Below are 883,071 nucleotides of genomic sequence, written 5' to 3' on the forward strand. Positions count from 1 at the left end.
CAAATGGGAGCTAATAAAAGACAAAGGGAAATCTTTACTGCCTTATTTTTCAACAAACTTTCTATGTTACTTCCATTGAACCAGTTGTGAAGGCAGATTTAAGAAGTGTTTCAGTTCTTTCCTAAGGTATGAGAGACTTCTGAAGGGGTAAGAAAGTGTTAACAGTTCCTTGACTGGATTAAAATTACTTTGAGGGGCTTGAAAATATTTAAAGTTGAATACATCTTTCACTAAACTTTAGGGATTCCTTCTAAAAGGAGAGAATACACACAGGGGATATTAAAATATTATTTTATTATTTAATTTTTTTTTTGAGACAGGTTCTCTGTCATCCAGGCTGGAGTGCAGTGGCACAAAAATGGCTCACTGAAGCCTCAACCTCCTGGGCTAAAGCGATCCTCCCATCTCAGCCTCCTGAGTAGCTGGGACTACAGGCACACACCACCACACCCGGCTACTTTAAAAATTTTTTAGTAGAGATGAGGTCTCGTCATGTTGCCCAGGCTGAACTTGAACTCCTAGGCTCAAGCAATCCTCCCACTTCAGCCTCCCAAAGTGCTGGGATTACAGACGTGAACTCCTGCACCTGACTTAATGTTTTTTTTTAGAGACAGAGTCTTGCTGTGTCATCCAAGCTGGAGTGCAGTGGCATCATCACAGCTCACTGCAGCCTTTAACTCCCAGGCATAAGCCATCCTCTGGCCTCAGCCTCCCAAAGTATTGGAATTACAGGCATAAGCCATCATGTCCTGCTGGGATTGGAGAATAAATAACTTACACAGCTACAGATAAGTTCTGATTCTATGTCTAATGGCTTTCCATTTTAATTAATGTAATTATACATTCATTTATTTAACAATTTTTGAAAACCATCACAACATAGTGTAAGTGCTCTGACAGGAAAGAGCCCAGGGATCTAGGGGAAGCACTAGTGGGCACGTAGCCCAGACGAGCAGAGCCAGGGAGGGCTTCCCAGAGAAGACTATGTCTGAGCCAAGTCCCATAGAGTAAGAGTTGGATAGAAAGTGGAAAACATTACATCCAGGAATTGCTACAAGGTAATGTGAAGCAGGGTGTGACAGGTCTACAGAGTAATCACTCCAAAACGGAGTTAGGCATCAGAGGACTCCAGGACAGATGTCTCCGAGAAAAAGATGGAACGGAGAGATTACCTGATATACTTGATGGTACTGAGCGAGGTTTTACACCTTGGTTGGAGTTTAGGGGTTCCATTCTTTGTCATTAGTTATTGATGACCTCGGTAAAGCTTAGTGATTAGCCAGCTGAGAAAACACAGTACTAGAGAGGGGGCTGTGTGTAAGATGGCAAGGCACTGGTTAGAAATAAATATATTTGGATTAAAAACAGAACCCAGGGGAAAAACAGTGGCAGTAATAAAAATGATAGCAATACATGAAAGACAAATACTTGTTTTGCCAACAGAAGACATGACAATCATCTCATGTTTAATTTGGCATATGTAGCTTTGAGTGGGGAGGAGTGGATCAGTTCATTAAGGTGAGATCAGGTTGAGGCAGTCAAAGATGCGCTTTGATGAATTCTGCTATAATGGCACTCATAAAGTACAGAGTTCACAATCTATATTCCCTACTTTTTGATGAGTTTATTTGTCTTTCTTAAAGGCTAGATCCTGACTTATCTGCATGAGAAAAATCTGGCTTGTCTGTTAAAAATACAAAATCCTGGCCTTATCCTATACATATAGAAAGGGGAGAGTAAGGGAAGAGAGAGGAAATCGTGGAATCTGCATTTTCAGCAAGCACTTCAGGGGATTCTTACACACTTCAGAGTTTGAAAGCCCTCCATGTGAGTCCTTAATGGAGGTGCAGATTAATTGTAACTGGATGTCCAATTCCTTTACTATGCTATGGAGCAGCCCCAGCTGACCCTAACATCAGATATTTTGTGTAGGCAAACATGTTGTGAAATATTTGAGACACAGGGTTAGACTTCCTGCGACCCTTCCTCTCCCACCACAGTGATTTAGCTCAGTCTTGGGACTGCGGAGAAATGAATTTCTAATTTCCTTCTCCTCCTTTCCCCAAAACAGACTCCTCCTTTGAATTTTAACATATATTAAACCAATGCAGACACCCTGTTAGACCTTTAAACTTCTTAAAATATGATGTCACCTGTGCTTTAAAAAATTCAATTAAGCCACCATCTAGTAACCCATACAAGGTCCTACCTATGGTGGGTGCTACTGCAAACTATTGAAATGAGGACTCAGAAACTCTGATTACAAGGAGCAATTAGGAGCTCTTCACCTCAGTCTGATGTCCCTGCACATCATTTCCATGAAGTCCATGTCAGAATGAACAGAAAAACAAGTGTCAGGGCACCTGGATTATATCATGAATGCCTCAAGTTTGAGGAATTCTAAGAACCCGAGCTAAAGCTAATATGGATCAACTCTTTTGGGAATAGCTTTTCTTAGAGCACTGTAGCGGAGAAGAGCTTTCTTTCTTCACCCATCACTAGGTTCACAAATGAGGCACCTATAACGAAAGACAGATTATTGAGAAAAGCACACACATTTATTTACTGTAAGTTTTACATGACAGGAATCTTCAGAAATGAAGACAAAAAAGAAATAGGAAAACTTGTGTATTTTTATGTACAGTCTTATGCAGAAGTATAATCAGAGGACAAAAGGACATAATCTAATGGTAATAAACTGTGGAGAACTTAGCAAGTCCTATTTGTCCAGATTCTTCTTGGTGTCTCTGTATCTGTGAGGATAAAGGGTACCTATGGAATGAAGGTTTTATGATCTACTTCAGGGAACAGTCACTTAGGGTTTATGGCCTGCTTCAGGGGAGAAGGGGTAAGGGGAAGGTATGAGAAACCTTGCTTCTGCAGTTTTCTCAAATAACAGGGTGCAATATTTTGGGGTTATGTGTCCTGAATCCCATCAACGTTAAGATGGAGAGACCAGCCCAAATCTTTAGTTGGATTCCAGCTAAGTCTTATACACCTAAGGGACAGAGGAGTAGTCATATATATGCCTTCATATCTGGTCACCTTCACAATGAGTCAGAAAATTGGTCAGACACCGAAATCACAACAGAAAAAAAAAATCTTTATTTCTACCAACTTGTCCCATCAAGAGAGTAAGATATACATATGTAAAGAGATGGAGTCCCACTCTGTCATCAGGCTGCTGGAAGGCAGTGGTGCAATCATGAATCACTGCAGCCTCAAACTCCCGAGCTCAAGTGATCCTCCTGCCTCAGTCTCCTAGAGTGCTGGGATTATAGGCGTGAGCCAGCACCTGGCCAATTATACTTTTAAAAAAATATTTTGACATTTATACTTGTTTATTATCTAAAAGCATTTTTATGAATAGTTCTCAAGAAGTCCTAGCAAAAATTGTGCTTCATTCTTTTTTGAATAACTCTAGCTAATAACATTCATTTGCGCAAAAAGCCTTATTATGCTGCTGCTAATAATTGCAACAAATTTACCTTAGATTATTAAAAACTATTTTTTCTTAGAAAACTATAATTCAAGGAATCAAGCTTGGCTGCAGAAAGTAATGGAGTTGAGGAATACTGTTAATTTTTCCAGATTGACCCTGGAGTCATCAGCAATAGTTTACTTTTATTATTTATTTATATATTTATATATTTATTTATTTATTTTCTTTTAGTTGGAGTCTCACTCTGTCACCTAGGCTGGAGTGCAGTGACACGATCTTGACTCACTGCAACCTCCACCTCCCAGGTTCAAGTGATTCTCCTGCCTCAGCCTCCCAAGTAGCTGGGATTACAGGCGCGTGCCACCAGGCCTGGCTAATTTTTGTATTTTTAGTAGAGACAGGGTTTCCCTATGTTGGCCAGGCTGGTCTCAAACTCCTGATATCAAGTGATCGACCCGCCTCCCAAAGTGTTGGGATTAAAGGTGTGAGCCACCGCGCCTGGCCTATTTTTATTTTTTAAATAAGATAGAAAATAAAAAAATCAGGATGAATTTTTTTAAAATTAAAAGAAAGAGGAAGAAAGAAGGAAGGAAGATTTATTTCTTGAAGGAGAAATACAAAGAGCTTAATTGGGTTAGGTCTCTGGGTAGCATTTGGTTTCTACTTCCCAACTGTACAGCCTATGCAACAACATACTTGTGACCAATTCTACATACAGATCATGATTTGCATAGCTTTCCTTTGTGTCAAAAAGAAACCAGGGCTATGTCCTTTCAAAGAGGAAGTAAAGAAAGGCTGGAGAACAGTCTAGCTGATGAAAGCTGCTTTAAAAATCCTTTTCCAAATTCCCAAGACTGCCTTTCTAAAAGGACTCTCTAACATTCTTATTTTAATATCCTCTTGCAGCATACCTTGATTTCCAAGATACTTCTGAAACCTAATTAAAATGGAACAGAAAGTGAATTTGGTGTTTTCCACCTATTTTTTAAATGAGAAATGAAAACTGTATATTTATTATTGTTATTTAAAAGTATGGAGCAAAATCAGGAGTGCAGAGACCTGCAGCAGAGCCAGAGAGAGAATACGGGTGATAGAGTGTTGAATAAATTGTTTTTAGAAATCAAATTCATATACTCAGGAAGAACTGGGGCAGAGAAGATTAAGCAAGCAAAAAGATAGGTTAAAAAAAGTAATGATGAACAATTACGGACACACACACACACACACACCATCCCCAAAAAGCTTTGGAGTGATTATGAAATCCAAGAATCCTAGTTCATAATTCATGTAAATGTGTTGCTGTGGAACTTATTTTTACTTCTCTCCATAAATACATTGTTGACACAGAATAATATTCTTAGTTTTCTGATTATAGCTAAGGGACATTTCAGGAGTTGACTTTTCCTTAAAAAAACAAATAGAGAGGAGGCTGTAAATGTCTCTCACTGCCCTTGTGCAGGTCTTAGATTTTACCCTACCTATTTCCAAACAGAAAACCTAGACTGTATATAGCAGCAACCTTAAGAGTGAGGGAGCTGTCAATTTTTCACATCATTTTACCAGAATTCTTTTTTTCTGGTATTGCTGTTCTCTATGTATTATTAATTTGTATTTATATTTAACTCTGGCTATTAGTCCGCCTCTTCCAGTCACTGAGCCATTTGCAAAGGAGAGAAGAGGGAGACAAGGGTTGCTATTATTAGGCATTCCTGTGTGTGACAATGGTGGAGACAATTAAATAACACCATTTTGCATCTTTGAAAATGACAGAGATTGTTTGGGGTAGACAACTCAGGGCTGGTTAACAAGACCGTTCCCCTCAAGAAGGTAAAACAATGGAGATACGTTTTTGAAGTACTTAATTAAGCTTTCAGCAATGAGTGTGGGAAAATTACAGACCCATAAAAACCCTCCAGTTCTAGGCAAGAGTAAATTTTCTCTGCAGTACACTGTCATTGCTCATTTACTGCATCATTTTGACAACATCTCATATTTACACAAGGCTTTTACATAATCTATACACAGGGACAGAAAGGTAAGGAACACAGAGAACAGGGACAAAGTTTGGACCTCCCGTATTGTCACTTCCTTTCATTTTTCCATTAAAGGGTAAGGCTGAAGGGTAGCATTTTAAGATGATTTTGTTAAAAGGCTGTGATGGTAATAATTGAACACAGCAAGATGAGCTGTGAAAAACTGCCACTGCTTGCTCACTCTTCCAAAGGATGAGTGTAATTCAGTCATAATGAAGGCTCTTTAATGTTCCTGCCCCAAATCTTTTCCGATCAGGAAAGCCTGGAATCTGTAGGCAAGAAAGATAATTGCATTAAGTCTCAAGCAATAAAAGTTCAAATACTAATAGTAATTTTTCCCTTCTTTTCCATTTCTGTATGTCAGCCTGCTGTTTCTTAAAAAAACAACTTTCTGAGGTTTTACTCAGAAAACCACAGATTAAATAATAAAAATAAATCTTACCCAAATGGAAAACATTTCCCAACAAATTGGTGATAGTGTCATCTAAATCAGAAAGAATGAAGGTAAATCTCATAATACCTACTAGACTTTTATAGAAATTATTTGTATTGTGACAGACCCTGAACGTATACTCTTGGAGTCCCAAGCAAATTATTTTCTTCTTCTATTTTATAATGTAATCTTATTCCTAGATTATATTTGTTTCCTAGATCCTTATTTTCCCTTTGTTCTGATTTTCTCCTTTTGTATTTAACAGGATAGAAGGAAATCAGTTGCTTGTGCCTATAAAGGGCTTTCCCCAACTTTTTAAAACTACTTCTGAACTTAAATTTGGAAATCACCTATCAAAATTTAAGAATCTATTTTATCAAGAAAAGAGATACCAACCTGATTACCTTCTCTTAAAAAGTATCTCTTCTCTATGACCTGTGAAAAACAAAGATTTTAAAGGCTTAGCACACATACCTGCAAAAAGTGGCTAACTGCAACGACCACTAATGGTACTAAAAGGAATATATCCAAACTAAGAATCTTTTCCATAGCAGTAGACATGTAGTACAGTCAGCTAAAAATCTGGTGTTAATGAGATCAGAATTGTGAGAGTATTTCCATAAAAGCCTGCCTCATTCCAAAACGCATTAATGATAGATCAAAAAATAAATGAATAACAAAAACTAAATAATGATAGAATGATATAAGATCCTATGCAATTCTTAGAGTATGACAGCAAATCTGACTCTAAGTTTCCTAGCAGTCAGTCCCAAAAGGTACTAAACAGCATCCATAAAATAAAAAAAGCACTTGCCTGCTACAATAGTCTTGTCTATTTCTTAAAGAGGGGACTGTTTAACATAGCAAACCACCACATCCCTATAGTAAGTGGTGACAAATTCTATATGTCCTCAATATAGACAGATGACACAACATCAAAAGCAGTCTAATGACTGTTGTAAATTGTCTACTTTTTTTTAACTAACTGCACCCTTACTTCAGTAGTTTCAGAATTACCTGCATTTGATAAGTAGAAAAAACATGTTCAAGCAGCAGATGTATCTGCACAAATCCATCACCATTATTGAAAAGAAACCCTCAAAATATATGTCCAAATGTAATAAGTTTAAGAGCACCATGTTTTCATTTTTTCCCAAAACTGCTGTAAACCCTAAAGAGCACCATGTTTCCAGATGATGAAAAACATTTTCAAGAATAATAAATTCTGTTCTGACACTTGAGAAACTGCAATGGTTACAGAGGAAGTATTATAAATGGTCTCTGATTTAGGATGGCTTGACTACGATTTTTTGACTTTATGGTGGTGTGAAAGCAACATGCATTCAGTAGAAACTGTACTTTGAGTGCCCATACAATGGGCACTTTTTTCACTTTCAGTATAGTATTCAATAAATTACATGAGCCATTCACAACTTTTTAATAAAATAGGCTTGTGTTAGATGATTCTGCCTAACTGTAGGCTAACATAAGTGTTCTGAGCATGTTTAAGGAAGGCTAGGCTAAGCTGCGATGCTTGGTAAGTTGGGTGTAATAAATGTATTTTTGACTAACAATGTTTCCAATTTACAAGGGGTTTACTGAGATATAACCCTATCGCAAGTTGAGGAATAGCTGTATTTTCTTTACATAGACCTGCTGTGATAAGAAAAGTTAATCGGATAATAATACAGATCAGCTGGAGATGAACTCTAAGACATTCAAATCTGAAATTATGCAGCTAAGAGTTCCTCTGAATGAGAACAGACCAGCTTGCTCTCTCTGGTGCCACAGCCATTCATCCAGATTCAACACCAAGACCATTCATCCAGATCCAAGACCAAGACCAGCTTGCTCTCTCTGGTGCGACAGCCATTCATCCAGATTCTTGCTGTCTTGGAGACTATAGCTGGATTATTTTTAGCCACAAGACACCAGGGCAAAGTTGCATTCACTTACCCCAGAGGTAGAAAAGTTGGTTTATCATTAGTGTACATCTTAAAACAATCCCACAAAAACCAAGAAGGAGACTGATTCCCTTTCCTCTCTATGGCAGGACAGGAAAATCTGATTATTCTGGAGCGTGAGGAATTACTACTAGTTGAAAGAGGCTGGAGAAGGAGTTAGACTTCCTTTTGGAGAAGAAATCTTTTTTTTTTGTTTGTTTCAGATGGAGTCCTGCTCTGTCACCCAGGCTGGAGTGCAGTGGTGCGATCTCGGCTCACTGCAAGCTCCACCTCCTGGGTTCACGCCATTCTCCTGCCTCAGCCTCCTGAGTAGCTGGGACTACAGGCGCCCGCCACCACACTCAGCTAATTTTTTGTATTTTTACTAGAGATGGGGTTTCACCATGCTAGCCATGATGGTCTTGATCTCCTGACCTCGTCATCTGCCCGCCTCGGCCTCCCAAAGTATTGGGATTACAGGCGTGAGGCACCGTGCCCGGCTGGAGAATAAATCTTTATGCTAAATTCTGGAAGAACTGATGTATAGAAAACTGGGTGAAATCTGGTTGTCAGCTCCTTTGGTTTCAGGCAACCACCTCAGTCTGGAGGTCTGGCCAACCTCCTAACCCACATACATTTTGTTGTGATTCAGGCAATAAAAGAGAAGTTACCTTTTTGGTTTTGGTCATAATTCTTTACCCCTGACTTGCAATGTGTACTCCTGATTTTTTAAAAAATAAAGCCTTGCCTGACAACTCGGATTATACCAATCAATAACCCAGTTTCTCTAGGATGTAATTTAGTATATCTTATTTTTTAATTTTAGAACTAATAAAATTTTAAATTTAAACAACATACTGTGGGATCTTTCCAGGTCAGGGCAGATCTATAAGATGTTGCTCATAAGGGACAGAATTTTGTATTGATGGGGCCATAGATCTAAACCAAATGGAAATTCTTATATTTTAAGTTTGAAAACAATGTGGGCAAAAAATCTGGCTCCTTGCAGTGCTGCACAACATTTTTCATGTCATGGCACACGTAGAAAATGCTAATATTTGTATAGCACACTGGAGAAAATGGAAGCGGTTGCCAATCACCCAACCCCCCCACCCTGAGGACCCTGGCTGCTCTGAGAACTGAGGGAAATCAGCATCTAGGCACATCTGTACCCTATTTCCCACATATCAGTTAAGAAGTTTTGCAGTGAAGCAAAATTTTCCTAGTGGCCTAATATTAATCGAGGAGGGTGCTGGAGCTTATCTAGTGCTGATAAAAAGGCCAAATATTAAATCCCAAATTATCTAAAGGTGGGGCTTATCCAATGCTGAACAAAAGGGCCAATTATTAAATCCCTAAATAGTTAAAAGAAAAAAATGATTGATAAAGAAGAGCTATGGGGAAGATGATTTTCTTAGGAGATGTCACTTAAAAAGAAATATAACACAGGAATTAACCTTTTTCAATAATACATGCAGAAAGACATCCTGTTTTACCTTACTATGCAATGTGAGCATTGGACAAACAACTTAAACTTGGTCAATACTATGTGCAATAAAGTTGTATGGCTTTGTGAAGGAAAGACAAAGAGTGCTCTAATTTACCAGTATGCTGAGTCATTCTACATTTTCCTTCCAGCTGAGGACAATAAAACAATGTTAGCAGAGAGTCAATAATTGGAATGCAAATATTTCTGAGAGGGAAACACTAGGAAATCAAGAAGACATTACCTTAAAAGGTAACAGTAACATTTATGTAGAGAATATTAACAGCTAGGAGAGCAAAAAGAACTCAGGGCTTTAAGCAGAATCTCCTCAGTTCAGTGCCTTTATGGGGGTGGGAGGGTGAATAAGTGAAAAAAAGAGCTAGAAAATGGGTAAGTAGAAATTCTTTTAAAGAGAGGAATTAGATATCTTTTTAAAACCCCCATTTAAATCCAGTAGCTTTTGCCCTTTACTTAGAGAACACTGGTGATGGAATAAATACGTCAGCAGGCCTTGGGCAATTATACCAACAGATAAGAGAGATCAAAACAAGGATTATTCCAGGCTGTGAAGTTTTGGACAAAAAAATAAAGGTCATAGGATTCTACAAAAAAATTTTAAACTCTCATAATATATAAATTAAGTTTAAAAATAACTTAATTGAAACCATTACCTTATCAAAAAACCTACTGAGCTTGACAGCATTGGAAGAACCTGCAGCTAAGTACCGTGGATTTGTGCAGTCCTAGAAGATAAAACATAAGATCCACAATTGAAAGTTAGGAAACCCAAGCTCGTTGCTATTCATAACTTATCCTGTTGCATATTTCTGTAGGCATAATACTATTAGGCACAATACTCTCACAAAATATTCAAATAATTTTCAAATTATGGTGCACAAAGGAGGAAAGTATTAAAGGAAAATAAGGTCACTTAATCTTTGTAATTTAAACAATTTTAGAGTATACCAAATCAGTGTATTCATCATCAAATAATTCATAGAGGAAGACAAGATTACTAATATTTTACTAATATCAAAACCAAGGTACTACTGGAGTGACCTACCTACATTTACCCCGAAAACCAGAGAGAGAGAGCCATGAAAAACAGTAAGCATTTCACTTTTAGTACTAGTTAATCACCAGTGCTCAACTAATTTAGTACTATGCAGTTCATATGAATCGGAGAAAGCAAGAAAATAAGGATTTAGAGGTGCAAAGAACAAACAGAACAATTGCCAAGGATTTCTCTTTAGATGCAAGGTACTACATCTTTTGGTAGGCCACAAAGATATATTATTTTTGGTAATAAACATCTACTACTATTGTTTGATAATAAAGATATATTACTACTCTTTGATGGAATTTTATTATAGGGAAAAAAAATGGGCCCAGAAGGGACAAAACGATCTGGAACATTAATCATTACAATAACTTTAAAACCTTAAAAGGCCTACTATCCGCTGGAATTCCAGTCTAGCTGTTTTTTTTTTTTTTTGCTTGTCACCATTGACTTGTGACCTTGAGAGATAGAGTACTTTGATTTTTACCTGAAATGTACCTAAGACCAAACTATAAGGGCTATCATGTAAGCTCCTTTGCAAGTATGAAATTTTGTCTTTTAGCTATAGACCCTCTGTGCCCCTAGAAATTACTGAAATTACTATTATTACATTTATTCTGTTTTTGCAATCTCCAGGCCCACATGATTCCTTTCTAATGAAGCCTCCTATTTTATTCATATGCAACATTTCAAGGCTCACACTTTAAATTTTAGCCAGAAATGATAATACATTCTCTAAAACCACAAAAAAGAGAGGCTACAACAAAGTTGTCAAAGATCACAGAGTACTAGAAATTAGGGGTCTTCAAAGCCAGCAAGCAATAAATCAGAATATCCATCCCAACATTTCTACTCTGTGTAACACTGGTTAGGGTACTAAACCTTTAAATTTGGGCTTACTGATTTGTGGAATGGGGATAACAATATTTTATTTCACGGGATTTTTGTGAAAAATTAAATAATCCATACCTGGACATACTGGGTAGTAAAATATTAGTCCTCCTCTCTTCAATCTAAGAAAATGCTAGCAGATTGAATTTTCAGGCACAACAAGCACTTACCACAATAAAGATAATTCCATATATGGATTATGTAGACTGAAACATCATTGCACTAACTATGGTATTTGAAATAGTGTTTGAACACATTTCTACAGCAATTGGGGCATATAAGAGACAAACCTTAGATCTGTGGTAGAAATGTTTTATAAAATAGATATTGATTAGCTAGTCATCAGAATGTCAAAAGTTTGAGACAATTCTAAATAGAGCTGAAGTACTAAATACAAAAACTAAAGCAAACAACAAGCAAACAAAAAAACACCCCCAAAACCTTAATTCTATGGTTCCATAATTTCAGGTCGACCAGCCTAGAGAAACACTATGATTTTTGGGATAAGAAATTTAGAGCTGAAAGAGCCATCTGCCATTTATCATGGCTGAGGGAAAAGCCTGAAAATTAATAGCTCCAAATAGCTTGACTGAGCTTGAGAAAGGACTATTAACTAGGGAAGATACTTCAATATGATCGCTTCAAAGTAAATACGTAACAGAGAAAAGTTTTTACAGGGTACAATAAGCCTAACAGGATTTTAGAAAATAAGTAATGGTTCACCTATTTATAATTTAAACAATTTGCATGTATTCAGGCAGTTATTTATTAACTCTGATTCCACCTTTGATGTATACATTTGTTAATTCTTACTTTTCTACAGTTTTAAGGAAATTTATACAGTAACTGATGTTAGCACTAATAATGTTACATTAGTTTTTATTTGAGGCTTTATATTTAATTGCTGAATTTCTGATTGCTATTTCTTTTTGAAACTCTTGTATTCAATTTTCCTCCTCATTTTTTCTTCCCTGCATTCTCTGACCCTCTCCTATTGTTATGTGTGCTGTGTTCTTGAAGCTGTACACTGATAAAGGCCAAAAACATGTTATATTTGAACTCTTTGGAGACTGTATGTGCTAAAGTCTCACTACCTGAGTACCTTTACATCTGACTCACAGTTAAAAGATGGCCTTGGCTTTGTAAGGCAAGTAGGAATAACACACACACACACACACACACACACACACACACACATGCACGCGATTATCAGAGAAACCCACAGGCACTAGAAACAGATACATTCTAAAATATATTAAAGTAAGCGCTGAAACAAATTAAGTGTTTTCAATGGTAAATTTCTCTTTGGAAATAATGTTCAAAGTAATCTCAGCACTTCTTCAACAAGAATATTATATATCTATATAGCAAGAATCCTTTGGAATATCATGGTTCAGTGCTGACTACCTGGGGTATGCACATCAAATATTCCATTGTGGCAGCTGAGAAAAATGAGGGGCTCTCCGCTGCAAAGCAGAATGTAAAAAACAATGGAATGGCAGGCAGAAGCTGGGGGTAGAGGTGGGGCTGAACCAAGCAGTGTTCATAAACATTGATTCATAGAATAAAGGCATCAGAAGCACCTGAGTTATTTGTTAAAACTGCAGATTCCTGGTCCTCCTGCCAGGCTTGATGAATAAAAAGCTCCAGCTGTGGGACGGTTATTCAAAATTTTCCATAGGTACTATTGGTAATATAAATACACAATCAGATTTGGGTAACTGTTGGTCTAGATGATTTCTAAGAGTTTTTTCAGCTGCCAAATTCTCAAGGTGAGTTGAAGGATTAATTAAGTGCAAAAGAGGCTTAACTGTAGAGCACAGGCTCTGAATCTGAATACCCTAATTGACCTGGGTAAACTTCCTTGGTCTTGTTACGTCTCTCCTTCTTATCTTTAAAAAGAGGATAGTAATAGTACCTGTCTTATAGAGTTGATTGTGAAGATGATGCATGTGAGATAATGTATGTAAATAACTAAAACAGTTTTCAACCCGTAAGTGCTCAATAAATGTTGCTCACTAGTACTATTACACCACCACCACTGCATTTCTGGAATGCCAGTGCACAGTTGCAGAAATCCTATTTGTGAACAACATGACCATGACTGAAATTGCTGGCCAGGATCTTTTTCTGGGATCCTAACAGGCTTACATGACAACCATTTCTTAGCTTTTTTACGCGCTCAGTTCTCATTGAGCTAGTTATCTCATCAAGGGACTCAATCCTCTATATATGCATAAGTGTACATAAATTAGTCCTTATGAAGCACTCCTAGTTTAAGGTTTGCAATTTTTTCATGTATTTGTTACGTTGCCCTTTAAGGTAAAATTTGTAGTTTAAGAAGCTAAGAGGCTTTTTAAAAGCAAGAATAATATGCTTATAGTGCCACTTTAATCAATTTATTTTAATTTTGGTGTGATTTTAAAAACCTTTCTCAAGAAAAAGCCCATGGGCCAGGTGCAGTGGCTCGCGCCTGTAATCCCAGCACTTTGGGAGGCCAAGGAGGGCAAATCCAGTCAAGAGTTCAAGACTAGCCTGGGCAACATGGCAAAACCCCATCTCTACTAAAAATATTTAAAAAATTAGCTGGACATGGTGGTACATGCCTGTAATCCCAGCTACTCAGGTGGCCTAAGCATGAGAATCGCTTGAACCCAGGAGGTAGAGGCTGCAGTGAGCTGAGAACGCGCCACTGCACTCCAGTCTGGGCGACAGAGCGAGACTCTGTTTCAAAAAAAGAAGCCTATGATTTAAATTATTCATAGAATAAAGTTGGAACATTCCAACAGACCAACATAAAAGGCTGAAGTGACTGTGCACATCTCTCAGTCTAGATATGTTGATTCCAATCTTGACTACGTTTAGACTAGAATCCAAATAGCCTGATTTCAAGTATAAAGCTTCTTTCACTAGAATATATTATTTGAATATGTCTTCAGTTTTGTCTTTACCCGATAATAATACAAGCATGCATTAGTGAAAATACATACCAAATTAATTTCTTCTGGATTGAAATCCTCAGCCAGGAAAGCAGTCCTAGTTAAAACTTCATGGCGCTTTGTTTCATGAATCTGGTCCAGTTTAGTCCCTATTACCAACAGTGGTATTTGGTTATCAGCAAACTGTTCTTGATCATAATCCCTGTGATAAATAATAATGAAGAGGTGAATAGAATGTATCTTTCTGGTGTAGATGTGTAATATTTAAGTGCAACTAAGTTACACTATTTTACTGAAAATTAACTGATTTTTGCTGCCTTCACCTACAAACCTACTTTCCTTCCAACTTCTTCCATCTACTTGTTCTTTTATCAATCCATCCTCATCATCAGATTCCAGCTATTCATCTAACTTCTCAAAATTTGGTCCCATGTTTTTATTGAATATTGAACAATACTGAATAATTGAACAACTAAGTGCCCATCAAGTATATTACAGTCAGTGGACTTAACTTCCAATGTAGCTGTGTCTTCTAAGGTTAACATAACAGCTCAGGAATATTTCAGAGTAGAAGCAGAGAGTGGATTTAAGCCTCATCGTAGCAAAAACCCAAAAGCCTAGCATGGCACTCAAGCCTTGTGCTAGAAGAGAAAATGGCAAGCTTCTTGGGTACCTTTTGGGGTATGCATTAATTCTATATCTACAATACACATTTCTGTCTGAATAGTAAAGAAATAAGAAGAATAAGAAAATAGAAATAGGGAAGCTGAAGCCTAGAATAAATCAAATATAGGTGATACTATAGCCTGGGAAAGGTGGATTAAACACATGGAAATGGAAGGAAACAGCTGAAATGCAAAATGAATAGTAAAAGGAAAGAACTTAGTACCAAGTAGTTGTTTCCTGAAATGAGAGCCATGGGAGATAGAGGACGGGCAATAAGAACCACTTAGGGTTAGTGGCCTTGGATCACTGGCTATTACAATCCTTATTTTTTAAAAAATTTATTTATCCAAAGAACAGAGTGGTGATGTAAATGATACTTCTCATTACTGAAAAGAACACAGAGGCCATTGCTGTTGAATTAATTTAAATTCTACTCACATATTAGAAATAAAACAGATTTGGATTTCTGACACGTTATAAGCTCAACTTACAACAGTCAGCAAAATCTGGTTGTGCACAATTTATGACAGTAAATCAATATTGCATAATCCAATCACTACAACCCAGTCGAGCATAGCTTTTTTTCTTCCTTTAACACTACTTTTCTTTCTCTTACAGAAATTCTAAATTGGGGTAGGGGGCAAAGTTACTAAGTATTTATGCCCTTCACAATAATCTTACAGCGCCTCAGCAAACTGTTCAGCCTCGGAACACAAGTGTTTTACTATACAACCTCCCATCTCACAAAAATATTACCATTCTATTTATTGCATCAAAGCCAATAATAGCATGATCAAGACCTTTGATTATTCATATCAACAGCAACTCTAATTAAAGAGACATGGTTCAAAGCTACAATTCGCTTTGTTAGGGAATGAAGTTTTGAGAGTGTCTTTCCTTTAGGACTGTTTCCTTCTGTCTCACATACAAAGTTTTGCATATCTTCTATCAAATATCATCTTTGATGTACATACATCTCTCATATAGTCTTGCACAATTCCTTGCACACTGACACATATAAAGCATACATATATAGTTTGCTCTCTTATTTCTCTTTTTAGCTTTCCTTTTAACTTTTTCATAAAATCTTGCAGCATCCAATTTAAAATTTAATCTTGAAATCTTCTTTGGTAAACTTCTGAAGAACTTTATCATGGATGGATAAGGCTGATAGCTCCTTAACATCACAAAGAGACACACAGCCAGGTATCATATTATATGCATAATACTGGGTGGAAAAATAAAGACAAAAAAACTTGCATCTTTCAGACCACTATATTTAATTATCACTTCAGAGAAGATTTAGAATTCAGAGAAACAAGTTTAAAAGACAATACAGGGAGACAATCAGCAAATCCAGAATATAGGAAACTGTACAAGACAAACAGCCATCTTCTTCTACAAATAAAGTGCTAGGAGGTTGGAAAAAAAACAACCAAAAAGGGAGAACCTAAGATTAAAAGATACTTAAGAAACCAAATACAACCAGTGGACCTTATTTAGATACTATTTCGAAAAAATCAATTATAACATTTATGAGACAATTGGGGAAATTAAAATAATATTTGGTTATTAAAGAATTATTATTAAAGTTTTAGCTGTGATAATTATATGGTGTCATGTTAAAAAAAAGCCCTTATGTTTTAAAGTATATATGGATGAAATGATATGATGTTTTAACATTTGGTTCAAAATAATCCAGTTGAGAGTGGGAGAAGATAGAAAGTGGGTAGAGATATGGATGAAACAAGACTAGCTATATGTTGATAATTGTTGAAACTAGGCAACGGGTATATGGGAGTTCATTTTCCATTCTTTGTATTTACATATGTTTAAAATTTTCTATAATAAAAAGTTAAAAAAAGTTATTGTGGTAAAAACTACATAATATAAAATTTACCTAAATTGTTTAAATATGGCTAAAAACTCAAACTGATATAAAAGATATATGCTAAGCAGTCTTGCTCCTACCACTGTACCCATCCACCCATCTCCCCTGGCCCCCTATAGGTTACCATTTTTATTAGTTTCTTATTTTTCACTGATTCTTTATCCAAATATAAATACATATTATTTCTTTTCTTTCTTATACAATAGGAGGTATACGATATATATTCTCTGCATTTTGATTTGTTAAACCTAATAATGTACCCTCTGTAGATCTTTCTATTTTAGTTCATAGAGATCTTCCTGATTCTTTTTTAAACATTGAATACTACTCCAGTATGTGGATATGCCATTATTTATTCAATGAATCTTTCGTTGCTCGGACACTAGGGTTGTTTCCAAATTTTTTGATGCTATACAATAATGCACCAACAAAGCACACCAATGTATTAAGGTTGTTTTATACATTTGCAGGTTTATCTATAGAATCAAAATGAAACTGTAGTGTCAAAATGCAAATGGGTATAGAACTTTTACTGAATTCCCTGACAAAAATGCAGATTTCTTTCTGATATGAATATGCTGTCTCCTAACCCTAAATTTAAGGATAAGTTTCTTAAGTAGAAATTTTAGTAGAAAATAGAGAACAAGCTAGGTTAATGAAGACATCAGTGATGAAAGGAATTGAGATAGGAAATAAATATCAATGAGGCTTTGAAATATAGGTTTTAAATTAGTTGTGCTTATTCTTTATTAGGTCTTGCTGGAATCTACATATATATACTCAAACTTATACTATATTTAGGTTTCACATAACAATTAGACTTCCACACAGAAAACAAAGCCTTTGAAAGACTTGCTTCAATCAAAAGATAGAAAATGGGGTTCTGTTCTAGGTAAGACAGAATAAGCAAACTCTATCCTGTCTTTCCCAGTGAATGCAACTATAAAACCTGGACAGGATACATGAAGTGGCTATTTGAGGACTCTGAAAAATTAATAGTGAGCATATTAAGGAAGACTGCAATGTGAAGAACCATTGAATTAGCAGTTTCCTTCCATATCCCCTTGTCTGAATGCAACTCAGCTTAAAACCCAAAAGTGTGAACAGAATACTCCAGAAGAAGGCCTATAGTTCTGGCTCATGAAACAAGAAAGGGGACACACGAATACTTGGAGATAGTGTAGAAATACAATATTTTTCCTTCTGTTGTAAGCCAGCTTCTGAGCAATTTCATGACAGTTGTGGCAAAGGCTATAACACAAGCAGAATGCTCAAAAACAACAGTCCCCAACCTTTTTGGTACCAGAGACTAGTTTCATGGCAGACAATTTTTCCATGGACAGGTGTTTGGGGGATGGTTTCAGGATGAAGCTGTTCCACCTCAGATCATCAGGCATTAGTTAGATTATCATAAGAAGCCTGCAACCTAGATCCCTCACATGCACAGTTCACAATAGGATTCACGCTCCTATGAGAATCTAATGCCTCTGCTAATCTGACAGGAGGTGGAGCTCAGATGGTAATGCTCACTCACCTGCCACTCACCTCCCACTGTGTGGCCTGGTTCCTAACAGGCCATGGACCAGGGGTTGGGAACGCCTGCTTACAAATACAGAGGAAGGGAAATTTTTCTTTTTTTTTTTTTTTGAGACGGAGTCTCACTCTGTTGCCCAAGCTGGGGTGCAGTGGCGTGATCTCGGCTCACTGCAAGCTCCGTCTCCCAGGTTCATGCCATTCTCCTGCCTCAGCCTCCCAAGTAGCTGGGACTACAGGCGCCCGCCACAACGCCTGGCTAATCTTTTGTATTTTTAGTAGAGACAGGGTTTCACCATGTTAGCCAGGATGGTCTCGATCTCCTGACCTCATGATCCGCCCGCCTTGGCCTCCCAAAGTGCTGAGATTACAGGCGTGAGCCACCGCGCCGGGCCCAGAAGGGAAATTTTTCTGACTGATGGAACTGTATCTCAAGACAGTGGGGCAAACTCCCATTGCTTTTATTCTTTGTCCTTCTACCACTTGGCCCTGGACATAGGTGCAGTTGTGCAAGTGCATGAGAAAATTTGGCCTGGGGACCGAAAAAGGGAGCCCCAGCAAATCACAAAGTATGGCAGAGACTGTAGACAGGGTGAAGTGTGAGAAAGCAACCCCATGAAGTAGTTCGTGAATGCTTGAGCTCATTGCCAAAGCTGTGCATGCATGGATTTGATCCTACTTAGTGTACCAAAGACACTGAAAACTGAAACAACAGAGACAACAACACCCAGGTCACATACCGGGTGTTGCACAAATATAAAATAAGTGAAATCATATAAAGTATGTTCTTGGATCATAATAAAATTAAGCTAGAAGTCAATAGCAAAAAATAACTGGAAAGCCTCTAAATACATGGAAACTAAACAACACATTTCTAAACAGCCTATGGGAAAATCTCAAGGAGTATTAGAAAATATTTTGAACTAAATGAAAATAAAAGTAATACATTTAAACATTTGCAGGATGCAGCTAAAGCAGTGTTTAGAGGGAAATTTATAGCATTAAAATACTTGTATTGGCAAAAATGCAAGGTATCCAGTAAGTAATCTAAGAAGCTATAGAGAACAAAATAAACCAAAAGCAAGCAGAAGGAAAGAAATAAGAGTAGAAATCAATTAAACTGTATATGGAAAAACAATAGAGAAAAATCAATGAAACCAAAAGTTGCTTCTTTGGAAAAAAATCAATACAATTGATAAACCTCTACAAGTCTGACAAGAAAAAGAGAAGACATAAAATACCAAAATCAGAATGAAAAAGGTCATATCACTACAAACTGTGCAACTATCAAAAGGACAATAAACAAATACTATAAACAACTCTATTGATATACATTAAAAAATTTAATGAAATAGATGGAATTCCTTGAAAATCACAAATTACAAAAACTCATCCAAGATGAAATAAATAACTTGAACAATCCTAATTACTAAAGAAGTTGACTTTGTGGTTAAAAACCTTTCAAATAAGAAACCTCCAGGCCCAGATGGTCTCTTGGTAAATTCTACCAAACCTTCAAAGAAGAAATAACACCAAATATACTCAATTTCTTCCAAAAAATAGAAGAGGAAGGAATACTTCCAATTAATTCTATGAGGCCAACATTATCCTCACACCAAAACCAGTCAAAGACATTATGAGAACAGAAAACTACACACCAATGCCTGTCATGAACATGGATAAAAATCCTCAACAAAATATTAGCAAATCAAATCCAGCAACACATAAAATGAATAATACACCATGACCAAGGAATGGAAGGCTGGTTCAATATTTGAAAATCAGTGAATGTAATCCACCAGTATTGAAAATCAGTGAACGTAATCCACCATACTGACAGCCTAAAGAAGCAGCCACATGTCCATATCAATTGATGCAGAAAAGGCTTTTGACAGAATTCAGTATCTGTTCATGATATTAACAAAACTATCAGCAAATTAGGGATAGAAAGAAATGTTCTCAACCTGATAAATGATGTCAACAAAAAAAACCTAAAGCTGACATCATACTTAATAGTGAAATGAATGCTTTCCCCCTAAGATTGGAGTAAGACATAGATATTCACTCTTATCACTCCTAGTTAGTACCCTTTTGGAAGTTGCTGCCAGTGCGAAAAGGCAAGAAATAAGACAACAAGCACACAGATTGAAAAGGAAGAAATAAACCTGTCTATGTAGAGCATCCTAAGGATTGTACTAAAAAACTCTGGTCACAAGATACAGGTCAGCACTCAGAATCAATTCTATTTTTTTTTATACTAGCAATGGAAAATTTGAAACTGAAGTTTAAATATACCATTTATGGCCAGGTATGGTGGCTCATGCCTGTAACCCAGCACTTTGGGAGGCCAAGGCAGGTGGATCACCTGAGGTCAGGAATTCGAGATCAGCCTTGCCAAGATGGTGAAACCCTGTCTCTGCCAAAAATACAAAAATCAGCCAGGTATCCCAGCTACTTGGGAGGCCGAGGCACAATAATTGCTTGAACCTGGGAGACAGAGGTTGCAGTGAACTGAGATCGTGCTACTGCACTCCAGCCTGGCAACAGAGCAAGGCTCAGTCTCAAAACAAAACAAAACAAAACAAAAAAACAATTTACAATAGCTTAAAAAATATTAAATATTTTGGTATAAATCTAATAAAACATGCACAGGATTTGTATGCTGAAAACTACACAATGCTGGTAAGAGAAATAAAAGAAGATCTAAATAAATTTAGAGATATATTGTGTTCATGAACTGGAAGATGCAACAGAATAAAGATGTTAATTCTCTCCAATGTGATCAATAGGTTCAATGCAATTCTAATAAAAATCCAACCAAAATTTTTGTCAATATAGACAAGCTGATTCTAAAAATTCATGTGGAAAAACAAATAAACTATAATAGCTAAACAATTATGAAAAAGAATAAAGTAGAAGGAATCATACTGCTCAATTTTAAGACTATAATTAAGACAGCGTAGTACTGGTGAAGGGACAGACACATAGATCAATGGAACAGAACTAGAGTCCAGAAGTTGACTCATACTAATATGGTCAACTGATTTTTGGCAAAGGAGCAAAAGCAATTCAATGGAGAAAGGATATCTTTTCAATAAATGGTGCTGGAATAGTTAGACATTCATATGCAAACGTTAACCTCAACCAAAACCTCCCATCTCGTACAAAACTAACTTAGATCATAAATCTAAATGCAAACCTATAAAACTTAAAATGTTTTATATAAATGTTTTACTATAAAAATGTAAAACCATAAAATCTGTAGAGGAAAACATAAGAGAAAACCTGCATCATCTAGGATTAGGCAAAGAGTTCTGAGACATGATATCAAAAGCACAATCCATAGAAGAAAAGAAGAGTAATCAGACTTCATCAAAATGAAAACTATTGCTTTGTGAAAGATACTGTTAAAAGGAAAAGATAATCTATACACTGAAAGAAAAATCTTTGCAAATCAAACATTTTACAAAGTGTTATTCAGGGAAGTACATTCCTGTGATTGCTACAATCTTTCAAACCAATTGTGAAATTGGCTCACCCATTTGTCACCAAGACTCCAGTTGGCACCAAATCCCTGTTGAGAGCTTCCAATGACCAACGACGCAAGTTTTGGGAGGACTTCTTATTTGTTAAGTCGTGTACGAAAATAATACCTAAAATAATCAGAGAAAACAATGTTAATCCCTTAACAATTCCTCTTCATTTCACAATTGGCCAAATGAAGCTTAGTAAACAGAAGCATTAGGTTGCTTAATGAATCTAGCATTCTAGTATGACTAACAACTCAGAGACAATTATTTTAAAATTTTCTCTACAAATATTTATAAATAGCCATAAACCTTTCTCTGTCAGTTTTATAACTCTTTATTTTACAAGGGCTGACGAAATCCCATTAAACTTTTAGCAGATCTTTACTTCATTCAACACTTCCTGAGTGCCTACTCCATGCCTGTTCCTACCTGTAGAACCACTTTATTAATCAAGAGAATCAAAACTACTTCAAGTACATATGAAATTATTCATTCAAAAAGTTATGTTGTTTCTTCACTGTACACAGTACTGCCATAGATACCAGTACATACATATATTACTTATACTCACTAAAAGTAATATTAGGTAATGAAAATCTACTAAAATAGTACTGATTTGATACAATTGCTATTCTTTAGCTGACAAAATAGTGTCCTGTAGATCATCTGAGACTAATCTATTCAAATGTCTAATTTTCTAGTTCTTTGAATAATGATTAGTTATGTAAGCTTCCTACCTGTAAGAGATTTAGTTATTAGAGCAAAAGAAATATGCCACTATAAGAGAGTGGGTGAGACATTAAATAGTAAAGAAGTATGGATAGTAGAAAGTACATGCACGGATTTTGATAGATTGAGAAAAATAACAAAATGTAACGAGGCCCAGAAATACACTAAAATACAACTGAAGAGAATCAATTAAAATCCTAGATAGAAAGGAAAATCAGGGAATTAATTATTACAGCAAGATATAGACAAAAGAGGAAAAACTTTGATGCCCACTAGAATTTAGGATATCACCTTATGGTCAAAACACTACAGGTTTCAAACTCCCAACCCTTTTCTATATTACCCAGATTGTGAATAGGACATGAAACCAATGATTCCTCCATCTTCAAGAGGTGGTATGTGTCAATTTGAAAAAGAAAAGCAGAAGAGGTAGAATTAGCTGGCTTCTACAGTTTTTATAGCCATCTGTGTAACTAAAGGGCTTGTACAAGCTATAGCTGACTTGTTCCAGCCAGCTTAGATAAACCTGCATCTCTTCTGGTGTCTGAAACTAATAGAGATCTGACACTTGCCCTAATATCCAATTGTACCCACTCTTCCTTCCTCAATGAGGGGTTTTAATCAGCATCAGTGGCACAGATTTAAAAAAAGGAATAAAGAACCACCATTAAAGACTACAGCTAATATTTATTCAGTACTAATGTACTAAATATTGTGCTTTACATGTGTTATCTAATTTAATTTTCAGAACAGTCCTATGAAGAATTATTATTATCTTTATACACAAGAGAAAACTAAAGTTCAGAGAAGTAGAGTAACTTGTCCTTGGGCACATGGTAAGTCAGAATTTGCACTCAGGTAATCTGACAGTAAAGACTGGTGGTAAGCAGAATAAAATCTCCATTTTAGGGCAAAAAACTGGCATATATTTTCTCCCTTTCCTTTTCCCCAGGCTATAAATATGGCAAAACTATGGGTGAGAATTTTGGACGGGGGAGTAAAAGAATTACAAAGGCCTAAGTTGGCTATTAGATGGACAGGGAAGACTTTACTGAGGATCTTTAGGTAAGACTTTTGAGCTTTTAAGGGCATTTGAGTACCCTTTTCCCCTATTCTTTCTCTTTCATTTGGGCTGAGAGTTATTGCTTTGTAGAACATGTGCTAGAAGAATCAAGGTGGGGCTGAGATGAAAGGAGTCAGGGTGATATGATAATATATCTTAATCTTAAGGGAGAGAAGTAAAGACACTTCATTATTTCCTTCTGAAGGATTACTAGCCTAGGCTATTAGAGAGGGAAGAATGTAGGGTATTAAGGGAAGAAAGTTATCGCTAAGAATATGGACTGTGCATTTGGATAGAGTGATCCTTATGTTCAGTTTCTTAGGAAACTAAGGATAGTAGATGGAATAAAGAACTTTGAGTGCTTCTACCAGGAAGAATGTTCCAGAGCTAAGGTGAAAGAACACAGAAATAGGTTTTTCAATAAATGCAGTTTTTTTTTTTTACTTTTAAGAAATGGAAATATATTTCAGTCTTATCTGCAAAATCAACATAGGATATATGCAATTCTTTCAATAATATTAAAGGAGACAAATCACTAATGAATAGTAGGTACAGAAAAGATAAACAAATATAGATTAGATGGATTTCTTCTTCAGCACTTACAAGTTTACAACTCAGAATTCCATAGCTTCTAGGATTTGAGTGGTATTTATCTCTATTATTTATTCATAATTTTTATTGTACCTCTGTCTCAAAAATACCTAAATATCAAAGGTGTTATATATTCAGACTTCTCTGTGCCAGATCAGATAGATATCTTAATTTGACAAGTAATTTTACTGATACAAGTTGATCACTCTAGTATAAGTCTAAACTAGGTTTCACTTCCTTCTCTAAGAGGTCACCTCACACTATACTTAGTCTTATTGTTGTTTTTCTTATTTATATGCATTCTATTCATATATACCATTGTATATACCTTTTTGCATGATGATGGCATATATCAAGGTCATCTTATAACTATTTTTGTCTCATTTATGAATGCTTTGTTTCTTTATTAAGACTGTGACATTTTCAGATAGAATTCTGAGCTAAATAGGATATGGGTCTGAACTGACACATCTCATTCTGTATTCTATAATATGTATCCAATGAAAAGAACCTTCTCTACATCTTTTTGTAGAGTCTACAACACCTCATGATCTGGGAAGACATCAGAAGAGGAATATAAGGAATGAACATACTGAATAAATGCAATGCTTACCTAATATTGAGTGAGATCTAAGCACAGCATAAATGAAGTCTATTAATGGCTATGCATTTACCAGGAGGGAAATGCCAAATCCTTTGGTATATTAATCAAACAGAAGTTGAAATTATGTTTCACAGTAAAAACAGGTTTTAAAAATGAATTTTTAAAAAGACTAAGAAAGAAACTCTATTGGCAAATCACAGGTATAAGCAGTTTAGTCTCTTGACACAGAGTAGGTACTCTATGAAAGGAAATTATGTCGTATATTACACAGCTCCATCTGGAAGTCTGCTCCAGGTATTTGAATATCTATAACTGGATAAAATTTCTGCACCCATAAAGACCCCCTTAAGCAGCTCTTTATAACTAGCTGAGAAAGAGCCTTAGGGCTCTTTCTAAGGGGCAGATGAAAGAAATCCCTCTATCTCTGTGTTATCTGGCTTAAGACTATGGGACTCCTATGGTCCTACTGTACTTACTCAACTCACTGGAGACAGAGCAACCCCAGAGGACAACATTTTAAGTTCCATGTTTTATGTCAAGTACCAAAAATATGATTTTATTTCTCAATATTTAGTTTATGACAATAATATAAATAGAAACACTTAATGTTTAATGTTCTGAATTAGATGGTTACAATGTAGAAACGCAAACTGGAATGTACTATGCAGATTTAAATCAAGGGTTGTGAGTACATTATATCTTTCTCAAATTAAGATGAGTCTGGCATGCTATGGCATTACATATCAGATGATCTATACTCTTAGACCATTAATATAAGATAGAAATTTAAAAATGTTTTACCATTTACGGAGTTGTAGAATACTGCTCTTGTGCTTTTCACGCTGCTGGCACTGCCCACAGAGCCTCCAACATCCCATAATTCTATGTAGTAGGTCTTCTCTTCTGGGGTTCCTTCTTTGTAATCATGAACCTAACAAATCAATCAATTAAAATAATTAATATAGCCACTAAACAAACTAGTAAGTACCCTTATTCCGGTTTAAAGCATTTCAGCATCTTACTCTGACTTTCTGATCGCTACCTCTTATCTTTTAAGCTTACTCTCTTTAATACTTTAATAATTTTTACTCCAGAGGACCTTATAGTTAATTAATCTTAACATCTTTCACAGCTCTCTGTTCCACTTCCGAAGCCTCACCTCCCTCCTAACTAAGCATAAATTTCATGATCCATCATACAGTCACTCCTTTGCCCCTCTCTCACATTGTATTCATCTGACAAAATTCCACTCTTGGTTATATCCACCTTTTACCCTCTTTCATGTCTACAACCCAGCAACCGAATGTGGAGCTCGGAAAAATACGCATTCAAGATGAATGGATTCTTTCTAAATTTAAGTGTACCTTTGGAGCTGTCCTTCAATCAATTCCACAGTTAATTTACCATTTTCCTCTTCCAGATAACTATTTCATACTTTTTCCTCTTTATAAACTTCTAATATCTCTTCCCCATCCTCAGTTAAAACTAACTTTGCTTCCTAGTGCAGAAGCAATTAGAAAGGAGCTTCTACAACCTGTTCTTCCTGTATTTATCTGCCTTTCTCCATCTGTGCCCACATAATCTGCTTTCCTTCTTGCTGTTTTCTTAGGCTGCCTATGTCCCTAAGGCTAAATCCTCCTTCTGTGCATGAGATCCCATCCCCACTTTCTTGCTTAAAGATGTAATTCTACCAGTTCTCCCGTCTCTCCCTTATACCATCAAATTTTCCTTCTCAGCTGGATAATCCTCACCACACAATTCAATTCTCAGCATACAAACATGGCATAATTTTCCTCATCTAAAAAAAATCCTTCTCTTGACCTCAAGTCCTCTTCCAGCTACCATGCCACTTTCCTTTTCCTTTTCACAGCAAAAGTCCTCCAAAGAGTTGTCTATTCTTAGCGGTAATCCTTTTCTTCACATTCTCTTTTGAACTCATTTCTATCGAACTTATGCCCTAATGACCCCAATGAACTATTCCTTGTCAAGGTCACCAATGACCTCCACATTGTTAACTCCAATGGTCAATTAACAGTTTTCATTTTACTCCACCATTTGATCCACCTCGTGTCTTGCAACATTTTTCACCTGGCTTCTGGGATATCACACTCTTCTAGTTTTCTTCCTATCTCATTGGCTAGTGCTTTTCAGCTTCCATTTGGGTCCTTCTTATCTCTCTGATTTCTAATTGCTAATGTGTCTCAAGGTTTAGTTCTTCAGTCTCTTTTCTTTTCTATCAATACTCATTCTTGTGGCAATTTCATCTAAAAGGCAATTTTATTCTTCCAGTTACTTGGGCCAAAAACTTAAGACTGATCCTTGACTCCTTTCATATTGCATTATTGCATTTGCCAACAAGTTCTGCTTCTTTGACTTTAAAAAAATATGTCAAAAATCTGTTCATTTCTCCCTATCTCCACTATTACCACCCAGGTCAAAGTCTCTATCTCCTTGCCTGAATTGATATAATGGTCTCTGACTGATCTCCCTACTAGAGGCATCCCCCAACCTCCCTGTTTGTTTTCTATACAGTAGCTAGAGTGATCCTTTAAAAATGCAAGTTATATCATACGCTCTTTTGCTCAAAACCCTCCAATGACTTTCTCACTCACAGTTATCTCCAAAGACTCTCTTTTTCTCATGTCTAGGCTCTATAGGCATTTACTGCCTGTACTGTATAACTATTCAGAAACAAATTATGATATATGGCAAGCAGATTAAAGTATGCTGGTTCATGAGTACACATCGGCATTTTCCAAGAATTAATTTTTTTTAAGAAATATACATGCCAATCTTACTGAATCAGGACCTTTGGGATTAAATACTAGGCATGTGTATTTTGAACAATTCTCCAAACGATTCTGCTGTAATCCCCTCGTTAAGAACTGCTGCTTTCATAGAATGGGACTATTACAGTATCAGGAGGCCTAGATTCTACTCCTTGATTGCCACTGATCGTCCCTGGTATCTTGGAGCCTCAGTTTCTTTGCCTATAAAATGAAAGAATTGTATTATGTGATTTCTAAAGTATCTACTGGCTTTGACATAATAATTAAAAAAACAAGATAGCTCAGTAGTTAAAATAGATGTCATAAAATGCACTAAAACTCACATACTACATTCAACTTAATGCTTTACACTTTTACTTATTCACAATTTTTTTGTCCAAATCCTTTTGGCCAAGGAAAAATTTAAATAAATATGCTACTCTATAAACAGCCACATTGACATTAAGAAGACAATTATCAGACTGACATCAAAGACAGTATGACAGAAAAATGAGAATAGCACAGTTGCAGCAGTTGAGGACCATTTGGGATAATGGAAATTAATTCTGCATATTACAATAGAAGGCATCACTATTTTGTTATATGGCAAAAATAACTTATAATATGTGATCATGTCAAGTTAGCAGTAAAAAAGTTAAACCAAGCAGAAAAAACATATGTTTTAGCAAGATTTCTAAGCAAAACAATGAGAAAAAGCAGTATGAGGTCTTATAAAGAGTAAGTTATCTGTTATGAAAAAGCTCAGCGACTTCAGTTAAGTCTTTCTGATCCTACCTTCCTTCTGGGCCCAAATCAACCAGAGCAGGTTTGGTACTCCTCCTATTTGCTTCCATAGCATCCTACACACCTCTATCATTTCACTAAGCACACTGTCTTATTTATCTACTGATATCTCTTCTTCTAGACTCTGAGTGTAAGGGCACGGACCATGTATTATTCATCCTTTAGCCCTAGAAAATAGCATAATATCTAGCATATATTAGATGCTTAGACATGTTTATTAAATACATGAATAAATTTAGGATAACTCATCCTCCAGGTTTTTATTATGTTCAGTTTATTATTTACCGAATTCCAGTGTTTCTCCAGTACAGTTCCAAGAGCAAACTAAATCAAAGCCAATAGGAAGTTTGTTAAAAAATACAGATTCCTGGACTGTCCTTGAAACTTCTGGGATGGGGCTCAAGAGTCTGTATTTTTTTTTTTTAAAGTTCCCTAGGTGATTCTGATACATGATTAAGTTTGGCAACCACTGCAGTACACCATTTTTTTTCTCTAAATTATTTCAAGTACCTAATGTTGCCTCCTCTAAAGGACTATAACTCCTCTGAGAATAGCCATCATCCAATGTAAATTTCTAGGCAGCATACCCTCTTAGCCTTGCATTGTACCAAACCTGTTAGCCAGCACCTTTCAGGCTATGCATACTCCCAAGCCAGACTGACTCACTCATCTAAACTCTTCTCTACCACAAATTACCTTTCCTAGTCAAATCCTTTCCTGTTTCCTTTTAAAATCAGAAGATAAGGTGTCTTCTTTCCTTTCCAACTTAATACTGGCTAAGTTTAACCCAATTCACATGGAATGAATCCCAACAATTTTAAATCAGTAGCTTACAGCTTCTAGTTATGATGTTACATCTTTCACATGTGTGAGTAATTTCCAAGGGAAAGCTTGACATTATAACAAGTATTGCTCTTGACACAGTAAGTAGTACTTTGGTGCTATACTGAGAACCCAACATGATGGGAGGTAATGCCAAACTATGAGAAGTGTGTTTTATATTTAAAGCAGGTCATCAAGGATCTGATACTTAAAGTCATTACAGACCTTACAGCTATACAATAAAGGATTTTCTTAACAATAAAGGAAGCAACAGTACAGCTGATCATCAAATGGAAAAAGGAACAGTACTCCTCAACGATGCTGCCACTTTGGACCTTCTCATTTATTCAGCTTTTGACTTTTTCTTGAAAACAAAATCAAGACCTATGTACATAAGGTTTTGTTTCATTTGAAGAGTTCATTCATTGTCTGTAACTTTTTTTTTTTTTTTTTTTTGAGATGGAGTCTCACTCTGTCACCCAGGCTGGAGTGCAGTGGCATGATTTCAGCTCACTGCAACCTCCGCCTCCCTGGGTTCAGCGATTCTCCTGCCTCAGCCTCCCAAGTGGCTGGGATTACAGGCACATGTCACCACGTCTGGCTAATTTTTGTATTTTTTAGTAGAAATGGGGTTTCACCATATTGGCCAGGCTGGTCTCAAACTCCTGACCTTGTGATCCGCCTGCCTTGGCCTCCCAAAGTGCTGGGATTACAGGCGTAAGCCACCGCGCCTGGCCCATTGTTTGTAACTTTTAAAATGCAGAAACATATTTAGAAAAAAAATGATACACATCAAGAAAGAACAGTGGATATTGTAGATGCTAATAAGTTTGGTTTAGTATTTGTACCTGCAGAATCATTATTAAAGAGAGGAAGGGAGGTAGGAGGTCTTAGGAGGGAGTTGGTAACAAAGAGAGAAGGGTGAAAAAGAGATACTAGGAGAATATACCACAGGAGCAGAAATTAATTTATCTCATTCACTGCTATACTTCCAGTTCCTTGCACAGTGTCTGATACCAAGGAGGTATGTAACATATGTATTGAAGGAAGAAATGAACAAATGAATAGTGTAAAGGTTACTGCTGTCTCTTCACTTCCAGTTACTGCTCTTTTGCCTTCAGTCAAGCTTATTTTTTTCTAATTAAAAAAAAGCCCTTCACTTTCCCTGCCATTCTGTACCCATTCACTCTTTTATTTAACGTCTAAACTTCGTGAAAAATTGAGTTAAACCTCTGTCTCTATTTCCTCTCTGCCAGTCATATAATTTGGTTTCTGCCACAAATATTCCATTGCACTTTCAAAGGTCAGCAGAGACTTTACAACATATCCAGTATTTTTTTTTCCTGTCTCAGTCCTTATATTGCTACTGTTTCTTACTAAAAATCAATCCCTCTTTCATGAAATTCTCATCTCTCTTTGCTCTTGTCGTTCATTTTGGCTATCCTCTTATTTCTTTAATCAGTCTTTCTCTGACCCCTCTTTTCCCATCAACTCTCTAAATATACCCCAACCTTTTTCTAAATTTTCTCTTTTAGAAATTGCATCAGTTCTAGTGGTTCGGGATTATTTCTATAAATATGATTCCAACTCAGAATTGTCTTTTGAGCTTCAGCATTTCATTTCCAGGACAGCTCCAGGTGGCTAGCTCACAGATACCTCCTTTCACCATGTCCAGAACTGAACTTACTATTGTTTCCTTCTTTTTCACCTATAATATGGCCCTCTTCTTGGGGACAGTCCATCTAGCCACTTACTTAAGCCACCCATTCAATCATTAGTGCCTAGGATAATTTTACACTTACTTTCTTGAACTACTATAACACTTGTTTTCTATATCAGTGCTGTCCCATGGAATTTTCTACAGCCATAGAAATGCCCAATACAGGCCAGGTGTGGTGGCTCATGCCTATAATCCCAGCACATTTGGAGTCTGAGGCAGGCAGATCACTTGAGGCCAGGAGTTTGAGACCAGCCTGGCCAACATGGCGAAACCTGTCTCTACTAAAAATACAACAATTAGCCAGGCATGGTGGCACGCACCTGTAATCTCAGCTACTCAGGAGGCTGAGGCACAAGAATTCTTGATCCTGGGAGGCAGAGGTTGCAGTGAGCCGATATGGTGCCACTGCACTCCAGCTTGGGCAACAGAATGAGACTCTTTTTCAAAATAATAATAATAATAATAAATAAAAAAAGAAAGAACGAAATGTCCAATACGGTAACCATTAGCAACATGTGACTACTTAGCAATTGAAATGTGGCTTGTTTAACTGAGGAGCTAGATTTTTAATTTTAATCAATTTAAATTTAAATTTAAATTGCCACATGAGGCTATTGGCTACTATATTGAACAGTATCAGATTTTTTTTTTTCTTAATACTGTTCTGGAACAAGAGGCAGTACAGAGTAGTGATCAGGAGCACAGGTTCTTGAAGCAGACTGCCTGGGTTTGAATCGCAGTTCCATAACTTACTAACTATATGATCCAGGACAAGTCATGTAGTGCCTCTGTGCTTCAATTGCTTCCACGCTAAATGAATAGGGGCACTAACAGTACCTGCCTCATAGGGTTGTTGTGAGAATTAAATGAATTAGTATGTAAATGGATGCCTAGCCAAAGTAAGCAATAAAAAGTGTCCCACCTCATATGCTTAGTGAAGATAGAGACTATTCCTCTAATTTCTTCCCAGTGTCTGTACATTGTTAGGCTGTCCAAAGAGGAATTCAATAAATATCAATTGTATGCAATGTGTAAATTAGAGAGTTAAATTACCATTAAAGTGAACTAGAAATGACAAATCAATTTCCTTATTTATAGTTTGTGAAAAGACTAAATTCTAAATTCATTAAGTCTTGTTTTCATAATTAAGAGTAGCCATGTATTTGTATTTACTCCCATTAGACTTGGGACAGCAAAGTTAAAGACAGGAATGAATGAAGAATACCACAAAATTAAACTTTTCTTCCTTTTCTTTTCAATTCAGTTATGAACACCTCTGTACTAAACAGTAAATCCAAAATGTTAGTAATTACTGAGTACATACATTAAACTCATTAGCTTCACCTGGTACTTAAGATTAAACAATTACATCATCACTGCTATCATCTCTATTTTTGGTTGGCTCTTAATAGATTTGAAGTAAAAGAGGCAACTGTTGGGTGCAGCACACCAACATGGCACATGTATACATATGTAACAAACCTGCACATTGTGCACATGTACCCTAAAACTTAAAGTATAATAATAATAAAATTAAAAAAAAAAGAAAAAAAAAGAGGCAACTGTTTCTAAGAGTTTTGAAAAGTGTGTATTCATCAATCTACACTAATTCTGGAGATCCCTTCGCACAGGTTTCACTAAAACAAAAACTATAACTGCAATATAAAAGCTGCTACAGGTAACAGTGCTCTCCCAAGTTATTTAGGTAAAGGCTTTATAAGCTTTAGTTATTCTTTCTATAGAAAAGAACTGTTCACTTTATTATAACAACAGTCAAAGTGATTTACATGTCCATGACAACTTAAGGTTATCATTTAAAAATGCCTTTTACTTATGTTATCACTCACGCAGTGCATTCTTCTCAAAAATGGAAGACATGGCCAGGCATGGTGGCTCACTCCTGTAATCCCAGCACGTTGGGAGGCCTAGGTGGGTGGATCACCTGAGGTCAGGAGTTTGAGACCAGCCTGGCCAACATTGTGAAACCCAGTCTCTACTCAAAATACAAAAAAATTTAGCCAGGCGTGGTGGTGGGTGCCTGTAATCCCAGCTACTCGGGAGGCTGAGGCAGGAGAATCGCTTGAACCTGGGAGGTGGAGGTTGTAGTGAGCCAAAATTATTGTGCCACTGCACTCCGGCCTGGGCAACAAGAACAAAACTCCATCTCAAAAAAAACAAAAAAAAAAACAACAAAAAAAAAAACAAGACAGAAGTCAACTGGCTTAAGATACAATGAACAGTAAAGCAAATCATTTTCAGCCCATGTCCCATTCTTCCACAATAACACAATTCAGGTAAGACTGTCTTTAAAGGAATCAATTAGTGCCACACTCATTCCAGTAAACCCAGTAACGTAATTATATGACATTTGTCTTTTTGTTTTGTTTTGTTTTTGAGACAGAGTCTCGCTCTGTTGCCCAGGCTGGAGTGCAGTGGCCTGATCTCAAGTCACTGCAACCTCCGCATCCCGGGTTCAAGCCATTTTCCTACCTCAGCTTCCCGAGTAGCTAGGATTACAGGTGTGTGCCACCACGCCCAGCTAATTTTTGTATTTTTAGTAGAGATGGGGTTTCACAATGTTGACCAGGCTGGTCTCAAACTCCTGACCTCACGTGATCCACCGACCTTGACCTCCCAACGTGCTGGGATTACAGGCGTGACCCACCGCACCCAGTCCCAAAGCAGAAGTTTCTAAACGGAATTACTGCTATTACTTCTAAAACTTGGTCAGTGTCTTGAGAACTAACTAGTAATCTCATGTTGGCCTGCTCTCTGGGACTTTGCACAAAAGCATTCCTTGCAGACAAAATCAAGTCTCCACTCTCACATACAGGGGACTGCTGAGATAAAGTTTCTTTTGGAAACTTTGCCACCAGCTACACTCAAGACATTTATATCCCAGTTATCCTCTGTTACTATACATATTGGGTCCTTAATTGGTCTCTCATATTCTTATTCTCAGACTGCTTTTGCTTCCTCTACCCATCATTAAACTCCTAATTGTTTCCTTCTCCAAATATTTCCACTTTTCTCCTGGAATCTTACTCCATGGTTACAAAATTCCATTATACCCTATCCTCAATCTCATTCTATTAACAAATCTCCGCCTCTACCTTGAAAACACAACTTCTCCTTATGTCCTCTCAGATAGATGCTGTTCACTTTTCAATATTCTAATTACCTTGGAGTTCAGAAAATAGGAAATGCCTTGCTAACACTCCAAAGCTACTTCTAGTGCATTACTCCTCTACCCTTATATTAAAAATCTGCCTTCTTTAGATGCTCTGGACCATCAGCTATACTCCCCTCCCTCCTTGTCTTATCGTTAATATGTACTAGCTTCCTATTAGCATCTCATTCTTAGTCTTATACCTCTGCTCTATAAGTCCTGTCATTAAACACTTTGATATCCACTTGGCAATATGATTGCACTCCTTACCCAGTATTTCTCAAGGCATTATTCACCTATAAGAGAATCATCAAGATGCTTCTTAAAATGCAGATGCTTGGGCACCAATCAACTCTGAGTCAGAATATCTGGGGGCAAGGCCCAAGAATCAAATAAAAATACTAAGACTGTCAGACTGGTCATCAAAACAAAATTTAGCTATATCTTACTTATAAGAGACATCCCATAGATATTAGGACACAGAAAGATGAAAGTTGAAATATGTAAATAAGGTAAACCACACAAACACTAACTAAAAATAAGTTGGCTTTAACTATTTTAATATCAGACAAAATAGTCTTCGAGGTACAATGTATTACCAGATATAGGGAGGGACATATTAAAATAACAAAATGTTAAATCCTTTAGGAAGTTCAAACAATCATAAATTAGTACTCACCTAGTAATATAATCTCAAAGTATATAAATGAAAAATGGACAGGATTAAAATGAGGAATAGACAAATTCACACTTACTGTTGGAGATTATAATACTTATTCCTTAGCAATTGATGAAAAAAACAGACCAAAAAAACCCACCCAACAGAGATGGAGAAGATTTAACAAATGATTAACACATATTTAGAACACTGCACCCAACAATTACAAAATATACTTTGTTTTCAAGTGCATATGAAATTTTTATCAAAATTGACCATAAAACTGGACGTGGGGAGGGTGGAGCCAGGATGGCCGAATAGGAACAGCTCCAGTCTACAGCTCCCAGCGTGAGCGACACAGAAGACAAATGATTCCTGCATTTCCAACTGAGGTACTGGGTTCATCTCACTGGGGAGTGCCAGACAGTGGGTGCAGGACAGTGGGCACAGCGCACCGAGTGTGAGTCGAAGCAAGGCGAGGCATCGCCTCACCTGGGAAGCGCAAGGGGTCAGGGAATTCCCCTTCCTAGCCAAGGGAAGCGGTGACAGATGGCACCTGGAAAATTGGGTCACTCTCACCCTAATACTGCGCTTTTCCAACGGTCTTAGCAAAAGGCACACCAGAAGATTGTATCTCGCTCCTGGCTCGAAGGGTCCTACGCCCACGAAGCCTCGCTCATTGCTAGCACAGCAGTCTGAGAGCAAACTGCAAGGCAGCAGCCAGGCTGGGGGAGGGGCACCCACCATTGCCAAGGCTTGAGTAGGTAAACAAAGCAGCCAGGAAGCTCGAACTGGGTGGAGCCCACCGCAGCTCAAGGAGGCCTGCCTGCCTCTGTAGACTCCACCTCTGGGGGCAGGGCATAGCCAGAAACCTCTGCAGACTTAAATGTCCCTGTCTGACAGCTTTGAAGAGAGTAGTGGTTCTCCCAGCATGCAGCTTGAGATCTGAGAATGGACAGACTGCCTCCTCAAGTGGGTCCCTGACCCCCGAGTAGCCTAACTGAGAGACACCCCCCAGTAGGGGCAGACTGACACCTCACACGGCCAGGTACTCCTCTGAGACAAAACTTCCAGAGGAACAATCAGGCAGCAACATTTGCTGTTCACCAATATCCGCCATTCTATAGCCTCCGCTGGTGATACCCAGGCAAACAGGGTCTGGAGCGGACCTCCAGCAAACTCCAACAGATCTGCAGCTGAGGGTCCTGACTGTTAGAAGGAAAACTAACAAACAGAAAGGACATCCTCACCAAAACCTCATCTGTACATCACCATCATCAAAGACCAAAGGTAGATAAAACCACAAAGATGGGGAAAAAACAGAGCAGAAAAGCTGAAAATTCTGAAAATCAGAGTGCCTCTCCTCCTCCAAAGGAACGCAGCTCATCACCGACAATGGAGCAAAGCTGGATGGAGAATGACTTTGATGATTTGAGAGAAGAAGGCTTCAGACGATCAAACTACTCAGAGCTAAAGGAGGAAGTTCGAACCCAAGGCAAAGAAGTTAAAAACCTTGGAAAAAGATTAGATGAAAGGCTAACTAGAATAATCAACACAGACAAGTCCTTAAAGGACCTGATGGAGCTGAAAACCACGGCATGAGAACTACGTGACGAATGCACAAGCCTCAGTAGTCGATTCAATCAATTGGAAGAAAGGGTATCAGCGATGGAAGATCAAATGAATGAAATGAAGCGAGAAGATAATTTTAGAGAAAAAAGAATAAAAAGAAAGGAACAAAGCCTCCAAGAAATATGGGACTACGTGAAAAGACCAAATCTATGTCTGACTGGTCTACCTGAAAGTGACAGGGAGAATGGAACCAAGTTGGAAAACACTCTGCAGGATATTATCTAGGAGAACTTCCCCAATCTAGCAAGGCAGGCCAACATTCAAATTCAGGAAATACAGAGAACGCCACAAAGAGACTCCTCGAGAAGAGCAACTCCAAGACACATAATTGTCAGATTCACCAAAGTTGAAATGAAGGAAAAAATGTTAAGGGCAGCCAGAGAGAAAAGTCAGGTTACCCACAAAGGGAAGCACATCAGACTAACAGCTGATCTCTTGGCAGAAACTCTACAAGCCAGAACAGAGTGGGGGCCAATATTCAACATTCTTAAAGAAAAGAATTTTCAACCCAGAATTTCATATCCAGCCAAACTAAGCTTCATAAGCGAAGGAGAAATAAAATACTTTACAGATAAGCAAATGCTGAGAGATTCTGTCACCACCAGGCCTGCCCTAAAAGAGTTCCTGAAGGAAGCACTAAATATGGAAAGGAACAACCGGTACCAGCCACTGCAAAAACATGCCAAAGCGTAAAGACCATCGAGGCTAGGAAGAAACTGCATCAACTAACGAGCAAAATAACCAGCTAACATTATAATGACAGGATCAAATTCACACATAACAATATTAACCTTAAATTGTAAGTGGGCTAAATGCTCCAATTAAAAGACACAGACTGGCAAATTGTCAAGACCCATCAGTGTGCTGTATTCAGGAAACCCATCTCATGTGCAGAGACACACATAGGCTCAAAATAAAGGGATGGAAGAACATCTACTGAGCAAATGGAAAACAAAAAAAGGCAGGGGTTGCAATCCTAGTCTCTGATAAAACAGACTTTAAACCAACAAAGATCAAAAGAGACAAAGAAGGCCATTACATAATGGTAAAGGGATCAATTCAACAAGAACAGCTAACTATCCTAAACATATATGCACCCAATACAGGAGCACCCAGATTCATAAAGCAAGTCCTTAGAGACCTACAAAGACACTTAGACTCCCACACAATAATAATGGGAGACTTTAACACACCACTGTCAACATTAGACAGATCAATGAGACAGAAAGTTAACAAGGATATCCAGGAATTGAACTCAGCTCTGCACCAAGCGGACCTAATAGATATCTACAGAACTCTCCATCCCAAGTCAACAGAATATACATTCTTTTCAGCACCACACCACACCTATTCCAAAACTGACCACACAGTTGGAAGCAAAGCAATCCTCAGCAAATGTAAAAGAACAGAAATTATAACAAACTGTCTCTCAGACCACAGTGCAATCAAACGAGAACTCAGGATTAAGAAACATACTCGTAGGCGTAAATCTAACCTTCTTCCCACAGCACATTCTCAGCTTATCTGGAATACCCCGATGTTATTCTGACTACCCCGACGCATATACCACGTGAAATATTTTATCATCTGTAGGCTCATTCATCTCCTTAACAGCAGTAATATTAATAATTTTCATAACCTGAGAGGCCTTTGCTTCAAAATGGAAAGTTCTAATAATTGAACAACCTTCCACTAACTTAGAGTGGTTATGTGGCTGCCCTCCACCCTACCATACGTTTGAAGAACCAGTCTACATAAAACCTAGACGAAAAAGGAAGGAATCCAACCCCCTAAAACTGGTTTCAAGCCAACCTCATAACCTCTATGACTTTTTCAACAAGATATTAGAAAAATTATTTCATAACTTTGTCAAAGTTAAGTTACAGGTTAAGTCCCATATATCTTAATGGCACACGCAGCCCAACTAGGCCTTCAAGATGCCACATCCCCTATAACAGAAGAGCTAATCGCCTTCCATGATCACGCCATTATAATCATCTTCCTATTCAGCTTCCTAGTTCTATGTGTCCTCTTTCTAACACTTACAACAAAACTGGCTAACACTAGCATCACAGATGCCAAAGAAATGGAAACTCAAAACCGCTCAACTACATGGGAACTGAACAACCTGCTCCTGAATGACTACTGGGTACATAACGAAATGAAGGCAGAAATAAAAGATGTTCTTTGAAACCAACGAGAACAAAGACACAACATACCAGAATCTCTGGGACACATTCAAAGCAGTGTGTAGAGGGAAATTTATAGCACTAAATGCCCACAAGAGAAAGCAGGAAAGATCTAAAATTGACACCCTAACATCACAATTAAAAGAACTAGAGAAGCAAGAGCAAACACATTCAAAAGCTAGCAGAAGGCAAGAAATAACTAAGATCAGAGCAGAACTGAAGGAAATAATGATACAAAAAACTCTTCAAAAAATCAATGAATCCAGGAGCTGGTTTTTTGAAAAGATCAACAAAATTGATAGACCGCTAGCAACACTAATGAAGAAGAAAAGACAGAAGAATCAAATAGATGCAATAAAAAATGATAAAGGGGATATCACCACCGATCCCACAGAAATACAAACTACCATCGGAGAATACTAAAAACACCTGTACGCAAATAAACTAGAAAATCTAGAAGAAATGGATAAATTCCTGGACACATACACCCTCCCAAGACTAAACCAGGAAGAAGTTGAACCTCTGAATAGACCAATAACAGGCTAGGAAATTGGGGCAACAATTAATAGCTTACCAAGCAAAAAAAGTCCAGGACCAGATGGATTCACAGCCAAATTCCACCAGAGGTACAAGGAGGAGCTGGTACCATTCCTTCTGAAACTATTCCAATCAATAGAAAAAGGGGGAATCCTCCCTAACTCATTTTATGAGGCCAGCATCATCCTGATACCAAAGCCTGGCAGAGACACAACAAAAAAAGAGAATTTTTGACCAATATCCCTGAGGAACAGCAATGCAAAAATCCTCAATAAAATACTGGCAAACCGAATCCAGCAGCACATCAAAAAGCTTATCCACCATGATCAAGTGGGCTTCATCCCTGGGATGGAAGGCTGGTTCAACATACGCAAATCAATAAACGTAATCCAGCATATAAACAGAACCAATGACAAAAATCACATGATTATGTCAATAGATGCAGAAAAAACCTTTGACAAAATTCAACAACCCTTCATGCTAAAAACTCTCAATAAATTAGGTATTGATGGGACATATCTCAAAATAATAAGAGCTATCTATGACAAACCCACAGCCAATATCATACTGAATGGGCAAAAACTGGAAGCATTCCCTTTGAAAACTGGCACAAGACAGGGATGCCCTCTCTCACCACTCCTATTCAACATAGTGTTGGAAGTTCTGGCCAGGGCAATCAGGCAGGAGAAGGAAATAAAGGGTATTCAATTAGGAAAAGAGGAAGTCAAATTGTCCCTGTTTGCAGATGACATGATAGTATATCCAGAAAACCCCATCGTCTCAGCCCAAAATCTCCTTAAGCTGATAAGCTACTTCAGCAAGGTCTCAGGATACAAAATCAATGTGCAAAAATCACAAGCATTCTCATACACTAATAACAGACAAAAAGAGAGCCAAATCATGAGTGAACTCCCATTCACAATTGCTTCAAAGAGAATAAAATACCTAGGAATCCAACTTACAAGGGATGTGAAGGACCTCTTCAAGGAGAATTACAAACCACTGCTCAACGAAGTAAAAGAGGACACAAACAAATGGAAGAACATTCCATGCTCATGGGTAGGCAGAATCAATATCATGAAAATGGCCATACTGCCCAAGGTAATTTATAGATTCAATGCCATCCCCATCAAGCTACCAATGACTTTCTTCACAGAATTGGAAAAAAACTACTTTAAAGTTCATATGGAACCAAAAAAGAGCCCACATTGCCAAGTCAATCCTATGCCAAAAGGACAAAGCTGGAGGCATCACGCTACCTGACTTCAAACTATACTACAAGGCTACAGTAACCAAAACAGCATGGTACTGGTGCCAAAACAGACATATAGGCCAATGGAACAGAACAGAGCCCTCAGAAATAATGCCACATAACTACAACATCTGATCTTTGACAAATCTGACAAAAACAAGAAATGGGGAAAGGATTCCCTAATTAATAAATGGTGCTGGGAAAACTGGCTAGCCATATTTAGAAAGCTGAAACTGGATCCCTTCCTGACACCTTATACAAAAATTAATTCAAGATGGATTAAAGACTTAAATGTTAGACCTAAAACCATAAAAACCCTAGAAGAAAACCTAGGCAATACCATTCAGGACATAGGCATGGGCAAGGACTTCATGTCTAAAACACCAAAGGCAATGGCAACAAAAGCCAAAATTGACAAATGGGATCTAATTAAACTAAAGAGCTTCTGCACAGCAAAAGAAACTACCATCAGAGTGAACAGGCAACCTACAGAATGGGAGAAAATGTTTGCAATCTACTCATCTGACAAAGGGCTAATATCCAGAATCTACAATGAACTCCAACAAATTTACAAGAAAAAAACAACCCCATCAACAAGTGAGTGAAGGATATGAACAGACACTTCTCAAAAGAAGACATTTATGCAGCCAAAAGACACATGAAAAAATGCTCACCATCACTGGCCATCAGAGAAATGCAAATCAAAACCACATTGAGATACCATTTCACTCCAATTAGAATGGCAATCATTAAAAAGTCAGGAAACAACAGGTGCTGGAGAGGATGTGGAGAAATAGGAACACTTCTACACTGTTGGTGGAACTGTAAACTAGTTCAACCATTGTGGAAGTCAGTGTGGTGATTCCTCAGGGATCTAGAACTAGAAATACCATTTGACCCAACCATCCCATTACTGCGTATATACCCAAAGGATTATAAATCATGCTGCTATAAAGACACATGCACACGTATGTTTACTGCAGCACTATTCACAATAGCAAAGACTTGGAACCAACCCAAATGTCCATCAATGGTAGAGTGGATTAAGAAAATGTGGCACATATACACCATGGAATACTATGTAGCCACAAAAAATGATGAGTTCATGTCCTTTGTAGGGACATGGATGAAGCTGGAAACCATCATTCTCAGCAAACTATCGCAAGGACAAAAAACCAAACACCACATGTTCTCACTCATAGGTGGGAATTGAACAATGAGAACACATGGACACAGGAAGGCGAACATCACACACTGGGGCCTATTGTGGGGAGGAGGGAGCGGGGAGGGATAGCATTAGGAGATATACCTAATGTTAAATTACGAGTTAATGGGTGCAGCACACCAACATGGCACATGTATACATATGTAACAAACCTGCACGTTGTGCACATGTACCCTAAAACTTAAAGTATAATAAAAAAATTAAAGAAAAAAACTAAATTAAAAAAATTTTTTAACATTTTTTTATGGAGGCGGGGGTCTCACCATGTTGCCCAGGCTGGTCTTTAACTTGGGCTCGGGTGATCCTCCCACCTGGCCTCCCAAAGCAGTGGAATTACAGGCATGAGCCACCATGTCTGGCCTACTCAACACCTCTGGGTAAAAGTTTTTCTGTCTCATAGAGAAGAGACTAGCAGTATTTCCTATTGCTTTTTCAAGACAGGTAGAATTTGCTTGCCCAAGGTAAGGTGCATTTTATAACAAGGGGTGGAGAACATATAAGCCTTTTGATTTCTGTTAAAAAAAAACCTCTTTATTTCAAATTTAATTTTGTTTGCTATCTGTGCTTTTATTCAAAAGAAGAGTTTAGGGCCCGGCATGGTGGCTTATGCCTCTAATCCCAGCACTTTGGGAGGCCAAGGTTGCAGGATTGCTTGAGCCTAGGAGTTGGAGACTAGGCTGGGGCAACACGGTGCAACCCCATCTGTATAAAACAAAAAAAGTCGGGCCAGGCACAGTGGCTCATGCCTGTAATCCCCGGCCAGAGTATCTTAGGTCAGGAGTTCGAGACCAGCCTAGCCAACATGGCAAAACCCCATCTCTATTAAAAGTACAAAAAAATTAGCCGGCCATGGTGGTGTTGTGCCTGTAATCCCATCTACTCAGGAGGCTGAGGGAGGAGAATCGCTTGAACCCGGGAGGCAGAGGTTGCAGTGAGCCAAGATCGTGCCACTGCACTCCAGCCGGAGCAACAGAGTGGGACTCCATCTCAAAAAAATAAATTAAATAAATAAATAAATAAATAAAACAATAAAAAAAACTGGACATGGAGCAAATCTCAACAAATTTCAAAGGATGAAAGCATACAGTGTATGTTCTCTAAGCACAATGAAAGATAACTGAAATCAATCATTAAAAGATAATAAACATTGTCAAATGTTTGGAAATTGAGAAGCATATTCTACACAACCCATGAGTCAAAGAAAAAATTGCAATGGAAACTAGACAATAGTTTGAACTGAATAATAATGAAAAAAATTTTAGGAATGCAGTTAACGCTGTGCTTAGATAGAAATTTTAGAGTCTTAGAGCTCTAAAAAAAAGTCTGAAAAAAATTAAGCAATTACTGATGTCAACAAGTTAGAAAGAAGACACTAAATTAAACCCAAAGAAAGTATGTTCATAAAGATAAGAGCAGAAACTAACAATGCACAAAACAAACATACAATAGAGAAAATCAACAAGGCAGAAACTGGTCTTTGATGGACCTCTGGTAAGACTGATCAAGAAAGTAAGAGAAAAGCCACAAATCATTCTACCAGAAATGAAAAAGGGAATATTGTTCAATTATCTTATTGAAAAACAGTAAGACGGAAAAAATTTTTTTGTGTCAATTTACATAAAATTCTTTCAAAAACATAAACTACCAAAATTGACACAAGAAGGAATATAGTTATTTTATTATTTTCTTTAATGTTACTTAAAAACTTCCCGCAAAGAAAAACTTAGGTCCAGATGGTTTCACCTGTGAATTCTTTCAAATATCTAAGAAAAAAAAAATACCAATCTTAAATAAAATCTTTCAGAGAACAGATACAGAAATTAATACTTCCCAACTTATTTTATAAGGTTAGCATAAGCCTGATAGAAAACCCACAATGAGATTACAAGAAAAGAAAATGATGGGACAATCTTTCCAATGAATTTAGATGCAAATGTCTAAGAAAAATATTAGCAAATTAAATCTAGTGATATATGAAAAGAGCAGCACAAGACCAAGTTAGAGTTATTACAGGATTGCAAGGTTGGTTTAACATTCAAAAAATTAATCAACATAATTTACCACAGTAATGGAATAAATCAGAAAAATCATGATTATCATGAAGAGGCAACTGGTAAAATTGAATATCCATTCATGATACAAACTCTCATTGTAATAGGAATAGAAGGACATTTCTTTAATCTAATCAAATATACCCATAAAAAATCCTCCAGCAAATACTTTACTAAATAGTGTTATACTGAAAATTTCCCATGAGATGGGAATGAAACAAAGATGCTTGTTGGTGCCACTTCTATTCAACATTGTACTGGAGTTTCAGCTAATTCAATAAGACAAGTGGGAAAGAAAACCAAGACAAAAGGTGAACAACATGAATAGAATGGGCACTGGGTGGGGATAGGAAAAGGAGTAGGGCAGGAGGAAGGGAAGGGGCAGAAAATTGGACTAAAGTTCAATTACAACTTCACATTGTAAAGGACTAGACCATAACTTCCCATTTATTAAGCTTCTCTGATCCTTCCTACAAACCTGTAGACTCAATAAAGCACATATTATTGACCTCTGTTTTCCAGATGATATAACCATGCCTCAAAGAGGTAAACTGATTAGTCTAAGGTCACTCTTTCAGAAGCGAAGGGCAATTGACTCAGGAGGTGAGTGTTTAAATCTAAGTTTCTTTTCAATATGTCATGCTCTTTCACAGAATCGGAGCTAGAAAAATCCAAAGGGAAAATTTGTCCAGAACTTGCTATTGGGTCTCCCAAACCTAAATAAAGTTGCCACTGAATTTAGGAAGATGGTTGGCTAAAATGACACAAAATAGCATTAGGAGATATACCTAATGCTAAATGACGAGTTAATGGGTGCAGCACACTAGCATGGCACATGTATACATTTGTAACTAACCTGCACATTGTGCACATGTACCCTAAAACTTAAAGTATAATAATAATAAACAAAAAAGAAAAAAAAATGACACAAAATAGGTCCGCTCCTACTTCAAACTTATAGAAATGCTATAAAAATATTTTGAGACAGAGAGAAAGAGTACAGAGAGGAGAGGCAGAGAAGACTAGCTCAAGAGAAAGTTAGGAGAAAGAAAGGAATATCCCCAAATGCTAGAAATGAAGAAAAAACTTAAAATCAGAGTGAGAAGTGGGAACTGACATAGATTCAGATATAGCTTCAGGGGTTGGTGCCTGGAGTCTTAATGCCCATTCAGGAATAGCAGACCTGTTTTCCAGCATTCAAGGCAAAAGTATATGTGAGTGAGTGATGAAGACTAGACTATAGATGCCTTTTTGAAATCCGGACCTTTGATGAGGTGCCCAGTCAGTGAAAAGAGAGAAGACAAGACAAGAAAAACATTGTCCATAGGCTCAGGGAAACGGCAAAAACTTTCTGTCAGGGACCTCAGACAGAAGGTAGACAGAAGATAAATAGTCCACAAGAAATGGAAACTATAGGTCTGTGCTACAATCAGATGCTGGAGGAATTTACATTATCTAGATTTACATTATCTGAGCTGAGAAATTGAAATCCTTACGGTCTTGGCAATGACAGAAATGAAAAGGCGCTGTATAGGGATACTTTCACAATACAGCATACAGGACTTCCAAAGGGAGAGGAAAAAAATCCTGTTGAAGATGTGATCATCTTAAAGAATTACAAGCCATACAAGGAGATACATTTCCATGAAGTAGAGTAGCATATACAGCAAGGAGCATAGCTACCTCTCCTCCAGAAAAAATAAAATAATCCAAAAGAAACCATAAAATAAGTATGTTGGAAATTATTAAAATAAAAAGCAGACACCATAATGAAGGATCAGGACATTTTGGAAAATTTTTACATTTTAAAAAGAACTAAAAGGAACATCTAGAAATTAAAAAGTATAGGTACTTGGAATGAAAAACTGTATAGATATATTAAAAAGCAGATTAGATATAATTGAAGAGATTCTTAGTTAACTGGAAGGCAGATATGAGTACATCATCCAGAAGGCAGCAAGGAGAAATATTAACAGTTATGAAGAACAAAAATCTCATAGAAAGTCAAGAGGAAGGGATAGAAGAAATGAGGCAAGACAGATAATGGCTTAAAATTCTGAAAAATAAAGAGATGAGAACCATGACTACTTCTGAATAGGATGAATAAAAACAAATCTACACCTAGACATAGGTTAGCAAAACAACAAAATATCAAAGATTAAAAAAAAACACAAAAAATATTTTAAAAGCAACCAAAGAAGAAATTACATTAAAAAGAAATAATAATTAGTCTTACGGAAGATTTCTAATCAGCAGCAATGTAAATCAGAGCTATGGAACAATAGCTTCAAAGAACAGAAGGAAAATAACTATCAATCTAGCCAACTACCTTGCCTTCCGTATGTGTGTCTTAACTCAAAGGAGAGAGGTGTGCCAGCAGATGAGAGACTTGTCAGAACTAGCTGGCATTAGCAAAGACCAATGATATCTGGGAAGATATTTAATTTAATTAAAACTATACCTAATTCCTAAACACAAGATGGAACAAATGACCCAGACATGAAGCTCCAGGAGCTTTTGCCTTTACATTATATTTCTAGCTGAAAGTTGGCAGTCTTAATAGCACAAGCTTAGGCAGAATTATTTACGGAGGATGCTATGTGAACTCTAGATATATGGCATAGTGATTAAAACTGAAGTCTGTGGCATCAGAAAAACTGTTCAAATCTTGACTCTGCCTTAGTTTCTGCATCTACACATCTCAGTTTTAAAAAGGTGAAATAAGAAGGGACATGTAAAGCAACTGGCATAGTACCTGGCACATAGTATGAATGTAATAAATCCCAGCTATTACTATTGATCTTGACCATAGTACTGTAATTTGATCATGTAATTTGAAGCAGTTATCTTTAGTACATTATTGAAAAACTAAAATATAAAAGACACATACTCTGACATCCACTGAGCAGCCCACAGTCCATGATGGATTTCCCAGCACTTGATTTTGGCATAGGAGATGGACTAACGAAGATTTCCCAACACCTGTAAGAGATACAAGAACTCTAGTCACATAAGAGACAAGGCTGAAATCTGTTTTGGAAAGAGTAAGACTAATACTACACAGGAATAATGTTAAGTAAAGCATAGTTGTTAGAATGCCATACCAACAATATAAGCTTCACTGAATAAAATGAAGATGGTAGAGGGCAGCGGTTCTCTCAAATTTGCATCAGAATCACCCGGAGGGTGAGTTAAAACATGGAATGCTGGGCTCCACCCCCAGACTTTCTGATTTAGCGGGTCTGTCTTGGGGCCCAAGATTTCTAACAAGTTCCCAAGTGATACTGATACTGGTCCAGGGGTCTCACTTTGAGAACCACTGGTCCAGGTCAATTTCATATTAATGAATCCCTTTCCTTTTGAATGATTTAATCAATTTAGCCTATTTTAGAGTTGTAGAATCTTAACAGATCTGAGAAGTAATCCCTCTCTCCTGCACACCAATGCTGAGGTCCCCTCCATGGCATCCTGTTAGAGGGTCTTCCAGACTGTGCTTGAATACTGTCAGTGAGAGGGATTCACCATTTCACAATTCTAAATTTAGACACTCCAGTTGTCCCACATAGTGATTTAAAAAAAGCAGCCAACCACTTAGCCAAGACTTACCTTTTGGAAAAAAGGTCTACTACCTCTTCTACATCATGGCCCTTTAAGTCACCATTTGGTCTTCTTTTAGATTTCTTAGGCTCAGGGAAATCTAGTTATTCATTCTAAGGGTAGCATTGAGAGATTTGTATGAAGAGGAAAGGGAATGAGCTCTTCCTCTACATCCATGTGTGGAGTCACTCATTCATTTAACGGCATTTTTGGGGTTCCATTATGACAAGCATGGTTGGTATCTTTACAAATCACTAGTTTTATCAAAAATTTAGATCATCTCTTTGATCATACTGTGTAGGAACCTATTGTTTATTTTTTATTATAAAAAGTTATATTTACAATCTAGAAAGTATGCACAAATGAGGGCCAGGCACGGTGGCTCACGTCTGTACTCCCAGTGCTTTGGGAGGCTGAGGCAGGAGGATCACTTGAGCCCAGGAGTTTGCGACCAGCCTGGGCAACATAGCAAGACTGCATCTCTACAAAAAATAAATTTTAAAGAAATTAGCCAGGCATGGTGGCCTGCGTCTGTAGTCCTAGCTACTCAGCAGGCTGAGGCAGGATGATCCCTTGAGCTCAGGAGTTGGAGGCTGCAGTGAGCTATGATCACACTGCTGTACTCTAGCCTGGGTGACAGAGCGAGACACTGTCTACAAAAAAAAATCACCTTAAGACTACTGTCAACATGAAGGTTTATTTAATTCCACAAGAAAAGTTTTTCTATGAGCAGGTGGTTATTGTGATTATATACACAGTATACTTAAAAACAATAAAACAACATAAGCGTCTGCTTCCATAGCTTGTTCTGTCTGGAATATCCTACCCATCCTCTCCCTTCCCTCACCCATTGGCCTGGTGAATTAATCTTTGGAGAGTCAGCATCATTCTAGTTATAAAGTATTTTCTGAACCCACATAGGGAGAACTAAGCATAGCATCCACTATTCTCTGGGCCTCCACTGTACCCTGTACATTTTCCTAGAGAGCACTTAAAACACATTATTACATGTGTTTATTTATAGGTTTTATTAACTTTGATTTTTTTTGATTGGATGTTGGATTTTTATTCATCTTAAAAAAATGATGCCATCTGTTGATTTATTTGCAGTGGAGAAGAATGCCCTGTATAAAGAAATATGTTTTATTTTATTTATTTATTTGTTTATTTTATTATTATACTTTAAGTTCTAGGGTACATGTGCACAATGTGCAGCTTTGTTACATATGTATACATGCACCATGTTGGTGTGCTGCACCCATTAACTCGTCATTTACACTAGGTATGTCTCCCAGTGCTATCCCTCCCCCCTCCCCCTACCCCACAACAGGCCCTGGTGTGTGATGTTCCCTTCCTGTGTCCAAGTGTTCTCATTGTTCAATTCCCACCTATGAGTGAGAACAAGTGGTGTTTGGTTTTTTGTCCTTGCGATAGTTTGCTCAGAATGATGGTTTCCAGCTTCATCCATGTCCCTGCAAAGGACATGAACTCATCATTTTTTATGGCTGCATAGTATTCCATGGTGTATATGTGTCACATTTTCTTAATCCAGTCTATCATTGATGGACATTTGGGTTGGTTCCAAGTCTTTGCTATTGTGAATAGTGCTGCAGTAAACATACGTGTGCATGTGTCTTTATAGCAGCATGATTTATAGTCCTTTGGGTATATACCCAGTAACGGGATGGCCGGGTCAAATGGTATTTCTAGCTCTAGATCCTTGAGAAATCGCCCCACTCTCTTCCACAATGGATGAACTAGTTTACAGTTCCACCAACAGTGTAGAAGCGTTCCTATTTCTCCACATCCTCTCCAGCACCTGTTTTTTCATGACTTTTTAATGATCGCCATTCTAACTGGAGTGAAATGGTACCTCATTGTGGTTTTGATTTGCATTTCTCTGATGGCCAGTGATGATGAGCATTTTTTCATGTGTCTTTTGGCTGCATAAATGTCTTCTTTTGAGAAGTGTCTGTTTATGTCCTTCGCCCACGTGTTGATGGGGTTGTTTTTTTCTTGTAAATTTGTTGGAGTTCATTGTAGATTCTGGATATTAGCCCTTTGTCAGATGAGTAGATTGCAAACATTTTCTCCCATTCTGTAGGTTGCCTGTTCACTCTGATGGTAGTTTCTTTTGCTGTGCAGAAGCTAGTTTAATTAGATCCCATTTGTCAATTTTGGCTTTTGTTGCCATTGCTTTTGGTGTTTTAGACATGAAGTCCTTGCCCATGCCTATGTCCGGAATGGTATTGCCTAGGTTTTCTTCTAGGGTTTTTATGGTTTTAGGTCTAACGTTTAAGTCTTTAATCCATCTTGAATTAATTTTTGTATAAGGTGTAAGGAAGGGATCCAGTTTCAGCTTTCTACATATGGCTAGCCAGTTTTCCCAGCACCACTTATTAAATAGGGAATCCTTTCCCCATTGCTTGTTTTTCTCAGGTTTGTCAAAGATTAGATGGTTGTAGATGTGTAGATGTGTAGGGCTCTGTTCTGTTCCATTGGTCTATATCTCTGTTTTGGTACCAGTACCATGCTGTTTTGGTTACTACAGCCTTGTAGTGTAGTTTGAAGTCAGGTAGCGTGATGCCTCCAGCTTTGTTCTTTTAGCTTAGGATTGTCTTCGAAATGTGGGCGCTTTTTTGGTTCCACGTGAACTTTAGTTTTTTCCAATTCTGTGAATAAGGTCATTGGTAGCTTGATGGGGATGGCATTGAATCTATAAATTACCTTGGGCAGTATGGCCATTTTCATGATATTGATTCTTCCTACCCATGAGCATGGAATGTTCTTCCAATTATTTGTGTCCTCTTTTACTTCGTTGAGCAGTGGTTTGTAATTCTCCTTGAAGAGGTCCTTCACATCCCTTGTAAGTTGGATTCCTAGGTATTTTATTCTCTTTGAAGCAATTGTGAATGGGGAGTTCACTCATGATTTGGCTGTTTGTCTGTTATTGGTGTATAAGAATGCTTGTGATTTTTGCACATTGATTTTGTATCCTGAGACTTTGCTGAAGTAGCTTATCAGCTTACGGAGATTTTGGGCTGAGACGATGGGGTTTTCTGGATATACTATCATGTCATCTGCAAACAGAGACAATTTGACTTCCTCTTTTCCTAATTGAATACCCTTTATTTCCTTCTCCTGCCTGATTGCCCTGGCCAGAACTTCCAACACTATGTTGAATAGGAGTGGTGAGAGAGGGCATCCTTGTCTTGTGCCAGTTTTCAAAGTGAATGCTTCCAGTTTTTGCCCATTCAGTATCATACTGGCTGTGGGTTTGCCATAAATAGCTCTTATTATTTTGAGATATGTCCCATCAATACCTAATTTATTGAGAGTTTTTAGCACAAAGGGCTGTAGAATTTTGTCAAAGACCTTTTCTGCATCTATTGAGATAATCATGTGGTTTTTGTCTTTGGTTCTGTTTATATGCTGGATTATATTTATTGATTTGCACATGTTGAACCAGCCTTGCATCCCAGGGATGAAGCCCACTTGATCATGGTAGATAAGCTTTTTGATGTGCTGCTGGATTCGGTTTGCCAGTATTTTATTGAGGATTTTTGCATTGATGTTCATCAGGGATATTGGTCTAAAATTCTCTTTTTTTGTTGTGTCTCTGCCAGGCTTTGGTATCAGGATGATGCTGGCCTCGTAAAATGAGTTAGGGAGGGTTCCCTCTTTTTCCGTTGATTGGAATAGTTTCAGAAGGAATGGTACCAGCTCCTCCTTGTACCTCTGGTAGAATTCAGCTTTGAATCCATCTGGTCCTGGACTTTTTTTGGTTGGTAGGCTATTAATTATTGCCTCAATTTCCAAGCCTGTTATTGGTCTATTCAGAGATTCAACTTCTTCCTGGTTTAGTCTTGGGAGGGTGTATGTGTCCAGGAATTTATCCATTTCTTCTAGATTTTTTAGTTTATTTGCGTAGAGGTGTTTTTAGTATTCTCTGATGGTAGTTTGTATTTCTGTGGGATCGGTGGTGATATCCCCTTTATCATTTTTTATTGCGTCTGTTTGATTCTTCTGTCTTGTCTTCTTTATTAGTCTTGCTAGTGGTCTATCAATTTTGTTGATCTTTTCAAAAAACCAGCTCCTGGATTCATTGATTTTTTGAAGGGTTTTTTGTGTCTCTATGTCCTTCAGTTCTGCTCTGATCTTAGTTATTTCTTGCCTTCTGCTAGCTTTTGAATGTGTTTGCTCTTGCTTCTCTAGTTCTTTTAATTGTGATGTTAGGGTGTCAGTTTTAGATCTTTCCTGCTTTCTCTTGTGGGCATTTAGTGCTATAAATTTCCCTCTACACACTGCTTTAAATGTGTCCCAGAGATTCTGGTATGCTGTGTCTTTGTTCCCATTGGTTTCAAAGAACATCTTCATTTCTGCCTTCATTTCATTATGTACCCAGTAGTCATTCAGGAGTAGGTTGTTCAGTTTCCATGCAGTTGAGCGGTTTTGAGTGAGTTTCTCAATCCTGAGTTCTAGTTTGACAGCACTGTGGTCTGAGAGACAGTTTGTTACAACTACTGTTCTTTTACATTTACTGAGGATTGCTTTATTCCAACTGTGTGGTCAGTTTTGCAATAAGTGTGATGTGGTGCTGAGAAGAATGTATATTCTGTTGATTTGGGATGGAGAGTTCTGTAGAGGTCTATTAGGTCCGCTTGGTGCAGAGGTGAGTTCAATTCCTGGATATGCTTGTTAACTTTCTGTCTTGTTGATCTGTCTAATGTTGACAGTGGGGTGTTAAAGTCTCCCATTTTTATTGCGTGGGAGTCTAAGTGTCTTTGTAGGTCTCCAAGGACTTGCTTTATGAATCTGGGTGCTCCTGTATTGGGTGCATATATGTTTAGGATAGTTAGCTGTTCTTGTTGAATTGATCCCTTTACCATTATGTAATGGCCTTCTTTGTCTCTTTTGATCTTTGTTGTTTAAAGTCTGTTTTATCAGAAACTAGGATTGCAAACCCTGCCTTTTTTTGTTTTCCATTTGCTTGGTAGATCTTCCTCCATCCCTTTATTTTGAGCCTATGTGTGTCTCTGTACATGAGCTGGGTCTCCTGAATACAGCACACTGATGGGTCTTGACAATTTGCCAGTCTGTCTTTTAATTGGAGCATTTAGCCCACTTACATTTAAGGTTAATATTGTTATGTGTGAATTTGATCCTGTCATCATGATGTTAGCTGGTTATTTTGCTCATTAGTTGATGCAGTTTCTTCCTAGCCTCAATGGTCTTTACAATTTGGCATGTTTTTGCAGTGGCTGGTACCAGTTGTTCCTTTCCATGTTTAGTGCTTCCTTCAGGAGCTCTTTTAGGGCAGGCCTGGTGGTGACAAAATCTCTCAGCATTTGCTTGTCTGTCAAGTATTTTATTTCTCCTTCATTTATGAAGCTTAGTTTGGCTGGATATGAAATTCTGGGTTGAAAATTCTTTTCTTTAAGAATGTTGAATATTGGTCCTCACTCTCTTCTGGTTTGTAGAGTTTCTGCTGAGAGATACGCTGATGGGCTTCCCTTTGTGGGTAACCTGACTTTTCTCTCTGGCTGCCCTTAACATTTTTTCCTTCATTTCAACTTTGGTGAATCTGACAATTACATGTCTTGGAGTTGCTCCTCTTGAGGAGTATCTTTGTGGCGTTCTCTGTATTTCCTGAATTTGAATGTTGGCCTGCCTTGCTACGTTGGGGAACTTCTCCTGGATAATATCCTGCAGAGTGTTTTCCAACTTGGTTCCATTCTCCCTGTCACTTTCAGGTACACCAATCAGACATAGATTTGGTATTTGCACATAGTCCCATATTTCTTGGAGCCTTTGTTCGTTCTTTTTACTCTTTTTTCTCTAAACTTCTCTTCTCACTTAATTTCATACATTTGATCTTCCATCACTGATACCCTTTCTTCCAGTTGATCAAATCGGCTACTGAAGCTTGTGCATCATCACGTAGTTCTTGTGCCATGGTTTTCAGCTCCAACAGGTCATTTAAGGACTTCTCTACATTGGTTATTCTAGTTAGCCATTCAGCTAATCTTTTTTCAAGGTTTTTAGCTTCTTTGCAATGGGTTTGAACTTCGTCCTTTAGCTCGGAGAAGTTTGATCATCTGAAGACTTCTTCTCTCAACTTGTGAAAGTCATTCTCCATCCAGCTTTGTTCCTTTGCTGGCGAGGAGCTGCGTTTCTTTGCAGGGGGAGAGGTGCTCTGATTTTTAGACTTTTCAGCTTTTCTGCTCTGTTTTTTCCCCATCTTTGTGGTTTTATCTACCTTTGGTCTTTGATGATGGAGTCGGACAGATGGGGTTTTGTTGTGGATGTCCTTTCTGTTTGTCAGTTTTCCTTCTAACAGTCAGGACCCTCAGCTGCAGGTCTGTTGGATTTTGATGGAGGTCCGCTCCAGACCCTGTTTGCCTGGGCATCAGCAGCAGAGGTGGCAGAACAGCGAATATTGCTGAACAGCAAATGTTGCTGCCTGATCATTCATTCCTCTGGAAGCTTTTTCTCAGCGGGGTACTGGGCCATGTGAGGTGTCAGTCTGCCCCTACTGGAGGGTGCCTCCCAGTTAGGCTACTCGGGGGTCAGGGACCCACTTGAGGGGGCAATCTGTCTGTTCTCAAACTCTGTGCTGGGAGAACCACTACTCACTTCAAAGCTGTCCGACAGGGACATTTAAGTCTGCAGAGGTTTCAGGCTATGCCCTGCCCTCCGAGGTGGAGTCTACAGAGGCACACAGGCCTCCTTGAGCTGCGGTGGGCTCCACCCAGTTCGAGCTTCCTGGCCTCTTTGTTTACTTACTCAAGCTTCATCAATGGCGGGCGCCCCTCCCCCAGCCTCACTGCCACCTTGCAGATCTCAGACTGCTGTGCTAGCAATGAGCAAGGCTCCGTGGGTGTGGCACCCTCTGAGCCAGGTCAGAGATATAATCTCCTGGTGTGCTGTTTGCTAAGACCATTGGAAAAGCACAGTATTAGGGTGGGAGGGACCCAATTTTCCAGGTGCTGTCTGTCACCGCTTCCCTTGGCTAGGAAAGGGAATTCCCTGACTCCTTGCGCTTCTTTGGCTCACACACAGTGGGCTGCACCCACTGTCCTGCCCCCACGGTCTGACAAGCCCCAGTGAAATGAACTTGGTACCTCGTTGGAAATGCAGAAATCACCTGTCTTCTGCGTCGCTCACGCTGGGAGCTGTAGACTGGAGCTGTTCCTAATTGGTCATCTTGGAACCACTCCCTTAATTTTAAGTTCCTTGAGGGTTCTTACGCAGCTTTTTTATCTCTAGTATTTAGATCAGAACCTTAATTAGTATTTATTAAAAGTTTCCATATTATTCCAAAATCTTCATAAACATTTAAAGTATCTCCATAGTACTTCAGAAAGTAGGCATAAAAATTTACTTAATCATTCTTCCATTATTATTAGATATTTAGGGTGTTTTGAAATTTTTGATATGCTAGTGAAAGGTTATTTCTGTTTAAACCTTTGTTTAAAATTAAAATTATGTCCTTAGTATACCTTCCCAGGAGTAAACTCAGTACTTAAAAGGAAACATTTAAAGTTCTTGATATGCATTGAGAAATAACTTTCATGGGGTTATACTGCCACCAGCCATACACTTGAGCCTGCAGGTCTTGTTGCACCTCAACAGTATCATGTAGTTGGCTTTTCATCCTTGTTAACCTGATAAAGGAATAAAAGTGACATCTTGGCCAGGTGCGTTGGCTCACACCTGTAATCCCAGCACTTTGGGAGGCTGAGGCAGGCAGATCACGAGGTCAGGAGTTCGAGACCAGCCTGGCCAAAATGGTGAAACCCTGTCTCTACTAAAAATACAAAAATTAGCTGGGCGTGGTGGTGGGTGCCTGTAATCCCAGCTACTTGGGAGGCTGAGGCAAGAGAATCACTTGAACCCAGGAGGCAGAGGCTGCAGTGAGCCGAGATTGCGCCACTGCACTCCAGCCTGGGTGACAGAGCAACAATCCGTCTCGGTGGTGGCGGGCAGTGGGGGAGTGACAGCTTGCTTTAGTCTGCATTTCTTTACTTTCTGATAAAGATCAAAGATTATCATTATGATTATTCTGGCAAATCAGTTGTTTTTCCTCTCATAAATTCTCTGTTGATCTACTCTGTACCTTTATCTACCAGGTTTTAGTGTCATTAATTTATATGAGCTCTTTATCTATTAAATATATTAATCATTTTACGTATGTGTAATTGAATCAAACATTTTCTCAGGCTTCCCTTTTATTACTTTTTTTATATAGAAACATTTAAGATTTTTAAATACTCAAAATTATATTTGTCATTGAATTTACTGCATTGTGTCTAATATCTGTAACTTTTAGGATGTATTGTTGATTCTGTATTTGTAAATAGGTTTGTTTATGTTCAAGGAATGTATCTATCCACTTAATTATCAGCTTGATGCAACACTTGAGGCCTAGTTTAGCTTAATTGTGTTAGGGTAAACATTTCCAGGCAGTAGAATTGTATAGCTCTCCATGAATTAACTGCTTTGGGTGATAAGTATTAGCTAAGAAGGGATGAAACCCTAAACAGTAAGAACAGTTGAAGTGCTAGGGAATAATGGCGAATTTCATTTCTTTAAGAATTTTGGGAGATTCTGATTCTATGTTTTCACCTTTAGAACTAAATTTGATCAAAAGAATGCACTTGATTTGCTTGGGGGTAAAAAAGGCCCAATATAAATAAATGTCAGCTCCAAATACAGCTGTTTGGTAATATGTTAAACTAGTCCCTAATCTCTGAAAGAAAGAGAAAACCGTATGGTAGTGAGACTTTCAGGGTTCCTTACCAAATTACCAAATATCTCAATAGGATAAAAACAAATCACCAAATATCAACTTATTCTTTTTATTTTTTTTTCTTGGAGACAGGGTCTCACTCTATCACCCAGGCTAGAGTGCAGTGGCACGATCCTAGCTCACTGCAGCCTCAAATTCCTGGGCTCAAGTGATCTTCTCACCTCAGCCTCCTGAGTAGCGGGACTACAGGCGTGCACCACCATGCCCGGCTAACTTTCTGTACTGTTTTTGGTAGAGAGAGGGTCTTGCCATGTTGCCCAGGCTAGTCTTGAACTGAGCTCAAGCAATCCACCCGCCTCAACCTCCCAAAGTGCTGGGATTATAGGCTAGAGCCACCTTGTCTGGCTAAGTCATTTCTTTATATATTTGTGAAACCCTCAAAATTTTATAAGGGAAATGGCCTTTATTTAAAAATAAACTTTCGGGTTTGAAAGAAAGGCTGAGGAAGTGTAAAAAGTGCATTCTAAACTGTCAGACTGTGTACTTTTAAATCGCAGTTAAAAGGAGACTGACAAAATTACCTTTTAAAAAGATAAAAAGACAATAACTAACTTTGCACATAAAGGTTAACATTAGTGAATGTGTGACAACATCAATCACTTTCCTGGCCATCACAGCTGTGTCTTCTGCTTTACAACTAAACCATAACAGGGGAGGCGGGCAGTAGGGAAGCTTATCAATTGCCTGATTACTTTTCCACATTTAATGTAGCTGCTAATTCTATCCCTGTTATATGACGCATTAATTCCACAGTTATAACCCCAGAACCTAATACAGTGCCTGTTGGAAAGAAAATAAATTGACTAGTTGCAACAGTTTGTAATATGAAGGGATTGTTAGATACAATAGAAAATGGAATTATAAAGGACACAAAACACCCACTTAACGTATCATGAAGAAGTCTGTTAGTTCTGGATTGTAAATTCTACTCAGTGATACTCTTGCCAAGTCCCTTTAGGCCACAATTACTTTATCTGTAAAACTGAGTGATTTTATTAAATTAACTTCGGCACCACTTCAAGCTACCTGATAGAAATGAAGTCGACATAAATTGTGATTATGTTCATTAAGTTTCAAAAGGCAACTTTCTTAGGGGAATATTAAATAATGCTCTCTGTAAAATATTTCATAATGCAAATAATCCTCAGGGCAATGTGAAAACATTCTTAACCTATATTTGCTGCCCACAATTTTATTTAGTTTCTATTAAGTTTTCAAGCCTCTCCACCTCCAAGCATCTAGCACAACGTCTTTGCTCACAACACATGCTCTTAGGCCAACTCCAGAGGAGCGCTTCTATAAAATGCAAGGTCAGCATTTATTGAAGTTACTAAGGAGAGCTGAATTGGGGATTATGGAAGAAAAGATAAGGGCAGTGAGGTGGGAGCTGGAAATCCAGACGCCAGCTGTAGTTCTCAAATGTCCCAGGTGTCAAAAGAATTCTTTTTGCATCCACTGAGATTAAAAAAATATATATATATTTAACACTAGGATTAAATTGGGCTCAGCGTTAAATCCTAGCTGCTTCAGAATAAAACTCTTACTTTAATTTCTCTATTGTACAGTCTAGGACATAATAGGTTTTCAATGAAGATCAAACGAGAACCAGGAAATTAAGCTCAGTTAAGAATAAAACAGGACCACTACCCAATATGTCACTGCATAATTATAACTTAGCGTTTAAGTTCGTGGACTCCGCGTTCAAAAGGATTCTGTCATTTACATCTCTCTGCCTCACTACTCTCATCTGTAAAATGGGATAACAGGACTGTCTCAGAATTAAATGAGTTAATACATGCGAAGCGCTTGCCAGTGCACGTTTCTCAGTGCACGTTTCTCAGTGCACGTTTGACTTCCTTAATGAACAAAATCTCTTGAAGGCACGGTCCTACTAACTTCTGTACCCTTAACATAGAACCCCATACAATACTCAATGCCTGCTTTTTTTTTTTTTTTTTTTAATAAAAGAATTGACAATACACTCTAGGCTGGGGTCGCCTGGGAGACCGATGCGGAAAGCCGCGAAGGCAAAAGACCCGGGCTCCGCGACCCCCACCCGCGCGACGACGCCGCCGCCACCGCGTCGTCACACGGAGCAAAGTCCCCTGGGAAGTGTAGTCTTCAGGCCCTGGGAGGGACTTCAGCCACGGGCCGAGGAGCCAGGAAGTTGAGGGAAGGAAGCTAAGGGGAGGGTTACTGGGTAACTCAAAAGTGTCTGGAGCCCCAGAGGTAGGGTAAGCCGCTCACCTGAGTCTCCCAACACCAGTACCTTCACCCGATCCAGGGACGCCATCTTGCCACTGCCTTCCCTGGGTTAACGCCTGTTCCTGGATTGTAAGCCAATCAGAGTTGGGCATGGAGGGCAGAGCCTTCAATTTCATTGGCCACTCGGAGCGTGACTGTCTTGATCGAAGGTTTCACTGAACTCATTGGCTGGTCTGGTAAAAGGTAGCGGGGTGCTTCCCCAGCTGGTCGCAGGAATAGTGCGTTTTCTTTGTCGCGCAAGGGGCGTGGTTCATTTAAGCCGGTAGTTGAAGCGCTGGGGGCAGCTGTAGTGGGAGTGTTCCAGGATTCGCCTTGGTAAACCTTGTTCCCTGTTCCTTGTTCGGAGTTCCCTGGCCGGGCATTGCATTTCATGATTTCTTCTTCCTTTCGCTCCCTCTTAACTATCCTCCCCTAATGAATTACCCTGTTGCCTTGGTCCTCTTGGTCCTCCAAAGAACCATTGACCCCGGAGCGGCCCGTGTGCGACCTCGGGTAGGGCGGGCTTGGCTGCGCCGAGTGTGGCCCTGGACCCAACTGGGAGAGTCCGAGGGAGTTTGGGGTCTCGGAGTCTCGCATTGGGGAGGAGTGCATATCACCGAACGCGTCTCGTGGAGGGCAGCTGGGTCCGGAGGTTTCGCGGTAGTTTGCCGCTGTGTGTGTGAAGGCGTGGAAAGTGCCATGAAATGTGGTAACACAACACCGCAGTTAGATGTGTAGAATCCCAAGTTGTTCTAGAACTGGAGTGGCGATTTACTGAAGTAATCTAACTGGTCTCTTCGCATCCACTTTTCTTGTTTTTTTCTCCACTCTGCAGTCAGTACAATCTTTTAACATCCTGAATTTGATCCACGCACCTCCCGCTTAAAACTGTTTTAAATTTAAGAAGAGAGTGCCCAGTAGCCTGTCCGATTCTACCTTGGAAACAAGAGTGGAGGAAGTGAAGCAGGGGGAAGCTGGCAAGATGAGCCATGTTGGAACAAAACGTGCCTAGGAGACATATGGAAAGTTTTATGGAAGTACTTGTCTGGCTATGCTAGATGCTGGAAATTAATTGGTGAACAAGATGAAGTCTGGTCTTAGAGATAGACATGGAGAAAGTACAAGAAGGGGGAAAGAGCCATGGAACACGTGAAAGGGGATGATTGTATGCTACTTAATGGGGAGTCTGGGAAGGCCTCCATGAGGAAATATCATTTGAGACTTGAAGGATGATTAGGAGAAGGGGGTTTGGGCTTAGCTGTAGGGGCAGAAGGAACAGCATGTGCAAAGCCTTGGGATGCAGGGAAAGCACATGTGGCTCATGGAATTGAGAATATGCTGGTGTGGCTGGTTATGAGGCTGACAGGGTAGACAGAGGGCAGAGGGTGCCTTCTTTTCAACTTTGTTTCTCTGGCTCCGTGCCTGGTGCACAGTAGTCCTTAAATGTTGATATGATTAAAATACACGTGGGTCTGGGCTGGGGTAGGGAGGTGAGGCTGGGATCTGACTCATGGACTATGGAGATCAAAGGAAGAAACAAAGGTCCTAGGAGGTCCCACGCTCAGAAGTCTCCAGAGACCAGCCATACTCCTTCCCTAATAACGCCAGCTGCTATTCGGCTTCAGCTTATTGTTTCCATGTGGGAACATGGGCTCACTTTTTCCTCAGATATTTCCAATTTTGCAAGAGGAGCTGGAAGTTGAAATTTATGTGAACTCTTACAATTTTTAAATGTTGACAACTAATTCAGAAAATTTTTGAAACATTCTTTGGGTGATACAATGCGTGGGGGGCTGCCAGTTTGAGAACTCTTACCTAAGACCTCTAGAGATTGAGTAAGGAGATTCAGCGTGAGTGGGAAGTGATGGAGGAGAGAAGGTAGTGGTCAGGAAGGAGGATTTTAGAATGCAGAGATTTTGAACAAAGTGGCACAGCTTGATTTCATTCCTGAGCTCTAGTTTCATTTGTTCAGCTACCTGCTGGGCATATTCAGAGGAATATCCTATGGTATTTCCTCAAAGACACTTCTAAAAGTGATTTCCTCATTTCTTCCTGCTCCTCGTCAGGGGTCACCTATTTCTCATGGCAGTACTTTTCCTAGCTACGCTGGCTCAAAACAGAGAGCTATTTAAGATTTTTCCTACTCTCATATTCTGTATCCAATATATTTTGTTGGGTCCTTTTGATTTTTTTTTCTGTAATAACTTTCATTCATTCTGTTCTCTTCTTGCAATTTTTTTGCCTTCTTAGTTTAGATTTTATACCCCCAATATTCCACACTGCCTCCACCTTCACTCACTTGAGTCCGTTCCTCATATTGGTATAAGAGTCATTTTTCTAAATAGGGGATTTATTATGAATGCCAGTACTTAATTGAACTCTTATGCCAGCCCTGAAAGCAGAACACTTTGCATTAATTATCTCACTGAGTTCATACATTAACTGTGTGAGCAGGGCACCATTAATCACTTTTTTTTTTTTTGAGGGTCCTGTCCTGTCACCGAGGCTGGTGTGCAGTGGCTCAATCATGGCTCATTGCAGCCTTGACCTCCTGGCTCAATTGATCCACCTCAGCTGGTACTACAGGTGCATGGCACCATACCTGGCTAAGTTTTAAAATTTTTGTAGAGATGGGGTCTTACTATGTTTCCTAGGCTTGTCTTCAACTTCTGGGCTCTGACAGTCCCCCAACCTTGGCCTCCCAAAGTGTTGCAATTACAGGTATTAGCCACTGTAGCCACTGCACTTGGCTTAATCACTTTTTATATATGAAGAAACTGAGTCTGAGAATTTTCTGAGGTCAGGGGGCCTAAGAAATACTGGAACTGAGATTTAAACCCCAAAACTGTTGGATTGTAAAGTCCTCATATCACTCCCTTATTTTAGTCTTCACAGCTCCCTAGGGTGTTTTAGGCAAAGGAAACAGGCTGAGCAATAAGTGGCACAGGGACCTCTCCATGCAGGATGAGCATTGGCAGGATATATAATAGGGACTTTTGCTGCATAGTAGAGTCACCTAAAGAGCTTTAAAAATTTGTGTGATGCCTAATCTGGCTGCCCCAGACCACCTGAGACAAAACCTTTAGGAGTGGGGCCCAGGATCAGTATTCTTAAAACGTTCCCTAGATGATTCTGCCTTACAACCAGGCTTGAGAACTATTAGTCTGGGGCATGGCATGTATGGGGCAGGGAAGGAGAATACAATAGTAGGAAATAATCCTGGAAACAGGTTATGTTGACATTTTTCTGCTGTTCTTTGTTGAATGTTTCTGAAGCCATATGTTGTGTTCTGACAACTGTTGAGGATGTAAAACAACAAAAAATGAAAACGGGGTTCAAGTACAATGTATAGACCAAACCGAAAAGGAGAGAAAAGTGTGTCCAGTAGTATGCTGTGGTACTACTTTGGTGTCGAGCCCAGGTACTTCCCAGGCATCCTTAAGCCCTGGGGTAGCAGGAAGGCTCTAAGTTCACAGATTTGGATCTAGGTGCTACTTTGTTATATCTTACAATATGTAGTCATACCTGAGTATTTATAACCTAAAGTACGTATTTTCTTTTGACTGACTTTTACTTTTCCTTTATTACAGGAAGGGCCTTATATTTTCCCCCCAAAATATATGCATAGATTGGTTATAGATTGGTGTATAGAGTTTCCTTATAGTATGGTACTGTGGATATAAAAATATTTCTTATAAAAAGAGTATTAAATCTGTTGGGTTGATAACCACTGATTTCAAATAAAAGGGTTAGTTGAAACTAGTATTAATAACAGAATATGATTCTCCATTGAAATAGTTCAATGGGATGTCTCTCTTAAAAATTATCCTGTGGAGCCTGGCTAAGATGGTGAAACCCTGTCTCTACTAAAAATTCAAAAATTAGACAGGCGTGGTGGTGCATGCCTATAGTCCCAGCAACTCAGGAGGCTGAGGCAGGAGGATTGCTTGAACCTGTGAGGCAGAAGTTGCAGTGAGCCGAGCTTGCGCCACTGCACTCCAGCCTAGGTGACAGATCGAGACCCTGTCTCCAAAAAAAAAAAAAATTATCCTGTGGGCTGGGTGTGGTGGCTCACATCTGTAATCCCAGCACTTTAGGAAGCCCCCAAGGTAGGTGGATCCCTTGAGCCCAGAAGTTCGAGACCAGCCTGGGCAAAATGGTGAAACCCTGTCACTACAAAAAACACAAAAATTAGTCAGTCATGGTGGTGTCCACCCGTAGTCTCAGCTACTGGGGAGTTTGAGGTGGGAAGATTGCTTGAGCCCAGGAGGTTGAGACTGCACTGAGCCAAGTCACACCACCGAACTCTAGTCTGGACAACAGAGCAAGACACTCTCTCTATGAAAAGAAAAACAAATTCCCTGTGGCCTAGGGAAATTTAACTTGATTTAATCTGTGTGGATAGTCTAGCCATTTTTAGTTTGGAACATGTTAAGTTGATATGGAAGCTGTCCTTCCTAAGCACTTTAATTATATTCTTATTAATCACAACAACTCCACTGAGGTAGTTGATACTATCCTTACTTCTTAGCGAGTAAAAGGTGGCTTGAAATTGTTTAAGGGATTTGCTCAGGATTACACAGTTACCAAAACACAGGCTGTGTACTCTGAATTTCAAAGCCCAGTTTTGTGTTGTTTTGTTTTTTTGTTTTGTTTTTTTTTGAGACTGAGTTTCGCTCTTGTTGCCCAGGCTGGAGTGCAATGGTGTAATCTTGGCTCACAGCAACCTCCACCTCCCGAAGCCCAGGTTTTTATTTTATTTTATTTTATTTTTTATTTTTATTATTTTTATTTTATTATTATTATACTTTAAGTTTTAGGGTACATGTGCACAATGTGCAGGTTAGTTACATATGTATACATGTGCCATGTTGGTGTGCTGCACCCATTAACTCGTAATTTAACATTAGGTATATCTCCTAATGCTATCCCTCCCCGCTCCCTCCTCCCCACAATAGGCCCCAGTGTGTGATGTTCGCCTTCCTGTGTCCATGTGTTCTCATTGTTCAATTCCCACCTATGAGTGAGATATATGCGGTGTTTGGTTTTTTGTTCTTGCGATAGTTTACTGAGAATGATGGTTTCCAATTTCATCCATGTCCCTACAAAGGACATGAACTCATCCTTTTTTATGGCTGCATAGTATTCCATGGTGTATATGTGCCACATTTTTTAATCCAGTCTATCCTTGTTGGACATTTGGGTTGGTTCCCAGTCTTTGCTATTGTGAGTAGTCCCGCAGTAAACATACGTGTGCATGTGTCTCTATAACAGCATGATTTATAGTCCTTTGGGTATATACCCAGTAATGGGATGGCTGGGTCAAATGGTATTTCTAGTTCTAGATCCCTGAGGAATCGCCACACTGACTTCCACAAGGGTTGAACTAGTTTATAGTCCCAACAACAGTGTAAAAGTCTGTTCCTATTTCTCCACATCCTCTCCAGCACCTGTTGTTTCCTGACTTTTTAATGATTGCCATTCTAACTGGTGTGAGATGGTATCTCATTGTGGTTTTGATTTGCATTTCTCTGATGGCCAGTGATGGTGAGCATTTTTTCATGTGTTTTTTGGCTGCATAAATGTCTTCTTTTGAGAAGTGTCTGTTCATGTCCTTCGCCCACTTTTTGATGGGGTTGTTTGTTTTTTTCTTGTAAATTTGTTTGAGTTCGTTATAGATTCTGGTTATTAGCCCTTTGTCAGATGAAAAGGTTGCAAAAATTTTCTCCCATTCTGTAGGTTGCCTGTTCACTCTGATGGTAGTTTCTTTTGCTGTGCAGAAGCTCTTTAGTTTAATTAGATCCCATTTGTCAATTTTGGCTTTTGTTGCCATTGCTTTTGGTGTTTTAGACATGAAGTCCTTGCCCATGCCTATGTCCTGAATGGTAATGCCTAGGTTTTCTTCTAGGGTTTTTATGGTTTTAGGTCTAACATTTAAGTCTTTAACCCGTCTTGAATTAATTTTTGTAAAAGGTGTAAGGAAGGGATCCAGTTTCAGCTTTCTCCATGTGGCTAGCCAGTTTTCCCAGCACCATTTATTAAATAGGGAATCCTTTCCCCATTGCTTGTTTTTCTCAGGTTTGTCAAAGATCAGATAGTTGTAGATATGCAGCGTTATTTCTGAGGGCTCTGTTGTGTTCCATTGGTCTATATCTCTGTTTTGGTACCAGTACCATGCTGTTTTGGTTACTGTAGCCTTGTAGTATAGTTTGAAGTCAGGTAGCGTGATGCCTCCAGCTTTGTCCTTTTGGCTTAGGATTGACTTGGCAGTGTGGGCTCTTTTTTGGTTCCATATGAACTTTAAAGTAGTTTTTTCCAATTCTGTGAAGAAAGTCATTGGTAGCTTCATGGGGATGGCATTGAATCTATAAATTACCTTGGGCAGTATGGCCATTTTCACGATATTGATTCTTCCTACCCATGAGCATGGAATGTTCTTCCATTTGTTTGTATCCTCTTTAAGTTCATTGAGCAGTGGTTTGTAGTTGTCCTTGAAGAGGTCCTTCACATCCCTTGTAAGTTGGATTCCTAGGTATTTTATTCTCTTTGAAGCAATTGTGAATGGGAGTTCACTCATGATTTGGCTCTCTTTTTGTCTGTTATTGGTGTATAAGAATGCTTGTGATTTTTGTACATTGATTTTGTGTCCTGAGACTTTTTGCTGAAGTTGCTTATCAGTTTAAGGAGATTTTGGGCTGAGACAATGGGGTTTTCTAGATATACAATCATGTCATCTGCAAACAGAGACAATTTGACTTCCTCTTTTCCTAATTGAATACCCTTTATTTCCTTCTCCTGCCTGATTGCCCTGGCCAGAACTTCCAACACTATGTTGAATAGGAGTGGTAAGAGAGGGCATCCCTGTCTTGTGCCAGTTTTCAAAGGGAATGCTTCCAGGTTTTGCCCATTCAGTATGATATTGGCTGTGGGTTTGTCATAGATAGCTCTTATTATTTTGAGATACGTCCCATCAATACCTAACTTATTGAGAGTTTTTAGCATGAAGAGTTGTTGAATTTTGTCAAAGGCCTTTTCTGCATCTATTGAGATAATCATGTGGTTTTTGTCTTTGGTTCTGTTTATATGCTGGATTACATTTATTGATTTGCGTATATTGAACCAGCCTTGCATCCCAGGGATGAAGCCCACTTGATCATGGTGGATAATAAGCTTTTTGATGTGCTGCTGGATTCGGTTTGCCAGTATTTTATTGAGGATTTTTGCATCAATGTTCATCAAGGATATTGGTCTAAAATTCTCCTTTTTGGTTGTGTCTCTGCCCGAAGCCCAGGTTTTTAAAGTAAACTATATGCCAATGTGGGCTTTGAGAAGACAGCTTTCTGGGTCATGGTACGGAAATGAGATACACTTAGTTTCTGCTTTGTCAAGGGATCCAGTATTTAAGAATATTTTGGGCTGCTCTCCCTCCCTCATTTTCTACCTTTTTAAGGACTGGATGGTCTTTCCTTGATTATCAGATTCAATTTTTCAAGGTTGGTAAAACTGTCTGGATCTAAGTATTACTTTCTTTCAGTTTTACAACAGTTAATGATTTTGTCAAACACCCCAGGTGGTGATTACTCATGTGTTTATTGGTTTGTTGTGATTTTATTGTGAAAGCATGACTATGTAAAACATCCTAGAATCTTGGTAGAAAAATTTTACTCAAGAAAGGAAACAAAGACACTTTTAGGAAATGCGAACTGCTAGTTTTCTCAGGGTTTCCAGCATTCCCAAAGAATAGTGAGCATTTCATGTAGCTTTTTTTGTGTTTCTCTTCTGAAGTAAAGTAGACTTGACGTAATATATTGTTTTATAAATAAAAAGTTACTTTTTAATCAAACACACTATAGATCATAAAAGTAGCCATTTAAGAAATATGTAAAGCTTTTTGGGTGTAATCTTTTGTGCATTCTAGAGGAAAATCTTGTTCTGCTCTGTTAAATGCTTAGGTATTAGAAATCTTTTTAAACACTTTGGGTACTTTTCTGGCACTGCAAGGATAGTGGATATGATTACCATGTTCTTATACCTGGCTAATTTTCTGTTTTTTTTTGAATTCAGTATATTTAAAGTTGGAGTTCGTTGCTAAAGATGGCAGACCCAGATGTCCTCACTGAAGTTCCAGCAGCATTGAAGCGGTTAGCCAAGTATGTGATCCGGGGATTTTATGGCATTGAGCATGCCTTGGCCTTGGACATCTTGATCAGGAACTCCTGTGTGAAAGAGGAGGATATGCTGGAGCTGCTCAAGTTTGATCGGAAGCAACTTCGATCAGTTTTGAATAATTTAAAGGGAGACAAGTTTATCAAATGCAGAATGAGGGTAGAGACTGCTGCAGACGGGAAAACCACTCGCCATAACTACTACTTCATCAATTATCGTACTCTTGTTAATGTGGTAAAATATAAACTGGACCACATGAGAAGAAGAATTGAGACCGATGAGAGAGATTCGACCAACCGGGCTTCCTTCAAATGTCCTGTCTGTAGTAGTACTTTCACAGACTTAGAAGCTAATCAGCTCTTTGATCCTATGACAGGTGAGGTTTATCCAGTTTGTGAATCTTTAAAATAAAGTGTGTATTACCTTTTTTCTTAAATTGATTCATCTAATTTTTAAACCATCATATATATTATTATAAAAGTGAATGGATCAGTGTAAATCACAGCATACAGTCAGTCTTACTGTCCTGTTTGGCTGTCGCACTACTTTGAGAAGCCTTTGCAAAGCGTTTCTCCTTTACAAGGGAGTTTCTCACTTATGGCCCTCCTGCCTCTGCCCACCCCACCTTGTTTACAACTGCAGCCTAATCTGAAGGGTTGATTTCTCTACCACTTTGAGGCTGTTCTAATTTTATTTTTGACCTCTAGACAGTTGCAATACAGTGTATTTAAATGCTTTGTTAGTGGAAGTAGAAAGTGGTATCAGGAGTATATAACTAGGGCATATAATCTGGATTTGGGGAAGGCCTCTGGAAGAAGTTAACATTTGAGACCTAAAAGATAGTAAGAGTTAGCTAGATGAAATAAGAGGGGAATTCTTTCCAAGATAAGACATTTAGTGTCCTTTAGATACACATTATTGTTGGAAGAAAATTGTCAACAAGATATATAATTGGCCTGATTTGATTGAATAGTTTTAAGGATTTTTCATAACACAATTTAGAAAGCATGCATTATCTGAAAATACAATATGTCTAGCATAAACATGAGAAACTTTAAAGTTCTGAGTTATATAGTTATTTTATCTTGTTATCTGTTTACACAATAAAAAAGAGACTAGTTTTGCTAAATACTCGATCAATTTTGTCTTATTTTCTACAGGTAAAAATCTATAGAAGGACTCAGTGCTATTAAATTAGATTAAGTCCCTTTGTTATGGTTGAATTCAGGAGTATAGGCTACTTTTTAGTTCATAGATCTGCTTTTTTAAAAACTTCGTCTGAAAGTTTAAACTTTGACCCATGAAATATTTGGTTGTGCAAAATTACAGATTTCTGTGTATGTTTTATTTTCTAATTTTTATGTTATATATGGTACATTTTAAATAATTAAAAAAAATTTTTAAGTGGGAAATAACCCCAATATAAATTAAGATTATTGACAAAAAGAGCCAGAAGCAATCTGTGACCTTTTTTTCTTATTTACTGTGAGGCAATGATTTTGGATGAAAACTGATTTAAGGAATTCACAATTGTATTAAACATTTAATTTGTCTGAGCCGAGCTTTTTACCTTGAAAGGGCTCCACAAGGAGAGATCTTGATTATAAGAAAGTCTTAACCATCCTCGGTATGAGAATTGCTTGAGTGTTCTATAGAGGAAGGTTGTAGAATATATCTGGAGCTCTTCAAAATAGACTAGAAAAGTCTCATGATTCTTGCCATTCACTCTAACAGATTTCTTACAGGAGCTCTGGGTTCTTGGTTTTGTAATTCTCTACAGATGTTGGTTTTAACAGTGGAGGCTTCATCACTCTTGACCACAGTAGAAGGTGTTATCCAGTCCCTTAGAGTAATCTAAAATAACATGCTTCTACTACATTTATTTGTCATTTGAGTCATATTAATTTAATTAAACTTTCTAAAAGGAGATGATTCCACTACTTATATATCAGTATTTGGGAGACTGATCATGATACTCTTGAATTTCACCTGGATTCTGAATGAAACTAGTTGACTCAATAGATGGCCTGTGGAAGAGATGGCCTAACATTCCATCCAGTACAGTCAAGGTGACTTGAATCAAGGAGTTAGGGTAGAGGGCATGAAAGTATTTTATGAAATAAAGCTAAAACTGAAACAATTGTGTTGTGGCCAGTCTGAACAAAGACTATTTTTAATGTGAGGGCTATGGTCAGCATGAAGATGAAAAGAAGGGGTGCCTGAGAGCAAGAATAAGCCACTTAATCTTAATGTCACTCAGGGGAGGGTGCCCTGGTCAGCCAACACTAATGCTTAATTGGCAGTTATGTCCTACAGTAAAGCCTGAGGTATCATGATTAAAAATTTATAATCATTAGGGACCCTCATTCTGAGAACATACTTGCCTTTTTATTGTAACGTGGCTTTTCATTTAGATGCTCCTTTAAGGAGAAAATGTGCTGATTAGGTGATATTAGGCTCTAGTTTGCCAGTTCTGATGTTTTGAGTTTTGTTTTTGTTTTTTTTTTTAAACTATTAATACCCAACAACTTCCTTTGGTCTGTACATTCCTTTTAGAAATCTTTGTGTTTTTCTCTATTATTCTTTCTTGTTTTGCTCGGTATTCATCTCTCTGTCCTCTCCTCTACTCCCACCCCATTATGAAGAAGATGGGCAATAAAAATTTGGTGTGTGTAGTAAGGAAGGAGGGAACTTTTTCTGCTGTAATAATTATGCCTTGTCTAAATTGGTAGATTGTAGTTTTCTTTCTAAGCCCAGTCCTGTACAAATACCCAGTTTCTTGGTTGCTAGAGGAGATTGATAATATTTCTGATCAAGTGATGGAAGTATTTAATGGCCTTCTACCTCCATTTCTTTTCAATAGTTCTTAGATTGACTTATGGTTTACATAAGCAATTAGGGGATATTCAGAAATTGGATTTGAAGCCTGCTAGATTTTACTGTTTTCCCTGACAAAAGGTGCTTAACTCAAGTGTATGGGCAGCTCTCTGCCACAGGACAAAGGGTAGTAACTCCTAGATGAGCTCCTGAGGACCACCTGCAAATTCTGGACCCAGGAAACAGCCCAGCAAGGATTGTTTACCATTGTTAATTCACACATAAGCCACCGGTCTTCCTACTTCAGTTTACTACTATTTCCTACTCCATCTCTACTTTTCCTAAAGATTGTAAATTTTCTCCATACTTTCCATTTAGATTTGCTTTTGATGTTTCTGGGTTGAACTCTCTTCAAATGTATAGATACATTATTTGTTAAAATGGAATAGCCTAGCCTTTGCACACTAGTCAATCAGAAGCTTAATCATTAAGGTGAAACCAGGTTTTAAGTTTCTAAAATATGGGAGGATTATGTAATCAAAACAAAAACATGACATGAAATCTCTCAGTGAATCAGCAAAATAACATCTTGTGTTTCATAAATGCATGTTTTAGATTTAGCAAGCTTTCTGACCATTTAAATAGACTTAAGTATTTCTATTTTAGCAGTCTCAACCATGGGTGATTTAGTTAATCACCCTAAGTTAACACTTCTAAGTTAAGTTCAACAGCATGCTTCTCCTGAAGGGCAGAGGGGGATCTTAGCTCTTTTTAGATGTTAAGGTTAGATGATTTGGAAATAGCTTTATATTTTCCATTTTTAGTTTAAAAATTATGCAACCATAATGCCAGAGACAAATTTGAAGAGAAAAAAATCACCCACAAAGCCACCAGCCTTTTACGTATTACCTACAATTACAATCATAGCTTAGAATAGTTTATGATCTCTTGGTTTCTTAATGTACCAAACTCTCCTGTTTCTATCTAGTGTTCAAAATACATTTTAATAGGTGTAATTTTTTCCCATTTTCCTTTCCCCTCCTTTTGGGCACTTTGGGGGTATCTATTTTTTGCTGGTATAGATAAGATGCTTTGAATACCTTTGTATATATAGCACATTATTCCTGTTCACATTTTTTCTTATGAATTCTTGGCAGTGGGAATATTGGGCAAAAAAATACAGTTTTAGAGCTTCTCTAAAAACATATATGGCATTGTAGTTTTACTGTGAGTGGGTGGAGTAGAATTGTTAGATGTTTGAATTGGAAATAATTCGGGAGCCCCTTTTACTGCATTCACCTAGGGACCTAGGAGTCACATTTTAAATTTTGAGATGAGATAATTTAATTTTTTTTTAAAAAAGAATCTTATAAATGTATATTTAATAAAATCTTAGAAATAGAAATTCAGAGATTATCTAGTTCAACTCAACAAATAATGTGTATGTGGGTGCACATGGACATGCCTATGTTGTACTCTTGGATTTGGAGGATCGCATAATGTAATAACGAATAAATCTAGGGGTATATACATTGCTAGGCTGTTTTAGATTTACTATTAAGGGAGAATATGACACTTCTCATGGAGATTTACCTTGTTTTGTTTGGCTCCATGGAAAGACTTAGCAACAGATTTTAGTATTAGCATAAAGAAGTCTTTGATAATTAAGTAAGTGTCTAATAAATAACTCGTAAAAATAGCCAACAATGGAATAGATCTCTTCTAGTGATGAGTTCTGAGTTTGGAATAGTCAAGTAAACTTGGTATCTACTTGAGATATTCATATGTAAGTTTGGAGTTAAATCATATGAGTCCCTTCTTGGCTTGTGACTACAGATAAAACTTTTTGGTTTGGACAGATCCATTTCCTGATGGCCCCATTCATTGAGATTCCTTTTCTGTTCCCTTACCCTAACATTTAAAAATTTTTAAGATTCTCTATTTGTGAGACTTGATTAAAGAGTTTGCCTTCATAGGGCAGGCTGCTTTTTCCTGTCTTCTCTTTCTACTTAGAATAGGAGATATCTTTAAAAATTTTTTTAATTAAAAGAAATTTTTTGTGGCTAAATAGGTGTATATGTTTATGGGGTACATGAGATGTTTTGATACAGGCATGCAATGTGTAATAATCACGTCATGGAGAATGGGGTATCCATCCCCTCATGCATTTATCCTTTGTGTTACAAACAATCCAATTATACTATTTTAGTTATTTTTAAATGTATAATTATTGACTATAGTTACCCTGTTGTGCTATCAAATAGTAGGTCTTATTCATTCTTTCTAACTATTTTTTTTACCAGTTAGCCATCCCCCATCCCTACTACCATTTCTACCCTCTGCTAACCATCCTTTCATTCTCTGTGTCCCCGAATTCAATCATTTTGAGTTTTAGATCCCACAGATTAGTGAGAAGGTACAATGTTTATCCTTCTGTGCCTGGCTTATTTCACTTAACATAATGATTTCCAGTTCCGTCTATGTTGCAAATGACTGAATCTCATTCTTTTTTATGGCTGAATAGTACTCCATTGTGTATGTGCACCACAGTTTCTTTATCTAGTCATCTGTTGATGAACACTTAGGTTGCTTCCAAATCTTAGCTATTGTGAACAGTGCTGCCACAAACATGGGAATGCAGATACATCTGATATACTGATTTCCTTTCTTTTGGGTATATACTCAGCAGTGAGATTGCTGGATCATATGGTAGCTTTATTTTTAGTTTTTTGAGGAACCTCCAAACTGTTCTCCATGGTGATTGTACTAATTTACATTCCCACCAACAGTGTACGACAGTTCCCTTTCCTCCACGTTCTTGCCAGCATTTGTTATTGCCAGGACAGGAGGTATCTTATAAGCAGTGTTTTCAATTCCTGAAGTGCTAAAAACACAAACACAAAAAGAAATCTTTCCAAGATTGTTTTGCTCAGTTGCTGAGTCCTCAGTCTTTGGAATCTTATCCAGCATGGGTTAGACAATTATGCCACAGAACTCAAAGGTATGGATTGGGGAGTGGGGGGAGTAAGGGGGGGAAATTTATTAGAAAAAGTTAAAATATATATAAAAATGAGTTATGGAAAGATAGGAACAAGTATCGTCCCTCTTCTACCCTTCCACCACAAAACCTTTAGGTCTGATTTTTTAAAATTCTGCTGCTTTTGATTTTGAGGATTTGAGAACTTTTTTAAAAAAACATTTTGGCTGGGCACAGTGGCTCATGCCTGTAATCCCAGCACCTTGAGAGGCCAAGGTGGGTGGATCGTTTGAGGTCAGTAGTTCAAGACCAGCCTGGCCAACATAGCAAAACCCCATCTCTACTAAAAATACAAAAATTAGCTGGGCGTGGTGGAGTGCGCCTGTAATCTCAGCTACTCGGGAGGCTGAGGCAGGAGAATCCTTTGAACCCAGGAGCCAGAGGTTGCAGTGAGCCGAGATCGCACCACTGCACTCCAGTCTGGGCGACAGAGTGAAACTTCATCTCAGAAAACAAACAAACAAACAAAAAAAAACAATCTTTTATCTTTTTTGTATTTTGATGCCAGTGACATAAAAGCTAATTTATTTGCTTATTTGTGAAGAGTTGCTTTTTAGTTTTGATGCTTTGGATTTTGATACAATATTCTATTCTTTATTGTCTTTCAGATAGTTGAGATGAGTTTGGTTCTGCATGCTGAGATGAATTTGATTTGGGCCTAATTTAGAGAATTTATTGAAAGCTTTAATATTCATCCATGTACCATACTTCAGTTTGTTGTTTTCTGCCCTTCTTCCCCCACATTGTACCTTTTGTCCCCTTTATCATAAGTTCCAGAATTGAGGAATGATGCATGATTAGACCAAATCCAGATAAATTCCTGTTTAAGGAAGTAGAACCCAATTTCATTGATTAAATTGAATTTTGGAGGGTGAGGTTGTATTGTGTAAATCATTGATACATTTGATTCTGAATTTCAAAAACATTAAATCTGCTTTTTTTTTCTTTTGCATGCAGATGAATGAGTATTTTGCAGTGTTAAGTGTTCTGTGGTGAATTTTTATAAGATGATTTTTCAAATTTCTTTTTATTATAGGTAAAATAATTAAATGTAATGTAAAACTATGTTCCTGTCATGTGTGTTACTGTTTGCTAATAGCAACTCCTTTTTCTATACATTTTCCCTTGCCCAATTAAACTGAAGAAATTTGCTTTATGAAAATAAAGTTTAGGAATGAGACTAAAAGGTGACTTTTTGAGACTTCAAAATTACATTTTAATAGATATTCCCCCGAACATTATGAGTTATAAAAATTGCAACAAAGGACTTGATAATGCTTTCAGAAAAGCCCAGGAATGACTGTATAGCTTCTGCATATTGATTAAGAGGGAGTTGAATGTTTTTGGAGAATTCAATATGGCATTCGTTTTCTTTCTTTTAAAAATACATAAGTAATATATGGCTGGGAGCGATAGCTCAACACATGTAATCCCAGCACTTTGGGAGGCCGAGGTGGGCGGATCACTTGAGGTTAGGAGTTCAAGACCAGCCTGGCCAACAGGGTGAAACCCCATCTCTACTAAATATACAAAAAGCCAGGTGTGGTGGCGCACACCTGTAGTTCCAGCTACTCCGGAGGCTGAGGCACAAGGATTACTTGAACCTCGGAGGCAGAGGTTGCAGTGAGCCAAGATCACGCCACTGCCAGCCTGGGCAACAGAGCGAAACTCTGTCTCAAAAAAATAAAATAAGTAATATATGAATGAAAACTTGGTAAAGACACAAATAGTAGAGAGGTATGTAAACTAAAATGGCAAACTAGTTTTTCCTCTCTGTGGCTTTTCCGCTCACTGCACTCCCACCAATTTTCTCTGTCATAACAGAGAAACTACGAAGTTTTTGCTTATCCTTCCAGTCCTGTTACCTTGTATCCCTAACACCATCCTCCAGAAGCCCTTTAGAAATCTAACAATGTAAAGTGATTCTTTTTTTATTTTTTAAATTTTATTTTTTTATTATACTTTTAAGTTCTGGGGTACATGTGCACAACGTACAGGTTTGTTACATAGGTATACATGTGCCATGTTGGTTTGCTGCACCCAACAACCCGTCATTTACGTTAGGTATTTCTCCTACTGCTAATCCCTCCCCCAGCCTCCCACCCCCGACAGGCCCTGGTGTGTGATGTTCCCTGCCTTGTGTCCATGTGTTCTCGTTGTTAAACTCCCACCTATGAGTGAGAACGTGAGGTGTTTGATTTTCTGACTTTGTGATAGTTGGCTGAGAATGATGGTTTCCAGCTTCATCCATGTCCCTGCAAAGGACATGAACTTATCTTTTTTATGGCTGCATAGTATTCCATGGTGTATATGTGCCACATTTTCTTAATCCAGTCTATCATTGACAGTCATTTGGGTTGGTTCCAAGTCTTTGCTATTGTGAATAGTGCTGCAGTAAACATACGTGTGCATGTGTCTTTATAGTAGCATGATTTATAATCCTTTGGGTGTATATCCAGTAATGTGATGGCTGGGTCAAATGGTATTTCTAGTTCTAGATCCTTGAAGAATCGCCACAGTCTTCCACAATGGTTGAACTAATTTACACTCCCACCAATAGTATAAAAGCATTCTTATTTCTCCACATCCTCTCCATCATCTGTTGTTTCCTGACTTTTTAATGATTGCCATTCTAACTGGTATGAGATGGTATCTCATTGTGGTTTTGATTTGCATTTCTCTGATGACCAGTGATGATGAGCATTTTTTCATATGTCATCTATGCTGCATATGCATATGTTGGCTGCATAAATGTCTTCTTTTGAGAAGTGTCTGTTCATATCCTTTGCCCACTTTTTGATGGGGTCATTTGTTTTTTTCTTGTAAATTTGTTGAGTTCTTTGTAGATTCTGGTTATTAGCCCTTTGTCAGGTGGGTAGATTGCAAAGATTTTCTCCCATTCTGTAGGTTGCCTGTTCACTCTGATGATAATTTCTTTTGCTATGCAGAAGCTCTTTAGTATAATTAGATTCCATTTGTCTATTTTGTCTTTTGTTGCCATTACTTTTGGTGTTTTAGTCATGAAGTCTTTACTTATGCCTATGTCCTGAATGATATTGCCTAGGTTTTCTTATAGGGTTTTTGTGGTGTTAGGTCTTACATTTAAGTCTTTAATCTATCTTGAGTTAATTTTTGTATAAGGTGTAAGGAAGGGATTCAATTTCAGCTTTCTACATAGGGCTAGCCAGTTTTACCAGCACCATTTATAAAATAGGGAATCTTTTCCTCATTTCTTGTTTTTGTCAGGTTTGTCAAAGATCAGATGGTTATAGAGGTGTGGTGTTATTTCTGAGGCCTCTGTTCTGTTCCATTGGTCTGTATATCTGCTTTGGTAGCAGTAACGTGCTGTTTTGGTTACTGTAGCCTTGTAGTATAGTTTGAAGTCAGGTAGTGTGATGCCTCCAGCTTTGTTGTTTTTGCTTAGGATTGTCTTGGCTATACAGGCTGTTTTTTGGTTCCATGTGAACTTTAAAGTAGTATTTTCCAATTCTGTGAAGAAAGTCAGTGGTAGCTTGATGGGGATAACATTGAATCTATAAATTACCTTGGACAGGATGGCCATTTTCACGATATTGATTCTTCCTATCCTTGAGCATGGAATGTTCTTCCATTTGTGTCCTCTTTTATTTCGTTGAGCAGTGGTTTGTAGTTCTTGAAGAGGTCCTTCACATCCCTTATAAGTTGGATTCCTAGGTATTTTATTCTCTATGTGGCAATTGTGAATGGGAGTTCACTCATGATTTGACTCTCTGTTTATTATTGGTGTGTATGAATGCCTGTGATTTCTGCACATTGATTTTGTGTCCTGAGACTTTGCTGAAATTGCTTATCAGGTGAAGGAGATTTTGGGCTGAAACGATGGAGTTTTCTAAATATACAATCATGTCATCTACAAACAGAGACAATTTGACTTCCTATTTTCCTAATTGAATACCCTTTATTTCTTTCTCTTGCCTGATTGCCCTGGCCAGAACTTCCAACACTATGTTGAATAGGAGTGGTGAGAGAGGGCATCCTTGTCTTGTGCTGGTTTTTAAAGGGAATGCTTCCAGTTTTTGACCATTCAGTATGATATTGGCTGTGGGTTTGTCATAGCTCTTATTATTTTGAGATACAGTCCATCAATACCTAGTTTATTGAGAGTTTTTAGCATGAAGGGCTGTTGAATTTTGTCAAAGACCTTTTCTGCATCTATTGAGATAATCGTGTGCTTTTTGTCATTGGTTCTGTTTATGTGATGGATTACATTTATTGATTTGCATATGTTGAACCAGCCTTGCATCCCAGCGATGAAGCCGACTTGATCTTGGTGGATAAGCTTTTTGATGTGCTGCTGGATTCGGTTTGCCAGTATTGTAGTGAGGATTTTCACGTCGATGTTCATCAGGAATATTGGCCTAAAATTCTCTTTTTTTGTTGTGTCTCTACCAGGCTTTGGTATCAGGATGATGCTAGCCTCATAAAATGAGTTAAGGAGGATTTCCTCTTTTTCTATTGATTGGAATAGTTTCAGAAGGAATGGTACCAGCTCCTCCTTGTACCTTTGGTAGAATTCAGCTGTGTCTGGTCCTGGACTTTTTTTGGTTGGTAGGCTATTAATTATTGCCTCAATTTCCAAGCCTGTTATTGGTCTATTCAGAGATTCAACTTCTTCCTGGTTTAGTCTTGGGAGGGTATATGTGTCCAGGAATTTATCCATTTCTTCTAGATTTTTTAGCTTATTTTTGTAGCGTTGTTTATAGTATTCTCTGATGGTAGTTTGTATTTCTGTGGGATCGGTGGTGATATCCCCTTTATCGTTTTTTATTGCATCTATTTGATTCTTCTCTCTTTTCTTTTTTATTAGTCTGGCTAGCAGTCTATCTATTTTGTTGATCTTTTCAAAGAACCAGCTCCTGGATTCATTGATTTTTTGGAAGGGTTTTTTGTGTCTTTATCTCCTTCAGTTCTGCTCTGATCTTAGTTATTTCTTGCCTTCTGCTAGCTTTTGAATGTGTTTGCTCTTGCTTCTCTAGTTCTTTTAATTGTGATGTTAGGGCATCAATTTTAGATCTTTCCTGCTTTCTCTTGTGGGCATTTAGTGCTATAAATTTCCCTCTACACATTGCTTTAAATGTATCCCAGAGATTCTGATATGTTGTGTCTTTGTTCTCATTGGTTTCAAAGAACATCTTTATTTCTGCCTTCATTTCATTATTTACCCAGTAGTCATTCAGGAGCAGGTTGTTCAGTTTCCATGTAGTTGTGCGTTTTGAGTGAGTTTCTTAATCCTGAGTTCTAATTTGATTACACTGTGGTCTGAGAGACATTTTTTTTTTTTTTTTTTTTTTGAGACGTAGTCTCGCTCTTCTGCCCAGGCTGGAGTGCAGTGGCGTGATCTCGGCTCACTGCAAACTCTGCCTCCCGGGTTCATGCCATTCTCCTGCCTCAGCCTCCCAAGAAGCTGGGACTACAGGTGCCCACTACCACGCCCGGCTAATTTTTTGTATTTTTAGTAGAGACGGGATTTCACCGTGTTAGCCAGGATGGTCTCGATCTCCTGACCTCGTGATCCACCTGCCTTGACCTCCCAAAGTGCTGGGATTACAGGCATGAGCTACCGCGCCTGGCCAATCTCTATTCTTTTACATTTGTTGCAGAGTATTTTACTACCAATTATGTGGTCAATTTTAGAATAATTGTGATGTGGTTCTGAGAAGAATGTATATTCTGTTGATTTGGGATGTAGAGATCTGTAGATGTCTGTTAGGTCCGCTTGGTCTAGAGCTGAGTTCAAGTCCTGGATATCCTTGTTAACCTTCTGTCTCGTTGATCTGTCTAATATTGACAATGGGGTGTTAAAGTCTCCAGTTATTATTGTGTGGGAGTCTAAGTCTCTTTGTAGGTCTCTAAGGACTTGCTTTATGAATCTGGGTGCTCCTGTACTGGGTGCATATATATTTAGGATAGTTAGCTCTTCTTGTTAAATTGATCTCTTTACCATTATGTAGTGGCCTTCTTTGTCTCTTTTGATGCAAAGTGATTCTTAAATACTTTATTAAAACAGCTTATGGTTAGTAATGCTTGGTCAACTTTTCATAATATTGTATAGTTTTATTTAGAACACTTATTATGTTGGGTCCTTTTGCATAATCAGTATGTTCAGTGTTCATGTCATTTCTAGAAGTTTTTTGGCTTTTCTTTTCAGCAGTGGCTGCAAGACAGTAAAATGAAAGGATGTTAAGATTCAAGAGCCCTGGCTTTTAGTCTTAGTCATGTTAGTAACTGTTACCTTGGGCAAATCCTGTAACCATTCTTGGCCTTCTTTTAGCATGTGTAAAATGATACGTTCATCCTATTCTATACCATATATGGCTTCTCTCAACTCTAGTTTTATACTTACTCTTTGATTTGGAACATATTTGACATTCTAAAAGTATGGAGAAGCTTGGGGGTTTTATCACTGGTTTTAGAGGATTATGTTAGTCACTTTGGGTTAATTTAGAAGCCTTGGTTAGGAATTGGGACCCCTCAGTTATAGTATTCATATAGAAAATATGCTCTGTTTACATCTTCAGAAACGCACAGGCATAATGGAGAATAATATTAATAATTTTAAGCAGTCTTATTTTTCCAAGCTCCCCAATTCACTACCTTCCGCATATATATATTCTATTGGCTATCGTCTTTTAGGTATTTGAGATGAGTTTGATTCTGCATGCTGAGATGAATTTGATTTGGGCCTAATTTAGATAATTTGTTGCAAGCTTTAATATTCATCCATGTATTATCCTTCAGTTTGTTGTTTTTTGCCCTTCTTCCCCCATATTGTACCTTTTTTCCCCTTTATAATGAGTTCCAGAATGGAGGAATGATGCATGATTTGACCAAATCCAGATAAGTTCACATTTAAGGAAGGACAAACTAAATTGAATTTTGGGGGGTGGTTTTATGTATTTCATAAAATATTCAGTGGGAGGGGAAAACGGTGTCTAAATATGCTTCCTAACCTATATGGTGGTTGGATGTTTACAGTGCAGTAAAATTAATCATATATATTAGTGTTATGTCTTGAAATTTTATAGTTTCCTCCTTATCTCACTGAAATCCTAGGAGTTCTGCTTCTAGCTACTTAGTTTTAACATGGAACTGTGAAATGTCTTTTGTTTTTTTCTTTTTCCTGGAAGCTTTTTGAGTGAAGGGGAGTAAAAAACTTGGATTCAAAGTTTTTTCATAAGATTGTCCAGGAAAGTTATGCATGCCATTATCTCTTGCTTAGATTTTGCAAAGCTCTCTTAGGTAGTTTCCTTGCTTTCACTCTTGGTTCCCGTGTAGACTATTTGTCATAGCAACTAGTGATCCTTCTAGCATATCAGAGCATGCCACTCTTCTGTTAAAAATCCTCCAGAGGCTTCTTCTTTCCCTCAGAAAAGTCAAAGTCCTCAACAGAATTTATAAAGTCTTCTATTTGCTTCCTCCCCAATTTCCCCTTTTGGAGACTATTTCTATCATTATTCCCATGTTCACAGCAGCCACCTTATTTGTGCTTTGTGTGCACCAGGCATGCCTTTACTTTATTTGCCTTTTTGCATGCTATTTTCCCTTGTCCAAACATTTGCATGACTTGCTCCCATCTTTAAGTCTCTGCTTTTACATTGTTATATGAGAGAGGCCTACCCTGAGTTTCCTATATAATAGAGCAACACCCCTTTCCCTTCACCTTCTTCCTTCCCTGCTTTTTTTCCCCTGTAATACTTATATACTATGGATGTGATTTTTTTGTGTCTTGACTACCCCCAACTAGAATGTGAGGGCCATGAAAGTAGCTCAGAAGATGATTGGCTGGACTTGGGAAGGCTGAATGTCAGAAGCCCTGGGGATATCAAACCCACTGTTCTGGGGTGAGAGCTCTGCAGCAGCAGACATTTGATCTTCCCTGTTTCCTTGGCCAGCCTTGAGGACATGGGCTGCAATAGGAGTCCCACTTGAGCACTTAAGCACCCTGTGCCATATCAAAGCATTTGAGCTTATTTTGATTTTTTAAAAGTTTGTGGGAAAAATGACTGAATAATATTTCAGTTGCAACTGATACCTTTGACAAATATTTGTCAGTGAATTGTGGGCATTAGCTGATGGCTTATTCATTTTATATACTGGACTGAAGAGAGAAAAATATAATGCTAAGTAATGACTAATTGAGGATTTGACTAATAATGTCTTCTGCCCTAGTGTCACGTATCTGTGTCCTTTTTGTCAGTTATACATTTCCAGAGCACGTACTTGTCAAACTCAAGAGAATAAACAAGTTTTTGGTGGGGTTTTCTTTTTTTTGCTTTGGTTTTATTTGTATTTATTTATTTATTCTCTTGACTGAATACCCATATAATTACAGTGAGTAACATGTTTGTTAAAATGAAATATGTTGGAAGCAGTTAAGTTGAAGGCCTTGGCTGGTATCATATATACCACTTAAATTTTCTTCTGTGTTTAGCAAAGAAAAAATGTCAAGTTTCAAATTTCGCTGAGCATTACTGTTTTTTTTTTTAATTGTTGTTACCAATCCCTTCCCCCCACCCTCCCCATCCCCAATTCATTTTTGCTTTTACTTTTTTTATTTTGGAGAAAGTTAAAATTAAAATGGTGTAGAACTCTTTCCCTTTCCCCTCCCTCTTCTGCCACTGTCCCCCTCATCCCCACAATTAGGTCTCCATTTCTTTTCTCATTGTGGAGTGATAACTTACCTTCTGTAGAAGAATCCTGAGTTATAAAATTGGGACATTCCTATACTACTGAATATATGACCCTAAAATATAGCTTTGAAATATCTATTTATAAAAGATATTTTTTTCTTCCCACTTTCAATGCCTGTTCGTTATCTGCAATGGGATTTATTTTTATTTGTTTGGCAAACCTGATAGGTTAAGACTTAGCCAAGTAAATGCCAGGTATGTGACAGGCACTTATGTTTGTTAAATTATTTGTTATAAATCTTTTCTCCTTCTATTCAATATTTTTGAAAAGTGGAGCTAATGTATATACATGGGAAAAGTTTGCTAAATTGTAGCTGGCAGGGCTGATAGGAAGTTGGAAGGAATGTATAATTCAGGATAGTATAGTGAATTTAGTCTTTTGAGACAGAAAGATTTGTATTTGAATCCAAGTTTAGTGATTTTTGTTTTCAAGCTATGACTTGGTAAACTTAACGCCTCTTAAGCGTTCATTTCCTTGTATGTCAGATTTGGATAGAATTATTGCATAGATTTGCTTCTGATGAATATATAGGAATATTTGTAAAGTAGCTTTCTTAGTTCTTTTTGTGGTTTCTGAGTATAGCTTATCAAACAAATGTGTTATAGAACTCCTTTTTTCCTCCTAACCCCATCATTTGTCAAGCTTTGCCTAAAGAATCTTTGTAGCCTTCATTTTCTCTCTGTTGCCACATTCTTAGATCTAGCTTGCATGTTCTCCCTTGCATGCCTTGGATTCACCATTTCTGGGTTTTGCCTTCTTGATCTTATATGTGAAAAGGGAAAAATTGTGCAGAGCTCTGAGTTTCAATTTCAGTATCTTCTCTCATTCTTGAGTAGTATAGTCTATGTACACTACTTAGTGTAGAATGGTCTAGTTACAAGAAAAGTTGGGATGTTTATCATATTGCTTAATAGCAGCTCTCTACCAGGTGTAGGCATCAGAATTCCTTGTGTAACTTTAAAAATTCTAATTCCTGGGCCCCATTCTGGACCTCTGGGATCAGCATTTGTGGCATGGAGCCTGAGTATAAATTCCACTGGGGATTTTTATGCAGACACTCAGTTAAGAACTGCCTTATTGAGAGGCCATCTCAAGCCACTCAGGCAGATCAATATATGTAAATATTAGTTTTCATGACCTCAGTGTCTTTCCTAACACCCTTCTGTGGCTTTCCTATTACTAAAGAATAAAGTCAAAATGAAGCTTATCATTCAAGACCAATTTATGGTCACCCCAGTTTATCTTGTTAAGTCTGTTTTTTATCATTCTTTTTGATAACTGTTTTCCTATCAGACTGAAATTGCAGTCTAACATCATTTTTCAACCACCCTACTTCTCTTATGATGATCTAGAATGTCCTGTTCCCTTACCCCTTCATCTTCTCCTTCATCTTTTATCTTCTAAACTGTCTCTCAAAAAGGTTTACCTTCTCAATAAGCTTTTCCTAGTGTCCTCAGCTAGAAGTCACATTCCTTCTTTGAACTCCAAAACATTTATGTACTTTATTTTTTGCACTGATCCCTGATTGTTTTATCTCCAGACATCTTTCTTCCCTACTAAAGCTTCTTGCTGACTGGTTCTGTCTGTGTATGCCACCACCACTCTCTCAGTAGCGTGGGTGCCTGCTTGCTACATAGTATGTGCTGGGTTTCCGTGTCCTCCTGCCCCTTGCCACTTGCCCCTTCTGATTTCAGGAAAACTGATTTGCATTTTTACAATGCGTAGTGAAATGTATAAAAAATGCTGCTGGTATATTAAACTGGTCTTAAGTCATTTTCTGTAAAATGTCAAATTTCTTACTTTTCTTGCATTTTTTAGGGTCCCAGAAGAAAAATAAGAAATTCTACATTTGGCTTTGACAGGCTTCTCATTTATAACTAATGTTTTTGTGATAAACACAGGGCTCAGAGATGTCAGGCTAGCTTTTCCTTTTGTAATATTTGCTAGATGTGGTATTTATTGGGAGACTATTCTCCATGGGTCTCTCACATGTTATGCATGTCTTGGCAAGCAGAGATACAGACTGACTGCTTTTTTTCCTGGACTATCATTTTCAAGGATGTTTATATAACGAGCAGCCTTGCAAGACAGAGATAGTATTTCTCTTCAGAGCAAAGAGCAGGTTTGCTTATGGTCCAGTATAAAAAGTGTCTCCTTCCAGAGCATGTTTACATAGAGTTTATAGTAAGTAAGGATAATGCCACCCTCCAGTGCAAAGAATGGGCATGCTTATGCCCATTATAAAATATTTGAGTTCCTTTTAAGCTCAGGCTCTCTTTCCTGTAACACAACCCATTGCATGTGTAATTGTTACCTGGCCCTTCTATCGCACCCCATGGAAATTGGGGCATGGGGAACTGGCTTAAATACTGACACTGGCTACTGCTATTTCCTTGAGTAGTGAAGTTCTTTGTCTCTGACCTGGGGTCTTGTGTCTTCTGCCAGTATCCATGAAACTGGCAGAATAACTTGTTAGCTTACAAGTAGGGTAAAATCTCAGACCCTTCACAGTTCTTAGTAATAATGTTAAAGCTGCTGTTTTCATACCTGCAAAATCAGCCCTTCTGTAAGTAACTCCTGTTAAGTTTGGATGAGATTAGAATTTAGGTGCCTTATGACTATATACTTTATTTTTCCCCCTATTCTTTTTCATGAAAATAAATTACTCGAGTTAAAGGACTGTCATTCTGAGATTGTCCTTCTGTGAAATAATGATATTAGTGTTGTTCTCTTTCTCTCTTTTCCCCAAATAAAAGCACTGCTGTTTTATGAGGATGAGCTACACTGACAAGCATGTTGATTTGTTTACTTAAAGCTGAAGTTTGGAGTACATATTGTCTTAAAATGAGAAATGGGGTATTTGGGAGGACATTTTTTTAAAATTCGGGTATAACATGACTTTTTAATGATAAATTAGATAAATAATAAAACATGTTGGATAATGATAATGCTAAGGGAAAAGAAAATGAAAGAGGATACGATTGTTTGGGTGGACAAGACAGTTGAAATTTTAGATAATGTTGGCTACAGAAGGCCTTACTGGTGGCTTCTGAGTAAAGAACTGAAGTAAGTTTGGAGATGAGCCATGTGATTTTCTGGAGGGAAGGCATCTGGGTAGAGGGCACAGCAGTGCAAAGGCTCTGCAGCAGAGTGTGCCTGATGGGAGACATTGAGGAGGCCGGTTTGTGATGCTTTGAAAACAGATAATGAGAGGGTTGGAGTATTAACCTTTGTCTTAGCTGTGTTTCTATACTTTACCCCAGAGCATTTGCTTTTATGTTTATATATTAATCACCTTTCCATTTGAGAAATGAGATTCCTTTCTTTAAAAACATTTTGAAAACTACAGAACTAGATAACTTGTCTTCCAAACTATTCTTAGTTCTCATTGACAGTCTCTGTAGGTGCTTATTTTTCAACAGTCAATTTAAGTCCCAGTCTCACATTGGTGTGTTTTTTAATTCAGCAGGTATTCGAGAGCTATATTCAACCCTACTTTATGTGGTTTATTTTTAAGCCCCCACATGATTATATTCCTTGCTTCTGTTGAAGAGAAGAGGCTGAGACAGCTTGGAACAGTTGGAGAATAATATAAGATAACATTCTACCTAAAACCTTTCTAGCCAAGGTTGCTTCTTACCCTTTGTTACCAAATATAAAAGCTAGTTTTCAACTCTTGTTGGCCTCTTAATATTAGGACCATACATTTCCTTGAAACACCATCCTGTCACTCTGGTTGCACCATTTCTCTTTCTCAAGGATTCCTCATTCCTTGAGTTTATGCCTTAACTGCTTCTTCTCACTCTCCTTAATCTCTTCGGATGCTTCTATCTACTATATGGCTTCAGTTACCACCTATAGGTTGTTGATTCTCATATCTAAATTTGTAGTCTAAACCCCTCTCTTGAGCTGAATTGTTAGCATTTGTAATTAGTTGGCTTTTTACATATTCATTTTTATATTTAAAGCAATTTGATATCTTTTACCTAAAAAAAAAAAAAAAGCTAGTTCTTCCTCTCTTTACTTTGGTATAATAGTATTCTTGTCCAGTTGATTAAGTTATAATCTTTATGTTCGTGACCATTAGTCAAAAGCTATCAGGTACGCACCTGTAGTAAACAAAGTTAGGTTTATTGATGCTTTCTGCAGCAAGGGAAGCCACATACCATGGGGAAACCATGAAATGTCGGTAAGATGATGTTGGACAGACTTAGAGAATGTGGGCTTTTGTTGGGTAATTTTGGGGAGGATTCAGGGAAGTGATGAAGGTTTCCTTTGGATTGGATGCTGTGAAGAAGTGGGGATAATTCTATGATTGGGTATCTTCATAAATCTTATCTAGGAGGTGACAAGAACAGAGTGACGCTAAAACTAAATGGTAAAGAAGCAGCAGTCACTTGTGCAAGATGGGATTTTTTGTGGTTTGCATGGAGTCCTTGCTTTTGTCTGTTCTCAGACGCAATTCCACAGTGGCTTGGGTTTGCCTCACTTCCATCATAGTCTGATGTTAGTGATCTGTGAGATCTTGTTTGACAGAAAAATGCCACAGTCTAGCTGTGAGTGCTGAGCCACCTCCTAGCTGTGAAGGGCTGCATTTCTCTCTCTTTCTCACTTATTTGGGATAGATGTAGATTAGGTGGCATTTAGACAATAAGAAGATGTATTTTAGGGTATTTGAACAAATAATTTACATGCTATTGGCTATGTGTGAGGGGCAGTAAAGAAAATTATTATACTGGTAATGTATCAGTAGGATCTAGTGTTATGTTGAAGTAGAGATCACTTGGTTGTTTGTTCTTTATGTATCAATCATACATGGGGCCTTTTATAGCTAAATGTTTGAGTACTTAACTATTTGCCAGACACTAAGTACTTACATGTTCCCTTTTAATCTTTCAAGTAAGTTGAGTCAGAAAGGAAGGATGCATATTCCTGTCTTTGGGAATAAGAACCAAACTGGAAATCCAGGTGTGGCTAGTGGTGTAGACTGTTAAGTAATGTTTAAGAGTGTGAGTTTTAGCATAATAGATTGAATTGATTAGATACAAATGGTTAATAAATTTTAAAAAATAGCCTGTGACAATGTTCAGGATGACTAGAAACTCTTGGTTTTAGGTATTTATTTGGCTTTCCCCATAACGTAGGCCCAAATGTGTAATGTGAAAACAAAAAAGACTAAAGCTGCCAGGAAAGGGTACAAGTTGTGGTGGTAAGCTGTAAAGAATTTGGCTTTAAGTTAAAATAAATACATATTAGAAATATTGTGATTAAAAACTATGCTGAAGTTAGGGATGAAATTACTTTGAATACATCAAAAATGATAGATGGATAGATATGTGATGAATAGCAAAATGCTAATTGTAGAATCTAAATGGTGGTCACATGGCTGTTCACTGTGAAATTCTTTCAACCTTTGTGTATATTTGAAAGTTTTAATAATAAGATATTGGGGGAGGGTGGAGGTATAAACTATCTGCTAAAGTCTTCTCTCTGACCTGAGATACTTGTTTTCTCTGTAGGAACTTTCCGCTGTACTTTTTGCCATACAGAGGTAGAAGAGGATGAATCAGCAATGCCCAAAAAAGATGCACGCACACTTTTGGCAAGGTTTAATGAACAAATTGAGCCCATTTATGCATTGCTTCGGGAGACAGAGGATGTGAACTTGGCCTATGAAATACTTGAGCCAGAACCCACAGAAATCCCAGCCCTGAAACAGAGGTGAGTGTAGGCCCTGTGCTCTTACTAAGAACACATTTCAACCTGTTCTTGTTTTAACTACCTGTACCTTGGAGAACAAGAGTGGGTAATTTACTAGGAGACTCAAGACTGTAATGTTACGTAGGTTCTCAGTTGTGCCACATTTGTCTGATTAACGTGTGCCTGTGATGAAATTCGTTTGTTCTAAATGCAGAACACTGTGGACTTCAGGCAAAAATCTTTAAATATTTAGGTTTGACTTCAAGTACTCATTCTGCTTGGGACTGCAGCAACTCAGCCAATTGTTAGCTAATCCTAAATTAGTTGTGCCGCTTGGGGATATTTGAATTTTCCTAGCCAGCTTCTGAAGGCTGAAGGCCTTTAAGGAATTCAGCATTTTCTTTTTTGTTTTTGAAGCATTTTAATCACCTTTATTTCTTAGTTGTAATTGCAACTTCCTTGAAAGTAAAGTATAGCTGGTGTTACCTATGGGTTAATACTCCTAACAGTGGCTCCCTATTTTTATCAGTGTTCCCTAATGTTTGAATTTCAGAGGTAACCTTAGTTTTGCCATGCCAGAAAAGGTGGTTTATATTCTTTCTTGAAAAGCATAAATGAAAATTGGGGTCAGGGAGTGCTCTCCTACTCTACCCTTTTTTTTCTCTCCCTCTTCCCAGCATCAAGTAAGGGATATCTTTATTTAACCTTCACTTCACCCACTCCCTTCCAAAGAGCTCAACAATCAGGCTGTATTTGTATAGTTTTTAGGAGCATTCTTAGTATTTTATTTCCTGTGGTACTGATGTTACAGAATAGCCAGTCCTGAGTAAATTGGGCTCCTTTTAGATGGTTCAAAGCAATCCAATTCTACAGAAAATTTTGTATCTGTAAGAGTTATGAATTTTCTAATCCAGTACCGTGTGTCAGTTAGGATGCCTTTGCCTGTGATAACAGAATATCCAGCTCTAGTTGGAATTAGAATCCAGTCTAGCAGTAGATTGAACAATAAGAAAATTTGTCTTGCATGACTAGAAGTCTTGAAGTAGTACAGTTCAAAACTGGTTAATTTCACAGCTCAATTATATCTTCAGGGATCTAGATTTGTTCCATCTTTATACTCTGCTGAACTCAGCCTGTTGATTATCCTCTTGGGACCATGAGGGGAGCTAGTCTAATATGGCCATGTATTTCTAGGTATCACGTGCAGATGACAATGTCCAAATGCAGAAAAAGGGACCGTCCCTTCCTTGTGTCCTATTTTAAAACTGAAGAAAGGTTTCCCAGAGGGCTCCCTAGGATACTCTATTTATCCCCTGATGTCTCACTGGCTGCAATTGTTTTATATGCATATTTCTAAACCAGCAGCTGGCAAAGGAAATGAGATCACATGACTGGTACTTAGACTAGTTAAGGTTTACCTTCTAGGACTGGGGAAGGTCCCAGAGTTCTTTGGAGCAAATTGCCATTGGTATTTTAATAAAACCAATAAGCAAAGAAAGAAAGGAGCCACAGTTGATAGGAAACTAATAACATCTGTATCACAGATAGCCTTAACTTTTGGTACTGGTTATTTATTTCTTTTTGTGTAAGAAAAGGAATTCCTCTTTTGAAAAAGGAATTTTTCTTTTTGTATCTTTTTCAGTCCTTTTAAGTTATATTGTAGCTCTAACATACAAGCTTATGAGGGAAATTGATTTTACAAAAATACAAAATTTTCTAAGCTTATGGATTATTTCATGTTGAAGTATGCGTCAGTGTAGTATCTGATTGCTTCCTACACAATATACTATCTGAATTATTCTGATGTTTCCTCTCCTACCTGTAGTTATTTGTCCTGTTTATCAAGATGCTTCCCCACTACAATAGCATTCAGTCACCACCACCACTGGCTTCCTGTCTCTAATGTTCTCCACCTACCACAATCCAGCTCCCCTTCCAGGATCTTTATTTCCATATCCCCCACTCACTGCAGGCCTTGGATGAGTCTTAGTGGTACAGTGACACCAGAGGCCCAACAGCAGCTCTCTGTATCAAGTCATCTTCTTCTTATCAGGAATGATGGTGACTCCAGGGATGAAGAAGAACCAGGAAATAGAGGAAATAAACTGATCAGGAAAAAAGGATACCCAAAAATCTGGTCATTAAGAAAAAAGGGAGGAAATGGAGGCAGACAAGAAAGACAGAATGGGGTTCCTAGAGCTGCCAGCCAGACCAAAGTAAAATCATTTCCACGTGGTCAGGAAAAAAACCATTAGGTTAGAAGATGTTACCCAGGTTATAATGTCCCCACCAAAGCATTTGACAAATTCCACTGCTTGGATATAACATCCTGGAGGTGGTATTGATTTGGCCTTTCTGTACTATAGGAGTATGAAGTTTTGAAATGGCCCATCCTGCCCCAAGGATGTAATAGTCCATCCTGCCTCAGTACAAGAGAAGAGGCATCAATAGAATGGTATGGGAACTCAGAGATGATAGCTTTTCTTTTTTTAAATAAGTGGCAATATTATTAGTTTGATTACTGATCTGTAATCAGTTAAATTCTAGCTTGTCCCTAGATCAGAAACTAGGGGCTACCTCTGCAGAACTGTCAGTAGGCCTAACCCAAGAATTGATGGACAATTCTATCCTTTCAGCAAGTCAACCTATTGATGAGATATAAAAATCTTCCTATCTTTCTAGAGTGGAATTCCTTGCTAGTAACCTTCCCTTTTTCATCATCTCTTAACACTTACCTTAAAGATTTTTAAAAATTTAGTTTTGAAATAATATTCCCCTCTCATCTCTGAGTAAGAGTTGTATCTTTTAAAAGTTCTAAAATTTATTAAATAATATAAAAAGATTCAAACATGAATTGTCATTTTTGTCATCTTCAATTAAAATTGTTCCAAATTTTAAAATTTGTTTGACTTATGGTCAAATGTCTGCTGCCTCAAACTAGAATAAAACCCATCTTGAATTTCTATGACAGAATACTAAAAACAAAAGACTTTTTAAAAGTACTCTTGTGTTAACATTTATTTTAATTCTGTTCTTTTCTCTCTAGCTTTCTTGTTTTTCTCAAAGTACTCCTCATACCTTCATAAGACAGTCTTTGTAGTCAATGCTAAAGATAGAGAATAGAGAAAAACTCTGTGTTCAGGATTATATATAAAGAGAAGCAGTAACCTCAGAGTGAGTGAGTCATTTAAGTCTGAATCAAGGAAAGATAAGGATGTGGTTGGCCAGATCAGAGAAATATGCCTATTCTGTCTCTCCCAGGTGGGTTTAGCTAACTCAGGGAGAAACATTTTGGGGTGGCAGATATATAGAGCAGGCTCAGCACATCAAGATGGGGATGTTGGCTGAGGATAGAAGAGGCATTGAAAGGAGTCAGAGAGACAAATGGGTGTGAGAGGAGAGGCCAGAATGTAGAATAAGCACAGAAACATAAAAAACCAGATCAGACCAAGAGAAAAGAGAAAGTAAAGTGAATGCTGAAGAAGAGAAAAGTTCGAAAAGCCAACCTATACAAAGTAAGCAGCATCATATTACAGTGAAGGCAGCCACATAGCCTTTAAAAGACCACACAGAACAGATAGAAGATAGAGAATGACTAGGGACAGTTAATGGTTAAATTGAGATGAACAAGAAATGATACACAAAGTAACATCAATGAATGCAGAAAGAAATAGCAGAGAGAAACCAGTTATGTGCAATTGTAGCATAAGACTTCAGAATATAGCAAAAAAAAAAAAAAAATAGATGGATTGGATATATTTACAGAGAGATGCCTCATAGGTCTAGACTTAGAGTGGAGAGCAAATAACTGGTAGAAAGTAGGAGCAGTGAGGAGGCAAAAGAAGTGATTGAGACATGGAACAGGTAGAACAGGCACCGGGAAGAAAAAGGCTGTGGGAGAAAGTGGTTTACAAAGTAGCCCTGGGCACAGAGGTGGAATAATGAAAAGTATGCAAACGCAGTACCTGGAAGGCATGGATTAAATGACTGGATCAGTGTGGACTGGGCAACTGGAGATAACATTATTTTTTTGTTGCACAAGTAGCATGGCCCTATAGATATCCAGAGGCAGGACAGGATAGGTGGGATGAGCTAAGCCCAAGTTTACCTCCAGAGGATGGTCAGAAACACAGTGTAATTTAGGGAAAGATGTGATGGGCTAATCAGATACACGGACACAGACCTCAGCTAAGTATGAGTTAGAAAACCCCAGTAGATAAGAAGTGGACCCAGAACAAGTGAAGAGTAAGGGAGTAAGCAGAGATGAAGTAAGACAAAAGTGAAGGCAAAATAGTGAATGGCTTAGGAGGAAAGACTAATGAAGTATTTATTAGATTCAGAATGAGTCGGGGCTCCACACAGGAGATAATTCAGGATCCATGGAAAAGAGTGAGAAAAACGGACGAAAAATAAAGGAGAAACGTGAGACCAGGTCAGTCATGGACACTGAAAGAAACACCCAAAAGGTTTGGAGTGAGCAGGCAGTTCAAGAAACATGAAGATGGTTACAGGATAAAAAATAGCTGGACAGAGCGGGAGGTGGAGAAGCATACGTAGAAGTTGAAGTGGAAAGCATCAGTAGCAGGCAGAGAAAGGCATGAGCTCAGACAGAGAATCAGGCATATTCGAAAGAATTTGGAACAGATTGAGAGTGAAACAGGCAGATAAAATGGGGAACCATCAGAAATACTGAAAACTTGGCCTAACACAGAGGTTGGGGGGAACTTAAGTGACTAGAAGATAAGGAAATGATCAGACATGGAACAGGCTAACAGACAAAGAAGATCGTGGGTGGTAAAAGTAAAAAGCAAAATAAAATAGACTGAGAAAAACAGACCATTGTTACTGCAGAGTAGAATCAGTGGTTGGAGATGGATACAGAGTATCAGCATAGATGTGGAGATAGAAACATACAACTACATAGAAAAGCAGCTAGTTTGTGCAGAGGGTTATACCTTACTGCATGAGTGGTGGGAGAAGAACGTTGGTTGAGGTCAGGCTTTGTAGAATAGTTTTCTAGCTTTTTCCATGATCAGCACACAAAAGAAAGGAAAAAGCACACAGAACCACTTTGAATTGTTCTGGGTTGAGCTGAGATAACATTTTTAAAAATACAATGTGTTTTGTTTTTGTTTTTTAAACAAAATACTGGGAGAGATTTTTGTCAGACTAGTGGCTTTAAGTAGATGATGTCACCATATCACTTTCTCCTTCTCCAAGTATTAATAGATTTATTGAAACATCTTAAATCTATAAAACCTCAGTCATTTATATACATCAGAGGATCCCATGTTTGAGGAACTTAAATATAAATATGATGTGTTTTTCTAACGCATACAACTTTTACCCTGAGGTATAGAAGCACTTTCTTGGAATTGTTAAAGCATGTGTGCATGATTGCTAGGTAGCATTTACATGTAGTATTTCAGTAATTGCCTCCCTAGCTGCCCTTCTTTTCCAACACCAAGACATTAATTTTTCTTCTTCCTGTACTCCTCTATTCTTTTTATATAGCAAGGACCATGCAGCAACTACTGCTGGAGCTGCTAGCCTAGCAGGTGGGCACCACCGGGAAGCATGGGCCACCAAAGGTCCTTCCTATGAAGACTTATACACTCAGAATGTTGTCATTAACATGGATGACCAAGAAGATCTTCATCGAGCCTCACTGGAAGGGAAATCTGCCAAAGAGAGGCCTATTTGGTTGAGAGAAAGCACTGTCCAAGGGGCATATGGTTCTGAAGATATGAAAGAAGGTAAGAGTAGAAGTCAGTAAAATGGATGTGTCTTAGGTTCTGTAGAACATGAACTTGGCTTAGTGGGAAACTGCCTGGGCAATTCTGGATCTGTTCTACAGAACAATTAATTGCATTATATTAGGAAGTAAGAAATTGAACAATAAGATAAAAACCAACTAGTATACTTCCATTGCCCTTCAACTTAGTGAAAATAACAAATAGCCTTTTAAATTTTCATTTTTAGATTTGAAAAATTGTCATCTTTTTATCTTAATTTCTTGGAAAAATGCTATCTGTTGTTTTCAAGGTAGCCATACTCACCTTTCCTTTAATCTTATATTACCCTGACTTATATGCATTTAATTTTTCTGAATTGGGAGCCAAAACTATACGCTACCCCAAACTTTATGTTTTCTCTTCATAAATACCAAGGAGTGTATGCTACCTGAAATAGATACAAAGAGACCACATGAATAAAGGATTGAGCATTCTCACAGTCCAAGACGGTTAGCAGAACTTTGTTCTAGAGGATTTTGGAAATTTCTGAGGCATAAAGGGTTAAGAATTGCATACTAATCTTCGGAAGTTAGAGAACTGCAAGATTTTACTTTCTAAGTTTTAGTCTAAGTTACTGCATTCAAGACTTTGAGTGATGATGGTTTAGGAGTATGTAGAAAATGGGAGGCAAAAATGGATGACGATGACTCAAGCTGGAAAGTAGAGAGGAAGGGTGTCTCTATTTCTTGCTGAATTTTATCAGTGTAACAATCAATGTGCCGCTACTCCCAAGTTAATATATCATTACTAACATATCACGTGAGTTTGGTGATATGTTAGTGCCAAAGAATAATCAGTAGCTGAAAACCACTTGTTTTTTGGCGTTTCTCCTAGCCTCTTTTCCCTTCATAATTAGCATTTAGTATATGTATATACTAGAAATTGTGAAGGTAACGTGGAGTTTGGTAGTGATGGTAAAGCAGCTAATACCTCTACTGTGATTCTCTTTGATATATTAATTTTAATAAGAAAAGGTTTTCCAAGGCAACCATACTTTACCCTCCTTCTTCCTCACTGATTAGCCTGCCATGTTAGTTTTTTTGACGGAGTCTCGCTCTGTTGCCTAGGTTGGAGTACAGTGGTGCGATCTTGGCTCACTGAAACCTCTGCTTTCCGTGTTCAAGTGATTCTCTTGCCTCAGCCTCCTGAGTAGCTGGAATTGGGCGCAAGCCACCATGGCCAGCTAATTTTTGTATTTTTAGTAGAGACGGGGTTTTGCCATGTTGTCCAGGCTGGTCTCAAACTCCTGACCTCAAGTGATCTGCCTGCCTCGGCCTCCCAAAGTGCTGGGATTACAGGCATGAGCCACTGTGCCCAGCCTGTTGTGTTATTTAGATTGAAGTTGTTTTAGATTATACAGTAGTTAGGCTATACTACTACTTAATAAATTTGTTTTCCCCAACTTGGCTTCTTGCCTGTTCTTAAAGCAGCCTTCTTTTCTTTGAACTTAGGAAGAAAACTGAATAAAATAAAATTATTATTAACCAACATTATATATTAAGCTCATAAGTTTAACATTCTAGTTTACAGTTCCTAAAATGATAGAATATGAATCATATGGGCCTTAAATAAGTTATCTGGTCTACTTAAGTTTTGTAAATATTTATTTCTGCATAAAATAGGATAGTATGTTGTCATGTCTGAATTTATCCTAAGTTTCTTGATAGTAGAGCAGACTCTATCCAGTGAATGTATGAAGTGGGTCTTAACACTTGATTTTCCTCAAACTTCAAGTCATGTTGATATCTTTCACAATTGTATCGACTTCAATCATGTTCTCATTACTATACTGAAGAAAGTTCTAATTCCTTTTGATTCTGTTTTCCTTAAACAGTTCTCTTTTCCACTGCTGCCACCTCCTACAGTTTTTGTTTATTTTTGTCTTTTTCTGGACCATCTCTAATTGTAATATACTTTACTTGAGACATAGTGACCAGAATGATACATGTTGTTCATGCATGGATTCACCATTGATTTGAGTTTTATTTCCAGTATCTTTCTGGTTTTTACTTGAGATTTTGTTTGTTGCTTTGGTTCTGGAAGCATGTTAAGACCAAAAACTTCTAGAAACACGTAGAGGTACTTTTTAGGTTCTTCTGTGCCTTGAATCCAATAGCTTGGATCATATCTTTCAGTATATTTTAGATTATTTTTCTGCAGGCTGATTTTCTTGCACTTGCTGAAATAGAAATAGATCTGCTACTTTTCTGCCCACGTATACAACCTTCAGCTCTTCCTATATTTTTTTGCTGCAACTTGGCCTTTCAGTACCCACAATTGCTTAGCATCAATTCCGTGAATATAGTTTCCCAGTATACATCTTCTTTGTAATTTATAACTCTGTTGAAAAAGGCTGTTCCTAGAACCACTGTTTCTACTTTACCATCCAGAAATTTGCTCATTTATCCTTGTTTTTTGTTTTCTGTCTTCATCTGTAACAGAATAATTCTTTTTTCTCCAAACCTCTCAAGACCCTTGTCAGAAATCTGTTACGTGTGACTTAATTTAGTTTACAAAACTAATTTTCTTTTTCCCTAATTTAATACTTAAACATTAATCAAAATACTGTGTTGATATTATTAAACTATTTGGAACATTCTTTTAGAAGCAATTATTGTCTTAAAGGCTTGCATGCATTCCTTACCTTCTTTTCTTTCTGTTGTAGTGCTGCATTGGCAGTAAGCTCTAAGGAGGAGGTTCAGCCTTTGACAATATTTTGAAGTAGTTAAGTTTGATTTTAACTCTCATTTTGACAGTCATGTTATCAAAAGCCTCTTTTCTCTGACCTAAACTTTTAACTTGTCTGCTTCTGTTTCCCTTTCTCTCTCTTATCTGCTCAGTATCTCATTTTAGGAGTTCTGTGCCTTCTAAAATGTCCAGGGATTTAGCTAATTCATTTTAATGTGTTAATGAGAAGATGCTTTCACTTTATCCATAGTCAGAATTGACCATTTCTGAGTCTTCTCTTGATGACGATGATGATAGATAACACTATTCTAAGTGCCAGGCCCATTCTAGACACTTCACAGACATTCACTTAATCCCCACAGTAATCTAGTGAAGTAAATACTATTTTCCCCCTTTCTGTACTTGAGAAAATTGAAGCGGAGAGATGAAATAACTTGGCCAGAATCATACAGCTAAATAGTGTTAGGATTTGAATCAGGGAGTCAGGTTCCAAACAATACTTTTAATCTTTTTATGTATTTTAAATGGCAGTATGTTTGGTAGTAGTATCAGAATGCAGAATGCAGATGGTTTTCTTAAATATTTCATCTGCAGTATATCAGGTAAGATATGTACACAAAATGATAGGAGGTGTGTGGTGAGAGAAGCTTCATTCCTAAAATTAGATTCTTTTTTTATAAAGAGTTTTAAGTATGCTTAGTTTGCTTCATGAAAATAAAACTCACATTTATTCACTCATTTGTCAGATGTTTATTCAGTGCCTAACAGAGTGGCAGGTACTATTTAGGTAAATGGGATATATCCATGAATAAACAAGATAAATATCTGTTGTGGTAGAACCTACATCCTTGGAAAGGGGGTGACAAAGACAATAGATGTAAGTTATTCATTATGTTAGGAAATAAGTGCTATGGGGGAAAAATAGAGCATTGGGAATGTAGGGATAGGATACATTTAAAAGGTAACATTTGAATAAAGACATGAAAGATGGAAGGGAGTTAGCTGTGTGAGTACCTAAAGGAAAAATATTCCAGGCAGAGGGAACAGGTAATGCAAAGGCCCTGAGGTAGGAGTGTGTCTGATATGTACAAGGAATACCATGGAGGCTACTGTGGCTAGACAAGAATGAGCAGGGGAAAGAAGTAAGAGGTAGATGATCAGGAAGGATTCCAGATGATGTGGGACCCTATAGGCCATTGCAAAGCTTTTGGCTTTTACCTTGAGTGAGATAAAGAGCCATGTTTTGATTTTCTGTTATGCCAGCTACTCTAGTCGATTCTTCATAGACATTATCTTATATGTTTTTATTCAGAACCTTAGAAAGTAGATGCTTTTATCACCTCATTTTACAGAAAAAGGTATTGAAGTTTAGAGATTAAATAACTTGCCCAAGATGCTTGTGTGTAGAAGAACCAGGATTCAAATCTATGCTATAATACTCTTAAAGCCAATGTACTTGACCATTATGCTACTTAAGCTCCAGTTTGTAAGAAATATTTTGAATATTTTATGGATAGCAGCTCAAAAATGGAACCAGTGAAGTCTGTTATTTTATCGTATTATTTAAATATATGTTAAAATATTGTCTATATGCTATAAAGAAATGCCATTTATATTTAAGGATATTGACTTTCTGAGTTTTACTCCCCAGGGGGCATAGATATGGACGCATTTCAGGAGCGTGAGGAAGGCCATGCTGGGCCTGATGACAACGAAGAGGTCATGCGAGCACTGCTCATTCACGAGAAAAAGACTTCCTCTGCCATGGCTGGTTCAGTGGGGGCAGCTGCTCCAGTGACCGCTGCCAATGGCAGTGACTCAGAAAGCGAGACCAGTGAGTCAGATGATGATTCTCCACCCCGTCCGGCAGCTGTGGCTGTGCATAAACGAGAAGAGGATGAAGAGGAAGATGACGAGTTTGAAGAAGTAGCAGATGACCCCATTGTCATGGTGGCTGGCCGTCCGTTCTCCTACAGTGAAGTGAGCCAACGGCCAGAGCTAGTGGCCCAGATGACACCAGAAGAAAAGGAAGCATATATAGCAATGGGACAACGCATGTTTGAGGACCTCTTTGAGTGAGCTTTCCCTAATTCTTTCTCCTTTCTCTAATGCTCAGTTCAAAAAGGAATGTCTCATCTTTGAAGAAAAGTATTTAAGTGGCTTTCTGCCCCTCTTGATGTAAGCAACTGTCCATCCTTGTGCAAAGATTGATGGTAGAGAGTTTGACTTTTATGCCAGAAACTTTCCCAGCAAGGTAGGGTGCTGAGAATCCTACCCTTCCTTGCTGTCACTACAGTATTAATATTTTACTGTATTTTCTTTTCTTTTTTTTTTTTTTTTGGAGATGAAGTCTCACTCTTGTACCCCAGGCTGGAGTGCAATGGCGTGATCTCGGCTCACTGCAACCTCTGCCTCCTGGGTTCAAGCGATTCTCCTGCCTCAGCCTCCCGAGTAGCTGGGATTACAGGTGCCTGCCACCATGCCTGGCTAATTTTTGTATTTTTAGTAGAGGCAGGGTTTCACCATGTTAGCCAGGATGATCTCGATCTCCTGACCTCATGATCCACCCGCCTCGGCCTCCCAAAGTGCTGTATTTTCTTATCTGATTTTTTTCTTGCCTTATTAAGACATAATTTTCTCCCTTCTGAAATGAGTGAGGGAAGTTCATAAGGTAAATCCTTCCCATCCATCTGTTTACTACAATAGGTTACAATAATTCACTGATCACATCCATTTTATCTGTTCTAGCCAGGCATTCCAAACAATTTCTTATACTGCTGCCCACCAAAGCAGCTTGCCAACAGTCAAATCACTGATTGGGGGAAAAAATCCTGAAATTTTGCTTAGAATTTGAGCATTTCCTCAAAATTGAGATGGATCAATATGTAAGGGGAGGTGGGAGCGTGTGTGGAAGGGGGAGAGATATACTTGAGTCTTATGATTAATGTCTAAACCAGAATTTGTGTCTTTAGAACTGACCAGACTGGTAGATTTTATTGTATTGCTTAATGTCTTTTGGTTTGGATTTAGGATGATAGAAAACAGAAGTATAATTGGTAAACCCTTAGGAAGAAATTAGAAAAACATGGACGTAAGACAAGAAGTCTCTGTGAAGGGTTGAAGAGTGACAAGCATTGGTAACAGTGCCTTAGAACTGTGTCAGTTAGTCTGATTTGGAAATCCTTTATGTAAAGCTGAGACTGGTCCTGGTTTTGTTCCCTTTGGGTACAGACCTCTTGTCAGTGCTATAAATTGTTTAATGAGGCCATTCCAGCAGAAATCAACAGAATAATTGATTACTCTTCTCTCTCTCTGTCACTCTCCCTCTTTCTAAACATCATTGAAGGCTGTCTCTCTTTTAATTTTTGTCAGACACAGTATTTTAGGGTGCATCCAGTATACCATTGAGCATTGTAACCTCAGGAAACAGTTTATTTTGGGTTCTGATATGTAGCATGGTATTTTCCCTAAGGCAGAACTTTAAAAATAAAGAACTTTCACACAAGGGTCTGTAACAATTGTATATCTTACAATATTTTTCCTTGCATTGTAATTTTTAAGTATTTATCATTTTATAGTACACATGTAAAGAATATATGAGCCTTGTATGGAGTGATGTTTCATTTACCTGGGTTGTGTTAATGACTGAATGTTGACAATAAATCTGTTTTATACTGACTGAAGTTTGTTCATTTTAAGTTCTGTAACATCTTGGGGCATATTAAAATGAATATTCTTCCCATTAAAAAAATGTTAAAGACTTTTTTATTAGTCATATTTCAAATGATAGATGCATATGGGATCTAAACTTTTTGTGCAATAAGATGCCTTTGTACCTTGTATACGTAAAGTATTCAACTTTTACACTTGATCTTAGCCAAAAGACCAAGAAGCAATGCTCTTCAGCTTTTAAACATTGTTTTTTAAACTTTTATAGTTCTAGAAGTTAATTTAAATAAAATGGTAATCAGATGTTAATTTTTAAAATGTAGTTAATTTTTTAAACTATTTTTTGTAAGTGTGTTCATGTATATGTAGAATTCGTGTTATGGGAAAATGTCACAAGTGAATATGGAGGTAAGAATAAAGGTATTCATTGCAGCAGTATTTGAAATAGAATAGAAAGATAGATATACTCACTAAATCTGTATTTAGTCCTAAGTACTCAGGAGGCCAAGGCAGGAAGATTGTTTGAGCCAGGAGTTCAAGGCTAGCCTGGGTAATGTAATGAGATCCCATCCCTCCCCAAAAAAGAATGTATTGAGAGGAAAAGATATCCATAATGTGTTAAATATAGGATTCAGTTTTTCTAGGGGTGTGTGTGTGTGAAGAAGAAAGTAGCTAACATATAGTGAACTGTGTGCCAGACACTATTTTAAGTGCTTTATATATGTTAACTCATTCAATCTTTTATAATCTGTGAGGTAGGTATACATATATAAATGTATATATATAAATTAGGGATGAGAATTACAGTGATCTTAATATATTATTATGAAAAAGATATTTTCATTTTGAAAAAGAATCAAACACATTTAATGAAAGAAATAGTAGAGTGTCAAAAGCAAGGTCTTTTTAGGTTGATGCTAGGATTTTTGGGTGAGTAGACCCTCAGTTAAGTAAAATGAAAAAATCCAGAGTTTATCATTTTCTCGGATAAACGTCTCTAAATTTATACTCAAAATCAATGGGAAGATATAATTTAATAGGTAACTACCTCCCTTTCAGTGACATCTAATAAGACTCAATAGAATTTATATTACTTTATCAGATAGGTTTGTCTCTTGAGTGGCACAATAATCTGGTGAGGAGAGACAGTCAGTGACAGAAGGACCAAAAATGGGAGCCCTGCCGATTAGCCTCTGAAGCTCTAGTAAGGGCAGGCTCACACCCAAGGTTGGTAGATACATGTAGTCACTGTGTTTCTTGACCCCAGGAAAACTAGAGTCACCACCACACACAGCCCATAAGTGATGATGGAGGAACTTGGTTTCCCTGAATGCGGTTGACTATATTCGTGTATCTCAAGTGTCAGCTGAACAAGTGTCCCAACTTTCCCACTGTCCTTTAAGATTTAAATAGAACTTTTTATCCTAACATGTTGGACTACTTCTTCTAGTATCATTTCTTTTGGGAGATGACAGTTCTTTTTTGCAGGTGGTAGGGGACCGGGGAGAGTAGGCAGGGAGCTTGTATCCTCTGGCTTCGCCTTTCTGCTTCCCTGGTTTTCCATCTGTCCTCTACACCACCTGTCCTTTACTCCCCCTAGTACCATCAACACAAGTTTGTGTAGCAGATCTTCCCTGAAGTTTTTACAGTAGTGAGCAAAGGGAGCGGGGCAATGAGGGGGATTTTTGTTTCTATGTTCCTCTTATTTTTAGTTGACACAATAATTGTACATATTTGTGGGATGCAGAGTGATTCTTTATCTCTTCCAACTTTTAGGCTCAGGGGTATATGACGTGCAGGTTTTCTGTATAGGTAAATTGCGTGTCATGGAGTTTAGTGTACAGATTATTTTGCCACCCAGGTAATAAGCATTGTATCAGATAGGTAGTTTTTCAGTCCTCACCCTCCTCCCACCTTCCACCCTCAAGAAGGCCCTCTTTGTGTCCATGTGTACTCAGTGTTTAGTTACCACTTATAAGTGAGAACATGGGGTGTTTGGTCTTCTATTCTTGCATTAATTTGCCTGGGATAATGGCCTCCAGCTCCATCCATATTGCTGCAAAAGACAGGATTTCATTCTTTTTTATGACTGTGTGGTGTTCCATGGTGTATATGTACCACATTTTCTTTATCCAGTCCACCAGTGATGGGCATGTGTTTTTATGGCAGAATGACTTACATTTCCTTGGGTATATACCCAGTAATGGGATTGCTGAGTTAAATGGTAGCTCTATTTGGGGTGTGTGTGTGGTTTTTTTTTTTTTTTTTTGAAACAGTCTCACTCTTGCCCAGGCTGGAGTGCAGTGGCATGATCTCAGCTCACTCCGCCTCTCAGGTTCAAGCAATTCTCGTGCCTCAGCCTCCTGAGTAGCTGGGATTACAAGTGTGTGCCCCCACACCTGGCTACTTTCTGTTTTGTTTTTTTTTTTTTTTGAGACAGAATTTCGTTCTTGTCGCCCAGGCTGGAGTGCAATGGCGCGATCTCGGCTCACTGCAACCTCCACCTCCCAGGTTCAAGCGATTCTTCTGCCTCAGCCTCCCAAGTAGCTGGGATTACAGGTGCGCACCACCACGCTCAGCTAATTTTTATATTTTTAGTAGAGAAGGGGTTTTGCCATGTTGGCCAGGCTAGCCTCAAACTCCTGACCACAGGTGATCCACCCGCCTTGGCCTCCCAAAGTGCTGGGATTACAGGTGTGAGCCACCATGCCTGGCCAATTTCTGTATTTTTAGTAGAGACAGGGTTTCACCTTGTTGGCCTGGCTGGTCTCCGACCTCAGGTGATCTGCCTGTCTCGGCCTCCCAAAGTGTGCTGGGATTACAGGTGTGAGCCACCATGCCCGGCCCAATAGCTCTTTGAGAATAGCTCTTTGAGAATAGCCCAGCCTAATAGCTCTATTGTTTTAAGCTCTTTGAGAAATTTCCAGACTGCATTCCACAGTGGCTGAACTAGTTTACATTCTGGCCAGCAATGTATAAGCATTCCTTTTTCTCTGCAACCTTGCCAGCATCTGCTATTTTTTGACTTTTTAATAATAGCCATTCTGACTAGTGTGAGATGTCTCATTGTGGTTTCGATTTGCATTTCTCTAATGATTAGTGAGACTGAACATTTTTTCGTATGCTTGTTGGCCACATGTATGTCTTCTTTTGAGAAATGTCTGTTTATATTTTTTTGCCCATTTTTTAAATGGAGTTGTTTATTTTTTGCTTGTTGATTTAAGTTCCTTATCGATTCTGGATATTAGACCTTTGTTGAATGCACTTTGCAAATATTTTCTCCTGTTCTGTAGGTTGTTTACTCTATTGATAGTTTCATTCGCTGTGCAGAAGCTCTTAAGTTTAATTAGGTCCCATTTGTCAGTTTTTGTTTTTATTGCAATTGTTTTTGAATCTTCATTATAAAATGTTTGCCAGGGCCTATGTCCAGAATGGTATTTCCTAGGTTTTCTTCTAGGGTTTTTGTAGTTTTAGGTTTTATATTTAAGTCTTTCATTCATCTTCAGTTGATTTTTGTATATGATGAAAGGAGGGGGTCCAGTTTCAGTCTTCTGCATATGGCTAGCCAGTTATCCTAGCACCACTATATTGAATAGGGAGTCCTTTCTCCATTGCCTGTTTTTGTTGATTTTGTCAAAGATTGGATGATTGTAGGTGTGTGGCTTTATTTCTGGGTTTCCTATTTTCTGTTCCATTAGTCTATGTGTCTGTTTTTATACCAGTACCATGCTATTTTGGTTACTGTAGCGTCGCAGTATAGTTTGAAGTCGGGTAGTGTGATGCCTCTGGCTTTGTTCTTTTTGCTTAGGATTGCTTTGGCTATTTGGGCTCTTTTTTGGTCTTCTCATATGCTAGGGTAATTCAAACCAGGTGAAGGATATTTTAATTAAGGGATTAATGTAGGTGGCAGGTTTAGAATTGAGGTTGTAGCAAAGCACAGCAAAAGCATGAGTTAATTTGGTTTCTCCTTCCTCATCTTGCCAAGTTACTTCGTTTCTAGTCATCTGAATGAGTGAGGGAGAAATAATTCATTCATTTCATAACTTGTTGGTATTATCTGAGACAAGTGGACACTGAATGGAAACAAGTTTGGGAAGAACAGTTCATTTTCTTTTCTAGCAGTTGGCTTGATGGCTAGGTTTCCAGCCAGGACCACAATTGAAAGACTTACATATGTACTTTCTTATTCTCTTTATTCTTGAGTTTAAAAGTAGAAAATAACAATCAAAAAACAAATACGAAAATCTTTAGAATTTAGAAATTGGTGTAATTTCACCTTTGTTTTGTTTCCACTAAAGCTACTTTATGTCATCTCTAGCAGAGCTGAGCTACTATCACTTTATTTTTTTTAATATCTAAAAATGAGGAAGATTTCCAGAAAAGAACTGGCACTATAGTAAATTTACTGTCAATTTTGTTGGCTCTTTCTGCTACAAAAGAAGCAAACTAAACAGTGAACAAGATAAGTACAGGTACTTTTAAAACATCTAATGCAAAAATGGGTTGGGAAGGGGAAAGAGTTATGAAATTTTACTTCTTCCTTTGAAGAGCTAAAGGAATGAACCTATTTTGGCATGTCCTCAGGGCAGGAACAAGTACCTTAGCTTCTCCTCAGAAAGAGCTTCATGACCTTCTGAGTATCAGAGGTGGCCTTTCCTATTCTAGTTGCAAAGCAGGTAGGCCTAGTACACAATCCAGTTTCAACAGTCAACCAGTCAACCCACGTTTCCCATAATGCAGAAGTGCATAATGGCCTACCTAATGTAAATAAGTCTGAGCAATTAGTCTGGAAAGAAGGCTGGTGCCAGGTCTGAAAATGCCTTGAATCATTGGGGCATACAGGATGGTTGTACAGTTTTTTGTTAATGTTTTAATTATTTAAAAATTCATTCAATAGGAAATATATATGGTAAAAAATGAAAACTCCCCAGCCCACCACTATCTTACTACACTGAGGTAATCATTGTTGATAGTTTAATGTGTATCCTCCCAGACCTTTTCTAGGCCTTTAGAAACCACACATACATACTACAGTGCTTTTTACACAAATGGAATCATATCATACACATTGCCATTTGGTTTTGAAATATCTTGGAGAGCTTTCCATTCAGTATGTTTAGATCTTCATTTTAAAAAACAAAATAGAATTTTATAGTTGTATAATGGTTTACGTAAAAATTCCTTTATTGACGGGCATTTAGATAGTGTCCAGTTTTTCACTATTACATGCTATAATCAATTACTCATTTTCATTCTCTTCGAGTATTTCTACAGAATAGAATCATAAAAAAGAAATAGCCAAACAAAGGGCATGTCTATTTTAAACTCTGATATATACTGCTAAACTGCTCTTCAAAAAGATTGCTGGATGATTTTAAGCAGAGGAGTAATTTGTAGTATTGATACTGGATTGGAGTTTAAACCTAGAGATTATTAAGGCCATTTCAATAGTCTTGGTAAGTAATTTGATCAAAAGACCTGAGCAAGTCAGTGGGGATGAGAAAGTGGGGACAAATTTAAGAAACTCTGGGGAGGTAAAATTAATGAGATTTGGTGACTGTTTGGATAGGGCAGTGTCTTGGATGATTCTCAGGTGTCAAGCTGGTTAGTAATTCCATTAACACCATTATAAATATAGGAGGAGAAGCAGGTTTTCCTTCTGTTCCAGACTCAGTAAATGTCACCACCATTTTACTTACAAGCTCAAGCCAAAAGTCTTAATAGTTTAATCCCACATCCAACTTACCAGCAAGTCCTGTTAGACTCAAAATATAATCTGATTTCGAAAGTAGAGGTGACAGGACTTGCTAATAAATTGAAACTATACTCTAAATCTGACTTCATTGCTTCCACCACCTCCACCCTACTCCCAGCCACATGAACTCTCACCTTGACTACTCCAGCATCCTCCCAACTGGTCTCCCTGCTTCCATGCTTATCCCCCTCTCACACACACATGCATTTTAACCATTTCCCACACACAAAGGGATCTTTTAAATCTAAATTAGATTATCTCACTCCCCTTAAAACCCTTAATTGATTTTTCTTAGAATAACATCCAAACTTACTCTATTCACTAGGCTTTACATGGTCTAGCCCCTGGCTACCTACATCTGCTAGTCTACTCTCTAACCATATTGACATTCTCTGTGTTTCTCAAATAAGCCAGCCTTTTTCCTGCCTTAGATCTTTGCCCTAGTGGTATACTTCGCACTTGTCCCTGTTATTTCATTCTCAGCTTCAGTACCACCTCACAGAAGTCAGTCTTCTCCTTTCTCTAAAGGAATCGCTTCCACTATCATATTTTTGTTTTATTTTCTTCATAGAAAAATTATTTGAAATGAACTTGTTTATTTCTTATTTGATTGTTTATGTCTATCAACCCCTCAAAAGACTGTAAGCTCCTTGGGGGCATATAGAATTAATTCTGGCAAGTAGTAGGGTCTCAATAAATGTTGAATGGATAGATGGACAGAATTGGCACTAGGGAGAACATAGCCTTTTCTCCACCAGGGCTCATCATTTTGTTCCTGCCTGAATGGCAAGTCAGTTAATTATGTTCTTAATCAGTTAATTACGTTCATTTGTGGAACATGTTACCTAGGGCTGTGTCTCCAGGACCATCAGTAGGGGATGCTGGGATATAGCTTCTAGGGCATAGCCAATGAGATGTTTAGAGGCTTTAATTCTAGTAGCCATTAGCTTTAGTGTTTTTAGAAAAGGGAATTAAGTGAGTACTTTGTCTAGGGCTGCAGTGTTCAATAAGGTAGCTTGGTTGCTAGCATGCACTTGAAATGTATCTAGTCCAAATTGAGGTAGGCCATAAATATATAATATATGCTGAATTTTGAAGACCCAGCATGAGAAGAAAGAATGTAACATATCTTAATTTTTTATATAGAATATACATTGAAAAGAATAGCATAGAATCAATTGAATTAAAGAAATATAATGTTAAAAATAATTTTACCTTTTTTTTTTTACTTCTTTTAATATGACTGAACATGTAAGTCTACATAAACGGCTCACATTTGTAGCTTAAATTCTATTTCTATTGGACAGCACTGGTCTAGGGCATCTTCTTCAGGTGCTAGAGTTACACGAATAACGTTATGTATTGTACTTAATGATTATTTGCATTTTTCCTCATATACAAGTTTTTTACCTGAATGCTGTGCCCACCCTCCTCTCCTCCCCCACCCTCTACCTGAAAGGTAGGTTTTACTTTGTTTGTAGGCTCTTTGTTCTTGGGAACGAATGGATTTTGTTTCTGGTTTATTTTTTCCCAGTGGGGAGGTGGGTTGGGGATGGTTGGGGTAATGTGTTTTGTTTGTTGCTTTTTTCTTGAAGTAGGATAGAATGGAAGGAAACTGCAGTAATGGCGATAAGGAACTGAAGTTTTTAATTACTGAGACCAATAGTGTGACATTGACGAAGCTCTGACTTCTGGGTAACTGAGGAACCTGAGCATCCTGTGAAGCTATGCCAGAGATGGAGGAGCTAAGAGCCAGTCCTAAATCAGAGGAGAGTTGGAAGTCCAATGTGTTGATCTAGATGCATGTATTAATAGATATTGTATGTTAAATTGCTCATATGTTTATTACTTATCCTCTCCCGCCCCACTAGAATGTACACTCCATGAGAGCAGAAGCTTTATCTTTCTTGCTCCCTGTAGTATTCTGGCTCAATGCCTGGCACATAGTCATTAATACCTATTTGTTGAATGAATAAACAATTAAGTGGCAACTTCTTCAGGCCATGAGTAAACTATGGACCTTATATAAAGGGCTGCTATTTTCCATTTCTGTCGTTATTTCTATACCTAATATCTGTGATGCTATTTTGTATTAATTTTTTTGTCCAGAACTTCCTGTTTGGAATGCTTACGGATGGTAAGTGCTGATCTGTGTAGCAAAGGGCATTTTCCCAGCACCTGGTGAAGCCCCTTAACCAAAAATACATCTAGCCCAAGACTTGCACATTAATTTGTTCACTTAGTCTACCTTAAGATCACTCTTTAAAGAGGACATTTGTAAAGAACAAAGATTATGCTGTTTGTTTTGTTCTTAAATCTAGGAGTTTTATTTTCATAAAAAATGGTGGTTCTGTGGTTGCCTTCATGATATCAAAGACCCAGGTTCCTTTTATCTTTATGCTTAGCCTGCTTTGGCAAATGCTTGTTGCTTCATAATGCCTGATCCACCCTCACCTTCAGGTAGAAAGAAAGGAGGGTATTGGGGGATACATGTGCATGCCAGCTGAATCAGTATTCCCCCACTTTTTTTGTGTGTGTGGTGAAATTCACTTGACATAAAATTAACCATTTTAAAGTGAACGATTCAGTGGCAATTAGTATATTCATGGTATTATGTAACCCCCACCTCTATTCAGTTGCAAAACACTTTTATCACCCCAAAAGAAAACCCAGTATCTGTAAAACATTTACTCCTAATTCTCCCTTTCCCCCAACCCTTGGCAACCACCAGTCTTCTTTCTGTCTCTGTGGATTTACTTTTAATGAATATTCCATATAAATGGGGTCATATGGTATGTGATCTTTTATGTCTGGCTTTTTCACTTAACATGTTTTTAAGGTTTTTACATGTTGCAGCATGTATCAGTATTTTGTTCCTTTTTATGGCTAAGTAGTATCCCATTATATGTATATACCACAATTTGTTTATCCATTCAGCTATTGATGAATTTAGGTTGTTTCTATATTTTGGCTATTGTGGATAGCGCTGCTATGAATGTTTCTATAAGTATTTGTTTGAGTACCTGTTTTCAATTTTGGGGAGTATATACCTAGGAATTGCTGGGTCATATGTTCTGTGTTTCTGTGCTATTTCTTTTTGAAGTAATACTTCTTCCTGTACTATCTGCAGTAATTACTGTTATCCAATGGAGAGTAGTACAAGATGTCTCTTGTGGGATGTGGGAGTCAACAGAGAATACCAGAACTCTAGGGTCTGTGATCAGAGATTTCCTGGCAATAACTACAAAGGAGAGATTAATAGGAAATATGCATATATGCATATGAGGTAAGAATTCAGGAATTCCAGACAAACCCCCCCCAGGAAGGAATTAGGTTATCTAAGTCACCCTTTACATTTTTCCCCGGGATTCAGTCTCTGAGTCATACTGGATTCATCCTAGCCTTCTAGTGCCTTAATCTGGAACTGTGATCTGTATGCTCCAATTCTCTGTAATAGTCAAGCCTTCAAGTACAGGATCAGCAGTGGGCTGATAGCTTCATTTGGTTAAGCATGGAGGTGAGGCCCTTCTGTTTGAACATGCTTGGAACGGTACCTATATCAGGGGTGGTAGTGATGGCAGTTGTTAGCATTGAGAGGATGGATCCAGAGCGAAATTGCCTCTCACAGTATTTGTGCAGTATGGAGTCAGCGTTAATCAGCCCTATTCTACCAGCTTCAAAAACCGGAGGCTGGCAGCTTTTCATTTCAGGGTAGTGAGCTACCTGGGAGGTCTCAAGAATGATTCTGACAATGTTCCAAGGGAATCTTTCCTGCTGCTATGTGCCTGTGTGCAGGTATTATGTGTATGTAGGAGGGTGGAAAAAAGGCAAGACAGGGTGGGCCTTTATGTTTAGTGTGTGGGTGGGGAGGACCTACCGTGTGGTATATGTCAGTCACATTTCACATTTCTTACAGGCCTTAACTTCTAGTAAATTTAGTGATAATTTCTTTGCTGCTTTTTTCACTGAGACTCATTAAGCTATAAAATTATCACAATGTTACGGGCATCTGTGTCCATGTTTCCAACATCATTTAGGCATCTGGCTGCTTCCTACTGATGTAGCCTTCTTACCCCTCTCACCTCCTCCCCTGCCCCTACCAACAGTTGGGAACAAAACACTCACCAAGCAAAGAACTAACTGAAAGAATATGACAGTGGCTGCTTTTCCCTCCTACGCTACTATTTCTCAAAAAGTATTTTGGGCCAGTTTGGGAATTCTTAACTATGTCCTCGCTGCCCTCCCCTTATTTGACTCACAGATGTCTTTCCACACCACCTCCCCATCCCCCAAAATGAGCTTGGTAAGTCCCTTTCTAAAGTTGCCTTTCTCCTTGAGTGATACTCTACCTAGGCTACACCTTGGATCCTCCCTTGATTTTCTTCCCTCCTCTTTCCTGCATCCTCTTCTCCGCCATATCACTTCTGGAGCAAGCCTCTTAAACCTACTTCCTATGGTGAACATGAGTGGTTTTCATTTACTTCCCCACAGTTTTTATTCCTTCCCCACTCTCCATCCATGTGATTCAGCTGGGATTGACACCCATCATAGTGACTGGATATGGGTTCCAGGACAATCAAGTTACCTAAGGGTTTTTGTTGAAATGGAAAAAAAAAAAAAAAGCCACTCTTTTTTTCTACAAGGATTGCTAAGACAGAGACTAGAGGTGGAGAGAGACAGATTTCCAATCATGACACTTGAGCTCCTAAATTCTGCCACACTTGTAGCCATTCTTACCCTTACAATGATTTTCTGTTATGTGAATCAATACATTTTATTTTATTCTTGGGCCAATTTGAGATGGGTTTTTATCCCTTGCAATTAAAAGAACTGACCAAGACAAGACCTGTCAGCCTACTGTTATCTCCACTTCTATAGTTCCCTCTGGGCCCTATTCAATTGGAGACAGCATTTTGCCCATATCCTTAACCTTCTCAACCCCTGCCACTGACTCACTTCAGTATTAAAATTCCATACATACACTAGGGCTTTTTAGTCTATCAAGAGGCTTTCCTGTCTAATTCGATTTTTACATAAAGCTTTGAGGAAGATAGAGGAGGCATTTTTATCCCTTTTCTTCTGCTGAGGAAACAAGTTGAAAGAAGTTTATGCTGATTTACCCATTTCAAGCTATTTGTAGTCACTGCTGGGACTCAAACCTGATTTTCTTAACTGCAGATCTAGAGTTTCTCTTCTTTTCTTTTCCTTTCCTTTCTTTTCCTTCTCTTTCTTTTTTGTTTTTTTGAGATGTGGTCTCACTATGTTGGCCAGGTTGGCCTTGAACTGCTGGCCTCAAGCAATCCTCCCACCTCAGCCTCCCAAAGTGCTAGGATTACAGGCCTGAGCCATTGGACCTGGTCTTAGAGTTCTTTTTTTTATAAATTGTGTTGCCTCCCCTGGGTAGAAACACAGCTCTAATGTAAACTTACACTGTCTTCTCCCATGGAAACCTTTTTTTAACACCTGTAAGGCCCTGTGGGACAGAAGGCCTTTGTTTCACTATTTCTTTGAGATTGCTGTCCTCCATTTTTCAATATTTGAATAACATTTCATCTGTGTGTACCATCTACTACAGTCTTTGTTTCTGTTGTAGGTTCCTTCTCAAGGACTTATCCTAGTTTAAAAATACGACTTTTGCCCAAATTTCATTTGGGTCCTACTGCCCGTTGGAGAACCCTTTGGCTTCTTCGATCCTTCAACAACCCAAGACCTCCCACAAAGCCAGTCAAATCATTCATCATTTCTACTCTTCCTGATCTGCTTCTTATGATCCCACTCCTGGGCTGGGAAGTGCAACAGCAAAGAGACTAACGCATGCACTTTTGGCCTTGCTGCCTATTTTCATCTGGGCCCTTTCTGCTGTGCAGATCTCTAGGTGGCTACATTCTTATAGTAGCTGCTTCTCAACCTTTGCCAATCTGTTCATGGTCTTGCTTTCTCTATTTGATGTCTGAAACCAGTTTGCCTTCATAGAACTTCTATAATAAACATTACTGTTTGCCTACTTAGCATCTATTGCTTCCTTCCTTATAATATCTGATTTTTATTAAGGGATCCCCTTACCAAGGAAGTACATGTGTTTTAAGAGAAGCTAATGCTATAGTCATATCCACAGCTGGTCCTGATTGAGCCAAGGGTAATTACAGTAGTAATTGGGGCTGTTCCTAAATATTCTGGTTCTCCTTGGTACATAGTAGAATTGTATTTCCCAGCTTGTTGAAGTTAGGAGTGACCATATGACTTGCTTTGGCCAGTAAAATGTGAATAGAAATGATATATGTCACTTCTACGCAAACGCCTTTAAAAGCCAGTGTGTGATTCACCAGACCCCCTTCCCTCTGCTACAATGATTGCTAAAGCCTGTGTCAAGGTGAAGCCTCCATTAGCCTCTGTCCTAGGGTGACTATAATGGTAGAGCGCCCCCTGCTGACCCACACTGGCATGTAGTGAGAGCAATAAAATTTTAGCTGTATTAAATAGCCACTGAGATTTGGGGGTTGACTGCCATTGCAGTTTAAGTCCTAACCGAAATAGTAATCACATCCTCTAACCTGTACCTGGGTCAGGAACCTAGCCTAAACCAAGGAATAGGTTGAAAAAAAGCTTGTGACTCAGTTGGTACACTGAGATGAGAAGGGAGATTTGCTGGGGCTTTGATGAAAGAAGTAAGTTACTTTTAAGAAAGTAACTTTATGAAAGTAATTCATCAGAAGAGATGAATCCTCTCTTTCTCTGCATGTTGTGTGTAAACGTGAATCCTGGAGTTATTGTAGTCATCTTGCTACCTGCCTGAGGATAAAGCCAATGCAGGGGGAGAGCAGTACCAAAAGAATCACAGAGAAATGAAGCCAAAGCCCTCATTGAATCACAACCAATCATTACTCTACTTCTGGACTTTTTCATTTAGGAGAACCAATACATTTCCTTTACTGTTTAAGTCTTTTGAGTTTTCTGTTACCTGCCTCCAAAAGCATCTTAACAGTTGCAACTTCCTTTCTCGGTTCTTATTTCCACTTCCCACTCTTCCATTTAGTCTAAAAGAAATAATAACTAATAATGGCATTTGTTTAGAGAAGACTTACTCTGTAGCTGGCACTATGCTAAGTGCTTTTCAGAAGGAGATTATCATTCCATTTCAGAGTAGCAAAATGTGTGAGCTCTTTGAGAGCAAGATATATGTATTTTTAAATTTGTAGTTTTTGTAGAGATGAGGTGTTGCTAGGGCTGGTCTCGAACTCCTGGCCTCAAGCAGTCCTCCCACCTCGGCCTCCCAAGGTGTTGGGATTACAGGCATGAGCCACCATGCCCTACTTGTAAGAATCTTTTCTCATTTGTACATATTTGTTTTCACTGCAATTATGATATAGTACAGAGCCAGTACTGAGCAAATATTAACTGAACAAATATAAATTGACCTTTATCCTTAAAGGGCTTACTGTATTGTTGTATATTCAAGTGTTAGAAACCTGCAAGATTCAAGACCAATACAAGACAGTATATGCTGTTACTCAGTTGAAGATCCAAAGGGCATGGTACTAATAGTAAAGGCTATGAAAGAAAGATATTGTCATTATCATGATTGCCTGAAGGTTGGGAGCAAAAACTTTTTGGAAAAGGTCAAATTTGATCAAAAAAGAAGGATCAGAATTGAATAGTACAGCAGGTTGGGGAGTGGATATCCCCTAAAGTCAGGGCAATAACAGAAGCAATAAATAGCATGGTGTCAAAAAGGAACTTGGTGCATTGAAGAGTGTGCAGTATATCTAACTGAAGTGCTCAATGTTAGACCTTTTATTCCATTTTTCTAATCATAAGAGACAATAGAAAGCCATTTGCCTTTGAATTGCTTGAGGTAGGCTTGATATAAAAGAGGTATTGTGGCCACTACTCTGACTATATGCTCAAACCCCTTGCACACAGTAGTTAATGATGTTTGTAAACTTCAAATGCATCCATCCATGTACCATTTCTCCCCAGAGAGAGTAGAAGTTTCCAAGGGCTTGTGTGCCAAGCATTCTGCTTCTTTCCTGGCTCTCTTAATTCAATGCTAGACACATACTGGTGCACAGTAGTCCCTCAGTTAAGTACTAACTAAATTGATTTAAATTATCTGGTTTGGGGAAAGAAGTTATGTGCCTAGTGAGCCTGGTTTCTCAGCACATTAACACTTCATCAAACCTCTGTCAGATCAGATTCTCAATAGGATATCTTAAATACATGCTATTAAAATACCTAAATAGAAGTTCCATCTGTTTGAATAGACTGAGCCTGATGAATCAGCCAGAGAGGTGGGAGGCTGATCCAGCCAGACATGAACCTATCGGGTGGGGAACAGGCAGCTAGCTCTCCCTCCTTTTGCTACCCCGCTAGTGCTCACATTAGAATGTACAGATTTATGAAGTGAAAACATGATCAACCAGTTAGCAAAACGCAAAGACTGGAGCAAGCCGTAGGGCATTGTTTGTAGGCTCGCTAACAGATGTCCGGCTGGAACCCCTCTTCCCAGCTGTAGATCACACTGAAGCCCTTGTTAGAGTAGGAGAAAGAGGAGCCCTGGGACCTGCCCTTTTCACAAATCCTGGGCCACTGGAGTCTACATTTTGTTTTCATGCCATTGTAAAAAAAAATTTAAAAAGACACAAAAAAACAGGACTTATTTTGGAAACTGTCACCAGTGAAGTCACCAAGGACTTAAAGACATAAAATATAAAGATGGAAAAATGTCGAGGAAGCTGCATCCCTTCATATTTGCCCAGCAAAATTTTGCACGAACATCCATCCTTAATGAGAGTCATCAAGCCCAAATTTCCAAATGGTCTTGGCTGCCAGAATTCTAGTTACAATCAGCTTCTCCCCATTCCCATTTTCCCTTAAATACCCTGGTTGTGGGTTGCATTTTTCGATGCTGTGATTAAAGAAGGAAAATGATTTCAGGGTCACTCTTCACACCAAAATACATGTTTCAAAATGTTCTTTTCTAAACTTTGCTCCGATTGGTAGCACTTAGTACACAAGGCCTTGCACACAATAGGTGCTCAGTAAATAATTTGTTCAATTAAACTGAATCAGACTTCATTCTTCTAAACTAAGAAAAAAATTGAGTGTGCTTTCTTATTAGCACCACTGGCCTGATTTCTCTTCTACCGTGCTGTCTGTCAACTTGCCTTTCCATGTCTGTAGCCTTAACCCAGCCCCTAACACAAAGACATGCAAACACAGTCCCACACTATCCCATTCAAGTGTTTCTATTGCTCCTTTATGGGTCTGCTTATGGTATTTACTTTGTTAAATGAGAGAGGAAGTGAAAAGAATAATGTCTAAGAGTCAAAAGACCTGGATTCTCCTCCCACTTTTGTCATTACTTTGGATCTTAGGTAAGTGACTATGCGCTCAGATTCCTCATCTCTGAAGTAATAATAATAATATATATGCCTGACCTACCTCCCAGGATTGTTGTGAATATCAAATGAGCTAATATATGTGAAAACCCTTTGAGAACAGAAAAGGCTTTTTAAAGAACTGTTCTTATAAGAACCTCACCCAGTTCATGTACCCAGTAAAGCATCAAGAAGGTCTTCCATACCGTGTTTCCCTGGGAAATGGGTTCCTTCTCACCTCCTTTCTCCAGGAAATGCTAACTGGCTGACCTCCTGGGACACATTTACTCTGATGAATACACTGAGGTCTAGGGTTGGGCCCTCAGCTTTACAGCATCAGAAACTGGATCTTGACAGAGCCTCTGAGTTGATCAGACTAAGAGATGCTGACTCATACTAATCCACAAGAGACTGATATATAACCAGAATGCCAGTTTATTAATTTACAGTGGGAAACATTTGGCCTGATCTGTCCCTTTTCTCCCTACAGGCCAGTTGCATGGGAAGAGAGATCATCTGAAAGTTGCTCAATGAACAAGGAACTTTGACAAAGAGAGTTATATTATTCAAATGTTTGATAACATAGGGCTCTGCTCAACTGGAGCCTCTGTCTCCTCAACAGGAATCTGCTCCAGATGATCTAGATGTTTCAGGCACTGTGGCGGAAGCCCCCATTCCTGAACAATGCACACAAGAGCCAGTGTACCATGTGTGCCCTTTTCCCCACATTCCCTCTGTTGACCAACACATTGCTCTTTATATATATTAATCCTTTTGAGACTTCTTGCAGTGCACCTGTGGTTCCCAAAGCCAGTCTGCTGACCAGGAAGAAGCCGGTTGCCACAAAAGCACCTGGGATACATGTAAAGAAATAACGGGCTTGTATAGCTCTACTGGAAATTCTAATAATTAGGTCTGTGGAGGAGTCTAGGAATCTGAATGTTTACAGGCATCCCAAGTGACTCTGATCATCAGCCAGGTTGGGGAACCACTGATATAAAAGTCTTATTGGCTAATAATCTATTCTACCACTTTAAGACGACTTTGCATATTCTGATCAGATCCATTACAGACTGATTGTATAGATTAACTCTCAGAACAAAATATTATTTCCTAGTTCTCAAAGGCCAATCGCTGTTGTATCCTTGAGCTTGCTTCCTTCATTCTTTCTTTCCTTCCCTCTTTCCTTCTTTTCCTTCCTCCCCCCACCCCTCTCCCTTACATAAATATTTATAAATACATAATGCATAAGGAAGCTTACCAAGAGGAGGCTGTAGCAGTTGACACTCCAAGAGCCAAAACCAAAAGCTGCTGTTAGGTGATAATAGACTTGGAGGATTAGGATATATAAGCCTGGTGCACAGACCGCTCTAAGGCCAGCCAGTAATACCAAGGCCTGACATTGAACAATCTTGAGATAATTTCTCTGTGGTAAGCAACCCTGGGCCTTGGCATACTTCCTGAGCTGATGTCCTGTAGGAAACAACATTATGCTCCCAAGTGACCTTGAGGGAAACTCCAAGAACCATGTTTCCGTCCCGCTCATGACAAAGCAGACAGCCGTCTTTCCTCTCAAATATGGCTCCCATGTCGCTAGCACCTGGCAGTGCCTTGCTTCCAGCAGAGCACCAAAATCAGGACAGCAAAGTGAGAGTCAAATCTAAGGAGGGGTGCCAATGTGTGATGGGCATCTCTTTATACCAGGTTCTGTGTTCCCATACTATATATCCTATGCACCACAAAAATCACTGAAACAGGTTTCGGTATCTCCATTTTCTAGATGAAGAAATTGAGGCTCAAAGGGACTAAGTAACTTGCTAAATAAAGGTCATGCCAGCAGTTAAGTGGTGGAATTGGGATTTGAATCCAAGCTCACTCCGTTCCAAATTCTATGTTCTTTCCATAATCCCATGCTGCTGAGTAAACAGGGAGGTTGGAAGTGGGAGTTTTGAACATAAGCTTCATTTGCTATTCATACTAATTTATAGATAATTTTTATAATTTCTCTATACAGAATGACATATATAAATACATTTTTTTTCAAATATTCCATAACAACTATCACATTCCTACATATAAAATATACTAGCATCTAAATCTGCATTTGGTTAATCCTGATTCTTTTCTCAGGGGGAAAAAGGCGGCTATAATTAGGGATAGGATTGGGAGTCAGGATATCTAGTTTATAGTCCTGGCTCTGCCTTTCACTCACTGTGTACATTAGGAAATTCCTTTTTTCTTCCTGAGCCTCATTTTCATCATCTGTCAAAGGAAGGGTTGGATTAGATCTTTTACATGCTAGGATTCTAAAAATCTAGTAACACTGTTACCATGTTTCTTAATTGTTTTAGATCAAAGCACAGAAATTGAACAGTAGAAAAAGAAATCTGAACACATATATTAGAAGGCTATTTAATAATAACTAATTTTATTGAGCACTGTTTGTATGCCAGGGACTGTACTAACTAGTTTGTATTACTTATTTTGATTACTTCTTATCACATCAACTCTATTCTTATTTATCCATCTCTTAGGAATAGAGAGGTAAGTAATTTGCCCAAGATCACATGGCTGGTAAGAGGAGAAGCCAATGCTGAAATCCAAGCACAAGCCTAGGGCCAGCTCCTAAATATAGTCCTAGCTTCCACTCTTGCTTTACAGCTCCCACTCTGATGACTGTGTAGGACATTTATGAAAGTTGCATTTGGATTATCTGATCTTGGGACATGAGGAAAAAAGGACAGCACATATCAGCCCATGTAAGGGAATTTCCTAGAGACTATTGTTATGATTATCTCCCTTGGGAAAGGGAGCTGTAAAAGTTATATAGAATATGTTCAGGTTCAGAGAGTCAACTGCATCAGAGAAAACATTATACTGGTCAACAGGCCCTGGACATAAAATTACTTCTATTCCTTAATATTATTAGTAAGCTTTGTTTTCCTAACACCAAGGTCATAAAAGTTAGGCCCCAGTTTCTCTGCCTGGGTTTAAGTAGGAGGAAATAAATCAAGAAGGAGAAGAACTTTTCTTGCTCTTACTGATCCTGTGGAGGTAAAGGCAAGTGGGAGGAAGGAATGGTTGCTGGCAGGTAGATCAAGAACTATCAAAGGCTGAGTCCTGTACAGATGGGGATGCTGTATTTGATATCCACCCTATTCAAATGATGCCTTGATAGCCACCTATTGCTTCTGATCTCCCTGGACAGGGAAGTTGGGTGGCAAGGCTGAGCCATGGTCTAGGATGAACTATAAAAACATTACGAACCATTTCTATCCCCAAAGGATAATACCTGGACAAAACTACAAGAATGTCCACTCTTGGGACCAGGGATGGAATAGAGATAGAGCTACCAGCAATGTCACTACTTCTTTCTGTTTTCTTCCTTGCTCACTACCCACATTAAGTAGGACTCTTTTTCTTTTTTGTGTGCTTTGTATTGCATGTCATGCAGGTGGGTTGGAGAGAAGTGAAAAAGGCTGTCTATAAATTGCTGTAGCTAATTTAGAAGTCATTTTGCATCGTGTACCCAAGCCTACACTTTCAATAATGTCAGAAAAGTTTGCTTTACTTTTGCAATGCATCGATAGGTTAAAAGGCATTTTTATTAAACCTACAGGTGACACAAAGCTGGAAAGTATACCTATAGCTACAGAGCTAAATCAGAATTCAAAATTGTCTAGACAGTCTGGAGTTTCTTGTCTAACTCAATAAGATGGAATATATCAGAAATAATTGCAGAATTCTATATTTAGGGTAAAAAGCAAACCATCATATAAGTTCAGGATGGAGATGATTACCCAAAGAGCATTTGTTCATATGAAAGGACTGGGGACTTTAATTATCCACAAGTTGAATATTTTCCAACATTATGATGTGTGTGCTGGAAAAAAACAACCCAGTCTTTGACTGCATGAAGGGAAGTGAAGGAGAGATTATAGGAAGCCCTGGTCCTAGTGCAGTGGGCTGTGGTCAGACCACACTGAAGTACTGGGTTCTCTGGTAGGTACCACAATTCTTGAGGGATTTTGACCAACTTGAAGAAAAGTAATGGGTTGGTAAGGGTCAGGAAGTCAGGAATAGTTGACATAAATGATCACATTTAGCCTAGAGAAGAAAAAAAAGTCAACCAAAGGAATACCATATCCTTGTCTGCAAATATTTAAAAGGCTCTTGTGTGACAGGCAGAATAAATTTGTTCTGCCCTGTCAAGATGTAGAGATAAAGAGCAGAAGTTAAAGAAGGCAGATTTCAGTACAACATAAGTAAGAGCTTTTCAATACCTGAGCCGTTGTCCTAAAGAGAGAGCTCCTAGCAACTAGAGGTACTACAGCTATGGCTACCTTGAAGGAGAGAGGTGAAGTGCGAAGAAGACGCCACTGTCTGTTTTGCCAGGACTGGATTCATTGCTCTTATTTCACTGATATTTCATATATATTCTTGGGCCTCAACTTGGAAGCCATCAATTTTGGCTGAAGAACCAGGCCTGAGGATTCATAGCCCATGACTTTCTGAGCAGGGACTACCACTTCGGAATGCCTGAGCTTATAATACAGCCCCTTCCTTAGGAATTATCTGAACAGTGAAACTCACTCTCTTGTACTTATCCATTTGCTTAATAACAGAAGGGCTCACTTTGCTTCTTGAGCATATATTAGGCACTTATTTTTTTTTAATTTTTATTTATTTTTTTGAGACAGAGTTTCACTCACTCTGTCACCCAGGCTGGAGTGCAGTGAGTGATGTGATTTCTGCTCACTGCAACCTTTGTCTACCAGGTTCAAGCAATTCTCCTGCCTCAGCCTCCTGAGTAGCTGGGATTACAGGCATACACCACTACACCGGCTAATTTTTGTATTTTTAGAAGAGGTGGGGTTTCACCCTGTTAGCCAGGCTGATCTCAAACTCCTGACCCCAAGTGACTCGCCCACCTTGGCCTCCCAAAGTGCTGAGATTACAGGCATGAGCCACCATGACTGGCCATGTATTGTTTCTGCTATAGAAATATTTTATTACTCCATAGACTGTACTTTTATTTCTTTGAATTTCATTTGTTAATATTTAGACACTTTTTTCTGCTTTTAAACACGATGAGCAGACCTTTGATAATATAATAATTTTAATAATAATTAGAATTGTTACATGAAAAGAAATGAAAGTTTCTGCTCTGAGGCTTGGCTGTGCTGTTAACAATAGTGCCAGGAAGCCAGGCGCGGTAGCTATGCCTGTAAACCCAGCACTTTGGGAGGCCAAGGCAGGCAGATTATGAGGTCAGGAGTTCAAGATCAGCCTGGCCAGCATGGTGAAACCCTGTCTCTGCTAAAATTACAAAAAAAAAAAAAAAAATTATCCGGGCATGGTGGCGTGTGCCTGTACTCCCAGCTACTTGGGAGACTGAAACAGGAAAATCGCTTGAACCCAGGAGGCGGAGGTTGCGTTGAGCTGAGATCACGCCACTGCACTCCAGCCTGGTGACAGAGCGAGACTCCATCTCAAAAAAACAAAAAACAAAAAACAAACAAACAATAATGCCAGGAGACATCACCCTGCAAGGTACATCTATTCAGCCCCTAAGAGAGTCACTATCATGCCCCAACCCATCTTTATCCTACTAGGAAAGGCAGGTAGTCTCATTCTTAAAATCCATCATCCAGGAGCTTAGGAGAAATAAAATCTGAATTTCTTTTCAGGAGATGTAAGAGATTGGAAAAACTTGTCCTTTTGTTTTTCACACACTACTCAACACAACACTTCTGACACTGGATGGGTGAATTATTTTCCCCATACACCAAATAATTTTCCACTGGACATGGGCGGGGGGGTCCTAAAATTCAGTTCTGACACATCTACCTAGAGTTAGAGTCAGATCTCACAGGTTGAGGGCTCAGCCTCTCAAGACTCCCTCTCACTTTAGATGCCAACTGCAAGTCCCAGGTTGCAGCCTGTACTCCTGACTGACTGGCTATAAATTAGGGTTCCCATAACCCCCCTCCTCAGGTTTTATTAATTTGTTAAAGTGGCTCACAAAATTCACGGAAACATATTTACCCATTTATTGTAAAGGGTTTTATAAAGGATACAGAAGAACAGTCAGATGGAGAGATACCTAGGGCAAGGCATGTGGGAAGAGGTGCAGGGCTTGGCAGACCACCCTCCAGGCACCTTTACGTAGTCAGCTCTCCAGTGGCTCCCTGAACCCACTTCCCTTGGGTTTTTATGGAGGCTTCATTACGTAGGCATGATTGATGGTATCACTGGCCATTGGTGATTAACTCAACTGTTAGCCCCTCTCCCCTCCTGGGAGGTTGAATGGTGGAACTAAATGTTCCAACCCTCTAATTACAGGATTGGTTCCCCTGGCAAACCAATAGAGATGGGGTTTTGCCATGCTGCCCAGTCTGGTCTCAAACTCCTGAGCTCAAGCGATCCTCCCGTCCCAGCTTCCCAAAGTGCTGGGATTATAGGCATGAGCCACTGTGCTCGGCCATCTTCTCATTTTTATAACAGTCCAATTCCCTAAGATAAACCCATGGTTAAGTTTCTAGTTTCAATATCTTACAACCAAATAAATGTAGTAGTTAAGAGTTCTGACTTTAATGTCAGATAGACCAGGGTTGATATACAGAGTACCCACTGAGAAGTTACTTACTTTCTTTAGCTTCCTTATATGTAAATTCACATACTTCTAAAGAGGATTAAGTGAGATAAAATACGTAATGTGCTTAGCACAGTGCCAGGCCCAGAGTCAGTGCTCAGGAAATGTTAGAGCTCATTAATATGTATTATAATCAAATAAAATATGAGAAGACTGAAAATAGAAAGAAGAAAAAAAATCACCCATAGTTCCACCACCTGAACTGATTTTTAACTATTTTCATTTTGTCTTTTATCTGTGTGTAAGAGAAAGAAATGTTATATATAATTCTGAGAGGCAGTCCTGGTAGCTAGAATGCCCTTTGTTTGCCAAGTCTTCATAGGTGGTGGGGATAAAATCTGGAGGTGGAAGCTGGGGTGTATGAGTGCAGAACTGCTCTGCATAATGAAGGAAAAGGCAAATGAGATTCCCTAAGGGAGAAATAGTTTAATCTCTAGGTTAGATCTTTTAAGCACTCCCTAAAGACAGAGAAGGAAGCCATTAAATGTTCTGAGTCTAGACTAGATCACCTTTTTGATGTCTTTTATACCAGTTCCGAATTTGCTGAGAGTACTAAGTCCCTGAGAGCTGAGCCTGAGATACTTGTGCCGAGGGCGCTTTATCAATCCTTCTATCTCCTTCAAGTCATTCTTTCCTGACGCATTCCTCCTAGGGCAGCCATGGTGGTCTCTTCCATGTTTCCCTATCTCAGGTCAGGCTCTTTTGAAAGTGGGCGTACACATGAGCCATCTTAAATCACATTAGTCAGTAGTGCTGCGGATGCCTTATTAGTAGGGAATCTGGATCAGGAAGATTGCTTTCCTATGGGCTTGGGTAAAAGCCACTAGAACCCAAGGAGACAATACTTGTCCAAACTGATTTATAACCAAAAGCTAATGTTACTGACTGATAACCCAGGGAAAAAATTTATTTACCACTAAAATCTAAGAGCCAATATTTTAATTTAATAATTTACTTTTCTTTGTTTAATTTACTTTTCTTTGTTTATTTCTATTCACAAGTTGAATATTTTAGATTGGTTTGAAAGTTATCACTTCTCTATGCTGTTCTCTATCAGCCTCTATTTGATAAGCGATTTGAGATTATTAATGCAATTTATGAACCCACAGAAGAAGAATGTGAATGGAAACCAGATGAAGAAGGCAAGATTTCGGAGGAGTTGAAAGAAAAGGCCAAGATTGAAGAAGAGAAGAAGGATGAAGAAAAAGAAGAGCCCATAGGAATTCCTGAATTTTGGTTAACTATTTTTAAGAATGTTGACTTGCTTAGTGATATGCTTCAGGAACATGATGAACCTATTCTGAAGCACTTTAAATTTATTAAAGTGAAGTTCTTGGATGCTGGCCAGCCTATGAGTTTTGTCTTAGAATTTCACTTTGAACCCAGTGAATATTTTACAAATGAAGTGCCAACAAAGACATATAGGATGAGGTCAGAACCAGATGATTCTGGTCCCTTTTCTTTTGATGGACTAGAAATTATGGGTTGTACAGGGTGCCAGATAGATTGGAAAAAAAGGAAAGAATGTCACTTTGAGAAACATTAAGAAGCAGCAGAAACACAAGGGACATGGGACAGTTTGTACTGTGACTAAAAGAGTTTCCAATGACTCTTGCTTTAATTTTTTTGCCCCTCCTGAAGTTCCTGAGAGTGGATATCTGGATGATGCTGCTGAAGCTATCCATGCTGCAAACTTCCAAATCAGTCACTTTTTACCTGAGTGTATAATCCCAAGATCAGTGTTATATTTTACTGGAGAAGCTATTGAAGATGATGATGATGATTATGATGAAGAAGGCAAAGAAGCAGATGAGGAAGGGGAAGAAGAAGATGAGGAAAATGATCCAGACTATGAACCAAAGAAAGATCAAAACGCAGCAGAGTGCAAGCAGCAGTGAAGCAGGATGTATGTGGCCTTGAGGATAACCTGCACTGTAATAGCCTAAACACAACTCTTATTTACTTACAGCCTTATGTTTTCGTTTTTTCTTGGTAGACTATGCAACTTTTTTAAAGGACAGGAAACTGATATTTTAAAGACCAATTTGTCCTCTCTAGCATTTTGACTAGTTTTTCCGCCAGATATTTTGAATGCACAAATTCTGTCACGCATGTTCATTAATTGCTACGTAATTTGGTTCTTCTGGAATATTTTCATGTAGCTCTTGGAGTACAACTGTGAAAATTAACGACTGCTAAGTGAAATACTTTCTTTTCATAATTTTTTCCTTGACGAGCCAAAGTATTTTTTTCAGCTGGTTGTTGAATAGGGTTAAGTCCGCTTGGATTAGTTGTGACCTTCTTTAATATGTTACAGAAATGCAGTGACTTATATTAAGACAATTCATTGTTTTAAAATAAAATTGGCAGGACAACTATATGGTTAAGAATTTCCAGTATGAACACATCCAATAACTGCATTAGATGGTTAATGGATTATTGTGTTATAGGTGACAGTTAACGGTAAAGTAACCTGACTCAGGATAGTTACTGGTACCACAGTGAGGTGAATAAAACAGGATTTTCAGAAGTTACCCTCAATTTAACTATACTTTTAAATTTAAACTCCATTAACTACGCATCTTTTCTTTGTGATAAAGTCTACCTTCTGCTTCCCTGGAAAGGAAGAATTTACATTATCCGACAGGCCTATTTTCAAGTTATTTGCTGTTTGTTTGCTTGTTTTTGTTTTTGCAGCCTAAAATAAAAATTTCAAATACAATTTTAGTTCTTACAAGATAATGTCTTAATTTTGTACCAATTCAGGTAGAAGCAGAGGCCTAGCTGGAATTAAGGGTTACACACAGTTTTTACCACATTATTGAAGAGAAGGGTACCAGCTTTGGAAAGAGATACTATACTAATAAGCAAGTGTGGAAGAAGAAGAGGAAGAAGAAGAAGAGAAGAAGAGGAGGAGGAGGAGGAGGAGGAGGAGGAAGAAGAAGAAGAAGAAGAAGAAGAAGAAGAAGAAGAAGAAGATCTTCAGTTATTTGATGCTTTTTGTAAAAAAAAAATTAAAGTTCATTTTCTTTGGGTTAGAGCTAGAGAAAAGGCCCAAGCTTCTGTGGTTTCTTCTAATTCTTATTGCTTAAAGTATGAATATGTCACTTACCCATGCTTCTGTTTACTATGTATTAAAATGGGTAGTACTGTTTACCTAACTACCTCAAGGATGTGTTAAGGCATATTGAGTTAAATCTCATAAAATGTTTCTCAATCTCGTTAACAGCTCAAAATTTTGGGCCTATTTGTAATGTCAGTGTGACACTCAGCATTTTGTTCATACCACACTTTGATAACTAAATTGGAAAACAAAGGTTAAGTACCTCTGTTCTGGACCTGGACAGGCAACACTCCTTTAGATCTTTGTGTTGCTCCCATTTGTATAGAAGTGGATGGATGCACTATTTCACAAAGTCCAAGAATTTTTTTCAGGTATTTTTGATGACTGTATAGCAGTAAATACTACTTGGATAGCACTATAGTATTGTAGTCATGAGACTAAAGTGGACATAAGACTATTTTTGATAAAAGATGCCATTAAATTTCAGACTGTAGAGCCACATTTACAATACCTCAGGCTAATTACTGTTAAATTTGGGGTTGAACTTTTTTTTGACGACAGCGAGGGTGGACTTTTGGGTTGTCATTTAGAGGAAGGTCTAGATTTCCTGCTGTTAATAAAATTACATTCAATTCATTTTTAAAGGTGATGAAAACTTCCTTTTTGAGAAGTTAGTGTTAAGGTCTTGGAATGTGAACACATTGTTTGTAGTGCTATCCATTCCTCTCCTGAGATTTTTAACTTACTACTGGAAATCCTTAACCAATTATAATAGCTTTTTTCTCTTTATTTTCAAAATGATTTCCTTTGCTTTGATTAGACACTCTGTGATTTTTTTTTTGTAACCATAGTTCATCTAAATTCAGCTTTTTCTAACTTTAAAGCTAGAATCCCATTTCTAATGAACTGAAGTAGCAAAATCATCTTTTCATTCTTTTAGGAAATAGCTATTGCCAAAGTGAAGGTGTAGATAATACCTAGTCTTGTTATATAATGGGGACGTGGTTTGCAGAAGAATTCTCTTTATAAAATTGAAGCGTCAAGGGATGTCAGTGTTTACGCCATTTTTCCTGTTCCAAAATGATTTCATTCCATACTAGAAATTTGAAGTATGTAACTTGAAATCCTTAATAAAATTAGGATTTAATTATATAAAAAAAGAAAGTTATTACTTCTCCATTAAGTAAATCTGGAACCTAAAGATTGAAGATTCTGTGTGTTGCCAGAATCACAACTCGATTAGAAAGGTTAAGAGGTAAAAAGAATGAAATGGAATAGGCCCTCTCTATTTCTATGGCTAACCTTTGGGAAAAAAATTTTATAGTAACAGAAGCTTCTTCATTAGCCACCTATGGATAGATTTTAGGCTGAGTCTAATTCACAGTGATTACCCCTCTCTAAGAACCATGGGGGAACTAGTCACTCAGCTTGATAGAGATTGTTAGGAAAGGGGGAAAATAAATCTGGAAATCTTGGATAAAAATCACTAGAGAAGATGTTAGAGAATGTCCTACAAATAAATACCACATATAAATATTCTTTAAGCGTTTGGTAGAAAGTTGGCCAAGATGACCCCTAGCAGGTGCACAAACTAAATTGGGGTGGGAATGGGAGTGAGGACAGGTAAAATTTGGAAGCAGCAAGAGCTTCCCAGGCAAAGTCAGGACCTTTTGGGGAATGCAACTGGAAACAGGGGCAGTGTAAGAGGAAAAGAGCTCAGCACTACGAGTCCAGAGTGTCAAGCCCAAAGAGTCCAAAAGCTGAGGTTCTGGCTTTGCCAAGATACCAACATGGAAGGTAGGAGTGCATAGAGATGACTGGGGAATCCCAGGTAACCAAAAGATTCAGGCTCAGAGGAGCCATTAGGGCTTCAAGGGAAGCTTTCCTTGTACACATTTCAGGATTATTTGGCCCCTATATTAACAAGTACTTTTTAGCTTCAAGTAAAAAACAATCTAATAAAAAGCGTGGCTTAAGTAAAATGGAAATGCGCCTTTCTCTCAAGCAATGTAAAGTCGAGCAGTTGTTAGTCCAGAGCTCGTATAGAAGCACCACAATGTCAGAGAATCCCACCCTTATTCTTTTAGATGCCAACATCCTTAGCATCTAGTTTTCATCTTCAGTATTGCTTCATGGTCACAGTTAATTGCTGCAGCTCCAACCATCACATCCACCATACAGGGAGGAAGAAGAAGGAAGAGAGGAAAGCAAACTCTACTTATCAACTAAGTCAGCCAGTCCCCTTTAAAGAGCATTCTCTTCAGTAGTCCACCCTGTGATTTCTGCTTACATCCTTTCACCAAATCTGTTTGATATGACCAATCCTAACTTAAAAAGAAGCTGTGGAAATATAGTTTTTAAACTTAGCACTGAGTTGCCTTCAATAAAATTGGAGTTCTCTTAGTAAGATAAAGGGAATTATGGACATTAAATAGGCAATTAGAAATCTCTGCCACAACCTTCTAACCAAAGAATGGCTGAAAAGTTATTTCCAACTCCCAGTTATGTGTTGGGTGAGGCTCTAGATGTATTGATGTTCTTGGGATGCTTTTTCATGGATTCCAGGGAAGAGCAAGGCAGTTTATAGACAGCTTATTCCAACACTGGGTTTGAACTAAGTTGAATTAAGGAAAAATAATGATAATGAAAAGGGGATGCCTACAGGAACAGTCTAAAGGAAGTGAACTAATATGGTTTGACTCTTGTCCCCACCCAAATCTCATTTTGTAGCTCCCATGTGTTGTGGGAGAAACCTGGTGGGAGATAATTGAATCATGGTGGTAGGTCTTTCCCATGCTGTTCTCATGATGGTGAATAAGTCTCATGAGATCTGATGGTTTTAAAAATGGGAGTTTCCCTGCACAAGCTCTCTCTTTTCATGCTGCCATCCATGTAAGATGTGACTTGCTTCTCCTTGCCTTCCACCATGATTGTGAGGCTTCCCCAGCCACGTGGAGCTATAAGACCATTAAACCTCTTTCCTTTGTAAATTGTCCAGTCTCAGGTATGTCTTTATCAGCATCATGAAAGTGGACTAATATATGCATCATAATGGTTACAGTGTTGGGTGAGGAGATGGGATCATGACTTCTAGTTTTCTGTTATGTATTTGTATTATTTCAAGTGTTCTTGTATTCTTTTAATTTCCTATTGAATTCTTTTTTTCTGTTTTAAGACTCCCTGGAGAAGGAAGGCATTTGGGCCAGCCTACTTAAAGTGAGACATATGCCCAATGTGCAAATTAGGCCAAAAGGCCACAAAATGTGTTTAGGAAACAAACCAGGGCATGTGAAATTGCACTTGCATAAACATGTTGTGTGTGTGTAATATTGATCTCCATCTCACAGGGGAGCAATAATGAGCTGGCAAAGGCTCCTGGGAGGGAAAATTAGAGGATGAGAAAGCTACTCCATGAAAGTTATTGAACAGCAGGTGGCACGTTTGGAGGCCTGTGGTAGAAAGACCTGGGTTCTAGGCCTTTTCCCACTCTTCCCCTTAAACAGCTGCACATGATCCTGGGGAAATTCACCTATTTAGTCTTGGATTTTTAACCTATAAACTGGGAAAAGAGAATAAGAAGATAATTAAAATCCTTTGAAATAGAAATAATTTTATTTTCCGTAATTGTTGACCCAAAAGAGAAAATGATAAAATATTTTGGGAAGTGAGGCTAAGGGGGGATGAAAATAGACAAGTAGCCTAGCATGTGAGGAGGTTTCACCAAGAGTAAAAAACTTAGAATAACATGAAAGTAAGAAAACCATTTGGGGGCAATTTTAGGTGCATAGTAGCTATGCGGAACCTTTTTAGATTGGGAGATTCACCCAATTGATGAATCGAACTCTGTTGTTGAATTGAACATCCTGATTGCAATTCTAGCACCAGGAGGGGATTCCTCATGTGCATCTGGTTGTAGCCACCCAATTAAAATTCCCACAAAAAGGAATTAATTTTATAACTATCTAAGTCAATGAAATGGACTAATTCCCATTAGCTAGATTTCTAATGCAATTATTTTTAAATAGCATTAATTCCACAATTCTTTTAACCTTGCCATATAGCTTTCCCTAATGCCTGTTCCTCCAACCCCAAGTCCTTTTATTTTTAAACCTCTACAAGTCTTTCCCTCTTTAAATTTAGGAACATCCCCTGATCAATTTATATTACTTTTCAAATTGCTTTTTAATTGAAGTATATGTACTTTTAAGTGGAAAATTCAGAGTGTGTGTGTGTCTGTGTGTGGGCACACATGCACATGCAAGAGACTGCTATGGTTCTTCTCAAACATTTTTCTGCAAAATGTCTTATAATATAACATACTGCTCTAATGAGATTGCTTTTTCAAATGCAAATAATGCCCCGAATTCCTCAGAAGAAATGGAGTTTCTTTCCCTGCACTATCAGACTAATTACAATTATTTTGTTACAATAGCTCTTCCTTGAGCAAAACCTTGCTCATTCTTCCTGCCTTCAGCAACTTGAGGATAAGGAGATAAGTCTGTTTCCTGGGTTGGTGGGTAACCCAATGAGCAGAATCTTAAGGAAGAGGAAGAAGAATAGTGGAAATTTAGCCCAAATTCAGTGGAAATCCAGGCTTCTTTCCTTCAACTGTGGCCTCAATGCATCCTCTACTCTTCGATCTCTGTAAGCCTCAGCCTTCACATTTCTTTGATAAATTCAGGATTCTAAAACTTCTGGTCCAAGTTCCTGCTTTCATTTTCAGCAAATGGCACTGGCATCATTCCTCACGATTCTGCTCTTTCAAAGTCTTCCTTCACTGTAACATAGAGAGAGAAAACTGTTCTCATTCTTCTTCCCTTATTTTATCCTGTTGATCCAGATAAATAGGTACCTCTTTGTCCAAAGTTAATTCTTGCAATTTATACTCCTCCAAAATCCTGGGAGAACTTATCTCCAGATAAATCTGAAAGAGTTGGGCTATCTAGCTCTTCCTTCAAGGCCAGATTAGGTACACAATTGGAGAATAAAAACAAAATAAACAAAAACCCTGAAACAAAAATGAGCAGTCTAGGTCTTCACTAAAGTTTCTTAAGGAGATGGGGAAGGAATATACAAAACTTCCTTGAAATATATTGTTGATTTTCCTTTCTAACTCCTACTTCCTTGCCTATATCTCTTCCCTCTACTTCCCACTACCCAGTCTTTTCTTCTGGAAGTGAAATTAATTATCTGAAGCCATTTGGCTGCTATCACCTTTTCTTTCTAGTGACCCTCCCTCCTTCTCATCACATGGCACAACTAAAGCTCAACAATTAGCTGCCCAAGAAAATTTTATTTTTCTTTAGAGCTCAGGCAATTGGGTGATATACATCATTCAGCATTATAAAACAAGGATAAGAATTATACTTCATAGAGTTGTTGTGAGAATTAAATGAGATAATATATGCCAAGCTTTTAGAATAGTGACTGGCACTAGGTAATAACTCAATACATTTTAGTTCCTTTCATCTTTAGCTATTTTTCCCAGCACATAACAATTATGTTTGCTTCTCTAGCAGTTTTTATTTTGCATTTGCTCCCATTTTCTGTCCAAAACAACCTACGTTTTTGGATCATTTCCAACTATTATTTTCTTTTTTTAAAAAATGCTAAGCTTCTTGAACAGATAAGCTATCCTTTATGCCTATTTCCTCCTCAAGTCTCTGATTTCTAAGAGTTCAAAAGAAGTGAGAAGAACATGAAAAGAACATAAGCACACATTCCAATACACACTATAGCTTTACAGTGCTCTGTTATTACCAGAAGGATGATGAAAAGAAGGGAATATCAGGCTATGTGGAGTGGGCCAGAAAGACTTTAGCAGAGTTTGGAACAAGAGGAAAATAATTTTTGGCAGAGAATGGGGAAAGGCATTCAGATGGGCAAGAACTGTGGTTTGGAGCAAAAATGTAGAAATGTGTTCAGAGAACAGGAAGAGTTTTAAAACAAAGCATAATGTCTGAAATAGAGTAATGAAATGTAAAGTTATTGAACAATGCTGTTTATGATAAATAAAGAGGTAACTGGTAGAGAGCCTAAAGTGAATGCAAAAGTGTCTAGATTTAATGGAGGGAGTAAGAGTAAGACTATGTAATTCAGGCTTATAATAATAATAATTATTATTATTATTTTGAGACAGGGTCTCACTTTGTCACCCAGGCTGGAGTGCAGTGGCATGATCTCAGCTCACTGCAGCCTCGACCTCCCAGGTTCAAGTGATTCTCCTGCCTCAGCCACTCAAGTAATTGGGACTCCAGGCGCACGCCACTAAGCCCAGCTAACTTTTTTTTTTGTATTTTTTCGTAGAGATGGGGTTTCGTCATGTTGCCCAGGTTGGTCTCGAACTCCTGAGCTCAAGCGATCCGCCTGCCTTGGCCACCTGAAGTGCTAGGATTACAAGTGTGAACCACTGCACCCAGCTAGGCTTATAATTATTAATAAAGACTATGTCGGTCTTATTTTTAGAGGGCTTACTACTATGTGCGAAACATTGTGCAAGAACCTCCGAGTGGTTTTCCTGCATTTCCTCTTGTTCTAATTCTTTCCTCAACATAACAGCAACAGTAATTTTTTAAAAATGCAAATCTGATCATGTTATTGACTCCTCCATATCTTTCTTAAAATCCTTCACCAGCTTCCCTTTGCTCTTAAGATAAAGATCAAAATCCTAACATATCCCTACTAGGCCCTACTGTATCTGGCTCCAGCCTCTTCAGCTTCAATTCTTGTTCTCTTTTTGTCCCTTAAAACAAACACTGCCGTCTCCTGGCTTGGTGCTTCACACGTGTTCTTTCTTAATCCTGGACAGCTCCTGCCTACACCTCTGGGTCTGGTTTACACTGCCTCGTCCTCCACATCTGCGAGAAACTTTGTCAGGAAAGCCTAGGCAACCTCTCCTATTGCTTCCTTCACAGTGTGGACAGCTATGGGGGTACACCAAGAGGATGTCCCTTCAAGACCTTGCCATTCAGCTGAAAGGAGTGCAGACGACTAACTGCCTCCAGCCGTTAGTGTCTCAGGGCCTGCCTCAGCCACACTCTTCTGGAGCAGCCCCAGTGTCGTGGCTGGACGTAGTAAGGGGACTAGCATCTGATCATTTCTATCCAACTGGGATTCCTCTATTAGACAATCTTTGTTTCCAAGTCTCTCTTTGATTGGCCAAGACTTTGACAACAGCATTGCAGTCTGACGCTCATTCCTGCCCAATCCTGCTTCTTCCACCCTTAATTTTTCTCGGACATTAACCCCCAATGAATCTTGTATGCTTCTGACTCTTTCTCTGAATCTAACTCTGCAGAACCCAATGACACATAGCATTTACCATGATTGCAATCTATAAATTTATTTATGTAATACCTAGTAAATATTGGCACCACACTGCAAATTTATGAGAGGAGAGACCACATCAACAACTCAAAGTTGTATCCTTAGTTATCTTCCAAAATGCTTGATACATAGAATATCTCAAAAAATATTTGTGGAAAAAAAGTGAAGAATTTTTAGATGAACTATCTCACTAATTCTTTGAGAAATATACTATCATTATGCCATTTTAAAGGTGGGGAAACTGAAGGAGAGAGATTAACTTGCCCAAATTTGAATCCAGGTGTGTCTGATTTCCAAGATCTTCTTCTGAATCTCTACTTAATTTTCTTCCTGAGTAGGTGAACAAGAGGTTCAGAATGGCCCATCAGCTAGGACCCTTGGGTTTTTACCTTTCTAGGTTTTTCTTTTATCAAACACTGTGAGCTTGATTTGGAAAAGGATCTTAATTCATTTCTGTATTTCTAATAATGCCTGGCACATAAAAGTGCTTGCTCAGTGTGTAGTGAACTGGATGAGCAGTGGAGGACAGAAATGATGCTTGAAGTAGATGATTCTTGCTGGTCTCTATAGACTCTACTGCTTCTCAAGAAGAACTGATGTCCAGGACAGCTGGAGTATAGCTTTATTTGATAACAACTCCTCTCCTCCATATCTAAGGCTATATGGCAGCTTTTCTCTGTAAAGAATTTCCATTTGTGCTGCAAAAAGAAATCAGTGGACCTGAGCACCAATCATTTTCCTCTTGCCTTCAGAGTTATGATGCACTTGATGCAGCTAGGAATGAATTATTGCAGCAGAGCTTGGAAGGAATGTTAAAGAAAGATTTAGCCTATTTATTTTGTAAAGGGAAGAAATTGAGGTCCAGAGATATAAAGCAAGCCAAGATGGAACTGGAACGAGATCTCCTGTCTCTCCTTTACTGACTTCCAGCCTACAGAAGAAATTAAGAATCTTCATTTTACTTCCTAGCAGTAAGGCTAAACTTTGCCTCAGAGAGAGTCATGCAGCCACCTTTTGCTGGGATGTGACCCAGGAAAGAGGTATGGGCTGTGGCAGGCATAGAAGATTCTAGAATCACAGTACTGTGCAAGAATCAGTATTTCCTAGACAAGTACAACTTCTGACAATAAGATATACTCACTGGAAAAATAAGTGTAATTGCTTGACTACGGAGTTACCTAATCTAGTTTGGATCTTATTGTTGGAAAGTCTGATCAAATTTGAGTTCTCCTGTATGACTTTCTCAAATCTTTAGTGGTTCTAGCCTAAAGCAATCACTACTCTCTTCCAAGGAGTGCTTACCACTGCTCTGACATTGAGTCTCTTTCTTTGTGAATATTTGTAACTTCCTGGTGTATTTTTATGTTATAAATTTAAAAGGAGGCAAAAATAGGCATATGTCCTGGCAGAGGTCATACCACTTCAATATTAGGACCAGTCTCTCTTTATTTACAAGGGTCAAGGCAATTCTCAGGCTAAGAGAGATGGACCAGGCAGCCTCAGTTCTCTCCTGGCCACTGGTCCTCCCTGGTACCCGTCAGCCTGCCAGGAGCTGGTGCTGCAACTCTGTCTTAGTGCCCATCATTCTCCTGGTTGGCTAGGAGGCCCTGCTGGGTTTGGAGAGGATCAGGGCGCAAGGCCAGGCAAGATGAGAGGCCACAGAAAAGATGTGAAGAAAAAAAAATCCTGCAAAATGCATCAAAACAGTACTGAAAGTAAACCTTGGCTGTGGACTGAGGATTGGCAAGAAAGTGAAGTAGCCCTGTTCAAGGTCAGAGCAGCGTGAACATTCTCAAGCTGGAAGCTGAAATCAATTTTTCTTCCCTTTCAGTCTGGCAGCTGCATATGGTGGGTACGTCAGAAGCTAGAACACTAAGAATCAACCCTGGCAACAGTAACACTAGGAAAAGGCAAAAGGGCCCACAGACAAAGGACTGGGGCCAAAAGAGGCATTGATCCTTGCTGTTAGGCCCCTTGCTAACAGGGCAGAGCTGGTCCATGGCCTATGAAGGCATCATGGGAGTATGGACTCTTGTGGGTTCCTAGTTTTATCATAATTAGTTTTTCATGAAATTGTTTTTTAAAATAATTCTTTAAAATAATTATATGTCCTCGTAGCTAAGGCCATGTTTTGATGACAGTGGGAATAAGAAGAGACTGTTCCTCTGTTATGAGGCTTAAAATTCAGGACAGGGAAGCTGCTGCACTTCTGATCAGTCAGTTCTTGCCAAGATGGGTCCAAAGATTTTGGATCAATGGAGCACAGAGGAAGGGAGGTAGGGAATGTAGGGAAATCAAGCTCCTTTTCTGTCTCTTCTGCCTCACTGCTCTGTGGAGTGCATAAGGGTGAAGGTAATTTAAGGATGGAAAAGGAAGCAAGGGAAAACACTGTCCAGTGAACAAAAATATCACAGAATAAGAATTTTTAGAGATAGAAGAAAATCCATATTTTGAAAATTTAAATGTGATAGATTCTCACACGTTTATAGCTTATATAGATCTGGAAATGAACAAGTAAACTGAGAAGGGAAAGGAGGAGAGAACACGTTGTCCAGAACAAGGTCGGCTGTAGGCAGATCTGACAGCCTCCGCAATGGAGAAGACAGAGGAGATGCGGTGGAGCCTAACAGTCTTCCTTTTGCACATTTAAAGTCAACTAACATTTGTTGAGCACCTTTTAGGTGCCAGGTATTGTGCTGGACCCTGGACATTTAGAAGCTAATAAGTTATACCATTATAACATTTTAGAGAATAAGGTAGATCTGTTCATAGACAACCTCAAAACAAGGCATAATGTGACAGATTCAATAGAGATAGAAGCTGTATGCTACAGGAAGACAGAAGAGGCTAAGAGTGATTCTGTCTAGTAGATAACAGAATCCTTTAAGGAGGAGGGGTCATTTGATCTAAAAATTGAAAGATGAAAAATTGAAAGATGATTTTCTTTTCTCTTTCTTTGCTCTGTAAATTGATGTTTTATTTGAATAGGTAAATTCATTAACTTAAGAACATTAAATCCCTTCACTTTGCACTAAAACAACAGCAGCACAATATGTATGATGAATTCCTGGGGATATTATCATTCTGTATCAGAGCTCAGGTTCACATTTGATTGTTTCAATAGCAGTGCAAAGGGTCTTTTTTTAAAAAAAATTTTTACTCTAAGTTCTGGGATACATGTGCAGAACGTGCAGGTTTGTTACATAGACATGCATGTGCCATGGTGTTTTGCTGCACCTATCAACTGGTCATCTAGGTTTTAAGCCCCGCATGCATGCATTAGGTATTTGTCCTAATGCTCTCCCTCCCTTGCCCCTGCCCCCGCGACAGGCCCCGGTGTGTGATATTCCCCTCCCTGTGTCCATGTGTTCTCATTGTTCATCTCCCACTTATGAGTGAGAACATGTGGTGTTTGGTTTTCTGTTCCTGTGTTAGTTTGTGCAAGGGGTCTTATGAAAACAGGAGAATGCAGAGCCAGAGAAAACCTAACAAGCTACAGTAAGAAATAGAAACTTCTCCAGGGAAAATGACAACCCATTATTTTAGAAAAGGAACATTGCCCTTTCCCCAATAATATGCAGCTACTGCATCCTTGTGATTGTAGATCAGATTATATTTATAACCCACTGTTACAGTGAAATCCACAATTTTACTGCACGTGAAATTGCTTAAGACCATAGGAAGTATTAAAGTCAGAGACTGGATCACTTCATTCAGGTGTTTTAATCAGAGGTCAGCAAACTTTCTGTAAAAGCCCAGATAACAAATATTTTCAGCTTTGCAGACCACATGGTCTATGTTGCAACTATTTGACTCTGCCATTATAGCATGAAAGCAGCCACAGACAAGATGTAAATGAATGAAAGTGGCTGTGTTCTAATAAAGCATTATTTACAAAAATAGCTGGATTTGATCCTAGAGCCATAGTGTTCCAAGCCCTGCTTTTACTCATCACTTTAAAGTGACTCTTCCCCATTCCTGCTACACTCTCACTTCTGCAACATGAAGGGCAGTGGAGGTATCCATTAAGAGCATAGCTCTCCTTTCCAACCCCACGTTAGTATTTTTCAACCAATAGTTAATTTCCTTTTTATATTTAAGAATCACAACATTCTATCCCGGCTGGGTGCAGTGGCTCACGCCTGTAATCCCAGCACTTTGGGAGGCTGAGGCGGGAGTATCACTTGAGGTCAGGAGTTGGAGACCAGCCTGGCAAACATGGTGAAACTCTGTCTCTACTAAAAATACAAAAATTAGCTGGGCATGGTGGTGCATGCCTATAATCCCATCTACTTGGGAGGCTGAGGCAAGAGAATAACTTGAACCTGGAAGGTGAAGTTTTCAGTGAGCTGAGATCACGCCACTAAACTCCAGCCTAGATGACAGAGTGAGACTCCGTCAAAAAAAAAAAAAAATTCTATCCTTACTCTTTCACATAAATTTATACCTCCATTTTTTTTTCTACATCTATCCAGGCATATCTCAATCGTCACATGGATTAATCTTTCCTTATCCTTAGCAACTACTGTGGCTAAGCTGCTCTGGAAACAGAATTCCAGAGCTCCATTCTGAAATGTCGCACAGATTGCTAGTTGTTTACCTCAATATCTATTCTTCTCTTTCCATAGTTATATAACTCCCAATATTTATCTAGGCACACAGCCACCCAGAATATAGACATTTCCCACTCTCTTTGCAGCTAAGATTAAGTTCTAGCTAATGTGACATAAGCAGAAAGATTGTGCAGCACCTTCCAGGAAACAGTTTGAAAATGTAGTCACTGAGTGCCTTCTCCCCTTCTTCTTCATCTCTTTCTCCATTATGCAACCTGGAAAAAGGAGGTGATGACTGAACTCTAGCTGCCATCTTGGACCATGAATATGGACTTTGTCATAGGATGTCAAAACAGAGAGCTGGAGGAAGCATTAATATTAAGGATTGTGGATTCTCATGCTAGCCCTGGACCACCTTACTTTTTATCTGATAGAAAAATAAACTGCTCTGTTTAATTCACTGTTATTTACAGTCATATCTATTCCTAACGAATACATTAAGTTACTTTAAAATTTTTATTTTTATTTTTATGTTTTTTGAGACAGAGCCTCGCTCTGTTGCCCAGGCTAGAGGGCAGTGGTGTGATCTTGGCTCACTGCAACCTCTGCCTCCTGGGTTCAAGCAACTCTCCTGCCTCAGCTTGCCGAGTAGCTGGGACTACAGGCATGCTCCACCACACCTGGCTAATTTTTGTATTTTTAGTAGAGATGGGGTTTCACCACGTTGGCCAGGCTGGTCTTAAACTCCTGACCTCGTGATCCACCCGTCTTGGCCTCCCAAGTCCTGGGATTACAGGCATGAGCCACTGCACCTGGCCCTTTAACATTTTAAATAAGGATTTTTTTTTAAACAAAGGCTGAGATGAGCTTCATTATAGTTCTTAAAATAATGACTATTTTAGAAAACAGTAATCATCTTACATTTTAAATCATTGGATATTTATGTTTGTTAAATGTGGCAAAATAGAGCATGAGAGTTGTCTATGTGAATTTATTGGGCTTTTGTACTATAGCTTTAAAATATTCATTGCTTTTTATGAATTCAAATAACAAATAGAGGCAACTGAGAAACATTTACTATGTTAAGTAAGCCTGGGATGTACAGCCTGCCTGGTTCTCTTAGCAACAGTTGTTGAGGCAACAGGGCAAAGGTTGTGCTATATAACCAGGTTAACTGGACACCGTCAGGTTGCTGAACAGAGCAGTTCCTCTCAGAAGGGCTGAAGGTGGCGAGGCAACATAAATACATCTGCAATTCATTCATTGCCCATTTACACTCTAGGCTTGCAATCATCTGCAGCAATCCCCCTATCCACACCCTACAACCGGCAGTCAAGCTTGAACTATTTGGCTAGCTTCTTGTGGATTATAGGCTATGTGATAGCACCAGTAGTTCCCATAGGTAACAGTTTACATTCTTGATTCTTTGGAGAGGAACTTGCTGTTGGTCACCAATCACACTGCCTGAGTTTTCACACTGCTGTAGGAGTTCCCTATGAGGGGAGGCCCTACAGAACAATCCTTTCCTGCTCATTAACCCACTTCTGGGCAGCATAATTTGTCTTTTTTTTTTCTTTACACTCAGCATGGGCATACCATGCCAGGTTGATTTGTAAGACACAGGACAGATGCAAAAAGGATTACCTACAAGGCTGTAAAATGGCCCTGTGTTTCTCTATCTGCTGCTAGCTGGGCAACCTGGAAGCAAAGATTGTTCTTTTCTTCTTGCACTTTACCTTAGAAAATAAAAAGTAATAAACCACAATTCTTTACTTTCATTGCTCAGAAATGCTTTAAGGCAGTGGCCACAAGATTCCTGAAATACTTGTCTTTCAAGGGCCCAAGATATCCCAGCCCCTGGTTTTTCATCTTTCCAGCCTTAGCTCCACATACTCTACACTACTGTATTCTCATACTAGAATGAGATGCTACTGCCCTTCATCCTGCTAACAGGACACACCCAGTGCCACATTTTAATTGGACCTATTATGTAACACCCTATTCCTGGTATCAATTTCAGGTTTAGTTAAGTTCCTTTGGTTGCAAGGAACAGAGACAAATGGGGTGAGGGGGTAGCTATTCTAAGGATATACTTGAACTATAATCGAGCCTGAAAATCTGGTGAGAGCCAAAGCAATTTAGAAAATAACTGCTTTTTTGAATTTTCTCAGGGACATATGGCTTCTCTAAATAATATCATCTCTGTGACTTTCTTGTTTCTCCTGATTGCTTTTTCTTCATTCATTCACAAATATTTATTGATGTGCAGGGTACTGCTCTATGTACCAAGAATGAAGTGTTGAAAAAAAATAGACAAAATCATGGAGTTCAGACTTTAATAGAAAGAGACAGGCAACAAACAGATGATAAATATATAATGCCAAGCAGCAATAAATGCTGTGGAGAAAAATAAAGCAGGGAAAGAAAATAGGGAATAGCAGGATGCTATTTTAGATAGGATAATCAGAGAAAGTCTCTCCAAGAAGGTAAAATTTGAGTACAGACCTGAATGAATTGAGAGAGGAAGCCACAGGGCAACAGTGTTCCTGGTGGAGGAAGCAGCAAGTGCAAAGACCCTAAGGCAAGAATATGCTTGTTGTGTTGGGATCAACACCAAAATCAGTTAGGGATGGAGTGCTGAGAGCAGAGGGAAAATTCATGGATAATAGAGTCAGAAAGGTATCCAGGGATCCGATTAAGTAAGGCCTTGTAGGGTCTGGTAAAAACAGTCATATGTTAAATTTGAATTATTTATTAACATGACGCAGGATTGAAAAATTAAAAGCATGTGATCTGGGACCAGATTCGCTTAGGTTAATCTCTTGGTTCTGCCAATTTCTAGCTGTGAGATATTTTGCCTCAGTTTCTTCTGCGAAGTGAGTATATTAATAGCTTCTGTCTCATGGGGTTGTTGAAACTATTAAATGAGTTATTTACAAATAAAAGCATGTAGAACAGTGGTTAGAAAGCTATGCCTTGTGGGCCAATCCTGTTCATTATTTATTTTTTATGGCCAGAAGGATGCTAAGAATGTTTTTTTGTTTTACATTTATAAATGGATTAAAAATAAAAGCTATTTCTTACTTTATTTATTAATTTTTTTAAATCAGGCAGCCTCCCAAGCCAGAATAGGCTCAGAGACTCTCAAAATACTATTTCTTGACTTATGAAAATTATATCAAATTCGAATTTCAGTGTCCAAAAATAAAAGTTTTTTTTTTTTGATACACAGACATACTAATTCATTTACATGTTGTCTATGGATGTTTTCATACTATAACAGCAGAGTCAAGTAGATGTGACCAAGGCTATAAGGCCTACAAAACGTCAGATATTTACTATCTAGCCATTTTTAGAAAAAGTTTGTTGACCTCTGATATAGAACATCGACAGGTTTGAAAACACTCGATACTTGTCAGCTGTAAGCTTTAGTAGATAGTTCAGTTACTGCTCAGTCTCTACTCTTTTCTAAAGGTACATTTCACACAGTCCACACTGGCCTCAATTCTGTGTCATTGCTTTGCATTGTGCTCACCATGGCTTCCCAATCGCAGCATGATCTGGCTTCTGTCTCCCTCTCTGATCTCATCTTTCCCTCTTACTCACTCTGCTCCAGTTGCCCTGGCTGTCTGTCAGTTCTGGGAATCTGCTGAGAATTTCCTTCCTTGGGGTCTTTGCAATTGCTTCTCCTTATATTTGGAACATTCTTTCCCCAACTATACACAAATCTGAATCTCTATCATTCTTCAGATCTCAGTTTAAATATCACATCTCAGATAGCCCTTCCCAAACCACCTTACATAAAGTGTCCCTCCCCCTTGCTGTTCCTTATCCAAATACTTTATTTACTTCATTCATGGCAATAATAATCATCTGTCGTTCTTTCATCTATTTATTTGTTTCATTGCTTTTTGTCCTCTTTCCCACTAGAATGTTAGTTCCTTGAAGACAGGGACTTTATGTTTTTAATTCTTTGTTATAATATAGTACTGCACTCCATAAGTATTTGTTGGATTAATGAATGATATTTTTGCTTCAACTCTCATGGCGAAGTACACTAATTCTCTTGTTTGTTTATTTGTTTTTCTCCTACTGTCATACCAAGGAAAATGATTTATTTTATCTTTTTCTCAAGGCTATGTCACAGGTCACTGGCTGGGCTATTGTTTGGCTGACTTTGGTCAGATAGCCTTCCCTGGTCTAATGAACTATGGCCAGGAGTTGGGAATGAGGTGGCATCACAAGGGACAAATTAGCTCCTTTCAGCAGGACCTATGGACAGATAGCACAAAGTGGGGTGCAATCAGGAAAGAGCTTTGTGCTTTCTCTTTATTGCCTGTACTCTCTGCTGTTACATCTTCCTCTGCTCTCAGATGAAATCTTGGGTAGAGCTCATATCTTATATGCTTACAATTAGACAATAAAATCTGTCTCCTCTGGTCACTTGATTTCCTAAAACAGCCTTAGTTCAATAATTAATATATCTAGTTCACTGTAATAGTAAAAATTTTGAAATTCATTCAAAGTTACATCTTTTTCTTTTCCCTAATTTGGACCTGCTTCAACTGGAAGCTTGCTGTGCAGTTGGGTGTGGATGGGAGCACGTGGGTTGTTTCCTTTCCTTCTTCCCCACTCACTAGGTTCTCTCTGGCTCCTTTAATATTGAAGTACAGGAAGGCACCAGAGGTGTGGGATAGCAAAAGTCTGACTAGCACCACTTTAGTGGTCTTAATTTCCTCTAGCTATGGCAGAGATGCAAGCAAAGCATCTAGTGGTACTGTTGTGACCTCCTCAAACATTCCCCTGGGGGGTCACTCAACCGTTCCCTCCTCCCCTGGCTGCAACTTCCATACCCATTGACACTTCTGAGCCTCTTTCTGCTGAAGATTGTCTTATCCCCCTCTGAAAATCCTCCTGGGCACTCTCCAAACAAGTTCCAGACCAGCAGCCTTTCTTCTGTGTTTCTCACAACTGATCCATGGCACACAAGCACCTTAGCCCTATTGTTAGCAGTGACCTAGTTACCTACCAACAAGACAGTGCTCTGTCTTGCTAGCTCAGGTTACTTCAGGCAGCCTTTAACCCTTTAGATTTCTCGTGATTTGACCTGGAGACACATACTGAATTCTCTGATGCTGTCCTTGACACTCCTGTCACTGGGATTGGGGTACTATGGGGGGGCTCCATGTTGGGGCAAAGTGAGCACAATGGAGAAGGAAAATGACACCATGGTTCCACAATTCATTCTAGAATAAAACTTTTTTTTTTTTTAATTGACAAAAACTTTCTCAGCATGTTCAACCTTATTTTTATAGGCAGGGGATGAGTGAATAACTAATGGTCATAAAGCTGTAAGCCCTGTTCTGAGGAGCTTCACCTCACTTTTGAATAGGGGATGGGTTGCCGTTCATTATCTTAGGGTTCTCAGTCGAAAAGAGACAGAATCTCGCCTACTTTTTTTTGAGACAGGGCCTCATTCTGTCGCCCAGGCTAGAGTGCAGTAGTGAGATCCTGGCTCAATGCAGCCTCAACTTCCCATACTCAAGTGATCCCCCCACCTCAGTCTCCCAAGTAGCTGGGAGCACAAACACATGACACCATGCCCAATTAATTTATTTTTATTTTTAGTAGACACAAGGTCTCACTATGTTGCCCATGCTGGGATTGAACTCTAGGCTCAAGTGACCCTTCTTTCTGCCTCAGCTTCCCAAAGTGCTGGGGTTACAGGCATAAGCCATCAAGCCTGACTCTTTTTAAACATTCTATTACATGTCTGGTACACTCTGAAACATTACATGTCTCATGCATAAAACACTCATTTTAAATCATGTGTGTAATGGTTTTTATTAATTCTATAGACTGCATCATAGACTTTTCAGTTCTGGAGGGTTTACAAAGGCCCATGGCCAAAAGGTTTTAACTTCATTTATGAGCTAACTTTGGGTCTATATCAAAGACATCATGAGTAAAAAAAAGAAAAAAAAAGGAAATTTTTGTAATAGGTTCAGGTGTTCTGAGTAGGGTGGTATAGTTTTATTGCATGGTAGATTCTACTTCTATCCCTTGAGGCATCATTTTGCAACACAGCTTATAAAGGCAGCAGAAGGTAGTTCTGCGTTTATTACTTATGTGTTGGTGGAGTGAGAAAGAACAATTTCTAATTTCTGCCAGTAAAATTCTTTTCTGTTCCTGTCTGTTGAGCTTGTTCTGGCAGTATTCATATTCTCCCTCCCCCTTTCTCCCCCTAGCCTTAACAGAGATACATTTGTGCTCATGCTGGATTGATGTAGGAAAAGTGAAAAAACTCTTCTTTTTTAAGAATCATTAATTTCTCCTAGAATTCACAAATTATGATTGAGTAGCCTACATGTCTAATTGTCTTCTCTGTTATAAAATGGAGAAAGCTTATGAAGACAGATGAAGAGTTAAATGCTTTGTGGCATTTTATCAACAGCCTGTGTCTCTTTAGCCCTCACTATTTTTTCTCTGCTCCTTTATTCATTGACCACCCTTTTCTATACTTGTTATTTTTTGAGTGTGGGTGATACTGCTCTGGATCAGAGGAGGTGCCTGATATATGTTAATAAATGAATGACTGCTTTTCTAGTAGTATCTACCTATACAAGTTTCCATGGGTACTATAACATTCAAAGGGCCTCATGTGAGGGCTGCTTGGTCAGAAAGCTGACTAGATATATGGATTTGAGGTCAAGTGGCCGTAAAACTGGAGGGATAATCGTAAAGGGGAGGTCTCTTTTCTAGTTGATGCTAATTGTCTATACACTCAACCTAAACAAAAATAGTTTGATCCACACTTTATGCTCCCAAGGGTGACCTTAACTGGCTAGGAGAAGAATAATGGTAGACTCTCACACACTCTGGCTTAAAAAAAAACATAAAAAGAGCATGGGTCATATTTTACATCACTCCCAGTTAATGCCTGAATGAACCATTGATATAGCTCTTAGGAACTCCACCCACCAACAAAGCTGTTAATATTTAGTTTTCTTTTATAGCTGATAAGGAGTTTTGTGGAAGATGATCTTTGGGAGCCCTGAGGCATCCTCATACAGAGAACTGGCTCCCTTACATTAGAGACCACACTCTTCAGTCTGAAAGAAGAGCTGCGGTAGTTCACCATGCATGCCTCTCTCTCCTTTACAAGCTCCTTCTCTGCCTTATCTTTTTAAGCTGCATGTACTTAATTACAGTAAAAACTGCCATTTATTGATCTTTTACTATATGCAAGCCACTGTGCTAAGTACTTTACATACATTATCACATTTAATCTTCCAATATTCCATCTTAAATCCTGAATTATGCTCTTTCTTTTTTCTATTCACTGTGGGGAGCTCATTTGTTCCAAAGGCTTCAGCTATCACCATCATACTTAATCTCAAAATCTGGATACATCTACATCCCCAGGTCCATATCACCAAAAGCTCAGTCGGTGTTTTCCCATGGATGACTTGCCATCACCAGTCTTGACTTCAACATCTCAGAAACTCTTCCCACTCTCCTCTTCTGCCTTATTTCTTTGTGTATTAAATTGTCATATTTGCCATAAGCCAGATTTAAATCTTGCAGTTATTTTGATTAATATATAGGTATCTATATGTGATATAGATACATATCCCTCTAAATATATATCTATACATGGTGTATATACATATAATATATGGAGAAAGAAGCAGACAGAGAGAGAGAGAGAGAACAAGTCCTGATGATTTTTCTTCCCTCTGTCCCTCCATCACAATGCTACTTCAGGCCTCCTCACTTCACATACGAATTACTTCAACTGACAGTAGGGGCCTCCATGATTCTAGACACTGCTCTTAGATGCATTTCACCACCACCCTTGGCTGCTCTTCTACACACCCTTTGAGGTGTTGCCATTGAGGCCCATTGAGTTGAATCCACATCCTTATTTTGGCTGTACTTATTTAACTCTATCCATGCCATCTCTCTTTCTTTTTTTTTTTAAAATATGGGCTGGACGCGGTGGCTCATGCCTGTAATTCCAGCACTTGGGGAGGCCGAGGTGGGCGGATCACCTGAGGTCAGGAGTTCAAGACCAGCCTGGTCAACATGGAGAAACCCTGTCTCTACTAAAAATACAAAAGGCGTGATGGCGCATGCCTGTAATCCCAGCTATTCAGGAGGCTGAGGCAGGAGAATCACTTGAACCCGGGAGGCGGAGGTTGCAGTGAGCCAAGATCGTGCCATTGCACTGAAGCCTGGGCAACAAGAGCAAAACAAACAAACAAACAAAAAACAAATAAACGAAAAGGTTGTCTCTGCCCTAATCAAGCCCAGAGTCATCTGTCACCTTCAACTGGAGGTCTCTGTTCATAAGTTTCCCTTCACCTACAGTTTTCTCCCTCTTATTTTTTTGGATGAAAAATCCATTCAGAGTTGAATGATTTTCTTGAGGTCGAATTGCAAGCACTTGACCTGGATTTAAACCTATTCTAATCCTCAAGACTGTGCTTGCTTTCCTCAGTGACAACTACTTGTTTCAGAATAAGATGAATGTAGGATGAAATTCATAGATGGAAACTCAAACTACATTTGTATAGAGTTTGCCTAATAATAAAATACTACTAGCTCAGGCCAGCATCAGCTCCTGAAGACTGTTTCCCTTGTGCTGGACCCCAGTCATGGCAAATGAAGACATTTTGACACCTCCAGCCAAATTAATCTGCAAAATATGGCTCAATTTTTAATAGCTTTCCATCTATGGTCCCTTAAAGAAAACTTCAAATTCAAAGAAAACGATAGTAAGATGCCTACAGTTTATTTCAGCCACTGAAATTCTCTACTGAACTTCAGATTCAATCATAGGAGCATTGCCCCTAGTTGTCCTATGTTTGTACTTTAAGCTGCACCCAAAGTTCCAGCATCAGTTTTTTAAAGATTCTAAAAAAGGATGATATAGCATATGTTCAAGCTGAGCAAGTTACTAGGATGCCAATAGTACGTTTCTGTAAACTTTTGATTGTGAATTTCCTAGGCAGATAGGACTTCTCTGGCTAGTTTTGCTTTTAACTAAGGACATGCCCTTTAGTTCAAATGAATATCAAAGATTATTAGACTCTGATCTGAAGTATTTCGTAAGGGTATTCATAGTGCAGAGATATGGATTTATGATCTGGCTGGTAACTTGCTGAATAACCAACAAATGTCTTTTCTCCATCTCAGTTTCCTTCTCTAATAAAGGAAGGCAACAATGGCTTCTTTCCATTCTCCCAGGGGTATCAAAGGATTAAGGATGTTGGTGAACATTATTAAAAGAGAGGTTATATTTAATTAAATGTAACACTCATAAATATAATCACATCATGGCAATAGCTGAGTTTTATTACAGGTCCATACAATGAACAGCTTTTGTTACTCATTAGTCAGCCTCATTGTTTGTCATCACCACATTGATTTCAGTCCAAAAAGCCAGATTCTCAGAAACATAAATATTAAATTTGATTTAAGCTGACAGCACTCATGGCCTTGAAAATCTTTAGGTAGAATTAGAAACTAGACAGTTGTCAAAATTTGCCTCTGGAATCTTCTACACTTTTCTAAGATTTTAGTGTTTTGGTTCCAGAGGCTGGTTGCTAATAGTAGCAGAAGATACGTCAACCTGATTTCAAACTCTCCAAGCCACGATGAAAAGCTAATCATCTGTGATGGTCACAGTAACTTCTTTCCACTGCCTTCCCAGTAAAAGAAAACCACACATTATACCACAAACTGATACTACTGACAACTCATTCTTTTATTAATTCAGCACCTACTGTGTATAAAACATTCTTTCTAATTATGGGAGGTGGGGAGAAAGTTTAATGATGAATAAGACACAATCTCTATCCCAAAGGAATTTATAATCCAACACAAATATGTTGTATTTTCAATATCATAATTTATATTTAATATCTAATAATGGAATTATTTCTCTACCTTTCTTTCTTTTTATACATCCAATAGTGTAAAAAGCTTCAGATGAATGGTTCAAAAGCTTAAGTCTTCCGACTGGCTCTGCTGTTGACCAGCTTGTTTGGTAAGTCACTTTACTTATCTGGGCTCCAGTGTTTTTTATCTGTAAATTCTGAGCTTTAAAATTCTACTCACTCCTCTAACATTCATCGGCTATTGTTGCAGTACCTACTACATACCTACTACATGCAAGGCAATGGTCTAGTTACTTGGGATGCCTTAGCTACTGAAACAGACACACATGCCTGCCCTCCTCCTCCCTCACATTCTATAGGGTAGGAAGACAAACAATGAACAGTAAACACAATAATAAATAAGTAAAATAATTTATCAGAAGGTTATAGTGCTATGGAATATTGTGCACAATGTAAGAGGGAATCAGAAGTGTGGGATGGGGCAGATTTCCAATTTTATATAGAGTGGTCAGGTGGGACTAAGGAGATGTCATTCAAGAAAAGACTTGACAATGCCCTGTCCAGTGCCCTCTAAAAAGTATTTTTTTTTTTTCTGTATGGTATGAGGGAAAAGTATTAAAGAAGTGCTGGAGCAAACACCACAGAAATAGTGTTACTGAATCAAACTGGGATCCACTCACCCAGCACAGTAAGGCCAAACATTCACACTGAGGGTTTTCAGTGGGAGAAGGGAGGGTGTTTATTTGCAAGATGCCAAGAAAGGAGAATTGGGCAGCTCATGCTTAAGATCCAACCTCTCTGATACAAGCAAGGGTTTTAAAAAGCAGGGATAAATTTCAGGAAAACAGGAAGTTACAGGCAAATTACAAATGGAGGTTATACATTGCTTTGGTCTAAAAAGGTGGATATCTTGAAGCGGGTGGTTTATAAGTCATAGGTAGAGTTAAAAGTTTCCTGATTTGCAATTGTTTAAAGAAGAGAAGCTGTGTTTAAAAATCCGGGATCAGCAGAAAGAAAGCGTAGGTCTGGCTCATGGGCATGGCTTCCTCACAGGGGTGTCCAAGGGAGAGAATACAGCCATGGGTTCCTAGTTTCTGTTTCTGGTTGAACCAGTAAAGCCCTTTCCTCATCCCTCTTTTTCACTTATCACTAGAGACAGAAACTGAAAACGGTCGCTTCAGGCTGCTAAAAGCCTAATACAAAACAAAACAGAACAACAACAACAAAATAAGGTGGGTTGGACAAGTTTGCGCCCCTCAGGAAAAACTTTAGAACAAAGAATGACTGTCAGAGTTCAGTCCTCAGTTTCTCCCTAGCTGAGGTCTATGTGCCAGTGGATTTGTTTGACAGGGGTCCAGGTCTCTAAAAAACAACTCAGGGACATATGTTAAGATGTTATCGCTAGTTTCTATATGGAACCAAACATCTCAGGGCTCTAACTTCCCTGGCTATTGTTTTAAGCTACTATTACCTCTTGCTTATCAAGTTGCTTATTTACTTTTCAGGACTAGCTAAGTACCTGGAATTTCCCTTGAAGGAACTCAAGATTTTCTTTTATTTCCTGGCTCCCTGGGGAGGGCGTGCGGGGGTAGGGGAAAAGCAGGCCCCTAAGAGGAGTCTCGACTCCATCCCAATGGCCCAGCCTTTGTTGCTTTGCTCTTGCCTTTCCTTGCAAGATACATGAAGCCAGATACATGACCTAGAACTTCTTTGTCCAATATAGTAGCCATTAGTCATGTGTGGCTATTGAGTTCTTAAAATGTGGCTAGTCCAAGTTGAGATATTCTGTAAGTGGGAAATACAAAGTGGATTTCTAAGAATGTAAATACCTCTTTAATGTTTTCATATTTATTTCATGTTGTAATGGGAATATTGTGTGCATGTTGGATTAAATAAAATATATTTTTAATTTAATTTTGTTTTTTAAGTTTTTAATGTAGCTTCCAGAAAATTTTATTTTTAAAATTTCTTGTACAGATAGGTTCTCACTATGCTGCTCAGGCTAGTCTTGAACTCCTGGTCTCAAGCAATCCTCCTGCCTCAGCCTCCCCGAGTGTTGGAATTATAGGCATGAGCCAGTGCACCTGGCCTGCTACCAAGAAAATTTAAATATGCACATAACTCACTTGATTTTTCTATTGGGCAGCACGTATCTAGAACTTGAAATGGGGGTTTTGCTATTAGCATGTATGTCACTCTTGCCTTGGTAGGTAAGTCACCTCATTCTGCTAGATGTCTTTCCTTTTGTATTCTTTAGAATTCTTTTCCCTATGGCCTCTGGGTCAAGGAATGCAAGCATAGGGCTCACATTTCTAGAATTCAGGATACTTTTGTGCTATCATTAGCATATAATTTGGGAGAGGTAGAAGAGGAAAAGGAGTTTAGGTCCTGGGATAGAATATAGGATTCAAGGGCATGTTTTAGAAACTATAAGACAGACCATGTTGATTATATTGTTATGCTAATTAGGGTACATTATTTTTATCTTTAGTGTTCATTCCTCACTTAGTGACAGAAAATGTTAGCTGTCGTAAGTGGTGAGTGAGAGTAATGCTACGATAAAATAGAAGCCATTTTCCCCACACCATAGCTAGTCGTGGATGTCAACAAACTGTGAAGGGTCAAACTAAAAATTAGGAGAAATACCTATATAAAATACAGATATCTCTTTTTTTATAGACTCAGGATATAGCATGGGACCAATTCAACATACAGTTCTAAACAATTCCCTTACTAGATTCCTGAATTTCCCCGAATCATGTTTTTGAAGGTAATCAAGGGCCAGAGAGGATACTGAAAGATTGTTCAGCTACCTTTCTTTAAGTAAGCAAAGAACTAAATCCTTCAGCTCAAGGAGTTTTTTATTCTCTTTATGATTCCCCAAGGATAGCAATAAATCTTATTGACTGAATAGAGATTCCACAGTCTCCCATAGAAGCCCATTTCAGTATTTTATCCCTCAACAGTAAAGAAAGCCTTGCTGGTGTACAACAAAATATAATATTCTTTATTCTAAGCCAATCTTCTGTTCTCTTTTTTCCTCTCCTCTCCTCTCTTTTGTCTTCTCCCCGTCCCTCCGCTCTCCTCCCCTCCCCTCCCCTCTTCTCTTCTTTTCTCCTCTTCTTTTCTCTCTCCTTCCTTCTTCTTTCTTTCTTTCTTTCTTTCTCTTTCTTTCTTTCTTTCTTTCTTTCTTTCTTTCTTTCTTTCTTTCATTTCTCTCTTTATCTCTCTCTCTCCTTTTTCTTCTCTTCTCTTTTCTTCCTTTCTTCTCTCTCTTTTCCATGGAGAACAACTGATAAGCATTAGCCTCTCAAAAATTTTTAATATACATAAGCAGTTTAAATGCAATTCATCTTTCTCTTCTTCTTTTCCCCAAATCATTAGCTGCAAAGCTCTACACAATTGCACAGTATCACTCCCTATCTTATATTTATGTTTGTGTTTCTGTTTATAAATCAACTACCTGGAGTTTTCTTTGACTTTCATCCTGTTTTATTTTCTCACTTATCAAGGTTACTATCAATGTTTTCCTTTCACTTCATCTTACCAAATAGATGTGTTCCTGGACCTACAATATCAGAATGTCATAAACCACAGCACTGCTAAAATATATGTTCCAATAAGGAACCAACAGAAATCAAGTTTCACTGAAGAACATAGAAGTGAAAAGCACAAAGAATATGGGATTGTGAGGAAATCTATAATTGAAAACCAGATAAGAGCCACTCACCACAAAACATCAGGGAAGATGAAAAGATAGAATTTATTGAAAATAAAATGATTCCTAAGTATCTGGAATTAAGTTATATAATCTGGATAATCTCAAATAATAGGCTGTTTAGAAGTCCCCTTCCCCTCCAGTTTAGAACAATTCAGTTTGAGCTCTTTTATGCAGACCAGTTTTCTTTGAGAACAATAGAGATTAAATCTTGTTCAAGTCCCAGAGGTTCTTCTCATCTTTCTTTTTCAATCAGTGCTCCCATTACTGAGTTATTCACTCTAACTGCTATTGTCTTGCTGGGAACCAAATAAAATTCTAAATGCAGGAAATATGACCCTGCTTCACTGGTCAGAAGAATCATCACTTCAATAACAATGTAGAATACTCATGAGTCAACTGCTTCCTGAGGGACCAATCATCTTGGGAAAGTGAGGGTAGAATCATATTGCCTTTTGTGACTGTGTAGGTGGGAAAGGACAATTTCTGGAAAGGTAGATGGCAACTACAGGTGTCTGATACAACTACAACTGTCTAGTTTCTTCTCTGTGTCTTTCACTGGGCTGTGAGTTCCTTGAGAGTAGCGACGGTGTCTTATTCATCTTGGGATCTCCAGCTCTCACATCAGGGCTCAAGACAAAGTAGGTATTCCATAAATAGTTGATTTTTGAATAAATAAATCTATGAATGAATGATTCAAGTTATCTATCCATGAAGAAAAACAAGTGGCAATGCCAACATTTCAAAGTAAAATTATTTATTTCTTTAAAATGCCTTAATAATAATCTAGTTTATGAATAATTCCACTCTACACTGATGAAAAAGTAGTAGAGTCCCTTTATTTTATATAAATTAGTTTGGAAAATAAATAATATGTAAAAAGAATTTTATATATAGGTATATGTACATAGATGTATGTAGATGTATTTGTATCTATCTGTCTATCTATCTGATAGTACATGGAAATGAAAACCAAGGTGATCACCAAGGAGAGTAGCAAGTGAATACTGAATCTGATTTTAACTGAGTGGTGGTCATGAATTGATGGGGGAGATGCTGAGAGCCACCCAGGCAAAGGGAAAAATCATAAACAAATGAACAAAAATGAGAATGATCAAGAGTTGAGAGAAAAATGATAAGGCTACCAATTTGGTTTGTAGTAGTATTTCTTGGTACTCTAGTACCAAGAAATGTGGAAATATTAATACACATGCATATCTATCAATTTCTTTCTTTTTGAGCCAATATGAAGTTGGAAGGAATTGGATTCTTAAGCAAAAGAATGACATGATGAAAAGGTTGTTTTGAAAGTTGTGCCAGGAAGAACTGGATGCCAGAGGAAGAAAGTTCAATTGGGAAGATACCATGATGCTGACAATGAAGCAACTAGGGCCTCCATGAGAATAATGCCTATGGGATTAGATAGGAAGAGGGATATGATGAGGACACATGTATCCTCTCTTTTTCCTTACTCAAAATCTCCAAGTTAATTTTTACTGTTTGTTGTTCCATGTATACCTCATGGCACAAAGTTCTATAGTTTGTTCTAATGAATGTTTGTTTACCTACCTCTAGGCCTCAACACTGTCTTTGGGACTTTCTTCTGAGAGGGTCTTTAGAATTGCCTTTTCTCTCTCTCACTGTCACCTTCTTTGCAGGCCAAGAAAAGGAATCTGTTCTCTCCCCAAGAGGTGTGGTCCTGCTACCTGCACTAGTGCTGGCTGGCTCTCTACCGTCGAATTTTTCTGAGTCTGGCTTCAAACTGCAACTCATCATCTGCCTCCAATTCCACAGATTAGCCTCTTCCTTCCATCCTTTCTTTATATGTCTGTAATGCTCTTTTGTTTTTGTTTTGTTTTTTTGAGACAGGGTCTCACTCTGTCACCCAGGTTGGAGTGCAGTGGTGCAATGACAACTCACTGTGGTCTCAACCTCCCCTGTTTCAGGTGATCCTCCTACCTCAGCCTCCTGAGTAGTTGAGACTATAGACACATGCCACCATGCCTGGCTAATTTTTTATCTTTTGTAGAGATGGGGTTTATCCGCGTTGCCCCAGAGCTGGTCTCAAACTCCTGGGTTCAAGTGATCCTCCCACCTCGTCCTCCCAAAGTGCTGGGATTACAGGCATGAGCCACCATACCTGGCCCACTCTTTTGGATTCTCCGGGGGTATCCTAGACCAGTGCTTCACAAATTTAAGTTGCATAGGAATCACCTGGGGGTCATTTAAAATGTAGATTCTAATTTAGTAGGTCTGGGCTGCGACCTGGGATTCTGAACTTCTAAAAGCATCCCAGGTGAAGCTGATGCTGCTGATCCATGGATCACCCTTTAAGTAGCAGGGTCCTAGTCCTAGAAGACCTGGAGACTCTCTTCTTGCAGGGGTATCCCAGCTCAGGTCTAAGTAAGCCACCTCATTCTAATGTGGTCACCACTGCATCTGCCTGGCCCAATTATGCTTCCTTTCACCCTCATTCCTGCATCCCTGAGCTTCCAACTGAACCTCCCTGGGGACTTAGCATAAGTGGAATCAACCTCATATCTGGCCACCAAACTTTAGAGGACCTCACACAGGCCCTTACTCTCAGCCTCAAGGTTTCTAGAGCAGCTCTCTGTATTCTGCTTTTCTTTTGTAGCTGTTGCCATCCCTGGAGATCTGCCCCAACTTGACCACAGAGTGGGACACAGACTCCTTAGCTCCCAGTCACATGGCCTTTTGAAGGGAAGCCCACAGGCTCTACTGGTTTTAAGGATTTTCCTTCAAGTTGTTTTGCCAAAACAATTTTTACTATACTTATAGTATAAATTATAAACATAAAGAAGTTACAAAGATTAAGGTTTTTAAAATCCTGGTACCTGTTTTACACAACTGCAGCTATCTTCCTCTGAGATGGTAAAATAGATGCCTAAAATCTTTTCTTTCTGTTATGAAAGTTCTACATTCTTCTGGGTGCCTTGTATCTGTTACCTTATGGTTTCTCCCTGCTTCTCTGGCTTTGTGACCTCACTTCTTGGTTGCTGTCCAGTATCTGACCCAGCCTCCTTATCACCCTCTCACTTCTTGGCTATTCTGACTCTGAATTTCTACTCTGGTCCTTTTCCTACTCCAAACTGCCCAAGCCACTGTTTTTCCTCCTCAAAGGAGGTGAGGAATCAGGAAACTCTGTTGGCTTGACAACAGCCTTTTAGATGTTTTAGAATGCTACCTTGCCAATATTATTTGACTTCAGTTCTGGTTCCTGACTAGTACTTTGGACCTTGCCTGTGTTTATGCTATGCCTTTGTCAACTGCCTGAGCATGCCATTAAACTGATTATTTTCTGACACTTAATTTGGACTCCTGTCCCTATCCCCATTTTCCCGTTCTAATCCACAGACCTGTAGTCAAACAAATTCTTGGCATAGAGCAATCAGGACCTTCTCACATCTGTACAAGATTTACTACAAACAAGCTGACTGTTCTTGCTCCTCTTTAAAAGAGTTGAAAAATCCAAACCGTGTACTGTATATTCAAAATAAACTGAAAGGAAATATGCATTTCTTTAAAAGTTGACCCAAGTATCTATGAACAGATGAATGGATAAAGAAAATATGGTATATATACACAAAGGAATATTATTCAGCCTTAAAAAAGAAAAAATTCTGTCATTTGCAACAACATGGATGAACCTGAAGGACATTATGTTGAGTGAAATAACCTAGGCATGTAAAGACAAATAGTTTGCGATCTCACTTATTATGTGGAATTAAAAGAAAATCAAACTCAGAAACAGAGAAAAATGGTGATTACCAGAGGCTAGGATTTGGGGGATTGGGGAGATTTTAGTCAAAGGACACAAAATTTCAGTTAGAGAGAAGGAATAAGTTAAAGAGATCTATTGTATATCATGGTGACTGTGGTTAATAATAATACATTGTACACTTGAAAATTGCTAAATTTTGTGTTTTGACCACAAAAGATACATCTGTAAGGTAATGCATATTCAAACAGCTTGATTTAGCCATTCCACAATGTATACGTGCATCAAAGCATCATATTGTATACCATAAATACATGCAATTGTGACTTGTCAATGAAAAAATAAATTAAAATGTGAAAAGTTAACTCACGATTCACAGACTGCACTGGCCTATGCATATGCTGTTTCCTCCTAACACTTTCCCCTCTGCGTTTTACATAGCTGGTTTCTTCTCATCATTTATATTTCAACTTAAACATCACCTTCCAGACTCCTTGACCCTCTAAGATGTTTCTTCCTTCTTGTTCCACTATGCTCAGATACGTTATTCTGTTTGTTTTCTGCCTAATCACTAATGGTACTTGTATACTTATTCATATCTTATTTTTATTCATATCTATTTTATTTATTTATTTATTTGAGACAGAGTCTTGCTCTGTCCCTCAGGCTGGAGTGCAGTAGCACAATCTTGGCTAATTGCAACCTCCGCCTCCTGGGTTCAGGCAATTCTCCTGTCTCAGTCTCCAAAGTAGCTGGGATTACAGGCATGCACCACCATGCCCAGCTAATTTTTAGTAGAAACAAGTTTTCGCCATGTTGGCCAGGCTGGTCTCGAACTCCTGACCTCGGGTGATCCACCGCCTCAGCCTCTCAAAGTGCTGGGATTACAGGTGTGCGCCACCATACCTGGCTAATTTTTTAATTTTTAGTAGAGATGGGGTTTTGCCATGTTGGCCAGGCTGGTCTCAACCTCCTGACCTCAGGTGATCCACCCACCTTGGCCTCCCAAAGTGCTGAGATTACAGCCCTGAGCCACTGCACCCGGCCTCATATCTATTTTATTTTTCGTATACTCATTAGGCTATAAATTCTAAAAGGACACAAGAACTATGTTTGGTTAGTTTGATATTAAATAAAGAGGATGCTGATTTAAATAAGTATTTAAATATGCATGGCATGTTGTAGGTGTTCAATAAATATTTGGTAAATGAATGCTTCAATTGGATCTAACCTTGATAGGAGACAAATATGCCAGCATTAACTCAATAAAACTATGTGATGAAGAGTGTTTTAAGGCTTTTCATTGATGATGAATACTCAAAACTTTGAGTTGAAATAGGCTGAATGGGAAGCCTGTAGAAATACATATGTTAGAAACATTTTTATTAACTGTATTTGGGAGTAAAAGTGCACCCTGGCTGGAGTCATCTGGAGTCTTATAATCCCATAAACCCTAGATAGGTTTCAAGGCTAATCAGCAATCAAGCATGACAGGCCCTTGACCTAGTTTTTTGCTGAAATCCCTCCTGAGACCATCGAACCTGATAAATTATTGGATTAACAGACTAAAGATTAATGGTGCCTTTTGGTTCAGTTGGTTTGAAAAGCTGATGTAAGGCATTCATATCCTCTTAGTCTGTCCCTTGAAAGATTTTTTTTTTCTGCCCTTAAATATTTTCTGTAACTCCTGTATACAGCTGAAAGGATAACCACCTGTGGATTTTTGTTTTTCTTTCAGTATAGTTAAAAAAGCAGATGTGAGGTCAAGAGGTGAATGGGGAGAAGGACAGCCTAGTATGACCAGGGAATGGAACTCTGCATGAGTTTAGAAAAGTTAAATGTAAGGTTAAACTCCCTGAGAAGATCACCGAAGATAACTAAGAATTTTCTGTCATGGTTTTGAGAAGGAGGATAGTGAAGGCTTTTATGCAACGTTCTCAGTCTCTATTCACAGAATAAGGCTCCATTATGCTTAGACTATTTGACTTTATTAAATCTAGGCAAAACAAGCCTCACGTTAAAGAATAACACATATATGCACGTGGGTAAGTGTAACTAGAAAAGGAGAAGAAGAGGAAAGTTATTGTGTGGACAGCAAAAAACAAGAACAAGTTTCTCCCCCTGGAGTGTGAAATCATTAGAACTTCAAAAGTGCTTGGCAGGACTAAAAGTCAAATATGCAAATATCATATGACTCAGCAATTCTACTTCCAGGTATATACTCGACAGAAGGCACATATATATATTCATCAAAAAGAAGGTATTTGAATGTATATAGAAGCACAATTCATAGTAACCTCAAATTAGAAACTACCCAAATGTCGAATAACAACAGAAAGGAAAAATAAATTGTGGTATATTCACACCATAAAATACTATCCTGCCATGGAGAATTAAGATATAAAATTGTACATGACAATATGAAACAAATGCATAAATGTACCATTAAGCAAAAGTAAAGTCACACAGAATACATACAAAATGATTCAAGTTCTATAAAACATGAATACAGGCAAATTTATGCTGTCAGAAATAAGAATTGCAGTCACCCTTGAAGAGGAAAGTAGGGACTACAGGGGGTCATTGGGATTTAGGGCTTCTGGAATGCTGGCAATATTTTTCTTGATCTGAGCATTGGTTAAGTGACTGTATTATGTTTTTGAAAATTCATCAAGTTGAATGCTTATATTATACGTACTTTTCTGTACATATAATATAAATATACTGTAGGTATATATTATATATTAATTTTTTTAAAAACTTCTTTGGGACTAAGGATGCCCTACTTCCCCAATCATCAAATGAATACTCTCTTTTCTCCCTGTTTTCATTCTTTTTTTGGTCAGTATCTTGAAAATTTAAAAGAGGAACAGAAGTAGTGATTTAAAAATGTTAAAACCAAATGAAAAGAGAACAAAGAAAGTTAAAAGAAAAAAAAAAGAAAAAGTAAGGAATGCAAGAAAGAAAGAAAAAGAAGGGAAGGAAGAAAGGAGAGAGAGAGAGGGAGAGGTCCCATCAGTCAGTGTCAGCCCTTACCACTCACTTCTGCTGGTAGCTACTAGACCTTCTCTTGAGAATAGCCATTTTCCCTTGGCCTACCCATCACAGAATAGCCAAGTTCTACACAGTCTGGGGGCTTTGTCAGAAAGACATGGCTGAAGGAGGAAGGAGAAATTTTAAAAAAAGGGGAGGAAAGGATAAAAAGAAGGAAAGGAAGCCTCCATCTTCAGTGGGGCACTTTATAAATCACCACTTGCAAACTGTTCTGAAAATGTTTTACATTTTCTTGTCATTTAACTTTCAATGACTATTTTGGGAAATATACTCAATAAAAAATTGGTTGTAATATTCAAATAAAAACATTTAAACAAGATACAAGTGCTCCATTTATTCTTTAATATAAACAGAAATACTAAACTTACTTATTCTTTCAATACTATGACCAAATTTTATCTTTTATCTATTTCAAACAGTATTTATGTAAGTGAATTGCTATTGTTCTCAGAAAAGGTTGATGGTCTGTCTGCAGGAAATAAGACTAAAAATTACTTTCTGACAAGACTCTCTCAAGTGGTTGAAACATCACCTGCTTGGGTCAGTGAATTAAGCCACAGAATAAAAAGAAAAGAATCAAACATTTCAATCCCGGATATCATTAATGTATAGCATTATTCGTGATGGCTTTTACTTGTTTCTGGAATGTCTACAAAATTACTTTTTTTTTTTTTTGAGGTCAAGTCTCATTCTATCACCCAGGCTGGAGTGCAGTGGCAGATCTCCGCTCACCACAACCTCTGCCTCCTGGGTTCAAGCTATTCTCTTTCCTCAGCCTCCCGGGTAGCTGGGACTACAGGTGTGCACCACCATGCCTGGCTAATTTTTGTATTTTTAGTAGAGATGGGGTTTCACTATGTTGGCCAGGCTAGTCTCGAACTCCTGACCTTGTGATCCACCTCCCCCCGCCCCTTGGCCTCTCAAAGTTCTGGGATTACAGGCGTGAGCCACCGCACCCAGCCCAATTACTTCTAAATGAAAAGGTCAATTGACTTTTATCTACACAATGCCAAACCTTCAGAAACATTTTGATGCATTTTCCATCCAGAAATGAAGTATTAACATACGCATTGTTATTGTTTTCCACTAAGTTAGAAAACAAACTCTCAGAAGTCAAAAGAAGCCTCATGGCCTGAAGTCCTAAGTAGAAGAAACTCCAGTGACCACCTGGTACCAATTCCTCATTTTTATAGATGAGGAGGCAGAGCCCACTCAAGGTTACACAGATGGTGACTGGAGCCCAGGCCAATACATTGTGTCATTCCTGGGTAATATGTGATGTATGTTATCTATTACTTTTAAAACTGGTTTCAGTTCAGTTTCAGGGCACAGAAGTGACTTAAACTATTTTCAGTTTTTAAACTCTAGCTATTAAATAATGATTTTAGAACTGGGAGTGCAAATTGTAGAATAAATGCCCCCCAAAGCCTCTTCTTTAAAAAAAATTCCTACAATAAAATTTTCTCCATTCCTCATCTTTTCTTCCATAAAAGATTTCCTCTTTCCTGCCTGTTCCCAATATTACCTAGTCTTTCATTAACTGTTTTTATTCACTCAACTCATTCTTTGTATTTCTAGGTTCAATTGGAGGATGATTTTAAATTAATTATATAATGAAAATGTTCACATACAGACCTTTCAGTAGTTTAAATAACCAAGTTATAAGAATATTGAAGTATGAGTAAAATTCTCTTACATAACTTATACCCAAATTCTATTTCTTTTTGAAAAGTATTTTGGTACAGAACATCCTTCTGAATTCTTGAAAATAAATTATTTCTCTCCATCTTAATCTTGAATAATTGTGAAATTTAAAGTATATTTAGTAACAAATATTTTGTTATGTATATTTTTTACAGTCTTTAAAATAAAAGAGTGTTTATTTTTCTCCTTTGGAAAAACTAAGACTTAAAAGAGTTGTCCCAGACACTAGAGTATCATAAGATGAGGATATAATATTTTACTTTACAAAGTATTTTGAGACAAATTAAACTTGCTTGATTCTTATAAAAGCATGAGAAGTAGGCATGAGAAACACTATTATTAAATTTCACAGATGAGGAAACTGAGACTAAAAGAGGTGAAGAGATGTTTGCACAGTCACATAGCAATTTAGCGGCAAGAAACAGCTTGAAACTAGATTTTTGGTCTCTAAGTTCTGTATGTTTTTTAATGCTATATTAGAGCTTCTACCCCTCTTCTCCCTCACTCTCCCATCTATTGCTCTTCCCATTCCTCATGGTACTTCTAAGCTGGACTATTCAGAGAATATAAGCAGGAAGACATATTGGATTAAGAATTCTGGCTGGGTAAGCCTTCACCCTCCTACCCAAATGAAAAATTTCTGGCAAAGCCATCTGTTTAGTCAAGCATTTGCCTGATGGCGGTGGGAGGATCGACAACTGTACCACCATGGATTCAGTCCCTAGAGAGTAAATATTGAAACATGTGTTTGTTTCTGTACATGTGCCTCAGGGCTCAGTGATGGGCACATTTTAAAGATCTAAATAATAATAGTCATGGTGATGCTGCCAGCCCTAGTGCTATTGCAGTACCTGAACGTCACTTGAAGGAGAGCTGTGGCCATTTACTGATTATACACCTTCCCTCCCATTTATGTAATGTCTCCAGCCAAATCCCTGCTGTCCCCATATACCTCCCTTGGTTCTCTCCTTCCTACTCTCTCAGCCATTATTTTCTCTTTTGAAGGGGCCCACCGTGTATTCTCATGGGTTATTGATAATGGATATTTTTTTCTTTCCTTTTCTTTTCTTTTACTTTTTTTTTTTTTTTTTTTTTTGAGATGGAGTCTCACTCTGTCGCCAGGCGGGAGTGCAGTGGCGCGATCTCAGCTCACTGCAACCTCCTACTTCTGGGTTCAAGCAATTCTCCTGCCTCAGCCTCCTGAGTAGCTGGGACTACATGCACGTGCCACCACGCCAAGCTAATTTTTGTAATTTTTTTTAGTAGAGGCGGGGTTTCACCATGTTGGCCAGGATGGTCTCGATTTCTTGACCTCTTGATTCGCCTGCCTCAGCCTCCCAAAGTGCTGGGATTACAGGCGTGAGCCAGCGTGCCTGGCCAATGATGGATTTCTTCCAAGGAGATGCCTAAGTTTCTATTTTTTTTTTCCTCTATGTGGTGGGATACCTGACTCCATGTATCAGTAAGAAGCAAATAACACAGTTATCAAAGATTTCTTGAGTAGGGTATGCATCAGAAGTTGTAGGAATATACAAAACAAATAGAAACCTGTACCTGCTCTCAGGAACCATTACCACTAGTCTGGAAGATAATGAACGAGATCACCTAAGAAAAGCAACCTTTAACTAGGTGCCCAAAATTATATATGATGGTACATACAAGAGAGTCAAGAGAATTCTGAATAAAGGAATCAGGTGGCATTACAGAGGAGTGGCTTGCAGGAAGAAGAGTAAAGGGTGTCAAGTGATAATTTAGGTGGGCTTAGAGCCAATAATCTTTATCAGCACTCATTCTGAAACTACCGCAAATAAATCACTTATCACAGTACACTAGATTACTTTAGTTCATATAATCCTCTGAGAAAGGTGTTATGAATCCTGTTTTAGATGATATGGTAAAGGGGTTAAGATGGTTGACCAAAGTCACATGGCCTAATAAGTGGCACTTCTGTCTGACTCTGCAGCTCATGGTCTTTCCCATTTCCACAATTTAAAGTAGTTTAAGTTGACTATGCTAGGAAATTTTATTTTTTTACAGGTTTCATTTTTCATTACATTTTATTTTTGTGAGTAACATATGCGTATAGTTGATAAAAACATGACAAATTTAGCAGTTCCCCATCTACCTTTCCCTCCCCATCTTCAGGTACTGCTCCTCAGAGGTAACCATGTCCATTTTTCTTATTTTTTTTCATTCTTTGCGTTCTCCATATTTCAAAATGATATGCTTATACTATTTATTACTTTATCATTTTTAACATCATCTATTATCTTATTTTTGTAGATGAATATTTATGTTTTATATAGCTCCACCTCTTCTTCCTCTCTCTACTGCATCTTTTCAACAGTTATATAATTTCTAAGGTAAATTAATATTCAATGCTTATGTTATAATCATAATATAGATACTGTTTATTGCCCCATTAGGTAATGTACCTTGATTATGTTTCCTTCCTGTACAACTTTTTGCTTTTTTGGAGTAAAAAATTGCCTCCATTTTTTAACAATTTTGTTTCTTATACTCCATATATTTTAAAAATGCCTCACAATGCTATTTCCATATGGTTAAATGTATCAGATAATTTATCAGTTCCTTTTTTTTTTTTTTGGTCTTTGAGAACCTCTCTCTGCCCCATCTCCTGCCTCAATCTGGACCAATTGCTCTGCTGTCATCCTTCACTACTCTCCTTTGCTGGATGGAGTTCATGTTTCCTGAATTCTGTATCCTCCTATTACTCTATTGCTTTTAGTGGAGCACATCCTTCAGCAGTATTCTAAGAAAGCATATGTTAAAGAATCAGTTTTGAGTCCTCGAATGCCTAAAAAGCCTTTATTCTTATAAATGATTGATAATTTGACTATGTATAGAATTTAATGTTAAATTTTCTCTTAGAGTTTTGAAAGTATTTCTCCACTATCTTACAGCAAGTGTTGCTATTCAAAAGTCCAGTGACTTTCAATCCTTTCCTTTGTGATTTGTTTTTGTTTCTCTGTTTTTTTTTTTTTAAATTTCTCTTTATCTTATGCTATTATTTTCTACAAGTCTTGGGTTCCTGGGTCTTTCTCTTATCCCTCCCCTTCTGTTATCCATCTCTTTGGCTTTTATTCTATATTTAAGAACTTTCCATCCTTGGTATTCCAAGCCTTCTATTGCATTTTTATTATCAAATTTTTATTTACCAAAAGTTCTTCATCTCTAGTTATTCTTCCTTCCCCATTTTTGCTTCAGGGATGCAACTGCTTCTCTTTTTTCTCCCCAAAGATATCAAGTTATGAGTATTTTGTTATTGGAAGCATTTTTTTCCTTCTCTTTGTGTTTTCACTGTTTGTTCTATGCCTTTCTTTGTTTTGGTCTATTTTTCTTATTGAAGGTTTTCTTCAACTGTCTGGTAGTCCTCACCTGCCCATTTATATTTAAGAGTGAGGAACTACAAAGCTGGAAGCTCTGGGTGTGGCGGCAGTTAGGATGATAGAGCAGCCAAATAGTTTTTTTTGTTGTTGAAGACTTGCAAGTGCCAGTGTTGGGTAGTTATGTTTTCTCAGGAGTCATTCAGTTTTTCCAGAGAAAAATCTCCCATCTGCTATATGGGGGCAACAAGCTGGCCTTTGTGAGAGAGAGCTAATGGGAGGAAGCAGACTAGAGGGGAGGAGTCTTCCTCTTGAACACATAGGCTTTCATTTAGTCCCCCTATTTTTAGCTCCAAGCCTCACCCCTGTTCTAGCGATTCTAGTATTCTCAAATTTAGAGTCTCCCTGGTCCATTTTTCCAAGAAATAAATCTCTAGTCTTATGCAAGGATAAAGGAAAAGACCTGGGGTTGTACCCTATTGATATATTGATTTTAACCAAGCCCTGTTTTCAGCTTTGCTCTTGCATCTGTCTCCAGGAACCCCTGTCCATCCAAATCCTGAGTCTTTCGGAGATTCTATGGAAGAAATCACTCAAATCCTCATTGATATCACACTTTGCAAGGCATTTCTGTTGCTTTCTTCTTTCTGCTAAGATAATTTTTATTCCTTCATCAACTGAACTTCTTTTCTTGTTCTCTTTAATGAGTTAAAAAATAAACAAAATTACTTTACCTTCATTTTAGTGGGTTTCTGAGATATGGAAGATATGAGCATGCCTAATCTGCCATGTTTAATATTGTTATAGCTTGTGTTCACTGGAAGCGGATGCTGAGATAGTTTGGGGTTCAAGGTTAGAGATCAGTGTTGTGAAAGGCAGCGGGAGGAAGCAGGATTGAGCAGAGGAAGCAGTCAAAGCATGATGCAGGTCTGTCAAAGCCTCAGCCAACCCAGCAGGGAGCTCTGGAGTGAGCAGAGCTGGTAAGAATTGTCTTTCATCCAGAGAAATGGCTGGGCTTTTGTTCCCTGCCTCACTGGGATGTGGGCTGCCCTGGGAATGGTGTAGATTTGGCCAAGGCAGCTCCCTGGAGCTGTGGCTGACTCTGAAGGAGCTGACAGCTGTAGGCTACCTGCTGACTGCACTCCTAACAGCTAGGCAGCAAGTCCTTCCTTGAAGGGGAATTTAGGTAGCCATGTCTACCATAAACAGGAAGCCCACTATAGGTTAAAAAAAACAGCTTTATTAAGACATAATCCATGTAACATAAAATTCACCCATTTAAAGTATACAATTCAGTAACTTTTATTATATTCAGAGTTGTACATCCATCACCACTATTCATTTAGAACATCTTCATTACTACCAAGAAAAACTCTGCTCCCCTTAGCTGTCACCTCTCAGTCCCCTCATCACCTTCATTCCTAGGCAACCACTAATTTACTTTCTGTGCCTATTTTGGACACTTTATATACATGAAATCATACAACATGTGGTCATTTGTGACTGACTTTTGTCATGTAGCATAATGTTTTCAAAGTTCATCAGTGTTGAAGCATATATGAGTTATTCATTTCTTTTTATTGCTAAATAATATTCCATTATATGAATATTATTTATCCATTTATCAGTTAATAGGCATTTGAGTTATTTACATGTTTTGACTATTATAAATAATGTGCTATAAATACTCAGGTGCAAGTTTTTGTGTTGATGTGTTTGTATGCATGTGTTTTTATTTCTCTTGATATGAATTCCTAGAAGTGGAATTGGATCATATGGTAGCTCTATTTAACTGTCTGAAGCCCTGCCAGACTGTTTTCCAAACAGCTACCCCATTTTACATTCCCACCGGTAGTTTATGAGAATTCCAGTTTCTTCACATCATTGACGATACTTGCTATTATCTGTTTTTTGATTATAGTCATTCTAGTGGTGTGAAGTGATATCTCCTTGTGGTTTTGATTTACATTTTCTTGATGGCTAATAATGTTGAACATCTTTTCATGTGCAGAAATATCTATTAAAATCCTTTATTCATTTAAAAATTGTGTTATTTGTCCTTTTATCATTGAGTTGTAATCATTCTTTTTAGGCTCTAGATTCAAGTCCCTTATCAGATACACAGTTTGCAAATATTTTTCTCCCATTCTGTGAGTTGTCTTTTCACTTTATTAATAGTGTCCATTGAAGCACAGAAGTTTTAAATTTTTGATGATGCTCAGCTTATCTATTTTTTCTTTTATCATTCATGCATCTGGTGTCATATCTAAGAAATCATTCAATAATCTAAGGTCATGAAGGTTTATACCTATGTTTTCTTCAAAGAGTTTTATAGTTTAGGCTTTTAAATTTAGGTCTTTTTTACTTTAACAATTCCAAGTTACAGCAAAAGAATCTCAGCAAAATATTTCATATTGAAATTTTGGCAGTAGCAGCAATGTGACCAAGTAATAATAGGGCTTAGAGTGGACCAAAAAATAAGAGCCTGCCTTCTGTCCTATTCTTCCCAGAATAGAGAGAATTCAGAAGAATGTGAACCACACGTGTCCAGTTCCATTTTCCTCAGCTCACATCTTTCAATAAGCCCACTCCACCCTGGGGTAGAGGAAGAGGGCTGGGTAAGTTCCTCCCAAACTTCCCCCTTCTGGAGCATTAACGGTTTCTCTCTCTCAGACCTAACTTAGATGAGCATTTATTGGCAGGAATTATGTTCATAATGTATTACTAAATGAAGATTATTTCAAAGCAATATGGATGGGGGGGGTGTATATACCACCCCAAAGTGTTAGTAGTGCTCAACTCTCATAAGTAGGATTAGGAATGTTTTTAATCTTGTCTTTCCCTACCTGTACATTCTAACATTTATAATTCAAATAATAAAAAACAGCTTTTGTAACAAGAAAAAAAAGTAGATTTAGATCTTTGATTCATTTTGAGTTATTTTTAGATGTAGTATGAGGTAGGGGTCCAAATAAGGATATTCAGATGTCCTAACCACCATAAAAAAAAAAGCTATTGAACATATATATTCTGTATGCAGCATTATATTGGGCACTATAGGATACAGAGCCACTGTCTTCTTTATGGCTTCTATTTTCCAATTCTTATTCACTAGAACATTTACCTGTAAAATTTTATTTATTTTTTGCTAGTATTAAAGTGTTGAATAGAATAATGGTCATGCACAGAGTATTTAAAATATACATCTTAAGTATTCTTTCATGGTTGATCTGTCCATTATACAGTTCATTTTGAGTAGGTTTGTTTAAGCACCTATGAATTCAGGAAAAATGGATTGGCTACCTGGTATTTGCCAGACATTGAATTAGGTGCCATAGAGACAAAGAAATGTAAAACATGCTTTTTTTTTTTTCTGTCATTGAGCTCACAGTCTAGTGGGAGAGAGTGACATATTCTTAAGAAATGTCGGCTATCTAAACCATCATCCTAGCTCACACCAAATCATCCTGTCTGTGACATTCTAAGAGATTTACTGAAATCATGATTTGTCTTTGGAATTCCTTCTGTTTAGTATATCTCTAATCTTATTAAGGGAAATGATGTTTTTCTTTCTTTGCATCCTATGCTGGCTTCTGATGTTCACCGCTTCAGATTCCATGTGATTACAAACCATTGTAAATAAATCTGTTTCAGACCTTTGGCAAGATGCAATTTTATACTTATTTGTCCATAGTTCCTAGTCATAGAGAGCTACTCTCTCTTCTACCCTGCCATTTTTGTTAATTGGGCAAAAATTATCCATTTCCAATCTTCAATTTCCTTTACTATCTTCTGTGATCACTAAATGTTTACCTATAATGTAAAAATTTACACCGAAATTGACTTTCCTTGCTAATTTAAAATTAGTCAGGAAAAATTTTCAATCTTACATATGAAACATTTTCCATAGTAGTCTTTTTTTCCAGCACAGTTAGGTGTAATCACTTATGAGTGGACCATGTATGGCAGGGAGATATACTCCAAAATTAAGAGCTGTAATTAAGAAATTACACTATACAAGGTAGAAAAACAACAATTTTCTTAAAAAAAATAAGGTGACTCTATAATTTAATGAAATGGGGAAATATATAAGGGAGAGTATAAAGACTTTGCAATTATCTAATCTTTAAAGTATAGCATATGTTTTCGGTTCTAAGGTTACTAGTAAATATGGCAAAACTTATCTGAATCTCAAAACTTCTTATATTAAAATAGATATACTTTGGTCTGAGGCATGGTGCAGATTTATAGATGTCTTTCCTACCTTCCTTCTCAAATTCCAGCCTCCTTTTGGCTACTCGGATTCTGGGGGTCTGATTATATCTTATTTCCTATGAACTGGCCTAATTGGCCTTCTTGTTTCCTCTCAGAGCAAATTCCTTTTTTTTTTTTTTCTAGTTTAAAACTCCCAGAATTCATTGAGTCCTCACATTTAACCAGGATTTCTCATCTGAGGGATGTGCCTTATTCACAGAATGGCAAAGTATTTGACGTGTTCCCTTTTTCAGCTCAACTTACTTATTCTCACAACCCTGGGTAATTTGAAGATATGGAATTACCAGAGAATGTAATGTTTCCTCAAAGTTTGAGGATTTTATAGAATGAGTGAATCTTTCTGTGAATGAGTGAATCACCTATCATTGCAGATAATGCACACAGCAGAAGTTTGCAAGATTGTACTGATTCATTATTACTCAGGACATTCTTTAAAATTACTTTAAAAATTACATCCATGATGTCTAATTTTTTGTCCGTTTTCTCCTTTTAAAAATACAGAGCCATAGATCCCAGCCTCCTATGAACAGATATTTTAATGTAATAAGAAAATCCAGGAAATGGGAAATGCTTTTGTAAAAACCACAAAAACAAATGATTATAATCCAAATCCACCAATGTTTCTAACTCATGATTAGAAGGAAAATATTTTAAGTCTTTCCCCTTATTTTCATATGCAGTCAAAGAATTATGTAAGTGGTATTTATTGTAAATTCACTGTTTATACTTCACCATGATGAGAGGAGCACTCTATCTGAAATCATTATGAATTATTGTTGGGAGGAAGAACAGCCAGAATAAGTGATTAAAAAAGAGAATAAGGCAAGGGTCTGGTGGGGATAGGGTGCGGAGCTGCAGCTGCTATCTCAGCGTGAGAACAGAGACCTGTTATGCACGCAGGAGGAACACATGGTCTGCTTCCATCCTTGCAGAGCCCTTATTTCCGCTGAGTTCTCTGCTGACTCTAGTTCTCAGTCCAAAAGGAATTGGCACAATGTTTACTACCTGGAGGGATCAGAAATAAAGACCAACCCCCCCATGGTGCCTCTGAACAAGTAAGCTTAGAAAGCCGCAGAAGGGGAGACAGATTGCTAATAGCAAAGGGGTGGGGCGTGGCTTCTGTAGTATGGTCCTAAGGGAATTCTATCTATGGGCAACCAGGAAGAAGGAAGAGTAAGATCTCTGCCATACAAATATCTCATTGCCTGGGTAGAAACTGGTTGAGATAATGGCCCTGTGTTTGTATACCATTTAGAGGACTGCTTAGGAAAAATGGGCACATAGAAACAGCCATTCCTTTGTTGGAAATTGCCTTTTGGCAATTTCTTTCCCTTGGCATAGTGAGCCTTCATTTTTCACATAAAATGCACTGGCACCTAGACACAAAACTCCTTGGAAATACCCCTGAGTGCACTTTCTGGGACATGCCAGGTTCATGGCAGCAACTTGGGATCACAGAACTTTAGAATTAAAAAACCAGAAGGGGCCTTAGAGGTCACCCAGTCAGCTGTGTATGCCCAACAGATTCTGGGTGAATCATGAGTTTTCATCAAGTTGGGCATCTGCCTGTGAATTTGGATGATGTCACTTCAGTGCTGACAAATGAGCAGCCTGGCTAGAGCCAACACTTGTGTGGGATGCTTCATCCACAGGCGTTAGCTGGTTAATTTGATGATAAATTAGTTCTTTCTGACTCAGTGGACTGCAGCACCAGCAGTTTTGCCTAGTCTGGGCTTCATTTACCTGTCACTGTCACTGTGATTGCTGGGTCTCTGAGTTCTTCCTTTTCCCGCTCTACTGATGCTAACTTTTTAGTAGACTAGCTAATTGGTTCACTCTTCTCTCCTCTGCCTAGTCCCCTCCAGCCAACTGCCTTCTCACAATCTCTGTCTTCAAATCAGGGAAAAGGAGGAGTAGAGATCAGGTGTCATGTCTGAGGATGAGGGCTGGTGGTCCACCTTCTCCCCAACTAAAGTTCTTCCCTTCTCTTCTGATGTCAGGATCTCTCCATTCCTCTCATCCCCTTCCTCAGCAGCATATTGGGAGGATTAGGCAATGGAAAGAGATGTATTTAGTCTAACTTCAGTCTACAGGTCAGGGACTGGGATCAGTCCTTGCACGAAGAGGGCATCGCAGAGATTTAGCTCCAAAGAATACTCTGAAGTCAGGTGAAGATACCATTGTCTGCATCCTTAAGTTAAGGTGACCTCCTAGCTATGGAAGCAATGAAGCAGAGGTGGGGCAGGCTGCAGGCCTTTCTCTTAAACTCACTTGGCCAAAACCTGTCTCCTAACCTGAGGACACGTGCCTGAGAAAGATAAAGGAATGTTGACAGAAACAAGATAGACTATGTGACTGAGATAAACCAAAACAGGAAAAGACAAATTTCACGTTGGAGATGAAAACAAGCAGTGTCTGTCCCCTTCCATCTCTGAACCAACAAGTAATTCTAATCTTGTCAAAAAACCTTGAAAATTATGATAGTTAAATATCAGTAATAAGGGGGAAAATACCCATATATTCTGAATCAGTAATTTTCAAGCTTGGCTTCACATTGAAATCATCTAGGGAGCTTTAAAAAGTACTGATGCCTTTGTCCCACTCTCAGAAATTTTGATTCAATTGGTTTGGAGTGCTGGCAAGACATTGGGATCTTTCAAAAAGGAAATTATCATATGCAACAGCGTAACTTTCCAGAGATTAATTTTTTTCTTTTCTTTAGGGAGAGAGGCACCATAAAAGCACCATGGAATCACCTTAGGCCTCTCCTTCAGAAGGGAAATTACTGTGGAATCTGAAGGTGGTTTCTTTCAGACAGGCAGGTGGATAGGAGTTCTTAGAGTCTGAACTCAACAGTTGCTGTCTAGAATAAGGGGGGTATAATTAGATGCTTTGCATTTTGACAGTTCAAAAGCAAAGGCTACATAACCCTTAGCTGCAGATTCCCAGATAGAGAAAAGGGATAGCAGCTGAGGGTCCCCTAATGTCCTGGCAGGTATCTGTAAACGGCTCTTATCTTTGCTTTTCCTGCTGTGTACCTGAAATTTCCCACTTCCTCTTATCAAGTTTCTAGCTCAAATATCAACTACCCTCCCTGAAGCTTTTCTAGCCACCTCAGGTAAAATTAATCTGTTTTGCATTCCTAGAGTGCTGCATGCATATTTCTATTCCCGCACTTGTCACCTTATATTACAGTTACTTGTTTACATGCTTGTCTTCCTTCACAGCTAGACTCTGAACTTCCTAAAATCAGAGACTTCACTTTTCATCTTTATATAATAAATGTCAAGACATAAATGACTTTTGATAGGTGCATAACAAATATTTATGGAATTAATCAGAAATAATAAGCTAGGTTCTTAGAGAGTCCAGAATTCTATTTCACTTACAATGTAATTGAAATAAATGTACAAGTAATGAATGGTAGAAAGCAGTAATGTAGAATAATTTTTTTGTCTTTAAAGTACCATGAAATTTGTTTAAATACAGAATAAATAAGAACATAAAATGCATAAGGCAGAAATTTCCCAACATGCCATCAGTCAGTGGTCCAGGGGTTTGGAGCATCGTGTGCAGAAGGGTAGAAGAGTGGCTGGAGGTGAGGCTGGGGACTGGGGATACTACCTGGAGCTCACTGTGGGAAGCTGTGTGTGATATGGGAGGCATTTGGACCTTGAGGGGGTCCTCTAAGCAGGAAATGACAAAATTAGATTTGTCATTGGTTTAGAAAAGGATCAATCTCTGGCTTTCTGGTGGATTTACCATAACATGGTAAAGTGGGAAGACCAGGGAGGAGTTTACTGTCCAGGCGAGTGATTGGAAAATGCGTCTTCTATTCCTGTTCCAAATAATAGGCCTCCCAATTGTTTTAGGCTTAATTGTGTCTCCCCCAAAATTCACATGTTGAAGTCCTAACCCCCTAGTACCTCAGAATGTGACCGTGTTTCAAAATATTTAAAGGGGTAATTAAATTAAAATAAAGAAAATTAGGGTTAGCCCTAATGCAATATGACTGATTTCCTTATAAGGAAAGGACATTAGGACACACACACACACACACACACACACGCGCGCGCGTGCGCGGAAAGCCATATGAAGATATGGGGAGAACACAGCCATCTGCAAGTCGGGAGAAAGGTCACAAGAAGCCACCCTGCAACACACCTTGATCTTGATTTCTGGCTCCCAGAATTGTGAGAAAATACATTTCTTTATTGTTGTATTCATTTGTTAGAGATACCATAGCAAACTAATACATCAAGAAACTCTTAGGACATAATTTATTGTTAAGTTCTATGCTGCTCTTATGTATTATTTTTCACTACCTTAAGCCCTAGGTCTTGAAGCAGTTTGTGGGGCAGAGAACAGACATTTTAGCACACAGTCTTTCACTAAACTTTAAAATAACATATGCTAGAAGTGCCCCCTAGAAACCTAGGGTTTGAGCAAACAATATGAAACCTTGAAGAAAGATAATTTTTCATCTTAGATTTTCTTTAATGGATATATTAGAAATTGATATTTATCATTTTCTGCCCCATTCCCATTCAACCCCAAACATGCACTCATATACATTTAACCACATATTCTATTGAGAGAATCTGCAATATAGCTCTAGTGGCTCCGTTGGTAGCAAATAACCCTGTTTTACTTTGCTTGGCTACAGTGACCACAGGGGTGTCATTTGACTCAAAGAGAACTAATGTACAGACTGAGCTGACTGAGCAGACTCTCTCTCTCTCTCTCTTTCTAATTTGAACCAAGAAAGCTAGAAACTGAGGACATTAGTAGCTGAATAGTGTTTATGTTGGAAACAGAATGACTATTGCTGAAGTTTCCTGATTTGCTTGGTTTTTCTGAGGCCTCTTGATTTGTAGATCTGTATCGTTATAATAAGCCCCCTTTACTTGAGCCACGTTAAGTAGATTTCTCTTCCCTGCAAGCAAATGTGCCATAATACAAAGGATAAAATTAATTCTAAAGCTGAGGTTAAGCTTTAGAGACTAAAACCATGAATAACCACAGATATATCCTGAAATATATGTAATTCCATATATCTTTTTATTCTCTAGAACAAGACACAAAGCCTATACCACAAAGAGGGGGAGGAAAAACTAAGGTGGTAAAGTAGCTGCTTCCATGATTCATGTAAACTTTACTTTTAATCTTCTCAATTTTCATTTAAATATGAGTATGTATGTATGAATATATACATATGCAAAATATACCAGAAAAATTGATAGTTTTACTTGGGAAAAGAAAAAAGGCAGAGGATATGGAATTGAAGCATGAAGTTCCATGATACACACAGAAAGCAATTTCAAATCTACCCCTATAATACTGACACAGTTGAAACTGAAAGGTCTTATCTAAACCCATGTATTATTCTGAATAAGGAAAATTTTAGTAGCTTTCTGAATTGCAACTGAATTCCTAAATGTGAGCATTTAAATCATTCTTAATTATCTGAAAACACTTGGTGAGGTGATTTTGAAGTGTGAGTTATTTTCCTCTCCTCTCTGACTCAGTTTTGCAAAGCAAACATTGCTTTTTATGGGCACTGTCATAGATTCAGGCTAATGGCCCAGCTTCCTTTTCCTCATTAGAGGACGTACAAGGTTTGGGGAGGCTTTCTGGATTCAGCTAAACTACATTTCAAGGCAGGGCTCTGCATTCAACATTAGATCTGAGAATGGGATTCTATGTGGAGGAGGGATGGCCCTCCAAGGGACAGGCCTGGGCGCTTTCCTCTTCCTGACCAGGACTGATTGCCCTGCAGATGGCCCCCTGACTGGCTTTTCTTAGGAGAAGAGAGAAGCCAGGCAAGCGGCATTTGGCCTTCCCTTTATAGCATCTGTGACAGAGAAAATAATTAAAAACCAAATATTAAGTGATCAGTCTAGAGTCAGAAACATGGAGGCCAGGCTGACTCAGAGGACAGAGGAAACAAAGGCATAAGGTGAAGTACTAACCATATATAGACAAGACAAGATGGTCTGGTGTTTATGTGCACAGGTACTGAGTCAGCCTGCTGGGGCTCAAACTCCAGCCTGCTGTTTGTTTATAAGTTTCTTGACTTCCCCAAGTCCTAATTTTCCCGTCTAGATAGACAGTGGTAATAATAGTACCTACCTCATAATGTTGTTAATTAAATGTGATAATATATGTAAGATGATTTGCATTCCATCTCATGTGTGACAAAGGTTTTATGTTATTAATATAAAGCTTGCCAACCTAGAGGAGAGACATGCTGTGGAGGGGAGCAGGGCCAGGGGCCATAACACAGAAGAGAGATGGGGCAGCATAGGCTGCATCTCACACCACCTTGTTCTCTACCTGCATTTGGCACAGAGGTAAGCCGTGTTCCTCTGGCTGGGCAGCTGCATCAACACATAATAAAATAAGAGATTTGGAGAACTCTTCAGAAAGCAAAGAACAGCTGTGCCTTTCTCCTCCGTTTAGCTTATTTTTGTTCCCCATGAAGGCCACTCTAGCTACTGAGATTAAAAACAACATCCCTCTCTCCCCCCGCAAAAAAAAAAAAAAAAAAAAAAAAAACTTTTTCTCCAGTGAACCAAGAGATTTAAGTAGCAGCTCCAGTGACAGAATATCTGGCTGGCTGTCTGGCTCCTGTGTGCTGGCGCCTCTCCATTCCCGCCCATCCCCATCCTAGTTTTGGCTTTCCTAGTCAGACTTCTCTGCATAGCAGCAGAGGGTGTGCTCAGCAGCTCTGCCCAATGACTGATGGACCTGCAGCAGCCCCCGCGGAGGAGGCCAGGCTGTGATTCAGACTTCAGAGCATATTTGGAGGGTATTGCTTCTCAGCTGCCAGTAACTGCATTAGACTTGCACTTGGTTAGTGATGGGCACTTTGTGGTTACTTTTCTGATTAATAACTTATCTTACCTATATGACCCTCTTTCCAACTACCCTTTATTTTTGCCCCCTCTCCCCTTATATCTATTTCCTTGTTTGTCCTTGTGAATAACTACATATTTCAATGTCTTTGGATATAAATTCCTCTCTCTAATCTGATGGACACACAAAACTTAATTGTGAATCCCTTTGGGAAAGTCCCATTTAATAACAGACAAGGCTGCCCCATGGAAGCCCCTATAAGCCCAAAGCCTGTCTAGTGGGGAAAGAGGGTCCTCAGCTGACCTATACATCTCATAGATGTTTCATTCAGCCCTCAGGTTCCCAGATTCAGGGGACCCTCAGTACGATCACATGTGCTATCAGACTATTCTTTCCAGAGCCTGGAACTCTGAGCCTTCAGGGACAGGTCTGGTACCTCTCCTTTTGTGCTATGATTGTGTACACACATATTGTGTTTTTCAAAAATGGTGGTTGGCAATGCACACATACCTGTAGTTGATTGTGACTGAGATATTTATAACATAAGGACTAGACTAGAGCACTAGAGTTCAACAAAGTTTTCGCAGAGATTGTTGTAGTGAAAGTGAGTGTGGAGAATCAAGTTGGCAGGCTCTGAAGACCCCACCCCTATTCAACAGGAAAAATTCCGCTTGACGAGTTTTGCATATTTGGTTCTGTGCTGGATATCTTCTGTTTGCTTGTTTAAATCCATTCTCTGTCCTTTTCATCTTGTCTTTTGTCTCGGGAGGCTGACTTCTATGGATTGCATTAATTGAACTTCCTTGACCTTTAGCTTTCTATTGGGTTCAGCCAATGGAAGAAGCAGCAGTAGATTGGAGGGCCGAAGGAGAGAGAAGCAAGGGTATTTCTTTTCCAGATTCCTTAATTTCTAGGTTGTTGTTGGCAATGGCTTCATTCCTCTACCAAAGCCCACCTCTCTTATTTGGTGGCCCTCTCCCATAGCTTCAGTTCTTGCCAGGTCTTGATCATCACTCTGCCCTCTTTCTTGCACCTTCAGGCCTAGGGGTGGCAACACCATTCCTGGCCCTGAGGTACTCTCACCTTCCCTTGTAGTTTTCCCTTTATCCCACCCAGACCTTTGTGAATAGCCCCTTCATTAAACCCTATTCACTTACCCTTTTTGAGTTTTCCTTCAGTTTGAATTTGTCATGCTAGGACTATGACTGATCCAGTCTTCTATTGTAAGGTTTTGTTTAGTAAAATATTTTGCTGCTAAATGAAATTTGTGAAACCATGGCACTGGACAATCAGAAGCATTGTGAGAACAAATGTCATGTTCTTTGTGGGTGTAAATTACCCAAGATAGCTAAAGCAATGTCTTCAAAAAACCATTAAATTTGTGATCTTTACTATATAGTTTAAAGTTTATATTAAGGAATATATTTAATTCAGTACTAAATTTATTAACTAAATCAACTTTGGAATCAGACAGGCTTGCAGCCTGACTCTGGCACTTACCAGTTCTTTAATCTTGAGTAAGCTATTTAACCTCCCCAAGCCTCAGTTTTCTTATCCGTAAGATAGAAGTAATAACATTCTCTAGTTCATGGAACTGTTATGAGAATTAAATGAGATGGTATATATAGAGTGCTTAATGCTGAGCTTGATACTTAGCTTGATGCCCAATAAACTTTAATGTTTGCTATTATTATTTATAATAATAATATGGTTAAGAATATATCAAACCAGCAAAAGTGAGCCATTTGAAGAAAGAATAGTTTGAAAATCTAAAGGTCTGGGTGGGGAAACAACAAGTGCTTCACTTAGACAAAGACCAGACCTGGTTCTGCCCACCTCTTGCAAGCATCTAAATCAGCCTTCCTGTCCAAAGATCTGTGGTGAAACAACATGCATTCTGGGCCATCAGAGATTCCCTGGCAATAACAGTAAATTAAGACAGGCATATAAGGCAGAGAAAGCAGCAGTCACCTGTGGAAGTTGTAGAGAACCTCCTTCAAATCTTGGTTCAAATGTTATGCTTTCAATGAGACCTACCCCAGACCTACTAAAAACTGACTCACACCCAATCCCCGGAGCTCCTGATCTCCCATGTCCTACTCTATTTGTTTTCTTCACTCCATTGCGCCCTTCACCTCCTAGCATACCATACAATTGGTTTATTTATTTATTACATTTTCTGCTTTCTGTCTCTCTCTTTCAGCTAGAATATAAGCTCCATGACAGCGGGACATTTTTGGCATGTACACAGATGTTTTCCAACTCAGTATTCAATAAATATTTGTTGAATGTTGTTGAGTCATCTCTGCATTACATTGTGTATGACATTTGGCTATCCAAGGATGCCAAGTGATAACCACTGGATGATTATTTGATTGTATTCAATGGATGTTTACATCAGTTTTACAAATTAGTCATCATTTATGACTGGTCCCGCACTCGAATTATGTCTGCTTAAAAGTCTGGTACAAAGTGAGCACTCAATAGGTGTTAGTCCCCCCATGTTGTGTAACTATGTGTTGTATTTAGCTTTTTTTTTTAAATTAGTTTTCATGTACGGGTATCTGTGTGGGTGGGTACACTGCAAAGCACATCTGTGCTTCCACACAGTGTTAAAAGCTCTTAACTATCTGTCTGCAGCTTATCAGAGAGAAGACAATAATTGCTTCTTTAGTATTCCCTTTTCACTTTGAGTGTTCTCCCTCATTTCCTTCCTTCCTCAGTTTTCCTAAGTTTTAGCCATTTAGTTTGTTTTCCATACGGAATTGTTGATAGCATGGAAACTAGCAAAATCCAACAAAAAAATTTTTAAATCCATTTAGGTCCTGTTTGTACCATTTTTTTCCCTATTAGAAAGCCTCATGATTCCTGTCCAAATTATCTTCTAGGATAATTAGGAGCCCTTTCACTTGCTTTCTTCTGATTGAAGGTGGGATTGAAGATTGATTTGATAGTTCATAGCAATAAGTTCAAAGGCATAGTCCAAAAAGCTGGAATTAAGTCCCAAACAAAGGATTTATGATGGAGGATACATGATATTGAGTGGAAGTATTTTGGAAGGGGAAACCAGAGTTTTCTGACTCAATGAGAAGAAAGCTTTTAAAGGATACCTGTAACATGAACTGTTAAGGGTTCTCATCTCTTCTGGAAGGCTATTACCTGTTTCCTGAAGACCCGTGGAGATAAGGGATAACAAATAGGTTCTATGTTATGGGTCAGCTGAGTTTGGTCATGGTAGTAGTTGACAGGAAGTGTTTCTCAGAGTGTGGACCCCCAACTAGCAACATCAGCATCACTTGGGAACTTGTTAGAAATGCAAATTCTTGGTCTTTGCTCCAGACCTTCTACATCAGGAACTCTGAGGTAATCTCTATCATAAATAAGTCTTCCAGGTGATTCTGATGCACACCAAAGTTTGAGAATACAGGGTTGCAGGAGCGTGTTGAGGATTCTAATCCGGGCTCCGTGTAGAAAAAAAAACACAATAATTCATTAATGATATCTGCCATGAACATGGGAGGGAGGGATGGCAGCAAGTGCTGTATGTATTTGCAAACTCACTTCTGGCAGAATTGATAAATATCATGCAAACAAATGACCTAAGCAAGATAGTAGTTACCTAAAAGTTCTAAAGAATTGAAAGAACAATTTTTCAAAGTAAATAACAAATGTGGATGAAAAGGTGCCAGTGGACTGTCGGAGAGCCACATAACTCCTTGTCCATATACAGTGTTTTGAGGGAGACTTTAGAAAATAAGTTTCACTCTAAATTTCACAAGATGTAATAGTAATAAACATCATATTTATAGCCACATGAAAAAATAACTCACAAGTATCCAGAACTTCTTTTCTCTTGATCCATAAGGAGAATTATGTGTTTGCCAGCTGAGTTTTATGGGTCTATCTTGTACAGAATCAGTGTGAGAGGTGAAGGAAATATTTGAAAGGAACCCAGCTAGAAGGGCTTGCTATAGGGGTAAAAGAAGAGAGTTATTGGAAAACTAAAATAATAGACCAAAAAGGTGAAAGAAACTGGGGATAAGAGCCAGAGTGGGCTGGTTTGGGGAAAAGGTTTATTTTGAATTTTGAAGTTGGTTTGGAGATAGAACTAAAGAGCATGAAAGCTATACAGAAAGAGATGGAGAAAGAAAATTTTAAGAACTTTTTCTATGTGTTAGGCTAAAATTTCCATTTGGTATTTTTGAGAGACTTCTGTAAATATTTAAATTGCTTTTTAGTTACTATAATACTGTCAATCATTATGATTTTGGTTGTTAAACTGTTGTTTCTTTCAGAATGATGCCATGCTAAAACTGAGCTTTATTTAGATTATTTGCATACTTTTTGTGTGTTTATCTTCTGTCTTCCTCTAAAAATGCTTTATTTAAAGTGGCATACAGAGAACAGTAATGCTAAGAGCTTGTGTTTGTTTAAAATTTTGTAATTATAAAGCCATTTTGAAACATCATTTTTCAGTAGAATATTATAGTGATGCAGGCAGAGGTGACATTATTATCCCCATTTTCCAGATGAGGACACTGGAAATCTGTGAAGTTTCTGCTTTGCTTTGAGTGAAATAACTAGTAAATGATGGATTTAGGATTCAAACTTGGATGTTCTAACACCAAATGCTCATTCTTTTTATACCTCTGATGGTATTAAAAGTAGTATAATGAAACAAGTCTCCTGTTGTTGAAGGTAAATTACTTTAAACTTTAAATTTACACAATATCTCATAAGCTGTGGTTATACATGTAGCCACATCTTGGCAGTTAAGGAATTAGGATCTCATCTGAAAGGCGAGATTATTACAGAAATAAAGTACCTGGGAAGAGGAAAGTTTTTCATATTAGAAATTGGATCAGTAATAGATTGCAAGCAAAAGTCACCTAGTCTTGCTTAGTTTAGCTACAGATGATTAAAAGGAACTCTTGGTGGAGATTACTAAGAGGATACTTTGAGGCTATGCACATTTCTCAGACAGCAGGTACATGCAGGACAGACAGCAGGAGTATCAGGAACCTGTGCTTGGAAACTGTATTGTTTTTATGTTTTTGTACTCTTTTATTTCCCTTTCTCCTCGTCCCTTCCTATAGTAGAGTTGTACTGAAGGTTCTATCCTGCCTAAGCCATGCCAAAGGAAACCAAGGAAAGGGGTTTTCTTCCTATTTTGGTTGGAGTTTTATTGTAGACCCCTGAGGATTCAGAATGGGGGCATCAATGGGAAGGTGAACCCCAAGGACACAGAGTTGGGGTGGGGTGGTCAGTTGTCTCCTCCTACCTAGAGATCCCATTCCTTGAAATGTCAGAAAAATGTATTCTTTTATTTTTGTTTTTTATTCCCCTTCTTTTTTTTTAAAATTATACTTTAAGTTCTAGGGTACATGTGCACAACATGCAGCTTTGTTACATGTGTATACATGTGCCATGTTGGTGTGCTACACCCATTAACTCGTCATTTACATTAGGTATATCTCCTAATGCTATCCCTCCCCCTACCCCTAACCCACGACAGGCCCCGGTGTGTGATGTTCCCCACCCTGTGTCCAAGTGTTCTCATTGTTCAATTCCCACCTATGAGTGAGACCATGTGGTGTTTGGTTTTCTGTCCTTGCGATAGTTTGCTCAGAATGATGGTTTCCAACTTCATCCATGTCCCTACAAAGGACATGAACTCATCATTTTTTATGGCTGCATAGTATTCCATGGTGTATATGTGCCACATTTTCTTAATCCAGTCTATCATAGTTGGTTCCAAGTCTTTGCTATTGTGAATAGTGCCACCATAAACATACGTGTGCATGTGTCTTTATAGCAGCATGTTTTATTATACTTTGGGTATATAACCAGTAATGGGATGGCTGGGTCAAATGGTATTTCTAGTTCTAGATCCCTGAGGAATCACCACACTGACTTCCACAATGGTTGAACTAGTTTACAGTCCCACCAACAGTGTAAAAGTGTTCCTATTTCTCCACATCCTCTCCAGCACCTGTTGTTTCCCGACTTTTAAATGATTGCCATTCTAACTGGTGTGAGATGGTACCTCATTGTGGTTTTGATTTGCATTTCTCTGATGGCCAGTGATGATGAGCATTTTTTCATGTGTCTGTTGGCTACATAAATGTCTTCTTTTGAGAAGTGTCTGTTCATATCCTTTGCCCACTTTTTGATGGGGTTGTTTGATTTTTTTCTTGTAAATTTGTTTAAGCTCTTTGTAGATTCTGGATATTAGCCCTTTGTCAGATGGGTAGATTGTAAAAATTCTCTCCCATTCTGTAGGTTGCCTGTTCACTCTGATGATAGTTTCTTTTGCTGTGCAGAAGCTCTTTAGTTTAATTAGATCCCATTTGTCAATTTTGGCTTTTGTTGCCATTGCTTTTGGTGTTTTAGTCATGAAGTTCTTGTCCATGCCTATGTCCTGAATGGTATTGCCTAGGTTTTCTTCTAGGGTTTTTATGGTTTTAGGTCTAACATTTAAGTCTTTAATCCATCTTGAATTAATTTTTGTATAAGGTGTAAGGAAGGGATCCAGTTTCAGCTTTCTACAGATGGCTAGCCAGTTTTCCCAGCACCATTTATTAAATAGGGAATCCTTTCCCCATTTCTTGTTTTTGTCAGGTTTGTCAAAGATCAGATAGTTGTAGATGTGTGGTGTTATTTCTGAGGCCTCTGTTCTGTTCCATTGGTTTATATCTCTGTTTTGGTACCAGTACCATGCTGTTTTGGTTACTGTAGCCTTGTAGTATAGTTTGAAGTCAGGTAGCATGATGCCTCCAGCATTGTTCTCTTGCCTTAGGATCGTCTTGGCAGTGCAGGCTCTTTTTTGGTTCCATATCAACTTTAAAGTAGTTTTTTCCAATTTTGTGAAGAAAGTCATTGGTAGCTTGATGGGGACGGCATTTAATCTATAAATTACCTTGGGCAGTATGGCCATTTTCACAATATTGATTCTTCCTATCCATGAGCATGGAATGTTCTTCCATTTGTTTGTTTCCTCTTTGATTTCCCTTCTAAGAGAGAATCTCTGAAAAGAAGATTGCCGAGAGTGTTCACATGATTTGTAGGAGAGATGAGTCAGAATGAAGGGGTATGGGAAGGAAAAATTAAATAGTTATTTTCTAAATACAGAATTTAAAAATATATACTAAAAATAAAATTGTTTAAAATATTAATAAAAAGTTCAGAATGAAGTTTTTCTCTATTGCTCTCTAGCACTTGCATTTCCCAAACTCCAAAGAATATTTTCTTATGTAACAATCTGCACAATGTCAGTTGACAAGCAACACAGTATAGTTCTCAAATACAAAAGTAAAAATCAGGATACCCATCCATTTTCCCAAGCTGAGAAGAAGAAAGAATGAAGAGATTTCTTTGCTTATAGAGTTCTAATTTAAAAGTTGGGAAGTTTTCCTATTCTGCTGATTAAGACTTGAAGCTTGGGGGTAAATAGTGGTTGCAGCAGAAATCTGCCCCTTAGGGACTGGAATCAAGAAGCATATTGCCCTAATACTTAAAACACATGAGAGAGCGAGAGAGGGAGAGAGAAAGAGAGAGAGAGAGAGAGAGAAAGGAGGAAGAGAAAGAAAGAGAGAAAAAAGAATAAATAAATCTAAAAACAAAAATATGGCAATTAGAATATGGATTTCCACAAAGGAATTTAAAGATCATTGATAGGCAAGGGTTTAAATATATATGAGTGTGAATACTGGACCATATTTCAACAACATTAGCATGTCTTCCTAGCTTATATAAATTGCCATTGAAGTTTTACTTATGTGGTGTTATTGTATAATCACCTGCTTGACCTTGGCAGTGAAGTGAAACTTGTAAGACTAGAAATTTGTTTACATTTAACCCATCTCTACATTGGTATGTGCTGTAGGTTGGCATTTATATGCAAAGTAGCCAATTATCTATGTTTTTCTTTGTTTACCCTACAGCAGAATGGTGAAACCAATTTCTTGCATGTATAATTCAAAGAAATTTAATGCTAATGAGGAAAAAGAAAGATTCATATACTGTCCAAAATGTACAATTCCACTGCTACTGGGATGACCAAGTGCATTTTTGTATGTAAGAAGTTCATTGAAGTTTATTTTTAAAAAAGAAATCTTTCATAGATATAAGAGAGGAAGAACCACACAAAAGACAAGTTGCATTTCTCACCCTTCTCTCTCCAGATGTTCTCCTGTTGCTGCTTCTGCAAAGTGAACAGAGAGAGGTAGCCAATTAACTTCCTTGAGTAACCAAATATTTAAAACAAATGAATACACAAAAACCTTTCAGCGGCCTTCATTTGTAGGCAAGGTAACCACAGAGAATCAGTCAATAAATTGACCAAGCACTTGTAAGAAGAATGTATTTGTCACAGGGCTATGCTGCTCACTGGCAGCGCACCTGACTGGCTTCTTAACCCGGCCAGCTCCTTTGTCCCAAAACCAGGCTCTGCTTCCTTTCAGGGTCTTGGAATAAGTCCTACCCAATTTGTTAATTTGAGATCAAGTCCGATTTGTTGCTGGCCCCTCTCTAACCCTGGTGTCGCATCTGTTCCTGGTTGTGTTTATTTCCTATCTCCTAATTACACCATTGACTGAGCTTTCTGCCAATTTCTTCAGCTCTCATGTTATTCTCTGAAGCTTATGTATTAGTTTGCCAGGGCTGCTATAACACAGTACCACAAACTGGATAGCTTGAAAAACAGAAATTTATTGTCTTACAGTTCTAAAAGCTAGAAGTCTAAAGTGTCACCAGGGTTGGTTCCTTCTGAGGGCTATGAGAGAGAATCTGCTCCACAATTTTCCCTTAGTTTCTGGTGGTTTGCTGGCAATCTTTAACATTCTTTGACCTGTAGAGGCATCACCTTGATCTCTGCCTTCAGGCTCACGTGGTGTTCTCTCTTTATAAGGATATCAGTCATGTTGGATTAGGAGCACACTGTACTTCATTATGACCTCATCTTAACTGATTACATCTGCAGGGATACTATTCCTAAATAAGGTCACATCTGAGAAACTGGGGCTTAGAACTTCAATGTATCAATTTTGGGGATACACAATTCAGCCCATTCAACCCATAACAGCTTATTAACTCTTGTCCTAATTTCCAAATGCCCTGCTTGATTTCTGCCAATGGCCTATACATGATTTACCTTTGATTGCTTATTTTACTACACACCCTTCTTAGATTTGATTTGAACTTCACCTGACTGTACTCATGATCTTCCTGCCCTCTTTTTAGGACACTAATGTCCTAGGTCTATATTTACTCTGAGATTTACATCTCATTGTGTCTAGCTCTGTGTGGTGGGCAGAATAATGGTTTCCCGAAGACATCCAAGTCCTACTCCCCAGAATCTACACATATGTTAGGTTCCATGGCAAAAAGGAATCAAAGTTGCAGATGGAATCAAGTTTGCTAATCAACTGCCTTTAAAATAGGGAGATTATCCTGGATTATCCAATTGGGCCCAATGTAATCAAGCTTTTAAAACTGAAAGAAGGAGGTGAAAGAAGACAGAGGAAGATATGTGCCAATGGAAGCAGGGTTAAAAAGATGCTTTGTTACTGGCTTTGAAGATGCAAGAAGGGGGCTTCAAACCAAGGAATGCAGGTGGCCTCTATAGATGGAAAAGGCAGGAAGATGGATTATTTTCTATGGCTTCCAGAAAGCTACACAACCAAGCTGACACCTTGATTTTGGTCCAGTGAGACCCATGTTGGACTCCTGAACTACAGAATTATAAGTAAATTTGAATTGACTTAAGCCACCAAGTTTGTGGTAATTTGTTAAGGCAGCAATAAAAATCCAATGCATCTTAAAATAAAAAATTCCTGGGCATGCCCTCATATTTAGATGCCAGCCTTTATCCTACCCTGAAAGTTCTTCCTGTTCTCCTAGGCTTATTCCAATTAATTCATTTCGCCACTACTTCAAAACTTAGAATTAACATGCATTAGATGCAACATGGTGTAATAGAATTTGCCTAGGTGTTGGAATCAGACTTGACTGCAAATTCTGATTCTGTTACTTTTTAGCTGTGTGACCTTAGATAAATTATTAAACCTTTCTGAGCTTCAGTTACCTCTTTTTTATCTACAAAATGGAGATAATAAGACATACCTTTTACTGTGAGGATTAATAATAAAATCTTTAAATGCACCTAACACGATGCATTGTACACGTTAGGTATTCAATAAGTAGTAACTATTCTTAAGGTGTTTTAAATTCTTAAGCCCACCATTTAATTTTTCCAGCACATGTTATTTTTAAAGCAAGGCTCATTTTATTTTTATTATTATTTTTTTTTGAGACAGGGTCTGTCTCTTGCCCAGGCTAGAGTGCAGTGGCACAATTTCAGCTCACTGAAACCTCCACTTCCTGGCCTCAAGCGATCCTCACACCTCAGCCTCCTAAGCAGCTGGGACCACAAACACGGGACCACATCCGGCTAATTTTTTTTTTTATTTTTTGTAGAGAAAAGGTTTTGCCATGTTGCCCAGGCTGGTCTTGAATTCTTGGGCTGAAGCGATTCCTGGCCTTAGCCTTCCAAAGTGCTGGGATTACATGCATGAGCCACCGCGCCTGGCCAAGTCTCATTTTAGATTCAAAATATAAACAAGTAATGGGATCTTGAAAGGAAGAATCAGTGAGGCATTGTGTCTTATAGTACTTATTGGTAAATGGATAAATATTCAGGAATAAGAAAACATAAAATGGTCAAAAACATGTCCAATTATTTTTTGTAGGAGACACCCTGAAACAGAAGAGGACAGCACTCAGGAGACTGAGTTAATTGTGAAATGTGTGCTGTCCTGCAGTAGGCAGAGAATGGGAAGATATTTGCTCTGTTGAATAATGACGTAACTAACTTGAAAGCATTTTGGAAGATCATATGCATGTCTCCTTTTGCCTTCAAAGGACTTTACATCACATGGCCTAAATTTGCTTCATCATGTCATCATGAAGTTGAACGCCATAAAAGATATTTAGGAAAATGGAAGTTATAAAATATGTAAAAATTACTTATAACAAAGAATAGTTTATTGAAAAACTATTTTTAGAAGTTTCTTCTGGTTTTCTGTCCTTGTGATAGTTTGCTCAAAATGATGGTTTCCAGCTTCATCCATGTCACTGCAAAGGATATGAACTTATCCTTTTTTATGGCTGCATAGTATTTTATGGTATATATGTGCCACATTTTCTTAATCCAGTCTATCATTGATGGACATTTGGGTTGGTTCCAAGTTTTTGCTATTGTGAATAGTGCCGCAATAAACCTACGTGTGCGTGTGTCTTTATAGTAGCATGATGTCGCATGTTCTCACTCATAGGTGGGAACTGAACAATGAAAACACTTGGACACACGGTGGGGAACATCACACATGGGGGCCTGTTGTGGGGTGGGGGCAGGGAGAGGGATAGCATTAGGAGAAACACCTAATGTAAATGACGAGTTAATGGGTGCAGCAAACCAACATGGCACATATATACCTATGTAACAAACCTGCACATTGTGCACATGTACCCTAGAACTTAAAGTATAATAATAATTTAAAGAGTTTCTTCTATTTAAAAAAGAATCGGGGGAAAAATGAATAAGTAACACTGAAACATTGCAGTAAAACTTGATAGAGTGAAGTAAAAATTTCCTTTGAGAGTTAAAAATGATTCTTCAAGAAATAGCAATAGTTATTGAGGATCTTACTGCACTCAGAAAAACAGGGGCAACCCCCCTAAGACAGTACCTTCTGAGCTTAAGTGCAGAGATATGAACTTCATAATATTTTAAAACCATGACATTAGCAATCACTGCATCTGGCTCAGATAGTGCAGTTTTAGCTAATATTTGTCAACTAAATGAGTAGAATAAACTCACCTCAAAATACATTTTGAATCTCAAGAACCAGAGAACATAAGTAAAATACTCTTATTAAGAAATAGTAGTTGCCATCAGTCAATTCTTGTTGCTGCAAATTTCTTAAATCTCAAATCTAAAAAGAAGAAATATATGAAGTTAGCCATATGATCACATCTTACAGGACTAGAAAACAAGTGGTATTACAGTTGGAGCAACAGATGGGGTCCAACAGATAATTCCAGTTGCAGAGAGCAAAAGAGGTGGGTAGAGGTGAAGTCAGAACGGTAGGTGTAAGGTAGACGCTCTCCAGAGGGTAAGGGAAGCTCCACGATGGGATAGAAGTACAGCACCTGAAAGAAATACATACTTCCCTCCTGGGGAAGAGCCAGAAACCAGATTCAGAAAGATTGGAGGTCAGAGTGTGGCATCAGAATACATGTGGTGCACAAGGAAGCGAATGGGATTCATGAGGAAGTAAGAAGGTACTAGCTACGTCTAAGGGAGAGAGGAATGAAGAAATAGAACCAGGAACAACAAGATGTCACTCAGGATCACTGATCAGGAGCAGAGTAGGGAACACACCAGGGAGTTTTAGAATCCAGCAGGCAGTTACTCCTAATGATGAACTTGTGGGCATAGCCTATTTTCCATAACATCTTCTGTCCACTACTTTCAATTTGTAAAATGGTCAGGCCTGGCCAGGTGGACAACAGTGTGAGTCTTGGCGAGTAACATCTTTGTGATTTGATATTACAAAACAAAATGTCCTAAGGTAGTAGGTCCCAGGACACAGTCTGGGGTTCTGCCAAGCAAATAATTCCAGAAACGTGATGGCAAGGCCTGTGCAAGCCAAAGCCATTGGTGCCTCTTGCTTCTTATCTGATGAAGATGTCCTCAACTTCTTCAGCTAGTGACAAAATTAAACACTCACTCCAGACCAATACATAAGCCAATTTGTGATAGGACAGATAAACTTGTTTTAATTTGGGAAATTCTATAAATTTTAGAAATATGTGAAATGAAATAAATGAGATATCAGATGCCCAGAGTCAATTGAGAACTTCCTAATTCATCTCAGTTACTGACTTATATAATGATGTCTGGCAAATGGCCTTGGACAAGGAGTTCAAGTCCCAAATTGCATTTATAATTCCAAGTGGAATATATTGGTGATATCTTGATCTTTGTGTTGGGAACACCCTAGTCTCATTTCAAAGATTGATAAATGGGTAGTTATATGATGTAAGAGTGTTTGCTCTCGCTTACCTAGATAAACAAGTAAGTAGACCTAGCTACAATACAGAAAAAATCCCAAAATGTTGCAGGTTAATGCTACATGCAACCCACATCTAATCAGAAATTGTATTATTTTAATTCTGCCTCCTAAATATCTCCCAAACAAAAAAATAATTTTTTCCCTCAACTTACTGTGACATTGACCTAGTTCAAGCTCCTTCACCTGGACTATTAAAGCAGCTTCTTAATTTTTTTCCTATCTAGCTCTCCCTTATTTCTTCCAATTTCTTTTCCATACACAGCAATTACTGTTTTTCTAAATATCTAACCTGATAATTTCATTGCTAAGATTCAAACCTTTAATGGTACCCAGTTTTTTTGTATAAAGCCAACTTTCCTTAAAATGGTCTATGAAGATGTTCATAATCTTCTTGTCATTTGCTTTTCCAATTTGAATTCCATATTTGAGCCCCAATGAACAACTTTTAGCTCCCAAATGTCATGCTGTCTCACCTCTGAGTCTTGCACTTTATGTTTTCTCTGTCTGTAACTTTCTTCATTGCCTCTTTCCTACTTCTCTCTTCTTTCAGATTTTATGGCTAATTTCTACCCACCTCTCAGGTTTGGGCAGGCAAACTACTTGTGCTCACCAGTATCCATCTTTCCTTCTTTATCCTTGGCACGTGGCTAGACTACATTTCCTAGTCTTCCTTGCAGTTAGGTGTGATCATATGACTAAATAAAATGTGAGTGGAAGTGGTATGCCTGCCACAAGCCCATTAAAAAAACCTGCCACAAGAAACCAAACCTTCCTCAACCTCTCCATCCACCCATCTGACTGGAAAGGACTCAGAGGACTTTGAGGAGAACAGAGTCCTAAGAAAGGTGCCTGGGACTTTCATTTGACTGTAACATGAGCAAGAATAAATCATTAGTGTGTGGAACTGTGGAGAACTTGGGGTTGTTTCAGCAGCTGGCATTGCTATCCTTAAGTGACTCAAGGTTTTTGTTGACATAACTTTGGGAAACCTTCTCTGGTTGAAAATATCTGTCTTCTGTACTCTACTATAAGCTTGGTAAGGGCAGACACCAATATCTTATTCACTATTTTATCTTTTGTTCTTATTACAGTGTCTGTACACAATGTGTAAACACCCCAAAATATCTGTTGAATGTTAAATCAATGGGTTTTAACATTGAAGCTTAGAGAATTCACATTTCAGTTTCCAGAGATTAAACATATATGATTAAATTTAGAAAGTACATTTTATTCCTTTATTTGACAGAGCAGAAACTATGAAAACTGGGAAATTCTTACATCTAAACAAGCAAACAACTTGAAAGACCAAATCAGCATTTTGGGACAAGGAAGTTAGTACAAAGAGAGGTTTACATTTTGATACTTGAGCTTTTGAAAAGCTGAAATAGGCTCTAATTTTTCTTATCAATTTTCAGAGCTCTAGGCAATTCAAACCTGTTCAAAGTGTCAGTTGACATGTCCAGTAATGGTAGGTGCACTTTGTTACAAGACCACAAAAGGCAATAGTTGTCTACTTATGAGAAAAATATTGCCAAGAGAAACTTGTCATCTCTATAGCATTAATATAAAACAATTTGTAGTTATTGAATACAATGGATCTCCATCTTAGGCCAAGGTTTTTTTGTGTGCGAAGTGATCACCACTTTCTCTCCTAATTAGGGTATGATGGACTTTAGAGTAGCCCATAGAAATCATCCTGGAAATAGAAAAATGAATGAATTTTCAGAAAGAAAAGAGGGAAGAGAAAATGAGTGGGAGGGAGAGAGAAAGAGAGACAGAGACAGAAAGATCACATACTAGAATATTCTCTATGTGAATAAAGAGCCTAAGATTTTCACACTTCATTGACCTTCCTCAACTAGAAGAAAGTCTGCTGCTGCTGATTTTCACTAAAATTAATTATGGCATGGATAGGAGAGAACAAGGAGAAATAAGTATTCAAAATTTACTAAACTTCTATATTTCTTTTATTTATAAGAAATTATTGGATTTTTTTACCTTACCTCTTTGCTAAAGGATTGCAAAAAAATATGGTTTCAGATTGCATATTTAAGGCAAATGAAATTAGCTATATGTTCTAAATCTATTATTTGTTTCTTTCTTGCTACAGAAGCCTGATGACTGGTATGCCAATTATGACACCTTTCCTTTCCTATTCTTTTCAGCTTGGGGTAGCCACATGATCCAGTTCTCTCCAATGAGACCTAAGGTGAAATCTGTTGATGAAATTTCTGGTGATTTTTTTTAAATAAAAAGGAACAGATGCTGTTGACACTGTTCTCCCCTACTTCCAGCCCCCAAAGTATTCTTCTTACTTTGAATGCAGATATGGAGTCTATAGCTTCAGAGGCCATTTTGCTACTATGAGGCACTAAGCATGAGGATAAAATCCAACATGATTTGGATGATAAAGCTGAAAAATAGAAAGAGCTTAGGCTTCTGGCATTGTTGAGAAGATTAACTAATACCAGCAGAGAGAAACATTTATCTCTAGGCTCTCTGTAATATGGGAAAAATAAACCACTGTATATTTAAGCCTTCATTAGTCAGATTTTCAAAAACATTCAAACACTTGGCCAATACATAGAGACAGAAGAGTAGAGAACATATTGAAACATATTTAAAACTCACGCCAGATTCCAGTGCATACCTTTCTCTTGCTGATTGGCCAGAATAGCCTAGGATTCAGGATTTATGCACATTTGGATATTCAGTTTAATGGCAGAACTGTGAAGATGAGAACAATGAGTGAAAACCATTTAGTTAAGAAATGCTGTTGCCAGTTACTTAAAAACAAAACCTGTGCAAATTTTTAAAAAAATGTTTTATAGGCTGCAAATCAAAGAAAATACTGAGGTGAATTTCAATCATTTTAGAGGTTTATTTTGCCAAGGTTAAGGACACACTCAGGAAAAAGGAACACACACATACAAAATACAAAATTAGCTGGGAGTGGTGGTGCACACCTGTAAACCCAGCTACCTGGGAGGCTGAGGCTGGAGAATTGCTTGAATCCAGGAGGCGGAGGTTGCAGTGAGCCAAGATCGCACCATTGTACTCCAGCCTGGGCAACAGGAGTGAAACTCCATCTCAAAAAACAAAGCAAAGCAAAGCAAAGCAAAGCAAAGCAAAGCAAAGCAAAGCAAAGCAAAGCAAAGCAAAGCAAAGCAAAGCAAAGCAAAGCAAAGCAAAACAAAACAAAACAAAACACCCAACCAACCAACCAAACAAGAAAACCCCCCCAAAACAAAACAAAACACAGGAACAATCTGTGATTCATGCTTTTTCCACAGAGGATCTGGGAACTTCAATATTTAGGGGGAAGAGCAGGCAGTAGGAGAAAGAAGAAGGAAAATAAAAAGAGGGAAGGGTAGATAAAGGGGGCAGCTGTTGCATTCTCTTGAGTCTTCAATTAGTGTTCACTGAATCCACATCTTATATGTGAAAGGAGCGGGTAGAAGAACAGGCAATTATGCATTCATCTTGTGCTCAGTAACTCTGTATTTTTACATATGATAAAAAAAGAGTTGAGGAAGCAGTCAGATATGCACTTGTCTCTGGTGAACGGAGGGATGACTTTTAGTTTTCTCGTTTGTCCTGTGGCTGTGACAATAAGCTGTCAATTTACATTGTCAGGGTGAAATTCGACAGATTTGTTTTAGGATAAAGATCTTGGGGTTCACAGGGAATTTTCTGGTGAGCAAATTGTGAGGGAGATATGTAGCCTTTTATCTTTGTAGCTATCTATTTAGGAACAAAATGGGAGGCAGGTTTACATGACCTAGTTCCCAGCTTGACTTTTCCCTTTGGCATAGTGAGTTTGGAATCCTTAGGTTTTATTTTCCTTTCACAGGCAAAAGCATGTTTACAAGAACATAGATACTATATCAGATGGGACTGACAGACTGAGATATTATTCTTACATGTGAGGCTTTTTTTGTAGTTATTCAGGATTAAGAACAGGATTGGTCATCAAGTCTGGGGCACAGCTGTAGATGAAGAGTTAAATGCTATAAAATATTTGCTTTAACATATTTGAAGAGATTTCTTCTGAGCCATATATGAGTGACCAATGGCCTGTGACACAACTGTCAGGAGATCCACCAAGGTGGTCGGGCTATAGCTTGGTTTTATACATTTTAGGGAGACATAAGACATCAATTAATACATGTAAGATGTACATTGGTTTGGTCTGGAAAGGCACGACAATTCGAAGTGGGGGCTTCCAAATTATAGGTAGATGCAAAGATTTTCTGATTGGCAATTGGCTGAAAGGTTAAGTTACTGTCCAAAGACCTAGAATCAATAGATGGGAATGTCTGGGTTAAGAAGAAGAGTTGTGGGTTATGCAGAGGAAGCCTCCAGGTAGCAGGCTTCAGAGGGAATACATTGTAAACGTTTCTTATCACAGCTGATTCTTTCCTGAATCAGGAAAAAGGCCTGGAAAAGTAAGGGGATTCTCTTCAGAATGTAGATTTTTCCCACAAGAGACAGCTTTGCAGGACTATTTCAAGATATGGCAAAGGAACATAATTTGAGGTAAAACACTTCAATTTCTTTCAGGGCCTGCTATCTGTCATGTGATGCTGTACTAGAGTCAGGCTAGAATTTGGTATCTCGTTGTTACAAAGTCTGTTTTGTCAGTCTTAAGGTCTATTTTAGTACTAATGCTAGTCAGCTGTGCCAGAATTCCAAAAGGGAGGAAATAATGAGGCATGTCCAACTCCCCTTCCCATTATGGTCTGAACTAGTTTTTCGGGTTGACTTTGAAATGCCCTTGGCTAAGGGGAGGGTCCATCAGTCAACCAAGGGGCTTAGAATTTTATTTTTTTGTTTACATTGCTAAACCCATAGCCTAAGACAGATACACAGACTTGACTGTGGGATTGGAAAAGAAAAGTGACTGGTGGGTAATTGTCTAGAAAATTTTGGTAAAGTCATGGCTATGTATCCCCATCAACCTATTAGGAGGATTAGAGATATTTAATTAATTCTTAATTTTGGAGGGTTAGAATCTTGGAACCGCCTCATCAAATGTCACTCCGTATTGGAGTTAGGGTAGCTGAACCATTGAGCTAAACCAGAGCATATGAAGAAAGAGCAAATGTTTGGAATCAGAAGGGTTTTAGGTCAGTGCTCTGACAATAGCTCATTGACCTTGGGAAAAATCACTCTGATCCTCAGTTTTCTCAGCCACACAATGGATATAATAATACTTATTGTCTGTTCTTTCTAGGGTTGTTCTGAGGCAGAGATAAGAAAGTGTGTGTCCCGGGGCCTGTCGTGGGGTGGGGGTAGGGGAGAGGGAAAACATTAGGAGATATACCTAATGTAAATAACAAGTTAATGGGTGCAGCATACCAACATGGCACATGTATACATATGTAACAAACCTGCACATTGTGCACATGTACCCTAGAACTTAAAGTATAATAATAAAAAACAAACAAACAAACAAAAAAAGAAAGTGTGTGTAAAGTCTTTTTGTATACTGTTAAATGTTACATGGATGTTAATTGTTGATGATGATGATGATGATATGCCTAATGTGGAGCCTGGTATTTTTCAGGAATTACTAATCCATCTTAATCACTTTCTTCTAGAAATCACAGCAAACACCTGAGCAATGTCATTCTATAAACATCCCTGGTTAGGTTTAGGGAGCAAACAGAAATCTAGGGTTCAATTGTTGGAGTCCTCTCTGTGCTATTAGCTAGCACATTTCTGATAACTCCTCAACCTTCATGACAAGCTGAAATGTACTTTTCAGCTCAGACCCCTGTCATTTTTCTGGCAGAGGCTGAGAGATTTTTAGCACAGGAAGAAAAGCCTAAGAGTCTTTTCCTTCTTGGCCTTGAAAAGAAAATATAACTGTTTGGCAGAAAAAAAAAACATTCACAGGTCTGACAAAGAACTAACATTTATTCTTTTAAAATGTACTTATGAAATAATTCAGATATATAAAACATTTTTAACAATTTATATTGTACACTCACATTTCCACCCACCTTAAGAAATAAAACACCAACAAAATAAGACTTTTGGTACCCCTCTGAGATTGTATCCCAGATAAGCAGTATCTTGAATTTTGTTGTTTGTCATACAATACATTTCTCTGTATTTTTGCCATTAACCAACATCAATTCCTTATAAGGGCATATCTTTAGCTATGCATGGTGACACGTGCCTGTAGTCCCTGCTACTAGGGAGGCTGAGGTGGGAGTTCACTTAAGCCCAGGAGTTAGAGGTTACAGTGAGCTATAATCATGCCACTGCACTCCAGCATAGTGAGACCCTGTCTCTATAAAAGGTATTTTTAAAACAATTTTTAAAAATGAGCAGAATCTTTCCAGATTTATCACAGTTCTATATATCAATATTCCTTCTTCATTTCCTGTTTTAAAGGTTATAGCATTTCTTTTTAAAATTGTAAGTTTCTCACTAACATACATGTTTTTGACATCTCAAGAATTGATCTTGGTGAAACATATATATTTTGGTAAAAAATAAAGCACCAATGCTCATTATCTTTATACATTGCAGAATGTCTCCCCCGCTCCCCCCTCTTCCTGAACCTCTTCTCCCTTCTTTATTTGCATTGGCATGTGGACTTCTTGTTCCCACCAAATGAGTCAGTGAGATAGAACGGATGTCAGTGTCTCCTGAAAAAAAAGAAAGATGCCATACTGTCTTGTAGAGTCACAAAAAGCATTAGTTTGAGCCAACGCTGAAAAAAATTGGGAGAGCTCACATAAAAGTCTGGATTTCTGGCTTCTTTAGAAAAATAGAAAACACTGATAACATACTGCCAACATTCCCACATAACAATCATCCACTTGAACCAAGAAGCAGCTGCGTCTTTTAAATGGGGCACTTTCCATTTTATCATGTTCCTATCACTCCTTTTTTCTCCCTAAGAACAATGTCATTTGCCATTTATTATCACACTTGGACTGCTGATGTTCCTTATGGTAGAGGAAAAAGTTTTTTCCTTACCCATATCAATTCTCTCAAAAGTAGGGAAAGAAAAAACAAAAAAATCAATCAAAAGGGCCAAACCCACTCTGAAGCCACCCTTAAACAAACAGATAGTCTAGGAAAAAAGTGTGCTCACTCCAAAATCACAACTTTAAGAGAAGCTCCCCTGACTTTTTTTTAATCAATTAGATCGCTGCTTCTAAGGCCCTCTTCTATAGGAATTTACTTCAGTTACCTGCCACCTCGAACCCTCACACCAACTTCCGGTCTCCTCTAGCTTCACATGTAATTTTAACCTAGACTTAAGACAATGAGTGTGGAAAATGAGACAGGAGAAATGTAGGAAGAGGATAAATGTTAAAAGACTCTCAACATAAAAGACTCCAAACATTCAAAGACATCCCAGCTTTGAATTTAGGGATGAGGCACAGAAATCAACACACAGTGGATAGGATTATTTGAAAACAACTTCACAAAAGGAGATCCACTTTAAATATAATTTAAAAAGGTTGGTGGTAACTTTAAAGTGTTTTTTTTTCCTAACATCTCATCAAATTTAAGCCAATCTAAAATATGATGATAGAGAATAAACTCTAACCTTGGAAAGTATATTTAGGTTGTAATGACTGAAGCATTTGGTAGGCCAATAGCAAATATTAAAAATGAAGAGAGGCAAAGTAAAGAAATTGTAAGTATTTAGCTAGCAGCATCCATGGAAAAAAGGCACTGTGTATCTGACCCCTAGATAAAACACAGGAATTTCAGCCACTAGCAAGGTGTTCTCTGGACAGAGTAGGTATAAATCATTTGGCTTCTATATAAATTATTCAAGTACCTTCTTTCTCACTTTAAGCTTAAGAAGAATCTTATAATTATTATTTTGGGAAAAGTATGTCTTAGCTAAGAGACATGAGAACAAGTAATCCTTGATGTATGAATAGCTATCTGATTTAAAAGCAACTGGTAACATTGTAGTATTTTCTCCATATTACTCATAACCCTGTTCCATGTACCACTCTTCCCATAGGTGACACCCCTGCTATTTTTTCTACTACTGCAAGTCACATGAAAAGTGAAGGATAGTGGTAAGAAATAAAATGTTATGCGTGTCTAGAAGTATTAACTCTGGCCATGGGTGACTACTCCAACAGCAGTCCCCCTCTTCCACCTCTTTTTCCTTAGACCCCTTGGCCACCTCTGTCATGGGAGAGGGAGGGTCAAGGGAAATCTGCTGAAACAAGATAAATTCTTGTATCTTTATGTAGAATCCTGAATGTCTTCTCCTATAGAAATACTATTATAAATTGTGGTTAAATTTAGTTTAAATCATACTGAATGTACCATACTTAAGCATGTTTTTTGCTAGATCAATCCTTTTGAATTAGCCTAGGACTCCAAAAATGATTGAAAAACATATTCCACAGTCATAAACACATATGTACAAGTGAAATTTTGGAAGCAATCTGTTTCTCAGTTTGAGAAATGCCTTTGCTCTCTCATTATTATAAATTATTACCCATTATTAATTTATAATCATCCTGGCTTTTTTATCTTAGAATTTAGGGTAGGAAGAATTAGTGCTGAATTAAGATTGAGAGTCCTAAATTGCAATACTGAGATTCATTCATTCACTAATAGCTACCATATATTAGTAGGCACTGTACTAGGTTTTGGGATATAGAATGATTAGAACAGATGCACTCCCTGCTGTCATGAAACCTGCAGTTTATATGAGGGAAGACAAATACTAAGCAGTTGACCACACCAATAATTAACTATGACTCTGTTGAGTTCTGTAAAGGGACAGTGCTGGGAAAAAAAAAAATTAAGTAAGGGAACCTGACCTCTTGTGGGAGTTAGGGAAGACTAAGGAAGGCTATATGGGGCCTGAAAGATGATTAAGATTTAGCCACTTAAACCAGTGGAGAATTAGTATCCCAGTTAAAGGGGCCAGTATCTGCAAAAAACCCAGGGTGAGAAGAAGTTTGGGGCATTGGAAGAAATAAAAGGAGGTAGTGTGTCTAGAACATATTAGCATGAGCAAAGGCTGGACTAGCAGGTAAGGGCCAAATAAAGCAGGATGCTTTAGGTCATGTTACAGATTTTAGACTTCACTCTAGTATCAATAAGAAGCCACTGTAGTATTTCATTTATTATGATTATAATTATGATTTTAGAGACAGCATCTTGCTATGCTGCACAGGCTGCACTTGAACTCTTGAGCTCAAGTGATCCTCCTGCCTCAGGCTCCCTAAGAGCTAAGATCACAGGTGTGCACCACTGCACTTGGCTCTGGAGTATTTTAATCAGAATGATGTGATTAGATTAAGGTTTAGATCCAGTCTGTAGTCTCTAATGACCCCACATAGATGTAGTTATACCCTCAAATTAGCCTGTAGCAAACAGCTGCCTCAGTCCACTATACTGCAATCAGCAGCATTCTATATAATGCATTTCTAAGTTCCTTCTTGAAGTAATTCCTCAAAGCATAGGATCATTTTTTCCCACATTGCCTCCAAGAAAAATTAACTAACTCTTCGGTCTATGGAATAAACAGTTACTGTTTTCTTTATTTCATCTTTACTCTTTTAAAATCTAAATAATTTATTACTTTTTCTACTAGCTTCTAAGCTCCTGTTCAGAAGTTTGACAGGAATTCAGAATCTAGTTCAACTCTTAGGCCACTAGGAATTCATTTAGGGAATTGAAGTGGCAATTTATTAGCAAACTGGCATGGAAGCCCATTTTCTTATCTTTGTACTGTATTTGTTTCTGCATTTGGGCCATTCTGAAAGTGGCAGTTATTCATGGCCTGAGAGTAAATGCAGTGTTCAGATTGCTAAATTTTGTGCTCATGAGAGATTGTACTGGAAGAATTTTATTATAAAATGCTCTATATTATAAGCACATCCAGTGACTCTTTGGCATCAATCTCCTTTTAAAAAAATTAAATAATCAAAAGTAACTAAATATAATTTAAACCTACCCCCAGACTCGTGCTATTGTTTTTTTCTTGCATATGCAGAGCTCTCTGATTATCCAGAGAGCTCAGCCTGCAGAAGCAGTGTGTGTGGGGGCGGGGTGGACAGAACAAGATTTTGGCCCTCCATTGCAAACTGTTGCCTTTTCAAATGATGCACACATGCTTGGTCCATCTGTCATCAAGGACTCTGCAGAGTAGTCAGTAAAACTTTCTATTCCATGTTTGAAACTGCATTGCCAAATATTAGTAACTCATTTTATTTATAACCGATTCTCCAAAGTAGGAAAAACAGGTGGTACTCGTGAAGAACTCAATAGTAGCCAAATTTCAAAGGTCAGATGCTGCAAGTGTGGAATAAGAGGAAGCATTCTGTGTTCATACTCTTACTGTAAAAATGTTTGCCTATGGCTCCTTTCCCCAACTATAATAGTAGTGCTTAATGCTGCCCAGGACCTCCTTCTAGAGCCTTGCCCCGAAACCCCAGCCAAATCACTATTCTCCAGGAAGTTCCCCAGGCTGCAGACTTGTAAAAATACCCTCATGGGAACTCCTTCCTAACTCATTTTATGAGGCCAGCATCATCCTGATACGAAAACCTGGCAGAGATACAATAAAAAAACTTCAGGACAATATCCCTGATAAGCATCGATGCAAAAATCCTCAATAAAATACTGGAAAACCGAATCCAGCAGCACATCAAAAAGCTTATCCATCGTGATCAAGTCAGCTTCATCCCTGGGATGCAAGGCTGGTTCAACATACACAAATCAATAAACATAATTTGTAACATAAACAGAGCTAAAGACAAAAACCACATGATTATTTCAATAGATGCAGAAAAGGCCTTTGATAAAATTCAACATCTCTTCACATTAAAAATTCTCAATATGCTAGGTACTGATGGAACATAACTCAAAATAATAAGGGCCATTTATGACAAACCCACAGACAATATTATACTGAATGGGCAAAAGCTGAAAGCATCCCCTGTGAAAAGCAGCACAAGACAAGGATGCCCTCTCTCACCACTCCTATTCAACATAGTATTGGGAGTTCTGGCAAGGGCAGTCAGGCAAGAGAAAGAAATAAAGCGTATTCGAATAGGAAGAGAGGAAGTCAAACTGTCTCTGTTTGCAGATGACATGATCGTATATCTAGAAAACCCCATGTGTTAGCCCAAAAGCTGCTTAAGCAATAAGCAACTTCAGCAAAGTCTCAGGATACGAAATTAATGTGCAAAAATCACAAGCTTTCCTACACACCAAGAACAGACAAGCAGAGAGCTCAATCATGAATCAACTATCATTCACAATTGCTACAAAGAAAATAAAATACCTAGGAATATAGCTAATCAAGGAAGTGAAGGACCTTTTCAAGGAGAACTACAAATCACTGCTCAAGGAAAGAGAAGACACAAACAAATGGAAAAACATTCCATGCTCATGGATAGGAAGAATCAATATTGTGAAAATGGCCATATTGCCCAAAGTAATTTATAGATTCAATGCTATTTCCATTAAAATACCATTGATATTCTTCACAGAATTAGAAAAAAACTATTTTAAAATTCACATGAAGCCAAAAAAGAGCCTGTATAGCCATGACGATCCTAAGCAAAAAGAACAAAGCTGGAGGCATCACATTACCCAACTTCAAACTGTACTACAAGGCTACAGTAACCAAAACAACATGGTACTGCTATAAAAACAGACACATAGACAATGGAACAGAATAGAGAACTCAGAAATAAGACTGCACATCTACAACATTCTGAACTTCAACAAACCTGACAAAAACAAGCAATGGGGATAGGATTCCCTATTTAATAAATGGTGCTGGGAGAACTGGCTAACCATATGCAAAAAACCTGAAAGTGGACCCCTTCCTTACACCTTATACAACAATTACCTCAAGATGGATTAAAGACTTAAATGTAAAACCCCAAAGTATAAAAACTCCAGAAGAAAATCTAGGCAATACCACTCAGGACATAGGTATGGGGAAATGTTTCATGATGAAAATGTCAAAAGCAATTGCAACAAAAGCAAAAATTGACAAATGGGATCTAATTGAAACTAAAGAGCTTCTGCACACCATAAGAAATTATTTTATCAGAATGAACAGACAACCTACAGAATAGGAGAAAATTTTTGCAATCTATCCATCTGACAAAGGTCTAATATCCAGAATCTACAAGGAATTAAAAAACAATTACAAGATGAAAACCAAAGAACCCCATTAAAAAGTGGGCAAAGGACATGAACAGACACTTCTCAAAAGAAGACATACATGTGGCCAACATATGAAAAAAAGCTCAACATCACTATCATTAGAGAAACGCAAATCAAAACCACAGTGAGATACCATCTCATGCCAGTCAGAATGGTGATTATTAAAAAGTCAAGAAACAACAGATACTGGCGAGGCTGTGGAGAAATAGGAATGCTTTTATACTGTTGGTTGGAATGTAAATTAGTTCAACAATTGTGGAAGACTGTGTGTGGTGATTCTTCAAAGACCTAGAACCAGAAATACCATTTGACCCAACAGTTACATTACTGGGTATATACCCAAAGGAGTATAAATCATTCTATTTTAAAGATACATGCACACATATGTTCATTGCAGCACTATTCGCCATAGCAAAGACATGGAATCAACCCAAATTCCCATCAATTATAGACTGGGTAAAGAAAATATGGTTCATATACACCACAGAATACTATGCAGCCATAAAAAGGAATGAGATCATGTCCTTTGCAGGGACATGGATGGAGCTGGAAGCCATTATCCTCTGTTACTGCAAACTAATGCAGTAACAGAAAACCAAACTCTGCATGTTCTCGCTTATAAGCGGGAGCTGAACAATGAGAACACATGGACACAGGGAGGGGAAGAATACACACTGGGGTCTGCTGCTGGGGGAAGCAGGGGGAGGGAAAGCATCAGGAAAAAGAGCTAATGTATGCTGGGCTTAATACCTAGGGATGGGTTGATAGGTGCAGCAAACCACCATGGTATATGTTTACCTATGCAACAAACCTGCATATCCTGCACAAGTATTCCAGAACTTAAAATAAAGTAGTAAAAAATGCCCTCATGGTCCTTCATTTCCTTCCCATGTGGTTTTGTGCTGATAAATTATGGCCATCTAATCTCACAAATTCATCCATGAATTGTTTTAGTGATGATTGTTGGTGTTAAACCCCTCCTGGAGATGACTACAGAAAACAATGGTTATAACGTCAAAAGATTTTAGCTACATGGCATGTCAATACGCAAGACAATATTGTGGGGAGGAAGGATCTTTCACTTATTAGTCTCTTATACTGTGATCATGAGAACATCAACAAATTTCTGAGGAATTAAGAATAGAATAAATACTGGGAGATAGCTTAATAAAGTTCAGATTTTCAAAAGGGAAAGAAGGATGCATTTTGGCTGTCTAGTATCCTTCTTTTTTTTTTTTTTTGTAACACTGTTTTTTTTCTCTTGGGAAATTACCTCTTTCCCCATTGGAGTGGCATATTACAATGCCTTGATGTCTTCTAGCCAGGGGATGGGCTTGTGACTAAATATAGCCAATCAATTCGCACACCTTGAATGACTATTAAAATGACTGAATTTTTGTGGACTTTATTTACCCTGATAGGGCATTTTAAACAGGCCATCCATTTATTGTTGCTATTGAGACACCCAGAACTACCTTGGGTTCTTGGTCTTTCTGAAACTGGTTATTTAATCTTCTCTTTTTAGTTCTTCCAATGAATTCTTTTTTATTGCTAAGTTAGCTAGAGTTCATTTCTGTTGTTTGCAAACAACAGAAAAGAACACTAATTCCACAAATATTCATTCTAAACTGGTAAATGTGATATTTATCCTATAAGTTTCTAGAGAGATTATCTACCAAATCTAATTCTTCTACCATTGATGTGGTGGGACTCCTATTCCTAGTCCCTTTTGAAGTGAAGTATGCTCATGTGATTTTCTTTGGCCAATGAAAGGTGATTTGGAGTGATATGTAGCATTTCTAGGTGAAAACTTTGAAAACCAGTGTGCAGTTTGCCACTGTTCTGGCGATCAGGGAAGTTTGTGTCAAAATGAAATCTCTATTAGCATGGGTATCTGAGGGACTATGATGAAAAGAGCTTCTCTGCTGCCCTACATTAGGCTTGTAGTATAAGGTAGTTATGAACTTTTGCCATGTTAAACTATTGAGATTTGGCCGGGTTGATAGCTTGGGGAGCTGTTATTCTGACTAATATAAGAGCGACTTTAAAGGATGCAGAAAAAAGGGGAGTTATTTCTGGTTCCTAGCTAGCATGGAGTCCTCAAGGATAAGACATGTTAGATATTTTACTCTCATTTTTAACAATCAGAGTTGTTAGACCAGAAATATAAGAGGAATGGAAAAGGCTGAATTTCTCTCCTAACTTAAGTAATATGTAAACCCTATTAAGAAGAAAGAAGAGGGCCAAGCACAGTGGCTCATGCCTGTAATTCCAGCACTTTGGGAGGCCGAGGCGGGCGGATCGCGAGGTCGGGAGATCGAGACCATCCTGGCTAACATGGTGAAACCCTGCCGCTACCAAAAATACAAAAAAAATTAGCCGGGCGTGGTGGCGGGCGCCTGTAGTCCCAGCTACTCGGGAGGCTGAGGCAGGAGAATGGCATGAACCCGGGAAGTGGAGCTTGCAGTGAGCCGAGATCGTGATCGTGCCACTGCCCTCCAGCCTGGGCAACAGAGCGAGACTCCGTCTCAAAAAAAAAAAAAAAAAAAAAAAAAAAAAGAAGAAGAAGAAAGAAGATAGAATCTGTTTAAATTATTTTTATTTTAATGATAGCTAAATATAAATAAAACTGTAAAGCAAGATCATCAAATATGAATGCTAAAAAAGCTACACAACTAGTATTATTAAAATTCATCCCGTGAATTAAAATAAAATTGCTGTTTAGTAATGTGAACATGGTATTGACTTCCATAGGTTTAGTCTTCCAATTCTATCACATGCCGTGTGATGATTCAGGTCACCCACGTTTTTTCTTTATTTGAAACACTGCAAAATCATCATTTATAGAGGACACAGTGATGTCATTTAGCCTGCTTTTGGTGTGCATGCATCATTTCAGTATTAAGGCATCCTTTTTTTCTTAATTAAAAACAATTAAAGTAGTACTTTTTGGTACCAAGGATAAATGCAGACCCAGGAACAAAAGTAGTGTGCCAATCCTCAGTTATAAAAGGGTCATTCAAATTATATTGAATACATTTGTATTAACTTAAAAATGATTCTTATTAAAATGAAATGATAACATTAGCATAATTCTCATAAGGGACTTGAGAATCTGAGAATATGTGGATTACCAAAGCTGCATGAAATAGTCTGAAAGACATTGTGCTTGTTGTGAAATATCAATATTTCAGCAAGACATGACATCTCTCACAACACTGGACATCCTCATGGACAAGATAATAATTATTGAACCATAGCAATAATTCATGGAATGTTTATTAATGGGTCAGTATCAATCCAGAGATAGGTTTCTAGTGGCATACCTCAGAGCCCTATCCCAAACTTGTTTTATTTTGTAACTTAACTGAAGTCACAAATAAAAGTGTAGAATGTGTTAAACAAACATATTAATGACAAGCTGGAGATGAAACAAATATGGTACATGAAGAAGAAATACACAAAACAACCTCTACCCCATCTCCTTTCCAAGATTTGATTCCTATGTCATCAGATGTCTATTCCACCCATGAGCCCTCCCTTTTGTAGTGATGTACTGACCCCAAGAAGATCACTCCTCCTCATTTCTGTCTCTTTCTCCAATAATACAGCTGTCTTTATTTTTGGTAATTTCTTCATACAGATGGATAATCCTTCCAATTGCCTGACTTTTTGGTTTCTTTATCTCCTTCCTTTCTTCCAATGTCCTTGTCTTCCACCTTCCTTCAGCCACTCTACAGGTCGTATCTTAAATTTTGTGATTGTGAATAACTGAAATCTCTGCATAATCTCAATTTCAAGTTTTCTATTCTGACTTCCACCTCCTCTAACCTTTTTAGTTCATTTCTTTCAGTACCTGAATTCCAGCAATCCTTTGAACCCACCAAGACCATAAAGTATTCTACTATCTAATCACTCATGTCTTTTGTCCCTTTGTTATTCAGTTTGAATTCTATGATCTATCAGTATACTAACTCCTGTACTTATACCCTTACCTTCTTTCCACTCGCCACTATCTCACTATATTGCTTTCACTCATCTTCAATCAAGACTAAATCCAATTTTATGCCATTGCCTATCTGTACTTGTTCAGTCAACATGACTAGAGAAAAACACAGAACAATGTTGACTTGTTTCATTTTGTATTCATGATCATTAACCTTAAGTGGACTCTTAATGCTGCCCACCAATTACACATAGGCCTACTCTGTTAGATTCAGATAATTATTTCATTCTTCTCCTTTCTTTTTAAATTTTCAACATTTCTTCCCTCATAAGCTTCACTTTTAGCTTATGACCTTGCTTCCACTTTGCCTGATAAAATAGAAGCAATATTTAAGAACTTGCAAAAGTGATACCACCTTTTCTACCTTTCTTAACATACTTGTGACCATATACTTTGCTTTCTCCTCTGTTATTATGGATAAGTTCTATGTACTTGTAAATAAGTCCAGGCCTTCAACTTTTCTAGATCTTTTCCCTTCTCTCCCACTCAGGGATGTCCTCCAACTATTCTTCCTACTTTCATGCATCATTGATTTCCCAATAGTAAACATTCTGTTTTTATTATCTTATCATAAAATAAATAAATAAATAAATAAATAAATAAATAAATAAATTACCCTTCTCTTGAACTCACTTCCTTGCCAGCTCACATGCCATTTCCCTTTACAACAAAACCCTAAGAAAAAGGTATTTATACGCTTCATCTCCAATTTCTCTCTTCCCCTTCTTCCTGGAATGCATTCTAAATAAGCTTTTACCCTTGCCACTCCACCACAACCACTCCTGTCAATATCATCCATGACCTCATGTCCTCATCTTATTAGACTTTCAGCAGCATTTGACAGACTTGAGCACTCCCTCCTTTTCACTTGGCATGGACAACACACTCTATTCGTTTTTCAACTACCTCATTTACTGTTCCTTTTTATTCTCTCTTCTTGGTTATTACTCAGTTCTTTACATTGGAATACCTTAGGTTTTAGTGATTACATCTCTACTCTTTTCTATCCATACTCATTCCCTTGGTGGTCTGATTCAGTAGCATGATTTTTGTTTGTTTGTTTGTTTGTTTGTTTAGAGATGGGGTCTCACTCTGTTGCCCAGAGCTGGAATGCAGGACTACAGGTGTGTGAGCCACTGTGTCTGGCTCTTTAAATGCAATCTAAACACTGGTGGTTCATGGCTATAAATTTATAAAGACATTTTATGGCTCAGGTCTCTCCCCTGAATGCCTGACTTAAATATCCAACTGCCAATGAACAGGGCCAAAATATTAACAGGTCTAAAACTAAGTCCTGATCTGCCCTTAAAAACTTTCTCCCCCAAGTTGAACAATGGGAACACATGGACACAGGGAGGGGAACATCACACACCGGGGCCTGTCGGGGTGTGGGGGGCTAGGGGAGGGATAGCATTAGGACAAATACATAATGTAGATGACAGGTTGATGAGTGTAGTAAACTACCATGGCATGTGTATAACCTATGTAACAAACCTGCACATTCTGCACATATCCCAGAACTTAAAGTATAAAAAACAAAACAAAACAAAAAAAACTTTCTCCCTTTGAATTCTTCCCTGACCAGTTAATGGCAACTTCATTTTTTAAATTGTTCAGGCCTGATACTATAAACTTCCAGCAGTTGTGTAACAGTTTGCACCAACTGATTATTACTTATTTAACAGTTCTTCATATCAGTACTTTTTTTCTGGTTATTGATCAATTACCTATCCCATTCTTTCAAGTAAGAGACTTTCTATTTTATGGTATCTAAGACTAAGAAGATAATCTCTACATTTCTGGGAACTATAATTTAAGAGGGTTACAGGCATCTGGAGGGTGTTAAGAGGAAAAATCACCAAGATATTGAGAGAAAGTAAAGCCAAGTTTATGAGGAATAGTTGAAGAAATTGAGGATAGAGAAGAAAAAAATCAAAGGAGAAGTTACATCTGTTGTCAAATATTTCTACAGTCCTTCATGTGGAGGGATGATGACCACAATTTGAACTATCTATCCTAGTACAGTTAAGCCATTAGGAATATGACAATGCTTTCTTCTGGGAATGGATAGACTTGATAATCAGCCACTAAAAGAACATAATACTGCAAGGCTTAAGCCATTTAGTTCCAAAGACTATATATGTATATCTATGACCATCTCTCTCTCTCTCTCTCTTTCTGTGTGTGTGTGTAATAAAAAACGAAAGGAATAATATCTTGAGATGTTTCACAGTCTTAATAAATTGCTATATGTCCATGATTGTTACTTTGCAATATCTTTACTAGCGTATAAAGGAAACCCTTTATTCAGTGTCCCAAAACAAAAAGTTTAGTTGGATGTTATCATACCTCATCTGAGAAAGAGATGATCAACAGTCTCATAGGTAGAGAAGTAGTGATTGGATCACGTCCAAAGAACGAGACTCTAGCGAAAATGTTTCTGTCCAATCCTTTTAAGAGACAGGCTTCTTTTCTGCTCAGATATGTACAAGTTTAAGGAAAGAGATCTGTCTCCCAAGGGCTGAAAAACAAATTGGAATTATATGTGATGTCTGTCATATATAGTTCTGAGTCTTTCACCTATGCTTTATAAACAATAATCTATTATTTAATTTTTGACTTGGCAAGGAGAAGAGGTTATTTCCCTGAGTTTCAGCTACAAATTCCCAAAAAAACTTCTTTTAAGACGAATATTGCAGAGTAACAAATTTTGACTTTCTATGAAAACGACTTATCATTTCCAGGATGTGTTGCCTCTAGAGCAGTGGCTCTCAATCTTGGCTGCAGTTGAAGTCACTTGAGAGAGTTAAAAAATTCTGATTTTTGGGTCCCACCCTCAGATTCTAATTTGGTTGATCTGGGCTGTACCTTCAGCATGGTGATTTTAAAACGCTCCCACAGGTGTCCCATTGTGCAGCCAAGGTCGAAAACCTCTTCTCTAGAGATATTTTAGTCCTTCTCTCTGTTGCTGAGGATAGATGAGGGAAGATGGGGGTGAGGGTAGTGTTTCATGTATGTGTTGGAGGATCACACTGAGCAAATGTTGCTGAAATAATCTAAGCATTAAACAGTTTATTGGAGTAGGTAGCCTTTTATCTTTTCCAACCTTGAGATTCTATCATCTTGTGTCTAGCCTTCACAGTGCACATATATGGAAACAAGGAAATGTATACAAGGATACAAATTCTACTGAGCTATACAAATAGGGATGATTGGCTAGTATAGCTGTATTCTTAGTTGCTGCCTCTTTGGGTGAGTAAACTATTATTTTATTCTGACTGCTTTTCAATGCACATGACATAGTTTTATTAGACTACATTATGCACGGCATCATTGAGTCAAAGAAAAGTTATTAGCCTGCTAGAAGAAGCTTCTTAACCAGCTGTGAGGGCTCGTTAATATACATTATGATGTTAATAGTGCACATAAATGTGTGTTGAATAGGTGGTAGGGGACAGAAATTGAAAGAAAATTAAAAATGTGAGAGAGACTGCAGCACATGGGAAATAAATGCTCATTGCCACTAGTCTCAATTATTTTTCTTTTTTTCAAGGTCAAGTTGGCAATTTTTCACAACTCCTACCCACAAATGCCCTTCCCGATTGATTGACTCTTACAGCTAGAAGCTCTTCTTACACCCAGGAGGCAAGCTTGCTTCTTTTATGATATTAGAAAAAAATCTAAATGCCAAAGTGAAAAGAATACTGAGCTTCTGTTTATTTTTATCTGAAAATCAAAACATCATGCAAACTCTAAAGCAGTTAATTTTGATTTTAATCCAGGGTTTAAAAAAATAAGCTTAAATAACTAAAAAAATATCCAGAGGAAAATTGTTAATTATTTTAAATAAACATAAATAAAGCCTTATTATAACACTGCTAGGTAGGAATCTCCTAATTCTTCCCACTCAGTAAAGCATGCTATCTGATGTGGCAAAAGAAAGAAAATCTTTTGTTCATCTTTCCTATTGCAGGATGAAAGAATATCTAATGCTTCCATAATTGTGTAGGACTTTTTCTCATGGATTTTTTTCCCTAAAATTTAACCATAGCTTGAAGAATCAGGGTAAACTATCAAAATTTTGTACATAGAGAAGGGGAGAAGTCTCTAGGGATTCTTAATTGTCATATTGATGAACAAAGTGTATTAGTCTGTTTTCACACTGCTGATAAAAACATACCCAAGACTGGGCAATTCACAAAAGAGACAGGTTTAATTGGACTTACAGTTCCACATGCCTGAGGAGGCCTCACAATCACGGCAGAAGGCAAGGAGGAGCAAGTCACGTCTTACATGGATGGCGGCAGGCTAAGAAAGAGCTTGTGCAGGGAAACTCCCATTTTTAAAACTCTCAGACCTCATGAGACTCATTCACTATCATGAGAACAGTGCAAGAAAGACTCACCCCCATAATTCAATCACCTCCCACTGGGTCCCTCCCACAACACATGAAAATTGTGGGAATTACAATTCAAGATGAAATTTGGGTGGGGACACAGCCAAACCATATCACAAAGAGAGATGTACATGATGTTTGATAGAAGTAGGAGAGTGTGATTAAATGGGAGAAGGCAGGAATAAAGTGGGAGGTAGGGGCTGTTAGCAGGGTAGGAAGATAACATTTCCAAGACAATCATTTAATTCTAAATATTATATAATGTATCAACCTCCTTTCAAAATTCCAATCTACAAATATTCTTTTTTTAGTGGCCTAATCTGTGAGATGCAGAGAGTAAATGTGCTTTTTTTCTCCAAAGCCCAACAATATCTTAAAAGAGGTATAGGATGTAGAATTGACAGAACACAGGAGTTAGTCATAGATTGGCTGTCACCAAGTGAGGGAGACAAAAGGATCAAGAGTAATTTCTGGGTTTCTGGTATGAGAAATCTAGTTGATTGAAGTACCACTCACTGAAATGGGGAACAGGAGTAGTTTAGTTCAGCCATGTTTTTTTGAGATTTCTAGAAGACATTCCAATGGAGCTATCAAGTAGAAAGGTGACTATAGTTCTGGAGCTCAGAAAAAAGATCTGGGCTCCAGTTATCAATTTGTAGGTGATTACCATATACATGGTATTTAAAGCCATGGGACCAGACAGATCATAGGTTATAGAAATTAGAATGTAGAGTGTGAAGAAAAAAAATCTAGAAGAAAGACTTGAGGCAGTCCAATTCCTTCTGTGGAGAGAGGGAGGGTCCAGAAAGGACTGGCCAGAAAATTAGGACAACTAGGAGAGTGAGCCATAGAGGCCAAGAGAAGTGAGTATTTGAAAAGGAGAGAGAGTCAACTGTGTTGAGTGCCTTTGATAAATCAAATAGAAAGGAAGTTGAAGTGTACATTGAATTTAAACCTGTTGAACACTGGTAACCTTAGCAAATGCACTTGCATTGTAGTGGTGAGAATGGACCAGATTAGTAGGGGTTATATAGGGAAAATGAGGAAGTTTAAACTACTTTAAGATATTTATTTGTCTATAAAGGGGGAGTAGAGAGATACAGGTAGCTGAAAGGAAATATGGGAGTCAAGATAATTTGTTTTGTTTTAAGATAGATGATTTTATATCATGTTTAAATGCTGAGGGAAGGATCAAAAAGGAAATGGCTGAAGATGTGGGAGAGAGAAGGAGCTACTAAATGGGGTGAGGTTCATGAGAAACCTGGAGGGGTAGATCCAGAGCTTATGGTTTGGGACAGAAGGAGAAATCTGTCAATTGTCAAAGGGGTGGGGTGGGGATGGGTAATTAGAGAAGGCAAGGATGAGTGCTGATGTTAGTGTTGTCTAGAAGATTTGATGATAGGATGATGAGGACATTCACATTGAGTGGCTTCCATTTTCTCTACTCATGGCAAAGTCATCAGCTGGAGTTGCAGTGGGAAAGGAGAAATTGGAGGATTGAGAAAAGTAGAAAGATTATGAAATAGTTGTAGCAGGTAATGACCTTGTTTCACTGGTTATCTTAGTTTACATTTGGATCTTTAGTAGTTTGTTTTCTAGTTCTACCACTCTGCTTGAAAATATTATAACATCTCTCCAATTCACTCATATCCCCTCCAGTCCCTCTCTTTTTGCCTCTTTATTGTTTCCCTTTTTTCTTTACTACCAAACTTCTTGAAATAGTAATTTGAGTTAATTACCAATTCTTGCTTATATTTCATTTGCTCCTAAATCCTTAGGATTTAAGGATCCTGAAGTGTTGGGAAAAGGAAGATGACCCAGTGAAGAAGATGAAAGGGACCTCAAAGAAGTCAGAAGAAAATCAGCATAGAGTCATGTTAACGAAGCTGAGTACAGAATAAGATTCCAAAAGAGCTAAAAATCCATCTCAATTCATTCACCTCTTCTTTACTGAGGAATAATTGGTTATTCCTTCAATACAATCACAAGACTCTGTTTTTACAATTCACATCAATAATCTTATTACAGTGGTTTATTATTAGTTGTTTATATGTCTGTTATTCCCCTATACTCAATTGTTATTAGTCCTTCAAGTTAGTATTACTCTCTTTTTCATTTCTTTTTTCTTTATGATTTTTGTCCCCTATAACATCTAGCATTGTACCTAGTGCAAAATACGCACACAATACATATTTGTTGAATAGGTGAAGTATTTTATCTAACTTGTGGCTTAATTATCTTCAAACTCAGGCCTGAAATCCTAGCATGAAGCATGAATATTACATACTAGTGTTCATTCATTCAGCAAATATTTACAAAATACCTACCACATGTTAGTCACTATTGTTAATATAATGTGATGGGGATATAACCATAGACAAAAGAGACAAAAATCTATTTTTGTAAGCCCTTTTACAAACCATAAAACTGACCCTTCTTTCTATTCCCTGGTATTTTTCCTCTTTTCTATTCCTGTCTTATCAAAGGCTAAGGCCTTCAGGAAGCCTGATACGCATAAAGGGAATAAGATTCCTTCCTCATCATCTTGTTTGCTTCCCACACTCCATGAAACACATGTTTTGGTAGCTACTAACCTTAATTCTTTCAACTTTCTTCCTTTCTTGGACTGTGGAAATCTCTCTGAGTTGAGGAATTATAAATATGGTAACTGTATTTTTATGTTTATAAATTAGGGCACATATTCTTACAAAAAGCTTATTTTTTTCTTATTTGTAAACTAATTTACATAACATCTTACTGTGGTATAAAATTTAAATCACATTTAATTATATATATAATACTTTTTAAAAACTATACAATTACATAAAGAGAAATTAAAAATTCAGCCAAGACAAATGTTAGTTAATACAATATTTGCATTGTCACTTTCATCATCTGCTGTTGAAATGATGGCACATTATTATTCTCATACTTGTTTGAAGAACTCAGCTTGCTTAATAATTGTTTATTCTTTCCATTTTTTCCCCCCAAATTTCTTGGCAAGTCTCTGAGTACTCCATGCTGATTACTAGGAAAGATTTTACAATGCCAATGGTTATTTAAATCTCCAAAAATTGTTAATGAAGAAACAAACAATAAAGAACAAGCAAGCAAACAGCTTTCCTCAGTTCTGGAGTTTAAATAGACAGAGACTAAGCTTATATATTTTCCTTCCATTTCTGGAAGAATAATGTTTCCATGTTGAAAATCTTTAAACATATTCAACAGTCATTGATCTATTAGATACATTTGTCTCATTTTGCTAGCAAGTTCTTGTAAAGATACAACTTAAGGCCACAGTGTTCCTTTAACAGATAACATGACTGAGTTAATTACCTACTTTTCCAAGATTTATCACTCTGTGTCTCCCCAACTGAATCTACGCAGCTTATAGTTTCTTAGATTTCCTTTCTAAATGAGATTTCCTTTCTAGATGACTAGGTAATTAGCAACCTACAAATATCCAGGTACATACTACCCAAGGTCCAAATCATAACAAACAGTATTTTATAATGTTCATGTTAAGTTCTTTTACTTTGCATAGTAAAATTAACACTTTTTTCTTTCAATTCTTTTATAATCACTAATATTCATATGAGACTTCTGGTGCTGAAAAATAATAGTAGCAAACATTTATGGAAGTCGTCCTATGTGCCAGGCAGTGTTGAGTGCTAGCATGAATTCTCTCACTTAATCTTTACAACAATCTCATGAGGTTGGTAATTTTATATTCCTTTGGTCGATAAGAAAATTGAAGCACAGAGAAGTTAAGTAACTTGCCCAACATCACACACCAAAAATGTGGCAGCCTCAAATCTACCTGAAACCAGAGATTTTGCTCTTAAAAACAAACTATCATGTATCTGTCTCCCCTCAAGGTTTTGCCGCTCAAACTTAAAAACGGCCTTATGGAAAACAGTGGTATTTGTTGAGAAACTGGATGTTTTTTCATGGTTTAGGAAAACAATAATACAGATTTTTTTTTTTTAATTTAAAGTCTTAGTATATTTAGAGGTACACAATATTTAAATAGAAACTGTTCCAGAAAATTCAAGATATTTGGTCTCCATAATTAAAGAACATTAGACACAGACATACTTAAAAACTATGCAAAATAAAGTAATATTTGCATTAAATAAAGAAGGATTATGGCTAAAGACAGTAGAGAACTGGGAATAATGGGGAGGAAGGAATGAGACTGAGAAATAAAATTTGTTTTTCTAACCACGGAGAGCTAGAGGGAGAAAAACCCATAAATCACTCTGGCTGTTACTGAAAAAATGCTTGTAAAGTTCCTCAGCTTGGCAAAGGTTAAGAGAACAATAATGTTTTGTCAGCCCGAGCCAGCCAAGGAGCTGATTAGAACAGAAAGTTTATCCTTCATAGCCAGAGAGGACCCATTTAAAAGGTTTTCTTGTTTTAGAGTCTGCAATCAGACAGGCACGAAGTCACTCATCCTTTTTCTTACCCTCATGACCGTGTGTTTGAACTTCTGCTTATGGTAAAGCAAAGTCATGCTGGTATCCTGGCTTATTGTCTGAAACTCCAGTGTGCCAGTTTTAGCAGAGCTAATAATTAGTATGGCCATTTACAAAATTATAACATTATAACCCTTTGTTAGCCATTAAGAAAAATTAATTCAGTAATGGCATTATTAAATTTGTTATTACCATCACGAAAATAAATATATATCCCTACTTAAACTGGTGCAATCTTCATGAGTCATGATGAATTAAAGTTTCAGGAAACAAGAGAGGCTAGGTCTAAAAGAAATTGTTTCCTCTTGTCTCCATATTCCAAACCCAAGAAAAGCTTACATCCCTTTGTAGTTTTTTTCATCTAGATCAGGATCAAAGAATCTATGGTCTATGGCCTGAATCTTGCTCACAACTTCAGTGTGAATAAAAATTTCAAGGGTTCATATTTCTGTTTATTTTGTCTATCATTGCAAAAACCAAAACTGGTTTTTAAAGGTCTCTAGTATTATTTTAAGATGAAATTCTCCTTCTGTAGATATATCTATATTTCTTTCTCTGCCCTTTCAGCTGTCCTTGTTCTTATTTTCTCATTTTCCCCTCAAATAACAATAACACAAAAAACTACAATTCTTATTTGATAAAATTGGATGAAAGTTTGTGTCATCACTTTTAAAATTTAGAAGTAAAACTTAGAGATTACTAAGCTTCTCTCTAGCCTTAAAGTTCTATGAAAACTTTTATAGTTCCTCCCTCCAAACTGAAATCACATGCAGTCACATGTTTTACATTGCCACGTTTTTCTGTTCTGTTTAGTTGATTATGCTTAGGAATTCTTATCATTTTAAAATCTCTCTGAATTTTGTCAACATCTAAATGAAAACATCAATGTAGGTGGTATGGGATTTCACTTTACAAAAGTCCCTTGTAACACGAGCTCTCCACAGAGACCTAACCTCTTAATGAGGGTATAAATTTGCACAACCTCTTAATAATAAAATTTAGAATTACAAATGAAGACATATTATTTTGACATAGTAATATCCCCTAAAATACTGAAACTTTACCAAAGATTTAGTATGAAGGTATTATCCTCATTATTATTTATAATAGTATAAAGTTAGAAAAAAATAAAATATTCAAGAATATGGAAATGATTAAATAAATTGTGGAATAATTACATGATTAAACATAATATTGGCATTCAAAAATGATGTGTCTGAAGAAGAATATTTAATGAAATGGGGAATGCTTACAACAAAATGTTAGTTAAAAAAAGAAATCAAAATAGTATATATTAGACACTTCCAATTTATTTAAAAAGGTCCTAAAAAGGACTAGAAATAGATGTCTAGATTTTCTAAAGTTTCTCTAATACATGCACCTTACTTTTATAATCAGATATAAATGTACACAGATGTAAATAGAAATATATTAATAAAAATGTGATCTCCAGAAATCTCTAATTGGTAGAAGGACACTTTTGAGAATTTGTGTGTTTTTTGTCTACTGTGGGCTACAGTTCAGCTCTGTTGGCCAGTACCTACATGGATACCATTTTAATTACCTTTTCCTTTTTTTTTTTTTAACAAGTTGGCACTTTATTCTTTTTTTTTAATTATTATTATACTTTAAGTTTTAGGGTACATGTGCACAACGTGCAGGTTTGTTACATATGTATACATGTGCCATGTTGGTGTGCTGCACCCATTAACTCGTCATTTAGCATTAGGTATATTACCTAATGCTATCCCTTCCCCCTCCCCGCACCCCACAACAGTCCCCAGAGTGTGATGTTCCCCTTCCTGTGTCCATGTGTTCTCATTGTTCAGTTCCCACCTATGAGTGAGAACATGTGGTGTTTGGTTTTTTGTCCTTGAGATAGTTTGCTCAGAATGATGGTTTCCAGCTTCGTCCATGTCCCTACAAAGGACATGAACTCATCATTTTTTATGGCTGCATAGTATTCCATGGTGTATATGTGCCATATTTTCTTAATCCAATCTATCATTGTTGGACTTTTGGGTTGGTTCCAAGTCTTTGCTATTGTGAGTAGTGCCGCAATAAACATACGTGTGCATGTGTCTTTACAGCAGCATGATTTGTACTCCTTTGGGTATACCCAGTAATGGGATGGCTGGGTCAAATGGTATTTCTAGTTCTAGATCCCTGAGGAATCGCCACACCAACTTCCACAATGGTTGAACTAGTTTACAGTTCCACCAACAGCGTAAAAGTGTTCCTATCTCTCCACATCCTCTCCAGCACCTGTTGTTTCCTGACTTTTTAATGATCACCATTCTAACTGGTGTGAGATGGTATCTCATTGTGGTTTCGATTTGCATTTCTCTGATGGCCAGTGATGATGAGTATTTTTTCATGTGTCTTTTGGCGGCATAAATGTCTTCTTTTGAGAAGTGTCTGTTCATATCCTTTGCCCAATTTTTGATGGGGTTGTTTGTTTTTTTCTTGTAAATTTGTTTGAGTTCATTGTAGATTCTGGATATTAGCCCTTTGTCAGATGAGTAGGTTGCAAAAATTGTCTCCCATTCTATAGGTTGCCTGTTCACTCTGACAATGGTTTCTTTTGCTGTGTAGAAGCTCTTTAGTTTAATTAGATCCCATTTGTCAGTTTTGGCTTTTGTTGCCATTGCTTTTGGTGTTTTAGACATGAAGTCCTTGCCCATGCCTATGTCCTGAATGGTATTGCCTAGGTTTTCTTCTAGGGTTTTTATGGTTTTAGGTCTAACACCTAAGTCTTTAACCCATCTTGAATTAATTTTTGTATAAGGTGTAAGGAAGGGATCCAGTTTCAGCTTTCTACATATGGCTAGCCAGTTTTTCCAGCACCATTTATTAAATACGGAATCCTTTCCCCATTTCTTGTTTTTGTCAGGTTTGTCAAAGATCAGGTAGTTGTAGATATGCGGCATTATTTCTGAGGGCTCTGTTCTGTTCCATTGGTCTATATCTCTGTTTTGGTACCAGTAATATTTTGTTTTGGTTACTGTAGCCTTGTAGTATAGTTTGAAGTCAGGTAGCATGATACCTCCAGCTTTGTTCTTTTGGCTTAGGATTGGCTTGGCAATGTGGGCTCTTTTTTGGTTCCATATGAACTTTAAAGTAGTTTTTTCCAATTCTGTGAAGAAAGTCATGGGTAGCTTGATGGGGATGACATTGAATCTATAAATTACCTTGGGCAGTATGGCCATTTTCACGATATTCCTTCTTCCTACCCATGAGCATGGAATGATCTTCCATTTGCTTGTATCCTCTTTAACTTCATTGAGCAGTGGTTTGTAGTTCTCCTTGAAGAGGTCCTTCACGTCCCTTGTAAGTTGGATTCCTAGGTATTTTATTCTCTTTGAAACAATTGGGAATGGGAGTTCACTCACGATTTTGTTCTCTGTTTGTCTGTTATTGGTGTATAAGAATGCTTGTGATTTTTGTACATTGATTTTGTATCCTGAGACTTTGCTGAAGTTGCTTATCAGCTTAAGGAGATTTTGGGCTGAGACAATGGGGTTTTCTAGATATACAATCATGTCATCTGCAAACAGGGACAATTTGACTTCCTCTTTTCCTAATTGAATACCCTTTATTTCCTTCTCCTGCCTCATTGCCCTGGCCAGAACTTCCAACACTATGTTGAATAGGAGTGGTGAGAGAGGGCATCCCTGTCTTGTGCCAGTTTTCAAAGGGAGTGTTTCCGGTTTTTGTCCATTCAGTATGATATTGGCTGTGGGTTTGTCATAGATAGCTCTTATTATTTTGAGATACGTCCCATCAATACCTAATTTATTGAGAGTTTTTAGCATGAAGAGTTGTTGAATGTTGTCAAAGGCCTTTTCTGCAACTATTGAGATAATCACGTGTTTTTTTGTCTTTGATTCTGTTTATACGCTGGATTACGTTTATTGATTTTTGTATGTTCAACCAGCCTTGCATCCCAGGGATGAAGCCCACTTGATCATGGTGGATAAGCTTTTTGATGTGTTGCTGGATTCGGTTTGCCAGTATTTTATTGAGGATTTTTGCATCAATGTTCATCAAGGATATTGGTCTAAAATTCTCTTTTTTTTGTTGTGTCTCTGCCAGGCTTTGGTATCAGGATGATGCTGGCTTCATAAAATGAGTTAGGGAGGATTCCCTCTTTTTCTATTGATTGGAATAGTTTCAGAAGGAATGGTACCAACTCCTCCTTGTACCTCTGGTAGAATTCAGCTGTGAATCCACTGGTCCTGGACTTTTTTTGGTTGGTAAGCTATCAATTATTGCCCCAATTTCAGATCCTGTTATTGGTCTATTCAGAGATTCAACTTCTTCCTTGTTTAGTCTTGGGAAAGTGTATATGTCAAGGAATTTATCCATTTTTTCTAGATTTTTTAGTTTATTTGCGTAGAGGTGTTTGTAGTATTCTCTGATGGTAGTTTGTATTTCTGTGGGATTGGTAGGATATCCCCTTTGTCATTTTTTATTGCGTCTATTTGATTCTTCTCTCTTTTTTTCTTTATTAGTCTTGCTAGCGGTCTATCAATTTTGTTGATCTTTTCAAAAAACCAGCTCCTGGATTCATTGATGTTTTGAAGGGTTTTTTGTGTCTCTATTTCCTTCAGTTCTGCTCTGATCTTAGTTATTGCTTGCCTTCTGCTAGCTTTTGAATGTGTTTGCTCTTGCTTCTCTAGTTCTTTTAATTGTGATGTTAGGGTGTCAATTTTAGATCTTTCCTGCTTTCTCTTGTGGGCATTTAGTGCTATAAATTTCCTTCTACACACTGCTTTGAATGTGTCCCAGAGATTCTGGTATGTTGTGTCTTTGTTCTCATTGGTTTCAAAGAACATCTTTATTTTTGCCTTCATTTCCTTATGTACCCAGTAGTCATTCAAGAGTAGTTTGCTCAGTTTCCATGTAGTTGAGCGGTTTTGAGTGAGTTTCTTAATCCTGAGTTCTAGTTTGATTGCACCATGTTCTGAGAGACAGTTTGTTGTGGTTTCTATTATTTTACATTTGCTGAGGAGTGCTTTACTTCCAACTATGCAGTCCATTTTGGAATAGGTGTGGTGTGGTGCTGAAAAGAATGTATATTCTGTTGATTTGGGGTGGAGAGTTCTGTAGATGTCTATTAGGTCCGCTTGGTGCAGAGCTGAGTTCAATTCCTGGATATCCTTGTTAAACTTTCTGTCTCATTGATCTGTCTAATGTTGACAGTGGGGTGTTAAAGTCTCCCATTATTATTGTGTGGGAGTCTAAGTCTCTTTGTAGGTCACTAAGGACTTTCTTTATGAATCTGGGTGCTCCTGTATTGGGTGCATATATATTTAGGAGAGTTAGTTCTTCTTGTTGAATTGATCCGTTTACCCTTCTGTAATGGCCTTCTTTGTCTCTTTTGATCTTTGTTGGTTTAAAGTCTGTTTTATCAGAGACTAGGATTGCAACCCTACCTTTTTTTGTTTTCCATTTGCTTGGTAGATCTTCCTCCATCCCTTTATTTTGAGCCTATGTGTGTCTCTGCATGTGAGATGGCTTTCCTGAATACAGCACACTGACAGGTCTTGACTCTTTATCCAATTTGCCAGTCTGTGTCTTTTAATTGGAGCATTTAGCCCATTTACATTTAAGATTAGTATTTTTATGTGTGAATTTGATCCTGTCATTATGATGTTAGCTGGTTATTTTGCTCGTTAGTTGATGCAGTTTCTTCCTAGCCTTGATGGTCTTTACAATTTGGCATGTTTTTGCAGTGGCTGGTACTGGTTGCTCGTTTCCATATTTAGTGCTTCCTTCAGGAGCTCTTTTAGGGCAGGCCTGGTGGTGACAAAATGTCTCAGCATTTGCTTGTCTGTAAAGGATTTTATTTCTCCTTCACTTATGAAGCTTAGTTTGGCTGGATATGAAATTCTGGGTTGAAAATTCTTTTCTTTAAGATTGTTGAATATTGGCCCCCACTCTCTTCTGGCTTGTAGAGTTTCTGCTGAGAGATCAGTTGTTAGTCTGATGGGCTTCCCTTTGTGGGTAACCCGACCTTTGTCTCTGGCTGCCCTTAACATTTTTTCCTTCATTTCAACTTTGGTGAATCTGACAATTATGTGTCTTGGAGTTGCTCTTCTCGAGGAGTATCTTTGTGGCATTCTCTGTATTTCCTGAATTTGAATGTTAACCTGCCTTGCTAGATTGGGGAAGTTCTCCTGGATAATATCCTGCAGAGTGTTTTCCAACTTGTTTCCATTCTCCCTGTCACTTTCAGGTACACCAATTAGATGTAGATTTGGTCTTTTCACCTAGTCCCATATTTCTTGGAGGCTTTGTTCATTTCTTTTTATTCTTTTTTCTTTAAACTTCTCTTCATGCTTCATTTCATTCAGTTTGTCTTCCATTGCTGATACCCTTTCTTCCAGTTGATCGCATTGGTTACTGAGGCTTGCGCATTCATCATGTAGTTCTTCTGCCATGGTTTTCAGCTCCATCAGGTCCTTTAAGACTTCTCTGCATTGGTTATTCTAGTTATCCATTTGTCTAATTTTTTTCAAAGTTTTTAACTTCTTTGCCATTGGTTCAAACTTCCTCCTTTAGCTCAGAGTAGTTTGATCTTCTGAAGCCTTCCTCTTTCAACTCGTCAAAGTCATTCTCCGTCCAGCTTTGTTCCATTGCTGGTGAGGAGCTGTGTTCCTTTGGAGGAGGAGAGTTGCTCTGATTTTTAGAGTTTCTGGTTTTTCTGCTCTGTTTTTTCCCCATCTTTGTGGTTTTATCTACCTTTGGTCTTTGATGATGGTTACATACAGATGGGGTTTTGGTGTCGATGTCCTTTCTGTTTGTTAGTTTTCCTTCTAACAGACAGGACCCTCAGCTGTAGGTCTGTTGGAGTTTACTGGAGGTCCACTCCAGACCCTGTTTGCCTGGGTATCAGCAGCGATGGCTGCAGAACAGCAGATATTGGTGAACCGCAAATGCTGCTGCCTGATAGTTCCTCTGGAAGTTTTGTCTCAGAGGAGTACCCGGCAGTGTGAGGTGTCAGTCTGCCCCTACTGGGGGGTGTCTCCCAGTTAGGCTACTCGGGGGTCAGGGACCCACTTGAGGAGGCAGTCTGCCTGTTCTCAGATCTCAAGCTGTGTGCTGGGAGAACCACTACTCTCTTCAAAGCTGTCAGACAGGACATTTAAGTCTGCAGGGGTTATTGCTGTCTTGTGTTTGTCTGTGCCCTGCCCCCAGAGGTGGAGCCCACAAGGCAGGCAGGCCTCCTTGAGCTGTGGTGGGCTCCACCCAGTTTGAGCTTCCCTGCCACTTTGTTTACCTACTCAAGCCTGAGCAATGGCGGGCGCCCCTCCCCAAGCTTTGCTGCTGCCTTGCAGTTTGATCTCAGACTGCTGTGCTAACAATGAGCGAGGCTCCATGGGCATAGGACCCTCTGAGCCAGGTGCGAGATATAATCTCCTGGTGTGCCGTTTGATAAGCCCATTGGAAAAGCGCAGTATTAGGGTGGGAGTGACCCAATTTTCCAGGTGCTGTCTGTCACCCCTTTCTTTGACTAGGAAAGGGAATTCCCTGACCCCTTGTGCTTCCCAGGTGAGGCCATGCCTCGCCCTGCTTCGGCTCATGCGTGGTGCGCTGCACCCACTGTCCTATACCCACTGTCCGGCACTCCCCAGTGAGATGAACCCGGTACCTCAGTTGGAAATGCAGAAATCACCCATCTTCTGCATCGCTTACGCTGGGAGCTGTAGACCGGAGCTGTTCCTATTCAGCCATCTTGGCTCCACCCCCCTTAATTACCTTTCAATAAGTCTGTGTAGTGTTTAGGAAGAGATGGTAGTGAATCTTGACTAAACAAATCATATGAAGACAGAATTTTTGATTGGAAAGAACCTTAAAAGTCACCTAGTCCAAATCCTCTTCCTTTTTCTCAATTTCAGCTATAGTCAATCCACAGATGCAAAGGAATTTCGTATTAATAGTAATGGGAACATAAATTCAAATCTAAAGCCAATTCCTATAAACTATTTTACTAAAGTACCAAATAATGGAAATGATGACAATATTATTTATTAGTGGTTTGCATTCTACAAGTCACTTTTATATACATAATTTCACTTGTTTCTTATATTACCCTGTATTTATTCCCATATAAAAGGGTAAATTGAGGCTTAGAGGCTAAAAGTGCTTGTTAGTGCAACAGTTAGTAAACTTAGGCCTGTCCCAACACTAAATCTTTTTTCTTACCACATCACAATGTGATGGATGAATATGTGAAAATTATTTTAGAATATGCACAAAGAGCTGATTTTAAGTACATGTTTAACAGCAAATATTTGAGTTTTGCCCCTAGCAGGGCAAAACTATTTGCTATTCTGTTATTGATTGTGTGCTGAGCCATATTTTGTGTCTTGGTTCTATCCTAATGACCCCTGCCTGTTTATCTGAAACCCATGACAGCTATGACATTATCTAATTAACCCTGTGGTTTTTCCTTTGTGGATTTGGACTAGGAATAAGGGTTTTAATGCTGATTGTTATTTATTGCCATATAATAGAAAGCTGACAATTATTAACCAGTACTCCTCTTGAAGGATGTATAATAGGGTCAGAAAAGAGTTAGATGAAAACTTAGGAAGGAAAGGTAATTCCTAATCCTCTGGAAAAATTTGCCAGAAAGGATATAGGTGGAACCTGTTTACTTAGCTATGTTCTCTTACTGAAATTCTAACTTTTAAACCGGCAAATAATAAGGACACTGCTATAACTTGATTGAAGAGTCAGAAGTGAGTGACAAATTAGGTTGCTCATGCCAGGACCTAGAAGCTCACAGCACGCACAATGGAAATGTTCGCATTTGCTAATGTAAACAATTGCCAGCCCCACCTTATGGTAAGTATTATGTCATCATTCTCCCTCCATCCAAATTCTCCTTCCAGCTGTTCTGATAGTCACTCAGACTACAGCCTTTCTCAGCAAATTAATACTGCCTTACTACATCTAATTAGTTATTGATAACTGATTTTCTTCAATTTTGATGGGGTACTCCCCTGCGACTCTGTTAATGTATTTCAAATTATACTGAGATTTCTTGTGAGATAAGAACCTCCCATTAGCTTGCCGTTCCCAAAGTCTTCCATTTCTAGTACTCAGTGCCCATGAACTCTCAAATGTCTTTTTAGTTCTAGTATCCAAATTCCTGAAGAGATATTTTCCATTTTTTTCTGTTTTGTTTTAACCTAATACTCGAATTTGTCATAATTAACTTTTCTAATATAAAACACCTTTATAAAGGGATTTCTCTGGGTCCTCAACAGAAAACTACTAGCGTGAGGAAAGAACTTTGGAGTAAGATTGAGATTAGTCCAAATTCTTGTTTCAAAACCTACCAGATGTATGATATTGGGCTTATTACTTAACCTTGCTTTGCTTCAGTTTTTTACCTGTAAAATGGAGTTATCTATAGCTACCATACATTATTGTTGTGAGGATTAAATGAGAAAATAAATGTAATTTTTTTTTTGAGATGGAGTCTCGCTCTGTCACGCAGGTTAGAGTGCAGTGGCGCGATCTCGGCTCACTGCAAACTCTGCCTCCTGGGTTCAAGCAATTCACCTGTCTCAGCCTCCCAAATAGCTGGGATTACAGGCTCCTGTCACCGTGCCCAGGTAAATTCTGTATTTTAGCAGAGACAGGCCACCATGTTGGCCAGGCTGGTCTCGAATTCCTGACCTCGTGATCCACCCACCCTGGCCTCCCAAAGTGCTGGGATCATAGGCGTGAGCCACCGCGCCCGGCCAATAAATGTAAATTTTTAAACACAATTCCAGCTCATAGTAGATGCTCTCCTCAAAGGATGTTGAATTTGATGATCTTATTGTCATGGGCTAAATTGTGTCTTCCCAAAATTCATATGTCAAAGCCCTAACCTTCAGTACCTCAGAATGGAAGCATATTTGGAGATAGGATATTTTAAAAGGTGATTAAGCCACAATGAGGCCATGAAGGTGGACTCTAACACAATCTGACTGGGAGCCTTATAAGAAGCGGAAATTTAGGCACATGGAGAAATCAACGAGGGATGTGAGCCCACAGAGAAAAGACCATGTAAGGCCACAGAGAGAAGGTGACTATCTGCAAGCCATTGAGAGAGCCTCAGAAGAAAATAAATCTGCCGATGCCTTGATCTTGGATTTCTAGCCTCCCAAACTGTGCTAAGTTCCTGTTTTTTAAGCTACCCAGTCTATGGTATTTTGTTATGGCAGTCCTGAAAGACTAATACACATACAATCACTATTTTAGGTGGAGAATTGACCCGCCACCTTTTTTTCTATTCTAGTTTCTATTTAATCTTCTAAATGGTATCAAATAATAAGGCACCGATTAAGAGCATGATCTTAGAAGTTAGACAGCTTTGAATTCGAAGACTGGATTATCCACCTAAGTGACCTTGGGTGAATTTCTTAAATATTTCTGAGCTCCAAATTTCCTCTTTCATAAAATGGGGACAATACCTATCTTATAGAGTTATAATAAGGATCAAGTTAAAAGAGTTGTATGTAAAGTTCATAGTACAATGTTTGACGTAGTGCTAAATAACTGGTAGAATTATTATTATCTCTATATACAATGGATTATTTACATATGGTTTTGTCAATTTTGCTTAGTTTTCTGTAACCCTAGCCAGTTAAATTTTCTTCTCTGTGTGAAGTGCCACACATGTACATACTTTCTACAATTATTTAATTATTTTGCAGGTGTGGAAAGGCAGCCTCTCTTAGCTTCATTGTTGGCTTGAGTCCAAAATCACGAACACTTAAAGTGAGTTGTAACATATTTTCAACACACATCCTAAAAATCCTTCTGATGTAGTAGATTTATTTAAATGCTTTGATGATTTTGCTCCATGGATCAAGCTGAAAGTATTTTTCTTTTTGCAGTTCTTCATACTTGTCATTTTAGGAAGAAATCAAGCCTTATTCAGAAGCTGTACCTCAGCCATTCCTCTCCACAAAGTATTCTTCCAGTTTGCAGTGAATGATAAGGGGTCATCATTATTATTACCCGATCCAACTCTGAAGTTTCTCACATTATTTATAAAATATATGCTGTGGTCTGGTCTCATTGCTGTTAATAGATGGTTTATAAAATAACATCTTATTGCTTTTTAATTAATCCAGGATGAAATTTACTTCCATAGATATTTCATTATGCTTCTCTCACCTAGTAAGATTTTTAGGCTATTGTTTCTGCTGTCTCCTCATACACACAATGTACTCTGCCTCTTGCTTAATTCTATCCTTTGCTCACAGTTTGTGAATTGGCATCACAATATCCTGTGTGCACAGGCTCTCTGAGACTGCAATTATGTTATGATTTTTACTTGCTGCCATTCATTCAAATTAATATTCACTGGGCACTTACTATGTAGAAGACATTATGCTATTCACTGTGGAGGAACACAGATATTTGAAATAATCCCAAATAGTCCACAATCTAAGCATCCTAATGATCATATTTTTTTAGGCTTCCAATATTTATTTGGAAACATGAATACATTTTGACTTGGCTTTTCTCCCACTTCCTATACCTATTTGTTGTCCCATCTAACTCAGGCAGTCCATTGAATTCTCTCCAGGGTCCTCAAGAAGGATCTCTGTCAATCTTTTGTGTACTTTTTTCCTCAGCTCTCCCCCAATTTTTAGAATAAAGACCATCATTTAGTTTGTGATAATATGGTGCTAGTGATGATCAGTTTAAGAGGTTTTGTTTGCAAACATTACATCTCACTTTGCTGAATTGGGGCTATTCTCCTTCTTCGCTCCCATCAAAATGTCAAACCACTACTTGCTATAGGCTTGCTTTCATTTATTAGAAAAATGAAAACTCAGCCACTTTATTATAACCCTCCTTGCCTCTGTTTTTAAAAAGAAAAGACAGACATAAAACAAGGAAAGCAAACTCTTTATCCTTAACTAGCGTCCATACTTTGAGGTGAGCAATGGGCCAGGAAGAAGAGAAGAAAAAAGGTGGAAAAGAGTAAAAAGATACCTGTTGTTAGGGACCCAATACAGAATTTGGAACCCTACCAAGATCTAGTTTGTGTCAGACATATCACTTATTTCCACCATTATTTTTACCCCTTTCAAACATTATGTAATTGGGTACCAACTCATATATCTTTAATAAAAAATATTAATAAACCAACTCTTCAGAACCCTTTACGTGCCTATTTTAAGTGAAATATTGTGCCTGGTGCTAAATAATCTAGGAGAAATATACAATTCCATGCTTGCCTTCAAGAAGGTTACTGTCTAGCTGTGGCAATGAGAGACTACCAGCAGTGTAGGGAGTCCCAAAAGGAGTGAAATAGTCATTCAGGACAGAAAGATTCAACGTTGAGCTGAGGATCTGAAAAACTGAGCTCTATTTCATCTTTACCATTTCTTTGCTATGTCCTTGGACAAGTCATCATCCTTCAAGTCTCCTGCTTCCTCCTTCCCACTCTCTCCCTTGATTGAGAGAAAAGAGAGAGAGAGAAGAGGAGAGGTGAAAAAGAAGAAAAAGAAGAAAAGAAAAAAAGAGGTCAAAGATTGTAAGATGTAAGACAATATTTGAAATGATCACTAATGAGTTCTGTTGTGATGCCCAAATTGAAGTCTCAGTTAGCTGTGACCCGCTGAACTGCCATTCATTTCGCAAAGACATCGGGGTCCAAATTTTCCCGAAGTCAATAGCAGGTGAGGGCTCAGAACCAAATCTATCCTGATACAGTTTTTTTTTCTGCACTGAATAATACATCTTTCAAAATGATTATTGTGACTCACAGAAATAGCTTAAAATATATTCTTGATACGGTTTACAGAGTGAGAAATATTTCTTTAAAGAAATTAAATATCTTTGTATATGTGAGGATGATGGGGAAGGAGTAATTCTACTTACTAGAGAGCAAGGTAAGCAATCAATTCCTTAGGCTCTAGAAGGCTATATATTCTGAAACTGTTGAAATACAATTCTCCTTGGCAGATACGAACCATTAAGCCATTATTGGTAACAGCAGGGGTTAATCACAGATACAAGTTGAGTGCAGGTAGCAGGAGAGTGATGGGAGCCAGATAGATGCTCCTGAAGACCGGGAAGAGGCTCGCAGAAGTGAAAAGGTGCAAAACACTTGCTCAGTTCACCATACTGTCCAGAGCCATACCTAAGGTAAGCAACGCTTCCCGCATCCTCAGACTCCAGGCGTCCAAATTCGCACGCTTGCAGGCATTCTATTGATTCACACTTGAGTCCTTCAACAGGTAGCGCCAATTACATCCCCCAGAGCACGACCCCCAGCATACTGGCCAATACCGCTGTCAATCAAATACCTCACCTACTTCTCTAAATTCCCCCCTCCCACTGTCATTGGCTTTACCTTCGGCCTATCCACAGATTTCTTCTGCCCTGGAGACCACAGAACTTACCCTATCGAATCTAGGATTGGCGCCGAAGCTACTCCCGCCCTTTGACGTCCCCGGGCACCCCGCCCCCTTCACCTCCCAGCTTTGCCGGGGAAGAAGCAGGGCGGGGCAAGCTAGGGGCCGGCCCGGGGGCGGGGCCTGCCTCCCACGGCGGGAGGGCGGAGCCTGCTCTGGAGCCTGACTGCTCGGTTAGGACCTCGGAGAGCGCCAGGCGCCGCGACCAGAGGGCCCAGAGAAGCGGCCGGAGCCCGCCTACCTCGGCCCCCTCAGCTTCCCGGGCTGGCAGGCGGCTAGAGGCGTCTGAGGAAGGTGCCTAAGTCCTGGGTCAGATAGTCATCCCTCTGGGACGCCGCCGCCGCTGCCGCCGTCCAGCTGTGGCTCCCTCGCACCTGTGTGTGTCTGTGTGAGTGTGTGTGTGTGTTTGAGAGAGAGAGAGACAGAGAGAGACAGAGACAGAGAGCGAGCGCACCAGCGCGCGAATGCCCGTGTGAGGGTGTTTGTGTGTGTTCTGGCTGGGAGCGCGAATGCCTCGGCGTGAGGTGTTTGTGTGTTCGCGCGCCCGCGGGCGGGCGAGAGCCCCGCGCCTCAGCGCTGGGCCTGGGGGAGGGACAGCGGGAGCGGCGGCTCTGCGCGCCCAGCAGGCTGAGGCGGGACTCGGGCCGCAGCCGTCGCCGCCACCGCTTCACGTCCCCCGAGAGCGGCTGCCGTGCAGCGGGGAGAGCGGACGGCGGGCGGGCGAACAGGCGGGAGAGCGCGGCGGCGGCTGCGGGCAGAGGTGGAGGGAGGGGAGCAGGAGATGGGGAGAGGGGGGAAAGAGGACGCGGGGAGGGAGATGAGGGGGAGGTGAGGGGGAGGCGGAGGGACAAGTGGAAACAGACGGTGTCGCCGTTCTCCTCCTCCCCCCCTCCCCGGCAGCTGTTGCTGTGGGTCACTCGCAGATGTTTTGGGGTCCGGGCTGCTGGGGGATGGGGACTAGAAAAAGTACCCCCCTCCCCGCCTTTCATAGTGACAAAAAAGGAAGCGTTGAAGCTGATGGGGGAAGAGCCCGGAAGGTGGTGGCAGAGTAAATACCGGCTCCCCCAACGTCGTTTTTCTGAAAATAAAATACTCTGAGCCGAACGTTTCGAAGAAGGAAAGTCCGCCCTTAAGAGAGAGACAGAGTCTTGGTCTGTTGAACTCTGGTTTGATTGTATAATAATGATGATATAATGCTAATGACGATGATGACACTGCCTTTTATTTTTACCCCAGTGCTGATAAAGCGTAGTTACAGCTGGGGATACAGTCCTTGAAAATCTGATGTGTGAGGAGGGAATACTGTTGCTTTTGGAGTTGTGTTATATTTATCTTTTTTTAAAAAGGATATGCTTTTTAGAATTAAAATTTGGCAAAACGAATCCTGACTCTTTTTTTCCAGTCGGTCGTAACCAATGCTCATAAAATGGGGACTGACTTGACTAATGAAAAGAGAAAGGCTTTTACCAAGGTCTAATTGCACGTGTTAAGTCACCTCTTTCCCTTTTTTTCCTTTGTATTTCTCAACAGTGTTTAAAATGAAGAAGTTTAATTTCCGAAAAGTTTTGGATGGCTTAACTGCCTCCTCCCCTGGCAGTGGTAGCAGCAGTGGCAGTAACAGTGGTGGTGGGGCTGGAAGTGGTTCCGTACATCCGGCGGGGACTGCAGGGGTTCTCAGAGAGGAAATTCAGGAAACTTTGACTTCGGAGTATTTCCAGATTTGCAAGGTAAGTTTTGAATTGGCTTAAAGCCTATTATTTCTTTATTATACTGTTGTAAGGAAACAAGGGGGGAAAAACATACCAGGAACAGGAAACTGTTGAGATGTCAGCATCAGAGTCTGCTGCAGAAAGCTCTGTGGGTAGATCAGTTTGGCTTAATAGATATTTTAGGCGTCAACTTAAAAAGCAATGATAGTTTAAGTGGGAAATGAGCACACACAAAAAGTAGAATTTGCAAGATAATGTTAAGATCCAATAGTGGACAAAATTTTTAATATTTGTGTATTATATTAACTGAAGAAGCAAATAGTCGTTTGGTTTTTTGTGTTATCAGAGAAAATATTGTTATTTCACTGTTCAGTATGAAATGAATAAAGCTACTAGCATGTTGCTAGGATTAAGTAGATAATAGGAAAATATGTTCATTTTAAGGGGGCCAATGACATTGCTTTAAAATTCCGAATAAAAACACCTTCACATTCTTAAACTCTTCATAAATACACAAACAGACAAATGCACAGGCTTATAAGAACTTGCAGTTGTAGGAACTCAAAAATAGCGGGTGTTCTGGTTTAGTAAGAAAACATTTTATGTAATTATACTTTGATATTGAACTTCTAATGAATATGCAAAAGAGAGTTTCTGGTAGGTAGAGAAGATGAGAGTTTATAAAACAAGCATTAGGTTAATGCATAGAGATATTGTTATTGCTATATTTGTTATATTTTATGACATAAAGTGATTTATAATTTTATTGCCCTTTTTTGAGTTGTCTTGGAATGTGCCTATTATATGCAACAAAGGCTACTAAGTTATTTATGTCATATAAATGAATATAGTTTTGTAAATGTGTTTGGCTACATAAGAAATAGAAAAATTGCAAAATTACAGAAATTAACAATTTTTAAAAATACTTTCACAAAAGAAAAGTTTTTTGAAATTATTAAAATTATATTTGTGGTAAACAAGTGATATATGTATAATGAGGTATATTTCAATCACTGTCTCAGCCTATATTCCTAGCAGGGTCATTATAAAAACATTAAATCTATAGTTATTAGTTTACATAAAAGCAAGTTTATTTAGAGTTAATTTAGATAAACAGATTTAATTCTAAGCTACTTTGTGAAATTTGTGTACAGTAATAATTTTTTTCCTCAATAGGAAATAACAGATATTCTGTTCGATGAGGGAAGGTCTTAACAGTGGTTATGAGACAAATGTAAAAGAGTCCTGGAGTTCAAATTTGAACTGCTAGGCAGGGGAATTATGCCCTGATTCTCTAATCTTTGATGTGTTTGCAATTTTCACGATCAGATTCTGAAAATTTTTTCCAAATTCTCTCAATTCATGTATATGACAGTGATACAGGAGAATTTTACCAGAGGTAAAACTGGTATAGGAAAGATAGACTTCTGAAACAGAATGGCATTGGGCTGTTGAGGTCATAAAGCTTGTAGAGAAGGTTTTAAATAAAAAACTTCAGGGAAATGGGTGAATGCAAGAGATAATGGAATACATAGTTATCTTCCCATTTATTCAGGCAAGAGATAGTCATAGGAAGTACCAGAAGTTAAATACATACTACTTTAAAAACATATGGCATGGTAGGAAGAGCACTGGCCTAGGAATCAGAAAATTTGTGTTTTATTTAAAGTTCTGCTAGTTGACAGCCATATACTCTTGGGTAAGCCATTTATCTCCCTTGAGCCTTGATTTCTGCATCTGCAGTGTAGGAATAAGTGTATCTGCTCTCCTTAACTAAGAGACGGTTATTGGGAGGATCAGACAGAATAAGGTGAAGGTAATGCATAAATGGAAAGGATGATAAAATATATACGAATATTATTGTTAAAGTTTGTAAAATCACGTGTTCATAGTAGAGCGAATATAACTAGTGGGTTATAATAATATTAGCTTATGATTTCCAAATAAATTATAAGATAGATAGCTATATAAGTTGTCCACTAACAGTACTGAAGTCTTACTAAATGTGGAAAATACTGTAACATCTTTGGATAGGAATATAGTTAATTTTAAAAAATAGTTATATGGATGTATTATAATTACCTGGTCTATAACAAAACATATAAAAATGGACTAAGGAAATCCCAAAATTAGACCGTTACTGAAATGGGGACTTTATTTAGACTCATAGACTCCCTGATTAAATGTGCAAAAAAATTTCTCTTCTGAGTTCTAAGGAGCTGTCATATTCTGGGTGCTTCTACCTTTTCAACATGGGCAAAACTAAAGTATAAATCTAGACTTGGCTGTTTGAAAGCCTCCTCTCTTCTATCTGATTAGTCATCACATCCCCTCTATTCTATTTCCTTAGTATTTCTGAAATTTATGACCTTTTCTACATCCCCAGTACTTGTTCGTTCCGTCATATTTTCTTGCTTGGTCTTTTGAAATCACTTTCTAACTGATCTCTTTACTTCTAGTTTTACTGGATTACACTTCATTTTGTTACAATAATGGCTATTTCTGAAATACAATGTTAATTATGTCATTTCCTTGCTAAAAATTCTATATTGGTTTCCTACAGCAATGATGCTCTTAAAATGAAAGTCTTATTTGAAACCACAGTAAATAACATCTATTCAAACAAAAAAATGTGGCAACTCATGGGCACACATTTGTTTCAGAAATTATAAGAATAAATTATACAGCCAATTGATAAAAAAACTTTTTATATTTGTTTTTTATTGTGTAATATCGCCCATAGGAAGGTAGTAGGATGTTCGCTAGCCTTAAAAAAGTGAAAGTATAAAGCTGTACCCTTCATAATAAACAAAATATCTATGAGATGTTCAAAGTCATAGAAATGGCAGAAGAAACTTTGGTTCAAGGTCAGCCAAAAAAAAAAAAAAGTTAATGCATTGGGTTACTGCAATCGTTCAGAATGTGTATACATTGGAATGCCTGCATTGTCCAGGTATTTGTGAAATACATGAACTGCCTTTCCTGAACTTGAATTCTGTGAAATACAATTTGAAACTATTGCTCTATAAAATAAATTTCAAATTGCTTACCTTGATGGGTATAGAGTTTCCTTCAGAAGAGATTCCTGTTTACCTTTCCATTTTTATTTGCTTGATTCCCTAAGTATACTGCATTCCCTAAAAGATACCATATTTTCTCATATCTCAATGCCTTCTCTCATTCTTTCGTTTCTGACTAGAATACCTTTTCTACTTTCATACGATTGGATAATTCCCAGCCATCTTTTACCTCATAATTCAAACATCACCTCTATGAGACTAGCTCTGACCACTGCCACCTCAACTACCCACCAGGGTTCTTTTTTTTCTTTTTTAAAAACCTATTCTATGTTTTTCTGTAGCATCTGGCATATACCTATAGTGTGAATTTAGCATCTTCCTGTGATTAAAAAAGTTTCTTAAAAATCTGTCACTGCCGTTATACTATGAACTCTTTGAAAAGCAAATAATTTTTTTTTCTTGTTTCCTTCTTATTGCTAGGGTATACACTATCTAGCTGGCCAGTATTTCTTAACTCTGGTGTCTAAAATAGAGATTTCCAGCACCTCCCCATTCTTAGAGAATCAAAATCTCTAGGGATGAGTCCTAGGCACTTGCATTTTTTTGAATGGCCCCACAGGAGATTTCTATGCACAGCCATTAGTGAAAACCATTATAGTGGGCACTTGATACACTTTAAATGAGTAAAGATGCATATACATGATTGGTCGATTAATTGAAAAAGATATTAAAGCAGAGAGCAATTACTACTTATATATGCCTTAAACATTTTATTTTAATTGAAAACATCTAAATATACAATTTACAAATCATTTGATAAATGACTACGTTTTTCTGTTGAATGTTGGTTCTGTGATTGGAGTTCTGTGTGGACTTCTCTTCCATAAACCTTTCCAAATTCATATCTACAACTTTCAGTTTTGGTTTATTTAAAGCAGAGTAAGAAATTACATGCTTTTGAAGCAAACCAAGTGTCAAGTCCTTCTAGATTATATATACAGTGATATGTATAAAGCAAGGCTTTATTTTGTTCACATCTGTATCATCTATGTATAGAATGGTGCCTGGCCCATTGAAGGCAGTCAAATATTTGTTGAGCAAATAAATGAATAAATTAAAGGAGGGAAGCTATACAGATTGTTGTGTTAAAAGCAAACTAGATATTATTTTGAACAGCTTCTTGGAGTTGCTTTTATGAAATAACTTTTATATAAAGAGGTGGAGAGCATCTAGTGAAAGAGTTGATACCACTTTAGGAACATGGTATATGCTTTTCAAACAGATGTAGAAAAGAAGATTGTAGGAGGATTTAATTAAATTTATTTCAGTTTTTATTGAAGAAGATATTAGGAACATTCTCATTTTTAAATGATCTTTTTGGGGGAACAACTCAGAAGTTCTAGATTGACAGTGACAAACACACAGGGTGTTCTAGACCTAATTAACAAAAGATAAAAATAAGTATATTACCAAAAAAAGAGTAAAATAAGTATATTACCAGAACCAGATGACATAATCCCTAAATTTCTGAATAAACTCTTAAATTAGCCAACTCACTATTCATAATCATTTATAAACTGTTTTTATAAATGGTCACAATGTCAGAAACAACATGTAGTTAACTAGTATAACTTCTGCAGGGAAATGGATTTATAACAATGATGCTCATATCTGACATAATATCAGATCGTACCAGGTAAATAGGTATAGATCAGAAATACAGGCATGAACTGTAGAGAGTTGGGCTTTCCAGGACCCTAGCAAGATGAAAGGAGATTAAATGCCCAGATATCCTTGAATACTATCTCTTCCTCAAGATTTTCATTGTCTCCACATTCTCCTAATTTCACTCCATTTTACTTAAGCGGTTTTGCAACTGAGATTGGGAAAAGATCATGATCACAGTTCCACAGTTATAAAGTTTTCATCCATAAAAAGAATAATAGAAGATTCCCTGAGATGTGTGGATTTGTTACATTCTCCTGTCACCAAAAAGCACAGTAGAGGCATCTTTAAGAATGGTAATGGAGGCAAGGAAGAATTAATCTACCATTAAGACTAAGATGCTAACAAGCGTAATAACCAGAAAGAATTAAAGATTTTTTTTTCTTTTAAGAACCAGAAACCAAAGCCAGATGACTCAGTACTCCAGGCTGTCTGCTTTGCTTATCCTGAGAGCATAAGGGTGTAGGGGCAGGCTTGAGTAAAGGATTATAGATGTGTAGAAGTACGTTTGTAAAATTTTAAAGTTACCTAGAGGGCAATCACATTTTCTCACAAAAAGTCCTTTGGTGCTAGTATTTGTCAGCAAATTGGGTTGTTGGTCTTGTATAGTGTGGTGGTTCTTAAATGTTCTTAAAAACAAACAGTGCCGTCATACTTTTTGTATTTCTCATACATACAGAGCTAAGTTAAAATCTTAACATAATTTCCAAGTATGTTTTTCTGTAGGAGTATTATCACTAAGTAAACGAAATTTCTGTTTCTTAAAATTTAGTGCATTTCTGTAGATATTTCTCTAGCCTCATTTGACGATGTTCCTGTGAAAAATCTCAGGATTAAGTTCATATTTACTTTTAATAATAGGATGATTGTACTGATTTCCTGTATTATAGTTCTGTAAAGCCACTTACATATTGGTTTAATAGCAATGACTTTTGACTATATCCATTAAAAGTATCAAGTAGAAGCCCTGCTTTAAACTTTCAAATTGAGTTTGTTTTTCTCATAAGAGAAAAATGGAACTTTTTGTTCCTACTTAAGTATCAAAATGATGATCTTTATAAAAATGCTTTTGTTTATAGTGACAGTTATTTTCTTTTTTAGTCTTAAAAGGAGGATAACTTTTCTTAATTCTTTTTAGTATTTGAAAGGCTAATCTTTTAATGTGCACAATATACTAGCGTTTTTATTTAAAAATATAGATTAAGTATTCTGAATAATTGTTCCTAATTTCCTAGGTAATACTAAACTGTCTTTATAAGGACTAGGAAAAAAATCATTGATTAAGTTTTATACAGCCAAAAATAGAAATAACATTTAAAGGATTTAGAGAAGGTAGTTATAAAGAATAGAATATAAGCCCTCCAAAAAGTATATAGTGGGTTCACCATGATACTTAGGGAGAGACTTGATTAAATGAAGCATTCATAGTCACTGAATGAATGCAGCAAGAAGGTATTTTGACATGTTTATTATTGAAAATATATTGTATTTATTATACACCTTTAAAAATAATTAAGACATAAACTGTTCTCAGCCAACTGACTATAATAAGAATGAAATAATGCTTTCTGGGATTGATTTATCAGCAAAATCACCTATGATATATTCTGGACTTATCTAACATATTAGAAAGAAGAATATGATTTGAGTTTTATTGGAAGCCCAAAATTACCAGTTAATATTGATGGTTTATAGAATTATTTTGAATATAATGGTATATAATGATGCTATATAATCAATATAATGAATTTGAAATTGAAAATATTGTATTTGTTTTAGTTTCAGTTAAGTGTTTTATATTTATTTTTATCTTATTTTATTTTTAGGTGGAGTTTTGCTCTTGTTGCCCAGGCTGGAGTGCAATGGTGCAGTCTTGGCTCACTGCAACCTCCATCTCCTGGGTTCAAGCGATTCTCCTGCCTCAGCTTCCCAAGTAGCTGGGATTACAGGCGCCCACCACCACGCCCGGCTAATTTTTGTATTTTTAGTAGAGACGGGGTTTCACCATGTTGGCCAGGCTGGTCTCAAACTCCTGACCTCAGGTGATCCGCCCACCCCAGCCTCCCAAAGTGCTGGGATTACAGCCGTGAGCCACCGCACCTGGCAAGTGTTTTATAATTCAATAAATATCTCTTTGAATTGACAATAGCATAAAATCGACATCTTATTTGGACATGTAAATTTTATTATAAATAAAACTGATCATTTTGGTGGTTTTAGATGCAGATTTAATACCTGGATTTAGAAAGTAAAGATTGGAATTGAGAGAAAATTGTTATACTTCTTTTATCTTTCTTTTATTTTTACTTTACCAAAATGAACACAATAAAATTAGTTACACTCTGAAGAAAACTAGCTGGATTGGTTAATGTTCAGTTTACTTTGTTCCTATAAATTGACTAAAAACTTGTCTATAAATCTGTAAACTGTAAAAGTTTGAAAATTATTAGTAGTATAATAAATTTTGAAGTTAGATTGAGTCTGGGGGAAATGCTTACAGTTGGTAAACATCCATGTAGATGGAAAATGTGAAACTAGAAAAGGAGACAGAGAAGAACCGAGCAGAATAATATGAGGAAAATTCAAGAGTAGAGGCAGGTAATCTGAAGCATTCTTTAGAGAGAATAGTAAGAGAGAAACTCAGGCATGTCCCAGCTTTGTGGAGTGGTCAAAGATAGTAAAAACAAAACAAACTTCAAAACAACAAACAAATAACACAGAATTGTCAGAGACAAGTGAATTAGGCCAAGAGGAAATTGATTAGGGTAAACATATTTTCAGTAAGGTGATGGATAGAATTAAGGTCAACAATATAATAGAGAATATAATTAGTAGCATCAGTACCAAGAGTAGAAGTAGGGGAGATGTGTGAGGAATTGACTTTATAGAAAAGAAAAGTGGTGAAAAAATAGCAGAGACAGTAGGTTTTAATATCATTTTGGTACACTGTAGGGGTGGTGATGCAATTAATCCACAGAAAAGCAATTGAGGCTACCAGAAAGGGAATGGTAGGGTGGGGAATAGAGGTAAGATTTGCCTTTTAAAATAGCAAGGGGTGGCCATGGTAGCACATGCCTGTAGTCCTAGCTACTGAGGAGGATGAGGGGGAGGAACCCTTCAGGATAGGAGTTCGAGGCTCTAATGCACTGTGATCATGAATAGCCACTAATAGTACTCCAGCCTGGGCAACATAGCAAGACCCCTGTCTCTAAGATAAATAAATAAGTAAGTAAAATAAAACAGTAGGTATCTAATTTGGAATTTTTCTCCTTACCTGATAAGAATACATATTTCATTTGAATTCTCAGTGAAATCTGTGCTTTATGTCCTTTCAGGTAAATAAAAGCATGTGATTCTATGAGAAGATCATATGACTTTTGTATTGCTGCTTCAATTACCAAAAACTTATTGGCTTAAAACAACACGAATTTATCATCTTATTGTTCTGGAGGTCAGAAGTATGACATGGATGTCACTGGGCTAAAATTAATGTGTTCACAGAACTGCATTCCTTTCTGGAGGCTGTAGAGGAGATTTTGTTTTCTTGACTCTTGCAGCTTTTAGAGGCTGATCACAATTCCTTGGCCGATGGCCCCCTCCCATCTTCAAAACCAGCCCCCTTCCATTTTCAAAGCCAGTTGATCTTTCCAACATGTCACCACCCTGACTTTCCTGCCTCCCTTTTTTAATATTTAAGGATGCCTATGATTACATTGGGCCCACCAGGATAATCCAGGTTAATCTCCCCATTACAAGGTTAGTTGATTAGCAGTCTTCATTCCATCTGCAACCTTAATTCCCCTCTGCCATATAAGCTAACATATTCACAGGTTCTTTGGGGGCTGTTATTCTCTGTACCTAGATGTTCATCACCTCACCTGTTTTTGTTTTTTGAGTTATTTTATGGAAAACTTTAAACACACAAGAACAGAGAGAATAGTATTGAACCCCCAGCTTCAACAATGATCATCCTTGGCAAATCTTGCTGATTTATATTCTCTTATTTGCTACTCTTACATTTCATTATTTTAATGCAAATCTCAGACATTGTACCCTTCCACCTGTAAAAACCTTACAGAGCAGATAAGCACTTCTCCTCACCCTGTGCTTACACTATTAATCCTAAAGACCATTATCATAGTGAAGAAAATTAACATTTCTTTATATAATCTAACATGTAGTTAGTGTTTAAATTCCCTTAGTTGTCCCATATTGTCTTTTTGTAGTTGATTTGTTTAGATTGGCATCCAAGCAAGGTTCATGTTGCATTTTCACTTGGCTTGAAGTTATCTTAATTCAGTTTGTGTAAAGTCACAGGTTTTTTGATAAGATCAGCTATCTTGTGCTTTTGTGTATATTAATGAAAAAAATAACTCTTTGTCCTGATTTCTTTATGAACTAGAAGGCTATATGTGAGGAAGTGGGTGGGTTGTTCAGTGTACCACAAGATGCCAAATAGAGAACTTTTAAATGTTTTCTAGACATGGTAACATTCTTTAAGGAATGGGAAAAAGAATATTTTTAGGTCATCCTGAGAGCTGTTGTACTATTTTGTGATGCTACTATAGGATAGGCTTTGCTGAGAATGTTAGAAAAGAGAAAAGTGTCATAAAAGACACAGTATGTGTCAAAGTGAATAAAAGTGAGGTGGATTCTCAACGTTACTGATTTTTACCCATGAAATAAATAAATAAATAATTTGAGGGATAGGATGAGATTCAGTTTTGTATAGCTCTTCTTTTAAGTGAAAGAACAGAACATTTGATAAGGATTCACTCTACAGTTACTTAGAATAGAATTATATAGCAAAAAGCTGAAATTGAATTGGACAAAATCTGTTTTATTAGTAACTTAGATTTCTTCACTTGGGTTAATAGGCTAAATATACTTGAAGAACTGAGTTGGAAGGTGGTAGGAAGAGGATTAAAATACTGATGAGGAACACATTTTGATGTATTGAGTTCCATTTATAAATAATCTGTACATTACATTTATTGAATATTTACATAATTCAAAAGGTACCTTATTCTGATTCTCTGCCATCCTATGGTAGTTTATTGTTGGCTCTTTCTTTGCTTTTTCCAGTTTCATCTTAACCAAAACTCCTTTGCTGTTTGAGGTAATATTCAATATTCTTGTGCTCTGCCACAGCTCCCCACTAGCTATTTGGTGAATTCAGTTACTTATTATTTAAACATTTATTGAAAGCATATTTTATATATGATTCTAAACTAGACTTTTTAATTGGGCAACCCTTTTTTAGGAATGACTTTGCAAGGCAAGCACACACTCTGTGAACCATTTATATTTTAATGTGATTAACAGAATAATTTACATCATGTGAACTTTAATTCATGTTTTATAACTTTTATGAAACTCCCTCTTATTCTTTTTTCAATGGCTCAGGTTTTTTTGCTCCCTGTCTCTTTCTTTCTTTTTTCCTTGTATTTCTACTATTTTTGAATTATTTTATAATGTATTTGATATCTTTCTCTTTGTCCTTAGCCTATGTTAATTTCCATTTATATCTTCTTGGCTAAAAGCTGCTTTATTCTAAAATAAAAGAACCTGGAAAATGTCTGAAATATATTTCTTTTGGTACAATTTCATTTCCCTAACAAGTCTAATACTTATTGAGACTATTAACATACGAAAGTAACTCTTTAAGTCACAGTTTCTCTTTTATTCACCAATTTCTTTTTGAAAGGATTGGAAAGTATTTAATCTGGGTCAGCTCAGTATAATTATCAAATAATTATCTTTAAATCATGCTTCTTTGTTCTCTGCTAACAGACTCAAATTTCTTACAAATTTTTTTTTTGAAAAATGATTTGGGGTACTTTCCTGCTTCTTAAAAATTTAATACTTTTAAATTGATGCATAATAGATGCACATATTTTTGGGGTACATATGGTAATTTAAAACATTTATATGGTTTGTAAATATCAAATCAGTATAATTGGGATATACGTCACCTTAAATATTTGTCTTTGCTTTATGCTAAAAACATTAGAATTATTCTCTTCCAGCTATTTTGAAATGTACAATAGATCATTGTAAACTATAGTCACCCTACTGATCTATTAAATACTAGATATTATTTCTTGATTCAAAATATATATATTTGTACCCATTAATCAACTTGTCTTCATTTTCCCACCCTCCTTCCAGGCCTCTGGCAAACAATATACTCTCTGTCTTCATGAGATGTACTTTTTAGCTCCTACCTGAGTGAGAACCTGTGATATTTGTTTTTCTGTGCTTGGTTTATTTCATTTAACATGACTTCTCATTACATTCATGTTACTGCAAGTGACAAGATTTCATTCTTTTTTATGACTGAATAATATTCCCTTGTGTATATATACCATATTTTCTTTATCCATTCATTCATTGATGGGCACTTGGGTTGATTTTATATTTTGGCTATTGTGAGTAGTGCTGCAATAAATGTAACAGTGCCAATATCTCTTTGATATATTGATTTCCTTTCTTTTGAACATATACCGAGTAGTGCAATTGCTGGTTGTTCTATTTTTAGTTTTGAGGAACCTCCATACAGTTTTCCTTAGTGGCTGTACTAATTTACATTCACACCAACAATGTGTGAGTTCCCCTCTCTCCACATCCTTGCCAGCATTCATTATTACCTGTCTCTTTTATAAAAGCCATTTTAACTGGAGTGAGATGATATCTCATTGTAGTTTTGATTTGCATTTCTCTGATGATTAGTGATGTTGAGCATTTTTTCATATGCCTGTTGGCCATTTGTATGTCTTCTTTGAGAAATGTCTACTCAGATCTTTTCCCATTTAAAACTCAGATTATTTATTTATTTTTGCTATTGAGTTGTTTGAGCTTATTATATATTCTGGTTCTTCACCCCTTGTCAGATGAATAGTTTGCAAATATTTTCTCCCATTCTGTGGGTTGTCTCTTTACCTTGTTGATGGTTTCCTTTGCTATACAGAATATTTTTAGCTTGATGCAATCCCATTTTCCATTTTTGCTTTCGTTGTGTGTACTTTTGAGGTCTTACAAAAAAATCATTGCCTAGACTGATGTCTTGGAACATTTCTCCAGCATTTTCTTCTAGTAGATTCATAATTTTAGTTCTTAGATTTAAGTCTTTAATCAATTTTGATTTGGTTTTTGTATATAGTGACAGGGCCTAGTTTCATTATTTTGCATATAGATATCCAGTTTTCCCAGCACCATTTGTTGAAGAAACTCTCCCCACTGAATGTTCTTGGTAACTTTTTCAAAAATTAGTTGGCTGTAAATGTGTGGATTTATATCTGGGTTTTCTGTTCTGTTCCATTGGTCTATGTATCTTTGTTTATGCCAGTATCATGCTAATTTGGTTACTTTAGGTCTGTAGTATATTTTGAAGTCAGGTAGTGTGATGCCTCTAGCTTTGTTGTTTTGCTCAGGGTTTCTTTGGCTATTCAGGATCTTTTGTGGTTTCATATAAATTTTAGGATTTTTTTTTGTGTTTCTGTGAAGAAACATTGGTATTTTGATAGAGATTGCATTGAATCTGTAAATTACTTTGGGTAGAATTGTCATTTTAACAATATTAATTTTTCCAGTTCATGAGTGTGAAATTCTTTCCACTTGTTTGTGTCCTCGTCAATTCCTTTGTCAGTGTTTTACCTTGTAGAGATCTTTCACTTCTTTAATTAAATTTATTCATAGGTATTCATAGGTATTTTATATTCTTTGTAGCTATTCTAAATGAGATTGCGTTTTGATTTCTTTGTTCAGATTGTTCACTGTTGGCGCATGTAAATGCTCCTGATTTTTTTGCATGTTTATTTTGTATCCTGCAACTTTACTGAATTTGCTTATCAGTTATAACAGTTTTTTGGTGGAGTTTTTAGGTTTTTGTAAGGTAAGGTCATATCACCTGTGAACAAGGCTGATTTGACTCCCTTCTTCCAATTGGATACCCCTTTATTTTTTTCTCTTGCCTAATTGCTATAGTCAGGACTTTCTGTATTAGGCTGACTAAAAGTGGTGAAAGTGGGCATCCTTGTCTTGCTCCAGACTTTAGAGGAAAGGCTTTCAAATTTTCCCTGTTCAGTATGATGGTACCTGTGGGTTTGTCATTTATAGCCTTTATTATTTTGAGGTATGTTTTTTTCTATCCAGTTTGCTGAGGGTTTTTCTCATAAAGGGATATTGAATTTTATCAAATTCTTTTTCTGCATCTATTAAAATGATTGGTTTTTGTTCTTGGTTGTGTTAGTGTGATATATCACGTTTATTGTTTTGCATTTGTGGAGGATTGTCACATCTGTGTTAATCAGGGATACTGGCCTGTAGTTTTCTTTTTTTATTGTGTCTTTGTCTGGTTTTCATAATTCTGGTCTCATAGGATAAGTTTGGAAGTATTCCCTCTTCAATTTTTTTGAAGAGTTTGAGTAGAATTGCTATTTGTTCTTTAAAATGTTAGGTAGAATTCATCAATGAAACCATCAGGCTTTTCTTTGGTGGGAGACTTTTTATTACTGCTTCAATCTTATTCCTCATTATTGGTTTGTTGAGGTTTTCTATCTCTTCTTGGTTCAATCTTGGTAGGTTGTATGTGTCCATGAATTTATTCCTTTCTTCTAAATTTTCTAATTTGTTTGCATACAGTTGTTCACAATAGTGTCTAATAATTCCTCGCATTTCTGTGGTCTCAGTTATTATGTCTCTAATTTTTTTTGTTTCTCATGGTATTTATTTGGATATTCTTTTTTTCTTAGTCTAGCTAAAGGTTTGTCTATTTACATTTTCAAAAGCAAGCTTTTCATTTCATTGATCTTCTGTAGTGTTTTTTTTATTCTCAACTTTATTATTTCTTCTCTGATCTTTATTATTTCTTTTTCTATGAATGTTGGGTTGGATTGTTCTTGCTCTTATAGTTCCTTGAGGTGTATCTTAGGTTGTTTATTTGAAGTCTTTCTGCTTTTTTGATCTAGGTGTTTAATGCTATCAACTTCTCTCCTAGTACTGCTTTTGCTGTATCTCATAGATTTCAGTATATTGTATTTCCATTTTCATTTGTTTCAAGAAAATTTTAAATTTCCTTCTTAATTTTTTTCATTGACTCATTTGTCATTCAAGAGCATGTTGTTTAATTTTCCTGTGTTTGTGTAGTTTCTGAGGATCCTCTTGTTACTGATTTTTAGTTTTATTCCATTGTGATCATAAAAGATATGTCATATGATTTTTACTTTCTTGAATTTGTTCTAACTTGTTTTATGGCCTGAGATATGGTCTATTCTGGAGAATATTCCATGTGCTGATGAAAAAAATGTGTATTCTGCAGCAGTTGGGTGAAATATTTTATAAATGCCAATTAGGCCTATTTGGTCTAGTGTGTAGTTTACAGTGATGTTTGTTGACTTTCTGGCTGGATGATCTGTCCGTTACTGAGAGAGATTTTTTTTTTAACTGAATATTCAACACATTTGTAGGAACAGAAGGAATGCAACAAGGATTAGAATTTTATAATTACATTATACATTTATGTAAAAGATGTTTCATTTCTCAAAGACGTTTCTCCTACGTCCCTATCTTTTCTATCTTTCTCAAATCAGTAGTTATTACTATTCTCATGGACAAGCTTATTTCATTGTGTTAGACAGTAATTATACCAGTATGTTTCACATCATTATCATCTTCAAAAATTCTACCCTTCATTTCACCACACAATCCCACTGCATTGTTTCACAGTACAATTGTATTCCACTTAAATTAGAAAAGCCCAAAGAAATTAGAGCAAAAACAGTCAAATTCATGTGAATGAATGCTAGAGGGCAAAATATTTTAAAGTATTGATTTAGTAACAGTTACTAAATCTACAGGCATAAGACTTCTATTTATTCATATTATTAAAACTGCAATAATAGAAATGAAATCTACATTAATGAAAAACAATCTAAGGAATTAGATCAGTAATATTTAAATATAGATATATTTTGTGATTAGTATCAGGTAAATATCTAAACTATCTATCTTAAATTCTGGTCTCAGAGAAAAATGTCAGAGACAATTACAAAGAAGATGCTTCATATTATCAGGTCCATTTTTCTAACTAGTGAGATCCTTTGGGAGAATGGCTTTAGTCTTTCATTTTGTCAGAGATTTCCATTGGTCCTGTTGTTGGTAATCCATTTGTTTACATCCTTACAGTCTACCTCGTCTTTATTTTATTTATTTTTATTTATTTATTTATTTTTTGAGACAGAGTCTCGCTCTGTCGCCCAGGGTGGAGTGCAGTGGCGCGATCTCGGCTCACTGCAAGCTCCGCCTCCCGGGTTCACACCATTCTTCTGTCTCAGCCTCCCCGAGTAGCTGGGACTACAGGCTCCCGTGACCACGCCTGGCTAATTTTTTGTATTTTTAGTAGAAACGGGGTTTCACCGTGTTAGCCAGGATGGTCTGGATCTCCTGACCTCGTGATCTGCCCACCTCGGCCTCCCAAATGCTGGGATTACAGGCGTGAGCCACCGCTCCTGGCCCTTGTCTTTATTTTAAATTGTTGTATTCCTGTATAGCTTTATAGGCTATATATAACTAACAAAAGGAGAAATAAGAGGGTATATGCATGGATCTAGAATTCTTTTGTATTTCCAGAACAGAATTGAAATGATGATACAAGGAATGCACACCGTTGCCTGGGCTTCACCTCCTAAACCGCAACCATGAAGCCCTAATGACAATGTCCACACTTCTGGAGGAAGGGATGAGGAGCAGCCTCGAGTGGGTTGCTGAAGTACCCTACTATTATTGTATTGCAGTATACCTCTCTTTCTAGATTTATTAATGTTTGCTTCATATACTTGGGAGCTCTCGTGTTGGGTGCGTTGTTATTTATAATCATTATATCCTCTTGCTGAATTGACTCCTTTATTATTATATAGTGATCTTCTTTGTCTGTTTTTATAGTCTTTGATTTGTAGTGTATTTCATCTGATCTACATATAGCTACTCCTGCTCTTTTTTGGTTTCCAGTTGCATGGAATATCTTTTTCCACCCCTTCAGTTTCAGAATGTGGATTTATTGTAAGGAGTATATAGTTGGGTCTTGTATCTTTATCCATTCAGCCACCCTATGCCTTTTACTTGGATAATTGAGTCCATTTACATTCAAGATAATTATTGATAAGTAAGGATTTACTACTGCCATACTATTGCATGTTTTCTGGTTCTTTTGTAACTCTTTTCTTCATTTCTTCCTTTCTTACTGTCTTCCTTTGTGGTTAAGTGATTTTCTCTAGTAATATGTCTTAATTTGTTGCTTTTTATTTTTAGTGAAGCTACAGGATTTTGCACTGTTATTGCCATGAGGCTTACAGAGAACATCTTATAGATATAACAAGTTTATTTGAAAGAGATGACAACTTATATTAGATCATACAAAGAATAGGACAAATGAAGAAGAGTGGGAAAAAATCTCTATACTTTAACTCCCTCTTCCCTCATTTTGAATTTTGTTATCTCCATTTATGTTTTTAATTGCTTATCTCTTAACGGATTGCTGTGGGTATTATTGTCTTTGATAGGTTTGTCTTTTAGGTTTCATAGTAGAATTATAGGTGGATTGCACACTACAGCTTCAGTATTAGAGTATTCTGGGTTTGTCTGTGTACTTAATTTTACCAGTGGGTTTTATGCTTTCCCATGTTTTGTTTTTGTAAGTTAATTTTTTTTTAAATTTTAGATGGAAGAACTCCCTTTAGCATTTCTTGTAAGATGGGTCTGGTGGTGTTGAATTCTCTGAGCTTTTGTTTCTCTGGGAAAGACTTTGTCTCTCCTTCATAGTTGAAGAACATGTTTGCTGGATATAGTATTCTTGGATGGCAGTTCTTTTTTTTTTTTTTTCTTTCACCACTCCCTGCTGGCCTATATAGTTTCCATTGAGAAGTCTGAATGGATTAAACCTCCTTTTTATGTTATTTGCGTATTTTCTCTTGCTGCTTTTAGGATCCTCTCTCTGTCTTTGACTATTGAGAGTTTGATTATGCCTTGGGGTAGTCCTATTTGAGTTGAATCTGTTTGGTATTCCACCTTCCTGTACTTGGATGTTTATCTCTTTTCTAGTTTTAGAAAGTTTTCTGTTATTATTTCTTTGAACATGCTGTCTACCCCTTACCCTTGCTCAACTCCATCTTGACTATCAGTAATTCTTAGATTTGGTCTTTTGAGGTAATTTTCTATATTTTGTAAGCAATCTTCATTCTATTCCATTTTTCTCCTCTGCGTATTTTCAAATAGCCTGTCTTTGAGCTCACATTATCCTTCCCCTGCTTCATACATTTAGCTGTTGAGGGCCTCTAGTGAGTTTTTCAGTTCAGCAAATATATTTCTCAGTTCCAAAATTTCTGTTTGATTTTTAAGAATCATTTCAATCTTTTTGTTAAATTTCTCTGATAAATTTCTTTCCTTTCTTTTTTTTTTTTTTTTGAGATGGAGTCTCCCTCTGTCACCCAGACTGGAGTGCAGTAGCACGATCTTGGCTCACTGCAACCTCCGCCTGCCAGGTTCAAGCGGTTCTCCTGCCTCAGCCTCCCGAGTATCTAGGACCACAGGTGCATGCCACCACAACTGGCAAATTTTTTGTATTTTTAGTAGAGAAAGGGTTTCACTGTGTTAACCAGGACGGTCTCAATCTTCTGACCTCATGATCCACCCACCTTGGCCTCCCAAATTACTGGGATTACAGGTGTGAGCCACTACGCCCAGCCAATTTTTCTGATAAATTTCTTAATTGCTTTTCTGTGTTGTGTGGGAAGGCTGGCTAGGGGTTCATGCCCAGCAGACCTGATGGATGAACTTCCTATAGCATGATACTGCTGAACAGCCTCTAATTTGGTGTCTCCTTTGGCTGAGTTACAGAGCAGAATTTCCAAGGCTAGGATGGCAGTCCCACCTCCCCTCTTTGTTTCTCTTTGTCATCAGGGATATTTCTTACTTCAGGTACTGCTAATGCTTTCCCTGGGTTGGGGTAGAGACAGGGCTCCTGTTAGGGAACCCAAAATATGGGGGAAGCTGGTTGTCTACCTTGAGCTCACTTTTTACAAAGTAGAAATCATGAGTTGGGGGAAATTTTCTTAGCTCTTGGTGCAAGGCAGATTGGTGTGAGTGGGATCACAGATATGGAAATCTTATTCTCTTTACTGTCTGCTTGGAGTTTTTTCACTTCCCTGTGACCCTAGAAGCTGACTTGTTCTTATATTTGAGTTTTGGGGTATTTCTGGTAATAATCTCAGTGATGTATATTTGTTTAGGTTTTCTGTATGGGCAGTGAAACAACTTTGGTTGTATGCTGCCATTTTGGAACCTGTAGTCTCCCTAATACAACAATTTCTGTCTTCATACAAAGCAAGATTATATATTTAGTAGAAATAATTTTATTTATTGTTAATGTTTTTTACAGTGCTCATATATTTTATTCTGTGAAGAGCTATAGATTTAAAGAACTTGGAACAAAGATAAATATTGAGAGAATAGGGTGCTAAGAGCTGAACATTTGGGAGTTGACAATTGAAAGCAAAATAAGAAAGATCAGGGAGGGAAGTATGTGAGGTAAAATTTACACATAAAAATCAGATTTTAAGTACTCATTTCAATGAGTTTTGATAATTATACACATCTGTGTAACCATCAGTCAAAACAAGATATAAAATATCTTACATTTTCTAAAAATTTCTTCCTGACACTTTCCAGTGAATTTCCCATCCTTATCCTTTTCCAGAGGCAATTAAATTCTGACTTCTTTTTTTTTCCTCCTGAGATGGAGTCTCACTCTGTCATCCAGGCTGGAGTGCAGTGGCGAAATCTCGGCTCACTGCAACCTCCGTCTCTGGGGTTCAAGCAATTCTCCTGCCTCAGCCTCTGGAGTAGCTGAAACTACAGGCGTGTACCACCACGCCTGGCTAATTTTTGTATTTTTAGTAGAGGCAAAGTTTCACTATGTTGGCCAGGCTGCTCTCGAACTCCTGACCTTGTGATCTGCCCTCCTTGGCCTCCCAAAGTGCTGGGATTACAAGTATGAGCCACCGCACCTGGCCTAAATTCTGACTTCTATCACCATAGCTTATGCTTACATGTTCTGAGACTTCATATAAATAGAATCATATGGTATACAGAGTGTGTGTGTGTGTGTGTGTGTGTGTGTGTGTGTGTGTCTTATACAACACAATGTGTTAAGATTTATTCAAGTTGTTGATGGTGTCAGTGATTTGTTCTTTTTTTATTGCTGAGTAGTAGGTAGAGAGAAAAAAACTTCAAAAGTATCCATACTTCAAACATGCAGATGCAGGCAATGATTATTGATTTTTTTGGGTGCATTTCATTTTAGTATTTTTTTATGTTTAGTTTTTTGTTATGTGGAAATTAACAAAGACCACCCAAATGAGGACATAGGCTATTCAGATTTTGCTGTGGCAAAACCCACCATCGTTTGTATTTGGCAGAGTCCCAAACGCAGGCAGAAGAGTGGGAGAGCTTTGTGGTGAAAAAAGGGTAAGCTTTAAGTATGTTCTTATTGTAAGTTGTTGGCATGGGAAGCTGGAGGCAGGCTGTGTACAAGGGAGGCATTCTATGTGATTGGTTTGGGAAGCATATTTGGCTTTCTCTAGTCAGTATTGAGTTGGAAGTGTTGTGAATGAGGGAGCTGCGGAAGTTAGGGATCTGGTAGTCATTGGCCATTTCCTGATTATTCTGGGCTGATGATTGCAGAGATTGTGGTTTGACTTCCCAGACTGGTTGCTGCAGGGATTGTGGTTTGGCTTCCTTGTCTGGTTGCTGCAGAGGTTGTAGGTTAGAGTTCTATTATCATATGTAGTTTAGTAATTGTATATTATATTGTATAGTCAGTCTCTTGGTTATATTTTGGTATGTGTTATGGATCTTATATAGAATTTTACATCCTATTTTTTTTCACTTAACATTAGAATATAAACACTTTTTGGTTGTTAAGGATTTTTTTCTTTATATAAATGTAATGGCTGTATAACAATCAGTTTAGGGGATGTACTTTTATTACTGGAAATTTAATTTTCATTCAGTTTTTCTCTTCTTACAGTAATGCTTTTACGAACATCTGTGGGCATTAAACCTTCAGCATATTTAATATTACTTCCCGAGATGAAATTTCTAGTTGTAAAATAGTTAGGTTATAAGTCTTTATATATCTTGTTGAATTACTTTCTAAAAGGGTTCACCTAGTAGTATATAACTGTCAGTTCAGTGGTATTCTTACCAGCTTTCGATATTTAGAAATATTTTTACTAACTTAGTAAATGAAAAATACACTTTTGTAATTATTTAATTTGTATTTTATGATTACTGGTGAGCTTGATTATTTTCCAGTATACTTACTAGTCAGTTGAGTTTTTTTTTATGAATTGTCCTTTCATATCCCCTTTCTTCCTATTTATTGGTTCCTAGTAATTTCTATTAGCTTTTATACATTTTAATATATTAAATTGATCAATCTTTTATCTGTTATAGTTTTGTAAAATTTTTCCCAGTTCATTATTTGCATCTTGTTCATGATAGTTCTAATTTGCATAATTCATATTTTTTTCTATTGTCAAATCTATTGACTTATCCTTAGTGATTTCTTTTTTATCCTCTACAATCCAGAGTTTGAATATTCATTTCTATTTTCTTTTTTTTTTTTTTTATGAGAAAATAAACTTATTTTATTTAAGCCATCCAGACTCTGGTACTTTGTCATAGCAGACCCAGCAAGCTAATACAAAGTCTTATCTACATAGTGAGCACAACAGTTATTACATACCATTCTCTCTTAACTGTTATTTAATCATAGTCCTATAAGTACCTGTGTGTTTAGGGCTTATATTATTTCCTTATATTGATGTGTTTTGGCTGTGTTTTAGCTCTTTCTGTAGTAGATTCCTCAGGAAGAGTTCATGGAAACAGTATTTCTTGAGAAATGCATTTTGATACTAGTTTGTAAGGCGCTTTATATTTTTTACTTGAAAGTCATTTTGCCTGGTTATAAAATCCTTGACTTTTTTTTCTTTCTTTGGATGTCTTAAATATGCTACTAATTTTTCCCTGGCATGAGGTATTAGTATTGAAATATTTTAGTGTTTTGATATATCACATTTTGACATTTTTATTTTAACCAAATTCATTTTAGTATATAGTATGACTCCAAAATGATGTTTCCCCCAAACAGCCCGTCGGTTGCACCATACCATTTAACTTCTGCTTCCCTCTTCCACTGAATGTGGTATTCCTTTGTCATATATTAAGTTTTGAAATGTACTAGGATTTATAACTGGGATAACTATGTTTTTCTATTTAACTGCTGCTTCCCTCTTCCACTGAATGTGGTACTCCTTTGTCATATATTAAGTTTTGAAATGTACTAGGATTTATAACTGGGATAACTATGTTTTTCTATCTTTCTGCCTGTTCTTGTGGCAATCACATACCAATTTCTTTTTTCAGTCTAAAGGCTGACCAAAATGCTATGTAGACTAGGTTCTGGAATATTTAAAAGGAAATACAGTTTGTGTGCCTATCAGCCAAAGACTGCATACCTGTAGTTAAACAAAGTTGGGTTTTCTCTTTTTTTTTTTTTTTAGAATAAGGGAGACTATATACCATAGGGAGGGCTTGTTACAGGATTTGAACTTGTGTTAGGTCATTTTAGACAAAGTTCAAAGAAACACGAATTAGATATTGTCAGAAAGTGGGGTAATTCTATCATTTGTTATCCTAAGACGTTTTAACTAGAAGGTAGGAAGAGTGGCATGAGGCTACATAATAGGTAAAGAAGAAGCAGTTGCATATGTTAGCTGGATAAGGGGAGCCTTTAGCTATTAGTGTGGTTTGTACAATATTCTTACAGTTATCACTACCCAGACATGATTCCACAGTGGTTTTATTTTTGTCTTGCTTTATTACGGTCATAGAGTGGCTTTGTTTGATGTTGGTTTTCTGTGAAATTATTCATGTTCCAAAAGAGAAAACCATGACCCAGCCCTTAGTGCCAGGTAAACTGCAGCTTACAGCTGTTAGAGGTTGCTTATTTTTTCTTTTGTTAAAAAATCAATTTATTACTTTTAAAGTAGTTTTTGTAGATAAAGTTGCTAGAATATGTTGCTAAGCAGGTATGCTTTAAGAACTAGATAAGAAAAAAAATTTCTCATTATTAGGCAACAATTTGTATTGGTCGATTTGCAGCAACCAGAGAAGGAAACCAAACCACAATCCCTGCAGCAACCAGTCTGGGAAGTCAAACCACAATCTCTGCAATCATCAGCCCAGAATAATCAGGAAATGGCCAATGGCTGCCATATTTGTATTTGTTATGTAATTGTTGGATAACAGCTATTGTTACAGTGTAATTATATACAGTCACATGTAACTTAATGATAGGGATAGGTTCTGAGAAATGCATTGGTAGACAATTTGGTCATTGTGTGAACGTCACAGAGTGTACTTACACAAACCTATATGGCATAGCCTACCACACACTTAGCTATATAGTATAGCCTATTGCTCCTGGGTTATAAACCTATATAGCATGTTGCTTGTACTGAACACTGTAGGCAGGTATAACAGAATGGTAAGTATTTGTGTATCTAAGTATATCTCAACATAGAAAAAGTACAGTAAAAATTATGGTATTATAATTTTATGGGTCCACCCATAATAAGTAGTCCATTGTTGACCAAAATGTCATTATGCAGCACATGATGGTATGAACTTGAAATAGTGTTCTTGGAAACAACTCTCCTAAGTATATAAATTTCTTATGCTCTTATTATTTACATGATTTCTCTATTTATTTACATTTCTTTCCCTCTCCACTTTGAGAAAGTAATGCAGATGTTATTTCCTCCATATAATAGTCTAGCAGGCAGCCATTTTTAATTCTAGCAGATAAATAGAAGATTTGAAGTAGCTTTTATTTTTCTGAGAGTAGTTCAACCCAGCAAATCGCTTTAGTATTTTTTGTGTAGCTAGGTGAATCCACAAAATTCCAGTTACTGTAGAAATAAAGTGAATTTTAAAAAATTAAACTGTTTATAAAAGCTATTATAGAAATAAAATTAACACTGTTGGGACTGTAAACTAGTTCAACCATTGTGGAAGTCAGTGTGGCGATTCCTCAGGGATGTAGAACTGGAAATACCATTTGACCCAGCAATCCCATTACTGGGTATATGCCCAAAGGATTATAAATCATGCTGCTATAAAGACACATGCACACGTATGTTTATTGCGGCACTATTCACAATAGCAAAGACTTGGAACCAACCCAAATGTCCAACAATGATAGGCTGGATTAAGAAAATGTGGCACATATACACCATGGAATACTATGCAGCCATAAAAAATGATGAGTTCATGTCCTTTGTAGGGACATGGATGAAGCTGGAAACCATCATTCTCAGTAAACTATCGCAAGGACAAAAAACCAAACACCACATGTTCTCACTCATAGGTAGGAATTGAACAATGAGAACACATGGACATAGGAAGGGGAACATCACACACCAGGGCCTGTTGTGGGGTGGGGGGAGGGGGAGGGATAGCATTAGGAGATATACCTAATGTTAAATGACGAGTTAATGGGTGCAGCACACCAACATGGCACATGTATACATATATAACTAACCTGCACATTGTGCACAGGTACCCTAAAACTTAAAGTATAATAATAATAAAAAAAGAAATAAAATTAAATTCCAAAAATCCTACAGGAAGCTCTGTTGTGTATGAATTAGGCTGAGTGAGATAAGTTGACTATAATATTCTGATTTTTTACCTAAACTATGCAACATTAGCTGACGCAGTTATTTTAACTGTATCTCAGAAGCTAAATTATCTGGCCAACATCACTGCAAACATTCTATACTGATGGAGTAGTGTCACTGCTGTTTTTTTCAACCCTTTGCTTTTAGTCATTCTGTCATACTGGCAAACATAAATTGTGTGATATAAGAAAATTTTATGAGGTAAAATAATATCTTTAACAAATATATATTTTGATGAGAGCATTGTATTAATATTTGGTAATAAGATAGCCAGACTGTTGAATTAATCATACTCAGAAACTTACTGCATTGGGTGGAGATTCAGACAAGGAAGTGCATAGGGCATAGTCACAGAAGGAATCTGTCTAAAAATTGTATTTACTTGCTTTCATGTGATTAAGCATAGGCAGAGATTAATATTCAAGATGAAAATTCCAGATCCTAGAAGAGCAGAGGAAAGAGTGATATGGGAGGAACTATGATAGTGGACAAGAATTTAAATAGCTTGATCTTGAAGAACTAGGATTAAAGATCATTTAGGAACCAGTAGCAAAACGAATTCAATACCAGGTCTACTGACCAAAGTTTTAAAAAAATCTCCTTTATCTAGAGAGTGGATTACTTTTAAAGGAATGATTGTAGTTTGCTGAAACCTTCAATTTCATTTTGAATGAAACCACCAATCATTTTCTTCTTGTAACTTCACACTGCAAAAAATTTTGAGCTTTTTTTTTGCCCTTCGTATTCTCTCTGCCTAGGTTAGCTCTAATTTATTTCTTTCCCTAGTTTTCTTTTTCTTTTTTTTTTTTTCATTTCTCTTTGTTCAGTCTTTCTTTTCACTGTCTCAGTTGTACATTCTGCCTGTGTTCCAAGATTAAGAATAATTTCTGGTGCTAAATTGTCTTGAGGCATGTTAAGATTTCAGTATATTGTAAATTTCTCATATGACTTCTTTGACCCATGTGCTATTTAGAAGTGTGTTGTCTAATCTCCAAGTATTTTGGGGGTTTCCAGCTATCTCTCTGTTATTGACTTCTAGTTTAATTACACTATGGTCTTAGAGCATACTTTGTTTGGTTTCTATTCTTTTAAATTTGTTAAGGTATGTTTTATGGCCCAGAATGTGGTTTACCTTTGCGAATGTTGTGTGAACTTGAGAAGAATGTGTGTTCTGCTGTTGTTGGATAAAATATTCTATAAATGCCAATCAGATCCAGTTGATGATGGTACTTTTAACTTTTACTATATCTTTACTAATTTTTGGCCTGTGAGATCTGTTAATTATTGAGAGAGGGGTGAAGTCTCCAACGATTATAGTGGATTTATCTATTTCTCCTTGTACTTCTATTAGTTTTTGCTTTACGTATTTTGATGCTCTATTGTTAGACACATAGACATTAAGGATTCTTATTTCCTCTGGAAGAATTAGCCCCTTTATCATTACGTAATGTCCATCTTTATCCTTGGTATTTTTTTTCCTTGTCCTGAATTTGGCATTATCTGAAATTACTATAGCTACACCTGTTTTATTTTAATTAGTGTTTGCATAGTATCTTTCTCTATCCCTTTAGTTTTAATCAGTCTGTGTCTTTATATTAAAGTGGGTTTCTTGTAGACAACATATAGTGGGGGACTGGTTTTTTAATCCACCTTGACAGTCTCTGTCTTTTAATTGATATATTTAATTCATTGCCATTTAAAATGGTTATTGATAGAGTTGAATTAATATCTATCATATTTGTTACCATTTTTATTTGTTGGCTTTGTTCTTTCTGGTTTTTTTTTGGTCTTATACTCTTTTTCTGTCTTGTCTAACTTTGAGCATTTTATATCATTCAATTTTCTCTCCTCTCTTATTAATTCTACTTATTTTTATACTTTTTTTAGTGGTTGCCCTTAGGTTTGCAATATATATTCACAACTAATCCAAGACCCCTTTAAATAACAATGTACCACTACATGAGCCATGCAAGTTCCCTTATAATAAAGTATTTCCAGTTTTTTCCTCCTGTCCTTTATAACTGCGTTCATTCATTTTACTTATCCATAGGTTATAATCACCAAGTACATTGTTGCTATTACTATTTTTGAAAAAAAAAATCTGTTAGCTCAATTAAGAATTTAATTTAAAAAGTTTTTTTTACCCTTATTTATTATTTCCCTAACAGTCTTTCTTTCTTTGTATAGATCTACGTTTCTGACCCATATCATTTTCCTTCTTTCTGAAGAATTTCTTTTAGCATTTCTTGCAAGGAAGATCTACTGGTGACAAATTCCCTCAATTTTTGTTTGTTCAAGAAGGTTATTTCTCCTTCCCTTTTGAAGAATAATTTTATTGGATACAGAATTCTAGGTTGGTGTGGTGTTTTTCTTTCAACACTTTAAACATATCACTTCACATTTTTATGGTTTGCATTGTTCCTGAAGAGAAATCTGATATAATTCTTACCCTAAGTCCTCAATAGATAAAGTTTAGTTTTTCTGCGTTTTTTTTTAAAGATTTTTCTCTTTGTCTTTGATCTTCTGTAGTTTGGATATAATATCCTATGCATATATTTTTTGGTGTTTATCCTATTTGGTGAGCTGAGCTTCCTAGAATTATGGTTTGGTGTCTGTCGTTAATTTTGGGAAATTCTCAGTCACTATTGCTTCAAATATTTCTTCTGTTTCTTTCTCTTGACCTTTCTGATATTCCCATTATGTGTATTTACATTTTTTGATAATCATCTCATAGTGCTAGGATATTCGATTCTTCTTTTTTCTCTTTGCATATCAGTTTGAAAATTTCTATTGAATTTTCTTCAAGCTCACTCTTTTCTTTCTTCAGCCATTTCCAGTCTATAGGTGAGCCCATCAAGGACATTCTTCATTTCTGTTAGAGGGCTTTTGATTTCTAGCATTTCTTTTTGATTCTTAGAGTTTCCATTTCTCTGCTTAAATTACCCACCTGTTCTTACATGGTATCCACTGTTTTTTATAAAGCCCATAGCTTATTAATCATAGATTTAAAAAATCTCTGTCATGTCTGATGCAGTTTTTGACACTTGCTGTCTCTACAAACTGTGTCTTTTTTGGTCTTTTAGTACATCTTGTAATTTTTAAAATGGAAAAAAGGATGCACAGGATAAAAGGGACTGAGATACATAGGCTTTTAGTTTGAGATTATGTTTATCTGATTGGGGTCAAGCTGTGATTGTTCTTTGCTGTAGCTGTAGCTGTAATGTCAGATGGCAAAATTTTTTTCTGTGTCCTTGTTTTTGTATCTTCAGTTGTCTTTAGGTTCACTTAGAGACTCTTTCTTAAATAAAGTCTGATACATGCAGGTTTTTTTTTTTGACAGAGTCTCGCTCTGTCTCCCAGGCTGGAGGGCAGTGGCGTGATCTCGGTTCACCACAACCTCCACCTCCCGGGTTTATGCCATTCTCCTGCCTCAGCCTCCCAAGTAGCTGGGACTACTGGTGCCCACCACCACACCCGGCTAATTTTTTTGTATTTTTAGGCCTCCCAAAGTGCTGGGATTACAGGCGTGAGCCACCACGCCTGGCCACATGCAGTTTTTAAAAGTTGTTTTCCCCTGTTATTATAGGAGCCCTATTGATGTGGTGTTGAGGTGTGGGGGAGGGAAAACATTCTGTAGGTCTATAATTAGGACTCAGTCTTTTAGTGAGCCTGTGTCCTTGGGCTGTGACCTTCACAAGTGCTTCTCAGGTTGATTTATTTTTCTTTTATTAGGGGAGACAGGAAGGCTAGAGTTGGTATTTCTTCTCTCTTCCCCTACCTGGAAGGCTGGAGATGGCTGGAGGTGGGCATATCTCTTCCTTCAGTTTGGTTAGGCTGTGTGTAAAACCTCACTTGGATAAAGTTTTACTTAAGTAAACTAGTTTCCACTAGTTTTAAGTGGAAACTAGTTTCTCTTGAGGACAGGTCTTGTTAAGAACAGAATGCTCTGAGTATATTTCAAAATGACTCCTTTTTCCCTCCCTCTGCTGGAAGCAGGTTGAAATTTTGTTCTGATCTTCACTGTAATAACCTCACAAAAGTGAGTTGCAGGTAAAACTCACAAAAGTGTAGGGACACCTCTAACCCTCCCCACTCCACCAGAGTTTTTAACTCTCAAACTTGTTCACATTAAACCTCCAGCAATTTGTCAGTTAAATTTTAGGCTGTAATCACTGTAGCTCGAACCCTGTTACTGCTTCCCACGCGGAAGTTTCTGTCCTTAGGTTTCTGCTCAGGTATGTTGTGATCCCTATATCTGCCTGTCTGTCTCTCTGTTTTTGGGACAGCAATTTGTCCTGTGACCTTAGTTTTCTGATGGATCTAAAGAAAGTTGTTGATTTTCAGTTTCTTTGCTTTTTTCTTGTTTTGTGGAGGAGAGCGATGACTTCTATCTAAGCTTCCACATGCCAGACTAGAAATGGAAATTTCAGTATCTTAAAAAACAAACAAACAAAAAAACTTAAAATCTTAGGGTCTATGTTGGAATTAATTTATATACTTAAACAAGGGTCTCAGTATCATAATAGTAGTAAATAATTGTTAATGATTTACAACTTTCTGAGTTACTTCGTAGACTCAAATCTGATTTTGATACACAATAATAGGGGCATAAGTTTAACCTTTTAATTATATTGAGGTTTACTATGAGTTATTTTAAAATTGAGAAGTGTTTAGTGAGTGTTTAAGATGTATCCAGCATTCTTTTTCTTTTAAAAGTTTTTTTTTATTTTACAAGTAATGTATCTTCCATGTAAAAAAGTTAGAAAATACAGGTAAGCAAAAACAGAACAATCTATTATTTTACCTAGATATAACCATCATTAATGTTTCACAGTATTTATATGTGATGTTTTTCTATGTTTATGATTACATGTAAAAAGTTTTTATATAAAAATGGGATTGATACATTCTTCTTGGTAATATTTCTACTTAATATATTATTAACATCTTCCTTGTCTGCTCATTTATTTATTTTTTATATATGGTTAAGTGGTTCATAGAATTCTATTAAGCATCCTGGCTTATTTAAATCATTACTCAATTATTTCTAATATTTTACTTTCCTAAAGATACTACATTAAATGTCTTTGTGCATCTTTATATACTTAGAATTCTTCCTTGGGATAAATTCCTAGGAGAGCAACTTCACAGCTAGAAAGTTAGCATATTTTTAAAGGTTTTTGATATATGCGACCAAATTGTCCCACTGAAAGGTTGTACAGGTTGAGCAACCCAAATCCAAAACATTTGGTTATTATCCTGTGGTTCCTTTAACTCAATGGTTGATCTTGACTCTACACCAAGCTATAATTCTTTTGAAAGCCATTTTTGTCTCTGGTCTTAAATTCATATAGGGCAAATCAAGTTCTTTCATCTCGAGATGGGATCAAACTACTGAAATGCTATATAGCTCTCATTCTAAAGCTATCAGTCACACCATGTGTATTCACTAGGTTGGTGACCTTGAACAGTTGATTAGCCTTTCTTTTTCTTTTTTCTTCTTAGAGACAGAGGCTTGCTCTGTTGCCCAGGCTGGAGTGCAATGGCAAAATCATAGCTCACTGCAGTGTCGAACTCCTGGGTTGAAGGGATCCTCCCACCTCATCCTTCCCAAGTAGCTGGAACTACAGGGGCGAAACACCATTCCTGGCTAATTTATTTTTATTTTTTGTAGAGATGGAGTCTCACTATGTTGCCCAGGCTGGTCTCAACTCATAGCCTCAAGTGATCCTCCCACCTTGGCCTCCCATAGTGCTGGGATTACAGGCTTGTGTCAGGACTCCTGGCCTTGATTAGCCTTTGTAAGCCTCAATTTCATCATTTGTAATCATACCACCCATCTCATGGGGCTATAGAAATAAATAAAAATTAAATGATATAATCCACGTAAAGTGTTTTTCATTGTGTCTAGTACGTAGTAAACAAATGGTAGGGATATCAGCCCTGGGTGCAAGGATTGTATACATATAGACTTCTTGGTTTATTGCTAATGTAGCAAGAGGACAGCTGTCATTTTCAAGTTCTTTGCAACTGGCAACAAATAAGCTAAGAAAGAAAGACATGGACTATATTACTTCTTTGGTAGGGGACAAAAATACTGTTTCTGTAAGTAGATTGTGTATTTAGATTTTATTTTATTTATGATGGAGGCTCAAAATGTTCCCCCTCCCCTGTCTACTACTGGAAATTGAAGAAGTCACCATCTGAGGAAAAGAGGTAACCCACAGATACCTAAAAGCTATTCATATTTATAGAAATAACAACAGTACCTGATATCTCAGTGGACTGTTTGAAATGCAAGTGTGTAGCTCATGAGGGAATCAGACGAAAGCAACAGCAAATCGTCTTTAGTAGTTTAACACCATAATTAGTTAGATAACTAATCTTTTTCAATCGTCGAACATAACGTTAAACATAACCCCATTCTTGTTTCTTTTAAGAAATACACTATTACTGAGAAATATAGAAATACCTATCAAGTGTCTATAGGTATTTAATCAGGTGTTTAACATGGTTTCCGGTACAAGTATTTGTATTAGAAGTACAGATGGAATTGGAAGGGGACCTTAAAATGATCTAGTTCACTCTTTTATTTTATAGATGAAGAAACTGAGAGATTGAGTAATGTGTCCAGGTTAGATTGCCAGTGACAGACCTGAGAACTGAACTACGTCTCCTGACTTCTAACAAAATATTTTTACATGTCATTCTATTTCTGTAATTTTGTTTCACAAGATTTTCATTTTTTTTAAAAGTGGTTTTTATTTTACCCAAAAGCCAAATTATTTTCTATGACTGCTAATTTCCATTTTTATTATATATCAATGAGAAAGATCATTAAGTTCATATAAATTAGTTTGATAGCTATATAGACACATAAAATAGATTCAACAAAAGATGTATTTATGTTTTTCAAATGTGATACAGTATTAAGTTGCAATGTGTTTACATGTTAAATACTCTGGGGAGAGAAGCTAGTGTAGCTAGGAAGAAAATAAAAGTTTCAGACAAGCAGGAGAATTTAAGTGGAAGTACTAGGGCAGGAAGAAAGATGGAGTGGAAGCCATGACCATAAAAGATACTGCGAAATGGAATACCAAATTTGAGTTCTTAAGAGTCTAGAAGAGTATGATGACGAGGCTGTGTTCATTTGAGGCTGATATTAATTAGTGATGATTTGTTGAGTTGAAAGAGAGGACAGAATGATGAGGTCAAAGTGTATGATAAATTGAAGCAAGGATATTGAAGACTCTGAGGCTGTTGATAGGGTCCAGAGTAGAGAGAAAATATATAAGCCAGATGGTAAAATCACGTAAGAAGATGAAAATGAGTCCTAGGGGTGGAAAAAAAAAAACAGTGGAATTTATTTGTAGAGCACTATCTGGCTACATGAGAGATTGTTCTTTCAGTCTTGTGTTCTTTATTGAATAATAAAGATGATAGGATTGGATATCCTTTAGGGGTTATGCCCATGGTTAGTTCATGTTATTAGTGTGCTGGTATTCGTATTACTCTGTCACTATATATTGGTATGTATATATACTTTTCAATGGCAAGAATTGGGCCTGTTAATATATATAATTTGATGTGTTTCTTTGAAGGTATGTTTTAACATATATATATATAATATTATGAAAGGAAGTGATAGTATGAGAGATGATGAGATAGTTTAGAGATGGTAAATGAATTTAATTTGAACTTGATTCTCTCGTGTTTTGAAAGGACACTTTTCTTTTAAGTTTAAGTACTATAAATTTGTACTTACATAATATGTTCAACTTACAGAGCATATTAACATGCATTATCTCAATCATGAGTTTTGGGGTAAGATTAACAGTGTGAATTACAGAATAAGTTACTCATATATATGAATTTTGATAAAAATAAGTAGTATTTTGAATGCTTATAAGGCTCTTGAGCTTTAAACAATAGAATCTCTGATCTCAAGTAATTAATACGGTAGGGAAGAAACACAGGTAGTAAAGAATAATCTACTTTTAATCTGTAATAATCACTAGATTTAATAATACATTAGTATGCATAACATATTGGCAATTATATAACTGCATAAAATATTGTAAAAATGTAGGTGCTCATTCTGTTCTAACATCCTAGCATTATATAATTCAGTTTAATATGGTGACAGTAGTCACAAGGATGGTCAGTGGGAAAAGGGTGAGAATGAAAGCTACTGTACTTTTAAAAAAAATTTTAAATGTGCCTTCATTACTATAGAAAGTTCAGACAACAGCTCTGAATACAGAGATAATTATATATTGATTTAAACATTATTCTAGATAAGGAATTTATTTAAATATTTACAAAATACTTTATTACAATTATTTACCTTTCTTAAAATATGACATAACAGTTTTTGAAGGAAAAACTGCTTATATACACAAATCATATCAATGAACTGGAAAACACTACCTATTAATATTTAATCGTGGCACTAGGCTCAGTGAAGGGGGCAAATGGAAGGCATGATGTCTGTTTATAAAGGAGTTTAGAACTTATTTGGGGAGACCAAAGTGCCATATCATTCGTCAATAACTTTGAATAAAAATGGAAAAATCAAAAAAGGAAAAATTAAATGTCTTCACAGTGAGCTGAATATTATTTTCAAGGAGAATTCAGTACACATATGCTCCTATAAGCATTTAAACACAAGCCATTTAAAACACCTAAGCTGTGGTGTTGGCTTAGCATTTTAACAAATATTTTATGTAGCAGTAAGGCTTTGACTTGGAATTTGAGAAGATAAATAGGTGAATATTTTATTTGTGAAAAATGCTAACATTTAGGACCTCATTCGTTTAATCGCTGTGTATAAATAATTTTATGACTATTAGGTTTTTGAAGATACTTTGAAAAGATATTTTATTAGCAGCTCCAATCAAAGCAAAATATTAAAATTGTTCTTGAGATATATAAACAAATAATTACTTCTTGAATACTAAATTCTGATGGGATTTTATTGTCACAGCTACAGTAGAAATTGATGACATCGGCTCTGTATTTCTAATAGAATTATAACAATGGTATTGTAATTTCTGTAGTATTCAATAAACATTGAGATATATGAATATAATACTGCTATTAATGAAGATTATGAAAACAGGTTAATCTAAGTTCCAAGCTAGTGAAAAGTATTTTGTCTTTCTAACCACTTTATATAATAGAAAATATATTATTCAATGTTACTGAATAAAACCTTTGTTTTGAGGCTTTTAACAAATTTAACAGACTTCAAATTTACAACTAGAAATATAAATAAGAATTTCCTCCCTTTTTTTTTGGTAATTGCTTATTGCTAGTATAGGTAATAGCTACTGATTTTTTTTTGTTTTAATCTTCTACCTAGATAATTTACCACATTCTTTTATTTCCAAAACATTTTTAGTAATTTGTTTCTATTTTCTTGTATTTATATGCATTATTTCAATTTATTGTCTTGCTGAATTAGCTTGAATTTATAAAACAAAGTTGAATAATAATGGGAATAGCAAATATATATGTTTTATTCCTGATTTTAATGGGAATGACTGTAGTTTTTTGTTGTTTAGCATATGTTTGTTATTTTCATTATGTCATTTTCTTCTAATCCTATTTCACATATTTACCTGGTTTGACTGCTAAATTTCATCAAATGCCTTTCCAGAACCTAATGATATAATCATGGTTTTATTCTTTAATTTGTTGATTAATGAATAATGTCAATACAAATCCTTATTCAACTTCTTGTTGAAATCTAACAGAAATATGTTTTAAATTTTATTTATTTTCCCTTCCATGAAAAAGAAAAAGTATGAATAATTTTCTGGCTTTGTAAATAAAATTAACTCATATTTATATTTTTCTGAAAATGCTATGTCAATTAAAAATTATTATCACAGGAAAAAATTAAGTAAAACAAACAATCAGAATTACAGATTCCTTAGAGACTAAAGATTATATTCACAAGAGGTAGCAGCAATCTGTAAAGTACAGCTGTCTTGTAAGACTCCTTTTTAGAGACAACATTTGCAAAGACATTTATATGATGAAGAATATCATTTGCTTTTCTGTATCTGTATCTTGCCAAGGTTTATTTTGTAAGCAGTTAGAAGTTCTCACAATTTGAAGGCTAGGGTCTGGAAAACTCAAAATTTAAATTAAGGAAAGGAAAAGGATAAAATAAGTTAGTAACTAATAAGAGTATGAGGTATATATATTTAGTATCTATACTTACATTTGTGGAATAAAATGTGTTTGGCCATGGTTTATCATTGTTTGAATATATCACTTGGTTTTGATTTATCAGTATCTTATTTAGTGTTTTGCACCTATATTTATAAGTCTTCATTTGCTTTATAATGCTTAAAACAATCTGATATTATGTAGACTATAAAATATGATGAGTTTCCTGTGAAATTACTACTATATTCAAAATAGCCCTTTTGTGGCTATTTCATCCTTTGTGGCCCTTTGCAGCAGCCCATCCATCTTTTCTGCCTTGGACCCAGGAAACAACTGTTTTCTTCTTCTTCTTCTTTTTTTTTTTTAAACTGGATCATTAGTATCTTATATAGTTTATTTTTCTCTCTGTCTCGCTTTCTCTCTTTTTCTCTGTCTCTTCTGTTTGAATATATGTATCTGATGTTTAACATATTGAAAGATGAGGGCAATTGGGGGAAGAGTTTGGGACTGAATTAGTGATAAGCACATAAAAACTAAGGAAATGAAGAAAATTTAAAAAAATTAGCCCCAGGGAACAAAAACATTTGTGTGGCAAAGTAAAAGAGTAGTAGTTAGTAGAGACTGAACAGTTAGGATTTTTTTTTGGAGGATGGGGATGTGGGAAGTATGCTTGTATGTGTAATGGGGGTAGGTGAGAAAGAGAATCCTTTTTTTTTCCCTTTGGAAAAGTCAGTAAGTAGCAATGTAAAAATGTTATTTTGAGACACATTAAGTAAAAATACAAAAATAAAGAGCAAAAAATATTGAAAAGTGGTTGCATCTGGGAAGTAGGAAATGGGAGAGGGAAGGAGACATATGACTTTTAATTATCTTAATATGTCCTATAGAATTATATGACTTGTTAAACTATGTGCATGATAGACTATGTTAAAAATAAAACTAGCATGAGAAGAGAAAAAAGTTAGATATAAAATTTCAAAAAATAAGTTAATGAACAAATATCCCATTTCTATTATATATATTTCCAAATATAAAATGGGAGTGGATTAGTGCTTTATTCTTTTAACAATTTAATATAACTACCTTTTGGATCTTTGAATGTGATAGTTTCCTTGTTATTTCAAGAGATTTGTAAGTCTTACTGAGAAACTAGTACCAATACTTCCATCGCCAATGACCAGTGGTTGTTTACGTGAGCAGGTAATTTGCCACTCTTGTGCATACAGAACAATCTTACTTTTTTATTTTTTTGAATCACAATGTGATGGAGTTTCATGGGAACTTGTTATTTCTATCACCGTTATGCCACTCTATGGTGTCATATGCATTATAGACCTTTTACTTAGTCTTTTCTTTCATCCAAGAGAGCAGGAAATTATTCAGCAATACTTTCAGTGACCCAAGATGACATCAGATTTAGGTAAGAGCTGTGAACATACACACATAATCCTAAAAAACTCAAGGTTTAAATGATTTGGCTGTTATTGAAAACAAGCATCATTGAAATTGAGGGACCTTTCTCAACAATGAGAGTTGCTCCATAGTTCCAGTAATAATTGGCTTTTGTTTACCAAAGTGGCAAAATATGTTGTGTCCATCACGTTCCTTACTACAGATATTTTATCTCAAATTATATCAATTCATGACTTACTGCATAAATTTTGAGACAGTTTATGTACAATTTCTGAATTCAAGATCTGGAATGATATGCCCCAATCCACACTTTACCCAGAGTGTAACATCTGTAGACCAAAAACTCGACAAGTAACCTAATATCAGAAAAGGCATAGCATATATTAGGTAATCATAGCTATTTACTGGCAAATCTTCTACCTAGAATAATTTTTAAATAAAATAAATGTATTTCATAATTGGAATATTCTATTCCCTGTTACATATAGGTATTATTATTATTTTCTATACATGGTAGTTTCCAATGGTTACATTAATATTATTAAGTGAAACCTGGTACAATGCTTCTAGGAGTTCTGTGTTCAAATATAGAAATGATAGCTTTGGCATATCAGTATTATTTGAATAGGATATATATATGCAATGTCAACCAAAAAAATCAGATGAAAAATATGTCCAAATATGTTGAATTTATTTGGGAATTAGAAATGAAGTTTTTTTTAACCTGAGATGCATAGCCATGCCAAGCCATGTATGCATCTGAAGAGGCGAGAGTAAAACGAAGCTGGTATTGGCAAAAGGAGAAGTTCACATAAACTGCTTGGAAATAGAGGTCATTGGTTTTGGAGACTCAAAGCCAGAGTTGGCATCAGTTCATTGGTGGAAACGCTATTACTGGGCAAGTGTTCTTTCAAGAGGATCTTATATTAATTATAGCAGTACTGAAAAAAGAATTTCTCTTGGAGTTGTTTTAGAAAGTCCTTGAGACAGTCTTTATCTCAGACATGCAAGCATGAACCCTTCATGCTTTTCGCTTTTCCAGCTCTGGTTTGTTTGGGTCTACAAAAAATGATTTCATTCTGGTATCTGCAACTTTCACAGCATGAACCATTAATATGATAGCACACTAGAAGTCTTTAGAATCAAAAGCCATATTTATTTTTTTCATTTTTTAGGCTGATGATCAATACTGGGAAGCATTCCTCATAAATTAACTTGGTGATCTAATATTTACTTCTTTTTAAAAATGAATGGTTGGGGTATGTATTAGGATGCAAGTTAGGCTACTGTAACAGGCCATAATAACTGTGGCTTAAACAATATAGAAATTTATCTGTCTTTTATGAATATGTCCAATCAAAAGCAACCTTGAACTGATTCCATGATTGTACGGTGTCAATAATCCAACAAGATCTTTCTATCTTGTTCTGCCATCCTCAACATATGGCTTCCATTTCATATTCTAAGATGGCTGTTCTAACTCCTGCTATTGTATCTATTTTCCAATCAGTCAGAAGGTAAGAAAAATAGAATATTTGCCTTTACCATTAAGAATATATTATATATAATTTCTTCTGTTTTCCTTTGTTCACGATCTGGTCTAGCCTGCAGTGGAGGCTGATAAATATAGTATTTAACTGGATTGTTATCTGCTGAACTAAAACTTCTATTAGTATAGAAGGGAAAAATGCAGACATTGGGGAACAGTAGACAGTCCCCATCACAGGTGGTTTTGAGGCTATTTTGCCACATTATGACAGTATTAAGCCTGAACAATCAGGCCTAATATAAATTCTGCTTTGCCAAAGTACTGCTGTTAGTTCTATCCTGGTCCCTTTGTGTTCCCAATTATACTAAGAAAACTAAAACTAAAACTACACTAAAATATTCAGATTTTTTTGGTAGCTGGGTTCTGGTTAGATTCTGCCAATGGGAGGCACTTATGTCAAATTAAAAAGTAGAGGGGAAGCAAAAGTCATTTTGTTTCCGGTAGTGCCTCTTGCAATATCAGCACTGAGTACAGGTTTATGTATTTCATCCTCAGAAGAGGTAGCAACTTCCTTAACTCAGGGTAGTATGACTAGCCCTCCCACATATTTGTAACTAATTCTTTCTATTACATATTTATTTGCTTCAAATATCTAGATAGATTTGTGTAACTATTGATACGTTGGCCACTTCATTCCTGTAATATTTTGAAGGGAGAGTGGAACAAAAGAAAACAAGCAAAGCAAAGTAGCATTAAGAAGAGCTAGATATTAAGAAATTCACTTATTTTTTACTAGCTTTGCTACCATTATCTTACTTCACTGAGCATAAATTATAATATTTCAAGAACACTTTTTGACTTTGTCTAAAACTGAGAATTTTTTAAGCTTAACATAGTTGTCTTCAAACTCTGTTCTACATTTTCTTTGCTCCTTTTTTCCTACTGCATCTATATCATTCCAGTTGATGTCCTTGATTCTTTTGAAATCAACTAGGTACCCCAACTGATGTCAACTTTTTATTGCATACTTTGTCTCATAATACGATTTGGTGTTCTTGAGAAGAAAAAATTCTTTTACTTCAAATTGAAATATAACCCACCCACCATACAATTCACCTATTTAAAGTGTACATTTCAGTGGTGTTTGGTATGTTCACAGAGTTGTGCAACAACCTCCACGATCAATTTTAGAACATTTCCATCAGTCCAGAAAGGCACGTTGTATTCATTAACAGTCAATTCCTATTACTCTGAACCCCCATCCCTTGGCAACCACTAATATAAATTCTGTTTCTATAGATTTTCCTATTCTATACACTTCATGTAAATGGAATCATACAGTATGTGACTAGCTTCTTCAGTTAGCATAACATTTTCAAGGTTCATCTATGTTGTAGCACATATCAGTACTTCATTTTTTAAAATTGAGGAACAATATTCTATTGTGTGGATATACCACATTTTGTTTATTTATTCATCAGTCGATGGACATTTGAGTTGTTTCTTTTTGGCTGCTATGAATAATGCTGCTATGAACATTACAAGAGCTTTGTTTATATTTATGTTTTCATTTCTCTTGGGTTTATGCCCAGGAGCAGAATTGCTGAATCATATGGTAACTCTGTATTTCATATATTGAGGAACTACCAATCTATTTTCCAAAGAGCCTGCATTATTTTACATTTCTAACAGCAATGTATTAGGGCTCCAATTTCTTTACATCTTTATCAACATGTGTTAATATATCTGTTTTTTATTATAGTTATCCTAGTGGGTGCACAGTTGTATCTTGTTGATATGATTTACAGTTCCCTAATGGCTAATGATGTTGAGGATCTTTCGGTGTTTATTGGCCATTTATATATATTATTTATTTATTATATAATAAATGTCTGTTAAGATCCTTTGCCCATTTTAAATTTAGGTTATTTGTCTTTTTATTGAATTTTAAGGGTTCTTTATATATTCTGGATTAAGTTCTTTTTCAGATATTTGATTTGCAAATTATTTTCCCATTCTGTGGATTATCCTTTCCCATTTTTATTTCAATAGTTTTTGGGGAACAGGTGGTTTTTGGTTACATAGATAACTACTTTAGTGCTAATTTCTGAGATTTTTGGCACCCATCACCTGAGCAGTGTACACTGTACCCAATGTGTAGTTTTTAACTCTCACCCAACTCCCACCCTTCCTCCTGAGCCCCCAAAATCCATTATATCATTCTTATGCCTTTGTGTCCTCATAGGTTAGCTCTTACTTATATGTGAGAACATGTAATATTTGGTTTTTCATTCCTGAGTTACTTAACTTAGAATAATGGTCTCCAACTCCACCCAGGTTTCTGTAAATGCTATTATTTCATTCCTTTTTATGACAGAGTAGTATTTTACGGTGTATATATACCACATTCTCTTTATTCACTCATTGGTTGATGGGCATTTAGGCTGGTTCCATATTTTTCTGCGATTGGAAATTGTGCAGCTATAAGCATGCCTGTGCATGTGTCTTTTTCATATAATGATTTTTTTTTTCTTCTGAGTAGATATCCAATGGTGGGATTGCTGGATCAAATGGTAGTTCTACTTTTAGCTCTTTAAGGAATATCTATACTGTTTTCTATAGGAGTTGTACTAGTTTATATTCCCACCAGCAGTGTAAAAGTGTTCACTTTTCACCACATCCACGCCAACATCTATTATTTTTTGATTTTTAAATTATGGTCAGTCTTGCAGGAGTAAGGTGGTATCTCATTGTGGTTTTAATTTGCATTTTCTTGATAATTAATGGTCTTGAGCATTTTTCATGTTTGTTGACCATTTGTGTATCTTCTTTTGAGAATTGTCTATTCATGTCCTTTGCCCAATTTTTCATGGGATTATTATATTTATATTTTTATTTTTTGCTGATTTGTTTGAGTTTCTTGTAGATTCTGGATATTAGTTGTTTCTCAGATGCATAGTTAGTGAATATTTTCTCCCATTCTGTGGGTTGTCTGTTTACTCTGCTGATTATTTCTTTTGCTGTGCAGAAGCTTTTTAGTTTAATTAGGTCCCATTTATTTATGTTTGTTTTTGTTGCATTTGCTTTTGGGTTCTTGGTCATGAACTCTTTGCCTAAGCCAATGTCTAGAAGAGTTTTTCCAATGTTATCTTCTAGGATTTTTATGGTTTCAGGTTTTAGATTTAAGACTTTGATCCACCTTGAGGTGATTTTTGTATAAAGTGAGAGATGAGGATCCAGTTTCATTCTTCTACATGTGGCTTGCCAATTATCCCAGCACCATTTGTTAAATAGGGTGTCCTTTCCCTACCTTATATTTTTGGTTGCTTTGTTGAAGGTCAAATACCTTGTCAAAATATTCAGCTGTATTTCTGGGTTCTTTATTCTGTTCCATTTGTCTACATGCCTATTTTTATACCAGTACCATGCTGTTTTGGTAACTATAGCCTTGTAGTATAGTTTGAAGTCAGATAATGTAATGCCTCCAGATTTGTTTTCTTTAACTGTCTTTGATGGTGTCCTTTATAGCGCATAAGTTTTTGCTTTGGACAGAGTTCAATATGTCTGTTTTTTGTTTCATTGCTTGTGTTTTTGGTGTTTTATTTAAGAAACCATTGTCTACCTTTCCACAGTGTAGACATACATCAAAACACCATGTTCTAACCATAAACATTTATAATTTTTGTCAATTAAAAAATAATTTAAAAAAACATTACCTAATTGAAGTCACTAAGATTTAAACAGATTTCTTTATTCTTAGAGTTTTATAGCTTTGACTTTTATATTTAAACGTACGATCCATTTTGAGTTAATTTTTGTGTATGTTATAAGTAAGGGATTTAACTTGATTCTTTTACATGTGGATATAGAGTTGCTACAGCACCATTTGCTGAAAGGATTAGTCTTTCCTCAATGAATTGTCTTGGCACTCTTTTCAAAAATCAATGGACTGAAAATGTGAGGATTTATTTCTGGAATCTCATTTCCGTTCCATTAATCTATATGTCTATCCTTATGCCAATACCTTATTTTCTTGATTACTTTAGGTTTGTATAAGTTTTGAAATAGAAAAATGTGAGTTACCTAACTTTGTTCTCTTTCAAGATTGTTTTGTTATTATGAGTCTCTTGGATATCTATTTAAATTTTAGGATTAGTTTGTCAATTTTTTTTATTATACTTTAAGTTTTAGGGTACATGTGCACAATGTGTAGGTTAGTTACATATGTATACATGAGACATGCTGGTGCGCTGCACCCACTGCTCAATGAAATAAAAGAGGATACAAACAAATGGAAGAACATTCCATGCTCATGGGTAGGAAGAATCAATATCGTGAAAATGGCCATACTGCCCAAAGTAATTTATAGATTCAATGCCATCCCCATCAAGCTACCAATGATTTTCTTCACAGAATTGGAAAAAACTACTTTAAAGTTCATATGGAACCAAAAAAGAGCCAGCATCGCCAAGTCAACCCTAAGCCAAAAGAACAAAGCTGGAGGCATCACGCTACCTGACTTCAAACTATACTACAAGGCTACAGTAACCAAAACAGCATGGTACTGGTACCAAAACAGATATAGATCAATGGAACAGAACAGAGGCCTCAGAAATAATGCTGCATATCTACAACTATCTGATCTTTGACAAACCTGAGAAAAACAAGCAATGGGGAAAGGATTCCCTATTTAATAAATGGTGCTGGAAAAACTGGCTAGCCATATGTAGAAAGCTGAAACTGGATCCCTTCCTTACACCTTACACAAAAATCAATTCAAGATGGATTAAAGACTTAAACATTAGACCTAAAACCATAAAAACCGTAGAAGAAAACCTAGGCATTACCATTCAGGACATAGGCACGGGCAAGGACTTCATGTCTAAAACACCAAAAGCAATGGCAACAAAAGCCAAAATTGACAAATGCGATCTAATTAAACTAAAGAGCTACTGCACAGCAAAAGAAACTACCATCAGAGTGAACAGGCAACCCACAAAAATGGGAGAAAATTTTCGCAACCTACTCATCTGACAAAGGGCTAATATCCAGAATCTACAATGAACTCAAACAAATTTACAAGAAAAAAACAAACAACCCCATCAAAAAGTGGGCGAAGGACATGAACAGACACTTCTCAAAAGAAGACATTTATGCAGCCAAAAAACACATGAAAAAATGCTCACCATCACTGGCCATCGGAGAAATGCAAATCAGAACCACAATGAGATATCATCTCACACCAGTTAGAATGGCAATCATTAAAAAGTCAGGAAACAACAGGTGCTGGAGAGGATGTGGAGAAATAGGAACACTTTTACACTGTTGTTGGGACTGTAAACTAGTTCAACCATTGTGGAAGTCAGTGTGGCGATTCCTCAGGGATCTAGAACTAAAAATACCATTTGACCCAGCCATCCCATTACGGGGTATATACCGAAAGGAGTATAAATCATGCTGCTATAAAGACACATGCACACGTATGTTTATTGCGGCACTATTCACAATAGCAAAGACTTGGAACCAATCCAAATGTCCAACAATGATAGACTGGATTAAGAAAATGTGGCACATATACACCATGGAATACTATGCAGCCATAAAAAATGATGAGTTCATGTCCTTTGTAGGGACATGGATGAAACTGGAAATCATCATTCTCAGTAAACTATCGCAAGAACAAAAAACCAAACACCGCATATTCTCACTCATAGGTGGGAATTGAACAATGAGAACACATGGATACAGGAAGGGGAACATCACACTCTGGGGACTGTTGTGGGGTGGGGGGATGGGGGAGGGATAGCATTGGGAGATATAACTAATGCTAGTTTGTCAATTTTTGCAAAAAAGCCAGCTGGGATTTTGACAGAGATTGCATTGATTTTAATATCAATTCGGAGAGTATTGCCACATTAATGTTTAATCTATAGATATCTGGGATGACTTTTATTTAGATCTTCAAGTTTTAAAAGAATATTGTGTAGTTTTCAGAGTACAAATTTTGCACTTCTTTTGTTCATTTTATTCCTATATATTTTATTCCTTTGGATTCTACTTATTATAAATGGGGTTCTTTATTTTATTTTTGGATAGTTTATTGTTAGTATGCAGGAATACAATTGACTTTTTATTTTTTTAATATTTCACTTTTAAGTCCTCATAAAAGCCTTTATTATAGCCTAATGGTAAAGCACTGGATTTATAATGGTGATTTTGCAACATGGTGAATCAAGACATTTATCTTCATAAAAACACTTTGAAGCAGTGACTTCAACTCACCGTTTCTATAGTTCTGACAACAATTAATGTCATTTTTCTTCTTTTGGCATTGATGGATGCTTGATCATGCAACTATATAAAGTACCCATGCCCTTATCAATAAACAATATCCTTGGTCAATGAATAAGGGTGTGTACAATTTTTAAAATTTTTTCCGTATAGTTTCTTTTGTACCCTGTCACCCAGGCTGGAGTACAGTGGTGTGATCATGGTTTACTGCAGCCTCAACCTCCCAGGCTCAAGTGATCCTCCTATCTAAGCCTCCAGAGTATCTGAGACTATAGGCATGCACCACCATGCCCAGCTAATTTTTTTTTTTCTTAATAGAGACAAGATCTCTCTATCTTGCCCAGGGTGGTATCGAACTCCTGGGCTCAAGTGATCCACCTGCCTTGACCTCCCAAAGTGCTGGGATTACAGGTGCAAGTCACTGCACCCAGCCCATTTTCCATATAGTTTCTAAGCAATTGTCAGGCATTGTTCTAACAAGAAATGGATCTTACAGACATGCTTGAAATAGATTCACTTAAAGAGCTGTTGAACAAATATGATATGAAATATAAACTTGGAGTGGGGAAAACTACTCATTATAAATAAGCAGCAGTGGAAATCTATACAGTAATTTTTTGCCAGTAGCTCCAATAGCCTTGAAAGATCTCACAATTGACTTTTTTTTTTTTTTTTTTTTTGAGATGAGGTCTTGTTCTGTTGTTCAGGCTGGGGCGTAGTGACATGATCATGGCTCACTGCAGCTTCAACCTCCTGGGCTCAAGTGATCCTTCTGCCTTAGCCTCCTGAGTAGCTGGGACTGCAGGTGTGCGCCATCATGCCTGGTGAATTTTTCCTTTTTTTTTTTTTTTTGTAGAGATGGGGTCTTGTAATATTGCCCAGGTTGGTTTTGAACTCCTGAACTCAAGCAATCCTCCTGCTTTGGCCTCCCAAAGTGCTGATATTACAGACATGGGCCACTGTGCCTAGCCCACAATTGAGTTTTTTACATTAATTTTGTAACTTTAGCTTGCAGAGCTCCTTTATTAGTTCTAATAATTTTTTAGTGTATTTCTTAGGATTGCATTTATACAAAATTGTGTTCCTTGCAGATAGTTTTAGTTCTTCCTTCCTATCTGGATGTGTCTTACTTCTTTTTCTTGTCTAATTGCTCTGGATGGGATAGAACCTTCAGTACAATATTGAATAGAGGTGGATAGAGTGGAAATACTTGTTTGATTCCTAACCTTAGAAGGAAAACATTGATTCTTTCACTAATTTTTATGATGTAGGTTTTTTATACATGCCATTTATTAGATGTATAAGGCAGGAACAGAAAGAAAAGTTGAAAGAATTATATTGTGAACACTCACTAATATGTATATTCTTACCACTAATATTTGACAGTTATCATTCACTTATCATGTATCTATCTATCCATCTGTCCACCCAGGTATCTATATTATTTTGTGGATGCATTTTCAAGTTGCAGATGTCAGTATACTTTACCCTTTAACACCTCCGTATACATAACATTGAATAGATTTTAATATTTGTTTCTAATAATTTCTTAACATTTTTTGAGGTGTAATTTATATGCAGAGAAATCACAAATTTTATTGTACCATTTTATGAGTTTTAACTAATGTATATGCTTGTGTAATCCAAATTGCTATGAAAATACAGAATATTACATCTTTACTCAAAAAAGTTTCTTCATATTCCTTCCCAATCAATAACTCTTCAAGACAACTACTGTTCTGATTTTATAAACTTGTGTATGGCTTCTTAGCATAGTTTTTTTTGAGAATCATTTGTGTTGTTGCATCTATCAGTAGTTTGTGTCTTTTAATTGTTTAGTAGTATTCCATTGTATGATTATATCATATCACAGTTTGTTTTTTTAATTCTTTTGTTGGACACCTGGGCTGTTTCCAGATTTTTACTATTTTGAATACAGCTGGTAGGGTCTTACTTATACAAATCATTTTATGAACATATGCTTTTAATTTTCCTGAATATATGCATAGGAGTGGAATTGCTAGATTGTAAGACAGATGTATATTTAGTTTTATAAGAAACTGCAAGATATTTTAAAAAAGTGTTTGTATCATTTTACACTCCCATCAGCAATGTATGAGTTTAGGTTACTCCATCTCTGTGTTAATGTTTGGTGGTAGCTTTTTTTTTTCCTTTAAACTAATTTTAGACATTCTGGTGGCTATATAATGGTATCTTGTGATTGTAATTTTTATTTCCCTAGAGACTTATTGGTATTATTTGCTCTCTTTCAGACAGTTCGGCATGGTTTTCCTCATCAGCCCACAGCATTAGCCTTTGATCCAGTTCAGAAAATCTTGGCTATTGGGACGAGAACAGGTGCTATACGAATGTATCCTTAAATTTTGGTTCATTATCTGCCACAGTAATGCCAATTACATTTCTTTAAATATTCAGGTAAGATAAATATTTATGACCAAATAAAGTTTATTATTTTTTAAGAAATGAGTAACTATTGTGAAAAATCTGCACTTTCAAATTTATTGGCATATTTTTAATGTCTTTGAGATCAGTATTGATGTCTCTTCTTTAACTCCTGTTATTTGTAATTTGTATCTTCTCTTTTTTCCTTATCCATCTGCCTAGAAGTTTATCAATTGTATTGATTCTCATGATTCTCACAAAGAATCAACTTTTGGGTGCGTTGCTCTTCTTTATTGTGTTTCTATATTCGATTTCATTGAATTCTGCTTTGATCACTTAAATTTCTTTGCTTTTGCTTACCTGGGGTTTAATTTGATCTTCTTTCTCTAGTTTTTAAAGTGGAAACAGTTAATTAATTTGAGAACTTTCTTCTTTTCTAATATGTGCCTATAGTACTATAAATTTCCTCCCAAATTCTACTTTAGTGTCATCTTGTTTTTTAAAATTAAACTTTTTGAGATAATTAATTGTAGATGCACATGTAGTTATAAGAAATAATACAGAGATATCCATATTCTTTCACCTACTTTGCTCCAATTGTAGCATCTTAAAAAACTATAGTGTAATATCACAACCAGGATATTGACATTATACAATCAAGATACAAAACATTTCTATCACCACAAGGATTCTTCATATTGCTCTTTTATGGTCACACCTTGTCCCTCCAACCCCATCCTTGACCCCTAACAACCACTAATTTGTTTTTCATTTCAATAATTTTGCCACTTCAAAAATGTTATATAAATGGAATCATACAGTTTATAATTTTTGGCGATTGGCCATTTTCACTCAGTATAACTCTCTGAAGATTCATTCATATTGTTGCATGTATCAATAGTTTATTCCTTTATACTGAATTGGATAATATTCCATGGTATAGATGTACCACAGTGTAGCCATTCACCTATTCAAAGAAATTTGACTTGTTTCTGGTTTTTGGCTATTCTTACTAAACAACTATGATCATCTGTGTACATATTTTTGTGTGAACCTAAGTTTTTGTTTCTCTGGTGTAAATGCCCAGGAGTACAACTGAAGGGTCATGTGGTAATTAGATATTTTAGTTTTAATTTTTTTAGTGTACCATTCAGCGTTATTAAATACATTTATATTATGCAACCATCATCACCGTCCTTTTCTGTAAATCTTTCACTTTGTAAAACTGAAACTCTACACCCATTAAATTATAACTCTCCATGTCCCTCTTCTTCTAGCCCCTGGAAACCACCATTCTGCTTTCTGTTTCTATAATTTTTACTACTCTAGGTAACTTATATAAGTGAAAGCATACAGTATTCTTCTTTTTTGTGACTGGCTTATTTCATTCAGCATAATGTCCTCAACGTTTATCCATGTTGAAGCATATGTGAGAACTTCCTTCCTTTTTAAGACTGAATAATATTTCATTGTGTGTATATATCACATTTTGATATCTGTTCGTTAATTTATGGGCACTTGTTTTTTCCATGTTTTAGCTATTATGAATAATATTGCTATGAACATGGGTGTACAAATATCTCTTTGAAATGTTGCTTTTAGTTCTTTTGGGTATATATCCAGAAGAAGAATTGCTGGATCATATGATAATTGTATTTTTAATTTTTTGAGGAACTGTCATTCTGTTTCTCATAGCAGCTATACTGGTTTACATTTTCACCAATAGTAATTGCCCTTTGATGCAAATATTTTAAATTTTAATGAAGTTCAAGTTGGCTATTTTTTTCTTTTGTTGCCTGTGCTTTGGTGTCATATGTAAGAAATCTTTACCAAATCCAATGGAATGAAGCTTTTACCCTGTTTTCTTCTAAGAGTTTTATAGTTTTAGGTTTTACATTTGGGCCTTTTATCCATTTCTGAGTGAATTTTTGTATATAGTAAAAGGGTCTAATCTCACTATTTGGCATGTGGATATCCCATTTTCCCAGAACCATTTGTTGACAAGACTGTCTTATCCATTGAATGGTACTGGCACCCTTGTCAAAAAATTATTTGATCATACATGTTAGGGTTTGTTTGTGGGCTCTCCTATTCTATTCCACTGATCTATAGGTATGTTTCTATGTTACTACTACACTGTTTTTATTTACTGTAGCTTTGTAGATTGGAAACCAGATAGTGTGAAATTTGAAATTAGATGAATTTTCAGCACTTATTGAAATGATCGGATAGTTTTTGTTATTGATTATGTTACTGTGATATATGATATTTATTGATTTGCATATGCTGAACCATTCATGAATTCCTGAGATGATTCCCACTTGATAATGATAAGTGATTTTTAAAAAATATGTTGTCTTGTTGAAATTGATTTGTGAGTATTTTGTTGAGGATTTTTGCATCTAGGTTTATCGAGGATATTGGCTTGTAGTGTTCTTTTTTGTTCTGTCTTTGTTGGTTTTGGTATTAGGATAATGCCGGCCTCATAGATGAGATTGAAAGTATTCCCTGCTTTTCAATTTTTTTCTTAAGAGTTTGAGTAGAAGTAGTATTAGTTCTTTAAATGTTTGGTAGACTTCTGAATTACTACTGAGTACATAACGAAATGAAGGTAGCAATAAAGATGTTCTTTGAAACCAACGAGAACAAAGATACAACATACCAGGATCTCTGGGACACATTTAAAGCAGTGTGTAGAGGGAAATTTATAGCACTAAATGCCCACAAGAGAAAGCAGGAAAGATCTAAAATTGATGCCTTAACATCACAATTAAAAGAACTAGAGAAGCAAGAGTAAATACATTCAAAAGCTAGCAGAGACAAGAAATAACTAAGATCAGAGCAGAACTGAAGGACATAGAGACACAAAAAACCTTTCAAAAAATCAACGAATCCAGGAGCTGGTTTTTTGAAAAGATCAACAAAATTGATAGACCGCTAGCAAGACTAATAAAGAAGAAAAGGGAGAAGAGTCAAATAGACACAATAAAAAGTGATAAAGGGGATATCACCACCGATCCTGCAGAAATACAAACTACCATCACAGAATACTATAAACAACTCTATGCAAATAAACTAGAAAATCTAGAAGAAATGGATAAATTCCTGGACACATACACCCTCCCAAGACTAAACCAGGAAGAAATTGAATCTCTGAATACACCAATAACAGGATCTGAAATTGAGGCAATAATTAATAGCTTACCAACCAAAAAAAGTCCAGGACCAGATGGATTCACAGCCGAATTCTACCAGAGGTACAAGGAGGAGCTGGTACCATTCCTTCTGAAACTATTCCAATCAATAGAAAAAGAGGGAATCCTCCCTAACTCATTTTATCAGGCCAGCATCATCCTGATACCAAAGGCTGACAGAGACACAACAAAAAAATAGAATTTTAGACCAGTATCCCTGATGAAGATCAATGCAAAAATCCTCAATATAATACAAACCGAATCCAGCAACATATCAAAAAGCTTATCCACCATGATCAAGTGGGCTTCATCCCTGGGATGCAAGTCTGGTTCAACATATGCAAATCAATAAATGTAATCCAGCATATAAACAGAACCAAAGACAAAAACCACATGATTATCTCAATAGATGCAGAAAAGGCCTTTGACAAAATTCAACAGCCCTTCATGCTAAAAACTCTCAATAAATTAGGTATTGATGGGACGTATCTCTAAATAATAAGAGCTATCTATGACAAACCCACAGCCAATATTATACTGAATGGGCAAAAACTGGAAGCATTCCCTTTGAAAACTGGCACAAGACAGGGATGCCCTCTCTCACCACTCCTATTCAACATAGTGTTGGAAGTTCTGGCCAGGGCAATTAGGCAGGAGAAGGAAATAAAGAGTATTCAATTAGGAAAAGAGGAATTCAAATTGTCCCTGTTTGCAGGTGACATGATTGTATATCTAGAAATCCCCATCATCTCAGCCCAAAATCTCCATAAGCTGATAAGCAACTTCAGCAAAGTCTCAGGATACAAAATCAATGTGCAAAAATCACAAGCATTCTTATACACCAAAAACAGACAGAGAGCCAAATCATGAGTGAACTCCCATTCACAATTGCTTCAAAGAGAATAAAATACCTAGGAATCCAACTTACAAGGGACGTGAAGGACCTCTTCAAGGAGAACTACAAACCACTGCTCAATGAACTTAAAGAGGATACAAACAAATGGAAGAACATTCCATGCTCATGGTTAGGAAGAATCAATGTCTTGAAACTGGCCATACTGCTCAAGGTAATTTATAGATTCAATGCCATCCCCATCAAGCTACCAATGACTTTCTTCACAGAACTGGAAAAAACTACTTTAAAGTTCATATGGAACCAAAAAAGATCCCACATTGCCAAGTCAATCCTAAGCCAACAGAACAAAGCTGGAGGCATCATGCTACCTGACTTCAAACTATACTACAAGGCTACAGTAAGCAAAACAGCATGGTACTGGTACCAAAACAGAGATATAGACCAATGGAACAGAACAGAGGCCTCAGAAATAATGCCACACATCTACAACCATCTGATCTTTGACAAATCTGACAAAAACAAGAAAGGGGGAAAGGATTCCCTATTTTATAAATGATGCTGGTGGGAAAACTGGCTAGCCATATGTAGAAAGCTGAAACTGGATCCCTTCCTTACACCTTATACAAAAATTAATTCAAGATGGATTAAAGAATTAAATGTTAGACCTAAAACCATAAAAACCCTAGAAGAAAACCTAGGCAATACCATTCAGGACATAGGCATGGGCAAGGACTTCATGACTAAAACACCAAAAGCAATGGCAACAAAAGCCAAAATTGACAAATGGGATCTAATTAAACTAAAGAGCTTCTACACAGCAAAAGAAACTACCATCAGAATGAACAGGCAACCTATAGAATGGAAGAAAATTTTTGCAATCTACCTATCTGACAAAGGGCTAATATCCAGAATCTACAAAGAACTCAAACAAAAATTTACCAGAAAAAAACAAACAACCCCATCGAAAAGTGGGCAAATGATATGAACAGACACTTCTCAAAAGAAGACATTTATGCAGCCCAAAGATACATGAAAAAAATGCTCATCATCACTGGGCAACAGAGAAATGCAAATCAAAACCACAATGAGATACCATCTCATGCCAGTTAGAATGGCAATCATTAAAAAGTCAGGAAACAACAGGTGCTGGAGAGGATGTGGAGAAATAGGAACACTTTTACACTGTTGGTGGGACTGTAAACTAGTTCAACCATTGTGGAAGTCAGTGTGGCGATTCCTCAGGGATCTAGAACTAGAAATACCATTTGACCCAGCCATCCCATTACGGGGTATATACCGAAAGGAGTATAAATCATGCTGGTATAAAAACACATGCACACGTATGTTTATTGTGGCACTATTCATAATAGCAAAGACTTGGAACCAACCCAAATGTCCATCAATGATAGACTGGATTAAGAAAATATGACACATATACACCATGGAATACTATGCTGCCATAAAGAAGGATGAGTTCATGTCCTTTGTAGGGACATGGATGAAGTTGGAAACCATCATTCTCAGCAAACTATGGCAAGGACAGAAAAACCAAATACCGCGTGTTCTCACTCATAGGTGGGAATTGAACAATGAGAACACTTGGACACAGGAAGGGGAACATCACACCCTGGGGCCTGTTGTGGGGTGGGGGCAGGGGGGAGGGATAGCATTAGGAGATATACGTAATGTAAATGACGAGTTAATGGGTGCAGCACACCAGCATGGCACATGTATACATATGTAACAAACCTGCACGTTGTGCACATGTACCCTAAAACTTAAAGTATAATAAAAAAAAAAGGAATTCAGCCATGATACTATCAGGTCTTGGGATTTTCTTTGGTGAAAGATTTTTTTTAAATTACTGTTTAAATCTTATTACTCATTTTTGATCTGTTCAGGATATCTATTTCTTCATATTTCAATCTTGGTAGGTTGTATATGTCTAGAAATTTATCAATTTCTTTGAAGTTTTAAAATTTGTTGGTGCATAGTTGTTCGTAATAGTTTCTAATGAGCCTTTGTATTTCTGTGGTATGAAATATAATATCTCCTTTTTAGTTTTTGATTTTATTTAGTTTTTTTTTTCCCCCGTGATACATCTCTTTGTTCACTGAGGTCAATTAGAGGCTATACTTTAGTCTTTCTTTTTTTGTTTTTTTTTTTTAATTATACTTTAAGTTCTAGGGTACACGTGCACAACGTGCAGGTTTGATACATAGGTATACGTGTACCATGTTTGTAGCTGCACCCATCAACTCATCATTTACATTAGGTATTTCTCCTAATGCTATCCCTCCCCCAGCCCTCGTCCCCCAACGAGGCCCCAGTGTGTGATGTTCCCCGCCCCGTGTGTGAGTGATCTCATTGTTCAATTCCCCTCTATAAGTGAGAACACGCAGTGTTTGGTTTTCTGTCCTTGCGATAGTTTGCTGAGAATGCTGGTTTCCAGCTTCATCCATGTCCCTGCGAAGGGCTAGAACTCATCCTTTTTTATGGCTACATAGTATTCCATGGTGTATATGTGCCATATTTTCTTAATCCAGTCTATCATTGATGGACATTTGGGATGCTTCCAAGTCTTTGCTGTTGTGAATAGTGCCACCATAAACATACGTGTGCATGTGTCTTTATAGTAGTATGATTGATAATCCTTTGGGTCTATACCCAGTAATGGGATGGCTGGGTCAAAAGGTACTTGTAGTTCTAGATCCTTGAGGAATCGCCACACTGTCTTCCACAATAGTTGAACTAGTTTACACTCCCACCAACAGTGTAAATGCATTCCTATTTCTCCACATCCTCCCCAACATCTGTTGTTTCCTGACTTTTTAATGATTGCCATTCCAACTGGCATGAGATGGTATCTCATTGTGGGTTTGAATTTCATTTCTCTGATGACCAGTGATGATGAGCATTTTTTCATGTGTCTTTTGGCTGCGTAAATGTCTTCTTTTGAGAAGTGTCTGTTCATATCATTTGCCCACTTTTCGATGGGGTTGTTTGTTTTTTTCTGGTAAATTTTTGTTTGAGTTCTTTGTAGATTCTGGATATTAGCCCTTTGTCAGATAGGTAGATTGCAAAATTTTTCTTCCATTCTATAGGTTGCCTGTTCATTCTGATGGTAGTTTCTTTTGCTGTGTAGAAGCTCTTTAGTTTAATTAGATCCCATTTGTCAATTTTGGCTTTTGTTGCCATTGCTTTTGGTGTTTTAGTCATGAATTCCTTGCCCATGCCTATATCCTGAATGGTATTGCCTAGGTTTTCTTCTAGGGTTTTTATGGTTTTAGGTCTCACATGTAATTCTTTAATCCATCTTGAATTAATTTTTGTGTAAGGTGTAAGGAAGAGATCCAGTTTCAGCTTTCTACATATGGCTAGCCAGTTTTCCCAGCATCATTTATTAAATAGGGAATCCTTTCCCCATTTCGTGTTTTTGTCAGATTTGTCAAAGATCAGATGGTTGTAGATGTGTGGCATTATTTCTGAGGGCTCTGTTCTGTTCCATTGATCTATATCTCTGTTTTGGTACCAGTACCATGCTGTTTTGCTTACTGTAGCCTTGTAGTATAGTTTGAAGTCAGGTAGCATGATGGCTCCAGCTTTGTTCATTTTGCTTAGAATTGTCTTGGCAATGCAGGCCCTTTTTTGGTTCCATATGAACTTTAAATAGTTTTTCCAATTCTGTGAAGAAAGTCATTGGTAGCTTGATGGGGATGGCATTGAATCTATAAATTACCTTGGGCAGTATAGCCATTTTCACTATATTGATTCTTCCTATCCATGAGCATGGAATATTCTTCCATTTGTTTGTGTCCTCTTTTATTTCATTGAGCAGTGGTTTGTAGTTCTTCTTCAAGAAGTCCTTCACATCCCTTGTTAGTTGGATTCCTAGGTATTTTATTCTCTTTGTAGCCGTTGTAAATGGGAGTTCACTCATGATTTGGCTCTCTGTTTGTCTGTTAATGGTGTATAAGAATGCTTTTGATTTTTGCAGATTTATTTTGTATCCTGAGACTTTGCTGAAGTTGCTTATCAGCTTAAGGAGATTTTGGGCTGAGGCAATGGGGTTTTCTAAATATACAATCATGTCATCTGCAAACAGGGACAATTTGACTTCCTCTTTTCCCAATTGAATGCCCTTTATTTCTTTCTCTTGTTTGATTGCCCTGGCCAGAACTTCCAACATTATGTTGAATAGGAATAGTGAGAAAGGGCATCTCTGTCTTGTACCAGTTTTCAAAGGGAATGCTTCCAGTTTTTGCCCATTCAGTATGATATTGGCAGTATGTCATAAATAGCTCTTATTATTTTGAGATATGTGCCATCAATACCTAGTTTATTGAGAGTTTTTAGCATGAAAGGGTGTTGAGTTTTGTCAAAGGTCTTTTTTGCATCTATTGAGATAATCATGTGGTTTTTGTCATTTGTTCTGTTTATTTGATGGATTATGTTTATTGATTTGCATATGTTGAACCAGTCTTGCATCCCAGGGATGAAGCTGACTTGATCATGGTGGATAAGCTTTTTGATGTGCTGCTGGATTTGTTTTGCCAGTATTTTATTGAGGATTTTTGCAGCAATATTCATCAGGGATAGTGGTCTAAAATTCTCTTTTATTGTTGTGTCCCTGCCAGGCTTTTGTATCGGGATAATATTGGCCTCATAAAATGAATTTGGGAGGATTTCCTCTTTTTCTATTGATTGAAATACTTTCAGAAGGAATGATACCAGCTCCTCTTAGTACCTCTGGTAGTATTCTGCTTTGAATCCGTCTGGTCCTGGATTGTTTTTGGTTGGTAGGCTATTAATTATTGCCTCAATTTCAGATCCTGTTATTGGTCTATTCAGAGATTCGACTTCTTCCTGGCTTAGTGTTGCGAGGGTGTATGTGTCGAGGAATTTATCCATTTCTTCTAGATTTTCTAGTTTATTTGCATAGAGTTGTTTACAGTATTTTCTGATGGTAGTTTGTATTTCTGCAGGATCGGTGGTGATATTCTTTTTATCATTTTTTATTGCATGTATTTGATTCTTCTCTCTTTTCTTCTTTATTAGTCTTGCTAGTGGTCTATCAATTTTGTTGATCTTTTCCAAAAAAGCAGCTCCTGGATTCATTGATGTTTTGAAGGGTTTTTTGTGTCTCTATCTCCTTCAGTTCTGCTCTGATCTTAGTTATTTCTTGCCTTCTGCTAGCTTTTGAATTTGTTTGCTCTTGCTTCTCTAGTTATATTAAGTGTGATGTTAAGGTGTCGATTTTAGATCTTTCCTTCCTTCTCTTGTGGGCTTTTAGTGCTATACATACCCTCTATACACTGCTTAAATGTGTCCCAGAGATTCTGGTATGTTGTGTCTTTGTTCTCATTGGTTTCAAAGAACATCTTTATTTCTGCCTTCATTTCGTTATTTACCCAGTAGTCAGTCAGGAGCAAGTTGTTCAGTTCCATGTGGTTGTGCGGTTTTGAGTGAATTTCTTAATCCTGAGTTCTAATTTGATTGCACTGTGGTCTGAGAGACAGTTTGTTGTAATTTCTGTTCTTTTACAATTGCTGAGGAGTGCTTTAGTTCCAATTATGTGGCCAATTTTGAAACAAGTGTGATGTGGTGCTGAAAAGAATGTATATTCTGTTGATTTGGGGTGGAGAGTTCTGTAGATGTCTATTAGGTCTGCTTGTTGCAGATCTGAGTTCAGGTCCTGGACATCCTTGTTAACCTTCTGTCTCATTGATCTGTCTAATTTTGACAGTGGGGTGTTAAAATCTCCCATTATTATTGTGTGGGAGTCTAAGTCTCTTTGTATGTCTCTAAGGACTTGCTGTATGAATCTGGGTGCTCCTGTTTTGGGTGCATATATATTTACAGTAGTTAGCTCTTCTTGTTGAATTGATCCCTTTACCATTATGTAATGGCCTTCTTTGTCTCTTTTGATCTTTGTTGGTTTAAAGTCTGTTTTATTAGAGACTAGGATTGCAACCCCTGGTTTTTTTTGCTTGTTTGTTTTCCATTTGCTTGGTAGATCTTCCTCCATCTCTTTATTTTGAGCCTATGTGTGTCTTTGCATATGAGATGGGTTTCCTGAATACAGCACACTGATGGGTGTTGACTGTTTATCCAATTTGCCAGTCTGTGTCTTTTAATTGGGGCATTTAGCCCATTTACATTTAAGGTTAATACTGTTATCTGTGAATTTGATTCTGTCATGATGTTCACTGGTTGTTTTGTCAGCTAATTGATGCAGTTTCTTCATAGCATCGATGGTCTTTATAATTTGGCCTGTTTTTGCAGTGGCTGATACTGGTTGTTTCTTTCTATGTTTAGTGCTTCCTTGAGGAGCTCTTTTAAGGCAGGCCTGGTGTGACAAAATTTCTGAGCATTTGCTTGTCTGTAAAGAATTTTAATTCTCCTTCATTTATGAAGCCTAGTTTGGCTGGATATGATATTCTCCATTGAAAATTCTTTTCTGTAAGAATGTTGGATATTGGCCCCCACTCTCTTCTGGCTTGTAGGCTTTCTGCTGAGAGATCTGTTGTTAGTCTGATGGGCTTCCCTTTGTGGGTAACTTGACCTTTCTCTCTGGCTGCCCTTAACATTTTTTCCTTCATTTCAACCTTGTTGAATCTGACAGTTATGTGTCTTGGGGTTGCTCTTCTCAAAGAGTATCTTTATGATCTTCTCTTTATTTCCTGAAATTGAGTGTTGGCTTGTCTTGCTAGGTTGGGGAAATTCTCCTGGATAATAACCTGAAGAGTGTTTTCCAACTTGGTGCCATTCTCCCCATCACTTTCAGATACACCAATCAAATGTAGAATTGGTCTCTTCACATAGTCCCATATTTCTTAAAGGCTTTGTTCGTTTCTTTTCACTCTTTTTTTTCTCTAAACTTCTCCTGTGACTTTATTTCATTATTTTGATCTTCCATCACTGATACCCTTTCTTCCACTTGATCGAATCAGCTTTTGAAGCTTGTGCATGCGTCACAAAGTTCTTGTGCCATGGTTTTCAGCTCCATCAGGTCATTTAAGGTCTTCTATACACTGTTTATTCTAGTTAGCCATTCATCTTATCTTTTGTCAAGGTTTTTAGCTTCCTTGCAATGGGTTCAAACATCCTCCTTTAGCTCGGAGAAGTTTGTTATTACTGACCTTCCGAAGCCTACTTCTGTCAACTTGTCAAAGTCATTCTCCGTCCAGCTTTGTTCCGTTGCTGGCGAGGAGCTGTGATCCTTTGGAGGGGAAGTGGCAGTTTGATTTTTAGAATTTTCAGCTTTTCTGCTCTGGTTTCTCCCCATCTTTGTGGCTTTATCTACCTTTGGTATTTAATGCTGGTGACCTAGAGATGGGGTTTTGGTGTAGATGACCTTTTTGTTGATGTTGATGCTATTCCTTTCTGTTTGTTAGTTTTCCTTCTAACAGTCAGGTCCCTCAACTGCAGGTCTTTTGGAGTTTGCTGGAATTCCTCTCCAGGTCCTGTTTGCCTGGGTATCACCATTGGAGGCTGCAGAACAGCAAATATTGCAGAACAGCAAATATTGCTGCCTGATCCTTCCTCTGGAAGCTTCATCCCAGAGTGGCAGCTGTCTATATGAGGTGTTGGCCCCTACTGGGAGGTGTGTTCCACTTAGGCTACAAGGGGGTCAGGGACCCACTTGAGGAGGCAGTGTGTCCGTTCTCAGAGCTCAAATGCTGTGCTGGGAGAATCACTGCTCTCTTCAGAGCTATCAGACAGGGGCGTTTAAGTCTGCAGAAGTTGTCTGCTGCCTTTTGTTCAGCTATACCCTGCCCAGAGAGTTGGATTCTAGAGGCAGTAGAGCTTGTTGAGCTGCAGTGGGCTCTGCCCAATTCTAGCTTCCTGGTTGCTTTGTTTACCTACTCAAGCTTCAGCAATGGTGGACGCCCTTCCCCTAGCCAGGCTGCCGCTTGGCAGATCAACCTCAGACTGCTGTGCTAGCAGTGAGCAAGGCTCAGTGGGTGTGGGACCCACTGAGCCAGGCACGAGAGAGAATCGCCTTGTCTGCCGGTTTTTAAGACCTTGGGAAAAGTGCAGTATTTGGTCGGGGAGTGTCCTGTTTTTCCATGTAGTCTGTCACCGCTTCCCTTGGCTAGGAAAGGGAAATTTCCCCTCCCCTTGCACTTCCTGGGTGAGACAATGCATCACCCTGCTTCAGCTCACCCTCCGTGGGCTGCACCCACTGTCCAACCAGTCCCAGTGAGATTAAGCAGGTACCTCAGTTGGAAATGCAGAAATCACCCATCTTCTGTGTCAATCACACTGGGAGCTGCAGACTGGAGTTGTTCCTATTCGGCCATCTTCAGTTGTGTGATTTTCTAGAGTAGCGCTAAGCTGCTTGGCCTAGCAAGCCTGGGCTGGGATTTTTAGGTCTCTCTTTTGTTCTTACTCTAGCTAAAGGTTTTCAATTTCGTTTATTTTTTCAAAACATCATTTTTATTTTGTTGATATTTGTTTAGTCTCAATTTTATATCTTTATACTCTAATGTTTATTATTTCTTTCCTTCTACTAATTTTGGGTTTGAATTTTTCTTGCTTTCCATTTCTTGAGGTGCAGTGTTAGGCTGTTCATTTGAAGTCTTTCTAATTTTTATGATGTAGGCTTTTTATTGCTATAAACAACTTTCTTCTTAGAACTGCTTTTGCTGTATTTCATAGGTTTTAGTATGTTGTGTTTCCATTTTAATTTGTCTCAAGAAAATTTTCAATTTTCTTTTAAACTTCTTCATTAAACCATTCATTGTTTAGGAATATGTTGCTTAATAATTATGATTTTGTACAGTTTCTGATATTCCTTCTGTGGTTTACTTCTAATTTTATCCCATTATGGTCAGAAAAGTTATTTAATAGTTTTGACTTCTAAAAATTTATTAAGATTTGTTTCGTGACCTAACATATGGTCTGTCCTAGAGAATGTTGCATGTGCTGTTGAGAAAAATGTGTATTCTGCGGCTATTGGATGCAATGTTCTATAAATGTCTGTTTGGTCCATTTGGTCAAGAGTTCAGTTTAGCTCTGATGTTTCTTAGTTGATTTTCTGTTCAGATGATCTGTCTAATGCTGAACATGGAGTGCTGTGGTTTTCTACTGTTATTGTGTCACAGTCAGTCTCTCTCTTTAGGTCTGTTAATATTTGTCTTTTATATTTGGGTGCTCTGGTGTTGACTGCATATATCTTTATAACTGTAATATCCTGTTATTGTATTGACCCCTTCATCATCATATAATGACCTTCTGTATCTTTTTTTATCATTCTTGACTAAATTTTATTTTGTCTGATATAAGTATAGCTACTGCTGCTGTATGTTGGCTTCCATTTGCATGTAATATCTTATTCATCCCTTCACTTTCAGTTTGTGCATGTCTATACTGGTAAATAGAGTTTCTTGTAGACAGTATATAGTTGGATGTTTTAAAAATCCATTCAGCCACCCTGCATTTTAATTTTTAAAATAAATTTCAAAAGCTTTGGGGGTACAGATTGTTTCTGGTTACATAGATAAGTTTTTTAGTGGTGATTTCTGATATTTTAGTGCACCTGTTACCTGAGCATTGTATACTATACCCAATATATAGTCTTTTATCCCTCCCCCGTTCTGAGTATCCAAAGTCCATTATATCACTCTTATGCCTTTGCATCCTCATAGCTTAGCTCTCACTTAAAACATATGATATTTGATTCTTTATTCCTGAGTTACTTCACTTAGAATAATGGCCTCCCGCTCCATCTAAGTTCCTGCAAGAGGCATTATGTCATTCCTTTTTATGGCTGAGTAGCATTTGTATATATGCCATTTTTTCTTTATCTACTTGTTGGTTGATAGACACTTAGGTTAGTTCCATATCTTTGCAATTGTGAATTGTGCCACCATAAACGTGTGTGCATGCATCTTTTTCATATAATGACTTATTTTCCTTTGGGTAGATACTCAGTAGTGGGATTGCTAGATCAAATGGTAATTTTACTTGTGGTTCTTTAAGGAACGTCTATACTGTTTTCCATAGTGTTTGTACTAATTTACATTCCTATCAGCAGTGTAAAAGTGTTCCCTTTTTACCACATCCATGCCAACATCTATTTTTTTTTTTAACTTTTAATTTATAGCCATGCTTGCAGGAGTAAGGTGTAATCTCATCATGGTTTTAATTTGCATTTCCCTGATAATTAGTGATGTTGAGTGTTTTTTCATATGTTTGTTGGTTGGTTGTGTATCTTTTTTGAGAATTATCTATTCATGTCCTTTGCTCATTTTTCGATGGGATTATTTGTGTTTTTTTTTTTTTTTCTTGTTAATTTGTTTGAGTTCCTTGTAGATTCTGGATACTAGTCCTTTGTTGGCTGGATAGTTTGTGAAGATTTTCTTTCACTCTGTGGGTTGTCTGTTTGCTGATTATTTCTTTTGCTCTACAGAGCTTTTTAGTTTAATTAGGTCCCATTTATTTTTGGTTTTGTTGTATTTGCTTTTGGAGTCTTAGGCATGAATTCTTGCCTAAGTCAATGTCTTGAGGAGTTTTTCCAAAGTTATCTTGTAGAATTTTTATCGTTTCAGGTCTTATATTTAAGTCTTTTATCTATATTGACTTGATTTTTGTGTAAAGTGAGAGATGGAGATCCAGTTTTATTTTTCTACATGTGGCTTGCACTCTTTTAATTGAAGACTTTTGTCCACTTACCTTCAAGATTATTTTCTGTTTACATTTTATTACTTGTTTTCTGGTTGTTTTGTAGATACTTTCTTTCTGTTTTCCTCTGTTACTGTTTTCCTTTGTGGTTAAGTGAATTTCTCTGGTAGTATGTTTTGATTTTGTGCTACTTATTTTTAGTCTATTACAGGTTTTTGCATTGTGGTTACTATGAGGCTTCCAAAAAATCAGGTCATTTAAAACTGATTATGACTTAACTTTTATTGCATAGAGAAGAAAAGTATTATAAGAAAACCAAACCCTACCCTTTAACACCCCCCCAATAATTTGATTTATTGGTGTTTCAGTTTACGTCTTTTTATATTATCTGTTTCTTAACCAGTTATTGTAGTAATTATTGATTTTAATAGGTTTTTGTCTTTTAGCCTTCATACTCAAGATGTAAATGGCTTACTTATTCAAATTACAGTTTTAGAATATTCTGAATTAGTCTTTTTTTCTTTTATCAGTGAATTTTACACCTTCAAATGTTTTCTTATTATACACTAGTGCCCATTTATTTTAGATTGAATAGCTTTTAGTATTTCTTGTAAGACAGGTCACATTTTGATGAATTCTCTCAGCTTCTGTTTGTTTGGGAATCTTTGAATGTGTTTAAATGATACTTTTGCTGGGTACAGTATTTTTGGATGGCAATTTTTCCCATCTCTTTTTCAATATAACATCCCATTATCATCTGGACAGCAGGATTTCTGCTGAGAAATCTGCTGCAATCTGTATTCAGGATGCTGTTCAATATGATGTTTCTTTTCTTTTGTTGCTTTGAGTATCCTGTCTTTTCATTTCACTGATTATGATATGCCTTAGAGATTTCTCCTTTGGGTTGAATTTGATGGGTGGCCCCTGAACTTCCTATACCTGGACGATGTCTTCTTTCTCTAGATTTTGGAATTTTTAAACCATTATTATTATTTTTTTTACATGTGCTTTCCAGGTCTTTTTCTTCGTGTCTCCTGAACACTGGCCTGCTGTTTTTTTCCATTCTAGGGGAACTTATATTGAGCACAGGAACTAAAACAATTCACTGGAACTAACTTATTGCTCTTCCATTGTTGTCTGGTCTGGGGAAGACTTACAGTGAACAACAGAACTTAAATGCTGCTCTGGAATTAAAACCCTGCCCTGTTGTTTCCTGAACTGGGGAACACTTACAGTGAGCACCAAATGTTAGACATTGCCCCAGAACTGTATTGTAGCCCTGCCATTGTTTCCCAGTCTGGGGAAGACTTAAGCAGAAACTAGGACTTAATTCTGACATTTTAGTTATTTCTCTGTAGGGGGGAGGTTCCAGATTGAGCATCTGGGCATTGGGAAAAATCTGGTTAGAAATTTGGGCCTTCCTGCAGATTGCGTTCTCTGCAGCCTTATGGTACCAGTCAGTTGCTTTTACAATTTTATTTATTTAAGAAAATTTTTTTGTAAATTTTTCAAGTGCAATTTTGTTACATGGATATATTGAGTAGTGGAGAAATTGAGGATTTTGTACCCGTCACCCAAGTAGTGTACATTGTACTCAGTAGGTACTATTTTATCCTTCACCCGCACCCCCCCCAACTCCTTAACTCCATCCCACCTTTTGGAGCCTCCAATGTCTATTATTCAACTCTGTGTGTCTATGTGTACCCACTGTTTAGCTTCTGCTAAACATGTGGTTAGTGAGAACATGTGGTTTTTGACTTTCTATTTCTTTCTATTTCTGAGTCATTTCACATCTTAGGATAGTGGCCTCCAGTTCCATCCATATTGCTGCAAAATACACGACTTTATTCTTTTTATGGCTGAGTAGTATTCCATGGCACATGCATACATACACACACACACACACACACACACATATACATTCATCTATATACACACATATATAAGCACCATGGAATAATACATATATGTACACACACATATATGTGTGTATATATATATCACATTTTATATATGTGTATATATGTGTATGTATATATATATATACACACATATATATATATGTCTGTGCCATGGAATACTGGTATAATATACTATTATAATATCCATGCGCACACATGCATGCACACACACACAGAAGTGTATATGACTGTTTTTTAACCAACCCTTCATATCATTCATTGATGAGCACTTAGATTGATTCCATGACTTTGCTATTGTGGCCAGTGCTGTGACCTACTGTGACAAACGGGGAATGTGATGTCTCTAGCTTTATTCTTTTTGCTTAGAATTTCTTTGGCTATTGGGACATTTTTTTGGTTTATATGAATTTTACAATTATTCTTATTCTATGGGGAATGATGTTGGCATTGGTAATTTGATAGGAATTGCATTGAATATGTACATTGATTTGGGCAGTATGGTCATTTTAATGATATTGATTCTTCCAATCTATAAGCATGGATGTTTTTCCATTATTTGTGTCATCTATGATTTCTTTCATTGTTGTTTTGTAGTTCTCCTTGTAGAGATCTTTCACCTCCTTGGTTAAATGTATTTCTAGATATACATTTTTCTAGCCATTGCAAATCCGATTGAATTCTTGATTTGCTTCTCAGCTTCATCATTATTGGTGTATATAAATGGTTTTGATTTTTATACAATGATTTTTATATTCTGAAACTTTACTGAATTCATCTATCAAATCTAGGAGTCTTTTGGAGGAGCATTTAGGGTTTTGTAGATATAAGAATATGTCATCAGTGAACAGAGATAATTTGACTTTCTCTTTTCCAGTTTGCATGCCTCTTATTTCTTTCTCTCTTTTGTTACTCTAGCTGGGACTTCCAGTACTATGTTGAATAGGAGTGCTGGAAGCTGGCATTCTTGTCTTTTCCAGTTGTTAGGGGGAATGCTTTCAACTCTACCTCATTGAGTATGATGTTGGCTGTGGATTTGTTGTATACAGCTTTTATAATTTTGAGATATGCTCCTTGTATGCCTAGTTTGTTGAGAATTGTTATCATGAAGGGGTCCTGGATATTATCTAATGCTTTTTCTTCATCTATTGAGATTATCAGGTAGTTTTTATGTTTTTAATTCAGTTTATGTGGTGAATCAAATTTATTGATTTGCATATGTTGAATCGTCCTTGCAATTCTGGAATAAAACTCACTCTATTGTGGTGTATTATCTTCTTGATGTGCTGTTGAATTTGGTTTGCTACTATTTTGTTGAGGAGTTTTTGCAACTCTGTTCATCAGAGATATTGATCTATAGTTTTCCTTTTTGTTGTGTGTCCCTGCCTGGCTTTGGTATCAAAATGATACTGGTTTCCTAGAATGAGTTATGTAGGATTCCCTTCTCGATATTTTGGCATAACTTTAGTAGAACCACCATAAGTTCTTTTTTGTAAATGTGGTATAATTCAGCTGTGAATTTGTCTGGTCCTAGGCTTTTATTTTCGTAGGAGATTCTTAAATTACTGATTGACTTTACTGCTCATTATTGGTATTTTCTTGATTTCTATTTCATCCTAGTTCAATCTCGGGCAGTTATATGTTTTCAAGAGTTTATTCACTTCCTCTTGGTTTTTAGTTTGAGAGTGTAGAGGTGCTCATAATGGTCTCTGGTGATTTTTTTTTGCATTTCTATAATGTCAGTTGTAATGTCAGAAATTGCCATTTCTAATTATGCTTATTTGAATCTTCTCTTTTTTATTCTTGGTTAATCTAGCTAGCAGTCTATCATTTTCTAAAATATTTTCAGAATACTAACTTTTCATTTCTTTGATTCTTTATATTTTTTTATTATACTTTAGTTTTAGGGTACATGTGCACAATGTGCAGGTTAGTTACATATGTATACTTGTGCCATTCTGGTGTGCTGCACCCATTAACTTGTCATTTAGCATTAGGTAAATCTCCTAATGCTATCCCTCCCCCATCCCCCCACCCCACAACAGTCCCCAGAGTGTGATGTTCCCCTTCCTGTGTCCATGTGTTCTCATTGTTCAATTCCCACCTATGAGTGAGAACATGCGGTGTTTGGTTTTTTGTTCTTGCGATAGTTTACTGAGAATGATGATTTCCAATTTCATCCATTCCCTACAAAGGACATGAACTCATCCTTTTTATGGCTGCATAGTATTCCATGGTGTATATATGCCACATTTTCTTAATCCAGTCAATCATTGTTGGACATTTGGGTTGGTTCCAAGTCTTTGCTATTATGAATAGTGCCGCAATAAACATACGTGTGCATGTGTCTTTATAGCAGCATGATTTATAGTCCTTTGGGTATATACCGAGTAATGGGATGGCTGGGTCAAATGGTATTTCTAGTTCTAGATCCCTGAGGAATCACCACACTAACTTCCACAATGGTTGAACTAGTTTACAGTCCCACCAACAGTGTAAAAGTGTTCCTATTTCTCCACATCCTCTCTAGCACCTGTTGTTTCCTGACTTTTTAATGATTGCCATTCTAACTGGTGTGAGATGGTATCTCATTGTGGTTTTGATTTGCATTTCTCTGATGGCCAGTGATGATGAGCACTTTTTCATGTGTCTTTTGGCTGCATAAATGTCTTCTTTTGAGAAGTGTCTGTTCATGTCCTTCGCCCACTTTTTGATGGGGTTGTTTGTTTTTTTCTTGTAAATTTGTTTGAGTTCATTGTAGATTCTGGATATTAGCCCTTTGTCAGATGAGTAGGTTGCAAAAATATTCTCCCATGCTCTAGGTTGCCTGTTCACTCTGATGGTATTTTCTTTTGCTGTGCAGAAGCTCTTTAGTTTAATTAGATCCCATTTGTCAACTTTGGCTTTTGCTGCCATTGCTTTTGGTGTTTTAGAGATGAAGTCCTTGCACATGCCTATGTCCTGAATGTTAATGCGTAGGTTTTCTTCTAGGGTTTTTATGGTTTTAGGTCTGACGTTTAAGTCTTTAATCCATCTTGAATTAATTTTTGTATAAGGTGTAAGGAAGAGATCCAGTTTCAGCTTTCTACATATGGCTAGCCAGTTTTCCCAGCACCATTTATTAAATAGGGAATCCTTTCCCCATTTCTTGTTTTTGTCAGGTTTGTCAAAGATCAGATAGTTGTAGATATGCGGTGTTATTTCTGAGGGCTCTGTTCTGTTCCATTGATCTATATCTCTGTTTTGGTACCAGTACCATGCTGTTTTGGTTACTTTAGCCTTGTAGTATAGTTTGAAGTCGGGTAGCGTGATGCCTCCAGCTTTGTTCTTTTGGCTTAGGATTGACTTGGCGATGCGGGCTCTTTTTTGGTTCCGTATGAACTTTAAAGTAGTTTTTTCCAATTCTGTGAAGAAAGTCATTGGTAGTTTGATGGGGATGGCATTGAATCTATAAATTACCTTGGGCAGTGTGGCCATTTTCACGATATTGCTTCTTCCTACTCATGAGCATGGAATATTCTTCCATTTGGTTGTATCCTCTTTTATTTCCTTGAGCAGTGGTTTGTAGTTCTCCTTGAAGAGGTCCTTCACGTCCCTTGTAAGTTGGATTCCTAGGTGTTTTATTCTCTTTGTAGCAATTGTGAATGGGAGTTCACTCATGATTTGGCTCTTTGTTTGTCTGTTATTGGTGTATAAGAATGCTTGTGATTTTTGCACATTGATTTTGTATCCTGAGACTTTGCTGAAGTTGCTTATCAGCTTAAGGAGATTTTGGGCTGAGACAATGGGGTTTTCTAGATAACAATTCATGTCATCTGCAAACAGAGACAATTTGACTTCCTCTTTTCCTAATTGAATACCCTTTATTTCCTTCTCCTGCCTGATTGCCCTGGCCAGAACTTCCAACGCTATGTTGAATAGGAGTGGTGAGAGAGGGCATCCCTGTCTTGTGCCAGTTTTCAAAGGGAATGCTTCCAGTTTTTGCCCATTCAGTACGATATTGGCTGTAGGTTTGTCATAGATAGCTCTTATTATTTTGAGATACGTCCCATCAATACCTAATTTATTGAGAGTTTTTAGCATGAAGAGTTGTTGAATTTTGTCAAAGGCCTTTTCTGCATCTATTGAGATAATCATGTGGTTTTTGTCTTTGGTTCTGTTTATATGCTGGATTACATTTATTGATTTGTGTATATTGAACCAGCCTTGCATCCCAGGGATGAAGCCCACTTGATCATGGTGGATAAGCTTTTTGATGTGCTGCTGGATTCTGTTTGCCAGTATTTTATTGAGGATTTTTGCATCAATGTTCATCAAGGATATTGGTCTAAAATTCTCTTTTTTTTGTTGTGTCTCTGTCAGGCTTTGGTATCAGGATGATGCTGGCCTCATAAAATGAGTTAGGGAGGTTTTCCTCTTTTTCTATTGATTGGAATAGTTTCAGAAGGAATGGTACCAGCTCCTCTTGTACCTCGGGTAGAATTCGGCTGTGAATCCATCTGGTCCTGGACTCTTTTTGGTTGGTAAGCTATTGATTATTGCCACAGTTTCAGAGCCTGTTATTAGTCTATTCAGAGATTCAACTTCTTCCTGGTTTAGTCTTGGGAGGGTGTATGTGTCCAGGAATTTATCCATTTTTCCTAGATTTTCTAGTTTATTTGTGTAGAGGTGTTTGTAGTATTCTCTGATAGTAGTTTGTATTTCTGTGGGATTGGTGGTGATATCCCCTCTATCATTTTTCATTGTGTCTATTTGATTCTTCTCTCTTTTCTTCTTTAGTAGTCTTGCTAGCAGTGTATCAATTTTGTTGATCATTTCAAAAAATCAGCTCCTGGGTTCATTAATTTTTTGAAGGGTTTTTTATGTCTCTATCTCCTTCAGTTCTGCTCTGATTTTAGTTATTTCTTGCCTTCTGCTAGCTTTTGAATGTGTTTGCTCTTGCTTTTCTAGTTCTTTTAATTGTGATGTTAGGGTGTCAATTTTGGATCTTTCCTGCTTTCTCTTGTGGGCATTTAGTGCTATAAATTTTCCTCTACACACTGCTTTGAATGTGTCCCAGTGTTTCTGGTATGTTGTGTCTTTGTTCTCACTGGTTTCAAAGAACATCTTTATTCCTGCCTTCATTTCGTTATGTACCCAGTAGTCATTCAGGAGCAGGTTGTTCAGTTTCCATGTAGTTGAGCGGTTTTGAGTGAGTTTCTTAACCCTGAGTTTTAGTTTGATTGCACTGTGGTCTGAGAGACAGTTTGTTATAATTTCTGTTCTTTTACATTTGCTGAGGAGAGCTTTACTTCCAACTATGTGGTCAATTTTGGAATAGGTGTGGTGTGGTGCTGAAAAATATGTATATTCTGTTGATTTGGGGTGGAGAGTTCTGTAGATGTCTATTAGGTCCACTTGGTGCAGAGCTGAGTTCAATTCCTGGTTATCCTTGTTACCTTTCTGTCTCATTGATCTGTCTAATGTTGACAGTGGGGTGTTAAAGTCTCCCATTAATATTGTGTGGGAGTCTAAGTCTCTTTGTAGGTCAGTAAGGACTTGCTTCATGAATCTGGGTGCTCCTGTATTGGGTGCATATATATTTAGGATAGTTAGCTCTTCTTGTTGAATTGATCCCTTTACCATTATGTAATGGCCTTCTTTGTCCCTTTTGATCTTTGTTGGTTTAAAGTCTGTTTTGTCAGAGAGTAGGATTGCAACCCCTGCCTTTTTTTGTTTTCCATTTGCTTGTAGATCTTCCTTCATCCCTTTATTTTGAGCCTATATCTGTCTCTGCACGTGAGATGGGTTTCCTGAATACAGCACACTGATGGGTCTTGACTGTTTATCCAATTTGGCAGTCTGTGTCTTTTAATTGTAGCATTTAGTCCTTTTACATTGAAAGTTAATATTGTTATGTGTGAATTTGATCCTGTCATTATGATGTTAGCTGGTTATTTTGCTCCTTAGTTGAGGCAGTTTCTTCCTAGCTTCGATGGTCTTTACAATTTGGCATGATTTTGCAGTGGCTGGTACCAGTTGTTTCTTTCCATGTTTAGTGCTTCCTTCAGGAGCTCTTTTAGGGCAGGCCTGGTGGTGACAAAATCTCTCAGCATTTGCTTGTCTGTGAAGTATTTTATTTCTCCTTCATTTATGAAGCTTAGTTTGGCTGGATATGAAATTCTGGGTTGAAAATTCTTTTCTTTAAGAATGTTGAATATTGGCCCCCACTCTCTTCTGGCTTGCAGATTTTCTGCCAAGAGATCTGCTGTTAGTCTGATGGGCTTCCCTTTGTGGGTAACCCGACCTTTGTCTCTGGCTGCCCTTAACATTTTTTCCTTCATTTCAACTTTGGTGAATATGACAATTATGTGTCTTGGAGTTGCTCTTCTCAAGGAGGATCTTTGTGGCATTCTCTGTATTTCCTGAATGTGAATGTTGGCCTGCCTTGCTAGATTGGGGAAATTCTCCTGGATAATATCCTGCAGAGTGTTTTCCAACTTGGTTCCATTCTCCCTGTCACTTTCAGATACACCAATCAGATGTAGATTCCGTCTTTTCACCTAGTCCCATATTTCTTGGAGGCTTTGTTCGTTTCTTTTTATTCTTTTTTCTCTAAACTTCCCTTCTCACTACATTTCATTCATTTCATCTTCCTTTGCTGATACCCTTTCTTCCAGTTGTTCGCATCAGCTCTTGAGGCTTCTGCATTCTTCACGTAGTTCTCAAGCCTTGGCTTTCAGCTCCATCAGCTCCTTTAAGCACTTCTCTGTATTGGTTATTCTAGTTATACATTTGTCTAAATTTTTTTCAAGGTTTTTAACTTCTTTGCCTTTGGTTTGAATTTCCTCCTGTAGCTCGGAGTAGTTTGATCGTCTGAAGCCTTCTTCTCTCAACTCGTCAAAGTCATTCTCCATCCAGGTTTGTTCTGTTGCTGGTGAGGAACTGCATTCCTTTGGAGGATGAGAGGCACTCTGCTTTTTAGAGTTTCCAGTTTTTCTGCTCTGATTTTTCCCCATCTTTGTGGTTTTATCTACTTTTGGTCTTTGATGATGGTGATGTACAGATGGGTTTTGGTGTGTATATCCTTTCTGTTTGTTAGTTTTCCTTCTAACAGATGGGACCCTCAGCTGCAGGTCTGTTGGAGTTTGCTAGAGGTCCACTCCAGACCCTGTTTGCCTCGGTATCAGCAGCGGTGGCTGCAGAACAGCAGATTTTCGTGAACCGCGAATGCTGCTGTCTGATCGTTCCTCTGGAAGTTTTGTCTCAGAGGAGTACCCAGCCGTGTGAGGTGTCAGTCTGCCCTTACTGGGGGGTGCCTCCCAGTTATGCTGCTTGGGGGTCAGGGGTCAGGGACCCACTTGAGGAGGCAGTCTGCCCGTTCTCAGATCTCCAGCTGCATGCTCGGAGAACCACTGCTCTCTTCAAAGCTGTCAGACAGGGACATTTAAGTCTGCAGAGGTTACTGCTGTCTTTTTGTTTGTCTGTGCCTTGCCACCAGAGGTGGAGCCTACAGAGGCAGGCAGGCCTCCTTGAGCTGTGGTGGGCTTCCCCCAGTTGGAGCTTCCCGGCTGCTTTGTTTACCTAAGCAAGCCTGGGCAATGGCAGGTGCCCCTCCCCCAGCCTCACTGCCGCCTTGCAGTTTGATCTCAGACTGCTGTGCTAGCAATCAGCAATACTCCGTGGGCATAGGACCCTCCGAGCCAGGTGTGGGATATAATCTTCTGGTGCACCGTTTTTTAAGCCTGTCGGAAAAGCGCAGTATTAGGGTGGGCGTGACCCAATTTTCCAGGTGCCGTCTGTCACCCCTTTCTTTGACTAGGAAAGGGAACTCCCTGACCCCTTGTGCTTCCCGAGTGAAGCAATGCCTCACCCTGCTTTGGCTCACGCACAGTGCACTGCACCCACTGTCCTGCACCCACTGTCTGGCACTCCCTAGTGAGATGAACCCGGTACCTCCGATGGAAATGCAGAAATCACCCATCTTCTGCGTCGCTCACACTGGGAGCTGTAGACTGGAGCTGTTCATATTTGGCCATCTTGACTGCCAGCTCCGATCCTTTGTATTTTTGTTTGGTCTCAGTTTCATTTAGTTCTGCTCTGATCTTTGTTGTTTCTTTTGTTCTGCTACCTTTGGCTTTGTTCTTGTTCTTGAGGTGTGACTGTAGATTGTCAGTTGGAGATCTTATTATCTTTTTAAGGTAGGCATTTAACACTATAAGCTTCCCTCTTAGCATTTCTTTTGCTGTATCCTGTATGTTTTAGTATGTTGTGTTTCTGTTTTCATTTGTTTCAAAAAAATTTAAATTCCTAGCCTAATTTCATTATTGATGCAACAATCTTTCAGGAGCAGGTTGTTCAATTTCCACATATTTGTATCTTTTTGATAGTTTCTGTTGGTGTTGATTTCCAGTTTTAATTCCACTGTAGTCTGAAAAAAATACTTGATTTCAATTTAAAAGTTTTATTGACACTTGTTTTGTGGCCTGACATATGGTATATTTTGGGGGATGTTTCATGTGCAGAACAGGAGAATATATATTGTGTGGTTGTTGGCTAGAATGTTTTGTAAATTTCTATCTGTTCTATTTAGTCTAGAGACCAATTTAAGTAAAGACTTTCTTTGTTGATTTTTCTGCCTCAATGATCTGTTTAATGCTGTCAGTGGGGTGTTGAAATCCCCCACTATTATTGTTTTGCTATTTATCTCTTAGTTCTGGTAGTGTTTGTTTTATGAATATGGGTGCTCTATGTATATAGAATTGTTATATTTTCTTGTTGAATTTATCACTTTATCACCATATAATGTCCTGCTTTTTTTTTTTTTAACTGTTGTTGATTTAAAATCTATTTTATCTGGTGTAAGTATAGCTATTCCTGCTCATTTTTGGTTTCCATTTGCATAAAATATCTGTTTCTACTTTTTGACTTTGAGTCTTTAAATATCTTTATGAGTTAGGTGGGTTTCTTATAAGAAGCTATCATTGGATCTTCTTTTTTAAAATTCATTCTGCCAATCTATATCTTTCAAGTTAGGCATTTAGTTCATTTACATTCAAGGTTAATATTCATATGTGAGGTTTTTGTCCCTGTCATAATGTTAATTGTTACTTAGATGGTTTGCAATCTTGGTTGTGTAATTGTTTTATAAGTTCTATAAGTTTTTTATATTCCTGTGTTTTTATGATGGCATTGCCCATTCATTTCCACGTTTTGAACTCCATTGAAAATTTCTTGTATAGCTGGTCTAGTAGTGATGAATTCCCTTAGCCGTTTCTTGTCTAGGAAATATTTTATTTTATTTTCATTAATGAAGCTTAATTTAGCAGGATACAAAATCCTTTGCTAGATTTTTTTTTTCTTCAAAGAGACTGAAAATAGGAACCCAGCATCTTCTTGTTTGTAAGGTTTCTGCTGAGAAGTCCACTGTCAGTCTGATGGTATTTCCTTCATAGCTGATTAGCCCCTTCTTTCTTTCCACTTTTAGGACTTTCTCTTTCATGTTAACTTTGGATCTTCTGATGAGTATATGCCATGGTGAAGTTTGTCTTGCAATGTATCTTCCAGGAGTTTTCTGACTTTCTTGTATGTGAATGTCAAATCTCTAGCAAAACCAGGGAAGTTTTCCTAAATTATTCCCTCAATTTTTTTAATACTTTTTACATCTTCTTCTGAAACAATGATAACTCATAGCTTAGTAAGTTTAAATAATCCCATGTTTCTCAAAGGCTCTGCTCATTTTTATTCTTTAATTTTTTTTGTCTAACTGGGTTAATTAAAAAGCTCTGTTTTCTAGCTCTGAAGTTGTTTTTGTTTGTTCTAGCCTATTATTAGGGCTTTGATCTCTATATTGTGGTTCCTTTAATGAATTTTTAGTTCTAGAAGTTCTTTTTTAAAAAATAATTATCCTTAGTAAGTTTTCGATTCATATTCTGAATTGTTTTTTCTGATTACTTTGTATTGGTTTTCAACTGTCTCTTGGATCTTATTGAGCTTTCATACCATCCATATTTTGAATTCTTTATCTTTGAATTTTCATTTTGAATAAGATCCATTGCTAGAAAGCTGATGTGATCCTTTGCAGGTGGTACAACACTTTGTTTTTTCATATTGCCAGTGTTCTTATGCTGGTTCCCTCTCATCTGAAGAAGCCATCACTTCTTATCTTTGAGTTTAGTTTTGTTTTGATGGGACATTGTTTTTCCTCCTTGAAGGTATGATTGTCCTGTATGTTGTGTATGATTGTTTGGCTTCAATTCTAGGTGCTTTCAGGTATCAAGGTACTGTATGAGTTCCTTGGTTATAGATAGCCTTTGTGCAGTGGCTTTCTTAAATGCCAGTTTTAGTAGTGATGTCCTGGGTATTTGAGCAGGCTAATTGCCTTCTGCAATAACAGGATTGTATTTGTCTCAGGAAGCTTATCTCATTCCTCAACACTGTGGACTTCCATTATCAGGTTTTGTATTGTGTTGTGCAGTTCAACCCCCAAGCTAGTAAGTAGGTAGCATCTATGTGTAAGAGTGGCTGTGGCAGAAGCAGATGGGTATGGGCTTGATCTTTGTTTACTGGGAGGTGCTCTCTGTTGTTTCAGGTGATGGGCCGGTCTGTAGAATGCCCAGTTTCCAGGAATTCCCTGCTGAGCTTCCATAGGTGGGGGGACAAAGCTGGGTGGAACTGGACATCCAAGCTCACCCATGAATACCCTATTGACAAGAGAAGACATCAGCACTGACATGAGTGGCAGGGAGAGCTCCTGGTGAAATGTACTGAGCTCTCTGAAGGAGGGGAGTTGGCTGCACCAGCTTCACATCCTAGGCAGGTGGGAATGCAATCCATTTCCCTGTTATACCCCTGTCCCAGGGCTCATGACTCTCAGTTTAGTCAGACATGGTTGTCTACCTCCAGGCCACAGTGTAACTGAGGGCTGCAGAAAATTCCTGTCCTATGGCTCTCTGTCGAAGTGGCTTTGGAGTAGAACCTCTTATCTCAGCTTTGTGGTGTTCCTGGCCTCCAATGCAGGAACACTGCTGCTTTGTATATAGAGGGGGAGTGGCTCCACTTTTTGGCATGTGCAAGTGCATGCCAGCTGTGATGTTGTCAGCTGGTTGGGTTGGCCTGACTTAGACCCTGGACTGATCAGGTGCCAGTTGTGGTGGACTGGGCTAGGCAGTCCCCCAATTTCCAGGCCCCTAGATGGCCCCTTGGATGGTATGCATGAGTCCTGGTTGGACTGGACTGCTGGATTTGTCCTCAGGTCCCTAGGGTTCAGGTGCTGCCTGTGATAGGGAGGAGTGGGCTGGTCCCCAGTCCTGCAGCAGAATGCTCAGGCAGGGTGGCTGTGCTGTGGACCTGCCACCAAGGGAGGCTGGACCTTTCTCTGCCTTGAGCAGTGGAGGCAGGCAGCTGTGATACACATGTTTTGCTCACACTTCCATCTGACAGCAGTGGTAGTGGTATCTGTCCTTGAGGCATATGAAAGTGCCTGACCTGCCTGCTTCTTTCTGGCCTGAGGGTGGCAGAGGCAGCAGGGATGGCAGGAGTCTAAGGGCAGAACACAGGCGTCTGGGGTCTGGCCTCTCAGAGTGGTGCTGGCTTCAGTGGAGATGCTCAGATGGGGGCAGGGTGGCAGCACTGTGGGTCTGCCATGGCATATGTATATCGGGGCAGGCGTCTCTCAGTGGGATCAGCAAAGTCAAGCAGTTATGGGGTGCTCAGTTTGCTCACTTCTCTGTCCCACAGCAGTGGTGGTGGTATCTGTTTTTGGGGCCTTGTGAAGGTGTTTGAGTGCCCTGCTTTCTCTCTGGCCTTGTGGCTGGGGCAGTGATACTGATGGCAGACCCAGGGTAACACACAGGCCTCTGGGGGTTGGGCTCTCAGACTGGGACTAGGCTACAGCTGCTCAGGGCTCAAAAGCCTGTGGGACTTCACATGAGTTCGAAAATGCCTTTGTGTAATTTCTAGGCAGTTCCCTTTTATCCTGGAGGCCTGGGAGGACTGAGGGACTCTTCTACAGATAGAATTGAAAAAATCTATTATAGGAGTGTGGAGCCCTAGGGGTCTCTCACTCACCTTTTCCCCACATCAGGGAGCTTCTATCAGTTTCACACCTATCCCAGCCCAGTAGGCTGCTTGGATTCATTCTTATTTGCTTTCTGTGATTCTTGTCACTTCTCTGTTGAATTCCAGTGTTCTCTCTTAGACAATCCATTCAAAGTGTGTATATTTACTTGATATTTTGATTTTTCTTAATGGAAGAGGCACCTACTAGCTGCATCTGGCCAGCCATTTTGAACCCTCCTTCCAGTCAGTCTCTTAACTGTGGCATCCCTGGTGATCAGAGTGCAGAGTAGCTGCTGAGTTTCACACGTCAGTTGCTGTGATCAGCATCCTGCTCTTTGTTCCTAGTTCACCCCGGATGATTCAGCCACTCCACTCTCAGTGGTTCCCATGGGATGGGACTGGAGTAGGCTTCCTGTTAAGACTCTTCTCTTAGACTCATGAAGAGGTTAAAGATTCACCTCCAGTTCTCCTCTTTCAGCTCAGAAATCACAGGTCTAGAGTCTCTGTGAGTGACATTATGCCAGCTTGGGGGATAGGCTGATGGAGCCTAAAATGACTTTTTCTTTTACCAGTAATGGCTTCTCTTGATTTTATGGACGCAGATATTTTCTCCACTTCTCCTCCAAACCCAGAGTTCTGGTGAACTCAGGATAGTATTCTCATTTTTGAATAGTTTCTTGAATTTTTGTGTTGGGAAGTGATGCCAGGGCATCTACTATTCTGCTATCTTGCTGATACCCTGAGATCTCCTGCATGCTGACTTTGTGTCCTACTATTTTGCTCAATTCATTTATTAGTTCTAACGGGATTTTTTTTTTGGTGGGGGGAATCTTTAGGGTTTTACATATGTAAGATCATATTATCTGCAAACAGAGATTACTTACTTCGTTCTTTCCAACTTGGATGCCTTTCATTTCTTTCTTTCCTTTTTTTTTTTTTTTTTTTTTTGCCTAATTGCTCTGGCTAGAACTTCTAGTAAGTACCATGTTGAATAGAAGTGGTGAAAGTAGGCATCCTTTTCTTATTGTTGATTTTAAAAGAAGAGTTTTCAGTCTTTCACCACTGAGTATGATGTATGATGTATGCTGTGGGTTATTCACATATAGCCTTTATCGTGTTGAGTTAGTTTCCTTTTCTTCCTTATTTGTTGAGAGTTTTTATTATAAAATGGTGTTGAATTTTGTCAAATGCTTTTTCTACATCAATTGAGATGTTGTGTGTTTTTTCCCATTCAGTCTCTTATTAGATATTACATTGATCAATATTCATATGTTGAACAATTCTTGCATCTCAGGAATAAATCCCACTTGGTCATGGTGTATAATTCTTTTAATATGCTGCTGTATTTGGTTTGCTAGTATTTTTCTGATAATTTCATGCCAGTGTTCATAAGGGATATTGTTTTGTAGCTTTTTTTTTCTAGTAGTGTATTTGTGTGACTTTGTTGTTAGGGTACTGTTGGCCTTACAGAATGAGTTAGGAAGTACTCCCTCATTTTCAGTATTTTGGAAAAGTTTGAGAAGGATTGGTTTTAATCCTTCTTTAAATGTTTGTTATAATTCCTCTGCGAAGCCATGGGGGCTTTTCTTTGTCAGGAGATGTCTTTTGTATATAGTTATGGGTTACAATATGATATTTTGATGTATGTATACATGGCAAAATGATTACATCAAGCTACTTAACATATCCAGCACCTGAAATATGTATCTTTTTTGTAGTGAGAGCATTTAAAATGTGCTGTCTTAGCAATTTTCAAGTATACAGTATACTATTATCAACTATAGTCACCATGCTGTGTAATAGATCTCTAAAACTAATTCTCCTAAATGAAACTTTGCATTTTTTCACCAACATCAGAGATGAGATTTTTTTGACAACTGAGTCAATTTCTTTATTGTTGTAGGTCTATTCAGATTTTCTGTTTCTCTGTGGTTAGTGTTGGTAGATTTTGTGTTTCTAGGAATTTGTCCATTTCTTCTAGATTCTTCAGTTGGTTGATGTGTAATTGTTATAGGATTGCCTTATCATCCTTTTTATTTCTGTATAATGAGTAGTAATATTCCATTTTTCATTTCTGACTTTAGTAATTTGAGTCTTCTCTTTTTTTTCTTCGTTCATCTAGCTAAAGGTTTGTGAATTTTGTTCATCTTTCCAAAGAACCAACTTTTGGTTTCACTGATTTTTTCTATTGTTTCTCTATTTTTAATTTGTCTCTGCTCTAATCTTTATTATACCCTTTGTTCTGATGGCTGTGTGTTTATTTTGTTGTTCTTTTTCTAGTTCCTTATGTTATAAAGTTATTTGTTTGAGACTTTTTTAAAAAGTAAACTAAAAATTTTGGCCTTAGCACTGTTTTTGCTGCATCCCACGAGTTTTGGTATGTTTTCATTTTCATTTGTATTTAAGTATTTTCTATTTCCCTTCATATTTCTTCTTTGATCAATTGGTTGTTTAACAGTGTATTGTTTAATTTCTTCAAATTTGTGACTATTGCAGTTTTACATCTGTTGATTTCTAACTTCATCCCATTGTGGCTGGAGAAGATCCTTTGTATGTTCTGTATTTTTGAAATCTAGTGAGACTTAATTATTGGCCTAACGTATGATCTGTCCTGAAAAATGTGCACTTGATTAGAATGTATATGCTATGGTTTGGTCGAGTGTTCTGTATATGTCTGTTAGATTAGTTGATTTATTGTGTTAAATTCTCTCTTTATATTCTATCTGGTTGTTTTATTTAATATTGTGAGTTTGACATTGAAGTATGCAACTACTATCATAGAACTGTCTACTTCCTTCAATTTTGTCAGTTTTTGCTTATATTTTGATGGTCTGTCATTAGATAAGTAAATATTGTTGTATTGAAACATTTTGTTAATATGTAATTACTTTCTTTGTCTCTTGTAACCTTTTTACATTTAAAGTACATTTTGTCTAATATTAGTATAGACACACCTGTTCTGATAACATGTTGAAAAAACTAAAGGAAGATATGGAGAAAGTCAAGAAAATGATGTATAAGCAAAATGGAAATATTGATAAAGAAATAGCAAACAAAAAAATAGAAATTTGAGAGCTGAAAATTACAATACTTTAAATAAAAAAATTACCAGAACAATTCAAAGACAGATTTAAGCAGACAGAAGAATCAGCAAACTTGAAGATAGCGCAATGAAAATTATTGAGTCTAAAGAACGAGAAAAGGTGGAACATAAGTGAATGGAACAGAAGGGACCTGTGGGACACCATCAAGTGGACCAACATGTGTATAGTGGGAATCCCAGAAAGAAAAAAGAAAGTTATAGAGAGAATATTTGAAGAAATAATGACCAAAGCTTTCCGAATTTGATGAAAGAAATGAATATAAGCATCCAAGATGCTCAACAAACTCCAGGTAAGATGGATTCATATTGAGACACATTATAATCAGACTTTAAAAAGTCAAGCAAAGAAAGAATCCTGAAAGCACATTTAATTTTCTAAGAAGATGCCAAACAATTTTCCAGAGTAGTCGTACAATTTTGTTCCCACCAGCAGTGTATGAATGGTCTAGTATTTCCACATTATTACCAGAATATTGTATTATCAGTATTTTTAAGTTTTAGTCGTTTTGATAATGCTGTAGTAAGAACTAATTGTGGTACTAATTTTCATTTCATGCTGGCTAATGACATTGAATAAACATGTTATTTGCCATCTGTATAATATCTTCCTTGAAATATGTATTTATATTTTTTGCCCATTTTATATTTTGATTATTTCTTTTTTGTAAAGTTGTGTTTCAAGAGTTTTTATATATTCTAGAGACTAGTCCTTTGTTGGATATATGGTTTTCATTTATTTTCTTTCATTTCTTAACTTGTATTTTCACCCTCTTAACTTGACAGGGTTCTTCACAGAGGACGGCTTATCAGTTTTTTAAAAAATAGATTGTGCTCGTGGTTTCACCTCTTAGAATTCTTTGCTTAGCTCTGAATATTGATGATTTTTTCCTTTTTTTAAAAAATAAAATTTACATTTCTACATTTTATACTTAAATATTAGTTTTATTAATATTTTATTTGTGTTGTCTTAATTTGATTTTGTTATCTGGGTAATACTATCTTCATAAAGTAAATTAGGAAGTATTCCTTTTATTTGCTTTCTGGAAGTTTTTGTGACAAATTCTTGTTAATTCTTTGTTAAATGTTTGGTAGAATTCTCTGGTGAAACCAACTGGGTCTGGAGATAATTTCATGAGAGATTTGATATTCCAAATTTAATTTACTTAGTAAATTATAGGACTATTTTGTTTGTTGCCTTCATCTTGGTTTAGTTTTTGTAGTTTGTCATCAGTCTTACCTGATGGTTTTTCAGGTATATTTATTTTTTTTTCAAGAACTAGCCTGTTGCTGCAGTTGATTTTCTCTTTTTTTTTTCCTGTTATTATTTCTTCCTTTCTCTGCTTTTAGTTTATTTTGCTCTTTTTTTCTAGTTTCTTGAAGTAGGAACTTAGATTATTGGTACTCTGATTTGGTGCTCTGTCTTTTGTAAGGTTTTACTAAGTGTTATTAATTATTCTCTCTGCACTGCTTTAGCTGTTTTAATACAGGTGTTTTTTTCATTTAGTTATATTTATTTTTCAAAATTTCCTTTCAGACTTCTTCTTTGAATCATGAGCTCCTTAGAAGTGTACTAATTAATTTGCAAGTGTTTGGAAACCTTCTTCTTGTTTTGTTATTGATTTCTAGTTTAATTCCATTGTGTTAAGAAAAAACACTCTGCTTCACCTCAATTGTTTTAAATTTTAAAGTTTTTGAGATTTGTTTTATTGCCTAGGGTATGGTTTGTCTTGGGAATACTCTGTGAACTCTGGAGAAACATGTATGTTGTTCTTTTGTTGGATGAAATATTCTATATTTGTCAAATAGATACTGTTGGTTGATTGTGTTGTTGAGTTCTATATCCTTGCTAATTTTCTTTAAAAAATTTTTTTAGAGATGAAAGGGGTACAAGTGCAGTTTTGTTACATGAGCATATTATGTAGTGGTTTGCCTAGGCTTTTAGTGTAGCCATCACAAATAGTGTCCATTGTACCCACAAGGTCATTTATCATCCCTCTCCCTGTTCCCACTCTTCCACTTTTCTGAGTCTTCACTGTGAATTATTTCACTCTCTATGTTTATGTGTACACATTATTTAATTCCTACTTACAAGTGAGAACATGTGATATTTGACTTTATTTCTGAGATATTTCACTTAAAATAATGGACTCCAGTTCCATCCTTGTTTTTGCAAAAGACATGATTTCATTCTTTTTTTAAGGCCGAATAATATTCCATGGAATATATATACACCACACTTTATTTCTCTTACTATCCATCGATAGACACTTAAGTTGATTCCATATCTCTGCTATTGTGACTTGTGCTGTGCTAAATGTATAAGTGCAGTTATCTTTTGATACAATGATTTCTCTTCCTTTCGGTAGGTACCCAGTAGTGGGATTGCTGAGTCAACTGTTTTATGTTTTCCATAGAAGTTGTGCAAATTTACATTCCAACAAGCAATGTATAATTGTTCCCTTTTCTGTGCATCCTCATCAATATCTGTTGTTGATTGACTTTTAAATAATAGCCATTCTGACTGGTGTAAGATGGTATCTCGCTGTGGTTTAATTTGTATTATTCTGATGATTTGTGATATTGAGTATCTTTTCATATGTTTATTCGCAATTTATATGTCTTCCTTTGCAAAATGTCTGTTCATGTAATTTGCCCACTCTTTAATGGGTTTGCTTTTTTTGCTGTTGTTGAGTTGTTTGAATTCCTTGTAGATTCTGCATGTGACTTAACCTGTCGGATGCATAGTTTGCAAATATTTGTCCCATTCTGTCTGGTAGTTCTATAATATGCTGAGAGTGGAGTAAATTGGGGACTATAACTCGAATTTTATGTTTCTGCATTTCTCTTTCCCGCTCTACTAGTTTTTGTTTTACGTATTACGTATTTTGAGGCTGTGTGGTTTGGTTTGCACTCATTTAGGATTGTTATGTCCCACTGGTGAATTGATCCTTTTATCATTACATAATGTTTTCATTTGTCACAAGTAATTTTTCTCTCTAAAATCTACTCTACCTAATATCCATATACCCACAGCCAATATCATACTGAATGGGCAAAAACTTGAAGCATTCTCTTTGAAAACTGGCACAAGACAGGGATGCCCTCTCTCACCACTTCTGCTCAACATAGTGTTGGAAGTTCTGGCCAGGACAATCAGGCAGGAGAAGGAAATAAAGGGTATTCAATTAGGAAACGAGGAAGTCAAATTGTCCCTGTTTGCAGACGACATGATTGTATATCCAGAAAACCCCATTGTCTCAGCCCAAAATCTCCTTAAGCTGATAGGCAACTTCAGCAAAGTCTCAGGATACAAAATCAATGGGCAAAAATCACAGGCATTCTTATACACCAATAACAGACAAACAGAGAGCCAAATCATGAGTGAACTCCCATTCACAATTGCTTCAAAGAGAATAAAATCCTAGGAATCCAACTTACAAGGGACGTGAAGGACCTCTTCAAGGAGAACTACAAACCACTGCTCGATGAAATAAAAGAGGGTACAAACAAATGGAAGAACATTCCTTGCTCATGGATAGGAAGAATCAATATCGTGAAAATGGCCATACTGCCCAAGGTAATTTATAGATTCAATGCCATCCCCATCAAGCTACCAATGACTTTCTTCACAGAATTGGAAAAAACTACTTCAAAGTTCATATGGAACCAAAAAAGAGCCCACATCGCCAAGTCAATCCTAAGCCAAAACAACAAAGCTGGAGGCATCACGCTACCTGACTTCAAACTATACTACAAGGCTACAGTAACCAAAACAGCATGGTACTGGTACCAAAACAGCATGGTACTGGTACCAAAACAGAGATATAGACCAATGGAACAGAACAGAGCCCTCAGAAATAATGCCGGATATTTACAACTATCTGATCTTTGACAAACGTGACAAAAACAAGAAATGGGGAAAAGATTCCTTATTTAATAGATGATGCTGGGAAAACTGGCTAGCCATATGTAGAAAGCTGAAACTGGATCCCTTCCTTACACGTTATACAAAAATTAATTCAAGATGGATTAAAGACTTAAATGTTAGACCTAAAACCATAAAAACCCTAGAAGAAAACCTAGGCAATACCATTCAGGTCATAGGCATGGGCAAGGACTTCATGACTAAAACACCAAAAGCAATGGCAACAAAAGCCAAAACTGACAAATGGGATCTAATTAAACTAAAGAGCTTCTGCACAGCAAAAGAAACTACCATCAGAGTGAACAGGCAACCTACAGAATGGGAGAAAATTTTTGCAATCTACTCATCTGACAAAGGGCTAATATCCAGAATCTACAATGAACTCAAACAAATTTACAAGAAACAAACAAACAACCCCATCAACAAGTGGGCAAAGGATATGAACAGACACTTCTCAAAAGAAGACATTTATGCAGCCAAAAGACACATGAAAAAATGCTCATCATCACTGGCCATCAGAGAAATGCAAATCAAAACCACAATGAGATACCATCTCACACCAGTTAGAATGGCGATCATTAAAAAGTCAGGAAACAACAGGTGCTGGAGAGGATGTGGAGAAATAGGAACACTTTTACAGTGGTGGTGGGACTGTAAACTAGTTCAACCATTGTGGAAGTCAGTGTGGCGATTCCTCAGGGATCTAGAACTAGAAATACCATTTGACCCAGCCATCCCATTACTGGGTATATACCCAAAGGATTATAAATCATGCTACTATAAAGACACATGCACATGTATGTTTATGGTGGCACTATTCACAATAGCAAAGACTTGGAACCAACCCAAATGTCCAACAATGATAGACTGGATTAAGAAAATGTGGCACATATACACCATGGAATACTGTGCAGCCATAAAAAATGATGAGTTCATGTCCTTTGTAGGGACGTGGTTGAAGCAAACTATCACAAGGACAAAAAACCAAACACCGCATGTTCTCACTCATAGGTGGGAATTGAACAATGAGAACACATGGACACAGGGTGGCAAACATCACACACCGGGGCCTGTTGTGGGGTGGGGGCAGGGGGGAGGGATAGCATTAGGAGATATATGTAATGTTAAATGACGAGTTAATGGGTGCAGCATACCAACATGGCACATGTATACATATGTAACTAACATGCACGTTGTGCAGATGTACCCTAAAACTTAAAGTATAATAAAAAAAATCCATATAGTGATTGCTGCTTTTTAAAAAAATTAATATTTATATGGTATATTTCTTTCCATGTTTTTGCTTTAAATTGACCTATGTCATTGTATTTGAAATGATTTATTGTAGAGAACATTTTTTTGGATCACTAAAGAAAATCTATGTCAATCTGCTTTTTTCTTTAAAAAAACTTATTTATTTATTTATTTTTAGATTGATTCTTAATATTTCTCTGTATTTATGGAGCATAGGCAATATTTCATTACATGAATACAATGTGTAGTGATCAACTCAGAATGTTTAGCATATCCATTACCTCAAGTGTTTATTATTTATATATGTTGGGAACATTTTAAGTCCTGTCTCCTAGCTATTTTGAAATATAAAACAACATTGTTTTTAATTATAATCACCCTACTCTGCTATTGAACATTAGACCTCATTCCTTCTATCTAGTTGTATATTTGTACCCATTAACTAACCTCTCTTGTCCTTCCCCCATGCAGCCTTCCTCACCTCTGTTAAACTACCATTCTACACTCTACCTTCATGAGATCAATTTTTTTTATCTACTACATATGAGTGAGAATATGTGATGTTTATATTTCTGTGACTGGCTGATTTTACTTAACATGATGGACGTGCAGTTCTATCCATGCTGCTGCAAATGACAGGATTTTATTCTTTTTTTAAATAACTGAATAGATTTCATTTTGTATATATACCACATTTTTCTTATTATTTATCCATTGATGGAAACTTAGCTTGATTCTATATCTTTGCATTTATGAATAGTGCTGTAATAAACATGGAACTGCAGATATTCCTTTGTTACACTAATTTCCTTTCCTTTGGATAAATACTCAGTAGTAGAATGCTGGATAATATGGTAGTTCTATTTTTAGCTTTTTGAGGAACCTTAATATTGTTTTCTGTAATGCCTATACTAATTTACACTGCCGCCACCCGTGTATAAGAGTTCCTTTTCTCCACATCCTTGCCAGTATCTGCTATTTTTGTCTTTTTGATAATAGACATTTTAACTGGAGTAAGATGATATCTCATTGTGGTTTTGATTTGCATGTATCTGATGTTTAGTGATGTTAAGCATTTTTCGTGTGCCTTTTGACCATTTGTATGTCTTCTTTTGAGAAATGTCTGCCCTGGTCTTTTGCCCAGTTTTTAATGGGATTATTTATTTGTTTGTTTGATTTTGCTGTTGAACTATTTGAGTTCCTTATATACTCTGGATATTAGTCCTTTGTTAGATGGATAGTTTGCAAATATGTTCTCTTATTGAACAGGTAGCCTCTTCACTCTGTTAATTGTTTTCTTGGCTCTGCAGTAGGTTTTCAATTTAATACCATCTTATTTGTCTATTTTTGTTTTTGTTGCGTATGCTTTTACAGTCTTTCTTAATAAATCATTTCTTATACCATGTACTGCAGTGTTTCCCCTATGTTTTCTTCTAGTATTTTCAGTTCCAGGTCTTATGTTTAAGGCTTTAAGCATTTGGAGTTGAGTTTTGCGTATTCTGAGATTTAGGGGTCTAGTTTCATTGTTCTACATAAGGATATGTCCAGTTTTCCCAACCCTGTTTATTGAGGAGACTGTCCTTTCCCCATTGTATGTTCTTTGCACCAAATGAGTTGGTTGTAAATATGTGGATTTATTTGTGAATTCTGTGTTCTGTTCCATTGGTCTACATGTCTGTTTTTATATCCATATCATGCTGTTTTGTCTATATTGCCTTGTAATATATTTTGACATCAGGTAGTGTGATGCTTCCAGCTTTGTTCTTTTTCTTTAGGATTGCTTTTGCTACTCAGGCTCTTTTTGGTTCCATATAAATTTTAGGATTTTTTTCTATTTTTGTGAGAATATCATTGATTTTTTTAATAGAGATTGCATTGAATGTACAGATGGCTTTGGGTAGTATGGTCATTTAGATAATAATAATTCTTCCAATTCATGAGCATGGGATATGTTTCCATCTGTTTGTGTCCTCTTAAATTTCTTTCATCAGTGTTTTGTAGTTTTCCTTGGAGAGGTCTTTCAACTCCTTTGTTAAATGTATTCCTTTTTATTTTTGTGACTGTTGTAAACGGGATTGCTGTCTCAATTTCTTTTTCAGCTTTTTCATAATTGATGTATAGAAATGCTACTGATTTTTGTGTGCCAATTTTTTTTTGTCCTGCAACTTTAATGAATTTGTTTATTAGTTCTAAGAATTTTTTGGTGCAGTCTTTAAGTTTTTCTGAATATAAGATTATTTCTGCAAAGGGACAGTTTGACTTCCTCTTTTCTAATTTGGATGCCTTTTATTTTTTTCTCCTGCCTAATTGCTCTGGCTAGAATTTTCAGTACTATGTTTTATGGATGTGGTGAAAATGGATATCCTTTTCTTTTTCTGTGTCTTAGAAAAAAGGCTGTCAGCATTTCCACATTCAGTATGATGTTAGCTGTGGGTTTATCATATATGACCTTTTTCATGTTAAGGTATGTTTCTTCAATGCCTAGTTTGTTGAGCATTTTTTATTTTGAGAGTTGAGATGTTGAATTTTATCTAGTCCTTTTCTCTGTTTAGATGATCATATGATTTGTGTCCTTATTTTGTTGATGTATTTCATTTACTGCTTTGCAAATGTTGAAGTACCCTTGCCTCTCTGAGATAAATCCTACTTGATCATGCTATATTATCTTTCTGATGTGCCGTTTAATTGGGTTTGCTAGTATTCTGTTGATTTTTGCATCTTTTTTCATCATGAGTAATGGTCTGTAGTTTTCTTTTTTGTTGCATGGTTTTCTGGTTTTTTTAATCAGGGTATTTCTGGCCTTATACATTGAATTAGGGGGAATTTACTCTTCAATTTTTTGGAATAGTTTGAGGACAATTGGTGTTAGTTCTTCATACATTTGGTAGAACTTGGCAGTGAAGCCATTGGGTCCTGGGCTTTTCTTTGTTGGAAGACTTTTTATTACTGATTCAATCTTGTTATCCATTATTGGCTGTCCAGGTTTTCTATTTTTTTTCCAGGTTCAATTTTGGGAGGTTTTATGTAACCAGGAGTTTATCCATTTCCTCAACCTACTTTTAAAAATTGATATATTAAGACATTTACCATTAAGGTAATTATATTTTAGGGATTAAGTCTGCAAATTAAAAAAGTGTTTTCTGCTTGTTTTCTCTTTTTGTTTTCTTTTCCTATTTTGAAACAGAATTTTTCTCTGTCATCCAGGCTGGAATGCAATGGCATGATCATGGCTCACAGCAACCTTGACCTTCTAGGCTCAAGCGATCCTTTCACTTCAGCCTCCCCAGTAGCTGGGATCGCAGGAGTGTTCCACCATGCCTGGCTAATTTTTTTATTTTTTGTAGATGTAGGGTTTCCCTATGTCAACCAGGCTGATCTTGAACTCCTGGGCTCAAGTGATCCTTCTGCCTTGGCCTCCCAAATATCTAGAATTACAGGCATAAGCCACCACACCTGGCTGTTTCCTGTTTTTCTTGTTCTTCTGTTTCTCTTTTCTTACCTTCTTGTGCATTAATTGAACATTTTTAATGATTTAATGTTGATTTATTTATGTTGTTTTGAGTATATTGCTTTGTAGAATTTTCTTAATGATTTCTCTCGGTAGTACAATAAACATGTAAATTATCACAGTCTACAGTTATCAACATTTTTTTTTACTCTTAGTGAGGCATGGAAACCTTACTTCCACTTAAGTCTCCTTACCCTAGAATAATATAATTTTCTTAAGTATTTTTTACATACATTGAGCGCCATATCAGATAATGTTATAACTGTGGATTCAACAATCAAATATGACTTACGAAACTAATAAGAATTAGAATAGTTTATTATATTGAACCACATTTTCCACCCGTTCTTATGTTACTATTTCCTCTCTGAAGTTTCAAGACTTCTTTTCTTATCATTTCCTTTCTGCTGGGGAAATTCCTTTAGCCATTTTCAAGGGTAGGTTTTACAGAATCAAATTATCTTAGTTTTTCTTCATCTGAGAATGTCTTTATTTCACTCTCATTCCTGAAGGATATTTTTTTCTGGGTGTAGAATACACAATTAGCAGTTTTCTTTCAGAACCTGAAAAATGTAACGTCTCCTTCTGGCCTCTATAGTTTCAGAAGAGAGACATGCTATCATTCAAATTCATTTTTATTTGTAATACAGTATTTTTTTCTGGCTGCTTTCCATATTTTTGTTTTGTTTTGTTTTAGTTTTTAAAGCTTAATTATGATGTGCCTTGGCATGCATATCTCTGGGTTTATCTTATTTGGTGTTTACGCAGATTTTTGAATCTATAAGTTTACATTTTCAATAAAATTGGGAAATTTTTAGTGATAGTTATTTTTAATTTAAAAATTTAAATTAATATAATGTATATTTAAGGTATACAATGTCATATATATTTTTTGAACTGATTACTATAGTCAAGTCAATTAACATATCTTTGTCTTCATATACTCACATAGTTACCATTTTGAGGAGTGTTGAGACTTAAGGTCTGTTCTTTTAGCAAACTTCAAGTATACAACACAGTATTAGTAGCTATAGTCATCATGCTCTAAATTAAACCTCTAAAACTCATTCATCCTGTATAACTGAAACTTTGTACACTTTAACTAATATCTCCCCATTTTCCCAGCCTCCTTGGCACTGGTAGCCACCATTTTACCCTGCTCCTATGAATTCAACTTTTTTAGATTTCACATATATGTGTAATCACACACTGTTTTTCTATCTGTGTCTGGAGTTTTTCACTTATCTTAATATCCTCCACATTCATCCATGTTGTTGCAAATGAGAGAAATTCCCACTTTTCTTGCTTTCCAACTTTTATTCTAGGTTCAGGGGGGTACATGTTCAGGTTTGTTACATGGGTAAATTGCATGTCATGGGGATTTGGTCTACAGATTATATCATCACTCAGGTAATGAGCATAGTAGTCAATAGTTTTTCAATCCTTATCCTCCTTTCACTGACCACCCTGAAGTAGGCACTGGTGTTTCATCATTTTTATCCATGTGTACTCAATGTTCAGCTCCCACTTATGTAAGTGAGAACATGCAGTATTGGTTTTCTGTTCCTGTGTTGACATGCTTAGTATAATGGCCTCTAGCTCCATCCATGTTACTGCAAAGGAAATGATTTTTTTTATGGCTGCATAATTTTCCATGGTGTATATGTATCACACTTCCTTTATCCCATTCACCACTGATAGACATTTAGGTTGATTCCATGTCTTTCCTATTGTGAATAGTGCTTCACTGAACATATGCATGCATGTGTCTTTATGGTAGAATGATTTATATTGTCTTGGGTATATACCCACTAGTGGGATTGTTTAGTTGAATGATAGTTCTGTTTTAAGTTCTTTGAGAATTCTCCAAACTGATTTCCACAGGAGTGGAACTAATTTACATTGCCATCAGCAGTGAATAAGCATTCCCTTTTCTCCATAACTGTGCCAATATCTGTTATTTTTTGACTTTTCAATAGCCATTCTGACTGGTATGATATATTTTATTGTGATTTTAATGTGCATTTCTCTAATGATTGAACATTTTTTCATACGCTTGTTGGCCATGTGTATGTCTTCTTTTGAGTAGCATCTGTTCATGTCCTTTGCCCAATTTTTAGTGGGGTTGTTTGTTTTTTGCTTTTTAATTTGTTTTTAAGCTTTTGTAGTCTGGATATTAGACCTTTGTCAGATGCATAGCTTGCAAATATTTTCTCTCATTCTGTAGATTGTCTGTTTACTCTGTTGATAGTTTCCTGTGCTGTGTAGAGAGGCAATGAAAAAAGAAAACTTCAGGTCAATATTGTCTTTGAATGTGGATGCAGAAATATAAGCAAATGAAATAGAAGCAAACTGAATTCAGCGGCACATCAAAAAGCTGATCCACTAAGATCAAATACACTTTATACCTAGAATGCAAGGTTTGTTCAACATATGCAAATCAATAATTTTGATTCATCACATAAACAGAGCTAAAGACAAAAACCACATGATCATCTCAATAGTTGCAGATAAAGCTTTCTATACAATTCAAGATCCCTTCATGTTAAAAACCCTCAACAAACAAAGCATTGAAGGAACATACTTCAAAATAATTAGTGCCGTCTATGAAAATCCCACAGCCAACATCATACTGAATGGGCAATAGCTGTAATTATTCCCCTTGAAAACCACAACAAGACAAATGTGCCCCCTTTTACCACTCCAATTCAACATAGTACTGGAAGTCCTAGCCAGAGCAATCAGGGAAGAGAAAGAAGTAAAGTCCTCCAAATAGGAAGAGAGGAAGTTAAATGATCCCTGTTTGCAGACAATATGATTTTATACCCAGGAAACCCTGTAATCTGTGCCCCAAAGGTCCTTGATCTGATAAACATCTTTGGCAAAGTTTTTTTTTAATATTATACTTTAAATTTTGGGGTACATGTGCAGAACGTGCAGGTTTGTTACATAGGTATACACGTGCCATGGTGGTTTGCTGCACCCATCAACCCATCATCTACATTAGGTATTTCTCCTAATGCTATCCCTCCCCTAGCTGACCATTCCCCAACAGGCCCCAGTGTGTGATATTCCCCTGCCTGTGTCCATGTGTTCTTATTGTTCAACTCCTAATTAGGAGTGAGAACACGTGGTGTTTGGTTTTCTGTTTTTCTGTTAGTTTGCTGCAAAGTTTTAAGATACAAAAATTGATGTTCAAAAATCAATAGCATTCCTATACACCAAAAACATCCAAGCTGAGAGTTAAATCAAGAATGCATTCCTCTTCACAATAGCCACAAAATGAACAAAAATCTAGGAATGCAGCTAACCTGGGCAGTGGAAGATCTGTACAATCAGAATTACAAAATATTGCTGAATGAAGTGAGAGCTGACAGAAATGAATGGAAAAACACTCCAATCTCATGGATAGGAAGAATCAATATTGTTAAGATGGTCAATGAATTTCTTGATTTCTGCTTAATTTCATTGTTTACTCAAAAATCATTGAGGAGTAGATTGTTTAATTTTCATATAATTGTATGTTTTGTGAGATCTTCATATTGATTTCTGTTTTTGTTGTCCTATGGTCTGAGTGATGGAGTCTCATTCTCTCACCCAGGCTGGAGTGCAGTGGCATGATTTTGGCTCACTGCAACCTCTTCCTCCCGGGTTCAAGTGATTCTTGTGGCTCAGCCTCCCGAGTAGCTGGGACTACAGGCATATGCTACCACGTTCAGCTAATTTTTGTATTTTTAGTAGAGATGTGGTTTCACCGTGTTGGCCAGGCTTGTCTTGAACTCCTGATCTGAAGTGATCTGCCTACCTTGGCCTTCCAAAGTGCTGAGATTACACCTTCCTTGTTACTTTTGATGTTGTGGTTTAAAGTTTGTTTTATCTGAAATAAGAATAGCAACCCCAATTCTTTTTTCTTTTCCATTTGCATGATAGATCTTTCTCCATCCCTTTAATTTGATCCTATGTGTGTCATTACACGTGACATTGGTCTCTCGAAGACAGCGTACAGTTGGGTGTTGCTTCTTTATCTAATTGACTATGCTGTGCCTTTAAAATGAGTCATTTAGCCCATTTATGTTCAAGATTAATATTGACATGTGCCAATTTGATCCTGTCATTGTGTTGTTAGCTGGGGTTTTTTTTTGTGGACTTTATTGTGTAGTTGCTTTATAGCGTCAATGGTCTGTGTACTTACATATGTTTTTGTGATGGGTGGTAAGTCTTTCATTTTCAGGATTAGCACTTCCTTAAAGAGCTCTTGTAAGGCAGGTCTTGATGGTAACAAATTTTCTTAGCATTTGCTTGTCTGAAAAATATTGCATTTCTCCTTTATTTGTCTCCTTTATTTGCTTGTCTGAAAAATATTTCATTTCTCCTTTAGTTTGGTGGGATATGAAATTTGTGATTGACATTTCTTTTCTTTAATGATGTTGAATATAGGCCCCCAGTCTTTTCTAGCTTACAGGGTTTCTGCTGAAAGTTCTGCTGTTAGCCTGATGGGGCTCCCTTTTTAGGTGACCTCCCCTTCTCTCTAGCTGTCTTTAATATTTTGTCCTTCACATTGAGCTTGGGGAATCTGATGACTGTGTGTTTTGGGGGTGGTCATCTTGCATAGTATCTTCCAGGGGTTCTCTGAATTTCCTGAATTTGAATGTGAACCTCTCTAGTGAGGTTGGGGAAATTTTCATGAAGAAAATCCTCAAATATGTATTACAAGTTGCTTGCTCTCTCCCCCTCTCTTTCAGTGACACTAAGGAGTCATAGATTTGGTCTATAAAAATTCCATATATCTTATATATTATGTTCATTCTTTTACATTCTTTTTTCCTTATTTTTTTCTTGACTGAATAGATTTGAAGAGCCAGTCTTTGAGTTCTGAGGCTCTTTCCTGAACTTAGTATATTCTGCTGTTAGTATTTCCAATTGAATTATGAAATTCTTGTGGTGAGTTTTTCATGTCTATCAGATCAGTTAGGTTCTTTCTTAAATGGCTATTTCATCTTTCTGCTCTTGAATTGTTTTACTGGATTTCTTAGATTTCTTTTGTATTGAATTTCAACTTCCTCCTGAATCTTGATGATCATTGCCATTGCCATCCAGATCCTGAATTCTATGTCTGTCATTTCAGCCATTTCAGTTTGGTTAAGAACTATTGCTGGGAAGCTAATATGGTCATTTGGAGGTAAGAAGGCACTCCGGATTTTACAGTTGCCAGAGGTCTTGCACTGATTCTCATCTGTGTGGGCTGATGTTCCTTTAATCTTTGAAGTTGCTGTCCTTTGGATGGGGCTTTTTCTTTTTATATTCTTTGCTACCTTTGAATGTTCGACTGTGGTATAAGTTGGGTTTAGTTGACTGGCTTCATTTCTGGATGATTTCAGGAGGCCATGGCTCAACTCAGCACTCTTGGGCTGTGCACTTTAATCCTGGGGTTGCTGGGATCAAGCCTATGGCTTTGTTCTCTGGCTTCTCAAAGTTAACCATTTGATGTACTCAGCCGGGGTGGCGGGGGGAAGGGGGTAAGTGTTTCTGGTCCTCTGGCAATGATACTGCATTGGTGGATGCTGGCAAAAGCCCTTTGTCAAGGTGATGGCAACATGATCCATGCCCACATGCATGTGCTGGGAGTGGCAGGTGGCAGCAGCATGGCAGGGTCTGTGCATAGGCATGTGTACTGGCATAGCCATTGGGGAGGCTGCAGGTGGATGCATGCTGGCAAGGCCCATGTGAAAAAACTCTCTTACAGTTAGGCTGGGTCTTCCAGTAAAAGAGCTATAGCAGTAGCTACTTGGAAGTGCCCTGGTTGAGCATCTGAGGCTACACTGCAAGTGGATGTGGCCAGGCAGAGATCCTCGGGAATTCTTGCAGAAAGGGGATACTCAGATCAGACTGGTCACATCCCACAGGCACGATAGCTCTGTTCTGTGCAAGTTTGACAGTCAAAAAATACCTAAGCCACCTGGAACAGTGTGGTGAGCCTTGGAGGATGGGTATCCCTGGCTGTGCTCCACTGCAGCCATTCCCACGTCAAACCCTCTGGGCTTTGCAGGATGGAGTCCTGTCTCTGCTAACTCCCAAGCAGCTCCCACTTGGAGCTCATGGAGTCTCCTGCATCTAGGTGTCCTTGGTTACATGGCAAGAGTGGGCCACTCCATGCCTATTTAACTCATTCTTTCTCCAGGAGCTTCGTGGGGCCAGGAATGAGTCCTAGTGCTCTGCAACCCTGTATAGGGTTCCCAGCTTCCTCTCCCTTCAGCGCAGATTCTGCATTCTCTGTCCATTCACTCTCAAAGCCTTCCTTCTGAAGATTTCATTGGGGTGTGCTGATCTTCATGGTCTGGCCACTCAGTGAGAGAAGCTCTTCCTAGCTGTGTCTAGTCAGCCATCTTGGCTCTTTCCTCTTTTTCAAGGCCGAATAATATTCTATTGTATGCATTCACCACATTTTTTTATCCATTCATCCATTGACAGACACTTAGGTTGTTCTCATATTATGGCTATAATGAATAATGCTTTAATGAACCTTCAAGTGCAGATATATCTATGACATACTGATTTTATTTCCTTTTTCATATATACCCAGAAGAGAGATTACTGGATCATATAGTATTTTTAATTATTTGAGGATCCTTTTTACTGTTTTCCAAAATGGCTGTACCAATTTATGTTTTTCACTAATAGTGTACAGTTGTTTCTTTTTCTTCACATTCTCATCAACACTTATCTTTCTTCTCTTTGATAATAGGCATTCTAATCGATGTGAGATAATATCTCATTGTTGTTTTCATTAGTGCTTCCCTGATGATTAGTAATGTTGAGCGCATTTTCATATATCTATTGTCCATCTGTTGTGTGTCTTCTTTGGAAAATATCTATTCAGGTCATTTGCCCATTTTAAAATTTGAGGGTTTTTTTTGTTATTGAGTTATATGAGTTTCTTTTATATATGCATATCAGATATATGGTTTGCAAATAAATATGATCTGCTAATCTTCAGTGGCCTTTAATTTTGTTGATGATTTTATTTGCAGAAACTCAGTTTGATATAGTCCCATTTGTTTATTTTGTTGTTGTTTTTGCCTTTGCTTTTGGTATCATATTCAAAACAATCATTACCAAGATCAGTATCAAAGTATTTTTACTATATTTTCTTTTAAGAGATTAACTTGTCATTTTACATTAGGTATACCTCCTAATGCAATCCCTCCCCCAGCCCCCCACCCCACAACAGGCCCCAGTGTGTGATGTTCCCCTTCCTGTGTCCATGTGTTCTCATTGTTCAATTCCCAGCTATGAGTGAGAACATGCGGTGTTTGGTTTTTTGTCCTTGCGATAGTTTGCTGAGAATGATGGTTTCCAGCTTCATCCATGTCCCTACAAAGAACATGAACTCATCATTTTTTATGGCTGCATAGTATTCCATGGTGTATATGTGCAACATTTTCTTGATCCAGTCTATTATTGTTGGACATTTGGCTTGGTTCCAAGTCCTTGCTATTGTGAATAGTGCCTCAATAAACATACGTGTGCATGTGTCTTTATAGCAGCATGTTTTATAATCCTTTGGGTATATACCCAGTAATGGGATGGCTGGGTCAAATGGTATTTCTAGTTCTAGATCCCCGAGGAATTGCCACACTGACTTCCACAATGGTTGAACTAGTTTACAGTCCCACCAACAGTGTAAAAGTGTTCCTATTTCTCCACATCCTCTCCAGCACCTGTTGTTTCCTGACTTTTTAATGATTGCCATTCTAACTGGTGTGAGACGGTATCTCATTGTGGTTTTGATTTACATTTCTCTGATGGCCAGTGATGATGAGCATTTTTTCATGTGTCTTTTGGCTGCATAAATGTCTTCTTTTGAGAAGTGTCTGTTCATATGCTTTGCTCACTTTTTAATGGGGTTGTTTCTTTCTTGTAATTTTGTTTGAGTTCATTGTAGATTCTGGATATTAGCCCTTTGTCAGATGAGTAGATTGCAAAAATTTTCTCCCATGCTCTAGGTTGCCTGTTCACTCTGATGGTAGTTTCTTTTGCTGTGCAGAAGCTCTTTAGTTTAATTAGATCCCATTTGTCAATTTTGGCTTTTGTTGCCATTGCTTTTGGTGTTTTAGACATGAAGTCCTTGCCCATGCCTATGAACTGAATGGTATTGCCTAGGTTTTCTTCTAGGGTTTTTATGGTTTCAGGTCTAACATGTGAGTCTTTAATCCATCTTGAATTAATTTTTGTATAAGGTGTAAGGAAGGGATCCAGTTTCAGCTTTCTACATATGGCTAGGCAGTTTTCCCAGCACCATTTATTAAATAGGGAATCCTTTCCCCATTTCTTGTTTTTGTCAGGTTTGTCAAAGATCAGATGGTTGAAGATATATGGCATTATTTCTGAGGGCTCTGTTCTGTTCCATTGGTCTACTCTGTTTTGGTACCAGTACCACGCTGTTTTGGTTACTGTAGCCTTGCAGTATAGTTTGAAGTCAGGTAGCGTGATGCCTCCAGCTTTGTTCTTTTGGCTTAGGATTGACTTGGCAATGCAGGCTCTTTTTTGGTTCCATATGAACTTTAAAGTAGTTTTTTCCAATTCTGTGAAGAAAGTCATTGGTAGCTTGATGGGGATGGCACTGAATCTATAAATTACCTTGGGCAGTATGGCCATTTTCATGATATTGATTCTTCCTACCCATGATCATGGAATGTTCTTCCATTTGTTTGTATCCTCTTTTATTTCATCGAGCAGTGGTTTGTAGCTCTCCTTGAAGAGGTCCTTCACATCCCTTGTAAGTTGGATTCCTAGGTATTTTATTCTCTTTGAAGCAATTGTGAATGGGAGTTCACTCATGATTTGGCTCTCTGTTTGTCTGTTATTGGTGTATAAGAATGCCTGTGATTTTTGCCCATTGATTTTGTATCCTGAGACTTTGCTGAAGTTGCCTATCAGCTTAAGGAGATTTGGGGCTGAGACAATGGGGTTTTCTAGATATACAATCATGTCGTCTGCAAACAGGGACAATTTGACTTCCTCTTTTCCTAATTGAATACCCTTTATTTCCTTCTCCTGCCTGATTGCCCTGGCCAGAACTTCCAACACTATGTTGAATAGGAGTGGTGAGAGAGGGCATCCCTGTCTTGTGCCAGTTTTCAAAGGGAATGCTTCCAGTTTTTGCCCATTTGGTATGATATTGGCTGTGGGTTTGTCATAGATAGCTCTTCTTATTTTGAGATACGTCCCATGAATACCTAATTTTTTGAGAGTTTTTAGCATGAAGCGTTGTTGAATTTTGTCAAAGGCCTTTTATGCATCTATTGAGATAATCATGTGGGTTTTGTCATTGGTTTTATTTATATGCTGGATTACGTTTATTGATTTGCATATGTTGAACCAGCCTTGCATCCCAGGGATGAAGCCCACTTGATCATGGTGGATAAGCTTTTTGATGTGCTCCTGTATTCGGTTTGCCAGTATTTTGTTGAGGATTTTTGCATCGATGTTCATCAGGGATGTTGGTCTAAAATTCTCTTTTTTGGTTGTGTCTCTGCCAGGCTTTGGTATCAGGATAATGCTGGCTTCATAAAATGAGTTAGGGAGGATTCCCTCTATTTCTATTGATTGGAATAGTTTCAGAAGGAATGTTACCAGCTCCTCCTTGTAACTCTGGTAGAATTTGGCTGTGAATCCATCTGGTCCTGGACTTTTTTTGGTTGGTAGGCTATTAATTATTGCCTCAATTTCAGAGCCTGTTTTTGGTCTATTCAGATATTCAACTTCTTCCTTATTTAGTCTTGAGAGGGTGTATGTGTCCAGGAATTTATCCATTTCTTCTAGATTTTCTAGTTTATTTGCATAGTGGTGTTTATAGTATTCTCTGATGGTAGTTTGTATTTCTGTGTGAACGGTGGTGATATCCCCTTTATCATGTTTTATTGCGTCTATTTGATTCTTCTCTCTTTTCTTCTTTATTAGTCATGCTAGCGGTCTATCAATTTTGTTGATCTTTTCACAAAACCAGCTCCTGGATTCATTGATGTTTTGAAGGGTTTTTTGTGTCTCTATTTCCTTCAGTTCTGCTCTGATCTTAGTTATTTCTTGCCTTCTGCTAGCTTTTGAATGTGTTTGCTCTTGCTTTTCTAGTTCTTTTAATTGTGATGTTAGGGTGTCAATTTTGGATCTTTCCTGCTTTCTCTTGTGGGCGTTTAGTGCTATAAATTTCCCTCTACACACTGCTTTAAATGTGTCCCAGAGATTCTGGTATGTTGTATCTTTGTTCTCATTGGTTTCAAAGAACATCTTTATTTCTGCCTTCTTTTCGTCATGTACCCAGTAGTCATTCAGGAGCAGGTTGTTCAGTTTCCATGTAGTTGAGTGGTTTTGAGTGAGTTTCTTAATCCTGACTTCTAGTTTGATTGCACTGTGGTCTGAGAGACAGTTTGTTATGATTTCTGTTCTTTTACATTTGCTGAGGAGTGCTTTACTTCCAACTATGTGGTCACTTTTGGAATAGGTATGGTGTGGTGCTGAAAAGAATGTGTATTCTGATGATTTGGGGTGGAGAGTTCTGTTGATGTCTGTTAGGTCTGCTTGGTGCAGAGCTGAGTTCAATTCCTGGGTATCCTTGTTAACTTTCTGTCTCGTTGTTCTGTCTAATGTTGACAGTGGGGTGTTAAAGTCTCCCATTATTTTTGTGTGGGAGTCTAAGTCTCTTTGTGGGTCTCTAAGGACTTGCTTTGTGAATCTGGGTGCCCCTGTATTGGGTGCATATATATTTAGGATAGTTAGCTCTTCTTGTTGAATTGATCCCTTTACCATTATGTAATGGCCTTCTTTGTCTCTTTTGATCTTTGTTGGTTTAAAGTCTGTTTTATCAGAGACTAGGATTGCAATCCCTGCCTTTTTTTGTTTTCCATTTGCTTGGTAGATCTTCCTCCATCCCTTTATTTTGAGCCTATGTGTGTCCCTGCACGTGAGATGGGTTTCCTCAATACAGCACACTGATGGATCTTGACTCTATCCACTTTGCCAGTCCGTGTCTTTTAATTGGGGCATTTAGCCCATTTACATTTAAGGTTGATATTGTTATGTATGAATTTGATCCTGTCATTATGATGTTAGCTGGTTATTTTGCTTGTTAGTTGATACAGTTTCTTCCTAGTATCAATGGTCTTTACAATTTGGCATGTTTTTGCAGTGGCTGGTGCCAGTTTTTCCTTTCTATGTTTAGTGCCTCCTTCAGGAGCTCTTTTAGGGCAGGCCTGGTGGTGACAAAATCTCTCAGCATTTGCTTGTCTGTGAAGGATTTTATTTCACCTTCACTTATAGGCTTAGTTTGGCTGTATATGAAATTCTGGGTTGAAAATTATTTTCTTTAAGAATGTTGAATATTGGCCCCCACTCTCTTCTGGCTTGTAGAGTTTCTGCTGAGAGATCACCTGTTAGTCTGATGGGCTTCCCTTTGTGGGTAACCCGACCTTTGTCTCTGGCTACCCTTAACATTTTTTCCTTCATTTCAACTTTGGTGAATCTGACAATTATGTGTCTTGGAGTTGCTCTTCTTGAGGAGTATCTTTGTGGCGTTCTCTGTATTTCCTGAATTTGAATATTGGCCTGTCTTGCTAGATTGGGGAAGTTCTCCAGCTTTTTAAAAGTTATTGAAATTATACTTTTACATTTTTAAATTCTACTTGTATGTTAAACTACATTAATTTTGAATAGATATTGAAGTTACTTTACATTTCTGTGATAAGCCCCCTTGATTATGATACATTATCTATCTTATATATTGTTCTTTTTGATCACTGAGGATTTTGTTGACTGTTTTTCTTGTTTCTAAAGAATATTTGTCTGTAGCTTTCTTTTATGATAATAGTTTTGGCTGGTGTAGTTATTAATAAAATTCTGGCCTCAAATTTAATTGAGAATTATTTGCATCTATTCTATATTTGGGAAGAGTTTGTGTGAAATTAGTGTTTTTTTAATTCCTTAAATGTTTGCTGGAATTCAACAGTGAAACCATTTGGGTATGAATTTTTTTCTTGGAAAGTTTTAAACTAGAAATTAAAATTCTTTAATAGATATAGCAGCATTATTCTCCTCAGGAATGAGATATTCAACTCTGTTAAATCATTACTTGACGCAGCAGGAGATAACAGGATGAGGGTGGGATATTATTCACTAGTACTTCTGATCTGTTGTTTACATAGGCAGAATGAGCATCAGTGGTTAGAGAAAGCCTTTAACTGCTTGTAGTTGAAGCTTGCACTGCTTGTAGTTGAAGGTTACCCTGCCTGCATAGAAATTGTAATGGTCAAAAGAATGTGGTCAGGATACTGACAGCATCTTCTACAGATACACATCTTTTACTACACAGTTACTCTTATGCTCCATGTTAAGTTTACTATGTAAACTAATACTTACAGGTGTTATTCATTTATGACATTAAAAAAAATTTATAATGGGAGAGTTAGTGGAAAAAACTATACTTTCCTGCTGCTATGGTTAATTCTAAGGTTGTAATAGATATTTATCATTTTTTCTTTTACCGTTTTTTATAGATTTTCCTTACTCTCATCCAGCACTTCTGCTATTTTAGGTTTCTTTCCTACTGGGTTTATGTAGGCCTTTTCTGGGTGTCAGAGTACTTGTTAAGCTGTGCTTTCTCCATTTGCTTATAAGTGATTAGTACTGGGCATCGACGCCTCAATAATAAGCTTCTCCTGGACCACTTTTAGTAGCAACAACTCTAGCCCCTCATAATAATCAGGGTCAGTTCCCAGTATAATAACTCATTCCTTTGCCAGCTGGTCTAGTGTCATGAGAGGTTCTAAAGTATCCAAGTGGTAGCCTTAGGTTTACTGTAATTCTTATATCCCCTTGTAGAAGCATTCCCTCCCCTGGAACTAATGTCTCTAGTGCAACAGTGACTAAATTTATATAGACAGGAAGTGCACATTTCCAAAATAGACATTGAGAATGATGGTATGAGGAAACCATTTCTACTTCTACTTTTTGGTTCTCAAACCTATATATTACAACTAATGGGGATACAACACCAAATAATGGACATTGACTGGAAGTATTAATCCTCATCTTGAATAATAACACACTTAAAACTATATAGTATCATGTTTAAGCTGGTTCCTTACAATGGTTTAAGAGGCTATTCCAGCACACTCTTAGGCTGCTAGCTTTTAGCTTATGTGATAATAGTACTACTAGTATATTCAATGGTAATGTGTCCTTTATTTCATCTCCTTCATTGTCAACTGGGTCCTTTGGTTTGAGGCAATTTTATATGGAATTTGTTGAGGCTAAATCACTTTATGTTTCTGAGATAGTGGTCCAGCACAAGGAAAATCCATATTTAGAATATGTAGCAATTGTAATAAATAAAATATCTATCTTTTCCAGGATGGAATAGTTTCTTACGGTTTAATATAATCAATTTTTTTTTTTTACCAAGTGGGTGGTTGATCTTTTGAGGAATGATATCATATTGATGGTTTAGCTTGGATTCTTCTGACTGGTTGGATATGCAGTAGAGACAGTGAGTAGATGAACTTTAAAGAGAAGGATTTCATAACATTGGTTCCATGCGTAGCCTCCATTCCTGCCACCTGGTCACTCTGTTCCTCATTATGAAGGCAGTGGGGTGGCTGAGGACAGACAATGGCTGACTTATCTTCACCAATTGGTCATCCTACTTAACTGGGTTTTTAGTGTCTCTTCAGTGGTAGATGTACTATGTTAGGCATTGACATAAGAAATAAGAATCCACATACCTTGCATGCACTCCCCTAGATTCATTCACATGCTTCTTCCCCCTCTTGGTCTCTAATCTTCCAATTTATTTTCTAGACTCCTGACCAACCAATCATGCCATTTGCAACTGCCCAACAGTCTGCATTTATCCTTCCTCACATTACTTCTCTGTCCATACCAAGTTTATGACTAAGTGTACTGCTTGGATCCTTGCTCAGTGGGAGGAATTCCCTTCACCACTGTTTTAACACAACCACATCTGAATGTGGTAGCAGTTCATTTATTACTGTACCACCTTATGGAGAGGACCCATTTATTTAAAAAGCGCATTCTTATTTCTCCTCTTTGTGGTAGTTATAAGGAAACACCTACATGTTCATAGCTATGAGCAGAGGAAGCAATAATGGTGCAATTAGAGAAAGGTGAAATGGGGATCTGAGTCACTTATATATGAACTTAGTTGGGCCTAATTCTGAATGTACCACTTCTATCATGTTTTTGCTATTGTGCCAACTCTTCTTATTTGGTGGATCGTAATGTTTTTTTCTAGATCATCTATTTAGTGTCTACAAGGGCCTAGTAGCATGTCAGGAATTTCTTTTTGAATGATGAATGTTCCCTATGCAGACATCATGGCCTTGCTCAAGAACTCGAAAGGCATCTGCTTGGACTCCTACTGAGTTTTAAAAATGGGGATATTTTCAACACATCAACAGTTGCACACCACATGCTAGAGGCTATGTTGACATGTTCTAGTAAAGATACTTCATCTGATATTACAAGTGTGATTGAAATACCACTTGGTTAAATTTGTAGGAATTTACAGTTGTCTGCTATGATTCATATCATTTTTGGAGAACTCAGACCTATTAATTAATTGGGCATATGGGGGGCCATGATAGTGTTTTAAGTCTCCAAGTTCAACAGTCCTTAAGAGATTCGAGTCTTCCCCTTTCAGCAGTACATAATTATTTAGGTAAATGACTATATATATCTTTGGGGAAGGAGTGAGGGAATCACTACTACACATAGTTGTTGTGGCACTGCAGCATCTTCTTCAAGAGGAATTGGTCTCCCCTTCAATTGATAGGCTCTGGATCTGAGAACTGGCTCATTTATGGAAACTGGGCAAGGTATTTTAATTTTCCCTTTGGTGTCTAATATTAGTCTTCTGCTATTCCAGAATTCTGTTTTTTTTCTCACTGATACTAGAGAACCTAGTGTTACAGCATTATTCCCTACCATCAATCCTGGCAAGCAGAAGAAACTATCACTGAGCTTCTCACTAGCAGATAATAGTTGACCCTTGAACAACACGGGGGTTAGGGGAACTGATCTGCCACACCGTCAAAAGCCTGTGTACAACTTTTGACTCTACAAAAACTTTACTAATAGCCTACTGTTGACTGCAAGCCATACTAATAACATAAACAGTCAATTAATACCTATCTCATACATTAAATGTGTTGTATACTGTATTCGTATAATAACGGAAGCTAGAGAAAGGAAAATATTAAGAAAATCATAAGAAAGAGAAAATATATTTATTCATTTAGTGGAAGTAGATTGTCATAAGGGTCTTCATCCTTGTTATCTTTACTTTGAGTAGGTTGAGAAGGAGATGGAAGAGAAGGGGTTTGTCTTGCTGTCTGGGGTGGCAGAGGCAAATAAAAAATTCATGTTTAAGTGGACTAACATAGTTTGAACTTGTGTTGTTCAAGGGCCGATTGTACTTATTGCTTTGGTGAAAGAAATATTATTTGGGTTCAGTAGGGGAATATAATCATTTGGTTGTCTTTCTTGTATTATGTTTTAAATCTAGTATGTCTACCTCTTGGAGTTTCAGGACTGCTTTCTTTGTACTTCGCCGAGGTAGTTACAGCATCTCAACCTCATTATCATAGTCATTTTTAAGCCTTGAAACTATCCCGGTAACATTTAGGCTTGGCTGCAGGTGTACTTCCTACCATGTTAAATCCTCAGTTCTAGAAAAGTGTCTCTGAATCAGTAAAATCCCCGTCCCCTTATTCGTTCTTATATGCTATACTCTCCCCAGTTCAGTGCTTCTAACATCCATTTCTCAGTATGGTCTCCTGGTTGTTGCCAGTACCTATTAGATGAGTCCTGCAACCCTTTATTTTTATAGCAAGGACAATATTTTCCCAATTTGAGCATTCTGAGATTTTCAGATAATTGGGAGTTAGCCTAGTGGACACTCAAATGGTATAAGGACAAGTGATACTAGTGCGCCACTATCAGTTCTTGGTACCCTCTATTCCTCTCAAGCTTCATCCTCATTTACCTGCTTACCATTATAGCTAAATATACTTAGAAAATACTTAGAATGCTGTAACAAAGTCTAAGAAATCTGCCATCCAAAATGAACAGATGTTACTCCTGGTAATATTCACTTTTAAAAAAAAAAAGTTATTACAGATACAATTAAGATCCCAAATCCTCTTTTTCAGCCCCTTTCCCATCCAAAGCTGGACACTTATAATGAATTTGTTATATCTTTTTTTTTGTTTTGTTGTTAAACTTTTTAAGCTGCTTTATTGACACATAACTTGGCTACCACATAATTTAATCATTTAAAGTAAACAATTCAGTGATTTTGGTATGTTCACGGGGTTGTGCAATAATTACTACAGTGAATTTTAGAACATTTCCATCACTCCAGAAAGAAACTCTGTACCTATTAGACAGTCACTTTCTATTTTCTATTTCCCCCAAATCCTCCTAATCCTAGCTACTATGGATCTATTTTCTGTCTATATAGATTTCCTTATTGTGGAAATTTTATATAAATGAAATCATGCCATATGTAGTCTTTTGTGACTGACTTATTTCATTTAATATAATGTTTGCAAAGTTTATGCATGTATCAATACTTGATTTTTTTATTGGCAAATAAAATTCTATTTTATGGATATACCACATTTTATTATATATTCATTACAGTAGTTGATGGATACTTGGATTGCCTTTCTACTTCTTGGTTATTATAAATCATGCTTCTATGAACATTTGTGCACAGGCTTTTGTGTGCATATGTTTTCATTTGTCTTGGGCATGTATTCAGGAAGGGAATTGCTGCATCATGTGGTAACTCTATGTTTTACATTATGAGGAGCTGCTATTATTGAATTCCAAAAAGGTTGCATGGTTTCACATTCCCACCAGCAATGTGTTAGATCTTAAATTTCTTTATATCTTCCATATGGATATCTTTACCAACACTTGCTATTGTTTATTTTTTTGAATATAGCCATCTTAGTGGCTGTAGAGTGGTATTTCATGGTGGTTTTGATAGGCATGTCCCTGGACTAATGATGTTGACCTTCTTTTCATGCATTTATTGTCAGTTTGTATATTTCCTTTAGAGAAATGTCGATTTAAATATTTTGCTCAGTTTTATTTGGGTAATTATTATTGTTATTATTATTCTTAGATTTAGGGGATACATGTGCATGTGCAGGTTTGTTACATTGGTATGTTGTTTGATACTGAGGTTTGGGCTTCTAATGATCCCATCACCCAAGTAGGAAACAAAGTACCTGATAGGTAGTTTTTCAACCCTTATCCACCTTCCATCTTCCCTCCACCCTTTTGATATCTCCAGTATTTATGGTTCCTATCTTTGTGTCCATTTATACTCAGTGTTTAGTTCCTACTTACAAGTGAGAAGATGCAGTATTTGATTTTCTGTTTCTTTATTAATTTGCTTATGATAATGGCCTCCAGCTGCATCCATGTTGCTGCAATGGACACGATTTTATTCTTTTTTTTTATGGCTTCATAGTATTGCATGGTGTATATGTACCACATTTTCTTTATCCAATCTATCATTGATGGGCACCTGGGTTGATTCCATGTTCTTGCTATTATGAATAGTGCTGTAATAAACATATGAGGCCAAATGACTTTTTGGTGGAATGATTTATTTTCCTTTGGATATATACCCATTAATGGGATTGCTAGGTTAAATGGTAATTCTGTTTTTACTTTGAGAAATCTCCAAACTACTTTCCACAGAGGCTGAACTAATTTGCATTCTCACCAATGGTATATAAGTGTTCCCTTTTCTTGGCAACCTTGCCAACATCTGTTATTTTCCGACTTTTTAATAATAGTCATTCTGACTGGTGTGAGATGGTATCATATTGTGGTTTTAATTTGCATCTTTCTGATGATTAGTGATGTTGAGCATTTTTTATATGTTTGTTGGGTGCTTGTATGTCTTCTTTGGATAAGTGTCTGTTCATGATCTTTGCCCACTTTCAACGGAGTTATTTGTTTCTTATAGGTTTTGGGTATTAGTCCTTTGTTGGATGCCTGGTTTGCAAATATTTTCTCCCATTCTGTAGGTCATTTGTTTACTCTGTTGATAGTTTCTTTTGCTGTATGGAAGGTTTTAGTTCAATTAGGTCCCAACTGTCAATTTTTGGTTTTGTTGCATTTGCCTTTGAGGTTAATATCTAGAAGGGTATTTCCTAGATTTTCTTCTAAGATTGTGTAGTTTGAGATGTTACATTTAAGTCTTTAATCCATTTTAAGTTAACCTTTTTTATGGTGAGAAGTAGGGGATTAGTTTCATTCTACATATGGTTAGTCAGTTTTCCCAGCATCATTTATTGAATTAGGATATCCTTTCCCTGTTGTTTATTTTTGTCAACTTTGTCAAAGATCAGATGGTTGTAGGTATACAGCATTATTTCTGGGCTCTCTCTTCTGTTCCATTGGTCTGTATGTCTGTTTTTGTACCAGTACCATGCTGTTTTGATTACTGTAGCCTTGCCATATAGTTTGAAGTCAGGTAATATGATGCCTCCAGCTTTGTTCTTTTTGCTTAGAATTATATTGGCTATTCAGGCTCTTTTGGTTCCATGTGAATTTTAGAATTTTTTTTTCTAATTCCATGAAAAGTCATGTTGGTAAATAGATAGGAATAGTGTTGAGTCTGTAGATTGTTTTGAGCAGTATGGACATTTTAATGATATTAATTCTTCCAATCCATGAATATAGAATGCTTTTCTATTTGTTTGTGTCATCTACAATATCTACCTCTTACATCAACATCCACCGTAGGAAAACACTACTAACCTTCTGTCACCACATAGCAGGGTTGTCTTTTTTTGAGTTCCATATAAATGGAATTATACAGTATATATTGTTTTCTGTCTGAGGTATTTCCTTCAGCATAATGATTTAATCTTGTAGTTCAAGACTTATTTATCAGTAGTTCATGACTTATTATTGCTGAGTAGTATACAAATGTATAGATATGTCACAGTTTGCTTATTTTTTCACTTGTTCATGGACTTGTTTTTCTATCTTTTGGCTATTATGAATACCAAACATTAGGTGTCTTATGGCAAATATATATTTAACTTCATAGGAAATTGCCAAGCTATTTTCCAAAATAGGGGTACAATTTTACACTCTCACCAGCAATATGTCACTGTTTCAGTAGATTCATATTCTTTCCAGTACTTATCTGTATTTGCAGATCTACATATTGATTATGTAAAAATCTCAATGAATCTAAAAAGCAACTATTAGACCTAATAAGTAAACTTAGCAAGATTACAGAAACAAATATTTAATAATTATATTTTTATGTGATATGAGTAATAAATTGAAAAACTAAATAAAAATTAACTTTAATATTGATAAAAATAATAAAGTACTTAGGGATAATTGAACAAAGGATATTCAAGACCTCTATACTGAAAATTATAAAACACAGCAGATAGAAATTATAGAAGACTGAAATCAGTGGAGAAAAAGATCATGTTTGTGTGTTGAATGACTCAGTGTCATTAAGAGGTTCTTTCCAAATTGCTAGAGATTCAATCCAATCCTAATCATGATCTCAGCATGGTTTGTTGTTTTTGTTTTTATTTTTGGTAAATATTGACAAGGTGATTTAAAACTCTTTAACAAAATAGCAAGAAGTTGACCCAGCTAGGGATTAATATAAGAATTTATGATTGGCTTAATAATTTTAAAAATCAGTTAATTAGATTTCTGGTTTCAACTTCAACATGCAAAGAGCTTGGAAGTTGTTACTCCCATTCTTAAAACAATAAGATGTTGATCAGTCTTAAAATTAACAACTTTTCTTGGACCTATTAGAGAACTGAGATTTCAGTGAAAACCTACAGCCAGAAGCCTGAAGAGAAAAGCAAATCCAGATAATCACAGATAGTGCAGAAGCCACTAAAGCCATAAACTTACAGAAACACTCAAATAGTAACTTTTTTCAAATTGGTGGGTGCTGAATGTGGGACTAGCATGAGAATGAGAAACTGCTGGTTACTGAAATGTTCGGGAACCCCCAATACTTTTCCTTTTAGGGAACCCACCAGGTTCTCATGGTAGAGATCTGAGAAAGATTCCTTTATGACTCTGGCAGGGTGCTTATTCTTCCGAATAAGCATTGTAAAATATACTCAGAGCATTCTCCCTAACAAAAAAGTATTTTCCTGGAAAAAAGGCTTTACTAGAGCCTTATCCAAGGTAGGGGAAGGGCATTGCTCAACTTTAGCCACCTTGGCCTTCCTGTCTCATCAGATGGGGGCAAAAGGTGTTACAACTGGAGAAACACTTGTGAATGTCACAGCCCAGACACACAGACCCATTATATCAAGACTGAGATTTAATCATAAAATCATTGAGCATTTTCCTTCTCCCACATCTTACCATAACATGCTAACCAGTCTTCATATAATAACAAGTGCAGACTCTGTCTGAGGAGGAATATTTCAAGAAGTCCAAAGTCAAGAACAAAGGCACAAACGAAGACACTAGAGAAATTTGAAGTCTCTGGCATATATGGCTATAGCACACATCAAGTGCACTTACACAGATTAACGTAAATACTCTAAAGGTCATTTACCTCAGTTCCTATTAATCAATACAAACGTGTGGTTTTCAACAAAAAATTACAAGGCATTCCAAAGACCAGAAAAAATACAATCATCTAAACAGATACAGCAGTTAACAGAACCAGAGTCAGCAATAGCATAGATTATGGAATTGTTAGAAAAGGAATTTAAAATAACAATGAAACTATGTGAAAAGATTTAATGTAGAGATTAGACAAAATGTATACAGGTAAGCAACATGGAAGATGACTAATGAAAGCCTAGAGGTGGAAACTCTAAGATTCAAAAGGAAATTCTAGAAATCAAAAACACTGTACAGAAATAAATGACTTTGATGTACGTATCTATAGATTAGACTCAGACATAGAATGAGTCATTGAGTTTGAAGATAGATAAATAGAAACTTCTCAAATGGAAATGTAAAGAAGGAAGGCAATTGGGGGTGGGCTGGTGAATAGAATATCCAATAACTGTGTGACAGTTTCAAAAGGTGTAACATAGATGTGCGTTTGGACTACCAGAAGCAGAAGAAAGAGTGAGCAAAACAGAAGAACTATATTTGATCTTTGAAAGACATAATGTAGCAAACTCACATGAGGACAGATAGATAATCTGAATAGGCCTGTATCTATTGAAGAAATTAAACCAATTATTAGTAATCTTCCAAAACAGAAAGCACCAGGCCCACATGTGTTTACTGGTGAATTCTAACAAAACATTCAAGGAAAAAATTATATCAGTTCTCTGTAATCTCTTCTAGAAAATAGAAGCAGATGGAATATTTCCAGTTCATCCCTGGAGGATTAGCATTACCCAAGTATCAAATCCAGACAAAGACATTACCAGAAAGGAAAACTACAGACCAATATGTCTCATGAACATAAATGCAAAAATCATCTACAAAATATTAGCAAATCAAATCCAACAATGTACAAAAAGAATTATACACTATGACCAAGTGGGATTTATTCCAGTTATACAAGGCTCATTTAGCATTAAAAAAATTAATGTAAACCATCACACCAACAGGCTACAGAAAAAACAATTAAATGATTATATTAGTAGATGCAGAGTAAGCATTGCATTTGACAAAATCTCACACCCACACATGATAAAAACCCTCAACAAACTAGGAATGGAAGGGAACTTCTTCAACTTGATAAAGAACATCTACCAAGAACCTACAGCAACATTATACTTAATTGTAAGGAACTAGATGCTTACCTGCTAAGATCATGAACAAGGTAAGGATGTATCCCCAAGGATTTCTATTTAACATCTTAGTGGAAGTCCTAGCTGTAATACAGTAAGATCAGAAAAGCAAACAAAAGATATACAGATTGGGAAGGAAGAAATAACACTATCTTTGTTTGCAGATTACATGATTATGTAGCACATCCCACAGAATCAACAAAAACACTTCTGGAACTAACAAGTGATTTCAGCAAAGTTGCAGGATATGAGGTTAATATATGTAAGTCAGTTGCTTTCTTATATACCAGCAATGAACAATTAAAAACACAGTACCATTTACATTGGCATCTAAAATAACTGAAATACTTATATATAAATGTAACAAAATACATGTAAGATCTATATAACGAAAATCAGAAGACTGATGAAAGAAATCATAGAAGATCTAAATAAATGGGGGGGTGGTGAAGGTGATGGTTCATGGCTGTAATCACAACATTTTGGGAGGCTGAGGCAGGAGGATTTCTTGAGGCCAGGAGTTCAAGTCTGGCCCGGGGCAATGTTGTGAGACCCCAGTTTCTAAACAAAACCAAAAAAATAGCCATGTGTTGTGGCATGCACCCGCAGTCCTAACTACCCAGGAGGCTGAGTTGAGAGGATCACTTGAGCCCAGAAGTTCAAGGTTGCAGTGAGCCACGATCACGCCACTGCACTCCAGCCTGGGTGACAGAGGGAGGCCCTTTTTCAAATGAATGAATGAATGAATGAATGAAGAGATATTCCAGGTACATGGATAGCAATATTCAATATTGTCAAGATTGAGTTCTTTCCAACTTGATCTATAGATTCAATTTAGTCCCAGCAAGTTATTTTGTAGATAAGAGCAAAGTGATTCCAAAGTGTATATGGAATGGCAAAAGACCCAGAATAACCAACACAATCTTGAAGGAGAGCAGTTGGGAGACTGTCATTACTGGACTTCAAGTCTTATTATAAAGCTACAGTAATTAAGACAGTGTTGTACAGGTAAAAGAATAAATAAATAGATCAATGATACAAAATAGGTAACACCAAAATAGATCTGTATAAATACAATCAACTAATCTTTGACAAAGAAACAATGGCAATTCAGTGGGGGAAAGTATAGTCTTTGAAACAAGTGATGCTGGAACAACTGGACATCCATATACCAAAAAAAAAAAAAAAAAAAAAATGCAGACACAGTCCTTACATCTTTCACAAAAATCAACCCAAAATGGATCATAGGCTTAAATGTAAAACACAAAATTATAAAACTCTTAGAAGATAACAGAAGAAAACCTAGGTGATGTGGCTTTTGTAATAGCTTTTTAGGTACAATAGTAAGAAAAGAATCGGTAACTTGGATTTTATTAAAATAAGGCACAAAATGGCAGATAGGAGGCGGAACTAACTTGCAGCTACCACTTGGATGGACAGAACAGCATGTGGAGACCCACATCATGAACTTTTACTTCATGAATTACTGCAGGAACATACCAACAAAGACAAGAGAATCCACAGACCCTTTGAAGGAGGTGGATTGCTGCTGCAGGCTCTATGGGACAGCCAAGAAACCGTGAGCCTGCTTGCTTTCTCAGCTTAGAGGCTTGTAGCCTGGGGCAGATTCTCAGCCCTGCTCACCGGCTGCCGGGAAATAAACTCTGTGCTGTTGAGGGGGCACAGTGGGAGTGAAACTGGCCTTTCGGCTGCAGGCTGCCTGGGAACTGGGTCAGGCCTGTGGCTGCAGGCTTTTCCCCACTTCCCGGGTGACCTGTGGGATGCAGCAGAGGCAGCCGTAATCCCCCCGGAATGTATCTCCATTGGCCTGAAAACCACACCCCCATTCCTCACAGGAGCCACAGCAAGCCCTGCCCAAGGAGAGTCTGAGCTCAGACATGCCTAGCCCTGCCCCTCAACTGATGGTCTTTGTCTACCTACCCTAATTGAAGACAAACGACATAATGCCTTGGGAGCTGTATTGGCCTGCACACTACCTGAGAAACCTGAACACTTATCCAAAGGTGACCACAGGGCAAGCTTGTATCCTCCCTATACAACCGCAGCTGATGTGCTCTTGAAAGCCCCACCTCATGGCTGGAGGCCAACCAACACAAAACCAACACACTTACCAAAAATACAACCAAGGACCTTCACAGAGTCCACTTCACTCCCCTGCCATCTCCACTGGAGCAGGTCCTGGTATCCATGGCTTAGAGACCTGATAATGGATCACATCACAGGACTCTTTGCAGACACTCCCCACCCAGTACCAGCCCAGAGCCCAGTAGCTCCACTAGGTGATTAGATCTGGAAGAGAAATAACAATCGCACAGTTTGGCTCTCAGGAAGCTCCACCGCAGGAGAAAGTGGAGAGCACCACATTAAGGGATCACTCCATGGGACAAAAGAATCTGAACAGCAGCCCTTGAGTCCCAGATCTTCCCACTGACATAATCTACCCAAATGAGAAGAAACTGGAAACACAATTCCGGTAATATGACAAAACAAGGTTCTTTGACACCCCCAAAAGATCACACTAGCTCACCAGCAATGGATCCAAACCAAAACAAAACCTCTGAATTGCCAGAAAAAGAATTCAGAAGGTCGACTACTTAGCCAATCAAGGAGGCAACAGAGAAAGGTGAAGTCCAACTTAACGAAATAAGAAAAAATGATGCAGGATACAAATGGAAGAATCGCCAGTGAAATAGATAGCATAAATAAAAAACAATCACAACTTCTTGAAATGAAGAACACACTTAGAAAATTACAAAATGCACTGGAAAGGCTCGGCAATAATATTGAACAAGTAGAAGAAAGAACTTCAGAACTTGAAGACAGGACTTTTGATTTAATCCAATCCAACAAAGACAAAGAAAAAAGAAAAAAAATGCCTCCAAGACGTTTGGGATGTTAAATGGTCAAACCGAAAAATATTGGTGTTCCCCAGGAAGAGGAGAAATCTAAAAGTTTGGAAAACATATTTGAGGGAATAATCAAGGAAAAGTTCCCCAGCCTTGCTAGAGATCTAGACATCCAAATACGAGAAGCTCAAAGAACACCTGGGAAATTTATTGCAAAAAGATAATCACCTAGACACATAGTTATCGGTTATCTAAAATCATGATGAAGGAAATAATCTTAAGAGCTGTGAGGCAAAAGCATCAAGTAACCTATAAAGGAAAACCTATCAGATTAACAGCAGATTTCTCAGCAGAAACCATACAAGCTAGAAGGGATTGGTTCCTATCTTTAGTTTCCTTAAACAAAACAATTATCAGGCAAGAATTTTTTATCAGGTGAAACTAAGCTTCATAAATGAAGGGAAGATACAGTCTTTTTCAGACAAACAAATTCTGAGAGAATTTGCCACTACCAAGCCAGCACCACAAGAACTGCTAAAGGGAGTTCTAAATCTTGAAACAAATCCTTGAAATACACCAAAATAGAATCTACTTAAAGCATAAAACTCACAGTACCTATAAAACAATACAATGAAAAAAAAAAACCCAACAAAGTATTCAGGCAACAAATAGCACAATGAGTACAATAGTACCTTATATCTCAATGCTAACATTGAATGTAAATGGCCTAATTTCTCCACTTGAAAGATATAGAGTGGCAAAATGGATAAGAATTTACCAACCAAGTATCTGCTGTCTTTGAGAGACTCACCTTCCACATAAGGACTCACATAAACTTAAGATAAAGGGGTGGAAAAACATAGTCCATGCAACTGGACACCAGAAGCAAGCAGGAGTAGCTATTTTTTAATATCAGACAAAACAAAGTTTAAAGCAACAGCAGTTAAAAAAGAGGGGCATTGTATAATGATAAAAGGATTAGTCCAACAGGAAAATATGACAATCCTAAATATACAGGCAACCCACACTGGAGCTCCCAAATTTATAAAACAATTACTACTAGACCTAAGCAATGAGATAGACAGCAGAACAATAATAGTGTGGGACTTTAATACTCTACTGATAGTACTAGACAGGTCATCAAGTCGGAAAGTGAACAAAGAAACAATGGACTTAAACTATACCCTAGAACAAATGGATTTAATAGATATTTACAGAACATTCTACCCAACAACTGCAGAATATACCTTCCATTCATTAGCATATGGAACATTCTCCAAGAAAGACCATATCATAGGCCACAAAACAAGTCTCAACAAATTTAAGAAAATCGAAATTATAGCAAGTGCTCTCTCTATTATAGTGGAATATAACTGGAAATCATCTTCAAAAGGAACCCTCAAAACCATGCAAATAATGGAAATTAAATAACCTATTCCTGAATGATTGCTGGGTCAACAATGAAATCAAGAGGAAAATTTAAAATTCCTTGAACTGAACAATAGTAGTGACACAACCTATCAAATCTCCTGGAATACAGCAAAGCTGATGCTAAGAGGAAAGTTCATAGCATTAAATGCCTATATAAAAAAGTCTGAAAGAGCACAAATAGACAATCTAAGGTCACACCTCAAGAAACTAGAGAAACAAGAACAAACCAAACCAAACCCAAACCCAGCAGAAGAAAAGTCATAACCAATAACAGAGCAGAACTAAATGAAATTGAAACTAAAAAATATACAAAAGACAAATTAAACAAAAACTGGTACTTTGAAAAGATAAATAAAATTGATAGGCCATTAGCAAGATTAACCAAGAAAAGAAGAGAGAAGATCCAAATAAACCCCATTAGAAATGAAACAGGAGATATTACAACCAATACCACAGAAATACAAAAGATCGTTCAAAGCTACTATGAACACCTTTATGTGCATAAACTAGAAAACCTAGAGGAGATGGATAAAGTGCTGGAAATACACAAACCTCTTAGATTAAACCAGGAAGAAATAGAAACTCTAAACAGACTCTAAATAGTAACAAGCAGCAAGATTGAAATTGTAATTAAAAAGTTACCAACAACAACAAAAAAAGTCCAGGACCAGATGGATTAACAGCTGTATTCTATGAGACAATCAAATAAGAATCTGTACCAATGCTATTGACACTATTCTAAAAGATAAAAGAGGTAATCCTCTCTAAATCAAATCCTAATATCAAAACCAAGAAAGGACCTTAAATAAAAAGTAAACTATAGACTAATATCCCTGATTAACATAGATGCAAAAATCCTCAACAAAATACTAGCTAACCGAATCCAAGACCATATTAAAAATATAATCCACCATGATCAAGTGGGTTTCATACCAGGGATGCAGGCATAGTTTAGCATACACAAATCAATAAGTGTGATATACCACATAAATAGGATTAAAAACCAAATTCACATGATCATCTCAATAGACACAGAAAAGGCATTTGACAAAATCCAGCACCGCTTTATGATTAAAACCCTCAGTAAAATTGGCAGAGAAGGGACGTATCTTAAGGTAAAGCCATCTGTGACAAACCCACAGCCAACATTATACTGAATGGGGAAAAGTTGAAAGCATTCCCCCTGAGAACTGGAAAAAGATAAAGATACCCACTTTTACCACTTCTAGTCAACATAGTACTGGAAATCCTAGCCAGAGCAATTAGACAAGAGAAAGAAAGAAAGGGCATCCAAACTGGTAAAGAGGAAGTCAAACTGTTGCTGTTTGTGATGATTGTATACCTAGAAAACTCTAAAGACTCATCTAAAAAGCTCCTAGAACTGGTAAATAGATTCAGCAAAGTTTCAAGATACAAAAATAATGCACACAAATCAGTAGCTCTTCTATACACCAACAGTTACCAAGTTGAGAATGAAATCAAGCTCAATTCCTTTGACAATAGTTGCAAAAAAAAAAATACTTAGGAATATACTTAACCAAGGAGATTAAAGGCCTGTACAAGGAAAACTACAAAACACTGCTGAAAGAAATCAGATGATGCAAACAAATGGACACCCCTCCCATGCTCATGGATGGATAGAATCAGTATTGTGAAAATGACTATACTTCCAAAAGCAATCTACAAATTCAATGCAATTATCATCTAAATACCACCATCATTCTTCACAGAACTAGAAAATACAATCATAAAATTCATATGGAACCAAAAAAGAGCCCACCTAGCCAAAGCAAGACAAAGCAAAAAGAACAAATATGGAGGTATCACATTATCCCATTGCAAACTACACTACAAGGCTATGGTTACCAAAACAGTGGTATTGGTATAAAAATAGTTATGTAGACAAATGGAACAGGATAGAGAACCCAGAAATACAGCCAACTTATCTTTGACAAAGCAAACAAAAACATAAGATGAGGAAAGGACACCCTATTTAACAAATGGTGCTGGGATAATTGGCAAGCCAGGTGTATAAAAACGAAACTGGATTCTCTTCTCTCACTTTATACAAAAATCAGCTCAAGATGGATCAAAGACTTAAATCTAAGACCTGACACCATAAAAATTCTAGAAGTCTCACTCCGTCGCCCAGGCTGGAGTGCAGTGGTGCAATCTTGGCTCACTGCAAGCTCTGCCTCCCGGGTTCACGCCATTCTCCTACCTCAGCCTCCCAAGTAGCTGGGACTACAGGTGCCCACCACCACCCCCAGCTAATTTTTTTTTGTATTTTTAGTAGAGATGGAGTTTCACCGTGTTAGCCAGGATGGTCTCGATCTCCTGACCTTGTGATACGCCCGCCTTGGCCTCCCAAAGTGCTGGGATTACAGGCATGAGCCACCGTGCCTGGCCTAAAAATGTATTCTTAAACAAAAAATGAAAAATAAAAATTGCCCTGCGAAAGACACTCTTAAAGGAATCAAAAGAGAGGCCACAGACTTGGAGAAAATATTTGCAAAACATGTATCTAAAAAAGTATTGCTGTCCACAAGCTTAAAGAACTTTAAAAACTCAACAATAAGAAAACAACCTAATTTAAACATTGGTAAAATTTCTGAACAGATATCACCAAAGAGGCTATATGGATCACAAATAAGCATATGAAAATATGCTTTGCCTCATATGCCATTAGGGAATTAGGATGGGTCTAGAGTGGCTTTACTTTAGGAATTCTTTAGTCCTACCACTAAGGTAAAATCTTTTTGGGGTTACTACTGAATGCCTCTGGTTGAGCATTGAGATATCTCTACTCTTGGTGTTTGAAATTCAAATACCTTTCAGTGTTCTGTCAGCTCTCGGATACATTCAGCTCTGGAATTCAGGTAACTTCGAGTGCTATGTAAGCTGTCAAGTCTAAACATCTCTTGGGTTTCCACTTCTTTTCTGTGAAGCCCCATGCAGGTAAAATAAAAATATTACCATCAATAACATTTATAAACTCATTCTACCATTAATGTCATTTGTTAATTTAATTTGCAACACTCAAGTAGAAAACGTTAAGAGGTTGGAGAAAATTTTTCCTTCTCTACAACATCTATTCCATGATATATATCCCATAAATGTATAAACACAAGTATATAGATTTGATCCTTACAGAAATTAAAAGATAATAAAGACAACAAAAATAGTGCATAAAGCTTGAGCAATTGATTTAGAAAACCCTGGATTAGAATTCTACTTCTATCATGCCCTGGTTTTTTGATCATGAAAAATCACTTAATTTCTCAATGCTTAGAACAGTATCATTCTAATATTGTATATAACAGAATGTTAAAATGATAGTTTAAATTGAGGTCTCCAAAACTAGGTGGCAAATATTCCCCAAATTCCAAAGCAAGGCACTAAATCACCTTGGCAAGGCTTGAAGAGAAAATGAAAAAGTAATTTATGACTCTTAGGTAACCACCCAACTCAATTAATAAGAGAAGTTAGAGAGGCCAAGAGAGATGTTAGAGATTATAAATATTTCTTTAAAGGGAGTTTTGGTGGTTTTTAAGCCTCCCCTATTTTTGAAGAAGTAGGAAATGCTTCCCTATCTCCCTATGCTGGACCTAGTGAAAAGGAGTTTTCAAAATGATTCCTTGGACAGCTTAGGATGTACACAGTAGATTGAGGGAGTAGTTGGGATAGCAAGAAATACTATTGCTTATAACTCAACCCTATATGGTTTGCTCTTTTAAAGTATACATTATATATAAGTGGGTTTTCTCTAAATATAAATATTATAATGCAAATATTTTCTCTTGAATAATCAGATCTGAGCCTGAGTTCTCATATAGCAATTATCAGCTGAAGCTGAAGCATAGCTGCTTCTTTAAATTGTACAGACTTTCCAGTTTACTAAAGGTTTTACTGTTCCATATATTTCTTACACTTTATTCACTTAAGTTAATTTTTAACTGTCTAAATTTTGCAGGTATTTGAATTTCCAAAACCTGCTCTTGGCTCTCAAATTCCAATAGTTTCTGTAAACCGTGAACTGTTGACTCAGATATATTTTTACCTGGTACATGGGATTATATTAGTTGTCTTATCTGGCATTTAGGAATAAATTGCTTAATGAATAAACATCCTACTAAAACCAGCCTTACTGCCTCTGTTTTTGAATCCCTCTAGAGCATTACTTATATAAAGTAATTTTTAAAAGTATATCATTAAATTATATTATAATTATTTATATATTTATAATATATAAATTATATAAATTTATAAATATATCTATAATTTTATAAATTATATCAATATATCATAATGTATAATATATTAATGTTAATAATATATTAGTATTATCAATATATTATATATAAATATATTTATAATTTTATAAGTTATATATAATTATAATTAAATTATATTATAATTAAATTATATTTAATTCCCATGCTTAAAAGCCTTCAGTGACTTTTCATTACATCTAAAATAAAATTCAAATGTATCACCTTGATTTAAAGGTGTCTATATGATCAAGTACTTGCTTCTTCTCCAACCTCAATCACTGTGTTCCAAGCACCATTAACCTTTTACAGTTCTTTTAATAACTCAAGTTAATTCACAATTAAATGTCTTTGTTCTAGATCACCTGGATTATTGCCTGGTTAAATCTTTTATATTCATGCCTGAGCTTTAAAGTCACCTACTAACAGAGCCTTTCCTTAAGAGACAACCACAAAACACTCTTTATCACATATTCCTATTTTATTTTCATTATAACACATCACTAGCTTATATTTTCTCATTTTGCTTATTTGTTTGCTGTTGCTTCCCTTCAAGTAAAATATAGCAATATGAGAGCAAGGGCTTTTATGTCTTGTTCACTGATATATCCTCATATGTACAACAGTGCTCAATGGTTTGGCAGTTAGGTAATTTATGACCTTAGCTAATGTAGTTTCAGAGAAAAGATGGATGACAAAGTTTGATGAACATAGGGCAAAGACTGAATGCAAGTTGAATAAGCAGAGAAAGCATCCGTTAGTGATTCAAGAAATTTGACACTGAAAGAATAGGAATAAGAGAAAAGAGTAACTAAAAGAGGAAGAAAAAGTAAAATCAGGAAGAGGTGGCAGATATATAATATAGTTATATACATATGTAACAAACCTTCACGTTGTGCACATGTACCCTAAAACTTAAAGTATTATTAAAAAATATATATATATAGTTATATTTCTAGGTTGCACTACAAAAAGAGGTTATTCCAAGCAGCCCTCACTTCCATAAGTTTCTGCTTTTAGTCAGACAAGGGAAGCTCTGAGTAGACTTCTTTCTACATCTGTTGATTCTCAGTTGCCTTCAGCTCAAAATAATCCATATGCCAAAGTGGCATATATTGGTGTGGCATATTCTGATCCTCTTCAAAATGAATGTAAGTTTTTCTATTTATGTGTATATATGTATATATATATGTGTTTGTATATGTGTATGTGTGTTTATATATATGTATATATCCATTGGATTCCTAAATCCTATAAGCACATGATCAAAATATGTCTCATTCCATTTCAGAATACTTTTGAGAGCCATGTAAATCCAATGTGTTAATACATTCTGAAAGAGAGTACTCAAATTCATATAGTTAATCATGATTTAAGGAAATTAGTGTAAGAAAAGGAAAAAGTCACCCCCGTGGGATATCAGGGTCAAGAGGAACTGAAAGGTTAACTTAATAGCATCCATGTAGGGTAAGTCCTTTGAATCTTACAGTTTTGGAGATCAGAATCCCAAAATGAGTCTCACTTGGTTAATATCAATGTGTTGGAAGAGCTGCACTTCTTTCTGGAGGCTGTAGGGAAGAATTTGTTTTCCTTCCTTTTTCAGCTTCTAAAGGCTGCCTTTGTTCTTTGGCTCTTGGCCCCTTTCCATCCTCAAAGTCCACAGTGGTCAGTGGAGTCTATTTCATGTTGCATTACCCTGACACTAACTCCCTGTGTCTTTTTTTGTTTGTTTTTTTCACTTATAAGGACTCTTGTAGTTACGGTGAGCCCACCTGAATAATCCAAGATAATCTCCCCATCTCATGGTCAGCCAAACAGTGACCTTCATTCCATCTGCAACCTTAATTTCACCTTGTCATGTAACATAACATATTCAAAGGTTTCAGGGATCAGGACATGGACATCTTCAGGGCTGGTGCATTATTCTACCTACTACACTGATAGTCACCCTATATTTTATTCTTCACCTTTCCTTTCATATATCCTCAGCTCTCAGCTATTAGTTTGATTTTTTCTACTTTTCTCTATCACCATAACTTTTTGAGTACTCTGTAAACTGTCACTTGATTTATTTGGTGATATGCAATAGGGCCAGAAATAATCTGTTCTGGAAATAAAAATTCAGTCAGTTAAATTTCTTCAGAAATCACATACGCAATATACATTTGTTAAATAAATTAATTAATACAAGTATGTATTCAAAAATTGTATCTAAATTAATAGAAACATTAGAATTAATTTGTTTTCACAGCTGAATTATTTCAAAATCACTGACTACATTTTCATTAAGTTTAGAAGTATTAAGTGGATTGTTTGCTGTGTAATACATAGATTATTATGCTATTAATAAATAGAAATAATAACTTTTTCAGGCTATAGCAGAAATTTTTGCAGTATTTTCTTTTCTCTAGTTGATATTATTAGTAATGGAAAAATTAATTGGTACTCTATAACTTGCTTGATCAATGGCTGTAAGTTACTAGAATATCCTCAAAAACTTAGAAATTTTTATGTAGGTCTTCTTTCCTCAAAAATCATTGCAAGAGTCTTGTAGTGATTATATGATATTCAAAAGTAAAGCTATCCACTGCTGTGTGTTCCCAGGTTGTCCCTTACATTTTCTATAGTAGAAACATCAAAAATATTCTAAGGAGATCTTTTAGAAATATTGCTTCATTTATATTTACAGTCAGTTTTCAAAAATAAGATTATCATTTTCTTTGGAGATCTTGTATAAGCCATTGGAACCATCATTTTTTTCTGGTAGTAGCAAAGAAAATAAAAGAAAACCTACCAATAATTTAAATTTAAATAGTAATCAGTGCAGTGGCTATATCCTCACTTCTGTTACTTTGCTTCCTTCACTGAGCCAAAATTCCACATTCAGGTTCTGTTTTTGTACCACTTAATTCCTGACAACAACTGCCATATAAGTTGTGGTTCTTAATTGCTAACAATAGAAACTAGTTGGCTGATTGATTAGAAAGGGAGTTTATTCTCCCATTCACAATTGCTACAAAGAGAATAAAATACCTAGGAATACAACATACAAGGGATGTGAAGGACCTCTTCAAGACGAACTACAAACTACTGCTCAAGAAAATAAGAGAGGACACAAACAAATGGAAAAACATTTCATGCTCATGGATAGGAAGAATCAATATCGTGCAAATGGCCATACTGACCAAAGTAATTCATAGATTCAATGCTATCCCCGTCAAGCTACCACTGACTTTCTTCACAGAATTAGAAAATACTACTTTAAATTTCATATGGAACCAAAAAAGAGCCCATATAGCCAAGACAATCCTAAGCAAAAAGAACAAAGCTGGAGGCATCACGCTATGTGACTTCAAACTATACTACAAGGCTTACAGTAACCAAAACAGCATGGTACTGGTAACAAAACAGATATATAGACCAATGGAACACAACAGAGGCCTCAGAAATAACACCACACATCTACAACCATCTGATCTTTGACAAACCTGACAAAAACAAGAAATGGGGAAAGGATTCCCCATTTTATAAATGGTGTTGGGAAAACTGGCTAGCCATATGCAGAAAAGTGAAACTGGACCCTTTCCTTACACCTTATACAACAATTAATGCAAGATGGATTAAAGACTTAAACGTAAGACCTAAAACCATGAAAACCCTAGAGGAAAACCTAGGCAATACCATTCAGGACATAGGCATGGGCAAAGTCTTCGTGACTAGAATACCAAAAGCAATGGCAACAAAAGGCAAAATTGACAAATGGGATCTAATTAAACTAAAGAGATTCTGCACAGCAAAAGAAACTATCATCTGAGTGAACAGGTAAGCTACAGAATGGGAGAATTTTTTTTGAATCTATCCATCTGACAAAAGACTAATATGCAGAATCTACAAGGAACTTAAACAAATTTACAAGAAAAAAAAAACCCCATGAAAAAGTGGGCAAAGGATATGAACAGAGACTTCTCAAAAGAAGACATTTATGAGGCCCACATACATATGAAAAAAAGCTCATCATCGCTGGTCATTAGAGAAATGCAAATCAAAACTACAATGAGATACCATCTCATGCCAGTTACAATGGTGATTATTAAAAAGTCAGGAAACGACAGAAGCTGGAGAGGATGTGGAGAAATAGGAACACTTTTACACTGTTGGTGGGTGTGTAAATTAGTTCAACCATTGTGGAAGACAGTGTGATGATTCCTCAAGGATCTAGAACCAGAAATACTATATGACTCAGCAATCCCATTACTGGGTGTATACCCAAAGGATTATAAATCATGCTGCTATAAAGACACATGCACACATATGTTTATTGTGGCACTATTCACAATAGCAAAGACTCGGAACCAACCCAAATGCCCATCAGTGATAGGAGTGGATAAAGAAGATGTGGTGCATATATACCATGGAATATTATACAGCCATAGAAAAGGATGAGTTCATGTCCTTTGCAGGGACATGGATGAAGCTGGAAATTGTGATTCTCAGCAAACTAACACAGGAACAGAAAACCAAACACTGCATGTTCTCACTCAGAAGTGGGAGTTGAACAATGAGAACACATGGATACAGCATGGCGAACATCACACACCGGGGCATGTTGCGGGGTGTGGGACTAGGGGATGGATAACATTAGGAGAAATACCTAATGTAGATGATGGGTTGATGGGTGCAGCAAACCACCATGGCACGTGTATACCTATGTAACAAACCAGCACGTTCTGCACCTGTATCCCAGTACTTAAAGTATAAAAAACATATAAATTCCCAGAATTCCCAGGCCCCACCCTAGAACTACTGATCAGAAATTCTCAGTGTAGGGCTCAGCCATCTGTGTATTAACATGTCCTGTAGAAGATTTTGATGCATGATAAAGCTTGAGAATCAATATTTTAGGAAAATTCAATGGCTTTTTAAACCTGATCAATTAAAGCAATAGCTCCCCTCTCCTCAAAAAAGAAAGGGAGTTTATTAAATGGATATTGGGTAACTTACTGGGAGAGCTGGAAAAATGAGTTCAAGACAAGCTTCCAAGAGCAACATCGCAAACCATGCTATAGAAGTGACCTAATGTGGATGTATTGACACTCTTAAAACAAATTATGATCTCTTCTCCCACTGTATCTTTATTGCATGTGAGAATTACTCAGAGAAGGAAAAGGCTGAAAGATAAGCAGCAAGCAGTTCGTGAAACACCCCATAAACCACATGATTAAAACCCCATAAGGAATTTGAATATTATTCTCGTGGCAGGAGACTTTTAAACAGGAATGGCATTATGAGATTTTCATTGTAGAAAGATGACTGAGGATGCATTGTGGAAAATAGGTTGGAAGCAAGGTCAGAATACACAACAATAGGATGTTTATGTACATGTATGTGCATACATATATGTATATGTATATCCTATTGGCAACCAATAGGATGTATATGTATATATCTATGTATGTGTATATATTTCTATTTCTGTCTATTCATCAATCAATCAATCAACTATCTAGATTGTTTTAAGAAATTGGCTCACACAACTATGGAGGCTGGCAAATCCAAAATCTGTAGGGCAGGTTGGCAGGCTGGAGACCCAGGGATGATTGATGTTGCTGTCTTACATCTAAAGGCAGTCTGGAGTCAGAATTCTTTCTCAGGGAACTTGGTCTTATAAGGCCTTCAACAGAAGGCCAATCCATATTATGAAGGGTAACCTGCTGTATTCAAAATCTGCTGATTTAAATATTAATCACATAAAAAATATCTTCATAGCAAGATTTAGACTGGTATTTGGTCAAAAACTGGGTACCTAAGTGGACATAAAATTAACCACTACACAAGGAGACCAGTTAAGGAGTTGCAATGTGAAAGATTTGATAGTAGCATTAAGAATGGGCAAAAATAGATGTACTCAAGAGATGCTTCAAAGTAGAATTGACTAACATAATATGCTGAATTTGGAATAGAATAACAGATGATAGGCCTGACCATCATAGTGGAAGGTTTTGCCACTCACTGAGATAGGATACAGAAAAAGCAAAGCAGGATTTGGTAGGAAAGATAACCAGTTTGTTACGTGCTAAGTATAAGATTTTTGTGGTACATGCAAGTAGAGTGATCTACTGAGTATTTAGATACATTTTCTGAAATTTGGGGAAGAATTCTGAGCTGCAGATAAAGATTTTGGAATCATAAACATATAATGGTAATTGAAGGCTGAGATGGCCCAGGAGGAGTGAGTAAGGTATGAAAAGAAGTAGGTCTAGAAAAGAATGTAGGAAAATATATAAGCAGTAGAGAAAAATAATTTCCCAAGGGAACTTTAGAAGTGATGGGCAAAAAAAAAAAAGAAATTGGAGAGTCTTGTTATTATAAAAAGCCAAAGGAAGAAGAATGTATCATGAAGAAAGGTTTGATTATAAAGTCAAATATTGCAATAGGGATCAAATTAGAGAAAGACTGAAAAGTGATCATTGAATTTAGCTACTAGAAAGTTGTTATTCGTGACCTTATTAGCCACTAGGTAATAAATTCATGTGTTTTTCATAAAAACCCTAGAAGAAAACCTAGGCATTACCATTCAGGACATAGGCACGGGCAAGGACTTCATGTCCAAAACACCAAAAGCAATGGCAACAAAAGCCAAAATTGACAAATGGGATCTAATTAAACTAAAGAGCTTCTGCACAGCAAAAGAAACTACCATCAGAGTGAACAGGCAACCTACAACATGGGAGAAAATTTTCGCAACCTACTCATCTGACAAAGGGCTAATATCCAGAATCTACAATGAACTCAAACAAATTTACAAGAAAAAAACAAACAACCCCATCAAAAAGTGGGCGAAGGACATGAACAGACACTTCTCAAAAGAAGACATTTATGCAGCCAAAAAACACATGAAAAAATGCTCATCATCACTGGCCATCAGAGAAATGCAAATCAAAACCACTATGAGATATCATCTCACATCAGTTAGAATGGCAATCATTAAAAAGTCAGGAAACAACAGGTGCTGGAGAGGATGTGGAGAAATAGGAACACTTTTACACTGTTGGTGGGACTGTAAACTAGTTCAACCATTGTGGAAGTCAGTGTGGCGATTCCTCAGGGATCTAGAACTAGAAATACCATTTGACCCAGCCATCCCATTACTGGGTATATACCCAAATGACTATAAATCATGCTGCTATAAAGACACATGCACACGTATGTTTATTGCGGCATTATTCACAATAGCAAAGACTTGGAACCAACCCAAATGTCCAACAATGATAGACTGGATTAAAAAATGTGGCACATATACACCATGGAATACTATGCAGCCATAAAAAATGATGAGTTCATGTCCTTTGTAGGGACATGGATGAAATTGGAAACCATCATTCTCAGTAAACTATCGCAAGAACAAAAAACCAAACACCGCATATTCTCACTCATAGGTGGGAATTGAACAATGAGATCACATGGACACAGGAAGGGGAATATCACACTCTGGGGACTGTGGTGGGGTCGGGGGAGGGGGGAGGGATAGCATTGGGAGATATACCTAATGCTAGATGACACGTTAGTGGGTGCAGTGCACCAGCATGGCACATGTATACATATGTAACTAACCTGCACAATGTGAACATGTACCCTAAAACTTAAAGTACAATTAAAAAAAAAAAAAACATTAAAAAATAAATAAATAAATAAATTCGTGTGTTTTTTATGGTATATTTACCCACTTGGTGTTAAACCAATACATTACCAAGTAGTCTGTAATTGTATTTGTAATTTTAGCATTAACTGCTATATATTCTTATAAGTAAGAACTTTTTTTAATAATTGAAAGATAAATTATAGTGTTTTATATAAAATTATATACTTTGAGTTTTGTGAACATTTGTTATAATTATATAAACTAAATGTCACAGCTGAAAAGTATCAAGCAGCCTGTGAAAACATGAATTAAACTGATTAATACATTACTGCTTTAAGAAATACTTAAAAGATCTTGAAATATTTTAACTCTTATTAAAAATAGTATTTTCTCATGCCATTTCTATGTTTTTAAAAATTGATTCTATGCAAGTCTTTTGGATAGTAACTACTAAAATAGCACTAGGAAACTAAGCTTTGGATATTATTTTAAAATGAGCATCTATAATATGCCACTCTCTAGGTAGCAAATGGAGGTTAGTGATATAAACAAAACATAAAACCATTGTTTTCTTTATTTTTTTCTGAAATTTATATACATTTAAGGGGTACAATTGCAGTTTTGTTGCATGAATATACTACATAGTGGTGAATTCTGAGTTCTTAGTGTAACCATTACCCAAATAATATACCTTATACCCATTAAGTAATTTCTCATCCCTCATCCTCCTCCTTCCCACCTTTCTGAGTGTCCAATGTCTATTATTTCACACTTTATGTCCATGTGGACACGTTATTTAACTCCCATCTATAAGTGAGACTGTAATATTTCACAGTTTCTGAGTTGATCTAACTTAGGATAATGGCCTCTAATTCCATTTATGTTGCTGCAAAAGATATGATTTCATTTTCTATGGCTGAATAGTATTCCATTATATATCTCTCTATATAGCTGTACCTATATCATCTATCTATCTATCTATCTATCATCTATCTATCCATCCATCCATCCATCCATCTATCTATGTATCTATCTAGCTCACATTTTCTTTATCGAACCATCCATTAATGGACACTTAGATTGATTCCATGTATCTGCTATTGCGAATAGTGCTGCAATAAACTTATAAGTGGAATTATCTTTTTGGTATAATGATTTCTTCTCCTTTGGGTAGATACCTAATATTGGGATTGCTGGATTGAATAGTAGTTATATTTTTAGTTCTTTGAGAAATATCCACACTATTTTCCACAGAGTTTGTACTAGTTTATTTTCCCACCAACAATGTGTAAGTGTTCCCTTTCCTCCACATCCTTGCCAACATGTTATTTTTTGACTTTCTAATAATAGTCATTCTGACATAAGATGATATCTCATTGTGGTTTTAATTTGTATTTCTCTAATGAATAGTGTTGTAGAGCATTTTTTATATACTTGTTGGCAATTTGTAGGTCTTTGTTTGGAAAAAATGCCTGTTCATGTCCTTTGCCTGTTTTTTAATGGGGTTATTTGTTTTACTGTTGTTGAGTTGTTTGAGTTCTTTGTAGATTTTGGATGTCAGTCCCCAGAATAGTTTGCACGTATTTTCTCCCATTCTGCAGGTTGGCTATTCGTTCTGTTGATTGTTTCCTTTGTTGTCAGAAGGTTTTATTTTAATTAAGCCCCACTTGCCTATTTTTGTTTTTGTTGCTTGTGCTTTTGAGGTCTTAATAATGAATCCTTTGCCTAGGCCAATGTCCAGAAGAGTTTTCTCAAGTTTTCTTCTAGTAGTTCTATAGTTTGAGGTCATACATTTAAGTCTTTACTCCATCTTGAGTTGGTTTTTGTATATAGTGAGAGATAGGGGTCCAGTTTCATGTTTCTGCATATGACAATCCAATTTTCCCAGCACCATTTATTGAAAAGGATGTCCTTTCCCAGTGTATGTTTTCATTGACTTTATTAAGTATCAGTTGGGTGTAGATATGTGGCTTTATTTCTGGGTTCTCGATTCTGTTCTATTGAGATATGTGTCTATTTTTATATCAATATGCTGTTTGGGTTACTGTAGCTTTGTAGTGTAATGTGAGGCTGGGCAATGTTATGTCTTCAGCTTTGTTCTTTCTGCTTAAGATTGCTTTGGCTATTCTGGCACTTTTATTGGTTCCATATGAATTTTAAGATTTTTTCTAATTCTGTGAAAAATGACATTAGTATTTTGATAGAAATTGCATTGAATCTGTAGATTGCTTTGGGAAGTATTGTCATTTTAATGAATCTAGATCAATTTAGGGAAAGTTGCCATCTTAACAATATTGAGTCTTGAACATCTTCATTTATTTTGGTCTTTAATTTCTCTTTGTAATATTTTATAGCTTTCAGTGAACAGGTCTTAAAACATCTTTTGTTAAACTTATTCCAAAGTATTTCTTGGTGCTGTTTTAAATGAATTTTTCTTAATATATAATTGGTCTTTGCTAGTAGATAGAATTACAATTTATTTAAAAATTTGGGGGCTGGGCATGGTGGCTCACAACTGTAATCCAGCACTTTGGGCGGCTGAGGTGGGCAGATCACTTGAGGTCAGGAGTTTGAGACCAGCCTAGCCAACATGGTGAAATCCCATCTCTACTAAAACTGCAAAGATTAGCTGGGCACGGTTGTGGGCTCCTGTAATCCCACTTACTTGGGAAGCTGAGGCAGGAGAATCGCTTGAACCCAGGAGGCAGAGGTTGCAGTGAGCTGATATTGAGCCACTGTACTCCAGCCTGGGCAACACGAGTGAGACTCCATCTTAAAAAAAATTGATTTTGCATTCTACAACCTTATTATTTGTTTCAGTAATATTTTATGGCTTTCTTATGGTTTTCCTATATAAATTTGATGTTTTCTGCAAATAGAGTTGTCTTCCTTTCCAGCCTGCATGCTTTTTATTTTTCTCACCTTAATGCACTTGATAGTACTTCTAGTATCTAGCATGATAGTAAATAGAAATAATGATAGATGATTCTTGCTTTATTCATTATCCTAGGTAGAAAGTATTGTTCCTCTTGCTGTTAAGAATAATGTACAAATTTTCCTTAAATGAACTTAATCAGATTGAGGAAGTTCACTTTTCCTAGTTTACTGGGAGATTTTATTAAGAAAGCATCTTAAACTTTGTCAAATGCTTTTTCTGTATCTATCAAAATGATTGGTTTTGTTTTCAGTTGATAGGATGACTTACATTGATTGATTTTTTTTTTTTTTTTTTTTATTATACTCTAAGTTTTAGGGTACATGTGCACATTGTGCAGGTTAGTTACATATGTATTTTTAAATGTTCAACCAACATTGCATTCCTGGCATAAATCCCACTGGTTATATTATATAATTCTTTAAAAAATTTTAAAAATATATATTTTTTAGAGATGAGGTCTTTCTCTGTCACCCAGGCTTGAGTTCAGTGGCATGGTCATAGCTCACTAAAGCCTCAAACTCCTGGGCTCAGGCAATCCTCCCACTTAAGCCTGCTGAGTAGCTGGGACTACCAGCACACATTATCATGCACAGCTAATTTTTCAAAAATCTTATCTGTAGAGATGGGGGTCTCACTATGTTGGCCAGGCTTGTCTTGAACTCCTGGCTTCAAGCAATCATTCTGCTTTGGCTTCCGAAAGTATTGGGATTCCAGAAGTGAGCCACCACACCTGGTTTTTTTTTTTTCTGTCTTTTTCTTTTCTTTTTTTTTTGAAAGGCTCTACTCTGTCATCCAGATGGGAGTGCAGAGGTGTGATTATAGCTCACTATAACCTTAAATTTCTGGACTTAAGCAATCTTCTTGCCTCACCGTCCTTACTATCTGGGATCACAGGTATGTGCCACTGAACCCAGCTAATTTTATTATCTTTTAAAGTTTTGTAGAGATGAGATCTTGCTATGTTGCCCAGGCTGGTCTTGAAATCCTGGCCTCAAATGATCCTCCTGCCTTGGCCTTATGAAGCACTATAGTCTTTTTATATGTTGTTGTATTAAATTTGCCAACATTTTTTATTGGTATTTTTTGAATCTATATTCATGAGAGATATTAGTCTGAAGTTTTCTTGTTTTATGATATAGTTTGTCATGATTTGGTATTAGAGTAAAAGTATTTTTATAGAATGAGTCAGAAAATCTTTCTTCCTCTCAATTTTTCTGCAGGAATTTTATAGAATTGGCATTATTTTTTCCTCTAAATGTGTCATAGATTTTATTTTATAAGTAATGGTATCTTGACCTGGAGTTTTCTTTGAGGAAATAATTTTAATTAGAATTCAGTTTCATTAATTTGTATAGTGCTGTTAAATTTCCTACTTCTCCTTGTGTAATTTATGTCTTTCTGGGAATTTGTCCATTTCATTTAGATTGTCAAATTTATTGGCATAATTTTTTAAATAATATTTGTTTGTTGTCTTTTTAATTTCTAAAGTTTTTATGGTAATATTCCTTTCCTTATAAAAGGAAATGTGTGTACTTTCTTTTTACCTTGATCACTCTGGCGGAAGGTTTATTAATTTCATTGAATTTTTCAAACTAGGTTTTGGTTTCACTTTTTTTAAATTGTTGATCTGTTTCTATTTTATTGATTTATCTGATCATCTTTATTATTGTTCTCCTTTTTTCTGGTTTTGAAATTAATTTGCTCTTCTTTTTCTACCTTCTTAAGATGAAAGCTTACATAATTTAAGATCTTTTTCTTTGCTAATATAGGTAATAAAAGCTCTAAATTTTTCTCAAAGTGCTGCTTTAGCTGCATCTCACACCTTTGATATATTTTTATTAGTTTATTAAATTATCTACTGTTTTTTATCAATGCTTATTTAGTAGTTTATAATTTAATTTTCAAACATTTGGAGGGTTTTCTGGATGTTATTAATTTCAAATTCAATTGTGGTCAGAAACTATACTCTTTATGATTTCAATACTTTTAAATGCTTTGATACTTGTTTTATAGTTCGAAATATTTTATCTCTTAGTAATTGTTTCTTTTATATTTCAAAAGTATATTTATTCTGCTCTTTTTGGGTTGTGTGTTTTATAAATGCCAATTGGGACAAGTTGGTTGATAGCCTTTTACTTATGTCTTCTTCATTTTTACTGATTTTGTCTTATATTAGTTATCGAGAAAGGGGTGCTAAAAACTCGAACTATAATTGTGAATTCATCTGTTTCTCTTTGTGGTTCTATCAATTTTGTATTATGTATTTTAAGCTCTGTAATTAGGTGTATAATTTAGGATTTTTATGTTTTTTTAATAATTTAACCCATTTATTATTATGAAGTGACCACCTTTAACCCCGGTAATGTTCTGTATTCTGAAATCAACTTTACTGTATATTAATATATCTTTCCACCTATATCTTAATTAATGTTAGCATGGTGTATAATTTTCTATGTTTTAACTTTTAACCTATTTGTATATATTAACCTATTTGTATATATTTAAAGGAGGTTTCTGTACAAAGCATATACTTAGGTCTGCATTTTTGTCTTTTCTCACAATCACTGCATTTTAAATGGGGTGTTTACACTGTTTGCATTTAGTGTGGTATTGGTATAGCTGGGTATAAATCTACCATCTTGCTCTTTGTTTTCTATTTATCTTACTAGTTCTTAGCTCCCCCCAACAATATTCTGCGTTATTTTTTGTTAAACTTTTTAATGATTTCATTTTGTCTCCTTCGTTGGCTAATTAGCTGTAATCTTCTTGCTGATTGCCTTATGGTTTATATTAATAGTGTGCAGCTGTACCTTATATAAATTTACCTTCAATTAATGTTATACTACTTTATGAATGGTATAATAGTAAAGTTTCTATTTCCCCTCCTATTGGCCTTTGTGTTATTGTTAATATCATTTTACTTCTACATACGTTATAAACCACAAATGTACTATTATTATTTTTGCTTTAAACAGTAAATTATTTTTTAAAGATAACTTGTATTTTATATTTACCCATATATTTATCATTTTAAATGTTCTTTTTTCCTTTTTGTATATCCAGATACTATTTGATATCATTTCCCTTTTGCCTGAAGACCCTCTTTCACATTCCTTTTAGTGCAGGTCTGTTCATGATGAATTATTTCAGTTTTATGTGTCTGAAAAGTGTCTTCATTTCAGTTTCATTTGTGAAGAAAACTTAATTTTGGTCATTATTTAAAAAAAATTTTATCTCTTCTCTCCCTCCTCTTTCTCTTTTTTATTACTCAAATTACAACTAATTAGGCCATTTGACATTGACCCACAGTTCAATGGTGTGCTGTTCTTTCTCTACCCCTCAGTGATTTTTTTCTCTGTGTTATATTTTGGGTAGTTTTTATTGACATATTTTCAAGTTCACTAATCCTCAATGAATTTTTTTAAAAAAATCTCTAGATATTCTATTTGAGATAGATAGGTAGATAGATGGATGGATAGATAGATCTATCTTCTGTATATCTACTTAACATGCTCAATCTCTCTACCTTCTTCAACATATGCAGTGTAGTATAATAAATGTTTTACTATCTCTGTCTATTATTTCTATCCTGTTTTATTTCTGGGTCTCTTTCTATTGATATTTCTCCTTGTTACAAGTTATATTTTTTTACTTCTCTGCAGTGAATGCCATACCTCTTGAATTTTACGTTTTTGAGTGCTAAAGGTTTTCGTATTTCTATAATTATCCTTGATCTTTGTTTAGTATGCAGTTAAGCTATGTGGAACAGTTTGATCCTTTTGTAACCTGGTTTTAAGTACTGCTAAGCAGAACCAGAGCAGTCTTTATCTTAGGGAGGAATTTTTCCTCATACTGAGGTAATATTCTCTGAGTACTTTGTATGTGAATTCTGAGGGTTTGCACTTTTGTTGGTGGGAACATGAAAAATTCTTGCCTCAACATAAACTTTATTTTTGGTTTGTTTTCTTGATTTATTCTTCAAGAAGGATGCTTTTTCTTCTTGGTTTGTTCTTTCCTCAGTCTCAGATAGTTTCTTCAAACTTATTCCTTCCTTAGTACTTAGCTAAAGATTTGAGGAAGACCCTTCTGCAAATCTCTAGAGCTCTTTTTGTGTGTCACATTTTCTTCTTTGCTACTCAACCCTATGAACTCTAGTTGTCCCTGGCCTCCCTAGACTGTTAATTCTGTCTCCCCATTCAGTAGGCCTGCTAGATTTTATCTGGGTTCCCCTTCCTTGTGTTGGAGCCTTGAAATTCTCTCTAGGCAGTAAACTGGGGCTATCATAAGCCTCGCCTTATATATTTTCTCTCTTTCAGGGATCATTGTCATTTCCTACCTGATATGCAGTGTCTTAAAATTTGTTACATACATTTTGTACAGATTTTTAATTGTTTTATGTGGTGAATAAATCTGGCCCACATTCCTCATTATGACCGTAAGTGGAGACTCTCATCTAATTTGTATCTTTATGCAAGCAAACAAATGATAAGTAAATATACATATATATCAGATCATTTGGTATAGAATATGTAAGTAAATTTTGTTATATGGTGTTTTCTCATTCTTTTTTTTTTACCTTCATTCCTCCTCCTTCCTTTTTTTTCTCTCTCTCTTACTTATATGTTATGTAGCATATGTAGATGACTTGTTACCATTTATTTTCCAGTTTTCTCGTTTTTTTACCTTATCATGTTTTTCTGTGTAGATGTTTTATACTTTTATTTAGTCAGATATATCAGTCTATTTCTTTATGATCTCTGAGTTTTAAATTATGCTTAGAAGATTTTTTATATGTCAAGATTATCAACATATTTACCTGTGTCTTTTAAGTCTCATCTTATGATTTAATTATATGAAGTTATTGACTCACTTTGAATTTATTGTGGTGAAAATAGTGTTTAATCAATTAAAAAATCTTAAATGAAATGAGGTGTATCTAGATTCCCAATTCTTGTTTAACTTCATGGAAAAAGCTGCCATCTTTCAAATTCCTTATTGTCATTCTTTTTTTCAAATTGTTGGAGTATTAAACATCTGAGGTATACAATTTAATTTACATCTACTAAGAGTAAGATTTTTCAACTATTTATAAAAATAAGGGAAACCAAATAGCAAAACATCTGTTGATCAATAAGTTAGTTTCTTTGCTCATTAATATTGGTGCTAATTAAAATGTTAGAATCCTTGACTTTTATTATATTAGACTCGGGAGACCTGGTGTTGATTGCTATTGCCAACATGAAAGTGGTGCAGCTGTCCTACAGCTCCAATTTTTGATCAATGAGGTAAGGATTATTTTTTGACTACTTAAATCACACACTCCCCCACTACACAGTGAATCAGTTAATGTAATCTTTTAAATACTGTGATTCTAAATGCTTAAATATATATGCATGCAATATTACTTCTGATTATATTTTTCACAAAAGACTGTACTCCTGTATTGGTTAATTTATTAAATTTTAAAGAAAAAAGATTGTATATGCCATATTCTGTTATTGTTACTATATAGCATAATTTAGTTTAATTATTTAAATTAAGAAAAAATCCTAATGTCTTTTGATTGCTTCACTGGCCATTAATTTTTTTTCTATACACTCACTTCCCACCAACTTAAATTTTGTAATTAAGGCCTAACTTCATATTTTATCTTTATCTTCCCTGAAATGATCCTTTTGCTTATATACGTATGGGCCCTTTTATCTGCATATATCTCCAAATACATTTGTTGGAATAGATATGCATTTGTAGTTATTTTTGTGTCCGTAGTTATTATGGAAATTAGCTTTCTACTGTATCTACATTTTTATAAAATTATGGTGATGAGGAACTCTCTAAAAACAAAATATGTATTTATGAAGCTCAGAGAGGTTGCAGATATTCCATTAGTAGAAGGCTACTTTAGGCTTTCTTAAATCAGATTTTTATAGTGGAAATTAGAGTCTTCTAGAGCTTCTTTTATATTAAGTGAGCCAGTCAATGCAAAAATGCTTTAAAAGTTTGTGCCATGCCAAATGCAGGCACTTAGAAGATTGAACTCAGTGTCTCGGAAAAAAATGTTTGGTTATTTTCTCATGGCATGACAATGATCTTTCATTCAGTGTCTGCATATATTTGCATATATCTATATCTGTTTATCTTCCTAAGAACTTACAATTATAAGTGTGGGTAAAATGTCTCATAGAACTTCATATCAGAGGTAACCCAAGGCAAGAAAGATATTGGCAAATGTTCACTTTTCACTTCTCTTGGCTCAAAGTCTTTCTCAGAGGACTATGAGATCCTCTTTATTGACAAACGTAGCATATTTCACCATGTAGGCACACTTGCTATGGGGTACTGAAATGAGAAAGGAAGGTAAAGAAAACATTTGAAAAATATTTCATTGTAATAACTGCTCATTATTATCTAGAATGTCAGGCTTCTCGAGGTCTCAGTGATACTCTGTAGTTCCTTGTTGAGGGATCTCAGCTTTTTGCCTTCTGCATGGATGTATACTTACAGGCATAATTTGTTTCCATGTGATTTGTACTGGGTCTGATCCTTTGAGACTTGTCTTCCAGGTCCTAAGTTTGCCCCTGTGGTACATAACTAAGAATAAATAAAGACAAGCCTTCAACCTCCTTGCCTTGTTCACCTCATTTATCCTGAACTACTCGCCCTATGTACCTCACACAAAGCTGCTGTATCTTTTCCCAAACTTCCCAGTTTCTGACCTGACTGGTTTTTCTATTCTTAGTTTTAAGCATTTTCACAGATCTTTATAGTGCTTTTGGTAGGTTCACTTTGTTTTTATAAATGAACCTAGACACTGTGGTGTTCTGCTTACTTTCATGTGTCTGTCTCTGTTGGTGCTGTTATGCTTAGTGGTACCGTTCACTTCTCTCCGATGATAAGTCACATCTCAGTTTTATCACAGAATTAAGAATACTGGCCGGGCGCGGTGGCTCACGCCTGTAATCCTAGCACTTTGGGAAGTTAAGGTGGGTGGATCACGAGGTCAAGAGATCAAGACCATCCTGGCCAACATGGTGAAACCCCGTCTCTACTAAAATTACAAAAATTAGTTGGACGTGGTTGCACACACCTGTAGTCCCAGCTACTCAGGAGGCTGAGGCAGAAGAATTGCTTGAACTTGGGAGGCAGAGGTTGCAGTGAGCTAAGATCGCACCACTGCACTCCAGCCTGGCAACAGAGCGAGACTCCATCTCAAAAACAAACAAACAAACAAAAAAAGAATACTGAGTTCCTCACTAGAATTATTTAGGTATTACTGTAAGATATTATTGAATATATGCTACTTTAATAACATTGCCTTTGGCATGTTTTATCTTCTGTATAGCATGTAACTATCTCTTGTAGAGAATGTTTTATTGTTGTTACATATCATGTTCTATCCTCACCCCATCTCAGGTGAACTTCCACCTCTCTGAGAAATGAGACCAGTATACTGTATTCAAAAAAATCAAGTGTAACTCATCAAATGCTTCCAAGGAATCCTAATAAATTTCTCGTTTGTTTATAGGAAGCATAAGTACAGTATACAAATAAAACAGGCAAACAAACACAAAAATTATCAAGGCTTATATATAGAATACCTCCTATTTCATTGAAGGAAATTATCTGAGTTCATGTTAAGATGTATATATCAATATATACATCTTTGAACATGTATGTATGTAATTAGATATAAATGTGCAAATCATACAAATTTCTAAATATTTTCTTGGATATGATCTTTGATTATGTTTCTATTTTTATAAAGCCATTCCTCTCTGAGACTAAAATCACAGGTACCAAATATAAAGAGACCTATCATAGGATACATGAGCATTTTTTTGGCTTAGAAATTATTATAGAAGGGCATTTAGATTCCTATCTTCTCTCTTCTAATTCCTAAAGAAGAAATAAATGCTAGCAATTTCAATATCGTTCTTCCTAGCATCTAAATGGGATATCTGTGATTGATACTGTAAACTATGAGAGATTACTTCTAACAAAGTACTTTGGAAAATATAAAAAGCCTTTTAGGTATCTCTGGACAACCAAGGTTCTGAAAGATCACTCTTAGAGAACACATTTAATGCTCTGGATTTAGGATCTGTGAATGGGTAAGCATCGACATTTTCAGCTGGTTAGCTGTCATTATGGTAAAAGTTCTAACATTTTAAAATGATCTGATTTAACCCAGTCAAATAAATAGTTTAAGCATATATACAAAGTCATACAAACAGTTATTATCTGTCCACATGCTTTCTGCCACATTAAGAGGTAGAAAATATCCTATTGTATGCGAAATAGGATTCATTTGTATTTGGTGGTGCTGTATAAAAGGAATCTTAGTATAATTTTATAGTTATACTAAATTCTAGTTGGAGAAATGTTTTCTTTTATTATGGATATTTCCTTTATAATTGATGAAGCTTCTTGGACTATAAGAAGCAAATTAAATTATACCAAATATACTTTTTAGGAAGAATATACGCTTTCCAAATATACAGAAAATTCTTGCAAAGGAGAATTTTTATATGACCTGTATTCAATTTTGTAAGACTGCATTGAATATTTTCTTCTCTGTAAGGCTATATAGTATATGTGTAAACAGTAGAAACAAAAACCATCCCTAAACTATTTTTTCCCAAAGAAAAACCTTTAATGGCCATAACAGTGCTATAATAATTAATCCTCTCTATTGGTAAATAAATATTCCTTAAGCTAGTCTCCCTGACCGTTGAAATGCAGTGGGTCAGTTGCCTCTTCTACTTTCAGCATTCTTACCCTTCCTGATTGAAGTTTATGCACCTATCCTTCCTTATATTTCTGAGATAACAAAAGTAACTCTTCAGGTAGTAAACATTGAGTAAATTAGCTTGTTTGTGATTAAAAAAACCCTAAATTAAGTAAATCACACACTTACTTTATCTTCTTTTTGTTCTAGGGTGCCTTGGTCAGTGCAAGTTCAGATGATACACTTCATTTGTGGAACCTTAGACAAAAAAGGCCAGCCATACTCCATTCTCTTAAATTTAACCGGGAACGGTAAGAACCTATGAATTAAACAATTTCTTAATGTACAACAAAATTATTTCCTGAGCAAGTTTTTGTTAACTTGACAGGCTTTTTTCCTCATAATCTCAACAGCTAGAAATAATTTAATGTTTATGCTTACTTTCATAGTGTTTTCTTTTTTGTAGAAAATGCGTAATTGATATAGATCCAGTCACCTACTAATGCAGTGTTTATTAGCTTAAGGAGCTTTTGGGCTGAGATTATGGGGTTTTCTATGTGTAGACTCATATTATCTTCAAAGAGAGATAATTTGACTTCCTTTCTTCCTATTAATATTTACAGGCCTTTTATTTCTTTCTCTTGCATGATTGCTCTGCCTAGGACTTCCAGTCTATGTTGACTAGGAATGGTGAGAGATGGCATCCTTGTCTTGTTTTGGTTTTCAAGGGGAATGCTTCCAGGTTTTGCCCATTCAGTATGATGTTGGCTGTGAGTTTGTCATAGATGGCTCTTCTTATTTTGAAATATGTTCCTTTAATGTCTAGTTTGTTGAGGGGTTTTAACATGAAGGACATCGAATTGTACCAGAAGACTTTTCTGCATCTATTGAGATAGTCATGTGGTTTTTGTTTTCAGTTCTGTTTATGTAGTAGATCGCATTTATGTATTTGTGATTATTGAACCAACCTTGCATCCTGGGATAAAGCCTGCTTGAGTGTGGTTGATTAGCTTTTTCACGTGCTGCAGGATTCAGTTTGCTAGTATTTTGTTGAGAATTTTTACATCTGTGTTCATCAAGGATATTGGCCTGAAGATTTTTTTGTTGTATTTCTGCCAGGTTTTGGTATCAGGATGAAGCTGGCCTCATAGAATCAGTTGGAGAGGAGTTCCTCCTCCTCAATTTTTTGGAGTAGTTTCAGTTAGAATGGTACAAGCTATTCTTTATGCATCTGGTGGAATTTGGCTGTGAATCATTCTTGTCCTGGGTCCTTTATGGTTGGTAGGCTTTTTATTACTGATTTAATTTTGGAACTCTTTATTGGTCTGTCCAGGGATTCAATTTCTCCCTGGCTCAATCTTGGGAGTTTGTATGTTTCCAGGAATGTATTCATTTATTTTAGGTTTTCTAGTCTATGTGCATAGAGGTGTTCATAGCAGTCTCTGAGGGTTTTTTATATTTCTGTGGGGTTGGTGGTAATGTCTTTTTTGGCATTTATGATTGTTTATTTGGATCTTCTCTCTTTTTCTCTTTATTAGCCTAGCTAGTGGTCTATCATATTTCTTATGTCAAAAAACCAACTCTTGTACTCATTGATCTTTTGTATGGTTTTTTTGCCTCTTAGTTTCCTTCATTTCAGCTCTGATTTTAGTTATTTCTTGTCTTTTGCTAGCTTTGGGTTTGTTTTGTATTGTTTCTCTAGTTCCTCTAGGTGTAATGTTAGGTTGCTAATTTGAGATTTTATGAATTTTTGATGTGGACCTTTAGCACTATAAACTTTCCTCTTAGCACTACTTTAGCTGTGTCCTAGAGATTCTGGTATGTTTTCTTGGTTCTCAGTAGTTCCAGAGAATTTCTTGATGTCTGCCATAATTTCATTGTTTACCCAAAAGTCATTCAGGACCAGGTTGTTTAATTTCCATCCAATTGTATGGTTTTGAGCGATTTTCTTAGTATTGATTTTTATTTTTATTGCATTATGGCCTGAGAGTGTGGTTGGTATGGTTTCATTTTTTTTAGATTTTCTGAGGATTGTTTTATGTCCAATTGTGTGGTTGATTTTAGAGTATGTGCTATGTACAGATAAGAAGATGGTATATTCTGTTCCTTTTGGGTAGGGCATTTTGTAGATGTCTAATAGTTCCATTTGGTGAAGTGTTAAGTTTAGATCCTGAAAATCTTTGTTAATTTTCTGACTGGATGGTCTATCTAAAAACTGTCAGTAGGGTGTTGAAGTCTCCCACTATTATTGTGTGGGAATCTAAGTCTCTTTGTAGGTCTCTAAGAACTCGCTTTATGAATCCGGGTACTCCTGTGTTGGGTGCATATATATTTAGGATAGTTAGGCATTCTTGTTGAATTGAACCCTTTACCATTACGTAATGTCCTTCCTTGTCTTTTTTGATCTTTGTTAGCTTAAAGTATGTTTTGTCTGAAATAACAACCCCTGCTTTTTTCTGACTGCCATTTGCTTGGTAGATTTTCCTCTATCCCTTTACTTTGAGCCTATGGGTGTCATTACATGTGAGATGGGTCTCTTGAAGACAGCATACCATTCAGTCCTGCTTCTTTATACAGCTTGCCACTCTGTGCCTTTTAATTGGAGCATTTAGCCAATTTACATTCAAGTTTAATATTTATGTGTGTGGATTTGATCCTTTCATCATGTTTCTAGCTGGCTATTGTGCATACTTGTTTGTGTGGTTGCTTTATAGGGTCAACAGTTTGTATACTTAAGTGTCTTTTTGTAGTAGCTTATAACAGTCTTTGCTTTCCATATTTAGCACTCCTTTCAGGACCTCTTGTAAGGCAGGTCTGGTGGTCATAAATTCCCTTAGCATTTGCTTATCGGGAAAGAATCTAATTTCTCCTAGGTTTATGAAGCTTAGTTTGGCTGGATATGAAATTCTTGCTTGGAAATTGTTTTATTTAGTAAGGCTGAATATAGACCCCCAATTTCTTCTGGCTTGTAAGGTTTCTATTGAAAGGTCCTCTGTTAGCCTGATGGGGTTTCCTTTGTAGGTGACATGCCCCTTCTCTCCAGTTGCCTTTCACTTTTTCCCTTTTCTTTCAGCCTTGGAGAATCTAATTATGTGTCTTGGCCATGGTCTTTTTGTGTAGTATCTCACGCTGGTTCTCTGCATTTCCTGAATTTGTATTTTGGCCTCTCTAGTGAGGCTGGGGACGTTTTCATGGGTGATATTCTGAAATATATTTTCCAAGTTGCTTGCTCTCTCCTTATCTCTTGCAGGGATACTAATGAATTGGAGATTTGGTCTCTTTACATAATCCTTTATTTTTTGAGTGTTTTGTTCATTTTCTTTCTCTGACTGAGTTAGTTCAGAGAACCAGTCATTGAGCTCTCAGATTCTTTCCTGAACTTGGTCTATTCTTCTGTTAATACTTGCAATTACATTATGAAATTCTTGTAGTGTGTTTTCCACTCTATCAGATCAGTTAGAGTCTTTTTTTTTTTTTTTAAGACAGAGTCTTGCTCTATTGCCCAGGCTGGAGTGCAGTGGCACAATCTTGGCTCACTGCAACCTCCGCCTCCCTGGTTTGAGCGATTATCCTGCCTCAGCCTCCTGAGTAGCTGGGACTACAGGTGCTGGGAGCCCAGGTCAAGAGGCACTGCCCAGTGAAGAGTAGTGGAGGCATGTGGACAAGTCTGGCTGCTTTTCCATAAAGTGGCTGTGTTGTGCTAGAGGTTTGTATCGGTCCCCAACCACTATATGTCCTCTCAATCCCAAGGGCAACAGGAGCAAGGGCTGCAGGGCAGCAAAAATGGTGGCCTGCTTGCTCCTTCTGTGAGCTCTGTCCCAGAAAAGCACAGAGCTGCTACTAGCCTGAGAGCCTAGGTAGGGGGTGGCTAGAGACCCCGGTAGGGAGACACTGCCCAGAGAACCATAGCAGGGTTGGGGACCCATGTAGAAAACAGTCTGCTGCTTTTCTGTAAGGTGGCTGCACTGTGCTAGGGGTTCATGGTAGTCCCTAATCACTGTGTACCCTCCTGATCTTGAGGGCATCAGTGGGGAAGGTTGTAGGGCAACAAACATGGTGGCCTGCCTTTCCCACTGAGAGCTCTGTCCCAGGGAAGTGGAGAGCTGGTAGTGGCCTAAGAGTCCAGTGTGGGGTGGTTGAGGTTCTAGGTCAGGAGGCCTTGCTCAGTGAGAAGTAGCAGGGGTGGGGGCTCCTGTGTAAAACAATCTGGCTACTTTTCCTTAAGGTGGCTGCCTTTTACTGAGTGTCTACGATTGCCCCTAATCACTGAGTACACTCCCCAGCCTGAGGGCAAACAGGAGGGAGGGTTGTGGATGTGGTCTGCCTCTCCCTCTAGAAGCTTGTCCCAGAAAAGCACAGAGCTGCTCCTGATCCGAGAATTCTGGTAGGGCTGTGGTGGTCTCACTAGTGTCCCAGGCCCATGGGTCTTATCCTGCAAGGTGCTGCAGAGACGAGGCCTGTAGCACCTTGCAGGATAAGGTCTACTGGGCCTAGTTACTCTTCAGCCACATGGATTCAGCCCCTTTCCTGGAGACGTGAGGGAGCCTGGCCTCCTCCATTGCTAGAGCTGCATCTGCTGGTGTTGAGGTGCCTGGGGATCCAGCACTCCTGGGAGTCTGTGAGTACCTGAGTGATGGCTCTGCCAAGACTCCACATAACTCTTTGCATGTTTGTCTGGAAGCCCTGGTTGCAGGGATCATGAGAAATCTCCTGATCCTGAGTCCAAGGATGCAAAGGTCCATGACAGAAGTGTGAATCCCTGGGGACTCTCACTCACTCACTGTTCCCTGTGATGTGAGGACTCCTCTGGCTCCATGCCACTTCTGGGTGGGCAATTGTCCTGTCTTGCTCTTCTCTGTTCACTGTGGGTGATGCTGTTTCCCTGATAAATCCCCATGTTTCCACCTGGATGTTCTGGTTGAAGAGCTAGTGTCCATTCACCACTGTTTCTTCTCTCCATGAGAGTGGTGCTTATTACCCACTTCTACTCAGCTATCTCACGCCAAATCTCTAAACTTAGTCTTTTTTTTTAAGAGGAAAGGAATTTATATTTTAGAAATTTGTTGAAACTAGATAGGACTTATTTCTTTAGTCCTAATTCTGGTTATTTTAGTTTAAAATAAGTAATGTAGCAGAAATTTCAAGGATATCAAAAAACTTTAAGATCAGTAAAGAGTTGTTCAGAAGAGAGTGGGGGCCAATATTCAACATTCTTAAAGAAAAGAATTTTCAACCCAGAATTTCATATCCAGCCAAACTAAGCTTCATAATTGAAGGAGAAATAAAATACTTTACAGACAAGCAAATGCTGAGAGATTTTGTCACCACCAGGCCTGCCCTAAAAGAGCTCCTGAAGGAAGCACTAAACATGGAAAGGAACAACCGGTACCAGCCACTGCAAAAATATGCCAAAATGTAAAGACCATCAAGGCTAGGAAGAAACTGCATCAACTAACGAGCAAAATAACCAGCTAACATCATAATGACAGGACCAAATACACACATAACAATATTAACTTTCAATATAAATGGACTAAATGCTCCAATTAAAAGACACAGACTGGCAAATTGGATAAAGAGTCAAGACCTATCAGTGTGCTGTATTCAGGAAACCCATCTCATGTGCAGAGACACACATAGGCTCAAAATAAAGGGATGGAGGAAGATCTACCAAGCAAATGGAAAACAAAAAAAAGCAGGGGTTGCAATCCTAGTCTCTGATAAAACAGACTTTAAACCAACAAAGATCAAAAGAGAAAAAGAAGGCCATTACATAATGGTAAAGGGATCAATTCAACAAGAAGAGCTAACTATCCTAAATATATATGCACCCAATACAGGAGCACCCAGATTCATAAAGGAAGTCCTGAGTGACCTACAAAGAGACTTAGACTCCCACACAATAATAATGGGAGACTTTAACACCCCACTGTCAACATTAGACAGATCAACGAGACAGAAAGTTAACAAGGATACCCAGGAATTGTACTCAGCTCTGCACCAAGCAGACCTAATAGACATCTACAGAACTCTCCACCCCAAATCAACAGAATATACATTTTTTTTCAGCACCACACCACACCTATTCCAAAATTGACCACATAGTTGGAAGTAAAGCTCTCCTCAGCAAATGTAAAAGAACAGAAATTATAACAAACTGTCTCTCAGACAACAGTGCAATCAAACTAGAAGTCAGGATTAAGAAACTCACTCAAAACCGCTCAACTACATGGAAACTGAACAACCTGCTCCTGAATGACTACTGGGTACGTGACGAAAAGAAGACAGAAATAAAGATGTTCTTTGAAACCAACGAAAACAAAGACACAACATACCAGAATCTCTGGGACACATTCAAAGCAGTGTGTAGAGGGAAATTTATAGCACTAAATGCCCACAAGAGAAAGCAGGAAAGATCCAAAATTCACACCCTAACATCAAAATTAATAGAACTAGAGAAGCAAGAGGAAACACATTCAAAAGCTAGCAGAAGGCAAGAAATAACTAAAATCAGAGCAGAACTGAAGGAAATAGAGACACAAAAAAACCCTTCAAAAAATTAATGAAGCCAGGAGCTGGTTTTTCAAAAAGATCAACAAAATTGATAGACCGCTAGCAAGACTAGTAAAGAAGAAAAGAGAGAAGAATCAAATAGATGCAATAAAAAATGATAAAGGGGATATCACCACCGATCCCACAGAAATACCATCAGAGAATATTACAAACACCTCTATGGAAATAAACTAGAAAATCTAGAAGAAATGGATAAATTCCTGGACACATACACCCTCCCAAGACTAAACCAGGGAGACGTTGAATATCTGAATAGACCAATAAGAGGTTCTGAAATTGTGGCAATAATCAATAGCTTACCAACCAAAAACAGTCCAGGACCAGATGGATTCACAACCGAATTCTACCCGAGGTACAAGGAGGAGCTGGTACCATTCCTTCTGAAACTATTCCAATCAATAGAAAAAGAGGGAATCCTCCCTAACTCATTTTATGAGGCCCGCATCATCCTGGCATCCAGGCTTTGATACCAAAGCCTGGCAGAGACATAACCAAAAAAGAGAATTTAAGACCAATATCCCTGATGAACATCGATGCAAAAATCCTCAATAAAATACTGGCAAACAGAATCCAGCAGCACATCAAAAAGCTTATCCACCATGATCAAGTGGGCTTCATCCCTGGGATGGAAGGCTGGTTCAATATACGCAAATCAATAAATGTAATCCAGCATATAAACAGAACCAAAGGCAAAAACCACATGATTATCTCAATAGATGCATAAAAGGCCTTTGACAAAATTCAACAACCCTTCATGCTAAAAACTCTCAACAAATTAGGTATTGATGGGACATATCTCAAAATAATAAGAGCTATCTATGACAAACCCACAGTCAATATCATATTGAATGGGCAAAAACTGGAAGCATTCCCTTTGAAAACTGGCACAAGACAGGGATGCCCTCTCTCACCACTCCTATTCAACATAGTGTTGGAAGTTCTGGCCAGGGCAATCAGGCAGGAGAAGGAAATAAAGGGTATTCAATTAGGAAAAGAGAAAGTCAAATTGTCCCTGTTTGCAGATGACATGATTGTGTATCTAGAAAACCCCATTGTCTCAGCCCAAAATCTCCTTAAGCTGATAAGCAACTTCAGCAAAGTCTCAGGATGCAAAATCAATGTACAAAAATCACAAGCATTCTTATACACAAATAACAGACAAACAGAGAGCCAAATCATGAGTGAACTCCCATTCACAATTGCTTCAAAGAGAATAAAATACCTTGGAATCCACCTTACAGGGACGTGAAGGACCTCTTCAAGGAGAACTACAAACCACTGCTCAAGGAAATAGAGGATACAAACAAATGGAAGAACATTCCATGCTCATGGGTAGGAAGAATCAATATCGTGAAAATGGCCATATTGCCCAAGATAATTTATAGATTCAATGCCATCCCCATCAAACTACCAATGGCTTTCTTCACAGAATTGGAAAAAACTACTTTAAAGTTCATATGGAGCCAAAAAAATCCCCCATTGCCAAGTCAATCCTAAGCCAAAAGAACAAAGTCGGAGGCATCACACTCCCTGATTTCAAACTATACTACAAGGCTACAGTAACCAAAACAGCATGGTACTGGTACCAAAACAGAGATATAGATCAATGGAACAGAACAGAGCCCTCAGAAATAATTCTGCATATCTACAACCATCTGATCTTTGCCAAACCTGACAAAAACAAGAAATGGGGAAAGGATTCCCTATTTAATAAATGGTGCTGGGAAAACTGGCTAGACATGTGTAGAAAGCTGAATTTGGATCCCTTACACCTTATACAAAAATTAATTCAAGATGGATTAAAGACTTAAATGTTAGACCTAAAACCATAAAAACCCTAGAAGAAAACCTAGGCAATACCATTCAGGACATAGGCATGGGCAAGGACTTCATGTCTAAAGCACCAAAAGCAATGACAACAAAAGCCAAAATTGACAAATGGCATCTAATTAAACTAAAGAGCTTCTGCACAGCAAAAGAAACTACCATCAGAGTGAACAGGCAACCTACAAAATGGGAGAAAATTTTCGCAACCTACTCATCTGACAAAGGGCTAATATCCAGAATCTACAATGAACTCAAACAAATTTACAAGAAAAAAAAACAAACAACCCCATCAAAAAGTGGGCAAAGGATATGAACAGACACTTCTCAAAAGAAGACATTTATGCAGCCAAAAGACACATGAAAAAATGCTCATCATCACTGGCCATCAGAGAAATGCAAATCAAAACCACAATGAGATACCATCTCACACCCGTTAGAATGGCAATCATTAAAAAGTCAGGAAACAACAGGTGCTGGAGAGGATGTGGAGAAATAGGAACACTTTTACACGGTTGGTGGGACTGTAATCTAGTTCAACCATTGTGGAAGTCAGTGTGGCGATTCCTCAGGGATCTAGAACTAGAAATACCATTTGACCCAGCCATCCCATTACTGGGTATATACCCAAAGGATTATAAATCATGCTGCTATAAAGACACATGTGCACGAATGTTTATTGTGGCACTATTCACAATAGCAAAGACTTGGAACCAACCCAAATGTCCAACAACGATAGACTGGATGAAGAAAATGTGGCACATATACACCATGGAATACTATGCAGCCATAAAAAGGATGAGTTCATGTCCTTTGTAGGGACATGGATTAAACTGGAAACCATCATCTCAGCAAACTATCACAAGGACAAGAAAGCAAACACCGCATGTTCTCATTCACAGGTGGGAATTGAACAATGAGAACACATGGACACAGGAAGGGGAACATCACACTCCAGGGCCTGTTGTGGGGTGGGGGGAGGGGGGAGGGATAGCATTAGGAGATATACCTAATGGTAAATGACGAGTTAATGGGTGCAGCACACCAACATGGCATATGTATACATATGTAACAAACCTGCACATTGTGCACATGTACCGTAAAACTTAAAGTATAATAATAATAAAATTTTAAAAAGAGTTGTTTTACTGTTTCTTTTTCTTTACCAGTAAAATATTAACCTATTTAGATCACCATATTGATTTTATCTTTCTCTCTGTTTGTAAGATTTTTCTTCTAATACTTTGAATAGATCTGACTGTATACTTTTATGTGGATGGACAGAGTGTTTTTATTTCCCCTCACAATTGGAATGTTGAAGGCAATGTTCTGGCCCCTTTTATGGACTTTTTGGGAGGAAGAATTGATTAGTGGTGATGATTTCCAATAGTGATTTTATTATCTCAACTGAGTTAGATTAATTGGTAGAAACATAAAAGAGCAAGCTGACAGATTTGAGATAAGTTTTAATCACAGGAAGTTTGAAAATGTTTTAATGCTTACATTAAAGATAAATGTGATATTTATCTCTTAAGAAAGATACATACATATTGTCATGTAACATGAGAATATTCATTATGATCATAACTTATTGGAGGAGATAAAATTATCTATCGAAGTATGGTGAATGGGAGGTTCAGGTCCTATAGGAGAATTTAACCAAGCATCTTTTGGGACATTCTCCAAAACATCTGATATTAGCCGTTTAATTCTGTAAATTTTCTAAGTACTCTTATGTTTATGCTAAATGTGTTTCAGTTTATAAATTTATACTATAAATTTTAGCTTATTTTATTAGGGCACCTACAGTCTTTAGTCTTACAATTTTTGAAGGCAGAATCCAGCCTTAGATTGTTAAGTAATAGGCTTTCATTATTATTATTACTATTATTGGAGTATTATTATTGGAGACAGGGTCCTGCTCTGTCTCCCAGGCTGGAGTGCAATGGTGTGATCCTAGCTCACTGCAGCCTCAAACTCCTGGGCTCAAGCAATCCTCCCGCCTCAGCCTCCTTAGTGCTGGGACTATGGGCATGTGCTACCATACCCAGCTATTTTTTTTTTAAAGTAGAGATGGTTTCTTACTATGCTTTTTTTGAGACAGGGTCTCACTCTGTCACCTAAGCTGGAGTACAGTAGCATCAGCTTGGCTCACACAACCTTGAATTCCTGGGCTACAGCAGTCCTCCCACCTTAGCCTCCTGAGGTGTGCACTATGATGCCTGACTAATGTTAATTTTTTTTTTTTTTTTGTAGAAACAGATTCTCTCCATGTTGCCCAGGCTGATTTCAAATTCCTGGGCTCAAGCAATCCTCCCACCTTAGCCTCCCAAAGTGCTGGGATTAGAGGCATGAGCCACTGTGCTTGGCCTGGGGTCTCACTGTGTTGCCTAGGCTAGACTTGAACTACTGGGCTCAAGCTATCCTCCTGCCTTGGCCTTACAAAGTATTAGGATTACAAGTATGAACCTTTGCATCTGGTAAGGCTTATATATTAAAGCCTTTCTGGTGGATGATCCTTGGACTTCTTACAAATACGATTTTAAACCTAAATAGGGAAGAAAAAATGTCTTGATTTTTGTAATGCATGATCTGAGTAATGAATAAAATAAAACATTCATATTTTAGGCATAGCAGTCCTTGCTATCACAATCATAAATTTATGTAATACTGGAGAAAGCATAGAGTTGTTTTATATGGCTTTTGAGTGAAATTCAAATGTAGGCTACGATATACAGACCCTTAAATTATCTGTACTTATTATGTATATTTAATTTTTCTTACTCTAGTGTTCTGCTACTTACTATCAGAGAATTTCTGAAAACTATTAACTAAACTGGAAGGAAGCAATATTTTGTTGAAAACTCCATAATTTATGAAATCTCTGGCAAACTGGATCCATCTGAATTGGCTTTTGCAGACCCAATTTATAACCCACATTTAAAATATTTTATAAAGGCAATTTGAACTGGCTTTGATTCTTTTCAAAGTGTTGCATAACTAATATATTTACTGGGTTTGACATTCAAAAGGTACAACAGTGTATGCAATAAAGGATCTTTCTTCTATTCCTGTCCCCTGGACACTTACTTACTTCCCCTCAGCAGAGCTAAACAGTGTAATTAATTTGTTTTTTCTTTATAGACGTTCATTACATACATATATAAGCAAATATAATATGTAACATAATTTTCTTTCTTATATGTACATAAGCCAAATAGAAAACCATATATTTTTACATATATCATATATAGAGAGAATATCATATTTTTTTGTTAAACAAATTAGCAAGACCTTTAAACAAATTAGCAAGGTCTTTATAATATATTATAAAGAGGGAAAAAAGCGAGACAAAATATACATATATATTTATATATATTTTATTACACACAATATATTGTTAAACAAATTAGCAAGATCTTTAGAATATATTATAAAGAAGGAAGAAAGCAAGACAGAAAACTGCATAACATGCTACATAACAATGAAAATAAATAAACTACAGTTAAATGCAACATGGATGAAACTCATAAATACAGTGCTGAGCAAAAGAAGCCGAAAGAAAACTTCATATATATTATTCCATTTTTGTATGCGTCAAAAAACAGGCAAAATTAATGCTACATGTTAATGTAGCATGTTATACAGTTTTGTGTCTTGCTTTTTTCCCTCTATAGTATATTCTAAAGGATCACTCTTTATATAGACTTTCCCTATTTCTTTGTTTGTTTGTAAATTTTACTGAATCATCAGGAAACTGTTTAAATCTTAAGTGTACACCTTGAAATAACTTTGCCGTTGTGTAACAAACACCTAAATCAAGATACAGAAAATTACTAGATTCATAGAAACTCCCCTATGTTACCTTCCAGTCACTTACCCCCAGGTATCCTAATTTCCAACTCTATAGATTAATTTTGCCTGTTTTTGACACATATAAAAATGGAATAATATATATATAGTTCTTTGCTTTTGGATTCCTTTGCTCAGCACTGTATTTATGAGTTCCATCCATGTGGCATTTAGCTGTAGTTTATTTATTTTCATTATTATGTACTATTCTATTTAATGGATATTCTGCAATTTGATTAACCATTCTATTTTAGTTCTCTTTCTTAAACTTAACTTTTGCATTTCTATTTTTTATAACATTTCTTTAGAAAATATATCAATAATTTGGTATAATAATAAAAATTTTTAAATTCTTTTTATATCTCTTTTTTCTATCTCTCATTCTCTGTCTCTCACTCTATCTTCCAAATACATACTATAGCCTGACTCATCATATTGTTTTCTGTCTCCCAAGTAGCATAACACCTTGCTCTTTTATTTATGTTTTTTGTTGTTGTTGTTTTTTAAAAATTTTTTATTATACTTAAAGTTTTGGGATACATGTGCAGAAAGTGCAGGTTTGTTACATAGGTATACAAGTGCCATGGTGGTTTGCTGCACTCATCAATCCGTCATCTACATTAGGTATTTCTTGTAATGCTATCCCTCCCCTACACCCCCATCACCCAACAGGACCAGTGTGTGATATTCCCCTCCCTGTGTCCATGTGTTCTCATTGTTCGCCTCCCACTTATGAGTGAGAATATGCGGTGTTTGGTTTTCTGTTCTTGTGTTAGTTTGCTGAGAATCGTGGTTTCCAGCTTCATCCATGTCCCTGCAAAAGACATGAACTAATCCTTTTCTATGGCTGCATAGGAGTCCATGGTGTACATGTGCCACATTTACTTTATCCAGTCTATCACTGATGGGCATTTGGGTTGGTTGCAAGTCTTTGCTACTGTGAACAGTGCTGCAAAAAGCATGCATGTGCATGTGTCTTTATAGTAGAATAATTTCTAATCCTTTGGTTATATACCCAGTAATGGGATGGCTGGGTCAAATGGTATTTCTGATTCTAGATCCTTGAAGAATCGCCACAGTCTCTTCCACAATGGCTGAACTAATTTACACTCCCACCAACAGTGTAAAAGTGTTCCTATTTCTCCAAATCCTCTCCAGCATCTGTTGTTTCCTGACTTTTTAATCATAGCCATTCTAACTGGCGTGAGATGGTATCTCATTGTGGTTTTGATTTGCATTTCTCTAATGACCAGTGATGATGAGCTGTTTTTCATATGTTTGTTGGCTACATAAATGTCTTCTTTTGAGGAGTGTCTGTTCATATCCTTTGCCCACTTTTTGATGGGGTTGTTTTTTTCTTGTAAATTTGTTTAAGTTCTTTGTAGATTCTGGATATTAGCCTTTGTCAAATGGATAGATTGCAAAAAATGTTCTCCCATTCTGTGGGTTGCCTGTTCACTCTGATGATAGTTTCTTTTGCTGTGCAGAATCTCTTTAGTTTAATTAGATCCCATTTGTCAATTTTGCCTTTTGTTTCCATTGCTTTTGGTGTTTTAGTCATGAAGTCTTTGCCCATGCCTATGTCCTGAACAGTATTGCCTAGATTTTCTTCTAGAGTTTTTATGATTTTAGGTCTTACGTTTAAGTCTTCAATCCATCTTGAGTTAATCTTTGTATAAGGTGTAAGGAAGGGGTCCAGTTTCAGTTTTCAGGATGTGGCTAGCCAGTTTTCCCAACACCATTTATTAAATAGAGAATCCTTTCCTTATTGCTTGTTTTAGTCAGGTTTGTCAAAGATCAGATGGTTGTAGATGTGTGGTGTTATTTCTGAGGCCTCTGTTGTGTTCCATAGGTCTGTATATCTGTTTTGTTACCAGTACCATGGTGTTTTCATTACTGTAGCCTTGTAGTATAGCTTGAAGTCAGGTAGCATGGTGCCTCCAGCTTTGTTCTTTTTGCTTAGGATTGTCGTGGCTATGTGGGTTCTTGTTTGGTTCTATATGAAATTTAAAGTAGTTTTTTTTCTAATTCTGTGAAGAATGTCAGTGGTAGCTTGATGGGGATAGCATTGAATCTACAAATTACTTTGGTCAGTATGGCCATTTTCACCATACTGATTCTTCCTATCCATGAGCATGGAATGTTTTTCCGTTTGTTTGTGTCCTCTCTTATTTCCTTGAGCAGTGGTTTGTAGCTCTCCTCGAAGAGGTCCTTCACATCCCTTGTAAGCTGTATTCCTACGTATTTTATTCTGTTAGTAGCAATGGTGAATGGGAATTCACTCATGATTTGGCTGTTTGTCTATTATTGGTGTCTAGGAATGCTTGTAATTTTTGCACATTGATTTTGTATTCTGAGACTTTGCTTAAGTTGCTTATCAGCTTAAGGAGATTTGGGGCTGAGACTATGGGGTTTTCTAAATATATAATCATGTCATCTGCAAACAAAGACAATTTGATTTCCTCTCTTCCTATTTGAATACCCTATATTTCTTTTGCTTGCCTGATTGCCCTGGCTAGAACTTCCAATACTATGTTGAATAGGAGTGGTGAGAGAGGGCATCCTTGTCTTATGCTAGTTTTGAAAGGGAATGCTTCCAGTTTTTGCCCATTCAGTATGATATTGGCTGTGGGTTTGTCATAAATAGCTCTTATTATTTTGAGATACGTTCCATCAGTACCTAGTTTACTGAGTGTTTTTAGCATGAAATGGTGTTGAATTTTGTCAAAGGCCTTTTCTGCATCTTTGGAGGTAATCATGTGGTTTCTGTCATTTTTTCTGTTTATGTGATGGATTATGTTTATTGATTTGCATATGTTGAACCGGCCTTGCTTCCCAGGGATGAAGCTGACTTGATTGTGGTGGATAAGCTTTTTGATGTGCTGCTGGACTTGGTTTGTCAGTATTTTATTGAAGATTTTCACATCGATATTCATCAGGGATATTGGCCTGAAATTTTCCTTGTTTGTTGTGTCTCTGCCAGATTTTGGTGTCAGGATGAAGCTGGCCTCATAAAATGAGTTAGGGAGGAGTCCCTCTTTTTCTATTGTTTGGAATAGTTTCAGAAGGAATGATACCAGCTCCTCTTTGTACCTCTGGTAGAATTCAGCTGTGAATCTGTCTTGTTCTGGACTGTTTTTGGTTGTTAGGCTATTAATTACTGCCTCAATTTCAGAATTTGTTATTGGTCTATTCAGGGATTCGACTTCTTCCTAGTTTAGACTTGGGAGGTTATATGTGTTCAGGAATTTATCCATTTCTTCCAGATTTTCTAGTTTATTTCCATAGAGGTGTTTATAGTATTCTCTGATGGTAGTTTGTATTTCTGTGGGATCAATGGTGATATCCACTTTATCATTTTTTACTGCATCTATTTGATTCTTTTCTCTTCTTCTTTATTAGTCTGGCTAGCGGTCTATCTATTTTGTTGATCTTTTCAAAAAACCAGCTCCTGGATTTATTGATTTTTTTTGAAGGGTTTTCCTGTCTCTATCTCCTTCAGTTCTGCTCTGATCTTAGTTATTTCTTGTCTTCTGCTACCTTTTGAATATGTTTGCTCTTGCTTTTTTAGTTCTTTTAATTGTGATGTTAGGGTATTGATTTTAGATCTTTCCCACATTCTCCTGTGGGCATTTAATGCTATAAATTTCCATCTAAACACTGCTTTAGCTGTGTCCCAGAGATTCTGGTACGTTAAGTCTTTGTTCTCATTGGTTTCAAAAAACATCTTTATTTCTGCCTTAATTTTGTTATTTACCCAGTAGTCACTCAGGAGCATGTTGTTCAGTTTCCATGCAGTTGTGTGGTTTTGAGTGAGTTTCTTAACCCCGAGTTCTAATTTGATTGCACTGTGGTCTGAGAGACTGTTCGTTATGATTTCTGTTCTTTTGCATTTGCTGAGGAGTGTTTTACTTCCAGTTATGTGGCCAGTTTTAGAATAAGTATGATGTGGTGCTGAGGTGAAAGCATATTCTCTTGATTTGGGGTGGAGAGTTCTGTAGATGTCTATTAGGTCCACTTGGTTGAGAGCTGATATCAAGTCCTGAACATCCTTGTTAATTTTTTGTCTTGTTGATCTAATATTGACAGTGGGGTGTTAAAGTCTCTCACTATTATTGTGTGGGAGTCTAATTCTCTTTGTAGGTCTCTAAGAACTTGCCTAGTGAATCCGGGTGCTCCTGTATGTGGTGCAGATATATTTAGGATAGTTAGCTCTTCTTGTTGCATTGATCCCTTTACTATTATGTAATGCCCTTCTTTGTCTCTGTTGATCTTTGTTGGTTTAAAGTCTGTTTTATCAGAGACAGGGATTGCAACCCCTGCTTTATTTTGCTTTCCATTTGCTTGGTAAATGTTCCTCCATCCCTTTATTTTGAGCCTATGTGTGTCTTTGCACATGAGATGGGTCTCCTGAATACAACACTCTGATGTGTCTTGACTATCCAGTTTGCCAGTCTGTGTCTTTTAATTGGGGCATTTAGCCTGTTTACAATTAAGGTTAATATTGTTATGTGTGAATTTGATCCTGTCATTATGAAGCTAGCTGGTTATTTTTCCTGTTAGTTGATGTAGTTTCTTCGTAGAGTCGATGGTCTTTACAATTTGGTATGTTTTTGCAGGTGCTGGTACCAGTTGTTCCTGTTCATGTTTAGTGCTTCCTTCAGGAGCTCTTGAAAGGCAAAGCCGCCAGGAAGCTTTTGTAAGGCAGGCCTGGTGGTGACAAAATCTCTCAGCATTTGCTTGTCTGTAAAGGATTTTATTTCCCTTTGCTTATGAAGCTTAGTTTGGCTGGATATGAAATTATGGGTTGAAAATTCTTCTCTTTAAAAATGTTGAATATTTTCCCCCCACTTTCTTCTGGCTGGTAGGGTTTCTGCAGAGAGATCTGCTGTTAGTCTGATGGGCTTCCCTTTGTGGCTAACCTGACCTTTCTCAGTGGCTGAAGGAAAAATGTTAAACATTTTTTCCTTCATTTCAACCTTGGTGAATCTGATGATTATGTGTCTTGGGATTGCTTTTCTCAAGGAGTATCTTTGTGGTATTCTGTGTATTTCCTGAATTTGAATGTTGGCCTGGGCCTGTCTTGCTAGGTTGGGGAAGTTCTCCTGGATAATATACTGAAGAGTGTTTTCCAACTTTCTTCTGTTCTCCCCATCACTTTCAGGTACACCAGTTAAACATAGGTTAGGTCTTTTCACATAGTCCCATATTTCTTGGAGGTTTTGTTCATTCCTTTTCATTCTTTTTTTCTAATCTTGTCTTCGTGCTGTATTTCATTAAGTTGCTCTTCATTCTTGACATTCTTTCTTCCGCCTGATTGATTTGTCTATTGATACTTGTATATGCTTCACAAAGTTCTCATTCAGTGTTTTTCAGCTCCATCAGGTCATTTATGTTCTTCTCTAAATTAGTTATTCTAGTTAGCAATGCATCTGACCTTTTTTCTAGGTTCTTAGCTTCCTTGCATTGGGTTAAAACATGCTCCTTTAGCTTGGAGGAGTTTGTTATTACCCATCTTCTGAAGCCTACTTCTGTCAATTCATCAAACTCATTCTCCATCCAGTTTTGTTCCCTTGCTGGTGAGGAGTTGTGATCCTCTGGAGCAGAAGAGTCATTCTGGTTCTTGGAATTTTCAACCTTTTTGCGCTGGCTTCTCCCCATCTTTGTGGATTTATCTACCTTTGGTCTTTGATGTTGGTAACCTTCGGATGGGGTTTTGGTGTGGATATCCTTTTTGTTGATGTTGATACTATTCTTTTCTGTTGGTTAGTTTTCTTTCTAACAGTCAGGCCATCTGCTGGAGTTTGCTGGAGGTCTACTGCAGACTGTTTGCTTGGGTATCACCAGTGGATGCTGCAGAACAGCAAAGATTGCTGCCTGTTTCTTTTTCTGTAAGCTTCATCCCAAAGGGGCACCCGCCATATGTCAGCTGGAGCTCTCCTGTATGAGGTATCTGTCAACCCCTGCTGGGAGGTGTCTCCCAGTCAGGAGTTATGGGGGTTAGGTACCCACTTGAGGAGGCAGTCTGTCCCTTAGCAGAGCTTGAGCACTGTGCTGGGAGATCTCTATTCAGAACTAGCAGCCAGGAATGTTTAAGTCTGCTGAAGCTGCGCCAACACCCGCTCCTTCCTCCAGGTGCTCTGTCCCAGGGAGATGAGAGTTTTATGTATAAGCCCCAGACTGGGGCTGCTGCCTTTCTTTCAGAGATGCCTTGCCCAGCAAGGAGGAATTTAGAGAGGAGGTCTGGCTATAGCACCTTTGTGGAGCTGTGGTGGGCTCCATCCAGGTGGAACTTCCTGGCGGCTTTGTTTACACTGTCAGCAGAAAACCGCCTACTCAAGCTGAGTAATGGAGGACGCCCCTCCCCCCACCAAGATAGCATGTTTCAGATCGACCTCAGACTGCTGTGTTGACAGCAAGAGTTTCAAGCCAGTAGATCTTAGCTTGCTGTGCTCGGTGGGGTTGGGGTCCACTGAGCTAGACCACTTGGATCCCTGGCTTCAGCCCACTTTCCAGGGGAGTGAATGCTTGTCTCACTGGCATTCCAAGCGCCACTGAGGTATGAAAAGTAACTCCTCCAGCTAGCTCGGTGTCTGCTCAAATGGCTGCCATATTTTGCACTTGAAACCTAGGGCCCTGGTGGTGTAGGCTCCGGAGGGAATCTCCTGGTCTGCAGGTTGTGAAGACTGTGGAAAGTGTAGTATCTGAGCCGGAATGCACAGTCCCTCACAGCTTCCCTTGGCTAAGGTAGGGAGTTCCTCAACCCCTTGCACTTCCTGGGTGAGGCAACGCCCCACCCTGCTTCTGCTCCTCCTCGATGGTCTGCACCAACTATCTAACCAGTCCCAGTGAGATGAGCTGAGTACCTCAGTTCAAAATGCAGAAATGACTCACCTTCTGTGTTGATCTTGCTAGGAGCTGCAGACCGGAGCTGTTCCTATTTGGCCATCTTGCCAGCCGCTCTTGCATTTCTGTTTAACAAATGGCTTGAAAAATTCCACAAACACCCTTGTGAGATTTTGATTAGAACTACCTTGAATCTATAGATCATTTTCGGGAGAACTGACATGACTGTGGGAGATGGCAATATTGACTCTCTGTCATTGACAGTGACAGTGGTGATTCATTCAGTCTGTGGACATATGTTATATTCCTTTATTTGCTTAGAGTCTTTGCTTTCTCCAGGTAACATTTATAGATTTTTTTGTAGAGATGTTCCACATTTTTTTAGGTTTTGTCTTAAATATTTGATTTTTTAAAAAATGTCAACTCTTATTTTAGACAGAGAGGATGCATGGGCATGTTTAATGTTTATTACATGGACATATTATGTGATGCTGAGGTTTGGGGTATGGATCCTGTCGCCCAGGTGGTGAGCATAGTACCAAATAGGTAGTTTTTCCGTCTAGTATGTAGTTTGCCTTCCTCCGTCTTCTAGAAGTTCATAGTGTCCATTCTTCAAATGTTTATGTCTATGTGTGCTCAATGTTTAGCTCCCACTTTTAAGTGAGAACATATAGTATTGTTTTCTGTTCCTACATTAATTCTTTTAGGATTATTGCCTCCAGCTGCATTCTTGTGGCTGCAAAGGTTGTGATTTTTTTTTTTTATGGCTGCATAGTATTCTATGGTGTATATGTACCACATTTTCTTTATCTGATCCACTGTTGATGGGCACTTGGGTTGATTCCATGTCCTTGCTATTATGAATACTGCTGTACTAAACATATGAGGGCAGATGACATTTTGGTAGAATGATTTATTTTCCTTTGGGTATATACCCAGTAATGGGATTGCTGGGTCAAATGTTTGCTCTGCTTTAAGTTCTTTGAGAAATATTTGATATTTTTTAATGCTTTTGTAAATGGTAGTTGTATATACATATTTTATAATATATATTCATACATATTTATACATTATATAAACACACACACATGTCTTTTGTTGTTGTTACCATATTACACTAGTTAGGACCTTGTATTAACTATCTATTGCTATATAACAATGTTACCATAAACTTAGTGACTTAACACACATTTATTATCTCATAGTTCAGTGGGTTAGGAGACTAGTCATAGCTTAGTTGAGTTTACAAAAAGTTTTAAAAATGTTTTTTCAGAGATAGAGCCTCACTATGTTATTCAGGCTGGCCTCAAACCCCTAGGCTCAAGGGATCCTTCTTTTTCAGCCTCCCAAGTATCTGGAATATCTGGAACTACAGGCATGTGCCACCATGCCTGGCTTATTTGAGAATTAAAAAATATATATTATTAGCTGACTTTTTTGTTGCAGGGTCTCACAAATTAAAATTGTGGCCAGGGCTGTGCGATTTTCTGAGGTTTGACTGGGAAAGGATCTTTATTCAAGCTCATTTTGTTGTTGGTAGCATTCATATCCCTTGCATGTTGTTGGATTGAGGGCCTCAACTTTTTGCCGGCTGTTTGGCCAGAGGTGATCCTCAGTTTTTTGCCATATAGCCCTCTCAATAAGCCAGCTCACAACAGAGCAGCTTGCTGCTTCAAAACCAATAAGGGTGTGAGTTTCCTTACAAGATGGAGGTCGTAATCATATGTGAACACAGAAGTGACAGCCCATGACCTTTGTCATATTCTATTAGCTAAAAGGAAATCACAGGTCCCGTGCACACTCAAGGGCAAGAATACTATGAGGTGGGACTCATGGAAACTACCTTTGAGTTTGTCCTCTATAGGCCTCCAGTACAGTACTGACTAAAATGGAAAAGAACAGTGGTTTTCTTGTCTCATTACTGATTGTAGGGGGAATGTTTTCATTATTTCACCTTTAAGTGTGATATTTGCTGGAAGATTTTTGGTAGACGTTCTTTGTAAGATTAAGAAAGTTTATTTTGCTCTTATTTTCCTATAAGCGTATATATATATATATATACGCTTATAGGAAATATATATATATTTTAAATCATGAATGGGTGTTGAATTTTATCATATACTTTCTCATGCACCTATTGAGATGAGCATGTAATTTTTCCCTTTTTAAATGTGTTAATGTGGTAAGTTACATCAGTTGATCTTTAAATGTTAGATGACCCTTGCATTCCCAGAATACATACAAATTTTGCGATGTATTAGCATTATTATATGTGCTAATATATGCTGGGTTTGCTAATATTTTGCTAATAAGTTGAGATTTTAATCTCTATGTTCACAAAAGTTTAGTATGTAAGTTTCCATTCTTTTGATTCCCCTGTCAAGTTCTCACTTCATAGTTATGTCGACTTTATGAAATGAATGGGGGATGTTTCCTTTTTTCTATACTCTATAAATATTTGTGAAATTTTGGTGTTCCCTCTTAAAATTTGGAAAAATTCACCAGTAAAGCAATGTAGGCCTGGGTTTTCTATGTGGGGCAATTTTAAATGACATATTATATTTCCTTAATAGGTGTAGAAATGTTCAGATATTCTGTTTTTTCTTGAGTCAGTTTTGGTAAGTTGTGTTTTTGAAGAAATTTTTCCTATTCATCTAATTTTTCAAATTTATTAGCCTTAATGGTAGGGCCTGTAGTAGTTTACTATTTTCAATTCCTAATATTGGTTATTTTTGAGTTATCTTTTTTAAAAATAAGTCTTCTGGAGATTTATCATTTTTTCAGTATTTTCAAAGTACTGATAGAATTCTTGATTTTTTTCAAATGTACATGTATTTTTCTAGTTTACTGATTTTTATTCTTCATTGGGTTTGGTTTACTGTCTTTTAACTAGATTAATGAGATGGAACCTTACATAACTGATTTCAATATTTTTTCTTCTTTAATATGTGACTTTAGGGCCATAATTTTTCCCTGAAAATTGTTTGAGCTCCATCCAACAGATTTTATGTCTAATATTTATTAATGTTGAACTAAAACTTTTATAATTTTTCCTATAGTTTCTTATTTGAACCTTGTGTTATTTAGAAGTTAATTAGTTTTCAAGAAGTTGAGAGTTTTCTATCTCTTGTTAGTAAAAAATAAAATGCCACTGTGGAAAGATCATAGTATATGGTTTTAGCTTCTTTGACATTTGTTGAGACTTGTTTTATGATTCAGCACATGGACAATTTTAGTAAATGTGCACAAACTAATTTTACTATTCTGTTACTAGGTTCAATGTACTATATATGTAAATTTGACTAAGTTCATTAATTGTGTTGTTAGATCTGTAAATTCTTACTAATTTGTTTGTATTTGTTCTATCTGATATTAAGAGAGGACCGTTAAAAGCTCCCACTATGATTATAAATTTTAGAATTTCTCTTTTTAGTAGTGATGACTTATGTTTTGAATCTAAGTTGTTGGATGTATACATTTATTTTCTGTATATGTATTTATTACTTTATCATTATAAAATATCTCTTTCTCTGTAGTAATATATCTTGTCTTGAAATATACATTGATATTTGCATAGCTAGTCCATCTTTACTTTGTGTTTGCATGGCATATATATTTCCATTATATTATTGTCAATGTCTTCATAGTCATTTTTAAGCATACAATTTTAAAAAATTAGTCTGACAATATTAGTCAATTTTTCTTTTTTGAGACGGAGTCTCACTCTGTCACCAGGCTGGAGTGCAGTGGCACAATCTCAGCTCACTGCAACCTCCACGCCCTGGGTTCAAGTGATACTCCTGCCTCGGCCTCCCAAGTAGCTGGGCCTACAGGCACACACCACCATGCCCAGCTAATTTTTGTCATTTTAGTAGAAATGTGGTTTCACCATGTTGGCCATGATGGTCTCAATCTCTTGACCTTGAGATCTGCCTGCCTCGGCCTCCCAGTGCTGGGATTACAGGCGTGAGCCAATGCACCTGGTGACAATATTAGTCTTATACTTGGTGTACCTAACATTTAATATAATTTATTGATATAGCTAGGTTTTTATCTGCCATATTTTTATTTCAGTCTTTATGTTTCTTTTTTATTTTACTTTCTTTTTACTTAAACTTTTTATTATCCTATTTTTCTCTATATGACATTAATATGTATTTTTTCACGCTTTTTGAGGGATTATCTTTAATAACTCTTTTTGAGGATTTCAACATGAATCCTTCACTTATTTTGATCTAAAATAGAGCATTTCTTTTACCACTTCTTTAATAATGACAGCAACTTGCACTTTACCTCTATTTACCATCCCTGTTGCTCTTTGGATTATTTTTTTTGTATTTTATTTTCACATCCGTTTTAAACCCTATAATACATTGCTAATATAGTTTAGTATGTTAATATTGTTTATATTCATATATATTTATCAGCATATGTATTTATTCTTTCTTTTTATCCTCATTCCTTACTATGTCTACTTGCATTCTTTTTCTTTTGCCTGAAAATTTTTCTTTATTCTTTATTTTACTGCAGCTTTGTTAGAACAAATTCTCTCTGCTTTTATTATTTCACTTTTTAAAATACTTTTTTATTTCATAATAGTTGCAGATTTGTAGGAAGTTGCAAAACTAGTACAGAGGTTTTATGTTCAATTCACCCCATATGTTAATGTCGTACATGCACTCGTGTGTGTGTGTGTATACTTGAATGTGCATAGTTATATGTAATTTTATCATGACTACACTCATGTAACAACCACTATAATCAAGACACAAAATGGTTCTATCACCACAAAGATTGTTCTTGTGCTACCCATTTATAGTCACTTCCATTGTCATCCCTATCTCTCCTATTTCTAACGCCTGGAATTCACTAATCTGCTCTCCATATTTATAATTTTATAACTCAAGAATGTTAAATAAGTGGAATCATACAATGTGTAACTTTTTGGGATTGTATTTTTACAAAGCATAATTTCCTGGAGATTCATTCAAGTTGTGTACATCAAGAGCTTATTTTATTTCTTGAGTAGTATTTTACAGTATTAGTGACTACAGTTTATTTAACTATTCACCCATTGAAGGATATCTAGATTGTTTCCATTGTGAACTTATTACAAGTAAAGCTGCTATGATCATTTGTGTGCAAGTATGTTTGTGAACATAAGTTTTCGTCTCTCGGTGTAATTTCCAAAAAGCGCAATTGCCGGGTTGTATGACATTTGTTTACATTTATAAGAAGATGCAAAGCTATTTCCTGGAGTGGCTGTGTCACTTTATATTTCTACCAGAAATATGTAGGAGATCTAGTTTCTCCATATACTAACTAGAATTTTGTGACATCTAGGTCACGTCTCGGTGCCTTAGGTCTCAAAGATTTTCTCTGATTTTTTTTCTAAAAGTTTTTATGGTTTTACATTTAAAATTATAACTCATTTTGAGCTATTTTTTTGTTTAAGGTATGAGATTGAGGTCAAGGTTGTTTTTTCTTCTACTATGGATGTCCAATTGCTCCAGCAGTATTTGTTGAAGACGATTTTTTCATTAAATAATTGCTCTTGCACTTTTGTCGAAACTCCGTCGGATGCTGTTTTAGTCTTTTTGATGTAGGCATTTAATGCTATGTACTTTCCTCTTAGCAGCACTTTTGCTGTGTCCCAGAGGTTTTGATAAGTTGTGTCATGATTATTATTCATTTCAAAGAATTTTTAAATTTATTTCTTGATTTCATTGTTAACCTGTTGTGGGAAAATCAAATATTGGAGAGACTGAAAAAGGTTCAGGAAAGTTTATTAAGGTGATCACCGGCTCAGCCGGACATATGTCCAGAATTCTGAGCCCTGAACAAAGGGCTTTTCCTACTTTTAAACTTCTTAAGGTGGGAACTACGTGAGGCGAGAAGTAAGTTACAGAAGCAAGAAACAAAGGCAGCATTACGACATTTCTTACATCTTGAGAGAAACATGTCTTGCAACCTAAACTTATTGGTATTGTGACCCTGCAGCCATGCAGGAACTCACTGGGCCTCTAATAAACTTTGAGGAATGTGGAGTTGTGGAGTATAGATAAGGTTCACTGTCCACAGAGAGAAGACAGGCTGTTAGTATTCCTTTTTAACTTGAGTGTAAGGGGGGTGTCACACTTTGCAGCAACTTTAGGAAGATTTTAAAATTTCTATTACTACTACTATTAGGTTATAGTTATTTTCATTATTTCCTTCTTCATTCCTCCCTTTTGGTGCTCGACACAAATGTAGATTAGTAAAGAGCACCACAGTTAGCTATTTCTTCTTGAGTGGGTACATACCCATCTTGTGATACCAGTTGGTACTTTTGCAAAGCCACCAAGAACAGACATACCCCACGACCCGAATAATGGCTCTGCTGCTGAGTTTTTCTTGTCCTAGATTTTTACAGGTGGTTTTAATATTATTTAGTTTACTGAGATGTGCAGCTTGGCAGGCATCAAAATATATGGAGACAGGCCTTTTATGCGAGTACGGGAATACTTCTGTTTTGTTTACAAGTTTACTGACCCTGGTTTCTGTGGGGTTGGTATATAATGGCATTAGGGGTTCGCCAATTCGGACTTTAAACCCGAAGTCATAGGGCAAGAACTCTGGGTCATAACATAGTTGGGGCTGCTCATTTCCAGGATTGCAGACCGAGTAACTAGTCTAGTTATAGACACAAGTTCCTGTATGAGTCCCTGTACAGTTGTAGTAGGTCTGGTATAACAGAGTTTTAGTCACACCTTTTCTGGACCAGGCTTCTATCATACAGTGATGACAGACATCCTGGTCCCCAATTATAACCATAGGTGAAAGTGTCGGTGGCTTTAGTATTACTAATATGATTAAGCTTATACTATGCACAGGCACCCTTCTAGGCAACAAGCTTGGCAGCATTTGCAAAGATAACATGACAGCAAAATAATCAGTACAAGTAAACATATAACTATGTTTGTACATTTAACCCGCATTTAGTTATCTATCATTGACTTCCTTAGGCTTTGGCCATGCATAGACTAGTCAGATTCTGTTTGTGTGACTAGAGCAGGGCTCAGTGTTTCCTCAAGCTTCAGTTGTGCATGGACCGACCAGCCTCTGGTGCAGTCAGAGCAGGGAAGTTGTCCGTGTCAGCAGTGACTTGGTTTCACTGCAGGATCAGCCATGTTGGGTGGTCTTGGTTTTGTTGACTGGTCCACTGGTCCTGGATGGCAGCTGCTGCTGGTTTCAGCCAGCTATGATGAACCCAAGGTATGATACCTGCAACTTTAACAGCTGTGCGGATAGACAAGATCACAATATGGGGACCATCCCATAAAGGCCCTAAAGTGGTTGGGTTCTATTGTTTGACCCAGAGTCTCCAGGTTGGAAGGGATGTACTGCATCTGTGAGGCTAACAGGTATTCTTTCTCTTACTCACCCTTATATTTCCTGTATGGCCTCACCTAAGGCTTGCATTTGCCTTCTTAAGGTTAATTCCCCAGATTCTCTTAAATCACCTTTTATCTGAGTTATCATCAGGGGTGCTTGGCCAAACACTATCTCATAGGGTGAATACCCAGTTACTTTAGTAGGGGTTTACCTGGCTCAGAGAAGGACCATGGGCAGCACCTGATCCCACCTTAGATGAGTTTCTTGGCAAAACTTTAACAGCTGTTTGAGTGTCTGGTTCATTCTTTTAACTTTTCCAGAACTTTGTGGGCGATAAGCTGTATGCAGTTTCCATTTGATTTTTAACATCTGCATTAGCTGTTGTACTATTTCTGTCACAAATGCTGGGCCATTGTCTGTTCCTAAAGTTAAAGGCAGTTCAAATTTAGGAATAATGTCCTTTAGTAAGATTCTGGTTACTTCCTGAGCTTTCTCTTTCCTGGTAGGAAATGCCTTCACCCACCCTGAGAAAGTGCAGACAAACACTAGCATGTACCAGTAGCCTCTGGCTTGAGGCAGCTCCATAAAGTCCACAAGCAGGTTTTCACAGGGTATAACTCCAGTTTCTTGAATCCCTGGGGGCCGTGTTGGCCGCTGCCATGGATTGTTTTGGGCACAAGCCAAGCATTGCTCACAAACGGCTTGAGTGATGGCAGTTGGGAGCAGCACATAGAAATGTCGTCCTATAAGAGTTTCTAATGCAGTTTTTCCCATATGCTTTCCTTGATGAAACTGCTTTATGAACCGGGGGGCTATTGCTTCTGCGATGGCAAGCCTCCCATCTGAGAACTTCCACTAACATCCTTTCTGGTAACTTCCACTCTCCTGCTCAAACGAAGCCTTTTCATTAGAAGAGTAGTTAGGGAGTTCTGTTAGGGGAAGCTCCAGTAAGGGCATGGTAAGGGTTTCCTTTTCCTTCTTAGTTACCTCTGTCATTACAGCTCTTTTGGCTTCTCTGTCTGCCTTTCTGTTTCCTCTAGCCTTGTCACCTCCTCCTGTTTGTTGTTCTTTGCAATGGATGACTGCTACTTCTTTTGGAGCCCATACGGCTTCTAAGAGCTTCTCTATTTCCTTTTTATTTTTGATTTCCTTTCCTTCAGTAGTTAATAATCCTCTTTCCTTATATTTGGCTCTGTGGGCATGCAAAGTGGCAAAAGCATGCCTTGAGTCAGTATAGATGTTTACTGACTTTCCTTTGGCTAAGAGCAATGCTCTAGTGAGAGCTATTAGCTCAGCTCTTTGGGCCAAAGTTCCGACTGGCAGAGGGCGGGCTTCGGCTACTGAATTCAGTGTTACCACTGCACATCCAGCCCGTCTGACACCTTCAGATATGAAGCTGCTTCCATCAGTAAAGTATTTAACATCTGGGTCTCTTAAGGGCTAGTCCGTTAAGTTTTTTTGGCTTGATAAAACCTCATCCACTGTTTCCACACAACAGTGATACCCTGGGCCACACAATGGGGCTTTCCGTGCTCCACCCATTCTGTTGGCAGCAGTGTGGCTGGATTTAGAGTGTTCACAGTCTCCAGGGTTATGTAGGGGTTTTCACACAAAAGCCCTTGATATCTTAACATCTTAGGGTTAGATAGCCAGTGATGCCCCCTCTGCTCCATCAGGGTGACACGACCATGTGGGGCACCCGAATTATTAACCTTTGTCCAAATGTGAGCTTGTTAGCATCTTCCACTAACAGGGCAGTGGCTGCCAATGCCTTGAAACAGGGTGGCCATCCCATAGCCACCAGGTCTAGACACTTGGAGAAATATGCCGTGGGCCAGTACCATGACCCTAGTGTTTGTACCAAGATTCCTGTAGCTATTCCTTTTCTTTCATGGACATACAGGTAAAAAGGCTTTGTCATGTCTGGCAGTCCTAATGCTGGGGCCTGGATCAAAGCCTTCTTGATGTCTTTGAAGGCCATGTCCTGCTCTTTTTCCCACAGGAGGGATTCTTCCCCCCTGCCCCCGCCCCAGCTTTGGTAGCCTTATACAATGGTTTTGCCAAAAGCGAGTAATTTGGAATCCAAATGTGACAGAAACCATCTGCCCCTAAAAGCTCCTGCACTTGTCGCCTAGTGTCAGGTAGAGGAATGCCACACATGTTCTCTTTTCACTCATGTCCAAGCTCATGCTGCCCCTGAGAGATGTTAAAGCCAAGATATCTTGCCCTTTGGCCACAGATTTGTGCCTTTTTCCTTAGACACCTTATAGCCAGCCTCCCACAGAACACGAAGGAGGCTTTCTGTGCCTTGAAAGCACTCTTCTTTTGTGGGTGCAGCCAACAATACATCATCCATGTACTGCAACAGGACACAGGGGTCACTTGGTGGCACAAAAGCCTTCAGGTCTGTCTAGTGCTTCCTCAAAAATGATTGGGGGGTTTTTGAATCCTTGGGGGAGCCTGGTCCAAGTATACTGTGATGAGCCCCACTCAAAGACAAAGATGCCCTGGCTTTCAGGAGCTCGTTGGATGCAGAAGAATGCATCCTTTATGTCTAAGCATGTAAACCAAGCAGCATCCACAGGAATTCACCCAAGCATTGTATATGGGTTGGGCACAATGGCATATAATGTAGCTGCAACTTTATTTATGGCCCGCAAATCCTTTACTGGCTGGTAATCTCTGGAGGGCTTTAACACCGGTACCAATGGAGTGTTCCAAGACAAGGCACATCTTTGCATTATCCCAAATTTAAGGAGCCAGTCTATATGCTTTGTAATCCCATGGGTGGCTTCTGCTGGGATGGGATACTGACGGATTCACACTGGGTAAGTGCCCCGCAGCAGTTCCACCACTACATGTGCCTGATTTATGGCTAGCCTGGGGGACTGTCTTCCACCCAGACCCCTGGCAGCTTGAGAAATAATTTCTTATACATTGCCTCATTTTCCCGCTGGCAAAATGCATCTTTATAAATTTTGCATCTCTCATAGAGTCTCCATTCCTTTGTTGTTGGGACAGTAGGGGTCATTATCATGCCTTTTCTTTGACCTAGGTTTAGAGTCGTGCCCCCTTACGGTGTAAAGGAGATTTGTGCTTGCAATTTCTGGAGCAAGGCTTTTCCTAACAAGGGCACCAGACAATTTGGCAAATATAAAAATTCATGTTGAACCTGCTGTCCTCCAATCACACATCTTGTAGATTTGAAGTAAGGCCTCTGTTACTCCTGTAGCTCCAATTATATTGACATAATTTTTAGACAATGGCCCAATCGCTTGAGTTACTCCTGAGTGCTCTGCACCAGTATTGACCATAAAGTCCACTTTTTGGCCCTCTACCTCCATTGAGACCATAGGCTCCTTGGGGCCTAATGAAGTGGAACCCAGTCTGTCTCAGTCCTCATAATAATCATTGATTCCTGCCACTCTGATTAAATCCATATCTGACTTCTGAACCCCTTGACTGGTGGCAGGGGGTTCTGGCCAGCCGTTTTGTCCTTGATTGTTGCCTCTATCCTTTTCTCTCTCTGGACATTCATTCCTCCAGTGTCCCATCTGCTTGCATTTCACACATTGATCTTTCTCAATCCTAGGTCAGCCCCCTTGTTCTGGCTTAGCTTACTGGTTTTGCCTAGCTAGTCCTCTACCATGACTGTGACCATGACCACGTCCTCTCACAAAACCGGTTTCTCTTCCAACTAAGGCTGCTGCCAGCAAGTCTGCCTTTTCCTTGGCTCTGCATCTAGCTTCTCTCTTGGCCTCCTCATCTTGATTTACAAACATCTTAGTAGCCACCTGTATAAGCTTGGTAATATGCCTTCAAAACCTTCTAACTTCTGAAGCTTTAGCTTTATGTCTTCTTGCACCTGGCTTACAAATGCCGCATTAACCATACACTGATTACCTGCAGCCTCTGTGTCAAATGGCGTGTAAAGCCAGTAAGACTTGCAGAGTCTCTCATAAAATTCACTGGGACTTTCATTTGGCTCTGGTGGACCTCTGAGACCTTTCTGATATTGGCCTTTTTCCCTGCAGGCTTTATTCCATTTAGGAGTGCCTCTTGATACTGCTCCAAACTTTGTAGCCCTTGAGCCTGGTTAGGGTCCCAGTTTGGGTCAGCGTCTATTGGGAGTGCTTATTGTGCATACTGCCTGATATCTCCTGTGCCTGCAGGTGCATTGTTCTCCAGCCTCTAGAGAGCAGCTTGTATAACTCTACAGTGCTCTTCTGTATTAAATAATGACAGAAGAAGTTGTTTGCAATCAGCCCAGGTAGGATTGTGAGTTAGGAAAATGGACTGCATTAGATCTATAAGAGCCTGAGGCTTCTCTGTATAGGAGGGAGTATGTTGTCTCCAATTTAAGAGATCAGTAGTAGAGAAGGGCTGATAAACGAAGAGCTGTTCTGCCCCTTGGACTTCATTCTGTGCATTCAAATAAATTTGTTTCTGTGTTTCTCGGAGGGGCACCTGCATTGCTTGGGCATGGCCCGACCTAAGGCAGCCGACCTCATCCCCTTGGAGTTCCTCCCTTGGCTTTTCAGGCAAGGGCTCTGGCTCCTCTCTGCATGGTGTTGCTTTCTTCTGAGTCTGAGCCTCTGTAGGCAGCTGGGGCAGCCTCCTGTCTAAGCCTTGTCAGGGATGGATAAATTGGTGCATAGGGGGGTGGACTTTCTAACTCTTCAGGTGGGGCCTGTAAGATGGTTTTTTTCTGCTTTTTCTATGACTCCTTTTCTTTTTCTGATGCCTTGCAGTCTCTTTCTGTGGTTCCTGGTTTTGTCCAGGCCATTAGAGTCTTACAGTAGGTCTTAAAGTAGGCTGCAGTGCCCTGCAGCCACTCAGGGCAGGTCTGAATTACACTTAGCCAGGAGTCGATATGTGGAAACTGATCCAGGTGCCCAGGCTGTTCTCCAAGCCTGGTGACCACCCAAAACACTCGGCCAATTATCTCCCTGTCTATTTTCCCCTTGGCTGGCCACCCTACCTTAAGAGATGGCCAGTCTATCTCACAAAGGGTTCTCAGTTTCTGTGGAGTTAGGTTAACATCATAATCACCATTAAAACCTTTTTTAAAGTTTTTCAGCATGCACTCCAGTGGAGTAGGCTTTGATGCTTTTCCTCCCATTTCCTCCCTCATGGCATGCTTTCACTCTCAGTTTCACTTTTGGATCCACCAGACTGGGTCCTATTACAGGAGGTTTTGATACTACTTAGCCCGGAGAGTGCCTTAATTCCTGTCACAGCTAGCTGCAGCTGTGGAACTGGTTCTATGGACTGTATGCAGTGTCCTAGGTCTGGTTTTTCCCATACTCTCCTTGGAGCACACAGTCCATGATAAGAGGTCTGTGCCTCCCAGCGTCACGCTCTATGTTGGTCTCTCCTGAGACCATCTCTTTCACACACTTTCACACACTTCCTCTGTCCCTGAAACAGTTTTCCTTTCTGACCAATTCACGAGCCCCACCTGCATCTGGTGTCAGTTAGGGTGTGAGTTTCATCCGAATCAGCACCCTGTCAAAACAGAAAATCTTCTGTCTCCACTCCCGGATGGGTCCCCAGAAATGTTACGGGGCAATCAAAGACTGGAGATGTGTCCAGAATTGGTGGGTTCTTGGTCTCACTGACTTCAAGAATGAAGCCGCGGACCTTCATGGTGAGTGTTAACAGTTCTTAAAGGCGGAGTGTTCGGAGTTTGTTCCTTCTGATGTTTGGATGTGTTCGGAGTTTCTTCCTTCTGGTGGATTCGTGGTCTCGCTGGCTAGGAGTGAAGCTGCAGACCTTCACGGTGAGTGTTACAGCTCATAAAGGCAGTGTGGACCCAAAGAGTGAGCAGCAGCAAGATTATTGCAAAGAGCCAAAGAACAAAGCTTCCACAGTGTGGAAGGGGACCTGAGCGGGTTGCCACTGCTGGCTTGGGCAGCCTGCTTTTATTCTCTTAACTGGCCCCACCCACATCCTGCTGATTGGTCCATTTTACAGAGAGCCGAGTGGTCTGTTTTGACCGGGTGCTGATTGGTGCGTTTACAATCCCTGAGCTAGACACAAAGGTTCTCCACGTCCCCACTAGATTAGCTAGATACAGAGTGTCAACACAAAGGTTCTCCAAGTCCCCATCAGAGTAGCTAGATAGAGTGTCGATTGGTGCATTCACAAACCCTGAGCTAGACACAGGGTGCTGATTGGTGTGTTTACAAACCTTGAGCTAGATACAGAGTGCTGATTTGTGTATGTACAATCCCTTAGCTAGACATAAAGATTCTCCAAGTCCCCACCAGAATAGCTAGATACAGAGTGTCGATTGGTACATTCACAAACCCTGAGCTAGACACAGGGTGCTGATTGGTGTGTTCACAAACCTTGAGCTAGATACAGAGTGCCAATTGGTGTATTTACAATCCCTTAGCTAGACACAAAGGTTCTCCAAGTCCCCACCAGAGGAGCTAGATACAGAGCATCAATTGGTGCATTCACAAACCCTGAACTAGACACAGGGTGCAGATTGGTGTGTTTACAAACCTTGAGCTAGATACAGAGTGCTGATTGGTGTATTTACAATCCCCTAGCCAGACATAAAGGTTCTCCAAGTCCACACCAGAGTAGCTAGATACAGAGTGTCGATTGATGCATTCACAAACCCTGAGCTAGACACAGGGTGCTGATTGGTGTGTTTACAAACCTTGAGCTAGATACAGAGTGCCAATTGGTGTGTTTACAATCCCTTAGCTAGACATAAAGGTTCTCCAAGTTCCCACCAGGCTGAGGAGCCCCGCTGTCGTCACCCAGTGGATCCTGCACCAGGGCCGCAGGTGGAGCTGCCTGCCAGTCCCGTGCCATGCGCCCGCACTCCTCAGCCCTTGGGTGGTCGATGGGACTGGGCACCATGGAGCAGGGGGTGGTGCTCTTTGGGGAGGCTTGGGCCACACAGGAGCCCACGGAGTGGGGGAGGCTCAGGCATGGCCAGCTGCAGGTTCTGAGCCCTGCCCCGCTGCAGGTTCTGAGCCCTGCCCCACAGGGAGGCAGCTAAGGCCTGGGGAGAAATCAAGTGCAATGCCAGTGGGCCAGCACTGCTGGGGGACCCAGTACACCCTCCGCAGCCGCTGGCCCAGGTGCTAAGCCCTTCATTGCCTGGGTCCGGCAGGGCTGGCCGGCTGCTCTGAGTGCGGGGCCCGCCAAGCCCATGCCCACCCAGAACTCCAGCTGGCCCGCAATTGCCACGCGCAGCCCCAGTTCCCACTTATGCCTCTCCCTCCACACCTACCTGCAAGCTGAGGGAGACAGCTCCGGCCTTGACCAGCCCAGAAAGGGGCTCCCACAGTGCAGCGGTGGGCTGAAGTGCTCCTCAAGTGCCACCAAAGTGGGAGCCCAGGCAGAGGAGGCGCCCAGAGCGAGTGAGGGCTGCAAGGGCTGCCAGCACGCTGTCACCACTCAGAGAGACCAAAAAAGGTGGAGGAAAGTTTATTAAGGTGCTCACCGGCTCAGCCGGACATATGTCCAGAAAGTCTGAGCCCTGAAGAAAGGGCTTTTCCTACTTTTAAACATCTTAAGGTGGGAACTATGTGAGGCAGGAAGTGAGTTACAGATGCAAGAAACAAAGGCAGCATTACAACATTTCTTACATCTTGAGAGAAACATGTCTTGCAACCTAAACTTATTGGTCTTGTGACACTGCAGCCATGCAGGAACTCACTGGGCCTGTAATAAACTTTCAGGAATGTGGAGTTGTGGAGTATAGATAAGGTTCACTGTCCACAGCGAGAAGACAGGCTGTTAATATTCCTTTTTAACTTGAGTTTAAGGGAGGGTCACAATTTGCAGCAACTTTAAGAGGATTTTAAAATTTCTATTACTGCTACTATTAAGTTATAGTTGATTTTATTAATTCCTTCTTCAAACCCAAAAATAATTCAAGAGCGTATTATTTAATTTCCATGATTTGTATAGTTTTGAAGGTTCCTTTTGGAGTTGATTTCCAGTTTTATTGCATTGTGGTCTGAGAAGATACTTGATATGATTTTGATTTTCTTAGATTAATTGAGGCTTATTTTGTGGCCTGTCATGGTCTATCTTGGAGAATGTTCCCCACGCTGATGAGAAGAATGTATTATGCAGTTGTTGGGAAGAATGTTCTGTTAATATCTGTTAAGCCCATTTGTTCTAGGGTATAGTTTAAGTCTATTGTTTCTTTGTTGACTCTCTGTCTTGATGATCTGTCTAGTGCTGTCAGTGGAGTATTGAAGTGCCCCACTATTATTGTGTTGCTGTCTATTTTATTTCTTAGGTCTAGTACTAATTGTTTAATATATTTGGGAGCTCCAGTGTTAGGTGGATATAAATTTAGAATTGTAATATCTTCCTTTTAGACTAATCCTTTTATCATTATATAATGTCCTTCTTTGTCTTTTTTTTAACTGTTATTGTTTTAAAGTCTGTTTTGTCTGATATAAGAATAGCTAGTTCTGCTCATTTTTGGTTTCCATTGGCATGGAACATGTTTCCAGCTCTTTACCTTAAGTTTATGTGAGTCCTTATCTGTTAGATGAGTCTCTTGAAGACAACAGATATTGGGTTGGTGGTGTTTTATTCATTCTGCCATTCTGTATCTTTTAAGTGGAGTTTTTAGGCCATTTACATTCAATATTAGTATTGAGATGTGAGGTATTGTTCTATTCATCATGTTAGTTGCCTAAATACTTTGTTTTTTTTTAAATTGTGTTATTGTTTTATAGGCCCTGTGAGATTTATGCTTTAAGGGGTTTCTATTTTGGTGAATATTGAGGTTTTGTTTCAAGATTTAGAACTTTAGAATTTCTTGTAGTGCTGGTGTGGTAGTGGCAAATTCTCTCAGCATTTGTATGTCTGAAAAAGACTTTATCTCTCCTTCATTCATGAAGCTTAATTTTGCTGGATACCAAATTCCTGGCTGACAATTATTTTGTTTAAGGAGGTGGAAGATGGGACCACAATCCCTTCTGGCTTGAATCCCTTCTGGCTTGTAAGGTTTCTGCTGACAAATCTGCTGTTAACCTTATAGGTTTTTCTTTATAGGTTATCTGATGCTTTTGTCTCACAGCTCTTAAGATTCTTTTCTCCATCTTGACTTCAGTAGTAATTGTTGTAGTCACATTGTTTAGCCTGATGATTGTGTGCCTTGCTGATAATTTTTTTGTGATGAATTTCCCATAAGTTATTTGAGCTTCTTGTATTTGGATGTCTAGATCCCTATCAAGGCCAGCAAAGTTTTCCTCAATAATTCCTTCAGATATGTTTCCCAAAATTTAGATTTTTCTTCTTCCTCAGGACACCAGTTAATTTTAGGTTTGGCTGTTTAACATAATCTCATATTTCTTGGAGACTTTATTTTTTTAATTCTTTTTTTTTCATTTTCTGATTGGGTTAATTTGAATGCCTTGTCTCTGACCTCTGAAATTCTTTCTTCTACTTGTTCTAGTCTATTGTTGAAACTCTCCAGTGCATTTTATATTTCCCTAAGTGTGTATTTTATTTCCAGAAGTTGTAGTTCTTTTTCTTTATGCTATCTCTCTGGAAAATTTTTTATCCATATCCTGTATTTTTAAAAAATTTCTTTGTGTTGTTTTTTACCTTCCTCTGGTATTTCCTTGGGTAAACTATTTCTTCAAATTGTTCTTGAATTTAGTTTTGATTGGATTGTGGTGTTTTTTAAATTTCTTTCTGCTCTTAAGGATCAAACTTTAATGTTTGTAGTTTATTTTAGCTGAATTTGGTTCTTGGTGCTTTTACGGGTGAAGACTCTGTATGAGTTACTTAGTTATAGTCTTTGTCTGCTGGTTTTCCCAGATGCTGGTTGTAGTAGTTATATACTTGGTATATGGGCAAGTTTACTGTCTCCTAGGGGGTTAGAATGGCAGGGATCTCTTGAAGCTTATCTTGTTCTCTCATAGTGTATACTTTTTTTACTTATTTAATTTTTCCCTAGTATTTTATTTACTGAATTGGTGATTCAACCTTCAGGCCAATAGGGGTGGTATTCCTGGCTAGGCACTGGTTGTAGCTAAGGCAGGTTGAGGAGACATACTACCAATGGTGGGCAGAGGCCCAGTATTTATTAAGTTGGCTGGGGGAGCTCTCAATTAGGTGTGGAGAGGCTTTATCAGGGCAAAGAGTGGGAGCTACCTCAGCTCCCCTGCCAGACTAGCAGGAAAGCTATCAGCCTCACAGCCTTACTCTTGTCCAAGTGTTCTGGCTGTTCAAATCAGACAGGCTGTATGGGTCTATTTCAAGATTCTTTATTTTTTTCTATTTTTATGTGTCTGTCCCTCTGCCAATACCACACTTTTAAAATTATTGTAACCATACAGTAAGCTTTAAAATTGGATATACTGATTCTTCCAACTTTATTCTTTTTCAAAATTGTCTTAGTTACTCTAGTTCCTATGGCTTTCTACCTAAATTTTAGAATAAGTTTTTTTACTTTTCAAAAAAAAATCTTGCGATAATTTGATAGGAATTACATTAAATCTGTATATTACTTTGGGGAGAATTTATATCATTGCTTATGTTGAGTCTTCCAATTCATGAACATAGTATGTCTCTACATTTACTTAGATCTTCTTTGATTTCTTTCATCATTTTTTTTTGGCATACAAATCATGTACATGTCATGTTAGATCTATACCTATGTATTTTTTTGATTGTGAGTGGTATTTTTAAATTTTGTTTGGCACATGTTCATTGCTGATATATAGAAATACAATTAATTTTTGTTGACTTTGTGTCCTGCAACTTTGCTGAACTCACTAGTAAGTTTCAGGCAGAGGCAGCTTTATCTGCTTGGGACCCATTCCATTGGACCAAGGTCTGTACTAATAAGGGCCAATGCTTGGTTAAATACTCTGCTCTGACCATCTTGAAATTCTTGGTAATTTTATCTCTGAATCCATGTTTTTTAAATGAAGTTTCATAGGAGAATGGAGTACATGTGTAAGCAGGAGGGACATGACAGTGTGTGTGTATATATACATTTGTAATCCTGTTTTTGAGGTTTATTGTAATTGGGTTTTGAATTTTGTCAAATACTATTTCTGCATCAACTGATGATTTTTCTGTTTCAGCTTGTTATTTAGTGAACAACATTGATTGATTTTTGAATATTGAGCTAGCCATAAATTTCTGGAATAAGCCTCTCTTGTTTTTAAATGTATGGCTGAATTCTATTTAGTAATCTTTTGTTAAGAACTTTTACATTTGGGCTGGGCGTGGTGGCTCATGCCTGTAATCCCAGCACTTTGGGAGGCTGAGGCAGGCAGATTACGAGGTCAAGAGATCAAGACATCCTGGCCAACATGGTGAAACCCCGTGTCTACTAAAAAGAAATACAAAAATTAGCTGGGTGTGGTGGCGTGCTCTGTAGTCCCAGCTACTCAGGAGGCCGAGGCAGGAGAATTGCTTGAACCTGGGAGGTGGAGGTTGCAGTGAGCCAAGATTTCGCCACTGCACTCCAGCCTGGCAACAGAGCAAGACTCTGTCTCAAAAAAACAACCAAAAAAACAAAAAAAATCACTTTTACATTTCTATTCATCAGGGATATTAGTCTGTAGTTTTCTTTATTTTACTGAATTTATCTGGTTTGTTCTCAGGTAGTCTTTATTTATAAATTTGAACGTTTTCCCTCTTGTATTTTCTGGAAGAGATTGTTAAAATTGGTATCAATTGTTGGGTGCAGTGGCTCACGCCTGTAATTCCAATACTTTGGGAGGCTGAGGTGGGCAGATCACTTGAGGTCACAAGTTCAAGACCAGCCTGGCCAACATGGTGAAACCCCATCTCTACTAAAAATACAAAAAATTAGCCAGACGTGATGGCAGGCGTCTGTTATCCCAGTTACTCGGGAGGCTGAGGCAGGAGAATTGCTTGAACCTGGGAGGCAGATGTTGCAGTGAGCCAAGATTGCACCACTGCATTCTAGCCTGGGCAACAGAGTGACACTCTGTCTCAAGAAAAAAAAAAAATGGTGTCAATTATTCTTTAAGTGTTTGGTAAAATTCTCTAGCCAAATCATGAGTGTGTGGAAATTTCTTTTTTGGAAATTTGGAAATTATAAATTCAATTTTCTTAGTAGCTACAGGGATATTCAGCCTATTTCAGTTGGGGTTATTGTGCTAGTTTACAGTTTCTGAGGAATTTTTTCATTTCATCTAAGTTGTTAAATGTATTTGTGTGGAGTTGTTATCATTTTCAAAGCTGCATGGTCTGTAGCAATACTCATTGTTTCATTCCTGATGTTTGCACTGTTTTTTCTTTTTTTCTCCTAAAAAAATCTCCTACTAGAGATTTTTCTATTTTATGTAACTTTTCAAGGAAACTGCTTTGTCATTCATTGATTATCTCTATTCTTTTTGTTTTCAATTTTGTTGATTTTTGCTCTTTACTATTTTTTTTTACTCTGCTCAGTTTGTGTTTATTTTGGTTTTCTTTTTCTAGGTTGTTGAGACAGGAGGTAAGTTACTGGTTTGAGACTTTTCTTATTATTATTGTAATTTTATTTTATTTTAAGTTCTGTGATACATGTGTAAGACATGGAAGTTTGTTACATAGGTAAACTTGTGCCATGTTGGCTTGCTGCACCTATCAACCTATCACCTAGGTATTGAGCCCTGCATGCATTAGCTATTTATCCTGATGCTCTCCCTCCCCGCCTACCCTCAACAGGCCCCAGTGTGTGTTGTTCCCCTCCTTCTTCCACGTGTTTTCATTGTTCAGCTCCCACTTATAAGTGAGAACATGTGGTGTTTGGTTTTCTGTTCCTGTGATACATGGCTGATGATAATGGCTTCGAGCTCCATCCATGTCCCTGCAAAGGACGTGATCTCATTCCTTTTTATGGTTGCATAGTATTCCATGGTGTATATGTAACATATTTTCTTTATTCAGTCTATCATTGATGGGCATTTGGGTTGATTCCATGTCTTTACTCTTATGAATAGTGCTGCAATAAACATATTCATACATGTATCTTTATAATAAAATGATTTACATTCCTTTGGATATATACCCAGTAATGAGATTGCTGGGTCAAATGGTATTTCTGGTCCTAGATCTTTGAGGAATCACCATACTGTCTTCCACTCTTTAAAATGGTTGAACTAATTTACATTCCCACCAGCAGAGTAAAAGCATTCCTATTTCTCCACAGTCTCGCCAGCATCTGTTGTTTCTTGACTTTTTAATGGTCATCATTCTGACTGGCATGAGATAGTATCTCATTCTAATTTTAATTTGCATTTCTCTAATGATCAATGATGTTGACTTTTTTTTTCATGTGTTTGTCAACCGCATGTATGTCTTTTTTTGAGAAGTGTCTATTCATGTTCTTTGCCCACTGTTTGATGGGGTTGATGGTTTTTTTCTTGGAAATTTGTTTACATTCCTTATAGATTCTGGATATTAGACCTTTGTCAGATGGATAAATTGCAAAAATTTTCTCCCATTCTGTAGGTTTTCTGTTCATGCTGATGATAGTTTCTTTTGCTGTGCAGAAGCTCTTTAGTTTAATTACATCCCGTTTGCCAATTTTTGTTTTTGTTGCAGTTGCAGTTGACGTTTTTGTCATGAAATCTTTGCCTGGGCCTATGTCCTGAGTGGTATTGCCTGGATTTTCTCTAGGATTTTAATAGTTTTTGGTTTTACAAATAGAAAGAGAGGAAGTCAACCTGTCTCTGTTTGAAGATAACATGATCCTATATCTAGAAAACCCTATAGCCTCAGCCTAAAGCTTCTTAAACTGATAAGCAACTTCAGCAAAGTCTCAGGAGAAGGTTACAAAATAAATGTGCAAAAATCACAGGGATTCATATACACCAACAATAGACAAACAGAGAGCCAAATCATGAATGAACTCCCATTCACAATTGCTACAAAGAGAATAAAATATCTAGGAATATAGCTAACAAGGGAAGTCAAGGAGCACTTCAAGAACTACAAACCACTGCTCAAGGAAATCAGAGAGGACACAAACAAATGTAAAAACATTCCATGCTTGTGGATAGGAAGGATCAATATTATGAAAATGGCCATATTGCCTAAAGCAATTTATAGATTCAATGCTATTCCCATTAAACTATTATTGACATTCTTCACATAATTAGAAACAAATTCTTTAAAAATCATATAGAACCAAAAAAGGGCCCACATAGCCAAGACAATCCTAAGCAAAAAGAACAAAGCTGGAGGCACCACACTGACTTCAAACTATACCACAAGGCTACAGTAACCAAAACAACATGGTACTGGTACCAAAACAGACACATAGACCAATAGAACAGAATAAAGATCTCAGAAATAAGACCACACATCTACATCTGATCTTAGACAAACCTAACAAAAGCAATGGGGAAATAATTCCCTATTTAATAAATGTTGCTGGGAAAACTGGCTAGACACATACAGAAAATTAAAACTGGACCCCTTCCTTATACCTTATAGAAAAATTAACCCAAGATGGATTAAAGACTTTTTTCTTTTTAAATGTATTTAGCACTACACATTTCCCTCTTGGCAGTCTTTTAGCTATATCTGACAAATGTTTATATTTCCAATTTTATTCAGTTCATTATATTTTTAAAAATTTTATTGTGACTTCTTAGACACAAAGATTACAATAAGGCATGATATTATCATGTTTTGGTCAATGATGGACTACATATAAAAGAGGATAATGAAGCTGAAAAATTTCTATTGCCTCATGCGTTCATAGCCATTGTAACATTATAGCACAATGCATTGCCCTTTTCTATATTTAAATATTTAGATACACAAATGTTTACCATTATGTAACAATTGCCTACAGTATTCACTACAGTAACATACGGTACAGGTTTGTAGCCTAGGAGCAATAGGCTATACAAGTTGTGCATTCCTTATCCAAAATGTTTGAGACCAGAAGTGTTTTGGATTTTAGATTTTTCTGAATATTGGAATGTTGAGATTATTCCTACCAGGTGAGCATCCCAAACCTGAAAATTCAAAATCCTAAATGTTCCAATGAGCATTTCCTTTGAGTGTCATGTTAATGCTTAAAAAGTTTTGGATTTTTAAGCACTCTGGATTTTGGGTTTTGGGATACTCAACCTGTACCATGTAATCTATCTGTATAAAAAGGTGTACTATCTAGGTTAGTGTAAGTACTTACACTCTATATAAGAGCGATGTTTGCACTATGATAAAATCACCTAATGATGCATTTCTCAGAACTTATGCCCATTGTTAAGTGATGCATGACTGTGTTTGGAAGTGTTTTTCTTATTTCCAAGTACTTGGAGATTTTATTGTATCTTTCTTTTACTGATTTCTAGTTTGATTCCATTGTACTCAGAGAAAATATTTTATATAACTTGAGTTATTTTAAAATTGTTGAGGTTTGTTTTTCAACCCCAGGATGTAGCTCATCTTTGTGTATGTTCTGTGTATGCTAGAAAAATAATGTCTATTTTGCTGTTGTTGACAGATTATTCTGTAAAAGTTGATTAGATTCTATAGGGTTATGATTTTCTTGCATTCTATATCCTTACTGATTTTCTCTTTAGTTGTTCTAATAATTGCTGAGAGAGAGGTATTGAAGTCTCCTACAAGAATCATGGATTTCTTTTTCCTCCTTTCAGTTCTGTCATGTTTTATTTAATGTATTTTGCAGCCTGTTTGGTGCATTCACATTTAGGGTTGCTATATCTTCTTGGTAGAGTGACCATTTTATTATTATTTGGTGTCCCTCTCTATCTCATAATTTCCTTTACTGTGAAATTTTCATTATCTAACATAATATAGTGTCTTCTTTCTAGTGATTCATGTTTGCACGATATATCTTTGTCTATTCTTATACTTTAAAGTTAGCTATGTTAATATATTCAAAGTGTATTTCTTATAGACAAGCGTATAGTTGGGTCATGGTTTTTAATTCATTCTGTCAGTCTATATATTTTAATTAATGTTTACATTAGATATAATTATTGATATATTAGGGCTTAGGTTCTCCATTTTATTTTTTGTTTTTTGGTTGTTCTATTTGTTATTGCTCTGCTTTTTTCCCCTTGCCTTTCTGTGGTTTAATTGAACACTTTTTAGAATTCCATTTTGACTTATTATTAGTTAATTTTAGTGTATTTCTTTGTATCACTTTTTAAAGAGGTTGCTATAGGTATTTTATTATATACAAACAACTTACTGGAATCTACTGCTGCTACAAATTACCAGTTTGAATGAAATGCAGAGACTTTTCCTTTCTTTACTTCCCTTTACTTCTCTCATTTATAATAAATTTTATTGTTTTTCCCTATATATATTATGAACCACATCAGACTATGTTATTTCAGCTTTAACCATCAAATATAATTTAGAAGCTCCGGCAACAAAAGCCAAAATTGACAAATGGGATCTAATTAAACTAAAGAGCTTCTGCACAGCAAAAGAAACTACCATCAGAGTGAACAGGCAAACTACAACATGGGAGAAAATTTTCGCAACCTACTCATCTGACAAAGGGCTAATATCCAGAATCTACAATGAACTCAAACAAATTTACAAGAAAAAAACAAACAACCCCATCAAAAAGTGGGCGAAGGACATGAACAGACACTTCTCAAAAGAAGACATTTATGCAGCCAAAAAACACATGAAGAAATGCTCATCATCACTGGCCATCAGAGAAATGCAAATCAAAACCACTATGAGATATCATCTCACACCAGTTAGAATGGCAATCATTAAAAAATCAGGAAACAACAGGTGCTGGAGAGGATGTGGAGAAATAGGAACACTTTTACACTGTTGGTGGGACTGTAAACTAGTTCAACCATTGTGGAAGTCAGTGTGGCGATTCCTCAGGGATCTAGAACTAGAAATACCATTTGACCCAGCCATCCCATTACTGGGTATATACCCAAAGGACTATAAATCATGCTGCTATAAAGACACATGCACACGTATGTTTATTGCGGCACTATTCACAATAGCAAAGACTTGGAACCAACCCAAATGTCCAACAATGATAGACTGGATGAAGAAAATGTGGCACATATACACCATGGAATACTATGCAGCCATAAAAAATGATGAGTTCATGTCCTTTGTAGGGACATGGATGAAATTGGAAACCATCATTCTCAGTAAACTATCGCAAGAACAAAAAACCAAACACCGCATATTCTCACTCATAGGTGGGAATTGAACAATGAGATCACATGGACACAGGAAGGGGAATATCACACTCTGGGGACTGTGGTGGGGTCGGGGGAGGGGGGAGGGATAGCATTGGGAGATATACCTAATGCTAGATGACACGTTAGTGGGTGCAGCACACCAGCATGGCACATGTATACCTATGTAACTAACCTGCACAATGTGCACATGTACCCTAAAACTTAGAGTATAATAAAAAAAAAAAAAAAAAAAAAAAAAAGAAGCTCCAAGAGGAGAAGGAAAAAAATATATAAATACACTTAGTATATACATAGTACATTTATTATATTTTTACTGTCTCTTTTTTCCCATACTTGATTTTTAAAAGTTTCTTCTATTAGATATTTTTCTGTTTAGAAAACTCCATAAAGCAATTTTTTATTGGTCTTTTAAAGAAAAAATTTTTAGTTTTCCTTTACCTGATAATGTCATAATTTCTTCATACCTGAGGGATAATTTTGCTTAATATAGAATTCTAGGTTGGTAGTTTTTCTTTGTTTTTCATTTTATACACCTGAATAGCATTCTACTTCCTCCTGGTCTCTGTGGTTTCTGATGAGAAATCTACTGTCATTGGAAATTTTCTCCCATAGTTAAGGTGTTGTTTTTTCTCTTGCTGCTTTAAAGATTTTTTTTTTCTTTTCTTCCTTGTTTTTATCTCAGATAATTGGCTGTGATTTGTCTGACTGTTTATTTCTCTGGGTTTATTCCGTTTAGTTTTGCTCAGCTTCTTGCATTTTTTAGCCATTGTTTATTCAACTGCTTTTTCAGTCTCATCCTCTTTTCCTTTCATTCCGTTATCCTGATAATATGATTGATAGATCTATTGGTTTTGTCCCATAGGTTTCTGAAGCTCTGGTATTTTTTTACTTATATTATTTGTTTTTTCAGATTGGTGAATAAATATTATTACATCCTCTAGGCCACTGGCTCTTATGTCTGTCCTTGTTATTCTGGTGTTTAGCTTATCCACAGAATTTTAAATTTTCTTCATTATATTTTAAGTAGTAAAATTTGTAATTGGTTCTTTTTACTTACTTTTTCTTTGCTTATACTTTATATTTTTATTTGTTTCATATGTGTCTGTACTTGTTGAAACCTTTTCATGATTACTTCTTTTAAATATTTGTTAGCAAATTCTAATATCTATGTCATCTTGCTGCTAGTAACTATTGCCTTTTTTCATTCAAATTGAGGTTTTTCTATTTCCTATTATAATAAGTGATTTTTAAATTAAAACCTGGACATTCCAGGCATTGTTATGAGGTTTCAGTTTTTATTTAAACCCCTTTTTTAGGTGGTTGTATTTGACATTGGTCTGGCAGGGGAAGGTCAGATGTTGTGTTATTAATGATAGGTGGGAATTGAAGTTCAGGTGCTCCATTTAAACTCACTGACATCTTAGATAGGGAGAGACACCTTGTAGCTGCTGGGTGGGGTGGGATTTTTGGCTCTCCACTATGCCTCCTCTTTTACCCCTCTTACAAGGAAGAATAAGAGTACCTCCTTACTGCTCCTCAAATGGATTCTACTAACCCAATTCTCATTCAGAAATTGAAATATTTTATCCATATAGATGTAGAAAATATTATTTCTGTTGTTCAGGAGCATGAAAATAGACTTCCATACCTCTGCCAGAAATCATGGCTTTTGCTCCTGTGGAACAGAAAGGGAATGAGTTTAGTTAATTATGATTAAAATATTTTAAAGTCTCTAAAGGAGGTATATACAGATCTGAATTGTCTAAAAATTTTTGTACCTAAGAGTAATCATTTTTGGTCATTTATTTGTACTAATAACATTGTTGATCATGTACAGTTTAGCTTTACTTCATGGGGACACAATTAGTGCCTCAGATGGTATGAATTTTTTTTATTTTTTATTTTTTTATTATTATACTTTAAGTTTTAGGGTACATGTGCACAACGTGCAGGTTAGTTACATATGTATACATGTGACATGCTGGTGTGCTGCACCCACTAACGTGTCATCTAGCATTAGGTATATCTCCCAGTGCTATCCCTCCCCCCTCCCCCCACCCCACAACAGTCCCCAGAATGTGATGTTCCCCTTCCTGTGTCCATGTGTTCTCATTGTTCAATTCCCACCTATGAGTGAGAATATGCGGTGTGTGGTTTTTTGTTCTTGTGATAGTTTACTGAGAATGATGCTTTCCAATTTCATCCATGTCCCTACAAAGGACATGAACTCATCATTTTTTATGGCTGCATAGTATTCCATGGTGTATATGTGCCACATTTTCTTAATCCAGTCTATCATTGATGGACATTTGGATTGGTTCCAAGTCCTTGCTATTGTGAATAGTGCCACAATAAGCATACATGTGCATGTGTCTTTATAGCAGCATGATTTATAGTCCTTTGGGTATATACCCAGTAATGGGATGGCTGGGTCAAATGGTATTTCTAGTTTTAGAACCCTGAGGAATCGCCACACTGACTTCCACAATGGTTGAACTAGTTTACAGTCCCACCAACAGTGTAAAAGTGTTCCTATTTCTCCACATCCTCTCCAGCACCTGTTGTTCCCTGACTTTTTAATGATTGCCATTCTAACTGGTGTGAGATGATATCTCATTGCAGTTTTGATTTGCATTTCTCTGATGGCCAGTGATGGTGAGCATTTTTTCATGTGTTTTTTGGCTGCATAAATGTCTTCTTTTGAGAAGTGTATGTTCATGTCCTTCGCCCACTTTTTGATGGGGTTGTTTTTTTCTTGTAAATTTGTTTGAGTTCATCATAGATTCTGGATATTAGCCCTTTGTCAGATGAGTAGGTTGCGAAAATTTTCTCCCATGTTGTAGGTTGCCTGTTCACTCTGATGGTAGTTTCCTTTGCTGTGCAGAAGCTCTTTAGTTTAATTAGATCCCATTTGTCAATTTTGTCTTTTATTGCCATTGCTTTTGGTGTTTTAGACATGAAGTCCTTGCCCATGCCTATGTCCTGAATGGTAATGCCTAGGTTTTCTTCTAGGATCTTTATGGTTTTAGGTCTAACATTTAAGTCTTTAATTCATCTTGAATTAATTTTTGTATAAGGTGTAAGGAAGGGATCCAGTTTCAGCTTTCTACATATGGCTAGCCTGTTTTCCCAGCACCGTTTATTAAATAGGGAATACTTTCCCCATTGCTTGTTTTTCTCGGGTTTGTCAAAGATCAGATAGTTGTAGATATGCAGCGTTATTTCTGAGGGCTCTGTTCTATTGGTCTATATCTCTGTTTTGGTACCAGTACCATGCTGTTTTGGTTACTGTAGCCTTGTAGTATAGTTTGAAGTCAGGTAGCATGATGCCTCCAGCTTTGTTCTTTTGGCTTAGGACTGACTTGGCAATGCGGGCTCTTTCTTGGTTCCATATGAACTTTAAAGTAGTGTTTTCCAATTCTGTGATGAAAGTCATTGGTAGCTTGATGGGGATGGCATTGAATCTATAAATTACCTTGGGCAGTATGGCCATTTTCACGATATTGATTCTTCCTACCCATGAGCATGGAATGTTCTTCCATTTGTTTGTATCCTCTTTAAGTTCATTGAGCAGTGGTTTGTAGTTCTCCTTGAAGAGGTCCTTCACGTCCCTTGTAAGTTGGATTCCTAGGTATTTTATTCTCTTTGAAGCAATTGGGAATGGGAGTTCATTCATGATTTGGCTCTCTGTTTGTCTGTTATTGGTGTATAAGAATGCTTGTGATTTTTGTACATTGATTTTGCATCCTGAGACTTTGCTGAAGTTGCTTATCAGCTTAAGGAGATTTTGGGCTGAGACAGTGGGGTTTTCTAGATACACAATCATGTCATCTGCAAACAGGGACAATTTGACTTTCTCTTTTCCTAATTGAATACCCTTTATTTCCTTCTCCTGTCTAATTGCCCTGGCCAGAACTTCCAACACCATGTTGAATAGGAGTGGTGAGAGAGGGCATCCCTGTCTTGTGCCAGTTTTCAAAGGGAATGCTTCCAGTATTTGCCCATTCAGTATGATATTGGCTGTGGGTTTGTCATAGATAGCTGTTATTGTTTTGAGATATGTCCCATCAATACCTAATTTATTGAGAGTTTTTAGCATGAAGAGTTGTTGAATTTTGTCAAAGGCCTTTTCTGCAGCTATTGAGATAATCATGTGGTTTTTGCCTTTGGTTCTGTTTATATGCTGGATTACATTTATTGATTTGCATATATCGAACCAGCCTTGCATCCCAGGGATGAAGCCCATTTGATCATGGTGGAGAAGCTTTTTAATGTGCTGCTGGATTCGGTTTGCCAGTATTTTATTGAGGATTTTTGCATCAATGTTCATCAAGGACATTGGTCTAAAATTCTCTTTTTTGGTTTTGTCTCTGCCCGGCTTTGGTATCAGGATGATGCTGGCCTCATAAAATGAGTTAGGGAGGATTCCCTCTTTTTCTATTGATTGGAATAGTTTCAGAAGGAATGGTACCAGTTCCTCCTTGTACCTCTGATAGAATTCGGCTGTGAATCCATCTGGTCCTGGACTCTTTTTGGTTGGTAAGCTATTGATTATTGCCACAATTTCAGCTCCTGTTATTGGTCTATTCAGAGATTCAACTTCTTCCTGGTTTAGTCTTGGGAGGGTATATGTGTCGAGGAATTTATCCATTTCTTCTAGATTTTCTAGTTTATTTGCGTAGAGCTGTTTGTAGTATTCGCTGATGGTAGTTTATATTTCTGTGGGATCAGTGGTGATATCCCCTTTATCATTTTTTCTTGCTTCTATTTGATTCTTCTCTCTTTTTTTCTTTATTAGTCTTGCTAGCCGTCTATCAATTTTGTTGATCCTTTCAAAAAACCAGCTCCTGGATTCATTAATTTTTGAAGGGTTTTTTGTGTCTCTATTTCCTTAAGTTCTGTTCTGATTTTAGTTATTTCTTGCCTTCTGCTAGCTTTTGAATGTGTTTGCTCTTTCTTTTCTAGTTCTTTTAATTGTGATGTTAGGGTGTCAATTTTGGATCTTTCCTGCTTTCTCTTGTGGGCATTTAGTGCTATACATTTCCCTCTACACACTGCTTTAAATGTGTCCCGGAGATTCTGGTACGTTGTGTCTTTGTTCTCGTTGGTTTCAAAGAACATCTTTATTTCTGCCTTCATTTTGTTATGTGCCCAGTAGTCATTCAGGAGCAGGTTGTTCAATTTTCATGTAGTTGAGCGGTTTTGAGTGAGTGTCTTAATCCTGAGTTCTAGTTTGATTGCACTGTGGTCTGAGAGACAGTTTGTTATAATTTCTGTTCTTTTACATTTGCTGAGGAGAGCTTTACTTCCAACTATGTGGTCAATTTTGGAATAGGTGTGATGTGGTGCTGAAAAAAATGTATATTCTGTTGATTTGGGGTGGAGAGTTCTGTAGATGTCTATTAGGTCCGCTTGGTGCAGAGCTGAGTCCAATTCCTGGGTATCCTTGTCGACTTTCTGTCTCGTTGATCTGTCTAATGTTGACAGTGGGGTGTTAAAGTCTCCCATTATTATTGTGTGGGAGTCTAAGTCTCTTTATAGGTCACTCAGGACTTGCTTTATGAGTCTGGGTGCTCCTGTATTGGGTGCATATATATTTAGGATAGTTAGCTCTTCTTGTTGAATTAGTCCCTTTACCATTATGTAATGGCCTTCTTTGTCCCTTTTGATCTTTGTTGGTTTAAAGTCTGTTTTATCAGAGACTAGGATTGCAACCCCTGCCTTTTTTTGTTTTCCATTTGCTTGGTAGATCTTCCTCCATCCTTTTATTTTGAGCCTATGTGTGTCTCTGCACGTGAGATGGTTTTCCTGAATACAACACACTGATGGGTCTTGACTCCTTATCCAATTTGCCAGTCTGTGTCTTTTAATTGGAGCATGTAGTCCATTTACATTGAAAGTTAATATTGTTATGTGTGAATTTGAACCTTTCATTATGATGTTAGGTGGTTATTTTGCTCGTTAGTTGATGCAGTTTCTTCCTAGTCTCGATGGTCTTTACATTTTGGCATGATTTTGCAGCGGCTGGTACTGGTTGTTCCTCTCCATGTTTAGTGCTTCCTTCAGGAGCTCTTTTAGGGCAGGCCTGGTGGTGACAAAATCTCTCAGCATTTGCTTGTCTGTAAAGCATATCTGTAAAGCATTGTCTGTAAAGCCTCACTTATGAAGCTTAGTTTGGCTGGATATGAAATTCTGGGTTGAAAATTCTTTTCTTTAAGAATGTTGAATATTGGCCCCCAGTGTCTTCTGGCTTGTAGAGTTTCTGCCGAGAGATCCGCTGTTAGTCTGACGAGCTTCCCTTTGTGGGTAACCCGACCTCTCTCTCTGGCTGCCTTAACATTTTTTCCTTCATTTCAACTTTGGTGAATCTGACACTTATGTGTCTTGGAGTTGCTCTTCTCGAGGAGTATCTTTGTGGCATTCTCTGTATTTCCTGAATTTGAATGTTGGCCTGTCCTTCTAGGTTGGGGAAGTTCTCTTGGATAATAACCTGCAGAGTGTTTTCCAACGTGGTTCCATGCTCCCCGTCACTTTCAGTTACACCAATCAGATGTGGATTTGATCTTTAAACATAGTCCCATATTTCTTGGAGGCTTTGTTCATTTCTTTTTACTCTTTTTTCTCTAACCTTCTCTTCTCGCTTCATTTCATTCATTTGGTCTTCAATCACTGATAACCTTTCTTCCAGCTGATCGAATCGGCTACTGAAGCTTGTGCATTCATCATATAGTTCTCATGCCATGGTTTTTAGCTCCATCAGGTCATTTAAGGACTTCTGTACATTGGTTATTCTAGTTAGCCATTCGTCTATTCTTTTTTCAAGGTTTTTAACTTCTTTGCGATGGGTTCGAACTTCCTCCTTTAGCTCGGAGAAGTTTGATCGTCTGAAGCCTTCTTCTCTCAACTCGTCAAAGTCATTCTCCATCCAGCTTTGTTCTGTTGCTGGTGAGGAACTGTGTTCCTTTGGAGGGGGAGAGGCACTGTGATTTTTAGAATATTTAGCTTTTCCCCTCTGTTTTTTCCCCATCTTTGTGATTTTATCTACCTTTGGTCTTCAATGATGGTGACGTACAGATGGGGTTTTGGTGTGGTTGTCCTTTCTTTTTGTTAGTGTCTGTCACCGCTTCTCTGGGCTAGGAAGTGCAATTCCCTGACCCCTTGTGCTTCCTGGGTGAGGCGATGCCTCACCTTGCTTCGGCTCTTGCTTGGTGGGCTGTACCCACTATCCTGCCCCCCACTGTCTGACAATCCCCAGTGAGATGAACCCGGTACCTCAGTTGGAAGTGCAGAAATCACCCATCTTCTGCATCACTCATGCTGGGAGTTGTGGACTGGAGCTGTTCATATTTGGCTATCTTGGAACCACCTCCTCCTCTAACCTTTCTTCACGCTTCTTAGCTTGCTTGCATTGGGTTAGAATATGCTCCTTTAGCCTGGAGGAGTTTGTTGTTACCCACTTTCTGAAGCCTACTTTTGTCAGTTAATCAAACTCATTCTCCATCTAGTTTTATTCTGTTGCTGGCGAGACACTGTGATTCTTTCGTGGAGAAGAGGTGTTCTGGTTTTTGGAATTTTCAGCCACTTTGCACTGGTTTCTCCCCATCTTCATGGATTTATCTACTTTTGGTCCTTGATTTTGGTTACCTTCTGATGGGGTCTTTGAGTGGATGTGCTATTCGTTTCTGTTTGTTAGTTTTTCTTCCAACAGTCAGGCCCCTCTGCTGCAGGTTGGCTGGAGTTTGCTGGAGGTCCACTACAGACGCTATTTGCCTGGGTATAACCAGGGGCGGCTGCATAACAGCGAAAGAAAAAAAAAAGCCTGTTTTTTCCTCTGGAATCTTTGTCCCAGAGGGGAACCTACCAGTTGCCAGCCAGAGCTCTCCTGTATGAGGTTTCTGTCAGCCCCTACTGGGAGGTGTCTCCCATTCAGGAGGTATGGAGGTCAGGGATCCACTTGAGCAGGCAGTCTGATGGTTAGTATAGCTCAAACACTCTGCTGGGAGTCCACTGCTCTCTTCAGAGCTGTCAGGCAGGGATGTTTAAGTCTGCTGAAGTTGTGCCCACAGCAGCCCCTTCCCCGAGGTGCTCTGTCCCAGGGACATGGGGGTTTTGTCTATATGTCCCTTATGGGGGCTGCTGCCTTTTTTTCAGAGATGCCCTGCCCGGAGAGGAGAAATGTGGCAGTCTGGCCACAGCAGCCTTGCTCAGCTCTGCCCAGTTCAAACTTCCTGGCTGCTTTGTTTACTCTGTGAGCTTAAAACTGGCTACTCAAGCTGCACCAGTGGTGGATGCCCCTCCCCACACCAAGCTCAATTGTCCCAGGTTGATCTCTGACTGCTGTTGTGTTGGCAGTGAGAATTTCAAGCCAGTGGGGGTGGGACCCACCGAGCCAGACCACTTGGCTCCCTGACTTCAGCACCCCTTTCCAGGGGAGTGAACGGTTCTGTCTTGCTGGCATTCCAGGAGCCACTGGGGTATGGAAAGAAAAACACCTGCAGCTAGTTCAGTGTTTTCCCTAATGGCCACCCAGTTTTGTGCTCGAAACCCAGGGCCCTGGTGGGGTAGGCACCATAGGGAACCTCCTGGTCTGCGGGGTTGCAAAGACCATGGGACAAATGCAGTATCTGGGCTGGAGTGTGCACCCTTCCTCAGGCTCAGTCCCTCATGGCTTCCCTTGGTTAGGGGAGAAAATTTCCCGACTTCTTGCACTTCCTGGGTGAGGCGATGCCCCACCCTGCTTCAGATCACCCTCCGTGAGCTGCACCCACCATCCAACCATTCCCAGTGAGATGAACCGGGTACCTCAGTTGGAAATGCAGAAATCACCCACCTTCTGTGTCGATCTCGCTGGGAACTGCAGACCAGAGCTGTTCCTATTCGGCCATTTTGCCAGCTATCCCCTTGTTTGCCAGTATTTTTTAAGCTTGTTGCATATCAAATGGAACTAATTGAAATGTGATCTAATACAATGGATGCCATTACTGAATATATTATACTTAAGATTACATTTAATTTTGTAATCTTGGTTATAGAGGGGTTATACTGTTGGTTTACGTTGAACGTAAAGCCAAGCAATACTCCCATTTTTTTTTCTATTTTAACCATTGTTAAACAGTTTTTCAATCATATACTTTAGCAGTTGATGTTTTTTAAATGAAAATGCAGAATTTTCTATGTATCCCTATTAGTATAATTTTCTGTTCAACCTACGGTACTGATATCAAGAAATGTGGAAAGCACATTATATTATCTAATATCTTGATATGTTTTTTAGAGTTGGTTTGAAAATTGGTGGAGATTGTTTGATGACTGCCCTTTTTCAGTAGAAGGGGATATGTATTTTGGCTCACAGTACTGCAGGCTGTACAGGAAGTGGGATGTCAGCATCTGCTTCTGGTGAGCACCTCTGAAAGCTTACAATCATGGTGGAAGGAGAAGGAGGAGCAGAGTATCATGTGGTTAGACAGGGAGCAAGAGAGAGAGGCAGGAGGTGCCAGGTTCTTTTAAACAACTAGGTCTCATATGAACTTACAGGGTAAGAACTCCCTCATTATCGTGAAGACAGTACCATGCCATGGTGGTGCTGTCCTCATGATAATGAGTGAGTTCTGACTCTATAAGATTAGTCATCAAGGCAGAGAGATCTGCCTCCATGACCCAAACACTATACCCATTTCCAACATCAGACATCACATTTCAACATGAGATTTGGAGGGGACACACACTCAAACCGTATTATGAGGCCAGAGAAATGAAGTGGCTCAGCTGTGGAATGGAATGCTAAAGTTCAAGTTTTGTCGGGAATACCTTTGTAGGGTTGGCCTGGCCTGCTCCACTTGCATCTGCAAGGATGATGGGTCCTCCTGATGTGGCCAGGTTCAAAAGACCACTCTGGCCATTGTTCCCTACAAGGAATCCAGTTTATAATTGGCATGTCTGTAGGGAGCATCCACTTTACTCCCTTCAAAAGCCTCCAAGGAAGTTATTGTGAATTTTTTTTTCCAGAAAGAAAATAATTTTCTCCATTTCAGGCACATTATCATGGTCCCCAGCATCCTCCCACCTCACAGATCCTGCAATTCTGGTGCATTCTGGACTCCAAATAACCCTGTATATATAGAGAGAGATAGAGATTGCCTCTATCTATATACATTCGTAAGCTTCCCCAAAATGATCTTGGTATCAATAAAGGGAGAATTCAGGTACATTTCACCATCAGCCTCACAGCATGGCAGCCATTGATTTGTCCTGTGGCTTCCTTACCAGGGAACCAATCTGCCTTTATGAGAAAAAGACAAAGATATAATAGAAAGGTTGGTGGGTGACTGTCTGCCAAATTGGTATCAGGGTTCAGTGAACTTTTATGATATGACTATGGAGTTCACCCAGAGGAGTGAACTTTACTGGACATGATTCAGAGATACCTCTGCAGATACATGATACTGGAGAACTGCAAGCACCTGGGCTCAGTAAGATTTCAGCTCTTTATACACAGCCTGATCTCTTGGTTACAATAAAAAGAGTTGAAGACAGTTCAGAGTGGAGTTCTTCAAGAAGCTACAATAGAGGGGAACTCTGTGATTGTAAGAATTGTAGAGAAAACTTCAGTGAACACTTATGCCCAAGAATGAATCAGGAAGAAATTGAAACCCTGAACAGACCAATATCAATCAATATGACACACATGAGAGCTCAGAATAGAGGGAACACTTCTGAGTGTAACTGGTGTAGAAAAGACATCCATACTCTGCAGAAGAAAACCTCTATTGGACAGGAGCTTCCTTAGTTTAATTAGTTTGCAAAAGTCTTCACCCTGACTCCAAGCCTTGCTGTGCATCTGCAAGAAAACCCTGCAAATTTAAGGAATGTGGAAAAGCTTTCAAGTATTTGCAGTCCTTAAAAATGCCCCACTTAAAAGGCATAGAGTGGCAAGGTAGATGAAAAAAGCAAGACTCATCTCTCTGCTGTCTTCAAGAGACCCATTGCACACCTAACAGGACCCACAGGCTCAAAGGAAAGGGTTGGAGAAATATCTGTCACACAAATCGAAAACAAAAAAGTAGTTCCTATTCTCATATCAGATAAAACAGACTTTAAACCAACAACCGTATAAAAGGATAAAGAAGGACATTACATAATGATAAAGGGGTTAATTTGACATGAAAATTTAACTATCCCAAATATATATGCACCCAAATTGGAGCACCCAGATTTATAAAACAAGTACCCCTAGACCTATAAAAAGACTTAGACAGCTACACAATAAGAGTGAGGTCTTTAAAACCCCATTGGCAGCGTTAGACAGATGCTTGAGGCAGAAAACTTAACAATGAAATTCTGGATTAAATTTAACACTTGACCTAATTGAAACTAATATATGTCTACATAATACTCCACCCATCAACTATAGGATACTCACTCTTGTCTTCTGCACACAGAACATACTCCAAACTTGACCACATCCTGGTCCATAAAACAAGTCTCAATAAACTCAAACAAACTGAAATCATATCAAACATACTCTCAGAAAACAGTGGAATAAAAATAATCAATACCAAGATCTTTTATTACCACACAATTACATGAAAATCTTAAAAACTTGCTCCCGATTGACTTTTGGTAAACAATGAAATTAAGGCAGAAATAAAAGAAATTATTTGACATAAATGAAAACAGAGACATGACTTACTAAAATCTCTGGGATGCAACAAAAGCAATGTTAAGAGGAAAGTTTATAGTACTAAATGCCTGTCTCAAAAAGTCATAAAGATCTCAAATTAATGATCTAACATCAAATCTAGAGGAAGTGGAAAAACGAGAACAAACTAATCCTAAAGCTAGCATCGGAAAAGAAAGAACTAAAATCAGTGCAGAACTAAATGAAATTAAGACCCCAAAATCCACACAATATATCGACAAAAAAAAAAAGTTGGTTCTTTGAAAGAATAAATATTGGTAGAACACTAGCTAGATTAACAAAGAAAAAAAAGAGGAAAGATCCAAATAAGCAATCAGAAGCAACAAAGGTGACATTATAACTGATCCCACAAAAACATAAAATATCCTCCAAGACTGCTATGAACACCTCTATGCACACAAACTACGTTATCTAGAGGAAACGGATAAATCCCTGGAAGCACAGCCTCCCAAGAATGAATCAGGAAGAAATTGAAACCCTGAACAGACCAATATCAAGTTCCAAAATTAAATCAGTAGTGAAAAATCTGCCAAACAAAAAAAAAGCTCCAGACAAGATGGAGTCACAGTCAAATTCCACCAGACATACAAAGAAAGCTGGTTCCAGTTCTTCTGATATTATTCCAAAATTCAGGGAAGAGGGACCTCCTTTATTACTCATTTTATGAAGCCAGTATCACACTGATACCAAAACCTGGCAAAGACACAATGAAAAAAGGACAATACAGGCCAATATCCCCAATGAACGTAGATGCAAAAATCCTCAGCAGAATACTAAGAAAAAGAATCCAACAACACAACAAAAAGTTAATTCACCATGATCAATTAGGCTTCATTCCTGGGATGCAAAGTTGATTCAACATATGCAAATCAATAAATCACAACATAAAAAGATTTAAAAACCATATGATCATCTCAATTTACACAGAAAATGCTGTTGATAAAATCTAACATCTCTTCATAATAAGAAACATCAACAAACTAGGCAACGAAGGAATATATACCATAGAATGGTAAGAGCTATTTATGATAAACACATAGCCAATATCATACTGAACAGGCAAAAGCTGAAAGCATTCCCCTTGAGAACTGGAACGAGACAAGGATGCTCACTCTCAACATTCTTATTCAACATAGTACTGGAAGTCCTACCCAGAGCAATCAGGCAAAAGAAAGAAATAAAAGGCATCCAACTAGGAAAAGAAGAAGAAAAACTATGTCTTTTTGCTGATGATATAATTCTATACCTAGAAAACCCTAAAGACTCCACTGAAAAGCTCGTGGAACTGATGAGTTCAGTAAAGTTTCCGGATACAAAGTCAGTAGCATTTCTATCTACCAATAATGTTCAAGCTGCAAACCAAACAAAGAAAACAATCCCATATACAATAGTCACAAGCAAAAAATACCTAGGAATACATCTAACCCAAGATATGAAATATCTCTTTAAGGAGAAGCACAAAACACAGCTGAAAGAAATCATAGGTGACACAAAAAAATGGAAAAATATTTCATGCTTATGGATTGGAAGAACAATATTGTTAAAATGGCCATACTTCCCAAAGCAATGTAAAGATTCAATGCTATACTTATCAAACTACCAGAGTCATTCTTTACAGAATTAGAAAAAAACTATTATAAATTCATGTGGAACCAAAATAGAGCCCAAATAGCCAAATCAGTCCTAAGCAAAAAGAACAAAGCCAGACACATTACATTACCTGATTCAAACTATACTACTGTAAGTGTACAGTAACCAAAAGAGCATCATACAGGTATACAAAGAGAGATAGACCAATGGAACAGAATAGAGAACCCAGAAATAAAGCCACACACCTACAGCCATCTGATCTTTGACAAAGTCAACAAAAATAACCAATGGGAAAAGTACTCCCTATTCAATAAATGGTGCTGTGATACTTGGCTACCCATATGCAGAAAAATGAACTAGACCTCTACCATACACAAAAATTAACTCAAGAGGGTTTAAAGCTCTAAATATCAGACCTCAAACTATAAGAATCCTAGAAATCTTGTGAAATATCATTCTGGACATTGGCCTTGGGAAAGAATTTATGACTAGGTCTTCAAAAGCAATTACAGCAAAATCAAAAATTGACAAGTGGGACCTAATTAAACTAAGGAACTTCTGCACAGCAAGATAAACTGTCACCAGAAGAAACAGATATACTACAGAATGGTAGAACATGTTTACAAACTATGCATCAAACAAAGGTCAAATATCCAGGATCTATAAGGTACTTAGATAATTCAACAAGCAAGAAACACATAACCCCATTAAAAATTGGGCAAAAGACCTTAACAGACACTTCTCAAAAGAAGACATACAAGTGTTCAACAAAAATGAAAAAATACCCCACATAACTAATCATCAGAGAAATGCAAATCAAAAACCACAATGAGATATTATCTCCTACCCATCAGAATGGCTATTATTAAAAAGTCTAAAAACCACAAATGCTGGCAAAGCTGTGGAGAAAAAGGAATGTTTGTACACCTTTGGTGGGAATGTTACTAGTTCACCTACTGTGGAAAGCAGTTTGGAGATTTCACAAACAAAACTGAGCTACCATTTGACCCAGAAATCCCATTACTGGGTATATATCCATAGAAAAATAAATTGTTCTACCAAAATGTCACATGTATGTTCATTGCAGCACTATTCACAATATCAAAGACATGGAATCAACCCAGGTGCCCCTTGACAGTGGATTGGAGGAAGAAAATTGGTGCATATACACTACAGAGTATTATGCAGCCATAAAGAAAATGAAGTCATGTTCTTTGCAGCTATTTGGATGCAGCTGGAGGCCATTATCTTAAGAAAATTTACACAGGAACAGAAAACCAAACAACACATGTTCTCAAGTATACATCGGAGCTAAACATTGGATGTACTTGGATAAAAGATGGCAAAAATAGACACTAGAGACTACTAGGGGGCAAGAGTTAATGAATTGACTGTTGGGTACTGTGCTTACCTCAGCATCACTCAATATACCCATGCAGCACACCTATACATGTACCTCCTGAATCTATAATAAAAGTTGAAATTATTTTTAAAAACCACAAAATAAACATATATGAATATATAAAAAGATAAGACAGTATAGAGAATATAAAGCTTAGTACATATGACATAAAATGCTTGCATTACAAATGACTTCTGTTGGTTAAGAGAAAAGTTAGAGAAAATTAGATGATTAGGTGATTATTTTAAGAACAGATAAAGAAAATTAAGTAACAGTCTTCAAAACAAAGTTCTTAGTGTTTTGCCACTTAAGTTTTAGTGAAGAAATATGTTTGGGTATTTACTGCAGACAGGGTATTACGTAAGTGAACGAAAATAATAAATATTTATCATTCAGTTCTGTCAAATTATTTTTAATTATGAATTTCTGAAGGACTATGAGTGTGTCAGATGATATGTGTCTGTAGCATCTACATGCTGGTACATAGTATCTGTGAAGTGTTTATTACAATAGTAAATCTTCTATATGTCAATCATCATATGAATTTATGACTGCTCATGAAATCTTTTGACCATATATTTTTCTTGCCTGATCCAGGCAAGATAATAAAAATGTTATAATTTTAACTTATATGGTAGGTAACAAATAATATCCTGACAAAAGAATCAAGAAATAATAGAATACAAACAAGTAGAAACACATCTCATGCTCATGGATGGGTAGAATCAATATTGTGAAAATGACCACACTGCCAAAAATAATCTACAGATTCAATGCAATTCCCATTAAAATACCATCATCATTCTTCACAGAACTAGAAAAAACAATCCTAAAATTAATGTGAAACCAAAAAAGAGCCTGCATAACCAAAGCAAGACTAAGCAAAAAGAACAAATCTGGAGGCATCACATGACCCGACTTCAAACTATACTACAAAACTATAGTTAACAAAACAGCATTGTACTGATATAAAAATAGGCATGTAGGGAAATGGAACTAAATAGGGAACCCAAAAATAAAGCCAAACACTTACAGCCAACTGATCTTTGACAAACCAAACAAAAACATAAAGTGGGAAAGAACACCCAATTCAACAAGTGGTGCTGGTATAATTGACAAGTCACATATAGAGAATGAAAGTGGATCCTCATCTCTCACCTTATACAAAAATCAACTCAAGATGGATCAAAGACTTAAATCTAACACCTGAAACCACAAAAATCCTAGAAGATATCATTGGAAAAACTCTTCTAGACATTGGTGTAGGCAAAGAGCTCATGACCAAGATGCGACAAAAAGAAAGATAAATAGATGGGACTTAGTTAAACTAAAAAGCTTCTGCACAGCAAAAGAAAAAATCAGCAGAGTAAACAGGCAACCCACAGAGTGGGAGAAAATCTTGGCAACCTATGCATCTGACAACGGACTATATCCAGAATTTACAATAAACTCAAACAAATCAGCAAGAAAAAAAATAAAAACAAATAATCCCATCAAAAAGTGGGCTAAGGACATGAATAGACAGTTCTCAAAAGATGTACAAGTGGACTGGGCACAGTGGCTCATGCCTATAATCACAGCACTTTAGGAAGCCGAGGTGGGTGTATCACGAGGTCAAGAGATGGAGACCATCCTGGCCAACATGGTGAAAGCCCATCTCTACTAAAAATACAAAAATTAGCTGGGTGTGGTGGCGTGCTCCTGTAGTTCCAGCTACTTGGGAGGCTGAGGCAGGAGAATCGCTTGAACCTGGGAGGCAGAGGTTGCAGTGAGCCGAGATCACGCCGCTGCACTCCAGCCTGGCAACAGAGTGAGACTCTGTCTCAAAATAAATAAATAAATAAATAAATAAAAAGATGTACAAGTGGCCAAGAAACATGAAAAAATGATCAACATCACTAATTATCAGGGAAATGCAAATCAAAACCACAATGTGATGCCACCTTACTCCTGCAATAATGGCCACAATTAAAAAATAAAAAGAATAGGCGTTGGCGTGGATGTGGTGAAAAGGAAACACTTCTACACTGTTGGTGGGAATGTAAACTACTACAACCACTCTGGTAAACAGTATGGAGATTCCTTAAATAACTTTTGATTTAAAAAAAAGCTGTTAGAATAGATAAATATAGTGAAAAGGTACAAACTAAGTATGGACACATGAAACTCAATAGAACCTGTGCAGTTAGAACCATATTCATATTTTGAGGTTATTTTATTTCTGTAAAAAAAATTCAACGTCACATTAATTAATATTGATTTAAATTCTGGTTGTAGTTTTTTGTAATTAATTTGGAATTTTTGTTTTATGTGTGTAAAGAGCCATAAGTGTGAAAAATTTATATTTTATTTTGTTTTTATACCTAAGTAAAATTTCTAAGAGTAAGTCAAAAGTAAAGAATATAAACAAATTCAAAGGTCTGCCCATTTTTCAAAGTGAGAAAAATTTATTTATTTTGTGTTTTGATCATTAATGGCCCAATTGAAACACAACTCTCTACATTAGCTTTTCTTGATTTTTCTTACTGTAATTAATCTCTTCCTTCTTTGGAGTCTATAGAAATTATTACATTTTAGTTTTATTTTTCTTACTTGTCTGCTTGTTTTGTCTCTCCTGTTAGATAGTATGATTTGAAGAAAAACGGATGTGTGTGTATAATCTGGGACAATACATTTTTAAAAATTTAATTTAAAGTTCTGGGATACATGTGAAGGACATCCAGGTTTGTTAACATATGTAAACATGTGTCATGGTGGTTTGCTGCACCTAACAAACCCATCACATCGGTATTGAGCCCTACATGCATTAGCTATTTATTATGACACTTTCCCTCCCTCCCAACCTCCGCCAACAGGCCCCAGTGTGTGTTGTTCCCCATGTATTCTCATTGTTCAGCTCCTACTTAATAAGTGAGAACATGCGGTGTTTGGTTTTCTGTTCCTGTGTTAGTTTGCTGAGGATAATGGCTTTGAGCTCCATCCTTGTCCCTGCAAAGATCATGATCTCATTCTTTTTTGGCTGCATAGTATTCCATGGTGTATATGTATCATATTTTCTTTATCCAGACTATCATTGATGGGCATTTGGGTTGATTCCATGTCTTTGGTATAATGAATAGTGCTGTAATGAACATATGCATGTATATATCTTCATGATAGAATGATTTATATTCCTCTGGGTATATACCCAGTAATGGGATTGCTGGGTCAAATAGTATTTCTGGTTGTAGGTCTTTGAGGAATTGTCACACTGTCTTCCACAATGGTTGAACTAATTTACATTCCCACCAACAGTATAAAAGCATTCTTATTTCTCCACAGCCTCGCCAGCATCTGTTGTTTCTTGACTTTTTAATGATCACCATTCTGACTGAAGTGAGATGGTATTACATTGTGGTTTTGATTTGCATTTCTGTAATGATCAGTGATATTGAACTTTTTTTCATGTTTTTTGGACGCATGGATGTTATCTTTGGAGAAGTTTCTGTTCATGTCTTTGCCCACTTTTTAATGGATTCTTTGTTTTTTTTTTCTTGTAAATTTGTTTAAATTCCTTGTAGATTCTGGATGTTAGACCTTTGTCAGATGGATAGATTGCAAAAATTTTCTCCCATTAGTTTCTTTTGCTGGGCAGAAGCTCTTTAGCTTAATTAGATCCCGTTTGTTAATTTTTGCTTTTGTTGCAATTGCTTTTGATGTTTTCATCATGAAATCTTTGCCCGTGCCTATGTCCTGAATGGTATTGCCTAGATTTTCTTCCAGAGTTTTTATAGTTTGGGGTTTTACATTTAAGTCTTTAATCCATCTTGAGTTAATTTTTTTATAAGTTTTAAGGAAGGGATCCAGTTTCAATTTTCTGAATGTGGCTTGCCAGTTCTCCCAGTGCCATATATTAAATAGGGAATCCTTTCCCCATTGCTTCTTTTTGTCAGGTTTGTCAAAGTTCAGATGGTTGTAGATGTGTGGTCTTATTTCTGAGATCTATATTCTGTTCCATTGGTGTGTCTGTTTTGGTACCAGTACCGTGCTGTTTTGGTTACTATAGCCTTGTGGTATAGCTTGAAGTTGGGTATCATGGTGCCTGCAGCTTTCTTCTTTTTGCTTAGAATTTTCTTGGTTATATGGGCTCTTTTTTGGCTCCATATGAATTTTAAAGTAGTTTTTTCTAATTCTGTGAAGAATGTTAGTGGTATTTTAATGGAAATAGCATTGAATCTTTAAATTACTTTAGGCAGTATGGCCATTTTCACAATATTGATGCTTCCTGCCCATGGGCATGGAATGTTTTTTCCATTTGCTTATGTCCTCTCTGATTTCCTTGAGCAGTGGTTTGTAGTTCTCCTTGAAGAGCTCCTTGACATCCATTGTTAGCTGTATTCCTAGTTATTTTATTCTCTTTGTAGCAATTGTGAATGGGAGTTCATTCATGATTTGGCTCTCTGCTTGTCTGTTGTTGGTATATAGGAATGGTTGTGATTTTGCACATTGATTTTGTATGCTGAGACTTTGCTGAAGTTGCTTATCAGCTTAAGAAGCTTTTAGGCTGAAGCGATAGGATTTTCTATATGTACGATTATGTTATCTACAAACAGAGACAGTTTGACTTCCTCTCTTCCTATTTCAATACGCTTTATTTCTTTCTCTTGCCTGACTTCCCTGGCCAGAACTCCCAATACTATGTTGAATAGGAGTGGTGAGAGAGGGCATCCTTGTCTTGTGCTGGTTTTCAAGGGAAATGCTTCCAGCTTTTGCTCATTCAGTATGATATTGGCTGTGGGTTTGTTCTAAATGGCTCTTATTATTTTGAGTTATGTTCCATCAATACCCAGTTTATTGAGAGTTTTTAACATGAAGAGATGTTGAATTTTATAAAAGGCCTTTTCTACATCTATTAAGATAATCCTGTGGTTTTTTGTCTTTAGTTTTGTTTACATGATGAATTACATTTATTGATTTGAATATGTTGTTACCAGCCTTGCATCCCGGGGATGAAGCCAGCTTGATCGTGGTAGATAAACTTTTTGATGTGCTGTTGGACTTGGTTTGCCAGTATTTTATTGAGGGTTTTTGCATTGATGTTCATCAGGATATTGGCCTGAAGTTTCTTTTTTAGTTGTATCTCTGCCAGGTTTTGGTATCAGGATGATGCTGGCCTCATAAAATGATTGATGCACTAGTCCTTCCTTTTAATTTGTTTGAAGTAGTTTCAGAATAAATGGTACCAGCTCCGCTTTGTACCTCTGGTAGAATTCAGCTATAAATCAGTCTGGTCCTGGGCTTTTTTTGGTTGGTAGGCTATTTACTACTGCCTCAGTTTCAGAACTCATTATTTGTCTATTCAGGGGTTTAACTTCTTCCTGGTTCAGTCTTGGGAGGCTGTATGTGTTCAGGAATTTATCCATTTCCTCTGGATTTTCTAATTTATTTGCATAGTATGCAAATAAATTAGTGCAAATAAACTAATTTATTTGTTTATAGTATTCTCTGATAGTTGTTTGCATTTCTGTGGGGTCAGTGGTGATATCCCCTTTATCATTTTTTATTGTATCAATTTGATTCTTCCGTCTTTATTAGTCTAGGTAGCGGTCTATTTCATTATTCTTTCAAAAAACCAGCTCCTGGATTTGTTGACTTTTTTGAAGGGTTTTTCATGTCTCTATCGCCTTCAGTTCTGCTCTGATCTTGGTTATTTCTTGTTTTCTGCTATCTTTGGGGTTTGTTTGCTCTTGGTTCTCTAGTCGTGATATTATGGTGCCGATTTGAGATCTTTCTAGCTTTTCGATGTGGGCATTTAGTTCTATAAATTTCCCTCTTAACACTGCTTTTTCTGTGTCCCAGAGATTCTAGTGTATTGTTTATTTGTTCTCATTGGTTTCACAGAACTTCTTGATTTCTGCCTTAATTTCATTACCCAGGAGTCATTCAGGAGCATGTCGTTGCATTTCCAGTTAGTTGTATGGGTTTGACTGTGTTTCTTAATCTTGAGTTCTAATTTGATTGCTCTATGGTCTGAGAGACTGTTATGATTTTAGTTCTTTTGTATTTGCTGAGGAACGTTTTACTTCCAATTAAATGATTGATTTTAGAGTAAGTCCCATGTGGTGCTGAAAATAATGTATATTCTGCTGTTTTTGGATAGAGAGTTCTGTAGATACCCAGACCAACTTAAGCCAGAGCTGAGTTTGAGTCCTGAAGATTCTTATCAACTTTCTGTGTCAATGATCTAATATTGACAGTGAAATATTAAAGTTTCCTATTATTATTGTGGGAGTCTAAATCTTTTTGTAGGTTTCTAAGAACTTGTTTTATAAATTTCGTTGCTCTTGAAGTGAGGCATAGAAATTTAGGATAGTTAGCTCTTCTTGTTGAATTGAACTTTTTACCATTATGTAATGCCCTTCTTTGTCTTTTTTGATCTTTGTTGGTTTAAAGTCTGTCTTGTCAGAAACTAGGATTGCAACCCCTGCTTTTTTCTGCTTTTTATTTGCTGGTAGATTTTCCCTCATCCTTTTATTTTGAGCCTATGTGTGTCCCTGCATGTGAGAAGGGTCGCTTGAATATAGCACACCAATGGGTCTTGACTCTTTACCAGCTTGCCATTCTGTGTCTTTTAATTGGGGCATTTAGCTCATTTACATTTAAGGTTAATATTGTTATGTGTGAATTTGATCCAGTCATCATGATGCCAACTGGTTATTTTGCAGACTTGTTGATGTAGTTGCCTTATAGAGTCATTGGTCTTTGTACTTCAGTGTGGTTTTGTAGTAGCTGGTAACAGTTTTTTGTTTGTTTGTTTGCTTGTTTGTTTTCATATTTAGTGCTTCCTTTGGGAGCTCTTGCAAGATGGGCCTGGTGGTGACAAATTCTCTCAGCATTTGCTTGTCTGAAAAGGATTTTATTTCTCCTTCACTTATGAAGCTTCATTTGGCCATATATGAAATTCTGGGTTGAGTATTCTTTGCTTTAAAATTGTTAAATATTGGCCCCTGATCTTTTTTGGCTTGTAGGGTTTCTGCTGAGAGGTCTGCTGTTAGTCTGATGGACTTGCCTTTGTAGGTTACCTGGCCTTTCTCTCTGGCTGCCCTTAATATTTTGTCTTTCATTTCGACCTTACAGAATCTGATATTATGTGCCTTGGGGGTTGATCTTCTTATGGAATATCTTACTGGGGTTCTCTGGATTTCCTGAATTTGAATGTGGGCCTCTCTTGCTAGGTTAGGGAAGTTCTTGTGGATGATATCTTGAAGTACGTTTTCCAACTTGGCCCTGTTCTCCCTGTCTCTTTCAGGTACTTCAACCAGTCAGAAGTTTGGTCTTTTTACATAACCCCATAGGTCCTGGAGGTTTTATTCATTCCTTTTCATTCCTTTTTCTTTTTTTTCCTAATCTTATCTGCCTGTCTTGTTTCATCAAGATAGTCTTCAAGCTCTGAAATTCTTTCCTCCGCTTGGTCTATTCGGCTATCAATAATTGTGGGTGCATTGTGAAGTTCTCATGTTGTGTTTTTCAGCTCCATCAGGTCATTTATGTTCCTCTCTAAACTGGTTATTCTGGTTAACAGCTCCTGTAATGTTTTATCATGGTTATTAGCTTCTTTGCATTGGGTTAGAACATGCTCCTTTAGCTCAGTGAAGTTCATTATTACCCACCTTCTGAAGCCTACTTCTGTCAATTCATTCATTTCAGCCCTGCCCAGTTCTGTGCCCTTGCCAGAGAGGTGTTGCAATAATTTGGAGGAGGAGAAGCACTCTGCTTTTTGAGTGTTCAGTGTTTTTTCATTGATTCTTTCTCATCTTTATGAGTTTATCTAGCTTTGGTCTTCGAGGCTGCTGACCTTTGGATGGGGTTTTTGAGGGGACTTTTTTGTTAATGTTGTTGCTGCTTTCTATTTGTTATTCTTTTAACGGTCAGGCCCCTCTTCTGGTTTGTTGGGGGTCCACTCCAGACCCTATTTGCCTGGGTCCCTCCCACACCTGAAGGTGTCACCAGTGGAGGCTGCAGAACAGCAAGGATGACTGCCTGCTACTTTCTCTGGGAGCTCCATCCCAGAGGGGCACCAACCTTATTCCAGCAGGAATGGTCCTAAATAAGGTGTCTGGTGACCCTTGTTGGGGGGTTTCACCCAGTCAAGAGGCATGGGATCAGGAATCCACTTAACGAAGCACTCTGGCTGGGCTTTGGCAGAGGGGGTGCACTGTGGTGGGAGGAATCCCACTCATCTGCACTTCCCAGGTTCTGCAGAGCCATCGGGGGAAAGACTAAGTCCACTGATCCATGGAGAGAGACCATGGCTGCCCCTCCTGCAAGGGGCTCTATCCCAGGGAGATCAGAGTTCTGTCTGTAAATCCCTAGCTGGAGTTTCTGAAATTCCTGCAGAGAGGCCCCCATCCAGTGAGGAGGAATGGGTCAGGGTCCAGCTTAAAGAGGCAGTATGGCCATGATCCACCACAGCCGCTGTGCTACACTGTGGAGAATTCCTCCTGAGTCCAAACCGCTCAGTCTCCCTCGCACCAGCAGGGAAAAAGTGGCAGAATGGAGCTGCATTTATGGCTGCCACCCCTCCCCCCAGGACTCAGTCATCTTAGGCAACAGGCAGCTGCAATGATGGCAGCTGCCCCTCCCCTCAGGAACTTGGTAATCTTAGTCTCTAGCTGAGCGACCGCCAAGAATCTGCACAGCTCTGTTCTTGGGACCCAAGGCCCTGGTCACATAGGCTCACAAAGGGGATCTTCTGATTTGCAGGTTGCACAGATTCGTGGAAAAAGCATGGTTTTCCTGGTGGTAGGTAGCACACTCACCACCTTGCTTGGCTGGGAGTGGGAGTTCCCCTTGTTACTTGCAGCTCCCAGGTGGGCCGTTGCTCCACTCTGCTTTTGCTGGCTCTCTGTGGGTTGTGCCAACTGCCTATTCAGTCCCAATGAGAGAATTTGGATACCTCAGTTGCCGGTGCGGGATTCACTTGCAGTTTTCGTTCTTCTCTCGCCGTTTTCATTCTTCTCGGTGGGAGCCTTCGACCGCAGCTATTTCCAGTCAATCATCTTGGTCCCTCCCGGCAACAATACTTTTTTTATAAAGAGTTATTCGGTGAAGATTGAATAAATGGATGAATGGATGGAAAGCTAAGGATATCTTCGATTATTTAATGATAGTTAATATTGATATAGGAATAAGATTATTTTTCCAAGGCTTACATGCAGTAGAAAAAATCCTTCATCTATCAGGTAGTGGTGGTAGAAATAAGTTACAAATGAAAGTGTAATTATAAAATACAATAAATTAAGTTGTATAAAGGTATTGACTAATCATATATTAGAGCTAGCAAATATACAGCAGAAGTGTTAGTATATCTTTTCCTTTATCTATGGCAATCATTCTAAGTAATCCTGTTACTCTTTTTGGGGGGGTTCAGTTAAAACCTGAAAATCTTTATCTAGTTGTTGTAACCACTACTCATCAGTTGGACATTGAATATAAGGTGAAACCTGTCTGATATAAAGGCTCTAGTTTCTATTTAATAAGGATGAGGAAAAAAGTAGTTACTAGTTCAAGGAATAGTTCTAGTTCTGTCTCATTACTGAAACCTGGTAGTTCTTACACTTTTCTTCTTAACCCTGGAAGTGACTATGTAATATTGAGGTTTGCTTTTTTTCTACTTGAACCCCTATATTTATGTCTTCTTTAATGGGATTAGTGTTTTTTCCACTGTCCCTGTAATTCAGAAAGGATGATCTTAGTCCTCTTTAAAGTAAGTTTCCTCTTTCTACCTAAGATTGAATTGAAAATTGATTCTTCATTGCCTTGAAACATGACCATCAAGTTATTTCCTGTGCAACATTATTAAATATCTCTTGGCAACAGCAATTCTAGATTTTAGGTTTTAATCAAAATTTTCCAACATCATATAGGCTACACAATTACTATTGTCAATAGTAATTGCTTATGTAATAGCAGAGCTTTTAATTTTTTGAATGTAGTGTGCAGGGTACTTTGAATAATATATGAAGTTTGGTTCAAAGAAACAGACTGTTGAAAACTTCAGTGAACCAGACTGAGAATATAAATTGGACACACTGGATGTTCACTTTTATTCTTTTTTCTTTTTCTTTTTTTTTTTTTTTTTTGTGACACAGAGTCTTGCTCTGTCACCAGGCTGGAGTGCAGTGGCACAGTCTCGGCTCATGGTAACCCTATCTCCTGGGTTCAAGTGATTCTCCTGCCTCAGCCTCCCAAGTAGGTGGGACTATGGGCACCCACCACCACGCCCGGCTAATTTTTTGTATTTTTAGTAGAGTCGGGGTTTCACCATGTTGGCCAGGATGGTCTTGATCTCTTGACCTCATGATCCACCTGCCTCGGCCTCTCAAAGTGCTTGGATTACAGGCATGAGCCACCGCGCCTGGCCTTTTTATTCTTATATAAAGAAGTACAAGACAATATCATATTGGAAATATGTCATTCACATTTTTTTTGAAAAATTTATTGGTCTGTCTGACAAGAGATAACTATGAACTTATCCTCCTTCTCTTTTGTGGAGTAACTAAAAAGCATGATTAGGCCAAACTAGAAGGAGTGATAATGTTGTGAATAGAGGACTCTGGTAAATTCCCATATTTAATATGTAGGAGTCATGATTGCTCTGGCTATGGAACAGGTCCTAGAGCTAGTCAGAGAGCCCATTGTGAAGATGAAAACAGAACAATAAAATGAAGGGAAAAATACAGTGAAGCTCTGACTTTATAAGTTTTCTTTTTACTGCTTATATGTCAAACATCTGAATAAAAACTAAATAATTTATCATCTCATGTAGACATAGCTACCACTTCTCTGTGAACTCTGAAATTTATGTTTTGAAGCAAATATGACCTTTATGTATTTGAAGTAAATATTAAGTTTACGAAATATAATATGAAATTCATGTATTTGAAGCAAATATGATCTTAAAAATAGAAAAAAATGTAGCTTAGTGAAAGATGTTAATTTTGTAACCAAACAGGAAAGGATTAGAATCCCGGTTTTGCTGCTTATTAGCGGTCTTAGGCAAGTAAACAAAAAAATTCAGCCACAGTTTCATTTTTGTAAAACAGAAATACATATCTGTCTTGCTGTTTTCAGAATTAGAAATAATGTAAATTAATGCCCATATAGGCACTTATTAATAGTGCTTATTAACATTATTGTTTTTAACGCTATAATATTATTTATCCTATACTCTCAATGAATAACTACATGCTATACTTGAGTATATAGTACATTTTATTATTTATATAGCTATCACTACATAATACATGTAAGGAAAATATAATGCTGACCAAATGTAAAATTTAGATATTTTAATTATAATTTTCTTTCTTTCAGAATTACTTACTGTCATCTACCTTTCCAGAGTAAATGGCTTTATGTTGGAACAGAAAGAGGAAATACACATATTGTAAATATTGAATCTTTCATTCTTTCTGGATATGTTATCATGTGGAACAAGGCAATTGAACTGTAAGTTTGAACTTGGATATCACTTTATTGGCTTAAATACTTCATACAGTTATGTAACATGTAGGTCAAATTACAGTTATTTGATACGTCTATTACTAATTTATAATGAATTTGAGTGAAAAGTTCAGTAAAATAACTTAAAGCCATAAAAGCTTTTAAAAATAGATATTACAATATTTTAGGCTTTCCAAATACCATAAATAATTAAGCTTTATATCTAAAAATGTGATGACAAAATAGTAAGGCTTATTCTAAAAGTTATACATGGAAATCTCACTTCATTATAATCAAGCTTAGTATAGCAACTTTCAGTGAGAATGAATTGTGTTATGTAAAAATAATCATGATCACTGCATATGATTTTAATGCTTGTAGCTTGTTCTTTTCTTGCCTCATTAAAATATTGTTCAGGGCTCAAATATCTTTTAGGTTACGTTATACATAGGTTTTTTGGGTGTATGATTGATGGCAATTACCACTTTGGCTTTGGCACTGATATTTAAGTTTCTGTACATGTGAAATGTGAAATTCTCCAAATATCAAACTCTGTGGAATTTCAAGCCATCTGTATTCAGCCATTTTGCATTGCTATAAAGGAATCCCTGAGACAAGGTAATTTATATAGAAAAGAGGTTTAATTGGCTTATGGTTCTACAGGCTTTACAGGAAGCATGGTGCTGGCATCTGCTTAGCTTCCAGGGAGGCCTCAGGAAGCTTACAATCATGGTAGAAGTTAGGAGCAGGCATGTCATATAATGAAAGCAGGAGCAAGAGGAGGAGTTAGGGGGAGGTGCCACACACTTTCAAACAACAAGATCTCACGAGAATTCATTCACTACTGCAAGAACTCACTTACTATGGCAAGAACTCACTATTACAAGAAGAGCCCTAAGGGGATGGTGCTAAACCATTCAAGAGAAATCCACTTCCCATGATCCAAATACCTCCCACTAGGCCCCACCTTGAACATTTAGGGATTACAATTCAACATGAGCTTTGGGCAGGGACAAATATCCAAACTATATCACCATCTATTTGTAGTACATACGTAAGCAATTCTTCTAGTAAAATTATTAATCAGAAAAACAACTTTTATTTAACACGTTTATGCTCTCTACATATTAGGTCCTTGATAAGATGTTTGACTTGAAGTTGACTCATTTTCTGCCTCATATATAGTCTAAGTTACAAAATTATTCTGCAAAATTCTGATTAAAACACCCTATTTTTGTGAAGCTTGACGCTGGAAATAAATATTTTACCTAATCTTAATGTTTCAATATGCATGTATATTGCTTCATAAGGAAGGTTGTTACTAGTTATACTCTTGTCATGATACTCCTTTTGTATTATGTCTGAATGGGTCTTTTATTAATGATAATTCTTTCTCCCTCATTAGATTAGGAACTGCTCCAGAGCAGGATTTTTGTTTATTGTTCTTTTCTTGTTCTTCATACTTGGCTTATTTCTGTGCTTTCCAAAGTAAATACTAAATGATTGATGACATTATTGAAGCATTAGTATGATAAATTGTTACATATACACTGCTATTGACTTACAACTTTCATTTATGTTTTCAAGATAATTGGTGTGAGCTATTTTGCTCATTTTGTTGTTCTGTGTGAATATTTCTAAAAACATTAATCCTATAAATAATTATGTTTCCCCCCAAAGTTACTTTATTAGGTATTTGGGAGGGTCCTTTTCCCCTGTAATCCTAGTCCTATAAAAGCAATAAAAGGGCTGAATTTTAATAGTTTTACATAATATTGTTTCAGGATATTGATAAAAACATACAGGCTTAGATGAACAAGAGAAGATTCAGTTATAAAACTTTTAAATAAATTCAATATTAGTGAAAATATATAGATGCATCACTTGTGTTCAGGTTGAATGCTGCTAAAGTAATTGAGAAGAATTTGTTATCTTAAGCAAATTAAACATTTCACCACTCTTGCAATGCTGTTCTTATATTCATTTATGTAACAAATCCTTTTCATGGTTCAGATTACTACGTGAACTAGTGACTTATACTTTATTTTAATGTGTTTATATAGTCTATACAATTTCAAGACTAATGAAGAGTTTTTAAAATGTATATTATAAGGGAGGCTAAAATCAGGAGAAATTAAAGAGCTAAAATAAGGCATTTTTATTTTTCATAATATACACATGATTCAGCATTAGAATAGCATCTACTATTTTATATATAAACCTGTGTTTTATCGAGTTGTACATGCCTCTGAAAATGTTCTTGAAATATCTCTGAGAAATTATTAGTAAACCACATACCATCACTTCCTGAATGTCTCTTGATTCATTTAGACCGGATTTCCAAAAATATGTTCCATAGAATTCTAATTCCACTGTGACAGATAACATTTTAAATGCCAATTTCCAATCTCCTGGAACTGTCTTTTCATTGCTCTCTACCTCTTGAGATACATTAGAAAATGTATGTAACTTCCTGTTAATATGTGTCAAGTGTATGGGACAGTAATAAAATATGCATTTAATTAAGAAGACTCATTTAATAAATATAATTTTAGTCCATGAATTTTAATAATATATTTTCTAAGTAGGACAAATGCAAGAATTATCTAAAAAAATATGAGATTGTTTCTATTTTAAGTCCTTATTGAAATACTTTTCATTTAATGTTTATTTTTCAGCTTGTTTCTATTTTTAGTGAATTATTCTAATTGCAATTAGAGGCAATTCCCAAGAGTATGAATAGTTGGGTTTCCAAAATGTATATATTGGTTATTTGGAACCTGGGACAAATTTTTCATTTAAACAGTGATATTTGAAGAATACCTTATAAAATAACAGCATAGAACTAAACTATCATTAAAAAATATTTATATGGGAAAATATATACCAGGTGATAGCATAGAAACAGCTATTTCTGTAGGGCAGCCCTAACATTTTAAAAAAATGTAAGCTTTTTTTCCACATATGATTAAAATTTGAGCATGAAATTTATAATCAAATCATAAAAGTGTAAGACTCATGTTTAACATCATTCAAGCATGTTTACTGAGCTCTATTATATGATAGATACTAGAAACAACTATGAACAGAGAAGACATAATCTCTGTCCTCCTGGGACTTCCAGTTTAATGGAGGCAAAGTTAAATAAAAAGGCAATTACAATATACTGGTAATATAATATGGCAATTCCATAAGAAGGACATCTATTATAATATAGACATGGGATCTCAAAGTGGTATCTGTGAAGATTGTTACATCTATGCTGAGATCCAAGGGGTGAGTTTCAGTTAGATGAGTAAAATACCAGGGACAAGAACATTCCGGGCAGAGGGAACAGAATATTTAAAGGATGGAATATAAGATAATTTTCTGCTCTGTGCCCAGAAATTTTAAGTACTGCAGTTTATAGTTTGTTGGAATGGCTGGTGGATAGGATAGCAAGGGATAAAGCTGGAAGGTAATCAGGTTTTATAACATGAAAGGTCTTGTAAGCCAATTTGATAAGTTCAGACTTTAAAGACTAATAGGGAGCTAGATTTTGACGGTTGCAAGCAGATCTCAATCAAATCTATATTTTAGGAGTACTACCCTGAATGCAGGTATGGAGAAATAATTGGAGAGAAAGAAAGACTGTGTTCTTGGTAAAAATTATGTTGGTGTTGTAGGAGTGGAGATAAACCAACATATTAAAGAAATATTTAAAAGAAGGAATAATAATAGGGAAAAATTAAAGATGACTTCCCAGTGTTTGCCTTGAGCAATGGTGTACAATGGTGCCATTTAGTGAAAGTGCAAGAGGTTGAGTAGGTTGAGAGTAAAATAATAAGTTCAATTTTAGCTCCATTGAATTGTATGTGTTTATAAGACTTTCAAGTGGAGTTGGTATAGAAGAATAGCAAGAGGTGGGATATATATGGATCTGAAGGTAATGAGAGAGATCAGAATTTACTGGGTTGTTAAAACCAGATGAACAGATGAAATTGTGCATAAAGAGTATGTAGAGAAAAGTTAGCAAACTAATAGCCATTGAACTAATTATGACTCATAGATATATTTTGTTTGGCCATCAGAGCATTTAAATATGCTCTGAATTATGACTTTCTATTATTTAAAAATTGGTAGAATGAAGATAAAAATTTGGACTTTTTGGTGAAACAGTCCTAGTCTAACATTCCTGTATGGCAATAATCAACTGCAAATGAGTAGTAACTTTCCTTATGTAGGTGGGTAATGTGCTATCCAGGTTGGTACAGTTCTTATTCAGCCTATTTAACTCATTTGCAATACCTGCCTGATTCCTGTAGGGTTTTGAATTTGTGGTCATATATTATATGGGAATACATGGCAGTCTAGGACAGGATACCATAGAATATCAATATTTAAGATATGGGAAGATAATGAAAAGCCCATAATGGAAACTAATATTAAGAAGGCTACTTTAGTGAATGGGAGAAAGAGAACTAAATAGGGATACCGAGAAGAATTACTGCACATTTTTTTAGGTGGCTAGTACATGAAAATAATTCATTGATAATTCTATCTAAAGAATTTTTTTTGTAATTTTCAGAATCCAAAGTCCACAGATGCTTTTTTATTTTTAGGTCAATTTCTCATGACCATAAGTTTTTCCAGGAGTGCTTTGTGGTTTTGGAAGTTTAATGTTAGGGAACAAGCCAGAAGAAATACCCCAAAATGTTAATAGGCATTATCTCTATGCAGTGAAATAATGTGAACCCTTTTTCCTCTTCACTTTTGATGTGTTCTATGTTTGTTTAAGATAGTAAATAATGTTTCTTCTAGAGTCTGAAAAAGCAACTACAAATAACGGAAGTTTAATGTTAGATTATTTTCAGAAGTAGAATATTCTATAGTTTAAGGATCTAAACACAAGAGTCTTGCATGTGATCCGAGTAGTGTTTCCCAAAACAAATTTCTGTGATTTCATTAATATGATCAATGAAAAAGGATTCAATGGACTAATAATTTTGTAAAGTACTGAAGATTTACAATGCTTATTTGCATAGTACAGGCTCTAAGAAATTCTGTAGGGGAAATAATATTTAACTTTAATTCAGGGTTTCCCAAAGTTTTAAAATATAGAACAACTAACTTATCGTAAAGTACACTTTGGTAAGTGTTAGTGCAATCAAACCAAGAGACGGAGAGGCTATGGTTTGTTGGCAATTATGAATTCCTGGAGGATAATTTAAAGACATTAAACCTTATCAGAGGCATTTATACCTTTATAGAACACTGAATTTATGTATAAATGATATGTTACATATAAATGTGGAAAAAATTAAAGAAATATCTGTAAACTTTTTATGAAGCCCTGTTTAATTTCTTTTCTTCCTGCATATATTCTAGAATGCAAATAGTAACTCTAATTTCCAATTATCACATCAATCATAATACATACTATTTATTGAATGCACACTATGTTTTGCCATAGTATTAGATGCTGTATGTATCTTCTAATCTGCACAATTATTCAGTAAGGTCAGTCCTAATATTTCCATTTTTAGATGAAAATATTTAAGATGAATCCACTAACAAAATTCATCAATATCCAATGAATCTGTGTTTATTCCCCTTGGTAACTCTGAGGAGTCAGCACCAGGAGATCCTAGAATTAATTTGTCACTTTTCTCTGATTCCAAATAGTTTCTAAGATTTAAATCTTCTTCATTGTTTTGTATAGAATCTTTGATAGTTTTCATGTGTGCTTAAGAAAGAAACTGAAACTGTGTTAATATAATCATAAGAATAATTTGACACTGTTAGGTCGTGGAGAAAGGCTGTGGAAAGTGGAGCAATAATAAAACCCTTGTTATATCAGATCAGATCATATTTAATCATGACATAATCATTTTCAAAGTGATGTAAGTTAAACTAGGAATTATAATAGAAACATGCCAGATATGAGAGTAGAATAAATTTAAAGTCAGATTGATAGAGAGAGCCCAGGTCTTTTAACAATATTCTGTTAGACTCATAATTATCTGTTATTTATTATACTAAATAACCTGATAAGTGTGGTATAACCAATGAACTAGGTTTCACTCCAATTTGTTGTTTTTCTGTAAAAGCGTTATCACTAGAGTAGATTTATTTTTAAATCAAAAGTGCCACTGTACTTTTCTTTAGGGGAAAATAATCAGAGGAGATTTCGTGTAAAAGGAAATCTTAAATCAGGTATGTACTTTGCAATTTAACTGAGACAGTTTTACACCATTACCTTTGTAGCTGTAGTGTTCTTTTATCTATGTAAATAAAAATTCAATTAAAAAAATTCAGAGGCGCTTATCTGACAACAAACGTTTCAAATAATAAAGAACCCCATTGTTATTAGGATCTTTGTGTTTTAACCCGATTTTTAAAGAAAAACATAAATAAGTAGTTTGCAATTAGTAAACAGAAATGCAGTTAGGACTGGTAAAGTAAATAAAAAACTTAAGTGAATCTGAGCTTAACCCTAGAATGGTGGGATTTTATTCCAGTGTAATCTTAATTTCTTTGTTTCAGTCTCTAGTGGTAAGGTATTTTAATGTTTGGTTTTTAATTACTGTTTTGAATTGATTTAACAGATCCACTAAGACTCATCCAGGTCCAGTTGTACATTTAAGCGATAGCCCAAGAGATGAAGGCAAAGTGAGTATTATGATATCTTTATTATTAGTTTTATTTTCCTCATTCTTGAAAAAAGGTGTTTCTTACTATTATTTTATATCTAGTATCTAGCCCAGTTGATAGCATTTTATATTATGTAAAATGAAAATGTGTTGAATCAACGAATGAGTAAATGAATGAATGAATGAATCATGCTACTGATGGTCCCAAATTAAGTCTTTAGCTTTACTGAGAGATAAAATCGGTATTTAATTCTGGCATTTTGAGAACGATAACATGTAGAACAACTTTAATTTTCAAATACTCTATGCTTGAATTTAATAATATGATTATAATTTGCCTTTGTTACTCAGTTTGGTAATGAAAAATGACCAATATTAAATAACATAAATTAGCCAATCTTGATTTCATTAACATGTACTAATATATAAAATGTTATCAGACTACAGAAATAATTCTTATTCACTTTGATTATTTCATAATTTGCCTTTGATGGTGAGGAAACAGTTGAAAACATGAAAATTAGATATTTTTAATATTAATTAATTAATATTAATAAATTATTTAGTATATAGGTTTGGTTCTTTATTTTTAAAGGATAGAAACTGAATTAGCCTATCAAAAATCAAACCTGAAAGGCAAGTCCACCCACCCAAGGAATAAAATTGGATCCCTTCAAATTGATCCACAAGTACAATGTAATTCCAATCAGGTGCCGTCAGAGTTTATTTTTTAAGAATTCAAAAGGTGATTTTAAAATTTATTAAGAAAAGAAAATGTATACGAATAGCCATGACATTTTTGAAAAAGAAATACAGTGTTATATTGGTACAGGGGTACACAAGAGGACCAATGTATCTAAATAGATAAATCCCCAAATAGTTCAGGTATTTGGGAAAATGTTATATATTTTAAAGAAGATGTCTGAGGACATAATTAGCTATTGAATAAATGGTACTGGATAATTGGTTCTTCACTTTGAAAAGAATAGTAAGACCTCTGCCTCATAGATACATAAAGAACCAATGTTTAATAAACATTAAAATTACAACTCAGAAAGTATTCAAAGATGCTTGTAGGATAGGGTTGTTAGTTACTGTGGAGTAGGGACACTCTTGGGCAAAATCTAAAAACTTTAGGGCATATGCTATAACAAGAATCTCATAATAAGAGATAGGCAACAAAGTGGGAGGTAATATTTCCTACATGTCAAAAATAATGAACATGTAAAATATATAAAGAACTTGTACTAAATCCTCATCTTGTAGTAAGAAATCAATATATAATATCTAATGACTAAATCAGAAAATAGCAATATAAACATATTTAGACATATGAAAATAAGCCTACCAAAAAAGATGATTTTAAGAGTTGATGTTGTTGCCTCTTACTTCTAGAGAGAAGGATTTGGCAGTGAGGAGGAAACAGTCTCACTAGTAATTAGGGAAATACAATATACAATTTGTCAACATCATACCGACAAAATGTTAAACACTAAAAATATTAATTTTAAAATATCAGAGAATGGAAAAAGCACTGGGAAATAGCCATCTAAATATATGTATATATACCAGGATGAGCAATTAAGCATTATCAACATTTAAAACATATATTCGTTTTTGGAATTTGTTATGACCTAGAAAATTCATTTCCGATATCTATACTGTTTATGTGACTAATGGTGCAAACTATTAAAATAGTCTAAATGTCTCTTAATAGAATATTGAATAAATGAATGCTGATGTATTCATACTGTGGAATGCTGTGTTGATATGGAAAGTTCTTTAAGACGCATTTTTTAAAAGAAAAGTTGCAGAACAGTAAGGTATAAAACCACTTGAACATTGCCTTTATATTTGTACTTATATATTCAAATGCCTAAGAAAAAAAAAAGCCTGAAAGAATATAGACAAATCTGGGAGAACACTAAAGATTGGAATTGGGGAAAATGGTCAAAGTTATTCTTATTTTATTTGTGTTGTTCAAATTTTTATGAAAGAATATAATGTGGCAATTGTTTAATTACAAATTAAAAGGACTGCAAAATAAATGAATATTGGCATCAGAAAACTATAGGTTTGAGTTGTGGCTCTAGCATTTATTAGCATATAATCTTGAATAAATCACTTTACTTCTTGTATATCAGTTTTTCCATCAATAGTCTTTTGTCACAGAAGTTTTTTTATTTTAATATATGCAGTTTTATCAGTCTTTTCATGTGATTCTTGCTTTTTGTTTCTTATTCAGTAAATATTTCCCTACCAGAGAGAAAATACAATTCTATTTTTTTCTATTGGTTTTAAGACCTTGCATTTCACAATTAGATTTTAATCTTCATGTAATTTATGATGGTTTGATATAGTAGACTTTTATTTGCACATGTAAATAATTCATTTATTGTATAGTGAATCTATTTTTCACTGATTTATACACCTCACTCATATATCAAGTTCCAATATTTGGATTGGTCTCCTAGGCTTAACCTTTTGCTGAATTATTTATCTACTATTGTACTAATGACATACTTTATTAATTATAATAACTTACAAAATGTCTTGATATCTGGTAAGCTGGTCCCTTTTCTTTTTCTGAATTATCTTGGCTATTTCTGACTCATTATTCTAGTATATGAATTTTGGAATCAGCTTATCAAGCTCAATGTGATTCTCAATTGGGATTTTGTTTGAAATTCGAGTGTATAACTTATAGAAAATTTACATGTTAAGATATGGGTGTTCCATCTATAAATATGTTTACTTTGGCTTTCATTTGTTTTGCTATATAACTATAAATTTTTTTATAAAAGTCTTTTATATCTTGTGCTAGCTCAATTCGATAAGTACCTTATAGAATTTATTGCTCTTGTGACTTGTGACTTAATCTTCTTAAAGAAGTTTCATAACTGATTATCTTTAGATTATCAAATATTATTGATTTTTTAATATTTTGTATTCAGTTGCATCATTGAATGTTTTGTTTTTAATAGCTGTCCTTAGATTCTCTGGAATATTCTATTTATAAAAACTGAAAATATAGACAAATTTTCTTCCTTTCCAATATTTATGGTTATATATATCTTTTTTGTTTTATTGACTAGGACCCCAGTGCAGTGTTGAGTAAAAATGGTTTTAGTGGGAACTTTTTTTTGTTTCCAACTTCAAAGGAAATGCCTCCACGATTTCAGCATTAAGTAAAATGGTTGTTGCAGGTCCTTGATTGCTTTTATGAAGTTAAAAACATTCCACCTATTTCCAATATTCTAAGAGTTTAAAATTATGAATAGTGTCAAATTTTATTGAATGCTTTCTACATGTATCAAGATTATTATTTCTTAATTTGTTAATTTGTTGAATTATGTTAATAGATTTTCTAACTTTAAACATATTTGTATTTCTGGGATAAATTCAACTTGGAAGGGGAAAGCTTCCCTTGGAAGCTAATTGGTGAAGTGCAAGAAGGAACAAACTGCTAAAGTTAAGGTTCCTACAAAATCAAGATAATATGGTTGGGCGCAGTGGCTCACACCTGTAATTCCAGCACTTTGGGAGGACGAGGTGGGTGGATCACCTGAGGTCAGGAGTTCAAGACCAGCCTGGCCAACATGGTGGAACCCTGTCTCTACCAAAAACACACAAAAAATTAGCCTTGTGTGGTGGCATGCGCCTGTAGTCCCAGCTACTTGGAAGCTGAAGCAAGAGAATTGCTTGAACCCAGGAGGTGGAGGTTGCAGTGAGCTGACATTATGCCACTGCATTCCAGCCTGGGCAACAGAGCAAGACTCCATCTCAAAAAAAAAATCAAGATAATGTCATAGAATCAGAAAATAGGCCATCTTTCCCCCAATATATCATTTATAAAGAAACTGTGCATTGGTCTATCGAATACAAAAGGGTACTCTTGAGCTGAGAGATGCCTGTATTGATTTGATACAGCATTGAGTGAATCTGCTTGAATTCTCTTAGCTTCTCTTGTCTCCCAAACAAATGCTCTCCCAAACAACGGCTGTTTGCTTCACTTCATGTTTGGCAAAATTAATTGAGCTATTCCCAGGTCTCTGGCTCCTTTCATTAATTCTGGATTCAGAAGATGTGCTACAACATAAGGCATTCAATCTGGCTTCCATAACACACACCAAAGGGGTCAAATGACACAATTCTGAAGAGAGGGGGTGTTAACCTCCCATGGAGAAAACCTTGACCAATGTTAGGCAAGAGACAAGTAATAAATTCTTCCTCTCTTCCTCCTTATTATTTGGCTAATTTGAGTCATAGTTTTCTCACATAAACTTTTGGAGATTTCTTGCAAGACCATGCTACACCTGACCAGTGATGTCTCTTCTGCTTCTCCCCATGAAATAGTAGAGTGATAATGAATCATCTTTCTTTTATTATTACAACCCTGAGATTGCACTCCTCCCTTAAACACTAGGACTAAACCCTGCCTCAAGCTTTTTTTGTACACACTTCTGGTTAAGATAACAGTTACTACAATTATTCTCGATAAGGGACTGAAAAATACAGCCACAAACCAAATCTGGCATGCTGCCTGTTTTCTCAAAATGTTTTATTGAACACAGCCATGCTCATTCATTAACATATGTCTGTGGCTGCTTTCTTGCTGTAAGAGTAAAGCTGAGCAGTTGGGATGCAAAGCCTAAAATGTTCACTATCTGGCCTTTACATAAAAAGTTTGCCAACTCCTGTCCTAGTCTGTAAACCCTCAGTATTGGATTTTTGAAGTTAGGTTGTCTCCTGTCTAAAATAAGCAAACCTGTTGAAGGTACCAGGTGAAATGAATTAAACTCTTCCATGCAGTGACATCACAGTTACTTTAAAAATGTTCTTCTGTGATTAGGGACTAATCTTTCTCTGCTAGAAAGATAAGATAAAGGGAGATAAAGTAGTCATGGTGTTTAATTGATATGGGGTAATGATAATTACATAATGATGATGAAATAAAATAACTTCCTTTGAGGGCACTTGTGTTAGTTTCCCATTGTCAAAATAAATTATCATAAATTCAATAGCTTAAAACAAAACAATTTATTATCTTTCAGTTCTGTAGGCCAGAAGTTCAACACAGGTCTCACTGGGCAAAAATCAAGGTATCTGCAGGGTTGCATTCCTTTTTAGTAATTCTAGAAGATAATCTGATTTCTTGGCTTTTTCAGAGGCTGCAAAATTCCTTGGCTTGCAGCCCCTTTGTCTATCTTCAAATCCAACAGCATAGTATCTCTCTGACTCTTCTTCCGCAATTGTGCCTCTTTCTCACCACAACTGGGAAACGTTCTTCACTTTTATAAAATATTTTATGTTGTTGTTGTTGTTATGTAAAGAACATATTGACAGATTCCAAAGATTAGAGTGTGGGTGTCTTTGGGAGTCCTTTATTCTTCCTACATCATCTCAGAACAATTAATTACTGATTTACCAAATCCCAGAAGTCCTCTAAAGTAGATTTAAAGGAACTCCTACCTCATGTAGCTCTAGGGAAGACTGTGCTAAAAATAGGCCCAGGAGCTGCTTATAAGGAGACCAAATACATAACTTTGATAGGTCTCATTTGTTAAAGTCAGAGCCCTGATAAGGAAAGAGTATGACCTTTGTATATTAGTTTCCTATGGCTGCCATAACATATGACCACAAAGTGGATGACTTAAAACAAAGAAGTTTATTTTTTCCTAGTTCTAACAACCAGAAGTCTAAAACTAAGGTGTCAGTTAGGCCGTGCTCCCTCTGAAGACTCTAGGGGAGACTTCTTCCTTGCCTTTTCCAGCTTAGGTGGCTCCTGATGTTCCTTGACTTGTGGCAGTATAACACCAATCTCTGCCTTCATTTTCCATTTTCACATGATCTTCTCTATGTCTTCTCCTCTTTTTATAACAACAGGAGTCATTGGATTTAGGGTGGGCCTAGGATGGGATTTAGGGCCCACCCTAAATCCAGAATGATTTCTTCTTGAAATCCTTAACTAATTACATCTGCAAAGATTCTATTTCTGAATAAAGTCACATTCTGAGGTTCTGGGTGCACATGAATTTTTGAGAGCACTATTCAACCATTAACCTGGGATGGAAAAATTTATATAGATAAGCCTGAGAATATTGTAAACCCCAGCAACCCCCAATTTCCTCAAACACTTCTGGTCAGCAGAAGTACCTCTTTCACCATTTCTGGAGGAGAACAGTTTCCCTTTTCTGGGTGACCGTGTAATGACTTCACCTAAAATAATTTCCTCGTATGATGATGTTTTTCCCCACAAGACCACCTCCAGTATCATTACATCCAGGCAAAGAACCAGAATCAGATCTCAGATCTCAGCACAGCCTAACACAGAAGCATAAATCTTCCTCAAGGAATAAATAAACTATATTTGAAAGAAATAGAATACCTACCAAAGGAATTGAGGATATGACTAATACTGCCATTCACCAATGAAATGTGTTTAGAGTGGTTTTTAAGGACTTGAACTTGGGGGCTGCCTAGAGGAGGGTTTATTTTTATGGGGGCAGTTACTTATGATTTTGGATTCGGTGCTTTGGCAGGGACACTTGGATATGGTCCTAGTAGTAATTTGCTGGCATGGCTCCTTGAAGCCTAGACTAAAAAAAAGCCATATAGTAAATAAAGTAGAGATGTCAGAGTCTTTGGGTATGGTATTAAAGAAGGGATCAGGGGATGATAATGTTAAAATGAATGTATTATGTTTGTTCTGGCAACTCACCTTTTGACTGTGTTCCCTAGGAGGCTTCTGAGGAGACTGTCTTCACTTAACCTAATAAGAAATGCCCTAGAAAGGAAAATATTAGCATATTTGAGAAGCTTGGTAGTGGTTGTCCCTTTTAAGGCCCTTGTTGACAGTAGGAGTTGATGCAAGAGAGCCAGGTTCCATAATATTCATGGATTGTAGAGGCCAGGTCACAAAATTTAACCATCTGGCAATATGGGCTTAATTACCATAATAAGCAGCAAGGCTGGAGTGGCAATGCAGGAATCTATGGTAATGGCTAATATACCATGATGTTTATAGGAGCAAAATAAGGTGGGAAGCTGACTGGGATGTTGTTTGCCTTGTATGATCAGAAAAAAATTAAGAGTAGTTTAATTTTTGACAGTCACCATCAAAATGGAAAATCACAATATCTCATCAGGTTTTCAAATATAAGTTAGTTTGCAGATTCAGAATCTATTGATTAAAAAAGGAGCTAGTTGTCACTGAAAAAGAATCCTGAAATGCTCTAATAAGTACATATAGTAATTATAGAAACATCTGTGATTGTTTGCAGGAGTAACTGTTTAGTTTTCAGGACTGTTAGATATAGGGTCAGAGCAGACATTAATACTGGGAAATTTTTAAAAAAGCAATTATGGTCCTCCAGTTAGAGGCGAGACATATGGAATAAATACCCAGTTGATAGACGGAGTTTTGGCCCAAGTCTAATCTCACAGTAGATCTAGTGGGTATGCAGACATACCCAGTTATTTTCTCCAAATGTATAATTTGACAGATATGCTTAGTAGCTGGAATAATACTCATATTGGTTTGCTTACCCTGTAATTAGAGGCACATAGTGGGAAAGGAAAATGGAATCTCCTGAAACTGTCTTCCTCTGCCAATATTGTAATCAGAAGCAATACAGCATCTCTGAAGGAACTGCAGAGATTATTAGCACAATTAGACTTGAATGACATAATGGTAGTGGTCACCAATACATATTGTTGAGTTCCATTGTGTAGGTTTTGCAAAAAAAAAAAAAATAGATTGAGGTTGGTAATAGTACATCGCTATAAAAATAACCAGGTGACAGTCCCAATCACAGCTGCCTAGCTTTTATGTGTATAGATCAACACAACCTATGGTACCTAAGATACAGTTACATATTTAGTGAAATCTTTTTTTCACATGGATGTGGGATGGACCCCATATTCATCAACAGAGGGGAATGAAAGAAAGGACTGCAGTGTAAATTCAAAATCTTTCTCCAGGACTATGTTATTTTTCATGCTCTCAGTCATAATATAATTCTCAGTAATCTTGATTGTCTGGACATTCTTTGGAAAGTATACCAATTCACTTTTTTGCCTATGTAATGCTAACTGGATCTAGTGAGCAGACCTGGCGAGTACCTTTATAACTCATAAGATTCATGTTTCAGAGGATGGGAAGAAAATACCACAAAGATCCAGGGGCCTGTACCAGATATGAAGATTTTGAGGGTCTTAGGGTCTGGGGCATACAGAGCATCTCCTCTAAATTAAAGCATAAGCAATTTTACTTCCCCTAAGAAAGTGTCACATCACTTGATGGGGCTTTTGGATTTGAATCATAGTTTATAATGTCCTTGAAATTACTGAACCAACTAATTTTTATATCACCCAAAAGTCTGCCAGTTTTGAGTGAAAGCCTAGAGAAAAAGCTGGTAGTGTTTGTCTCCTAAGTCAAAGATGCTTTGCAAGCTACTGTACTACTTGGGATGTATGATTTTATAGATCTGATAAAACTTAATGCACCTGGTAGATAAAATGTTCTATTGGAAAGCCCTCTAGAGGAGTCATAGCAGTTACTATCCATTTTCAAAGCAACTCCTGACATGCTCCTGGGCCCTTGTAGAGACTGAACCATGGAATGCCAAATGACTATGTTACCTGTGCTGTCCATCATGAGTTACATATTATATTCACTGAGTCATAAAATTGGGTGGGAGACATGGTATATTTAGGATGTTAGCCTTGACTTTTCAAAAGCTATTAGTGAATTAGATGTACACCGAGCCCAGAATTCCATCTGTTGCAAAAATGCCTCCCTCTTGACCTACATATATAATCTTATGGGATTGGAAGGAAATACCTAAAACCAATTGACAGAGGAGGAAAGAAGTTATGCCTGCTTCATAGACAAGTCAGAGGATTGGTTGCCATTAGCTGGTTACAGACTGTTGCTCAATTACATCTCTACTAAGGGCTAACCCTGAATGACCCTGGTAAAGAAAATCATCACAATTGGTAGAGCCAATAGCAGTATACTGTATTATGCATTTCATATGAATAATGACACGATAATTTAAAATTCAGAAAAATTTTCTTCCACTTGAAAATGTTAAAACTCTTCATTAAACAACTATTAGATCAAGTAGAAAATACAAATCAAAATAGGTGAACATATAAACATCAAAATAGTGATATATATATCAGAATTTATGGAATATAATGAAAATAATTATCAAAAACAATTTGTAGTCTTTAAATCATATATCAATAGAATTATAAATTAAAATACATAAATCTAATATGAAACACAGAAAGCTAGAAAAACGATTAAGAAAATAAAGCAAAAGGAAACAGACATAAAGAGATAAGAGCAGAACTTCAGTTAGTTCTGATTGTAAGCTATGTTATAAATTAATCAACATGCTAGTTCTTTGAATAGAACATAAACAAAATATGCAAACCAACATCCAACCTAATCAAGAAAAACAGGGAGAAAACAAACTTACACAGAATAATACACGAAACAAGAGGAAATCATACTAAAACTAAGGACATTTTTAAACTTTTGAGTTAAATCATTTTACACAGCTCTAAGCAGGTAGATATAAAAGCCTACATAAAATGGGTAATCCCATAGGGAAATTATTAACAGTGATACCAATGGAGACAGAAAGTTTAAGAAAATGAGAAAGTTATTAAATTACTACTCCCACCCAAAAGTACAAGTCACAGATGACTTTATAATGGAATTTTATGAATTTTTCAAATATTAGATAATACCAATGCTACATAGACTGTTCTTAAAAAAAGATTGCCAAGCTATGGCCAGTGGGACAAATATGGCCTGCCTGTTATTATTTTAAATAAAGTTTTATTGGAGATTGTGTAGTCTGGAAAGCCTAAAATATTTACTGTTTGGCCTATTACAGAAAAACTTTACCAACCCCTGTTCTGAGTATAGTTTCAAAAAAGAAAAAAATTCAAATTGTTTTTATGAAGCAATTATAAGAGTGATAACTAAACCTAATAAAAGTTGCATAAAAAGAAAACTGGTTTTATTGGATGTATTAATACCAATGGAAAAGGAGTGATATCAGCAAAGTGGCAGAATAGGAAGCCTGGGCTTTCATTCTTACAAACACACAGATTCAGCTACAATTCACATATAAATTCCCTTTGTGAGAAATGACAATGTAATTGAAAAGTTTCTGAACCCCAGGAGAACATGAAACCAGATTCATTAACACCAGTAAGGAAATTCAGGATGCCCTCTTACCAGAAACCTTGCTCCTGGTGCAGTGCCATATGGTCAAGGAGAGATTTCCTAGGTTGCAGCTTCACCTAAGGGAGGTAAGAACTTTGTTCATGTGTTTAGCACCTCAATTTTTCCAAAGGGGCTCCCCAGAGAATTGGCTTCTGTCTTGCCAGTCTTGGAGCACTGACAGCTCTGAAACAGCCTAGCTGCCTAGACAAGAATGGAGGCAGCAAATTGCGCTGATAAACACTTCTGACCCTCCCTGCCCTGCTGCTTAGCACAGAGGACAGATGAAAAATCCCAGCTCTCAGCTTACCCCTTAGGTTGAAAAGAGTGGATCTGTGCATCCAGTGCCCCAGCTTCTTTGGGGGTGCCAAAAGAACTAGCACACATCTCACCAGTCCTGAAGCTCTGATGGGTCTGGAACATCTAGCTACCTGGGGAGAACCAAGGTGGTGGCTTGAGCTGGTAGATGCCATAGCTACCCCACTGGGGTCAGCACAGAGTGAGAAGATAAAGACCACAGATGCCTGTATCTCCATGGGAAAGGAAAGAGTAGATAGAAGTCCTCAGAATCTCTGTCTAGGCCAATTGGTGGGGTACTTCTCTATGAGAACATTTCAGGAAGACTGAGAGAGATGCCTGCTTTGCCTAAAGTGCAGAAAGCAACATAGAGAGTCAAGGAAAATGAAGAATCAGACAAAAATATTTAAACAAAGAATAAGATAATGGAAACCAACCCTAATGAAATAGATTTATATGACTTACTTGATAGAGAATTAAAATAACTCTTAAAAAGAGACTCACTGAGGTCAATAATGCAATTCATGAACAAAACTAGAATTTTCAGGAAAGAGAAAATATTTAAAAGTACTAAACAGAAGGCATGGAGCTGAAGAACACAATAATAGAACTGAAAAAAAAATCACTAGAGGGGTCAATAGCAGGCTACATAAAGTAGAAGAAAGGATCAGTGAACCCAAAGACAGGTAACTAGAAATAATTCAGACAGAAAAGCAAAAGGAAAACAGAATGAAGAACAGGGAAGAAGGCTTACGGGACTTATGGGGTACAATTAAAGTGGGCCACTGTGTATTATAGAAGATCCATAATGAGAAGAAGCATATCAAGGACCAGAAGGCTTATTTAAACAAATGATGAGAGCTAGGTATGGTGGCTTATGCCTGTATTCCCTGCAGTTTGAGAGGCTGATGTCAGAGGATTGCTTGAGCCCAAGAGTTTGAGACCAGCCTGGACAACATGACAAGACCCTGATTTTATGAAAAAGAAAAAAGATGTAATGATTGAAAGCCTCTCAAATCTGGGGAATGTAGATATCCAAACCCAGGAAGCCCAAAGAACACCAAATAAAATGAACCCAAAGAAATCTATGTTCAGATATGTTATTATCAGACTGTCAGAAGTCAAGGACAAAGAAAGGATTTTTAAAGCAGCAAGAAAAAGTGGATTGTCACATACAAGGGAATCTTTATAAGATAATCCACAGTTTTTAGCAGAAAAATTGCAGGACAGAAAGGAGTGGTGCAATATATTCACATCCTAAAAGAAAAAAAATACTGTCCATCAAGAATAGTATATTCAACGAAACTGTCCTTCAAAAATGTAAGAGAGATAAAACCTTTCCCAGACAAACAAAAGCTCAGGAAGTTTACCACCACTAGATTTGACTCGCAAGAAATGCTAAAGAGTTCTTTAAGTTGAAGCAAAAGGGAAGCAAGATAGCTGTTGTATTAGTCCATTCTCACACTTCTAGAAAGATACTATCTGAGACTGGGTAATTTATAAGCAAAAGAGATTTAATTGACTCACAGTTCTGCATGGCTGGGGAGGCCTTAAGAAACTTACAATCATGGCGCAAGGCAAAGAGGAAGCAAGGCATGTCTTACATGGTGACAGGTGAGAGAGCAAGCAAAGGGGAAATGCCCCACTTTAAAACCATCAGATCTCATGAGAACTCCCTCATTATCAAGAGAACAGCAAGGGATTACATGATCCAGTCACCTGCCACCAGTTCCCAACCTTGACACATGGTGATTACAATTTGAGATGAGATTTGGGTGGGGACACAGAGCCAAACCATATCAGCTCTCTTAGTCCATTTTTCTGTTGATTGTAATAGAATACTTAAAACTGAGAAATTCATAAAGAAAAGGAATTTATTTATTACATTTATGAAGGCTGGGGAGTCTGAGGTCTAGGGAAGGCATTTGGTGAGAACCTTCTTGCTGGTAGGGACTCTGTGGTGTCCCGAGGTGGTGCAGGGCATCACATGGTGAGGGAGCAGAGTGTGCTAATATTCTAGCTCAGGTCTTTCTTCTCTTATACAGCCACTAGTTCTCCTCCTATGATGCTTCATTAATTCATTAACCCATTAATTCATTCATTAGGACAGAGCTTTCATGATTGAGTTACCTCTTAAAGGCTCCACTTGTCAATACTGCTACATTGGAGATTAAATTTCTTTTTTTTTAATTATACTTTAAGTTCTAGGGTACATGTGCGCAATGTGTAAGTTTGTTACATATGTATACATGTGCCATGTTGGTGTGCTGCACCCATTAACTCGTCATTTAACATTAGGTATATCTCCTAATGCTTTCCCTCCCCCCTTCCCCCACCCCATAACAGGCCCTGGTGTGTGATGTTCCCCTTCCTGTGTCCAAGTGTTCTCATTGTTCAATTCCCGCCTATGAGTGAGAACATGTGGTGTTTGGTTTTTTGTTCTTGTGATAGTTTGCTGAGAATGATGGTTTCCAGCTTCATCCATGTCCCTGCAAAGGACATGAACTCATCCTTTTTTATGACTGCATAGTATTCCATAGTGTATATGTGCCATATTTTCTTAATCCAGTCTATCATTGATGGGCATTTGGGTTGGTTCCAAGTCTTTGCTATTGTGAATAGTACCACAATAAACATACATGTGCATGTGCCTTTATAGCAGCATGATTTATAATCCTTTGGGTATATACCCAGTAATGGGATGGCTGGGTCAAATGGTATTTCTAGTTCTAGATCCTTGAGGAATCGCCACACTGTCTTCCACAATGGTTGAACTAGTTAACAGTCCCACCAACAGTGTAAAAGTGTTCCTATTTCTCCACATCTTCTCCAGCACCTGTTGTTTCCTGACTTTTTAATGATCGCCATTCTAACTGGTATGAGATGGTATCTCATTGTGGTTTTGATTTGCATTTCTCTGATGGCCAGTGATGATGAGCATTTTTTCATGAGTCTGTTGGCTTCATAAATGTCTTCTTTTGAGAAGTGTCTGTTCATATCCTTTGCCCACTTTTTGACGGTGTTGTTTGTTTTCTTTTCTTGTAAATTTGTTTGAGTTCTTTGTAGATTCTGGATATTAGCCCTTTGTCAGATGAGTAGATTGCAAAAATTTTCTCCCATTCTGTAGGTTGCCTGTGAGGAGACATTCAAACCATAGCAATGGTGAAGTAAGACTCTTCAGTGATAGTCACCCTATACAAGTCACCATAATGTAGAATCAGTGGGAGTGCTAAGCTTGTTTTGCTGCAACTATATGGTCCCATCTGGGGGTGATGGATCATCAGGAATTAGATTAGTGACAGATCATCAGGAATTAGATACTCACAAGGAGCATGCAACCTAGATCCCTTGCATGTGTACTTTACAGTAGGGTTCACAATCCAATGAGAATCTAATGCTGCAGCTGATCTGACAGGAGGCGGAGCTCTGGTGGTAATGCGAGTGACGGGGATCAGCTGTAAATACAGATGACTCTTCACTTGCTTACCTGCCATTCACCTCCTGCTGTGTGGTCTGGTTCCTAACAGGCCACAGACTGGTACTGTGGCCAGGGTTTGGGGAACTCCTGCTCTAGACCACCTTGGTGTCATGAAAATCCACAACACCATCCAATGGGCTGAAGTTCCAGTCTGCATTACCACTGGTTAACTACAGTGGCCTCAAGCCCCCACTAATCCTCAGTGGCAGGCGGGCTGTAGCTACTGAAGGCCTTAGCATGTCCAGGTGCCAGACAGGAACCCATGGCCATGGTGGAATGAACTTGAGTTCTGGCCTGCATGACCGCTGACCGACTACAGTGCCCTTAGGCCCTGAAGAAACCTCAGTGGCAGGCAGATTATAGCTGCTGCGGGCCTTAGGCATGCCCTGGTGCCATTCTCATCTTAGTAGCAGTGGACTTTGGGTATAAGTTCAGCAACCAGAAGATAACTCATGTCTCCCTTTTTCCAACACCAGGCAGCACAGCACAGAGAGAAAAATCATTCACTTGGCGAAGGAAAGGAAAGTATAAGCATAGAGGTTTGCTGTAGAACCCAGTATAGTGCCCACCACAGTAAAACTCAATATCTGGCAGATCCCTCCCCACCACAGCTCCTGACTCTAGACTGATATGCACAGGCAGAGCCTCTAGACCTGCCCTGGTGTCAGTTAGGAACCCATGGGCCCCAGCAAAGCAGACTCAGAACTCAACCAACATCACTTCTTGCCTACTTCAGCAGCCTTGAGACCAGAATAAACCTTAGTTGCAGTGCTTAATATCACTAATCATTAGGGAGATCCAAATCAAAACTACAATAAGCTACCATCTCACACCAGTGAGAATGGCTATTACTACAATTTTTTAAAAATAACAGATGCCAGCAAGGTTGGAGAGAATAGGTAACACTTGTACACTGCTGGTGGGAATGTAAATTAGTTAAGCCATTGTGGAAAGCAATCTAGAGGTTTTCCAAAGAACTGAAAGCAGAGCTACCATTTGATCCAAGAGTGTCATTGCTGGATATATAGCCAAAGAAATTATAAATTGTTCTACCATAAAGACACATGCGTGTGTATGTTCATTGCGGTACTATTCACAATAGCAGAGACATGGAATCAACCTAAGTGCCCATCAATGGTGGACTGGATGAAGAAAATGTGCTACATATACACCATGGAATACTACATAGCTATTTTTAAAAATGAGGTCATGGCCTTTTCAGCACATAGAGGGAGCTGGAGGCCATTATCCTAACCAAATTAACACAGGAACAGAAAACCAAATACTCCATGTGCTCCTTATAAATGGGAGCTAAACGTTGTGTACACACAGACACAAAGAAGGGAACAGTAGACACTGGTGCCTATTTTAGGGTGGAGGGTGGGAGGAGGGTGAGGATTGAAAAACTACCTATCAAGTATTATGCTAATTACCTGGGTGACAAAACTATTTGTACACCAAACCCTGATAACATGCAATTTCCCCATGTACCAAACCTGCACACGTACCCCTTAAACCTAAAATAAAAGTTGAAAAGAATAAAAAAAATGTTGGTTTTTTAAAAATATAAACAAAATTGGTAAACTTTTAGCTACACTAAGAAAAAAGAATGAAGACCAAATAAATAAAATCAGAGATGAAAAAAAGTTACATCTGATACCACAGAAATTCAAAGGATTGGCAGACTCTTATGAACAATTTTATGCCAACAGATTGGAAAGCCTAGAAGAAATAGATAAATACCTGGATACCAAAACCAGGTAAGGACATAATAAAAAAGAAAACTACAGGCAAATATTCCTGATGAACATAGATGCAAAACGTTTAACAAAATACTCAACCAAATTCAACAGCACATTAAAAAGATCATTCATTATGACCAAGTGAGATTTATTGCAGGAATACAAAGATGGTTCAACATATTCAAATCAACAAACATAATACATCATATTAACAGAATGAAGGACAAAAACCATATGGTCATTTTAATACACGGAGAAAAGGCATATGACAAAAGTCAACATTCCTTTATGATATAAATTTTCAGTAAATTAGATAGAAGGATTGTACCTCAACCCAATAAGGGCCACAATTGACAAGACCCACAGCTAACCTCATACTGAATGGGAAAAAGTTAAAAACTTTTTTTCTGACATCCGGAACAAGGTAAGGATGTCCACTCTTAGCAGTCCTATACAACATAATACTGGAAGTCCTGACCAGAGCAACTAGGCAAGTGAAAGAAATATAAGGCATCCAAATTTGATAGGAGGAAGTTAAATTGTCCCTTTTTGCTGATGACATGATTTTATACATAGAAATCCCTAAATACTCCACTAAAAGGCTTTTAGAATTTATAAGTGAGTTAAGTTGCAGGTTATAAAATCAACATGCAAAAGTCAGTAGTATATGTATATGCTAATAGTAAATTATTTGTGAAAGAAATAAACAATTCTATTTACCATATCCATTAAAAAAACTGGGAATAAATTTAAGGAGGTGAAAGGAGGTCTCTACATTGGAAATTATAAGACATTGATAAGAGAATTGAAGAAGACACATAAATGGAAAGCTATCCCATATTCAAGGATTAGGAGAATTAATATAGTTAAAATATTTTTACCACTCAGTGTGATCTATAGATTCAATACAGTTTCTATCAAAATACCAATACCATTCTTCACAGAAATAGAAAAAACACCACAAAGTTTGTATGGAACCATAAGAGACTCTAAATAACCAAAGCAGTCTTGACCAAAAAGAACAAAGCCGAAGGCATCACATTACCTGACTTCAAAGTATACCACAATGCTATAGTAACCAAAACAGCATGGTGCTGGCATAAAAACAGATACATAGGCTGATGGAACATATTAGAGAGCCCAACATAAAAATCCACACATTTACAGCCAATTGATTTTTGACAAATGTGCCAAAAGCTTGCAATAAAGAAAGGAAAGTCTCCTTAATAAATAATATTGGGAAAACTGTATATGCATATGTGGAAGAATGACATGAGACACTCTTTTCTCACTATATTAAAAAATTAAAATAGATTAAATAATTAAGTGTAAATCCTTAAACTATTAACCTACTGGAAGAAAACAGGGGAAATGCTTCATGACATGGGTATGGGCAAGGAGTTTTTTGAATAAGAACTCAAGAGCACAGGCAACAAAAGTTAAAATAGACAAATGAGATTATATCACACACAAAAATGTTCGCATAGCAAAGGAAACAACAGAGTGAAAAGACAATCTACAAGTGAAATGTTAGTTATAGAAAAATAAATATGTTCTTACTCATATTGGAGGGTTAAACAGAAATTCTGCTCACAGAATTAAAGTAGCATTGTCGTTATTAGAAACTAGGAAGAGTAGAAGTCAAGGAGAAGAAAGGGAGAAGTTGGTTAATGGACACAAAATTACATCTATATGGAAAGAATGAGTTTTAGCATTCTGTAGCACTATAGGTTGAATATGATTAACAATTATTTAGTGTATATTTATAAAAGCTGAAGGAGAAGATTTTGAATGTTCATAACACAAATAAATGATGAATATTTAAGGTGATGGATATGCTAATTATCATGATTTGGTCATTACACATTGTTCAAATGTAAAAAAGCACTCTCTCTTATAAACATGTACAATTACTATATGTCAACTAAAAAGAAAAAGAATGACACATGTCAAATTTTTAAAAACCCTATGAGAGGAGTACCATTACACATGAAACAATTAAGGCGGAATATGAATTAACTTACCCAAGATCGTGTTGCTTGTAAGTATCAGAATTAGTGTTCAAACCTAGGCAATGTGGCTCAGAGTCAATGCTCTTAACAATCACACTATAAGAACAGATATAATAAATATCTACTTACCTGGAGGATATAAATTCTATTTTTATTCCGAGTTCTGAATCAAAATGGTAATTCAAAGGCAATGAGAACATTAACCTCATCACCATCATTTAGGCTCAAAAGAAAATGGTACATATTCTATTGCAACCAGTCAGGATTAATTCTCAAATGTATGAAACTTGAAGAGGGAGGACAATGCAAAGGAAACCGTACTTAGTAGCAGAATAGTTATTACTATAAGCAGACTTCAAAGTATGTTGGACAAACCATCACTTATGCTGAAAGTGACAATAAAAGACTTGGGAAAAAAAGACCACCTACAGAATGAGAGAAAATATTTGTCAACTATACATTCAAGAGTATAAGGGACTCAGACAACTCACCATAAAAAACCAAACAACCCAGTTGAAAAATGGACAAAATAGACATGTATATGCACATGTGGAAGAATGACATGAAACACTCATTTCTCACTATATTAAAAAATTAAAATAGATTAAATAATTAAGTGTAATTCCTCAAACTATGAATGACAAGAGACATTTTTCAAAAGAAGACATATTATAAATGGCCAACAAGTATATAGTGAAATGCTCAACATCGCTCATCATCAGGGAAATGCAAATCAAAACCACAGTGAGCTATCACCTCACCTCATTTAGAATTGCCATTATCAAAAAGACAAAAGATAATAAGTACTGGTGAACATATGGAGAGAAGGTAATGTAAATTGGTATAACCATTGTAGAAAATAGTATGGAGATTCCTCAAATTAAAAATAGAAATACCATATGTGATCCAGCAATACCACTACTTGGTATATAACTAAATGAATTGCAGTCAATATATCCAAGAGATATCTGCATTCCCATGTTCGTCACAACATTATTCACAATGGCCAAGATATGGAATCAATGTAATTATCCATCATTGGATAAATAGATAAAGAAAATATGGTATATATTCACAATGGAATACTATTCAGCCATATAAAATGATGAAATCTTCTCATTCGCGACAACATGGATGAACCTGGAGGACCTACGTTAAGGGAAATAAGCCAGAAACAGAAAGACAAATTCCATATCATCTCACTCATATGTGGAATTTTAAAAAATTGATTACATTGAAGTAGAGAGAGGAAAGTTACTTACCGGCAGCTGAGGTGGTTAATGAGGAGGAATGGATGAGGACATGTTGGTCAAAGAATAACATAATTACAGTTATGTAGCAGGAATAAATTGTAAGATATCTAATGTATTACAAGGTGATTATAGGTAATGATATATTGCACTGTTGAAAAATATAGAGTGTAGATGTTATGTGATCTTATCACAAAATGATAACTATGTGAGGGAATGCTTTTAACTATAATAAGTTTAACCATTCCACAATGTATATATATTTCAAAATACTGTGTTATATGTGATAAAAACATACAATGTTATCTGTCAATATAAAAGAAATAAACTTTTTAAAGACTGAAAAAATACCGAAATTGAAAGAAAAGTATGTTAAACAGCAATGCAATAGCAGAAGGAAGTGTGAAACTTAGGCCAGACATGGTGGCTTACACCTGTAATCCCAGCACTTGTGAGGCCAAGCCAGGCAGATCACCTGAGATTGGGAGTTTGAGACTAGCCTGACCAACACGGAGAAACCCTGTGTCTACTAAAAATACAAAATTAGCTGGGGGTGGTTGCACATGCCTGTAATCCCAGCGATTCGGGAGGCTGAGGCAGGAGAATCACTTGAACTCGGGAGGCAGAAGTTGCGGTGAGCTGAGATTGTGCCATTGCACTCCAGCTTGGTCAACAAGAGTGAAACTCTGTCTCAAAAAAAAAAATGTGTAAAACTTATTGCTAAGGGTAAATATACAAACAAATTCAGAATACTGTAGTGTGAGATGATGATGGGTACATCACTTAATTCTATTAGGACAGTGCAAAAGTAATTGCAGTAAAGTAATTCAAAGGATACAATTAGTAAAAATAACTCTAACTGAAAATTATGTTAGAAGATACACCATATAAGTAGATGAAAATTGTGACAACAATACTATAAAGTATGTGTTAGGGGAAGAGAAGTTTAAGTGTAGAGTTTTGGTATACTATTGAACTTAAGGTGTTATTGCTTAAAATAGAGCATTAGATTTTATGTAAGTCCTAAGGTAACCACACACACAAAGAATGCCTAAGAAGTTACACAAAATAAAAAGAAATCAAAGCATATCAATAAAAAACATAAAGGAAGACAGCAAGAGAGGAAAGGACAGACAAAAGGGTTATAAGACAAACAGAAAACAACTAACAAAATGGCAAATCATTCCCTGTCAATAATTATTTTAAATGTTAATAAATTGATCTCCCCAATCGAAAGATACAAAGTATCTGAATTGATTTAGAAAAATAAAAAATAAAAAACAAGACCCAACCATATGCTGTCTACAGTAAACTCCCTTTCCATTTAAGGATATATAAAGACTGAAAAACATGTTTCATGCAAATGATAATTTATGCAAATAGTAAACAAAAGTGAGGAGGGATGGCTATTATTATTGCAGACACCATAGACTTTAAGTCAAAAATTATCATGAGACAAAGAAGGACAATAAAAAGGTCTATCCACCAAGAAGAAAATAATGATTATAAATATATACACATCTGATATCAGAGCACCTAAATATATAAGGCAAATATTGTCAGAACTGAAGGGAGAAATAGATAGCAATGCAATCATAGTAAGAGACTTCAGTACTCTACTTTCAATAATAGACAGATTATCCAGATATATTAAAAGGAATCAGCGGGCTTCAATAACACTATAGACCAAATGGACTTAACATATATACAGAACTTTCCACCCAACAGCAGCAAGATATACATTTTTCTCAAGCACACATGGAATATTCTCCAAAATAGATAACACGTTAGGCCATGAAACAAACCTTAATACATTTAAGAAGATTGAAATGATACCAAGTATCCTTTCTGACCACAATGTAATAAAACTAGAAATCAATAGTGGAAGAAAACTCCAAAATGTATAAATATATAGAAATTAAACAATACATCCCTAAACAACCATTGCCTCAATAAGAAATCAAAAAAGAAATTAGAAAATATCTTGAGACAAAAATGAAAACACACTCTACCAAAAATTATGGGATGCAGCAAAAGCAATACTAAGAGGGAAGTTCTAGCAATAAATGCTTACATTAAAAAATAAGAAAGACCTGCAAACTTACAACTTTACCTCAAGGAACTAGAGAAGAGCAAACTAAGCACAAATGTAGTGGAAGGAAGGAAATAAACATTAGAGGAGAAATAAATGAAATGGATAAAAAAATCAACAAAACTGAGAGTTATTATTTGAAAAGATCAACAAAATTGACAAACTCAGCTACACTAAGTAAAAAAGATTTAAAATTCAAATAAATAAAATCAGAAATGAAAGGAGTGATTTACAACTGATGCCACAGAAATAAGGATCATAAGAGACTAATAAGAACAGTTATATACCAACAAACTGTATAATCTAGAAGGATTGAGTAAATTCTTAGAAACATAAAACCTGCCAAGACAAACCATGAAGAAACAGAACGTCTAAGAACTAGTATAGAGATTGAATTAGTAATGAAAAACCTTTTAACGAGGAAAAGCTCAGGATGGCTTCACTAGTGAATTCTACCAAAAATTTGAAGAAATAACATCAGTCCTTAAATTAAAAAAAAAAAAACAACTTGAAAAGGGGAAAACATTGTCATCAGCATTACCCTGACACCAAAACTAGACAAATATATCACAAGAAAATAAAACTGTAGGTGAAAATTCATGATGAAATAGATGCAAAAATCCTCAACAAAATACTGGCAAACTGAATCCAAGAGCACGTTAAAATAATCATGCATCATGATCAAGTGGGATCTATCTCTGAAGTGCAAGGATGATTCAACACATAATAATAACACTTTCTGATTTTAAGCTAAATTACAAGGCTACAATAATTAATGTAGTATGACAATTGCATAAAAACAGACATATAGACCAATGGAACAGAATAGAGAGCCCAGAAATAATCCATACATATGTGGTCAACTGATCTTTGACAAGGGTGCCAAGAATACACAGTGTAGAAAGGATAATATTTTAAACAAGTGGTATTGAGAAAACTGGATATCCACATGTATAAGAATGTAATTAGACCTTTTTCATACATCTTACTAAAAACATCAATTCAAAATGGATTAAAGACTTAAACATAAGACCTTAAACTCTGAAATAAACATAGGACCTTAAACTCTGAAATATGTAGAAAAAACGTAGAAGAAAAGCTTCATGACGCTGGTTTTGACAATGTCATGGCTCTATAAACTTAACACTGAAAGTAACTACAATGAAAACAAAAATAAACATGTAGGACAAGGTCAAACTAAAAAGCTTCTGCATAGCAAAAGAAACAATCAGCAGCGTGAAAACACAATGTAGAGAATAGGAGAAAATTTTTGCAAGCCATGTATCTGTAAAGCGTTAATCTGCAAAATACATAAGAAACTCATACAACTCAATAGTAAAAAAAAAAAAAAAAAAATCTAGTAACCCGATTTTAAAATGGGCTTAAGTCTTAAATAGACATTTCTCCAATGTCTATACTATAAAGCATGTGTCAGGGGAAGAGAAGTTTTAAGTGTAGAGTTTTGGTATACTATTGAACTTAAGGTGTTATCAGCTTAAAACAGAGCATTAGATTTTATATAAGTCCTAAGGTAACCACACACACAAAGAATGCCTAAGATCAGGTATATGGAAAAGTGCTTAATGTTACTAATCATTAGAGAAACGCAAATCAAAACCAAGAATAGATACTAGGATCATTATTATGTGTATGTATTTTAAACCGAAAGACACCTTTTGACAAGGATGTGAAGATATTGGAACACTTGTATGGTGGGACTGCAAAATGGTTCAACCACTATGGAAAGCAGTGTGGAGGTTCCTCAAAAAATTAAAAATAGAACTACCTATATAATACAGCAGTCCCATTTCTGGATATTTATACAAGAGAATTGAAATCAAGATCTCAAAGAGAAATAAATCATAATATTTTTGGCAATAGCCAATATGTGGAAATGGCCTAAATGGCCATTGGCAGATGAATAAACAACATGTGGTTACCCAGCCCTTATTAGGGTGGAAGAGTATCCCTTCGTGTACCTATAATACACGTGGTATTTCTACAATGGAATACTTTTCAGCCTTAATAAATAAGGAAATTTTACAGTATGTGACAACATGGATAAACCTGGAGGATATTATGTGAAGTGAAATGACCAGTCATAGAAAGACAGATTCTTCACTATTCAACTTATATCAGGTATCTAAAATAGTCATATATATAGAATCAAAGAGTGTAATGGTGGCTGATGGGCTGGGGGAGGTTGAAATGCAGAGATACTAATCAATGAACTTAAAGTTTCAGTCAAGCAAGCTTGATTGATGTATAAACTTTAGAAATCTGCTGTGCAACATTGTATCTAGAGTCACCAGTAATGTACTATATATTTATAAATTTGTTAATAGGGTAGATCTCATGTTCAGTGTTCTTACTACAATAAAATAAAATATTAATGGAAAAATCTTAAATAAAATATTAGGAGACAGAATCCCACCAGCACATTAAAAAATAATTAATTATGACTAGTGGTGTTTTACTCCAGGGATGCAAGGATAGATACTATTACAAAATCCATCAATATAATTTATATCGCTAATAGGTCTAAGAACAAATGATTATCTTTATGATGCTGAAAAAGTCTTTGAATAAAATTTAGCACCCATTGTATTTCCAGTTTTGATAATCAGATCAGTCCTTCCACTGGGAGAATTCTATACTCTACAAAAATATAATTTAAAACATGTCATCAAATTATTTTCAGCAAACAAAATTTGCAACAATTCATCAACATCAAATCTTACTAAGGAAAAACCTAAAAGACTTGTTTAAGCAAATGAAAATGATCTATTATATAAGAACAGAGATGAAGAAAAGAATAAAGAACCACAAACGTGTTAAACTAAGGAAATATTTTATAAAAATAATAATGACTTCTTGCAGTGTAATATATTGAGAATTATGATACAAGTTGGGATGACGTTCACTAAATTTAATTGCCAATGTCTTTATGATGGTTAATTTTACACACCAAACTGACTGGATTAAGGAATACTCAGAGAGTTGGTAAAACATTATTTTTAGTATGTCTGTGAAAGTGTTTCCAGAATAAATGACCATTTGAATTAGTAGGCTGAGTGAAGAATATCTGCCCTCACCAATGTGAGTAGACATTATCCAGTTTATTGAGCTTAGGATAGAACAAAAAAGACGAAAGGTGAATTTGCTCTCTCTACTGGAACTGGGACATCTATCCTTTCCTGCTTTTGAATATCAGCTCAAGGTTCTCAGGACTTCAGACTTTTCTTTCCCAGGCCTCTCCCACTTCTCTGGTTCTCAGGCCTTCAAACACAGACTAAATTACAATCCCAGTTTTCCTACTTAGTCAGCTTATAGAGAGCATATTGTGGAACTTCTAATCCTGCATAATTACATGAACCAATTTGCATAATAAATTCCTTCTTATATAGCTATACAGATATATATCCTATTGATTCTGTTTCTCTGGAGAACCCTGACTAATACAGTCCTTATAATTTCCAGAAAGTAGCACAAGTACTAATTTACATTATAATTTGATAAGTCATGAAAAATTTTTATTCTGGTGGGTAAAATATAATAAATGTATGTATAATGGATAAGTTAATAGAGTGGAAAATTAGGATAAGAAAAAACTACTAACCAACTCCCTTCCCAAAAAGAGGGAGGACACATTAACAAATGGGACAAATACAAGATAAGTAGGTAGCTTTGTTCTAAAATATGTCAGCAATTATATTAAATGTAAACTGACTAAATAGGCTAATTACCAGACAATAATTTGCAAACTGCTAAAACAACAATATGCTGTTACAAGAGATACATTTTAAACTTACAGATGTAGAAAAGTTTAACGCAAAACTGCAAAAGGATATAGTATGTAAACCATAACCAAAGAAAACTTGTGTAACTATACTAATATCAGAGGATACAGACTTTAAGGCAAAAACTTTTTTAAGGATAATATTTTATAATAGAAATTGGTTAATTCAGCAGAAGATGTAATAATCCTAAATTTGTATATGCCTAATGATGACATAGATTTATAGTATACAGGTAGTGCTTACTTTGCATGGTACCACGTTAACTAAAACATGTGCTTATCTGAATTGTGTTTTCATTTTGCATGGAATCATGATGTGTGTGTATGTATAATTTGATAGAACTAAAAATATTTTTAAAATTGGACAGAACTAAAATGAAAAATACTCAAATCTACAATTGTAGTTGGAGATTTTAACAAACCTCTTCCAGTCACTGAGAAAACAAACAAACAAAGAAATAATTAGTGTGGATAAAGAAAATTAAAACCACATGATTAACAACTTAACCAAGTTGACACATATAATACATTATGTATATAGTACTAGCAGACCACACATTATTTTCAAGTGCTTATAGAGTATTTGCCAAAGTTGTATATTTGCTGAACCAAAAAACATGCCAATAAATTTCAGAGGATTAAAATAATACACAATATGTTCTCTAACCACAAGAGAATTTAGCAAGATTATCAATAAGAAAAAGATAAATGAAAAATCCCCTAATTGTTTAGTCATTAAGTACTACACTTCTGAATAGCTTCTATGTCATAGAAGAAATCAGTATAAAAATTAGAATATATTTTAAACAAAATTGCAATAACAATGTGACATATCAAAAACTTGTGCAATGTAGCTAAAGCTGTGCCTCCAGGAAAATTTATAGTTTATATTACATTTCTTAAAAAGTGAAGAAAAGCTGAAAATCAGTGATCTTAGTATCCAACCCAGTAAGCTAGATAAACAGTGAATTAAACCCAAAGAAAGTAGTAGAAAGATAACAATAAAGATATAATGGTTAATTTTATGTGTCAACTTGACTGGGCCTTGAGGTAACCAAATATTGGTCAAACATCATTCTAAAGGTTTAGGTGAGGATGTTTTGGTTGAGATGAATATTTAAATCTGTAGACTGAGTGAAGCAGGTTGCCATTCCTAATGCGAGTGGGTCTCATCAATCAGCTGAAGGCCTGAATAGAACAAAAAGGCTAACCCTTTTTCAAGTAAGAGAGAATTCTTCCTGCCTGACTGCTTTTGAACTGAGACATCAGCTTTTTCCTGCCTTTGGACTCTAACTGAAACATCGGCTCTTCCTGGTTCTTGAGCCTGCTGACCTTCAGACTGGAACTATACCATTGGTTCTCCTGGTTCTCAGGTCTTCAGACTCAGACTGGCACACCATCAGCTCTCCTGGATCTCCTGCTTGCCAGCTCACCCTGCAGATCTTGGGACTTGTCAGCCTTCATAATCACGTGAGCCAATTCCTCATAATAAATATCTTTTTCTATACATAGAAAAACATCTCTTGGTTCTAATTTTTCGGAGAACCTTAATTCAAAAGATGAGAGCGGAAATTAAAAGAATAGAAAACAAAAATTTAGTACATTAACAAAACAGTTATTTGAAAATACTAACAAAATTGATGCATCTCTGGCAAGTCTGATCAAGAATGAAAGAGAAGGCACAAAAAATCACAACCAATTTATGCTCCCCCTAGTAGTACAGTTGGTTTAACTTTTCAGAATCAGTCAATGCAATTCACAGAAATAAGGAGAAAAATATATGGCAATAAAAATAGCTAATAAGCAGCATTTAATAAAATTTACCTTCTCTTCATTATAAAAATCTCTTGGTACACTAGGGAAAGAAAGGAATTTCATTAATATGAACTTTGTTAATTTTCCCAAAGCTATGAAAACATCCTCCTTAATGATGAATTAATATTTTTCCTCCTGAAATGATAAATGAGACAAAGATGGCTATGATTTATTCCTTTAATTTAACATTGTACAGCTATTCACAATATTGGTCATTAGATGAGAAGGAAATGGAACTCATATACATTTTGTGAAAATGAAAACATGAAGTGGTTGGTATAACCACTTTGGAAAACTGCTTGGCAGTATCTATTAAAGTTAAACATACTAATATCCTATGGATCAATATACATTTAACAGAAATGCATATATGTATTTACCAAAAGATATGTACAAGGTTGTTCATGGCAGTATTATTACATCAACTGTAAAATGAATAAATTAATTTGTGGTAGTGCCATAGCCAAACAATGAAATGCTATTTTAATAATGAAATTAAATTAACTAATGCTACAAATATAATAGAAATAGAAGCAAGAAAGAGAGCAATATGTATTGTATAATTCTACCTGTCTAATTCGAAACAGGTAACAGTAGCCTATGGTGTTAGAAGTCAGGATAGTGGTTATTTTTAGAGAGGAGAGTGGGAATATTAACTAGGTAAGAGTACGAAATAGGCTTCTGTGAATGGCTTGTATTGTTTTTCTTGTATTACTTGTCTTCTATTGTGTTTTTTAACGTGGATTGTAGTTTCATGGGTATGTTTACTTCATCATAATTCATTAAATATACATCTATAATCTGTGTACATTATATATATTTCAACAAAAATATTTATTTTAAAATTAAACACCTATTCCTAATAAAAGAAATGTATAACATATAAATCAATTTATACTTCTTTAAATCTCTCTCTCTCTCTTTCTATGCCCTCTCCCTCCCTCCCCAGAATTCAGGATCTTATTTAATGGGGAAACACTAGAGGCATAGCCACCAAAGTCAGGAAGAAGGCAAGGATGCTTAGCCTCTCTACTATTTTTAATACTCTAGGATGATTTTTAGCAAAGCAGTTAGATAAATACAAACAATTAGAGACATAAAAATTAGAAAAAAATAAAGTAGTCTCTATTTTAGATTATATGATAATATATCTGGAATGGCAAAGAGAATCAACCTTAAAATGAATACAAACAAAATAATTTAGAAAGGTGTATACTAAAATCTAACTATAGAATTAATACCCTATTAGAAAAGGTAATGAAGAGAAGAACCCATATAAAATAGCAATAAGAAAGTTAAAATAACTAGGTATAAAATTAACAAGAAAATCAATATGTGGAAAACTTTCAAACTTCCTAAAAGATATAAACATATACTCGAATAAATAAAAGGTGGTATCCTTTGCTCTTGAATAAGGTGGCTCATTATTTTTAATTCTGCTTTCTGAGATTTACTTTTTTCTTTACTTTTCAAAGTCAAATGCTTATATCATTAAAACATTTTCAGTTTTTCTTCTCTACGTACATATTTACAAAACCATAAAATTTCCTCTTAAGATTCATCTGTGTCTTGTGAGGCATTTTTGTTCAGTTCTGTTTTATATATTTCATTATGATTTCTTCTTTGCTTATTAATTACCTACAGATATATTTTTTAGTTTTCAAAATATTTTTGTCATGACTTCTAATTTTATTTTACTGTGGTTAGAATATAATATCTACAATTTTGATTTTTTGGTATTTAACAATTAATTTGTTATTCACCAAATACCTATTTTTTTCAGACACTAGTGTAGGTTCTAATGATATCATGGTGAAGAAGTAACCCTACTTCTTTGCCTTTATGGTACTTGCTTCTATTGTGAGAGACATTTTCTGTTTAAAAAATATGTATATATAATTTGTGGTTTGGGCATTGTTCCTGTTTTGGTGTGGTCAAATATTGCAGAGTGCTCTTATTTTTGTCTTGGTTCCTCATGGTCACAGAGTGGCCTTGTCTAATGTCTCCTGGATGTCAGGGGGATTCTTTTCTCTTTTCTAATTCTCTAACTGATTCTAATATCATGTTTTCTAAATCATAATCTTGTATACTTATCTCAACAGTTTATGGTGTTTTTGAGGTTCAGTATGTTATATTTTGTGATTTACTGGGGCTATTGCTAGCAATGTTTTATAAGCAAATCAACTTTTATCTTTCAGATATTTACTTTAATAAAATATAATAGTGTTTTAGGATATTATTTTATTAAATCTTGGGGCTCAAATTTAGAAAGATTATATTATTCATTTTATTGCTTAAGTTATATTTTCTAAACTTTTTAGGCTAATGAATCTCCTTGCCAATATCTCCTTGCCAAGAGTCTCATACACTCAATAAAGTTGGTTTTATTGGCTGGGCATGGTGACTCATGCCTGTAATCCTAGCACTTTGGGAGGCCAAGAGGGGCAGATCACTTGAGGTCAGGAGTTCGAAACCAGCCTGGCCAACGTGGTGAAACCCCATCTCTACTAAAAATACAAAAATTAGCCAGGTGTGGTGGCAGATGCCTGTAATCCCAGCTATTCAGGAGGCTGAGGCACAGAATCTCTTGAACCCAGGAGGCGGAGGTTGCAGTGAGCAGAGATTGTGCCACTGCACTCCACCCTGGGTGGCAGAGTAAGACTCTGTCCTCTGTCTCAAAAAAAAAAAGAAAGAAAAGAAATTGGTTTCATCGTTCATCATTTTCTCTTGTATGTAAAAAAAATCAATTTGAAGTTAAAACATATCTTAGTACACTTAGTACAGTCATATCAATTTTATTTTAAGAAATATTACTCAAATATGTATTTAGTTTTGACATTTTCACTTAGCAAGTCATATATGCCATTTACTTCAAGTTAACATGTAAAAAGCTCAATTTTTTGTCATTTTTAACATTTATTGTGTGTGGTTTAATAACCAAGCATTTTTGTTATAGCTTCAAAAATAAATGTATATTGCTTTAATGAACTGATATTTGAAACCTTTTGTGTTTTTACTGCGAAAACTACTAGCTGGTTTACTTTTGTTATTTTTTGTGTCTCATTGTAAGATGTCGAGATAAGTGATAAGGTCTCAGGATGCTCTGCAGGCTTAGGTTATCACCACCACTATATTTTCTGTTCTTACCAATGGTTTTTTGAAGTTATTGATACATCTTTATCCAGTGTATAAGAATTTTCATCAGAGGAATACTACTAATGTATTTGAAGAAAATCATCTTAAGGCAAATCTGTCAGAAATATATCATTATTTTAACATTGGCTATTTTTATCCTTCCTCTTATTTTTTTTCCCTAACCAATGATAGGTTAAATTTTCTGTCATTGGTAACAAAAAAATAGGAAGGATACAAATAATAATTGTGAATCATTTAACAGCAAAAGTTATCAGTATGGCTAGCATTGTTTAGCTTAATGACTGAGTCTTAAAGATGATCATATTATAATCATGATATGTTCTAAAATTCTTCTATTTTAAAGAAATATTTTATTAATCATCTTATTTATTGATTTAAAAATAAATATTAATCTTTTTAATGACGTGAATCTCTAGAATAACTTTATAATCTTCAGAGGGTTCATAAAACATCAGTTTAAAATATTGAATTCGGTCAAAGAGAAAATAGGATTTGGTAGAAGAAATTTGAAGCCAAATTTGAAGCCACATTTCTCAAGTGCATAGGACTGAATGGCATATACATAGTTCATTAATCTTATCCCATTTCATGTTTTATTTCATCTTCGTTTTCTATCCCATTTTTCTTTTCTTCCAATTTTCATACTTATTTTATATCATGTCATATATATTTATATTCTTCCTTATTTCCTCTTTGAAATTAGGTGATTTATTGGTAAGTGTTCATATTGAAGCAGAGTTTGCCATTTTTTAAATGTAGAAAACCTATATTCAAGTTCTAGAAAAATTTATTCTAAATAAGGATGTTATGTGGTATGATTTTACTTTATTAACATTAAACTTTATTTGAAGCAAGTTAAAATTAATGTTAGAATTAAGAAAATGATTGTTCTAATGTTTTCCAGCTGCTAATAGGTTATGAAAATGGTACTGTAGTATTCTGGGACTTGAAATCTAAAAGAGCAGAACTGAGAGTTTATTATGATGAGGTAAGTGATTTCTACCGACATGTTTGAAAGAGTATTGTGACGTTATGCCTGTTTACTACTTTTAAGCTTTGCACTTTACCAGTATGTTTAGCCTTGGAAAGTTGCCTGATTCTGACCCAGTGCTTCACACTGTCTTTTAGTATTTGTGTAAGTTCCATCTCTAGATTTTTCTTTTAAGAGGAAATTCTGCCTTGACTGCCTATTTCGGGGCCCTCTTGTGGCATCTTATATACTTTGCATTTGTTAATAGATCCTGCCTTGTCAATCTTATATACTTGGGTGCCTGTCACCTGTACTATATCCCCAACTTTGTCTCAACTGCTTTTCCTTTCTGTAGGCTCCATGCTACGTTGTGCCTCATTGTCCTTAAGGTCTCTAAAGACACTATTCACACCTTCCTTAGAAAATTCCTTTTCAGTGGCAAGAAGTTCAAGTCAGTTTGAAAGGTCTTGTCTTCTAATACTTGCCTTCTTAGAATAAAGAAAAATTTTGTAAATAGTAATACTTATTAAGTGACCAGATATTAATAAGTGACACTTATTAAATGACCAGATCTTGAAGTAAGTTTTATTGTATGTAATTGAGACTTGATTAAGTTTGTATTTAGGGGAAGCAACAAACTCCTATTCATCAAGGAATAATCTCCCAGTTGACACTTCAGTTGTTCAAATATTAATTCCGGGCCATTAATTATTTTTCCATTCAGAAGAGGCTAATAAGAAGACCGTAAAACTGGGGGCAACAGATTAAAAGGGAAATTACCTTTTGTACCTGTGGAAACAAAGGTGATCATCTGTGCTATTAATTCAATTTGAAAATGGTGGGAGTAGGAAGAGATAGGAGGAAAATATATGTCAAAAATTTATGTCCAGTAAAACCTAATCTTATATAGGAAAAGTGCCAAATAATTTAAAGCAGCACTGAAATAATTAGAAAATGAAACACACACACATTTATTTTAGAACACTTCCTTATTTTATCATTGGAGGGATAAAAAAAGTCTCCAGATGAACCTGTAGTCACCCTAGAATACTTTACATGTTCTCTCCCATCCCCCTCATAACAGTTAATTTTTTAAGTTTCGGTGCTTAAAGATATAAGCCTTCACCTATTTCATAAGCTGCACAATTCGTTATCAGTCATTCTCATAGTGGTAAAAAAATGTTTAGAAATAAAATAAAATGGCAGCTGGGTAATTTTTTCACAATTGGTGAAAAATAATCTGATAAGTAATATCATGCAGTTATGTTCTTTATAATCAAATTCTTCAGCATCTTGAATCATAAGAAAAGAAGGTCTTAGGGAGCTAAGCTAGGAGTTTCCTTTTGTTATACAAATCATAAAGATGGGGATGGATAGTGCTCCTTCTCTTCCCTCTCTCAACACTAGCAGCTAAATAAGAATACAAACACCATGGGAATATTTAGCCAGTTGGAATTAGAATAACCAGCTCAAAAGAAAACCCAGAGGAAAATGCTGAATCATCTAGCTTTCCTATGGCCTTAAAAAGTATGGAAGAAACGTTTTGAGCCTTAAAAAGAGAGTAAAATTTCAGTGAAATTTTAAAATAAGGATTTGCAGCTGCCTTAGTACAAATATATGTAATTTATACCTAGAAGTTATTGACATCTGATATATGTATGTAAATATATCATCTTTATCTACTTTAATGTGTCATTATATGCTCTATTGTTTTAACAGAGATAGTTAAATACTTCATTTCACTACCAAACTTTTCAGCCTCTCCTCAGCACTTTACCTCTCATATCTAGAAAGCATGCTTAATACTTACCTGAAATGTTTTTTCTTAAGTCACCAATAAGCTCTTCATTACTACACACAGTGACCTCTTCCAAGCCTTTAAATTCCTCACTAAACCTGTGGCTTTACCTCAGTTTCTCCTCCTTAAAATAATTTATTCACTTGTCTGTGTCTTTCCACCTCATTTATCATGCACCTTTTTCCATAACTGATTTTTCCCTTAGCTCTCCTTTACGTTATTGATATTCTTCAGGATATTATGTCTTTACCCTCATTTCTTCTCTCTCTAATTTATACTTTCTAGTGTTTATATTATCTCTTATTTCAAATATTACCTTTATGCTAAAAAAAGAACATCCATATATCTGTAGCCTTTACCTCCCTCTTGAACTCTAGATCTAAATATCTAACAATATATTAGATAAATCCAGCAAAATATCCCATTGGCACTGAATTTGTATTTAAATATCTAAACCTCCTTCTATGTTTTCTTCTGGTTTTTAAGTCTTGTTTAGTTAATTCAGTTTAGACCCCTCAAAGTAATATTTGTCTCTTCCATCATCGTGTTGTATATGCAATCAATTTCTGCAGGCTTTCTGATTCTGATTTTATATTGTCTCATTTATTTCCTCTTTTCTAATTCCCACTTCCAATGTCCTAGTTTAAGTTGTTATCTTTTGCCTGGATGACTATAAGAGCATTTTAACTAATCACAACCACTTTTCCTTTGATGTCTTACCTCTTCAATATATCCTTCATTAACAAGATTATCATTTTAAAACAGATTATGGAATTCTCTACAACAGAACCTTTGAATAGCTCTCAATTGTCGACAATACACAGTCCATATTGCTTGACTTGAGATTTAAGGTCCTAGTGCTATCATTCCTCTTTAGTTAAATTTACAACATCCTTCTACACATTCCCCACATTTCAGACATATTACTCACTATCTTCCATATATAACACTTATTGCTTATCTCTGAGCCTTTGCTCCTTCTAACTTCTCATCATGAACTGCCTTCTTTCCTCTTCTGTATATCAAAATTCTGTTAGGTCTTTAGCCCCTGTAAAACTATTTAGACAATTTAACTAGCCTCTTCATAAATAGCCATTGATGAATGGATATTGTTATCCAGTTTTTTGGATTTCCTTCTTCTTTCATGTGTTCAAGAAACTCAGTCTCAGCCACTGAGTTGATAAAACTAGCTAGTATTTTATGTTTAAAATTCTGTTTTCTATCTCTTAAAATTCTTTTTGGATTAGTTGTATTATATTTGTTTTTTTCAGTAAGCCCTCTGAGCCCCCCTCCCTTTTTTTGAGAAAAGAGAGGGGTAGAATCTAATAAATAGAAATTGAATATTTATCCATCAAGTTAGATCAAATGCTAGCTACTCAGTAATGCACTATATGAGACCCTGATCTCTAATAACAAGTTGGTTTTACATGCTTGCTTTTCTAAACAATAAATATACTTCTTTAATAGTACTGACTTACTTTGGCTTTATTTAGCTATTGTTTTTATATCTGTCCTCTCCAGTAGATAGAAATTCAGTGAAATAAGAAAGTTTAGGGTTGAGAGTGCCTTTTCTGCCTCCATCTTTGATGGCAAAACAGTTTGAGACAACTTTAAGTTAAATGAGGCTCATCAAAGTTAACATGTAGGGGAGGCAAGAAGATGTGACTTTCCCTTGAACCACCTACAGAAGGGAGAAGAAATAAGCAGAGGAGAAGAGAAAAAAAGTATTTTATCTCTAACTTCCTCTGCTGGACCCTAGCAAAAAAGAAATCTCTGCTTAGTAATGAAGGCCACAGAGTGAGAGAAAACACAAGTCCAGGATTTCATGTTGCTTTTTCCACTTAATCAAATCTTATTTTCTTGATTATATGTGTAATAATTACTTTAGCCATCAGTTATCTGCAACTCTAATAATACTGATTGTTTAGAACTTTTATCAGTTATGTATGTGTAACTTAGTTTGGAAATTTTAGTTGTATGTGTCTGTGTGTGAAGTTTCAAAAAATAAATATGATTAGTATTCACTTATATTAATCTTCTCTCTCTTGCTGTTTTATAAGTGTCTTTAAGGAAAAGATGTTGTATGCTTCTTTTCTGCCTTTATGTCTACTAGAATTTTTCTTATAGTACTTAGTACTTTACCCAAGTTCTGTATGTACTTTATTAATTTAGAAAGAATACCAAGGGTGTGGAAATGCATATGACATTAATTACTAATTCAGTCAACAGATATTTATTGAGTACTTACTTTATGCTGGTCACTATGCTAGCATTGGGAATACAATAGCTTGGGAAAATGAAATACAGTCAGCCCTCCGTATCCATAAATTCCATATCCTTGGATTCAACTAACTATAATAGGAAATATTTTAAAAACAAAAAATAATTTTAAAACAATATAATAATTTATAATAATACAAATAAAAAGACAGTATAGTATAACTACTTACATATCATTTACATTCTATTAGTAATCTAGGGATGATTTTAAGTATATGGGAGGATATTCATAGGTTGTATGCAAATAGTATGCTGTTTTATATAAGGGACTTGAGCATCTGTGGATTTTAGAATCTGAGGGAGTGTGGGAGTTCTCTAACTAATCCCCAGTGGATACCGAGGGATGGCTGTAATTACTTTTGAATCTTATCTGACTCAAAACTACAGAGTTAACCTGAAAATATAAAAGAAAATTTAAACCTTTCTTGCTTTAAATTGATTTAAATAGTATATGCAAGAGGGCAATACAGTGCAATGATTGAGAACGTTTTTCGTAGTTAGACCTTGGTTTTGAGTTCTGTGACTTGAGCAAGTATCTCAATCTCTCAAGGCCTGTTTCACCATGTGTAAATTGAAAAATCAATACACTTTTTATAGGATTAAATGAAATAATGTGTATAAAATGCTTGCCTTGGGGTTTGGCACATAGAAAGCCTTCAGATGGTAGCTCTTACTTAAATTATTCTTTTAATTGGCTATGTGAGGAGGAAATAGGACTTCATCTTACCAGAAATTATAGTCTGATATGGGTCAGAAAAATTATGTTTTTTAAGTGTTGTTAGTATAATAATTTTATATCAGAATAGTTTTTCTTTGGAATATAGAATGATATAACCTATCTACTTTTTTCCCCCTCTACTTGTTTTAATTGTTATTTTATTAGGCTATTCATTCAATTGATTGGCATCATGAGGGCAAACAGTTCATGTGCAGCCATTCAGATGGTAGTTTGACTTTATGGAACCTGAAAAGCCCAAGTCGCCCTTTCCAGACCACAATTCCACATGGTAAGATGTATGCTTTCAAAAGGAATAAACACTGGCAATTCAGTGCCTTGACTTGAAGTAAGAGAGATGGTATTAATGCGTTTGGTAGAAAAAAGTAATAGGACATAGCTTCTGGTTCTAAACATCCCTTTTATACCACCTACAGATCCCAACATTGTACCCCAAACTTTCCATACTTCCCTTCTTCCTACCAACCCACATCCCTGTTTTGTAAGCTGTAGTTATGTACTGTCCCAACCAAAAATTGGATAATGGATGGTTGATATATCTGGGGCAGAGGAGATAATATAGGAAATTTTGTCACTTTTAAGGGCTGAGGAGCCAGTGAGAGAATGGCACTATTTAGATGTGACTTTCAGAGTTAATTCCTATACTACTTTATAGTCTGTTGTTTTCTAGATTCTCCCACTTGTTTCCATTTCTGCCATTTGATTCCAGTAAGTTATGAAGACTGTGGTTTTAATTTTAGGTTTTACTTTTCTTATTGCCTTCCACATTGAGAAGAGCATTTTAATCCTAAATGAGGATTTTAATCTTAATTGAGGATTTATATTGGATCTGTATACCTAATGGGGAAGAATAAGCAATTCAAATGTATAAATATATATAATTCAGATGACTAAATTATTTGATAATATTGGTGATGATCTGAGTTCTATGTTTACCTCATATCATTGATTATTTGTAATAATAGATATGTCAGAAACTAACAGTTGATCAAACATATTCTATGTTACAGTTTCTGAGCGTTCGTTATCATGTCACATTTGGAAAGTAGTGGTATGTTTTCTGTAATGGGTGACCCATAGATCACAAGCATTCTTAGAATTATTTCATGCTGTTTGTCTGCCATTTTTTTGTACCATAGTTACATGCTCCATCAGTAAATGATCAAATTATTGCAACATTCTTCCAGGATGTAAATGTTTTAGTCTTTAGCTGGTTTACTTAGAGATTACTTTACATTTAGATGCTTACTTAGAGATGCTTTATTTAGAGATTGCCATTACAGAAACCTTGGGTAGATATTAGCTATACATACCACTCAGGATTAACTATTTATTTCTACGATAGGGGATAAGTTCTGTCCACACACCCCCAGCTAACCCCCAATACTCATGCCTTTTATATGTAAAAGTATAATATGAGCTAGTCATAAATTTTCTACTTACTTCCTTATGTTCTTCTCAAATATCAGTTTCTATTAGTTCTTTTGGCTAGACTGGACATTTGATACTTTTATTTTTTTTACCATATCCATATTTATTTCATCAGTTTGGATTGTTTTCTATTATTCTGCTTTTCTGTTGAAATAAAGTTCTGTTTACAGGTTGTTCAACACATCAGCCTTGATGTCTTTTATAACATATAAAACAGGAATAGATTATATTCCTGTTGCCTCACAATAACATAAGCACCAGTGATTTTGATAATAGAGGCATTTATTGTCATCTATTGACATTCTTTGGGTTTATTTTTTTCCCTTTTGTTTTAGCCATTTTTATTTTCTAAAATAAAACTTTTCTCTAAGTACCACTTTAGATATATCCTATAAGTCTTTAAATGTAATATTATTAATCATATATAATTTTCATTAATATTTAGTTTGAGATATTTTCTATAATTCCTATTATAATTCTCCTTTGACCCATTAGTTATTTAGACATGTGCTTTCTAATTTCTAAACATTTTCATTTTTATTATTTGTGTTATTATTATTAATAAAAGATGGGTCTTACTATGTTGCCCAGGCTGGTCCTAAGCTTCTGGAGGCCTCAAGTGATCCTCCCTCTTTGGCCTCACAAAGTGCTAAAATTATAGGTGTGAGCAACCACACCCAACCTCAATTTCTAAGCATGTTTTTTATGATGGATTTTAAAATTGTAGCCAGAGAATATGACATAACTAGTTCTACAAAATCTACTGAGATTTGCTTTATAATCAGTGCAGAGCCAATTACCATAGCATTCTAAGTGTGCTTGGGAAGAATGTACATTTTCTTTTTTTTTTTTTTTTTTTTGAGACGGAGTCTCGCTCTTTCGCCCAGGCTGGACTGCAGTGGCGCTGTCTTGGCTCACTGCAAGCTCCGCCTCCCGGGTTCACGCCATTCTCCTGCCTCAGCCTCCCGAGTAGCTGGGACTACAGGCGCCCGCTACCATGCCCGGCTAATTTTTTTTTGTATTTTTAGTAGAGACGGGGTTTCACCGTGTTAGCCAGGATGGTCTCGATCTCCTGACCTCGTGATCCGCCCGCCTCAGCCTCCCAAAGTGCTGGGATTACAGGCGTGAGCCACCGCGCCCGGCCGACATTTTCTAATTGTTACATAAAGGTCAAACTTGAAATTGTGTTTTTCATTTTGTATGGTTTAAATTGTTGCTAATTTTTTGTTCTGATATTTCAATTCTTAGAGAAGCGAGTTAACATTTCTCTTATAATGGATTTTCCTTTGTAATTCTGTTCATTTTTGTTTTATGTATTTTAAAAAACAAATAGGTCAGGGTAGTTGATGGTGTTTTCCAGATTCCCTGTAATTGAACTGATACTTGTCTAGTGCTATCAATTGCTGAGAGAGTGCTATTAAATTTCCTAATATGATTATAGAAGTGCACGCTTCTCAGTTTAATTCTGCCCATTTTTGCTTTATTTATTTTGGGGATCTATTATTAGGCATCCATTACATATCCTATAAAGAGCATAGTCCACCTTTTGTATACACAGATTCTTCACCCAAAGATTCAACAAAACCAAAGATCAAAAGTGTTCTGAGAAAAAAAATTAAAAATACAAAAATTTAAAATAATACAAATAAAAAGAAACAATACAGTATCACAACTATTTGCATAGTGTCACACTGTATTGCATATAAGTAATCTAGAGATGATTTAAAGTATACAGGAGGATGTATGTAGATTATATGCAAATATTATGCCATTTTATATAACAGACTTAAGCATTTGTGGATTTGGGTATAGGAGGGGGAGTCCTGGAATCAACGGATACTGGGAATAACCATAGTTGAGTCTTGTGCTTTTATCTAGTCAGAGTTCAATCTATTAATATTAAATGTAAGTACTGATGAGATTGAATTTTGGCCTACCACTTTATTATTTGTTTTGTGGGTCCCGTCATATTTTTCCCTCTTTCCTCTTTTTGCCTTCTTGGAGGTTATTTCAATATTTTCTAGTAGAATTCCATTTTAATTTAAATATTAATCTAAGCATTTTATTTTCACATATTTTTTATTGGTTGCTCCAGGGATTACAATATACTTCCTTAACTATTCAAAGCCTATTAGAGCTAACATTGTAACACTTCACATAAAATTTGCAAATCTTGTAACCATGTAGATCTATTTCTCTTCCCCTACTGTCCTTTACGCTATGGTTATCATATAGTACATCCAAATATATTGTTATAATTTTTGCTTTAAATCATCATGTCTTTTTTTAATTAAGAGGAAAAACAGTCTTTTGAATTTTCTTTGCTATTTATCATTTTCATTTGTTCCTGAAGATACAAGAACATTATTTAATTTTTCTTGTAGGCCTAGTGGAAATGAATTCACATAGCTTACTTTATCTGGAAGTTCAGTTTTGTTTTGTTTTGCTTTTGCTTTTTTTTTTTTGCTTTCCTTTTTTGGAGGCCATTTTTCCTGGATTTAGATTCCTGAAGTGACACTTTGTGTGGGCATGTGTGTTTTGGTTTTAAGGTGATGAACACTTTACATGATCTTCTGCCTTCCATAATTTCTGAATGAGGAATCTGTAGTAGCTTGAATTTTGCTTCCTCTTTATATAATGTGTCACTTTTCTCCAATTGCTTTCAAAATTTTGCGGGGTATCTTTTATTTTCAGCAATTTGACTACTTTATGTCTAGGCTTGGTTTCTTCAAGTTCATTCTGTTAAGGGTTCTACCAAGATTCTCATATATATATATATGATATATAATTTGCTGGATCATCAGCTGTTTTACTCAAGATTAGCACTGTTGATGGCATTGTTCTTATAGCTGGTTGCTGCTGTTGCTGCAAACATCGATTTTTCCTATTCAATGATTTCAAATATGTATTTATGGTTTCAAATGTGTATTTTTCAATTGCAGTGCTACCAGTTACATATGCAATCATACACACATACATATACAACACATATCTATATATATGACATTAAACCAAATCCTATCAAATACTTAATAGTGAAAATTTTGCTCAGAAGCAGGACAGGGGTGTCCACAATTACCGCTTTTATTTAATATTTTCCTGGAAATACTAGCCAATATTATTAGACTTGAAAATGAAATATGATATTTAAAAATTTAGAAAGAGTATTCAAAATTTTAGTTTCTTATGATGCAATTAGACAACACAAAACAAAAATGAATTAGGAAAACTATTACATGTAACAGTAGAATTCTGTACACAAAACAAACAAAATATAATGGATGAATAGAACCATTTTAGATCACAGCACCCACAAGAATACATGGGAATAAGCCTTAATGTACATGTGAAGTATTATTTCTAATACAGAACATACAAGAGAAAACTTGAATAAATTAAAAACATATCATATGTATGCATACTAAATTCAATGGTATGAAGACGTTGATTTCCCACATATTACTTTGTAAATTCAGTTTGTTCCCAAGAAAAATAATTACAGGGTTTTCCCTGACAAAAATGTGCAATGGGGAAAGGGTTCCCTATTTAATAAATGGTGCTGGGAAAACTGGCTAGTGATATGCAGAAAACTGAACTGGACTCCTTCCTTATACCTTATATAAAAATCAACTCAAGGTGGATTAAAGACTTAAACGTAAGACCTAAAACCATAAAAACCCTAGAAGAAAACCTAGGCAATACCATTCAGGACATAGGCATGGGCAAAGACTTCATGACTAAAACAACAAAAGCAATGGCAACAAAAGGCAAAATTGACAAATGGGATCTAATTAAACTAAAGAGCTTCTGCAAAGCAAAAGAAACTGCCATCAGAGTGAATAGGCAACCCACAGAATGGGAGAAAATTTTTGCAATCTATCCATCTGACAAAGGGCTAATATCTAGAATCTACAAGGAATTTAAACACATTTACAAGAAAAAAATCAAACAACCCCATCAAAAAGTAGGCAAAGAATATGAACAGACACTTCTCAAAAGAAGACATTCATGCAACCAACAAATATATGAAAAAAGGCTCATCATCACTGGTCATTAGAGAAATGCAAATCAAAACCACAATGAGATACCATCTCACACCAATTAGAATGGCGATGATTAAAAGTCAGGAAACAACAGATGCTGGAGAGGATGTGGAGAAATAGGAATGCTTTTACACTGTTGGTGGGAGTGTAAATTAGTTCAACCATTGTGGAAGACAGTCTGGCGATTCCTCAAGAATCTAGAACCAGAAATAGCATTTGACCCAGCAATCCCATTACTGGATATATATCCAAAGGATTATAAATCATTCTACTATAAAGACACATGCACATGTATGTTTATTGTAGCACTATTCACAATAGCAAAGACTTGGAACCAACCCAAATGTCCATCAGTGATAGACTGGATAAAGAAAATGTGGCACATATACACCGTGGAATACTATGCAGCCATAAAAAAGAATGAGTTCATGTCCTTTGTAGGGACATGGATGAAGCTGGAAACCATCATTCTCAGCAAACTAACACAGGAACGGAAAACCAAACACTGCATGTTCTCACTCATAAGTGGGGAATTGAGCAGTGAGAACACATGGACACAGGGAAGGGAACATCACATAGTAGGGTCTCTCGGTGGATGGGGGGCAAGGAGAGGGAAAGCATTAGGACAAATACCTAATGCATGCCGGGCTTAAAACCTAGATGATGGGTTGATGGGTGCAGCAAACCACCATGGCACATGATTACCTATGTAACAAACCTGCACTTTCTGCACATACATCCCAGAGCTTAAAATTTAATAAACAATAAAACAGAAAAATAATTACAGGGTTTTTAAAATTAGATGAGCAAATATGTAGCAAAGATAAACACAGTATGAAAATTATTTAAACAAGAAGTACTGGTTAATTACAGGCAGTTTGGAAGGTTTGATGCCCTGAATGATTCTTACTGAAATAAATAAAACGTTGAATATATCATGTTTTTTTTTTTAATTTTAAATGTCACTGAGATGGTAAGCATGAGAATAAGGAATCTAAAGACTCCAAAAGAGAATGTTAAACTAGAAACTCTGAGAGATAAGTGACGATAGATTTTGTTCTAAATTTTCTGCTATACTTTGGAGAGCTTAAACTTTGTTCTTTAAAAAACAGGTTTATTGGGGTATAGTTCACAACAGCAATTTAAAGTATAAGCTTCAATGATTTTTTAATATATTCATAGTTGTGCAGTCATCAACACAATTCTTTTAATCGTTTAATAAATTTAGAACATTTTCATCACTCCCCCCAAAAACCCCATACCCACTAGCAGTTCATTTCCATCCCCACTCCTTCATCCCTAGGAAATCACTAATCTTTTTCTATCTCTTTATAACTCCATTAAAAAATGAGTGAAGGATCTGAATACACATTTCTCCAAAGAACACATAAAAATGGCCAACACGTATGTAAAAAGGTGCTCAACATCATTTATCATCAAGGAAATGCCAATCAAAACCACTATGAGAAATCATCTTACACCTATTAGGATGGCTGTTATCAAAAAGAAATCATCTCACACCTATTAGGATGGCTGTTATCAAAAAGAGATAACAAATGTTGGCAGGTATATAGAGAAAATGGAATCTTTGTAAACTATTGGTGAGAATGTAGATTGGTACAGTCATTATGGAAAACTAATAGGGTATGGAGGTTCCTAAATAAATTAAAAATAGAACTAAGATAGAAACCCAGCAGTTTCTCTTATAGGTATATACCCAAAGGAAATGAAATCACCACCCTATAAAGTTATCTGCACTCCCATGTTCATGACAATATTCACAATAGCCAAGATATGGAAACAGCCTAAGTGTCTGTTGACTGATGCATGGGTAAAGAAACCAAGGTATTTAAATACAATGTAATTTTATGCAGCCTTAAAAAGGAAAGATATCCTGTCATTTGCCACAACATAGCTGAACCTGGAGGACATTATGCTAAGTGAAATAAGCTAGACACAGAAGGAAAAGTATTGCATTGTCTCACATGTGAAATTTTTTTTAAAAAGTCAAATATACTGAGAGAATAAAACAGTGGTTACCAGGGGCAGGAGAGCCTGGGGGAGAAAACAGGGAGATGTAGGTCAGAGGATACAAAGTAGCAGATATATAGAAGAAAAAGTTGAAATCTAATCCACAGCATAAGGACTAAAGTTAATAAAATTGTATTTGAGATTTCTGCTAAGAATTTTAGCTGTTTTTGCCACCAAAAAAATGGTTAAATATGGGAGATGATGGATATGTTAACTTGCCTCACTATAGTAACATGTTTACCATCTATGTACATTCCATAACGTCATGTTGTATACCTTAAATATATACGATAAAATTTACTTTTAAAAATGAAGTGTTTCGGCTGTAGGTAAGGTTAAAAAAAGTGTATGCTTTAAAAGTTTGGAAGTTCCTTTAGTTTATATATGAATGTTTTTTCATCTTTTGCTAATCTCTGAATGCCTCCATTACACCCACATTATTGAAAGATGTTTTATCTGCATATATATAATTCCGCATTGGGAACTATTTTCCCCCAGCACTATGATGATATTATACAATGTTTGCCAGGCTACCATTTTATTGTTGGAAGTGTTCAGTCACACAATTTTCATTCTTTTGTGGTGATTCATCCTTTCTGTGACTTCTATTACAATTTTATCCGTACCTTTGATGTTTTATGATTTCATTGAAGTGGTTTAGGTTGGACATCTCTTTCCTTATCCTGCTTTTGTTGTAGGAAAAACTGGTTCTTATAACACGACCATGAAATGTTAGGCTCGCAGACACTTTGAAGGGTGAGAAGAGCAGGGTTTATTGGGTGAAAAGGAAAAAAAGGGAAACAAGGACTCTCAGCAAAGCGAGAGTCCTGCTAACAGGCTTCCTGTCTCACAGATTGGACCCCAGGTTACCACTCCCAAACAGAAGAGGTCAGGCTCCTCCCCACTGCAAATGGTGCGAACTTCCCGAGGCTCCACCCCAGTGTGCATTCCTCCCAGTGGGCAGGCCGGTTGGAGATTCTCCGGGCACCCCTTTATACTTGGCTTGTCTCATTTTGGAATACATTGGGTTTTTTTGATTTATAGATTTATATTTTTTATTTGTTATGAAAAGTTACCGCTATTTTCTCTTTAAATATCGCCCCTGTTCCATTCTATTCTCAAATGTATTTTAGACATATTAAGATTTTCACTTTTTTTTTTCTTTTTTTGAGACAGGGTCTGGCTCTGTCACCCAGGCTGGAGTGCAGTGGTGTGATCCCACCACAGAGGTGTAACCTCTGCCTCTTGGACTCAAGTGATACTCCCTCCTGAGTAGCTGGGACTACAGGTGTGTGCCACCACACCCAGCTAATTTTTATACTTTTTGTAGACACAGGTTTTCGAATGTTGCCTGGGCTGGTCTCAAATTCTTGGGCTCAAATGATCCTTCAACCTCAGCCTCCCAAAGTGCTGGGATTACAGGCATGACCACCGTTCCTGGCTTTCATATATTTCAATATAATGTTTGTTTCTGTCTCCTTGCTTTTCTGTACTGCATTCTGGGTAATTTTTTTCAGATATAACTTCTTTCACTAATTTTCTCTTCAGCTATGTATATTCTGCTTTTTGTGAAATTAATTTTCTTAATTTCTATAATTAGTTTTTGTTTCTAAAGTTAATTTTGCAGATTATAATTTTACATATTCATAATTTGCAAATCTAATAATCTTTTGGTCTTTGGGATAATATCCTTTATTTCTTTAATCATTACATACACATGTCTTCTATATTCTGGGTCCTACTATTCTAATGTCTGCATTTATTGGAAGTATAAAGCTGTTTACTGTTTCTGCTGATTTTTATCATAGTGTCTAACTTCCTTTTAGTGTAATGATATTGGGTTGAAAGGTCATTGCTCAATATTAATACATAGAGTAGGATTAGATTGAGGATTTTGAAAGTTTTTCAGAGAGAGTCTTCTCTTGCTTCTCTGACTTACTTAGAGATGAAACGACAAAATATCTGCAACTTATTCTCAAATAGCTCAGAAGTGAAATAATAGCATATAAAGAGAAAGAATATGATAAGGCAATTGTGGAAATAAAGAACTAGAGAACTTGGGTAAATGATATAGAAGAGATTTTTTAAGTAAATTTTCCTTAATTCTATATCAAAATAAAACTGTTCAGAAAAAAAACGAAGGAGCCTAAAAATATGCCAGACTAGAATTAGCAGTCTTTTGAGGATACCATTTCTGAAATAAAGGAGGATATGACTCTTGGAGTCCAAGTGGTAAAGAGAAACAAGGAAGCAAGCATTGAAAATAGAGGGTCCTCCAGAAACAAAAGAAAATTACAAAATCAGAACACATATCAACACCTCCACACACACATAAATGAAGTACAATTAATAAAACTGTACTTTGCCAAAATGAGAAGTTGCTCTAAACCTAAGAAATATAGTAAGCTAACCTAACTGCTTATGTGTTAATTCTGTTCCATAAAGAATACACATTTCAAATTAACAACCATTGGAATCCATCCTCATATAAAGATGGTATAAAAGAAAAAAGTAAATAGAAAATAAAGATATTTTAGCTGCTAAAAATTCTCATCAAAAACAACAACAGGTAGTTTAGATTTCACCTTCTAGATGTAGACCTGGAAAGAGTATAGATCCCACTTTAGGGAAGTGGCGTCTGCAATTTTTCTGAGGCTTGAGTAGGCTGTTTTCCCCTCAGAGTGTAAACAAAGCCACCAAGAAGTTCAAACTGGGTGGAGCCCTCCTTAACTCAGCAAAACATCTGTAGCCAGACTGCCTCTCCAGATTGCTTCTCTCTGGGCAGGGCATCTCTGAAAAAAATAAGACAGCAGCCCCAGTCAGGGGCTTACAGATAAAACCCTCATCTCCCTGGGAGAGAGCACCTGGGGGAAGGGGTGGCTGTGGGTGCAGCTTCAGCAGACATAAACATCCCTGCCTGCTGACTCTGAAGAAAGCAGTGGATCTCCCAGCACAGCGTTCGAGCTCTGCTAAGGGTCAGATTGCCTCCTCAAGTGGGTCCCTGACCCCCATGCCTCCTGACTTGGAGACACCTCCCAGCAGGGGCCAACAGACACCTCATACAGGAGAGCTCTGGCAGGCATCTGGTGGGTGCCCCTCTGGGACAAGCTTCCAGAGGAAGGACCAGGCAGCAATCTTCGCTGTTCTGCAGCCACCACTGGTGATACCCAGGCAAACAGGGTCTGGAGTGGACCTCCAGCAAACTCCAGCAGACCTGGAGAAAAAGGCCCTGACTCTTAGAAGGAAAACTGACAAACAGAAAGGAAGAGCATCAACATCAACAAAAAAGACACCCACTGAGAAACCCCATCTGAATGTCACCAACATCAAAGACCAAAGGTAGATAAATCCATGAAGATGGGGAGAAACCAGGACAAAAAGACTGAAAATTCCAAAAACCAGGATGGCTCTTCTTCTCCTTCTCCACATGATCACAACACCTCGCTAGCAAGGGAACAAAACTTGATGGAGAATGAGTTTGACAAATTGACAGAAGTAGGCTTCAGGAGGTGAGTAATAACAAGCTCCTCTGAGCTAAAGGAGGATGTTCCAACCCAATGCAAGGAAGATAAGAACCTTGAGAAAAGGTTAGAAGAATTGCTTACTAGAATAACCAGTTTAGAGAAGAATATAAATGACCTGATGGAGCTGAAAAACACGACACGAGAACTTCGTGAAGCATACACAAGTATCAATAGCTGAACTGATCAAGTGTAAGACAGGATAACAGAGATTGAAGATCAGCTTAATGAAATAAAGCGTGAAGACAAGATTAGAGAAAAAAGAATGAAAAGGAATGAACAAAGCCTCCAAGAAATATGGGACTATGTGAAAGGACCAAACCTATGTTTGATTGGTGTACCTAAAAGTGAAGGAGAGTATGGAACCAAGCTGGAAAACACTCTTCAGGATATTATCCAGGAGAACTTCCCCAATCTAGCAAGGAAGGCCAACATTCAAATTCAGGAAATACAGCGAACACCACAAAGATACTCCTCGAGAAGAGCATCCCCACGACACAATTGTCAGATTTACCAAGGTTAAAATGAAGGAAAAAACATTAAGGGCAGCCAGGGAGAAAGGTCAGGTTACCCACAAAGGGAAGCCCATTAGACTGACAGCAGATCTCGCTGCAGAAATCCTACAAGCCAGAAGAGAGTGGGGACCAATATGCAATATTCTTAAAGAAAAGAATTTTCAACCCAGAATTTCATATCCAGCCAAACTAAGCTTCATAAGCAAAGGAGAAATAAAATCACTTACAGACAAGCAAATGCTGAAAGATGCTGTCCCCACCAGGCCTGCCTTACAAGTGCTCCTGAAGGAAGCACTAAACATGGAAAGGAACAATCAGTACCAGCCACTGCAAAAACATACCAAATTGTAAGGATCATCCACCCTCTGAAGAAACTGCATCAACTAACAGGCAAAATAAACAGCCAGCGTCATAAAGACAGGATCAAATTCACACATAACAATATTAACCTTACATATAAACGGGCTAAATGCCCCAATTAAAAGACACAGACTGGCAAATTGGATAAAGAATAAAGACCTATCAGTGTGCTGTATTCAGGAAACCCATCTCAGGTGCTAAGATATACATAGGTTCAAAATAAAGGGATGGAGGAATATTTACCAAGCAAATGGAAAGTGGAAAAAAAGAAAAAGCAAGAGTTGCAATCCTAGTCTTTGATAAAACAGACTTTAAACCAACAAAGATCAAAAGAGACAAAGAAGGGCATTACATAATGGTAAAGGAATCAATGCAACAAGAAGAGCTAACAATCCCAAATATATATGCAACCAATACAGGAGCACCCAGATTCATAAAGCAAGTTCTTAGAGACCTACAATAAGACTTAGGCCCCACACAATAATAGTGGGAGGCTTCAACACTCTACTGTCTATGTTAGACAGATCCATGAGACAGAAAATTAACAAGGATATTCAGGACTTGAACTCAGCTCTGGACCATGCAGACTTAATAGACATCTACAGAACTCTCCACCCCAAATCAACAGAATATACATTCTTCTCAGCACCACACTGCACTTATTCTAAAATTGACCACATAATTGGAAGTAAAACACTCCTCAGCAAATGCAAAAGAACAGATATCATAACAAACAGTCTCTCAGACCACAGTGCAATCAAATTAGAACTCAGGATTAAGAAACTCAATCAAAACCGCACAACTACTTGGAAACTTAACAACGTGCTCCTGACTACCAGTCAGTAAATAATGAAATTAAGGCAGAAATAAATAAGTTATTTGAAACCAATGAGAACAAAGACACAACATAGCAGAATCTCTGGGACACAGCTAAAGTAGTGTTTAGAGGGAAATTTATAGCACTAAATGCCCACAGGAGAAAGTGGGAAAGATCTAAAATTGACACCCTAACATCACAGTAAAAAGAACTAGAGAAGCAAGAGGAAACATATTCAAAAGCTAGCAGAAGACAAGAAATAACTAAGATCAGAGCAGAACTGAAGGAGACAGAAACATGAAAAACCCATCAAAAAAATCAATGAATCTAGGAGCTGGTTTTTGAAAACATCAACAAAATAGACCGCTAGTCAGACTAATAAAGAAGAATAGAGACAAGAATCAAATAGACACAATAAAAAATGATAAATTGTATATCACCACTGATCTCACAAAAATACAAACTACCAGCAGAGAATACTATAAACACTTCTATGCAAATAAAATAGAAAACCTAGAAGAAATGGATAAATTCCTAACCACATATACCCTCCCAAGACTAAACCAGGGAGAAGTCCAATCCCTGAACAGACCAATTACAAGTTCTAAAATTGAGGCAGTAATTATTAGCCTACCAACCAAAAACAACCCAGCACCAGACGGATTCACAGCCGAATTCTCCCAGGGTACAAAGAGGAGATGGTACCATTCCTTCTGAAACTATTTCAAACAATAGAAAAAGAGGGAATCCTCCCTAACTCATTTTATGAGGCCAGCGTCATCCTGATACCAAAACCTGGCAGAGACACAACAAAAAAAGAAAATTTCAGGCCAATATCCCTGATGAACATCAATGCAAAAATCCTCAATAAAATACTGGTAAACCGAATCCAGCAGCACATCACAAAGCTTATCCACCATGATCAAGTTGGCTTCATCCCTGGGAAGCAAGGCTGGTTCAACATATGCAAATCAATAAATGTAAACCATCACATAAACAGAATCAATGAGAACAACCACATGATTTTCTCAATAGATGCAGAAAAGGCCTTCGATGCAGAAGAGGACTTTGATAAAATTCAACACCCCTTCATGCTAAAAACTCTCAATAAACTAGGAATTGATGGAACGTAACTTACAATAATAAGAGCTATTTATAACAAACCCACAGCCAATATACTCAATGGGCAAAAGCTGTAAGCATTCCCTTTGAAAACTGGCACAAGACAAGGATGGCATCTCTCACCACTGCTATTCAACATAGTGTTGGAAGTTCTGGCCAGGGCAATCAGGCAAGAGAAAGAAATAAAGGGTATTCAAATAGGAAGAGAGGAAGTCATATTGTCTCTGTTAGCAGATGACATGATTTTATATTTAGAAAACCCCATCGTCTCAGCCCAAAATCTCCTTAAGCTGATAAGCAACTTAAGCAAAGTCTCAGAATACAAAATCAATGTGCTAAAGTCACAAGCATTCCTATACACCAATAATAGAGAGCCAAGTCATGAGTGAACTCTCATTCACAACTGCTACAAAGAGAATAAAATACCTAGGAATACAACTTACAAGGGATGTGTAAGACCTCTTCAAGCAGAACTACAAACCACTGCTCAAGGAAATAGGAGAGAACACAAACAAATGGAAAAGCATTCCATGCTGACGGATAAGAAGAATCAATATCGTGTGAAAATGGCCATACTGCCCAAAGTAATTTATAGATTCAATGCTATCCCCATCAAGCTACCATTGACTTTCTTCACAGAATTAGAAAAAACTACTTTAAGTTTCATATGGAAGCAAAAAAGAGCCTGTATAGCCAAGACAATCCTAAGCGAAAAGAACAAAGCTGGAGGCATCACACTACTTGACTTCAAACTATACTACAAGGCTACAGTAACCCAAACAGCATGGTAGTGGTACCAAAACTGATATATAGACCAATGGAACAGAACCAAGGCCTCAGAAATAGCACGACACATCTACAACCACCTGCTCTTTGACAAACGTGACAAAAACAAGCAATGGGGAAAAAATTGTTTTGGGAAAACTGGCTAGCCATATCCAGCTAACTGAAACTGGACCCCTTCCTTAGACATTGTACAAAAATTAACTCAAGATGGATTAAAGACTTAAATGTAAGACCTAAAACCATAAAAACCCTAGAAGAAAATCTAGGCAGTACCATTCAGGATGTAGGCATGGGCAAAACTTCACGACTAAGACACCAAAAGCAATGGCAACAAAAGGCAAAATTGACAAATGGGATCTAATTAAATAAAAGGGCTTCTGCACATCAAAAGAAACTACCATCAGAGTGGACAGGCAACCTACAGAATGGGAGAAAATTTTTGCAATCTATCCATCTGACAAAGGGCTAATATCTAGAATCTACAAGGAACTTAACAAGTTTACAAGTAAAAAACAACCCCATCAAAAAGTGGGCAAAGGGTATCTACAGGTACTTCTCAAAAGAAGACATTTATGCAGCCAACAAACATATGAAAAACAGCTCATCATCACTGGTCATTAGAGAAATGCAAATCAAAACCACAGTGAGATACCATCTCAGGCCAGTTAGAATGGCAATCATTAAAAAGTCAGGAAACAACAGATGCTGGAGAGGATGTGGAGAAATAGGAATGCTTTTACACTGTTGGTGGGAGTGTAAATTAGTTCAGCCATTGTGGAAACCCTGTGGTGATTCCTCAAGGATCTAGAACTAGAAATACCATTTAACTCAGCTATCCCATTACTGGGTGTATACCCAAAGGATTTTAAATCATTCTACTATAAAGACACATGCACATGTATGTTTATTATAGCACTGCTCACAATAGCAAATACTTGGAACCAACCCAAATGTCCATCAGTGATAGACTGGATAAAGAAACTGTGGCACATACACACCATGGAATACTATGCAGCCATAAAAAAGGATGAGTTCATGTTCTTTATAAGGACATGGATGAAGCTGGAAACCATTCTCAGTAAACTAACACAAGAACAGAAAACCAAACACCGCATGTTCTCACTCATAATTGGGAGTCGAACTGTGAGAACACATGGAAACACAGGGAGGGGAACATCACACAATGGGGCCTGTTAGGGGATGGGGGGCTAGCAGAGGGATAGCATTAGGAGAAATACCTAAGGTAGATCACAGGTTAATGGGTGCAGCAAACCACCATGGCACGTGTATACTTATGTAACAAACCTGCACGCTTTGTGCATTTATCCCAGAACTTAAAATATAATAATAATAATAATAATAATAATAATGATAATAGAATAGTGCTCTCACTTCAGTAACAACAAAAAATGCTGGACAAACTTTAAATTAACAACTTTTATTAAACTTATCAGAGAACTCAGGTTGTAGGGCAAACAACTATAGTTTACTTTCGAACAACATGAGTGTGAGGGGCACCAACTCCCCACCATGCAGTAAAAAATCTATGTATAAGTTTTGACTCTCCAAAAACTTAACAACTAATAGCCTACTGTTGACCAGAAGCTTTACAAATAACATAATCGATTAACAACTATTTTGTGTATTATATGTATTATATACTGTACCCTTAGAGAAAAGAAAATGTTATTAAGAAAATCATAAGGAAGAGAAAATACATTTAGAATACTGTACTGTATTTATCAATATCATAAGTTTGTGTTATCTCTTTACAAGATGAATCGTGTCTGAAATGGTGGACAACTGCAGCTGCAGACCTTGATTTATAATATACACCATGCAATTCAGTTTTTTCTCATAATGTCATGACTTTTTTCTGCTTGTTAGGAACATTTCCAGCATCAGTAGTGGCACTTTGTATGGGTTCCATGACGCAATTTAAGGTTTTTGATATTGCACTAAACATGATGAAAAATATGTAAGAACCGGAGGGATCACCTTTTACTGTGATATGCAATATGCTGGAGAGATGAACTGCTCATACTGAGATGACTAGGGTCACATGGCATTTTAAGCAGATATTTGCAACACTTGAGCTTGCTGCAATAGCAATAGGAGGTGGCTTTGAAATTATTTCAGAGTTGTAGTGTGGATTATAGTTAATATTATACCGTTATGGTTTAATACTGCATCTTTACAGTTTTTTGCATTTCTCTTGACTGCAAATGGCACCTGTACATTCTGTAAATATTTGTGTATATAAGTTTTAATAAATTTTAACTTCTATGATAGATTTGTATATATTTTATGGTAGTAAATGATAATATAGACTAGTATCTATATATTTTCTACATATTCATGGCATAGCTTTTCCTTAGTTTTTTCTGATATTTTAGGCTAAAGCTGTTTGTCTGCCTGTTTTTTCAGATTGTCTTAAATCTCCAAAAACTTCCAATATACTTATAGAAAAAAGTTTGTGCATAAGTTGGCCCATGCAGTCTAAACCCATGTTACTGAAAGGTCAACTGTAATTTGAAATCTGGGGAGAGAAAGGTGCCAATTTGGGAGAAACAAGACCTGAATCTTCGCTTGCTTAGGGCGGACACCCTTGGAGGCCACTAAAGCCAATAGAAAGATTTTGCAAAAATTTTTAAATGAATTTCTGAAAGTTGAATATGGACTAATATGAAGGTATAAAGCCCCCTGGGGCTACAGACATAAGGTCTTTGTACCGTCTTTCAGCATTTTCCTCCATGACCTTACCAACCAACCACAGGGAAAATCAGAGTCAATCCAGGGAAAGCTTCCTTCAGGGTTCTTGCTGGAGAAAGGAAACAGCAGCCAAAGCCAAATGTCCTCTATTTATTTTATTGACAAAAGCCTGTAGAGGAAGAAGAGTAACAAAACTGTCAATTTAGGGCACTGGATGAAATTCACTGAGCTGGGGAAAGGGAACAGGAAAAAAAACCCAGACAACCCTACCTTTAGAGGAATGGAAGGAATATATGCCAGGCCTGCACAACTACTGGAAGAGGGAGAGAAACACTTTTGAAGTTTATCCTGCAAAGAAACTGTGTTCACAGTACAAATAAGAGAACACTGTATCTACTGTCCACACACCAGTTTGCCAAAATTTAAACTATATGACATGTAACAAGGAAAAATAACAATAGATACAACTGGACAAACTGTAGGAGACAGATTCTCTCTGGGGAACAAAGACTGAGAAAAACCCTCTGGCAAATAGCCCATGCCCTAAATACCAGACATCTCTAGAGAAATTTGAAGGTTTGGTGCACTGAAGGTAACCATAGCAACAATAAACTCCAAACCCACTGTAACTACTGGCTAGATTAATGCTAACACCCACACTAAAGGCCTAGAAAAAAATATGTTCATCTCCAAGCATAAAAATATTTATCTCCATATCTCTTGTCCTGTACATGTTCAACATTCCACATAAATTTATGAGGCATATGACAAGGCAAACACACACAGTCTCAAGAGGCAAAGCAAGCATGCTGATACATTTTAAATTTTAAGTTTTAAAATGTAAATTTTAAACCCTGGGACAATCACTAAAAGTTTTTCAAGTATAAATGTTAAGTAAATAGTGGAGATGAAATAGAACCATTAAAATGCTCAATTAAACCCATAGAAGGCAGAAAAGGAGGGAAAAAAGAAATAAAGAACAAATAGAAAATAACAAATATGGTAGATTTTAAATACAAGTATATCAATATTCATTTTAATGCTTAAACATGCCAATTAAAAGACAGTGATTCTAACATTCAATTTTGAAAAAAGCAAGACTCAACTACATGTTGTCTACAGGAAACAAACTTTAAATACAAAACTATAGATAAGTTGACAGTAAAAAAAAAAAAGATATAGCTTACAAATGCCAACCAAAAGAAAGCTAGTGTAGCTGTACTAATTTCAACAATGTAGATATAAAGGAATATTATTAGAGACAAAGAGTGGCATAACCCAATAATAAAATAATAATAAAGGCATTTCTCAAGAAGACATAATAATGCTAACTGTGTATGTACCTAAGACAGCTCTTCAAAATACATGAGACAAAAATTTATAGATCTGAAAGGAGAAATAGACAAATCCACAGCTATATTTGGAAACTTCAAAACTAATCTCTCTGTAATTGATAGAACAAGTGGGCATGATATTGGTAGCCTGAACCCTATCAACTGATTGACCTAACTGACATATATAGAACAGTCAACACAAGAGTAGCAGAATGCACACCATTTTTTTAAAAGTGGAAATGGGACACTAATCCAAATGGATTAGAAAAGATCTAAAATCAGTAAGCAAGGCTTACTTAAAACAAGAAGATGAAATCAAACCCAAAGCAAGAATAAAGAAAGAAATAAGGATTGTAGCAACTGTCAATAAAATTAAAGACAAAAAGAAAACAGATAATCAATGAAACCAAAAGAGAGTTCTTTGAAAAGGTTAAAATCAATAAACATCTAGCCAAACTGGCCAAAAAAAAAAAAAAAAAAGGTGAAGTATTGAAAAACTGTCATTTAACACTCCCAAAATAACAAGCATTTTCAGATATGAAAAGTAATCTCAAATCAAAAATTTAAAAATTATGACAGAAATGGGCAACAAAACCTTAGGAAATATGAAATAAAAATCAACTGACTTCAAGAAAGTAAGTCAATAAAAAGACAAAATCATCTCAAAAATAAAGATAAAATTACAAAGAACAAATGTTCTCATCTAACAACCCAATAAGGGTGACTGAGAAAAGGCATGAGAACAACCAATAAAACAAACATGAAATGAAGGAGTTTTTTTAAAAAAAAGCAGAGCAGAAAGTAATAAATATAGAAGATCAGCAAAGAAAATATAACAAAAGTTTAATTGAAGTATCTAGAAAGAAGAACAAAGCACTAAACAGAAGTAATATTTAAAATTATAATTGAGATAGCTTTTTGTAAATAAAAACTCTGAATCTGTATATTTGAAAGACCTACTTTGTGTCTGGGAAAATTGGTAACTCATTTTTTAGGAAATTTCTACTTTTAAGACAAAGGGGAAAAAAATCTGCTAGGCCAATATGCAAAAACTAGATCATTTATAAAGGAAAAAATATGGGTGGCATCAGAATTCTCACCCACAATGAAGCATCACAACATATATTAAATATAACAACGAACAAAACAAAGACACTGTAAAATAATATGGCATGGCTGAGCCCACGTCATCAACTATAACCATAAGTTTAGATAGGCTTAATTCACCTACTAAAATAAAAATATGTTTACTTTTTCTCATCAAAGAACACAATCAACAATATGAAAAGACAACTCACTGAGTGGGGAAAAATATTTCTAAATTATATATCTCATAAAGGGTGAATATCCAGAAAATGTAAAGAATTCCTACAACTCAACAACAACAACTACAAATAACTGAATTTTTAAAGTAGGCAGCCAATTTGAATGGACATTTCTTCAAAGAAGATATGCCAGTTAGCCAATTAGCACATGAAACGATGCTCAACATCACCAATCATTAGGAAAATGTGAATTAAAACCGTAATGAAAATACCACCTCACATCCATTAGGATGATTACTGTCAAAAACAAAACAAAACAAAAACTAGAAAATAACAAATGTTAGCAAGAATGTGGAGCAACTGGAACATTTGTGCACTGTTGGTGCAAATTTAAATGATACAGCTTCTGTGGAAAACAGTATGGTGGTTTCTCAAAAAAATTAAAAGTAGACTTACTATTTGATCTACCAGTTTCACTTCTGGGCATATGCCCAAAAGAAAGGAAAGCAGTGACTTGAGATATGTGTATACTCATATTCATTGACACGTTATTCATAAGAGCCAAAAGAAGCAAGCAACTGAATTGTCCTTCAACAGATGACTGGATAAACAAAATGTGGTATATACATCAAATGGAATATGATTCAGCTTTGAAAAATAGGGAAATTCTGAACATGCTACAACATGGATGAACCTTGAGAATATTATGCTAAGTGGAGTAAGCCAGGCACAAGAAGACAAATACTGTATGATTCCATTTATATAAGGTACCTATACTATCAAATTCACAGAGGCAAAAAGGAGAATGGTGGTTGCCAGAGGTTAAGGAAAAAGGGGATATAAAGAGTTATTGTTAATGGGTTCAGAGTTTCAGTTAAGGAAGACAAAAAGTTCTGGAGATTAATGGTGGTGATTCTTGCACAACAATGTGAATCTACTTACTGCCACTGAACTGTACACTGAAAAATAGTTGATTTTAAATTTTATCTTAGTTGTATTTTACTACAATTTAAAAAACTACATTTTCTAGTCTCCCTTACAGGTAAGTTGGCCATGTTTCCGTGTTCCAGTGAGTGAAAGATGATGGCACATTACATCTGTTGAAATACATATGGAATATTTTTTAATTGGCTATATGTTAAATAACAAGGAAAATCTTAATAAATTTTATAAAGTAGGCATGATAAAGCATCTTTTGATGACACTGAAGTACAATAAAATTAATTTAAAAAATAAATGATCTTCTACTGGTTTATATAAAAACTCTTTTTAAAACAACATAAAATAAAAGGGGAAACAAGTTTGCAGAGTGTGAGATGGGGAGAATCTGCCTCTGAATGCACATCTCCACTGGGGAATCTGAAAATCCAGATCACAGGAGAAGGCTTTAACCTTACCTGGAGCTGGAATGGATTTAGGGAATGGTGCAAAATATGAAAGTAGAAGTAGCATTGAGAAGAGCCATATAGGCATTCTCAGTCTCCAGCTCAAGCCCAGGGAAGCCATCCCTGACTATATCTTACAGGCACCCTGAGGGAAGGCAGCCAGCAGAATTAGGGAAGAGTCAGGCAGCCAGCAGAATTAGGGAAGAGTCACAGGGTGAAAGAAGCTTCCAGCAGAATCTTGTTTTAATTTATAGTGGGAATAAACCCCCTTTAAAAGAATCTGTGGCACAAATGGGAACTGTGGCAGATACGAGCACAGGTGTGGGCACTTGGCATTACAGGAAGATGGGGAGGGGCATGGCCTGAAAGCTGTGCTTGCTTTCTCAGTGGGAAAGCTTATGACCTGGGGCAGGTGCTCACCAAAGGATACCTCCCCACATCAACTGAGTAAATTAAAAACTGGAGAAAAAGAAAATAAATAAATAAATTGTACACCATGAGAGAACGAGATAAGCTTCAAGAGATCCCTGCCATTCCAATTCCATAGGAGACAGTGAACTCACCCACACACCAAGAACATAACTACAATAACCAACATCAGGAAAAGCCAGTGCACAGAGACTTTATAACTAAGGAACTGATACAAAGTCTTCACCTCTAAAGCATAAAAAATCAAAATAGGCAAAAATAAACATAAAAGTATGATCCATAAGAGGGAAAAAAAGTAATTCTAAGCAAAAAATACCGTACATAAACAGTCCAGTCAAAAATTCAAAAACAATTTGAAGACATAATCTACCCAAATGAGAAGGAACCAAGAAGTAATTCTGATAATATGACAAAACAGGGTTCTCTAATACCCCTAAATGATCACACTAGCTCTCCAGCAATGGATCCAACCCAAGAAGAAATCTCTGAACTGCCAGATAAAGAATTCAGATTGATTATTGAGCTACTCAAGGAAATACCAGAGAAAGGTGAAAACGAACTTAAAGAAATTAAAAAATATATGTAGGATATGGATGAAAAATTTTCCAGATAAATAGATATCATAAAGAAAAAACAATCACAACTTCTGGAAATGAAAGACACACTTAGGGAAATACAAAATACAGTAGAAAGTTTCAACAACAGACTAGAACAAGTAGAAGAAAGAACTTCAGAGCTTGAAGACAAGGCTTTCGAATTAACCCAATCAGACAAAAACAAAGAAAAAAGAATTTTAAAAGATGAACCAAGTCTCCAAGAAATATAGGATCATGTGAAATGGCCAAACCTAAGAATAATTGGTGTTCCTGAGGAAGAATAGAAATAAAAAGTTTGGAAAATTTATTTGAAGGAATAATTGAGGAAAACTTTCCCGGCCTTACTAGAGATCTAGACATCCAAATACAAGAAGCTCAAAGAACTCCTGGGAAATTCATCACAAAAAAGATCATCACCAAGGCACATAGTCATCAGGTGGTCCAAAGTCAAGATGAAGGAAAGAATCTTGAGAGCTGTGAGACAAAAGTATCAGGTAACCCATAAAGGAAAACCTGTCAGATTAGCAGCAGATTTGTCAGCAGAAACTTTACAAGCCAGAAGGAACTGGGGTCCCATCTTTAGCCTACTTAAACAAAATACTTGTTAGCCAAGAATTTGGTATCCAGCAAAACTAAGCTTCATTAATGAAGGAGAGACGTAAAGTCTTTTTCAAACAAATGCTAAGAGAATTTGCCACTACTACACCAGCAGTACTGGAAATGCTAAAAGGAGTTTTGAATCTTGAAACAAAACCTCAAAATACACCAAAATAGAAACTCCTTAAACCGTGAAGCTCATAGGGCCTATAAAACAATAATACAATGAAAAAACAAACAAACAATGTATTTAGGCAATAACTTACATAATGAATAGAACAGTACCTCACCAGCTGGGCACAGTGGCTCAGGCCTGTAATACCAGCACTTTGGGCAGGCCGAGGCAGGTGGATCACTTGAGTTCAGCGGTTCAAGACCAGCCTGACCAACATGGTGAAACCCCGTCTCTACTGAAAATGCAAAATTAGCTAGGCATGGTAGCTCATGCCTGTAATCTCAGCTACTTGGGAGGCTGAGGCAGGAGAATCACTTGAACCTAGGAGGTGCGGTTGCAGTGAGCCAAAATCGTGCCATTGCACTCCAGCCTGGACAACAAGAGTGAAACTCTGACTTGAAAAGAAAAAGAAGAGAAGACAAGAGAAGAGAAGAGAAAAGAAAAGAAAGAGAAAGAGAAAAGAAGAGAAGAGAAAAGAAGCAGAGGGTAAGGGAGGGAAGGGGAGGGGAGAAGGAAAGGAAGAAAGGAAACAGTACCTCACATCTCAGTACTAACATTGAATGTAAATGGCCTGAGATTGTGCCATTGCACTCCAGCCTGGGCAACAAGAGTGAAACTCTGTCTTGAAAAGAAAAGAAGAAAACAAAAGAAGAGAAAAGAAGAGAAGAGAGGAGAAAAGAGGGGAGGGGGAGGGGAGGGGAGAGGAGAGGAGGGAACAGTATCTCACGTCTCAGTACTAACATTGAATGTAAATGGCCTGAACCTGGGAGGTGGAGGTATCAGTTAGCTGAGATCGTGCCATTCCACTCCAGCCTGGGCAACAAGAGTGAAACTCCATCAAGAAAAGAAAAGTAAAGAGAGGAGAGGAGAGGAGAGGAGTAGTACCTCACATCTCAATACTAACATTGAATGTAAATGGCCTAAGGGCCCCACTTAAAAGATACAAAATGGCAGAATGGATAAAACCTCACCAACCGGCTGGGCGCAGTGGCTAACGCCTGTAATCCCAGCACTTTGGGAGACCAAGGTGGGCAGATCACTTGAGATCAGGAGTTCAAGACCAACCTGGCCAACATGGTGAAACCCCTTCTCTACTAAAAATGCAAAAATTAGCTGGGCATGGTCGTAGATGCCTGTAGTCCCACCTACTGGAGAGGATGAGGCAGGAGAATTGCTTGAACCCAAGAGGCAGTTGGAGGCTTCAGTGAGCTGAGATTGTGCCACTGCACTCCAGCCTGGGCGATAGAATGAGACCCTATCTCAAAGAAAACAAAAAACAAACAAAAACAAACAAACAAACAAAAAACAACCAAGTGTTCACCATCTTTAAGAGATTCACCTAACACATAAGGACTCACATAAACTTCAGGTAAAGGGGTGGAAAAACATATTCCATGCAAATGTAAACCAAAAGCAAACAGGAGTAGCTATTCTTATATCAGACAACATAGACATTAAAGCAACAACAGTTAAAAAAAAAAAAAAGAAGGAAAATACTACAATCCTAAATATATATGTACCTAACACTGGTGCTCCAAAATTTATGAAACAATTACTACTAGACCTAAGAAATGAGAGAGATGGCAACACAGTAATGGTGGGAGACTTCAATACTCCACTGACAGCACTACACAGATCATCAAGACAGAAAGACATCAAAGAAACAGTAGACTTAAACTATATGCTAGACCAAGTGGACTTAACACATATTTACAGAACATTCAACCCAAGTGCAGAATATACATTCTTCTCATCAGCACGTGGAACATTCTCCAAGATAGACCATATGATAGGCCACAAAATAAGTCTCAATAAATTTAAGAAAATCTAAATCATATAAAGTATAGTCTTAGACTATGGTGGAATAAAACTGGAAATTTATTTTAAAAGGAATCCTCAACATTAACAAATACATGGAAATTAAATAATCTGCTCTTGAATTATCTTTGGGTTAATAAGGAAATCAAGATTTAAATTTAGAAATTATTTAAACTAAATGATAATCATTACACAACTTATCAAGACCTTTGGGATAAAGCAAAGCTGTGCTAATAGAAAAAGCTTACAGCATTAAATGCCTACATCAAAAAGTCTGAAAGAGCACATCTCAAGGAACTAGAGAAACAAGAACAAACTAAATCCAAACCCAGCAGAAGAAAAGAAGTAACAAAGATCAGTGCAGAACTAAATGAAATTGAAACAAAAAATATGCAAAAGATAAATGAAACAAAAAGCTGGTTCTTTGAAAAGATACACAAAATTGATAGACCATTAGTTAGATTAACCAAGAAAACAAGAGAGAGCATCCAAACAAGCTGAATTAGAAATGAAAGGAGAGATATTACAACCGATACCTTAGAAAAACAAAAGATCATTCAAGGCTACTATTAATGACAGACCAATATCCCTGATGAACATAGATGCAAAAATCCTTAACAAAATACTAGCTAACCGAATTTAACAGCATATCAAAAAGATTACACATCATAATCAAGTGAGTTTCATACCAGTGATGCAGGGATAGCTTAACATACATGGGTGAATACATGTGATACATCACATAAACAGAATTTAAAACAAAAATTGGTGGGGAAAAAGTACTTGACAAAATCCAGCATCCCATTAATATGAAAACACTCACAAAATTGGCATAGAAAGGACATATGTCAAAGTAATAAAAGCCGTCTAAGACAAACCCACAGTCAACGTCATACTGAATAGGGAAAAGATGAAAGCATTCGCCCTGAAAACTAGAACAATACAAGGATGCCCACTTTCACCACTTCTAGTCAGCATAATACCGGAAGTCATAGACAAAGCAATCAGACAAGAGAATAAAATGAAAGGCATCCAAATTGGAAAAGAGGAACTCAAACTGTTGCTGGACACCAATGATATGATTGTATACCTAGAAAACCGTAAAGACTAATCCAGAAAGTTCCTAGATTTGATAAATGAATCAGTAAAGTTTCAGGACAAAACAAATCAGTGTACACAAATCAGTAGCACTGATATACACCAACAGTGACCAAGCTGAGAATCAGATCAAGAACACAGCCCCTTTTACAACAGCAAGCAAGCAAGACAAAGAGAGAAAGAAAAATTGAAAGAAAGGAAGAAAGAAAGAAAGAGAAAGGAAAAGAAAGGAAGGGAGGGAGGAAGGAAAGAAAGAAAAAAGAAAGAAAGAAGGAAGGGAGGGAGGGAGGAAGGAAGCAAGGAAGGGCAAGGAAACGAAAGCAAGGAAAGAGAAAGTCTCCTCAAGTAGGTCCCTGACCCCTGTGCCTCCTGACTGGGAGACAGCTTCCAGCAGGGGTTGACAGACACCTCATACAGGAGAGCTCCAGCTGGCATCTGGCAAGTGCCCACTAAGATGAAGCTTCCACAGGAAGGAAGAGACAGCTATCTTTGCTGTTCTGCAGCCTCCGCTGGTGATACCCAGGCAAACAGGGTCTGGAATGGACCTCCAGCAAACTCCAGCAGACCTGGAGAAGAGGGGCCTGGCTGTTAGAAGGAAAACTACAAGCAGAAAGGAATAGCATCGACACCAACAAAAAGGATGTACACCCAAAAACCCCATACAAAGGTCACCAACATCAAGGACCAAAGGTAGATAAATCCATGAAGATGAGAAAAAAACAGTGCAAAAAGGCTGAAAATTCAATAAACCAGAATGCCTCTTCTCCTCCAAAGGTTCACAACTCCCTACCAGCAAGGGAACAAAACTGGACAGAGAATGAGTTTGATGAACCGACAGAAGTAGGCTTCAGAAGATGGGTAATAACAAACTCCTCCAAGCTAAAGGAGCATGTTCTAACCCAATGTAAGGAAGTTAAGAACCTTGAAAAAAGTTAGAGAAATTGCTAACTAGAATAACCAGTTTAGAGAAGAACATACATGGCCTGATGGAGCTGAAAAACACAGCACAAGAACTTCATGAAGCATACACAAATATCAATATCCAAATAGATCAAGCAGAAGACAGGATATCAGAGATTGAAGATCACCTTAATGAAATAAAGTGTGAAGACAAGATTAGAGAAAGCAGAATGAAAAGAAATGAACAAAGCCTCCAAGAAATACGGGACTGTGTGAAAAGACCAAATCTACATTTGATTGGTGTACCTGAAAGTGATGGGGAGAATGGAACCAAGTTGGAAAACACTCTTCAGGATATTATCCAGGAGAACTTCCCCAACCTAGCAAGACAGGCCAACATTCAAATTCAAGAAATACAGAGAACACCACAAAGATACTCCTCGAGAAAAGCAAACCCAAGACACACAATTGTCTGATTCGCCAAGGTTGAAATGAAAGAAAAAATGTTAAGGGCAGCCAGAGAGAAAGGTCAGGTTACCCAGAAAGGAAAGCCTATCGGACTAACAGCAGATCTCTCAGCAGAAACCCTACAAGCCAAAAGAGAGTGGGGACCAATATTCAACATTCTTAAAGAAAAGAATTTTCAACCCAGAATTTCATATCCAGCCAAATAGTTTCATAAGCAAAGGAGAAATAAAATCCTTTACAGACAAGCAAATGCTGATATTGCCACCACCAGGCCTGCTTTACAAGAGCTCCTGAAAGAAGCACTGAACATGGAAAGGAAAAACCACTCCTGGCCACTGCAAAAACATACCAGATTTTAAAGACCATCGACACTCTGAAGAAACTGCAACTTGTAAATTTGTTTGAGTTAATTGTAGATTCTACAATTGTAGATATTAGCCCTTTGTCAGATGAGTAGATTGCAAAAATTGTCTCCCATTCTGTAGGTTGCCTGTTCACTCTGATGGTAGTTTCTTTTGCTGTGCAAAAGCTCTTTAGTTTAATTAGATCCCATTTGTCAATTTTGGCTTTTATTGCCATTGCTTTTGGTGTTTTAGACATGAAGTCCTTGCCCATGCCTATGTCCTGAATGGTATTGCCTAGGTTTTCTTCTAGGGTTTTTATGGTTTTAGGTCTGACATGTAAGTCTTTAATCCATCTTGAATTAATTTTTGTATAAGGTGTAAGTAAGGGATCCAGTTTCAGCTTTCTACATATGGCTGGCCAGTTTTGCCAGCACCATTTATTGAATAGGGAGTCCTTTCTCCATTTCTTGTTTTTGTCAGGTTTGTCAAAGATCGGATGGTTGTAGATATGTGGTATTATTTCTGAGGGCTCTGTTCTGTTCCATTGGTGTATATCTCTGTTTTGGTACCAGTGCCATACTGTTTTGGTTACTATAGCCTTGTAGCATAGTTCAAAGTCAGGTAGCATGATGCCTCCAGATTTATTCTTTTGGCTTAGGATTCTCTTGGCAATGTGGGCCCTTTTTGGTTCCATATGAACTTTAAAGTTGTTTTTTCCAATTCTGTGAAGAAAGTCATTGGTAGCTTGATGGAGATGGCATTGAATCTATAAATTACCTTGGGCAGTATTGCCATTTTCACAATATTGATTCTTCCTACCCATGATCATAGAATGTTCTTCCATTTGTTTGTATCCTCTTTTATTTCACTGAGCAGTGGTTTGTAGTTCTCCTTGAAGAGGTCCTTCATGTCCCTTGTAAGTTGGATTCCTAGGTATTTTATTCTCTTTGAAGCAATTGTGAATGGGAGTTCACTCATGATTTGGCTCTCTGTTTGTCTGTTATTGGTGTATAAGAATGCTTGTGATTTTTGCACATCGATTTTGTATCCTGAGACTTTGCTGAAGTTACCTATCAGCTTAAGGAGGTTGTGGGCTGAGACAATGGGGTTTTCTAGATATATAATCATGTCATCTGCAAACAGGGACAATTTGACTTCCTCTTTTCCTAATGAATACACTTTATTTCCTTCTCCTGCCTGATAGCCCTGGCCAGAACTTCCAACACTATGTTGAATAGGAGTGGTGAGAGAGGGCATCCCTGTCTTGTGCCCATTTTCAAAGGGAGTGCTTCCAGTTTTTGCCCATTCAGTATATTGACTGTGGGTTTGTCTTAGGTAGCTCTGATTATTTTGAGATACATCCCATCAATACCTAATTTATTGAGAGTTTGTAGCATGAAGCATTGTTGAATTTTGTCAAAGGCCTTTCCTGCATCTATTGAGATAATCCTGTGGTTTTTGTCTTTGGTTCTGTTTATATGCTGGATTACATTTTTTGATTTTCATATGTTGAACCAGCCTTGCATCCCAGGGATGAAGCCCACTTGATCATGGTGGATAAGCTTTTTGATGTGCTGCTGGATTCGGTTTGCCAGTATTTTACTGAGGATTTTTGCATTGACAAACAACCCCATCAACAAGTGGGCAAAGGGTATGAACAGACGCTTCTCAAAAGAAGACATTTATGCAGCCAAAAGACACATGAAAAAATGCTCATCATCACTGGCCATCAGGGAAATGCAAATCAAAACCACAATGAGATACCATCTCACACCAGTTAGAATGGCAATCATTAAAAAGTCAGGAAACAACAGGTGCTGGAGAGGATGTGGAGAAATAGGAACACTTTTACACTGTTGGTGGGACTGTAAACTAGTTCAACCATTGTGGAAGTCAGTGTGGTGATTCCTCAGGGATCTAGAACTAGAAGTACCATTTGACCCAGCCATCCCATTACTGGGTATATACCCAAAGGATAATAAAAGATGCTGCTATAAAGACACATGCACACGTATGTTTATGGTGGCACTATTCACAATAGCAAAGACTTGGAACCAACTATGATAGACTGGATGAAGAAAATGTGGCACATGTACACCATGGAATACTATGCAGCCATAAAAAATGATGAGTTCATGTCCTTTGTAGGGACATGGATGAAGCTGGAAACCATCATTCTGAGCAAACTATTGCAAGGACAAAAAAACAAACACTGCATGTTCTCACTCTTAGGTGGGAATTGAACAAAGAGAACACATGGACACAGGAAGGGGAACATCACACACTGGGGCCTGTTGTAGGGTGGGGGGAGCGGGGAGGGGGGAGGGATAGCATTAGGAGATACACCTAATGTTAAACGAAGAGTTAATGGGTGCAGCATACCAACATGGCACATGTATACATATGTAACAAACCTGCACATTGTGCACATGTACCCTAAAACTTAAAATATAATAAAAATAAAAAATGAAAAATAGAAAAAAGAACCATGAATGATAAAAAAAAAAGAAAAAAAATAAACTGCATCAACTAACAGGCAAAATAATCAGCTAGCATCATAAAGACATGATCAAATTCACACATAACAATGTTAACCTTAAATGTAAATGGGCTAAATGTCCCAATTAAAAGACATAGTCTGGCAAATTGGATAAAGAGTCAAGGCCCATTGGTGTTCAGTATTCAGGAGACCCATCTCATGTGCAAAAACATACATAGGCTCAAAATAAAGGGATGGAGGAATATTTACCAAGCAAATGGAAAGAAAAAAAAAAAGCAGCGGTTGCAATCCTACTCTCTGATAAAACAGACTTTAAACCAACAAAGAGACAGAGAAGGGCATTACATAATGGTAAATGGATCACTGAAAGAAGAAGAGCTAACTATCTTAAATATATATGCACCGAATGCAGGAGCACCCGGATTCATAAAGTAAATTCTTAGATACTTACAAAGAGACTTAGACTCCCACACAATGTTAGTGGGAAAATTTAACACTCTACTGTCAGTAACAGACAGATCATCAAGAGAGAAAATTAACAAGGATATCCAGGACTTGAACTCAGCTCTGCACCAAGTGGACCTAATAGACATCTACAGAACTCTCCACCCCAAATCAATAGAATATACATTCTTCTCAGCACCGCATCACACTTACTCCCATATTGACCACATAGTTGAAAGTAAAGCACTCCTCAGCAAATGTAAAAGAATAGAAATCACAACAAACTGTCTCTCAGAACACAGTGCAATCAAATTAGAACTCAGAATTAAGAAACTCACTCAAAACTGCTCAACTACATGGAAACTGAACAACCTGCTCCTGAATGACTACTGAGTAATTAACGAAATGAAGGCAAAGCCTTCATTCATACCAAAGCCTGGTAGAGACACAGCAAAAAAAAAAAAGACTTTTAGACCAATATCCCTGATGAACATCGATGTGAAAATCCTCAATAAAATACTGGCAAACTGAATCCAGCAGCACATCAAAAAGCTTATCCACCATGATCAAGTGGGCTTCATCCCTGGGATGCAAGGCTGGTTCAACATACGCAAATCAATAAACGTAATCCAGCATATAAAGAGAACCAATGACAAAAACCACATGATTATCTCAATAGATGAAGAAAAAGCCTTTGGCAAAATTCAACAACCCTTCATGCTGAAAACTCTCAATAAACTAGGTATTGATGGAACATATCTCCAAATAATAAGAGCTATTTATGACAAACCCACAGTCAATATCATACTGAATGGGCAAAAACTGGAAGCATTCCCTTTGAAAACTGGCACAAGACAGGGATGCCCTGCCTCACCACTCCTATTCAACATAGTTTTGAAAGTTCTGGCCAGGGCAATCAGGCAAGAGAAAGAAATAAAGGGTATTCAATTAGGAAAAGAGGAAGTCAAATTGTCCCAGTTTGCAGATGACATGAATTTTATACTTAGAAAACCCCATTGTCTTCACCCATAATCTCCTTAAGCTGATAAGCTCATTGTAGATTCTGGATATTAGCCCTTTGTCAGATGAGTAGGTTGCAAAAATTTTCTCCCATTCTTTAAGTTTCCTATTCACTGTGATGGCAGTTTCTTTTGCTGTGCAGAAGCTCTTTAGTTTAATTAGATCCCATTTGTCAATTTTGGCTTTTGTTGCCATTGCTTTTGGTGTTTTAAACATGAAGTCCTTGCCCATGCCTATGTCCTGAATGGTATTGCCTAGGTTTTCTTCTAGGGTTTTTACTGTTTTAGGTCTAACATTTAAGTCTTTAATCCATCTTGAATTAATTTTTGTATAAAGTGTAAGGAAGGGATCCAGTTTCAGCTCTCTACAGATGGCTAGCCAGATTCCCCAGCACCATTTATTAAACAGGGAATCCTTTCCTCATTTCTTGCTTTTGTCAGGTTTGTCAAAGATCAGATGGTTGTAGATGTGTGGTATTATTTCTGAGGGCTCTATTCTGTTCCATTGGTCTATATCTCTGTTTTGGAACCAGTACCATGCTGTTTTGGTTACTGTAGCCTTGTAGTATAGTTTGAAGTCAGGTAGCGTGATGCCTCCAGCTTTTTTCTTTTGACTTCAGAATGTCTTGACAATGCGGGCTTTTTTTGGTTCCATATGAACTTTAAAATAGTTTTTTTTGTTTGTTTGTTATTTGATTCCCTTTATTACATTAAATTATACATTTGACTCATTTTTCCATAATGAATAATTTGCGTGTGAATAAAATGACCAACTTAAAATAAACAAATAAAAAGTATGTATTCACTAACAGTTATATTATAAATAAGTACATTCATAATCAATCTCTCATTATTCCTGTTCCTCTCTTTCATAGAAAGCACTTATAAGTGTAATCGATTATATCTTTAAGCATCTTGGCATTCTGAGGTTTATAGATTAATTGGGGAAAACTGTCCATTTTAATAAGCTTTGGTTTTTTGTCCCTTTTTTTTTTAATTTTTTTAGTATTTATTGATCATTCTTGGGTGTTTCTCGGAGAGGGGGATTTGGTAGGTTCATAGGACAATAGTGGAGGGAAGGTCAGCGGATAAACATGTGAACAAAGTCTCTGGTTTTCCTAGGCAGAGGGCCCTGCGGCCTTCCGCAGTGTTTGTGTCCCTGGGAACTAGGGATTAGGGAGTGGTGATGACTCTTAGCGAGCACGCTGCCTTCAAGCATCTGTTTAACAAAGCACATCTTGCACCGCCCTTAATCCATTTAACCCTTAGTGGACACAGCACGTTTCAGAGAGCACGGGGTTGGGGATAAGGTTATAGATTAACAGCATCCCAAGGCAGAAGAATTTTTCTTAGTACAGAACAAAATGGAGTCTCCTATGTCTACCCCCTTCAACACAGACACAGTAACAATCCGATCTCTCTTTCTTTTCCCCACATTTCCCCCTTTTCTATTCGACAAAACCGCCATCGTCATCATGGCCCCTTCTCAATGAGCTGTTGGGTACACCTCCCAGATGGGGTGGCGGCCGGGCACAGGGGCTCCTCACTTCCCAGACGGGGCAGCCAGGCAGAGGCACCCCCCACCTCCCAGATGGGGTGGCTGGCTGGGCGGCGGCTGCCCCCCACCTCCCTGACGGGGCGGCTGGCCGGGCGGGGGCTGCCCCCCACCTCCCGGATGGGGCAGCTGCCGGGCGGAGGGGCTCCTCAATTCCCAGATGGGGCGGCTGCTGGGCGGAGGGGCTCCTCACTTCTCAGACGGGGCGGCCAGTCAGAGATGCTCCTCACCTCCCAGACGGGGTGGCGGCGGGGCAGAGACACTCCTCAGTTCCCAGACGGGGTCACGGCCGGGCAGAGGAGCTCTTCATATCTCAGACGGGGCGGCGGGGCAGAGGTGCTCCCCACATCCCAGACGATGGGCGGCTGGGCAGAGACGCTCCTCACTTCCTAGACGGGATGACTGCTGGGAAGAGGCGCTCCTCACTTCCCAGACTGGGTGGCCAGGCAGAGGGGCTCCTCACATCCCAGACGATGGGCGGCCAGGCAGAGACACTCCTCACTTTCTAGACAGGGTGGCGGCCGGGCAGAGGCTGCAATCTCGGCACTTTGGGAGGCCAAGGCAGGCGGCTGGCAGGTGGAGGTTGTAGCGAGCCGAGATCACGCCACTGCACTCCAGCCTGGGCAACATTGAACACTGAGTGAGCGAGACTCCCTCTGCAATCCTGGCACCTCGGGAGGCTGAGGCTGGCAGATCACTCGCGGTCAGGAGCTGGAGACCAGCCCGGCCAACACGGCGAAACCCTGTCTCCACCAAAAAATATGAAAACCAGTCAGGCGTGGAGGCGCACGCCTGCAATCCCAGGCATTCGGCAGGCTGAGGCAGGAGAATCAGGCAGGGAGTTTGCAGTGAGTCGAGATAGCTGCAATACAGTCCAGCCTCGGCTGGGCATCAGAGGGAGACTGTGCAAAGGGGAGAGGGAGAGGGAGAGGGAGAGGGATAGGGAGATAGTTTTTTTTTCCAATTCTGTGAAGAAAGTCATTGGTAGCTTGATGGGGATGGCATTGATTTTCACAATATTGATTCTTCCTATCCGTGAGCATGGAATGTTCTTCCATTTGAAGAATTCTCCAACCCGAATGTCCATCAGTGATAGACTGGATTAAGAAAATGTGGCACATATACACCATGGAATACTATGCAGCCATATAAAAGGATGAGTTCTTGTCCTTTGCAGGGACATGGATGAAGCTGGAAACCATCACTCAGCAAATTATTGCAAGGACAGAAAACCAAACACAGCACGTTCTCACTCATAGGTGGGAATTGAACAATGAGAACACTGGGACACAGGGTGGGGAACATCACACACAGGGGCCTGTTTTGGGGTGGGGGATGGGGGGAGGGATAGCATTGGGAGATATACCTAATGTAAATGATGAGTTAACGAGTGCAGCACACCAACATGGCACATGTATACATATGTAACAAACCTGCACATTGTGCACATGTAGCCTAGAACCGAAAGTATAATTAAAAAAAGCTGATAAGCAAATTCAGCAAAGTCTCTGGATTCAAAATCAATGTGCAAAAATCACAACCATTCTTATACACCAATAACAGACAGAGAGCCAAATTATGAGTGAACTCCCATTCACAATTGCTTCAAAGAGAATAAAACACCTAGGCATACAACTTACAAGTGATGTGAAGGACCTCTTCAAGGAGAACTACAAACCACTGCTCTAGGAAATAAAAGGGGACACAAACAAATGGAAGAACATTCCATGCTCATGGATAGGAAGAATCAATATCATCAAAATGGCCATACTCCCCAAGTTAATTTATAGATTCAATGCCGTCTCCATCAAGCTATCAATGACTTTCTTCACAGAATTGGAAAACACTACTTTAAAGTTCATATGGAACCAAAAAAGAGCCCACATTACCAAGACAATCCAAAGCCAAAAGAACAAAGCTGGAGGCATCATGGTACTTGACTTCAGACTATACTACAAAGCTACAGTAATCAAAACAGCATGGTACTGGTACCAAAACAGAGAGATAGACCAATGGAACAGAACAGAGGCCTCAGAAATAACACCACACATCTACAACCATCTCATCTTCAACAAACCTGACAAAAACCAGCAATGGGGAAATGATTCCCTGTTTAATAAATGGTGCTGGGAAAACTGGCTAGCCATCTGTAGAGAGCTGAAACTGGATCCCTTCCTTACACTTTATACAAAAATTAATTCAAGACGGATTAAAGACTTAAATGTTAAACCTAAAACCATAAAAACCCTAGAAGAAAACCTAGGCAGTATCATTCAGGACATAGGCATGGGCAAGGACTTCATAACTAAAACACCAAAAGCAATGGCAACAAAAGCCAAAATTGACAAATGGGATCTAATTAAACTAAAGAGCTTCTGCACAGCAAAAGAAACTGCCATCACAGTGAATAGGCAACCTACAGAATGGGAGAAAATTTTTACAATCTACCTATCTGACAAAGGGCTAATATCCAGAATCTACAAAGATCTTAAACAAATTTACAAGAAAAAAACAAACCACCCCATCAAAAAGTGGGCAAAGATATGAACAGACACTTCTCAAAAAAAGACACCTATGCAGCCAACAGACACATGAAAAAATGCTCATCATCACTGGCCGTCAGAGAAATGCAAATCAAAACCACAGTGAGATATCGTCTCACACCAGTTAGAATGGCGATCATTAAAAAGTCAGGAAACAAGAGGTGCTGGAAAGGATGTGGAGAAATAGGAGCACTTTTACACTGTTAGTGGGAGTTTAAATTAGTTCAGCCATTGTGGAAGACAGTGTGGTGATTCCTCATGGATCTAGAGCTAGAAATACCATTTGACCCAGCCATCCCATTACTGGGTATGTACCCAAAGGATTATAAATCATGCTAATATAAAGAAACATGTACATGTATGTTTATTGTGGCACTACTCACAATAGCAAAAACTTGGAACCAACCCAAATGTCCATCAATGATAGACTGGATTTAGAAAATGTGGCACATATACACCATGGAATACTATGCAGCCATAAAAAAGGATGAGTCCATTTTCCTTTGCAGGGACATGGATGAAGCTGGAAACCATCATTCTCAGCAAACTATCACAAGGACAGAAAACCAAACACCGTATGTTCTCACTCATAGGTGGGAATTGAACAATGAGAACACTTGGACACAGGACAGGGAACATCATGCATGGGGGCCTGTCATGGGGTAGGGGTCAGGGGGAGGGATAGCATTAGGAGAATACCTAATGTTAATGATAAGTTAATGAGTGCAGCAAACCAGCATGGCACATGTATACCTATGTAACAAACTTGGACATTGTGCACATGTACACTAGAAGTTAACATATAATAATAATAATAATAATAATAAAAAGAAATTTTAGATGCTTGCTTTAGTAAATGTTTTATTGAAATAAAATGACATATCCTACAATTTACCCATTTAAAGTATATGATTCAATGATTTTGAGTATATTCAGTGAAGTTTGTAACCATCACCAAATCAATGTTACGATATTTTCATTACTCTAAAAAGAAACCACGTACCTATTACCAGTTACTCCCCTTTCTCTCCAAACCTTGCAACCCTAGGCAATAACTACTTTAGTCTCTGTGTGTATGAATTTGTTTGTTATAGTCATTTCAAAGCAATAAAACCATACAATATTTGGCATTTTGTCACTGGCTTTTTTCTCTTAACAAAATTCTTTCACGATTCATTCATGTCGTATGAGTACTTTATTCCTATTTATTGGTGAATAAGATTCCATTTTATCATATTTTATTTATTTATTTTTCAGTGCTTTTTGAGGCCTAGGCAGGAGGATTGCTTGAGCCCAGGAGTTCCAGGCTGCAGTGAGCTATGATCATGCCACTGCACTCCCTGCCTTGAAAAAAAAAAAGTAACTTTGTGTTTAACATTTAGAGGACATAACAGACTGCTATAAGAAGTGGCCTCATAGAATGAGTTGGGAAGTGTTTCCTCCTCTTCTGTTTTTTTTGGAGGGTTTGTGAAAAATTGATACTAATTCTTCCTCAAATGTTGGGTAGAATTCAACAGTGAAGCCCTCTGGGCCTGGGCTATTCTTTGTGAGAGATTTTTCCAATTACAAATTCATTTCATTACTTGTTTTGTCTATTCATATCTTCTAAAGTCAGTTTTGATAGTTTGTGTTTTTCTAGGAATTTATCCATTTTGTACAGGTTATCTGATTTGTTGGAATATTGTTATTAATAATACTCCATTACAATCTTTTTAATTCTCTGAGATAGGTCCCTCTTTTCACTCTTTTTTTTTTTTTTTTTTTTTTTTTGAGATGAAGTCTAGCTCTGTCACCAGGCTGGAGTGCAGTGGCGAGATCTTGGCTCACTGCAACCTCCGCCTCCTACGTTCAAGTGATTCTTCAGCCTCGGCCTCCCGAGTAGCTGAGACTACAGGCACACGCCACCATGCCCAGCTAATTTTTGTATTTTTTTTAATACAAAATTTAGACGGGATTTCATTATGTTGGCCAGGATGGTCTCGATCTCTTGACCTCGTGATCTGCCCACCTCGGCTTCCCAAAGTGCTGGGATTACAGGTGTGAGCCACCGTGCCCGGCCTTTGCTCTTGATTATAATAATGTTAGTTTCTCTTCTTGTCTTGGTCAACCTAGCTAAAGTTTTGTCAACCGTTTTGACCTTTTCAAAGAAGCTGCTTTTTTCCAGCTTTATTGAATTATGAGACAAAAATTGAATATATTTAAGGTATACAACTCAATATTTTATATAAATTAACATCCATCGCGTCACATAATTGTCATTTTCTTCCTTCTCCCCTCCCCTGCTTCACCCTCGCAACCACCATTCTACTTTCTCTAAGTGTATTTCCACTTTTGCATATGTGAGATAATGCAATATTTGTCTTTCTGTGTCTGAATTGCTTCACTTAGCATAATATCCTCCAGGTTCATCCAAGTTGTCATAAATGTCAGGATTTACTTTATTATAAAAGCTGAATAATATTTCAGTGAATTAGTGTGTGTATGTGTATCACATTTTCTGCTTTAGTAAACTAATAGATTGCGTGACTCATCCAAGGACGAAGTCAGTGAGCAGTGGGGACAGGACTACAGCTCAAATCTCCTGGTTCCCATCAACAATACCTGCTTTCCAATCCCTAATGATGCCATTAGGATGGGAGAATGGTGGAACCTGCAGGGAAGAGAAGGAGACTGGGCACACAGTAGGATCCAAGCCCTGGCCCTGCCCCCTGGGACACATTTGTCACTCTATTGCTTGTTTTCTTTGCTCTGCAAATGCTTTTTAGTTTGATTCAGTCCCACTTAACTTTGTAATATATTTTGAAATCAGAAAGTGGGATGCCTCCAGCGTTGTTATTCTTGTTCAATAGTACTTTGGCTATTTGGGGTCTTTTGTGGTTTCATGTGAATTTTAGGATTTTTTTTTTCTATTTCTGTAGAGTATTTCTTTGGTATTTTCATAGGGATTTCATTGAATCTATAGATCAGTTTGGATAGCATGGGGATTTTAACAATATCAATTCTTTTTTTTTTTTTAAGACAGTCTTTCTCTCTCACCCAGGCTGGAGTGCAGTGGCACAATCTTGGCTCACCGCAACCTCTGCCTCCCGGGTTCAAGCAATTCTCCTGCCTCAGCCTCCCATGACATGCCTGGCTAATTTTTTTTTGTATTTTTAGTAGAGATGGGATTTCATCATGTTGGTCAGGCTGGTCTCAAACTTTTTACCTCAGGTAATCCACCTGCCTCGACCTCCCAAAGTACTGGGATTACAGGCATGAGCCACCGCACCCGGCAATATTAATTCTCCCAGTCCATAAAAACGGAGGTCTTTCCTTTTATCTGTGTTCAAAGAACCAACTTTTAGATTATTTGCTTTTGTATATATTTTTTCTTTAATACTTCATTAATTTGTGCTATAATCTTTATTTCCTTTTTTCTGTTTGCTTTCAGTTTAGTTTTTTTTATTTTTCTATATTTTAATGTGAATGGTGAGGATATTGATTTGAGGTAATTTTGTTTTCTTTTTTCCTTGTTTTGAGACAGGGTCCCATTCTGTCACGCAGGCAGGAGTGCAGTGGCATGATCATGGATCACGGCTCACTGCAGCCTCAACCTCCCTGGCTCAAGTGATCCTCCCACCCGAGCCTTTCAAGTAGTTGGGACTACAGGCCTTTGCTACCATGCCCAGATTATTGATTGATTGATTGATTGATTGATTGATTGAGACAGGGTCTACCTATGTTGCCCAGTCTGGTCTCAATACCCTGGACTCAAGCAATCTTTCCACCCCAGCCTCCCAAAGTGCTGGGATTTCAGGTGCAACCCACTGGGCTCAGCCTTTTTTTCTTTTCTTTTCTTCTCTTTTCCTTTCTTTAACATACTTGCTTATGGCTATAAATTTTCCTCTCAGCATTGCTTAAGCTGCATACTGGAGTTTTTAGTATGTTATATCTTCGTTTCATTCTTCACAAAGTATTTTTCGTTTCTTTCGTTTGTTATTCAGTCAGATGTTAGTATAGCCACTGAAGATTCCTTACGGCTGCTATTTCCATGTTATGTCCTTTTTTATGGTTTGCTTTAAACTTTTTTGTATCTTTGATCAAAGCGTGTCTCCTGTAGAAAGCATATAGTTGGATACTATTTGCTTGTTTTGTGCAGTCATACTATATCTTCCTTTTGATTGGAATGTTTAATCAATTCACATTTAGTGTTATTGTTGGTACTGTTAGATTGATGTCTGTAAATTTAGTTTTTATTTTCCATATGTTCATGCCTTTTTTCCTTGTACTCCTCCTTTACTGATTTTTTAACATTAAATGAATATTTTTAAAAAATTTAATTTCTATTTATTTATTTATTTACTTTAAGTTCTGGGATACATAGGCAGAATGTGTAGGTTTGTTACATAGGTATACATGTGCCATGGTGTTTTGCTGCACCTGTCAACCCATCATCTAGGTTTTAAGCCCCGCATGCATTAGGTATTTGTCTTAATACTCTCCCTCCCCATCACCCCTACCCCACAGCATGCCCCAGTATTTGATGTTCCCCTCCCTGGGTCCATGTGTTCTCATTGTCCAACTCCCAATTATGAGTGAGAGTTTGGTTTTCTGTTCCTATTTAAATTTGCTGAGAATGATGGCTTCCAGCTTCATCTATGTCCCGGCAAAGGACATGAACTCATTCTATTTTACGGTTGCATAGTATTCCATGGTGTATATGTGCCGCATTTTCTTAATCCAGTCTATCACTGATGGACATTTGGGTTGGTTCCAAGTTTTTGCTATTGTGAATAGTGCTGCAATAAACATATGCATGCATGTGTCTTTATAGTAGAATTATTTATAATCCTTTGGATATATACCCAGGAGTGGGATTGCTGGGTCAAATGGTGTTTCCGGTTCTAGATCCTTGAGGAACCAAAACACTGTCTTCCACATTGATTGAAGTAATTTACACTGCCACCAACAGTGTAAAAGCATTTCTATTTATTCACAGACTCACCAGCGTCTGTTCTTTCCTGACTCTTTAATAGCCATTCTAACTGGCGTGAGATGGTATCTCATTGTGGTTTTGATTTGCATTTCTCTAATGACCAGTGATGATGAACCTTTTTTCATATCTTTCTTAGCTGCATAAATGTCTTTTGAGAAGTGTCTGTTCACATACTTCTCCCACTTTTTGATGGTTTTTTTTTCTTGTAAATTTGTTTAAGTTCCTTGTAGATTCTGGATATTAGACCTTTGTCAGATGGATAGCTTGTAAAAATTTTCTCCCATTCTGTTGGTTGCCTGTTCACTCTGATGATAGTTTCTTTTGCTGTGCAGAAACTCATAAGTTTGATTAGATCCCATATGTCAATTTTGGCTTTTGTTGCCATTGCTTTTGATGTTTTAGTCATGAAGTCTTTGCCCATGCCTATGTCCTGAATGGTATTGCCTAGGTTTTCTTCTAGGATTTTTTATGTGTTTAGGTCTTACATTTAAGTCTTTAATTCTTCTTGAGCTAATTTTTGTATAAGGTGTAAGGAGTAGGTCCAGTTTCTGTTTTCTGCATATCGCTAGCCAGTTTTCCCAGCACCATTTATTAAATAGGGAATCTCTTCCCCATTGCTTGTTTTTGCCAAGTTTGTTGAAGATCAGATGGTTGTAGGTGTGTGGTATTATTTCTGAGGTCTTTGTTCTGTTTCATTGGTCTATATATCTGTTTTGGTTCCAGTACCATGCTGTTTTGGTTACTGTAGCCTTGTAGTATAGTGTGAACTCAGGTAGCGTGATGCTTCCAGCTTTGTTCTTTTTGCTTAGGAGTGTCTTACCTATACGGGTTATTTTTTGGTTCCATATGAAATTTAAAGTAGATTTTTCTAATTCTGCAAAGAAAGTCAAAGGTAGCTTGTTGGAATTTCATTGAATCTATAAGTTACTTTGAACAGTATGGCCATTTCACAATATTGATTCTTCCTATCCATGAGCATACAATTTTTTTCCGTTTGTTTGTGTGCTCTCTGATTACCTCGCAGTGGTTTGTCATTCTCCTTGAAGAGGTCCTTTACGTCCCTTGTAAGTTGTATTCTTAGGTATTTTATTCTCTTTGTAGCAATTATGAATAGGCGTTCACTCATGATTTGGCTCTCTACTTGTCTATTATCGATGTATAGGAATGCTTGTGATTTTTGCACACTGATTTTGTATCTTGAGACTCTGCTGAAGTTGCTTATCAGCTTAAGGAGATTTTGGGCTGAGATGATGGGGTTTTCTAAATATACAATCTTGTCATCTGCAAACAGAGACAATATGACTTCCTCTTTTCCTAACTGAATACCTTTCATTTCTTTCTCTTGCCTGATTGCCCTGGCCAGAACTTCTAATACTATGTTGAATAGGAGTGGTGAGAGACCGCATCCTTGTCTTGTGCCAGTTTTCAAAGGGAATGCTTCCAGCTTTTGCACATTCAGTATGATATTGGCTGTGGGTTTTTCATAAATAGCTTTTATTATTTTTACATATCTTCTATCAATACCTAGTTTATTGAGAGTTTTTATCATGAAAGGATGTTGAATTTGATCAAAGGCCCTTTTCTGCATCTATTGAGATAATCATGTGGTTTTTGTCATTCGATCTGTTTATGTGATGGATTATGTTTATTGACTTGTGTATGTTGAGCTAGCCTTGCATCCCAGGGGTGAAGTCGACTTGATCTTGGTGGGTAAGCTTTTTGATGTGCTGCTGGATTTGGTCTGCCAGTATTTTATTGAAGATTTTTGTATTGATGTTCATCAGGGATATTGGCCTGAAATTTTCTTTTTTTCTTGTGTTTCTGCCAGGTTTTGGTATCAGGATGATGCTGGCCTCACAAAATGAGTTAGGGAGGAGTGCCTCTTTTTCTTTTGTTTGGAATAGTTTCAGAAGGAATGGTTCCAGCTCCTCTTTGTACCTCTGGTAGAATTTGGCTGTGAATCCATCCGTTCTTGGACTTTTTTGGTTGGTAGGCTATTAATTACTGCCTCAATTTCAGAGCTTGTTATTGGTACATTCCAGGATTTAACTTCTTCCTGTTTTAGTCTTGGGAGGGTGTATGTGTCCAGGAATTTATCCATTTCTTCCAGATTTTCTAGTTTATTTGCATAGAGGTGCTAATAGTATTCTCTGATGGTAGTTTGTATTTCTATGTGATCAGTGGTGATATCCCCTTTATCATTTCTTATTGCATCTATTTGATTCTTCTCTCTTTTCTTCTTCATTAGTCTAGCTAGCAGTCTATTTTGTTAAGCTTTTCAAAAAACCAGCTTCTGGATTCATTGATTTTTTGAAGAGTTTCTCATGTCTCTGTCTCCTTCAGTTCCACTCTGAACTTAGTTATTTCTTGTCTTGTGCCAGCTTTTGAATTTGTTTGCTCTTTCTTCTCTAGTTTTTTTCATTGTGATGTTAGTGTGTTGATTTTTTATCTTTCTTGCTTTCTGATGTGAGCATTTAGTGCTATAAATTCTGCTCTTAACACTGATTTAGCTGTGTCCCAGAGATTCTGGGTTCGTTGTCTCTCTCTTTGTTCTCATTGGTTTCAAATAGCTTATTTATTTCTGCCTTAATTTTGTTATTTACCCAGTAGTCATTCAGGAGCAGGTTACTCAATTTCCATTAGTTGTGTGGTTTTGAGTGAATTTCTTAATCCTGAGTTCTAATTTGATTGCACTGTGGTCTGAGAGACTGTTTGTTATGATTTCCATTCATTTGCATTTGCTGAGGAGTGTTTTGTTTCCAATTGTGTGGTCAATTTTAGAATAAGTGTTATGTGGCACTGAGAAGAATGTATATTCTGTTGATTTGTGGTGGAGAGTTCTGCAGATGTCTATTAGGTCTTCTTGGTCCAGGGCCAAGTTCAAGTCCTGAATATCCTTGTTAATTTTCTGTCTTGTTGATCTGTCTAATATTGATAGTGGGGTGTTAAATTCTCCCACTATTGCTATGCAGGAGTCCAAGTCTCTCTGTAGTCCTCTAAGAACTTGTCTTATGAATCTGGGTGGTATATTGGCTCATATCCCAGTATGTGGATACCACTGTATTGGGAGCATATATGTTTAGGATAGTTAGCACTTCTTGTTGCATTGATCCCTTTACCATTATGTAATGTCCTTCTTTTCCTTTTTTGATCTTTGTTGGTTTAAAGTCTGTTTTATCAGAGACTAGGATTGCAACCCCTACTGTTTTTTGCTTTCCATTTGCTTGGTAAATATTCCTCCATCTTTTTATTTTGAGCCTAAGTATGTCTTTACATGTGAGATGGGTCTCCTGATGCAGCACATCGATGGGTCTTGATTCTTTATCCAATTTATCTGTCTTGTCTTTAATTGGAGACTTTAGCCCATTTACATTAAATGTTAATATTGTTATGTGTGAATTTGATCCTATAATTATGACGCTAGCTGGTTATTTTGTACATTAGTTGATGCAGTTTCTTCACAGTGTCATTGGTCTTTATATTTTTGTATGTTTTTGCAGTGGCCGTTACTGGTTGTTTTTTTTTTTCCATATTTAGTGCTTCCTTCAGGAGCTCTTGTAAGGCAGACCTGGTGGTGACAATATCCCTCAACATTTGCCTTGTCTGGAAAGCATTTTATTTATGTGCTTATTAAGCTTAGCTTGGCTGGATATGAAATTCTCGTTTGAAAATTATTTTCTTTAAGAATGTTGAATATTGGCCCCCTCCTGGGTTCAAGGGATTCTCGTGCCTCAGCCTCCCGAGTAGATGGGATTACCGGCACGTGCCACCACACCTGGCTAATTCTTGTATTTTTAGTAAGGACAGGGTTTCACCATGTTGGCCAGGCCGGTGTTGAACACCTGACCTCAGGTGATCCACCTACCTTGGCCTCCCAAATTGCTGGGATTACAGGAATCAGCCATTGTGCTCTGCTCTTCTTCTCCTTTTTTTGTCCAATTTTTTGTTATATGTTTTATATCTATATGTGCTGCAAATCCAATAATACATTATTTAAATTAAATTATTATTAAATCTTATATAATTGTATGTCTTTTAAGAATGTTGACAAAAAATGTAGATCAAGTATATATTCACAGAATCTGTTACATTGATGTTTTTGCTTATCATTTTTGGTTTTCTTCATTTGTTGCTGTAGATTCAAATTACCAACTGGTATCTTTTCCTTGTTCCAATACAGCTTTGCTCTCACCCACCTTCTTTTTCTTGTTATTGGCAAATATATATACAGATCTCACAATACAATTATATACATATTGTTTTATATAATTGATTTTTAAGTCAGTTAAGAGGTGGTTGGAGAATACATATGCAATTATGTCATTGTAATTATCTACCTAGTTACCTTTACTGGTACTCTGTTCTTTGTGTAGACTTAAATTACTTGCTGGGTCACTTTCTTTCAGCCTGAAGGACTTTTTTTAGTATTTTTTGTAAGATAGCTCTGTTATCAACAAATTCTCTCAGTTTTTGTTTATCTTGAAATTATCTTTATTTCATCTTTATTTTTGAAAGACAGTTTTGCTCAACATAAGACTCTTGGTTGGCAGACTTTTTTTCTTCTACTATTTTAAATATGTCATATCACATTCCATTGCCTTTCAGCCTCCATTGTTTCTAAAAGTTAGCTGTTAATCTTAATAGGGTTCTTTTGTACACACTGCTTTCAAGGTGTTTTATTTTTTTTTCTTTTAAGCATGTTTACTGGGATGTTTCTGAGTAGAGATTTCTTTATCCTACTTGGAGTTTATTGAAATTCTTAAAGCATAGATAATGTTTTTTTCAAATTTAGGAAAGTTTTCAACCATTATTTTAAAAAATGTTTGTATTCCTTTCTTTCCTTTTCTTCTATTTCAATTATGTATATTCTTGTGATTAACAGTATTCCATATTTCTTTGAGATTGTTCATACTCCTTCATTCTTTTTTTCTGTTTTTTTTTTCTGTGCTATTGCAATAATCTCTGTGTTCTTCCAGCATCAGTCTCTTACACCCTCAAAATTGCTCTATTAAATGAAGACACATTAATATTTTTGAAACATTGCTTTACACTCATCACTCCCTAACTTGAAAGCTTCTCATAACTCTCCATTGTCTATACTGAAAATAAGTTTAGAGATTGCCATTGATTGGCTATTTTGTACCTCATTAACATTATTTCCCCTATTTCCCTTCACAAATCTTTTAATCTAGTCAAATTGGCCTGTCAGTAAAACCAGTTTTAATCTCAACCTCTACAGCACTTTATGCTTATCACTCATTTCATTATAGTACTTCATATTGTCATTTTTACTTATTTTTTAATACAGTGAATTTTAAGCCTCTGGAATTCAGTTGTTTAATACCCTAACACTTGGTACACTACTCTGAATGTTAGGAATAGTAAGAAATATAATTGTCGATAATGTTGTGATACACAACATGACATTTAATCATGTTTCAATTAGTGACAGTCAATAAGTATAATCAAAGCACAAAAATTCTCTCCCAAGAATAAATTGGTAGAGTTGGAAATTGAAGGAAAATGTTAACTTAACAAGTAATTATATAATTATTCTTTCCCACTGAAATCAATTGATGACTCTGATGTATATTGATTAAAAATGCTTTAATATGTACAAACAACTGCAAATATACTGTTTTGTTCAATTAATGGTTTGACAATTTAGTGAAGTGCTGGATGGAAAAGACATATAAACTAAGGGGAGTGGATCTCTCCCCTGGCTGTGTCACTTTTTTATTTCTCTCTATTCCCACATCATTACCAAAGCCAGTAATCTCCAACCATCTATTTCTCAATCTTAAGACTATTGTTCAGGGCTGGGCTTGGTGGCTCATGCCTGTAATCCCAGCACTTTGGGAGGCTGAGAACAGGTGGATCACGAGGTCAGGAGATTGAGACCATCCTGGCTAACACGGTGAAATTCTGTCTCTACTAAAAATACAAAAAATTAGCCGGGCATGGTGGCACACACCTGTAGTTCCAGCTACTCGGGAGGCTGAGGCAGGAGAATCACTTGAACCCAGGAGGCAGAGGTTGCAATGAGCCAAGATCGCACCACTGCACTCCAGCCTGGGTGACAGAGCGAGACTCTGTCTCAAAAAAAAAGACTATTGTTCAGACAAGTTCCTGAGCAAAAGTTTTCTCTTTCTAAGACATCATGATCTACATATAATGTTAGCAATTCTATTTTACATATGGCACAGTATGTATATTTTTGTACAGTGTGAATGATTATGGTCAATTTTTTATTATTTTTTTCTTCTTTAGTCAACATAGGGTAAAATAAAGAAAAGGCAATTTCAGAAAGCATGCCAAGCAGCAGATATTGATTTGTTGTTTGTTAATTCCTTGCCCTTTAAACAAGTTGAATAAAGCTATCTTGATATCCTATTTGGATATGCTTATGTTATTCTGAAGCTAATCTGAAAATTTAAAGCTATATGCATGTAAACTTCTATGTAATAGATATGTAATAGATAAACAATGTATTACATAGGTATCTATGTAATAGATAATGTATTACATAGGTATCTATGTAATAGATAAACAACTGTGGTAATACAAGAATAAATAAGGGTACTTACTGAAAATAAAAAAGAAACAAATATTGCATTTCAGAACACAAGCCAGTTTAACCAAAATGAGAAAGAATTAAACTGAAAGCATAACTAGAAAGATAAGCATGTTATGTGCAGAAGTAGCTTCATTTCTATTTCCTTCTCTTTTTGATCCTTTATTCAAAATCTTAGGGAGTCTAAACAGAATAACCCATCCCCTATAAGAAATTATCATTTTTGTTTTATGCAAAATGAATACATCATTAAAATGATTTTTAAAAATCATGAAATGTAGTATCTGTGTTCATTGTCTAATGGAAGTTTTTAAAAATGTATTTGATAGAATAATTTTAATAGTTCATTGTATGCTTTAAATAGCAAGTATTTCTCTGTATGAAAGGAGTTTGCATGTATTATAGATAAAATATTGATCCTAGTATGGATTGTCATTGTTGTCCTAGTCTGTTTCATGTTGCTGTAACAGAATACTACACACTACGCAATGTATAAACAATAGAGGTTTATTTGGCTTATGATTCTGGAGGCTGTAAAGGCCAAGATTGAGGGGCAACATCTGATGAGGGACTTCTTACTGTGTTATAACATGGTGGAAGGTATCACATGTTGAGAGATGTGCAAGAGAGGGAAGGGGGCTGATCTAATCCTTTCATCAGAAACCCACTCCCATGATAACCAACCCACTCTCACAATAACTGTATTAATTCATCCATGAGGGCAAAGCCCCCATGTCCTAATCACCTCTTAAAAGTCTCATTCTCAATACTGTTGCATTGGGGATTAAGTTTCCAACACATGAATTTTGGGGGACACATTCAAACCATAGCAATAGTAATACATTTCATTATGTAGATAAGTATGTATGTGTGGTCTTCAATTCTAAACTTATTTTGTCTTCAAACTTTAATAATTAAAATAACTCCACATGAAATTAGATTTATGTGTGAAGGATGTAAAGTGATAAAAGTTATATAATTTTACAGGTAATTTTATGAATTATATAGCAGACAATTATTGCAACTCTAAAGATTGTTTACAAATTCAACAAAAATATTGGGATTCATAGATATAAGTTTATCCTATTATGACAAACATAGAATTAACATTATTATTCCTTTATCTTTAAATTCCCTTAGTCAAATTTTTTAATTCTTACAGATGAATATAATTTAAATTAGATTCAATTAAATATTTTTTTTCTTTAGGAAAAAGTCAAAGAGAAGGAAGAAAATCTGAATCTTGTAAACCAATTCTTAAAGTAGAATACAAGACCTGCAAAAACAGGTATGCATTTTTACTTTAGGGAAAGAGGGATACGAAGCAGAGACAAAAAATGCAGATGACCTTTAATGTTAAGATATTGTTTAAAGTTTTACAAAATTGTAAAGACAACTGAATCCTCAATATTAACATAATTGACTTGTCTCATAGACATATCTCTGATGATTATTATTATGATTATTATAAATTACAAGTGTTAATTATTTCAGGATTCTTAATGAACATTTAGACAAGTATTATACACATTAATTTTAACAGTAAAGGACTTCTGGCCATGCATATTACAAGTAGCAGGATTTATTAAGCAGAAGCAATGTGCCCGTTAATATTGCATGTGAAAGACTTAAATACATAACCAAGTGTCTATACTTTAAGATCTTACATTCTGAAGTTGGAAGATTACAGTTTGTTCGAAAGATAAAGTTGTGTATATTAATGTAATAAAAAGTACTAAATTTTAAGGTGTTGAAAAATACAAAAATAATAATATTTAGTAAAATATTATTTTGTGTTTAAAGTAGCTATATCCGGCTGGGTGCCCTGCCTCACGCCTGTAACCCCAGCACTTTGGGAGGCTAAGGCGGGTGGATCACCTGAGGTCAGGAGATCGAGACCAGCCTGGGCAACATGGCAAAACCCTGCCTCTGCTAGAAATACACAAAAAAATTAGCTGGGCATGGTGGCATGTGCCTGTAATCCCAGCTACTTGGGAGGCTGAGGCACAAGAATCCTTTGAGCCCAGGAGGTGGAGGTTGCAGTGAGCCAAGATGCTGCCACTGCCCTTCAACCTGTGCAACAGAGCGAGACTCTGTCTCAAAAAGAAAAAAAAGTAGCCATATCCTATAAATCAACAAGTTCCTTTTACTTGGCAATAATAATTAGTGGCAATACACTCATTGAGAATTACCATAATAAATCTTGCCTAAACATTAAATTTATTTTAATTCAAATTAAATAATCCTAGTTTATATTAATAATATGAACATTTTATAATGTTTTCTTGGTATCATAGGTATACTGAATGTTTGTTTATAACTGCTCTTTTAAAATTTTAATAGTACAAAATTATGCTCATTTTTAACCTGTTATTTTATCTATATATAGATATCTCTTTAGCCTACTATGCATTCACTGATAAAAATGAACACTGTTTGAACAGAGCCCTCAGAAATAACACCACACATCTACAACTATCTGATCTTTGACAAACCTGACAAAAACAAGAAATGGGGAAAGGATTCCCTATTTAATAAATGGTGCTGGGAAAACTGGCTAGCCATATGTAGAAACCTGAAACTGGATCCCTTACTTACACCTTATACAAAAATTAATTCACGGTGGATTAAAGACTTAAATGTTAGACCTAAAACCATAAAAACCCTAGAAGAAAACCTAGGCGATACCATGTAGGACATAGACGTGGGCAAGGACTTCATGTCTAAAACACCAAAAGCAATGGCAATAAAAGCCAAAATTGACAAATGGGATCTAATTAAACTAGAGAGCTTCTGTCTGGTGAAAGAAACTACCATCATAGTGAACAGGCAACCTACAGAATGAGAGAAAATTTTTGCAATCTACTCATCTGACAAAGGGCTAATATCCAGAATCTACAATGAACTCAAACAAATTTACAAGAAAAAATCAAACAACCCCATCAAAAAGTGGGTGAAGGACATGAACAGACATTTCTCAAAAGAAGACATTTATACAGCCAACAGACACATGAAAAAATGCTCATCATCACTGGCCATCAGAGAAATGCAAATCAAAACCACAGTGAGATACCATCTCACACCAGTTAGAATGGCGATCATTAAAAAGTCAGGAAAAAGCAGGTACTGGAGAGGATGTGGAGAAATAGGAACACTTTTACACTGTTGGTGGGACTGTAAACTAGTTCAACCATTGTGGAAGACAGTGTGGCGATTCCTCAGGGATCTAGTACTAGAAATACCATTTGACCCAGCCATCCCCTTACTGGGTATATACCCAAAGGATTATAAATCATGCTGCTATAAAGACACATGCACATGTATGTTTATTGCAGCACTATTCACAATAGTAAAGACTTGGAACCAACCCAAATGTCCATCAGTGATAGACTGGATTAAGAAAATGTGGCACATATACACCATGGAATACTATGCAGTCATAAAAAAGGATGAGTTCATGTCCTTTGTAGGGACATGGATGAAGCTGGAAACCATCATTCTCAGCAGACTATCCCAAGGGCAGAAAACCAAACACCACATGTTCTCACTCATAGGTGGGAACTGAACAATGAGAACACTTGGACCCAGGAAGGGGAACATCACACACCGGGGCCTGTCATGGGGTGGGGGGAGGGGGGAAGGATAGTATTAGGAGATATATCTAATGTAAATGAGGAGTTAATGGGTGCAGCACACCAACATGGTGCATGTATACATATGTAACAAACCTGGATGTTGTGCACAAGTACCCTAGAACTTAAAGTGTAATAGTAAAAAAATACTAATAACAAAAAAACCCACTGTTTTATACCATTATAACTAAAGTATTAGAAAGTTTCAAATTTAATCATTATTAATGGAAATATGAAATATATGACATATATTTTGCCTCTTGAAATATTACTTATAGTTTAAGCTTTGCTTGAGTTTTCAGGTTCAACATTATTTACAATATTTCTTATGTGGTATTGCACTTCAAGGATTATTAAGGTGCAGGACACTATATTAACTGTTCCTAGCAGCTTGTGGTATTATTTTATGGGTTTTTTTCACATTATATATAGTTTATTATACTTTAAGTTTTGGAATACATGTGTAAAAAGTGCAGGTTTGTTACATAGTTATACACGTGCCATGGTGGTTTGCTGCACCCATCATCTACATTAGGTATTTCTCCTAATGCTATCCCTCCCCTAGCCTCCCAACCCCCACAACCCCCAACAGGCCACGGTGTGTGATGTTCCCCTCCCTATGTCCATGTATTCTCATTGTTCGATTCCCAATTATGAGTGAGAATATGCAGTGTTTGGTTTTCTGTTCCGGTGTTAGTTTGCTGAGAATGATGGTTTCCAGCTTCATCCATGTCCCTGCAAAGGACATGAACTTGTCTTTTTTAATAGCTGCACAGTATTATTCCATGGTGTATATGTGCTACATTTTCGTTATCCAATCTATCATTGATGGGCATTTGGGTTGGTTCCAAGTCTTTGCTATAGTGAATAGTGCTGAAGTAAACATACATGTGCATGTGTCTTTATAGTAGAATGATTTATAATCCTTTGGATACATAACCAGAAATGGGATTGCTCGGTCAAATGGTATTTCTGGTTCTAGATCCTTGAGGAATCGCCACAATGTCTTCCACAATGGTGGAACTAATTTACACTCCCAACAACACTGTAAAAGCATTCCTATTTTTTTATGTTTTTTTATTTTTTATTTTTATTTTATTATTATACTTTAAGTTCTAGGGTACATGTGCACAACGTGCAGGTTTGTTACATATGTATACATGTGCCATGTTGGTGTGCTGCACCCATTAACTCATCATTTACATTAGGTATATCTCCTAATGCTATCCATCCCCTCTCCCCCCACCCCATGACAGGCCCCAGTGTGTGATGTTCCCCTTCCTGTTTCCAAGTGTTCTCATTGTTCAATTCCCACCTATGAATGAGAACATGCAGTGTTTGGTTTTTTGTCCTTGTGATAGTTTGCTGAGAATGATGGTTTCCAGCTTCATCCATGTCCCTACAAAGGACGTGAACTCATCCTTTTTCATGGCTGCATAGTATTCCATGGTGTATATGTGCCACATTTTCTTAATCCAGTCTATCACTGATGGACATTTGGGTTGGCTCCAAGTCTTTGCTATTGTGAATAGTGCTGCAATAAACATAACGTGTGCATGTGTCTTTATAGCAGCATGATTTATAATCCTTTGGGTATATACCCAATAATGGGATGGCTGGGTCAAATGGTATTTCTAGTTCTAGCTCCTTGAGGACTCACCACACTGTCTTCCACAATGGTTGAACTAGTTTACAGTCCCACCAACAGTGTAAAAGTGTTCCTATTTCTCCACATCCTCTCCAGCACCTGTTGTTTCCTGACTTTTTAATGATCGCCATTCTAACTGGTGTGAGATGGTATCTCATTGTGGTTTTGATTTGCATTTCTCTGATGGCCAGTGATGATGAGCATTTTTTCATGTGTCTTTTGGCTGCATAAATGTCTTCTTTTGAGAAGTGTCTGTTCATACCCTTTGCCCATTTTTTGATGGAGTTGTTTGTTTTTTTCTTGTAAATTTAAGTTCATTGTAGATTCTGGATATTAGCCCTTTGTCAGATGAGTAGATTGCAAAAATTTTCTCCCATTCTGTAGGTTGCCTGTTCACTCTGATGGTCGTTTCTTTTGCTGTGCAGAAGCTCTTTAGTTTAATTAGATCCCATTTGTCAGTTTTGGCTTTTGTTGCCATTGCTTTTGGTGTTTTAGACATGAAGTCCTTGCCCCTGCCTATGTCCTGCATGGTATTGCCTAGGTTTTCTTCTAGGGTTTTTATGGTTTTAGGTCTAACATTTAAGTCTTTAATCCATCTTGAATTAATTTTTGTATAAGGTGTGAGTAAGGGATCCAGTTTCAGGTTTCTACATATGGCTAGCCAGTTTTCCCAGCACCATTTATTAAATAGGGAATCCTTTCCCCATTTCTTGTTTTTGTCAGGTTTGTCAAAGATCAGATAGTTGTAGATGTGTGGTATTATTTCTGAGGCCTCTGTTCTGTTCCATTAGTCTATATCTCTGTTTTGGTACTAGTACCATGCTGTTTTGGTTACTGTAGCCTTGTAGTATAGTTTGAAGTCAAGTAGTGTGATGCCTCCAGCTTTGTTCTTTTGGCTTAGGATTGTCTTGGCAATACGGGACCTTTTTTGGTTCCATATGAACTTTAAAGTAGTTTTTTTCAATTCTGTGAAGAAAGTCATTGGTAGCTTGATGGGGATGGCATTGAATCTATAAATTACATTGGGCAGTATTGCCATTTTCACAATATTGATTCTTCCTACCCATGTGCATGGAATGTTCTTCCATTTGTTTGTGTCCTCTTTTATTTTGTTGAACAGTGGTTTGAAGTTCTCCTTGAAGAGGTCCTTGACATCCCTTGTAAGTTGGATTGCTAAGTATTTTATTCTCTTTGTAGCAATTGTGAATGTGAGTTTACTCACGATTTGGCTCTCTGTCTGTTATTGGTGTATAGGAATTCTTGTGATTTTTGAACGTTGATTTTTTATCCTGAGACTTTGCTGATGTTGCTTATCAGCTTAAGGAGATTTTGGGCTGAGACGATGGGGTTTTCTAAATATACAATCATGTCATCTGTAAACAGGGACAATTTGACTTCCTCTTTTCCCAATTGAAAACCCTTTCTTTCTTTCTCCTGCCTGATTGCCCTGGTCAGAACCTCCAACACTATGTTGAATAGGAGTGGTGAGAGAGGGCATCCCTGTCTTGTGCCAGTTTTCAAAGAAGCATTCCTATTTTTTCTACATCTTCTCCAGCATCTCTTATTTCCTGACTTTTTTTCTTTCTTTTTTTTTTTTTTTTTTTGAGACAGAGTCTCGCTCTGTCACCAGGCTGGAGTGCAGTGGCGTGATCTCAGCACACTGCAACCTCTGCCTCCGGGGTTCAAGCGATTCTCCTGCCCCAGCGTCCTGAGTAACTGTGACTACAGGCATGTGCCACCATTCCCAGCTAATTTTTGTATTTACTTTAGAAGAGACAGGGTTACACCATGTTGGCCAGGATGGTCTCCATCTCTTGACCTCGTGATCCGACCGCCTCAGCCTCCCAAACTGCTGGGATTACAGGAGTGAGCCAACATGCTGGCCTGTTTCCTGACTTTTTAAGGATCGCCATTCTAACTGGCATGAGATTGTATCTCATTGGGGTTTTGATTTGCATTTCTCTAATGACCAGTGTTGATGAGCTTTTTTTCATGTTTTTTGGCCGCATAAATGTCTTCTTTTGAGAAGTGTCTATTCATATACTTCGCCAACTTTTAGATGAGGTTGTTTGTTGTTTTCTTGTAAATTTGCTTACGTTCCTTGTAGATTTTGGATATTAGCCCTTTGTCAGATGGATAGATTGCAAAAATATCCTCCCATTCTGTAGGTTGCCTGTTCACTCTCATGATAGTTTCTTTTGCTGTACAGAAGATCTTTACTTTAATTAGATCCCATTTGTTAATTTTGCCTTTTGTTGCCATTGCTTTTAGTATTTTAGTTATGAAGTGTTTGCCCATGCCTACATCCTGAATGATATTGCCTAGGTTTTCTTCTAGGGTTTTATGGTTTTAGGTCTTAAGTTTAAGTCTTTAATCCATCTTGTGCTAATTTTTATATAAGGTATAAGGAAGGGGTCCAGTTTCAGTTTTTTGCATATGGCTAACCAGTTTTCCCACCACCATTTATTAAATGGGGAATCCTTTCCCCATTGCTTGTTTTTGTCAGGTTCATCAAAGATCAGATGGTTGTAGATGGGTGGAGTTATTTCTGAGGACTCGGTTCTGTTCCATTGGTCTGTATATCTGTTTTGATACCAGAAGCATGCTGTTTTCGTTACTATAGCCTTGCAGTATAGTTTGAAGTCAGGTAGCATGATGCCTCCAGCTTTGTTCTTTTTGCTTAGCATTGTCTTGGCTATACAGGCTCTTTTTTGCTTCCATATGAAATTTAAAGTAGCTTTTTCTAATTCTGTGAAGAAAGTCAATGGTAGCTTGAGGGGGATAGCATTGAATCTATAAAGTATTTTGAGCAGTGTGGCCATTTTCGTGATATTGATTCTTCCTATCCATTAGCATGGAATGCTTTTCCATTTGTTTGTATTCTCTCTTATTTCCTTGAGCAGTGGTTTGTAGTTCTCCTTGAAGAGGTCCTTCATGTCCCTTGTAAATTGTATTCCTAGGTATTTTATTCTCTTTGTAGCAATTGTGAATGTAAGTTCACTCACGATTTGGCTCTCTGTCTGTTATTGGTGTATAGGAATTCTTGTGATTTTTGCAAATTAGTTTTGTATCCTGAGACTTTGCTGAAGTTGCTTATCAGCTTAAGGAGATTTTGGGCTGAGACAATGGGGTTTTCTAAATATGCAATCATGTCATCTGCAAACAGAGACAATTTGAATTCCTCCCTTTCTATTTGAATACCCTTTATTTCTTTCTCTTGCCTGATTGCCCTGGCCAAAACTTCCAATACTATGTTGAATAGGAGTGGTGAGAGACCTCATCCTTATCTTGTGCCTGTTTTCAAAGGGAATGCTTCCAGCTTTTGCCCATTGAGTATGATATTGGCTGTGGGTTTCTCATAAATAGCTCTTATTATTTTGAAATATGTTTCAATACCTAGTTTATTGAGAGTTTTTAGCATGAAGGGGTGTTGAATTTTATCAAAGGCCTTTTCTACATCTATTGAGATAATCATGAGGTTTTTGTCATTAGTTAGTTCTATTTATGTGATGGATTACGTTTATTGATTTGCATACATTGAATCAACCTTGCATCCCAGGTATGAAGCCAACTTGATCGTGGTGGATAAGTTTTTTGATGTGCTGTTGTGTTCGGTTTGCCAGTATTTTATTGAGGATTTTTGCATTGATGTTCATCAGGGATATTGGCCTGAAATTTTGTTGTTGTTGTTGTGTCTCTGCCAGGTTTTGGTATCAGGATGACCCTGGCCTCATAAAAAGAGTTAGGGAGGAGTCTCTCTTTTTCTATTGTTTGGAATAGTTTCAGAAGGAATGGTACCAACTCCTCTTTGTACCTCTGGTAGAATTCGGCTGTAAATCCATGTGGTCCTGGGCTTTTTTGGGTTGGTAGGCTATTAATTACTGCCTCAATTTTAGAACTTATTTGTTCAGGGATTTGAGTTTTTCCTGGGTTAGTCTTGGGAGGGTATATGTGGTTAGGAATTTATCCATTTCTTCTAGATTTTCTAATTTATTTGCATAGAGGTGCTTATAGTATTCTCTGATGGTAGTTTGTATTTCTGTGGGATCAGTGATGATATCCCCTTTATCACTTTTTATTGTGTCTATTTGATTCATCTCATTTTTCTTATTTATTAGGCTGGCTAGTTGTCTATGTATTTTGTTAATCTTTTCAAAAACCCGCACCTGGATTCATTGATTTTTTTTGAAGGGTTTTTCATGTCTCTATCTCCTTCAGTTGCACTGTGATCTTAGTTATTTCTTGTCTTCTGCTAGCTTTTGAATATGTTTGCTCTTGCTTCTCTAGTTCTTTTAACTGTGATGTTAGGGTGTCAATTTTAGATCTTTCTTGCTTTCTCCTGTGGGCATTTAGTGCTATAAATTTCTCTCTAAACACTGATTTAGCTGTGTCCCAGAGATTCTGGTACATTGTGTCTTTGTTCTCATTGGTTTCAAGGAAATTATTTATTTCTGCCTTAATTTCATTATTTACCCAGTTGTCATTCAGGAGAAGGTTGATCAGTTTCCATGTTGTTTTGTGGTTTTGAGTGAGTTTCTCAATCCTGAGTTCTAATTTGATTGCACTGTGGTCTGAAAGACTGTTATGATTTTTGTTCTTTTGCATTTGCTGGGGAATGTTTTACTTCCAATTATGTCATCAATTTTAGAATAAGTTCATTGTGGCACTGAGAAGAATGTATATTCTGTTGATTTGTGGTGCAGAGTTCTGTAGATGTCTATTAGGTCCACTTGGTCCAGAGCTGAGTTCAAGTCCTGAATAGCCTTGTTAATTTTTTGTCTCATTGACCTGTCTAATATTGACAGTGGGGAGTTAAAGTCTCCCACTATTATTGTGTGGGAGTCTAAGTTTTTTTTTGTTGGTCTCTAAGAACTTACTTTATGAATCTGGGTGCTCCTGTATTGGTTGCATATATATTTAGGATAGTTACCTCTTCTTCTTGCATTGATCCCTTTACCATTATGTAATGCCCTTGTTTGTCTTTTTTGATCTTTGTTTAAGACTGTTTTATCAGAGATTAGGATTGCAACCCCTGCTTTTTTTTTTCTTTCCATTTGCTTGGTAAACAGTTCTCCATCCTTTTATTGTTAGCCTATGTGTGTCTTTGCACATAAGATGGGTCTCCGTAATACAGCACACTGATGGGTCTTGACTCTTTATCCAATTTGCCAGTCTGCGTCTTTTAACTGGGGCATTTAGCCCACTTACATTTAAGGTTAATATTGTTATGTGTAAATTTGATCCTGTCATTATGACACTAGCTGGTTATTTTGCCCATTAGTTGTTGCAGTTTCTTCATAGTGTCTATGGTCTTTACAATATGGTATGTTTTTGCAATGGCTAGTACCAGTTTTTTGTTTCCAAATTTAGTACTTTCATCAGGAGCTCTTGTAAGGCAGGCCTTGTGGTGGCAAAATCTCTCAGCATTTGCTTGTCTGTAAAGGATTTTATTTCCCCTTCACTTATGAAGCTTAGTTTGGCTGGATATGAAATTCTGGTTTGAAAATTCTTTTCTTTAATAGTGTTGAATATTGGCCCCAACTTTTTTATGGCTTGTAGGGTTTCTGCAGAGAGAACTGGTTTAGTCTGATGGGCTTCCCTTTGTAGGTAACCCGACCTTTCTCTCTGGCTGCCCTTAACATTTTTTCCTTCATCTCAACTTTAGTGAATCTGACGATTATGTGTCTTGAGGTTGCTCTTCTCTAGGAGTATCTTTATGATATTCTCTTTATTTTCTGAATTTGAATGTTGGCTTGTCTTGCTAGGTTGGGGAAGTTCTCCTGGATAATATCCTGAAGAGTGTTTTCCAACTCTGTTCCATTCTCCCTGTCACTTTCAAGTACACCAATCAAACATAGGTTTGGTCTTTTCACATAGTTACATATTTCTTGGAGGCTTTGTTCATTCCTTTTCATTCTTTTTTCTCTAATGTTTTCTTCATGCTTTATTTCATTAAGTTGATATTCAATCTCTGATATCCTTTCTTTCACTTATCAATTTGGCTATTGATACTTGTGTATGCTTCATGTGCTATGTTTTTCAGCTCCAAGGTCATTTATCTTCTTCTCTAAACTGGTTATTCTAGTTAGTAGTTCCTCTAACCTTTTTTCAAGGTTCTTAGCTTCCTTGCATTGGGTTAGAACATGCTCCTTTAGCTCAGAGGATTTTGTTATTACCCACCTCTGAAGCCTACATCTTTCAATTCATCAAACTCATTCTCCATCCAGTTTTGTTCCCTTGCTGGTGAGGAGTTGTGATCCTTTGGAGGAGAGGCTTTCTGGTTTTTGGAAGTTTCAGCCTTTTTATACTTTTTTGTCTCATCTTCATGGATTTATTTACCTTTGGTCTTGGTGACCTTCGGATGGGGTTTTTGTGTGGATGTCCTTTTTGTTGATGTTGATGCTATTCCTTTCTGTTTGTCAGTTTTCCTTCTAACAGTCAGGCCCCTCTGCTGCAGTTTTGCTAGAGTTTGCTGAAGGTTCACTCCAGACCCTCTTTGCCTGGTTATCACCACGGGAGTCTGCAGAACAGGAAAGATTGCTGCCTGTTCCTTCCTCTGGAAGCTTCGTCTTAGAGGGACACCCACCAGATGCCAGCTGGAGCTCTCCTGTATGTGGTGTCTGTCGATCACTGCTGGGTTGTGTCTCCCAATCAGGAGGCATGGGTGTCAAGGGCCCACTTGAAGAGGCTGTCTGTCCCTTAGCAGAGCTCGAGCACTGTGCTGGGAGATCTGCTGCTCTCTTCAGAGTCAGCAGGCAGGAATGTTTAAGTCGGCTTAAGCTGCGCCCACAGCCACCCCTCCGCCAGGTGCTCTGTCCAAGGGAGATGGGAGTTTTATCTATAAGCCCTGACTGGGGCTGCTGCCTGTCTTTCAGAGATGCCCTGCCCAGAGAGGAGGAATCTAGGGAAGCCCTCTGGCTACAGCCTCTTTGTGGAGCTGTGGTGGGCTCTGTCCAGGTCGAACTTCCTGGTGGCTTTGTTTATACTGTCAGGGCAATACCACCTACTCAAGCCTCAGTAATGGTGACGCCCCTCCCCCAACCAAGCTGGCACTTCCCAGATCGACCTCAGACTGCCGTGCTGGCAGCGAGAATTTCAAACCAGTGGATCTTAGCTTGCTATGCTCTGTGGGGTTGGGATCCACTGAGCTAGACCACTTGGCTCCCTGGCTTCAGCCCCCTTTCCTGGGAAGTGAATGGTTCTGTCTTGCTGGCATTCCAGGTGCCAGCGAGGTATGAAAAGAAACTCCTTCAGCTAGCTCGGTGTCTGCCCAAATGGCTTCCCAGTTTTGCATTTTAAACCCAGGGCCCTGATGACGTAGGCACTGGAGGGAATCTCCTTGTCTGCGGGTTGCGAAGACCATGGGAAAAGCGTGGTATATGGGCCAGAATGCACTGTTCCTCACAGCACAGTCCCTCATGGCTTCCCTTGGCTAGGGGAGGAAGTTCTTCAACCCCTTGCACTTCCCGGGTGAGGTGATGCCCCACCCTGCTTCTGCTCACCCTCCGTGGTCTGCACCCACTGTCTAATCATTCCCAGTTCCATGAGCTGGGTACCTCCATTGGAAATGCAGAAATCACTTCCTTCTGTGTTGATGTCGCTGGGAGCTGCAGACCAGAGCTGTTCCTATTTGGCCATCTTGCTAGCCCAGATTCCGCTTCACTTTCATATATTTTTAAAAATCTTTTCTCTTTCCTTCAGTTTTGAGCCATGAGGATTTCTTATAATCTTTATTGTGTTATCTACTAGTATCCAATCTTTGATTTTCTGTAGACTAAGAAACTTGAAAGCCAAACTTGTAAAATGAGAGCAAATAGATCCATATAATGCCTGAGAGGTTCTTCCATGACAATGTATACATGCCTGGACTTTATGACGTCTATTTTATTGCTTGGAGGTCTTTACAATTTGTATTTCTGTTGGATTCTCAACAGTATTCAGCTTAATTCAGTTAAAACAACATTTAGTAGTTACTACTATAGTTTAGTAGCTATTACTATATAATATATAGTATAATATATATACTATAGTATAATATACTATATAATATACTATATATAATATATATACACTATATACAGTATATAATATAATATATAGTATAATATATAATATACTATATAGTATAATATAATATGTAGTATAATGTAATGTAATATATAGTAATAATATACTATACTATATATAGTATGATATAGTATATATATTACTATATACTATACATAGTATAATATAGTATATATATTACTATATACTATACATAGTATAATATAGTATATATATTACTATATACTATACATAGTATAATATAGTATATATATTACTATATACTACTAGCTTATATATAATATACTATATATGCTAGTATAATATACTATATAATATATAGTATATAGTATTATTTAGTAGTTATTACTATATTACTAAACAAATGCGATTTGTTTGATGTTCTGAAATAAGATTACTGCTTGCTTTTGAATTTGTTATATTCTAGCAGTAGAGGCAAGGACATAAACTAGTGATTTCCATACAACATGGAAGTTACTTTTATAGAGATATGCTATGGGAGCACACAAAAAGAGCACCTAACCCAGCCTTGAAGGGAGTAGGGAGGAGAACCATGAAGAGAGAAATCAGGAAAATTCTTTGGCAAGGAGATGCCTGAGATGGGACTTTAAGGATGATCAGATGTTGCCAAGCAAAGGGAGGAAGAGATGAAAGTGAAGAGAACATATTTTTAGAAATCAAAAACTCAAGTTAAGGCAGTGTAAAGTAATAATTAAAATCATTGGCTTTGAAGTAAGACAGTTGTGTGACCTTGCAAAGTTTAATTAACTCTCTTAAAGTTTAGTTTCCTTATCAACAATACCTGTCTCACTATGATATTCATGAGAATTAAATGAAATAATGGATACAGCCTGTAATGTCGTCAGTTTGATGAAGACACATAGTGGGTTTCTTAGTAGTTACTATTATTATTGACATCATTATTTCATGTAGTTAAAATTATTCAAGTATTCTTAATTTTTTGCTAGTCAATAATACAACTATGTGTAAATTAATCTTCATATTTGTAATGTGAAACAATCATATTATTGATGATAATTACTGTCATCCCACCTACTTGTGTACATTAGTACATTGCTTCTGTTTTTTGTGATTACTACTTTATTACCTCTGGAGCTTAGCACACAAGGAGGTTAAAAAGCAGAGGGGCAGTGAGGTTAAGAATACTAAAATTTATTGCCACAGCAAAATGGGCCACAGTTAGGAAGTGGAATTATATAGCTATATCCCTGCTCCAACTATTACACGGCAGAAACTGTACAGTTATAAGTCAGGATGGCTGTCACAGAAACAGGAACCTTAGGAAGAGCTCTACCATATAAGCTGCAGCAGTAGGGTCTCTTACTGGACTGCATAGGTAGCACATGTAAGGGATGTGTTTTCTTCTCGGTTTTATGTCAGACCAGCCAATCGCAGACTTGCTTTACATTTCCAGAGATAAACAGCTATGTATATGGGAATCATTTATCCCCAATCACCAATTTGCTTACTGACACTCCAACTAAGATGGCCTCTAGGCTTAATAATTTTATCCTCTTCAAGATAGGAATATTGATTTATATACTGACTACCACTAGAATTATTAGGTGCTCTTAAGCTAAAGAAAATTATTTTCTGCTAATCTTTTAATCTGTTCCTATTACGGCAGCCTACTGATAGGCTTTATGTATAATTAAGTTCTCCAAGCCTCAATATACCCATCTGTTAAATGGAGATAATAATAGTAGTTATCTCATTGGGATGTTATAAGGATTAAATAAAAGAATGCATGTAAAATTCTGCATGCGATGCCTAGAATATCATAAATACTCAATATATGTTAGCATTTAATATTTATTATGTTACACAACTTGTTTAATCTTGTTGCCTTCATTGGAACAAACTTTTAATGCTGTTTTCTGTATGTATTTTACAAATTATACATACAGTAAAATTAACTATTTTTCTTTTGGTGTACAGTTTCATGTTTTAAACACATGTATGATTTCTAAAACTATCACCACAATAAAAATAAAGAATATTTCCATCATTTCCCACAACTCTCACTTTCTGTCCCTTTATAGTCACTCCTCTCCCCAACTCCTAACCCTTGGCAACCACTGATTTGTTCTCCATCACTATAGTTTTGCCTTTTGGAGACTGTTACATATAAGTGGTTATATATTATGTAACCTTTTAAGCCTAGCTTCTTTCACTCAGCAGAATGCCTTTGAGATTCATCCAAGTTATGTATCCATAATTTGTTATTTTTTATTAATGCTTTCTTTAAGTATGAGGACATTTCAAGTATATGGTCATTTATTTCTTTTATAAGAATCCATCTGATAGGTATCCCTTAATAGAATCTTTGTATTAAATAACACCTGACACAGTTTAGGCTGGTACAACATTTAGTGTGGTACAGCATTATCAAACAACTGTGTTCCTTTAATCACTAATGATATTCATGCAATAAAAAGGATCTGTAATCTAATAAATGTGAGAAATTTTGAATTCTATAAAAGTAAATTGGATTGCTTGCCATATGATTTCTCAGAATTTTTAACATATGCTATGAAATGCAAAATTCCTGAAAGGAGATATGGTTTTGCAAGTGCAAATTATCAAATTATCAAAATTAATTTTTTTCTGCTCGACAACTACCAAGTTGTATTCCACAGTTTGGGAAACATTAAACTAAAAATGAAAAATGTGGGCTTTTGAGTCTGGGTTTGAATCTTTGTCCTGGTACTCACTAGCTGCTTGACCCTGGACAAGTTTAATCTGCATTAATCCCAGATTATTCATGTATAAAATGGGACTAATAGTACTTTCTTCATCAAGGTTGTTGTGAGGATTACACAAAATTTACTTTATATATACACATAGCACAATATATGCCACATGGTAAGCACTCAGTAAATGGTAGCTATTTATTACTAGAGGCAATATATAGGAGTGTTTAGAATCATAGGCTTTGGAGTCTGGTAGATCTCAATTTTCTTTTGGTTGTTGCTTCTTAGCTGTTATTTAACCTCATTAATAAAATGAGGACATTGCTTATGAGGATTAAAGATGATAATTAAATATTTAGTACAGTTAACCATGAGTGGTTCCCTGAGCACTTTCCTGAGGAAATAACTTTTTATTCAGTCACTCAGTAGTTTATAGAGAAATGCATATATATTAACAACTAACTTCAGACCCAGAGTATTCTGATGCAGAGTCGTAATTAGAGCAGAAGAGGTTTTACTTCCTTTCAATATTAGAGAGGACATATTTCCAATGTATATACAAAAAAGCAGGGGGGGTAAATTGCTCCTTATCCTATGCTTGGATTAGTATTAGGGGATGAGAGTAAATTCACCTACTTTTACACAGGAAAAAAATAGATACGTATGGCCTTTATTAATATTAATAGTAGGTAGTTAAGCTTAATATTATTATTAATATTATGAAAAGATACTACATTCTCTTAAGTCGTGGCCTTTTTTTGCAAAACAGAGCAAAAAACAAAGGTAAAAACCCCCACACTATTTCATAAATAACTATATTAGAAATGCTTTTTAAATCTGGATAAATCTTATTAATAATATAAATATACATTTTATAGAAATAACAAATGTGCTTTTTAATGGCACCATTAGTAGGTTGGTCATTTACCATATCAAATCACTGGTGCAAGACTATTACTCAAATCAACTGAAGTAAAATAAGTTAGAGTATTTTTGTTTATTTTGCTTATAACTCAAATATTTATGTCAGAATACTGATAGAATTATAAATAGAAAATAATACACACATTTTATATGTATGTTTGTATAGAAGCTTTGTTAAAAAAAAAACCCTTTTTGGTTATATAGCCAGCATAAGATTAGTAAATGTCCCACTGATAATGTTTGGCGCCACACACAGTACAAAACGGAAGAGAAAAGGAAATCTTACAGAGCGATTTCTAGAAACAAGTAGATTCTTCAGCTTAGCAAATAGGATGTAAGTGAATTATGTAGATGAGCATTATATTCTCAAATAATTTGATACAATAAAAGCCTCTAGGTCTTTAAAAAAATTAGAAAAGAATATTTTCAATTTGGTATTTACTTCTTACTTCTTGAAAATATTTTTTGCTAACACACTTTTTCTTTTGTACACATACACTAGAGATATGTAAGTATTGATTTGAGAAATGAAAAATGAAAAACTGTGAAATGACTTCATAATTTTCAGATAGCTATAATGTTTTAGAGGAATCTTAACCCCACTCTATTATCTAATTATATCTTATAAAGCAACAGACCAAAAATCTTGTTTAAAGTTAGTTGAGCAAGATATATGGAGTTTATACTGATCTATAGACTGGCCACAAGTAAAATAGAAAAGGCAATTTATCTTTGATTAGCTATCCTTCTCTTACATATTAGCTTTCTCCATCTTTTTATCTTTACTCTTTTTTCACAGAAACTCCATTATCTAGAATTCTTATTTTACCCTCTGCCATTCTGAGCTTTCCACTGTCACATTTCATTTTATATTAAAATTTGTCTCTTTTCTCTTGTACAGATTTTAGGCCCCATAGGCCAGCTAATTAATCTGATATTCTGACATAGACTAATATTCCAATGATAGTGATTTAGAGTTTGGGAACCAAGTAAAGTACGTGAAGATGTCCTTTTGAGAGTCAGTGAGCACATCTACCTTCCTCCAAGCTCACTGCCTTTCCCCAAACCTACCCCAATATGTTTAGACTGGTCCATTAGTAAATTTAATGTGAGAATGTACATCTAGAAAGTGGGAAATGGTAGAATAGTAGGTTATTGAATGAGAAATTTTGAGCCGGGCAAGTTTTTTGCTGTCTGTCATGTTATATGGTATGCAACAAAACCTGTTCTTTATAGGTTCAGTCCTGTGACTTTGTGTCATTTTAAAGGACTTCTGAGTCTCATTCATGTTTTTTCCTATGTAGCGAACCATTCATAATATTCTCTGGTGGGCTGTCCTATGACAAAGCTTGTAGAAGACCAAGTTTAACCATCATGCATGGAAAAGCAATTACAGTACTTGAAATGGATCATCCTATTGTTGAATTTCTAACTTTATGTGAAACGCCCTATCCAAATGGTAAGTAACTAAAATGAAACTATTAATGTTGAAAATCATTTTGGAAATGACAAGTTTCTAACAAAATTAAGGTTAAATATTTTCAGATGTCTACTGTGGTATAACGCTGTGAGCTACAAGTGCTGGAACAGGTTCTGCAACTGTACCTACTTGAGAAACTGGAAATAACACAGATGTAGTACAGCAATGCTGGCATTTCAGGTTCTAATATCAGGTAAGTGCTTTAAACTTTGATTAGATGGTGGAAGCTGAGCTGGGAGGGTCTGATAAGGGTCCAGGGTGAAATCACTTGGGGAAGCTGAGGTCTCTTAATAGCCTCTCTCAGACCAGCTCCATCAATTCCATCCCAAAGCCAATCAAAGTTAAAGCACTTACCTGATATCAGTAATCTGTAACTGTGGTGGTGCTGCATCTGTTTCACATCTGGCTTTGCTTCAGATGCAACTGCAGCACCTCTGATTACTCTAGTAATGCAGATGTGTGGTTAATGACTTTTTAAAATTTTGAGAATAGTCAGAAGGGACTTTGGGAGGAGAAATGCTTATATATTTTTATTATACTGAATATAAAGACTTTTTGTAAACATAACAACTAGTCTAAACTTATATGCAATCTGTATAATGAAATCTAATAATGATGAAATATTTTAATAATGTGGCCAGGTGTGGTGACTCATGCCTGTAATCCCAGCACTTTGAGAGGCCAAGGCAGGCAGATCGTTTGAGTCCAGGAGTTCAAGACTGGCCTGGGCAACATAATGAGATTCCATCTCAAACAAATAAATAGATAAATAAATAAATAAATCTAAAAAGTGAGAAAAGTGAAAACATAAAAAAGGAAATATGAGTCATGTTACAACAACATAGTATGTGTGTATACATTACTATATTTTTAAGACAGAATATGCAGATATAAGAGAAAGAGCACTGGACTTGGGGACAGAATATGTGAGGTTATGATTTAGCTCTGCCACTTACTAGCTAGGTGACCTTGGGCAAGTCACTTTACATTTATTAGTTTTATTTATCGTTTGTAGAAAGAGAATAGTAATATGGTCTCCACATGACTACTGGAAGGTTAAGTGAGCATACTTCTTAAACTATAAAAATATATATGTTGTGAGTTCCACTATTATATGTATTAACTTACTTTAAATTATTTAGTCTCACATTTAAAAGATGGGATAAATTGATATTAAATAATAATCAATGTAGCACTTTATTTCCAAAGTTACTAGGACAGACAATTTACTTATGTTTTTAATTGTCAAATAATTATTGAATCATTCTATGGCCCCAGTACTACAAGAACTTGTTGAGCATACAGATAAAGTATTAAACTAATCTCTGATGTCAAATTGCATAAAATCTGGTCAGATGAGTGAGATTATTATGACTTGTTAAGTTTAAGTAATGAAAGACCTTAATTAAGTGCTGAGTTGTATGGTTCAGAGTATAAATAATGTATTAATTTTTAAGTTAAATAGTCGTGGTTTCATGCATAGTAATAGCAGTTTTTGGAAAGAGAGAAAGGTAAGTCTGATTATGAGAGAGTAGAGTTGTTTAGGGAACAGAAGAAGAGAGAAACTGTCTTACAATATTTATGAATCATCAGAATATAAGTGTTTTTTGGAGTTACAAAAATGAATAATGAAAGAATGTAGGAAGAGAGAACAGAAGACCAACAGCTGAGCTTAGGAAAATGCCTCCTATGAAAAGCCTTGAGGAAGAAGATGTGTGAGCAATAGAAATTGAGAATGTGTGGTCTGTGTGTATATAAATTTCTGCACGTTGGTAGAGATGTTAGGACAATTTCTAATAAGGTTCAATGAAGCATAAATGCAATGTAACCATTCCTATTCACTTTCAAGCCATATATAAAAATCTTTGTTTTTTAGCAATGTGGTAATGAGGATGGAACTTTTCACTTGTCAAAAGCTAGGAGATGTACTTTAACTCTATTGACAGTGCCGGAAAGGTTTCTGACCATATATCCACCTCAAGCAGAACCTAGTCCAAACCAGGACCCCAGAAACTTTCCTAATCTAGCTCCTTCATTAGAGGATTATTCTCCATGTAAATCACATCCTTGAGTACATCCCCAGCTGTAATCTCTGGGATTATCATTGGTGTTGGATTGTGCCCCAGGACTCTCGGGGCACAATTGGTAGCTCGTGGAGAGGAGGGTGAGCACTGTTAGTGAGGCCAACTCGAGAGATGAGAATTAGGGTAAAAGCCATTTCTGAGGCCAGATCTCCTGGTGAGATAACACTAATATTATTTCACCCTTTTTGGGAGAAGGAAATATGGACCTGGCAGATTTGTACAAAATTCTTTCCCAGGAGCTGTACGGAGGCCAATGGGACAAGCAGAAATGACTGCCAATGAGGAGTCCTAATTGGAAGGGGATCAGTAAAGATTAGAGACTACCACAAATGTGTTGGCTACCCTGACCACCTAGATGAATTTAGAACTCTACAAAGGAACATTGAAAGCATGCCAGGGTTAAGGAGGACTAAAGAAAGGGCCTTGGGCCATGGCAGGCTAAATGCCACACCACAAATCTTTGCCAATTGGGCTTTTATTATTCCCTTGGTCTGTTTCACCAGTCCAGAGGACTAGAGGTGGTAAGCACAATGGAGATGTTGATAAATAGGCCAAATTATACAAATGTTTTCAATAATTTGCCCTGTAAAATGAGTTCCTCGTGCATTATGAAGCCCTTGAGAGACTTCTCAGGTTGGTATAAATTTTCCAACAGGGCCTTAGCTACTGCCATGGCTATGGCCTGTTGACAATAGAAGGCTTCAATGCAATGCTAAAACATGTAAACTGTAACTAGTACATACTGATATCCTTGAGAGACAGGGAGCTGAAAAAAATATTGTTGCCGTGCCTCAAAGGGACTTTTTGGTAATGTGAAGTGGTCCATGAAGCCACGAAATGGTTTTCCAATATGGTATTGTGGATATATTTCACACAGATACTAAGGTTGTGAGCTATCCCAAGGCATGCTTGCCATCTGTATAAATAATTGGCTGTTTTACCTTTGGCTAAAAGACATGTCTAGTAAGAGCATGCAGTTCTGCCTGTTGGACAGACCTGACATCAGGAAAGATAAGTAAAGTGGCAGAATTAAGCAAGTTATATTGGGTCATGGTAAGGGGAGGTGAGGATAGAAAAAGAACTGCATAGTTTGCTAGACTCTTTGTGATGTGAATTGAGGAGAGCCCCATTAGAGTGTGGAATACAGACAGTGAGGGGGGCCCCGTTACTATTTTCATTGTGGCTTTTACAAAAGAAGAGACAACATCAACTTCTTTGAGACAAGGAGACTATAGTATCCTATGGGTACGGTTTGTGTCCAATTCTGATATTTTAATTCACCTAGTTGGTTAGATTTTAAAAGGGGAAATCCCCTGAATGTCCCGAGAGCATCCCTAGTCTGGACTGGGGAAAGAGGGCTAGGGGACTCCATCAGGATTTAGTTATAACCAAATGTTAGAGGATCTTAGGAGAATTCAGAATCTAGTCCAGTCTATAGCCAAATAACAAGGACTTTAGGGCAATGCACAATGTTACAATCTAATAACAGATACAATTTTGCTTTTCTTAGAAGCATAACTTTTCCTCTCCACATTGATCATATAAGAAATCTCAGCTATTAGAACCTCTTGAAGCTAGATGGCCAGACCAAGTCAGGCATTAGATTTTACTTATAGTCTTAAGGTTCTTGGGCCTACCAGGAAGTGATAGTTTTTACTTACTCACTGTAAAACTAGGAACTCTTGAAGACAAGCATTTTAGGCACATTTTTACATATAACATTTCAGTTCATACCTTGGTAATATAACCAATGTTCCCAATTGTATCCTGCTTTCAAGAGAGATAAGATTTTTATTTAACTTATATAAATAAAAATAAGAATATTCATTTATAGCTTCTGAATTTTAAGGAATCAAGTAGGGAGAAAAAGCAAATGCTTCCACCTTTGTTCAATAGAGGATACTTTACCAAAATATTGCAAGCTATAGATAGCTTATGTCAGAAAATTTCCTTGAATTTGGAAAACAAAACATTTAAGCAACAAAAACATTATCCTTATCAATTACTTAATTTCATTTAAATAATTCTGTTTGGTTGGCCAGGTGCAGTGGCTCACACCTGTAATCCCAGCACTTTGGGAGGCTGTGTGGGAGAATAGCTTGAGCTCAGGATTTCAAGACCAGCCTGCACAACATAGCAAGATCTGTCTCTACTAAAAGTCAAAAAAATTATCTGGGTGTAGTGGTACACGCCTGTAGTCTTAGCTACTCCAGAGGCTGAGGTAGGAGGATCAAGCTTGAGCCCAGGAGATGGAAGCTGCAGCGATCTATGATTGCACCACTGTACTCCAGCCTGGGGAACAGAGTAAGACTGTTTCAAAAAATTTTTTTTTCTTTATTTTGATTAGCAATTTTGGACTATAGCCCATTGCAAATACTTCTAGAGAATTTAAAACAATAACTGTGGATGACAAAAACCCAGAACAATCATAGCCAAAGATATGATGAGAATTTCCAATTGACAAGGCAATTTAGATATTTTGGTGGCATACAATCATTTAACATAATAATCATTATTATGGCACATATCTTGGCATATCAGAATTTTATACAATTTTACACTTTTTAATAAAGCCACAAATATAACTTAAGGGAAGTTAAACACCATTCATAATTTGACAGCACTTCCTGTATTATTTACCAAATAAACCTAATCATTTAATATCTGTACAAGATGAGAGATAAACCCTTTGAGGCTCTTCAGGGGGCCTATGTGGAAAATTGTAAAATTAATTTTAGGCCAAAAGGCTTAACTTAAGATTTGGGTCCTGGAGAGACCTGCCAAAGATGTTAAAAATTTCAAAAACTACTTTCTTTAATAGAATGGTGTTCACTGCTAAATAATAGTTACTTATTCAACCAAAGTAAGAGTAAAAATCAGAAGATTTCAAAAGCAATACAGAAAGTTACATGGATGTAAAAACCTTAACCCTTGTAAAGTTCAGTTTTCTGAAGTAGTCAAAACCCAACAAGGACAGCATGAAGTACAGGAAGTTTCCTTGGTAAAACACAGAATCTGTGTTTCCTAGGCTCATATATTCCTTGAGCAAGGAATATGTGGTTCTTAGCAAGAGCATATGAAGTTCTGGTTACATAAAATAATTCAGACACATAAAGAAAAGCCAAGAGTACTCAATCAAGTTATACCGAGTAAAACATTGCTTTTCTGGACCTTCAGGATAAAAGTAAAACCAGAGAAACTAGGTAGTTCTCAGGAAGAAATGTGACAGAAATAGAAATTTGTTTGTAATTCAGAGGATGGTTGTTAAACACATTTCAGAATTAAAAATCAAAACCTCTTGCAATCTTACTAAAAGCAATTGAACCTTTGTTGGCTGGGTGCAGTGGCTCATGCCTGTAATCCCAACACTTTGGGAGGCTGAGGCAGTGGATGGCCTGAGGTCAGGAGTTCAAGACCAGCCTGGCCAACATGGTGAAACCCCCGTCTCTACTAAAAATACAAAAATCAGCTGGGTGAGGTGGCACACATCTGTAATCCCAGCTACTCGGGAGGCTGAGGCAGAAGAATCGCTTGAACCTGAAAGGTGGAAGTTCCAGTGAGCCGAGATCATGCCACTGCACTCCAACCTGGGCGATAGAGTGAGACTCCGTCTCAGAAAAGAAAAGAAGAAAAGAAAAGAAAGGAAACCTTTGTTGTTTTAACATAGGTGACCAGATTTTTAAACTTTGTATCAGTGTATTTTAACATCAAAGTTTATTCTTTAGAAAGACTGTCACAAATAATTTCTTTTAATTATAGCCAGCTTAATCACACCCAGAATTTCCTTCATAAGTTCCCATTCATGAACCTTATCATGATTTACTCAGACCATCTATGGATTACTGAGACACCCTGCCTCACTCTATACTTCCTCTTTCTTCTTAAGTAACCAGTTATATCGCTCTAGGAAAAAGATTTACCATGCAAGACTATCTCATGCAAAATTATTCTCTTATCTTTACATCTATAACTCTCCTTACATCTCTTTCTGTCTCTACTATTTACAGTTCCTTTCTATCTTGTTTCTATTTCCTTCCTAAATCCACATTTTGACACTCCCTTTAGATAACCTTTGAATTAGAAAAAGTTATTTTTTCTCAATAAAAGACATTTTTTTCTCTTATTAAACACACCTTACTTTGGCATACTTTATATACAGAATTATATATCAATTGGAATTTTTAGCTTCTGGTAACCTTAAATTTTATTAAAAACATAGGAAACACAAAATCTTGATTTGCCTGTTACATATCATTATTTAACAGATAACAACCATTTTATTTTTATTATTTTTCATTTTTTTACTTTTTAGAGACAGGGTCTTGCCCTTTTGCCCAGGCTAGAGTGCAGTGGCATGATCATGGCTCACTGCAGCCTCAAACTCCTGGGCTCAAGCAATCCTCTCACCTCAGCCCCCCAAGTAGCTGAAACTCCAAGTGTATGTCACCATACCTGGCTAATTATTTTATTTTTTTGTAGAGATGTCTTGCCTTGTTACCCAGGGTGGTCTCAAACTTCTGGCCTCAAACAATCCTCCCACCTTAGCTTCCCAAAGTGCTGAGAGTATAGGCTTGAGTCACCATGCTTGGCCAAGAGCCATTTTATAATTGTCAGAAAAACGTGTTTCCCTATAACATATTTTTATGCATATTTAGTCTTTCTCTTAGTATTTCTAGTCTTTCTATTAAATTTAAGAAGCCAAGGACAACCCTATTTATGTTCAGCAGTTTGTTTCAGTTTTTATCGTATTTGAAAATGACTTGTACATTTAATGAGTCATCTATTATTTAATTTAGGATTTCAAATTACATAAAAATTTATAGCTATTTATCCCATTTACCTTTATTTATTTATTTTAGCAGTGTGCTGAGATTACTTATGAAAACTGAGATAATAGACAAACTAGTCATCATTCCAAATTATTTATCTATTACTTATTTTATACAACTGCATATCAGGCAAATATTATAAAAGTAATGACCTTAAAGTCAAATAATTCAGAGGACACAGGCATTCCCATCAAATCAACAACCTTAGACTAGTCCCATTTGCCAAAAGATTTCTAAGTCAAATGTGAACTTGAAAAGTGCCTGGTCTTATTTGCTTAATTTATGAGTACTCATCTATTTATAAGCCAATTTGGTACCATAGACAAATACAACCAGACTTGTACATGCAGCCAGATACAAGTCTGGTTGTATTTGTCTATATCGGGCAAATATTATAAAAGTAATGACCTTAAAGTCAAATAATTCAGAGGACACAGGCATTCCCATCAAATCAACAATCTTAGACTAGTCCCATTTGCCAAAAGATTTCTAAGTCAAACATGAATTTGAAAAGTTCCTGGTCTTATTTGCTTAATTTATGAATACTCATCTATTTATAAGCCAATTTGGTACCATAGACAAATACAACCAGACTTGTACATGCAGCCAGATACAAATAATGATCAAGCTTTAAATAAAGCTTTAGCCATATGTCAGGCATAACTCACTAGTTAAAAGGGATAGTTAGATTCAAACTTCGTCACTGTTAAACTAACAATTTTAGTTTAAATTTTTCTGTTCCACGTGGCTGAAGCCCCTTACTGAATTTTAGAGAAACCAGAGTAGCAAAGTAGTCGGGCGGACCGGCAGGAAGAGAGGAGCTAGTTGAAGAAGGTTAGCTCTAGAATCAATTAGAAAGCCAATAAGTCTCTTTTCTACATTAGATTACCTAAGGTTCCTAGATCATAGAGGATCCCCAGTCCCATTATTTTTAATCACTATCAGAAACTGGTATCTGGTGGGCTGATTAATGGGCAGCTTCTTTCTCTACCTGCCAGGATGATTAGGGCACTCCCATTTCCAATGGTCCTCTTGTTTATAATATGCACATTGTGGCCTCAAGAGTGTACGGCCATTTTGGCCAGCAGTGGGGTCCCTAAGGGTCTTACCCATGGCCATTTGTTTTTCCTAGCATGCTCCATCTTGTGCCTCGACTGGTGGTGGCCAAGAGCCACAGCAAGCAGCATAGCTTGTTGTCTCATGTCGCATTGCTTTTGCCCTTCCTGGACTTGAATAAGATGATTAAATGCCTTAAAAGCAATCTCGACTACTGGAGATATTGATATTCCCAACACCTTTTCTACTTTTTGTAGTTTTCCTCTTATGCCAGGGGCACTGTGACTGATAAAACTCTCAGGTTACCTGGATGTTCGGGGTTAATGTCAGTGTATTGCCTGAAGGCTTTAAGGACCACAAGAAAGGAAGAAGCATTTTCTTTGGCCACTGTTGTACCTTTATGGCTTGTGCTGCTGGAGTCCTGCTACAATTAACATTCCCCATTTTGCTTGGAAGTTTATCTCAGATGGCTAGAGCAAGGCCCTGCACTAGAAAGAGATATATATATTTTGGGTCTGCAATGTGGTACTTATGGAGATTCCTTCCCAGTGAATCACCCAATGGGTTGGGTATCCTCTAGTCTCCTAGGAGTACCTAAAAGGGCTGGAGGGAGCAATGTAGTCCCTCTATTAAATAATTTTCTAATTAGGCTGTTTCTGTGCCATCAAAATATTAACTGCTGCTTAAGCCAAATATTACTGCTCATATCAGAATACAAACAGAAACAGAAAAAGCCAATCAAACAAGACAAACCACAGCATTTTGGACTCTGAGTTTGATCCACTCAAAGGGAGCAAACAGACAAGGCTCAAACTTGTCCCTGCAAGCTTCAGACATCTTTAGTCCATTCTGGATGGGGAAGGTTGACCTCCAGCCAATAATCAAGCAAATAATTTACTCAGTCTAGTTGACTGGAACAGACAGCGACCCTGAGTCAGGCCTCCTTGGCTGCCACTGGCAGCTCCTTCAGGGTTTGCTGAGTGGTCTTAACAACATAAACAAGTGACTAGACAAACCCTAAACTTGACACATATACATATACACATCCAAGTTCCAAGTTCCCAGTCAAGTTCCTAGTCAAATTTATAATCGAGTGCCACGTGAACATACCCCCTTATTCTTCTTTCAATCAAAGTTGAAATCCCCTAACAAAGCCCCCTTGTGGAGGTTGACAAGGCTCCCTAGTGGAAGTTGATAAGAAAGGAGCTGAGAGTTGGTCACTTGTACAGAGATTAATTCACCACAAAATAAAAATAAAAAAGAGGAAAAAAAATGTGTTCCAAAATTCAAAACTTCTTTTTGCTGCAAAAATGAAAGTAAAAGCACCAAAAGTCAGCAGGGCCATGCTGGGGAGACAGGAACCAAGAGTAAATCACTGAGTAAAACACCTGGACAGCTGCTCAGACCCTCAAGTGGATCCCATCCCTGATATGGAGCTGGTGAGCCACAGTCAAAACTGTCCTGAAAGGATTTAGAGAAGTCCGATTTGGGTCACCAACTTTGTTATTGAACTAAACTGGGTCCATTTGCCCATGCACAATGGAAAGCCAAACACTGAAGCAGCAGGTTTTTGCAGCAAGAAAGGTTTATCATGAGTGAACTGGCAAGGAGACAGATGTCAAATCTGTCTCCCCAAGCTGGGGATTGAGGAAGGTTTTATAGTCAGCGCGTAATAAGTCATGATCTGATTGGATCTTGCCATAGGATGATGCCAGGAGGTATGCTCTGACTGGATCCTTCCCTGGTGTGATACCAGGGCTCTATCTGATCGGATCCTGCAGCCTACCATGCAATGTATGCTTCTTAATTTTAGTCCCTGTTCCTTGTTCTGGGCACTTAGGTTCTACCTGTGGTTGCATGCTTTGTTTATCTTGGCATGTTCAGGTTACGTGGCCTTCAATCTGGGAGTCCATGGCAACTGAAGAGCTTTGTTATGTAAAAGTTGAACCAGATTGATATGATATGGTTACACAACCTATAAATATATTTCAAATTACATTGAATTGAAAGTAAACTTTTTATTATAAGCAGTGTTGCTCTTATACAGATGTGAATGTATGTCATATCCCAGAGAAGCAGAGATACTATTCCCTCAGTACATCTCCTTGTAGGCATAAAATCAGATCTAAAATACAAAGGTTATGGAAGAATAAGATAAATGTTTGTGAGATCAGGTGACAGATTCACTGTCTTCACATAATCCAATATTATCATCACTCCATGATTATTGAGATATATTTATACTATGCTACTTTTAATTTTTTTCTTGTTCTTTCTAGTGATCTTAATATTAAATTTGAGAAGCACAACTTTTTTTAAGTGCTCTTTGTTACTTCTTACTTTGGCTTATAGTTTGGTCTTCTCACATCATTTAAATAATATTTGTATAGGGATAAAGGAAATGCAATTTTGCTGATTTTATAGTATATACAATATGAAAACTTTTCATTTTTTATTTTTACTTGTAGAATTTCAAGAACCCTATGCTGTCGTGGTACTTCTGGAGAAAGATCTCATTGTAGTTGATCTGACACAAAGCAAGTAAGTTATCCATGTACAGATTAACACTTTTAAACTCTATTTATTTTAGATTATTGGCATTTGTATTCTTTTGATAGGAAGTATTCTTTGTGTGAATATTGGTTTGCTAGAATTACAGAAATGCACTTTGGTTCAATGGTGAAAATTAAACCAGAGGAATTTGGGAAACACTGAGAAAATTGTGAGACAACTTAAAGGCAGCACCTGATGTTTGGACAGAAGCATTGGAGACTCAGGACACATAAAATTGATCACATTTTTGTTGTTTCCTTAAAGAAAATCAATCATTATGAAAACTTGTACAATGTGATAGCTGAGTAATGGAAAATGACACATGATAGAAGTATTATTGCACTACTGCTGCAGACAACACAGAAGACCAGAATCTCAGGGGCAGAGAAGACAGGGGCCTTCTTTTACTTTTATTCCTTTTTCATTATGTCACAGGCAATTGAAACAACTGTAGAATAATGCTATAATAGTGGTGCTCTCCACTCCTTTACATTGTCAGTAAAAATCTAACTGTACATTTTTATTATAATGGTAATAGCATGAAACTAATTTCCATCATTGTATGTTCTTCGCCCACTGATCTTTTAGCCTCATATATTTGTAACACAATTTTGTAAGTTGTCTCTCCTTGGCCTGGAATGACTTTCTCTTCATTTTTTCTTCTTATTAATATCTGTAAGATTCTCAAGTCAGATATCACTTCCTTATTTAAAAAAATTCATTATCTATATAATTTGGCCACATATTCTAGTATGGGCTCTCATACCCCCCACATTTCTCTCTTCATAGCTTTTGACACAGATACAATTTTCTATTTGCTGTTGCTTAAAGATTGTCTCCCCACTAGGCTGTAGGCTCCATGAAGGAGGGGCTCTGTCTCCACATGGAGTCAGCTCTCAATAAATTTTTGTTGAATAAATCAGTCCAAATTCTACTCTTCAAGTTGTTTGTAAATGTAAGATCCAGGGTTCTTCCTCATACTAATTTGCAGATATTGTTCTCGGTGTTTGGAAAGGGATGTAGGATTTGGGCCATTAAATCATCATAACTGGGAATTCTGCTTAGCTGCCCTATTTATCAACATTAACACTTTTTGGGTAGATGTAAGGATTTATGCTTATTCTTCTAAGAAGTTCTAATATGAGTCTTATTAAAACATACTCTTCTAATCTCATTGGTACTCAACTCGTCTTTCTACGTCATATTTGTTGGTTACTCGTACTTTGTCTAAGTATCTAACATCTTTGCAGGCCCATTATACTTTACCTTTCATGCCCACTTTCTTCAGTATATATATATATATTTTTTTATTTAAATTTTGTTTTATTGTGATAGACTATGTATAACATAAAAGTTACCATTTTATGTATACATACATTCTTGTGCTTTTCATTACCCTATATAAGTATGTGAATTAACATTTTGTTTGCAAGTTTTCATCTAACATTTACCTTCTTTAGCATGTATTAAAATCTATGTGGCATTCCCATTTCATTGGTTATTACATGAAATTTAACATGTCAAAAACTGAGTATGTTCTCTTTCCTTCCAAATGGTTACCTCTCAGCTATACTGAATGTTAAACAAGTTGTAACTTTGGAATCTCTTTCAATTTTTTTCTTTTTATCTTTTTCTTTCCATTTAATCCCCAACCCGAAGGCAAGCATTAGGGTTTACAAATTATTTCTATTCTTGATTTCTTTATGTCTAAATTCCTCTAGTAAGTTTTTAGTTATTATTTCTCTTTTTAATATCTTTTTGCCTACTCTTTGCCAATGTACTAAAACAATTTTTCTCAAAAATTTTCTCAATATTTCACTTTGTCAGGAGCCTATTATCGTTACCTCTTGCTATTATCAAATTCTAAATTGTAGGCCTGGTCTTCAAGGGGTCCATTTATCTTCTAACTCTGTAATCTTAGAAATATTAATAATTTCTACTCTGAAACAGAGAATCTCTGATATATCTAGTTTAACCTCTGGTACCTCTAGTTTAACCTACTTGTCCCTTAACTAGACATGAGTTTTTCCTTTACCTGATTTTGCATATATAACTATTCTTATTTGGGATACTATCTGCAACATTTCAGATTGGTGGAAAGAGAACTCCTGCCAGAACACACACACACACACACACACACATACACACACACACACACACACACTATATTCTCTGGAGATTGGACTAAACTCCTAATTTTTAATTAAGTTCCTAATAATATGGCAAAAAACTGTTTTGTAACAAGCACCTCCTACCCTAAAAAAACACAGTGTGTCAGAAGTTATAGGATGACACAGACCTGGAACAGATATAGCATAGAATAATACTAATTTCCTCCTAGTACAGTGCCTTGTACATATGATGTTCTAAATAGCTACAGGAATTTTAAATTTGATTCTGAACTCATTTCCTTTTTAAGGTTATAGTAGGCTTGAGGATATGAAAGTTATTACATCCATAAGTCTTTATTCCAACTATGTTCTCTAGTTTACATAGGAAATGATCTTTTAGATATACACAGTCACATACACACAAACCTACATATGACACACATCTTTTCATTATTCCTGCAAAAAAATTTAAAAGTTTCCTATATATTACCTCTTTGTCTTAGTCCCTTTTATATTGTTATAAAGGAATACTCAAGGCTAGATAATTTATAAAGAAAAATTATTTGTTTGGCTCACAATTCTGATGTCTGGAAAGTCCAAGGTTGAGTGTCTGCCTCTGTTGAGGGTCTCAGGCTGTTTCTACTCATCTCAGAACGTGAAGGGAAGTCAGAGTGTGCAGAAATCACATGGTGAGAAAGAAGGCAAGAGAGAGAGGGGACAGGTTTCAGGCTTTTTTAAACAACCAGCTCTCATGGGAACGAAGAGTGGGAACTCGTCCTTAAGGGAAGACATTAATCTATTCATGAGGAATCTGCCCCTGTGAAGGGGAAAGACATCCCGATCATAGCATTCTTCACCTGAATCCCCAAAACTCATGTCCTCACATAAAAGATACAATCATTCTTTTCCAATAGTCTCAAAAGTCTTAATTCATTTTAACATCCATTCAAAAGTTCAAAGTCCGAAGTCTCATCTGAGACACAAAGTAAGTTACTTTCAGCTGTAAGCTTATAAAATATGAAACAAGTTCTTTACTTCCAAGGTAAAAATGGTTGTATAGGTATTGGGTAAACATTTCCATTCCAGTAGGAAGGCGTAACAAGTCTCATGTAGCTTTAAAACACAGCAGAGTAGACATTAAATCTTAAAGCTCCAAAATAATTTTCTTTGACTCCATGTCCTGCATCCTGGGAACATTGGTGCAAGGGGTGGGCTCCCAAGGCCTTGGCAGTCCTGTCCCCATGTTTTTGCTGTGCACAGCCCATGTGGCTTTCATATGTTGGAGTTGAATGCCTGAGGCTTTTCCAGACTGAGGTTGCACACTGCTGGCGGCTCTGCCTATGTGGCAGGTTTCAGCATGGGCACCCAGGCTTTTTGATATATCCTCTGATATCTAGGGGGCAGCTGCCAAGCCTCCATGGCTCTTGTGTTCTGGGTGCCTGCAGACTTAACACCATGTGGATGCCACCAAAGCTATGGCTTGTGCCCTCTGGAGCAGCAACCCCAGCAGTAGCTGGGTCCATTTGAGCCATAGTGGGAGCTGGAGTTGTAGGGATGTGAGGAACAGTGACCCAAAGGGGCACAGGGCAGTGGTGCCCTAGGCCTGTCCCCCAAAACCATTCTGTTCTCCTAGGCTCCTGTGATTGTGATGGGATGGGTGGCCTCAAAGATTTCTGAAATGCCTTTTGTCCATTGTCTTGACTATTAATACCTTGCTCTCTTACTGGTCATGCTAATCTCTTTAGGAAGTAGTTGCTTAGATTCCTCTCCTGAAAACACTCTTTTCTTTACTACCACATGGCCAGGCTGCAAATTTTTCAAATGTTAATGCTCGTGTCCCTTTTAATTATAGATTCTTCCTTTAGGTGATTCCATTGTGGACATAATTTAGTGTAAGCTGTTAAAAGTAACAATGCCACTTCTTGAGCACTTTGCTGCTTAGAATTTTTTTCTTCCAGATACTCTAGGTCATCGCTCTTAAGATTAGCCTTCCATAATGCAGCCAAATTCTCTGCTACAGTGCAACAATGCAGCCAGGTTCTTTGCTACAGTGCAACAATGGGGATATTTGCTCCAGTTCCAATAAGTTCCTAATTTCTGTCTGAGACCTCATTAGCATAGCCTTTTCTGCCCATATTTCTGTCAGTATTTTGGTCACAACTACTTAACCAATCTCTAAGAAGTTCCAAACTTTCCCTCATCTTTTTATCTTCTGAGCTCTCCAAACTCTTCCAACCTCTACCCATCACTCATTTCTAAAGTGCTTCCACAATTTCAGTTATCTTTATAGCAACACCGCGCTCCTTAGTACTAATTTTCTGTCTTAGTCTGTTTTGTGTTACTAAAAGGAATACCTGAAGCTAGTAATTTATTTTTTTTCAAAAAAAATGTTTATTTTGTTTACAAGATTGGGCATCTGTATGTGGTGAGAACCTGAGCTGTTTTCACTCATGGTGAAAGGTGAAGCGGGGCTGAGCTGGTGTGTGCAGAGATTACATGATGAAAGAAGAAACAAGTGAGAAGGAGAAGGCTCCAGGCTCTTTTTAACAACCAGCTCTCACAGGAACAAAAAGGGAGAACTCATTCACCTCCAAGACAGGACATTAATCAATTCATGAAGGATCTGCCCCATAAGCCAAACACCTCTCATTAGGCTCCACCTCCAACACTGGGGACTAAATTTCAAGATGAGGTTTGGAGGGGACAAACATCCAAACCATAGCACTCCCATTGAAAGAAAGTCAAAATTTACTTATATTTTAATATTTATAAGGATACTAAATAAATATTTACCAATGTATATAGGTAAAGTGCTTGGTTTATTTTTAATGAATTAACTAAGTAAACTTGTTATATAATAGTTTCAGATTAATAGAATTCATTGTATCTATATTAGCAAAGCAATGCCACTGTGGAATGTTAGAATTATGAGAAGTAAATTTTGAGCTTGAGTAAAATTTTACTAGTATTAATATTACATTTTATAAATTACTATTACAAAAAGAGCATTTTTGTTCATACAATTCTTGTTTTATGGTACTTAAAAAACAAGCAAAATTTATAGTGATGTTTAGAGACATTTTAGGGCTTACTTTATCAAAATTATTTTCTGTTTTTTTCTTTGTAAAATAACACTGATATATTGTCTTTATCTATTAGTTTTCCAATCTTTGAAAATCCATATCCCATGGACATTCATGAATCACCAGTTACATGCACAGCATACTTTGCAGATTGTCCTCCGGATTTGATTCTAGTACTGTATTCTATAGGAGTCAAGCATAAAAAACAAGGATACAGTAATAAGGTAAAAGTAGAAATTATAAATAACTTTTTTTGTATTCATATCACATGATCATACTTTTTTCCATTACTTTATTTTCTTACATTCCATATAGGAGGACTTAACTAAATTCTTTTTAAGTTATAAGCCAACATCTATTAAATACATAACTTCTTAAATTCAAATTTTCTAAATGCTACATAGCTTTAAGCCTATAGAAATATAATTTCTTATACAGAAGGTATATAATTATATACTAAGATATACTTATCTAGTATGTACATTTATATACTAAGTATGTACTTATACTAATATATATTTGAGTCATAAGATGTAACCTTTATTTTAGATGAAAAAATATGTTTAAATGTCCAACAATGATAGATTGGATTAAGAAAATGTGGCACATATACACCATGGAATACTATGCAGCCAGAAAAAAGATGAGTTCATGTCCTTTGTAGGGACATGGATGAAATTGGAAAGCATCATTCTCAGTAAACTATCGCAAGAACAAAAAACCAAACACCTCATATTCTCACTCATAGGTGGGAATTGAACAATGAGAACACATGGACACAGGAAGGGGAACATCACACTCTGGGGACTGTTGTGGGGTGGGGGGAGGGGGGAGGGATAGCATTGGGAGATATACCTAATGCTAGATGACGAGTTAGTGGGTGCAGCGCACCAGCATGGCACATGTATACATATGTAACTAACCTGCGCATTGTGCACATGTACCCTAAAACTTAAAGTATAATAATAATAAATAAAATAAAATAAAATAAAGAAAATAAAAAGACTCAGGTCTTCCTAGTTTATAATTAATTAATGGTTTAGGAAACATAATTATTAAAAGTTATTTGTTAAATAACATTCTAGAATTTTTTATTATAGTTTACTACAAGATTCAACTATTTACAATTGTAACAGATTATCTATTATGATTTCTATTATTCTCCCAGGGCTCTTGGGATGGACAACTTCAAGAGACACTATTTACATAGCTTCTATGTTAAATGGCACCACAGTAGTTTGGTGGTACACAGACTATATGATGCATGTAGCAACACTGTATTTGTACAATTAAAAATACTTCTTTGATTTGTTTATATAAATGGTAAGATTGATTAAAATCTATATTTTTAAGGGAGATGGAATTGTGCATTTAGAGGTGTTTGTTCAATGAAAGAATTAAAAGACAGCTACACACTTCATTCTTGATGATTTTACACTTATTTTTCTTTAAGTGAGCTTTTTATCATTATTTTAAGCTATTTTCATTTTAAATTTCTAAGCCATTTAAACATGTATATATATTCTTTCTGGATAATCTGTTTAGGAGTGGCCAATCAGTGGAGGAGCTTGGAACCTTGGAGCACAAACATATCCAGAAATTATTATTACTGGGTAAGTAGATGTGTTTTGTGAGTTATTAGTTCATCAACAAAAAGATGTTTACTGAGTCTTGATACTTTTCCATAATTGTGTTCTATGCAGAATAATAGTTTAAGTAAAAGTAAAAATATAAGAAATAGCTTCTACCCAAAGATTCTCATCTTGACAGAGGATATAATCAAACCATTGGAAACATAATAACAGAAAAGAAAGCATAGATTATATCACCAGGAGAAGGTCAAAGTTGGGAAGTCATGAGATATTAGTCTTCATGGAAATCACAGAATATTAGCTTTACAAAGGCCCTTACAAACACTTATCTATTTCTGCCAAATTCAGGAATCACTGCTCTGTATCTGTACGAGATGGTTATTTTAAATATTTCTCAAAACTTACAGCACCAGAAATAACACTCCTTTGTATGACAACCCACTTGATGTTTTAATATTAGGAACAAAAATAGAGACATAGCTAATGATAAATATGAGATTTAAAAAGTAATTAAGGGATCTGCTAATGGGAAGATAGAGTAAATATATTTTTTCCTATTCTTCCCACTAAACAACTAAAAACTCTGGATATTACATATAAGACAAACATAAGATGACTGGGAAATGTGAAGACGCATCAGACCAAGTAGGACCCCTAAGTCTTAGAGAATGACATGGAAGTCAGTTCCCTAAGTTTTCTTTCTGCCTCATATATCCCAGAATTAGAGCTAAAGAAGCTAGTAACCTAGAACTGGGAATAAACACAAATTAAAAATCCCAACAAAATCTAGCTCTCTTTAATCATAGAATGAAGAAAGTGGCAGTGTATCAAGACAGAAAACATATGGAAAATAATCTCTCTACTTAGGTTTAACAACAACACACACACATACACACACACACACACACACACACACACACACACGCACACACCTTTCTCCCACACACACAAGTGTGGCCCCACCCCAACTCACTCCAGTAAAAGCCAAGTGGAGAGCTTAGAGTTTCACCCTTATCAGGGTATAATGAGGTACCCCCAACTTCCCCAGAGTGTCAGATAAAGCAGAGTAGGGAGCTGGGGCTTTGAATCATGGTGGGTGAAACCCCTCCCCTGTGGTGTCAGTGGGGAGCTAGAATTCTCACCACTGCCTAGCAGTAATGAGTAGCTACCACTCCCTATCCCCTTCCCTGTGTCAACAGAAATAAATGAGGAAGGAAGAGAAGAAAGAGGGTGGGACTGCAAAGTATTAAGGAAATAATGGCTGAAAACTTATCAAATTTAGCAAAACAACATGAACCTTCAGATTCCAGAAGCTGAGCAAACCCCAATAAATCTATACCAAGATAAATTATTGTCAAACTTCTGAACAGTAAACACTGAAAGAAAAAAAATCTGGAAAGCCACAGTAGAGAAATGACATCTGACCTATGGGGCCAAACCAATTTGAATGACAGCAGAGTTTTCATCAGAAACCCTGCCTGCCAAAAGGAAAAATGAGTAGTTTTCAAGTACTGAAAGAAAAGAACTATCAATCTTGAATCCTATAACCAATGAAAATATCCTTCAAGAATTAAGGCAAAATCAAGATCAAAATCTATCATTTCCAGATGCAATAAACTAAAAGAATTTTTCAACACCAAATCTACCATTAAAAAAGTAGCTAAAGGAAGTTCCCTACACAGAAAGGAAATGAACCTTGGTTCATCAAGAAGGAAGAAATAATGCAATAATAAAAGTATGGATAAATACAATAGGCTTTCCATCTCTTGGATTTTTAAATGTATATTTTATGGTTGAAGCAAAGATTATAGTAACAGAGTCTGATGTTACTATAATCACATTGTCTGGTGTGGTTCTAAATGTGTATAGAGGAGATATTTAACACAATTATAAATAAGAGAGGGTAAAAGGATGTAAATAGAGTTAAGGCTTTTATATATCTTGAACTGGTAATAAGATGACACTCATAGAATGTGATAAGTTGTGGTACAATGTAATACCTAAAAAAACTGTAAAAATTATGCAGAGGTACACTTAAAAACACTACTGACACGTCAAAATGGAAGCACTATAATAATTCAGGTAACAGGAAGGCAGAAAAAAGGAAACAGAAAAAATTATATGGTATACTGAAGCCCTAATATATCAATAATTATATTAAATAGAAATGGTCTAAATACTTCCATTCAAATATAGAGATTGACAGAGTGGGTTAAAAACATGACCAACTATATGTTATCTGCAATACACTCACTTCAAATATAACAGCATAGACAATTTGAGAGTAAAAAGACAGAAAAAAAAACTAAAAAAAGAATTAATTGAGAGTGATATCAACAAGGTGACAGAATAGGAAGCCCTAGACTTTGTTCTCCACAGGCACACTTACTTTACAACAATATGTGGTCCAAAAAGCCATTAGGACAACTTCAGAAACCGTTTAGGAAGTCACAGTACCCCAGACAAGCTCAAAGCCAAGAATGGTCACATTGAAATGGGTAAGAAAAGCAGGGCGTTTCAGCCACATCAGTCCTTTTTCCAAGCTGGCAGAGCTCACAATTAGGAGGAAAAGTGCAACTCATGGCTTCACCTTTACTCATGGCTTCACCTTTTTGAGGGAAAGAAAAGAGCGGAAGATATACACAATGTTCTGGATATATGTTATAGCGGCTGCTCAAGGGACTAGTTTCTGTGTCATCTGATAGAGATCTGGCAAACTTTGGATTCCTGGGTGCCACTGAGAGCAAAATATATTTCAGTGGCTTGTAGCATCAGAGAACCTGCAGTATTTCAGACAGATACTAGAGCAGCAAGATACTACAAGTTCCTGAAAGAAACTGGAAAACTTCACTAGTTAGGAATTACATGCACAAGCCCAGAGAAGACAAATTCCCATAAAAGGTTTGAGAGGCTCTTAGAATGTCTACCTGGGCTGATTTATGAAAAATGTTCCCTGTACAAAGTCAGTCCATAAGGATATGACTAATTTTTCACATTAAAGTCAACAAAAATAAAGCATACAAAGAGACAGGGAAACATGGCCCAATCAAAGAGACAAAAAAAAAAAAAAGTCCAGTAACTGATTTTAACCCTTTTCCTACTTGCCCCGAGAATACTCACTGGCAGCACTTGCAGCTATAACATTTATGCCAAGATAACTTTGCCTCAAAATATCTCACTTTTATTATTATTGTTGTATCACTCTAGTATATTGACTTTGGAAATAAAAGACATCATTCTATTTATAGCATTCTGGTTTTAGTAGTGGTATTTCCATTTACAAAATATAGTAATTCTCCATCACTGAAAATGTCTTATCCTAGGAAACATAGCATTCCTACGTGTGAAGTTAACATCATTCTTGTACAGTTGTTGGCTGAGGATTCATTTGGTGAATTTATTTTTTCCGAAATAGACTATTCTGATGTTAGTTCTGTTCAGAAATAACTCCAGGAACAGCTTTCATATTTTATTTTCACCTTGAAAACCAGTCAGATTTTCTTCAGCCTCAAAAAGTGTGTTTACGTAAAATTAAAGGAGCACTGGAAGCAAACTGTACTTTTTATTCTAAATGGGAAAAGGGTTAAAGAAACAGAAATCTGTGTATTACCTGACAAAGAGTTCAAAATAATCATCTTAAAGAAACTCAATATATTAGAGAATACAAATAGAAAACTAAACAAAATTAGGGAAATGATGCATGAACAAAATGAGAATATCAACAGAGTTTGAAATTATTAAAAAAAAACAATTCTAGATCTGAAGTATATGATAATTGATTTGAAAAATTCATTACAGAGTGTCAACAACAGACTTGGCCAAGCAGAAGAAAGAATCAGTGAACTTGAAAATAGGTCACTTGAAATTATTGAGTCAGAGGAACAAAAAGAAGAGGGCCTAAGAGCCTTACAAACACATTCAAGTGGACTGATGTACACATTATGGGAATTTAAGAAGGGGCGGGGAGAGAGAGAGAGAGACAGAGAGAGAGAGAATGGAGTAGAGAGAATGGAGCAGAGAGCTTACTTGAAGAAATAATGGTCAAAAATTTCCCAAGTTGGAGGAAAGAAATGGAAATTCAAATTCAAGAAGCTTAAACAAGTCCAATAATATGAACCCAAAGAAGCTCATAAAGAGACACATTATAATCAAACTGTCGAAAATCAAAAACAAAAAGAAAATCTTGAAAGCATCAAGAAGAAAAGTTCTTATCACATGCAAGGAAATCCCCATGAGATTGTCAGCAGGTTTTTTAGCAGAAGCATGGCAGACTAGAAGGGAGTGGGATAATATACTCAAAGTGCTGAAAGAAAAAAAACCCCACCAACTTAGAATGCTATATTTGTCATAACCAACTTCAAAAATGAAGGAGCAATAAGACCTCCCTATATAAACAAAAACTGAAGGAATTCATCACAACTAGACATGTCTTACATGAATTGCTGAGAGTTCCTTCAGTTGAAACAAACACACTAGACAACACCACCGAAGCATACAAAAACTTAAAAGCTCTCTGGTAAAGTTGAATTTATAGACAAATATAGAATATCGTAAGATTTTAAAGATGGTGGATAAATCACTTTGATTTCTGGCATATAATTTAAACAATAACAACATAAAAATTACTATAATACTATGATAATAGATGCAAAATATAAAAATATGTAATTTGTGACATCAATAACATGAAGAGATAGTGAATGTAAAGGAGTAGATTTTTTGTATGTAGTTAAAGTTGTTATAGTTTAAAATAGATTGGTATAACTAGAAGATATTTTATGTAATCCTGATGGTAAACACGAAGAAAATGCCTATAGAAGGTGCACAAAAGAAAATGAAAAAGGAATAGAAGTATGTCACTAAAAAAAAAAAACAAAACCCAAAGGAAGCCAGCAAGAGAAGAAAAGAAAGTCAAAATAACCACATAACATATAGAAAATAATAAAATGGCATTAGTAAATTATTCTGTACCAATAATTATGTTAAATGTAAATTGATTAAACTCCCTAATCAAAAGACATAGAATGGCTTGATTGAAAAAAGTAGAACTATATGCTGCCTCCAAGAAACTCACTTTAGATTTAAGGACACACATAGGTTGAAAGTGAAAGGATAGAAAAAGATGTACCATGCAAATTGTAACCAAAAGAAAATGAGATGAATACATTTATATTGGACTTTAAGTCAATAACTCACAAGGGACAAAGAAAGACATTACCTAATAATAAAAGAGTCAATCCAACAGAAAGATATAAAAAGTACAAATATGTATGAACATAACAACAGAGCATCAAAATATATGAAGCAAACATTGACAAAATTGAAGAAACAAACAGAATAACACAATAATAGTAATATATTTCAATATCACATTTTCAGTAATGAACAGATCAACTAGACAAAAGATCAAGAAGGAAACAGGGTATTTGAAAAACACTATAGAACAATTGGGCCTAACAGACATACAAAACACTATACCTAGCAATAGGAGAAAAATATTCTCCTTAAGCACACATGGACCTTGTTCTAGGATAAGTAATATGTTAGGCCAGGGGTCCACAACCCCTGGGCTGCAGACCAGTACCAGTCCATGGCCTGTTAGGAACTAGGCCACACAGCAGGAGGTAAGTGGCAGGCAAGTGAGCATTACCACCTGAGCTCTGCCTCCTGTTAGATCAGGGACAGCATTGGATTCTCATAGGAGTACGAACCCTATTGTGAACTGCACATGCAAGAGATCTAGGTTGCACGCTTCTTATGAGAATCTAACTAATGCCTGATGATCTGAGGTGGAACAGTTTCATCCCGAATCCATCTCTCACCACCCGCATCTGTGGAAAAGTTGTTTTCCACGAAACTAGTCCCTGGTGCCAAAAAGGTTGGGGAGTGCTCTGTTAGACCACACATCTGTAGATGCAAGTTATTAGTAATGTTAGTTCTTTGGTTGAGTGGTTTCAATACGATTATATTCTGTATATTAAATCTATGTTACATACATTGTTATTTTCATATCAAGTATTACATGATGAAAAATAAAATAGAATTAAATTTTGTAAGGGTATATAGAGTCTCAGATCAACATCCTGCAGATTTTTCAGCAATAAAATTTAAAAATATCTATAAGTTTATAATTAGAGTAAACATACAAAGTCATTCATAGCATCTTTATTTGTAACAGCCAAAAACTGAAAACAACCCAAATGTTCATCATTTGGTGAAGGGGTAAGTAGAGCATATCCATACAATGGAATACTATTTAGCAACAAAAAGGAACAAATTATTAATACATGTAAGAAATATTATCCTCAAAAACATTACGCTAAGTGCATAATGCAGACACAAAATGTAGTAGATATTATGTGGGTTCCACTTATATAAAAATTCTAAGAAAAAAAGAATCTATATAAGCAGAAAGTAGATTATTGGGGATCTACTAGGGATGAGAAAGAGGGTTGCAAATTGCCATGAGGTAACTTTTTGGGGTAATGGAAATGTTCTAAAACTGGATGATGGTGTCAATGTGACAACTGTGTAAATTTACTAAAAATTATCAAACTGTACACTCCCAGTGGGTGAATTTTATAGTTATGTAAATTACATCTGAATAAAGCTGTTAAAGTAGAGTAAGCCACTCAGTGACTAACCCCCTCTCAAAATAAAAAATCAGTTGGCTATATACATATGGTTCTATTTCTGGACTCTCTAATATGTTTCACTGATATATGTGTCTGTTTTTCACCACTAGCACAAAAACTTTATTGGAGCTTTAGGGTGAGACTTAAACCTTATGTAGTTTGAGTTCTCCAACTTTGTTTTTATTTTTCAAAATTGCTTTGGCTAATCTAGTTTCTTTTCTTTTGAAAAAATAATTTCAGCTTTTATTTTAGATTCAGGGATACATGTGTAGGATTGTTACATGGGTATATTAGACACAGGTAGCGAGCATAATACCCAATAGGTAGTTTTCAATCCAAATCCCTCGCCTTCTCTCCCCACTCTAGTAGACTGCAGTGTCTATTGTTTCTGTGTTTATGTCCATGTGTACTTAATGTTTAGCTCCCAGTTATATGTGAGAACATGTGGTATTTAGTTTTCTGTTCCTGTGCTGGCTTACTTAGGATTATAGCCTCCAGCTCCATCCATGTTGCTGTAAAGGACATGATTTCACTCTTTTTTTATGGCTGTGTAATATTCCATGGTATATATGTACTATATTTTCTTTATCCAATCCACTGTTGTTGGGTACCTAGGTTGATTCCACATGCCATTGTAAATAGCATGGCAATGAACATATGAGTGCATGTGCCTTTTAGGTATAATGATTTATATTGCTTTGGTTATATACCCAGTAATGGGATTGCTAGGTCAAATGGTAGCTCTGAGTTCTTTGAGAAATCTCCCAACCGCTTTCTACTTTCAGTAGTGGCTTAACTAATTTACATTCCTACCAACAATGTTTAAGCATTCTCTTTTCTCTGCCATCTGGCAAGCATCTGTTACTATTTGACTTTTTAATAATAGCCATTCTGACTGTTGTACGATGGTATCCTACTGTGTTTTGATTTTCTTTTTTTTTCTTCTTTTTTTTGATTTTTGAGACAGACTCTTGCTCTGTTGGCCTGGCTGGAGTGCAGTGGCACAGTCTCGGCTCACTACAATCTCTGTCTCCTGAGCTCAAGCAATTCTCCTGCTTCAGCCTCCCCAGTAGCTGGGATTATAGGCATGTGCCACCATGCCTGGCTAATTTTTGCACTTTTAGTAGAGACAGGGTTTCACCATTTTGGCCAGGCTGGTCTAGAACTCCTGACCTCAGGTAATCTGCTGGCCTCGGCCTCCCAAAGTGTTGGGATTACAGGCATGAGCCACCGTGCCTGGCCATGTTTTGATTTTCATTTCTCTAATGATTAGTGATGATGGCATTTTTTCATGTTTGTTGGCTGCTTGTATGTCTTCTTTTGAGAAGCATCTGTTCATGTCTTTTGCCCACTTTTTAATGGGATTATCTGGTTTTCGCTTTTTGGTTTGTTCAAGTTCCTCATGGATTCTGGGTATTAGACATACTTTGTCAGATGCATACTTTGTAAATATTTTCTCCCATTGTGTAGGTTGTCTGTTTAGTCTGTTGATAGTTTCTTTTGCTGTGCAGAAGCTCTTGAGTTTAATTAGTTCTTACATGTCAATTTTTGGTTTTGTCACAATCATTTTTGGGGGCTTGGCCATAAATTCTTTGCCAAGGCTGATATCAAGAAGAGTATTTCTTAGGTTTTCTTCTAGGATTTTAGTAGTTTGAGGTATTACATTTAAATCTTTAATCCATTTTGAGTTAATTTTTGTATATGGTGAAAGGTAAGGGTCTAGTTTTCACTCTTTTGCATATGGCTAGCCAGTTATCCCAGCACCCCTTTATTGAATAAGGAGTTCTTTCCCCATTGTTTGTTTTTGTCAGCCTTGTCAAAGGTCACATGGTTGTAGGTGTGAGGCTTTCTCAGTTTTCTCTTCTGTTCCATTGGTCTATGTGTCTGTTTTTGTACCAGTACCATGCTGTTTTGGTTACTGTAGCCTTATAGTATAGTTTGAAGTTGAGTAGTGTGATGCCTCCTGCTTTGTTCTTTTTGTTTAGCTATACAGGTTCTTTTTTGGTTTCATATGAAATTTTGAATAGTTTTTTTTTCTACTTCTGTGAGGAATGATGTTTGTAGTTTGATAGGAATAGTGATGAATCTGCACATTGCTTTGGGCGTATGACCATCAGTTTGTTTATTTCTACAAAAAATTGTTTTACCATATTTTAATTGTGATTACATTGAATTTATATGCCATTTAGGGGAACAAACATCTAATAAGTCATACAATTATCAATAATATATATCTCCTTTTATTAATGCCTTATTTTTTGGTCAACATCTTACAATTTTCAGCATACAGATCTGGCACAAATTGTGTTAGATTTTATCTATTTCTTGGTTTTGGCACTGTTGTAAGTGGTACTATTTTGTTATTTCCAAATGTCTATTGCTATTCAATGGAAATGCAATTGATTTTTGTATATTGATATTGTGTGTTACAATTTTGCTAATCATTTATGAGTTCCAGTATCCTTTTTATAGAATCTCTGAGATTTTCTACATAGCCATATAATCTGCAAATACAAACAATTTTATTTCTTCCCTTTTAGTCTGTATGCCTTTTATTTCTTTTTCTTCCCTATTTCAGTGCTTAACACCTCCAATAAGATGTTGAATAAGAATGGTGAGAGTGAACATTTTTTTGGCTTTGCTCCTGATCTTAGGGGAAAACATGCAATCTTTCATTATTATGTATGTTAGGAGATATCTGTAGGTTGTTCCTACACACCCTTTATCTGGTTATAGAAATTTCCTGTGTTCCTAGTTTATTGAAAGTTTTTTTTAGGAATGGATGATAAATCATGTCAAATGCTTTTTCTGCATTTATTGAGATGACTATATGGATTTTCTTTTGTAATCTGTCAATATGGTGAATTTTAATATGGTAGTTGATTTTTTAAGTGTTTGCCTTACATTCCTAAGAAAACCCACTTAGTCATTATGTACTATCCTTTCTATATATTACTTGATTTGTATTGCCAATATTTTGTTGACAATTTTTATGCCTATTCTCATGAGGAATATCGGTTTGTAATTTTCTCTTCTTGTAATGTTTTTATGTGGTTTTGGTGTCAGGGTAATGCTGAGTTCATCAAAAGTGTTGGGAAGTATTTTATCTTCTTCTATTTTCTCGATGAGTTTTTATAGAATTGACATTTGATTATTACCAAATAATGATGCAACTCTAGATATATTTGGTGATTTGCTTTTATATTTTGAAACTTAACTGAATTTTACTATGATATTCAATTCATATTTATATTAATATCAAAATTATCTATCCTTTTATTGAATATAAATAATTTTACATGAAAATATGTTGTTCACTTTCCACAGGCCATTTTTCATTGTTCTCCATTACATATATAACCTTTTTACAGTAAAGTCTAAGGAATTATTGTTCTTTTTCTAATCTTTAGATTTTAGTATATTGTTTAAGAAATGAGCCATTGTTTTAAGCTTAGAAATGGTTTAGCATACATTAGTTTTCATTAAAGTGGTATTTTTGAATCAAAATTGTATCAACAGTAACTCAAGTTTCTGTACATTTGGAGTGATTATGATTTTTATTTAGTATACTTTAATTAATGCTAATTTATTTCTCATCTAGTCATGCAGATGGATCAATAAAATTTTGGGATGCTTCTGCAAGTAAGTTTCAAGTTTCTGTACAACAGAAACCAATTGGTTAATATTTACTTATAGCCAGCTACCACTTTTTAGTTTGGGCAATTAAAATTTCAGATATATTTTTAGCACACATATGTGGCTGTGTTACAAAAATCTATTACCTACACTGTTAGATCAGTTGAAAGTATTATCTCTGCTTTACTTCTCTTCTATAATATAAGGTAAACAAGACTAAGTCACTCTTTGTCAGCAACCCATTATATCTACAAGAGGCATGATACATCAGAAAAAGTACCAAACTCTGTTAAATTAACTCTGTTCAAGGAATTTCCTTCACCCTCTACCTGTGTGGTCTTCGCCAAGTGCTTATATCCCTCTAGTCTTCACTTTTTTTTCCCCACTCATCTACCACATCCTGCAAAGATCAAATGATTTGATAACTATAAGAACTCTTTTTAAATTCTTGAGAATTATGTAACTTACAGAATAAATAAGGTACTCTGCTCAATGTTGAAGGAATGCAAAGATACTTAAGACTTCATTATACTCATATATACCCTTCAGAAAAATTGTAGTCATTAGAAAAGATAAAGAAATGCACATATATAACTATAGGGAAAACAATATAAGAACTCTCAATGCAGTACCCCAGATCTGTTTGCTATCAGAAATGGGAGAGTCTTATTGAGACCTGGTAGATCCAGGAAAGGTATTTTGATGGAGTTAACATTTAGTGTGAGTTTTGGAAGTTAGTTAACTTTTGACAGGAATAGGAGTGAAGAACAAGTTAACAGTGACTCTAAGTTTCTGAAGATGAGTAACCAGGAAGATGTAGGTAACTCTTTTGGAAATAAGGAATAAAAGAGAGCTTTGAATTTTTTAGTAAAACCATAAAATTCAAGTAAAAATATCCAGCAGGTAAGGAGAACAGTCAGAAATGGAAACCAATGAAGAAGCAGCATAAAAGTGATGTTTGAAGCTGTAGAAATGAATAGCTTCTGAGGAAGACTGCAATAAACACACAAGCAGAGGAAGAAGGTTGAATATTGATGATACTCTTAGCCCACAAGGTAGAGTCCCTTGAGCAAGCAAACTAACTATCAGCAAGAGAAAAGGATTAAAAGATCTAAACCCACACATTCTGAAGTCCCCTTCTGACTTCACATAATAAAAAGCAACTGCCTAAAGAGAAACTCCAAAGGACAACAGACTTTCTGTTGATGAATCTTCTCATGCAAACCTGAGTTTGTTCCTGGAACAAAATTCATTGCATAGTGATGCCATTGCTCCTTTCCCACCACCTCAAAGTCACTTTTTGGCTTTTAAAATGTGGAGGGCCAGGCGCAGTTGTTCACATCTGTAATCCTAGCACTTTGGGAGGCCTAAGCAGGCAGATTGCCTGAGCTCAGGAGTTCAGAACCAGCCTGGGCAACACGGTGAAACCCTGTCTCTACTAAAAAATATATAATATAAATTAGCTGGGTGTGGCAGCATGCGCCTGTGGTCCCAGCTACTCGGGAGGCTGAGGCAGGAGAATTGCTGGAATCTGGGAGGCAGAGGTTGCAGTGAGCCGAGATCACACCACTGCGCTCCAGCCTGGGTGACAGAGCAAGACTCCATCTCCAAAAAGAAAAATAACAAATAAATAAATAAATAAATAAAATAAAATTTAGAGGACACTTTAACACTTTAATTATTAGAGTGAATAACACCCTTAAGCATGCATAATAATATTTTGAGAAGTTAATTTTTAAATAAATATTTTATCACATTTAGAATATAAATTGCAAATGATTGCAGCATGTTTAATATTTTCACTGTAATCAAGGTCATATCTCCAACTTAATGGATGTCTTAAAAAAATTACTTAGTTTGCTAACTTTGTGAAACACTGTCTAATACAGAAAGCAAAATGAATTTGAATAACTGAGTTTATATTATTATGTATCTTAGTTTTCTATTGCTGAGTAATAAATTACCACAATTTAACAACTTAAAACAATACCCATTTATCATCTCACTGTTTCTGTGTGTTAGGAATTTGATTATACCTTCGCTGGGTCCTTTGCTCAGGGTGTCACAAGACTGTAATCAAGGTGTTGGCTGGGGCTGAGGTTTCATGAGACTGAAGGTTCTCTTCCAAGCTTATGTAATCGTTGGCAGACTTCATTTTCTTGCACATTCAGAGCTCATGGTAGCTTGCTGCTTCAAAGCTAGCAAGAGTGTCTCTTTACCTTCAGGGAGGGCCTCAGTCCCTCTTTTAAGGGGGCCATCTGATTAGGTTTTGGCTGTTAAGAATAAGCTCTTTGTTGATTAACTCAAAGTCAACTAATTAGGGACCTTAATGATGTCTGCAATATCATTTTACTGTTGTCATGTAACATAAATAATCATAGGAATGATACCCTATCTGACCTCAGAAGCCAGGCTATAGCACGCAATACAATCCTTTGTCTATTTTTTAAAAAATCTATTTTAGCTTGACATAATTTCAAGCTTACAAAAACATTGCAAAAAAAAAAAAAGTACTATGAAATGGTTTATACCTCTCAACCAGATTCTCCAAATATTCCTTTCCTCTCCCTGGCTCTCTCTTTTACTCTTTATCTCTTCCTTCCATACATTTTTCTCTCACACACATACATATATACATATAGCTTTTTTTCTTACGCATTTGAGAGTAAGTTGGAGACACATTACATACCCCTAAATACTTCAGTGTGTATTTCCTACAAACATTCACTTACATAACCAGACTTCAGTCATCAAAACCAGTAGATTAACACTGACACAACACTATTATCTAATCTCCGGATTTTATTCAGCTTTTGCAAATTTATATATATACATATATATGTGTATATATATGTATATATACACATAAATATATATACTTTTTTTTTTTGACGGAGTCTCGCTCTGTCTGCCCAAGCTGGAGTGCAGTGGCGCAGTCTCGGCTCACTGCAAGCTCCGCCCCCTGGGTTCACGCCATTCTCCTGCCTCAGCCCCAGTAGAGTAGCTGGGACCACAGGCGCCCGCCACCACGCCCCGCTAATTTTTTTTTTTTCTTTTTTTTTTTTTTTTGTATTTTTAGTAGAGACGGGGTTTCACCACGTTAGCCAGGATAGTCTCGATCTCCTGACCTGGTGATCCGCCCACCTCGGCCTCCCAAAGTGCTGGGATTACAGGCGTGAGCCACTGCGCCCGGCCGCAAATTAATATTCTTTACGACAAAAAAATCCAGGATTATTTTTGCATTTAGTCATTGTATCTTCTGAGTTTTAAAAACTCTGGAAAAGTTCCTGAGTCTTCATTTCATGACACTGACATTTTTGAGGAGTTCAGGCCGGTTATTTTATAGAATCTCCTTCAGTCTGGTTTTGACTAATGTTTCTCATTATTAGATTCAGGTGATGCACTTTTCACAGGATTCATATTTAAAACTTTACTCAAGGATCCTTTGTAGAATCATAGTTCTTTTATAGAGTTATTATCATCATGGTCTCCAATGGAAAAATATTCCCCCAAATATTCTTAAAAACAGTTCACAAACACAATGTATGAGATTATATCTGACCCTTTCTTGACACAGAGCCACTCAGAAAAGATCCCTTCTCAAATAGTTACAGATTCTTGGACTCCCAATATTGCTAACTGGTAAATTACAATGTTTCTTATCTGAAGGAGTGTCTAAAAATTTGTTGAGAGTAGTAAACCCTCTAGGAATACCATCAACCTCTCACCTAACAATCAAAGGGGAAAACTGAGATAAAGAATAGAGGAGTCTCCGCTAGGGAAGAATTATTTTCAGTATTCCCATTTTAGACTTTCTGTGCCCCAATATTTTTATCAATAAATAATGATAAAAATACTTCCTTCATGAGACTTTTCTGAGAATGACACAAGAAAGCAACTATATATTCCTTGGTATGTAGTATATATTCAAGGAATGTTTATTTTTTTCCCTGTAGTCTCCCTCTAGCTGCTGTACTGATATGAAAGCGTGGCATTGAATGCTTTACTGGTTAAAATGTAATTCACTTTGTCTACTTAGGTTTACTTTTGTTGTTTAACAAATATATTGGAAAAGCTTTAATAACATCTAAGAATTAAGTTTAAATTAGAAGATAACTGTGCTTCGATGTCTTATAGTAACTCTGCAGATGCTGTACAAGCTAAAAACTTCAAAAGTGTTTGAAAAACAGAAGGTAGGAGAAGGAAAACAAACATGTGAAATTGTAGAGGAAGACCCATTTGCCATTCAGATGATTTACTGGTGTCCAGAGAGCAGAATATTCTGTGTATCAGGAGTCTCTGCATATGTCATAATTTATAAATTCAGCAGACATGAAATTACAACAGAAATAGTGGTAAGTTATTTAAAATTTAACTTTCACTTTTACAGTTATTAAAAGAAAGCTATTATCATAGATTTGACTACTACTTGGTATGGTTTCCATGAAGTGTGCAGTATGTGGCTAGTAATACAATTCACAGGATTTTAAATTATTATTGTTACTTACTATAACATATTAATAAATGATTTGGCCTAAAAGGCCAAAACAATTCTCTATCAAAACTTGGTATTTTTTTCAATGTCAAAACAAGCTTAGTATTTAAGTTAATCTTGTTACAAATTAAACATGTTACAATTTTCTCACTTTTCTCTTTGATGTTACATGAGTTGCATCTACCTGGCCGAAATAAGTCAACTCTACAACATGATGTTTTGAACTATGTATATATTGTGGAATATACACCTATATATTCTTCTATATATACTAATAAAATGTATAGGTTTTATACATATAGTTATTGATTTATTTTTGTATAAAAATCAAATTAATGCAGGCTTTGTTCTATACTTTTATTAATTTTTAAGTTTATCTGATTTGTATTTTCTCATCAACTGTTTGACATAAATAATTATTTCTCAGCTACAATAAGGTTATTTTTAATGATTTTCTATGTAGCAACATTTTTATGGGGTAGATCTAATTATGGGGCAACCTTACCTAATCTTAATTTTTAAATCAACGAAATACTCTGCTTATTCAAAAGAATAATGATTTTATGGGATAAATTAATTCTAAATGAAGCCACCTATAAACAACTGTCCTTCTCTACCTTGCCCCTTTTACCAGAATATAAAGATTATTTACTATAGGCCTGGGTATAAGTGTTTTTACCTCAACAGCTAAAATTAATATCACCCTTTTATTGTATAGTAGCTGAAAGCTAAGGCTTTGAGTCAGATAAACCTAGGTTTTAATTCTGGCTTTCCCATTAAATATCTGTGTGACTCTGAACAAGCCATAAGTCAGTAGTAGAATGTAGCTATGATTCAGTTTCATCACATGTACAATTCCCTGTGTAAATAAAATGGGAAAATGGAAAATAAAAATAAACTTGGAATATAAATACCAATTTCATAGGGTTCTTGTGATGATTATATAAAGACATTATAATAGTGTCCTTACTGTAGTAAGCACTCAATAATTGGTAACTGTTTTGTCACCACCAGAGGTTTTTCTGTAGTTTTAAAATAATTATGACAATAATTTTGGTGATATTCCCATAATGACATTTTTGTAAGTAATTGTTTTCAATCTTAAAAATGCTCATTTTTACATTATAAGGCAAATATGTGTTATAAAATCAGTTCTAATTAAATCATTTAATGCATTTTATGCATTCATAAAGTATTTAGTTTTAAAACTTTTTTAGTTTAATAAAGGTTTTTAGGTCACCTTTTTATTCCTATGTAAATTATTATATGTTTTTTATCAAGTAATTCTGATCTGCTAATTAGATTAAACAAAAGCCAAGGTAATGAAATAAACAACCAAAAATATGGAATTTTGTTTGGAAAATTTTTAGTGAATTAATGCAAAGTTAAAATGCAATGAAAGTTTTTTATACTAAAAGGCTTTAAACAAGTAATTTTTTCATACACACACAAACATACACACTACACACACATATACACGTTTGTGTGTGTATATGAAAAAAGTTTAATTTCTTTCATTGGAATAACCATAATCAACTTCTCCTTTTATTTTATCATATATCAAATTGTAATATATAAATTGTAATTTATACTATATCTTAAAGTATATTTATTATATAAAAACTTTATCTTCACTGAGGTATTTTTCTTTTAATTCTGAAGTTTAAAAATTTACATTTTTTGTGATTGCCATTGAATATTCCATATAATTAACTATTTGATTTAGTATGAGATACTTCTCAACTTTCCTGTAAATAGTATTGAACTTATTAATTTGAAAAAAACTGTGTGAATGATTCCTAAAAAGTTATCAGGTATTTTAATGTGATTATTTATTATGACTTAGATTAAATTAAAACGATGATTATTAGTGTGACTTAAATTAAATTTAAACTTGATTTTTTTAAGTCATTAGAGGTACGACTTCAGTATGATGTTGAAGATATTATTACCCCTGAACCAGAAACAAGTCCTCCGTTTCCAGATCTCTCAGCCCAGCTTCCTTCTTCAAGGAGTCTTTCTGGGAGCACTAACACTGTTGCTAGTGAAGGAGTAACAAAGGACAGTATTCCATGCCTCAAGTAAGAGTTTCTACCAAATTTTCAAACAATTTTAGATATTAATCATATGTCTTTGAAACTGTGACAAATGAAATTAATTTTCTCTTATTATCAAGCTATTGTCAGGTGATCTACAATTCTTCAGGGGTTACTCTGGTCTTTTCTTTGAACATCTGTGAAGAGGGCATAATATTTTCACCCTTCATTCACTTATTTATATATTTCCTTCCCAGAAGGACTCTAAAGAAAACATGGCTTTCACAGAATAGGAAGTTTGGCAGGGCAGAAACTTGGTGACATGCATGATATTTCCAATTGAAAAAGTATGTTTATGGGGTGTGATGGCTCACGCCTGTATTCCCAACACTTTGGGAGGCTGAGGTGGGAGGAATGCTTGAGACTAGGAGTTTGAGAGCAGCCTGGGCAACATAGCAAGACCTTGTATCTACAAAAAATTTAAAAATTAACTGGGTGTGATGGTACACACCTGTAGCTCCAGCTTCTAGGGAGGCTGAGGCGGGACAATCACTTTAGCTCAGGAGTTTAAAGTTGCAGTGAGCTATGGTCTTGCCACTGCACTCCAGCCTGGGTGACAGTAAGACCCTGTCTCCAAAAAAATAATAATGATAATTTTTTAAAGAAGTATGTTTATGTAATTTCTTTAGCTTTCTTGGAATCAAAAAGAAAACCAAGTTTACTATCTACTACAAGAGTTCTATATTAGAAAAAAGGATTTCTCTCATGATTGCTAGTATATTTCATAATCTTTCTTTTTTAAAACTATTTATTAATAAGCTAAACAAAGATTTGCATCATGTTCAATAAAACCTAAAGTTAACAAAGCCCATAGTAATATTTTATGATTTTAGTAATAGAGTATAAATTACTACTTACTGCTTCTATACCATCAAATCAAATATTTCTAGTGTTAGCTGGCTGGAGAATTAAACCTAAGCAGGGAATTTCTTTGAGCTGCATATCTACATTTGCCACTCAAAAAACTTTAGACAGCTAGTTTTCTCATTTCTTACAAATATGCTTATGGAAAATTTAGAGATAAGATTTTAGGAGCAAAATTCATGCAATTAGCAGATGCTATACTTTTGTAATCATTGATTGTCCTCTCAAAATTTTCTTTTGATGTACATAAAAAGAAGGAAATATGAGCAAATATTACTGGGAGGAAAATCTACAAAGAGAAAACATCATCATAAAATTTTAGCTAGTGGATATATTTTTTGAAAGTAGCATCAGTAGTATTTGATAATTGGTTTGTTGGGAAGTATGAGAGAAAGATATTAGTCAGCTTTAAAGGAAAATAGGAATTCAGATGCTAGATATGTTGAACTCTTACACTGGAGGGTAGGTTAATGGTCATTTGTTTTATTGTTATGCTTTATAACTGATATATATGTAACATATATTACATTAGAAAAATAATTACATAATAAAAATAACTTAAAATAATATTCTCAAAAGAAAAAATTGAAATGATAAAGGCCAGTTGAAGTTGTGGACCTAACTGGCTGAAAAGCCACATAAAGAAATAACTAAGTAATCATAAGGGACTCAGCATATTTTGAGAAAACTAGAAGGCACCATCCATCTGCATGCTGCCTGCAATGCCTGGTGTTGTATATTTCTGTAGCATGATTCTATGTAAATTCTCAAGATAAGTTTGACCATGTTTATTTAAGCTGTATATAATAGGATTGTTTTTGTTCTTAAAGTGTGAAGACACGGCCAGTGCGAATGCCTCCAGGATATCAAGCAGAACTTGTTATTCAATTGGTGTGGGTAGATGGTGAACCTCCACAACAGATTACTAGTCTTGCTGTAAGCTCAGCATATGGAATGTAAGTAATTAAACTTTTTTATGATATGTATTATTTAGCTAATATGTTTGATTTTTTAGATGTTCCTTGCTTAAGTCCTAAAAATGAAAAGAAGCCCTTACCTGGATTTTTATTAGATTAAACAATATATAAGAAAAATAATTTAAATTTACATTATGGTTTTTTGTTCTTTCTTGAAGTCAAACCTGTGATAGTGTTCCCAATTTTGATGTTAGTAGGAGATTGTTAGGATTTTATTACACTTAAACTGTGTTGTTTGTTTTTATATTGTCTTTTTTTCTCTTTATATTTCATTTTGGATACTTTCTTTTGACTTATCCTTTAGAGTTCACTAACTCCCTCTTCAACTGTGTCTGATCTGATGGTAGATCCACCTATGGAGTTCAATTTCAGCTATTTTATTTTTCAGTTCTAGACCTTACATTTGATTATTTTAAAACATCCTGTTCTCTTCCTAAATTATCACTCTATTCTTTATTTCTTTGAACATATTGAATGTATGACTTTAAAATGTGTTACTTTAAATATGTGTTTGATACTTCCATATTTGGTATCTAGTCTATTACATTTCTTAGTTTTGGGTCACATTATATTATGTTCATGTATGCCAGTTTGTATGATTTTTTTATTAGTTGTTCCTGGTTTTTTTTTTAATTGAGAAATGAACATTATAATTTGAGGTTCTAGATGATACTTTCCTCCAGAAAGTATCTACATTTCCTCTGGCAGTCTAGGTTAAAAAACTATTGAAGGGTCAGAACAACATAATTCAAGCAGACATCAGGTCTTTGAAAGTTGGATTTTATTCCCATTAAAGCCTAATTTAATTTCAGTTAATCCTTATTTCTAGGTTGTAGCCCTCCACAGAGGTTGTGTCAAACTATACTCCCACCACCAATGTTTAGAATGTCTACTTTCCTACAACCTTTCTAACTACAATGTATAATCAAACTTTCCATCCTGGTCAGTTTGTTAAGTAAAGAGTAGTATGTTATTATAATATCAGTAAAATTTTTGTATATCTTAAGTGAAATTGAACATCTTTTCCTGTTTTGTGACATTCTGTTTCTATTCTTTGTCCATTTGTCTGTAAAGTTGTTGGCCTTCATAGAGATTTGTGAAAACTGTTTGCATATTAGGGAAGTTAGCTTTCTCTATAGTGTAATTTGCAATGATCTTCCCTGCTTTTGTTTGCTTTATGACTTTGTTTAAGATGGTTCTTACTTTAAAGAATTTTTTGCAATTCTATTTTTTGTTATCTTTTATGGCTCTGAATTTGTGTCTTATTTAAAAAGTCCTTCCTCACTTCAAGATAATAATAAAAATTAATAAAAACAAAAAAATTATGTTCTCTCTAATATGCTTTTTTTCTTTTATATGTTTAAATCTTTGATCTGTCTGGAATTTTTTTAAGTATAAGATATGAAGTAAGTATTAAACTATATTTTTTCCTGATGGCTAAGAATTGTGCCAATACCGTTTCCTGAATACTTCATCTTTCTATGCTTATTTGGAATCAACTTTTATCAAATAATACATTACCTTATATATTTCACTTTTATTTCTGTACTTCCTAAGCTGAGTCTTATAAGCTCCAAGAGAATGCCTTGAAACCATCAGTAAGGAGTCCATGGAAAAAAGTCTTATCTTTGAGTACCTGGAATTTTCTTCAGGGGGATGTGGAGGATATATGTGAACATAGAGTATTGGGTGCTTGCTTCTTTACTAGAATATTATTTGATGGGAAAGCTGGCAACCACAGTTGATGGATGATGGGAGAGAAGGAATGGACTGTGGGATAGCCTACTGTTTCATTATTTGATACGGTAAGAATATATGATTATTCTCTAGCCCAAGTAATTACTGTGAAAGATAGTTGAGCTCAAGCCATCTTCTGAGTTCACTTCTCTAGAGTTTGACCTGTAAAGACAAGGGGACTTCAGAATTCAGAGACTATAAAGATGTGTCACCTGGTTCAGAAGCTGAAGTTTGTTAGAATAGATCAGATAAAAAAACACATTTCCCTTATAAGGGAACTGTGGAGGTGAAAGTTATTACAGAGCTTCTGAATAACTGACACTTGTATGAAAATGACAGCTTGGACATCTATCTCATAGAGAGCCTCCACTGCAAAAATCCTAGTTCATGTGGCTACTAGAGTAAATTCCACCAAGTTTTAAAGAAATAAATTTTACAAGTATTACTTTAAATGTTCCTGAGAATTATTAAAGATGAAATCATGTTCATCTCATTTTATGGCCAACATAACTCGATGCAAAAACTTGAAAAGGGTATTACAAAAAGAGAAAGTTGTAAGTCTATATCATTTATGAACATGGATTTAAAATCCCAACCAAAATATAGATAAATCTAGCAATTAAAAAAGATAACATATCATAACCAAGTTTGGTTTACACCAGGAATTCAAAGTTTTTAAACATTTTAAATTAATCAGTGTAGTTCATCACATTAGCAAATAAACTAGAAAAACCATATGATGGTCTGGTCAGGAATGCAAAAAACAAAAACATCTGATAAAATTAAATATCCATTTATGACTTCAAAAGAAACTAATAGCTAAAATGGAAGGAATTTTTCTTAATCTGATACATTTTAGCAAATATGCTCTATGGTGAAATGTTAGAGACTTTGTCTTTGAGGAAAAAATAAGAGAAGTTTCTTAGTCCATTTGGGCTGCTTAACAAAATATCTTACAAATTGGTAATTTGTAACAACTAAGATTTATTGCTCACAGTTCTGGAGGCTAGAAAGTCCAAAATCAAGGTCTCAGGAGATTCAGTGTCTGTCTCTCTGCTTTGCTCTCTGCTTCAAATATAGCACCTTCTAGCTTTGTTTGCGCTTGGCAGAAGGAGTGAACAAACTCCCTCAGAATTCTTTTATGAGAAAATGAATTCCATTCATAATGGCGGAATCCTCCCAAAGACCCAGTCACCTTCCCAAGGCCCCAACTCTTAATACCATCACCTTGAGGATTAGATGGTCTGAATTTGGGGAAACACAAAAATTCAGACCATAACATTGTGACCTTGCTTCCCAAAATTTATGTCTTTCTCATATGCAAAATACATTCTTTTGATTCTAATAGCTCCAAAAGTCTTAAAACATTTTAGCATTAACTCAAAAGTTTAACGTTCAAAGTCTCATCAAAATATCATCTGGGCTGGATGTAGTGGCTTACGCCTGTAATCCCAGCACTTCGGGAGGCCAAGGCAGGTGGATCACCTGAGGTCAGGAGTTTGAGACCAGCCTGGCAAACATGGTGAAACCCCATCTCTACTAACATTGTAAAAATTAGCTGTGCGTGATGGCACGTGCCTGTAATCCCAGCTACTAGGGATACTGAGAATCGCTTGAATCCAGGAGGCAGAGGTTGCAGTGAGTTGAGATTGTGCCATTGCACTCCAGCCTGGGTGACAGAGTGAAACTCCATCTCAAAAAAAAAAGTCACCTGAATCATATATGGGTGAGACTCAAGGTATGATTCATTCTGAGGCAGGTTTCTTCTCCAACTGTTACCTTATGAAATCAAACAAGTTATATGTTTCCAAAATACAATGGTGGGATCAGCACAAGGTAAACATACCCATTCTAAAAGGAAGAATTAGGAAAAAAGAAAGGGATAATAGCTCCAAAGTAAGTCCCATAAAACTCCCATCTCCCTGGGACAGAGCACCTGGGGGAAGGGGTGGCTGTGGGCACAGTTTCAGCAGACTTAAATGTTCCTGCCTGCTGGCTCTGAAGAGAGAAGTGGATCTCCCAGCACAGCGCTTGAGCTCTGCTAAGGGACAGACTGCCTCCTCAAGTGGATCCTTGACCCATGTGCCTCCTGACTGGGAGACACTAGCTGGCATGGGTCGACAGACACCTCATACAGGAGAGCTCTGGCTGGCATCTGGAGGGTGTCCCTCTGGGACAAATCTTCCAAGGAAGGAACAGGCAGCAATCTTTGTTGTTCTGCTGCCTCCACTAGTGATACCCAGGCAAACAGGTTCTGGAGTGGACCACCCAGCAAACTCCAGCAGACCTGCAGCAGAGGGACCTGACTATTAAAAGGAAAACTAACAAACAGAAAAAAATAGCATCAACATCAACAAAAAGGACATTCACACAAAAACCCCATCTGAAGGTCACCAACATCAAAGACCAAAAGTAGATGAATCCACGAACATGAGGAAAAACCAGCACAAAACGATGAAAATTCCAAAAACAAGAAAGCCTCTTCTCCTCTAAATCATCACAATTCCTCACCAGCAAGGGAACAAAACTGAATGGAGAATGAGTTTGACGAATTGACAGAAGTAGGCTTCAGAAGGCAGGTAATAACAAACTCCTCTGAGCTAAAGGAGCATGTTCTAACCCAATGCAGGGAAGCTAAGAACCTTGAGAAAAGGTTAGAGGAACAGCTAAGTAAGATAACCAGTTTAGAGAAGAAGATAAATGACCTGATGGAGCTGAAAAATACAGCACGTGAAGCATACACAAGTATAAATAGCCAAATTGATCAAGTAGAAGAAAGGATATCAGAGATTGAAGATCAACTTAATGAAATAAAGCGTGAAGAAAGGATTAGAGCAAAAAGAATGAAAAGGAATGAACAAAGCCTCCAAGAAATATGGGACTATGTGAAAAGACCAAACCTATGTTTGATTGGTGTACCTGAAAGTAACAGGGAGAAGGGAACAAAGCTGGGAAACACTCTTCAGGATATTATCCAGGAGAACTTCCCCAACCTAGCAAGACAGGCAACATTCAAATTCAGGAAATACAGAGAATATCACAAAGATACTCCTTGAGAGAGAAACCACAAGACACATACTTGTCAGATTCACCAAGGTTGAAATGAAGGAAAACATGTTAAGGGCAGCCAGAGAGAAAGGTCAGGTTACCCACAAGGGAAAGCCCATCAGACTAACAGAGGATCTCTCTGCAGAAACCTTACAAGCCAGAAGAGAGTAGGGGCCAATATTCAACACTCTTAAAGAAAAGAATTTTCAACTCAGAATTTCATATCTAGCCAAACTAAGCTTCATAAGCAAAGGAGAAATAAAATCCTTTACAGACAAGCAAATGCTGAGAGATTTTGTCCCCACCAGGCCTGCCTTACAAGAGCTCCTGAGGAAAGCTGAGGCAGATTCTTCTCCAACTGTGAGCTTATGAAATCAAACAAGTTATATGTTTCCAAAATACAATGGTGACATCAGCACAAAGTAAACATACCCATTCTAAAGGAAGAATTAGGAAAAAAGAAAGGGGAAATAACTCCAAAGTAAGTCCCATAAAACTCCCATGGAGTTTTGGAAAGAAAAAACCGGTACTAGCCACTGCAAAAACATACCAAATTGTAAAGACCATCGACACTAAGAAGAAACTGCCATCAACTAACAGGCAAAATAACCAGCTAGCGTCATAATGACAGGATCAAATTTACACATAACAATATTAACCTTAAATGTAAATGGGCTAAATGCCCCAATTAAAAGACACAGACTGGCAAATTGGATAAAAAGTCAAGACCCATTGGTGTGCTATATTCAGGAGACCCATTGTATGTGCAAAGACACACATAGGCTCAAAATAAAGGGATGGAGGAATGTTTACCAAGCTAATGGAAAGCACAAAAAAAAAAAAAAAAAGATTGCAATCTTAGTCTCTGATAAAACAGACCTTAAACAACCAAAGATCAAAAAAGACAAACAAGGGCATTACATAATAGTAAAGGGATCAATGTAGCAAGAAGAGCTAACTATATATATGCACCCAATACAGAAGTACCCAGATTCATAAAGCAAGTTCTTAGAGACAGACAAAGAAACTCAGACTCCCACACAATAATAGGGAGACTTTTACACCCCACTGTCAATATTAGACAAATCAACAAGACAGAAAATTAATAAGGATATTCTGGACTTGAACTCAGCTCTGGAACAAGTGGACCTAATAAACATCTACAGAACTCTCCACCCCACATCAATGAATATACATTCTTCTCAGCACCACAATGCACTTATTCTAAAATTGACCACATAATTGGAAGTAAAACACTCCTCAGCAAGTGCAAAAGAACGGAAATCATAATAAACAGTCTCTCAGACCACAGTGCAATCAAGTTAGAACTCAAGATTAAGAAACTCACTCAAAACCATGCAACTACATGGAAACTGAACAACCTTTTCCTAAATGACTACTGGGTAAGTAATGAAATTAACACAGAAATAAATAAGCTCTTTGAAACCAATGAGAACAGACACAACGTACCAGAATCTCTGGGACACAGCTAAAGCAGTGTTTAGAGGGACATTTACAGCACTAAATGCTTACAAGAGAAAGCAGGAAAGATCTAAAATTGACACCCTAATATCACAATAAAAAGAGCTAGAAAAGCAAGAGCAAAAATATTCAAAAGCTAGCAGAAGAAAAGAAATAACTAAAATCAGAGCAGAACTGAAGGTGATAGAGACATGGAAAACCCTTCAGAAAATCAATGAATCCAGGAGCTGGTTTTTTGAAAAGATTAACAAAATAAATAGACCACTAGCCAGATGAATAAAGAAGAAAAGATAGAAGAATCAAACAGGAACAATAAAAAATGATAAAGGGGATATCACCTCTAATCCCACAGAAATACAAGCTACCATCAGAGAATACTATAAACTAGTATTTCTAGTTTATAATAAACTAGAAAATCTAGAAGAAATGGATAAATTCCTGGACTCATATACCCTCGCAAGACTAAACCAGGAAAAAGTCAAATCCCTGAACAGACCAATAACAAGTTCTAAAATTGAGGCAGTAATTAATAGCCTACCAACCAAAAAATGTCCAGGAGCAGGTGGATTCACAGCCGAATTCTACCAGAGGTACAAAGAGGAGCTGGTACCATTTCTTCTGAAACTATTCAAAACAATAGAAAAAGAGGGATTCCTCCTTAACTCATTTTATGTGGCCAGCATCACCCTGATACCAAAACCTGGCAGAGACACAACAAAAAAAGAAAATGTCAGACCAATATCCCTGATGAACATCGATGCGAAAATCCTCAATAAAATACGGGCAAACCGAATCCAGCAGGACATCAAAAAGCTTATCCACCACGATCAAGTTGGCCTCATACCTGGGATGCAAGGTTGCTTCAACATGTGCAAATCAATAAACGTAATCCATCACATAAACAGAACCAATGACAACCACTTGATTATCTCAATAGATGTAGAAAAGACCTTTGATAAAATTCAACAGCCCTTCAGGCTAAAAACTCTCAATAAACTAGTAATTGATGGAACGTATCTCAAAATAATAAGAGCTATTTATGAGAAACCCACAGCCAATATCATACTCAATAGGCACAAGCTGGGAGCATTCCCTTTGAAAACTGACACAAGATAAGGATGCGGTCTCTCACCACTCCTGTTCAACATTAATATTGGAAGTTCTGGCCAGGGCAATCAGGCAAGAGAAAGAAATAAAGGGTATTCAAATAAAAAGGGAGGAAGTCAAATTGTCTCTGTTTGCAGATGACATGATTGTATATTTAGAAAACCCTATCGTCTCAGCCCCAAATCTCCTTAAGCTGATAAGCAACTTCAACAAAGTGGCAGGATACAAAATCAGTGTGCAAAAATCACTACAATTCCTATACAACAACAACAGACAAAGAGAGTGAACTCTCATTCACAGTTGCTACAAAGAGAATAAAATACCTAGGAGTACCACTTAGAAGGGATGTGAAGGACCTCTTCAAGGAGAACTACAAACCACTGCCCAAGGAAATAAGAGAGGACACAAACAGATGGAAAAACATTCCGTGCTCATAGATTCAATGCTATCCCCATCAAGCTACCATTGACTTTCTTCACAAAATTATAAAAAAGTACTTTAAATTTCATATGGAACCAAAAGAGAGCCCGTATAGTTAAGATAATCCTAAGCAAAAAGAACAAAGCTGGAGGCATCATGCTACCTGACTTCGAACTATACTACAAGGCTACAGTAACCAAAACAGCATAATACTGGTACTAAAACAGATATATAGACCAATGGAACAGAACCAAGTTCTCAGAAATAACACCACACATTTACAACCATCTGATCTTTGACAAACCTGACGAAAACAAGCAATGGTGAAAGAATTCCCTATTTAATAAATGGTGTTGGGAAATCTGGCTAGCCATATGCAGAAAACTGAAATTAGACCCTTTCCTTAGACCTTATACAAAAATTAGCACAAGATGGATTAAAGACTTAAACATAAGACCTGAAACTATAAAAGCCCTAGAAGAAAACCTAGGCAATACCATTCAGGACATAGGCATGGGCAAAGACTTCATGACTAAAACATCAAAAGCAATGGTAACAAAGCCAAAATTGACAAATGGGATCTAATTAAACTAAAGAGCTTCTGCACAGCAAAAGAAACTATCATCGGAGTGACCAGGCAACCTACACACTGGGTGAAAATTTTTGCAATCTATCCATCTGACAAAGGTCTAATATCTAGAATCTACAAAGAACTTTAACAAATTTACAAGAAAAAAACAACCCCATCAAAAAGTTGGCAAACGATAGGAACAGACACTTCTCAAAAGAAGACATTTATGCAGCCAACAAATATATGAAAAAAAGCTCATCATCACTGGTCATTAGAGAAATGCAAATTAAAATCACAATGAGATATTATCTCACGCCAGTTAGAATGGTGATTATTAAAAAGTCAGGAAACAACAGATGCTGGAGAGGATTTGGAGAAATAGGAACGCTTTTACACTGTTCGTGGCAGTGTAAATTTGTTCAACCATTGGGGAAGACAGTTGTGGCGATTCCTCAAGGATCTCAAACCAGAAATATTATTTGACCCAGCAATCCCATTACTGGATATATACCCAAAGGATTATAAATCATTCTGCTATAAAGACACATGCACACATGTGTTTATTGCAGCACTGTCCACGATAGCAAAGACTTGTAACCAACCGAAATGCCCTTCAATGATAGACTGGATAAAGAAAATGTGGCACATATACACCATGGAATACTATGCAGCCATGAAAATGTATGAGTTCATGTCCTTTGCAGGGACATGGATGAAGCTGGAATCCATTCTCAGCAAACTAACACAGGAACAGAAAACCAAACACTGCATGTCCCCACTCATAAGTGGGAGCTGAGCAATGAGAACACATGGACACAGGGAGGGGAACATCACACACTGGGACCTGTCAGGGGATGGGGTGCTAGGGGAGGGGTAGCATTAGGAGAAGTGCCTAATGTAGATGATGGGTTGATGGGTGCAGCAAACCCCCATGGCACATGTATACCTAGGTAACAAACCTGCACATTCTGTACATGTATCCCAGAACTTAAAGTATAATAAAAAAAGAATAACTGAAAGATATATATTGATTATTACCATATTATATACTTGAATACACATTAAAGCGTAATAGATTGATTTCATCTAATGAATGCAAACAAAGCATTTATATATAATAAAAAGGGAAAAGCAGAGAGAGAAAAACCACGGCCACTTTCTAAACAATGAATTTTCTATTTTTTTTTCATTGTGAGATGCTAATGAGTTAGCAGCCGGCCAAAAGACCAGTCAGGGTATTTGCTTTTGGACAGCTGTATGAATCATCAACTAAACTGATTTCATTTATTTCTAGCTTTTCCAAAAGGCTTTAGCTGTTCAGTTTGTCGCACATATATGGAAGACATTTTCTGTATTATTTATGTCATTATCATTTAGTAGTATGCCTGTCTGAATTACACCAGGTCTTTATCATTCTTCTTCTTATAATTTCTCAATTTCACCCTTTTGGTCAAACTCAACCCCCAAGCTGACTGACCATGAGGGCCTCAGTCTCTTTATAGAACAGATTATTAGTTATATAGTACCTCATTACAATGCCTATGTAGCAGCATTTCAGTATCTGGACATTAGACATTAAGGGGGGAAAAAAGCATAAGACAATCATGATTATTATAAGAAATATGTGGAAACCACTTGATGTTCTAAATCCTGGTTGGCCGAAGTCTAACTAGGAAAATAATTTTCAAGGATTAATGTGGTTAACTTTAGTTAACTCAGTGGCCTTACTATTCCATTCACTATTAATTGTTTACTCTTTTGAAGAACATATCAAGGGGCAACTGTTAAGTCAGAAACTGTGAAGGGTCTAAGATGTTTCCCTCTTAGAAAATAGTAAATTTGTCTGCGACAGTATTATATGTGTGTGTGTGTATATATATATATGTATATATATATATAGACAGAAAATAGTCCTCTGGGTCAGAACAAAGATAGTTTATTAGTGACAGCAAAAGCAGCAGCTTAGTGCAAGATCTTGCATCAGTTCTCTGAGCCCACAGGGGAACATGGTGAGTGGCAGATGGTACTTGCATGTGCAACTGGGTGCATAATAAAAGAGGAACTCCAAGTTTTAAAAACTCACATCTTATGTAGGTCTGCTGGTGAACTGCCCATTTATCTTTACTCTGGAACATAAGCAAATATTCTCTGGGGAAGAAGAGAGGTTTTTTATCTCTACTACCCTGAAATGTCTCAAAGTAGGGAGATGCCCCTAAGCTTTACTATTCTGGGATGTCTCTTTATACAAACATAACTGTAAATGCCTTCACTAAAAGGACTGTGCAGTACAGTGAAGTACTAATGGAGAATGGTCTACCAATTGTAATGTGACCAGTTGTACATTATTATTTAGGATTAATTGTGCCAGTTTGTTTATATTAGCCTGTGAGATCCTTAGACTTAAGTTGTGTTACTTGCCATTTGAGTCTATGTTTAGAAGTAAATTGCATATCTCACGTTTCAGTTTAAGAATTTTTTGCTGGAATAGAATTCTTGTAAGAACCTTTGAAATTCAGTCTTGTTCCCCTTTGGATATGTTGTGATATTGGGCTTTTGATAAAATATGAGTAGTCACTCATATTGAGGGTTTTGCTCTGAACTTGGAAAGATAATATAACAAATTTAAGAACTGAAAACTGGTCTTACTCTTTCAGTGTATGTTTCCTAAGAAGAAGAGCTTTTTTTTTTTTTTTTTACATCATAAGCATAGTGTATTTTTTAAATTAAGAAATTCAACATTGATTCAGGACTATTTTCTACTTCACATACCATATTAAATTTCTAGATATGTCCCAATAATGTCATTTATATTGTCTATTCACAGAACAGAATCAAATCCAGGATCTGGCATTGCTTTTAGTTTTCATTTCTTCTTAGTCTCCTTTAATCGGGGGCAGTTCTTCAGCATTTTTTTTTTAGATGGTGTCTCGCTCTATTGCCCAGACTGGAGTACAGTGGCACGATCTCAGCTAACTGCAACCTTCACCTCCTGGGTTCAGGCAATTCTCATGCCTCAGCCTCCTGAGTAGCTAGGATTACAGGCATGCACCACCACACCCAGCTAATTTTTGTATTTTTAGTAGAGATGGTGTTTTGCCACGTTGACCAGGCTGGCCTTGAACTCCTGACCTCATGTGATCCGCCCACCTAGGCCTCCCAAAGTGCTGAGATTACAGGCGTGAGCCACTGTGCCTGACCCAGCATTTATTTTTTAACCTTCATATTTTTAGAGTACAGCCAATTATATTGTTAACTGTACCTCAGCTGAGTTTGTCTGATATTTCCTCATGATGAGAGTAAATTAAGCATTTTGGCAGGAATACCACAGAAACAAGGTAATGTCTTCTCAGTTTATCTTATCAGAAGGTACATGATCATGGATTGTCCTAATTTTAGTGGTGCTAATTTTGATTGCTTGTTAAGGTGATATCTACCAGGTTTCTCCACTATAAAGTTGCTGTTTCCCTTCATAGATAATAGTTTGTGGGGAGATACTTGAAAGTTTTTAAACTTCTTACTCATCAAACTTTCACCCATTACATTTAGCATCCATTGGTTATTCTCTGTTACCCTTCTATATTTATAAGTTAGATTCTACTATTAAGAGACCATAACTCCCTATCCTATATAAACATTTATTTACTTGTTTACTATATAAGTATGAAATCTTAGATTTGCATTTTATTCAGTGAGTTAAGATCTGTTTCTATCATTTGTGCCTGTGATGCTCTAATTCTTCCAGATTTGACCATATGGAACCCCATCAAAATGGCTTCTATGTCCTTTTGATATGTTCCCATCGTTTTTTAGCAGTTTGTTATTTTCCAGTACAATGTGATGTTCAATATGTATCTTGTATATTCTTTAGTCTACCCCTGGAATCAGCTATCTTAGTCTTCTTTTACTGGAGAATGTTATTTAGAAAACAATGTCTGGGCACAATAGATGCTCATTTCTATTGTTGTCATTGCCTCTAGCCCCTATCAGTATACAAAGCTAAGAAAAAACAAACATTGAACACTTTTTGATATATATGAGATACAATTTTAAAGGATATATAGAGGTTATAATTTTGAAGTAGCTTATCAATTTATTCTTTTATATTCTTGCTTTTGGATTCTTCTAAGAAATCTTTTTATCATGAATGTCTTGTGAATTCAGTCAAATCCTTTTACTGCATCAATTAAAACTGTATTAGTCCATTCTCAAACTACTCTAAAGACATGTCTGAGATTGGGTAATTTATGAAGAAAAGAGGTTTAATTTACTCACAGTTCTGCAGGCTGTGCTGGAAGCAAAGCTGGGAGGCCTCAGGAAACTTACAATCATGGTGGAAGGTGAAGGGGAAGCAAGCACATCTTACTATGGTGGAACAGGAGATATTTGTCCATTTTAAAATTTTCTTCCTGTGATTGATTTCTAGTTTTATACTATTGTGATCAGGAAAGGTACTTGATATGATTTCAATCAGCTAAGATTTGGTCTAACATGTTATCTGTTCTGAAGAATGTCTCACATGTGCTGGAGAAGAATGTGTATTCTTCTGCTGTTGAATGGAATATTCTGTATGTGTCCGTTAGATCCATCTGCACTAACATATAGTTCAGGTCCAATTTTCTTTACTGATTTTTTGTCTAGATAATGTATCTATTGTTGAAAGTGAGAGTGTTGAAATGCCCTACTTTTATTGAATTGCCATTTGTATCTCCCTTCAGTTGTGTTAATATTTGCTTTACATATTTAGGTATTCTGATATTGGGCACATATGTATTCATAGTTGTTATATCTTCTTGATGGATTGACTTCTTTATTGTTATTTAATGATCCTCTTTGTCTTATGACAGTTTTTAACTTAAAGTCTGTTCTCTTCTGATATAATTAAGCTACCTCTGCTCTATTTTAGCTTCCATTTTTATAGAAATTCATGTTCATCCCTTCACTTTCAGCCTATGTGTAAGGCTAAAGTTAATCTCTTGTAGGCAGCATATAGTTGGATCTTAATTTTTGATCCATTCAGCCACTCTTCCTTTTGTTTGGAGAATTTAAACAATTTACATTTAAAGTAATGATTAGTAGGTACAAATTTACAATGCTATTTTTATTTTCTGGTTATTTTTAATGGATTCTTTGTCCTTCCTTTCTTGCTTGCTGTGTTCCCTTGTGCTTTGTTGATTTTCTGTAGTGATATGCTTTGATTCTTTTCTCTTTATCTCATATATACCTACTATGTTTCTGTTTTACAACTACGATGAGGCTTACGTGGAACATCTTATACTTAATAACAGTCTATTTAGAAATGATAACAACTCAACTTCAATTTCATTCAAAATCTCTACCATTTTACCTGTCACTCTCCTCCAGCACACATTTTATATTTATATATATTTTATATTGTGAATTTATTAACAAAACAACAAAATATTATACCTATAGTTACTTTTAATACTTTTGTCTTTTGACCTTTATACTGGACTTAAAGTTGATTTATACACCATCATTTCAGTACTACAATATTGTGAATTTAACTATAAATTTACATTTATAAGTATATTTTATGCTTTTATATGATTTCATGTTACTAATTAACACCCTTCCATGTTAGCTTAATTTAAGATCCCTTTAGCATTTCTTGTAAGACAGGTCTAGTGGTGATGAACTTCATCATCACTTTTGTTTGTCTGTGAAAGTATCTCTCCTTCATTTCTGAAGAACAATTTTGCTAGATACGGTATTGTTGGATGGCAGTTTTTTTTTTTTCTTTTTGCGCTTTGAATAAATCATCCCATTCTCTGGTGCTGTATGGTTTCTGCTGAGAAGTGTTCTGTTAGCACTATTACTGTTCCCTTGTATGTAACAAGTTACTATTCTCTTACTGCTTTCAATTTTTTTTAATGTTTGGCAGTTTGATTATAATGTGTCTGTGTGAAGCTGTCTTTTGGATTGAATCTGTTTGGGAACCTTTGAACTTCATAAATCTGGATATGTATATTTCTCTCAAGGTTATCAAAGTTTTCAACCATTATTTCTTTAAATGTACTCTCTGTCCCTTTCTCTCTCTTCCTCTGAATCTCCCATAATGTGACTATTGGTTCTCTTGATAGTGTTCAATAAGGGTTTCTTTTCTGTTTTTTGTTATTTTCAGTGTTCTATAGGGTTTCTTTCCTCTTTTCTATTCTTATCTATTTTTTGTACTCTGATAGTATAATTTCAAAAGATCTGTCTTCAAGTTTTCAAATTTTTTCTTTTGCTTGATCAAGTCGGCTAGCAGAGCTCTCTACTGCATTTTTTCTTTCATTCATTATTCTTTTAGCTCCAGAATTTCTACTTGGTTCTTTTTTGTGATTTCTTTTTGTTGAACTTTAAATTTTATTCACGTATTATTTTCCATTGTTTCTTGAGTTGTCTGTTTACTCTTGTGTCTTGCTCAGCTTGAGCTTCCTTAAAAGAATTAAAATAATTATTTTGAATTTGAAAAATAATTATTTTGAATCATTTTTCAGATAACTAATAGATCTCCATTTTGTTGAGGTCAGTTCCTGGATAGCTATTGTGTTCCTTTGCCAGTGTTATCATTCCCTGCTTTTTTGTGTTTTTAGTGAACTTGCATTGATGTTTGTATATTTGAGGCAACAAGTCACCTGATCTGGTCTTTTTGAAGTAGATACAGTGGGGAAATGCTTTCAGCTGTGAATGGCTACAAGGGCACCAGCTGGATGGGGTGCAACATCTCCTGTTTTAAGAAAGACACAGGTATGGTCTCAATGCAGTTTAATCAGCCGAAGTCAGTGTTGGCAAATACTGCAGGTATCCATGGCAGAAGCCAAAGTTGCAGATGTCTGTAGTAACTGTAGTGGTTAAGGCTGTTAAGGTCCTCAGTATTGAAAGCTGTTGAGTTTCTCCTATTCAACTTTTATCTCACATAGGGAAGTTCCAGCCAAAGTGATTCCTCTTGGCACTAAGTCTGATGTGCTGGCACACATGCAGCTGTGGTGGTGTTGGGATCCTGGCCACTGGTGCACAGTCAGCAATGCTGGTTCTGGGTGCAGGTGCCCAGAGCAGCCATGAAGCCAGGGCTCTGTGGTCAGAGGCACATGTAACTGAGGTGGTGCCTGGGGCACAGGTGCATTTTTTTTATTTGGCATTGACACCAATGTCTGAGGCCTGGGCATATACAGATTGCCTATAGAGTGAGAACCTGTGTCATCTTTGGGGAATGCCATGATGACTTGGTCCCAGGGGTGATGAGACATAGTAATAGCATGGAACATAGCAGTAACGTGGGTCCAGCGACAACAGGGTGTATCAGAGGCCTGTCAGGTCACGACAGGGGCAGGATGCAGAGCAGTAGTCTGAAGCCCCAGTGAAAGTAGGTAAAAGCCCTGACTTATAACCCAAGGTAAGAGAGCAGTCAGTTATTTACTTATGAATATACAACTGCTTCATCATCATTTGTTGAAGATTATATATGTTTCTTAGCACTTTTGTCAAATATTATTTGACCATGTATGTGTGAGTTTATTTCCAGGTACTCATCTGTTCTACCAATATCTAGGTCTGTCTTTATACCAATACCGGCCTGTCTTGATTCCTGTACTTTTAATTAAGTCTTAAGATTATATAGTCTGTATCCTCAAACTTTCTTATTTTTCAGAACAATTTGGGCTATTCTAGGTCTATTATACTTCTCTATATATTTTACAATCATGTTTTAAGTTTCTTAAGTAAAAAAGAAGTCTGCTGGGATTTTGTTTGAAATTGCTGTGAATTTGTAGATCAGTTTGGGGAAAAGTAACAATATTGAATTTTCTAACCATTAAGCAAGGTACATCTTTCAATTTACTTAAGTCTTCTTTAATTTCTCTCAACAATAATTATAATTTTTAATGTACAGATTTTCCACATTTGCTGTTAAATTTATTCATATGTATTTCATAATTGCAATGCCACTATGAATGTTGATTCAAGAGTTCCATAAATTTTAGTTCAGTGAAGGAGGTTCACAGTGTCGCTTACAAATTCTATATCCCTACTGATTTGTTTTCTCTGATTATTCTATCAGTTATTAAAAGAGGAATGTTTGCATACTACACCTTAATTGTAGATTTGTCTATTTTCCCTTTCAGTTCTATTGGTTTTCATGAATTTTGAAGCTTTATTATAAGATGAATCCACATTTAGGATTGCTATATCTTCTTAAGAAATTGATTCCTTAATCATTCTCCCTATATATCTCTCAAAATTTCCTTTTTCTGAAATAGACTTTGTCTATATTAGTATAGTCGTTTCAGCATTTTTTAAATTAGTGTTTTCATTGTAAATGTTTTCCATCATTTCGCTTTATATTTAAAGTGGATTTGTTGTAGGCACCATATAGTTGGGTCTTACTTTTTATCCACTCAGGCAATCTCTGCCCATAATTGGAGTGTTTCAGTCATTTACATTAATATACTTATCTATGTGATTGGGCTTAAGCCAAACATTTTCTAATTTGTTTTTCTCTTTGTCCCCCCACTCCCCCTTTTTTTTTTCTTCTTTTTCTCTGCCTTCTTCTCAGGGAAAGATTGCATATCTTTTAATGATTCTATTTTAACTTCATTATTGATTTATTAGATATACTTCTTTTAGTTTTTTGTTCTCAGGCTTACAATATGTATCTTTGAATTATCAAATAAGTAGATAAATAAATGGAATGATACCACTTTTCATATATTTTAATAACTTTACAACAGCATGCTTCTATTTATCCTCCTGTTTTTTGCATTATTGTCATAAATTTACTTCCATATGTTATAAACCGCATAATACATTGTTATTAATTTTACTTTAGTCAATTATCCTTTAAAGAAATGAGAAAAGTCTTTAATATTAATTTTCATATTTAACATTTTTGTTGCTCTTCATTATATAGTGGAGATCCATATTTCCATCTGGAATCATTTTTTTCTGTCTAAGATTTCCCTTATTATTTTTGTAACCCATTTATGTGAGTGATGAATTCCTTCAGCTTTTGTTTTTTTGCAAAAATTCTTTTCCACTGCTTGAAAGATGTATTTGCTGGGTATACAATTTTAGGTTGACATTATTTTTATTTCTTACTGCAAAGATGCCACTCCATCATCTTTTGGTTTGTATAGTTTCATCTAATTTTTTTAATGATTTTATCATTTTAATTTTTACATGTAATAAATTTTTTTATCTGCCAGCTTTTAACATTTTCTCTTTGTTATTAGTTGTTTTCAGCAATATGATTATGATGCCTTTTTGTTTTTCTTCATTCTTATTCTGCTTGGGATCTTTAAGTTTCTATTATCTGCAGGCTTATTACTGTCTTCAAATTTTGTCTGTCATTTATATAAATTGGCTATCATTTTTTCAAATATGTTTTCTTTTGTTCTTCCTTTATGAAACTCCAATTATGGAGTTTTGTTTTTTAAAGTTTTAAAGATCTCATTTCATTTTAGGTAATTTCTGTTATTTCTTCAAGTTTACTGTCTTAGTCTGGGATGTTGTAAACAAATATACTATAAATTGGGTAGCTTATAAACAACAGAAATTTATTTCTCACAATTCTGAAGGCTGAGAAGTCTAATATCAAGGCACCAGTAGATTTGATGTCTGGTGAGAACCTGTTCCTTATAGATAGTACCTTCTAAATTCATCGTCACATAATGGAAGGGGTGAGGCAGCTCTCTAGGGCCTCTTTTATAAGGGCTCTAATTTTATCCATGAGAGCTCCATTTTCATGACCTAGTCACCTTCCAAAGTTCCCACCTCTTAATACAATCATCTTGGGGGTTAAGTTTTAACGTATTAATTTTGGGAAAACACAAACATTCAGAGGATAGCATTCTCTATTCTTTTCTACTATAATGTCTAATGTGCAGATAATGTTTAAATTTCATATACATTTATATCTCTAAGGCTTTTTTATGTCTTCCATTCCTTCCTTTGTCACATTTGTATTTTCCTCAACCTTCTTGATTATCTGTAATATGCTTTGAAAAGCACTTTCATTATTTTCCATCTGCTAGTTTTATCATCTCTTTCATTTCTGGATATGTTTCTATTGAGCTATTTTTTCCTCTGGTTATCATATTTTCCTGATTCTTTATATGCCTGCTACTTTTTATATACTAGATATTGTGAATTTTACGTTTTTGGTGGTATTTTGTGCCTTTTTTTAGTAGTGTTCAACTTTTTCCTGGAATGAAATTAAGTTACTTGGAATCTGTAGCTAATTTGTCTCACTGCTGAAGTGACACTCCTATATCTGCTGTTCCATGTATTAGGAGAGCTCTGCAGTTTCATTGGTAGTAGCATAAAATATTCTTAGCCTTGTGTGAGCTCTGGGAATTGTTCTGCCTTATCTTTTTGGTGGCTCTTTTATAGGTCTTGAGTAGCTTCTGCACATGGATGCACAGATTAGTACACAGCCGAAGTCTCAAGGACATCTTTCTGCAAATCTCTGGTATTCTCTCTCTGTGCAGTTTATTTTGCCTTATTAGTTGTAGCTGTTTTTGTAGTCTCAGTCTCTCATCTCTGCCTCCTCAACTAAATGAGACCATCAATCTCTCTTTGAGTTCTAGTTTCCTGTGCCCAAGCCTGGGAACTATCTTCAGTCACTAACACAGAACATTTGTGAAATGTATTACCTTGGTTGCTATCCTTCTCTCATCTTATTCTATGTTGCCTGTTGACCAATATGTGAAAACTGTTGTTTAATATATTTTTGCCCACTTTTCTAGTAATTTAAAATAGGAGATTAAATCTTTTCTCTTTACCAACTTTCTGACAACTACTGCCTGACTTCCCCAGCCCTAAGCTATAACTTCTCAGTATTCTTATTTTTAATTCCAAGACAAAAATAATTATTTATGGTATATAGAATGTCATGCATCCTAGTTGCCTACATTTTTTCAGTCATTATTGCATTTAGAAACTCTATCGTGTCTGTAAGCAGAAGTAATTTGCTATATTTTAACATAAAAAGTTTAAGGATACTAATTTGTTATAACTGGTAACATGTATAATATTGCATTTATTTATAATATTAAGATCAATTCTTTTTGCATGGAAAAATTTCAATGTACTTTAAAAATAATTTTCTGACTTGATACTCATAAAAGCTCTGTGAACCAGATAAATGTAGAAGTGTAATTATCATTATAAAGAAGCTAAGGCCAAGCAAGATTCATTAATTTTTCTCAAAGTCACATATCCTGTAAGTGATAGAGATGAGAATTAAACCCAGATCTGACCAGTATAACAATACTTTTTTTCAGTTTCCAAAGTTTGTCTTACTGGAAGATGTAGAGCTCTATGTGAATTAGCAAAACATCTAGTATGGGTAGAAGTGTTGTTGTTGTTGTGTTTTAACTTGTGTAGTGAAGTGGAAAGAACCATTTTAAGAGTAAGCAGATGGTTTGTAAACAAGATTCAATCTAAATAATACAACATGGAACGTACATAAAACAAGCAAAACAACATTCATATAACTAATGTTTAATAGTTTATGAAGCAAAAAGTACCGACAGAATTGTTCAGCTAGAGGACATATTGTAAATGGAGAAAAATAAGAGTTAATGTATGCCTAATGGTTAAGATAATCAAAATGCCTACTTAGAAGAGCTGTCTTTTTTAAATTTCTCAGGAGATTTAGTTAAGTAATTAATCAAATGGTCTCTTTATCTTTTGAAAGGGGCACAAAATAAAGAGCACAAAAGTAAGAAACATTTAACTTTTTGTATCTCCTCATTTCTAATATAGTGTCAATGCCTTTGATATATGAAGTTAATTTTTATTTTTCTCTCTTTCAGAAGATAATTAATTTGGAGTCTAGTAGTTATAATTTTATTTGAAAAAGGCATCTAATTACATACGTAAGCATCTTTAGCTAGTGACATTTCTTAACCTATCTCCCCCTTGCATAGCAAAAAGGTTTTGTGTGATTCTTCTGTGAAAACATAAGGCCTAGTTTAAAGAGCGGATTGGGTAATCACGACTTACATGATAAAACTGCTGGCAAAATATAATTGCCGATCATCCTTTTTTTGTGGTAAATTGTATGCCTATTATACGAAGACAGTTTATCCATCATAAAGGCAAGGCATCCTTCTTGACTTTACACAAATCACTGCCCAACTTCCCCAACCCTAAGACATTACTTTTCAATAATCCTATGATTGATTTGAAGATAAAAATAATCATGCTTGTTGTGATACATTCTAGTTGTATTTTTTTTCTCTCTTAGAGTTGCATTTGGGAACTGCAATGGGTTGGCTGTGGTGGATTTTATACAGAAGACAGTACTGTTAAGCATGGGGACCATTGACCTATATAGATCAAGTGACTTATACCAGCGACAACCACGGTCTCCTCGAAAAAACAAACAGTTCATTGCAGGTAGGAGATAAAACAAGATGAGTTATGAACTTGATTTGGTCATCTGTGTTCTTATTTTTAGATTTCTTGTCTTTCTTCTCTGATACTATTCAAATGCATGGCAAAATAAAATCAACATAATTTACAAAATCATGTAAGTAAAATAAATTGGGCAGAAACATTGTGAGAATCTTTGAAAGGGTCAGGGGTGTGTATGTTTAAACTTCAATTTGCTATTGAAGTTAGGAAGCATCTCAACTTTCTTAGGTTTAATTCCTAAGAAATAACAGAAAATAAGAAGCTATTAAATGTAAAAATGCTATGAAAATTAGGGCTCTGTAGTTGAAAAAAACTGCTTGCAATGGTTGTGTCAAACAGGTTAACTTTCTTCTAAAATATCTGGTCCCTTTAAAGAGATAATTTTAGGTCATTTACTACTTTTAATTTTTTAAATTAATTCCATATTGTAGCTGACTCCTTTCCTTGTTGGATGATGACCTTCCTGAAGGTATTTTCACAATTCAATAAACATTTTTCATTAACATTTTTAAAGTACTATGACAGATGGCATTTTTCTTGGAAGGATCAATAAATCGATGTATTTAACTATAAAAGAAAATAAACTTAAGGTAATTAGGATTTAATGCCAAACTTTGATATGCCAATTATCCAAAGTTTTACTGAAATTTTAGTATATATCCAAATAGTTGGCTTTATAAACACTGCCAAAGTTTTGCATATTTTCTGTCCATTGACAGTCCAGTTGGTAAAAGAAAATTAGGCCAAAAGGTTGCAGATGAAAATGCTTCTATAATATTAAGTGTTATTTTAGACAGTCCTTTAAAGTCTTCTACTTTGGGCCAGATATGGTGGCTTATGCTTGTAATTCCAGTACTTTGGGAGGCCGAGGTGAGAGGATTTCTTGAGGCCAGTAATTCAAGACCAGTCTACGTAACATAGTGTGACCCCATCTCTAATAATAATAATAATAATAACTTTTTAAATTTTTTAATAAGTAAATAAAATAAAATTTCTACATTGTATTATTTAAAATAATTTATTGAATATTGATGATATTACTAAATATGACCATAGGAAAATATAATAAAAAATAAAAAAGGTACATGATGGTAGGTGTTATTTTCCAAGTGGCAGATATGTCAAATTTAACATCCAAATGTGATAATAAATGAATTTCCTTTTTGGACTAATGAAACTTGTTATACTGAAACTCTTCTTGTTAACCTTTCTTTTGCAAAACTCAATGATTTCTGAATTACCAGTTTAGACCCTTTTGAGGGGCACAAAATTTCTCTTTCAGAAACCAAGGGTTTTTAGTGAGGGATCTCAACTTTTAGCAATATTTTAGGAGAGCTAGAAATTTCAGTTTCTGGAGATTTTGCCTCTATCACTACCAGATTTTGAAAGGAAGACAAAATAACAAGCAACTGTACATTCACATAACGTGAGGTTTCCTCATGATTAGGAAAGACAAGTTTGAAGTTGATGGACTCTAGGATAGAAAGGTGTTAGGGGGCAGTAGGCTATTTATAATTAAAAATTTAGTTCCTCAGTCATAATAACCATATTTCAGGTGTTCAGTTTGCAATGCTAAAAGCACCAATATAATCAGAAAAGCTGTGAATCCTATGACAATATCTAAATCACTTGCTGGATATACACAGTGGGGCAAAAAAAGTACATAATTTGACAAAGGTAATACAATTATTATTTAATTTAAATTAAACTGCTTGAACCTTAACAGTTACTACTAGAGCTTAGAACATTGATGACTTTAAAATCAGGAAAATCTGTGAAGTTATAAACTCAGTTTGTGTTTAGTGTACAAGATGACACAGTGAGAACTCACTTTATATTATAACAATGAAGTATTAAAGACTGAAATCTTTAGCTTTCTTTTTAATTGCTGAAGGATTAAAGACAATCATTTTTTATTAATGAAATAATTTATACATATTAGTTACAAGCCAAAGAAGTGTATTTTGTAAAAACATATAAGGAAAATGTGCCATCTACTTTTATAAGACATTTAAATAAGATAAAAATAAATATTTATAAATATTTTTATATTAAATATTTAAATAAATGTTAAAATTACTACCGCATTCTCATCATTCATCTATCGCCTCTTACTTTATAATTGATTTATTTTATTAATATCTCCTTCTAATTTAATTACCTAATCTTGCTGCAATTTCTTCATCTTGGCTGTTCTAGATTCTGGTATGATATCACTTCCTTTCACTTTAGACTTTTTTTTCTCTTTCTTCTGCCTGCTGCTGATGCTGGTGGTCTGGCATGTTCCAAAGACAACTTTTGCATGCGTGGCCTGTCTAACTTTTATCCTGATTTAACGAAACGGATCCGTACTTCCTATCAGAGTAAGTTATATAAAGGTTAGGCAAATAGCCTTTTTAAGACATAATGCTTGAGTTAAATCCATACATCAGTGCTCAGTAATGTGTTTCTTAAAACACATTCAGCATGCATGCAAATTTTTGTTTTGTTATGGTGTGCAACCTGATAATTTTAATAAACATTATTATAGAAATATTTCAATCCATTTTTGTCCTGTACCCATTCAATCATACCCATTGTTTCAGTGTTTATTTCCAACCATGCAGACCATGTCCTACTATTCCAAGAGTCACTGTCTTTTATTTTGAGGAGGAAGAGCTATGATGCCCTGTAAATAATAAAACTTATTACTGACATGCCAGTATCAGTAATAAGTTAATGCTTTCTTATTTTGGCAACCTTATGCTTTGGCCATTTTATAATACTATTCTAACCAGGGTCACAATATTTGCTTCTTTTAAATAATTATATTCCTTGAAGATAACTAAGTATTCCTGATTTCTGATGATTTTTATTAAAATATACAAACATATTTCTATGGTGATTTAAGGCACTCAGACATTATAAAGTAGGATAATTAAGGTAAAAAGTAAACAAATAAATAATATCAACCTTTACCATGGTATCAAACACAGATCCGAAGATATCTAGAGTAAGCAATTATAAAAACTGGTATAGAAAGGATGAAGAGTGAGAGTGTGTGTGACTGGAGGTACAGATGAGACTAGTGATTTTATCGGTAAATATTTATTGACATAAAAAATGTTTATCATATGTTAATATATTCTGTTAAAAAGCAGGTTGTTTAACAATATATACAAAATGGCCTTATAGTTGTATAACATATACATTATACATTATATACACACACTCACACATATATGTTGTTTGTAACCTGAATTCCTTCAGACCTCACCAGTTCATAGATACTAATGGAATCTTATCAGTAATAAAACCTAAAACTTTACTGGTTTATGCCCTTAGCTTACAAAAGTCAGTCTCTATGAAATCCTTAAAATGTTCCTGGGAATGCCTAGAAGTTGAGTAATTTTTGCTCATAAATATTCTCTAGTTTTCTACTCTAGCAGAGCACCCCCTTTTAGGAATCCTTCCCACTCTCTCTGTTCCTGTTGCTGTGTGCGAGAATATTGGTATCTATGTTGGCTTCTGCTGCTCCTAAAACAGAAGCTTATTTGATACTATGATAACTGTGATATTTCTTGACATCTGAAAATTTTATAAAATTTCAGTTTCTGTAATAAAGTTTTATTGGAACATAGTCCCAATCATTCATTATATATTGTCCTTAAATGCTTTCACACTACAATGGCAGAGTTGAGTAGCTGCAACAGAAACTATATGCCCACAAGGCCTAAAATGTTTACTATCCTGTTCTTTACATTAAAGTTTGCTGATTCCTGCTCTGTGCCATTTTTTCATACCCATCCTCTGCACCACATAAAGGATTTCAGCCAAAACCTTTCTGTAAATAGTCTCAGGGTAGTTTAATACACATATTCAGATTTCAGAATCCCAGTTTAGCCTTCTGAAGGTAGGATCTCCTACATTTGTGTGTGTGCTTGTGTGTGTGTGTGTGTGTGTGTGTGTGTGTGTAGACAGAAAAGTTTCTGGAACATGGCTTTGTGGATTTTACAGACTTCTTTTGGCTTTACAGTATACTCTGATTTTTCTGTAATAAACTTGTAATTATTTTATGCTAAGAAGCTAAATTGGAGACTGAAGGTCAGGAGCAGAAGCGGGCTCTTAGTTCATCAGGATCCTATAATATCAGCCATGATGTAAAGTTTTTAAAAGTTCTGAGAAATCTCAATAATATATTTTCTTATATTCCTTATATTTCCTTCAGAATTTTTTTTCAGCCCATCATTCAGGATCCTCTAAAGTATAATTTCTATCAACAACCTCAAATGGATTTTCTACTATTCTCCTCTTAAGCCAAATTTTTGTATCTTACTACCATTATGTTTTACTCATATTATCCACTCTCTGGAAATGCCCTGCTAAAAGTTTACTTTCTATAGTAAGCCTTTCCTACCACCATCAGAGCCCTGTTGTGCCAATTCCTTTATTTAAATGCTTCCAGTGTCCAGGTTTGTACACAGTACAGGCTTGCCTGAACCATTTAGTTGACATTTAGCCTAGATTCATTTGTATGGCTACTTACTTTTATACTTTTGTTCTGCCTTTCCAAATGCATGACAAGAATCTCAAGACCATATCTAAAATTCTTTATATTCCCTGCATCTAGCACAAGTCACAAGGTCTCTATGTAAATGATGATGTCAGTAGGATAGAGCATGGCAGCAGACTTTATTCTCTCACATGAACTGCCAGAAAACTTTTCAAATCTGACAAATGAGAGAAGAACTAGGTAACAGGTTCACCAGAATTTTGCAAAAGTAATCATAGTTTCTAACTAGAGACCTAACGTTTTAAGTCAGAAGTAAAATCAAGTCTGTTGAAGGACTTAAAGAAATCCCCGTGTCTCTACCAGTGGGCCCCACAAGGGCTCAGACAAGCTCTAGGATTTCAAATCAGATTTCCTAAAAGTCTTCTCTGAATGATTGATATTGTATATTATGAAAAGGGATTGATTCTTTAACCACTCAAAGGCATATCCTACAATTGCTTTTCAAAATACATTTAATGAAAATTTGACTTGAAGTTTAACTATTGGATAATATAATCTGATTATATTTCTATAGTCTCACTTTATTATAGTAGACACTGCTCAGCCTTTTCATTAATTGCTTACTAACTTTCAGAAAAGCATATATGCATTGTTCATATTTGGGGTAATAGAACCCAGTTCCATTGATTATCTATTCTACTCTGCTAGTCAGTTTGACTCAGTGTTATATTATCCACTAGTGATTATAACCCTTTGAGGCAGATTGATATATATTAGTATATTTCTCTACACATGAGAAAATTGAAGTTGAAAAAAATGAAATTAGTCTCTCAAAGCCACACAGAATAAGTGGGACCCAAACTTATGCCTATCTGACACTAAAATTACTCGATAGGCTTTTCACTGTATAATCTTGGATCTCTAAGTGTCTTTTTTAAAGTTTCAGGAACATTGGAAACCAAGTCCGTTATTTTATAATCAGAAAACACCTCAGTTTTTGCACACTCAATGAAATTATATCAATGACTCTTTTACTGGTCACCTTATTCCATAGGTTAGGCTCCAAACAGCTGACCTCCCCAAATTTTTAAATTACCAAGCGGCAAAACTTTCACATCATAGAATAATAAAATTTTGTAGTTGAAAGAAAACTTTCGTGTTCTACAGATTATGATTTTTAGAAGCAGAAAAACGCTTTGAAAAGAACAGCAGACATCTGATCAGAAGATTTACATTGTTTTACCTTTTCCATTTATTAGCTACTTCATACATTTATAATCTTAAACAAGGCATTTAATCACTCTGAGTTTCTTTCTTCTAATATATAAAGTAAAAATTGCAATTTCTACCTCCCTTAGAGAGTTGTAGAACTTTTCTGGGTTAATGTTAATAAAAGTGATTCTATAAATGTTAGTTATTATAATTATTATAAAAGATGAACCAACCCACACCACAGAGAGGTTAAATAACTTCCAGAATCATAAGAAATCTATGGAATACGTAGAACTAAAACTCAGGCTGCTGCCTCATTGCCTAGCAACAGTTCTACTTATGATAATCACATAAATTTTGCTATTTAAAAACTGATATTATGCCATTTGAATCAAGGGAAGTTTGAAAAGTAGGCTTAATGTAGAGAATTGTCTACATTGCTTGTGCATCAATTTCTAGTTATGCAACAAGGGATCCTTTGGAGAGTCCCAGGCCTATTATCCCTTTCTTTTCAAAGGGTAGGGGTATGATAACAGATCCTAAAAACACCTGAAACATAAAGAAGAAATAAAAGAAAAGGGGATGATAAGAGAACTATCCAAGAAAGGCAAATAAGTATTGTAAAACGAACAGAAAGTCAGGAATGGAGAAGTAAACAAAAAATTAAAGAAGAAATGCTTTAAGAAACAAAAATCAGCAAAAATTATGGTAAACAATAAATGGGGAAAACATTCATTCAAATAATATTTTACTGAGCATCTCTTGTGTCAAACATTTTTCTAGGCATTAAGTACATAGTGATGAGTGAAACAATTATGGTCTTTTCCTTTCATTTATAACAGGTAATATACAGATAAATAAAGTCATAGATAATTGAAGAAAGGTGGCAATGCAATAATAGGGAAAAATGAGATAAGGTGGACCTATTTTTGAAAGTGTTGTCAGGGAATGGCCTATCCAACATGGAAACATTTAAGTGAAGTTTTGCAAGATAAATAGTCAAAGCTTTAGATTCTCACTACCAACCAAGATAGAAAGATAGAGTAGCAAGTACCAGATTTAACCTCCTGCCTGAAAACCCCACACCCATTCCCCCAAAATAGACAAAATAAATGAAAACAATGGTTTTTAAGACACGGGGTATCAAACAATGAAAAAAAAAAATGATGGGACAGATGGGAAACCTAACAATCACACGCATTTACTATGGCAAGATAATTTCTAGACTGTAGCAAAGGGAGGGGAAGCCCAGGAGGAAACCACTGAGCTTTTTAGGCTGGGAGATGAAGATGAGAAACCAAAGAAACCAAAGCATCTACAGCTCACAAAAGAATTTCAGAGATCTACAGTGTTTCCTCCTAGAGCAAAGTGCTGATCAACGTATACATATGATGCAGCTATCCAGGAACAGGTAAAGAGCCATCTGAAAGGATTAAAGGAAACAGTGCCCAACACTCAAATAAAGGAAATAGTGCCATTTCCACTACCCTAAATAGAAATAGTTCATAACTCACATCCACTTCTATTTAACATTGTACTGGAAATTTTAGACAATGTTGTCAAGCAAGAATAAGAAATAAAAGTTATCTAGATTTGGAAAGGAAGAAGAAGGTAAATAGTCTTTATTCACAGAACACATGATTGTCTATGAAGAAAACTTAATGAAATCTGCCAAAAACAGCTACTAGAACTAAAAATGTGAGTTTAACAATGTGCAGGATATAAGGTTAATATACAAAATTCCATTGTATTTCTATATGCATACAACAATCTGAATTGAAATTTAAAATTACCATTTACAATATCATCAAAAATAAGAAGTACTTAGCCATAAATGAGACAACAGATACGAAAGACCCACACATTGATGGGCCGGGCGCGGTGGCTCATGCCTGTAATCCCAGCACTTTGGGAGGCTGAGGTGGGTGGATCACGAGGTCAGGGGTTCGAGACCAGCCTGACCAACATGGTGAAACCCCGTCTCCACTAAAAATACAAAAATTAGCTGGGCGTGGTGGCGGGCTCCTGTAATTCCAGAAACTCAGGAGGCTGAGGCAGGAGAATTGCTTGAACCCAGGAGGCAGAGGTTGCAGTGAGCCGAGATCGCGCCACTGCACTCCAGCCTGAGTGACAGAGCGAGACTCCATCTCAAAAAAAAAGAAAGACCCACACATGGAAAACCAGAAAACATTGCTAAGAAAAGTTAAGAAGACTTAAATAAATAGTTACACCAAGTTTATGTCTCACAAAACTCAATTTTATTAAGATGGCAGTTCATTCCAAATCGATTTGTTGTTTCAATGCTAGATCCCAATAAAAATACAGCAGATGTTCTTGTAGGAACTGACAAACTGATTCTAAAGTTCATACAGAAATTCAAAGGATTTAGAGTAGCCAAAACAGCTTTTAAAAAGAAGAATCTGTTCTTGCATTAGTTAGCTTAGAATAATGGCCTCCAGCTCTATTCATGTTGCTGCAAATGACATGATTTCATTCTTTTTTATGGCTGTGTAGTGTTCCATGGTGTACATGTATGACATTTTCTTAATCCAGTCTACTGTTGATGGGCATTTAGACTGATTCCATGTTATTGCCATTGTGAATAGTGCTGCAGTAAACATACGCATGCATGTGTTTTTATGGTAAACCACAAGTTATATTTCTTCGGGTATATACATAATAGTGGGATTGCTGGGTTGAGTGATAATTCTGTTTTAAGTTCTTTGAGAAATTGCCACACTGATTTCCACAATGGCTGAACTAATATACACTCTTACCAACAGTGTATAAGCATTCTCTTTCATCCACAGTCTCTCCAACATCTGTTATTTTTTGACTTTGTAATAATGGACATTCTGACTGGTGTGAGATGGTATCTCATTGTGGTTTTGATTTGCATTTTTCTAATGATTGGAGGTGTTGAGCATTTTTTCATATGCTTGTTGGAATCATGTGTGTCTTCTTTAGAAAGGTGTCTATTTATGTCTTTTGCCTACTTTTTAATAAAATCATTTTTTTTGTTACAAATTTGTTTACATTTCTTACAGATTCTGAGTATTAAACCTTTGTTGGATGCATAATTTGCAAATATTTTCTCCTATCCTGAAGGTTGTCTGTATACTCTGTTGATAGTTTTTATAGCTGTGCTCAAGCTATTTAGTTTGATTAGGTCCTATTTGTCAATTTTTGTTTTTGTTGTAATTGCTTTTGGCATCTTCATCATGAAATCTTTGTCAGGTCCTATGTCACATGGACAAAAAGAAGTGAACAACAGACACTGGGGCCTACTTGAGGGTGGAGTGTGAGAGCGGGGAGAGGATTTTAAAAATACCTACCAGGCACTATACTTATTACTGGGTGACTAAATAATCTGTACACCAAACTCCCACAACATGCAGTTCACCAGCCAAGTATCTGTTCCCCTTCAAGAGACTCCCCCAACACATAAGGACTCACATAAACTTAAGGTAAAGGAGTAGAAAAACATTCCATGCAAATGGACACCAAAAGTGAGCAGGAGTAGCTATTCTTATATCAGACAAAACAGACTTTAAAGCAACAATATTTAAGAAAGACATGAAGGGACATTGTTTAAAGAATGTCCCTTCTTGTTTAAAGAAGACAGGAAGGGACATTAAATATGATAAAAGGACTAGTCCAACGGGAAAATATAACAATTCTAGATTTATATGCATCTAACACAGGATCTCCCAAATTTATGAAACAATTACTACTAGACCTAAGAAATGAGATAAACAACAACACAATAATAGTGCAGTACTTCAGTACTCCACTGACAGCACTAGACAGGTCATTCAGACAGAAAGTCAACAAAGAAACAATGGACTTAAACTATACCCTAGAACAAATGGACTTAACAGATATTTACAGAACATTCTACCCAACAACTGCAGAATATACATTCTATTCATGAGCACATGGAACATTAACCAGGATAGACCATATGATAGGCCACAAAACAAGTCTCAATAAATTTTTAAAAGTCAAAATTATATCAAGTACTCTCTCAGACCACAGTGGAATAAAATTCACACAGTGGAATAAACTCCAAAAGGAACCCTCAAAACTATGCAAATACATAGAAATTAAATAATCTGCCCCTGAATGATAGTTGGGTCAACAATGAAATCAAGATGGAAATTTAAAAATTCTTTGAACTGAGTGGTAATAGTGGCACAACCTATCAAAACCTCTGGGATACAGCAAAAGCAGTGCTAAGAGGAGAGTTCATAGCATTAATGCCTACATCAAAAAGTCTGAAAGAGCACAAATAGACAATCTAAGGTCACACCTCAAGGAACCAGAGAAACAAGAGCAAACCCAAACCCAGCAGAAAAAAAGAAAGAACAAAGATCAGAGCAGAACTAAATGAAATTGAAACAAACAAAAAATACAAAAGATAAATGAACCAAAATGTGGTTCTTTGAAAAGATTAACAAAATTGACAGAACATTAATGATATTAACCAAGAAAAGAAGAGAGAAGATCCAAATAAACTCAATTAGAAACAAATGGGAAATATTACAACCAATACAACAGAAATACAAAAGGTCATTCAAGACTACTATCATCACCTTTATGCACACAAACTAGAAAACCTAGAGAAGATGGATAAATTCCTGGAAATATACAACCCTCCTGGATTAAACCAGGAAGAAATAGAAACTCTGAACCAACCAATAACAAGCAGTGAGATTAAAATGGTAATTTAAAAAATTGCCAACAACAAAAAAAGTCCAGGACCAGATGGATTCACAGCTGAATTCTATCAGACATTCAAAAAAGAATTGGTACCAATCCTATTGAAACTATTCCAGAAGATAGAGAAAGAGGGAATCCTCCCCCCAAATCATTCTGTGAAGCCAGTATCACCCTAATATCAAAACCAAGAAGGGACATAACAAAAAAGAAGACTACAGACTGATATCCCTGGTGAACGTACGTGCAAATATCCTCAACAAAATACTAGCTAACCAAATCTAACAGCATATCAAGAAGATAATCTACCACAATCAAGTGGGTTTCATACCAGGGATGCAGGGATGGTTTAACATACACAAGTCAATAAATGTGATACATCACGAAACAAAATTTAAAATCGTATGATCATCTCAATAGATGCAGAAAAAGCATTTGATAAAATTCATCATCTCTTTATGATTAAAACCCTCGGCAAAATCAGCATAGAAGGAAAACAACTAAGGGTAATAAAAGCCATCTATGACAGATGTACAGACAACATTTTACGGAATGGGGGAAAGCTGAAAACATTCCTTCTGAGAATTAGAAAAAAACAAAGATGCCCACTTTCACCACTTCTAGTCAACATAGTACTGGAAGTCCTAGCCAGAGCAACCAGACAAGAGAAATAAATAAAGGGCATATGAATCAGTAAAGAGGAAATCCAACTGTCACTATTTGCCAATGATAAGATTGTATGCCTAGAATACCCTAAAGACACATCCAAAAAGCACATGGATCTGAAAAGTGAATTTAGTAAAGTTTCAGGATACAAAATCAATGTACACAAATCAATAGCACTGCTATATACCAATAGTGACCAAGCTGAGAATCAAATTAAGAACTCAACCCCTTTTACAACAGCTGTAAAAAAAATAAAATAAAATACTTAGAAATTTACCTAACTAAGGAGGTGAACGATCTCTACAAGGAAAACTACAAAACACTGCTGAAATAAATAATGGACAACACAAACAAATGGAAATACATGCCATGCTCATGGATGGGTAGACTCAATATTGTGAAAATGACCATGCTATCAAAAGCAATCTACAAATTCAATGGAATTTCCATCAAAATACCATCATTATTCTTCACAAAACTAGAAAAAACAATCCTAAAATTCATTCACACAGTACCAAAAAAGCCCACATTGTCAAAGCAAGACTAAGCAAAAAGAAAAAATCTGGAGGCATCACGTTACTTGACTTCAAACTACACTACAAGGCTATCGTTACCAAAACTTCATGGTACTGACATAAAGATAGGCACATAGACCACTGGAACAAAACAGAGAGCCCAGAAATAAAGCCAAATACTTGCAGCCAACTCATCAACAAAGCGAACAATAATATAAAGTGGGGAAAGGACACCCTATTCAATAAATGATCCTGGCATAATTGGCAAGCCACATGTAGAAAAATGAAACTGGATCATCATTTCTACCCTTGTACAAAAATCAACTCAGGATGAATCAAAGACTTAAATCTAAGACCTGAAACCATAGAAATTCTGAAGATAACATTGGAAAAACCTTTCTAGACATTGGCTTAAACATAGACTTTATGACCAAGAACCCAAAAGCAAATGCAGCAAAAACAAAGATAAATAGATGGGACTTAATTAAACTAAAAACTTCCTCACAGCAAAATAAATAATCAGTAAACAGACAACCCACAGAGTGGGAGAAAATTTTCACAAACTATGCATCTGACAAGGACTAATATCTAGAATCTATAGGAACTCAAATCAGCCAGAAAAAAAATCAAATAATCCCATCAAAAAGTGAGTTAAAGACATGAATAGACAATTCTCAAAGGAAGATATACAAATGGCCAACAAACACGTAAAAATGCTTATCACTAATTATCAGGGAAATGCAAATCAAAATCACAATGCAATACCATCTTTCTCCTGCAAGAATGGCCGTAATTTAAAAATCAAAAATAATACATGTTAGCATGGATATAGTGAAAAGAGAACCCTTTTACACTGCTGGTAGGAATGTAAACTACTACAACTACTATGGAAAACAGTATGAAGATTCCTTAAAGAACCAAAAGTAGATCTACCATTCGATCCAGCAATCCCACCACTGGGTATCTACCCAGAGGAAAAGAAGTCATTATATGAAAAAGACACTTGCACATGCATGTTTATAGCAGCACAATTCACAATTGCAATAATATGGAACCAACCCAAATGGCCATCAATCAACGAGTGGATAAAGAAAATGTGGTATATCATGGAATACTACTGAGCCATAAAAAGTAATGAAATGATGGCATTTGCAGCAACCTGGATGGAGTTGGAGACCATTATTCTAAGTGAAGTAACTCAGGAATGGAAAACCAAACATTGTAAGTTCTCACTTATAAGTGGGAGCTAAGTTATGAGGCTGCAAAGGCATAAGAATGATACAGTGGACTTTAGGGACTCAAGGGAAAGGGTGGGAGGTAGGTGAGGGATAAAAGATGACACATTGGGTACAGTGCACACTGCTTGGTTATGGGTGCACTAAAATCTCAGGAATCACCACTACTTATCCATGTAAATAAACACCACTTGTTACCTAAAAACCTATTAAAACGAAAAAAAAATTTTAAATTTTAAACACTAAAACAACTCAAATTTTTATTAAGTAAATGGATAAACAAATTCTGGCAAATCCAAACAATGGTGCTCTGCTCCGCAATAAAAAAGAATATACTATTGATAACTACTACAACATGGATGAATCCAAAATAATTGTAGTGAGTAAAAATAATCAGGAAAAAAAAGGACACATTACTGTATGATTCCATTTCTATAGAATTCCAGGAAATGAAAAGCAATGCATAGTGACAGAAAGCAGATTAGTAATTGCCTGGGAATGGGAAGGGACACATATGGTGAGGGCTGGAAGAGAGGGTTACAAAAGGGCACAAAGAAACTCTTGGGCATGACAGAAGTGTTTATTATGTTAATTGCAAAGATGGTTTTATGGATGTATACGTATGTCAAAATGTATTCAAATAGTACATTTTATAAACATTAATTAAACCTTAACAAGGCTATTTTTTAAAAGAAGAACTAACGCAAAGAAGAGCAGGGAACAGCACATTCCAAGCAGAGTGAACAGCTTATAAGAAGGTTCTAGGCCAGGTGCGGTGGCTCACGCCTGCAATCCCAACACTTTGGGAGGCCAAGGTGGGTGGATCACCTGAGGTCAGGAGTTCAAGACAAGCCTGGCCAATATGGCGAAACCCTGTCTCTACTAAAAATACAAAAAATTAGCCGGGTGTATTGGTGGGTGCCTGTAATCCCAGCTACTTGGGAGACTGAGGCGGGAGAATCACTTGAACCCGGGAGGCGGAGGTTGCCGTGAGCCAAGATGGTGCCATTGCACTCCAGCTTGGGCAACAAGAGCAAAACTCTGCCTCAATAAGTAAATAAATAAATAAAATAGAAGGTTCTAGGATGGTAAAGGACTTAACTATATCATCTAGAAACAGAAAGAATGCAAGGAAGCTGACATAGTCATGCGGAAGAGAAAAAGTGAGTGAAGATTTTGTTGTAGAGATGAGTAAGGACAAGATCATAAAAGCTTCTGAAGTAATTACAAGAAATTATATTTTAATTTAAGCAGGGGAATGATATGCTTTGATTTATGCTATAAATATCCACACTGCTGTGTGAAGAAAATATTGTGGAGCCAAAAAGGAAAGCAAGCTGGTGTACCCATTAGAAGGCGAGTATTGCACTCCAGCAGGAAATGAAGTGGCTTGACTAGGGTGATAGCAACGCTGTTGGAGAAAAAAGGATAGATTCGGAAATCATTAGCATTTACAGAGCTACTGATTATCATTCAATGTGAGAGATAAGAGAGTGGAATCAAAGATTATTCCCAGATTTTGGCTTGAGCCACTTATTGTCATGATATTTTTTACAAAGGTGAAGAAGCTTGAGATAGGAGGGGGCATGTGGTGGTAGGAAATAAAGAGTTCAGTTTTAGACACGTTAAATGTTATTATGTCTGTTGTATAAATGGAGATGTCAAGTGGACAAGTAAGTCTGAATATCAGATGAGAGGTCTAGGGCAATAATTTGAGTCTTTAGCATATAGGTGGTATATAATGGCATGGGAATAAATGAAATTACCTAGAAGAAGGGTGGGGGAAGGAGGAAGCATAGAAGGAAGAAGACAAGAGAGAAAAAGAGAAAGCAAGAGAGAGAGATAAGGGAGTAGGGAAGAAAAGGAGATTTGTGAATAGAGATATCAGGAATTTCAACATTTAATTTCAGGAAGAAGAGGAGTTGCCAGGGAGAAGAGAAAAAGGAAAAGACCTTCACAGAAGAAAAAACAAAACAAAACAAAACAAAAAACCTGGGGAATGTTTCAAGAAGTGGTAAACTCCATCAGATGCTACAGATAAGCTAAGTAGGATAGGTTCAGAAAAGTGATTAGAGTGTGTCTGGCTCTGTGAAAGTTGTTAGTGACCCTTTAAAAAGCGATTTTAGAAAAGCAATGAAATAGAAGCCAAAATATTGTTAAACTGAAGAGTGGCAGGTGAGGAAACAGCACAACTGAATACCTCTTTAAAGATATTTGGTTATGAAGGGGTGCTGAAAAATAGATTAATACCTGGATTGGAGTAAGATGTTAAAAGGAGTAGTTTGGGGTTTTTTTAATTTTAGAGAAAAGAGCATATTTTTAATTTATGTGAATACAGAATGATCCATAGAAAAAGAGATTGAGGATAAGGGAGAGAGGGGATAACTAAAGGAAAAAAATTCTTAAGGAAGTGAGAAGGAATGGGAATCAAAGCACAGGTACAAGGACTGACATTTAATAGGAGGCTTTGTCTATTAGTATAGACAGACTTTTTTTAAAAGAAATGAGAGAACTACAGAATGAAGAGATACATTGAAAAGTACATTGTTTCATTGAGAGATGAAACAAGTGATTGTTATATCTGATTTTCAGTTCAGTATTTTAGTAGTTTTTCCTCTTAAAATCAGTTTTACAGTGTAAATTTCTTACTACAAAGCTTTATGTTGAAAATCAACTACTTTGAATTGTAATTAGTAGGAAAAAATATGTTTCTATCTTTGAATTTACAAAAATCAACAAAAACATACAAAATACGGGAGATATTACCTAGCAGTATGTGTGAATTTTCTTGACGTTAGTTAATAGTAATCTCATCGTGAGTCAGACAAATAAAACAGTCTCTCAACTAGGAATAACATTGTACCCCAGGGATATTTGGCAATGTCTGTGAACTTTTTGATTGTCACAACTGAAGAGTAGGGATAGTCTACTGACACCTACATCTACAATGTATTTCTACAACAAAATATTATCTAGCCAAAATGTGAAATCAAATTGAAAACATTTAGAACACAATTGTAAATAATAATTTAGTAAGCAAAAATTTTAAAGTGTAGACTATATGGATGGAAATATTTGTATATTGGGTATAAGTCTCCTAGAGAATACTGATATTTTATTTGATGTTTACAAGTTATTACTTAAAGTACTATCTTATTATATTACCAAGTAAGCTACATCACAGGTGTATATTTTTAAGTTATAAAAGTTGGTGTGATTCACAGTAGCCAGGAAATCATATTTCTGATACTCAATTGTTTATTTACCATAAAAGTTCTGTATCTGTTCCAACCAGAATTTATTACATACTTTCTGATGAATCACTGTAAAAACCTTCAAGTTTAGTAGCCAATTTGCTTTACTCTATTCACATGTCAGACACAGCTTTATCCACATAAAATCTTGGGGAAATTTCATCATTTAGTGCTCATTAGAGTATTAGCAAAAGCATGATGTTTGACTTGTACCCTGAGTACTTTAGTAGAATACCTACTAATGTCAGTAATGGATTAACCAACTTAACTGGTTTCCATTCCACTGATTCCTCCTGTCTTCAATCCAGCTTTCACAGTATTTCCAATATTTCAAATATAAGTGAAAGAGGGGCTTTCCATTTCCAGATAGGATGTTAAAAGATGTAAAAGACCTTAATCCCCATGGTAGGAACAATGATGAAAACAACAAAATCCTATAGTAATGACAATAAAATTAAAATTATCCTTTTCTATGGGGCTATGGAAGAGTGATACATTCAAAGAAGTCTAATTAACTGAATGCCAGACAGAGAAGAGCCATTCACAGGTGAGCAGAAAGCTACTGCTGCTTCCATACCTGGGGCTAGTGACTGACCTGGGTATAGGTGGGGGAAAGAGTGGGCTTTTGATAGATAGACAGACTGAAAGGAATAGAAAATAGCCAGTGAGGTTTAATGGCTGTTTGGACTGACCTATAGATTGGAATTTGAAAGAATTTGAAACAACCCTAAATAGAAAAATAAATCATTCAAGTTGGCAATTGTCTGCCACTAAACCCTCACCAATCTCAGAATTTTTCTGCAAAAGTAGCAATGCAGGTGGACTGGAAGGCAGAGAAATTTATGCAGTCTTAATGTGCTGTATTCTGGGGTAATTATAGAATTTAACCAAAAGTTGAATTAAGATGAATTAAAACTATCTGAAACAGCATCCCAACTGTGTCACTGCACAAATACCAATACAAATAACAATCAGTCCCTTGGCAAAGGGGGTATAAAAGATTGAGTGTTGGATTGAGAAATAAAGAGAGATTTTCATAGTCCAATTTGAAACAACAGTGGAACTTAATCTTATTAAAGCTACAGCCCAGCCCCAGCTTAAATACTTAGCAGAATCTGAATGATTCTACATTATATGTGTGTGTGTGTGTGTGTGTGTGTGTGTGTGTGTGTGATATTCCTGATATTAGTGATAATATACATATATGAATGATTCTTTAGTTTTTACTACTGTTGTACACAGATCATACCATCAGAAATTAGAAAACATGCAAAGAAGCAGAAAATTGTGACTCATAATTGAGTGGGGGGACAAAAGTCAGTCGAAGCAGATCCATAGAGACCCAAATTGAAATTAGAAGCCAAGAACTTTAAAAGAACTATTATAAGAATATATAGGAAAAGAGGCTGGGCATGGTGGCTCACGCCTATAATCCTAGCACTTTGGGAGGCAGAGGTGGGCAGATCACCTGAGGTCAGGAGGTCCAGACTAGCCTGGACAACATGGTGAAACCCTGCCTCTACTAAAAATACAAAAATTAGCTGGGTGTGGTGGCTCATGCCTGTAGTCTCAGCTACTTGGGAGGCTGAAGCATGAGAATTGCTTGAACCCAGAAGGTGGAAGTTGCAGTGAGCCAAAATCGCGCCACTGCACTACAGCCTGCGCGACAGAGTGAGACTCTGCTCCCAACCGCCAAAAGAATATATAGGAAAAGATGGTTTGGCTGAGTAAATATGTTGGGGAATTTTAGAAGAGAAAGTGAAACGCTGAAAAAGAACCAAATGGAAATTATAGAACTTAAAAATAAAATATGTGAAATTAAAAGTTCATGGTTGTTTCTTAGCTGTTAATGAATAATGCTGCATTGAACATGAGAATGCTAATATTTCTTTGAGAATCCTGTTTTCAATTATTTTGGATAAATACCCAGAAGTAGGATTGCTGGATCATATAGTGGTTCTATTTTTTATTTTTTGATGAACCTCATTGCTGTTTTCCATCTCAGCTGTACCATTTTACATGCCCACCAATAGTGCACAATGATTCCAATTTCTCCACATCCTCATCAACACTTGTTATTTTCTGTTTTTGTTTGTTTGTTTTGTTTTTTATAATGGCCATCCTAACAGGTATGAGGTGATATCTCATGGTAGTTTCAATCTGCATTTCCCTGATAATTAGTGATGTTGATTAGTGATGTTATTTTCATATAACTGTTGGCTATTTGTATTATCTTACACAATACGTGACAATAAATTCAAAATGCATTTAAAAATTAAACATAAGACCTAAAACTGTAAAACTTCCAGAAGAAAATATAGGTGAAAACCTTCATAACATTGGTCTTAGCAAAGAATTCTTGAATGTGACATCAAAGGCACAGGTAATAAAGGCAAAAATACGTAAGTGATACCGCATCAAACTAAAAGCTTCTACACAACCTAAATATCTGCAGACAGATGAATGAATAAAGAAAATGTGGTAGATACATACAATGGAATATTAGCCTTAAAGAAAAAGAAAATCTTGTCATATGCTACAACATGATGAGCCTTCAGGACATTACACTAGATGAAATAAGCCAGTCATAGAAGGACAAATATTATATGATTCCACTTATATGGTGTATATCTAAAATAGTCAAACTCACAGAAGCAGAAAGTAGAATAATGATTGCCAGGATCTGTGGAGAGGGAAAAATGGAGAGCTACTGTTCAGTGGATACACAGTTTGAGTTATACAAGATGAACAAGTTCTAAATATCTGCTGTGCAACAGTGTGAATATGGTAAACAGTACTGTAATGTACACTGAAAAATTTGTTTAGAAGGTAGATTTCATGTTGTGTGTTTTTTACCATTGAATATATGTGTTGATTATATATGTAGAGTTAAGTGTCTTTGGGGTTCTTCTCCTAATTATAAGAACCTTTGTGAAGTCAGTGTAGGGTAACAATCACCAACACAACAGCATATTTTCAATTGTATTTGCTCTCCTAGCAGATCTTGTAAAAATCAACATGGAAGGATAATATATAATCCTATATTCATCTCTGACCTCTGAATTGAGGTATTAAGTAGACAAAAAATCAAAAGCAAGTTTCATGAAATCATCTATCATCGTCATTTTTTGAAAACAGTATTACTATCTTTTCCCACTAGCAACATGAAAAGCAAATGAGGAAGATATTTTATAGAAATAATTAAGCTGGTGATGTTTTTCCTCCTTGAGGAGTTTCATATTCATAGAAACCTTGAGGATAAAGGTTTCATATTCTAAAACTGTTTTTTCAGAGACAGTAACATTTAAACATCTTTATGGAAGTGTCAAGGCACCCTTTATACTTACTACCAAGGAACCTAAATTGGACTTTTTGAATAAAAAGGCATTCCTTTCAAAAACAAAAGTTCACATGATTGCTTTAACAATATATTGCACAGCACTAGGAACTATCAGTTAACTTGAATACACGTCACTAGAAATGATCCAAACAGAAGCACAGAGTTAAAAAATAATAATAATAATTAAGCTAAATGAACATCAGTGACTTTGGCTGAAATTTTTTCCAAATTTGATGAAAAACATCAACTTAAAGATCCAGGAAGCTCAAAACACCCTAAACTAGAAAAATACAAAAAGGCCAGGCATGGTGGTTCATGCCTGTAATCCCAGCACTTTGGGAAGCTGAGGCAGGTGGATCATTTGAACTCAGGAGTTCAAGACCAGCCGGACCAACATGGCAAAACCCTGTCTCTACCAAAAACTACAAAAAGTTAGCTGGGCATGCAGCTGTGGTCCCAGCTACTTGCAAGGCTGAGGTTGGAGGATTGCTTGAGCTGGGAGGCAGAGGTTGCAGTGAGCCATGATTGCACCACTGCACTCCAGCCTGGGCAACAGAGACCTGATCTCAAAAAAAAAAAAAAAAAAAATACAAAGAAAACGACACTTAAGACTTTATAGTCAAACTACTAAAACCAACCTACAAGAGAAAATCTTAAAAGCAGTACAGAAACATACACACACATACAAATACAAGGGAAAAATATGAATAATGAGTGATTTTTTCCATCAGAAATAATTGAAGCTAGAGACAACATAATGACGTCTTTTAAGTGCTAGAGAAAAACAACTGTCAATCCAGAATTCTATATCTAGCAAAAATATCATTCAAAAATGAAAGTGCATGAATTAACAGATCTGTACTATAAGAAATAGTAAAGAAAATTTTTAAAGCAGATAAAAAAACGATGGAAAATTAGGAATACAGGTAAGAATGAAAAGCACTGGAAATAATAAATATGTGGGTAAATATAAAAAGGTATTTTGTCTTTCCGTAAACTCTGTGTTACTCTTTCAGAAGTAACAATGTATTATGGGATTTATAACATGTAGAAGTAAAATGTATGATAACAGTAACACAAAGTATTGAAGAGAAGTATACAGAATTATACTGTTGTTTTTTTCAACATAGGAGAAGTGATGTAAGAATAATTAAAGATGCACTGTAATGAATCTAACAAATAGATGCACATTATAATCCCTAGAACAACCATTAAAGAAAATAAAACAGAGAGGTGTAGCTAAGAAGCCAAAGAGATGATAAAATGGAATACTAAGTATATTTTATTTTCTCAAAAGACAGAAAAGAGTAACAGTAAACAAACAAAAAAAAGAACTGAGGGGACAAACTGAAAACAATTAGAAAGATGATAGACATAAACTTAACCCCATCAAAGATTATATTAAATAGAGTACACATTCCAAAAAAAGAAAAAGAGCTTCTGAGACAGGATTAAAAAGAAACAAATATCAAAAACAGTGTATATGCTATTTATAAAAGATGCACGTTAATTATAAAAACATAAATAGGTTGATTACTGTAGCCTTGTAGCATAGTTCGAAGTCAGGTAGCGTGATGCCTCCAGCTTTGTTCTTTCGGCTTAGGATTGATTTGGCAATGCGGGATCTTTTTTGATTCCATATGAACTTTAAAGTAGTTTTTTCCAATTCTGTGAAAAAAGTCATTGGTAGCCTGATGGGGATGGCATTGAATCTATAAATTACCTTGGGCAGTATGGCCATTTTCACGATATTGATTCTTCCTACCCATGAGCATGGAATGTTCTTCCATTTGTTTGTATCCTCCTTTATTTCGTTGAGCAGTGGTTTGTAGTTCTCCTTAAAGAGGTCCTTCACATCCCTTGTAAGTTGGATTCCTAGGTATTTTATTGTCTTTGAAGCAATTGTGAATGGGAGTTCACTCGATTTGGCTCTCTGTTTGTCTGTTATTGGTGTATAAGAATGCTTGTGATTTTTGCACGTTGATTTTGTATCCTGAGACTTTGCTGAAGTTGGTTATCAGCTTAAGGAGATTTTGGGCTGAGATGATGGGGTTCTCTAGCTATACAATCATGTCGTCTGCAAACAGGGGCAATTTGACTTCCTCTTTTCCTAATTGAATGCCCTTTATTTCCTTCTCCTGCCTAATTGCCCTGGCCAGAACTTCCAACACTATGTTGAATAGGAGTGGTGAGAGAGGGCATCCCTGTCTTGTGCCGGTTTTCACAGGGAATGCTTCCAGTTTTTGCCCATTCAGGATGATATTGGCTGTGGGTTTGTCATAGATAGCTCTTATTATTTTGAGATATGTCCCATCAATACCTAATTTATTGAGAGTTTTTAGCATGAAGCGTTGTTGAATTTTGTCAAAGGCCTTTTCTGCATCTATTGAGATAATCATGTGGTTTTTGTCATTGGTTCTGTTTATATGCTGGATTACAATTATTGATTTGCGTATGTTGAACCAGCCTTGCATCCCAGGGATGAAGCCCACTTGACTATGGTGGATAAGCGTTTTGATGTACTGCTGGATTCGGTTTGCCAGTATTTTACTGAGGATTTTTACATTGATCTTCATCAGGGATATTGGTCTAAAATTCTCTTTTTTTGTTGTGTCTCTGCCCGGCTTTGGTATCAGGATGATGCTGGCCGCATAAAATGAGTTAGGGAGGATTCCCTCTTTTTCTATTGATTGGAATAGTTTCAGAAGGAATGATACCAGCTCCTCCTTGTACCTCTGGTAGAATTCGGCTGTGAATACATCTGGTCCTGGACTTTTTTTTGGTTGGTAATTAATTATTGCCTCAATTTCAGAGCCTGTTATTGGTCTATTCAGAGATTCAACTTCTTCCTGGTTTAGTCTTAGGAGGGTGTATGTGTTGAGGAATTTATCTATTTCTTCTAGATTTTCTAGTTTATTTGCATAGAGGTGTTTATAGTATTCTCTGATGGTAGTTTGTATTTCTGTGGGATTGGTGGTGATATCCCCTTTATCATTTTTTATTGTGTCTATTTGATTCTTTTCTCTTTTCTTCTTTATTAGTCTTGCTAGCGGTCTATCAATATTGTTGATCTTTTCCAAAAACCAGCTCTTGGATTCACTGATTTTTTGAAGGGTTTTTTATGTCTCTATCTCTTTCAGTTCTGCTCTGATCTTAGTTATTTCTTGCCTTCTGCTAGCTTTTGAATGTGTTTGCTCTTGCTTCTCTTGTTCTTTTAATTGTGATGTTAGGGTATCAATTTTAGATCTTTCCACAGCATGGTACTGGTACCAGAGATATAGACCAATGGAACAGAACAGAACCCTCAAAAATAATGCCACCTGTCTACAACTATCTGATGTTTGACAAACCTGACAAAAATAAGAAATGGGGAAAGGATTCCCTATTTAATAAAGGGTGCTGGGAAAACTGGCTAGCCATCTGTAGAAAGCTGAAACTGGATCCCTTCCTTACACCTTATACAAAAATTAATTCAAGATGGATTAAAGACTTAAACATTAGACCTAAAACCATAAAAACCCTAGAAGAAAACCTAGGCAATACCATTCAGGATATAGGCATGGGCAAGGACTTCATGTGTAAAACACCAAAAGCAATGGCAACAAAAGCCAAAATTGATAAATGGGATCTAATTAAGCTAAAGAGCTTCTGCACAGCAAAAGAAACTACCATCAGAGTGAACAGGCAACCTACAAAATGGGAGAAAATTTTTGCAATCTACTCATCTGACAAAGGGCTAATATCCAGAATCTACAATGAACTCAAACAAATTTACAAGAAAAAAACAACCCCATCAACAAGTGGGCAAAGGATATGAACAGACACTTCTCAAAAGAAGACATTTACACAGCCAAAAGACACATGAAAAAATGCTCATCATCACTGGCCATCAGAGAAATGCAAATCAAAACCACAATGAGATACCATCTCACACCAGTTAGAATGGCAATCATTAAAAAGTCAGGAAACAACAGGTGCTGGAGAGGATGTGGAGAAATAGGAATACTTTTACAGTGTTGGTGGGACTGTAAACTAGTTCAACCACTGTGGAAGTCAGTGTGGTGATTCCTCAGGGATCTAGAACTAGAAATACCATTTGACCCAGCCATCCCATTACTGGGTATATACCCAAAGGATTATAAATCATGCTGCTATAAAGACACATGCACACGTATGTTTACTGCAGCACTATTCACAATAGCAAAGACTTGGAACCAACCCAAATGTCCATCAATAATAGACTGGATTAAGAAAATGTGGCACATATACACCATGGAATACTATGCAGCCATAAAAATGGATGAGTTCATGTCCTTTGTAGGGACATGGATGAAGCTGGAAACCATCATTCTCAGCAAACTATCGCAAGGACAAAAAACCAAACACTACATATTCTCACTCATAGGTGGGAATTGAAAAATGAGAACACATGGACACAGGAAGGGGAACATCACACCCCGGGGCCTGTTGTGGGGTGGGGGGAGTGGGGAGGGATAGCATTAGGAGATATACCTAATGTTAAATGATGAGTTAATGGGTGCAGCACACAAACATGGCACATGTATACATATGTAACAAACCTGCACATTGTGCACATGTACCCTAAAACTTAAAGTATATAAAAAAAAAATACGTTGAAAGTAAAAGAAGGGGAAAAGAATTCCATGAAAACACTATCCCCAAAAAAGCTGATATGGCTATATTAATATTAGATGAAGTAGACTTCAAGGCAAGGAGATAAACAGTTCAAATTAATAAAATAAATGACCAGAATGATATAAAAATCCTACATACTTGCATAAACCTAATAAGAACTATTCAAAATATATGAAGCAAAAACTGTCAAAACTAGAAATAGACAATTCTACCATCATTGCTGGAAATTCATCATTTCTCTTTTGTAACTGACAGAACAAATAGACAAAAATTGGTAAGATTATAAAAAACTAAAGCAACTCTCTTGGCCAGATTGATCTAATAACATACACACCTACACAATGCAATTGAAAATACAAATTATTTTCATGTAAACACGTAACATTCACAAGGATAGACTGGGCGATAAAACAAGTTATAATAAATTACAAATAATTGAAATTAAATAGAATGTGTTCTCTGGCCACAAAAGGAATTAAATTAGGAATCAACAGTATGTATAAAATTCCCTAATACTTGAAAATTAAGCAACTCATCTCTAAATAACTCATAGCTTAAAAAAGAAATTACAAAGGAAATTTTAAAATATTTTTGAACTGAGTGAAAGTACAAACACAACATATCAAAATTTATGAGATATTACTGAAGGAGTGCTTAGAGGAAAATTTAGAACATTAGATGTTATGTTAGATTTTTTTTTAAATCTCTACTTCATGATCTAAAGCTCTTGATTAAGACATTAAAAAGTAAGAGCAATGTAAACCACCCAATGTAAAGGAAATAATAATCATCAAAAATGAACGAAATAGAGGTCAAACCAGAGTAGATCAACAAAACCCCAAAACAGTTCTTCAAAAATACTATATAAAACCCTAACAATACTGATCCAGAAAGAAGAAACATAATTAATACCAGGAGTGAAAAAAAAGCATCACTGAATTCTACAGACATTAAAGAAATAAAGTAAGATTATTAACTCTATTCCCAGAAATTGACAATTTAGATGAAATTAAGAGATTCCTTGAAAGACAAAACTCACCAAATGTAACACCAAACACATTGGAAAATATAAGTAACCCATATCATTAACATTTTTTAATTCAAAATTAAATACCCACAACAAAGAAAACTACAAGCCACAGGTGGCTGCACTTGTTAATGCTATCAAACATTTAAGGAAGAAGTAACACCAATCTTATGCAAATTCTTCCAGGAAATAAAAGAAGAAGGAAATCTTTCCAACTGTTTGTCTGAAACCAGCACAATGTTGATAACTAAAACTTGACAAAGGCAGTACAATAAAAGTACAAGTCAGTCTCATTTATGGAACTAGATGCAAAAATCAGATATAAAATATTAGCAAATGGAAGACAAACATATAAAAGAAAGATAAAGCATCATAACCAAGGTGGATTTATCCCAGGAATGCAAGTTTAAAATTTGAAAATCAATGAATGTAAAATACTGATTAACATAAGAAAGGAGAAAATAATACAGTCATATCAATACATGTGAAAACATTTGATAAAATTAGATATTTTAAAATAAAAATCCTTAACAAAACAAGAATAGAAGAATATTTCCTCAATAGAATAAACCGTACTAAGAAAAATCTACAGCATCATACTTGATTGTGAAATACTGACTTTTTTTTGTAGAATCAGTAACCAGGGGAGGATGTTTACTATCATCACTTTTATTCAACATTTAGTTCATAACCTAGTAAGGACAAAAAGCAAGATTAAAAAATTATATGCCTAAAGATTAGAAAGAAAATTTAAAACTGTCTTTACTTGCCAATGGTATGATGGTGTATGTAGAAAACCCAAAGGAAACTACAAAAATAATAAGTGAATTTAGCAAGACTGAAGAACACATGTCAGTAGACAACAATTAATTATATTTCTATATAAATAACAGCAAACAATTTGAAAATGAACTTTAAAAAAATACCATGTACAGGATAGACTTCCAGCTGGCAGCCTGAGGAGTATCATAGACTTATTCCTGAGTGGAAGAGCATAATTTATGAAAGCTATTTTAAAAACAACCATGTAAAGTCTCCAGAAATTGTCGTAAGGGCATATAGCAAATGAAGACATATTTATTCAAGAAAATCTACTGAAACTTGGTAGAAACAATGAGAGTCTGTGGCACTTGAACCACAACTCACTTAATTCCTCTCCCCCTTCCAGGTTGCCAGCATTTCTCATCCCCTCCAACTCCAAGTTGAAGAGACCAAATTCCTGGGAAGTGTTACCAAGAGGTCAGAGGCTCCCTTCTGACCATTCCCCAATGACAGGACAGAAGCTCTACCCCAGGCATAGACCTCAGTACCATAAAATATTGAATCCCTGATTGCCCTTACCCCATCTTGCTCATAGGGCAGAAGTTTTATGCTTGAAAAGATAAGCTGAGAAGACCAGAGGATACCACCTTTGCCCAAGGCCCAGACTAGTGGCTCAAAGGTTTTGCCCAGGAAAGAAATGCGGTCTACGTGAATAGAGAGCTTCAAAGCCCTCCCCAAAGTGACTAGCCTTATATGAAACAGTGTGGGAAAGTTCAAGCCTAAGTGTGCTCTCAAGACCAATGGGAAATTTGGTGATAATGAAATAAGAGGAAGTAATTGATAGCACCTCTTAATTAGGGGCAACAGACTAGACCAGTGAGAACCAATGAACGAGACTGCTAAGAAGAGCCTTCCTGGGATTTAAACCTCAAAGACTAGCCTGAAAAATGACCCCTTATCAAATTAAATTAGATCAGAATACTGTACAATGTATGTCCCAGGGTACTGTCAAAAATAATAGAACATCTGGTGGATGCTAAGCTTGAAAAACAATAAAATAATAGACCAATTACCCAGCTGTGATTTGGCAGTGTAACAGCTGTATATGATATTAACAGAGGCAGACAGGTTAACAGAGAGATGAAGGAGATAGTTAAAGAGAATCCTGCTAAAATCACTGCCATCCCAGAGTGACTATATACACTGAATACTGTGCCTTCTGAGAAGCAACCTCAAAGTCTTCACAATGTAGAGGAAATAAACCTCATGAAAATAGTCTAGCCGAGTCACTGAATAAATAAATAAGCAAACAGCAAAAACTGGAGAGGGGAGAGAGGAATCAGTCGTCAGTACCCAGAAGTGATACAATATATTACCTAAAATATCCAGTTCTCAACAAAATATCATGAGACTTGCAAAGAAACAAAGTGTGGCTCATTCACAGGGAAAAAAAGCAACAAAAATTTCCTGTGAGAAGGCCCAGATGTTGGATTGAACAGACCAAGACCTCAAAACAACCATTATAAATATGCTTAAAGAACTGGAAGACACTATGCTTAAAGAAGTAAAGGAAGCTATGATGACAATGTCTCATCAAATCAAGAACATAAATAAAGAAATAGAAGTTACAAAAAGAACCAAATGGAAATTCTGGAGTTGAAAGGTACAGTAAGTGAAAAGAAAAATTCAGTAGTGGGACTCAACAGTAGATTTGAACTAGCAAAAATAACAACCAGTAAACTTGAAAATAGGTTAATAGAGACAGTGCATTCTGAAGGACAGAGAGAAAAAAATATGAAGAAAAATAAAGTCTCAGAGAAACATGGGACACAATTAAGTGCACCAACATATACATAATAGGATTAGCAGAAGGAGAGGAGAGTTAGAGAAGAAAGGAGAAAAATATTTGAAGAAATAATGACTGAAAACTTCCCAAATTTTATGAAAAACATTAATTACACATCCAAGAAGCTCCATGAACTCCGAGAAGATAAATGGAAAAATATCTACAACCAGATGCATCATAGTAAACATGCTGAAACACGCTACAAGGCAAAAAACAAAAAGAAAATCTTGAAAGCAATAAGAGAAAAATGACTTGTCACATACATGGAACTCTTACAAGATTAACAGCTCATCAGAAACAATGGAGGCCAGAAGGGAATGGGATGACATATTCAAATTGGTCAAACGAAAAAACTGTCATTCAAGAAACTTATATCCAGAGGGGAACAACACACTGGGGCCTGTTGTTGGAGCAGGGGGAGGGAGAGCATCAGGATAAATAACTAATGCATGTGGGGCTTAATGCCTAGGTGATGGGTTGATAAGTGCAGCAAACCACCGTGGCAAACGTTTACCTATGTAAGAAACCTGCACGTCCTACACATGTATCCCAGAACTTAAAATAAAATTAAATTTTTAAAAAAACCTCATATCCAGCAAAAGTATTTTTCAAAAATGTAGGTGAAATAGACATTGTCAGGTAAACAAAAACTGAGAGAATTTATTACTAGCAGAGCCACCTTACAAGAAATACTACGGGAAGTTTTTCAGGCTGAAAGAAAGTGAACCTAGATTGTAATTTAAATCTACACAAAGGAACAAAGAGCATGTTAAGGTAACTATGTAATTATGAAAGAGTATAAATGCATATTTCTTCTCTCAGCTGATTTTTAAAGCAATTTATAAAACAACATATATATAATTGTTATTTGGGGATCTATAACATAGAAATTAAATACATTTGTCAGTAAGAGCATAAAGGAAGTGGGTGGGAGCAAAGTTCTGTTTCAGTAAACAGATTATTCCAGATGATAGCCTGGATTCACCAGAACAAATAAAGAGAATAAAAAATGGTAAATGGTAAATCAGAAGGTTATAAATATATGCTTGTTCTTCTTATTTCTTAGCTTTTATAAAAGAAATAAAATTATATAAAGTAGTAATTATAATGTTTTATTGGTTTGTAAAATATATAGATTTAATTTGTATACCAATAACAGCACATAAGAGAGAATACAGCTATTAAAAATTAACATTTCTGTATCTCACTGGAATTAAGTCAGTATACATCTGAAGTAGACTCTGATTGGATATATACAGTAAGTTCTAATGTATACGGTAAGTTTTACCACTAGGAAAACTCCAGAAAATATGGTGAAAGATTAATCAAAGGAATGAAATGCTGCACAAGAAAATATTCACTTAATGCCAAACAAAGCAGTAAAAGACTAGAGGATCAAAAAAAAACATGAGACAGAGAAAACCAAAAGGAAAATGACAAGTGTAACCCAACTATATCAATAATATTAAATGTTAAGTGATTAAACAATCCAATCAAAAGACATAGATTGTGAGACTTTTTTTTAAAAAATCAAGATCTGCCTATATGCTGTTTATGAGAGAGATTTTAGATTTAAAGGTGTAAATAGGTTGAAAATGAATGGGAAAAGATCATATGAACAACAGCCATAAGAAAACTGGAGTTACTGTACTAATACCATTTAAAAAAATAGATTTTAAAGCAAACAGAATGTCACTAGAATAAAAAGTGACCTTTTATAATGATAAAAGTGTCAATCAAGATGAGACAATAATTAAAACATATATGTCCCAAATAACAGAGTTACAAAATACATGAAGCAATGCCTAACATGATCAAAAAGAGAAAGTCAATAATAATTGTTGGAAATTTCAAAGTTCCACTTTTAAAAATAGATACAAGAACTAGACAGAAGATCAAAAAAGAATTAGATGACTGGAAAAATGCTATGTAGAAGACCTCGATACCAAAATCTCCAAAATATTGCAGAAAGAAACATTTAAAAAATTATTTAAATGGAGGGGAATACCAGGTTTACAGGTTGGAAGACTCACCTTTTAAAAGATCTTTATTCTACCAAATTAAGCCATATGTTTATCACAGTCCTATAAAAAAATCTAACATATTATTTGTAGAACTTGAGAAAGTGATTCTAAAATTTATGCAGAAATGCAAAGGATCTGGAATAACTAAAATACTCTTGGAAAAGAAGAACAAAATTGGAGAACTTCACTACCTGATTTCAAGATGTGCCTTAAAGCCACATTAATTATGATAGTGTGGTAATTGAAAAAAAGATAAATAAATGGATCATTACAGAATAAAAAGTCCAGTAATAGATCCACACATGTATGGCCAATTTGTTTTTGACAAAGGCACCAATAAAAATCAATGAAGAAAGTCTTTTTAACAAATAATGGTGGAACAACTGGGCAAACAAATAGGAGAAAAATGAACTTTAATTCCTACTTCACGTCACAACCAATCATTTTTAAAGTTCTAGAAGAAAACAAAGAATAATATCTTCATGATCATAGGTTTGGCACTGACTACTTAGGAATTAAAAAGAAATTACAATAAAAATAATAAATTTTTCTTCAAGTAAATTAAATTTCTGCTCATCAAAAGGCACTATTAAGAGGCCAGGCATGGGCTGGGCACAGTGGCTCACGCCTGTACTCCCATCACTTTGGGAGGCCGAGGCGGGTGGATCACGAGGTCAGGAGATTGAGACTATCCTGGCTAACACGGTGAAACCCCGTCTCTACTAAAAGTACAAGAAATTAGCCAGGCATGGTGGCGGACACCTGTAGTCCCAGCTACTCTATTCCGAAGGCTGAGGCAGGAGAGGGGCATGAACCCAGGAGGCAGAGCTTGTAGTGAGCCGAAATCGTGCCACTGCACTCCAGCCTGGGTGACAGAGGGAGACTCCGCCTCAAAAACAAAAGAGGCCAGGCATGGTGGCTTATGCCTGTAATCCTAGCACCTTGGGAGGCCAAGGCAGGTAGACCACTGGAGGTCAGGAGTTTGAGACCAGCCTGGCCAACATGGTGAAACCATGTCTCTACTAAAAATACCAAAATTAGCCAGGCATGGTGGCCCACACCTGTAATCCCAGCTACTTGGGAGGCTGAAGCAGGAGAATCACTTGAAGCTGGGAGGTGAAGGTTGCAGTGAGCCAAGATCGCACCACTGCACTCCAGCCTGGGCAACAGAGCAAGACTCTGTCTCAAAAAAAAAAAGACACCATTAAGCAAATTAAAAGATAAATCACATACTGAAAGAAAATATTCACAATGCCTATTTTTGACTAATAATTCTTACCTAAAACATATGAAGAATTCTTACTACTACATAACACAAATATAAGCAGTCCAACATAAAAAATAAGCCAGAAATTTGGATAGAATCATGAAGATATATGATTAGCCAATAAGCATGTGAAAATGTTCCAACTATCCATAGTCATCAGAGAAATTTAAAATCATAATAAGATACTACTATGACCAGAAGGACTAAGATTTTAAGAGACTATTACCTAGTGTTGGTGGAGATATTGAGCAATTGGAACTCCCGTAAGTTGCTACGGAGAATGCAAAATAGACAGCCCCTGTCATTACCATAGTGGAAAGACTATGGAAGTATTTAAAGGAAAAACACAAACAAATCAAAGATTTTGACATATAGGTATTTATTGTGGCTTTATTTAGTATAGTAAAGATTGGAAAATCCAAATGTTTCACAATGGAGGAATGTTAAATTAAAAGTGTGGTATATCTTTATAATGATTTGATAAATTTTTAAAATGGTGGAATTGTTTATGAAATAAATGTTATATACAAAAATCACAAGCATTCTTATACAACAATAACAGACAAACAGAGAGCCAAATCATGAGTGAACTCCCATTCACAATTGCTTCAAAGAGAATAAAATACTTAGGAATCCAACTTACAAGGGACGTGAAGGACCTCTTCAAGGAGAACTACAAACCACTGCTCAATGAAATAAAAGAAGATACAAACAAATGGAAGAACATTCCATGTTCATGGGTAGGAAGAAGCAATATCGTGAAAATGGCCATATTGCCCAAGGTAATTTATAGATTCAATGCCATCCCCATCAAGCTACCAATGACTTTCTTCACAGAATTGGAAAAAACTACTTTAAAGTTCATATGGAACCAAAAAAGAGCCCGCATCACCAAGTCAATCCTAAGCCAAAAGAACAAAGCTGGAGGCATCAAGCTACCGGACTTCAAACTATACTACAAGGCTAGAGTAACCAAAACAGCATGGTACTGGTACCAAAACAGAGATATAGATCAATGGAACAGAACAGAGCCCTCAGAAATAACGCTGCATATCTACGACTGTCTGATCTTTGACAAACCTGAGAAAAACAAGCAATGGGGAAAGGATTCCCTATTTAATAAATGATGCTGGGAAAACTGGCTAGCCATATGTAGAAAGCTGAAACTGAATCCCTGCCTTACACCTTATATAAAAATTAATTCAAGATGGATTAAAGACTTAAACATTAGACCTAAAAGCATAAAAACCCTAAAAGAAAACCTAGGCATTACCATTCAGGACATAGGCATGGGCAAGGACTTCATGTCTAAAACACCAAAAGCAATGGCAACAAAAGCCAGAATTGACAAATGGGATCTAAGTAAACTAAAGAGCTTCTTTTTTTTTTTTTTTTTTTTTTTATGGCAGAAAAATGTAGTTTTATTTGTTTTGTTTTTGACTTAAGGTATGTCAATCTTTTTTTTTTTTTTTTTTTTTTTTTTTTTTTTATTGATCATTCTTGGGTGTTTCTCGCAGAGGGGGATTTGGCAGGGTCATAGGACAATAGTGGAGGGAAGGTCAGCAGATAAACAAGTGAACAAAGGTCTCTGGTTTTCCTAGGCAGAGGACCCTGCGGCCTTCCGCAGTGTTTGTGTCCCTGGGTACTTAAAGATTAGGGAGTGGTGATGACTCTTAACGAGCATGCTGCCTTCAAGCATCTGTTTAACAAAGCACATCTTGCACCGCCCTTAATCCATTTAACGCTGAGTGGACACAGCACATGTTTCAGAGAGCACAGGGTTGGGGATAAGGTCACAGATCAACAGGATCCCAAGGCAGAAGAATTTTTCCTAGTACAGAACAAAATGAAAAGTCTCCCATGTCTACTTCCATCCACACAGACCCGGTAAACATCCGATTTCTCAATTCTTTCCCCACCCTTCCCGCCTTTCTATTCCACAAAACCGCCATTGTCATCATGGCCCATCACCAATGAGCCGCTGGGCACACCTCCCAGACGGGGTCATGGCCGGGCAGAGGGGCTCCTCACTTCCCAGTAGGGGCGGCCGGGCAGAAGCGCCCCTCACCTCCCGGATGGGGCGGCTGGCCGGGCGGGGGGCTGACCCCCCCACCACCCTCCCAGACGGGGCGGCTGGCCAGGCAGAGGGGTCCTCACTTCCCAGTAGGGGCGGCCGGGCAGAGGCGCCCCTCACCTCCCGGACGGGGCGGCCGGCCGGAAGGGGGGCTGACCCCCCCCACCTCCCTCCCGGACGGGGCGGCTGGCCGGGCAGAGGGGCTCCTCACTTCCCAGTAGGGGCGGCTGGGCAGAGGCGCCCCTCACCTCCTGGACGGGGCGGCTGGCCGGGCGGGGGGCTGACCCCCCACCTCCCTCCCGGACTGGGCGGCTGGCCGGGCGGGGGGCTGACCCCCCACCTCCCTCCCGGACTGGGCGGCTGGCCGGGCGGGGGGCTGACCCCCCCACCTCCCTCCTGGACGGGGCGACTGGCCGGGCAGAGGGGCTCCTCACTTCCCAGTAGGGGCGGCCGGGCAGAGGAGCCCCTCACTCCCGGACGGGGCGGCCGGCCGGGCGGGGGGCTGACCCCCCCACCTCCCTCCCGGACGGGGCGGCTGGCCGACCCCCCCCCCCGCCTCCCTCCCGGACGGGGCGGCTGGCCGGGCAGAGGGGCTCCTCACTTCCCAGTAGGGGCAGCCGGGCAGAGGAGCCCCTCACCTCCCGGACGGGGCGGCTGGCCGGGCGGGGGGCTGACCCCCCCCACCTCCCTCCCGGACGGGGTGGCTGCCGGGCGGAGACGCTCCTCACTTCCCAGATGGGGTGGTTGCCGGACGGAGGGGCTCCTCACTTCTCAGACGGGGCGGTTGCCAGGCAGAGGGTTTCCTCACTTCTCAGACGGAGCGGCCGGGCAGAGACGCTCCTCACCTCCCAGACAGGGTTGCGGCCCAGCAGAAGCGCTCCTCACATCCCAGACAGGGCGGTGGGGCAGAGGTGCTCCCCACATCTCAGACGATGGGCGGCCAGGCAGAGACGCTCCTCACTTCCTAGATGGGATGGCGGCGGGGAAGAGGCGCTCCTCGCTTCCTAGATGGGATGGCGGCCGGGCAGAGACGCTCCTCACTTTCCAGACTGGGCAGCCAGGCAGAGGGGCTCCTCATATCCCAGACGATGGGTGGCCAAGCAGAGACGCTCCTCACTTCCCAGACGGGGTGGCGGCCGGGCAGAGGCTGCAATCTCGGCTCTTTGGGAGGCCAAGGCAGGCGGCTGGGAGGTGGTTGTAGCGAGCCGAGATCACGCCGCTGCACTCCAGCCTGGACACCATTGAGCACTGAGTGAACGAGACTCCATCTGCAATCCCGGCACCTCGGGAGGCCGAGGCTGGCGGATCACTCGCGGTTAGGAGCTGGAGACCAGCCCGGCCAACACAGTGAAACCCCGTCTCCACCAAAAAAAAAACGAAAACCAGTCAGGCGTGGCGGCGCGCGCCTGCAATCGCAGGCACTCGGCAGGCTGAGGCAGGAGAATCAGGCAGGGAGGTTGCAGTGAGCCGAGATGGCAGCAGTACCGTCCAGCTTTGGCTCGGCATCAGAGGGAGACCGTGGAGGGAGAGGGAGAGGGAGAGGGAGAGGGAGAGGGAGAGGGAGAGGGAGAGCGTAAGCGTAAACTAAAGAGCTTCTGCACAGCAAAAGAAACTACCATCAGAGTGAACAGGCAACCTACAAAATGGGAGAAAATTTTTGCAACCTACTCATCTGACAAAGGGCTAATATCCAGAATCTACAATGAACTCAAACAAGTTTACAAGAAAAAAACAAACAACCCCATCAAAAAATGGGCAAAGGATATGAACAGACACTTCTCAAAAGAAGACATTTACACAGCCAAAAGACACATGAAAAAATGCTCATCATTACTGGCCATCAGAGAAATGCAAATCAAAACCACAATGAGATACCATCTCACACCCGTTAGAATGGCAATCATTAAAAAGTCAGGAAACAACAGGTGCTGGAGAGGATGTGGAGAAATAGGAACACTTTTACACTGTTGGTGGGACTGTAAACTAGTTCAACCATTGTGGAAGTCAGTGTGGTGATTCCTCAGGGATCTAGAACTAGAAATACCTTTTGACCCAGCCATCCCATTACTGGGTATATACCCAAAGGATTATAAATCATGCTGCTATAAAGACACATGCACACGTATGTTTACTGCAGCACTATTCACAATAGCAAAGACTTGGAACCAACCCAAATGTCCATCAATGATAGACTGGATTAAGAAAATGTGGCACATATACACCATGGAATACTATGCAGCCATAAAAATGGATGAGTTCATGTCCTTTGTAGGGACATGGATGAAGCTGGAAACCATCATTCTCAGCAAACTATCGCAAGGACAAAAAACCAAACACTACATATTCTCACTCATAGGTGGGAATTGAAAAATGAGAACACATGGACACAGGAAGGGGAACATCACACTCTGGGGACTGTTGTGGGGTGGGGAGGGGGGAGGGATAGCATTAGGAGATATACCTAATGCTAAATGACAAGTTAATGGGTGCAGCATACCAGCATGGCACATGTATACATATGTAACTAACCTTCACATTGTACACATGTACCCTAAAACTTAAAGTATAATAATAATAATTAAAAAAAGAAGCTCATCAAAGTAAAAAAAAATCAGAATATGAAACTCTTTATTGGATTAAAAATCATCATGGAAGGGGCCAGGCGTGATGGCTCATGCTTATAATCCCAGCACTTTGGGAGGCTGAGGCAGGCAGATCACTTGAGGTCAGGAGTTCGAGACCAGCCTGGCCAATATGATGAAACCCTGTCTCTACTAAAAATATAAAAATTAGCTGGGCTTGGTGGCACACACCTGTAATCCCAGCTACTTGAGAGGCTGAGGCAGGAGAACTGATTGAGACCCAGGAGGCGGAGGTTGCAGTGAGCCGAGATTGCACCAATTCATTCCAGCCTGGGCGATAGTGAGACTCTGTCTCAAAAAAAAAAAAAGGAAGAAAAAAGCCAAAATTATGATGAAATTGTGTATTTTTTAATCCTCTCCATCACTTTTCTGTATCTTCCAAGTTTTCTAGAGGGACAAAACTTTACTTCTATAGTCCAAAAAATGTTTATTTTTAAATAATGATTGTTCTGAATAACTATATAGTATTTAATGATGATAATTATAAAATTGTTTAGGGTTTTGACACGTTGTAAATTGGCACAAGGAAGTAGTTTTACTATTATTGTTAGATCCATATTCAGTTCAGTTCCTACCTTCATCAGGAAAGTAGGTAAATTCAGAAGGAGCTAGGGAAAATGACAGAATCAATAGACAGTACAGAAATAGAAAAGATGGTATTTTCCAGACAAATGAGCTTAGCTCTTTAACCACCAAATTTTGTATTTTAAAATTTTGATGAAACTCTTTCTAACATATACATCATGCTTTCTTACTTACTATCTTATAGTGACCAAATCCCATCCTTCCTCCTAGCTGTTTAACTTTGGAGAATTGATGTAATAGCCTTTCTTCCCCTGTTTTCTTATCTGTATGATGGGGTTAATATTATAACCCCTCTAATTATATTGGTAGGTGGGAAAACGATAATTTATATAAAGTATTTAGCGGAGGATTAGGTACAAAATAATAGATACTAGTTGCTGTTATTACTATTACTACAAAGAGCGTGTGGCACAGTAGGCATTCAATAAATTTGATTCACTGACTCAACTTACAGTGATGTCTTTAAAACCTTTCAGAGATCTGTAAAACACCCACCTGTTAAATGGTCCCAGATCTCTCACTCACTAGTCATTACAGTTCCTTTCTCTGCCCATTTTTTCACTGTTGTTCCACGTTACTTTTCTTAATGTTTCTAGTTCTAGCAGCCTCCTCCTCTTTATAACTTGCAGTTTCTAATTTGCTGTCAGATAGCAAAGCCTGTTCAAGTCAGTACACTTTCAAGGAGTGCCTAGAAAACTCTTATAGCAACTCTGTGGATTAACACTTACTGCTTATTTAGTCAAACTTTTTCCTAATTTGTATATCTAGGGTTAAGACCGTGTTCGACATAGTTTAGTTTGATGAATGCCTATTTCCAGATTAATGGTAATATTTATATCAGTAAATATTATGTGTACTATGATTACAAACAGAAATTTAAAATTGGATGAGCATTACATTGAAAGTCTTGAAAATAATGTTCAATGAAGTAAAAAATAGAGCAAACAGTAAGCTTTGCATTTGGTATTCAGTGCTCTATAAGCAATTGAAATATGAGTGCAGAATAAAAAATCTGAGTTCTGTGTCCTTTTCAAGCTATGTTATTGACTTACTTCTCTGACTTTGAATAAATAGCTTAAACTCTTTGAAGTTATAGTTTCTCACTTATAAAACACAAGAGTTGGGCTAGGTTGTCACAAGGCACCTTTTGGTTCCAAAATTCTGTGATTTTTTTTGGACCTACCACAAGCTTATTGCTATAAATTGTATAAAGAAGAGGGTGATGGGAAAGAATAGGAACAAAGATTATTTTGGTCATTGAAAATAGCTCTCAAATGTTTCTGAGCATGGAGACAGATTAAAATAGAAATTATGAATATTTATTTCACAAAAGAAAGTCTGTGAGACTTTCTAACAAAGATAGAAAAACCATAATGAAGAATATTTTACAAATACCATATAAATACAGATTGGCAAGTAGAAAGAATTATAAAATGTTTATTAATCTGTTGTGTCTATTGTTGCATTTGTCAGAAAAGTGGCAGAATAAAAATTAAGAAATATTGGAAAGAGAAAAATATAGTGCTTATTATAAGGAATTTGATACTATTGAACAAAACACAGTATGTAATATACAATACTACATTTTTATAAATAAATATAAAATTTAGAATTTGTAGTTTTTAAAGATCTTTTAAAAGCCAATAATCATATCTCCTGAGAGGATATTTGATTAGGTATTGTTAAAACCCCTTCTAATTCTTCTTATTTATGATCTATTTTCAGATAAAATTGGGTCATTTATTAAAGTAGCTATTTCTTATAAAAATAGTTAAAAAAGGATTTTATATCTTTGTACCATCCATGTTTAAATACTCTTGCATGTCAATCAGTTACTTCTCCTTATTTTTTCCTGTATCACTTGTTTAAACAAATTTTCAGAATAGGCCAGGCATGGTGGCTCACACCTGTAATCCCAACACTTTGGGAAGCTGAGGTGGGAGTATTGCTTCAGCCCAGGAGTTCAAGACCAACCTGGGCAACATAGTGAGACCCTGTCTCTATAAAAATAAAAAAAAAATTAATAAAAATATTTTTAAAATTCAGAATAATTGACGTAACTTGGACATGATAAAGTAGTTTTCACATAAAAAAAAGCCTTTTAAACTTGTAGGAATTAAGAAATAAGAATAACCTACAAAATGCTAGCAAAATTTATCTCATTTTTTTTCATTGTATTTTCAGGTTTAACTGAACTGAATGACAGTCCAGTTCCCCTAGAACTTGAGCGCTGCAAGTCTCCTACCTCAGGTAAACATGAGTGGTATTTTGCAGACTTCTGGTAATTCACTGCAGTAATCTGTTGCTTTATTTTCATGATCTTTATAATGTGAAATTTATAATTTTAGTAATTAGGTATAATTCCATTCATTAAATTTACTGTAAGCAAATTTGATTCCAAATATCAAATACAAACAAATGTCTTTTAAAATATTTTTATCTCAAAATAAAATTAAGATCAGAGGTAAAAGTGCAACACTTTAAAAGACATTTTAAAGGAAAGTTATTTTGCAGATACATTAATAATGCTTACTAAGTATTGAATAAAAATTGGTGATATAGAGAAACTTGTCATCTTCAGGCTAGAGCTGAATTAGTGGGAAATATACAGTATATATGCAGAAGCAAATGATACCATTCCTCTAGACCACAGTTTGGAAACATGTATATTTATTCACAAGGAAAAATGATGATAGAATATGATATGAAGCAAAACATCAAGACAAAGTGTGCACCCATTAAAATATATTTAAAATGTGAGAATAAAGATTCCTAGGGATAAATCTTTAAGGTACTGTCTGTTAAAAAAAAAGTTAACAGTTATTTTTGGGTGGTGGGAATATGACTGGTTGGCCTGTTTTTTAAAATTTTTACATATTTGATAATTCTGATTTTTCTATAATGTATATATAGTTTTGTGTGAGTTTTTAAACACCAAAATCATTAGGTATGTCTTTACTGAATGATAGATCTGTTCTTACAGACAAGAAACTGTAGTTCCTTTTTATTTACATTATTTTAATTTGAACCTTATACAAATTTATAAAAGTTTAATAATGCCATTATAAAGCAACGAATTTGGACTTGTAGAAATTAATTTAGAATTGCAGCATTTCTTCCATTTATTCCATCCCTGAAAAGTGGTTAGTTCTTTATTCTTATTCTTCAGGAATCTAGGCTATGTATAATCTAGTTATATCCTATGTAAATTTTTCTCTTAGTCATATATTTTTAATTCTTATTTTACTGATCTTATTGTAAAGACTGTCTCATATGTTTACCCTGCCTTTTGCATTCTCATTGACACCAACCCAATTTAGGTATTTATTGCCTCATACCTATGGTATCATACAAATATTCTAGTAGATGTCTGTATTTTCTCTCTTCACCTTTTACAATTAATGTTGCATGTCATGTTGTAAAATTAATATTCTTAAAATATTACTTTGATCATATTTTCCCATGCTTATAAATCTTCGATATAAAATATAATTCAATACCCTTTATCAAATTTACATACGTAACTTCAAATTTTGTTATAGCTGGCCAGGCACAGTGGCTCATGCCTGTAATCCCAGCACTTTGGGAGGCCAAGGGGGGAGGATCACTTGAGGCCATGAGTTTGAAGACCAGCCTGGGCAACATAGTGAGACCCTGTCTCATTAAAGATGATAATAATAATAATTTTAAAAGTTTTTTAAAGATCATTATAGCTGTTCTACCTTTTTGTATTTTCATATAACTTTTATAAAGAATTTGTCAGTTCACACACAAACATGCTTAGATTTTTATTATGATTTCACTGGATCTATAGATCAACTGGGCAGAATTAACATATTCAACAATATTGAATTTTTCGTTTAGTATCTCTCTGTTTATGTGTGTCTACTTTCTTTCGGTAATATTTTTGGGTTTTTTTGTAGAGGTCTTGCATATCTTTCATTAAATTTATTCCTTTGTGTTTGTTTTTTTCCTATTATTGTGTTATTTTTATGTCTTTTTCTAATTATTTGTGGTTAGAATATGAAAATACAGCTAATTTTTGTATATTGAGCTTGCATCCAGGAAACTTGCTAAATCTATTTCTTAATTCTTATAGTTGGTAAAATTCTTTTGGATTATCTACGTATCTAAGTATGCCCCTTGTGAAAATGAAACCTCCATTTTCTCCTTCTAAAGGAAAAAATTGGCTAGGGCCTTCAATACAATGTTGAATAGATGTGGTATAAGTAGACTTTTTTTCTTGTTCCCAGTCTCATTGATAAGGCTTTCAATAACTCATAATTAATTATTATAATTGCTGTCAGTTTTTGGTAGATATGCTGTTTTTAGCCCTTTGCCTATGATGTTTCTTCTTTTGTTAATGTTACAGCAGATTTAGGAACACCACCACAACGCACAACGACCACACTTTTTTTTTTTTTTTTTTTAGACGGAGTCTTGCTCTGTCACCCAGGCTGGAGTGCAGTGGCGCAATCTCAGCTCACTGCAACCTCTGCCTCCGAGGTTCAAGGATTCTCCTGCCTCAGCCTCCCAAGTAGCTGGGACTACAGGAGCGTGTCACACACCCAGCTGATTTTTTGTATTTTTAGTAGAGACGGGGTTTCACTGTGTTAGCCAGGATAGTCTCGATCTCCTGACCTGGTGATCTGCCCGCCTCGGCCTCCCAAAGTGCTGGGATTACAGGCGTGAGCCACCGTGCCCGGCCCACACTTTATTTTTAATTTCAAAGCAGACTCAGAAAACTGTGCATGCAATTAAGTAGATTGTTTCAAAGCAGGAAAATTTTGACTATTTTTGTATTATGTTACTTGAGGCAGAAATGATGGATTGTGATAAGATCCATTTGTCACTTCAATACCTTACTTGATACTGGTCTACTAGACAGGTCCCACTCTTCTTTAGTAGCAACTTTAAATTATAAGTAATAATAATTGAGGAATGAGAGATTTTTTTTTCCTTATAACAGTTTTGTAATCATTAAATGTTATATTTGTTAAACTATGTGAAATGCATCCTTCTGGGAAAAGTGCGAATGGAGTTTACTACTTAAGAATATTGGAAATAATCACAATATTTACTGATTTCATTCATTTTCCATGAAAGAGAATGATAATTAATTGTGCTATATTAGAGGGTCATTTAAAGGACAGTGTGCCCATTATTATTTCCAAAATTCAATACAATACATATACAATAGCCACACATACACCTAAAACTACATTCTGTAATCTCTTGCTGTTGTAGGAATTGCTGCATTCTGATTCAGTAGATCTGAGGTGGGGCCTGAGATTTTGTATTTCTAGCAAGCTCTTGGCTGATGCTAAGGCTTCTGGTCTCCAGATCACTTGAGAATCACTGCCCTATGAAACATTTTAAAAATATTTTTTCAGTAGTTACCTCCCCTGTAGGTATCTGTTTGGGAATCTCAGCTCTCACCCCTTTAAATCTGCTACAGATGAAAAGATTGATGCAAATGTCTCTGAATAAAGGAGGTCAGGAATTAGGCAAACCAGAAACCAGTAATCATTTTATAACTCTGATATTCTCCTTTTAATATAATTTCAACTTTTATTTTAGATTCAGGGGTTACAAGTGGAGGTTTGTTACATGGGTATATTGCATGAAGCCAAGGTTTGAGATACAAATCTTCCCATCACCCCGGCAGTGAGCATAGTACCCTACAGTTAGTTTACCAACCCTACTCTTGTCCCCCTTCCTTCCTTTCCCCTCTAGTAGCCCCCAGTGTCTATGGTTGCCATCCTTATGTCCATGAATACCCAATGTTTAGCTCTCACTTACAAATAAGAACATGCAGTATCTGGTTTTCAGTTCCTGCATTAATTTGCTTAGGGTAATGACTTCCATCCAGCTGCATCCATGTTGCTTTAAAGGACATGATTTTTGGCTGGGCGCCGTGGCTCACGCCTGTAATCTCAGCACTTTGGGAGGCCGAGATGGGCGGATCACCTGAGGTTGGGGGTTTGAGACCAGCCTAACCAACATGGAGAAACCCAGTCTCTACTAAAAATAAAAAATTAGCCAGGTGTGGTGGTGCATGCCTGCAATCCCAGCTACTAGGGAGGCTGAGGCAGGAGAATCACTTGAACCCAAGAGGCGGAGGTTGTGGTGAGCTGAGATAGTACCATTGCACTCCAGCCTGGGCAACAAGAGCGAAACTGTGCCAAAAAAAAAAAAAAAAAGACATGACTTTCTTTTTTATGGCTGCATAGCATTCCATGGTGTATATGAACCACATTTTCTTTATCCAATCCACTGTTGATGGGCACCTGGTTAATTCCACGTCTTTTCTATTGTGTATAGTGTTGCAATGAACATATATGTGTATGTGTCTTTTTGGTAGAACTATTTCTTTTTGTGTGTGTGTGTGGGGTGGGGGGTTGAGGGGGTGCGGATATATGCCCAGTAATGGGATTGCTAGGCTGAATAGTAGTTCTAAGTTATTTGAGAAATCTCCAATCTGCTTTCCTCAGGGGCAGAACTAATTTACATTCCCATCAACAATATATAAGTGTTCCCTTTCCTCTGCAGCTTCACCAGCATCTGTTGTTTGTTGACTTTTTAATAACAGCTATTCTGACTGGTTTAAGATGGTATCTCAGTGTGGTTTTGATTTGGATTTCTTTAATGATTAATGATGCTGAGCACTTTTTGATATGTTTGTTGGCTGCTTGTGTCTTCTTTTGAGAAGTGTCTGTTCATGTCTTTTGCCTACTCTTAATGGAGTTATTTGTTTTGTGCTTGTTGAATTGTTTAACTTCCTTGTAGATTCTGGATATTATAACTTAGTTGGATGCGTAGGTTACAAATATTTTCTCCCATTCTGTAGTTTGTCTGTCCACCCTATTGATTGTTTCTCTTGCTGTGCAGAAGCTTTTTAATTAGGTCCCACTCATCAATTTTTGTTTTTGTTGCAATTGTTTTTGAGGATTTAAGTCATAAATTCTTTTTCAAGGCCAGTGTTCACAATGGTGTTTCCTAGGTTTTCTTCTAGGATTCTTATAGTTTGAGGTGTTACATTGAAATATTTAACCCATCTTGCATTCATTTTTGTGTATAGTGAAAGATTATAACTCTGATTTTCTATGTGGGTCTCAAACTTCCTTATACCACAGTGAACTACAGATAAAATAGAGTGAGGGTTCAGACCTAAACATTTTCTTGAGGATAATACAGGAGAAAAGAGCAGGGATTGGGAGCTTGAAGAATCCATTGAGTCAAATGGAATGCCAATGTTCTCAGTTTCCAAGATAATATAACACTTTATATTATCTATTCATTCACTCAACTATACATCAAATAATTTCCAGTTTCTACAGCTAGACATTATGCTATTCACTGAGGATAAACTAATGAACAAAATAAACATACTTCAAATGCAGAAATAAACATTAAACTTTAATTATATAAATTGTTCATACTTTTTTAAAGGCTGTACAACCTTTTTTTTCTCACCAACTTGTACTGTACAGCTTGACCTCCCAAGAGGGTGAGTAGGTGCTAACAATCAGCCCTAGCTTCACTTACCTGGTACAGGACTACAACCTCTTAAAGAGAACAGATCCTTTTTATTTGGACGAAGAATTGAAAACTTACCAAGCTTTCAACTGTGGGGCTGTGTCTTTCTAAATGTTGTTTGTTTTTCTAATGTCCTATTGAATGTATGCCTTTTTTCTAATTCTTTACTTGGATTAATATCTTTTTCTATACTAGCATTAGGTCCTGACACTGCTGCTACCTGTGTAGACATTCACCTTCATAATTCTCAGTGCACAATCTACAACACATTTATTATGCTATCAAGTTCAAATGAAGGCTAGGATGATAGAAATATATATCTTTATCAAAATATCATAGAGGTTAGTCACAAAATACTAACAAAGGAGTATCAAACTCTGTTGTTCTCAGGATTGGGTCAGAGCTTGGTCTTACAGCCTAGTTTGAATGCTCCTTCTGGGCATTCCTATGTGCCTAAAGTCCTATTTTAGTCTCCAAAAACCTTTCTTCTCCCTCCAAACAGTCCTTTGTTGGAGCAGTATTTATCTTTATTTTAGATAAGGATACAAAATGCAGATCTTTCCAAATAGTTATTATGAAATTCAGCTTTATTAAAGATAAAAATTATTGGTTCACTTAGGCTAAGGTACTCCATGCCAATAGTTTTATATTCCCTTCCTTTAGGACTTGCTACCAGAACCCCTGAGTCAGCACTAGGCTTTTATAGGAATGAAATATCAGCTATGAGACAGAGGAATCAAGTATATCACTTGCCAGGTGAAGATGAAAATCTCTTTATGAACAAACAAAAGTTATTCATATCTTCACAATTTTCTAGGCTTCACAACTTGTCTCAAAACTTTATTCTCATTTGTTGTGGTGGAAACACAAGTCCTTCATGGTGTATGAAAACAAATTTTTCTGAAGCAAATATAACGCCAGAGACACTTCATGAGATATGAATTAGGAATCCCTAAGGCTTTTGTGAAATGTTTGGAAATTTTCCACAAAATTTTGGTAGTGTTGTTTTTGTACTCTAAACCTGATTAGTTTTCTCAGGTCTCTAAGAAAGTAAGGGGGTCGCGGGTACGGTCAATAGAGAATTCAGTGAAATCTTAAGATCCAAACAATAGTAAGATTTTTTTTATATTCTCTGTAATTCTTCATAATACCATGAAATATTTTCTATCATCAGAAACAACTATGATTGCCTCAAAGAGGCAATGTTATCTCTCAAAAACAGTAAATGGAAAGGAAGGTCCTATAATCTAAATTTTATGCAGTCTTTGACATTTGCTTTTTTTTACCCCATGCTAGCTCATAGTGTTAAAAAGAAAAAAAACACTCAAACACAGGTTGCACAGCCTCCTGAAATTAGGCATTATCGCAAAATGACTGTGGCCAGTTTTACAACTCCACAAAGTGTGAACTATTAATGTTCTAGTCCCCAAATAAAGTCAGTAGCCAAGGAAGATAGAGATAATAGTTATCCACAGTTTTTCAAACAGTATTTTATTTTTCTCTTATGTAATACAACACCCCAGCATATGCCTTTTTCTGGTGAGAAAACTAAAGTTCAGACTATTTAAGTGAGTAGAGGTGGAATTCCAAGTTAGTTATATTTGTTTTTTCCCTAGTGTTCGTTAATTAAATGAGAAAAATTAATTTGGGAATTACAAAAAATAATCACAATTAAAATTATGGGACATTCAAACAGTGAGAAAATGAAAAGTAGCTGAGCTGTGAAATGTTTTAACAAAGAAATTTAATAGAACTTAAGAAATATACATTCCATGAAACATCAGAAAAAATATAGTTTACCATTAAAGTTTCTGGAAAAACTGATTTTCAAAATAATTTTTAGTTCTTACAGTTCATAAATCAACAACATTATCACCTTTTGAGTATATTAAGCCTTTTTTACTAAAAATTATAATCAACATTTGTATAGTACTTTAAAGCAAACAAGGTATTTTTCATATGTATTATCTTTAATCCTTACATCTATGTAATACTATTATTGTTCTTATTTTGTATGAATGGAGAAATTATGGCTAAGAAAAGATTCTATAGCTTTCCCAAGGTCACTGTGCTAGTAATGGCTTAGTCTGAACCCAAGTCTTCAGGTCTTCAGACTTCAAGGTCCTCTGATTATTTGGCCCAAATTATTTGGCCTCCTATTATGTCTACTAAAAAAAAAAAAAGTGGGTTGAAAAACTCAGTTATCACTGTAAGTTTATAACTCAAAATAGACATTAATCTTAACAGAAATGAAGTTTTATAATCATCGAACAACTATATGACATTAATAGTCATGGACTCATTAACATTGTCCAAATAGAAATATATTATATATTTTAAGATGAAGGTAGTGTCACAACATTAAACATTGTCATGCTGGAGCAAATTCTAATAAAAAATACCTCTTTACCCAGTTGTATCTTAACCACATCTTGGGAAAAAAGGGGAAAATTGCAACAAAATTAGAGATATGTAGGCTTTTTATGGCTTTACCATGGCGTGGTGACCCCAGAATGCTTGCTTTTTTGTTTTTAACTTTGTCTCTATACATACCAGGTGTTTTTGTCTTATCTTAGTTTCTGGCTTAGGGAAAGGTAGAGACAAATGAAATTTGTTACTGTATTCCAACCAGTCAGCTAATTAATCAGTAAATAGATAAATTCATAAGTACATAAACTAAAAACATTTTAATCTAAACAACTTTTATTTTAATTTAATGTTGTATTTATTTATTTCAGAGAATATATCCAGACCATACAGGTGGTATCTTCTGTATCAAGGAGATTATGTTGCTTAGTGGAAATGGCATAGCTTTGGAGTCAATTTTAGAGAAAAATTTGACCTTACCCTCTCACTTTCTACAGTTATAACTTTAGCAGGTTTCTTACACTTAATTGTGTGCCAGTGTTCAGAACATAGATGCTCAATAATATATGGTAGTGATTATTATAAAAGCAGTGGTGAATATCCATGGCCTGAAGAGACTCAGCTTGGTCCCTTTGACCATTCTGGACTTCCAAATATTCGTTGTAGCTTAGCCATAACAAAGTAGAAATTCTTCACTGGAAATCAAAAAGTAAATTCTGTCATTTCAAAGTAAGAAGCAATTAATCAGAAGCTTTGAATTAGAAACTTCTGACCTATCTCTTTGTGATATCTCCCATTAAAGTAGTAGCCATATGCAGACTTTGATTCAGGATTTAACCTGTTCCTAAAATTTTAATTCAGATGTAGAACCAATGATCTGACTGAGACTTATTTGTAGCCAATACAACATCCTTATGATGAACCAGGCTGCACTATCCATTGACTTTGAATTGAATTAGGAGTCAGCAGAAAGACATACGAATATACAGATGATTGAAGAAAGATGATACAGTCAAAACACACGAAGTCCCCTAGACAAAACCATAATGTAATGCCTGCAATTCTATTTTTATTTAGGGTTAAGCATAAAACCTCATTCTCACATAAGCTATGGTAAGCCACCAAACTGTTGATTACTCTGCTGCAATGCTATAATTGAACATAAATTTGGAAAGAATGAGTCTAGGAGTAGAGATAAATACTTTCACAAAGGTTTATAATCTGCTGCTGTTGTGAGGCTAGGCCATCATCTGATCTTTAGGCCAGAATTTACAGATGACTATTATTGTGTATTTTGCCATCAGTGAATACTTTCACTCATTTTCATAATTTTTAGTCTCTCATGCTATACCACTTAACAATTACTAGTTAATTCAGAAGTTGATAGATGTAACTAGGTAAGTGATTAACCCAATCTGTGGGGATGCTTTCCTATGTATTTTGTTTCTTTTTTTAGTCATATTTATTAAAGTACAATTTATGTAAAATAACATTCACATTTTAGTGTATAATTCTACAGATTTTCTTTCTTTTGTTTTTGATTTGGTTTCTATTTTCAAAAAGTATGCTACAGCATGTTAAAGTAACAAAAATTTCCTGACAATTTGCCCAGAATCTAACAAGTCCGTGGGCATAAGAAATCAAATTGTTATAATTCTAACACTTGCTGTGGTAATATTCCCTCACTCCAACTGGATTACATATGGTACTTTTTGCCGTGTTACTTTTGTGAGCTAAGACAGGCAGTTTTTCAGGGTGTGAAGGATTAAAGAGACCATTCAATGTGAGGATGCACAATGTGACTTAAGGAGATTTTTAGAGAAAATAAATAAGCCCGTTATAATTCAAGTTTGTTAGGACATACTATTGTGCAAAGGAAATAACAGTATTATATACAATTGAAGGCTTTATCAAGTGTGCTGTTTAATGCCAGGCACTAGATTTTCAGTAGAACATGTTGCCCAGATAAATTATTTCTGACATGGAATACTATAGAATGACAATCTTTTCTTGCCAATTAAGTTTAATAATGAAAATAATAGCTAACATTGAATGCTTGCCATATACCATACACTATGCTAAGGGCTTTACACACATTCCTTCCATTAATCCTGACAAGATTCTTGTGAAGTACAGACAATTGTTATCCTTATTTTACAGAGGAAGGGAAGCATCAATCTTTCTGAAATTAAGTAACTATTAGCCCAGGGCAGATGGTTGAGTCATGATTTGAATCCAGCTCATTTGTGTTCTTAAAAACTAGGCTTCACGGCTGGGCCTGGTGGCTCACGCTTGTAAACTCAGCACTTTGGGAGGCCGAGGCAGGTAGATTTCCTGAGGTCAGGAGTTCGAGACCAGCCTGACCAACACAGTGAAAGCCCGTCTCTACTAAAAATATAAAAACTTAGCCGGGCATGGTGGCATGCGCCTGTAATCCCAGCTACTCAGGAGGCTGAGGCAGAAGAATCGCTTGAACCCAGGAGGCAGAGGTTGCAGTGAGCTGAGATCGCACCACTGCACTCCAGCATGGGTGCTAGAGCAAGACTCTGTCTCAAAAAAAAAATAAAAAATAAACTAGGCTTCGCTTCATAAATGCTAGGAAACCTACCATGGAGAAAAGCAAGAGTGTCTGTGTGGAGCTGTACAAAGGGAAAAAAATGCATCTAACCTCTCCTAATAGGGGCACTACTGTTCCTTGTAACTACCACCTTCTATTCCTCATTAGAAAATGGAATATAAAAATATGATGAAAAATTTTAATTACTTAAAAAAAGAACTAATCATAATCACCTTAAAAAGCCCAGAAAAGTTATATATATACACACATATATATAATGCATATGTGTGTATGTATATATATTATATATATAATGTACATTTGTATCTGTATGCACATCTATGTCTAATTCAACAACTAAGAACAATATGGCTTCTCTTGTATGGAAAATCTGAGCTGCACTTCAGGAAGTACTTCTTATGTACCTTCTTATCCTGGGTAAAAGTCCCGTAGGTTGGTTAATACTCATGAAGACTTAAAAGATTGCTTTTTGAAATGCCATCTGTCAACCTCTTGATGTCAGTATAACCTGCAATTCTTCTTAAAATACAATTCCTGCTGACCTAAGGATACCTGGAGGTGTCCACTAAGTCTCTCCAGGTGCTTTAAGATCTGGCATGTGGGAGCAAGAACTAGTTAATTACTCATTATTGGTCCAGAGGTTAGAACTGAGACAAATCAATAAATGGTAAAGAAAAGTAGTTTGAGCTTGAATAGGAGGAAATTCTGTGGCAATTATAGCAATCCCAAATTAGAATTTTTTTATACTTTTGGAGGTTCTATCATGGAAATACTCAAACAGTTAGAATGTCAAGAATGTAGTAGGGGTGGGACGGGTGGCCCATGCCTGTAATCCCAGTGCTTTGGGAGGCTGAGGCGGGAGGATTGCTTGAGGTCAGGAGTTCAAGACCAGCCTGACCAACATGGTGAAACCTCATCTCTACTAAAAACACAAAAATTAGCCAGGCATGGTGGCAGGCGCCTATAATCCACCTACACGGGAGGCTGAGGCAGGAGAATTGCTTGAACCCAGGAGGAGGAGGATGCAGTGAGCCGATATTGCACCACTGCACTCCAGCCTGGGTGACACAGCAAGACCCTGTTCCCCCACATTCCTCTTGCCGAATTAAAGAAGAAACTACTTGTCACACCACATATGAAAAAAATCTACATAAAGATACACTTATTTAATGTAAGACAATTGCTTTTCACATATTTCTGTTTGCATATTAAATATTTACTACTGAATAGCAAAACACTAATATTGGAACAATATTTCTGCTTCCATACATGCTCACTAAATGGAATGTTCATCAGGGTTTTAATAATTATACAATATTTCTGCTTCATGGGCAGACTGGGAGGGGCATGGCCTGAAAGCCACAGTTTCTATCTCAACAGGGAAGGCTTATGGCATAGGGCATAAGCCTTCTGAGTGCAGACTGCTCAGAACCTAGCTAGCTGCTGCTAGTGGAACACTGTAGGTGTGAAACCTGCCTTGCCAAGTATGTGGGAGCTGGATGGGGCTTACTGCTGCCTGCTACTCCCCACTGCCCTAGCAGATTCTTCTGGGAAGCAGAGGCAGCTACACTTCTCCTTGGAACATTACCCCAGCAGCAGAGAACTGCCTTCTGATTTCCCCGGGGCTGCTTCTTGCACCCACATGTGGAGAGCTAGAGTGCAGACTTAACCTGACCCAGCCACCACCTGGCTTTGCTCCTCTACCCACCCTAATGGCTTAACACAAAGGACAGAAACTTTTGGGAGTTCTATGACCCCACTCATTGCTTGAGACAGTAGGGTACCTTTCCTGGGTAACACTTGAGACATCAGAGTACCTCCCCTGGGTAACTAACATTAGACAAGCACAAATACCACCATTACCACCACAGCTGTTGCTCTTTGCAAATGCTACCCCCTGGCTGGAGACCAACTAACACAGCCCACAACAGCATCTGCAGGCAGAATAACACAGCACCCAAGAAGGAGAAAACTTGTGCATGACCTCAGCTACCAACATTGCCTGCATCACCCTGGCCAACGGAGAGATCCTGAGTCTGTTCACATGACCCGTTCATTACTACTACAGCTGGCATTTGAGAAAGCCAACACAGTAAGCCTATTTATAACCAAGGAATCTCACAGAATCTATATCACTCGCCTGTCACCACCATCAGAGCTGGTGCTAATACCTGCTGCTGGGAGACTTGAGGACAGGTCATGTGCCTGGATCCCTTGCAGACAGTCCCCACTACCATCCTGAAGCGTGGCAGCCCCACAGGGCAGCTAGACCCAGAAGAGCAGCATTCACAGTAGTCTGGCCTTCAGGGACTCCTGCGGCTAGGGGAAGAGGGAGTGCACAACATTAAGGAGGCATCCTGTGGGACAGAAGAATCCAGATGGCAGGTCTTGAGTACCAAACTTTCCACATGTGGGAAGTTTCTTTCAGCAGAGGCACTGGTGCAGTGCTGAGCTCAGCAAGAAAAGTCTGCAGCTCTCCCCCAACAGTCAGGCAGCCCGGGTGCTCATGAAAGATCTTTGAGATGGAAACTTCTCCCCCTTGCTCGCCACTGCAGACACAGTTGAGGCTTCTCCCATGGGAGCTTAGCATGAGTGTACCTGTAGACACCCTTTCTGGAACATTTCAGGGTGACTGCTTTTCCACAGAAGGAGCATCCTCCAAGTTCAGGCTTGCATGAAAGGTAGAATCATAGTTCCTCTCTACTTGGAATATCAAAATTCCTGCAGATGAAAAGAGGTGCCTGTCTAATCTGAATAGGTGAAACACTGGGTGAAGAGTGTGTCTGGGAGTTGAGTAGCTTTCCTTCTGGTCTGGCAGAGGAGCTGAGGTAGCTCTCTCCCTTCCTCCTGAAAAGACCACAGTGCATTTCACTGAGAATTCTCCCAGCTACCTTTGTCAAGGCCGTGATCTCTCCCCAACATTGGGTATTGCATCTACCCACATACTTTAGCTACATCTGGTTTTTACCCCCAGACACCTCCCCTACTGGACTGAAGCCTGAACATTTCAACCCAGTAAATAAAATGTTGGGGAAAAAAATAACTAAATAAAAAAGTGCACACCAATGGGGAACAAGATAAGCTTCCAGAAACTTCTGCCATTCTAGCCCTGCAGGAGACAGTGAACCTGCTCACACACCAAGCACATTGCCACCACAACCAGCATCTGAGAAAGCCATCATACAAAGACTTTCTATAACCAAGAAACTCATACAGAGTCTTCACCTCTGAAAGCGCCCAGAGCCAAATTAGGTTACAAAAACTGTAATCATTAAAGTCACAACTTTAAGAGACAAAAAAAAAAAGAAATTTTTAAAAATCACAGATGAATTAAAAATAAATCCAAAAATAATTAAAAGAAATAGTTTACCCAAATGAGAAGGAACCAGAAAAATAATTTTGGCAATATGACAAAACAAGATACTGTAGTACCCCCAAAAGATCATACTAGGTCTTCCACAATGGATCCAAACCAAGATGAAATCTTTAAAACACCAGATAAAGAATTCAAAGGGTTGATTATTAAGTTACTTCAGGAGATACAAGAGAAAGGAGAAAACTAACATGAAAAAAAATTTAAAAATAACAATTCAGGATATGAATAAAAACTTTTCTATAGAGATAGATATTTTCAAAAAAAAAAAAAAAAACCAGAACTTCTGGAAATGAAAGACACATTTAAGGAATTATGAAATGCAGCAGAAACTTTTAACAGTAGACTAGACCAAGTAGAAGAAAGAATTTCAGAGCTTCAAGACAAAATTTTGAATTAATTCAATCAAACAAAAATAAAACAAAAATAAGTTTAAAAAAATGAACAAAGTCTCCAAGAAATATGGGATTACATAATCCCATGACCAAACTTAAAAATCACTGGTGTTTCTGAAGAAGAAGAAAAACCAAAAAGTCTAGAAAACCTATCTAAGGGAATAATTAAGGAAAACTTCACTGGCCTTGCTAGAGATTTAAACATTCAAGTACAAGAAGTTCAAAGAACTCCTGGGAGATCCATTGCAAAAAGGACATCACCAAGGCATTTGTCATCAAGCTATTTAAAGTCAAAGTGAAGTAAAGAATGATAAGAACGTGAAAAAAAAAAGCATCAGGTAACCTATACAGGAAAACCAGAAGGGATTCAGGCTTTATCTTTAGCCTCCTTAAACAGAATAACTATCATCAGCCAAGAATCTTGTAATCCAGCAAAACTAAGTTGCTTACATGAAGGAGAAATAAAGTCTTTTTCAGACAAGCAAAGGCTGTGGGAACTTGCCACTACCACACCAGCCCTATAAAAAAAATGCTAAAAGGGGGCAAAATCTTGAAACCAAAGGTCAATATGCACCAGAATGGAAACTCTTGAAAGGCTTAAACTCACAGGTCCTATAAAATAATAGCACATGGAGAAAATAAAGCATCTAGGTAGCAATCAACATGATGATTGGAACAGTACCTCACATCTCAACAGTAATGTTAAATGTAAGTGGTCTAAATGCTCTACTTAAAATATACAGAATGAAATTAAGGCAGAAATCAAGAAGTTCTTTGAAACAAATGAAAACAAAGATACAACATACCAGAATCTCTGGGACACGGCTAAGTCAGTGTTAAGAGGGAAATTTATAGCACTAAATACCCACATCAAAAAGTTGGAAAGATCTCTAATTAACAACCTAATGTCACAACTAAAAAAACTTAGAGGACCAAGAGCAAACCAACCCCAAAGCAGAAGACAAGAAATAACCAAAATCAGAGCTGAACTGAAGGAGATTGGGACACACACACAAAAAAAAAACATTCAAAAGATCAATGAAATTAGGAGCTGGATTTTTGAAAAAAAAATAAGATAAGCTGCTAACTAGGGTAATAAAGAGTAAAAGAGAAGATTCAAATAAATGCAATTACAAACAACAAAGGGAGGTTACCACTGACCCCAAAGAAATACAAGTAACCAGCAGGGACTACTATAAACACCTCTATGCACAGAAATTACAAAACCTAGAAGAGATGGATAAATTTCTGGACACAGACACCCTCCCAAGACTGAACCAGGAGGAAATTGATTCACTCAACAGACCAATAACAAGCTCCAAAATTGAGTTTGTTAATAATAGCCTACTGATATGGTTTGGCTGTGTCCCCACCCAGATCTCATCTTGAATTGTATCTCCCATAATTCCCATTGTTGTGGGAGGGACCTGGTGGGAGATAATTGAATCATGGCAGCAGTATCCCCCATACTGCTCTCGTGGGGAGCAGTCTCATGAGATCTGATGGTTTTATAAGGAGAAACCCCTTTTGCTTGGTTCTCATTATTTCTTTGCCTGCCACCATCCATGTAAGACGTGACTTGCTCCTTTTTGCCTTCCACCATGATTGTGAAGCTTCCCCGGCCATGTGGAACTGTAAGTCCAATTATCTCTGTCTTTTGTAAATTGTCCAGTCTTGGGTATGTCTTTATCAGCAATGTGAAAACTGACTAATACACCTACCAACCAGAAAAGTCCAGGTCCAGAAGGATTCATGGCTGAATTCTACCAGATATGCAAAGAAGAAATGTATCATTCCAGCTGAAACTATCCCAAAGAATTGAGGAGGAGGGATTTCTCTCCAACTCATTTTTTGAGGTCAGCATCATCCTGATATCAAAACCTGGCAGGGACACAACAACAAAAAAAGAAAACTTTGGGACAATAGCCTTGATGGTCATTGATGCAAAAATCTCAAAAAAATACTTGCAAATCAAATCCAGCAACACAACAAAAAAAAAAGAAAACTTTGGGACAATAGCCTTGATGGTCATTGATGCAAAAATCTCAAAAAAATACGTGCAAATCAAATCCAGCAACACATCAAAAAGCTATTCCACCACAATCAAGTAGGCTTTATCCCTGGGATGCAAGGTAGGTCCGACATATGCAAATCAATAAATGTGATTCATCATAAACAGAACTAAAGATAGAAACCACATGATCATCTCAGTTCAACATCCTTTCATGTTAAAAGCTCTCAACATACTAGGTAATGAAGGAATATAGCTCAAAATAATAAAAGTCATCTATGACAAACCCACAGCCAACATCATACTGAATGGGCAAAAGCTGGAAGCATTCCCCTTGAAAACTGGCACAAGTATGCTCACCCACCACTCCTATTTAACAGAGTATTGGAAGCCCTGGCAAAGAGCAATCAGGCAAAAGAAAGAAATGAAGAGCATTCAAACAAGAAGAGAGAAAGTCAAACAATTCCTGTTTGCAGATGACATGATTTTATATCTAGAAAACCCTATAGTTATAGACAAAAAGCTCCTGCAGCTGATAAACACCTTCAGCAATGTTTTAGGATACAAGAATCAATGTACAAAAATTACTAGCATTTCTATACACCAACAATAGCCAAACCAACAGCCAAATCAAAAACACAATCCCATTCACAATTGCCACAAAAAGAATAAAATACCTAGTAATACAGCTTAAAAGGAAGGTGAAAGATCTCTACAATGAAATTACAAAACACTGCTTAAAGAAAACAGAGATGACACAAACAAATGGAAAAATATCCACGTTCATGGATAGGAAGAATCAATATCATTAAAATTGCCATATTGCCTGAAGCAATTTAGAGATTCATTACTGTCAAACTACCAATGACATGTTTCACAGAACTAGAAAAAAACTATTTAAAATTGATATGGAACCAAAAAAGAGCCCAAATAACCAAGGCAATTTTAATCAAAAAAGAACAAAACTGGAAGCATCATGTTACCCAACTTCAAACTATACTACAGGGCTACAGTAACCAAAATAGCATGGGACTGGTACAAAAACAGACACATAGACCAATTGAACAGAATAGAGAGCCCAGAAATAAGGCCACACACCTACAACCATCTGATCTTTGGACTCCTTATTCAATAAATGGTGCTGGCATAACTGGCTAGCTAAATGCAGAAGATTGAAGCTGGATCCCTTCTTTACACCACATACGAAAATCTACTCAAGATGGAGGAAAGACTTAAATGTAAAACCCAAAACTATAAAAACCCTGGAAGTCAAGCTGGGCAGTATCATTCTGGACATAGAAACCGGCAAAGATTTCATGATGGAGACACCAAAAGCAATCACAACAAAGGCAAAAAGTGATAAATGGGATATAATTAAACTTAAGAGCTTCTGCACAGCAAAAGAAACAATTAACAGTGTAAACAGACAGCCTACAGAATGGGAGAAAATATTTTCAAACTATGCATCTGACAAAGGACTAATATCCAGCATCTAAGAAGAACTTAAGCAAATTACAAAAGCAAACAACCCCATTAAAATGTGGTTAAAGGATATGAATAGACACTTTTCAAAAGAAGACATATATGTGGCCAAAGAGCATATGAAAAAAAGTTCAATATCAGTGGTTATTAGAGAAATGCAAATCAAAACCACAATGAGAGGCTGGGCCTGGTGGCTCATGCCTGTAGTCTCAACAGTTTGGGAGGCTGAGGTGGGCAGATCACTTGAGCCCAATAGTTTGAGACCAGCCTAGGAAACATGACAAAACCTCTTCTCTACAAAAACTACAAAATTTAGCTGGGAGCAGTGGTGCATGCCTGTAGTCCTAGCTACTCAGGAGGCTGAGATGGAAGGATCACTTGAGCCCAGTAGGCAGAGATTGCAATAAACCAAGATTGTGCCACTGCACCCCAGCCTGGGCGTCAGCAAGACCCTGTCTCAAAAAAACCAGCCAACCAACCAACCAAACAAACAAACAAACAAAAAAATCCACAAGGAGATATTATCTCATACCAGTCAGAATGGCTATTAATAAAAAGTAAAAAAAAAAATAACAGATGCTGCAAGGTTGCAGAGAAAAGGGAATGCTTATACACTGTTGGTGGGAGTGTAAATTAAACTATTGTGGAAAGCAGTGTGGCATCTCCTTAAAGAGCTGAAAACACATCTAACATCTGACTCAGCAATCCCATTACTAGGTATATATCCAAAGGAATAGAAATCATTCTACCATAAAAACACATGCACGTGTGTATTCATTGCAGCACTTACAATAGCAAAGACATGGAATCAACCTAAATGCCCATCAATGGCAGATTGAATAAAGAAAATATGGTACATATACACCATGGAATACCACACAGCCATAAAAAAGAATGAGATCATGTCCTTTGCAGGAACATGGATGGAGCTGGAGGCCATCATCCTTAGCAAACGAATGCAGGAACAGAAAACCAAATACTGCATGTTCTCATTTACAAGTGGGAGCTAAATGATGAGAACACGTGGACACAGAGGAAAACAGACACTGGGGTCTACTTGAGGGTGGTGGGTGGGAGGAGGGAGAGGATCAGAAGAAATAACTATTTAGTACCAGGCTTAGTACCTGGGTGATGAAGTAATCTGTACAACAAACCCCCATGACATGAGTTTACTTATATAACAAATCAGCACATATACACCTGAGCTTAAAATAAAAGTTAAACAAAAAAATTAAAAATCACAAACCAAATATCAGCTCTCTTCAAGAGACTCATCTAATGCAAGGATTCTTACAAACTCGAGGTAAAGGGGTGGAAAAAGATATTCCATGCCAATATAAGAAAAAGCAGCAGGAGTAGTTATTCTCATGTTAGATAGAACAGACACTTTAAAGCAACAACAGTAAAAAAAAAAAAAAAAAAAAGTCATTATATAAAGATAAAAGAATCAATCCCCAGCAAGAAGATATTACAATCCTTAATATACATTACTTACTCCTTACTATGGAGCTTCCAGATTCATAAAAAATTACTACCAGACCTAAGAAAAGAGAAAGACATCATCACAATAATTGTGGGGGACTCAACACTCCGCTGACAGCACTAGACAGATAATCAAGGCAGAAAGTGAGCAAGAAAATGTTGTACTTAAACTGCATTCTAGAACAAATATAACTAACAGAATTTACAGGACATTTTACTCAAGAGCTTCAGAATATACATTATTTTCCTCAGCACATGGAACATTCTCCAAAACAGACCATATGATAGTCCACAAAACAAGTCTCAATAAATTTTTAAAAATTGAAATTATATCAAGTACCTTCTTAGACCACAGTGGAATAAAACCAATAATTAACACCAAAAGGAACACTCAAAACTATACAAATGCTTAAAAATTAATCTGCTCCTGGATGATTTGGGGGTAAAAAATGAAATCAAGATGAAAATTTAAAAATTCTTTAAAGTGAATGATAATAGTTACACAAGTTATCAAAACCTCTGGGATACAGGAAAAGCGGTGCTAAGATGAAAGTTTATAGCACTAAATGCCTACATCAAAAAGTCTGAAATGAAACAAATTGGCAACCTAACATCACACCTCAAGGAACCAGAGAAGCAAGAACAAACCAAACCCAAAGCTACCAGAATAAAAGAAATTATAAAGATCAGAGCAGAACTAAATGAAATTAGAACAAAGAAAAATAATACAATAGATCAACAAAACAAAAAGTTGGTTCTTTGAAAAAATAAAATTGGTAGACTATTAGCTAGATTAACCAAGAAAAGAAGAATCAAACAAGCTCAATTAGAAATGAAAATGGATGGCCAGGTGCGGTGGTTCACGCCTGTAATCCCAGCACTTTGGGAGTCTGAGGCGGGTGGATCACTTGAGGTCAAGAGTTTGAGACCAGCCTAGCCAACATGATGAAACCCTGTCTCTACTAAAAATACAAAAATTAGCTGGGGGTGGTGGTGCCGCCTGTAATCCCAGCTACTTGGGAGACTGAAGCAGGAGAATCATCTGAACCTGGGAGGCAGAGGTTGCATTTCTGTCAAAAAAAAAAAAAAAAAGAGAGAAAGAGAGAAAGAAAGAAAGAAAGAGAAAGAGAGAAAGAAAAAGAGAAAGAAAAAAAGAAAGAGGAAGGAAAGAAGGAAGGAAGGAAGGAAAATGGAGGCATTACAGCTGATACCACAGGAATACAAAAGATTATTTAAGACTACTATGAACACCTCTGTGCACATAAACTAGAAAATCTATAGGGAATTAATAAATTCCTGGAAACATACCACCTCCCCAGCTTGAATCAGAATGAAACAGAAATTCTGAACAGACCAACAACAAGCAGTGAGATTGAATCAGTAATTTAACAAAGTTGTCCTCCTAAAAAAAGCCAAGGGCCATACAAATTCACAGCCAAATTCTACCAGACATTCAAAGAATTGGCGCCAATTTTGCTGAAACTATTCTAAAAGACTGAGAAAGAAGGAATCCTTCCTAACTCATTCTATGAAGCCAGTATCACCTTGATACCAAAGCCAGGAAAGGGCATACAAAACAAAACAAACAAAAAACAAAAAAACACAAAATGACAGACCAATATTCCTGATTAACATAGATGCAGAAATCTTCAACAAAATACTAGCAAACTAAACCCAACAGCACATCAAAAAGGTAATTAACTATGATTAAGTGGGTATTATCCCAGGGATGCAGGGATGGTTCAACATATGCAAGTCAATAAATGTGATTCACCATGTAAACAGAATTAAAAACAAAAACCATATGATTATCTCAATAGATGCAAAAAGCATTGGATAAAATACAGCATCCTTTTATAAAACCCTCAACAAATTAGATATAGAAGGAACATATCTCAAAATAATAAAAGCTACATATGGAAAACCACAGCCAACATCATACAGAATAGGAAGAAGTCAAAAGCATTCCCCCTAAGAACTGGAATAAGACAAGGATGCCCACTTTTACCACTTCTATTCAATATAGTACTGGAAGTCATAGCCAGGCCAATCAGTCAAGAGAAAGAAAGGAATTCCAAATCAGAAAAGAGGAAGTCAAACTATTTATATTTGCCGACGATATGATTGTGTAACTAGAAAAACCTAAAGATCCCTCCAAAAGACTCCTAGATTTGAGAAATGAATTCAGTAAAGTCTCAGGTTACAAAATCCATGTACACAAATCAGTAGCTCTGCTGCATGCCAACAACGACCAAGCTGAGAATCAAATAAAAAACTCAGTCCCTTATATAATAGCTGAAAAAAAAAAAAACTAGGAATACATTTAACCGGGGAGGTGAAAGAGCTCTACAAGGAGGACTACAAAACACCACTGAAAGGAATCACAGATGATACAAACAAATGGAAATACGTGTCATGCTCATGGATTGGAAGAATCAGTATCACACAAATGATCATATTGCTCAAAGGAAGCTTCATATTCACTGAAATTCCTATCAAAATACCAAATTATTTTTCACAAAATTAGAAAAAAAATCCAAAAATTCATATGGAACCAAAAAAGAGCCCAAATAGCCAAAGCAATTCTAAGCAAAATGAATAAAGCTGGAGGCATCGCATTACCTGACTTCAAATTGTACTACAATGCTGTAGTAACCAGAACAAGATGTTACTGGTATAAAAGTAGATACGTAGACCAATAGAACACAACAGAGGATCCAGAAATACAGCCAAATACTTACAACCAAATGATCTTTGACAAAGTATAGAAAGGCATGGAATATTATTTTTTTCAAGGTAGTAATGTCTTTTTTTTACTTTTTTTAAATTATACTTTAAGTTCTAGGGTACATGTGCACAACATGCAGGTTTGTTCCATAGGTATACATGTGCCCAAGTTGGTTTGCTGCACCCATCAACTCGTCATTTACATTAGGTGTTTCTCCTAATGCTATCCTTCCCCCAGCCTCCCACCCCCCGACAGGCCCCGGTGTGTGATATTCCCCGCCCCATGTCCATATGTTCTCATTGTTCAACTCCCACCCCTGAGTGAGAACATGTGGTGTTTGGTGTTCTGCCCTTGTGATAGTTTGCTTAGAATGATGGTTTTCAACTTCATCCATGTTCCTGCAAAGGACATGAACTCATCCTTTTTATGGCTGCAGAGTATTCCATGGTGTATATGAAGGCACAGAATATTATAACACTGGGTTTGCGGTGTGTAAATTGCTCATACATTAAGTAGAAAGACCCAGGTGAACCAATAAAAAATAACAACAACTTTTCAAGTCATAGTATAATAACATATAAATAGAAACAACAAAAAGTTAAAAAGCAGGGAGACAAAGTTAAAGTGTAGAGTTTTTATTAGTTTTCTCTTTGCTAGCTTGTTTATGCAATCAGTGTTAAGTTGTCAACAGTTTAAAATCATGGATTATAAGATATTATTTGCAAGTCTCATGGTAACCTCAAATAAAAAATAGAAAAAAAATGGGATTACATCAAGCTAAAAAGATTCTGCAGAAGAAAGGAAATAATCAACTAAGTGCAGAGATAACCCACAGAATGGGAGAAAATATTTGCAAACTACCCCTCTGACAAGGAATTAATAACCAGAATATATAAGGAGCTCAAACAACTCTGTAGGAAAAAAGCTAATAGTCTGATTTTAAAATGGGCAAAAAATCTGAGTAGACATTTCTCAACATAAGACATATTTTGACTGGAAAACAGGTTTATGTGCTCAACAAGCACATAAAGGTGCTCGACATCCTTGATCTTCAGAGAAATGCAAATCGAAACTACAGTGAGGTATTATCTCACGCCAGTTGAAATGGCTTATATCCAAAAGACAGGGAATAACAAATGCTGACAAGGATGTGTAGAAAAGCACTGTTGGTGGGAATGTAAATTAGTACAGCCACTATGGAGAACAGTTTAGAAGTTCCTCAAAATACTAAAAATGCAGCTACCATATGATACAGCAATCCCACTACCAAGTGTATAGCCAGAAGAAAGGAAATTTGTATATGGAAGAGATATCTGCACTCCCATATATTGCAGCACTATTCACAGTAGCCAAGATTTGGAAGCAATTTAAGTGTCTATCAGTGGATGAATGGATAAAGAAAATATGGTAGATATACACAATGGAGTAGTATTCAACCACACCAAAGAGAGAGATCCTGTTGTTTACAACATGAATGGAACTGGGGGTAATTATGTTAAGTGAAATAAGCCAGACACAGAAAGACAAACAACATGTTCTCACTTATTCGTGGGAACTAAAATTTAAAACAGTTGAACTCGTGGACATAGAGAGATACTAGAGGCTGAGAAGGGTAGTGAAGGGAAAGTGGGATAGTTAATGAGTATAAAAAATAGAAAAAATGAATAAGACTAGTATTTCCTAGCACAACATGACTACAGTCAACAATAATTTATTGTATATTTTAGAATAACTTAAATAATATAATTGGACTTTTTGTAACACAAAGGAAGGGTAATTGCTTGATGTGATAGATATCACATTTACCCTGATTATTATACATTGTATGCCTGTATCAATATATGTCATGTACCCCATAAATATATACACATACTATTTACCCACAACAATTAAAAATTAAAGAAAGAAAAATATTCACAGACAAGTGAACCTGCACAGTTCAAACCCTTGCTGTTCAAGGATCAACTGCATAAACATTTCTCATTCCTAATAAACAGGAGTTTTAATTTAAAAACCTAAAAGTAAATTAATAGAATTCAAGCCTTGAATGTATGTAATTGAGGGGCTGGCACATAACATTAGGAATTATACTAGAATACTATTTTTTTATTATTATTATACTTTAAGTTTTAGGGTACATGTGCACAATGTGCAGGTTAGTTACATATGTATACATGTGCCATGCTGGTGCGCTGCACCCATTAACTCGTCATTTAGCATTAGGTATATCTCCCACAGCTATCCTTCCCCCCTCCCCCCACCCCACAACGGTCCCCAGAGTGTGATGTTCCCCTTCCTGTGTCCATGTGTTCTCATTGTTCAATTCCACCTATGAGTGAGAATATGCAGTGTTTGGTTTTTTGTTCTTGTGATAGTTTACTGAGAATGATGCTTTCCAATTTCATCCATGTCCCTACAAAGGACATGAACTCATCATTTTTTATGACTGCATAGTATACCATGTTGTATATGTGCCACATTTTCTTAATCCAGTCTATCATTGTTGGACATTTGGGTTGGTTCCAAGTCTTTGCTATTGTGAATAGTGCCACAATAAACATACATGTGCATGTGTCTTTATAGCAGCATGATTTATAGTCCTTTGGGTACATACCCAGTAATGGGATTGCTGGGTCAAATGGTATTTCTAGTTCTAGATCCCTGAGGAATCGCCACACTGACTTCCACAATGGTTGAACTAGTTTACAGTCCCACCAACAGTGTAAAAGTGTTCCTATTTCTCCACATCCTCTCCAGCACCTGCTGTTTCCTGACTTTTTAATGATTGTCATTCTAACTGTTGTGAAATGGTATCTCATTGTGGTTTTGATTTCCATTTCTCTGATAGCCAGTGATGGTGAGCATTTTTTCCTGTGTTTTTTGGCTGCATAAATGTCTTCTTTTGAGAAGTGTCTGTTCATGTCCTTCACCCACTTTTTGATGGGGTTGTTTTTTTCTTGTAAATTTGTTTGAGTTCATTGTAGATTCTGGATATTAGCCCTTTGTCAGATGGGTAGGTTGCGAAAATTTTCTCCCATTTTGTAGGTTGGCTGTTCACTCTGATGGTAGTTTCTTTTGCTGTGCAGAAGCTCTTTACAGGGATGCCCTCTCTCACCACTCCTATTCAACATAGTGTTGGAAGTTATGGCCAGGGCAATTAGGCAGGAGAAGGAAATAAAGGTTATTCATTTCGGAAAAGAGGAAGTCAAATTATCCCTGTTTGCAGATGACATGACTGTATATCTAGAAAACCCCATTGTCTCAGCCCAAAATCTCCTTAAGCTGATAAGCAACTTCAGCAAAGTCTCAGGATACAAAATCAATGTACAAAAATCACAAGCATTCTTATACACCAATAACAGACAAACAGACAGCCAAATCATGAGTGAACACCCATTCACAATTGCTTCAAAGAGAATAAAATACCTAGGAATCCAACTTACAAGGGACGTGAAGGACCTCTTCAAGGAGAACTACAAATCACTGCTCAAGGAAATAAAAGAGGACATAAACAAATGGAAGAACATTCCATGCTCATGGGTAGGAAGAATCAATATCGTGAAAATGGCCGTACTGCCCAAGGTAATTTATAGATTCAATGCCATCCCCATCAGGCTACCAATGACTTTCTTCACAAAATTGGAAAAAACTACTTTAAAGTTCATATGGAACCAAAAAAGAGCCTGCATCACCAAGTCAATCCTAAGCCAAAAGAACAAAGCTGGAGGCATCAAGCTACCGGACTTCTAACTATACTACAAAGCTACAGTAACCAAAACAGCATGGTACTGGTACCAAAACAGAGATATAGATCAATGGAACACAACAGAGCCCTCAGAAATAACGCCACATATCTACAACTATCTGATCTTTGACAAACCTGAGAAAAACAAGCAATGGGGAAAGGATTCCGTATTTAATAAATGGTGCTGGGAAAACTGGCTAGCCATATGTAGAAAGCTGAAACTGGATCCCTTCCTTACACCTTATACAAAAATTAATTCAAGATGGATTAAAGACTTAAACATTAGACCTAAAACCATGAAAACCCTAAAAGAAAACCTAGGCATTACCATTCAGGACATAGGCATGGGCAAGGACTTCGTGTGTAAAACACCAAAAGCAATGGCAACAAAAGCCAAAATTGACAAATGGGATCTAATTAAATTAGAATACTATTAAGTGCAACATTGGTCCCCCTAAGCCCTTACAAAAAAAATCTGCTACAGGATTATCTTCAGCCAACAAAAAGATACATGGAGAGGCCATGGTTAAAGGACAGGTGCTATTTAATTCATTTAATTGTAAAACTAAAGTTAAGCAATGGTGATAAATATGATTGTAAAATAGAATGTGAAGTTAAAATCCACGACAATACAAATACAATAGTGTAATTTTAAAAATTGAAATATAGGAGGCAAAGAGGAGGTTAAAGTACCCAATAAAAGAGTTAATAATTCTATAACTATATTTGGTGGTTAATTGGTGGTGAATTTAGAGCAAAGAGAAGTAGAAGGAAGAGGAATTATACTAATTTCACCTTTCATAAAGGGAAATCAATTGATACTATACATAGAGGATAACTTAAAAAGTAATGAATTAAGAATACATCTTCAAGGTGACCATTAGAAAAATATTAAAATACCCCAAAACTTTAAAATTACAAAGAAGAGTATGTATATAAGATTATAAGATCTTTAATTATATATATAAGATTATATATATATACACATTTTTGTATATATAAAAAAAGTAAGTACAGAAAGCATATTTTTTAATTAAACTTTAAGTTCTAGGGTACATGTGCACAACATGCAGGTTTGATACATAGGTATACATGTGCCATGTTGGTTTGCTGCACCCATCGACTCATTATTTACATTAGGTATTTCTCCTAATGCTATCCCTCCCGCAGCCCCCCACTCCCTGACAGGACCCCGTGTGTGATGTTCCTCACCCTGTATCCAAGTGATCTCATTGTTCAGTTCCCACCTATGAGTGAGAACATGCAGTGTTTGGTTTTTTGTCCTTGTGATAGTTTGCTGAGAATGATGGTTTCCAGCTTCATCCATGTCCCTGCAAAGGACATGAACTCATCCTTTTTATGACTGCATAGTATTCCATGCTGTATATGTGCCACATTTTCTTAATTCAGCCTATCATCGATGGACATTTGGATTGTTTCCAAGTATTTGCTATTGTGAATAGTGCCACAATAAACATACGTGTGCATATGTCTTCATAGTAGCATGATTTATAATCCTTTGGGTATATACCCAGTAATGGGATTGCTGGGTCAAATGGTATTTCTAGTTCTAGATTCTTGAGGGATCACCACACTGTCTTCCACAATGGTTGAACTAATTTACACTCCCACAAACAGTGTAAAAGCGTGCCTATTTCTCCACATCCTCTCCAGCATCTGTTGTTTCCTGACTTTTTAATGACTGCCATTCTAACTGGCATGAGATGGTATCTCATTGTGGTATTGATTTGCATTTCTCTCATGACAAGTGATAATAAGCATTTTCTCATGTGTCTGTTGGCTGCATAGAAGTCTTCTTTTTTTATATAGTAATTTTTAAATTCAGACAATATATCTAAAGGAAATGTCACCTGCCTCCTTCCCTAATCCCAAACTGCTCATCTTCAGTACCACTGTTAATGATTTAGTCTTTGTTCTTCTAGTTTTGTTTCTTTTTTTCTTTTTATTTTATTATTATTATACTTTAAGTTTTAGGGTACGTGTGCACAACGTGCGGGTTTGTTGCATATGTGTACATGTGAAACGTTGGTGTGCTGCACCCACTAACTCATCATTTAGCATTAGGTATATCTCCTAATGCTATCCCTCTCCCCTCCCCCGACCCCACAACAGGCCCCAGGGTGTGATGTTTCCCTTCCTGTGTCCATGTGTTCTCATTGTTCAATTCCCACCTATGAGTGAGAACATGAGTGTTTGATTTTTGTCCTTGCAATAGTTTGCTGAGAATGATGGTTTCCAGCTTCATCCATGTCCCTACAAAGGACATGAACTCATCATTTTTATGGTTGCATAGTATTCCATGGTGTATATGTGCCACATTTTCTTAATCCACTCTATCACTGATGGGCATTGGGGTTGGTTCCAAGTCTTTGCTATTATGAATAGTGCCGCAATAAACATACATGTGCATGTGTCTTTATAGCAGCATTATTTATAATCCTTTGGGTATATACCCAGTAATGGGATGGCTGGGTCAAATGGTATTTCTAGTACTAGATCCCTGAGGAATCGCCACACTGTCTTCCACAATGGTTGAACTAGTTTACAGTCCCACCAACAGTGTAAAAGTGTTCCTACTTCTCCACATCCTCTCCAGCATCTGTTGTTTCCTGACTTTTTAATGATTGCCATTCTAACTGGTGTGAGATGGTATCTCATTGTGGTTTTGATTTGCATTGCTCTGATGGCCAGTGGTGATGAGCATTTTTGTATGTGTCTTTTGTCTGCATAAATGTCTTCTTTTGAGAAGTGTCTGTTCATATCCTTTGCCCACTTTTTGATGGAGTTGTTTGTTGTTTTCTTGTAAATTTGTTTGAGTTCATTGTAGATTCTGGATATTAGCCCTTTGTCAGATGAGTAGGTTGCAAAAATTTTCTCCCATTCTGTACATTGCCTGTTCACTCTGATGGCGGTTTCTTTTGCTGTGCAGAAGGTCTTTAGTTTAATTAGATCCCATTTGTCAATTTTGGCTTCTGTTGCCATTGCTTTTGGTGTTTTAGACATGAAGTCCTTGCCCATGCCTATGTCCTGAATGGTATTGCCTAGGTTTTCTTTTAGGGTTTTTATGGTTTTAGGTCTAACATTTAAGTCTTTAATCCATCTTGAATTAATGTTTGTATAAGGTGTAAGGAAGGGATCTAGTTTCAGCTTTCTACATATGGCTAGCCAGTTTTCCCAGCACCATTTATTAAATAGGGAATCGTTTCCCCATTTCTTGTTTTTGTCAGGTTTGTCAAAGATCAGATAGTTGTAGATATGTGGCATTATTTCTGAGGGCTCTATTCTGTTCCATTGATCTATATCTCTGTTTTGGTACCAGTACCATGCTGTTTTGGTTACTGTAGCCTTGTAGTGTAGTTTGAAGTCAGGTAGCTTGATGCCTCCAGCTTTGTTCTCTTGGCTTAGGATTGACTTGGATTGACTTGTGGCCTCTTTTTTCATTCCATATGAACTTTAAAGTAGTTTTTTCCAATTCTGTGAAGAAAGTCATTTGGTAACTTGATGGGGATGGCATTGAATCTATAAATTACCTTGGGCAGTATGGCCATTTTCACGATATTGATTCTTCCTACCCATGAGCATGGAATGTTCTTCCATTTCTTTGTATCCTCTTTTATTTTCTTGAGCAGTCATTTGTAGTTCTTCTTGAAGAGATCCTTACATCCCTTGTAAGTTGGATTCCTAGGTATTTTATTCTCTTTGAAGCAATTGTGAATGGGAGTTCACTCATGATTTGGCTCTCTTTTTGTCTGTTATTGGTGTATAAGAATGCTTGTGATTTTTGCACATTGATTTTGTATCCTGAGACTTTGCTGAAGTTGCTTATCAGCTTAAGGAGATTTTGGGTTGAGACGATGGGGTTTTCTAGATATACAGTCATGTCATCTGCAAACAGGGACAATTTGACTTCCTCTTTTCCGAATTGAATACCCTTTATTTCCTTCTCCTGCCTAATTGCCCTGGCCAGAACTTCCAACACTATGTTGAATAGGAGTGGTGAGAGAGGGCATCCCTGTCTTGTACCAGTTTTCACAGGGAATGCTTCCAGTTTTTGCCCATTCAGTATGATATTGGCTGTGGGTTTGTCATAGATAGCTCTTATTATTTTGAGATATGTCCCATCAGTACCTAATTATTGAGAGTTTTTAACATGGTGTGTTGTTGAATTTTGTCAAAGGCCTTTTCTGCATCTATTGAGATAATCATGTGGTTTTTGTCGTTGGTTCTGTTTATATGCTGGGTTATGTTTATTGACTTGCATATGTTGAACCAGCCTTGCGTCCCAGGGATGAAGTCCACTTGACCATGGTGGATAAGGGTTTTGATGTGCTGCTGGATTCGGTTTGCCAGTATTTTATTGAGGATTTTTGTGTCGATGTTCATCAGGGATATTGGTCTAAAATTCTCTTTTTTTGTTGTGTCTCTGTCAGGCTTTGGTATCAGGATGATGCTGGCCTCATAAAATGAGTTAGGGAGGATCCCCTCTTTTTCTATTTATTGGAATAGTTTCAGAAGGAATGGTAACAGCTCCTCCTTGTACTTCTGGTAGAATTCAGCTGTGAATCCATCTGGTCCTAGACTTTTTTTGGTTGGTAAGCTATTAATTATTACCTCAATTTCAAAGCCTGTTATTGGTCTATTCAGAGATTCAACTTCTTCCTGGTTTAGTCTTGGGAGGGTGTATGTGTCGAGGAATTTATCCATTTCTTCTAGATTTTGTAGTTTATTTGCTTAGAGGTGTTTATGGTATTCTCTGATGGTAGTTTGTACTTCTGTGGGATCGGCGGTGATATCCCCTTTATCATTATTTATTGCATCTATTTGATTCTTCTCTCTTTTCTTCTTTATTATTCTTACTAGCAGTCTATCAATTTTGTTGACCTTTTCAAAAAACCAACTCCTGGATTCATTGATTTTTTGAAGGGTTTTTTGTGTGTCTATCTCCTTCAGTTCTGCTCTGATGTTAGTTATTTCTTCCATTCTGTTAGCTTTTGAATGTGTTTGCTCTTGCTTCTCTAGTTCTTTTAATTGTGATGTTAGGGTGTCAGTTTTAGATATTTCCTGCTTTCTCTTGTGGGCATTTAGTGCTATACATTTCCCTCTACACACTGCTTTAAATGTGTCCCGGAGATTCTGGTACGTTGTGTCTTTGTTCTCATTGGTTTCAAAGAACATCTTTATTTCTGCCTTCATTTTGTTATGTACCCAGTAGTCATTCAGGAGCAGGTTGTTCAGTTTCCATGAAGTTGAGCGGTTTTGAGTGAGTTTCTTAATCCTGCGTTCTAGTTTGATTGCACTGTGGTCTGAGAGACAGTTTGTTACAATTTCTGTTCTTTTACATTTGCTGAGGAGTGCTTTACTTCCAACTATGTGGTCAATTTTGGAATAGGTGTGGTGTGGTGCTGAGAAGAATGTATATTCTGTTGATTTGGGGTGGAGAGTTCTGTAGATGTCTATTAGGTCTGCTTGGTGTAGAGCTGAGTTGAATTCCTGGATATCCTTGTTAACTTTCTGTCTCGTTGATCTTCTAATGTTGACAGTGGGGTGTTAAAGTCTCTCATTATTATTGTGTGGGAGTCTAAGTCTCTTTGTAGGTCTCTAAGGACTTGCTTTATGAATCTGGGTACCCCTGTATTGGGGGCATATATATTTAGGATAGTTAGCTCTTCTTGTTGAATTGATCCCTTTACCATTATGTAATGGTCTTCTTTGTCTCTTTAGATCTTTCTTGGTTTAAAGTCTGTTTTATCAGAGACTAGGATTGCAACCCCTGCCTTTTTTTTGTTTTCCATTTGCTTGGTAGATCTTCCTCCATCCGTTTATTTTGAGCCTATGTCTGTCTCTGCATGTGAGATGGGTTTCCTGAATACAGCACACTGATGGGTCTTGACTCTTTATCCAATTTGCCAGTCTGTGTCTTTTATTTGGAGCATTTAGCCCATTTACATTTAAGGTTAATATTGTTATGTGTGAATTTGATCCTGTCATTGTGATGTTAGCTGGTTATTTTGCTTGTTAGTTGATGCAGTTTCTCCCTAGCCTCAATGGTCTTTACAATTTGGCATGTTTTTGCAGTGGCTGGTACCAGTTATTCCTTTCCATGTTCAGTGCTTCCTTCAGGAGCTCTTTTAGGGCAGGCCTGGTGGTGACAAAATGTCTCAGCATTTACTTGTCTGTAAAGGATCTTATTTCTCCTTCACTTATGAAGCTTAGTTTGGCTGGATATGAAGTTCTGGGTTGAAAATTCTTTCCTTTAAGAATGTTGAATATTGGCCTCCACTCTCTTCTGGCTTGTAGAGTTTGTGCTGAGAGATCAGCTGTTAGTATGATGGGCTTCCCTTTGTGGGTAACCCGACCTTTGTCTCTGGCTGCCCTTAACATTTTTTCCTTCATTTCAACTTTGGTGAATCTGACAATTATGTGTCTTGGAGTTGCTCTTCTCGAGGAGTATCTTTGTGGTGTTCTCTGTATTTCTTGAATTTGAATATTGGCCTGTCTTGCTAGATTGGGGAAGTTCTCCTGGATAATATTCTGCAGAGTGTTTTCCAACTTGGTTCCATTCTCCCCGTCACTTTCAGGTACACCAATCTGATGTAGATTTGGTATTTTCACATAGTCCCATATTTCTTGGAGGCTTTGTTCGTTTCTTTTTATTCTTTTTTTCGTTAAACTTCTCTTCTCACTTCATTTCATTCATTTGATCTTCAATCACTGATACCCTTTCTTCCAGTTGATCGAATCAGCTACTGAGGCTTGTGCATTCATCACGTTGTTCTCATGCCATGGTTTTCAGCTCCATCAGGTCCTTTAAGGACTTCTCTCCATTGGTTATTCTAGTAGCCATTCATCTAATCTTTTTTCAAGGTTTTTAACTTCTTTGCCATGGGTTTGAACTTCCTCCTTTAGGTCTGAGTAGTTTGATCATCTGAAGCCTTCTTCTCTCAACTCGTCAAAATCATTCTCTGTCCAGCTTTGTTCCATTGCTGGTGAGGAGCTACGTTCCTTTGGAGGAGGAGAGGCGCTCTGGTTTTTAGAATTTCCAGTTTTTCTGCTCTGTTTTTTCCCCATCTTTGTGGTTTTATCAACCTTTGGTCTTTGATGATGGTGACGTACAGATGGAGTTTTGGTGTGGATGTCCTTTCTGTTTGTTAGTTTTCCTTCTAACAGTCAGGACCCTCAGCTGCAGGTCTGTTGGAGTTTGCCTGAGTTCCACTCCAGACCCTGTTTGCCTGGGTATCAGCAACAGAGGCTGCAGAACAGCGGATATTGGTGAACAGCAAATGTGGCTGCCTGATTGTTCCTCTGGAAGTTTTGTCTCAGAGGAGTACCCGGCCGTGTCAGGTGTCAGTCTGCCCCTAATGGGGGGTGCCTCCCAGTTAGGCTACTCAGGGGTTAGGGACCCACTTGAGGAGGCAGTCTGTGTGTTCTCAAATCTCAAGCTGCGTGCTGGGAGAACGACTACTCTCCAGAAGTCTTCTTTTGAGAAGTGTCTGTTCATATCCTTTGCCCACTTTTTGATGGGGTTGTTTGTTTTGTTCTTGTAAATTTGTTTAAGTTCTTTGTAGATTCTGGATATAAGCCCTTTGTCAGATAGGTAGATTGCAAAAATTTTCTCCCATTTATATGGTGCCTGTTCACTCTGATGGTAGTTTCTCTTGCTGTGCAGAAGCTCTTTAGTTTAATTAGATCCCATTTGTCTATTTTGGCTTTTGTTGCCATTGCTTTTGGTGTTTTAGACATGAAGTCCTTGCCCATGTCCTGAATGGTATTGCCTAGGTTTTCTTCTAGGGCTTTTATGGTTTTAGGTCTAACATTTAAGTCTTTAATCTATCTTGAATGAATTTTTGTATAAGGTGTAAGTAAGGGATCCAGTTTCAGCTTTTTACAGATGGCTAGCCAGTTTTCCCAGCACCATTTATTAAATAGGGAATCCTTTCCCCATTTCTTATTTTTGTCAGGTTTGTCAAAGATCAGATGATTGTAGATGTGTAGTGTTATTTCTGAGGGCTCTATTCTGTTCCATTGGTCTATATCTCTGTTTTGGTACCAGTACCATGCTGTTTTGTTTACTGTAGCCTTGTAGTATAGTTTGAAGTCAGGTAGCATGATGCCTCCAGCTTTGTTCTTCTGGCTTAGGATTGACTTGGCAATGCAGGATCTTTTTTCGTTCCGTATGAACTTTAAAGTATTTTTTTCCAATTCTGTGAAGAAAGTCATTGGTAGCTTGATGGGGATGGCATTGAATCTATAAATTACCTTGGGCAGTATGGCCATTTTCACGATATTGATTCTTCCTATCCATGAGTATGGAATGTTCTTCCATTTGATTGTGTCTTCTTTATTTCATTGAGCAGTGGTTTGTAGTTCTCCTTGAAGAGGTCCTTCACATCCCTTGTAAGCTGGATTCCTAGGTATTTTATTCTCCTTGTAGCAATTGCAAATGGGAATTCACTCATGATTTGGCTCTCTGTTTGTCTGTTATTGCTGTATAGGAATGATTGTGAGTTTTGTACATTGATTTTGTATCCAGAGACTTTGCTGAAGTTGCTTATCAGATAAGGAGATTTTGGGCTGAGACAATGGGGTTTTCTAAATATACAATCATGTCATCTGCAAACAGGGACAATTTGACTCTTCTTTTCCTAATTGAATACCCTTTATTTCTTTCTCTTGCCTGATTGCCCTGGCCAGAACTTCCAACATTATGTTAAATAGGAGTGGTGAGAGAGGGTATCCTTGTCTTGTGCTGGTTTTCAAAGGGAATGCTTCCAATTTTTGCTCATTGAGTATGATATTGGGTGTGGGTTTGTCATAAGTAGCTCTTATTATTTTGAGATGCGTTCCATCAATATCTAGTTTATTGAGAGTTCTTAGCATGAAGGGCTGTTGAGTTTTGTCAAAGGCCTTTTCTGCATCTATTGAGATAATCATGTGGTTTTTGTCATTCGTTCTGTTTATGTGATGGATTATGTTTATTTATTTGCGTATGTTGAACCAGCATTGCATCCCAGGGAGGAAGCCAGCCTGATCGTGTTGGATAAGCTTTTTGATGTGGTGCTGGATTCGGTTTGCCAGTATTTTATTGAGGATTTTTGCATCCATGTTCGTCAGGGATATTGGTCTAAAATTCTCTTTTTTTGTTGTGTCTCTGCCAGGCTTTGGTATCAGCATGATGTTGGCCTCATAAAATGAGTTTGGGAGGATCCCCTCTTTTTCTATTGATTGGAATAGTTTCAGAGGGAATGGTAACAGCTCCTGTTTGTACCTCTGGTAGAATTTGTCTGTGAATCCGTCTGGTCCTGGACTTTTTTTCGTTGGTAGGCTATTAATTATCACATCAGTTTCAGAGCCTGTTATTGGTCTATTCAGAGATTCAACTTTTTCCTGGTTTAGTCTTTGGAGGGTGTGTGTGTCCAGGATTTTATCCATTTCTTCTAGATTTTCTAGTTTATTTGCATAGAGGTGTTTATAGTATTCTCCAAAGGTAGTTTGTGTTTCTATGGGATCGGTGGTGATATCCCTTTTATCATTTTTTGTTGCATCTATTTGATTCTTCTCTCTTTTCTTCTGTATTAGTCTTGGTAGTGGTCTATCAATTTTGTTGATCTTTTCAAAAAACCAGCTCCTGGATTCATTAATTTTTTGAAGGGTTTTTTGTGTCTTTATCTCTTTCAGATCTGCTCTGATCTTAGTTATTTCCTGCCTTCTGCTAGCTTTTGAATTTGTTTCCTCTTGCTTCTCTAGCTCTTTTAATTGTGATGTTAGGGTGTCAATTTTAGATCTTTCCTGCTTTCTCTTGTGGACATTTAGTGCTATACATTTCCCTCTACACACTGCTTTAAATGTGTCCCAGAGATTCTGGTACATTGTTCTTTGTTCTCATTGGTTTCAAAGAACATCTTTATTTCTGCCTTCAATTCGTTATTTACCCAGTAGTCATTCAGTGGCAAGTTGTTCAGTTTCCAAATAGTTGAGCAGTTTTGAGTGAGTTTCTTAATCCTGAGTTCTAATTTGATTGCACTGTGGTCTGAGAGACAGTTTGTTGTGATTTCTGTTCTTTTACTTTACTGAGGAGTGCTTTACTTCCAATTATGTGGTCAATTTTAGAATAAGTGCAATGTGGTGCTGAGAAAAATGTATATTCTGTTGATTTGGGGTGGAGAGTTCTGTAGGTGTCTATTAGGTCTGTTTGTTGCAGAGCTGAGTTCAAGTCCTGGATATCCTTGTTAACCTTCTGTCTCATTGATCTGCCTAATATTGACAGTGGGGTGTTAAAGTCTCCCATTATTATTGTGTGGGAGCCTAAGTCTCTTTGTATATCTCTAAGGACTTGCTTCATGAATCTGGGTGCTCTTGTAGTGGGTGCATATATATTTAGGATAGTTACATCTTCTTGTTGAATTGAACCCTTTGCCATTATGTAATGGTCTTCTTTGTCTCTTTTGATCTTTGTTGGTTTAAAGTCTCTTTTGTCAGAGGCTAGAATTGCAACCCTGCTTTTTTTTTTTTTTTTTTTTTGCTCTCCATGTGCTTTGTAGATCTTCCTCTATCCCTTTATTTTTAGCTTATGTGTGTCTTTGCATGTGAGATGGGGCTCTTGAATACAGCACACTGATGGGTCTTGACTCTTTATCCAATTTGCCAGTCTGTGTCTTAATTGGCACATTTAGCCCATTTACATTTAAGGTTAATATTGTTATGTGTGAATTTGATCCTGTCATTATGATGTTAGCTGGTTATTTTGCCCGTTAACTGATGCAGTTTCTTCCTAGCATCTATGATCTTTACAATTTGGCATGTTTTTGCAGTGGCTGGTACCAATTGTTTCTTTCCATGTTTAGTACTTCCTTCAGGAGCTCTTGTAAGGCAGGCTTGGTGGTGACAAAATCTCTCAGCATTTGCTTGTCTGTAAAGGATTTTATTTCTCCTTCAGTTATGAAGCTTAGTTTGGCTGGATATGAAATTCTGGGTTGAAAATTCTTTAAGAATGTTGAATATTGGCTCCCACTCTCTTCTGGCTTGTAGGGTTTCTGCCAAGAGATCCGCTGTTAGTCTGATGGGCTTTCTTTTGTGGGTAACTCGACCTTTCTCTCTGGCTGCCCTTAACATTTTTTCCTTCATTTCAACTTTGGTGAATCTGACAATTATGTTCCTTGGGGTTGCTCTTCTCAAGGAGTATCTTTGTAGTGTTCTCTATATTTCCTGAATTTGAATGTTGGCCTGCCTTGCTAAGTTGGGGAAGTTCTCCTGGATAATATCCTGCAGAGTGTTTTCCAACTTGGTTCCATTCTCCCTATGACTTTCAGGTACACCAATCAAACTAGATTTAGTCTTTTCATATAGTCCCATATTTCTTGGAGGCTTTGTTCATTTCTTTTTACTCGTTTTTCTCTACCTTGCTTTCTCACTTTATTTCATTAATTTGATATTCCATCACTGATACCCTTTCTTCCACTTGATCGAATCAGCTATTGAATCTTGTGCATGCATCACGAATTTCTCGTGCCATGGTTTTCAGCTCCATGAGGTCATTTAAGGTCTTCTCTATTCTGTTTATTCTATTTAGCATTTCTTCTAACCTTTTTTCAAGGTTTTTAGCTTCCTTGTGATGGGTTCTAACCTGCTCCTTTAGCTCGGAGAAGTTTGTTATTATTGACCTTCTGAAGCCTACTTCTGTCAACTCGTTAAAGTCATTCTCCATCCAGCTTTGTTCTGTTACTGGCGAGGAGCTGCAATCCTTGGGAGGAGAAGAGGCACTCTGATTTTTCGAATTTTCAGCTTTTCTGCTCTGGTTTCTCTTCATCTATGTGGTCTTATCTACCTTTGGTCTTTGATGTTGGTGACCTACAGATGGGGTTTTGGTGTAGATGTTCTTATTGTTGATGTTGATGCTATTCCTTTCTGTTTGTTAGTTTTCCTTCTAACAGTCAGGTTCCTCAGCTGGTGGTCTGTTGGAGTTTGCTGGAGGCCCACTCGAGACCCTGTTTGCCTGGGTATCACCAGTGGAGGCTGCAGAACAGCAAATATTGCTGCCTAATCCTTCCTCTGGAAGCTTCGCCCCACAGGGGCACCCACTTATCTGAGGTATCTGTCAGCCTCTACTGGGAGGTGTCTGCCAGTTAGGCTGAACAGGTGTCAGCGACACACTTAGGAGGCAGCCTGTCTGTTCTCAGAGTTCAAACGCCGTGCTGGGAGAAACACTGCTCTCTTCAGAGCTATCAGACAGGGACATTTAAGTCTGCAGAAGTTGTCTGCTGCCTTTTGTTCAGCTAAGCCCTGCCCACAGAGGAGAAGTCTAAAGGCAGTAGGCCTTGCTAAGCTGTGGTGGGCTCCCTCATTTTGAGCTTCCCGGCCACTCTGTTTACCTACTGAAGCCTCAGCAATGGCGGATGCCCCTCCCCAAGCCAGGCTGCCACCTCACAGCTCAATCTCAGATTGCTGTGCTAGCAGTGAGCAAGGCTCTGTGGGCATGGGACCTGCTGAACCAGGCACAGGAGAGAGTCTCCTTGTCTGCCCATTGCTAAGACTTTGGGAAAAGTACAGTATTTGGGTGGGAGTATCCCATTTTTCCAGGTACAGTCTGTCACAGCTTCCCTTTGCTAGGAAAGGGAAATCCCCAACCCCTTGCACTTCCCGGGTGAGGCAATGCCCTGCCCTGCTTCAGCTCACCCTCCATGGGCTGCACCCACTGTCCAACCACTCCCAGTGAGATGAACCAAGTACCTCAATAGGAAATGCAGAAATCACCCATCTTCTGTATCAATCACGCTGGAAGCTGCAGACCAGAGCTGTTCCTATTTGGCCATCTTGGAACCTGGACCAGCATATTTTTAAATGAAAAGAAGATATAACCTACTATAAAAAGTGGTATAACTGGCCAGAGCCCATTCAAGGGACTGGTCAGTCTTCAAATTCTCCAGTCTGAGCCTTTCAGGAGTGCCTCAATCCCAGCTTTCTACCTTTGAAAACAGCAAGAATTTTGTCTCTGCAACAGTTTTTCCTAGAGCCAATCACGTGTCATGCCTGGAACAGGGATCATACCCAAATTGCCCTTGGCCTGAATAATCACAAAATCCACATCTGTAAGAAGAATGGGAGCCAATAGCAAAACCTCATAAACTCCAGAAGCACAATCACAGGTACTGACTGGGCTCCCAAGCATGACCACATTATCATTTGCATGAGTCAGAAAGATGGTGTCTGGAAGCTAACCCTGGTGATCCTGAGAATTGATCATGCAACTACTTTTGTGAAGTGGTCCCTCCTAGAGAACAAAATTGTTGTAGGTAGTGGAGCATCGCTTTTTATGTGTGTGTGAAAATGAATAGTGGATAAGCAAGTTAATTTAAAGGCCAATTAATTTCATTGTCCTTTGGATTGGCATTCCAACAATGTTTTGCTAGTAGCAGGTTCATGTGACTTCAAATGAAGAGTGTTTCTGCATACATTAATGTTTGAAAACCCAACCAGTATGCCATGGGACAGCAAGATGCCTTTTGATTAGCTGATGTCATAGCTTGGTGCCACTGGAGACTGGGTCCCAGGTTCAATTTGTCTATGGGAGCTCTCTGGCCTGGATGAGCTATGATAGCAACATGTTCTTTACTGATGCTTCAGAGTGCAGATTTCAACTCTGAAAGAAGTTGCTGCCTGTCATGAATATATCATTTGTCTTGGAGAATAACATTGTTGTAGCCACTGGCCAAGACTGCTGCTGAAGGCTCTGTAACTATGATGGTGATGGATACTTGATCTTAGTCTCCAAACTAGATATTCCAAAATAGAGCATGCAGCATAAAATGTCAGCCATGGAACACTTCCACACGCATACAAAAGAGCCACAACCACAGACAGCAATATAGCTACAGAGAAGCTGCTTCATAACATCATCACTCAAATACCTATTTATGAAGTGGAAAAGCAATATTTTAAAATCTTTTTTTCTTTTTTAAAAATCTTTTATTTTAAAAAAATATTGTGGGTGCATTGTGGTTGTATATATTTATGGGGCACATGAGATGTTTTGATTACATGCAATGTGAAATAACCATATAATGGACAATGGGATATGCATCCCCTCAAGCATTTATCCTTTGAGTTACAAACAGTCCAATTACATTCTTTAAGTTGTTTTAAAAGATACAATTATTATTGACTGTAGTCACCCTATTGTTCTGTCAAATAGTAGGTCTGATTCTTTCTTTCTAATTTTTTCTACCCATTAACCATCCGCAACACCTCCCTAACCCCCCACTACCCTTCTCACCCTCTGGTAATTTTCGTATTAGTCCATTCTCACACTGCTATAAAGAACTACCTGAGACTGGGTAATTTATAGATAAAATAAATTTAATTGACTCACAGTTCCACATGGCTGGGGAGGCCTCAGAAAACTTATACTCATGGTGGACAGTGAAGGGGAAGCGAGGCATGTCTTCTCATGGCCAGAGAAGGAGGAAGAGAGAGCAAAGGGGGCAGTGCTGCATGTTTTTAAACAACCAGATCTTGTGAGAACTCTATCATGAGGCAGCACTAGGGGGATTGTGCCAAACCATTAGAAACCACCACCATGATTCAGTCACCTCCCACCAGGCCCCACCTCCTGGGAGATTACACTTCAACATGAGATTTGGGTGGTGACACAGAGCCAAACCATATAAGCATTCTACTCTCTCTGTCCATGAGTTTAATTGATTTTATTTTTAGATCGCACAAATAAGTGAGAATATTTAATGTTTGTCTTTTTGTGCCTGGCTTATTTCACTTAATAATCTCCAGTTCCATCTATCTTGTTACAAATGACAGGCTTTTATTCTTTGATATGATTGAATAGTACTCCATTGCATATATGTAGCATGTTTTGTTTATTTATTCATGTATGGATGGATGCTTAGGTTTTTTCCAAATATAGGATAGTAGATGTCTTTTCAATATACAGATTTTTTTTCTTTTGAATATGTACCCAATAGTAGGATTGCTGGATCATATAGTAAGTAGCTCAGTTTTTAGTTTGGAGGAACCTCCAAACTGTTTGCAGTTTTGCTATTTCATATTCCCACCAACAGTGCATGAAACTTCCCTCTTCTCCATATCCTTGCCAGCATTTGTTATTGCCTGTCTTTTGGATATAAGCCATTTTAACTTAAGCGAGATGATATCTCATTAGTTTTGATTTGCATTTCTCTGATGATCATTGATGTTGAGCACCTTTTCATAAGCCTGTTTTCCATTTGTACGTGATGTTTTAGAAAAGTCTATTCAAATATTTTGCCCATCTTTTGATCAGATTATTAGATTTTTTTCATATAGAGTTGTTTTGAGCTTTTTATATATTTTGGTTAGTAATTCCTTATCAGAGGGGTAGTTTGAAAATATTTTCTCCCATTCTGTGGTTTGTTTCTTCACTTTGTTGATTGTATCCTTTGCTGTGCTGAGTTTTTTAACTTGATGTGATCTCATTTGTTCATGTTTGCTTTGGGGGTGCTTGTGGGGTGTTGCATAAGAAGCCTTTGCCCAGACCAATGTCCTAGAGATATACCCCAATCTTGTAGTAGTTTCATAGTTTGAGGTCTTATATTTAAGTCTTTAATCCGTTTTGATTTGATTTTCGTATATGGTGAGATGTAGAGGTCTATTTTCATTGTTTTGCACAGGGATATCCAGTTTCCCCAGTGCCATTTATTGAAGATGCTGTCTTTTCTGCAGCATATGTTCTTGGCACCTTTGTCAAAAATGAGCTCACCGTAGGTGTGTGGATTTGTTTCTGGATTCTCTATTCTGTCCCATTGGTCAATATGTCTGTTTTTATGCCAGTACCATGCTATTTTGGTAACTATACCTCTGTAGTATAATTTGTACCTCTGTAGTATAATTTGAAGTCTGGTAATGTGATTCCTCCAGTTTGGTTCTTTTTGCTTAGGATATCTTTGACTATTCTGAGTCTTTTGTGGTTATACATATATAATATAATATATATAATATATATATTATTACTATATAATATAATATATATATTATTACTATATAATATAATATATAGTAATAATATATATAATATATATAGGTGTTCCCATATTGGGTACATATGTATTTTAAAATTGTTATATCCTCTTGCTGAATTGACCCCTTCATTATTTTATAGTGATCTTCTTTTCTCTTCTTATAGTTTTTATCTTGAAATCTATTTTTTCTGATATAAATATAGTGACTCCTCCTTTTTTTGGTTTCAATTGGCATAGAATATCTTTTTCTATGCTTTTATTTTTAGTCAACATGTGTCTTTATAGGTGAAGTGTTTTCTTGTAGGCAGCAGATCAATGGATCTTTTTTTAATCCATTCAGTCATTCTGTGTCTTTTGATTGAAGAGTTTAATCCATTTACTTTCAAAGTAATTCTTGGTAAGTAAGGACTTACTCCTGGCATTTTGTTATTTGTTTTCTGGTTGTTTTGTGTCTTCTCTTCCTTCTTTCATTCCTGTCTTCCTCAAGTGAACATGATATTTTTGGGTGATATGATTTCGTTTCCTGCTTTTTATTTTTTGTGTATTCATTGTATGCTTTTTGGTTTGAGATTACCATGAGGCATGCGAATACTATCTTATAACCCGCTATTTAACCTGATAACAACACTATTTGCATAAACCAACAGTGAAAAATAAAACTAATAAAAACTCACCTTAAGTTTGTCCTCCTGCTTTTTAACTTTTTGTTGTTTCTATTTATGTCTTATTGTACTATGTCTTGAAAAGTTGTAGTTATTATTTTTTATTGTTTCATCATTTAGTCTTTCTACTTAGGATAAGAGTAGTTTACACACCACAGTTACAGTGTTATAATATTTTATGCTTTTCTGTGTATTTACTATTACCAGTAAGTTTTGTACCTTCAGGTGGTTATATATTGCTCATTAATGTCCTTTTCTTTCTGATTGAAACACTTCCTTTAGCATTTCTTGTAGGATGGATCTGGTATTGATGAACTCCCTCAGCTTTTGTTTGTCTAGGAAAGTCTTTATTAGTTCCGCATGTTTCAAGGATATTTTCACCAGATATACTATTCTAGGGTAAAAGGTTTTTCCTTCAGCACTTTAAATATGTCATACTACTTTCTCCTATCCTGTAAAGTTTCCACTGAAAAGTCTGCTGCCCAGCATTTGAAGTTCCATTGTATGTTATTTGTTTCTTTTCTCTTGCTACTTTTAGAGTCCTTTCTTTATCCTTGACTTTTGGGAGTTTGATTATTAAATGCCTTGAGGCAGTATTCTTGGAGTTAAATCTTATTGGTGTTCTATAATCTTCTTTACTTGAATATTAATATCTTTCTCTAGGTTTGGGAAGCTCTCTGTTATTATTCCTTTGAATAAAACTTCTACTCCTATCTCCTTCCCTACCCCCCCTTTAAGGACATTTCTTAGGTTTGCCCTTTTGAGGCTATTTTCCAGATATTGTAGCATGCTTCATTCTTTTTTATTCTCTTTTCTTTTGTCTCTTCTGATTATGTATTTTAAATAGCCTGTCTTCAGGCTCACTAATTCTTTCTTCTGCTTGATCAATTCTATGTAAACACTCTTATGCATTCTTCAGTATGCCAGTTGCATTTTTCAGCTCCAGATTTTCTGCTTGATTCTTTTGATTATTTCAATCTCTTGTTAAATTTATCTGATAGAATTCTGAATTCCTTCCCTATGTTATCTCGAATTTTTTTTTTTAGTTTCCTCAACACAGCTATTTTGAGTTCTCTATATGAAAGGTCACATATCTCTCTTTCTCCAGGATTGGTCTCTGGTGCCTTATTTAATTCATTTGGTGAAGTCATGTTTTCCTGGATAGTGTTGATGCTAGTAGATGTTCTTTGGTGTGTGGGCATTGAAGAGTTAGGTATTTATCTTAGTCTTCATGGTTGGGTCTTATTTGTATCCATACTTCTTGAAAGGCTTTCCAGATATTTGAAAGGACTTGGGTATTGTGATCTAAGCTGTATCTGCTTTGGGGGCACCCCAAGCCCAGTAGTGCTATAGTTCTTGCAGACTCATAGAAGTACTGCTTTAATAGTCTTGGACAAATCTGGGAGAATTATCTGGGTTACATGACAGAGACTCTTATTCTTTACTTACTTTCTCCCAAACATACAGAGTCTCTCTCTCTCTCTATTCTAAGCCACCTTAAGCTGGGGGTGAAGTGACACCCTTGTGGCCACCACTACTATTATTGTGATGAGTCAGACCTAAATTTAGTGTAGCACTGGGTCTCACCCAAGGCCTGCTATAATTACTCCCTGGCTAATGCCTATGTTCACTCAAGGTCCTGGGGCTCTATGATCTGCAAGTAGCAAAGCCAGCCAGGCTTGTGTCCTTCTCTTCAAGGGTGGCAAGGCCCCCTAGGTCCTGGGTAGGTCCAGAAGTGCTGTCTGGGAGCCAGGGCTGGCACTCAAAACACAAGACAGAGTCCTTCCTACTCTTCCCTCCTTTTTTAAAAGCAGAGGAGCTCCACCCCATAGCCGCCACCACCCCAGGCCATGAGAAGTACTGTCATGCTACCACTAACATTCCAATAAGGTCCAAGGTCACTTAAGTCAGCTTATTGTGAATGCTGCCTGGCCTGGGACTCAGCCTTCACGGCAGTGAGTTACCCTCTGGCCCAGGACAGGTCTAGAAATGCCATCTAAGAGTCATGTCCTGGAATCAGGGACCCCAAGAGCCTGCTTGGTGCTCTCCTCCTCTGTGGCTGTGCTGATATCTAAGGTACAAGACAAACTCCCCTTTACATTTCCTTCTGCTTTTCTCAAGCAGAAGGAGTTTTGCCCCATAGCCACCACAGCTGATAATGTGCTGAGTCTCACCTGAAACTGGCAAGTCTCAGGGGTTCATCCAAGGCCCTTAACATTGCACCTGGATATTGCTGCTGGTTATTCAGGGCCTAGGGGCTCTACAGTTAGGAGGTGATCAATGCTGCCAGAACTGGGTTCTTTCCTTCAAAGCACTGGGTTCCTTTCTGGCCCAGGTGATGTTAAGAAATTTTTTCTGAGAGATACGGCCTGGAATAGGGGCCTCAAGACTCTGACCAGTGCCCTATCCTGATGTGACTGAATTGGTATCCTAGATGCAAGACAAAGTCCTCTCCACTCTTTTCTCTCCTGTCCTTAATCAGAAAGAAGGGGTCTCTATTGGAGCCATGAGCTGTGCAGCCTGGGGTTATGGGAGAGGTGATACCAGCAGTCCCTTGGCTGACCCAGCTGGTGTCTCAATATGTTGTTTGCCCCCGACTCTGCCCCACCCAGTCCACTATCTCTGGGCCTAGTTCAGCACTAGGACTCACCTAAGAGTTGTAGTCCTTATGCCCTACACTGTCTTTCAAATTTATTTGGAGACACAGAGAGCTGTAGCCCTTGGTGGTGATGTTTCCACATACTCAAGTTCAGACTGCTGGGATTGGCAGTTCCCCTCTGGCTAGGGATGGTTGAAATTCTCTCTCTGTGGATGGACATCAGCTGAGTTTGGTTTAGTTTACCTTTCTGCTCTAACAGGACAGCACTGATTTCAGTGCCTCACAATTGCTGTTTTCTCCCTCCCTCCCTCCCTGAGCACCCAGATACTCTACACACCACATCACCACTACCAAAAGGAGGGGTGGCATCAGTGATTCAGAACTGTTTTTTCTATCTCCTTAGTGCCTCTTCTAATGATATGAAGTTAAAACCAGGTGTTATGAGTGCTCACCTGATTCTTGGTTCTTATGAAGGTGGGTTTTTTTTTCTGTGTAGATATTTGTTAGCTTGGTGTCCTTGCTGGGGTCAAGGGGAGATGATTGGTGGAGTTTTCTATTCTGCCATCTTGCTATGCCTCCTATCTTTGCCCGTTATTGAATTGAGTAGTTTATTTTGTTATTGTTGAGTTTTAGGAGTTCTTTATATATTCCAGATAATAATAGTCCCTTACCAGATATATGATTAGCAAATATTTTCTTCCATTCTATGTGTGGCCTTTTTACTCTGTTGATAGTGTCATTTGAGGTACACAGTTTTTAAATGTTTATGAAGTCCAGTTGTCTATTTTTTCATTTCTTGTTTGTGCCTTTGATATCATATTTTAGAAATTGTTACCAAATGTAATGTCATTAACTTTTGCCCTTTGTAGCTTCTAAGAGATAATCAAGTTTTACCTGCACCATCAAGTTTTACCTGCACAATTTAGTGAAGAAACTATTCTTTCTTAACTCAATGGGCTCAGTATCCTTGTCAAAATTGATTTGACCATATGTGAGAGTGTTTGTTTATGGGATCTAGATTCTACTCCAATAGTCTATATGTCACTCCTTATAACAGTACCAAAATGTCTTATTACAGCTGTGTAGTAAGTTTTGAAATCAGAAATTGTAAATCTTCCAACTTTATTCTTCTCTTTCAAAATTATTTTGGCTATTAGATTTGGCCATGAGATTCCAGATGAAGTTAAGGATGTGTTGTTCTATATCTGCAAAAAAAAAAAAATGGATTTTCATAGAGGTTGCATTGAATCCATAGATCACTTTGGTTTATATTGACATCTTAACAATATTAAGTCCTCTAATCCATGAACATGGGATATGTTTTCCTTTGTTTATATGTTCTTTAATTTTTTCAGTAATGTTTTATAGATATCATTATACAAGTGTTTCACTTCCTTGGTTAAATTAATTCTTAAGTATTTTATTCTTTTTCATGCTATTGTAAATGAAATTTTTTATAATTTCCTTTGCCGATTGTTTATATAAAGAAATGCAACTGACTTTTATGTGTTGACTTTATATTCTACTGCTTTACTAAATGTATTTATTAGCTCTAACAGTTTTTTGTGGAATCTTTGTTTTTATATATGGCTTTTATTATATTGAGATAATTTCTTTCTATTTCTAATTTGTTGAGTGTTTTTATTATAAAAGGGTGGTGAGTTTCATCAAATGCTTTTTCTGCTCAATTGAGATGATCAGGTGGGTTTTTCCCCTCTTTTTTTGAGTCTCTATCTGAGTCTGCTTGGTATATTTATTTTATTAATTTGTAACCTTAATATATTGCAATGATTAATTTTCACATGTTAAATCATCCTTATATTCCAGAAATATATTCCACTTGGTTATAGTCTATAATTCCATTAATATGCTACTGAATTCTATTTAATAGTATTCTATTGAGTATTTTGCATCACTGTTCATGAGGAATATTAATATAGTCAATATAGTTTATAGTTGTAGTGTCTTTCTCTAGCTTGGTAACAGGGTAATGCTGGCCTTATAGATTGAGTTAGAAGTATTGGTCCTCTTCAATTTTTGAAAAAGTTTACAAGGACTGATATTATTCTTCTTTAAAGATTTGGCAGAATACACGAGTGAAGCCAACAGGTTCAGGGCTTTTTTTCTTTCTTTTTTTTTAATCAGAAGATTTTTTTTTGTTACTGATTAAATCTTTTTACTAGTTATAAGTCTATTCACGGTTTGTATTTCTTTGTGACTTGGTCATGGCAAGTTTTGTGTTTCAGGAATTATTTTTTCATCTAGATTATGCAATTTGTTGGCATACAAATGTTCATAATACTATCTTAAAATTCTTTTTATTTCCGTAGAATCAGCAATAATGTCCCCATTTTCACTTCTGATTTTAGTAATTTGACTCTTCTCTCTCTGTTTCTTCTTACATGTAACTAAAGTTTTATCAATTTTGTTGATTTTCTGAAGACCCAACTTTTGATTTCATTGATTTTCTCTGTGGTTTTTCTATTCTCTAATTTTTAATCTCTGCTCTAATGTTTATGTTTTCTGTTACTTGCTTTGGGTTCTTTTTTTCTTTTTCTGCTTTCTTGAGTTGTAAAGTTAGGTTGTTGCCTTGAGATTTTTCTTATTTTTTATTATAAGTATTTATAGCTACAAATTTCCCTCTTTGCACTGCTTTCACTGTATCTTATATGTTTTTGGTATGTTGTATTTTTGTTTTCATTTATCTCTAATTATTTTCTAATTTTCATCCTGATTTCTGCCTTGATCCATTGGTTAAGAGAGTGTTGTTTAATTTCCACAAGTTTGTTAATTTCTCAATTGTACTTCTGTTATTGATTTCTAACTTCATTCCACTGTGCTCATAGAAGACACTTTGTATGGCATCTATCTTTTTAAGTCTATCAAGACTTCAATTATGGTCTTACATATGGCCTATCCTGGAGGATGTCTCATGTGCACTTGAAAAGAATGCGTATACTTTTGTTGATGTATAGAGTGTTATATATCACTGTTAGATCTAGTTGGTTTATTGTATTAAGTCCTCTTTTCTCTTACTTCTGTCTGGTTGGTCTATCTATTTTTCAGTGTGGAATATTGAATTGTACAACTATTATAGAACTGTATATTTCTATTTTCTCTCATTTTTTGCTTCATATATTTTGATGGTCTCTCATTAGAGGCTTAAATATTTATAATTGTTGTATCTTCTTAATATGTTCAGCTTTTTAGGAAATATAATGTCCTTCTTAGTCTCTTTTAACTTTATAAATTTAAAGACCATTTTGTCTGATATTGATATGGCTACCCCACTCTGTTTTGGATACCATTTGCATGGAATCTCTTTCTCCATCCTTTCACTTTCAATTTATTTGTGACTCTGTATCAAAAGTGAGTCTGTTATAAACCATGTATGGTTAGACTATGTGTTTTTATCCTTTCAGTCAATCTCTATCTTTTGAGTAGAGGCTTTAATTCACTTACATTTAAAGTAATTGCTGATAAAGAGGGATTTCTGTTATTTTATGATTTCTCTTCTATAGGCCTTATAGCTTTTTTGTACTCCATTTTTTTATTACTGTTTGTGTGTGGTCTTGTGTGTGTTTAGCTGACTGTTAAATGGGATGTTTAGATTCCTTTCTCATTTCCTATTGGTATATTTTATAGCTAATTTTATGGTTACCATTTGGCTTACATTTAATATCCTAAAGTTATAACACTAAGATTTGAATTGATACCAGCTTAACTTCAATAGCATACAGAAATTCTGATACTTTACAGCTTCTTTCTCACTTCTTTCAGTTGTTTATGTTCTAAAATTACATCTTTATACCATATGTACCCCACAACATGAACTAATAATTCCTTTAAATATATTTATCTCTTAAATTATGTAGAACCCAAAAGGTGTGGTTACAAACCATTGTTCCAATAACACTAGCTTGTACAATTGCCCTTGTATTTGTCTTTATTGAGATCTTTATTCCTTCATATGGCTTTGAGTTACTACCTAATATCCTTTTATTTCACCCTGCAGGACTCCTTTGCACATTTCTTACAGGGCGGATCTGGTGGTAACAATCTCCCTTAGCTTTGTTTATCTGGTAATATTTTAATTTATTCCTTACTTTTGAAGGACACTTTTGCCAGATATAGGACTCTTGGTTGAAATTTTTTTTCCTCTTAGCATTTTAAATATATTGATTCCTGCCTTCTACTTTCCATCCAAAGTTTTCATAATCAGCATCAAGGATATGCTGATTATCTTATTAAGGATGCCTTGTATATGATGAGTCACTTCTCTATTGCTGCTTTCAAGGTTCTCTCTTTGTCTTCGACTCTTGTTTTTTTTTTTTTTTTTTTTTTTTTTTAAACAGGTTCTCACTTTGTCACCCAGAATAGAATGTAGTGGCCTGATTGATCATGGCTTCTAGCAGCCTTAACATCCTGGACTCAAATAGATCCTCTTGCCTCAGCTTCCTGATTAGCTGGGACTGTAGGCATTTGCCACCACACTTGGCTAATTTTTTTGCTTTTCCTTTTTTTTTTTTTTTGTAGAGACCAGGTCTTCCTATGTTGCCCAGGATGGTCTCAAACTCCGGAACTCAAGCAGTCTTCCTGCCTTGGCCTCCCAAAGTGCTGGAGTTATAGGCATGAGCCATCTTTGACTTTTGAAAGCTTTGTAACAATGTCTCAATGTGAGTCTTTTTGAGTTTATCTTCCTTGGAATTCATTGAGCTTCTTGGTTGTTTATATTCATGTGTTTCATCAAATTTGAGAAGTTTTCAGTCATTATTTATTCAAATATTTTCTCTGCCCCTTTCTGTCTCTCTTCCTTTTTTTTCTGAAATTTCCACAATATTGACTTTTTACTTAATGGGGATGCATATGTCACTTAGCCTCTGTTCACCATTTTGAATTTTTTTCTTTCTGTTTTTCAGACTTGATAATATTCACTTTTTAATCTACAAGTTTGCTAATTCTTCTGTCTGCTCAAATCTGCCTTTGAATTCTTCTAGTGAATGTTTCATTTCGGTTATTATACTTTTAAGCTCCAGAGTTTCTTTCTGGTTTCTTTTTAGGTTTTCTATCTCTTTACTGATATTTATATTTTGTTCATACATCCTTTACTTGACTTTCTCCCCATCTTTCTTTAGTTCTTTAAGCATCATTAAGACAGTTGTTTTAAAGTATTTATCTAGTAGGTCTACCCTCAGGACTTTTTCAGGGATAATTTCTGTTGCTATTTTTTTCTTTCAATGGGCCATCCTTCCCTGTCTCTTTGTGTACATTATGATTTTTTTTGTTTAAAAGGGAACTTTTTAATTTAATAATGTAATAACTCTGGAAATCATATTTGCTCCATTTTCTAGGGTTTATTTTGTTGCTGTTATTGCTTTAGGTTTTATTTATTAATTTGCTTTATAGTTGTAATCTGTCTCTGTGCCAAGGACTGGTCTGGGGTGTAATCTTAAGGTCTTCTTAAGCCTTTTCTGAGCTTTTCTCTGGATATGTGTGGTCATTTTCTAATTTTCCCTGTATATGCAGTTGTCTTCTTAATGTCTAATTCTTTAATGTCTGGCTCTCGAAAGAAGAAAAAGAGAAAAATGAAGGAGTTAATGGAGTGGCAGTGGAGCTTTAAATCCCTTGGAAGTCACTTCAGACAGAGGGTGTAGGGCTTGCGGGAATGAGGGTAAGTGCAACAACAATGGCTGCCCAGTTCTTTGTTTGCACTTCTGTGATCAGAAGCAGTCATCAATGATCAGGACACAAATCCCTGATTTTTTAAGGATAGAGGGGGGTTTTGTTGGTCCACCCTGTCTCCTGAAAGCTGTATGCAAACTGTTCCAGGAACATGTGCACAGCTGCCTGGCAGGGGATTGGGAGTGGGGCATAGGTAGCTACTACTGAGCTAAGAGCTAAAATTGACCAAAATTAGCTGCAATTTACCATCTAAGCCTTCCCCTGAAAGTTGTATGTCTTCAATAAACTCCAGAGTTCCACAGTAGTTCTTTCAAATTCTGTCAGTGCAATTGTTATCTAGAGTGTTCTGGTGCTTCCTATTCCATCTCAGAATCCTCCTGTTTGGCTTTTTTTTTTTTAATGGTTTCTATCCCTTTGTTGAACATCTCTTTTTTCAGGTATTGTTTTCCTGATTTTGTTTAGTTTTTTCTTTCTTCTTTGTTCTTCTTAGGTCACTGAAATTCTAAAGATGATTATTTTGAATTCTTTGTCAGACATTTCTTAAAGGTCTCTTTCTTTGGGGTTGGCCACTGGAGGTTTATTTTGTTCCTGTGGTGGTGTCGTGGTTCTTTGATTTTTTCTTTGATTTTTTTTTCATGTTCCTTGAAGTCTGCAGTCACTTCCTCCAGTCCTTACTCACTGGCTTCAGAAAAGCCTTTCACCAGGCAATTCACTAGAGATTCTGGCTTGTAGGTTTTCTGCTGAGAAATCCACTTTAGTCTGATGGGCTTCCTTTTGTAGGTGACCTATCCTTTCTCTCCAGCTGCCTTTAAAATAGTTTCATTCATTTTGATGTTGGGGAATCTGATGGTTATGTGTCTTGGGGATGGTCTTCTTGTGGTCTTCTTTGCTGGGTTTCTCTGCATTTACTGAATGTGAATGTTAGCCTCTCTAGCTAGGTTGGGTAAGTTCTTATAGATGATGATATGGCTTGGCTCTGTGTCCCCACCTAAATCTCATGTCGAATTGTAATTCCCAGTGTTGGAGGAGGGGCCTGATCGGCAGTGATTGAATAATGGGGGTGGACTTCCCTCTTGCTGTTCTTGTGATAGAGTTCTCCTGAGATACGCTTGTTTAAAAGTGGGTAGTGGCTAGGCGCAGTGGCTCATGTTTGTAAATCCAGCACTTTGGGAGGTCGAGGCAGGTGGATCACTTGAGGTCAGGAGTTCAAGACCAACCTGGCCAACATGGTGAAACCCGTCTCTACTAAAAATACAAAAAAAATTAGCCAGGCATGATGGCAGGCACCTGTAATCCCAGCTACTTGGGAGGCTGAGGCAAGAGAATCACTTGAACCCAGGAGGCAGAGGTTGCGGTGAGCTGACATTACACCACTGCACTCCACCCCGGGCAACAGAGGGAGACTCCGTCTCAAAAAAAGTGTATAGCACCTCCCCCATTCCTCCTATGTGAAGATGTGACTGCTTCCCCTTCACTTTCCACCATGATTGTAAGTTTCCTGAGGCCTCCTCAGAAGCAGAAGCCTGTACAGCCCGAAGAACCATGAGTTAACTAAACACCTTTTCTTGATAAAATACCCAGCCTCAGGTGTGTCTCTATAGCAGTGTGAGAATGGACTAATACAGATGATATCATAAATGTGTTTTCTATGTTGCTTCCATTCTCTCCATCAGTTTCAGAAATGCCAATGAGTCATAGATTCAGTCTCTTTGCATAATTTCATATTTCTCAGAGGTTTTGTTCATTCATTTTCATGCTTTTTTCTTTATTATTTTCTGACTCTATTATTTCAGAAAGCCAGACTTCAAGCTCTGAAATTCTTTCCTCAGCTTAGTCTATTCTGTTGTTAATACTTGTGATTGCATTATGAAATTCTTGTAGAGTGTTTTTTAGCTCTATCAGCTCAGTTACATTCTTTCCTGCACTGGCTGTTTTGTCTGTCCGCTCCTGTATTATTTTATTGTGATTCTTAGCTTTTTTAGGTTGGGTTTCAACATTCTTCTGAATCTTGATGATCTTCATTCCTATCCATATTCTGAATTCTATTTCTGTCATTTCAGCCATCTCAGCCCAGTTAAGAACTCTTGCTGGAGAACTAATGTGGTAATTTGGAGGAAAGAAGACACTGGCTTTTTGAGTGGTCGGAGTTCTTGCAGTAGTTCTTTCTCATCTTTATGGGCTGATGTTCTTGCAGTCTTTGAAGTTGTTGTCCTTTGGATGAGTATTTTTTTCTTTTATTCTATTTGATGACCTTGGGGGTTTGATTGTGGTATAATATGGGCCCAGCTAACTACTTTCTTCATTATGGCAAGATTTTTGGGGACCAAGGCTCAGCTTAGGACACCTGGACTGCAAGCTTTAACTCTTGAGGACTCCTTTCAGGCCTTGCCTTTGATCTCCAGCTCCTTGAGTTTAGGAATCTACTGCACTAGAGGGGCCAGAGTGTCCTGGCCACTGGTCACAGCATTCCAATGGGTAATGCCAACCATGGAGACAAAGCACTTCGTAGGGTGGTGGCAGCAGATTCTGTTCTTATTTGCACATGCTAGCAGCAGCAGCAGTGCAGCAGTGTAGACTCTCATTGGCTGCAGCAGGGTGCTGGTAGGTACCAGAGTGCCAGCCTTTGAGCAGGCATTCACAGCAGTAGTAGTGGCAGTATGTCTGGGGCGTGGGGGGCAGTGTGGACCAGGGGCCCCTGTAGGCAACTGTGCATGCATTCATGCTAGTGGTGGTGTTATCATGGGAGCACCGGTGGGTGCTGTGTGTGCCCTCTGTGCATATTCATGCTGGTAGTGGTGGCCGCCCAGTGCCAAGGCCAGGGCCACTATTTTCTGTGCCTAATTTTGCACCAGTGGCAGTGTTGCTGCACAGGTGGGGCACAGGCAGGGCAGGGCCAGTGGGCTCCTTGACTGCCAATGCTTCAACAACAATGGTGGTACCGCTGGGAGAAGTGGGACAAGGTGCACTCCACTGGCAGTAGTGTCATGACAGGGTGCTCATGCATATTTACGCTGGCAGGGAAGGGAAGGCTATGTCTACCTGCACACACATGTGCTGGCAAAGCAATGTGGAGGTGGCTACGGGTGAGTGCCTGTGGGCAAAGCAGCATGGAGGCTGCTGTTGGGGGAGGACTCAGTGTGGTGCAGGCAGGGGCACTCTGCTGGAGCACTCTGCCAGTCAGGCACAGTCCACCAGCACAGGAGCTATGATAAGGACCCCCAGGAGGTACCTAGGGGCTGCACTACAGACAGGCTTAGCCAGGCTGGGGGCCTGGGAGAGGCCAGAAGACTGAGGGGTGCTTAGGTCAGACTGGCTCTGTCTCATGGGCAAGACCACCCTATAGAGTTCAGGCCTCACAGTTTCCCTAGGGTTAAAGCTCTTATGGGAGCAAGTTGAGCCTAGGGTGACGGGCATCACTGGTCTGCTCCATTACAGGTGCTCCCACACCAAACCCTCTGGGCGCTAGCTGGAGTTCTTTCCTTAATGCTTCTCTCTTCTCTAAGCAGCTTTCCCTGCCAATTCAGATGTCCATTGTGGCTAAGGGGTCTCCTCCTGCTGGGATTCCAGAGGCCCATGGCGATAGCAGGTTCCTTCTTGACTGCTCAACTCACCCCTTTTGCAGGAGTCATTGGGGTCAGGGAACAAGTCGTGGTGTGTGGTAGCCCAATGCAGGTTTCCCAGCTTTCTTCTCCTTTAGCCCAGCCCCTGTGTCTTCCCTCCATCTGCTCTCAATGCCTTCCCTCTGAAGATCTGATAGGAGTGTGCCAGTCTCCCCAGTATCCTGGTCTCTTGGTGGGAGATGTTCCCCTGGCTGCATCTAGTCAGCCATCTTAGAGCAGGAATTCAATCTATGCTTCTATTTCTGTTGGAAAAAAATTAATTAGACTAATTGCAGAAGGATACTGAAAGAAAATATTAATTTTTTGTCTAAATGGAAGTGAGACTCTAAGGAAGTTAAAATTTTAAAAATTAAAGCTATTTTTAAAAGAATAAGTAAATTGGAGGTAGAAACTACAATACCCAGAGATCACTGCTAGAACATGACGTTGCTTAATATATCCAAGAGTAAAACTTGTTCTTAACCTTCTTAACCAAATAATTTTATCTCAGTATATTAGGAACCTACAGCAAGTAGGTAACAATGTATCAGGTAGAAAATCTAGGGAAGAATTAATGAATCCAGTAAGAAAACAACAGGGACCCTTTGAGGCATGGAAGTTTGAGATGGGAGCATAGAAAAGGAAGCAAGGCACTCAGTTGGATTGGCTCACACCTAGGAGGGATGCTCCAATGCAGGAGAAACGGTAAGTGAGAGATTCCTAGCAGTCCACATTCCAACCACAAATGCCTGCAGTCCTAGCTATAAGAAAGCCCTTTGGCCCTCTTGGGCCCTGAGCCTAGTATAAGGAGCTTCCTGGAGTCCACAAGACTGCATTGTTTCAGGGAGGGAATTCGTGCTGGGACCTCTGGGACCCAAGCTGCTACAATATGATGCCATTTTGAGAGCAGAGTAAACACCAAACTACATCCCGCCCTGGTGCCCAATGACTCCTGCATCTCCAACATCCCTCCACATCCACCCAGAAGGCTGTAGTGTTGCTATGCCAGCTGACCCAGTGGTATAACTGCATTTCTGGCACCTGAGCCATGCAGCACCCTACATCCCAGGGAGCAGGTGATCTAGCACATCAGAGAGGCTGTATACTCACATGCCCCACCCAGGGGAGCAGGGATCAGCCTGCCTGCCCTACTATGGACACCACTAGTGCCTGTATATCACACCCAGAGGCCTAGGGATTGGGCCATTTGGCTCACTACTGGCACCCATGCATGCCACCCAGTGGCCTGCAGACTGGTCCTACTGGCCTGATGACACCACCAGTCTCTGTGCACTCCACTCAGGCACCAGAGGACCCACCTGCTATTGACACTGCCAGTGCCAATGCATGCATCCTACCCAGGGACTCAAGGAGCAGGCCACCTCACCTGCCAGCACCTGTGTGCTCCACCCAAGGGCCCAAAGACCAGCCTACTCAGGGCCCATACTACCACCACTGACACCTGCATGTGCCCCCCAGGGAACCAAGAACTGGCCTACTGCCATCACTGCTGATGCTCACATACCCCACCAAGAGGCCTGAGGACCATCCCACTTGGCACCTCCATCCCCAGCAAATCCTTACCACAGCCTCCAAAAACAACTGCAGCCTATGCCACTAAGGAACTTGCAGACATCTCCAATACTGATTACAGCCAAAGTAATCACATGGAGACTACGCTATGGTGCCCATCCAGAACCAAAGCCAAAGCCATGTACCCAACTTACATTATAGATACATCAACAGGAAAAAATATTTCTCTATGGAAGCTACTTTATAAAATTGGGAAAAGTGACAGTTATACCAGCTGTGGAAATATCAATGTAAGGACATGTGAACACAAAAAATCAAGAAAACATGATACCTCCAAAGGAACACAATAATTCTCCAATAACAGACCCCAAAGGAAAAAAAAGATCTATGAAATGCCTGAAAAGGAATTTAAAATAACGATCTTAAGGAAATCTAGCAAGATACAAGAGTATACAGATAAATACAAAGAAATAAGAAAAACAATTCCTGAGCTGAATGAGAAATTCAACAAAGAGATAGATATCATAAAAAAGAACCAAACAAATCCTAGAGCTGAGGAATTCAGTGAATGGAATAAAAAAATACAATTGAGTACTTTAACAGTAGACTAGGCCAAGCAGAAGAAAGAATTTCTGAACTTGAAGCCAGGTCTTTTGAAATAACCCAATCAGACAAAGGTGGTATGGGGGTGTTGTGGAGGGAGGAAAAGAGGGAGGGAGAAAGAAGAAAGAATGAGAAGGAATTAGGAAAGCCTAGGAGTTGTGGAAAACAAGCAAACAAATAATCAAATTTTAGAAGTTGCAGAAAGAGAAAAGAAGGAAAAAGGCATAGAAAAATACTGCATATTCTAACTTATAAGTGGGAGCTAAATAATTTGTACACATGGACATAGAGTGCAGAATAATAGACATTGAAGACTCAGAAGGGTGGGAGGGTGGGAGGGTGGGAGGGGGAGTGAAAGAGGAGAAATTACTTACCAGGTACAGAGTACTTATTCAGATGTGATTCCACTAAAAGCCCAGACTTCATCACTATGCAATATATTCATGTAACAACAAAATTGCACTTGTACCCTTTAAATTTATACCAAAAAAAGAAAACTTAATGAAACAATAACTGAAAAGTTCCTAAGTCTTGGAACAGATATAAACATACAGATATGGAAAGTTCAATAATCCCCAAATAGATTTAATTTTAAAATGTCCTCTCCAAGGCACATTATAGTCAGAATCCAAAAAGCCTGGATCTCAGTGTGCATTACATGTGCCTCTTAAACCCTACTAAATATGTCTTCAAAATTTCCACTCCTTCTGAAATATTTTACCTGACCCTGTAGTCAAATGTTTAAGCATACAGACAGTAAGTGAGCAACTCTGGATTAGAATTCTGATTATTACGTATGTGATATGAGAAAATTTTCTTACTGATTTTTTCTGAGCTTTAGTTTCTTCATCTTCAAAATCAGGATAAGAGAAAAAAACACCTACATTGCAGGATTGTTGTGAAGGTTAAATGAGGTAATGTGTACAAAGTGCCCAGCATTTAAGTGTTTGATAAATGTTAACTCCCATTTTTTAACATGCCAGCCCATTTAAATGGTGAAAACTAATTTTCATCTTTGCACTATCTGCAAGGGAATCCAGGAAATGTACAATTATACCTTTTCAAACTCTATAATACAGTAAGGCTATATTGTAGTGGATACCAAGTACTAGTTCTTCATGTTCAACATGGCCAATAAACATGATTTTTCTCTGTGGCACTCTATCTTCATTTGTATGACCAAAGAAACACATTTTAAAATGTATTCTATGTATTGCTGAACTACGAGATGATGTTTCAAATATAATTTGTTAGCATTAAGAAAAATAAGACATACTTTAATGCATTGCCAAGTTTTTAAGTTCTATCAAAACAGAGCCAAACTCACAAGGTCTAAATAAACAGTACTCTTATCTTGGACGTGAGTAGTTTTATACTCTGGAACAAGACCGACAATCGTAATTAACTTTTGTTCTGAGTTTACTGTATGCCAGCACATATTCTAGCATTTGACATGTATTATCACAAAAACTCCATTAGGTAGGTAATAATATTCCAAATTTACAGAAGAGGCAACTAATGCATGAAGATTTCAGTAATCTATACAGCTAGTAAGTGGCAGAACTGAGATTTGATTCCAGGCAGTCTAGCCTGGCCCCAGAACCAATGTTCTTATGTACCCTTCTTAACTGCACAGTAAGATGCTTCTGTTCTTCTAGGGTTTTTATGGTTTTAGGCTTTAGGTTTGAGTCTTTAATCCATCTGGAGTTAATTTTTGTATAAGGTGTAAGGAAGGGGTCCAGTTTCAGTTTTCTGTATACGGCTAGCCGGTTTTCCCAGCACCATTGATTAAATAGGGAATTCTTTCCCCATTGCTTGTTTTTGTCAGCTTTGTCAAAGATCAGATGGTTGTAGATGTGTGGTATTATTTCTGAGGCCTCTGTTGTGTTCCACTGGTCTATATATCTGTTTTGGTGCCAGTATCATGCTGTTTTGGTTACTATAGCCTTGTGGTATAGTTTGAAGTCAGGCAGCTTGATGCCTCCAGCTTTGTTCTTTTGGCTTAGGATTGTCTTGGCTATATGGGCTCTTTTTTGGTTCCATATGAAACTTAAAGTAGCTTTTTTTCTAATTCTGTGAAGAAAGTAGCTTGATGGGAATAGCATTGAATCTATAAATAGCTTTGGGCAGTATGGCCATTTTCACGATATTGATTCTTCCTATCCATGAGCATGGAATGTTTTTCCATTTGTTTGTGTCCTCTTTTATTTCTTTGAGCAGTAGTTTGTAGTTCTCATTGAAGTGGTCCTTCACGTCCCTTGTAAGTTGGATTCCTAGGTATTTTATTCTCTTTGAAGCAATTGTGAATGGGAGTTCACTCATGATTTGGCTGTCTGTTTGTCTATTATTGGTGTATAGGATTGCTTGTGATTTTTGCACATTGATTTTGTATCCTGAGACTTTGCCGAAGTTGCTTATCAGCTGAAGGAGATTTTGGGCTGAGACCATAGGGTTTTCTAAATATACAATCATGTCATCTGCAAGCAGAGACAATTTGGCTTTCTCTTTTCCTATTTGAATACCCTTTATTTCTTTCTCTTTCCTGATTGCCCTGGCCAGAACTTCCATTCAGGACATAGGCATGGACAAAGATTTCGTGACTACAACACCAAAAGCAATTGCAACAAAAGCCAACATTGACAAATGTGATCTAATTAAACTAAAGAGCTTCTGCACAGCAAAAGAAACTATTGTCAGAGTGAACAGGCAACATACAGAGTAGGAGAAAATTTTTGCAATCTATCCACCTGACAAAGGGCTAATATCTAGAATCTACAAGGAACTTAGACAAATTTACAAGAATAAAACAGCCCCATCAAAAAGTGGGCAAAGCTGTGAACAGACACTTCTCAAAAGAAGTGGCCAAAAAACATATGAAAAAAGCTCATCATCACTGGTCATTAGAGAAATGCAAATCAAAACCACAATGAGATACCATCTCAGGCCAGTTAGAATGGCAATCATTAAAAAGTCAGGAAACAACAGATGCTGGAGAGAATGTGGAGAAATAGAAAACTTTTACACTGTTGGTGGGAGTGTAAATTAGTTCAACCATTGTGGAAACAGTGTGGCGATTCCTCAAGGATCTAGAACCAGAAATACCATTTGACCCAGCAATCCCATTATGGGGTATATACCCAAAGGATTATAAATCTTTCTACTATAAAGACACATGCACACATATGTTTATTGAAGCACTATTTACAATAGCAAAGACTTGGAACCAACCCAAATACCCATCAATGATAGACTGGATAAAGAAATGTGGCACATATACAGCATGGAATACTATGCAGACATAAAAAAGAATGAGTTCATGTCCTTTGCAGGGAAATGGATGAAGCTGGAAACCATCATTCTCAGCAAACTAACACAGGAACAGAAAACCAAACACCACATGTTCTCATTCATAAGTGGGAGTTAAACAATGAAAACACATGGTCACAGGGAGGGGAACATCACACACCGAGGCCTGTCGGGGGGTGGGGGGAAAGGGGAGGGAGAGTATTAGGACAAATACCTAATGCATGTGGGGGTTAAAACCTAGAAGACAGGTTTATAGGTACAGCAAACCACCATGGTGCATGTATACCTATGTAACAAACCTGCACATTCTGCACATGTATCCCAGAACTTAAAGTAAAATTTTTTTTAAAATGCTTCTATTCTATCTTTTTAAACTCCAAGCACTTAAAGTACTTTCATTGTATATTTAAGTTATGCAACAAAAAGTTTAATACTATAATGACAGAATACATGGTAGAGATATAGAACCAATTTTAATCTATGTTACACAGCCAAAATATAAAAAAATGAATCTTATACTTAATAAATATCTTTTGAAATTTTTGGCTAACTACTAAAATTATGACTAAGTCTTAAAAGAACAAGGACTTAACTATATTCATGTGGTTTAGAAAATAAAGGAATTGTTGCTCATCTTCATTTGTTAATCTACACGCTTGTATTCCTTTGTATTAAGAGTTAATCATTATATGTATGCTGCCTTCCTCCTCTTGGCACAGACCATGTAAATGGACACTGCACAAGTCCAACTTCTCAGAGTTGCAGTTCTGGAAAACGTCTTTCTAGTGCCGATGTTTCAAAAGTAAATCGCTGGGGTCCTGGAAGACCACCATTTCGAAAGGCCCAGTCAGCAGCCTGCATGGAGATTTCTTTACCAGTTACAACAGAAGGTATGTTAAACATATTAAATTTTTTTGTTACAGTTAAAATTTGGTTTACAATGGTAATGGGAACAGAGATATGGGATGGAGATCACATATGAAAGATGTTAAAAAACTACTAATCAGTGAATACCTGAGAGCCTGATGGGGCTGTGGCCATAACTCCAACTCCATTCCTCACTCCACCTCCTTCCTCACCTCTAAAACCAGAATGCCTCTGCTTATAGGTAACTACCCCCTCCTCTGTACAAAGGGAGACCTATGCCTAAATCTGTTCCCTACCCTTCCCATAATAATTAAGAGTTTATTTCAATCCCAATGGTAAGCTTTTTGGTGTCTCTATCTGTAGATATTTAATGTATTGCAACCTTAATTTCCTCAATTGTCAAATGAATGTGACCAAGAACAAAGGCAAGATATTAAATTCTAAAGTTTGCAATTTTCATCTTCATATATTTTTAAAAGGAAGGTCTATTTGCTTATTTATGGAATGAGTGTGGGGCGGTGGGGTAGGGGAGTAAATTACAAGAGCCAGAGACCAGAAATTTTTACAGAGGCAAAAAAAGGGAATTTTGTAACTTTGCTGCAACTGTCTTATTGATAAGGAACTTTAGAGAAAGAGATAGGAAAAAAATAATTTTAGGAAGATTTGCTATAGTAATTCTATGCTGTGAAGTAAGTCTCTATTTACTACTCCTGAAAACTTTTGACAGTGATCTATATTGGTCTTCAAATTTAAAAAAATTATATTTAAGTTTTTGGTTTTTTAAATATTATGCTATACTAAATCTGATCCCTTAGATATGCAGATAATGATGTTATTTCTCTAACAGGTGTCTGTGAGTATCAACTTTGTATGGTGATGAACCATGAATGGAAAAGATTTGGAGCCATATAATATCTAGCATGTTATAAAAGAAGCAATATGTAATGATTATAAAAGAAGTAGCCCCCTTTTAATTTTTATTTTTTAAAGAGTTAGGATCTCATTCTGTTGCTGAGGTTGGATTACAGTGGCATAATCATAGTGCACTGCAGCCTCTAACTCCTGAACTTAAGTGATGCTCCTGCCTCAGCCTCCCAAGCAGCTGGAGGTACAGGTGCACACCACCACATCCAGCTTATTTTTCAGTTTTTGTAGAGACAGTGTCTCACTAAGTTGCCCAGGGTAGTCTTGAACTCCTGGCCTCAAGCACTGGGGTTACAGACAGGCATTAGCCACCACAACCAGCCAGAAGTAGCACTCTCAATCACTGTAATGAGAGGTGGGAATTTTGAATTTTAGATACTTCTACCTCTAATTTGTCCTGGATTCTGGGAAAATTACTAAACTCTAAGTTTGTCTCCAAATCTGTAAAACATATAACCTCCAAGCTCCCTCTCATCTCTAAATTTTATGACAAACAATTATTTTTATAAATTTGCTAAGAGATAAAAAGGAGAAATTAGGAATACTATATTTTGTTTCCTAGAAAAAAGTCTGAGGAGCCTGTATTTATCCTCTTTCTATAAAAACAATTATGAGTTACATGTGTACCTATCAAGAGGGAAAAGAGAGTGAAGGCTGTAGAAAGAAAAATCTGAAGAACTTGTACTCTGGAGAGATTATAAGAGCAGGACAACCTTGATAACATTTCACTGAGCTGTATGAGTTTATGCTTATTGGAGCGTGCACATGTACAAGTGTTGATGAGAGGAGAACCTGAAACCATCCTGTTTTTTTTTTTAAGTGAGCTGAAGCACTCTCAGAAAGATTACCACTATCAACAGGATGGCATATAGTCTGTACTCTTTGTTTAGCCCTAGGCAAAGTTAGGACTGCATTTGAATTAAAGGTAACAGCCTGAAACCAGTTCAGGGAGATAAAATTTGCATTTTGGCCTTGGTAGAAATGTTAATTTTTAGAATTGTAATTACCCCAGATATAGAATATGTTTGCCGCAGAAGATTTGTGATCCTGATAAGCCCTTTCATGCCAATCGCCACAGTATTGTCATTGGAACTGACAAGAAACTGTTAGGGATTCTTCCAACAATTCAGAGGTAGGAGGGAAGCACAATTTAAGTGATGTCAGAAATTCTTGTAACCATTACTATTTAGACTAAATCTTTTCTCTAGGTAAAAGAATTTCAACAAACTTGTGAGTTAACGTAGAGAAAGAAAAATGGTGAGCTGGAGCTCAGGAGCCTCCAATTCTAGTCCTAGGTCTGCCTAAGCTTATGAATTATACTTCTAGACTTCAGTTTCTCCATCTTCAAAATAAGCTGGTGAACTGGATAAGCTCCCTCTCAGGTCAATTAACAAACAATGAAATTTTACTTCCTCCTCATAATTTTGATTTATATATATTAAATCTGATGTTATTGTGGAAATATACTAACAATTTGTGTGGTTTTTTTTTATTTATTTCCATAGAAAACCGAGAAAATTCCTATAATCGTTCTAGAAGCTCTAGTATCTCCAGTATTGACAAAGATTCTAAAGAAGCAATTACAGCACTATACTTCATGGACTCCTTTGCACGGAAAAATGACTCTACCATCTCTCCTTGTCTGTTCGTTGGAACCAGTCTGGGAATGGTGTTAATCATCTCCTTAAACCTACCATTAGCAGATGAACAAAGGTTTACAGAGCCAGTCATGGTATTGCCAAGTGGTAAGAGTTTGTATTCATTCATTCCTTCACTGTTACTTTTTCAAATTTAGATATAAGGTATTATAAACATAAATTTGTATTGATTTGGAGCAAAGGTTATAAGTATTCTGCACAATGGGAACTATTAAGAATTTTATACATCATATACCATCCCAACATCTGTCATGTTGTAACTTTCCTTTGGGGTAAAAGAGTACAACCATTTCTTCGGTAGTAAACTGTGTAAGTGCCAACCTGAACAATGACATGGGAAATAAGTTCCTGAAAAGCACTGAGGAAAACCTTAATGCAAAACTTAAATTTATTTTTAACAAATTGAAGCATTACCCAAAGTTCCATGCCAGATCAGAGCATGAGTGTTTTTACATCATCCTTGAAGAACTCAGAATAATTAAGCTAGAAGCTATCTGACCTAAGGTGGATTTCTAAAGACTTTTATAACCTTCCCATCTTGTTTCAAAAGCATGCCACACAATTTCTTTCCTTTTCATGCTAGTGCCTAGAGAATTTGACCAATGTTGTAAGTATTGTTGCCAAGCATATGTTGTATTCTCTTCCTCCTTGAATTATCTTTTTTTTTTGAAGAAGAGATAAGTATGATTCCTCCTGTTATTCCTAATTTGTTCTTATCACTAATTTTATTGTTTCCCTGTTTCCTATATAAGAAATTTTCAGATAGTTTTTAAGTCAAAAAATTTCATTACTCTGCAGGATAAGGGTTTTATTTTAAAAGGATATATATTATATAGAAGGTTACACTTGTGTTTTCTTTAACTAGTGTGCTAAGTTCATATGACAAGATTGTAGGTAGAATAGTCAGTTCTCTACTAATGTGGCAAATTCAGATTTGTGTTTTAAAAGTTAATCGTGATGACAATTTTATTTTAACATATAGTTCACAATGAAAAATATATTTTACTATATTCCTAATTATAAAGAAATATACACAATTCTTTTGACTGGTGAGTTAGTTGGAGTCAAATCAGTGATACCATAATGAATTATTAATTATTAATTCAATTCATTATTTAACTCAATAAAAGATTATATATATTGGACATCTAATATGTACCGGGCATTCCTCACAAGTTTAAAGGTACAGTCAGCTTCCACTGTCACACAAGTTTAAAGCTGTAAGTGAAAGACAATTTCGTAATTAGAAATATTCTAACAATTGTGGTTTTCTGTATCACAAGCATAGAAATAAGCAATCCCTGGACTAATAAAGCAGATCTCTCAATATTATAGGGAAATTCTTTGTCATTCTTAGCACATATACTTAGACCAAAAAATGATGACAAAATACAAAATAAGTATAGATTTAACTTTTGACACTATTTTGTAAATATTTGAAAACTTTTTCTTTATCTATTTAATAAGATTTAATGGGAAGCTATCTTCTCCAAGTCTCTATGTCACTATTCTTTCAAGACTCTAGTTAATAATATGTGTCAACATCAGTTCATTGGCTAGGCACAGTGGCTCATGCCTATAATTCCTGCACTTTGGAAGGCTGAGGGAGGAAGACTACTTGAGGCCAGGAATCCAAGGCCAGCCTGGGCAACATAGTGAGACCCCATCACTACCAAAAAATTTTTTTAAATATATATATTTTTAAAAATTGCTGGGTGCAGTGGCTCACACCTATAATCCCAGCACTTTGGGAGGCCAAGGTAGGAGTATTGCTTGAGCCCAGGAGTTCAAGACCAGTCTGGGCAGCATAATGAGACCCCATCTCTACAAATAATTTTTAAAAATTAGCCAGGCATGGTGTGTGTGTGCCTGAGCCAGAAGGATGAGCATGCAGTAAGCCATAATCTCACCACTGCACTCCAGCCTGGGTGACAGAGTGAGACTCCATCTCAATGAAAAATAATAAAAAAATTAATTAAATCAAATGTGCCACACTTATACAAGATGTTAATAATAAAGGAAATGACAGAAGGGGTATGTGGGAACTCTTTATACTATCTGTTAAATTTTCTTTAAATCTGAAACTGCTGTTAAAAATACACTCTATTAATTTGTTGAATAAAGATGTATATAAAGGAGAAAGCCATGAGTCTGGGTTCCCATGTTTGTTCTGTAATTAACCATTACAAGAAAGAAAGTCTACTTGGGAGCCATAATTTATGGCAGTAAAAAGAAAGGAGGGAAAAGATAAGGGTGACAGAAATCTTGTTTAAATTTAAAGTAGAAAATTTTGTGCTTCCTCTTTCAGAGCCTACTTATTGACTAACTGTCCCGGTCTTCACTCTCCTTGCCATATTTATTTTCTTTCCTATACCCATGAGTCTCTGCCCAAGCTTATGGGAACTATTATGGGTACTGTTTATGTTATTATGGTTGCTGCCATAGCTTATGGGAACCATTAAAGAAGGTTTGGATTTAGGGGCATTTAGCACTTGTCCATTGTCAGTGCTGAAGTGAGTGACATGCTCTCTGACCTTGAATGCATCTTTTTTCCTGTGAGAACGTTGTTAAATAAACTTTTGTTAGTCGGCCTAGGAAAATTCATGAGTCAAATAGTTTCCTTAGACTTGAAAACAGTCTACTTTGAAATTTATCCACTCATTCAACAAACATTTACCAAGCCCATACCACCGAAATAAGCACTGGGGATACAGTGGTCCCTGTTTTCGGAGACTTGTAGGGAAAAACAAAATTAAACACAAAATTACAATAAAGAAAGTATAATAATGGAAATTACACTAAGAGAAATAAAGAATACCATGGCAGCATGGCAGGGGGATTTGGGGAAGAGCTCCCTAACAAAGATGACATCTGAAGTGGAAGTTGGACAAGTTTGGGAGGAAGTGTACAGTACTGGCGTTTAAGAGTAATTCAGAGGCTGGGCGCAGTGGCTCACAATTGTAATCTCAGCATTTTCGAAGACCAAAGTGAGAGGAATGCTAGAGCCCAGGAGTTCAAGACCAGCCTGGGCAACACTGGGAGACCCTGTCTCTAGAAAAAAAATTTTTTTGAAAGACTAAAGTCAGTACAGTGTGAGTAAAAATCTAGAAGTAAGAGAGGACATGGCATAGCTGGAGACTGTAGATAGAATGATACTAAATGAGGATGGAAAAATAGGCAGGGAATGATTATACAGTGCCTTATAAATCGTGAAGAAGGAAAAGACTACCTAGTAGATTATTTTTTCAGTACAAAACTTGTGATGCAAAACATTGGGTTTTTTTTCAAGATCTAGTTATTAAATTTTAAATTTTATAATTGTAAAAATCAAAATATAAAGGAAAAAAATGAAAATTCTGCCACTAGCAAACTTTGTCCCTTCTCTGTCCCCGTCCCCATCCTCATTTCCTCCCCTAGGAATTTTACTCTCCACTAGCAACTTGGTGAGAAATTTGTTAAAACTCATTTTAAGTTTTATTTATTTCTACTTAACTCTTTATGCTGCCAACTATAAATTATTCTATAATGATCAGTTCTGCCATACAAAGTACCTAGCATGCTTTGTAACATATATAATATATATGTGTATATATAAAATATATATCTCTCATAATCAAACTCAAGATTTAAATTCATGATTAAAGTCAAGATTCTCCAGAATAAATTCATTCTCCTTACCCCAGTGGTAGATGCTTTTTCATTGCTATAAATGAATACCTGAGATTGGGCAACTTATAAAGAGAAGAGGTTTAATTGGCTAATAGCTCTTCAGGCTGTACAGGAATCATGGTGCTGACATTTGCTTAGCTTCTGGTGAGGCCTCAGGAAGCTTCCAGTCATGGTGGAAGGCAAAGAGGGAACAGGCACATTACATGGCAAGAGGAAAAGCAAGAGAGAGAGGAGGGAGGTACCACATAATTTTAAATAACCAGATCTTATGTGAACTAGCACAGAGAGAACTCACTAATCACCAAGGAGATGGCGCTAAGCCATTCATTAGGGATCCATCCTCATGATCTAATACGTCCCATTAGGCCCTACCTCCAACATTGGAGATTACATTTCAACATGAGATTTGGAGGGAACAAACATCCAAACCATATCAACTTCCAAACTAGTTATTTTTAACACTCTTTCATTTCTGTTAGTAGTAGAATATTAACAGAAATGTAATTAATAGCCATCATACTACCTAAATAGCCTCCATAACTTCAATTTTTTTCTTCTGATCCCTTTTACTCACTGCCTTCATACTGGTCATATACCAGTATTATTTTCATCATTGAATTTTCACTTTTGGACCTACCCTGTCTACTCTAGAGTTGTCCCAGCCTTACTCCCTAAGTCAAACTTATTTTCCAGCATTCAATTCCATTAAAGTCCATTTCTCCATTGAAGAACTAGTAAATTAATTTATATAAATATGAAAATAGGTTAATGTGCTTTCTTATGGATATAATATAAAACTGGTTAATAGGCTTTGTCTGGAAATTATTTAATTGAAATTAGAATGATATTATTTTTAATGCTAAGTCTAAACCTTGATGAAAAACTTTATTAAAGTATTATTTAGTTAAGGTCTTTTGATATAAGATGGGTATATTTCAAATATACTTATGAAATTCACACATTTTATCTCTTCTAAACTGCAATAAGAACTAATACAATAATAACATTGTAAAATCAAACATAATCATTATATTTGACTGAACAAGAATAATAAAGGCCTCATACACAATAGTCAACATATATACTCCCCATTTATAGGTTTCAATATTTAGCACCTTTTGGAGTTACCAGTATCTCTTATTCTATTTCATATGTTCAAGTGTACCCATTGTTTAGCTCCACCTTATAAGTGAGAACATGTAGTTTTTGACTTTCTCAGTCATTTTATTTAGGATAACAGCCTCCAGCTGCATTCACATTGCTGCAAAGGGCAATAATTTCATTATTTATTTATTTATTTTATTATACTTTAAGTTCTAGGGTACATGTGCACCATGTGCAGGTTTGATACATAGGTATACATGTGCCATGTTGGTTTGTTGCACCCATCAACTCATCATTTACATTAGGTATTTCTTCTAATGCTATCCCTCCCCCAGGTCCCCACCCCCCGACAGGTCCCAGTGTGTGATGTTCCCTGCGCTGTGTCCAAGTGATCTCATTGTTCAATTCCCACCTATGAGTGAGAACATGCAGTGTTTGGTTTTCTGTCCTTGTGTGATAGTTTGCTGAGAATGATGGTTTCCAGCTTCATCAATGTCCCTGCAAAGGACATGAACTCATCCTTTTTTATGGCTGCGTAGTATTACATGGTATATTTGTGCCAAATTTTCTTAATCCAGTCTGTCACCGATGGACATTTGGGTTGGTTCCAAGTCTTTGCTATTGTGAATAGTGCTGCAATAAACATACGTGTGCATGCATCTTTATAGTAGCATGATTTATAATCCTTTGTGTATATACCCAGTAATGGGATTGCTGGGTCAAATGGTAATTCTAGTTCCAGATCCTTGAGGAATTGCCACACTGTCTTCCATAATGGTTGAACTAATTTACACTCCCACCAACAGTGTAAAAGCATTCCTATTTTTCCGCATCCTCTCCAGCATCTGTTGTTTCCTGACTTTTTAATGATTGCCATTCTAACGGGTGTGAGATGGTATCTCATTGTGGTTTTGATTTGAATTTCTCTCATGACCAGTGATGATGAGCATTTTTTCATGTGTCTGTTGCCTGCATAGATGTCTTCTTTTGAGAAGTGTCTGTTCAAATCCTTTGCCCACTTTTTGATGGGGTTGCTTGGTTTTTTAGTGTAAATTTGTTTGAGTTCTTTGTAGATTCTGGATATTAGCCCTTTGTCAGATGGGTAGATTGCAAAAATTTTCTCCCATTCTGTAGGTTGCCTGTTCACTCTGATGGCAGTTGCTTTGCCGGACAGAAGGTCTTTAGTTTAATTAGATCCCATTTGTCTATTTTGGCTTTTGTTGCCATTGCTTTTGGTGTTTTAGTCATGAAGTCCTTGCCCATGCCTATGTCCTGAATGGTATTGCCTAGGTTTTCTTCTAGGGTTTTTATGGTTTTAGGTTTAACATTTAAGTCTTTAATCCATCTTGAATTAATTTTTGTTTAAGGTGTAAGGAAAGGATTCAGTTTCAGCTTTCTACATATGGCTAGCCAGTTTTCCCAGAACCATTTATTAAATATGGAATCCTTTCCCCATTTCTTGTTTTTGTCAGGTTTGTCAAAGATCAGATGGTGTAGATGTGTGATGTTATTTCTGAAGCCTCTGTTCTGTTCCATTGGTCTATATCTCTGTTTTGGTACCAGTACCATGCTGTTTTCGTTACTGTAGCCTTAATATAGTTTGAAGTCAGGTAGCTTGATGCCTCCAGCTTTGTTCTTTTTGCTTAGGATTGTCTTGGCGATGCAGGCTCTTTTTTGGTTCCATATGAACTTTAAAGTAGTTTTTTCCAATTCTGTGAAGAAAGTCATTGGTAGCTTGATGGGGATGGCATTGAATCTATAAATTACCTTGGGCAGTATGGCCATTTTCACAATATTGATTCTTCCTATCCATGAGCATGGAATATTCTTCTATTTGTTTGTGTCCTCTTTTATTTCCTTGAGCAGTGATTTGTAGTTCTCCTTGAAGAGGTCCTTCACATCCCTTGTAAGTTGGATTCCTAGGTATTCTCTTTGTAGCAATTGTGAATGGGAGTTCACTCATGATTTGGCTCTCTGTTTGTCTGTTATTGCTGTATAGGAATGTCTGTGATTTTTGCACGTTGATTTTGTGTCCTGAGACTTTGCTGAAGTTGCTTATCAGCTTAAGGAGATTTTGGGCTGAGACGATGGGGTTTTCTAAATATACAATCATGTCATTTGAAAACAGAGACAATTTAACTTCCTTTTTTCCTAATTGAATACCCCCTATTTCTTTCTCTTGCCGGATTGCCCTGGCCAGAACTTCCAACACTATATTGAATAGGAGTGGTGAGAGAGGGCATCCTTGTCTTGTGCCAGAAAGGGAATGCTTCCAGTTTTTGCCCAGTCAGCATGATATTGGCTGTGGGTTTGTCATAAATAGGTCGTATTATTTTGAGATATGTTCCATCAATACCTAGTTTATTGAGAGTTATTAGCCTGAAGAGCTGTTGAATTTTGTTGAAGGCCTTTTCTGCATCTATTGAGATAACCATGTGTTTTTTGTCATTGGTTCTGTTTATGTGATGGGTACGTTTATTGATTTCTGTATGTTGAACCAGCCTTGCATCCCAGGGAAGAAGCCAACTTGATCGTGGTGGATAAGCTTTTCGATGTGCTGCTGGATTCGTTTGTCAGTATTTTATTGAGGATTTTCACATCGATGTTCATCACAGATATTGCTCTAAAATTCTCTTTTTTGTTGTGTCTCTGCCAGGCTTTGGTATAAGGATGATGTGGGCCTCATAAAATGAATTTGGGAGGATTCCCTCTTTTTCTATTGATTGGAATACTTTGAGAAGGAATGGCACCAGCTTCTCTTTGTGCCTCTGGTAGAATACAGCTATGAATCCATCTGATCCTGGACTTTTTTTGGTTGGTAGGCTATTAATTATTGCCTCAATCTCAGAGCCTGTTATTGGTCTATTCAGAGATTCAACTTCTTCTTGGTTTAGTCTTGGGAGGGTGTATGTGTCCAGGAATTTATCCATTTCTTCTAGATTTTCTAGTTTATTTGCGTAGAGGTGTTTATAGTATTCTCTGCTGGTAGTTTGTATTTCTGTGGGATGAGTGGTGATATCCCTTTTATCATTTTTATTGCGTCTACTTGATTCTTCTCTCTTCTTTATTACTCTTGCTAGTTGTCTATCAATTTTGTTGATCTTTTCAAAAAACCAGCTTCTGGATTCATTGATTTTTTGAAAGGTTTTTTGTGTCTCTGTCTCTTTCAGTTCTGCTCTGATCTTAGTTATTTCTTGCCTTCTGTTAGCTTTTGAATTTGTTTGCTCTTGCATCTCTAGTTCTTTTAATTGTGATGTTAGGGTGTCGATTTTAGATCTTTCCTGCTTTCTCTTGTGGGCATTTAGTGCTATACATTTCCCTCTACACACTGCTTTAAACATGTCCCAGAGATCCTGGTACATTGTGTCTTTGTTCTCATTGGTTTCAAAGAACGTCTTTATTTCTGCCTTCATTTTGTTATTTACCCAGTAGTCATTCAGGAGCAAGTTGTTCAGTTTCCATGTAGTTGTGTGGTTTTGAGTGAGTTTCTTAATCCTGAGTTCAAATTTGAATTGCACTGTGGTCTGAGAGACAGTTTGTTGTGATTTCTGTTCTTTTACATTTACTGAGGAGTGCTTTACTTCCAATTATGTGGTCAATTTTGGAACAAGTTTGATGTGGTGCTGAGAAGAATGTATATTCTGTTGATTTGGGATGGAATGTTCTGTAGATGTCTATTACGTCTGCTTGTTGCAGAGCTGAGTTCAAGTCCTGGATATCCTTGTTAACCTTCTGTCTCGTGGATCTGTCTAATGTTGACAGTGGGGTGTTAAAGTCTCCCATTATTATTGTGTGGGAGTCTAAGTCTCTTTGTATGTCTCTAAGGACTTGCTTTATGAATCTGGGTGCTCCCATATTGGGTTCATATATATTTAGGAAAGTTAGCTCTTCTTGTTGAGTTGATCCCTTTACCATTATGTAATGGCCTTCTTTGTCTCTTTTGACCTTTGTTAGTATAAAGTCTGTTTTATCAGAGACTAGGATTGCAATCCCTGCTCTTTTTTTGCTTTCTATTTGCTTGGTAGATCTTCCTCCATCCCTTTACTTTGAGCCTATGTGCGTCTTTGCATGTGAGATGGGTCTCCTGAATACAGTACACTGATGGGTCTTGACTCTTCATCCAATTTGCCAGTCTGTGTCTTTTAATTGGGGCATTTAGCTCATTTACATTTAAGGTTAATATTGTTATGTGTGAATTTGATCCTGTCATTATGATGTTAGCTGGTTATTTTGCCCATTCATTGATTCAGTTTCTTCATAGCATCAATGGTCTTTACAATTTGGCATGTTTTTGCAATGGCTGGTACCGGTTGTTTCTTTCCATGTTTAGTGATTCCTTCAGAAGCTCTTGTATGGCAAGCCTGGTGGTGACAAAATCTCTCAGTATTTGCTTATCTGTAAAGGATTTTATTTCTCCTTCACTAATGAAGCTTAGTTTGGATATGAAATTCTGGGTTGAAAATTTTTTTCTTTAAGAATGTTGAATATTGGCCCCCACTCTCTTCTGGCTTGTAGAGTTTCTGCCAAGAGATCTGCTGTTAGTCTGATGGGCTTCCATTTGTGGGTAACTCAACCTTTCTCTCTGGCTGCCCTTAACATTTTTTCCTTCATTTCAACCTTGGTGAATCTGACAATTATGTGTCTCGGGGTTGCTCTTCTCGAGGAGTATCTTTTTGGTCTTCTCGTATTTCCTGAATTTGAATGTTGGCCTGCCTTGCTAAGTTGGGGAAGTTCTCCTGGATAATACCCTGAAGAGTGTTTTCCAACTTGGTTCCATTCTCCCCATCACTTTCAGGTACACCAATCAGACGTAAATTTGGTATTTTCACATAGTCCCATATTTCTTGGAGGCTTTATTCATTTCTTTTTACTTTTCTTTCTCTACCTTGTTTTCTCACTTTATTTCATTAATTTGATCTTGCATCACTGATAGATACCCTTTCTTCCCCTTGATTGAATCTACTATTGAAGCTTGTGCATGTGTCATGAAGTTCTTGTGCCATGGTTTTAGCTCCATCAGGTCATTTAAGGTCTTCTCTACACTGTTTATTCTAGTTAGCCATTTGTCTAATCTTTTTTCAAGCTTTTTACCTTCCTTGCAATGGGTTTGAGCATCCTCCTTTAGCTTGGAGAAGTTTCTTATTACTGACCTTCTGAAGCCTACTTCTGTCAACTTGTCAAAGTCATTCTCTGTCCAGCTTTGCTCTGTTGCTGGCAAGGAGCTGTGATCCTTTGGAAGAGAAGAGGGGCTCTGATTTTAGAATTTTCAGCTTTTCTGCTCTGGTTTCTCCCCATCTTTGTGGTTTTATCTACCTTTGGTTTTTGATGTTGGTGACCTAGAGATGGAGTTTTGGTGTAGATGACCTTTTTGTTGATGTTGATGCTATTCCTGTCTGTTAGTTTTCCTTCTAACAATCAGGTCCCTCAGCTGCAGGTCTGTTGGAGTTTGCTGGAGGCCCACTCCAGACCCTGTTTGCCTTGGTATCACCAGCAGAAGCTGCAGAACAGCAAATATTGCAGAACAGCAAATATTGCTGCCTGATCCTTCCTCTGGAAGCTTCGTCCCAGAGGGGCAGCCACCTATATGAGGTGCCTGGCTGCCCCTACTGGGAGGTGTCTTCCAGTTAGTCTACATGGGGTTCAGGGACCCACTTGAGGAGGCAGTCTGTCTGTTCTCAGAGCTCAAACACCATGCTGGGAGAACCACTGCTCTCTTCAGAGCTATCAGACAGGGACGTTTAAGTCTGCAGAAGTTGTCTGCTGCCTTTTTTTCAGCTATGCCCTGCCCACAGAGGTGGAGTCTAGAGATAGTAGGCCTTGTTGAGCTGTGGTGGGCTCCATCCAGTTTGTTTCCTGGCCACTTTGTTTACCTACTCAAGCCTCAACAATGGCAGACACCCCTCCCCAGCCAGGCTGCCACCTTGCAGATCAATCTCAGACTGCTGTGCTAGCAGTAAGCAAGGCTCCATGGGCATGGGACCTGCCAAGCCAGGCATGGGAGAGAATCACATTGTTTGCCAGTTGCTATGACCTTGGGAAAAGTGCAGTATTTGGGCAGGAGTGCCCTGTTTTTCCAGGTAGTCAGTCATAGCTTCCCTTGGCTAGGAAAGGGAAATCCCCCCACCCCTTGCGCTTCCCAGGTAAGGTGACAATGCCCCACCCTGCTTCAGCTCACTCTCCGTGGGCTGCACCCACTATCCAACCAGTCCCAATGAGATGAACCAGTTACCTCAGTTGGAATGCAGAAATCACCCATCTTCTGCATCGATTACACTGGGAGCTGCAGACCAGAGCTGTTCCTATTCGGCCATCTTGGAACACGCCCGCAGTCTTTACATTCTTTTATATAGCAATTGAAAGGAATCCTTGGCATTTAGACCTTCCATTCCCCAGCTCCACCATTCTTTTCCAGCCTTATAGTCTTTGACCTTTCACTACATATCCTGGGCCCTAGACAAACCAAACTCCTTGTCATTCACTTAATAAGCCCAGTGTGTAGTCAAGTATAAAGCAATGATTTCATTTTATTATGACTGAGTAGTATTTCATGGCATATATATATATATATATATATATATATATATATATATCACATTTTTAATCCAATTGCCCATTGATAGACACTTAGGTTTATCCCATGACTTTGCTATTGTAAGTAGTGCTGCAATAAACATACACGTGCTTGTGTCTTTTTGATATGATTATTTCTTTTCTTTTGTATAAATAGCAGGTAGTGGGATCACTTGATCAAAAGATAGTTTTATTTTTAGTTATTTGAGACATCTCCATATTGCTTTCCATAGAAGTTGTACTAAACTAATTCCCACCAATACTGTATAAGCGTTCCCTTTTCTCTGCATCTTTGCCAAAGTCTATTTTTTTATTTTTTATTAATAGCCATTCTGACTGGTATAAGATGGTATCTTATTATGGTTTTAATTTTCATTTCTCTCATGACTAATGATGTTGAACATTTTTTTTTTTCGTTTCTTGGCCATTTGTATGTGTTGTTTTGAAAAGTGCCTGTTCATGTATTTTGCTCACTTTTTAATGGGGTTATTTGTGTTTTCCTTTTTGAATTGCTTGAGTTCCTTGCAGATTCTGGGTATTAGCCCTTTGTCAGATGCATTGTTGGCAAATATTTTTCCCATTCCTCAAGTTGTTTATTCACTCTGTTGTTTATTTCTTTTTCTGTGCATAAGCTTTTCAGTTTAATTAAGTCCTATTTGTCTATTTTTAGTTTTGCCGCATTTGCTTTTGAGGTCTTAGTCACGAATTCTTCACCTAAGCCAATGTCCACACAAGAGTTTTTGCTAGGTTTCCTTCTAGCATTTTTATAGTTTCAGGTCTTACATTTAAATCTGTAATTCACCTTGAGTTACTTTTTGTATATGTTGAGAGATATGGGTCCAGTTTTATTCTCCTGCATATGGTTATACAATTTTTGCAGAACCATTTATTAAGTAAGATGTTCTTTTCTCAGTGGATGCTTTTGTTGACTTTCTCAAAGATCAGTTAGTTGTAGGTATATAGTTTTATTTCTGGGTCTTCTATTCTCTTCCATTTATCTATCTATGTTTATACGAGTACTCTGCTGTTTTGGTTATTATAGCCTTGTAGTATAATTTGAAGTCAGGCAATGTGATACCTGCAGCTTCATTCTTTTTGCTTAGGATTTCTTTGGCTATTCAGACTGTTTTGGTTCCATATGAATTTTAGAATTATTTTTTCTACTTCTGTGAAGAATGCTGTTGGCAAATTGATAGGAATTGTGTTGAATCTGTAGATTGTTTTGGGCAGTATGGTCATTTTAATGATATTGATTCTTCCAATCTATGAGTATGGGATGTTTTTTCATTTGTTTGTGTCATCTCAATTTCTTTCACTAGTGTTTTTTAAATTTTCCGTGTAGCAATCTTTCACCTCCTTGATTAATGTATTCCTAGGTATTTTTAATAGCTGTTATAAATGGGATTGATTTCTTCTTTTGGTTCTCAGCTTGATCATTATTAGTGTATAAAAGTGGTACTGATTTTTATACATTGATTTTTATATACTGAAACTTTGCTGAGGTCATTTATCAAATCTAGGAGTCTTTTGAAGGAGTCTTTAGGGTTTTCTAGTTATAAGGTCATATAATCAGTGAACAGCAATAATTTGACTTCCTTTCTTCCAATTTGAATGCCTTTTTTTTTTTCTCTTGCCTGATTGCTCTGGTTAGGACTTGCATAGGAGTGGTGAAAGTATACATCCTTATCTTGTTCCAGTTTTTAGAGGGAATGCTTTCAACATTTCCCTGTTCAGTATGATGTTGGCTATGAGTTTGTCATATATGACTTTTATTATTTTGAAGCATATTCTTTGTATGTCTAGTTTGTTGAGGGTTTTTTTTTTTTTTTTTTTTGAGACAGTGTCTCACTCTGTCGCCCAGGCTGGAGTGCAGTGGCACGATCTCAGCTCACTGCAAGCTCCACCTCCTGGGTTCAGGCCATTCTCCTGCCTCAGCCTCCTGAGTAGCTGGGACTACAGGCGCCCGCCACCACGCCTGGCTAATTTTTTGCATTTTTTAGTAGAGACAGGGTTTCACATGTTAGCCAGGATGGTCTTGATCTCCTGACCTCATGATCCACCCGTCTCAGCCTCCCAAAGTGCTGGGATTACAGGCTGTTGAGGGTTTTAAAGGATTTTTAGATTTTTAAAATTCACTGAAGAAAAATGAAATTCCCTTCAGGTATTATTATCAAAAATAAAACTTCATTTACCCTTTTGTCATTTTTTAGTGGCATGAATTCAGACTTTTGCCAGAATAGGGCCCCTTCTTATATAGACAGATGAAAAAAAATCTATTATCATTCTTTGTGAAAATTCAATGAACTAGATATATAGTTCTTTTCTTAATAGAGCAGAAATAGTAAGTAACCCTTTAGATGTGTGACTGGCAAACATTGAAAGACTGTCAATTATACACATCCTTACTTGGGCATGTAGTTTTGAGGTATTTGCAATTTTACATCTTTTTTCAGGCTAAACCAAACGGAAAACAAAACAAAACTCTTCTATTTCACATAAGAAAAGTCTGAAACAGAAGAAATAATCTTGGACTGTGGAAATATAAATTCAAAATGATGAAAATTTTTTCAAACAAATAAGAAATTAAAAATTATGACTTTTAATTAAGGCTGAGTTTTCCAAAAGCATAGTCTTACAGATGAGTATGATACATATGTTAAATTGTTTCTGCTAAACCTTTAGTCATTAATAAAATATTCTTGCATTTTTTTCTGGTCAGGTTCCATTTTGTTTACAAATAGGTTTTTGAGGGTGGTATGCCTCAATTATAGGAGCAGATTTATTATGATAAATACTGAGATCAGAAAGCATGTGCAACTGCATCATAGAGTGATTACATCTAGGCATTATTGCCAGCCAAGTTTGATAAATATGCCCAATAAGTATAATTGTTCTCTGTGTCAGCCCTTGTTGAAGGAATACTCACAGCAATGGTGATACCGCTATCATAGCTACCATTAAATTACTCATTGTGAGTGGTTGTCCCGCTTTCCTCAGGTTTTCTTCCACCAGCTGTGACAGCTTCTTGATCTGTCCCCAGGTGGGTGGCTGTGTTCGACAGGTGTTGCTTGTGACAGTTGGGGTCCTCCTCAGCGTCAGTCTCGACATGGCTGCAACCGAGGGGTCCTCGGGATCCTCCCAGAATCTCTTCCTCGGCATCTGGCTTATGAAAAAGTTTCAGGTGTCTTGATGGTATCCAAATTGGCTGTTGATTTTGGCCTGGAGAAACACAAGCATAACGTCTACTCCAAGTTATTATTTTACCTATTTCCCAACTTTTTGTTATCAGATCTCCCCACCAAATCAGTTGTTCTGCTTCTCTTTGCAGCTGGTTTCTGTAGATGCTGTTCAGCTGCTGATAACATCTGGCCTTTGGGCAGGCTCAAAAAATTTAGTTAATAATGCCAGATTCAGTTGTATCTGCAGTGTTCCATATTCTCTATTTCCCCCTTTCTGCTTTTGCAACTGCTCTTTTAAGGAAAGATTCATTCTTTCCACTATGGCTTGTCCTTGAGAATTGTATGGGATACCAGCAATGTGTTTAATATTCCACATGGAGAAAAATGTAGCTAGAGCTTGGCTAGTATAGCCTGGGGCATTATCTGTTTTAGTAGAGGCTGGAATGCCCATCACCACAAAACACTGCAAAAGGTGATGTTTAACACAGGCAGAGACTCTTCTGATTGGCATGTAGCCCAAAGTGAAAAAAGGTGTCCACACATACATGTGCATATGCTAGTCTCCCAAATGAGAGAATATGTGTGACATCCGTTTGCCAAAGAGAGTTAGGTTCCAATCCTCGAGGATTAACTCCTCCTGTAAAAGATGAAGAATGTACCATTTGGTAAGTTGGGCATCACTGGATAATATTTTTAGCTTCTTTCCAGGTAATGCTGTATCTGCATTTGAGACCAGAGGCATTAACATGGGTTAAATTGTGAAAGTGTCTAGCATTAGATATTGCATTAGCAACTAGGTGATCAGCCATTTGATTCCCTTCAGTCAAAGGTCCTGGAAGAGGTATATGAGCCCTAATGTGAGTGATGTAAAAAGGGTGCATTCTACTTCTAACTGCTGTTTGCAATTGGGTAAATAAAGTCATCGGTTGTTCATCTGTATGAAATTGTAACTGAGCATTTTCAATTAACTGTGTGGAATGAACCACATATGAAGAATCAGAAATCACATTAATAGGCATAGCAAAAGCAGTCAATACCTCAATTACAGCTACAAGCTCCGCTTTTTGAGCTGAAGTATAGGGTGTCTGGAAAACTTTACTTTTCGATCCAGAATAAGAAGCTTTACCATTACTAGACCCATCTGTGAAACAATGAAAATACTTAGCAGGCTGCAGGTTGTTTACTGCAGGAATTGTAAATGCAAACCGTTCACATTCTTGCTCAGCTAAGGGGATAGTAAAGAAACGGTCTTTTAAATCTATGACTATTAAAGGCCAATTTTTAGGAATTATAGCAGGAGAAGGCAATCCTGGCTGTAATGCTCCCATAGGTTGTATAACTGAACTGATGACTGTTAAATCAGTTAACATTCTCCATTTACCTGATTTTTTCTTAATTACGAAAACTGCAGAATTCCAAGGCGAAAATGTTGGAGCTATGTGCCCATTTTCTAATTGTTCAGTAACTAATTCCTCTAACGCCTCCAGTTTCTCTTTACTTAGCGGCCATTGTTCTATCCAAATTGGCTTATCTGTTAATCATTTTAAAGGTATAGGTTCTGGACGCTTAACAATGGCCGCCATCAAGAATGATATCCTAATATTTGGTGGGAACATCGTCTTTCCACTTGAAGCGGTACTTTCAAAGCTTGCAAATTTTTTTCTAGTCCCATACCAGGGACATACCCCATTTCATGCATTATATGTTGACTTTAAGGGCTATATAATTGTTCTGGAATTAGAACTTGTGCTCCCCATTGCTGTAATAAATCTCTTCCCCATAAATTTATAGGTACAGAAATTATAATTGGTTGAATAGTCCCAGGTTGTCCATCGGGCCCTTCACAATGCAAAATATAACTACTTTGATATACATCAGGGGCTTTACCAACTCCAACTATGTTAAATTGAGCAGGTTGAATTGGCCACGCAGACAGCCAGTGCTGTAGAGAAATGATTGAAATGTCCACTCCTGTATCTACCAAACCTTTAAATTTCTTTCCCTGAATAGTTATTTCACAGGTAGGACGTTTATCAGTAATTTGATTTACCCAATAAGCAGCTTTGCCTTGTTTATTTGTGCTTCCAAATCCTCCTGTTCGTTTAATTTTACTTTTTCCGATTCCCACATACGGCACAATCAGGAGCTGTGCCATGTGCTCTCCTGGCTCTGCCTTCCAGGGAACAGAAGTAGATATAACAATTTGAATTTCCCCATTGTAATCTGAGTCAGTGACTCCTGTATGTATTTGTACCCGTTTTAAACTTAAACTAGACCTTTCTAAAAGTAATCCTATTGTCCCCGCTGGCAAGGATCCACAGACTCCTGTTGGGACCTTTTGTGGGGGTTCCCCAGGCAGAAGGCTCACAGCTTTTGTGCAGCATAAATCTACTGCGGCACTACCGGCTGTGGTGGGGGACAGATATTGTACAGGGGTGAGGGAATGGCCTGAGCTGGAAATGCCCCAGTTTAGAACAGCGCCCAGGATGGGCCCCTCATGGCTTTTCCCAAAATCGGGTTCCCATCTTTATCAAACCTAGAGTGACACTGCTTAGCCCAATGTTTTCCTTTTTTACATTTTAGACATATTTCAGGCTCAGCAGTTTTCTTTTTTCCCTTATCTGGCGGCCTGACTTGCTGATTTTTTCTACATTCTTTTTTAGTATGACCATGCTTCCCACAGTTAAAACAAGCCCCAGGAAATGAGTATTTCCTTTATCCACTCTCAGTCCTGCCATTGCCTGTGCCAACAAAGTAGCTTTATGCAGATTACCTCCAATACCATCACAGGCCTTGATATAATCAACTAAATGTGCTTTCCTGAATTTAAAAGGAAAAGGCTCAAATGTAGCTATAATATTTCCCTGCTGATCTGGGGGCTGTATTCTAACAGGGAACTGCCAAGCCTCTAAATCACCCTCTCTTCTAGCTTGCTGAATTCCTACCTGAATAGAACTAAGAGTGGTCGCTCGAGGCACTGCTCGAACAGACACTGGGGCAACTACTTTTCACCCAGTGTCCTCCGGAAAAGAAAGATCTGGAGGGTCAGGCCACTCTTTTTCTTCAAAATAATAATGAGGGGGTGCAGAAGGGTAGGGATGAACCTCTCCCTCCTTTTCCACTTTAGTTTTAGCTGGCAAATAAGCCTGGTCTGTAACCTCTTCTGTACTTCATTATACTCTCCTTCCTCCTCCTCATCAGTGTGAAAAAGTTCCAAGGTGGAATGAACCAGACCCCACACTTGTCCCATTGTTACCCTGATGCTTCTGAGCTCCCCTTCTTACTCACCATGGGGATTGCTTTAAGAGTACTCGGGTGTCCTCCAGCTAGTTCCATGTTCTCCAACCATTGCTCCAGTGACCCTTCAACCTGGATTCAAGCCCCCATGATGGATGCCACTTGCTGAGACCAGCTCGGTTGGGGAGACCCTAACTCAGTGGCACTAGAGGAATTAAAGACACACACACAGAAATATAGAGGTGTGAAGAAGGAAATCAGGGATCTCATAGCCTTCAGAGCTGAGAGCCCTGAACAGAGATTTACCCACGTATTTATCAACAGCAAGCCAGTCATTAGCATTGTTTCTATATTAAATTAACTAAAAGTATCCCTTATGGGAAATGAAGGGATGGGCTGAATTAAAGGAATAAGTTGGGCTAGTTAACAGCAGCAGGAGCATGTCCTTAAGGCACAGATTGCTCATGCTATTGTTTGTGGCTTAAGAATACCTTTAAGCAGTTTTCGGCCCTGGGAGGGCCAGGTGTTCCTTGCCCTCATTCTGGTAAACCCACAACCTTCCAGCGTGGGCGTTACGGCCATCATGAACATGTCACAGTGCTGCAGAGATTTTGTTTATGGCTAGTTTTGGGGCCAGTTTATGGCCAGATTTTGGGGGGCCTGTTTCCAACACCTATCACTTTTGTCTGCATCAAAATCACTTGAAGCATTCATTACAACACAGATTACTGGGCCCTGCCCCCAAAGTTTCTGATTCAGTAGGTCTGAGGGAGGGTCTGAGAATTTGCATTTTTAGCAAGTTCCCAGATGTGCTGAGTCTACAAAAATGAAACCTTACTTGTCCCTTTTGTCTACTGATGCACAGGGTTCTGCTCCCAGAAGGCCCTCTGCTCTTAAAGTCTTAAAATTCTTAATAATTTTATCTTTTGATGTATGCTTTGTAAGTAAAGACCAATGAGACAATGGAGCATGCACCAGGGGCTTGAAGCCTCTGCTCATGAGCAGTCTGCCTCCCACCTACCTCTCACCCAGGCGATGACTTAGTTTGTTGGGAGAGAGGCATTCCACTTTCACTTTCCACTGCTTTTGGGGCCTGGAGTATACATAGAGGTGGTCGGGGTCAGGCACATGCCTGGTGACATTTTGGGGCATGGAAGCAGCCATCCTTATCCTGAGTTGGTAGTACTTGGTGACTCTAGCATGTGATCGGCCAACCAGAGGCCATGTCTCAGATTGAGAGTCTTAACCAGTCCTGTTCCAGGTAGCTAGCACTTCCTAGCAAACAGTTTTAAAGACTTTCTGGGAGTCACCCCTCTTCTATGGTTTGAGGTGGCAGGATGGGGTCTTATTGCTGTAAAGAGGAGAAACTTAGCAGCCATCAGACTCAAATGTACTTAAGTAACTGAAGTCATGTGGTGAGACCCTCAGATGCCTGTGAAAGTCTGCAGTCATCTTGCAAGCATTCTCAAGCTGCAAGAGATATCCCCATACCTAAGAATGTGCTCCCTCAGGTCTGGTCTGGACTTGAATGACCCTGTCTTCCACCTTCCAACCTTCCTGAGACTGACTGGTTTGTCTCTTCTGGCCAACTCCCTGTGAATAATCATTTCATAGCTCTGGAGACTAGCTATTGTGTTTTTGCTACAGTTCAAAATAGAGGTTAAATGTTCTTATATAGAATATTATGAATAATAAAAAAAGTTAACTTTCCTTTACATAGAACATAAATAGCAAATATAAAAACACTAAAGAGATAGACCACAGAAGAAAGAAAAAAGCTTTATAATTTGCAACCTTCAATGGTACCTCTTCTCCCAATTTTTTTTTTATATGTTTTGCTCATTTATATGAAATCCAAGAGCAGGCAGTATTAACATATGACAGAATAAATGAGAGCAATGGTTGCCCCCTGAGAGGCTGCCTGGCTGCATGTGTTCAGTATGCGGGTTCACAGGCAGTATATGCATTGCTCTGTTCATTTTTCAAATAACAAATCAGTTTTTAGCTGTGTGTCTCCCTTCAAATCTCCACTGTTTCTTCTGAATTCTGTAGGGCACCACGATTGCTTTCCTAACCTCTAGGAGCATCCCCTACCTACTATTGCAACTAGCACTTGTGGAAGTCAGTGTGGCGATTCCTCAGGGATCTAGTACTAGAAATACCATTTGACCCAGCCATCCCATTACTGGGTATATACCCAAAGGACTATAAATCATGCTGCTATAAAGACACATGCACACGTATGTTTATTGCGGCACTATTCACAATAGCAAAGACTTGGAACCAACCCAAATGTCCAACAATGATAGTCTGGATTAAGAAAATGTGGCACATATACACCATGGAATACTATACAGCCATAAAAAATGATGAGTTCATGTCCTTTGTAGGGACATGGATGAAATTGGAAACCATCATTCTCAGTAAACTATCGCAAGAACAAAAAACCAAACACCGCATATTCTCACTCATAGGTGGGAATTGAACAATGAGATCACATGGACACAGGAAGGGGAATATCACACTCTGGGGACTGTGGTGGGGTCGGGGGAGGGGGGAGGGATAGCATTGGGAGATATACCTAATGCTAGATGACACGTTAGTGGGTGCAGCGCACCAGCATGGCACATGTATACATATGTAACTAACCTGCACAATGTGCACATGTACCCTAAAACTTAGAGTATAATAAAAAAAAAAAAAAAAGGAATTAGATTTACAGTGACAAAGAGAATGGTGGAGGACAATGAGCACATAAGAGATTTCAAATAAAACCTTGAAGACAAAAAGTGGTCAGAAAAGTGCTAGTTCTCCCAATTTTTGAACAAAAAGTCCCCCATAATTTGTAGGCCTAGTGCATTTTCATTTTGTGCTAGGCCCACAAATTGTGTAGCTGATCTTGAGTATATAAGATAAAATAGAAGTTTAAAAATCCATAATTAAGACTGAACTGGAGTAGTCAGGAAGTTAATAAATGTTTATTGAGCACATGACATGTCCAGATATTATAATAAGCACTGAAGATAAAGTAATGACGAAGTCATACGAAGTTTCTGTCCTCAAAGAGCTTACATTCTAGATAGGAATTGAGAAGTTCCGTGGAAGTTGAGAGACAATTAAAGTTTAAACAATGTATGTAAGGGAAAAGGAAAGCAAATATCTCAGGCTCCTTAAGACTCCAACTTTAATATAATTCTTCAGCCTCACTGGAACCTTAATCTATTGATCCTACCATTTTCATTGTCATTCACCCCCTTCATGTTCCCCCTTTCTAACTTTAATTTCACAGTCAAGCTCTATAATGCTTTTCTTTCATGCATTGTCAACTCTCTTGCCTCCTTTTTGCTTTGTTTGCTTTGTCATACTTATTCAGCTTAATCTCAAACCTGATTAAATTCAACTCTACCTATCCTATTTCTAGACCCATGTAGCTGAATATGGCTAGAGAAAAATACATAACCACACTAAAGTGTCTCATTTTACCATAAATCATCACTAACTTCAAGTGGGCTCTTATGCTGCTAGGTAATCATACTATATTTTCCTAGTCCTTGCCCCTGCACTCCTGGACAACAATTGCATATTTTCTTGTTTATCCTTTTGGTTGTGTGTGTATGTGTGTGTGTTTTGTTTTGTTTTGGTATAGATGAGGTCTCACTCTGTCACCCAGGCTGTAGTGCAATGGTGCAATCATAGCTCACTGTCGCCCTGAACTACTAGACTCAAACGATCCTCCCATCTCAGCCACCTGAGTAGCTGGGACTACAGGCATGCCATCATGCCTGGCTAACAATTACGTATTTTCTCTAGTCTCTTTAAATCTCCAAAACTTGCTTTTCTGTCTTCAATCTCAGCAATCACCATGTGTCCTCTTTTATTGAGAAAATTGAAACAATCAGATAAAAACTTCAACAGCTATCATCACATCTACCAACCTATCTGCTTGTATCTTCATGGCCTGCATATTCTCTCCTGTTACAGTTACTAAACTAAGCTTCTAACTAGGTGATTCATTTAACAGAATCATTCTATCTCCTGGCCTATCCTAAAGGGAATCAAGGTTGGAAGCAGGGAGAGCAGTGAAGAGGTTAATACAATAGTCTGGATGAAAAATGGATAGAGGCTTGTGTGAACTGTGTGGTAGTTATTCACTATATTCCACTTATACTCTAGACTCTGTTTGTACACTAGACTCCACTTATATACTAGACTTTACCTGCTTTCACCTACTTAAGAAAGTCAATCCAGCAATTTTTCCTTTGTTTCCTTTATAATAAATGTTTTTCTTTCTACTGAATCATTATATAAATATATTGTTATATCTTCCATTAAAAAAGAGAAACAATGGGTTCTAGGCTGTATTAGTCATGGGCAATATAGTAGTGAATAAAACAGACAAAAGTCTTTGCCTTCATAAAACTTACTTTCTATGGTAGAGATAGATAATATGTGTGATAAATAAGTAATTATATGGGATATTAGACACTAATAAGTACTAAGGAAAAAATTAGAGCAGAAAAGGAGATAGGAATTCTTGGTCATTTCTCAGGAAACATCTTATTTGACATATCAGCAACGTATTACACAGGCTACCATTCCTACCTTAAAACACTTCAAATTCTAGAGTGCTATTTTCACCTGATTTTCTTCCTACCTTCTAGCTATTCCTTCTCAATCTCTTTAGCTTGTTCCTCCTCCATTTCAGTGGACTTAAACCAGAATGCCCCAAGACTGATTCTTTGAAACTTTTCTCTTTATATTGAAGCACTAGATGAATTCAGCCAGCTTCATGCCTTTAAATGTCTGATGGATCATACATTTATATTTATAGTCTGGACCTCTCCACAAATTCCTAACATATATCCAGCTATTTGATATCCATTTGGATGTTTAGTAAGTATCCCAAACTTAACATGTTCAAACCTGAGCTCCTGGTATTCCTCTCATTCCTCTCACACTTTTCTACATCTATTAATGACAATTCCATTCTTCCAGTTTCTCAGGTCAAAAACACTGGAATCACCCTTGACCCCCATATTTCTTTCATACCCTAAATCCAATTTGTTAACAAATCCTGCTGGCACAACCTTTACAATACACTCAGATTCTGACATTGCTCACCATCTGTACTATTACCACACAGTTCAACCAAGCCTCTATCCATTTTTCACGCACACTAATACACTAACCTCTTCACTGCTCTCCCTGCTTCCAGCCTTGGTTCCCTTTAGGATACACCCAGGAGGTAGGGTGATTCTGTTACATGAAAGTTAGATTACATCACTTCCATTCTCAAAATCCTTCCATCTCACGCCAAGTAAAAGTCTAGGTCTTTACCATGTCCTGAAAGAACCAACATGATGTGGCTCTACTTTATCTCTCTGATCTTACCTCCTATGAATCTTCTTGGCATTCTAGAAAGTCAAGACCTATAAAGAATCTGAGATTTTATTCTACTTGTAAGCTAATAAAGTTAGGTTGCCAGTTTCGATGCTGATAGAAGACATGAAACTCCTGGCTCAGGGACAAAGGATAATTTATTATTCACAACAGTCATAGAATATCAGTATTTTGTGCTGGTTTCCTGAACCCTAATTCCCACAGGATGATGAAAAGAAGCCTTCCCTTCTTTATTAGTTTGCTCAGGCTGCCATAATGAAATACCACAGACTCAGTGGCTTAAACAGCAGAAATTTATTTTCTCACAGTTCTGGAGACTGAAACTCTAAGTTCAAGGTGCCAGCAGGGCAGATGTCTAGTGAGGTCTCTTCCTTTGGGTTGCAGATGGCTGCCTTCTTGCTGTGTGCTCACATGGCCTTTCCTTTGTGTACACATAGGGAGGGGGAGAGAGAGAGAGAGCATGTACTCTGGTATCTCTTTTTAAAAGGACACTAATTCTATCAGATTAGAGCCATACCCTTATGATCTCATTTAATCTTAATTATTTCCTTAAAGGCTCCCTCTTCAAATAGATCCATAGTGGGGGTTGGGGCTTTAACATATGATTTTTTTTACAAGAGGTTGGCAGGGGATGCAAACATTCAGTCTATAACACTATTTAAAATTTATCTACCTTTTTTCAAGAATTCCTATCTTCTTTTCTGCTTTTTTTCCTTAGTACTCATTACTATCTAATATCCCATATGATTACTTATTTATCAGACATATTATCTATCTCTACCCTAGAAAGTAAGTTTTATGAAGGCAGGGACTTTTGTCTGTTTTATTCACCACTATATTGACTATGACTAAAATAGAGCCTAGAGCACATAGAATGTACTTGATACTGTATGTATTGATTGAATGAAGGTTGTAGTCGGCAAGGCTGGTGATTTGGGAAAGCTGGAGTAAAGTACACTCCTAGCCAGTGAGTTCTTCTTTAAGAGGAAAGTCCTAATTAATTAAGATCTTATTATTGAAGCCCATAAGTTTAAGCATACTTTGTAAGTGTATTTCTGAAGTAGTAGCTGCTTATGATTTAGATTTACTTGAGTTTTTTCCAGTTGGAAAAGATTAAAGAAAGAATTCTAAACGATTAATAATACATTGTTTGGAAAACTTAAACCCTGTATAAACCTAATGAACAGAATATAATCAAAGCATTTATGACTAAAAATTAAGAAACAAAGCAGCTGTTTTGGCAAGGGCAGCTTATTGAGAAATTCATTTTGATGCTGAAGATTGTATGCAATGAGTATAAGTAAAATGGCTTTCAAAATGTGGATTTCTTGTCTTTTTAACCTACTGTCAGCCATCTCTAAATCAAGGATGAAAAGATATACTTAGAAAAGTCTTTCTATGGCAGGTAGTTAGGAAAATGTGGTTTTACTGAACAGCAGGATCAATCCTAGGTTAATTTTAATTAAATCATTCTTCAGAGCTGTTGGCATTTTTCCTTCATGGGAGATTGGGAGAGATGTTCTTTTATCCCTTAACCCTTAAACTGCAGCACCTAAACCTCTACTCCCCTAGCCTCTGCCGTTACCCTTATATACATTTATAGATTTCTTAGTTTTGAAGTGGATTTAAAAACACAACTAAGATATTAGATCATCCCAATATACTCTTTTCAATTTGATAAATTTTAAGGACTTTGTAAGTACTTTCTAAATGAATATACTTTTATCTGTCACCCTTCCCTTTTCAAGTCTCTGTCACATGTACACCCTTGAGACATTATCAGTCTAAGCTAACATACTTTCTCTGCATGATGTAAAAGGACAAAGGAAAGAAAGGGCTAATAGGGTACTGCTTAGGGAAGATTCTGGAAATATCCAAAGATCAATAGAGCCCAAACTACCTCCTAAGCTTTATAGTATATTGTCCTCCAAGACTGGTGAAAATCACCTATAGGCAATAATCTGGCATACATTGTCAACCTTGGAGAATCCAGGTGAGTAAAACCCCTTTCTGTGTAAAGATGCAAAAGCCTACCTAAGAGCTGAAGGTAATTGTTTTGTCTTTTTCATACAATTAAAATTGCCACCGTGAATTCCAGATATTGAAATTTCTTCTTGTTTGATTTTGAAGAAAAATCAAGCATTTTCTAGCAAATTAGTCTATGAAATAAGAAAATCAAATAAGATTGTGTGATTATTTTTCAGTTGAAGTTATTTCAATAAATAAAATATGTACATTTTTAAAATTTTCTTTTTTATAAAAGGACTTTAAGGGGGACTATATAGTATAATGAAAGAATCGTGGGGTAGGAATCAGAAAAATCTGAGTTCTAATCTAGGCTGTGACCTAACTTGCTGTGTGACCTGGCCCAACTTTCATAATCTTTCTGGGTCTGTTTTTTCTTCTTTTTTAATATAATGAGAGGGTTTGACCAGTTGACGTCTTAAGTTCCTTTTAGACCTAACATTCTATGATTCCAACTTATTATAACAGATGAGCTCACAAATCTACAAATTCATATACATTAGGGCAATATTATGACTCTATAGGTATAAATTATCACAATGTAAAACTTTAATTCCCTATAGATGCTTTAGAATGAATTTGACATGTCAGTGATGTCCAATTGTTTTTATAGGTACATTCCTCTCATTGAAAGGAGCTGTGCTAACATTCTCCTGTATGGACCGAATGGGTGGATTAATGCAACCGCCATATGAAGTTTGGAGGGATCCAAACAACATAGATGAAAATGAAAAATCTTGGAGAAGGAAAGTGGTAATGAACTCATCTTCTGCATCCCAAGAAATAGGAGATCATCAGTATACAATAATCTGCTCAGAAAAACAAGCCAAAGTCTTCTCACTGCCTTCTCAGACTTGCCTTTATGTTCATAACATCACGGAGACATCTTTTATACTGCAAGCAAATGTGGTGGTCATGTGTAGCAGTGCCTGCTTGGCATGCTTTTGTGCTAACGGACATATCATGATAATGAGGTACTTGCCTTCTTATAAATTATCTGGTAATCACAACAATACCAGCAAGGTACAATCCTAAAAAATATATGTGTTATGTGCAGATGTTATCAAGAAGCAAACTGAGATTATTGTTTCATTATGTTTCTGGATGTTTTATTGTTCAACGATTTGATGAGAGTTTGGGGGTTTTGTGTTTTGTTTTGGTTTTTCTTTTCTGCTAAAAATGCTTGGCATTGTGAGTGAAATATATTTTTAATTGTTTTGAAGGAATCTAAGAAAAGAATGATTTTTCAATCATTCAACAAATATTTATTGAGCATATCTCCCAGATGCTACACTAAGCACTGGAAATAAAAGATGAATAAGCTAAATAGAAAAGAAGTTAACTTTTACTTTTCCTGTGTTTGATACTTCACCCAAGAAATTTACATACAGAGTTTCATTTGATCCTTAGAACTTCTCTAGGACATAGGAAAATAAACTATTATTTGCATCCTCCATTTTACATGTGTTAATAAAGTTACACAGTTTGCCTGAGGTTGCAAGTCTAGGAAAAGTGAGGCCAGTCTGATAATTAAAAGTTATCAGATACTTTTAAAATAAAATATTGGTCAAGAGATTTCATTCTACTGTTAGTGAAATGAAATAAAATTTACGAGACACAAAAATAATTACCTAATGATTTTATGAATTCAGCAAATAGCTCATAAACGTATACTATATAGAAGTCACTGTCATTTTTTTAATATCTCACTTATTTCCAAAAATCATTGAGATGAGCACTGTGCTAGGCCTGTGAAGGATATAAAAATTAGTAGAACATGGTCCTAACCCTTAAGAAACTCACTGTCTAACTTGGGAGATAAGATAGATACACAGACATTATAACAAAAAGAAAATATAAATTCCAACAGAGGAAATATGGGATTGAATTTTCTAGCCACAAACTAAGTTCCCAGAGTTCAAAGTCACAGCATAGTTGAACATGTATTATAAATGAAGAGTTGTTGGGAGGACAGTAACATGGAGAGGTAGTTTGAAGCAAATTGTTGACGACCTTGAATGTCAGGCTGAGTTTGACATTTATCAATTAATAGGAAATGGGGTTTTAAGCAGGTAATTAACCTTCTCTAGCCATGTGTTAGGACATACACAGGGAGGGAGAAGTTGAGATAGGCTTTTGAACTGAAGTGGTGTCTGTATTGAAGGCAACGAGGAAACAGGTGTAAGGGAAACTTATTGAATGCAAAGCTGATTGGTTATGAACAGTAATGGAAGTTGTTAAATCTCGAGGTTAGAAGAGAGTTTAAAGGTTAAAAATTTTTTTGAACTTAGATAACGGTTATGTTATTAGCATATAGGAAAGTCAGAAGGATTTGAAAAAGCCAATAAAGAGAAATTTAATAATAAATTGAGAATAAATATTTGAAATTTTAGGTGTTATAAGCCATCCAGCAGAGGTTTAGCAATAAATTTAAGATTTGCACTCTTAGAAAAATATATGTGGAAGGTCCAGCTTTGGAAGTCATCTATGTAAATGCATCAGTAAAAGTTATGTCAGGAAATGAGATAATAAAAAAGATAGCATAAAAAGAAACAAGAAATTGACTGAGCTGAGGATAGAAACTTGGGGGTATTCTACGTTTATGTAGTGAAAGAAAGAATAAGATGCAGCAAAGGAGATTGAGAAGTTATTAGAAAGATAGGAAAGGACCAGAATTGTATAACTTCATTAAATAAAAAGAGAAGAATATTAAAACAAAAGAGGTTGTCAAGAGGTAGTAAAATATAGCAGAGAGGTCAAAGAATTTGGGTACAAGAAAAAAACAGTAGATCTCACAACTGGTGGGATATTAATGATCTTTGAGAAAGCAAATCTTAGCAGCATGGTGGAAACAAAAGCTAATTTTCAAGGAGACAAGAATAGAGGCAGTGGTATAGATCAGGGTTTAGCAAATTAATATCCAAAACAAAATCGACCTCCATTCCCCTATCTGATTTTGTACAGCCTGCAAGCATTAAGAATGGTTTTTACATATTTAATGGTTGAAAAAACTCAAAGAGAAGAATATTTCATGATATGTGAAAATTATACTAATTTTAAATGTCAATGCCCATAAATAAAGGTTTTGGAACACAGCCACACCCATGTTTCTGTATATTGACTATGGCTGCTTTTGCACTACAGGGCAGAGTTGAATAGTTGCAACAGAGACTATATAGCCTAGAGAGCCTAAAATATTTACTATCATAAATATTTATGGGCCCTTTTCCCCTGGTATTGATTATTCTTTCAGGAAATTTTGTGGTTAAAAGAGAGATGAGACAGGAAAGTCGCTTAAGAGTGAAACTAGGTTTTGAGAGTGTTTTTTTTTTTAGATAGGGAAAATATGAGCAGATTTGTAGGTCAAGGGAAAGTAGTAAAGGAGAAAATTTTGAATAAAAATAATCATTTTATGGTCTGTTCATTCTCTCATGTATTTCTGATTCTTTTCTATCTAGTTCCCCCTTTCTCAAACTGTTTTTAGAAATTTCTGATAAGGTCATTTCAATCTTGTTTGAAAATGATTTAACTCCCATACATGCCTCAGATTTGGGGGGGAAAAAAGGTCTATTTGTGTATGTGTGTAAATGTGTGTATCTCTCACACACATACATTGAGTCATTGATAAATGGTATCTGTCTTCCTCTGTCCTTTATAAAAGCTGCTTGACATGATAATGGTTACTTTGATATTGTGTCATAGTAGAAATTCTTCATGTGTTCCTGAGGATCCTCAAAAATAACTGAAAAGGAAATAATTTTGATATGATTTTAATAATACATATACATAAAGTGTAGCTAGGAAACAATGGTATGTACTCTGCTCTATGGTTTAAAGAAATGAATCCTACAAATTAGCATGCACCTGGCCTCATTCATTTTCCCATACTGAGTATATTCCCAGGATCTTTCCAGACCCTATCAGAAGGTAACTCTCCTGAGCCCAGTCTTCTCAAGTCCTGGGTTTCTGATAGATATCAGGTAGCTAGCCAGTGGTTACTTAGATCCTAAGTACCCAGACTCAGAAAAGCAAGTTTGAGAGTAGAGAGGAGAAATAGAAGAGGCTTATCTTTGTATGAATTCTCAAACTTGGCTGTAAGAGACACTTTTTGTGAGATCCACCTTTAGTTACCCGACACTATTTCTTTATTAAAGTGTCCTGCATAGAAGAAAGTCTTTTTTTCTTCTGTTATAAGAGCAATTGTTTCCTAGCAGTTAGCAACTGACTTGCTCTTTCTCTTTTCCTACCTGAAGTGACTACACCTCTTTAATTTTCTTTTCTTGGCTTACTTGTTATTATACAATATAGACAATGTAGCACATCAGAAAAGTCAGTTGGAACCTCTTCCTCAACTCCACCCTTTAATTTGACTGAATCTGTCATGGAAATCTGTTTAACTGGGATTGGTTTGGACTCATATCTTAAGGAGCTTAGTTACCAGAAGTGCTATAACAGATCATCTTTTAATATCTTTTTAAGATATTAGGTAATTCTTTCATCAATGAAGCTTTTGAATCCAGTGTGTAATTTACGTTTACAGCACATCTCAATTCAGACGAGCCACGTATCAACTGCTCAATAGCTACATGTGGTTACTGGCTACCATATTGGACAGCACAGTGCTTAGTCCAATAGCACAGATTTCAGGTCCCATTTTACATAGTAAATTTCCAGGTCTCAAAGTATAGTTACAAACCACTTTGATAAAGGAAATCAGTATTTTTTTCAAGGTGCTGGTTTTATGATCTAGGACAATGTAAAATCATTGTGCACACTTAGAATCAGTATAATGGTTTCAAAATTTAATTACAAGTTTACCTTTTCCCTTTTGGCATTAAAGGACTGATTAAAAGGCAATGAGACTGGTTTTCTTCAGTGGTTTGTAAAACTGGCTCGAAAAACAGTATCCAAAAGGACATTCTGATGAATATTTTAGCAAAATTATCTGCTACATTAGGATAAGCATATAGCCATGGGGTAAGACAATTCAGATGGTATTCATTTGGATGTGCAAATTCTGATCTATTATTTATAACTTATTCTCATTCCCTTACAGTCTTGGCCATATTTACTTATTAGTCATGCCTCCAGTGCAGTTGCCCTAAGTTATGGGTAATTTTCATTTCCTGTGTATAGAGTGAGTAAAGGAATGGGGAGCAAAACCACTTCATTTCCAGGCACAGTGAACTGGACCCACAACACATCTCTGTCAGTTTTGCCTTAAAGAAAGACAATAGACCAAGTATGCAGTCAGACACTTTCTAGCTGTGGTGTTTCTGACATAGCCAAAGGCTGTCATTGTAGGAACATGTGAAGTGCTACAAAAAGTGCCCCTGAAATTGCTGGCCACTGCATTTAATCCATCAAGAACATTTGCTAAGCATCTATGTGAATTAAAAGAACTGTGCCTGTGATTTTTATGATTTTATATGAAAGTCTAGTTTATTGGATCTTAAGACCCATGTCCAGGAACAGGAGTCAGCATAAGGATGCTGACCTCTCCTGGCTGTGCCTGTGACTCCAGAGTCCTGTCTTACTGTGACTTAAAGTTTGATGGAGAGAAAACTGTAGGATCCATTTCTGCCAGGAAACCAGGGTCTTCCTGTTTCTAACACTGAGAATGGGCACCCAGTGGTCTGAGAACACTTTCTGGGCTAACAAGGTCCTCACACAGGGCTGAGAAAGAAAGTGTTCCCCCTCCTGGGAAGCACATGTAGAAGTTAAGAGCCTGAATCTCTTCTAAACCAATAATTGACCTCTAGGCACCCACCATACTACTGCTACCTTCAGGGCAGAAGACACTACTCTTTGTAACCCAGCCACCACCAAAAAGGGAACAAAAGGAAGGAAGGAAGGTTAAGCCATTGGATAATACTGAATCTGTTTCCCTAGTGACTTAGTCTTAGAGCAAGCATAACATCCAGGTTAATTTTTGTAAGATTTCTCCTTTTATTATCACCCTCATCATAGTTCCCAATTATCTCTTAAAGTTTAAGTGGTTTATTGACATTAGTATTTCTGATAATAGTTTACAAACTACTATAAACAAATTTGTAAACATTACTATTTCTGATGAAAATAAAGTTGTTTCTCCCTCCAAAAAAAAAAAAAAAAAAAAAACAAAAGAAAAAGAAAAAAAGAAAGTCTAGTTTATTACCACTGAGCCTTGAAGATAAGAAGAAACAACCAGGCCGAGTATGGTGGCTCAAGCCTGGCCAACATGGCAAAACCCTGTCTCTACTAAAAATACAAAAATTAGCCAGGTGTGGTGGCTCACACCTGTAGTTCCAGCTACTCAGGAGGCTGAGGCGTGAGAATCACTTGAACCTGGAAGGCAAGATTGCAGTGAGCTAACTCCACTGCACTCCAGCTTGGGTGACAGAGCAAGACTCTGTCTCAAAAAAATATAAAAATAAAAAAATAAAAAGAAACAACCATAAAATAATAGAATAAAAATTACTGTTTTTATGTAAATATCTGCTTCTAACAACCTGCATATGATATATGGATTTACTTTTTTCCATTCAGCCTACCTAGTCTTCGCCCAATGTTGGATGTTAATTATTTGCCACTGACAGACATGAGGATAGCACGAACATTTTGTTTTACCAATGAAGGACAGGCATTATACCTCGTCTCTCCTACTGAAATTCAGCGGTTAACATACAGCCAAGAAATGTGTGATAATCTACAGGTAGGTCAGGAGTTACATTTATGAAAAAGACATTGGACATGGTTGAGAGAATGAGAAAGATGTCTAAAAACAAAAATATTATTAGGTCAGACAATAATTATGCCCTTCCAATAACATGTTTTGAATATATATTCTTCATTTTGAGCCTACCAACTTCTAGTATGGTTCTAGGTATTGCACAGAAATAATAAGAAAGAGGGAGACAATGGAAAGATCATTCATATTAATAGCTAATCTTTTTGTTTATTTTATTGTTTTTGCCTATGGAGAATCTTATAAAAGATTATAAACTCTCCCCTCAGGGTGGAAAATATGTATGTAAACACAAAAATTTCTATACCATTCAAGGAGTTCAAGAACTCTTGAAGAAACCTTGTGATTAAGGGACACACAAAATAAACATATATCCTGTGGGTTAGAATTGAGCATTTGTCTTTTATTGTAGCAGTAAGCATAGCCTAGAAACAGGATAGATATAAATGTCTAACCTTCTGTAAGAATGGTCACAACATTTTTTAAAAGCATCTTGGACATTTAACTATTTAACCCCCCTCATTTTACAAATAAGAAAACTAAAACATATTTATTATAATACAGGGGTTAAGAGCATAAGCTCTGAACTATTCGAGTTGTATTTTGGCTCCTCCATTTCTGTGACTTTGGGCATTTTACTTAACCTATCTGTACACTCTACTTTGGAGCATTGTTGTCAGAATTTAGTAAGAATTCATATAAAAGACTGAGCTCAGTGCCTGGAATATAGTATGTTTTTTTAAATAAATAATAATAAATATTACTATCATCACCATTGTCATTCTACAGATAATTATTGAGTTTTTTTCTATATGCCTAATACTTGGCTAGACTCTAGGAACATGCTAATAAATAAGATACAAGTCCCTGCCTGCTAGTGTGGAGAGACAGAAGTAAACACAATCACACTACTCTGTGGAAAGTGCTATATATGGCTGTGCCAGTACTGGGGAGACATATAAGAAGGACACCTGGGTTGATGGAGCAGAAGGGAGGTGGTTTAACCCGTTGACTCTCTAACATGCTTTTTAAAAATTTTGTGACCACCCTCACTTAAGGTTAAACTTTTACAGCTATCCTGTTTCTAGTCTATGCCTACTGCTACAATCAGAGACAAATGCCCAATTCTAACCCACTGGATATATATTTATTTTGTGTGTCCCTTAATCAAAAGAAGTTAGAGAAGGATTATGGGCACAACTGACTTCCAAATGGTAAACAGGAGTTATCCAGTTGACTGAATGGTTGGGCATGAAAAAGGTAAGATACTTTAGACAGAAGTAGTGGCATGCAAAAGCCTCACGGCTAAGGAAACTGCCAAAAAAGTGCAGAATTGGGAGTGGAGGTGTTGTGCTGGAGAATTAGTCGAGTAGATCTTGCAGCCCCTTGTAAGCTACCTAAGGAATCTATTATAGCATTTATCCCAAGGGCAGTGGTCATTAAAAAGTTTTAGCAGATTTGTTTATTAAAATAAATATTCTGGTTATAGTATGGCAGTTGGTTTTCAGGAAGCATAAGGATGGAGAAAAGTTAGCAGATTCAATAGCCATAAAGTGTAATCAACTGGATTTAGGGTTATTAGATAATAGGAGTGGAAAGGAAGGAATTAGTCATTTCTCGGTTTCTGGCTTGGGGAACCAAATAGATGATGTTGCCATTTCCAAAGAGAAGGGCTTCAGGAGGAAGAGCACAGGTCTCAGTAGAGGTAAAGGGAGATGATGCAATTAAAATCATACTGGAAGTTCATAGGAAACCAATATTAGGTCACAGATCTCCTGACTCAGTCTAAGTTCCTTTCTCCACACTGATGGTTCTTCAACTTTGGTCTGCTTTAGAAAAAGCTGGGGAGCAAGGTCTGGTAAAAATGTAGATAACGAGAGTACATCTATGTAGAGTCTGATTTCATATATGTGGAATGCAGCCTGGATATCTGCATTTCTAACAAGCATTTCTCTAGTCATTGTAAAGCTCACCAAATATTGAAAACAAATGTACTTCACCCTATACAGTAGCTGCCTATTTTGACTCGTTTAAATTATCTTTAATCATTTTATAGTTTTGTACTCCTACAAAAATAGATCCAACCTTCCACATACCACCAAAGCTGTCCTATTTCATAGGGCAGTCTATGCTTGGTTCAGGGAAGGGTACCAGGATAAAAAAGAAGCTATAGTGACTGAAAAAGGATCAGAAGTCTAGTGGTAATTATTGAGCACAGATGGAAATTAATCCTAGGGTAGCTATATTAGCTTCCCATGCTTTGATGGAAGGAAGAAGAGAAGAGGATAAAGGAAAATTTTAGAATGTTTGTTACTATAGAAGGGGAGGAACAAAAGAAATGCCAGAGGGAGAACTGTGAGCACAGCAAAAATCACCATGAAAATATATGAAAAGCAGACTGTTTTTTCATGATGTGTCCTACTATATCACAGTGTTACCTTTTTGTATATTAATTGATTTTTTAGTTGTTCTAATGCTTTTTTCTGTGAATTTGATGCAGGACATGCTAGGAGATTTGTTTACTCCCATAGAGACACCAGAAGCTCAAAACAGAGGCTTTCTCAAGGGACTGTTTGGTGGAAGCGGACAAACATTTGACAGAGAAGAGCTCTGTGAGTAAATTCCTGATTATAGAAATGTATTGCAAAATAGAAGACGTTTCTGTGTATGTGTATTTGTGTGTGTAACTTAATGTAATATGTGATCTCAAATTCTAGACTACGTATTTTTTGCATCTATCTTAAAGTTTGAATATTTGTTTCCTTCTGTACCATAAAAATCATTTCCATTTACCAACATGGAAAGTGGTCACTTCATATTAGGAAATTGTTTAACAAAAGTGATACATATAATTCATACAAATAATGAGCAAGCTAATAAATATCTCATTTGCAAGTAGATCATACCTGCATGGCAATGTGAAGGTATTCAAAAAAGTCTGGAAAAAAGATTTTTGAATCTGCTTGACTTTAATCACTGCTGGAAAACAGATTCCTTATTCAGAATGTAAGATTTATAAATCCTACAGAATAAATTACTTTAAAAATCTACCAGTGAGACTTTGATAAACAAAATCAAAAAGTATTATTGTTTATCAAAGTCTCACTGGTAGATTTTTATTTATTTATTTATTTATTTATTTATTTATTTATTATTTATTTATTTATTTGAGACAGAGTCTTGCTCTGTTGCCCAGGCTGGAGTGCAGTGGCCTGATCTAGGCTCACTGAAACCTCTGCCTCCCGGGTTCAAGCGATTCTCCTGCCTCAGCCTCCCAAGTAGCTGGGATTATAGGCGCCCACCATGCCTGGCTAATTTTTGCATTTTTAGTAGAGACGAGGTTTTGCTATGTTGGCTAGGTTGGTCTTGGACTCCTGACCTCAGGTGATCTGCCCACCTCACCCTCCCAAAGTGCTGGAATTACAGGCATGAGCCACCACACCCAGCCTCACTGGTAGATTTTTAAATAATAGGAAGATACTAGGGAAAATTTTCAGAGAGAAGGTATGAATATATTTTCCAGAATATCCTACCATCATTTGGTCCTATAGATCAAAATTCTCTTTCTCTGGAACTTTTATGCAAAAACATCTAGGTTCCTTCATACAATAGAATATTATTTGGCCATGAAAAGGAATGACGTACTGATACATGGTACAACATGGATAAACCTTGAAAACATCTTGCTAAGTGAAAGAAGCCAGACAAAAAAAAGGCCACATATTGTATGATTCCATTTATATAAAAGGTCTAGAATGGGCAAATTCAGAAAGACTGAAAGTAGATTAATGATTGCCAGGGGCTGAGGCACAGAAGGAACAGGGAGAGACTGCCAATGAGCATGGAGTTTCTTTTTGGAGTTATGTGTATGTTCTGCAATCAGATAGTGGTGATGGTCGTACAACTTTGTGAATACACTAAAAACAAGTGAATTTTGCACTTTAAATGGATAAATGTTATGTGAATTATATCTCAATAAGGCTATTATTTTAAAAAAATTAGATTCCATCCACTCTTATTTTAAAAAAAATCTAGAATCCATTCCAATATTACATCCTTGGGAATTCTAACTAAATTTCTGCCAAAATAGCTGTTTTTTTTTCCTTAAAAATAAAAATAAAAATAAAAAAAGAATCTCACTTGGCTGCCCAGGCTTTAGAGTAAAGTGGCACAATCATAGCCCACTGCAACCTTCACCTCCCTGGTTCAAGAGATTCTCGTGCCTCAGCCTCCCGAGTAGCTGGGACTACAGGCACATGTCACCACTCCCGGCTAATTTTGTACTTTTGGTAGAGACAGGGTTTCACCATGTTGGCCAGGCTGGTCTGGAACTCCTGACCTCAGGTGATCTGCCCACTTCAGCCTCCCAAAGTGTTGGGATTACAGGCGTGAGCCACCGTGCCCAGCCACAAATTTTTAACATATGTAACTTATATGGGTAAATGTTATGTTTGTTTTATAAATCAATTTTTTAACACACATAACCATCATTCATATATTCATATACCCCATTTTTCAGTATTTACAGAGAGAGAGAGAGACAGAAAGAGAGAGAAAGAGAACCTGTGGCCTACAAAGGCTTATACATGAAGGTGAACCAAGAAGGCTGAAATAAAAACTCAGGCAGAAATTTAAGCAAATGATCAGGCCTAAGCTTGGAACAAACATTAATATGGGTTAAATATGAAGTCACATATTTGAATATTCCAATTCAGCATCAAGAAATGCAATTATGCCATATTGTATGGAACACACACACATACAAAAGGCCTATGATAACAATATATCTCACAGTCTCTTTCTTAGCATTTTTCTTAAGTGCTAACATCTCCAAATACATATATGACTGGACCAAATAAGACTCTCTTTTAATGAGAATTATGACAGTAGAATGTAATACTAGTACTTTGTCTTGGTGACAAGCTTGACTGTTTGAATTACTGACAAAATGTTTTAAATTGCTATTGCATATATTCTCAGTTGGGGAAGCTTCGGCAGGAAAAGCATCCCGCAGCCTTGCGCAACACATTCCTGGACCAGGTAGTATAGAAGGGATGAAAGGCGCTGCTGGAGGGGTGATGGGAGAGCTGACCCGTGCACGGATTGCACTTGATGAAAGAGGACAGAGGCTAGGAGAGCTGGAAGAGAAAACTGCAGGCATGATGACCAGTGCAGAAGCATTTTCCAAACATGCACATGAGGTAAACTGCCTAAGTAAATACAGACATCTTCATACAGGAGTAACTTTAAACATTTAGGATCTGCACAAGAAAGCTTAAACAGAGATCCACATAAGTAATCCTGTATGAGAATCATGGTAACCTAGATCTCTTCTAAGTATTATAATTCTCCCAGTGCTTGGGAGATAAAAGGTTTTTTAAAAAAATACTTTAATGTATCGATACTTCTTTACCTTAGGGGATAATTAAAGAAATTATCCATTGGTTCTGATACATCTGGGATCCACATCCTCCATTTTGTCTCAGTCATGAAAAATCATTTTCTATCAGCTGAGTCTTTACAGCTTGTTTATTTTTAAAATCTTTCTCATATGCACTTTATTTCACAAAATAAAAGAAGCCACTCAGTTTGATTATAAGTTTTGAGATAGATTTGCATGATTAGCTCAAAATGGCCTTGCTTTGAATAGCACTTTTAAAGTATTTTAGCGTCTTATGGTGGCTATTTTTTCTTTGCAGTTAATGCTGAAATACAAGGATAAGAAATGGTACCAATTCTGACTTCTAAAGAAGCTGTGACTGCTTTGAGAAACCATATTCAGGGAAACCAAATTTATTCCCAGCATCACTACTCAACTGCTAGAAGCCAGTTTCTTCTACAAAATGTTCCATTTACAGTCAATCTGAAATTTTCATAAAAGAGATGTATCAGAGACACTGTGCAACCCAAAGGCTGGAGCCCTGGTTAAAATCCCAAAATACGGCTGAATTTGCCTTTTCCCATGTGGAATGGAGCTATCATCTTGGCATGTCATTCGATAAGGATTTATATTTAGTAACTACGGGGAGTCCTCTTGATTTGAAAATTCCTGTACAAACAAAAGCATTAATGCACTTAATGAAAAAAAATCTTTGCATGATAAATTAACATCTTAAGGGGAAAAGAAAAAAAAGCATGTTGTGATAGAAGAAAAAAAGATTCATGGTAAACTATTTCTATCAATTGGGCCACACTCAACAATTTAAAAAATCTGCATTTGAAGATGTCAGTGCATTTCAAATATATTTGCCATACCCAACTGAAACGGAAAACAAAACAAAACAAGAACCCAGAGTTTTCTCCTCATCTGTAACTTTCATTGTACTAGAACCTTATTGAATTCTTATGGCAAGAGTCTGATTAATGTTCTCTCTCCATGTTTTACATCATTCACAGTTGTGTCAAAATCAAATATTGCCAGTATAGTAAATTATTCCCAACACAATCAGTTTCATTTCTATCACCTTCAGAATGGGTTGCTGTTTTTAGCACAAACCATGCAGGGTTGGGTCACCTCAAAGCATTTTCTTCAGCCTGGCTTGTACTCTATAGGGGAGTTGGTAGTAGGTGTGGGGAATCTATAGGAACAATAGAGTTAGCTATGAGAACTGACTTCACAAAAAGGGAAATTTCACACACCCCAATTTCAGCTTCTAAAGTGATATATTTTAAAAGCTTCATTTGTATCCTTGTCTGCCAGTTACACAGTATATTACTGTTCAAACCCAGTAGGGTCTGCAATCGAAAGGTGCTCTTGCAGCCTGACATTCACAAACCAAACTGGTCATTCTCTTTAGTGTGATTCAGTAAAATCTCAGTTAATGTTTTGGGAAAGGGATTCTGATTTATGACATTTCTGATTTACAAGGGCTTTCCTTAGAAAATACCTTTCGGTTTGATACTTACCACTGGAAATTGGTTCGATACTTACCACTGGAAATCTTTATAAAATATAGTGATCTGTTTGCTATCTTGGTCTCAGTCATCATTATAGACAATAGAAATACATAAAGAGTTTAATGATACAAAATCAATGCTTTTGTCCCTAGGTCAAATAATATAAGCCACTAGATTATGTCAATAGATGCCAAACACTTGTCCCTTATTAAAGACTCTTTTAAAGCTGGAATAAAGAATATCCTTAACATGATACAAGGTATCTATAACTCACCAGAAAAGCACCAGAGTCAAAACCAAATAGAGACACCTACTACCATTTAACATGATTCTGGAAGTCAAAAGTTATAGGAATGTATATATACACATTCCAGGACCCATCCTGTAATATGTTGTTTCGTCAAGAAAAGTTTTAATTATGGTTTTGGCTTATTGAATTTTTGTTTATCAAGGTCTCATTGGATTTACATTTGTGTTTCTTAAGACTTCACAATTTTCCTGGATTTCAGGTTATTTTATTAGCCAAAAAATCGTATTTTTATTTCCTTTTTAGTCTAATTTTTTGCTAGAAGTTGTACTTTCTAGCAAATGTTTCTAGTGGTACAATGTTCTCAGTAATTTTGAGGAGAACAAAGATGAGTGAAAGAGTTAGATAATGTACACTAGGATAGCATTTCTCAGAGTCCTTGAATCCTCTTGTTAAGAAAGCCTCTCTGAATCTCCCAGACTCCTGTGAACAGCCTTACGGTAACAGAATCTGGCTTGGAAACACAGACATTACATGACTGTATAATTTATAGAATTATAAAATTATATGGTAAAAATATTAAAGAAACTTAAGAGTAGGATCTAGAAAATACTAGTGGCCAAATTGCAATGTATTCTTTGTACCATCTGTTTCAAAGACTTAGTTTTCTGATTTTCAGAACAAATACTTTATCGTTTCTGTATTTTAAAAAAAACTAAAAGAGTAAAATATTAGTTTATTTTAGAAATAATGAAATTCAGTCCAAAGTAGCAGTACATTTGATGAGTATTTCTGAAGCCTTCAATAAGATTTAACTTGTTTTAACTTGATCTACATCGAGATTTCTCAAAAGCAGCACTATTAGCTGAAAGTCTTTGTTGTGGGGAACTGTCCTGTGTATTGTAGGATGTTAGCAACATCCCTGGCCTCTGTCTACTAGATGCCAGTAAGAACCTCCTAGTAATGACAATCAAAATGTCTCCAGTCATTGCCAAAATTTCTCCCAGTTCACAGCCACTATTCTACATCATACAAAGAGGTAGATTGTGTGAATATGTAATATATGTTGTTGTATAAAACTGTACAATAAGTATACAATGTCTTAGCAAGATAAATTATTATACCCAAAATTACATGTGTGGTTCATATGCAATAAGATACAATTTTGAAGAAAGCTTATAGGAATCAGTGAAAAATAACAACTACAGAATATTTTAAGGCACACAGAGAAAATATCAAAAAGGACATTATAGCATTTCACTGTAGAAGTGCTTAAAACCTTGGCCTCAGTGAATAGATCAAAAGTTTATAATTAGCACACCAATTGGAAGTAAACAGGTGCTTCTCAAATGCTTGAAAAGAAAAGGCTCTTTGAAGTAGTTAAAACGTGTCTTTCAAAATTGCTTTTATAAGCCCTTCCTTAACGTAAGGGTAACTTCATCTCACAAACTCCTGGTTAGTGGAATCCAAATTAATGAGGTTTTACTGTATCAAAATTATTTTTATAATTCAAAGAGATGATAGCAATAAGAAGAATCTAATGTGGATGTGATTTTTCTCTTTGAACAATTCTGTTCTGTTGCACTGACCTTAGCACGCACGCACACACACACACACCATCGCCACCACTACCATCATCATCTTATCCTCATCTTTGGAAAATAAGTACTGTTGATCCATGTAATCCTTTGCATAGTCTCATCTTTACTATCTTTCTTCTATTTCGGAACATAAGAAAAATACTCCTAATAACTTGGACAATGATACAGAAAGTGACTCTGAGCCTTAGTTACCATCAAAATTACATTCTATCTGCTAAAGCGACATCAGAAGATAAGGCTTGCAAACCACAGTCCCAACAAGTTGACCTTGTCTCCCTATGATTTCCTTGGAAGATAAGGCCTTTTTAGTGTTACAGTAGAAAATGGGCCTTTTCATTTATTCATCTGTGAGAAGCTAGAGGTATTTGTTTCCCTGATAATAACGTGAGCAATAGTCCCTACCTTGAAATCATCCATTAGTCTTGGAGTTTGGAGGGAGGAATGATTGATTCCTCATTTGTTTTAATCACCTACAAAAGCAGTACTACTGACTTTGCTTCTTACACTTCACTGAGCCCCAGACTTTAGGGCCCCAATCATTGTCAAGATCATTGTCTAACTGGAACTCTGAAAGGACAGTGACAGAACTGAATGAGATGTTTTCCAGTGATTCAGTCACAAAGACAATTTTCTCAGATCTTTTGAAAGTGATTCTCAAATAAATAAATCAAAATCCAACTCCTTTCCCTCAAAGTTTCTAGGGATCTGAAGGAAAAGGTTTACTGTTGGAGTCCCTTTTTATGTGACCCATGTACCAGTTTTAAAGGCATCATCTATACTTTATCTACATGAAGGGATCACCATGACTTTGAGAGAAAAAAGAATCAGATTAGGCCTAACATTGGTTGAAGAAGATTAAAATAGATTCTTATATTCAAGCAGAAGGGAAAAATGAAGCCAATCTAGAAAAGTAAGCTAAAAATCCTCTCCTTGGCTTAGGATCATTGGGTCAAACTGGGAGTATATCTGTGTGATTACAACCTGCTGCTATGAGAAAAAAGAATTGTAACTTGACCATGTTGGCTCACACAGGGCAATGCAAAAGAAGTCAAAACATTCATATCAGGTCTTGGTATCTGTGTCAGGAGAAACGTGGTGGCTTTCACAGCTTCTTCACCTCTGTCCTCTGTCATGCAACTCCATTTTTGGCTAGGTACTATTTCACATGCACACTGTCCTGGGTGCCAGAAATACTTGTGGTGTACTTGGTTTGAGCAGTACCTCTAGTATGCACCATTCCAGGGAACATGGTTGTCAACATAACAAGTTTAGTGTGTGTATTTGCAGACAACATAGCCCTGAAAGCATGAAATGTAGAATAGGTAAGGTCTGTCTTAGAAAAGGAGGAGGAAGTACCAATTTGGTGCAAGAAGATCGTGGTGAGGAAGGACATGGGAGCCACAGTGAAGTGAAAGAGGCTTTAAGGAATCAGATGCACAGATGGATGCTTTGATTTACACATTTATCTAGAGGAGTGATTCTCAACCTTGACTGTACATAAGAATCACCTCAGGAAATTTTTAAATTCCCAATTATATTAAAATCATTTGGAGTGGGAACCAGACACCAATATTTGCGAAAGCCTCCAAGGCGGTTCTAATGTCCAGCCAAAGTTGATTATCACTGCTTTATGGCCAACTAAGGAAACCTTGTTTGTCTGCCTTGGCTGGTGCTCCAGCCCCAGTTCTGAGTGGTCAGGGAAGGCAAGATGTAAGATATAGTAATGGTATTTATTCTGTATGTCTCACAGAACAAAAGCATTTGAGAATTTCTGACCAGGCAGTGCTCCATCAACTCTTAATAATCATCTTTGTGATATTCTCCTATGTGACTTGTCCATCAATTATTCCAATTCAAAGGTCTAGGTTTTTTTTCAATTGTCTTACACATGTGACATCACAAGATACCAGAAGTAGCACAGTAAATTCAAGAGCATATAAAGCTAAGTGGAAAACTAATTCTTCATATTTAGACAGTGGAAATTCTCAAAACAATCATTTGCTAAATTAGGTCCAAATTTATTATTCATTCTTCTTCTGGAGGAGACATGGGTACCAGGTACCTGTTCTGCTGTAGGTATATTTCACTGGACTTGGTCTTAGCAAAAAGGAAGAACAAATCTTCCTTTTTGATTGTTATCTCAATCAAAAGCTCCCAGGGCCACTTGGATTTATTTTCTTAGTCTTTGGACATGTGTTTAAAGGAAAAGAATACCTGTAACTTCCTATATGACATCCAGTGCCCTGAAAGGGTGCTTACACCTTCAAAAAAGGAGAGTCCAGCCTATCAAAGGCAGTAACACATAATGAGAAGAAACTCAGAGTTATTGCCTTTCATACTGCTTTCCCTCTGCTGTTGGCCCACCCTTCTTGACTGCAAAGCCAGAAAATAAACTAGATGGTGGTTTTGGACAATTGTACACAGGAACAGAATCTCTAATAACCTATAATTTTTAGTACTTAATTATGTGATGTTTTATTCTAGGAAATAAGAAACAGATGACATCATTGATGTATCTTTCTTTCATCTTCAGAATTTTTGCATCTTTTCAGAAAATGACAAATTACTATTTTTCTGTTGCACTCAGCAATTGTGACTATACTTAACAAAATTCTTGTAGTCTGTAGAGATATCAATAAAATTGTATATGTTTGTACATAGATGCTCTCTTATGTCATGATGTCATGCACTAATGATTTTTTCCAAGATTACATATGGACAGAGGTAAGACCCATTTATAACAGTATGAACTATGGTTTTGCAAAGTGTTAATTGTTTTCAAAAAGCAGGGAGGGGGTGGGAGAGCAATGTACAGCAAATCTATCAAATACAACTTCCCAAAACTCACACATTGTACTAGAATTTATTAACCCAATAGCCATTCAAAATCTCCATCAATTTGAGGAGATGTGTTACTTTTTGTTGGAAGACTTTAAAGACAACTTTTGACGATGTTGATTGAAGTCCACCTTCAGTGAAGTACAAGCAAAAATAATTTGTTAATAATGCATCAAACGAAACCAAGGTGGGTAAGATGTACCTACAAACTCAACATGCAGACCTTACTTCCTCACTTCTTTTCAGCTCAGGCTTTGTCCTCATCCAGGCAGAAAAATTAAGCTACTATGGGCTTATTCCAGCTCCTAGTAGTTATGATAAACATTCATTAACTCAAGACCTCCAACAGTTCTCTGGAGAGTGTGCTCTCCTGCGCCTCTGGCTTTCATAAGCATAGTTAATTCCTCTCCAGGCACTTTCCCCATATTTATCTATACTCTGGCCATAAACAACTGACTTTATTCTTCCAAATCCTGTCTAATTTAATCTCAGGAAAATTTCCCCACCGCCATAATTTTTCTCCTAATTTTAGTTCCATATAAAAATTGGAAAAAACAGCCAACCAACTCTAGGCTAAAAAACTTGTTGATTAAAAATACAAATATGCATACTGACCCTTTAAAATACAAATTCCTTTTCAGAATTTTTCTCTAGCAGAATTTCTTCAAAGGGATCCATTTACCTTCTTATTTTTGAATTACAATAACTCAAGCTTCAGATACTTGCATTCAATATTTGAAATACTGATTCGACTTCCTTTCTTCCTTCTTCCCTTCCTTTCTGTTTCTTCCTCACCCCCTCCCTCCCTCTGTTCCCTGCTGCCCTTTCCTCTCCTCCCTTCCTTCCTCCTTTCTTTCCTTTCATTCATTCATTCATTCCAAAAGTCAGCCACACTCAAAAAGGTTGGTGATGGCATCCCCATACAAAGACTGCATTGGAGTAGGGTGAGAAGGGCAGCCCACAGGAGACAGCACTGGAGGGAAGTGGCAGGGTCAACCCTTCAGTGGTCAGTGATGGCGTGTGATGTTGGCACTGGAGCAGGGCAGAAGGCAGCCCGGTGGGGTCAGGAGGTTGGCTACCTACAGGGTACTGAGCAATTAACAAGTACATTGATACTATGGGAGCCAGGTTTCTCCCTGATGGAGAACAAAGAAAGGAAAAATTAAAAGGGAAAGCTAGAATAAACCCTGTGGTATTAGATTAGAATAGGAAGTATAAGTATAAATTTTTACATATATATAAAGTGTGTATAAATAATGTATACAAATATATATGGGTATCGCTACATAGTTTACATACATATGTGATATAAAGGTGTGTGTGTGCACACGTGCCTGTGTGGTACATATATATTTCCTAATTCTGCACACCAAGAGGACAGGGAGCAAGCCCCTCACACCCTGGAGCAATGAGCACAACTAGTGCCTGGATATTGATTTCCAATTACTATTCTCTGCTAAAAGGAACTGGAGCTCTATGAAGAAATGTCTGATTTTAAGGAACATTTTTGTGTCAGAAAATAAAGTATTCAAAGAATAGGGACATGTCAAAAGGAAACAGCAGCTAGCTTAAGGACATGCTAGCTTAGGACAAGCTTAAGGACAAGCTAGCTTAGGACAAATCAGGTATAATTTGAGCATCAAGGCCAAGTGCAGTGGCTCATGCCTGTAATCCCAGCCCTTTGGGAGGCCAAGGTGGGAGGATTGCTTGAGACCAAAAATTCGAGACCAGCCTGGGTAACATAACAAGACCCTGTCTCTACCCAAAAAAAAAAATAATAATAATAATGAAAAGAAAAAGGAAAAAGCATCAAAAGTCATAACAGTAACTTAATAAGTACACACTAGTCCACATTAATATAAATAAAAGGAGAAAGCAAAAACTCTTTCTTACAATAGAATGTCAACAAATAAATAAATGTAGATGGAATTTTGAAATTACCATTTAGCAACCATTATCATAACGACTTGGGCAACAAATACCAGTGGATGCTAAAACTAGTGAGGTAAAGTGGGACAGAGGAAGAGGACATTTCCATAGTCAAAGTATCTTCACAAAAAAACATTTGCTAATCATAAAGAAAACTGTAACTAGAGAAACATGGCAGACACCATCTTAATCAAGTGATCAGTTACCACCACCAGCAAGGGAACAAATCAACATCATGCGCCACCTGACAGGATGCAGTGAGTGAGAACCCAGTATCACCTCTGCAATATTCCTGCCAAAAAGGCAGAATCAAGGTCTAATCATGAGGCAATAAACAAAACCAAATTGAGTGACATTCTATAAAATATCTGCCCTCTATTAAAAATTTTCAGTGTCATAAAAGTCAAGGAAGGATGTATGTTCTGGATTTAAGGAGACTAGACAGTCATGACAACTAGGTGCAACTCTTAGTCTTGGATTGGACCCTTTTGCTATAAATGACATAACTGGAGAAATTAACAAAACTTGAATGGTGATTTCCGACTTGATTGGGATTCTTGGTAGTATTCTTCAAACTTTTACCTAGGTTTTAAGTTATTCCAAAATAAAGTTATAAAAATAAAATATTTCCAATCTTGTTGTATTACTTGCACTTCAATGGCATTGTCTTCTACCTTTCATAGCAAATGGACAGCGGCTTTGCAGCTTCAACAATAGTCTCGTGAGCTGATTTGGGAATCCAACCATTATTTAAACATTTTTTAAAATGTATTTTAACTGCACAAATAATACATAAATGCATATTGTAATAGTCATATGATAAATTTAGACAAGATCAAGTGAGTATTTCCCTTGGTTACCTCCTACTCATCTAAACTAACGAGTTATAGTTTGCTGTGTTTCCTTCTAAAAAATTTTTCTATGCTGCAACGTGCTTATTCATGTCTCTACTATGTCTCAGATCGTTCTTTGTCAGTACCTATAATTCATTCTTTTTAACTCACTTATATTATCCCATGGTGTCAATAAACCATAACTTGCTACCACTCTTAACTAGTATTTAGATATTTTCCAATCTCTTGATATTACAAACAAGACTGCAGTGAACATCTGCACATGTATTTTGCATACATGCAAGTGTTTTCTCTAAGGAAGATGTTAATGTCAAGTGGAATTGCTGAATTAAAGGGCATGCTCATTTAAACAATTTAAATAGATGTTGACTAAATTATTCTTCTACCAGTGTATAAAAATTAGTCTCATCTTCACCTATTTTCAAATATTTTTATTTTTTCACACTGTGAAAGATGAAAATGGCATCTTATTGTTTTAATTGGAATTTTTCTGATACGAAAAGGTTTATTACTCAGTGAGGCTTTCTGCAGAGAGCAAGGCAACTTGAGAGAACAAGGAAGAGACTGGGTTTTTATTGTGGTCAGAAGGTGGGCCAGGGGTTGCAGCATGGGGCTTGCAGGGTTTGAAAATCCCACTGGCACCAAAGAAGGGAGCATTGGATTTCTTCTCAGCTTACTCAGATGTGGACAGAAGAGGAAGTGGGAGAATAGAGGCTCAAAACTTGTCAGCAAACATCAAAAGATGGAGTCAGACTCTACTACAGATCATTTGTCTATTGTTGATTTTTAAAATGTAGCTTATTTTCTATGACTGAGTTTTCCTTGCCTTTGAGTCTTCCTAGGAATTCTGTAGTCTCTCCCTCTTCCTCCTTACAAGATTGGCTTCTGGGTTTAGGGGAAGGCTTATATTAACTCATGATAAGGAAGGAGGGGTGCTGGTCCTTGTCTTCCTCCTTGGATCCTCTGGGACTCTGTAACAGTGGCTGGTCTGTTGTGACCCTTGAGCACCTTCCACTGATATGTGCTGAAGTACAACTGATGAATGTGTGGTTTGCTCTCACTTGGGGTTAGCACCATATGGTACTCGCTTGCTAACTCAGCCTTACTTAGGCTATGGATCTGCTTTGGATTTGCTGTTGTGCCATGGCCCCTGGGTTAGACAGTTCAGTGTCTTTCATGATTTAACTTTATTGATGTCCCTTTTATACTGAAAATTTTTCTTTATAATGTAGTCAAGTTTTATCTTTTACCTTTATGATTTTAGAACTTTGTTTTAAAGCAGGCTTTTATTTCTATAAAGTCATAAACATTCTCATATTTTTTTAATTTACTTTCATAGTCTTCTTTTAAATATTTAGGCTTTTAATCCATCTGGAGTATTTTGTGAGCATTTGAGATAGAGATCCAACTTGATATTTTTACCAATGGATACTCTTATCACTACATCGCGTTTATGAACAGCCCATCTTTCACCACTAATTTGAAATGACATTTTAATCATTTCTCATATAAGTCTGTTTCTTAAATTCTTTAGTCTGTTTTAATACTCTTACCTATTTCTATCCCCTATATATAATTTGAAACTATTATGTCTTTGTAATACATCCTAATATCTGATACAAATCTTTGTTATTTCTCAAGTTTGATAGGTACTGGTATTTTGTGTGTGTGTGTGTGTGTGTGTGAGAGACAGAGTTTTGCTCTTTTTGTCCAGGCTGGAGTGCAATGGCGCAATCTCGGCTCACTTCAACCTCCACCTCCTGGTTTCAAGTGATTCTCCTGCCTCAGCCTCCCAAGTAGCTGAGATTACAGGCACCCGCCACCACACCCGGCTAATTTTTTGTATTTTTAGTAGAGAGGGGGTTTTGCCATGTTGGCCAGGATAGTCTCGATCTCTTGACCTCGTGATGCACCTGCCTCGGCCTCCCAACGTGCTGGGATTACAGGCGTGAGCCACCACGCCCGGCCAGGTACTGGTTTTTCTTCAGGTGAGTTTTAAGATACTATCTATCTAAAAAATATAAAATCCTGATGAGACTTTGATGGAATTAAAGTTATAGATTAAAAATTAATGAAGTTTTTTGTTGGCATCGCTTCCTCTGGGACATCTTTATCCTTTTGTCACAACCATTTTCCTCATTTATGTAAATTGTGCCTTTACTGTTTCTCAGGTTGCCTATCTACTGTATCTCAAACAGCAGTAGTGTCAGCATTCCCAGGCAGGTAGTTCTTCTGTAATTCCATTTATGTTCAATTTGAATTTCACTTCCAGTGTTATTTTTTACTTCTCTGGTACACTTTGATCTTTATTAGCCAACTTCTACTTTTGATTATCCATTTTTGTATAATGTGGATTTACCACTGGGAGACAAGCAATCAACACAACTACATTTTGCCATCTGCAAGTAAAGTGAATAACAGATGTGAAGTAGCCAATCACAGACAGCCTTTGGAAGAAGTGATGTAACTGGTCCTCATCATGATGCATGTATGAATATCCTGTTACTGCTACCAATTCCACAAACTTACTAGCTCAAAACAATTCAAATAATTGTCTTGCAGTTCTAAAGGACAGAGGTCCAAAATGGTCTTAACTGGGCTAGAGTCAAGGTGTTGGCGGGGCTACATCCCTTCAAAAGGTTCTAGGAGAGAATCCATTTCCTTACCTTTTCCAATTTTTTGAGGGTTCCTGCATTCCTTGGCTCATGGCCCCTTCTTCCAACTTTAAAGCCAGCAGTGTAGCATCTTCAAATCTTTCTCTGTTTCTGTTGTCACATCTTCCCTGACTCTGACCATCTGCTTCCCTCTTATAAAGACCCTGGTGATTACAATGGAACCATTCAGATAATCCAGGATAATCCCCCACCTCAAGATCTCTAACTTAATCACATCAACAAGGTCCCTTTTGCCATGTAATATAATAGTTCACAGATTTTAGGAATTAGGATGTGAACTTTGGGGTGGGGGGCATTATTCTGCATAACACAATGTGCATTTCTTATTTACACAGTGGTTGTGGTTTGAAGAACTATCAGTGAAGTTTGAATTTCATGCAGTTACTCACAGTTAATATCCACTGGTAACTGAAATTTGAATTGTGTTGCAGGGGAGACTCATGTTATTAAGTAAACCATAGTAACTGGGATTTGTGCACATCTGAATCATGCAAAATGGGGATGGCCTGTTTCAGGTCCAGCTGACAGGTCAAACAGAATGAGAAAATGCATGTGACTACACATGCTGGGCCATGGCTGCAGAGAATGAGGCAGAAGGGACTTTTGCTTGCCCTCATGTTTGAAGAACACTCACAGGTAAACAGATTGAGCTTTCTCTTGTGCCAGATCTTTCAAGCCTACCAGAATACTGACAGCACTTCAGCTTCTGAGAAACATAGTACAGGTAAATATGGAAAAAGAAATAATGATATTCTTCCCTCTTACTGCTGCCATCTCTGCCTTTCTCACCCTGCCACCCCAAAAAAACTATGTCTAAGTCTCTTATGCATTAATACCCAACTACTGATAATGCATTACATTTTATAAAGCAACTATCTTTTTTCATTATTCTGATTAATAAACATAAAAGAGCTCTTCTGGTAACTGATTAAGAATATAATCAGTGTTTCCTATGAACAAGCTATGGAGTAACTAAATAAGGGACACTCTTAGACCAACTATAATTTTTAACAAAACAATTGTTGATATAAAGTTTCTCATAAATTCATTTTATTTCAACAGCAAAAAGATTAGCTCCATCCCTCTGATTGGGATCACAAAGTACAATCTTTTCAGCATGGGTTTTCTCACCATGCCACAAACAGAAAGAGGCACTAAGGGACTGATAAGGGGGTATTTTCTGTCTCTGGCAGTATTATATTGACCTGCAATAAAAACATCTGATCTTACAGAACAGGATACCTCTTGAAGAGGTATAGTTTATTTTATAATATGTAAGTATTCCAAATACATTCATTGTATGAATTAGGGAAGGAAAAGCAATAAGAAACATTTCATGAATATTCATTCCTACACTCCAACCATACCAAGTCTTACTACTTTATAGAATTCATAATTTATTAGCCAATACTATTTTAAAATACTATTTCCGTACTGTAAAATTGATATTAGAGGAAAAAAAGTCACACACGATGCCTACCACCACCAGGGTGAAACCAAATCTTTATCTGCCTATGGCTGCTGTCTGGGTCGATTGAGGCAGCAGCTTCATTTTCTTCATGGTTTACCCAGACAGATGTGGAACCAAAGTGCTAAGTGCATATTTCAAGCATCTGTTCTGAATATGTTTAAAGCCACAGTAAGTTACAAAAGGCAAATTCATAGATGCTCTTTGAAAGTGAATGTAACTATTATACTTGGTATTCTACTTCCCCCACGCCCCCAGAAGTTTTTGATGCTATAGACACTGATATATAGTTTGAAACTCTCACTATAAAATTACTAGGCTAAGTCTATCAAGACTTGAAAGTTTGTTTTGCTGAGGTAGGTGAAAGGGTAATCTCTGTTCTTTCCAGGTGACTGCATCTGCACAGGCTTCCCTGGGAGGACTTCATCAACAGCACAGTTACACATCAAAGTCCTTTAGCTCTCCCCAGCTGGCGCCTATTTTCACTTTCACTTTCAATTTCACAGACAGTTTTACAGCACTTTCCATTTCATTCTTGACAATCTGAGCTACCTAAGGAAAAAAAAAATGTAGTTAACAAACTGCCCAGTCAAAGAATGTTTCCCAAACCATCCCCTGAGAAAGTTATAAACCAGACTGGAGCTCTTCACCCAATGGTGCTTAAAATGCTAAATCAGAAAAAATAAAAAATAAAATAAATAAATGAATAAATAAAAAGACATCTCATACTCTTCTTCACTGATGAGCAGGAATTTCTGAAAGTTTTTGCTAGAATGCTTGGAGCTTAGAAACCCTAAGGGAAAGACTCCAAATTTTTGTTTAATTCCTCCAAGACAAAAACATCTTGCATTGGCAATTCTTCACTTATTAAGAACTAGTACAAAACGGAACACTCTTAGCTCCTTTTCTACCTGTAAGGACTCAATATTTATACAGCCATCCCAGGGCTAGGGTAGAGTTCCAAAATCCTCATGCACAGGAAACAAAGCTGTCGGCCTGACAATACAGTGTCTTGTCTTCCTATGGAATGGACACAAGCATTGCAAAAATACCTGAACAACATCTTCTTCTGCCACTTCATATAGGAGTTCATCATGGAGTTGAAGGATGAAGAAGCCTCCTCTGATTGGGCAGAACATCCCTTGCAGTTTTCTCTTTCGTGACAATCCTACTTCATGAAAAAGGAGCAAAACTGATCAGCATGTCGCTAAGTCATAGGAGAATGTTTTTAGAGATTCTGAGTAACTCTGAGGAATTTTAATGAGAAGATTAAAACACACAAGAATAAGAACTATCAGGAAAATAACTACTTGCTGGTCGCTACCTACCCTAAGTATCCGGTATAAACTCACAAACTTCCTCCTAGAAAGAAGGAGTCTCCCAAAGAAGTCAGTAAATGGGGTGTGAGGAACTCTGCTCCAAGCTCTAGTCCAACTTATTTCTCATGAATAACTAACATTTTCTCTATCCATGGAGTCCCCCAACCACCATCTGAGTAATAGCACCAGGGAGGTATGGGGCCTGATTCCTGCCCCAGGAAAGCAAACTAATATTGTTAGGCACTGTTTCTTAAGGGGGACACTCCCTCATGTCTTTTTATGGCCAGAAGTGTCATCGTGATAGAACTGGTGCTTCCCCAATTGAACCGTACACACTCCAAACAAGTAATTGTAAAACCTAGGCTCCCAAAGTGGACTTCAGAGAGTACATAAACCCCTTGCAGTTATATGTAAGAGTCTATGTCTGTACGTTTTTCTGTGGAGATAATCCATACCTTCCAGTAGCCATAACTCCAAAATATATACTAGACTTAGTTACTATTTCCTCATTAGCTGGATCTAGTGGTACAGATTATGCCCTTCTGACCAAAAAGATAAAGCTCAACATGAACACCTTTACTGGAACTGCCTTTACTTGTTTGCTTAAACCTCACAGTAGTCATCTTCCTTTCTGTTGTCCAAATTCCCTACTTATCTTTCAGGTCCAGCATGAGTAACATCTCCCTCAGTATCTGGTGCTTCCCTCAGGGAGAGAGTTCTTCAACTGTCACTATCTGCAGTGCCAGTTTGCTCAGAGGTGGCTCTCACACAGTAAGCAAACAAAATCACCTGAGGCTGCAGCAAGCTGCTTCCACACTAGGACTGCAAAGGCTGTACCTCTGTTCACCTGTTCAGCTGAAATCGGATCTGCCCCATGAAGCCACACTTGGCTCACACCATTGACTGTCTGGATGCTCTAGCTTTTCTGCTTTCTGATGACCATGCCTTTGCCCTCTTGATTTCCCTTGGCTACCTGGCTTCTGACCTAGAATGCCATGATGCTCTTGTTCCCCATATGGTCTGCTTCCTCATGCTCACCTTCCTTTCATCCTACTGACCTAGTGCTACTTTAAGCTGGCATGACATCATGAAGCCATCCTCAGCGACAGAGCCATATCGCCTTCCACTGACTCTTAAAGTCATTACTGTCTGTATCCTCATTTTGACATTTATCACTCTGCTGTGTGGAATTAATACAAATACTTCAGTCAGGTATCATATCTTCCTCTCCTTTCTTAAATAGAACTTAAATTTAAAGATAGATTGATAACTTTTACTTCTAAATCCCCAAAGCACACAGCACAGTATTACTCCCCAAATGAGTTTAATTATATATTCTCTCTCAATTAAATATAAATGTGTATGTGTGTGTATATACACACATAGTCCCACACTGAAAATGAATGAGGGGCCTCAGGTATTTCAAGGGGGACTGATGACAATATTAATAATCCTCACTTAATGAGAAAATAAACTTTTGTTATCTACGTATTTTTGTACGTAAGTGAACACGTTATAACTGGCTGTATTATTCTCTATAACCTGTATGTATGTCTCTTCTAGAAATAGCAAATCTCATCCTCAATAACTAATCATGACCTTTCTGCCCCATCTCTAGCAGCTTTTTCTTCCTCTGTATGCACCAAACCTTAATTTCTTCCCAGGAAAATTTAAAACATGCCTCCTGGCTGGGTGTGATGGCTCACGCTGGTAATCCCAACACTTTGGGAAGCCAAGCTTGGCAGACAGATCACTTGAGGTCAGGAGTTCCAGAAGAGCCTGGACAACATGGTGAAACCCCCTCTCTACTAAAAAAAAAATTTTTTTAAATTAGCCAGGCATGGTGGCACACTCCTGTAATCCCAGCTACTCAGGAAGCTGAGGCAGGAAAATCCCTTGAACCCAGGAGGCAGAGGTTGCAGTGAGCTGAGATCGTGCCACTGCACTCCAGCCTGGGTGACAGAGTGAAACTCTGTCTCAAAAACAAAAAAAGTCTGCTGTCATGGTTTGACAATCTCAGTGACAGTGAAATGGTATTTAAAGCAGAAATATGGAATGTGACAGAAGAAAAAAAGAAAATTTCACTGTACTTGTTAGTACAAGAAATAATTTATCCAAGCAATAAAGGGAAAACTCAGGGAAAATATTCTGAAAGTAAGAACAAGAAAACAATATCAGCAAAGGAACATATGTGATAAAGAGATCAAGAGTATATTCTAAGATCAGAGAACACTGAAGGTCATAAATAGGAATATCAACATATCCTTAAAGTATGGTCTGAAGACCACAGAGGATCCCAAAATCTGCAGTCAAAATTACTTTCATAATAACACTATGAGGCTATTTGCCTTTTTCAGTTTTATTTTCTTGTAAGAGTGCAGCAAAGTGGCCAACTGTCCTGGTATAGAAGTGAAATTCCACATCCTGGGAAACTCATCCGTCTCCCACAAATTGAGACATGCATCATCCCAGACTGTACAGAGTTTCCCAAAGAGGGTTACAGGACATGTGATATTACAACAGATTGAATACAGAAGCAGATACAAACAGCCAGCTGTGTTCTCTTAAGCCAAACATTAAAGAGATTTACACATATGTAAAATAAAGCCACCTATCAAGAATTTTCTTTAGTTCTTAAGAGATGTAGTTATTTTCATAAAAATATGTGACATGTCAAAATATGGTGAGTTTGTAATTACTTTAAATGTTAATGTTTTAAAATTCCCTGTTTTAATTTATAATATGGTAAATATATAGACATAACCCACAAAAACAAGAGCTCTTTGAAATCCTTAATAATTTCTAATAGTATAAAGACATCATGAGACCAAAACATTTGAGAACTGTTGAGAAATAAAATAAAAAATACTTCCCATTTACATTTCTGATACAATTATTCTCATCATGTTACAGCACAGGCCTCATCTATGAACAAACCTGTTTGGTCACTTTGGAGCATACCCTCTCGATGACCATGGGATTTGAAGGTTGAGTGGAAGGTCTCTAATTGCTTCTGAATGTTAACTGTGGCTATTTTGACAATATCAGCTGCTGATCCTTGGACTATTGTGTTGATAGCTTGACGCTCAGCCTAGAAAAAACAATCAACAGGTGCTCCACCAGATATGCCAACATGGTTTCATACTTTCCTTTAGTGTCCACAGTTCAGTGCTCACATTTGCAGCCAGACTGGAAAGCTGGACTGAGATGCAACCCAGAACACCAACTATTAGGCTGCATCCTAAGAATAACACCTATCATGATCCAGGGCTCTAGATTCTGGGGTTTCCACATTAGGGCAGACAAAAATAAGGTCAGATTGCTTCAGCTTAGATATCTTGACTACTCAGTTAGCATCCAAAAACTACTTTGCACTTAGATGTATTTAGCTCATCAGTGTTATAGCTGTTCTAGACATCATTCTAAGAGATCTGCTCCTCAAAATAATCTTAATCCTAAATAAGTAGAATATCATTCTTTGGGAGGGGGGTTGGAATGTCCTAAGCACACCCTCTATACCAATGGCCTCTTGGTCTTTAATATAGAGTGTGAGCCCTGCAGGTATGGAGCCCTCTGATGTGAATCAGAGCTTTTCATGGGCTGCTGAGGCAAATCCTTAGCCGCTAGTGAAAACGCACATCCTAGATCCCTGGGTATTCAGTTACAACTTCCTTGAAATGACTGCTGCCAAGTGCTTCTTGGCAGGGAACCATGCCTACTAAAATTAATCATCTTGGAAGAGTAGAGAAGGGAGTCTGGGTTAATATCCAGGTGTAATCTATATATGAATATCATTCCCGGTGCCCCAAAATATCTAAGAAAATGAAAAAGGTCTACTCCAGGGAAGGGGGTCAATGTAACATGAGAGGTATTCTCTAGTCCTCTGTCATCTGAGCTATACCCAACTTCTAGTATATTAAATGCCTGTAATCTCAGCTACTCAGGAGGCTAAGGCAAGATGATCAGTTAAGACCAGGAGTTTGAAACCAGCCTGGGCAACATAGTGAGACCCTGTCTTTAAGAAAAACAAAATAAAACAAAAACCTCTCTCCACACCTAAAATTACTAATGAGTGGGAGAAAAGGCCAGACACAATGTAGGAGAGAATATTTTCTACACATGTAACCAGTAACAGGTTCCTACAAATTGATAAGAAAAAATGCAGAAAACTCAACAGAAAAATTAAAAAGAAAACCAGAATAGGTATTTACCCATGAAAAAATAACTAAATGGCTAATACACATTTGTAAGGTTGCTCATTTGTAAGATTACCTCACTAGTAGCCAAGGAAACACAAATTAAAATTACAGGATACTACTTTATACCCACCAGAATAGCTAAAATTATATTAGCTTAATAGCAAGTGTCGACAAGAATGCAGAGCAGTGAGGACTCACATACTCTTCTGAAGGGAGGACAAACTGCTATAATCTCCACAGAAAACAATTTGGCTTTATCTACTGAAGTTGAAAATATGCAGCAATCCCACCACTGTGTCTTTACCAAACATAAATGCATGTAAATGTGCACCAAGAACCTTGTACAAGCATGTTCAAAAACATAATAGCTTAGCTTCAAACTGAAAACCCAAGTTCTCATCAAGAGAAAAATAGATAAATTATGGTATATTTATATAAGAGTATACAGCTATTCCTACAAGAAACAAGAATGACTTACCCATGTAATTTTGATAGAAGCTAGATACAAAATATACATATATGATGTATATGGAGCTCAAAAAAATGCAAAACAAAACTATAGTGTTAGAAGTTATAACAGTGGCTATTTCTGGGAAGGCGATGGGTGGTGATTAGGAGGATGCATGAGGGGCGCTTCTGGGGCACTGACAGTATTCTATTTCTTGCCCTGAGTGGTAGTTACACAGGTGTAGCTCTGTGATAATTTAGTGAAATCTACATTCTTTATGTGTGAGAATGTATTTTTCAGTACAACAAAAGTTTGAACAAAAGCAAAAACCAAAACAAAAACCAAAAAACAACCTGGCTGTGTTTACTCTATTCCTAATTCAGAGGGCTGGAATATTTTTCCTCAGCAGCAACATAATGAATCAGAACTTTAACACTGAAGTATTTGGCATGAAAAAGTCTTATTACTCTCTTGCATCTTCAGGTACAATAATATTAATTTTCACAAACTTATATGATTCATTTATATTAATAACTACATATTCCATTTTTTATCATGTAAATTCCAGAAAACATAATCAATTCGTATTATTAGATCGAGTCCAAGTTTCTCAGCCTGCCACTAAAAGCCTTCTGTCATTTAGAAGAAGCCTTTTAGTCTCCTAGGTTCTAGCTGGCTCCATCTATCCAGGAGAAAATTATATACCCCTATGTGACAACTCAAACTCTCCATTCCTACCAGTTTGGCTTCTAGCCAGTCCTCACTCAGTTATCCTTTTGTGATTGTCTTTTTCTCATTCCCAACAGCCTAAACTTTAGCCTTCAAGAATCTGTTTAAGTCTTTCCTTCTCCCTGAAACCTAAATAATTAAGTATATCAATGATGTTTTCATATATATTTTTTTGTTTGCATTATTTCTTCCAAGACTTAAAACTTAAGTTTCCTAGTCCATCAACTAAAGTTACTAGTTCACTTAGAGATATGGTAAAAGCCTGATAAATATCTGATATTTGCATGTGGATATATGGGAGGCTAGAGAGTAAAGCAGTAACAAAAAGCCAACTATTCTTCCACAGTCCCTAAAAGCATTAATGCTCTGAAGGCTTTGAGCTCCAGACAGAAGTTTAGCGGGGTATTTTCATTATATACAATGTCTAATGAGCACTAAAACACAAAGTTATGGGTGAAGGGCAAAAAACATCTAGTTAAAATAGGAAGATATGAACTATACTAGAAGTTTAAATACTTAGGTACACAGAATACTTTCATGAATCCCAATGAATTCAGAAAGACACTTAAACATAATTTGAGCAAATATCAATAAATCTTTTAAGTGCCGTTAAAAATAGCCTTATTCACTATTTGGGATATCTTAATAATCTCTGATGAGATAGTGCCTTTTTTTTTTTTTTTAATTAAACATAGGGTCTCATTCTGCCACCTAGGCTGGAATACAGTGGTTCAATCATGGCTCACTGCAGCCTCCAATTCCTGGGCTCAAGCAGTCCTCCCACCTCAGCCTCCCAAGTAGCTAAGACTACAGGCATTGCACTACCTCACTCAGCTAATTTATTTATTTTTATAGATATAGGTGATCTCACTATGTTGCCCAAGCTGGTCTCAAACTCCTGGGCGCAAGCAATCCTCCTGCCTCAGCCTTCCAAAGTGCTGGGACTACAGGCATGAGCCACTGTGCCTGGCCAGATAGTGCTTTTAAAATAAGCAAACAAGTAGAATGAACCAAAAATTAATCAAAATTTAGTGACTGGCTAATCTCTGAGGAATGTTAGCAATTTGGTATGATATGATAAATTAGTATATGGTATAGGAAACAAAGAATAATTAGCAAATGTAAAAATTAAGTTTATTTACAACTTAGTACCTAAGCTAATAAATAATTGGTTTACTGCAACAGAACATGTTTAAAGTATTATTAAGTAAACACATGTTTACATTAATCCCCCAGACTCTGTTCAGCAAATACTGGCATGTGCCATCACTTCAGAAGTCCTTAATGAAACCAATGGTTGACGTTGTCTATACAGAAAATCCAATTAATATGCCAGTAATCCCTAAAACGGATATTTGTAGTATTTACTCTGCTGAAAAAGTACATGTCATTGAAATGTTAAGTTAAAATTCCTAAAAAATTTCAACATACGTGAGCTTTACGATAAGGGTTGTTGTCTTTGATTCCTGGCAAATATCTACGCCTTCCCAAAATGGTCTGAACAAATCCGTCTCTTTTACAATTCTTCACTGTCTCTGTCATGAATTGATTAATCCCTACAAAGAAAATACAGAAATAATTAATTAGAACCAAAGTCTATCCTTCACTTCATTCACTGGCTTAAATATGGCAAAATACACCAAAACCCCACGATGATTCTTAACATTAATATCATATCGTCAAATCAGGCATGCGAACTTTCATTCACTTTTTCTAGACTCAAAAAGTTAGAAATAAAAGAGACTTTAGAAATGAAATACTCTAACTCTTTGGGTTTTTTTGTTTTTGAGACAGGATCTCGCTCACTCTGTCACCCAGGTGGGAGTGCAGTGGTGCTATCATGGTTCACTGCAGCCTGGATCTCCCCAGGCTCAGGAGATCCTCCCACCTCAGCCTCCTGCCTAGGTGGGACTACAGGCACCGCGTCACGATGCCAGGATAATTTTTATATTTTTTGTAGAGATGAGGTTTCGTAATGTGGCCCAGGCTGGTCTCAAACATCTGAGCTCAAGCGATCTGCCCACCTCCGCCTCCCAAAGTGCTAGGATTACAGGTGTGAGCTACTACATGGCCTTTGTTTTTTGAGTAACAACAACAAAAACAAAACGTAAAACTAAAAATTCCAGAACGGGGCAGATATCTAGGTGTCTTTATTCCAGGATCTTAAGACTATTCCACATCACTTTTCACAAGTGTCTGTTGATTGTGTGAATCCCCTTTTACTCTTTCATCTTATCATTCCTAGGTTTAAAACATTTCAATAGCTCCTTGTTACCATCTACACTATGATCCAAAGTAGGACCTTGCTGAAATTAATGCATGAGTTACGATAAATATTTCACTAGGAATAAACATGACCCACTTCTTAAAATAAAAAAAAAACTATGTGTAGTGTAGTATTCCAACATATTTGTATTTCCTAGACCAACATTCATCCTTTGCAATCTGGGTCAGTCATTATGTCTTAAGCATCTCCAGGATGAATCCTTTGCTGTTGGTGATATGTAATCAATAGCATGGGAATTTCCAAAAGCCACTGGACTCTCATCTTTTTCTGTTTAAGAATTACTGTGATATTTTTGGGTAAAGAGGAAAGAAAAGGGTGAGATTTAAGAGGCTGTACTTCTACAAAATCTCTTACCAAACTCCTATAGGAGACCTCCAAATACTCAAATTGAAAGAGCTACTTTAAAAAAAAAATCAGTGCTGAGGTATAATTTACATGCAACAAAATACACTCGCTTTAAACAGCTTGAGGCATTTTAACAAATATACACACCCCTGCAGCTACTACTACAAGATACAAAACATGTTCATCTCCCTTTACAGTCAGGCCCCATGATCACCCTCAGACACTCACTCATCTGCTTTATGATACTCTTAAGTTTTTCATGTTCATGAATATCATACAAATTGAATGACACTGTATATGCTCATTTGTGTCTGCCTTCTTTTGCTAAGGAAAACATTTTTAAGAATCATCAATATTGTACTGAATATCAATATTTAATTACTATTCCTTGATCTATACTACTCTGTTGTGGAGGTATAACAAAATTTGTTTATACATTTTCCTGTTGATAGACATGTGGCCTGTTCTCAGAATCTGGCTGTTGTGAATAAAGCTGCTATAATATTCACATACGAGCCTTCCTTTGGACATGCTTTCATTTTTCTTGCACAAATACGATAGTAGAATTGCACGGTTATATAGTTAAATGGATGTTTAACTTTACACAAAAAAGCCATACTGTTCTCCAAAGTAGTTTTACCATTTTACAAATAAATGAACAACGTAAAAGACTGTGTTTTTAATATTGGCCATTCTAGTGTTTTTGTAATGGCATCTCTTTGTTTTTGGCATCTCAGTTTGCTTTTGCTTGATGACAAATAATGACAATGTTTAATATGGTCATTCATATCTTTGGTAAAGTGTCTCTTCAAATTTTCTGACTTTTAATTTATCGGATCGTCTAGCTTCTGAGCATTGAATGGTAAAAGTTCTTCATATATTCTGGATATACATCCTTTGTTCGATGGAACTACTGCAAATATTTCTTCCCAGTTTGTACCTTGCTTTTACATTTTTCATAAATTTTTAATTTTTGTGGGTATATAGTAGGTGTACATATTTATGGGGTACATGAGATATTATGATACAGGCATGCAATGCATAATAATCACATGAGGGAAAATGGGGTACCCATCACCTCAAGCATTTATCATTTGTGTTGCAAACATTCCAATTATACTCTTTTAGTCATCTTTAAATGTACAATTAATTATTATTAACTATAGTCACCCTGTTGTGCTAGCAAATACTAGTTCTTAGTCATTCTAACTATTTCTTTGTACCTATTAACAATACCCCCTACCCCCAATACCCTTCCCAGCTTCTGGTAACCATTACTCTACTCTCTATCTCCACGAGTTCAATTGCTTTAATTTTTAGCTGAGTGACAAATAACTGAGAACATGTGAAGTTTGTCTTTCTGTGCCTGGCTTATTTCACTTAACATAATGACCTCCAGTTCCATCCCTGTTGTTGCAAATGACAAGATCTCATTCTTTTCTATGGCTGGATAGTACTCCATTGTGTACCTGTACATTTTCTTTATCCATTCATCTGCTGATGGACACTGAGGATGCTTCCAAATCCTGGCTATTGTGAATAGTGCTGCAATAAACATGGGAGTGCATGCAGATATCTTTTCAGTACACAGATTTCCTTTCTTTTGGGTATGTACCTAGCAGTGTGATTGCTGGATCATATGATAGCTCTATTTTTAGTTTTTTGTTTTGTTTTGTTTTGTTTTTGAGATGGAGTCTCACTCTGTTGCCCAGGCTGGAGTGCAGTGGCGTGACCTCAGCTCATTGCAACCTCTGCCTCCCGGTTCAAGCAATTCTCCTGCCTTAGCCTCCCAAGTGGTTGGGATACAGGTGCCCACTACCATGCCCGGCTAATTTTTGTATATTTAGTAGAGATGGGGTTTCACCATATTGGCCAGGCTGGTCTCAAACTCCTGACCTTGTGATCCACCCGCCTCAGCCTCCCAGAGTGTTGGGATTACAGGCGTGAGCCACCATGCCCAGCCTATTTTTAGTTTGAGAAACCTCCAAACTGTTCTCCACAGTAGTTGTACTAATTTACATTCCCACCAAAGGTGAATGATGGTTCCTTTTTCTCTACATCTTCGCCTGCATTTGTTATCACCTGTCTTTTGGATAAAAGCCATTTTAACTGGTGTGAGATGATATCACATTCTAGTTCTAATTTGTATTTCTCTGATGATCAATGATGTTGAGCACCTTTTCATAAACCTCTTTGCCATTTGTATGTCTTTATTTGAGAAATGTCTGTTCAGAGCTTTTGTCCATTTTAAAATCAGATTTTTTTTCTGCAGAGTTATTTGAGCTCCTCATATATTCTGCTTATTAATCTCTTGTCAAATGGGTATCTGCAAATATTTTCTCCCATTCTGTGGGCTGTCTCTTCACTTTGTTGGTTGTTTCCTTTGCTGTGCAGTTTTTTTTAAACCTGATGTGATCTCATTTGTCTATTTTTGCTGTGGTTGCCTGCGCTTGTGAGTATTGCTTAAGAAATCTTTGCCCAGACTGATATACTGGAGAGTTTCCCCCATGTTTTCTTGTAGCAGTTGCACAATTTGAGGTCTTAAAGTTTTTAATCCATTTTGATTTTATTTTGTATATATAGAGAGATAGGGGTCCAGTTTCATTCTTCTGCATATTCAGTTGTCCCAACACCATTTATTGAAGAGACTGTCTTTTCCCCAGTGCATGTTCTTGGTACCTTTATTGAAAATGAGTTCACTGTAGATGTGTGGGTTTCTTTCTGGGTTCTCTATTCTGTTCTACTGATCTTTGTGCCTGTTTTATACCAGTACTATGTCATTTTGGTTACTATATGTCTGTAGCATAATTCGAAGTCAGGTAATGTGATTTCTCCAGTTTTGTTCTTTTTGCACAGGATAGCTTTGGCTATTCTAGGTCTCTTGTGGTTCCATGTAAATTGTAGTACTTTTTTTTTTTCTATTTCTGTGAAGAGTAAAGAATGTCATTGGTATTTTGATAGGGAATGCATTAAATCTGTTGATTGACTTGGGGAGTATGAACATTTTAACAATGTTGATTCTTCCAATCTATGAACATGGAATATTTTTTCATATTTTTGTGTCCTCTTCAATTTCTAGTATCAGTGTTTTATAAGTTTTCCTTATATAGATCTTTCACTTCTTTGGCTAATTCCTAAGTGTTTAATTTTATTTGTGGCTATTATAAATGAGATTACTTTCCGGATTTCTTTTTCAGATTGTTTGCTCCTGGCATATAGAAATGCTACTGATGTTTGTATGTTGATCTTGTATCCTGCAACTATACTAAGGAATTTGTTTATCAGTTCTAATAGTTTTTTGATGGAGTCATTAGGTTTTTCCATATATAAGATCATATCTTCTACAAACAAGGAGAATTTGACCTCTTCCTTTCCAGTGTGGATGTCCTTTATTTCTTTCTCTTATCTGATTGCTTGAGCTAGGACTTCCAGTACTATGTTGAATAACAGTGATGAAAGCAAAAGTGGGCATCCTTGTCGTGTTCCAGGTATTAGAGAAAAAGGCTTTCACTTTTTCCCCATTCAGTGTGACACTAGCTGTGGGTCTATCATACCCACAGCTTTTATTATGTAGAGGTATGTTTCTTGTAAACCCAGTTTTTTGAGGGTTTTCATGATGGAATGTTGAATTTTATCAAATGCCTTTTCAGCATCAATTGAAATGATATTGTTTTTATCCTTCATTCTGTTGATATGATGTATCACATTGATAGATTTGCATATGTTGAACCATCCTTGCATCCCAGGGACAAATCCCACTTGGTCATGATGAATGATCTTTCTAATATATTGTTGAATTCCATTTGTTACTATTTTGTTGAGGATGTTTGCATCAATTTTCATCAGAAATATTGGCCGGTAGGTAGGTTTTGTTTGTTTGTTTCGATATGTCTTTGTCTGGTTTTGGTATTAGGGTAATACTGGCCTCACAGAATGAGTCTGGAAGTGTTCTCTCCTCTTCTATTTTCCAGAACAGTTTCAGTAGGATTGGTATTAGTTATTTAAATTTTTGGTAGAATTCAGCAGGGAAGCCATTGAGTCCCAGGCTTTTCTTTGTGGAAGACTTTTTATTATGGCTTCGATCTCATTATTTGTTCTTAGACTGTTCAGGTTTTTTTGTTCTTAGACTGTTCAGGTTTTAGATTTCTTCATGGTTCAATCTTGGCAGGTTGTATGTGTCTAGAAATTTACCCATTTCTTCTAGATTTTCCAAATTACTGGCATATAGCTGCTCATAGTAGCCACTAATGATCCTTTGAATTTCTGGAGTATTCATTGTGCTGTCTCCTTTTTCATTTCTGATTTTATTTATTTGGATCTTCTCCTTTTTTCTTAGTCTGGCTAAAGGTATGTCAATTTTATCTTTTCAAAAAACCAACTTATTTTCAGGCCAGGTGCAGTGGCTCAAGCCTGTAATCCCAGCACTTTGGGAGGCCAAGATGGGCAGATCACTTGAGGCCAGGAGTTCATGACCAACCTGGCCAACATGGCAAAACTCTGTCTCTACTAAAAATACAAAAACTAGCCAGGCACGGTGGCACATACCTGTAATCCCAGCTACTTGGGAGGCTGAGACAGGAAAATTGCTTGAACCCAGGAGGCAGATGTTGCAGTGAGCCAAGATCACGCCACTGCCCACCAGCCTGGGTGACAGAGCAACACTCCATCTCAAAAAAAAAAAAACAACCAATAACCAACTTTTTGTTTTGTTGTTCTTTTGTATACTTTGTTTCAATTTCATTCTTTATTTCTGCTCTGATCTGTATTATTTCTTTTCCTCTACTAATTTTGGATTTGCCTTGCTCTTACTTTTCTAGTTTTTTAAGATGGATTGCAGGTTATTTGAAGTTTTTCTTCTTCTTTTTTTTTAATGTAGGCACTTATAGCTATAAACTTCCTTCTTAGCACTGCTTTTGCTGTATCCCATAGGTGTTGGTGTGTTGTATTTCCATTGTCATTTGTTTCAAGAAATTTTAAATTTTCTTTCTTAATTTTTTAATTGACTCACTGGTCACTCAAGAGCATATTGTTTAATTTCCATGTTTGTATACTTTCCAAAATTCCTTGTTAGTGATTTCTAGTTTTATTCCATTATGGTCACAGTAGATACTTGATATTAACTTTCTGAATATTTTAAAACTTGTTTTGTTATCTAACATATAGTCTATCCTAGAGAATAATCCATGTGCTGAGGAGAAGAATGTGTATTGTGTGGCCATTAAATGAAATGTTCTGTAAATATCTATTAGGTCCATTTGGTCTACAGTGCAGATTTAGCATAATTTCTTTGTTGATTTTCTGTCTGGAATATCTGTCTGCTGCTCAAAGAGGGGTGTTGAAATCTCCAGTTATTATTATTGGGATCTCTCTCTCTCTCTCTTTAGCTCTAATGATATTTGCTTTATATGTCCAGGTGCTCCAATACTGGGTGCATATTACAATTCTTATATTCTCTTGCTTAATTGACTCAAAAGGAGTATTATATAATGTAAAAGACATTATATAATGACCTTCTGTCTCTTTTCATAGTTTTTGTCTTGGAATCTATTTTGTCTGATAAATAGTATAGCTACTCTTGATCTTTTTTGGTTTCCATTGGCATGGAATCTCTTTTCCATCCCTTTATTTTCAGTCTATATCTTTAGAGGTGAAATGTGTTTCCTGTAGGGAACAGATCATTGGGTCTTGTTTTTCTTTTTTTAAAAAATCTATCCAGCCACTCTATGTCTTTTTATTGGAAAGTTTAGTCCATTTACATGCAATGTTATTATTGACAGTTAAGGACAACATCATTTTGTTGTTTACTGGTTGTTCCATGGTTTTTTTTCTCTTTCTTTCCTTCATTCCTGTCTTCCTTTTAATAAAGGTGATTTTTTCTGGTGGTATGATTTAATTTCTTGCTTTTTAGTTTTTGTGTATCTGTTGTATATTTTTTTATTTGAGGTTACCATGAGACTTGCAAATAATGTCTTATAACCCTTTTTTTTTTTTTTTTTGAGAAAGAGTCTCGCCCTGTCTCCCAGGCTGGAGTGCAATGGCACAGTCTTGGCTCACTGCAACCTCCGCCTCCTGGGTTCAAGCGATTCTTTCACCTCAGCCTCCCAAGTAGCTAGGATTACAGTCACCTATCATCATGCCCGGCTAATTTTTGTATTTTTTTGTAGAGATGGAGTTTCACCATGTTGGTCTTGAACTCCTGACCTCAGGTGATCTGCCTGTCTCTGCCTCCCAAATTGCTGGGATTACAGGTGTGACCCACCGCGCCTGGCCCACTTTTTAACTTTTTTGTTGTTTATATTTATATCGTATTGTACTGCCAGTGTCTTGAAAGGCTGTTACAGTTATTTTTGATTAATATTTTTGTCTTTCTATTTAAGATAATAGTTTATATATCACAATTGCAATGTTATAATAGTCTGTGTCTCTCTGCGTACTTAATATTACCAGTGAGTTCTGTACCTTTAGGTTATTTGTTATTGCTCATTAACATCCTTTTCTTTCTAATTGTAGAACTCTTTTTGGCATTTCTTGTAGGACAACTCTGGTGTTGATGAAATCCCTCAGCTTTCATTTGTCTGAGAAAGTCTTTATTTCTCCTTCATGTTTGAAGGATATTAGTATTTTTGCCAGATATATTATTCCAGGGTAAAAGCTGTTTTTCCTTTGACACTTCATGCCACTAAAAAGTCTGCTGCCAGACATATTGAAGCTCCATTGTATATTATTTGATTATTTTATCTTGCTGTTTTTAGGATCCTTTCTTTATCCTTGACCTTTGGGAGTTTGATTGTTACATGTCTTAAGGCAGTCTTCTTTGGGTTAAATCTGTTCTATAACTTTCTTTTACTTGAATATTGATATCTTTCCCTAGGTTTGGAAAGTTCTTTATTATCCCTTTGAATACACTGTCTACTCCTATCTCCTTCTCTACTCCTCTTTAAGGCCAATAACTCTTAGAAGATTTGCCCTTTTGAAGCTATTTTCTGATGTTGCAGGTGTGCTTCATCCTTTTTAATACTTTTTTATCTCCTCTGTGAATTTCCAAATAGCCTGTCTTCAAACTCAGTAATTCTTCTGCTTGAATAATTCTGCTATATTAAGAGACTCTGATACTCTTCAGTATATCAATTGCATTTTCCTACTTCAGAATTTCTGCTTGATTCTTTTCATTTTTTATTTTATTTTATTTTTTGGGATGGAGTTTCATTCTTGACCCCCAGGCTGGAGTGCAATGGCGTGATCTCGGCTCACTGCACCTCCGCCTCCCAGGTTCAAGTGATTCTCCTGCCTCAGCCTCCGAGTAGCTGGGACTTGCAGGTGCATGCCACCACGCCCAGGTAATTTTTGTATTTTTAGTAGAGATGGGGTTTCACCATGTTGGCCAGGATGGTCTCGATCTCTTGACCTCGTGATCTGTCCACCTCAGCCTCCCAAAGTGCTGGGATTACAGACGTGAGCCACCATGCCTAGTATTGTATTGCTTGCTTCAGTACCAATACAAGGGGGATAAGGGATAAGGGACAGGGTTGATTTAAAAAGAGCATAAAAGAACTTTTTGGGATGATAGAGTAATGGTTCTATATCTTGGTTGTGGTGTAAATTTTATGACCATATGCATTTGTCAAAATTCACAGAACTATATACCTTTTTCAGGGTGAATCTAATTATTATACGTAAATTATACCACAACAAACAGGCAAAAAAGATCATTTAAGACAATACTCAAACTGCTCTATAACAGCAATTGTTCTCAGAATTCCTCGTATATTTAATTAGCAATTATCAGAGTTCCTAGTATATATACTCAATAGTTTACTGTTTCAAACTACAGCTATCTAAACCAAAGCACAAGTCAACTCCTGATTTTATGGGTTGTTCACAGTGACACAGTAGATTCACATCAACTACATTTTACTATTCTGTTCCAACTTTAATGAAAAATATGAAATAAGATTATTACATCTTAGTAAGTGATTATAAGGTTAATCTTATTTACCCTTAACAATGCCTGATGAAAACTTCTGACTAATTGATATTTCAAAAGAAAATTCCATTACACAAATTTTTAAAAATATAATATGGTAAGATGGTTGAAAAGAATACTATCTAGAAGATAAATTACCTGTGTATCTGGATTTGAAGGAGTCAATATAGCATGCAGCATCATTTTCTTTAATGCCCATCTGCTCTCCCAAAGATTTAGCTCCCATTCCATAAATGATCCCATAGCAAATCTGAAAGGGAGTCATCCAACAAATAAAGGTTATAAGTACATAAAATGCAAATAAAAGGGTTCATTAGGATGCGAATTTCGGCAAACTTTTTATTTCACAGTGAGTGAAACAATGATTAGATTGCTTTTGGTGGGTTACATCCACAGAGACTGATATCCAGCAAACATCTTTTCTGCCTTTCAGCATTACTTTTTGAGAGAGAGACAGAAGGGCAGGAGGGAGTATGAATGAATAGGTATGTGTGATCTAAGGAAAAATTTATTTTTGACTATTTGTCCTTTATCCAGCAGTCTTTATAGCAACTTTTTACTCCTCACAGAACTTCATTAACTTCCACTTCAAGTGCCTAGGAGTCAGGGAAGAGAAGCATTACCAACATCCCTCTTCTTGTCCTTGAAAAAGACTTGAAGTGTAGAAAGAGTAGGCTTTGTGACTTTATGACGAAGACTTAACTGGAAAAAAAAATCCTCCTCACCTCATAGCCACCTAAATGTCCACAACTGCAGAATTTAATTCACTTAAATACAAACAAAAACTCCTAAGAAAATTTCGGGAGTAGTGAAGGGAAATGATCTAAATAGGCAATTAAAGAAAGTCTGGTTTAATCACAAGGACGGCCGGGGTTCAAAGCCTAGATCTATCATTCACAAAATGTATCATCTTGCACAAGTCACTTAACCAATTTGTATCTTAATTTCTTCATCTACAAAATGAAGACAGTAATATCTGCATCATGGGATTGTTAGGTTTAAATGAGTTATTACTTATAACTGTTTAGGAAACTGACATAAAGCAAGCTCTGTATAAATATCATTAAATAAAATCTAAAAAGATAACTTGCATGATTATCAGAATTCCAAAAAAACTTTCAACATGATAAGCTAACTAAAGTCTACCCCCACCCCCAAGTTTTCTATTTTATTTTTTCGCTTTTTTATTATTTATTTATTTTTTTTATTATACTTTAAGTTCTAGGGTATATGTGCACAATGTGCAGGTTTGTTACATATGTATACATGTGCCATGTTGGTGTGCTGCACTCATTAACTCGTCATTTATATTAGGTGTATCTCCTAATGCTATCCCTCCCCCCTCCCCCAACCCCACAACGGGCCCCAGTGTGTGATGTTCCCTGTCCTGTGTCCAAGTGTTCTCATTATTCTTTTCTTTAATAGTGCTGAATATTGGCCCCAACTTTTTTCTGGCTTGTAGGCTTTCTGCAGAGAGAACTGGTGTTAGTCTGATGGGCTTCCCTTTGTGGGTAACCCGACCTTTCTCTCTGGCTGCCCTTAACATTTTTTCCTTCATTTCAACTTTGGTGAATCTGACAATTATGTGTCTTGGAGTTGCTCTTCTCGAGGAGTATCTTTGTGGTGTTCTCTGGATTTCCTGAATTTGAATGTTGGGCTGCCTTGCTAGATTGGGGAAGTTCTCCTGGATAATATCCTGCAGAGTGTTTTCCAACTTGGTTCCATTCTCCCGGTCACTTTCAGGTACACCAATCAGGTGTAGATTTGGTCTTTTCACATAGTCCCCTATTTCTTGGAGGCTTTGTTCGTTTCTTTTTATTCTTTTTCTCTAAACTTCTCTTCTTGCTTCATTTCATTTATTTGATCATCAATCACTGATACCCTTTCTTCCAGTTGATCGAATTGGCTACTGAAGCTTGTGCATTTGTCACGTAGTTCTTTTGCCACGGTTTTCAGCTCCATCAGGTCATTTAAGGACTTCTCTACACTGGTTATTCTAGTTAGCCATTCGTCTAATCTTTTTTCAAGGTTTTTAGCTTCTTTGCAATGGGTCCAAACTTCCTCCTTTAGCTCGGAGAAGTTTGATTGTCTGAGGCCGCCTTCTCTCAACTTGTCAAAGTTATTCTCCGTCCAGCTTTGTTCCATTGCTGGCGAGGAGCTGAGTTCCTTTGGAGTGGGAGAGGCACTCTGATTTTTAGATTTTTCAGCTTTTCTGCTCTGTTTTTTCCCCATCTTAGTGGTTTTATCTACCTTTGGTCTTTGATGATGGTGACGTACAGATGGGGTTTTGGTGTGGATGTCCTTTCTGTTTGTTAGTTTTCCTTCTAACAGTCAGGACCCTCAGGTGCAGGTCTGTTGGAGTTTGCTGGAGGTCCGCTCCAGACTCTGTTTGCCTCGGTATGAGCAGCGGAGGCTGCAGAACAGTGAATATTGCTGACCAGCAAATGTTGCTGCCTGATCGCTCCTCTGGAAGCTTTGTCTCAGAGGGGTAACTGGCCGTGTGAGGTGTCAGCCTGCTCCTACTGGGGGGTGCCTCCTAGTTAGGCTACTTGGGGGTCAGGGACCCACTTGAGGGGGCAATCTGTCCGTTCTCAGATCTCAAACTCCGTGCGGGGAGAACCACTACTCTCTTCAAAGCTGTCCGATGGGACATTTAAGTCTGCAGAGGTTTCTGCTGCCTTTTGTTTGGCTATGCCCTGCCCCCAGAGGTGGAGTCTACAGAGGCAGGCAGGCGTCCTTGAGCTGTGGTGGGCTCCACCCAGTTCGAGCTTCCTGGCCTCTTTGTTTACCTACTCAAGCCTCAGCACTGGCGGGCGCCCCTCCCCCAGCCTTGCTGCTGCCTTGCAGTTCGATCTCAGACTGCTGTGCTAGCAATGAGCGAGGCTCCATGGACATGGTAGCCTCCGAGTCATGCACAGGATATAATCTGTTGATGTGCCCTTTGCTAAGACCCTTGGAAAAGCGCAGTATTAGGGTGGGAGTGACCCGATTTTCCAGGTGCCATCTGTCACAGCTTCCCTTGGCTAGGAAAGGGAATTCCCTGACCCCTTGTGCTTCCCAGGTGAGGTGATGCCTCGCCCTGCTTCGGCTCACGCTCGGTGGGCTGCACCCACTGTCCAACAAGCCCCAGTGAGATGAACCTGGTACCTCAGTTGGAAATGCAGAAATCACCTGTCTTCTGCATAGCTTACGCTGGGAGCTGTAGACTGGAGCTGTTCCAATTCGGCCATCTTGGAACTGCCCCCCACCGCCACGTTTTTTAATGCCTTTTTCCTTTCCTTTTTTTCTTTTTCACCTTTTTTTTGTTGTTACTCCTGTTTTTTTTTTTTTTAACTCATGTTGCTTAGTGCTGTCTGAGATCTCAGCAAGGCTCAGGGATTAGGTGGTTCAGTGCATGGTGACACAAACAAAAACTGGTATAGCATAAACACTATTAAATCATGCAGGAGTCTATTAAATAGAAGCAGTTGTCTCCGGCGGATAAGTGTGTTGGATAGGAAGTCGGGTGCCCAATGCCCGCCATTGCCCAGGCTTGCTTAGGTAAACAAAGCAGCCAGGAAGCTCAAACTGAGTGGAGCCCACCACAGCTCAAGGAGGCCTGCCTGTCTCTGTAGGCTCCACCTCTGGGGGCAGGGCACAGAAAAACAAAAAGACAGCAGTAACCTCTGCAGACTTAAATGTCCCTGTCTGACAGCTTTGAAGAGAGCAGTGGTTCTCCTAGCACGCAGCTGGAGATCTGAGAACAGGCAGACTGCCTCCTCAAGTGGGTCCCTGACCCTTGACCCCCGAGCAGCCTAACTGGGAGGCACCCCCCAGTAGGGGCAGACTGACACCTCACACGGCTGGGTACTCCTCTGAGACAAAACTTCCAGAGGAACGATCAGACAGCAGCATTCGCAGTTTACGAAAATCCGCTGTTCTGCAGTCACCGCTGTTGATATCCAGGCAACCAAGGTCTGGAGTGGACATCTAGCAAACTCCAACAGACCTGCAGCTGAGGGTCCTGTCTGTTAGAAGGAAAACTAACAAACAGAAAGGACATCCACACCAAAAACCCATCTGTACATCACCATCATCAAAGACCAAAAGTAGATAAAACCACAAAGATGGGGAAAAAACAGAGCAGAAAAACTGGAAACTCTAAAAAGCAGAGCGCCTCTCCTCCTCCAAAGGAACGCAGTTCCTCACCAGCAACGGAACAAAGCTGGATGGAGAATGACTTTGACGAGTTGAGAGAAGAAGGCTTCAGACGATCAAACTACTCCGAGCTACAGGAGGAAATTCAAGCAAAAGGCAAACAAGTTAAAAACTTAGAATAAAATTTAGACAAATGTATAACTAGAATAACCAATACAGAGAAGAGCTTAAAGGAGCTGATGGAGCTGAAAGCCAAGGCTTGAGAACTACGTGAAGAATGCAGAAGCCTCAGGAGCCGATGCGATCAACTGGAAGAAAGGGTATCAGTGATGGAAGATGAAATGAAGCGAGAAGGGAAGTTTAGAGAAAAAAGAGTAAAAAGAAACGACCAAAGCCTCCAAGAAATATGAGATTATGTGAAAAGACCAAATCTATGTCTCACTGGTGTATCTGAAAGTGACAGGGAGAATGGAACCAAGTTGGAAAACACTCTGCAGGATATAATCCAGGAGAACTTCCCCAATCTAGCAAGGCAGGCCAACATTCACATTCAGGAAATCCAGAGAACGCCACAAAGATACTCCTCGAGAAGAGCAACTCCAAGACACATAATTGTCAGATTCACCAAAGTTGAAATGAAGGAAAAAATGTTAACGGCAGCCAGAGACAAAGGTCGGGTTACCCACAAAGGGAAGCCCATCAGACTAACAGCGGATCTCTCGGCAGAAACTCTACAAGCCAGAAGAGAGTGGGGGCCAATATTCAACATTCTTAAAGAAATGAATTTTCAACCCAGAATTTCATATCCAGCCAAACTAAGCTTCATTAAGTGAAGGAGAAATACAATCCTTAACAGACAAGCAAATGCTGAGAGATTTTGTCACCACCTGGCCAGCCCTAAAAGAGCTCCTGAAGGAAGCACTAAACATGGAAAGGAACAACCGGTATCAGCCACTGCAAAATCATGCCAAATTGTAAAGACCATTGAGGCTAGGAAGAAACTACATCAACTAATGAGCAAAATAACCAGTTAACATCATAATGACAGGATCAAATTCACACATAACAATATTAACTTTAAATGTAAATGGACTAAATGCTCCAATTAAAAGACACAGACTGGCAAATTGGATAAAGAGTCAAGATCCATCAGTGTGCTGTATTCAGGAGACCCATCTCACGTGCAGAGACACACATAGGCTCAAAATAAAAGGATGGAGGAAGATCTACCAAGCAAATGGAAAACAAAAAAAAGCAGGGGTTGCAATCCTAGTCTCTGATAAAACAGACTTTAAACCAACAAAGATCAAAAGAGACAAAGAAGGCCATTACATAATGGTAAAGGGATCAATTCAACAAGAAGAGCTAACTATCCTAAACATATATGTACCCAATACAGGAGCACCCAGATTCATAAAGCAAGTCCTGAGTGACCTTCAAGAGACTTAGACTCCCACACAATAATAATGGGAGACTTTAACACCCCACTATCAACATTAGACAGATCAACGAGACAGAAAGTTAACAAGGATACCCAGGAATTGAACTCAGCTCTGCACCAAGCAGATCTAATAGACATCTACAGAACTCTCCACCCCAAATCAATAGAATATACATTTTTTTCAGCAGCACACCACACCTATTCCAAAATTGACCACATAGTTGGAAGTATAGCACTCCTCAGCAAATGTAAAAGAACAGAAATTATAATAAACTGTCTCTCAGACCACAGTGCAATCAAACTAGAACTCAGGATTAAGAAACTCACTCAAAACCACTCAACTACATGGAAACTGAACAACCTGCTCCTGAATGACTACTGGGTACATAACAAAATGAAGGCAGAAATAAAGATGTTCTTTGAAACCAACGAGAACAAAGACACAACATACCAGAATCTCTGGGACACATTCAAAGCAGTGTGTAGAGGGAAATTTATAGCACTAAATGCCCACAAGAGAAAGCAGGAAAGATCCAAAATTGACACCCTAACATCACAATTAAAAGAACTAGAAAAGCAAGAGCAAACACATTCAAAAGCTAGCAGAAGGCAAGAAATAACTAAAATCAGAGCAGAACTGAAGGAAATAGAGACACAAAAAACCCTTCAAAAAATTAATGAATCCAGGAGCTGGTTTTTTGAAAGGATCAACAAAATTGATAGACTGCTAGCAAGACTAATAAAGAAGAAAAGAGAGAAGAATCAAATAGACACAAAAAAAAAAGGATAAAGGGGATATCACCACCGATCCCACAGAAATACAAACTACCATCAGAGAATACTACAAACACCTCTACGCAAATAAACTAGAAAATCTAGAAAAAATGGATAAATTCCACGACACACACACGCTCCCAAGACTAAACCAGGAAGAAGTTGAATCTCTGAATAGACCAATAACAGGCTCTGAAATTGTGGCAATAATCAATAGCTTACCAACCAAAAAGAGTCCAGGACCAGATGGATTCACAGCCAAATTCTACCAGAGTTACAAGGAGGAACTGGTACCATTCCTTCTGAAGCTATTCCAATCAATAGAAAAAGAGGAAATCCTCCCTAACTCATTTTATGAGGCCAGCATCATCCTGATACCAAAGCCTGGCAGAGACAACCAAAAAAGAGAATTTTAGTCCAAAGTCCTTGATGAACATTGATGCAAAAATCCTCAATAAAATACTGGCAAACCAAATCCAGCAGCACATCAAAAAGCTTATCCACCATGATCAAGTGGGCTTCATCCCTGGGATGCAAGGCTGGTTCAATATACACAAATCAATAAATGTAATCCAGCATATAAACAGAAACAGAGAAAAAAAACACATGATTATCTCAATAGATGCAGTAAAGGCCTTTGGCAAAATTCAACAACGCTTCATGCTAAAAACTCTCAATAAATCAGGTACTGATGGGACATATCTCAAAATAATAAGAGCTATCTATGACAAACCCACAGCCAATATCACACTGAACGGGCAAAAACTGGAAGCATTCCCTGTGAAAACTGGCACAAGACAGGGATGCCCTCTCTCACCACTCCTATTCAACATAGTGTTGGAAGATCTGGCCAGGGCAATCAGGCAGGAGAAGGAAATAAAGGGTATTCAATTAGGAAAAGAGGAAGTCAAATTGTCCCTGTTTGCAGATGACATGACTGTATATCCAGAAAACCCCATTGTCTCAGCCCAAAATCTCCTTAAGCTCATGAGCAACTTCAGCAAAGTCTCAGGATACAAAATCAATGTACAAAAATCACAAGCATTCTTATACACCAATAACAGACAAACAGAGAGCCAAATCATGAGTGAACTCCCATTCACAATTGCTTCAAAGAGAATAAAATACCTAGGAATCCAACTTACAAGGGATGTGAAGGACCTCTTCAAGGAGAACTACAAACCACTGCTCAAGGAAATAAAAGAGGATACAAAGAAATGGAAGAACATTCCATGCTCATAGGTAGGAAGAATCAATATCGTGAAAATGGCCATACTGCCCAAGGTAATTTGTAGATTCAATGCCATCCCCATCAAACTACCAATGACTTTCTTCACAGAATTGGAAAAATCTACTTTAAAGTTCATATGGAACCAAAAAAGAGCCTGCATCGCCAAGTCAATCCTAAGCAAAAAGAACAAAGCTGGAGGCATCAAGCTACCTGACTTCAAACTATACTACAAGGCTACAGTAACCAAAACAGCATGGTACTGGTACCAAAACAGAAATGTAGATCAATGGAACAGAACAGAGCCCTCAGAAATAACGCCGCATATCTACAACTATCTGATCTTTGACAAACCTGAGAAAAACAAGCAATGGGGAAAGGATTCCCTATTTAATAAATGGTGCTGGGAAAACTGGCTAGCCATATGTAGAAACCTGAAACTGGATCCCTTCCTTACACCTTATACAAAAATTAATTCAAGATGGATTAAAGACTTACTTGTTAAACCTAAAACCATAAAAACCCTAGAAGAAAACCTAGGCAATACCATTCAGGACATAGGCATGGGCAAGGACTTCATGTCTAAAACACCAAAAGCAATGGCAACAAAAGCCAAAATTGACAAATGGGATCTAATTAAACTAACGAGCTTCTGCACAGCAAAAGAAGCTACCATCAGAGTGAACAGGCAACCTACAGAATGGGAGAAAATTTTCGCAACCTACTCATCTGACAAAGGGCTAATATCCAGAATCTACAATGAACTCAAACAAACTTACAAGAAAAAAACAAACAACCCCATCAAAAAGTTGGCGAAGGACATAAACAGACACTTCTCAAAAGAAGACATTTATGTAGCCAAAAGACACATGAAAAAATGCTCATCATCACTGGCCATCAGAGAAATGCAAATCAAAACCACAATGAGATACCATCTCATACCAGTTAGAATGGCAATCATTAAAACGTCAGGAAACAACAGGTGCTGGAGAGGATGTGGAGAAATAGGAACACTTTTACACTGTTGGTGGGACTGTAAACTAGTTCAACCATTGTGGAAGTCAGTGTGGCGATTCCTCAGGGATCTAGTACTAGAAATACCATTTGACCCAGCCATCCCATTACTGGGTATATACCCAAAGGACTATAAATCATGCTGCTATAAAGATACATGCACACGTATGTTTATTGCGGCACTATTCACAAGAGCAAAGACTTGGAACCAACCCAAATGTCCAACAATGATAGACTAGATTAAGAAAATGTGGCACATATACACCATGGAATACTACGCAGCCATAAAAAATGATGAGTTCATGTCCTTTGTAGGGACATGGATGAAATTGGAAATCATCATTCTCAGTAAACTATCGCAAGAACAAAAAACCAAACACCGCATGTTCTCACTCATAGGTGGGAATTGAACAATGAGAACACATGGACACAGGAAGGGGAACATCACACTCTGGGGACTGTTGTGTGGTGGGGGAATGGGGGAGGGATAGCATTAGGAGATATACCTAATGCTAAATGACGAGTTAATGGGTGCAGCACACCAGCATGGCACATGTATACATATGTAACTAACCTGCACATTGTGCACATGTACCCTAAAACTTAAAGTATAATAATAATAAAATAAAAATAAATAAATAAATAAATAAAAGGAAGTCGGGTGCCCAAGTTCTGGCATTCTGAATTTATTCTTGGTCTACCACTTATAGCTGCATGACCTTAAGCAAATTACTTTCTGTGCTTCAGTTTCCTCCTCTATAAAATGGTGATAGTAATAATAATAGCTATCTCATGGGTTATGAGAATTAAATATGGGAATATTATCTATTTTACCTAGGGTTTGATTCTTGCTAAATGCAGAACCTCTCCAGGGATTAAACAGACAGAGAGGACAGAGCTGGCTTTTTAAATAGTGGAAGAAACAAGTGTTGGTGCTAAACAGGTGGTTAGAGAAAGTGTTCCATGCTTGATGAGCCAGTCAAGAAGTACAGCTGTGAGGCTGGGTGCAGTGGCTCATGCCTACGATCCCAGCACTTCGGGAGGCCAAGTTGGAAGTATCACTTGACGCCAGGAGTTGAAGACCACCCTGGGCGACAAATTGAGACCTCACCTCTCCACACACACACACAAAAACTACAACTGTGAGGAACTAGAAATGTAAATGCGAAACAAAAACAGCAGGATCTCAGAGTACGGTGGTGTGCATTTACCTCAGCTAGCAATCCTACTGTCTTGCAAATGGCATCAGATTTCCCACGGGTCATGTGGTAAGAAAGTATCAGTGTTAACCCAGGCCAAGGAATGGTATAAATGTGGCCTCTGACTTACTCTTTGCCTAATAGTTATCCAGAGTAGAAACTAACATGGATCCATTTCAAAGTTACAAAGGCAGCATGAAGTTTCATAGGTAGATTACTAACCAATAACTTCAACGGCTAAAAAGCTATCAGGTACTAACTATAATCTACAGGTCAGCAATATTTTTTCAACAAACATTTAGAGACCACCTTCTGTACAAAGCACTATGGCTTGATGCTATAAAAGATATAAAAATGAAAATATGGAACTTTACCTCAGAACACTTACAGACTAGAAAGATTTTTTTTTTTTTTTTTTTTTTTGTTTTTCGAGATGGAGTCTTGCTCTTTCACCCAGGCTGGAGTGCAGTGGCGCTATCTCGGCTCACTGCAAGCTCCGCCTCCTGGGTTCACGCCATTCTCCTGCCTCAGCCTCCCAAGTAGCTGGGACTACAGGCACCCACCACCACGGCCAGCTAAGTTTTTGTATTTTTAGTAGAGACGGGGTTTCACTGTGTTAGCCAGGATAGTCTTGATCTCCTGACCTCATGATCCGCCCGCCTCAGCCTCCCAAAGTGCTGGGATTACAGGCGTGAGCCACCGCGCCCGGCCTGGAAAGATGTTTTTTAAGTATACATATGTGCACACATGCGGGTGTGTACGAACACACGCACTCTGACCACCACTACCACCATGACATCTAGTGAGTACCAGGCACTGTGACTAGCCATATAATGGCTTTAAATGCATATGGTTTTCCTGACACGAAGTAGCCTCAGATCTCAGTCTTTTTGGTTCTTCCTACTGCCTCCACAAAAGAAAATATAATGAATACCATGAGATAAGCTCAGATGAACTGTGCTTTGAAAGATCCAAAGTTGGAGAAACTGTTTCTCAGCTGCAAATAATTGAGACCATTTTTAATTTTTTTTGAGTCACTAAATTCTTCTCCTTTATATTAACCATGTTCACTAAAATCACCTGTTTTGCCTGCTGCCTCAGATCATCCCCAACAGACTCTGGCTCAATCATCTTCCACTCTGCTGCAATGCTCCTGAAAACATCAGCTCCAGTGTTTAACACTTGAATGAGACGACGATCATGGGATAAATGAGCCAAGATCCTCAGTTCAAGCTGAGAGTAGTCAGCAGCCAGTATTGAACCACCTGAAGTAGAAGTGATTTCAGAAAAGCTAGTACAAAGTTTCTATATCACACAATCCAAGTTCTATATCATATAATTGAGCAGGATGACAAAAATTTTGTTCTAACTTAGAACTTTGAAATCACATGTCAAAAGTTAAAACCTTCCTCTTAATATGATGGAATTCAGCTCTGTATCTTAGGTCATTTTTTTCCATGTAGCTTTCAAGTATATATAATATGGGTAAAGCCACCCTGACATCTGCCCACCGTGGAGTGTGTTCCTCAGTGTTCCTACAGCACCTGGCACATAATCCAAAATGGTGCTTTCATGCCTCTCTTATTTTGCTCTGAGTACTTAAGAATAGGAAGCTTAATTTTCCTTTTCATTCTACAGAAAAGCTTGCACAGTTGCTGATAGATAATAGGCCCTTAACAAATGCTTGTTGAATGAATTAATTAATGAAAAAACTGGTGTCCAATGTGTGCAAATGTTAAGTGGGCTGGAGAGAAATGTGTGCCCTGATTTGACAATAACAAAGTCATTCAGTGAAAAAAATCAAGTGGTCAACAGGTGAGCAAGTTATTAAAACGATTAAAATAATTTACCTATAGATTAGAAATGGGTGGATTAGATATGCATGACAAAACAAAAACAAAGTTAAAAAAATAAAAGCAGGGTCAAAGAAAAATTAGAAAAATATTTGCAACTGATCTCACAAAAGACTCATTGCCCTTTCATAAGAAGAGTTGTTACTTGTGGAGGAAAAGACAAACTATAAATAAGAAGTTCAGACATAATAAAAACAAAAGAACCTTAAACATATTAAAGAATGCTCAGCTTCATAAGAGAAATAAAAAATCTATGGCAAGAAACAATTTTTCTTCACCTGTATTGCAAAAATTACAAAAGTTGGACAACACTCTGTGACAAGGCTGAGGAGAAAAACACTCGTACATTGTTACTGAGAAGTAAAATGGAATCTCCTCCCCATTCGCTGGCAATTTAACAGTGTCTATCGAAATTAAACAGGTTTTTACTCTATGACTCAGCAAACAAGCCCACAGACTGCTGCACAGACTACCTGAACATAGTTTAAACTGGTTTTTGTTTAAATGTCCTTATTGATAAGCACAAATCTCTAGTATAGAAACATTACAGCCAGGCACAGTGTCTCATGCCTGTAATCCTAGCACTTTGGGAGGCCAAGGCAGGCAGATGACGAGGTCAGGAGATCGAGACCATCCTGGCCAACATGGTGAAACTCTGTCTCTACTAAAAATACAAAAATTAGCTGGGAGTGGTGGAGCATGCCTGTAATCCCAGCTAGTCGGGAGGCTGACGCTGGAGAATTGCTTGAACCAGGGAGTTGGAGGTTGCAGTGAGCTGAGATCCCACCGCTGTACTCCAGCCTGGTGACAGAGTGAGACTCCGTCTCAAAAAAAAAAAAAAAGAAAGAAAAAGAAACATTACATGAAAAAAGCAAGGTACACAATAATGTATACAGAATGCTAATTTTGTGTAAAAATAGGAAAAGATTATATACCCATATTTGCTTATATCTGCATAAAGAAATACTGTCAAAATACATAAAAGGCCTCATACATGTAGTAATCTATAAGAATTGGGAAGGATAGTGTAGATGACAGGGAAGGAAGCAAAGCTTCCCAATACACATCTTTTATATCATGTTGATTTCTGAACTATGTTAATGAATAACCTATTCAAAAACAGAGATAAATACTAATTTAAAATACAGGTTGAGCATCCCTAATCCAAAATTCCAAAATCCAATATGCTCCAAAATCCAAAACTTTTGAGCACCAACGAGATGCTCAAACGTCACGCTCACTGGGGCATTTCAGATAATGGATTTTTGGATTAGAAATGTTCAATTGGTAAATATTCTAAATAGTGTAAATATTCTAAAATCAAAATCTAAAACACTTCTAGTCCCAAGCATTTCACACAAGGGATACTCAAACTGTAAATGGCCACAACTTTGGTGGACTTCCTACCACAGACAACCACAAAATTGGACAAATTATATGGGAAAAAAAAAATGGTTCTCAGATGTTAGACAACAAGCCATGCAGAACTATAATCACTGAGAATGGAAGAAAATGAGGTGAGCCACACAAAGGTCTCAGGGATCTGAATGGAGGCATTTTCCAGAATCTGTAGCAGGGAAAGGGAGCTGAAGCACAGCGCTGTATCTGTCTCTGAACTAAGGAAACACAGTCTAGAGTTTGGGGCTTTGAGGCAGCTGGAATTTGGAGAGAAAAGAGTTGTGCATAAAAGGAGCACCAGAAATACACACAGGAATTCCCTTGGATTTTTGACCAAATATTAAGTTGTGCAGGGGGAAAGTGCAGGGCGCCAAAGAACAGACACTGAAGAAATAAATATTACTAAAGGAAGAACAAATACTGCATAGCTTTCAGCTGAACAACTACTTCAACAACATATTCTTGAATGCTGAGAAATGATCAAGCTGTAACAAACAAGACTGAGAAGAGATCTTGTTAAACAACTTTAGCACCAAGTAGACTCCAGAAAGGCCACACCTTATGAACAGGAATAACCTAGCCCTAGAGTGCAGGCTACTCTAAACATTTGTTAGCAAAGCTTTAAAAGCCTCAAAATGACCAAGCTGATGTGAAAGTAAATTGTCTGACAAAAGAAAACCTTATATTCTATTAGTGAAGACTACAAAATCCAAAGATTCAACAAGGTGGCAACCATAACGTCCGCATACTAGCAGCAATGCTTCAATATTTGTTTAATTTAGTGTTCATTGTGGCTTTGTAGAATGCAACTACCATGAATAACAAGAATCAATCACATTTTACAAAAAGCAAAAGATCTTCAAATAACACACCTGATAAGGTTTGGCTATGTCTCCATCCAAACCTCACCTTGAATTGTAACAAAACTCACATGTCAAGAGGTCAGGTGAAGATAAATGAATCATGGGGGTGGTTTCCCCCATACTGTTCTCATGGTAGTGAGTCCGTCTCACGAGATCTGATGGTTTTATAAATGGGAGTTCCCCTGCATAAGCTCTTGCCAGCCACCATATAAGATGTCAAGATGTCCCTTTGCTTCTCCTTCATCTTCCACCATGATTGTGAGGCCTCCCCAGCAATGTGGAACTGTGAGTCCATCAAACCTCCTTCCTTTATAAATCACCCAGTCTCAGGTAGGTCTTTATTAGCAGCATGACAACGGACTAATACACCACCAAACAATTACCTATAGATTCTATAGGTAACCTAACAGTATGATAGATCAATCAAATTGCAAGTGTTTCTTTTTTGGCTTTGGATAAATTGTCCCATAACAGAGAAACTGCTTAATTAATATTCTGAATAGGCTTTGTCTCAGTGGACTTCCAAATTTATAAAGAAAACACCATTCTTAGCTTACAAAATCAAACCAGTGGCATAGATATTTTGGAATCTTTTACATTTGTCAAAGAAGAATTTTAAGTAGATATGAAAAAATTAGTTTTCATCATATAGACAATGCTCTAGCTTTGTCATTAAAAACTTCTTTTTTTTAGATTTTTAAACAGGAGAATGATGTTTCCCTATTTCTTCATTCCACTATATATATAAAAAAGATTTATGTTTAGTTTTCTAAATCAGACCATCAAAAGTGTTACAATACAGTTAAAATTATTTTATGTATGTGTACAAATGCTGAGTCATCACCAACTTAAGAACTGTTGAAAATTTCCAACAATGAATTTAACAATCTTGTATACTCTGTCAAAGCTCCTTGTTTGATTCATGAGAGTCCTACAAAGATTAACTGTACTCCAGTTCAATATTTTCTTGAAACAAAAGAACATTTGCCAAGTATTCAGTAATCAAAGACAAAAAGAACAATGTGGTTTATGTTTTTTGACTGATATCACACAGCATATATTTGAGGCTCCAAGAAAGCGAAAAATGTACTTCTGACCTAGCTAGACAGGTAAGAGAATGTATTTGGAAATGAAAACTTTTCATAAAACAAATTAATAATGGGCTGGGTGCAGTGGCTCACACCTGTAATCCCAATAATTTGGGAAGCCAAGGCTGGAGGATCACTCCTGGAGGAGCCCAGGAGTTCCAGACCAGCCTGGGTAACATAGTGGGACCCCCATCTCTACCAAAAACAACAACAACAACAACAATAATAATAATAATTTTATGCATTTTTAAAGCATAAATCAATATGCAGTATAGTTTAATTACAATCAACATGTTATATAAACTGAAAATATTAAAAATTTTTAAAAATGCTCTGATGTTGATGAATTTAGAGTCGCTTTTTTATTTAAGTAATACTCCTTTGAATTTGACATACTGTAGGTACAGCATCCCTAATCTGAAAATTCAAAATCCAAACTGTTCTAAAATCTAAAACTTTCTGAGCACTGACATAATGCCACAAGTGGAAAGTTCCACAACCGACCTCTTGTAACAGGTCAAAGTTATAACTTTGTTTCATGAACAAAATTTAAAATATTGTATAAATTACCTTTAGGCTATGTCTATAAGATGTATATGAAACATAAATTTCACATTATGACTTGGATCCCATCCCCAAGACATCACATTATGTATACACAAATATTCCAAAATCTGAAATACTTTTGGTCCCAAGGATTTGAGATAAAGGATACTTAACTTGTAATAATGAGTAACATAAGAATTAGTAAATTTACTTAACTTGTATAGACATTGTTTTGTAATGGATGTTTCTGCTTCAAAGTCAAATTAATACTTCTAAAAAAAGATGAACCAGCTTTGTCAATCAGATGCAATTTTTTAAAAAATGAGTTTCTGGTACTCAATTCAGTTACTGGAAATGTTTTTTTTCTTTTTTCTTTTTTTTTTTTTTGACATAGGGTCTTGCTTTTTCGCCTAGGCTGGAGTGCAGTGGCATGATCATGGCTCACTGCAGCCCCAACCTCCAGGGCTCAAGTGACATGATATTCCCACCACAGCGTCCTGAGTAGCTGGGACTACAGGTGCGCACCACCATGCCTAGCTAATTTTTTGACTTTCTGTAAAGATGGGGTCTCCCTTTGTTGCCCAGGCTGGTCATGAAGTCCTGGACTCAAGCGATCTTCCTGCTTCAGCCTCCCAAAGTGCTGGGATTACAGGTGTGAGCCACCATGCCTTGTGAGAAATACTTTTGAGTATGTTTGAAACAACTTGGGCGTGTGATCTACTTTTTCAAAACATAAGTTTTATAAAATCAAGCATACCTTGCTTTATTGGACTTGACTTTATTATGCCTCACAGATATTGCAGGTTTTTTTCTTAAAGAAATTAAAGGTTTTTGGCAACTCTGAGTGGAGCAAGTGTTTCAGCACCATTTTTCCAACAGCATGTGCTCACTCTGGCACATTTTATTAATAGTGATGCTCACATTATTTCAAACCCTCTCATTATTATCTGTTATGGTGATCTTTGATATTACTATTATTACAATCCATGAACCACACTCATGTAAGAGTGAACTTCATTGATCAATTTTGTGTGTGTTCTAACTACTCCACTGACTGGCTGTTCCCCCACCTTTCTCCCATCTCTCTCAGAACTCCCTATTCCCTGAGATACAATATTAAAATTAGGCCAATTAATCACCCTACAATGGCAATGGCCTCTAAGTGTTCAAGTGAAAGGGAAAGTCGCATCTCTCTCACGTTAAACCAAAAAGCTAGAAACGATTAAGCTTATGAGGAAGGCATGTCAAAAGCTGAGATAGGTTGAAAGCTAGGCCTCTTGTGCCATACAGTTAGCCAAGTTGTGAATGCAAAGGAAAAGTTCTTGAAGGAAATTAAAAGTGTTACTACGCTGAACACACAAATGATAAGAAGGCAAAACAGGCTTATTGCTAATATGGAGAAAATTTAAGTGGTCTGGATAAAAAAAATGAAACCAGCCACAACATTCTCTTAAGCCAAAGTCTAATCCAGAGCAAGGAGACTCTGATGTACTATTCAGTATGTCAATTGCATTTTCCTACTCCAGAATTTCTATGAAGGCTGAGAGGGGTGAGGAAGCTGCAAGGAAAAAAAAAAAAAAACTGATTCATGAGTTTTAAGAAAACTCTGTTGCACTTCAGCCTGGGCGAGAGTGAGACTCCGTCTCAAAAAAAAAAAAAAAAAAAGAAAGAAAGAAATTACCATACACCTTAGCCAGGCGCAGTGGCTCACGCCTGTAATCCCAGCACTTTGGGAAGCCGAGGCAGGCGGATCACCTGAAGTTGGGAGTTCGAGACCAGCCTGACCAACGTGGAGAAACCCTGTCTCTACTAAAAATACAAAATTAGCCAGGCATGGTGGCCCATGCTTGTAATCCCAGCTACTCGGGAAGCTGAGGCAGGAGAATCACTTGAACCTGGGAGGCAGAGGTTGCGCTGAGCCGAGATCACGCCATTGCACTCCAGCCTGGGCAACAAGAGGGAAACTCCATCTCGAAAAAAAAAAAAAAAATTACCATACACCACATAGACTTTCTGGGGACTCCCTTGGATAACTTTGATAGAATTGTGTATGCTGATAGTTTAGACATAAGTAAAACTAAAAATTGCCAAGCAGGACATGTCATCATAGGTCTGAATTCACCATTGGCATATAAGTTTCTGATGGAATTTAAATAAATTCAGATGGTTAATTGTACTCACTAGGACTTGCTAGCTGGTGAAAGATTAAAGAACAAATATGTATACTAACAGTTGGAATGATCTGCAAGTTACATCATAACTTCCAAATGTCTTGACAACAAAAGGTTTATGACTAGAGTATTGAGGAGGGGTCAGGCAGAATGAGAATAGCCTTAGGGGCCACCCCATGCAATAGGAAGCAGCAGTGCAGAAAAAGAGAGAAAAAACATAAAAGCAAACAAGTTAGAAGGAGAGAAAAACTGCCCTTAGAGGTCAAGGGAGAAGAGAAATTGAAGAAGGAGTTGATTAACAGTGACAAATGCTGTAAACAAGTTAAAGAGGATGAAGACTGACAAAACCAACTGGACTTTGCAAAGAGGTTTACAATGACGTTAGAAAACATGGTTTCAGCAGACTGCTGCTGCTGAGCACACACCATAAAAGTTTCCCACAGAGCAGATCATGGAGATGATGACTGCTATAAACCTGGCATGACAAAGGAGAAAGGCAGGCTCCACCGTAGACAGAAAGATGGAGGGACCAATGCATGCTCTAAGTCTCACTCATATTTCAGGCTTTATCCATGCTTTGAAAAACATTCTCACAGCAATGAGAAGCTTCAAAGCTATCAGCCACCTTACCTGGGAAAGGCACAAAGGCATGTCGCATGCTAATTGAAAATGGCATTCCTCTGTCTGCAGCTCTCTCCTCCATCTGTGCCTGGCATCTAGGATTCACGCTGAAACCCTTCTTATATTTTCCTCTGTGGTGCAAACAACATCATCAGTTAGACATGAAGCAGTCTCAAATATATGAAAAAGGTCTGATTTTCAGTAACATCAGTATTTCCGTCTAAGAAACTTAATAAAAACCTTACTGAGGGCTGGGTGTGGTAGCTCACACCTGTAATACCAGCACTTTGGGAAGCCGAGGCGAGTAGATTGCTTGAGCCCAGGAGTTCGGGTCTAGTTAGGGCAACAAAGTGAGACCCTTGTCTCTACAAAAACTAGCTAGGCATGGTGGCACACGCCTGTGGTCCCAGCTACTCAGGAGGCTGAGGTGGGAGGATTGCTCGAGCCCAGGAGGTGGAGGTTGCAGTAAGCTGAGATCGCACCACTGCACTCCAGCCTGGGCAAGAGAGCAAGACTCCGTCTCAAAAAAACAAACAAACAAAGAAAACCAAATCTTTATCTGAGACTCACTTTAAAGCTTAACAAAGATACTAGAACTTTTTTTAGCAAACATTGAATTAAACATGAATTAGCTTCTTTATAGATGGGACTCAGGATTCAAAACGGTCTAGGACAGAAATGGGTATGTCTGAAACATAAAATTAAATTAATTTCATTTATTTGTCTAATAAGCTATTTTGAGCCATTCATACTTACAAAAGTTTATTAATACAGATACAGAGAAACAGCACCTACCTGCCCATGGGAAGTAGGCCTTTGCCTACAGCTTGAGAAGGTGGGCTTTCTCCTACTAGTGTTGGCATTTTGATTTCAAAATCTCTTGGCACATTCTGAATATTTGGTTCTGTAAAGGTTATTCGTCCTAAAATCAAGCAGAATAAAGACATAAAATCAGGAAAAAAAATCTAGTATTTGTCTTAACAGTATTCACATTTCTGGATTATCTTAAAAATGCAGACTATCAATGCTGAACTGAAATACATTTATATTTAAATATTTTTCATCATGTTCATGTGTCTAACAATGATAAAATAAGTACAAGACCATCCCAAATAAATGAATGTATGAATTGGCTACACTACTATGTTTTACACAGAAAACCATCGCACAATGAGAAGTAATTTGATAAACTGAACTAGTCTTATGCTAAAATGAGTATCAGATTTCAGCACTATAACATGTTAGCGGTCATATTAATGAGTAAAGGCTAATCAAATGGATCTTAGGAGAAACAACCACTGACGCTTCTAAAAACAACACTTTCAGACATCATCTGGCTGTTTTTCTTCATCATTGTCATTCATCAAGAGAATCTACAACAGTACTTACTAGAAGTACTGAATCAGGTGAGACTTGAATCAGGTGGTTAATAGTAAATTTTCCAGTGAACAGAAAGCTGTTTTTTAAAAAAATGCTTATAAGCCTGGCCAACATAGTGAAACCCCGTCTCCACTAAAAACACAAAAAATTAGCTGGGCATGATGGCGGGTGCCTGCAATCCTCAGCTACTTAGGAGGCTGTGGCAGGAGAATTGCTTGAACCTGGGAGGCGGAGGTTGCACTGAGCCGAGATCATGCCACTGTACTCCAGCCTGGGCAACAGAGTGAGACTGTCTCAAAAAAAAAAAAAAAAAAATGCTTATAAAGCCTTTATTTCCAAATATATTTTACATCTTTTGTTTACTTATTGGTTGAATTTCTCTAAAACATGAAAACATGTTAAGTATCACTCCAAAAAAGTTTGAGAAATTTTGTTACTGTGATTTTTTATAACACTATCAGCAACACTAAAACTCTATTTTATGACACACTCTTCATTGTAACAGGCTGTCTACTAGCTATGTATAACTCCATTATCTTCTGATAAATCAGACCTTTTAAGTGACTTGGACGTTGTTTTTTTGAATGATCCCCTAATATTATGTCTTTGTCATTTAGCTTTTAGCACAAAATAAGTGCTCAGTTAATGATAACCTTTAACATAATTGTTGACATTAAATGGCCTGTTCAGTGTTACAAAGCTAACAAACAGCAGAGGAAGGCATCCAAGGCTCTTTTTACATCAACACATTGTCTTCTTTTCTATAACACTTAATATTCAGCACACTACTCTGGTCTATTAGTTGAATTAATGAAGCAACACTGGCAGACCAAAAAAAATGGTAAAAATAAATTACAAAGAATGAATATATAGCTTAATGGATATGAAGTATATTCATGAAATGGCTTTGCTATGCTTAAGTTTGTATTTCTAAATATTATAAGCATTATAAAATATTATTAAAATACATTTCTAAAATCACTAATAAGTAAAATCAGTAATAAAATCAAAAGAAATGTTGCACATTTATTTGTTCTTTACGAACAAATAACAAAGCAGAAGGCTTATTACTGATTTTATCTTCTGTTTTGTAAAGAACAAATAAATGTGCAACACCATTGAAAATTCTAGGTTGCTGGGCGTGGTGGCTAATGCCTGTAATCCCAGCACTTTGGGAGGCTGAGGTGGGTGGATCACGAGGTCAAGAGATTGAGACCATCCTGGCCAATATAGTGAAACACTGTCTCTACTAAAAATACAAAAATTAGCTGAGGCAGGAGAATCACTTGAACCTAGGAGGCGGAGGTTGCAGTGAGCCGAGATCACGCCACTGCACTCCAGTCTGGCGACAGAGCGAGACTCTGTCTCAAAAATAAATAAATAAATAAATAAAAGAAAATTCTAGGTTGATGTTGTCTTTTCATCACGGAGGATTTTATTTTACGTAAGTTTATATCATTAGCATATGTTTCAAAGTGAAATTTAAATACCAACAGGACAAGATATCACTAGGATGGGACAAGTTTAGAATGTTTAGAACAAGGGATAAAGCAAGCAGAGAAAAGCAGCACCTCATGGAGCCTCCGTGCTGGGTAACAGCAGCAACTGATAGTGAGCACTTTCTAGGAGCCATGCACTATTCTAAATACCCTACATCTATGAACCTATTTAATCCTCAGAATTACCAGGTGGGGTGAGACTGTTATTACCTTATTCGTTTATTGGTTTATTTATTGACTGAGACAGGGTCTCACTCTGTTGCCCAGGCTGAAGTGCAGTGGCTCAATCACAGCTCACTGTAGCCTTGATCTCCGAGGCTCAAGCAATCCTTCTACCTCAGCCTTCCAAGTGGCTGGGACTACAGGCACAAGATACCACACATGGCTAATTTTTTGACTTTCTATAGAGACATGGTTTTGACTTTCTATAGAGACATGGTTTCACTATCTTGCCCAGGCTAGTCTCAAACTCCTGGGCTCAAGTGACCCTCCCATCTTGGCCTCCCAAAGTGCTGGGATTACAGGCGGCAGCCACTGTGCCCAGCCTATTACCTTGTTTTATACATGAAAAAAAATGTAGGCATTGAGAGGTTAAGTATCTTGTCTAAAGATTCACAGAACCAGGATTCAAACCCTGATTTCTGATGTCAAAGCCCACATTCTATACCACCAATCTAAACTGCCTGCCTCCTCTATGAATGAGTTAAAGCTACCTTTTCTTCCACTACACATCACATTTAGCAAATATTTAGAGTTTTGTACTGCCTAGAGAAAGAATACATTTTTCTTCATAAGATTACACTCTTACTTATCTCAGGAGGACCATGAGATAACCAAAGGACTCTACAGCTTTCTTTTCTGCTTGGGTAAAATAAGACACTTACTTATACGGATGCCCCAGAGGCCTACTCAGATTCAACTTGGAGAAATCTTAAGAGGCTCAAAAAAGGGCTGGGACTGAAATTAGATAAGACCACTGACTCAAATATTTAATTCCTGTGTATACTCACATTGAAAGTACTGTCTCAGACATCCCAGTTACTCTATACAAGTTCTTAAAAGCAGGAACCAGGCTGGGCGCAGTGGCTCACGCCTGTAATCCCAGCACTTTGGGAGGCCGAGGCAGGTGGATCACCTGAGGTCAGGAGTTCGAGACCAGCCTGATCAATGTGACGAAACCCCATCTCTACTAAAAATACAAAAATTAGCCAGATGTGGTGGTATGCGCCTGTAATCCCAGCTACTCGGGAGGTTGAGGCAGGAGAATCACTTGAACCTGGGAGGCAGAGGTTGCAGGGAGGTGGAGGTTGCAGGGAGCTGAGATCGTGCCACCGCACTCCAGCCTGGCCAACAAGAGTGAAACTCTGTCTCAAAATAAATAAATAAATAAATAAATAAAAATAAAAGCAGGAACCAATACTCATCTCTGTACCCAGGTAGTATCTATCTATGCTTTGGATAAAGCATGTATTTTATAGTTGTAAAACTTCACCGAACCCCTTGATCAACACTTGAATTCTTGGCCATCATAAAAAATATTACATATGAAAATGCTTTTCCTTCAAAATTGGATATTGTTTATACTTAAGATTTCTCATCACCTGTAGCAGTGTGCGACTGTGATACAGGATAGATTCTTTCCATTCCAAGAAAAGGATTAAGACACTTTTCCCGCTGAAGGGGAAAGACCACTTTGGTAATAGCATTAGTGATTCTTCTCCATTCTAATATCAAGCCTGGTAAAGGATGTAATGCCTTTAATTTATTTAAAACGTCCTGCCAAAAAAATATAAGGTAAGATTGAATTCTTGTCCAAATTCCACAGCAAGCTAGAATCTCTTTTCTGTAAATAATACAGTCTCAAAATTAAATTTGAGAGTAATATCGACAACTCAAAACTATTACTTGGAGTTTTTTAAACCACCGTATTGATAAAACTATAACTACAGTTTACAAAATGGAAATGTGGTAATACTGAGCAGTATCAATTTAAAACTACCTTTTTCAAAAAAATAAATGAATTGTCAGTTTAACAAAGTAACTGCCTCCCCACACCCGACCAAAAGTTTATTTTACACCATCTGTTTTCTTTATGCATTTTCCTCCTTCGCTCCTCACATGACTGGAAGTATCCCAGTTGTTTTTGTGCTTGCCCGGATACTTATACGGTTTCCATATCAAGGTAATCAGGAGACATTTATTTTTAAAACTTTGAATTTTTCATACTATAGACTTTCAGTGAACTATTAAGGAACAGAAACTTGTGAGTAAAAGGGCCAGTGAGATTAAATTAAAAATTGTGCTATAGCCTGGAGCTAAGGAAACTTCCTAGGAGCAGACAAATCATAGATAACGGTATAAGGACCACAATTCTACACAAGGGCAACTTGGACAGCTCTGTGGCTATATTTTCTACCCTATTTTTCCCCTGAAACATCTGTAAAAATGTAAAATTAAGCCCCTTCTCTCTTCCCTCCCACTAATGTGTACAGTTTCCATGGATTATGATTAACAATTGTACTTTGAAATTAGCAGATTAAATTCTTAAATCAGGGCCTGGTGCAGTGGCTCATGCCTGTAATCCCAGCACGTTGGGAGGCTGAGGCGGGAGGATCCCTTGAGGTCAGGAGTTCAAGACCAGCCTGGCCAACATGGTGAAACCCCATCTCCACTAAAAATACAAAAATTAGCCAGGCATGGTGGTACACCTTTATAAACCTTTACACCATTTTAATGATAGGAAGGAAGGACACAACTGCTAACTTATGATTCGGATTTTCCATGCTGGAATATCTCCACAGAATTTGTGGGCTACCAAACCACAAACCAATGTGTTAATTTATATCTGGGTAAATTCAAATGGTAGGCTAAGATGTTGATTTCATCAGCATTCTTTCTAGACACCAAAATGTTAAAAGTAGTTTAGGTTCTGCCCTGCTCTGTGACTGCCCCAAAGAGCACCTTACTAGTGCTGAACTGTCTTCCCAGCCTTAGCTTGCGTCCATTGTCAATCCCTCTTCTGGTAGAACCCAGAGTTTTCTTGCTGCCTTGGTTTTTCATCTCTCTATTTGGGGGCAACTTCAATTCCAAAAATAAAACCTGCAAGAAATTAATGTCTCTTTAGTCAAGAATGAAACTTGCAAGGATTATCATTCAGAAAATATTTTAAGTTATTTCAGAAAACAATCTCTACAGTTCAACATGGATTGAAATAATGTTTCTGTGGATAATTTGGAATTACCATATTTAATAAATGATGGCAATCAAAATTTATATGTCAGGTAGTCTATCCATACTCTAATTAGACACTATCAGATTAATTAATACTAACACAAGGCCTTTTTTTTTTTTTTTTTTTGAGACAGGATCTCACTGTCACCCAGGCCAGAGTGTAGTGGTGTGATCACAGCTCACTCTAGCCTTGACTTCCTGGGCTCAAGTGATCCTCCCACCTCAGCCTCCCGAGTAGCTAGGGCCACAGGCATGCACCACCATGCCCACCTAATTTTTGTATCTTTGGTAGAGACAGGATTTCGCCATGTTGGCCAGGGTGGTCTCAAACTCCTAAGCTCAAGCAACCCACCTGCTTCAGCCTCCCAAAGTGGTGGGATTATCGGCATGAGCCACCACACACAGCCAGCTTTTAAGCAGTCAGGAACACAGGCACGTATATACACTGTGCTGAGCAACTGGCAAACAAGTTATTGACATTGAGACTTATTGCTCTAAGAATTGTGAGCTCTCCTAAATGAGGCTGCTCAATCAGTTAAGCCCCATAGATCAACATGGAAGCTTACATGGCTATTGTCTCATTACAAAAATCAGAAAACACTAAAGTAGGAAGGGGTTTGAAAAGTCATCTAGTCCCACCACCACAATGCTGGGCCCTGATAGTCCCTAGGCACAAAAAGTTAGGAGAAGGTGGCCAATACAATGTGGCAATAATGAATGCTAGAGAGGGCCGGTAGCACCCACTGAAGACACCAGAACTGTGCTGTGTGGGAGGTGGAAGACCCCATGTAACACTCACAAGCTCAGATGAGAGGGGATGAAACTAGGGCAATTCAGAACATTATCTACTATACCTAATCATTCACTTATATACTTTGAGTGGGTTTTAATGAACCTTGGATTATTTTCCCAGTAATAATTCTAAAAATTGAAACTATTTGTGTAAGTACAAGAATTTTTCCCACAAGTTGAGCCAGGGGTGGAAGGGAAGATAATCCCTGTACTTCTCTAGAATGGTAATGATGACAGAAACAATGATCTGGTTCCAGTTTGAACTGGGGTTTTAGGAATGAAAGGTACTGAGGCTTACTACAGATGTCAGTAACTATTTAGCCCAAGAACTATGTTACACAGATATGAACATATGCATGTATAGGGATTAGGGTTGCCACATATACCAAATAAAATTACAAAATGCCCAGTTAAATTTGAGTTGCATGGGGCATACTTATACTAAATTGTTATCCATTGTTTACCTGATTTTATTGACAAATTATAGTTGTATACATTCATGGGGTACAAGATGATGTTTTGATGTAAGTATACAATGTGGTGTGATTAAATTAAGCTGATTAACATATTGATCACCACACTTAGACTTATCATTTTTTATGGTAAGACATTTGAAATTTACTCTTAGTTACTTTGAAATATATAATACGTTACTATTGACTGTAGTCACCCTTGTGTACAATAAATATTAGAATCGATTCCTCCTGTTTATCTGAAACTTTGTACCCTTTGATAAACAACTCCCCATTCCCCTATCTAAAACTTTATACCCTTTGACTAGCAACTCCCCATTTCCCCGCTCCCTACTCCCCCAGCCTCTGGTAACAGCTGTTCCACTTTCCACTTCGAGGAGTTCAACTTCATTGGATTCCACATATAGTGAGATCATCTGAAACATATGGTACTTATCTTTCTGTAACTGGCTTATTTCACTTAGCATAACGTCTTTCAGGTTCCTCCATGTTTTCAAAAATGACAGGATGAAATACAAATTTCAAACTGGATGTGCCATATTTTATCAGGCAACCCTAATATAGGTATCAAAGGGTACATGAATGGCAGTATAGGAGAAAAAAAACCAAGCAACTGGATAGGAAAAATAAAACACTATTAAAGTAATAATAAAGCAGCAAACCCAGGAAGAGAGACCCATTATGATTAAAGACAACACAAATATCTCAAGTTATATATTTAGAAGTTCTTTAGCTTAAGCATTTTTTTGGGGGGGTGAAGCTTTCAGAATTAACTGTGAAACTTCACATACAAACTACCTTCCAGGTAACTGCCATTTTGACATGCAGGACGAAGAAGCCAATACTATCAAAGGCCCTTTACTCTTAGTCCAGGATTTGCTCAAGGCCTGTAGCTTACATGCTTTCAGGCCCATCTGAATCACAAGGGCAGCAATTCTTGCCTTTGCCCCAAACCTACTTGTGCTGAAACAGAGATTCTATATTTTCTATAAGTTCCCTATGTAATTTTATGTGCAGTCAGCTAGGTATTGGCTTGGGGATTTGAAAAGCAGATACCAAAAAGAAAAAAAAAAGGCACCACTGAATTCAACACATGAATAAGAGAAACCAAGTTCCTCATTTTCTTTTAAATATGTTAACGAAGGAACAGAAAATCAAATACTGCATGTTCTCATTTATAAGTGGAAGCTAAATGATGAGAATTCATGAGCAAAAAATCCCTTTTTCATTTAATTCAGAAAAATATCCAGTTTCCTATTCTATAGAAAGATGTTAGGGCAAGCAAGGAAGGGGTAAGGGCTCATGAAATGACCAACTTCCTGGAAAAATAGCTATGCTGTCATGCAACCACCAGTACCAATCATTTCTTCAACAAATACTTAGTGAGTCCCTCCTCCGTTCCAGGCAAATCTCCTTCTCAAGGAGCTTACATTCTAGAAGTCCTCTTTATTACCTTCCTTTATTTGTAAATTAAATACAGATATAATTTACAAATTAGATGCTAGAATATTCCCAAAGCAATCTGGTTAACTGGCTGTTTCATTTTACTGACCTTTGGTGTTCAGGTAAATACACACACACACACACACACACACACACACAATCATTTTAACTCTAAAAATTATGTATCTATATCCCTAGCCCCATGATACAACCTCAGCGATGTCATCTGAACTGGTGAAAGAAAAACTGTGGCCAGCTAGTTGATAGGCCTGGGTCTCAATTGCATCCAGCTTGGCTTGCATTATATGTTTCTGACTTTCACATTCTGCAGTACTAAAGCCAATTCCATTTAGTTCTAGCAAGGCCAAGCAGTACTGAGAGGGCATTTCCACCTTACGGAAAACATCTGGAAGAAAAAAGAAAATTAAAACGTTAATTCATTGGCTAAGTGGCTAGATCAGCAGCCTTACCTAAACTATACAGAATTCATCTAGGAAAATCCAGAAATGCTACCAAGGTATCCTTCAGGAGCCAGTCTCCCGAGCAGCATCCTCAAGCCAACAATGAAAGGTGGAAAAGTACAGGCTAGTTTAGCACTGGACAACTATCCTTGTCTCTGCAGAGAGTAGAAGAGTCGGCAATCTTGTGACTAGTCTGGATTACAAGAGACTGTATTTCTCCTAAGATGTTTCTGCTTCTACTCTTAGCAGCAGCATAACAATCAACCTTATTTTGAAATCCAAAATGCTCCAAAATCTGAAACTTTCTGAGCACTGACATGACACCACAATTAGGACACTCCATACCTGACTTTACGTGACAGGGCACAGTCAAAACACAGGTGTACAACACAAAGTTTATTCAGCGTCTCTAAAGGAAAAAAGCCCCTCCTTGCCCCATTCAGCTTCAATATATCTTTTCCGCCAGACAACCACAGACTGCCTACATGAGTGACTGAGACAGTGATACCTTTGCTTTCTGATGGTTCAGTGTACACAAATTTTATTTTGTGCACAAAAGTATTAAATAATTGTATAAAATTATCTTTAGGCTATGTCTATAGGTATATATGAATTCTACATTTAGACTTGGGTCTCATCCCCAAGATATCTCATTATATATATGCAAATATTCCAAAATCCAAAAAAATCTGAAACGTAAAACACTTCTGGTCCCACATTTTGGATAAGGCAGACTTAACTTATATATTAAAGGCCCTGAGAGGACCTGAAGCAAAGACAACTATTTAATTTTATTTTAAGTGAAAGTCCCAAACTTATTTGACCATTAAACCCTTTTTTCATATAATACTTATTAACATCTTGAAAAGTAAGCATCCATGGAATGTACTATAGGAAATGCTGTCCTAAATCATTAAGAAAGAATCCCTAAGACTTCAGCTTCCAGTATTGAGTCACTAGGAATCTAAGCAACCCTGGCCCACCTTCCCCAGCTCCACACAAACATTATTTGAGGCACTGCTGGTCTCAATCAGCATGAGAAATCTCCAGGGACACCCGTAACCACCACGAAAAGCAAAGAAACAAATGAGAGTTACTGGCCTCTAACTACATGCAGAAGGTACGAGACCGTCAGAGCCTGGCTTTAGAAGCCTGGAACTAGTGGAGAAATTCACGTTACTTGAGACTAGAGAAATAATGAACTTGGGTCAGAACAGGAACAATCAGAGAAGCACAAAGTAAGAGTGGCAGGAAGCTAGCCTGCATCCATAGCCATTAGGAAGGAGCAAGGTCGTTATGGGAATGGAGTCCCATAGCAAAAAAAGTTAAGGGGATATAGATCCTTGAAACAACAACAGGATGAGGAGCAGAGTCTCAGACTCCTGTTCTGAAACAAAACTCTCAAAGGCTACTGCGGTCCTTTGATGCAGAGTAGTGTGGTACCCAGCAGAGGCAGGAGCAAAACCTTTCTAAGGGAAGATTTCCCCCACGTAAGTCCTGCAGGGATCCTTGATCATAATAAATCCTGTATGAACTCACAAAAAATATGAAAAATACAAGACAGCAAAGAAATGTGAATAGGACTCAGAAGAAACAACCAAGAAGAAATTTAGATCCCCAAAACTGCAGATAAGGACTAGTTAGAATATTGCACAACTGTGAATGAACTACTTACAAAACAAAAAGTGACTAGAAACAAAGTAAAATAGTAGGAAAATAGAGAACAAGTGTATCAATAATCAAATAAGCAGAAATACATCAAGAATCACAATAAATTGGCAAATTTGTAAAAAAAAAAAAAAAAAAAAAAAAGTTAAGCCTGAAAAGTAAATGAGCTATACTTTGTTTATAAGACATGTCTGAAGATAGGGACCTAGAAAGGTTAAAAGGGATAGAAAAAAGCTATATGAACTAATATTAAGAGAAAGCTGATGTTGCCATATTCATATAAGAAAACAGACTAAGAATAAAAATCATTATTTGTAATACAGATGGTCATAATACAATAATAGAAGGTTTAATTCACCAGGAAGACAAATCATTTTTAAACACATACACACCTAATAAAGTGGCCTCAAAACAAAGTTAAAATTGATTGAATTACAGGGAAAATTAGACATAGAATATTTTAAAAACAACTTTGACTTAACAGACATATAAAATTGTGCATCCAGAATTAGAGTACACATTCTTTTGTGTGCACATAGAGCATTTACACAACAGCTCAGGTTTTAGATAATGAATCGTTGGCTAAAAATTTCAAGAATTAGTATTATACAACCATGTACTCGAACTACAACACAATTAAGTTTAAATATAATAAAAATACAAAATAAAAGTTTCTAAATATTTGGGAATTAAAAACCATTCTTCTAAATAATTTGTGAGTGAAAAAATATACCAGAAATCTAAAAATATCTAGCATGATAAGAATATTATCAGGCCAGGAATAGTGGCTCACACCTGTAATCCCAGCACTTTGGGAGGCAAAGGCAGGAGGACTGCTTGAGGGCAAGAGTTTGAGACCAGCCTGGGCAACATAGCAAGACCCTCATCTCTACAAAAAAAAAAAAATGTGTGTGTGTGTGTGTGTGTGTGTATACACATCAAAACTGTAGAATACAATAAAAGTAGTGCTTTGAGGAAAATTTATAGCTATATATATATATTTTGTTTGTTTGTTTGTTTTTGTGATACAGATCCTCACTCTATTGCCCAGACTGGAGTGCAGTGGCAGAATCTCTGCTCACTGCAACCTCCGCCTCCGGTATTCTCGTGCCTCAGCCTCCTGAGTAGCTGGGATTACAGGTGCATGCAACCACACCCAGCTAATTTTTGATTTTTAGTAGAGACAGGGTTTCACCATGTTGGCCAGGCTGGTCTCAAACTCCTGGCCTCAAGTGATCCACCCACCTCAGCCTCCCAGAGTGCTAGGATTACAGGCATGAGCCACTGCACCCGGCTGCCTTATATTCTTAAGTTAGAAAAGAAAAAAAATAATTTGAGAAGTAATGGTTTTAAGGTCAAAGTTATGAATATTGAAAAATGACTACAAAATAAAGTCAGGGGAACTAGAAGAAAACAGATAATATAGATGTGGACAGAAATCAAGGAAATACAAAACAAAAGTAATAGGAAGAATCAAAGGCAAAGGTTGGTTCTTTGAAAAGACTAGAAAATTGGGAAAACTTCAAGTGACATTAAATAATAATATTATGAAAGAAAAAGAGAATATAACAAATAAACCAGAGACGTAAAAAAGAGAGACTTAGCAATAGCTGTATATCAATAAATTTGAAAATTTAGATGAAACATAAATTCCTTAAAAATATATAGGTTGGGAATGTCACAGTGGAGTAATAAAAAGAAAAAAAAGATTTGGAAAAAAAATATATATATATAGCTTACCAAATATATTCAAAAAGAAATAACTGAATAATCTTACAGTTATTAAAGAAATCAAAGTTGCAGTTAAAATATCTTTCTATGTCAGATGAGAATACCTCCTGGCTAACAGAAAAATTTTAAAAATAAAACATATCTATATCTCTTTCTACAAAGAAATAATTATATTCAAACTAAATCTGATAGCTGTCTACATTCTCTCCAAAAACTTCCCTTATCTCAGTGCACTTCAATTCTTGAATTCTATGAATAAGAAAGCATTAACACTGTAAAAAATGCATTTAATACCTCCTAACCACCCTTTTTTTTTTGAGATGGGGTCTCACTATGTGGTCCAGGCTGGTCTCAAACTTCTGGGCTCCAGTGATCCTCCCACCTTAGACTCCTGAGTAGCTGAGACTACAGGCAGGAACCACTGAGCCAGCCTAGCCACACATTTTTGAAAGTGCAGAAAAAAAAAGGAGCTTTCAAAAGCACATTGAAATTGTGAAAGTTAAAAATTATAATAATCAACTAACATAATAAGCACCTGCTCTGTGACAAACACTGCCCATATTCACTATCTTATTTAATCCTTAGAACAACTTTATAAGAACCAGACTTACAGTTTCAGTAGTTTGCCCAAAGTCCCTCAGCTCATAAGTGGATAACCCAGATCCAAACCCTAGTCTGTATGAATTCATCCATCTATTTTCTAGTACCTATTGATTAGTCAATAAATTCGGTCACTCCTCACAATGAAGCCAAATTTGTTCTACTTCACATCTCTACCATAAGCATCCGTTAAGCTCTCTGTAGTCAGGGTGCTTGATCTGGGCCAGCAGATAACAATGACAATAAATTCATGTTATTTGTCATGAGGGAAAAAAGAGACTCTCATGATTATCCCTTGCTGTGAAAAAACATCTGTTTGTTAATAGTTCCAAAAAGAAAAGAGTTAACTTTTTGAAATCCATTAAGGATGTCTTCTAAGGGTGAATAAAAATCCTTTGATAAAGTTCAAATACAAAATTACCAACAACTGCATAAATGCGATTTTGTAATTCTCTTCTTCACACAAGGGCCAGAAGTCAGCAAATTATGGCCAAACTAACATTAGATGCATGTTTTTGTAAAGTGTTATTGGAAGACAGCCATTTGTTTTGGTCTTGTCTACAGCTGCTCTTTTGCTACAATGGCAGAGTTGAGTATTTGTGATAGAGATTGTTTAGTTTACAAAGCCAAAAATATTTACTCTCTGGCCTTTTACAGAAAAAAAGCACTAGACAATCCAAAGGTAGGATTTGCATAAATGTGTAATTTACCCATTTTTGATAAAGAGTGGCTAAATCTCTATCTCTAATCTATAACATAAAAATGCCAGAAACTTGGTTTTTACCTTGAAGGTTTTCCTTCTGCAACAAAGAGTTGAGCTGATTCATAGAGTTGAAGATGAGAATGGACTCCACAGATGCTCTGTATCGCCCAGAATGCTCACTGCCAGCATTTAGCCCCAGGCTTTGAATCCCTTGGCTGGTCTCCATCCCTTCTAGGAGTGGAAGCTCATGAGGAAGAAAACTGGTAACTATGCTATGAAGAGTCGGCTCCTGAGAATCTGGATCTAGTAACCAGCATGCCACCTGAATGGGATAGCAATGAGAATATTTTCCTGATTTTTTTCAAAGACACTTATGTACCTCTAAATGAAAAGGGAAAAAAACAAAGCTCATTTCTAACCTCACTCATTTTCATTTAATATTTATTCAGTGGTCTTCCCAGGAAAGAAGGAAAGAATAATTGTAACAGGACTCATTTTTGGTAGCAACAACAGCAGTAGCTTTCAAAGAAAGGAAAGTTGTAACTATTCCATTCCTACAATGCTCAGGCCGATCCAGTTTAGCAGTAGGCTTGAAAAACAAGTGTGTCTCAGCAAACTCAAACCATGTGTCTGAAAATGAAGATGGACTCCTCCACTAAGGCTAATTTGGGCTAAGCTACTGTAATAAAGATGGGCCTGTGAGGTTTTAGGTATATTTAGTTCTTTCATCATCAAAAGAAGTGAGGCGCCGGGCGCAGTGGCTGACACCTGTAATCCCAGCACTTTGGGAGACTGAGGCGGGTTGATCACCTGAGGTCAGAAGTTCAAGACTAGCCTGGTCAACATGGTGAAACCCTGTCTCTACTAAATATACAAAAAATTAGCTGGGCATGGTGGTGGGCACCTGTAATCCCAGCTACTCAGGAGGCTGAGGCAAAAGAATCGCTTGAACCTGGGAGGCGGAGGTTGCAGTGAGCCGAGATTGCACCACTGCACTCCAGCCTGGGCAACAAGAGCAAAACTTCGTCTCAAAAAAAAAAAAAAGTGACGCATAAATGTTTTACCATTAAAAGTTTATATCCAGAGTTTCAGAAAGCCTCTACACTTTCCCCTCAGAATGGGGGGGGTCTGTCACCAGAATCATCCAATTATTCATTTGATTGCTATTTCCAACTTCCTCATAAGACTAGGAGTCCTGTAGTTTCTAATACTAGATCAGGCAGATCATTAACTGGATTAGAATAAGGGAATCTAAGCCCTGTTCATAATTCTGACAATTACTTTACTATATGACTCAATTCTTTCTTTTGTAGGTTAAGAATAAAGTTTTATAGGGGAATATTGAGTGAAATAGTCTGATGTAAAAGTTAACATGTTTCTTAACTGAGTCATCATTACGAAGAGTGCATCATACTTTGCTATTATAAAGGAAAGTTCTCAGGAGCCAGTAAGGGGATTTGCCTCTATGCTAAATGGCCACTAACTACAATCCTTTTTGTCATCTTATTCACACTCTTTTCCAATTTTCTGCCTCCACCCTCATGAATATTTAAGACCTCCTGCTATCATACACCTAAATCTGTTCTCATTTCACTTCCAATTTACTATCAGACAGAAAACTTAGGACTTATGACCCAAATTAAAATTTTTTAAAAATCTCTGAGGAAAGACATAAACTTTAGGGCTCCAAATTTGTGACATCTCTGTTTTTATCTACACAGAGATATTTGGTGCATGATATTCTATTCTGGGTAGATGAGATTATTGAATAAAGAAGTGACTACTCTAAAATACTTTTAAGCTGCATTATTGATGCTAAGTAAATACCAAGTCATTTAAGAATTAACACTAAAAATGTTGTTTTAAGTATATAAAAATTAAATTAGACATAGAACCTTAGGATCTTCATAACTTTGCTCCAAGGAGATGCCACAAGAAAGAAGAAGAATTTTATAGCTCTGGATGAAGTCATAGATGACAACAGAACATTCTTTATCAGATTCCTTTCGCAAGCAAGATTGAAGGTACCACATCCTGTCTTTCAAAGTCAGGCTTGGATCTAAAGAAGGTGGAACCAAACTGGCACTAATTTCTTTAAAAAAAAAAAAAAAAAGGAAAAAACATTTTTAAGGCAAAAATTACATGCATTCATTTGAAGCAGCAATCTTTAGTAGAAAGACTGAAAAAGACTCAGAAGGCTAAGGGTCTGGTTCCATGTGACGAGTAATTCAGCATCTTATCCAGGTCATATCAGCTATGTAGATGAAGTGCATCATATATCTAAAAATTATGACTTGGGCTAGAAGATTTTTAATGCTCTACTTAATTAGGTGGGAGAAAATATTAAATATTAATACTTGTAAAAACAAAATTACATTTCCCAAAATGAGGAGTTAAAGACAGGAAAAGTATTTGGAAATGAATTTTAAAGAGAGATTTAGTATGAACACATACTATTCTATCCAAAATAAAAAAAAAGCTTAAGTAACTACTCACCCCAACATATTTTCCTGCAAAACAACTGAAAATATTTCATGCTTACTAAGGAACAGACACTATACAGCATCCTTTAAAATGTTTCCTTATTAATTTTGCTCCTAAAAAAAGCTTAAGTAACTACTCACCCCAACATATTTTCCTGCAAAACAACTGAAAATATTTCATGCTTACTAAGGAACAGACACTATACAGCATCCTTTAAAATGTTTCCTTATTAATTTTGCTCCTGTCCAAAACCAACCTATCAGCTGGGGTATCCAACATCCACATTCAGATCACAGGGTATTTCCAGATTACATCCTTTCCACTCTAAAGACTTCTCCAAAGTTTATATAATTCGACTACTATAGATCTCTAGCTCAACATTCCCTCTAGATGAGTTTCAGACCCATTCAATGGTAGGACAGAAGACTGAAAATAAACTGCCATCGTTTAGTCTTCAAAAGCAAACCCTAAAGGTGGCAAGAGAGTCCCTGAGTCTTCACTGCCCCCTCAGAGGAAAAACCCATAGCATGAATAGCCTCGTGTGACAGGCAGGGAGAAGTAAGGAAGTGCTTCTTAAAACATTAATTCTAGTTAATATATGCAATAATGTACATGCCAGCTGCTCTCCAAAAAATTACAATTTTTGCCAGGCACAGTGGCTCACACCTGTAATCCCAACACTTTGGGAGGCCAAGGCGGGTGGATCACCTGAGGTAAGGAGTTCAAGACCAGCCTGACCAACATGGTAAAACCCTGTCTCTACTAAAAAAATACAAAATTAGCCGGCGCAGTGGCACATGCTTGTAATAGCAGCTACTTGGGAGGCTGAGGCAGGAGAATCGCTTGAACCCAGGAGGTGAAGGTTGTAGTGAGCCAAGATCATGCCACTGTACTCCAGCCTGGGCAAAAGAGTGACATTCTGTCTCAAAAAACAAACAAAAAAAAATTTAACTCTAAAAATAAATCCTAGGTAAATATCAGGAAATTATTCTCAAAATATAAGATCACTACCCTAATGGATGTTACAGTAATTACATAGTGACTTAGCCAAATACTCATTACTTACCAGAATGCTTTTGTTCCTTCTGCAGTGAAAAATAATAGGCATCCCTTCCACCCCAGCATACTGCCAGTCCAACCACCAAGGTGTCATCACAACCTTTAATGGGAAATCCATCATCTCTAATAGGAATTTCCTGAGGTGAGCTAGCTAAGTAAAACAAAAGTGAAACAGTTAAAAATCTCTAAAAATAAAGACATTACATAAATTGTTAAAACAATTATAATAAAAAACCTATCTTTGATAGGCAAAATTTCCAGATCTTAAAATATGCATTTGGACAGTCATTTTAAGTATAAGTAAGATCTTTCCAGGCTTCCCATCAATTAAGATAACTGTCACTATGAAAAAGCTATCAAGGATTTGTTAAAATAAATCTATAATGATTAACGTCAAGAAAGGGAGGCTGCATTTCAAATTTTATAACTCAAACAAAAATACAGATCATTTGCATACTACAAATATTTTGCAGCAAATTCAGCAATTCTTAGCTAAGAAACTCCAGAAAAATAAAGACTATTACTCCTTAGTGAAGAAGCATAATTTTGTATCTAGAGTCAATGTTTTATTCCTAAAATAATGTATCTCCAATTTTATAAAGGTCAAGAATCAATCCGTCTTATTGATAATTATATCCCTAGTAGCAGGAAAATAACTGGCACATAGGAACTTAGTACATATTTATTAAATTTAGGTGAACTTTTTTATCCCTCTAGCCTCTATTATATAGCCTGATACAGAAAATGTGCTCAATTTTGTTTGTTACATCAAAAATGGAAAGTGCTATTCAACACTAAAAGTACATAAAAGTTGTGGTTAACACATCTGCTTCATGAATTGAAAATCAGACAAATACTCAAACCTTTATGAACAAATTAATTCATAAAATAGCAAGGTTTAATAAATCTAATCAAACACCTGATTTCCACAGCTGACTACAACTGGTCCCCACAATCCAGAAGGCAGAGCTCACGCAATAAGACAGGAATATACATAGCCTTATTTGACCAAAAGGTTCAACTCTCTCAAAACCTGGAAGAGCTCTGCAAGGTTTTGGAAGCAACATTTCAGTATACAATTCATGACTATCATGGAGGTCTAAGTTCTACTCAAGATAAATCTTGGAAAATGTAGCTAATGTACACTGTGAAGAACAAAGTTCCTATTAGCAATGTAATTTTGTAATTACATAAGCAAACAAGGATATTACAATTTAATAGAAAATAATTTATGAGGCCGGGCATGGTGGCTCACGCCTGTAATCCCAGCACTTTGGGAGGCCGAGGTGGGTGGATCACGAGGTCAGGGGATTGAGACCATCCTGGCTAACACAGTGAAACCCCATCTGTACTAAAATACAAAATAAAAAATTAGCCAGGCATGATGGCATGCACCTGTAGTCCCAGCTACTCAGGAGGCTGAGGCAGGAGAATTGCTTGAACCCGAGAGGCAGAGGTTGCAGTGAGCCGACATCATGCCACTGTACTCCAGCCTGGCCAATAGCGAGATTCTGTCTAAAAAATAATAATAATAATAATAATTCATGGGGCTGGGCGCAGTGGCTCATGCCGGTAATCCCAGCACTTTGAAAGGCCAACACAGGTGGATCACTTGAGGTCCGGAGTTTGAGACCACCCTGGACAACATGGTGAAACCCTATCTCTACTAAAAATACAAAAATTAGCTGGGCATGGTGCACATGCCTGTACTTCTAGCTACTTGGGAGGCTGAGGCAGGAGAATTGCTTGAACTCAGAAGGTGGAGGTTGCAGTGAGCGAAGATCAAGATCACACCACTGCACTCCAGCCTGGGCAACTGAACAAGACAAAGAAAGAGGAAAGAAAGAAAGAAAGAGAGACAGAGAGAGAGAGAGAGAGAGAGAGAGAGAAAGAAAAGAAAAGAAAGGAGAAAAAGAAAAAAGAAAAGAATTCATGAGCACTGGTGATTAATAAAAACCATTATGTTACAACATTAATATACCATAAAAGAAATGTCACGTTCATATTCAAAATATGTATTATCTTTATTTTTATAAACTTTTATTCTAATATATATTACATGCACCTCTTATACTGGAGGGCAACTATCATTAATTAATTTAGGTATGCTGAATAAATAAGGCTGTTCTACACATAAATCCACAGAGGAGATACATACTACAACTTGAATAGATTATATTTAATATCTAACATTGAGAAATCTAACTCTTATCTCAGTCTACTAAGTAGTTTATAAATATGAAAAAATAAAATTAAAAAAATTCTTACCTTGCTTAAACCTACTGCCAATAGTAGCAGTTTTAGAAGATGTCAAACTTCTAATCTTTTCACAAGCCAGTGAGATGGAAAATCGCTTTTTGCACCGCCACTCCTTAATGAATGTTTGGAAAAGATTTTGGTCACTTGCTACATCAATTATGGACAAACTTTCTGAACTGCTTGAGGCTGGAGTTAACTGTAATCCATCCTGTGATAACTGAAGTGAAAAGCTTGTGTCACTAATAGGGCTGTTGTCTTTGAACCCATTTCTACTCCCTGGACTTAAATCGTGGTTTTTAATATCTGAAGGTGAGCCAAATAAATAACTTTCACCAGGTTGTAAAACATTATTAGTTTTCCAAGGGTTTACAGGTGTTTCAAGAATCCCTGGAAATGTCAGCTTAGAAGCAGATGTTGGAATGGGTGTAGGAGGAATGAGACCATTATCATCAACTATATTACTTTCTTTACGAGGTAAGAGGGATGAGGTTTCATCATGATTGGCATTGTTTTCTAGCATCTCAATCTTGCTTTTTACTTCATTATTAGAAGAAAATGAAATTCCCTGCACTTGTTTTGTCTCCAAGTTTGAAATAACTTCTTGTTCTTCATTTAACTCTGTATTTTTTCTATTCAAACTGGAAAAGTTTATAGTCATTGATTTTAGCTTTTCATTTTCTAGAGGACTGGATACTTTATCTAAAATCCTTTGCAGTCCTGGACTTAGATCAAATGATGCCCCTGACCATATGAATGAATGATTTTGCCTGGTCCCAGTTAATTTTGATTTTTCAGCCCTTTCATCTTGATCTCCTCCATCTTGATCACCTTGGTGGTGCTCATCAAGTACTGGATCACTTAGTTCTAATGCTCTAGGAGATACTACAGTATGATTCTTCTCTTGGACAGGAAATATATCCACATTGTCCAAAGCTTCAACCATCTGAACAGAATCCATTTCTGAAAATATAATAGATTCATCATTGGAACAAGTCAACTGCTGGTGGGTATCTTGATTCTCATTTACATTTGATTTTTTAATTAGGTCTTCTTGTAGACACAGAGAATCACTAAAATGGTTTGATGTTACTTCTGAAGGAAGGGGTTCTTTCATTTGCATATCAGGTAATTGTTCTTTTACTAGATAGTCATCACTGAAGCTATCAAATAGTAAACTATCACTCATATTCAAACTTGTTTCAGGAACTGGAAGACATTCTCCTTCTACACCAGTGGGAGTTCTCTTTTGAGGAATCAGAAGTATAACTGGTTTCACAGTTTCTTGTGTTTGATAACCTTGAAGAAAACTATTTAATTGTGAATCAGTAACAGAAACTTCATTCTTTTTTAAAAAAAGACCATTTTCCTCCAATAGTATTGGAGAATGGAAAATCGGGCTTTCTGGAGTCAGGATATCAACCCCATGTGAATCACTGCTTTGTTTCATAGTACCTACAGTCTTAAGGTCCAAATGATCTATCTTAGTCGCTCCTAGAGGGTGCTGTTCAGCAGGAAAAGGAATGTGACACTCCTTCTGAAAAGAGTTCATTGAGTTCTGTTGGACTAAGCTCTTCTGCATTATCCCTGCTGCCAGGTTGGTGTCCTTTGCTCCTAGTTTGGCATTTTCAGTTGCCATCTGTTGTATTATTTTCTCTGACTGAGTATCCAGATAGAAACTATCTTCAAAATCACAGAGGACTAAACCTAAGTCAGAAACATGATTATTTTTAGTTTTGTTTGTTGTATAAGTACCTGTTTTTTCTTGTAGTCTAGAAATATTTAGAAAATTCTCATGCTGGCCTTCTGATTTGCTAAATGCTCCAGCTGATGGAAGTACTTCACTGGGTATCACAGTTCTGCTTATATCATCTCCTAATGCCTGAAAATGACTTGGTTTATTTTCCTCTGTATTAAGCTTTATCCTTTCACAATTGATAGTAACATTTGAGTCTCTATTTATGTAACTACTGACTGCTTCACAGGGCATTTGTCTCTCTATTATATTTTTCTGTTTGGTAATAGTGCTTGTCTGTTCATGAGATTGCTTTCGCAGGTACTGGTTAATTGGATGGATGTCATGGTGTTTCATATAAACATTCTGGTTTTTTGAACCATTTTGTATCAGCACTTCATTTATTTTTTCTGCCTCAACAGCTACTCCTCTGCCCTTTTCACTAACCACACTAGTGGCCTGACAAGTCACATTTTTACTCTGAGATCCTGTGACAATATGCTCCACAAAATTATCATTAGTTAGTGTTATGTTCCATGAACAATTTTGCTTTATTTGTAATGGGAATGATGTTTTATTATCTTTTTCCTTACCACTCAAAGATACATTTTTAGCAAATGGCCCTGAATTTCTAAATTCCGTTTTCTTCTCATCTAAGGTAAACGGGTCTTCACAAAGACTAGGATTAGACAGAGTCTGTCCTTGTAAATGGATTCTACACGCTCCAGAGTCTTTCAGGGGGCTGCTGTCCCTAGATCGCTTTAGATGCTTTCTACGTTTCCAAGATCGAAAACTTCTGCTCATCTTTTCTGAATTGAAATTCAAAGGTGCCTTTTTTGTTTTCTGTGAAAAAGTCTGAACAACTTTCTTATCACTTGTTTTCCCCTCATTCTGAGAGGCTCCTGGCTTCTCTTTATTTATATCTAAAGAGGCCCGTTTTCTTGCTCTGAAAATGGAACATGTCTGATGTTCTTGATTCCCATTCTGGAAATTACAATTAAAGGAACTTGTATGCTCTCTACTTTTATTTAAGTCTTGCACTATATTTGGTGAATGCTTAATATAAGAATCACTAAATATTGTGTTACTTTTGTTCTTTGATGTTAATTTTTTATAAGAACTCTTAGTTTGGGATATAAATGTGTGTTCCTTTACTTCGGACTCACTATGAGTCAATGAGCATGTACTAGAATGTAACAGGGCACATGGATTCCATTGCACTCCCATTTCAACTAAGTCCTGCTGCAGAATCATTCTGGCTTCTTCCACTATAAGGGCTGCTGCTTCCCTTTCAGTTAAACCTTTTCTGCCAGTCACCCAGATAGTTCGCATATTGCGACGTTCTTCAACTGCTTCCTCTTCCTCATCCACTGCCTTCCGGGCACTACACAAGGAGATGGGAAAAGACAGAAATGAATTCATTCATTCGTAAGGCAAGTATTTATTAAACATGCAATCTGAGCTGTTACCAGGAACTGAAAAAATAACAATGAAGAAGAGAGAGAAATGTATCTGCTCTCATGGCACATTCTAGCTGGGGAATTCAGAAAATAAACAAAAAGTTTAAAATGCATTCTATATTACCTGGTGATAAGAGTTGTATACAAAAATAAGGCACCAGAAAGGGGTGGTGGGTGGTTCTGTAGTTTTTAAATGGCATAATAAAGGAAGGCTTCACTAAGACAGATTCTTTAAGTAGAAGCCTTTAAAAAAGTGAAAGCCATAAAACTTTCATTGAAAAACATCCGGCCGGGCGCGGTAGCTCACACTTGTAAACCCAGCACTTTGGGAGACCAAGGAAGGCGAATCACTTGAGGCAACGAGTTCGAGACCAGCCTGGCCAACATGGTGAAACACTGTCTCTACTAAAAATACAAAAAATCAGCCAGGCATGGTAGCGGGTACCTGTAATTACAGCTGCTTGGGAGGCTGAGGCATGAGAATCACTCGAACCCAGGAGGCGTTACAGTGAGACAAGATCACACCACTGCACTCCAGCCAGGGTGACAGAACAGGACCCTGTCTCATTAAAAAAATTTTTTAAAAGGCTGTGCGCAGTGGCTCATGCCTGTAATCCCAGCACTTTGGGAGGCCAAGGTGGGTAGATCACCTGAGGTCAGGAGTTCAAGACCAGCCTGACCAATATGGTAAAACTCTTTCTCTACTAAAAATACAAAAATTGGCCGGGTGTGGTGACATGTGCCTGTAGTCCCAGCTACTTGGGAGGCTAAGACAGAAGAATTGCTTGAACCCAGGACGCAGAGGTTGCAGTGAGCCGAGATTACGCCATTGCACTCCAGGGCGACAGAGCGAGACTGTCACAAAAAAAAAAAAAAAAAAAAAAAAAGACAAGACAAGAAAGAAAACGAATGCTTCTGTACAATACACAATATAAACTCTGGGCAAAATATATGAAGGGACTAGAAAATGAACAAAAGAAAGCAGAAATTGGAGTGGGGTTGAGACTTGGAAGAAAGAAAATGGCAGTGGGTTAATTTTCACTTTTTACCTGAAGGCAGGGCCCAGTCAGCACCCTGTAGGTTGGCTAAAAACTTAGATAACAACCTGGAGTTCACTGATTGACAGAAGTCAGAAGAGAGTTAAGAGTAACTACATTAGTTGGAAATTTAAGGCAGTCTAGAACAGATAACTAGAGAGGAACAACTCGTAATTCTTCATATAAACTCTGCCCAAATCTCTCACTGACCTCTAAACCGTGCAAGTGTGGACAGATTCCAAGTGGCCAGTTAAAAGTCTAAACCAGGGGTCCTCAACCCCCGAGATGCAGACCAGTACCAGTCCATGGCCTGTTAGGAACTGGGCCGCACAGCAGGAGGTGAGCTACAGGCAAGGGAGCATTGCTGCCTGAGCTCCGCCTCCTGTCAGATCAGCTGCAGGAAACCCTACTGTGAATTGTACATGCAAGGAATCTAGGTTGCGTGCTCCTTATGAGAATCTAATTGTTTTGTTTCATCCTAAAACCAAACCATCTCCACCACCCCCCTACCCCCACCTCCACCCCCGGTCTGTGGAAAAATTGTCTTCCATGGGCAAGAGATATGCAAGAGCAAAGAGGATAGTAAAATACTATACCCCATCCCTTCCCACACAGGTTAAGGTCTCAGAGCTGGGAGTCAGGTTTAAAGTGAGTGGGAGGGAAGAAACACTAATTGGAAATGAGATTGATGCTTCCATCTAAAACAAATTGTTTAATACCTGAAAATAAAACTGGTTGTTAGTACCTGAAAGTAACTAAATACCTATAGAATCTGCCTGAGATTTCATATAAGACTGAGTTCAAAAAACAGTGGTAGAAAAAATAATTAAGCTATTCCTTGATTTATATACTGAGTCTAGCCCATTCAATAAATTGGTTATTCAGACATACACACAAAAAAATAATCAAGGAATCTTCTCACAAATTGTTTTGAGGGACACTAGCATTCCAAAGAACATTTCAGAGGAATGTATTTTAAAATGCTCTTGCCTAAAGTGTAAGATGAGCCTGAGATATATAATGAAATCACATCAAAATTATCAAAATCCATCAAAGCAGATCAAAATCAAAATTTAGCAAAGCAGAAAGCATTGATACCAAACTTTTGCTCAGTACTTTTTTTTTTTTTTTTGAGACACGATCTTACTCTGTCACCCAGGCTGGAGTTCAGTGGCACTATCAGGGCTCACTGCAGCCTCGACCTCCCGGGCTCAACCAACTCTCCAGCCTCACATCCCCAAGTAGCTGGGACTATAGGCACATGCCACCATGCCCAGCTATTTTTTTTTTTTTTTTTTTCAGTTTTAGTAGCGATGAGATCTTGCTATGTTGCTCAGGCTAGTCTTGAACTCCTAAGCTCAAACAATCAGCCTCAGCCTCCCAAAGTACTGGGATTACAGGAGTGAGTCACTGTGCCCAGCCCCACTCAGACGTTCTAGCAGGAATGTTTTTAAGTCATGTATTATTTTTTAAATATACAAAATAAAAAGTAATCTGCAGCCGGGCACTTTGGCTCACGCCTATAATCCCAGCACTTTGGGAGGCTGAGGCAGGGGGATTGGCTGAGGTCAGGAGTTCAAGACCAGCCTGGCCAACATGGTGAAACCCTGTCTCTACTAAAAATACAAAAATTAGCTGGGCCTGGTGGTGGGTGCCTATAATCCCAGCTACTCAGGAGGCTGAGGCAGGAGAATCGCTTGAACCCAGGAGGTGGAGGTCGCAGTGAGCCGAGATCGCACCATTGCACTCCAGCCTGGGTAACAAGAGTGAGACTTCATCTCAAAAAAAAAAAAGTAATCTGCAATGGGGAAAAAGTAGCCATATTTTCTTCCACTTACACCAAGTATATAATAAGATTATTTAAGAGAAAAATAACTTTAATACATTATCTATTATTTTAAAATTGACATTTTTTTTTTATTTCATAAGCCCATGTAGGTAAAGGTATTTTCTTACCTTTTGAAAGGCACAGCATTTTTCAGAATCACCTCCACCTCCACAATATTTGCTCTAGCAAGGTCTGCCACAGTATGAAAGCCAGAAGCATAGAGAACCCTGGCTCTCTGAGCATTTAGTAAGGATACCCGAACCAGGTCACACAGCTCCCTCTGGATGCCAAACGTAAGACGCTTCTGAAATTGGGAAAGTAGTAGTTCCATGTTGTGCCAGCCCAGACGGTTGGAAAATACTGTAATCATCCCTAGAACATTCATAGAATATTTGTTGAATTCAATTTTTTTTACAGACGAATTCTCCATTTCTTTAGATGTATTTATATTTTCTTTTGTTTTTTCCCTGCAAAATTGTAAGATTTAACAAGGCCCAAGGTGTAAGTTAACAAGGGAGCAGATATATATTAAGAGCCTTAACTAATTGGACAATAAATGTGCTAAGTTTTATGAGATGACATTAAATGTCATCTTATTTATTCTTAATCCTCAAGTTAATACATGAAAACTGAGGCAGAGCACATAAACACAAAACAAACAAGAAGCCCTCACCCTAATTCATTCCTCTCTCTCTCTCTTTCTTAAGCAAAAGAGAACTCTTAAAAACATGTAAAGGTCTCTCTCTTCCCGCCACCCAAGATGCCGAAAGGAAAGAAGGCCAAGGGAACGAAGGTGGCTCCGGCCCCTGCTGTCGTGAAGAAGCAGGAGGCTAAGAAAGTGGTGAATCCCGTTTGTGAAAAGGCCTAAGAATTTTGGCACTGGACAGGACATCCAGCCCAAAAGAGACCTCACCCGCTTTGTGAAACGGCCCCGCTATATCAGGTTGCAGCGGCAGAGAGCCATCCTCTATAAGCGGCTGAAAGTGCCTCCTGCGATTAACCAGTTCACCCAGGCCCTGGACCGCCAAACAGCTACTCAGCTGCTTAAGCTGGCCCACAAGTACAGACCAGAGTCAAGGCAAGAGAAGAAGCAGAGGCTGTTGGCCTGGGCCAAGAAGAAAGCTGCTGGCAGAGGGGACGTCCCCACCAAGAGACCACCTGTCCTTCGAACAGGAGTTAACACCGTCACCACCTTGGTGGAGAACAAGAAAGCTCAGCTGGTGGTGATTGCACACAACGCGGATCCCATCAAGCTGGCTGTCTTCTTGCCTGCCCTGTGTCGTAAAATGGGGGTCCCTTACTGCATTACCAAGGGGAAGGCAAGACTGGGACGTCTAGTCCACAGGAAGACCTGCACCACTGTCGCCTTCACACAGGTGAACTCGGAAGACAAAGGCACTTTGGCTAAGCTGGTGGAAGTTATCAGGACCAATTACAACGACAGATAGGATGAGACCCACCGTCACTGGGGCGGCAACGTCCTGGGTCCTAAGTCTGTGGCTCGTATCACCAAGCTCGAAAAGGCAAAGGCTAAAGAACTTGCCACTAAACTGGGTTAAATGTACACTGTTGAGTTTTCTGTATATAAAAATAATTAAAATAATACAAATTTTCAAAAAAAAAAAAAAAGCATGTAAAGATGCTGGGCGCAGTGGCTCACGCCTGTAATCCCAGCACTTTGGAAGGCCAAGTCGAGCAGATCATCTGAGGTCAGGACTTTGAGACCAGCCTGACCAACATGGAGAAACCCCATCTCTACTAAAAATACAAAATTAGCCAGGCATGGCGGTGCATGCCTGTAATCCCAGTTCCTCGGGAGGCTGAGGCAGGAGAACCACTTGAACTTGGGAGGCGGGGGTTGTGGTGAGCCGAGATCGTGCCATTGCACTCCAGCCTGGGCAACAAGAGAGAAACTCCATCTCAAAAAAAAAAAAGTAAGGGACTCTTTCCACCTAGAGGAAAACAAGAGTTGGTTTAAATATTCAAGTGCTGAGAGAACTAGAAAGAGTGAAGTTCCCACCTGCATTTTCTTCAAAGAAAGGTTGCTGAGCTCAATAGCTGCACTGTCTTGGAATAAAGAAACCAAAACAAGTGCCATGTCATAAAGACATTTGTTGAATTAAAATTTTGTTACACTTCCCTACAAGAACATAAACCCCTAGAGGCAGTCTTTCATCTTTGATACCAGTGAGTCTAAGAGTGAGTCCCTCCCGGCCGGGCGCGGGTGGCTTATACCTGTAATCCCAGTACTTTAGGAGGCCGAGGCGGGTGGTCCACGAGGTCAGGAGATCGAGACCATCCTGGCTAACACAGTGGAACCCCATCTCCACTAAAAATACAAAAAAAAAAATTAGCCGGGCGTGGTGCCGGGCACCTGTAGTCCCAGCTACTCGGGAGGCTGAGGCAGCAGAATGGCATTAACCTGGGAGGCAGAGCTTTCAGTGAGCCGAGATGGCGCCACTGCACTCCAGCCTGGGAGACAGAGCAAGACTCTGTCTCAAAAAAAAAAAAAAAAAAAAAAAAGAGTGAGTGCCTCCCTTCCTACCACTATCTCTTCTCATCTTCCCCGCAGTACTCCCTCATAAGCACATATCTTCACGATGAAACCTATTATACATATAACACACCCTCTTGTAGCCCATAGTTTCCTTCTTAAGGGCTTGTAAGGATTCCTTAGTAAAATCAGACCCAGAATTTCTCGTTTGCTTAGGGTTTAATACATTAAGGCAGACCAGTGGTTCCTTAGATCATTTTTATAACAGTCAGACAGGAGTTCAGAAATCCCTCTCCATCTTCCGTCCTTCTCCTCAACAATATGGATTAATCAGTACCTTTTTTTTTTTTTGAGACAGAGTCTCGCTCTGTCACCCAGGCTAGAGTGCAGTGGTGCGATCTCAGCTCACTGCAACCTCTGCCTCCCGGGTTCAAGCAATTCTCTGCCTCAGCCTCCCCAGTAGCTGGGATTATAAGCGCCCACCGCCACACCTGGCTAATTTTTTGTATTTTCAGTAGAGATGGGGTTTCACCATCTTGGCCAGGCTGGTCTTGAACTCCTGACCTCGTGATCCACCCGACTCGGCCTCCCAAAGTGCTGGGATTACAGGCATGAGCCACCGCGCCCGGCAATCAGTACCTTAATGAGAAAGGGGAGACCACAGAGAACTTTGTTTCTGTTTCTTCTTGCAACAGGAAAAAGAAAAGGAAAACAGAAAGGAGGATAGTCAGCAGGTTGCTAAGGAATAGAGGCCAAGACATTCAGCTAGTTACCAATCCTCTGTAACATGGTACTGAGCCCTGAGGAGCCATAGTTTTGAATTTTCTGATGATGACAAGAACTGTACAAAGTTTTAGCACTTTTAAAGAAGCCTACAATAAAATGGAATTTGAAAAAAAAAGTAATCTTAACTCGACCTCAAATCACAGTATTAAATAAATGTGAAACCCTTTGTTTAACTGACCTGCATAAACAGCAGCTGACTGTTGCAAAGATTGAATCTGCCCACGATTGCATCCATATTTCTGATTTATTTCCCTTAAGGGAACTTCACTGATTAAATCTAATAGCACAAGACTGGTGAAAAACCTGGGAATAAATCATCAAAAGCGTGGTAAGAGATCCTTCACGTCTACTAGGCGATACAGTGTGTTGAAAAATGACTAAGAACTGGAAAGGCAACAGAGGGCTTATATAATACATTGTGGTGAGATTCTTAATAGAAAATAGGATTACTGGACAAAGGCTGAGATCAATGCTTGCAAAGCAAGTTTTGACATGCATTAGTACTATAGTAAAGAACTAATGTCTGTATAACAAAAACCTGCCCATATTCAAAACTGCTGCTAACAAGAAATGAGACTTGGTTCAAGAAATGTGATGACACAAAAATTAAAAAGATAACTTGATATACAGCTACATGTATATCATTACTCCAATAAAATGACAATATAAATATAGCATCCAATTTTGATTTGAAAGGCAACGGTAGCAAAAGTAATCCAAGTATATAAATCCAAGTATATAAAATTTATACTTAACCATATTATAAATAATATATTAGAGACTGTTTTTTAAGAAAAATCATTTCATTATTATTTCTTTTTTTTTGAGACGGAGTCTCACTGTGTTGCCCAGGCTGGAGTGCAGTGGCGCAATCTTGGCTCACTGCAACCTCCATCTCCTGGGTTCAAGCAATTCCCCCACCTCAGCCTCCCAAGTAGCTGGGATTACAGGTGCACACCACCACAAACGGCTAATTTTTGTATTTTTACTAGAGACAGGGTTTTACCACATTGGCCAGGCTGGTCTCAAACTCCTGACCTCAAGTGATCCGCCCACTTTGGCCTCCCAAAGTGCTGGGATTACAGGCATGAGCCACTGCACCCAGCCAATTTCATTATATTTCAAAGAAGCTAACAGCCTGTACCAATTTTTCCACCTGAATCTTTTAATTAGCTCTTCTCCTCTATTGGTAATGAATCACTTTTAAGTATGATATAAAGCATAACCCCAGGTGAAGTCACAGTAAGTTGGTGGTTCTTCTGATCAACACCTTCTTTACAAAAGAGAGGTAATTAAATATTCTACCTTAAAAGATAAGGTCTTTATATATAATGGCTGCTAAACTGTGAGCTGCAGAAAGAAACTAAAATACCAATAAATTTAGTAAATACAGAAAACTTGTTGGGTGTGGTGGCTCACGCCTGTAATCCCAGCACTTTGGGAGGCGGAGGCGGGTGGATCACCTGAGGTCAGGAGTTTAAGACCAGCCTGACCAACATGGAGAAACCCCATCTCTATTAAAAATATAAAATGAGCCAGGCATGGTGGCACATGCCTGTAATCCCAGCTACTCAGGAGGCTGAGGCAGCAGAATCGCTTGAACCTGGGAGGCGGAGGTTGCGGTGAGCTGAGATCGCGCTATTGCACTCCAGCCTGGGCAACAAGAACAAAACTCCATTTCAAAATTAAAAAAAAAAAGAAAATGAAAAAAAAGAAAACTGAAAAATCTTATACTCTGCCAAAATTTTGATTTTATTGACAATGAAAGTGACTACAATAAACTGGGCGTCTACTACATGCAAGACACTGTGTTAAATACCGGAGAGCCCAGAGACCTTGACGTTTACCTTTTATGGATGGCCATTTGTCGATGCTGTCTCTCAGTTCTGGCTACTACTTTTCCTTTCACACAACGGGCCAAGAACCCCTCTTCAACTCCCACTAGCTCTGCCACCCTTTTCATTGAAGTTGGCAACTTCTCCCATAAACAGAAAAATCGATACCAATCAATAGTAGTCCAATCCTCAAACATAGGTGTAACCTAAAAGGAAGAAGTATTATTCATTAACTAAAACTATTATATTACAAAAAACCATTATATACAACCTTCATATTAAAGACAAAAGCCAGGCATGATGGTATGTGCCTGTAGTCCTAGCTACTCAGAAGGCTGAGATGGAAAGATTGCTTGAACCCAAAAGTTTGAGGCCACAGTGAGCTATGACTGTGCCACTGCACTCTAGCTCAACTGACCAGGTGAGACTCTGTCTCTAAAAAAATGAAATAAAATAAAATAAATAAAATGGCTGACTGTGGTGGTTCATGCCTGTAATCCCAATGCTGTAGGAGGCCAAGGCAGGAGGATCGCTTGAGCCCAGGAGTTTGAGGCTGCAGTAAGCTATGACTGTGCCACATCACTCCAGCCTGGGCAACAGAGCAAGACTCCATCTCAAAAAAAATTACAATAAAATAAAATTACTTAAAATAAAAAGACAAAGGCCTCAGGATTTACAAAAATGTCTAACTGTGATAATACCTCATTCATATGGAAACATCATTTATTCACAAACAATGCACTGCCAGGACAAATGGAAAGAGATCACTAAGCATACAAACTGGATTTTATAGAACCCAAGTCTTTTTTTTTTTTTTTTTGAGACAAGGTCTTGTTCTATCATCCAGGCTGGGATCTAGTTCACTGAAGCTTCAACCTCCTGTGCTCAAGCAATCCTCCCAAGTCAGCCTCCCAAGTAGCTGGGGCTACAAGGTGAGTGCCACCACGTCTGCCTAATTTTTAAATTTTTTTGGTGAAACTGGGTTTTATTCTGTTGCCCAGGTTGGTCTCAGACTCCTGGCCTCAAGCAATTCTCCTGCCTCAGACTCTCAAAATGCTGGGATTACAGGCATCAGCCACTGCGCCCGGCCAGAACCTAAGTTTTTAATTATAGACACTTCTAATATCAATATTCTAACTGTAGGTACAATCTTAAGTATTCTGAGTAATTTTCAAGAAAGAATCAATAACATAGAGGAGATAAGGGAAGAATCAATATTCAGAGTTGATATATTACCCAAAATGTCAAGATTCAACAAAAATTATGAAACATATAAGAAATAGGAAAGTATGTCTCAAACACAGGGGGAAAAGCAGGCAAAAGAAATAAAAAGAAATACCTTTGAGAGGGTCCAGCTATTGAAATAAGTAAAGACTTCAAAGCAAATATTATAAATATGGTAAAAACAAAAACAAAAACCATGCTTGAAGTAAAAGGCATGATGCCAATGTCTCATTAAGTAGAGAATACAATAAAGACAAAATTATTTTTAAAAGAACCAAATGAAAATTCTGGAGTTAAAAGTACAATAACTGGCCAGGCACAGTGGCTCATGCCTATAAAGCCAGCACTTTGGGAGGCTGAGAGGGGAGGACCACTTGAGCTCAGGAGTTTGAGATCAGCATGGGCAACATGGTGAAACACTGTCTCTACAAAAAAATACAAAAATTAGCCAGGGATGATGGCACATGCCTGTGGTCCCAGCTACTTGGGAGGCTGAAGTGGGAAGACTGCTTGAGCCCAGGTCAAGGCTGCAGTGAGCCGTAATTGTGCCACTGTACTCTTGTTTGGGCAACAGAGCAAGAATATGTCTCAAAAAAAAAAAAAAAAAAAAAGTGCAGTAACTAAAATGGGGTTTATTATGTTGCCCAGGTTGGTCTTGAATTCTTGAACTCAAATAACACTCCTGCCTTGGCCTTGGCCTTCCAAAGTGCTAGGATTAAAGGCGTGAGCCACCAAACCTGGACCTAAAATGGATAATTTACTAGAGAGATCAACAGTATATCCAAGCTGGCATAAGAAAGAATCAGCAAACATGAATAGATTAATAAAGACTATGCAATCTGAAAGAGGGAGAGGAGAAAGCAGAAAAAATGAACAGAGTCTTAAAGGAATATGGGAAACATTAAGTGTACCAACATATGCATAATGAGTACCAGGAGAAGATAGAAAGGAAAAGGAAAATCATCTGAAGAAATTATGGCTAAAAGTATTCCAAATTTGATGGACAACATTAACCTACATATCCAAGAAACTCAGTGAACTCCAAGCAGGATACATACAAAGGCATCCATACAAAGACGCATCACAGTCAAAACATTAAAACTGAAGAAAAAAAATCTTGAAAACAGCAAGAAAAAGTCATCCTATGTAAGAGAAACCTGATAAGGTTAAGAGCTAACTTCTCACCAGCAACAAGAAGGCCAGTGAGATGACATATTCTAAATGCAGTGAGATGACATATTCAAACTGCTCAAAGAAAAAAAAATCTGTCAACTAAACATTGTTTTTTCTTTTGAAACAGGGTCTGGCTCTGTCACCCTGGCTGGAGTGCAGTGGCACGATCTCAGCTCACTGCAACCTCCACCTCCTGGGCGGAAGCCATCCTCCCACCTCAGCCTCCCAGGTAGCTGGGACTACAGATGCATACCACCACACCTGGCTAATTTTTGTATTTTTCTGGTAAAGACAGAGTTTCACCATGTTGCTGGTCTCAAACTTCTAGGCTCAAGCCATCTACCTGCCTCAGCCTCCCAAAGTGCTGGGATTACAGGCATGAGCTACCACGCCCAGCCTCAACTAAGAATATTATATAAAGGAGAGTTATTTTTCAAAAATAAAAATAACAAACATTTCCAGATAAACAAAACCCGAGAAAATTTTGCTAGCAAATCCATTTTATAAGAAATGCTAGGCCGGGCGCGGTGGCTCACGCCTGTAATCCCAGCACTTTGGGAGGCCGAGGCGGGCGGATCACGAGGTCAGGAGATCGAGACCATCCCGGCTAAAACGGTGAAACCCCGTCTCTACTAAAAATACAAAAAATTAGCTGGGCGTAGTGGCGGGCGCCTGTAGTCCCAGCTACTTGGGAGGCTGAGGCAGGAGGAGAATGGCGTGAACCCGGGAGGCGGAGCTTGCAGTGAGCCGAGATCCCGCCACTGCACTCCAGCCTGGGCGACAGAGCGAGACTCCGTCTCAAAAAAAAAAAAAAAAAAAAAAAAAAAAGAAATGCTAGCCAGGCGCAGCGGCTCATGCCTGTAATCCCAGAACTTTGGGAGGCTGGGTGGGCGGGGTTTGGATCACTTGAGGTCAGGAGTTCAAGACTAGCCTGGTCAACATGGCGAAACCCTGTCTCTACTAAAAATACAAAAAAAAATTACCCAGGAGTGGTGGCGCATGCCTGTAATCCCAGGGACTCGGGAGGCTGAGGCATGAGAATTGCTTGAACCTGGGAGGCGGAGGTTGCAGTGAGCAGAGACTGCACCACCGCACTCCAGCCTGGGCAACAGAATGAGACTCTGTCTCCAAAAAAAAAAAAAAAAGCAAAGAAATACTAAAGAAAGCTCTTCAGGTTGAAAGAAACTCACCAAAACCATATTTCAATTCCAAACCAAAAAAAGAAAGTCAACAAAGGAAATTATGTGGGTACATATAAAAACAGTATCATTACATATTTCTCTTTTCTTCTCCTGACTGATTTAAAAGGCAACTTATAAAACAATATGCATATTTTTGTACTGTATTGGGTTTGTTTGTTAGTTTGTTTGAGACAGGGTCTCACTCAGTTGCCCAGGCTGGACACAATCTCAGCTCACTGCAACCTCTACCTCCCAGGTTCAAGTGATTCTTGTGCTTCAGCCTCCTGAGTAGCTAGAATTACAGGTATGCACCACCACACCCAGCTCATTTTTGTATTTTTAGTAAAGATGGGGCCTCACCATGATGACCAGGCTGGTCTTGAACTCCTGACCTCAAGTGGTCCACCCGCCTCAGCCTACCGAAGTGCTGAGATTACAGGCATGAGCCACTACAACCTGCCAATATGCATATAATTGAATTGTTGGGTCCATAACATATAAAATTCACAATATATTTGACAGTATCAGCCCACAGGAGGCAGGTGGAAGCAAAGCTGTACTGGACTAAGGAAATGACAAGAGATGGTGTCCCAAATCCATAGAAATAAATGAAGAAAAAAAACACAATCATAAATAAGAATGTTAATGAAGCAAACTCTGTAAATGTATATTTGCTCTCCTTTCTTCTCTCAGCTTCTCTAAAAACATTAAATTACATAAAATACTAAGTATAACAACGTACTGTTAGGTTTGCAACACATAATGATGTAATAAGTATAACAATGGCACAAAAAAAGGAATCAAAATAGAGTTATTTAAGAATACTTCTTTATTTCACTGCAATTAAGTTAGTATAAATTTTAAGCTGTACCTGATAAACCCTTGAGTAAACACTAAAAAAAAAAATGGCAAAAAATATAGAGAAAAATGTACAAAATTAAAATGTTATAGTGTTTTGTGCTGCATAATGACATTTTTGGTCAATGACAAACTGCATATATGACAGCAGTCCCATAAGATTATAATGGAGCTGAAAAATTAATATTGCCTAGTGACATCATAGTCATCAAATATCTAGCATGTTGCATTACCTTTTCTATGTTTAGAAATGTCTAGATACACAAATACTTACCATTGTATTACAACTGCCTACAGTACTCAGTAGAGTAACATGCCAAACAAGTTTGTAGCCTAGAAGCAGTAAGGTTATACCATATATCCTAGGTGTGTAGCAGGCTATACCATCTACATTTGTGTAAGCACACTCTGTAATATTCACACAACAATGAAATTAGCTAAAGATGCAATTCTCAGAATGTATCACTGTCCTTAAGCAATAATGACTATACTAGAATATATTCCCTTCATTCAAAAAAGAGCAGTAAAAGAGGTACAGGGGAACAAATTCCCTGAGAATACCGACTGTAGTTGAAAACTTCAATACCCGACTTTCAACAATGAATAGAACTACTAAGAAAATCAAAAGGAAATAGAAGACTAAAATAACATTCTAAGTCAATTAGACCTAAGAGACATCTATAGAACTCCACCAAACCATAGCAAAATGTATAGCTGTCTCTTGTTATCTGTGGGGGACTGGTTCCAGGACCTCCTGCAGATAACAAAATCCATGGATGCTCAAGTCTCTGATATAAAATGATAGTGTCTGTATATAACCTATGCACATCCTGCCATATACAGAGTAATCATCTAGCGTAATTATAATACCTAATACCACATAAATACTACGTAAATAGCTGATATACTGTATTGTTTAGGGAATAATGACAAAATAAACTGTATGTTCAGTACAGAAAAAAATTTTTTTGAGATGGAGTCTCACTCTGTCACCCAGGCTGGAGTGCAGTGGCATAATCTCGGCTCACTGCAACCTCTGCCTCCCAGGTTCAGGTGATTCTTCTGCCTCAGCCTCCTGAGTAGCTGGGATTACAGGCGAGTGCCACCATGCCCAGCTAATTTTTGTATTTTGTAATTTTGTATTTTTAGTACAGACAGGGTTTCACCATGTTGGCCAGGCTGGTCTCGAACACCTGACCTCAGATGATCCGCTGAAAGAATGAAAAGAAAACAAAATTGAAAAATATTTAGCTGGACTGATCAAGAAATGATGCAGGAAGATTCAAATTACTAAAATCAGGAATGAAAGAGGAACCAACCCCACCATCCTCACATAAATAAAAAGGATTATAAGGGAATACTATGAACAAGTAAATGCCAACAAATTAGATAATCTACGTGGACTATTTTCTGGAAATACACAAACTACCAAAACCGATTGAAGAAAAAATCGAAACTCTGAATAGTTATAAAAAGTAAAAAGATTAAATTCATCATCAAAACATTTACTCCAAAGTAAAGCCCAGGCCCAAGTGGCTTGACTGGTGAAATCTACTAAACATTTAAATAACAATTAATAGCAATCTTTAACAAATTCTTCAAAAGAAACAGAAGAGGAAGAAATATATCCTAAATCATACTGTGCAGTTAGTATTACTCCAAAACCACACAAAGACATCACGAGAAAACAGAACTACAGGTCAATATATCTTATGACAAAAATACTAGCAAACCAAATAAAATACTAGCAATAAAATACCAGCAAACCAAATCCAGCAACATAAAAAGGATTATACAACCTAACCAAGTCAGATACTCCCTTTTGGAATGGAAGTATTTATCCAATGCCTGTAACCCCATTGCATCTTGGGAGTAACTAACTTAGTTTTTTTATTTCACAGGCTCATCAGTGGAAAGCACTAGCCTTCTCTCAGATGAGACTTTGGACTTCTGAGTTAATGATGCAATGAGTTAAGACTCCGGGGGACTGTTGGGAAGGGATGATTGTATTTTGGAATGTGAGAAGGTCATGAGATTTAGGGGCCCAAGTGTAGATTTATATAGTATAGATATGTGTCCCCACCGAATTTCATGTTGAAATATAATCTCCAATGCTGGAGATAGTGCCTGGTGGCAGGTGACTGGATCATGAAGACCGTTTCTTATGGTTTAACACCACCCCACTTGGTGCTGTCGTTGCAATGGAGAGTTCTCGTGAGATCTGGTTGTTTAAAAGTAAGTGGCACTTCCCGCCTCTCTCTCACTCTCTTCCTCTTGCTCTGGCCATATAAGATGTGCCTGCTTCCCCTTCACTTTCTGCCATGATTGGAAGCTTTCTGAGGCCTCCCCAGAAGCAGAAGCCACTGTGCTTCCTGTACAGCCTGCAGAATCATGAGCCAATTAAACCTCTTTTCTTTATAAATATCCCAGTCTCCATAATTTCTTTATAGCAGTGTGAGAATGGACTAATACAGTAAGCCAAAAAGAATAGCTATGAACACTGAAAAGCAGAGCAATGAAGGGAAACTTGCCCTACCAGAAAGTTTTTAATTAAAACAGAGGCACTGGCACAAAAATCAGTCAAACTGGTCTTTTGTCAGACTAACAAGTGAAACAGGAATATACACAATGACAAATGGAATTAGAAATGTACCCAAATACAAATGGAAATACAGAAGATAAAAGTTGCCATCTTGAGTCATTGTATAAATGAATTTTTTAATAAATGATGCTGAGATTACAGATAGCCATTATGAAAAAAACATGAAACTGAAGAACCATGTACTAGAATACACTCCAAATGAAGCAGAGCTCAAAATAGGGGCAGGCCAGGCACAGTGGCTCATGCCTGTAATCCCAGCACTTTGGGAGGCCAAGGCAGGTGGATCACCTGAGGTTAGAAGTTCAAGACCAGCCTGACCAATATGGAGAAACCCCATCTCTACTAAAAAAAAAAAAAAAAAAATACAAAATTAGCCAGGTGTGATGGCGCATGTCTGTAATCCCAGCTACTCAGGAGGCTGAGGCAGGAGAATCGCTTGAACCCAGGAGGCGGAGGTTGCAGTGAGCCGAGATTGCACCATTGCACTCCAGCCTGGGTGACAAGAGCGAAACTCCATCTCAAAAAAAAAAAAAAAAAAAATAGGGGGATCACAACTATACAATTACTTGAAGAAAATGTGGGTGAATTCCTTAATAATTTCAGAGCAAAAAAAATTTCTCACTAATTCAAAAGTCCATATATTCAACTACTAGACAAAACATACAATAAGCAAAGTCAAAAGACAAGTGAAAAATCAAGAGGAAAATCATTCTACTTATACCACAAAGCACCAATCTCCCTAATATATAAAAAAACCTTTAAAACTAAAAACAAAACAAAACAAAAACAAAAACAAAAAAACACACACACAACAGAACAATGAGCAAAAGACATGGACAATTCACTGGGGAGGGAGGTGGGGAGCCCTGTACCCATTAGCAATCACTCTCCATTTTCATCCAACCTCCTCACATTCCCCCAGCCCTGGGTAACTACTAATGCACTAAAGGTACTTTTTGTTTCTATAGACTGCCATTCTGGACATTTTATATAAATGGGGAAAATGTTCAAATTTACTCATAATGTAAAAAAATGTAAACTAAAACTACACTCAAAAATACAAAAGTTTGACCATATACTCTCTACTTGTGAAGCTGTGAAAAAACAACTACTCTAATATATCTCTGGTAAAACAGGAAAGTGATACAAACTCTACAGAGGTCAACTTTGCAAAACCAAAATCACTTATGGTTTTACATTTCACTCTTTGGTTTTACATTTTACCAAAATCACTTATGGTTTTACATTTCAGTCTTTCCTAAAGATACACCTCCATAAAAACTAAACACTGTGTGTACCATGTTACTTACTGAAGCATAATTTGCCACAAGAAAATATTGAAAATGATCCAAATGTCCATCAATAGGGAACTGATAGAATAAACAACGGTACATCCACCTACACGACAGAATTATAGGTTATAAAAAAGAATAAAAAATGAATTGATATGAAGTGATTTCCAAGATACACTGTTAAGAAAAAAAAAGGTATAATGTATACAGCATGCTACCCTCTGTATAAAAAAGGTGAAGGATATGTATGTCTGATAATTTCTGTAAAATTAAAAAAGAGAAGAGATACATTAAAAAATGAATGAAAACAGTCATCTATGAAAGGTAGGTGGAAAAGGCATGGAAGGGATGGATATAGGAGTCAGACTTCTCTGACTATTCCTGTTTATATAGTTCTGACTTTTGAATCACAGAAATGTTTTATATATTCAAAATATAAAATAGTACATGCAAACACTAAATGTTTTGTCTAACTTAAAACATAAATGTATTTTAATTGCCAATGCTTTGAGCTAGGGGTCAAGGCCTTTTGAGCATGAGTCTGTTGATTAGAATTTACCATGGCTTTCTTAAACCATAACCACAATATATTGTCTAAGAAATCCAGTTTCTGTTTTGTAATGTGAAGTTAGATATTAAAGATAATCATTGGCTGGGTGCAATGGCTCACACCTGTAATCCCAGCACTTTGGGAGGCCGAGGAGGGTGGATCACTTGAGGTCAGGACTTCAAGACCAGCCTGGCCAACATGGTAAAACTCTGTCTCTACTAAAAATACAAAAATTAGCCAGGTGTGGTGGCATGCACCTGTAGTCCCAGCTACTCAGGAGGCTAAGGCAGAAGAATCGCTTGAACCTGGGAGGCAGAGGTTGCAATGAGCCAAGACTGTGCCACTGCACTCCAGCCTGGGCAACAGAGTGAGACTCTACTCAAAAAATAAATAAATAAATAAAAATTAAAGATAACTGCAAAATAAACTTTGAGCAGTGTCCTTTTAGTTTCCTCCCTGTCTAAATTCCTATAACTTTTTCTCAGAGCTTTCAGTTATCTCACTTATATTTTTTTGCTTGTTTTTAAGACACGAGGTCTCTTGCTGTCACCAAGGCTGGAGCATGGTGGCACGATCATAGCTCACTATAACCTAGAACTCCTGGGCTCAAGTGATTCTTCTGTCTCAGCCTTCCAAGTAGCTGGGATTACCGGCATGCACCACCATACACAATTTTTTTTTTTTTTTTTTTGTTTGGTAGCGACAGATTCTTGCTCTGTTTCCCATGCTGGTCTCAAATTCCTGGACTCAGGTGATCCTTCTGCCTCAGCCTAATTTTCTCAGAAGCAAACTGACATGAACAAGTTTGGGAACACAACTAACTCTTGAAGGGCATACAACTCGAATGGTGAGAGAAGTATACAAGACCACTAACCACAAGCATTCAGCATACTAACACTGCCAACAGTCTTCACGTTTTAGAGAGGGAACAGGAGTAGGAGTAGTTAGGTAATTTGGCAAATGACTTACATAATGTTTATGGGAGAATTTACTAGAAATAATAGATGTTATTAAACATTTATTCAGATACCAAACATTCATCAAAGACTATCAGCCCTGAGGTGGGTATTATTATCTCCATTTTACAAATGAGGAAATGGAATCGTAAGAGAGGTTAAATACTTACCCAAGGTTATATGATTACTAAGTGATGAGGCCAAAAGTTGAACTAAGGCAGTCTGATCCTAGAGCCCACAATCTCAGCCACTGTATAATAAATGACTTATTTTTAAGGCCATGATAGATGACCGGTGAAACCTGCTTTGAGATTCCTCCCAGCCACATTCTTGGGCACAGACCTTTGAGCCTATTATCACCCATGTATTATGCGAGTTTGTAATAAAAGAAAATTGGTACTGTCTAGACATTTCCCCTCTGCTCACTACATAGCGATTTTTATTGAAACACATTTCCTGATAAGCCCCCTTCATTCTAATGAGAATTTCAATTTTACTCACCTCCCCTTATCACTTGCTTATCAAAATGCATGCATCTGCTCTTAACTGACAAAATTAATTATTTCTGATCAGGTTCTTGCCAGAGAACATGACCTTAAACACTATCCAATTCTTATTAATATCTTTGTTATACAAAATAATATTCACAGAGCATTGTCTAATATAAACAAACTTAAAATTCCTTATTGCATTTATTATAGAGATTTTTATCAAACAATGTTAAGTTCCAAAGTATCCTTTTAGGACTAAATTTCTCTTAGGCAGGGAAATGCAATGTTTTTCCTAAACTTGTTTTGTTTTTTATCTTATGAATATTAACACTAATCAAGCTTTCCTCTTTCTTTTAGTTGCTAGAAAACCCAGAATCAAAGTTGACAACAGCATTGGACATGACTTAATGGCACGCATGTTTGTGTACTGACCTTTGCTTGAGTTTTACATCATGATCCGATCTTTAATTTTCTGATATCCCATTTTTCTTTGCTGTTCTTTTATACGTTGTAAAAATATATATTTTTTATAAAACAACTCAAATCTTTTTTGAAAGGAGGTTGGAGAAAATAAATTTAAAGGTAACTAGAACATTTAGATTATTACTTTAAAACAATTATCTTCTTACCTCTTCTCTATTCCCACCAGTACTAACCTAGGCATGGAAAACAGACGAGATGTTCTGTTAGGGTATCTTTGATGTTCAGGATTATATATCTATTTTTTTCTCCCTATTTTCACAAACATAATTGTTAAAACAGAACTTACCAGATAGAGAATATGAAGATCATTCTCTAAAACAAAGCCCTTCATTGCTCTTTGCAGGTCAGCAAAAATATCTAAAGTATCAGCTGGAGAAAGTGAAGAAGAAAGAGTGGCCGAACCAAGATGTGTTGGATGATACACCTTTCCTGGTTTAGGGTTAGGGTGAGGAAACAGAGGAACAAACATTCAAAATAAAATAAAACAAAATACTATCTTTCTGTTTTCCATGCTAACCCTCCCGGCTGATAAATTTTACAAATAGTACCTTATCCAGAGCATGAAAATGTATGAGCAGGCTCTATCATAATGGTCTGAAGTTGCTAAATACAATACTGATTTACTAAAAATGAGTTGATACACTGCTCAAAAAATCAAATTCCTTTTATACTACATGAAAAGACAATTTCCATTCACTGAGCAGTCATACAACCTCACTAAAGAAGAAAAAGTGAGTAAATTGCAACTGAGAAGTCACACTTACCTTCTGTTCCATCACTGGCTTCTGTACTCTGGATGAATTCATTTTCTAGTAGCCACATCACACAGGCCTCAATCGCTCCAAGCTGAACAGACTCTTGATTTCTCTGAATTCCTTGCTTCCCTTCTTTCATACTTGCAGCCAAAAATGTGCAGGCAGCATAAGTATGCATATCTTGTGATGTACTTGCCACTCCACCAACTATTATCTGAAAGAAGATATTTGGAAATTTCTGTAGCTTTTTAAGAAAACATGCAAGCCACCGGGCGCGGTGGCTCATGCCTGTAATCCCAGCACTTTGGGAGTCCGAGGCGGGCGGATCACGAGGTCTGGAGATGGAGACCATCCTGGTTAACACGGTGAAACCCCGTCTCTACTAAAAATACAAAAAAATTAGCCAGGCTGGTGGCAGGCGCCTGTAGTCCCAGCTACTTGGGAGGCTGAGGCAGGAGAATGGCATGAACCCAAGAGGCGAAGCTTGCGGTGAGCCAAGATCACGCCACTGCACTCCAGCCTGGGCGACAGAGCGAGACTCCATCTCAAAAAAACAATTAAAAAAAAAAATAAATAAAACATGCAAGCCCTCTGAATATAAAATAAAGCAAGCTATTTCATTCTCATTTTTTTAAATGTTCTTAGAATCTTAATGTAGAGATTCTTTATTTACTTTCCCATCACCACTCACTGTAACTGTTGGTAACACCTAATGACAACAGAAAAGTTCTCCTTAAAGTAGATAAAATATTTTCTTAAAAAGAAAAATAAGTGGGCCAGGCACGGTGGCTCACGCCTGTAATCCCAGCACTTTGGGATGCCAAGGCGGGCAGATCACGAGGTCAGGAGATCAAGACCATCCTGGCCAACACAGTGAAACTCCGTCTCTACTGAAAATACAAAAATTAACTGGGTGAGCCAGGCGCAGTAGCTCACGCCCGTAATCCCAGCACTCTGGGAGGCCGAGGCAGGCGGATCACGAGGTCAGGAGATCGAAACCTTCCTGGCTAACACGGTGAAACCCCATCTCTACTGAAAATACAAAAATAAGCCAGGCGTGGTGGCGGGCGCCTGTAGTCCCAACTACTCGGGAGGCTGAGGCAGGAGAATGGTGTGAAATCAGGAGGCGGAGTTTGCAGTGAGCCGAGATTGCACCACTGCACTCCAGCCTGGGTGACAGAGCGAGACTCCGTCTCCAAAAAAAAAAAAAAAAAAAAAATTAACTGGGTGTGGTGGCAGGCACCTGTAGTCCCAGCTACTCAGGAGGCTGAGGCACGAGAATTCCTTGAACCCAGGAGCCAGAGGTTGCAGTGAGCTGAGATTGCACCACTGCACTCCAGCCTGGCAACAGAGCGAGACTTCATCTCAAAAACAAAGAAAGAAAAAGAAATGAATCATTAAATTCATCTGAAATTTTGGATAACACAGCGAGACTCCATCTCAAAAACAAAACAAAAAAAACATAAAGCACCGGGCACAGTGGCTAACACCTGTAATCCCAGCACTTTGGGAGGCCAAGGCAGGCAGATCACCTGAAGGCTGGTTCAAGACCAGCCTGGCCAAAATGGTGAAATCCCATCTCTATTAAAAGTACAAAAATTAGCCAGGGATGATGGTGTGTGCCTGTAATCCCAGCTACTCGGGAGGCTGGGGCAGGAGAATTGCTTGAACCCGGGAGGCGGAGGTTGCAGTGAGCTGAGATCATGCCATTGTACTCCGGCCTGGGTAACAGAGTGAGACTCTGTCTCAAAAATAAATTAAAAAAAATAAATAAATAAAGCTAAGATTTTCATATACTAACATTTTACTAATTTAGGCATAAAAGAGCAAATGGTAATTTAGTAAATTCTCTCTTACCTCCAGAATAGCTCGTATCATGCTGCCAGTTACTTCTTCTCCTTCTCGTCTTTGCAGACAGCTGCGAACAGGCTTTAGAGAACCCTGAAGGAGAGCTATGCCTTTTGATTTCTCAGAGTTCTTACAAATTAAGATACTCTCGCCTATAACCAAAAGATACACATTTGCAAAATCCCAATATAGTTCCATAAGATATCTGCTAAAGAGATTTTAAGTTGCCTTACTTTGCTTAAAAGCAGACAAGAGATGATAGTGGTTGTTATGGTAATAAAATTATGGCTATTTTTTGAACTTTGGACAGAAGGGGATCAGAATATGCCACTCCAAAATATGCCACTTCAGCATAAGGATTATTTTGAGCTGAAGGCCATTGGGAAGCAGCAAACACAGAAAGAACTCTTTGTCCTCTCCCTATCTGCCTAAAAGCAAGAATAAATTTTTCCCTTTGTGATGATGTTTTCCATTCCCTCTCCCACACAGGACAACAACCCTTATCACTGGAGACAGGTCAGCACTGAGATGGGTCTGCACAAACAAACTCTACCTACTAAAATAACTTCTATCTTCCATTAGTTTGCCCCATATATTTACCTTCTCACAATTTGTTGCCCCTAGAAGCCCAGATACCTTTTCCTTTTTCTTGTTGCTTCTCCACAATTTACTGCCCATTGTTAAAATGTTATATAAGACCCCAGGTTAAACAGTTTCTCAGGTCTTCAATCCTTTTCTATAAAGGCTTCCATGTACATAAAAATTAAAATATTAGCATCAAATAAAGTTTATATGCCTTTTCTCCTGTTAATCTGTCAATTTAATTAGCAGGTCCCAACTGCAGAACCTAAGAAAGTAGAGGAAAAGTCTTTTTCTTCCCCTACAGGATTAACCATTATTATTGAATAATGAAGTAATTAATAGAGGTACTTTCAAACCTATAAAGTAAAATGCAAATGTAAATTGTTACCAGTTATATGATAAAATAAATTCAAAAATACTTGTAGATACCCAAAATTTATATTACAACATTTACTAATCTAAATGCTTTATTGTGAGAACCAAATGAACAAAAATACATGAAAGCACTTATATGTTAAAGCCATATACAACTATACAATTTGAACAAATACAAACTATTATTGCAACAATTATGACTAGAGAGAATCATAATTTTTCTTCAAAAATGAATCCAATACTGTGGGAAAGAAAGCAGGTAAGAGGTTCAAAAAGACAAATGAAGAATACTTTTTTTTTTAAATAAAACTGGCACAGTGCTGGAATATCCTTACCACCCGAGGCAAAGAGAAGGTACAGATTATCCTTCCCAATTGCCAAACTGAGAATCAAGATAGGATAAAGTGAAGGGATTATAAACTTGATTATCAATGGCTGTTTATCCCAGAAATGATTATAAAGATAGGCACCATTAAAAAAGCAAAACAGCCAGGCGCGGTGGCTCACACCTTTAATCCCAGCACTTTGGGAGGCCGAGGAGGGCAGATCACGAGGTCAAGAGATGGAGACCAGCCTGGCCAACATGGTGAAACCCCGCCTCTACTAAAAATACAAAAATTAGCTGGGCATGGTGGCACGCACCTGTAGTCCCAGCTACTCAGGAGGCTGAGGCACGAGAATCACTTGAACCCAGGAGGCAGAGGTTGCAGTGAGCTGAGATCACGCCACTGCACTCCAGCCTGGCAACAGAGAGAGACTCTATCTCAAAAAAAAAAAAAAAAAAAAAAAAAAAGGAAAACAAGATGTCAGCAAGATGGTGGTTTAGGAGGCTTTACTACCCCCCTCCCCAGAAGCTTCAACTAGCTTCTATCTGCAGACAAGAACACCTTTGTGAAAACCCCAAAACTGCCAGGCCCAGTGGCTTATGCCTGTAATCCCAGCATTTTGGGAGGCCAAGGAGTGTGGCTCACTTAGGTCAGGAGTTCGAGACCAGCCTAACCAACATGGTGAAACCCCGTCTCTACTAGAAATACAAAATTAGCCAGGCATGATGGCACATTCCTGTAATCTCAGCTACTTGGGAGGCTGAGGCAGGAGAATCGCTTGAGCCCTGGAGGTGGAGGTTGCAGTGAGCCGAGATTGTGCCACTGCACTCCAGCCTGGGCAACAAGAGTGAAACTCCATCTCAAAAAAAAAAAAAAAAAAAAAAGAGGCCAGGCATGGTGGCTCATGCCTGTAATTCCAGCACTGTGGGAGGCCAAGGTGGACGGATCACCTGAGGTCAGGAGTTCAAGACTAGCCTAACCAACATGGTGAAACCCCATCTCTACTAAAAATACAAAATTAGCCAGGCATGATGGCACATTCCTATAATTCCAGCTACTTGGGAGGCTGAGGCAAGAGAATCGCTTGAGCCCAGGAGGTGGAGGTTGCAGTGAACCAAGATTGCGCCATCGCACTACAGCCTGGGCAACAAGAGTAAAATTCCGTGTATTAAAAAAAAAAACAACAACAACAACAATAACCAAAAAAAAAAAAAAAAAACCCAAAACTTGGGAATAAGTCTGAAACTTATGCATAGACCACAAAACTACATAAAAATTGCAAGATATAGTAAGATAAACTATCTCACTTTGACCTCATCACCCCTTCCACTCCCCTAAGTCAGCACAGTATCACACAGAAAGGAATCCCCAGGGCTCATGGCTTCTACAGTGGGAAAAGAAAACCAGAGAACACAGAGCTTCCCTAGCATTCCAAGAGGCTTCCCAAGAAGCCAACTCCAGTCTCGCCTCACAGAGAACATGCTGGGTAACAGCATGGCTAGATCACCTGGGGTCAGGCAGAAACAAAGCAAGGAGGTAGAGCTCACGGCAACCAGCATGCAGATCTTGGTGGTAGCTCTGTGTACCTGCCAGTGGTGGTGCCCAATCAGAGGTACCAGCTAACAGCTAAACAGTGTAGCCCAGGACAAAGCCAAACTGATCACTTCTAGAAGTGGTAGGAAATTCTACCTGGCTTGAATCTTTAGATGGCCAGCCTCCAGGCCCAGCGTCAAAGCTCATGAGGACCCTGCCCAGGAAAGGAGATGACCATCACAGTGCATTCTGGAAAGAAGCAGGGGCTAGTTCTGCCAAACCTGGGATTTTAAACAGTGCTCAAGCTCAGCCTCAAGGACCTGCCCCAGGTGGAAGATGCCTATCATACTGTATTTTTGCAAAGTGCAGGGACTAGTTCTGCCAAGGGTGGAAGTTTAAACAGCCCTCAGTTCAGTCTCAAAGCCCACTCCAAGTCCCCACCTAGGCAGGGAGGCAAACCTCAGATGTGCATTTTTTTTATTTTATTTTTAGAGGTGGGATCTCTGTCACTCACATAGGAGTGCAGTGGCATGATCATAACTCACTGAAGCCTGAAACTCCTGGGCTCAAGCGATCCTTCCATCTCAGCCTCCCAAGTCACTGGGATTACAGTCATGAGCCACCATGCTCAATCATGCATTTCCACTGAGCATAGCAGCTGGCCCACTGGTCCAGAATAGCAACTCCACCTAACCTCGAGGCCCAGCCTGCAACACTGTCCAAGTACAGATCTCAAATAGGGGTACCATCTGGCCAAGGAATACACTCTGGGGCCCAGCCAAGAGGCGATTGCAGTTTCAAACCAGCAACTCTGCCTGACTGCAGAGCTCAGCTTGTGGGTTCACCTGATAGCAGAGCCCAGCCAGCAGTCCCACCCAAACTCAGAGCAAAGGCAGCAGCCCAACTATCTACAGAATCCAAAGCAAGCTTTGCCTGCTCAGGGCTGCTGCCAGTTGGCCTATTCAGAATCAAAGGCTAGACAAGTGAAGTTCTATCCCTGCCAAAGAACACCTATAAAAGCCAAAGAGGTAGCTGTCTCCTCAAATGTGCAGATACCAACACAAGAACACAGATTACAAAGAACCAGGAAGCCAAGATACCTTCAAAAGAAACTAACAAAGCTCCAACAATGAACCCTAAAGAAATGAAGATCTGTGAAATGAGAAAGAATCCAGAATAATTATCCTAAAAAAGTCCAATGAACTACAAGGATATATGGATAAAAAATTAAATAAAATTTGGAAAACAATATACAAACAAAACAAGAAGTTTGACAAAGAAATAGAAACAATAAAAAAGAAAGAGAAATCTTAGAGATGAAGAGTACAATGAGTGAACTGAAAAATGCAATCAAAGCTTTAGCAGCAGGCTCAATCAAGCAGAAGAGAGAGAGATTAGGGAGTTGGAGGGATGAGAAGATGGTCAAAGAGTACAATGTTTCAGTTAGACAGGAAGAATAAATGATAAGTATTTGGGGGTGATATGTTAACTGGCTTAATTCCATCATTTTGCATTGTATACAGATAGCATCACTCTGTGCCTCAAAAATATATACAATTATAATTTGTCAATATCCAATTTTTAAAAATCACATGAATATAACACCTGACTCTTGCAATGGCTACAAAACAGCCCAGCTTAAGAAAGAAAACACACACATATAAATTACCTAGAAAATGAATCAACTAGCATTAGCAGCAAGATAAACAAGCCACTTTGGGCTGTTTAAAGGTCTTTCGGGGCTTTGATTCTTCAACAAAATGAACTGCCCTTTTCCTGAATGGGCAAGGTTTATAAAATGTCCAAATGAACATCAGTATATATGTACAGGTTCCTGCAACCACCTGTCTAGGGAGGACTCATCCACATCACAAGAGGGAAGTTGAAATTATTTAGAATCAAATAATTTATTACTGACTGCTGAACTTACAAATCGCTATTTTGGCACCAAGCACCATCATCCTATACTAGAAGCTTCTAAGTAGTCTATGGAAAGACTGAAGTGTCATCTAAATAAAACACCATGTGCTGTCCAGGAATATAAAATGCACAGAATTTCCAATGATGCTACACGATACAAAAAGCATGACCAAGTATTTAAGTCTCCATAGTGAATATAAACCACTATATTCCTACATTCTTCATTAGCTTGAAGTTATGAGCAAGTCATATGACATCCTGAAATACAATGATATGCAAGATCAAAAGCTTGGAAGTCTTTAAGACCTCAGAAATGAACTTATTACAGTATATTTTAGTTCTGTTTGAGAGTTGTCTGATTTAAGGCTTGATAATTAGCCCAGGGCACTAACCTTCCAATTGTTCTTTCCCATAATAAATATAAGCTAAGAACATAACAAGGCAAATAAGATCTCAGCTTATTTCTTGTCTTATTTCTCCTTATCTTCTACATTAACTAAAAGACCCTCTGTCCCGAGAGACAATTATCTATGTAAAATGGACTTATACTCCATTCCCCAGAGGTGTGAGTCCACTGAAAATTGGGGATGGACAGAGGTAGGCAAATAGGAATGGGAAGGAAGAATCTCACTCTCTTCCCTCAACTCTTTTTAAGCATATACATGCAATCTGCATATTCTGTAGGTAAAGTAAGAGAGAAACAGGATAAACGTCTCTGATGTCAGCTGTAGGAAAAATCCAACAAATTGGAAGTTTTGTTTTTTTTTTTTAAATCATCAAAATTTTCAGGGCTTAAAAGAAAGGCTGACCAATGCCCTTCAGGGATTGTAAATGGGTCATTTATTACTGGTGCTGAGACTGAAAGCTGTTCCAATAGCCATGCACATCTTCTTAAGTATTAGTGGAGCACGTGGCCACCCAAGCTAAAGATTATATTTCCCAGCCTCTCTTATAGTTGGGGAATGTAATCATGTGAAAGTTCTGGCCCATTGTATGTGAAGAGAAATACTATGTGCAACTTCTGAGCAGCGGCCTTAAAGGGCAGGGCATGCTCTTTGCTTCCTCATCTTCCCTTCCTGATGGCTGAAATGCAGATGTGATGACAGAGACTGGACTGGCCATCATATACCGAGGATAGAAACTACATTGCTGAAAATGTTAAAACAAAATAGAAGACTAGGTCCCCGACACACTACAGCCATCATATAAGGCCTAAATTACAATTACATCATATAAGGCCTAGAATAGAATTTTACTGTTATATGAGAAAGAAATTAACATCTATCTTGTTAAACACTTATTGTATTGGTTTTTGTTACAGCAGTGAATTTATATTCTAACTAATCCAGATACCAATAAATTACGGTCAATTTTTGGTATTTGTGGTAGTCATGTTCTATAAAGCTGCCACGAACACAGAATACTGAACCCTTGCTGCCAAGGAAAACAGATGATTAGGTTCCTGCAAGCCTCTAGTAAAAACATTTTCATCACTTCATCAATACAAAACCTTGTTTTATGCATGTTTCTGTTTAAAGACATCTTATTTAATGTATATAGTTGTTTACATTGAGCTCCAGCCAACAGCATTATAATTCATGCCTAAAGAAAACTTATCACATATTTTCTCCATAAGGCACATCACAGCCTTAAGGCACTAGGGAACATTAGATAGCATTTCAGTACTTTGCTTGGGGGTCATGTTAAACAGCAAAATCACCAACTAAAAGCACAAAAATGTGAAAAATATGGCACTAACTAGCCCATTAAAAAGAAGCTTGTTCACAGTATAAGAGCTGAAACAAGAACGCAGAGCTTTGGCTTGTTCAACCACAGCAGGGAAAGTGTGCTTGGAAAGATTCAAATTTTTCGCAGATCTGCATATGTCCACAAAAGCCCCAGAGGTATTATTTCGGGATTCTGAATAAATTCTGTTAAGGTGGAAAATTCAAATATGGAATCCATGAATAATGAGAACTGACATATTTGGGGACTTCATGTGACAAGTCAGTTTATTCTAAAAGTTACTTCCTCAGTGTACTACCCAGCTTCCTCTGCCCAGAATATCCATTTCCCATCCACTTTCCTTATTCTCCTGGATTTCCTAATTTCTCTTCAGTAGCCACAGAACTGTTTGCCTGTTTTGTTTTTTTTTGACATATCTAATAAAATACTGGAGTCAATTATGTCCTACAGTAGAAAGATGACAATTATGTCCTAGAGTAGAAAGTGGCAGGGAATGTTCCTCCCAAGGTTCTTCAATGTTAGATGGCTGATAATGATTTAGTTACATATAATGATACAGCACGTTAGAAATAAAATTTGCTGCCGTTTTGACATTTAATTCAAACAAACCTCTTCCTTACTGCTTAAGACAAAACTTTTGTTTGGATTGCTGGTAAAAACAATCATAACTTGCTGATACAAGGTAAAAAAAAATGAAAAGGTGTTTTTTCAGAGCCAGCACCAATTTCGAGAAAAAAGATGGGATGTCAAGTTCCTATTCCCAAAGTGTGAGGGTGCATCCCAGCATCCTTGTCTGATTTCTGAGACCAGTCACCTAAGTTGAATTAACATCTGTGAAAATTAATTAGTGCTAAAGAGTAGACTACACCTAGAAATTAAAAATCATCTTCCAGCTAAGTAATAAGAAGTCATCTTGATTTACATAATACTAAATCATTTTATTGTATACAATACGAAAGAAAAACTTAATTCAACATTTGTAGAAAATCAACAGTTGATGATATATATATATATATATATATATATGAAAATTATGCCAGGCGCGGTGGCTCAAGCCTGTAATCCCAGCACTTTGGGAGGCCGAGGCAGGCGGATCACGAGGCCAGGAGATCGAGACCATCCTGGCTAACATGGTGAGACCCCGTCTCTACTAAAAATACAAAAAAATTAGCCGGGCATGGTGGCAGGCGCCTGTAGTCCCAGCTACTTGGGAGGCTGAGGCAGGAGAATGGCATGAACCCGGAAGGCAGAGCTTGCAGTGGGCCAAGATCGCGCCACTGCACTGCAGCCTGGGCGACAGAGCGAGACTCCGTCTCAAAAAAAAAAAAAAAAAAAGAAAATTATAACTCATACTCACTATAAATATTAAGTGAATCCAAAATGATGACACTAGTGCATTGGATAATAAAGAAATACAGCATGATGAGAAACAGGTTGCCAGACACTAGTCAAATTTCAAGTAGACACTGTCCTTCAGCAATGCTGCTACAATTAAATTCAAACTCACTTACCTACTGTGTCCACTCCTTTCCTGCCAGCACGGCCAACCATCTGCTTATAAGTAAGAATATCTAGAGGTCGACCACCAAAAATAGGGGTTCGAATAATCACACGACGTGCAGGTAAATTCACCCCAGAAGAAAGAGTAGAAGTTGCCGCCAAGACCCGAATGAGACCTTGACGAAAGGCTCCTTCAATGATATCCCTCTCCTCAAAAGTAAGACCTAAAAAAAGGAGGTTTTTATATATTTATTGATATATAACGAAAATATTATACGTGTTCACTTACAAATGGATTTGAGAGTCTGCTTCAAGCCTCTGAAGATTTTTGAAACTATTGTTATGACTGTTGACAAAGGAGTCATCACAGTCTATCTCTTTAACAGCATAATCTGGCCGGGCGCGGTGGCTCATGTCTGTAATCCCAGCAGTGTGGGAGGCTGAGGCAGGTGGATCGCTTGAGGTCAGGAGTTCGAGACCAGCCTGGCCAACATGGTGAAACCCTGCCTCTACTAAAAATATAAAAATTAGCTGTGCATGGTGGTGGGTGCCTGTAATCCCAGCTAATCAGGAGGCTGAGGCAGGAGAATCACTTGAACCTGGGAGGCAGAGTTTGCAGTGAGCTGAGATCACATCACTGCACTCCAGCCTGGGCAACAGAGCGAGAAAACAACAACAACAATAACAAAAAAAGAGTAGAATCTGCTGCCTCTAGTATACCTCTACCTTATTTTCTAGACCAGGGGTCCACAAACTTTTCCTGTTCCTGTGGAAAACAGCAGGTCTCCGCTGCAACTATCCCACCCTGCCACTGTGACATGAAAGCAGCAACAGAACAAATGGGCATGACTGTGTTCCAATAAAACTTTATTTACAAAAACAGATGGTAGGCTAGACTTGACCAGCAGACTGTAACTTGCTAACCACTGTTCTAAACAATGAACTCCTTGTGGGTAGTGATATGCCTTATTCATCAAGATATCTTCAGGGCCTATGCATCACATTGGTCAGATATACCTCTGACATAAATACGTGATGAACAAAAACATGAGTAAATGAAAAACAGTGTATAGAATATATACTTAGCTGGCTCATTTTCAATTTTATTTAAAAATTTAAAGGGCTGGGGTTCTAGTTTTAAAATTAAGTGATGGGTACACAGGTGTTCACTTTTTTAGTATGCATCATAAATTACATACAATGTAAATTCTGTGTGTGTGTATATAGTAGTTTTCCCCCATCTGTGGTTTTGCTTTCTATAGTTTTAGTTACCCAAAGTCAAAAATATAAAGAGGAAAATTCCAGAAATAAGCAACTCATAAGTTTTAAATTGCATGTCCTACCACCCAGGACATGAATTATCCCTTTATTCAGTGTATCCATGCTGTATACACTACCGGCACTATATAATGTGACTATATAGGAAAGAACATAGTATATAGAGGGTTTGGTACTATCTGTGGTTTCAGGCATCCACTGAGGATCTTGGAACATATTCCTCACAAAGGACTACTATATACCATATATATACCCCCTCACACACACACATTTCTAATGCATTTAAAAGTTTTAACATGCTATGAAAAAACATCATATATGTGGGGCTGGTACTATCTATGGTTTCAGATATCCACTGGGGGTCTTGGAACATAGCTTCAGTGAACAAGGGGAGACTACTATATAGAAATAAGTAAACTGAAACAGGTTCGTTTTACTCTTCTTTAATCTATCACACAATTTCGCTCTGTCACCCAGGTTGGAGTACAGTGGCACGATCTCGGCTCACTGTAACCTCCGCCTCCTGGGTTCAAGCAATTCTCCCTGCCTCAGCCTCCTGAGAAGCTGGAATTACAGGTGCGTGCCACAACGCCCAGCTGATTTTTGTATTTTTAGTAGAGATGGGGTTTCACCATGTTGGCCAGGCTGGTCTTAAACTCCTGATCTCAGGTGATCCACTTGCTTCGGCCTCCCAAAGTGCTGGGATTACAGGAGTGAGCCACCACGCCCAGCCCACACAATTTCTTAAAAAGAAATCTAAGGACATTAAGTGTGTTTAACAAGAAATAAATGTACACAAATATAAAAGTTAAGACAGTATGAGGAATTTTGGAGGTTTCTTAATAACATTATAAATATGAAATACCTGCATGATGAAATGCTACTCCCCATGGTACAGTTTTCTGTAATACAGAGTCCAGTCCTGAAGGCAAACGTCTTAACTGATCCATCACTTCCAGGAGTTCTTTTTGTTCCAGAATTACTGGTGGGCATTCAGAGGGTTTCACCAATCCTGTCACAAAAAAATTATCAACACCATTTGCTTCTAACTCAGCTTCTTTAAGTGTATCTGTCTAAATCATAATAGAGCTAAATAGCAGGGGAATGGTTCTGAAACTGCTGCATACTATATAATCCCCTGGAGATCTTTTTTTTTTTTTTTTTTTTTTTTTTTTTTTTTTTTTTGAGACGGAGTCTCGCTCTGTCGCCCAGGCCGGACTGCGGACTGCAGTGGCGCAATCTCGGCTCACTGCAAGCTCCGCTTCCCGGGTTCACGCCATTCTCCTGCCTCAGCCTCCCGAGTAGCTGGGACTACAGGCGCCTGCCACCGCGCCCGGCTAATTTTTTGTATTTTTAGTAGAGACGGGGTTTCACCTTGTTAGCCAGGATGGTCTCGATCTCCTGACCTCATGATCCACCCGCCTCGGCCTCCCAAAGTGCTGGGATTACAGGCGTGAGCCACCGCGCCCGGCTGGAGATCTTTTAAGAATACTGATGCCTGGTTCTTAATCCTGGACATTGTTATATAATTGGTGTGGGATGTGACCTGGACATGAAGAATTTTTAAATCTCCCCAGGCAATTCCAATGTGCGCCAAAGTTTAGGAAACTGTGTAAGGGTAAGACGAAGCCCACAGGAGGGGATCAAAGGAACCTGCTGAGGAAGCAGAGTATTACGGATACTGATTACCACTCAAAGCCCCAAAATCAAAACCCTTGCTCAAGGTGTGTACCACCAACCAGCAGTAGCAGTATCAGAGGGTTTCACCAATCCCGTCACGAAAAAGCCTACTCCTCTGTGAAATTATTCTTGCCTCTTTGGCATTAATCTGGTAGCTAATTAAATAGTACCCTCTGTTTTTTGTCTTCTCCCCCAGTAAGAGCTTAACGTTTTTTTGAGACAGGGTCTCACTCTGTCACCCAGGCTGGAGTACAGTGGCACAATCCCTGCTCATGGCAGCCTTGACCTCCTGGGCTCAAGCAATCCTCCTACCTCAGTCTCCTGGTTAGTTAGGACCAGACACACGAGCCACTATGCCCAGCTAGCATTTTTTTTTTTCACTTGTAGAGATAGGGTCTCCCTAGGTTGCCCAGGCTGGTTTCAAATTCCTGGGCTTAAGCAATCCTCCCACCTTGGCCTCCCAAAGTGCTGAGATTACAGGCATGAGCCACCACCCAGCCTTAACTTTCTTATATGCAGTAAAAGCTTTACATACTTATATGTTGTCTTTAAAAATTTTCCAGACTTTTGGATTTTTGAACTTGTAAAACTTTTCATAAACAGTAAATATATGGCTGGGCACGGTGGCTGACACCCGTAATCCCAGAACTTTGGGAGGCCAAAGTGGGCAGATCAGTTGAATCCAGGAGTTTGAGACCAGCCTGGGAAATGTGGCAAAATCCCATCTCTAAAAAAAAATACAAAAAAATTAGCCAGGCATGGTGGCATGCACCTATAGACCCAGCTACTCGGGAGGCTGAAGTGGGAGGATCACTTGAGCCCATGAGGTAGAGATTACAGTGAGCTGAGATCATGCCACTGCATTCCATCCTGGACAACAGAGCAAGACCCTGTCTCAAAACAAAAATAAAAACAAAAAAACAAAAAGGAAAATAAATAAATGTATGTTCTAGAATTATTATATGTCAGTTGAAAATAAAAATATGTATATTTAAATATGTACCTTATATTTCATACATTTTTAAATTTTTAGGTAAACTTTTTAAAAAATTTTAAGGAATCACAGAGAGTTGCCAATGTTTTATTTTGCTGAGGGCAATTAATTTTTTAAAACCTTACCTATCAATATTTTTACTTCAAAAAAAGACATTTAAGATTAAAAAATGAGTAGGAATAATTTCAGAATGTAAACTGCAGCTTTATAAATAATGTGCTGCCTTGTCTTTACTTTTCTGATAAAAATCTCATCATAGACCAGGCTCCAGTCCAAGCAGGAGCATTTGGGAACCACTGCTACAAACCAAGATAACAAAATCTCAAGAAAAGAAAATGATGATGATTCTGGTTATTAAGGATTATAAATGGCCATGGTAAAATGTAAGGAAATAAGCTAACCCGGTGTAGAAGGTACCAGTTAAGGGGAAACTGGAAGAGATGATACACTGTTAGACAACAGCCTAGCCAATATAAACTTCAGGCAAAGTTTACTTGTTAGAGCTAGGCTTGAGATTTCCATCACTTATCCTCATGATGTGACTGGTATAATTAATTAATAAAATATCCTAATATTCTGTGACTAGAACTGGTCCCTGTCTTCCTTGTATTTATCTTGAGCACCACAGACTAGTAAAAATAGTGAGGCAACAGTGTTCACTCTAGAATCAGTAAAAATATATACTATGATTATAGCCATTAGTATATACTAGATCACCATCTGGCAACAAAAAAGGAACAAACTGATAAATTAACAACCTGGGTGAACATCAATCACACCAGGCTGAGTGAAAGCAAGCTAGATACAAAAGACACATACATACTGTATGACTTTATTTACGTGGAATTTTTAGAAAAGCACAAGTAATCTAAAGTGACAGCAAGCAGAGATCAACAGTTGCCTAAGTCTGGAATAGAGGGAAGAGACAGCAAAAGAAAAGAGAATATTTTAGGGTAATGAAAATGTTCTAGGTGTTGATTATATTATGGTTAAACAGATGTATGCATCTGTTAAAATTTATCATATACATACAAAATGGGTACATTTTCTTATAAATAATACCTCAGAGCTTATTTTAAAATACATTTGTATATACATGCATGTGCGTGTATATTTGTGTATAAATACACACACACACACACACACACACACACACACAGAGTTGACTGTCAAACAACACAGGAGTTAGAAACACAGAAACCCCCAGTCAAAAATCCGCACACAACTTGACTTCCCCAAAAGTTAACTACTAATAGGTGGTGTCTCACAACTGTAATCCCAGCACTTTGGGAGTCCAAGGCGAGTGGATCACGAGGTTAGGAGATCGAGACCATCCTGGCTAACACGGTGAAACCCCGTCTCTACTAAAAATACAAAAAATTAGCTGGGCGTGGTGGTGGGCACCTGTAGTCCCAGCTACTCGGGAGGCTGAGGCAGGAGAATGGCGTGAACCTGGGAGGCGGAGCTTGCAGTGGGCCAAGATAGCGCCACTACACTCCAGCCTGGGCAAAAGACGGAGACTCCGTCTCAAAAAAAAAAAAAGAAAACAAAAAAGAGAAAATACATTTACTATTCATTAACTGGAAGTAGATCATCATAAAAGTCTCCATCTTCATCATCTTTACCTTGAGTAGGCTGATGAAGGAGAAACAGAAGGGGTTCATCTTGCTGTCTCAGGGGTGGCAGAGGCAGAAGTGGTGGCAGTAGAGGCAGGCACGCTTGGTGTAACTTTACGCAAATACATTATAATTTCTGCCTGTTTTTGCTTTTTCATTCTCTAAAAATGTTTATATACGGTACCAATCCTTTCGCCATTTGCTGTCGTTTCAGTGCCGATATCATAGAAGGGTCCGTGCCATAAAAAAAGTCAGAAGCAGTCTTGAATAATTAGAATCCTGCCAAATTGTCTAATGTCAACTTGTTTTATGGTACTGCTTCTTCTGTGTCTTCTTACTCATCATCTGGCACTTGTTTGGAAGCACTCATTTCCTTCAAGTCATCTTCTGTTAATTCCTCTGGTGTGGTGTCTACTAGCTCTTGAATTTCTCCAAGATTCATATCTTGAAACCCTTTACCTCCACCTTTTTTTTGCCATTTTCACAATCTTTTTCATGATTTCGTTCATACCTCCACCTTTTTTTGCCATTTTCACAATCTTTTTCATGATTTTCGTTCAAGACTTTCACAAGGTTCTATCGGGGTTCTCTTCCATAATGTTGACAGTCCTTTCCATAGAGTACAGTGCGTAATGAGCTTTAAACATCCTCATGACCCCTTGATCTACAGACCAAATTAGAGATGCTGTGTTTGGGGGTAAGTAGATCACTTTGATGCCTTAAGTGTTGAACTCAAGGGGTTCTGGATGGCCCAAGGCATTGTTCAGTATCAAAAGAAAGTTAAAAGGCAGTCCCTTACTGGCAATGTATTTCCTGACTTCAGAAACAAAGCATCGATGAAACGAATCCAGAGAAGGGGTTCTCACTCTCCAGTCCTTCTTGTACAACCAAAAGACTGGCAACCAGTGTTTATCTATTCCCTCTAAGGCTTGAGTATTAGCTGTTTTATAGACATGAGTAGTCCTGATCATAAACCCAACTGCATTTGCACAAAACAAGAGTTAGCCTATCCCTTCCTGCCTTAAATCCTGGTGCTTTCTTCTCTTTCTTACTAATAAATGGGTTCTTTGTGGCAATTTTTTTTTCTCAGAATAGGGCACTTTCATCTGCATTAAAAATCTGTTCAGGCAGATATCCTTTCTCCTCAATAATTTTCTTAATGGTATCTTGGAACTCATCTGCAGCCTCTTGGTCTTGCATCTCCTGTTATCTTGACATTTTTTCAAATTCATACAAATCACCAAAAAATTTTCCAATATATTATGTATTGAAAAAAATCCACATATAAACCTCTTTCTAAAATTATCCAACCATCTTTTGCTGGCATTAAATTCTCCAGCTTTAGATCCTTTTGCTTTAAGTTGCCATATGGACTTCATTTTTTCTCAAATCGTAGTAGAGTCTATAGGTATGTATTTCTTCTGTGTGTGTGCGTGTGTGTCTCTGTATGTGTGTGTGTGTGTGCGCGCGCGCACGCACGTGCATCTGTGGCGACAGGATCTCACTCTGCCACCCAGACTGAGCTGAGCACAGTGGCACGATCATGGCTGACTGCACCCTTTACCTCCCAGGCTCAAACGATCCTCCCACCTCAGCCTCCCAAGTAGCTGGAACTATAGGCACACATCACCACACCTGGATATTTTTTTTTGAGATGGAGTCTCGCTCCATCGCCCAGGGTGGAGTGCGGTGGCACGATCTCGGCTCACTGCAACCTCTGCCTCCCAGGTTCAAGCAATTCTCCTGCCTCAGCCTCCCAAGTGGCTGGGACTACAGGTATGCCCCACCACGCCTGGCTAATTTTTATATTTTTTAGTAGAGACAGGGTTTCACCATGTTGTCCAGGCTGGTCTCAAACTCCTGACCTCAGGTGATCCGCCCACCTCATCCTCCCAAAGTGCTGGGATTACAGGTGTGAACCACCATGCCCGGCCTAATTTTTTAACTTTTGTAGAGATAAGGTCTCACTATGTTGCCTATGCTGGTCTCGAACTCCTGGACACAAGTGATCCTCCTGCCTTGGCCTTCCAAAGTGCTGGAATTATTGACATAAGCCACCTCACCCAGCAGGTATGCCTTTCATATAGTGATCCTGCAGCCACATAAAACTGCATTTTCAAAATCAGATGAAGAAGTATTTCATAAAATGTGCAAAGCTGCAGCAATAGCTTCACAAATTTCCTTCTTTTTTTACAGTAGTACTTAAGCTCGATGCATTTATCTTAAAATAGTAAATGCAGCTGCAGACCTCAACTTATGGTACATAGCAAGCAATTCAATTTTTTCTTAGAATGCCACTACTTTTCTCTGCTTCTTCGGAACACTTCCAGCATCACTAGTGGCACCTCAAATTGGTCCCATGGTATTATTCAAGGTTTACAGTACTGCACTAAATATGATGAAAAGTACATAAGAAACATGATAAATTACTTTTTACTGCAATATGAAATTTATGAGACACAAACTGCTCATATGAAGGTGATAAGCGTCATATTTTAAGTGCATACTTACAACACGTGAGCTTACTGCAACAGCAGCAGGAGGTGGCTATAAAATTATTACAGTAGTAGTACAGTATATACCAGTTAATTTTATGCAGTTATGATTTAACACTGCCTCTTTACATTTGTTTACATTTTTCTTCTGTGAATGGGGCTATGTATGGTCTGTGTCTGTGTGCCTAAGTTTTGATAAATATTTATTTATTTATTCGAGAGAGGGTCTCACTCTGTCACCTAGGTTAGAGTAAAGTGGCGTGATCTCGGCTCACTGCAGCCTCCACCTCCCAGGTTCAAGTGATTCTCCTGCCTTATCCTCCCATGTAGGTAGGATTACAGGTACCCGACATCACATCCAGCTAATTTTTGTATTTAGGAGAGATGGGGTTTCACTATGTTGGCTGGGCTGGAAATTTTAATTTTTTTTTTTTTTTTGAGATGGAGTTTCGCTCTTGTTGCCCAAGCTGGAGTGCAATGGCATGATCTCAGCTCACTGCAACCTCTGCCTCCCGGGTTCAAGTGATTCTCCCACCTCAGCCTCCCGAGTAGCTGGGATTACAGGCGTGCACCACCACACCCAGCTAATTTTTTGTATTTAGTACAAACGGGGTTTCACTATGTTAGCCAGGCTGGTCTCGAACTCCTGACCTCAGGTGATCCACCCTCCTCAGCCTCCCAAAGTGCTGGGATTACAGGCATGAGCCACCACGCCTGGCAGAAATTTTAATTCTTAATAAAAGATTTGGGCCGGGCACAGTGGCTCATGCCTGTAATCCCAGCATTTTGGGAGGCCAAGGCAGGCGGATCACTTCAGATCAGGAGTTCAAGACCATCTTGGCTAACATGGTGAAACCTCATCTCTACACAAATACAAAAATTAGCCGGGCATGATGGCGGGTGCTTGTAATCCCAGCTACTGGGGAGGCTAAGATGGAAGAATCACTTGAACCCAGGAGGCAGAGGTTGCAGTGAGCCGAGATCATGCCATTGTATTCCAGCCTAAGCGACCGTGCGAGACTCTGTCTCAAAAAATAATAATAAATAAATAATAGATTTGTGTATATTTTAAGGTAGTATGTGATAAAATAGACTAGTATCTACATATGTTTTAGGCTACATGACATACCTTTTTCTTTTTGTTTTTTAATGTTTTCATGTTTCTAGGCTACATAGCTTGTCAGTTTTTTCAAATTAACACAAATCACCAAAACATTTTCTAATATATTATGTATTGAAAAAAAATCCACATATAAATGAACGCACGCAATTCAAACCCATGTCATTCAAGGGTCAACTTATACATATGTATGTATGTGTGTATGATTCTTTTCAGAGTTACACATTCCTTTGGAAATATAAAGAAAGATATGGTTACTTTCCCCAAAGAAATGTCTACATGTGAAGTTTTGCATCCAATTTAGGGGCTCCAAAGATCAAACTCTTAAAGCCCATGGATCCCTGATAAAGAACTATAGTATATACCCAGTATTCTAAAAATCTAAAGCTGATTAGTCTAAGCATGTGTGTGTATACATAGTCTATACTAGGGACGGAATATTATTAGAATCGCAAAAGCACAGTTTGGTAAAAAGGATACCACCTAGTGGGCAGGCAGTGACAATGATGAACAAAAGCCATGTTTTTGCTAATATAATCACTACCATTACTTTCAAGCAAATGTACTAAGCATGAAGGCTTTCCTTTCCATCCATAACTCACCCTCAGCTTGATGATGTAGATTATAAAACTCTCGAGCAATGATATCTGCCAGCTTCTCACACCATTTCTTTGATGGACAAAAAAGTAATACTGAATGGTTATCACAAATCGTCTCATAACATAAACTAACAACATGGTCCTCATCTCCCTAAAACAGAAAGATAAATAACCACTTTAGTGGTCCTTTCAAAAGATTCTCACATCAGTTTAAAAGCACTCATTTTCCTTTCTGGGGAAGCTTTTTCTTCTTTAAGGCATAATGAAAATCAGTTACAAAGTCAATAACAAAAGAAAGGAAAAAAAGAAGAAAAAATAAACTCCTAATGATGAAAGGTGAAAGAAATACTTACTATTCATTCAACTAATATTTACTGAGCTCCAACCCTCAGGCAATGGGAATACAATATTGAGTAAAAAGAAAGTCAAGATCCTAATAGTCAAGGGGTTTATAGTCTCACCAAGAGACACATTAAAATACAGATATCCTCAACTTAAAATGATTGGACTTTATGATTTTTTTTTATTTTACAGTGGTGCAAAAGCAGTATGCACTCAATAGAAACCATACTTTGGGTGCCCATACAACTCTTCTATTTTTCACTCTCAGCACAGTATTCGTTAAATTATAAGATATTAAACACTTTATTATAAAACAGGCTTTGTGCTAAATGATTTTGCCCAACTATAGGCTGATGTAAATGTTCTGAGAACATTTAAGGTAGGCTAGGCTAAGCTATGATATTCAGTAGGTTAAATGTATTAAAGGCATTTTCAACTTACAATGAGTTTATCAGGATATAACCCTATCATAAGTCGAAGAGCATGTGTACTAAATAAATAAATATAAAATACAACAATAATATATACCATTAAAAGAGAGTTTTACGGTGTTTTGAGGCCTCATATTTGACAGAAAGATCTGAAAGAAAAATTGTCCTGAGAAAACAATTTAGCTGAGATGTGAAGGTGGGGAAACATTATCTCAAAGAAAGGCAACACATTTCAAATGAACAAAAGGGCACATGTGAATCCACTGTGGTGGCCCTGCAAGTTCTCCATACTGGAAGTATGTCAATGTATGTATTAAAAACTGGATTAATGCATCCATCTATTCACTCATTAAACAAATATTTACTATTTGTCAAATATTGTTCTAGGTACTGGGGATGGAGCTGCGAACAAAGCAGAAAAAAAGCTCTACCCTCATAATGTTTCTACTCCAGTAGGAAGAGATAGATAATTACAAATATGAGGTAAGTAAAATACATAAGGGACAGGGCGCAGTGGCTCACTCCTGTAATCCCAGCACTTTGGGAGGCCGAGGCCTGAGGTCAGGAGCTCGAGACCAGCCTGACCAACATGGAGAAGCTCCGCCTCTAGTAAAAATACAAAATTAGTTGGGCATGGTGGCGCATGTCTGTAATCCCAGCTACTCGGGAGGCTGAGGCAAAAGAATCACTTGAACCCGGGAGGCGGAGGTTGCGGTGAGCTGAGATCGCGCCATTGCACTCCAGCCTGGGCAACAAGAGCAAAACTCCATCTCAAAAATAATAATAATAATAATATGTTTGGTTTTGAAAAGTGCTAAGGGAAAAGAAATAGAGACCATGTAAGGGAGAACACTATAATTTAGACAAGTTGGCCAGGGAAGGTCTAAGATGGTGACATTTGAGTAAAAAAGTCCAAAGGTGAAAGAGTAAACCACACTGATGGCCCTAAGGGGAAAGTATTCTAGAAAAAGAGAACCTGAGGCCAGAAACTCTTGTTGTATTAAAAAACAGCAGAGGCCAGTGTGAAGGAAGTGAGAGGGAACATAGTAGATAGAGTCAGAGCACTAAGAGGGGTGGGGGATGTAGATCATGTAGGACCTTATAGACTACTAAGAAGACACTGGCTTTTATTCTAAATGAAACAGAAAGCCACTGCAAGTTTCTGAGAAGAAGGGTAACATGATCTGATGTTCATTTTAAATAGATCACTAGCTCCTGTAAGCACAGACTGAAAGGGACAAGGTCAGAAGCAGAGAGAACAATTAGGAAATATTTCAATAATCCAGGTAAGAAATATAAGTGGTTCAAAAGGGTGGAGGCACAGACATGGTAAAAGAAGAAAAAAATTAACAGGAGAGCAAATGAATGTGTTCACACATAAATGTATTGAAGTAACCAAGGCATAGCCAGGCGAAATATGGGGCACAGAGCAAAGCAAGCAAGATTCCATACCAAGTATGCAGAAACTACAAATGCATACCTAGGTAGTTAGTGAAACACATGAATTTCCAATTCTATTTCCAATTCTAAAATGACCCTTAGCTGTTTTAGTACTCAGAGGCACAACTCTGCACAAAAACAGCAGATGCCTCACTCCACCAATGTACATGAGTCAGTTCTTTAACCTCAGGATTAAAGTGTATTTGGGAGTATGGGAGGGTACTTATTTATCAAGTAACTTTCTAGATGCCAGATAATTTTTAAAAATCATATTTAATTCTTACAATATTCAAGATAGGGATTATAATATCCTATTTAACAGGTGAAGATATGAGGTTCAGATAGGTTTTGTGATTCAACTACTATCTCAGCCATATCAAGTATCTCTATTAAGTATCAGAGGTAGATCTATCAGACTACAAAAATAATATTTTCACTCTACTATATATTATACCTACCATTTAACAAAAAAGTTAATCTTGCACACTAGCAGTTAGTGTAAACTAAACCATAAGAAAATCTTTTCCCAGTAAAAAGAAAACGCTACAAGATCAGTTATTTTTTTTAAATGTTTATATTATATATCAGGAAACAACTATTTATTTAAATTAAAGGTACAACTACATTTCCTCTCTCACCATCACCGCTAATATTTTTTTTGGTGGGGGATGGAGTCTTACTCTGTTGCCCAGGCTGGAGTGCAGTGGCATGATCTCGGCTCACTGCAGCCTCTGCCTCCCATGTTCAAGCAATTCTCCTGCCTCAGCCTCCCATGTTCAAGCAATTCTCCTGCCTCAGCCTCCCGAGTAGCTGGGATTACAGGCGCCCACCACCACACCCAGCTAATTTTTGTATTTTTAGTAGCGACAGGGTTTCACATGTTGGCCATGATGGTCTCTAACTCTTGACCTCAAGTGATCCACCCGCCTTGGCCTCCCAACATGTTGGGATTACAGACGTCAGCCACCACACCCAGCTCACCACCAATTCTTTAAGAGGAAACCAGTTAGCTTAATATTAATCCTAATGTATATGTAACTCCCAATTACATCATTCAGAATTTGTTAGCAATTTGCTAGAAAATGAAATCAAACACACAGATAAAAATAGTAGTGATGTACATATATTGATTTACCTTCACTTGTAGCATGGGCTCAAATTCCCTCACAAGTTTCATTGAAGAGTCATATATGGAATTTCCAACTTTTACTGACTCCAAAAGCGGTACAGGGCGAAAGTCGGTATGGTAGAGTTCAGCATTCAACCAGGAAGCCACAAGCTCCAAATTAGGAAGGGTAGCACTCATGCCAACGATTTGCACAGCATTAGACAGAGAACTGGCTAGATCTGCCTGACTGTAAAAAAACAAATGAAAAGAACATTAAAAGATATATAATACATTAATAATTAGTGTTGCTAACAATATTCTTGGTTATGCCCTTTGGTACACACATGCATACATTTCTTTAGGATATATACCTAAGAATAAAATTACTGAGCCACAGATTACTGAGTCACAGAAGATCTTCAATTTTAGTAGATAATCCCACATTGTTTTCCAAAGTAACACCTCCACAATCTGTGTTTTCTATTGTTCCATAATCTTGTCACCACTTGGTATTGTCAATCTTTTTAATGTTGGCAGTTATAGACAGTACGTGGTAGTATTTCTTTTTTTTTAGACAGGGTCTTGCTCTGTCACCCAGGCTGGAGTGCAATGGACCTGTCTCGGCTCACTGCAACCTCCGCCTCCCAGGTTCAAGTGATTCTCCTGCCTTAGCCTCCCAAGTAGCTGGGACTATAGGTGTGTACCACCACACCTGGCTAATTTTTGTATGTTTAGCAGAGACAGGGTTTCACTGTGTTGGCCAGGCTGGTCTCGAACTCCCGACCTTGTGATTTACCCACCTCGGCCTCCCGAAGTGCTGGGATTACAGGTGTGAGCCACTGTGCCCAGCCAGTATTTCTTTGAAGAAGTAATTTACAGTTCCCTGATAACCAATGAGACTACTGAGCATCACTTCATGTGTATGAACCATGTGGATACCCTTTTTTTTTTTTTTTTTTGAGACGGAGTCTTGCTCTGTTGCCCACTCACTGCAAGCTCCGTCTCCTGGGTTCCTGCCATTCTCCTGCCTCAGCCTCCCGAGTAGCTGGGACTACAGGCGCCCACCACCACGCCTGGCTAATTTTTTGTATTTTTAGTAGAGACGGGTTTTCACCATGTTAGCCAGGATGGTCTCGATCTCCTGACCTCGTGATCCACCCACCTCAGCCTCCCAAAGTGTTGGAATTACAGGCGTGAGCCACCACGCCCAGCCGATACTGTTTCAAAAGCCTGTTTTTTTGTCCATTGATATAGTGGGTTGTGTTTTTCTTATTCATTTGTAGAATTTTTAAATGTCTGGATAGTGAATTTCCTCTTTCATTTTTTGCTCTGTTTTTATTAGTTTATCAAGCTTTCTGTTGCATTATTTTACTTTTTTTTTTTTTGAGACAGGGTCTAGCTCTGTCACCCAGGCTGGAGTGCAAAGGCACGATCTTGGCTCATGGCAACCTCTACCTCCAGGGTTCAAGTGATTCTTATGCCACCTGAGTAGCTGGGATTGCAGGTATGCATCACCACGCCCAGCCAAATTTTGTATTTTTAGTAGAGACAGGGTTTTGCCATGTTGGGCAGGCTCATCTAGAACTGGCCTCAAGTGATCTGCCTGCCTTGGCCTCCCAAAGTGCTGGGATTACAGGCATGAGCCACCATGCTTGGCCTTTTTTCTAAGTTATTGGGATGGATAATTAAATAATTGATTCTCAGTCTCTCTTCCTTAATAATATATACACTTTATGCTATCAATTTCCTTTTAAAAACAACTTTTGCTGCCCTTCACAAGTTTTGTTAAGAGATATTTTTATTATACTTTCAGTTCAAACTATTTTCTAACTTCTGTTGTGATTACTTTTTTGATCTAAAAGTGTGTCAAAAATGTGTTTATTTCTAGTCATGTAGACATGTCCTAGTTATGCTTTTCTTATAGCTAAATTCACTATTGTTAGAAAATAAATGATATGAATCCATTAAAATATGTTAAGACTTGCTTTATGGTCCAGTATATGGAAAACTTTTTGATAAATGTTCCATGTGTAACTCAAATGCACAGGTACTCTGCTGTTTTGAGGTAATTGTTCAATATATATCCATTAGGTCAAATTTGCTGATTATATTAATCAGATTTTCTATATCCCTAGTGATTTGGGATATAGATGGTTATCTGCTTGTTCTATCACAAGAGAGATGTGTTCAATTCTCCCTTAACTGAAAAGAATCTATTGAGTACCCAGCACAATGATTAAAAATAGACCAACACCAACACACATCAGTATGAAATTTCACAGCACTGTGGAAAAAGAGGAGTGCCTAAAAATTCCCAGACAGAATTTAAAAAATTGTTTACAAAGGATGAAAAACCAGCATAGCACTGAATTTCTCAATAGCAATGAGAAAATGAAGTAATGCCTTGACAACTCTGAAGGAAAAGTATTTCTAATCTTGACTTTTATACCTGGACAGTCCATAATTATGGAGGCCGGGCACAGTGGCTCATGCCTATAAACCTAGCACTTTGGGAGGCCGAGGTGGGTAGATCACCTGAGGTCAGGCATTCGAGACCAGCCTGGCCAACATGGTGAAACCCTGTCTCTACTAAAAATACACAAATTAGCTGGGTGTGGTGGCAGGCGCCTATAATCCCAGCTACTCAGGAGGCTCAGGCAGGAGAATCGCTTGAACCTGGGAGATGGAGGTTGCAGTGAGCCGAGATCACGCCACTTCACTCCAGCCTGGGCAAAAGAGCGGAACTCCATCTCAAAAAAAAAAAAAAAAAAGAAAGAATTATGAGGCATTTTCAGACATGCAAGTTCTCAAAAAGTTTATACCTATGTGTGTTCACTGAAATAAAGTAGAAGTTCCTGGAAGATATTCCCACCAAAATGAGATGGTAAATCAAGACAGACATATGGTCAAAAAATTGGTAGGGGGAAGGGAATCCCAAGATGATTGCTATATAGCACATATATAGATTAACCACCTATCTAGATTGGAACAACTTGAAGGGCTTCAGGAAAATCTTCAAGAAGATGACTGGCAGAATAGCAAATGTGGTAGAATACACAACTGGGGAGGAGGCTAGGGATAAATTAGCAGTAAGTATCTGGAAAACCAAGCCATCAAACAAAAAAGACAGTTATTAATTTCAGAGAAAACAAAAAGTTGTTTAGAAAAGCAGAAGTAATCATATTACACTATAGCCCAGTTACCAATGTCATTTATATAGTCATAATAGTGTAACACTGAATAATGATCTAAGCAAAATCATAACATAACTATATTTGAAGAATAGGAAGATAATGAGAGGATAAGGAGAGACTGCAGAGAAGGGAGAAGATTGGGTAGTGGTTAGTAAAAAATTTAAAAGAAAGCTAGATCTTCATCTTTCATAGTAAAAGTCAAGATATAAGGTCTGAAATTTAAAAAATTAAGTAGCCACAATTAGAGATGCTGCTGTAAATATTTTTAAAAAGCTAGAAGAGTTGAAAGGTAGTTGCCTCTGAGAAGTGAGGGCTAAAAAAATAATATTTTTTTCAAAATTAGCCTGACTACTTATATATATATAGATGACAAATACAGAAACTAGATTTTTAAAAATCTATAATAAAAATGTATACATTGAAAGGTGAGCAGTCAGAAAATTAAGAATGTTTACACAGTAATCTAAAATCAGTTGCAACCTGAAATACTTTTTCTGTTGTTGTTAGAGACATGGTCTTGCTCTGTTGCCCAGGCTAGAGTAAAGTGGCACAATCATACCTCATTGCAGCCTGGAACTCTTGGGCTTAAGTAATCCTCCTGCCTCAGCCTACTGAGAAGCTGGGACTACAGGTGTGTGCCACCATGCCCAGCTAATTTTTTTTATTATTTATAGAAATGGGGTCTCACTGTGTTGCCCAGGCTGGTCTGGAACTCAGGCTCAAGTGATCCTCCCACATCAGCCTTCCAAAGTGCTGGGATTACAGGTGTCAGCCACCATGCCTGGACTGACTTCTGGAACAAAAACAAACTACTATACATAAGTTTTCTCAATAAGAAAAATATTACACTCCCTTAATTTATTTAACTCATACTTATGCATTTTTCAGACACTTCCTCAACATTGTTTGAAATCTCAGGAACTCAGTTATTTCACGTACTTACCAAGATGCTGATTTCCGAGTAATATAGCAAATCTTGGTCAGCAAAAGTTCCAGCAGATACCCTCGGTGAGAGTCTCCCAGCATATGTAATTCATCCACAACCACCATTCCTAAAAAGATTTTCCAGATACTAGGTTTTTACAGAATGTCACATCCATGAAGAATTTTTTTCCAACCTTTATTTCACTCTATTTAATTTCCTTTATATCAACTTTTATTTTAGATTTGGGGGTACATGTGAAGGTCTGTTACCTGGGTATATTGTGTAATGCTGAGGTTTGGATACAAATGATCCCATCACCCAGGTACTTAGCAATAGTACCCTATTATTAAATAGTTAGTTTTTCAACCCTTGTTCCCTTCTAGTAGTCCCCAGTTTCTGTTGTCGCTATCTTTATGTCCATGAGTACTCAAAGGTTAATTCCCACTTACGAGTGAGAACATGTGGTACTTGGTTTTCTGTTCCTGCATTAATTGGCTTAGGATAATGGCTCCAGCTGCATCCATGTGGCTTTGCTACAAAGGACATGATTTCATTCTTTTTATGACTGCGCCAAGAAGACATTTAAAAGACTCAATATCTTTGAAATAAGATATTGAGATGCCAATTCTTGCCTCCAGAAGTAGATAATAGACAAGAGAAAAACAAATGGGACCTAGAGAAATCACAACGGCTCCACTTCATTCCATCAAAAATAGCAATAGAAAGTATTTACTTATTTTCTAACTTTCCCACACAGTGATATAAGATATAATACACTATATAATACATTGCAAGTGATGCAAACTTCAAACCATAAATCAAAAATCATATTCCTTATAATGGGCAATTCTTTTCCAAGATGTTTCAGGTATTACAGGCAGTCGTACTACAAGGTATACTGATCTAAAAATCAATTATTAGCTTACTCAGGGCTAAACAAACCCAGGGAAAACTGCCTCTCATTACTCTTCTAAATTGGCAACTTCACCGAAATAAACATACAATGAAATATCAAAGACATCTATGTCAGTTTTCAATGTATTGACTTTTCAGTGGGAAAACATACATACTCATGTTAGAAAGTAGCTTAGAAAAAACATAAGAGGGTCCAGAAGAAAAAGACAATTTTAAGAGTTTTTTTTTAATATGGTAAGCTAGTGAGTCATCATACTGCAAAACATAAATATGATCACAATGTCCTTCACTACTTGGAGAATTTAACCAATGTATATACTTGGAATAATTCTTAAGAATTACTGAAAATTCAGTATCAACTAATACTTTCTTTAGTTAAACATTTTCATAACAACATAGTTTCCACATGTACTGGTATTCTCCCCACCCCAAATTCTCCCCACCAAAAGACAACTTTCTGGTGAAAAGGAATTTAAGGAGACAATAGGAAACTTCCTAATGACACATGATGTTCTTTTTCCTATCAATAAGCTGTCTCCAAAATTGTACTGTCTGATGAGTTATTTTAGCACTTACTCATTCATTCACCAAAAAAAAAAAAAAAAAAGTATTCTGCCTGCCGTGTGCCAAGCACTGTGCTAGGTACATTGGAAATAGCACTTACTACGAGTCTATTGCAACTCTCAAATATTTAAAGTCCAATGGGGTCACAAGTAATAAGACAATTCTGATACAAATCAATTGCAATTTCTCTCTCCAAGCTTTATGGAGCATAGCCTATGTCTGATTCCCACCCTCCACCCCTACCCTACCATAACTTTACCATGGTATTTTTAAGTTCACCAGCTTCTCAATAATTAGCTGATATTCTTGCTACTTCTGCTGCTGCAATCCTTCTATTCCTGTTGCTACCTCTACATAATGGCCTTTCCATAATGGCAAAAAAATGCATTAAGATAGAAAATCTTCCCACAATCCCAAGCTCAAATAGAGTGTCAGTTTCTTTAGCTTCCTACCATTTCCATGCTAAATGACAGACTCTGGGTCCAAGCCCAAAATAGACATCATAGCAGCAGAATATAATAACAAAAACCCATATACACTAACCACAAAATGGCAGATCTGGCCCAGCAGGCCTCCTTCTATTCCTGGTAGAGTTTAGATAGGAAAGAAGCAAGGAGAAATTATTGAGGGCTCAAGGATATAATCTACGTTTTGTAAAGTACAAAAATGCAACGTAACGGAGTCAATAACAGCAGCAGGACACAAAACTTATAAACACAGCGTTCCTAACATTACAGATGCCAATCCTTGCCTCCAGAAGTAGATAATAGACAATAGGAAAACAAATGGGACCTAGAGAAATCACAACAGCTCCACTTCATTCCATCAAAAATAGCAATAGAAAGTATTTACTTATTTTCTAACTTTCTTACCTAACAGATCCATCTTATTTTCCTCTATGAGGCGATTGATCAGACCATTGGCTCTCTCAATTGTGCAGACTGCAATATCCAATGAAGAGAAATGCCTTGATGGAGAGGTGCTGCCCATATAACCGTCTACTTTTATTCCTACTTCCTGAAACAGACTCTGAATTGAGTAAAAAGGAACAATACAGGTGAAAAAACTTGAAATTCAAGAGTTATAAACTGGTTCTATCCCAGAACATAGACATAAGTATCTAAAGACATCTACCAGATTACTGTCATCAGTTGTTTCTGGCCAGGACACACTGGTTCTTTTTAGATCATATACTAAAAATATAAAGTTTAGAACTGACAAAACTGTTAAGAGTCAAATAAAATTATGCCATTTTAATGACAGCATAATAATCTAAAAACTTCTAAGAGCTATTTAGAGGAATTAAAATTGGAGAAAAACTACCTTAAGCACTAACATTTTTAATCTAATAAATAGCAAGAAACTAGCTATAACACTTAAAGAAACAAATTTATACTTCATGAGGAAAATAGTCTCATTATCCTACTAATGACCAATTTTTTAATGTAATTGGAAGAAAAGTTTTTAAAAGTCAAATTCAGTGGGACTTTAATAATAATTTTTTTTTTTTTAGTTTAACTTTTAACTAACATACCTTTCAATAAAAAGGATCCTTTCATCATTTCGTTACTTTGGGTCTAAGTTGAGTGATGTTACCATGTATGACCAGCTTTGTTGGCTACTGTGCCTCTGAAATAACTATTAAAAAGATTTATAGAACCATAGAAATTTAGAGCTATTCATTCAATAAAATTTTCCTGAGTGTTTACTAAGTTAACCCACAGGGCTAAGGGTTAACATCCTAATTTTACAAATAAAAAAACTGAGGCCCAGCCAGTTATATGCCCGGCCTAAAGACATAGTTAGTGGCAAAACTGGGACTAGAACCCACATTTCTTTAACAATCAGTATAACAATCTTTCCATTTCAAAAGCACATATTTTTCACTGCAGAAATCACAACAGTAAATTTATTCCATTTAATAAAATATTGTATTTGTGAAAATGCCCTAAAAACTGTGAGCATCATATTGATGTAAACTACTATTAGTCATTTTTGCAGAACAGAGGAACAGATCACATACCTGGAGCTTTACCTAAGCACCAATGGATCTTGACCTTCATCCCCTAAATATTCCTAAATAGTCCTCAATTAGGGCAGGATACACTTCCTTAAACACTCTTTCCTTTCTATGCTTCAGTCTAGTCCTACTGTTCAGTTAAATGCTGATTCTTAATGTGCGTGTTTATATGCTAGTTTAAATATTCTGTTTATTTCCTAAGAAAAGGTTTACAAATTTTTACACAATTTTCACCAATTATTCTTTTGATTTGATGGCCCCTTCTCCTTAATGCAATAATAATTTTCTTTTAATTTCCTTCTGTAAATTTTTTTAATTTTTTTTTTTTTGAGACAGAGTCTTACTCTGTTGCCCAGGCTGGAGTGCAATAGCGTGATCTCGGCTCACTGCAACCTCCACCTCCCAGGTTCAAGCCTCAGTCTCCCGAGTAGCTGGAATTACAGGTGTGCGCCACAACACCCAGCTAATTTTTGTATTTTTAGTAGAGATGGGGTTTCCCCATGTTGGCCAGGCTGGTCTCGATCTCCTGACCTCAGATGATCCGCCCACCTTGGCCTCCCAAAGTGCTGGGATTACAGGCGTGAGCTACCACACCCAGCCCCTTGCTGTAAATTTTTAATGCTTTTGGCAGTAGCCTCTTAAAGCTACATAGGGCACAATGAAGAAACTTTGTTTTCCACTTGCTTTTATAATTCTATTTCAAATGAATGAAACCAAGACTGCCAATAATGAGCCTTTCACTATTTCAAACTTAGTAAAAAACATTACCTGGAGGTAGTATTTCTTCTCTTTAGCCACAGAAACAAAGGGAAGAATAAACAAAGCTTTCTTCCGCATTTCCAAAACCCGCTTCAAAATAAGTAATTCTGCCACAAGAGTCTTCCCAGCACTTGTAGGAGCTAAAACATGATTATTCCACAAGATTATAAGAAAAAAGTAATATTCGGTACAATTCATTAATAAATGTTTTAAGCCATGTGTAGTACTACAGAGCCTAAGGCTAACCAATCACTAAGGGCCCAATAGCACTTAAAATCTTTATACCCTGAAATGCCCTTTACTTTAAACCACCTGTCTTAATAGTCTCAACTAAAAACAGAGTAAATAAATCTTTATATCAGCAATATGATGAATACTACTGAGTACCTAGTTTATACCTAAAGATCCTTTCCTTTAAGTACCAAATGGGTAAAAGGCCTGCTTTGAGGAAGTAGATGAACAATTTTATTATGATAGGAGCTATGATCGAAGTTGAAGAAAAGGGCTGGGCATGGTGGCTCATGCCTGTAATCCCAGCATTTTAGGAGGCCAAGGCCGGGGGATCACTTGAGGTCAGGAGTTTGAAACCATCCTGGACAACATGGTAAAACCCCATCTCTATTACTATAAAAATAACAAAAAAAAAAATAGCTGGGCGTGGTGGCGGGCACCTGTAATCCCAGTTACTCAGGAGGCTGAGGCACAAGAATTGCTTGATCCTGGGAGGCAGAGGTTGCAGTGAGCCGAGATCACCCCACTGCACTCCAGCCTGGGCGACAGTGAGAGACTCCGTCTCAAAAAGGAAAAAAAAAAAAAAGAAGTGGAAGGAAAAAAGTTGCAAGGAATCTTATGGAAATGAAACAGAATTTATGAGAAGGTAAGGAAGAAAGCAAGAGGAGGCCACGATGGGCAAGGTGTTGTATGTCTGTAATCCCAGCATCTTGGGAGGCTGAGGCCTGAGAATCACATGAACCCAGGAAGAGGAGGCTGCAGTGAGTTGCAGTCACGCCATTGCACTCTAGCATGGGTGATACAGTGAGACTCTGTTCCAAAAAAAGAAAAAAGAAAGGAAGAGGAAAGGAATGCCATGCCTAAGAAACAGCATATGGTACAAAGGCCTAGAAGAAAGCCTGGCATGTTCAGATGACACAGAAGGTAATTTAGTAAGCATGGAGTATAAAGTACCCCAGGGGTATAAAAGAAGAGATATGAAAGTGCCACAAGAAAGGTTTATAATCCCACCATTTAAGGAGTTTAAACCTTGTCCTGAAAGCAATGCAGTGTGACTGATGAGTTTTATGAAAAGGAGTGACAAGATCATATTTGTACTTTATAAAGATCACTTTGGACTGGGCACAGTGAATCATGCCTGTAATCTCAAAACTTTGGGAGAATCACTTGAGCCCAGGAGTTCAAGACCAGCCTGGACAACACAGTGCCACCCCCATCTCTACAAAAAATTTAAACAAAAATTTTTTTTAAAAAGACCACTTTGGGGCCGGGCGTGGTGGCGGGCGCCTGTATGTAATTCCAGCTACTCCGGAGGCTGAGGCAGGAGAATCACTTGAACCCGGGAGGCAGAGGTTGCAGTGAGCTGAGATTGTGCCATTGTACTCCAGCCTGGGCAACAAGAGCAAAACTCCATCAAAAAAAAAAGACCACTTTGGCTGCAGGAGCAGGGCAAGATCAGAGGAAAAGAATGAACTAGTTTCAAAGCTATTGCATAATCTAGAAGAAAGATGATAATGAGCTGTACCAGGTAATGGACCTAAAAACAGAAAGGAGTCAGAAGCAAGAGATATATGAGGTAACAGACACCAGGACTTGGTGATTAATTGTATAAGCTGGTGACCAGAGTTCTGAATGATACCCAAGTTTCAGTTTCAAGCAATTGAAATGGTCAAGCAATTATGCCACTGCCACTAACTATGACTTCTTAGCATTTACAAGTATTTTATTTTTTGTAATGCCTTTTCACAATACAAGTACTTTCTATGTGCCAAAAACTGTTCTGAGCTTTTATATATGAAATAATTTAATCAACTCTAAGTACTACCGAGGCACACATACTCACAAACACATATACACTCTCTCACTCTTCCTAAGTAATCTGTGAGGCTGCATAGCCAGTAAGTGATAGTTTTCAAATCCAACCAGTCTAATTCCACTGCCTGAACTTATATCTGCTGATAATTATTTAATTCGTCCTTACAGCCATAATGAAAAATCTGTGTGACTCATAATTTCGGAGAAAACTGACACAAAGGAATTGCATCTTACCAAATGATTAGATTTAAAGTCAGTGTAGTAAGCATGCGTTAAAAATTGTGTATGCCATAGTTGCCCATGAAAACCCATATAGGGCCGGGCATGGTGGCTCATGCCTGTAATCCCAGGACTTTGGGAGGCTGAGGTGCGTGGATCACCTGAGGTCAGGAGTTCGAGACCAGCCTGACCAAGATGTGAAACCCCGTCTCTACTAAAAATACAAAAATTAGCTAGGCATGGCAGCGGGCATCTGTAATCCTAGGTACTCAGGAGGCTGAGGCAGGTGAATCACTTGAACCCGGGAGGCAGAGGGTGCCGTGAGCCGAGACAACTCCATTGCACTCCAGTCTGGGCGACAGAGCAAGACTCCATCTCAAAAAAAAAAAAGAAAACCCATAAAAATTTTATATAAAGTATATTACTTGTTGTTTGTATATACAACCCTGTACAAACAGGTCAATCTATAGCTGGGCACGGTGACTCACACCTATAATCCCAGCACTTTGGGAGGCTAAGGTAGGCAGATCACTTGTCAGAAGCTCAAGACCAGTCTGGCCAACACAGTGAAATCCCATCTCTACTAAAAATACAAAAAAGTAGCTGGGCCTGGTGGCGCACACCTGTAATTCCAGCTACTTGGGAGGCTGAGGCAGGAGAATCACTTGAACCTGGGAGGTGGAAGTTGCAGTAAGCCCACATAGCGCCACTGCACTCCAGCCTGGAGACAAACTCTATCTCAAGAAAAAAAAAAGGTAAATTAACAAACATGTAATGATAATGCTCATACCCTGAAAAGCAACCAGGATCAAACAGGGGAAGGGCAGATTTACATCTCCCATTGCACACTCACTGGGATATATGTTTGTTGAGAATAATGGCAGGCAGAATTGCCCACTCTTTAAATTGTCATTTTTCTTGCTTCCCTCCACCCCAGTCAAACAATAAAACTTTTGTAATTTAAATATAAATAAAACTCCACTTTTCACACATATTGTACGATTTTCTCTAGTTATAAAGCACTGCCTCATTCACCTTTTAAACGAACCACAACTACCTCAATAGAGTATTCTTTACATTCATATCTTAAAAATAGTAATTAGTTTACATAAATTTGGATACCTGAATAAACTAAATTCTTTCCTTCCAGGACTTGTCCAAGCAAAAGGCACTCTGCCTGCCATTCAAACATCTTTTTTACACCAAAACTGTGGTATTTTTCCAGAACTGCTTTAGGAAGTCCCCAGTTTGCCAATAGTAGCTTGTCTCTTTCGTAGTCAGGAACTGTAGGCTTGCATTCTCCTTTTAGGAAAAAGAAAAAATTAAAATTTAATTTACTTCTAATATATGAGTTTTACAGTTAGCCCTTCACCGTGTGTTGGAATTCCTATGTGTTGAAATGAAGCTCTTTAAAGCACATCCTGACTTCAAGAATCTTATGAGAAATTGACCATGTATAGAAAAGTAATAAATTGTTATTTACTGCATATAATAAAAATTCCTTAAAAGCCTCAAACGAACAAAAAAGCGTGCAATACACAGTAGATAAAGAGTGTTGGAATTACGGGTGTAGTTGGGGGAGGAGGGCAATATGCAAGCATTACAAAGCTAAGTTAGGTGAGTTTCTATTTATAGTAAGTTTTAGTTCCATGACGACTGCACAACTAACGATTTTAAAAAACTGGGTCGACATCCACGGGACACCCAACCAATCTCATTACGAATCCCTTCCAGCCTTCCCCTGGACGCCGAACAGCCTGTGCCGTACTCCAGGCCCAACAATCCTGTCTTAAGGGTCTGTAAGGAGTACTGGGTACTACCAGGAACGAGCCGCCCAACAGATGATGGGATGAAGCTAACTAGGAAGTTGTTTCTCTAAAGGTCGAAAGATCCAGAAGCCACGTGAACATTAATACCAGGCGATCACTGAAAACACGCGTATGTCTGAACAGAAAGTGACCTGCCACACCAGGCCCCAGTCACAGAGAAGGGGAGTAGAAGCCCAATGGGGTATGCAACGAAGCAAGTCCCGTGGGGTGAGGACACCTCCCGACCCATGGCCCGGCGGAGCTGCCCCCGTTGCCCGCGGCCTCCCGGGTTCCTGGAGCACCTGCAGCTGCGGCCTTCAGGCAGCGACCAAGGCCGGGCGGCGGGCTCAGCACGGACCCGGAGAGGAACTGGGGGCTGGCACTGCTGTCACCGCCGCTTCCCGAGAACGAATCTGAGCCTGATTCTGAACGCCGCCGTTTCCCACTCCGACGCAGAAGATTCATGGCAAACTCTTCTCGGCCGATCAGGGCAAGCCACAGTCCCAGCGTCCTCCCTCTCGGGAGAACCCTGGCCTGGCAACAGCTGCGGACATCTTCCCGCCAGTCTTCAAACTCAAACCTCCCGGCCCGCCCCGGAACCATAGAGTTCTCCGTGGCTTAAGTAACCCGAAAGCCATAGACTCGTGGGGAAGGAGCGGCTCTCGCTGGCGTCTAAGACTTCCGGCCTCCAACCTCCTGGTTGGTTAATATGAGAGATAGATTAAAGAGGAAGAATACAGAATCTACAGTTATAACCATACTGACCTAAAAGCCTTCCTTCTCCTTTTGTCCATTTCTGGTTTGAATAGGAAGGCCATGCTAACTTCATAAAATGGGCTGCCCATAATAGGTAGATCAGGGAAGTAGCTCTTCTTAACGTATTGGTATTCTGTAAAAAATTATTTCAGATTGAGAAGCATTATGCAAGATAGCCTAGGGTTTCTAATAGAGCATAATTTCCTCCTTTCTCCTAGTATATGATGGTAGGGCAGGGCTATTTCTGAACACAATTTCCATTTTAGCCAGCATGCATTGTGAGGAATATGTAATGAGGAATTGGGGATTGCTGGCTGACAGACCCCTGAGACACTATATGAACGCCGCGAGGAAGGGGCTCTGAATATACCCCAGGGATCGTTATGAGCCAAGAGCTTAGTAATGCATCTGTGTTGTCCCTTTTGTAAAGGTAGAAGCGAACGAGTTCTGAACGTAAAACGGTGACCATTCATTACCTAGTTGCATAATTCATTTCACCAAGCAAAACTAGTAGGCCCTAAGCCTGACCTGAAGAGGCTGTGCAGTTCTAGAGCACTAAAAATCTCAAAAGGTCCAGTCCAATTAAAAAAAAAAAAAACACTCGAATACAATCTGGAAAATAGCATTCGAACCATCAATTCCTTCCGTGAAAACATTTTTTTGATTTAAATGACAATATTCTAAAGTTCCACGAGATGGCGACATTACTCCGTGAATGAAACATTTTTCTCTTGGCCTTTTACGCAATCAACAACTATTTACTGAGTATCTACTGTAAGCTAGCCACTGGGTAAATGGCAGTGAAATGGCATAAAATGGTTCCTGCTCTCAAAGAGAAAGAGTCTAGAGAATAAGGCAGACATTAAACAAGTCAGTTAATGAAGTGTGCCATATGCTTGGGCAGAAATGAAGAGTACTATTAAAGAAATAAAAGAGATCTCGCCGGCCGTGGTGGCTCACGCCTGTAATCCCAGCACTTTGGGAGGCCGAGATGAGTGCATCACCTGAGGTCAGGAGCTCTAGACCAGCCTGGCCAACATGGTGAAACCCCGTCTCTACAAAAATACAAAAAATTAGCCGGGTATGATGGCGGGTGCCTGTAATCCCAGCTACTCTGGAGGCTGAGGCGGGAGAATTGCTTGAACCTGGGAGGCGGTGGTTGTAGTGAGCCGAGATCGCACCACTGCACTCCAACCTGTGCGACAAAGAAAGACTCCGTCTCAAAAAAAGAAAAAAAAAAAAAAGAGAGAGAGACCCCTAGATTGCAGCCAAGAAAGAACTTTCTCAGATGCAGTGTAACTTAAGGGTTAACAGTGCAACTCTGGAGTCAGTCAGTCTAGGTTTGAAACTTAGTAGCTGTGAGATCTTGGGCAACTTGCTTAACCCATTTTTTGTTTGTTTGTTTGTTTTGAGACGGAGTGTCCCACTCTGTCGCCCAGGCTGGAGTGCAGTGGCTTGATCTCTGCTGACTGCAACCTCTGCCTCCCAGGTTCAAGCGTTTCTCCTGCCTCAGCCTCCCAAGTAGCTGGGATTACAGGCCTGCACCACCACACCTGGCTAATTTTTGTATTTTTAGTACAGACAGGGTTTCACCATGTTGGTCAAGCTGGTCTCGAACTCCTGACCTCAAATGACCCGTCCACCTCCGCCTCCCAAAGTGCTGGGATTACAGCGTAACCCTTTTGTGCCTCCATGTCCTCATCTGTATGATAGAGATAATAATTGTAACAACCTATTTGGTTATTTTGAGGACTGAGTAAGTCAATATGTGTAAAGTACTTAGAATAGTGCCGGCACATAATAAATACTATTCAGAGAAAATATTTAGATGTTCTAATATAGCCCCCAATTTAAATTCAGCATTTTGCTGGGAAAAGGCTAAACTAGAAAAATCTCTTACAAAGCTATTCTGTTTTTATTATTAGGTGAACTATGATCAAATCAGAAAAATAATTAGAAAGGAATTGAAAGTTTTATGTCATCCTACCAAAAGCCTAGAGAATATTTTAAAATATATAATTTATTTTAAATGTTCAACATTTCTAATTTTTTCAGAAAAACTCTGAAAATGGAGAATAGAAGGCTATTTCTCAAAAATATTAAAGATGTTTATGCTAACAGTTATCATAATAACTAATATTAAAATACCAGAAGCATTTTCCATCTGTATTGTGTCTAAACTCGTGTTCCTTGGAATTTTGTCTGTGATAATTCCTCAAGGAGGCAGGGTGCAGTGGCTCACACCTGTAATCCCAGCACTTTGGGAGGCCAAGGCAGGCCGAATCATTTGAGGTTAGGAGTTCGAGACCAGCCTGGCCAACATGGTGAAACCCCATCTCTACTAAAAATACAAAAATTAGCCAGGCCTAGTGGTGCACCTGTGGTCCCAGCTACTTGGAAGGCTAAGGCAGGAGAATGGCTTGAATCTAGGAGGTAGAGGTTGCAGTGAGCCAGGATCACACTGAGGGAAGAGAGAGACCCTCTCATATTGGGAAGAGAGAGACCCTCTCATATTGTTTTATATTGTATTATACTCAGTACTTGTTTTTTTTAAAAAAAAAAAAAAAAACAAGGAAGTAAAACCAAAGACCAGCAGCCCGGCGCCACGCCCGAAACCAGGCCTGGGCCTGCCAGGCCTCAACCCAGTAGTTAAAAATCAACTCATAACTTAGAAACTGATGTTATTCATAGATTCCACACATTGTATAGAAGAACATCGTGAAACTCCTTGCCCTGTTCTGTTTCTTTCTGAATACCAGTGCATGAAACCCCTGTTACGTATCCCCTAGACTGCTCAGTCAACCACGATCCTTTCGTACGAAAACTTTAGTGTCGTGAGCCCTTAAAAAGGACAGAAACTGTGCATTTGGGGAGCTTGGATTTTGAGATAGTAGCTCACTGATACTCCCAGCTGAATAAAGCCCTTCCTTCTACAACTCGGTGTCTGAGAAGTTTTGTCTGCAGCTCATCCTGCTACAACACCATTGCACTCCAGCCTGGGTGATAGAGCAAGACTCAGTCTCAAAAAAAAAAAAAAATTCTTCAAGGTCTGAGCAAACCCCTCCAAATAAAATTTACACATACTTCTGCCAGTTACCTGGGAGACATACCAATTGTGGATCACTTTAAATTTAATCTTTGGCTTTTTAAAAAATATGTAAGTAGTAGAATTATGCTAGATACCCAGAGTCAGGTTTGTGCAGGCTTGCATCCTTATTGTCTCAATCTGCAGGACAGATATTTCTCTGCTTCATTCACTGAGAGTGCTGCCTTTCTTGGGTTTTGGCTTTCTGCAGAAATTTTTTTTTTTTTTTTTTTGAGACAGAGTCTCACTCTGTTGCCCAGGCTGGAGTGCAGCGGTGCGATCTCAGCTCACTGCAACCTCCGCCTCCCAGGTTCAAGCGATTCTTGTGCCTCAGCCTCCCGAGTAGCTGGGACCACAGGTGGGCATCACCACGCCCAGCTCACTTTTGTATTTTTTGGTAGAGATGGGGTTTCACCATGTTGGCCAGGCTAGTCTTGAACTCCTGACCTCAAGTGATCCACCCCTCTTGGCCTCCCAAAGTGCTGTGATTACAGGTGTGAGCCACCACACCTGGCCTATGCAAAGAATTTTAGATCTTACTTCTCACCCTGCTGGGAACAACAGAGCCCATAATCCATGCTCTAGACTCCAGGGGGAACAGCAGGCATCACTATGGAAAACTTTGGGTCTAGTGCTTTTCTTAATCCTCTAGAATATGTTTGACATTTCTGTCCTACAAAGGATTCCCTGATTTTAATCAACTTAGTTATGAATTTTAAAAGTTTTTAAAATATAATATTTAGAATTTTAAGGAAGATGTGCCATACTCGAAGTGGTTTTTTTTTTCAGTTTAATATTGCTAAAAACAGAAGAAAAAAAGCCCCCAAATAACAATAATTGATGTACATTCAAAAACATCATCTGATTTTTTTTAACTTTACATAAATTATCAAGAGTGATTTCCCATGGAAATTTCAGAAGTTATATGGAAAAATAAAATTTTACCCAAATTAGGCCAGGCACAGTGGCTGACACCTATAAACCTAGCACTTTGGGAGGCCAAGGCGGGAAGATCACTTGAGCCCAGGAGTTTGAGCCTAGCCTGCACAACATAGTGAAACCCTATTTCTACAAAAAATTTAAAAATCAGCCAGGAGTGGTGGCCCATGCCTGTAGCCCCAGCTACTAGGGAGGTTGAGGAGAGAGGATTGCTTGAACCCAGGAGATTGAGGCTGCAGTGAGTTGTGATGGCACCACTGCAATCCCCCGAGTGACCCGGTTTCAAAAATAAAAATAAAAACAAAAACAAAAATTACTCAAACTACATTTGTGAATTGACTAAAACAGAATTATCTACCCAGACTGAAAACTCTGTTTCTCATGTGATGTGAGTGGAAGTGATTTACAAAAAGGCAAAGAAAGAAAGGAGCTGGAAAATAAACAACGAACGTGGAATAAGGGTAGTACTGATTAGGTCTGAGGTACTCAGAACAAAGGAGATGCTAATTAAGGAGATTTTGTGTTTGAAATCCAGTGACTCTCAGCTAAAACAAGTCCAGTGGTACACATTAGAATCCCTAGGGAGCTTTTAAAATATTATAATACCCCTGGAGATTCTGAGTTAATTGATCTGGGATGGAGTGCAGGCACTGACATGTCTTAAAAGCTCCCCAGGTATTCTGACATGCTGGAATTGAAAACTACCAGTGCGGCCGGGGGCGATGGCTCACACCTGTAATCCCAGCACTTTGGGAGGCCGAGGCGGGCGGATCACGTGAGGTTGTCGAGAGTTCGAGACCAGCCTGACCAACATGGAGAAACCCTGTCTCTACTAAAAAAAAAGAAAAGAAGAAAAGAAAGGCCGGGCATGGTGTCTCATGCCTGTAACCCCAGCACTTTGGGAGGCCGAGGCGGGTGGATCACGAGGTCAGGAGATCAAGACCATCCTGGCTAACACAGTGAAACCCTGTCTCTACTAAAAATACAAAAAAAATTAGCCAGGCCTGGTGGCGCGCACCTGTAATACCAGCTACTTGGGAGGCTGAGGCAGGAGAATCGCTTGAACCCGGAAGTCAGAGGTTGCAGTGAGCTGGGTTCGCGCCACTACACTCCACCCTGGGTGACAGAGCGAGACTCCATCTCAAAAAAAAAGAAAAGAAAAGAAAACCACCAGTGCACACAAGGGATGAGGCTGACTTGAATTCAGGTGGCTTCAGTGAGAAAGTTTTAATAAGAGGCTTAAATTAACAAGGAACTCTGACAAAGACCTATTTTTCCACAATGCCTCAAAGAACTAGTTGAAATAGCTTACTTGTAGATGCAGATGAAAGCACAACTGAAATAACTTCAAAAGTCTAAGTTAAAACATCAGAAAGCCAACTTGAAGGTAGTAAAACTAAAGAATGAATCCCAATAAAAAGACTAAATTACTTGAACATGTAAGAACACAAACCCATAACTTCCAGATTCATACATAGTCCTGTCTTAGTTTGGCTGCTATAGTAAAATTCCTTTGACTGCATAATTTATAAACAACTGAAATGTATTGTTGGCTGGGGGCAGTGGCTCATCCCTGTAACCCCAGCACTTCGGGAGGCCGAGGCGGGTGGATCACTTGAGGTCAGAAGTTTGAGACCAGCCTGGCCCACATGGTGAAACCCTATCTCTACAAAAAATACAAAATTAGCCAGGCGTAGTGGTGTGTGCCTGTAATCCCAGTTACTCTGGAGGCTGAGGCAGGAGAATCACTTGAACTCAGGAGGCAGAGGTTGCAGTGGGGAAAATCGCACCACTGCACTCCAGCGTGGGTGACACAGTGAGACTCCATCTTAAAAAAAAAAAAAAATATGTTTTCTGTCTTGTCTCTCTTGCTTGGCTGACCTTCCTTTGTCCCTGGACTAGAGAAAACTAGGATTTTCTTGTGACTTCTTGTTGTTGTTGTTGTTGTTTTGTTTTGTTTTGGTTTTGGTTTTGGTTTGTGTTCATTGGCATTTCCAGGTTGCTGGCCTCTCCAGTGTCCCGTTTAGAATATATAAAACAAAAAAACAAAACCCAAGCAATTCACAAAAGTTTAGTTTTTTGGTTCCCCAGGTCCTTGCCTGGTCTGCCTTCAGAATCTTCATATGTTTGTTTACATATAATGGTCAGGGCTTTTAGTTCCACTTCTCAGGAGGAACGGGGGAAAGCATATCTACTTCATCGTCCCAGAAGCAGAATTCCCACCTTTTAGTCTTTTAACCATCTTTTTACAAACAGACATTTACAGTGTATGATACTGCCCTTCCCAGATCCCTTTTACTGGTTGTTTGACCCGACCCCTGGCTGCCATGTTGGTTGATAACTCACAGCTGCCCCCTCCTTGGAGGAATATCTCAGGGACAAACAGAAGCTGTCTTTGTGTGGCCTATGCACCACCATCTACACTTTCGGCCAGGGCCTGACTGCTATCAATGCTGCAGATTCGTGCTACAGAGCTTCCTCCTGAAATGAGACTGAAGCTAGTCTGCAGCTGAGACCATGTTCTTGATACTTATGGTGCTGAATTTATCCATCTTTTCTCTTATGGTTAATGCTATTTATGCATTTGTTATCTACCATCCCTCCTCCAACTTCCCTGCTACCTTTTCCCCTTTGACCATCTCTGGTTCTCCTCTTTTACTCCTTCCATTTTTCTAAATGTGTTTCTGTGATATCAAGGTGGACAAAGCTAATCTCAACTCACTTCAGCTCTCTAAGCTTCGATTATCTCATCAGCAAAGTGGGAGTAATGTACCAACCTCGCACACTCCATAAGATCATGCACTTGCAGGCACTTGCACAGGGTTTGCAACACAATGAGAGAGAATAGACAGAAGCAATTTGTATCGTAATTCCATTGCCTCAGACTCTTTTATGTTACCTACTCTATTTTATACTTTAATTTGTAAAAGAAATATATTATTTTCTCTGTGTAAAATTCACAGCAAAGGTGGGCATCTTCTGCTTTCCTTTGGTACCTCAGCCCTTCCATCTTATTGTGCTCCTCCCCTGTTGCTCAGACCAGAACACATCTCACTCCTCCCAACTATCTTCTGCCATTCTCACTGTTCTCTGCCACACCCTGTGCTCCCTCTTGCCAGTAGCTTTCTGTCCCTGTCCTGGTCTTCTGTAGAAAAATGCTCAAGTTCTCCTGTCCACAGCATTCTTAGAGACCCAGTCTAAATCAGAGAAATTGGAGGGAGAGTTGAGTGGGACATGCAGAGAATAATGAAAGCTCCTCTTCTTGTCTCTATATTAAAAAAAAAAAAAATTAAGGCTGAGAGCAGTGACTTAGCACTTTGGGAGGCTGAGGCAGGTGGATCACTTGAGTTCAGGAGTTCAAGACCAGCCTGGCCAACATGGTGAAACTCCATCTCTACTAAAAATACAAAAATTAACTGGCCATGGTTGCTGCGCGCCTGTAGCCCCAGCTACTCAAGAGGCTGAGGCACAAGAATCGATTGAACCCAGGCGACAGAGGTTGCAGTGAACCCAGATGGCGACATTGCACTCCAGTTTGGGCGACAGAGCAAGACTCTGTCAAAAAAAAAAAAAAAAAACCGCCAAGAGTGGTGGCTCACGCCTGTAATCCTAGCACTTTGGGAGGCTGAGGTGGGTGGATCACAAGATCAGGAGTTCAAGAACAGCCTGTCAAGATGGTGAAACCCTGTCTCTACTAAAAATACAAAAAAAAAAAAAAATTGCCGGGTGTGGTGGTGGGTGCCTGTGATCCCAGCTACTCAGTAGGCAGAGGCAGGAGAATCACTTGAATCCAGGAGGTGGAGGTTGCAGTGAGCCACAGCACTCCAGCCTGGGCAACAGAGCGAGACTCCATCTCAAAAAAAAAAAAAGAAATGAGTTAGAAGATGAGGGGACAGTTGGAGCTAAGCGAATTAGCAATTAATTTCAAAAAGCAAAATTGTTCATATTGATATTTAAGAGAAAAAGTGGCTTGCAAAATTTAATAGGAAGCATGATACAAATATTTTGGAAAAATATAAACACATAGACACACTCAATAGAAATAAGTAGATTATACCAGGCACAGTGACTCATGCCTATAATCCCAGCACTTCAGGAGGCCAAGGCAGGCAGATACCTGTGGTCAGGAGTTTGAGATTAGCTTGGCTAACATGGTGAAACCCCATCTCTACCAAAAAATACAGAAATGAGCTGGGCGTGGTGGTGTATGCCTGTGATCTCAGCTACTCGGGAGGCTGAGACAAGAGAATCGCTTGAAGCCAGGGGGCAGAGGTTGCAGTGAGCCGAGATCACGCCACTGCACTCCAGCCAAGCCAAGATCGTGCCACTGCACTCCAGCCTGGCCAATAGAGAAAGACTCCATCTAAAAAACAAACAAACAAACAAAACAAGGCCGGATGCGGTGGCTCACGCCTGTAATCCCAGCACTTTGGGAGGCTGAGGTGGGTGGATCGCTAAGGGTCAGGAGTTCCAGACGAGCCTGATCAACGTGGCGAAACCCCATCTCTACTAAAAATACAAAAATTTGCTGGGCATGGTGGCACATGCCTGTAATTCCAGCTACTCGGGAGACTGAGGCAGAAGAATCTCTTGAACCCTGGGGTGGAGGTTGCAGTGAGCGGAGATCTTGCCACTTCACTCCAGCCTGGGCAAAAGAGTGAATGAAACTCCATGAAAGAAAGAAAGAAGAGAGAGAGAGAGAGAGACAGAAAGAAAGACAGACAGACAGACAGACAGAAAGAAAGAAATAAAGAAAAGAAAGAAAGAAAAAAGAAGGAAAGAAAGAAAGATGAAAGAAGGAAGGAAGGAAGGAAAGAAAGAAAGAAAGAAAGAAAGAAAGAAAGAAAGAAAGAAAGAAAGAAAGAAAGAGAAAAGAAAAGAAAGAAAGAAAAAGGAAGGAAGGGAGGGAGGGAGGGAAGGAAGGACGGAAAGGGAGACCTGAGACTGAGTAATTTATAAAAGAAAGAAGTTTAATTGGCTCACAGTTCTGCAGGCTTTACAAGAAGCATAGTGCTAGCATCTACTCAACTTCTAGGGAGGCCTCAGAAAGCTTATAATCATAGTAGAAGGCAAAGGGGGAGCAAGCACTTCACATGGAGAAAGGAGCAAACAAGAGAGAGAGTGCATGGGTGGTGGGTGGGGGTGTGACACACTTTTAAACGATCAGGTCTTGTATAAACTCAGAGTCTGGGAGCTCACTTATCACCAAGAGGATGGCCCAAGCCATTCATGAAGTATCCGCCCCCATGATCCAAACCTCCCACCAGACCCCACCTCCAACACTGGGGATTACAATTCAACATGAGGTCTGGGTGGGGACAAATATCCAAACTGTATCACTGCTCAAATATATTGTCTCTCTCTTCCAGATTTCTTTTTTTTTTTTTTTTTGAGACGGAGTCTTGCTGTCGCCCAGGCTGGAGTGCAGCTGCACGATCTCGGCTCACTGCAGGCTCCGCCCCCTGGGGTTCACGCCATTCTCCTGCCTCAGCCTCCCGAGTAGCTGGGACTACAGGCGCCCGCCACCTCGCCCGGCTAATTTTTTGTATTTTTAGTAGAGACGGGGTTTCACCGTGTTAGCCAGGATGGTCTCAATCTCCTGACCTCATGATCCGCCAGCCTCGGCCTCCCAAAGTGCTGGGATTACAGGCGTGAGCCACCGCTCCTGGCCCAGATTTCTAATTAGAAATACATTAGACTTTCCTACTCTATTATCCCCACCCATTTCCTAATTTCTTTCTCTCTCTCTCTCTCTCTCCCTCCCTCCCTCCCTCCCTCCCTCCCTCTCTCTCTCTCTCTCTCTCTTTCTTTCTTTTCTTTTTTTTTGAGACAGAGTCCTGCTCTGTTGCCCAGGCTAGAGTGCAGTGGTGTTATCTTGGCTCAGTGCAACCTCTGACTCCTGGGTTCAAGCAATTATCTTACCTCAGCCTCCCCAGTAGCTGGGATTACAGGTACCCACCACCACGCCCAGCTAATTTTTTTTTGTATTTTTTAGTAGAGACGGGGTTTCACCATGTTGGCCAGGCTGGCCTCGATCTCCTGACCTCAGGTGATTTCCCTATCTTGGTCTCCCAAAGTGCTGAGATTACAGGCGTGAGCCACCTTGCCTGGCCCCATTACTTAATTTCTTCCTCCTTGGGAAAAGGATATTCCCAGCAGCCGGGATCTTGGCATTTCCTCTTCCCATGAACTATCTTGTGCCCTTTAAGAAAAACTTTCAGGAAACTGTTTGGACTTATGGGTTTCTGCTCACTTAGTTATGGAAGATCAACTTTAAACATTGATTTTAGGGTTTTCCTAAAATATTTTGTCACAATCAAAATTGTAGTTGATCAAGGCCCACCCATTTCTTTTACAAATGAGAAAGAAAAAAAGAAAAAGATTACATTAATTCATGCAATTATTCCACAGATATTCTGCTTTAAAAGTTATCTTCTCAGTGAGGCCTTCCTTGACCACCCTTTCTAAATATCCCCCATTGGCTCAGCTCTCTTTTCTCTTCTTCTGCTTTATATTCTTCATAACACTTATAAGTCTCTGTAATGTATTATTTGTTTACATTTTTAACTTTTTTTTTTTTTTTTGAGACAGAATCTTTCTCTGTCACCCAGGCTGGAGTAAAGTAGCATAGTCTCTGCTAACTGCAACCTCCCCTTCCTGGGTTCAAGCAATTCTTCCACCTCAGCCTCCCAAGCAGCTGGGATTACAGGCGTGCACCACCACACCCAGCAATTTTTGTATTTTTAGTAGACACGTTTTTTTCACCATGTTGACCTAGCTGGTCTTGAACTCCTGGCCTCAAGCAGTCCACCTGCCTGGGCCTTCCAAAGTGCTGGGATTACAGGCATGAGCCACCACACCTGGCCGTTTGCATTTATTTACATTTTTATAGACTTCCTCACCAGAAAGTAAGTTCCATGAAGGCAGGAACTTTGCCTTCTATGTCTTATCTCCAGCACTTAGTACAATGTATGACACATAGCAGACACTCACAGACATTTGGAATGAGTGAGTGACCACTATGTCAGACACATTGCTGGGCTCTGGGATACAGTGATGAATGAATGGGACCCAGTCTCCCCTTTTGTGAATCTCAATTTCAAACCATCTGACTACGTTTTCTAAAGTTTTTCACTTTTGTTCTTTGACTTGGAAAAAGAGAGGTTTAGTTTGAGGAAGGCTTTACTGAGTGTGCTATGTTCCCTGAGACATAAATATTAACCGCTCATATTAGAGACAAGAGTTGTGAGCATTTGAGAATGACTCCTAAACTTTGACTCTCTTGGAGTTTGATATCTGTGCCCTGATTTCCTTAGTCTGATTTGTCCTTTTTCTTCCTCCTGGAATGAGAGAGGGAATAGCTATGAAAACCTTGAAGAAGACTTTTTTTTTTTTTTTTGAGACAAAGCCTCGCTGTGTTCTCCAGGCTGGACTGCAGTGGATTTTCACAGGCACAATCAGCACACTGTAGCCTGTAATGCCCAGGCTCCAGTGATCTTCCTGCCTCATCCTCTCAAGTAGCTGGACTACAGGCATGCACCACCACACCCTTGAAAGAGGCTTTCACCAATGAAGGAAGAATGAGGCAAAGGTCAAGAATTATATTTCCAGTGGCTCACACCTGTAAGCCTAGCACTTTGGGAGGCTGAGGCGGGTAGATCGCTGGAGCCCAGGAGTTTCAGACCAGCCTGAGCAACATGGCGAAACGCCATCTCTACTAAAAATACAAAAATTAGCCAGGCGTGGTGACCCGTGCCTGTGATCCTAGCTACTCGGGAGGCTGAGGTGGAAGGATTGCTGGAACCCAGGAGGTGGAGTTTGCAGTGAGCTGAGATCGCACCACTGCACTCCACTCCAGCCTGGGTGATGCAGTGAGACTCTGTCTCCAAAAAAAAAACAGGAGCCAGGCATGTTGGTGCACACTCATACTCCCAGCTACTCAGGAGGCTGAAGCTGGAGGATTGCTTGGGGGCTTAGGAGGTCAAGGCTGCAGTGAGCTATGATCATGCCACTACACTGCAGCCTGGGCAACAGAGTGAGACCCTGTCTCCAAAAAATAAATATAAAAAAGATTCCAGTCATGTGCTTTCTTTTTCTGTCTAATCTTGTCTCCATCTTTGTCAACTCTGCCTCTGTCTCTTTTCCAGATGTTTTTAAAAATCTCTTTCTTGGGCCGGGCGCGGTGGCTCACGCCTGTAATCCCAGGACTTCCGGAGGCTGAGGCGGGTGGATCACGAGGTCAGGAGATTGAGACCATCCTGGCTAACACAGTGAAACCCCGTCTCTACTGAAAATACAAAAAATTAGCTGGGCGTGGTGGTGGGCGCCTGTAGTCCCAGCTGCTCGGGAGGCTGAGGCAGGGGAATGGCATGAACCCGGGAGGCGGAGGTTGCAATGAGCCAAGATCACGCCACTGCACTCCAGCCTGGGCAACAGAGCAAAACTCCGTCTCAAAAAAAAAAAAAAAAAAAAAAAAATCTCTTTCTTGGCCAGGCGCGGTGGCTCACGCCTATAATCCCAGCACTTTGGAAGGCCAAGATGGGCAGATCACGAGGTCAGGAGATCAAGACCATCCTGGCTAACACAGTGAAACCCCGTCTATACTAAAAATACCAAAAAAATTAGCCAGGCTTGGTGGTGGGCGCCTGTAGTCCCAGCTACTCAGGAGGCTGAGGCAGGAGAATGGCGTGAACCCAGGAGGCAGAGCTTGCAGTGAGCCAAGATCGCACCACTGCACTCCAGCCTAGGGGACAGAGCGAGAGTCCATGTCAATACATAAATAAATAAATAAATAAATAAATAAATAAATAAATAAATAAAACAAAATAAAATAAAAATCTCTTTCTCTCTCTGCCTCCGTCTTCAAGGGTTTCAATTTCTTTCTTTCCCTCAGTCACTGCTCCGGCTGTTTTGCTGTCTCTCCCTCCTCCTATTTTCTCCTTCTCTGCGTCTGACTTTCTGTTTTTCTATCTCTGAATCTCATTGAATTTTTTCCTTCTTTCACACTTCTAATTTTTGTGACTCATCTCTATATATAGAGTGGGGGTTGTGTACAAAGTCTTTGGAGTCAGATAAGTCTTGAATTAGAACCCGGCTCTGCCACCTCCTGAGTCTAACCTTGGGCACACTGTCATATCCATATAAGCCCCACTTTTCTTACTGATAAGAACATAATCTGGCCGGGCGCGGTGGCTCACGCGGGTAATCCCAGCACTTTGGGAGGCCGAGGTAGGTGGATCACGAGGTCAGGAGTTCGAGACCAGACTGGCCAACATGGTGAAACCCCATCTCTACTAAAGATGCAAAAAATTACCTGGGCATGGTGGCACACGCCTGTAGTCCCAGCTACTCGGGAGGCTGAGGCAGGAGAATTGCTTGAACCCGGGAGGCGGAGCTTGCAGTGAGATGAGATCACACCACTGCACTCCAGCCTGGGCAACAGAGCGAGACTCCGTCTCAAAAAAAAAAAAAAAAAAAAAGACCACCTCACCTGGGGTCACCAAAATGTATGTGGGGATTTCTCCCCAGCAGCAACCAATTCTGCAGCAGATTCTCCAGTGGGCACCAGCTAAGTGTCCTCTAATTGAGTTCAATTCCGACACTACCTGCCTGGAAATAGCATCTGATCCAGCAGGTCAAGAGCTCAGTCCCACAAGGCTGTCCCCACTTCAGATGCCTGTTGCAAGCACAGGTTATGGTCTATGCTTTGACCCACTGGCTATAAATTTGGGTTCCCACAACCCTGTCTTTGGGTATAATTAATTTGCTTGAGTGGCTCACAGAACTCAGAGAAACATGGTTTTGTTTTGTTTTTGAGACAGGGTTCATTCTGTTGCCTAGTCTGGAGTGCAGTGGTGCAATCCTAGCTCACTGCAGCCTGGACCTCCTGGGCTCAAGGGATCCTCCCACCTCAGCTCCTGAGTAACTGGCACTGCAGGCATGTGCCACCTTGCCCAGCTAATTTTTTTTATTTTTTTGTAGAGATGGAGTCTCACTATGTTATCCAGACTGGGCTCAAACCTCTGGCTTCAAGTGATCCTCCCACCTCGGTCTGTCAAAGTGTTGGGATTACAGGCATGCACCACTGCACCTGGTAAACACTTTACTTATGTTTACTGGTTTATTAATAAAGGATATAATAAAAGATACTGAAGAGCCAGATGAAGGGATACCTATGGCAAGGTTTGTGGGAAGGGGTGCAGAGCTTCCATGCCTGCTCTGGGCTCACCACCCTTCAGGAACTTCATCATGTTCAGCTATCCAGACACTCTTCTAAACCCTGTCCTCTTGGGTTTTTATGGAGGTTTCATTATGTAAGCATGATTGACTGGATTATTGGCCATTAGTGACCATCTTAACCTTTAGCCTTCTGTCGTCTCCTTGAAGATTGGAGGGTGGGGCTGAAAGCCCCAATCCTCTAATCATGCCTTGGTCTTTCTGGTGACCAGCCCCACACTGAAGCTACCTAGGGCTGCCAGCTACCAGTCATTGTGTTGACATACAAAACACACGATTATCACTCCAGAGATTCTGACTTTGCGGAGCTCTGTGCCAGGAAATATACATGTGCATATACATTTTACTGTAAATCACAGTATTACAGATGATTTAATGTTCTGATTGCTCCAGTGATATTAATCGCTTTAACCTTGTGAAAGTAATCAGAACTAAAATGGTGTCATTAATGTTAAAAACAAAAACAAAAATCCTGACGAAAAGAGCTGGGGAAGGCCATGAATAGAAGGTCCTCATGCTTATATGCCTGATAACAAAAACTATCACAAAAGATTCTGCCAAAAATACAACCTTGCACAGTGGCCATCGCGATCTTACACAAAAGATACTTCTGGAAGGACATCTGCCTAGCAACTGCCTGTCCAACCTCAGACTGGCATCATCCTTGTTATTGATTTTTGTAGCCGGGGATAATTGTTTCAAAATAATTATGTAATTCTCTTCGTTTCTTCCTTTAAACATCTTTGTCTTCCTCTACCTCCCTGAATATGCCCATAATTTATTATGGCATGTGTATTCCCTTTGCAATGCTCTATTCCCAGATTTATATCTTTTCCTTTTAGAGGGCCTCTTTCCATTTGTTACTTGGGTTGACAACCTCAGAACCACCCCAAAAGGTTAGGTAACATGCCCAGGGTTGGCCGGGCGTGGTGGCTCACGCCTGTAATCCCAGCACTTTGGGATTCCGAGACAGGCGGATCACGAGGTCAGGAGATTGAGACCATCCTGGCTAACATGGTGAAACCCCATCTCTACTAAAAATGCAAAACATTAGCCGGGCGCGGTGGCGGGCGCTAGTCCCAGCTACTCGGGAGGGTAAGGCAGGAGAATGGCGTGAAGCCAGGAGGCGGAGCTTGCAGTGAGCCGAGATTGTGCTACTGCACTCCAGCCTGGGAGACAGAGCGAGACTCTGTCTGAAAAAAAAAAAAAAAAAAATGCCCAAGGCCACACATCTAGTAAATAGTGGAGCCTAGATGCATATATTCTGGCTCCAGGGCCCATTCTCACTGTTTTCTACATTTTCTCACTCTCCTTATCCTTCCTTTTCTGTCCTTCTCCTCATCTTGCAGATACTTTTACTTCTGGGGAAACTGCCTAAGTTTTATTTACATCTTTGCCTTCTTTTAGCTCTTCACGTTTGAACAAGGACACTGGCAGGCAGGAGTTAGGGAGGAGTCTTAGGCCCTGCCAAGCTCAGAGGAGGGCGAGCTGGAGAAGAAGCAACCTGGGGATAAGAAAGAATGAGCCAATCAGACTTTCAGAAACAAGACCAGCTCCTGGAATAAGGGTCTTGTCCCAAGGGCACTAGTCTTTTAGGATGAATAAATGGGTTTACTGGAATGAAGACACAATATCCCCAACAACCATAATCTATGCCACATAGCTGCACAGGATCTTCCCTCAGGGTGGGAGTGGAGATTAAGGGCAGGCCCCTAAGGCTCCTTCCAGACAATTTCCCTCCCTTTCAACACAAGCCATGGGCTTCTACCTCTGCTGACAGTTCTCTCCTGGCTCATTGCTGAAGCTGGGAATCTTTGCTGTCTTCTGGGGTGCTCTCACCTAGGACATTCTCTCCCCTTTGTGCTACAGGGCACTCCTACAGTCTTACCTCTTCACACACTGGCTTCTATCTGCAAGAAAGGAATCTGCATTTCCCACTAGTTAGGAAAACAGAAGGGTAGAGAAAAGAAAGGAGGAGCTGCCTGAGGGCAAAGCTGGGCTTGTCCCTACCCTAGGTCCACTCAAGGTAAAGCTCAGCACATAAACAGGCTGAAAATGGGGAAGAGATGCAGAAAGAGTTCAGCAAATCTGATTTATTTTAAATTTTCATTTTTTTCTCATTAAAAAATAATTAAATAGAGACAGGGTCTGGCTATGTTGCACAGGCTAGTCTCAAATTACTGGGCTCAAGTGATTCTCCTGCCTCGGACTCCCAAAGTGTTGGGATTATAGGCGTGAGCCACTGCGCGCAGTCTTTTTCTCATTCTTATAAAAAAAAATGACAATAATGAACTATGCGTCTGTTCAAGGGAATCCCAATCCCTTAAGAAACCCTGTTAATAGTTTGCTTCCTTCTCTCTTTAATTTTGGTTTTTCTTTATTGGCCTTTTTGTTTCAGTATATTTTCCTTTTTTTTTTTCTTTGAGATGGAGTCTTGTTCTCTCACCCAGGCTGGAATGCAGTGGCTCAATCTCAGCTTACTGCAACCTCTGCCTCCCAGCCTCAAGCAATCCTCCCGCCTCAGCCTCCCGAGTAGCTAGGATTACAGGCATGCACCCCTGCGCCTAGCTAATTTTTATATTTTTAGTAGAGACGGAGTTTCAACATGTTGGCCAGGCTTCTCTGGAACTCCTGACTTCAAGTGATTCACCCGCCTCTGCCTCCCCAAGTGCTGGGATTACAGGCATGAGCCACCGTGCCTGGCTGAGAAATTGAGTTTTGAAAGAGATTTAGAGAGAGGAAGGGTAAAAGAGGAGAAATAGAGGAGAAAGGGAGGGAAGGAGGAAGGAGGAGATGGATAGGAGTGCAACAGACTGACAGGAATAAGAGAATTTGGTAGGCATAGATAACCAAGAGACATTTAAGAAGTTGGCTGAGGGGCTGGGCGCAGTGGTTCACACCTATGGTCCCAGCAACTCTGGAGTCTAGAGTGGGAGGATCATTTGAGTCTGGGAGGTCAAGGCTGCAGTGAGCTATGATCATGCCACTGCACTCCAGCCTGGTCAACAGAGCAAGATCCTGTCTCAAAAATGCATAAATAAATGAAAGTTGGCTGGACACGATGGCTCATGCCTATAATCCCAGCACTTTGGGTGGCTGAGGTGGGAGGATCATCTCTCTCTTTTCTTTTTTGACATGGAGTCTCAGTCCCTTGCCCAGGATGGAGTTCAGTGGCCTGATCTTGGCTCACTGCAACCTCTGCCTCCCTGGTTCAAGCGATTCTCCCACCTCCACCTCCCGAGTAGTATTAGCTGGGACTACAGGCACGCACCACTGGGCCTGGCTAATTTTCATATTTTTAGTAGAGATGGGGTTTTGCCATGTTGGACAGGCTGGTCTTGAAACCCAACCTCAGATGATCCACCCGCCTCGGCCTCCCAAAGTACTGGGATTACAGGCATGAGCCACCGTGCCCAGCCTGGGAGTATCTCTTGAAGCCAAGCCTAAGCAACATAGGGAAATCCCATCTCTACAAAATAATAATAATAATAATAATAATAATAATAATAATAATAATAGGTGTGGTGTCATGCATCTGTAGTCCCAGCTACTCAAGAGGCTTACTTGAGGATTACTTGAGCACTGGAGTTTGAGGCTGCAGTGAGCTATGATCACACCAGCAGTGTCTTCAGGGGAGACCTGTCTCATAAAAAAAAAAAAAAGGAGTGAGATACTGCTGAAAAGAATAAGATAGAGATTTTGAGACAGATATTGGGTTAAATTGTGAGGTTTCTCTGTAGCTACTGTGTTAGCTCTTTCTGCAACATCTGTCAATTATTGTCCCATTTCTTGGATCAATCCTTTAATGCCTAAATCTTTTTTTTTTTTTTTTTTTTTTTTTGAGACAGAGTCTCACTTTGTCACCAGGCTGGAGTGCAGTGGCACAATCTCGGCTCACTGCAACCTCCGCCTCCCAGGTTCAAGCGATTCCCCTGCCTCAGCCTCCCGAGTAGCTGGGACTATAGGCGCCCACCACCACGCCCGGCTAATTTTTTGTATTTAGTAGAGACGGGGTTTCACCATGTTGGCCAGGATGGTGTCGATCTCCTGACCTCGTGATCTGCCCGCCTCAGCGTCCCAAAGTGCTGGGATTACAGGCGTGAGCCACCATGCCCGGCCAAAAATGACTAAATCTTTTAATGCCAAAAGATTTAGGCATTGCTGGGCGCGGTGGCTCATGCCTGTAATTCCCAGCACTTTGGGAGGCTGAGGGGGGCGGATCACCTGAGATCGGGAGTTCAAGACCAGCCTGGTCAACGTGGTAAACCCCATCTCTACTAAAAATACAAAAATTAGCCAGGCGTGGTGGCAGGCGCCTGTAGTCCCAGCTACTAGGGAGGCTGAGGCAGAAGAATCGCTTGAACCGGGAGGTTGCAGCGAGCCTAGATCACGCTATTGCACTCCAGCCTGGGCAACAAGAGTGAATCTTCTTTCTTTGGTAGGATGCAGATCAACAGCTTTCATGTTTTGTTTCTAGATCTGATACATTAGTCTAAGACTTGTGCCCTCTGGGCCAGCTGGCAGAGCAGCAGGAAGGATCAAGGGTCAGAGCCCCCTCCCTGGTCCAGAGAAGTGTAGGCTAGCAAGCTGATAGTACTACCAAAGTGGGAAGCAAGAGACAACTGTGTTATAGTCATAATTGGAGACCCCTTCCACTCTGCTTAGTCCCAGAATAGTGCTTGTTACCAGTAGGTGCTCAATTAATAAGTCATCAATGAATGAATAAATTTAAAAAACAAATAAACAGATGAATAAGTAAGACCAGTCATTTTGAGGGAGATGGTGGCAGGGCTGAGTGGGCACAGTACTACAGAAAAAACAAAATTTAACGTCAAGAAAAAGTATCAGCCACAGTGATAAAAGATACATATCAGACTCTGGCATTATGGCTAAACAAGCTGCAGCTCTGAAAGTTCAGGAGAGGCTGGGCATGGTGGCTCACGCCTGTAATTCCAACACTTTGGGAGGCCAAGATGGGAGGATCACTTGAGGTCAGGAGTTTGAGACCAGCCTGACCAATATGCTGAAACCCTGTCTCTACTAAAAATACTAAAATTAGCTGGGCACGGTGGCGGGCGCCTGTATGCCTCCCAGCTATTCGGGAGGCTGAGACACTCTGGACAAAGTGCACATCTTTTAAAAGCAACTAGAGGCCAGGCACAGTGGCTCATGCCTATAATCTCAGCACTTTAGGAGGCCGTGGCAGGCGGATCACGAGATCAGTAGTTTGAGGCCAGCCTGGCCAACATGGTAAAACCCCGTCTCTACTAAAAAAATACAAAAAATACATATATATATATATATATATACACACACACATATATATGTGTGTATATATATATGTATTTTTTGTATTTTGTGTATATATATATATACACACATATATATATATATATGTGTATATATATGTGTGTATATATATAGCTGGGACATGGTGGCTAGCGCCTGTAATCTCAGCTAGTCAGGAGGCTGAGGCAGGAGAATTGCTTGAACCTGGGAGGCAGAGGTTGCAGTGAGCCGAGATTGTGCCACTGCACTCCAGCCTGGGTGACAGAGCAAGACTCCATCTTAGAAAAATAAAATAAAATAAAATAAAAGCAACTAGAGAGTAGAGAACAATTACCTGCAAAGGAATAAAAGTTTGGATGTTAGCAGACTTCTCAAATAAATGGCTTCTGTACTCACCTAACCTATTATGCAAGAATGATAACGTAATAAAGATATTTTAGACAAAGAAAGTTTGAAAATGTTTACAGTTAAAAGAACTATTTTTGATTCTACATCAGAAAAAATAAAACTGTGCCCAAAAGAAAGAGGATGAAAGAAGCAATGATGATCAAAGTACTTGATAAACATATGGTTAAATCTAAATAAATATTTATGACAAAAATAATAATGACCACTTTTAGGAACATAAAAGCAAACTTAGGCTGGACGTAGTGATTCATGCCTGTAATCCCAGCATTTTGGGGGGCCAAGGCAGGAGGATCACTTGGGCCCAGGAGTTCTAGACCAGCCTGGGCAACCTAGCAACACCCCATCTTTACAAAAAAAAATTTTTTTTAATTAGCTGGGGGTGGTGGTGCATATCTGTAGTCCCAGCTACTGGGGAGGCTGAAGTGAGAGAATCATTCTAGCCCAGGAGGTCAAGGCTGCAGTGAGCCATGATGGCACCACTGCAGTCCAGCTTGGGTGACAGAGTGAATACCATCTCTAAACAAAGAATAAAGAAATAAAAATAATGTAACTTTAAATCTTGCATATAACTTACATACCATTTGAGAGGGGGAGAAAATAAAAGGCAACCATTCTAACAGAAGGCTGGAAAAGTTAAAAACACACAAAGATTGTAAGAAATTAGGTAGAAATAAGTAGTGATCCCCCCATTATCCATGGGGATACATTCCAGGATCCTCGGTTTCTTCCTATACGACTGCATTGTATAGGCCAGGTAGCTTATACAGCATGGATACACTGGACAAAGGGATGATTCACATCCTGGGCGGAGCAGTACAGCCAATTTAAAATTTGAGCATTTAAAAAAAAAGGGCTGGACACGGTGGCTTACGCCTGTAATCCCAGCACTCTGGGAGGCCAAGGCGGGCGGATCACTTGAGGTCAGAAGTTCAAGACAGCCTGATCAACATGGTGAAACCCCGTCTCTACTAAAAAAAATACAAAAACAGCTGGTGGGTTGCACATGCCTCTAATCGTAGCTACTTGGGAGGCTGAGGCAGGAGAATCGCTTGAACCGGGGAGGTGGATATTGCAGTGAGCCGAGATGATG

At 37.4% G+C, this 883,071-nt stretch overlaps 4 protein-coding genes, 2 long non-coding RNA genes, 1 other non-coding gene and 6 pseudogenes across 27 annotated transcripts, besides 22 other annotated features; 9 read left to right on the forward strand and 4 right to left on the reverse strand.

The window, feature by feature from the left end:
- RABL3 (RAB, member of RAS oncogene family like 3) lies at nucleotides 794-58,536 on the reverse strand. Of its 4 annotated transcripts, none has more exons than NR_157022.1 (9): nucleotides 58,318-58,536; nucleotides 54,383-54,523; nucleotides 46,552-46,643; nucleotides 25,636-25,765; nucleotides 21,856-21,970; nucleotides 14,279-14,429; nucleotides 10,009-10,080; nucleotides 6,305-6,343; nucleotides 2,537-5,744 (listed from the first exon to the last, which is right to left on the reverse strand). NR_157022.1 is itself a non-coding variant. In NM_001363965.1 (9 exons), the coding sequence occupies exons 1-9, from the start codon at nucleotides 58,361-58,363 to the stop codon at nucleotides 5,679-5,681; spliced, it is 753 nt and encodes a 250-aa protein (NP_001350894.1). In that variant the 5' UTR covers nucleotides 58,364-58,536; the 3' UTR covers nucleotides 2,537-5,678. The 4 variants fall into 4 exon arrangements, 3 of the variants coding, with proteins under 3 accessions (NP_776186.2, NP_001350894.1, NP_001350893.1); NM_001363965.1 differs by lacking the exon at nucleotides 54,383-54,523 and adding an exon at nucleotides 5,918-5,959; NM_173825.5 differs by lacking the exon at nucleotides 54,383-54,523 and having other exon boundaries at nucleotides 794-5,744; nucleotides 58,318-58,372.
- Nucleotides 35,337-35,896: an enhancer, noted in NCBI's record as "NANOG-H3K27ac-H3K4me1 hESC enhancer chr3:120438328-120438887 (GRCh37/hg19 assembly coordinates)". NCBI's record gives its function as "activates a minimal SCP1, AML or CMV promoter by ChIP-STARR-seq in naive H9 embryonic stem cells {active_cell/tissue: H9 hESC(naive)}" and the evidence as "EXISTENCE:reporter gene assay evidence [ECO:0000049][PMID:30033119]".
- Nucleotides 35,432-35,581: an enhancer, noted in NCBI's record as "active region_20336". NCBI's record gives its function as "activates an Ori minimal core promoter by ATAC-STARR-seq in GM12878 lymphoblastoid cells {active_cell/tissue: GM12878}" and the evidence as "EXISTENCE:reporter gene assay evidence [ECO:0000049][PMID:35858748]".
- Nucleotides 37,880-38,167, forward strand: MTCO1P29 (MT-CO1 pseudogene 29; annotated as a pseudogene).
- On the forward strand, nucleotides 38,314-38,502 carry MTCO2P29 (MT-CO2 pseudogene 29; annotated as a pseudogene).
- Nucleotides 57,633-58,271: an enhancer, noted in NCBI's record as "H3K27ac hESC enhancer chr3:120460624-120461262 (GRCh37/hg19 assembly coordinates)". NCBI's record gives its function as "activates a minimal SCP1, AML or CMV promoter by ChIP-STARR-seq in primed H9 embryonic stem cells {active_cell/tissue: H9 hESC(primed)}" and the evidence as "EXISTENCE:reporter gene assay evidence [ECO:0000049][PMID:30033119]".
- Nucleotides 57,633-58,910: a biological region, named in NCBI's record as "NANOG-H3K27ac-H3K4me1 hESC enhancer GRCh37_chr3:120461263-120461901".
- Nucleotides 58,103-58,392: an enhancer, noted in NCBI's record as "active region_20337". NCBI's record gives its function as "activates an Ori minimal core promoter by ATAC-STARR-seq in GM12878 lymphoblastoid cells {active_cell/tissue: GM12878}" and the evidence as "EXISTENCE:reporter gene assay evidence [ECO:0000049][PMID:35858748]".
- Nucleotides 58,272-58,910: an enhancer, noted in NCBI's record as "NANOG-H3K27ac-H3K4me1 hESC enhancer chr3:120461263-120461901 (GRCh37/hg19 assembly coordinates)". NCBI's record gives its function as "activates a minimal SCP1, AML or CMV promoter by ChIP-STARR-seq in naive and primed H9 embryonic stem cells {active_cell/tissue: H9 hESC(naive and primed)}" and the evidence as "EXISTENCE:reporter gene assay evidence [ECO:0000049][PMID:30033119]".
- Nucleotides 58,358-58,652: an enhancer, noted in NCBI's record as "tiled region #5916; HepG2 Activating DNase unmatched - State 1:Tss, and K562 Activating DNase unmatched - State 1:Tss". NCBI's record gives its function as "activates a minimal TATA promoter and a strong SV40 promoter by Sharpr-MPRA in HepG2 and K562 cells {active_cell/tissue: HepG2 | K562}" and the evidence as "EXISTENCE:reporter gene assay evidence [ECO:0000049][PMID:27701403]".
- Nucleotides 58,533-58,652: an enhancer, noted in NCBI's record as "active region_20338". NCBI's record gives its function as "activates an Ori minimal core promoter by ATAC-STARR-seq in GM12878 lymphoblastoid cells {active_cell/tissue: GM12878}" and the evidence as "EXISTENCE:reporter gene assay evidence [ECO:0000049][PMID:35858748]".
- On the forward strand, nucleotides 58,600-98,925 carry GTF2E1 (general transcription factor IIE subunit 1). Its single transcript, NM_005513.3, has 5 exons — nucleotides 58,600-58,650; nucleotides 66,379-66,856; nucleotides 86,584-86,785; nucleotides 92,279-92,520; nucleotides 96,899-98,925. Exons 2-5 carry the CDS (start codon nucleotides 66,409-66,411, stop codon nucleotides 97,324-97,326), a joined length of 1,320 nt encoding a protein of 439 aa, NP_005504.2. The 5' UTR covers nucleotides 58,600-58,650; nucleotides 66,379-66,408; the 3' UTR covers nucleotides 97,327-98,925.
- Nucleotides 97,089-97,138: an enhancer, noted in NCBI's record as "active region_20339". NCBI's record gives its function as "activates an Ori minimal core promoter by ATAC-STARR-seq in GM12878 lymphoblastoid cells {active_cell/tissue: GM12878}" and the evidence as "EXISTENCE:reporter gene assay evidence [ECO:0000049][PMID:35858748]".
- Nucleotides 110,918-111,212: an enhancer, noted in NCBI's record as "tiled region #15271; HepG2 Activating non-DNase unmatched - State 12:CtcfO". NCBI's record gives its function as "activates a minimal TATA promoter and a strong SV40 promoter by Sharpr-MPRA in HepG2 cells {active_cell/tissue: HepG2}" and the evidence as "EXISTENCE:reporter gene assay evidence [ECO:0000049][PMID:27701403]".
- On the forward strand, nucleotides 121,743-122,518 carry NAP1L1P3 (nucleosome assembly protein 1 like 1 pseudogene 3; annotated as a pseudogene).
- Nucleotides 128,037-152,213, reverse strand: LINC02049 (long intergenic non-protein coding RNA 2049). Of its 2 annotated transcripts, none has more exons than NR_135570.1 (2): nucleotides 152,125-152,213; nucleotides 128,037-128,544 (listed from the first exon to the last, which is right to left on the reverse strand). It is a non-coding gene; the product is annotated as a long intergenic non-protein coding RNA 2049 (long non-coding RNA). The 2 variants fall into 2 exon arrangements; NR_135571.1 differs by lacking the exon at nucleotides 128,037-128,544 and adding an exon at nucleotides 149,296-149,950.
- A 25,336-nt stretch (nucleotides 152,214-177,549) lies between these two features.
- On the reverse strand, nucleotides 177,550-223,949 carry LOC105374069 (uncharacterized). Of its 2 annotated transcripts, none has more exons than XR_924399.4 (6): nucleotides 223,885-223,949; nucleotides 203,930-204,101; nucleotides 188,033-188,109; nucleotides 184,125-184,239; nucleotides 180,416-180,449; nucleotides 177,550-179,273 (listed from the first exon to the last, which is right to left on the reverse strand). It is a non-coding gene; the product is annotated as an uncharacterized LOC105374069 (long non-coding RNA). The 2 variants fall into 2 exon arrangements; XR_924398.4 differs by having other exon boundaries at nucleotides 223,361-223,908.
- Nucleotides 223,893-224,132: a silencer, noted in NCBI's record as "silent region_14637". NCBI's record gives its function as "represses an Ori minimal core promoter by ATAC-STARR-seq in GM12878 lymphoblastoid cells {active_cell/tissue: GM12878}" and the evidence as "EXISTENCE:reporter gene assay evidence [ECO:0000049][PMID:35858748]".
- STXBP5L (syntaxin binding protein 5L) lies at nucleotides 224,061-740,617 on the forward strand. Of its 16 annotated transcripts, NR_145516.2 has the most exons (29): nucleotides 224,061-224,190; nucleotides 225,427-225,623; nucleotides 270,796-270,893; nucleotides 357,556-357,637; nucleotides 361,291-361,391; nucleotides 430,781-430,915; nucleotides 437,497-437,560; nucleotides 468,333-468,416; nucleotides 473,360-473,483; nucleotides 521,779-521,857; nucleotides 538,859-539,013; nucleotides 539,100-539,227; nucleotides 549,472-549,544; nucleotides 554,827-554,974; nucleotides 556,296-556,363; nucleotides 566,579-566,619; nucleotides 570,751-570,968; nucleotides 573,017-573,189; nucleotides 574,899-575,024; nucleotides 595,661-595,812; nucleotides 598,122-598,193; nucleotides 634,331-634,396; nucleotides 694,572-694,742; nucleotides 697,149-697,388; nucleotides 723,099-723,459; nucleotides 729,014-729,179; nucleotides 731,713-731,824; nucleotides 734,193-734,413; nucleotides 734,912-740,617. NR_145516.2 is itself a non-coding variant. In NM_014980.3 (28 exons), exons 2-28 carry the CDS (start codon nucleotides 225,435-225,437, stop codon nucleotides 734,951-734,953), a joined length of 3,561 nt encoding a protein of 1,186 aa, NP_055795.1. In that variant the 5' UTR covers nucleotides 224,061-224,190; nucleotides 225,427-225,434; the 3' UTR covers nucleotides 734,954-740,617. The 16 variants fall into 16 exon arrangements, 12 of the variants coding, with proteins under 12 accessions (NP_055795.1, NP_001295259.1, XP_016863023.1 ...); NM_014980.3 differs by lacking the exon at nucleotides 539,100-539,227; XM_006713825.4 differs by lacking the exons at nucleotides 224,061-224,190; nucleotides 539,100-539,227 and adding an exon at nucleotides 224,533-225,047.
- On the forward strand, nucleotides 365,496-365,571 carry MIR5682 (microRNA 5682). The gene has a single exon (NR_049861.1). It is a non-coding gene; the product is annotated as a microRNA 5682 (primary transcript).
- Nucleotides 412,653-413,153: an enhancer, noted in NCBI's record as "H3K27ac hESC enhancer chr3:120815644-120816144 (GRCh37/hg19 assembly coordinates)". NCBI's record gives its function as "activates a minimal SCP1, AML or CMV promoter by ChIP-STARR-seq in primed H9 embryonic stem cells {active_cell/tissue: H9 hESC(primed)}" and the evidence as "EXISTENCE:reporter gene assay evidence [ECO:0000049][PMID:30033119]".
- Nucleotides 413,154-413,654: an enhancer, noted in NCBI's record as "H3K27ac hESC enhancer chr3:120816145-120816645 (GRCh37/hg19 assembly coordinates)". NCBI's record gives its function as "activates a minimal SCP1, AML or CMV promoter by ChIP-STARR-seq in primed H9 embryonic stem cells {active_cell/tissue: H9 hESC(primed)}" and the evidence as "EXISTENCE:reporter gene assay evidence [ECO:0000049][PMID:30033119]".
- Nucleotides 414,964-415,763, forward strand: LOC100419755 (zinc finger protein 426 pseudogene; annotated as a pseudogene).
- Nucleotides 481,265-481,465: a silencer, noted in NCBI's record as "peak4789 fragment used in MPRA reporter construct". NCBI's record gives its function as "represses an SCP1 promoter by STARR-seq MPRAs in K562 erythroleukemia cells {active_cell/tissue: K562}" and the evidence as "EXISTENCE:reporter gene assay evidence [ECO:0000049][PMID:32103011]".
- On the forward strand, nucleotides 672,847-673,800 carry ARPC1AP1 (ARPC1A pseudogene 1; annotated as a pseudogene).
- Nucleotides 687,920-688,419: an enhancer, noted in NCBI's record as "H3K4me1 hESC enhancer chr3:121090911-121091410 (GRCh37/hg19 assembly coordinates)". NCBI's record gives its function as "activates a minimal SCP1, AML or CMV promoter by ChIP-STARR-seq in primed H9 embryonic stem cells {active_cell/tissue: H9 hESC(primed)}" and the evidence as "EXISTENCE:reporter gene assay evidence [ECO:0000049][PMID:30033119]".
- On the reverse strand, nucleotides 747,287-861,844 carry POLQ (DNA polymerase theta). Its single transcript, NM_199420.4, has 30 exons — nucleotides 861,571-861,844; nucleotides 860,583-860,762; nucleotides 857,205-857,335; nucleotides 855,289-855,445; nucleotides 852,956-853,064; nucleotides 848,846-849,065; nucleotides 845,501-845,648; nucleotides 837,859-838,005; nucleotides 835,727-835,939; nucleotides 827,743-827,885; nucleotides 825,895-826,099; nucleotides 825,417-825,559; nucleotides 814,333-814,526; nucleotides 812,664-812,788; nucleotides 809,334-809,577; nucleotides 803,158-806,264; nucleotides 800,897-801,040; nucleotides 799,242-799,438; nucleotides 797,428-797,668; nucleotides 792,396-792,589; nucleotides 789,206-789,343; nucleotides 787,846-788,020; nucleotides 784,161-784,287; nucleotides 783,375-783,496; nucleotides 775,906-776,090; nucleotides 765,171-765,282; nucleotides 755,848-755,972; nucleotides 751,978-752,131; nucleotides 748,774-748,889; nucleotides 747,287-748,273 (listed from the first exon to the last, which is right to left on the reverse strand). The coding sequence occupies exons 1-30, from the start codon at nucleotides 861,731-861,733 to the stop codon at nucleotides 748,160-748,162; spliced, it is 7,773 nt and encodes a 2,590-aa protein (NP_955452.3). The 5' UTR covers nucleotides 861,734-861,844; the 3' UTR covers nucleotides 747,287-748,159.
- Nucleotides 748,115-748,164: an enhancer, noted in NCBI's record as "active region_20340". NCBI's record gives its function as "activates an Ori minimal core promoter by ATAC-STARR-seq in GM12878 lymphoblastoid cells {active_cell/tissue: GM12878}" and the evidence as "EXISTENCE:reporter gene assay evidence [ECO:0000049][PMID:35858748]".
- Nucleotides 767,548-768,049: an enhancer, noted in NCBI's record as "H3K27ac hESC enhancer chr3:121170539-121171040 (GRCh37/hg19 assembly coordinates)". NCBI's record gives its function as "activates a minimal SCP1, AML or CMV promoter by ChIP-STARR-seq in primed H9 embryonic stem cells {active_cell/tissue: H9 hESC(primed)}" and the evidence as "EXISTENCE:reporter gene assay evidence [ECO:0000049][PMID:30033119]".
- RPL7AP11 (ribosomal protein L7a pseudogene 11) lies at nucleotides 809,943-810,819 on the forward strand (annotated as a pseudogene).
- Nucleotides 861,577-861,806: an enhancer, noted in NCBI's record as "active region_20341". NCBI's record gives its function as "activates an Ori minimal core promoter by ATAC-STARR-seq in GM12878 lymphoblastoid cells {active_cell/tissue: GM12878}" and the evidence as "EXISTENCE:reporter gene assay evidence [ECO:0000049][PMID:35858748]".
- Nucleotides 861,577-861,992: a biological region, named in NCBI's record as "Sharpr-MPRA regulatory region 30".
- Nucleotides 861,698-861,992: an enhancer, noted in NCBI's record as "tiled region #30; HepG2 Activating DNase unmatched - State 1:Tss, and K562 Activating non-DNase unmatched - State 1:Tss". NCBI's record gives its function as "activates a minimal TATA promoter and a strong SV40 promoter by Sharpr-MPRA in HepG2 and K562 cells {active_cell/tissue: HepG2 | K562}" and the evidence as "EXISTENCE:reporter gene assay evidence [ECO:0000049][PMID:27701403]".
- Nucleotides 864,561-864,720: an enhancer, noted in NCBI's record as "active region_20342". NCBI's record gives its function as "activates an Ori minimal core promoter by ATAC-STARR-seq in GM12878 lymphoblastoid cells {active_cell/tissue: GM12878}" and the evidence as "EXISTENCE:reporter gene assay evidence [ECO:0000049][PMID:35858748]".
- Nucleotides 876,878-877,575: an enhancer, noted in NCBI's record as "H3K4me1 hESC enhancer chr3:121279869-121280566 (GRCh37/hg19 assembly coordinates)". NCBI's record gives its function as "activates a minimal SCP1, AML or CMV promoter by ChIP-STARR-seq in naive H9 embryonic stem cells {active_cell/tissue: H9 hESC(naive)}" and the evidence as "EXISTENCE:reporter gene assay evidence [ECO:0000049][PMID:30033119]".

The sequence above is a fragment of the Homo sapiens genome, chromosome 3, assembly GCF_000001405.40.
Source record: "Homo sapiens chromosome 3, GRCh38.p14 Primary Assembly".
Classification (NCBI taxonomy): Eukaryota; Metazoa; Chordata; class Mammalia; order Primates; family Hominidae; genus Homo; species Homo sapiens.

Bases quoted from the DNA above. Each gene is read 5' to 3' on its own strand.
- RABL3 (NM_001363965.1), bottom strand. From the start codon at position 58,363: ATGGCGTCCCTGGATCGGGTGAAGGTACTGGTGTTGGGAGACTCAG. The intron at 25,766-46,551 runs GTATGTGTCTTT...TTGATTTGTTAG, and splicing joins GCTGCTCAGTGGATGTCAGA to GTTCATGATTACAAAGAAGG. The intron at 14,430-21,855 runs GTGAGCCAATTT...TATTTATCACAG, and splicing joins GGAGTCTTGGTGACAAATGG to GGATTATGATCAAGAACAGT.
- GTF2E1 (NM_005513.3), top strand. From the start codon at position 66,409: ATGGCAGACCCAGATGTCCTCACTGAAGTTCCAGCAGCATTGAAGCGG. The intron at 66,857-86,583 runs GTGAGGTTTATC...TTTTCTCTGTAG, and splicing joins GCTCTTTGATCCTATGACAG to GAACTTTCCGCTGTACTTTT. The intron at 92,521-96,898 runs GTAAGAGTAGAA...TTTACTCCCCAG, and splicing joins TTCTGAAGATATGAAAGAAG to GGGGCATAGATATGGACGCA.
- STXBP5L (NM_014980.3), top strand. From the start codon at position 225,435: ATGAAGAAGTTTAATTTCCGAAAAGTTTTGGATGGCTTAACTGCCTCC. The intron at 566,620-570,750 runs GTAAGTTTCAAG...GATGTCTTATAG, and splicing joins ATTTTGGGATGCTTCTGCAA to TAACTCTGCAGATGCTGTAC. The intron at 575,025-595,660 runs GTAAGTAATTAA...TTTCTCTCTTAG, and splicing joins GTAAGCTCAGCATATGGAAT to AGTTGCATTTGGGAACTGCA.
- POLQ (NM_199420.4), bottom strand. From the start codon at position 861,733: ATGAATCTTCTGCGTCGGAGTGGGAAACGGCGGCGTTCAGAATCAGGC. The intron at 812,789-814,332 runs GTAAACGTCAAG...ATTTATTCCCAG, and splicing joins CAAATGGCCATCCATAAAAG to GTTTTTCACCAGTCTTGTGC. The intron at 792,590-797,427 runs GTAAAAACCAAG...TTTTTCTTCCAG, and splicing joins GCAGAAGGAAAACCTTCAAG to ATGTTTTCCGTAAGGTGGAA.